The sequence below is a fragment of the Cuculus canorus genome, chromosome 5 (genome assembly GCF_017976375.1).
Source record: "Cuculus canorus isolate bCucCan1 chromosome 5, bCucCan1.pri, whole genome shotgun sequence".
Taxonomy (NCBI): domain Eukaryota; kingdom Metazoa; phylum Chordata; class Aves; order Cuculiformes; family Cuculidae; genus Cuculus; species Cuculus canorus.
This window is the reverse complement of record NC_071405.1, coordinates 53,212,972-54,279,329: the sequence shown is the minus strand read 5'-3', so window position 1 is coordinate 54,279,329 and position 1,066,358 is coordinate 53,212,972. Positions and strand designations below refer to the sequence as shown.

General features: G+C 39.3%; 26 protein-coding genes across 67 annotated transcripts; 17 read left to right on the top strand and 9 right to left on the bottom strand.

Moving 5' to 3' along the window:
• The first annotated feature begins 9,954 nt into the window (after positions 1-9,954).
• On the top strand, positions 9,955-35,062 carry PTGR2 (prostaglandin reductase 2). 2 transcript variants are annotated; one of them, XM_009563886.2, is made up of 10 exons: positions 9,955-10,008; positions 14,657-14,725; positions 16,128-16,246; positions 17,820-18,011; positions 18,991-19,161; positions 20,137-20,346; positions 21,161-21,282; positions 22,511-22,598; positions 23,320-23,359; positions 24,577-35,062. In XM_009563886.2, the coding sequence occupies exons 2-10, from the start codon at positions 14,689-14,691 to the stop codon at positions 24,639-24,641; spliced, it is 1,044 nt and encodes a 347-aa protein (XP_009562181.2). In that variant the 5' UTR covers positions 9,955-10,008; positions 14,657-14,688; the 3' UTR covers positions 24,642-35,062. The 2 variants fall into 2 exon arrangements, with proteins under 2 accessions (XP_009562181.2, XP_053923513.1); XM_054067538.1 differs by lacking the exon at positions 9,955-10,008 and adding an exon at positions 12,430-12,685.
• Positions 35,063-35,203: 141 nt separating this feature from the next.
• On the bottom strand, positions 35,204-55,689 carry TMEM62 (transmembrane protein 62). Of its 2 annotated transcripts, XM_054067535.1 has the most exons (14): positions 55,515-55,689; positions 51,661-51,772; positions 50,605-50,742; positions 49,479-49,524; positions 47,074-47,215; positions 44,939-45,063; positions 44,704-44,826; positions 43,686-43,841; positions 42,013-42,172; positions 40,238-40,351; positions 39,232-39,316; positions 37,637-37,741; positions 36,681-36,799; positions 35,204-35,782 (listed from the first exon to the last, which is right to left on the bottom strand). In XM_054067535.1, the coding sequence occupies exons 1-14, from the start codon at positions 55,674-55,676 to the stop codon at positions 35,456-35,458; spliced, it is 1,914 nt and encodes a 637-aa protein (XP_053923510.1). In that variant the 5' UTR covers positions 55,677-55,689; the 3' UTR covers positions 35,204-35,455. The 2 variants fall into 2 exon arrangements, with proteins under 2 accessions (XP_053923510.1, XP_053923511.1); XM_054067536.1 differs by lacking the exons at positions 49,479-49,524; positions 51,661-51,772; positions 55,515-55,689 and having other exon boundaries at positions 50,605-50,684.
• A 1,762-nt stretch (positions 55,690-57,451) lies between these two features.
• Positions 57,452-121,299, top strand: UBR1 (ubiquitin protein ligase E3 component n-recognin 1). 5 transcript variants are annotated; one of them, XM_054067216.1, is made up of 47 exons: positions 57,452-57,563; positions 69,699-69,955; positions 70,895-70,973; positions 73,138-73,248; positions 77,979-78,109; positions 78,619-78,757; positions 80,195-80,257; positions 80,545-80,668; positions 81,751-81,858; positions 82,317-82,405; positions 83,199-83,297; positions 83,989-84,146; positions 84,714-84,813; positions 85,113-85,241; positions 86,039-86,219; positions 87,121-87,182; positions 87,379-87,489; positions 88,437-88,502; positions 88,673-88,774; positions 89,331-89,394; positions 89,812-89,936; positions 90,841-90,893; positions 91,919-92,021; positions 92,543-92,591; positions 93,823-93,977; positions 95,575-95,674; positions 96,603-96,712; positions 98,087-98,176; positions 99,705-99,886; positions 101,033-101,238; positions 103,891-103,984; positions 106,484-106,636; positions 107,049-107,146; positions 107,770-107,863; positions 109,202-109,350; positions 111,091-111,146; positions 111,463-111,559; positions 112,491-112,558; positions 113,780-113,930; positions 114,752-114,839; positions 116,540-116,673; positions 117,115-117,223; positions 118,959-119,015; positions 119,491-119,568; positions 120,225-120,395; positions 120,586-120,687; positions 121,158-121,299. In XM_054067216.1, the coding sequence occupies exons 1-47, from the start codon at positions 57,501-57,503 to the stop codon at positions 121,297-121,299; spliced, it is 5,250 nt and encodes a 1,749-aa protein (XP_053923191.1). In that variant the 5' UTR covers positions 57,452-57,500. The 5 variants fall into 5 exon arrangements, with proteins under 5 accessions (XP_053923191.1, XP_053923189.1, XP_053923190.1 ...); XM_054067214.1 differs by having other exon boundaries at positions 99,699-99,886; XM_054067215.1 differs by having other exon boundaries at positions 78,616-78,757.
• LOC104061907 (photoreceptor outer segment membrane glycoprotein 2) lies at positions 121,205-141,526 on the bottom strand. 4 transcript variants are annotated; one of them, XM_054067220.1, is made up of 5 exons: positions 141,325-141,488; positions 136,113-136,781; positions 132,268-132,514; positions 130,602-130,868; positions 121,205-121,342 (listed from the first exon to the last, which is right to left on the bottom strand). In XM_054067220.1, exons 2-4 carry the CDS (start codon positions 136,691-136,693, stop codon positions 130,602-130,604), a joined length of 1,095 nt encoding a protein of 364 aa, XP_053923195.1. In that variant the 5' UTR covers positions 136,694-136,781; positions 141,325-141,488; the 3' UTR covers positions 121,205-121,342. The 4 variants fall into 4 exon arrangements, with proteins under 4 accessions (XP_053923195.1, XP_053923193.1, XP_053923194.1 ...); XM_054067218.1 differs by lacking the exon at positions 121,205-121,342 and adding an exon at positions 124,554-126,635; XM_054067219.1 differs by lacking the exon at positions 121,205-121,342 and adding an exon at positions 124,554-125,408.
• Positions 141,527-150,334: 8,808 nt separating this feature from the next.
• Positions 150,335-246,846, top strand: TTBK2 (tau tubulin kinase 2). Of its 2 annotated transcripts, XM_054067396.1 has the most exons (16): positions 150,335-150,534; positions 175,327-175,486; positions 180,750-180,897; positions 186,552-186,625; positions 187,640-187,780; positions 190,129-190,233; positions 207,058-207,123; positions 207,702-207,794; positions 208,799-208,924; positions 212,419-212,576; positions 213,980-214,196; positions 215,607-215,818; positions 216,926-217,520; positions 222,432-222,680; positions 237,075-238,330; positions 239,329-246,846. In XM_054067396.1, the coding sequence occupies exons 2-16, from the start codon at positions 175,418-175,420 to the stop codon at positions 239,795-239,797; spliced, it is 3,978 nt and encodes a 1,325-aa protein (XP_053923371.1). In that variant the 5' UTR covers positions 150,335-150,534; positions 175,327-175,417; the 3' UTR covers positions 239,798-246,846. The 2 variants fall into 2 exon arrangements, with proteins under 2 accessions (XP_053923371.1, XP_053923372.1); XM_054067397.1 differs by lacking the exon at positions 222,432-222,680.
• A 124-nt stretch (positions 246,847-246,970) lies between these two features.
• Positions 246,971-253,399, bottom strand: LOC128852253 (t-SNARE domain-containing protein 1-like). Its single transcript, XM_054067398.1, has 2 exons — positions 252,816-253,399; positions 246,971-251,488 (listed from the first exon to the last, which is right to left on the bottom strand). The coding sequence occupies exons 1-2, from the start codon at positions 253,231-253,233 to the stop codon at positions 250,830-250,832; spliced, it is 1,077 nt and encodes a 358-aa protein (XP_053923373.1). The 5' UTR covers positions 253,234-253,399; the 3' UTR covers positions 246,971-250,829.
• Positions 253,400-255,668: 2,269 nt separating this feature from the next.
• CDAN1 (codanin 1) lies at positions 255,669-290,662 on the top strand. Its single transcript, XM_054066694.1, has 28 exons — positions 255,669-255,807; positions 257,853-258,553; positions 260,063-260,287; positions 262,601-262,794; positions 263,200-263,319; positions 264,217-264,295; positions 264,675-264,795; positions 265,855-265,964; positions 266,675-266,764; positions 267,798-267,873; positions 270,198-270,406; positions 271,187-271,301; positions 272,128-272,271; positions 272,927-273,093; positions 273,791-273,872; positions 274,561-274,650; positions 275,848-275,902; positions 276,893-277,026; positions 277,733-277,836; positions 279,273-279,422; positions 279,876-279,939; positions 280,437-280,515; positions 281,506-281,663; positions 282,903-283,010; positions 283,245-283,308; positions 284,383-284,585; positions 285,311-285,418; positions 286,157-290,662. Exons 1-28 carry the CDS (start codon positions 255,718-255,720, stop codon positions 286,280-286,282), a joined length of 3,966 nt encoding a protein of 1,321 aa, XP_053922669.1. The 5' UTR covers positions 255,669-255,717; the 3' UTR covers positions 286,283-290,662.
• A 138-nt stretch (positions 290,663-290,800) lies between these two features.
• Positions 290,801-397,314, bottom strand: STARD9 (StAR related lipid transfer domain containing 9). 2 transcript variants are annotated; one of them, XM_054066693.1, is made up of 34 exons: positions 397,267-397,314; positions 382,449-382,518; positions 380,199-380,315; positions 349,339-349,455; positions 347,125-347,157; positions 346,978-347,039; positions 346,259-346,371; positions 340,533-340,602; positions 337,754-337,826; positions 336,778-336,845; positions 335,721-335,818; positions 335,306-335,506; positions 334,795-334,892; positions 334,213-334,290; positions 333,293-333,367; positions 332,395-332,574; positions 328,448-328,499; positions 327,443-327,580; positions 326,455-326,537; positions 324,502-324,605; positions 322,420-322,467; positions 315,219-315,409; positions 311,665-312,148; positions 299,344-310,455; positions 298,301-298,498; positions 297,667-297,850; positions 296,234-296,380; positions 295,530-295,635; positions 294,871-295,013; positions 294,156-294,220; positions 293,863-294,068; positions 293,392-293,471; positions 292,810-292,968; positions 290,801-291,780 (listed from the first exon to the last, which is right to left on the bottom strand). In XM_054066693.1, the coding sequence occupies exons 1-34, from the start codon at positions 397,311-397,313 to the stop codon at positions 291,679-291,681; spliced, it is 15,102 nt and encodes a 5,033-aa protein (XP_053922668.1). In that variant the 5' UTR covers position 397,314; the 3' UTR covers positions 290,801-291,678. The 2 variants fall into 2 exon arrangements, with proteins under 2 accessions (XP_053922668.1, XP_053922667.1); XM_054066692.1 differs by lacking the exons at positions 290,801-291,780; positions 292,810-292,968; positions 293,392-293,471; ... (19 more) ...; positions 382,449-382,518; positions 397,267-397,314 and having other exon boundaries at positions 293,931-294,068; positions 294,146-294,220; positions 315,219-315,474.
• Positions 397,315-398,065: 751 nt separating this feature from the next.
• Positions 398,066-406,495, bottom strand: HAUS2 (HAUS augmin like complex subunit 2). The gene is made up of 6 exons (XM_054066996.1): positions 406,240-406,495; positions 403,954-404,046; positions 402,576-402,645; positions 401,615-401,747; positions 400,346-400,454; positions 398,066-400,215 (listed from the first exon to the last, which is right to left on the bottom strand). The coding sequence occupies exons 1-6, from the start codon at positions 406,396-406,398 to the stop codon at positions 400,066-400,068; spliced, it is 714 nt and encodes a 237-aa protein (XP_053922971.1). The 5' UTR covers positions 406,399-406,495; the 3' UTR covers positions 398,066-400,065.
• On the top strand, positions 406,375-415,105 carry LRRC57 (leucine rich repeat containing 57). 3 transcript variants are annotated; one of them, XM_054066995.1, is made up of 6 exons: positions 406,375-406,497; positions 407,333-407,501; positions 408,709-408,844; positions 409,802-409,983; positions 410,537-410,722; positions 411,312-415,105. In XM_054066995.1, exons 2-6 carry the CDS (start codon positions 407,418-407,420, stop codon positions 411,351-411,353), a joined length of 630 nt encoding a protein of 209 aa, XP_053922970.1. In that variant the 5' UTR covers positions 406,375-406,497; positions 407,333-407,417; the 3' UTR covers positions 411,354-415,105. The 3 variants fall into 3 exon arrangements, with proteins under 3 accessions (XP_053922970.1, XP_053922968.1, XP_053922969.1); XM_054066993.1 differs by having other exon boundaries at positions 409,802-410,070; XM_054066994.1 differs by lacking the exon at positions 406,375-406,497 and adding an exon at positions 406,514-406,704 and having other exon boundaries at positions 409,802-410,070.
• Positions 415,106-415,254: 149 nt separating this feature from the next.
• SNAP23 (synaptosome associated protein 23) lies at positions 415,255-435,619 on the bottom strand. Of its 3 annotated transcripts, none has more exons than XM_054066997.1 (8): positions 435,477-435,619; positions 426,869-426,975; positions 426,280-426,321; positions 424,538-424,586; positions 423,934-424,051; positions 420,407-420,559; positions 419,735-419,879; positions 415,255-417,860 (listed from the first exon to the last, which is right to left on the bottom strand). In XM_054066997.1, the coding sequence occupies exons 2-8, from the start codon at positions 426,923-426,925 to the stop codon at positions 417,795-417,797; spliced, it is 630 nt and encodes a 209-aa protein (XP_053922972.1). In that variant the 5' UTR covers positions 426,926-426,975; positions 435,477-435,619; the 3' UTR covers positions 415,255-417,794. The 3 variants fall into 3 exon arrangements, with proteins under 3 accessions (XP_053922972.1, XP_053922973.1, XP_053922974.1); XM_054066998.1 differs by lacking the exon at positions 435,477-435,619 and adding an exon at positions 435,043-435,285; XM_054066999.1 differs by lacking the exon at positions 435,477-435,619 and adding an exon at positions 429,042-429,058.
• Positions 435,620-436,717: 1,098 nt separating this feature from the next.
• ZNF106 (zinc finger protein 106) lies at positions 436,718-476,073 on the top strand. 3 transcript variants are annotated; one of them, XM_054067295.1, is made up of 22 exons: positions 436,718-436,770; positions 446,181-446,266; positions 447,573-447,634; positions 452,489-452,686; positions 454,885-456,975; positions 457,806-458,415; positions 459,279-459,348; positions 460,907-461,061; positions 461,155-461,215; positions 461,511-461,852; positions 462,286-463,066; positions 463,431-463,486; positions 463,954-464,099; positions 464,401-464,535; positions 465,415-465,531; positions 466,351-466,542; positions 467,933-467,995; positions 468,957-469,076; positions 469,549-469,620; positions 471,133-471,204; positions 471,864-472,010; positions 473,142-476,073. In XM_054067295.1, the coding sequence occupies exons 2-22, from the start codon at positions 446,213-446,215 to the stop codon at positions 473,196-473,198; spliced, it is 5,601 nt and encodes a 1,866-aa protein (XP_053923270.1). In that variant the 5' UTR covers positions 436,718-436,770; positions 446,181-446,212; the 3' UTR covers positions 473,199-476,073. The 3 variants fall into 3 exon arrangements, with proteins under 3 accessions (XP_053923270.1, XP_053923272.1, XP_053923269.1); XM_054067297.1 differs by having other exon boundaries at positions 436,721-436,846; positions 462,289-463,066; XM_054067294.1 differs by having other exon boundaries at positions 436,721-436,846.
• Positions 476,074-476,219: 146 nt separating this feature from the next.
• Positions 476,220-508,929, bottom strand: CAPN3 (calpain 3). 3 transcript variants are annotated; one of them, XM_009570052.2, is made up of 24 exons: positions 508,314-508,929; positions 501,277-501,346; positions 499,291-499,409; positions 498,521-498,654; positions 497,930-498,098; positions 497,143-497,283; positions 494,621-494,704; positions 494,136-494,221; positions 493,364-493,441; positions 492,647-492,807; positions 491,933-492,102; positions 491,259-491,270; positions 489,879-490,087; positions 489,125-489,161; positions 488,104-488,121; positions 486,897-486,998; positions 485,519-485,596; positions 484,805-484,862; positions 484,142-484,206; positions 483,085-483,153; positions 482,421-482,499; positions 480,817-480,933; positions 480,431-480,489; positions 476,220-479,677 (listed from the first exon to the last, which is right to left on the bottom strand). In XM_009570052.2, exons 1-24 carry the CDS (start codon positions 508,605-508,607, stop codon positions 479,651-479,653), a joined length of 2,436 nt encoding a protein of 811 aa, XP_009568347.1. In that variant the 5' UTR covers positions 508,608-508,929; the 3' UTR covers positions 476,220-479,650. The 3 variants fall into 3 exon arrangements, with proteins under 3 accessions (XP_009568347.1, XP_053923275.1, XP_053923276.1); XM_054067300.1 differs by lacking the exons at positions 486,897-486,998; positions 488,104-488,121; XM_054067301.1 differs by lacking the exons at positions 492,647-492,807; positions 493,364-493,441; positions 494,136-494,221; ... (5 more) ...; positions 501,277-501,346; positions 508,314-508,929 and having other exon boundaries at positions 491,188-491,270; positions 491,933-491,978.
• A 953-nt stretch (positions 508,930-509,882) lies between these two features.
• On the bottom strand, positions 509,883-541,440 carry GANC (glucosidase alpha, neutral C). Of its 3 annotated transcripts, none has more exons than XM_054067299.1 (24): positions 541,364-541,439; positions 538,983-539,045; positions 537,606-537,714; positions 536,037-536,119; positions 535,281-535,463; positions 534,371-534,419; positions 532,901-532,967; positions 531,441-531,537; positions 530,684-530,864; positions 529,680-529,833; positions 528,245-528,480; positions 525,512-525,638; positions 524,482-524,561; positions 523,494-523,637; positions 521,961-522,057; positions 521,488-521,589; positions 520,788-521,031; positions 519,378-519,442; positions 518,249-518,325; positions 516,927-517,001; positions 516,391-516,504; positions 515,772-515,884; positions 514,359-514,462; positions 509,883-513,496 (listed from the first exon to the last, which is right to left on the bottom strand). In XM_054067299.1, the coding sequence occupies exons 1-24, from the start codon at positions 541,372-541,374 to the stop codon at positions 513,387-513,389; spliced, it is 2,685 nt and encodes an 894-aa protein (XP_053923274.1). In that variant the 5' UTR covers positions 541,375-541,439; the 3' UTR covers positions 509,883-513,386. The 3 variants fall into 3 exon arrangements, 2 of the variants coding, with proteins under 2 accessions (XP_053923274.1, XP_053923273.1); XM_054067298.1 differs by having other exon boundaries at positions 509,884-513,496; positions 535,992-536,119; XR_008449976.1 differs by lacking the exons at positions 509,883-513,496; positions 514,359-514,462; positions 515,772-515,884; ... (1 more) ...; positions 516,927-517,001; positions 520,788-521,031 and having other exon boundaries at positions 518,243-518,325; positions 535,992-536,119; positions 541,364-541,440.
• A 1-nt stretch (position 541,441) lies between these two features.
• Positions 541,442-565,853, top strand: TMEM87A (transmembrane protein 87A). Of its 2 annotated transcripts, none has more exons than XM_054067302.1 (20): positions 541,442-541,604; positions 542,763-542,820; positions 546,281-546,378; positions 547,386-547,502; positions 548,404-548,457; positions 548,552-548,602; positions 549,861-550,008; positions 550,745-550,806; positions 552,570-552,753; positions 553,561-553,660; positions 554,124-554,217; positions 554,736-554,811; positions 556,462-556,566; positions 557,716-557,774; positions 558,027-558,130; positions 558,433-558,506; positions 559,823-559,884; positions 561,039-561,094; positions 562,344-562,374; positions 562,728-565,853. In XM_054067302.1, exons 1-20 carry the CDS (start codon positions 541,479-541,481, stop codon positions 562,767-562,769), a joined length of 1,701 nt encoding a protein of 566 aa, XP_053923277.1. In that variant the 5' UTR covers positions 541,442-541,478; the 3' UTR covers positions 562,770-565,853. The 2 variants fall into 2 exon arrangements, with proteins under 2 accessions (XP_053923277.1, XP_053923278.1); XM_054067303.1 differs by lacking the exon at positions 554,736-554,811 and adding an exon at positions 555,341-555,413 and having other exon boundaries at positions 541,443-541,604; positions 562,728-565,848.
• A 2,510-nt stretch (positions 565,854-568,363) lies between these two features.
• On the top strand, positions 568,364-592,592 carry VPS39 (VPS39 subunit of HOPS complex). Of its 3 annotated transcripts, none has more exons than XM_054067224.1 (26): positions 568,364-568,553; positions 570,554-570,619; positions 571,445-571,471; positions 571,907-571,971; positions 572,835-572,877; positions 573,903-573,997; positions 575,214-575,309; positions 575,924-576,016; positions 577,153-577,336; positions 577,855-577,975; positions 578,340-578,460; positions 579,195-579,324; positions 580,476-580,618; positions 581,484-581,627; positions 582,173-582,314; positions 582,584-582,670; positions 584,487-584,560; positions 585,174-585,272; positions 585,365-585,482; positions 585,939-586,067; positions 586,538-586,640; positions 587,582-587,627; positions 588,225-588,374; positions 588,530-588,664; positions 589,218-589,309; positions 590,478-592,592. In XM_054067224.1, exons 1-26 carry the CDS (start codon positions 568,481-568,483, stop codon positions 590,551-590,553), a joined length of 2,652 nt encoding a protein of 883 aa, XP_053923199.1. In that variant the 5' UTR covers positions 568,364-568,480; the 3' UTR covers positions 590,554-592,592. The 3 variants fall into 3 exon arrangements, with proteins under 3 accessions (XP_053923199.1, XP_053923198.1, XP_053923200.1); XM_054067223.1 differs by having other exon boundaries at positions 575,211-575,309; XM_054067225.1 differs by lacking the exon at positions 571,445-571,471 and having other exon boundaries at positions 568,365-568,553; positions 575,211-575,309.
• A 2,210-nt stretch (positions 592,593-594,802) lies between these two features.
• On the top strand, positions 594,803-620,624 carry PLA2G4F (phospholipase A2 group IVF). Of its 4 annotated transcripts, none has more exons than XM_009570051.2 (20): positions 594,992-595,234; positions 599,328-599,400; positions 601,691-601,827; positions 603,013-603,141; positions 604,587-604,627; positions 605,224-605,266; positions 606,459-606,525; positions 606,819-606,988; positions 609,064-609,177; positions 609,671-609,708; positions 610,516-610,651; positions 611,304-611,440; positions 612,475-612,697; positions 613,285-613,399; positions 614,529-614,666; positions 615,135-615,242; positions 615,922-616,116; positions 616,439-616,605; positions 617,230-617,416; positions 618,833-620,624. In XM_009570051.2, exons 1-20 carry the CDS (start codon positions 595,124-595,126, stop codon positions 619,060-619,062), a joined length of 2,559 nt encoding a protein of 852 aa, XP_009568346.2. In that variant the 5' UTR covers positions 594,992-595,123; the 3' UTR covers positions 619,063-620,624. The 4 variants fall into 4 exon arrangements, with proteins under 4 accessions (XP_053923202.1, XP_053923203.1, XP_009568346.2 ...); XM_054067226.1 differs by lacking the exon at positions 594,992-595,234 and adding an exon at positions 595,319-595,368 and having other exon boundaries at positions 618,833-620,623; XM_054067227.1 differs by lacking the exon at positions 618,833-620,624 and having other exon boundaries at positions 594,803-595,234; positions 616,429-616,605; positions 617,230-617,367.
• An 18,189-nt stretch (positions 620,625-638,813) lies between these two features.
• Positions 638,814-662,512, top strand: LOC104067368 (cytosolic phospholipase A2 epsilon). The gene is made up of 21 exons (XM_054067135.1): positions 638,814-638,950; positions 639,240-639,323; positions 641,989-642,061; positions 642,872-643,008; positions 644,250-644,381; positions 647,741-647,781; positions 648,213-648,255; positions 649,015-649,078; positions 649,675-649,841; positions 649,984-650,076; positions 650,442-650,479; positions 651,611-651,746; positions 652,859-652,995; positions 654,522-654,744; positions 655,401-655,515; positions 656,473-656,610; positions 657,113-657,220; positions 657,657-657,848; positions 658,361-658,527; positions 659,362-659,542; positions 660,676-662,512. Exons 1-21 carry the CDS (start codon positions 638,924-638,926, stop codon positions 660,924-660,926), a joined length of 2,547 nt encoding a protein of 848 aa, XP_053923110.1. The 5' UTR covers positions 638,814-638,923; the 3' UTR covers positions 660,927-662,512.
• A 5,885-nt stretch (positions 662,513-668,397) lies between these two features.
• LOC104067367 (cytosolic phospholipase A2 epsilon) lies at positions 668,398-702,436 on the top strand. 3 transcript variants are annotated; one of them, XR_008449963.1, is made up of 21 exons: positions 668,398-668,508; positions 668,962-668,997; positions 674,158-674,230; positions 678,295-678,431; positions 679,098-679,229; positions 679,843-679,883; positions 686,257-686,299; positions 686,914-686,977; positions 688,314-688,456; positions 688,609-688,698; positions 689,412-689,449; positions 691,081-691,216; positions 692,914-693,050; positions 694,250-694,472; positions 695,384-695,498; positions 696,227-696,364; positions 696,641-696,748; positions 697,582-697,773; positions 698,240-698,409; positions 699,797-699,871; positions 700,604-700,667. XR_008449963.1 is itself a non-coding variant. In XM_054067138.1 (21 exons), exons 1-21 carry the CDS (start codon positions 668,482-668,484, stop codon positions 701,843-701,845), a joined length of 2,439 nt encoding a protein of 812 aa, XP_053923113.1. In that variant the 5' UTR covers positions 668,398-668,481; the 3' UTR covers positions 701,846-702,435. The 3 variants fall into 3 exon arrangements, 2 of the variants coding, with proteins under 2 accessions (XP_053923113.1, XP_053923114.1); XM_054067138.1 differs by lacking the exon at positions 699,797-699,871 and adding an exon at positions 701,637-702,435 and having other exon boundaries at positions 700,604-700,790; XM_054067139.1 differs by lacking the exons at positions 668,962-668,997; positions 699,797-699,871 and adding an exon at positions 701,637-702,436 and having other exon boundaries at positions 668,408-668,508; positions 700,604-700,790.
• Positions 702,437-706,080: 3,644 nt separating this feature from the next.
• LOC104067321 (cytosolic phospholipase A2 epsilon) lies at positions 706,081-734,981 on the top strand. The gene is made up of 20 exons (XM_054067136.1): positions 706,081-706,240; positions 707,809-707,881; positions 715,717-715,853; positions 716,247-716,378; positions 717,613-717,653; positions 718,584-718,626; positions 719,198-719,261; positions 720,628-720,788; positions 720,979-721,071; positions 721,725-721,762; positions 722,419-722,575; positions 723,064-723,200; positions 723,685-723,907; positions 725,102-725,216; positions 725,825-725,962; positions 726,609-726,716; positions 727,779-727,970; positions 728,450-728,616; positions 730,022-730,205; positions 731,084-734,981. The coding sequence occupies exons 1-20, from the start codon at positions 706,214-706,216 to the stop codon at positions 731,320-731,322; spliced, it is 2,469 nt and encodes an 822-aa protein (XP_053923111.1). The 5' UTR covers positions 706,081-706,213; the 3' UTR covers positions 731,323-734,981.
• Positions 734,982-735,380: 399 nt separating this feature from the next.
• On the top strand, positions 735,381-766,243 carry LOC104067320 (cytosolic phospholipase A2 epsilon). Of its 2 annotated transcripts, XM_009570048.2 has the most exons (20): positions 735,381-735,484; positions 737,219-737,291; positions 747,982-748,118; positions 750,870-751,001; positions 751,368-751,408; positions 751,830-751,872; positions 752,638-752,701; positions 753,307-753,467; positions 753,737-753,832; positions 754,344-754,381; positions 755,066-755,201; positions 757,110-757,246; positions 757,706-757,928; positions 758,489-758,603; positions 759,132-759,269; positions 761,295-761,402; positions 762,389-762,583; positions 763,129-763,295; positions 764,462-764,648; positions 764,863-766,243. In XM_009570048.2, the coding sequence occupies exons 1-20, from the start codon at positions 735,458-735,460 to the stop codon at positions 765,069-765,071; spliced, it is 2,427 nt and encodes an 808-aa protein (XP_009568343.2). In that variant the 5' UTR covers positions 735,381-735,457; the 3' UTR covers positions 765,072-766,243. The 2 variants fall into 2 exon arrangements, 1 of the variants encoding a protein (XP_009568343.2); XR_008449964.1 differs by lacking the exon at positions 764,863-766,243 and having other exon boundaries at positions 763,129-763,441; positions 764,462-764,584.
• Positions 766,244-773,005: 6,762 nt separating this feature from the next.
• On the top strand, positions 773,006-824,721 carry LOC104067364 (uncharacterized). The gene is made up of 44 exons (XM_054068129.1): positions 773,006-773,118; positions 774,232-774,321; positions 781,939-782,011; positions 785,167-785,303; positions 785,796-785,927; positions 787,374-787,414; positions 788,127-788,169; positions 788,991-789,048; positions 789,516-789,682; positions 789,800-789,886; positions 790,427-790,464; positions 792,371-792,518; positions 793,396-793,532; positions 794,494-794,716; positions 796,158-796,272; positions 797,390-797,527; positions 798,704-798,811; positions 800,039-800,230; positions 800,999-801,165; positions 802,439-802,625; positions 804,071-804,272; positions 805,412-805,442; positions 806,329-806,437; positions 807,825-808,036; positions 808,731-808,814; positions 811,506-811,578; positions 812,189-812,325; positions 812,741-812,872; positions 814,299-814,339; positions 815,056-815,098; positions 815,575-815,659; positions 815,865-816,034; positions 816,156-816,242; positions 816,882-816,919; positions 817,652-817,787; positions 818,471-818,607; positions 819,030-819,252; positions 819,949-820,063; positions 820,449-820,586; positions 821,775-821,882; positions 822,531-822,722; positions 823,202-823,368; positions 823,725-823,911; positions 824,384-824,721. Exons 1-44 carry the CDS (start codon positions 773,023-773,025, stop codon positions 824,590-824,592), a joined length of 5,433 nt encoding a protein of 1,810 aa, XP_053924104.1. The 5' UTR covers positions 773,006-773,022; the 3' UTR covers positions 824,593-824,721.
• A 6,688-nt stretch (positions 824,722-831,409) lies between these two features.
• On the top strand, positions 831,410-878,706 carry LOC104067363 (cytosolic phospholipase A2 epsilon-like). 9 transcript variants are annotated; one of them, XR_008449938.1, is made up of 23 exons: positions 837,378-837,490; positions 837,840-837,926; positions 848,248-848,323; positions 855,706-855,842; positions 856,683-856,811; positions 857,491-857,531; positions 858,065-858,107; positions 858,527-858,590; positions 859,616-859,785; positions 859,914-860,006; positions 860,415-860,452; positions 861,671-861,806; positions 863,430-863,566; positions 863,851-864,076; positions 865,343-865,457; positions 865,887-866,024; positions 867,425-867,532; positions 868,606-868,794; positions 869,692-869,858; positions 870,579-870,765; positions 870,875-870,969; positions 871,607-871,692; positions 873,506-875,022. XR_008449938.1 is itself a non-coding variant. In XM_054066794.1 (21 exons), the coding sequence occupies exons 2-21, from the start codon at positions 837,888-837,890 to the stop codon at positions 875,122-875,124; spliced, it is 2,472 nt and encodes an 823-aa protein (XP_053922769.1). In that variant the 5' UTR covers positions 831,410-831,549; positions 837,840-837,887; the 3' UTR covers positions 875,125-878,705. The 9 variants fall into 9 exon arrangements, 4 of the variants coding, with proteins under 4 accessions (XP_053922769.1, XP_053922768.1, XP_053922767.1 ...); XR_008449940.1 differs by having other exon boundaries at positions 874,886-875,015; XR_008449939.1 differs by having other exon boundaries at positions 870,875-870,991; positions 874,886-875,015.
• Positions 878,707-879,097: 391 nt separating this feature from the next.
• Positions 879,098-912,366, top strand: EHD4 (EH domain containing 4). Its single transcript, XM_009570047.2, has 6 exons — positions 879,098-879,436; positions 887,332-887,508; positions 892,320-892,417; positions 900,902-901,314; positions 905,007-905,171; positions 908,583-912,366. The coding sequence occupies exons 1-6, from the start codon at positions 879,201-879,203 to the stop codon at positions 909,117-909,119; spliced, it is 1,626 nt and encodes a 541-aa protein (XP_009568342.2). The 5' UTR covers positions 879,098-879,200; the 3' UTR covers positions 909,120-912,366.
• A 12,330-nt stretch (positions 912,367-924,696) lies between these two features.
• Positions 924,697-1,020,085, top strand: SPTBN5 (spectrin beta, non-erythrocytic 5). Its single transcript, XM_054069165.1, has 67 exons — positions 924,697-924,807; positions 929,066-929,233; positions 929,543-929,662; positions 930,494-930,651; positions 931,529-931,757; positions 934,522-935,153; positions 936,149-936,287; positions 937,679-937,911; positions 938,344-938,497; positions 939,416-939,616; positions 940,741-940,947; positions 942,053-942,244; positions 943,252-943,404; positions 943,936-944,066; positions 944,702-944,953; positions 945,628-945,915; positions 946,569-946,815; positions 947,651-947,790; positions 948,754-948,853; positions 949,563-949,733; positions 949,826-949,990; positions 950,746-950,972; positions 951,566-951,752; positions 953,014-953,214; positions 954,367-954,483; positions 955,071-955,234; positions 956,808-956,940; positions 958,201-958,346; positions 959,006-959,120; positions 961,039-961,149; positions 962,310-962,489; positions 964,823-965,020; positions 966,206-966,355; positions 977,964-978,068; positions 979,141-979,326; positions 981,969-982,124; positions 982,735-982,926; positions 983,576-983,671; positions 986,279-986,397; positions 986,908-987,022; positions 988,860-988,973; positions 990,085-990,206; positions 990,854-991,016; positions 992,911-993,099; positions 994,094-994,171; positions 995,591-995,763; positions 996,813-996,903; positions 997,510-997,656; positions 999,395-999,532; positions 1,000,245-1,000,501; positions 1,000,681-1,000,867; positions 1,003,916-1,004,128; positions 1,004,506-1,004,702; positions 1,004,914-1,005,118; positions 1,005,847-1,006,041; positions 1,007,176-1,007,331; positions 1,007,843-1,008,060; positions 1,009,582-1,009,771; positions 1,010,771-1,010,947; positions 1,011,113-1,011,217; positions 1,012,225-1,012,845; positions 1,014,324-1,014,395; positions 1,015,866-1,015,952; positions 1,016,370-1,016,461; positions 1,016,657-1,016,742; positions 1,018,735-1,018,870; positions 1,019,732-1,020,085. The coding sequence occupies exons 1-67, from the start codon at positions 924,697-924,699 to the stop codon at positions 1,019,904-1,019,906; spliced, it is 11,673 nt and encodes a 3,890-aa protein (XP_053925140.1). The 3' UTR covers positions 1,019,907-1,020,085.
• Positions 1,020,086-1,026,349: 6,264 nt separating this feature from the next.
• Positions 1,026,350-1,065,779, bottom strand: LOC104067316 (cytosolic phospholipase A2 beta). 4 transcript variants are annotated; one of them, XR_008450258.1, is made up of 22 exons: positions 1,065,670-1,065,779; positions 1,060,231-1,060,303; positions 1,058,982-1,059,158; positions 1,058,210-1,058,346; positions 1,057,385-1,057,516; positions 1,056,105-1,056,163; positions 1,054,608-1,054,650; positions 1,053,335-1,053,398; positions 1,052,786-1,052,913; positions 1,052,553-1,052,663; positions 1,051,463-1,051,500; positions 1,050,425-1,050,560; positions 1,049,283-1,049,419; positions 1,048,815-1,049,037; positions 1,047,742-1,047,859; positions 1,046,575-1,046,712; positions 1,045,291-1,045,395; positions 1,044,517-1,044,702; positions 1,041,380-1,041,546; positions 1,040,319-1,040,505; positions 1,039,404-1,039,506; positions 1,033,146-1,033,271 (listed from the first exon to the last, which is right to left on the bottom strand). XR_008450258.1 is itself a non-coding variant. In XM_009570045.2 (21 exons), exons 1-21 carry the CDS (start codon positions 1,065,688-1,065,690, stop codon positions 1,033,027-1,033,029), a joined length of 2,625 nt encoding a protein of 874 aa, XP_009568340.2. In that variant the 5' UTR covers positions 1,065,691-1,065,779; the 3' UTR covers positions 1,026,350-1,033,026. The 4 variants fall into 4 exon arrangements, 3 of the variants coding, with proteins under 3 accessions (XP_009568340.2, XP_053925141.1, XP_053925142.1); XM_009570045.2 differs by lacking the exon at positions 1,039,404-1,039,506 and having other exon boundaries at positions 1,026,350-1,033,271; XM_054069166.1 differs by lacking the exon at positions 1,039,404-1,039,506 and having other exon boundaries at positions 1,026,350-1,033,271; positions 1,058,982-1,059,152.
• Between the last annotated feature and the right edge of the window lie 579 nt (positions 1,065,780-1,066,358).

Sequence of the window (1,066,358 nt, the reverse complement as noted above, 5' to 3'; positions counted from 1 at the left end):
CCTACCCTCATCTGGGAGACATTTTAATGTTGTTGTTATTTGATAGTTGCCTCCTAAATAATGCATAGGGTAGATTGGCTCAGTAAAGAAGGATTCCTAAGACAACATGGTAACCACAAGGGCAAAGCTGAAACATGCTGCAAGATGCAAAATCTGTGGGAAAGGATGGTACTTCTTCCTAAACATACCAAATGGGATAAGAACAGAAAGAGACAAGCCTGTAGGTACTCCAGCCAGTTTATAGATCTGAAACAGAAGCAGCGTACTTCAAAGACACCATGGCATGAGGAGAGTTTCTAGAGCTGTACGCTACTGTTTATCTTACTGAGTAATAAATAGTTTTATGAAGAATTTTGTAAAGATTTTGCCGTTATGCACGCTTCACGTGCTTCTCTATACCTCGTTATGTAGTCCTTACATCTCCTTCAGAACAAGCCATTATAATTTTCTTCCTAGCACTACAAAATCTACTACTGAAAAAAAAAGCACTACAAATTCTGCTAGATTTAGATAGTGCTTTTTTTTTTTTTTTCAGTCCTTTTCTCAGCATATGCTGAGACTGCATGCAGGCTGCAATTCTATCAATTTTGCAGTAATAAAATGCAGTACACATATATTGCCTGTTATGTCGTTATTTTATTACTACATTGGAGAAGGAGATTGGAAGATTTCCTAATTATCGCCATATAAAATCTTATGTTTCTCTGGCTTGTACAGACACATCTTGTGCTGTAACAACATCGACTCATATCATTAATAAACTGGATTGCACTGAGTCAGAAGAAAGACTATACTTTGCATACTTAGGTTGCCAAAACTGGGACGTAGGCTCAGTAGGTGGCACTCTTTTCACCGAGTCGGAGTAGAGCTAATGCCCCATCCTCTTTCCAGCCGTCACAGATTGAAATAGTGCTCCAGCATTATAGGAGACACTATGAAGCTATTAGTTCTCCCTGAAATTAAATCTAAAATGAAGGCCTTAATCGCCATAGCTAGTAAGACAATAATTACACCCTTTTTAATTGAAGTTTCAGATTCCAATAATCCTAAAACTTCCATCTCATAATCACACTGACATTTCCTCTAAAATTTCCATTGGATGTGATATTTTTTTCCTCAAAAATGAATGAGAGCGTAAACCAGTAATGAATAGCTGCAGTGCTTATCCTACAAATATATTCAGTGCTTGAGGGCAGGGCCGCCTCTAGACAAGCCAGAGAAAGGACTGACAGGAACTACATGAAATTCAACACAGACTGATGCAAAGCCCTGCACTTTGGCTGGACTAACCTTTTGCCATTGCACAGGCTGGGACTGACAGGCTGCTCAGCACCACTGCATAAGAGTTGGGATTCCTGGTGGACAGCGGGGTAAATAAACATCAGCCAATAGTGAAGGCTAACAGCATTCCAGGCTGTGTAAAGAAAAGCCCAGCTAGGTCAAAGAAAATAATTCCTCTTTACTCATCATCTGCTAGTCTGTAACTGGAATGGGGCATCCAGTTTTGGGCACCCTCATATAAGAAAGATATTGATATACTTGAACCAGTAGAAAGCCAAGATGGTCAAGGGCTGGAACAGATGTCCTGCAAGGAGAGGCTGAGGGAAACTAGCCTCATCTAGTGTGGAAAGAAGAAAAGGTAGGAGAGCCTTAATACTGGTGTTACAGTAGCTACAAGACTAGATCTTTACCTACAAGAGGAGGTAAAGCCAGGCTCTTTGTTGAGGTGCATAGTGCGAGAAAGACAGCAGTCATGAACTCAAACAGTGGCTGTTCCAACCGTCTATTGAGGACAGTGATGCAATGTAACAGGTTGTCACAAGAAGCTGTGGAACTTTCTTTCCTGGATGTCTCAAATACCTAGAAAAGCCCTGACTACCTGACAAAGAAAGATCTGAGCATCCAGTGTGGTCTGAATTGAGCATGGACTCTGCTTTGAGCAGGAGATTGAACTGCTGTCCTCCCAAAAACCCCTCCAACCTGTGTGATTCTATAATTCAAGAAGCAAATCTCCTTACCTCACATACAAGGAGGATTAATTAAATGATAATAAAATAGTTTTACAAATATTTCAGGAAATCCAAGTGACTGTATATGTTTCAGGTTGGCTGGGCTTGAGTTTTGTGGTTGTCAATTTAGAAGACCATCAGCATAAATACAAAGAAATGCATTCCCTCATAGTCAGCATTTTTCAGCTGTGATATTACAGTAGAAAGTGCTTCTGTTCTTTTTTATACTAAATTACCTCTTACTACAGAGAAATTTTAATTTCCCCAGTATTAATGTCTGTCTCTCATCTTTGTAAGAATTAAAAGTAAACATTCATGATGCTACATTTTAAATTATTTTAATTATTCTAGGGTACAACTTCTCTTGGGAAACTTGATGCAGTAAGATAGAATGATTGGAAAGAAGGGGTTTGCCTTTTTTAAGAGTTTGCAAAAAGAAAAAAAACCAACCTTGCATATTTATTTTATGCTTCAGATCTGATTTTAAAATTAAAACAATGCATTCACTTTACTAAACTGAACAAGCTTCTTTGATAGACTTAAGGAAAAATACATGTGTTTATTGATAGAATGCATGTATGTAAAAACATACGCATACACACAAAGTGTCATGAACTGGCTCCCTGAGAACCAGGATGAGACCTTGTTACATGAGGGAAAGGGAGGAACGCTGTGGTTTAGAGTAGAAACCACACATGGAAAAAAAATGTTATTCACATTGCGTAAACACTACTGAAAGAAGCTCAGACACCATGGTAAGAAAGACTACGGAGGATCTATGAAGTACCGAATTATATGGCATGCCGAAAAACAGAATTGCTGAAGTTTTCTTTCTAATTTTGCTAGGTTGTGTGTCCTTATTGCAGTCCTGTCTGCATTTACTATCATTTCTTCCCAAAATCTCATATTCTTTGTTCATTTGTTTTATAAACAACAGTTCGTGGTAACATTATTCACTCTTTACAACTGAGAAAAAGTATTTGGAGAAGCTAAGTGGTGTGCTGAAGGACAGACAGAGGCGGCCCTCAATAGCTGAGTTTTGGTTAGCTCCAAATGCTCAAGTTCACATGTAAATTTATCTGTCATACTATACTTTTGCTGCATTTTAGGAACTCCGTGTGGTATTGAACTACAACACACCCCCTCATCTAAGTGTCACTAGTCTACACATGCAATTATAGGACACCAAGTGTTTCATGTTGCTCAATTGACTGAACAGTGGCACAAGTCCTTCTGAAAATTAGGTTCAAATTTCCTTAAGTAGGATGACTTAAAAAGAAAAAATAACCAACACCTTTTACTATCTTGCATGGCACACCACAGAAAGCTGCACAAAGAACTAAGAAAGAAAGGCATCCAAACAAGATCTCATTTCCTCAGTAGATGTACCAATGGTGTCCTCAAAATGCCTTTAGAAAATGTCATTTAGATAGTCTCATTTATTGCTCAGAAACAGCAGATAGCATCCTGGCTACTGCCTACCAGCTAGGCTGGGTGAAAAACAGTATGCAAATAGAATCAGTACCAAGTTTTGCGTAGTTGCCTCAGACCTTCAAGTTACCAGCTGTTGATTAGCCTCTAAAAGACAGCCCTCACTGTTACCCTGCAGTTGCTTAGCTGAGAATCAAAACAGTTGTCATCTAAGTTTCACATGTCCAATAAAATATTTTATCACCCATAATAATACAGGCAAGCACAGCCTCCTAGCATAGTCACTGACGCCATTAATTCCTTCCAGGCCAGTTGTGCCTACCAATCCCTTTTCTTTTTCTTAGAGAAAACAGGTGGAAGTCTTTGCAAATTCTCACTTCCAGGCCAGCAGAATATGACAGCTTATTTTGCTAATATCAAAGTTGTTAATAATCAACTGATAACAACCAAGTGCTGGAAATCTCCAGAAGGGAATGTCGATGTGCTGAATGGAAAAGAAGCATTTCACTGACATCCAGCAGCTCTGAAGCAAGCCTTTGGTTATCCTGATAGTTTGCAAGTCTACATAGTTCTCTCTCACATACCAGTACTCGCTTTTCAGAAACCGCACTGCATAAACAGGATCCTCGTACAAGAGAATTTCCTTCTCAAGCAGCTTCCTCCTCATTCATTTTCCTTCTTGTTCACAGCTGCCTTTATTCATCTTTCGTCAGCTTCCATGTTTCATCTACATCCCAACTGTGTTTTTCCACAAACACATAGGTTAAACCCACGAGACTGGACTTTTCAATTCTATTTGATCAAGGATTAGCATATCAAGGAGTCTTACAAGGAAGCTGTACTGTGTATAACTTCACAGAGCCCCAAGTACATCCCTCATATGACTCTTTTTTTTTTTTTTTTTCCAGATTCTAGAAGACCCATTTCTCTTTGGGCTTCTGTTACTCATTAACATTAGCTCTTCTTGCATAAATAAGAAATATGGGAAGGATGCATAAATAAGAAAACAGGGAAGTTTTACAATTATTCTGAATTTCAAGTATGAAAGAGAACAGAAATATGATGCAATATTGTATTAATATTAGGATTTCTCCATGTATCACAGTCTGCCTACCAGTACCACCTCTTGCTCTGGTGCAGCAATTGGTAGCATTTTCAACAAATGGTGCTCATGTGTTTTCTGTCTCCAGTTCAGACAAAAGAACTTGTCCTCACCATTTGCTGCCAACAATTTTAAAACAAAGAAACATAACAATCACACTGCAAGTGTGATTGTGCAAAGATCATTTTGTGTTCTGAATAAGCCATTCGGGCCTCTGTGACCACATTTCTTCCTTCCTCTGTTTTTCAGGATGGTCTAATACCATGGATACACACATAATGCAGCTTAATTTATGATAACCTCAGTTCTTTCTGAGTTATTTGGTTTCCTTTTCACTAAATGTTACCAATTTCCTTTCATATAAGCTGTAAAACAAGAAAAAAAAAACCCACATCATTACATTTAACAACTTTGTTTCCAATCTGGCAGTACATTTTAGACAAAGTGGAGAAAATAGCAGTAAGAAGAAATACTTCTAAGGTTATCAATATTCTTAATTTAAAAATTCTTCAGTCTTTCCTGTTTGATTTGTAATTTGTATAACTGGGACATACCACTAAATGGAAATGGCACATAGAGCAATAAATACAGATATTTCCTGCACAAACATGTATGCTTATCTAGTGGTGTGGTTCCAAGCCAGAAGTTCCTAAATTCCCCAACTGTTCTGCCATAAAAAAATGAAAGATGTGATCCTGATATGATGATGCATAGTGACAGGATAGTTTCCATCTACAGTACGCTCAGGTCATTTATAAATACGAAATAAGTAGCTATACCAAAGTGTAACTTCACTACATTTAATAACATGAAAATTATGAGACCATCACCGAACCCCTTTTTGTTTGGACTTAAGAAACTGTCACTAACAAACTAAAGACTACAGGAAAATCTGTCTCTGCACAGATCAAAACCAGTAGCTTTGACTAAAGTCTGCTTAGAGAGCAAAGCTTCCTTACCAGCAGAAAAACTGTAAGCTACAGAGGAAATCCAGATCCTACCTATGTCCTTTGGCCAGTCAGAATCCAGATGAGAGTTTTTAAGCAGTGACTAAGAAAGATGGGTCACAGCATTCCCAAGCATTAAACATCAGAAAAAAAAACAACAGTTACCATAAAAAGTAGCAATTGCTTCTCATCTGTATGCTTACCTCTATAGATAAAGTCCACTTTGTGATTAGCTAGCAATTAGCATCAGAAGGCGTTAGTCTCATATGACAGCTAAGTGGCCACCTGCAAAACTTTCCCACGAATATCTCTGCCTCAAGCAAATGCTCAGTCCATCAGGGATACATTGTGGGATTTGTTTCTTTTTACAAAACAGGACCTCAATGAATAAAAACTGCAAAAGCAGAGACAATTCAGAAGCATATTCAGAATGGCATAACTTGAGTTGGATGGTAACTTACTGTCCTCAGCTGTCTACACTTTCCAACATTTTCAGCCAACAGAGAACTGAGCTGCTCACAAATAATCTTTAAACTGCACTCTACAGCATGGTATGTCACTGTCATAAAGTCAGTTGAATAGTGCAGTTCAACCTCAGCAGCCGTCTCAGGCTAAAATTTTTCAGTTCATATATAGTATATTCAGCTCATATATTACTGACACTGATTCAAATAGTCTCTGCAAAGGGCTGTAATGACCTAATGTGTTACTGTCTCTGCTGAAGTTATTGCATCCACAGCTTAGCTGGCAGAATGAATCATCTGCAAACCTTTAAAGTGTTTCATGCTCAAATTGCACTCAGCAGCACTTTAGGCTGTTAGCTTATGTTGCATCGAATGAACAAGGGAGCTTTCTCACTGTTTTCCTGGCTCAGCAATGAAATCAAGAGACTTACCTGAAGAGCAGTAAACCAGTAGTTTAGAAAACCCGAAACATTAAGGCTACCACAGATGATTTTGCAATAGTTTTTCTTTCTGCAGCCTGAACATCACTGTAGAATTTGTAAGACAAATGGTTTTATTATCCTAGACGGAGAGGCTTCATTCGCAGAGTACTTCATAAAGCTGCTCAATCAATGGAAAAGGCTTAGCTTTTCTCAAGATTTCTTCAGCAACGTTTAATCGTCTGAAGGATACTTTCAAAAATGTCTCACTAACTTTTTGTAAGCTTATGCTTCCCCACAGCAGACAAAAACATCTTTACTTCTCTATCATTTAAGAAAACTACTACATGAAAAAGAAAAATTTAAGTTATGTTGGATTTGACTGATACAACTGATCATTTCTACCCACAGAATCCATGAAGGATGTTTCTTGAGAAACCTCATAGATCAGTTTGCTCCCTCCATACACAGGATAAAGGTTCTGTTGTCATTCAGACCTCATGGATACCCCAGAGGATTTTGATGTTCAAAAAACAGCTGCACTTCAATTGCGTAAGCAACATCTGTATTATTCATCTATACAGATTTTAAAAGACTACTTATTATAGAGACGCTAATTAAAAATTACAAAGAAAGGGCACACATCTGCAAAGACTGTGAGCTACTTATGAACATGCAAATGTGTAAAAGGTGAATTGCTATTACATACTCTCACCAATATGATCCATGAGCACAGTAAATCTTGGAAAATGAACAGGTTTAGTTTATACTTTACATTTAAGCCTCACAGTATAGACAGAACGTGTAAGACATTGTTTCCATATTAAGGGGAGGTTAACAGGAAGAAAATGATGATTTGGAGTCAGTGAAACAGTCAATCTTAAAGAAAACAAAATGGCAAAAAGATGTTAACCTCTCTCAACCAGGTAGCTGTTTCACTTTTGCACTCCATCCAAGCTGACACATTTCCCAGAGCTCAAGTGAATGGTGATCCCTATCTGGGTACACAAAAATGTTTAGTTGACAATGACCACAACCATCTTCCAGCATAAACACACATTTAGTGTCTGCCCCATCTCTGAATGGCTTTAAAACAATGACACTCGGTCTGATTTACCCTTTTTTAATATGTGGCAACAACCCCTAATATCTGTTATGTAACACCTACTCCACTGCTGCGTGCTTGCCTGGTTTTATTTCACAGGAAAGGTGACTTTGTGTGGTTTAGCTCAGTCTGAGGTGGATTACGCTAAACCACAAGAAGGCATTCTTAGAGTAGAACATATGTCCACAAGGCAAGTCAGCACAGAACAGCTACTGCATTTTAAATTCACACCTAAGCTTATTTCACAACAGTTTCACTTAACAAAAGAGATAATGGGGGTGTGCATTAATATATGGGTTAAAACAGCAAACTGCAGACGACTGCTGTAACTGCCTTTGAGGATGACCTTGGTTTTGGAGGAAACAAAGCCACCACGTGCTAGGCAGGAGAAGGTGGGCTTGTACAGAGGTCTTGCAAGCCTGTTTAAGGTGTTGCTTTTGTGGGTTTCCTTGTTTGGTTGGTTGGTTTTCCCCCAATACTTATATAACATATCTAAAGCGGTATTGCCATTATGTAATATATGAAAACAAAATTATGCACATATGCCCATATACAGTACATATTTTCCTCAATTTTTATTACTCCCTGTTCATTTAGAAGTCATGTTCTCCATTAATACACTTCTTAATATTTTCCTGTTTGCTCACAGAATGACAGGGAATATTGGTTTCTGAAATAGTTATTTCTGTAATATTTGTGCTGCTTTTTTCTTGCATCAGTATGAGGCAAGACACTATTCATTTATTTTAATGCAGGCCTTCTACACAGAAGATATTCCATTTGAAACCATAGAGACTCTGACCTTGAAGACTTTACACCCATACAATGCTGGCTTTCCATTACATCAACTCAACTTTGAAAGAAAAAAAATGTGGAGATATAAATCTCCTTACAGAGGCACTTCATTTTTTTTTCTGCCCAGACCAATGATTTCCCCCAGTCCAATTAAGTTACTTCAATTAATGTGAAATGGAAAGTTTTGTACATTATTGATACAAAAAATGCTGGCAAGTAAAACTCTAAGACTCTTTTTGGAGTTTTAGAAAGCAAGCATGCTTTATCAGACCTCGCAACATGCGGGAGTGATCTCCATTGGCCATATGCAACGAGAGAAAAGTTGGTTACAGAATATATTTCCCATGTACATGCATATGTATAAATTTCCCCAGAAATCTTGTGCATATTCTATTACTTTCCAAGGTCTACTTTTAATGTTATGAAACTTTGCAAGAGTCAAAACTCTCGCTAATTTGGAGCTGGCTCCAGCTCTCTGCTTGACCTTGGCTTTAAGATAGAAGAAAATTCCAAACAGAGGTGATTACAGAAGAAGAGACGTCTATTCAGCACGTATCATACTTCAAACAATACATTATCATTTTCAAAGCAAGAACAGTGTCCAAAAAGTAGTTTTAAAGAAAATGTGCTATCAGAGCGACATTCTGTCTAACTTTCAAAGACAACAACTGCTTAGACAAAACTTAGCGGTGCTATAGTCTAAATCAAAATATTCCACTTTGAAGTATTCCATGTATTGTACCATTATAACAGCACAAATAAATCATTTTTAGACCTATACCAAAGTGCTATGGGTAAAGCCACAACAGAAAGGCTTTGCCTGCCTTTACCAAGAGGCAGGGTACAAAGAATCATTAGCCTGGAAGGGATTTTCCTGTCTTTTAAGCGGCCAGTTGAAGCTCCTCAACGCTTGCCACGGCCTCGGTGGCCGCTTCCCAGCCCGGTTTGCCTCTCCAGCAGGAGGGGACGTGGGGGCAGCGACTCGGGGAGCCCCGGCGCCCGCGCCCGGTCCCGGGAGAGCGCTGGTATCGATACTGCTCGCCCCGCAGCCTCTGCCGCCGCGCTCGGGCACAGCAGAAGGACGCAGAGCGACATCACACCGTGCGTGACAGCCACTGCACGGGAACTTGTGGAATGCAGCCTCACGTCGCGTGAACGAGCAAAGCGTCACCCGGTGGAACGCGGGGAGCGAGCACCTCTCGGTGCCACCCTCCCTCTCTGCCACTCTCCGTGTCACCCTCCGTCACCCTTCCTTCTCACTGACACCCTCCCCCTCTGCCACCCTCCCCTCTCGCTGCCATCCCCTCTCTAAATGCCGCCCTCTGAGGAAGCGCTATGAGCGGCGCGTATAGGGGAGGGACAGCCTACAGGACGTGCGACGGGGCGGAACTACGTGAGGAGCGGGGCTATGCGGCGGAAATGGGCGGCACTATGACATAGGGGGCGGGGCTGTGAGGGTTAAGGGACAAGGGGCGGAGCTATGGGAGGGCCTGTGGGCGGTGCTCCGGTGGGGGCGGGGCTATGAGATTGGGCGGGGCTATAGGATTGGGCGGGGCTACAAGGCACGGAGTGGGCGGGGCAACTGAAGGGGCGGGGGCACGGAAAGGAGCGGGGCCGGACGGGACTATAGAAGTCGTGGAGTAGGCGGGGCTACGGAAAGGGCGGGGCTATATAAGGAGCTGGGTCGGTACTTTTACCCCATCTTGGAGGTGCTGCAGCGCTCGGGGCGGCGGGAGGTGAGCGTGAGGCGCCCGGCTGTGATTGCTAAGGGCGACGGACTTTGTACAAGGGCGTGGAGTGACAGGACGAGGGACAATGGGTGTAAACTAGAGAAGGGCAGGCGTAGGCTAGGCATAAGGAGGAATTTCTTCACCATGAAAGTGGTGAGGCACTGGCACAGGTTGTCCACGGAAGTTGTGGCTACCCCATCCCTGGAGGTGTTCAAGGCCAGGTTGGGTGGGGCCTTGGGTGGCCTGATCTAGTGGGAGGTGCCCCTGCCCATCGCAGGGGGGTTGGAACTGGATGATCTTGGGTCCCTCGCTACAAGAAGGTTGTTGAGGCTCTGGAGCGTGTCCACAGAAGTGCAACAAAGCTGGGAAAGGAGCTGGAGAACAAGTCTTATGAGGAGCGGCTGAGGGCCCTCAGTTGTTTAGCCTTGAGAAGAGGAGGCTGAGGGGAGACCTTATTGCTCTCTACAACTACCTGAAAGGAAGTTGTAGAGAGGTGGGTCCTGGCCTCTTCTCCCAAGGGACAGGTGATGGGACAAGGGGGAATGGCCTCAATGCACCAGGGGAGGTTCAGGCTAGATATCAGGAAAAAAATTTTCACAGAAAGGGTCATCAGGCACTGGCACAGGCTGATCAGGGTAGTGGTTGAGTCCCCATCGCTGGAGGTGTTTGTAAGATGGGTAGACGAGGTGCTTATGGACATGGTTTAGTGGCAGATAGGAATGGTTGGACTCGATGATCTATGAGGTCTTTTCCAAGCTAGTGATTCTATGATCTTTAAGGTCCCTTCCAACCCAAACTAGTCTATGATTCCCATGAGTTGTTTCCTCAGGGACTGGTGCCTTGTCGTGGCAGGGCAGGCAGGGGCACAGGTTCCGTTGTTGAAGAGGCCACTGGGGCTGCCCGGTCTCCAAACAGGAGCGCAAATCCAGCTTTACAGAGTCCCCTGATTCAACTGTAGCCCAGGGTGGATGGAGGAGTCATCTCCCCTGGGATTCCTCCTCTGCCCCTATGTCAGGGCTGCTATGTTGCTTCTTATCTCTCCCATATGTTGTTTGATCTGCAGCTGCTGGAACTGGTGTTGAACTGCCCACAAGACTCCCTCCAGTAGTATTTCCACCTTTGGCAGCAATGATTTCTAACTTGGTCTTGGGTCATGCCTAGGAGAGTGGATAATCAGTATGCTCTGGGTTTGCTGTTGTGTGGCAGGCTTCTCAGAAAAATATCAGGTGCTGCTTCTGCTGAAGTGATTCTCCTCCCTTTCTGGGAGCAGCCGATGTTCTTGACTTCATTCCTGACCTAAAATTCGTGTAAGAAAAAACAGGCCTTCTGTGTTGGTATTTTTAAACAATTCTCAATAACTCCGATACAACACAGCTATTAAGAAAAAAAAACCACCCAAGAGGTGGTACCTAAGAGCTTTCAGCTTTTTTTGACACCTAGATCTGAAAAAGTAAAGTTGATACAATCCTTTCGTGTGTAGATAACGAGTACGTATACTTGCTGGGACTTTTGCTCTGTATATTGAGTTACGTTTGATAAAAAAACCTCAAAGTTATTAAGTTTCTTGGAATATTCAAAAAAAAACACCCCAAAAACATGTGGCTGGATGAAGATCCTGCTCCAAACATCAGTCTTCCTTTTTCAACTTTTTCATGTTTTTGTTCTTGAGTGAAAGACTGCTGCAGCCTGCCCACAGCCCTTATAGTGTCTCAGAGAATTCACATGGAGAAAACACTATAGGAAGACTTTCAGTCACACTAGAGAACTGACAAGACACGAAACATTAAGAAATCTGGATAAATTAGTTAAGTTCACAAGAGTATTTATTTTAGGATGTGTTTATCTGCATTAATGGCAGTCAGCATTGTTTCTGGCTTCTGCTTTCCGAGAAATTGAGTTTGCAATTTAATGTTCTTCAAATATAGAGCTTCTTAGGAGCGCAGTGGATGTTTTGGTGCCTAATCCATTACATTTGCTTTTCCATTTCCTTTCTCCTCACCTTGCCAGTTAGAGTAACCTTTTTTTTTTTTCTTCTTGCCCAGCCTTTCCTATCTCGATTTCTTTGGTTCCATCTCCTCATTTATCGTGCTCAGTTTCTACAGGTCTCTTTCTCCATTCTATTTCTTTTCCTTGCTTTACTGACCTTCAAGCTGCTATTCTTGCTGTGTTTCTCTGTTCTCACTGACTCCTACTGCCAGTCCTCCCCATGTTTCCTTCCTGCATGTTTGTCATTCTTCCTTGAAATGTATTTCTTTGACTTTCTTGTTCCAGCCATTTTTTACACCACAATTTCAGAAGATTTCCAGTCTTGCTTGTCCTCCATTTAGATTGATTGCCTTCTTCCTCCATGCTGCCTGGGCCTGAAACAGAAGGAATAAACCACATGCTCTTCCTTTTTTTTTAACTAGACTGCACCTGGCATGGGCTTTAACAACTTGGAAGCGGGTGGATCGTTTTGGAAAAGTGGATATAAATGAAAACAGTGACTTACGGGCAGCCTGAGAAACAAGAAGTTCTAGGAACCAAGCCCAGGGCAAAGAAACTGGAGCATTTTAGTGCTAAGGAATTTATTTAACATTTTTTAAAAGGACTTGCCTTGTGTCTCTCTGAAAATCTGGGAAATGAAGGGCAAGAGGAAAAAAGAGTAAGAATAGAACTGGGCTAAACCATACTTCCTCTGAAGGTACTGCTCATCTGCTTAATTCTCGTGTTTTACTTGTAGGATAGGCCAGGTGATCTTGGCATAGAATGATGATCTTAAAACTTGCAATTAATTTTTACTTCATTTGATTTAAAGAGTAAAACCAACTCAGGTTATTTTGGTTTGGAAAAGCTAAAAAACAGTAATGCATTTTGCTTCCAGTTGGTCTCTTAAAAAAAAAAAAAAAGAGACAAAAGTGTCCTTCACGCTGACATTACGCACATATTAAAAAGGATTACGTATATGATACAAATCCACTTTATTTCACTTCTAAAAATTGTGTTCTATTTCTCCAGAAGCTTTCCTTGGCTTATGGTGGTAAAGGATGGTGCTTCTACTTATTTTCTTTAGTCACTTTCATATTGTTTATAACGTGAAGAAAACTTGATTTTTTTTCTTACGATAAAAGTGCAAACATTTGCTGGTATAATGGTGTCACTGACTTCCAGTGTAGAGTAAGCGCAGTCATATTTAGAAGTAAATGTCCATCTCCAGTATTGTAATTTACTGTGACAGCTGCCATGGAATGAGTGACAATTCAATTGCTAGCCTTGCTTTCTGTCTATCCACATGTGGTATCTGTAAGATCTTTAAATTGAGTTAGTACACAGGCTTCTCAACCAAATGCTGTGAAAATGACCGGGGAAATCAATAGCATTTATGTTTCTTCAGGATGTCAGGCATTCAAATAAGTAATCTAAACTTGCATTGTATACCTCTTCCACTCTCAGCTTTCTTAACCACTCTGTATTGCTTTTTCTTTATTCTAATATTGTAATTTGTTTGTTTGTTTTTGCTTGTTTTTTTTTTTTTTTAAAAAGAACTTTTTTCTCTGTACTATGATGGAAAGCAGATATTTCAAGTATGTGTTAGGCACAATAAAAATGCTTTTGTTCAGTTTGGGTTTTTATATTTGCTCAGGATAACAAAAACTGAGTCACCAATTTTGACAGTGGGCCTTTCTGTAAGGCAGTGATTCTACCTTGTATGTATGTTTTCTAAACCCTTAATGCCATATGTAGTTTTGAACTGAATATGAATAGTATATAGAAGAATGATTTGCCCAGATTTCACATGAGCTCTCAGGTCGTTGTTGGTTTATATTCAGTGCATACTTAACTCATTAATTTCTACCCAGAGCAGTTTTGTTAGTGGTTATAAACTTAAGCAAAGTTCTGTATGTGCACACATTGTTTGCTAGAGCATGGCTGTGTATTTAAATTGCTCTGGGCACATCTGACAGTTTGTAAATAACTCATTGAATTAGCACAAATCCTAAGATAATTGCTAATTCAACTGTACCACTTGAATATAATTTTGCTATGCAAATGTTATCAGCCAAGCTAGTCTAAATATACAAGCATTTTCACTCAAGTGCACTTAGCAATGACATGGAATGTAAAGCTAACTATGCAATATGTGAGATTTACTTCTGTTTTTTTCTCATAGCACCCTTAGGTATAGAAATACTGAAAAAAAAATAACTCTTGAATAGTTTTTACTTATAAGTAACATTTCAAGAGCAAACAAAAACAAATGTTAAAACTTTGTGTGGCTTATGAACAAGATGATTTTGGTTTGAGTCAGTCGTGGGTTTTAGAGGAGGGGGAAAGGCCAGGAATATACCCATTTTCTCCTGATAACTTTTTAATTATATTTTTCAGCACTCCAGGCTGAAAGATATTTAGTGATGGTCTGTGAGGAATGTAGTGTAAGCACTATAACAGTGCAGACAGAAGGTTCTGTATTTTTAAGTGTTCAAAGAATGAAGATGTTAGATAAGTCATGATAATGTACTTTTTCTAGGATGCTGTTATATGATTCTTAGGCATGGATGCTGAAGTTGGTGAGGCCCGTATTTCATCCCTAGTTTCCAAATTAAAGTCCTCTGCCTCATATTCTTTTTCAAGACAATCTGTATTTCAGTACCTCAAACAATAGTTTCTTTTGTAGGAGCCCGGTGCAAAGTTGTTGCAAAAGCAAGGATGATTATACAGAGAGTAGTGCTGAATTCACGCCCTGGTACGTATTTTTCTCCTGTGAAGGAGCAATGTGTTTGTGTGATGGTTGACTAATGCTCAAAAATGGTGAGATTAGAAGTAACTTAAGATACTGACATTGTGTCTTAATACTGCATGCAGCAATAAATAAAGTTTGTCGTGAAGTGTGTTTATTTAGTCTGTATATACAGATTTCTATACTTTTGGGTGAGGAAAAAGGCTTAGTGCATAATAAATGAAAAATCCTGAAAGAAAGATTAGCAAGCATTACTTCTTAGTTCTGATGTTTGTTCTTCTTGCACTTTGAGAGATGATTAAAATATTTTGTTACAATTTTTGTTAAAATATTTTGTTTGGGTTTGGTTTCTTTTAGTAAATATTGAATCTTTTCTTCCTCCAGTATTTCAAAGTGTTTGTTTTTTAACTATACTTCTGAGGATTTGTTTACATCCTTACACATTTGCCTTGTTACAGGTGTCAGCACAATTTTTTGAATAGTGAGTTTATAAATTGTCTGTTGTAGAAGGCCTAGGTGCGTGCATTAAGTTTTTTTGGGGGTATTGTATGCTGCTTGATGTCAAAATAGTCATAGGAGGTAATACAATTGTGACCTGCAAAGACGTCTTTTCTATTGCAAATCAAATGTTTCGGCAATAGCCTACTGTAGTAGCCGACTCTAATTTAAGATGTAAGTGGATATCTGGCTCTCTCCTTTTAGTGCCTGTGGTTCCAGTTGTCAGTCTGATCAACTGGAGAATGTGGTACCAACTGGAGGATGAAGCTTCCGGTTCTGGGGCTCTTGGCATATGTTTTATAGGTGTTTCTGGGAAGCTTTAATTTCAGGAGGTCTGCCTGTGCATGCACAGTGGCAATGGTCTTTATTCCCCCAATCTCACTGTGTCAAAAGACACTGAAAGGTGAGAGTTTAAAACTTAACTGGTTAAAATTTCTGGTAATTTCCTACTATGAAAATAATGCACAGTGGTTTTGTTATGTGAGAGAAGGCCCAATGCATGTGTTTGTTTGTAAAGTTAGGCTTTTCAGCGCGCAGGGTACATAGAAGTTTTTTTTTAAGAGAATGGGAGCAGCCTTCATCTCCTCCCCCCCCTTTTTTTTTCATTTGGTCTAATTGTTCATAGAAATTATGTGCAGCAAACAGCGTGGAAATTCAGTCGGTGCAAGTGCCTAAACTGGCCCAGGTAAGCATAAGCTGGCAGATCAGGGGGTCTTCAGTTTGGGTGGTGGCAGTGCACACATTTAAATCATAGTCTCTAGGACAAAATCTGAAAGTTAGTTGGTAATTTTATATCTGAGTAAAGATATAACCTTACTTAAAAACGTTTACCTTAAAAAAAAGCCCTCCTGTTAATCAAGGGAAGCTCTGTATTGACTCACTTATTGGTTTGATTCCAAAATAATTCTAGGTAAGAATGGAGTGCCAGTGGCTGAAAACTTCCGACTGGAACAAAGTACAATACCAGATATGATCCAAGCAGGACAAGTGCGTGTTAGAACCCTTTATCTCTCTGTGGACCCTTACATGGTAAGTGATGGACTTGAAGCTAACCTGGAATTCATTTTTTAAAATGTCTTCAGCTCTGTACCTGTCATGATGTTTGAGCTGAAATAGGGGAGATTTAGGTTAGATATTAGGAAGAAATTTTACTGTGAGTGTGGTGAGGCACTGGAGCAGGTTGCCCAGGAGGCTGTGGCTGCCCCATCTCTGGAGGTATTCAAGGCCAGGTTGGATGGGGCTTTGAGCAACCTGATCCACTGGAAGGTGTCCCTGCCCATGGCAGGGGGGTTGGAAGTGGAGGGGCTTTAAGGTCCCTTTTAACCCAAACCATTCTATGATTCTTGATTCTATGAAAAACCAAAGTTACCAATTATAGGACAAATGTATCTCTAGCAAAACTTAGTAATTCTGTTGATTGAGTTACACTGGGAAGGAATTTGGCTTTAATGTGCCTGTGATATACATAGGATATGATTTTATAGGACCAGGAAGACACTGAGCACCCAGGTATACCATTCCAGATTTGGTTTTATGAGCTTTTTCTGAACTTTACCTTTTTAAAATGCATTTATAATGATGTTTGGGTTTTTTTTGATGTTGAAGGACATATTCTTCAGTTGAGGGGAGTGTGGGTAGAGTAGGAAGGATATTTCATGATGGAGCAGGGGGGGGACAAGATCAGGCAAAAAAAGTTCTTGACAAAACACATAAATCATTCAAGTTAAATGTTATTTAGCTATTACCAGTTTTGTTTACAAATGAAAATCAGATTTTCTCCTCAAGTGAATGATGGCAGGACAAAAATGTGTCAATACTTCGTAAACAACAGAAACAGAGAGAATTAGTGAAGCCATAACCAGCACTTGCACCTAATTGTGCAAAACTGTAGAAATGCTGTGGTTGGACGAGTTGTGGGTTGAAATGGAAGCGAAGGTTGGGAGGGAACCAGGCAGGCTTAGCCTGCTAGTATGTAAATATTTGCTATAAAGAGAATTCTGATCATTTGTTCCCTGCGTAAATGGAGACAGTAGAAAAGAAACAATCTTAGTTTCAGGGAAGTGGGCTTAGCTTGGGAATTAAAGGAAAGTTTAAGAATCCTGAAGCACTAACTCAGGCTACGGGGTGTGATATGAAGAAAAGACCTCAGATTTCAACATGTTTCGTTAAACGGATCTCTGTCAGGGATGGTCTACATACTCGTATGTTTGATTGTTCTTCAATACGTAGGTGTGGACTAAATGACTTGTGGATGTTTTTTCAATCCTATGTTTCTATGATTCATCCAGTTAAGGAATGGCATTTATAGGATTCTCATCAGACTCAAGCCAAGTGTCTTTGGTTGCATGGCTGATTTTGGGGCAGTGTCTATAGAATGGCTTGGCTTTGGTAACACTTCTGGAGGAGATCAGAATGGTCAATTCTCCCTTTGTACTGAGCAGGCAAGAAGGGAACTGAGAAAAGATGGTGAATATTTGGGGCTTATTGAGAGATTTTTGATTAGCCTTATGTGTTTGAAGCTTTAAACATCCCTAACTTCAATTGAACTCATAAACAAACACTGTATCCTGCCAGAGCCTTTCATTAAAGTTTTGTCTTTCAGCGCTGCCGAATGAATGAGGATACTGGCTCAGATTACCTCCTGCCGTGGCAGCTGTCTGAAGTTGCTGATGGTGGAGGCGTTGGGGTTGTGGAGGAGAGCAAGCATGATAACCTTGCTAAAGGAGATTTTGTAGTCTCCTTCAATTGGCCCTGGCAGACAGTGGCAATTCTAGATGGAAGCTTGCTACAAAAGGTAATGTAAGTGCAAAGCCCAGTTTGTCACTATTTTCTTTTACTAAACCTTTTTTTTTAATTTTTTTTTTTAAATAGCAGCAATGATAATTCTTAGTCAAAAATAAGCCAATGTTATCGGAGCAACCAGTTCTTAAAAGGCAGATCAACTCACAGGTGGCAGAATCTGTATCAGTTTCTGTATTTCCGTAACAAAGAAAAATATAAATTACTCTGGTTACCAGATGTGCCAGTTTTGTTTCAGTTGTTGGATTTCTAATAAATTTCTCTGAAGCTGCTTCTGTTAACTAATTCTGGTAATTGTTCTAATTCTAGTAGAACTTTTGATCCATGAGAGTGTAGTCATAGATGTAAAAGGCTTTAGATAAATTTTAATTCTATTTATTTCACTGACTTATGTTAATGAAAGCTTTTACTTGAGATTTTACATCCATACAAAAAAAGGGTGTTTGATATTAAATTGAAAGTGGAGTGGTAATGGTGCATTAGGGAAGTTGTGCTCATCATCCTCATGTAACACAGAAAATTATTGTGATTTAGGAATCATACTTTACAATAAACTCCTTCCAATTAACTCCTTTCTTTAGGACCCTTTGCCACTGATCTGCAATCAGAGTGTTTGATGAAACAGTGCTATTTATTCTTTTGTTCTAACGTAAGAGTAGTTCAACATTGCTGGAAACTTCTTATCTCCCAGCTGTGCTGTTTGACACTTCCATAATTTAAGTTTTATGAGTGACTTTGTTTAAAAACTTTGGAAATAAAATGATTGCTTCCTTTTATATAAACTTGAACTAATTTATGGATAGCTTTTTTTTATAGTTTAGTAGAACTAGTTTATGGATGGTTTATCCCTAGCAATTTTATAATACATTGCCTGGTAAATATCCTGACTTAATCTTATATGCTCAATCAAATAGCAAAGGGCAAAACCTCACCTTAAAAAGAAATAAACACCATCATGCATTTCTGTTTTGTAGCTTGTTCCACAGCTTGTAAATGGACGCCTTTCCTACTTTCTTGGTGCAGCTGGCATCACAGGACTGACGGCACTGTTAGGTATAAGGGAGAAAGGACATGTGACTGTGGGTGCAAATCAAACAATGGTGGTGAGTGGAGCAGCTGGTGCTTGCGGCTCTTTGGCGGGCCAGGTAGGCTTAAGACATACAACCATACTCTCTTACCAAGTTTAGTAAATGTATGGATAAAATCATTATAAATGTGAGCAGGTTTAAATCCATGGGAAGGGCCACATTCACAAGTTTGGCTCACACTCTCATGAAGAAAGGTTTTAGGTGTGAAACATAAGTTTCGTTAAACTGTGGTAGTCCAAAACAGCCTAAGGTGTTTGCTTGTCACTAACATATAGTAGTAGATGGTATAAATACATGTATTTGCTATATGTTTACATAGTCGTCTGCCACTTGAACACAGTCTTTGAGTTGGCTGGCAACTTCAGGTTTTTTCTGTAATAGAAAAGTATCAGTAAAAAAAATTTGCTAAGCCCTACTTCGCGTTGTGTTCCATGACATCCTTTGTTTTTGACATTTACAGCCCTTTTATCCTCCTCAGCTTTGCAGAACCTGTTGTAGTGTGTTTGTGTGTGTATATGCATATTTACAAATATTTTCATACGTACATGCAAACACAATAGCTATTAAGCAAGCTTATGACTTACTGATAAAGAGAAGCTATGGAAAAACAATTGATAAGTGAATTTATGGAGAATGTATTTAAATCGATTATTGCCCAAACTTCTTGGCCTTTTATTAGCTCTGTTGCAGTACTTTGCAGATGGTGATTTTATTCTATATTTGGCTCTCGGGTACTGCTAGTCATTGCTGATTCCACAGACTAAACCTCCTAGAGTCAGTGAGTTTGGAAAGATGGTGGATTTTGATTGTACCTGCCCCCTCTCTAGGTGTGAGGAGGGAGTAACAAGAGGCGATTGTGTCACATAAGATGAGACTGTGTGCTGTACTTTGTTGCCTGCTGTTTAGTGGGATGGGAGATAACTGTAACACCCCTTAACGCCCGCTTCCTCCCAGTGATACTTTTCTGCAGATGAACGGTCTGAGTTCTATGTATTGTTTTGGTTTTTTCATTTGTCAACTGTGCATCTACAGATTGGTCGCCTGGAGGGCTGCTCTAGAGTGGTGGGGATTGCTGGTACAGATGAAAAGTGCTCCATTTTGGTCCAAGAAATGGGGTTTGATGCTGCTATCAATTACAAGAAGGGGAACGTGGCAGAGCAGCTACGTGAACTCTGCCCCACTGGTGTGGATGTTTACTTTGACAATGTTGGTGGAGACATCAGTGACACGGTTATAAGTCAGGTGATTATACCAGCTGTTGAGTTTATTCTAGTCATTCTCCAATGTCTGCATACTGAGCCTTGAATTAATTCATGCTGGAGACCAGCCTGCAATACAGCAGAGCAGGCTTTCCACTTTGTTAATCTAATCCAGGTGCTGATCCTGGTCTTCTGGAGAAATCAGATATTTAAAATTGGTGTCTGTCATTTGGACTAGCCTAGAGGCATAGTGATAGAAACACAATTTCTGCTTCTTGTCTCTTGACTCTTTGACCAGGAGACCTGCTAATATTCTAAAAACCTATCTGTCAGTATAGTAATCTTGTCTTTTGTCAGCTTTAGTTTTCTGGCTTCACAAAAGATCAGCTCTGCTGGGCCTCTGTAAAGGCTGTTGACCAGCTTTCTTCAGTATTATCATGAAACTGCGCTGTCTTGTGGCAGAGAGGGGTTGGTAGTAATGCCATCTGTGGGAGATCTAAATTGCAAATGTATCCAACAGCTGTATCAGACTTATTTGTCTTGTTACCCCTCTTATCCTGACTAAAATGGCACACAGTAAGATAACTGTTTCTTGTAGTCTTCGTGTTTAATGCCTTTTTAAGTAATACGTAGACTGATAAAGCATTTATTTTTCCACTTTTTCCATGCATTTATCTATTTGGATATTTTCATAGATTGAATGGGACTGCCTGCAATTCTCCCACTCTTTTCTAGGAAATGTGGCTCTAAATAAGGATACCTGTGTGAAAATTTTGCAATATCTACTGCATCTCTGGGAAATGTAGCTTCTGAGAGCAAGGAATGTAATTTTTATTACTTTGTGCTATCTCAAACAGATGAATCAGAACAGCCATATCATCCTGTGCGGACAGATTTCTCAGTATAACAAAGATGTGCCTTATCCTCCTCCGCTGCCTCCTGACATAGAAAAAATACAGAAGGAAAGGAATATCACAAGGTACATTTCTCCTCCAGAACTTGTGACCATGTTTCAGGTAGATTTTGTGTGTGGTGCCATGACTGATGCTTGGAAGTTAGTCTCTAGATCTTCAATAGGCATGTGTAACCAAAACAGATTGCTGCCATATGAAAAAGGAAGCTATGATTGTAATGCTAGTAAATCCTTTCTCTTGCATTTGTCTGTATCAGCATAAAAAATGGGAAAGGATGTTGTTACATATTAACATAGTTGTCTGTTGTTATGCTTTGTTTGTGGTTGCTTGATTTAGTTTTAGAATCTCTTGCAGATTCTTCAGCGTGAAGGAAGGTGTTGCCATGGTTCTGTTCTCAGATGTTTCGCAGAGTGCCTTTTCTCCAAATGTAGTCATTCAAGTAGAGAGAAAATCAAATATTTTTAAAGTAAAGATGCAGCTGATGCAGTGATTATAATGAAATGAACAATTTTCGTGTTTGGGGGTTTTATTAAATAATGAGACTGTAGGTGTGACAGATGTGAAACATCTTATTATGACTCTAGGAATTGCTGAATCTTCTGTCAGCTGGAGCTAAGGCAGAGAGTAGGAGTGAAGTCTTAGGAGATTTTTCATTCATTGCCTTACAGAAAGTTGGGTAAACTTTTGATTTCTGTGCAAACAAATTGATCACTTCTAATTAAAATTCTTTTCTTGTCCCTATTACTGTTCTGCAGCTTTAAAAAAATCGATAAAAGTACTAAAATATGCCATGCGTAGTAGAAGGCATTGGAAAATTTAGGCAGTATATTGCTACAACTAATTATAATTTTTGATGATAGTTTCACTTTCTCTTGATTGCTATAGACAACTGTGACAGCAGTATATGCAAAATTTTGGGAGGGCTGAATGTTAATTTGTACTCCACATCAAGTTACAGGTCTATTAGTTATTCTCCATAGCACAAAACAAAAAGAACAGGAATTTGCTTACTCTTATTTTGTGGATGTTTGCTTATTCTAGTAATACTTGATTTTTATTACTCTCCTCTCTGATACTTGAACGGAGTTACTTGTCTAAGACCAGTGTTACTGTCAAGCTCCCGCTGCAGGAAGCTGTCTCGACAAGCTGGCAAAGCTCTGAGCTATGTCTCGTTGTAATTAGTACTTCACAGCTCTTCAGTTCTGATAATACTATTTTCTGAGAAGATTTGTAAAGGATTCAAAATATGCTTACCATGTTTCTTAAATGAAGGCTCATTCTTTTCTTTCACAGAGAAAGATTCTTAGTGTTGAACTATATGGATAAACAAGAAGCGAGCGTATTACAACTCTGTCAGTGGATCCAAGAGGGTAAACTGAAAGTAAGAGCTTTAATAGTTATCTATGGCCTTTGCTGTCTCCTCAAATCATGGTCTGACTACAGAAACTCCAATTTCTTTGTCCTTGGCTTTCTTACCATGCTTCAGATTTAAACAGACTTTAAGTATGTTTAAATATAATTGAAAGCTTACCAGGTAGCACTGTTTTAGTAGGTACCTGATGAGGATGGTGTGATTGTAGTATGACAGACTTTTCTAATTGCACACTGCTGATATCTGTATTCATTCTTTTAGCATAGGCTGTAAGTTGTTTTTTACTGAAGGCATCAGACCATCAAAAATATGTGATTAATTGGTGTCCTAAATGCTTTTGGGGGTCTTGTCTCAAATTTTGTTTCAAGCTTTAAAATCACTATTTATTATTTTGTGAGGGGTAGATGTTTTACCTATCCCTTCCCTGTGGACTGTCTGTAGTTCTTGATTCTTCAGGTGATCAGTAAATTTTCTGAGGAAAATCCTGAGATGTGAAATGTTGGCAGACGTAGGGATGTTTTGGTTATGACTGAAGAGTTAAATTGCCTGCATGTTAATCAGAAAGTACTCATTCCTCTCTTGATGAAAGAATCTGGCCTCAACAGAGCTCTGCCCACTGGAGCAAGAGAATTCTTTAGATTTGGTAGTTTCTGTGGCAGTTTTGTGGTATCTTTCAAAGAAATGTTGACCTTGTTTGAAGGAAGCTAAAAGGACTTGTTTGCATTGGCAGGTCAGAGAAACCGTGGTAGATGGCTTAGCAAACATTGGTGGTAAGATTTTTACATCATTTTCTAAGAATAACAATTGGATTATGACAATAACAGTAGAGGTTAACTACCTCTTTTGTTTCGTTTGCCAACTCCTATTTTCTATTTTATCTAAAACATGATTTTTATATTATAGTAAAATGTATAGGTTTTTCCACAAGGTAAATGTTCTGTGAGAAGATCATTTTATGTCAAAAGAAGTGTTTATGTGAATTGTGAGTAGTTTGTTTTACAATTGAGAGAGAATTAATTGTTGAACTGCTGCCTTAAAAGCTGGTGATAATCTGATTTTAGAGGTTTAAGGTTCATTTCTTAGAACTTGAACTTATACTTTAAAAAAACCACTAACAGTACTTGTTATTGGATTTCCTACCAAAAAATAAATTGAAAAGTACACACAGTAAAAGGAAAAGCATATTAGAGGTTGCCAAACTAATGAAAAACAAATTTCTTTTAAAGGAACAAAGTAGCCTGTTCAGAAAATCATTAACAAAGAAAATATAAAAACTAAGGGGGTCTTGTGATTCCTGTGAGACAAAGCTAGAGAGCCAGGTGATTCAAGATGTTCTGTAAGAATGCTTCCTTTTCAAATAACAGGGAAGAGTATGATATAGTCCATTCAGTCTTTAGTCCCACAAGACTGGAAGAATTAAGGGATAGACAAATCTTACAGATTTAAATTTATTTCAGTCATTGCTACTTACCAGCATACATGTGTATTTTGAAGGAATTTGATTAAATACAGCAGTCATATTTCATGTATTGTTTACTCAAAGACACATTCTTTTGTGCCAGCTTCTTGCATTTATTGTACTACATAGAGTATTTATAAACCTTTTTTCTTTTACAAAGGCTTGTGAAACCCACAGCATTTGTAGGCTTTCCAGTCACGCTTTGTCTTTCTGTTGTGTTTGTATGGCATATCACAAAAGCAGCAAATGTAATCATTAACTTATAGAGGGCCAAATGGTTGCTTGCAAATAACTTTTTTCAGTTATTACACAGAATTGCCTTAGCAGTTCATTACAGACTAGCTTTTTACTTTTCCTTCCTAATTTAGCATGTCATTAAGGATAAAAGTGTTTACGTCCAAAACATGAGCTCCTTTTTGAGGAGCTGTTTCATACATTTGCTTCTACCATTTTTTTTGTTTGTTTATTTTAAAAAGTTACTTGGCACATTTTGCTTGGCACTAACTTTTTTCATTATTTCCCTTGAAGCTGCTTTCCAGTCCATGATGAGTGGTGGCAATATTGGAAAACAGATCATCTCGATTTCTAAGTAAAAATCAGTGCTTTGAGAAAAATAATTGGATTCTGTCTACCAGTCAGCAAGTTTTTACTTGTACTAATTTCCATTTTCTTAAATGAACCATTACATTTTTCTGTGTGTACTTAAAGCAGAGATTCTGGGATGCTAATAAACTAAATAGAACTGGAAACAGGAATGCGATAATTTATGCTAGAAATGAGTAATATGTTCTTTGACATGATTTTGACAGTTGCCAGCTAGCACACTTGCAAATATTTCATGGGTGTGGTTTGGGAGTTAGGACATCCAAGGAACCATTTGCAATACGTACTTTTTACCTGGATCTGGATTCCCTCATCAGATGACAACAGTCAAAAGTAAGCCTCTTCCTGCTATCCACAAGGTTTAGGATTCTCGCAGAAGCATTTCTTTACTTGTGAATCCTGGCTCATGTTACCTCTTCAGAATAAATAAAATCAAAGGAGAAAATGCTTTAAACGAAGTGCCCACAGTTGTAAAAAAAAATTTATACTTTTTTTTTTTCATAGAAGCATAGAATAGTTTGGGTTGGAAGGGACCTTTCATGCTGTCCCTTCAGAACATGGTCTGACTACAAGAACTCCAGTTTTTGTCCCTCTCTCTCTTACCATGTAGCCACCTAGTTTTGGTCATTAGAATTTACTAGCATAGGTGTGCACCATTCCCATGGTAGTTTGTCTCAGTGCCCAGGAACTTCTCTAGGAGTTTTTAATTTATTAGTGTAAGTGAGCCGTGACAGTCCAATCGGTCTGGCTAATCATTTTTAGAATGTAACTCTTCTCATTTTTACAGAGAACTGCAATGAAAAACTCCATTTCTGGCATGCAAGGTCTCTAATAACAAAGATATTTCCATTTTGCCATCTGGAACATACTTCTACTGATCTGTCTTAGCTGCTTCTTTGCACTGTGTCATTATATCCCCTATTTTCAGAGCACCTGAAACCTAGTTCACTTACAATTCCGTCTGCATGCAATCTGAGGCTTTCATCGGAGAGAAGCTCAGGTGTAGGGTGAGCCTTACTTACTCTTCTCAATCTTTGCATTCCAGACTTAATTGAAGTTTTCTTTAAAGCTTTCCTTTTCTAATATTTATTGTATCTTGGTTTTATGATCCCTCCCTTTCACTTGTTTTTCTCGTTTTTACACCTCTCCAGCTTGACAGACAGAGAATCATCTGGTCTGATGACAGAGGGTAACTTTGCAGACAAGGGACCTTCTGTTCCCTCAGAAACTTGTCTTGACTCAGAATTTTTGGTCTAATAATGCTCTCTTACCATCTAAATGGGGAAACTTTAAAAACCAAGTCACCATGTTCAAGTTTGACTCTCAGAACCCTAAGCCAAATGAGACCGATGAGACTGTGTCTTCAAAAGCAAGGAACAGAAAAGAGAACAGATAAATATTTTAAAGACATTTGAATTCTACTACTATGTACATTTAGAGATATCAACACATTTATTTAGAGAATAGGATTGTTCATGACACATTCCAATTTATAGGTGACTTGATTTTGGTTTTAATTTGTTTGAAGAGAAGCACTTCCAAACAGCAGGTTCAGCTGAACTGTCCAGAGGATGGATTATCGAGCTCTGCATGACTCACTACCTAGGCCAAACTGAATGGAATCCAAGGACGAGGAAAGAAACACTGTGCAAGAAGTTTGGTGTTGTAAATCGTTTCACATGCCCTGAAAGTGAGATGACAAGTATCAAACCTGCCTAATATGGTTGTAAGCAGTATGATAAACAGTCCTTTCATTTCCTAACGCTGAAGCTGGGCATTAAAGAGGGAAGCATACAATGACAGATGCCCCAACCATTGAGACAGAGAAAGACACCTGCATTAGTCTGAAATCTTCCTGTATGCATCTTTCAACTACAGAACTAGTGACTGGCTCATTTTCAGCTACAGTGTGAATCCAGCATCAGCATAACTAGCTCAAGCACCTTTAATGACAGTGTCATACTGGAATCGAAGCTAGAATTGCTATGCAGTTAAAGCAGTATGATCATAGTTGGTGAATGAACACAGAAAGCAACAAGTGAGTGAAATTCTATGAATTCATGCATATTGACTGCTAATAGATGGTAGCTCAGTTACGGAAGTTAAGCAATGCAGGCTTATGAGGCTTGATAATTCATATATATGTTAAAATGAGAGGCAGGAGGAAATGCAATGAACTTGAGCACTGCCTCTAGATTTGGAGGCCTGTCATGTCAATGGGATTTAATAGGGAGGGAGCTGATGGGAATACAGCCTTTCCAAAGTGCTGCTCTTGTGAATCTGTGCTGATATGTCCATTGTCCCTTTTCTTTCTTCCCTCCCACTGCTTCCATGTGCATATGCCTGGTCCCACATTCAGACTGCAAGAGCATCACCATCAGCCTATGCACCCCATATTCTGCATTCAGCCTCTGCCGGGCAGCAGATTAGCCTTAATGCACTTTAACACATTAAATCCTTCTGAATAAACTTTCTCATCCTTACAATTCATTCCTAAAGCAAATATCTAAATGCAAAAGAAAACAGCCCACTCCATGTACATGACCAGCCATGAACACTCCACACCCCCACAGCAAATTTGATCTTAAACTAGGGCTCGGTTGCTACTGCTCTTCAAAATTATTGATGCAAGAGTATTTTTACAAATGAGAGTATCAGTATTGTCATTCCTTCTGAGAGGGAATAGCATCTGTTTTAATTAGGAAGAGAAAGCCCTCTTTTGAAATTGGGTGGGTTTTGTGTCTGTCTAATTGTACATAAATTTACATGGTGCTTTTTGGGCCATGATGGAGTTGTAAAAAGAATATACTGTTCTAAACATCTTGATAAGCAGTCAGCAGAACTTGCACTAAGTAAAAGATCAGAACACTCATAATCTGATGTAAGGAATGTCTTGGACATCTGGACCAAAGCAGGACATATTAAATCAGGCCTTGTCTTCAAGATTGCCCATTTGGTAGAGGAACATAAAACCCCCACCCCCAGAAGCAGGCCCCCTATGCACTGCACACGCCTAGTAGAGAACTTGTATGATGCAATCACCTGTAGCTTTTGTAATAAATTGAGCACAGACACTCCTGTCAGGTGTTCTTGGTTTGTGGAAAAGCCACTGAGCACCCAAACTTGCAAAACTGTAATAAGAACAATGTCTGAACTTGGTGCGTGAGGTTGTCTATTTGCATGCCAGGTAACGAATCCGACTTTTGGACAACAATGTCAGCATGATGTTTTCCTGTTTTCTTCCACACTTGAAGGCCAACCTCTTCCCACACACTAGTTTCAATGTTCTATGACATGTATTCCTCCATATTTGGCTTCCTCCTACTTGTCCATCTTATTTCAGTTTCAACAGCCTGTTGTGAGAAAAATGCCTTTTATTCTAAATCTGGGAACTGTTCTTCTGTTTTGTTCCAGTCTGCTTGGAAGGAAATACATCATAGGGTAGTATCAAAAGCTAGCTAATTAAATATCTGTACATTTCAGGAGTCTTCAACTGTGAACTGCACTGTTTGTTTTGTATGAATGTAAGAAAGCAATCGTAACATTAACCACTACTGAAAAGGTGTTAAAATGTTGTTTTGTTTCCCTTCCCTTCAAAGCACTCAGTCTTATAGATTTCAGTTTCCAGACTTGCATTTGTTTGTCCAAAGTACAAATTTTGTACTTTTGGACAATATTTGCTGAAGAGCTACTTTAGAGTGACCTCATCTGTGACACTCTGAATGGACACACCTACCAGGAAGGACAGTCCTCTAGGAAGTTATTTTTAACCACTTAAACAAAATATGATAAATTATAAAATTCCTAGCACTGTTATTTTTACAGCAATTGCTTCATAACCCACACAGGCCATAAGCCTGTTACGAGCTGATGATGTGAGGGGTGATCCAGAGTGAGGTATTGATTCTTTTAAAGGCAGCTTGATTGTAACAGCATTCCTGTAGTCAGGCAAACTGTGGAGAGCAAAATAGGTTCTGTCAGCATTAGTCACGTGGTTTTAGCGGAAAAAGGAAAAAATAAAGATGCGTTGCCTCCAAAACTGGGTTCTTTACCTGGTGTGCGTAAGTCCAATTAACAGAGCTGAGATATTTGTATTTATTCAGTTCTGATCAGAACAGGGTGCAAAGCATTTAACACAGCCAGCACACCCGGTCATTTTGATTACAAGGTGTATATCCACATTCAAACAAAGATATAAGGTGCAATCACTTTTCTTATTGCTTTATTATGATTTCATAGTATGTGCATGCCTACCTTCCACTTAAATATCCAGTTAGCAGGAGGTGCTTTATTTACATCTAAGATCTTCTCCTGTAGACATGATTTTTAGTACTTAAGTGCCCTACTGTGTGTTAAGGATACAAATTTTCTTGACTTCATTCAAGTTTTATTGTTTTAAGCTGACATGAGATTAACTACCTTCTTCATTAAAAAGTGACAGATTATCTTTACTATGTGCAGATTCTCATGCACCTGCACATTGTAAAAAGATCCTCTTTTTGTATGCCAAGTTCCTGCTATCCTGTTACTACCTGTGTTTTGATTTTGGTTTCTATCTTGTTACTGTTTGTATCTGGGTCTGGATTCCCTCATCAGATGACACCAGTCAAAAGTAAACTTCATGCTGGTACCCACAATGTTTAGGATTCTCATGGCAGCATTTCTTTACTTGTGAATCCTGGCTCATGCTACCTCTTAAGAATAAATAAAATCAAAGGGAGAAAATGCTTTAAACCAAGTGCCCACATTTGTAAAAAATATCGGTACATTTCTTTTCTCATCGAATCATAGAATAGCTAGGGTTGGAAGGGACCTTAAAGATCATCCAGTTCCAACCCCCCTGTGATAGACAGGGACACGTCCTACCAGATCAGGCTGCCCAAGGCCCCATCCAACCTGGCCTTGAACACCTCCAGGGATGGGATGTCCATAGCTTCCCTGGGCAACCTGGGCCAGTGCCTCACCACTCATAGTGAAGAATTTCTTCCTTATGTCTAGTCTAAATCAGCCTCTCTCCAGTTTATAGCCATTCCCTCTCATCCTATCACCACAAGTCTTTGTAAACAGTCCCTCCCCAGCTTTCTTGTAGCCCCCTCAGGTACTGGGAGGTTGCTTCTTCATAATGTATTAATTTTTTAATTATTGTACTGTGTGTACACAATAAGAGCCACAACTGCTGTGTGGCTCTTCAGCAGTCATGTGTTTTTCACTGTAGGAGAGGGTGCATTTAACAAAGGGTGACAAATAATTGGTAACAAAAATCCAAGGTGGTTTGGATGTAGTAGGTAGTCACTGGCTGCAGAAGTACCAGCGTTTATCCCATGAAGCTTTAACTTACAGAGATGGTGAGTGATAGTTATAAGATGTTAGGCAAGGGCAAGCATGAATTCAGAGCAGGAGTTGTGTGAACACAGTGAGGTTCAAGAAGTTCAGCTATACAATTTTTATAAACATTTCTCGATACAAAGAAATTGTGTCTTACTGCAGTTTACAGTAGCTGTGGTTACAAAAGTGGAGAGAGTGAAGGCAGATGCCTTTCAAATAGCTTCATCTCTTTATTCTGTATTTTGATGCATTGAACACGGAAGAAGCAGATGCAGGATTACTTAGTCCTGTTGTTTGTAACATTGCACTCCTCTGTCTCTATGCTGCCTTTCTCTTTACCAGGTCCTCTTCGCAGTGGGAAGTGTTTGTACAATCCATAAATAGACTGCCAGGGGATGAAAGATGATTACAGACAGATGGCATTATCCTGCAATAAGAAAGGGTAACAGCAACTGGAATAAGCTTCAAACCTAGAAAATATTTCCTGAGACACAACTGAAGTAGCACAGGAAGAAGCAGGAATGTGTCTAGAGTTTTTAGCCACAGGAACACAGAATTTTGCAACCAGAAAGGTACCTTAGATAGCAAAATGCACTTTTGCTACAGCCCTCTGCTCTGGATGGGGTGGTGGTAAGAGGGTGACTGAACAGGAAAGCAGCCTTGAAAGAAAACGAAGTAGGAAGTAGCAAAGCAGTGGTTTTGCAAGAACAGGGAGGTGCAATTTATTTTATAGGCGACTGGCTGAGGGCAAACAGTGAGAGAATGCAGTAAGGTTTTATTGGTCTACCCTCCTCTGCTCCACCCTCTTCTTGGACTAGCTTCTCCATATCTCTGAAACCTTCCTGCAGTCCTCTGCAAGAAGGAGCCTTCCTCACCCCTTCAGTCCCTACTTGATTTCCTTTGTCTCCCAGGCTGGGGAATCTGGGAAGGGAAAGTAAAGGGCCAAGTACCAGGTTCTGATGGGGTAAAGTCTGGACAGGAGTCAGCTGGTTGGACTTTCTTCTGCGTCTGAGGGCAACTAGGGGAGGCAGGATGCTGTCTACTGGTGCTTTTCATCCGGGGATGGAGCTGCCTTTATGTCTCACTCCCCCAGAGTAATACCTAAATTTTGCTTTAGGGAATAACAATCTCATTAGAAAGCTGCATGGGCAGCACTGAGTATTTCAAACTGGAACAGCCTGTTCCGTGTCCTCCGGTGCCTGCAGGCAGCAGTCTCTCACGTCTGCCAGCTCCAGAAGGGGGTTCTTTCTCTTTAAACATTTGGAACTGTTTGTTTGTTTGTTTGTTTGTTTTAGTATGCCATAGAGATAGTGAGAAAAGCACATGGATAAAGCCTCTCTCCTTGACTTATCCTTGCATTTTCCACTATGCTGAATGCCAAGATTTCCTTTCTGGGATCACTGAATTGGACAGGCCTTCACTGATGACAGTTATAGGAAATTATGCATGGCAATGGCATTCCCCAGGGAACTTGCTTCTACAAGTTTTGCTCAGCCCTCGGACCACTAAGGTAATATGTGTAAAAGAATCTTTTCTTCCTAGTTTGTATTAGGCATTTCATGGCTTTTTGGATGTATTTTGCCAGTGAACAAAGAATTCCCTCATAAGCAAACTGCAGCATTAAAAATTACATGTGCTTTTTCTAAGAGACTTAAAAAGGCAGCAAAATGTACTTGAAAGACATGGTCAGAATTTTTTTCTTTCCAAATAATCATTTCAAGTGTCATTTTTGAGTAGTTTCAAATGAGAATTAAGTATTTTAAAGGAGCTCCTACTTGCAGATTAAAAAAACCCAGACCAAAACAACAAACCCTGCAGTGTATTGTGAAAGGGAAGTATTTATACTATGAACAATTTATTTGTCACAGATCATACCAATGTCTGCCAGCAGTAGGTAAAGTACTTCAGCAGCCTCGTTCCATGATCTGCCACTTGCTTTGCTCCCTTCACGTAGCTTTTATTTGTCTTCCCAGTGAACAGCTTGGGAAGGATACTCTTGGCTTCCAAAGACCTCTGTGTTCTCAGGCTTTCCCCAAACTACCCATGCAGTACTGTTCTAAAAGAAAGACAACTAGATCCCATAAGTGATGAATATGAGAGTAAAAAAGTTAATAAATAAAATCTTTTCACCTGTAATTCATCCATATACTGGAAAAACACGTCATAAACCAGGTAACACTGAGAGATCTTATACTGATGCTGATCGATGTAAATGCTAGGACACATTAGATGTTGTGTTCCCTTCTCAGTACAAATGCAGCTTTCAGTGGGCAGAAGAGCTTGATTTTGAAAGAGGACCAAACTCAGGCAATTCATCAGGACAGCACAGGGCCTGTTATCACTTGAATGTCTTGCTTCAGTCCACTCTGTTGATTTGTGCCTTCTGGGCACCACAGGCCAACAGAGGAGCAAACACAGTTTTGGTTATAGAGTGGTTTGCAGATTTGTCATAATACCTGCAGACCTGTCAGAGGTTTGTCCAGTTATCATTATTGAGTTATCAGTGGTTCAGTAACCAGTGATGTGTACTGGGAAATGAGCTGCATTTTATGAAATCAATATATTTCATTTGAATTTTCAGGGAAAAAATATTGTATGGTGATTTTTGTTACTTAGAGTTAACCTGGGCAACCACTTGCCTATATAATAAGGACAGCTGAATTAGAGGCCAGCTCCTAGTTTGCGCTTCTCAGGGCTTTCAGCCTGATGAAATGCAAAGAATTAAAAAAAACTTTTGTGAAGAGATTGGTAAATAAAGTCTTCCTGTATTAGGAATTCCTCCTTCTTAAACAGTTTTCCAGTATTATAAAACCTTAGCAGGAAAATCCTGACTTTCCTACTTGAGCTTGTGCATTTCCATTTGTGCAAGTTCCATTTGTGATCCATAGGGACATCCATTGGTAAAATAATGAATCTCACCTTGGTAACAGCTTGTATACTCCAACCAAAAGCCACTGGCAATCTTCTCATGCTTTTAGCCCAGGGGATAAAATGTATCAACAGCCCTCAGAATTATATGGAAAACTAGTTCAAACATGAGTCATGATATAACCAGTGTCTGAGCGCTACACCAACAAAATTACATCCATATAGCATAGAGCTGGGACAAACTAGATGCTAATTCCGTATAGGAGAAGTCTAACTAAGAATTTCAACCAGGGCCCAGGAGCATGGGATATAAGCAGTACCTTTCCCTGCACTAGTGTCCCATGGGGCACTGGTTAGCACAATTTCAAATGGAGTATGGATGATCACTGCTTAAAATATACTCAACGCAAATACTACTTGGTGTATCAAACACCCAGACACACCAGGAAATTACTGCCCAGTTCCACACAGTGAATGAGATAGCTTCTGCCGTCTCAGTTGTACATGGGCAATGAATGATAATGGTCTGAATTAGATAGGAGGTAACAAGAGAACATCTCCACCCACAGTTTTGCCAACTTGGTCATGTCAAGTCAAAATTCAGTGTGATAATGTAGATGAAGCTCCTCTATTCCAGTTGATAAAAGCCCATTCAAAAGGACGTAGTTCAAGGATGCAGGCGTAGAAACAGGAGTTAGCCGACCTCACTGTCAAAATTGTAGTGGGAAAGACAGCTTTTGTCCCACATTCACCTCTAAGCCAAATCATGCAACACTTCTGTTCACGTGCTCTTCCCTGGATTTCACGTGGGCCTGTTCAGATTAAACGCTTTATTCTTTACAAAAGCATGTAGTGAGAGGACAAGGGGGAAGGGCTATAAATTGGAGAGAAGAAAATTTAGATTAGATATTAGAAAGAAATTCTTCACAATGAAGATGGTGAGGCACTGGCTCAGGTTGCCCAGGGAAGTTGTGTCTTCCCCACCGCTGGAGGTGTTCAAGACCAGGTTGGATGGGGCATTGGGCAGCCTGGTCTGGTGGGATGTCCCAGCCCATGGCAGGGGGGTTGGAACTGGATGATCTTTAAGGTCTCTTCCAGCCCAAACCATTCTATGATTTTGATTCCTGTCTTTGTTCATCCATACCAAGCTTAGCCCGTACACTGGTCACAGTAACACTATCTCCCACACACACACATATATATATAAGGCATTTCCCGTATCAGTGGTGGGGCCAAGTCCCCTGAAAGCAAGAACCAGGAAGGAGAGAAGGCCCCAAGTAAACCGGTTGGTGGTTACTGGTGTTATATAGACTCGAGATCTCACCAGTCTGCCATGGACAGGCCATCTTAGACTCAGGCCACCAACTTGGAGTGTTCACCAATTCCACCAGACACTGTGGGACTGCTCAACAAACAACAACAGCTCCCCAGTACCATGACTCTCCACAACAGAACAGTGTTAGATTTACTTTTGTTAGAAAATGCTAGTGTTTATGGCATCCTAAACCTATCACAAACCACATGTTGTGTTCATATACCAAATGTTTCTGTTCCCCTTAAATAAAAGACTTTAGAAAATGAGAAAGGTGGCGATCACTGGCTTAGGTAGTAGCTGGCCAGAAGTATTCAATCCACTTGGAATTTTATTAACATGATGGATCACTAGTTTTTTGCAAGCCCTCATTACCGTGGATATTGTAATAGTGATTACAAAGTGATATAATAAGCTGTGTTAAGAGAACCATGTTAAAAGCTGTTTCAACTGTTAGATAGAGGCTGTTGAATGTTTTACGCAATGTGCCTTGGAAACCTATGGATATCCCTGAGGAAAAGGATGTGTGGTGATTGCAAAGACACCACCTGGGAGCTGTGCTCCCTTTTAACCTTGAAGGGAAGAGGTAACTGCACTAGCACTTCAAGGATACCAATCAGATCATGACTGTGGTCACAGGGCAGATTGTGGCAGACACACTCATCCTTGAGAGGGAGTTGGACTGAGGCACAGTGCAGCTGGTAGGCGACTTGAGTCACAAATCTCACCCCAATGCTGCCTTGGAGACCACTCCAACTGATGAAAGTCATTAGTGACACAAGGTCCTCCCTGTCATAGGGATGGCTATCATGGACATTTCCTTGAGGCTGAGCGCCCTCACTTTAACAGGGGAGTGAATACGCTATAGGGTCCTCCCCTTTGCTCGAAACCCTGAAAGCTTGCAGTATTGTCATGACTGCTTTGTGACCTTCACCATTCTGTAAATCCAACCCCGTAAACTGCATGGACACCCAGTTTTCAAAATAAATTATTGCTAGTTGTGGTTCCATCTCCAATAATCAGTGATTTTTGGTTCCATGACAACTGTAGACTATATTAACGTATAATGTATAACTGTATAATATAACATGCATTATACAGTATATTGTATAATACAGTAGAAGTATATATTACATATTGTTATACATTTACTGTTTAATACAGTTCAGCAGCAATACAGGTGCAGCTTCAGATCACAGCACCCGATGGTTGGGCTGCATGGAATTCCAGCATCACAAAACTACAGGTTATGCCTTGACAGCTTTTAAGTCAAAGAACTTTGAATATTTATATTGTGCTTCAGGAGCTATGACAGTTTTTCATCTCTACTATGTAAGTTCTGAGCTCAGATGATTTCAGTGTCCAGGTTTTATAAATCAGAAGTGAAGTCAGGACCACCAGCCATGTTCTCATTGGGGAGAGGAGGAAAGCCAAGGTCCCATAGGCTCGCTGGAGGAAATAGCAGGAATAGACTTGCCAGGCCAGGAGGAGAGCCATTGTCAGGTGAACAAGCATAGCCACAAGGCGTCGGATGTGACGGAGGTGAGAACAGAAGCTGTGACCCTGGCACCGCAGCAACAGGCACCAGCACAGGTATGCCATTAACGGCAAGTTGAAAAACAACATCTGAAAAGAACAGCAGAGAAAAATAAGATGATGAGCAAGCCAAGAGTTCCGGGTAACATACAGGAGGGCACAGAAAGATAAGAGCATGTAAAACTGTCCCATTCTAAGGGCTGAGTACAGTTCCCAGAGTTTAAATCTCGGGATGCACTTCCATGACTGCAGCTGATAGAACTTGGTGGTGGTTGCCTGTGCCTCAGTCCAGGTCAAGAATTCCTGCACGCTCCCCTTGCAGCGGGAGGCACTGATGTGCACCTGACCCTCCTTGGAGCTGGTTCAGGGAGCTAGACCTGGCAAAATACTAGCACAGTTAAAAAGGAAGGTCCTCGTGTCAGTTTAACTGTCTGACCCCACCCACTGCGGTGACAGACAAGTTTTAGCACTGGCATAAGGGAGGGACCATGAAGGAGGAAACACTAACTTGGTCTGGCTTAAATGCCATAGAACTATGCCCTCTCTTTCAGACCAGCAGCCAGGTCAGGCTTCTGGGAAAATTAGCCTCGTGTACTTGGAGAATGACACCTAGTCATCTGAGGGGTTATTCAACATGCAAAATCTGCCCTGGCCATTCAGTTCTATTTGTTTAATCGCTGCAACCTGTGCTTGAGCTAGGGACAAACTAAAATTTACAGTGCAAAATCCGTAGAGATAGCCTCTAATCCCGACATCCAGGGAGTCCAAAGCAACATCATATAGGAGAAAAGAGAAGTTTGAGAACATAATGCACAACTTCCTTCCCTTTAAATTTGTAGAAAGGTAAGAAAGAGCTATTGTAGTCAGGCATGGCCACTAGTCTTCTCTACCCTTCCAAGACTCCTTTATAAAACTACTAAAAAATAAAATCAGGAAAATCTCCCAGAAGAAACAAGTTTGTCAAGTCTTAATTTTTATAAATACGTACCTGCAAAATCCCAACGACAAACGTCAGACCACCCTGTAAGAAGGAACCACCAATGTATACCCCAAAGGAAAAACAGGCCCCCACCTGGCCATCTATCAGTTCACCTACAAACCATGGTCCTGAAAGAGAGGAAACCGATCATACAGCACCATCAGAAAATACAGTATAGCATGGACCTTTGCAATGCTGAGCACAAAGTGGTTAACTGGGGAAAATGAATTCTCTATGCTTGTCTACAGTAATAAGCCTACTTTATTCACCTTCAACAAACAGCAATTTGATGACCGTTCCTGACGTGAAAATATCATGAGCTGGGGCATGCAATGAGAATACTTTTAAGGTGGCTTCATATCTGTGACACCACATTTTCCTTAAGTGAGAAGTAGAAAGGTAGATCCTTTGAAATGCTGGCCTTCTTCCAGAATTACAGTAAGACATATGACATATGGTCATAAACAATTCCAGCTTGGCTCAGCTTAGAAGCCAAAACAGTCAAGCTGCACTATGTTATGCCACTACACTGACTGCCAAGGAAATAGCTATTTTAGTAACCTACTATCAGAGGAGAAATAAGCTACAATTGTTAGCATCAGAACAAAGATGTCCGAGAGACATGTCATGTGAATGTACATTCCATATGCTCATTTTACTCCAAGGTACAACCAGCTTTTACTCAAAAAATAAGTGAGAGCCAAATTAAATTTAAAAATACTCACTTTGCTTTCAGAGTAATTAATTATTTTAAGTGTTTAATTAATTCTAGGGCTTCTAAGTTAGGCTTTTGCAAATAAACCTTTAGTCTTTTTGGACATTAACTTTTCAAGTCCCACATAGATTTCGTGACTTAAGTATATTTTCCCCATTCTCCAAGATGTTAAAAGTCTCATTTTTCATTGGGATCTGATGTGTAATATAAAAATACTAATTTATGGCCTCTAGTACTCTAGGTTACTTACCCAGAATAGTGTATAAATTCAGAACCAGAATTGAGTAATAGAAGGTGTTTGTTTTAGTGAAGACATGAAGGGAATACGAGGTCAGAGTAAGTAATCCTGGTTTTTCTGAAGAGAGACAGCATTTAAGAAGAATACACTCAATTGGGGTTGCAACACATTTATATATAAAATATATTGGTCTTTCTGAAACAAATTTCCACATTATTTACTGAATCTATTAAATAAATACAAAAATAGCATTTGGTATGTCTACAGAACAAATGCAAAGGAATGCATTTCTACTGTTATGGTGATAACTGAAAGTAAGGAACCGATAAATAAACTATCTATGTTAAGAATGGCAGAAGAAGCTGCCATTCTAAATGAGAACACTTACTGCATATAAATAAAACAGAATGACCCAGAAAATAAAGTTAGCTAGAATAGAAAACATGGAGAAAGTTCATATTAAAAGAAAAGTAAGAGATTCAAAACAATAACTATGCAAACCCCAAAAGGCAGGTCAGTGTGGATTAGATTAACTGGATTTTCTTTGATTAAATCTGCTTAGTGAGATCTGATAGCAACTCAGACATAAGGAGGGCTAGGCATTAAAATGGCAGTATCTGATATTAGCAAAAGGAAAAAAAAAATATTAATTTTCTAATCAAAGCAGACAATTCACAGATTGAGATCAAGAGTGTCTTCCAAATAAAAGTTAGCTTTTAAAGTTTCACTTGTTATGTGCTGCCCTTCTCACAAAGCATTAACTTCCAAAGGCCAAGCTCAACCTTTGGAAATCAACAGCTCTAACAACTGTGTTCTCTAATTTGTGAAACATCTGCCATGGTCTGCAGGGACCCAGCTGATCACAGGGTGCTAGCTCTTTCCATTTTTAGCTGCTGAGTTCCATAATGGCAACTGAAAATATATTCTTTTTCTATGCAAGCAGTTGTTGCGGTTACCTCAGGATGCTACGTGATTACAAGTATAAAGGAAGGGAGGTGGCTTCCAGAAAAATCTCATTAATAAGGTGTGGTTCAAACAGTTGTTTAAAGGATAAACACCACGAGTGTATTAATTTTCACTTACCAGATCTATCACAAATAAAATATCAAGTCATGACAGAACTGGTCTTAATATTATTTTGAGAAAGACCCAAGCCTGTTCATGTCCTTTGCAAAGATTTAAGAAAAATTACTTTTGTAGAAGGAAATCTGTTTCTCCACTCAGGTGACAGAGAATTCTGGGCCAGCTACAGTGAAACAAGCACACTTATAGCACTAACACAAAATAAAACGTTCCTTTCCCTATGTATTGGATTCTTCAATGAGAAAATTGAAATGAAAACCTTAGACTTCAATTAATTGATTTTTTGTTTAAACAAAGATACCTGATTGAGTTCTTCTATTTACTTTATTTGATATATTGAAAGTTTTCTGTGTCCTCTTATAAGCAAAATTGCAGCTTCTGAAACCCAATCCAACCCCGCAATACTAGATGCAAAACATACGGTGATTAACAGCACAATTACTTATATACTGTTAGCATACAGATAAATAAAAACAGTTTAGGGAAAAAGAGATCCTCCAAAACCCACAAACATTGGTTCATACCTTTGAGTGCGGGCTTTTGGAGGTATCTGAAAATAACAAGGAAGGAGATCTGAACCAGCACAATCAGTCCAAAGAGCACACGAACCTGAAAAGACATTTTAAACTCTAAGCCAGCTCTGGAGTAGTAGCTACCTTTGAGCATGTCTTATGGGTATCGACAGAATGATACAAAGATTTCTAACTGAAAGACACTCAGAGTTTGATGCAGTTGCCAAACTGAAGAGTAAAAAGAAACTGAAGAGTTTCTAAGTTATTGGACTTGCATCTTAACTGACTTGAATTCAATATCAGATTGGCTGATAGACCTGAATCTTTCAAAAACCGGGTTTGTAAAACACATCCATTGAAAAAGTGTAAATATATCTCCTGTGTAAAACATTTTCTGAACTCTGTACTGAGTGAAACTACATTTCAAGGCACTGTGGAGAATACTGGTTACTGATTAAGAAAACTAATATAAGTTTGAGCCAATTATGATACTATCTACAGTCACGTGGACTTTGCTACATTGTTCTATGAATACACCTGGAGTACCATGATATGACTTCTTTGCAGGTACTGAGCTGTAACACTTCTGGATCTGAGCTGAGGTCAATGGAAATTTTGCCTCCTTCTTCGCTAGAGTTAGCTACAATGTCAGTAGGCTTTCCAGCATTCTTGCCAGTACGCATACTGCAATAGATCACAGTGAAGTTTTGATTTGATAGTTCCTTTTTCTTTTATCTCCAGTAGCTTCTTTTCCATTTGTTGCTTGCAAAAAATGTGCATGTACCTATGCCCAAAACTGGACAACTGCAACTAAATCCAGGAAGTCAGCTGCTGACTTGAACCACTGCTGCATAGTCGTGTTTGAAACGTGCAACTCAGGAAAGGAAACTGGAAGTATTTGTGAATGATGTCTGTAAAAGCAAAGTGCATTCGAATCTACCAGGAATTAGGAAAATGACTCTTGCAGTCTCTGGGGAAACCAACATGGAGTGGCAGCTGTTTTGCTAAAAATACTTACCAGAACATAGTAGTCAGTGAGAAGAATAACAGACTGCAAAAAGCCAAATCTAAGAGAAAGATTTTCTTCCATAGCAAATACATGACCCCGCACACTAGTTCTTCCTGAAGCATCCTACATTGACATAAAATAAGAGAGCAATTAGATAACAGTAGTGCACAAAATGTTTAGCTAAAATTGCTAATTATCATTGCAGCTTTTCTGGAAAGATACAATTGACACATGCATGTCTAGCATGCTTCTGTATTAAATATTTCTACCTACAACGGATTACTCACTATCGATTTTTGTAACTTCAGGTGATTTTAAGATCATAATCTGAAAGTGCTACATTTGAAGGAAATCCTGTCAGATATTCATCGACTTGTGGAAGACAGTGACTATTTATTGGCCACCACCACCACCACTTGTTTTCTGAAAGCTCAATTCTAGGATTATAGCCCTTCTCAAATGATTTTGAAGCTTTGTTGTGCTTATTTTCTGCCATATTTGCTAGAAACTGATATTGATAAACAATAACGGTGCTACATTTATTCACTAGTTTGATTTTTCTGCATGCGTAACACTGACACCTTATCTTCCAGTACATAATAAATGGTTTATTTATAGGAAAGGATTCAGTATGTTTAGCGTGATAAATACAGCTGAGACAGTATTTGGACAATCTCAGAAACAATGTACAAAAAATGAGCATTCATATTTTCTCCAGGTACCTAAATTTGAGTTAGCTTTTTAACTTCTCGTCTTCCCAAAACTACTCAGTTACTAGAGGTAATAGTGATTTATGACTGGAGGGGAAAGGAAATTAATGTTTTAAAAATCCCATTCGGTTATCTGACAATAAGCACACATTTGCAAGCAAACTGTTGCTATGCAGGCCTGTATAACCCTCTTCAAAAGTTACTCAGTTTTGTGCATATGCTTTCATCGTAATTTAAAAAAATACAAAATCCAAACCAGTTATAAAATGCAGGTTTCCCAAGGAAGTATTACAGCATGACAGGAAGCATCACAGAAATTGGTTACAAGGAAGGAAGCACAATGCCGGCAGTACAGAAAAGCCATTAGAAAAAAAAGCACTTTTGTCTTGTGAGAAATAATGCTTAGTTGGGTTCCACCAAGCAGGACAAAGCTGACTTTCCCATTGATGTTGTGCAAATGTGCAGAATATTAGAACAGTCTGATTGAGTTCTTTGAAGGCCACTTGAAGGCACAAAAATAAAATATAGTACCAAGAATAGAAGCATTCACTGAAAAACTTCTTTTCACCCAGTAATCTAATGTCAGTTAAGTCTGATGTTCTGGGAAATAGAAAGCATATTCACTGTCAGCCTGTAAGAGATCATGAAAAGAACTTCAAACACAATCAAAGACATCATTCCAATCTTCCAGTCTCATTTCTTTTCCCTTCTGGACTAAAATGATGCTACTTCCTGTTTTCCTTGATCAAGCCTGATTTTTTTTTTTTCTCAAAACCACCTTAAAAGTTAATTGTTGCCTATTATTTTTGACTAATTACTTGCTCTTCTATCATGTTTTATTATATTTCTCAGGAAAAATAAGAATCCTTTCTTTCTCCAGACGCTTTACAAATGTTTTAGCGCTCGGCAGTCAGAGTTATTTCATTTAATAAATCCTTTGGGTTTTGTAATCAGACAAACATGAAGGGAAATCTGTTATCATGTATTTTGTCCCTAATTACGTGATGCAGAAGAGTGATGGACCAGAAGTGACAACATAATAATTCAGTACAAAGAATGCCAAGAGTACCTTACCTGGACGGTTACCTCTATGTGATGGAACCCTTCACTGTAGTTTTGTGGGCTCCACTTCAGTACATAGAGAGGGCCAGACACCTGATGAGCATTCCCCAAGTGAACTCCGTCTATACAGACTTCAATGGAGGTAATGACAGAAGGAGAGAAGGCCAAAATTCTAAGGAGTGAATAAACAGCAAAATAAAGTCATTACACTCTAAAGAGAAATCCCTAGAGATTATGCTACCCTGTATTTAAGAGTTCAAAAGAGACAGAAACTAAAATGGTGAAGAATCTGTAGGCTAATGATAACATGGTAGCTCTTTCCTACAGAAGTAGGAAAGAGAAGTTCTGGATGGTATTATGCAAAAGACCAGGAGAGAAAACTGGACTGTGGCAGAGATCCTCAGGTCCTGGTAGAAATCATCTTAGAACTACTACTGTCAAAACATTTGCTAACAGAAGTGGGATGCATCCTCCTGCACACACAGAGAGACATTATCAAATACTTGTACATGTCTTTAACTAAAAAATACGATTTTCTCCAAAATCCTTTGTTGTTGGGTGTGGGGTTTGGGTTTTTTTTTTGGTTTTTTTCTGCTTCTGTTGTCAGTTTTCTGATGACTTTTTTTTTCCTGTGGCTGGTTTATTTTTTGCCTTTCTGCTAGTCAGAACGTAACTCAGTCTTTGTAACTGAATTTATGAAAAAGGGAGTGGACTGCAGGACTGGTATTACAGATCTGAGACACCAACAAATGTAATATCACTCGGCAGTGCTTATATTCAGAGAAATAGTGATACTAATATAGAGTCAATATATGGCATAGATTTTCTTTCATTTGTGGTAATGAAAAATGCATTCCAAAGCATGACTCAGGCAGATGAAGGAATCTCATATAGTTGGGGTGAACAATTCTACGAGTTCATATATTAAATAGAATCATAAGAATGTTCAGATAAGGTTCTAAATAGGAAACTGAAAAGCAGGTAGACTTAGAAGTAGGTAGACTTAACAGGACACTGCTTCCTAACAGAAAAGCATGAAGAATTTCTTTTGATTGCAATTCTGGGTATGCAATATACCCATATGTTTCAGGCATATTGATCAAACAGCAAATATAAGACGTTGGAAGGGGCATAGACATTTGAAATACAAATGAAAAGATTTAATAAGAAAGGTAGAAATGGAAAGATAGAGAAATTTAAAACAAATATGAAAATTGGCAGAGGCTTAAGATGTTTTAATATATAAGGGATATAAAACTGAAAACACAAGAGGCGAAGAAGTCCAAAGAGAACGGAGAAAACACTTTGAAAAATACATGGACAAAATCCCCCAATCAATAGAGGCAACGTGAGTGTGTGAGATTAATAACACAGACGATATGTTAATCTAACTCTACCAGCTTCGGTTACATTAAAAAGTTCAATTGACTTAAAGAGGAAAATTGCATAAATAAAACAAACATTAATTATTACTATATTATTTCCTTTTATCACAGATACAATACAAATTGAGCTCTCATGAACAATCTTCCAGAGAGAAGTGACTTCTGAGAACAGTGGACATTTGCATTTAAAAAAATGTGTTTGTGTACACACATATACATATAGATGTATATTATAACCAAGAAAGACACCAGCTATTAAAATACAGTTAAATATTGTGAAATCAAGAGATTGCAGGGTACCTGATATGAGTGGAATGAAGAATTTTAAATAGTGGTTCATGAGCAGAACTGCTGTAAAGGAGGGATTTGGGGTTGGTGATGAGAACTACAGGCCATTCTTCAAAGGTAAGATCTGCAAAGCTAAAGAGGTCGTGATCAAACGCAAAGATCCGGTACCTATAATGAAAGGGAAAAAATCTTGTTGATACAAACCACTGAATGCACAGCTCATTCTCATGCTTCCCAAGTTCCTAACCAGAACTTCTTTGATTTAGTTTCCTTTTCTTCTCTTCTGTAGTTGATCCTATATTAACCAACTCTGCCATATTAATTGTACAGCTGGTTACCTCTGATCAGGTTCATTTGATTATAAATTACTGCAGCACAACTCAAAATTCCACACGTCAAGATCTACTGAATTTTGCACATGAATCAGATAGATGAACATCACGTTAAAGATTTAAAATATAACGTACATTCCTACAGCATCTGGGTAGGTACACTAGTTATGGGACAAAGACCCCAGTGTGCTCTCTTCCTATGTGCATACAAGTATCTCTGTTAGGATTACTGCGGAATAAAAGCTAATATACTGTTATACATTCCATGCAGCACTGGATACTCTTTTATACGCTGTTAAGGTAACATTTCTCAGGTAGACTATTTTTTACATATACAATTCTAAGAGCTGGTGCAGAGAATGTATATTTTGAAGTAGTGATGCTGAATTCTGTTACAATTTATTTATCTACTTTGAATACTAAACACATACTAAATAGACATTTAGAAGTCCTCTCGTTAATTTCTAAACATCAAGAATTAATAAAAAAAATTACTTAATTTATTAGCTTACTGTTTGTACGGGGAAAAAAAACCAACCCCCAACTTAGACACAGAGATGTTTTTCAAAAGCATTAATGGTAATTACCAGTCAGGCAGACCTGATGCTTTTTTCTAGTTCTCCAAAGAGCATAAAAGGGAATCATAATTTAACCAACTAAGGTCCATATAATAATTTGCTCTCATAGGGTTTAATTACCTCCTATTATCCTTCCAGTCTCCCAGTTCAAGTTCTAGAGTCCCACCATGGTGCTGACTGTGCAAGACTGGCATCAGCCCACCCAGTGTATGGAGATGTCCACATAAATAGGCTGTGGCAGAACTAAGAACATAGGAATTGCGATTATTTGTGAGGGAAGGAAATACCACTGCAGAAAATCTGTAAAGTGACAGAGAAGTATGTGAAAAGAGGCAAGAAAAACCAAAGATCTTACTTCATTAATGTTCGTATTCCTGGGTCTTGGGAGATGATTGTTGAGGTGGTAAAATGGCCAAACCAGATAGTGTGATTGCTGTGCAGACTTTCTGTTGCCATCAAAGACAACTCTTTCATTTGATTCTGAAAGGGGCAGGTGTTTGGAAGACAAACAAACAAACCTGTTTAACAGTCAGGCTATTTGGAAAGAACAGCAAAAGGAAAGCAGAAATGAAGTAAAAAAAGAATGCAACTCATCCTTTTTTTTTTAACAGAGAATACTCTAGTTGCTTCAGCTATGTGTACATGGAAAAAACATAATACTAGACGTATCCGTAAAATTTAATGTTGGAAAAAGAAAGTGAAAACAGGACACTCAACACCTTCCTTGCAATCAAACACAGGAAAAGTGCAATATAAAGAAAATTATTGGTAAATGCTATTTCTATCCATCTACTGCTCATTTATATAGTCTAAGATAATATGCTTGAGTTGATTTTACAAACATCTATACCTTACAATTATAATCCCTCCTATCTCTTGAGTTGCTAGACAGACTTTTCTAGGCCTGACAGACCACAGAAACTGTGCACCGTATGCTTCACTCATTTAACTTGCTGAGCTATGACGCTGAATCTTGAAAATATTACTCAGACATTGCTGTTAAAGTTAAACAAACTAACACTTTCCATGGGCAGTAAAATTTCTCTCCTTTACTTGTTTGACTTCCAATATTAAATCAACCACTTACTGCCCACAGACACCCAATATGAGTAAGATCTCAAAGTCTAACAGAGCAGGCAGGAAATTTTAAACCAGAAAAGAACACAAATCCACTCTTTCACGATTTTGCAGATTATCTTTTAGGGTAACCCAGAGAACGAACAACATACTCTTTTTCCCCCTACCTGAAAAAAAAAAAAAGCTAAAGAGCATGAATAAAAGAAACAGAAATAATAGTATATTAAAAAAGAATGGATGCAGTATAATATTCTAGGTTAATGTAATGGGATTATTAAGAGAAATTTCCTTTACCATTAGGAATTTGAGCTTTAAGAATATTTTTAGCTAAGCTATGCAATCGAATAACTGAAACAAATCTAATTTATTTTTCAGATTCCTGGTAGAAGCTTAATTCTTAACAAAGTTACAGGTACCTACCTTTGCCTTCAGTTTTGTGCAAAAATCTGCAATTGATGTTCTCTGGACTCCTATTGCTGGGTAATTAGCAAGCAGATGATTGACTTTCTGCAGCCAAGGACAGGAGCTCTAGATCTAACTGTATTTATTAGCTCCTTGAGAGTTTGTCTGCAAACCTGCTGCATCCACTATAGATTGCAGTAAACAATGAGAACAATGCTTGGCACTTCTACGTCATCTTTCATCTAACTATCACCAAGCACTTTACTAATGCTTAATTAAATATCAAGCCTCCTTTAGATAAAGTTAGAGGGCGAACATTTTACTTTTCATTGAGGCCATTATCACAGGCAAAATATGACATCTGTTTACCAGAACATAGTAACTTTCTGCCCCTCTTTAGAAGGGCATCTCAAGAACAACAGTATCAATAAACTACAGAGAAAAATCAAAATGAAGCAAAATGTTATCTAAGCTGACATACGATTTAAACATTGGGATTGATATTAATTCTTTCAAAACAATACCATGTAATTTTTATCATGTCACAAGATTAGACCTCACTTTCATAAATGACATATTTCTTTATAACATTATCTTTCACATTATTCCACTGGTAAATGCAACTGTTTCTTCTGTAATATTGATGAAAAAGCTTCTAACAAAGCATCAAAGGAGTGAAATTAGAAAGTCTGGATTTTTGTTTTGTTTGTTCTCTATACTTCACAGCATATATCACTCAAGATAGCTAAATGCTAAGAAACTAAGGACAGTGTCTTTAAAATGTCTAATTTGACATTTTTGTACTGGATTATTTCTTAAGAGAGAAAACCACAGATACTCTGTATGTTAAGTGACACATTCTTCTAAATAAATGTCCCACATGCATAATAACTTATAAATTTAAAGACTCTTAGACAAATCTTCTTTACAAAAACAAACAAACAAACCCCCCAAACAAACCACTATAGTAGTAAAACAGCCAAAGTAGAACGTCAAGACTTATAAAAATACCGTGTTTAAAATCCCAAAGAAATTATAGGGTCTCTTAGGGCCTGGGCTGAGCGTGGCATCCATGCAGATGAATGAATAGTTCCCAAAAGAGGTGGTGTGAATGTAATGGAAAGAGCCATCTTTACGCCAGGCAGAGTATTTCCTGATAAAATAAAATGGAAATATTGCTGTTAGAAAAGCTTGCAGCAATGACAAAAAATGACCTGCATAGTGTAAATGCAAATCTTCTTGCATTAGATCTAACTCCATCTTCTTACTGCAGCAAAGTTCATAAAAATCAATGGCATTGAAAAGTCTGTACTTCAAAGAAGATGCACTACACGGGTCATGTGTTAAGACAAGCAACAGGTTGGCAAACATTTATAAAAAATGTCAGCATAAATACGCTTTCCCTGAGCAACAGTGTGATTTTTTATAGACAAAGGATAGGCTAGCAGTATAAATGATGCAAAACAAATAGTCAAGATGACAGGACAGCAGGATCATACACCATTCTTAATTAATGCAGACCTGCAAAGTTAAAAAAAAAGTTGTCTTGTGTGTATTGTTGGTATCTGAAAGAACTCTTCAGGACATCAAGTTTATTTTGTTAGAGATTTCTTAAATTACTCTGATGTTGAATGATCAGCTGTTGGCTAATATAATCTTGAACCAAAGAATTATTGAACCTTTTCAGTTATTTTTCAGAAGATCCAAACCAGAGACACTACACTACACCAAATCTTATCAATAACAAAGAAGGCAGCATTTCCTCTTACTTCTTACTCTTCTTTGTTTCTTGACATAACAAATCTTGCCAGTTCTCCTGTCACCTGTGGAATGCCAAAATTCTTCATTCAAAGAGTAAAAGGAGAGAGCAAAAAGGATTGCTGTTCTTTTCCATGTTACCTGATGATAATTCACCTCTCAAATCTCAATCTTGAAATGTTGTAAGAAAGAACTATAAGCAGGGAAGGACATAAAAGACATGCCAACTAATTCCACCTTTTCCCGCCCGTGGTTTTATGCCAATATTGGCTATGATAAATACAAGCAATAATGAATATATACATTGCCTTCTCTCCTTCCATTGACAACAGATATTTTCAGTTTTTCTAACTTCTAAAATTTAAGTGCTTTTGATACTTTATGCTAGACAGGAATTGCACATATCCTCCACTGGCAAAAACAGATAATATTCCAACTAATGGTACCTATTAAACTGCTCAATTAAGAATTAAATTCTGTAACTAAAATAATTACGAGCAAATCTCAGATTAACTAAAACTTATTTGGTTTGTTTGGGGAAGTGTTTTTTGTTTTCATTTGGGTTAGGAGGTTTTTTGTGGGTGTTTGAGTTTGTTCGTTTGATTAACCTCCCTGTATTAAATGTGAAAGCTAAAACATAACTAATTTCAGATGATTAGTATAGTTTGAACACAGCCATCCAGGAAACAGTTCATATCACTGTTCCTCCACCAATCAGAATAAACAATAAAATTGCCAGAAATATTGACCTGAACAGAATAAAATCCAATATATTAAGAACAAGTTTCAGATATAACTCAATACTTCTTGTCCTGGTTTTGGCTGTGATAGAGTCAACCCCAGACTGCCTACCTGGACCCCCTTCTAATACACATTTTTATACTGAACATGATGTTATGGTATGGAATATTCTGTTGACTACTTTGAGTGAGCTGTCCTGCCCTGTACACTAGCAAAACATGGAAATTGAAAAATCCTTCATTTCCTAGCAACAACTAAAACCACCCGTGCATTACCAACACATTTCTCATACTAAATAAAAAAACAGCAGCTGCTGGGAAGAAAATTCCATGAAGATCCTTTCAGAACATTTATTTTCTTGCAGTTAATGTTACCTTTATGAACATCATAAACTTCATTAAGAAAACAGGAAGCTCAGTATTGTAATCCTAAGATTTCTGCCTTTAGTCACACTTTCAGTAAATGTAACTGTTGAATCATTCTCTGCTCATGCTGCAGACATAAAACAGGAAATCATGTTTTTGTGTAAAACTATTATTTTAATACAACTACTGCCTTCTTTAATTTTGATATATAATGAACACCAGAATGCGGTGTTGAATAACTATTTTCCCTAACCTCTATTTTTATATCTGCAAGCTACAGTGCACAGAACATTTCCTAGACAACGGCACATTTACAGTATATTCAATTATAAAAGACAGTGGGCTAAGACATAAGAATTTTGCACAAAGAATTCTCTATTTTCTCAGTCTATTTTGCTGTACTAACTGGCAATGAAATAGATGGAGGGAATAGCAAATATGCTCCTGGACTATAGAAAAGTCAGTGAAAAAGTATATATATGATAACTGAAAACATAATATTGTTTAGTTGGACCTTGAATATAACGGCATATACATGGTAAATAAAAATACCTGTAATAATTTCGAACGCTATCCAGGTATGGAACATTGAATGAATCTGTAGGGAAGAGAAAATGGAAATTAAGAAAGTTACAGATCAAATTAACCAGTAACCTCTGTATTTTATTTCCTAATGTTGAAATAAAGCAGTTTCAGCAAGCACTGAAGAGCTATTTTTTAAAATATGCATAATTGACAAGCAGACTATCTAACTGTGCAGAGAAGACATTAAATATCGACCTAAAAGTGGGAATAGTTTTCTCATTTAAATTAATATTCAAAGATAAAGTTGGTGTGGGAATGTAAATTGTCACTTCATGGCTAAAAGCTAACCATGCATTTCCACTTTGGCCATAAAGCTTTTCAGCAGCTTTTAGGATTGGGTGCATTCTCCCCAAGTAGGACCTAACTCATCCAAGCAAAACAAAGTAGCAATAGCATCAGAGAATAACATGTATACAACAGTGACTTGGGGAGGTTTGTTCTACAGTTGGGGTCCACCCCTCCATTAAGGCTGTTAACAAAAGTCTGATAGGGATATTAGAGTAAAATGTCATATACAGGCGGTATGTGACAAAGTATTTTTTCCCCAGTGCTTTCTAGTTTTGCCCTTCCTGTAACAGCTGCCTTACGAGGCTGACAAAGTTCTTAGCTTGTGTTTGAATGCTTAGAATGCAGCCACAACTATGGTATGTACAGACTTCTATTAGTTCTTCCTATCAAAAAGAAACCAAATTCCCTTGGATTGCTGAGCTTGTGGTACATTAAACTTAAACCTTGGGGAGGAGGTCTGTGAAAAGTAAATTGAAACCATACCTTCAGCGGGGTAAGGTTACAGTTTGCCCTTCCATTAAAAGATGGAGCATATAAATTAATGACCTGGAAACTAACATCTGAAGCTACGTTCTATCATTTGTCAGGCAAATCAAGACTCTTACTTCCCTGGTACTAAAACATCAGTAAGTACCTGTAAACAAAGTGTGCCCTCAGCAGAGCGGACGTGTATAGTAAGGCCTTCTACCGATTCATAACCACCACCAACATGCTAGTAAGTACTAACACTTTACTGCTATATTTTAACTTGCCTAAATCAGTTCTGTAATCAGAGAAGAGGAGAGATATTTAATTTCCTTCTTACCGTGATTTCCTTTGATGTCTATCCACTTGGTTTTCTCCATGACTCTTGATCTCTTCAGGATTGACTGGTAAGTTCTCCATTCTATTTCTATTTGATCAGATCCCAATTTATCTCTTGTCTTGGCATCCGTCAGGTCACCTGAAAGTGTACAAAGGTAAGATATAACTAGAGGCCTACGCAGTTCACACAAATACTGTAAAAAAGCAAGCACACAATCCAAGCCTCCTAGTGTAAGTGGCCACAAGTCTCCTGTGTGCAATCTGGAGGTTCCTGTCATCTTGTCCAAGAGGTTACTATATAGCTAATTGTCTTCTAAAGCAGATGCAGCAGCCTGTTCAAACATTTATCAACCATGTCACTGCAGCATATTTACTAACACCATACCAAAGCACAGAAAATTGTTATGCATTCATTATACCTGAAGATTCTAGTCATAGAAGCTTTAACTTCACACCTTTTGTATCCCCTCAAGCTCCAGTAGAAGTTTGAACCATTCTCATTTCTGTTGATACAGCAAAGCCTCCCTCCATTGCTAGTTAAAAGACAAATGCTAGCTATTTCCAAACTCTTAACTTAAAAAGCAAATAGCAGATAAATAAATGTAGAAAGAGAAGTCCACCTCTAGCAGGACTTGTTCCAACAGAGGAACTTGCTCTTAATGACTAATCAGAGATATAGCTCACTTGTGTAATTTCAAAAATGAAGAATGATGTAGAATGACAACCAATAGACAAAAAAGGTAGGTGCTACCAAGGACTAAGGTATAGTGACAAATACCGGGAAAACAATAGCTATATTGCATAATTATGTCTTCGTTAGGTATACTACACACTGAACTCACCATCAGACTCAAGACATTGAACAAAAACTAATTCTCTTGAGTTTAGAAGTTATTATCTTCTGCTTCTAGCAGTCTATCTTTAGCTGAAATTCTATTTCTATTGGTTAAGGTACCTTAAGGCTTTCAAGCTTTCTCTTGAGATCATAGAAGTTTGCTTATTTGCTCTTCCTTTGACAGCATATTCAACAGGAAATTCACACTTTTGAATTGCTCACCTGTTGCTAGAACAAGTGCTGGCCGAATTATATCAATTGTTTCAGAGCAGAATTTTTCAAAGTCAGAAGTTCTTTTGGGTTCATGAAATCTACTGATATGAATATCCGATACCTGCAAAAGAGAAAAATGAAACACTGTCCCAAGTGGAGGGTTATTGCTGCCCAGGTTGTTCTGCAAAGCCAGGTACGTAAGAATGCAATATAAGAGCAGGCATAGCGATTCACACCTCCCTTATTGGGAGAAACAGGAGTGGATAACTAGGAGAGAACAAAAGCAAAGCAAGCATATGGTATTGCATCTCTAACACGTAAAATCACATTTACATTAAAAAAATTTCCTTAAATACAATAACATGGGGAAACAGTAAGTTTTGATGGCTCTAAGCGGCCTGTTGACTTTCAAATTCTGAGAGTTTCTGGTGCAACACAGCGATCTTGCTGCAACAGAGAATAATAACATATTCTTGTTTTCCAGAACTGCTTAATGTTACCTATGACTTGCAGCATACTAATAACTAATTTCATTTCCAGTAGCCAGGTGGAAGGATTACCAACAGTCTCCCTATGCATTTTATTGGAGCTGATGAGTGTGTTTAGATCCCATTCCACTGGCCAAAGATTGCCCAAAATCTGACGATACCACTTGTACATAACTGTAAAAGATGCTTTCATCCCTGATCCAAACAGTCAAAGCCCTCACATCAGAGGTAGGATGGGGAGAATAAGAAAAGTGAGTTGTTTGTGTTTTGGTTGTTTTTTTAATATTGGTGCTTTTGGGGCTGTCCAAAATAAATCTTGGGTAAATGCTTTCAATTCCACTTTGATTCCACCTTAGTCAATCAATTAATAAATTATCCTCCTCAGTTTAGACACAATATTTGACACTCAAATAAACAGCGAGCACATGCTCACACCTATCTGATGTCATCACTAACCAAGAAAAGAAAAACTTTAACACATTCCATTTAATAAACCTTGCTCTTTTAGAGTTTTTTCCTTTTTGAAAGAAAAACAAAACACATAAAATACCTTGGAGACAAAATGGTTTAGCTTCTACTTATTCAGTCAACTGAATACGTAGAAAACATTGCCTGAGTACAGTTCTTAAATTCCCCTCAGGAAAATTCCCTATTTGCTTATATGGAACTTTTGCCTAGATCAGAATTGGATTCCAAGAAGCATAAAAACTTTCAGACATATCCTTAACTTCACTTTTATCGACAGATTCAAGTTAGTGTGAATCCAAGAGCCCAGTAAAATACCTTGATAAGTCTGATTTTATACAAAGATCTTCTCACCTTTCTAACCTACAACAATACTAGTTTAAGAACTACAAAAGACTTTTCTTGTAAGTTCTAAGAGTCACAATGGTCCAGAACTTCTCAGAGCAGGGACTAAGTTTCTGAGATCACTAAAAGCCACGAAATACGAAGACCCTGGCAGTGGAGCTTCTCTTTTCATTTTTTTATTTTTTAATAATTAACCTCAAAAGACATCCCAATAAAAGGGAATTCAGTGGGCAAGGGGAAAAGCTTGTAAAGTTCTTATTTAATTTCCCAAAACGCAGGTAAAAGCCCACCTGCTGCATTCCTTCTCTTTCCCCTCTCTGAATGATGTGGAAACTTGGCCTCTCTCCCTGCATTGTAGGCAGTAACTCTCATTAAAATGGGTTGAAAGAGACTTAGGGGTGAGGAAAAATCACCATCCACATTCCTTATCTAGAGATGTGGCTCAAAAAAGGCAGGTATTTCAAGGCCTATAGCAACAGTAGAGCACATTCAGCTGACAGAAGCAAGAGAGAAATCAACTGTAAGCTTGCCAAATATTGAACTAGAGTGCCTATTAGGCACTGAGTATGAAAGGAAGTTATGCTGTAAGAAAGATTAAAGGGCCATTAACACAAGATTATAGTACAAAGATTTCAGTTTAGTGCAGTTTAAGAAGAGAGGGTCCTGTAGATGGGAGGAAAAGCAAAGCAGGGACTGCTGAGGTAGGAACTGCTCATCTTGAGCTCTATCCAGTGACCTAGGCTGGACCTATGGAGTCACCAGGGAGCCTGAAGCCTGTTTCCCACAACATCATCAGGAACAATGCTGAATTTAGCTCTTGATTAATTTCCAAGTTTGGTCAATGATAAAGCAGCTGTTAAAAGGCACATCTTAAAGAGAACATAACCACTTGAAAGTAAAGCCAAATCTCCAGTTAGCTGTGCTGTGACCTGTCCTTGGGAGAACTCCATTTGGAGGAACACAACCAGGGAGAGAAGACAGCAAAAGGAAATATGGAGCTGCACATACTGCTTATCAGCAGAGCTCTGCAGCTGCTACACTCATATGCTGCAGTAGATGACTTTCTTCAAGACGGCAACTCAAGACAGAGGCTTCATCTATGTTAATTCAAGTGTATCTCTCATCTTGAAATCTGTTCTGCAGTAAAGATAAGCCTTAAATCGCTTAAAGAAAAATTAGCAGAAAAATCGCTTTGAAAATGCATAGCAGTTGGAGAGAACTAAAGGATTAATAATATGCCGGCTTATGCACTAAGAGCACTACCTGCCGCTAATACATTTAGGCAAAGCATCTGAGTTTGAGAATAAAAGCAAAATAGTAAAAGCAGCCTATTTGTTAGAAGGAACAGCACAGCAACCCCTGTGACATCTCAGCCGTCAACTATCTGCAAAAATGGAACAGTTTGAGGTTAATTATACAATAAGTGCTTCAGGAATGCTCTGGGGAAGCTCAGAAAAGAGCCCGCAGAAGTCCCCAGACAGGACAGTCTACTTCCAAGACCCCACCAAGTATATTTGTATCTTATGCTCAACCTGGAGACAAAGCTGTGTACATTTAACCTAACACACCTCACTCTTGCATTCGCTCAGTACCCCATCACTAAAAATCTGTGTAACTGTTCTTGAAGCCACGCAGCCTTTTGAAGGGGAAAGGGACAAGCAGAGCCTGCCTTTCTCAATGAGAGTTGGGGTACCGATGCAATAGAATCATAGAATCGTTAGGCTGGAAAAGACCTCAGAGTTCAGAGGGCTGGAGCACCTCCCATTCGAGGACAGGCTGAGAGAGTCGGGCTCGTTCGGCCTGGAGAAGGCTCCGAGGAGATCTTACAGTGACCCTCCAGTACCTGAAGGGGGCGTACGAGAAAGCTGGGGAGGGACTGTTTAGGAAGGCTTGTAGTGAGAGGACGAGGGGGAATGGCTTTAAACTGGAGAGGGGCAGATTTAGCCTGGACATGAGGAATTTCTTCACCATAAAGGTAGTGAGGCACTGGCACAGGTTGCCCAGGGAAGCAGTGGCTGTCCCATTCCTGGAGGTGTTCAAGGCCAGGTTGGATGGGGCCTTGGGCAGCCTGGTCTGGTGGGAGGTGTCGGCAGGGGGGTTGGAACTGGATGATCTTTAAGGTCCCTTCCAACCCAAACCATTCTATGATTCTATCTTCAACTCCAACCATACCTGTCCAGTACTAAATCACATAATCATAGAATAATCATCGAATCAACAGTCATCAAATTAGAGAATCACAGGATCATGGAATAGTTTGGGTTCAACAATCATGTCCCCAAGCACTTCATCTCCTCGCCTTTTAAACACCTCCAGGGATGGCGACTCTACCACCTCCCTGGGCAGCTGTTCCAGTCAGTGCTCGATAACCCTTTCCGTGCAGGATTTTTTCCTAATGTCTCACCTAAACTTCCTCTGGCGCAGCTTGAGGCCATAGACAGGACGGTGGTGTAACAACCACATGAGTTTTAACTACCGGCTCCCCGCCACGCTCTCCCACCGAGCTCCGCAACCCCCGCAGCGCGGTTCCTGCGGGGTGTCCGAGCCCGTCCCCGTGCCTCTCACCTGCACAGCCCACAGCAGGCTGCCGGCCCCCGCCCCGGGGCCGGGCTGAGCAGCCGGGAGTAGCGGCGCCGCCGAGGGTCCGTAGCTATCGAGCAGCAGCGCCACGGCCGCCGCCACCACCAGCAGCGCCGCCACCAGCAGCGCCGCCACCACCTTCAGCATCGCCCAGCGGAGCCCCGCCCCGCCGCCCGCTGGTTGGATCCCCGCACCGGGACGGGATGCGCCTGCCCGCTGCCTCCCGTGCTGCGGGGTGCCTGGAACTGCCTGAACGCGGATTTACTGCTAAAACACTGAAAAGGAATGAAAAAAGAAGTGATTTGTTTTAAGTTTATGACAATTAATTGATAGTTTTTGCTGCAGCTGGTTTGTGTGTTTAATTATCTTGTCAGAGAATCATAGAATCATAGATCATATAATCATAGAATCATAGAACAGTTTGGGTTGGAAGGGACCTTAAAGATCATCTACTTCCAACCCCCCTGCCATGGGCAGGGACACGTCCCACTATTGATATTGTCATATCAATCTGTCTTGTATCAAGAGATAATATGCAGTCATAGAATCATAGAATAGTTTGGGTAGCAAAGGACCTTAGAGATCATCTATACCTACTGCTTCTGTCAGATGGTTCATTCTGATTCAGTGCTGAATTGTTAAATAAAAATATTATAGCCTTTGCTTCAAAGACTTTGTCCTTTTCAATCTTTTAACAGTGAGTAAGTGCTTCTTACAAGTTGCTAACCTATTATGTATTTGAATATTATCCTAGAATCCTAGAATAACAGAATACTTTGGGTTGGAAGGAACCTCAAAGACAATCCAGCTCCAACCCCCCTGCCGTGGGCAGGGACACCTCCCACCAGACAGGGCTGCCCAAGGCTCCATCCAACCTGGCCTTGAACACTTCCAGGAATGGGACAGCCACTGCTTCCCTGGGCAACCTGTGCCAGTGTCTCACCACTATCATAGGAAGAATATGGAGCTGTTGGAACAGGTCCAGAGGAGGGCTACAAGGATGATAAAAGGGCTGGAGCACCTCCCATACAAGGACAGGTTGAGAGAATTGGGATTGTTCAGCCTGGAGAAGAGAAGGCTCCAAGGAGATCTTATAGTGACTGTCCAGCATCTGAAGAGGCTACAAGAAAGCCAGGGAGGGACTTTTTACAAGGACATGGAGTGATAGGACAAGGGGCAATGAGTATAAACTGGAGAGGGGCAGATTTAGACTAGACGGAGGAATTTCTTCACCACGAGAGTGGTGAGGCACTGGCACAGGTTGCCCAGGGAAGCTGTGGCTGCCCCATCCCTGGAGGTGTTCAAGGCCAGGTTGAATGGGGCCTTGGGCAGCCTGGTCTAGTGGGACGTCCCTACCGTAATAAACAGGCTATTTAGCATTTTTGACTTGAGGGGGGGTGATCTAAATGTATTGGCAACTGAGTTTTGGAAGTCAACAGCTGGAATGTCTTCTTTCTTTGGTGGCGGACGGGCCTTATCTTTTAACTGCTTTCGCACCCAAATGTAACCATTTTCATGAAATGTATAAAAAGGGGAGGAGAGCGTGGACCAGGGGCACCTCAGCCACACGCCCAGCGCTTTGCTGACTTTATTCCACAATAAAGAGATTCCACTCTCAGAATTTTAGTTTCCAGAGTGTGTTTATAACACTGCCCGTTGCAAGGAAGTTGGAACTAGACGATCTTTAAACCCCCTTCCAATCCAAACTATTCTATGATTCTATACAAAATGGCTGAAGCTAAATTTACGACTCCATTCTCACAGCAGCGATCGCATCCCCCAGCTCCTGCTGCTGCCTAGCAAGACAAGCGCGGCCGTGGCTCCCGAACTCACGACTCCCCACCTCCTTTACCTCCCCCTCCCGCCTTCCCCGGGGCTCGGGCACCGCTGCCCCGCGCAGGCGCGGCCCGGCGGCGGCCGCTACTTCCGGGTGGCGTCGGCGTCGCGCCGTCGCGTCCTCTCGCTCTCAAAATGGCGGACGGAGCGGATGGCGGCCCCGGCGCGGCGGGAGGGCGGCTCCCCGCGCACCCCCAGGTGAGGCAGGCGGTGGGTCGGCCCTGCCCCGGCCGCTGTCGGGTCTGCCGTGAGGAAAGCGGTTTGTCCGCAGCGTCCCCCTCCCCGGCCCGTTTGGCTCTGCTTTGGTTAAAAGAGATTTGAAAAGCTTTGAAGGCTCTCCTTCGTCCTGAAGTGTTGTAGGCTGTACGTGTGTACTTTATCTTTATTCTGGTTTAATCTTTCTTAATGAGCTGAGTGGTGCAGTTGTCACGCTGGAAGGATGGGGTGGCATGAGGAGGGACCTGGGCAGTCTGGAGGAGTGGGGCTGTGAGACCCTCATGGGGTTCAACGAGAGCAAGTGCAAGGTCCTACACCTGGGTCGGGTCGATCCCTGATTTCGGTACAGGATGGGGGTGATGTGATTGAGAGCAGCCCTGCACAGAAGGACTTGGGGATGCTGGTCGATGAGAAGCTCGACGTGAGCCGGCAATGTGCGCTCGCAGCCTGGAAGGCCAACTGTGTCCTGGGCTGCATCAAAGGAAGCGTGGCCAGCAGATAGAGGGAAGTGATTCTGCCCCTCTATTCCTCTCGTGTGAGACCTCACCTGGAGTATTGTGTCCAGTTCTGGAATCCCCAACATAGGAAGAACATGGAGCTGTTTGAACAAGTCCAGAAGAGGCTACAAAGATGATCAGAGGGCTGCAGCACCTTCCCTGTGAGGAGAGGCTGAGAGAGTTGAGCTTGTTCGGCCCAGAAAAGACTCCGAGGAGATCTTATAGCGACCTCTCAGTACTTGAAGGGGGCTACTGGAAAGCAGGGGAGGGACTGTTTACTAAAGTTTGTAGTGACGGGATGAGGAGGAATGGGTATAAACTGGAGAGGGGCAGATTTGGACTAGGCGTAAGGAAGAATTTCCTCACTATGAGAGTGGTGAGGCACTGGCAGAGGTTGCCCAGGGAAGCTGTGGATGCTCCATCCCTAGAGGTGTTCAAGGTCAGGCTGGATGGAGGCCTTGGGCAGCCTGATTTAGTGGGAGGCGCCCCTGCCCATGGCAGGGGGGTCGGAACAGGATGACCTTTAGGGTCCCTTCCAACCCAAACTGTTCTGTGATTCTGTAATTCTGTGAATTAAAGATGACTTTACTGTGGAACAAACAACGGGTAAGAAGCAGTTTACTGTTCTGCAGAGGGTCAGTGGAGCAGCAAACAGTGAAGCTTAGAAAGAATGCAGGTGGAGACAGTTGTTTATTCGCTGAATGGAGCGATCCTCCCTTTTTTTCCAGTGAATTACTTTAGTCACGTATGCGTTTAATATTCCCTTCCTGACCACTACCCGGTGTTGAGTCTGGCAGAGGTAGTGGGTAAGGGCCTTCAGAGCGTACATTCACGGCCTTGACAAGTGGTGACAATGTTGCACATGGAGTTTAAAGCCCAAAGACCGTCAGTTTAAGGAAGGGAGTCTGAATGTGTATCAGAAACCTTACATTTTATGTTACATTTTTTTGTAACAACCTGAATACATAGTGTGGTTTTGAAACTCTTGATTGTGGTTGCTTAAAACTGGGGCTGACAAGGCTGTAGAATAACCACTGTTTACGTGGTATTACACACCATTAATAAAATTGGGAAGCTATAAATAAGGAGATATTTACTTGAGAAACTTTTTTTACAGGTGGCAGTGCTAAGCCAGCAGCCATTGTTGATTGTACCTTTCCTCTCAGAATTGTAAGGGTATCTGCAAATCGTAAGGATGCTTTTTATGGTTACAGAACCTTGCTAAAGTGATGTATGTTTTTGTGGCCATAACAGGCCTATGTGTGGATTTTCTTCAATATCAGAAGCAGTTTGATTTTAAACTAGTAAAAATGCAGTTTAACTGTGTTATAGCATCAAGAAGATGCAGCCTGCTTCAGGCAATTTCTTGAGAAGTAAGCTTGAGAGCCATGTATAGAGTCAGAGGGGTATGAGGGCAATAGTTGCAATCAGCAGCAAAGCAACGCAATCACCCTTTTATGTTTCGAGGACATAAGAGGCCGAGTTTGGCCAGCCAATTTGTAAAACTGATAATAGTGGTATGGTGAAAAACACAGGGAAGGATGTTGAAGAGATCCTCAGCTGCTCAAAGTAGATGCTCATCCATTAAGTTGTCTTAATTTTTATGTAGTTTCAGCCAATTGAGAGTCTCTGTGCCAGCATTTTCATTATTCCATGAGAGCTGAGTGGCCAGGCAGTGTGTTGTCTGCCATTATATCCAAGCAACCTGCAGGAATGTTGACAGGAATTATGGAGTGAAGTTATTATATTAAAGGAGAAGGGGAGTTAGGGGTATGGGCTTAGGTTGGGTTTGACAGTATTCATGTAGTTGAAGAGCATAGCTTGCCAGAGACAGCTGTAGCCTGGAAACACTACAGTCAATTTACAGCTGTACCAAAGGTGGTACCGGTTAGGTGGGACTAACGTATCCTGTCTGGCTTGTGTTTTCACTGTGCACAGCTGGTGTGAAAGTCCTTTCATTGTGGTGCAAGAATCGGGAAGTTGAGGGAGTGTGGAGCAGAAACAACTGGCTGAATGGAGTGAGCTTCAGCCTTACTGAACTTTTCAAATCTGTCTTTGTGTCAGCCCAGTCAGACTGATTCTTGCTTTCCCTTTCCATTGCTGGCTTTGGGTGCCGTTGGTTGCAGTGCAGCACCACATCTGGCTGCATGCCTCACCAGAGAGCTAGGTGCATGGTGCAGGATTACCGGCATGATTCTGCAGGTGCTGGCCTGATTCTGGAATGGATGGTGATGACGCAGGTAATACACTGTTCTGCATCAAGCCCAACTCACTGGTTTCTTCTCTTCTCCAACTCTTTGGATGACTGTAGCTGGAAGTACCGAAGTTGGTGTTTCACTGCGTTAGTTGAAGTCAGGTCCTGTCTCTGCCCATTTCTTCTCTATAGGGGCTGTTTTGCTTTCTGAGGTGAGCTGCCCTGAAAGAGTGAGGGCTGCACTGGCACTGACCTAGTAGTAAACCCCATCTACCAAACTTAAGTTTACTTTCTTTTGTTTCCCAACAACATCCACAGTTTTCTTGGCTGACTGATGGGCTGGACTTGGCTTGTCTAATAGTTGGCTAGCAGGCATTACCGGTGGCCTAATAAAAGTCTACTTTGCAGGCTAGATCCAGCCCTATGGTTGTTTGTCCATCTATATTCAAAACAAATCCCAGTTTGACTCCTGCCTGCTTTCGTGGCTGCCATCTGGAATATGCAAGCAAGGTTTAGATACTAAAATACATAAAAAAATCTTAATTTATACTAAATATTTTTCTCCTCAAATGTAACTATACCAAATTAATGCATTACTACTTTATAAATACCTGCTGTAGCTGCTGTTTTTGAAGTGCAATCTGGTGCTGAGTTATTTCATAGAATAGAATAGTTAAGGTTGGAAGGCACCTTAAAGATCATCCTGTTCCAACCCCCTGCCATAGGCAGGGACATCCCACTAAATCAGGCTGCCCAAGGCGCTCCATCCAGCCTGGCCTTGAACACTTCTAGGGATGGGGCATCCACAGCTTCCCTGGGCAACCTATTCCAGTGCCTCACCACTCTCATAGTGAAGAAATTCTTCCAAATGTCAAGCATAAACCTGCCCCTCTCCAGTTTATACCCATTACCCCTGGTCCTATGCCCACAAGCCTTTATGAATAGCCCTTCTCCAGCTTTCCTGTAGGCTTCCTTCAAGTGCTGGAAAGTTGCTAATAAGATCTCCTCTGAGCCTTCTCTTCTCCAGGCTGAACAAGCCCAACTCTCTCAGCCTGCCCTCATAGGGGATGTGCTGCAGCCCTCTGATCATCTTTGTAGCTTCTTCTGGACTTGTTCAAACAGCTCCATATTATTCCTATGTTGGGGATTCCAGAACTGGACACAATACTCCAGGTCAGTTCTCATACGAGAAGAATAGAGGGGCAGAATCACTTCCCTCGCCCTGCTGGCCACACTGCTTTTGATGCAGCCAAGGATATGGTCGGCCTTCCGGGCTGTGAGTGCACATTGTTGGCTCATGTCGAGCTTCTTATCAACCAGCACCCCGAAGTCCTTCTCTGCAGGGCTGCTCTCAATCACATCACCCCCATCGTGTACTGAAATTGGGGATTGCCCTGACCCAGGTGCAGAACCTTACACTTGGCCTTGTTGAACCTCATGAGGTTCTCACAGGCGCACTTTTCCAGTCCATCCAGGTCCCTCTGGATGACATCACATCCTTCTGGTATGGCAACTACACCACTCAGCTTGGTGTCATCTGTAAACTTGCTGAGGGTGCACTCAATCTCTCGTCAATATCATTGATAAAGATATTGAACAGCACTGGTCCCAGTACGGACCCTTGAGGGATACTGCTTGTAACGGATCTCCATCTGGACTTTGAGCCATTGACCACTACTCTTTGAATAGGACCATCCAACCAGTTTCTTATCCACCTTACTGTCCACCCATCAAATCCATATCTCTCCAATTTAGAGAGAAGGATGTTGTGGGGGACTGTGTCAAAGGCTTTACAGAGTCTAGATAGATCACATCTGTCAGTTTACCTGTGTCCATTTGACAGAGATTCTGTTCCCTCATGGGTAGGAGACCACAGCATGGATGTTAGGGAACAAACAGGAAGAATCAAAAGACTTTCATTTGTTTATCTAGAAACAAAATAAAAAGAATCTGCCAAATGAATGGTCAGAACTTAAAGAAAAAGTTCTATTTCAGAGTCTCACAGAATACTACAAATGACTTTGCAAAGGTGATGATTTTATTTTTTTTCTAGGGAGAAATAATATTTTTTTTCCAAATACAGATTTTGTGTAGTTTTTTTTTGTTTTAATGCCTGGTACTGAATTCCTATTTCCCCCAGAGGTGATGTGTAGATTGTATATTCCTATGTACCTAACGCAGGTTTGACTTAAAAAGAAAAACGGAATGTGCAAGGTGTTCAGATTGCATGTTTCACAGACCTGAGAATTCTAGAATTTGTGACCTGAGAATTCAAAACTTTGTTTTGCCTGGTGAACCTGCTTAGTAGTATCCTGCCAATCTGGTAGCATATTTAGGCTAGAGTGTCCAGTAGGTAGGTGGTACAGTAGAGTACAGTTGACAGCCTGGCAGAGAGAACCACAGGCTATGGTTTCACCTTTAATTTCTCCCTTAAGCTCCTGTTTGCATTCAAGTGCTTACTGCTGTGAACTGGGGAGGCACTTTGGTGGTTGTGGAGGTGAGTGTTATTTAAAACTGACAACTGGTCAGCAGTTTCAAAGAGGTTGAACAGCCTGGATCTGTGTGTTGTTTACCCTGAAGATGACATTAGTTTTAGCTGTCCAGCAGTAAATCATGGTGTTGGTGGTTACTTTTGCTTCTCTGATCACTGATTTGCTCTGTTTCAGCTAAACTGACAGTTGTTGGAGACTACTGGAATCAAAGTAGTTTCTGTAGACAAAGCTTTCACAGTATATGCTGTTATAAGACTCCTTTCCAGTGGGCAAACACCTGCATAATTAAAGCATCTTTTAACATTAATTGGCACCCTGCTTTGGCTTAGGGGCCAAAATTTAAATGAATGTAGAGATCAAACAGTTCTTTTATGTCTTCATGTCAGAGTTGATGTTTTGTTAGGACAATGTTAGATAGTTTTGAATGTTACCCATGTTGTGCCAATACAAAATAACTTCTGAAACCAAACCTGCTCTTTCAGTGTAATTACTGATATCCTGAGCAGACCAAAGTTTGGCACATTTCTGGTTCTCAGCTGCGTTAAATAAAGGAGCCGTATGAATGATGTGTCAGAAAAGAGATGTTTTGTAATTGAGTTCTGAATGGTCATTATTTTAGTGTAGATTCTCTACTAAAACATTGGCTGTGCTTTGCTGGAGAATGTGAAACGCATCATGAACAGCAACGTAGTGCTTATGTGACCAAAAACTAGGGTAAGCTTCCATTTTAGCTCCCTGAACTGTGTTCCTCCTGAGACAGTAGAATTTATTCTGCTAAAAACCCAGGAAAGAACAAATATGCTAATTAATTTCTAGTGCTTATTTTTTGAGATGCTTCTTAGGGGAATATATATCTTTGAGGTTGAAATAGATTGCCTTGTCTCCTTGTTATTTCTACTAAAAATAATGCCTAGTCATTTCGTACTGCAGTTGGATCTTATTTTCAGTGTGTTAGAAAACTGATAATTTTAAACCAAAATAAACAGAAGGAAAAATTGAACTAAAACTTTCAAAACAGAACCTTATATCTAAATGTTAGTTCAAGAATCTTTTGAAGTTTGTTTTCTGAAGAAATTTTAAGTATTCTGCATCCTATCAAAGGACTTCTGCGTGTTTGTCCTTTTAAAATGTATTTTATGGTTGCTCAGCTGAGTAGACAATATCAAAATAAAATTTTTCTGGGATCCATTGTCCTGTTAATCTCTATTTAACTAGTAGCAACTCTTCCATGCATTTAAGGAAAGCAGCCTTTTGTATTTGGCACATATGCTAAACAGCACCTGCTTGAAATCAGTATCTTCTGAGCTTTTTATGTATTTACTCTTTAAATTCTGTTACTAGCTGTCTTGGTTGGCAGCTGGCATTACCATCTCATGCTTGACTGATTTGTGTCATGCACAAGCTAAGCTTTTTTACGACTCCTTTAAACTAGAATATTGGACCAGGTACAGGCTCTAGTCTGTGCAGCTGGCATTATCTGTTTCTTCGTAATTTGTTATTTAGTGTTTATAAATATTAATATTCATTCTTTTCACTGATTACATTTATGTATATTTCTAAAAATACTGTCTTGCAATTTATGCAGTCACTTTTGCACTAGAAGATCAGCGTGTCAATCAGTGCAGTTAAAGTAGAGCTGCTTTTTGTAGTATTGCCTAATGTAAACTGTTAATTTGAGAAGACTTTAGTATTCAAACAGAACTGTGTTTAGAATGTAAATCAAAATTACTTAGCTGTCATTCCTATTATTATTTGCAGTATTCATGAATGAATACATCTGTGAATGACAAAACTGGATATGGATGTATTTGATGTATCAAGGGTACTTTGTTCTTTTTATAGCAGTATTTGTAAGCAAATATAATTGTTTGTCCTCTGATGTTTTCTAACATGATGCTTCTTTAGAGGGTTTAGAAAAGATAAACAAACTGTCCTTCTAGATGTAAGAGAAAATGCATGTTTGGTTGGAATTGACTTTGGAAAGGTCTATATATGTTTACAGATGGGAAGAAATATTAGTAGTTTGTTCCTGCAGAGGGGGACAGGTATCTCCTAGCGATTCTTTCTCAAGTGGTATTGTGAGGTACTGCTTCTGTAGTCATTTCTGAAAAGCCATTACGGATCGCTGCTTTTGTTATACAGAACAAATCAAACAAATATTGTGGAAAAAATGAATGCTGTCTGTGCTTTTTTGATAAAACTGCTTACACCTAAGGAACATAGGTTTGCAACTCCTCCTGGTTCCCTTTATCTCCCTTTTTCACCCAGTCTAGGAATTATTGTTATCTTAAAGGAGAATGACAGGAATGTGTCCTTAAAGGAGGAAAAGAGATGGGGCTGGAGAAGGTTAGAAATATAACGTAGAAGAGTTAGGAGGCAATGTGTTTTTTCGACGCGTGTTCTTCACTACTGTTAGATTCCTGAGTGTCACCTTTGCCTGCTTTTTTCAATAGCTGGGAAAGCCCACCAGTGTGGTGTAGATGTTGCTCACTTCACAGGAAGAGTGGTGGTGTGCTGCCACAATCATTCCTTTAGCTTGTTCTGGTCATTTTTCGTGACAATTTTATTTGTGGGTCTTGTGTATTTCCATACGGTCGGTATGATGGCATGGCTTGTTCTTCTGGTGACTTTTATTAAAAATGAGGAAGTGACCAGAAAGCCCATCAAAAGAACTTTGCTAAGATTGCAGATCCAGATATTTAAAAGCTGAGAAATTTCAGAATTCAGATTTGAGGTGAAGCCTTAATGACTTCAAACGTATCTGCAGGTGATTTTTATTTGTGTTCAGTAATTTTACTTTTGCAGCCCAGAAGTATTTTCCAATGGAATAGTGTCAGTTAGAGTGGGGTGTGTTCAGGCCTGGCTGCTTCTGGGCTTCCCTCTGTTAGTTACCTTCTGCAGGTCCTCAGTCGGATGTGAGACTTGGGGGGCCAGGCAGAGTTAGTTACATGGTTATGATTTTATCTTAATTGTGCTCTCTGGTGGCCTCTGCCTCTTTCAGGACATTTTCAAATTCATTTTTGAGTGGCATCAGATTTGGAAAACAACTTTTCCATACAGCTTACTTGTAGCAGAAATTGGAAAATTAATAGAAATTGAGGAAAAAAAAGATTTTCTCCTGATGTGGAGGCATTTGAATTGCAGAATGGTTGAAGCTGGAAGGGGCCTCTGGAGGTCATCCCAGCCAAACTCCCAGCTTCAGCAGAGTGACCTAGAGCAGGTTGCCCAGGACCATGTTGTGTTGGCTTTTGAGTATGTCCAAGTATGGTGACTCCACAGCCTCTCAAAGCAGCCTGGACCAGTGCTGGGCAGAAGGCTCCAGTGCAAGCCCTATTGCTGCTTGCCACTGCCTTGCACAGCTCTTAAGCTTCTCTAAACTCCCAGCTCATCCCATGCATAGGATGGTTAGAGCTTAATTCATGATGGTGCAGTATTTTATTTCCTCTTCACCAGTCAATATGCAGTCAATAACGAAAAGCTAACAATTCTTTCATACCTGTAGCAACTGAGCGCTTGACAGGCATGATGTGCTCAGGTAAAGGAGTGAGTGAGCAGAGGAGAAGTGGGACTACTCGAAGTGCTAATCAAAATATACAAATCTGAATTTCAGTACGTGTGCACAAGGGGCCCAAGCTAGCATTGGACAGTCAATCTTAACTTGAAGGTGTGCTTTATTTGGCAGTCACTGTATTTTTTGTAGTTTTTTGTCTAATTTTAAAGAGTTGAATATAGTACACTAAACAGATTTTGATGCAAGGATTTATTCTTGTAGGAGACCCAAAGGGTATGGGATAGTTCTCAAGTTTAGCCCGGTGCAGCCTTTAGAAATAAGAAAAATAATGTAATAGTTTCTCTTGTGAATATAATGGGTGTTGCCTGGGTGATTTATAGGTTGAGGACATAATTTAGTGTGTTTACCAGAAGGCAGCTAGGCTGCTTAAGGGTTCTCTATTCCCTTCTTCTCTCTTATTCCCTACTTCCTGTCCTCCCTTCCCTGGGCAACATTTAAATAGAAAAAAGCTTTGCACAGGAATGCTTGAAATACTTGGGAGTGAAGCTGTGTGAAAACCTATTCTGCACTTCTGGCAGATTTTCAGGAAAGCTTAGCCCTGTGTTTTCTTCTGTGGTCTGTACCAACAACACAGAAGCTAAATTTACAACCATCTCTTGGGAACATGGCTCATTAAGATAGAAGAGACAGAAAACTGGGATTCTCTTGTGCTTTGGGAAGAGAGCATGTGAAGCGGTCACCCACTTCTCTGTTTGAACAAATACAGTAACCAAAGTGGGAAGAGAACTGGCTAAAGCCATAGTGCTGTATAAATAAGTTAAAACAAAAACCAAAAACCAGTTACAGGAGGACACATGTTTGAGGAGGACCACTGAATTGTGGAGTTCAGTTATGATAGGAAGAGTTTACTTCTGTTCATTTTAAATGAAACATATGAAAACAGATGCTTGATCAAGGAATTCAATTTTCAGTTACCTTTTACAATTCAGTATCATTCTGAGAACCCCTAGCTAGTTGTGACATTTTCCCAAGTGTGCTTATGTAAGTTTTTTATAAACTTGGATTTAATTTTGATTGTTTTTTACAATTTGGTATCTTTACACCCCATTTTTTTCCTAAAAAAGTTGTTGCTAGCTTGTTGAAAAATTTGAGCAAATTAATTAAAATAAGACAATCAGTTAATATTTTCCTTTTCCTTTTCTTCCTTAGCACTGTGAATATGTGAAAATAAACATGTATATTTGAATGCATGTGTGTTTAAGTATGCAGAGTGCACATATGTTACATGCATGTGTATTCTAAAGTTTTTATGACCAATATGGTGATCACAGGGATGCTCACTGCTGAAGTAATCTGTTCTTGATCAAGAATTTTTATTAGAATTGGATTTTAAATAAACGGTTCCTTTCAGTTCATGGATGAATCTTCATTTTCTTATATTTGAGGATGGGTCAAATGCTTTGTGACTCAAGAAATGAGGGTATTCTAAGACGATTTGAGGACAAATTTGTTATCCTGCTTGATGACATTATCCTTGGCTTCTGTTTTTCATCAGTGTCTGCCATGTGTTTTCTTCAATAACTTTGAGTTTATGGATCACAGTGATAAATGAAGTAATGGACTACCTAAGGGTATGGCTAAGGAAGGTTGATGGCCAAAATATCAGTAGAAGCCTTAGCCTAAAACTAAACGTGAGAAGTGTAATGTGGCTTTTTAAAGCCGTGAAGTAAGTGTTTAAGAGACTGCAATGTGGAGCAAACCTCCTTTAGCAGATTAGTTTGGGGTATTTGATATTATTGTTAATCTAGGATGTTTCATCCTGATATTGCATTTCTGTGCTATTTCTGCTGTTTAGATTTTGTGTGTAGACAGTTTTTGTATTTATCTAGATTAGAGAAACATAGGATTTTTCAGAAAACAAACACGCAATTTCTACATGGTGTTTGCAGATCTGGCTTTCAGAGTACTGAGACTGCAGCACTTTGGACTGCATGTGTTCTAGGTGAATTTCTTTTGTTGTGAACTCTTCTAACCTAGACAGTAAACTAGGGGGTTGTAGCCTTATAGATCTAGTATGTAATCCCATCTCATATCAATTTTTGGGGTGCAATCCATTGATTCAATTGATGTAGGCTTCATTTTAGGTCAGAGGTCAGGATTTTTTTGCCTTTCACATAAGGTGTCCTACATTTTAAGTTGAAAGAGGGTAGATTTAGATTAGATAGTAGAAAGAAACTTTTTACTTGAGGGTGGTGAAGCGCTGGCACAGGTTGTCCAGAGAAGTCATGGATGCCCCATCCCTGGAGGTGTTCAAGGCCAGATTGGATGGGGCTTTGAGCAACCTGATCCAGTGGAAAGTGTCCTTGCCAGTGGCAGAGGGAGTGGAACTGGATAGTCTTTAAAGGTCCCTTCCAACTCAAACCATTTCATGATTCTATGATTTTAATCCTTTTTAAAAAGTTCAGTAGTTTGCTACTTTGAGCCTTCTGTCAATCTGAACTCTTTGGTGGATGCTTTGCTGATTCTCTTGTTTTCTGGCGTAGAGGAAATTCCCTTTAGACCTATTTGTGAAGTTACTTTGTTTTCTTGCATAAAATAAATTTTGAGGCATAGGTCAAGGTTGTGTATGAAAGCGAACCTTGATGAATAAACCCGTTCTCTGATTTGCAGTGGAGGAAAACAAAAGGTTTTTCTGAGTAATGTGAAAGAATATTCAGACCTGAAGTACAGAAAGAGAGCAATTGGAGAGAACTGCTCAGGGAACTAGAGTAGTTGCAAGTGAAATCAGGGACTTAAATTAGGAAAATGGAGACCCTCAAGATAAAATATAAATAGTTTTATTAATTGCCTTATAAATATGAAATTGCATTTTAGTCTGGTTTCCCAAGGACATTAAGCTGATATAATCAGTTAGGCTTCTGTCTCCCTCAATAACTGCTGAACCCTGATGACCAGTTTCAACAAGATTTTACTAAAGGGTACTGATTTCAAAGACCATTAAGTTGCTGCACATTTTGTGACCGTTGCCAGGCTAAGGAGTGAATTCCAACTAAAATGGGGAAACTGCTGCTGTTTCCATTTGCTGGCATCTGAACAGACAGCAGGATTTGTGTATTGACTGACTTGTTGGCAAGCATGTAGTTGAAAATTACTTAGTGTGTGGGTTGCTATACAGCCTAGCGCTTAACAACTCAAGATTGTTTTAGTAGAAAACTTCAAGGGAATAGAGGTTATTGTGGTGGATACTGCAAGCAAAATAGCAGAGAAATTATTGGGAAACCGTGCTTTCTTGGGTTTTGTTGCTTACCAAACTGACTTCTGATGTGGAAAATAAGTCTGGATCCACAGTAGAAGCGCTTAATCCAATTTTCTTTTAATTTATTTATTCATTTATCTTTCTCCATGGGTATCTTCTTCTTGCAGTGGTGTGATGAGAGGTTCAACTTCCAAGCTATGTTTTTAAAGTGCTTGGCAAAACATGTGCCAAATATTTACTCAGCTGAAATGGACCCTTTGCTGGAGAAACAAGAAGAAATGGTCCAGGCAGCAATATTATATCCTCTGGAATGTTATTTGTTTGGGGAAGACCCAGATATGTTCCTCGAGAAGCTACAACAGAGTGGAACCTCTCAGCTCTGTGGGAAGGTGTTCAAAGGAGGGGAGACAACATACTCTTGCAGGTAAGAATGGAGGTATGTTATCATGAATGTACCATGTAAGGTAAAGCAGCAAAGTGGTTTAATAAAATTAATTGCACTGCTAACTAGTCATTGCTTGTGTCACGGTAGGTCTCTGTTTAGCTGACAGTGGCATTTACTTTACATTTCAAACCACTTCAAAGTGAGAAGAATTGTGTGTGAACAACAAGCACTGCCAGAGAAATGGGGAAGGAAATGGGAAGGATGCTAAAGGTTCTGAAAGCCATTGGTAAGAAAGATTGGATGGTAGGATATGAGTATGGGGTCTGTACCTGAACTGAGGAAGAACAGGCATAAAAATCTGTGCACTGTACAGCACTCACCCTTTCAAAGTCTGAAACAGGTTTTTTTATGAGAAAAAGAGCAATGTAAAATAGTGCGTGTGGAACATAGAAAAAAAGTGGAATTAGATTGCCCATGAGTTCTGTATTTTCAAGTATTTGAGTATATGATTGAAATTGTTGAAATTGAATTGCAAAGTATGTACTCTTTGGCTCATTTAATAAATTTAATAAGAATTCTCTTTAGATTTTAACTTCTAACAGTTCTAAAAGTTAGAAAAATAACCTAGCAGAAGAATAGCAAACTGGCTACCGTTGTTGGAAACAACATAGTCATCATGGTTTTTAATAGCTGCTTATTCTTAGCAAAACCAGAAATATGTTAGCAACAGGTTTTGAATGTGGAAATCAAGCATGTGTCTGATTAGAATCTGATATAACAGGTTTGAGTGCATGGTTCAAGCCTAACAAGGTTGGCTTTCATCTTCCTTCTGTGGTATGGAGTGGCCAATGTTTTTACAATTAGAAGCTGTTGTTCATCTCAGTTTTTTATTTTTTTCTAAGGGCAGCATTTTCTTCTGTGCGTCAAAATTCTATGTGTTTGTTTTAGAAAGTTTTCTATTTACCATTTCTGTTGCAGAGACTGTGCAGTTGATCCAACTTGTGTTCTCTGTATAGACTGCTTCCAGAACAGCATTCACAAGAACCACCGGTACAAGGTAGAAAAGTCTTATATTAAGAAAGAGTACTTGTAGATTTAGAGAAAATTTTCTGGGGGGGATACAATGAACTGCATATAAACCGTTAGTAATATTTATTCAAAACAAAAGAAAATCTAGAGTATACTAATTAGTTAATCATCTCTCTCATGTTCTAACTACATAAAGCCTCTTTTAAGAACAGTAGCCTTAAAATTCAAGAACCGAAGTGTAAGGGAGTGTTTACGAATGCAGACATTGCTTGTCTTCTTGGCAATATTGCAAAAGTGTATGTCAGAGCAAAAAGCTGTAACTGAAAATGACAGTCCTGTCCCGAGTCCCAGTCAGTACAGTTTGGGAATTGAGAATGAATGTGCATATACAAGGGCCATTACTTCATCATTTATGTCACTGATGCAGTCTCTGCATTTCCACTCTGTTCCTCCATATAGATTTGCTATAAACTGCTTTGTGCTTAGTGTGGATTAGGATAGTTAAAGCAAATGTTAAACATTTTTTTTTTTCTTTAGTAGATTGTTCTAGAGCTGGATCATCTCTTTTTGATGGTTTTGATTCACTTTGAGCCAAATCTGTCTTATCTTTGAGAGATTCCCATGCTTTAATTAAAGTAGGATTTTTTTATGTAATTCTTAGTGAACTTTCTTCCTTAGCTGTCATCTACTGTTTCCTTCCCAGGCCCCCTTTTTACTCGCCCTCTTTACTGAGAAATCTCCAACTTCAACAGCCTTCAAAGCATAAAAGAGAAACAGTATACTAAATGCAATTTTTAAAGCTGGTCCAACTCTGCTTCAAGAAGCAAGGAAATGTAAAGAAACATGTATTCAATTTAATTCTTTCACAACCAAAAAGGGGACTAGATTTTTTTTTTTTGCAGCTATTCCTTCTACTCATTGACATGACATCCATTGAAGAGATTTGTTTTACTTGTGTTATCAATTGATTATAAATTCCCCATAAGTGTGTATGCTGCAGTGAGAGACAGTTTGGAAAAAGGTCCTAGCAATCTCAAAATTAACTGGGACTTCGTATACTCATCTGAAAATCTATTGTAAATATTGTTTCAAAGATGTACAAAACTGTTTGTGTAATGCAGATATAATTTCTATATACACACATGCAGTTTATAGAGAGGTAAGACAAAAAACGGAGCAAAAAGACAATAATGATTACAGAGCAATTTGGAATTACGGCTTGGTTGAGAAGCTGTTGTCCTTTCCCTGTTTTTCAGTTACTTCAGGCACAAGATCATCTATGGAAATTGGTAGTTGTATGGGAGCAGATTTTTTGCATTTCCATTTTAAAGATGCAATCTAAAGAATACAGATTATGCTTTTCCTATTATAGATTCATAGAATAATTTAGGTTGGAAAGGACCAAAGGAGGTCACCTAGTCCAACCTTCTGCTTGAGGCATGTCTAATTAGATCAGGTTATTTTAAAATGCTTTAAGTAAATAACAAATTTTTTTGGATGTCTTTTTATTGGGTCACAGTGGTTTTACAATTATTAAAATAATTTGGGGGATTTAGAGTAAGCTAAGGATAATTATTTTTGCCTGAGTTTTGTCTGAACCTTCTGCCAAAAGAAAGGGTCAGAATTTGTACTTTTCTGAAAGTGTAATGTGAAGTTAAAGTTGCAAGAATGTATTTAGATGCTGATTGTATCTTCTTTTCTTTGGCTAGAAATGGAGGTACTAATAAACATCTGTTTAATGTACGTGTTTAATACACCTGTTCTTGTTTAGATTATTTTCTAACTTTAACAAGTAATTTGTAAAGAAGACGTTAGGCACCACTGCTATAATTTTGCTAATAAATGGCAAAATAATAATTTCTGGGTTTATGAAGTGCTTATTCATCAGTCATAGACTCTTTCACCTACTTTGTAGTTAAATTTGCTTAATACTTGCATACTTTTTTTGCAGTGGCAACTGTATTTCCTCCTTTATTTTCTGCTCAAAGAGCTTAAGTTTTTCCCCTGCTCCTCTGATAACTCTTTATCTAAAAAAAGAAAAATTTAGTGATAAGTTTGTTGGTTATGCGGCGATTCTTATATTTTGGAAGTAAATTTTTATACCTGTGTTTGATTTTAAAAAGTCACACTTCTATTTTTTTTTCTTCCTTTTTATGTGTGTATTTTGTGACTAAAATAGATGTTTTTTACAGATGCATAGCTCAACTGGAGGTGGATTTTGTGACTGTGGGGATACAGAGGCATGGAAAGCTGGACCACTGTGTACTAAACATGAGCCCGGAGCATCAGGTTCTGCAAAAGAAGTAAGTTATATTGCTTAAAATGAAAGAAGAAATATACTTCTATATTCTCTACTAAATGTACTTATTGTATTTTTTTTAAATTGTGCATTTCTGTATATGAAAGTGCATATATGATATGATCCATGTAGCAGGTCCAATTGAGTTGAATCAGGATTTCCTTGGTCAAGGTGTTTGGCATCAAACATATTCAACATCCTTTGCCTCCAAACAAAAGGCAAACTCCACAGAACAGTTCCATCTACCTAGTTTGTGAATTTCTGTCTTTGATTTGGAATTAACATTGCAGTCCCTTGCTCTTTTCTATGTGTAGCAGTAATTTCTTATTTACAAATAACTGTTTTCAAAGTTGTTAGTAAATGTTTAGATATAATATTTGATTTTAATGATATTTTCTATTTTCCACATTACTGCATTATTGAACGCCTTTTTTTGTCTGTTACTTCTGATGTGTGATCTGTTGCTGTGACTAAAATAACTCCCTATGCTTTAAAGCTGACTGTGCTAGGATGTGTCATGCTTTTTGTACCTCATAAAGCAGCATATTCAGGAGAAATATGCCATCTTTTAAACAGAGAACAGAGGCAAATCAGTTGCTTCAGGCAAAATTATTTCTTCTGAGATAATCAGGACAAAAAAAAGATCTTTGCACTTGTCATTGCAAAGAGATCCCTAATTCCTCCTGATTTTGTTGTGAAAGTACTGGTTTTGGTGATCTGGCAACAAATCATATGGAAAAAGGAATAAAGAGTGCAGTACTTACAGAAAAATTAGACGAACTTTTCCTTCATTTTTTTTTATCCTTTAAAAAAACCCATGACTCTGAATGGATTTCAGAACTGAAAATAGTTGGAGCTCCAAGAAGGGTTCCTCTGATTACCACTGAGAGCTTCACACTGTAATGTTCAGCTGCTTCTACTTCAGTCAAGTCTCTTCTACTGTGCAGTGCTTGTCTCTGAGTACTGAGCCATGTGATATGTATGTGCAGCTGATACATACGTATTACTTATGAAAATCTGTAATCCAAACAACCAAATTGTTTCCACAGTATTAGAATACTCAAAAATAGCTTTGGTATGGTTAATTTTACTGCTGTCACCAGTACTAAATGTGTGTTCAGTACTTTTCCCAGCACAATCTACAGGTCGTTCCAGACTAAGAAACTAGCACAGTTCCTCTTTAGGTGGTATTCACTTTTGTCCTTGCATTTGGAAGGAAATTAGGAATTTTTTTGCAATGCTAGATTCTGGTACTTTTGATAAAAATGTATGAGAAGGTTGAGAACTCGCGTGTCTAACAGCTTCAAAGCCAACTTTGGATATTATGGAAAATTTATGTTACAAGATGCTCAGTATTAGGTTTCTAGCTGATTACTGAAGGGTCCTTATCATATCACCAAGAGAGGTTAGCAATGGTTTTAAGACAAAATGTTCAGATCCCAGCTGAAAATTAAAAAGTTCAGTATAAAATTAAAAAAACCTTTCACTTGAAAATGAAGTCCTTCCAACCGAAGCATCTTCATTGCTGCTAGGTAAGTGATATTACTTATGCCTCCAGTGACTGTTTGTCTGGTTTTGTCTTATAGACTGTAGCTAACATGCAGTATGGGTTTCATCTATGATGGCTCACAAAAAAGTCATACCGATACCTGGATGGATATGGACCTGTGAGACTCTAAACAAAATGGATTGTATCTACCAGCTTTAAAATTTAGGTCTCTGTATCAGATCTTCTAATGGTTGTTTCAGCACTTTGCTTTTGAGAATAATAGTATTTTTGTTTCTAACAACTTCTACCAGAGTCCCTGAAATGGTTTAGGAAATGTTCACTTTCAGCTGAGGAACCCCTTTCTCAGCAAGGTGCAGATTTCGATCTCACAGGTCTGGTAACTGCATCTGTGATGTTTGGCTTTTTGCCTTAATTTCCTTTAGAACAGCTGAAACCATTATAGAAATTTTACAGAAAGCTGTTTTGCTCTTGTTTAAATCACATGGTCCAAATTTTGAGGGCCTTTTTTCAAAACCTTATTCAAACAAAGCTGGAGAGGAAACTGCATGCATTCAGAGTCCATGGCTGTTTATTTCTGTTTGGATGAAGGTAAGCTGCTCAGAATGTTCTTCAGGCTATTTGTATCCAAAGGACATAAGGTTAAAAGACATATCATATCAATAATGACAGCAGCCGCGCAGTATCACTTGGTTTAAACTTTATTCAGAACTGCAGTCGTACCTGTGATGATAAGGAAACAGGAAATCTCCTATGCTTCTTTGAGTATTATTTCTCTTCCAGTCTCTGATAAGGTCGTTAGTTTGCAGTGAATTTGTGCACTTCTGTCATGGAGTTGTGCAAATTCAGCTGTTACCACTACTGTCAAATGAACTGGAACGTAGTCATACAATGGGTGCTGCCTGAGAGTCAGGAATGATAGAAAACACATTATTAGACAATTATTTGAATTTCAAGAAGTAGAAAGTTACTTATTATAATGGTTCTTTGCTGTCAGAATATTTTTTTTTTTTTATGATAAAGAGGCTCACAGATATTTGAGTTACCTCGTAGTTTGCTCTCTGTTTTGAGAACCAAGGACTTGCATAATGTAGGAATTTTCTCAGCATGTAGTGCTTGTTAAGAGAAATGAGTTGCAAGCTCATTTGGAATGGACATCTTGACATCTTGCATATTTCTTTTCCAGTATATTTTCTGGTAGTATAGAAGTTCAACAGATGCTTGTCAAAGAATAAGCATTCTTCTCTGGATGATCCTGACCAGTATTCCTTTAATTACTTTAAGTGCAGAGGCTACATCATGCTAGGATATTAGTAGACTTACTCTGGTCAGGTAGGAGCAAAGAAGAAGGGTATGATTGCACTATGTTTATCTGCTGTACAGAACACAGTAAAAATATGCTTAGGAACTAGCTGCTATTTTTAAAAGGTAGATTAATTTAGAGATCAATCTACAGAATGACCTCCTTTTAAAAATAAGCCCTTCAGAGAGGACAGATTTCAGTCTACAAGATGAAAGATAAGCACCAGAGTTCTTAGCACTTCTGAGATAATGAGGTGAGCGTTAGTAGAATACAGTATCTTTACAAAAATTGTAATTAAACCTGAGTAAACCTTTTTTAAGTTTCAAAATGAGGAGATATTTACAAAACTTATTTGTTCGTCTATAATATGGAGCTCAGAAAAGCAGTCTTTTGTTTTAAAATCCAGCTTTAAAAAGCTTTTAGAAGTCATCTGTTCCTTCTTGATTCCAAACTAATGTTTTCACTTTGTCAGAAATATAAAAAAACTTTTTGCCTGAATGTGAGATCCACCACGAGCTTATCCAAAATTAAGTATGTACACACAGTGATATTGATAGACCATGATTGCATTGGCAGACATTTGAGATTGTATGTTTGACACCAGGTTATTCCTCTAATGCCTAAGAGGTCAGAAATCTCTTGTTCAGAGCTTTGGAAGCAATTGGTCACGCAAACACATTTTTACTTGTCTTCCACTACCTTTTTAGCTTTTCTATTATAGGGACACAATTACAATTTTTTACCTTTTTTTTTTTTTAAAAGCTATCTGCTTAGTAAATGGATAAACATGACTGTGTAGTTGATTTAAGAACTTTCCAAAAACATAATTCTTAGCTGTGTTAAACACATCACTCTTCCTGTTCTTTATGTTTAACATCTGTCAGATTGTGTATTGCAGAGGTGGGTGCCCTTTAGCACTTTACGATTAAAGGTCACACATGGAAAGCTTTATTCTTGGAAAAAATTCTTTGTTTCTAATATTTTCTCAGTCTGGCAGACGCATCTATATTCAGATTTTGTAGGCAGTTTTGGATGGTTGTAAAATTATAGGAAACTTTATGTACTCTTGAAAATAGCCTTCTCTTTCTATGTCATATTTTTATATGAAATTACTGGATTTGGTTGCATTAACATTGTTTTTATATGCCATTTATATATGCATATGCTGAAAGGAAGGTGGTGTGTGCGAAAGATCATCAGCTTTCTTTTCACGCAGTGTCATTGCAATCTGTCTCTGTCTTCTACCTGAATATTGATTGCTTCGTTCTTAAGTGCAGATTTGGTAGTGATTTTTCTTTGTTTATAACTTTAATTTCTCTCCTGCTTAATGCTTATGGAAAGGATTAATAATGTTATATGATGTAGACAGGTCAATTAATGAGCTTTATCTGGGTGGATAGGAAATACATCAGTTGACACGGATTTTTTGAATGATTTCTAAATCTGGGATGGGATCTCTGAAAAGAGATGATCTAGGTTTCCTTGAATGATTTTGTTGAAGTGGCATCATGAATGTTTGACAGAATACCTTTACAGAAGACTAGACAATGCTGGGGAATAATTTTGATCTGGACTGCGAACTTTTGATATCTTCAGATGTACGGAAAACTGTTCACCAGCTTTTTAAAGCTTAAGTTTAAAAATAAAACCAAACCAATTAAATTTCCTAACACGTTTGAGGCCTTTCATAGTCTATTCCTAGATAAAAACTGGATGTGTGAAAAAGGTAGTTGGAATTGTTGCAATAATACTGAGAGCCCTTGAGGTGAAATAATTTTGAAGAGGAGAAATTAGGTGAGATTAGCTTGCTTGAAAATCATAAGGCTAATTTCCTGAAACAAATATAGTAACGATTTATTCTGCCAACGCTCTTTTAATTTTTTAGATTTCTTTTCCATATTTATATTAATCTTATGTTTTACAGAACTCTGAATGGCAGTTGAATGAAGAAATTTTGGAACACTCTAGGAGGGTATTTCCTTCTGTGATAAAATACATTGTAGATATGCTTGTATGGGAAGAAGAGAAGGAACTGCCTCCGGAGCTCACAATTAGGTAGAGAGTATTTCCAGCTTTCTCTTCAAGCCATTAGAGACTTTGATGATAATTTTGCCTCTGGTATTCTTAAACTCATGCACATGTATTAGTAGCAAAATCCCTGTAAACAGCACTGTAGCATTTTTGGTCTACAGTTACGTAAAGAAAAGCTTTTGGTACTTCATGGGAAAAAGTAGTGTGTGACTGTGCTCGGTCAAAATGGACGTGTCATGTTAAAAAAGACAAATGGGATCAGAAAACAGCAGGGAGAAATGATAATGGAGCAATAAATTAATTTAAAGTCTTTTGTACTTGGCACATGGTTTCTGTGGCTTATTCTGGTATAGATGGTAAGGGAATTTTTGGTTGTGTCTGACGTGAAAAACATGCTTTATTTTCTTCTATAATTTTTTTTGTGTTTGAGATTTCTCTTAAGCTATTCAGTGAGCTGTTGCTTGTGTTGGATAGGATGCTATTTACAATTTTATTTGTATTTGTTTGATGATATATTGACTTTTTCCCAGTAGGGAGAAGATAGACAGCTACTACTGTGTCCTTTTCAATGATGAACATCATTCTTATGATCATGTCATCTATAGCCTGCAAAGGGCACTTGGCTGTGAACTTGGTGAAGCCCAGTTGCATACTACTGCCATAGATAAAGAGGTTAGTGCATTCTGGGTATGGGAGAAAGTAACATTTAATCATCAAGAAATGCTACTATAGTCTCTTGATCATAGAATCTTTGTTTATAGGATACTGGAGCTTCGGGAGAGAGAAAGGCATGTTGCAGAGTAACTGTTAATCAGTACTTGCTTTAAGAAAGGTTTTAAAATGTATCAAACCTTTTTCTCCAGGACTCTTCTTTCCCTTGAGAAAGGGAAGAGCTGATTTATCTGAAATTGCTCCTTTGCTGTTTGGCATATTTTTCCTTACCTTTTTATTGTTGTTCTCAGTTGAGATTAATATTTTATTTTAATGGTATTTGTCTGAAAAATATACGAGTCAGCTGTATGCATATTCGATTTTATATAGTCACTTTTTACTACTTCATTTTTTAAACTAATGTCCCACATAAATACCTTACTCTAGTAATATAATTTTTTTTTTTGCACTGAGTGAAGGAGGGAAAACATAATCAGTATTTTGAATTATCCCAAGCACAACCATAAGTTTTTACCTGACAAAAGTACAAAACTTGTTTTGCACACAGAGAAACTTTGTCTATGGCTTTATATGTATTAGTTGTATTGTTACGTGTAAAACGTTTTACTAATATTAGTATCCTTTTTAATTTGTAAAAGCTGTTTTTTCTTTTTGTGTTTCTCTTTGTTCAGGTAATGAAAGTTTATTTGTATTTAGTTAGTAGCGTCATTCTTGCATAATTATAAGGCTTTTCCCACATTTTGTAAAATATGTATATACATGCATGTTTATGGAGTAACTCTTAAAGATTTCAATTACCAAGGCTCCTTCTGATTGAAACCTAAATTTTAGATCCAGGGTCGATCAGACTTTTTGTTTTACAAAGCATCTGTAGCACAGGACTGGGTTATATTGTTTTAATTGTAACAGTTCCACAACATACAGCTACTTCCTCTCCTCATGTGAAATTCTGCTGTGTGGAGAGCTTATCTCTGATTTCTTTTAGTGAAATTTGAGGTCCTGTTCTTGCTGGATCTGTTCTTGGCTTTCCTGAAAGAGCTGTCAAACCCATGCTTATAATGTACCTTGCTATTTTATATACAGAAGTAGGAAATAGCAGGAAAGGCAGTAGGAAAGCAATTCAGGATGAGTGTACTTTGTGCGAGGAAGATAGTTGATGTAGTTTGTATTTAAAGTATTCTGCAGGAAACTATACATTTTAATGTGTGTGCACGTCTTCCTTTTCTAATAGTATTAAGATACCTAGACTTCACTTTTTGTTGTTAATTTAATTAAAATAGTTTTTTTCTAAAGATAATTATGTTAGCTCACACTTCCTTCTAGATGTCTAAAAGCACCATGAGTGATATTGGTCTCTGTTTTTATTTTGTGTATAAAAAAAAACATAGCAAGGATCGGGCTTGTGACATTTTGGTCTTGCTCGATGTTTTTAAACAGGGTCGTAGAGCTGTTAAGGCAGGACATTATGCCTCTTGTCAGGAAGCAAAAGAAGAAATCAAGGTAACTTCCCAAAATATTTTTCTCATCTAAAGAACAAATGGACCTCATAATTGTTAATACTGCAGACTTATTTGTCTGCTGTACAGCCTTTAACTTAGTATTTCCATGCTTTTATAACTTGTCTACCAACTTTTGAAACTGGATTTACCCCACCACATTAAATATAGGTAGGTACTTTCAGAGATATAACTAATTTCTTCATTTGTTATGGTTGGCCATTAACATGCAAGGACAAAAATGAAAATTCATTTTATCTTTATATTTACTAATATCTACCTGATTCCTAGAGGCATTCTGAAAATGTATCTCAACGACCACTTCATGTGGAGGTTCTGCATGCTGATGTTATGGCTCACCAGAAGTTTGCCTTACGCCTGGGTTCTTGGCTGAACAAACTTATGAGCTATTCAAGTAAGCATAACTATTTTTTTTTTCCCCATAAATGCCATGTCAGTATTTGAATGACTAATTCTCTTAAAAAAATATCTTTGGCACTGTTATATATGATATTCCCTTATTAAAATACTTTGACATCCTCCTAGTTAGTAAATAAATAGTACAGTAGAACAGGTGCTGATATCCATCAGTATGGTTACGTTGCTTTCCAGGTTTAAGCATTACCTTTTTAGCTGATGAGATAAGCTAAAATTCGAGAAGTCTCCCATGTGGAGTGTAGCATTTTGCGTTAGGAAATTATTATAGATTAACTGATACTTTAATGTGTTTTATGAGAGTCTTCAAGCACAGAGGTTGAAGTCTACCATTCCTCCTTGTTCTTCTGGGTTATGTATGTAGATGCTTTGAGAGCCTTATGTTCCGTACTCAGCTGGAACTTTTTGATGGTCTGGTGGTTCCCTTTCTTTTCTGAGTTTTGCTTTAAGTGGTGGAACATAGATGAAGAGGCATTCAATTCTGTTTATTTCCAGGTTATCATCAGCTTGGTTCATGACAATGCACTTTTTGTTTGGAAATTAATAACGTCAGAACTAATTTCTGAATGTTAGTAACCCATGGGTGACTGATGGTGAGACAGTAGTGAGACAGTACTGTTTCAGCAAGTACTGTATTTACTGATAGGTGCAAGAAAATATAAAATAATGTTCTGAAATTCTACAGAACGCTGACTTTTCAGGGCCCAAGGCAGGGACTAGCACAGAGTTGTCTAGCCTCTGCGTTTCTGTGCTGATATAGGGAACTCTTACGGATCTGCTTTGCAAAGCTGTCTAAATGATTTTGATTTTAAAATGCTCGTCTGCATCACTGGATTTGTTAAATAAGGCAGGTGAGAATAATAGGAAGAAATTGGTAAGGAGGAGAGTGTGTATTGGGACCATGTTCACTCAGAAAAAACATTGTTTGAAATTTTTCATACTTAAGTGCCTTCTTTTTTTCCATTCTATTAAGGAATAGAATTCTGTAAGTCTGCTTTTGTTGGCTCATATCACTTCATTATCAAAGCATTCTTGTGCAAATCAATAGTTTTATCTCTATAGGTGACTTTCGCCAGATCTTTTGTCAGATATGTCTCACAGAAGAAGCTGGATCTGAAAAGCCATGCTTCATAAGCAAATTGATGCTATGGGATGCAAAACTTCATAAAGGTTTGTGTGTCCGTGTTGCTATAGAAGTGAAGAGGCAAAGTAATTTTTCATGAGTATAACAAATGTGTAAAAGTCAATAAGTGCGATGCAAGTGGAGTTACGTTTCTTTGTAGTTTTTATATTATGTTTCTTATACAGCCTTTATTTTTATGGCTGAGGTAATTGATATTTTGGTTATATATATTTACCTCTTAAATTTTTCCTGCGTGATGTATTTTGAAGAATTTTTCCACAAGATGTAGCCTGACTTCAAATGACTTGATGCTTGCACTATGTTTTAAATACATACCAGTAGTGTTAAAAATAGGGAAATAGTGAATAAATTTGTTCATATACTTTGTAACCATTTCAAAGCTTGTAATGATTTTTAATTATCATCTAGTAATCTGTTCCTCTTTTCTGTAAGAAACTATATCTTAGTACAATGAGGTGACATGCATTGCATTGGCTCTTCACAGGGGCAAGGAAGGTTCTTCATGAACTTATCTTCAGTAGTTTTTTCATGGAAATGGAATACAAAAAACTTTTTGCTGTGGAGTTTGTGAAGGTAAATGCTTATTTGTTTTTTTTATGCTATGAATTTTTACTAGCTCTGTATAATTTCCCCCAAATTGTTTCAATATTAACTATGAGTTTTCAACAAGCAGAGCTTCAACAACTAGCTCAGCCTTTAGTGTATTAATTTCAGTGTCATTGGCTTGTTCCATATAATCACGTCGGTTTATGTGTTCATTTTGAATGCAGAGTTGTTAGTATTCTCTGTGTCTTTTGAACTGGAAGATGAGCTGTGGCTGAAACTGGTCTTTTTAAAAGTTAGATACAATGCTTAAGAAATATACAAAACATAAGATAGTGCTTTTTGTTTTAGGGTGAGACTTTTTAATCCTAATAAAGATGACTGACGCTTCATGGTTTTCTCTGGGCTGAAACAAAGCAAACAAACTTCCATTACTCACTGTACACATCTTTTACAGATGTCTGTTTAATAACTGTGTGTTTAATGTCTGTGCAGTTCACTGCAGGAGGAAGACTTCTTTTAGAATAAGTTAATGTCTTTATTGATCTTTTTTCCCAGATATTTAATTTCTTTTCTTGGCTAAGATTAGTTGTAGGAGAAAAAATATTTTGGTTCCAGTCTGGCAGAACAGTTAAATTTATGGTTATCTTCCGTATGAAGGTGTTGGGGCATGTATTTAATTGCTTTGGTGCACTGAGGACACCGTAACCTTTTTGTTGTTCGAACTGCTTCTGTTAGAAAGGAAGAAGGACATGATAGGTAGTTCTTGCAAATAACAAAGTAAACATTTTTAATTAACAATTGTTTTATTCTCTTTTCCTAGTATTACAAGACGTTACAAAAAGAATACATCAGTGATGATCATGACAGAGTTCTGTCTGTGACTGCACTCTCAGTTCAGATGTTCACTGTACCTACTCTGGTATGTACAGCCTGTCTCCGCTGGAAGTGTGAAATAAATTTGAGAATTGCTAGCAGTACCACCTTTGCAGACTGCTGTACTTAGCAGAGGGTCTTTATGCATTGCTGAGTTGAAAATAAATGATTCTGAGATTTTGTAAAGTCAATATGGAAGCAGGAGCTTGAGTTTGTCAAAATTCATTCATTCAAATAAGTAGAAGTTGTAGGTAGTGTTCTCTGCATTAACTTTGTATGCATTTACTGTTCACATTTACCTGCTTATGTAACTTTATAAACTAAAGGGGACAAAAAAAATGGTTGAACATCTTTGTGGAATATGGAATCGTAGAATCGTGAAGCTTGGGGAAGACCTCTAAGATCATCAAGTCCAAATCCTGTGGGGGTAATAAGTATACCTGTAGTTTTTAAAGGTTATATGTTTCTTGCCTGAAATACTAATGTAAAAGTCCTTTCTACATGATCTTCCCAGAAAAAATAACACGTCTGTTACATTGAAGCTGTCAGAAAGAACAAAGTAAGTTCATAGAAATTGTGTTTGTACGTAATGAATACTATAGGAGTTTTTGTAGCTTGGACTCTTTGCAAATGCTTAAAATAATTTCTAATAAAAAAGATGGATTTAAAGGCAAAATTATTTTGTCGGGTCTCATCAACAGTAACAGGAAGAAAAATTTTTAATTTTCCTCTTGCAGGCCCGACATCTTATTGAAGAGCAAAATGTGATCACCACCATTACAGAGACACTCCTAGAAGTGCTTCCAGAGTACCTAGACAAAAATGACAAGTTCAACTTCCAAGGCTACAGTCAGGACAAACTGAATCGGGTATATGCAGTAATATATGATCTCAGGTAAGTGTAAAGGTGAGAATTGTCAGTAGGATGAGGTATTTCAGTTCAGGAATCTGATGTTAACACTCCTTTAAAAACAAACCTCATACCAAACCCCTCAAAAAACACATATGAAACCTTTTAATGTTTTATTTTTCAGTGGAAACTCAAACTTTTAAAATACCAAAATTGTAATTTCATATATTAATTGTATTAATAAACAAAATATGTTTACCGTAAGACTATGGGAAATTTGGCTTCTACTTATTATCATTCTGGGAGAGCTGTATAGTACTCATCTGTATGGCATTTTCCACTTGTGGAGGTCCCAAATTACTCTAATACACTGAATATTATAAAAGCAAACCACCCTAAATACCTTGGAATGAAAAAAATCTTTTAATTTCAAGTGATGGAGTCACACCAAGCAACTTCAGTGTTTGGTGAGAATTTTAAGAGGAGTTTGAAGTGGGGAGGGTGATATCAACTGTATCATCGCATTAGTACTTTAATACAAAGAATGCTTCGGATACAAGCATTAGCAGAAGAGAAGTGTGAGCAAAAGATGTTTGTTTTCTTTGGGGACAGGTATGTCTTAGTCAGCAAACCTACATTATGGACAGACCGTCTGAGGGAGCAGTTTTTAGAAGGATTTGTTTCTTTCCTAAGGATTCTAACTTGCATGCAGGTACAACACACTTAAATAATTTTTCTAATATGCTACTATAAAGATATTACAGTGCTTTTGTTTGATCCTCTTTTTGTCCATAGCAATATTGTGAATATAAACATGCAATTGAGTTGGTAAATTTTTCAGTCACTGTCTTGGGTGGGTGAAAAAGTAATGTTTATGTAAGTAATATTCGTCAATTTTAACTGTGTTTATCTTGACAACCTATATTTTACCGCTTGCTTAGGGGATTTTGTGTTGTTTTAAACCTATGATGGCTGATTTAACTTGCGTATTTTGTGGCATCTCCATTTCAGGGAATGGAGGAGATAAAAAGACAGATTGGTCAGCACATTGAAGTAGACCCTGACTGGGAAGCAGCTATTGCTATACAGATGCAGCTCAAGAATATTCTTTTGATGTTCCAGGAGTGGTGTGCTTCTGACGTAAGTGTATCAATTGCCTGGGGTTCTTATAGGTGTGCCTTTTCTGAGTATTTCTAAGTGCTTTTTAAAAAGCAACCTTTCAGAAGAGCTCACTATTGTTCAATACAGATCCAAAGAATTAATCTGGGGTATGACAAAGAGAGAAAGGATCTCAGAAAAATATAATCTTCTAGGTGACAAAGATGCAGGGAATTCTAGGCAAATCATGAAGACGAAAAAAATGCTTCTTGTAGCTCAAGATTTTGAGAATTAGGTTCATGGTATCATTGTCAAGTTTTAAGGTTTTGAAGCACACGCTGTTCATTTTTAATTGTAAAGGTGGACTGCAGAAACTTCATGCTAATTGGACAATTGCAGTGTGAGTAGTCTTCATCAGTACAGGAGCTCATTGCTGTGCTGTGGGAAGGGAGGAAATCGTAAAACTTAAATTGTTAACTTAAAGATATTTTAAAGTGGGTTTTTTTTTTCAGTAGAGAGAGAAAGGAAGAACTACAGCTTCTTGATCCAATTTGGGGTGCAAACTATGCAAAATACTAAAATATCTCAGCTTAAATAAGTACATGAATTTTAGAGCATTTGACAGAGCAGCTTTTATAAACAGAAGCATGTTCTCAATTAGCTTTAGTGGATATTCCACTGCTCCGGTCCAGTACTCCTCAGTATAAAGAAACAGAGTATGCTGCTACTATATTGTGGATTTTTAGCAACTGTTTATGCTGTCAGAAGGAAACAAATGAGGAATTTTTGTATATATATGATTTTTACATATAACAATAGACATTTATTTTAAATTTCAGGAAGAACTGTTGCTAAGGGCCTACAGAGAATGTCATAAAGCTGTGATGAGGTGTAGCACAAACGGCCGCTCACGAGAAAAGACAGTGTTTCACTTGTGTGGCCATACTCTGGAAAGCAGACCTTACAGAGTGTCTGCAGATCCTGTCAGCATACATTTACCGCTCTCTAGGACTCTTGCTGGTAGGTAGTGTAATTTGTTTTGATTGCTATTTGAACTACATCTATTATCCATCTCTCTATTCTAGGAAGCATTTAGAATAAGTGTTACACAGATCAGTTGTTCTCTGACTGACATTCTCATGATCAGGAAACACTGTTCCCAACATGTCCCACTAAGGGAAAGTTTTTCTCAACACCTTCATTCTCCACCATTTGCTACAGAGGTTGGAGGACATTTTTAAACAAGAGTGAGATTAAAGTCAGGCGAGAAGGAGAAGTTTCATCTCTTAGTGATATCTACAGTTTTCTCTGGACTATTTGAATTTGTTATCTGTTTCTGTTTCTATCTGTCTTGCCATAAAAGAATGATAATTTTTACTGTACCTCAAATTAATTTTCCAACCATATGCATCTTAAAATGCTTTTTCTAAAAGACATATGTTTGCAGCATGCTGGGACAGATTTCCTGTCAGAATACAAAGGACCACAGCAGTGGGTGATGGCCACTCTCTAGAATACAAATGAAATCATATACTATTATTAAACTGTAGATTCTTTATCACACCATTTGATATCATCTGTTAAGCCTTGCAGTCTTGAAATCCAGTTATTACTGACATTCAATTTTAACGTGAAATTGAGATGCTAAATAGTATTAGCAGAATTTTGATTTAAGTAGTTTTAATGAAATCATCAAACGAGTAAATATATTCATAAACCAATGGATTGTAAGACTGATAAGAACTGTTGTGATAATGTGATTGGAGAAAAAAAAAGTAACAGATCTTGCCTAAATAAACTTTGACTCTTTTTCTGTAATTCTCGGAGTCGTAGGTGATTAAGCTACCATATAGAATGGGTTGGAGGAGAAACATCACAGATTTTGTTTTACTTTCTAATTTTTCTCGTATTGATTTTGTAGGTCTTCACGTACGATTAAGCAAGACTGGAGCCATCTCAAGATTGCACGAGTTTGTTTCTCCTGTAAGATTAATCCACACCCCACTCTCCCCAAATGCTTCTTGTGATTTATACTCTGGAAAGGAAAAGGCCTACAATTATATCCTGTAACTTTCGCGACACACACAGCAGCTGTCAGTGTGTCTTTGTTCATTAGGATTTACAGTTCTAAAATCACTGACAGACGTATTCTCGCTTTTTCTTCTTTTTTAAATTCTAGGAAGAATTTCAAGTGGAGCTGCTAGTAGAATATCCTTTGCGATGTCTTGTCTTGGTTGCTCAGGTTGCTGCGGAGATGTGGAGAAGAAATGGGCTCTCCCTGATAAGCCAGGTACTCCCTACAAGATTCGGTAGTGACTTGGTCCTGATGGTGTATGCAAATGTTTCTCAGTAATGCTCCCAGTGGTGGTTTCATCTGCTGCAGAAAGAGATCGTGGGGGTCACTCATACACCAAATAGAAAGCTTTCTGTATGGGAATTCAGATGACTTGGTTTTATTTCCAGCTTCATCCAGGCTTGTCTCCTCCTATTAGTTAAGTATTATGTTTTCATCTCTCTTATGACTGTTTGACTCTGTGAAATAGTATTAATATTACTGACAAATGACTACTGTAAATTACTTGAAGATCTGATGAATCACTGCATAAGTACTGTTAGTACTGTTGCTAATAACATAAAATGTTAGAAGAAACTCTTGGTGTATGGTAATCATTACATGCAAAAGTTAAACTATTTTAAGCTCGCTCATACTATATTTTTGAGTACCATATAGCTGGACATAACAAACATTTTATAGTACTTCCAGGCTTTTTTGTTGCAAGAGTAAAGGTAAAAGTGAGAGTCTACTCTTAAAAACTTGTATTTTGCCTTCATGCTTTTTTGTTTTTAATTTGACAGCAGGAATTCTGTTTTACCTTTCATTGGATAATGTGGTGAAATCAAAGCAAATATTGGTAGCCCTCTGCAGAATTATGTCTCTGAGAACTGGGGTAGGAGGAGGACATTTTCACTTCAATTAGTAGCAACCATTAGAATTATGTTGTCCTGGAAGGGGATATTAAGTACGGCATAAGCTTTCTCTGGATCAGTGACAAATCATTTATCACTTCCATCAAAGTACATGTTTGTTTGGAAAAAAAAAAAGGAGGACTTCTCCGTACTCAGTAAAGGTTCTGTACAATATAAAAAAGCCTTAGATGTTAACTCTCATTAAGTGGTGCACGTTTGATAGTGCATTACTTTACTTCCCTACTTAAATTTTGTTTTCCTATTTCTTAGGTATTCTATTATCAAGATGTTAAATGCAGAGAAGAGATGTATGATAAAGACATCATCATGCTCCAGGTATAATGTTCTGAATCACTGCTTGCTTGATTCAGAATTTTCATGGAATTTCTTTTAATTTTATTAATTTTTATGATTTTAATTTTTTTCCTAGCAAAAGAGTATTTTTCATAATTAATGAAGAACTGTAATAGTAACTGATGTTTATATTAGTTTGCATTTTTTGATAGATAGGTGCATCTCTTATGGATCCAAACCAGTTCCTCCTGCTGATACTGCAGAGATATGAGCTTGCTGATGCTTTTAGAAAGATAAAGCCCACCAAAGATCAGGTAAGTGGCTCAAGTATTTCTGGTGATTGATTAGTTTGCTCTAAGTTTATGGAACATTAAAAAACTAACTGCTTTTGATAATTTCTTTTTTATGACCACACTAAAAGTCAGTCAACACAGGACCTAGTGGTTAGACATATGACTTTGTATTCCGAATTTGTTGAAGTTTACTGCAAATTAGAAAACAAGCTTTAAACTCTTTGTCCTTTATTTTATAGGGCATCTACCAAAATCCATGTCAATGAATGACTTCTCTATAAAATTTGTGTCTCTTAAGCCATTTTATGTTCTTTTTTTGGCTGGAATTTTCTTAGGTTGTTGTGCTGCCTCTCAAGGCTTGAACATTCATATAACCATTCATTTGGGATACATTTTCAGTTGTTTCTTTTACTTCCTGTGAATCTTGCACTTGAATCTTGCAGAATAATATTTCCAAGTGTAGTATTTTTTTCAGCTTGTTAAAATGAAGATCTCTTCTTAGAGCTCAACGTCAGCTCAGTATCATTTGACAGATTTTCCTTCCCATTTTTTTTTAAACTGGTTTCTCTAATTGTAGGATTTGATCAAACAATATAACGTGTTAATAGAAGAGATGCTACAGATCCTCATTTATGTTGTGGGTAAGTTTCATTTTTCTCTGCTGTTGTAGTAATGGATTATTACAATTTGACAAAACAGGCTTTTGGTGACTTTAACTTAGGTGGTATGGAGATGATACTGGAGAATGCCTGTTTTGAATAGGTGGTTCAGCAACACAAATATTTGTGAACTAGAAGCAGTAGGGGTTGTGTAGTGAAAAAAAGCTGTTATATAACTTCATAACTGACTTCTAAGATGAAGAGAAACTCAATCTCAACCTAATTTGTTAGGAAGCCAGGCTGAAAAAAAACGTTTCCCCTCAGACACTTTGGATAGGTTTCTGGCCAATGCAAACCTATACTATGAAATATCCCAGCAATAGCATTACCTCTATGCAAAACTCAGAATTGCTCTATCACTGTTATTGGCCATTCTTCTCCTTTTGATCCCTCTGGTAGGGGAAAGATACGTGCCTGGAGTGAGTAATGTGACAAAAGAAGATGTTATCATGAGAGAAATCATCCATCTGTTATGTATTGAACCAATGGCTCACAGTGCAATTACCAAGTCCTTGCCTGAAAATGTGAGTCCTTGTTTATTTATTTTTCTCCTAAATTTACTTTTTCTTTCATGTCTTTGTATGCAAGCATTTTATTTCTGGTATAAAGCCCAAAGGTTAGTAGCAGAATTATGAAACAGCATGACAAAGGGCTTTATACACCTTACTGATGTAAAGACAAGTGTCATGGATGCAAGGATGGTCTAAGATGAAAAGGCTTGTAGTTGGTTTGTGCTCTCTGATAAAGAGGTGAAATTTTTTTTGCTATGTTCAGCTGTAGTTCTCCTAGATACCAAAAGAAAAGTTTTAAAATCGCTTTCTCTTTCAGGCTGTAGGATCGTGCAGCTGGTTTCCATTTTCCCTGTGTACCATCACTAAATTTGATCCTGTAATTTTGATCACTTAAACCTGTGCAGATCTAGGGGAATTTATGTACTGTACAGATCTATTTGAAAGCATAGACTTTCCTGCCATTCTAATCCGACTGTTGGAAACTCAGGCAAAGGAGAGGGATATTAGATTTTATAGCCCGTGTAAGCTTTCAGGGCTGGCAACCAATGCAAAAGACTTCTGTTTCATTTTAAAATAAATAGTCTGTAATATTATTGGAAGCTGATAATGGGTGATCCACCTTCACTGTTTTGAGAGACTAACATTCTGTTTCACCCTCCATTGACATTGGGTAGGGCACGGCTTTGTTTCTGGAGATCAGCTCTGTTATAAATAGAATTTCACATGATTAAATGAAAGTATTATCTGTCCTTTGATACTTCCTTGTAGGTTGTCAATAATTAATATCTGCTTTCTGAATATCAGTGAGAAAATATAATAATTCTTGAATTAGGGAATTGATCTAAACCTGTATGTCTATTTTTATTATACTTAGCATAATACTGAAGAAATTTATCCCAAAATATTTTTTTACCAGGAGAACAATGAAACTGGCTTGGAGAATGTAATTGATAAAGTGGCTACATTTAAGTAAGTTCTTAATATTGTTTTGTAAGTAGCTTGAACATGAAGTAAGATCTCATCAATTATAATGGTTAAACAAGCTGCACTACACAGCCTCCCTTCTGCAAAACTTTTAAGGTCTTGAAATATATACGCTTTCAGATAATGCATAGGAAAGAACAGTATATGGAATATCTGAAGCTGCTGCTTTTCTCCTTTTGCCCATCTTTTCAAATTCAGTTTGAGGGATCTAAAGCATTCAGTAATCTCAAGTCTTAGTGGGAAAATCTCCAGAAATTAGTTTTATTTCAAAGATGTGTGGAAACCATAACAACTAGTTGTACATTCAACAATCACCCCCTAATCATTGATTTTGGTATTATTTAGTCGCTAATTTGCTGTAACTTTCAGATGGGAGTTAATTTTTTTAATGTGTGTATATATATATATATATATGGAAATAGAGAATAATCAGTTGTAGCAGTGGAGAAAAACTAGTTCAAATACCTGCTATTTCTGTTCACAAAAATGTCTTGTGATTCTAATTATTTTAGTGTAACTTAGTTTAAATTTTATGTGGCTCATTTGTTTGTGTTTTAATCAAGAACAGCTATAGGTGTACCTAGGAATTTTGCTTTGTGAATTATATAGAAGGTTCAAATAAAACTCAGTTGCTGGAAAGTAGCTCTTTGTATTACTCGGTTTGTACCTTGGCTAAAGAAAGTAATTAATTTTACGTGATAACATCTAATGTCTGAAATTCTAAGCCATAAGGTTGAAAATAATTTATCTGTCAAAGGCTGTATGGTGTGCTGCAGATAGTACAGACTTGAAAAAAATTGCTGCTGGGTAGGATTTACAGTAGTAAAGTATTGAAAAATAAGGGCTGATAGCTGTCCTCACTCTATACTCTAAGTTAATAAAGCAGCTGTCAGTATTCTACTTTATATTAGCATTTCCGTAGAAAATAAGTTCTGTTACTGGTTTGTTTGTGTTCAAAGATGTGCCAAACATGTTATTAATCTGTATGTCATGAAATATTTCCCTGTAAGGAAACCAGGTGTGTCTGGCCATGGAGTTTATGAACTGAAAGATGAATGCTTGAAGGAGTTCAATATGTTCTTCTATCACTATACTAAGACTCAGCACAGCAAGGTAAGCAGTGTAAGATTCAGTCTGAAAGCTTAAAACATGATACTTATTAATGTCTAAATAATTTTGGTGAATCAAAGGAAGTGATGGAATCTAAAGAAACTGATTCAGTAAAGAGTATATACAGCTAATTTGAAAACTTCATTAGAAGTTTTATGAAGAATGATTTTTAATACAAATTGACGTGGTATGGCTTGCATGAGTATTTTTCCTAAGGCAACTTCATTAGCTCTGTTAACTCTGTATGCTAGGAACAAATTATGATAAGAATTATATTTCAACTGGAAAAGCCCAAACTTTGCTTTTATGACTTTTATTGAGTAATGAAGTATGTGCAATTATTTATTTCTGCTACAAATTGGAAATGCACAATGCTGTATTGTTAAACAGCTTTCAGACGAGATTATAGTTACATGACGAAGTATTAACTGTGTATCTTGCCACATTTCTAGTTTAGAGTTTCTCACTGTTTCATTGTGTACCTCTGTGGAGACGCTGATATAACACCACCACTTTTTCTGTAGGCTGAACATACACAAAAGAAAAGAAGAAAACAAGAAAATAGAGATGAAGGTAATTTGAAACCGATGACTCAACAAATGTAGTAATTCAGTAGTGTATGTAACTGTGTATATAAAATGAGCTTCGCAAGATGTCTTGTGATGTAATCGTGGGTATTTGAGTTCATATTAGATTTGTTGTGACTTGTAATAATTGTAATTAGCACTTGACATCCCAGTGCTGTTTAATATCTTCATCAGTGACATAGCAGCAAGATCGAGTGCACCCTCAACAAGTTTGCAGGTGACACCAAGCTAAGTGCTGTGGTTGACATGTCTGAGGGATGGGATGTGATTCAGAGGATCCTTGACAAAGTTTAGAGGTGGGCCCATGTAAACCTCATGAGGTTCAGCAAATCTAGGTGCAAGGTCCCACACCTGGGTTGGGGTGACCCCAGGTATCAGTACAGGCTGAGGGATGAAGGGATTGAGAGCAAGTAGCCCTGTGGAGAAGGACTTGGTTGTACTGGTAAATGAAAAGTTGGACATTTTGTTGCAAATACTTTGAGCATATGCTCTTATGTGTTGTCTTTGTCAGTAACTTTTTATAATTAGTTCAGTCTAAATTGTCAAAAGATTGATGGTTTCAGAGATGCTGCATTCGTAGAATGTTTCTGAAAATAAGCATCCAGGTACCAAAAGAAGACGTAAGTCAATGCTTCCAGGCAGGGAAAGGCTGCAGCGTTGAGCTGCTATTAGTAGATGCCAAGATTCCAGGTGACTTCTGGGTGAAACACCCCATTGCACAGTTTCAATATTTCAGAAAATGCACGTAGTTAATAATGATCAGGATGCCCCATCAGCAGGAAAAATTTCGAGCTTTGGCCATGTTAGGCACGGGACACTATGTGAGACACCACACTCTGGAAGATCAACTGCTCACACATTTAGCCATTTGGAAACTTTATATCTGATGCAAAATGCTAACACTGTATTTTTACTAGCAAAACGTAAATGGTAAGACAGTGTGAAGTACTGAAGATTTGCATTTACAGATAAAACTAAGTACTTATTATTAGTTGTTTAGCTTAGTTGGCCTGTGTTTTATATGAGAACTCACTGAAAATACTGATTTTCCTAAAAATAAAAGCTGACTTAGGTAGATGATAGTTTTTGAGTGTGGCTTTATTAATTTAAAGGTTTAGTTGTTCTTTCAGTGGTATGAGTACATTTGCTGTCTGCTTTTTGCCTGTGATCTTTGGCATGCCAGTTTGTTAATATGTTTGCACATCTCTCTTTTCTAGCTTTGCCACCACCTCCTCCTCCAGACTTCAGTCCTGCTTTCAACAACGTGGTGAGGATTCTGAACTGTGACGTTATGATGCACATACTCCGGACTATTCTCCAGAGAGCAGTAGAACTGGAAACCCACTTGTGGACTGAAGCTATGATCCAAATGGTATAGTTAGCTTTTGTCTTCTTCCTATGGTCATTCCTGTGTTGACCATGTTAACTGCTCACAATAAGGTCAAGAAGTGTAAAAATAAATCTTAACTTTGAGTGATAAGAACTTAGTTTTTTGTCTTGAAACCTGGTTTTATAAATCTTGCTGACAGAGAAAATATTTCCAATTTATATCACTGTAAAATAGAAATGCGAACCATGAGAGTATTAAATAGGGAATATTCTCCAGTTTTCCGTTTTCTTTTCCTCCTGTTTTGCCCTGTCACTGAAGCTGTTGATATGTATTTCTCTTGCCTCTGCTTTTTCTTGAAACTTCATGTGCAAATAAGGAAACCTTAGGTAATCTTAAAGAAATTGTGGTTGCTTCATCTTGTCAGCTGCCAAGCCTCCAAGTATCACAGAATCACTAGGTTCGAAAAGACCTCCAGGATCATCGAGTCTAACCATTTCGATCAATCTCTAAACTATGCCCCTGAGCATCTCATCCATCTGCCTTTTAAACACCTGCAGGGATGGTGACTCAACCACCACCCTGGGCAGCCTCTGCCAGTGCCTAATGACACTTTCTGTGAAAAATTTTTTTCTGATGTCCAGACTGAATGTCCCCTGGTGCAGCTTGAGGCCATTCCCCCTTGTCCTGTCCCCTGACACTTGGGAGAAGAGGCCAGCTCCCTCCTCTCTACAACCTCCTTTCAGGTAGTTGTAGAGAGCAATAAGGTGTCCCCTCAGCCTCCTCTTCTCCAGACTAAACAACCCCAGTTCTCTCAGCCCCTCCTCATAAGACTTGTTCTCCAGCCCCCTCACCAGCTTCGTTGCTCTTCTCTGGACACACTCCAGAGCCTCAGCATCCTTCTTGTAGCGAGGAGCCCAGAACTGAACACAGTATTTGAGGTGCGGCCTCACCAGTGCCGAGTACAGGGGCAGAATAACCTCCCTGGTCCTGCTGATACAAGCCAAGATGCCATTGGCCTTCTTGGCCACCTTGGCACACTGCTGGCTCATGTTCAGATGGCTGTCAACCGGCTGTCATATGTAAATGTCTTTAGAGCCTTATTCATGAAATAATTTAATTTTATAAGTATTTAAACATTTGATTTTCCATTTGATTTTTGACTTATGCTTTAAAAAAAAGGAATTACTGATGTTCAAGTTTATTTGTCTCATTGTTTTTTGTTTTTATTTTTTTTTAAAAAAATTTATAGGATTAGGATCCAAATTGACAAACTAGTTGAATTGATCAGTTTTGTTAATGAGAGTGCATAGATTATTTAATTGTCTTGTCTTACATGCTAATCTTCGGAATCAACCAAATATAGATTTGTATCAGCAAAACAACAGGTTTTGTATGTCCGTAATGTAATGTGTGTGCAACTTTATTAATTTTAGTGCAAGGAATATGCAAGAAAATTATATTGTGCTATGTTATTTCACTTTCCATGTACAATCTCTGCACTTTTCCTCGTTTCTGTGTTTTATCATGGATATTATCCGTATGTAGTGCAGAACTATATTAAGCATCATTATTTTATATGCCATTTTTCCAGACCTCTAACAGTGAATGAGATTTGCTATTGTTTACATTTTTTTTTTAGGTGCTTCATCTCCTTTCTTTAGGGTTACTAGAAGAAAAGCAGCAGTTACAGAAGTCTCCAGAAGAAGAAGTCACCTTTGATTTTTATCACAAAGCAACTCGTACGTATCATTTTCCTTGAAAGTGCAGAGTAAATTTAGCAACTTGTTTTCTAGATTTTTTGTCCTTGAAAATTGGGTTTGGGAAAGTTTCTTTTGTTCCTAATTGTAAATACATTGAAGGGGAGCAGCGATTCTCTGCCTGGGAAAGAAATGGGAAAATTATACTAGTGTTAAATAAGTGAAAATGTTTCTTCCTTTGCAAGAATATGGTTGAAATGGAAACTCTAGGAATAAACTAAAAGTAATTAAAATTGAGAAGCTGGAGAAGTCTTTGCTAGCTTTAGTTTTGTCTAACCAGAAAAAACAGAGACCCATTTATGTTAGCGGGTGCAAAAATAATCAGTGTTTTTGTAAGAAAACACTTACTGAGAAGTGAGTAATTTTTTTATTTAAAATAAAATAAAATTTTTTTGGTAATGTGTTCATCTCAATTCTAAAAATGTGCAAATTAATTTCAAAAAGTGCTGAAAAAAATTACAGTTGAAGACAATGGTCTCAATTTTAAAGCTTTACTGTGTTAAAGAGTGGGCTAATGTTATGAGCTATTACCAAGCTGTGAGTAAGCAAATAACTGCTCTAATTATATATTTTGTGATACAAATAAATTTGTGCACACAGACCTATTGGCAAACTTTCATTAAGTATCAGAGATTCACTGCTTCTCCTTGAAGCAAAAGGCAATTCTATTCTTGTCTGTACTTCTGCTGTTGAAAGTAGGAAAAATTATTGATCTACAAGGGGGAAAGGTTATGCTACATTTAAATGGAATAAACAGATGAAAACAAAATAGGAAAATAACTATACAGGTTGTGTTCATATGTGTGTTATACAATCAGCAATGTTTCAGGTTGTGTTGTAAATACATGAAAAAATTGAGGTTTTTTTCCCTGAAGACCCATGCTTTTCTGTTCTTCTCTCCTTTGTGAAGGAATGGGAAGTTCAGCCTTGAATGCTGTGAGTGTGTTAATGCTTCTGGAAAAATTGAAGCGAGTTCCTCAGTTAGAGGCGCAGAAGGACACAGTCAGTTGGATACTGCAGGTACGCAGGGGGGAGATGAGTATGGCCTGATTTTATTTATTTAGAGTTTATGAAAGATGTTCTGATTCCTACATATAACCCAGTATTTACAGTTACAGTGATTTTTTTGAGAAGCTTAATCTGTTGGAAATTTTTTTTTTTCCCGTAGACAAGATGAGTTTTCTTGAATACTGTGATAATGCTTAGAAGTCATTGTACTGCTACTGCTGCTTTCAAGTATTGGGTCTATTTTTGTTTAGTTAACTCATTCCAATAATGACGTGAACTTTGTTCCTTGTGTTTCTGTTGAAAATAATTGCAAGTGACAAGTGAAAGTTTATTAATTAGGAAAGCATTTTTAGAGGCTGTTTGTATTGCAGCTCAGGTTATATAGATGTGACTAATGACCACTCTGTACATTTGGCCTGTGGAATTTCTCCATCCAGCTCCCTGCCCTTGCCCAGCAAGACTGGGGAAGAACTACAGCTATGACACCTCCTCTGACATAGGAATCTGCTGCTTCTGCTTAGCAGGAGTACTACTGTCCTGTTCCATTTTGGGCTTCTTGTTTTAGGTGGCCCTTTGTTTTAGGTGGCCCTTTGTTTTAGGTGGCCCTTTGTTTTTAGGTGGCCCTTTGTTTTTAGGTGGCCCTTTGTTTTTAGGTGGCCCTTTGTTTTTAGGTGGCCAACGTAGAGAACAGTGCTCTTGGAAAAGAGGGTAAGAATCTGTAGTAGAGTTCCGAGACTACCCTCAGCTACTAAAATTGGACTCTCCTGGTACATTAGGGAGGCAAGTTGGAATGAGAAATTGTTTCTGAAATTCTCAGGGCAAAATTGAAAATATACTTCAAAAATTATACATAACTTTTTAATGATGCATGTAGTAAATGTAGAATATTCAGTATTATCAAAACTGCTAGATGCTTCTTAAAGTAAAGATAGCTGGAGAAAGCAGTAAATGAAAATTGAAGGCTCAGTTTTAAATCATATGGTATGTGGTAGAAACCTTTCTGTGCTAGGTGTGTAGGTTTTTGCATGATTTTAGTGCCTAGCCCCATGACATGATCCACATCACCTGCTTGAAATAAGCTAGCAGTCTCTGTCCATTCTTCTGATGTACAGATGCTTTAGCTGTTTAGCAGTTTTAGTGCTAGAAATCTGGAAAATTAGGACGAATTTTAATTTCCTTTGTGTTCATCAGCTTTAGGATGCAGGCACAGCAGTGTTACAGGAGAGCAGATGAGATCTCAGATGTTTTTGTTACTTAAGAGCGTATGTTACATAAATTTGTAAATCTGAAAATAATGTGAAACTAAATATCGAGCTTTAATCTTGTCTATGTTGTAATAAGAGCGGAGTTGTGTCTTATTTTTAACATCTAAGTGTCTATTCCTAGATGTTTGACACAGTGAAAAGATTGAGAGAAAAGTCGAGTTTGACAACAGTAGCAGCTACGTCAGGCTCAGAAGCTATAAAAGGTGATGAGGTAATAATAAAAAAAATGTTCCCTGGAAGCCTTGTATTTTAATGTTTTGAATGGCTGCTTTCACAAAGGTGCCTAAAAGTATTGTTACATAAACCAGTAATTTTAAAAATTTTAATTTCTGATGTACTGCCTGCAAACCCAAGATTAATATTTTTAATAAATAAAATTTGTGCTAAGCATGTTCCATGAATTATCGGCAGATAATTTGGATTTGATCATACTTGCAAGTTCTCCATTTCTTATCTTTGATTTGATCACTTTTTCTATTATATTGTCGTTGTGCAATAATTGGAAATACAAATCTACTTAAAATGATGTCTTGTAACTTGTGACCTACCAAGAGGTTAATCTGCTTTGCCTTGATTGTATGAAGGCATCAGGCTTAGGCGATTATTCTTTCTGTGTAGCAGTCTCTTCCCCCTTGTCTCAAAATAACTTTTGAATCCATTGGTAAATTGACACAGTGAAATGGAGATTTCAGTGATTGCTGGAGTCCTATGGAGGTTTTTTTGATTGTTTAAATTGGTAGTTGAATAGAAAAGAAAAATCTAATGACACTTAGATAATGTGCACACAGGCATTTGATTTGGCCACTGCTTTCTGCCAAGCAATCTCTTGGCTGGTCATTGCATGCATAGCACTAAACCTATCACAGCATATGCTCTATTTCTAGTTTCAAAAAAAGTGTCATGATATCTGGTAAGGTAACAAAATACAGAAGTCAGTAACACATGAGACTCTTACACTTGCGCTACTTGTGGGGCAATTTGTTGTTTCATTTGCTCAAGAAGTAGTGGTATTGTGAATTGAAGCAGTGTGTGAAACATTGAATTTGTGCTTTAAGTATAAGATGAATTAGGTTCTATACATTTTAATTAAGTCTGCCTCTGGTTTTTGAATTCTACACTTCTTCCAAAGCATATAAATACTGTTTTTATAGTTTTTGAAAGCATGATGCGTGGGGAAATATTGGAAGAATAGTTCTCTGGTCTACAATACAGAAGAACAGGGGAAAATCAATCCTCAGATTAATAAAATGCTGCCACGTAAACGGGGGAACAATTTGTTTGTTATATCATCCGTAGATAGTTCAAGATAAAATTTTCTTCAATTCCTGTAAGGGAGATACAGGATACTCAGTAGGGGTTTCATTTATGGGGAAATAACAATACACTGGGTGAGGTTTGTGATGTTACCCTCACTGAAGTTTCTGACAAGCACTAAAGAACAGGCAAGCACCTAATTAAAATGTATTGGGTATTATTGGTCCTGTATTCGGGCATGGGATTGTAGTAGTGACCTTTTGTGGACCCCTCAGAAATCATTCTTCTGACCAGGTTAATGAGCCTTAGTCAACATCTAAAATTTTGTTTTATGATTTTCAGATAGGAATTAACTTTTTTTAATCGAGTGTTGTCAGTTAAGGAATTTGATCTGAATGGTTAGAATGCATATATTTGGGGAAAGATTCTTCTCATTTTTTGGTGTTCTCCGTGATTTCTTTCTTCTGCTTTATTGTAAGACACAGAGCACTCAGGATAAAGAGAAAGCTGAGCGGAAGAGAAAGGCAGAAGCAGCTAGGTTGCACCGTCAGAAAATAATGGCCCAGATGTCTGCGCTGCAGAAGAATTTCATTGAAACCCATAAGCTTCTGTATGAAAACACGCTGGAGGCACAGGGGAAAGAAGATACTGTTATGGAGGATGAAAGGTAGGAAAAATCATGCGTTCAGAGTTCTGATGGGAAGAGTTAATTACCTGCTGCATAAGTTCATTATGTTACATGAAAATTGTGAAAGTACATTCACGGGACAGACTGTGTCACCCCAGCAGCAAACTTGTATGTCTATTTACTTTCAAGTCATCTTTTGTTACAGAATTATGTGTAAGCTAGCACATGTTCTAATGTAAGAACACTGGACTAACTTTGTAGAGCAGCATATGATAAACCAGAAGAAAATGAATTCCTTCTTCAAATGGTGGATACTTACATTGCTTAATATTTGAAAAAAAAAGTCATTAGAAAGCTGCTGAATTAACAACATTAACTGTAGGTAACTACCTTTATATGAAAATTGAAGTGTTTAATTTGGAAACGATCTTAAAGCCAATATGCCTTAATCTCAAGTTGCAATGAAGATGATGTGCTTCTTGTAGCTCAAATTGCTGATATATTTCTGTTAGTTTTTAAAATCTTATTTCATACTGAAGGTATTTGATTTATATTGGTTATGATTTTATTGGTATGGATTTTCCCTATTCTACAGATGCTCTAACAATATACTATACAATTTTGTGCTCATTGGGGCTGCACAGAACTAATCAGGAAAATAAAGATACTTGCTGGAAGAAAGACGCAGATCACTTCTGTGTGCTTTGATCTTTAATAACTTGTTTTCTCTAAATTATTGTTGAATATTGTTGAATATTCCTTGGAATAAGGAATATTTAAATATGTGGAAGCTTATTGTGTCACACAATTAAGTATTGAATTAAGGTAGTGGCATTCATTTTCAGTCTGTTTTCTTCAAGAATTTGAAACAATTTTAAGATGTCCAAGTTCAATATATATTTCGTCCCATCTGCATGGAATACAGCTTCTTGAATTCCCTGCTCTCTGAATCCATGTAATTGTGTTATTCTATGTTAGCTGACTTCTGATTTCTATTTGTAGAGGATACTGCATTTTAGTGAGGTATTTCTTCATGGTTTTGGTCATCATTTGGTTTTGTAAAGTACTTTGGTATAAAACCAGAAATGTTAGCAGCGTATGACATTTTTAGCTGACTGGAAGACTAAGATTGTTTAGAAAAAGCCATCTGATTACTTTGTATTTGTGTCACTCCTGGTTTTACAGCATGCCTTCGGCAATTGATTACTCCAGAATTGCTTTGGGTCCCAAACGAGGTCCATCTGTTTCTGAGAAAGAAGTTCTGACCTGTATTCTTTGTCAGGAGGAGCAGGAAGTCAAGTTAGAAAGTGCTGCCATGGTATTGTCTGCTTGTGTCCAGAAGTCAACTGCCTTAACTCAGAACAGGAGCAGAATTCTTGAACTCTCAGGGGGTAAGCAATTTTTCTCATTTTAGACTACAAGCAGTTCTGTACCTAGAGCTCATACCCTTTGAAGCTAATTAAACTCTGCATTCAGTCAGATTGCTAAATGGCAATAACATGCTTAATAACAAGAAAATTTTTAAGTTGTTCCAAAATCTGTGCTTTAGAAGTTAAAAATGAGAATAGCATGACACTTTTGATTTGTCTCTGGGAAATCAGAAAATGCTTTAATCTCACAAGAAGATTTTATAAAATGTGGAGATTGAGTAGGAGTGGTCACTCTGGAAAAAATCCAAGAACGTTACCAGTTCCTGTTTATTCAAGTGCACTAACAAACTTTCCCAATATGCAGGAAATACATGAACATATCAGAGGCCAATACGACAGCCTCAGGAGGATTTGGGTTTTTTTTTCCATGTCCAAGAATAAAAGCAGTGCATAAAAACCAAGAAAAATTTAAACAAGGATCATATGATAACATCTGATTAATGGAAAAAAAAAAGGTGCAGGAGATTAACAGAAAAAATAGTGTTAAAGTTGCATAATAGCTTATTGGTAGCAGCAAACACAAAGACCAACCAGATTGTTTTTGTAAGTTACAGTTAATTAAACATGAGAGATTTAGTCGAGTTACTTAAGGGAAAGAAAAAAAATAAATAGAAAACGGAAAACTTAAGTTAGTGAGTATTTTTTTGCTCTGTTTTTGAAAAAGAAAATTAATAATACTTCAAGATCATGTGCTTGATAGCTGTTAATGAGAGAAATGCAGTCCAGAGCAGGATAAGAAAAGTTGAAACAATGTCTAGATAACTTCAGTGCATTCACCTTGACGATTAACATTGACAGTACTTTTGAGTACATAGGAGTGGCACGAAGATGATCAGAGGGCTGGAGCAGCTCCCATATGAGGACAGGTTGAGAGAGTTGAGGTTGTTCAGCCTGGAGAAGAGAAGGCTCCAGGGAGACCTTATAGTGACCTTCCAGTACTTAAATGGGCCCTGCAAGAAAGCTGGGCAAGTGCTCTTTATCAGGGAGTGTAGTGATAGAACGAGGGGTAATGGTTTTGAGGTGAAAGAGGGGAGACTTAGATCAGACATGAGGAAGAAATTTTTTACTGTGAGGGTGATGAGGCACTGGAACAGGTTGTCCAGAGAAGTGGTGCATACCCCATCCTTGGAGGTGTTCAAGACCAAGCTGGATCAGGCTTTGAGCAGCCTGATCCAGTGGAAGGTGTCCCTGGCAAGGCAGTTGAAACTGGATTTTTAAGGTCCCTTCTGACCCAAACCATTCTATGATTCTATGAATATACATTCTCTATTTATCTGTCCGTATCTTCTTGTAAAGATGAGTCAATATTATTTTCAAATTCTGTTTATTCAAGTTAATGAATATATAAGGAATAAGGATGCAGTGTTGAAAGATAATAAAATTGGAGGCTTGTAAGTGCTCTCAAGGTATTTTCTAGTTCATTGCCATTATGCAGCAAGTATGTTACAACTTGTAGTTTAAATTTGTAGTTCTTATTTTCAAATACGCTATTTTTCTATTTTATAATAGGGTATTGTTGATTTCTGGTCAACTCATGCAAAATGAACCCTGTGTTTTATTTTTTTAATAATGCTGCTGTCTAGCAAATAGCTTAGAAGTCTGTGTTTGTGCAGTTCATTATTCCTGCTTTAGTTTAGAAGTACACTCTTGAATGTTACCAGATAGAATTCTAAAGCAAAGGGAAGTCAGCATTGTTTCTTATTTCTCTAGGGTATTGCCCTGTTCTGTCATGCTTGCAAACCTTTAACCATGTTGTTTCAGTTAATAAGATGTTTTGTGTTTCGTCCCTTGACTCATTAACAAATACAGTAGTCCTAGAACCAGGACAGACTCCTACAGAATCCTGTTTGATCTGTTTTCTTTTTCTGAGTGAGCTACTAATAATGGCAATTTTGAGCCAGCTGTATAGAACTTCTATATAGACCATATGCTAATTGCATCCTTTTTCTCTCTTATTTGATACTCTGAAGTAGAAATTAATTCCTATGCTCTTGTACTTGGATGCACTTGTAAGCTTTCTGCAGTGAGTTATTGGGCTATTGAAATAACTGTAAAAAGAAGAGAATTAAATTCCTTTTTCCTAAAGCCACTTCTGGATATTATTTATAGCACTTCTTTCTACTATCTGGTCTTCTGCAACTCATCAGTTAGAATTAGGCTTGTAAGACCTCTTTTTTTAATTTGAAGATCTAAATAAGTGTAAAAATGCTTGTTCCCACAGCAGAAAGGCAGATAGTGGCAGTGCTGTTCATGTCAGCCATTTGAATATATATGGGATTAGTTGGAGAAACGCCTAAGCTTGTCCTTAAGTTTACTTTTGTTTTTATTTAAAAAATATAATAACAAATAAATGAAAACCTTAAATGGAAGTGACCTATTTGAGTACTGAAGACCTTTTTTATTTATTTTTACTATTGCTTCTTCATAATTAGTGGAAGACCCTTCAGTGTGATTCCTTTGCTGGAGTATTTGTCTGGAAAAGACTGTGTAAGCTGTGGGAAAACAAAATCTGAAGGCTTGTGTTATGTGTATACTGTTGCTAATTTCTGTTCATACTGATGGGAAATTCCGTTATTCTTCTTTCAATAATTTCTTTTTGCTGTGTCTTTCTAGATACGCTAGATCCTCTCTTCATGCACCCTGACTTACCGTGTGGGACCCACACAGGAAGCTGTGGCCATGTGATGCATGCAGCCTGCTGGCAGAAGTAAGGATGAGTCTTTGAAGCCTTTAAATGTTTGGGGGTTTTTTTATCGTTCTGTTTTCCAAAACATCTACATGCACACTAAAACCACAGTACAGTAAGTGGATATTTAATTTAGGAGTCAAGACTATTTGTACTTGTCTGAAAATGAAACGTGCCACGAGGAGTTTTGACCTCATGAAGAAAATCACCATCAAAAGTATTTTCCTTTTGTGCCCCAAAGAAGAATTTCTAACAAATTTATGCAAATAAAATCCATGGGCTAAAAGTGATCATGAAAAAGAAACCATATCTAGTACATTTATTTTTAGCAATTCAATGAGAACCAGTAGGAGTTTTCCTGGTGAGTGTTCTGTAGCAACAGTACTTTGCCTCTGAAAGTCTGTGACCAGGTCAGTACTTAGGGATGAAGCTGATAGATTCCACTGAATCTTTAAATAAGAATGTGGTGTTTAGAATAGAATACGGATGGTTAAATCTACCAATATTTCTTTCCTACCGCTTCCCTATTGGTGAACAAACTCTTAATAAAAAGTAGGAGGGAAGAATTGATACAGTTCTTAAATGCTTCACTCAATTTCTATTGTTTGGGGGAACCCGCAATTTAGACTAAGTATGGTGGATTAGAATGTAACCTTAAATATTAAAAGACTGACTTACTTAGCTTGCAGATTATAGTCATCCTGGTTGCAGCTTCCTTTGTAGGATTAAACAGAGCACAGCTAATGCTCCCTGCATTTGACTCTGCATAGGTCTGGCAATTCTAAACATGATAAATAATGGGAAATGATAATAGAAATAATCTCACTGAGGTGTTATCAACATATAGAGTTGAGTCATGCCGTTGCAAGCTATTTTGCATTGATATGACATAAACAGTCTCTTGACATTTGTTGTTAGTAGTTGTGCCATTCTGCTCTAAAAGATAATCCAACTACACTTCTAGTGTTTCACTTACTTTTCTATGCGTGTGTATAAATATATCTTTTTCTTTTTTACAATTAAACATTGGTACAGAATAAATAGGTGCACGCACTTAAAATGATACAGAGGTTTGTTCCTTGAGTATAATACATCTGCTCTTGGCAGATCCATCTACATCTGCGTAGATCTAAGTAGTGCAACATTGGAGCTCGATTCCCTTGCTCTTTTTAAGAACAGATGAATTGCTGTATGGGTAAATGGGATTAAAATGGACAACAGGCTCTTCTCATACGGGATGGCACTGAAGGTTTGAGTATAGTCTTTTATTTATTACATAACAGACATTCTAACTTACTAATATTCCTCTCAATGATGTCTGCCACACCCTTCTAGAGTATCTGTGCAGCCTAAGAATACTGCAAAATACTCTTTAAAACAGTACGGGTTCAAATGAATGGAGTGTCTTTGTAGATGCTGTGTACGAGGAAGAGGAGTTGCTTACAAACTTAGTTGTTTGAATGTGAGAAAATAAATGTTTTTATTGATTGTGATGGAATACTTTCCTAAATGTTCTCTAATCATTAGAACTTGTGCAGATGCCACCACATGCACACTTTCTTATTACATAAATGAGATTTTATTTTTCCCTTAAGATGTATGATTTAAAGCGGGGGAAAAAAAAATCTAGTTATTACCTTAGTGGGAAAGTTAGATAATTTCGTATCTGTCTTTAAGATCCCACATACTCACTCTGAACATCAGTACTGAATTTAGCTGACTGCATCCAGGCAAGAAGATTTTAACGTTGGATCTTTTTATTCCTAATAACACCATCAGTAATGAAATTTGAAGGCTTACTGCATCCATTGAGTGGGTAAAATTATAATGAAACTTATAAAAAGATAATAGCTATTTCTTAGCTTCCTTTAGAGCATGAAGCTGCTCAAATGTGATATTGTAATATAAATTATTCTCTTTTCCTGTTAGATGTTTACAGTTTCTTTGCCTCATCATGAGGCTCAGTCATTGCCATGACATGAAATGTCACCAGTAGTTTTTCCTAAAGTAAAATGAAAATATTTACAATCCCTGTTTTACCTTGCTGTAATGAGTTGTATAATAGATGTTAGAGACAGTGTTTAATTGCTCAGGGACACGATTTAGTGGCAGATAGGAATGGTTGGACTTGATGATCCAAGAAGCCTTTTCCAACCTGATGATTCTATGATTATGTTGAAAATGTTGTGAGGAGAGAGTAGAGAACTTAAGGACTGCTTCTCTTAAAAAAAAAAATGCTAATGAAATTTAAAAAACATCTGAAAAGCAAGGAAAAGGTGCCATCATTTTTGCATGAGTGATATACTGTGAATTTTTGCATGAGTTCATCTATGTGCTCAATGGTTTTGTTTTGTTTCCTCATAAAAGCACGTGAGAGAGTTACACATCAAACGAAAATACTTTTTTGTTCGTTTGGATAGGTATTTGCTAGATAATAATGCTTTTAATTACTTGAACACTTGTTTTCATGTTATAATTGAGCTGTTTCACTTTCTAGTGATTTCCTTTTCAACGTTTTAGGTACTTCGAAGCCATGCAGCTGAACTTTAGACAACGTCTACATGTTGAACAGATATTTGACCTGGAAAATGGAGAGTATCTTTGTCCACTTTGCAAATCTCTGTGCAATACCGTGATTCCTATCGTTCCGTTGCAGACTCAAAAAATAAACAGGTGAATTACCAGATTGCATAGTCTTTAATTTAAAAAAGAGGAAAACTTACTTTGGGGCTGGTTGGCTTTTCAAATATTTGGAAGGAAAACTTGGTCTGACCTTCCTCATCTGTATAAAAGACTGCATCTCTCCTTATTGACTATTCAGACAAATATACTGCTTTGTAGTCAATTTTCTTTTAAACGGTTTTGGATTAGCTGGTTTTTTTGGAGTTGATATCAAATGAGAAAGTACCTAGATCTAGTATTTAGCCTAACGCTTCATTTTATACTGTTCACTCAAAATTTACAAAGCCAGCAAAAGTGTGCAAGTACTGAGTTATTGTTTCGATCTGAACACGTCCTCTATTTTTAAAGATAAGGTGTTTCTTTGAGTGTTGAAGTAAAACCCACTTTCTGTTTCTGTTTGCAGTGAGGATGCAGAGGCAGTAGCTCAAATTCTGTCTCTGTCAAGGTGGCTGGAGACTATCATAGTCAGGATATCGGGCTACAGTGTGAAAAATGCTAAAGGTTTGTTATCCTAGTTTTGAAGGTTTTCTGCAGCATATCTAATGCTTCAAATAAAGAATATGTTCTCCTGTCAGTCAAGTCACTATCACATAAAGCTGGGGATAAAGTCATGGCCCTTTCTTAGCTGAAGTCTTGATTTCATGGTGCCCTCTTTATGGTTTCTGTTAAATTCTTCCCATCTTTCCTGTAGAATAAAATTCTGTACCCTTGGAGAGGGTAGCCACCATCTAACACTGAAATGTTAACTATTGTAAACTTTTATATTGACAGTGATGTAGTATAAAAGAGAAAAATTAAATTTTAAGGGCCAAAATAAAAACATGAATGAGTGTTCAAAAAACAGAAGGTGCAGAGGATCAACATATTCCTTGCACTCTTATAATACAGTAAAGTACTTCTTTTACCTCACTAGCAAAGTACTACTTTTAATCTTCATATTTCTCGGAATAGAAGAAAATATTACTTAAGGAGGAGGGCTAGAATACAGTCTGACCGGTGAGATCTGTTTATAATTATTTTCAAACAAATTTAAAATTAAAAGACGTCTCACTGTGTTAGACTTGCAAAAACTGTAACAACTTCTTTAGTTTTTTTTAATGTGGTTCTAATTTTTTTTCTGGAAGGAGAGAAACAAAATCTTCCAGCTTTCGCCAACAAGGGAGTCGGGAGCTCTGCTTTGGAATTCCATTCCATCCTTAGTTTTGGAGTTCAGTCCTCGTAAGTATTACTGGTAGTGCTCTCTGCGTTATGTTAATTCTCCCTAAAATAACCTAGGTATACTTCATGATTTGTATTGAAAGAAAGGCATGTGATTTGCTTGGTCTGAATATGGGCTTATTTATACTTTTCTGTAGGCATTCACTTAATATCAGATCTGTGCAGAACTAAATGGACCTCTTGGTCAAATCCAGTCTGGTAGTTCTTATGTTCTTGGTACGAAGCTAGGAGTCTGGAATTTTCTAATCCACAATTCCAATGATTTGGGTAACTTCCTGTGCCTCTCTGCAAGTTATTTAATGTCTGTCTGTCATAAGTTTCTTGCTATATGTCTGTTTCAGGAATACATTTCACTTGGTGTTAAGTGCAATAATGCAAAATAGATGACTCAAAGGAATAGGGCTGTATTGTCTGTTTCTATTCCAGTGGGTGAAAACGCTGTCCCACTACAGAATAAATGTCCCACTACAGAATAAATGGGTAGACACTTTTGAAGTGTACTCAGCTGTCTGCTTTTTAGATCACGCTATAAGTACTCTATTTCTGCTGCTTCTGACTTACATAGTTATGCAAAGTATTTATACATATTTGGTATTTGTAAAAATGTCCTCAGAACCTTGAATTGAATTGTTTCCTGGTAACTCATCTCCATGGGAAAGATTTTATAGTTTGTGTTAAAACAGTGTGGTGTTTAATTATGAGCCTGGCTGAACCCCTGACTTCATGGTACAATTGTTTTGGCTGCAGAGATTTGGAGAATTAATATGAATGTCGTGTATTTCTGTTATGAAGTTCAGTGCATGACATTGAAAAAACACAAGCCATTAAAACTGTATGTGTTTTTCCCTAGGCACTTTTCTGAATGTAACTGCATTTACATAAACTAACCCAGCGTCAGCTGAAAGGAGCTTAAATGCTAAAAACCGTTGTAAAATACGTTTTAAATGTCCTTTCCATTTTTAGTGCCTTATGAGATGGCATATATTTTTCACTCCAGCACTTACAATTACACTTGCTTACTTGCATTTTATTTAATGGTATTTTACTTTGATTTAAATATTTGCATTTTTTGAATGTGAACTATAATACAGTATGCGTACTTAAATTGACTCCTTCCAGCCTGGCAGCTCCTAATCTTCTAATTTTTAGAGCTTGTTATGTTAAGGTACTTGTTTACTGCTAGAAGCTAGTCATTTTTTTTCTCCTCTGTACAGACAGGGCCTTTGTATTCAAGGATTCTTTCATAAATAATTTAGACTTTCTTAGTTAATGGTTGACTGGTAAGTAAATAACTCTATTATTAATTCAGACTGAAATTATCTTGGCTTGCTTTTGCAGAGCCAAATACTCAAGTAGTATCAAGGAGATGCTTATTCTCTTTGCCACCACCATTTATAGAGTTGGTCTAAAAGTTGCTCCAAATGAAACTGATTACCGGATTCCTATGATGACGTGGAGCACATGTGCTTTTACCATCCAGTGTATAGGTAAAGTGTAATTTGGGTTTATTTCTTCTTATGACTTGAAAATCTTACAGTGGTTTGATTGTGTAAGTTTATACAGTCTGATTGTATTAATAATAATAGTTCTACATAAATAAGAGCAATATGTGATAGTATAACAATGTATATGATGCGTAATTACATATCTAATAATAGTGGTAATCTATAATCTGATATAAATAATAGGATGTTTATGCTAGATGGTAGTTTATAAAATAAGATATGGAATGCCAAAATCGAGTTTAATCTAGGAGAACAGAGTGAGCACGGTCCATGTTATTAATTGTAACATTGAGCATGTTCATTGAGTATCTTCACGCTGCCAAAGGTCATTGACCTGCAGACATCTCCCGCACAGCAAATGTCTAACAGCTGTGAAATAGTGCTGCCTTGCTCATTATTTCTTTGTCTCTATCCTTGAAGAATTCTTATGAAGAGACTGGAAGCCACCCAGCTCTATTAGCATTAATGCATTTAGTGCTGTTTAGATTGTTTTCATTTGATATCTTAAAAGAAGACCTTGGTGGCTGTCAGGGATGTTTGCCAGCAAGTGTATAAATGCAATAACTGTTGTCACAAATGTGGTATCAAAAGTGTACGTCAGAAGTAGGAAAATTTAGATGCCTTACAAGGCCAAGATTATAAAACCAGAGGGACCACTGTGACAATCTGACCTGTCCTAGGCCATGCCACTTCCTTGAGTTAATTTTTGTTTATAAATAGAGCGAGCTTCCATGAAATGGTAAAGCAAAACTGCCTACATCGCTTCTAGTCATAAGGTGCAGCATTAGAACAATTTAATGGGCATGTAACCAAGGTGCCTAGACAAGGAACCTTAGCTACCTGTGTTACTGGAGTCTCTAGAGGAGGTTCAAAGCATCATTGACTTGAGGGATGTGAGTTGCTTTTTATTGCCTCAAGCCAGACGCTTCAAAATTCAAGTCTGATTTTTCCTGTGTTTCCTCAGTTCCACACATTGTGTTGAACTGATGTATGGAAGTGCTAAGTTAAAACACATTTTTTTTTTAAGGGGAGTTTAAAACAAACAACTGAAAACTTCCCAGACAAAAGAATCCCCAAAGAGAATAAGAAAAAAAAAAATTCCAAGATCTTGAACTGTACAGATTCATCTCTGAGAAGCAACTAAAGCACAAAAAGTTGATTTAAATCTGTTGAATTGTTATCTTTTTGCTCAGTTGAGTAATGTGGTTTCTTATTGGCTTATTTTTGCTTTATTATCTTGTTAGAACCAATGCACTTAGGGAGGAAGGGTGAACTGTATTCCAGCTCGGAAATTTTGTTTGCAAAATATATTTGTTAAACTACCATCAAATTCATTAGTGCAAATCTCAGAGTAAGATGGTTGTATATCGTCCCTGAAAGCATACCTTGACGTGTTTGAGCATTGTATAAGCTTAACTGAAAATACAACTAAATCCATAGAACGTCTTATCATTCAAGTGAAACAGCCTTCCTTTAAATCCATAGTTAGCGAGATTGAAAACCAAATGTTTTAGAAGCTTGTTACAACTATTTATCTGGGAAAAAGCTTAATACCATTAGGCTAGATTTTTCAAAAGAATTCTCTTATCAGAATAACGTTGTGCTTTAAAGATGAGTACATATGCTAAGAATAAATCTTGGACTAAGTGTATTGTAACAGAAATGTTATCTTAGTTCCTGTAGAACAAAGCAACTTGATTTTTTTCTGTGTTTAATTTTAAGAAAACCTCTTGGAAACAGAGGGCAAGCCCTTATTTGGATCTCTACAAAATAGACAGGTATGGGCAAGTAAAATATACAACACATTTTAAACCAAAAATGATATAGATATATAAAATACACAGATGTATATAAAAACCCTTACTGTTGTAACTGCTAGCATTGAGGTCATTCTTTATTGAGGGAATCTCAGTATTTAGATTGATAGCCGAGAACATTTTGGAAGAATAATCTTTCTACTTACACTTGGAAGTTCATATTAACTTCACTTATCAATGTTTTTTCCGTTTGTAGAAGAAGATATGCTTTTACAGCTTTATTTCACTGTTAGAGCTTTCCTTTTTTCATGTCCGACTGCTTTCTCTTGCACTGTAGCACAGTGGCCTTAAAGCATTAGTGCAGTTTGCATCTGCTCAGAGAACAACATCACCACAAGTACTGATTCAGAAACATCTGATTCGTCTTCTAGGAGGTATTGTATTCTTTTTGTTTACTACCTTTTGTGTTGCAGGCGTTTTTGTTGCAAAATGGCATGCACGTGAATACAGCATAGAACCAAAGGTTAGATCGCTGACAAAGAGTGATAACTTCAGTTTCTCGAATGTTGCTTGCAATCATGGAATATTGCTTGAATTTAAGTAATCAATAATCTATTAACCCAGATCTGTATCACTGAAGTCCCCCCAAAATCCTCTGCCAGATTATGTAGGCCTGGAGACACTTAGATCTGGATTATTTACAAATGCTTAACAATCTGTTTCTGGCAGTGTTCAAAATTATTCTATTTCAGTGCTAGACAGGCAGATAAAGCCACAAATGAGGTATTCCTCTCTCTTAATTGTGAGACTTCATCTTTCTTGTACTTTCAAAAGGCACCTTGCAGCCTACCTAAAGATATTTTGGTCTCAAGGAGGAGCTAGTTTGACACACAGCTACCCTCAGTGTTTCTTACTGATTGGGTTAGCACGGTGGCCTTTGTGAATGCCGCTGTTTCACTTGCCTTGTTTTCAATAGGATTTTTAGGTTAGACTGTTGTATTGGGTTAGATTGTGAGGCATCTAGTGTTGCAGTGCCTAAATACACATGTGGACTTCACCCTTAACACAGTGTGCTTTATTAGAGCTGGAGAAATGAATCAAAGATTTTTATCCTAAAATTGTGACGATGTAGTCACTAAAATTGTGAGCTGATTGTGCATCTGTTTAGGTATTTCCACATGCCCAATCAACTGAAGCAGTGGTAGGCAGCTAATTAAATAGATACTTTCTTAGCTCAGAGACTTGAACATTTTCTGATGAAAATACAGAAATGATAGAAGCTCTAAAATCAGATTCTGATATTGCAGTTCAATCCAAAAGAAGAAAATACATATCAAATGCTTAATTGATATCTTTGTTTTGTAGTTCTTCTACCAAACTTTAAAGTGGAGGACACTCCATCCCTCTTAGAAGTAGATATGTTCCACGTTTTGGTAAGCAGGTTCATTTCATTCTTCATTTTAATACTTCTTTTTTTGAGCATGCATTTTTGTGTACTTTACCTTGTAGATAGTCCTGCCTTATCTGTTTACTTGCATGAGTCAAATGATTATACACGAGGACTGCGTGAGAGCAAATGATTACATATAACTGCTGTATACAAGTGTTTACTTTTAGTTCTGCTGTTCTTCTAGCTTTCAAGTCTTTGCTATCTCACTCTTATTAAATTTTGTGCTTGCAGTCTCAATCATCTTTTTACTGCTCTCATTGCTATTAAACCTCAAAAAAAACCCTAAAAAATGCACCTATTCAGCTTGTTTCCCTCACTTTCCTTTTCTCTCAACAGATCTCTCATTACCTTCTGATTCCTTCATCTTCAGTGTCACTACCTTCTTTCTTTTCTTAATACAAATCTGTATTATTGTTTATTCTACTGTTAAAACAACCAAAGGAACAAAACCACACAACAAAAAAAGCCAACAAAATGCAAGCAAGCAAATAACCAAACCCAGCAGAATAAAATCTCTTTTGCCCTGCTTGCCTTTTTAACTAATGCTTGGTCTCTCTTCTCACTTTTTTTGATGTGTTTTGTCTTATGTCAAAACCCAGAAATTAAGTTTTCTAGGAATTGGACAAGCTTTCCCAATGTGTCTGTAAACTGGCAATTATAATGGAACTATATCCGACTTTCCTATATGCTAGAGAGTGTAGCGTATTGAGGCATGGACTCTGAGTTGGGGGTCAAACCTTTTTTGAGGAAAAAACAATCCCTTTTATACCCCTGCCTTGTCAAGGCAGTACTTTTCCACCTGCCCAAATAGCTCAGTTATCGTTTCTTGTTTCCCAACCCTGCATAGTCTGTTTTTAGGACAAATACCTAGAGCTCTTAGCAACAATCTTCAGCCTGCGGTTTCCTCCCTTCTGCGTCCTTGCTTCTGCCCATTAATCCCACTGTTTTTTGCCCACTAAGGCAGTAATATCTTTATTGTTTTCAGTTAACAAATCACCACCTGGCCCCACAAGAGGGGACAAATGATTAATGTTTTCCAGTGAGCTTTTGCTACTGTTTGTGAATTAAAACTAGCAAGTTAAGTGGACATGTTTAAATTGATTACAGAAATGAAAGATGAATGTATCCTGAGAATTTCTATTAACCGTGTAGCTATTACCAGATTTCCTTTACTTTAATATTTGCTCCTTTTCTTTCACTGTAGGTGGGAATTGTGTTATCATTTCCATCTTTGTACTGGGAGGATGCTGTGGACTTGCAACCTTCATCGATTAGTTCAGCCTATAACCACCTCTACCTCTTCCATCTGACAACACTGGCACACATAACACAAATCGTCGTCTCTTCAGCAACAGGTAGGTGTGTATTTGGGCTCGATTATTCTGTCACTTTTACACAATATCTTAAAAATAATGGATGGATACCATTAATGTCTTCTAGTTGTAAACTTCCTCAAATAAATGACAGTGCTAGGTAGTAGTAACTGTTTCCAGTGAAAAATAAAGAGCAGTACATAATTTTTTGAACATTTTATTATATCACTTCTGCGTGCTTAGCCTAAGAAAATGAAATAGTTATTGATATATCAGTACTCGATCCAGTCAGTCATTCCTGAGTGGTAACTTTTTGCTCTTAACTTGTTGGAGAAGCAAAGCTCTGCCCAGCAGCAACACTCTGAGCTGTGCAATGACAGTTAACGTGGATGTGTACCCTTCAATCTAGTAAATACCTAGAGCCAAAATACGTAATCCTATCAACTAATAGGAGAGGGTTTCACTTTTCTGTATTTCATACTACTGTTAAAAACTGTCAGTAGCCTGCAGGCTTCCTAGCTGCTACTATTCTTTATCTTCAGCATGATGGGAATTAAAAAATAAATCCTGTAGCATTATCTGTGTAGGACAGTAACCTCAGAAGTTCAAAGGAAGGAAGCAGTTTTTATGTGAGTATAAGCAATGAGACAGCAATCCTGATTCTTATTTATAGCAAGATTTTTTAGGAGAACATTTGTTAGGTTAAAAACAGCAAATAGAAAAGAGTTAAGCAAAATAAAGTGGAGCTATTTCTCTAATGCAATTTTTTCAATAAAGAAAAGTAGAGCTTAATATGTGTAAAAAGAGAGCTGTGTGTCACAAATAAAGTGCATTTACAGTGGGATTCATCTTTTTGTGTGTAGAATCCCCTGATGCTCAACCACCTGACAACAGTGAGGAGGCACGGTCTGCACAGTCTTTCTGTAGAGAGGTTTACCAATACACCAGTGGGTAAGTAGAGTTCAGTTAGAGCATTGCCTGTTCCTAGAAAGATGACAAGCTATAGGGATTGACCTGAATAACACAGAAAATGGGAAAACAAAATTTTGCATGGGGATTTAGCACAATGCCTTGTGCTTTCTTCCCATCCTTGTGGATATGGAAAATAGGGAAGTGGGTAAAAGGAACATTTTATTTAAAATAACTACTTTTTAGGGACAACAGAGTAAATGATGAAAGGATGGAAAAATGCCTGTATCCATTGTGGAGTGAAACACAGCCACTGACTATAGGAGTTATTTTTTTCTTTGCCTGGATTCGTTTTTTTGGGTTTTGGTTTTTTTTTCAGATATCTCAATTATAGATGGAAACTGGAAAGAAGGAAATTATAAGAGGAGGAGAATTGTAAAGCTAAACACAGTTCCTTCTTTGTTTGAGAGTTAGTGCCCATCTTTTCAGACTTTTTGATAGGTATAGCTACAGACTCTTTAGTAGTTCAGTATCTGTGTGTGAAATAAGCCAGAAAATATGGATGCTTCTTTTGCAAATTAGGGCTTTGATTTATCTTCACCAAAGCTAGTTGCTAAGATATGTTTCTCAGGAATTGAAAATACTGCCCACTTGTCTAAAAGTTTTAAGTCTAGATTTCCAAGTATTTAAAATTTGATATTTAAATAATATGAGTAGTTTTTCTGAGGCATGAGATTAGAGTTATAGGTGCTGTGCATCTTGGAAAATCGGGTCACTGTACTACGATGCTTTGGTACACAATTAAATGCCAAAGTTTAGGAAACCCAGCTCTGAAGTGTTTAGTGTTTTGTGTTTTAATTTCTGTCTGCATTGTTGTCTCCTAGTTCTGACGCGCCTGGGTTTAAACAGCAAAATCACCATAATAATTTCTCAGTGGTCTGTGATGTTACAATACAGCTTTAGTGCTTGTTCCTCAACAAGTCCTAGTCAACATTTCTGTAAACATCATCCTCGTATAAATGTGGATTTAATCAAGTTAAAAGATTTTAGAAAGCAGGAACATTGTAAGTTAGTTAAATTTACTATGAAATGTAGACTAAATATTCATATCACTCAAACTACAAGAATAGTTACTGAAATTAGCATCGCACCTTTTTTTTTTTTGGTCAAAAAAGGAGATTACCGTAGCTTTATTTTAAACAATGAGTGTTACTGTTTTGAGTTCTATAATGAAGTATGAGGTATTAATTTTTTAATTCTCTTGGTTTTGTTGTTCCCAAAGAGTATTTGTTTGGTTTGTTCCTTGTTGTGGAATTGCATTCAAAACACCAGCTGGATGACAACCTCTAACCATCTAAAAAAAATTGCTGGCTTTCAGTAATAAAAAACGAGCTAATTGCTCTACGTGTGGTGCTGTATGTACAGTTTAAATCAGGTTACCTTGAGGAACCTACAGATGGACATCATCTGTGTATTGGCTATTTGGTTTTTATAATTCTGAAAAATATAAGTTAAGATAATTTGAATGCTTAATGTAAGTGTTCTGCATAAGCTTAGTACTCATTTCTTGGGTAAAGGGCAAGTCATAAGTCAGGTGCTGGTGGCCGAGTTTCACGGGGTTTGGGATACACCAGTGTTGCTTCTACACAGCTGCCATCCTATCAATGCTAGCCAAAATGTGAAAGTGCCAGAAGGATTTGCACTGTGAATCACTACTGCTATTTCTCATTTGTGTATTACAGTTGCTTTAGTCAGGATATTCCAGGCTGGCACATGTGGGATCGTGTTAAAAAAGGCATCATGCCTTACCTCCGCTGTGCTGCTTTATTTTTTCATTATTTGCTGGGAGTCTCTCCACCTGAGGAACTACTACAAGGTAAATATGAGAAAGCAGATCTATGTATTTATTGACTTTGTTTACTGTTTTTTTGGAAGAATGGAATTTTTAAATGTTCACAGTAACTTAAAAACACTTAGTGCATTAATGTAAGGCTTAGAAAGAAAAGGAAGTACTAATTTGTATAGCATGGGGCAGGCATGAGAAGCTGGATTGTCTTCGCCTTCATTGCATGGAAAGGAGTTGCAAATGTGTGAATTACCAATGATATATTGGTGGTGAGTGTATTTTATTATTATTGTATTACAGCTCTGATTAAGTCAGTGGAATTACATCAAATTGTACTAGCTAGGAGCTTGCTGAAGCTGTTAGAAGCATATTATACAATGGAAAAGGGATCAGGAGATTCCTAGTTTTGAGTGAATTATTCAGCAGTGCTAAAGCACTTTAAGTTACTCATGTTTTCTTTTTCTTTTGCAGTTTCTGAAGAAGGGCAATTCAAGGCACTTTGTAGTTATCTCTCTTTACCTACCAATTTATTCCTGCTTTTCCAGGAATATTGGGACACAGTAAATCCACTGCTTCAAAGGTACTAACTGGGACTGGACAGGCCACATATTTCTGTTGTGGTGGCTGTATGGGAATTTCTGAATCAAATTTCTTGATAAATGATTGAGCTCAAATTCATACTAGAGTCCTAAGTATGGGACTAAACATTGGTTTGATAGGTATACTGAATTTCTTAAAGCACTTAAAACTTGAACTATTTTATATTTTATTTAATTATAGTTTAAGGGACTAGTGCTGAAAGAAGTTATAATAAACCTTTGCTTGCATGGTATGCCACTTACTGTTCATTGGCTTACTTTTAATCTGTCTGCAGCGAAAGTGCTCATGATACAGGGTATAACATGAAAATATGGAAAACTATATATCTGGCAGGGTGAGGCTTTATACTATTTCTTCTCTGGATTTCCAATATAGACAGACAAATGTCCAAGTTAGCTTAATGGTTAAAAGGTACAATTTGAGTATTACACACAATGCAATCTAAGAGTAAAGAAACGATTGGTAAAATTCTCCATTCAAAAATACAAGTTAAAATAAATAGACATCATTCTCCCTCAACTCTGAGAATAATCCTGCTATATTGTGCTGAACAATGTCTCCGTGTATTTAATGTGACCACTTGAGCACTTGGTTACGTTAATTTTTATTCCTGGTTCTTGACAGAATTCTGGATTTTTTTTGCCTCTGTTCTGTTTTGTTGTCTGGATTCCTTCGATGTAGGGATGTTTTGAGCTGTTGACTCCAACTAACGGTCCACATAGCTAACAATTCCCTACATGCAGTTTTGCTATAATTAATTGCATTTGTGGTTTATATTTACTTGTAAATTAATAGGATTTTCACAAGCAAATTATTAAAAAAGTTTGTCTTATATGTTCCAACATGTATGCTCAATGACATGCTCTTAGAGAACACAGAGAGTAGGTGCTTGTGGACGTTAGAAAGTAATCACTAAAGGCAGGGCTAACAAATCCATCATAGTGCTCCCAGTCAAAAACAGAGGTTTCAGAAAGGAGGCTACATGTTTAATGTAATAGTAACAGTTGTCAAACCATCATGCAAGCTCCCATATGTTTTTTGGAAGAATGTTATTTCAGAAGACTAAATTTAATGGTTGTTGAGAAATGTGTTAAATGAAGTGTACTACATTGAGCATCTGCTACGGTTCTCTCTCCCTTTTCCTTTTTGTAGAAGTAACTTGAAAGATGTCTTTGCTGTACCAGTTCTTCTGTTTAGTAATGTGCCAATATCGTGCCAATAGCTGCCATTTTTTTAGTATACACATGTGGCCATTCTAAGCAAACATACAACATGCAGTAAAGCATTGTAAAATAACCATTGGGTGATGGTTAAATAAAAGCAACAATTATTTTCATAGTAGAGTGTATGGTATTTTCCTACACTGTGGCTTTCAGCAAGTATAATCCAAACGGACCCCTGTATTGTAGCCCACTTTGAGAACCTGAACATGCCTGAAGACTGCTTGTACTTCTTAACTCTGTTAACTCTGTTTTCACGTGCATGTTGATAGTTGTGTAGTTTTTCACATAGGTTCTTCTCTTGTATACAAACTTAAATTCTTTTCCTGAAGCAAAACTGTAAAGAATAGATGTTTCTCCTTGTACAGTTTGAGCTAGAACTGTCGGAGCTTTGTCTCTGCTTTTTGTTTGCTTATTGCTTAGTAGTTTAGTTTAGTGATCCTGAATGTATATTATTATCAGACACTGTCATCTGCAAACATTTGTTTGAAATAGGTGGTGTGCTGACCCAGTGGTGTTAAGTTGTTTGAAGGGGAAAAGCATTGCAATAAGGTAAGTTTGGTTTTGTTGTTATTGTTTTTTTTCTTCTGCTTTTAACTTAAAACTCTTGAAAGAATGAAGTGGCTATTGTGGGCAAGTTGGAGTGCTTGTGTTTTTCTTCTTCCTGCTCTACTACCAAAAGTACATTTTTCTTTAAGTGGTTGTTTATTATTCCTTGTGCAGTGATTTTCATTGAGAATGTACAACATTATTTGACAAGTTATCTGGCTAACTGTACGAAAAAACAAAAGTTAACTGAAATATGAAGTGTCCTCATACAAGTAGATTATATATGAAATTTAATTGCATCACTTTTGCTGGAACATGAAAATGCTGAATTTCCCATGTGAAACCTCTCAGTTCTGGGACTGAAGAGTTGCTCTAGAACTGCAGAAGTTTGCAGAAAGGACTGAAAGCTTAGCAGTAATTTATGGCTATCTATTACATTCTTTGCTGTGAGCTGTATTATTCTTTTTCACTTACACAGGTATCCTAGGAAAAGAAATAGTTTAATAGAGCTTCCTGAAGACTATAGCTGCCTTCTAAACCAAGCCTCTCAGTTCAGGTAACACATGACACATTTAGTTGTCTTCCTAGGTATTCTGTCATTTTTATTCGCTTTTATAGTCTTGCAGTTACTGTAGCGGGTGTTAAAAATATGTACAGAAATTACTTTGCAGAAGTGAAGGCCCTGTTATGGTTGTATTGGCCAACACCAGCATGTGTTCATTGTAAATCTTAAAACACACATGATTTAGTTAGTGAAGTCACACGTGTACAATAGCTTATATAATTATTATAGCTTAATCTGCTGGTCATTTTTCACCAGTACAATGTGCATTTAGTTTGTCCGTAAGCCTGAAAATTATTTTTGCACTGGACAAAACAAGGCCAGAATGTTGGCACTGCTTTATGCCAGGAAGAGTGACTCATAGGATAAATCGGGTTAGAATCGACTTCAACAGATCTAGTCCAGCCTTCTGTTCAAAGCAGACATTTGCAGATAAAATATTTCAAGCAATGTAAAAACATAGCCAGAGGAGATAAGTATGTCAGTATGGTTATGACATATGTCCTAGGGTTTCGTTTGTTTGTGGGTTGATGTCTTTTTTTTTGGTTGCTGTTTTTTAGGAATTATTATTCATAGTTAACGTTTTAAGAAACATTATTCATAGTTAACATTTCTTTTGAAGTTTTAATTCCTGGTTACTTTTCTTTTAGATGTCCACGGTCTTCTGATGATGAACAAAAACATCCAGTATTGTGTTTATTCTGTGGGGCTATGTTGTGTTCCCAGAATACTTGCTGTCAGGAGCTGGTGAATGGGGAGGAGTTGGGAGCCTGTACTTCTCATGCTCTTCAATGTGGAGCTGGAGTCTGTATGTTTCTCAAGTAAGTAGCTAGCCAGAATTCAGTGCGTTAAAGACTAAAGGGAAATAAGTAAGGTCAAAATTCACAACATTGCCAAAGGACTTGGTTCTTGTCTGAGATGACAAAACATTGCTTTGACCTAAAATACAGCTTACCAAAAAGTTAAGCTGCTGGGAGTTGTATTTTGAATGTGGCTTTTTTTTCCCTTAAGAATCAGGGAGTGCAAAGTTGTCCTCATTGAAGGTAAAACCAGGGGCTGCTTATATCCTGCTCCTTACTTGGATGAATACGGAGAAACGGATCCGGGTCTGAAGTAAGTTAAATGTTTGACTTATTTTCTTTTTACCTTTTGTTTGGGTCTCTCTTTCTTATTACCATACTCTTCCTGCTGGCATGTACAGCTCTGTAATGTGTATGTTGGCCTGGTGAACTTGTTTAGTTTCAAATTCCTGGTGGGAGTTTCCAGTCATGAATGGGCCATTCATAAAGGAAAAATACACTTTTTTCGTACTGTTGAACTTTCTTATTTTTCTCAAGAATACTTAGTATGCTTTTCTCAGAAGTGTGCAACAACTGCTATTGCTGAAATGTCATCTTGGAAATGGCAGTCATTGCTTGTTGCATATAGAATTTTTTTCATCCCAGTAGACTTGCTGGAATTGGTGTTCATACAAATATTTAATACTTTCTGGGTATTAAGAGTGTTAGTGCTGTTAATGGAACAGTTTGTCATTTGCTACTCTGATACGCTTATTGAGTATTCTCCTTTTTTCTTCCATGAAGAAGAGGCAATCCCTTGCAATTATGTCGGGAACGTTACCGGAAGCTCCATCTGCTATGGCAGCAACACTGCATTATAGAGGAGATAGCCAGGAGCCAAGAAACGAATCAGATCTTCTTTGGATTCAACTGGCAACTCCTCTGAGTCTCTTGATTTTTAGTGAAAACTCTTACCTTTGGCAGTGCTTCTGAAAAGGAAAGGAGGGTGGCAGTAAGTAATCTACTCTTGAGTGTTCAGACACAATTGATGGATTCTCTAGGTTGGATATATTACCAATACATTGAAACAGAATCTCACATCATATGTTTTACTTCCCCCCACCAATGGAAAAAAGAAAAAAGGGAAACTGCATTATAGATATAATTATTTTATGTATATAAAAAAATTACTGAACATTCAAGTCCAGTAATATTTCCATTTTTTGAGAGATCGTATTTGTTTCACGTGTTTTGATAAGGACAGCTTCCCAAATGCTGTGCTTCAGGGCATGTACCACATTTCTGTCTCTTCCATGCCTTGAGAATATACCTAAATGGTGTTGCTATGGAAAACCTGTGTTTACTTTCTTCCTGGATTCTTTCCCCAAACTTAGTGAAGCTTTTAAGTAGGTCAAGATCTGTGGCATAGTACTGGAGTGGAAGTGGTGCCAAGCCTTTTAATAGTCTGTAGCAAACAGTACAGTAAACGCTGTTGTGCGGACAAAGCCTGCATTCAGCTATATCCTGGGCTTTAATGAAGAGTTTTCATTAATGAATTCTTTAAAGGATAGGTGTGGGATAAAAGGTGCATTGGGGAATTACCATCTTGCTTGCTGCATCAGAAACTGAAGTCTGTGCTTTTTGCATTGCCAGAACTGCACTTTATCTAATGAATTTGTCCTCTATTAATGTTGTATATCCTAAGAAGTCTAAGGCTATGCCATTTGACTGGGTCGTGGTTAGTTTTACTGATTCTACAGTTTGTCTTCTGAGATTTTTCCTGACAACCAAAATGAAATACTGTTATGGCATTGTAGTGTAGCTTTGCGAGTTATACAAGAGCCAGAGGCTTCAGTAAACTAGAAGACCTTCAAAGCTGTCATTGGACTAAAATTAAGGCCCAAAAGCCGAGCAACTTTTAGAATCAGAAATGGGTTTGTTTGCCCATATTTGAGGAATTTTCCCCTCTTCATCCTCTGTCCACTAGTATTTGGAGCCCTTCCTGCATAAATGAACTTGGGTGTTTTGAGGGGCATGTTCAGCGCTTCAGTGTGGGTTAGAACAGAAAAGGGAAGAAAAGGTGGCTAAGTCTGTACCTTTGCGCTTTGGTAGTTGATAGCACATTGTGATTGAACTCTCTCTCAATGATATGTGACTGTGCTTCAGATCTAAATTTTATTCTGTTTTCAGAATTTCAGATGTAATATACATGAGAGAATTTGTAATGTGATGGGTAAAATGCTTTCCTAGGAAGTACTCTAAATTTCACTGCCCCTTTGCTATTTGGCTGCTTTTGCGTCATTTTAATAAGATTTGCAAGGGGAGGTTTTAAAATTAATGTCTGAGGTTGTTTTTATATGATTTCTCTTTGGTTTTGTTTTTTTGCTACTGATCATATGAGAGACAGTTGAATCACAAATAATTATTTAGATTTTAATATAATTGTTCTCCTAGTTTCTTTTAAACCTTTTAGAGTACATATGAGACCATTTTTAGAGCACCATAACTGATCTAAAAATGGAATACCAATGAACTCAAATATTGTTCTGATGTGAAATACTTTTTTATAACTTTTGCTATAGTCCTCCCCTGGTGATATAAATAGTTGGCTTTGGTATAGTTTTCAGGTATTCTGTTCCTTGGAATTCAGATCATTCTCCTTATTTTGATTCTTTCAGATTTTAAGTCTGTATATGAAACTCTCTAAAGACAAGGGTTAGTTCTGATAGTCTTCTCTAAAGTGTATTTGAAACACATACTGAATTTAGAAGAACAGTTGTCATGAAAACTTGCTTCACTGATTTCTAAGGTCATCAAAACACTTGTTACCAACAAGAATACTGGATTAAGACTGGCAGATATATGCCTTGTTGATACCAAAACTGTGTTCACTTACTGTTTCCCTCTGATATTTACCTATTCATTCATCAAAAAAATTCAGTTACTTTGCACTTCATCAATACAAAAATTCTGTTACAAAGAATGCAGTGAGATCACTTTATTTTGTTTTCTGTCTGAACTGTAGTTTGTAAGGACAGGAACTGGTCTGAGCAGGTGAGGTCATGTTTAAAGCTCTAGAAATATCTTTGTTGCTGAAGTGGGAGAGGCGAAATGCATCTTTCTGTAAGTTTGCACATACTAGTTTAGCAAATGGGCTCCCACATCACTCACTAACTAGTGTGGTCATCTTTCATTTCATAAATTACTATGCATTTTTGTTCACTGTGAGTATACTCTGTATGTAGTGATCGCAAGATGCTTACACCACTGGTTTCTGTTCCATCCAAGCTGACCGAAGAAGTTATTTGATAATGCACATATTGGTATCTTTAATTGCAAAAATGTAAATTTGAAACTTGTATAATGTTCTTGTGCTTTTGAAATAAAATATCTTGTATATGTATATTTAAAAAAAGGAAATAAAGTAACTTCTCATAGATGATTCAGTTTTTATTTGGAGTCACTTTGACACTTCACGGTTCATTTTACAAGTGCACTATAGCAGCGTCTGTCATTATGGAAAAGGGGAAGAGTTAGTAAATGGTTTGTAAGCAACACCAGTTACCCCTGTTGGCTGTATCATCACATTACCAGTTAGAAATGGCGGCAAACTTTTTCTTATTGAAAGAAATATTCCACTAGAAAGTTGTCCTGCTGTTTTACAGATGCAGAATCTTGCAGTGTCTATCTCTATTTGTAAAAGAATTTAATATTTAGGTGTCTCTAAACTGATCAGTTCAGTGATTCTGGTTTTGTGGCTTCTCCAAGAAGAATTGGCTGTACTGTCTGTCAGATACTTCACCTCTACAAAGGGGAAGTTTGTGGTGTTGGTCTCCTAATGTGGTGTGTAATGCTTACTTTTTTAAAAAAGAATTGTTTTATTACAGAGCTAAGAAAACAGCCAAGAAGTCTCTTATCCAGAAACAGCTACTGCTTCCTGCCCCTTTTTATGTTACAGACTGCTGGCTGTCATCACTTTCTCACTGCTTTGTCGTAGCTTTGGTCACCATTACGCTTACAGAGTTTGGATGTTAATGGTGTTGCTTTCTATGCTCATTCTTAGTAAAGAAAATAGATTTTAAGAACCATTTCCTGAAAAAGTATGAGGTAAGGGCGAATAGACAAAAGCCCACCAGCAAAAATGTTCTAAAGAACATTGGAACAAGAAGCCCATTCATGAGAGAAAAAAGAAAACTGGGAAAAAGCCACGGCCCCATTTCTTGTGCAGGAAAAATCTCACCGTGCAATGTACAAATGTACAGAACAATATACAGGAGGATTTGGGCCATCATATGCACTGCTTTATAGTTGAAATCAACTTTGTTACATAGAGAATATTCTTGAGTATTTACGATTGTAATCTAGTCAGACTCATGCTGTGACATCTAAATTTGCTCCTTAGTTTCTTCAACCTATTACTTGACAAGATCATCAAAGATAATTTTTTTATTTCTGTGGCAGAGTTTCTTCTATTTGTTTTCCTCTGTTTTGCAAGTTGGCTAAATTTGGGGTTTGATAGAGAAAACAAGTGGATAAAAATGAAAATCCACTTCTATACAAGTCTCTCAAACCCATTTTTTTTCTAATTTTAGCTACATTTCTCTAAACTTACACTTTCAAACACACTGAATGTACATGAAAGAGAAGACTTGTAAAGGAAATGTGCGTTGAAGGAGAGTGTGGTGAAATGCAAAGGTATTATATACGTTTTATATATAGTGGTAAGACGAGATCAGGTACAAAGTTGAACAGGAAACATTAAAACTGGACCCAAGTTTTCTTTGTATTTCTGTGTGACTATTGTTCATGAGAGCACTGTCAAAAAAAGGACTACAGTTTGTGCTGTTTAATTACAGTTTGTCGAACACCTTAGAATGCATCAGACTTAACTTTAGGCTTTGTGTTTTAGTGAGCCTCAATAAACTGTTGTGAAGCAGGTAGTGGGGACTGTGGATTTCATGGTCAGTTCAAGTCCTCGCTGTATTTGTTAAGATCTGTGGTTAGTCTTTTTCAGCAGACTGCAGGATGTTGTGTCTCCTTCCTCTTCAATAGTGCCTGAAATGTAATATTGGCCTCTTTGGGTACAAGTACTGGGATATGGTCTAGTGCCTGGAGAGAGGTCATCCCCATGTACCAGAGTTTCTGCCTGAAGGTTACCCTGAACAGACCATGACAACCTAAGGAATAATCTACTCGAGATGATAAAAAGCCTCCAATCTTCTTTCATCTCAGTTTTCTTTCCGAGCATCATGCTGACATTTACTAAAAGTGGCAAAACCAATGTGTCTCAGTCTCATGATACTGGAAATGATCTAGGAATATTTATTTTCCCAACTCAGACTTCCATGGGACTTCCTTGAGAAATACAATTTACATACTCCAGGCAGTCTGCCTCAGTTACTTGATATACAGGAGCAGTATAAGATCCATGTAAGTGATAGTCTCCTCATAAATAAGGACTTCCCTTGTGTTCTGTGAGCTTCACGCCCTTATGGGTGTTTGCTAAACTCCAGAATGCTGCGTGCAAAGCCTCAAACATTCCCATAGTGGGAGACTGATCGAAATTACATGTAGCAAATGATTTGTAAGACTTTAAATATAATAAATCTTGTGTTGTAAAGAGCAGTTTGATTGTACGTGCCATTAAAAAAAAACAGCTTTGCCGAAGGGAGGTTTCTAGCTTCTGGGGAAATGTGCTGTGTTTGTTTCTTGAATATGAAAACTCTAAATGTGCTGTATTTGTATATTTCTTAATATGATCGTTATTGTTTTTTTATATTGAATGTATAGAGCAAGTGTTTTCGGTGGTAATCAGAAAGCTTTAAAGGAAGAGCGTTGTAATTGCAGTTTCTACAGGAACTGTCATGATGCCTGCACCAGAAAGTGAACATTGAAATATTTCAGTTATTTTTAGTGACGAACTTCACGAAGATAGTTTTATGCATAGGTGAGTTCTATACTCTGGAAGTTGCTATTGTACAAATGTATTGTTATTAATTCTGAGTGGATTAAGCAGTGATAACAAGTAGGATAAGAGGTGTCCCCCAAATCGTATTTATTTCTGTATCTGAGCAGATGCTCTGGCTTAAAGGCTTGGCTCGCTAATGCCATCTTTGTCTTTCTAAATTACGGAGAATTAAAGATGGGGTCTGTGCTGATACTTCAGTTTGTTTTCTTGGTCCCATGGCTGTAATCTTAAATAGTCCGGGAAACACAAACTATTGTGCCAGGTGCTGTAATGGAAGCGGGATCTGTAGGATGCCCTTTGAGTGTCCGAGGAAACTAATAATGCCAAGAAGAAAGCATTTGTTTAGTCAAGTAAAATTTAGTCTGATTACTGTGAAATGAGCTGTCATCTTTTTGTAACCCATCTGGATCAGTGGGGACTCTGAATGCCTGTACAGAATAGAAATGATCAGTCTAATGACTAAGTAATTACTGGTAACAGTCAAGACAAGGGCGCTTCCCTGTGAAAGGTGTGCTGATACTCGGTGATCCCACTGCTGGCCCCTATTGCAGGTTTTGGCAGCTCACTGATAGACAAAGGTTAACTTGCCAAATATTAACTAATCTTTTATGGTAAAATGTGGTCTCTTTGCAAATGAGTTGTGTGGGGGCCAGGAAAAATAGCCAGATGGTTACACCTGCTCTTTATGTTAATGTGCTACAGTAACTACTGCATGAAATATCTGTGTCTCTACAGAGATGCTCAGGCTGGATGATCCTTTTAGTTAGCTCTTCCTTCCAAATCTATTCTTGACAAACGCATCATACAGGGACCTCCACCAGAGAGTTACCAAAAGAATAAAATCGCATCTGTTATAGTTCTGCAAGCTGAATAGATTACCTAGAGATATTTTTTCTTTTTAAATGATGCAGGATGTCAGGTTTCATCTGCTTCTACAGTTAAATGTGTTTTGCCGTGAGGAAATACTTTCTAAAATACAGAGTAAGCTTTCCTTCTTTCTCCCCCCGACCTTTTTTTTTTAAAAAAAAAATTTATAGTCTTATTTCCTGTTTTATAACCTTTTTCATCAAGCTGAACCATTCCTCTTTTATGTTTATTTTGCATTTTTTAAAATTTGCATTTTCTTTTTCCTCTTGATTCAATTTTTTCCTAATGAAACAAATCTCCTGTAGATACAATTCGGGTTTTTCTTCTCTCAGGTATTTCTGATTTTCTTAGACCTTCTGGTTACTGAGCAACTGAAGACTGGTTTTCCAAATGCAGATAAACTGAAATTGTTTTGAGGAAGTGATTGCTGTTGACTGACATGTGTAGCACTTTGAGTACTCATATGAAAAAAAGAAAGTTACATTTTTAAAACTCATATTCTATTGCAAAGTCTAATTTGTAGTACATAACTCTCTTTATCCTTGATCTCTCAAGGTAGTAAAATTTTTCACGTTCATTCTTTTCCAGTATGTATGAGCTAATTTTAGTGCTGCTGATAAGGCTCAGGACACTGTTGTGCTCTGCAACACCACCACCACAACAGACTGCGATGCAGTAATCGTATTTTTGGTTCTCAAAAATAGTTTAAGAACTTATGTACCAGTTAAGCTTAATTTCCATACTTGACAAAGTAATTGAAATCAAGAATAGAAGCAGACACATAGGTAAATGCAGTGCAAAGGGAAGTTTCAGCTTACAAATCTGATCTAATTGTTTTAAGGAATCAGTGAGCGTAGTGAGGATGTTGAGCCAGTCAGTATAATGTTGAATAAAAACCCTTTGAATAGTGTCCTCCAGTGAACTCCTAAAAGAAGCTGTCATGACATAAAAAGGAAGAACCAGTTTAGCGACAAAATAAAATATTAAATGGTGTATTTTCAAAATGGAAGAAGCTTAAAAACTGAATTCTACAGAAATCTGCATATTTTTTCCTGTTCAACATTTTCAGAAGTGAGTTGAGGAGGTGAATTACAAAGTGGCAAATTCTGCCAACAATACATGGTTGTTCAGTTAAAAAGCCAATTTTGAGTGCTTACAGTAGGCCGTTATGAAACTTAGTGTCTGGATAATAACAAGATTTAGTTGTGCTACATGCAAATTAATGGACCTAGGCAAAAACTGACATCTCACAATATGGCTTTATATTTTTATCAATGATTTTTCTTAGCGTTTTAATGGATAGTTCTTGAAACGTTTTCTCAATGCTCAAAACCAGTCAAAACAGCAAGCAGTGACAGGTATTCTTAGCAAAAGAAAAGGGAAACATTTTTAGTTCATGATGTTTTCAACTCTGCACACGTAGTGCTCTTTGTTTAAAAATACTAAATAGGGGAGAGTTAGAAAATTATTGAAGTTGTGAAACAACTTCTGTAGAAGGAAAGATTAAGAGGCAGCTTCTTCTAACTTGGAAAAGGTTGTAAAATCAGAAATGGCTTAGAGGGAATAAATAAGGAATGATCATCAGTTGTGTCTTGTAGCATGGATTAGGGGGTACCCAATTATGTTGTCAGGGAGTCAACAAGCAAAGAGAGAAGCAGTTTTTTATACAAATTAAAATTTGAAGCTCGTTGTGTTTTGGATATCATAAGCATGAATTCATTTAAAGTACTATGTAAATTTATGGAGGGGCAGAAAGTCCACTGACATTTGTTAAAGCACTGATACAAATACCCTCTCAGTCGTACCAAGATCCCAAACTGCTTTTTCTTGGCAGTTCGGAGGCTAGGAGTTCAGGGAAAGAACTATTTTCTAATGGTCTTGCTTCTCACATGCCTTTGGCAAACCATCTGCTGCTGCAGACAGACAACCCTCTTTTCCCCATCTGTCCAGTTTTATTTTTATCATACTTAAGTATAGACATAAAATTTTAAGCAGTGAAGCAATTGCCTTTGAAATTACAATAATGCATTTAGCCTGCTATGATCATAGGATAGATTTTTATATCACTTTATTTACAGCATAGTATTTTGATATAAGTCTTGATTATTCTAGTGTCATGGGAGAAAACATTGGACAGGTAAAGGATTTTTTTACTGTTACATTTGTACAAAGCGATAACATCTTTTACTTGATTATATACAAAGAATGCACAACCTGTCCAAAGTTATATTCAGACAATGTATTATTTACAACAGTAATAAGTAAAATATTTTGTTTGGTGTTTTGTTGTCTACTCTGTATCTGTATTTTTGCCCTGCTTGCAACTGTTAATGCTGTGTTACAGTCATAGGACATCCTGTAACTATAAGTGCCTTGGATATAGAACGGTTTCACTCCATGCATTAACAAAGTTCCTAGGCTCAGAGCTAGGAACATGGTGGGGGAGCTGTCAGTCTGTCTTTGTCTTCATTGTTTCAAAACGATGCCTTATATTCCAGCCCCTGGATTTACATAGATTCTTTAAAAATTAGCTTTTTAGCATCTAGAATCATCGATGTTTGTTTTATGGGAAGCATTTGTTTGTTTTAAACCTGTGCTATCACATGCTACTTGGAATTCTAATATCCCAGCATCAGCTGTCAATTTGTTTTCTTGAATAGAGAACTTTTAGCAGTTCCCATTGACTTTCAGGAGATGCATGGCAGCTGGCTTTCTTTAAACCATGAGGGGAAAAACTGAAGAGACACTTCAGATTGTTTTAGGGAAAAAAAGTGAAATGTGTGATGCTAGCTTTCATTGCCTTCAACTCCATTTCACCTAGCTAGTAGGATCTTTCAAGAAGGGCTGCAGTGTATGTGTATTTGGGCTACAATTTCCCCTTCCCCAACTGGGACTCAACTGGGACTATTTTAACAGAGCTTACATTTCACAGTTTTTGCATTATTTTGAAGAATCTTTTTATCTAGCATAGTAATTTCTTTTGGGATATTCCCTGCTGCTGGGTTTTCTATAGATGTAATGACAGTAATGACCAAATTTGGTACATAGTAGACTTATCTGTGCGTTAGTAGATGTAGATCCACCCTATGTGGAACATTTTCTCATGTATAATGTTTATTCTGATGCATTTAGGCCATGATAGAAGTATGTAAGCAAGGCAGAGACAGTAGGAAAATTCCTAAAGATTGTTTTGTGCTGTGCCGAAAATTGGGCATTTCACAAGAATTAGTAAAGAAAATACATCCAGTGAAGAAATATCACTATTTTTTGGAGCTGTCACCGGTCTATGGCTTGTTCAATTACCATAGTAATTCTCCTAGTTTTACTTCCCCCACCTCGCAGTGAAAAATCTGGTAACTATAAGACTGTAATATGTCAGAGCTACCCTTGTGATGAAGACTTTGAAGACTTACCTAGCTAGCTGCTGGGATAGATTTTGTTGTAACACTGGGTTTCCCACAGTTTGTGTTTTGAACGTCAATATTGGGGTCGTTCATGCCTGAGACGGTGGAGATCTGGTTGGCTTTGCCGAGGTTCTTAATGATATTGATGTTGTATTTGGCAGTTTCTACAAAGCTGTTTTCCAGTAACCAACCATCTGATTCACCCTCCAGATCTCCTAGCAGAAGGACATTCTTCATTGCTGTTTGTAGGTACCGGACACCAATAAGTACAGAGACCTGTAAGAAACAGTTAATAGTTAAACTGTTTAAATGATTGTCTCAATCCCACCACTAAATCAGCTTTCTGTCCTGTGTGTTTACAGGCCTAATGATTGGTATTGAGTAAAGCAGGCAAATTCTTTATCCCAGCAATATATTTAACCACTCTCCCAATTAATTACATTTTTCTTTGAGTGAAAAATACCAGAGAGATTGATTGAGTCGCTCTCCATTCTTCAGGGTGCATTCCTGCTTGCACATTATTAGCATAGAAATACCTAGAATTACTGGGGAACACTGCAGCCTCAGAGTCTACAACTGATTGCTGTGAAATGGATGATCAATTAATGGAACCATCAGCCTCTGGGAGAAAAAAAAGAGAAATTGTAGTCTATTCATTTCTGTAAACTTTTCCCACTGACCTTGATTAAATTGGTATTTCCTCCAAGGAATTTAATAATTCATATGTAAGCCATGTGTCCTACATGCCAGTGCATTCAAATTAATAACGATGGCTGATAGTAGAGGCTGAAGTATAAGTTTAGGAAAAAGCCCTACTTTCGTAGTTCTGTTGGAGTTGACATCAGCGTGCCCCGCTTGCCAGCATTTAAGGGAGCACAGAGAGCAGGATCGCACCTTTTTCATGTGTTGCCAAAAGCCTTTTGTTCCTGGCACCACCATCCCATCTAGCACTGCTTGTGTAGTTCACTACTGTGAACTATTTTAATTATACTGCTAATATTTATGCCCTAGAGCAAAAACCGGGAAAAAAAACTTATTGCAAAGAAGAGAAACTCATATACTTATGGCTGCGCCACTGAGTGGGTCCTTGCCTACAGAGGACAACATCTGGACAACCTTCTTTACGGGTGCCAGCAGAAACACTGCACCTTTGCAGGCATATGTGCTTGCATGATAAGCAGTCTAATCTATATCTGAGAAGGAATGCTGTGTTTGCAAGTACTACCTACATGAAACTTTGAAATATTAACCCTTATGCTCAAATTTTACTATAAATAAAATGAATGTATTCAGCCGAAGACCTGCTCAGATTTTGCATATTCCTTGTTAAAACTGATTTAAAACAAACCTTGTACCTTTTCCCCTAATATCCTTGTAGTTGTGTCCCCACACTTATCATCCTGTATCTGATTCCAAACGCCTTGGGGAAGGGAACATGCCATAGTCTCTGCAAATATACAAAACAATATAATGGTTCTCATCTTCTATGAGATTTGCTTCTGCTCTGGGGACTTTGCAAAAGTTGTGTGTACTAAAGCAAGTCCTTCTTGAAGTGCTTGTGGACTTAATGGTGGAGACTGAGGCACTTCTCGTAGGTTCCAGCAAAGTTGTTTCCTGTCCTAGAGAGCAGGAAGTCTCTGATTAATCTGACACAGACCATTTTTATGCCTCTTACCTCAAATAACCAAATAAGCAATGCTGCAACACCAATGGATCGCATAATAGCTGTGTAGTAATCCAGCAGAGCCTCTCTGCACCCCTTCACCCAGATATTGAGCTCCTCTGTCAGGAAATCATAGTTGTAGTGAGCACTGTTGTTTGTCAGCTGGTACTGAATACAGGGCCGTGGGGAGCTGGGGTTGCAGCAGCTGAAGGGTACTCCATCCACCAAGAACTTTCCATCAACATTGCTCTTTAGACGGCTGCAACAAGACAGAAAATTTGGGCATTATAAATCTGCCATTAGCAGCAGGCAGTGTCTGTGAGTTTTATAAAAGGGTATAATGCAAGTTAACTGCAATGCAGGCCTCTCCACTGCAACTGAAGGAAAATGGGGATGTATTACCAACTGGAAAAGTTGCTTACTGCAGGAAAACTAAGTTTTTCATTTGCTGTATTTCTGTAAGTGTGGTATCGGCACAGTATCTCACGTGGTTCTTGGTACTGTGCGTGCAGGATGTGAATTCAGTGTTCATGGAGATGTTACCCTTTTGGGTATCTTTGTGCTGAAAGTACTAAAGACAATTTCTGAACTTATTTATCTTAGTGGAACTCTAATGGAGGTTATGGCCCTAGGAATCTTGTGTTTCACTACTCTGGATTGATTTCCAACACAAGCATTCCTGAAGAGAGAACCTAATACAAGAGTAGATTGCATACCACAGGAACCACTGACAGTTGTCTGCTGGTGTTTCATCATTGTGTCCACATGCAAGGGCTGGTTTGAGTTGGATTATCCAACTCACGAGGAAGTTTCTACTTCTTTTAACTATAGTTTTCAAAATTTTGAATTTTTTATTTATTGATGGGAGAGGATATAAGATGCTGAGAGATGCTCTCATGTTTTGAGGGAGTAGCCTCTAAGCATATATCTCTTTTTCATGCCCATTGCTCATGGCTTAGTTCCTGAGACAGCCCCAGAGGTGAGAACCAGAGCCTGTTTGCCTGTTTTAGTGAAGCCCTTCAGCCCTTGTTAGGGAGCCACAATGCATGAAAGACAACTTTCTCTTAGATATCCAGCTTTCAGCATTTACTAATAGTAGAATTCTTAATATTTTCCAAAACATGTCCTCGTTTATTAACAATTACAAATCACATTTTACTGTTCCACTACACATGATCTAAAAAGGGAAACAAGTCACCACAAGAAGCTCATCAGGTGAACAGAAGAAGCAGAAACTCTGTAGTCCGGTGTTTTTCCAGCATTTTAGGACTAGGAAGCTCAGTATTTGTGACTGTGCTGCGCTGGCAGAATAATTGCCTTAATTTTATAATTTTATTGCTGTGGGCCTGCTAAATACAACCTCCTTTTCTGTTTTCCTTTATTTTTTTTTTTTTCTTTAGAGGTGGTGGCAGTGGAGTGTTTTGTTTTACATTAACAAAAACCTTCCTCAAAGATCTTTCCACATAAGTCAGGAAGTTCTTCTGCCATTTCCCATCTAGGAGAGGGTTAGGCATGAATTCTTCTCCATTTTAAAGTCTGGCTTTTTACTTTGTGACTGTCATGTTCCTGGTAATGGCAACAGAACAAAACCAATGAAAAAGAATCCATATAATCCACTGACTTAAATGTGCAAGTGGTGTAACGGGCATAGGCAAATCCATTCACTGGGGGAAAAGACGGAAGGGAGCCAGAGAGGTACAAAGCAGAAGGCTCAAATGTGGGAGGAGAGGAAGGCCAGCACGTTGTGCGTGGGGAGATTTTACCTGGGCCAGTGCAATGCCCTGTATATTTCAGTGGCGTGACCCAAATATACAGCATCAAAATGGTTAAAATATATGGTCTTTTAAACCAGGTCATAAGCTATTCTTTTGCTCCCAAGCACCGATTTAATTATTTTTTTCTTCCTGCCATGCGTTATAAAGAGAAAGCTTCTTTCTTCTGCCAACAGCAGCAGTTTCCAGAGTTGGTTTACATCTCCCTGCCAATGTCTTTCCTCTACTAGTGGCAAATTAGAGAATGATGTATTTTGGTACTGTTGGAAGGGAAGACCTCAGTAATAGAGCTGAGGGAGCGAGACATTCACTATTTGTTATCGCAGTTCAAAGTTGTTATGGTATTGTAAAACTAAACTTGCTTTTGAGACTATAAAATGATGATATTTTTTTTTCCCAACCAAAGCAATGGTAGGATTTTACCGCTATAACCTGCTTCATTCTCCTACCATTCCCATTGGTTCTCTCCATGTCTTGTCACCTTGTGGCAGTGGAGATACAGATGAGAGAGGATGGAAGAGGATTATGAAAGAAGGTGAAAAGTTCAGTTTTGTGAAGGTTACACGCGAGTTGACAGCATGTCAGTTCTCACCTACTTGGTGGATTAAGAGGCAAAGTACTAATTGATATACAGTACAAATTGAAACCAAGGAAAATATTTGATTTCTTTGCCATCCTTCGTGAATATAACCAACTGGACTTCACTTCCAACAATTCTGTATCCAATGTTTCACTACCAGATTTTGGGAAATCATCGTATAATTTAGTTACACAGCACCAACTTGGATTTTAGCAATCCAGATGGAATTATCCAATATATGTACAGTAAAAGAAATTCTGCAGTGTAATTAATTCCTTCACACACATCTCACTGGCATCTTCTGCCTATGTGGGGCAAAAATTAGCTGACTATATATTTTCAAAATAATGGCAGAACACAGGTGACTCCGGAAAAGAAAATGGAATTTAGCTAAGACTCTGGGTAAAACATTACTGTTTCTACGTGTCTCACAGAAAGAAAAGGCAATATATTTTACTTTTACCTTCACAATAAGATCCTGCTCTTAATTTCCTGTGGACCATCTTTGTTGCCATGACATTTTCAGTGTAGAAACAGAATTTAAAACACATTTTAGATCAGTCTGCTTTGTGTCACTGTTGCTTTCAAAGTTCTTTCTCAAGAATGCTTGATCTAAAGTTTTGCTTTCTTTAGACAGCCAACTGCTTTACGCCCTCTTGTCTGTATTCTCCTAGCTCCTGTCCTCTAGTATGTTTGCAGCTCTGTATATATGCTTTGCTATGGTGGCAGTTTCAAGCTGCAAATTCTGTGAAAATAAGATCTTTGGCCTTTCTTCCTCTGGCTTTATTGTCACTGATTATTGAGTTCAACAAAAAAGAACGTTTGACAAATACCAGTCAAGCTTTTTGTGTTTGTGTTTCCCAGGAGCTACTTTGCTCCATTCAGTGAAGGCTTTTCTTTTCAACTTTAGAAAAATGATTATGTATTGGATTGTCAACTTTTTAATTTTGTTATTGTTACCTTTTCTATCATGTGTAAGAATCACCACACTCTTTTTTTCTTGAGCATATATTTTCACAATTGCTACATCACGTGAAGCACCACCAACAAAAATTTCAAGGATTTTTCTCTTTCTTTTTTCTGCAGTATACGTGGTGTTGGCAGCTTCTCACATGTGAACATATAGGTTTGAACCTAGGTTGACAAAGTCTAATATCTTGAAGAAAAAAATCTTTGTGATTAGGTTTTATTGCACAATGTATTGATAGCATAATCCTTTTTTCTTTCCATTATCAGCTCACTAGACTTGATATTTTGAAGTAGCTAATCCACCACATTAAAAAAGCAAAGATACACTTTTGCTTTGCTTAGCATCTCTAAAAAGTTACAGAAAGGCAACTTTTGATTGTTCATGTTAGCATATTTTGTGAGTAATGTAGCCATTCTACGTTCTTTCGATTAAGAGACAAAGGGAGACAAAGGTCCAGTTACAACTAGCATCTACTTTGCTTTCTTGAATGAGTTTTTCTCCTAGAATTTTTTTTTTATGACGAGTATATACTTACTCCAGAACTTCCTTGGAAGCCATATTCAGATAACGAGCAGATACCCACTGAATTTCAAACCAGTCTCTAAAGCCATTGTTTCCACAGCATTGGAATCCAATTTGTAACATATCCACTGTTTTCTTTAAGAAACATCGCCCGGGTATGTCAGTGTCCTTATAGAACTTAATAGCATCCCTCAGGCCCAGATACAGAGACTCTTCCAGCTCGTTCCTCATGGTATAGCACATCAGAGCACCCACCAGGATGCAGAAGGTAAAACAGAAGGTACATACGATGTACGGGAGCATAACTAGTTTCCATCGAGAGAACTTGTTAGCATCTGAGCAGTCATAGCAGATTTTGCCACCCAGAAAGTTGATGATACATGCTATGACCCCTACAGAGATCAGCATGTTGGGGACAGAGTTGACATCCCCCTTTGCCATCACTTCATTGCGTTTCTTGATCTCTATTTTCAGAAAGAGGCCAAGACTGAAGAGAATGATCCCACTCACTACAGAAACCCAGTTGAGGATCCACAAGATCTGAGCCAATTTGTCCCTCTTAGTTTTGGTGAATTTTACTTTGAGGACAGCCATGGTCAGATGAGCATTAGGAAAAGCAGCGTAGGTCAAGAAAAGCTTGAAAGCTGATTAGGAGCATGTATCCAAGGCATGTGGTAGAAATCTGAAGAAGAGAGAGAGAGATTACTGTCTGTTTGACTAGGTATTTATAGAGACTACAGAAAACTTCCTGTACAGCCTCCTGCGCTCTGAGTCCCGCCAAGGGAGTGCCCAGCAAAACTTATTGCTTCAATTTCATGTAACGGGAGTAATTTATTTAAAAAGAAATAATCTAAGAAACAACTAGAGCAATTAAAAACAGGTGAACAGTAGAACCAAAGCACCCTGGCTTCCTATGGATTTTTGTCGAGTAACTTTCTGTGTATGCTTTCTTACGTCTAGAAGTGAGCTATTCTCTCTTTCCCTCCTGGAGACTCATGGTGCCTTTCCCTTCTATTTGTTGCTTGTATTTTCTTGATGATTCTAGGAATTAATAACTACTGTGTTACAGTCAGATTTGCATTCAAAAGTTGAACGAGCAGGGCAAACAAGCAGATGCATACAACATAATCACGTAAGCTTTTTCTTCCATATGGAAAAAATTGTGAAAATAGCTCTAGAAACACAACATCCTGTGAGTATTTTTAGTCATTTCATGGATTATGTGCAGTAAAACATGATTTTACTCACAAAACCCAGTTTTATTTCTGTAATCATACTACTAAGATATGATCACTCTGGCAAAAACTGCAGGGGGAACTGACTGTGATTATCCACAGACACAGAATGTTCAATGAATAGTTAAACTATCAATAACTGTACTAGTTTTCTAGAAAATGCTATCAAAATTTTATTAACTTTTAAATGCTGTCACCCAAATATATTACTGGTGAAGAAACCACCCTGTACCACTTTTTTTCCTCTTGATCTGGCATAAAAGCACTATGATTTTTTCTACAACTAAGAAAAAACACAGCATTTTAAGATGCTCTATTTCTTTCTCTGCCTGCCTGGTCTTCCTTTCTTTCTGAAAGTTCTTATTAAAAAGAAGTGGTTGGATTAGCATGATGTATTAAATGAGGCCTATTTAATCTTTAGGGAATCACTGTTTCTGTCTTAACCTCTGCTCCTGCACCTAAAGTTTCTTGTTCTTTATCTTTGGTCCAAGAACTGTGACAATTGCATCTTATTCCAACCTTTCCACTGCAGACTGGTTTTCTTTCCAAGTCCCCCATACTCCAGGCAGAATCCTACACTTAATTCTTGGTTGCACTTTCTGCAATAACCTTGACTTCTTCACCAACCATTGGAACTGCTTCCGCTCTCCCAAGCAAAGAAGACTCTGCAGCCCAAGGGATGCCACAATAATTTTTTGAAAGGGAACCATTTGAAAAATGTCAGGAAACCACTCGTGTGTTTAGTAATTTACATCTTGTGTATTTTATTATCTTGTGTTTGATACACCTACTATTATGCTATTAATGGTCCTTTAATAACTTTCCCACATGATCTACAGACTCTTATTTTTCTCTCCAAAGATCACAATGATGGGCATAGATTATATTCAGAGAGAATTGCCCCCCTGCCAAGTTTCAAATCTGATATTTCAAGGTTGATAGCTTCTCTGACTTCTGTGTTTCAAGATCTGTCGTCTTTTTCCCAACTATTAGTGAAGAAAAAGATACCATCTTTCCCAGCACTCTTAACCTTGCTTCTCTGCATTGCTGCTAACAGTTTCTCCTTTTCACTAGAAAGCAGCTAATAACATCCAAGATCTGGTAAAAGCTGGAGACAATGTTTTTGGCGTATGTGATGCAGATGCAGAACTATGCTGCACTACCTCAGGATCAAACCATGAAGCTTTACGCTTCTTCAGTGCTTCTGATGCTTTGCGATTCCCTTTCTTCACCATATGCAGGATTTATGGAGTTGTTCTCTCTTTCCTCCCCAGAAAACCTGCTCTGGGCACAGTGTTGTTTTTATATGATTCTAGTCATACAATTCCACTAATATAATGACATCTATAAACAGTAAAATGCAATCCTGTAAATATGTGGAAAGAGAAGTATAAGCATAATTATTCTTGTATAGCATTTTCTAAGCTAGTGGACTTTACTGCCTAATTTCATCTTAATAAAACAGCATGAAAACCACCTGCAGACAAGCTGTACAGACGTAGGGCTACACCTCTTCACTAAAGGATCCACCACTGCCATGAAGCTTAACTTTAGATAAGCAGATTGTTGTAGAGTGTGATTTAGAAAGGCAATGCTATCCAGTACCTTTATCTGTATATGTCAGAACGAATCAATTCTATTTTGACAAGGAATATGTTGTTCCATTCATATCAGGATATGGTTAGATATCTTCATGCATTTTAATATTAAACCATTTTAATGCCTGTGAGACCTATTTCATTTGCATTGCATTTATTTTCTCCTCCTTTTATAGAAGAAACTAATTCCCCTCAAAACTACTCATCTCTGTATATCTTTTGAACAATACACAGAACAGTGTGCAAAATGCACAGTATTTTTCCTTATCTGTCTTATTTCCAAAAGTGTTGAGGCCAGAAGCTTTCTGACCTTAAAAACAGGGTCCCAGTTTTAATGATTGTTAAGACTGATTATCAGTTATGGTTGAATATTGATTGTGATTGTATTGTGATGATCTTATTGACTATTGATAGATACGTCTGTACAAACGAGCTCAGAGAAGAGTAATTTATAAAATGACAACACTTTCTTTAGGCCATTCTTTTACGACATCCTTCAGAGCTCATTTAAAGGGATCATGCTCTGCCGGCACAGAATTAAGCTTCTGTATGAATTCAGCTGACAGCTTGTCTGCTAAGCCTGGAGACAGTATCTTTGATTGCTTCGCCAGTTAAGCAGTTCATGACTTGAACGGAAATAGCTGTAGATGGCTGCTGCAAATAGCTTTATTTGCCCCTGATACTCAAGTCTCAGAGCTCACAATAGAGAGAATCTGTTGTGAAATTTCCTAGCTGCTGATGCGCAGTTCATGTTTAATGTCCAGTGTATCTGAATGCATCACTCACTGTTCATTTCTATGAAATACCTGTATGTATTTTGCAAAATGCCTCCAAATTGTCAGGCACACGTATAGTGGTGGTGTCACTGACAACACCCTACTTTCCAAACATCTTTTGCTTTAACGTTTGAACAAGTTGCAAATGGTTCTACCTTTACTTAAAATTCATCTACTTGAGAGGCATTTTTTATTTTGGAAGATGTAAATTTGAGATTTGCTGTCATATTCTACCCATAAAGAAGTTTGAAGATGAATTCCATAAGCAGGGAAACATTCAACCTCATGTAGCTATTTTGATATAGCTCCCTCCCCAATCTTCAGATGCCTAAAGATAAAAAAGTGAAAAGTTATGTGCTAGCGCTACTCTCCTAGTAAGTCCTTGCCTCCAGTAATTCTCATATGGTATTTCCAGCTTCCTTGGTGCAAATGTAGTACTGTTAGAAGACCAGATTTCATGGAATGTTCACACCCATCTAACCGAGATACCAATGCCACAGTCCTCCAGTGGTGTAAGATCTGCTGTTTCATTTGAGCCATACTGCCAGAGGAAAGCAGAGGTGAGTGACTGGTTATTGCAGTGCTGTGTCCACTTGTTGACTGACCCTGACCGTCACTGATATACCTGTGATTGCACAAATGATCTCTGTGACAACTGTGCATGCTCTGAAACCTTGAATGTGTCAAGTCTGGGACGGAAGAACAATTTACCTATTCTGTTCATGTGTTCCCAGCTTCTGCACGGATAATTCTCTTGAGATTATTTTTTCCTATGATAACAGTTCACTGATTTTTTTTTAACAATGAGAAGATTTTCTTTCCATCGTAATGAATTTTGTAACTACACCATACGATCATTCTTTCCCTAACTGTTCAATGAAGTATTGAATATATTTATTGGCATAAGATGTATTGTCACATGCATACAGCCACGGAGTAGCACTTTTTGAGCATCCCTGAAAAAAGTTCTTCCAGCTGAAAAAACTGACCTGCAGTTGTAAGTGTCATTGTCTTGCTCTGTAATCCTTATCTATTCTTCTCAAAGTCACACTTGGGTGGGCTACTGTAAACCCACAAATGCTCCCAGGAGTTCAGTGGAACTAACACCTCTATCAAAATTCTTGGAAACACACCTCACTGTTGCACATGAGCCACTCCAGAGATACGAAGCATATACACACAGACATTTTTTTCCCCAGCTATGGGAGAGAAAGCTGGATTTTATTCTGTGAAGGGAGAAATGTTTCTTTCAACAGAAGAAGCCAGACAAACATGGAAATCTTTCACGCTACCAATACTATTCTCAGGCTTCCCTTGTCTAACTCGCTTCAAACACAGCTTCCATCAGCATATGGCAGCTTTTTGCTTCCAAGATTTTGCCACCTACCCTTTCCTTTGCTATAAAATTTGCGTAACTACATAGAATAAGATATAGCACAGCTATTTATTTGTTTATAACAATTACTTCTCAGATGCAAATTGTCCAAAGAAACTTGGCTTGCAATTTTGTCATCAACAAACAAATCTTACCTTACCAATTTCACAGAAATCTGCTATTTTAGCTAAACATACATTCCTACGTGAGACTTATTGTAAAAAAAACCCAAACCACTAACCTGCTTCAGAGGACTGAACAGGATCTCGATACTGGTAACTTGCTGAACACAGGGAAGAAAATACCTGGATCAGGCATCCTGAGGAAGATTGAAGTGCTGATTTCTTGATGTCTGTGTGATCTTCTGCCTTTACACTGACTCACCAGTGGAGATGGAAAAAAAAAAAAAAGACTTCAACTCTCCTGCCCGTGCTAATCTCTCTTTCATCTCTAATCGTACCTAAGAGATTTATTTCCAAGTTCTTATGTCACCAGGTTAAATCCCACAAAACAGGCCAATTAACTGCGTGTGAACTGAGATCTCACCAACAAAATGGATTTATAGTAACTTCTTTTACTTTTCACCACCAGAGGCTTGGGCTAGTAAGCGACAGAGACTGTTCTTCAGTACCTGCTAATGTCTTCATTACTTCTTAACAATAAAAATGGGCCCAAGAGAGAATACAATGAGAATAGTGAAAATTTGTGCTTCTGTGGGAAAGGAAAATCTATCTTAGGCAAGCATCATTTACTTCCACTATGACATGTCTTACCCATCATTACATATTTTGTTGCTTCAGATGGAATTGTCTGTCATCTGTGTATGTATTGCGGCTGTGTCCAAGAATGGAATTCAAGTAACCAAGAGCAATTGGATCATCCTGTATGACTCACAGTAGATTCTGGTTTGGGAAGCTTTCCAGGTTCAAGAACAATCTAGTAGAAACCTCTGTCCTAGACTCTTAAAAGCTTTGTCCCAAGGCAGAAGCAAAGGTGTCTTGTCCTCTGGCATTTTTGAGCCCAGCATGTAGCCGTTTGTGGGATGGACATAGCTGGGTTGAATTGGCAACAGTAGTGGCAACATGGGGAGTCTGCAGTTATACTTGATCAAGTTAGTGGTGATGTTAATACCAGAACTGAATCACTAAGCAGGACCATGTTTGGTCCATAACACATCAGTACAGCAGAGTTCAGTGAGCATGACCGACTGCAAGGGACCCTGCACCAGGGATTCTAATGCATATGAATATTCTTAGAAGCATAAACTGTCCTCTCCCAGCTAATGATGAGTAACAAACTGATACCTTGATATTACTGTAATTCTAACTTGGTATTCTAGCAATATGCCTGCTCACCTCATTTATAGTCTCATGCTTTCAGAAACCCCTCTGCATGCAGTATTATCACACTTATTATCAGGGAAAGATGAAAGTTTTGCAACTCAGTCTACCAGATTTTTGAGTAAAGCAGAGATTATAATATCTAACAACAATATTCTAAGAAGAAAAAAAAAATTAAGACTTGTTCACTTGCCAGAAGTCATTCCATACCTTACTGTGTGGAAGAGGAAGGCTCATAATTGCCAGTGTCACTCTGTGCCTCCACAGGGCAAAAAACTCCAAGGACATGTCTCAATAGGATAAAGTCATACAGTGAAGATCTCTCCCTTTTCATTTTTTTTTCTGATATAATCAAACTCATAACTAATGGTTATGCTGAAAGCTCCATCCAAAAATTCACCGTCTAGTACTGTATGGTAAACTTGGTCAGAGCTGCTTCCTTGATGTGTGTGGGGTCCCTGGAGCCATAAAGGCTCAATGTACCTTTTGCTGGCAACTCCAGTTCAGAAAAATATAAATTACCGTACTTTGAGCTTTTTAAAGAAAGCTTCCAGCTTGCTATCTTGCTTACGTGCTGATGTGCAGCACATTCAGGAAACTTGAGATGGAGAGAATATGTAGTACATCTGTTACCTGTTGGAATTGCTACATACGAGCCACATCAATGTTTGCATATGATCAAACGTACCCCAACTGCATTAAATTAGTCCCATGCACATAGATCATTCATGCTTTGGACTTGTACTCACGCAGACTACAAGGAACTAGATGATCTTTAAGGTCCCTTCCAACCCAAACTATTCTACGATTCTATGAATAGGAACTATTCAAACACGTACCTTTCTGTATAGATCAGCTCTGTGGAGCATATTCAACAGGTATAAGACATTCCTTTTGGACAATGCAAGTACACAAATGTAGACATGTCTCTGGGATTTTGACATATTGCTCTGGCTGCGATGTGATATATTAGAAATGTCTAAAACAACTGTCTAAAGACAACGTCTAAGACAAATGGCTGAAGTCCTTTTCCATTCCCAGAAAAAAATCATATGTGAAACCCACTCCCACATATATGGAACTCCAGGCATATGTTATCCCTGAGCATCAGAAAATGTTGTTGCCCCAGATACTTACTAGTAGAAAAACGCCCCTTCCCTGTTGTTGCTTTGCAATATAAACCTAGTACTTGCGTTCCTGACGGAGAGAAAGCAGAAGATGGCAGTGCTGCTGTACGTAGGTTTTTCCTGCAATGCAAAGTAAGAAGCTTTCTTTTCTCTTAGAGGTCACTCACACAGCTAGTGGACGCTCAGAAATGCAGCATTCTAAGAAATAACCTAAATCCCATCTTAATGCAATTAGAGGTCTGTATCAGATAACGCCGTGTTTTGTATTCAGCCGAGTTGCGTAAAGCAGCCTGCTTTTGCAATAAAGGGTGTTCTGTTACTACAAGCTCAGGAGTCTGTGCCTCAATCCCTTCAGAGGTCAAAGCTACCTGTATTTCCTTGTTCTGTCTCATATTGGGAAATGGTTTCAGTTGCGAAGTTTAATAGTAAAGTTGAATTATTCAGAAATTAGTTTTGGTTTATGGCAATCTGTAACTAACCGTGAAGCACTTTCTTACAGACTTGCTGGGAAGCTTGGGCACCACGATCAGAATGATGGAGTAGCATTTTATAACTTGGCAGGAGCAGTTGTACACGTCAGTCTGCTACATATCACCCAGTAGAAAGAAAATACACACTTTCCTGCTAACAGCAGAGATTCCTGGGCTGGGGCTTTGCGTCTGAAAGAGCTAAATTTCATAAATGTTTGGCCAATTACTTATCTGTTTAGTACCTTTCATATATGAGCCCACAAGCAAGGACAAAGGAGTTATGGATTAGCCTAATTAAGTAGCTAGTTGGGTTGATGCATGCTGCAAAATTTAATTTTACATCTAGTTTCCAAAAATCAATGTTTCACTTTTATATTTGGATTGCTTTCCATTTCATCTTGGATTTAATGTGAATTATAACTAACGATAAGAGATTTTGGACTAATGGCCTAGAATAGAGGTACTTGGTAAGTCTGACACAAGCAGGTATAATACAACCTTTCTTTAACATGTGACTGCTTCAGAGGGAGAGTCCATACTCAGGAAGAGGTTCTCACTGATGTGTCTTAATGGGGAAAGGGCATGAAAAAGGGAATTCAGATCATCTGGGTTTTTTGCTTTTGTAAAGTTGTGAGAGGCATAGTAGGTACCAAGAGGCATTACAAGGCAAATAGAATCAATTGAGTCTTTGCAGAATATTCATCTCTCAATTACGTTTTTTAACTTTTAGGAAGGAAGTAGAGGGGTATCTAGATGATTATGGCTGTTTCAGTTAGGTCATGCTCCCTAAGATAAACCACAACATTTGAAATGTTTATGGAAGTACAGGGTTGGCAGAGGGAATGTCAAAACTCAAAGGGAGAGATAGTAATTTAGAAGAACCCAGTTCACACATTAAAACACCACAAAGCTCATTACAAACTATGTAAATTATATGTTTTTACAGCTATGCACTGTACTAGCTTTACAAGAAGATCTGATGTACTATATTCCATGCAGAACATACATACTATAACTGTAGATCATTTAAGTGCCTGAAAAAGTCACAGATTAATCAGGAATTAAATTAATCAGGATTAAATTAATCAGGAAAAAAAGTATTATAATTTTTCAGATGTTTAAATGTTCTAACAATACAGTTGCTAGAGCCAGTCTCAGACAAAAACGAAATTATAGTGGACTTGTGTGAACTGCACTGCACATACACTGCTAGTCTTCAGGGCTTCTGTATGTTCCAGGAAACACCATGCAGGTACCTATCAAACTGGCTCTGATTTCAATCCATAGGAGCTGTACTGTCCATAACCTCTGAGTCATCCACTCCTGACTCATGGTGAGTCATTATAAATGGAAAACTAAGGCACAAAAATAGTGTATTCACCGTAAAATCAGACCAGCAGTCTATGGTAAAGCTGGAAAGTGAACCTGTATTTTAAATTGGTTGGTAACCTAAAATTTCCATCTTGGCTGTAACTTTTTTCTGAAGACTAGAATCCATTTCTACAGCCTTATTCATCATTAGACCATGCAGCAATCTTGCTTTTCACCTTTGTTCCTTATTCACTATGTATCTTATCATCACAAGCCAACCATTAGGAAGCTTTTTGCAGAATGGAATTATACACCCATTATGAGGGCTCACAACAAAATTGCCCTTAGATAATCAGGTAAAATTTCCTTTTCCTATTCTATATCTCATAGCAGCAGTACTTTGGTGCACTATACTCCAACTGACCCTTCTTCCCCTGGCAAAGTAATCGGACATTCACTCTCACTCAAAGAGACCTCCTATGCTAATCAGGAAGGCTCCCTGTTCTCACTTTATTACAAACCTCACACTGATGTTGTTTTTTACTCTCTAGACACCAATTGAATGGACATCTTGCAGGGAATCTTGATCCTTTCAGAAAGAAAAGAGGAAAAGAGAAAATAGCTAAAGAAAAAAAGAGACTCGACACGTTTCTGAAGCTGTCAGAGTGAGGAAAACCAGCACTCAGACACAGTGCTCTTAGAGCTTTTCTGAAAAAGATCCGAGATCCTTCCGTCCCTTCAGCTGTGACTTCATGCTTATTGACATTCTGTGTCTAGAAATTGTGGTCTATGAAAAAAGATGAAAGGAACTTGGTTTACTTAGTGCAGCAAAGACTGATGGTGAGAGGTGAAAATAGCATTCAAGAAACTTTAAGGTAGTTGCACCGAGGAAGGGAATTAATTCCTTTGGCCATAGGAGAAGTAATGGGTGAAATCTTTCTTTAGCAAGACCAGTTAAAAAGGCCTTAAAAAACTTGATTTCCAACAACAGAGTACTTTCAGAAGAGGTTGACAAATACTGGCCAGAAATGTCGTACAGATAGTTGGTCTCTGGTTTTTCATTTGCTATGAACTGGATACATGGTTAAGCATCTACAAAACTTTATAAGTGGTATCCTGTCTTTGGGCAATGCTTCTTTTGTCCATTGACTTCTGCCAGAAACGTGATCTTACAAAACCTGTTTTCTTTCCTGCTTTTCAGTGAGACAAACTGTTTCCGCCTCCATTTATCTATTCATTACTATTTAGAATTTTCAACAAATTTTAGGATTTGGTGGATGTTCATTTAGTGACTAACCAAACCTATGAATTTTCCATCTCTTGAGAATGAATACTTCTTGCTATTTATCCCTATCCTTTTACTTTTTCTTTCTTTTTCTCTTTTCCAATAATAATTTAATTTCTGACTCTGCACTGTTTTTTATTCTGGAGCTTTGTCTTCTACTCTTGAGTCGACTAAGCAGATAGATTATTCAGAACTTATGACTCATACAGAAATAAATAAATAAATAAATAAATACAGTAACCTGATGTCTAGGGCAAAGAAGTTCCAACGAAAGGATTTGAAATGAAGGAGTCTGCACTTTGCAGGATGAATCATTTACTCCCATACGCATTTATCTGAAGAAAATAACAGCAGAGTTCAGAAGGTCTTCCACATCACATCACATCACCCTTTTTTCACCAGCAGATATATGCATGTTTGTGTATAGGTGTAGTTTTTAAAGATTCCTTGAAGAAATGTTATATCATTCATTTCAGACAAAAAAACAGATGAAAAATCTCACATTTCCCTTACCCAACAAGGAAGAGGATTTCATAGAATCATGGAATCATAGAATGGTCTGAGTTGGAAGGGACCTTAAAGATCATCTAGCTCCAACCCCCCTGCAACAGGCAGGGACACTTTCCACTAGCTCAGGCTGCCCAAGGCCCCATCCAGGCTGACTTTGAACACCTCCAGGGATGGGGCACCCACAGCTTCCCTGGGCAACCTGGGCCAGTGCCTCACCACTCTCTTCAAGAAGAAATTCCTTCTTATGTCTAGTCTAAGTCTACCCCTCTCTAGTTTATACCCATTACCCCTAGTCCTGTCACTACAAGCCTTTGTAAACAGTCCCTCCTTGGCTTTCTTGTAGCCCCTTCAGGTACTGGAAGGTCGCTATAAGGTCTTCTCAGAGCCTTCTCTTCTCCAGGCTGAACAAGCCCAACTCTTGCAAAGTCTGTCCTCGTATGGGAGGTGCTCCAGCCCTCTGATCATCTTTGTAGCCCTCCCCTGGGTCAGTTCCAACAGCTCCATATCCTTCTTATGTTGAGGATTCCAGAACTGGACACAATACTCCAGGTGAGGCCTCACAAGAGAGGAATAATTACCACACAAAGCCAGATACAGTAACAAAATACAGTTGGTTAGAAACTAAGAACAAGGTTATCATTACACTGCAATAAGAAACACATTTTTACATTGAGATAGCCAATTAGAACTAAGAATGTAAAACCTGAAAAAGGACCTAGGGCATAGGACATTTTTTGGCTCAGGGTGACTTTTCCCAGGCCAAATCCATACTATGTATTTGAACTTACCTTCCTGTACTACTGCAAAAAAATCTAGAATAGCTTGATTCCACATTTATGTAAAGATAGAGATTTTAATGTGTTGGTGTTTCTGGGGGTCTGGTGCATTTTGGTTGTTTTTTGGAGGTAGTTTTTGGGTTCTTTGGGCTTTTTTTGTGTTGAAGATATTCAGCATGTTTACACTGACAGAGAAAATGCTGGTATCTGTTATGTTTACCATCATCTTTGAACCAAAAACAGTAAACCAGAAAGCCTTGAAAAGCCTCTTGGTGTCCTTCAGGAGTAGTGAATTTAAAAATATTAGATCTTTTCTTTAAAGACCTGCTGCACTTAAGTGGAAACAGATTTTCCTTTTGAGAAGAGCTGGTTTTAGTATATTTCTTTTCCCTGGCTCAAGTTTTATTTGACCCATTCAAGTCAAATGAAGAGTCTGTGATAATTTGAAAACTAACAGATTAGTATAACTTTAAAGCTAACTGATGATGATGGGAAAGGCTATCCGGTCTTTTAAAGACTGCAGTGTACATGCTGACTTAAAGTATGCTAAGAAAACATGTGCTTATTATCTGATTTCCATGATATTGTGCCTGACAAGGTGGTTATATTAAATGATGATTTAATTTGCAAAGTTACAAAGGAAAGAGAGAAACTATGCTCCTTGGGTTAGCAATGCTAAACCGGTAAACAGACAAGCCAGATAAACAAGTCTGTTAAGACCTTTTTCCATTCTCTTTAATGGAACCAGAAAATTTTCCTGAAGAACTGTGTACCTCAGGCAATACATCAATTATTTGGGGAACAATAAAGTACTCACAGACGGATTCATATTCATGAGCTCTCTATTACACCTAGCACACAAGCTTTGTTGGTGTTGCTTAAAATAAGAGGTGCTTAGGGCGTTCAACTACTCTCAAATATCATTTGAGGGAAAAGTACTGTCTACTTTAAAGTGAATGGGAAAAGTTATTTGTTTAGTGCGTAAGAAGAGTAGGTATAAGAAGCAGGCCTATCCTAGAATAATTGTCACCTTTGCAATGCCTTCAAGACAGGTTTGGAAGAATACATAGCTCCAACAGATTATTTTCCATCTGAGAAACTGTAGATGTCAAAGGTAATAAAATAGTAAGAATATCAAAGGTAAGCAGAACTCACAACTCCATTTCGCAGTTGGGGAAAAGATGCATTATTGGAAAAAAAGAAAAAGAAAAAAAAGAAACCTGCCCCACCTATTTCAATCAAGGCTGGTTCGTTTCCTTTCACGAAACAAATATTTCTTTGTAATATCAGCTTTGTTATTAACTGCTTCAATTGTTAGTTAGGACACATCAAACACACACATTCTCTATAGATAGAGACATCTATGCTGATCACCAGTCCACGCCTCCAAGACTGGTGGCCCACTGCTTGAGCTGGTTCACTTTGTGAATGAAGAAGTATCTGGCTAAAGCTGATGCTGAGCAAGTCACAAGTGTTTGTGCTCACTGTTGGGTTAGGTTCACGGATGTCTTTGCTGGGTAAATGATAAATGTGAAACCCCATCCCCGAAGGTGTTCAAGGCCAGGTTGGATGGGGCCTTGGGCAGCCTGATCTAGTGGGATGTCCCTGCCTATTGCAAGGGGGTTGGAACTGGATGATCTTTAAGGTCCCTTCCAACCCAAACTATTCTCTGATTCTATGATCTTCCTACTCATAAAGTGGCAGTAGGAGATACTGTTTCCTAACCTTACTCTTCTACTGCGATCTCTTTGCGATGAACGAAGAAAAGGCTTAGATAAAGAAGAATTTCTTCTTGAAGATAGTGGTGAGACACTGGCCCAGGTTGCCCAGGGAAGCTGTGGATGCCCCATCCCTGGAGGTGTTCAAGGCCACGTTGGATGGGGCCTCGGGCAGCCCGGTCTGGTGGGACGTGTCCCTGCCCATGGCAGTGGGGTTGGAAGTGGATGATCTTTGAGGCCCGTTCCAACTCAGACCATTCTATGATTCTATTATTCCATGATTCTATTCACACTATCACCACCGCATCTTCCTGCCAGCGGGGAAATAAAAGAGGGGACGACTCCGGCGCGTTTTCTCACTTCACACAAGCTGCTGCCAGCAGCACATCCGCGCTTCCAGCCTCTGGGTTGAGGCTGTGACCTACAAACTCGCCCCGTCAGCTGCGGGGACACCGGCACCCACCGGCGAGCGAGGAGCCCCCGGGATGCGGCACAGGGCTCGCAGCCCCCCCGGCGCGGGGCGGGCAGTGTCCGCGGCCCCGCACCGCCGCGCTCTCCTCCCTCCCCGCCGCCGCTTTAAGTGACGGCGCCGCCACCCAATGTCCCCGCGAGCATCCTCCGCCGCCGCCCAATGGCCGCGCGGCCAGCGGGATGCGGGCGGCGCTCCGGAGGAGACAGCCGGGGGTGGGAAAAGGGGGGCGAAGGGAGGAGGAGAAGAAGGAGGAGGCAGCGGCGGGGCTGCCGCAGGGATGGCGGCGGGTTTAACCCCTTCGCACCGCCCCGCGGTGAGCGCGCAGCCTCCGCAGTCGCCATAGAGACGGCGGCGCGCGCCATGGGGCGGAGGCCGGGCCGGGGGGCGCCGCGCTAGGACCCCGCGCTGCCCCCGCCCCCCCCCAGCGCAACGCCCGGCCCAGGTGAGCGGCCGCCGCCATCCCGGGGGGCGGGGGGGGAGCCTCCCGCGGGAGCCCAGGTTACCCCGCTGCCCCGCTGGGACGGGATTTAAGGGGCAGGAGGCTCTCCCGCTGCCTCCTACCCGCTGCGCTGCGGGCGTTTGGACTCGTTCGGGGAGTGTGTGCGTGTGCGTGTGTGGGGAGGGGGGGTGTGCGATAAAGCCGGTCCCTGCTTTTATGCGAATGGCTGCGGGTCGTGGCGGGCGCGGGGCGGGTGCGGGCGTGGATGGGGAGTCTGTCTGTCTGTCCGTCCCTCTGTCCGTCCGTCCTGTGTCCATTTAAACTGCCGGAGCCATTTAGCGGCCGGTTGCATCGATCCCCGAATAAGGCTCCGCCGGGCTAGGCCGCAGGATGGGGATAGTAAACACATCAACGGCGCGTGGAAGGGATGGGGAGAGCGTCGTTATCCATGCTTTTAGCTTTAAAACAAACAAAAATAGAAATTGGGGAAACGGCTCGTTCCTCCTCGTGATCTCCGGACGTGCAGCTGCGTCCTTGTGCTTCTGTTGTGGCTCCGGAGTGAAAGTGGAGAGGACAAAGATCAGCAGGAGGTTTCTAACCTCTGCTGGGAGCCGGGGCAACTGGGAACGACACTAGGGTGGACAGGGATGGATGTGGAAATATTAATGTGTTATCCCGCAGCCTGTTCTGGTGGGATAACACATCATGGCAGGGGGGTTGGAGCTGGATGATCTTTAAGGTCCCTTCTGACCCAAACTATCCTATGATGCTATGATTATCCTAGAGGGGGGAGGTGGACACAAAGGACAGATCCCTGTCTATAGCACAGCCTTTGAAAAACCTTCTGCTGTATTTATAATTAAATTGGGAAGGACTACAGAAAATGAGTTGTAAGTGTACTGGCTTTCTTAATTAGACTCCATGTGCAGAACCAGTTGAATTTCAGCTTAGATGTTCACCGTTAGTAAGCTGCATTGACAGGAAGGTTGCAAGCCTGAACCCAAAACACAGTAATTTTCTTCAGGATGAGGGTGGTGAGGCACTGGCACACGTTGTCCAGGGAAGCTGTGGATGCCCCACCCCTGGAAGTGTTCAAGGCCAGGCTGGATGGGGCCTTGGGCAGCCTGGTCTGGTGGGAGGTGTCCCTGCCCACGGCAGGGGGGTTGGAACTGGATGGGCTTTGAGGACCCTTCCAACCCAAACTATTCTGTGATTCTCAGATTTTAAAATCATGTTAGCCTTGAAGGGAGTGATTAGTTTCCGTCTTGTGGCTCTGGAAAAAATGAGTAGAATTTTTATGTATTCTGTGTAGTTAATGCTATGCCTTTGATGAACACATGCTATGCTTCTAGGTATGTTAGTTCATTTTAGCTGTGGTGTCTGGGGAAACAAAAGATTAGAGCTTATTTTTTATTCTTGTCTGATTTTGAATTTTTTGGGGCATCTTAATGATACAAACTCATGGTACTAAGATATCCAACATTTTTATTCTGTGTGAAATTGCACGGAATACTTTATCGAGCATGATTCCTTTGTTTTACAGTGCAAAATTGCATTTAATAAAGTACTACAACTTTTTTAACTTGTTAAACCAGAAGTATGGTTATTAACATTTGTTTGGCTTGACAAAAGTTTGACTACAGTAGTATGTATATTCATTGTTCAAAAGTTGTTTTGAAAGTAGTGCATCAAGATATTATAGTTTAAAAAATATGAAGTTGGAATCAGTTATCTCTGAGAAATACTTTGTTCTGCTCTGATGAACGTTTATGCTCTTGAAGTTCTGCATAATTTTAAACTTCCTGGTTTTGAATTGATGGGGTTAGAATAAGAAGAGCAAATTGAGCAACTGGAAGATTCTGATGTTGATTGTGTTTAGCATAGTCACTGTCTTGCTGCTGTGTGTTGCCGGCTCTGCTACCTCAAATTCCAGATTTTTTCCCAATGTGATTAAGTCAAGAAAGATTTTTAAATATGACGAAAGAGAGAGATGAATGGAGTTTTCCCGGTTTGAAATGAATTTCTGAATGTTCAGCATGTAGTTCTAGATATAAGTGTACAGAAGGTTAAACATTTGCTTGGCCTGCAAAGTTGCACTATATGATATATTAATATACTTCTGTGCTTTCTGTGTTAACTAAGTACTTGTTTATTTAGTGGGAATCAATTGATACACTACAACAGGAGATGGACAGTTTCTGTGTATTCCTGTGTGCTGCCTTGTCTCTTCCTCCTGCTATGGGGAAGCGCAACACAAAGCCTTTGTGTTTGGCTAGAGGGGAGGAGAAACAGCTGCCTTTTCCGTGCAAGACACCAGGATTCATAGTGATCTCATAGGGATGCGTTGTTGTACGTGGACCAGCCACTGTCCTTCCTCCCTCATTGTAAGAGTTAAAGCACTCTCCTCGTGGCAAGAAACCTGAGTTTCATTTGATTGATCTCACAGGGCACTTGTGTTGTGCCATGGGTCTGGCAGATCCGTTTGATGGGCCAGTTGTTAAAGTGATGGTGGGCAAGAAATAAAATGTGCAAAGTTGACTGAGTGCAAGGTGTGCATTAAGGAATCAAGAGCTACAAATCATGTTGTGTTTACAAATTGTGTAGTATCAACTTGATTTCTTGTCCATTCCTGGGGTGAAAGAAACTTATTCAAATGCTTAAACTTCTATTTGTTTTTCTTTTGTTTAACAGTTTCGTATCTAAGCTACTTAAATGGGAGTGAAACATGTTGACTTTAAGAAGAGGAAATAAAAATTATTTCAGCAGGGAGAGAGAGTACAACTAAATAGAGCAATTTTATTTTTCTGCTTTTCATGCACTGAGTGCCTTAGTGGTTGTACTGTATTCTGCGTCACACAGTAGTAGAATAAAAATTAGCTTCCCTCTATCTGTTGGATAGAATAGTCTGTAATCTGGATTTTAGTAACTGTATCTTCTGTGTTCTTTCAGAATTACTTCTTCCCAAATACCACCCAATCATTTACTTATCCTTTACAACTTTTTTAGATATATTTTAAGTTGTAGAGTTGGATTCTTTTCGGGTTTTTTCCCTCTTAGGTGCCAGTTGTTAAGTAGCGTGCTTTTGAGGGTATCTGGTAGCTCAGATTTTTTTAAGCTGCTTATGAAATTGAGGTGCCATTCTTGGTAGTTCAAATTATAGTCTTTTTTTTTTTCTGTATTAGCTTATAGGTCACTAATCTTGAAACCTAAGTAGTGGAAAATTAAACTAATAAAATCTGAACTTTTGACTCTTCACTTCTTGGATTGGTTGAGTATCTTTTTCCCATTTTTGAGATGTTGTGCAAGTCTGGACTTTCAATAACTTATTCTTCAAACTTACTTTTCAATTCATGGAGACAAATCTGTGAAAACATTGAGGAATTTTTTTGGGAAGAAGGGAATGATTGAATTTGAGAGGAGGGAGGAAGGAAAGCAAACTGGGAAGCTGAAGAAGTCTTTAGTATTTTTAACAAAACTGTATCTTGTTAAGAATTAAAAAAATATGTTCATTGTTATGTTCAGGCATGTTTTTCTGTGGTCTTATACTACACAGTTGGTTTTCTGTGAAAAGTATTGCTCAAATGCTATTTCATGCTGTTGCTTTGTCTCTGAAGAGGTTATTCAGTTATTAAAGACAGGTTATTTGCACTGAGGAGGGACTCCATCTGGTAATTCTTCCCTTTAGAGAAACGTGTGTATGTTGCTTAGCCTTGCATTTGGGCACGGGAGAATCTTCTGAGTGGCTGGGAGATTTGAAGACTGGCTGGGTTTTCATGGATGAAGTTAGCCAGGTCACTGATGGTATTGATGAGGAAAGTAATTTTTTCCAATACAAAGCTGTCTAATATGTGTAGAAAGGGTAAAATATGCTGAACTTGCTTTGAGAGCTCGTAAAAGCCGTGAAGTCTTTTTAATATGAGGCTCTTTTTTTATTTATGGGTGTTGCAAAGGGATTTGTTACTTGTTGCAGGGACAGGTTACTGTCTGGAGCAAACCGGGACAAACCCAGATGATCAGGGTTGGTTTCCTCCCATTCTGTTTAACTGGAAAGCATGTTATTATGTTTTTTTAATGCACTTCTCTCACAAGTGAAGTTACAAAAAAAATGTATCCTGTGTTAATGGGCTTGTTCTCCCTGGACTCATCCATAGTTAGGAAAGATCTTGCCATATAGAGTTAGCATCTTTTCAGTGTGTGGGAATCGTCTCCAGTCAGCAACTGCTTATTGATTGTGAGAGAGGGGGGTCATTCTGCTCTCTGCTGCTTCCCAGATAGTTCTCAGATAATTTTTGTTGCTTCTGTCATGCAGTCTCTCAGGGTATTAACATTTTCTGAGGGCTTAAGCAGTATTTACTTATTACGACATTCGACATTCTTAGCAATGTAGTAAGAATGAGATTGCTTTATTGTGTGGTGTATCAGCAGGATGTGCCTTGTTGCAGCTGTTAAGTTTACCACTACAGTAATGCTTCAAATGCCACTCTAGGCGAGCAGTGCTGATTCTAAGCAAATTAAGTAAGTCTGTTTAGCTTCACAGTGTTGCAGTATTTAAAAAAAAAAAAAAAGTGTGACCTATAAATAGAGCATGCTCCTTTTCAACATCAAACTGGTGACATTTTAGATCGTATTTGTACTGTTACTGTTTTAAATAATGTTGTGTTGAGTTATTCACTGTCTTGAAATAATTCATTATTTTCCTGTCTTTCCATTTGTCAGCACCCTGAGTTAAATGGATCCAGAATGGGCAATATCAGGTGATTTAAATTGCATTAGAAAAGGAAAGACTGTGCTACCTCTCGAGTTTCGTTGAATGCCCTGCCTTCATATGTGACACTTCAATTTTCCATTTCCTGTAGTCTGTAAAATCAGAGTGTAATTGCATAAGTAAGAGTCAGCCTAGAATAAATCTGCATACCACACTCTGAGAGTTGGAGGAGAAGAATTGATATTGGATCACAGTTCTTTTTCTACATGACATTTCTCTCTATTTTGTAAAGCTCTAGGGATTATTGTGATAATCGTGATGATTTGGGTGACAATATAGTTTTACAGTTTTGAGCAAGATGGGGTTTTTTTCTGTGGGGAAACCTGTTAAATGGTTCATCTGGATGGAGAAGAATAATGAAAGAATCACAAGGTAAATCAGTGTGAAGAAAGTATTTACTGGTCTTGTGGGAGAAATGTGCTAGCTAAAGCAGGCAGTTGTTGTCTTGCCTAGGCAAGAACTAAGAAATCGATGCTGAGGCTAAGGAGCAATCCATGAGCCTCCCATAGTAAAACAGATGCTTGCAGGAAGGAGGCTCCATTATTGACTGTCTGGTGCTGATTGTCATTTATTTATAGGTATACATACACATAATCATATTTTTCACATATTAGCTCCTGCAGATGAAATAGGATGTTATTATTGAACCAGTCTAACAGCTGGCTGCTGTTTATGAGTGGAGGATGCTGTCTTCTGCCTGTGCCTTTTGTAGTGCACATTGATCTCTGAGCTGCGCTGGTTCAATTCGCTAACTTGACTGAGAATGATTGTTAGGAGACATTTGTTTGTATTGCTCTTTTGCTGAGATAGGTTTATAACTCTTGCTAGGTCATGCTGTTACATGCAACTTCACCGTGGATGTCTAGCTGAGATAGTAGTCACAACCAGTTCCTTTCTATTACCTTAGCCTGAGTGCTCAGCTGCTAGGTCTATAGCTGATCAGTTGGCAGCGCAGGAAGGAGGCAAGAGACAGAGGAACATTTTAAGTGAAAGGTTGCTTTGAGGTGATGTTGCACTCCCTTCCCTGTTGATTAGAAGGAAATTTGGGCCAGATGCTAAATTCAGGCTGGTCGTTTCTGCCTGTTGTCCATATTATTCTTAAGTATTTCATTAGTTTTGAGTCAAGGATACTTCAATCATGTGGCTGTGCTTCTGTATATATCTTCACAGACTGGTGTAGACTTTTTTTGATGAGCCAATTTTTCCGTGATCTCCCTCTGTAACCAGGGAGCAGCTGTGCTTTGTTTGGCGTGTTGGAGTTGGTAGATAATATATCGGTTCTATTGCAAGGACCCATATTGACATGTCACGGCTCCCTGAAATGTTTGGGTTTTTTTCCTAGAGTAAAATTTTTTATTTATAATCTGAATCAGGACCAGGGCCTGCAGTATGAGCAGGCCCACTCGTGTTTGGTGTTGATATATAACGCGCTCTTACATTCCTTGCTCTGAAAGAGGTAGAAGCTGGAAGCTTGATCTTAAGAGTAGTAATAACTATATTCTCATTTACTGCCTGTATTATTACTATTCCAGTTCCTAGTATTAATAAAAAAAAGAATGTACACAGATTTCACCCATATCATTGTGTTTCCTGTTTCTCAGTAGAAATCTCATAACGCTGCTTGCCATATGATTGCATATCCACCATGTTCTCTTATAGAGTAGAAATTCATTATTGTTTAAATAAGAATTTCAAAATGAAGAAGTATCTCACCACAGTTTAGAATTGAATATCTTTAAAGCACATTTAATGACTGTTGGTGTATTTAAAAGAAAAAAATAGCTTGTAACTTGTGTTATTATAATTGTAATTATTTTAAGTAATTTCAAGAGCCTATAGAATACTGTTATTACTTTAGCTATATTACACTTTTGCATTACAGTGTCATATGTTACTGTTTTCATATCTACAAAATGAAATCTGTGTTCAGTCAATCTGGAGTAAAATTTATTATAGTTTTAGACATTTTCTTTGTATAGATAAAGTGTTTGCACATTTAAAATATCTTAATATGGCATCTTATAGTTCAACAGTACAAATGGGATTATTTTTAAAGCCCAAGCTTTAATCTGCAAGATTTGATATCGGATGTCTTTACTCACACACAGGCAATGTTTCTTAAAACACATAATACCAATTTAAGTATGGATGAAAGGAAAGGCTGTAATGGTTTTTGGGAACCTTTTCTGTTGTGTTCTTGGGAATAGTTTTGTGCTTGTTTGGCAGATAGGTAAAATCTGAACTTGCACTGTTAGCTGTTTTGATGTGTAAGAAAGTTGTGAAACTTTGAGAGTCTCTTGATCCGTGTATTATAATACATAAACTGACTGATCCTCGTGCCTCACCATTCTATCATGCTTCATTGTTTCAACTGATCCTTGACTGTTCAAATGTACTATTGTGGACTTAGGGCAGTCTCAGCATACTACGTTTGCCTGGAATAATTATATTTTCATAATGAAACATACCTCTGTAGTTAATTTTCAAAGGCAAAAAACCTCATCACGTATCTCAGCCTGACTGCTTTAAGACCAGGGGAACTGTTGTGATTATTGAGGGTAACTGTGCATAGCACCAGCTTCCCTAGGACATCTTGGAATAAAGTATGCTGACACTAGCAGGATAAGAGCATGTAAATTAGAAAATCATTCCCCGGTCTTTTAAGAATTGTCAGTAATGAAGAATTCACTGAAATAACTGATGAAGTATTCTAATAGAATATCTTCATTGACTAAAATTAAAGACCTTGGAGATCTTTTCATGTAAGTAAGTAATCTAAAGGTTCAACCTTTTACTTGTGTGATTTTTGTATGTCACAATGGAGATCTCTTGTAACTTATTAGACTAAAGCAATTTTATTGGATAATCTGAAGGGACTGAAACTTCATAATTTTGACACTCAATATACATTTTCCAATATTTTGATAATTTGATTTTCTGCATCCTTTTGTTTTTAAAAAATCTTTTACTGGAATGTGAGCACCAGAACTGGATATGATATTCCAGCAGCAATCCTATGGCGAGCAAGTAGAGAGGTATTATGATCTTCCTTAGTATTTACTTGCCTACTCATTCATGTGTCACAGCCTTAACACTGCAGCAGATGGATTTATCAAGAGTGAATGATTATCTGTATTATTAGGTGATGCTTCCATTTTTTCTTTGCTCCTTGATGTACAGTGTCCTCTTTTACCCAAGCTGAAACATGTGTAGTTTGATTGCTGTCTATTAAACAGTTGCTTCAGTTTGCTCTGTACCACTTCCTGATCTTGGTATCCTACAAAATTCATATTTTTTTCCCCCCTAAGCTGTTAGTAAAAAATGTAAAGCCAGGAACTGATTCTTATGGGACTAATTAGAGAAATATTAGTTCAGTTAACTTAGAGTTTGCTTTTAGGACCTATTATTTAATGTGTGATCTATAGATTTTCTGCCATTTTAGTTCCTTAAAAATAGATTTTGCTGTGTGGTAAAGCCTTAGGTGTCTTACAGAAGTAGAAGTGCCATAACAGCATTACCTTTATAGGCCAAACTTATAATGGCATTGTAAAAATTGAGTTCAAAGGGAGCTTCAGTTGAATGGCAGTAATTATGTCATCTTCCTCAGATCCTGTATTTTGCCTGGAATTTATGTCAAACTGATGGCCTGCGGTTACCAAAGTACTGTTATTTATACTTTTCAAAGACTAATGTTAACTGTCTTCTGGAGTTTTCTGTGTTTCAGGTATCTGTTGGAATCTGCATAGAATCATAGAATCACTAGGTTGGAAAAGACCTCTTAGATGATTGAGTCCAGCCGTTCCTATCTGCCGCTAAACCATGTCCTTGAGTATCTTGTCTACCCATCTTTTAAATACCTCCAAGGCTGGTGACTCAAGCACCTCCCTGGGCAGCCTCTGCCAGTGCCTGATGACCCTTTCTCTGAAAAATATTTTCCTGCTGTCTAGTCTGAACCTCTCCTCATGCAGCTTGAGGCCGTTCCCCCTTGTCCTGTCACCTGTCACTTGGGAGAAGAGGCAAGCACAGTCCTCTCCACAACCTCCTTTCAGGCAGTTGCAGGCAATGATAAGGTCTCTCCTCAGCATCCTCTTCTCAAGGCTAAACAACCCCAATTTCTTCAGCTGCTCCTCACAAGACTTGTTCTCCATCCCCTTCCCCAGCTTTGTTGCTTGTCTCTGGACACGCTCCAGAGCCTCAACATCCTTCTTGTAGCAAGGGGCCTGGAATTGAACACAGTATTTGAGGTGCAGCCTCACCAGTGTCGAGTACAGGGGCGGAATAACCTCCCTGGACCTGCTGGTCACGCCGTTTCTGATACAAGCCAAGATGCCATTGGCTGCCTTGGCCACCTGGGCACGCTGCTGGCTCATGTTCAGTCGGCTTTCCGCCAACACCTCCAAGTCCTTCTCTTCCAGGTAGCTTTCTAGCCGTTCTTCCCCTAGTCTGTAGCACTTCACAGGCATTGGCAATTCGTAAATCTTGAGAACTCCTATTAAAAGAATAGTTCTTCAAATGCGTTCTCCTTAAGCTGCCTGTGATGGTATCACGCGGCTGTTGGAGGAGGAGGTGCCTCCCCGCCCCGCTGCTCTCTGGCCCATCCAGTCGCCGGGGCGCTGGCCAGGGTGCTGACCCAGGTGCTGACCCGGCCTGGCAGCGGGGCGGGCAGCGGGTTCACAAGAGCCACCCCAGCACCCGCAGAGAATGGAGTTACCTCTTCACGAAAGGAAGACTGCTGCTGGCTGTAGCATCTCGTTTTCACATGTCATTATATCCTCGGGCTTACACAGAAAATCTTTATGCAGTTACTACTGGAAGAAAACTCTACCGTGAAAGACTTTTTTTCCCAGAACCACAGTTCCTAGCTATTCAAGAGCCCCAGTCATGCTAAAACTCATCATCAGATGCAGATTCCTTGCCACCCAAATTACACCTAAAGTATTTATACCATCTTCGAGCAAGAGAGGTAAACTTTTCTAATGCACTTCTGTAAAGTACCACAGCAATCACTGTGCTCCACAGTGAACTTTCAGGCAGCATATAAAGGGCAAAATCACCATTATCTGACTAGCTAAACAGTTTTCCAAACCCCACATGTTTTGTAGGCTCAATTGTGGCCTCAAGAGAATTCCATAAAACAGCCTCCAAGGATGAACCTGGAAAATAACAGTAACATCTATAGACAATTTCCAGCCTATTACAGATATTGGCTCTATTTTTTCTTCTGTGTCTCGCTTACTCATGTGTTCTGTGTGCTTCCCCACATCACTGATTTATTTCTCATGTGCCTTAAAGATGATTAGTGATAGCACCATTTTAATTATTAAACATAAATTCCCCTTATTTCAATAATTAACTACTATGAATATCATACCCTATTTACTAATCACTAGGGCATATTCATTTGCATCTATGTGTAGCTATGTTGCTAAATTTGCTGCCTTTTTATGTAAGCAGCTATGGTTAGAAACATGAATCTGCATTTATACAGTTAAGTTTTTTATTCCCATAAAATATATAATAGTGCATGTAGTTTACATTATTTACATATATATTATGTAAACATGTGTTTATATATATAATGTGAAGTCACATATAAGTGTGGTATGTCTCTGTGTGTGTGTGTATATATATATATATATATATATATACACACACACACGTGTACATATATGAGGTCTGGCCCCAAAACCCCAGAGACTGTGCCTGAAACTCTTTTTATTTAACAAATTAGGAAAATCAACTATCATCACCTTCAAAATAGTTCCCTTCTGAGTTGACACACAGCTTTGTATGGTGCTGCTGATGTTCAAGGCAATTCTGCAGCTGATTTTCTGAAAGACTGTTGAAGATCTCTTGTTTCTGCTTTCACTTCTACCAACACAAAATGGATTCTTTTGAGCACGAACTTGATATTTGGGACATCTTCATTGTAAGCTTCAGTCAATAGCTGAAAACTTTCCGTCATGGATTTTTTCAGTTTCACAAGAAACTTGGTGTTAACTCGCTGTTCACTCTTGCAAACCAACATTTTCCAACTGAGGGTAAGAAATCCTCTGTATTTCAATGTGCATCCACTCGTACTGAGTGAAGTGATCAAGTTGAGCCATGGTTCACTGTAATGGATTAGAACATGTTGTATAAACATCTCTTCACCTCTCTCCTGCTATTCTTGGTTCCTGAGCTATAGGGTTAGTCTCAGGGTTTTTTGGTTTGGACCTAGAGTGTGTGTGTATATATACATATAGTATGTTATCTAATATTCTTTATTACAAAGTGTGTTAGTATAGCAGTATTACAAAGAATGCTACATTTCTAATTCCCTGCGTCAGTTTTTGCTTTGATGCATATACACATCAGGGTCTTGATACAGAGCAGAAGCTTTAGTGGTCTCGTTAGCAATTATGAGGAAGTAGTAACAACAACTGAGATTTAGATATCTTCTCCTGTTATTCCTATCGCCAGCTACCTCAGCTCAACAAGCTTTCCAGGAACAGGTTGTCCTTTTGTCAGTCTTGACAACTGATAATGACAAACAAATGGATTAAAAAGCATGCTTTTACTCTGCTTTTTGTCCCCATATGCTGTAGGGTCTTGCAGGGTTTTAAATATTTAATAATGTGGTAAAAGCTCAGCCCTCTTGGGGGAGGAATTTCTATGTCAGCAAAAGTGTGTGATCACTTCCCTAACAAATGATGTAGAAATGTTTGTATCATTCTTTTTTTGTATGCAGGTAGTGCCAGACCAAAAATAGGTGTATATGTGCTGAATGTAATTAGGAAAACAAAAAGTCTTAATCCAGTGGTAAGAATGGAACAAAAAAGCCTGCATGGTATTGCATGTAATCGAGATTTGCCTGTTTGATGTGTTTCCTGTGGGAAAGATAGCAAAGATTAGCATTTACCTAAAATTCAGAGATTCATTATGAAATTATGCTGAGGAATATCCAACCAAAACCATTTAGGAAGGTGAAAAGAGTATTGAGGTGTGAATATTATCTCATGTGGCAACAGAATTATAGGAAATCTTGTCCCCTTTTTCATCGGTTTTACATTGTAAGTTGTTTGTCGAAGGACAGTCATATGTCTTCCCAGTTGTTTTGCAGCAATTATTTATGGCTGTTCGTGACAGATTTTTTTACATTTTTTTTCTAGATGAAACACATTATTAAGAGTTCTCTGAAGTAACCTAAAGTAGGTACAAAAATCACAGTTGTTGTGGCTCCATACCCTTGCTTCTCTTGATGCTCAGATGTCTAGCAGCCTAGAATTTTTGTCCTGTTGCCTATATGAAAATCACTGTCTTATGTTTTGCTGCTGCCAGAGGTAGCAACCAATTATTAGATGAAAGTGAGTTAAAATGCATTCTGTGAATTTTCATTGTTAAAAATGTGACCCCGTGTGCCTGCATGAGGTTTGTTAAGAGAAAGGTAGTCTTGAGGTTAGAAGAACTGATCACACGTGTGAAGGCTGATGGCAGCCTTAGCTGCAGTGATTGTGAGACAATGGGGTTAAGACCAAAGCAAGTGAGGAAACTGAGAAGCAGAATAGAGACATTAGACTTGATAGAAGCAGACTTTGGCATATTCAGAGAATGAATGGGTGGGATCCTGTGGCAGGCTGCTCTGAAAATTAAAAGAACTGGGGATATTTTTCTACAGTTCCGTTGGTAGAATAGAATTAGCAAAAGATTATCTGCTTCTATGGACTCTTAGTAATATCCGTCTGTTTTGTGAAATCAATCTCCAGTTTTAGAAAAGTTTTAAAAAAACCCGCATCTGCTGCCAAAATTTGACTCAGAATCTCTCTATCGTGGCATAAATTGCAAGTGCAACAGAAATAGGAAAACGTTTTAAAAGTACTTTCTAAATGGATTCTGGTTTTTCTTTTTATTAATCAGAGGAGCTGTTGTAATTCAAGTAGCAGTGCTTAGCTATATCATTTCAGTATAATTGTGTAATGTTAAGTCGTTTTGATAACACTGTACATTTTGATGTTTGAAAGTCTTTTGCTGCAATAGCATATTATTTGAATAGTCCAACCTTTTTCCTATAGCAGTAGGTATAATTTGAAACTTTACATTTTTACCACACATTGTAGTAAAAGCAGTGTTATGAGAAAGAATTTGATACTTACATAAAAATATAAATGTGGTCATAACCATTTAAACATAATGAATATTAATTAATTGTCACCAAAACAGGGATGTGTTTAGTTGTTTATACATGGTTTGATCTCTGCAATGGTTCAAATTGATTCAAATCCCACACTACGCTGTGACTGCACAAAGTGATGTTTCATTTCATCTTTTTTATGTAAGTTAATGTTTTATAGGAGATACACAGAAACTAATTTTTACAAAGATTGTTATTCTGTATTTATAAAAATACATATTGTAATAGGTTTAGATGCTTCAGCTGAGGACTATGTTTCAAATTTTACTGGCTAACAGGATCACAAAGTTGCATTGTGTGATGATACCAAATTTACAAAGGAGTTTTCCGCTTCAATCATAAGTGAAAAAAGATGAGCGAATATGGAAGGTCATTGAAAGTAGCAGGCCTGTACTATATCTGCAAGTTATTAAATCAATATAATTTCATTGCTGCTTGCAGAATGGCTTCATTCACCTTTATCAGAGGTAGAATTCAGGCTTGTAATATTGGGGATTAGTATTAGTTTTTAATCTGCATGTGAAAATCTGCATTTTAATGAGAGGCCTGGTGCTGGAGGGAATAAGAAAGATGTGAATTGAAAGACTTACAAGTAGAGACATGGTGACTAGAGACTAAACACAGCATAAAGTGGAAGGGACAGCACATACGAAATAGAAATTGAAATAATGGAACAAATTGTACTTGGAGGTCCTGAGTGTTTCTCACAGACAAGTGTTCATATATATACATACATATTTCAAAATAACAACCTCACAGGAGTGCCAGCAAAAAGAATTTACTTGAATTGAGATGGTTTGCTCTCTGTCATCGTTCCCACAACAGTTAGTTGGAATGTTTTCTAAGTTACTGACAAAAAATTATGCACAAGAATTTATTTGAAGTTGCAGCTCATCAGTTCAGATAATTTGAATTTATGGTGTTACAAGAAGAAGAATTTCTCTATCCTTTCTCCATCTTCACAAAATTAATGTATGAGTGTAAAACTCTGGAGCAGACTAAAGGTCTGTATTTGACAGTGGTCATATGTGGATGCGCAAGGAAAGGTACAATAACAAAGAAAATATATGACACCTTCCTCTAATACTTTTCTATGTTCTATTAGGGGACTTCCTGAGCGGAGTATACTTAATGTGTATTTTCAGTAACCCATAATAGTTTTCTGTGTAGTTGAACCATTGTAAACCTTTATCATTCACAATGTCCATTGGAAAGAAATTGCACAGATTAGCTACTAGTTCATGAAGAACTCCTGTCTCATGTTTGTTCTCAGCCTGTCTCCTGCTGACCTCTTTTGATGTTTTTTTAGTTCATCTATTGAATGAGATCATGAATAATTGATTCCTAGCCAACCTCTCCATGCCCCTAATGATTATGTAGACCTCTGTCAAACACCCCTCTCTACTTCCCATCATCTCTTGAAAAAAACTGCCATTCATTACTTCATGTGGAAATCAGTCTGTATCTCTGATTTTGTTTTTTGAGCTGGGAAGGATGAGTGTTGCATACGATACTCAAGGTGTCAGTGAACCACGGATATCTACATGATCTTCACATTGACATCTGCTTTGTTTGAGTTCCTAACTTTTTTTCTTGTTGACTGCTATTTAGCATTGAGCTGCCATCTTTTGTAACTGTGTATTTTAATATCAAGATCTTATTCATAATTGCTAATAGTTTCTCATGTTTTTACTGAGAAGTTAGGATTATTTTTCTCATGTACATGATTTTATGATTACCTGCACAGAACCTCACGTATCATTTTACTGCCTGGTTGTTCAGCACCATAAAGTCACCCAGCAGCTCTTCACAGTTGTCCCTCATCTTTTTTTTATTTCTGATTTTTGAAAAAATGAGTCACCTATCATTGGCAGCCAGCATTTGTTACCCAAGTTTTCACCCAGTTTTCCTTGAAATGCACAGATTGGGCTGCCTGATCAAGTGGGAGGTGTCCCTGCCCGTAGCAGGGGTGTAATGAACGAGCTGATGCTTAAGTGCCCTTCTAACTCAGACCATTCTATGATTCTGTGATTCTATGATTCTATGATTCTGTGATTCTATGATCGTATTCTGCTCCTTGCAGTATTCTACTTGTAGCCTCTTTCTACTGTGTGAAAAGGCTCTCTACCGCTCTATTTCCTGCTTACAGCCAATTATTTTTTATGTAAAGGTGTTGTCCTCTTATGCCATGACTATGTAGTTTCTTTAAAAAAAACTTTGTCAAAAACCTTTTAGGAATCCAAATAGACTTCATTTGGATCATTCTTACTCATATGAGTGTCTGGTTTTTTTAAGAACTTAGAGATTTGGAAGATGGCACTTTGTTTTGATAAAAACCTGTGTTATCTTCTCAACATTATCACTTCTATTCAAGCATTGAGTAATTCTGTTCCTCATTGAAGTTTCTGCAAATTTGCTGGGTAAAAATATTGGATTTCCAGGTCTGAAGCTTACTGGATATCCCATGTAACCCTTTTTGAAAATTGGCAGTGTACTTGCCACACTCCAGTCCTTATGTGCCACTGCAAGTAGAAATAAGAGGTTGTGTACCATCATAAACAGATTAGCTTTTTGATTCTTAAATTTATTTTAAACATTGCTAAATATCATCTGACACTGGTAACATTAATTTTATTTTTGTTTTATTTATTCCCTATTCTTTTCTTCAGTCACTTCAATTTAAGGCAGATTTTCTGGTGTGTTTCAAAAAAAACCTGTTTCTTTCTCGATATTTTCTCATTTTCTTCCACTGTCAACACAGATGCAAAAAAAACCACTGAGCTTCTCTGCTTCTCTCGTGCAATCTTACCTTCTTTAAATACCCCTCTTATACCCTGATGATTTATTAGTCCTACATATTCTCTGGCAAGCTTTCTCTTCCTGTTGTCTGAAGATGTATTTTATTTTTCTTCCTCAGTCTATTTTGCTTTGTCCCTCTTGTGCTTTTGTATTTGCTGTAATTTACCATTTTTTTAATTATTTGCTTTTTTTCTGCTTAGAATTTTTCCTAACCTGCTGTTCATTCTTGTTAACTTTATTTTGACCTTCTTTCAAGTCTTTCTTAATTGATATTTTATGTTTTGCTTCCTCCTTGGTCTATGTTAGAGAGACTGCTTGGCTTGCAAGACCAAAATAAAGCAGAAATGGGAGATATGATCAGGCAGTGTCTCTAAGAAGTGTGACCATGAATTATGTCTTATGTTGAATAATGATCTTTTAAATAAGAATTGTGTATATTTATCCAAGTAATCAATTCCCAATTTGAAAGCAGAGCCATTGATAGTCCGGATGGAAGATCAAGAGTCAGATTTTCTATATGTAAATAATTTGTGCAAAAATATTTTTTTAATGGAACCTGAATTAAAAATGCAAACATTGAGCTTGATAAATGATAAGTCATCAGCCTAAAAAGTATAGCACTCTGTGCTGTAGTGTGTATTCACAGATGATGTAGAGAAGATGCAAATACTGAAGTTACAAAGTCTGGTGATACAAGGGTACTGAAATTAGTAAAGATGAAGATGGGCAGGGAGGAGCTGGAGAAAGACCTTGCAACTCCGAGGTAATGATAAATGAAAATGTTTCTAAAGCAATTAATGTAGGAAAAAAATAATTTTAACGTTTACACAGTGCTGAGCTTAGTTCTCTGGAATGGGCTCTTATGGCTTCTCTGAAAATAACAGGTCAGTGCCTAATAACAATCTTTATCTCCACACCTCAGAGATGGTGTGGTAGAAGTACAAAAAGCACACAGGTGGTGATCAAAATGAGTAATAAGACCAAACAGGTGAAGAGGCAAATGAAGGGGCATATGGTGGCAGTGTATTCCCTGTGTGGGACTAAGAGGGAGCAACTGTAACCTCGGTCTTCCAGTGTGAGGGCTAGTGAACCTTAAATGTAACTAGCATAAAACAAATTGGAAACAAAGGTGTGCTTCTTCTCACAACATAGAATTAAGTTACAATTTCCTTGCAGTAGAGTGTTATGGATGCTAAAAGCTTTCATGGATTCGGAAAAGATCTGATGAACTCAGAGATAAAAAATCTTTAATACCGTCTTTGTGTCAGAAAGCATTTTGTGTCCCAGCTCACTATATCCTCAGAAAATGTTCTGGGAAAGTGTGATTATGTGCTTTCTGTGTCCTTGTATTCTTCCCTAGATTCCTGTTGCTGGCAATAGTCAGAGACAGGAGATTGGACTAGGTGGATCTTTGATGTAATGCAGCCTGTCTGCTCTTGTGATTAGCTGTCCATGCTATCTACTTTTTTATTGTCTAACCTGTCTTTTTTTCCTGCTGAAAATTAAGTTGGTATTTTTGGATTTGTCCCAACTTTAAATGCTTTTGCCAAAGTTCTGTTTCAGTGTTTTAATACCTGTCTCCCATTTAGGACCTTGAAAGACTTCCAATTATGAGCTCAAGTTTCAGTTGTTGCTGCTTGAAGCTGTCTTCAAGAATGGCTACAAAGCAAGTGTGTGCTCTGGCCAAGTCTCTAATCTCTGTACCTTGCAAGTTCCCAGCACAAATTTGGTACAGACTGGTTGGACAGTCCTAGATAAGCTACCCATCTCCTTTGGTTTTGTGCTTCTAGATTCAATATTGCCTGAGCCTATGTGATCATTGCAGAGTACCCTGTGAACAAGAGGGATTTCATGGTGCTGTTGAGAGTCCCTCTGAAGCCAGCTCAAACTGAAGATAATGTAATAGCTTGGGCTGCTCTGCCAGCAATAACTTGTTCTGTGTTTATTTTAGCTACTTAGTGCCACCTTCCTTTGGTGTAGCCAAGCACAGAGCCATTTCCCACCTCTCATGTCATTTGGCAGTTCGTAAGGGCCCGCATAATGTTGCTGTCTCCTCCCTGCGGGTGCTGGGGCTGTTGACATCAGCACTGGGTTGGGCTTGGCATGAAGGTCATCATAGGGTCTCTTAGGTTTTTTTTGTCTTCTCTTTGTGCCTGACTCCTGTAGTGCTCTTGACCAGTGTCTCCTGCATAAACTATAATGTGATGGTACATCTTTCCTCCTTTACCCCTTTCAGGGGTTGCTACATTGTGTGGCAGAATGGCTGTGTATTCCCCTCACTGAGGAGGCCAAACTCTGTCAGAATTTGGTAGACCTCCTGCACTGGGTAGGCTCACTCAGATTCCGTCTTCCTGTCAGCTAGGTCTTTTTTTGAGTCATCTCACTTGGTGTAGCAGTTACTGGCACCGTGGCAAAAAGGAGAGCTACTGTCTTCAAGTATTTAAGGACATGGAATACCTATGTGTGCATGACCAGTGCCCTCTCTTTATCACGATACTGCTACAGATTTAGTGTTTTGTGCCCTTAAGATAAAGACATTACGTTTAAAAAAAAATAATATTATTCCTCTGTTTTAATCCTGTTGTTCTTAGCAAAGTTCCAGGCCTTTTTCACCATGTTTTTGTGATGTGCTTTATCAGTTGACAATACTTCAAGCTGTGTTTGTACCAGTGTTCAAAACTACACTTTGCTATCACTTAAATCTTCTGCAATGAAAATTTTACAAGGCTCTTAAAAAATAGTTATAGTAATTCTGTGTAATTTAGGTAATCACAGAACTGACTTTCCATTTGTGTGGTTAAAAATATCTTTCACTTCATGTAAGTGATCAGAGAGCTAGTTTCTTTGAAGAAGATTTTTATGACAGGTAAAACAAATTGTTATAACAGCAAAACCCCCTGCTTCTGGTTCCATTTAAGTTTGTTGTAAATACAACACTTAGAGTGAATCTAAGACACAGAAATATGACTCTTTTTAAAAACAAAGAAATAAACAAATGACACCTTTAGGGTTTTAAAATTAATTTTGAGTTCATTTATAAGGTTTCGCAAGCTTCTCTTTGATTTGGAAGTCACTTGGAGTTGTGGAAAAAAAATGAGACTTATACAGTGTTGCTTGGAATGAAGTTAACCTCTCCAAAGGGTTAGGTTTTCTCATTAGTTTTAAAGGCTCTGCACCTTCAACTGGTTAGAGTTGAAACCACTACGGTAGTCCAGCCTTTCCCTGTCCCCCACAGCTAACTTCCATTCTTTCTTTTATTCTGACATAATTCGTAGTGCGATTGTGTGACAGATCAAATTAGGAAATAAAATCACTCATCTGAAAAGTACCATGGGAAAAATATAATGGATTAATTAGAATTGTTTTATGACTCATTCGAATTCTCCCTGACCAAAAATTTCTGGTTTTCTATGGGTAAAAAATTACATTTTGTGTTTCTAATAGGAGTCTAAATCCTGTAGTTTCAGCCTGTCATGCACATACCCAAGTGCTTCCTATGAGTACCTTTTATCTCACTTGATCTAATCAGGAAACATAATGAAATTTACTTCAGTACAATGGCTGGTAACATCAATTTAATTTTAAAGTTTCTCATTCTAGTTTGGACTTGAAGAGGAGGTTGTGTGCCTAAAATTTGTAGGATTTGCCACCTGTATCCGCTGGTTTAGTAAATGATAATATGCTCCTTCAATAAACCTTGCCTTACTTGGATTTTTGTAATACTTCGATGAATTCTCTTGCAAACTGGAAATAGTGTCGTCGCTTGAAATATGTGTTTTTCAAATAAGACTATTATCTTGAAACTAAATGTTATATTTTTAACTCTGTCTTCAAACTGAGAAGATATTTTCACTTTTGTAATAACAACATAGCTGTAAGTGCAGAAGTTGCCAGAAGGAAAGTGAGACTCTTTGGCAATAGCACACAAGACAGTTGGGAGCTTTTCACACCTGGGATCTGCAAGTGGTGATGAGTATTTTGACATCAAGAGCTTGAGATAGGAAAACCTAAAATGGCATTGGTTATGTCTTTAATTTTTTAAAATATTTTCTTTCCAACTAGTACAGTTGAAAATTTAGGTCAAGATCTTAAATTTAGTTTCCTCCTTGACATGCTGGATGATGATTTTCAGAACCCCAGTTTTTAATGAATGCATTTAGAAAAGGCTCGGTTTTTAAGTGTAGGACAGCTTTCTAGTTTGGATGGTCAAATAGACACACGTAAAACATTTCTGGCCTTAGAATTTACAATTTGAACATGCTTCTTTACCTGTCTAAGAAAGTGGACTTTATGATAAATGTGGTGGAATCGGAACCTTTGAACATTTCCTGCTCTGATTTGATCTTTATACTGCCTTGTTAAGCATGTCTTTGTTCCTTAAAGTTCTTCTTCTGCTTGAAAGTCAAAAGAACAGAAGTGGAAAGTGACTTTGGTAGATTCCAGTTAATTTACTAGTTTCTTAAATGAACTGAAGGCAGGCAGATAGAGCTCCTAGTAACAGGAAAACGTTGGTATTATTCCACAGGGCAGGCAACAGACATATATTTTCCCTTTCTGTGGAACAAGTGATCTGTCCTTACTGGCTTCATCCTGAAACTTATAGTACCTCCATTCAACCAAGACTGTGCTGCTTTCTCAATCTTAGATCTAGATTTAAACATCTACAAAGGCTGGTAAGCAGAGACTGGCTTCAGTTTAGGGTCATCTCTAAAGAAATTATACATGCACACACAACTTACATAAAACAGTTGTCTTTGCTTGCTAAGCTAGAATCAGCTTTTATGAAACTGACTTTTTTCTTCTGGAAGTTTTTCCACTGTTAGTTTCTAATAGCATATAATCTTTCAGTATACTTTGTTGGGGTAAATTAAAGAAGTCTTTTGTGGAGGTTATATGTAGCTAGTAGCAGCTAAGCGGATGGAAGAGTTTTAAATAATGTTTATACAATATTACATTCTGGATATAAACAGTAGCCGTCCTTTAACTGTTCTTGTATTATACTGTGGTCACTTCCTAGGCAAAGGCTTATGTTACGGAACAAAGTCTGTTCTCATTGTGTTGTCTTAGTTATTCCATGACCTGTCACCTGGAAATCATTTGACAAAGGGCTAATTGCCTTTAATTGTGATAATTCTATTACCTTACACATTTCTTCTGATCTGATAATCTGGAAACTGCTAAGTTAATGAATATAGAATTTTATGAGTTACATTGCAATTAAAATGGCTGTTACTTTTTTAGGAGAATGATAAAGCAAGTATTTGTTGGGCAGAAAATAACTGTACTGCCACCTATAAAACTGCACTGCTAAAGGATTCGTCTGTTGAATGAGTAACAGAAAGCTGCACCTTAACTGTATGCCATTCACTATTCATCTGCTTCAGTGGGACATAGAATGTGTTGGAGCTTTCTTAAATTGTTTAACAGCATTGTAGGCTGTTAAACAGCTACACTGAAAGCAACATTTGGCAGTGTTTCAGAAATACAAATGGGGTTGTATGTACTTTTACCAGTCTTTTATTCACCTGTTGAATTTAGAATGGGCCAAACAATCTGAATTCAAGTCCTGCAAAACTCAGAGAAGTTTGTTTCAATTTTGTTCTGAGTACCACCTCCAAAGAATACTATTCATGTCCGTCCAAAAGTTGTTTAAATGTAGTCTTCTCCAATAATGTTATTTTTTTTTCCACATGAATTTTGAGAAGGCAATCATAACCTAAACTGCACCTACCAGGGTATGTGTTTTCCCTTCTTAAGAAAGGAACATAAAGATTTTTATCCACACAGTATGTTAATAACCAAACCAGATTTTCAGTTATGCAGTGTAAAGGTCGCTACAGAACACATCAGAGCAATGCCACCCCGTCTAGATCAGATTGTGAATAAGGCTTTAAGGGAAGCATATTTATGGAGCAATGCCCGAGGGTAAGCATGGAGGTGTATAAGTGTATGATAAGGTTGTGATTTAGCAAAAGTAGAAAACAGCTTCAAACTTGAATTAGGGAAATAAGACTGCTATCGCAAAGAAATAAAAAATTCATCTTTTCTTCATCATAGGTATCGGTATGATTGAGTGTAACTTAGTGTTGGTGTCCAATTCAGTGTTGCTGCCCTTACCACAAGAAGAATGTGGAGCAGGGAGATGACTTTCAAAGGATTACCACATAAAAGATCCATGGAAGAGGAAGGAAGGCTTAAAGCTTAATTTATTAATTTGGAGAAAGTTAAAAATTGCATCTGTATGTTTAAAAGTCCTGAAATGACTGAAATTAGTGGGAATGGAATTTGGTTTCCAAAAGCGTAATGAAGTCCTGTGGTAAGAGCCATGCTTTAGACAGTTTAAACCATGAATCAAGACAAGTTATGCTGACTATGAGGGAAAGGACATACTGCAACATGTTACGAGTTATGATCTTCATCATTTGGATTAGCGTGTGCTAATTCACTGAAGGGGTTGAAGTTATATGGCCTAATCAGGTAAAAGTTTGGGCTAATTTCAAGCTTTCTGGCCTTGAAATTTGTGACTGAATCCTCCTGCTACTTTATTTGGGGTCTTGAAGAAAGCAGGATTCTTTGAATTAACCCCCACCATGTTTGTAAAACTTTCAGTTTTCAAGTAAAATAGTGATTGCGGTTGATTATTAAACTTCGGGTGTTTAGCACCTTGCCTTCAGAGGCTCAGGAGTGAACTTCTGCCTCCCATGTATGCCAGTTTAATGGGTCCTGGGGTGCTGGTGCTTTGAATACTGGGAACTGATGATATGGAATAGGTTTTATTGCTTTGTAATGATATAGGATAACAAGAGATTTAACAAGGAATTAGTGTGCTGGAGTAGGATTGAGGAACTGTGTAAAAATGAAGATTTTGTTACCTGGCCATATAGATGTTATCTACAGTAAAACGGTACTTCCATAATAATTCTTTAAGTATGGGATGGTTCTGTGGATATATATATATTTCATATTTGCATTCTGGGCCAGTTACTGATGCTCTCTTACTATGCTCAAGAATCCACGAATGGAGAGCTCTCAGAAATATTTGTCAAAACTGTGACTATAAATTGTAATTTGAAATGTATTTTTTTTTAAAGTATCAAACTAGGTGTCAGATCAAGGCTGATAGCATTAGCAAAACCCACTAAACCCACTGTTGTCCTATCTTTGCTTTGATAAAGCACACTTTTCCTATATATGATGAATCTTGTTCATGTTTGAAAGCTTTAGCGAAAGTCATACTTGTCAATTTTAGGTTTTGCTCCAGGGAGATAAATACTTTCTCCATTATTTTTTTAAGCAGGTGTCAGAAAAAAAGAAACCCTTGAAGTCCTGATATAAGAGTAAACATACTACTTAGTCAAGACCTACTTTGATGTAACTGGAGGTGGTTGAAAGGCAAGCAAAGATTTGAGCAAATTGAAAAATCACTGTACATGCTATAAATACGTAATTTTGGAAGTACACCTTTTTCCCTGCATTGGTGCTATTTCATTTTCCCTTTGACTTACTTAGTTTCTGACTGTGTTATGGTAATTCTGTTAGAAAGGCTGGCAATTATGAACAGTGGTTAGTAATGTTAAAGGTGTTCACCTAAATGACTATAGTTCTCTTTAGAATTTTGATCTTATCTGCAGGGGTGGATTTAATAGCACTGGTAGAATTTAAATTGGTTTAGTTCAACTTGATTAAATTGTAGGGTGCATGCTGTTATTTAGAATACACAATCTTAATTTGGTTTCCCTTCATTTGTTTGAATTAAACCAATTCGGGCTACATATTCTGAATAATTGTTTTACAAGGGTGTAATCCACTCTCATGTAGTATAAATTTATACTAATCTAGATTAGTTGTTCTCCAGAGAGATCTATTTTGTTTAGACTTCGTTTAAATGTCAGAATTTACAATTTGAGCAAGAAACGCATAAAAGAAATATGAAAAACAAATATGAAATAATATGAAAAAAAACCCCACAGTTACTGTCATGTCAAACAAGCATCTGTCTCTAAAGCCACGTTGTTTAAGCAGCAGAGTTGCTTTTGTTTGGTTGTTTGTTTTTTTTAAAAAAAGCATAATTTAGCCCTGTAGTAAATTTGACATTTATCTACATGGAAGAGCGCACTGTTAATTTAAGTCAGAATGGTTGTACCCATTTCGCATACCATTTATGTGTTCATTCAGGGAGAAAAGAATGTTTCGTTTTTCATTTATGCTGTTGTGGAAGTGATAGAAATAAACCCAAAGCAAATACACTTTTAAAAAGAGTTTTATCATTGGATAAGAGAGCTTGTACAAAGACTTAGGCTTGTGTAATTACACAAGTCTAACAAATACGCACAATTCTAGAAAAGCTTTAAACAATTGAAATAACCTTTTAATTGATTGTAGTAGTTGCTGATGGGAGACATTATGGATGAATTAATCTCCAAAAGACAGATTTTTATATTGCTATATATAATTCAATTTAGAGATTACTGCCTAAAGCCAGAAAATTAAAAAATGAAACTGATAGAATTACCCAAGACAAGGTTTTTTTCCGCTTTAGCTATTTGTACTTTGACATATTTAATACCAAGTAATCCTAGCTATGTGCAACACATTGGAAAATGTGTAATAGTCAGTACGCAGTGCAATAATTTAAATTCCAATTTAAGTATGTTTTTAATTTTGTAATTTTTTGGCTAATATTGCTTTAAGCTTATTATCACATTACTATTAATTACTTAATGATCTAGTAAATTATTACTTCGGTTTTAAAAGTTGTATTAAAATTTAAACTAACTGTAATTATGCTATACAGTAATTTGAAACTGCAGATTATAATTCTGAAAATGTTTTTATTTATTAATACTATTTTCAGATGAGGCTTGGAGGTTTGAGACAGAACAGGTTGAAAAAATAAGGAAGAATATATTTGGATTTCTTTCTGTACTGGAAGTTGTTTGGCTAGAATCCCAACATAAGTAACAAAAACTAGTTAAGGTGCTAGATGAGAAACACTACTTTTTGTGTATTTCATGTTATCCTGTTAATCATTGAGATCGCATGTTCTGTTCTGTTTCTGCAGTCAATGGTTAAATGGAAGCCACTCCTGGGAACTGGATGGTTTCTACTGACATAGACCTTGTGTAGCAGCTCCACCGTGTCAGGAGATTGCAATGAGTGGAGGAGGGGAGCAGCCTGACATCCTCAGTGTGGGAATCTTGGTCAAGGAAAGATGGAAGGTGGTGAGTATGCCTTCCTGCAATTATTTTTCTTCTTTAAAACATGTTTTTTTAAAAAAGAAGTAGTTTGCACTTTGAAATCTGTTTCAAAATCCTAGTGGGATGTATTTTGCTTAATACTTAGGCTAAATGATGAAAGGACTTTTAAAACCATGTTTCTCTTATCCTACTTTAAAAAGAAGGTATACGGATTTAAGGTAGGTCTTTTTTTTCTGCGAAGGACCTAGGAAAGCTTTTAAATCCTGACTTAGTATCTGTTCAGAGTAGAACTGGAAGAGTCCTGTTAGTATAATGAATCCAATTAGCCAGTGATTACGCCAGTCCATTTTGGAAGTCAGTTAGGCACCGTCTTGAAACTCAATCTCAGATCGTGAGATTTGTTATTCCTTATAGGAAGGTCTTTTAAGACCTTGCTGCTTTTCCAATTAGAGATGCTTTTTGTTTATTATATTTTTGTGGCATAGATTTATTCCTCACTGATTAATATCCATTTGATTTTGTGCCAGTATTGGCTTTGTCGTGAATACCTCCATTCCCTTTTGGTGTTCATATCCTTGATTTACATCTAGAGGGAAATAGTATTCATTTGAAATGATTTTTGCTGGGAAACAGTATCCTTTTGAAACCATTTTTTTCTAGGAAAAATATAGTTCTTTCTCCATTCACCTGATCTCTTTAGGATTTTTTTACTCATCTCAATTTTTTGAGATTTGAAAAATTAAAGGTGGGGAGGGAAGCATCACTTCATAAAAGAACATTTTGAGTGTTGAGTAGGATGTGAATGGACACCAAATCACTATATTTTACATAATATTTGTTTACTATTACTCCCATATTTCTGTATTTTATTTAGAGCTGTGAGACTAAGCATAGAAGATACTGTTTCATCATTAATTTCAAATTCATATAGAGAAAATAATTTCAGCAATCTTGTGCCCTATCCTGCATTTAAAAATGCAGGAAGCTGATTATTAGCTTTGTGTAAGAGAACCTTTTATTTCATTTTATGTAAACAGAACCTAAATGGCTATATTTGGAGTGCGAGTATTTGCAAAATACCTTCTTGTATTGCATCTCAATATTGCAGTGAAGTAAAACTGGAAGCATAGTCTTGAATGAGATCAAATGGAATAAAATAGCATTAAAAATAGATAAGTGTACTAATATATCACTGTCTGCAAAACTATATAGTTGACTGATATGTGCAACAGTAGTCCTTCTTTCTTCAGGTTTATTTTCTTTCCTTTTAGCTGTTTCCTGTAGGCTGCTGTTCATCTCATGTGATTATACATTTTAATTTGTATGTTTTCCAAATCAAGTGCTACATGTAGGTGAGCGCCAAATATTGTCTGTGGGTAATTCTACAATTTCTTTAACTTCTATGGCAAACATTAAGGATTTCTTGATGGCATCTAAGGCAATATACTTCTTTCTGAATTTACAATTTTGTAGGACAGTCTGAAAGACAGTGGAAGAAAAGAGCATGCAAATTTTAGAAATGCCTTATATATTAAAATTAATACTGTTAAATTAAAATTAATAATGTTATGTTACGTTATGCAGAACTGAAGCTTTTTTGCTAGTGTTCTTAATGTAATGGAGTACTTTAAAGATTCCTTGTATAGAAGAGTGAGGCTCTCAGGTTGTAGTTGGTCCCACAAACCAGTGGGCTTTCAGGTTTTGGTGACCATGAGTGCTGTCCCTAATTATCAATAGTACCTCTGATTGCTCCTTGTGGAACTCTCCCAATATCCTGCTTTTTCCCCCACGTTGAAGAATGGCAGCTCTGTAGTATGATTACATGAGAGTATTTTGTTGTAACCAGTTTAAGAAATAAAAGGTACACATTCTGGAAGTTATGTAAAGATTTGCAGCTGAAATGCAGTTTTCAGAATTTTTCCTGTTTGGGACCTGGGTCTTTATAATGTAAACAAGTACCTGGAATTTGTGGATATGAACATTTTTAAAAACTGTGCTCAATTAAATTTAATTTTAACCTTGGCTTTCTTTAGGGTGATTCTATTTTGAAAAGTAAGCATAGAAAAGACATTATAAAGTATTTTTTCCTCAGTGACGCCCTCCTTGTCTACAGCTGTCTGTATCTATTAGCATTTGCTTTTATCCTCTGTTTATGCCTTTTCTCATCCCTCATTTTTGCCTTTAAAATTTATTTTAAATTTTTATTACGGTTGTGACTTGGAGAGACTAGATTGTGATGATAATTAGTTTTTAGGTAGGTTTAAGAATTTCGTTCAATATGCAGTATAAGTGAAAGTACCAAACCAAAACATGTTGGAAATTGTGTGCTTTAGACTTGAAGCACACAAGGAGATGGGAGCGGAAGAGAGGAGAGGATGAAGAGAATAAGTTTGGAGGTGAGATGCTGAGTGCAAAGAAGAGAGGTTTGAAACTAATGTACAAAATAGGAGAATCTGGTGCAGGTATAAACTAGGGAAAAGTGCTCATTCTCAAGATAAAAGATGTTGAGCAGATGTGGCAGGAGGCCAGAATGACTAAACAGTCAATTCCTTTCTGAACTCAAAAGCAAAATGCAAATGAACCGAAGGTGGAAACAGGGATGAACTGCCCAAGATTAATATGGAGACATTGCCTCTGTTTGTTGGGATGAATATATAGGAAAGCAGAGCTCAGATGGCATTTAAAACTGGAGAGTGATGTGAAAAGCAACAAGACTTCAACTGGGAGGCTGTAAACAAAAAGGAGACCAAGGAAAACGTGGCCTTATTGCTGAATGTGATGTGTGACTCAATGGAAAATAGGACATGGAAAATATTTTTTTCTACGATCAAAGAGAGGTTAATTTGTGCCTGGAATTATTGACTGATGTCGTTATTGGATATATGTTAATGATTCTGGTGTACTTTATCGAAGGATTACAATTGATCTGTTTATTTTAATAGGGTGGTGGTGTGTTTAGTTTTGAGTTTTGTTTGTTTGGGGTTTTTTAACTTTTTTTTAAGCACACGAGCAGAAAAAAAACATTCAGAAGCAGTCTTTTTTCTCAGTCTGGCCCTTTCTCAAAGCTGATAAATGAAGTTATATGGTAAACTGCCATTAGTTTGTCTAGGGGTGAGGATGGCTTTGTCATCTCTTTCCTTTCCCCCCCTCACCTTTTTCACTATGTATGCCTGCTGTCTCTGTTGTGCTTGTACTATATTGAAATTAATGTGCTTATGCTGAAAACTACAGTTAGCTCAATGACTATGTTTAACTGCTGGAACCCTGTTAACAGCTTACAGTTAGGCAAGGTAATGGCATTACCAGACCAAGAGGTGAATTGGAAAAGTGCAGACTAAGATGGCCAAATTAGTCACAAAACTACATCTTTGAGATATACATAGATACACACATACTTTTTCTTTTTTTTAAAAAAACTATATACATAAAATCTTGTTGCAGCTTGCTATTTTTGCAAATATTTATATGACAGATCTCCTTTCTGTAAGGACTAACACTCTCTTTATGTTAAATACATCTTAAGGTATCCAAGACACACTGAATATGTCGTCAGATTTGAAAGGTTTCTATTTCTCATGGTTTGTCATTATTTCGGGGTTAACCCTAGATTCTTACCCTAGTAGTACCTTAAACAAGTCATGTCCAAAGACACAAATGTCTTATTCAGGAATTGTGATGTTCTGTACTTGGTAAGGTATTGGAATGTCTAGATTAAAGAGTAACGGGCTGAAACATGGTAGCATGCATGTTACAGTGCTTCAGAGAAAGCATACAGCCTGTGGAGAAGAGGAGATTGAATTTGCTAAGAGCTAGCATGCCTGTTAAAAGAAAGGAACATGTGAATTTGCAGCCAACAGATGTTGCATAAAAGCAGATGTTTAGGTGGGTTATTTCTGTGGGTATTAAAATGTGATGTGCCTTTTCAAAGCTGTCAAAGAATTGGCCAGAGTAATGCAGATAATGCTACATATCTTGGATCATATTTTCCTCATGTTAGGAATGCTGAAATAGCAATTGCTTGCAATGTGAGCGATCTTCAGGACAGAAAGTGCATGATGAAATACTGGGTATTGATGTAGTCATACAGAATAAAAATTTCATTCAATATGCCTTGAAACATGCAAGTAAAGAATATGAGTATTACAATTGTTACTGTCTTCCTTGTTCCTAGGGGCCTCGGCTATTTTAAAAATTGCTTTTCCTTCTCAGTCAGACAGCTGATTGTCTGGATTAGGAAACATTCTATTTATTTTTCAGAATCTGAAGATAGGTCAGCATATTGCTGATCTCTAGATCCCCAGTATGTTTAGATGACATTTATTACAGTGTAATCCTATAACCTTAGCAACTGTATATTTTCAAATGACATTTAGAAAACCATGGCAGTTCCTTCAAGGTAAAATATCATACAAATGCAATATTGTGTGTTTCTTAGGGTAAATTCTTTTTGTCTCCTCTTTTCTCAGCTTTACAGTGGTAGCTACAGGGGAGATCACCATATGAAAGCATTGCATGAAATAACATTGACATTTTTGATACTGAAAACCAGACAAATCTCTGTTCCCTGTGAGCATTTAAAGCAGAGTGAAAGCACAACTGTTTAATATTTGCTCTGAATGTCGTGCAGACTAATTAATATGCCTGGAGCATTCTTTTTACCTCTTCCTAACACAATTGAAATTTTCTGTGGTACAAGTTTCTTTTGTATGTTTGTTAATAAGAATGAAATTGGTGAACCTTAAGCTGCTATGTGTAAGTCACTGCATTTAGTAGAAAATGCTATCTCTTTCCAGTTAGTCCAAGGACTTTTATACCTTTAGTATTCAGTGTATGTGTTTCTGAAAAACAGAAAAATATTACATATTTTACAAATGTCACTGTGGATTTGTACTTGAAGATCTCTGGGTAGTATGTGACTATCTGAGGAAAGATTTTATTCAGCGTCCTGACTTAGGTGAAATTCATGCTGGGAATGCTAGTGCACTATTCTGTTGTATTAAATAGAAGTAGTTTAGTGCAGATGGCAATCTGGTGTATCAACTTGTTTTCCCAGGATTCTCTTCCAAACTGTCATTAACATTACCTTTGTAGATTATTCAGCAGCTCTTTTATGTACTGAAGTATATGATCACATCATTTTAATATTGAATAGTAATACAACAGTTTTTGCAGTATGGCAGGCAGTACAAAGAAGTATTGATGTTTCTTCTTTTTTGGTGTTGTTTCCTTTTTTTTGTTCTTTCCTTTTTAAAATCTGGTTTTGTTCTGTCTTCTTTTCCCAACACAGCTGAGGAAAATAGGAGGTGGAGGATTTGGAGAAATTTACGATGCACTGGACTTGCTTACTCGGGAAAATGTTGCACTGAAGGTCGAATCAGCTCAGCAGCCAAAGCAAGTGCTGAAAATGGAAGTAGCTGTGTTGAAGAAATTGCAAGGTAGGGCTGTACTCTGGATACACCAGAAGTAGAATGTTAGCGTATCTTCTTAAAAACTCATTATAATATCTATTTAGTCATAATTTCAGTAAATATTCCCTGTATTCTGCAGATTATTGCTAAGTGGTTGTTATAAGTGCAATAGAAGCTCTTTAGGCTTGTGAAAGTTTAGCTACAATGAACCTTTTCTTTGAGTTAGGGCAACATGAAAATAAAAAGAGCAACAAAAAAGAAATTGCTGTGAAACCTATGCTAAACTGTACTTTATTCTAGATCCATATCTTCTCCTTACATTTTTTTGCTCTAGGCTTTGTTGTTAGCTTTTTATTTCCTCTTCTAAGATGATCTCTTTTTTTCTATACTGTCTAGCACCGAATATTTGCAAGTCCTTCACATGACATCCACAATGAGAGTACTTGTATTACTTTGCCTTTGTAAATATTGCCAAGAATAATTATAATATTGGAATGGGAGACATATTTCAAAAAACCCACACAAACAAAACCCGAACTTTAAAATAGTGTAGTTTGTGGAAAAAAAATTACTGGCACGTAAAGCCCCAAAATACTTCTAGGGTTCAGGTCCTTGACTATTCCAAATCACAGCTTTGATTAGTTGCTTTTGATATACCTCTAAATACTTTAATGCCCGAAGCTATCAATACAGAGAAATATGCAATGGCTTCTCTTCATTGCTTTTCGCAACGTAAGATTAGAAAAAGCAAGTTTAAAGGATGACTTTTTTCTTTAAAAAGATTATTTTGAATCTGGAAGGCTTTGATTAATCCATCAGTCCCTGTCAGCAGCCTGATTTTTACAGACTTATAGCTTGAATAAACCAAAATGTACATGCCACATGGTGCTGCCTAATCTACTGTACAGGTCACATTGGAGCAGAAGTTGACAGCCTCTGTAGAACTAAGAGGGCAAGCGTGTCACATGCTGTAGTGTTAACAAACTGTTCCCGTGTTTAATTCTTTTTAAAGAATTTTACTCGAACATCTAGGATTCTATAGTTGAGCAAAGAGATTCAGGGACTGCATATTAACTTTCTTTGAATTTTACAGCTTCTAGTGAGGAAATGAATAGTAAATTTCAGTATTACCAATCATAAATTTGGGAACCATTTTTCAGGGTTCTTGAAAGAAATTATCTTAAAAATAGTGACTTTCGAATAAACAAATACTCTGTAACTCCTGGGTTTTTTAATGCTCAAAATTAATTTTTTCAAGGTTTTTTTTCTGCACACATGAGATTAATTCTATTTTTAGCAAAAAGCATTGTCTTTAGAGTGATGTAGGTGAAGCAGCTGAAGTAATAAAGAAAATTATGATAAGTGAAATAAAATAAGGGAATTTGGTAGCACTACAATGTAAATGTATTTGTAAAAATATAGCTTTATATATGACTGCATAATTGGAGTGCCTTATAACTTTCTACTAGGAATTTCAGTATAGTGAAGTTTGAATTAAGATTGTTTTGGGTTCTTTTTAGTAAAAGCTTTTGTACCTTTTGAAATATTTTTGAAAACTAGAAATATTTGCTGAAATTATTACAAAAAATGTTTTTTTTAATTATTGCTGTAGGGCCTTACAGAAGTTGCAGTTTTCTCGTCAGTATTCCTTTGGGAGTCTAATTCCTTTAATGACCCAAGTTGTCCTGCAGAAGAGTCTCTGATTCTACTGAATCACGGGAAATGCTGTCTAGATGAAAAGGACAGAATAATGAAAGAGCTGAACAACACATCCACTGAGGCAAATAATTCAAATAATATCTGATCCAAATAAAGATATTTCATTTATTTATTTTCTTGATATTATTTCTCTGAGAAAATAAATAGAAGTTTCAATATAGCTGAAACCCTGCTATTATATGAGATCTTTAGTAGGAGCTCTTTTGACAACCTTCTTGTGAGACAAAAATAAATATTTTTCTTTAATTTTTATCTCTTATTATTCTCTTGTACAGTTTAAAAGAAAGAAAAATACTCAGTTCCATGATAGTAAACCTGGAGGTGACCTGTAGTCATTGCTGTGCAAGATACACATTACAGTGTAACTGTTCTGGTTTTAGGTAGGGAAAATGGTAGATGATCAGAAAAGTGACTCTATTAAGAGATGGGACAAGGGTGAACCTTTTGCCCATATTGAGATTTATAGTTTGCATTGCTACCTGACTGTTTTTACATCCATATATTTTTATTCATACTTAGAGGATTTTTATTAAATAAGATTATGGTAGAGACCATTTTATGTTTTACATAAACTCTTGGCTCCTGGGAGCCATTTCCATTGATTTTTCTACCTTCCGAAGTTTTCAGTATGCAAAAGCTAGAAGTTTGAAGCGGAGAGAAAATCAAGAAAAATGGGCAAAAATGGAAAAATGAAAACAACTTTCACATTGCTTCTTGAAGGATGTTTTTTACTAAATGCTTCATTTAACTTGTAGAATTTTTTCTTATTTTTGACAATTTTTTTTTTAAATACAAATTCAGGGCAGGCAAAATTGTAAACAGTTCTTTTAGGATATTTCTGTAACAACCTTCTAATAGCATACATTCTCTGAGACCAACTTTTGTCTTGTTCTTCTATCCCTTTTTGGTATATGTGTCTATATATAGATGTATGTATGTGTATAATTACTAATCTTTTCTCAAAGGGCTTATGTTCTCTTTCAAGGTGTTCTGGTTACCTTGGACATAAATCAAGGGAAGGAATGGATTTGTTATGACAATCCTTTTTCTTGCAAATATTTGGAAAGTTTCATCTATGAATAGTATGTAATAATAGACAGTAAGCTGACAGTGTCTTTCAAAATTCTCTTGATGTGGGGATTTGATTTTTCTTTTAAATATATATTTATTATAATTTCTGGGAAAATTATGAAGACACGGGCTTTTAGGAAAGAAATAAACAGATATAATATGTCTCCATCCAGCATAACAGCTCGTCTAGTCTTTATACTGGAGCTAGGCACATTCTCAAGGTTATAAACATGCTTTCGAGTGTTCCTAATCTTATTTCACAAAAACTGTGAAACTGAAATGAGAATAGCTTTTGGCAGAAAAGCAGGGATGCACTATATGCACTATAATAAAAATTATTTTTGCTTTCAGAAATTTTGAAAATTAAGAGTGTGGTCATTCATTGTGGGGGTGAAATGAGTCTTAACTCTGTAGGTGTGCAGTAGAGTGAGTAATGAAAGACTTCAAAGAAGCTCTTTTAAGACCCTGATCTAGCAGAACGTGCTTAAATGTCTGAACAGGTGTGTGTCTTCTCTCTTAATTACGTAGGAGGAGTGTATTCACTGGTATGGCCATTTATTACAGGTTAGCTATCAGTCATCAATTTCATCTTTGCTTTTTTTTTCCCTGCCAATGATGGTGTCTCCTAATTATTGTTGTCAGAATACTGATTAACTATTTAAGCCCTGTTTTTTGGTTTTGTTTTGGTTTTGCTTTTTGTCTTAAAAGAAATCTGCTGCAACAGATGGTTGTTTTGTTTTAATCATTTTGGTAAGCCATCTGTTCCCACAGTCAGATGGGAAAAGGCTGATTTATCACATCTCACTCAGTGCGAGTGAGACTCACTCTGTTGGTTTCTGTCTCACACAGCCTTACAGACTTCTCCCTCACTCATTTAGAGCTCTCTAGGATAATTTAGTGATGAGTTGCATCTGGCGTAGGCTGAAAAGCTAGTTGTAGTGATACCCTGCAGCCTGGGGAATGGCATGTAGGCTTCGTAACCTTTCCTAGAAAGCTTTCCAAGAGCATAGTTGTTCACTGTATTACCACCTTCTTCTCCCCATGCTCCCCAGCCATGTGGCTAACAGGTGTGGGAAAATATTGTTTTCTCACTGAGGAAAAAGGAACTGAAGGTGTCTGCAAAGGTGTAGTAGGTGCATATAGCCCCACTGGAGTGGTGGAGGATCACGCTATTTGAATAAGGTGTACAGGCCCTACCTCTGTCCTTTCTTGCTTCCTCAGATTTTTATAGAATTTACTTGCCAGAGAATTTACCAGACAGTTGCTGCTCCAGTTAGAGTGGGGTTTCTCTGACCCAACTGAGTTTTAGACATTTACTGCATTTGTCAGATGAAATCTGACTAATATATGTTTTCTCTGAAGATGTTCCTTCAGCATCCCCACCATGGCTGTAAAATGAATCATAAATATTTGAGATGAGACTTCATTAACTGGAAACTGCAGCAATGAATATACAAAATTTCATCTTGACAAATTTGCTGCAAATCCTTTTTCTTCATAAAATTATACTGTCTCTAATGCCTGTCTTACTTAAATAAACGGGTGGAAGGAAACAATGGAGGAAGAGCAGTGATACTTATCTTTTATCACGTACCTATTTGCAGAAGTTGTAGTGATTTGTTTTAAAAGAGTTCTTTTAAAATATATTATTTTGATGAATCTTGTACCATTTTCTTTGTTTAAATTGTTTTAATTTTATGTAGCAGGGAGCTTCCTGAGGAAGTAATAAACAGACAAACACTGTTTTGTCAAATGAAGTGAGACTATTCAGACGCTGTAGGGCCAAGTTTTAGGGTTTTGATGGAGCTGTGAGTGCAGCAGTAATGAAAAGTTCCCCCGGATTTGTAGCAATAATGGTGCTTTGAAAGCAGTCATGTTTTTGAATTTTTTAATTGCTTTCGTCCTGTCACTTTTTCCAATTTATGATGTCTTGGTAGTCATAAGGGTAAAGAAATTAATGAAAGAAACCTTAGGGGACACACGTTTTACACAGCTTTAGCAGCCACTTGCGACCATCAGCTTTCTCTTGACTATAATTTCCATGGTGTCAGAATGGTAAATGGCCAGAGGGGCTTAAACTCTGCAGTTGCTGTTCTGTCGTAGAATGAGGTTATAAGGAGTCCTAGCTTCTCTCCAAGTAGATGAACACAGATACTAAAGTGGCAATGAGGTTGCATTCCCTTTCTTTTTCCCTACTACATTCTCTGGTTTGCCTTTTTCTCTATTTAACTAGGGAGTCTTACGCTTTGACTTATAACTGCAGGATTTTTGATCAGCTGCCTCCTCCTTCGCAGTTTGCTGCTAGGAGAGAAGGCGGCTTTAAAGAAAACTGTCTTAAACCAAACTGTGATTTTTCTTTTTTCCTAACTACCATGACTCTTTTATCTCTGCGTCAGTGTACCTGAGCTGAATTTGTCTTTTGTAGGTAAACAGCAAATATCATATTCTAGAAGAGATATTCATAAATCCTATTAGTTGAATAACACTTTTAAAATTTTTAATACAAAACTTGACTTGAAGATAACTTCTACTGTTTTCTTTCTTTATGGCAGCTGCAGCTCATAGAAAAAAAGAGGAATATAGTGTATAACAATCCATCCACTTTGCAAGAAGATAACGTTTTTCCAATCCAAAATGCCTCAGATCTGTGGACATTTAATCATGTTGCCACACATCTTTTCTATGAAAGAGTGATAGCTGTGGTAGAGCTGCATATTTTATGGGATAGAACTGACATTGGTTTTACAGCTGTTGAACTTTGGGGGTGGGTGACTTAGGTTATTAAAGATCTCTAATGAAATGTAACTCTTTTCTAGTAATCTGCTAGGTATTTAAAGGAATAAGCCACAGGCTGTCATTATTACTGGCTAATTTGCTTCTTTTTCTCTCAGGAAAAGATCATGTCTGTAGGTTCATTGGATGTGGAAGGAATGACAGATTTAACTATGTGGTCATGCAATTACAGGTCAGTGTATCAAACAGAGCTCACGGTTTGCTTGTGTGTTTTGATTTATTAGCCAAGCATATACGAAAACACCAATAAAATTAAAGAGGATGACAAATTTTAAAAAACTCTCAAAGATCATGAATGCAGGGTCATGAGCAAACCTAAATTTGGCATATCCTTATATCTTTATCCTTTGATATTCTTTCCATAATTCTCTCAGAAAGGATAAAGTTGGCATCCTCAGAAAGACTTGACTGTTGAAAATATGAACTGTGATGTCTTCTGAGATATGAACTTTGAAGTCTTCACTTGAAAATAGTCTAAAATATAATGTATTAGTCTGCATTTTGTATACCCTTTGCAAGTAAAAGAAAGCACTTAGTTCACTTTCCTGAAAGGCTTGTTTCTGTGAAAAGGGATTAAATGGCTTGATTACACTTAGTTTAACATATAGGGTTATTGTCTTTTATTGTCTTGGGAAATATGAATACTGGAAAAAGAAGCGTACTCTAGTTTATAGTATTGATCATCTGTTATTCTGACAGACCAACAGTTCTGTGATATCACAGAGGTGCATTTACTGCACAGTATATTTTTCATCTGTTTGGTTAAGATAATAATGAGATAATACTGTATAATTAAATAAATTACGTACTTTTCCTTGAAGAAATGATTGTAAGGAAGTCTTTGTGAACATTTTCTCAGCGGCCTTTTTTCAGATATAACACAGGTACAACTAATAGTGCATGCACTAGTCTTGTAATAGAGGTTACTTTGGGCCATGTTATTTAGGGCTAGAAAGGTACTAAGATTCATATTTTCAGAAATAGATTTTATATTGAATATTGGAGATACTTGGGGACATACACCCACTGCATTTCAATGAGATGTTTTGTCCTTGAATATGAAAATAGGTAGTGAGAGCATTCCGTGGTTAACTATGAACAGCTAAAGAAGTAGAAAGACTTTCTGCTATCTCTGAGTCTTGGTGTAAGTATTTTTTTTATGAAAAAGTCCTTTCAATTTGATCAGGGTCGGAACTTGGCAGACCTGCGTCGGAGCCAGTCTCGAGGAACATTCACCATTAGTACCACTCTGCGACTTGGGAAGCAGATTTTGGAATCTATTGAAAGTATTCATTCTGTGGGGTTCTTGCACAGAGACATAAAACCGGTAAGTCTGCCCATTAAATCAAGACAGGCAAGTAATATGCGGTCATTAAAATGGCTGTATAAACAAGAATAGGCTCTATACTAGATGGTAAAATGAAAAAAATGAGAAGGGATGTAAACTGGAATGTTTGTCAGATAGGGCAGATTTTCTCTATTAATTAATATTGAATTACATCGACAATAACTTTGGTCTTCATCATTGTTGTCTCCAGTTGCTTAGGCCCCCTTGCAATTTTCTGTAGTTTAAACTAGTTCTCATCTGTAGCATCATGTGATCAAGGGTATTTGCCATGAGATACGACATGATGAATTTGGCTAACAGCAATTAATATTTTCACACAGTAAATCTAAGAGAATAGATGCTAGCCGTAGTGTGTATTTTTAAGCTCTTCAATAGCAATTTTTTTATTTAATATATTTATAACAAACAAGGAAAGAAAAGGCAGTTTGTAAGAGAGTACTATTCAATTGTTTTGTCGTGCAATTTTAATGGAATGTTTTCAAAATGTCATGTGGACAGTGCCTTCCTGAAGCATCAGGCTTTTGTTATTATTTTCTTCTGTCTTTTTCTTTGAATTTATTCCTGAAATTGCATCACCTATTTTTAATATTGCTTTGTAATAAAAATCTCATTATAACGCTGAACTTACAGAATTTGTAAAGAGAAAATAATTCTCTTTACAGAATTGTAAAGAGAAAATAAGCAGATCTGATGTTTTCTAATAGATGCAAATATGGCTGCTAATATCTGGCATATATAGATAAATTTCCTGTCATCTGAATGGTGTTTACATAAAACCTCTGATAAGTTTCTGTGCACTTCTGTCACTTCTTCCTTGCAACTTTTTATGAAACTTGTGTTTTCCCTGACCTGCCCGAAAGACTTCATTTAACAGTGAAAGGACACAGAGGCAGTGAATGTCAAGTGAAATAGGTGAGAAGTTAGCTGGAGCGTGAGATTTTAATGGTGAAAACAAGTTTTGAATGGGAAATGCGTTCCTTTATGGCTGGCAGGATGGATTTGGGTCATCCTGTTATCTAGCTGTATCTTGGAGTCCATGGGCTCAAATAGGATGGAAATGGAGAATGTTGTTAAGGGATGAACAAAACCCTAGAAAATTAAATATTGAACCAGCATAAACAGCAGAGTTAGGGATTATATTAGGGATTATATTTCATAAAATAAAGAATTTTTCTTCTGCTTTAGGAGTTATGTTCAGATTTACACATGCATAAGAAGGCACAATTGCTTTCTAGCATATAGCTCTTTTAGCTTGAAAACACAAGTCCATTTTATCTTTTATTATGTATCTTCTAGACAGATTAAATTAAAAGCAATCAAGCTTTGTGCTGAGCTGAAACCTTAAAATCCTTGCTTGGTTATTTGCCTCATATGATGAATTAGGCAATGCTGGATTTCTGTTCTATTTAAAAATAATTTTGATCACACTAATTTCACTTTGTGGTTTCAGTTGCTTTTTACCCTCAACTTTTCTCATTGAAGCAGTGGTAAATTTCACATTCATTTGGAACAGTGCTTCTGTTTCACTTAATGGAGAAAGAAAAGTATTTTTTCTAGAGTTAATTGTGTTAGGCTTCCAGCTTGTTCAGATGTAGTTCCAATTCCATTTCAGAAAACTTGGGTTTAGTTTTATCTTTTTTTATATCATGTAATCCATTTTAAAGGGATTTGGCAGGGAAGAGACTTGAACCACTTTAACCAGCATGTTCAAATATCATAAATGAGCAGAGTTCAAGAATTTTTTTTGAAAGGATTAACATTTCATAGGGGCAAATTATTTCATAACATAGAGGCAAATAAAAAAAATCTACTGAAGCTTTGCAGAATTCATTACCTCCATAATTCCTCACTGACTTTCCAGCTCTTACTGTTTTTTTTGGTTTGTTTGTTTGATTGTTTGTTTGTTTTAAACCTGTTTTTTCCCCCTCCCATGAAAAGGAAAAGGCAGTTTGCACCCCTTATTCTGTATTCTGTGTATATGATATTAGTGCATTTGTTTAGATGAACTTGTTAGCCCCTAGGCTGGTAGTTTTTTGAAATGTCCAAATCCAAATATGTGAGTGGGTGACATGATTGGAAATTTCTTGCAAAAATATAATATATTCTAAGTGACAAAGTAGGATGCAGTTCAGATATGCTAAGTTGGATGTCTGATTTTCTTAACAAAGTTTTCTTAAAACTTAGCAGAAGCTTAGAGGAACTGAAAATATGGAAGGAAGGATAAAGAAGTAGGATTAGTATTTCTATGTTTGTGTCACTGCATTGATACATGCACATACTGGAACATGTGTGTTTATATATTTGTCTGTGCTTGTTTTTCTTCCTAGTCTAACTTCGCAATGGGACGTTTTCCTAGTACCTGTAGGAAGTGTTATATGCTGGATTTTGGCTTGGCACGGCAATTTACCAACTCATGTGGGGATGTCAGACCAGTAAGATTTTTTCACAGTTGTCAATTTGGTTAATTGAATGTGGTGATAATGTGAATGTGAAAAAGATTCAGCTTTTTTCTGGAGAAGGATGCCAGACTTACACTGAACTGGTAACTGATATAAACTTGACAAACGTCATCCCAGATCAGAAATGCCATGTGTTTCTTTGATTATATTTAAGGACGGGCAGTTGGGAATGAATCAGGTTTCTGTTTTTTGGCTTGAGGCAGAGATGTAGTCTATGATTTCTTTGGATAATCTATCATTTTATTCAGCAAATCAAGCAACAAAGAGGTTTTCATTAACTATTAGAGTAATACACCCGAGCTGAATTTCACTTGATATTAGATATTGCAATAACAAAAAATCTATGTAGGAGAAAAATACCAAACACTAAACTGAATGAGAAAGTCTGAATAATTAAAACCGTGATAGTGCACTAATTATACTATACATCAGGATGTAGTTTAAGTGTAGTTACTGTATTGCCATGAGATGCAGTCTGAAAATAATTGCAGATAAGCGTGTATCAATGAAGACATTACAATTTTAAGTACAGTAGAGCCTCCCTAATTCACTGGCAGGCAGTCTTTTTGCTGATTTCAAAGTCTGAAAATGAGCAAGTCAGTGTTACGTGGTGATGTTTTAAAGAAACTTATTTTCGTTGTTAAACCAGTTTAGGTTACATTTTGATGGTGACACTGAATAATGCACTAGTCAATATTATGTAACATATTTATTCACGTGATTCGATTTGAGTGGTAGAAGCCATCTCTACAGGATTATCAATTTTATTTTTCCTAAGAAGATGGAAAAGTGGCAAATTTTTGTGTCCAAATTATGAGGTATGTGAATTAGTAAGGTAAATTAGCGGGGTTCTGCTGTACTCTATTCCTTCAGCCATAATGCTGGACACCGCAATGAAAGCAAAGAGCAGGGCAGACCAACAGAGTGGCTGCTGCTGTTGGAAAGGTGAGCTAAACATTTTAAGTAGGTTATAATTGCTTTTTATTTCTCAGTGTTCTTGTATGTTTGGCAGCTTATAATGTTTTTTTAACTGACGTGTAATTTCAAAGAGAAAACAATTCCCAAGTTTCTGGAATTTCTATACAGAAACACAACAATAATAGTATTTTCAGGAGAAATAGGTGATAACAACAGAAAATTTAATATTTCTGCTTCTCTTTATTTTGTAACAACTCAGCTCTTGCCTTTTGTTTTTCATTGCAGTGCCCTACAATGTAACTGAAGTAATTCTTCCATTTAAGCTGTTTAATTTTCTGATAGTATAATTCCTATTAATAGAGTGGCAGTGAGAGAAAAGAAAGACAGTAGTTTTATTTGTACTTAAGTGAGAAATGGCTCTTGTGTAGATAACAGCCATACTGTTGGTCTTGCTTACTAATAAAATTTATTAATATTTTCATTAAATGTGCTGTGTGCTTCTCCTTAAGGCTATCCTTCTTCTAAACTTCATTAGATTTCTTCAGCAGATACTGCAAATAACCTGGAACAATGTAAAAGCATGTTCTCCAAAAAACGTAGTACTCTATTGGTAAGAACCTGTTCCTTAGTTAAGGTTGATTATTACATTTTTATGATAAGCCTAACTTTTTATATATATGACTTCCACAGAAAGAATCCAGTCACATTGAGATTTTACATATCATCCCAGATTCCTTGAATTTCCACAATGTATTCTGAAAGAATCAGAAGAGAAGTTTTGGAAATTATAGTATCAAGTTTTAGTCCTTCGACAGCTTTGTGTTTCCCCCAACGTTAAGGAATTACTCATGGCCATAAATCTGTTTATTCAGCTCAAAAAGACAGAAGAGGCTTATATGGATACTGTTGAAAACAGAAGAGTTTATGACAGGACTGTATTTCCCTCCAGAAGTCATTGGTCAGCACTGCTGGCTAGCATATACGTTCCAACAGGTGAAGTTAAAAAAAATCAAGTTAGCTCCAAGACTGGTAGACAAGAAAGGTGTTATGCCTTTTACAAAATGCAACTTTGTCTGGCAAGGAGGTTAAAACTAAAAGGCAATTAAGAGTATAAATTATCATCACTTTTATAGTATAATTCTTGTTTTTAATATAGCTAGTATTCACTTGGCTGAAGTTCACACAAGAAGTTGAGAAGAAGTCTTTATGGTGAGGAAGACTGCTTTATTGTGTGAAATCAGGTGAAGAAGCACAGAGGAAATAAGAAATTTATCAAACCATTAAGCTATCCAACATTAGACTCAATTTCAGTACATTATACCAAGACAACAGGAACAGCAGTTTCATATGGCTTCAGTGTGATAAGGTGTTATTGTTTCAGATCTGTTATAAAAAGAGAAATTATAAAAAGTGGAATTGGGAATCCATGGGTTTATTCCAGTATTTGGCTGAAGAAGTTGTTGGTGGCTACTGATATGTTCAACCATCCATTCAGACCCTTCTGCATTTCTCTTAAGCTTGTGCTTGTTCTAGTCTGAATCTTCTCTTTTGTCTCTCCTCTCTGGTTTCCTTTCTGCATCCACCTCCTTATGTTGCTTTGCTCCCAGTCAGACTAATTTCTCTTCTTGCAGTTTTGGTATCCACTGGAATAGTACAATGCAGCCGAGAGGAATTTTCTTGGTCCTTGTTTTCTTTTCCTTGCACCACAGTGAAACCTGAAAGCATTCTTTAGGAGTGAGAGAAAAGAAATTCAGACTGTTGCAGCTCTGGATTGAATTACGCCTAATGACAGATAGAAGATTTGAAGAGTTTAGATGCCCAATTCAAATAAGGCTATATTGAGTTTGTGTGAAATCTAGTTTTTCAAAAGCTCAGGCATAATCAGTTTTGGATGGCTAGTAGAATATTCCTTGACAGCATCATGGTACGCACTGTAATTCTTCCTTGTCTATCTTCATTCCAAGGTGTACTGGGGATATAGGCTTCCTACGAATTATTGTGAGGGTTAATAAAAAAATCCAAACATTTGTTTCAGCTGCATTCAAGAACAGCTTGAAATGATTTGCTGAATTAAAAGCAAGCAGCTGCAACAAAAGTCATCTGACATGAAGAATTTAATCTTAAATTGGTAATATGCAGAGTTTCAAGCAGCTGAAGGCAGGATCTTATATGGAAAGTAGTAGCCAATGCTTAAGTATAGATTTTACTACAAGTGCTATATATGATATATTGGCAGTGAAGTTCACAAACAGGCAGCAGTGCTAATGAGCTCGGAGAAATTTTCATGAAGTTCCAGCAAAATTCCCCTAGAAAATGTTTATGCTTTAAAGTAGACATTAAGATTCATTCAAGTTAGAAAACCTAAATCGTTTTGCTACTGTCTGTAATAATTACTTTTTTGTTTCACATTATTATTACAGTAGTTATCGAGTGTACTTTTTTCATTACAGAAAATGTATTGATGACACAGGCACTTCCCTAGCATGGACTTGGTTCTCCTGATCTTCTCTGTGGTGTATAGACCCGTTATGAGCATTAGTTCTTCATGTGAACTTGCCTATCTTCAGTACTCTAAATCATGGCCTGTGGAACTCAGTCTCCAATGTATCATATTAATTTAATTGCAAAGTTTTAATGAGTTATCATAGACTCTTTTGGGGCAAATTTTACAGCAGCTGTGGATCTATTTGTGTTCACTGCAGTTTGTTTTCTGATCTTGCTGCCATGCTTTTCTAACTTCCCAAAATGGTTGCAGAATTAAGTTAAAAGCAGCTCTATCTACCACGATGAATTAAATTATTCTCTAGAGTAAATAGATGTTATTACAGCAAAAATTGCTCCAGAATTTTTGTGCACTATAGGGAAACAAAACCTGTGTCTGAGTACTGCTTATTTCAGTTCAACTGCAGTGTAATTTATCTTTTCCTCCTTTGTGGGAGCACAGATTTCTTGAATTCTCATTGGATTATTGTTTATTCTAGAAAGAAGTTTTAACATTAGACACATGGCACATTAACTGGAATAAGAATGTATGTTAATTTATGAGTTACTGTGAAATAAAATGTTTTATCTCATTGTTTTGTTTCTTCTGCTGTTTACTATAGGTAGTGTTTATTACAAAGTCCACAAAAAATAAAGCTACGCCAGTGCAGTCTGCCTTTAAGTTAATAGTAGCTCATATATTAGTAAGTTGAAATTATTTTGTTTAAAAATATGTATTGATTAAATTATGGAGGATAATAATATAATCAAGCTTGCAAAGAAAATTGCGCAGGTGCATTAGTCTACATTTGAAAGAAAATGGTTAGCTTGTCTTTATTGAGAGATGTTAGCATCCAGAATTTTAAAATTTCTGTAATTATGCCTTCAGAACTGATCTATAGTTTCTCCCACACCCGTGTGATAACAACATGCTGTCTATTGACATCTTCATTTCCTGTGCTGGTTTTTCTTCTTAACATTTCTAGCTCTTGTCTTTTATGATTCCTGTCAGCTTTCTCTTCTTTTCTCAATTTTCTCCATTTTCCATTAATACAAGTCTTAAACCAGCATCTATATAGTTTCTGCCTCTTTGATGAGAGTCTTCCTTTATCTGACTTTCCTCTGGCTCCAGCTCCTCTCATGATGTAGTTGCAAGACTTCTTTCTTCAGCGTATGCCTCTCTAGTTTTACGTTCCCTCCTTTTCCTCTTTATCTCAGAGAGCCTCATTCATAAGCACATTTTTTTATCTCTAAGCACATGATTCACATTTGTGATGTTCCTATTCCAGTACTGTTTCCTTCTGTTCAAGCTAAAACTGTCTCTCTAGTATCTTTGTGAATATGTTACGATGAACTCGGCTTCGGAAGGCTCTTAGTCGCCTTGCCTCTGTGCCAACCACTCACTGCTACTTCTCTTCCCGATCGCTGCATGCACCAAGGCTTACTGGCAGTTTTGACTTTATATGTCCACATCCAGTCTGTGTATATATCCTGACAGTGTTCTGTATCATATCCATGTACATTCGTATAGGTATATATGATAGGGAGGGGTTGTTAGTGGTTTTTGGGTTTTGCTTATTTTTCCAGTCACAGACTTGAAGTTTTTGTGTAGACTCACCGTCTCCTGATCTGACTTACAGTATTTTTTTTCTGGTTCAATGAATACAAGGTTTTTGCCTTGACAAACATCAAAATTCAGAGGCCTACTAGACACAATTTATGTGATTTGTTTTATGTTTGATGCACTTCCAAAGTGCATCAAACAAGCTACTTATTTTTGAGGTTAAGGCTATTAAGGATCTCTGCCCACACAGCGTATTATCTTTGGTTCACAGTAAGGATAAGTAATAGTAAAGATGGTGACCTGTCTTCATTACCTAATTCTAGATTTTTACGGAAAGTAACTTCATTCCTTATTTCAGATTGTTCCGTGTGTTGGAAGGGAGATTCCTGTAACCACCCAAAACCTCATTGTTTTCTTTTAAATCGCTGTTTGGAAACAAAACTGGAAAAGTATCATTATTTTCCAGACATGAAAATAATTTTTATCCTTAAACCTTCAAATGCAGTCTGTTATGACTGCAATTATTATTTAGGGTTTAAATGGAAGGCCTGCTCAACAGCAAAAAGCAGAATTTAGTGCCTGTGTGTATACTCATGGAGCTGCACAAAAATTGAGATAATGCTGCATATGGAAAAGATTATCTTCTGATACAAGAACCTATACATGAATGATAGGAGGTCTTATTTATGCGTGTCCTGTGTGCACATTACTGGCTTCTTGTTTTGAGTTACTGAAAAAAACAGTTTTAATGTTGCATTTTCACTTTGACTGTTATTAGTTGTTTCTTGTAAATGGATTGGAGAATGAATTTTCTGCTGTAGGTTTGTCATTTTCTTCTTGAGAAGTTATGATGTCTACTTAGACTTGAAAGAATGATCAAGGCAGAGAGCTTAGAATGAAAAAGCCTTTCTTGAAGATCATCTCAACTAATTCCAAGAAAGGTTCAAGCCATGCTTCTGTGTTAAAGGATACCCCGAAGTTTTGCTGGCACGTCCTAAGACTTCTCAGTGTTGTTTTCAGAGGTGGTGTTCATCTTCGCACTACCTATCTTCATGTCAGAATCCATGGTGATTTAGCACCACTAAAACCATGCTACCAGGGAGTCCATTCAGCTTCTATCTAAATACTGTTTTGAAAAATGCAGGTTTGATGTAAACAGCTTCTCAGAACGTAATATTTAAAGAACAGGAAGAGGAGTCGCAAGTGGGCAGTTTGGTTGCTCCACAGTTGTAGTGCTTCCTGTACTTTTTATTGTATTTTGGAGTGTCACACATGGATTATCTGTTTACAGAATTGAGGAGCAAGGAGTCTTCAGCCCTTTTCTCTGTGTTTTTCCCCAGTGGGATTTGCAATAACGTGATTTTTCACCCTTGGATTAAATTATATAAGATAACCTTCATTTGATTTGCAGCAGCCAGATGACAGTATGACTGATTTTGAAAGTAAAATAATAAGACATGAGCGAGATATATTGTAGTTTATCCACCAAGAATATGGCAGAATCAAGGAAATTGCTACTGTAGGTATTAATGTCTTCTTTATTCTCACTGTTTTGTATGCATCAGGCCCCTGTTTTCAAGAGAAGTGTAGAACAGTCACGAAGTTCAAGTTTTTGAAGTCAGTAAGCTGCAGTTTTCATATGAACCACTACTATAGGTTCCACTGATTTTTACATGTCTGAAGGACATAAAAGATTCACATTAAGTATCTGTTTCTTTTCTTAATTATCAGTTAGTTTTTCCTGATTTATTAAGCCAGGGACCAAGCCAGTGATGTATTGTTTGGGTCATCTATTCCATCTGACCCAAGATTTTGATACAAAGGATGGCATAGGGTTAAAGAGTAGAGGAGTTCCATCAGTTTTTAAAACTGGGAATAAATTGCTACAAGCATAGAAGCTTATGTTTTTGTTCATAAAAACTGGTATGAGATTATTTCCTTATTCTTCCCTTGTTCCTCTGTCATTGCCTTTTTTGCTTTTTTACCCGAGTTTCTCTTCCCACATTGCCAGCTGAAATAGACTTTTCCCTCTAATTCTCTCTGCAGAACTATATCGTTTCTTCCTCTAACAATATCAGAACTCCTTTTCAGAAAACAATGCAATAATACATTTGCAGTGTTTTTCCCAAATGTTTTGATTGTAGCTGTCTTTATTCCCTTCCCTGCAAAGTGAATGCAAACTTCTAAGTCTTATTTTTACACATTGACTGTGTAATTAGTAATCTGTTGTAAAATTGGTAAAAAGGGATAGAATTGGTTATAAATGTAATACAGCAGATATTAGAGAAGGACTAATCTTTTCTGGTATTCCATAATCATTATCTGGACTATAACTGAAAACTCAATTATTCCCTTATAGGAAAACATCACTCCTCTTCACTTATAGAGGAGTAAGAGTCCAGTTCAGGGAAGAAGTATTTTGAGATGAATTTACCTAGTGAAAATGTTTGTGTTCAAGCTTTATGAGTCTGCTCCAGTGTCTGCACATACTGGGGTAGATGTAGAATTAAATTCTTAAATGGAAGTTGCTAAGGAAACACTTATTGGTGGGAGGAGCATTGTCAGTTAAGGAAAAGCTTGGGAGAGAGAAAAACGTGTGTGTGAAGGGGAACAAAAGATGCTGGGGATGATGTAGGCTGTCAAAAGAAGGAAGGAGGAAACAAGAGCAGGGGAATGAATTCTTGGAGAGAGGAAACCAATAACTGAATGAATAGTGTAGATAAGAATGGATTACTACAAAGCAAGGTAATTAGAATTTAATCATGGGGAGACTCTCTCTAATCATCAGTCAAATACACTTACTATGATGCTAATTTAGTATATTTATGAGATTCGTAGTCTACTGTTTATTGCTTTTTGAGAATGTTGTTAAAGAGTTATTTTATCTACCATTTTTTTTCCCATTGTCCTAGTGAAGCATCTCTTTTTTTCTTAAGACAAAGAATATATGAGTCTTTTTGTATGTAAACCTAACTTTCTAGGCCTTCAATTTACTCATATCTAGTTACATGGTGATAATAGAAAGTGAAGGTGTCAGCTGTGCTACAGAAAAGGAAAACCTTGAAGGGCGAAATCTGAAGGGCATTTGTATTGTTAACATCATCAGAACTCCAGCTAGCTCTTGGGCAGTTGTCATCACTCATGTTTTAAAGCGAACGTTAACCACAACTGTTCTTTGAGGTACTATTAAGTTTAATATAAAGAAAGCAAAATAAAAGAAAAAATAAGCCACTAGTCTTTGCTCTTAGAATCATATAATCACCAGGTTGGAAAGGACCCACTGGATCATCGAGTCCAACCATTCCTAACACTCCCTTAAACCGTGTCCCTAAGCACTTCATCCACCCGTTCCTTAAACACCTCCAGGGAAGGCGACTCGACCACCTCCCTGCGCAGCCTGTTCTAGTGCCTGATGACTCATATTTTTTTCTGATATCCAGCCTGAACCACCCCTGCTGGAGCTTCAGGCCATTCCCTCTTGTCCTGTCCCCTGTCACTTGGGAGAAGAGGCCAGCTCCCTCCTCTCCACAACCTCCTTTCAGGTAGTTGTAGAGAGTAATAAGGTCTCCCCTCAGCCTCCTCTTCTCCAGGCTAAACAACCCCAGTTCCCTCAGTGTCTCCTCATAAGACTTGTTCTCCAGCCCCCTCACCAGCTTTGTTGCTCTTCTCTGGACACGCTCCAGAGCCTCAACATCCTTCTTGTGGTGAGGGGCCCAGAACTGAACACAGTACTCAAGGTGCGGTCTCACCAGTGCCGAGTACAGAGGGAGAATCACCTCCCTGGACCTGCTGGTCACACCGTTTCTGATACAAACCAAGATGCCATTGGCCTTCTTGGCCACCTGGGCACACCGCTGGCTCATGTTCAGTTGTCTGTCAACCATTACCCCCAGGTCCTTCTCCTCCGTGCAGCTCTCCAACCACTCTTCCCCCAGTCTGTAGCACTGCATAGGGTTGTTGTGCCAAGATTGAGATTGAGGTCATAATTCTTTAAAAATCTATAAACTCAACCATCCTGTATTATCACGGGCCTGAGTTTTGTAGTTGTGTATTTGTATGGACTTCAAGTTCCTAATTGATTTTTATTTGTTTTACAAAGAAGATGGTGTATACAAGCTGAGCTGACAGAGCAGGGGGAAAAACGTAACTGAAAAACTGTCCATACAAAGGTGGTGTTTAGCCAAAACCTTTTTATCTAAAACACTTGTGTTTTTCTACTCGCTATACAGTTCTAACTGACTTGACAGGCTAAAGAGTTATTCCAATTAACAGTCAGTCCCCTGAGTCTAATGATCTGGGCTTGGCAAAGATGAATGGAAGAGAAAACTTTTTGCCCAATTTGGTACTTAGTTTGGAATGTGGGCTTCCTCTTTCAGAGTAGCCTAACTAGTTTATTAAAAGGTATTCTGAGGAGACTCTGTTCTTTCAGAGGAAGAGTTACTCCATCACTGCTTTGCCCCCGTTCCCACCTTACTCCTGCTCTTCCCAGTGACTAGGTTTCAGGTCATTCTTCAGTTGTTCTTTAAACAAAATAAAGACTTTCAATAGAGTTCTCACCCTCGTAGGTTTGTTTAGCACGACCTTAATTTCAAGTGTCTAAACTTTACAGTATTTATTTGAAATATGTAAAAAAATGAAAATCACATTTTTTAACATACATTAAGGAGGTTACAGTATTTTAGATGTAAATTGCTAGATTTTTTTTTAACCTGGAAATTTGAAATCTTAAACCTTACCAAGCTGGGAATTCCTGACTTCAGCACGACCAGAAAAGTAGCAGTGTTTTTTTCTGATGTGCTTTGCATTAAAGGAATCACGAAACTCTTACTCTAAATATTAACAAAAGTATTCTAATCCAAAGGAGGCAGAGTATCAAACCAAATTTTTTGAGGAGTTCCTCATGCTGTATACTGGTGACCTTCAGTAACAAATTTATCTTTGACACCCGCTAAAGCAGAAGATACACCAGCTGCTGTACAGTCTGACCCTTAGAAAAATGCAGTAAAAGCAGTTGTGAATGCAAATGTTCAGATCTTCTTATCCTCTAGGGAAGCAATTGCAAACCTATTCACATCAAACGATGGACATGTTATTCTAGTCGGGTGTTATGTACAAAATCAGACAAGTGCTGCTTGCCTCTGTTCAGTGCCCTCAGGTTCTGAGGGTGTTCCAGCAAATGAGGTTTTATCTTCCAGTTTCACTTTTTCACTTTAGCATGAAAAGGGATCCTGGAAATGTACTTTAAGAAGCTGAATTCTTAAAAAAAACCAAACAAAAAACAAAAAATCCACCACCACTCCACTGCCCAGAGTGCAGCACAGAAATGTGTCGGTAAATATCAAAGCAGAGTATTAAATAAATTTGACAGCTTTTGAAGTCTATTGTTCTTCAGTTAAATACAGGGATAGAAGGTGTAATTTTCTTGTATATTCATTCTTTTTATTTTGTGTTCTACCCCATGAAAATTTGGGAATGGTTATGCAATTTGAATTGCATTGTGTTGCTTTCTTTTAATATTCTGGATTATCTTGATTGCTGAGGAGGGCTAGAGAATATTTCTGTTTTATTCTGCCTTTCCTCCTGTCATCTTGGCAGAACTGCAGGTTGTTTATATCTGTGTTTATGGTACTGGAGGAATTAAAGCTCCATTAAATGCTTTTTTTTTAATGGGCAAAAATTGGGATAATTTTAAGAACTAAAGGAATAATGATGAAGCTACAGTGTTGTAAGAAAAGATCTTTTCCCCTTGAAGGTGACTTAGATCCACAGACTGCTTAAAGATGAATTGCTGATATATGCTTCTTAGTCTCCTTTTCAAGTAAATGCTGTTATCTGCAAACACTGATATTACTTTAAGAAAAATGTCTCAGAAGTGGTCCACAGATAGTACTGTGTAAAACTGGTACAGTTTTCTTTATTTGCCCCGGTGTCACCGATGATATAGAATCTGTGTCAGTAACTACTCCTGAATAATAGGTTGACTGAATGTGTTTATTTAAAATAAGAGTCTATGTATGTACTGGAAGTTGTTCAAAAGTAGTTACTGAACATTGTATTTGGTTTAAAATTTTGATTAAATTGAAACCGCATTTTAAATATAAATGATTTGCAGCACTTTGGTCAACTCCAGAAAATTGTGAAACTTACCAGTCTTTGGTTTTATTTAAGAGGCAGGAAGATACATTTTATTGTGTTGTTTTTGTCTTTAATCACCAGTTTTCATTAAACTGTCAGGAACTGAAAATCTTTGAGAGCTGTCATATTTGTTTGAAATAAAACTTGTTATAGTGGAAAGGTGGATGTTTTGGACCAGTAAAAATTGTTTCCTGGTGAAAATATAAGCAAATGACAATCAAAATAGAAATTTTCATTTCTAATTCTTTCTGAGCTAAATTCTCCACTGAGTTATGAAAAATTATTTTGAATAGTTTAAAAGAAGAGAGGGAAAGTGTTATTTTATGTACTTTAGTTTGCTTGAGACCTTTTGCTTCTCATCTTTCTCTGAAAGTAAGTCTATTACTGGATTGAGGCAACTCTTTAGTGTATGATATTCTCATAATAAATACTAAATATAATATATACATAATAAAAATTAAGACCTCGGTTCTCCCGTCTGCTAAGAGCACAGGACTTCCCATAATGCAGAACAAGGATAAAAGTTTTACTTATGGTGACAAGCAAAGCAATATTCTTGCTGTCTGGGAAAATTCTCTGCAAGAGCATTAGCTGGTTTACAGTAGCTTCCTCTTAGAGTAATCTCTGCTTCACCTCCTGGTATGAGAGGAAGAACAAAAATTGCACAGGGCATACACAGATTTAGCCTGTGTAATTTTTCACTGCAGTAAATTCAGGTTTGTGACAGACACTTAGTAGGCTGTTACCACCTCCAGCCCCTCAGACTTTTTATCTGCTCATGAATCAGCTTTGGAACGGTTGTCATTTTCAGCTAGAGCATCACTTTGGCTAAGTAAATACTCCAGATTGAAAACTGAGTAGCTCAGGAGCTGGTTCATGCATTGGATATTGCTGTCTTGGAGATGGGAATGCTCTTTATAGCACCGGCAGTTGGACTTAAATTTTCATTTGTCAACACATGTCTGTTAGAACCCACAATTGTAAAATTTAATTGTACTGTTAGATGTTAAGTTGGCTTGTTATCCAGCTTCTGCTGGAACTAGGAAGCATAGGATCAGACAGCTGCAATCAATTCTGGAAGTCACAACTTCTGTTTAGGTAGATCTGAGTCCAAATAATGTATCATACTGACAACTGGTAGGAGATAGGTCGATAAAGAGTTCTAAGTGCAAATACTCTGTTATTGGTGGTTTTTATATAGAACTAAAAGTGTGGGCTTGAATAACTGTACATACAGTAAAAACTAATTGAGATGTATAATATATTGTAATGGCAATTGTATTTCAACTGCTTGATCTTTCCTCACCCGGACAATTCCAGATTTTTTTATTTACTTTAAACTGGTGCTACACATTAAAGTAGATTGTGAAGCATATATCCACGAAAATGGGGGGATGGGAATGTGAATTGTGAAAGCCATTTGGTATCAAAAAAAACATATCAAAGAACTGTAACTGTGTGTAGTTCCAATCCTAGAACTACATTCCTGTTGGGTAAAAGAACAAGGAAATTGGCTTTTTAAAGGGAAAAGATAAGAAAGGAGAATTCTGACTTATACAGAGGGAAACAGAGGTAATGTAGATGACTGCTTCTCTACTCACCTCTTTATGTGCTTTAGAACTCGGCTTTAGAAGCCACCCAGCAGGTGGGCTTCACTGCTTGAGCTGATTTCTCAATCCAAAACCTGAAGACATTTAAGAAGTCTCAGTCATTGCCTGACTGATGGAAAAAACGTGGGCTGTTTCAGATATAATGTAAAGTTGGGGTTTATTTAAGTTTATTATCTAGTTTCCATGACTGCAGTAAAAGGGTAACTTTATATGCATGTATCTTCAAAGGAATTTATTTTAATAAACTTACATTTGAACAATTTACTGATAGTAATCAAATTTAAGACAACGCTGATTTCCAGATCACTGCTAGGGCTTTGAGTTAGTTTAGAAAAAAAGTTCCTGGGTAAGTGGATCTGAACAAGTTATGGTTTTGTAGATTTGTGAAGTATCTCATTGATTTTGAGATGCTCTGTGTCAAATATAAATCTGGAAGAATTCTAGCCTTCTTAGAAATTATATCTTCTGTTCTAATAAAGGAACTAAATCATGTGATCTCTGTGGCTGTTACCACTAATTTAATACCTGGGATTTAAGGCAAAGTTTTGTAGGAATTATTTTTTCTGCAGGAAGCACATCTCCAGAATCTAAGAACTCTTCACTAATTTCCGATATTGCTCCCATGCCAATTTGAGAATTGTATATTTCAAAAAGTTTCTTATTCTGTCTGAAGGAAAAACATGATAACAATAGTTACCATAAATAAATAGAAATTAATGCAAGCTAAATAAAGCGGTTAAATATGGAAGACATGTAGTATCCACTGCTGAGTGGACTGTTAGTGGATCCCTGCTGCTCCCAGTCTATGACTGATAAAGAAAAAAAACCTGCTAAATTTCAAGTAGAGAAACAGGAGAATGTTGGTTATAGCATTTGTCATGGAAAGGAAATTAGATGTGATCCATTTTAATCAAGGGTGTCAGTGGAATTCGCAGATGTGTTCAAATATAGGATTCACGATTTGTTTAGAACAAATACCCCTTGCAGCTCTGTGCTCCAAAAATGTCATAGATTATGTTGATTGTCTTAATAGATCATCTCTAATGACCATAAGAACTGGACCTATTAAATTTTTGTCTCAACAAGGGAATCTACTTTGCTTTAAGGAAGCTTATTTGCTGCTGTAGCAGCTGTCTTAGATAAGAGATCTAGAAGACAATAATATAAACAATGTTTCTGCAAGACTCTAATTTTTTTTTTGTTTTCAAGTGGTGGCAGGTGAGCTCAGGAAAAATAGATATGGAGTTGTCTAAAAGCAAATTAACATGACCAGTAATAGCAGAGGGGGATTTGAAATAATGCGGGGAATCATTCAGGAAGTTGCTATTATTGCCTGTAATATTTCTCTTTTGGACTACTGTGAGATCCATAAAGGCCTCTGAAAGAGCTTCAGAAATTTTGAAAATGCTTAAAAGTCTATAAATTTTCTTCTGAACTGTTCAAACTTGATTTGAGCTACTAGAGCCATCATGCATGTTGTTAGTGACACTAGAGAATTAATTTGGTATTGATGTGTAGCATTGTAATACCACTATGAAGTGGTGACCAGCTGCATTACCGAAAGATACTTCATTGTGTCTTCAAATGTAACAGTTACGTATGCTTTTAAGTGGGATTCATACAAACTACACATATAAACTACACTTTAAGGCAAGAGACTGTAAGAGGATTTGGGTATCCTTGCCAGGTTAAAGAATTCAGAATTCGTTTCGTGGTAAACTAATATTTAGAAACAATACTTGTGCTTTGTTTTTTCGCTGATAACTGAAATTATTTTAGGGCATATAATTTCATAGGCATGTCTAAGATGGCAGTAGATTTTAGCATTCAAAAGCAATTGAATTAATACACCATTAAATTCTTTATATGGATTTTCCTCCACCAGGACTGAATTAGAATGGGTGAGATTGTTAGTTTTAGTAAACTGAATGGGATAAGTTAGATTCCATATACGATTTCTAACTCTCCTTTTATTTCATTGTCAAGCAGCTGGTATATTTTTGTACTGGTTATGAAGTAGAAATTGAAGTTATTACCCTAGGAATAAAAGTCTCATTTCATCCTAGTACCATATTTTTCATTATTCTCAGAAGAGTGGAAATATTTAACTTAGTATAAAAAACTGAGTATAGTCTGTCCTTTTTAATATTCAGACCGGAGACTGAAGATAGTAAGCGTTTGGTTTCATCTTCTGAAACTTTACGCTCTTGGAATTTACTGGATTTGTATTTCCAGGTCTTTTAAAGTTAAGCTGTCGATGCTCTTCTGAGGAAGATCTCTTCATCTAACTGCCTCTTTTTGGAAATTTACCTGTATTTTGATTGTCTTGGCAGCAATGCTGTATCGTATGTGCTTGGATGGTTTGCTAGTCTTCAGAACTATTAAGAAGGAGACTTAAGTCCTTTCTTAAAACGTTTCTCATGAAATTTAGCAGTTCCAGAACATTTTGAGCTATTCTTTTTATGATTGCATATTCTGTGAAATTTATGCAGATACAGTTTTACACTTCTTTTTGGGGTAATGTTCGGTATGGAATATCATATACTTACAAGATTTAAGAGAATAACTCAATTGTCTGTCCTGCCTGAACGCAAAATGCGTTCCAAACACCATTTAAACTTTATGATAATGTGCAAGACTTAAGATGTAATATTGTTGGAGAACCTGCTCATGCTAGAGAACGTCGTAGAAAATATTCTCCATCCTAACTAATCCTGGCTCAGCTCTCATCAAACCACTGTAGCAGACATTGATTATATGGGCTGTGAATCCTTTTTAAAGACGCTGCATCACCCTGATAGATTTAATTGATAGGGTAATGGCAGGTCCTGACATACTTAAATGATAGCTCTCTGTGGCATATCTTGGTGGATAAGAAGAAATGATACCTTTCTCTATATATTAGAGCTGGGGGTAGACTGAAGTGTTTTACCTTAATAGGGTAATAATTTTGTATTGTGGTTATCTTAGTGTGAATCAATCCAGATGTTCCCATGTATTGTGCAAGATTTGTGAAAATCTTAAGAGTTGTCGTGAGTCTGGGGCAGGCAGACAGATCACCAATAATCCTTTAAGCACAAGTCGGGGTGAGGAAGATAATTCAGGTTTCTCACATTCACTGTCAGAGAAAACAAAAAGAATTATTGATTAAAAAGAGAAGACTGTGTAAAAGAAAGGAAATTTAGCAGTTCTGGCAGTTTGATACAGAGTGATTAATTAAGGGAGTAGAGTGGATTGGATATCTGTTTTAGCCAAAGTAATAACATCATGATTTTATATATATGTTTTTAAAATTGTAAATATGTAGTAATTATGGCTATTATTATTTTTATAACATTTTATTTGAAGATGAAGAATGGGAAAATATATTCTGTGGTTGACTTATGATCATGCAGTGTTTAGAGTGACAGGGAGGAAAAGCTGATACTCAGAAACTACAAAAGAATGAAATATTTTTAAGTGGTGCCTGTAATACAGCCCTTGTTATGTATTGCTCAGCCACACTATTGGGACTTGCCTATGGCTTTCCCTGCTTTTGGAATTTCTCAAAAAAATTGATTAGTTTACTAGTTCAGAAAATAATTAGTGAAAATGTTGCTACCACAGTTCAGTAAAGTGCTGGATGTCTGTTCATACCACACAATATTGGTGTATTTTAGCAAAGTGGAAGAAATCTTTAAGGTTTACAACCTCTCAGAATTTAGAAACTCAAAATTCTGATAGTTAAAGGGAAGAAATAATTCCATTATTGGAGAAAAAAAGAGGAAAAAGAAAAAAGAGTGAAAAAGAAAGAAAAGGAAAAAAAAGAAAAGTAGAGCCATATAACTTGTTTGAGAGATGAAGTAAACAGGAGCTGATGCCTGTGGAGAACAAAAACTGTCGTAAATATATGATTTAAAAAAACATAACTTATTTCACTTTGTGGTACCTACTTGGATTTCTTCTGACAACTTGTAGAAACATGATAATTCAAAATAAAAAGCCTCAAAAGATATTTGTTGTGGCTCCGTACCACTTGGTAATGCCAAATGAAGTAGTTAGAGGGTTTATTTCTGACAATAAGTATCGTTTTCTTTTTCTATTTGACAGCCACGAGCTGTCGCCGGTTTTCGAGGAACAGTACGATATGCATCAATCAATGCTCATAGAAACAGAGTGAGTATGTTAATCTATATCATATCCATCTCATGAGGCTGAATGCCATTAATAATGCAGTTGCTATTGATGTCCTTTTTTGTATTCTTGTGTATTTTTTATAAGAAATGAATACTTTTAAGTTTTGGGAAAGGATGTTATACAGTTGTCGAGGGTAAAAAGGTTATTGTTGTAGGAATAATAGTGGTTTTAATCGCTATCTTCTGTGTTCAATTGTATTCTAAGTTAATAAATTGAAAAGGTAAAATTACTGAATTTTATAAAATAGTGTCCAGTATGTCATCTTAACATCATAGACTAAAGAAATCTGAATAAACAGCTCTTTCAAGATAGAGATTTGCAATGTTATTTTTAACACACTTCAACTTCTGTTTTGTTTCTCTGTATTTCTATGGAAATCTGCTTGAAACTTTCTACTTAAAATAGTTGCTGAACTTACATGAAGTTGTTTTGCAGGATTGATTATGTTATTTTTCATATATAATAATGAGAATCTCTATAGCAGAAAAAAAATCTGCCTTTCCTTTTGTCTTATAGGTATTTGTAAGATGCATTAGAATAATATTTCTTTTTCACAGGAAATGGGTCGGCATGATGACCTCTGGTCCCTGTTCTACATGTTGGTGGAATTCGTTGTTGGGCAACTGCCTTGGAGAAAAATAAAAGATAAGGTAAACCTAGAAATTAAACCAAAGAGCATGAGGGAGATTTACTGCTGGATTGCAAGTGAATGCTATGATAAAGTTTCCTCTAAGAATTGCTAGTTTGTTAGTTTGAACATTACGTTCACCGGTGTTTTCTAATGTTAGTTCTCATTGCTAGTGTCACAATATTAAAAACAAACAAGTTTTATGAGATGTTCTAGGCAGGAAGTGGATTGTTCTTCTAATTTGCAAAACTTAAAAAACAAAAGTAAGTGTATATATGCCACTTATTTAGTTTTCCTGTTTTCACAAGTGCTTTTTGATATCGCCTATAACACATTTAGAATTTCTTATATATGTTGATTATTTGTGAACTGAGCATTTCTTATTTGCTAGTGAAAAGTGAGTCACTCTGCAGTAGTGCCTTTAGTCATAAGTCGTAGGTGAGGTATGCAAAGAAACAACGTCTCCTTAGCCTATCATTACTTCTTTGAACTTCTTTTGAAATTAGATTGAATCAAGATTACTCACTGATGTGATTTATGCGTTGATAGATGACAATGTGGTATATAGGTGCCATCTCTATTTTGGTTTTAATTCACTTGTCTTACACTCAGCAGGCTTTATTTATCTCATGCAATATACTGTGATGACCAAATATAGACCAAAAAATGAGTGGACTTCAGATGATGCAACAGGGTATTTAAATCTTTAAAACATGCTTTTTAGAAGGGTTGGAATGTCTAATGACAATCCTTGATATCAGGCGCCGTTCAAACATAGCAGAAAATTAAATGACTTCTCATGTTGAATGTGAAGTTTGAACATCATTTTACATGTGTACTGAGGGCAAGGACAGACTCTTTTATCTTCCTATTGAATGTAGAGTGGCCTTCCTCTGTACAATTCAGTGTAATGTACTTACCTGTCTTTCCAGTCAGCAGTGTATTAAATGGCTGTAAGATAAAAGATGACTGTGTTGTAGTAGAGAATGAAGGTGCGTTAACATTTGTTGTATTATTTTATCTTAGGAGCAAGTGGGCTCCATTAAAGAGAGGTACGAGCACAGACTTATGTTGAAACATCTTCCTCAAGAATTCAATGTCTTTCTGGATCACATTTCTAATTTAGATTACTTTACCAAGCCTGATTACCAGGTAAACATTTTTACTTATTTTGCCTTTCTGATTTTTAAATAGAAGAATTTTACCCTGTTTCGTCTTCAATTTCATTTGACTTCATTGTGTAGTCCTGGTAGTGATTATGGATTGTGTCACTATAATGGTATTTTAATTACCACTTAGTGCCATGGAAACTTAGTGGTTCAAAGATATAATTTTTTTCAGTTTGGGAGGAGTAAGGCAATTAAATTTCTAAAAACAATTGGCAGTTGCTTTGCAGTCAGTATTATAGTAGGATTGGGTGCTATCCTGCTACTGTACGCTTTAGTGGATGCTCCTTAAATTAAACCGATCGGATTATTTTCACAGTGATAGTCATTCTGGCAGTTTTCCTGAATCTGGACCTCAGCACCTACAATATGAAGAGCTAGAGCACAACTTACAGCCATGGAAGGTTTGTAGGACTAAAGTATTGCCTACAGAGATCATCAGAAAACTAGTCATTTTTCTTTGTTTAAGAGAGTCTTGCCTGCTGAAAGGGACAGCCTCAGCTCAGTGATAAGGTGATAGATGCCAAGAGGCTATGCCGTAGAGTGTGTTTCTTATACACTCAGTGTTACCCTGATGTATAAATAAATAAAACTCAAAGACAGAACTTTGTTCTAAACCATGTTATGTGCAAAGCAGCACAGGAATGCTCAGGAAAATCAGGGAGGGAGAGACTTTGCCTTCTCACAGACTGGGAGAAGTTGAACTGATCTAACATCGCACAGCGTCATCCCTGTGTGCCTTCCCTCTGACTGCCAGAAACACATATTCCTATCAGCTTCCCACTTGCACTAACTGTGCATTTATTCAACTCACTATTTCAGCAAAACCAGAAGGAATGGTTTTCTGCTGGTGTGCAAGCTGAATTTGTGCAACTGAATAAAGAAATCATTCTGACTAATTCTGGAACTGTAAAAATGATTGTAAGAATGTAAGAATGATTCCTGTGCTTTACTCAGTAAGATTAACAGAGAAATCAAAACACATAAGATTAGAAATAAGGACTGAAAACCTCAAGGAATAACTACTTTCCTGTTGTGCAGTGAATTTCGTTAAGTGTGTGTTCTTCTGGACAATCTGCAAAAAAACCCAACAAAACAAAACAAAAAACAACCCAAACCACCAACCAAATCTGAATGTAAAAAAAAATCTTATACTGAAAGTGTTCAGTGTTCCTGAAAAATAAATACCTTTGGTGTTTTTTCCTTTTAAATATTTCCATTGAATTTATCCTATAGTTTACAATTAAGTGAGGAAAATTATTAAGTTTTGAGGTGTTTGTGTGCCTAAGCATAAAGATTTTTTTTTTTTCTTCTGTGGTAAAAATTACTGATTGCCGAACTTCTGACGATGCATAGAAAAACCTTGATTGTAAACTGGTAAATATGCTTTATTTACATTATATATCCTGAATGATAAAACATATTTTTGCAAAACTTTTCCTCTCTACTTATGTCTAATCCAGCACGTGCACTCAGGGTTTAACATAGTACCAGGACAGAGTTCCTGCATGGTAGAGACAGTCCAGTAATTCACAGTCTTTTGGTTGGTCGCAGGACATTTGCAGTTGTGTAGCTGCAGCCTGAGCATTCCAACACAGTCTTACTCATGTGCTCTAGACCAGAGCAGGTTGGGTTTTTTTGCACCTGTAAGAAACTGCTTTACTTTCTGTGGTCATTTAGGCTCTGGTCTCTATTATTTAGCATTTGACATAGCGATGCTATTCATACCTTCATATGTATAATTCTTTGTTCGTATTTATTGTTCAGTGCCTAATCATAATGTACATGATCAAGATCACTGCTTTGAAGAGTTTACAGTCTAAAAAGCTCAAGACATAGGCCCAGAATCCATGTTTGAGTTGTCAATGTCAGATATGTTTATTTTATTCAGGTATTTATGCATGTACTGTCTCAGCCTCGTGGCATCATTAAGCATTTGAGTTTGTATTTGCAATATAGCAGGAATTGTAAAAAGGATTTAAAGGAGAATGACCTTAAAAATAACTCCAGAGAGACTGCTTTAAGATTTACAGGAAGAGGACAATAAACGAGAGTATGTATGGGACAGCGAGTGAATTATGACCTTGTGCAGTTCAGAGGGCTTTGAGAACTGAGCTGGGATAAATGACACACTGGAGATACTTGAGAGTAAGGATAAAGTGGATATTATCACTTTATACAGGAAGAATGATCCAAACTTCCCATTTTGAGTATGTTTTTAAAGGAGGCCAGAGAAAAATTTTCAGCATTGTAGACTGGAAGAGAGAAAGAAATCTGGAGTTTTAGCTTTAAGGTAAAAAAAGATTAATTTTAGAAATATACAGTAAGAGATAATGTGATATGGACACGGACTTTCCACCAGTGGCTAGAAAGACACAAAGATTTTCCAAAGGGAGAGGAAAGTAGTTGCTATTTCTTTCTCTGTTATGGACACAAGCTGTTCTAGATGTTTTTTCGTAGCATAAAATGAAGGTGGAAAGCTTCCAGCGTGACATTTCTGTGGGATGAATGCCGACATTAGAGAAAGTAAATTATACATGTTTCTAAATGGCAGAAATCTGTGAATTAGCAAATCAGTATTCTTCCCTATGTACTTCTCATTTATTTCTTTGGTTTCTAATGGTGTTACCCGATATCAGATCTGACACAAAAAAAATGAAACTGTGCCTGTAACACTGTTTATTTAACAAATGAAGAAAATGAACTATGATCACCTTCAAAACAGTTTCCTTCTGACTTACACACAGCTGCATACGATGCTGCTGATTCAAAGCAATTCCGCCAACCTCTGTTGTTTTTACTTTCACATCTGCTGTCAAGAAAAATTGGTTCCTTTGTGCACTGACTTGATCTTTGGGAAGAGGGAGCCAGGTCTGATGAACCAACTCTAAATTATTAGCTTAAAACTGGTCCACAGACAAAGTGTTGTGGGCTGGGGCACACCAACATTTTCCAGACGAGGGTAAGAAAATGTCTGTATTTGAACACGTGTCCTCTCATACTGAGTGAAGTGGTTGAGCTGAGCCTTGTCTCACTGTGACAGGTTAGAACATGTTCTGTAATCCTCTCTTTATTTCTCCCCTCCCACTCTTGGTTCCTGAACAGGAACTTAGTCTTGTTCAAGATTTTTTGTGTTGGACCTTGTATGTTCTTTTATCTTCCTCTGCTGGAGACCCACCGGATGCTATTCTGCAGCAATACAGTCATGCCTGCCTGTCTGTGTGTGTCTTTCTGTCTTTTTATGAAAGCCTATGGTGTTTCTTGGCTTCTTTTTACTGATAAAAGCACAGAATTTTACAGGTCTTGACTTTGCAAGCTTGGAAAATGAGAAATGGTTAATATGAAAAACTATGCCTTTTTTTTTTTTTACATTGTTGTCAGTCAATCTTAAAGAATAGACGTTAAAATATTACAGGAGGTTATTAATTGCTTGGTCTCTTAGACAAAATCAAGTTTATTAACTTTTTTCTTTATTTTTAGCTTCTCATGTCTGTGTTTGACAACAGCATGAAAACATTTGGGGTTATTGAAAGTGACCCTTTTGACTGGGAGAAGAGTGGAACTGATGGCTCTCTGACAACAACAACAACTTCAACCACACCTCAGTTACACACTCGTCTTACTCCGGCTGCAATTGGGTACATATGCACGTTGTGGTCTCATAAAAAGCAGCCACAGAGTACCAAAGGGAAATTATTTCCATCATTTCGATTTTTCTGCAGGCTGTTGAATAAATAGAGGAGAGAAGGACTGGGAGCATTTGAAGTATTTGCCTTTTTAAGGTTTCTGTTTATGCTATCCTGAGAGATCAGCACTGCAGTCCTAAATTTATAGCAATAAAAGAAGTAGCTCAGGAAATTGTTTGTAAATTTGCTACTCCATCCTTTGCTAAATCATATTTTGCAAACTAAATTTTGCATGCTAAGTTTAGCTGCATGGAAATAAACCCATTGCTTTCTGTAAGCTTGGAATAAACCACTAGCTGCAGTTTCCATATAACTTTGAAAAATGAATGGATCTTTATAGGAAATTTGGAAATAGATATTGGTTTTGTTTAAAATAAAATTCAACATGGTCTTTAAAACTTTCTGCAAATAAGTAAGTTAGATGAGATATGATGTTTAATAATACCTGTACTCATCTCAGGTGATCGGAGAATATATAATGATGTTTATGGGTGAGGAGGAAGACTGTGCCTGTTCTAGGCCTTGCGTTCAACTTTTTATCTAAAAGTCATGAAGGTTGTGGCATGGGAGTTTTGACAGCGTAGTGAGGCTGAAACACCAAAATTTAGCGTAGAATGTATTAAATACACAGTATTTCAAGATAATTGTAGAACAAAAGAGTTAAAAGTCAGTGAAGACATTACCTGGTGTTACTATTACACAGGCGTGGGGTGTGCACTGTTGAATACACTGAAGTTGACAGGGGTTTGGTATGTGATTCAGTCCCATTATCACACTAAGCATCACACTGTAGTCTTGGCTGCAGTGAGCACTTTTGGTGAGTATAATGGAATGACTTGTAATTGACCTTCTGACCATCCACTTTGGTTAGCTTATGTTTTGATTACCAATAATATGATCAAAATAGCGCTTTGATAAGAATAGTGATTAAGGTTGCATTTAATTTGCTAAGCGATCTCTCTTCCTTACACAATAATTTTGAGGAAAAGGAAATTGTATTATGAAAGTTGTGATTAATTCTTTTGTATGGAGTAGTATGCGTAGAAGAGTCAGGAGCAGAGTTGAGCCTGGACATGACATCAAGATTTCTCAGAAATTGCTTTGAAAACATGAAAAAAAAATTTTTTTCAAACTATTTTTTTTATTTACACCTTTTGTTTTCTGCCTAAATTAAAGTAACAGAAGTCGTGAAAGCCAAGAATAAGCGTTATTTAATATTAAATAATTTACAATATTTTGTTTTCTGCAGTGGCATGCTTTGTTTGTTTCTTTTAATAGAATAAACTAATTTCAAGAAATATATTAAAGATTAAAGCCTCACAATTTTTATCCTTCCTTTTTTTTTTTTTTTGTAGAATTGCCAATGCCACTCCTATCCCAGGAGATTTGCTGCGAGAAAACACAGATGAGGTATTTCCTGATGAACAGCTCAGTGATGGAGAGAATGGTATTCCTGTTGGTGTCTCGCCGGAAAAACTACCTGGATCCCCTGGGCATCAGCGTCCTCAGGAAAAAGACGTTTGGGAAGAAATGGATGCAAACAGAAACAAAATAAAACTAGGAATCTGTAAGGTATTTACAGATCTGCATTGTAATGACCATTTTTGAGCAGTTTCCTGTCCTCATAGTGCCCGTAAGATATAATTAATACTGCAGTCTTACTGATACTGAGTACTGATTAGCCAAAATGGTCTATGAAAACAAGATTTATGGTGGAGCTAGCACATTTTATTAAAGCAGATTATATACTTAGAGAAGCAGACAAGCTATTGGGCCTTGTGTCACTTTATCAGGTCTTTATCATGAATAGTAGATTGCTGATAATTTTAAACTTGATATTCTTTGCAGTTTATTCATATTCATGTTCTTCAGACGTGAGTTTAATTCTTGATCACTGAATGAAACCAAAGCAAATTTCGTGCATCTTGCATGTGTAGAATTTAGATACTGGATACAGAAAAACTGGTTTAATGTTATTCTTCATTTGCCAGATTGACAGTGGGATTGGCAGTACCCATTTAGCGCAGTTGGTGTTTTGGTCTCCGTAAGATATGATACCTTTGTACTGATTCAAAGACATTCATGGGCTAGTCTTTGGAAGACAATACTGCTTAATTTTGAAAAGTGGTCTCTGAAAAGTGGTTCCTGTCTCCCTTGCTGACAATCACATAATTTCATACTCGGACAAATGTAGCCCTGTTTCTTGACATAAAAAGTGTTTTAAAGTTGAAGAGGGATCTGCTGCTGAAATATTCTTTCTAGGAGAGCTATCTAGTTTTGAGGTTGTTACTTCTTGTTTACTAGAAAAAATACATTGTGGGAAAGAAGAAGTCCTGGTGCCTAATTTTAAATGTGCTTATTTGTTAGTCGTGTCTTTAACCAAAGAGGTAGAAAAGAGGCTGCTCTCTTTTAAACAAAGGCAGTTTCTATTAGTTATGCCTCTTGAAACTAAGGATGCTAATGATTTCCCACCTCCAAATCATGTCCAGTTAGCATAGAAGATGTAATGCAGTTGGACTAAAACATAGTTCTAAGTCACAGAAATACTGAGTAAATTTAGTGTAATAGTGTTATATGATCCAGAGAATCATAAAGAAAACCTGGAAACTAACTTCTCTTTAATAAGAGTACTTGACTGTAAAGCAGACTGAAGATGCTACCAAGTGCCGGGTTTCAGACTATTATTGAAGAAAATTTCAGAGGTGGGAATGGAACAGGAGGCTAAATTTAAGTCTGTTACTGGGCGTTTGAGATTCCTCTTCTCAGACCTACCCAGAACTAGTATATTACTAGTGTTTTCTTTGTTGTAGGTAAGTAGCGAAGAGCGTGTCTAAACTACGTTAACTTTCATGAATCTAAGGACCATTCCAAACACAAATTGACTTCTCTCTGGATAAAAACCTGGATGGCTGCACAGTACTTTGTCATCCTCTGTTTTGCCGCTCCCAGTGAGTTAACTGTTTTACCTTACTTTTTGCACAGGCTGCTACAGAGGAAGAGAACAGCCATGGGCCAGTGAATGGGTTGCTTAATGCACCAAGTCTCGGTTCTCCGATTCGTGTTCGCTCGGAGACCACCCAGCTAGACAGAGATGTCCCACTGGTGCGCAAGTTACGTTCAATTCACAGCTTTGAACTGGAGAAGCGTCTGACATTGGAGTCAAAGCCAGACACTGATAAATTTCTTGAGGCCTGGTAAAGAAATTATTTTATTTTTATGCTCAGATCTTTTCAGGTTATGTAGTTAAGATACTATCATCTTTCCTCTACTGTGTGAAAACCAGGAATGGAGCTGCTGAATTATACTTATGCAAGCTACAGCAAAGTATTTACTATGTTCATAATATTGCTTGATTAATGGATTTCACCACTTGGAAGCTACTTTAAAAAAAGATTATTGTTAGCATACGGTTAAAATTGGACTTTCACACTTGAGAGTTTTCTATTTCAAGACCTAGTTGTATAACCCTGATGTTTATGACCTTTTTCTTTAGTGGGGTACTCTTGACAGTACAACTCATCCTCAATGAGAATGATGACACATCAACTGCTTAATACAGGTAGCATGGCATTAGATTTTATGACACAAGAAAAACAGTTTACAAGAAGTGGAATTATGAAGTAAAGTTAGAAATCTGCCTTCATGCAGGAGGTTTAGTTATGCCCAAAGGTGTTGCACCAACATAAAAAAGCTTGATAGAAGACAGAGGTCTTAAAATTGAATTTGAAGGAGGAGAAGAGACAACAGCTCCAATCAATTTGCCATTGTATGGAGAGAAAAAGGGGAGAAGGACAGAGCGAAATCTGACTGAAAGGCAGAGGCTGAGTGGGGACAGTGGAAGACAGCTGAGATGCTGACAGTGGCAAAATCCTTCTAAATGCGTCATAGGGCGTTAGGAGTTTGAATTTGTTTGAGGAAATAAATTATGCAAAGGAATCAATCAAAACAATCAGTAACATTCCTTGTGAAATCATCTACTAACTGCTGCTGGAGACATCTGTTTCTTCTGTTTTGAGTCTCTGCTTTGTAGCATAAATTGAGTACAGGGGACATCTGGTGGTAGCCTCACCACTGAGCTGGTATCCACTCACAAAATCTGTGCAAATTTCTAAGACCATTTGCCCACTTTTGCTTGACATTGGAGTTATTTTTCTCAATTTGTGGATCTTTTAACCACTGTAGATTGTTCAGTAATATGACAACAAATTTTTATATAAATCTATTTTCCGCTGTTGAAAACAGTCAAAAGTAATTATTTAATTAATTCTTAACTAATTATTATATTAATTTCTTTGCTTAAGTTTGGAGAAGAAGCAGAAAGACCTAAATGCTGCGGCAGAGACTCCTGTTGCTGCTGTTCCTCAGAAAACACCTGTTCCTGCTCCCATGACTGCCCGCATGGACCATGTTTGGCACTATGATGAAGAATATCTTCCAGATGCTTCAAAGCCTGTGTCTGCTAGTTCTCCAGAACACGTTGATGGTGTTATTAGCAATGGATTTGTAGCTGTCAACTTAAGCTCCTGCAGGCAGGAGGTTGATTCTAAGGAGTGGGTGATAATAGATAAGGAACGGGATTTGCAGGACTTCAGGACAAATGAGGCCTTGGGGCACAAAATGACTGGAAGCCCCTCAGATGAAGAGCCAGAGGTACTACAAGTCCTAGAGGAGTCCCCTGCAGAAGAGCAGCCCAGACAGGGTGGTTGGGCAGAAAATGGTGTCCATGCCAAGAACCAAACCTCAGGGGTGGAGTTTGTTCTCACCATGGAGTGTCATCCTGCTGCTTCTGAACAGCTTACAGATAAATTGGAACTTCTGTCTGGAGCTGCTGGACAGCTTCTTGCAGCCACCCCTACAAGTCCAATGGAAGCTCAAGCAGAGGGAGCACTCACTCCGGTAAGAGAAACGGTTACCGTTTTATTGAACTTCTCTTTATTCAGAATTATATGAGGAGATAGTAAGGGAAAATACAGTGACTAAAGCAGAATGGCATAGCAGAAATTCCTAGTTTCTTCAAATATAGGACTTTATTCTTGAGGAATGATATTTTGTGTTTTGTTATATATGTGTTTACATTTTCCCATGGAAGTGGCTATTAGTTCTGTGGGTATGATCCATGATAGTGGCCTCAGTAAATAAAATAAAATAATTATATATAAAGAGGTTTTCTTATTTATATATATAAAGATATATATGTATAAAGAGGCTCCTTACGCAGTGATTCTTGATCAGTGAGAGATACACATGCAAATACATATTTCTTATAATTGCAGTACATAAACATTGAAGTACAATGACTGTGTGAAATATTGTGGTACGATGTTTCCTGTGTTTGAGGAAAAGGGTAAATGGCTGAAATCAAAGAAACAGAGTTACTTGCTCTCACCGGCATTGATGTAGTGTTTTCTTTTGGAATTCCCTTTGTTTCTTCCTGTTTCTTCTGAAATTTCTTATTCTCATTTGCACAGTTTTTGAGGATTAATTTTTTTTACCCCTAACACTGATTCCGAACGAAGACTTCTTTGGCCTTACTTAAGGATGAAGTGAAATTAATGGTTAAGTGATTGGCGATAAGCTCCTGGTTTTATTTCTTCCCTTTTCTCAGTAGGTATTGTGTTATCTATGATATAAAGGACAATTCTTTCAAGCTCCTTTGAAGCTCTCCAAGGAACCTGGCCGTACTTCTCCCTCACTTCTCGCTGCTTTTTGTGAAAGTCACAAGCAGCTCATTAGAAAAAGAAACTTGTCACCAACCACTCATTTATTAGATATTGTGGAATATCCTTTCTGCTGAAAATGAACTACCCAATATAATGAAGTATAGCTATACACTAAAACTTCAAATACACTTAGGTTCTCTCAGAAAATGCAAGATCGTATTTTTCATACAAGTTTATATTTAGATATATTTCATTAATTATGTAGTTTAAAGTGGATTAATTTTACATGATTCAAAATAGAGTACTATGTTAAAACCCAAGATTTTTGAGATTTAAGTTGAAGCAGAAGATGCACAAAAGAGTTTTTGGTGGGTTAAAATCTTTTAAAGGTGGAAAAGTAATTTAAATTGCTCAGATTTCTGTTGTACAATTTCTATATTTTAATGTTAGTTTTAGTAAAATAGAAAAGAAAGAGCAACACTTACTCCTGTAAAAAGTACTAGTTGTTAGATGTTTTTATTTTGAAAGCCATTAAAAACCAGCTTGCAATTTTGTCTGCAAATACACTATCCCACCTTTTACAAACTTGACTCTTTTAGGGAAATTAGCTATTTTACTTAACACAGAAAGTAGAGGTGATAAAAATACATCTACTGTAGTGCAAATAATAAATGTTATCTTTATCTGGAAAGGGGAACAGAAATAGTTATGAACAAAGTCAATTAATTATAAGATGTATGGGAAGAAATGGTTGAAGTTGAATAAGAATTCTTGAAGTAGACACTAGGATGAGATCATATTTTAGTTTGGCTTTGCAAGCAGGTAAGGGATATTTATGATGACTTCAAAAATGGGGGAAATTAATACGGTTTATATATCCTGGAAGAGCAAGTACTGCTGTGGTGGCAAGACAAAAGACAGAAAGGTGAATCAAGTGGAATTGAAAATACAAACTGAACTGTGAATAAAGAAAACAGAATTTTTTTGGCTGATTTAGAAACTGGGAACAGAGTATGTCTATGAAGTGTGTCTATTCCAACTGTGAGGGCAGTTTGTGATAGTCTTCCATTCTACTTCATTAACCCTTGAAAGCCAAAACCCAGGACAAGATTTAGCAGTGAGTTGTTCTTTCTGTCCTTTGTTCATGGTATTCTACTTCATAAGAGATACTTAAATATTCCTTCAGGTGTGTAGTGGTGGAACCTAGCTGTTCTTGTAGGTGAATTTCCTAGTTACTTCACAGGGAGATAGTGTATATATGCCTCTTCATACAGTAGTTCTTTCTGTTCCAGAGTCCTGGTGACCTTCGGCATCTGTTTGGTAGACTCTTCCTCGAAGTGTTTACCCATCTGAAACTATTCTCTGAACATGATCCTTGTTTGTGAATCAGATGGTTTTGTTCTTTAGTAATTATATCTAGGTAGTGTCTTCCTGACAGTACAAATAATGGGCAAAGCGTCATATTCTCTGATGTTTTGATTGTAATGCACCAGTTACTAAGAGCAGGTTTGGATCCATAAATGTAAGTTTAGGACCATAAATCAAATTACTTCAGTGTACTAAAAGGGGATAAAAATAGATGTTGAAATTTTAGTAGTATAATAGCTTAATATAATTTCTGAAACAGTTTACTCATTTCAAATGGCTTGAAACTTTAGGATATGTCAGCGTTCCTGGTCATTGTGCTTATGAATATACTTTCCATATGGAGTTCTAGTGACCTGCTTCACTATCACTTCGGAGAAAGTATGATGAATTATTTTCTTTGAGCTTATTCTGCTAGGTTCATTAAATATGCAAGCAATTACTTCAATGGTGAATGAATAAAATAGTTTTCCTGGTTGTTTGGGGTTTTTTTTCATTTTTACTTTGATGATGATACTTGATTCTTTATTTCTTTCCAGGCTTTATTGCTCACTAATTAAGGAGTAAGTAGTAGCAAGGGTGTTTCTGTATGAGAAACTAAAGGTTAATGTACTCACCCATATTTCTTTTCTCCTGAAGGAAAGAAATTGCTGGTCGGCAGTCCTTCCATTTATAAATAAATGTTTTCCTGAAATTCTGTAGATGGATTTCCTGTAATTGATGATAGTATAATTTTTTACCTGTTTCTCACAGCATCAGCCCTCTAATAAGAATGTAAAATTGTAGCAGTTCAGGAAGGAAACCTGAACTCAAAATATAAGAGAGAAAAATATGTAAGTTGTTGGTTTGAGGATGAGCAAGTTCCAGGCATTAAAAGTTACAGCAATTTATGCTATTATGACAAAAAAACCTGCAGATAAGAGAGCTAATTTTCATGTTATCAGTCATGGTTTTCCAGTTGCAATACAGATTCTGTGTGCTACAAGGAAATACCAGTTTGAGCTGGCTCAGTCATGGGCACGTGGTCATGTTTGTGTTGAACGATTCAGAGCATGCTAGGGTATATATGCTGAATTTATGCTTTCATATTGACTTTTTGTTGACTTTGGCTGCACGAAGACAGACAGTATCTGAATGGCTGTAATGTCCGCTGGGATGAAGTTAAACTGTCAAAAGAGTTTGAAATGATTTAGACTAATGGTGAATTTACATTGGAGCAGCACTTTGCATCACATAGCTCTGATTTTTCTTTTCCTTGATCTGGTGCTAATAGCTTAAAGCTGAACTTCCTGTGTTGTTTGAACATGGCCTCATGAGTTTAGTGATTTTGTATTGAATTGCAGTGAACTCCATGTAGTGCATGCACAAAATTTTGCAACATGTATTTGTCAAGCAGCTATTTCAGCAAAGAAATAATAACAGAGTTGAAGTAATTTAATATGTAACAGCTGATTCCATTTTCATCTTCAGTTTCAACTAAAAAAACTGTTTACTTCAGTCACGCTTGGTTGACAGTGTAATGCTGTATGTATATGCATGGTTATAGAAGAGGTTTGACCGAATGTATTTAGTTTTATTACTTAGAAATATTGCTAAAATTAGCATTTTGTACATTAGGGTACTATTATGTTTTATGAAAAAATATTTATTTCTGAGTCTTTTAATTTTCACATACTTACTGTCCTCAGTTGACGCTTTTATGAGACACTGGAAATACCTTTTTTTCCCCTTTGAGAGATGGCTGTGCATTATGGGAATTGAAGATTTAGGATTGACCCAATTGAAAATACCTTTTCCTTGTAAACTGGAATGCTTCACAGGTTCTCTCTGTTTCCAAGGAATACATGTTAGAATTGCAAGTACCAGGAAATAGAAAACCACCTTCATGAAGCTTGCAAAAAGTTTCTGTATCTTTACTCTTCATGATTTTGTCTAAATATACTTGGAACAAAGATGTGCAAACTGTGTATAGAAATCTCGTTTACAAATACTTAGATATGTCACCATTAGATATTTAGTCAGCACTAGAAAAGGTCTTGCACAGATTTCAGAGCTGTATGTCAAATCTATAGGTTTGTTAGAATCATCACTAACTAATTTTAAAGTGTACTTGCTCTAAAATCATTCAACTGGAACACTCAGACTTTGCAGTTCCTGTTCTTTCCTCTTTTCTAAATGCTTGAGTGATGTAGTTCAGGATGAAGCAATTGTTCATGGACTGTCCAGGCCAGCGTACCTTTCTAGTTCAATCCTGTAGTTAAAACATTTCATCAAAATTGCTTAGTGCTAATCTTACAGCTTAATCCTGTCAGCTACGGTTCTTAATGTACGCTGTTGTAGTCGTAGTTGTACAGTCACATTTGTAAATCCTACAGTGGGTATATATCCCAAAAATATAGCCATCTCAGAAGCAATGCTGGCAGTTGCATGGATGTGCTAAGCATTTGCAAGGACCAGTCCACTATCAATTAGTTGGTGTATGTAATCTCCTTGGAACAGACTGTGTTAGTTTATTATATTTGCCTTAGATGGTTACTAACTGACTGAATGAAGGTAGGAGCCAGCTAGAGAAAGGATGCTCACTTTTGGTTTTGACACTGGATATTTTAAAAGTTGATGCAAAATGTGAAGATTAGATTTATGATTTGTCTGAAATTATTAGCCTGTGAGGGGGTTGCGAATATGGTCTTCTAAGAAAGTGCATATAGGCAAGGCATAACCAAGAATTATTAATTATTGATTTTTGAACCTTATTTTCTTCCCCGCCATATTGTTCTCACAGCTCAACTCATCTCATACGCTGCATTTCTCCACTCCAAGAATTTCAAGTCCCATCCTCCGCACCATGAGCCCTCTAGCCTATCTATCCATCCACTCGGATCCTCTGAAAGAGGCTGGTTTACCAAGGAGTCAATCAGCTGAGAGCCACTCCTCTTCCTCCCGCTCAACTGGTCGTAGGCAGCTTCCCGTTATTCCCTGTGGCAACAAGCTTCCCCCTGTCATTCGCATCTCAAAAGCACAACTTCAGCAGGTGAATAAGCCTTGTCTTCATAAAAGTGACTGCGTCATAGCAGTCATCTGCAAAGTTGCTCTGCACGGTGCAGTAATAGGCATGTGCTAGTCATACTGCTGCTATATACAACATCTTAAGAAAGGATCTTGACAGATCATGTTGGGGAATACGAATGGATCTTGTTCAGGAATATAGTCAGGAATACGCTGTGAGGAAGATCTATTGTCCCACTAAGAAGAGGTAAAATTAGAGAGAGGAATATTTAGAAAGGTGTTACTTGGATTATGATCTGGACCACCAAGCATCTCTGGATGTTCTGGAAGATAGGTTCACTTCTTCAGAAAGTTTTCTCTTGAAAAAGGTAGGGTTATAGAGTCTGTTTTCTAGACTTTTACTTCTTCCAAAACTAAGATTAAAATCTCTCTTTTTCATGTGTTCCTATATTCAGATTTTGAATTGGAAACACATATCAAAATTTGGCCCACCTTAAGTGATTTTAACGTGAGGAAGATGGATATAGAGCTAGTCCAATTGCTGCTTTGGGAATGAATAAATAATGGGTTGTTCCACTGTTTGCAGTATGCAAAGTGGGAATTACTAGGGGTCATACCTGATGGAAAATATCACTAGAAAAAGGGGACTTCTCACTGTTTTGTTTTCCCAATTTCATTTGAATATGAAAAAGACAAAGGTTTAAATTATAATTGAAGTTAACCGTAATTTGAATATTAATCAAAAGAATATTGAGATTTGCTAAGCAGCATGAGCTTGCATTGAGTGATAAAGCAGTATGACATAGCATTAATGCATAAGACCGTAACATATCATCATCATTTTACCATTAATATTTTATTTGGATTATATTTTGTGTTGCCTTTTATTTCCAACATATTTTATGGTATAAGTACTTCTATGTAAAAGAATTCTTCTTTTTTTTTTTCCAGTGAAGCATGCACAGGAGTATTGATACTAAAATTAATCCATCAGCATTAGCTTGTTTTAAACTTCCATAGTATCAGTGGTGAGTGATAAAAAGGCAAACAGTGTTTTTTTTCATGCAGCTCCTGTCTGCTTTGTATCTGAATATAAAAACATAGTTCTACCCTTTACGGAAATAAGTAAATAGTAGCTAATAGTAGTAATAGCAAATAGGTATGGAAATAGGTAAATAGTAGCTCCCAGATGTTCATTATTGTGAACTTGGGATACCAAAATACCAGTGTCCTCATGATGACTAATGATTGTCTAGGGAAAAGGTCTTAGGAGAAATTAGCTCATTAAAAGTTAAGCTTCATTATTTTTCAGGATTAGTTTGTATCCCAAAATGCAAAATGACCTGTTTTATTTTGCCTGTATATCTATGATTTAAAGTTTCCAGTCAGAATGTATTGCAGATGTAATTAGCAAACTGCTCACAATTCTCCAAAGAAAGTAGTTTGGCATAGAGGGTCTTCTCTGGCTGCCTTAGTGCCCAGAAAATTAATAAAGCTGCAATATTAATCGGGCGTGCAAAATGGTATACTTTATTGTCACATGAAAAAGAATTGGTGTTTTGCCAGCTGCTGTTAACTGAGTGGAGTGATGATTATATGTAGCATTCTCAGCCTCTTCTTTCCTTTTGCCTGGTAAGTCCATGACTGCTTTTCAATCTGTGATTTTGAAAGTCCTGATTCTATTGAGAGTTTAACTTCCAGTTTTTCATTTGCTATGGGAACTACAAGCACATGACTCTTTAGTTCATTGCAACAATGAAGGGCTTGTGTAATTTTTTGGCTCGCTGAAGAGCTGAAATACTTTCACTAGTTCTTCTCCTTTCTACACTGCAGTAATGTTAGTACATCACAAGCTCAAAGTTCCAGCAGCATGAAAGATGAATATACATCTTAATGATCTAAAGCTTTTCTCCAGCTAATTATTACAAAGAATTTTAATGTCATTCTACATTATTCTGTATAAGTATTTCATACTGAATATATTTTTGTGTGTTTCCTGCTGTTGGAAATTTGGTTCAACATTCATGACTAATGAATTGCAGAAATCGGGGATCTGTGCTGTTGAATTTCATTTCATGTATTAACAAATAAAAAATGATACATTTGTTCCTGAAATCAAGCAAAGATATTATCTTTCCTGATTGTTGAAGAGTGAGGGTTTAGGAACTGTAACCCACGTTCCTCTAGTTTGACAACAGATAAAGGAGGGCATGAATTTTCTATATATTCTCTGCTCCATAGGATGTAGGTCTGCCTTTACTTGTTTCATAAAGAGGATGCCTCTTTTGACATACCTATATTACGGAGGAGAATTGGTTCTATTTTGCTTCAGTGCTCTTCAGTTATTCAACTTGCAGCCTGACGAAGGAGTCTGGCAGCATTAGAGCTGACAAAAATCAGAATGAGTTCTTTGACTGTACTTGAATCTGAAGCGTGAGGCCAGAGTGCATTAGTGTCCTTTGCCTTTATACCATGGCCAAACTGTAGAGCAAATCCTCTTGAAACATAACCTTTTTCTTTGTTTCAGTGGATTTTTTCAGCCAGATAAATTCTCTGAATACTGCTTATTAGAGGACTACATAGAGTGTTGTGTAAGGTCAATGGAAAAGGTGATGTGAGTGCAGCAGCTACTGGCCAGAGTTGTGTATGAAGACAACGCTTAGATAGACATGGTGCTAAATGTGCGACTGTGTCTTGAGAAACAATCAAACTCGGCGACCTCTCTATGTTTTCTCAGCTCTAGTTCTTCAATAAGACAGTGAAAACCTCTTTTAGCCATGGCAGCTGTCTGGAAAACTGGCTGCTATACAGTTAAATTCAGCCCTGAACAAAGGTGGATTGCGGTTTTGTGTTTCATTGTGGCATATTTTAATTTTTTGATGTGCTTAATGAGACAAGTACAAGGGGGCTAATTTTAATTTATTGGGTTTTTTTGGTAATTTGTTGGGTTAGAGTAATGATAATCTCTATCGCTCAGGTTAAGCAATCAGCATTACTGGTCCTTAACAAATATTTTCTCTTATGTCCTAATTTTCTCAATCTACCTTACTGCAACTTTTAAAAACTATTTTATAGTTATATCATTAGTTTAAAAATGCTCTGAAATCTTCCCACACAAGATGCTATGGAAATGCAAACCATCATATGCATACTCATATCCAATATGAGAAATAATATACTGATCTGAGTTGAAAAATTTACCTTAATTTTTAAGCATCTCACTGGAATTCAGGGATCTATGGAAGAATAAGGTAAGACTTCTTGATGTGTTCAAGGGGTATTTAGAGAAAGAATGCATATCCCTTAAAACTGTTATTTTATTTTGTATGTTTTAGGTTTATTATCTAGGAATGCACGTACATGTTGTAAATTTTGCCATCGTTTATGAAGTAATTTTGGCAGGTTTAACTAGTCTGCAATAGCAAGAGATGAATGTTTATGTTGGTTTTTACACGTAACAATCCTTTTTATAGCCACAAATAAACAAACACAGCCACAAAGATGCTCCTCTCTGGTTACAGTGTTCTTTTTAAGTTATTTTTAATTTGTTAGTGGCATTAACCTGAGGTTTAGAATTAGAATTAACCTGAAGTTTAGAATTAGAATTACCTTAGAACTCAGTGAGTTAAAATTCTGGTTTAGCATTATAGCCATCCATTAAAAATGCCAGGAATGGATATATCTTCCTATCATCCTCTTCAGAATTTTAGTTTCAAGACATGGACATTATCGAATAGATGTGTCCTGGAAGGAGAAGAAGGAAAAGCTTTCCTCTGTTCAGCAAGTCTTTTTTTCACTGCTGCCACGGTTAGAGTTGTCTGTAGCAAAAAGGGTTCTTATTTCAGGCTTGTTATGCCCCCATCTTCCCTATCCTAATAGAAACTATATCGAGTCAGCATGAGGTTTAAGTTAGGTTTTTCCCAGGGGGCTGCTAATACTCTTTACAGCATTTGGTTTAATCAACGTAGAAATTTCAAGGAGTTATTCTAGCTCCAGCTACTGGAACTCTTTCATACACAACAAACTTGATTTTGTTAAGTAGGAAAATGTGCAGAAGTTGTACCATCTCATTCATGATAGGCAAACTGTTAATAACTGTTAATTTTTCAGTGACTTCTAGCCTGAAAATGAAGTTGCTGTGGTGTTACAGCTTTCACTCATCATCAGTGAAAGTAAATGTTTGACAATGCTTGTGACCAGATTAAAAGGCAAGCTCAGATTCAGAATTCTTACTGTTTTCAGTTGTTACTGTTAAGTTCTTGAAAGGCAGATGACATGATCGCTGATACGATATCATTATTTTCTTCAGTAAGCTTCTCTAGAGTATCTCAATTTTTCATACAAAAACATAGGATGGGAACTATCAGGAAGCATTATTTTAGAAGGAAAAGAACATCTGGAAGACACACACAAGCTCACAGGTTACCTTAGGTTAGCCTTTTAAGCAACTGGTTTTCGTATTGTTAATGATGTTTTATGAACAATTCTCACCTACACACTCTCTTTCTAATGCAAACAAGTAAAAAGATTTATTTGTTGCTTTTATCCAAATGGCAGAATAATTACTTGGTATGTAGAAATCTAAATGCTGCCTCCAAGGCTTATTAGAGTCTTTTGCCTGAAGGAGAGAATTCTTCAGGAGTCCTTTTTCACATCTGCCTTTGGTGTAAAGGGGATTAAAAATTACATCATGTTAGGTTAGCTCTGCTTTCAATGGAAATGTTCCAAGCTGTAAATTAAGGAATTAATGGTTGAGGACAAGCAGTCAGTATGAACCTCTTTGTCTTTTTCAAATAATGTGTTACCTGCAGAGAACACATCCATTTTTAATGACAGAACCCTCCTGGCCATTCTCCTTCTGCAGGTTCCTCTATCGGAAGCAGCACAAATGTCATAGTGAAGGTCAGGACAATAAATTAGCCTGGGTAGTAGTGTCCACATACAGGGAAACCCTCCAATAAAAAGTTATTAATTGTTTTTAATGTTTGTGTTTTCTGGAATCCACAGCACTTGTAAGATTCCTGAAATTAACAACCACATGGTTCCTCTGTTCTTGTCTGTCCTCAAAGTGGTAATTTTTTTTTTTTTAAATGCCATTCTTATCCCAAACATATGTGATTTAGTACATTTTTCTAGCGTCATCATTTCCTTAGTATAGAATAAGTAAAGATGTTTCAGGAAAGCAAAATAATTTGTGGGATTTCCCATGGAGAGCAGATCAGCTCTGGTGTCAACAATTGTTTCCATGATAACAATTCACAGAGTGATCTTGCAATAAACAGGTGGTTACATTTCAGAGCATAATGCCAAGGCCTAATGATTATTTCTTATGTAGTTAATGTATTATTGATCTAATTAATGCAATAAATATAGTATATAAATAACTACAGATATTAGTATATAAAAACTACAGATATTATCATATCATCCACAAGATAATCTTTAACTGAGATCTCTCTCTCTCTTAAAGTCTTTTGTCTGCTATCATTAAAATCGTGAATTATACTAGTCCAACTAGAGTTACAGGAAAAAAAATTCTTTATTTGGAGTTTGTGAATTTATCAGCATTTTAGGATTTTCTCCTGGTTATCTATCATATGGAAGGGAGAACTTTTTGGTACAGGAAAAGTAGGGAAACCACTAAAATTAGGACAAGCGCTAAGTGGAGGTCTGGTATTTCCAAGCTACTACTATGTAATTTTTGAAAACTGGTTCAGTTTCAAATTATTATTAAAATGTCTACTATTTGGTGATTTGACACTGTTGCTGTACGTGAGCCAGAGGTTACTTATTACACGTTATAAATGTGTAGCTGCTCTGACTGCTTTCAGGCAGCTTCTAAACACGGAACGTGATATGTGTAAAGAGCTCCAAAATTGCTAACATGGTGCTACCTTATATGCAATCTTAATAATACCAGGCTAGCAACCAAACCAAAATCAGAATAAACCATCAGTGCCCTGGTATTTTAAGGAATCTTGACACTGAACTAGCAACATTCATCATACTGTAGATCACATGAGTGCTTGGTTGAAATCAGCCGTGTTGTTAACTTACTTCCTGGAGCTGTGTTTTAAATTTATCATCACTCCTGTTCACAAAGGCAAAACTGTGTAACATAACTGCCCGAAGTTTTACGTATTTTGTTTTTAAAAAATAAGCTGTGTGGTAATCACATCTTTGAGTCTGCAAACTGTATTTTGTAACTAGTCTGCAATTATAAAACCTTGGGTGCAGAGGAGGGAGTGTGTATAAAAGCATTATAAGAAAAGAGAAAGAACTTTAGTATAGACAAGACTCTTACCCCGAGGGCCTGTCTTCTGTAAAGGCTATCTATTAAGCATGCTTAGAAGCAAACTAAAAGCAGTTAGTTCTTTATGTGAATTACAGCTACTGTTAGCGGTAGCCTGTGAGCATGACAAAACCCAGAATGCTTTCAAACAGATCCTGACAGTCCTGAGAAGACATTTTAAGAAAATTTTAATCTGGATTTCAAGTTTGAAAATGAACTTTTATTTGTACAGTGATTTCAATCCTGCTGAAATTAGAATTTGTATTAAAATTATACTTGCACAGTTTCATCAGTTCTCCTGGTATGTTTGATTCATCCGTGGAAATTTTAGTGTCCACAGATTCTCTCCCTTGCAAGCATAACAAAACTGTGGGCAACATGTGCCAATATAGTGCCAATCTTAAATGAATAGAACTGGATTTAATTTCTTACAACATACAAATGGATGGATTCACTGTCTGACTGAAGAATCAGAAGTCAGGAAGACTCAATCTGTTGGGTTTTTTTTAACGCGCTGTTGGAGGATTTTTTTTAGAGTGTTGCTGTTTGAATATGAAATATACATATGCTTTTACAAAAAAGTAAAAAATACAGTCTGTATAGCAAAACTGACACATAAGTATAGCACAGCAGTAACCTAGAATTAGACAGTGGCTCACAGGAATCAGATACAACCAGAAAAAAATGGCGTTTGAAATCTGTATGTGGGTATTAAGGCAGATCTTATGTATGAATTACTTGATACTTCATGATGACCCTTTATTGGCATTGATATATTGGTGAGGAATAATAAAAATTAATCTAAAGAGTAGTAGCCAGAGCTTACTGCTTTCATGCATAAAAGCAGTGACTGAGACACTCTCTGTTTTTTCATTGCAAAGAAAGACTATTTACTTGGATTGAATTTAGGTTTAGAATAGAGCATTTCAAATGAGTTTTTCAAATAAGATACCGTGATTAAAAAAAACGAACATACTGATCCTTAATAACAAGGTATAATGTGACTTTGAAAGTGAGAGTTTAGGAGTTTCTTAAAGAAGTATTAGCCTGTGTTTTTATTGTTTCAAAATATTGTAGGTATTCTCTCTGTATGGACAGATATTAATATAGAGTTTAGCTTCAAAAAGATAATTAAAAAGTAGTAAAAATTGTTTCTAGAGTAAGAATATACACTAAAATATTTCTCATAGCTAGCTGCTGAAGGAAAGAAAGGTTTGCTTAAAGATGCTCACATTATTATTAACTATGGTAAAAATAGCTGTGGAAATAATTTAACTGCATTTTATATACCAAAAGTGGTTCCATCATTAATTAAAAAAATAAATGTCATTTTGTACTTAATGTGTCCTCTGCTAGTGGAGGAACCTGCTAATCTGTGGTGTTTTCTTTCTCTACTTAGCTGAGTACCTGTATACTTGAGCAGCAGTCTGAAGTATACTTTAGCATAATCTCTCATAGAGAACTAATTACATCCTAATGAAGATTTTTAGATGCTTTATAAAATCTAGATTTGCTAATGCTGAATAAATTGTGTTACTTAAAGTGTGGCAGGAACTCACTGGCTTTGTTACTGTTACTTTGTTACACAATCGTCATGGAATCAGTAGTTTGCAACTTGCCAGAGGAAAATTCTCTAAGTAGCCAAACTTCTGGCAGTAGTCCTTAATCTCTACGATATTTGTGTCTTTAGAAAATAATCATGCTAAAGTAGGAATTCAGTTTCTGTAAGGAGGGTAATAATAGCATGAGATGGGAAGATTAAATAAGCTTCAGTTGCCTTTTTTTTTACATCCCTGAACTGTCTATTAAGGCCAATTCATGCTTTCTTTGTTAGAAAAAGAGTGTCTCAGTGGAACTAAGGAGAAATATTACAATACTGGCCCATTTTTTAATAGGAGTATATGACAGGAGTGTTGTATGAGTGTTATGAAGTAATAGCCTGTAAGTGCAGCTGCTTCCCAGTTCCCCAACAATCTAAGTAAGTTTCAAGAATATTCTTCAATTGTTTTATGTGTTATATACAAGTTGTTTCAAATTAATTTTAGTCATGTTACCAAACTAATTAGCCACTTACTACAATTTCAGTCATTCTCTAAAAGCAATTAAAGATACTGGTTTTAGAGTAATCAACATTTGACCTATTGGATTTTTCAGGAGGTGGTTTTATGTTAGAACAAAAATTTCTTCCTTTACCTGGTAAGTGGCATAGGAATAACTGAAAAGGGAAGATACTTACAGAATACTGAAATTAAGCCGCGATTAATAAGCCTTAAAGAAACACTCTAAACACAGATCTGTGTGTTCTTTATCCTCAAAAAATACCTTTCACATTAGAGCATATGAAAATACTACATTCCCATCTCTGCATCTGTATTCCATCCTCTTCCTATTTCTTGCCACCTCCATATAAATTGATGGAAAAATTAGCATTCTACAGTAGCAGAAAGACTATGTCTGAAGAGCTGTGGAAAGCAACATGCTCCTCTTTTCAGACAGATATAAGTAAGCCTTTATATGTAATTTCCCTTTAGGATTAGGGTTTGTCATTTATGAATTTTTAACAACAGAGGGTAGTATCGTGGGGACCACCAGTTCCTACAAATGCCTGCAATGCTTGCAGTACCATATATATGTGGAACTGTTGAAAGGGATTTGGTATCAAAACTTAAGCTGGTCTTCTGTTGCATAACACCACAAATTACAGCCATGTGTTTCTCCTGTTTGTCTTCCTTCATGTTAGTCTGTCTGTAGAAATAGCCAGTGTGGTTTAGTAAATCTGTAAATAATTATATTTAACTTCTTCCCTGCTGTGAATTTAATCTGTGAAGGGAATGTAAGGGATACAAAGGATTAGACTCATAAAAGTCGGTAGTAATTATAAGAGCAGGAAGCGAGGATTTTGAAAAGTAGGGGCACTGTTCTGAACAGTAGGCTAGGGGAGTTGTCCTCAGAGATATGAACATAGCAGTGGTTTATTCATAGGAGGAGAAAACTAGCCGTAAATGACCAGATATACTCTTTACGCTTTAATATAAACTGCAGTTCAAATTTCTTTGCAGAGGCATATAGTTATGCAAGGAAATAGAAATTAGGTGACATAAGTAAAGGAAAAATCATGAAGTAAGATGAACTTGGTGGACTGGATATATTCACGGAGGTTGCTTGGTATTGCAGAAGTTGCAGGCTCATACTAACATTGGTCGGATTCCTGGTAGGCAATAGAGCTAATGATAGATGAAAAAGAGAAGCAGGAAAAAGAGAAAAGATACTTGAGGATTGTTCTCATCAATACACAAACTTTACCAAGGTAGGAAAGAAGTCCTGAAGAGTAAACTGATTAGGTAAAGTGTCTTCAGAATGCCAAGTAATATGATAGTGGCTTATTAATGTGAGAAGTTACAAATAATGACAAATAATAGCTGAACAACTGATCTGTACACTGTTTCTAAGAGGCCTAAAGTCCTGACAGGACTTGACGTGTATGAGGAGGTAGCAGACAGCATGAGTGGGGGGAAGCAGCTGTTGCTGAAAGGTCAGGTGTTTACCTGCTGATATTGTGCGATAATCCATAGTCACACCTTTACATCTTTCAGACTGAGCAGCATTGCAGACCAAAACTCAGTATTTCACATCTCTGCAGTTTGCTGTGTACATTCACAGAGGATTTCATCCAAGCATATCACTTGCTATTGCAGCCTGTCAAAAGATTAAAGGGAGGAGAGTTTGTCAGATGTAATAAAGGATGTCCAAGAGATATTTCTGTTGTTGAAGTTGTTTTGTTCTTTTTTTTTCTTAACATCACACACTGTCTTGTTAAAGTTTCTTGAAGAAAATGAAGTTTAATTCCTCATCTTGGTCAAGTCCTATTTTCAGAAAGTTAGAAGTCAGAAAGGAATTAAGAAATTATTTAGGGAAGGCCAAAGGATTCAAGACTGTGCTGGCAATAATTTCATTCTAATATTTCACAGAGAAAGGAGAACCACAAATGCATTGTTTCCTATATTTTCTCAGCCATTTTCAGTAATCTGCTGTATCACATAATTTCTGTTGAAGTATGGGAATTGCAATAATAGAGTAGACGGTGTTATAAAGCGATTATCATAGTGAGCTGAGAGGTAGCTTTTTAAGTTCTATTCCCTGCATTTTTTTTCTTAGATGAATTGCCTGCATCACATTGTGATCTTTGTCCCTCAGATGTAGTGTTTTACAACATTGACATGTATTATTTGTTGTGTAACAAGAGATGTATTGAACAACTTTGAGATTTCTTTCTCCCTGAGTTAGACTAAATGATAATTTAAATTGGTGTATTTTGCATGTCTCAAGGTCAGCTCTCCTCAGACTCCTTGATTTTGACTTCTGTCTCGCAAGGTCTCACAAACAAGAGAGTGAGAAGGCTATGGGATAATTAAGGCTACAGGATTTTTTTAAAAAATTGTTTTAAGGGATTAAAAACTTCCTCCAGTCTTTTAACTTAGAATTCTGTATAGTGTGTATCATGAAGTTGTCTGTAGTGACCTGCCTTGCAGAGAAGCTGATGCTTTACTCAAAGAAATCTTATAAGGAGCCTTAGGGAGATCATCTGTAGGCTTCTTCCAGTTATTCAGCAATTGACTATTACTTCCAAGTTCTTCCAAATGAAAGCATTTGTATCCCTAACCATGGCAGAGGAGTTGGAACTAGGTGATCTTCAAAGTCATTTCAACCCAAACCACTCTATGATCCTGTGATTTGACAGGGTTCAGTTCTATACAAGTTCTGTTTTCTCATACACATTCCCAGGTTTTTTTTTAATTGGTCTTGCTCTTTTGTTTCTTTTAGTTGCACCTGAAGTTGTAGCAACCCTTGCATGAAAGGCACTTTGACATGATTAGTCATTTAAATTGCTTGCACATAAAGGTGAAATGTCAAGCTCAACAGGGGTATAATTTAATTCTTATGCTTTGAGAAGACTAATAAGAGGTTTATTGACCTCTTATGAAAAGGTCAAAGAAAACAAACTTTTGTTTGTTAGTGAAAACAAATCAAGAAAGTGGTATGTGTTCAAGATGCCATTTCTGAAGCTGTGAACTACTCAGTAGTACCGAGTACTTAGTCATCCAGTATCCTCTTCTTTCCTCCGCTTGTTCCGTCTTTTACTTTTACAAGTAGCTTCCACCTGTTCTACTTGTAGGTTGTTCAATAAGCTTACTTTTCTATTTATTGAGTGTAAGGGTTAAATCTTGGTTGGCCAAGGTAGGCCTGAAAGACTAGGAAATTCTCTCTCCAGATGTGGCAAAGGGTATAAAGTCTGTTGAAAAATATAAACGTGTTTCAGATCAGATCTGGTTTCACCTGAGAGTAGAAATATGAGAGAGAGGTCACAAGGTAAAAAAGAGTTTGCATGTAAACATATTAGAGCAAAGGAGTATTTAAAGGCAATTTAATTCTGGAAATATACCAAGAAGATAAATAAGTTACTAAAAGGAAATAACTAAGATTGTCTTCTGAACATTGAGAGAAAACAGCTACCCTGTTTCCTAGACCTTTTTCTTCTTTTTTTTTTCTCCTGTTTTATTCCTTTTCCTTTCACTACAGAGTTTTGCTAAACTATTTTTAACACTCGAGATTTAGGCACTAATTGACTCAATCATTAAAAGATGCTTTATAAAAACAAAAATCTACTTCCTTTGTTCTTTCTGTAGCTAAACTGATGTGCTTGGATTCTCTCACATGAAAGCTTTTGAAGTAAGAAAGACTTCTCTAACACAAAATGGACGTAGTGCTTCTTTCAGAGAAAGAACCTGGTCCGAGAGCGAGGGGAGATGAGACAGATGTTTTCCCAAAACTAAGTAACTCCAGTTTGTTTCTCGATGTACTGTTTTAATTCAGCAAGTATGAAAGGACTGTATTGGCTCAAACTTGAAAACTAATTATCAGGGAGACAAAAAGTAGCCTCTTGCTGCAGAATTCATTTTGTTTTGTTGTTTGGGGTGGGTTTTTTGGGGGGGTGTTGGTTTTTGTTTGCTCCCCCCCCCGCCCAATTTCAATAAATCTTAATTTGGTGAAGATGCTACAGACAGCTTACGTCTACTTGGGGAAAGAGGAGTTCAATTATTTTACATTTCTGCTCCACCACCACCTTATACAACCCTCTCCCCCAGTGAAAAATACCACTTTCTGTAGCCTTACAGCTAATTCTAATTATAAAACTAAGAAAGTATTTTTCTCCAAATTTTATTCCAAATTTCTTAAAAAAAAATGTTACCACATTTTTCAGTTAAGGTCAAAAAACTGCATTAGGTAAATCAGAGAGTTCCAGAATACATTTTATAGTATAGAAATGATTTCTTTAACATTAATATATATGCTCCCTTTTATTCAGCTTTATGCCTGTGATTTGTGGTCTATGTTTAGTTCTAGTTAACTGTTTATAATATCAGTTGAATGTTTGTGTTTCATGGAAGTGGACACGTGATGATGGAAATCTTGTTACATAGGACTACAAAGAAAATGAAAAAAAAAAAAAGAAAGCAGCAAGAATTTCAATGAAGCTTTATATTCTCATGGGAAATCTGAGTATATCTCCTTCACTGTCAGTTCCCATTTCTTATTTTGGAGAGTTGTTCTATATTTGCGAAGTTTGAGTACACAGTATAAATTGTTATGGGTCCTGGCAGATAAGCCTGGTTTCTACTATCCAGTAGTACCAATATAGTAACTCTTACAAAAGCCCATTTAGCTCAGCAGCATGTATAATTTCTGCAACAAAGTCAAAGGAAATCTCTCTTGGAACATAGCAAAATCCTGGCAGCACTGGAAGTGGGCTGCCACTGGTTGTCTCTTCTACCATCAGTGAATCAAGGAAGTCTGTATGTTCAAACCCAGACTCCAGGCTTCCACTTTTTGCTGAGTATTACAAACTCAAACTGTGTCAGATTCATGAGAATTCACAAAGAATACAATTTAAAAGGGAACTGATCTCTCTGTGTGTGTAAAGGAAGGAAGGTAGCCCCTTGATTATTTTACTGCTTATACATTTTACCAAATGACTCAATCCAATATGTATAAAGCACAATCCAGGACTCCTCGTCACATGAGAGCACGTTCCTCCCTTGGCCATAGAGGTAAAACTCATCTCACTTTTATGTGTGCTCTCTCACTCCCCAACCTCATGACTCTTGCATTTCTGTCTGTTTTGTGGCCTGTCTTCAGTGGGGAAAGTAAGAATCAACCCCATTCTGGTGTTGTCCTTACTGGGGGAAGTGGGCTTATGTCCCTCAGGTGGGGAGAGACATGGATGCAGGTTTCCTATTTCCCGGACTTGCACTCTAACGATTAAGCTATGAACTTACAGGCAGCACTCATCATAACCAACTGTTTTTTAAAGAGACTGGCTAAATATGATATACCGTTTTCAGGAGTGCTTTAAGTGTGCCTATTGGATTAGACCTGCTAGGGGATTTAGATGTGTGAATATTTAGTTTGTGAATCTCTTACTGATCTTAGGTAAGGAGGTGTCCTAACCAGGTTGCTTAGTTAAAGCGAGGCATAAGTTTCTACAGGGAAGGTGATAGCTAAAATATGGATACTTGGGAAAGTTTTCTGGACAAAATTGTGGGTATTTTGGGTATGGATGTATTTAATTAGGTAAATAAAAGTTTGGGGTTTTTCTATTGATGAAGTATCTGAATTCTACCTAAGCTGAAATTTAAGTCCATTCCTGAATCTGGGCCTCACTGTGTTCTTTGTCTTCTGTATTTGTCTAAAAATATTGGTGTGTACTTGTTAAATAGTCTATGTTTATATACAACTTGTTATAAGAGTATTTAAACTAACGTAAAATAAAAAGCCTGCCTGTTAGGCTGCATCTCATTTCCAGGAGGGTAACTTGGTAACTGCAACATTTTCCACTGAGATTGTTTGGTTTTACCTGTTACACATTTCTGTCTGGGGGTGACAGAGTATTTTTTTTTTCTAATTATCTAGATGTAAATTTTGAAGTTGAGTATTATTTGGACATTATGATTCATAGTAATCGTCACATAATGTATCTTGAAGACATGGCATCAAAAATGCTGTTTAAAGAATTATCTGTATAACATTCCTGATTTACTCACCTTTGTCTTCTCTAATTTTCCAATGCAGATAACAATACCCAGACCTTCAGTGGCATCCACACAGTCTGTTTCAGAGAGCTTTCATTGTGGCCACCAGCTAGAGAAAAGAGAGCAGGATGCTATGGAACACACCGTGGAACTTTCCTCTCCAAAGGAAAGTTTGCCAGGTTTGGTTGTGGCAGAAGATGCACTTCCAGGTAGTGCTAGCAGACCAGATTTGGTACTTAATGTCAGCCAAGAGGTCCTTGACGGGGAAGAATGTGACAATGTCCTGGACTGTGGCCAAAAGGACCTACCTGAACAACATAGTGGGATACAGGAAGAGGAAGAACTTGAAAATATTCCTGTAGAGGAGGCTGAGGAAGAACGGCTTCCAGTGGTTTCTGAGGACTCCATCAAAATGCTAAGCAAAGAACAGAATTCTTCTTTGCCAGGAAACTCAAAATCCGCAGAGGAAGAACCTCTAACAAATACTGAAGCTGCTGAAGAATCAAAGCCAAGGCCTGTCTGTTTGGTGCCAAATGAAGATGAGGTTCTGAAGTTGATAGCACCTAAACAGTCAGAATTTTCTCCCTCAAAACTTACCAAACCACTAGTTAATAGACAGGCAAGCAAAATAGCACCAGTTCAGGAAAATGGTTTTCATTCTAATAAGGAAGAAGTTCATATTCAAGACTTGAAATGCCACCAAGTGGCCCTTACTACCTTTTTGCACGAAGAGGACAAAAAGGAGAAAAATGCTCCCAGAAATGGAGAGTTATTCCACTGTATTTCGGAAAATGAAAATTCTCATCGATCTAAGAAGGACATAGTTAAATCTCCTTTTGTATTCAGGCAGAGCCGAATCCCAGTTTTAGCACAAGAGATAGACTCAACATTAGACTCCTCTTCTCCTGTTTCAGCAAAGGAAAAGCTTCTTCTTAAAAAGGCGCATCAGACAGACTTGGTCAAAATACTTATGGAAAAGAGACAGCTCAAATCTTTCCTTGGTGACCTCTCAAGTGCCTCTGATAAGTCACTGGAGGAAAAAATGGCTGCTACTCCAGTACCATTTTCTGAGGATGATGTCTTATCTTCATTTTCTAAATTGACACTGGACTCTCATTTCAGCAAGCAGACTGAAGATAGCTCTTTATCTCCAAGCAGCCCTCAGTCCAGAAAAAGCAAGATTCCAAGGCCAGTCTCCTGGACAGCCACTGATCAAGTCACCAGTTCAAGTTCAACTCTGTTCTTTCCTCGGCCACCACCAGGAAAACCGCCTGCTAGACCTGCGGTAGAAGCTAGGTAATGCGGAGAAAATAGAAATATGTTTTCAGGTTTAAAATTGATTTGAGCTAGGCTGCAGTTACTATGCAGTGTGTAGTCCTGTAGAAGTTCCAACCTTTAACTGATCTTTTAAAAATGCTGGGCTTCAATTCTCTGAGAAATCTTACATTGTTGGAGAATGAATGAGGAGGGGCTGTTACACAGGAACGAGCCTGCTTCACTGTTAAGCCTTATACATTAATAGATGTGTATTCAGTAGTTTGAAGCCTGTCAATCCCTGACTAAATCTTTACACCTGGTTTTTAAAGCAGGGTCGCTTTTCCAGAATTGTTGATTATTCACAAACCCAGAGAAATCAATAGGATCTGTCATATCCAGCCCCTCTGAAAATTAAACTGTTTCTTTTGTAGACATTTTAAGTATTTGGGTTTGGTATTGAGCCATCAGTATCAAGTTAGTTTGCTATGCGCAGATCATGGTTGAGTAAAACCAACTAAGAAAAGGAGGGCAGAGTGAATTCTAGAAGCCCTCCTTCACCAATCCTATATACAGACAACCATGATCTACTTTCTTCAGTGCCTACATTGTCAGGATATGTAGAATTTTGTAGTAGTGCAAAATCTCCTGGAGGAAGTTGTGGTGTACCTTGCAGTCCCTTAAAATTGTGTATAGGAGTGTATTGGTGGTGTGCAGGAATGGATGTAACCCTCTGAAACAGAGGCAGTAAGTGCTGCTCTTCGGTGCACTTCTTCCAGCACTACCAGGAAATTTCAGTTACCTTGAAAACACTTGGCTGCCTATGTGAGAGTGTTTATGCAAATATAAATACTGTTTTGAATTGAAAAACATGGAAGGCAAAGCCTAGATCTGAACACCTCTACCTTATAGGAAAGTTCAGCTCCAAATGTCTGTTCTGCAATATAAGGTCATGCCTAATTTCCCAAGATACTGTGCTTCTGTGTGAAATCTAGTGAATAGATGGGAACAGAAATAATCTTTCTTCATTTCTTCTTAAGGTTACGCAGATACAGAGTCCTAGGGAGTAACAGCTCGGACTCAGATCTTATCTCTCGTCTGGCTCAAATCCTGCAGAATGGATCTCAAAGACCAAGGAGTTCTACCCAGTGTAAGAGCCCAGGATCTCCACATAGTCCAAAAACACCACCCAAAAGTCCTGTCATCCCCCGACGCAGTCCCAGTGCCTCCCCTAGGAGCTCTTCTTTACCCCGTACTGCCAGTTCATCTCCGTCCCGGGCTGGGAGACCCCATCATGATCAGAGAAGTTCATCCCCACATCTTGGGAGGAGTAAATCACCTCCTAGCCATTCAGGCTCCTCATCTTCTAGGAGATCCTGCCAACAAGAGCACTGCTGCAACAAACCGAGCAAGAATAATCTGAAAGGATCTGGCAGTTCCTTCCACCATTCCCCAAACACTAAGACTCCCACAGGAAAGAGCAAATCAACCACTAAGCTTAGCAGATAGGAACTGGGCCTTGACAGGTATAAAGCCTCCTCCTAAACCTGATGCATGTTGTGTCTGTGTACTGTCTATTTACAAAAATAATCAAAAAAAAAAAAGTATATTAAAAAAATGGTGTTGAATCTGCGCTTTTGAAAGAAAGTAAGCATCATAAACTATTCATGAGAAAGCATACTGTGTAAATAAGTGGCCAGACATTGCCGAAGAGCAGACAGCAAGCAGATCCACGAGAGGAGAGGTAGAGGCCAGGATAAGAATGACTAGGTAGTCGAAGAGGTGCAATGTATTTAGAGTAAAACTATCTCTAAGGTGAATGTTTTAAAAGGGTATTTATTTCTATGTTTTTAGTTTATCTAGCTAGAGGATTTGGCTTAATTATTTAAGGACTTGCATACTTAAGGAGTATGTAAGAAAACCTGAAACAGTTATTCCCAAACTGATGTCATCACTTGGGAGATACGTACTCCTCAAGCATGTCTTTGCAGTGTTAAAAAAAGCACACAATTTAGAAGACGATGGTATTTCTACCTTGTAAGTTTCTTCCCTTTTGAGCTGCACACATCTCTGAGTGACTCAGTGCTCATCTTGTCCCTTGTCTACCATTGCACATGTTTGTTCCCTAAGGAAGTATCATGTTCCTTGACCCTTCATGACATGATGATGTTTTAAAAATTACTACTAATGTTCACTGAAATGGTACTATAGCTATATTCTACTGAAATGTGCTTACAGTACTGATTTGGATCCAATAAGCTAATTCTCAGTTTTATATCATGCGCTCCTTTGAGACTCACAGTGGAGTTCTTTGAACCATGTTCAATAGAATTCAGAAAAGCATTCCTGTCTAGAAAATGAGAAAAAGGAGCAAGATGTCTGCACTTCACTCAGTGTTGCAGATTTACAATGAAATGCAATGTAACTTAGAAAACAGACATACCATTTCCCCCTTAACACAGCTGCAAGAAGAACCCTTGGTGTCACTGGTTTTTGTTTTTCCATGAGTTATGGATCACTTATACCATATGCAAAGATGATTACTACCAACCAAGATTTGCTTTTTTGGTCATTTGTTTTTATAAAAAACATGAAAGATGAAAAAGAGATGAGGGGGTTGCCTGTTTTGTGAATTTGGAGGGTAATAGGTGATAGATACACCCTTACAAATTCTGGATGAGAATGTTAGTCATCAAGGCAAAATATACAGAAAACAATCTGAGCTATTTTTTATGTTGCAGTCCTCTCATTCTTTTGCCTGAATAGTTTTTGATAGCCAGGCTTTGTTTTCTGTCAGTAAAGTCCATGGTGTCTAATTCCTCCAGCTTTGGTAGTTATTTAATAATCTCCTATGCTTTACGGGATCTCTGTAGGGAACCTAACAGTACAGCACCTTTTGCTATATTCGGAAGAGAATAACGGGTCAGAATAGTAACACATAAGAACACAAGCCTGAGAAAGATGCAGCCAGCTCTCCCTAATTATTCCTGTTGTGGGGATGCTGGATGCATAGGAAACTTGTCAGTTACTGATCTGCTTGCTGTAGTCATATGCCTCTCCAGCCAGCATCTGTGCTTTTTTATTTAACCTCTGCCAAATGAATACCTTTGGATTAAAAAGGGAATATTTTGTCTCTGAGCTAACACATTCTAATGCTGCATTTAAGCTGCCCTAGAGCTGCACGGAATTTCACTTGCTTTGTCAGACTATGTTGATTTTTTTTTTCTTTTCTTGCTATGAATATATAGTTTCCCATATGTAATGTAGCACAGTGTGGAACCTTAATTACATTCAGGTTTCAAACACTACAGATGAATGCAATAGGTAGGGTATACCTGCTTTTTCTGAAGAAACTGTACCCTTGGAAAGTCCTATTTCTTTGTATTATATTGTATAATAGGTGCTATACCAATAATTGCATGTCCTCATGGTAAATTATATAATATAAATATTTATATATACATATATGTATATGCTTATATAAACTCATTCTTTCTCATTTTTAGTTTGTAATTTATGGACCACAAATAATACAGTTCCCTTTCTGTTAGTTCCTGAATACTTTCAGCATTGTATCTTCTATTCCCATTCCCCCCATCCCCACCCCCCGCAAATTTCTGGAATGCACAAATTCTAATAGCCTTTAAACCTTGGTACGAGATTGAAGGACTGCTGATTTCTCAACCAGCCAATGTTTTGTCTTGCAGCTTGCTTTTTTTCTTTATAATTTTGTCTGTGCATTTGCATATGGCACAAGAGCAGAGACTCAAAGGTATTTTTATTTTTTATTACAAATAGGGTTTGTGGTTACTCATTTTTATTTCATAATGTGAGTACTTAATTGTTATGAATGTTCATCTTACAGGAGCAGTGCCAGTCAATGAATACCTAACAGATGAATGTGACAACAACAAATCCCATCTTTTCCTTCCTGTTTTCCTCATGTTTCCTTATGGTATAATAGAAAGAGAATTTGGTCCCATTGTGATATTTTTGCCCTGGGCACTGCTGGAGTTATGTCTTAAGATGGTGTGGCAGCCTATGATTATTTTTCCTCCCCTCTCTCTTATATCTGAAAAGCATTTGTTATGGTCTTGTAAGCTTATTCCTACATTAACACGATCAGTTTTAATAGGTACCAACTTTATGCATCATTGCCTAAAATGCTGAAGTTGAGGTGTTTATATTTTCTCTCCAGTGTAGCAGGATCCAGAAACAGGTAATTGCTTTACAGGTGAGAAATAATAGAACACCTACAGATTTTTTATGCTGTCTTCAAAGTACAGACTTGTCCATTGGTACACATTGCTATGTAAAATAAATCAATGCTGTAGAAATTCACTTGTACTTGAACTACTTGCCAATGTAAAAACAGTAAACTATGCCAAAATAGAGAGATATCAATTGTGATTGATGGCCCAGGCTTCTTTCAGTGCAGAAAAAAGTAGAAGGACTGTATGTCCCCAGTTTCACTGAGGATTCAACAGGAGCTAGTGAGCAAATCATGAAGGTGTGATTGGAGGAGTGATTGTGAATAATTTACCTTGAACAACCCGCTCTTCTGGAGTTTTTTAAATTGCTTGATACCCTCCCCCGAGAAGTTTACAGAATTGCTTACTATGGTCTAATGTAGCAATCAGTTAATGTAGTTAGGTAATGGTCAGCTAATCAACTCATACATAAATATTGGCTTAATATTTCTAGAGGGCCTGTATAATCATCAAGAACTCTATAAGCTTCAATATTTGAATATGCAACTGACTCTGCATAAAAGCACCAATGTACACGTGTCCCTTGTGCAGAGTGTGAATGAGTGGTTTATGGAGGGTTATCTGCAACAAATTTTCAGGGACGGGGAAGATTTTTCTCCACTGTACAAAACTGTTACAGTTATTCTGCATAGCACGCAGCAGCTTACACAGGGATTTTAGCTGGGAAATAGTAATTCAAGGAGCTGTTGCTTTGTCTTCTTCAAGCCTCTGTTACTTTGGAGGGCAGTGCAACGGAGCCATGACATGTAGCAGATGCAGATGCTGCACACGCATTTCCTCTTCATGGTGTTTCCTGTGTTGTGGCCAGCACTTTGGAGCATTTTTTAGAGAAATTGAGGCATGAAGCCTTTAAATTAAAATAGAACTTGAAAAGACTGAACATTTCACGCAGACATTTGTGCTACCGTATTGCATGGTATAATGAATCTAAGTTGCAACTTCAAAAATCTATATTAATATTAATAAACATCATTATTAATTACAAATGCCAGTTACTACTCAAGTAAACCTCTGTTAAAAGTAATAGAAGGTGTGATAGACTAGAGCAACACTGACAAGTTGTATGATGCTAGGCACCTACCTACTACTTAAGCAGGATGGGTAAGCATAGAAAATCTCACTCTTCAAAGGCAGGAGCAATATGAGGTCTTAACTGCTAGTTATATACAATTATTCAGGAGGCAGACCCCTGGGGAGTGACATGGGGCTTTCATGATAGCTACCACCCACATCCTGCCTTGGGATGTCTGGACATATTCTTGCCTTGAAGTCTGCATGTTTGAGATCAAGCTTTCTCACATACCTCATTAAACAATCTTGACGTAAAGAGGAGGATCTGGTCCTATATATTTAAAAATACCTGGAAATATTTTTCATCTGAAAAAGACTTGTAAGCGCTCTATCATTTACAATTTGTAGTATTATGATATTAACTATAGCTGGGGAAACACACAATTTTGATTATATATATATAAATAGGCATTTGTACATAAGTGTATCTATATATACTCTTATATAGATACTGTATATTGTATAGAAACACATATACATACATCCATATGTGTGTACATACATACAGACAGAAACAGTCTCAGATATTGCATCCTGTTTACTAGAATTCATTTGCCAGAGTGAGCCAAGGCTTGTTTTGCTTTGATTTCCTCTAATCTCCTCTCCATCTACTGTAATTTTGCTATGCACTAATTCTGATTCTGTATCTCTTCCATGTCACAAGCCTTGATCCTATAGTCCTACTTGGGCAAAATTCCCGTAAATCTTTCTTATTACAGTAACATTTTTTCAATTGTTGACTGTAATGTTTCTAAAAAAATATTTTCATTTTCTTTTTGGTGAGAATGTAGACAAAGCCAGACTTACAGTAGAGATTCTTTCCTGTAAACAGAATTTTTCCATAATGAATTGGACATCTTTATGGAACACCGAGGCATAAATTCTGGTAAGAAGAAAGTGATTATTCAAATTTCTTAAAAGGGTCTAATGGTAAGGTAGGGATACGCGCTCCAATTTTTATATATGTGTTAAAATGAAAGAGGAATCTTCTGAAAAGGAACAGGAGAACAAAAGAGACCTCAAAGTCAATCTGGTTTCTCATTATAGCTGTATAAGATATTAATTTTTTCATGCAGGAGTGATCCTGTGAGGTGACGACCCATGCCTGTCCTGTCAATGCTAGTAAGCAAGGGGCTGCTTAGGTGTCTTAGGTTAACACCATGACTCCCTATGGCGCATTCTCTGTGTGCTTTTCCACTGTAAGGAGTGGTCAGAGAACTGTCAGCTATAGAAATACAAGCCTTGATAATTATGCATTACTCCTTCCTTCAGCTGGTAATAGCTTTGGTTGCTTGTTCCTGTTTCTGAAACTTGTGGGACTACTTGTGTAGTATTTTTATTCTACTTCTAGCTAATGTAGTAGGCAGTGATCTGGAGGAGTTTGTTCACTGTTTTTCTTTTAGCTCAAATATCATTGGTTGCAATTACTGTGATTTTCAGTCACCTGTGACGCCAGCAGAAGAGAGTGAATTTCAGGTCATACAGTTCTTAGGTAACACATGCAAATCTCATAAACATGCACCTCACACAAGAATACCTCAGCTGTCCACTTGAAGCCAGTCTTCCTTTTCCCTACAGATAACATTTCTAAAAAAGAGAAAGTATATAAAAGTCAACCTAGACTGTGTAATAACTGTCTGGAGTTATTTTAAGATACAGTCAAATTCCAAAAAGTTTAATCACTTATTTTCCTGTATTTTAAATAATCAGGCTTTTAAATATTAACCTCTGAGAGTTTTTCAAAGGAAGAAATGCATAGCGGTGTATTGTTTTAAAGTCTAATGAATTAACTGGGCAATTACATCCAGGTTTGAACATGTAGGCTGATTTTAGTCTCCATTGCTGGTAACATTCTCTCTTAAGAGTAACAGTGACAAACTCAAAGCACGTGTCATTAATATATTTTGCTTTGATTTCTCCTCTACATGAAGAGCTTGGATCCTTGGGTCTTCTTGCTGTTCTTGTGCAGGTGAAACTTTTATTAAAATCAGTATAGGGTCCTTTTTTTCATTTTTTTTCCTGTTTAGGGAGTGGAGGAATAAACTCATTTTATAAATATCATATTTGCAATTGCTGTATTTTCAATTAAAAAATGCAAATTCTATATTACTATTATGCCATGCCATGCCTTTTGATCTCTTCTTCTGTAAGAATTACTGCTGAGAGCCAGTTTTGGCTAAGAGTACAAAGTGGTCTCTTCTAAAACAATAACACAAGTGGGCCACTCTTATGTGGTCCTGACCATCTACGACTGTCTGTTGGAATTCAGCTGGAATTAATTCAAGTTACAGATGTTTGTTTCCTTTTGAGATTACTTGATCTTTGACCTTTTATGTAAAGGAGCTTTGATAACAGTAGACCAGTTTGCTCCAAAAGATGCAAGATATTTAATTTGGTCTGCCTAGCTTCAAATTGTTTTAAACCCATATCTGCTGCATGGCAGGCAAGGTCATAAAGGTTTGACACCAAGTGAGGTGGGATTTTAGGAGCTATTTCACATCTTTTCCTTCTGACTGGATATCTGGATTGCTTGCCTACCAGCCTTCTCTACGTCCTCTTTACCTTCCTTGGCTAGAAAGCAAAACTTGGAATTCTTCTCCAGCTTCTAACTTTCTTTTCACAGAGTCAGCCCAGAGACAAGTTGCAGTGCTTAAGCTAACAGATGTCAATTTTCAAATGCTTTCCTGTGAATATCCAAACTAGGAAATTAAGGAAATCACCAGCAATGCCTTTAGACTATACTGACTTTTTGAAGCTGCCAACCAATGGCTGCTAAACTAAAATCTCTGGGCAATACCACAAAGAATGAAATCTGCATATTAACTAAAAATACGATGTTATCATTCGATAAGACTTAAAGTACTCATTAGTAAAATCTGCAGCATGATTAAAGTAAGTGGAAATAGTTCTGAGATTGTTTGTTACCATTGAGGAAGACAAATGTTGAGTCCTTCAAATTCTCTTGCTCAGTAATTGCAGTTCCCTTCCCCTCCTTGGAAATCTTCTAAGCCATTCATTTTCTTTTAAGTTTGTGCAGGCACCCAAGAACGTATAGAGTTAATGCCCTTGTAACGGTCATTTGTACATAAAGTTGTAATTATTTATTTTCTCATTTGTACCATATCAAGGCTTTGTACAATGTTTTAAGTTTTTGTTTTCAAATTATTTTGTATTTTATTTTTATAAACTGGTTCTAAATAAAATATTCATTCAGCATGCAAACCTTCAATTCTTGACTGTGTTTGTTTAATGATATAATTATTTATAGAGCTGTCTTTGATTTTTTTCAGTATTTTTTTGCTGTTGTAGCCCTGTACTTTAAATGGATAAAGTGCTTTGACAGTGATTTTTTTTCCGTTACTAGAAAGCAAAAAGCAAGTGTCTGTTGGTACTACTGCAACACGAGTCAGAGGTTCATATTCCAAGTCAGAATGATTGGATCAATGGAAGTTTTACTGTTTTTTAGTAGGCAGATATGTTGCATATTAATAACAGAAAAGGTCAACTGGCCTCCTTTTTTCTCCTTCAAAATTGCACTGTCTTATTTAGTGAGAGGCCACCATAGTTGATATCTTTGGAGATGATCAGCTGTCTGGATGTAGTCAGTGAACTTTTACAGCCTCTTGAGGAGACCTGTCTCATTCTTTGTACAATACACTTAAGTGGCAGATAGCAGAGGAATGAACAGAAGTTGTTACTGAATCTGAGCAGTTTGTGCCATGTGGAAATGCAGTGTTAAGGTACCAGTTGCTCTAGTTTCCTCCAAGATCTTTTCATTTATCTTTCTAGGAAAACTAGGTAGAACAAGACTATAGTCTAGTCACAATTTGTGTTTGTGGCTTATGTGCCTGAGTGTCTACTATGCTGTGGAAAATACTGCCTGCTGTTTGTGCAGTAGAACAAGGATTTTAGGAAATCCCAAAGAATTAGGGAAAATTCTCTGGATCTTTTTCTTGACATTATCAATGTTATGCCTTGTATGCAAGGAAAATTAAAAGCCAGCTCTGCCTCTGTTCAAATCATTGGCAGTATTTACATTAAGCTTCATGAACAGGTCATTAGTGCTTGTCACTTACATCAACAGCCCAAATTCCAAATTCCACATGACAGGAGACAAATTGGGAATTAATTTATTCAGTAACGTTCCAAGAAAATGTTCTGCTAAGAGCAGCCAGAAATTTCATGGCATGCTTCTGGATGGTGTGTACTTTTGGTGCGCTCAACAGAACCATTGATAACAGAAAGGGCACCTAAATAAATAGCAAGCCAGCTGTATTAATTTGAAGATGAAAACAACAAATTTGTGCACTCTGTAGTGGTGACAGGTAGCTCAGTATTTTTCCTTGTTTAAAATACTATGCAAGTCTGGATCGTACCAGAAATGGAAGAGTGGGGTTGATCTGGCATCAGTATACATTAGCTGTACAACTGACAGACTGTGAGGAAGAAGCAAGTTTGGAACAAAGACGCTGTGGCAGATTGGTGTTGAGGTCTAGTAGCTGTCTGACCAGTGAAGTAACTTCTGCCATTGCCTGGCTTGTCTTCTTCATTCGTAGAGGAGAGCCGATCTGCCTGCACTTCTCTGCACTTGTGCTGTAGCTTCCTGTCATTTAAATTTGTACTCGAACATGAGAAAGTTTTGTGGTAGACATAGGCCAGCTCTCCATAGAAATACTTCAGTAAGTGAAATTCAAGAGCTGACAACTGGAGAAAGAATTGAAACATTGAAAGACTGTCAGACAGGTAAAAACCGGCTGTTGTAACCTACTAGACAAGCTCAAACCACAGCCCAGAAGGACCAGGTAAATTTTTAAATCACATTTTGCTCATCTGTGTGGAATGTCATGGGAGCATTAATTGGTGTCCATGAGAACAAAACGCAAATGAAGGGTGCCTTCTTCAGTTACAGAAAATACTGCTTGAGCGAGCCCATCTGTACTCTCGGGGAGAGAGAAAAATGCTTCCAACAGGCTAATTTGGAAAGCTTTTAACAATATACAAACTGGACAAACTGGGGAGGGGCAGATTTAGACTAGACATCAGGAAGAATTTCTTCACTATGAGAGTGGTGAGGCACTGGAACAGGTTGCCCAGGGAGGTTGTGACCTTGAACATCCCTAGAGGTATTCAAGGTCAGGTTGGATGGGGCCTTGGGCAGCCTGATCTAGTGGGAGGTGTCCCTGCTCATGGGAGAGGGGTTGGATCTGGATGACCTTTAAGGTCCCTTCCAACTCTAACTATTCTATGATCAATGATTCTATGATATAGACTAAAAAATCAGATTTAGATGATTAGTTCTTTCCTATTTTTAAAACCAGCAATTTATGAATAAGGAAGAGTCACCCACACCATCTTTATTTGTTGAGGTAAACCTAAAAACAAGAACCTCCTCCAAGGCATTAGTCCCAATTAACAATGTGCCATACATGTGTATGTCTTAATTTTGTGAGATATTTGCATATATAAACTCCATCTATGATACAGAGAGGAAATGCTAATAATGCAATTACCCTGTGTTCACGTTTTATTAGGCAGCAGCTCTTGGTCTTTGAGGCGTGTGTGTGATCAGTACATCCTGACGGTATACGGGCAGCGGTAAAAGAAAGTACTTGAAAAGTACCTTTTCATATGGTATAGTGCTCTGTCAAAGCTGACTGCGAAAATGACGTACCTTACCCTATGATTACATGTTCTTATGCTGCCAAGAGACAGACAAGTGTGTTGCCATTCTCCAAGTCATTTGTATTTACTAAATTCTTGTGGCACGAATGCTTGTGCAAAGTAACTGGAAAACTAGAGGCAGCTAATTGTTGCAATAGGACGAGTTTATATGTAGAACTCTTAATATTGGTGGGAAATGCTTGAGAAGAGGATCTGCATTATTTTTCAAGTCATCAGATAAAATTTCAGGAGGGGGTTTTTGTTTCTCCTCCAGTATGGATCCTAGACATGTGAACACACCACCTCTGCTTATTTTCAATTGTATGAAGTAGAGTGACTCTTAATATACAAGCCTTAAACACACCTTAACGTCAGTGACAATAGTTTCCTCCTATCTAAAAGTGAAAAGGAGATTTTTTCCTTTTCACATTAGGATAAAGTGATTCCTTTCTGCTTGTTTCAGAGTTAATACTTAACAGGTTACACTTTGCTACAACTCTTCCTTCCCTTCCTTCTTCCTTCGATATTTAGTTAATGGAAGATTTTATTCATCTCTCTGATAGGTGAAGATGAAAGCTTCATAAACTATGCAGAAACATAAATTCTGCCTGGAACAAGTTAGCCCCTGCCTTCTGCAATTTCTTTAATAGCAAATCTAACTTCAGTTTCAGGTAAAACAATACAGTAACTTCTTCACACTCTGTATTCCAAATGTTGTGGTATCGATTCCAGAAGGCTTGCAAAATCTGACAAAGATACAGCCTGTTTATAAAACATAGGGAAAAGTTACTCCATGTCAAAACCAATTAATTATAATTTTTTGCTGTATTTCTCTATTTAAATCATGTGGCAAGAAAGAGACTACCCAGGCAATGCAGTAAAACAAAATGCCTTGGAGAAGGTGCATTTGACAAGCTGTGGATGAACAATAGCCAGATGGAGCAATGGTGTATGATTTCATACGAGTACACTCATGAATCAACAGCTCAGTCCTAAGCCACTCCTAGAGTAAGCAGGCATGTCAAACCCTTTCAGCAATGCCTTGCACAGTTCAGACTTAAATATATAAAACTAAGAACCAAGAAAACACCCTGGTTGTTGTAATTATTAGAAAAAGCAACTACTTTGGTGTTTGTTTAATAAACCAACTAATCAACCCTGCTGGTCAGTAACCATAACGTTACTTTTTTACCCAGCTCTCATGCCTTTTATTTTTCAAAAGGTCACAGTAAACAAAGGATGATACGGACAAGGGTCTTGGTCAAAATAAATCTGTTTTTTTTTTTTTTTTGGTTGGGTGAGTTTTTAAGAGAATAAGAGGACAGAGAGAACAGAAGAAAATTATTAGCCAACTGCAACAGAGTTAAACAGGAGACTGGTATTCAGTGTTTAATGCCACCTATAGAGAAATGTTTCCCACTGGGAAAAATGTGGGAGGTAAGTCCACTTTGCTCCTTCAAAGTCACAGGCTGGAGCAGAACATACAACAGCACCTGACACTACAGTCACTTTATATATATATATATATATTCAAGTTTTTAAACATCTGCAAAGCAGAAATAGTAGCAGCCATTTGGATGTTCTTTCTTAATGGTTCTCAGGGGTGGCCTAGGAAACTCGGAAGGACCTGGTTCTTGCGACATTGAGCTGGAGCTGCAGCTGCTGCTTCTGCTGCTGCTTCCAGCCACTTGTGCTCTACCTCTGTCCTCAGTGGGGGAGGCCTGGGGGGAACCTGGGCTCAGGTACCCAGCTGTGGTCTGAGTAGAGGCAGTGGCATATGTCGTTGGGCCAGTGTTGTTTTTCACATAGACATTTTTGATAGCAACAAGTGTATGCGCCATGATGCTGAGGCTGTTACTCAGATCTTGCATGCCTTGCTGCAGCAGCTGAAGATTGTGGTTGACACTGTCAAAGCCAGACTGAATCACCTGCATCTGGGCCTGCTGGATCTGCAATAGGTCCTCCTCAGTTATTGCATTTTGGTCTGCCTGGGACCTGCTTTTTGTTTTGGCTTTTACTTTCCCAGAGGAACCACCGCCTGATGTCCCTAGAAAAGGTAGTTGTTCTTGGCTAGGTGGAACCACCACCATGTCCTCAGAGCTTTCTTCTGGCTCTACCACCTTCACTACTATCTCTTCTTTGAGGTTCATCTTCTCAAGACTGGACTGACGAGATGGGCCAGGATCATCATTAAACCCTACAGGAGATGGGGAGAGAGAAAAAGCAAGGGAGAGACTTCATGACTTCCGTGGTCAGTGAAATGTGTTCTTATCCACTAAGCACTATCGGCAAGACTCTACAACTCGCCCTGTGTTATCTTTGATGCTTTTAGAATACACATTACCTCAACAGGTGGGAAGAAAACCATAAAGACGCATTTACCTGTTAACCATGTATTTGCATACTACAGATCCATTACCGGCTCTACCACAGAATTTGAGTTTTACGTTCCAAGAGACAAAGTTCACTGTAAGTTCATTGCACACACTTTTATTGTGCATGCAGTAATAGCTGTGGTTGCAAGAAATCCCTTGGTATTAAGGTGATCATTTCAACACCTTACCACCGTGTGTCTGGTACAAAGAAATGTAGTCACAGCACTCCGTGCTGCCTAGAACTTGCTGGCATGGCTTTTTGCACTTGCAAGAGTGAGTCCTACAGGCAGATGGGTCATAGATTGGCATCTACAATGAGACAGGGTGCTATTTTGGTACGCTTTTACAACCCGCAATGCGAGGTCTGCGCGTACATTTCTATGATAGATTTAGCAAGGTGTCTGGGTCCACTGCCTCATAGATTGGCATCTACAACAAGATAGGGTTTGCTCATGGGTGCCGTTTCTTGGCTTGTATCAGAAACGGCATGGCCAGCAGGTCCAGAGAGGTTATTCTGCCCCTGTACTTGGCACTGGTGAGGCCACACCTGGAATACTGTGTTTAGTTCTGGGTCCCTCACTACAAGGAGGACGTTGAGGCTCTGGAGCGTGTCCAGAGAAGAGCAACGAAGCTGGGGAAGGGGATGGAGAGCAAGTCTTATGAGGAGCAGCTGAAGAAATTGGGGTTGTTTAGCCTTGAGGAGGCTGAAGAGAGACCTTATCACTGCCTGCAACTGCCTGAAAGGAGGTTGTAGAGAGGAGTGTGCTGGCCTCTTCTCCCAAGTGACAGGAGACAGGACAACGGGGAACGGCTGCAAGCTGTGCCAGGGAGGTTCAGACTGGATATCAGAAAAAAAATTTTCACAGAAAGGGTCACCAGGCACTGGCACAGGCTGCCCAGGGAGGTGGTTGAGTCCCCATCCCTGGAGGTATTTAAAAGATGGGTAGAGCAGGTGCTCAGGGACATGGTTTAGTGGCAGACAGGAATGGTTGGACTCGATGATCCTAGAGGTCTTTTCCAACCTGGTGATTCTATGATTCTATGGTGCACTTTTACCACCCGCGAGACGCGGTCTGCTGGTACATTTCTAGGATAGATTTAACAAGGCGAGGAGGCACATCCAAAGCAGGGGCCGGGCCGGGCACTCACCCGCGTCCCCCAGGACGGCGCCGGGCAGCTCCAGCGTGTCGATGCCGCCGGCGATGGGCAGGGCGGGCAGCACGGAGCCGTAGGCGCGGGGGTGGCGGCGGGCGGGCGGCAGGAGGAGCCCGAGAGCGGCGGGGCCCGGCGGGGCGCAGCCCTGCGAGAGGCGGCACAGCTTGCTGCGGTCGCGGCGCTTCAGGTCCCGCCAGCGCTTCTTCAGGTCCTCGACGTCGCGGGGGCAGGCGGCCACCGGGTTCACCTTGTGGCGGATCAGCTCCCACACCTTCCGCTTCTGCCCCGGCGAGGCGCGGCCCGGCCCCGCCGCGAACAGCAGCTGCTCGTGCTTCAGCACCTGCTCGATCAGCACCTCCGTCTCCGCCTCGTTGAAATTCGCCTTGCGCCGCTTCGGCGACTCCTCGGCCATCCTCGGCCTTTCTCCGCGGTCGAGCCCTCCTCCCCCCCGCGGGGGGGGGGGGGGGCGAGGGGGAGCCGCTGCCCCGTTCCCTCTTTCTCGCCGCTGCCGCTAGGCCGGGCGCCGAGCGCCGCCGGGAAAGCGAACACCGCGCAGGAGAGGAAAAAGACGCGCGCAGCACCGGCGCAGGCGCCCCGGCGCGGGCGAGGGGGGGGGGGGGTTCGGCCCGGCGCGCGCACGGCCCCGCCCCTGGCCTGGGAATCCCCCACCGCCCCCGCCCCCTCCTCTTCGCCTGGGGGCGCGGCGCACGCACGCACCGACCCCCCCCCCCCCCGCCACGGGATGAGGCGCGCGCACACACGCACCGCTCCGGGCGGGGCGCGTACATAAACACACACGTAGAGGCGCGGGAGGGATTCCCCGCGGGAACACGCAGTCAGGCGCGGGCACAGAGGGGAGCGCACACAGAGGCGTGCACACAGGCTCAGGCGCGCGCGCGCACACACACACACACACACACACACACACACGCGCGCGCCGAGGCGCACACACATAAATACACACAGTCACAAATACAGAGGTGCACATACATACACACACTGTTTACTGGTTTTGACTAGTTTACACTCATTTCCACTTGTTTTGACTTGTTTTCATTTATTTTCACTCCTTTTTCCTTGTTTTTAATCATTTTCACTCGTTTTGTCTCATTTTCACTCATGTTCATGCCTTTTCACTCCATTTCACTTGTTTTGCCTTGTTTTCAACTTTTGAATTGTTTTCACTCGTATTGACTCAATTCCTTTTCACTGATTTTCAGTCGTTTTCATAGAATCATAGAATCACTAGGTTGGAAGGGACCCACTGGATCATCGAGTCCAACCATTCCTATCCCTAAAACGTGCCCCTCGACACCACAATCCACCCGTCCCTTAAACACCTCCAGGGAAGGTGACTCAACCACCTCCCTGGGCAGCCTCTGCCAGTTGCCAATGACCCTTTCCATGAAAAAATTTTTCCTGATGTCCAGCCTGAACCTCCCCTGGCGGAGCTTGAGGCCATTCCCCCTTGTCCTGTCCTCTGTCACTTGGGAGAAGAGGCCAGCTCCCTCCTCTCCACAATCTCCTTTCAGGTAGTTGTAGAGAGTAATAAGGTCTCCCCTCAGCCTCCTCTTCTCCAGGCTAAACAACCCCAGTTCCCTCAGTGACTCCTCTTAAGACTTGTTCTCCAGCCCCCTCACCAGCTTTGTTGCTCTTCTCTGGATATGCTCCAGAGCCTCAACATCTTTCTTGTGGTGAGAGGTCCAGAACTGAACACAGTACTCAAGGTGTGGTCTCACCAGTGCTGAGTACAGAGGGAGAATAACCTCCCTGGACCTGCTGGCCACGCCGTTTCTGATACAAGCCAAGATGCCATTGGCCTTCTTGGCCACCTGGGCACACTGCTGGCTCATGTTCAGTTGGCTTTCAACCAACACCCCCAGGTCCTTCTCCTCTGGGCAGCTTTCTAGCCAGACTTCTCCTAGTCTGTAGCACTGCATGGGGTTGTTGTGCCCCAAGTGCAGGACCCGGCCTGGCCTTGTTAAACCTCATGCCATTGGTCTCAGCCCAGCAGTCCAGCCTGACCAGATCCCTTTGCAGAGCCTCCCTTGCACTATTTTCAATTGTTTTGACTCATTTGGACTAGTTTTCAGTTGTTTTAACGCATGTTCAATTGTTTTCATAGAATCAGGAACACACACACATACACACACACAGACAGAGGCACACAGACACTCAGGCACACGCAGAGAAACACAGGCACACAGATATTCAGACACAAACACACAGGCGCACGCACAGAGGCACAGGAGGGAGCAGCCCCGCGGGAGGCGCACACGCTGATGCTGTGAAAAAGGCCAAACTCAATAATCAATGACAATTTATTAAGCAGGAACCTCACAGGAGGTGCGCACACACACACAGACAGGAACACAGAGGCACAGACAGAGGCACACACACACAAACACACAGACAGGCACATATGGGCACATAAGCACAGAGACAAACATACAGGCACAGAAACAGAGGCACAGGAGGGATCAGCCCACACACGCTGATGCTGTAAAAAAGGCCAAACTCAATAATCAATGCCAATTTATTAAGCAGGTGCCCCGCAGGAGGTGCACACACACACAGAGACACAAACACACAGGCACAGACAGGCGCACACACGCAGAAACACAAACACACTGACACTCGGGCACACACAGAGAGACACAAACACAGGCACACACTCAGAGACACACAGAGGTGCAAACACACAGGCACTCAGGCACACACAGAGACACAAACACAGGTGCAAACACACACACTCAGGCGCGCACACAGAGACACAGACACACACGCACGCACACCCAGGCACAGGCGCAGCGCCCCGCGGGGTCCGCACACACCTCCCACCCCCGCCCCGCCCCCGCGCGGCGGTGCGCGTGCTCGGCGGCGGCCGCGGCCGGGCATGGCGGCTGTTTTGGAGCTGCTGCTGCTGGAGGAGGTGGCGGTCAGCGCCGTGCTGCGGTGGCTCCGGCACGGCCCCGGCTCGGCTGAGGTAACGCGCGGCAGCCCGCTCCCTCGCCCCGATTCCCGCCACCGCTGTGAGGGGCGAAGCCCGCGTGGGTCGGAGCGGGGCCCGGCCCGCGGGCTCCGGGCGGCTGCGGCCTTGCCCCGGGGCGGAGGGGGCCGGGGGAAGAGCAGGGCAGGGCAGCTCCGTCCTGTGGGCTGAGGAAGATCGCTCAGGGCGGGGAGCGGGCCCTTGCTGGGTTTGGTAGGCCGAGCTTTGTAACGGGATACGGCTAGAGAATTTGGGTTCCTGCGGTAATGAAAGTATTCATAACCATAGATTCGCTCATAGCCCAGAAGGCCAAACATGTCCTGGGCTCCATCAAAAGAAGCGTGGCCAGCAGGTTGAGGGAGGGGATTCTGCTCCTCTGTGCCTCTCTTGTGAGACCTCACCTGGAGTATTGTGTTCAGTTCTGGAATCCTCAACATAACAAGGATATGGAGCTGTTGGATCGGGTCCAGAGGAGGGCAAGATGATCAGAGGGCTGGAGCACCTATACGAGGACAGGCTGAGAGAATTGGGGTTGTTCAGCCTGGAGAAGAGAAGGCTCTGAGGAGACCTTATAGCGACCTTCCAGTACCTGAAGGGGCTACAGGAAAGCTGGAGAGGGACTGTTAACAAAAGCCTGTAATGATAGGACTAGGGGTAATGGGTATAAACTGGAAAGGGGCAGATTTAGTCTAGGCATAAGGAGGAATTTATTTATTATGAGAATGGTGAGGCACTGGAACAGAAGCATAGCGCCAAATGAAATTGTCTTTGTGCCTCTACACTAAACCTAGAGGGGTATGGGAGAGGATAGTAGGCTGTGTCATGCTCTAGCTTTCATGGCAGTTTTGGTCTACAGCTGATAAGAAGTTGGGTCTTCTGACACCTCACAGTGTTTGTGTTCTGACCTGTGTTTTTTAACTGAGTGTTACTGCGGTGAAGTAGTGAGCCTTGGCTGCTTGACTTATCAGGCTGTAGGAGTCTCATGCTTCTCCAGCCAGCTGAATTGGTCTCACATTTTCAGATATGAAAGTCAGCATAGGTGTCAAGGATTGTAAGAGTCTGGTCACAACCATGCCTCCCTTCATACAAAAGAGTCCTTCAGAAATAGTATTTGCTGTCTTGACTTTTCATCTAGTGAAAGTGTGAATTTAAATGAAGAAGAATATGTGCATGATAATTTTAATATTAGAAGGCAATCAGTTGCTGCCTGTGGGAGCTGCTTCTGTTGTTGTTGCAAGTGTTGCTGAGTCCCGCTGAGAGGAAGCAGAAACCTGGTGTGGTATTAGGAACAAATGAAATTTTACCTAGTGTACAAAACATTGTTCTATGCGTGTAATGTGAAGTCTTTTTTTGTCTGGATTTACCTTTGTAACATTACCGCTATGTTAGATTTTAAGTGTGTTGAGTCTGTGGTACGTGTTTGGGGTTTTTTTTCTTCTTTTTAAGTTTCTTAAGTATAACCTTTGTGTGCCTCAAAGTTGCACAACCTCTGTTTAGACCTCTGTGAGGTCTCAAGGGAGCAAAATTATTTAATGGAAATGAAAGAGCAGTTTTGGTTTTGTATTTGGCACTGCAGGAATTTAAGTGCTGAAACAGTTGTTGCTATAGCACCCCTCTGTGGAAGCGTGTGGCATTCCTAGACAAACAGGGGATGGGGAAGTTGCGAATTTTAGATTTTTCTGTTAGAATTAGCTGCTTCGGTATGGATTTCTTTGAAGTGTTGGACTTAAGAATGCCAGTTGCTCTGAGTTCTCCCTGGCCATAGCTTTAGTAAGTTATTACTGATGTTTCCGTGGAACAGTTCCGTTGTTCCCAGTCCATGACTAAAGTGAATGACTCCATCTGAAAAATTGGCTTGTGTGGAGGCTGGGTTTCAGATCTGTGATCTAAGGTCACTTGAATTTCAGTGATCTAATTTGACAAGTCATGTTGTCTTTTATTGAGTTTGCAATCCTGTGGTTACTACTTAAATGAGTATGGGCACATGAAAAGAAGGAATCTGCTTGTATCTTTATATTAATGCTTGTCCTCTTTCCTTGTAGGAGAACCACATCCATGATAAGTTGATATCTCTTAGTTTGCTTCGGAAAGACTTTGTGCCTTTTCTGCTAAATTTTTTAAGGGAGCAGACCAGTCAGATCCTGACGAATGGACCTTCTACTCCTGCTAAAACTCCGAATTCCAAGGCCCACAGGAGCCAAAGGACAGGATCAGAAAGGAGGGCAGGCCATGCAACTGGCAGCCGAGTGCAGCTCTTTCCCCAGAGGACTTCAGTGACCACCTGTACTACAGATACCAGCTTTTCTTGTACTGTGGCATCCAGTGGCTCCTCTTCCTTTTCTGGGTCAAGCCTGTCCAGCCCTTGCAGTCAATTCCCTAGCATGGTCTCCAGCAGCAGCCCAAGCTTTGATTACAGCCCGGTGCTTAACCACGGTGAGAAGCGGTCATCTCAGAAGGCCAGCTTGGGAAGCTTCCTTACAGCCACGCCTGAAGCCCTGCCAGCTAGACGAGGTAGAAGGAAAGGCAACAGCTCAGTCAGTGCCTCTGGCCGGCAAGTAGCTCGGGATCTGGGGCGCTCCCCTGCTGAAGAGGAAGATGGAAAGAATGAGAGTGTATCATGGAGTGGAGGGAGAAGGAAGCGGAGTGAAGTGCCTGTTGTTTCTTCCAGATCCCCACCTAGCCAGCTAAATCTTAACAACTTGGAGGAGTTTCCACCCATGGGTGCTGCCTCTGGCTGGACAACGTAAGAACAAGTCTGTTTCATTCAGATTCTGCTGCAGAACAGTTACTGTTCCTTGACAAGCTCATCCTGTTGTGTGTGCCCGGATAGAGAAGATACAGTAATGAATAATACCTGGGGCCTGGCTACTGGGCTCCCTGGCTGGAACTGCTTTGTGATGGCTGCTGTGTAGGGTAATATTGCTTCAATGGGTAGTCAGGTTTCTACCCTGTGAACTCGCCTCTTTAGCCCCTCAGTTGTGATGCTGCCTGCAGCTTACTAGTGCACAGACCAGTTGATAGAAAGCTGAGCACATCTTTGTCCTTGTATGTTCTAACAAGTCAGCATTATCTTGGCTCTTCGCATTTCTCATGTAATGCAATAGCAATTGCTAGTGAAGAGCAATCCTGGAAGGCTCTTCAGCTTTACTGATGTTAGCAAAAATGCTTTTGGATTGATATTCTGTGGCTTCTGGTAACAGATCTTAGCATGCAACTTCATTTGTGCTGTGTGGTCGTGGACAAAATAGCTAGCTGATGTCTATGTTCTCTTTCATCTGCAGCAAGCCCTGGTCTCCCTGGTGACTTTGGCTTAGCTTCTGCGTGGCGGTTTGCATTGTGGTTGCCTCAGTCCTTTGCTCTTTGAGATTTTGGTCTTTCAAATCCTTATGACCAAATAGAAGGCTTTCATGTCAGCCTGTTTGCTCTGTTTATTGGGCACTGGCCTCTGAAAGTGGGACTTTGTAATTGGACATGCAGAATTCCAGCTGAAAATTGCTAGGTCTTTGGGGCTGTACAGCAGATCCAGATGCTGAGTCTAGATGATGCTTTGGCCGAGGGACAGAGGGAGCATAGAGAGTAAGTCTCTCTTCTTCAATTGCACTATGCTGAGCTAGGGAAAAAGAGTGAGGAAAAAGGTCATGGAGTGTTAGGAAGCCAACACTATGCTGATTTTGAGAACACCATAGCAATTAATATGTAGCAACGAGCATTTCCTTGAGAACGGTAGTGTTTTATGTTCCCCTGTCTCATTTCCAGTATGTCTCTTACTGCATTGCTTCCGAAAGGACGAATCTGGGTGGTTTATGCAGAAATTACAGGTTTCCTTAAACTTAATGGCCTATGATATCTGAGGAGCCTGAACTCCTATTGATATAGACCATGGCAGCTTGATTGTTGTTTTTTTTCCTCGTGGTTATGTTAGAAACTACTGGTGAATTAGTTTCTTACTGAAATGAGAGGTATCCTATCCTGTCAAATTGGAAATGTTTGGAAGAGTTGTGTGGCACTGTATTATCTGTTCTGTGGCTCGATGATAATTAATTTTGCAGCAAGGGTCAGCAGTCTAGCTCTGTGACTTTTTATTAAGTGACCAGAATAAAGCTGGTAGTTTAGAAGTTCAATATGTTGACTCCATATCATATTAGCATTAGATTCTTCTGGAAGACTTGCAGGCATATCTGTCTTGAAACCTTTTTTTGGTTATTGCAGTTGTTTAGCTTGATTTCAGTGGAATCCCTTCTCACTTTTTCAGCAAAAGCAAACCATCAAGGCGAATCAACCCAACTCCCGTAAGTGCTGAGCGCCCCCTCTCAAAACCAAAGATGTGCTTCACTTCTACGCCTGTCAGCCAGTCTCCAGCTGCTCGATTTTCATCTGGATCAAACCTTGAGGCTTTTACTGCTGTCCAGGAGGGAAACCTTACATCTGTGATAAGCAAGAGCCTTCAAGAGGAGAGGGAGATGCTAAAGAAAGAAAGGTACACTCTGAGCAGGGTGGTGATAGGCTTGTCTTTGTTCTTAATTCACTTGTCTTAAGGTGGTACCAATATCAAAGTGAAAATGACTGGAAGACTATCCAAAACAGATATTGATGACCTTAAACTATACTTTGCCTAAAACCAAGTGTGAGTCTAGTGTCAGACTAGGATTTTGATCCAGCTAACTGATGTTTGTCATTGTAGAGGCATGCTGACTCTGGAACAATGACCTCACTTTATCTTCAGAAGTTGAGTCAGTCCTCAATGCTTTCATAAGATTGCCTCTTCATTGCCTTGCATGCATAGCTATCTCCTGTGCAGCTTGCCTTCAACTGCACAGGCAAAGCTAGTGGGTTTGAGCTGGTGTAATTAAACTATGTTTGATGATTGCGCTTGTGGTGGAAGGCATTGTCTGGTTTGAAAAAAATGAGTTAGTGATGCAAATATGGGGGAAGTGTTAATAATTTTGCAAGATAGGCAGAGTAACACAAGCTTACTGTCAGAGAAAATGATGCATGACTAGTGTGAGATTCTGTTTTAAAGGTGACTACTGCAGTTATCTATTGAATATCAGGTGTGCTGGGAAATGAGATAGATTCTAGCTTCTAATTTTGTCTCTGCTGTTCAGTTACTGTGTGACTTTCATCTTCTGAAATGATACCACTTAGTCTGTGAGGACTGATACTTCAGGAGAAGCAGCAAAGCACAGTAGTAGAGCAACTATTGTTTATAATTGCTGACAGAACTGTTGCTGTTCTTTGTAGGTTTTGTTCTCATGGAAACTCCTTAGAACATGTGGGTGGAATTATTCTCCTGCTAAGGGAAAGAATAATAATGAAGAATAATAAAACTTAAAAAATATTAATAAAATAAGAATAACAGGTTGAAAACTGGCTGAAACAGACCCAGTAGAGTTCTATGAGTTACGGTTTGACCAGACCTGTAACAACTGCTCAGGATTCAAACCTGCCTCTGTACACCTCCACGAAGCACCTATTCCAGTCTGAATTCTACCTGAAATGTCCTGCTAGTCCATATAAACTAAAGTAGGTGAAATAGCAGTGTGTGAACTGGATCTTGCCCATGAGGTAATCTCATCTGACCCATTATGCTTGTAATGGGCAGAGCTTGGCACTCCGAGCTGCTGCTGTGTCCTCATTAGTGGTGAAATAAGGTACAAAACTCACTACCAACACAGCCCCCAGCCAGCTCACTTGGTCACTTTTGATCGAGGGCAAAAGGTGAAATTCATGCTGAGGTAGATGACAACACTGAGGAAGCAGCGAAACAGAGTCCACCTACATTGTTGGAGTCTTACCTTGGTGGTTTTACAAAGTGCTTCATAAATAATTTTCTTCAGTCAGTCAGATTCTTATGCTTATTGCAAGGGGGATGTTATTTAATAACCTTTCTACTCCGATTTTGGACTAACATGTTCTTCTTCACAGCAGTTCCACTAGAAACAGGCCAATAGAAAAGGTTCTTTGCCGTTTTTCTTCCCCACAGCCTTTAAAGTGACTTTTAGAGATTTTAGTTTTGAGAGAAAGTGGTACGAGGTGGTGTGAAGTGCCAAATGTGGATGTTCTATATGGACATTTAACAGGCATTTGATAATGCTTTTACTGGCTTTTTTTTCCTGTCTCTCGTGTTTTAAATACACCACTCTGTTGTGGCAGTTTGAAAGACCTCTGTTACTATATTTTTTACACTATCTATGCATTTGAGCAAGTGTTCAGTGCTGATTTAGAATCCAGCAATTGAAGTAGCTTGTCCCTTCTGTTGTTTAACTTACCGGTACTGGATTTCATCAGTTGTTGCATTGCCTTTCCACTTAATGGTCTTAGATCTTCTCAGGTTCTTGTTAACTTACAAGTGTATCCAAAGGTATGAATATTAACCTTATTTTCTGAGATTTTGTAAAGTATCTAGCTGTCAGAAGTTGTATGTTTAAAAATTATTTTTAGGACCTAGTCTCTTACAGATCCCATGTCCTTAACAGATACCATTTTAGATGGAAAGCGATAATGTAGGATTGTTAGATAATTTGATTCAAGTGCCACACTGTTTTAGCAGAGTTGGAATTTGAATGTGATTCTTTTGAGTCGTTGGATTGTTAGCCCCAAGATTCTTTCTCATGAAGGGAAAGATGAGTTAAATTACTATAATCCTAAAAGCAACTTTAGACAGAGTAAATGATGTGGTTAGTTATTGCAGAAATTCCTCATGCTAGACAGCAAGGGAGAGAGCTCTTCTAGCTGCGTGGCTGCTATGTATCATGAATTCACATGGTATCTTGCTGCTCTTGAATTTCAGATGCAAATTGCTGCACCAGTCATCTTCGCCTGCAGGGACATCTCTTGACCCTGGCACTCCTCCTAAGCTTGGCTACGGTCGCAGTGTTAACCTTCCTGCTGAAAGCCATCTGGTGACCTGTGCAAATCCTACTAAGGTTTCCTGCAAAAAACAATTGGAGTGTCTGGCACAGCTCTATTCATCATGTATAGCAGGTGAAGACCCAGAAGATGTGAGATTGACCTTTCACTGAGCTTTGAACTTGCGTGTGTGTTGTAAGGGTGAGGTAGTTGAGAAGTGAAAGTTGAGAGACGGTTGCAGTATGTGAACAAATAACATCTGGAAAAATAAACTAAGTAAATAGAGGGAAGATGGAAGGAGGTGAACCTGATGCAGTACTCTGAGCTGCAGAAGGCTGAAGTTGTATGATCCTATCTGAAACCAGATCCTTCCTGAATGCATCCTTCCTGTAATTTTCATATTGATTTACACTGTGGTTGTGTAGGGAGGGAGTTCTATGCTGGCTGAGTAGGGAACAGTTATCTGTCTTTTTAACTTCATTTATTAAAACACGTTGTTACTGTATATCTACCTTCAGTATCTCATTTCCTCTCTTCCAGAAAACCTGGTACCAAATATTTTTCTGGAGCTCTTTTTTGTTCTGCAGCTGCTAACATCTAAAGGCACTTCTGCTGCAGAAGATGGTGATAGTGACCTTGAAGTCAATGAAGGAAGTAAAGGTAAACAATAGTATTGAGTGGAGAGAATGTTCCTTCCATTGGACAATAATGTGATATAGACTAGATGCCTTTCATTGGGACCGTTACTTTTAAATTCCGTGAAAGTGCCTTGTTACCAGTGGGGAACTCATCTGAGGTGCTGACAAAAGTTGTGCGTGTATGGGAAGTGCTTCCGTAACGTGATAGAGCAGGGTTGCTAAATAATGTTTGAATATAGTTTTCTGCTATAGTGTTAGATTTCCTGTAGCTGCTTACTAACGCTTTCAGAGAAAAGGACAGGTATGCTAAAGTCTCTGCTCCATTGGTCCTTGCAACTCAAAAAAGCCGTTGATCTGCTATGTGTTTCGTAAATTTGAGGTTGGGTTACAAGTGCACAGGACCCATCCATATAGGTAACATGATTGTTGCATTTGAAGCTTTATGCAGTTAATAGTTTGATATGGATATAAACCCCAAAAAATTGGCTTTAACTTGAGAAATCCCCACACCTCCAGATGTTCCCTATTTGATTGACCTTTGTTTTGACACTCCTTGGTTCTTAGGGCTGAGATTAGGAACAGGAAATCTCCAGCCATGGGAACACACCTGATCACTGCATGCAGTTGGTGTGCTTTTTGTCCTGGATCTGCTTACTATTGGCCAGAACATTGATGCGGAATCTTTTCTTTCCCATACAGCAGTGAACAACTCAGTTGCCCTTAGTATAGGAAGGATAGGTGGGAAGATTTGTCTATTCCAGTGTCAGAGAATGGGAACTTCTGGAAATCGGATACTGGTCTACGAGACTGGTTTTGGATATGGCAATTCCAGCTTTCTTTGAGAGCTAGCTGTTGGTGTTTTAGTTTATAAATGGTGGTAGGTGCTGTTGTTTCATGCTTCTTTTTCTTTTTCTCCTAGATGTATCAGGAAGACAGCATTTCCGAAGTGTGCACAATTGTGTTTATTTTGCTGTTCAAGTCTTGGATTATCAGTATGAGTGAGTGGAATATCTTTTTTTATCTCTGCTTGTGTCTGCAGGTGCATCTGAAATGAAGCAAGCGTGCTTGGATTTTGAGAGCTTTACCATTTACAGCCAGCGAGGTGTTAGTTTTCCCTCGAAACAGAGAGCTTAGCCTGGACTTGGATGTCTGAGTTTTCCTTGCATTAATCTGTCTACTGAACTTCATTGTGATTATTGAAGAATGGGGAAGTCATGAGATAAGAGCAATAAAAAATTGCCCTGCAGATGCTGGGTGCCTGAGGCTTAGAATACTTTGCTTGGTAGTGTCATAAAAAATGAGCATAAGCATTTCTTTAGGTCTGATTATGTGTTTATTTCTGTCTGTCTGTGGGTTTTATCTGTGTCGTCTTGGCAGAATTATTTCCCGTTTAGAAAAGGGGACACTGAAGCTCTTGGCTGAAAATGAACGAATTGCATCTTTTTCTCCCACCTTGCACGAGAGGCTCAAGCAGGCTTATGAAAGCAGCACAGCCAAGGTAAAAATCAGCAGACCTCAACTGGCATTGTTTCATACCTTTGTTTTGTTGCTTTTTTTATTTGCAATAGCTTTGATGTTAAACCTCATTCCTTCTGCTTTGAGTATCTTGTCATGTTGTCTTTGGCAAGTGCCTAAAAGATGCTTTTTTTCTTGGTGGCGGGTTGGTGGCAGGTGAGTGAATTGCTAGGTCCGTTGTTTGTTAGCTGTGAATTGCTGCTGTCTAGCCTTACATTGTGCTGCAGGCCCTGACTTCAGCTGGAGACTTTGACAGGGTCACGTTTTGCTTTTGATATTCCCATCTGATAAATATGGATCCCAGAAGAATGATCTGTTAGATGAAATATCAGAATCTAGTTTGGAAGGGGTGCATTTGTTTCACAGCTGCAGATTCCTTCTAGGCAAATGAAGCTTCAGAAAAGACGATGCAGCCTATGAAAACTGTTTTCCTGACCTAGTCATTTGAATTGGGGAACTAAAGCTGGGTGGTAGGAATGCCTGCCCTAATGTGTTTTGTATCTTATTTCATCCATCTTCTAAAAATGGAAATGGCTCTCAGAAAGTACAGTGTACTTTCTGAGACTAGGGCTTATCAGTAGCTGAGCTTTGTAGTTAAAGCTGTAAATAATGGTCTATTGTTACTTGAAGACATAGGCTTTTCAAATATAATAGTATTTTCAAAGAGTAATAATAATAGAGGAATTGCCAGCTGCTATCCTTCATTTTTTGGAGTCCTGTATTGAACGTACACTTTGGCTGTTTGCAGACAATCCTTTCCTTACATTGTCAATACTGGTTGCAGTCTGTTCTGGAGAGATTTCTTAAAGAGATGAGGTGCTCCCTCTCATAATATTGAGTGATGATGCCTCTAGTGTGATGTGGGTTGTACAAGTGTTGGTGTTTACTAGCAGATAGCAACTGGGAAATGGCTAATGTCTGAACAACTCAGCTAGTGATACTTGGTTTCCTCATCACATCTTTTCTCTGCTTTTTCTAGGTCTCAGATTGTTGGATAAATTAGAGAAAAATTATCTAATGGCAGCCTTTATATTTTTAACAGGTGTCTCTCCTGCTGCCATGCTCTGTACAATCTGTTTCTTTCCAGCCAGAAACTGACAATCGCTCTAACTTTCCCAGTGATAGAGCATTTCACATATTTAAGAAGCAAAGGTAAATTTATTCTACTGTTACTGTATAGCTTAACAGCATATAATCTTTCCATGATTGTGAATGAAAGATGTTAAGAATGTCTCGCGTATGCTACATGCTGTAGAAAAATCTTGAGAATTTCACTCTTAATTAAAAAATAAAGAAAAATAAAAAAGTCTTTGTCCATATTGACTGCAGGAGCTAAATGCTTAATGCCTTTAGAGAAGAACACTCTAATTCTTCAGGAGTTATTGAGACTTCTGGTAAATGCCAGTACAGTGTGTCACCCTACTGGATGGCTTCTGCATATGAATCTGATATACTTTTATTCTTCATGCCCCCTCCCTCTATACTTGCAGCAGCAGAGTGAGGGGAGAATAGCAAGTTGTCTTGGTCGTTTTTTCTCTCCTCATAGGTGTTATTTCATGTGGCTTATTCTTTCCTGCCCCTCAGCCTTCACTGTGTCTGGTAATGGGTGTTTTGGTCATTCCGTCAGAGCTTGGGCATAACAAGCTTAAGCACTTGCTGTCAAAGTCGTGGAAAATGGAAGCTCGCTGAAGCACCGCTAACATTAATGAGTTTTGCAAAGGTATCTGGATGCTTAGAGGCTTGAGTTGTTTAATTTGAGGTAGATTCTTGCTGGGAAATTTTGGAGCCATTGAATATTCAGTTATTGTTACTTCAAATTTTGAAGAGTGGGAATTCATACTTTTAAATATCTTGATTCACAGGGATATATTTTATGAACTGCTGCGTGAATGGGAGGATAATCATGAAAAAACTGGCTGGGACTTTGAAAGAGTTCTGGGCAACAAGATCAGGTAGGAGTCTCATGTGACTTCAGCAGGCTCTTTAATGTTGCTGAATTGCTGTTGCAGCGTACTAGACTCGGTGTCCTAAGTTCCATGTTCTCCCTAGTGGTCTTCTGCATTAAACAGTAGGGAGCTGTCCTTTTTGGAAGATCCTTCCTGTGTAAACTTGTTTCTGTACTTAAAGGTATTAACTGTTATATTAAAGAAACAAACCGTAAGTGGCAAGGACCTAATTTGATCAGTATTGCTGTAGCTCTTTCCGTGTTGGTAATCACAGGAAGAGCCACTCTCATAAACAGTATGTTGTGATGTGAGCATTGTCATTGTACACACTTGTGTGTGCATTTCACGTTTCCATTGTCCTCTCCTCTTAAGCATGGAGAAGTGTGCTGCATGTTCAGAAGCTCTTAGATCTCCTAATTATTTCAGGGGGTTCTAGTGTCTTGGCTCTGAAAACAAGGCAACTGAGGCTCTTTCTATAGAAAACAAACTGTTCAAAATAGAGTTTATATAAATAAACTCTTACAGTTTTGAAAGCAGTTGCTATGTGGGTTTCTGTGTTAGTCTACAGCCTACTCAAGTTACATGTGTGTAGGTGACTTTTCCCCACAGGAGCAAAACAAGGCTGAGATTTGAACTTAAGATTTTTCCTTCTCTCTGAGTATCTGAAGTACTGCCCTTGCTCTTTCCTTACTTGCATATGTGTGAACTCTCCACTCAGCACTCTGTACAGTAAAGAGTGTGACCTCAATAGGTTAATTTTCTTCCTAAGTAACAGCATTATTGCAGGAAAGGAAGAGAGTACTTTTTATTTCTGTGGCTTTGTTTACTCTGCAGATTAGGGGAATTTCTGTTTCCATGGTCAGTAGATGAGGCTTAGTGCTTGGGAGACCTGGTTGTAGAGATGTTGCTTTTTCCAATGGTCTTTGGAGTTTGCTTTCTTAAAAGCAGTTATTTTATGCTTTTGACATAGTTTTAGGTTAGAACACTTTTGTTATACCACGGAGATCCAGTTAGCATTTTGTGATATTTTCCTTCACAGGGCTATGATGGCTCACCTGTCTGCAACCTGCAACCACAGCCATTTTGCCAGACTCTTTCAGAAACAGCTTATCCAGGTAAATTACTTGGTTTCTTTTAATGAAGATATACATGAAAGTTGATTTGATCTTTTGTCAGCCTGAGAAAACAACTATCTTGCAAGTTTCTTTGAGATTTTTCTATTGAAACTGTTTCGGAAGAGCCAAGTCTTCAGGGTGGGAGCTACTTTTTCCAGAAATATAAATCAGCGATAATTTACTGATGAACTCTGTGTAAATTTGGGATAAGGCACACGGAGCGCATCATGAGCTCTAAGAAATCATTGTTCACGGTTATTTATTTTGACCTTCTGATTTTAGAACAGTTACAGTTTTTAGAAATTTTAAGGGTGTATTTTGGCATATATCAACTGCAGAGGTTCCCAGTTACGCTCTTTGGCAACATGAGTGTAGTACCTGCAAAGAGTCTTTGGTTCTTTTCCATAACACTGCAGCAGCCTCTTTTTGATTTAGTTTTGCTGTTGTACTTTGTAGGGTTTTTTAAGTCAGTTTCAAGCATCATCTGTAACTGGAGGAATGAAGAAAGAAAAGTTGCTTCTGATCTGAGTATAGATATGTACTGTATTTTCTATAATGGGTTATCAGTGTGTTCTTTTTGGTTAGCAAACCAGACATAAACCCACGTTTTGAGTATTAGCCTGCACACATTGCCAGAAAGTTAAGAGCTGTTGGAATGTTGAAAATTCCTCTAGTGTCCAGTCTGAGTTTGTATCAATGTCCTCTCTGATGTGTACGTTCAAGGAGATTGAGAGAAAGAGCCAAGATGTTCGTTGTATCAACAGGATTTAATTAGTTCTAGGTACTGTATTTCTCCTTTATATCTGTGCCTTCTTAATGAAGACTGAAAGGTTTTACAAGAATAACCGAAGATTGAAACTGATAACCACGAGTTGTCAATGAATCCAGTGGGTCTGATTAGAAAGTGATTTGCAGACTCTTATGTGTATTATGATACTGATGCAGAAGAGAGCCTAGAGTGAGGATTTGTGTTGAGGCCTGATAATTTAAAGGCTGGAAAATATAACAAGATGTTCTTTTGGGAGGGGAGGATGCTCACTTTGGAACAAATGGACTTACTAATTGTTCAGTTGATACATGTAGTTAAATGTTGCTTTTTAGTATGATTTCTCTCATTAAACCTACTCTGACCTAGAAGTAGGAGTATGCAGTCATCTTTTCCCTTTACTCGGCGTTGGTTGGGCTGTATCTCAAGTAGTGTCCCGTTTTTGGTTCACCGGTACAAGAAAGGTACAGACTTACTAGAGTGAGTTCATCTCAGGACCACATAAATGATTGAAGATCTGGAGCATTTTTCGTATTAGGAGAAACTGAGAGAGCTGGGACTATTCAGCCTGGAGAATGCTCCAGATTATCTTAGAACTGTGTACAAATATCTGAAAGGAGGTAATGAAGAAGAGGAAACGAGATTCTTCTCAGTAGTGTTCGCTGACAGGACATGAGGCAGTAACACAAACTGAGAAAAAGGAAATTCCGTCTGAGCACAAGAAGACGCTTCTTTACTGTGAGGGTGATCAAACACTGAAACAGGTTGCCTAGAGGGATTGTGAAGTCCTAGTCTGTGGAGGCATTCAACATCCAATTTGACGTGGTCCTGGGCAGCTTGCTGTAGCTGACCCTGATTGAGCAAGAGGGTTGGATTACATGATCCGACTTAATGAGTTCCAACTTAAGCAGGTCTGCAATTCTGTGATTTTTTTTGAGTCTTGAGTAGAATCTGTGTGTTGGAGGGATGGGAGACGTTTGTTTTTTAGCTTATATTTAACTGTGAAAACTCCAGGAGGACCTGGTCTGGGATGCATAGTGTAGTATCATGGTCCTTTGAGACAGGACTAAAGATCCTACTGAGTGGTTTGTGAAGACCACGCGAGTGATAGGTGTTCTCTCCACACATCCAGATGTAGCCTGCTAGATGTGCTTGAGTTAGATGTATAGAATTGGAATTCCATCTCTCGAGATCCAGGCTGTTTATGGCTAAGGTGGATAGAGTGTTTCACTTTGAGGAAGAGAGATCTGTATGTGGGCTGCCAGAGAAGGCCATGCATGGATTATTCCTAAAGCAGAGTCATGTGAGGAGGGGAGAATATCACAGAATGCCAGGTTGAAAGGGACCTCAGGGATCATCAACCAACCCTTTAAGTAATATATAGTTTAAATGAAGTGGTCCAGAACCCTGTCAAGCTGATCCATAAAAGCGTTCGCTGTAGAGGAATACACCACTTCCCTGGGAAGATTATTCCAATGTTTAACTGGGGTAAGAGATGAAGTGAAATGATTCCTTACTACAGTTTTTTACACCTCACTACTTTTTCTGTCTCCTGAAGATGTGTAAAGGTCCTGTTGGAGGTGGTGCAAGCTGCGGAGACACCCCAGACCAGGATGTCCTTAATATGCTGGGTTCTGATAATCTGAGCCGTCTAAAGAGGCTGCAGGAAAGATTTGTTGTTTCTCAGAGCATCAGAGGACCTTGTCCACCTCCTTCCTTCCCAGGGTGCCAGCAGTTCTTCAGGGACTTCATCCTCAGTGCAGGAAGGTTAGCTGCCTGTGGCTGCTCTTTTCCTTGGTGAAATGTGTGAGTGAGTGGGGAACACCAGCATGGTGCTTTGGCAGCGAATTGTCATCATATTGGGGCACAGTGTAACCTAGGCAGAGCATATCAGGAATATTTTTAAGATGCAGAATTCCACTTAGTGTTCTTGGCCAGCAGCCGTAATGAACTTCTTAATAAGAAGGTTCTATGTGGTGCGTAGAATGTGCTTGTGTGTGTGTGCTACATTAAACTAGACTATATGGTGGGAATTTACCTTCTATAAAACCATAGTGTCTTATCAGAGGCCATCAGCATTTCCCAGTGCCAAGGCATGCAGTGCTGCCTAACAAGGGCATTGGACTAGCCTGGTGTTTCTTGTGTAGTAGTGCATGAAGCAAAGGAGTTACAGGATGAAGCTAGATTTGTGGTTTTGTTTAATGAGTTTTTTATAATCCACAGCATGGAGGAGTTGTGATCTATCAGAGATTTTAATCTTAAGGTCAGTTATTTTACAGCTTCCTGCTTTGACAGATCCATATTATTCTACTGCTGGGACTTGCTAAATAGTGTCCCATGGGTAAGAGTGTCACGGGTAAGAGTGAAAAAGAAAGGGGCCAGCTAGTACTAGTTTTGTCCCTTGCTTTCTTGTCTGTCAGTCTGTTACATTGGATGTCTGCTGATGTTTGATACAACTCGAGACAAGCTTGAAATTTTGCAGGTTTTTAGTTGAGGTTTTACTGCTGTTTTCAGCCAAGTCTGACTCATCATCATCTTTTGCTGAAGTTACCAGTTCAATCAGCACCTGATGGATAGTCTGTGCCTGAAGATACTCGAACTGAATGGCCTTACTCTAGTGGAACATGAGCATAGTGATGGGGAAGCAGATATGGATGAACAGGTGAGCCTGGTTTTTGCAAATTCTTCTGGCAGGAATTTCCCTGAGCTGTTTTACTACCCAAAGAATTACTGGCTTGATTGTGAGTCACCTGGGACTTCCACTGGTGTATTTGCAGGATAAGAGCATCTTCATTTGGTTTTGTCGTGACTCTGCACCTTGGATATGGATGTCTGAATGACCCCTTGCCATTTACTTGCATGCTTCAGGGTGCTCCATAGAACAGTGTGATAAGAGATGATGCATGGTAGTTTGAAAAGTGAGAGAGCCTCTTTTTAGGTTGTTAATAGTCTATCTTAGAATAATAAAATAACTCAGTCCAGTTTTTGCACTTGATTGCAATAACTCTTTGTTACTTCGCCTTGTATAAAGATTTTAGTTAGAATGAATTTCTAGTCTTGCCTTTTCATACCTGTTCAGATGTTTCATCACTCATCTATACCTATAAGAAGTGTCACAGATTATAATCTATTAGTGAAGTAGCAGCAAAAGTTTCGTGAGGGCTTGCAGAGCAGTAATGGTATAAAACAGAACACATGAGATCAGCTCTCTGCCCTCTCATTGACTCCAAAGTTTTAAATATGAAGATGCAATTGAGCAGCTACTTGTTTTAGGAAGCTCTTGAGTTAACTTCTTCTTGCTATAAGTGAAGCAGTGGAGGCAGAAGCAATTTCAAATGCTTGATAAATGTGTTTTGGAAATTTACCTTCATTAGAAGCAGTGATGAAGCTATGTGGTCCTTCTGCATGAAGGGAGTGGAAGTTTAGTGTAGGTAGTTGCTTTGCCAGTTTAGGCAATCATTGCTCCAGCTTGCTTTTTTTCGTTTCAGGATGAAAAGAAGCGTTTCACTGTGGTCCTGTTAAGCCTACGACTTCTCGCCAAGTTCCTGGGGTTTCTTGTTTTCTTGCCATATCGCACTGTGGAGCAGCCAACTAGAGACTTGCAAGACTCTGCAGTAGCGTTAAGAAACCAAGTAAGAAACCAAACTCCTCTAAGAAAGCTAACATGGCCTTTTGCTTGACAGGCAGGTTTTCTAATCTGAGGTGGGGATTATTAATAGTTCTGGCCTTTCAAAGTGAGTGTTATCCCACTTTCAAAGTGGGATAATATTATACTGTTCTGTGTCCCAAATGCTTATTCTGGAGTTTGGAACAAAGGAAAGAACAATTTGCACAATCTAGAAAAGAAGGAGCAGTGCGCTGATGGTGAGGTACTCAGCCATGTTACTTCTGCTAATTTGGGGTGGTCCTACCAGAACTCTGACCTAGCTAAGATTTATATTTATAGTGTAAAATCCAGCTACCAGGAATGTGTTTGTTTCATACCATCTCCTAGCAGTGTGTCATACTGAATGCAAGGAGGCAAAGGTTAGACCTTGACTCCACTTGTACATCGTCAGGCTTATACCCTTACTTTTTTAAGTTCCAGTGGGACCTCTGGTTACCATTATAGTGTGGTTTTTGCCTCTGCTTGTGTGCAAAGAAAAGTTTTCATTAGCCAGAAAATCACCTTTTATGTGTATGGGAGATGAAATTCTAGGAAGAAAGGTTAAAATATAGATAAAGTTTTTCTTTTAAGTATCAAAAGGTAACTTTGAGATGCTGTTTTAACTTCTGTTGTCCATTAAGACCCTGCCAGTGCTGGATGTATTGAAGCTTCTTAGACAATCTATTCGGGATCAACGTTCTATCCTCACTATTCCTTGGATTGTGGAGTACCTTTCCCTTGTGGATCATATTGCTCCTTTCCTTGATTACTACAGGAAAGTATTTTGTCTCTTGCTACAGGTATACAGGTAAGAGCGTAAAAGGATATTTGTAAAGAACTTTTCTGTGAAGTTTTGTTTTGCTTAGTTGAGGTGCTTGGTATTTGAGAATGTGTGCTGGCCCTAGTTTGAGATTCTTATAAACGTACTTTTTTTTTGTGTGTGTCTGTGAATCATGAGTACTTCTTATCTTAGAAGCACAGAATCATAGAGTGGTTTGGATTGGAAGGGACACTGTAAAGATCATCTGGTTTCAACCTGCCTGTCATGGGTAGGGACACCTTCCGCTATATCAGGTTGCATATCTTAAATAAAGCTGCATTAAATATGTGAGCTTTTTTAAGTAAATGAAATTCTTTAAATCCCCACTAACTCATTCTGCATCTGCAGCTGTGAATTTTAAACCTTGAGGTTGAATCTTAAACCTACAAGATCTCCCATGCCTAAACAATGCTTTTCTTTCCCATATATGTGAGGAAAATACGAAGCATGTTTTAGAGAGTTACTTAACACTGGCTTTTCCATTGTAAACTTAAAGCAGTGTGTCATTTGGGTGCATGCATACAAAAAAAAAAAGTAGAACTTGCTTTCCAGTCTTTAGGCAGACAAGTAAGGAATGTGTACATGATGACAGATTGTATAATCAGGAAGTGAGTGGTTTGGGATGTTTTTTCCTTAATGAAAATTGAGCTACTGATGTCCAAAACTCTCTTTTGCTGCCTGGCAGGTTAATGGTCCTTTCTGAAGATAAGGAGATGAGTTTCCTGAACAAGCTGCTGATCCTTGCAGTTCTGGGTTGGCTTTTTCAGGTAGAGTTTCTTGTGCACACACAGGTTTTCCCTGAAGAAAAAGCAGGGTACAGAATTCAACAGAAAATAGTATTGAAATGAGTTGAAACACTGCAAAATAGTAGTTTGTTGTTTTGTTGGGTGTTTTTAAACTAGTGGATGGTTTTAAAGAATCCTCTGTATTTTAATGGAGAATTATTTTCCTTTAGTGGAATTGTGTGAAGCAATGTTATTTTTCCAATAGGAATTCTGGTTGCTGCTGAAATACATTCTGTTCTTATAAGTCTGCATCGTTGTAAGCAAATTGACAGCTGATTCCTGTTAGAACTGGAAGCTCTTGTCATGAAGATGGAGTGCTAGTTGGCAGCCTTGAATTCCTGGGGAGTTTTTGTCCAATAAAGGGATGGTGTGTGAACTTTTAAAATCCTTCTGTGCCTCCAGTTGGAAGCCAGGTAACTGCTTAGCAGGAACCTGTTGGAAATGTGAAAAATGCTGTGTGGAGAGGGTAAGGAGGATAATTTATGTTATTGGGATCAAAATAAATCTTTCATTTTATGGAAAGATTCTCTTTAGGGCAGAGAGGATCCTTACCGCTGGGGTTTTTTTTGTGGGTGGCAGGTTGATGAGATTTTACTTGTCCTCTTTATCAGAAATGGTGTTAAGTTACTGACGGCTGTTAGCATTGTAACTGTTGAGGTTTCTGTTTCAGGTTCCATCAGTCCCTGAAGAGTTGTTTTTCACCCCTGATGTCAGGCAGGAGGGACTGATGCTGGATACTGTGACATCTGCTCAGGCTTTGGTGAGTTCATGCAGTAGCATGTCCTCTGGATCTGTTGTGGCTGAGGTGGACCCACCAGGAGTTTGAGTTTATCAGGAACTTGGCTTCAGTGCAGCTGCATTGCGCATATGTAGGCCAATGGATGTAAAGCCCTAGTTTGCACAAGTACCTTAATTCTGTTGCATCCTGGGTTGTAAACGGTGTGGATTACAGCTCTGGGGCTTTTGTCAGGCAGGAGCCATCTCACCTACTGCAGTGGCTTGCAGAATAGGTGCTAAGTGATGCTGGAGGATCAGATGTTGCATTTCTGCTCATTGATTATTGCAATACAAAGTGAGCTGGTAGAACTGTAGCTCTTCTTAACAGTAATCATGAACTTAACAGAAATAGTAAGGTGGGACTATAAGAGCAAGGTTGCTCTCTCTGGAGTCAGCTGCTTTTCAGTTGCATGACAAGGGGTTACTAAACTGCAAATAGTGTGAGTAACCAGAAAAGGAGATGAGTTTATAGGGTGTGTGGTGTTTCAGGTAACTCCCAGACATGCAAGAGAATACATAGTATTACTTGGAAAAAGGGCAGTTTTTTGTTTGCTAGGATACATGTGTATCTTGTTCTATTTAGAAGGTTGTGTTTTGCTCTCTCTCTTCAGTGGCAGAGATAAGGTACAGAGATGAGATGATTTTTATTTTTTTTTTTTCCCCAAATGAGTGCAGCACACACTGCCTGTGTGGATGGGATCTGAAGTTGCTTTTTCTCCCATGCCTCTGTCTGCGCTGTGTAATGCTGGGGTGAGATCACTCCACAATGTGGTGTTCCAGTTGTCTGGGTGAAGACACCTGTGGATGTGTAATGTGTAGCAGATGTACCTCATTTATTCTCCTCCATGAATAAGTTTCTCTTTTATGAGCAGCAGCTGTGGCAGGTGTGCTTGTTCCCTTCTGTAACCGTCAGTTTTCAGCTAGGCTTTGACTATCAATAGCAAAGGCTGAGCTACACTGACTAAATGTAGAGCAGCTCATTGTGTGTACAGGGTTGGACTGAACACTTAGGCCACAAAATTCATAACTTTACTGTAGAGTTGGAATCCAGTTATTTTTATTTTTTTCTTGGAAAGGCAGTTCTGAAATGTGCCTGTGACCACATGGATGGGATTTCTGACTTGCTGAAGACTTTCTTTCCTGCTGTGTCCTTTCAGCATTTCTCTCTTTTTCTCAACAGGATTCTGTACCTTTGGTGGATCAGCAGTTACTTTATACCTGCTGTCCCTATCTTGGTGAGTATTTTATTTATATTTAATATAGAAATAAAATATATTAGTATATATTTCTATTTATTTATATTTTATTCATAATTTGGTACTGTGAATCCTCAGATCATCTTTCTTACCCCTCCTCACAGCTCCAGATCTCAGCTGTGCATGAGTCAACCTTGATAAAAAGCGGTACTGTAGCTGGAATAGTACCTTGTGAAGCTGGAGGAGGGAGGCTACGCAGTCAGGGTAGTTGATCTGCAGAGCTTGAATACAGGGGCACAGGGGAACTCATCCTTCACAAACTGGAAGGAGTAAGTGTTCAAATATAAGCATTAAAAGGAGTGAGTGTACAAGTTTCCATCCTAGCTATAGGAAGAGGTGTTTGTACTGTGAATAATGCCTTGATCCTTGAATGTATTTTGCTGCCAGGCAGGGGAGAAGAATCCTTTTGTCCCCTGGTAATTTATCAAGTTGTTTGAGGCATCTTTTTCCTGTGACCTGACCGCCATTTGTGAAATCCATTTCTGTAAATGATAGAGTCCTAGACGCTGGGATAGCACTCCGCTTCTCGGGACTTAGCGGCTAGGAAAACTGCTTGTTAAAACTGCATTACAAAAGCTTCTAGGGTTTGAACATGTCTTCAGGTGTTTTCTCCTGACCCTGCTGCAATTTTGTGTAACTTTGCTTGCCCTGTTGTCCTTGTAGATTTCACAGTTCCTGTGTGCCATGCTAGAAAGGAGTGAATATAAGTGGCTGATCCTTCTGAACAAGTCCTGTGGGCCAGGGAGCTTTTTGGAAGCTGCCTCTTTATCTTTGGAGCCTTGCCTACCTTGTTATGCCCTGTCAGTTAAATGGGTGGGGTGCCCCTCCTGCTTTTCTGAAACTTCAGCTTTCACAGAAGCTGAGAGAATCTGCTCTGGAAACAGGATTGACAGTGTGAAAGTCACTGAGTTTGGATTTGCTTCCTTGCTTGTGGGAATGATGACTGCTTTTGCATATTTTTCTGTACAGGTGAGCTGCGGAAACTACTTGCTTTTTTTGTGGCTGGTAGTGGAGCGAAAAATGGTGGCTTTATGAGGAAAATCACTCCCACAGCTGCAGAGTCTTTGGCACCCAAGGTTTCTGTCACACAGCGGAAACTGCAGGTAATGGAATTAGAGAGTCACGAGGGGAAGAAGGGCAGGAGAAATTGCTTGCATGAGAGTAAGGGTACACAGTGGTATCCTAATGCCAGGGAAAGAAAAGAATGTGCCTATGCAGCAAGGAGAGTCATGCTTAACAGTCCAGTATCCTTACTTCTCATTCTTCTGTTAGTCATGTGGCTGGGGTACCATGTGGGTGTTGAAATCCAGGTAACTTCAATAAAAATTCTTTAAATTGGAACAACTAGCCTCTTTCTCTGCCTGCCTCTTCTTTAACATGAAATGTTGGTATGTTTCTAATACTCTGTTTTTGTTAGGCTTTCCCCCAAAGAACAAGCTACGTAGGAGCCTATGGGATTACCAGCCTGTAATTAAAAGAAAGGATCCTTTCTGTCCGAACCCAACCCCTGTGTGGTGACTCACTACTAGTAGATGCTGTCAGAACTCTCCCATTCTTCCCTTTATTAGGCGTTTGCTTTTATAGTTTCATAAACCCTGATAATGAGCTTTGAGTTGAACGGTTAGAAGGAAATAGAGAGCAAATATTTTACAAGGGTACTGAATGCTACAGTAGCAGAAAATTCTGGTGTAGGCAAATTGTGAGACTTTTAGCACAATTCCAGACGGTAGCTCTTCCCATTTCTGTGTTGGGGAGAGGAAGATCTGGGGGGAGTGGGCTAATTAATTGTAGTACTTTTCTCTTGAACAGGTAGAGTTGGAACAGGCCTTCTTCCACAACCAGCCTCCATCCTTACGGAGAACAGTTGAATTTGTGGCAGAGAGGGTGGGATCCAACTGTGTTAAGCACATCAAGTAAGTGCTGGTGATCCGTTCTGTGACCCAGGAATCAACTTCACACTGATGAGTCAAAGAGTTGATCCTTTAAAATTGTGTGAATGGGAGAAAGAGAGCTTCCTTCAGAATACAGCAGAACACGAAGGCTAATTAAGGCTATGACAGCAGAGTCCAGTGACATCTGGTTGCCATCAGAGAGGAGGTTTATATGACTGTGAGACACTTGCAATGTGAACATAATGCAGCATTTTGAGACTTTATATCTTTCATAATGTTCTTGCTAATAGTAGGAAAGTCTCAGCTCAGAAGGGACCTTTGGAGGTCATCTGATCCAAACTCCAGCTCAAAGTTAGATCAGGTTGCTTGGCTGCTTTTCCAGCTGAGTTGTGAAAGTCTCCAAGGATGGGGATTCACCAGCCTCTTAGTAGCATGTTCCAATACTTAATTTTCCCAGGCTTTGTGAAAAATGTTTTCCTGTGTTCCAGGTTGTGTATGTTGCTTGTCAACCTTCAGCTGTGCATTTCCTGGAAAAGTCTTGTTCCGTTTTGTCTATAATCTTTCTTTGTCCCTTCACCCTCTCCTCTTCTCCAGGCTAAGTGAAATGGACTCCCTCTGTCCTTGTAGGTTGTGTGTTCCGGCATCCCAGCTATCTTAATAATTTTTTTTTTTTTGGTTTCTCCTGCAGTCACTCAAATTGTCAATGCCTTTCTTGTGTGGAGTCCCACAAATGAACACAGTTCTCCAGATGCAGCCTCACAGTGATGAGGGAAGCAGTAACTTCCCTTGACTTTCTGGCTGCACTGTTGCTAATGTCAGCCCACTATAAGGCTGACATTCTTTGGAGACTGCTAACTCATTTAGCTTATCTGGTGGGAACCCCAAATCCTTTTCTGCAGACCTGCTCCCTAGCCTGTAGACTGCAGCATGTACAGGTGCATGGTGACCACCTCACTGTTAGCCCATTTCTTCACCTTGTCACAGTCTTCTAAATGACAGCCCTGCCCTCAAGCATGTCACTCATGAGTTTGCTAAGTTTGCAGTGTTGCGTTGTCCACCTTGTTGAAGACATTAAGTAGTATTGACCCACAAGGAATGCCAGCTGCAGTGGGCTGCTGTTGATATCTTTGAACTTCTGATTGCTCTCCACTGAGAGTATAAGGGTGTTACTGCCAGAAAAGGTGCCTGTAACCTGTTTCTATTAAAACCAAAAGGCTTTTGACTCTTGAGTCTTAGTACTGTTTTGGTATCTTCATTGCTTCTTTCTTCCTTACAAAAAGAACAATGACATGGTACAGTATTAAACACAGTGTAATTCTTTTTTTTTTTTGAGCAGGGTGGCTTATTGCATTTTAGATGTGTATCCTCATAAATTGGAGAGAACTGTTGGTTACAGTTAGTGTGCACAGTTTCTTGTATTGATTTCAGTCTGTCTCATTGTTCTTGTTCCCTTGCAGGGCAACACTGGTAGCAGAGTTGGTTCAAAGGGCTGAAGTCATGTTGCAGGATCAAGTGAAGGAGGAAGATGGTAATCATGACAAGCTGCTTGAAGAGGTGTGCACTCATCTGTATAAGGAAGGGGCCCAGGCACTCATCAAAGGCAGAGAGTAAGGAGGAAACATTATTTAAACTTGTGCCTTCCCTTCTCTTCTTATTGCAGAATCTGTAAGCCAAATTCGGCTTGGCCTGTCATGCTCAGGTTTTGGTAATTATAAACCCTGACCTCTGCTCTTCTTAGGGTGACTGTTGTGCCTCCAGTCAGTCAATGCCGTATTTGTAGGAAGGAATAAAGGTGCCATGTGTCCCTCTGCATCTAGTTCTAAACAGACATCCACTGCAGCTATTGTATTTCCTCTCTTTGGAAAATTGAGTATTGCAACTTGGTGGCTTGTAATTGCTCTTTCCTTGTCTGATTCCCTTGGTCTGACTTATTTCACTGCAGTCTTCCAGTTGATTTTGACTATAAGAGAGCAGGTGAAAGATGCGACAGTAATGAACTGCTGAGACTCATCTAAGAACTTTGACTAATCTTGTGGCATGTTTTCTTTCTTTTCTTGCAGATTTTGCAAAAAGAAAGGTCCTGAGGCAGTAAGGGTGTTATTGCCAGAAGAGACATCTGCAGCAGTATGTATTTTCACCAAAACTTACTAAGGGCCTTGACTTTGTCTGACCGTTACCATTTTTCCCATTGCTGCTTTGCTGATCCCTTAATAGCGTAGGACAATGGAATCTATTGATGTGCTCATGTGAGGACTAATAGCTAGGGAGACTGTCAGGCAGCCTTGGATGTTCTGGCTGAAGTAATACGCTAGCCAATAGCCGACTGTTGAGACTCAAATGATGTATAAGTTGCATTTGTCTTGCAAGGATAATGCTTTTGTTTAAACATCAACTTCCCCAAGTCTTGATGGGGTTTGTACGGGGTTGATGAGGTTTGGGAAATCAAAATGGGTCAGTCCTATTGCTCAGAGTAGCAGTTACCACAGAGATGGTGGTGCTTTGTTTAAATGCGGTATGCCGAAATTAAGCTTTTCCCCTCTAGACTTCCTTATGACTTCTTGCTGGCTATAGTGCTGTGACTGGTAGTAAGTCTCCTATCATTTGTTATCCTCCCTCTAAAGGTTTTAAGGAGTGCAGAAGACATTGCAGTGGAACTGGCTACTGAGAAAGCCTGTGGCTGGCTTTCTACGAACATTGCAGGTGAGTCTCCTGAACCTGAACTAGGGCTTCTAACCTGTGTGTTGTGCTCTTTTGCTGAGATCAAGGGGTAGAATTTATTCAAGTGTTAAAAAGTACTTGATCCTACTCATTTTTATTTTAGTGGGAATCACGCAGTTGCTCTGTCTCTTCTTGTTTAGGAATAAGAGGAATGATTTCTAGCATCAAGAACCACCTTCAGGAATTTTTCAGGCTGGGCCCATGGAAGTGATTTTTAGTTAATGAGGCTCATAGGGCGGTGAGAGTAAATGCTGTGGATTTCTGAAAATGTAATCTAGGCTGGAGTTGTCTTAGCACTTCAAATGTATGATACAGTTGCTCTCTCAAGCCATCTTATGGTCCAAATGTACAGAGTGCTTCTGAAATTTTCTGTAAAATAAGCACCTCTTAGACCGGGTGTGTTTTCAGCAAGCTGAAGGCAACTGTAGTCCTTTCACTCTGTAATAGTGCTCTGGCAACTCTTTAGAATCTCTGAAAACCCTTTGTTTCAGGAGGTTGTGCCAAAAATCTGGGGAGTAATACCCAGCACCATTTGCAGCAGTAGGAGTTCACTGTTTTGGCTGCCGGTCAAAATTTATTTTGGTAGAAAACATATGGCTTTCATGGGCACAGTGGTTGAACTGGTGTGATTATACTGATTCAGCTTTCTACTTTGGCATTGCTTCCTGGCTTTGCTACAAAACCTGCTGAAATGTTTTTATAGAAAATTAGATGAGTTGCCAGTGGTGCCTAGTGGTAGTGTGTGGCTACCTTTTAGAGCTGTGAGTTAACACAGTCTCTCCACCTGTGCCTCTACCCAATAAATATGATGGGAGCTCAGAGTGAGAAGGGTTTGAAATTGTAAGCTGTCCGTTCCTCATTTGCCATGGCCCTCAGAATGAGAGGCTAATAAAGGTAGTGTATGGAAACAGTTGTTTGCCTCACTGGAGAGAAAACCTGAAGTATACAGGATTATTTCCCTGTTCTTTGTAGCACTCATCAAAAGAGAAGTGAAGGCAACTTTCAACAGAATGCTGAAAGTCCCAGGACTTCCCTTGCCCAGTGAGGATGCTCTGGAGTTGAGAAAGGACTGCCCTCCAGGCTGTCAGCATTGTGCTCCATTTCCCTCCCAAATCATCAACGAAATTAAGGTACGCAACGTTCACTTCCTGGCTTGCCCTAACTTCCTTTTTATTTTTCATGTTGGTGGTTTTGTTTGTGTTGTTTTGGGGGTGGGTTTGTTGGTTGCTTTGTTTTTTAAAGGGATGTTCTGGTTTTAAGGAACTGGCTGTGAGGTGTAGTTAGGAAGCATGATGGAAAGGTTTCATGTTTCTTTCACCCCCTGCTCACTGTGTGTAAATCAGCGTTCCTTACTCAGGAGCACTATCTTCTGATACACAGGATTTCTGGTAGCATGGCAATGACCTTTTTGGCATGAGTAGTGTAGAAACCGTAATGTGGTGAGCATTGTGTGCAATTGTACGGTGAAGGGTCAGCATATCGAAATAGCTATGGTTCTGTAGGCTTCTCCCAGGCTTTTAAAAGGCCTCTGTTCTTGTAAATATTATGCAATTATATAACCTGTGTTGGTAGCCCATGAGGAAAAGAAGAATTCGAAAAACCTCACTGTTTTACCATTATGTATTCTGCTTCTTTTTTTCTGCTTCTTGTCTGTTTGAGAAATAATACTGGCTCTCGCCCTCATCATGTTTCCAGCAATTGTATAAGAATGAGGATACATTCTTAAATGCTTTCTTGCTTGAGCTAAAATAAAAAGGGGAGGATGAGATACGTGAGGAAACCAGGAGCTTTTTGTGTAAACTGTTACTTTTTGGAGATATTTTTGTGTGGTTTCTTCAGATACAGCTTTTAAATTTTATTTTTTTTGTGCTTTCCACCCTGGGTTTCCAGTACTGGGTGGTAGATTGTTGGTGGCGATGTTACCACATGTAAAAGTGGCTAAACTGCTTTTCACACCACAACTCTATTAGTCCTCTTCACGCTCAGCTTTGTGTTGACACTGATGCTACCTTGACAATATAAGAGGAATCTGGATTTCTGTAGCACTTCTACCCTGAACTTGCTTGCTGTGCTATCAGATTTATCTAGAGCTTTCAGAGGTAGTTCATTTTAAGAAAGATGAACGGATTGCCCTTGCTGACTTCACAACATTAGTGGGAACTATAGTAGAAAAACAGACCTAGGTAAAGTTTGAAAAATTCACCTTTAACTTGTCTTATGAAATGAGTAGGATATTTTCTATTTATTTATTTACTTACTTTTAAGACAACTTGTGGGGAATCTATGAACTGCTCTGTCATAGGTCCAAACATCTTTTTGTGAAAGTGTAGAATACTAATGGGTGAATTACTGCTGTCTTTTTCATTAAGGATGTACTCTGTGTTGCCGTGGGCCCACGAGATGAGGGTGAAGTGATTGACTACGCTTGGCTGGAGTGCTTGCTAGGAAGGTTGAGTGAAACACTTCGTTGCAGAAAGGTAAAAGAAGTAAAAAAACAACAAAAAACCCTTGGACCACTTTGAGCTGTCTTCATACTTGTAAACTTGTTAGCTTGTCTTCCCTTTCAGTCTTTAATGGTTTCTTGATTACACCTCTGTGCTTCTTGCTGTATAATTGCTTGCTGTTCTCTGATATTTTTATCCTTTGTGAAGCTCCATTTTTCCAGTTTGCCATATGGGGACAGAAATATAACCTTTTCTTGTGTTTTCCAGTTCATGTGTCCCACATCAGAACAGCAGCTGGCGAAGTGCACAGTTGAGTTGGCTTCCTTGTTGGGTAAGTCAATCCCGATAAGCTATTTAAGACTAAAATCTGTTATTACAGTTCTCTTAAATCCTTGGGGTCACAGACTCTGGTGTTTAGAGGTCACGGTTATTTGATTCTCTTTGGAGTCTGCAGATATTTTTCTGTCAGTTTGTGTGGTTGCTCTTATTCCCTTACACCTTCTGCAAAAGAGCGTTATACTGTGACTTCAGTCACTGATCCTTCAGATCTGTGGTTTTCATTTGCATCTCCACTGTCTTTTACTTATTGATACCTTCATTTAAATATGTGGTATGTTTTCCAGTGTTTCTGCCTCTGAAAAGTTGCACTAAGTTTTGGGTTTGTTGGTTCCCCTTCCCCCCCTAAAGAGGCTTTTTTTGAGAGAGAGAATGGAAGTAACTTGTTTTCAGTGTATTGTGACTTCTGTGATCATTTTCAGTTGTTTTTTTCTATTGCCCTAATATGAAGGTGTGTTTTCTCTGGGCAACCTTCTCAATTTCCTGGTTTTAGGACCTTCTTAAGAAGTTTTATACATGGTTCATTCTTTCAGGAAGCAGAAGACATCTGAATATTGTGAACTTTCAGTCTGGTAGGCAGCAGTGTAAACCTGCCCCATTCCATTAGACTGTACCAAGGGAGACTCTGTTTATGTTTAGCTGCAGCTATAGTCAAAACCATGAACAACTATGTAATCTGTTTATATATTTAAATGTTTTACTGTGTTACTCTCCTCTCTCCTTTGGGGTAATGCCTAGGTCCTCTTCTATTATACCTTAGGCTGATTTTATTTAGTCAATTGCCTTCCAACACTTGGCCCTTCCTGTGTGCCAATCAAATGGTATTCTTTATCTGAGTGGCATAAATGTCTCCCTATGTAATATTTGATTGTATGGTTTTGAAGCTCATAATTCTGCATGTTTTGAAACTCCAGTACTCTTAGGTTCACTGGTTTACACTCACTAAGTGTTTTTACTTCAGTGATTATTTAGATACCAGCTATGCAAAATGTGCTGTTGGACTGAGATTATGACTATAAAAGGAAAAAAATGTATCTATAGAAGTTCACCTTTCTTCCTTTTCTTACAGTTTCAGACAGCGTTCCTCTGAGTCTCGGGATGAAGTCCCTAGAGAAGAGCTCTGAGAGGCTGCATATAAAGAATAATCCCATCTATGGCCTTCTAAAACTGCTGCTTTCTGTCTGGAAGGAGGACTTTGGGACACCTGTACCTGTGGAGCTCATGTTCAGCAAGAAGAACATCAGTTACCTTGCTGAAGTTAAGCAGCGAGAGGTAAAGCTTATTCCGATCTGTGGAGCTGCCAGTTATCTGCTCTGGTCTGATAAATTCATGTAAATGCCTGCAGTGTTAACGGATTGCTTGTGAAAATGAGGCCAGCAGGATTTGGTCTGCTGCTAGCTGGCATTGATTCTGCAGAGACAGAGCAAGAGAACTGCATACTGCTTGTCGGTGTTTGATACCCATCTTGGGGGCTGTCAGGGCACAGTTTAATTTCAGAACAAATGGCAAAGCGGCCCATTTAGCCGGGGAGATTGAGGACTGAACATGTGACTTTGTAATTGGTTGCATTTGTGTGTCTCTTGCCAGCTTTAATTTTTGCGTCTGTATCGGTGTTACAAGATCCCCAACTATAAAGCTGAAAATCACCCTGTTTAGGTGCAGACTAAAACCAGCTTATTTTGCAAAGTATTAAAAGAATTTTTCAACCTGTTCTTGAACTCACAGGAATTAAATACTTTGTGTGCTTGGAAAGGGACAATTAAAAACTTTGGGATTTTGTGGTAGGACAGTGTGAACTAAAGGAATTTTGTACACTTATTTTGGATGCTGCTTTTTGGTGTCCCTCGTTGCCACACCCAGATAAATAATGTGCTTTCTCTTTTTGCTCCTTTTTTCCATATTTTAATCCAAAAAGAAAAACATGAATTGTATAGGGATAAAGAAACAAATACTAAATAAATTTCTTTGAGTTGTTGATACTTTTTTCTCTTCTGCAGTGGAGTTTGTTCCTTTTTATGCTTCGTGGTCTTGTAGAACATGAACTAATGAGGACCAATGAAATAGAGAGTTGCTTGCATAGCCTTGAACAGCTCCCTTGGCCCTCGGTAAGTAGTTAGGTGTGTGTGAACAATAAGTGAAATAAAAGTAAAGCTAAATAAACAGCCAGTCCTTGTAGTTCTGTTTCATGTTGAGGAAGCCCATAACCTTCCCTATCTACAGATCCTGCTTAATGCAGCAGGACTGGCTTCCAACAAGCTTGTTACTGTTGCTAGTGTTTGCCTGACATCTGTACTTTGGTGAATCCCAGCATTGCCCATGCAGTGGAAACATTTCCATGAAAATTGTAAAGCAGTTTGGAGACCAGCTGCCTCAGTTTCCAGCTCTCAGTTCTAGCCTGGATGCGTTTGCCATGCTGCATCTGAGAATGACATGTTGGGAAGGGCCTTAACTGACCAGACTTGCATTTAAACCTCTTTGCCTCCTACCACTGGAACGTAAGAGGAGGCAGACTATTCTAGACAGAGTCAAAATGCCCAACTCCCTTGCTAAAAATAGACAATATCTCCAGGCTGGTGAACACTTGCATATCGGAGATGTTTAACCATTTAAACTGGGGCAGTGATCTTTTCTGAGAAGAGCGTGGGGATCAGAGGGGAAAACAAACCTGCAGACCTACAGGCATTCATCTTTGCTATCTAATTTGCAGCTTGTCTAGGTTTCTGCACTGGAAAACCATCAACAACATGTTTAACTTTGTAAAGTTCTTTAATAGCAAAATAAAGCAAGCCTCTTTGTTGGCATTTGTTAATAATAGTTCTCTGGTTTCTGTCTTTTCATTACAGGATTTCTTAAAAGAACTGGAATTGCTTTCCAGAGTATTTATATCAGAACATCATATAGAAGAGCCCAGGATTAAGCCTTGTGACCTGACCCGACAATCTCTAGGTACCATGACAGCACAAAGTTAGTGGAGGTCAGTTTGTGCAAAACCTGCAATGATCTTTCTGTTCATGGATGTTTTGCCATGGTGACTGTGCTGATGGATCTCCAAGTCAAAAGTCCTTTAAGCACCTTGATTGTGGCTCAGAGCAGCCATTTTTCAGACTCAGAAACACTTTTCTTATTTGTGCAGCAACAGGCCGTGACCAAACCCAGGAATCATTTCAAGTGGGCAGGTTAGTTTGTGACAGAAAGATGGTTTCCCGGATGGCTGTATGTTCTCTTAACTCAATGTGATTTCTCATGCTGTTTTTTAACAGTCTGTACTGTCAGGGGAGGTAAAAGTGAACCTGTATGACAGGGAGAATGAGCCTATATTTATTTTTCATTGTAAGCTCAATTTTAAAGGTTTGATTCTAAATTTTTTAAGACTCATTTTAAAAGTTAAACCATATTAAATATATCTACCAGAACATTGATGGCATCATTCTTAAAAAATGTAGACGCTTAAGTGTTTTTCTGTTTCTTGTTGGAAACAGAACTTGTAATTTCTTCAGGTTTTTAATAGAAGTAAGGGAGAAAATATCTGCTATATTTTTTACTGAAGAGACAGTATTTTTAAGACATCTTTTATAGTATGTGAACATAAATGGCATCTGGCTGCTATTCATTGTTTTCCTTCTTGCCTTGAGTTTGGTTTTTATCAGACAGGAAGTGCCGCAGCAAGAAAACTACAAGAAAAAGCCTGGAAGAGCAGACAGAAAAGTAGTGAAAAAGCACTGTGACATCCCCTGGAGAGTTGGTTTTGAGAGGAATCCTTTTCATGGAGAACAGTGGGTGTTTTCTGCCTACCAAGGCTGTGACCTTCTGTTCACCCTCCCAAGTATTTCCTTAAACTTAAGGGACCGCTGGTAGCTAGTGGAATATGATTAGGTGTTCATTTGCTGTCTCATGGGATTTTCATGCCCTGTATCAGTGAGGATATTATTTCCTTTTGCCTAGGAGTGTGCTATTAGTGCAGGTTATTTTTCAGAAAGCAAATACTGTGTTATGTAAGGACAGCATCTGGGCAAAGTGAAGCCCAGGGTTTTTTAGGTTGCTGATTAACTTACCTCTTCCTTCTGCAAAGCGAGGAAAGGTAACATCTTGGAGTCAGTGAAAAAAACGCAGGAAAGAACTGAAAAAAGAAAAACCACAAACAGACCTAATTAAATAGACCTGTGGCTTCCGTTAAAATATATCTGCTACAGAGAGAGAGACAGAAACCATAGAGAAACATCAGTGTCTGAACTGTACTGAGATTTTTCTCGTTTACCAAGCACTGCATTGAAAGATTTGGCATGTTCAATCTGCATACCTTATTTTAGGGGTTTGCTGATGTGCTTGAAGCAGAGGGTCCCTAGAAGTAGGTGATGGTAATGTGAATTGGAATAGCGAATATACCATATCTTACCATACCTGCTCCCCAAGCCTGAGTATTATGTGACATTTTGCTGCAGATCTCATTTGAAGCTGTTGTTTGACATAATAAACATGATTAAATGTCCTGGTTTGTGTTCCAGCTGTTGATGTATATATAACCTCTTTGTACCGGAGAGAGTGCAGTAATCTCTCCTGTCTGACCTGCTGTTGCTTTGCTTATACTGAAATGCAACTACTTCATTATAGAAAGGGGGAGGAGGGTGGAAGGGGGAAGAAGGTGGAATCCACAATGGTTTAAAAGGTGCTCTTTGCTCTGCAACCAACTTTAGTTTGGTATTCTAAAACTGTTGCATCGATACCATTGCCACAGCTGTTTTCATGAACTCAACATACCTGAATTATTCTTCTTTCATACAATGTGCTTGGAAATATTTATTTAAAAGGTAACCAGCCTCCAGGAGCAGTTTACCACTTCCAGAGAGCACAGGTGTGCCCCACTAGGCAGAAAGCAGTCAGTTCTTCAGTGGGAACCAGCCAGTAAGAAATGCCTGTTTCCATGTTTTTATGTCTTAATGCAGTTCCTGTAGTTTCTGGGCATCCCACAGTACTCAGCCTTGGTTGCTCTATAAAGCGCCATACCCAACTTTGTAACTAAACCTTAGGAACAACTATATAGCCTGCTGTTTTCTGCATAGAGTTACTCAGGACCATTCTCCTGAGGATGTTGGACTCTGTGGGCTTACTGGGCAGGCAGCCTCCTCCCACTGTGAATGTTTCAAGCGTTGTACCCATTGCCTGTGTGCTGCCTCTAGTTGTAGTGCAAGTAACACTGCAAGGAGGAGAGCAGCAGCGAGAAAGGAGCTCAGGGCAAGCTAGGGCAGAGTGTGTGGCCTTCCTTCTGTCAGTCTTTCCTACTGCAAACTTGCAACTCTCAAAAAAAAAAAAAAAAGAGGAAAAGTGGCATATATTAACTTGCTTCTGGATGTGCAGGTCAGAGGAGCTGTATAAATGGATTTGGGAAGAAGCTTCAGCCAGTGCCTTGTTTCAAAACAAAAAACCCTTTTGCTTGGACAAGGCACTGCGTCACAGAAATCTAATTTAAGGAGTGACTGGCTTCTTGACTCTTGTGCCACTAATCCATATTCCATGCACATTCCTCGGCAAGTAAGTAGGAGCTGCATCTTTTTTGAAGTCCTGCATCTTTTACAGCAAGCTAGCCCTTGTTATCTCTCCACCCAGTATAGCTCCATAGATGGGTATCTTACCAGGAGCAAAATAATAGATATAAAATAATAAAATATATATAAAATAAAATTTAAATAAAAATATAATACAGGACACATTTTCTTGTGTAGAAAATACTGTTTATTGTGGATATGAAAATAGCAATCTTGATTTAGAGCAAAGATGCAACAGTCAGTGGTACAATACAATCGGTTTGATTATCTACTGCTCAACAGTAACTTACAGGAGGTTGGGTTTTGCCTGTTGTAGTTTAACAAATTGGATATCTGCTGGGATTTTATTCCATCCTTCCAAACAAACCAATGCCGTTCATTAACAGGTACCATAAAATGTTATATTTGCAAAAGAAAACATTCATATAAATAGGCTTTTTAGTATCAATTGCAGATTGTAGTAAAAAAAAAGTTACATTAATTCAATACCAATAAAAATAAAACTTAGTTTTGATAGCATATAAAACCACTTCAAAACAAGCATCTATAAATAACTTAATTTGTAAACATAGAAAAAATCTTATGTATATATAAAAATAAACATCTGATGCACTGTACAAGAAGACATTATCCTTCATAGGCACTGGCATCATTGATCAACAGGATTCCCCCAGATGTTTTTCCTACAAAAACTGCTTTATCACTAGTGCCGTGTCCAAAATAAAAGGGGAAAAAAAAGCAAAGCACTGAGCAAATCTGTGGAGTGTATGAAGACCTCCCTTGCCTCCTCCAGAAATCCATGGCAGCGGTACTTGGGACAGAGCCAATACATTGTGATGCTGTTTCTGCTCATGTTTTCCGAGGGCTTTTATTTACTGCCTTGTTTGCACTTCCTTTCTTGGTTTCCATTAAAAAGGAGGGGCTGTATAATAGGTTGCAACTCTGGAAATCTGTCTGTTTGCTCAGTTGTGGAAAACTTTGTGAGGGGTTGCCCCTTTCTTTCCTTGAAGAGCTATGGAAGATGCATGACACTTGAAGTGAACCATGCCATGATTCAGTTTGGCAGGCTTCTAGGAGAAGGCTGAGCCTCACCAAAAGGGAACAGTAATATATTGGTGTTAGGATTGTAACCATGACCATCTAAAGTCAAAACAAAGCAAAGTTGTAAGTGAAAGGTTTTGTTATCCTACATGGTGTAGTTTATTGGGGAGAAAGCCTTGGGCTGGTATCTCTCAAAACTGCTATTCTCTTAAATATCAATTTTAAATAGCTATTACCTTTTCTTTTAAAACTTAGTGCCTATTAACAGGAAGCAACATAGAAGCTGAGAGCCAAAATTGCACCTGTGCAAAGATATAGTAAAAGTAGATCTTTGCTCTTGAACTTAAAGGTGGAAAGAGCAGCTAACTTCACTGTACGCTGGGAAAATGTATCTTTTACTGAAAGTAACTGTGTTACAGTAGCAGATGCTGAGTCTAGTAAGGTGGATGCTTGAATAAATATTTCTCAGTTGACAAAGCAAGAGGTTCTTGAACAAAGTGGGTTTTTTGAGCTACAGAAGGCATATCATAGGAGCTTTTATTGCTTGGAAAAGATATCTACAGTGATTTGTAACCAACTGTTGTGCTGAAGAACTACATGAAGTTATTCAGATATTTGTGTTGGTTGTGTTTATGGTTAATTTTAGGAATGTGTGACCAGACTTGGAAGTGTGTTACACAAACACATAAAGGCTGACAGGAGGATTGTTGGACAAAGTTCAACAGAAATACCATGAGGTAACCAAATGGGAAGAGTTGGTATTCACTGCAGTGAGGCAGCTGGTCACATTGTGAACAAAGTGCATTAAGACTATTACCAGCTATATTGTCAAATCTTAATACATTTGGGTAAAAGTGTAGAAGGGCTGATGGAAAAAAGCCATTGTGGAAAAATGCTGGAACTACTCTTATTTGCAGGATTTAAATTCTAGAAACAAGCTTAAAAGCCAGTACTAACAAAGCATCACTGTATACAACTGTGAGTTTGGTTTCTTTATTTCAAAGCACCTAATTCTGCAGTGCAGTAAAACTGTGTCCTGAGGTGTGGTGTTTTCCACTGATGCTGCCCAGTGTAGTGGCAATCCAAAATACCTTCTACTGGCTGCAAGTAGTCAGCCAATTACATGAGAAAAATCTGTCCAGGGTGTAGGATGAGTAGTGGCTATCATGCTGTTTTAACTTCCCTTCAAGGGGAAGTAAATTATTTGTTGGCTAGCTGAGTAGATCTGCACGGTTAGGAATTTCCCATTGGATAATTATCTCAGTATTAGAAAGTGGCTTTGCAGCTCTACTCAAGAGCTTGTAAAAGGTCTCAAGCCATACCTGTACTGTTTCCAGTTTGTAGTGCATTTCATGGCTTCCATTGCCTTTTTCTCAGTGCTGCCTAACCTTTCTTAAAGAAAGGCTGCAGATCTTTGAAGCATCTTGGAAACAGAATGCAATATTACATTTCTGCCTGTAAGATGCTAGCTATGGAAAAGCAAAGTCTCTTCCTCTGCTCTTTATAGAGAGAGCGTGCCTTCCTGCTGTTCCATGGAGAGTTTCCACAGGTGTCTCCAGGAGGACAGGTTCCCCATGAAAGTCACTGGGTTTGTTCTGAGCAGTGTTCACTAAAATGATCCCTTTTTTCTAACTGTATTTTTGTATCATCCAGCGTTAGCAATTAGGTTCCTTAAGCAAGGCTTGACTGTGACTGTTTCATGAGCCAGCATACATTACCTTACGGATGCTCGTGTCTCTTTGAACTTTTCAGCTGCTCTTAGCTGTCCAGTTTTGGACTGAACACTAACTAGAAAGGAAATGTGCTAGTCGAGCAATCACCAAAGGCTGTCTCTTGGCAATAGAATTCAGGAGCCTTGCAGGGATAGCTGGGGCCCCAAGATCCACCTGCAGAAATTAGAAGAAAGGACATGTGTCTGGGGGGAGGCCGTGGGCTGTCATAGCCATTTCTGAACAAACACTTCACCAGCCTAGAACAGCACCAATGTTGCAAGTATGTGTTAAGCACAGAAGTAGTTTATAGCCAAATCCTATTATTACGGTGTGGTTTGTATCTCTTCTCAATACTCCATAGACTCAAAGCTTTGCGTATTTGACATCACCTGCAGCAGTTACACTGCTTTTGAGTTTGAGCTTAGATTGAATCTTACTATTTGAGACAGATGCAGTATTACTGAAAATGTGCACATATTAAAATGCAATATAAAATACCTACTAATTTTTAAACTGCGTATATAACACACTGCACGTGCACTATAAAATGCATATACTAATTATTAAAATTTTATATTTATTTAATACTAATTATTAATTTAATACTAATTATTAAATTTTTTATATTTATATTAAGATAATATTTTTAAAATTGTATCTTAAAAGCATGGCTTAGTTAGGTAAGCTTAAAGGCCTAATTCCATTTAATTCTCAGATGAGCACTTTAAAATAAATTGTACATTATGGTATTCTCTTCTGGGCATTTTTAAGTACTTGGTACCACTGTCTCAGAAAGCCGACTTTTCAGATGAAATTGTAATCAATGGATGGCAGGATTTTCTTATTCTTAAAAAGAGAAGTCAAGATTAGGATTCCAGTTATCTATTAAATGTGAAGAATTAATGACTTCAGTTATAGAAAGCATATTCATGCATTTTGAAAGCAGTCTTAACCCGAGATGGACTTCCTTTGTCTAGAGCAAGATGACAATGCAAACAAGACTCTCCAGTCTGGATATGACATTTACTGGCTCACTATGTGAGAATGCAACATACAATAAACATTGACAGAAGAGTCTCAGTATCCCAGGGAGCAGCTTTAGATGCTGTAAAAACTCAGCATGGTGTGCCCAAGCACGATCCTAATAAGATTCTCTCTGCATTACTGTACGCTGTGTACATTGGACGTAGAGCACAATCTTACCTGTGCCATGTAAATAACTCTGGTGATATCTCTTCCATCCACTACATCAGGTTCCAGTATCCAAGCACTTGGCAAAATCTCCCCTCTGACCACTTCTTTGCTAGGGTGAGGCATGGATGCATCATAGACAGACTGAACGGCCAAGACTGACAAGTTCTCCTGCAAATGACAAAGTATAAAGAAGACAATTTAAAAAGAAACTCATGCATATAGTAATGTTTTTTCTTTAGTTGCCATCAGCCATATTTCTCATATTAAATACTTAAAAGAGGTCTTTTAATAAGAAATAATATTTCCCATGTCATTTATTAAATACTTTTTTTGTCATAATCCTGCATGTTTGTGACCAGAATATGCTGTGTAACACTTAAGTTACTGCCTAATGGAGCATGGCTGGTGCTTTATCATTTACAGGGTTTTTTTATCCATAATTCACATGTTGTAGCAGCCTGGCTTTTCTCCCTGTTATACTGTCACTTCTGGAAATGCAAGCATGGGCTTCCCCTTCCTTTTCTTTCTGATTTTGAACCGTGAGTTGAGAACAATCACTCCTTTATGCTTCAGTGAGAATGTTCACTTTACCTCTTTGGCTTCTACGGTAATGCAGCAGAAATCCCGGGGTTGCTTTAGGTAACAGAGGGAAGCGTCTGTCACTAAATATACTGTGGGGAAAGAAACACCCAAAAACAAAAAAGAAAGGGGGGAATTAGACTTTGATGACTTTCATTTAAAATGTACACACGCATTTTATTTTAACTTCTTGTTGCGTAACAGCAAGGCTCTGATTCATATGCTCTAATGGGGCATTAAGATGCTTTTTCAAGCCACTTCAGATTTATTTTGAGTGTCTCTAGCTGTACTTCTGCAGTGAGATATATTTACTATGATCTTTACATTGCAAAAGTCTTGCAAAATGGAAATTCCCGTCTTTAATAACGACATTGTTTATTCAAACCTGGAAAAAAGAAATAAGATGACTCAATTGCTTTCTGGCTGACTACCTGAGAAGGTCTGTAATGGTGATGGCTGCCAGTCATTTGTGTTGATACTCACCCAGCTGAATATGGCTGGTTACCTTCTTGTGTATTCGAGCTGTGTTGATAGTTCTGTCGTACAGATGCCTTTTGCCAGGGTCTCTCACTAATCCCCATACGGAGGGAAGAGGTCTTTCTATGACTCCTGCTCCCAGAAACCCATGCCTTGTTGCTGAAGGGAAGACTTTATAGTAAACCAGCACCTCTTTCTCTGTACATTGATACCTATTGAAGACAAATAAAAGGTATTTGCACAGAAGAGGACCAAATACATAAAAAGGTCTCTTATTATAAAGACCCACATAGACTTACTTCCAACCACCTGCTGCTTGGCATGCGTAGAGATTCCTCAGGTTATGAGAGCATGCTTCCATTACCTTAGAAAACAATGACAAACGTACAGCTAGGTTGTACAAACTATAAATTGTGTTCAGTTTTTGCATGCTGCTACACTATCTTCTAGTCAAACCACTAAGGTGGCTTTACCACAAAGAGTTATTTTTATCATATATATCATGCTAGTAATCTTTAAGGATCACTATTATTAGCAGTGAGATTGACTTGCCTCTCATTCTCTGCTGAAGGAGGAGATAGATATGTATAAGCCTAAGCCTGTTATTGTAGCCTAAAGAAGATGGGAAATGGGGAGGACCACGTATCTCCACATGGTGGCGGAGCGACTCTACCTGATCTGAAATATGAAGTTGATATGCTTTGCCGCTGACTGCACACTCGTGCCTTGCCATACATAGATAGGTAAAACCTGCACTGTAAGAATTTTTGGGTGCTAGAGAAGTTCAGGACTTTCACTGGCTTCACTCAAACATTTCAGCTGATACACAACAGTCTCTCTTGAACCCCACAGCTGCAGCCTGGCTTGCTTCCCCCCACCATTTAAAGTTGCCCAGTGTTTGCCTCTGTGACTAACAGGTAACTAGTGGTGGTGTGGAACAGCAAGGCTCGTCCTGCACACTTCTGCTACAGTAGGGGGTACAGGACTAAGTGAAAACTCTCCTTATTTTCTTACCTCAGTGGTAGCATTAGCCAAGATATGTTTGGATAAATCTTGGTATCTTTCTGTTGAAGAGGAGCTGACTGAAACAGTTAATCCATGAGTGAAGCTACAGCTGATGCTAGTAGAAGGAAGGGGTGGCTGAATTCTGCTGGCTTCTGCAGGAAACCAAAAACATGAAAAGGAAAACCGTGACCACTATTCTGCTAATAACATTCCTTGTCTAGGCAATCCATGTATTGGTATTAGCGCCACTCAAGTTTAACAGCTATTACCATAGAAAAGCTAATAAAATAACACAAAGAAGAATAGGTAACATCCGTCTTGGGGATAAAAATAAGAGCTTGCATGTTCAATCCTGCGCTTGTTGCAGCTTTATAGTCCCCCTCCTGCTTCCATGGTTCATTCAAAGCATTATCTTCATCTCTTCTCAGAACACTGTAATTTGATGCTACCACATCAAAAGACAAACTTCAGAGTGACCACCATCTACTTTTCCAAGAAAAGCTAAGCAAGCTCTGGCTAATAGTTGACAGTATTTTTCTGAAGTCATGTAATGGTAAGGACATCCTCAAAATACCTAGAATCAAATTAGACTTTGAGTTGCATAAATGACATGTCTCATTAGGCTTTGGGATACGACTCAAACATAAGCAGGTGTATGTTTTACTTACCAAATGTTGAATCCTTCTGTAGTTGCTCCAATACATAAAGCTGACTGTTTCTAACAGCTGAACGACCTCGTGTATCTCTTGAAAGCAAAGCTTTTCCAGAAGAAACCTGGTTTAAGAAAGAGAAGAAGTGGTGCTTTTGGTGAGAAATGGGAAAAATAAATCATGTTACACAACAAATGGAATATCCGCAGCAATTCTGCCTTACAAAGCGAGAAGTTCTCTTTATCATACGATAACTCCTCTGCCTTTTACCAGGTGAAAAAGGCATTTTATCATTATGAAATGATAGCTTGGCTCATGAAGTTTACCAAACCAAGCATAAGGAGCTAGCACAGATGCATACACCAAAAAGTAACTTCAGGCACACCAAGAATATCAGGTTCCGGTTTATCACAAGAAAAGTCTTGTTTCTAAACCATCTGACAGATAGTGGCATTACCGACAAGAGTAAACACTATCTGTTTTTTATCTATGTGTTCAAAAAAACCCTCAGAAAACCAAAAGTGTCATTGTCCTTTGCAATTACACGGTGATGCTCCCTTGACCCTATGCCACCCCTCTGTGTGCTAGGGCCATAAATTTGTCCTGCTTGCTAGCTGCGACAGATTACGAACCACCTCATAAAACATTTCTGTTCCTATATTATTTCTCTGTTACTGTTGAAGCATCAGGAGACATCAGTCTCAAAGACAGTTGTTTCTCACCTCTCCTTCCTGGCTGCTGAGGTTACTCGCAGTGTAGGTAGCAGTGTTACCGCTGTTGTAACCAGATGTTGGGCCAGAGGAGAGGCTGAGGCTGGAGTCTGTGCACAAAGTGCTTGTACTCGCAAGAGTCTTCAGCCTGGCTTCTTCCTGTAAAAGGCATCACAGTATTACAAACAAGAAGCCGCACAAAACTTACCTTGCACAACAGCTGGTCAAATCAGTAACAGCACTGAAAGATGGAAGAGAAATCATCTAAAGTCCATTTTCTTTCAAGGAGTGTTGACAGGACAAAAGCTCTTGCCATACAGAAAGTATTAAATAAACAGACTCATTTGAAAGACTAAGATTAGATAAGCCATAGAGCGAATCACCCTGTAAAACCTGGCAGTCCGGGAAAATGCAGCTTCTGCTGTTGTTATTCTTCACATATGAGAGTTCAGGCCCCATCAAACCAGGGCTAGGATGTTTTTAAGGAGAAAAAGAAGTTAAAAAAAAAAAAGATCTCTTCCCAGTCCCATATGTTGCTCTTTGCCTACTTCTAGAAATAGCCCCTGACTTAAATTGCTGGTCAAATGTAGTTGTTGAAGACTGAAGATCTTACTCTAACCAATATCAGCACAGAATGATGAAATAATAATTACATAATAAGAAAATACTGAGAAATACAAGATTAGTCATACTTTCAAGGGCAGTTTTAACTTTGGATTTCCAACTCAGGTGAAGTACGTCTACATTTCACAAGAAAAACATGGCAGAAGATGTGGTAAGATCCAGTCATCCAGTGCAGGTGCCTGGATTTGAGGTGCTTTAAGGGGTGCTGAGCAACGAAATGAGTGTTTGTTGCATTTTGTACCACATACACATGTATGAGGAGACGACATCTGCAGCCATGACTGAAGCTGCACTGTCAGGCAGTGACCAAGTGTATTGCATAAAAGCAGAAACTGAGCAGAAAAGAAACATCCTAAGGAGGTATTGTCCTTCCACCTGGGAAGAAAAATGCACACACTTGGACTGTGCAAGATTGGTAGCAAAGCACAGAAGAAAAACACAAAAGTACAAGACAAACATGCACACAGAGGACAATCTAAAAAGAGAAACAAATAAAAGAATAAAGTATATACTGAAATAACTCAGTCTGTTATACATTGGCAAAACTCTTCCACAGGCTGGGCAGATAGCCCACAGGATTGCTGTGTAAGATCAATCCAATGAGAAAACATTAGGAGTTTCAAGAAGATGTAGTTCAAAAGCATGAAAGGTATCAGCTCAGTATTACTGAGATACTTTTAAGCTCAAATTTGCTTTTAATTCTTCTATTTTTGTACACTGATGTGTATCAAACAGAAGAATTACTAAGCTGTGGTAATGTTTCTTTAAAAAAAACACATTGATGTGAATAACGCAGAACGTTTTCTTCTGTAAATGCTCACCTTCTGTAACTGAGAAAATATTTGCTCCCGTATACGCCTTTTTTCTTGTTCAGCTCTCTCCCGAAGTTTGTCCCTAGCTCGTGCAATTTCAGATTTGGTTTCCTCTCGTGCCCTCTGATAATCTCGGAGCAACAGTTCAATGTCAGAAGGATGCTGAATGCTTCTTCTTTTTGGTTCCCGAACCCTGTAAGGATAGGTAAACACACATAATTACTTTATATCAGCTCAGCTGACAAATTACCACGTTTAGAAAAATCAGCTTTCAATACTGAACAGGAGAACTTGCCAGAAATGCAATAAAAACTACTGCATCAGCCTCCAAAAAGTTTCTTTGCTCATAGAGGCTACACGGACATTAACCTTGGAAAATGATTATTAAGATTGCATGTCCAGTTTACCATTGAGATTACACTGAGCATATGGAGAGCTGACACTAAGTCAGCTCTCCATATGGTCTAAGGTTACCACTTTGGTGTATCCCAAAGTTTAGATTTCTATCCTAAAGTTTAACACTTCCGCATTGAGAAGAATTCTGCCACAGAAGTATCAGATGTCAGTAAGAACCATTAACGTGCACCCATCGTGAACACTGCCAGTGTTCATCAGGCCAAAAGAGAGGTTTCTAATGCCCTACCTGGTATTTTCCACCACATCTCTTCTCAGCTGTTGCAGATATTCTCGGCGTCTGCTGGGGAGATCAAGATCCCTCTGACTTGTATCCAGCGTCTGCAACAGACTCAAATGCTTTTGAGGACTTAGACTTCGGCTTCTTTGGTATCTTTGCAGCCTTTTTTCTCTTTCTTTCCTCAGAGTTTCAATAGTCCTCAGGTGTCTGTTAGGGAAATGTAGTTACAGCAACAAAATGCACCCTGTGAAGTTATGTTTTCTAATTTTTTAAAACACTTTAATATTAGGTAGCTTTGTAATATAAAATTTATAGGAATCTAACACTGTACATCCCCTTACAAATACCCCTTTGGCCCCATACTGACAGATGATGCAGAAATTCTAAAACTCCACTACTTTTGTAACAGTAGAAAATGCATAACAGGGTCTTGGTTACTGCTTATGATGGCTGAGAGGCAAACTGAGGATGGAGACTAATGTAACTAGTTCTATTTTTTTTTAGTTACAACAGCTTCCTAAACTGAGTGCTATAATCCAATTGCAAGAATCAAGGATCTTGATATTTTCATAATTTACTCAGCATATTTATGAGTTTTTAAATTTGTTTTTGCATACTCATACAGCAGCTTTTATTCACAGAAGCACGAATGAGATATTCCCATAAATAGGATATACTAATTATTTTTATGTTGCAATAAATCAATTAAATATATTCCCATGAACACCAGGTAGAGATGATACTTTCATACCATGAATACCAGATAGAGATGAACTTTCATAGCTGCTAGAAATTTTAGGAGTGGGGTGACTAGATTTTAATTACACCAAATCTTATACTTTTCCCTATTTTCTTGAAGTAACCCCAGTTTTTGTCTTAAATGCATTACTTAACTGTATATAAAATAAGGTTACTACTGTATGTCTTCACATAAAGTTCATTCAGTGTAACTGAATAATTAAGTGCTCATTATGAATTGTTATTTACACTGCACGAAGCATATGTGAAGTGTATTCAAAATACTTGGTACAACACTGCTTTAAGGCATTTACCTTTCATAAAGTTGCTGCTTCACTGGAATCGCTACTGGGTCATCTGCTGTTCCGCTCTGAAGGGCCCTCAGCAAGGCATCTGTTTCCCCAATGCCATAATTGAGCTTCGCTTCGGTCAGTTCCACAGTAAGGGGATGCTGATGCAGATCCAGGTGAATGCCCGACATGATCTGAGCACGTTCTCTCTGAAGCCTCTCTATCTCTCTGCTCCTGCTGTCACAAAGCTGGGATTTCCCTTCCATTTCTGTCGCTTGTGTGCTTCTATGTTTCTTTTCTGCCTGACTCCTTAAGTCAGTCACGCTGCCACTCAAGCTGAGTAACGAAGGAGAAGGGCTGCCCTGAACACCACACCAGTTGCTAAATTTGTTGTGTATAGGTAAGTCACGGAGACTGTAGCTCCGGGGCCGGTACGGCTTTGCAAAGGTAGTACTTTTGTTGAGAGGAATTTCTGTGTCGCATTCACTTTCAGTTACAGAATCTGTATTGTTGTCTTGGAAGGAAGCCTGCACACCGCTCGTATCAGAGAGGGGGTCAGGGCAGCTGTCTTCATTTTTCCAGAAGAAATCGTGGAATTGTAGAGAAGATGCTCCTACCAGAGGTTCTAAAGACACGCCAGAATTTGTCTTACTTGAACAAATGACATTAAGTTTTTGATTAAAAAGCAAGTCAGCATTTGGTGGTGAGTAGTTATGAATCAAAGTAGAATTACCAACGTATTTTTTGTGTCCAATTCCAGCTGAAGAACTTCTTTCTCCCCTCGTAACATACATAGAATTAAGTGAATGTGCCAGTGGACTGCAGTCTCTGAGATCATCTGTTAAACATTCCCTGTGGCCTGACATCTCCAACATACTACTTGAGTGATAGAGTCGTTTTGCACAGATGGTAGTGTGGGTGTCAACCGTGAGTCTATGCTGTTCTTCCAAGTCTTTTGAACCATCCTGTCCTACAAGCTCTTTGGCTGCTTTCTTATCTGAGAAACTTCCAGATTTCTTTCTTACGTCCTTATGATCTCTAGAAGTGCTCATTTCACTGTCTGTTTCTGTCTGTGAAAAACTGTCCACATGAGGTTGCCTGCTGGACTGTGGCCCTGCCCTCAGCTTTCTCTGCTTGTGAAGGGAACTTAAAGCATCCCTTGAATATCCAAGAGGTTCCTTAATAGGGCTGACAGACTTGCTGAAAGCAGCCTGGCTGCTGGGACTAGCACTAAGCGTAAGAATAGGGGAAGAGGCCCTATCAACTAGCAAGGTGTTTTTGTAATAAAATTTTCTTTCTGCTGGAACTTCTAGTTCATTGACACTTCTTTGATCCTGAGCAGAAGATTGTGAAGATTGAGAGGTGCTGTTAGTAGGGCTGCTAACTACAGTGCATGAAGAACCATCTTGCCCTGAACTCAGCGAAGATGATGTGACAGATGAAACTCTGGTACTCGCAAAAGCAACATTATGCTGTGTATTTAATGATGTTTTTTGAAGATCCGAGATAGGAGCAGAGCCTCTGGGTAAGAGAGGCAAATGCATAAAGGAGTCTTCCAAAATGCTGTCAAGACTGTCATGGAAGTCAGGATTGCCCAGATTTCTCATCCCTGTTTGTTCTTGTGTTCTTTCTTCAAGAGAGAGTGTTTTCTCTTTCGTTTTTGGAATCTTACCTACTGTATCTGCACCTATTCCTTTCCAATCCACATTTACTGCCTGAGCTGCCCTCAATTCATTTTCCATTTTTGCCTCCACTTGTTTTTCTTCATGTTTGCTTCGAGATTCTTCCAAAATCTCAGTTTGAGTGCCTACATCTGCTGTAGTCTGAGTGCAGCTATCTGATCTAGTACCCTTTACACCCTTTTCAGCTCCTCTGTGGTTGATTGTGGCACGCTGCTCGTTATCTATAATACTCTTTTGAGAGAGGTTTCCCAATAGCTCAGAAGTGTTCTGTAGAAGCTGTGACAGATGCATGGACAGATTCTGCATGCTTGTCCAAGAAGAAGATTGCTGAAATAAATCTCTGTTTGTTTCCTGCTTTCTTGCAGAAACATCGGTATAACTTCTCTGATGTCTTTGTCTTTTATACCTTCCTGTAGTTGCTGTTTGTGTTCCCTGATCACATGTAATCCCTGGTAGTTTTTTGGAAGACCTTTCAGACTCAGAAGGATATAATAGTACAATTTCATCAACCTGCACTGAAGAGTTACCAGGTTGTGCAGAAGGATTCTCAAATTCAGCAGTGTTGTTTTCAGGATTAGTTTCCAGTGTTTCACTGGATACGTTGCTATATTGCTTGGTGCTGTCACTTGAGTATGCAGATTGAATGTTTTGTTTTACATTGTCCCATCCTTGAAGACCTTCAATGCTGCTTAAAGTGCTTGATAAAACTTTTGCTGTAGCATACGAACTGAGATGAGAATGAAAAGGAGAATTTTGTGAATTCAGTCCATTGTCTACACTGGAACATCTCATCACTTTATGATTTTCCAGGTTTAAAGGAATTTGATTACAAGAGACATCGCTTGCACTTCCAAAAACATACTGCTTCCAGCCAAGCTTGCATGATTCATCTTGTTGCCATGAATGAATATATGGGTTGATATCACTTGAACTAAAATGCATTGCATCTTTATTGTCTTGCAAAAATAAATCTGTTTCTGTCTGGTATCCAGCTTCTTCAACTTTCCCTTCACTACACTGAGCTACAGAACTACTCTTTGAATGGATGTTTGTTTCTACACCCACCGATCTTTGAGCTGTGTGCAGTAAGGATGATGGAGAATGAGTAATGCAGTCTTTTAAAGACTCGCTGCTTTGTGTTCTTGCTGCAATATTTTGTGAATTTTTTGGATCACAGTTTGCAACCTTCCTAGTTTGTGCAATTCTTTGCTGAAATCTGGGTTTAGATTTAACCTGTAGAAAGTTCTTTGATTCCTGCTTTGAAAATCTTTCAGTTCCATGAAGATCATCATCCGTTGGTGATGGAGGTTCTACACTCATGTTTAAATCTTGTAGTGATTTAGATGCAGAATATAACAAAGGATCTGCCTTAGATGAAGATTCTGAAGTACGTTCTAGATCAGAGAATACAGCAATAGCTGGGGCTGATAGTCTGTGACTTTGTAAATAAGGTCTCTGTTCACTTTTTTTATAGCTCTTTGTATTGCGTGTGGTAGAATAAAACCTTTTGCTCCTGAATTGCACCAGTTTGGATTCTTGAGGAGGCAAATCATGGTTTTCAGGTAAAAACATTATGGAAGTACTTTCATTATTCATTACAGAAACCTTTAGTCTTTCTGATTTTGGAGTCTTATTCATTATTACAGCATCTCCCATTGGTGAACAATTGTCTGCATCAGTGCCATCATCAACGTTATCAACACTTGAACCTTTAGTATGTTTGCAAAGCAAAATCCCTGTTCTACCATCTGTATTTGTTCTATCTGGCACCGGTTCTATCTGTTCACCTGCAGGCACATACTGACAAGCATCTTGCAGATCTGCAGGATTTTTTTCAAAACCCAACACAGTGTTATACAGTTGTCTGGGATCAGTGTGTCTGCTGTATGTGGGATATGTTGGACCAAGTGAATTGCAGGTGTGTTCCAGATCCACATCAACATCCCCTGCACACAGACTCTCGAACACTGTAACTTCTGGGCCTATTAATTCATTTGTAGAATTTGCGAATACACTAGTTTGCTTCTCAACAGGTTCCCTACTTAATATATTTCTCTGCTCTGTGTTTACTACTGCAAGATGTTCAGCCCCAGTATTTGAACGCAGTTCTTCCTCATTTCTGTTAGGCATTTTTCTCATTTGTCTCTCTTTAACACGAATTGCCGTTCCAGTATCCTCCAAAGGTAGGGATGGTAATAAAAGAGAATTATCATTTAGTACTTTTTCGATGTGTTCTGCACAAGCTCCTTGGGGTGGGACTTTATCCCAGTGATGCTGATCAACTTTTATATCACTGTTGAATTTTTTACAATTACTTCCATATACAGGTTCCCCATCTACAGCAGAACTTTTGTATGAAGTAGCCTCTGTGTCTGACACTGGACAATGCCTGTTTTCTTTGGCAAGAGAAAGTAAAATACTTCCCGAAGCATGTATTGGCTCATCAAATACCACAGCCTTATCAGACTGAGTGTCTTGTATTTGCAAAATAGCAAATGGGGAATGTTTCAACATACTTGTAGGTGAAATATCATATGTGCCAGTTTCTCCACGGCCTCTATCTGCAGTTAAAGAAGATTCTGAAGATAGTGTTAAGGAGGGGTGATCAACACTTGCAGATGCTTGGGGAAAAGCTTCTTTTACAGAGCACACATCCGTATAACTGGAGGACACTTGTTCAGTCAAAAAACTGTCTCGCAGAGAGCCCTCAAGCTGACTAACTATTGGAGAATTTGAGCTATCAAGTGAACAAAAAACATCAAAAGCACTGAAGTTCTTGGAGCTTTGCAATGGTGTATCAGTTGCAGTATCTTCTGCAAAGTAGGATGGAAGAGGCTCTGATTTTTTACTGCCAGTCTGTCCTTGGCTCTGAAAAGTAAGCAAGCCTGATTCTGGTATAGTCACACCAGAAGCGTTACTGAAGCATTCTGAGTACTCCTGAATTTTATTTTCTTTTATGTCATTGCAATTCTGGAAAGAGCCTTGAATTATTTTCTCCTTTTGATCCGTTACCATAACTTTTTCAGGGAGTTTCTTATTCTGAGCATGCATGCTTTCTGCAACTTCAGAATTATTTTTCCTTTCATCTCCTTTTTGAGAAACATCAGGGAAAGTTACATTTAAATCAGTTGATTTGTTTTCGAAGTATTTTGTTTCTTCAGAGAGAACAGCATCATTTTTACCTTTGTCTCCATTGCTGGCAATCAAAACATCTGTAGATGATGCTGGACAATTCAGGAGACCAAGATATCGTTCAGAAGTGCCTGAGTTCTTATTATAATTTAGAAACTCTTTGTTATAACATGGATTTTCCCAGAGAGATTTGTTCAGGCCTTCTGAAAGGGTTGAAGCATTCTCAGAAATCGTGCTGCCCGGCTGGTCTACACAACACTCTTCAGAAGTCCTGTGTCCCTGATTCTTCTTCTCTTTATGCTGCGATAAACTCCCTGAGTGAAGTACTTTGCAAGTTTTATTAATACTGTGTGACATTTTTGGCAAAGATATTTCTAGTAAAGAATGCAATTCCCCTCCTCCTGTATCTTCCAGTACTTCTTTCTCTGAAGAAGAAAGTGTGTTTGAATTATCCAAGAGCAGTGAATCAGGTGCAATAGTATCCTTCTCCTCTTGAGCTGGATCTTCTACAGAATTAAGGCAGTCTTTTGGTAGTTTCTTAACCATTAAATTCACACTGTGTTCTTCATTAGCGTTGTTAACATCCTGAATTATATCTTCAGAAACATCTATTTTGTCCAAGGAAAATGAGTTTCCTTTGGCCCCTTGCTGAAGTACAACAGTTTCAGATTCATGACCACCTGCACTGTAGGGAGTGGAAGAGCTGTTCTCATTGACAGGTTGCCTAGACACAGCATAATCAGGTGCATCGTTAAATACAAAGGACTCTTCCTCCTGTTTGTCCTCTATGGTTCTGGTTTGCAAAAAAGCTACATTCTTACTTTGTGTTTTATCAGAAGGATGATTGTCTTCTCCCATTTTGTTGACTGTAACAGGCTTACCAACACAGTTCTCACTCTCCATTAATGTTTCATAGTAAGGAAGAACAGCTCCAGTTCCAGCACTGCTGTTACATGGTTTTACGTGTCCTTTCAATGTAGTGGGAACATCTTCAACAGGCTGGGAATCATCACTTCTTCCAAAATACAAAAGATGATTTACAGACTGACACGAGGAGCCTTTGAGTAAACCTTCTTGTTCTTTTTCAGTAGATTTCAGCATTGCTGGTAAATTTTGTTGCTTGCTGATGTCTTCACTATTTCTAGAAAAGCTGGTAGACACCCACTGGCTTTCTCTTAAGATTTCATTTAATTTGCTGTCATCATGTGTCATTTGGCAGCTGTCTTTGGTTTTAGAGAATAGTTCATGCGGGTTTTGTAAAATTATCTGTTCTACCTCATCTGTGTTTTCTACAAACATCTGCTTTTCTTCTTCTCTTTCGGCCATTTCTACTAGATTCAACAAATGCACTTTCTCCTCCTTAGCTCTGGAGGCTACTGGATCCCATTCAGGAATACCACATCTTTTTCTAACAGTATTTACACTCAAGTTTTCTGAAGTGCTGTGCTCAGGATATTGCATAGAGCAACTCATAGACGTCCGGCTGTCGTCTTTAATGTGGAGACTTTTAAATTCTTCTTCTATTCTATATTGGTGAATACTGGTACTATCATCTACTGAATATTCATATGAATCTGTATCTTTCATGACTGCGTTTCTTGTATCTTCAACAGAGTTCACTGAGCCACCATCTTCACTGACTTCAGTAGGATCAGGGTACCCTGAATCATCTTCTAACAATGTATTCTGTTCTAGTTCTGAAGCTGTCAGGTATTTTTCAGGGATCTTAAATTGATTTAAAATTTCTTCTTCGTCATCCCTGCCACTATTCATCTGATGTAGAGCTGGATACTCTTCAGTGAATAAAACTTCTTCATCTGTGCATATAACTTCTTCCCTGGTAGTAATCAGCCCCTCAGTGTGCATCACAATTTGTTCTTCACTCTCAGTCACTTCATTAACCTTGTCTTCCTGGGGCACACAGTTTGGTAAACAGTGTTCAATTGAATTGCTACAATTTACTTGTCCTTCATTTTCAGGTTTTGCTAAAATATTTCCATGCCTACTTGTGCTTAGTACTATTGCAGTTACGTCTTCTGCAGTAAACACATTTTCTATTGTTCTGTTCATCTGTAAAAGCCCCTCACAAGTATCAAGGAAGCCTGAAGTATTCTGACTAGTATCTGTTGTGTGAGAATGCAGAGCTGAAGGAGTGTTTTGGGGAGCAACGGAAAACTCTGGTGAATAAATATCTATTTCTATTTTCTTGCTTTCTTCTTTTTGGTAAAAGCTGCTTGTTTCAAGTGAGCTGCCAGAATGCACAAGTGTTTTTAATTCCTGAGTGTGTTCTACTCCGGTGCTGCCTACCTGCAGTTCATCCTCTGCCTCTTCATGTGTCGGGCACAGATCTGTACAAAACTCACGTTGAACTTCACAGGCTACAATATCATTAGGTTTCTTAGGATCCTCTGCGAGATGAACGCCTTTGAAATCCTCTTCATGCCTGCCTTCAGGTACACTTTGGACTTTAGCTACCGGGTAATCAGGTAAACTTTCAATCTGTCTGGATTTAATTTCCAGTGCATTTTTTTCTAAGTTGATAGTGCTATTGATTAACTTTGTTATTTCTTCATCAGTGTTTGCTTTTGTATTCTGATAAGGAAACATAGTTTCTCCCACGTTGGTTTTTGGGTTTCTTAAAAATTTGGATTCTTTATTTATATACAGACTCCCCTCCTGAGAAACAGTAGCTGATGGATTTGTCTTGTATTCAAATACTCTTCCCGACTCTGAGTTTACATCATCTTCAATAAGCAAGATATCCTCTGGGCAACAGCTTCCAAAAATACCTTCTTTCAATTCAAGTACAGATTTGTTCTGTGTTTCTGTTTCCAAGAGAATGGTTGTATCAAATTCCACAGAAATGTCGGTCATCTTGTGTGTACTGTTTTTCTGCCCTGTTGATTTTGAAGAGGATGTTGTGCAAAGACAGCCAGAATGTACGTGAGAACAGCTTTCTCTGGTACCGACTTCCACAGTAAGATTAGATACAGCACTGCAATCTCTGTTCACTGTTGTGACACGCTCCAATAGTTTATCACAATTTTGAGTCTCAGATGCACTTTGAAAAAGCTTAGTTTCTGTTGAAGCTTTGTAAAATACGCTTGAATTGGATTCTGGGAGAAAATCATTTGTACTTCCACAAATAGCAGCAGGGAAGGACTCAGTGTCTTCCCCATTTACATTCACTATGAGATAATTTAATTCATTTACCACTAAGTTTTCACATTTGGATGAATTTTCTTTCTGAAGCTCAGCCTGAGAATTCAAGACATTGTGTTCTTTTCTTTCACTGCTTTCCTCTCTCGTGTTATCAATGCATAATGTAGAAAACTGTTGGGAAAGGCAACTTGCCTGACTGTCCGCTAGAGCACATTCACGGGAATAATCTTTTGAAACAAGTTTGCTTTTGAATTCATAATGATTCAGAGAAGACAAGTCTCCACCCTTTGGTTTGTATTCTTCACTATCTCTGAATGAAGGCACCTCTGGTACAATCTCTGCCAAGTTATCTGTGCTCATTTCCATACAGATAATCTCCCTCTGAGACATCTCTATTGGTGTTGCAGATTGGTCATAATTTACACTGTGAGCAACAACTAAAGGGCTACATCCATATGTTGTCTCCTGTGAGGAAAGATCTGTCTCTGTTGCTATTTCTTCTGCAGATATTTGATCATAATCCTTTTCTTGCATTGTTTGCAAATTACTCTCCCTAGATCTGAGGAGATCTACCATCACACCTGATTCCACTCCTTGTCCCGCCAATGTCTGAAACTCGTAGCTGCTTAAAAGAGAGCAGTTATCATTTGTTAAGTCATTGAGAAAGAAACCTTCACCACATGTTGGTATTTCCCTTTTTGGAAAAAGCTGCTCATGGTTTCCAAACTGGACTTGTAAAACCAGTCCACTTGTCTGTGTTGAGGTCATATTATGAGCAAGTTCAGTAGAGGATGCAGCAGCAGACGCACCAATAGATGCATTTCCACTGCCTGAATCTGTCGTATTTGATTTTGTCATCAAATTATTGTAGTCATCATCAAGACCATCTTTTTCACAAGTTCTGAAGAAATTATCTTCTAAATTTGCCTCTAAACAGCCATTTCTTTGCTCCAAAATGTGCACAGGCAACACAGAAATAAGAGGTGTTTTTTTCAGATTGTGATCTTTTAGCAGCTCTGGATGAGTTTTGGGGAGAGAACTCTCTTCTTTCCTAGGTACCAGTGTCAAGCAGTCTGCGGTGGAGGCACTTTCCAAACAACTGAATGTTTGTGTGCATTCACTGGTAGACCTATAAATAGACAATTCATTCAGATGTTCTTGTTCAGGTTGATTCGAACTTGAATGTTCATAATAATCATGTTTTGCAGAAATAGGAACAAAAGAAGAGCTTGGTCCTACTGAGCTAACAAAAGAGGACAGAACATCTTGCGATACCAAGGAAGAATCTTCATTAGAGTTTGTCCATCCCTTAAGAATCTTACCTAATGAGCCACTCTCAGAAATTCTGCTTGCAGTTGTTGTAGTTTCAGGTAAAGGTACTTCTGATGTATCAGAGGAAAAAACTGTGTTTCTTTCGTTTATGTGATGTGGTAAGTGAGTAATGTTGTGCATCTGCTTCGAGCCAGAAACAAAAAAAACTTCAGCAGCTGACTGCTTTAGATCATCTTTCTTCAGCCAGAGTTCTGGTTTGCTCAAAGAGCATAGATGAGCTTCTTGAAATTCCAAATCTTCATGGGAAGAAGGTGCTGTTATTCTGGTGCTGCTGATATCAACCTTTGAGTCACACGAAGACCAAGCATCAGTAGCACGGAAAGGATTTCCACTTGCGTAATGCAGTCTTCTATCTTGTCCTACAAAGGAGACTTCTGTCCCCTTTAGCAACTGCTTGCAAGCATTATGGGAAGTGGGCTGTGGTTTACTATCCAAATAAAAGGAACTGTTCAGCTTCAGATCATAATTTGTCCCTTCGGTATCTCTGTTGCAGGTCTCGGACTCACAGTCTTCCTCAGTCTGTGTAGTTGGCGATTGAGGAGTTTGTAACTTCCAAAAAATCTCTGCTGGTACTTCATCAGATGAATCAGATTTGGATTCTTCTACTGGATCTTCTGGTAGCATCTCTTCTCCATCAGCTAAACTGTCCAGAGAAAAGCTTCTTTCAGGCTTTCCCAGTCTTCTATGAGATGCATATGACATCACCAAAGGTGAAATATGGTGATCAGTTCTGCTTTTGAAAAGCTTAGCTGGCTTATCATGGGCCTTTGATTTGTGAAATTGGCTTTTATTTTGTTTTTTGCTTTTATTTTCCTTTTCTGCCAGAGAGTCTTGTGACATTTGACTGTCATCGCTCTCAGAATCTTCTGGGTTGGCAAGACATTTATTTCTGTCAAAATCTTCTTGTTTCAGTTTCTCTGTAAAAGCTTTTGCATAAGCGCATGAGAGAGAATCCACAGAATAGGAACTGTCAGTATCAGAAATCTCATTTTCATCATCCTCTTGCCAGTTGCCCAGAACATCTGTAGCTGTTTTGGACATTCCAGCACTTAACATCTCAGCACTATGCCACTTCTTTTCAGCGTAAGAGAGTGGTGCCTGTGTGTTCATCTTAGTGAGATTTCCTACTGATGTTGCCACCATCAGAAATTCTCGCCCTTCTACTGAGGATTTCTCATGACTTGGCAAGGCTGAATCAGGCTCTCCCTTCCAGTTCTTGGCTGTTTGGTTTACATGCATGGATGGGGGGGGTACACACACTGTTTTCTTTGTTTCCTTAAGAAAGATTTCCGGAGAAGACCTGTGGCCTTTTCCATTGGTACCCATTCTAGTATTTTTATTGGACACCTGAGCTTTATTTTGTTCTACATTACTGCTTGAAGGCTGACTTAAATCTCCTAGCACCTTTGCTTTTGTCATCCTTGTCCCTGTAATAAAGGTTTCAGGCTCATCTTTCTCCTTAAAAAGATTAGGAGAGGATACTTTAGAGGTCTGGGTTTGAGATCCAGCTTGCCCTGGGTTGTTATCCAACTTTTCAATCTTTTTATCATTTTTATTGATATAAGCCATGGTAGCTGAATCATTAGAGTCTTTTTTAGCTCCTTTTTTATTTCCAGATGAAGATGTTTTTTGGTTTTCAGTTAGCTGCCTCTGGACTGAAAAGGAGATCCCTTTTTCACCATTAAGGTCATCATTCCCAGAAGTGTCTTTACCTCTTCTGTAAAGATATTCTACAGATGACAACCTCCCTGCTGCACTGTCTTCACAGCATCGATCAATATTCGGTGAGGTAGATAACTTAGAGACGGTCTCTGTCATCAACAAACAGCTGTGGAAATAAAGAAGAAATAAAGCGAAAATCTTGCTTGAATAATTTACTTAATGTTTCCACATCAATAATCTCTTGTAGTTCAGAGTAATGATGTTAAGCAAGAATCTTAATGCCTTTCAAAAGCAAATTCGTCAATAAGCATGCAGTCCTCTAGATATCCTGAAACATGTTCTGCAACACAAAGGAATCGCTCAATGCTATATAGTATAGCTCGGTATTTAGTCTTCGTAGGCTCAAGTAGCTGCAGATGGTTCTAAGTCACAGAAATCTGCACTGCAGAGTTTATTTCCTGTTTCCAGGACCATGCTGTGACAGACACCCTGGCACCCTAACCTTTTAGCACTGTGTAGAGAGGTTAATTTAGCTTGAGAAAGGTTGGCCAACTTAAAAGTCCAATTCAGAATCACTCCAATCATAGAAATATTCAGAAGGAAGAGTTTGACACTGATCAAGAAAAAAAGGAAGCAGAAGTTAGTTTTTACCAGACAGTTCTAGAAAGAGTTCACAAAGAGGTAAAAAATACAGAAAGGCTTGAGAGAGGAATGTAAAACAGTGAGAAAGACCATGTCAAAAAGCTAAGCAGAGAATGCACTGTACAGATCTTAGGAAAAAGAATAAACAGCTCACGTGACATACAATATAGAATCATAGACAAATTTGGGTTGGAAGGGATCTTAAAGATCATCCAGTTCCAACTCCCCTGCCACAGGCAGGGACACATCTCATTAGATCAGGCTGCCCAAGGCCCCATCCAACCTGGCCTTGAACACCTCCAGGGATGGGGCATCCACAATCTCCCTGGGCAACCTGTGCCAGTGCCTCAGCACTCTCATAGTGAAGAAATTCTTCCTTATGTCCAGCCTAAAACTGCCCCTCTCTGATTTATACCCATTGTCCCTAGTCCTATCACTGCAAGCCTTTGTGAACAGTCCCTTCCCAGCTTTCTTGTAGCCCCTTTCAGGTACTGGAAGGTCGCTATAAGGTCTCCTCAGAGCCTTCTCTTCTCCAGGCTGAACAACCCCAACTCTCTCAGCCTGTCCTCCTACGAGAAGTGCTCCAGCCCTTACATAGTAAGTTCACCAATACTTCCAGTTTTAGGATTGTTTCAATAGGCTGAAAACCATTCTGTGTTATAGGTGGCCACTGAAAATACCTTGAATTTACTTTACTTTCGGAAGTGCAGAGGATTGGCAGATGTTAACTTACCTGGGTACCTGAGGCAGATGTGGGTTACAGAGCAAACACTGCCTGTGCTGCAAAGAACCCGAACCCAGTGACTTTCTTCTCTTTTGCAACTGGTGATCTGAAGAGGACAGTACAGCAGTACATTTGTTTAGGACTTGGAACTGTTTCACACACTCTTCATGGAGCCAACAGCTAGCTTCCAGCTGCTCTAGGTTTTGCTTGGCTTCTAATAACTTCTGCTTCTTGACTATCCTTTCCAAATGGAATTTGACCTTTTTCCGTCTTATGTTTCTTTCTGCCTTTTTTAAGGAGTATCTTCGTAGAAGTTCCAGCTGTACTAGTCTCTTCTTGTTCTGCTGCAGCAGGGAAGGGCAGATTTCCAGCCCAATGGTACTCTGCACCTCAGCCTCTGCACACGGCGTAGGCTCTGTTTGCACCGCACACTCCCTCTGCTGTTGCTGAAGGGCAGCCAGTCGTTTATTCTCATTTATAAGCCACTGCTGGTCTGTAAACAAAGCAATTATTGAAGGATAGTAAAAATCATACAAAACCCATTGTTCATTACTGTCTTGTTTCTTAATTTAATCAGCCTTGAGAGCTCATTTAAGAAGAGAATTTCTACATAGGTAGAGCACAGTCTTGACAAATCATTTAGAGAAAAATATATCATTGTAGCACTTTCCTGATAAACAAAAGCCACTGAAATAAGGACTAGTGTAACAACTGCACAATATAAGCAGGGGTTTGGCTGATGTAGAAAAGGGCACTGACCTTGTTTGTAAGCAAAGAGTAGAACACAGTTTCTCAAAGATTACACTCAAATGTCACCTCAATTTTGTTGTTAAAATACAGTGGAAGCATTAAAGGCCCGAGCTCAATTCAGACATAGGCTATATATTCACAGTATTGAGTATGACTTCATTGGCTTTTTACTGTGAAACACACTACTATTTTTACTTTAATTATTCTGAAATCACACGTTAAATTTTGTATGTATTACTTAGGAAAGTATGTGCACTGAGAGCAGAGTTAACAAGGGAACTAGAAGAGGAAGTTGTACAAAGCTGAACGGAGACTGTGTTAATGCAGCGAATGGAATTTCATGCACACACTGATGAGCCTTCGGCTAATAAATTCCTACATTTTGAGGGAAAAAACAAGTACTTGTAAAATCTTAAAATTTTATTCACTTCTCATGACAGCATGTGAGTTGTTTACAACTACTCTAAAACAAACATTCTGTACCTTTTATTTCTATCCCTTCTGCCTTAACTTGACAGAACCAACAAAACCATAAAAGCTCATACCACCAGTCAATGCATATTTTTTGTAAAACTACTAGCCCGCTCCACAAAGAGAGTTAGTTTCTCTGATTTTTTAATGTCTAAATATGCTCAAAAACTGACTAACCTGATTTGATAAATATGTTCCCTCTGCTTACACATTTAATCTTCTCTAAAATTCAGAACCCGATCTTTGCAGTCAGCGGGGAAGGAGTAGAGAACACAGAACACCACACTGATTTGTTTTTAACCCTGGATACAAGACTACTTTACTCCACACAGGGGATGTGGTTAGAGGTTTTTCAGAGTGCACTGGCTTCAACCTGAGCTACTTTCTTAATAATATTTTTAACTTTCACATACAAAGCTTTTTTCTCAACTCTTTATTTCCAGTTCTGCCCTCTTCAGCATGTTTCTGGCAAGCAGAATATCTGGCAGATAAGAGTTTCCTTGCAATAGAGCTGAAAGCTCTAAGATGACAATCGCTGCTAACAAACTTGCCTCTGTCAGGAGCTGAGACAGAGGGCGCAGAAAAGGGGAACTTTGGTGTGTCACCAGGTGAAGAATTATATTTGGATGGCAAAAAAAAACTTGCCTGGCTGAGCTTCAGGTGAACACAGCAAAAAGAACACAAATAGACTGAAGCAGAGAACCAGTCTACAGAGCCACAAAATAAAGACATTTGGAGGGAACTCTTCTGGTTCTCTGTACTATCTACATATCTTAAGTCCATTTCTGCTACATCCCATCATCACAATTTCTTTTTAGTCTCTTCATTGTGGCTGGCAAAATTAAAAGATAGCAGAGCACCTAAGTTTGGGTCCGAGAAGCTTCAAAAAATTCACAGAAGTTTTCTTCTAGGAACCAATACAGGTTTTGCCAAGTGGGAATGGTGCCCTTGTAATAGGCATACTTTGCTTATCAAGATAACTGGATTAAATAATTCATGAAAAGACAAACTAGAGAACACTATAACCACCCAATTTCCCTGGTCAAAAACGTCTCAAGGTTTAAAATGTTCCTAAATCAGCTTATAAACTTGCTAAGGAGCAGCCCAACTCCACTAAGACATCTTGATGAACATGTCTGTCTGCAAGCAAAGCAGCACCTCGGGGAACAGAAGCCACTGACACTAAAAAATACCTCTCCAAATACACTGTGGATCCACTTTCTGACATTGCTATTTGTCATTCAAAATCTAATCTCTGATCTAGCCTTTAGTACTCTTGCATAACACCGTAGAAATTCCTAGAAATAACTCCTATTTGAGCCAAAGCATGGCTCTTTTTTGAATTCAGTTTTGGTTTAAAACAAATTCAGCAGTGGAGAATGTAATACTACTAATTAATCATCTTTAAAAATAGGATGCAGATTTTATTTACCCTTATCTTAATTTGTTGCACTTCAGTTTCTGCCACAGAACACCTTCCAACATTTTTTTCATACTATAAAAGGGCAGGGTGTGCGTTTGGAGGTATTGACTATATAAACGCCAGTGAAACTCTCTTTTCCTTAACTGGGGCTGGGATTTCAGTGTTCCACCTACTTCTCAGATGTGTTTTCTTTGTATTAGTTGTTTAAAACTCACATATCAACCACAGAAAATTCAATTTCAGCCATGGGTTTATGCCATAGCCCTATTTTTCCTAATGGCTGAAATTCATTAAAAACACGTGAAAATGGTCTATATTGTTAAAGGTGACATCATCAATGAAATGCACACAATACTTCAACTGACACACACGACTGTCTTGGAAGTGCTCCTTGTCTACTATTGCACCCTGTTATGAGAGCAGTTTCCCCTGAAAGCTTATGGCTGGAAATCCTCACAGTCATCTCAATTTCAATCTCAGAACAACTCATTAGATGAAACATTGGATGAAGTATATTACAAGAAAAACTTAAAACACAACAGCAGACCGGGAATACATTGCAATAGGGCAGAGCTGCACTACAGACTTGAGCAGAGCAAAGCTGCAGGGAGGTAGGAAAGGCAAGAGCTTGGGAGACGAGAGGCTCAGTGCCACAGGGGAGCTCCACGCTGGTGCAGTCTCTCCCAGCAGTGACCTACAGAGCTAATTAAACAGCGCTGCTGTTGCACTGCAAAGGAGGCCTTTTAGTCCTGTTAATCAAAGCTTAGTAACAGTTCCCAAGGGAAAGGTAATTATGAGATAAAGCTAGTAATAAGCCATAATAAAAGTCACATCCATAATGTGTGCAAAAAAACATGAAGAGAATGAAAAAATGCAGTAAAGGAAGGGAAGTGAGAGAGGGGAAGATGAAGGTACCTACTTTCTTGGATCTGCTGGTTGATTAGTGCTTGGTCATTTTCTAGTTCCTGCACTGCTTTGATCTGTCCTCTCAGGATCTGCTGCTTTAAATCCTCAACATAGAGCTGCTGCTGTTGAATTTGTTTTCTGTGGAAAGCTTCCTGGTCTCTCAGTTTCTGCTTGTACTCTTCATGCACAGCATATATTTCTCTGCTGTTGGAACTGTTGACAGTGAATTTAAACCAGAAATGAATACCAAACATTTGCAATAAAACAAACCATCTTACTAAAGGAAGACAGACGGTACTGAAGATATTGTTTTGTTCAGTAAGGGTGCAGTATGACAAAAACTCAAATGCTAAAGTAGCTGTGTATATGCACGTCACAGCAGGCTACAATCCTGTAAACGTCATGAATGCCAGAAAATATAAAAGCTCTCACGGTGAAGCAGAAAATTCCACCACCAGTAAGATAATAGCAAAAAGAATTTTAAAAATAGCCTTTTCTCGTTTTGCTGCAGATCTTCCAAAAATTAAATTTGGAGGGATGTTTATAAAATTTTATAATACTACATAGAATATTTGTCATCTAAGTACTCCAAAGTGCTTCATAGAAATGACAAAACATTCTTCTCTGTTCTCACATCAAAAATCTCCAATCTAAAAAGGGTTACAGGCATTGCTGAGATTACACTGACAGTCTCTGCCAGTACCAAGGAAAGAACTTGATCGCGCAATTCTTTGATGGATGCAACAACTGTATTAGGATACTGCTTTTATGGTTGGAGCAGAATTGTGATCAGAAATGTGAGTAACTTGTGAAAACTGCCTTTTGGTTCCTGGCTGCATGCTAAAATTTTACATGCACACAGAGAATTAACAATCCAAATAATATCCATTCTTCGCATGATCCGTGATAATAGTCAAAATACGTTAACCCTCTGAAAGGAATTATCAGATCAAATTATAGCATATATAAAGGTAACATGTGATCTTTGCCTGTTGTTTTGTTTCTAAACACCACATTATTATAAGTAACCTCAGAAAACTAAACCTTTAAGTCCAGAAAAGAAGTTTTAATATATTTTACTAATGAAGTAAACTATGTATTTATTATAATGATGTATTTACTATATTTTTAAAGAGAGCAAAGTTATCAAAACTCTAAAGAGTTTTGACCTGAAGGTCAAAAGAAAAAACTAAAAATTCGAAAGGGAATGCTTCAGAAACATGTTTTTTGTAAAAATCATTACCATTACAAGGTCATCTGTATGAAAAGAGCATTTGACCTCCGCTACACAGGAATTAATTTGTCATCTCCATTTAGAACTGTATGAATGTGTTCAAGGAAACCATTTCTACTGCAACAACTCTGAATCTGTGTGCTAGATTAGCAGACAAAACAGATTAAACAATTAGACAGTCAAAGTTTACAAATCTTCTGGAGCAACATATACTGTACTTCCTTAACGAGCAGTAGGAAAGTTTTACTACGTGAAAGCCTTAACATACTCAGTATTTTACAATATTACTGTGACTCTCTTTTGCTCGTCTGAGGAAAACAGAATTCAATTTGCTTTTAACATTCACATAAATTTAACGGCAGTGAGAATAACCAAAGCGAACATCTTCTGTTCAGTTGCCTGGCATGGTGCAAACAGGCAGAGTACAAACTTTGCCACTGTCATCTGCTAAATGGTTTGTGTCTGTTTGGGACCCATGGGAACAAATTATAAGAATAGGCAGCTCCAAGACCTATTTGTCCTTGGCTTGACTACAAAGATGCCAACATCTTTGTGGCAGATGTGATTTGTATTCTTTTTCCTCTCAGATAAGCTTTAATTGATCCCCAGGAAATAGGAATGAGATGCCTCATTTCTCATTCAGCTGAAGTAGGTTTGAATTGACACTTCACTGCAGCACTGGAACACTCGTATGACCATTACAAATCTCCATCTGTTCAGGTATTTCTAACAGCACAAACTCCCAGGGAACAAGCCCAGAGGTTAAAGCTAGACTGGTTGACTAAAGAAGAATCACTTTTCACAGTATTAAATCCAAAGGATATAATTTAGGAAAAGCTCACAGAGTTTTAATGATAAATCCAAGGGAGGCTTTCCTTGAATGCAGCTTCCAAGTTATCTTCCATGTTTTCCAAGGGAAATGTAATGGAGTAGCCATATAGCCTGGAGGCTAAAGTTCTGATCTGTGATAAAATCTCTCTGATTTTGGAGCAGTTATATCATCTCTGTGTTTCATGTACTTAGGCTGCAAGGTCTTCAGGGTGAGGATTGCCTCTGGATGCCTATGCATTAAGCTTAATACAGAGTTTTCCTTGATGTCAGCTGAAGCCTCTTGTAAATTAAATACATTAAAACTAATAAACCTCAATAGCAATGCAAATGTTAATTCACTGTGCATACTGTTGATGATTTCAACCTGGTTTGCTCACAGTCATATAAAAGCTCTGATTCCTATGGTGTTGGAAAGTTGAAAAATACGAGCCTAAATTTGTTACTGGACACTTGCATGACCTTGGGCAAGTCATTTAGCCTGAGACGTGTGTGAAAGAAACAAAACACATTCATCCAGGAGGAATGATGAGAATCCATTAACATTATCAAATACCAAAAAGAGCTGATTTCTACTCATTTATCATTATTAGCACCATTCTGTATAAGATGGAGGAAACTGAGTAAATCATTGCTAATAAGGCTGAAAAGCAAAGCATGAAAGTAAAGCAGTAGACAAAAAATTCTTGTTTTGTAACTCTTAGAGTTAGATAAAATAAAATTCCTCTTATGAAATGTCTCATACTCTTCCTAACCACGACTTTTAGCTCTCAGCCATCCTTTCCATAAAATTGACATATCAGAGTTCAAACTGTTAACAAATTGAAACCCAGAACATCTAAGGATAGGAAACAACCCAGTGTTGGATTTCAGTCCAAGGATCTCACAAGGGTAGCTACGCAACATCTGTTTATAGCAGGGAGAGGGTCACAAGGTCTTCTTATACTTTCCAATAACACTGAACACACTCCCAGCCCTCATCCCCCATACATTATAAAGTATTAGAGAATGAGCAATGCAAACTATGCACATTAATGTGTGTTGTCTGCTGTTCTCAGCAGCACTAGTGTATTCCCTCATGTATGTGGTACTGGCTTTTTGCTGAACTAACATAAAACCATAAGAACCTTTCCAAGAGGCATTTCCAAGCGCATATGTGTGTTTGCACACAGAGCAGAACACGATGCAGGCCAAACTGAAGTTACTAGTCACAGCTCTATACTATGACTACACCCTAAAAAGGCGAAGTACAGAAGCACACCCAATACTTCACTTCAAATCTTGGAAAAAGAAACAGAGCACAGCAATCATTACAGCATTATTACTGCTTTTGTTCTGGTGATGTGGCAAGTTGATACAACTCTCTCTCTCTAAGGTTTCTGTAAAAATACTGTTGCTGAAGGTACATATACCAATTGCACTTCTGCTGCTATTTAAGTGCCTCTGTGCTTCACCTCCTAATTTTTAATAGCACAAAACAACAACCAAGCAGGGCAGTAAAGAGAGATCTGAATACTGAGATTGAATGTTAAACAGCTTTTTATGAAGTAGCTTCTTAAAGACAGTCTTCCCAAGCGGAACAAAAAGATAATGACAACTCATTCAGAGGCACTTACATAACACAGGTATGCCAGAAGATATTTTTCCTCTGGTTGTGAGATAACTGTGAGAAGAAAATGACTGGCTCGTTTGGGATACAGATCTGTCTCTTGCAGAAAGTGCTGAAACCAAGAACGTGAAGTAAGTAATGCTTCCTTTCTACCTTCAAATATGCTATGTCACGTCAACATGCTCTTGCTGGTTTATGGAAATAACAAGAAAAACTGAACTAAAAAATGAGGTGACAATGGCCCAGAAAGAAAATAACAGACTCACACACACTTCATAGCTAAATCACCTAATAGACAATTTAAAGAACAATTAGTTTGTGTAATACATGTTTAAATCATTAAACTAAAAAAAATACCAATCCAGCTAGCATAAGAATTTAGCTATATTCTGTAATAGATAGATGAGATCACTCAATTCTTTCATCTAAAACATGTTAAATCAGACATACTGTTTAATTTAGACTTGAAATACAGGAATAATATGAGATACAGGAATCAAGCAGAGACCAATTTCTGCCATAGCTTGCATTTCTGCCTTCCCACATTAGCAATCTGCACTCGGTATAGTTGTAGCAGGAACTAATATAACCTCAGGACAAACATAAGACAAACAGCTTCATTTCTGTAGGTATCAAGACATACAGAAAATCTTGGTATCACAGGACTGGCATACAGCATATAAAAAAAAAGCAACCCTGCATAGATTTTCCTAAAAGCATGCAGATTTCTAGATGCACCAAATGCAACAAGAAGTATCAATTTACCCCTCCTCCATGTAAACATTTTAAAACGCCAAGTAAAATTACAACCCAAAGACAACAGCCTTATACTAAAGATAATCACAAATTATTGAGAAAAATTTAATATTATACCACTGCTGCTGAAGGGTTTTTCCATCTCATTTTTCTCTCCACTAAGTTGGCATGATGCATGCTAAATGAACCATCTGTAAATCCACATTTTTCCAGCCTGTTTTGTCGTCAGCTCTCCGGGATCCTATTGTGCAATTCTCCTCCTCCTCTTCCCCAAACACTTCCACTGCTGATGCAGAGGCTGGCGGCTGCTACAGCATAATGCAGCTTTCAGTAACTATGGCAGCAATAACTCTGTGGTGAAGCTGAATGCCTTCTGCAACAAAATCTTACGGCTCAAACAGAGAAAGTACTTTGAAAATAACCACTGTTGCCAAAAGATGAAATTTGCCTGTTTTCCCAAAGGAAACATCAGCCAAGTTAGCATCCCTATCTTTCTGTCTGCCTAGTGTTCAACTCTCATTTTTCTTTTACAAATTATTTTTTCCAGGAGAAGATGAGTTAATAATAAAGCAGGGGGGAAAAAAAGGCATTTTGCACCCTTGCAAATCCCAGCACTGAGAGCAATCACAGCTCAGGGTTCCAAGTCAATCCACTGATATACATCCCTCCCCACTTCCATCCTTCCCCCTTCCAACCCTGTCCAATCCAGGGCCCTTCCTGCAGGGGTTCACACAGCAGCCACACCACGCAGCTGCATGGGATTGTGCGTCAGCATCTGCCTAGCACAGAGGCTCAAACCTCTTCCTTCTCCATCCTGAAACAAAGGGAAAAGTGATGAAGGAGACATGAAGACCTTGGATTCATAGAATCAGTAGGTTGGAAAGGACCTACTCGATCATCGAGTCCAACCATTCCTAACAATCCCTAAACCATGCCCCTCAGCACCTCGTCCACCCATCCTTTAAACACCTCCAGGGAAGGTGACTCAACCACCTCCCTGGGCAGCCTCTGCCAGTGCCCAGTGACCCATTCTGTGAAAAATTTTTTCCTGATATCCAGTCTGAATCTCCCCTGGCGGAGCTTGAGGCCATTCCCCCTTGTCCTGTCCCCTGTCACTTGGGAGAAGAGGCCAGCACCCTCCTCTCCACAACCTCCTTTCAGGTAGTTGTGGAGAGCAATAAGGTCTCCCCTCAGCCTCCTCTTCTCCAGGCTAAACAACCCAGTATTGTCGCCTCCTCCAGCCTCCGGAAGCAATGCCACTCACACAATTCAAAGCAAAATTTTGGGGATGGTGGGCAGGAGGCGGGAAGTAGAAATCAGTCAAAATGTCCAGCAGAGTTAGAAACCTTTAGAAATAAGGGACCTTTGGAAATGTACACAGAGACATCCCCTTCACAGAAGTTACTATCAGGTGAAGCATGTAAAAGATTTATTTAACCTGTATTTATAAAGCACTTTGAAATTCATAAATGAAAGTTGGTAGTAAGAACTCAGAGTATTATTTTTACAAGGATTACCTTGGCATGTTAACCGTACCACATTAGAATAATAACTATGTTGTGTTCTCCAGCAACACATTCCATGTCTACAGGCATTGTTTTCTTCCCGGTAGAATTTCACATATTCTTACGAGATGCTGTGTCCACTCCCAAGTTTAACAGTGTTGGTATTTTCAGGGAAAGAGAGCTTAAATATGTTCCAAGCACCTAAAATTAATTCAGTGTACTGCTTTACCACTGGACTCTAATGGAACAACGCCTGGCTTCTTCTTTTTTCTTTTTTTTTTAAATGAGTAAGAGAACAAAATCAGGGTTTATTTATATACAGTAGAGTATTAAGGCAAAACCTTCATTATCTACTTATCTGTGGTGACACCATCATATAATGCTAGTCACAAGCCTTCCGTGTGTTTGCTGATTGACAACAAAAATAAGTTTGAAGTGCTGGAGTTCTTCCAAGCAGGGTGTATGAGCAAATGGCCAAGTAAGAGTACAGTTAATCACACCTCCTTTCAAGGAAAGTTTCATGCCTGAAGTTTTAGTATTTGGATGCAACGGTAGAAGTTTGTTTTCTCTCTGATTTCTCTAAGTATTTTAATATACATTCACAGGCTGAACTGGTAATTCAACCCATAAAATGCAAATGAGAAAAATGTCATCATACTGACAGCACGGGAGATAAGACTGTAAGTAACCATTCCCATAATATATATGTTCATATGCTCTGAAATGAAAAATCCAGAAGAAAGCAAACTACCACCAGTTGCTGATTAAAGAGTACTTAAATGCATGGAAACCAAACAATTTCTGAATTATTTTTGAGTGTATGCTGTGCTTCTATGCATGAATGAACCACGTTCTATGCTAAGACTTCTTTTTTGGTCTCATCCATAAAGCAATTTTCTTCTCACCAGAATAGAACCTAATTTGTCCAGGGAATTTTCAATAAACTAATGAGTATTCAGGATACTTATATATTTCAGGGTTCTTGTATATTATTAATAGATGGCAGCTTCAGCGTAAACCCCACTCTAGTCATTGCTTTAAAATACAGGTTACACATGTAACAAAGGTGCAAACCATTTGCATGAGATCAAGTATGAATAAGGAACACAATTGCAGAGACTTGCCTATAAGTCAGTTGCATGTACACATTCTTGTTTCAATACGATAAAATCAAATTAAAAGCCTAGATTGCTTATCTTCTGGAGGAAATCTCTGCAGGACAGAAGACAAAGCTGGTGGGGCCAAAAACTTTAGCGTGATGTAGACACATTAATACTCTTACCTTAGTTCAGGAGAACATCTGTTTTCTTTAAAGTTTCTACATTTTTGACTGTAAAAGTGAAAACAGGAAATTACAAAGATGTTCAAACAGAAAGCAAAAAATCTTCACTGAAGCCTACTATACACAGAGATGTTACTGTAATTTTCAGTAGAGGAGAAGTCTAAGATGCAGACTGCTAGCAGCTGGGAGAGCATCAAGAACTATCAGGTGAGAGGGGAGAGAGAAAGGGAGACACACACACACACAGAGTTTGCCTTGCACTTGTATTTTCCTCTAACCATCGTCTTCTGACAAAGACCCTGCACTAGGTGGACTTTAACTGATGAGCAAATAAACACTCCTTGTAGTCCCCGTAGTCCCGTATTACTGTTTGCAAAGTACCACGAACACCTTTTAATACTTGACATGGACTTTTCTTCACAAAAGCTGGACATTTAAGAGAGCACATATGTCTTGTTTTATCATCATATTATAGATTTTAGGTTAAATGTCTCAATTGTAATCTCCTCTATTAGCAAAACTACTTGTCCAGACAGAAACACGGGCTTACTGGTTACTGTAAAGGAACACTGAGTTTCAGTTCAGTTTATTTCTGTTTACTTTTGCCAAAAAGCTATTCAAGAGGAAAAAAAGAACACTGCATTATGTAAGGTGAAAGACAGCTAACATTAGACATAGTTTATAGCTTATTCCTGTAAGAGATGGACATTCATAAAAATAAAGTGGATGCAATACCATCATGCTTTTCATTTTCTCTTAAGTAATGTTTTGAAAACTCCAGGTTAAGTATGAGGGTAACATTAAGCAATGTAATATACATAGTCCCAGCGACTACAAAAATTCATTTACACAACCAAATCTTCTATCTGAATGTGATCTAAAAGAAATCAATCAGAAATATTAATCATGTTTTTCAGTTAAAAAGGGGATAACTGAGTGCAATCTTGTACTAAACTATTTACAGTGCTTTGGGATTTCTGCAGGTTTTTCTAGGACCATCAACAAATTTCTGTAAAAGCTCTACCTCTGATGTTTATACTCAGGTGAAGAGCAACCTGGTATCTACTTTTGAAGGTCATTAGACAAATTCTTATCTTTAAAATATAATTTTTACAAAGAAAATAACAGCAGTGATGTGTAAAACGTACCACAGTAAATAAACAAAATGAAATACTGTTTTGTATATAGAAAAGTATCACTGCAGCAAATGAAAAGGAAAAGCAGAGATTAGATACACTAAAGAGAAGACATAGAAACACACTATCTGAGGTGGAAAGCAAGCCACTTTACTATAAGTATGAAGAGATGTTCAAAACAGAGATAACATTTTATGCTCATAAAAACAAGATGAGATACTTCTCTAGAAAGAGATAAAAGATTCCCAGTATGTTACCACACCAAAAACACTCTAGCAAGAAGCAGAACTATCAACAGATATCAATAAGAAGATGGCTGTTTCTTGCCTTTAACAGGTCAATTGAATGTGCCAGGCTGAGAGGAATTAAAAAAGAGAAAGAACCCAATTACATTTAATTCTTTGATATTCTGTTTTCAATGTTATGAAATGAAACATAGGAGACATCTTAATTCATTTTCCAGATACATATTAATTACTGCCTTTATCACACCAATCCTTTCCCTTTCAGGAAGGCTCTGCCATGAAAAGCATACACTAAACACCTTGTGTATGAGCAGCTCTTCACCATTAGAAGTAATCTATGCCTTATTTACTGCTCAGTTTTGTTTTCTAAAAAGGGAGAATCACAATGGCTTTCTGAGATGAAGGACTCAATGATGAATGTCTGTCAACCTCATCCAAGGCATTTTCTTGATTGTGCAGCAATATTCATTGTGCAGCAATAAATATTTTCCCCAGTCTTTTTGCTTGGATATCATAACATTTTATATTATAGTCAGTTGGCCAATGCATTTTTTGGACATTTTTATTTGATCACTTGAAAACATGACGGGACCTATTCTACACACAACTTAGTTCTATCTGAGCCAATTTCTGGTTTCAGACATCATCCCACATGGGAAACATTTCTTTATTGTTTTTCCATTGTTTTTTTTTAAACTTACTTGTCAAGAGAAGAAAGGATATAGTGAGGAGAATGCGTGCAACTTTCATCCAACCTGAGCCACTCCAAAGCTCCACAACTCAGAACAGGGGTGGTTTCACTGATCTACAAAACAAACATGAGAACTGGAAGAAAAAATATCACCCACCAACTTCCAAGTTATTATTAATATTGCCACTGCTAACTACTGCATGCAATGCTGCATAATACCTCCCACGGGATTTTATAATCTTACTCTTCTGCTTAGTCTTTGATAATTCGCAAAACCGCTTAAGTATTTGTTACTGAGTATATCTCTTCTTGTAGTTCTGTTCTAATGTACTGCTCATTTCACTAATCAAGAAATTAAGAATAAAACCAAATGTAAGTTAATCCCCTTATCTGAACTACAGAAGTGAATATAAAAGGACAGATGAGTGGTAAGTATAAAACATTACTATATGAAAACCCATTTTAAATGGCAGATTCTTGCCAATAACAACTGGTAATTTGGTTATGTCCTAAATCAGAAAATTCATACTCTTTAAGTTAGGCTTTTCACTTACATATGCCAGTAATAGGGATCTGAACAGGCTGGACTGCTGGGCCGAGACCAATGGCATGAGGTTTAACAAGGCCAAATGCTGGGTCCTACACTTGGGGCACAACAACCCTATGCAGCACTACAGACTGGGGGAAGAATGGCTGGAGAGCTGCACGGAAGAGAAGGACCTGGGGGTGCTGGTTGACAGCCGACTGAACATGAGCCAGCAGTGTGCCCAGGTGGCCAAGAAGGCCAACGGCATCTTGGCTTGTATCAGAAATGGGGTCACCAGCAGGTCCAGGGAGGTTATTCTCCCTCTGTACTCGGCACTGGTGAGACCGCACCTCGAATACTGTGTTCAGTTCTGGACCTCTCACCACAAGAAGGATGTTGAGGCTCTGGAGCGTGTCCAGAGAAGAGCAACGAAGCTGGTGAGGGGGCTGGAGAACAAGTCGTATGAGGAGCGGCTGAGAGAGCTGGGGTTGTTTAGCCTGGAGAAGAGGAGGCTGAGGGGAGACCTTATTACTCTCTACAACTACCCGAAAGGAGGTTGTGGAGAGGAGGGAGCTGGCCTCTCCTCCCAAGTGACAGGGGACAGGACAAGAGGGAATGGCCTCAAGCTCCGTCAGGGGAGGTTCAGGTTGGATATCAGAAAAAAATTCTTCACAGTAAGAGTCATTGGGCACTGGCAGAGGCTGCCCAGGGAGGTGGTCGAGTCGCCTTCCCTGGAGGTGTTTAAGGAACGGGTGGATGAAGTGCTGAGGGACATGGTTTAGGGAGTGTTAGGAATGGTTGGACTTGATGATCCAATTGGTCCTTTCCAACCTTGTGATTCTGTGATTCTGTAATGTTAAGAATTATTTGCTTTTTTTAAAACACCATTGAACTACTCGACCAAATAATATCTTGCAGTAATTATTTCTTAAGATTACATACCAAGAAATATTTTATCTAAGGTATCTAACAATTAAGTGCTTTCAGAGTCAACAATACTTAAGCACTTAATCCCATAAATTTTCCATTTATTCTACTACATCTCACTTGGGATGGTAAAATGACAGAGAAAGAAGATAATTCAGAAAATTATCAAATGTGGAAATGCGGAAAATGTGGAAAGATTCTTAACTGGTCTTTTCACTGCAGCATTCTGCCTTTCTGTTTTAATCGTATTGCAGTCATGACTAGAAATAGGAAACACTAAATTATTCAAGGGATCTGCATCACCTTTCGCTAAGCACATCTGAAAGAAGCACTGGTGTCCTCCCACAAAAAAGTTTAGGGTCATTACGGACCATTAGATGGAGGAAATGAAGCAAGTGAATACGATGATGAGAAGAAATATTATCTAGATCAGGCTTGCTTTTAAGAGGGAAAGCAATACAGAAAAATCAATGAACAAATAGTAGAGAAAAACACAGTTTTAGAACTTACTGATCTTCTTTGTCTTAAGACAGCAGCTTCTGCTGGGTGATTGAATCTAAACTTATGAGACTTGCCAAGGACAATAAGGGCCCCTGTGAACAAAAAATTATTAGAAATCTGTAGAGACATAATTCATTAAACAGTTGGTCCCAAGAATGTTAGCAGTTTCTTAGCTCCACTACACAGACTACAGCACATGCAAACTACTGCAGAATAGTATGTTAAAAAAAATATTCTGACAAAAAGCCGAGAACTATTTTTAAAATTTGCCACTATGGAACAGCAGACTTATCATTCTGTAATGACAGCATCCAAGCAAACTAATCTCAGAGATTTCTGCAAACCCAACATAACAGTAAATTCCCTGTTCATATTAAAGACCAGCATGATTTTATACAGAAACCATAACAAACTCACTGATGAAAATATATTTTTGCACTATTTCTTTAAGAATCCAGATCACAGCAAGTTCCCAGAAACTGGATTTTTTTTTTTTTATTTTAAATAACATGAAAAAAAGTATGGGAGTAAAGTATGAGAGCCTGATCCATTTCATCTGAGCTCACTCACCACAGCCTATGACTTGGTGACTAGTATACCCCACCTGAACGCACACAAAAAGCTGAAGGTCATTTCAACTATATTACATATTTGCCAACAAACCCCAGCAGTGGTCAGCTGGTTTACAGCCAGTTTCCACTGTTTTCCATAACACTGCCTCTAACTACAGGTGTTCCCTTTTCAGAAGGCTACAGACTATTGCTGCCAAAAGGGGTCTTGGTATCATCACCTATGTCTTATTTTTACTTTCTGTAGGTAATTAATTTATTTGTCCCAGTCTGGAAGCTTTAGCTATGGATTAAACCTAGTGGTGCTAGGCAGCAACAGGAGACTGAGAGATGCATTTCTTATATCTGCATGAGTTCCATAAAAGTTCCTCTAAATTCCAGAGGTAAGCTTATTATAATACAGCATTCACAGAAAAAGCAAATCTTGCCTTGTGACAGACGACATGATCCAGTGACTTCACATCCATTCACAGTGCAGTGTGCGCCCTGAACTGGTCGCAGTGTCACAATGCCACAGTTGTTGTCTATCATACAATGGTCCCTTTCAATCCATTGTCCCTGCAAAACTGCAGCGTATAGATTTGTTTTATCTCACCTGTTGAAGAGGTCAGGTTTGCACTATTTTCCTCAGAATGAAGTACTATGCACTGTTTGACACTATGACTTCGTACCTCAGAGAACTATCTCAAGTGCAGAACAAGGCCAGCGAACTGTTGTCATCAATTGCTGACCCAGTATAAATACACAGAAAAAAACTTACTTGATTAAAATAGCGAGAGTTGTCTTTCAAAGTATTTCTGGTTCTGGAAAAACTAAACAGTACTTTCTGATTTGTGAGCTGCTGTGCAAATTCTTCTATTGTGCTGAATTTTCTTATTGCTATTATGGCATTTAATGTTTATATTTTACTAACGTATTGGAAAAAAAATAATTAAACTTAACCAAACTTAGCAGAATTAACCAAAGTCAAGATTCCACAGAGTCTCCGATTTCAGTATAAAGTTTCACTACCTATCATCATTTAAGCAGGAATGAAATTAAATAAAATATGTACTGAAAAAAATGCATTTTCTATCTAAAACATTCTGCCCTATGAAAACTGAAAAGCATTTTTAATGTCTCATGATCACTTGTGCCACTAGCTTAGGGTAGAAGATTCGGATGTCAGATGAAGATGTTTTCAAATTCCAGTATAGCATTTCACAGGTGGGAAGAAAATTGTAAGGAGACTTCAATTAGATCGTTGACTTTTTGACCTCTTAAACAACTACAAAAAATAATTGGAAGATTTTAGCCAACTTCAACAATTCTTGCCTTCTACTTACCTTCTTCTACAGACAGCTGACAAACTATACCTAGCTATCACACGTGACAGTCATAAACTTCTTGGTTTGACCTGACCATATAATAAAATAATTTTGTCATTCTCTTACCAATGTCTTGATCTTGGTCTGAGTCACTTCTTCCAATTTTGGTTGTTCCTTCCTAGAACAAGAAAAGAACTAATTTAAAAGTCAGTTAGTGAAAGTGCATTATTTATATTGATTAAGAAAGGTTTAGTACAGCATCCTAGCAAATACCTGAAACAAATAACTTCTGAATAACTCGGTTGTTTAGAACACATTCTATCTACTACTTTGCAATACCTCAGCCTGCTGTTCTCATAGTGATGCAATTACTTCTCATCCTACAGCTGTCAGTTTCTCCTTCATCTACAACGGTAGCAGATGAAGCAGAATCAGTGGATGATTTTTTGGAATGTGCTCGAGACAAATATTTTCAACACAAACACATGTTCTGATGCTGTGAACTTTTACAGTGAGACTTGTGGTTTGCAGAAATTAGATTAATTCTTTTAATAAATATCCATGCATGAAGAAAGAAGCTGAAAAATTATTCCGTTAACTAAGCTTTTAAGATTTCATAATGAAAAACAAGATAGAAAAGTAACAGAATTCATCTTTTGTAAGGGAACTTGTTCATATATTACAAATTCTTCAAACTAACCACAAAAGGAGAATGTTTTTAAAAAACTTAAATCACATTTATAAAAAGTCTCATTTCTGATTATGGTATACGGACAAGCTCCCAAACCTGAAGATGGCAATAACTTCAAAAAAAAAAAAAAAAAGAACTGTCTAGGAACAAAAATCAAAAGAACAAGCAGACAAAAACAAATTATGTGTCAGTGATGGGAAACTGTTCTCATGGAACAGGGCAAGTATCAATAAAACAGAGACACTTAACCAATACTATGAGCAAAAACTAATAAAAGAGGCAATGAATTTACCGCCTACCTAGTATGTTCCATTACCATTTCTATCTGTTTAATTCGGAAAACAAACCAAGTTCATTTCCAAGCCTTGAAAAGAGGCTTGATTACTTGATTATTGCAAACTGATTAGTGAACATGCTCTAAAATGACTTTAATGGCAACACTTCCAGTCACGTTAAAATCAATTATAGTCATCAAACTACTCAATGTTTGTATTCTAGTTAGAATAAATCAAATATGCTTTCTGCCCCAAGCATATTACAACCTGGATTTAAGGATGAAGGAAGAAGTAGTAATCAGAAACCTCAAGACTGGGAAAACGGAATCTGTGCATTACGGCAAGACGATGCAGTTTTGGGTAATTATGGGTAAACTGTGGTGGGTTTGTACATAGGAGAGGAAAGGAAAGATTATCATTCAGTTCCTCACAGAGCTCAGCTGTCTGAACAGTGGGGAACTGAACCAACTAACAAAGCCTTCTGCTACAACCCCTGCTGAGATGCTGTTGCTGGAGAGGATGAAAGCTGTTTTTGTGCCCCCACGTCCCTGCTTTGGAGTCATTATCTAGTTACATGTAAGTTTAATGTTCAGTGGCTTCAACCCCAAAATATGCACGTGGCTTGGCCACAATTTGTAGAAAGCATATGATTCACATGGCCTTGACTCACCTCACACAATCAAGTGAGTTAGCACCATGTAATTTGCACAAAGAGAAGTATACGAACTCCTAAAACACCTCTTTATATCAATTATCTTCTTGACTAAGCAAAGAGATAGTTATTGTAATTCCAAAAGAATTTTTTTTCTTGAAATAACTCTCTGGTAATACAATTTAATTCAGAAAAGTAAATTACAGCAGTATTGGCTCATGAAATTCACACCAGTATCCCCAGTAGTGCATTGACTCTGGGTGAGTTTAAACACAACTGAAAATCACAGCGGAGAGTGAGAGTACAGATAAGATACAAACAAACTCAACTTCAAAGAAGGTAGCAAAATAAAAATAGCTGTACGCCAAACCTATGTCGCTTTTGGTTTTTTTCAAATGCTATTACTGTGCTAATATTCAAACACTGATACTCTTTCTTAATATATTTATTATTCTACCTGAAAAATTCTATTCTACCTCAGACGATTGAGATTAAATTACATACTGAGGTACATCTTCACATCTCTTCAAGTACTTTTACATTGTTACCACCTTTGGGCAGTTTCCTGACTATGCACGGAATACCCAAGGAATTTATAGAACCATAAGGAGTGAGACTGCTTTCCCCCTTCAGTTTTGAGAGTACTTAGACTTTCAAAAGAAGTTTGTGAAGAAAGGTACATCTTTCTCTAAAACGATACAAACAAATCTCATCTTTTTAAGCTATGCAAAATGTAATTTTAATTATAGTGAAACCAGATATTTTTGTTAATGAAAGCCAGAAAAAAGAATAGAATCTATGAAAGAAAAGTTCTACAAGCATAGGCACAGCACTGATTAGTGCAAGTAAGGCTACGGAGTAACAAGAGACTAAAAGAGTAACACAATGTTTACTCTACATGATCTGAAGACTGCTGCCATTCTCTCTCTCTAGAAGCACAATGTAAAGTGCTGTTACACACTGAAGCCCTAGTATGTAAGGAATGACTAATGCTTTACCTTCTTGCTGTTCAGATGAAAGCAATAGACACCAGAGGCTAAAAGATGAAAAGCACAAAGAAAAGAAAAGGCATCATCTAGGAGCAAAGAAAGAAGGGACAAAGATGTTAGTGTGACAGAGGGATACTAATGACTTCAGAAGGTGACCCTTCAAACTAGGTTTCTACATTAAAATTAACACCTTTAAATTACTTTAGGTGTTGTTAAAATCAGTATGTGAAAAAATATTTGCTGTTTCCAAAATGGCACATAATGGAAAAACATGTAAGTAGCAGTAATTACTTGTAACAAACATTTAACATTAATGTAGGATTGAGTAGTTCAAATTGCATATTGGTCAGCACTGAACTTTATTACTTTGTCCTTAATCATTATGTGGTACAATTTCTCTGTGCTGGCATGTGCAAAATTAGTAAGGTTTCTCTTTCAACTTGATAAAGAACAGCATGATTTCTGTTTGAAATATTTGTTGCGGCCTTTTAAAAGAAAAAAACCCAAAACAGTGCCCCTAAACTACATCAAGTAGCACAAAACCTAGACTTAGGTTAAGATATTTTATCAGTAGACACATGATTGTCGAACATACATAGCTCATTTTTTGGTAGAGCGTCCACCTCCTTTACAACTAAACGGTGTCAATATTTTGGTAATTTCCATTTGTTTAAAGAACAGAAAAAAGCTAATGTCCAGTTTAGCCCTGACTTACTGAAAAAAAAAAAAAAATCCCTAAAACTATTTGACCTAACCACACACTTCAGAAACCAGAATGTGAAGTAATACACATACGATCTTATGAAAATTTTTGGGTAAAAACCGTGCCTTAAATGAGCTGATACACAGCAAAACAATATCTATGAGGTTATGATTTCTACCTGATCCAGGAAAATCACAAATAATTACCACCCAAGTTACACACTTGGAACCTACTTGGCAGGCTCGGGAGGGTAAAATAGCAATATATATAGGTGTCATTACCAAAATGAGCTCATGCTTGTCAAAGCTTACTTTTATCTTTGATCTAGTGTACTAGGTACACCAGTATTCCAGTCTCAAGGATACAAGCTACTAGTAAAATCTAGACCAGTATGTCCAGTACACTTCAAGCCCCATCCTTTATGTTCACACACACATGCACACACACACACACACACACCCCTATCTTCATGCTTTGTGGACAGACTACTAATACCTAATTTGAGTATCTTGCTTTGCTTACCATGCATTATCAAATAGTCAGCATATGCGTTCATATGAGGTCACCTTACTATTCCATATATGGATTCTTCTCCTGCTCCATTTTCATGCATCCTTTATTGTTTTTTTCCCCATTATCTATGTCTTGTGGGCTCTGGCCTTTACATTCTGATACATATTGTTGTAATGCCACTATAACCACTCTCCATTTCCAAAGAAAACAAGTGTTTCCAAATTCAAATGACAAAGTGACAGTATCTCACCCTGAGATGGTACAACACCACTCCTGTGCTGAGGATATCATCATCCATGGCCATTAGATGAGGTAAATTAGAATCTATTGTTACTCCAGCTTTTTCTTTGTTGATGTCCACACTGTATTCTTCCATGATGGCTTTCCTGTCTGTCCACTTACTTGTCCAGTCTTTGGTCAATTGCTCAATCTTAAAGAATGGGAGAAGCAACTGTTTCACTCACTAAGTAGGTTAATTTTTCTCAAACAAAAATTTCTTCAGAAAGAACAGCATTTTTTTCCATCCTTTTTTTTACTGGATGCAAAATTCTTTCACCAGGTTCAGTGCAGGGATATTTCTAGCTGCAGAACATTTCTGTGGCAACAAAGAAATTGGGTGAAAACTGCACTACCACCTAACGAAGCAGATTTAATCTACTGAAGACTCGTTCTCAAAATGTCAGAAAGAAATATGATCATGCTAACTAGTTATTTTGTCTCTCTGTAAGCAGAACTTAAAACTAAGATCTCCAAAATCCTTCCAGGTCACCAGTGATCAAATCTGCTCAGTAATTTGTTAACAGCACAATAATTTCCTTTGAATAAATTGAATGAGTTTAATCTTAGAAGAGAGGCTCTGTGTAATGAATTACTGTGATATATTGAGACAGTTGTCAAAGAAGGAGTAGATTGTGCAGATTTAATGATATGTAATGAACAGTATCCCATTAAGGACACGAGACTTTCATCACAAATTGGTAGAGAGCACCCAACGTGCATTACAGATGGCAGTTTCCTGCAAATTCAAAGCAAACAGGAAAGCATTAGGACAAAAACGTTTTCACTGCTGTTTCAGAACTATGGCAATACAATCTCTCCTGGCCCAGTGAAACAGGAGAGAAGCACAGCATCAGGTAGATCATACGCACCTTCATTTCATTCTGAAGAACCAGCTCAGTCAGATTTCCATCCCTGTCATCGCTCCAAGAAGGACTGGAATTCCTCTGCACAAAGAACAGTCATCAAGATCCACACGTTAGTTTCCTTATTCACAACTGACAGGCAGGTTCTTTCACTCCGCAGGATTTCAAGGAGATGAACTCAAGAGAAGCAAAGACAAAATACGGACAGTTGATGCTGTATTCCAGCATCAAGCCCACAGCTCTCTAGCTACTGCATGCAAGTTTTTGTGAAGAACTGGTGAAAGAGCATGAACAAAGAAATACTTCTGTGTAAATAAATTCTGGACTATAGTTCTAGTCTCTCCCAGAAAAATACACTCTTCATGGCATAGAAAACCAATATGCTATTATTATTCCAAAGGAAAAAAACACAGAGAATATCAGCAGTACTGTGAGGGCTCACAGGCGCCCACAACTTCTTTTTGGGGGACAGAGTGTGCAGGCAGGCAGAAACCTCCAAAATGCTGTTGAGGTCTACTTGTTCATTTTTTGAGGTAAGGGGACTGTGACAAGTCTGACAGAGAAATTACATCAATAATTAATATTCTGCACTCTCTTCATATTTCCATTTCCCCACAAATAAAATATTTCTATTTCACAGTATTTCTGAACAACAAAGTCACCCAATTTCATGAAAGACAGGCAAGGAAATCCGTTCTGATCATTAAACAACTGCTTACACTACACGATTATCAATATAATGTGAGAAAAAGGAGAAATGATAGAAATGCAGTTAGCCATACGATCATCATGAAATCACTCAGAGAATAGTTTAATTTCCCTCCAGTTATAATAAACATGGAAAGATAAACAGATAAGATGAAAGTAACCTACTGTAGCTACCTAAAGTACCATTAAGAGGACCAGTAGCAAAGAGTTCTACATACCAGTTCAAAGCTCATCAGCATAGTTTTCAACCTATCGATTTCTTCTCGCAGTTCTCTGATCAGTTTTACGTTTGCATCCTGAAAAATTGAGACACAGATATTGGAAAAACAATTCTTTAAAAAATTCTATCCGAAGAGATCAACACAGAATTGATGCACCAGGAGGACAGAAGAACAGGCACACTCACAGCAGTATTCCCTGCTCCACTCTGCCAGGCCCCTGTAACGTACTGCTCAGATACAGGTTGCTCCCATCTTTGACAGGTTCTCTTTTCCCACAAACATTGTCCTCTCTCTTTTCTGATTTGTTCCCACCACGACAATATCAATGTCATAATAATTCAAAGAGAAGGAGGATTGAAACTCAACGGTCAGAGATGAAGAATGTAAAATAAGTGTGAAATTCTAAATGGTTTAAGCTGCTGAGGATCAAAGGAATTATTTGTGTAATAACAACGCTGTAATTTAGCTCTCACTAACAGGAAGAAGTCTGAATTTTATTCATAGAGCACATATATTGAATAAAAAATAATACACACAACAAAAGTGAACAAGAATGAAAAGCAGAACACAAGGCCTCACCTCATTCACTCTGGGCTTGTTAATAATATTTTTGGCATTTGAAGCGTATCTCAAGGTACTCATGGTCTCATTGTAGCTGGAGCTGGCAGGAGAGATAGCTATAGACAGAAAAAAATAGAAAACAAACACTAATTTTATTTTTAGAAGTAATCAGACTAACCTACCACTTTTCAGAAAGGTGGATTCTTTTTTAGTTTTGCTTCTTTAAAAAACAAGACCAAAAATATCCTTAGGGATACTTCATTAATCTCACAGAGAATATCTCCTCAAGACTATCTATAACTGAATAAATCACTTTAAATCAAAGCGATGACCTTGGAAAAACACTTAAGCTTAACTTCACACACAATCAGCATGAATTTTCATTGCCTGGAGTGTTCCATGAAGTATTTATGAAAACCTCCAAAAAGTTAGATTCTAAGTGGTATAGCCATTTTTCACTGCAGTAGAGATGTATTTTAAGGGCGTAATATAGTGCAAAATGTCAACAATTAATAGAAACCAAACTCACTGGCAATCATAATGGTCTTGGAGTTGCCCCCTAGACTGTCCTTCAGAAGCCAGGTGAGGACAGAGTCACGGTATGGGATGTACGCTGGCCGCCTGGTTCCACTGATGCTGCCTGTGGAAGGACTGTCTGCACGACTGCTCTCCCCTTCACTTGTTATGGTGTTTAAGCTCTGGCAGCTGCTGAACATCTGCGAATTTTGTGCTGAAGAAGAAACAGAACAGAGCTCTAGAAAGGGGTTATTTTTTGTCATGGCTATTTCATTTTCTTACATGGCATTACAGTTTATGAAGATGCTACACAGCTTTTCTGTTCAGCTTTTTGTTGTAAACACAGAAAAACATTAAGACATAGCACATGGTGAGTGAGTCCTATGCTTTTATCCCTACCCTTCAATACAAAGAACTTCTGTGCTTACCTAAAGTGGAGATGACAATTCCAAGTGTAACTAATGATTTGTTAATATTGCCACCTTCAGTAATTCGATCTTTACAGTAACTGGGATCAGCTCTTTCACTGTAGCACACAAGCATGAGAAAGACAATGCAAACCAAACAAAAATGCTTAATGATCAACACGCAATCAATATGAAAGCATCACGTATTTTCCTGACATACAAGAAAACAAAAATTGCAAGCTTTCTAATTAGAAAATTATATGCTTTGAATACTGTACATTGCTTTCTGGTTCAGAAAGTCCAAACAACCAAGAGTAAAGGCCATTGGTGCAAGCTAATGTTAAAGACCCATCAAAACATAAATTCAAGCTTGAACTGGGCAACCCAATCATAGTGGTTCTGAATTTAAAAAAAAACAGCATGCATTTAACAACCCTGCAAGGGCAGACTGGTTCAGTGCAAAAGTCTGTATATTCCCTTAACATCACTTTCTCTGCTCAGACATGAATGGCGATTTACGTTCTTGAGAAAGAAAAACAATCTGTTCTCTAAATGTTCCATAACTCTTCAGCAAAACTTCCATCTTTCTGTTCTCTGTCCCATCTAGTATAACCACATTGTTCACTGAAACGCATATCTAAGGTCAGACACTAAGGAACCTTTGGAACATGAACAACATAAGCAGTGAGATGTCACTATTTTTTCTCACTCATGTTAGGCAGCCATGAGGAATATATTCCCTGTTCTCTCTTTTTTCAAGCTCTGTAATTCCATCAGTGGCTATTGGAAAAGCCATTTAATAAGAATACAGGGTGGAATGAAATTACCTTAAATGCATGCAACAGTATGGTACTGGACCTGTGGACCCAGGAATTCCCTTCCCCAGTGAAAACCAATACCCAGTACAGAAAGACAGATGACAGAGACAAAATTAGCTCAATATTCCTCGTTACTGTATAGAAAAGTCAGGTTTATTGTTATTTAAATGAAGTCTTAAAATATTAGATTTCATTTTTTAAGGCAGTACCACAAGCATCTTCAGAGAAGATTACCATTCTGCCGCTTAGTATATTATTACCTCCCTGCAAGGTCCACTAAGTTGATCTTGCTCGCAATTTCAGAGGGGAGATTGTTCTCCAGTATAGCCTGAAGAGAAAAATATAAATAAGGAAGACTATTAATCTTCATTAATTAATGAAAATAAAATAGATGTCCTCTTTTGTTTGAAACTGAGTTGTACTTCTGGCTGTCTCACTCCCCTTCTTTGTGACCTGGACCCACTGACTATGTTCAAAACATTAATTCAACAATTTTCTCACCCAACAGAGAAACTACCCTTTTATGCTGATTTTGTCTCGGAAAAAAGCTTTACTGCCTAGTGACTGTGAAAGGCTTTTTGTAGATCTTGCAGAGTTATTTTCTGCTCACTTATTCCAAAGGTCTTTTGTGAAACCACTGAAAAATATCCCAAAATGTTCTGTGATTACAGGATGTTAAAAGTGTGAGATAGAAAAGGTCTATTGGATCACTAAATGACTTCCCTGCCAGGGAAGGATATAATTCCTCCAGAGAAAGGGTGCATTGTCTCTAGGAGAGTACTGGTTGCCAAATGCTAAAGAGATGAGCACATTTGAAAAGCCAGACAGATAAAAAACTTAATAAGTGTTAAACTAATGTTATACTTCAATTAATGATCCTAAAAAATGTGAGAAAACGCAGCTTTAAACATATTCACACGTAGTTTTCACAGCATCCTAGAAGAGGTACTGCATTTCAAAGGGTTTAAAACTTTAAGTATTTCTTTTTACAACGAGCCTTTGGCATCACTTCTGACTACAAGCTTGCATAAAGGAACAAGAATACTTCAGTAAACAACGCATCAGGTGGTGTAGGAAGTGTAACACATCTGCAGTGTGATCCAAAGGAAATAAGTAACAGCTTCCACTGAGATTATTACAAACAGCAAAAACAGTGATAAGTAAACAATGCATAACACATGGAACAACGCTTTTTGAGAATGAAGAGAAAAGGAAGTCAGATTATTTTTAGCTAACCTGAGTGTAGTGGATGGTGAAGATAGCATGGGATCTGCTGCTGGCATTGTGAATATGTGTGGCTGCTGTGATTCTAGAAAGAAGAACAAACTGTTAAATCACAAAGGCTTATTTCCCTATATTCAGGGTAAGAAAATAACAAATACAGCAGATAAGTTAAGATGAAAGAATGTGAAACTTGGAGAATATGGCAGGCTCTATTCTTGGATCAGATCACGGAGTGTTTGGCAGAGGACAAGGAAGGGTGGAAATCAAGGGTAAGTTAGAGGTGTTTTTGTCCGCTCTGAAGAAATCTCTTAAAGCAACCTTACAGCGCAGATGTAAGCTGTTATGTAACTGTGGAACACAACAAAGAAGTACAGCCAGCAACAGCATCATACAGCTCACCCCCAAGACCACTGAATGCACTGTCAGAATATATTTTTCTCCATATTGTCCCCATTTTTATTTCTTGGCACTTCAAAGGGTTCAAATAGCTTCATCCACCACCTCTGGGGCTCCCTTCTGTCACATGCTGTTGCAGTAGTTCTACACTGTTAGAGTTTGATGAGATTAGCCAGTCTATCAGTATGATTACCAAAAGGAACGCTGTTCTTCACTCATCTAGCACTTGCTTGCCTCTACCACAGGGACAGATAGATCATCTGCCTCTAGCTCTCTGACTCACTGAACTCTGGCTAGCAGGTACCAGTCCCAGAGGAGGAGGAGCAGCGATACACTCTCACTCTCTGTAACACAAACTTGGAATTTCTGCTTTCTCCATCACTGTTTTGGTTAGACAAACCCAAAGAAAGTAGGGTTTAGCTTAGGTCAGAAGCCAGGTCACAAGTCTTTTCCTTTGCTGCTTTAAATATCCGCTACGTGCACAGTCTTTAGTGTCAGTTGTGCCAAGCTAACCCTCAACAACAGCAGGCAATTTTAGCAGTGCAGATGAAGACTGTGAAACCACATGTTTGTTCCAAGTCCAGCCATCAAGGTACTGCAGAAATCAGTTGCACTAGAGAGTTAAGCGTGGCATCTGTGTGTACACGCCCAAGCACTTGCTGCAGGAGGTCAAAGTCAGGACGTTCCTCCCTATTGCTCTCTACTACCTCCACCTCCACAGCCATAGGAGTGGACACAGGCAGTTCAGTGCGTGATGGTTGCAAGTGAGCCTAAGCTGGAGAAGCAGAATGTGAACTAGTCTCCAGATGTTGGAGAAGGAAGACAAACAATTAGGTAAAGGGCAGAAGACAGCAAACAGCTCTATCGCAGATGGAGAACATAAGGGAACAGCACTGAAATTTCTAAAGCAAAAGACAAATAGAAAGTGCCCCAAGATTTGGAGGTGGAAGTGTTAGTATTCTCTTCTCACCCCCAACAACACACAGGGTAATTGGTAGATAAGTTTATACCCCAACTACTCACAGCCCATGCGAGTATTTTTATGGAAGAATGTATGTGTACTTGTTAATATATCCTATTTCATTGCAGCATGTGGTGTACATTTTCATATTTTTAGCTGTTCTAATAATATTATCTAGATTAAATGGTTGTTTTGCTTTACACAGCACCAGGGCTATGCTTTTGGAAATAATCTACCCTTAAGCATTTGAGACTGAGCCTGGCAAAATAACAAAAGAAAAAAAAATAGCATCACTGAGAGTTACAACAAAAATAATGATATCGTGTTGAAAATCATATTTGTTTATTTGATAACAGACAGGCACAGCCAGAGCAGGGCTGGAAGTGGCCTGATAAAACCAACTGGTAGAAAAACAAGGCTTCAGTAAATGCTGTTTGTTTCTACAGAAGCTCCTCCTGAAAGGCATTACCTGTGCCTGTATAGTCAGACCTGGAGCCATCATGCCCCATCTGCTTGCTCCTCTCCTGCCTCCAGCCATATGGGGCAATTGCAACCTGCTCCCTAACTTCTTTATCCCTAAGATCTTGCTGATGTTCATTTGGCATAATTTTCCAGAATGAAGGTGTTTAAAATTAGTTTGTTTGCATTTATAGTGTACTAATAAATACTCTGCAGAATACTTCATAATAATAATGACTATAGGTAAGCTGGACTTTCTCGTACAGTCCAAATAAATTTTTGAACAGTTACTCAGAAAAAGATGTTCCTTGTTTTCATGCAAATGACAAAGTTTGAAACTTCAGCATCACAAAAACTTACACACAAAATACTGAAACTTCTGGTTTTGTTTTCTCTACTTCTGTTTCCTTAGCAATGAGATGACTGTAGGATTACTCTAGTAGACGGACTGGAATTTTATTGTGTTCTGAAAAAGCTTCTTCTTACCACAGAGTTGCATCTATTGATTGCTACAATCAGACGTAGTGAAACTTAATCCTGTTTTATATTCTATATTTTTGTGATAATGCAGTTTTTCAGCAGTTTCAAATCACTAGGTTACTCTAAAAAGTGGGTTGCAATCTATACAGTCCAAAGTGTCACTAGCAGGTGGAGGAAAAAACAGAAGTCTGTCTACAGCAAAACATTTTCCTAGCAATTTCCTGCATTTTTATCCCAGACAGATGGCTGAATTTTGTGGGTAAATCAGCAAAGGATCACTTTTGAAGAGAAAACTTCATGAGTGCTTGTAGCTCTTATTGTGGAAAAAAAAAAAAAGGGTACAAAACATTTTATGTGTATGTTGTGCAGGATCAGCAATACTGACATCCTGTCACCACAAAGTATTGGCAACACCATCAGTAAAAAACATCAATCAAATCAACGTGGTAAAAGAAGTGTTAAAGACAGATGGAGCAGGTTTGTTTTATAAAATACCTTTTAGATATTCCTTCTTCTAGAAGTTTTACAACTTGCTTGTAGTCCGTAACTAAATGCTGAGTCAATCCTGCCACAGATTGGAAAAGAGTTAAATGCATATTTTTCTCAGAAAGTTTCAGTCAGATAACCCAGGAATTTACCTAATACCAGGCGCGTAAGGATGTTCTGCTGAGATACCAGTCCGTTCGTCAAGTCTCTTAACTAGAGTAACTCTTTTATTTAAAAAAACCCCTATTTTATTTAAATAAAGTAAAATAAATCCTTCTGCAGTGACATCAGTATAAAAAAATGCACTGTACTGTCAAAGTACAGACCTTTTTCCAGCTTGTCTGGCCTTTTCATATCCAACGCTTTCGGAGGTTTTTAAATTTGATTTTATTTTTAAGGGGGAAAAATCCCACTGAAAACAAATGCAAGAAACACTGCACTGCTGAGCCTGCTGTGGTGGCTGTGACTAACAGTGCCCCAGTGGAGGGCAGTGTGCTGCTGTGCTGTAGAGGCACTGCCTGCCCCTTGCAAAATGCAAATTCCAGCAGACACTCAAAATTAAGCTCAGCAGGCTTGTATTTCACATAAATCCAGTTTAATATGCCTCATTTGCATTTTATGCTGATGATTAGTTATCACTTGCACTGCAGTGACTCCTAAAAAACCCACCTGAGTTGTGAAGAAAGTCTTCATCATAAAATACCTAGTAAAACACTCCTTTGCAGGATGTTTTATCTCAGAGCTGGAATCCAGGGCTACCTCCTCTCCCTGCAATGATTTAGGTCTGCTTTGTTCTACTGCAGGTCACAAAAGTGTGGATGAAAGTAGAATATTGAAAAAAGTGAGTTATTTGGATCAAATAATTTATCTACTGGTAGAATTGAAGTCAAAATGAATATAAAAGTCATCCTACACTTGGGTCAGGGCAATCTGCAGGTACAGTACAGGATGGGGGATGATGTGATTGAGAGCAGCCCTGCAGAGAAGGACTTGGGGGTGCTGGTTGATGAGAAGCTCGATGTGAGCCGGCAAGGTGCACTCGCAGCCCAGAAGGCCAACTGTGTCCTGGGCTGCATCAAAAGAAGCGTGGCCAGCAGGGCGAGGGAGGGGATTCTACCCCACTATTCCACTCTTGTAAGACCTCACCTGGAGTATTGTGTCCAGTTCTGGAATCCTCAATATAAGAAGGATATGGAACTCTTGGAATCAGTCCAGAGGAGGGCTACAAAGATGATCAGAGAGCTGGAGCACTTCTGCTATAAGGAGAGGCTGAAAGAGTAGGGGTTGTTCAGCCTGGAGAACAGAAGGTTCTGGAGACCTTATAGCGACCTTCCAGTACCTGGAAGGGGGTCGACAAGAAGGCTGGAGAGGGACTTTTTACAAAGGCTTGTAGCAATACAAGCCCAGGGAGGTGGTCGAGTCGCCTTCCCTGGAGGTGTTTAAGGAACGGGTGGATGAAGTGCTGAGGGACATGGTTTAGGGAGTGCTAGGAATGGTTGGACTCGATGATCCAATGAGTCCTTTCCAACCTTGTGATTCTGTGATTCTGTAATACGACAAGTGGGAATGGTTATAAATTGGAAAGGGGAAGATTTAAATTAACCATTAGGAAGAAATGCTTCACGATGAGGGTGGTGAGACACTGGCACAGGTTGCCCAGGGAAGATGTGGATGCCCATCCCTGGAGGTGTTCAAGACCAGGATGGATGGGGCCTTGGGCAGCCTGATCTGGTGGGAGGTCCCTGCCCATGGCAGGGGATTGGAACAGGATGATCTTTAAGGTCCCTTCCAACCCAAACCATTCTATGATTCTATGATAAAATTCAACAATACTGAAATAAGTACTTCTGACATTGTCGGAGAGAGTCCATCCTTCCACAATAACAGCTTGCCTAACTTTAAATGTAAGCAAAATCTAAGCCAAAGATGGGAATTTATTTCAGCCCTTTAACAACTGAGACACATAAAGGAAAAATAAAGTTTTGGATTACACACACTTTTAAAATAAAAAAAAACCTAACTGTAGCGTGCATGCATGCACACACACACACACAAAGTACAAGATGATTTCCAAACAAAAGCATTTCTTCTGCTCTCTAGTGTCCTTTTACAATCCATCAATTCCAGCAGACATCACATTTTCCATTTGAGAAAGAGGCTCATTATTTTTCCAACAGCACTGGGATCTTCAAAGCCCAGAATATGGAAACTATCATATATTGTTCTCCCAAACTCTTTTTCAGGGTTTCAGTTAACTGAACAAAAATCCAGTTATGAAATGGAGACATGGAAGAAATTCTTATCTGCCTACATTTCCATAAGTACAGGAATAGTGAAATTAGCAGAGTTAAAAACATTTAGTTTTTACATAAGTTAAATAAAATATTATAAACATTGTTTAAAATAAAATGACAAAGTGTTCTGTTGGCTGCTAGAAAAAAAAAAAAGGTCATTTCCAAGTCCCACAGAAAGATCAAAAACACTTGCTCATCTAGAAATCTGCCTTGGACTGAAAAAGGATCTCCCCAGAAATCTGTCTCAGACTAACAAAATAGATTGCATCATTTCCTGATTTAAGGGAGACTGATTCCTTAACAGTGCAACCATCTGTGAGGAAGAAGTTTGAAACAATTCCAACTCAAAGCACTGAAACACTTCCAGCATTTTAAAGGCTACAATCTCACAGTCTTTACGTGGAAAAACGATGGTCTGGAAACTATTCAAAACAGTTAAGTGTTCAGAGCTGGGACTTCCTGACCGGCCTTGCAAATGGAAAATGCATTGCCCAGAGCATCCAAGCATCCTGAAAGGGGTTAAGTTTTCTGATTTTTCTATGTCTGTTCTTCATCCAGCGCTAGCTGTACTCTGGATATTATTGACATTATTGATGGCTTGCAAGAAGTATGATGCAAATATAGATGCTACTCCCTGACATATTGGATCTACAGAAATACTGGAAAGTTTCTGATCTTTGCTGATGTTCACAATTTTTTCCCCTACAGCAAATTGCCTGGAGGAGAATAGAAAAGAAGCTCCTCCTAGCTAGCTTGCTGATAATCCTCATCTCAGCCATCTAGCTTTTGGAAACAATATACTTGTGCTCCGCAGAGAGAGGCTATATATAGAACTGCCTCAGACTATTTCAGCGTGTAGAAGGCCATTACAGAGATCAGCAATAGTTGATTGCAGCTCTATATTACTGCAGGTGAGAAGGGCATTTTGTACCAGTGTTGTGAATCACTTAATTTGATGTTATTACAATCAAGCTGACTGGACTTCTCACTTCCACCTGAAAGACCTTTGGACTTTCTCACTGCTGTTTATTTTTTATGTGAGCTAATGAGTACAGTCCCAAAAGGAGTTATGTAATCACACCTTCTTTCTTAGTCCCTCTCCACAAAATATACCAAGACTGTCTCAAGTAAACTGTTACAGTTCTTAATTGCATAAACTCTACATAAGTATATTTATTTATTAATACATACTTGTATACTCATATATAAAAAGAAAGAACTACGACATCTGACTGTTGCCCTAAGCCACTGACTCATCAGCCTGAATTCCCTTCTGTTCACATGTTCTCACAACAGCATCTTATTATACCCCATGATGCCTTCAGCAGATAAATGACTTCATTTTACATGCATGTGATAAGTTTTTCTAAAAATGTGAATAACATTTATTATTAAAATTAAAATTCTTCTCACAGGCATTAATACAATGATTTTTGCCTGCTGTCATACGATACAGAGGGAGAGAATCTTTTAAAATACAGTATTCATACTGGATGTACAAACATGGCCAAAGCTGGCAATTATTATTTAGTTAACCTTTTTAAATTACCTTTTTCTCTTATCTTACAAAATCTAATCCATTGTGAACTTTTACGGGATATTTCAGAACAGAAAGTTGTTCACTTGAAGTTTTTAGTTGTTCCTAAGTATAAAATTCTTATTCAAAAGGGATAAAATGAAATTTAAAAAAAAAAAGCAAAAACCACCACAACAAAACAAAAAATCCCAAACCAAACAAAAACCAGAACTGGAAAAGAAGTGACAGATCTGGCTTGGAAGGTTCCAGATGGAGACAAAATAGTGACAAAAGGCAAGCCAGCCCACTGGCAGAAGCTATAACTTCATTTTCTTTTAAAACAAGGAAACTCCAATATACGCAGCCAAGGAATCACTGGAGATGTAAGGCCTGAGAAAAGGGATGGAAATTGCCAAGGGAGGAAGCAGTTTAAAGACCTTTTCTTGTGTGGTTAATGAGCAGCTGCTAAAAGAAAATAATCAGTATTTGTACTCCACCAACAATGAAGTTCTCCAATAACAAGCAGGTAGAAAGAGAATCTTGGAAAGACCTCAATAAAGGCCAAATGTCTATGAATCTGCTTTTCAAGGAATTATAAGTTTGCCATACTAATGAGACCATTAACTAATCTATTTTCCAACTTTCCTTAAACAGGATGCTGATGTACTGGGAAAGCACAGCTGAAGCAAGCAGAATGCCGGATAGTTCCCTGCACATAGGACCATGCAAATTAAACACTTTCTAAGTGCTTAATTCGTATTTTGAGAAGAGGAACTGGTAACAACCACAGGTTGTTAGATGCACTTTAACTGATATCGCCGGTGCCCAAGGAATGACAGCTGGAATTCCAGTCTCCATTCAATCACAAGGTCAACTCATGCTATTGTCACATCTTGGCTTAATCTCTGAAACAGGTGATAAAGGGAGGGAGAAAAGTGAAACGGAGAGAACAGAAGGAACTTGGGGGTGCTGGTGAATGAAAAGCTGGACAGGAGGCAGCAATGTGCACTTGCGGCCCAGAAGGCCAACCACATCCTGAGCTGCATCAAAGAAGTGTGGCCAGCAGGGCGAGTAAGGTGATTCTGCACCTCTACCCTGGTAAGACCCTACCTGTAGTACGGCATCCAGATCCGGAACCCCCAGCACTGGAAAAAGATGGGCTCGTTGGAGTGAACCCAGAGGAGGGCCACAAAGACAATCAGAGGGCTGGAACACCTCTTCTTCGAAGACAGGCATGGGCCAGTTAGCGTTGTTCAGGCTAGAGAATAGAAGGCTCCAGGGAGACCTTATAGCAGCCTTCCAGTACTTAAAGGGGGGCATCAAGAAAGTTGGAGAGGGACTTTTTACAATGGCATGTAGTAAAAGGATGAGGGGTAATGGCTTTAAACTGAAAGAAGGTAGGTTTAGATTACGTATAAGGAAAGAATTCTTTACTAAAAGAGCGGCAAGGCACTGGGAACAGGTTGCCCAAAGAAGCTGTGGATGCCCCCTCCCTGGAGGTGTTCAAGGCCAGGTTGGATGGGGCTTTAAACAACCTGTTCTAGTGGAGAGTACACATAGCAGGGGAGGTGGAACTGATCGATCTTTGATCTTTCCAACCCAACCCCTTCTATGAATTTACAAAATAAGCAGAGGCAAAAACTATATTTAAAAGCTAGAACAAATCAGTGTTTGATCTGATATGAGCGAACCAATAAAATTCGCGTGATATGCATTTTGCATACTAAATGCCGATCTCTCAGGTTTTACTACCCATTTGGTGGCCAGCCAAGCAGCTACAGTCAGAGGCACATCAAATATTTGAGGAAGTTATTCTTGAAGAGTAGAAGCAACTAGGATCACACCAGGAATATATGCAAAGATGCATACAGACAGGATTCACTTCTACTTGAAATTACGATGCTAGTTGTGAAGCCTGCTCTCACCTTGAACATATGGTCCTGTTTCAGGGTGTTCTCGGACTCGAAGTGTGTAAGGTTTCTTTCGGTCTGACTGTTTTAACAAATCCCGGACATGCTCATTATAGATCTCAAGAAAACTGAAAATAAAACAAAAGGATTTTTAAATGCACATGATTAAAAAAAAAAAAAAAAAGAGAGAGAGAGAGTGGGGAGAAAGCTAACTACCCGAATCGTGTACAGATCATTCACAATAAAGTCAATGAACTGATTTTCATTACCTTTGTTACTGCCCCTTCTCATGCAGTGCACACAGATAGAATTCATAGTAGCAAATTTCCAAGAAGCAAGAGGCATTCAGTATTTTATTTAAAAAGTCATAAAATATGCTTTTTAACACTAGTCAGTTCAAATCCCCCAATTTCCAAACACAAAGCTTCACTGGATCAATGCGAATGATGAATGAGAATCAAATGTAGGATTACTTTAAGAATTACATAAACAGGAAATAAATTTTTAATGGATTCCTATCTCAAGTGTCTACACAAAAGTGAAGAGACAGCATCCAAAGAACTATAACTGAGGGAGAAAACTAAAACCAACACTTTCTCATCTTTCCTCTGTGTTCTCTTCCTTGTTCTAAAATGACTATAATCTGAGAAAACAGGAACAAAATAAACTAGTCTTCGCGTTGTTTGATTACAAGAAAGCATTCATAGCATTGCCCAAAACAGGGACACACTTACCTAACCTTTACCCTACAAGATGAGGTGTGGTCTGAGTAATCATCTTTCCTTGCAAAGAGTCCCTGTACAAACGAGTAGTTTATGTAAATTTTAAATCCATCAAGAAAATCTAACTGAACAAATGCAAGCGAAATAAAAAATAAGTACCTCACATATACGAGGTGTCAGCCCAACGGATGCCTTCAAGTAATAAACAAAAAAAATATATTAAACCACATACTTGTCACCACTCTTGCAAAACTCTCTTTTAAATAAAAGCCAAGTTATAAGAAAGGACGGCAGCTCAGAACAGCACAGCAATGCTCTACTACTGCAGCAGAAACATCTTGCCTGTGGAACATTGCAAGGACTTCTGTGCTGTGTAACATCAGCTTCAGTGCAAATACCAATTATAGCAAAAGCCACTTTAGAGCAACTTACACAGCATCGATGAGAAGTTTAGAGGCTTGAGTTAAATCCAAGAGCTACCTGCTGTAAAGATGTGTCTGTGTCAGAGGTGCTGCAGTCTATATGAAGCCAGGACAACACTGAAACTCCTTTGATTGGTCACAAATATTTTGGTTTTTTCCTTATTCTTCCATTTATTTCTTTATGGTATTGCATCACAGAGCTTGGAATAGCTTTATGTTCTAGATTTATATGTCTGGTCTCTCAGAGAGAACAGGACACTGGCTGCTAACAGTACCCGAAGAAGGCAATTTAAACTTTGCCCAGTCTACACAGCACTGAAGTAATGGTGTGTTTCTGTGTGATTAACTGTTTCTTCTGACACCAGTGCTCACATTTCAGTGACTGCACATCCAACACATTCCAAGAAAGACTCTCAGGCTTAGGTGGAATCTGCCTGCTGAATAGCACAGAAGGTTTGCAGAAAGCACACTTGAAATGTTGAGGGGAGAAAGTCTGGGTTCATCAAGTGGACAACTATGGGCAAAAGTTCGGTTTATATGAAACACTTGTTTCTTCTTAGTTTTGAACACTTTTTCACAGTGAATACATGTTATTAAAGATCCCATCAAAGCAGGATTCCACTGACGAAATAAATCACTTTATAACCCAGAAATTTCTCAGAAACACTATACTGAGAAATTTCCTCAGAAATAAATAATTATAATTTCACGATGTGGCCCTTCTGAATTGCTGAGTTATTTTCAAAGTGATGTCATATGAATATTCTGGCTTGTTGTACATTAATCAATATTAACAATTCTCCAGGCTTTTACGGAGTTAAGCTTGATTTAGAATAAAATTAATAGAGAATCAGGTTATGATTTAACAAAATCCTGTTACCAATTTCTGTGGAGAAAATAAAGCTTTAAAAATCCAAACTCTTGTCAAAAGCACAAACCATACCAGAATGGTCTTTTCCTTATCCTCAGGGCTTGAACAAGTTTTGTCTTTATTTCATCTTAAAAACTGAATCCCATGAGTGTAGGAAATAGTGGTCCACTCATGCAAATTGTTAAATATTTTTTTCTCTTTTTTAGGGCATGTTTCACCAACAGCCAAGAGTATGCCCCATCCCTGGAAACATTTCAGGTCACGTTGGATGGGACTTTAAGCAAGCTTATCTAGTTGAAGATGTCCCTGCTCAGTGCGGGGGGGGACGGAGTAGAAGACCTTTATGGTCCCTTCCAATCCAAACTATTCTATGATAACATTTATGGATCGAGATCAAACTGCCTTGTGTTGCAGCAGAACACAGGAAATACTCAACTAACTCCATTGATCTCTCCACTGATCGCAGTACTAAGGTTAAAATGCACTTTAAGTGGCTCCTAGCACACAAGAATCTTAAAATGTAAGACCTTCTGCAGATACCAATTCAAATGCATTTCAAAACTGGAAGTGAAGCAAATATTAAGTTTCCACAGCCAAAGGATAACTTCTGCAACAGATGAGTGTCTCAAGTAGATAATAAAGCCAGTTAAAAATTACACCTGTGAACACTATCAAGTCTTATTTGTGAATATAATTTAATTTCAGCATAGCTCACACTGCTAGAAAATTCTATGAGAATGAATACTTCCTATTATCTTGAGCTATAAATTTCTAAAACCCACAGCTGTTAAGGTGTATAGATTTTTTTTTACCTTCAGCATGATAAGATTCATACACAGTAAAATGAAAGTTATCTAAAACAAACATTTAAACTACATCATATTTCCTAGTATTTTTAGCTGATACTACATTCTTTACCTAAATTTAAAGGCTTAGCTCTCATTTTATGTATATAAAAATACCAAATAAATCATGTTCATTCAGCTCAATAAGCACCATAATCACAGTTTAAAAACAAAGCGTTGTTTTGCTGGTCATCCCACCCTCAACCTTTAGGGTAGAATGAATGGTGTAACTCACAGGTGTTCCCATCATTGTGTAAGTTTTCCCTGAGCCCGTCTGTCCATATGCAAAGAGGCAGATGTTGTAGCCTCTAGATGCACCTGACAACACAGAAGTGCCAAGGTCCTGGAACACCTGCAAAGACCAGAAGAAACAACACAATCCATGAATAAAGTTTCCCTATAAGCACCAGGCATTTCTTGTGGATCTTGCAGCTTCAATAACTCCATGGGAATGAGTATCTTCACAGGATTTGTCTTTTTAATTTATCAGAGACAATGTTAAGCATCCAGCATTCACTTTTTAGATTGTCCTCCAGACGGTGGTTTGCCAAGCACAGTGCTGATACTGAACAGTAGTGTTTAATTGTGCTTCCTTGCCATCTCTCTCTTATTTTATACTTGGACTGTATGAGTTCTTCAGTATCTCCCCGATCTCAAGTTTTTACAGCATAAATCTGACAGAAAGGCATGATCAAAGCTCTTTAACATAATGACATTAGTAGGAGCATTAGACATCAGAATTACAAGTCAAGCAAAAGCAAAGCAAAGTGTAGCCCATAGCCTACAACCAGACCTCATCTTAGCAATACTTATTCTGACCCATCTGGTCAGTAAGTGACACTACCAATAGCTAAATGGCTTCTTTTCTGTTCTGCCACATGAATAGTGATGTGCCACCTTCTGCTCATTGTAACACAGAGTCAGGAACTGTTACCATCAAATCAGTATTGACCTCTAGGGGATTCCAAAGCTTGCACTGCTTACACTGTGGCTGCATCACATCCAGACTATGCGTGCAGCAAGATCTGAATATTCCTTTCCCACTTCTTTTTTTTTTTTTTTTTTGGGAGACACAGCTGCCCCACAGCGTGACCACGATCTCAGCACATCAAAGCTTTGCCATAGACCAGCTGAAAGGATGCCTGGTAAGGTTTGCTAGGAAGTGCATGGTGGATCAAAGTGCTCCAGTAGGCAGGCTGCCAATCCCTTAGAGCAGCTTTGGCCTTTCAAAAGAAATGTGACAAGTATTAATGGTCTGGCCATTCAGACAGAACACTTGCTAGCATATATAGAGAGATGCATATGATTTCAGCATTTTCCTGTTGCAAAATATTACCCAGTGCCAGGTCATCTGCTTCTCCGAAGAGCAGATAAATGTACTAAATCTGATACAAAAATCAGTAGTAAAACATATTTCGTACACAGTACATTACCTAAACTGTCCAGGGAGAGACTAAAAATCCTCTCCCAAGACTTACTTGCAGATCATATTTCAAGTCAAATTGAGACAATATGTAGATTTCTAGCTGAAGAATCAATTGTATTCTCGTTCAGCAGAACTTAGCTATCCCTGCCCATGTATTTGTAAGGGTATGCAGAATGTCAAAGCATCTGCTTCATTAGGATTATCAGATCAAAGAATTTTTCCATTCAAAGAGCAATAGTGAAAGTCATAAACAAAAAATACAGACAACAAATGCAATAGACCAGGGATAACAGAGACAGTGAAAAATTCTCCAGTCTCTCCAGGACAGGCCATTACAAAACTGAAGCACAGTTTCGGAGAAGGCCAATCCAGACTTCATAACCAACAAGCACCACTCAAAGCACCAGGCAAAAAATAAAAATACAGAGCAACAATTACAGATCAGTTTCTCAACTGGAAAAGTTGAATTTGATGTGGTAAAGGGAAAAGGAACCTTGTTCCTTCCAGTGGCAGAACATAGTTACCACCAGAAACCTCTCTCTGAGCAACTACAAAAGTGATGCTTCTGTTACCCATTTCAGATACAAATGCTTCCCAATTCCACAATCATAACTGAGAGAAAGTTGTTTCTTGTGAATTGAGCACATATTAGAAGATAAAAATAAGATCACAGGCAGCTCTTTGTTCATGATATTTGCTTTCTCAGTGTTGGAAAATGTAACTGTGGAGAACAGGCTGGAGATGGGTTTTCTTGGAGTTTGTTTGTAGCAGCATTTGAAAATCTGGCTTTACATCCCTTCATCTATGGAAGCCCCACTTAAAAACAATAATTGAATAATTGTATGAAACAGTGCAATTAGCCCGATTGCTTTTATTTTACTTGATCAGTACAATTCAGTGGGTCTGACTGCAATGGGAGCTCTTATGTGAGGAGGGGCTGTAGAAATTGGCCCCGAGATCACTCCTATGACACATCCGGAGTCTTCCATCCCTCCTGATTTACTGTTTTTGTTTTAGTGACCTGATTGCATTTGGCTACATCTAGGCAGTATCGATGCATCCCTATAATGTTGCAGCATAGCTCCTGCTTCTGAACTGAAAGGCAACTGTTCCGGTGATTCAGTGATACTCATGTCAATCTTCTAACTAAAGCAGCAGTCACAGCTAACAGCCAGAGCTGAACAGCACACTGCATTTGAACATAAGCACGCCCCTGCTTTAGGGCATAGTGATAAACAGAGTGAGCTACGTGCTACAACATAATAATTCTTAGGTTTCTCCTTTCATTAATACTGATGCATTCCCTATAGTCTCAGTGAAAAAAAGATATCAACCTCATATTCACAACATCAGTACAACAGACTAATCTGTTTTTCTTCAATAAAGATACTTGGGAAAGCATCTGAGCATTAACAGTAGCTATGTAAATCACTAACAAGTTCTTGGCAGGAATTGTCAATCAATGCAGGACGTAAATCACTTCCTTGACACTATACATCCCATAGATCAGTCTCATGAGCTCAGAAGTCTGTTCAACTAATCCCTTACAGTAAATCTGTACATCGACCAAGGACAAACCAGGAACTCACAACTCAAACGAGTGTGCAGGCCAATACTCACCAGTTACACTGAACTGCAGCTATTTGCTTTATATGCAATCTCCACCCTCTTCTGCCTTGTGCAGTTCTCTCACCAATACCTTAGCATCCACAATCCCTCCACTGCTTGCTGCCATCCTCTTCACATCCATACTCAGCTGCCCTTGGTCCAGAGCTGGGACACACGGTGCACTGCTCTGGGGTCAAGGATATGACTGACCAATCCGAACAAAGGACACTGCCAACTTCTCCAGCAGCTGCCAGCTACCAGTGAAGGTGCAATAGAAGCCTTTCATCAAATAGCACAGACCAATTCTCAGCTCTGGTGGGCCACAAAGAAATTCCCTGTAATTTAAATCTGTGTCATGAATTGCATGTCGTACAGCCTTTTAAACAATGGAATAATGGCACACTCTTCCAAATGTCTTTTGTGCTACTGAACAGCCATTGCCTTCCTCCTGCCCATATTGCCTGCCCTTGCACCCCAACTTCTGATCTAATTCAAGAGCCAGATCTGAAGACTGACAGAAAACTGAGGAAACAACTCTGTAAGATAACCATTACTGAGAACCAGTGAAAGAAAGAACTGAAAGGAAGGAATGAGAAGAGAATTGGACTGATAAGAGGCGCTAAATAAGAAGAGAGTGACAGAGTCAAAGTGGACAGATTTAAGGGGAGATATGTGAGACTTGTGCCCACTGGGAACAACAAATCAGCGGGAATGAGATTAAGTGTGGAAGCCAAAATGTAGGAAACTATTGGGTTGGGTTGATACAGAGGACAGGGATGAGTGTGAAATACAGATGTTGGAGTCCAAAGGGTAGGATTTGGGGGGCAAACTGAATGGGAATGGTGTCAAGTAGTACGAAGAAAAGGACTAAGAAATAACATGACGTGTTATCTTGAGGTAATGGGATCAAAATGAGGCTGTGCCCACTTCCCTTCAAAGCATCAACACTGGGGCGGCCTGATCTAGTGGGATGTGTCTCTGTCCATGGCAGGGGGGTTGGAACTAGATAATCTTTAAGGTCCCTTCCAACTCAAGCTATACTATGATTCTATGAATAAATTCAGGAATTTTGCATGGTTTGCAGTACACAGAAGTGGCCTAAAATCAGCTTGTATGCTTCACACCAATTTAGAAACCTGTACTTCACATGGCAGAACCTCTTACAACAAGGATAAATGCAGCCTAGAGGAGTATCTTGACTCTATGATAGCTTCATCATTAAGAGCTGTCCTCCTTTCTGAAGGTTCATAATGGATCTTTCAGAGTTATTAATTGATCTAAGTATAATAAAACAAAATCTTCATAAAGCAGCAAACCTTCAAGATAGCAACACTAGCAAGGTCATCAGGACATTGAAATTTGAATTTTAGAACAAAGCATTTTACTTCTAGCTTTATTGTTGAAACTTTTGCATGCCATTGTGAAACTCATTTAATGTCTTAATCGTTCAATTTTCCTACAGATAAAGTAGGAATAATGCTATCCATTAGTAGAAATTGTGGGATGTTCTCACTAGTGTTCATAAAACTCTTTGCAATCTTGGCTTAAATTGCTCTGGACATTCCAACTGTGCAAATTATTATGCTCCCTCTCTCACCACATACACTGGACTCTCTGAAAGAAGAACATCTAACTCTAAAGCCCCATTAAGCAAAGCTTTGTTACATTCACTCTATTAAATACACACAGCTACTCAGACGCTTGAATTCAAGTGTTTCAAAACAGTCAATTTTTAGTTAGGTCTTGAGAGAAGACACATCATTACAAACAAAATTGGATAACTCTGAAAACAATGCTATAACTCTATGATGATAATGAATGAAAATTTAGGAAGTTATTAATCACAATCTTATTAAAAGCTGATTTGTACCATTTTCCATTTATTCTTTCTGGTAAAGTAACCCTTTTTCCTTCTGTGAAGATAAATCACAATTCATTTAATTGAACATACACTCAATTTAGTCAGAAAAGCTTATTTGTTTTAGTGTACTGCAGGAAAAATATAAAAGTGAAGCACAGCAATGAATTTATGGCTTGTTTAAAAATAAAGGAGAAGAATTGAAATCAAAGCTTTTTCTGCACTAATATCTGAGGCATTAGTCCAAATACTCATCAGCATCAACAGCTACAATTACACAAAAGTCACTATGATTAATCATTCTGGACATATGTACTAATATATTTTGCGATATAATGGATCAACCCACAGTTTTTGATCATGAAGTAGAGAAAAGGGGGAAAGAAAGGATTCTTCTGGGATTCTTCCAAGTCTCACTTTTGAAATGAAACTTTGGGAAGATGAGTGTTTTTCAAAGAACATGAGTTGGATATGGCTTCCAGCAGAGAACATGCCATTTGGCCAAGATGGTTATGTCTTCCCTGCATGGCTCTACGTGATTGGCACTGTTCAGCTTGTTCCATGCAAGAATGCTTCTTTCAACAAAGCCTTAATTGGCTTTGCTATGCCTTGTTCTTGCACTTGCCCAGCTGTATCTGGTCCATATCCCACGGTGATCCGCGAAACATTCTACAATTTATTATCTGTCAACTGTCCTAATAGTGGGGAAAGAAATGCCTTTATGAAGAAGCTACGAGGGGGCATTAAGGCAATTGTTATAATTCAAGGTACTTCGTTGGCATGCTCACTATGAAGTGCCCAAGTTCCAGCAACTATCTCACAAATCCTGAATTGTACAAATTAGTCCTCACTACAGGACTTTCAAAAGAGATGAGAGAAAGGGAAAGGTTTGGTGTAAAATGTAGTTAAAATGTCCTAGTCATGCAGTACAGGCATACCAAAATGCTGTCAAGCTGTTGCAATATGGACATATTTAGGGTTATATGTTAGATAAGAATCATCTACGCCAAGTATAACAACAGAGCACTTAAACATTTCAAAACTCGTTTCAATCCTCCACCAGAAGATAACAGAAATGGTTCAGAGTGTCTAAACATTTGCAAAACAGGCAAGCTAAGCTGCTCACTGTGAAATCTTACATAAGAAGTTGTACGGTTGTGTAACTGTATGTTAGAAGCATATAGAAAGATTGCAACAAGAATCCTGCCCTTAAGAAGCCACAGTAGAATGTATAAAAAAGACCCAAATATATATTAAGGAACAAGGCTTATCAACTCTCAAGAAGCAATCTAGGTTTTATGACACAGTCCTAACTCAAAGAATTTCAGAAAGTAAGTCCTGTGAATTACAGTATTAGTAATTTGCCCTCGTCCATACTAGAAAATGAGACTGTTTTAACTGAAATGTGTTTTTTTGAAAACAATTTAAGGTTTACAGATTCATGCACCAGGAAGGCTACTTCTACTATCATTCAGTTAAAACACGATTATTTTCAGTTTGACCTTACCTGTTTTCTTGATGATTTTTTGAAGCCATCTGTACAATTTATGTGTTTATACCCTTTAAATACATATAAGTTTTTTCAGTCATCTTTGGTTACATTCCCAGACTGAATTGCATTTGGGCACATCAGATATGCAATTGCTACTCAGGTGAAGTTCAAACCTCGGCCAGTACAATTGCAAGCAACAGTTAATGCAGGAAATTTAGAACACGCTGGACCAGCAGTGTGGAAGGACCTTGTGATCATCAATAGCTTGAACTGTTACACCATCATTCTGAAGCACAGAAATAATTTCCTAAATGCATAGCCAGTGCCCTGGAGTAATTGTGACTTGCTCAACATCTTTCTCCTCTTTCTGTGTCTCCCTCTCCCACAATTAGCATCATTTCTCTTCAGTTGATTCAACAAACCTCCAGAGCAAGATCTTGTAGTCTTGCAAAATTCCACATCACCCAAGGAAAACTACTGTTTAAGTAAAGAATAAGAGACTCAAATCAAATGCTCCATAAGCCCAGGCCTCATATTAACAGCCCTTACAAATGCCGTTAAGTGTCTGTTAGGAGGCAGACTATTTGATCACAAGAAATTAAATTCCTTGCCTCCCTGTATTAGTATTTTTAAATCAAATAAAAGTTTTAGAATTATTTTAGAATTCTATTCTCATTCAAAATTAGTTCAAAGGCAAAAAAGTCACTCTTCAAATATTTTATGTAACTCAAGTCGAGCACCTGAAGTCTAGAACTAAAAGGTCAAATTTACCATTGGCAATCATGCTGAAGTGAATGTTTCTGTGTGGCCTAAGTGTGCCTACTTCCCATTGATTTATGTTGCTTTCCCTTTTCTCCTCTTATGCACACACCACCCCTTTTAATTTGGCCGCTCTGTATTACCCGTTAGCACCAACAGGATATTTTCAGTCGGTTCTAATGCATGCTGTTTAGACCTCAACTCTGAGGTCTAAAACTTTGAAGATAGACATAGAAAATACTTTAGATGAAGTCTCACTACAGTGTACATTTTCCAAATATTTATGTGAATGACAGATTCTGAGGCCATCTAAATCCTAAATTTCGTATAACCAAATAGACACCCAAAGAATTTTCATAAGACATAAGCCAAACGCTAAAACAAGGGCAAATGCAGGTTCTAATTGCTATTAGGTAGTGAAATTTAAAAAGAAAAGTAGTAACTTAGTTCAGCCTAATTATCACTATTGAGTTATTATACCCATCTAAAATTATCCTACCTAATTATCACTATCTGAAATTAAAAGCTAGAAAGATTGACAGTATATTTTCTTGGCAATCCAAATGTACTAGAGGCAAATGAATACGGCCCTCTGCAAACAACCTCTGCAACTCTATTGGAAGTGAAAATCAAGAAATATAAACTGCAGTCAGGTTGGGATGCAAAGTAAAACCACAACAAAAACTTACAGTTTGTATGAGACAACCTCTGATAAGAAACTCTGGATTTACCACCCATTTCAAAGAAAATAAAAAAATAATATAACTAAATGAGACTTTTTGATTGCTTTTTCAAGAATACTTGAGAATTTTAACCTCTCCACGCAGATAATTTTTAAAATGACATATGAAGAATAATAATTGGAAATGCATCTTGCATTACTAAAAGATACAAAAACTGTAGGAGTCCAAAAGTCTTTAAGGAAAGCATACCACCTGCCAAAGAAAAAGTGATAACCAAGTGACAGAAGTATTTTTTTTTCCCTCTTGAATGAACTTTTGTATCACAAAAACAGTTTCACAACACTAAAATGTTTTAGCATATTCTATTTCTCCCAACTGCCTGTGTATATTATGAAGCCTTTCTGTCTTTTATATTCCTTGACCTCCTGGTTGCTATCAAATCAATGGTCTGTGGATAGACCCTGTAATCAATAACCTTAGATTACCAGAAATTCTTTCTATGTGCCACAGAAAAGAAAGAAGTGTGTTACCGGTCAGTCCTTCTTTTGATTCTAATAAAGAGTTGGAGATCATTAAACTCTCCTGGAATGCATATGATTCCAACTAACGCTATTGACTACTGTAACATGAGGCTCAGTTAATATCAGTTATCTTTGACTTTTCCTTGAATTACTATGCATCGACTGGATATGCAACTAGGACAGTTGATGACAGCTAATGTATATTTTACATTGTAGCAGCAATGGGCTCTCTTTATTCTGTGATAATGTCCCTCTGACAGTAATAAATGGTTTCATTTCAAAGATAACAGAGCATTCTATCAGAAGTAGAGTTTTGGCCATATGAATTTCCAGATTATAACATTTATCATCTTTCTTAATCCAGTCAGAACCTGAAATGCAGAAGGAAACAAAAAGCAGATGTTTTAAACTACTGTAAATTGTCTGTTAAGTTTTGGAGTTTAATAATTTGGGAAACTGAAAGTTTTTGCAAGTCACTCAAGCCAAGTCTCAGAGTAACACTAAAAAAAAATAAATCCAGTAAACCTCCAGGGACAAGAGGTAATGCCAAGTTTGCAAATTTAGGGGAACGATATTAATAAACAAGGATTGGTTGGGTTTTTGTTTGCTTTGTTTTTTAACCCTAAGTAATTTCTGGTAAATAGTACTTGCTTAGACTACAATGAACAGGCTACGACCAACTCTGACTGAAGCAGTGGAGAAAGGAAGAGAAAGTAGAAGGAGTAGAAGAGAGAGAGCTACTCCTTATTTATACAGCAGATGTTTTCTTATTTGCAAGTTTCTAAAACGGTCAATGTTTAATGTCACCATTAGGAAACTAATCTTGGAAACTTCAGAAATTTCAAGGGAGTCAAATAAAAGAAAAGACAAGAATAAAAACTTCTGGTAATTTTTTAAAAAAGGGCTTTGATTAATAAAATTACTACTTGTTACAGACATAGTCTACAAGCATCAATATCAACAAACAAATCACTAAAGTCAAGCTATTTGTACTATAAAACATCAGGCTAAAGTTAGCATATTAAAATAAATTCCCATAAGTTAGTAACTGGGACCAAAACAAGAAGAAAATAATCTTTTTGCACAGCATAACTTAGAAATAGCCTTCAAAATACCACCAAATTAGTGAAAGAGGAAAAAGACTGAACTTAAGACATATGGCCAACAGTTGCTTTTCACCACAGACCCAACAAATGACTTTATAAATGCTGTAGAATCTCAACAGCTCAATTTCCATTAAAGATTTGCTATGCAAACAAGAAAACAGAGAAATTCCTCATCAGTAGATAGAAAGCTTCAGAGCATCAAGACAATTGCAGCAGATCCAGTTCTGAAAGTAACTTAGTCTAAAAAAGGCACTGTCATTTACTATAAAACCAAAATTCCTCTCAACCAATAGGTCAGGACAGTTTAATCAATGCATAACATGGAAGAGGCTCAGTCCTGCACTATCTATTTGCAACCACCTCCACTACAAACTACAGATACGCAGTATCTCATATTTGGTGAGTCTTGCCTTCCTAGAGCTGCCACTATTTGGGTTATGACCAAATTCTGTTTAATTAAATCACTACTACATCTCAGATGTATCATCCAAGACTTGGATTTAAGGTGAAAAAATATTTCTTGAAATAGAATTATCCAGAACTAAACAATTCTTGCCAAAATAATGAAAGCCTTGGTTCCCAAACCTTCACAAAACCTCAAAGATTAATTTAAATAAGAAAGGCAGGAAGAGGATACAAGGAAAGAGTATCTGAAAACAAATCCAGGGTGTTGTTCCAATAACGCAAGACCCACACATGTTTTCTCTTAAAGAATATTAAGCAAATGTCAGCTGAAGGGCTTTTCTGTACATGGCCAGAGAAAGCACAAGCAAAAGGAAGTGCATTATGCTGATCAGCGGCACAGAACCCTCTACTGTGACATTAGGATTACTTCAGCAACATTACTTTTGCGTTTGAATGGGATAAAGAGGAAGGGTAAAAAAAAAAAGGCACTGGTTGGTTAGTCTGGGAAAATTTCTTCTCTCTTGTTAAGAGGCTACAGCTTCACAGCTAGATTACTTCTTTTCCTTCTCTCTATCCAGCCTTTTCAGATTCTTTTCCCAGTCAAACCGGAAGCAGTGGAGTGAAAAGGACAGCTTCGCTCCAGCTCAAGAAGCTTGGCCTGTGGCAGAGGCATTTGCACCAGAACTTGAGAGAGAGTTCAGTTCTTGGCTCCGCCAACAGACTTCCTGCGTGTCCTTAAATCCCTTTGTGCTTTAATTCTTCCTGTGAGAGACAATGGTTTCTCTGTTCATCTTATCAGCTGTAATTTTTTTCCAGTGGAAAAACTGCTCTACATGATAATGTACATATACACTACAATTAATAGCATCAAAGTTCAATCTTTACTTAAGGTGTTTAGGTGGAATTGTAAAATACTAGAAAACATTACAGATAACATATGACAAATATATACTGTTCCTCTGAAGGGGGGGGAGGAGAGGGACAACATAAGAAAGGCAAACTTGATTGAGTGTAGCTTTATATTCCTGTCATTTTATCGCTGAAATATTATCATGAAAATACACCTTACCCACTCAAAAAATCAATCTCATTTTGAAAAAGCAAAAACTGAGCTTACCACATCAATCTAATTTATAAGCATTCTGAAAAAAAAAATCTAACTTTTAGTAGTGCTGAAGTGCTCTGTCACCAATGACACAACTTCATTCTTTCTTTTTTCTCTTTACTATATTGCTGGTATTCTACTGTAAACCTCAGTCTGAAAGAATAGATACCCATTGTAAAAATACCACCTGGTATTTTCATATACCTGTACAAAACCACATTCTTCCCAGATCTCTCTTTTCTTGCCCAACAAGGATTCCTATCGTGTTATCATGGATTACAGAACAGGAATCTGAATGCAACAGCCATAAAATCTATATCCCACAGCGCCTGACACTGTATCAGTTATCAATATCGGAATTAGCTCAGTCCAGCTATATTTGTCATAATAAGGCTTTCTACACAGAAAAAAAGCTGTCAATTTTTGGCTGTATTAATGACGACTTCAAGATATCCACATTTTATCTTGTATTTTATGCAAGTTTCATTCTGGTATTTCATCTGCCCATTTAATCAACACAGGACAATCCTATCCACTAAGGACTGAATGAAAATCCTTTCATTTAGTGAAGTAGATGTCAGACTCAGTAATTCTCTCCAGGAGAACAGCAAATATTTAAGGAGAAATAGTGAAATCATCCTCCATTTTTCCTCAAAAGCTAGTAGTTACAGTTACTATTTAAGAGGAACTGCAGGAAAAAGACTGTCTTTGGGAGCTGTTCCTTTTTATGACCTAAATTTAGGGATCACCTGGCAGCAATCCAACTTCAGACTTGAATCTGCTTTCTGCACAGATATTCTGTAAAACAGAACTGTCATAAGTGCTCTTTTTTTTTCCCAAGAGCCCTGTTAAATTTATGTACTATAGTCCTTACAGATACAGTTACTTGGACAAATCCAACTTCTCACAGATGCCAAAGGAAAATTCTGAGCAGTTGTATAATTCTGGATGCCTTGTCCAGGCTTCGGGAATACATCTTGTTTACTTCCCAGCTAAAGAACATTCCTCGTCTGCTTTTGAGCAATTCTTCCCTTATTGTGAGAGCTTCCGCCATGGTATGATTGCAATAAAAGGTGGAGGGGTAGGCGTTATGGAGGGAGTAAAACTGATCATGTTTTAAGAAACAAAACCACAAACACATCAAAAGATTAGACACGCTCAAAAAAAAAAAGAGGATTTTTTATTATGCCCACCTCCTGCAAAAGAGTGAATTACTTTTGCAGAAGGCAATGAAAGACTACTTTGTAGCATCATTATATTATCTAGCTCCTTAAAACCAGATAAAAACTTCAGTAAAAACCTTCAGGGAGACAAAGAGGAAAATTACAAGGAAATAGCTAACCACGCCTAACCAGCAACAGTGTCTACAAACAACTTGGTAAGCAGATGAGCAGCTAAGTGTTTTTGTTTCTCTGTCCCAGGAACCTGAGAGGGTAGGTTTGAGTGCTACTCTGTCCATGTGGGGATTCATTTGCCTGGCTGGATGTCAGAGAAACGTTTTATTTCTGTGCTGTGCCTCTTCACCAGCAGAACAGTAACACGCTTACGCTAGTGCCAGCAATACACAGCAAAAGAAGTGTTTTCCTGAGTGAATTCCAGGCCAGACCACACAAGAATGGAACCACTGGACAAACCAGAACCTTCAGCTTGTCTAAAGGTCTAGCAAAGGCTAATGTCACAGCTGGAAAAAGCAGCACAATGTTCGCTACAGTTTTACTCCACCACGACTAGAAAATGTTTCAGACATACCACTCCCCTGGCCCAGATATTACTTCATGCCAGAAAAATCATGTAATTTGATACTTCATACACTGTGATACCATCATTATCCACATGTGAATGTCTAACAAAAGAAAAAAGAGCAGCCAAAAATAAGCCAGCAAAGAAAAGGCAGAACAACTTTACCGATATCCTTTTAAAATGAGCAAAATAAATACTGTAAGAGTTTGGTTTGGGTTTTTTTCTTGCTAGTTTGTTTGGGTTTTTTTAAAAATATCATCTTGCAATGAAAAGAGCAAGGAATAAATAATGGATTATAATGAAGTTATAAATATCCTACTTTTTCTCACACCACCGCTAGCTTTTGGCTGAGGTCCCAGATCATTAGCGGATGTCTGTGACTCCATGTGAAAGGAGGTAAAGAACAACAACACAAAATTAGTAAGTTTTATTGTTTAAGGCAGCAGGGACAAATATCAAGTCTCATCTGTGTCCCTGAAAATAACTGCCCATTAATTCTGCAAGAAAATAGAGGATGGAGATGGAAAAAAAGATTGTTCCTCGAGTTTTTTTAACAAGGAGGTGGGAGGAAAAAGGAGCGATACAAATTTGTCAGAAACTTAGTAAGGGCTAACAATCATCTGTAATACTCATGCAACAACATAATGATGTTATCAAGATTAGATTTCTGGTTCCCCTCCCGCCCATGAGATGGAAACGAGTATTCTCTTCTCATGTATCACTTAATTCAATTTGATGTTTTTGTTATTAGATCATCACCATCTCTTAGAATTACTACACTGGAAAACAATTCTTAAGCCTATAAAATATAATTTCCTAGCAATCAGCTCATTTCTCCACCTTCGTATATGAGACAGCATTGCAAAAAGAAAGAAAAATGAAGCAAAACAGATGACAAGACTTTGAAAATACTGATTTATGTCAATATTTATTTTAAAATACCAGCAGAAATTCTACAAGGCAGATTCCATTTGTAAAACTATCAGCAACACCTCAACTTCAACAGTACCCAAAACTGATAGGCTTCATTTCATGCTGCTGAAAGTAGTATTTCCTGTATTTGGCATTGTTCAATCTGAGTGAACCTTACAAGCATTCAGGGTTCACCAGCGCTTGGTGTCAACCACAACTCCAATTTTAGGTATTGACAATTACAACTATGATAGCTGTTGGAAAGATATACAGTAAGTGTTTCAACAAAGTGTGCCTTGATTTTAATCTACATAAATATTATAAGCTAATAAAAAGCCAAATCTTGAAAAACTGAAAACCCTGTACTGATTTCAAAAGTTCCACTGAAAACTGACGTATCAAAAAAATACTTCCTTTAGATATTAAGAGACTTTTAAAAGCCATAAAAAACCAGCAATGACAATTACTTCAACATAGTTTCATTTTAAAACTGGTTTTTCACTGTCCAAACTCACATTAAAAACTAAATAAAAACCAACTACTATAAAAATTTTACACTTTATACTCAATTGTATTATTAGCAGCATATGTAAAAAGCAGCTTCAGATTTCTTGCAACAATTTGTTTCCCTTTAAGTGTACAAGCAAATGCAGCTTTACCTGCCAGGGTTGGAATTAAAGAATCTACTGTTTGCATGCAGCAACTAGCAGCAGTTAATCAGAGAAGGGAATGACTTATGTTCTCTTATTCTGGTGCACCAGCCCTCTCATCAAATTCAGACAGTGAAAATCAAATCCTTTGACTTAAGTCGTTACAGAGATATTAAAAGAAGAACCAACTTTTAACCTGATTTGATAACATAAACCAGAAGTGTTGGCATTTTAAGACAGAAATACAAATATATATAAGAAATTATGGCTCTGTAATCGGAGAAAGTTTAAAGGACGTTTGCTAGTAATACACAGCAGGTGCATCTACTTTCGTCTTTTTCAGTAAGAAAAAGTAAATTAATAGATTCCTGCCAGTTTCAGGCAATAGAGTTGAGACTATATCCGTTTTAATCATTACAGGAATATTTCCTCTTTTGCTTGTTTGCTTAAAGTGGACATAAAGGTACATACCTTCTGATAGGAGCAGGGCTTACGGCCAAAAGAACCAATGAGAAATAGATACCCCATCAACCCTACTTGCATACACATACATCTTGTCCCACACTGAGGAGAAAGGCCAACTATCTTCACTAAGCCCCGCTCACAAACAAGGGATCTTCTATCATATTCTCACAGGCAAAGAGACATACAATAGTGATGCTTTCACTGAGTAAAGCCCTTTACAGCAATGGGACTATTTACACCTGCGTACTGAAACACCTGCCCAAACTGCTCAGAGTAACATGCGCGCAACTGACTTCTATGAAAAAGATGTGAAGGAAAAAAAAAATAACAAAAAACCTATACACTCATATGAATTCAGACATCACTTCAATGTTTACTGAGAAGATTGAGAACTAGTGGTCAAATCCCCAAGGAAGTTTCTTGACTTTGTTGCAGCACTTTGAAGACTCTTGCAGCATAAGTTTCATGGGGATATTTTATTGCATTAAAAAAATGCTGTCTATGGTACGTGTTGTCCCCCCTCCTTTTTTTCTTATTTTTTTTTTCCATGTGGAGATGTACAAGATCCTCAGGTAAAAAAGACCTTTCTAAATCTATATGGTTTCAGCAGTTTGTGGGAGAAACCAAAACCGGGGTAATTTAATGTCACTTATAAGTTCACTAAGTGAGCTCTTGGCAACTTGCTCTAAACAGCATATTAACAAGGTTTGCCAGGACTAGCGGCTGAGTAAATTCCACTCTTTTGCCAGGCCAGTCGCCTCCGTTCATTTCTAGCTTACAATTACTAGGGGCCAACACATCAGCAGCCAAAGGTGCATGAAGAGTCACAGCTCACCTGATTAGAAATGATACATTAAAAAGGTTGCAGGGACTATCAGTTTCTTCTATTTTTGCTCCCTGGTGACAAAAACTACTTAGGCTGGACTGAACTACTTCTTTATACCATCCTGTCTTCCCCACTCACTTGACACCATATCAGCCTCAAAACTGGGCACAGCATATTATGAAGATACCTCAGTGCTTCAAATTACACTTTGCTGAAGCAGAAAAAAGGCAAAAAGCAAGCTGGTTCGCAGCACCTGTAAAATAGCTAAAAAGCAGTTGTAAAATATATAAGTCAACCACCCCAATACTTCCATAAAACAAAAGATAACACCATCCATTTTCAGAAAGTAAAATATGCAGATCTGCTAAAGATCAGAGAACAAACAGGTAACAGAATCAGGGAATTCCCATGATCCAACTAAGGCTACATATTCCTCTGTCATTACAAGCCCAGTAATAAACTAAATCTTTGATATTACCAGGACAAAGACAGACCATTTGGCAAAATGTCAAAAAAACCTCTTCATAATATTATGACAACATATTTCCTGTAAAGACAATACTGGAGTTCCCTCTCAGACATGTTTTCTGGGGGAAAAAAAAAAAGCCACCCTAAAAATATTCAGAGAAACACATTTGATTGTCTATTGAAAAGAGCATAATTTTACCCTTCACAAATAGAATACAAGCAGAGAGTTTTTCTTCCTTTTAAAATGAGAGAGAAGTAAGAAATTTCATCAGTATTTAAAGGTTTTCCAAGCTGAATATGCATTAACTTTTATTTCTTTACAAATTAAGATTTTGTGCTGCGCAGCACATTAGAACGGGCAAGAAATGACAAGCAACGGGCAGAGAACTGGAGGTTCAAAATAAGCAATTTAAAAAGAATTTAAATGGAAGAAATTTATGTATTTACACCAGGTTTAAGTAACTTTATACTTTTCTACATACACTTTCCACTTTTCTACATACACTTTCCAATGTGTTGATACATTACTCTTTATGATGAGGTATAAATTTTATCACTTACAGTTTACAACTTACATTGTTAGTTCTGTCCCATATTGAGTATATGTTAAATAAATACATGTCCCTTAACTCTTTTTTAATAGAGCTGCCTTATTAGGATAAATTGATACAGATAAGGACAACTTCATATACAACCTGAAGATCTTCTGGTAAATGACTACCTGATAATCTATATTTCTAATTACAATATTTTCTCTTTTAGGCAGAGAACAGTTGTGTCATCAACCTAACAAGAAATACAGGTATTAGAGAATATTGTTTCCGCTACAAAAGAGTACTGAATATAAACCCCACATGCTGAAGATGCTGGGTGATTTTCAGAGAACTGTGCTTTAGAGCCGACCCTCTATCTCCAAGAGAAGCTCAGGCTTCGGCGTAATGACTTACAGCAGAAAGACAGGGTGCTTCTTACATTCAACATCTGTATAGTCTGCTTTCCTTAAAAAAACCCAAAAAACAAAGAAAAGCCACAGCATCTGCCAATTCTTTGTTTAAAAAAAGGGCTGCCAGCTTTGATCAAAACTGCACAGATGGGTCAAAGTACCATACAGTGCTCTGTACAAATTGGAGCATTTCACTTGTAACACTTCATTTTTAAAACGTAGAAGTCTGACTCATAAAGGACGTTTAAAAGCATACGTTTAAAATATTATTCTATTTATAACATTGTTTCCTTCAGATTTCCATTATCAAATTACTTCTCTCCCTGGGTTCTTTACTTCATTTTTAGAGATTATCTTTTGTTAAGCGTGTTTTTATTCTAAGTACAGAACAACAGAAAACAATAATATAAGATTATGGCAAAATATTTTTAAACTGCATTATTTCATATCACTATTTTAAATTACATTAATAATTTCAGTATTTCAAGATGCCTGCTTACACACCAATTGCCATCTTCATTTTGAATATATTACAATTACAATTCTATCAAATCAGTAATACAGGTCTTCCCATTTAAAAGACTGCAAAAAGCAATATATATGAACTGCACAGTTACTGGATTGTTGTTTAGTAAGTGTAGCATAGATAACTTTTTGTATACCACAAGTTTTAACCAAGCTTACACAATTTTAAACTCATCAAGAAAATACTTAATATTAAATTATTTCAGCCACGTCTATCAAAAACATCCACCAGTTTCTACGTGGATTATTTCTTAAAATAAAGGTGCATATTTCATGCTGCCTCATTAATAACATTATATAGTTCCTAACTGCGCTGAAAATTTAAAGTAAATTTTATTGATGCTTTCCAAATAAAGGTATCTGTGCTTATGCTGCTAACTGTAATAAATTTTTGAAGTGTAAAATCATTTAGGTAGATAGTAATGATACATCTTTTCACACTAGAACCAATGTACAGCAACTGCTATTACTTCCATAAGGAAAAGTAGAGGGAGGATTCCATCCTATGTGGAACTAATGTGTCTGGTTTGTTTTTTAGCATTTTTTGTATTCTGAAAAAAGGTTATGTAGATTACTTGCAGGCCATGCCAGAGATGGAAACGGTTGCAAGAACTTACCCTGCAGCTGGAGCTTATGTAATGTTTTCATATAGCCAGGTCTTAAAAGAAAAAAAAGGAGCTAATGAATATTCTCTATCCTTCAAGTGACAAGTTGCCTCTGTGCCCTGTCTAGATTCTTGTTCTTGTTAATGTTTTTTAGACAAATATTTTTAACAGCATCCATTCACTTCCTCAAATGTGTTAATTATGTTCTATTTTTGTCTCACCTCTCTTCTTGCCTCCTATCCCCATTTTCTTCAGGCAAAAAATTGGGTCCAAGAAATATTTCTATATCTGCTAACAGCAGCAAAACCAATCATCAGGATGGAACAATGCAAGAGGAAGGTAGAAAACACTAGAAATTTTCAGAGCCTTCCAACGTTGTACAGATATGCTAAAAAACGTATCCTTATGTTCTGAAATGCGATGCAGGATCCACCACATGTCAGGTGCCTGAATCAGTGAATAAATGTACAAAATCGCACAGTGCAGAAGGTGTAGTATTCTGAACCAGTACTAATCTTTAAAAGAAAAGCTGCGGGAACTCTCAAAGGCTGGCCTACAGACATGGGAAAAGGATTTATACAGTCTAGCTGTAAGAGGTGCTCCAGATTCTTTTCTAACTGTATCAGCCCCAGAACAACATTACCATGTGCATGCTGCCAGACACCTTGGGGACAGTATATTAAAAAAGAAAAAAAATCTTCATTCTTGGTATAGCCATTAAAACAAAGGTGCTAAACTGTATGTAACAAATTTCATGCCCTCAAAACTAACTCTGCATCCCAATCCCTCCACTGGGAGCAGAACTCTTCAGCCAACTCTTGTTGCAGCTTTAGGTCCACTGCTGGTTACACACTGCAACCTACCTTCTACCCCACAGAGATGCAACTAGATATCAACATAAAATGTGATATTTTTTGTCCCACAAATTTGGGAAGACAGAACCAGAAGCATATGTATGAAAAATATTGTCCCTCCTCCAAGAGATAACTTCCAGTCACTTGCAAAAGCACTCCAGCATCACTTCCAGAACGGTGCTATAAGCACTTCTGACAGGACCATGCATTTACAGCTGCCAACACGGGCGATTTAAAGATGCCCAGCCCATTTGGCACAGACTGGCATATGTTCATACTGTAAAGAACTCTCAGCCCCCAAAGCAGGGTGGTCATATGCAAATTGCCAGTTGGGAATGGTACAGTCCCTGACAGTTCCTGGACTGTGCCTAGAAACTTAGGTCAAGTACCAGCTATCCCAGCCCAAACAGTACCAGGAACTACTCTAACAATTTAGCAGTACAGGTAACCAAGCTGCACTGCTCAGGGAATATTCCCTGGCATTAAAAGGGACCATTTTATTTACTTGTACAGATACAGCCTCAGTTTGCTACATGGGAAAAAAAAAGCATCAACCCCAGATTAAAAAAAAAAATGAAGGGCAAAAGACGATCTTCTAATCTCTTTTGCTCTTTCAACCCAACGTGCCAATGATATTTAGTTGTAGAAAACCACTTACATTTGCAATAAAAGGAACAGAAAAAGATTACATTCCATATACTGTAATAAGCAACAAAATTATACAAATAACATGCAGTAGGATGTGAGACAATAAAAGCATTGTGCTGTACCCAGTAGAGTCAAACACACAGAAATTACGTAAAGGAGGACAATGTGAACAGCTGGAAGTAAATTTCTACAACCCTCTGAAATCTCTGGATTTTCAGACTATGTGGATCTTTAAGGCATTGACAGTTCTTTAGAGTTTCTCCTGAATTTGAGTTGAAGTTAAAAATAACAAAAGCTGCCTAAGTCCAGACTTTACATCATCTCATTCTCCATATACAGGAACCAAGTTAGCTCATCTTCTTAACACCAGCTGAAGATTCAGTGTCCATTCCTTGGTTTAGAGTTACAAGACACACTGAAAAGAGCTAAAAGATACAACAAAGTTAGCTGTCAAAAATATAAAAAAGGAAAAGTAACAGCCTCAGACTGTGGGCTAGAACATTTCCCAATTGTTACAGAAGTGAGATGATTTTTGGCTTTAAAATACTAACTAGCTCCAACAAACTCTTTAACTTGACTGGAATTTAAAAGTAAATACTGGAACATGAAAAAAAAAACTCAGTGCCTCAATGATAAATTCATATTAATTCTCTGAATCTTTAACATGATTCCACTTTTTTTTTCTATTCGAAGCAACTATAGGAATTGCTCGTGGTTCTAATAAAAATCAAAAGGAAAACCACAAAAAAAAGAAAAAAGGAAAAAAAGGGAAAAAAAGAAAGAAAAGCAAGTAGGTTTCACATTTTGTTTAGCTAATGGAAAGGTCAATGAATTCAGACACTCATACATTTCAAACCAGAATGTGTGTTGTATTAGGAAACAGGTTACAACACACAGCAATAAAGAAAAAAAATACATATTTTAATTGTTCACAAACTACTCTGGAAATTATTTTCAGCAATTAAAAAACAGGATGCAAGGAAGAGCATCAAAGTAAAATAGACTGACAAAGAAAAAGGCCTAAGAGCAGTTTCACTTATTAGGGCAGCATGGTAACTTCATGTCCGAGTCACCCACCATCACCAATAACATTGCCTATGTACAATGTCTATGTACAAGAAGGTCCTGGATTTTAATGTGTGAGAAGGGGTATAGAAGCCCAAAGCCCAAAGCCCAAGGCAAGCCCAAGCATGCAGGTCACAACACCAACAGCTAAAGGAACACTTCTCTGTTCTGCAGGTGGAATTTATAGACGCAACTCCCCCGTCTCAAAGGGATGTCTGCTCTCAGGGCACTATTTAAGAACACTTTTTTAATCACACTTCCAAGGGCACAGGTTACATTCATTTGTCAAGTGTCAAAGTGATTATTATGGCCTTAACTGTGAAGGTGAGAGGCAGGACTTGATTCAAAGGACTGGGAATCATTGCTCTGGGAGATTTTTGCCTTTTAAAAAAGTCTATCAGGAAAACTCATTCTTCTACGATGTGGATAACAAAAAGTATTACCCATGAAACTTCCAATACTGTCGTTTTAGACTAAAAACGTTTATCTGCTCCTAAGTCTATGAGCATTTACTCAAATCCATTTTCTGCTATTATAACAACACACTCAGCAAAAGCTAACACAAGACATACCCTTCTGTTCTCCTCCTACAAAACTGGTTCTTTCCTCCTGCTTTGCTGAAGTCCAATTTAAACATAGCTTGAAGGATCTTTTAATAAAATTAACAGATACAGGCAAAACTTGCAAAACATTTATAGTCTTGGAAAACTTAAAGTACCAAAACAAAAGATATAAAACAGTCTAGCACCAGTAATTTCAGCTCCTCTTCCTTTTGGTCATATTCCAAGTGAAACAAAATCCTAGAAAGGTGGACAGTTCTTTTTCAAAGCCACATATGAAGTACAAATATAGCCTCCCTGAAAGTACGCCTACTTTAAATTGAAAAAAATAATCTCCTGTAATTTTCTCTCTCTGCTTCTTTGATGCTAATCACAGATCACAGAATCACAAGGTTGGAAAGGACCCATTGGATCATCGAGTCCAACCATTCCTAACACTCCCTAAACCATGTCCCTAAGTACTTCATCCACCCGTTCCTTAAACACCTCCAGGGAAGGCGACTCGACCACCTCCCTGGGCAGCCTGTTCCAGTACCCAATGACTCTTACTGTGAAGAATTTTTTTCTGATATCCAACCTGAACCTCCCCTGGCAGAGCTTCAGGCCATTCCCCCTTGTCCTGTCCCCTGTCACTCGGGAGAAGAGGCCAGCTCCCTCCTCTCCACAACCTCCTTTCAGGTAGTTGTAGAGAGTAATAAGGTCTCTAAGTAGAGAAGGCTTCCTTACCCACAGATGTGAAGCTACTTGCCTCTGTCTGTGAAATAATAATAAAATAATTTAAAAAAAAAAATCTAGAAGTATAAAGAAAATCAGGTAGGCCAAAATAATTCATTCTGGGCTGGATCCTCACCATTCCTTAGATTAATTGTTCAGACAATGTTTTATATTTAGTTCTGTCACATGGGAAGAGGCACATACTCCTTAGGGACTGACGCTTCTTCATAAGGAAATCTGCCAACAATATTGTAAAGGCGCACAGAATCGATGATACAATGCATGTATATACACCCACTTCTAAAAACACATGTATGTGGAAGAGAGGGATGTCTGCGAATTCAGAACGGTAAACGCTTGCTATAATGATTATGCAGAAGTTGAGACCTATCTTAAAGTTAATAGGTGTAATTCGAAAGCAAGTCAATCCTTACAGGCACAACAAAAATCAAGGAAAACATTCATCATCATTCAACATCTTGGGAATATATACACTATCCAACAAGGATTGATTTGAGTGGTCCATTCCAAAACTAATTAATTATTTCATATGACAGTGATACAGTCTGGTGACACATACTTTGAGACACATTTGCTAATCCAAGATACAGAATATCATCCCCCTGACCTGCTTCAGCTGAGAATATCCTGACTTTATAACACTGAGGTTAAAGACTGAGAACCTATTCAAAACAGCACATACATCTGGGGTAAGGAACCCTGAACCGACAGAAGCTTGATTTTGATATGCTGAGGCTACATTAAATGTTTCTAGACTGAACTAGTTTTATTCATCTTCACTCTTCCTTATGCAATTTAGAAGGACTGCGAACAGAATCTACTGTAGCAGAAAAGCCACATCTGAATAGAGATGTTAATTTTGCTTTTCACATATGAGCTCTCAAGGGCAGAGTTTTTTGTTCATTAAAAACAAAAAAAAAATAATTGGGAGTCAACATGCAGGTGCTCAGATCCAGCCAAAAGAATGATTCATTCAGTTCGTGTTCAAGGCCACACACACATCTCTCTGAGACATCTTAGTTAAGCGAAAAATATAAAAGCTACTAGTAAAGATAAATAAATAAAGCAAGCAAAAATCTATAAGAAAGGGAAGGGCTGGTTTTTGCTATAATATTAAAGAACAATTGCTGTTCACACCAAACAGTTTAATAAACAGTGATACAGGACACATGCACATTATTTAGGCTTTCCAGGCTTTAGCTGCTTAGGCATGCAAGTCCACTCTCACGGCTGCAACACGTCAAGAAACATGGCACATTTTCAGAAATAAACAAAATGGCTGTGTCAAACTTGATCACAGCTGCTGCAATAAATGTATCTCACTATTCTACGTTAGCACTGTCCTACCCAGCAAAATCTTTCATAAGCCAGCTGCCTGCTGAAATCAAATAAAACCCCAGACCTACAAAAAAAAAGCCCTGGACCTGGCCCAATCTCCCAGTAAAAGTCTATGAGCATCCTTCCATCCAGTGACTACAGAACTTGAAGAACAATATGATCTCAGAGACTAAGTTAATGTTCAAATTAAATTTCCAGTAATTTCAGCTCCCAAAAGACAAGTCTAACTGAAGTTATTCACACAACAATATTAAGATTGGAGGAAAAACACTCCAGGCTGAAAACTAATCTTTAATCCATTTGATGCCTTAGAAGCACCATGAATATGATCTTCCATTCTGTCTCCAGCCATGCTGTGGAAATATTATATTTGCAGATGAACAAGGCAACCTGTTTGAAAAGCAGAGAGGGTAGGAAACAGTCCTCGTTTTATTCTAAAAGAAGAAAAAAATATCACTACTTTATGATCACGAGGAAAGAGTGTGATATAATTAGACAGAGGAATTTAAACTGTAAATGTTCATCTGCAAGTAAGAAAGACCAGCATCTGCATGCAGCTTACCAATACAACAGATTTTTTTTTTCTTTATATACCTCTCCATCACAACAAGTTAAAAAAAAAAATCCTTCCAAATAACCACACACTGTCAGGTTACTTCAGAAAGTTTGCAGGTCACCAGTACCAATTTTTTGTTTTTACTTGCAAGATACGCAAAAAAACCCCACAAGATTTATAGAAGTAACAGATTGTGAACATGAAGGTGCACTGCAACATGCATGACAACTTGTAACCCAAAGAACTTGCTATTCTCTTTCTTTTATAAGCTGCTGAATGCACTTACAGATCCTTTCAGTATTATTTAGTGAATTATACTTCCTGCCTGTTCCAAAGAATGTGCTCTGTGTATCTAGAAAGCAACAGTCTGCCTATCAGGAATGAGTGTGCATGAGTTCTAGCAGACTGAACAGTCAGAAAATGTCTCATTTCATTGTTTATGAAACAGTTCATTGAGTCCCCTCAACTTGATACCAATAGTCAACTTAATCCTTTATTGTGCACTCCTGTTTAGGCTTCATATGTGAAGTGTATGTGCATTATAGTTGCATATGAATGTTGTGTATGACTATAATTATTTCTATCAGTCAAGCCTATGTCTCTGATTTAAACGAATTTTTGTCTCCCCAAATTACAATGTTTTTAATGTTATGCATGGTAAACTGAAAAAAATCAACTTCATTTTCCTTTGGCTTCAGATAAAGCCTGCTTTGAAGTTTTTATTTACAATAATTCCCAGATAAGTTTTTGGCAATGAAGTCTTGGTATAGCAAAAAAGAACAACCTTATTTGATCATGAACTGAACACAGCAGCTAGGATGCTGGCAGAGGATATATAGCATGCACTTATGGTGGTTTCCCTCCCTCCATCATAATCCATTATATACTGACTCAATTATTGCACAAAAAGCCTTTTTCTTACAGCATGCTCTCCTTTTCATTTCTGTCTTACTCTGGGTTGGAGGAAAAAAACAAGCAAAACAAACTTGTGGATGGAATTCTTACTGCTTCTCAAATATTTTATGTGAAAATGCCATTTACACCCACAGCCACTGCCTCCTACTCTTTCTCCCTCCTTCTACACCAAGACAAGTCGTGGGGTGGAGTGAGAAAGAGAAAAAAACTGAAGGCTTTTTCAAGAGATTTAATTTTAAGCTTTATTATATTGTAATTTTTAGAATTAAGCACATATGCCAGATAACAGATTTTGAATTTGTTTTCACAAGACCATTAAAAATGTGAATCTCATAGAAAACATAAAAGGGTATGGAAGTGTCACAAATTCAGCTGAGAAAGGACAGGTCTCTCAGCTAAAGTCCCTCTGAAGTGTGATTATGTTAAAAAAGGTGCAAGTACAGTGACTTAGCCTGATGAAGGGTTGGAGAGTATGTTGCAATGTTTTGCTTAAGAAAAATACTGTTGCACAATTTTTTCGGTTAACACATAAACCAAACAAACAAACCCCTCCAAAACAACAAAAAACCCAAACTAGTGCCATATTTAAGATCTTGTATATTAAAAAGACCATAATCTGTTTCTTCTTCCATTTGCTTTTCAGTTACACTCTGACAGGGAGGTAAGAAAAATCATCTGCCCCTTTCCCCTACTACTTTTCTTAGCTAGAAGTAGGATAAAACCTAACTATACTGGGAAGTCAAGTGTGATAAAAAGCAATTATGGTACGTCTAAAACAAGTAAGAAATGGAAAAGTCTGTTTCCAGGGATCATTCACTCACATGAGCCATCAGTAACTCACATTTCTGCTTTCAGAACACAGAACAAAACCTAATCTTCCCAATGAATACATTTATAAACAGAGACAGAAATAATCAGATAGCACATCTGAATGGAACAGATTTCTTCCTATTACACATTTGCAATGGACTGGCAGGCAAATGGAACTTGTGTCACTTGTTATATAAAATTTAGAAACAAACAACCTTTAATTAAACAGTCTTGCTTTTGAACAGCCTTGCAAAACCCTCAATGGTTCATACACACAGTGGAAGTGCACCAAAAAAAGAACGACACTTAAACGAGTAAGCCAGTGCTGAAAAATGGGGCGGTGGGAGAAGGGGTGTGGAAAAAAAAATTAGAGGCAGTTACTGACATTTGCAATAGGACTTGTTTTCGTATTTTTACTGCTTTCTCACTGTAAAATCATCCTGATTCATTGAGATCTGCCAAAAGTGTCTCAAGAAAGCTCAGTTGGAGATTTGGATCCCACTGACATCAGCGCAAGTTAGGCACTTAAACATTTTTCTGGATTTTGCTCTCTCTACCATTGAAAGCCTGTTACCCATGGGATGTATTGGTCTTATCAAAAGGAACAGATTGCTACACATTAGCTATCTATGGCAACTGCTGTGTTTAAATACCCGCTTGGACATCCTGTGGGTCAGTCTGCCCACTGCAGTCACTCTGCACGGACAATAACCGGATGGGTAGGATGGCTGGAGGGAAGTTGTGGACTGAAGCTATAGCAACCAGCTACAAGAATACTTAATGCTCGTATACGTTCCTGTAAACTTAAGAATACTCTTGTGGTATTACCCTTAAGATTTTGTTTTAACTGTGTTTGCATTACATCAAGTTGAAGTATTTTTTTTTTGTCAGTATGATTAATAAATGAGCATTTATTAAGTTTTGCAACGATTTTCTTTGCTTAGTGGAGCTAAAACAGACTTGAAGAAAGATTCATTAAGAGCTATTTTAGGTTCTACAGAAGAAACTCAAAAGATTGAAACACAATATTCTATGGCAGACAAAAATGTAAGCCTAAATAAGTTTAAACTTAGATGTTTGTTTGGAGGACAACTATAAAGGTCTCAAAGAGCATATATAAGTATCATATTCAACTGTCAGAAAGAACCAGCAAGCCTAAATGCGCCTAGAAGAATAAAACTTTAAATACCATTACAATATCATCACATAGTATTCTTACTGCAAAATCAAAATATTTCATGACTTTATTAAAGCATAATCCCACAGTTATACAATGGGATTGTATAACTATATAAAAAGTGATAGATTTCTAAGATTGACTTTAGAAAACAATTCTAAGCTACACACAGCTTCCTGAAGACATCTGTGGAGGAAGGGGACAATGGAGAAGGAAGTAATAGTCACTTTTACACAAATATCCCTTTACTAAAGGAGGCATTGTATAGTACAAATTAATCTCCACCAAGAAACCTTGATACAAGAGTGGAGAGAGACATAGTTATACTACTTCACTGTATGCAATCAGTAAAGCTCAGGTGCGGACACTTGGCATTCTCCTTCTGCAAACCAAAACTAATTCTGCAGTGACACAACACAGCACAGAAAAAAAATTAATCAATAGTATGTCTCAAAAATGGCAGGAAAAGGAACATCACCAGAGGTATTACAGTTTCTTGTGGGTTTTTCTTGGGTGGGTTTCTTTTTTTTGGTTAGTTTTGTTTTGTTTTTCGGAGTATAACTACATCTCAACAGTGATGGTTCAGAAAACCATTCCCACATGTATAACCATGGAAAATCCATGTAACAATTTGCTGAGTTAAGATCAGAAAAAACAAGCAGTAGCTTTTTTTTTTTTCTTAAATGCCTACAATATCTTAGAATTTCCTTTTTTTTCTTATTTCATATTTTGCCCATCAAATGTTTTGTTCCAGTCCTGAACTCATATATATTTGTTACGTGCTCCTTCTCTGGTCCAACACAGTTTTTTGAAACTCGGCTTCTTTCTCTCTGCTATGTAGCCCTAGTGCCTGGATCACCTCTCTGTATTTAGAAGGATTTAATACATCTGCTCCCTTTCATTCTTCTTTTAGTGGCTGGTAGCACTGGTTGATTTAGCCAGTGACTATTCCCTTTGGTATTTCTTGGTTCATCTATTATGTTTATGCACCAACAAATCCACTTAAAAAAAAAAGTCTTTAAACAGAGAAGGTAGACTCCCCTCTAGAAAGAATTGTGCATCTGTGAAAGCAGATGAAAATCTCAGTTCAACATCACAGTAAAAAAATAAAAGCAACAGGCCCAAGGATTTCAAACTGGCCACCTAAAAGCCAGAGATCACATCGTAAAATCTGGCATTCGGATTATTTGGGAAATTATCATAAGACTTGCATAGCTTATTTAAAATGTCTTATATTTTTTAAAGAATTTATGTAACTTCTAAAGGAAGACTAAGAATTAGACTTCTAAGGTAAGCTTATACATTACTGAGCCATCATTAGAAACAGTGCAGAACTTCGTGTTTCACCACAGTTAGGAGAGAAATAATGAAAACAGAATTCTGGCTCATATATAGTTCCTTAAGTGTTTTAAATGAAAAATAATCTTGAATAACAGTCAAAGACTTGCACCTGAAATCATCTTCCAAACCCAACCACTATCCAACAGATTCTCTCTGCTAAGAAGCCTGTTTCCCAGACATCAATAGGGAAGGGTTCTTCTTTCAGTAGTCATAAATTGGTTTTGTTTTTAATACAGTAAATGTTCCTCTTTTCAGAAATATAGGGAAGCTTACATTATTTATGTAATGCAAATCAAGAAAGCTTCTACATATTGTGAAGATAATTATTTTTAAAATTCAGCCCTAAAACAAATACGTAGACAATAGCATTTCTTAAAAATCACATCTGGAAAAACAAACAAGGTGGGCAACATGTATTCTCATTTTGGCAAATACAAGTAGAGTGTAGGGGGCAAAGAAAGCACTATTTCTGTACACAGAATAATAAATCTGAACTTTTTGTTCAGACATTTGAAAGCACCTACTCATGTGTCACTTAAGACTGCCACAAGCACCTGTGAAGTATATGATCAAAATATACAGGCATCAAGGGAATAAAATACATTGTGGGTAGTAATCTCTGGAAAGCAAGGAATCTGAAACTGAAGTGTACAATGTTAACATCCAGAAGAAACTGCAAGAGTATTGAAAGAAGCAGATTTGTATCTTTAAAAAATCATATTTTTACCTAAACACTAAAATTTGCAGCCCTCCAATTACTGTTTTTTTGTCAGAGAATCTTTAACAACTGAAGAAATTGTTGGGACTACATTCTTATACCCCCTTCCAGAGAACAGAAAAAGGATAGTTTACTAAAAGACAGCATTCTACAAAAATTAACTGGAAGGCAGAGACTTAAATCTACTTTTCATCCTCAACCAAGACAACAATCACATATGATACCAGTTGGCAGGACATCTTCAAGGGAAAAATAATCCAACATCAGCTCATGAGAGAGAGCTTTTACTGAATGACAGTGTTAACAAACCTCCTTTGTCTGCCGATAACATCGTTGCTGTAAGGAAGCTTAGAAACTTGAAGCTCAGCACTGAAGTAATGAGTCAAAACATGAAATTAGTACAATAAACTTTATTCATACAGCATAAGAGGCAGACGAGTGCACAAAGGCAAGATAAGACTGCACTATTCCAGCAGCCCTCTTCTCAAGGACATTTGAGGTATGCTTTACCGGTTCTACAATCACCAAGACAAGCAGAAAGCCCAAGAAATTCACTCATGACCCCAGGCCTTCTAAAAAACCAGCCCAACTTTAAACTTCCCTTAATTCTTGAAAGAGGTCTGCCTAAAACTCAGTAACCCAAGAGTTAGATGAAGCAGCACTGGATGCTGTTTCAGCCAGCATCAGGCATAAATAAGGAAACCATGATGATTACTTAATTCCTATGGCCAGTGAGTTCTTGCTTCCCCTTCAACGTTTTTATTGGATAAAACCATATTGTATGATAACACAAGGCTCTCCACAGTGTCTGAAATACCCACTCAGCCCCAACAAGGAAGCTGTACTGCTTTTATTGCATTTTCACTATTTTTCAATTGTACTTGTATTTAATAACAACAAGAACAAAATTTTACACTTTGTAGCCAATATTTGTGTTTTTCATTTGGTGGTTCTGATAATTATTCATACAAAGCAGAGATAAAACCAACTTGGCAGACTGTATTTATCAACATTTCATCTGCTAAACCATTTCAGCTAGAAAGCCAACTGTATCGTAAACAGTTCAAGAAGCACACTTCCAAGTGTATTATGAGAGAAACCCAAAGAATACAAAATCCAAATAAGTGAGTAAGCCAGTATTGGGAAGAGAGGGGGGAAACACAACACACAAAACCCAACAGTTCAATGTTTAAAGATTTGTTATTTGTAACAAATATTTATGATTCCCTAAAATGGAAGTTTATTTAGTGTTCATTACTTTAGAAAGACAACTTTCTTTCTTAAACATTAAATACATACTTCCCAAGGTCCCAAAATCTCTTCCACACTACTGCACCAAGTAGGAAATGCAGCAGAGTCAAGAATTTTACTTATTGTTCTGGTAATTGCCAAATGTGATAGTTTTTCAAATATTGAGTCCCAAAGCTAAAACAATACTGTGCTCATCACCATCAGAAATACAAATTTCACAGGAACTACCTCAGTCTTAAATGATACTTTCTGTGAAAAACACAACACTTATACTGGCTGGAGTCTCGGTAATAATTGTACTGACAACATAGAAAGTGAAGTAAGATAGAATTCTTCAGACAAAAGAGCCATAAAAAACTTACTTTAATGCTGGCATAAATGATTATATGCATGCATAGAGAAACCTTTGGATAGCTTTGCCATGTATACTTATTTATTTGTGGTAGATTAAATAATTCCTTGTTTATTAACAAAAATTTGCAAGTGTATCATATTTTATTACTAAACCCTTCAACTTTCTTAATACATCAAACCTTGGATTTTCAAACTAGGAGGCATCTCCATTAGTTATAAGAGATTTCTGATGCTTTAGCGAGAAAAAGTGCTCTGAATAATAAAATAAAATATACTGCTCTTATTTAAAGATGTGGTGATCCTCTCAGCAGAATCACTTCAAGACTTTTCCTTTCACCTCAGAGCTTTCTCCCTCTAGAAATTGATCCCCCACACCCCGCGGCCAAAATTCTTATTGCTAAGGTAGAGTCCTCAGATCATCACAATTAATGATCATGACAAAAGCTGACAGATCTAACACCACTACACATCAGTAAATAAAGGTATTGCAGTCCTACTGCTCCTACTTAAGACAAAAGAACTGAATACTGTGGTATTACAAACAAAATAAGAAAAAGATGGATGCAGAAAAGAAAATTAAATTCCATCTCTCCTATGTCTCAATCTCTTCTTATAGATGTGACTGTAAAGGGAAAAACAGGATGGGAACACAGACATGAACAACAGCATCACATACCATTTCCTGAGATGCATACTTTGGGTCTTCGGGATCAACTGACCAGTAGCAGTAATCAAAGCTGAAGGACATAATCTTTTCTCTTGAGTCCCAAGTGCCATCAAGCCTACTGTCAACCTGCCAACATGAGGAAAAAGACAAAAAGAACTTTGAAGCTGATCAAAAAGCAAGCATTTTAAAGCTAAAAAGAAGTTTATCTAGAATTTGTATTGTGGAAAAGGTATAGCAAATAGTTCATCCTCTTTACACAATTTTATTTGATGCTCAGAGTGAAGTGGAGACATCTAAGACACACATGCTGAGGAATTTTTGCTGAAGGGTTCGTTTAATACAGCTAAGGTTCCCCAGCCTGTGTAGAATAAATATAATTCAGTGAATCTTCACAACACCTGTATTAGCAGGAAAGCTCTATCATCCTTTCTATATTTCTCTGCAATTTTTCAGTTTCACCAAGAACTGCATCACAGAAATAATGCCCAAAACGAGAAAACAAAACCACTTTTCTCACTGCATAGCTGGAAATGCAAGTCTCTTCTGCTATCTCCCCTTCGCTTTATCATGTTTGCAAGTTAATACCTCTGTCACTAGGACTGCACAATACAAGCTTAACCTTTAAAAGTTAGTAATAACAACAGTGAAGCCTTTCTAGCATAACAGTCAGAAATGGTTACTGAAATATTAAGGAAATCATAAGCAAGATTATACAGAAAGACTTTTAAGTGATCTGCAATAAAACAGACAAGGTGACACGCTGTTGTAGTAATCAAAGGTCAGTAAAGAGTCAAAACATGACACAAAATTAACACCAACCAGGTCTATACACTGGGGTAAGCTAACTTGGGTTCATTAAAGGCTGTCTAAATTTAGTCAATGCATAAAGCAACCTCAATCCCTTTGCAAAACTCACGCATTAGAAAACCTCAAGAGAGAAAGCATCCACAAGCCAACCCTTGAATCTCCTAATAACCCTCCTTGGCTTGCTACAGGCAGGCTGCCCCACTGCTAGGGTTTTCCAGTATCCCAAGGTATCCCACAGCTCCTCTTTAAACAAATGAAGTCAGCTGGACCCAGTTAGGCAGCTGCATGCCTGAAGCCTTCACCAGCTGGGGCTGCGAGCCTCAGAGGCCCAATTTGTCACAGCCCTGTTGTGGAGACCAAAGCCCTTCCAAAGACAACCACCAAAAACTGAGAGCAGCCCCCCCCCAGAGAATAAGTGTGCCTTTGAGAGCTTTATCACATGTATAAAGAACAGGGGAAAACTTTTTCATAAAGTAGTAAGTCTCAGAGTCAGCAAATACAGCCTTTGAAAAGGAAATATACAGAAAATAAAAAACATTTTAAACCCATGAGATGTCTCATACTGCTAGTACTTTTGTCCTGTTCTTTAAAAATAAATACATGTAGTCAATAAAAAAAATAATTACAATGGGAAAAGGTAAATAGTTCAAATCCTTTCATTCAATTTTTGCCATGATTTATCTTCAGAGCCTAATACCTTCTTTCTCTTGCACCAACAATCCAGAATAAGTGGGTTATTTGCAGATATGAAAACAAAGGAGACAAGAAACACAATATTCATCCATCATTTAGGATCCCTACAGTAATCTCCATAATCCCACAGCTAATTGATTCACCTTTCAAGCAGAAACACAAAATTGATGTGCTTCCATTCTATTAATTTAGTCAAAAACTGCGGCAGTTTTAAGTAGTTCAGGAGTTTAAAGCAGAGGGCTGATTTCCATGCATGCCAGCTCCACAGCTCTCACGGAGGGTGACAGCTACGTTCAGTTTATTCTTATAGCTGAAGTGTAGCTGAACATATTTTGCTCCATTTCATGCAGGTCAGTTGCACTCTGAGTGCAAATATGACAGGAGGAGAGATACAAGGAAAGAGATTATCCAGATGTTAGTAAGATAAGGACAAAAATCCTAAACAATTTACTAACAGCTTTGAATGATGGTGTGCAGCCAGGTTTCAGCAGCTTTGACAAATACAAAATACAGAAAATGCAGCTACATGCTACATCCCCTGCCTAAAAAACAAACAAATCAAAACCACAACATCAAAAATACCCACAACCCCAGGCCAAAACAAACCCTTCCGCACCCACTTTTCCTGCTATTATTCTAGAGCTGTTCCATTTTAAATTTCTCCCTCAATATTTCCATTAAAATGATACAATAGCCAAGCAAACAGAGAAAAGCATTAGGATCCTTGCATGAGAAAGAGAAAATGACAAAAATACATACCTTTATATTTCTGACTTTTGCCACTTTGTCCTCAACTTCTACAATCACGCTTCCTCCTTCTGCACTCTCTCTGGAAACAGAACACATTCAAAAACCCATTTAAAGTATGAAGACACAAAAAGATGCATGCCAAACCCACAAATCCCAGAAATCTGTGTTTACTTTAACAAACTGCAGATCAGAAAGAGCTATAAAACAGATACTCATACGATACTGTGACAGGAAGTAGCAGATCTGCAGCGAGGTATCTCAATAATAAACCAACAAAACAGGACTGCAGTCAAGAAACAGTTTCGAAGTGCTTGACCTAAATATTTTGAAATAAAATCATAACAAAGTAATAGTTATTGTTTTAAATTATATTTACAAGGAAGTAGAGTGGAGCATGGGTAGACTGACTGTGCTTTGTGGAGTACAGATGCATGTACAGGCCTGTGAGCCACAAATGTTGTTGAGTAGTACTGTCTCATTTTTACCATATAATTCAAAGTGTTCATTGTAGTCCTCAATAAAAGTACTCTTTGGAAAAACAACATTGTCCTGAAATATAAGTGGACAGGGTGGTTCCAGAAGTGCAAAGAAGCACAGGTTCATAGATACTATCTGTATAAAACTCCCATTGAACACAGCTATGAGAGGCTATTATGGCCAATTTCCACCTTCACAGATGAGTCATATTGGAAAATAATGAAAAAAAAGTATGGCAAAAAAAAACCCCAACCAAACAAAAAACCCCAATCAAACAACCAACACCTTATTTCTTGGCTGACAGCTACTCAGTTATTTATAGGTGTGTGATTCACATCCCTCTCAATGATTATCATGGATGTTTTTATACATAGCAAGATGAAATGAGGAAGACTAGGTCACCAGCCTACTCATCAGTCAGCAGAAAAGAACCAAACACTTTGGTACTGAGAGGCTAAGAACAGAGGATAGATGTTTTCTCCTTTTATTTCTTCTACATTTTGCTTTGCGCTCTGCTACTGACAAATCTTGTAAGCTGCAACTTTACCAGAAAATTTTATTTTGATGAAGTCTAATGCCTTTGTAAAGCTGGAAGAAATTGCTTTAGAAATCGAACAAGTTTTATCCTTAGTGTAGTTTTGTCACACTTTATTTAAAACCAAGCTGAAGGCACAGGCGTGGTCATTTGAGACAAGCTGTATACATATCCCCTGATAATCAGCTGGATTGGTACCATCAGGTCAGTTAAAAACTAGGTTAAAAACAATGCCTTAGGACCCTTAAGACTTCCACGGAGCATTTGAGCTTTACAAACCCAAAGAAGTTTCAAAGACATTTCTGAGCACAGGCTGTCTCTGTTTTGCAGGTAGAACATAATGCTTTATCTTAAAAGTCTCTGTTCTTCACTTTGCTACTTTTGAGCACCTGCGTTGAAACAGATTGAACTTAGTACTTTCCATAGTACATACTTACATGTGGGTCTTCACATAGAAAATACAAGCCCAGCTCCCAAGAAGATTTAGTTAAGCTGTAAGTGCTCAGCAGTTCAATGCATCAGCCACTAGAGCCTTGAGTTAGACAGCAGGAGAACGAGGAACACTCATAGGAGATAGACCTTGCGTTGTGGACAGCTGGATACCAAATGTTACATTATGTAGAGCTGAATACATAAAGGTGGCCCTATAAGGCTCTCTAAAGAACAAATGAAGAAGGACAAACGAAATGCCGAAGGATAGAGGCTGTGAGTATCTAAGGCAGAAATTTGCAGCTTATGCATTTAATCTGTACAGGTGCCATTTCTTAGATGTTTTGAAAAACGAGTGTCTTCCAAGACAAGTAACTTCGGGGACTTGCATATCCACCTACAAACCTCTGCCAGGTGAGCTGATGGACAAAGCTGACAGTTTTCCTCTACAGCAGACTGGATCCAAGAGGAAATGGGACATTTTGATAGAGAATTTCGTAAGAAATTAAGAAGAGCAGAAGACAGATAAAACTACAGGGATCCTTTAGGAGGAATGTTGCTTCAGTTACACTTATTTTCTCCATTGCCCCAGTATGATCTGCACACACATCATCCCTTACAGGTATCTGCTATCTGTCCTCTCTGACATCTTTGCCACAGGCCCGCATTCAATTTTAGTGTCTCCAACTGCTCTGTAGGTCTCTGCTCCAAAGCTACATGATCCTACTCTCCTTGTTAGCACTTCCAGTATCTATCCAAAGTTTACTTGTACACTCCACAAGAACTAGAGTTTCTTTCTGGACACCAGCTGGGGTCAGAAAACAGATATTGTGATTGAACAGGACAGAAGACATTGCTGTCGCTTTCTATGTCCAGTCTTCAATCGTGACTTGGACAACACTGAGCTCAATTTATCAAGTCAGTGCTCAACTAATGAGGTTTTTTTTTTACTTATGGGGATGATGCAAGCATAATTTGGTCAACATGAAAGAATACAAGATCAGATGCACTTAGAGAAAGCAAATCCCTTAAGTTTTATCTGCTATGATCTTACAAGTCTTCACTGAGTATGTTAAAGAGCTTTTGTTGTTAAGAACTTAAAGTTAGAACTTTAATTGTGTAGAAAACGGGTGAGTTCAGATGGGGAATACAAAAAGCACACACCAGATTTCTGATTTTAAGTCAATCAGAAATTCAAATAAAAAGTCAGCCTAAGCTGCCTTTAAGTATTTTAAAACCTATTTTTCCCTTAACCTCATCTTCTCTAGCAGCTGAACTGCTCTGAATTAAGCTTAAAAATAATTAAATAGCTAGCCTGAGGCAGGCATTCATGCATGGAAGATTTCTACCCAAATGGCTGAAACCTGGCAAAGCTTTTAATAGTTTTAAATGCTAGGATATTCTAATTGCAGACATAAGATATCCTCAACAATAAGCAATGCTCCCCACCCCATTTATAATAATTACATGAAACTCACTGCCTTCAGTCCACACACGTTATACACAACCCTAAGAACAAATAACTTTATGCTGTGGGTTCTCGTCCCCTGATGTTCTCCCAGATCACAGTCATTACTAAAGATTCAAGATAAAGAAGAAATTCTAAACATAAAACCTTTGAAGTTGAAAAATTTTTCATATATACATAAATTTCTATACTCATATTAAAATAAATATTAAAGCAGTAAAATACAAACAACACAAAATAAAACTACCACACGACCTTTTACCACAGAGCAACATGAATCTTCTCACTATGAAGACAAAAATCTTTACGCAGCAGTCAGGTAGCGTTGTTCCAGTCTCACACAGCAAGAAAGCCACCAGCAAACAGGGATTGAACTAAAGTCTCCCTTCCCTCTGAGTGCAGATTGACAGCTGCCTTTACCTATCTTAACTGCAGGCTGCTGATACAAGGGACAACTTCTCTTCTCTGCTCTAACATCCCACGTGTTCTCACTTCTTTTCTTGCATCTGTTCTAGCAATAACTCACCCACACAATCACTCAGATCAGTTGTGATCAGAAAACAAACACATCAAAATAAATAGTCAAAGTGCCATAGGGCAAGCAAACCCTTCCAGAGCACCGAGCACAGTGGTTAAATGGTTGCTAACTCAAAGCAAGAGAAAGGGCAGGAACAGTAGGTGGTGGGAGTGGAGACCCCTTCCCTTTTGCAGCAGCTCACAGCCAGAGATCATGAGGTGTAAGCAAAACTGGACCTGAAGCCCTTCCTAGCTGTACAAACAGTATGTTCAGCCTCCCTGTAAATGTGTTTATTTCATCCTTCTTTGGAAAGAAAGCACAATTTCATATAAAAAAGCCCAGGAGGCAAAGCAAACTCACAGCTGTTCTAGATGTTCTGACCTTAACTACAGACTGCAAGCGCTACAAAAGCTGTCTCAGCAAAAACTGTGTTTGGCAGTACAGTCTTACACATATGAGCATGACCGTTTGCATTTGACTGATAAAAGAATCCGTCATCCTTAGGAACAGGTGTTCTACTCCTCAGGTATGAAAGCTGTATTCCTTGTACCAATAAAATCAATTCTGAAATACACAAAACACATTTGACTTCTGCTGCTCAAAAGTCACAGTGATCTTAACCTTTAGTTTCCCCATCCCCCCTTCTTCCCACTTCTTGAAAATTCATGCTGTGTTTGGGAAGTGTCTCTCCTCTTCTGAACTGCTTTGTACAGACAACACAATTTTCATGCAAATATAGAGCTGCAGAAAGACTATTTAATGCTATGTGTCCCAGGAATGACCTGGATCTTCTCAGACACAGCAAGCTTTAGAGAAACGCAGACCCAGCAACAGAGCAGTGACACAAGTACAAAATGCACCAGCAGGGCTGTAATGGGGAACTGAAAGAGTGACGTGACAGAAACAAAGCTGCTGTGGCAGTGGCAGTCCAAAAAACAGGGGCAGCCCAAAGAAACATCTCCTCATAACACCTGCTGTTCCTTTGACAAACCATTTCTGAAGCCAACATGGAAAGTTAATGCAACTCCAGAGAGACAACAGACATACTACAAGACCTGGAAGAACAAGCCAGTGGAAAAGAATCATGGGAGGATCAGACCCCTGAGCAGGACATTTCCATAGCTTGCTAGACCTCACCAAGATGAGTTCAGACACCATCTACAGAGTGCAAGTAGGTATACTGAGCTGGATGAAGCAGTAGGTGGTAAGAGAGGGGGCAGTTGTTTATTTTAGACTTTATAAAATTTACCCCACTTGTCCTCCACCCTCTTAAATAACAGTCAGGCACTTCAAGAACAGAGAAGCTGACTTTTAAAAGCAGCCTGTTTATTTTTAAAACATGCACATGTGGTAAAGCAAAAAATATTGGAGTCATTAGCAATAGTCACGTTATACAACACAACAGCTTCTACAAATACAGACCACCAAATGTTCAGCAAAGTCATCAACCACACTACAGCCAACATACACGTTCAACAAAAAAAGAACAGAAACTAACCCTCTATCTCATGAACCAAGAGTGAGAGGGGGGAGACAAAGAGACAGTCATAGAACATGTACTAATCTGTCACAGTGAGACAAGGCTCAACTCTATTGCTTCACTCAGTACAAGTGGATGCATGTTCAAGTATAGACATTTTCTTATCCTCGGTCAGAAAATGTTGGTGTGCAAGAGTGAACAGTGAGTTAACAATGCTTTGTCTGTGAAGCAATTTTTCACTAATAACAACATCACTGTGCTTGAGCACCCATCCAGTTTGCCAGACCTGGTTCCCTCTTCCCAAAGATCAAGTCAATGCTCAAAGGAACGCATTTTTTGTTGGTAGAAGATGTGAAAGCAAAAATTACAGAGATCCTCAACAGAAAATGATCTACAGAATTGCTTTGAACATTGGCAGTATTGTATATAGCTGTGTGTCAACTCGGAAGGGAACTATTTTGAACGTAATCATAGCTGATGTTCTGAATTTGCAGGCAGACTCTAGGTCTTTTTTTGTGTTGGACCTTGTATACCACTAAAGTACATGAGAAATCTAACTAATTTTTGAAAGAGCTGAGTGTGTCTACTCATACAAACTTTGAAGATAACCCTGAAATGTAATTGTTGCAAGTACTTCTGCTTTCCTACCAATTCCCATCACCCAAGTTAATTCCAAAACCACTTCCAACCTGCACTGAGACAGAGGGGCTTGATAGCAGTATGGCAACAGCATCGATCTCTCCCCTTGAAGGGAGATTTTGCTGATCTGGGCAATGGTCAGTTCTGGCTTTTTCGAACAACAAAAAAGTAGCCTTCTGTGACCCACTGTGGTGGACATTTTCACGCTCTGCCTAACCAAAAGCACACCAAAAGCACATCCGTGGCAAACTCAACAGGATGGATGCCAGCAGTCATTGCTGCTGGCTCCAGGGCTCTGTCACTTCCCAGGATGTGACCCATAGCCATGATAGCCTGTAAGTAAGGTACAACATTTACCAAACTACCTCCACCTATTCCTGGAACACTTTGTGCCATCATATGATAGACCCATACAGTCATCACACCTGCAACTACAGTGTATCCTGAGGCAAATCTCACCAAAGCTTTCTCTTGGTTGTAAAGCCTAAAGGTTTTATGGGGGAAAGCTGAGGGTCTACTCAGATTCATCTCTTCCTTCCCATTAACGGTGTACCATAAAGTGTCTTTTCTGGTGCACTATTGGTGGCCTTGGCAGAGGTATCTTTGAGAAGTTGCCATCTTTGCATCTCCTTAGTGACTGACAGTGGCCACAGAAACAAAGAAACAAATAATGCAGGGTGTGTATTCTAAGTCTAGCCTTCAGAGAACACTGCTGTAGACCAACTTGGTTGAGGACACATCTATTGAGAGATCAAGGGTGCAAAGGGAAGAACACCAAGACTCTATGCTGATCCATCAGAAACACTGGAGAAAAATGTCAAAGCCTTCAGCCACTAGAGCTTCTGCACTCTACTGACACGTTAAGGGACCGACAAACACAACTTCCCCACACAGCAATCCTTTCAGGACACCAGCATAACATGTATCCTTATCACTACTGCTGAAAGCTGTGAAAGTCAAGAGCTTTTAACAATACAAACATCTTCACTTTTGGCTAATGCAGGTTTTATTTTTTTTAAATAAAAGTATCAACTATCAATAAATTTACCTAAAGGTTTTTTTCATTACTTAGTCCTAGTCAATACTATTCTGGATTTTTCTCTAAGTCATAATTGTTTCATCACATCTTGCAAAAGAGGAGTGCACACCCAGTCAGCAACCCTCCTACCAAATTCAGAACAGATGTTTATAAATAACTCAAAAGTCTATATTGAAGCCAAGTACAGAGAGTTCATCAAGACAGCATGCTGCCATACTAGACATGTTGCTCAAGTTATCTTTCAAGGCTACTCCTAGCTGCATAGAGCTTTCATTGACTCTGATAATGGCTAACACAATCCAATAGCCAAAAATCACCATTCCTAGTAATTACCATCATCCTCGTGCAGTTTCCTCCTACTTTTCACAAGTAATATATAGCAGCAAAAATAGGAATAATTGGTGCAGAGATAAAAATGAGGCAATGTGAGTGCTCTTTTCAGATACAGGCCTGCTCAAAGAGTTAATGTCTTCTTAATCTTACCATACTTTTGATGTATATATTAATGAGCCAGGAGATGAAGCACAGGATGGCCTTCTCCAGTCACAGAAAGCTCTGTAATACCACCCATGATAACGACACAGTATAAGGAGAGTGTTCCTGTCTGTACCATCTCTTAAGTCTTGTATTACTAGATCAAGAGAGATGGGCATCTTCCTTGAGCAACCCAAGTCAGAATTACTTCTGATGATCCATCAGTGCTTTGAACAGCTGGGAATAATGATGCTTTCTCTTTCATACAGAGGCATTGAGAGGAGAAGAGTAAAGGGAAGTCTCTTCATCTGTCATACAACCAACATTTAAGGAAGCATGAAATAAGGAGGATTTAAAACAAAGCTACAGTCCAGTCAGCCCAGTTTCATTCACCCTTGACTTCTTAACTGTTTACTAAGTAATAAAAAGGTATAATACATGAACTTTTGCATCAAAGAAATTCTGTGCAAATGCCATGATTTCCATGCGAACCTGAATTTGGATACAGTGGTCAGTTTGCATTCTACCAGCACAGAACTTAAATTTGTGATCTAAGCTAAATAAATGACTATGACACTGAACGCTACTATGCACTGTCACATTTCTCTTGGTTAGGTATCTCTTTCATTGTATCAAATGCAGCTACTACAGTAAACAATTCTAAAAACAGAGGTGCAAAACTCCACTATTTTGCTTAAAATCTATGCTACAAATAACAAGATGGTAGGAATATTTCAAAGTGCACTGCTTTTTAAAGTTCACATAAAGCACTGGAATAAAGAAAAGGAAACTGGGGAAATCCTACCCGAAACTCACACAAATGTTCTGTGCACTGTGGTGGTGTCTCACCGTGTACTGCACAAAGGTTCTACAAGACTAGCATCCAGCCTCTGCACCATTCCCCAGGGGAGCGGTGCAGTGATCTCTGTGCACGCAATCATGTCATCTTACATCACTACAACTTCTCTCAGACAGAGTATGTGCTCTTAAGAGAATGAAACTGCCTAGCACAGCCATGGCTCTGGCCAAGTTATTTAATGACACTGTGCCCCATTTTTCCTTGCTGCATACAAAAAATCTGATCCCTGCTCCAAAACATTCTGACTCTCATAAAGTACTCTTAGGAATACCGGGAAGAAAAGTGTTCTATGAAAACGTAAAATTAGTTAGAAAGCTTCCAAAAGCTGTTTTTGCTGTTGTTGTTTCAAGACATTGCTGTATCTGCTTTGGCACAGGCAACAAAGGGACTGAAAGAAGAGGAGACGGTCAGCCTCTTACTTTGGGAAGTAAAACCACAAGTAGCTAGCACCTTGCATTCCTGGCTTGAATGAGTACAACCCAGTATGGTCACACAGAATCAGCAGAAGCATCATAATCTGTGAAATGGGTGGTGGTGGCCGCTCAGGACATGCAGAGTCCTCCACTTTTAAATAGTTAAGAAATTTGCCCTTTCCCAGTGTTTGAAAACTTGCTTTGTGCAACTGCAAGAATACATCTGGGAAAGATTGCTGATGCAACCCTTATGAAAACATAGATGTGACTTATGAAAACCACCTGCTAGTGTCAAGTACAGATACTAAGGGAAAGGAGCAGCCACTTCAATGATAGCTTATGTGAAACTTTAAATAATACAATAGGCAAATGAGATAATTAATTTGAGAGGTAGAGAAAGAGAATAAAAGATTCCAAGATGACCTTAACAATAGGCTAGGTTGTGAAACAGGAATAATACATCTGTTTAAAATACATCTGTTTGGGAGAAGGACCTCCTCTCTACAAACACAAAACTAGACTCTCAACTTTTCTTTTAGAAGTCCAGCTTTTCTGTGAAAAAAAAAGGCTGGTTACCATGAGAAATGCATAACCAATGCAGTTTGTGCAGATATTGAGACAATAACTGTTGGAGGACTGAGACAGCTCTTTCCCACTATAAGGTACCAACCTCAAAACCCATGGCTTTTGGGACAGAGTTCAACTACCACCACATGAAGAAAGGGATAGGTGTACAACAGAGAGACACAGGAAAACAACACTCACTCAGCAATCACAGCAGATGAAAGTAGATATAAGCCTCCCATTTGTCTAGGTGTGAGCACCAAAGTAGCAAAGAACATATATATATAAATATACCATTGAGAAGGCTAAGGAAACAAGGTCAGGGTAGAAGACAGACAGGTCACTATACTGTATTAAATGGCCTGTCTTGGTCTAAACCTTGAAATAGCATGACAAGTATCTAAGAGTCACAAGCAAGCTAAAAGATGTTTTCTACTCTTGCTTGTTATCACTTTTTTCCTATATGTTTATACCTATTATTTTCACAGACACATTCTAGTCCCTTTGAGATCATATATTCATAGAATGGATTAAGTTGGAAGGGACCTTGAAGATAATCTAGTTCCACCACCCCTGCCATGGGCAGGTACAGTTTTGTCATTTTATTTAAAGAAAGCAGTATCTTGTCTTGTACTTGAAAATTACATCCATGTGGAACCTATGGTGACTACTATAAAGTAAAATTATATTGCATCCATTTTCCAGAGAGTTTCTGACTGCAATGCATTTCTTGTGCCAATGTAAAATATATAGAGAGAATTCTAAGGACATTATTTCCATCTACACCCAGTAAAGTAGTTAATAAAGTTTATGGCAATATTACATTAACAGAGAGCTAATTTGTCCAACACATACTTGGGTCACAGAGCAAAGTTTAAGTAGGCTTAAGAAAAGTACCAGAAGGAAGAAAAAAATCCTCTTATATAGCTTTAGAAATATAAAAGAAGACCAATGTTCTCTCCTTGCAAATACTGCTTTTTTTTTAAAGTAAGGTAAGTACAAACACTTTTGAAACACTATCCAAAAAGCACAGAAAAGCTACCTTAGAATTTGAAGCTGTAAACAAAAATGAACTGTGTGAATGCTAATGATGCCAATATCTTGTATCATTGTACACTTGCATCAAGTACATTTGAAATAGTGTATCACAAGTGTATCACAAACAGTTTGAATAAAGGAAGGTTGTGGCTTTTTAAATATACTTCAGAAAGGCTGTTGAAATGTTAACCTAAACATCTAAGGCTCTCCTTCCTCAAAACACAGTCTTCTTACCACTGACATTATGAAGTTTTAACATAAAGATACAACAACCTGAACAGGGTTGGTTCAAAAAGTGCTCAAAAAGGGCAACACTAAGCAAGTAGTGAAAAATAAACATTTTAAAAGGAATATGTTTGGATAAGTAAAACAATCACATTTGCTTTGGTGGGGGTAAAAGGGAGAAGAACAATAACCTCCAGTCTGCCATTGCTTTAATTTTATTTTGACACGGTGTTTAAGATAGGTTATGCATAAGACTTAAGGAATGTTTTCTGCAAACATTGCTACAAGTTATTTCGCTTGTCAGCAGTAGGCAGTATCGCTCTGTCTAAGCGTGTAAACCAGTTAACAGCACAGCCTATAAACCAGCAAAAAGTCTTCCTTACATAGTAATACTTCCTTTTGCTTACCACAATGCGATTACAAAGAGCAAAGGGGGCAGATCACAGCACAGAGACTAGTTAATGAAGCTGAGACTGCAGCAGATTAATAACAGCATAACCAACAGTGATTTACTTTGCATCATTTCAAGAACGATGTTGAAAGTAGTTTTATTTTTCCATATAACTTTCCTTAATTAATTGTATATGTTTACATCATAATGCACCGATGAACCAAGCTTCTCTCTCACTTATTCACTGCAGCTATGCTCAACGCATTGCTCAGGTTAGCCTGGCACACCTACAGCATTTCTGGAAATTCTAAGAGACTCTCCCTACTATGAGAGACAATTCCCTCCCAGCCTTGGGCTTGCTCAAACCTGCCATAGTGTTCTTAGGACCTCAGACTTAATTCCTCCACCTCTCCCCTACCCACAAGCCTCAGCACCTGCTGCATCCCAGGAAAGCGATTAGAGGACCGTGCCATATAGAGCAGCAGTAGTAAGGAAAACTTCTGCTGCCACTTGGGACTACCTTGGCATTTCTTTGATGTTCTCATTTGCCAATGTGTGGAGGACCAGCCCAGGGACTCCTAAGGTGATTGCGAAATAAACAGCTGGTCAGGAGGCTTCAAGTAATATCTTGGAAACAATGCGAAGCAGAGAAAGGCAAAGGGCAGCTTTCAGGTTAATTAATCTGTTCAGCAGCTCTTCCAGGTGACATGTCTATGAGGTTCATGGAGGATGAGAGAGTCCATTTGCAAGTTATTAAGACACCAGGAAAGACCTTTTCAAATAAGAGCTCCTTACTAGTCTCTGCTTTTCCAAGACACAGAGGCAGCTGAAAAGAGATATTTTCAACAGCAGAATGTTTTGTTTTGCTGGATCCTGCACAAGCAGCTCCCAAAATTCAAGGCTCAGCAAAGTACTTCAAACTCCCAGAAAGTGTCACAGGGCAACTTGCCTGCCCTAGCATTGAGTTTTTAACTTACACCACTATAATTTTACAATTCAATTATACAGACTTGTTGTGAAAGATTCTACCCAAGCCTCAATGCACAATCCATGAAGGAATGCAATTTCTTCTAGTCACTGGTGTATGCTAAAAAGAGAATCCTGTAGTAAAGCATGAGGCTTTTCACTGTGGTATAGAGTATTGCTTTTTAAAACCCTTCTTTCCTATCTTGAAGACAACTTACGCAGCAGTTCTCAAACTACACGGAGACAAGGGAATATAAGTGTGCATAAATGAACCGAGACCAGCTGGATGCAAAAGCAGAAGATGCAGAGGAAGTGGATCATGGAGAAAAAGGCACAAGGCAGCTGTGCGTCATCCTGGTCCCAACTATACTGATGTGGACACACTGACCGCTCCCCTCCCAGAGGGCCTGCCATGCACAAACACAGCCCTCCCTTCCTCCTCTCACGGAACACAGGGCTGAGGTCCAAAGCAAAAACAATTAACAGCCACAAGCAGGTAGGTACTGGAGTTGTGACACACAGGGACACACATTAGCACATAAAAATTAGCATTGGTTTCTGCAGGCTTACACAGTCAAAAGGCAGGTCTAACACTGCCAGTGTTACTGTAGCTTACAAATACCCCCTACCCAGGCACAAGGAGAGCCCAGGACAAAGTACTGAAATACTTGAAGGGCAATGTACCCTCTTTCTCAGCCAGTCACACTGTCTGCAGGTCAAGAGGGTCAGATCTGATATCACAGTACCACACTGCAGCCCATGGTGTGAGCATACTCCACAGAAGAAATCAAGAAAGAAAAAGAAACAACATTCCTAGTTCTCATAGTTACGTGCAAGCACTCAAAGTCATTCCGTCAACAGCTTCTGACTGACAGCCAAAAATAACATTACACATTTCTTACAAAAGTTTAATATCTAATAGACCAGGCATAAAGATGCCCTGAAATAAACCATAAAGGGATTTCATCAGTTCCCAGCTCCTACGTATATCTGATTATTACCTATATTGCTATAGGTAATAATCACCCATATTTCATTGTGAGGGGGAAATATATTTATACAGAACATGTATCCATGTAAACACAAAGTAATAAATCTTTTTTACTATGTAGAATAGTAAATGTATAATAAAGACTTTTTTAAAGCAATGTCACCCCAGGGAACATATTTGAGGGCATTTATTCGCAGGAGGACAATTTTGTGAAAAAAATAATTTAGTTTGCAACAAAATGTCTGATGGCATCATGAGAACATTGGCGACAAGCTACTTAAAGTTTAGGCAAAGGAAAAACTTCTGCATTCTGTATAACTGTACTCACTTTATAATTGTTGTGGATTATTTGTGCATAGGAGCTCTCTGTCAAAGAATGCATTGTGATGGGCGGTCTACAAGCACAGAACAAAAAGACCACTCTTTGCCTTATGCTAAATAACAACTTGCAGATGTGATTAATATGGCTTATTATAAATGGGAACTCTAAACAGAAAGCATTAAGAAGAAACATTAAGACAGACGTGGTGTAAAGTTCCTCACCAAGGAGCATATGGTGAGAGGAAAGATTACACCTCTGCCAGTTCCGTCTTTGGCCTCTCTTCCCAACTGCTAAGCAACACTCATTTTTACTTATATCTGCAGGAGACCCTATTAAGTCCACAATATGAATAGGCAGCCAAATGACAAATATGTCATTGACAGCAAAATGAAATACACAGCCAAGTCAAGACTTTTAAATGTTTTCAATCTCCAACTCTAAAGCAACACTGAACAACAGAAGGCTAAACTTTGCTTACTTCTTTGCTGCAACTCTTCTTACAATATGCCAATATCAAAATCTGTTCCATCCACAGCTGTGCAATAAATCAGAACAATATTATCCAACCTGTTTTTTAATAAAATTATGGGCAAAATATTTTTGGAATCAGTTAGTTTTGAGTTAAAGGTAAAATATATTGAAAAATATATTTAAATTGTAAGTTACTTTCTACCTTTCCGTTTTTATATTTAAGACTAGCAAGCTTGGTCTTTTAATTTTATTCTACAGTCTATGGTATCTAGTCTAGGAAAAAAAATAAATAGACAAATAAGAATTTGAAAGTGCAAAATACGCTACTGTATTGCCGGCTAAATGACCAGGCTAATTTTCAGACTGGGCAACTCTTTGAGAATCATTTCCTCTACTACGTGAAGGTATTATTTATCACAGAAGTCAATGCAGTCAGAAGGGACTCATGCTAAGAAGAAAGGCAGCATCAAATCCAAGACTGGCTATCCGAGCTCTCTAAACCTTTCACACAATTTCTGCCCAAAGCGCTGCTGCATTTCCCGAGCAGGAGGAGTGCATTCCCAGCTGCTGGAATTCATGGAATCATAGAATCACTAGGCTGGAAAAGACCTCTTAGATCATTGAGTCCAACCATTCCTATCTGCCATTAAACCATGTCCCTGAGCACCTCATCTATCCATCTTCTAAATACCTCCAGGGATGGGGACTCAACCACCTCCCTGGGCAGCCTCTGCCAGTGCCCAATGACCCTTTCTGTGAAAAATTTTTTCCTGATATCCAGTCTGAACCTCCCCTGGTGGAGCTTGAGGCCATTCCCCCTTGTCCTGTCCCCTGTCACTTGGGAGAAGAGCCCAGCACCCAATTCTCTACAACCTCCTTTCAGGCAGTTGTAGAGAGCAATAAGGTCTCCCCTCAGCCTCCTCTTCTCAAGGCTAAACAACCCCAGTCCCCTCAGCCGCTCCTTGTTCTCCAGCTCCTTCACCAGTTTCGTTGCTCTTCTCTGGACACACTCCAGAGCCTCAACATCCTTCCTGGAGCAAGGGGCCCAGAATTCCGACTGTTGCTTCTTTTCCTCCCCGAACTTCCTAAGTCTGCAAGGTTTTAATTATGTATTCTCTCCGAACAACACCGCAGCTACGGCATCGTCTCGTTCGTGGGAGCTGCCTCTAAGCCGTCCCATTTAGCTTTTTTTGGGGGATTTCTACTGGAGCCCAGCAAGCCGGGGAGGGAGCCGAGCTGGGAAGATCTGGCTCTGCTCCCGTTGCAAAACACAGCGACAACAAAAAGGGACGGGAAGATTCCCTTCAGCTGGATGACAACCGTCCTCACTCGGGGAGCTGAGGAAGAGGGAGGCCAGCCTGACAGCTCCAGAGGGTGACATCTCCAAGATAACTTTCCAAGCTCCTTAGCGAGCTCCTGGTCCCCTGCTGTCCCTCCCCCTGTCCCCGCTCCGCCACCCCGTCCCCGAGGGCATCACCCGCGCACCCCGTCCCCCCCGAGGCTACCCTCTCCCCGTCCCCTCGTCGCACCTTTTGCTCAGCGGTCGGACTCGCACGGCCACCTTGACGTTAGCCATGGCTCGGGTCGCCCCCAGCCCCGGCCCCGCGTCCCGCCCCGCCGCCGAGGGGAGGGGACAGCCCGGCAGCTCCCCGGCCGGAGAGGAGGGGTTTCGGGAGGGCTCGCCCCGGGGCTGCCTCCCCGGCATCCACACCGGGGATTTTCAGCCTGGAACGGGACCGTCGGACCGAGAGACGGGGGATTCAGGCTTAATCCCCCCGCAGCATCACCGAATTCTCATTCGCAGCGCCGTGACATCCCGGGTTTTATGAGAGTTCGATGCCGAGGGGCGCTGCTGCGAATCCTTTGGTTGGCAAAGACCTTTGAGATCGAGTCCAACCGCACCTGCCCGCTACTAAACCAGATCCCCGAGGACCTCATCTTCTCGTCTTTTAACTCCCTCCAGGGACGGGGACTCCACCACCTGCCTGAAACCACCTCTGTTTCTTTCAGAAATAAAACAGTCAGTGTAACTCTACATTTCTGAAGACCAGCAGTGTTTAAAGAGCAGAGCACTCCGCATTTAATTAGTTCAACAGGAGTTTAAGGAAGCATCCTTTCCTTAGCAGTGCTAAAGGAAAGCTCTCCGGTGTTTTAAATTCTTTTTAAAACCTCCAGTCTTTATGTGGCTTGTGTTTATTGGGCAAAATAAAATTTTGAAAATTCCAAAGAACTATAATTTAGATCGATGTCAAGACTGTTGCATTGGTAAAGATACTTAAAGTAATAAACAATCACCGTAAGTTTTAGAAAATACTTTAATATTGCCCCTGTCAGCTACCAATCTCCTCGTGACGATGTGAGCAGAAGCAGCATTGGCTCCATGCATAAACAAGATGCCAGGCTCAATAGACCATTTGTTTTCTGCCAATGTCATTACTCATTCTTAACTGGACCTTTTCTGCATTTCAAAATATGAGAAACTCTGAGCTATGTCTGAGTATCATATAAGAGTATTTTATGGGCCATTTAAACAACTTCTGTTTAAACTGGCTTTTAACTGTACTATTTACTCATACTTAAAGTATGTTCTCCTCGCAAGACGATTTACCTTAAGCTCCAGAAACCTTAAACGCAAATGAAAAAGATATCACAATACAGAAACCTTCAGAGCAAAGTATGGATGGATCCTTTGGATTCAACACTTTTCCCAGTTCATGGTCCACCCCAGAGATGCTAAAATGAACACCTACAAGCTATGAATCACTGTTTCTTAAATAGATTCATCCCTTTAATCATATTAAATAATGAATTGGTATGTCAATGGCAAACGGTATTGGCTAACTCTACCAGCTCCAGTCAATACTCCAATAATGGATACAGTAGAAGAAAATACGCCTGACTCTTTGGAATATGGCAAAACCACATATTTATTTTCATTTCAAGGAATTATAAAGAACAAACTAACTAGAAATGTTTTCATTTTATTCCTGGAAGCGTTAAATTAGAACAGCTTTAATTTGCCTGAAGTAAATAATCCCTGTAAGACATCCCTCTAAGAGGTTAAGCCTGTGATAGATGCACAGGACAATGATTCCAGGAGTCTGGATTCTGTTTCTTCCCATTTCACAAACTGTGAAAAGCATTTTCAGTAAAAATTCCATCTCCTCATCTGGAATTGTGTGGAAGAGCTTCATTTCCACAACTCAAACAACAGCGCTATGGGATTTCAGACTCAAATCCTACCATGACGTATAGCCAGCATTCACATAAAGATTCTATTCAGGTTTGTGGCACTCAAATGCCAGTTATATATTCTTGGATCCTATCTGACATTCTGCTTGACTTAATCCAAATTGTTTCTCTCCTCTTAACTTTTCTCAGCAGCAGCAGAGTGGAACTTCAGCTGCACTCTATATAGTATACTAGAGAACTGTTACGCTACACTCCTTTACACCATACCCAGCAGGATGATGTAGTCGGTAAAGATTAAAATGGGATTCTCAAAAAGTTTCAGACATAGAGTAGACCAATTACAAGTAAGTCAGAGCAGTGTGCGTGTGCTTAACAAAGCTCGGATGATTTCTTCTTTAATTCTACTTGAAGTTTTTATGCAGGTCTGATAAACTACAGTGACATTTATGTGGTACCGAGCCACCTAGTGGTTACTTTCACAAAATAAATGGGAAATCAACAGGTTGGATACAGGAAGAATTCAGGTAATATAAGCAATACAGTGGTAGAAAGGAGTAAATCTGCACCACTTCCAGTTTGCTCTATATCCTGAATACAAAACTGAACAGCCTCTAACGACAACCAGCTGTCCTGCTTTATAGGCATCACACCAGTGATATTTTACCAACAAGTCTTTTCATGACAGAAAAGTCACGAAGGTTGCAAACTGGAAAAATGAATGCTTTTGCTAAAGTGTCAGTCATACTCATGGAACAATAGTTTTATTCGAAGGGGGGCACTGAATACAAACAAAATACAGGATATTATCAAGATGCTTATAAAAACTAATAGAGACACTATAGCAAGTGCATAAGAAATATCAAACCACATTTGCATTGATGATACACGCTCCAAGGGAATTCTGTCCAACTATTTAAAAATGGAATTCCTTAATGGTCTTCTCAGTAGCCTGTCTTCCTGTGAGCTCATTGTCCTTGGTGCTTTTCTTCTTGTAACAGTTGGAGAACTATCACATAAGAACAGAAATATAACTACCTATAAAGTCCCTGTTAAATTAAATCACAACTACATTGTAGTTTTCACCTGAGACCATAAAAGGTAGTTCTTTGAATAGCCACTTCATTTGAGGAAAATTGTTAGGTCAAATATAAACTGAAGTCCAGTTCAGCAGTATTGCAGATGTCATCAGAATACACTTCTTTTTGTACTTCTCTCCACTTCAATATTTGCTCTGCCAGCTCCTCCAACTCCATCGCAAGCACCTCTGTTCTTGTCAAAGCAGTGTCCTGAAGCAGAAAAGATTTCATCCTATACATTCTGTCAATCTAGCAGGACATAAAAATAACCTAAACAACCAAACAGCATTGAATTCTTAATATGGAAGGAGACAGAAGGAGCAGTTCTTTTGCTACTCACCATGTCCTTCACGATGTTTGGTACCTGAGGGATGCTTCTTACTGCCTGCAAATAGCTCTCAAGCTTCTCAATGAAAGTCACAGCATCAGTCAACAGCTCAACTATATACCTGTAATCAAGAACGAGCCCCCTACTCAGAAGTTGTGGAAAACAATGAGGATTTAGAATCACAGAATCACAAAATGGTTTGGATTGGAAAGGACCTTAAACATCACCTCCCTTGCCACGGGCAGGGGCAATTTCCACTACAACAGTTTGCTCAAAGCCTCATGCAACCTGGCCTTGAACACCTCCATTGATGGGGCATCCACTTCTCTGGACAACTTGTTTCAGTGCCTCACCACCCTCACAGTAAAAAATTTCTTCCTAATAGCTAATCTAAATCTCCCCTCTTTCATCTTAAAACCGCTACCCCTAGTCCTATCACTACATTCTCTGATAAAAAGCCCCTCCTTTAAGTACTGTAAGGCTGCTATAAGGTCTCTGGAGCCTTGTAGATACTGGAGGTGCTTCAGCTTTCCAATCACCTTCGTGGTCCTCCTCTGCAGGATCTTGCACTTGGCCTTGCTGAACTTCATGTGGTTAGCACAGGCCCACCTCTCAAGGTCCCTCTGGATAGTATCCCTTTCCTCCTGCGTGCCAATCACGCCACAAAGTCTGGTGTCATTGGGAAACTTGCTGAGTGTGCGCTCTTCTTTCCTTCCCCTGTGGGTTTTCTTACTCCTCTTCTGCAGTTTTATGCAAGTTCCTAACCATCTAATACATTTCTCTGCAATTACACATCTTTTATGACTCTCACAGAAGTGAATTTGTACCTCTTCAGTAACTGGCCTAGATATTTAGACCAGGAGAAGAATGACATTTTTATAACACGTACTATGCATGTCTGTGAATCATTCACACACTTATTCAGAGCAAATGACAGCAGAAGGAAGATATCAAATGCCAAAGTAGCAATTCATGCCTATGGGGAAGCATAATAAATCAAGCATTTAACCATGCTTAAAACAATACTTCACAAATGATTATGTGATCTTGAGAAGATGAGACCAAAAACTTAAGCAAATATTCATAAAAATATGTATCACTACTTTTCTATGAATGCAGCAATGAGTAAACTATTAGCTTTTAGCTGAGATTCTGCTACCATTGCTTATTTCTATTCTTCTCAATGGAAAAGTAAATGAAGGCACATGGTTTTTATCACTTATTAGTTCAAATCAATTTGGACTCATGCAAGCAAAAACCAATTATTCTCTATATGCCTACCTGTGGAAAGTAGCCTCAATAGGCAGGCTGTCTTGACATCTGGGCTTTATCAACCTCTTCCTAAGAGCCCTCTTCTCTTTCAGTACGGCTTCCAAATGCCTGTTCATATCTTGCAAAATCTCACATTTCTTACCTATAAAATAAAACGGCGAAGTTGAGACTATTATCTTGCTAAAACAAGAGCAATATTTACTCTGAAAAAAAGACTCTGCAATAGATGAAAAAGTTTCATCTGTTGCACTGGACAGTTTACACTAAAGAAAGATATCATTAATCAGAATTACTTTTGTTGGACTGTATAGGACTTAACATCAGCATGCACCTTGAAAATATACCTAATTTTTAGAGACACAGCTTTGTTAAATGTTTTACATTATTTATAGTTTTAAGTAAACTGTCTTAGAGATGAAACCATCTTAAACAACACCATAGTACTGAAGCATTACAATATACTTCACTAGCCCAATGGTAGTAGCAAGCTAGAATGTTTTTAAGCATCCCATCAAATTGCATTGGGAAAAGTGTGATAGAATAAGGAAATAAATACATATGCTCTCATAATACTAAAATGAAAATCCAAGTAATTTTAGGGACATATAAATGCAGGAGAAATACACTGAGTTACTGGAAAAGCAGCAAAGTGGCACACAGGACAAGGGAAGAAAATCATATTACTGATCATCTCAGAACTGATGCTCTACTGACAGCACACACATGTACACGTACACACTCCCCTTTTTTAAGAGAATAAGTTACATGCAGAGCTTCTACTGACACAGCAGAGGGTACAAGTTCAAGCAAGCATTCTTTAGGGGAGAATAAAACACTTGGTACCTCTAACAAGCTATCCAGTGGAAACATCTGCAATAACAATAGAAGTGCCACGTACTCAGATGAAAAATGAATCTGCTGATTAAATCATTTAACAATCTTCTTTTTTCTAAGGCACAACTGCACTTACCTAAGCAAAAAGGGTGAGCAATGTCTGCTGTTTCCTTCTCCAACTGCAGAATTTCAGTTTTCAGTTTCATCTAAAACAATAACACCAAACGAAAACACATTTTTAAACATACTTATCCAGATATTGTGGATAAGTATGGAGATTGGGAAGGAAGTACAAAGGGAGGAGGCAGGAGGATGGGCACGACTGCATGTATAAAAGTGAGCATTTGCATGAGAGCATGTTAGAATGGCTCTCTTGAGTGATTCTACTACTAGATGAGGCTTTTTCGGTCAGTAAGAAAAAACTATTTAAAATATAAACCCAAACAATTTAGTGATTCATTCTGTCTTCTCGAAAAGACAGAGCCTGCAATTCATTCCTAAATCACAGAAGCTTAGATCTTCTCGAAAGCAGGCTCATAGTCTCACAGCCCCAAGTCTCTTCCTCCTGGCAAAGACTGCTTTGTTGTGTTGGGGTTTTTAGCTGTGGGAGAAGCTCTCTCAGGTGCACCTCCTAGCTTTAATTCTTTCCAATGATAAACCAGCAGATACCTTCCTCTGAATGAAGGAGTTGTGGTTGTTTTGGCTAGACAAGAGAACACTGAGGAAAGCGTAGAAAAGGATGACGTATCACTCTCTCAAAACACACAGAGAAGTGTTGCTTTGCTTTTCTTTATCACTGAGGACAAAAATAAACCTGCTTCAGTGAAAGCATGATACTGAATATTTGTCAGAGAGAGTACTTTGTACATGAAACCTTCAAGCAAAGGAGGCTAACTAGCCACCTTACTGGGAGCTGGAAACTGTTCCTCCTGCCAGTCAATACAGTACGCTGCTGCTGCTGTTTAACTCATTCTCCAAAAATGTAAGGGATAAATTTGTCACCCTGCTTTGCAGTAAGGCTTTGTACCAGCTGAAGTGCACATTGTGTAATGTAATAAACACAGGTTTTGTACCAGTGAGCAAATGCTCAGGAAACATCATCATAAAAATCAAGCCAACAGCCACTTCAGCCAATAAGAAATGACAGAGGTTCTCTATTGCTAACCAACAAAATGGTCTGGTTGCTAATAAATACATTTTCATGAGTTGTAAGTCAACTACAAATACTTGTTTGTTCTTCAGAAAACTCAACTTAATGCTCTAGTCAAAGACGCAAACTCTTGCATCCTTCCAGTTACACTGAAAACTTCTGTTTCATACTTTTGTTCTTTTCTTTATGAAAACTCAGTCCACTGGGGGAAAAATGCCAATTGTTAATCAACTAAACTGTTAAAAAAAACCAGACTCAAAACATGAAACAACAGCACACTGCAGTCTGATACCTCATCAGCTGACATATATTATCTTCAAGTACTGACGTGCTGAGTGTATGAAGACAACAGTAAAGGCTGTACCTCATTGATTTCAGCTTGAATGTTTGCCATTCTTTCCACCTCTGAGAATTTCACAAAGCACTGGGCTTTTCCATGGGTTAAATCCAATGTCTCCTGTGAAAGGAAAACGATGGCAAAAATGCAGTCAGCAGCAAGAACATATCAAGTAAACATATCAAGCAAATTCTCAAGATTGGCTTTTAATAGTCTAAAATTACTGTTAATCTGTTGTGCTATGCAATGCAGCAAATTTCAGCTAAACAACTCATAAAATAGATGTGTTATTTGGAGAAAATGAACAGGCACAAACATTTCATAAGCAGCAGTATTGAGAGCACTCTCAGAGATACTGGTTCATATGCTGCTGGAACACATTAGAGAACATAAAAATATTATGTTCCCACTGCAGAAAAAGACACATCAGAAGGTATGGTTATTCCTAGTAAGGAACAGCTTTATCAATGATCTGGATTAAAGGGATGGAATGTACCCTCAGTAGTTTCCAGATGACACTAAGCTGGGCAGAACTGTTGATCTGATTGAGGGTAGAGTAGCTATACAGAGAGATCTGGACTGGATCTATGGGCTGCAACCCACAGTACGAGGTTAAACAATGCCAAGTGCCAGGTCCTGCACCTGGGCCACAACTTTATGCAATGCTACAGGTTTGGGGAAGAGTGGCTGGAAAGCTGCCTGGCAGAGAAGGACCTAGGGGTGTTGATCCACAGCCAGCTGAATATGAGCCACTAGTGCGCACAGGTGGCCAAGAAGGCAAATGGTATTCTAGCCTGTATCAGAAACAGTGTGGCCAGCAGGACCAGGGAAGTAATCCTTCCCCTGAACTCAGCATTGGTGAGACCACACCTTGAATACTGGGTTCAGTTTTGGGCTCCTCACTAAAAGGACACCGAAGCACTGGAGTGTGTCCCAAGAAAGGCAATGAAGCTGCTGAAGGGGCTGGAGAATAAGCCTTATGAGAGGAAGCTGAGGGATCTGGGGTTGTTTAGCCTAGAGAAAAGGAGGCTGAGGGGAGACCTTATGACTATCTACAACTACATGAAAAAGGAGACTGCAGTGCAGCAAGGTGGGTGTTGGTCTCTTCTCCCAGGTAACTAGTAATAGGACGAGAGGAAATGGCCTCAAGTTGCATCACGAGAGGTTCAGATTAGACATCAAGAAAAATTTCTTCATCAAAAGGGATGTCAAGCCGGGGCTACCCTGGGAAGTGTTTTGAGTCACCATCCCTGGAGGTATTTTAAGATGGGCAGACGAGGTGCTCAAGGATATGATTTAGTAGTGGACAGGTATGGTTGGACTTGATGACCTCAAAGGTGTTTTCCAACCAAACAGTTATGTGAGTCTCTGAAAGCTGTCAGCAGCCAAAAACACAAGAGACAATCATAGAATGGTTCAGGTTGGAAGGGACCTTAAAGATCACCCAGTTCCAACCCCTGCCATGGGCAGGGACACCTCTCACTAGATCAGGCTGCCCAAGGCCCCATCCAACCTTGCCTTGAACACCTCCAGGAACTGGGCATCCACAACTTCCCTGGGCAACCTGTGCCAGTGCCTCACCACCCTCATAGTGAAGAAATTTCTCCTTATGTCTAGTCTAAATCTGCCCCTCCCCAGCTTATAGCCATTGCCCCTCGTCCTATCACTACAGGCCTCTGTAAACAGTCTGTCCCCAGCTTTTTCATAGCCCCTTCAGGTACTGAAGATGACTAGAAGGTCTCCTTGTAACCGTCTCTTCTCTATTTTCAGCTTAAAACTGTTCCCCCTCCCTCTAGCCTTGAGAAGAGGCTGAGAGGAGACCTTATTGCTCTCTACAACTACCTGAAAGGAGATTGTAGAGAGGAGGGTACTGGCCTCTTCTCCCAAGTGACAGGGGACGGGACAAGGGGGAATGGTCTCAAGCTGCACCAGGGAAGGTTCAGACAGGATATCAGGAAAAAATTTTTCACAGAAGGGGTCATTGGGCACTGGCAGAGGCTGCCCAGGGAGGTGGTTGAGTCCCCATCCATGGAGGTATTTAAAAGACGGCCAGGCGAGGTGCTCAGGGACACAGTTCAGTGACAGATAGGAAGGGTTGGACTCGACGATCCAAGAGGTCTTTTCAAACCTGGTGATTCTATGATCCTATGATCCCTGCAATCCCTGATAAAGAGCCCCTACCCAGCTTTCCTGCAGATCCCATAATAACAATCCCTCCGCCTCTCAAAGCTAAGAAGCACTTCCACGGACAGCAGCATGGCTCAGGTCTCCCATCGCATCCGAAGGCGCGGGGAGGGAAAACGGACCCTTTACCTCGCACCGCGCCAGCAGGGCGGCCGCCGCCGTGGGCTGCCCCGGCTGCTCCTCTCCCCAGCGCTGCCCGGCGCCGCTACCACCCTCTTTGCCGCCATGGTTCGCATCTAAACACCGCCTCGGCCGAACCCCGCCGCTTGCGCCGGAAGCGGCCGCCATGTTAGCCGCGAGCAACAAGCTCTTCCGGTTCCGGGGGAGCCGCTGCAGGGGGCGGTCGGGACGTGGGGCTCCCGGGCTGCGGCGCTGCTGCTGCTGCAGGTGGGTTGGGCCGCAGCGATGGGCCTGGTGAGGCGGGGCTGAGGCCGAGGGGCCCGCAAGGGGTTCGGGCCGGCTTCGCCCTCGCCCGGGGTCCCGCGGGGGCTCTCGTGCTGGCTGTCTCCGTTCCCCGCCTCCTGACGCTGATCCTTGGGCTTCTCCTCCGGTCTCGATTGTCCCGGGGATTAAACCCTGCTGAAGTTACGAAAGGTGGATGTTGTGTGGCTACATCCGGAACCACAGCGAGGGAGTCGAGGCTCCCAGGGAAACGAATGCTTCCAAAAAAAGCAGGGGCAGCTGCAGGGTTGGCCGGGGCTGGCTGATGGCACTGAAATCACGGCCAGTCTCTGTGGAGATCTCCTTACACGTCAGGGCTCTGAAAGGGCTGAAACGTGGAGAGTAATGAGATCTTGCACTTCGAATTATAGAATCCCCATAGAATAGTTTGGGTTTGAAAGGAGCTTAAAGATCATCCAGTTCCAACCCCCCTGCCATGGGCAGGGACACCTCCCACTAGATCAGGCTGCCCAAGGCCCCATCCAACCTGGCCTAGAACACCTCCAGGGATGGGGCAGCCACAGCTTCCCTGGGCAACCTTTTCCAGTGTCTCACCACTCTCATAGTGAAGACATTCCTCCTCCTTATGTCTAGTCTAAGTCTGCTCCTCTCCAGTTTATAGGCATTGCCCCTAGTCCTGTCACTACAAGCCTGTGTAAACAGTCCATCCCCAGTTTTCTTGTAGCCCCTTCAGGTACTGGAAGGTCGCTATAGACTCGGAATGTTGAAATGCTTGTAGCGTTGGGGACGGAAATGACTTTTTACATTTGTTTTCTCACAGACTTTGGATTGCAGTTCTCTAGCGCGGAACAACTGAGAGAAACTGTCTCTCACTTAAACTCTACGCTTGACTGAGAACTGTTAGGATGGGAAACAGTGCACTGAAAGCCCACCTGGAGACAGCACAGAAAACTGGTGTGTTTCAGCTAACAGGAAAAGGACTTACAGAGGTAATGGAATTGCAGTGGAAATGTGGCTGCTTGTGTGCATGGCTGACACTTTTGGAGATAAATTCCCATGGCTTTGTTATGATGTGCTGCATATGTGTACATCTCATAAACAGTGATGGATATTTTTTTTTTTCCTTTTTACAGAGCACTTTTTTATTTGCACTGTCTTCTTCTGATTGAGGATTTATCTGTCAGGGCACATGTATGCTTATGAGCTTATGCCTTAAAGTGTGTTGTGTGTATGTTCAAGAAGTACTAGTTCGAGTATGCTTTTTAAAAGAGGGCTGTGAACTTGAAGGGAAAAAACCCATAAATTTTATAACCGTGTTATTACCTGGAAAGTTACTCCACAATTTGTCACATTTAGATACTTAAGTTGTATTTAACTGTAGTCATATGAATAGTCTGTACAGGGCTGCAGGCATCTTGAAGTTTATTGTGCCAGAAATTGTTTTGACACCGACTCCACTGCAGAAAATACAGAATGTCTTGGAACCATAAGTCAATTAACAATTCACAGGATAGCCAAAATAACTCTATGCTGCAGTAATTTTCTATGACTTTTCTAAAGTATCTTCTTCCTCCATCCTGCCTTCTCTCTTCTCTTTTATTCTGCCAAACCAAAGGAGAATCAAAGCCATAGGTCTGTTGACCAGGGCTCACTGATTGTAATTGTCGGGTTTTTCCTTTTTTCAGCTCAGTGCTAATTGCAGATTAAAGTGGTAGAGGATGTTAATAACAATAAGGAAAATGGCTCATGTAATTATTTAAAAAGGAAAGCAAGAGAAAAATTTCCCAATCCTACTCTGCTAAAATATAGCGTTGTTAACTAACTGTAGAATATTTTCAAATGACAGGCGTATTTAAGGGAAACACAGAAGAGGATTAAAACATAAATGAGCTTGTGTCACGGCATACTTCCTTCTCCCTTTTTGATTTAAACTCTTTGGCTTAAAAACTGCTGTTCCTAGATGTTATACTGTCTCTTTTATATCTCTTTTTCCTTCTGCAGAGGAAAAAGAAAATTAAAAAATATGTATTAAGCAAATTCACCAGCTTGTTTGTACGGTGTAACGACTGGACATTGTGATATATAGAACAGTTTGTAATAGCAATACAAATTTCAGTTAAAAATTTAAGCTGTGTAACTTGAATGTTTGAAGTCATACAAACTACTTGAATGCTTGTCTTTTTTTCTCCCCCATAGTTTCCTGAAGATCTGCAGAAGCTAACAAGCAACTTAAGGACAATAGACTTGTCGAACAACAAAATAGAGCTCTTGCCACCTCTCATTGGAAAATTTTCCTTTTTGAAGAGCCTTGTTCTAAACAACAACAAACTGAGTATGCCCGCTAATTAATATCTCCACTAATTAATATCTCCACAGATTTTTAAAATAATAACCTGACTTCTCTGATCAGTAATTAAATGTAATGATTTAACACTCACGAGATGTAAATGGGGAGTTTAGTCACCTAAACTGAAATCTTTGGAATTCATGTACAGGGAAAAACCCCAAACCCATAAATTCTTCAAAACTAGTTGCCATCTAAGTTGTATTATCAGTTTTACAATGACACGTAAGTACTTGAACCGTAAAACGTTTCTGTGCTGTGTCTTGTCTGAAGGTTTAACAGTGTGAGATAATTTAGTACTTGCATAGAGGACAGATAATGAAGATGATCTGTAGAAAATATTGCTGCCCATTCAATGGTAGGTAGACAAACATCCAACTTTATGGAAAAATTAGCATGACATGAAGAAACTAACTTTTTAATATGGTATCTGCCTTTTTGAAAAACAAATGTAATTTATAAACCTCCTTGAGTCTGTAGTGCAACTCAAGGAGTGCTGCAGGTTGTAGACATGTAGGTAGAATGTAGGACAAGTGAAGACCAGCAGAACTTACGTGGTGAGGCTTACATGCTGGCATGATAAGATATGAATTATCTGAGAACTTACCATGTTGTACTTCAAATATCATAGAATATGTTGGCGAAGTGGTTAGTAAAGAGTATAACTGATAGTCTAAAATCATCTCAGAGTAGTATTTGCAGCCTGTGAAAAAGGCAACGTCTGTCTTGTCTGCGGATTATTAGTAAGATATTTATGGAACATGGTTAAAAGCATGAAGTTTCTGTGCAGGCATCCGTGCCTTCATTGGAAAATGGAGAGGAATCCTGTGAGAAATGACTGTAGCATAACACCATTCTCCATGTGAAGTTTATTTGAATTAAATGGATATGAATGTTTACTGCTTTTTGTTTAGGTCATCTCTTTGTTCTGTCATTTATTTCTAGCTGCTTTACCGGAGGAGCTGTGTAAACTGAAAAAACTGGAAACACTACACTTAAATGGCAATCACTTGAGGCAGCTACCGACTGCATTTGGACAACTTTCGGCTCTCAAAACCCTGAGCCTTTCTGGAAACCAGCTTCGGACTGTTCCTACCCAACTCTGTGGTCTTCGCCACCTGGATGTGGTAGATCTTTCTAAAAACCAGATCCAAAACGTGCCTGACACTGTGGGAGAATTGCAGGCTATCGAACTCAATTTGAATCAGAATCAGGTCTGGTTACTGAGATATTATGGGCAGATAGATTTAGGACATAGTTTAACTTGGACTTAGTACATCCACAGAACAGAAGCTGAGACCATCAAAACTTTATAACTAAAAGATATCTGGACACAACAGAAATGAGGGATCATACTACAATTTATGTACTGATACATCCAGCTGCCTGATTTGACTAACTAACAAATCCTTAATTTACTCATACAAAAAATTACTTGAACAGTTCTTGAGTAGGAATCTGATGAACAGATGGGTAGGTTGCCTGTCACCATGGAATAAAAAAGTTACTTAGATTTTTGATGATTATTATTTTTGCTTACACAATGTTAAATAGTTTTAATGTACTTTACACTTACAACACTAGCAATTGTTCTGTATTAGTCTGAAACAAATAACTTGAATTAATCATGGATCACTAATGTTTTAATCCCATTTCTCTCTGTTTTTTGATTTGTACCAGATTTCCCAGATCTCAGTGCAGATCTCCCACTGTCCACGCCTCAAAGTCTTGCGTTTAGAAGAAAACTGCCTAGAACTCAGCATGCTTCCTCAGAGTATCCTCAGTGATTCCCAGATCTCACTGCTTGCAGTAGAAGGCAACCTCTTTGAAATTAAGAAACTCAGAGAACTGGAGGGTTATGACAAGGTTTGTGTCTTTTTTTTTCTTCTTTTTTATTTTTCTTTTTTTTTTAAACACGCTTCTCTTGAAGTCCTTACCCAGTACCTCAGAATACTAAGCTTTTATGCTGGTGAATGAAAGCACAGGCAGTCTGCTGCTTGTCACTGGTACTGGATTCTTAACTAATCTCTGAAAAGAATTTCAAGAGTTGCTCAAAGATTAACTTCCTCAGAGGATTCAGGATCAGTGTTCTTTTATGAGCATCTTTTGAAGGCTTCCTAATGACACAAAAAATAACGGTTGCTTCTTATTATGCAGCACTCAGCTCTTTAACGTTAGTCCATCTTTAACAGTTGAGATTTGACTGTTGATCACTGTGAGAACTTTCTTTCTAGAACATTAATCTGAATTACAGCAAATGGCATAAAATTGGGGGTCTTTTTGGTGTGTGTGTGTTTTTTTTTTTAAGCTAAAGCTCTAAAGGTCATATCTGGGAAATGAGAATATGCTTTAGATGCAGACTGCATTTGAGCCTGAAAGCAGAAGCTTAGCTGCTTTCAATAGTAATTCATTTTGTATTAATTTCTGAATCTTAGATTTTTTGTTTTCTTTGTAGTATATGGAACGATTTACAGCTACAAAGAAGAAGTTTGCCTGATCGTTATTCTCACCCTGTGTTCCCAGTAAGAAGAGTTAGTTACTGACTAAAGCACACGCTTCACTAACTTAAACCAAGGATGATGAAGGAGATGATCACAGTACTCCTCCTCTAGTAGTCTGATACGGTCTGTTAAGGCCACATTGAATAAACTTGAAGTAGAGAACATGGGTATTGAACTGATAAACATGCCCAGGGACCAGTTTTGATTTTTGTGCCACTATAGCTTTTGACGCAGTATGTGTTCTCCTTTGATAGGGCTTGTACTTCCACAGAGAAAGGGAAGGCGTAGTTGCTCGTTCCTTTTCTCAGGAAGCTGGCTGTTGATAAGGAATGTTTCTTTAGGAAACATTTTTTTCCATGATGGCACATGGAAGTTCTACCACCAAAGCAGATCTGGAATGTGTTGCAGTAAGCACTATTCTACAGAGAACTTGTACAGATGAGATTTTAGTTTAACCTGTATAAAGCTTTTATGAAGCACAAAGAGTTGTGACTAAGTTAAGTGTTTTATTAACTGCTTCCAGTAAATAATTTATGGTTTGAACATCTTTTATTCCTATTTTAATGTACAGGCTTTCTCTTCCCATAAGCAGGAATTGCACTACAGTCCACTTCTGCTTGAGCTATATAAAAAATTAGGTTCATCTTCATTTTATTCAGTAAAAATGTATATTGCTGGAAAATATAGTATCCTTGCACTGACTCCTTGTGTACAGAACAATGCTGGAAGTTTTAGCCATCAGTCTACTGCTGCCTTATTACCAAAAGAACCCAGAAAGAGCTAAAAATGTATGCAATTATGTAACTTATACTGAAAAGGAAAATGTACTTGTTTATTTTAGTAAATAATTTTCAAAAAATCAGTTTATTTGGTGTAACTATGACTGTTGTCACTTAAATAAGTAGTACTGAGCTATGACTGAAAGCCATCTGTTACTTAGGTACTTGGTTCCATCAACTGCTTTGAAAATGCAGAGGATTTGAGTGTATCAGCACTTGCATTAACAATTCGGTTAGTATGTACTGCACACTCAAAACAGTGAAGTAGGAGCTGTACTGAGTACAGTTCTTGGCAAGATAAGCATGGATGCACCTATTCCTAATGCGAATGTCTTACATTAACTACTGTTCTATACTTAGGCTTTCCTGCAGGAGACAAGAAAGGCATGTGGACAGCAAACTAAAGGAATTGCTTGTGTCATCATTAAATGTATTCAACATCTTAGGCCATCTGCAGCTGTGAAAAATGAAGTGACATCTGCTAATCTTTTTCCTCAATGTAACAACTATAATTAAGATTAGTGATAAGCGGTTCATTTATAAGATGCTTAGAAGAGGTATCTAGTTCTCTGACCCTGTTGCTCTCTTATTTAAATTCTTACATAGTAATACCTGTTATCTTACCAACACTTACAAATAGCTAGAGGGCAGATGTCAAAAGGATGGGGTCAGACTCTTCTCAGTCCTGCCCAGCAGCAGGACAAGGGGCAATAGGCACAAACTGGAACACAGGAAGTTCCACCAGAACATGAGGAAAAACTTTACTGTGAGGGTGATGGAGCACTGGAACAGCTGCCCAGAAAGGGTGCAGAGCCTCCTTCTCTGGAGATACTTAACACCTGCCTGGATGTGTTCCTGTGCAGCCTATTCTAGGTGAACCTGCTTCAGCAGGGAGGTTGGACTAGATCTCCAGCGGTCCCTTCCAACCCCTCCCAGTCTGTGATTGTAAGTGTTTTAAGGAACACAGCTCCTTATTCAGAGGACAGATATGATCTATCATTAAACAGGGAACTGGTTTTACTTACAAACTGTTACTTCATGGAAAAACTTCTGTAAGAAGCAGCTGACAGCAGATGCTTACAAGGCCACTTCTTTTGCAAGACATCACAACTGGGGAACTCAGTGTTTAAGTTTCCATAATGCAAGGCCCTGTACAGTCAGAAATCTATAAAGCTTCATACTAACAGACTCCAGCAGGGAATAGTTTAAAGCTGGAAGCCTGTTTTAAATTTTAGCTCCTGCTTGATAGCTAAATCCCCTTTGAAATATTGGCTTTTTTCCCCCCTAGAGATTTGTCATGCACGAGACACCTACAGAGCTAGGCCCCCTCAGCCGATTCCCTCTTTGCATTCACCAACTCTGACAACTACAGCGTGGTCTAGTATCAACATGCAAGCACTCAGCAATGTTTTGCTGGGGTGGTTTGTGTTGGCATGGGCTTGGTTTTTTTTCTTAACTGGAAATATCTGTGCTCAGACACAGTGCTTTTCTCATTGAAGATTTATCAGGATACTTTTATCTCTTTGATAAAGATACATAAGAAGAGATGTTAGATCATAACACTTTAAAACAATGCATTTAGTATTGCTATAAAAAATAATCTTACTGCTTTTGAAAGTATTTGTGGAAGTAAGTCAACATTTCCCTTATGTGTTCACTAGTATATTCAGAAGCCTTTCAATTACTCATTGTTAGGCTCCTTTGTTACCTCAGAGTTATGACAGCGATCAAAAATTTTGGTAAGTAAGAGGGAGAAAAATACCATGCAACTCACTAAGTGGTACCAAGTCATTCCTGGATTAACTAAATTTGTTCCAGAAAAAGAGGAACCTTATTTTTGTTTCAAGAAAAAAGGCTGATACCCTCACATGTTTTGGCTCACAACAATAAATAACAGTGACTAAGTCACTTACTGGAACACTGTTGTGTACATTTCAACATTGTATATAATCTAGTAGTAGTTCTATATTGCAAGTTTCTCAGTTTTCCCTTCTCACCATTCACCACTCTGCAACAAGGGACACAAAACCAATTTCTTTCTATGCACTTGCGTTTTGTTCATTGTTTAATTATTGAGGTAGAAAGTGTTACTGTAGTTCACAATATAAACCCTTTTGTATTTTATTTCAAACCTGTATCCCTTGCTCTCCATTTTTCCACTGCAGTTGATACACTTTTCATCCATCTGTTCAATCAATATTTAGGTAGTGCATTGCTGTTTCAAGAACAGCAAAGGTGAATTAGGAACTGCAAGTCACTGCATTGTGTAAACAGCAGATTGTTTCACCACTTAGCTTTCACAGAGGAAACTTCTCCAAGCCCCCACACAAACAGCACATGCTGCAGTTCATACTATAGTTACCCCTGAATTAAGCCTAAGAGGCTTAATTCCTTTTTCATCAAGGCAGAGGCTGGCTTGAACTTACCACTTAGCATTTGAGTGTATCCATGGACCATGTGCTGCATGCTCAGAATAGTTACAATGGCAGGGTGTCCTTTATTTTTTTTTTTCCTAGCTGTTGGTTGAAATATACTATGAAAATTACTTCTTCAAAGCCACTCCTAGATATGCTATTCTCTCTTGCAGCTCAAAACTGCTGCAAGTCAACACAAATCTACATTCTCCCACCCCCACCCTCCTCCCCTCTAAGAGCATTCTGAGAAGCTGAGGCTTTGGTATTAGAGAAAATACAATTTAAATTGCCTTGCAAGTAAAATTGCATTGGCAGCAGGTTAAATCACAAGATTTCACCTACTGGAATAGGTATTTGCTAGGTGTCTGTTACTACTACATGACTTGAAAGTTTATTAGTTCCTTCATCATCCTGAAGTATAGTCCCATGTCAAATTTCCAAAAGAGAGACACATTCCAAAAAAGGACACATTTCATAGTTTAAAGTTAAGTGATGTTGATTATGCAGGGATGAAACTGGAGTGTTGAGAGATCACAATATTCCTCTCTTCCCAACCGTACCCATTCCTTTGTTAGCATTAGGATTTCTGTGAAATAAAAATAGAATGGAAACTTCCTAGTTGCATAGCAGCAACTAGTTCTGCCAAGTTTTTGAAGGACAGGAAACTAGGAGACATTTTTAAGAGAAAATAGGTTTAAAACACATTCAGTTACAAAAGTATGTATTTTTTGTGCACAATATATAGTTTAACAATCAAAAGCAGAAACTGTAAACCTTCATTCTTAATAGCATTCAGAAATACAAAGACGTACAAGTGTCAATTCCATCCCATAGATATGGAAATTAAGCATCTATAGATTATAGACAACAGTAAGAAAATCCAAGAAGCAGACTGCTAATGACTTACAAAGGCACCAACTCCCTCACAGTTTTAGCTTTTGCTGCATGAGAAAATAGTATTGATATTCCACCAACAGCCAATCTGAGAGTTTCAAATTGTTTCCTTGTGTGGCATTCATTGCAAGACCCCAATACTGATGACCCAATCACAGCATTCTCTCAGCCAACATACTAATTTGTTGTTAGAGCTCAGGGAAGTCAAGATCATGGACTTGTAACAAAGAAAAACATTCCAATGTTTGGAATGTCCAGGTGCTCCAGAGCAAGTTTGCACTGTTTTAAGCAGAATAAGGTAACCACTTTAGTCTTCTGTTCCAGGAGGCATTCATAATTAAATAACGTATACCTTGGTTTCACAACCAGCAGCAAAATACTCCTACAGTTAACCTGACATCTTTAAGGAAAAAAAAAAAAAAGCATAGAAATCCCCTATGCTTTCCCATGCAGATAGTTGTTATAAGTTTACTATGCAATATTACTGCTTTGCTATTTGTGGTTTTAGGCAAAATCTCCACTTACTGATGGGGAAAATAATGAACATAAGATTCATTAGTTTTACAACAATTACTGGAAGCCAGACAGAAGCCAACACACACTACTGAAGCATACAGTCCCCTAAAAATGACACCTTATTCACATAAGACAGTACACTGGCCTTGTTACATGCAGCAGCTCCATCCTTTGGTCAGGTTTGTGGATGTAGTATTTTTTAATTTTCTGTGAATATCACTGTTGTCCTGGGAGTAAACTGAGAATATACCTGTAATACTGATATTATTTCTTCTAAAAAGAAAAGAAAACAAAACACTCAACACTTACATTTCAGCAGATTAGTGTCATCTCTCTAGCCCTGGGATTCAGTATTACTGGCTACAGAATACTTGTGGACTGTCCTTCCAAACAAAACACTCCATAAAGCTATTAGTTTTGATTATCCCTCCAATCAATTTGGTTTGAACATCTTTGCCACTCAACACTGAGTAATCACAGGTTAGTCCAAAGTATCATTTTCACCTTTGAAGTAGGCTGGGTGATTTAAAGTCATACAGGAAAATTGCACTTGCCAAAAAAAAAAAAAATCCTGGGAATAAATCCGATTCTATTACAGTAAAACCAAAATGTTTTTCTTCACAGCAAGAGAGCTTTACCTCACCTGCTCAAAAATTCCTCTATTTTGCAACAGAACAGGAATATTTTAGTTGCAGGCAACTTGGACATGTATTTCCAACTGCCAGTCCCAAAGTCTGCAATAATAAACCTGGCAGGAATCTATTATGCTATAACTAGCATACAGTTCTTAAATAGCTACTGCTTCCTCCAGACTTCTGACAAAAGTTTCATAAGAAGCTCCCTCAAAGTTAATGCCAAGAGCAAAGTCCGCACAACGTATCAGTCACTATCTTGCATTGCAGAAAGGCATAAACTGAACTCCAGTAAAGCTGGCCAAAACAGAATCTGATACACGATGCGAGAAAGCCGCATGTTTCTCTGCTCAGTTTCTCCCAGTTAAGATGAATTGTTAAAACACCAAAAAGTTCACTTTCAGATGAGGGGCATAACATTTTCTGTCAAATACATACAGTGTTCTTTTCTTCTACTCACATGTGCATGGGGTTTAGATCAGGTACATATACACAATATTATCAAAATGATTCAGCATGATTTCCTAGTCCTGGCCTTCAAACTGATGTCAATTTACAATAAAGAAGTGAAAACCTGTACATCCCTTCAGTTAAACTTACATTAAAGTCTGTGTGGTTAGGAAGTGTTTTAAAGCCCTCAACCCACAAGCAGTAAGCCTCTTAAACTCTGTAATCCATAAATGCAACCAAAAACCAATCATGTGGCTTGGACTGTGAAACTATGGTTAGTCTGCTAAAGATACAAGTCTGACAATACTCACCAAGTCCCTGTTTTAGTGAAGACACTCAACTTATGAGGTATTTCAAACAGTGCAAAGTGCCCTCTCCAACTCTACACAACCATGAATTCAGGTTACCCTGCTTCTTCAGCTTCAGTAAAAGACTATTTTGGGTGTAGGAAAAGAGACTGAGGGGGAATAAAACATGCAAGAAGAGTCTCAAAGCCATAACACTTTTAGCCCTGAGCAGTTTCAAGACAATGATGGTAGATGAGCAGGAGGAAGTTATGTTGGCTGCTTTCTTGGAGTCAAGGCCGGCCAAGTGTACATGAAGCAATAAAAAGAGAAAATTAATCCCTATAGAAAGGGTGCTGCTTCATTTTTCCCAGTCCCTCTTATTTCAGATAGGAGAAGTTTCACAGATCCATGAATATGGTGGCTTGCAGCTGGAGAGACAGCATCACTGAACAGTGACGGCAGGCTTTAATTGTCAATTAGTTTCTTGGCTCTGATGTTGGCTTGCTCAATGCGTTCCCTGTTTGTATCAGCCTGAAAGAGAAGAGAAATTCCTAGGTCATTTGCAGACTTCATGCAAAACAATTGAAAAATCCAAACTAACATGAACTTCTGAATTGCAGGGTACCGTCATTGTGGTACACAGAAGCGGAGCAACTTTTTTAAGCTGGAAGTATTCCACCCTTCACCTCACTCCTAGCCTAGTCAGCATATACTGTCAATTTTGGCAAAAACAGAATCAGGAGAAATAGCTTTTAGTCATTAGCTGCTCCTTAAAACAAAGCGGCTTGTCAGGAAGAATACTAACTGAACAAGGAGATAAAAATTCTCTCTCTCTCTCTCTCTCCAAACATATAGACATCTTAAGGACCTCTACAGAGCAGCTTTGTTGCTATGGATTAGAAGCACTAGTCAAAATCAGAAGTGACATATGAGCATAAAGTCAGAATTATTTTGCTTAGTGCAAATCCCCTATTTTCATCTACACTCCTCCAGTGTTCTAGTGTCATAATGGTATGATACCTGTAAGAAAAACACTTGATAATTGTTTTACTATTATAAAGCATCAAAAGTCAGCCAAGGCATCTAAGCTGAACAAGCATCAAAATATAGTTTTACTGAAAGGAATGACAGAGAGCTTTGAAAGAATTCCTTGATTATTATTCCCAGCCTACAGTGGGGAATGAGCAGGGGCAGTTATAAAAAACAAGTGCTTGAAAATACCAGAAACATTATTGCTAAACCCAGTAATTCTCACTTGCAGTTAATTTGATCAGGCAATTTCCAGGCCGCTTTATAGGCTGTAGGAATTTCAGTTCATCTTAAACTCTGATTAAATTCCCAGTGCTCTTCAAAATGTTTGACTTTTTACTTGATAATCACCTCAGGTCTGCAGTTTCAGGGAACAGTGAAAGACAATCAAGACACCCTCCATAAGATCATGCCGACTGCCCTTATTAATACCACAACCACTGAATTACCAGACAAAAATTGAGTTACTGACGTAAGTACAACCAGCATCTATATTAGACTATTTGAGAAAACAGTTCCTCTTGCTTTTAACCCTATTGGGCATTCCAGTGATATCTTTAATTTCCCATTTTGCCTTAGTGCTCTAGTTTTACAGCAACTGGTGTTCATTTCTGTTTTTCTTAAATCTTTAATATACACTATTCATTGAAGCTTTCATTTCCTTCCTTAATCTGGATGCCTGTAAGAGAACTTCTATTCATTTCAGAATATGGGGATTTCCAAGATATGAATACTTTCTTCCTAAGTTGTTCTCTGAAAGATACATACCACCCACCAACCATATTTACAATCTGTTTGTGAAGTTAATCTTTAAAGCAATAAAATAAGAATTAAGAAAGTTAATGGCTATGACTAACTTCATGTGCAGATGAGGGCAGACGATGTCCCTGTGCACCTACAAAACCTGTTATTTCAAAATCTCCCTAGCCCAATATCAATCTGTCCACAAGAATAGGAGCAATGAATTAACCGTGTTTCATTTTATGTTCAATGATTACAGTGTATTTTTAGGAATTCCAGAAGAATCTTGCTATTGTTAAAAATACCTGTTCCGTACCATATACAAGATTCCCTGCGAGCAACCATCTCCCAGTTATATCTCCAGTAAGTGTGTAGCCTTTTGATTCAAAGTTTACACCATTTTCAGAGTAAGCAGTTACCTGTGCTTTATTTTCACATTTCCTGACACTCTGAAGCATTTGAATTTTCAGCTAAATACTCAAACACCAAGATATGTTCCTTCTTCAAATCACTGCAACCTATAATCTTAATGCATATTTACTGCAAATGCAGGTAGATAGGACAGTGAGCCCATTCCTTATAACTTACCACTAACAGTCTCTAAGCTGAAGGCAGAGAACATGTTTGATGCTTACCTTTACATTTATCCGGTCTATTTGTTTATTCTGGGCATCAATTTCATTGCCCATATCCAAAGCCATGTTTTTCAAATTTCCAAGAATGTTTCCCACTTGAGCAAGATTTTCATCCATTTCATCTTCTCTGGCATCATTTGTTATTCTGTTCAAATAATTAAGACAATGTTTCCAAGAACCAAGAACTGGTTTAACCTTTACTGTTAAAGAAATTGTTTGTCACACAGGCAATATATCATGCAACGATAGGCAACATACTCAAACTAAAGCATGTTTTTCTTCTTAAAACCTTATGTATTCTAAGCAAGCAGCCCACCAAAAAAAGGCCTTAATTTAAAATAACATCTACCAGTGAAAGCTTAAGACATGATTTTGTCACAAATATACTTTATGACAATAGAAGTCCCCTCAATAACTGGCTCCAAGCTCCAGTTAACACTAAGCTATATAGTCATCACATCCAGAAAGAGTGGTATCACTACTACAAAAAAATGAACACTACAATACTGAAAGCACAGATATCTGCCATCTCCTCTCCAACCAGTAATAATTCCTCCTGGCAGCAGTGAAAAAATATAATACTGAGCAACTTCATGTAAAATGCATCTGAATCAAGCTGACAATGGGTAACTTAGGATTCCTGCAATTGAGATTGAGAAATATGAAGCAAACCTTGTAATATATCCACCACTTGGTACTCCAGAAGTCTGAGGCTGCTGCCGATTTATACTAGTTGGTTGCATGGATATCACATGATCTGCCGAGTTCTCTGTTCCATCTCCCCAGGTTGCTCTGTATGCCTTGCTTGCTTCAAAGTTCTTTGTCCTACTCCATAAAAATAAGAAATGTGAACTGCTACATCAGAAATATGCCTTCCTGCCTGAAGTTCTGAATTAATCTAGGATTTTCAGAGACATTTGCCTTGTGCCTGAAAGACGTCAGATTTTGTATAGACAAAGCCTTGTTCATACAATAGTTTCTTATACTGGGATAGTTCAAACATGACTGAGTTACTTTAGGGACAGTGATTCATTTGGTCTTAAGCTTTAATACAAGCACAGTAATTTTCTTGAAGTTACACACTTTACCAGAAGAAGAGGGGAAGCTTATGACAGTAACAGGGAAGTTTACACTGTCATAAGATAAAGTTCCATTTACAGCACGGGTTAGGCTATAGAGTCAGGAGTTACTTTTCAGGGAAGAAAAGGAGATGAAGGAAAAAAACTCCTTCAAATACTAATAGCTACATTGCACAAGAAAACAATCTCTACTCTTTTGTCAAACATTTTCTGCTGCCAAGTCTCTTTTCAAGGTTAATGTTTCTCAGGTTAATTTTAGTTGTGAAATAACTGTAATAATGTTTAATTAGCTCCTTCATTTTGTGATTCAATCGCAGTAACTCTATTAAAGCAACAAACCAACTTATTATATTTTCACCACATAATTCAGAAGAGAAAAAAGAAAGCATATTGACATGAAGCAAATCTCAAGAATCACAGACCCGCAAAAGCAAGAGGAAGAAAATAACAGAAAAATAACTGATCTATATTGGAGTCAGTTCTCATGACCCCTAAAGAACACATTGAGATAAATACTCGCATGTTCACCTTGTTTACTAGTATTTTCAGATTTAAACTAGATAATCCAGACTCCTCTACCACTTTATTACTTCTTTAAAAGCACGGAAAAGGAAATCTGTACTGTCTCTCAATATGTATAACTTTACAACTACAGGTAATCAACTTCTGTATCTATAGTGCATTTCAGTAGGCCAGCTATTCCACATATGAAGAGGCGTGAAACCAGCTGTAATGAAGAAAATATTCCTTTCATTCTTCTGGCATTTATGTAATCAAAATGGGAAACTATTTCATAGGTCAGATCCTATGAACACTAATCCAGTACTAATACATCAAGGGGAAGAAATGGCATGATTTCTCAGTTCATAATGGAACTGTTGCACCCAGCAGAACTGTAAAGAAGCCTGAAGTAGTGGATTTCAGCTCCCTGTGCATACACAGGCTCTTTATGTTTACTGCAACCAGATTGAGCATTATATTTTTATCTTACTCACAGTAAAGCTGCAACAGTAAGAGCTTTGTATGCTTGGCTTCTGGATTAGCAAAGTCTTAAGTGTCAGAGGTAACTGTAGGGAACTTATTGAATAAAAACCAGTGGCCTGAAAATTACTTGCACATCTGAAGCAGACTGCTAGAATCAGAATTGTTGCTCAAACTAAGGACAAAGTTTTTCACCACCTGACTTTAAGAGCCGTTTTTCAAATTACTATACATTGACTTTTCTCATGTATTCTTTCTGTAGGAGTAAGGCAATTTATACAACCTGTCAAACCAGCAAGGGTTCAGTTTTTGAACATTTCCACAGCTAATACACTCTACAGTAATTGACATTTTCTATTTACATCAGTATTACAAGACATCACGGTCACAAGAATACCTGCACGCAGACATCATGCACATGCAAGCACAAATGCAATAGCAGCATCAATTCAGGCAGCTGGTTAAATATACATCTGAACTAACAAGACTGACCTTGTCCTAAAATCCGCTTTCACCAGTTAAATGAATACAGCTTCTTATCCTAGTCTTCGTTTTTAGAAAGTAAGCATCAGTGTTAGGAGAGAACAGAGAAGAAAGAATAGTAAAGACTAACAAACAGGTAAATTGTTAGTAGTACATAGATTTTATTCGAAAACTGCCGTATTTTGTGTTCTCAGAAAGCTTTTATAAATAATCCAAGCCTAGGAAAAATGACAAAACCAATATTTAATTCAGCAAGTGTTCCGATTTAGCTTTGTTTTATGAAAAAAGAAATTAAAAGCTTTGGAAATAACTTGTTGACTAACTGACATTGAAACAAACTGATGCAATAGTAGGTATATGGAAGGCATTCAGTATCTTATTCATTGCCCGCTGCTTCTGTAGTAGATTATTTTTGCACATTATTGCCCATTTCAACATACAACTCTTATTGTTTATTTAGAGTGCCACAAAATTTCACAAATTCTGAGCTTGCTCAGTGTAAATAAGCTGCTTAGCTTCAATGGAATAAGCCTGTCAAATACAGAAAACAAAGATTGCCTGTGCCAACATGCTCAAAGTCCATCAGCTTGATAAAACTATTCTAAGTACACCTATCCAGAGGTCAGGACAGAACTGTCTGCCCTTTCAAGGTATTAAACCTCTAATACTTTTAGCCTTAGAAGCCATATGAATATCTATCCTAACTGATGCTCAAAGTATTATTCTGTTGGATAAGTAAACTCAGCTACAAGGAATTTTTACCTGAATTTCTGCTACCTCTCAGTTGAATTGCAAGAGTTTTTTTGCTGATACTAAAAAACTAAAAGTGAATAAACAAACACTAACTTCAGTAGTCACACTTTTGACTAATTTACTTCTTTCATTTGGAAGAATAATGATCACATCTAACTTGCACAGATGAATTTTATACTTTTTTCCTTAAAGTTAAAGCTACTACACCTCCAAAAAGTATTATTTTCCTTATAATACTAATTTCTGTTTACTGCTTACGCGTTTAGAAGTACCAATTAAGTGTTGTACAAAAGATTAGATTACTCTTCACTGACTTGGATATGCTAGCCATAGTGCCAGTGTTAGAAGTACTGCAAAGCAGGTCTGCAAGAATGTATGTAGTCAATATTGAAAGACTAATGCTCTAACTCCACCCTCTGTTCTCACTTCCTCCCTAAAGCATGCACATTTAAAATGCCTAGAAAACCAATATAACTTTCCATCTCCAAAAAGGAAGTTTTCTTGCTTTTAAGTTAGTGCAAAAGTACTTCAGTGAAAAAATGAGCTTTGGAATCAAATTTGTAACAGATAGGCACTTACGTATATCTACTTGCAGTCCAGTTTGCTCTCACCTGTATGGACGTTGATAATAGTCTTCAAAATATAAGCTTTAAGAAGATTAGGGCACAACTGTGTAGGATGTTATACAGCAGTTGTATTTACAGTGAAAAGGGCACAATGCATGGTTAGATGCAAGTAAGCTTTAGCTACTCATACAATTTTAAAAGGGTGCACCTTTACAAACAGCCAACTTCCCTAGAGATCCAGCACCTGTTTAATTATCACTTTTACTAGAAACACTTCCAGTACAGTTGCTATTGGGAATATTCTAGAACTTCATACTCAAGTACCAATTCAACCGACCTGTTACAAGGACAGACACAGAGCCCACAACACTTGTTGAGCTCTGTCAACGTCTTCTCAGCTTCTCTCATGTCCTTATTTATCTGGTCCATGCCTTCTTCTATGCGATTTAATTGTTCTAGGAGAGAAACAGGTAACCTGAATAAACATGGATTGGAGAAAGGTGGTGATGCATCCACATTAACACTTCTTTCAAGCAGGAACCTACAAGTTTCAGTTCTAACTTTACACCAAGACTAATCCCTTTGTTTTCTGCCCTCTGATTTTTTTTAAAAATATTATTTAAAGAAAGTTATTTAGCAATACGTTTTGTTTACTACATTAAAAATCTTCCTCCTCCTTAGTGCAGAATATATGCAGACAGTTACATCAATGCTACTGTATAGGGCTTCTGCAGCAGGGCTGTATTACATTGTAACTAATGTTCTGTACTTTAAAACCATTTTTAAACACCACACACAGGAATAATCAATTAGCAAATCTCACTATCATAAGTAGTCTTTAAGAAACCTTTAGTTTCAGCAACAACTTTAGAATGATAACCCTTTTTCTTACAGTTATAAAATTGATTTTTAGTGTTAGAGAGGAAAAAGAATGAACTCACCTCCCTGTTCATCCAGCATGGTGATAGTTTTGATGCCAACATCCTGGGACTGTAGAAATTTATTTGCAGATGTAATAACAGATTTCAATACAGCAACGCAAAATCAGAAGGCAAGTTTGAGAAGCTAACCAAGTTCATAACAAAACACCACGCTAGGGCTAGCTTCCATAGCAGAGCTATGCTAAGCTTCAAACTCAACCCTATGTTAGGCTGATATAGTCTCACCTGTTACATTATCTCAATTAGTTGGGATTTGAGGTTTTTTACATTACAATAAGACAATAAAATTTATTGTAATACTTAGATTGAACAATGGCAATGTCAAGCTGAAAGTGTAAATGTAGCTGTGCCTTGTTTTGAAAGGTAGTATTTAGTTCATTGTTTATCCCTACACCCTTCAATAGGGCTGACAAGGCCTTCAGTCCTGGAAGCCAGAATTTTTAAAGGAAAGCAAAATAAAGCCTGCGAAACCAATATTGAGAATTGAGCAGAGAGATCTGGAAGAAAATAGCCCATCACTAGTTCTAGAACCAAGCAAAAGTAATCAGCAGTGAGGAATAACACAGTATAGCTCCTTGCTGGCTCAAAGTCTTGAATCTAGCACACAAGTTGCACCCATGCTTTACTGTGAGCTGGCAGCATACAATGGTCTATACTACGAGTTATTTTAGCTGCTATGAATCACCAAACTATGATACCAAGAGAAACTGTTGACTCATTACACACTCAATAGTTGTGTTTGAGAGGTGTTCATTAGGCTATGCTGACTCAAATTCCTCACTGATAACAGTATCTTCAGTTTCACAGCAGTATGCTACCACCTGGACAGTGAGTAGAGGCTCTGAAGCAGTAGTGAGCAAACACTGCAGGGTCCTTATTCATAAGCTGTCTCAAGTCTTTGGTGCTAAAACTCCAGACGTTAGGTTTGAAAAGCATTACTGCTTAATCTCTGGATTCAAATTTGTCCGGTACATCCAAGTACTGGAAGAACTGCTTTGCTGAACCAGTTAAGTCTACCAGAGCTTACTATCAGCCTCCTTATCTCATTCCCTACTAAGAGGATGTTCTATTTTTTTTTTTTTTAAATTACAGTAGCAAAAGTAAACTTTCAGTCAATTTTACAATGGGGTATGGAAGCCATAACAATGTAGAGGGAGAGATCTCTCATACAGTTTCACCTAGATAAACCGAAATATAGATTTGTTTCAAGTCATGTACAAGGGTGTTAAGAATTTCATCATCATACTCAACGATCTTTAAAGTTAAAATGCTTGAACAGACTGTAAGAAGGTATATGTACAATTTCTTCTGTTTAGACTCAAAAGTAGTCCTACGCTTTACTACCCCATCCAACTAAGCAATTACACCCCATCCTTCTCCTCAAAGCAAGATATTTTCACCCTGTTCAGAGGCGAAGTGAGCCAAAAGACAAATGGAAGGTGATATGAGAAGTGACGCAGCAGCCAAAGCCACAAGTGACCATCACAGAAGATTTTTACAACAACTTTGCAGCATTTGGAGGTTAGACCATTTTGCTTAGGATGAAAATAAGTAAAAAGGATATTGATCCTTCTGTGATCTAACTTTACATAATGTGAAAAACATTAGGCTTCAGTCATTCCAACTCTCCTATGGATTTAAAGCAGCAACCTCTAATAACAAAGTGCGTGTCTCAGTTTAAAAAAGGCAAAAAACATTCTGCTTATAAGAAATCTGCAGGGAATTAAAAAGCTTTTCCTTACCTCAATGGCCAAGCCAAGAATCCGTCTTGTGCTTTCCAAAGACTAGAAAGAATTTTAAAATGAGTGCATTAACAGTATGCATCACTTTACCAGTTCATTGCAGTAAGGCAACTACTGTACAAAGGCTCAGCCTGTCCATAAGAAATACATGCTACAACAGTCATAGTGGCAGCACACTATAGTTCATTCAGTTGCTAGTAAATCCTTGGTTTTTACTACTTGCTAGTACTTTGCTCATCTCATTGGAAAGTCTTATAATGAGAAAACATATTCAGAAGTATTTTAGTTAAAGAAGTCAAAGTTCCAACATGATTAAGAAAAGTGTAGGTACCTAGCCTGCATTGTCTCAGTAATGAGGACTAGGTAATCAGTAATCAGTCAAGCAGGTGGCTTTACAATCCAGAAGTTTAAATTCATTCTTACTTTTAGGAATAGTCTTCACTCCAGTATTTGGCAAGTAAAGTGAGACTTTGAAACATTCAGCTATAACCTGGCAGAATTACTACTCTAGACTGCCTTTATTTTTAGAAGATATTGTAATCTTATCAGATAAGTACTGTAACCCCAGATGGCTTCCTGTAATATTTACCTCATCAGTAACCTGGTTGGCCCTCAACTGAATTTCTTCAGGTGACAGCTCATCCATGATGAGGAACTATTACTTGTAAGAAATCTTGTTAAAGAGATTCTTCCCTCCTATAGAAAGAGATAGCAGAGTTAAGCATCAGGATTATCTTTTTTTTTTTCAGTAATTTGATTTGAAACTAGCAGACAGTTCAAAGAATGAAAGCCTATACCTTTCATTCTGCTTAATACAACACTTGGTTAGGACCAGAAGGCACTAGAAAATTATTCAGCTGACATAACTGAGAAGCTAAGAGAAAAGCAGGAACAATCGTTTTGTGAAATAGTTTCCTCTCCAAGACTAGGCTTCCTAAACATTTTTGAAAAATTCTATCCATTTTTAGTTTAAGGTAAAAATCAGGAAATGAAGTCTCAAGAAAAAAAAACAAATGCCCATGCTCACATGTTTACCCAGTAAAACAGAAAGAAATTAAGGCATTTAAGTCACTACCATAAGCTTTAAGTATTCTTCCCCTTTTTCTTTATAGGATTTCAACAGGCAGTCAGAAGAACAGCAAAATACTAGAAATAATTGTTCCAATTGTATGGTGAATTCCTCTAATACAAAAGGATCTGCAAAAGTTTTAAGTCGTATGTCTGCAACTCTAGCAAAGGCTTTCAAATCTAGCTTTTGCATAATAAAGATAGTATCAAGATTTTCATAACCAAAGTCCCAACACACCATGATTTAAGTTTTTCTATGAACCGGAGACATTTTTGCCTGAAGAGACAGAAGGAAAAAGCAAGCCCATTAATAAGTGTATTCTTATGCGAGTCAGGTTTTCAGAGCTAAGAATAGGCAGTTTTGTCTGAGGAATAGTAATAAAGATGGTACTCCTAACAATGGGAAAACAGAGCTCCCAGGCTGTACAAGAATTTAATGAGATAGCACAGGCTGAGCAGTTAGGTGGGTTTTTTTTTTTTTCTGCTTAACTTAATTAATCCTTGCTCTTTCACATGAGTAGCTTCCAGTTAAGTTCATGTTACCCATTGATATCATTCCAAACATCCTGCTTGGCTAACTGCTTCATTTTTCCTTACAAGATCAACATTTTAGAAGACAACACAGTAACTGCTCCTAGCAGGGCAGATTCAGAGATTCACTCAGCTGTTAGCAAGAGAATGGATGCTGTTCACATCTCTTTACAGGAAGTGTGCATAACAGGAAGTGTGCATACTTACTACGGTGAATTGAAATCCAGACACCTAATCCCTTACAGCTAAAGTACTTCAAGATTTAGAGAACACTTCAGCAAGTCTGCTCTTTAGTACATAATATACCTCCTCAGGCTAAGACTGACACTAGGAGGTCTTCCAAAGTGGTCTTCAAGACAAGATAGTTTTTGCCATCATAAAAAAACCCCAAACAACCAGGCATTCTCAAACAAGGCCTCTCATGCTTAGTTTGAAGTAGCCTGATTTTACCATATAATAAGCGACTTACCTTTTCATTCACAGCCTTAAGCTGCTTTCATGAGGTTTATTTAGAGCAGCTCAGTGGTTTGCACACCTAAGGACCAGTAAATCAAGGACCTATTTTCAGTGAACTAGACTGAGCACAGGAAAATTACATCAAGCTGATTCTTTGGGTGAAGATATCACATTTATTTGATACTCAGAAACAACTATGTAGGCACACTGAACAAGCTATATCTGGATTACTTTAATTGCTGCAGGCCTGAGCAGCCTTCCCCCACTTTGGAAGTCACACAGTCAGGTACTTCTCCAGCTTGGAATCATAGAACACCTCATCTTGGACTGCAAGAGGGATATCATATTCCCATCCTATGGATACAACAGCTTCCCAAGAAACCCATTGTAATTGCAGAATAGGGCCAGAATTGCAGCTGTATTCCTACAGTGACCTCGAGATTTATTTTTGGCACCCCTGGTGTCCTGCTTCCCTTTGCAGCTGTGGGTTCAGGACACCCAGGAGTTCACATACCAGCATAAGCACAACTGCTGGACATATGACGTAACCCTAGCTCAAAAGCCAAGAGCCATTCTGCAGCCAATACTACACAATACAATACTCATTTCTTTGCTTTTGAGGCAAGGCCATGACAATATTATACTCAGACATGCATAAGATGTATTTGTTTATAAAATAAGTCTTTAGTGGGTAATAAGACTCTTACCTTTGAGGATGTTTGCAAATACATTATACTACCTTCATGTCAAGAAAGCACTCAGAATTTGAAAAAAGAACGTATGCTTTATCAGGTCAGATACAGTTCTGTGTTTTATTTAATACTGCTAGCATGTGGTCCTCTGCTACTTGAGCCACAAGTTCGCAGATATGCCATTGAAAAACAGACCAGCAGTGAGACTGAAAAAGAAGGAAGTAAACAGTCAGAACTTCCAACTACAACACTAGTAAGTCCTGGTGGTACAGCCTGGAAGGTAACTGGTAACTTGGAAGGAAGCAGACAGTCATATACTGGAGGGTTGAAGCTCAAATACACTGTGCTAAATTCATCCCAGGCTTGACAAGCATGATATTGTTAAAGTTCTATGAAAGATAACACTATGTTGAAATCTGATAGCCATTATAATACATTAACAGACAGCAATTACATGAAGTAGTTCTTCAAGTACTATTAGCTATCAAACTATTCCCCCCCCAACTTTGTCCTGTTTGTGTTAGCTCAGTAAGGAAATAGCAGTTCATTATTTGACACAAATAAGAAGCAACACACAACAAGCAGACAACTGCTTGAGAACACAGACACTTGCCACTGAATCTACCAGTTCTGAGGGCTGACAGACAAGCTCCGCCTTCCCCTAGCTTTCTCACAGCTTCCTGAAAAAATCCACTGCGAGAAAGCAGTAAGTTATATGGAAACACACAACATTCCTCCCACCTTCACCCTACATTGATGGTATTTGGTCTTGAAACTGTTTATGAATTGACCTAACACTGAAGAAATCCAGCTGCGGGATATGAAGGAATAAAAAACCCTTCTACATAGCTGACACCCATAATACAGAGAAAAAAGTTACTGCCAGGATTCCTCAAAGCTGAGGTATTTATGTGCTTATCTTCTGATACTCATATTTGGACACTTGTAGTGTTTTGCCTCTGGTGAGACAAAAACAATTTCAAGTGATAGTTCATATGCTCAGTTTGCAATTGTTACGATAACTATGGGAGGAAGCTTAAAAAAAAAAGACAACACTTGGTTAAGTGACAAGTGTTCTGGCCATCTTCTTCATGGATAATAGAGTACAGTTACTTACTGGTCTTTTCTTATCATTTCTTGAGGTCTTATCTTACAGAAAACAGTGACAGAACGTTTCTTTCTGTAGACTTCCCAGCAAGCTTACCCACCTTCACTTTTCGGAGATTAATGCCATAAGGCAGAACAGAAAGAGACATTCCCTAGGCAGCAACAAAAAGGCATCTCACCACACAGCAGCTTAGAACATCCAAAAAAGCACACAGGAGTAATTGAGAAGAACCCAATCATTTCAAAAAAATGCTTGTTTTCAAAGACAGAGATACATGCTCAATAGCTGCATGTCTGATTGGAATAGCTGGAACATAGCAGGTGCCTTTATTACAAGATAGCTCTAAAGAAGAAGTTGGAACACCCATGATACGGCAATTTGTGTTGAAATAATAGCTTAGCTATTCCAACAGAACACAGTACACATACATAAAGAGAGGGCACTTATTCCCTATCTTCCTGCCTAGGAAACAAAGCACCTATTGAGGTATCCAGCTTCTAATTATTTTATTATATATCTGAGACATTAAGATTCCTCAATAAAGACAAAATATTCAGGGAGAAAATAATCAATGGCTAAAGTGTTCCTGGCATGTATTTTTATTATGATGGAATATTTGCTAAGGTAAGCATTTATTTTAATATTAATGCTTAATGCCTATTTTCTTTGCTTTTCCTCTTCTACAATTTTTTAAATCCTAGCCATGAAGTAACCAAAGGGAGAAAAAAAAAAGACTGCCTACAAAGAGACTTCATGATTATATTACAAGAATTTGTAGTGTTAGTTTATTTTCTCTCTAGAATGAGACATTTTAAACAAGAAATTAATGTGCCTAAATACAAACTAGAACTCATTTAAAGAGGAATACAATGCCAGCACTTTTTGTTATCAAAAAGCACTCTGCAGTATTTACTCCATTACCAGACTTGGAGTTAGACACATTTCAATGCAACTCCTCCCACCCCTTGCATAGGAAAACCTGGCACCTACAGACTATGCAGAACTAAGCTTGCTACAAAAACTTTTTTTTGAAGTAACAGGCCTCATGAAACTTTTCTACCAGGAGACTTATAAGACTTCCAATACATTAATCAGCTGAACTATTATTGCCTTATGGAAGGTCCATTGAGAAACAAGAGCAACAAGGAAATGAACTCAGGGTCTACAAATCACAACAATCTGTCTTCTCTGCCATGTTTTATTTTGGAGATTGTGAGGGCAGAAAGTTCTCTAAAATACCAATTCTGACTACAAGCTTTAGGTAAGAGGTGATCTCTTCACAACTCATTGTGCTATGCCATCCTATAAGCTTACTATTATAACGCATATTAAAATTAGGATATTATGGTCCAAGCCAGCTGAGGATGGATTAAAATTAAATTATTTCCATCCCTTGGACAAAAGAAACAATGAGGTAAGGAAAATAAACTTAAGTCTGCACAGGCTTTTCCCCCCGCCAACTTACTAAGCATTTAGTCATGTCTCCAAAAGCCCAGAAAAAACTTCAATTCACTCTCCTATGTGAGACAAGTGTGATTTTACAGAACTGTTTAAAACCTTAAGGTATTCCCTGCTAAAAAACGAGGGACAGGACAGGCACTTTCCGGATGACTTTAGCCTCGTCCAAGACCCATTCAAAGCATCATTGGCTTAGATACCTTAATTTGGTTAATCAACACCCAAACTGCAGCTGAAGCATTTTAGTAGGTGCTTTGTCTAGCTTAAAGCAGAAGGTGACACAGACTGATAAGAGCTATGGCTGTCTGTGTTAGCAGTAGGGTGATCCCATGGAAACAGTGCAAATTTCCATTTGGAGAAAGTGCTGCTCACTTTACCGCATTTCAGGAAGATCAGTCACAAATATTTAATCAGAGTTCTGCCTCAACACCAACTACCGAATTGCGAGCTAATGTCTGCCAAGCCGTAACCTTCATAAGACTGAATGACACAGGAGCAAATTCAGCATCAGGACACTAAAAACTTCGGGACAACAATAATTTGAACTGATAAAGCCTCAAGATGAAAGTACTATTTTATGCAGCCAGCAACAAGCTAGTTATCTTTGCCGCCCAAGCACACAGTAAAAAATTAACATGAAATCTTTTTGTTGTCTGTGTCATTGGTCTAAGGTACTCCTAGGTACCACTAGTGACTTCTCACAGGTGTTTTCTTTTTCATTCAGCATTCCTTGTAAATTGGATGCCAGCTGTTTATGTCAATACTCAGTTTCCAATGTAAACAACTGCCATAGCAGTGAAGTTCCATAGTCTTTTCAAGGATTTTAACCCAAATCTTCTGAGGCTTGTAAGAGACTTCCAAGGCAACAAAAGCTATAGCAGGCAATTTACATACTGTTTGAATATGCTTCTCTTCAGCACTAGCTGAGAAGCAATTCTAAGGTTTATTAGCTCCAGAAAACAAGAAAAAAATTACTTTCTTGTTTTACAAGAGACACGGCACATGCAGGCTGTGCTATCCAAAGCACCCAAACCCCATATGAATTATCTTGTGAATTTAAACCAACTGCAGGGCACCACAAGGCCTAGTAAAGTGCTTGCTCAACTACAATTACACACTTCACACTTGGAAAAAGCTGTAGGCAGGGACAGGCTGTCAGAAGTGACGAGTTTGCTTAAACGAGACAGGCCTACTTGCATCAGACCAATAAACCATTCCGATTGCTTGTACTTTCACAAATCCACCTTGAATAACCATAAGATTTTTATTCTGCATCACTGGCTGACATGCAGCACTTTTATGCCTCCAACAGACTGAATGCCTTTCAGAAAACTGTCATACATCCATCACATTTGCTACGTAACGAACTAATTTCTTACCATCTGGGGGTCTTCTGTAATTGAACCTAGCCCCTTATCTATAAAGTTAGGCTTCTAATAGCTTTTCTTCCTCCTTCACTGAAATCCTAACTACAAGTTAAGAACAAACCTTTCCTTCCCTCTCTCCCTCCAGTCAAATATATATTTTGATAACACCAATAACACACAGCAAGCTCTGGTTACATAAATCGAGAATAAGTAAAAAGACCACATTTTTCTTCTGAGTGGGAAGTGAGAGAATAAGAGATCAGCCTAATACTTTTGGCCATGAAGACAATAGCTGTGAAAGCTAAAAGTTGGTACAATATTACCCCCTTAATGACAAGGCCATAAGATCTATTAAGTTTGTCTTCTATAATACTTTCTCTCAAAAGAGCTGTTTCCAAGCCGTGAATAAACCCACAAGACTCCAAGCTCACCTCTTCATGTTGTTTTCCTCTTCAAAATCTAGTGAAAGTTTTTGGTAGTCAGGAATAGAGCTGAGTGGAAAACTTTCACACATGTATGTTCAAGTTACTAATTTTTATAGAGTCATGATACGAAAGAATCCTACCTTTGCTATTTCAAATACATTTGACTATCGCTTAATTTCAGATAAATCAGAGATAAAATATTTGTACTTTTATCCTTTTAACATAATCCATTAGTAAGAATACTAAAGTATTAAACAGCAAAATCCTAAAAATCCCAGTTCACCAATTCTTTCCTTTGAAGTTCTATAGGCATGCCAGTAAAAAAACCCAAACTTTAAAATAATAGCTACTAACCATACAATACATCAATACATCTAGAAGTATGATTGAGAAACACAGCCTATGCCTCCTTTTGGGCAATCTTACCACAAAGGCAGGAACTAGGAGATTACTCAACCCTACTGTGGTAGCACTTGACTGAAAGCCAGTATCACATAAGCTACACTTTAAGCCATCAGCAAATTGATACAGCCTCAGGTGATCACCAATGTTCTCTCAGTTCCTTCCCTTGTAAAATGAACTGTTGCCTTCTCCAAAAGGATCATGAAACAGTATTCTCAGAAAAATGTGAAGATTAATTATGAAACTTCTGTGCATTCTTGCAGAGATTAAAAATTAGACAGTTTATAAGTTAGATAGCTTTGTACCAAGGGTTGTTTTTTATTGTTCATTCAAATTCTTCATGTGACTAAGGTAGAAGGACTTGTTTTTCTAAAGCCCTTCCTTAACGCAAACACTTATCCTACTTGTTAGTCAGCTAAAATCCAGCAGAGTTAACGCAGGGTGGTACAAGCTATCAGCATGAGAATGTACTCCTCCATATGATTATACCTACAAGATAAATGAATAAAGCATGTGTGATCCTGGGGGAAGAGGCCTGGACCAAGAACAAAACACTACTCTGCATGCTTCCTGCTTTCCCTTATCAGCTTCCTGAACGCTGTGCACAGAGGCAACAGTGTACAGAACAAGGCGCTAGCAATGCCACCTCCTCTGTGTAGCGTTCTATACTCATCTTGACAATTAATTTTTGTCCCTAGAAAAGCCTCGTGATGCTTCCCCCAAATTAGTTACTGGCCAACACAAATTAACAACCAAACCTAGATCCACGCTCAGACAGTAACAGACTCTGTTTATTCTGGTGACGCAAACTGTGCGATATAATAAGCTACTTCAAAAAACCACAAAGCAAAGGTGGTCAGGTAAATATATTGGTTACTAGAGTGCCAGTAAGCAATTAATTGCTGAAGTCAATAGACTAAGCAACTGATATCATAGGAGGCTTTCCTTTTGCCCCTAAACATCTTCCTACATTGCGGTTCCCTCTGCAGCACAGAATCACATCTGCTAATAGAAAAAGGCAAACTAACACCCAGCTGCTTAGTTCTGAACACCGAGCAAGTGATGCCCTTTTTAAGGGTAAAAATGGGAAAGGTAAGTAGCAAGACAAGTTTCCAAAGTTTCTTTAGCTCACTTGCTTAGCTTGTCAAATCACTTCTACTGATTTTATAACCTTCATCGTGCAAAATGGAAAAGAAAGTAAAAAAAGGAGAGAAAAAAACAAAGTGAAAAATGAACCCGAGTCTTCATTAACTTACCAGACATACAGTTAAGGGAAGCACAGATTACGTTTGATCCCTTTACATTAACTACGTGCCACCACAGCATCTCCCTCATTCATCTGAAGGCAGCACAGCACAACGCGAGGTTAAAAAGGCGCAGCAAAATGAATTTTTTCTCCTGTATCCCACTAACAAACCCCCTGAAGCGCCCAAGGTCGGGCCGGGCAAGGCCTCCCGGCATACGGCCGCTCAGAGGAGGCTCGGAGGGCCCTCCCAGGCCCGCCCCGTCCCCTCGCTCATCGGCGGCCCCAGCCGGGCGGCACCGGCTAGGCCAGCGCAGCCGGCACCGCCCCGTCCCGCGGGGCCCTCACCGCCCCAGCGCTACGGAGCCCAGCCCGCCCCGCAGCGAGGAAGCGGCATAGATCGGATCACACCAGCTGGCCACCCTACCCAGGGCACCAACCACTTACTGGAGCCGGTGCCACCGCCAGCGCTGCCTCACGCTTCGCAGCCGCCGCTTTAAGAGCCCATGTCCCGCCCGCGCGCCGCCGCCCGCCCACCGGAAGTTTGAGCCGGCGCCGCGCGCCACACCCAGCATGGCCGGAAAAAGCAGACGCCCTCACCACTCCCAGGGCAGGCAGGCCGAGGGCGGGAAAGCAGGGCGCGGAGTGCGGGGCTGCGTACACCCAATATGGCTCCAAGGCAGGGCTTGTGCGCATACGTCCATGCCCTCTTCTGCGCCGTGGGGGAGGGAGGTTTTGTGCGCATGTCTGTGCCGGGGCGGGAAGTTATGCTGCAGTTCTCCAGGTGAGGTCTCGTAAGAGAGGAATAAGTGGTCAGAATCCCCTCCCTCGCCCTGCTGGTCACGCTTCCTTTGGTGCAGCCCAGGACACGGTTGGCCTTCTGGGCTGCGAGCGCACATTGCCGGCTCATGTCGAGCTTCTCATCAACCAGTACTCTCAAGTCCTTCTCCGCACGATTGCTCTCAATCACATCATCCCCCATCCTGTATGATCTCATCTAGAGTATTGTGTCCAGTGTTGGACTCCTCAACATGAGAAGGATGTGGAACTTTTGGAATGGGTCCAGAGGAGGGTTATAAGGATGATCAGAGGACTGGAGCGCCTGTCATGTGAAGACAGACAGAGAGTTGGGGTAGTTCAGCCTGGAGAAGAGAAGGCACTGAGGAGATCTTATAGCGACCTTCCAGTACCTGAAGGGGCTACAAGAAAGTTGGGCAGGGACTGTTTACAAAGGCTTGTAGTGATAGGACTAGGGGCAATGGGCATAAACTGGGCACATTTAGACTGGATATTAGGAAGAATTTCTTCATGATGAGAGTGAGGCACTGGCACAGGTTGCCCAGGGAAGCTGTGGATGCCCCATCCCTGGAGGTGTTCAAGGCCAGGTTGGATGGGGCCTTGGGCAGCCTGGTCTAGTGGGATGTCCCTGCCCATGGCAAGGAGGTTGGAACTGGATGATCTTTAAGGTCCCTTCCAACTCAAACTACTCTATGATTCTATTTACGGGTAATAACATTTGCTATTATATGTTGGTTAGTTCCCCAGCGGGCAGGCAAGGGCAGTTTGCCGCCCCTGACTACATTTCCCGGCATGCCCTGCGGGGAGGAAGGGGCAGCCCGGCGCGCCTCCCGGCGCGCATTGCGGCCGCCTTCCTGCGCGTTCATTGGCTGCGCCTCGCATTAGCCCCGCTCCTGCCATGCGCCGCGGGTCCTTGTGGCGTCCGTCCCCCGCGCTCGTGCTGGTGCTGTGAGGGCGGCGGGCGGGCCGGCTCGGGCCCAGCGGGGGGATGGGTTCCCGGGCCGCTCTCCTGGCCAGGGGTGCGATGGGGGAGCGGAGGGCCGGGGGGAGCTCTGTGGGGGCTGTGGGCGGCTGCTTTGGCGGAGTGGGCGGCCTGGAGGGGCTGTAGAGGGGGTCTTGTCTGTGTTTTGCCTCGCGCTACAGCGTCCCTTGTCGCTGTAGCGAGCTCCGAACTTTTTCTGGCTAAATACAAGCTTTGATAGGGGAGGTTACAGATATGTGACTATAGTGCTCTCTCCGCACGGCTGCCAGAAGCGTTTCCAGTGTTGAAGCGTGGCTTTGGGTACAGAGTTGCTTACTTTACCACTTCATATCGGTAAAAAGTGTGTGCTGGTGAAACCGTATATGAGTCTTCGGTAACCTAAAAAGAGTGGTTCTGATAGCGTGAGACAAGTCTTAATAGTACAATGAAAAATGAGGTATTTAAAAGTAAGCGTTCATCATTGGAAGCATGGAAGTTCACATGCAAACTTAAATCATGCTAAGAAGAGTTCAGGGGTGCTTATACACATCGCTGTGGAGAACTTTATGAACATTGGACAGAAGGGGTTTAGTATAACATTTATACTTTAGTATACTTTATTGATAATTGTTTGATAACAGTGGTTTCATGCAAGTAAGAAATTTTCCTTTTCACCTTCCATCCTACCCCTTCTGAAGTGCAGCTTTAAAGAGGTTTGTAGAACAGAAGAGTTCTGAGAAGGGTCCTGAGAAAGAAGAGGATTGAGGTTTGATGGACTTTGTTTTCAGTATGAGTTCCTGGGGCTGCATTTCCTATATTTCTGCTGACTATTTGTGTTCTTTTGTTGTTTGCCACTTCTTTCACTCAAGCTTCAGTTGCTATACTAAACTAATTGACTGTTTTGCTGAACTGATAGATCTTAGTCTAAAAAACACTTAAGTATTCAAAAAAATTGGTTGATAGTTTTGCAGAACTTTAAAATTATGTCGCCATTAGGACTGCAGTATTTGAGATGAATAATGCAGATTCTGTGGGCCAACGCAATGTGATTTTGTAACTTCTTACCTTAGAAAATAGTCTCCTAGTCTGAAGTCTCATCTCTTAAAAGCAACTGTGTTATCTTTTTTTTTTTTGGTAGTCCCTACTTGACTTCCATTGAACTAGCAGTGAAAGGCAACTGCATTTGTATCACTGCATATGTTCCCCTATTGGCTGATGTTATTTTTTTGTATGTAAAGTTTGTTAAATGGGTGCTGTTATACTGTTTTCAGTTTGGAACAAATAATTGGTTTTAGTCAAACTGTGTTAGTCTGTTACCTGAGTCACTCTGACCAAACTTCTGATAACTTCTAGCCTGTATGTCCAAGAATGTTACCTATTTGAAGAAATGCTGTCTAAATGCCTCATAGTTTGTGCAGAGCTCTTAATATCCGTCACAAAGAATAACAGCAGCCACTATCCTATAAATACATATCCAAATTTTGTACAGGAATGCTAAGACTTGTTAACGTCATCTAGGAGAAATAAAGATATTTTTCCACTTTTATCTTGTAAAGGCAAAATTTGTAAGATATCTGTAATCAAATTTAAATTTGATTGGAATACAATTTAAATTGATAACATTCCTTTTAACTTGTGTTAGTGATCTTTTGTGGTCTCTGCCACCAGGTGGTGTAATAAGATATGAGATGTTATCTGACTCAAGAATATTATCAGAAAATGAGGGGATACTATGCGTTACAAATAACGTTTTTGTTTTTATAAAAAACATTTTTTGTAATTGTAGTATAAAGGATTTTTCTCATCTATTCCTAGAGTATTTTACATTTTAATCCCTAGTTGCTGGAACCTCTAATAGTCAGGCCCGGGACAAACTGCCTGTCTTACTGAGGTGTAAGGATTCGGACACCGTCCTGTATTTCTGTTGCCTGGTGTCATTAATGACTGCTGTCTTAATGTTTGGCATCCTTAATTTGCATTTACTTCGCACCAAAGCTCCATACACTGATGCGTGACCTGACTGCCTTGGTTTGAGCACATCAAATCACTCTCCAAGTGTTCTTAATACTCTGTAGCGACTGTATAAATAGAAACAGCCTGATTACTAACTGAATGCTCTCCTACATGCTCTCTTGGATCTATGTAGATCCGTTGTAAGGGATCTGTGTCATTTTGCCAAGGCCAAGTATCTGCTTCTGTGGAACTGCAGTAGATGGGATGTATAGAGTAGTCTGTTTTCATTTGGTTCCTGAGTCCCTGTTCTTAACTTGCAATTGGTAAAAGGCACAATGTATGCAAACCTGTGAAGGGTATTATGAGCTTAAATACCCTAAGAAGGGGAAAAAAATATATAGCCAAATGTTACGGAAATAAGCATAAAATTAAGTGGTGGGTGTTCCTATGATTCTTCTGCTTATTTGTTGAAAACTGTTTATATGGTGGCAAAGTTATTAGAATAAGCTGACAGGAATTCTTTTGTAAGTCACAGAACTATGTAAATCAGGTACATTATTTGTCACACGTATTGTGGATCACTGCTACTTCTTAATAAGTCTTGTCTCAGTTGTTGGCAATTGTGCTTGAGGCTGTACAAAGTCAATACCCCTCTCCAGAGGGTGCAGGTTGCAGTCTTAGTTCACAGAATCACAGAATCACAAGGTTGGAAAGGACCCATTGGATCATCGAGTCCAGCCATTCCTAACACTCCCTAAACCATGTCCCTCAGCACTTCATCCACCCGTTCCTTAAACACCTCCAGGGAAGGTGACTCGACCACCTCCCTGGGCAGCCTGTTCCAGTACCCAGTGACTCCATCTGTGAAGAATTTTTTTCTGATATCCAACCTGAACCTCCCCTGACGGAGCTTCAGGCCATTCCCTCTTGTCCTGTCCCCTGTCACTTGGGAGAAGAGGCCAGCTCCCTCCTCTCCACAACCTCCTTTCAGGTAGTTGTATAGTTGGAGCATTATGTCCTGTTTTGGATGCTTCTTTGAGAGTGTTGTGGCCAATTTGAAAAGAGAAACAGGATTTTTAATTTTTAATTTCCAGGCTCTGGAAATGTGGTGTTTGAGGAAAACATCTGAACAAAAAGAGTTTGCTTATGTGTAAAAATGAACTGGAAGTAGAGGGAAAAACTTTCCAGGTGTGTGGATTTTAGGTGTCCTAAATGATAGCAAACAGCAATGATGCTGAGCAGCTCTCTGTTCCGGTAGGACAGTGTATATCCCTGAATCTTCTGGTATGTAAAAAGCTATCACAAGTAAGACAATTATAAGGTATTTACTTTTACTAGGGATGAATTATCATCTCAGTTTACAGCAGGGAAAACTGAGCTTGGACATTAGGAAGTTATTAGCATTGCTTGTGTATAAGGAATTAGAAGATGCAGTTCAATTGTGACTTATGGTGTATATATTCTTCTGGTCTGTACCAGATTCTTAAATTTACTTCAAGTAAAAGTAGATATCAGTGAAAACTGTGTTCATGCCAGGTGTTCCTGTGCCTACGCTGGTCTGTTTGTTTAAGGTATTTCTCTACAGTCACCTTATCTCTGTATAGATACCTTCATTGTAAAAAGCCAATTGTACTCATGGGATAGCACGCAAACAGTTTCTGCTAGATGTCTTCTCTGCTGCTTTGTGGAGTCAACTTTATTGCTTTTAACAGGGCCTTAAAGAACTTTGATCTGTGAAAAAACTTTCCCTGGCTCAATGTCAAGACAGTTGAGCTCTTGGCAGCCCATTTATAACATTTGCTGTGCAGTGTTGCTCTGTCAGTGGAGAGGGATCTAGAATACCCTCAGTTCGTCACGAGGATGAAGTAAATCTTGGAATGCAGGGATGCATTTACCTTAAAAATTGTACTTCTGGTACAAGTATTTTAGCTATTGGACTGTGATACAGTTATCTCCTTGGCCACCTTAAAGAAACCCCCTGTGACTGTGAAGTAGTTTGTACAGTTTGTGAAAGTGTGCTAGAGGAGAACAATGCTGTTGGTATTGGCTTAACTTCAGTAAGTCTTTAACTTTATGCCTATTGATCAGGTTTGGTTGCACAGGTCAGCATCTTGGTAGGAAGGTGCAAGTACCTCCTATATATGCCCAGAAGTAATGCTAAGATAGTTGGTAAAGTTACAGCCTAGCAAAGGGATCCATAGTTAATTCAGATGCCTCAGGGGCAATCAGTCTGGGAAGGAGAGAGAGTCTTTTAGTGTCAGTGCTTTAGTCCACATAAATTCTGCTCAAGGGGGTGAAATTTGAGCATAAGGCCTCTGTCTCATGATGAATTACTTGGTTTTGTACAGCTTTCTCACAGTGGTACAGGGCTTTGATGTTTGGAGCAGCGTGTGGCACTGGGAAATGGTTTTAGGGTCATAAAATTCTTCTCTAAGAATATGTCTTTTACTTATTGCTTTATTATCAGAAACTGTGTGACCAGCAGGTCCAGGGAGGTTATTCTCCCTCTGTACTCAGCACTGGTGAGACCGCACCTTGAGTACTGTGTTCAGTTCTGGGCCCCTCGCCGCAAGAAGGATGTTGTGGCTCTGGAGCGTGTCCAGAGAAGAGCAACGAAGCTGGTGGGGGGGCTGGAGAACAAGTCTTATGAGGAGTGTCTGAGAGAGCTGGGGTTGTTTAGCCTGGAGGAGGCTGAGAGGAGACCTTATTGCTCTCTACAACTACCTGAAAGGAGATTGTGGAGAGGAGAGGACTGGCCTTTTCTCCCAAGTGACGGGGAACAGGACAAGGGGGAATGGCCTCAAGCTCCGCCAGGGGAGGTTCAGGCTGGACATCAGGAAAAATTTTTCATGGAAAGGGTCATTAGGCACTGGAATAGGCTGCCCAGGGAGGTGGTTGAATCACCTTCCCTGGAGGCGTTTAAGGAATGGGTGGACGAAGTGCCGAGGGGCATGGTTTAGGGAGTGTTAGGAATGTTTGGACTCGATGACCCAGTGGGTCCCTTCCAACCTAGTGATTCTATGATTCTATCATTATTGCTTTGTAGCATTTGTTTATCACAGCAGGGAATTGGATACAGCTTTCAAAAGCTTATGCAGAGTTTCTGGGTTTTCCTGTGGAAAAAACCCTCAGTCTCCTTGGCAGATTAGCAAAAGAAGTTATGCTGGTAATCAAACTGCATAAGGTCTAACCTAGCAGTGGTTGTTCAAGCGCTTTCCATGGCCTACATACACTTCCATTCCTAATTCTTCTGAGCAAGAGGCTTCTCCAGAGTCACAATGAACTTGTGTCCACCACTTCCTCCCATCAACCAACTAGAGATTTAATGAATGCTCTTTGTTGTGAGTTCCTGCTTTCCTCTCTGCTCTCTTTTCCGTTCACTTGTTTGTGGCAGCTGTTTTACTTCTCAGTTAGGATGTATGCAGTCAGTTGCTGCAGGAGAGAAGTCACTAAAGGAAAGGGAATGACATCCCTATGAAGAGTTGAGGACTGTGATGCTGTAGAGCTTTCTGCAGTGGGGAACTTCTAGACTCCCATTCTTGTCAAGTGTAGATTTTCCACTGCTGACTGTAAGGACGTGTGGTGTTTAGGCAGGCCTTAGACAGGTCAGCACTGCTGATCTCTTTGAGCCCTCATGAGGATTTCTAGGCAGCTGGAATGCTGGGCTGCCTGTCCCATTTCATGGCACTTGTGGCTTTATATAGTTCAGCGACTGATCTGTAACAGATTAACCTTGATGTGCATTTTTAATGCATGCTATCCGGTATGGTTGAGTAATGTGGACAAATGGATGTTGTACCAGGAAGTAGACTAATGACTTATTTTCTTTGTAGACTATTTTTACTTGTGAGAAGTGTTCTTCAAAATCTCTGTAGCAGATTTCACGAAGTTAATTAAAACTGTTTCTGAGCTCTAGGCAGGTGCAGGCAATGGCAAGTTGCATTTACTTGACATGGTTGTGAAATGCATCTCTTTGTTTTAAATGAACATAAAAAAATCACCCACTGAACAGTAACATACCCTCAAAATGGAAAATTGTCATGACATCTCATTTGTTTTGAAGGCTTTACATTTTGCTGTTGACATATCTTTCTCTTTTATATGCTGGTGGGGTCTTTTTGGCAAAACCTTATCTTTGCTTGTGGTTTGCTCATTTTTTTTGAGTAGCTAATTTCCCCATTAATGTCTTTATAAGAGCTAATTTCCTATGCTTTGCAGCAAGTTGCGATTTCAAAAGGACAAACTGTTCAAGTCTGATAGAAGCTTGAAGGGTTTTCGGTGTTTAAAGTGTGGGATTTTTACATTAAGAATTCAAATATGCCTGCATTTATGCAGAGAAAGCTCTTTCTGAAGTCTCTCAGCATGAAAGTTTTGCAATTAAACAGGCCAGTGTATGGTGAGAGGAATTTCCATCACTGACTATATGGCTCAAAAGCTGTCTGGTTCTTGCTGCTGTTACATAGTGAATGAGAGAATACCTTGAATTTATATTTTTTTAAGTACTTCATGAAAGTTCTTTTACAGTGAAATTGAAGTACTTCATTAAAGTGAGCCTTGGGTTTCATAGTAGGATTTGGAGAAAGCTAAGGATCAAGGGAGGTGGTTTATCTCTGTGTCAACACAAAGTCAAAAGGTGATCTGCAAATAGAATGGATGTCTGTCTTCTCCTGGCCCCTGTAGTATCTACTGGATCTCTGTACTTATGAGTCCTTGCCTCTAAGGGCCTCTCTCTGTGGAGGTGAAAGTTTCACTTTTCATAGTGACATCCAATAGCATTTGAATTCCATTAGTATTTATAGTACTCTGTCATAAGGAATGCCTGGTTGATTGGGCAGTTAGCCTAAAACTCTTCCTGTAATCGTGTATAGTTACTATATGTTTTAATTAGCCGAATTGGGTATAATAATAGCTGTACTTGTGAAAGCTCTTTAATGTTATGGTGGTGTCAGACAGTCATCATACTTTACTGGCCTGCTTTTCCTGATTTAAGTCCCACACTGCCATTTCACCTGTGTGCAGAATGGGTTCTGTAAATACTTGAGTTATGTTGAAGAAGATCCTGAACACATGTAGGGAATTATTCTGCTAATCTACAAAGTGATATTAGTGAAGGATGCCGGGGGAGTAAAGACTATTTTAATGCAAGAGGAAATATCTGAAATTGGTGTAAGGATGAGCACTCTTGCTTTTTAGGAGTAACTTGATAGTAATCACATTAAAACAGCTCTCCTGTGTTGGGGAAGCATCTAAACTTTTGTCACTTCTGTATAATCATGTATAATTCTCTTACATCTATTGTGTGACAGCTACACAGATCTGTGTATAAACAGTATGTTGGTCATGTGCTCCTGTGTTCCCCTAATAACCTATTGGAAAACAGTGAGGCTGAAGTATTTCATTTTCTATCTCTATTTATATTAGATTGAATTTTCCCTAGATTCTGTTTCAGTTTAAATATGTTTAAAACCAAGTTATACTGTTTACATGTGGCTTCCAATTATTGCAAAATACTTAATTCCAAAACTTCTCTGTTCTAACCTTCCATGAAGGCAGATGTTTTGTCAGGCACATTGCTAGTAGCATAGGGATTTATATGCATGTGCTGCATGACCTAGGCTGGTGTGAAATTCTGAATGATCTTGTAACTTTTGGGGGGTGATTTGTTCAAAATAAATAGCTGTTACTTATGATTCGAGTACATCAGGTGCCTATGTGATAAAGCTAGAGAATGCATGTTTAAACACTCAGGTATTTCAGTGAGATTCAGAATGGCACCCTTGGTGTGCAGAATGGGGAACATAAGATGATTCAATCTCCTGTTGCATTTTAAGTGTGTTTGTTTTGGTATGATGTGGATTTTTGTCTTTTTAGGGAAGAAACTGCTTTCTTTGTTGTCTAAATGTCTAAAAGGGCTATTGCAACTCTCAGTTCCTTCCCTTTTTTAGGATGGACAGGTGCTGGTGTGTACGTTAACTGTAAATAGACATGCAAATCTGGAGTAGAAGAGTTATTTGTCAAAGAACGGCATTTTGGAAATAGAGTGGGTGTGGGTTTACTTGCTTTTTTTCATATATTTACAGTTGGACACTACCACTCAGTGTCAGAGCTGATTAATGCTAGGTACCTAAATCTGGATTTGATAAAAATCCAGTTCTTGCCCTTTCCTCACAGCTTCTAATCACTGTCAGATTCAGAGAGTTTGGTGCCCCACTGCAGAATTAAATAATTAGAATTAACTTTTTAGGGTAAACTGTGGAGATGAGCTGTTGAGGAAGGCCCTTGTAGATTAAGTTTGATGCTATTAGCTGAGTTACTATTGAAGTTGACTAATGTAGGATAGCAGAGCTTGTAAGGATTTGCCTTTTTGTGTGGAGATATACAAATGCCTAGTAAGCAAAAAGATGCATTTCTTTCCACTTTAGGGTGAGGAACTGCCTCTAGCAAGTCAATAAAATATTACTATAATGCTTGATCATTCTGCATTTTGATATCTTTTAAGAGAAAGAAAAGGGCAAAGATTATACCCTGCTGCTTATGCAGATGTGTCTTTGTATTATAACCTAGACTGTTGTGTTCCTCTCTAATGTAATTGCTCTCCTTATGTATTTTATCATGATGTTTAATTCATACGGCATTTAATTTGACCTGCTTTTATTTGCATATATGCAAGTTTTAAGTAGATCAGTGCTGAAATGTTTAATATTCTGGTGCAAAGTATGTTGAATCATCTTTTACCCTTCAGAATAATTAATGAAAATCAGTAGCTTTAATTAATGATTCAAACAGATAAGGTGCCCATATATTGTTTTAGAGAATGTATCTTAAAGTGCTGTCTAAATTGAGTATTTCAGTATATGCATATGTTTAGTTCTTATGGAGGTTAATGAGAAAAATACTGAATTTTAATCAATTTAGGCTTTATTTTATGCTGAATAAATGGACTGATAAACCTTGAAGACTGATAGTCTTTGTCATGAATGGTCTTTGTTTTATTTTCTTAGGGCCTTATAAATGTTTTACTTGAGCAGCCCTGTATACCAAAACAAAGATCTGACTTTACCCTGCTTGGTTTCCCCAAATACTTGTCTCCATTTCAGCATCCTAGTTGAAGAATGTTTTGTTAATCTGTTTTGAGTAGCTGAGAGCATTCCTGTAGGTATCTTGTTTGCTTGTCGAATGAGTGCCATGTCTTGGAGGGGAAGGAACAAAATGAAAGAAAGGCAAGGCTATTTTTTGTTACAGCTGTTTTAGGTGACTACTCAAAAATATTTTTGTTTTGAGGAATATTGATTCTGACAAGAGGCAAGTATTCTCTTAAAGAAACTCGGCACAAGTGTTTGCATTAATGGTAACTTATGTTATAGTAAGGAAAGTAAAGATATTAATGGAAGAAAAGTAATCCTGAATATTGGTTCTTTCTAAAATATTTTTATTTGCAGGTATGGGATAAGATCTATCCAGAGTAATAAGCATGGTTCGAGAACGAAAATGCATATTATGTCACATCGTGTACAACTCAAAAAAGGTAAATAATTAATGCTTTACCTCTATTGGCAGACTAATACAAAGATACTAATATGAAATGTGTGTAAGAAATGCTTCCATTTTAAAATTGTGTGAAGTACAATGAGTTTTCCCTCTAACAGGGATATTATTGATCTAGGTCTGTCACATCAGTATATTTGCAAGTCCTTTAGAGTATCTTTCTTGAAGTGAGATGTGTGGTATGCTTGATTCTGAATGTTAAAAATATTGAGGTCTTTGAGGTTTTTGTGTTGTTGTATAGAGATAATTGAGAAGCACTCAAACTTGTTTGGCTATAAATTGTGACACTTTAAAAGTACCGTAATACACAAAATTTTTTTATTCCTTTTGGGAGTTCTGTGTTCCTTTGCGGAAGAAGAGAGTGGAATCAGGCAACACAGTATGCATTTTCAGTAATGTATCAGTTTGGTGTGTATTTTCTATGTACTGCATGTCATGCAAGGCCTACACTGAAACTAGATTTCTTATTGGACTTTTGTATATTGCTTAGCCACCTGGCATGTGGATATCTTGCAAGTACCAACTCATTAGTTCACACAACTCTTCAAGGTTGAAGGTGTTGCTTTTTCTTTGCAGGCGGGGTTTCAAGAACTGAAGAGGATAGTGATTAGTAGTTGTTCTTTGAAGATTTACAAACACTTTGGCTCAAACACCAAGAGGAAGTTAAATCTTCTGAATTGCTTCCTTTTGCTGAATTATCAACATTCTTTCTTCCAGAAGTTCAATTTCATTAGCAATTAAGTACGCTACTGCTAGGTAGCTTGGTTCAGGGACCAAGGCTGCTGTAAACAACAAGCTGACAGGTTATGTACATGTCAGTTTCTGAAGTGCATCTAGCAGAATGAAATGTGATGATGGAATTACAGCTGTGTCATAGTACAAATACAAGGAAACTGCTCAGATTGCATCAGAAACAAGTGTTTTAGTACTGTGACTCTGAGAGTTGTATCATTTAGACTTAATAAACCTGTGATCAACAGTAACTTGTCCAAGATCAGCCTAATAAGCTTTGCTAGCTGCACCTTGGTTTTTTTTTCCTCCCTTCTGTTGATTTCTAATGGCTCTTGTGTATCCTTCCTTAGGAAGGGTAACATTGTATGACCTCCTGAGAGTGTAACTATCTATGCTTCCATGGTCTTAGAAATGGGAATGGTAACTGCTACAGCCCTACAGGAATAGATTGCACGTTCCTGCAAGGCAGGAGAGTTCTCTAAAGTGATCTTTTCAGATATGATACATCATTTTTGTTTGTTTTGACCAATTTTACCTTTTTCCCCATGTTGAAGGAGATGGAAGAACACATGAGAAGCATGCTTCACCACAGAGAACTTGAAAACCTGAAGGGAAGGTATGAGAACAATCTTGCGTCCTTCTTCTCTGTGCAGTTTATATGTCGCTCTTCAGAAGAACTTATGTCCTATTTCCTGTACTAGCTGAATTGGACAACTTTATTTTTATGCATCACTTAGTTGCATGCTTTCTGATAAAGCTGGCAACTAATGTGTTCTCTTAATGTTGAAAACTCAGGAGGCAAACAGTGGTGTGGAAGAAAGCTCTCCATTATTTCTTGACTGCAGTGAAATAGAATTTAAACCCCATGTTTTTTAGGTCTTGGCAGTTTTATGCTTGGTTTCTTGGTAGGAATTATGAACACTGTTATTTTCCTTTTTAAAATGTTTTATAAAAGCTTTCAGTGATGTAGGAACAATTGTTGATCTTTTTAACCACTGTGAGAAGACTGTTATCTTGGATGTTAGGTCTGCATCTGCTTGAGTGACTGCCTTGTCCTCTTCCATCCTGGTCCAGGGTCCAATTGTTTGGTTAAGGAACCCAACTGTGGTGAATGGTATGTTCCTTCTGGTTTCCTTGGTTTTATTTACAGCCTTTGGAAGGAGGAAGTGATATGAAAATATGAAGTTATGGTGTGATCAGTGCATTTAAAGTGCTTTCAGATGTACAGGTTTTGAGGTAACCAAAGAGATCAGATAGTCTGTATTTAAGTCGTACCAACTAATTTTTAATCCTCTTGTAGCACGAACTTTATTTGGAAATGGCAAATATTTTTTTAAACACCTTTGAAAGGACTAAGAAGTGATCTGTTCTACTTTTGGAGGTGATGGGGTACTAATGGCAATGTAGTTAAGTTGGACCAGGTTGAAGTCTAGTAAAACTCTTAGTCTGGTTTTGTTTTATGATGTTTCAAAACTAGAGGGGGTTTGCAATTTGTTTCTCTTCAGTAACTTTTTGTATGCAAAGCAGGAAAGTGTCCATGTTTGGAGTATAAGTTTGTATTACGTGTGTGCCACAGCTGAAGGCATTTGTTTGAGCCCACTGTACAGTATTTTGTACTACTATTGTGTATAATTGCTAAGTATTGCTGTAGTTCATCTAAATTGGCAACCTAATAAGTTTTTAGGTTAAGACTTCCAGAAAATCTGTAGCATATGTGTATGCCCGTTTATATTTGCTAGCATTTTAAATTCTCTCTGTAAAATAGAAAATAACCCTTATTGCCGGACAATAAGTAAAAATATACTGCTTACCTTAAAGTGTATGTTAACAGTCAGTAAATAACCTCTGTCTGATCTTTTTCCATTTAATATTGGTATTGGTATAAATGCAATTAATATTTGATTAATTTGTCTGGGTTAGTGAACCGGGAAAAGAATTAATGCCTTCAGAATCTCTGTCATCAGCCTGTCTTTAGGCAGGGGTGATGCAGATTATTGAACTTTTAAAAAATATTGGAAAGAAAGTTAAATAATCTTTCCCTCTTGAAATTAAGTTTGCTTTAGTGGGATTCAGAAAATCTTTAGCTTGTCCAGATTAAGAAAGGTGTCATCGTGTCACACTGAGAAAATGTACAAAAGTAGCTTCTTGGAAGCTATTTCATTTTCTCAAATAAAAATTGCTTTGTAATAAAGATGGAGGGCATAAAAATGACAAATTCCTCACATTCCTCATTCTCTTTTTTTCCCCTTGCCATCACTCCTATTATGAAAACATGCCTGGGATCAAAACCACCATGCTATTCAATATCTCTCCTGTTGGATATGAAAAAGATTTTTTTTCTATTAGTGAACAGCTAGGAAGGTGTTCCTCAGAAACCAGATCATCCTCAGCACTAGATGCTGATTGAGAGTTTCTGGTCAGCTAGCTCGTACAGCATGTCTGTTCTGGATTTCTTTTGACAATGGCTTTGAGATTCTTGCCACAGAAGGTGATGACAGCTTAAACTGTCACATTTTGGCATCTTAATTCTGGCCTTCCAAGTTATTTTCATAAGTTGGACTCTTGAAGGTAAGAGTAAGTTCTAGAAGTTGTATATTGTGTTCACAGTGGCTTACAAGTGATCTGACAATTGTTGGTTTTCCATTTCGATAAATCTGAAATGAAATTAAATTTGTTTCATCAGCATTACGTTTTCTATTAAGGTGACTTCTTTCATAAGGATGCATGGAAGATGTTTGTTTTCAAAATTAATAATGAACTTAAGTGTTTTCACTGTGCAGCAGTACCCTTGTTCTCTTCCCCTGTATCTCTCAGTCTTCTTCCCATTTAAGTTTAGTAGAAGTCTTTCAGGAGTTTTACAGCCTTCTAAAGCAAGGAACACCTTTGTGTTCCAAGTAGAAAATGTGGTGCCCAAGCAAAAGCCTTGTGAGAGTGTTTGAACTATTTAACAGAGGAGAATACCAATGGGGTGTATAGTATCCACATCTCACTACCTCCAAATTTGACGTCCCAACTGGAAGCTGCTTTTTGGGCTTCTGTAGGGAAGAGGTAAAGGAAACATATGCATTGATTCACACTTTTCTAGCCCTTAAGATTACTTTAAAAGGAGAATAATTTTCGGAAACGTTTTAAGGCTCTGCTCTTCTTGAAGTCTTACTCCATACAGTATGGGTCAAGTAAAAAGCTTTGGTGTTTGTTTTGTTTTTTAAATTGAAAGTGAAATATTGGTCTTGTACAAGGGACATTGAGTCTGCTATCTGAAGTACACATCCAGTAAATAAAGTTCTTGGGTGTTTTCATACCGAGAATACTTTTGTCCTGCTTATTTCAAACTGATTTTGGCCTTCTGGTTGAGCAACTAAGATTGTGTGGTGGGGGCATTTGTAGTTGTGATCAGTGTGTGTCCTGGAGTGTGCCCAGTTCTGGCCAATATTAGTGAGGATAAGGGGAGGAAAGAAGTGAATGAAATAAAAATTCCCTTAAGTGTAATTAATCTGAGCTCCTAGACAATTCATCATTGATTATAGCAGTTGATCGTATAGGAAAGATTAGTGCTGTTCGTTTTTTCTTTAGGTTCATATAGATTAAGACGAGGACAGGGAGTTCTAGTTGCTCTACCTCAAATCTTTTTCTTTCCAGACTATCAGTTGGTACAGTTTACTAACTAGTAGCTCACAAGTTATAAGTGATAGAAACAAGTTTTGTCTTTTTGCCAGTTACTAATTTACCAGCTTTGTCTAAAGTAAGGCTTTGGATTTATTTAGTTAGTCTATAAATGAGAATGATGAAAGTTTAATGGAAGAACTGAAACATGGGTCTTATGAAGCATTTGATTGTTTTCTAAAACCTAATTAGTACCACTGAGGTATATTTCTTGAGTTGTAAGGACGCTTCTAGTGGAAAATTATGTGTAAAGAGCACCTTTTCCAGTGAGAAGCTGGCTTCCTATTTGTCGTTTGCCTTGTGTGATGACCTAAGTTAAAAATTAGGTGGCAATTACTGGCAATGCATAGCTTTGCCACTTATGAGTGTGCAGAGGAATCTCCTGATAGAATTAGGAAGATTTGCTGTTTGTATTTGGTTATGTTTGTTGGGTTAATGGGATAGCCAATATGTAGTATCTGAGCTTATATTAATTTCCCTCGCTGGAAAACAGGCTACATTTGTAAGCTACTGACTTTGTAAATGAAATTTATCAAAAGGTTTAATCTGAAATTAGACTGCAACATACAAAAAAAGCAAATGTAAAGTGTAGTTTTTATGAATTACTCTGTTTCAAATAAAACTCTCTATCTGTGCCTGCATGATTCTGTTCGTTAAATATCTCAACTATGTTCGTAGAAAAACCACAGATTTCTAGAATAAATAAAGCATAGCTGCTGGCACTCCATTAAGCAGTTAAGGATTTTGCGTGGTATCTTGAATGAAGGTGTATCTTTTGATTTTTTTTCTTATTTTATTTTTCACTTTTCTGTAAAAAAAAAAAAAAAAGTATTTATGTTTAAATGGAAAAATTGTAGAAAGCATTGTGAAAGCAAGCAGTAAGTCCTGGCTTGGTCCTGCTGGGTTATTTGCAGTGGACTATACTCTCATGTTTTTCTCAGTTTTCTTAACTAGTGAAAATATTTTCCTGGTTTAGTTTGTTATTAACAACGTATTCCTTTAACAGTGAAGTATTGAAAGGGTTTGTCAGGAGAACAAATAAGGTATTTTTGGAAATCTGGATTTCTTTTAAGAAAAAAAAAGTGGTGAAAAAAGTTGTAACCTTAGTCCAGTATTCACTGAAACATGAGTAAAGCCATTTGCCTGACACAGCTGTCAACTTCCTCCCGCTGAAATAATTTCTGTATTTTTTAAGATAAGTCCTCTAAAGTAGAAAGCAGACCTCATGCACACTTCAACCAAATAAAGTACAGTGAACTGAAGATACCCTCCCATCACTCACTGTGCTCTGGAGTCTTTAGATTCCAGGCGGCAGTCTCAGCTGTCCCAGTTTAGGTTGTGTTGTGTCAGGATTGGCTGTATCTATGTACTGCCTCCTCCCTTTTCTAAATTTTGCTGGGGGAAGGCTCAAGGCAAGGATTAAATGTAGAAGTTGTCACCAGGCTTCCCCAGTGCAGCTGGCACGATGGATGGGCTGTAAGCCTTCCATCTGCCTCCTCGCTCACTATGTTTCCTCTGAAAAGATTTTGAGTACAACAATTCAAGAAGAATTCCTCCTCTCAGTTAATACAGCTTTATTACCAAGTCTTTTACCTCTTGATTGTTGGAAAAAAATCTTTTAAAAACTGAACATCAAAAAACTAGGCCTTGAAAGAAAAAGCCAGAGAATCTAAGTAACTTAAATTTATACTGAGCAAAACCTAGTTCCCTTGAACACAAGCTCATTCAGAGGAAACGAAGTAAGACCAGATATATCTACCATGCCTGTTGGCAAAGTTGAAAGTCCACCCTCTGCCTCTCTTCCTAGGGACAGCAACCATGAATGCCGGGTGTGCAGGGTAACACTGGTGGGTTTGTCAGCATATGCCAAGCACATCTCCAGCCAGCTGCACAAAGACAATGTTGATGCCCATGGCAGAAAAGAGGAAGAGAAAGAAGAGGCAGAAGAAGAATACTTTGACAAAGAACTCATTCAACTAATCAAGCAAAGGAAGGAAAAGAACCGGTGAGTGTTCCTTTCTCCTCTTAGGTCATAGAATTGCTTTTAACACACTTTGGATATGCTTCTAAGGCTTAAGTGCTTATGAAATGTAACCTGCCTGTAGCCATTGTACTTGTTATGAGAACAATCCAAGAGACATCTCTGGGTACTGTAATTACAAAGTGTAAATATGGTTCTGCTGAATGTTCTTGTTCTCTTGATCTGCTACTAGTAAGGGAGTAGAACTACTTACCATTATGGAATTAAGAGGTCCCCAGTGTGGAATCTTGTGTTTTCAGAATCCTAATGTTTTTTTGTTTGGTAACATGTAATTAAAAGGCTTAATAAATGTGACAATAGTGCTAATATTGTTTGGGGCAGGGCCCCAAACCTGGCCCTTTAGAAATTGTTGCTGAACTTGCTTTGTTATAAAACTTTAATCTGTCTGCTTTTTAGAATTAATTGGATTGTTCCATCAATGTTGCACTGAAATCCTCTAATTCTGAGTGAAATTTCTTGCCTGTTTCATCTTGCTGCTTATGTTAGCTAAATATAATTTTAGTGGGTCACCATGAAATAGAAGGCTGCAGAGAGTAATAAGTATTGCCTTTTATCTTCCATGTGGCTCTGCAAGTGTGTTTTGCTAATATGGTATTTCGGTTGGGAATATAATGTTTGAATAGATTTATGGCATAGCAATGATTTTAAAGAGGCATATGATTTTTTTTGAAAGAAGCTCTTGCCTCCTGTGGCTATAAATTTCAATTAGCACTTTCAGGTGCACAAATCTGTGGAAATTACTTCATTTTGACACCATTCTGTCATACCCTGTACTGCACGATGGTCATACTGCCATAAGACCACTTTTTCTGCTTTTGTGGTAAAGTAGTAATGCTGTCAGTACGGTGGTGTTCTGAGGCAACTAAAATCTTAGAAAATCTCTCTACCAGATGCCTTTTGGGAAGTGGGGGGAAGGGAATTGCGTGGATTAAGTTACTAATACAGCAAAATCATTTCCATTAGATCAGTATCTAGTTGAGTTGGCTTCTAGAACTTACAGTATCATAGACATTATTTCTTTGAATTCTTGTCTCAGAGCTCACTTTATCTTATGCAGTAGGCAGTTTCCCTTTGGAGAGTAATTGTTTGTGCTTCTTTTAGCAAAACTGAAATGTGTTAAAAACTTAAAATGTGGTACAATATATATTTTCTGTTTACTCAGATCAGTTGTTTTTGAGCAGTAGTGTGAAGGTTTCCTGTCTTGCTTGTCCAGGGACCTAGAATGAACATCTTTCTGTAATGTTAGAAAGAAACATTTCTGTAATCAGTTTTTGGAAAAACTTTCAGGAAAAGCTCCTTGTTTGGTAGAATAAATACTTAAAACATTTTGGCTGCTGACCCTGAAAATAGCTGTCAGTATTAAGGTAGCATTTATCTTTAAATATACACATGATAATTTACCACATGTTCACGGTAAGTTGCCAAGCACAAGTAGTATCCAAAGGGCAGCAGATAGTGCTACGGGGAGGCTCATACAGACTTAGTGTTGCATGCTAATTGCTGGAGGCAGTTGGTTAAAACAAGACAAAACATCCTTGTATCTAAGGAACAACTTATATGAATGTTTTACGTCTGTGTTTTGATTTAAGCTTTATAAACTGAGATGTAATCTCAATTGTTTTCTCCAATAAGTAGAATAACTGCTTGTCCCAGCCTAACTTTCCTTCTGTTTTGTATCAGTGAAATCTGGCTATGCTATCTAACACTAACAGAGTAGTCTTTGGGAAAAGTAATTGTCTCACTACTAATGAATTTTTTGTCTATCAGAAGTACCCAAATTACATAGGTTAACTACAGAAAGAAGCTGCCTTCTTGTTTGCTTGTTATTAATCCAGTAACTAATAAATAGAAAGGAATATTGTTTTCTGAATTAAACAGAAATATTTAAGAATGAGTCTATTGAACTATCCCTGCACCAAATCAATTGTTCTTGTTAGAACAGTTTTGAAATGTCGTATTTAAGTAAAGGTATAACATTGGTTTTGAAAGTCATGCACCACAGAAGCCTGAACAGTAAAGTAGCTACATAAGTATCTGTTTCTTTTTATATTAAAAAAAAAATAAATTTCCTTCCCAGTGCAAATAAAATATATAAGGCTTATGTGTTGTTTGATTTCAGTGAAATGGCATCAGAATTTTGTCTTTTCTCAATTGTTTCATAGGCAAGCTGAACCAAACTGTGCAAACCAAGAATTAGAATGTGATGATAGGAGATCACAGAGAAGGCGAGAAGAAAGAGGTACTTACAAAGAAAGAGAAGCTTATGATCAGTCGTCATGGCATCATCATAATGTATCACAAAGGGACTGGAAGTGGGAAAAGGATGACTATATTAGTCCTAGACAAGGCAAATTTTCTCACTGTCAGAGGAACCCAAATATAAACAGACATTCAGGTGGCCCAAGGGGACGCTCTGGGTGGCACCAAAATGTTTCAGGAGGCTCTTCAAATCGACATAACTTTGGGAATTCTGGAAATGTTTGGCATCCAAGTGGGCGGGGAGGAGCATCAAATTGGCATCACAGTGCCAGGGAGAGAAATTCTACTTGGCATTCAGAAGGAACAGGTCATTTTTCTAGCTGGAATTCCAAGAGTTATGGAGGAAACTGGAAACCTGGTCCTCATGGTGGAAATGGCTGGAGTTTTAGAAGCTCAGGGGATACGTATTCATTAGAGCCAATTAAATATAAGGAAAGATATGGGTGGCAGCGGCAGAAGAAAGACGTTGATGTTCTGCCATACCGAGATCAAAAGAAGAAAAGGGACTTGCTTGATTTTACTAGTAATGAACTTCCTTCTGAGGGAGCATTGGATTTTGGTGTGTCAAAGCAACCAGAAAGCAGAACTTCAAGAGCCAGTGGAAAAAGTAGTAGTCCTTCCAGAGACAAAATGTATCGCTGGGCTCCATACCCACCACAAAAAGCTGCAGAGCAGCAACCACGGTCTGAAGGTAATGTTTGTAAAACTCCAGATAAAAAGGATTCTGTATTTATGCCTCTTGCTGATTCATCAATGAAAGGAAAAACTTGTGAAGCTAATGACAGCTTTTCAGAATTAAAAAAATGGGAGGCATCCTCCCCTTCTATTGTAACCTCCGATCCCCTTGATTGCAAGGTAATGAAAGACTGTTCCAGTAGTGAAAAGTGTGACAAAGATTGTGGTGAAAGTAATAGGATGCCACCACTGAAATCCCCTCTTCTTAGTATCACAGATATCAAGTTATCTTCCTTAAAGCAAGACACAAACAGTCTCTTAAAAAATGTCAAGCTTCTATTATCCTCGACCAGTGGTGAAGAGCAGAATCATTTGAATGCGCTGAACTTGGAAACAAACAGTTTCTCTTCTTTTTCACCAAAGCTATGTGATGAATATGCTGGTAGCTTACAAGACCACAAAGATGTGCTTGGTAGCCATCTTGGAGAGCCTGCTAAAAACTTAAGTGAAGCAGAGCAAAACCCCAAAAATGATCAGTCCAACTGTTCCTTGCAAAACTCTCCCTTAAGATCTTGTAAGGATAGAAGTGACCATAATAAGGAAGAAAGTGGGAAAGCATCACCAAAGGACAAGTTCAGATTACATTCCTTAGAAGATGGGAGTAATGATGATTTAATGGGAAGTGAGAAGTCAGAAGAAAGAGTTGAAAAGTTGGATTCTTCTGTTAGTTCTTCTTTACCCTGTGACACTCCAGAAGGTAAACCTGTCACTTCTGAAAAGGAAGATGATGAAAAGCTGGCTGCTTCAAGCATTGCTTCTGCTGATCTAAAAGATTCTGCATTTCAGATGGAATCCAGAGTTTCTCCATCAGGCGGTCAGGAGCACTTGCATGGGGATTTGAAAACCTCCCCACAGGATGGAGAAGGGGATGAAGAGCGTGTCAAGTCGCATGATCATTTTGAAATGGAAGGTTTTGAAAATCCTTCAGATCATGAACTGCAAAAAGGAGGAAGCCAGTCACTAGGCCCCCTTCTTCCTGATTTGAGCAAACTTGGCCTCCCTGCCTCTCTGCAAAGAGACCTGACACGACATATTAGTCTGAAGAGCAAAGTTGGGACACATCTCCCAGAGCCCAATCTCAATAATGCACGGCGCATTCGGAATGTGAGTGGCCATCGGAGAAGTGAGACTGAGAAAGAGTCAGGGCTTAAACCCACCCTTAGGCAGATTCTTAGTGCTTCACGGAGAAATGTAAACTGGGATCAAGTCATCCAGCAGGTAACCAAGAAGAAACAGGAACTCGGCAAAGGTTTGCCAAGGTTGGTAGCTTTTGGATCTAACTGTGCCTCTGTGTGAGTGTGTGTCTTGAGGGGAAAGAGATTGTTTTTCTCCAAATCTGAAATGAATTCCAGAATCCTAAAACTAAGACTTCAGAATGAAGCGTACTATGCCACAATCTTTTGTATATACAAATAATTTTGAGTTCTTATGATTGCTTGCTGCTGTGGCTATCTATCCTTAGGTACATAATAGTAGTCTGCTGCTCAGAAAAGTTTCTGATCAGCTTGTAATCATTGCTAAATATCTGAACACGGACACCAGCAGTAATGTAGCTTTTCAAGTTCTGTTGAGTGGAAGAATGTAAAAATGCAGTCAGGGTGTGAACAGTGCTATGACAGTTGTTTATTCCTTCGTTTATTCAAGACTATAACCAGTGCTTGCATTGCTGCATGCACAATAAACACTCCCTCTTTATCTGTTAATCTTTTGATCTAATAGAAAGTTTTGGTTTGTGTTTAGGGGAAGCAGTTATAAGATACTTCACTTTTGAAACTATCTTTAAATCTGAAGTTTTTGAAGCATCTTGAAAAGGTGTCATATTTACCTATTCCAAACCTCGTTTGGAATAATTATAGTAACGTGATTTCTGATTTGGAAGTCGTGCTGTCAGTTCTTAGCCACTAAATCTAATTTTGTGATACGCAGAAGATATTCCATTGCCAGATGAGATAGAAACTGTAGAATACCGGTGTAATGAGTTGGCAGATCTCTTAAAGCAGTAATGTGCAGTTGGGGAAGGGTGAGGGTTTCTTATTGATTTAGCTGGCCTGCTACATGTGTACTTACTTTTCTTTTTATTTTGTTAAAGGTTTGGCATAGAAATGGTACCTCTTGTTCAAAATGAACAAGAGGGTCTAGAACTCAGTGAAGAATCTGATCTGTCTACTCTGGAAGGATTCCAGTGGGAAGGGATTTCCTTAGCCAGAAAACGTAGCTTTTCTGAAAGCAGTGTCATTACAGACAGAAATCCTTCTGCTTACAGCTTCTTCAGTGAAAAAGCCAAAACAAAAGAAAGTGGGCAAAGGCAAATAATTGCTGCTAGTCACTCACATCACATAACATCTGGGTATGAGGCAAGTGCTGACATTGAGGTTGACTTGAAACGGGAAACCTCTTCTCTTCCTTTGTCACATTTTATGTCTGAAAAAACTGAGACTAGTGGAAGGAGGCACAGCCTACAGGCCACTTCTGAGTTTGCAAGCCTTGCAAAACAAAACCTGGACAGTCCAGAGAAGAGAACACCTCTTCTTGAAAAACAAAATGTGCTAGAAATCTCAGAAGAAAACCGTCCAGCTTCAAATGATGCTTCAGTTCTTGGAGTGTTCAATAGCATAGATGCAGCTACGGACAGTAGCTGCACATCTGGTACTGAGCAGAATGACAGCCAAGGAATTGGAAAGAAACGAAGAGCAACTGGAGTAAGTGTGCAGTTTTGTCCAGCTTTAGTGTGCTAAAAAAACCCAACATTTTTTCCCTGTCAATAATCATTCAGCCTCGGAATGAACTTTGCAAAGAAGACTTTCTCAGTTTGATTGTCTTGTACCTTTATAGCCTTAAACTAATTTGCTTGTTTGACTTAATTTTCTTTAAGAATCTTTTCCATTTTTGCTTTCCTAGTGCAGGATTTCTACTTAATCTTTTTGAATTAGTCGGAACAGCAAATGCTCTTTAATTTGGGTTTGGTAGCTGGCATTCTATGCTTGTAAATGAGAGCTGTTAAAAGCTTTCTGTGGAAGTACTTGGTGTTGTAGCAAGGATCTTGGTGTTTCAAAACCTAAATGGAAGCTAGGCTGTAGCAGAAATTTGTTTTCCTTAAATGTTCCTGTTTTTATAGTCAAGCAAGGAAAGACAACCGTTTTTACAAAATTTTATGCTTAAAATTATATACTCAAATCTGAATTTGTTTCACTGTCTTATACTTACCCAAAGGGAAAAAAGATGGTTTCCGATCAAAATCCTCAAAATGGTTTTATTATATGCAGAAAGTGATAATTTTATTTCCTCACTGATTTAATCCTCTAGACCTTCAGCTAAAACTGTAGAGCAGGAACTGTGACCCAAGTGTAGTCTTAGACATTTGAGCAAGTAGAAGGCTGTAGGCTTGTTTAACGTTTCCTAGTTGAGATGAAAACATGCCACTTAGTTGCCCTCCCTCTTTTAAGGAAATGTATTTTCTTCTCTGTGGGTACAAGTAATGCTTGAAAAGACAGTGAATATTTCACTTCTTGATTTAAGCAAAATTGCTCTTGTAACATTTGTTAATAAATTATTTCACTTGCAGGAAGGATCTTCTCCTGAAATCCCTAGTCTAGAAAGAAAGAATAAGAGAAGAAAGCTCAAAGGTAAAAAAGGTGAGTGAATATCATACATATCTATAATCTGGTATAGAGGTTATAAATACGTGGTAGTATTTTGTTTTGGCTAAAATGGTAGTTTGTTAATATTAGTTTGGTGCTTCTTGGGCTCTTAGTGAAGGTCATGGGGTGAACAGCTCTCAGACCTACAACACGTCCTTCTCTGAAGATCCCCATGTGAATTTTTCAGAGGTTATTTCTAAGAGAAGACTTGGCGCTTCCTTTCTGCCTGCAGTTCATATTCCCAGTTGCACAGATGAGGCCTTTGCTTTCCCCTGCTTGGGGGAGAAAGGTTTGTTGCCTCTTTGTATGGAAGTGCTAAAGGGAGAAGCACCCATTGCTCCCTTTAATTCAGCCAAGTGGGTTTCCCTGTCTGCTTCTGGGTGATCTTACCAGAAAACTTGTACGCTGCATAGCTTGGGTTGTGTTCTGTTTTTTACATCTCTGGCAAAACTTTTTTTTCTGGTTTTGACTCTTCCCTGTCCTTAATGGAAATGAGTGTGGAATGCCCCCCTTCTTCCTGCTCCTGACCAAAGAAAACTCTTATTTGGCATTACACGGGTCTTTCTGAAAAATACCTAACAAGTCCACATCACCATGTATCAAAATGAACCATGTGTGTTTTAGGGATAATGTTTTCTCTGGTAACAAATCATTGCATCGCCATCTAGGAGCTTTAGGGTCCAGAAGATAGCTCTCAAATGTTCAGTTTCTCTTTTTTGTTTATTTATATAGAGAGCTGTTTGGAATACAGGGCAATTAATATGGATCTTCTTGTGGGAACTACTATTTCACTACTTGGAAAGGCGTTTTTTTATCAGCCTCCGTCTTCAATGACTAGTGTCTATTATGGAGACTAATAACATGTTTGACTTAGTAAAATCTCTTTACCATTGCTTTACTTCAGCATCATCATTATTGTAGTAAATCTACTAAGCAGTGCTCAAATTGAAACTTAATTTGCTTGGATGCTGTCTGTAATGCTGGAGGATTTTAGAAAGGAGTGTAGGAGGATCTTTTTCTGAGTACAGTGCTCAAGACTCTTTCTCAGGAGGCTGCAAAAGCAAGTCTTGCAGCCCAAAAATTATCTTGGATAGGAAATTATTTTTTTACCATTGGATTCTTTTTCTCTTAAGCTGCCTTTGCTTTACCTGAAAAATTTACATCTTAAGGCTTAAGAAAGCCTTTGCCTCTTACGTTAGCGGAAAGTGTATGTCTGTACTTTATGTACACATGTACTTCAATGAAATATCTTTGTGGGAGAGAACGACTTTGTTAACTTAAATCAGTGCTGGCAAAGCTATGATGGAAGTGAAGTTATCGAAGTCAAGGTTGAGATCCTGTGAAGAGGAATACTTTTCTTTGCTCTTGTTTCATGCAGATGTGACCATTCCTTTGCATAGATACTCGTTTTCAGCTTCTTGTATGGCTATTGATGGCTGACCTAATATATTTTTGCATTCCAAGGTGGTAGTATTTATTGAAATATTATATGTAATGTATTTTTATGTATTGGCAAGTACAATTATATTCTACGTTTTGTTTCTTTTTTCAGAACGTTATCAGGTAGACCAGTTGTTGGCTATTTCGCTGAGAGAAGAAGAGTTAAGCAAGTCCCTGCATAGTGTGGACAGCAGTCTCTTGCAGGCTAGGGCTGCCCTGCAGGCTGCATATGTTGAGGTTCAGCAGTTCCTTGTATTAAAGCAACAGGTAGCAGTGGGCTTTTGAGACTGTCTGAAATATAAGTTAGGAGCCTGAAAAACTACCTTAAGTAGGGCTAACTTAAACCACAAATTTTTGCAGATAACCATGGAAATGAGTACACTGAGAAGTCAGAGAATCCAGATCTTGCAGGGACTACAAGGTATGTAAAACTACAACAGTGGAATGCTGACTCATTTTCTTTAAACTCAGTGTCTTGTAAAATTTGCATATAATGAATTCACTCATTTAAAATGTGCAATTGTTTACCTTCCAGTATTGAAGTCTTCCTTGTTCAAGTGTGATCTGTGGTCTTTGCTAGTGCCATCTAGTGGCTTTGTTACAAATTTTTCTTCCTTGTCTGTGTGCACAAAAAGTGAGCACCTGGCACCACTAAATTTTATTGCAAAGTGTGAACATTTTTTACTCTATTTTTTTTTCTCTCCTTTTGCCATTAGAAACATATGAACCTTCAGAACTGTCAGAGCAACTTTCCTGCAGTGTCTTAAATGAGAAGGGAAATAGCAAATCTCAGATGGCAGCTGACTTAATTCCTGCAGGCTCCTTCCTGCCTCTTTCGGACACTGTATCTTCTTCTCTACTTACACTGGGAGCTTCTGCTCATGTAAACATGTCGTCACCATTCCAGTCTTCTGGCATCACACCTACCACTCTTCCTGACTCCTCAGTACAAGTTAAACAAGAACCTGTCTCTCCAAAAGGCTCAGAAGGAAATGTTAGCTCTGTGCTCCAGAGTGCTCTGCATGCTCCACGAACAGAAGAGGTGGAGCAGAAGGATGGTACGTGGGCCTTTTCTTTGTTTAAAGGGAACTAACTTTAAGAAAATAAAGATATTTTTTTTTTCTTTCTCAGAAGAATGTAAGCTGTCTCAAACCTGCAGCTTGTTGTGCAGGGCTGAGCTCCTGTTAACTTGTGTAGGACTTTGTCACCTTCATAGTCTTAGAAAGTGAGCCTTTTTTTACAATATATACCAATGTATTCCACATTTTTTAAATTAAGCACATGCAAATTGTAGTCATATGCACCTACAGGTTTATAGTTCTCTTTTAAAATGGATCAAACAAGATATGTGTGTGCATGTAACTTGCAACATGTAGGGATGTGTAGCTGATATGCACAATTAAGTGTAAACAGAAAAATGCAAAGAAAGAAATTTTGCATAAATATTTATTGCTGTACAGTTTGAATATAACACTAGTCTGTTTTCTTCAGAAGAGACCAACCAGAAAACTTCAGTGTATCCAGTTATCTCTGCAGCTATATCCCTATCAGAGCTTGCAGCTTGTTTTCAACACACTAATCAAGATGTTCTCAAGCCTGCTGTGGATGGAAGAAAGGCTGAACTTCCTGAGAATCCATCTGCTTGTTCATTGTCTGTTTTCAGCAAGAGAGAAGCAAATGATACAGTGACAGAAACCTTTTTATTGGATCAGTGTAGCACTTCTCTTCCAAAGTGTTCAGTCCTTCTAGAAATGCCGATGGATAAAACCTCCAAATTGTCAGTAGAACTATCCAAGCAACAAACAGTAACCACTGTACTCCCAGCAGAAAAAGGGAACAGGAGGAGGAGAAAGTTAAGGAAGAAGAAAACTCTGAGGGCAGCCCACGTGCCAGAGAACAGTGATACAGAACAGGATATAGTTGACTCTAAGCCTGTCCGGAAAGTCAAGGGTGGAAAGGTCCCTAAAGGAGAAAAAGTTACTACCTCCACTCCTCGAAGACAGGAGGATGGAGCTACTGCTCAAACAGCACGAAACAAAGATGAGAATGACAGTGATGCTTCCCTGGAACTCCTGGAAGTTCCAGCACCCCAGTGTGAGGTGGTTGATGTTGGCTCATCAGAGTCAGGAGATGAGAAACCAGACAGTCCACCAAAGAGGGATTCACGCAGCTCTGTGGATCAAGCAGTCCTACTGGCATCTTGCTCTGGTTATGATGAAGTGAGCTCTACTAGCGAAATTGACACAAATTATAGGGATGATGGGAAAAGAAGGTGAGATTATTGTAGGTCTCTTAAAAGTAAAAGCATTATAAAGTATTCGGTATTTTTTTCCCCAATTCATGAAATCCTATAAACCAGTAACTTTTAATTTCATTCAGGAATGAAAATGAAAATTGAGTTTGCTTTTTTGGTCTAACAAATGTATCTTGTTCCATATTAATTTCTCTAATACAAGAACAAGACCGGTCTCTGTGTTAAGTTTGTTTTCGAGCCTATCTGTCACAGCCTATTTTCTACTAAATGCAGAGTCTGGTATTGTTTTGTCTTGTATTGCAAGTCTTGTATTACACTAATATTTCATCAGAAAATGAAGATACAAAATCCAATCTCACTACTCCTTATTTCTGTGTTACAGTGTGGCTGGGACACAGACTTCCATATCATCCCTAAAAGGATCCAAGAACTCATCAGGTATATCTTTTAAGCTTCTCTTCTGATACTTTGTGTATAGTATCTCGCAGGACTTCCAGCTAAGTTTTGATCAGATTGCTTCTGGAGGAGAATTTTGCCCTGAAGATTAGAGCTTGTGCTAAAAACTGAAGTGGGAAGTGCTGTGTACTCACTTGTGTTATCTCACACTGAATACTTTGTTTTGACGCCTCCACATCCCCGCTGCTCCCTCTCACACAAACAGTTCTGCTTTACAGTCTGTGTAGAGCTGTAAGACAAAAAATAATATGATCCTTTTGATATTTTAAAGATCTTTCTGGCATTTTGTTACCTTTTGCCACTTATAGGCTCCAGCTGGGACTCACAATGAAATTTTACCTTAAGGTGCTGAGCCCATGAAATAGTTTTGCTGTTTGGCAATACAAATAACAGTAGCGTTTTCTTGAGTGTGTTCCCATAATCTAAGTACGTGTGTCTCTGTCCTACAGAAGTGTCTTCAGAGCCAGGCGAGGATGAAGAACCTACAGAAGGAAGCTTTGAGGGACACCTGGCAGCAGTGAATGCTATTCAGATATTTGGCAATTTGTTGTATACCTGCTCAGCAGACAAAACTGTTTGTGCCTACAATCTGGTTGTAAGTAGGGTTGTGGGAATAGTGTTACGTTAATTGCAGTCAGGAGGTTGCGATTCTGTTCTTGTAAAACATTACTGTGTAGTTAAGGAAGAAGCTGCTTTTTTAAGCAGTTTTTTTTTTCTTCTGTTCTTCAAAACTATCTTCTTCCTCTGCCCGGCTCCACCTCCCTGTGGAAGGGGTAAGAAGAGATTGATTGCTGCATGTATCCTGCTGTTAGCTGTCCTATCCTGATCTGTCAGGCACAGATCCCAAGAGGCATTATGGGTCTTTATGTTGACAGACTGTTTGCTTTCCTTTTTAGAGCAGGAAGTGTGTGGCCATCTTTGAAGGACATACTTCAAAAGTGAACTGCCTCCTAGTCACTCAGACAAATGGGAAGAATGCTGCACTCTACACTGGCTCAAGTGACCACACTATCAACTGTTACAATATCAAGGTACTCAAACTCAATGTGGTGTTAACGTGAGCTACTTTTTTTATGTGAATGGTTCTTTGCAAAAACAAGTGGAAAAAAAGCCTTTTAAACCCATGTGAACTGGACATGAACCCCACTTCGTATACTTCTTTAGAGTGGAGACTCTGGGGGTACACCAACCAAAACCAACGAACTGTTGAGTGATTTACTACCCTAATCTTTTGGCTAGCTCATCAGCAGTATTTTTGCCAGAACAGCATGATGGGATTTGAAATGTTGGGAACAATGAAGTGCAGGATGGTTGTCTGGCCATGACTATTTATTTGTCTTGCTGTACTTCTAATTTCATTGCTCACGGAAGGCACTTCTTTCTTTGTAAAGCAGCTATAGAGAAAACAGGTGTCTATTATTCTTAAAGCAGGTGGAAGAGCAGACTAAGGGTAGTTGATAGGAAGGCAGGTCTGACCTTACTGGACTACAAAGCAAATAATCTGCTTCGAGGGGCAAACTGCCAGAGGTTTTTTGACTATTAAGCTGATGATACAAGGCACTTCCCTTTGAGGAACATCATGGGGATTCCTCAAACTCTAGCATGTTAACAGGGTGTTTTTTATATATACGTAGTCCATAGTCTAAACTTTATGTATTTATTAGAGGGTGTGACTTGAATAAAGCTTTTAGGATCATAACTACTTGCTGAAGTACATTCGAGTCTCAAAGATGGTATTGAGCTGATTAAAGCCAGTGCCACGTGGCACCAGACTTTCAGATGTTTTTCTCTAGCTCTGTTGGTTCAAAAAAAATGCAGCTTGTAGGTGAAAGTCATCATTCACTTCAGGCTATTTTTCTTGAACTGTTTTCAGTTATTGAAAAGCTTTAAATACTACTTTTTATTGCCAGACCAGAGAGTGCATGGAACAGTTTAAATTGGAAGATCGAGTGCTCTGTTTACACAGTAGATGGCGGATCCTTTATGCAGGCCTTGCAAATGGCAGTGTGGTTACTTTCAGCATAAAGGTTAGTTTGTTTAAATATTGAGACCTAACAGCCTGTTGCGATGCTGTTTCTTTCCATTTATTCTCTTGAGTAGTGAGTGTGTTTGTAATTGAAGTATTTTGGTATAAATGGTTACTGTTGGCTCCTTTTGCTTTATTTTGTCAGTGCACAAAGCTATCCCATCTCCCCTTCCCTCCAGTTGCTTTTCTCTTAACTGCTGCATTGTTGTTACGCATTTCTTTAAGATTCCACCTGGTCTACTAGTTATTTGTCATGAGAGACTTATAACACAGTTGATTATTTGCGAGTCCTCGTTTCTTGCCTATTGAAGCAGTGAGAAAGACTTTAATGTGTTGCTGGTTTTGCCTTCTCCATCTGCAGTTATAGAAGAGACTCATTCACATGGTTTCCTGGCAAAGAGGTTTAATCAGTGGTTCCATGATATTTAAAAGTGAATAAAAATCATTATCGAAATAAATTTTTTTCTGATTATTCTTTTAATGGATCCTAGACTAATTTCTCAAATTTATCCTTAAAAATATATTGATTTGCATTTTTCTCATAATGCTATTTCCTCTTCTTCTAACTCAAAAAGAGGACTTACTGGACCTTTGCTAAATAATGAATTTTTTTTTAAAAAACAGACAATCAAAACCCAACATAAGGAGTTATTTCCTTGATTTTGAAACTTAGTTAAGATAAAGCCTTACCACTGCTGAAATGGTGTGTTACTCAAATCAGATGCTGTAACAAGTGCATTGCAAAAAAGGACTCGGTAGTGCAGTTAAGTGTCATAGCGAAGTTCTATTTCTTAAATACCGGTTTTTCCTCCCGCAACAGAACAACAAGCAGCTTGATACCTTTGAATGCCATGGCCCTAGAGCAGTGAGTTGTCTAGCCACAGCTCAGGAAGGAGCACGGAAGCTATTGGTAGTGGGCTCCTACGACTGCACTATCAGTGTGCGAGATGCACGGAATGGGCTGCTTCTCAGGACCCTGGAAGGTCACAGCAAGACTATACTGTGCATGAAGGCAAGTGTCTCTGAAAATACATATTCTACAAAGACTGCTTAAAATGCTGTGGTTTTTCTTTTTCTTATCTTCTTATTTTCTTTCTTATCTGCTAGTGAGTGGGTTGTGGTAGGAAATAAAGAATTTCTCTATTTTAAATGATAAAAGGTTGAGTAATTTGGTAGGAAAATTGTCTCTGGCTGCCATCTCTCATGTTGCCAACAAAACTGTTGGAAGTCTGTATCATAGTATCACAAGATAGCTAGTGTTGGAAGGGACCTTAAAGATCATCTAATTCCAGCCCCCCCTGCCATGGGCAGGGATACCTCCCACTAGATCAGGCAGCCCAAGGCCCCATCCAACCTGGCCTTAAACACCTCCAGGGATGTGACATCCACAGCTTCCCTGGGCAACCTGTTCCAGTGCCTCACCACTCTCATGGTGAAGAAATTCTTCCTAATGTCCAGTCTAAATCTGCCCCTCTCTAGTTTATACCCATTCCCCCTGGTCCTATCCGTACAAGGATATGTATATAGGAAGCATATTTATTTTGTGTTGTTAGAAGATTCAGGAAACTTGAAATTTGAGTTTGCCAACAGAGGGAAAGCTGGGGGCAAAACCGAAGCTAATTCTCACATACCCTGATTGTACAAGCCTAGAGGACACTGGAAAAAATGTAACTCTAGCAAAGCATTCTTTTTTAGTAGAAGAATCGATGTTACTTACTTATAGGCTTCTTGGCTCCTGAGATTACAAACTGGAATATGTGCTTGTCTGACTGCTTTACTGTGACCACTATCATGTAACAGATTAGGAGATGGCTTCTGTGCATTGTATTTGTCACTTTGGATACTATGGTGTAGTGGCACAGCCTTTTTTTGCATCTGTGGACTATCCTAGTCCTGCTTGTGTGACAGCATACTGTGGTCCCTTCTTCATCCATGATGGATCTATTAAGCTTCCTTTCTAGATTAATACTTGTGAGGAGCACTGTCTTTTTTATGTGACCAGAAAATAAGTGCACAGCACATCCAGTGTTTCCAAGAAGCAATGGGCTTTGCCATGCGTGTATAGAGCACCATTCTGCATTCAGTTTGCTCGGTCCTTGATCTGCTGCTAAGCTGTAACTGAGAATGGACTGTAGGTAGGATAAGTTAGCCTGGAAGGTAACAGCTACTAGTGTCAATTGTGAAGTGTCAAAAGTCATTAGGCTACCATAGTACGTTTTCTACCTCTCATATAAATAACTCGGTGTATGTTGAGTTTTTTTCATATTATCTGCTGATTTTAGACTGTCAACTTTCAGAAACACTGCAGTGCAACTTAAATGGATCGATGTCTTAATGTTTCACTTGCCCATTTCTATATTTGATACAAAAATAAAACTGCCCCTTAATTTTTTTTTTTTAAGGTTGTGAATGATCTGGTATTCAGCGGCTCCAGTGATCAGTCTGTCCATGCCCACAACATTCACGTAAGTCTCATATATGAAATTGGGATGACTTTTTTTTTGCTGTTAAGGTGATGAATTAATGTGCTACAAAGTCAGTATTTCCAGAATTTTTGACTGACTGATGGGGTATCTTCTAGAAAAGGAAGTTGTATGATTTTGTCAATGTGACTGTGCACTACAGCTAACTAAGGGGAGTTGTAGAGAATAAAATATATTGGGAAACGTAAACATTCTGACTCTTGTATTAGGATTTGCAATGCCCTTTTATCTGGGGACCTTGCTTTTTGCAAATATTACTATAAATGTGCTGATAGTATAGAAAGGGTTCATAGCAAAGCTGTGTGAGATATTTTGGCGTGGGAAGAGTTTCTTTACTGCAGGAAACACTTGAGGAACACAAACAGCGTTCCAAAGTAGCTGGTTCAAAAGCTGTTATCCTGTTGTGAATGCTTTGTCTGTAGCCTGCCATTCTTCTTTTACATCTTCTTTCCCTTCTGCTAGCAGAAGCATTTGTGTAGCTATGCAATAAATTAAATTAAGAAACTTAGCAGAGAAAAATTTGAATTGACAAAAGAAATTGTATATTTCTGTATCCTCAGCTAAATTTGCTCACTGATCCTTGTGGCTATATAAATACTGATAGTACTAATAACACAGTACTAGTTGCACGATAGTTGGGAACATGTAGCTAACCGCATGTAGCTAAACATGATGGAAAGAGAAGCAGACACTTTTTATAGTGCCATGCGTTTCTGTTGTTCTGGAATGGCTCCGTGTTAACTTGGGCAAAGAAAAGTATAAGCAGTATTTGGTCAAAGTGCCTTTACAGGAAATGGAAGTCTGATAAAGGATGTTTCCATTTTTTTAATAGTGAGCATTGAAGCTAGCTACCCTATCTAGGTTAGGTGAAACTTTTGTTGTTTTTTTTTTTAAGAAAAAGAAACTCTTAACACCTATTTGCCTTTGCTTTTTCTTGATGCAGACTGGAGAGCTGGTACGGATCTATAAAGGTCATAACCATGCAGTAACAGTTGTGAACATTCTTGGGAAAGTGATGGTGACAGCATGTTTGGATAAATTTGTTCGTGTTTATGAGCTACAGGTAAGAAAATAGATTGTTACTAAAGATATTTACCTAATGTTTGTTAATTAAAAATTTTGAAGTCAGATAGAAGTCATCTTAGTGCTTACTGGTCTCTGGCCCATCTCTCTCTTTCCTGTTACTCAGAACGTATAGTTGTCTCACCAGCCAAATTACACAGGTTTTAAAGAAAATATAACCTAAACAATTATATTTATTTATTTTTTTAGAACCTGGGTTATTGTGAGATAATAACTCAGGAAAGCAGGGAAATGGTTTTTGTCTCCTTGAAAGAGCAAGTGCTTAGTTGGACAAAAAGACGCATAGATGTAAGCAAAAGCGACCTTTCATGGTGGCTATGAAGTTTGGAATCCACTAGGGAAGTTCGGTTGCTACCCACGAAGCTGCTTTTGGAAGCATTGTCATTTGCATGTCTGTGAAAAATCGCTGTTAATTGTCATGCTATTAAACATCTGCTTCTGTTTCTTTCAAGTCACACGACCGCTTGCAAGTCTATGGAGGCCACTCAGATATGATCATGTGTATGACTATCCATAAGAGCATGGTAACTTCCTTCTTTTCACTTCCTTTTTCTTACTCGAGGAGATTGTGATTCTACAACCATATACAAGACAGTTTAAATTTTTCAGATAATAAAATCAACCCTTTTGTCTAAGAAGAACTTAGAAATGACAGCTGAAAAATCAGGTTACTATAACAGCTTTGTATTTATGTAATTTTGTTGTCTGGGGAAAAATTACCTTCTAGCTTACTGTAGTCTTAAAATAATAGTTCTGTTTACAGTAGCAACGAAAAGTGTAGAAATAGTAAAATATTCCCTACTTTCAAGCATCAATCTTATTTGACTTTTACTCAGGAAAGGCACACAGATGCTAAAGAAAAACTTCACCCACAGTCAAACCTCTAGTAACCCTTGATCAAATGTAAATGAAGATACGCAGTTGATTTAGGTGCACAGAATTGTTCATACTCCTGCACTGCAAATAGTTTCCAGAAATACTTATGGATAAATAACTTGCTTAAAATAGTCATTAAAAACACTTGTTTGCCTGCCTGTAGGTATTTGCTTGCAAAATTTCTTTCAGATTGTAAAATAAGAGGTATAGTAATGATCTGTAGTAATAGAAGAATGAGGTCTAACAGAACTGAACTCCTGCTAATTAGAATACAGGCTGCACAAACTTCACTTCTTGTGTGAGTGAGAGGGAGAGCTAAGTGCACTCAGTCTTTGTGCTTGCAGTCTGAGACTTGAACTGTCTCTCAGCAGTAGTTACTCTGGGCGTTCTGAAGTCAGAGAAGTGTTCAAATGACAAGTTTAGTGACAAATGAAAGATTACAATTTCCTGTATTAGTCTTTAGTAATAAAGCGTAGTCAATTACACACAGTAGGTTGGCTGTTATATCCTAGTGATGACTTTCCAAGAGACAGACTTGAACAAAGATAGCTAATTAAATCTTCAGTTTGCAGAGTTTTCTCTATTATATGACATCAGACGTTATAAGTCATCAGACTTTTATTAATGATGAATGCTCATTGTGGGATTATGAGCATCTGACACCATTTTTTTTTTTCCAAAGGACAATTTTGTGTAGAGCATCTGCCTAACAAAAATGGTTTTTAAGATGTCATTTTGCCTACCTTTTCAGGATCAGCATCAGTCTTATGGTTCAGAAATTCTGACGTTCTTCCTCACCCTTCCCCTCCATTCCTCTTTCATAGACATGTAACTGGTTAAGTCAAGAAATGTATTCAACATTTACACTTAATTTTTTCACTTCAGTGGTTAGTAACATTGTTTTTTCAAATTTTCTGAACTTTTACACATGTGACACTGTCGATGACAGAAATTATGGAAACATTTCTTCTTCATTAGTAGGGTTTTGTAAAATTCAAATTGTGAAAGTATTAGGTTAAACTAATTTTTTTATGTTTGGAAGCCTTGCATGTTGATATCTTATTGTTATTCATCTAATATACCGAAGCCTCCTTCAAAATTTGACTTCATTTTTTTTCTGTTAGTCCCAACTTGTTTATCCATAAATGTTTATTTTACAGATCTACACTGGATGCTATGATGGCAGTGTGAGAGCTGTGAGGCTTAATCTGATGCAGAATTATCGTTGCTGGGTAACAGGCAAAATGTTTTTAACCTTCCTTTGTTCTTGTTTTTAGACTAATTTGCTGGAGGTAGTTACTACTCAGTCTTGGTTTGCTTGACCTTTAGTTTATAATAAGTCAATAGTATTTTTAAAACGCACATGTACATTTTAACCGTAAGTCTGTATCACTGGTTCTGATTTACACGGTCTTTTAGTATGTGTGTGCTTTGGGGCAAGTTGGTAAAGGCATCTTAAATTATTTTTCCTTCCTTTAGATAGTGACATGTAACTGTATAAAAGCAGATTTTAGATAGTGACATATAACTGTATAAAACAAAAAACTTCCCCTGAGTGCTGTAGAAAAACTGACTGACTTTACTACATAATTCTAATTAAATTCCCAATGACTGTGTCTCAGGTAGACTTAAATCTTGTAAAGGCCTAATTCCTCTCTTCCTCCTGCCATTCTTGCTGATTATTTAGGCTTGGCTGGAGGCAGGAGGAACCTCTGTAAAGTTGTAATTAAAGAAATAGAACTGAGAATAGAAATAGAATAAGAAGATTAAAAAGTTGCAGGAGGTGGCATGCATGTGAACAGTCTTGGCAGAATATTTTGAAGCTGCAAGAAGAAAAGCATTAGCTAAAATTCTTTTTCCCTGGCTTAGTCTGGTATGTTTTTTCTACCAGTGGCATGGGTGTTCATTGATCTTTGGAGTTGTGGACCATCTGAAGCAACACTTGCTAACTGACCACACCAACCCAAACTTTCAGACCCTAAAATGTCGTTGGAAGAACTGTGATGCTTTCTTTACTTCCAGAAAAGGTTCCAAGCAGGTATGTGGTTGACCTATTGGGGTTGCATTTGGTAGTATAAAGTAACTTATATTACCACAACTGTGGGACTTGATCCTGTTTTTCTTAAAAAGGGTTAAAATTTTTATCGTCTCGACAGGCTTAGCTGCATACGGTTTAAGTCATACCAGGCTAATAGGGCTCAAGTCAACCTATGACAGATGAAGACCGCAGCTAAGTATCGTAACTTGAGATATCGTCAACTTAAAACAGTTTTATCCAAAAATATAACCTGGAAGTGCTAAATTCTTGAAATAATAGAAGAAACTTTGGAAACTGTACTCAAGATATTGTTAAATTCTTGTAGGAAAAATTTACTTTTAAGATGGACAGCTACTGGCCTTCAAGCAAATTTTGTGCTCTTCATTCCTATTTGTCAGTACGCGCCTAAATGCTGATGCCATTTATTTTTCACACAGTACTGGTTTTGCTAACAATGTTTAAATAAGGGTAGTGCGTAAATTTCTGGGTAAATGTTAGCACAGATAGGAAAAAATTAAGGAGATGGAAGAGTTGGATGACAGAGTTGGATGAAGTGATGTGGGAAGGCTTGGAAGGTGGGTGGAAAGAAGGTTGCCACCTATAGACTGATTGGTAAAATCCACTTCTTACTCTTTGGCAGTATAATCTACCTTCCTGTGGCGTGCTTTTCAAAGTATGTGGTGGAAGGAGGTTTCTTTGTGAACTGAGGAACAAAAGTAGAATCCTTAATTTCTCTTTAAGCACCAACTTTGGATATGCTGTGTTTATTTGATACAACTTTTTAGTCAGAAAGGAAGCTGATTTTTATTTGCCTAGAATAATGTGGTGTGTGAGATAAATCTTTATGTATGTTATTAAATAGCTTGGCATTGATTTTTTTTAAAAAAATATTTTCTTAAAAAAATTTTTAGGAGCTTTAGGCCAAAAAACTTATTATCCAAAATGCCACTTCACTGAGGCCTACAGATGAACTTTGATTTTCAGGCTTTTGTGGTACTTTCCTTCAAACAGTCTAAGTTGTCCTGAGTTGTAGAATGTGAGGAAGGATAAGGGAATGGTTTGCAAAGGATTTGTGGTGTTGGTGATGATGGTTATTATTATTAACCACTGACTTCCCTGATTGTTTTCTAGGATGCTGTAGGACACATTGAAAGACATGCTGAGGATGACAGCAGGATTGACTCATGAAGCTTTTCACCTCCCACATTGGGAAGTAATTTTATATGTCAGAATTATTCCAGATAACATCAATTTCTTACTCCAGTCTTTCCTCTTCCCACTTGGAATGAAAAAATAGTGGGGCTGAAATGCCTTGCTACAGAGACTGCAGATTGTGTGGCACTCTGTAGAAGTAAGGAGGCTGGTCAATTAAGACTTGAAATGGAAGATTCTTGCAAGTTTTTAATTCATTGACAGATAAGAATATTCCCTGCTCTTGTCTGCCTGGTTTTGTTGTTTATTTTTTTTAGAAGCATGGTCTGAGAGATTTTGGGAAGTCCAGAGAGGTGTTGAGAACTTACATTACAACAGGTGCTGGTGTTTGCGATCTCAACTTGAAGCCTGTTAAGTGTCTAAGACATGTCTGTTTTTATGTTGTATCTAGTATTTTTAGCTGATTTTAATAAATTTCTGCAAACCAGAGTATCAGACGTTCTACCAGTGTAACCTGAAGATCTGGTGTACATTTCTAGTTTCTTCATGAAAAGAAAAGATATTTTATGGAGAACCAGATTAAATTAATTTTTCTTGCGTTAACTATAAATTATTTTTTATTCCTTGTGTAAAAATTGCTATGACTGGCACAGTATATACAGTGACAGACTGCCCTATATGTATACCTCCTGAGGTATTTTGTTTATTTGGAGGAAAGCAGTTATTTCTACTTGCCAGTAGCAGCAAGATGCCCAGAGCAGAGGCCCCACTGTCATCCTTTGCAATCTTGGTCTTCTTAAATAAAGATCCCTGTGTACAGGAAGGAAGGAAGTGGTGTTGGCTTTTGTTGTAGTTAAATACCGGCATAACCACTACTATCTTGATGTACAAGACTGTAGATGGATTCCTGGTTTTACTTGGAATCTTAGTGACTGAGCTTTGCCATCCCAGATCTTCATGGCATAGCAAACTAAGAGGCTATGCGAAGGCACTGCTTGTCTGTGTGCATCCACTTAGGTAGTGTTTTGTTTCTGTTGTGAACTGGCTTAATTGGCTTGGGCTGTATGAAGTTCACAAAAACTCAACTGGAAAGAATGGAGCAGGATTTTTAAGGAATTAAAGTCTAAAGTTCTCAAGCAGAAGCTGAGGATACAAATTGCATATCACATGTAGAAGTCTTGTTTCTACTAATGCACAGAAGGTACCACAGAGAAGCCACTGCAGAGGGGAAGACTGTTTCTCTTTGTCAGGGTTCCTCTGCAGTTGTCGCTTGGAGTGGAAAACTTCAACCATGGAGTTCACTGAACTGTACTTCTTGCATTTGCAGTCCTCTCTCCCATAATGACACTAATTTAGCAAAGAGCTCTCAAACAGTGAGACTGATCTAGCAAGAGGCTTTGTGTTCACTTTTGCTTAACTGTTTGTCAGGTTAAAAAAAGAACAGAAGTTTCCTCAAACTGTAACAGAAGGTAAAGAGCCTGGTGTCAAAACTGAGCTGCTTATACATGAATGCAGCGCTGTTCAAACAAATTGAATATACTGTTTTTACTGGGCATCTCTTTCACCACTACTTTGAGGCTTGGTACGCCAACCATAGACCAAGTAAATATTCTAAACTCATTCTTTGACTACAGAAAAGCTTTTTTATGTCATGAAAGTGATTGAGGGAAGCCTATAGATGTTCCACTCTGCCATCAAATCGAGGCACTTCAGGGCCTTCTCTGAAGCATATGCTATTTTACTTGGTGGACTAGCATCATTTCTGATTTTGTGAGACAGGAGTTAAATAGGAATGAGATGCAGTAGCATCCTACTTCAGAGATGTGGGAATCTCTGAGGTTCCAATGCTTTTGTGGTGATTTGGGTTTTTTTATTAAGCTGTTTGTGGACAGGAAAAAAAACCCAATATGTGGCTCAGACCAAAAGCTGTTTGGAAGGTGGTTTTGTTTTGTTTTTTGAGGGTGTGTGTTTGTGGTTTTGGTTTGTTTTTGTTTTCTTTGTGGGTGAAGCAGTTCAAGAGAGAATCAAAATCAGGGAGATCTCTTTACAGTGTACGTGTTTTCTGGTGCAGGCTTTATTGCACTAGAGCCTCTAAGTACTTTTTTTTTTTCCATGACCTAGAAGGAGACAACTGCATAATACTTAAGCCATTTCCAAAATTATTGATGTTCAGGAGTTTTTCTGTTTTGTTTTGGTTTTTTTAAAACCACAAAGAGGGAGTATGTAAAACCGTGGCGTAAACAGTGTGAACGTCTCAAGCTGTCCTTCATGGACTGTGCTTGCAGTGAAGCTGTGGAGGTGTGTGTCCTGAGGGCAAGTGTGTGGAGTGATTGTAGCATTCTGAAAAATGGCATGAGTAGGTTTTATTACTTCTTCCTTGTGATTCTTCATGTTCTTTCAGCCATTTTTAAGAATATGTAAAGATCTTTCTCAATAGTTATTGCGACAGTCATTACACTTTATTTGCATTCCTGGTTGCCTGTTGGTTTTATCTTTTCTAGTTGATGGAAGTAGACTTCATTTTCTTCTAGTCCGTGACATTTCCTTATCTGTCCTTGAAATAACTGATCTTGAGTCTGGGCTTCTAAAATTCAGCTTTCACAGTGGTGGCTTTTGTTACTTTATAGGTAATTTCAGATATATTGTAAGAATCTTAAAGTGGATAAGAGTCAGGAAAATAGCAGAGCTGCATGAGTGTTTAAAATTTTGCTTCATATATTAAAAGCAATTTTAAGTATTGTTCAGGGGTTCAGAGAAAAAGGCTGTGCTGCTTAGTCCTGGGAATATCTTAAAAGGATTTGCCCTGAAGTTGTGATGCAGCTGTTGAAATTCCCAGGCTTCTCTGGGGTTCTTTGAGGAGGTATCCTCTTTGTTCAGCTGGAATTCATTGCAACTTTGCTAATAGCCGTTCATTTCTCCCAGAGGCAGTTGTAGAAGAGAGTGCTAAAACTAATGTGTTGGTTTGGTAGCCATTATTGAGATCCTGTCCTTGTCTTGCAGCTTGGGGTTTTGACCCTTGATATACATCTGGTCTAAGAGTGTAATAACTTTGGGAAGGTGGACTATTTGTGAAATTTAAGAGTAGTATTTTCAGGAAAGGCAGCACTGCACACCTGAATCCTGTTTCAGAACTATTTTTATTTTCAGTTTGTTTTTTATGCAAGTAAAAAGCTGTGAGTGGAAGAGTGAGTAGAGTGAGGGTTTATTTTGTGGTTAGCTGTGTTTATTTTATTAGTCAAAGGTTCAATAATGAGCTCTGGACTCAATATGACTGACTAAATATAGCAGCCCCTCTGGGGGGCAAGCCACCCTTTTCCTTTTAGGAGGACTGACATTGGGATATGAGACTTTTCAGCAAACAAAAAGTGCTCAGAGGAATTCATGGTTTTTATGGTATAAAGAATAGGGCAGGTGCTACTGAAACCACTTATATCATTCTTCTCAAAAGCATGAGAACTTGTTCTGCCATAGACATACCAACCCCTGCCTAAGCTCCAAAAAGAGTGTGAGTAGCCTAAAATGATCACTTATAGTAGGTGCCACAAAGCTTAACCTTCCCCAATCCCAATTGCCTCACATGTATCGAATGATAAGACTTAGGACTATAGGATTGGTCTATATTTCTTGTTCCTTTTTTCTTCAAATCAAAGGCAAAAATAAGTTAACTGACAGTGCAAAACACTTTGTGGTCTAATGCTGCTGCTTCTATGTGTGGAAGGGGCCGGGGGAAAACTGCTGTCATCCATTGGTACAAAGATGCATTAAATATCCCAGCTTCTGCTTGCCTTCTGCCACTTAGATGTGGATTGCAGACTTTAAACATATTATCAGCGCATGAGCTGAATTCTGAAAAATAGCAGGAGTTTGGCTGTGCACTGTTTGATGTAATGCAGTGCTTAATGCACATTTTCAAGCTGTCTGATAATGCCAGACCATGGCAAATAACTGAAAACTCATGATAAACCGTAGGTTCTGTGAAACAAAGATGTGCTGTTGAGAAATTATTTTCCCCTTCTTTTGAATTTAAACACAGGTACAGATGAACCTTGATTTTCGGGCTTATATGGTACTGTCCTTCAAACAGTCTAAGTTGTCCTGAGTTGTAGAATGTGAGGAAGGATAAGGGAATGGTTTCAGCTACTGTTTGTTAAGTATTTAATAGTCAAAGTAAAGAGCAAACTGTGTAGGTGTATATTCTGTTATATGCACCTTTCAGCTCCTCAAACTTCATTTTGTTCTAAGTGTTAAACAGTCTTTTTGAAGAATGGAGATGAAATAAAACAACAGGATTGAGTATTTAATAATTTAATCTGTGTAGAACATGTACGCAGGTTGACCTTGGTTTTCTTCTTTCACTTTGGTACAAAGCTGTGAGCATAGTAACAAAACATTACATGGAAAAAGGAAAATAAAAGTTCTTTATATTGTTACGGTTTGTCAGTCTGATTCTTTTTTTTTGAATATCGTGATTCTTTCACAGGATTTGGTAGACCTTGGCTTTGTTCTAGATTTTTTCCCTTGTTTTAAGAGAGCTGGGTGAAATCAGACAGGCCACTTTGAAGCTCCAGCACTGACAGAATGCTTCAAGTTATTGCTCTCAATGTGCATGTGTCTCAGACCTGGTCATTAGGCAGAGATGGAAACTATCCACCCAGCTGGTGCCACCAAGACTTCCTTGCTTCATGGCCTGTTGCAAAAAGAAGTTCTCTAGAGGTGTTGGTAGTTCACTCACCAGGACTTTAAGGACCAATTTTGTGTTGCCAATCAAAAAACTTAATTTTGATCTTTTGACTGATAGATTTTGTTTTTCTCTGAACACCCTAACCAAGAACTTCTCCGCCATGTTTTTGTATGGAAAATAATAGCTTAGTGGAGAGAACACATGGCTGGAACTCAAGGCTGCTTCTGTTCCAGTCATCTTACAAACTGGGTTTGGGTTAAAACAAAGGTTAAATTTAAAGGAGAATAACTCTTCTTTAGATAAACTGTAGGATTTTTTTCTGAAAATCTTACTCTGAAAGAGTAAATTAACCTTTATATTCAAAAGTTTTTCTGTTTCTTAGTGATCTTTCACTTAAATATGCAACTTACCAGAATAACTGAGTTGATGCTAATATCCGTTTTTAAAATTTTGCTTTACAATAGTGGATTGCTTTGTTACTTTTCACCAGTAAAGAACTTAGTAGAAGGTTCTCCTGATGAAGTCTGGTCTCTTCACACCTTTTCTTGCATGTTTTGCTTTTCCTTCCATTTTTATATTGACCAACAGTTCAGCAGTTCTGAAAGCCTGTCATCCTTAAAACTGGTAACGACGGAGTTCTCAGGCTCAAGTGTTTATTTATTTTTAATGCGTTCAAGGAGAAAACTGGCAATTGTTTGAGATATTAAGCTGGTTTCACACTTGCCATAAAGCTCCAAAAGCTGATAAACGTATACTCAGGAGCATGGTGGAAGACTGCTTAATGGTTTATCCTCCTCTGTTTTTTTCCAGAGTAAAACAAAAAAAAAACCTTAAAGATTAGGCCAAAATCCAGTTGATTTTATTTTTGATTCAATTAAACTAATTGTACTTACACATTCTAATAATCTTCCCAAAGTGTTCATGTTAACATAGTGTCTGATTCTGCTACAAGTCACGTCTTACAGTAAAGAACTACAAAATACTGTCAGGAAATAGGACCCAAAGGGGAGTGTCTGTGTAGATGTATATATTTGTATGCATAAGAGGTTTTCTGTCTCCAATGGCAAACAACTTTCTCGAAATTACTGAGAGTGCATTTACAATAAGAGTCATTTTAAATGCCCAAGGCATAGTTAAGATACTACAGGGATACTAATAAGAGCAAATTGTGCAGTTCTGATACTTTCGCTGAGATGCCAGACCAAGATGTCCTGAGGTACTGCAGTCTCTTGTGCTTTACTTGCACATTTCTGGCACAGCAGAGAACCCACCTGCACAGCCACGTCTACAAAAAGGTACCTGATTGGGATGTGTAATATTAATGTAATCTAACACAATCTCATGATTATAGAGAGACTGAAATGATAGTACCAAAAGCAGGACAAAGTTAATGACTTGATTACAAGGTGGTAGTACACACCTCTGACTTTCACAGTTCAAATGCACTCTGAGTTTTGCCTGATTTGAGGGAAGACTTTTCCAGTTGTCAGCATAAGCAGAATAAAGATGCATGCTCTGTGTCTTTACCGTGCAGAAAAAGCTTAACTGAGTCAATAAATTAATCCTTGTTGCCCAAAGGAAAACGTCAGGAAGTTATAAAAGTAATTACAGAATATGCACACTGGTCTGCCTACTGGATTATGATTGTCTCTTTTTCCCAGGGCTTCTTCCCATGCGCTGTTTATCTTTGCAAGTAAAGCGCGTAATTCGGAAATGCTCTCGTTTGTACTTGGCGATGAATGGAGCTAGTTGCTCAAAACAGAAGCCTTGAACGTTTTCTTCATGAAGGTGGGTACTGGCTCTGCTGTTAGGCATACATGGTGAGCTGCAGCCACTGGAAGAAAAGTTAGAATTAAAGGATGAAACAGTTGTTGGTGTCTTCCAACAAACCGCATTGAGGCACTGCTGTCTCTGTAGCTGGAAGACAGCTGCTTGCTAATACTGAATATGAAGCATGCTGGCAGTGGACGACTTTATCTGAGACTTATTGCTCTTATTCCTCTTTGCATTGAAAAAAGTGAAGGGTTTTTTTTGTGGTCTCCCTAGCAGAAGCGTGCTTTTAAGTTGAAACTTTTTGTCTGAGACTTATTGCTCTCATTCCTTTTTGCCTTGCAAAAAGTGAAAGGGTTTTTTTTGTGGTCTCCCTAGCAGAAGACATGCTTCTAAGGTGAAACTTTAAGTCCTCTTAAGATTTTAAAAACATAAAGAACTGTGTTAAACCCCATGATCAGTTAACAGCTTTAAATGAAAGGATGCTTGATACTTAAATTGCCTCATAAAAAGAAAAACAAACAACTTCAAAAGTTTTTTGAAGCATTTTAAAGATGATATGGAGAATCTGCAGCTGTGCCCCTCAGCACCAACCAGCGTCTTATAGAGCAGCTGTTGCTGGCAGATCATGGATACAGGTCTTTTCTGTGTAAAATAGGCAGCAAAATTATTAGGAGTTTTTTTCAGACTCCTACCACTTGGATGACAGTCTCAAACCAATTCTCGGAGGCTCCTTTGAGAAGGTATGCAATGAATAATATAAATAAAATTTACTATTGTGACTTTGTGTTAAAAATACTGTCATAAACCAGTTTACCTCTAGTACGTTGAGCTTAATGATGCCATCTCCATCTTTATCAAAGGCGTGGAATGCCCCTAAATCAAGGAAACAAAAGTATATAGAGTGGGTTAAATTCTGTGTGTGTAAAGATGATCCCGATAGTAAACCAAATTGTGCTCCTGCTGTGCTGTGCAGATATTTACATGGTCACAAGTATTTCCGTTATCTTTTTCCTTAGCTAATATAAAGAGAAATGAAATGACTTATTTTCTTTTGTGTTTGTATGGGATGGCTGTCATATTTTGGATTTCCTAAGTACATGAATTATTTAAGCTTGTGGGGGCAGTAGTGCTTTGAGTACAGCAGTGCATTTTGGGGGTGAGGAGGGGAGGCAGCGCAGTAAAACCAGGGCAGCCACTCACTGAACATGGCATCGAGGCGCACGAAGCAGCAGATGAAGCTGTCAAAGTCGATGTTCATGTTCTTGTCAGCGTAGCGCATGGTGATGATGTCGTAGAGCTGGTTGTTCAGCCGAAAGCCTGCAAAGGACCAGAAACAGAGGAGCTGGACTGCGGCTGCGGGAAGCACCGGTGCTGGTAAGGCACGCAGGAAGGGTTTGGCTATAGGTGCTTCCTGGGCCCAGCTGAGGCTCAGGCTGGAAGGTACTGCTCCAACTGCTAAATAAAATGAAGAAAAGCAATAAGAAGCTTCTTTGTGTCTAGCTGTTTTCTTAAAACAGAAGTAGCATTTTGAAATGATGATTTGCGAGGCCCAATAGCAGGTGAGTTACCTTGTGCTGTATATATGATGAGGGGTTTCCACCAAAGAGTTTGCAGCTTATCTGAGCCCGATAGGAGCAAAGCAACAAAAACTGGGCAGCAGGAACATAGCAGGAAGTTGCTATGAAAACACAATTTCACAATAGTAAGAAAAGATAACTTCTTGTTGTGGTGCTGGCCACTGCACCCTGTGACCATTCTTTGTGAAGGGTCTGTTGTGATTTGTGTGCTGCCAGTTGTTGGCTAAATGTGCTCTTGGTTCTAAAGGCAGGAGGTGTTTTGGTTTTTTTTTCTTTTTTTTACATTGACAACTTTCCTGGCGAGAATGGAAACCTGGAAAATAAAAATTACCCGTATTTCTGCTGCAACAGGAGTCCAAATCCAGGCGTAGGTTTGTCCCTAGCAAAGGAATGGATAGGTGATGTTTTGTGAAGTATAAGATAGTCATTTGTTTGTGGTCCTTGAACTGGTAACTGATGTGCCACAATACCACTGAAGATAACGTGTCACTGAAATCTTCACGTTTAGGCTTATAGTGCTTCTACAGATTTTGTGATTAAAGAAGCCAGTTTGCTGCCTTAGAGAAACAGAAGCTGGTAAAGACATTTGTTGGGGAGGACTGCTGTCCATGGAAAGCAGCACACCAGAGTGCTGGAGGCAAGAAGCAAGAAAAGTCTAAGGACTCTCTTTGCACAAAGAATTTCATTAACTGCAACTTTCACAGAATATTTTCTTCTTGCTGCACAGGTAGAAGAGAAACCTGAGCCCGTAGTGGCTTAATGCTGCTAAGAAACATGAGCAGGACTCAAGAAATGTCCATCCAGTTGCCCTGATGCAAACCTTGGACATTGACCTGCTCTGCACTTTTGGGCTGAAGGTCTTCCCCTGTTCTTTGATTGTTACTTACACAAACACAGAGAATCCACAGCTTAAGTGAAATCAAATGTCTTCAGGGCTTGCTGGTCTCCTTGAACAGCAGGACCCCAAGTGGGAGATCCTTAAGGCAGCAGAGCATCATTCATTCCTTAGGAAGATAAAGAGCTGAAGGACTCCATTTGGTTGGCAAGATATACAAGACTTGCCTTTTTACTTATTTGAGAAGCTCTGCTGGGGAAAATAAATTTTTTTTATAGTTTACGTAGGGTCTCTTTTTAAAAGGCTACACTGTATTCCCAATTTTACTCTGTGATACGTCAACCAAAATTAATTTTCTTTGGCTGTTGGGCATTGAACACTTGAAGACGTACCTGCATCATTGACTGCATTGCGCATCTCATAGCTGTTAATGGTTCCTGAATGATCTGTGTCATAACGCTTGAAAATTTTCTGGAAAAAAAGAAAAAAAATAATACATACAAATAAAAAGCTTTTACTTGTGTTGCATGTACCTACTGATGGGGTATGGGATGTGTGCCTCGGGCACTTTGAATCTTAGCCTTTTGCCTTATATTGTTGCTTCTAGGGCAGTCTGAGTTGTTAGCACAGAGCTCTTCTCAGTCACAAAGTAAAATAGTTTGCATCCACGCTATGAGAAGCAAAAGCTCTCCCTTAGAGACTCTCCTTATTTGAGTTGAGTGGAGTTTATGCTCTTAATTCTCTCTCTTAATTGTCTTAATTAAGCCAATTACGAGACCTGAGTCTAGTTCCCATCACTCTCCTCCTCCAATTTGTATGCCTCTGTGGTATTCTCATGGGGAAAGGTCTTATATGAGTGCTGGACCTTCAGAAATTCAGGCAATTTGCTTAGGCAGTGAGTGGGATGAAGAGAGGCATTGCTTTTCTCTTTAGAAACAATGTTTTTTTTAGCTTTTCTTTTTGTTGCAGTGTATGTAGAGGGTTCTGTTCTTTATTCTAAACAAACTTTGGTGCTGCAGAAACTCTAAAGAACACCACTGTGGATACCAGCAATACCTGCCAGCTTTTAATCTTGTCCCAGAGATGTCGAAACTCATCGAAGTTTATCTTCCCTGAGCCATCTGTCTGTGATGCAAGCGTTCAGGTAAAAAAACCCACAAAATTTTAAGGAGAAAACTAAGTCTGCAGCTGCTGGTGAAGGGATAAGTGTGAAATTGAGTTCAGGCTCTCCTCAGCACTAAGAGCCGGTGAGCTGAAGCAGTAAAATATTTGTGACCGTTTAGGTTATTGTGCATAGTATGCGTGAAGAATGAGTTGTACTTTGTGTAGAAGCAAATATCCGGTGCAGGACAGAAGCTTTCTCCTGGAGCTGTTATGAAGTAGATGAGCAGGATGTTTCCAAGTGCCTCCAAATGTGAAGCTTATTCAATGTTTTTAAGACAACTGAACTTTGTCATAGAATGACACTCTTTCTACCTTGCTTAAAACTAATTGAGAATTAAGCAAAATGTTGACTAAATGATTTACAAAAAGCTGTTTGGCCTCCAACCATTGTGGCTCTGGGTTGTAGCTACAGTTTTGTTCAGATTACATTTGAGCGTGCTTATGTTCTCTCAGAGTCATGTGTTGCATCAAATAGGAAAACTGAGTGATATTGTATCAGAGTTAACCCTGTAGTCATCTCGTAGTGTGTTTTATAGCTCTAAGACAATTTCTGTATGAGTCGTATGCTATGCATGCAGTGGAATGTCAAACCTAAGAGAGAAATACAGTAAGTTTGTTGACAAGAACTGTAGTTATGTTGAGTTGGTTTAAAAAGATTGTGCTTTAGTACACGAGCTGCCCAGGTGCTGATTCCGCAGGAAGCGTATCAGACTGACTTATTCTGCAGTTTTCTGTTCTGCAGTATTTTAATCTCCCGATCAACCACCAATGTTGGGTGTGACTGGAGTTAAGATGTGCCAAGCCAGAAATGCTGCGTTATCTGACTACAAAATATAGTGTACTGTTCTGCTTCCCTGGCTTACTAAGTTGTGTGTGTGTAGTGGTGGGAAGTACAATCCAAGTGGACTCGTGTCGTATCAAGCACTCCCCTTTCACCAGGAAAGGATACGTCCATTAAAGCAATCATGCTGCGGCAGGATTCCAGTTCAAATCCTTCTGTCTTTAGGTCCTTATCTGAAATAAATGGACTTGGGTGAAAACAAATCATGCAAATCAGCATAGGTTTCTTCCTCTTAGGTGTATCTCTACTCAAAGTAGAATCTTTTGAGATATCTCTACCACTCATTTCTTACTAGGTGAAGTAAGTAGGTTTGGCCTCTAAGTGATGTTATAGCTTGTGTATTAGAGATTACTTTTCTTGACCTGTTCCATATAATAAAAACTTCTGGGAAAACTCTGACTTCCAGGTAACTAAGCAAGCCCAGGCTCTGTGGGCTTAAGTTTGCCAGGTAGGGAGAAGGTTTGCCTCTTCATTAGAACTTTTTATTTTTAAAGGCAATTTGCAGACTGCTAGAAATGCTGTACTATCCTAAGTGATACTTCCAATGGATGTTTGCTCATTTCTGTATTATCAATACTTGATCACTCATAGAAAGCATTTCTATGAAAAGTTCAGCTCAATGAAGTCTCAGATGCAAGATCCATGGAAGTATAACTAGGAAATTTGTAAGCTTGAAACTAAATAATATTTAGAGTGCAACTCAGAGGTGGAGGGTTATGTTGTAACACAGATTCCTGTGTCCAGGGTTACTGAAAACACGCTTAAACTCACGTTTTTTTACGACATTATTGAGAACATTCCTGAGTTCCTCAGCATTGATCTCCATGTCCTGGTGAGAAATGTGGTGAGGATATCATTAATTGCAACATTCCTTATTAAACATATCCATCCATTAAATAATCTGCTAAAAGTATGAAGCTTTTCGTCACATTTCAGTGTGACCTAAACATGCTTCAAACTACAGAGCATTCTAGTTCATATAAACGTTAGTCCAAATCTTTATTGGGCTGCAGCACAAGGTATGTCTAAGGTTACCATATGGTGCTTATTAAACTCCAACTAGAAGAACAACCAGTAATTTCAAGCCAGCATGTAAGCCAAAAATCCCTGTAACCCATTCATGATCTCCTGATCTATGCAGTTCTTTAATCTCTCTTTACTTTTAACTTCCCTCATTAAGCATATACTGCAGGGCATTGTATTTCTTACTTGTTTATACTTGCCAGGCAAAATAGCATCTTGTAGTAGTGATAAAAGTGAAAGGCTGACTTTAAATAAGGCTTCCTTGTACACAATGGGAATAGCCTTATATGTACATATGAGGATAGCTGTATGCTTAATTGGATTTTGATTTGATTTTGCTTAACTTCAGAACTCAAAGGAAATTTTGAAATTCAGTGTTTTGTATGCTTGAATCAGTTGACTTTTGTGCTGTTGTGCCTAGGTTGCTTTGACGGCAGGAACAGTAGTCAGTTCCATACTCACATCCCCTGCAATCTGTCGGAAAATATTCCTGAACTGTTTTTCCTCTTCACTCTTTTCACGAGCTTTTGCTGAAGGGCGCTGGAAAAAGACAAGCAAAGAAGAGATGCAGCCTTACCTGGGAAGGGAAGTGGCCTGGAGGCTCTCTTGCCCTTGTGCAAAGAAGCCTCTTAATAAATCTGGACCTCTTTGGAGGAATGGGTGGCCCTTTTGTTACTTTCTCCTTTTTTATTAAACGTGTTCCTTGGCAAAACTGCTGAGTACTTCATTCCATCCCTTTGCTCTCTTTTCTCTCGGAAGGAGCCTAAATGATTATTTTCACTGACAGATTTTTATCTTCTAGTTTTTTGTTTAAAAAAATTGCAAAGAAGTTTGGAGCAGAAGAGACTTATCTGCTCCATAGCTGCCCTGAAGGCTATGAATTGACCAGAGGGACTCGGGCTTTAGAGCTCTTTGTAGTGTGGAGGACCTCTTGCTGGAGTCAAGTAGCAAAAGAGGCAGAAGAAAAAGATGAAAGCGAAGTTTTCTCAGACACATGCAAAGAACAAGCCTGAACTGAGGCTGAAAGCGAAAAAGCAGACTATATTTTATCTGCCCACTCCCTCCTGCCCCCAATATTAAATTACCGGAACTATGTGTAACAAAGTAAATTTAATTTCTTGGTTTAGTTCTTATTTTTGTTTGTCTAAGTAGAGAGAAAAATTAAGATTGGTCCCCCCTTTGCCACCTGTGTGCTGTGGCAGTCGTGCAGCAGAACAGTATGCTCCCTGGAAGCGGACACTCGGCCTGTGCCTACAGATGCCGTGAGCCTGAGTGCAGAATCTGGCTGTTGCACCTCGCATCCCTCACCCACCTGCAGGCAGAAACTCCAAATTTGCCAGCTTGTTTCCCTCTGGCCAATCGTGAGATAAAAAAGGAGAGGTGCAGGAGCTCCTGGGGTTATTCATGCATTGTTTAATCTGGCCAACAGGGACTGGAAAAGGGCTGTGTAATTTGTAGTAGGGAGAGGCTGTGATCATTGCCAGGAGCTCCCAAAGCCCCTCAGGTGCAATTTGCACGTGTGCCCTGTGTAAAGTGGGTGTTGCTTGAGGGGGCTCAGCAAGAGTGAGTTATACCGCACAGCCAGTCTCCTCGTATGAGAAAGCCACGGGGAGATGCTTTCAAGCAATTACATCCTTCAGCAGAGGTGTTAAATAACCGAAGGGGTAGACTGTTCACTCATGCTCATTAGATCCACAAAAAACCAACAGAAGTTATGCTAAGATTTGATGAAAAACTGTAGACCCCTAAGAATGTCGCCCCATTCCTGTGCTCTCCTCAGCCACTCTTTCATGCTGGGCAGTCCAAGCCCTATTTCCCCCCTTGCCATTGCTGCAGAAACCTTTTTCTCATCCACGTGTTTTTTTTCACCATCTTTGGTAGTGTCTTCATGTGTTGTCAGCTCCTTATTACTGTTTGCTCTGTCAGAAACAAAGATGATAGGCTAGAAGAAGAAGGAAGAGAACAAGAGAGAAGTGGAAATTACACATACACACACCCAAAAAAATAGTGGAAAGGATAGTATTTGGGGACACTCATTCTGTGGCAAAGCACATGCAGCAGCAGCTCCTGCCCTGAGAGGATGCCTAGAGGAGCCAGAGATGGGAAGGAAAGAAAAGAAAGGGAGGAATTTCTGAAGTTGCTGCTCTCCTCATGCTAAAAAAACAAGCTGCAAAATTTATTTTGGCAAATAGTGCAATCTCTGGCTTCTGTCTTTCAGAAAGCCAGTAACCCTGTAAGCATTACACTTCTATTTTTAAGCAAAATAAACCTCCCAGATTCTCAGTTAAACTGATGAGCTTGCCCCTCTCTATGAAGGACAGCAGCACTGAAAGCAAACAGAATCTGAATCCTACACAGAAATCGAGTTTTGTGTAGGAGCTTGTTAATTATTGGAAGCTTATGTTCTTTCTCAGTATTAATTCTTGGAGCATTCAGCTGTAAGAAGCCACACAATTGTTTTGGTTTAGCACATTTAAAACAAGGAAAGCCTCTACAACATGCAAATATGTTTCTCTAAAGTATTAATTGCAAACAGCTTGTCTTGAGATTGAAATGCCTGGTTATATTTTCATGGTCCTAAATGTGTTGTGTAGAATCAAAAGGAGAACTGTGGACTCTGTTGGGCAGAAACTTTGGGAAAGAGGAGTAGCTGCATTGGGCAGTGGAAAGCAAATGTGAGGGCATGTGTCTGGAGAAGTGGTGATTTGCACTAGAAAGGGGTGCTGAGATGCCCGTGGAGAGGCAGGCAGGAAGGGCAGTTGAGCAACCCAGAGGATCAAGTTTGTAAAGCTCAAAAATTTGTTGCCCTTTTGCTCCTCCTTGAGTGAGAAGAGTATGTGATGCTATAGCTATTACATTAGATTTTAATGTAGGAAGACAAAATCTTTGCTGCCTGTAAATGGCCTCTTATCCAGTGCCCTTCATTAACTAGACCAGTTTCCAGGTGCAGAGAAACCACTGATGATACCAAGGAACTCTCCTCCTTTCGCATGCATTGCACATGCTCTTTGTCTTGCTGGCGCTCAGCACATTGCACAAGTACCCACCTTGCCCTTTTTCTTCTTCTGTATTAAGAGAGACAGTTTAAAAAAAAAAAGTGTTTGTAAATGGAATTATAGATTTTATGCATATTATGCAGAACTAAAATTTGGTTTTTTTCTTTCTTACATTTATTTTTCCTATTCTTATATTCACACAGTTTTCAAATCTCAAAAATGGAGGGGAAAACACACCCACCAAGATATTGCATAGCGAAGGATAGAAATTGCAGAAACCATAGCAGAAGTGTCCCATCCCATCTGGGCCTTTGTCCATTTGAATAAAATCTCTATTGTACCTTTACCTTGAACTCTTGCCTTTTTTGTTCCCCAGCCCGACGGAGCAGTGGAGATTGGACTTCTGTACCCACAGATCAATGTTACCTGAAGTGGCAATTAAATGCCACCAGATCTGGACAGCTATTTTTTTATCATGACAGCAAAGAAAAGGGTAACATCTCTGAGCAAAGTTTGATGACACTCTGCTCTGTGTAACAGCATCTCCTCTGATTTTTTTTCAAGACTAATTGTATTGTTAGCTCTAGTATATTCCCATACAGATGTATAAAACCCTAGGCTGAAGCATTAGAGCTTGTCCTGGATGCAGGTTTGAATATCATTAGGACGCCTTTCCAGAAAGCATGTACTTCAAAATAAGGTACTTTTTTTCTTTATTAGATGAGATATCAATTTCACAGACAAATCTCAGGGCACAGAAGTTTAGGGACCCCCAGTAAATGAATACTCTCAACTGATGGAGGCAAAGCCAACACTTAGCACCCGGCTTCTTTATGCCAGGAAAATGTCTTCAAATCTGGCAAAAGATTTTGGTCTGATCAGGTTAGAAAGTGTATTGAAGCAAGTGTTAATAAAAGTATGAAGGTATCTTGATAAAAAAGATGTGGGAATTTATGCTAAAGGAGCTGTTGTGTGGCCACAAGCGGTTTCCTGCTGTAGTTTTCCCTAGTTGTGATGCTCCTCCCCTTCCTACTTTTATTTACATAAAATAGAGGCCCAGGACAGTGCTTACCGATGGACGTTCTGCCTCAATCATGTTTTCAACCTCCCTAAAAGAAAGCAGAATAAATAAATCAGGAAAGTGGCTGTTTCCAACTTTGCATTTTGTCTGTAGCTGGTTTGTAAGCAGCCACTTGAACTTTCCAGACAGGCGATAATGTGAGCTGTCTTCCAAGCATTACAGCTGCAGGCTCTAGTTGTAGCTTTTCCCAGTTTGAGCTGAGCATCCCACAAGTACCACTTCCAGGAGCACTGCTGCCTGGTTTGCTCCTCTGAAGTGCCTTGATCACTCTGAACTTTGACAGCTGGGAGTAAACCAGAAGCTGTTTGGCCTAAATGAAGTGATACTGGGTGCAATTTGCTGAATCAAGGAAACTAGTTGAAGAGCATAATGGAAAAGAAATAATTGCCTACTTCTGTGTTTCATTAATAGCTGGATTTGGATCTATGTGAATATGATACATCTGGCCAAAACTGCAGCTAGTCCCATATAGCAATAAAACACAAACTGATTCATTTTCATTATTAAAATTGGCCAACGGTATGTTTAGAAAGGATATTCTACAAGTAGTAAGCTTCTCCAAAGACAATTCAAGGCAGGGTTTTGTTAGACTATGAGGGAAGCTTGGGAAAATGAGTTTGCAGCTTGGAGTTTGTAATGAGGTTAAGAAAATTAAAAGCCAGGTATAGCAAACTGGGAACATGACTATAATTGGCTAGCAAGAAAACCTCCACCTTTATGGCCAATAAATGGATTTGCAACTTACTCTGAAAGACTTCTTTTCTCTGAGAAGACCCTCAGGATGAATTCTCCTTCCTGGTGAGGTTCATATGTCGATGGGATGATGACATACTCGCTGGGAGGTAGCCGGAAGCGCTCTGAGATTTCTCGCATGTTAATATAGGTCTTGCTTCTAGCTTTAGAGGCATTGTAGAGGAAAAAATCCTTTTGCAAGTGGTGCTTAGTACCATGCATCTGCAGGACAAATAAGTCAAATTGTCTTCAAGGAAGTCTTACCCATTCTCTAGGTGGCTTGTCAAGCAGGCAGTATGTGATTGGGACAGAAAACACAAATACAGCAGCAGCTTAGCAAGCAGGGAGCTGGCAAAGGATGCTAGCTGGGAACAGATACAGTGTGTGTAGCCTCGAAGCTGCTACTGGCTGGGTCTAATTGGCTTCTGAGACCTGCTCCAGGACCCACCAGCAGAACATTGACTGACTTCTGCTGTGTAGGCACTTTTATCTGTTGGATAAAAGTGTTGTTGGATGGTAAATTGTGTGTAACCAAAGTTCAGCTACTTTCTTTGGAGGATGGCACGACAAGGAGTGGTATATGCAAACTCCTGTGTGCTGTGTGGCAAGGTAAAGGTGCTTTCAGTGGAAAAGTGTCCTTGCCTGGACAAAATATGAATTCTGTATCTACTAAAGAAACATGACAATCAAAAATTGCATTGGTTCAAATATGAAAATTAAATCAAGAATTGTGGGCTAAGAACACTTGTAAGTTGTTTGCTACAGAAATAATCACCTGTAAAACAGTCGTCAAAGACAGGGTTCAGATTGTCATCTTCACGTTTTTCAGGTAGCAGCTTTTGTCAAGCTTGCTTACAAAATTTGTGATGCCAAAGATTCAGCTGCTGACAGCCTCAGTAAAACTTTATCTGTGTACTTTTAATGACTTTTATTCAATGGCTGAAAATACCGTTTCTTTTCCAGACAAATTCTGACTCTATAGTGAGAACTCACTGGCTGCAGGATACAGGCTGTTGGCATTATTCACAGGAGGAAATGAAAATGGTTTAGGGTGCTTCTGCATGGGGTGAAATGGCAAAATGCTCACTGGTCCCTCTTCCCGAGACCCAGGCTTGCTGACCAGCTGTGCAAGCCATGGCCTGACACAGAATAGAAAAAAGAACAGAGGAAAAGGTGCAAATGAAAATGGGGTGCAAGCAGGAAGGAATTAAAAGTGGATTGCAAAATGGTACTAATAAACACGCAGAGCAGAAAGGTTAGCAGTTTCACTCTTTGTACATCCCTGAAAACAAACTTGACTGGAGACTTTCCTGCTGACTTACAGACAGGTGCAACAGTAACACTAGCTTTGAGCATACACCAAGATGTCAATCTGCCTCCTCTCTGTTCGTACCTCTTCGGGCACCTTAGGGAGAAAGAAAGAGAAGAAACAGTCAGGCGAGTCCACTTGTTTATAGTCTATCACTGCTGGGTGAGTCCACTTGTTTATAGATCATACAGAAGGGAGTTCATATAGGTTTCTGGGGATGCAGGCAGTAAATAAAACGCCCCGAGTTATATAATCATTCCAAGCAACTTCTATCTTCCTTCCCAGATTTCTTGGGATCTGCATGAGATTTACTAAGATCTGAACTAAATGTGTTTGTGCAAGGGACTGAGTAAATTGAATTCTTTATGGGGTTGATAGCAAGGGTAGAGGTCAATCACTATATATGCATCTTGGATGTTTGTTTCCTTTCTTACACTAGTCTTTTAATGAAATGTTTACTTTCAGCAAGGATGAAAGGGAGATTGACAAATACTTGTGAAAAATTAACATCTAGCATGAACTCACCATAAAAGTCTAAAAATTATGTTACTTATAGATGGGGTAAACCCTGAGGTTACTATGGGCTGAATTGTTACAAAGTCCTGAATTTCCTTCTTCTCTTCCAGCTTTCCCCTGAGTTCCTTGCAAAGTAAAAATTGTAATTCATGTATACAGGTTGAATGATTCAATGACTCTCTTGATAAATGCATACTGTCAGGATTTGCTACCATAGTGCAGACGAAGTCTAGACCTGCTACCTCATAGATGGCAAAGCCAATGGTGTACAGGTTGGCTCCCAGCTTGCGTTCTTTCCTCCTGTTTTTCTGCATCAGTGCGACGAGAAAGCTGCAGATAACCTCTTCATCCTCAGGATCATCATCCTCCTCCAGGAGCTTCAAGCGATACTGGGGATTGGTCCAAAATGTATCTGTGAAATCCCACCAATAATCCAAAGCAAATATGTAAAGCTTCAGTTTTCTAATAATACTCATCAAAGAGAACTTTTAGCTTCCCTGACTGTGGCTCCTGAGGGAAAGGTTAAAATTGGGCTAATAGATACCTATTTTTTTTTTTACATGTTATGGTTTTTACATAGTTCTAACAAAACTGCACAGCAAAGGATGATATAAAATGAAGAATTTGCATCTGTCAAACTTCCAGAACACCTAAAGTTCTCAGAAAGTGGATTTCCCAACTGAAACTTAACAGTTGGAGCGAAATTGATCTGGCTTATCTTACTCGGGGCACTGTGAAGTATTTGAACAATGATTTGTCTTAGCCAAGCCTGCCTTTTGGCCTTACAATGTGCTGTCACAAACCCAGTGACAGAAATCCAGCTACAAAATTGTGTGCCTCATCCACTGAGACTTTTTCTATGGGCAAGCACTGACAAGGGTGTGGTAGGACAGCCTGTGGGATCTCATACAGTTGCCATCAGAGGGGCCTTATTTCTCTTAAGAACCATTGCTCACCTGGATAATTGCGGCAACCTCCAGCTGAGCAGCCTCTCACCCAGCGCCCTTCATTGACTGACACTGTCCAGGTCTGGAGTTTATCGGCTTCCAGCGTATCAGGTGTGAGGTTACAGATCTCAAGTTTTGTGAAGTGCCTCATGAAATCTTCAAATGATATCCTGGAGGAATTGAGGGGAAATTGAACTCAAATGGATTTACACAGTGGGCGGTTGCCTGAAATGCTGGTGAGATAGAGAAATTTGGTTCCTGTTACTGCAGCTGGTAGGGCAAGTTTGCAGTGGGAGTGCCTTGATTTCATAATGCATTTGGCCTGCTGGTTGGTCCATTAACATCGGTACGGCTCCAGACTGGGAGATGCTGGGCTGAGAGTACTTGGGAAGGGTGATGGAGGGCTTCTGGAAGTAGAAGGGCTATGTTGGTGGCAGTTAATAAACCCTGGTGGGAATAATTAGAGGATTGCAGAACAGGGCTTATTGGGAATATGAAGGGGAACATGATTACTGCAATGGTTTTCAGATTTAGGTAGTGCAATATGATTAACTTTTTTTTTAGTTGCATATCTCCTAGAGAAACACAAGTTTTCACCTGATATTCATAGAATCATAGAAAAGTTTGGGTTGGAAGGCACCTTAAAGATCATCTAGTACCAATCCCCCTGCCATGTGCAGGGACACCTCCCACTAGATCAGGCTGCCCAAGGCCCCATATTCTCACCAGAACTCCCCATCCTCCACGATCTTGTGCTGTAGGCGTATTTTTTCTTCTTCGTTAATGAAGTTCCACTCTTCTGACCTTCAAAGCAGCAAACAAGTTAGATTACAATTTGCAATACAATTTCCATTAAAATTTCTGCTCTTTACTGTGAGGCTCCTGGAGTGGTAAGTCAAGAGTCATCTTGCTACAATCATATAATTTTTCCTTTGAGAGCCTCGTAACTGTTTGTTCTTAATGCTAACCACCTCTCCGCATGCCCAAATTAAAAGGCAATTGTGCTACTCCTCTCTGCCTTCCCTTCAGACTTCCTCATAGGAGCTCTCAAAAATCTGCTCAACTGTGGTGATTTTATTCAGCTTAAAGGTAAAAGTGTTTGCAGACTCTGACTGCTGGAGTATCTATTGAAATTCCTTTTAGTAAAACCCAATGAGAAGCTTTATCCAAGCTCACTCGTGTACTGACATCTTTCTTCATCCAGTTCTTCCATAACCTAAAAGATTTTTCTACAGTCACATCTTGTTTTAAAAATGGGCATTGTTGAATTTGCTGAATTGCTGTCTTTATTTCCTTTGATTAAGGCCTCTCAACATCTTTTCTAGGTAGTCTTTTTACAGCTTCAGCCAAGCATTCAACTTCAAAGTGAATGCATCAAAATAACAGCAAAGACAATGCAGATACCTCATCATTAAATGTTAGGGTCATGCACAAGATGCATAAGGGCAAATAAAGCTGCGATTTTTTTTCAAATCACATGAGGTTCTGTTTTACTCACTTGTCACTCCAAGGTCCGTTCCATTCCACCTGCCCCCAGGGGTTTCTCAGCCTTACCAGACGTATTTTTTGCCCTTTAAAAGTTGTCTAATTGAAAAAGAAGGTAAAAGGAAGAGACTGAGAGTAGGTTCAAAAGGAAATGTTCTGCCTCTTGGATTACTAATACCAGCTTTTCCAGTGAATGCTGCTTTCCTGGACCATGGCCCAGCCTGACCTGCTTGGGGGTGAGGGCAGGAGGGCTGTAAAACCAGGAGGTGGCCTGCTGTGGCCATCGTTTCCCAAGAAGACCACAGTGAAATATCTGTTTCCCCAGAAAGCCAAAACTCAGACTTATTTTTCCAGAAGGCTTTCATTTATTTAAATGTAAATTTTGTTTCTTTATCTCATTTATTTTTCTTTCTCCCTCCAACCCCAAGCGTTGCTGACTGGCTCTAGACCAATGTAGACCACAGCTCCCAACAGCTGGAGGAGAGGGGCAGTACATACCTCTTCCACAGCTGTGACAGAGTAAGCATGACCTTTGACAAGCCCGCAGGACATCCGGGTTTCATACTGCATTGGCACTATGGTCTGTTAGATATAAAATAAAAACTTGTAAGAGTTATGAAGAGCTCAGCAGGTATTGCCACCCAGGGCTTTCGGATGGAGGATGACACCATTCAGGTGACAGGGGTGTTTTTTGTTCTCTTCTTTGTGTTTGCCAAGGTGGCCAAGCGTAGTGCCCACAGAATTAATGCTGTTGGTTAGAAAGGAGTGAAGTGTGAATTAAAAAGCAAAAAAAGTTAATAATAAAAAAAAGTCAGTATCAATTAGAAAGCAGATTTTGTGATTTACTTTTTTCCCTGTGCAGGTTACTGCATTTTTGCACTTTAAGCATGCTATATATTAGCATGTTCCATCAAATAATTAGATTTTCTGTTAGAAGGACTATTCAGCCCTTTCTGGGATAATATGTTCTTGTATGGCTGAGTAAGGTTATTACAAATTAACAGGAAACACAAGAGCACATCAACACCTAGAAGAATACTTTAATCTTTACACATATCTGCAATCTTATCACAATAACATTAAAACACCCCATTTAATACTGTTCCTACTAACTGAGAGTATTATTTTTTTTAAGAATTAATTTATTGTGGAGATGTACATTTTTTTGCATAATCAGTAAAATCCTCGTGACTGAAATTTTTTCTAACTGACATTCAGGAAATCTTCTTGCTGCCCGGGCAATCGATTAGTGTGCCTGGTAGAATGCTTTTTATTTGGAAGATAAAGGGTGGAGAGGGAGATGGCAGGTGCACACAGTCAGCTGTGCTTGTAGGAGAGATCACTGAGAGCAGTGGGAAGGAAAGGCTCCGCTATGCATACATGGACCACGTGCAAAGGCTGCAAAGCCCTGCCAGTAATTCTGTCACTCCTTCTTGTTAAATCTGAGGACATGAGAAAGGCACAGTTGGAAACAGAGAATTAGTAACGTTTCACAGATATATTCTCGGCTTGCACAGGGAAGACCTTATCCAAATATTTCCTGTCTTTCATGATTATTTTCCATCAATTCCATTCTGCTCCTATTTTCATGCTTTTTATGCCTATAACCTCACATAGATTTCCTTTTTTTTCATTTCTACTCATGTTGTTGCCATCATTACTTATCATAACTCTTCTCTGTTTAAGAATATTAACTTCTGCGGGTCCCCAGTGCTGCTGTTTTAAAGTACTTCTGAAGTCTGCACCACCTGCCTCTTTCCATCAAGAGTTATGGTTTTGTTTTTTTTCTGGTGATGGCTCAGGACTGTGTAATAACTACCAGCAAATTGGTTGACAGGGCAGCAACTATAGAAAGTTTTCCAACCCTCTTTGAGTAGACAGGAAATTCCTCTCCCTACATGGGTGATTTGGGCAGCTCTGCTTGCAAAACCAGACAGTTATACTGGGCTTTCTTGAAGGATTACATCATTTCAGTCTTCTAGGAAGACTAAATATGGGTAACAAAAGAGGAGAAGTCAGCTGCAAATTTCTGCTGCTATGCAGAAGACAGTTTGTGCAACCAAAAGTTTTAGATGATGTAGTTGGGGTGGGTGTTAGTATTTTTTTTTCTCCCTGTAAATTGAAAGATGTAATTTTATTGTAATGGAAATGCAGTTCTCTAAAGGGCAAGGTGTCAAGGACTGTGATGGACACAAAGCATGGCAGCTGCCTGACAGACAGAAGGAGAAAGCAACGTGCCCCTCTACAAATTTGAAACCTTTTAATTTTCCTAATATGGGATATTCTTCTGAAAGTTTTAATGTCCTTCTCTCTGTTTTGCTCGATACTTATGTGTGCTGGAGTCACTTTGTATTTTACCACATGTGAAACTCAACATGTTTTTCATTTTCATTGTTGCATCTTTTAAAAGACGATCTTGAAGGCAGTAATCTAAAAGGAGCTTCCTGAGAGCAGACTCCCCTCCATTGGAGGGCAGAGCTCCGCAGTACACTCTATCTTAAAATGATTTCGCCAAGAACTTCTGTGCGTGGAGTGAGAGCTGTGCAGAACTTGCTTTTTCTTTCTTTCACACCACCTCCACAATCGAGGATCTTGTTCCTTTCTAGTATTTTAATTTTCTTGCTCCTTCCATCCTTTGCAAGTGAGGGACTTTATAAAATCCTCTAATCGTGCCCGTTTCCCATATACAGTAACAAATGTGCCACCTTGACATATTTGATGTGATTTTGCTCTCCATTTCTACTGTACAGGTAAGGCCTGGAAACTATAAGCCTTTGTCACAAGCCAGCAGCCCTTTGCCTCAGGATCAGCAAAGCCCGATGGTATCAGTCACCATGTTTGAAAGGACTGAAATCCTCTAACAGATATGCCAAATAGCGTTCATAAGAACAGTCCTGTAGGTGTTGGGTTAACTCAGTGAAGCCAAATAAGGATTTAAAAGCATAGATGATACATTTTTTTACTGTTCAGTCTGTAAATAAAAGCACAGTGAAGTCAACCGCTTCTGGAAACATACGTACCCAGGCTGGCCTTTCATCTGTCTCCAGGTAGTCTACAGTGGAGTGAGTCATCTGTGCGTTTTCTAGGTTCTTCACCATTCGAGCAATCAGTTCCCCGATGTCACTCCGCGGAGCTGCTCCATAGGAAAAACCTAAGTTATCCTGGTACAGTGAACAGGAGAAAAGTATCACGTGGAAGGATGAAGCAGGGAAAAAGAAGAGAAATTCTATAAGAAAGAAGTGTGGGATAAGGTAGCCTAGATAATTTCTCTGTCATCGTAAGCTAGATGGTCCATACTTATCTACATTGGTTGATAGAACTGGTTGTTCTTTTGCCCTCACTGCAACTTCGTACTCCTTAATGGTTATTTAAGCTAGTGTTTTTGCTCTCACTTTTAAATTAACCACAGTAAATGAAGACAATTTAAGGCTGTGTTGGCAATTGAAAGGTTGATTTCCCAATTTGCACTCAGCATCTTTGACATGAAGATTTCTGTCTTAATAGCAACACCCTGGCTAACCTTGTTTTATTGGGGAGGGCACTGAGGGTGGGGGTGTCCTGCTTTTGCTTATCACACTCCTTCTCCCCACCTCCCCGTTCAGCTTCTATTCATTTCCCTTTTGCACTTGCTGTTTGCTAATGGGTCGTGTCTAGCGGAGATTACTCCATCTCCTAGAAATGGGTATTTGCTAGTGAACTAAAAAACAAAACAGTTCTGAAATGTGGCATGTGTTTGATTATAGATGAAGAGGTCCCTCTCCTCTGCTGTTTTCTCATAGCTGATCTGCAAAGTTCATGTGGACTCACATCAATGGAGCTGGCCATAAGGGACCCTCTGTCAATGGCATGTTTCATGATTTTATAGATATCCTTAGGGGCATCCTTTATCTCATAGAACTCTGTGACGCCTCCAGTGAAGTCCTCCATGGCTTCGGTGGTGTTGCCTCCTTTCAGAGCTTCATATGACCCATGAAGTCTTGGAAATATAAAAGTAAGATTCTCTTTTACACTGATAAAGATACCTACCTGTATATTTTTTTTTCTGCATAATATACATTTATCTTATTGGTATGTGTGTATAAATAAAGATATGTAAACACACATACTAAAAAACCCCACAAGCCCTGTGTGGTTAAAACAATTAAAAGTTTTAAAACATGCCACCTGTGAAAGAGATGTGGAGAATCAAATGTAAACTTCTGAATGAGTAACGAAATCACCTAGAAAATGTTTTATCCCATCCCCAAATCTGAGGCACGAAAGTCTATGAGGAAAAATCACTGGTATGTTCAGTTTTTCTGTGTGCTTATTATAAGTCCTGTAGGCAGTGGTTCTAGTCCCCCCTCCCCAGCCAAAGCCTTGGTGGGGAACACAGCATAGTCCGCTGGGTCATTTTACTTTGCATAAGCCTTTTCCAGGAGGGCGCTCCAGAACTCATTGCGTTGTGAGGACTTGGTGAAGACCAGCTGGTTGTTGTATGTGGGTAAGCAGTCATCAATGACGACGTCCACCCAGTCTCCATAGCGCCAGAACTGAATAAATGCAAACAGAAAGAAATGTGGGTTGACTTGGCTTGGTGCAGGGGCAGGGAGCCTGGCTGAAAAAACAGACGGAAAGAGATGTGGAAATTAACTGCTTTGTAGTGTGGCAAAAAGCAATGGTGGAGTGGCAGCTGGACTGAATTCTCCCACACAACATCTGTGGGACAGTGAGAGGTCCCTTAGGAGACCCAAGGGAAATACGGGAAGTAGTCAATCTTTTCTGAATAAGTGGTTCAACAATAACTTGGTTTTTTTCAGACCAGCTGCTCATGGGCCTAAAAATAGACACTCTTGGCAACTACAAGCATGCCTGTTCTGGCTGTAGCTCTGCATCTGGGCAGCGAGGCAGGACTGGGCACCTGTTGCTATCCCTTATGTGCAGGAGAAAGCAATCTGCAAATGCTTCCTGAATGGGTTAATGTTCCTGAATTGCCAGTACGGGCTGACCCCTCTGTGACTGCCCCATTGGAAGAGTTTAAAGTGAGGCAATTCAATCCCTCTTCTTTCCCTGCTGTTGCTCATGCTTTCCAAAGGTGGAGAAGTGAGATGCAAGAGTGCACCCAAGAGCTGAGCTCTCTCTTGGATAAATACAGTTACATCTGCATCCTGCTAGATGAAGGGACTCACCTGGAAGTGGAAGATGCCAGCATAGTTTTGTATAAAGGACTGGTCGTGAGGTATGACTCTACAGAGTAGTTTTTTATTCAGCGTCAGGCAAGCAATGGCAGCCAGGAACCAGCAGTCACCTGTAAACAGGCAGAAACAGCAGACAAAATGAAGAGACAGAGCAACTAGAATCAAAGGGGAAATCTGAGATACTGCAAAGTGACATGTTTATTCTCAGTAGAGCATGCCCTCGCCTTTCAGTCTCAGAACACACAGTCTTCTCTGTGTGTTCTGCAGTATGTTAGCACTTCATTTATTTGTACTCTGGAAATGCTCATTGACATATTTCATGGCTAGCTATGTATCTGTTAAATACATGTTGTTCCTTGTAATTCAGGAAAAGCCTAAAATCTGATGAGCACTGTTACCTGTGTGAAGGTTTCTCTGTGCCAAGTGAATCCCTTTCTGACTTGCAACATTAGTTCTCCTTCTGAGCTTAGGACAGAGACCAGCTGAGACACAACTCTCTCCCAGATGCTCCTCTACAGCTGAGGTTGTCTCTCCTTTTCTTTTGCTGCTCTCAAGATAACCTGCTGTCCCAGTCATCATTCTGGGAGGGTCTCTTTCCTGCTGCATTGCTCTGACATGTTTTCCTCTTTTTGAACCTATGTCTGCACTGTTTTAAACGCTGCCTCTTTTAGGACTTTTCAGTTCCTCCTTCAGACTCTTGTGCAAGTTTGCTGCCTCTGTGAAAGCTCTGGGAAAGTGACTTCCTCCCATAGTACTTCTGTGTTCAGCAAAGATGCCTCGATTCTTAATTAACATCTCTTGCTACTGTAAGAGATGTTATGCAATAAACTTGCCTGAACAGTGTGAATTAGTGGGGTGAGAGAATAATATGAGGTAGTGAAAACTCAGCCTGATTGCATGGAGTTGTTAAAGAAATTTATGAATCTAGCGAAGTGATAAAACGTATAGAAATACATATATGTATATATTTTGGAAAGACAACTTTATTCACATAGTAGTACATTCTAAATCACAAGTTTTCCCCCATGAAGCATGTGGGGTCCACTGTGAGCAGGAGTTTCCTAAACTATCCAGTATTCAGCAGAAGTGAAAAAGATAAGCAATTCTATGTGTAGTAGGAATGGAAGGCAAAAAAAGAGAGTACATGTTATGCATGTAAACTCATTTGCATCCACACCTTGACAACAGTGAAGTTTTAGTCGCCTCAAGAAGAAAGACAGTTTTAAATAAATTTTAAAAAGACAAAGTACTGGGAAGGCGATGGGGACAGTCACAAGCAGAGAACCCCACTTAAATGAAACAATTAACCTATTAGCTTAGGAAAAAGATCACAGGAGATGTTATAAAACCATGAAAGACATAGGAGACCTGAGTGGGCAATGACTTTACAAAGCAGTGCAGTCAAGTGCTGTATGGATGACTGTGGCAGAGGCATCACTTGTACCTAAGTAGTGGCTCTATACATCAAAGTACATTTGAACATATGAGCTTATATTGAACGTCTTCAATACAGACGCTGTCCTTGAGTACAAGGTACACTTAGCTTGAGGCCTTCAGAAGCTCCTGTATGGAAATTACAGGACTAATTACCTGAAAAAATACAACAGTAGCAGATCAGATTTTTCTCTCAATCAGATTTCCTCAAAGAGAAATTTCTCTCTCAGTCCTTCTCTTTATCTCTTATTCTTGTCTTAACTAATTTTGTCCCTCCTCAAAACCTGAAAGAAAGACCAAATGGTGCATTGTAACACACTCATTATACTACTTCACAAAAAGCAACACACCCTGCAAAACATCTTTTGTTTGAAGTTTTTCCCTAGGTTGCTACTAGGCAGTTATCGTGATTTGCTATATAGAGAAGGAATCATATGTGTAGTGGTATACTGACACACAGGATCCTAAATATCACCTGGAAGTAAAATGAAGTTAAATGATGCAGACTTTAAAAACTGCAGAGTTGAAGTAAGAATTTCATACCTAATTCTCCTTGGCAGATATCTGTTCTGTTGGCTCCACCAATAATAAACCGTGGGTTCTCACAGATTTCCTGCAAAATATGAACAGATGGATGAGCAGGCAAAGCATGCTTTGTGATGCCTGTTTGCCAGAGACATGACAGCTGTTTTAGGAGAATGTTTTTCCGTAGGATAGTTTGTGGATATCGAAATCTCTCGCAGAGTTTTCAGCTGCAGAGTTTCACTATGAAAATGTTTTGGAATCTGAATGTTCCAGACTCCAGTCAGAGCTTTCTTGATGTACCTAGAGGGCCCTATAGCCTGGGGGCCTCCTCTGTATGGGTTGCCAGCACATTAAAATAAAAAGAATAGGGAAAAACATTTTTTCTACACAATAATAAGAATAGTAGTAGTAATAATAATAATAGTAGTAATAGTAAAGAAACACTGGAGGAGACAGGAGAGCAGGTAGGTGGAAAGGGCATCAGGGGACCAGATTAAATTCTTTAGAAATGAAAACAGGTTTAACATGTCTGATTTCTAGTAACTAATACGCTGGGGCATTAATAGGGTTGAAGAATAGGGTTCATCAGGAATGAACCTCAGTAATATTCCTCCTTAAAATTTGCCCAGTATCAGGTGTTTAATTCTCAGTTATAATCAGTTAATTGTTAAGAGATTTTATTCTTTTCCTCGTGTTGCAGTATTTAGTTGCCAATGCTGCGTTCAGAAACGTGTACAGATTTCATCTGTCTCTGAGAACAGGAAACTCTTCTTTTGCCTTGTACTTAAGACAATGTATTTGGTTTGTCATCATTTGTACCAGTACAGAACGGGCATAAGGTGCTGTACAAGCACAAACAATTAAGGAGTTGCTCTGGGGAGGGAAGGACTATGTAGGAAATATGAGCAACTGAGGTGGGACTATCACAGGGTCACACAACATTTTCCACATGGGACAAAGGGCAGCACAGGGTATAGGGAAGCCAAGAGAAGAAGTAGGTACAACCTGCCCTACAGAGAAAAAAAAGGTCCCTGCCTTATCCTGTCTCTCCTACTCAAATACTTAGTATGGGGGAGAAAAATAAGACACTTAACTTTTGAGAGGTTAAGGAAAGAAAGATATTTAATCCTGACAAACAGTCCCCTGAGTAGTTACAAATGGGAAAGAAGACAAAGAGCACTTTAGGAGCCCAATCTGCTGTATGATGGCAAGGCTGGAGTGGGAAGGAGAAAGAACCGACTATTTCTTGCGTGACAGTACAGGCAGCTGACAAGACCTCTTCTGCCTAAAGCTTTTTTCCCATGTCATCAGGATAGCCCTGAATGACTCATGGTAGCCGTGGTAGACTCATGTTTCAGGTCTAGTAGTTTCACTTGGCTTAAGCCCACTTTTTTGCTCCTTCACAGTAATCAGCAGAGTTGCTTTGATGTAAATATTTGGATTAGTCATATAGCCAGGCAGAAACACCAGCTTCCGGCTCGCTCCAGCAGTCACCTTATCCTCCTCGAGGGAGGGAATGGAGGGATTGTACTGTTATTTTGGGCCTCGGTCAGCTGTCCTGGGGTTTGGTTCTGTCAAGGCAGCTGTTTGAAATGCCTCCATGCTTTTCTCCACCCACCTGCTTTGTTGAAAATATTCTTTTGCATGTTGCTGTGCTGCTCCCCTGTAATCTAGCTGTGAGATGCCAGGTGTTCAGATGGCATTTTTTCAATATCTGTTACTGTCTTTTAGCTTGATTGTGCTCCTATTGAAGTAACAAGTTCTGAAATACAGTACATAGTTTTTTAGACGAAAGTAGTTAAACGGTGCATTTGAGTTTCCAAATATTAAATATACAGTGATTATTGTTCCTCAGTGCAATTTACTGCACCTTGGGCTTGTTTCCTTTGGAGGACTGTAGGTAAAGGAATGCCAAGGAGCAAATCATACAATTGCCATATGGACTGATTTAGCTACAGCATAAATGGTTTTCTTGCATTTCTTTATGGTGGCCAGGTGTATTTAGTACACTGTGGAGATGCTTTTAATATTAAACTGGTCTAGTTCGTCTCCAGCTGTGCTAGTTGTGCTGAGTACAGCTGAAATTACAGGGAAAGTCTTCAAGGTCTTTCAAGGCTGATGAAAAGTACTCAGTCAGCAGAACAAGATGGGCTGGTGTTCAAGATGCAGGTGGCAGGTCGTTCCTACCAGTATTCCTGACTGAGCAAGGGATTGCTCTTCATCTCGTAGGTCAAGTTATCACAGAGAATCCCAGTAGGCTGCACTTCACTGATGCAATGATTCATCTAGAAAGAGTCTCCTCTGATCTGAGTGCCTCAAACGGCCTTGGTACTATCCAAAGGACCTTTATGTTTACTGAGTTGATTCATTTCAGATTGTAATCTCATTACAAAGAATCAAAGTCACACCAAAGGAGACAGACTCCTAGGAAAAGCCTATTACTACTGCATGCTGCTTTCTGGACAGAGGATACTTATGTGTCAGTTGGAAGGGAGCACTGGAAAATGCAAAGGCAGCGTGCAACTAAAAATGGCATTTGACCTTTGTTGTATTTTCATTAGCTTTTCTTCTGTGTCAGGAAAAATCCTTCAGTCAGCTTATACTATTGCAGCAAAAGGCAATCATTCCTTTGAAAACTGCCATTAATAAACTATGGCATTCTAAGTGAATTTCCTAAACTGATCCTGTCAAGTAGAAGAAGCGCTTTCTTTGGCCTACCTAAGACAATTTGCAGCCTCATGCTTCTCCTTTGACATCTCATGGTCTAGACCGTGCTATTAAATGGCTGTGCTGCAGACTTCGAGGTGGAGCTCCACATGGTCAGACACTATGCTGGTTTTAGAATTTCAGAGTTGGATTACCCTCATCTGAAAATTCTGCCCTTGCTGACACTAAATGCTGTCTTTACTTTGAGGTACTGCCTGCAGAGGCATACATTTTGTGATTACCACATTCAAACTGCTTCACACCTGTGCAGCAGATGATTTGACTAATTCATTTTCATTCTAAGCAAAATCCACTACTCTGCTGACTTGATTTTATTTGTATTTATTATGAAAAGAAAGTTCCTATTGCTGATTTTTTGTCTATGAAGAGGATCCTCATAGGGAAGTCATTGAATATGGCAGTTAATGTGACCTCTTGGCTGTGAGCAAGCACAATGACAATAATGGATTTGAAAGCACAGTGTCATGGCAGAGCCTTCCTATTAATGTGTTAGTGTCATTAGATCCAAACAGGATTGCAGCAGGACCTCTTGATACGCTGCATTATGTGATAAAGCAGACTTTCTCTCAACTCTCAAATACTGGGGACCTTGACCCTGCTCTCAGCTGAGACAAGCTCTTCCAGGCAACAATTTTTCACAGAAAAGGAGGTTGGGGGCTGGAACAGGCTGCCCAGGGAGGTGTTTGAATCACCGTTTGAATCACGGGTAGACAAGGTGCTCAGGGACATGGTTTAGTGGCAGATAGGAATGGTTGGACTCAATGATTCAAGAGGTCTTTTCCAGCCTAGTGATTCTATGATTCTATAGCTCTCGGAGGCTGAGACCATTAAGAAGGCTGAACACAGCCTGTCACTGAGCTGTTATAACCTGGTACAGGTGAGAAGAGCTCTTTTGGCTTCTCTAACCTTCCACTGGCAAGTGAATATGTAACTTTATGTAACTTTATGCATTAACTGGGGGGAGATTTTATTTTCCCTCTACATACCTAAACCATGCTCTTGCATGCTCTGAACAGAAACATGGGATGAATCCTACAGTCTTTACTCTTACTTGGTTTTTGCCTGATTTGAGTATTAGGAGATATGCTCTGCGCATTCATGTCATGGCATGGCAGTCACTAGCTGGGTAGAATTACAGGGGCCTTCTTGCTGTCCCCATGCCAAGGCTCACAGCTGCCCTGCATGACAGCGATTCTTCTGACCGTAAGGCACAAGATCAGTCCTCGTGTCCTTGCTGCCCTCACAGCAGCCGAGGCCAATCATTTTGGGAGATGGTGGAGGAGGACCTGACCTCCAGGTAGCACCAACTGCAAAGAGAAGAGCCTGAAGGGCCACAAGCACATAAGCAAGAAGTAGCTCTGTGGCTGAGATGCAGGACACCTCTCACCACCTCAGTAATAGATCACAGGAGCCCCAAAGGAAAGGCTAAGTCACAGCATAGTCATTGCCAGGGGAAGTGGACAGATCCTCTGGTCCCAGCAGCCCATACATGGGAAGGGAAAGTTGCCCATGCTGAGCTCAGCAGGTGCCCCAGGTCAGAGCTGGGATTTGGCGGGGGGGTATCATCCGTATTGCTTGACTTGCTGTGAGGTCTTTGTAAATCCCAGGTACAAAAGCAGGCATATTGCTTCTCCGTATGTCAGCACAGCTTGCCGAGAGCTACAGCAAAGGGTCACTATTTAGTGGAAGAATAGCACCATCATCAGTGCTTGGTTATAGCGTTGATAGCTGGCAAACATATAACTTGTAGTCAACAATTCCATGTGGATTCATTCCTTGCAAATAATGCTAATTCAAGGCCAACATTAATCTTTCATGTATATTATATTCTCATATATTGATCCCATGTGGTGGTGGTTGAGCTTGGATACAAATTGGTTAGATGGTATAACCTATTTCTAGGGGCACATGGCACATGTAATATGCTATAGAAATCAGGGAAAGGATCAAGAGAGAAAACAGTATTAGGATATTCTCTCAGGACTTCTGAACTGTCTGGTATTTTGTTTTCTTTTAGAATACATTATCTACTCTGATTCAATTCAAGTTTGATATGGATTTCAAAGTGATTAAAAATTACTGCCTTATAAGACTATGGTTTATAAGCTATTTGCTTTCTCTGCAAAAAAAAGCCATTGCAATTTAATAAGAACAGAAGTTGTCTGTATCTTTACAGATGATGACAAAACATGGCCTGTGCAGTCAAATATTTCAGTTTGGTGCTTCAATGATTGCTTTAATCTCTTAGCAAAATACTCTATAACCCAATATTATTACCTCATATTTGATTTTATGATGATCTGTTAATGTGTCTGTGGTGGCTACTCACGTATATAATACTATCAGAAAAGCCCTCCTTCCAGTGCTACAGAATCTACAGTTTCTAAGTCCAGTGAAGCAACAGTCCGGGTCAATCTGAGATCAGCACCAACAGATACAGATCTTTTGCACCAGTGCCCAAGAGAAGTTTCACTTTGTAGTTGCAGTGTGGATGACAAGGTAGGGGACACGTGAAAAGGAGAATGCGCTCTATGTGTCTCTCCTCTTTGGGGATGTACTGGCTACAGCAATGACCTGAATTACAGTTTTTTTTTTATAACAAACAAGGCATAGGCAACTCCACCAATCAGAACCAGTGTGTTCCCAGCAGGACAGCCATCTCTGTTCAGGTCAGGACCAACTGGATCTGTGATCCCACAGCATGCCAGTACTTGGCAGGCACAGACTGCACGTCTCTGGATCTCCTGCTCTCCCTGCAGCTAGCACCACAGATACACCAGCTGTCTGGACACTGGTGTCAAAAGAACACAGATAGCATTGGGTTTGATGTTTAGATTGTACTTGGAGCCTTACACAGTCCCCAGCTTGTTGTTGCTACATGAATAATAACTATAGAGCTTCTAAACTTATTTAATGAGTAGCTTAAAAGAAAATATCTTCATCAGAGAGACCCTGAAGTCTGAACCTTCCCAAAACCAAAACATGATCTGTGCATGCTCAGTTTTATCAGGCAAGTCTGGGGTTATATCGTGGCCTTTTTAATGTTTTGATGCTTTCTTATATGCATACTTGCAGTCTGTCTGCCCCAGGGTGTAGGCACTCATCCACTGTACTGCTACATCACTTTCCTCTCTGCAGAAATAGGGGAAATTCCATTCCTTTAAGATGGTTGACTTGCAAGTGCATTTAACTCATTCACAGACCTATCCAGGAGCTGATGCAGCCATGGCGATGATGAAGGAGTGAGAGAATATACGCACGGGGCGTGACGAATGAAGGAGTCTCGTTGCTCCCCCCACATTGCTCACGTTGTGACAGCTGCACATGGCTTTCATCTGAGCCTGCAACAGCTACCAGCTAGAGCTCCTGGTCTTCTGCTATTTAGTTACGTTCTTGTGGTTAGTTTTATCTGTCACTTTGCCACTGAAGCACAGATTTGGGCGTTGGGGAAGTATGACACATCTAGAAGAGGCAGCCAATAACTGCCAGGGACATGGGGCTGGGGAAGCTCCTCAAAGCCACATCCTCATTGCCAGGCAGGGGACAGCAGGGGACAGGGCAGCGTCTCTGGCGGCTGCCTCAAACAAGGGGAGAAGCTGCCGAGCAGGAATGACAGGGAAAGAAGAGAACTCCTGCAGTAGGATGGGGAATCAACAGGGAATAGAAGAATTAGTCTTCTGCCTATGAGAGAGGCTCAGGGTGGGAAAGAAGAGGGAGGCTGGCTGGGGTCTGCCCACAAGAGAGGAAAAATAAATAGGATTAGTAGGTAGGATGGAATCCTCATAGGGATTACAATACCCACACTCATGGTAAGTGGATAATATCCTAAACAACCTTTGCCAGTTGGCTAAGCAATGTTGGGAACAACCAGCCAAAATAAAAGCATGGTTCAGACCATAACCCGTCCTTCTATTTTCACAGATTAAGAATCAGCAGAATACAAAATTAAAATTTTAAGTGAAATAAAGTAGTGTTTAAAAAATTGAGCCTCAGCAAACCCAGTTACTTGCTACAGAATTAGGAGAACTTTTCTTTGGTAGTTTCAGTCAAGAAAACGCCCAGCAAATCGTTCAAGAAATTTAAACTATTTTTTTTCTACATATTTCAGTCCATCTCAGTTTTTGCTTCATTTTGGCTTATTGTGTTTTAGTCCAAAACACACACTCTCTGAGTTTCCACAGTTATCTTCCAGTAGAGCTCTAAGGAAATATACTTCCACCTTATTCCCCCCACCTTCCCTAACACACACTTTCTGCAAAAATGTTAAGATCGGGGTGAATACTTCAATTTACAGAAAATAAAAGGCACTCAGCAAACATGTTACTTACACGTGGTCTTTTCCATTCAAACTTGATGGGGATTTTCTGGCTATAGAAGAGAGAGGACTCGTTCGGTGGGAAATCAGGATCTTCATAGAGAATGTTTTCCTCCAGGCACTTCTTGTGAAGCTCTTCATAGGTCTTCTCCTTTACTTTGATAATGGGCTGGTTGCGACTTATAATGGCAGAATAAATTCCTCCTGTGCCCCCACCCGCACCTTCAGTTGTAGTGCTAATAGTAGCGCTGGGACCTGACCCAGCACCTGTCCGCTGAGCCACTGCTGCATTTATGGTGGACGGCATGGGAAGCAGGCTTAAAGCAAATGTTGAAAGAAAGCAAGATCTTGCAAACTAGAAGGAAACTTGAGGAAAGAGGAAGTTGCTGTGTAAACTGCTTTTTCTACCCGTTGATCTCCCAGTCAAATTTGCAAGCAACAAAACTCCATGTGGTCGAGCATGTTGTGCATCCTCTCAAAGGGTGGTATTTTGTCATAAGAAATTGGAATTTGTTCCTTGATGTAGAACAAAATAATCTGTTTGCTAACTCCTGCCTGCGTTGTATCTACAGCATGTGTGTGTGTGTGTGCCTGCCCAGTCCGTGTAAGCATCCAGAAAGGACAAGCTTTAACCGGTGAAATCTAAAAATAACTACTAGCAAAGAGTGAGAGAAAGTGAGAGGGAGGGGATTAGTGAGATGCTGTCAGTCTTCTGTGCAGCTCGTGTCGAGTCCATGCATGTTCCTGGGACAGGCTCTGTATGCAGGCTGACACCTGGTGCAAGCAGCTCATCTTTTCCTTAGGTATGGAGAACAATGAAACTGGGAGCCAAACTTCTGCTGCTTTGAGAAGTAGCGCCAGCCAAGAAACTAGTCCTGACACTCCTGAAGGAACTGTTGTACTCAGCCAGCTGTTTCTACCCTTTGCTACAGAAAAGATACATGGAGATTTTTACTAGTAGAAGGATCATCCAAAGACATGTTCCTAATGCTGATAAAGGTAATTATTTGATGCCTTTGAGGTCAGGTCAACACCTGCCAGCTGGGTTTGGCTCCTCTAGAGAGCAGCTTGGCAGCACTAAGATTCACCTGGTGACAGCTACCTCCCATATAAAAGGTACCTCTTCATATAAGGGCAGAAAAGGTTATAAGAGGAGATGTCTGACTTTGCGTATTTATTTTGTCACACAACAGTTAGATAAGAGACAATTAGATAAGAGACAAATTCTCAGTCTCTATGAAAGAAAATCTAAACACCTGTTGCTCTTTTCTATAACTTAGTTCTTTAAAAGGTGACACTGTTTGTGTCACGTGTCATGAAAAGCTCCATAACACCTTGATTTTTTTTTTTTTTTTTGATTGGGAAGTCTTAGATCACACAATGACATCAGTGTTATTTTTGCCCAATGACATTTGTCTCTGGACTCTGGCTCATGTACACATTGCTGACCTTCTGCCTTAGTACTACGATGTTTTCCAAAGCATTGATACTTTTTTCTTTCTCAGCCATTTGCTTGGTTTACACATTTAAAATCAACAGTAGAATGGACAATCTCTACAGCTCATAAAAGAAACTCAACTAGGGGAACTTTTAAAGAAGGGAATACAGTTGGCAAGCTTGACTGAAGTCTGGGAGTATTAAACTTTAGTCTTCTAATGGTAGCCTAAATTGTTTTTTTTATCACAAATGCAAGCCTTCTTGCACCAACAGGACAATCAAAAAGGATAGATTCAAGTGTTCATGGAAATAGGAACGCAATTTCTTCAGGGTGAGTTGTCCAGATGAAGAATTGATGACTTCCTCGTTACATTTAGCTGCAAGGATTTCAGCTCTCATGTTTGACATTACTTTGCAGGACAGCTTGGCAGAGCCATGTGTCACTCTTTCCAGGATATTTCAAAAGCAATGCAAGTACTGAGATGCCTGGGCCTCTAACTGCACAGTTTCAGCAAAAGTGCTCATTTTGAAGACTGTGCAAATGTTCTTTCATATTCTCCCTTCTTGCCCAATACAAAAAATCGTGTACAAAGACCTCTGTTTCAAGAAGAATGTCAGTAGCACAGGTGTCATATTCGACAATCTCCTTGTGAGCTGCAAGCGAGGATTAAGTGAAGGTTTATTAGTATTTTTATAACTTTCTTTTTCTTGGTATGGTCAGCAAGTGTCAAGAGTATGACCTGCTGCTACTGCTACAGTACAGCTAAGAATTCAGTTAGTGTCTGCACAGGGAATGGCAGGTGCACATGCACTTCTCACTTCTAACCCAAACCCGCTCTTCACAGATGTTCAGGAGCATTTTGTGCTTATACTTGTTCAAAAAAACAGCTTCTCCTTTTCTTATTTTTTACTGGACTGATGATTTTGTTATATAGTTTTGGGTTTTTTTGTGAAAAACAGAAGTTCATGGTAAAAGACAAATGGTGTCTTTAAAGCAACAGTTTACCATAGAGAAGAACTGATGTGCTGTCTGCTGCAAACAGCAAAATAAACCCTTTGTCCATTAGCAATTAAACCACATTTTACGATTTAATTTCATGCAAAAAGAAGCACCCCAATAGCTGACCTGTTCAGACAGAGCAAAAGTGAACTATATGGATGATAATATTTCTACTTAATTTTTATCAATTTTTATCTCCAGTTGTTTGCACTAATTGAATTAAATTACTTTATTGGTAAAGATATGCTACGAACTTATTTCTTCATTTATGGCATAAATATGTGGAAAAGTATGTAAGTTGCTACATATATCAATGTAAATTATATTTTTTGAAATTTATTTCCTCAGATCTAAAGACACAACTGCCAAGATTTTCAGCAACTAATTCCTATTGAAATCCATAGAAGTTGGGCACTTCATACTACTGCAAATTCGAGCCATGAGTACTTACTACTGTGCAGATATCATACTGAGGGCCAGAGCATAAAAGCTAGCCATTCACTACCACATATTCTTGGAAGAATACTTAGGAGTGATTCTCAACAGTAGAAAGAAGGTTGGAAGGAATAAGGCATGTAACTCACCTCCTTGTTACTTTATTTCACTTACTTTCCAACTTCAGAAACACCAATTAAAACATTTTATTAAAATGCCACAGACAATAATTACACGCTGTGAGAAGCTCTGCTATGCTTAAACATAAGAAGAAATTATCAATCAAAGCTAAGAAGCAGATACAAAAATAGGGTCTATCTTAAAACCAGGGTCTGTCTCTCTTCTTATAGATGTAAAAGATCTATTTGCTACTGTTCTACCTGGATTAACTTGTCTGCATTAAGGACAGCAGTATTTAGGCTGCCGGTTCCTGGAGTGGATGCTCATACTGTCTGCTAGAAGGGGCTGACAAACAGTCTGCAAAACGAAAAAAGGAACCTATAGATTTTGTGGGGAACAAACCGTGCTTGGTAGTCAAGAGACTAGTCGCAGTCTGCCCTCACACTTGCTATTCCCAGAAATCCGCCCTGTGGAGGACAAACAGCAGCAGGTGGGAATAACTGACCAAGCACAGGGAGGGCTTAGTAAGAAGAGTAGGGAAAAACGTACGAAGGGACTGTTACGTTACCTTTAGTTGGCAAAAGCGGTGACAATCCTTCTTTGTTTCCTAAGAGTTAATTTACTGATGTTTTTAGAAAAGACTTTCTTATCTTGCTATTCCTCTTCCTATCTTACAAGAAATAAGTAAATTTTAAACTTTTATATCCACAAAACCCAACTGATGGCATGTTCAAGTATGAATCAAAGCAGAACTGGTTTTAAAATAATAGAGTTGACAAGTGTAGCAAATGGAAGGGGCAATTGCTACACTTGCGGTGCATTGGTAGCCTATGAAAAGAGATGCCTGACACGGAAAAGGCTGTGGGCACAGACAGGATGTAGGGCATGTGGTGCCAGGATGTCTCTTAGGTTTGAGAGCAAAGAAAGCATCAGGACAAACAAATACTGTTTGCAGAGAGGGTGGGAAAAGGAGGCAAGGGAAGGTGAGGATGAGTTGTAAGAGAACGTGTGAATAAGCTTGAAGCGGAATTGTTAAATGCAGAGCTAATCCATTAAAGTTAAAAATTTGTTTCATAAATATCAAGCTCAAATCTCAGCCAGACACTAGAAACTGACCAAGAAATCATTAAAGTATGTGTAAAGGAAGCCAAACCTTGGCAAGAGTTGAAAGAAGCAGAGAAGCAGAGCTCTCCATAAGCAGAGCTGCTTCACTGGGCTGGCTTTAAGCAATGCCATCCAATCATCCAAAGATGACTATTCTTTCCTAACAAAAAACTTTTTTTTTTTTAAGTAGTGCTAGCAGAGAGAGAGGCGAGCAATGACATGGAAAATGTTTCCACGTGAGTAGCTGCTTCCCTAAGCCAGTATTGCACTTATGTAGACCTGCACCTTTTCAAAATCCAAACATCAATTTCAAAGCCAGCTAATGGAGAGACGAACTCCCACATTACTATCTTTAGTCTTTTACTATTGCACAACTGACCGGCACAACCTACTCAAACCTTACCTCCAGTGAGTGAACTATTTGGCTAGCCTGATGTTTACCTTCCTGTACAGACTGCCTAATTTTGCATTGCAATAAGGTGTGGAAAGGGGAAGTGCCTATAATCACACTGGGTGGCTTCTGTGTTCATTTTCTATGAGGCAGCTAAAGAATGATAACCTCTGTGCTTGGCATACCTACTGAGGCCCAGATCTGCTCTTCTCAATTATTCTAGTCTCTGAATAGTGGGACTTCCAAATACTTAAACTTCACACCAATGAGGCACAATCTCACCCCATCAATTTATAATTTTTTGGTGCCATCGAAGGTGGAACTCAACCTTCATGCCTAACTGAAGCTAGCCTGGAGTAAATAGTATTTAGCTTTTTTCCCCCATAGACATAATCCTAGTGCTATTACTTTTGCTGAACAGAAGAGCTATCCAAGTTTAAATACTGCTTTAAAAGAAAAACTGTAGGACATGTTAGTTTGAGGGTGTGACTGGGAAGTATGTTCCTTGATTTGATTGGATTCAAGTGAACATTTTAAGTCCTCCCAAGTTATTTTCCCCCAACATCTCAATGAATTCTCTGAAGAACTTGTGTCTCTTTTCAGTTGATGCAAATCTCCCAGTCAGCATCAACACGCAGAGCTACATTTTCCAGTGTTAGTGTAGAGGTCTTCGTAGTATATGTAAAAACCACTTCTTTTTCTTTCCCACCTAAACAAGACAAGAGAGTTTAATATATGATTTAAGAAAAACCCTTATGAAACACAGTTACACATGACTCCCTCCAGTTTTTAGTTCAGACTGTTCCTGCCACTGGTGGAAAGGAAGAAATAGTAGTGAAATCTTCCCAGTATATAAGAATGCAGCATAATTGGAAAAATATATTTTTTCCAACCTTTCAAACTATGGAGCTATTCAAGGATTTTTTTTCTGAAAAAAATAACCCTTGTTTCAGCATAGGTTTTCCTCCAAGAACCCTAAGATCCTTGAGATTGACAGGTGGAGGCAGAAAGTCTCTGCCTCCCAAAGCAAAGGGATATGCCTGGAAAGCAGCCAGAAAGGATAAGACATTTCTGTAGATGCTATTGCCTATACAAATGGGATCCCTCAACTCCCAGGGATCCCCACATAGTCTCGAACTCCAGACACTTTTAAATGAGCAAGAGAATAGAAAAATAATTCTGGTTTTGTCTGCACATTTCCTGTTCTAGACTACGCAGGCTTACAGATCTGAGCAAATGGTCCTTCACGTGAAATTCTGTCTCCGGTCCCATGCTGTGCATGACAGCATTACCTGAACTTGTTAATTTTGAACCACTTTTACTAAGTTATCTGTTGCCTTATAAAGCAAGTGTTCCTCAGTTCTGCATGTAATATTAGTGGTGAGTAGCTGCTGCCTCCTTCCACTAAGTTCTGTCCTTGATATAAAAAAAATTGCAAATAAAACTAAACAAAGATGGCCCCTATGTTGTAACACTTCCTTTAGAGGGCTGTCAGTTTGCTACCTCTAGTCAACAGCAGCAGAGCAACAGTATCTATAAAAATCAGAGTAAAATAGAAGTCAGTTCATTACCTTTGGAATAGGCTGTCACAAAAGTGGGTTGTTGTCCAAATCCCAGAATTATCACCCGTTCAACCACACATGCAGTGTGGTATTGTCCACTTTCATCTGTGCAGCTGAAAAAAGGAAATGATTTCAATACATTAGTTTCTGTCCATCAGCAAAAGTTCAGCATCATACAGAGTATGAAAGTACTACTTCAGTCTCATGCTGAAAGTTCCCTATCCTGCCTTCCTTTCCTCTATTTTCCTTTCTCCTGGAACAAGTAAAACTTCCTCCCATTATCAGCTAATTTTTCACTGCCTAGCAGATTTCACAAAGTTAGAAGAAAAGAGTTTGAGAAGATATTTTGTGGCAAAAAGCATGGCTTTGGCAACCAGAAAAGTTCTGGATTTTTTAAAAATTAAAACTCTGATGTGTAAATGTAAAACTAATTTTAACACATTTTAACATTTTTCAAGTAAGATATTTCAGTCTGAGACACAATTATCTCTCATTTTTGTAACTAATTTTATTTTTATCAATAAGCTCTTAAAAAACCTCAATCAAAATGAAACTTTCTGAAGTGAACAGAATGTTACTTCATTCATCTCAAAACAACTTTTTTCCAACTTCTAGACTGCTAGCAATTTAGCAACATTTTTCTTTTCCATGCCAAATTTTTAAGCTTTTTACATTTCATATCCCAAATGAAGAGGTTTGAAGCATATTTTAAGTACATTATCCAAGCAAGCCTACAGTTTTGCTCTATGTTAAATTTTTCTAGTTTTAGGACTACCTCCTGCATATTTTTGAACCCTGCAGGAATAAAGAAATGCCTGTAAAATCATCATTTATACACTGGACAACCCCTCGGACAACATACATTGGCAGTAAAAGTGACATAGTGACATATTTAGCACCTTCTCCTTGGAGGACTACCTAAACTAAATCATATAGTCAAGAGCATCGTCCTGATGATCCTTCAACTCTGACAGACTTGGTGCCTTGATCAGTTCCCTGGGGACTCTGCCACACTGACTGACCACTGTCTCAGTGAAAAAGACATTAGAGAAATACATCTTAGAAAATACGAACACTCCAGGTGTTGCATATTTATAACTCTTCCAGTTATCTCTATTGTCTTGCTGATAAGCATTAGTCTTGCTGATGACTTTCTTTATATTGGAATAAATCTGCAGAACCTGTAGGTTTAAGTAAACAGAAACAATGCGAGACAACTAAGTATTTTCAGCTGTTGCTGCCCTTAGACTTATGCAGAACATTATTTACTTTTGCAGTTTTACGGCAGATTCTGCATGCTCTAGAACTTCATTAAGCAACAGATGAGACTAATACTTCTACACTTGTAAGAAGGCCTCGTGAACTAGAAAAGGCATTTCCAATGACGGTGTGTTGGTGGCTTTTGTCCATAATTGCTCTTACCTTGAAGAGAGAATGTTCTTGTGGAAAGTGAATTTCCGATACAGGAATTGCTTCTTGTGGAGATACTGAAATGAATGTCCATCATCTAGGTAGAGCTCACCTATTGCACAGGCCTGTGAAACACCCCAGATGGAGTACAAATTAACAGCAGCTTCTAGCACTGAAAAATGAAACTAAAAATATCTCACTATATGTTACGCTTCATTATGAAGGGTGTGTTTTTATTTTTCTTTAGCAACTTGTATTCCTGGAAGGGTAAGAGAGTCTAGCTCTGAGAGTGTTTGAAGACTTGAACAGCCTGGTTTTGTGGGTGCCAGGTGTCACCTCATTTACCTGAAGAGATAGTTATGGGCAGTTCTCTCTGTGTCCAAGAGGAAATTTGTGGTCTGCTTATTCTCTGCTCCTTCCTCCAATGGACTAGAGAACGGCTCAGAAAAGATGTCAGAAAGATGTTCTGTCTGTGCTATACTCAGATAGTCTCACTTTGAGGGAGCAGTGGGAAGCAGGTGGGGGCCCTCCCAAATAGGAGAAGTAGAGGAGAGCTATTAGGCTTACAGATGCAGATACCATTGCGCTGACTGAACAGGCACAAAGGACCTAAGATGTCATCTTGGAGTACCTCTGTGTCCAGGGCCACACGGAGTTCATAAGAAATATCTGTCATCCATTCAGTGGATTTTCCAGCCATGGTCTTCAGAGGTATCACAGTGCCCCCCCGCTGGAACACTGGAATCTGTGAAAAACAAAGCCAGGGTAGAAAGGCTCGTATGCTCTGATCATGTAATTTTAACTCAGAACAGGGATAATTGAAGCTTGCTCTTATCAGAGCTCAGAAACGAACTCCTACCACAAGTGCATAAAGAAAACTATTCAACTGAAAACGAGAATAGTAGTAATCTTCCTGTCTGTGTATAAGCAAAATATCTATGCTTGGAGACGTAACCCTTACATCATCTCACTTTTCCCTACCACCAGCACATATTTGTGTAACAACAAAGAGATGGGACTTTTCTTCTCTACAGAAGCTATTTTAAATTACATTCCTTGAAGAAAATTTAAAAGTCACTTTTCTGATTTTGAATTTTGACAATACAAAATACTATTTGTGGGTTTTTTCCCTGCTCAATGGAAGGAGTATTTTAAAACAAAACCTACATTCTCCAGTGTTACTGGGATCTTCAGAGTGCCTAGATCTTCCATGTGTTTAAATTTTCTGAAATCATACCAAATCTAGGAAAAATGAAAAAAGAATGAGCATGATATATATGGTGAGATTTACTTCCTCTGCAGATGCAGTCACTCTTCTACTTCACATTACTGTTCATCTTCCTATTTGACGTGCAAGAAATAGCACTTACTTTTTAACTTAATGACCTCCTGGATGGAAAAGAATGAAAGAATAAATTCTCACTCCATTCCTGAAGCACAAAAATATGCTGATCTTTTTTTACAGTTTGCACAGCATTTTGTATACCTTAAAGCATCTGGAAGGACAAAACAATGAAATACTTTTCCTTTCTTTTAATCGATAAATGCTGAGTTCCAGAATAAGCATATTTATACTGAAGTGAAAATTAACAACAAAGTTGCTAATAACAGGTGACAAAAAAAAGCTACATCTGAAACTTCCCATGCAACACACCTGCCAACAGTTTTAACAGCTTTAAGCGTGCCAGGCAGTCAGTTCCCACAGAGATCTTGATAAAAATATTTTTCTTGTTTTAAGAGACTCATCTGTTTTTCTCCTTATATTGAGAGTAATTCTAAGTGTCCTCAGATGCATTAATGGGGTGACCAGGCTCTGCACGACCTCACATACAGTCCCTTTTGCTGCTGTCTCCTCTCACTCCTTGCTAGTCTCAGGCTTTCCTGTAGAGACTATTTTTCCCAGACTCTTTCCCTTACTCCACCTCCCAGCTGCTGCAGCCGAACACTCTTTGTAGGAGTGGATCACAGTGCCATCCTGTGGATAAATAACTTTACTTCAGAGTGAACCTGATCTCTGTACACGTGAAAGTCTGCAACACATCCCATGCTACTGGATCTTGTATTTCCTCGTTATCATCTTCCCTCTCCACAGCTTCCCCCTCATTTCCTTATGACCTTTCTTCAAAAACGTCTTTTCTACTACATAAAAGAAAAGTTTAACCCAAAAAGAAATACATGAAAAAAAGGAACTGACAGTCTCTTGAAGGTGTTTTTTTGGTGTTCCATAAGAAGCAGCAAGCCTTGAGGGGAGTTTTAAATTACAGGAGACCTGAGACTTGTGCAGCAGCTCTTGGAAAAGCAAGAAAGTACATTTACTGTGAGCCAAGCATGTGAGGTATTAAGAGAAAGAAGGTTCATAAGGACATAATGGCTGGCCAGCTCTTGGCACATCAGCAGTGAACAGCAACTACAAGATGGGGAGCTGGAAAGTTACTGTATAAAATACTTCTCTGAAGTGAACAGCTGAGCAGCTTCATACTCATCCTCACCTCCTCTGATCCTGGAAGCAGAACACTCACTGCCTTGGCGTCTTGCTCTGTGACTGGATGCACCAACAAAGCATTTCCTAGAGAAAAACATAAATACGGCTGTGGTCCTCAAGACTGCATCTCATCAGAGCAGCAGCTTGTCAGCCTTCCGTAGCCATTTTGGAGGCTTGCTTAGGTTCACTCTCTACCGGAAAAAAGGCAAGTGTAGAGAGCTCATGGCTGCTTGTTCTTGTTCTGTTTTGGCACTGGGATGTAGCTGGGCTCCACTCTAGAGGCACTTCTGGGTCCCTCGTAGTCTGAGAAGTGGCTGCCTATTTGCTCTTTGAATGAGCAAAAAATTACTCTTTTCTAACCAAAAGACTGAAGACAGGAACTTCCTTGTAAAAAACTATCTGCTTAAGTTTATTGCACTGTAGATAGTTCTTCTTTACTGCTAAAAAAATAGATTAATGTATGTAGACTGTAAAGTTCGATAAACTTCTTCACTCCTTGCCCACTGGTGATGCAAGCTTAAATCCCAGAGCCGTCTGGAATGCCTCACTTCACCACTCTTAGCTTTGTTGCCATGTCCTACCTACCTTGGTCAGATTTCTGCATGAGAAGTGACTGTCCCTTCATTTGAAAGCCATTAGTAGGCACTCTTGAGCGCAGAGGTTACAAAAAAATTAAGAAATTCAACAGTCCCCTCACATTCTCTCTTTCTATATAGACTGAAAGTGATTTATACCCACACTCATCTCTTAAACTTAATTTCTGAGAAAATGGACTTTAGCAGCCAGCTGTATTGGAGAAAAAAAAAATCAGCTTTGGATGGTACCTGTTTGCTACTGTCATTTCTGAAGCAGACTGTGGTCTTAGCTGCTACAGTGAGCTTCGATATTTCAGGTCAAAATCAACCATGTTTTTTCCAAGTGTCTAGTGAGATCGAGCTCAGTTTTTGCACCTCATATGACCCCCATTTTCAAAGTGCTGTTAAAACCAAGTCCCTTAAAGAGGTCTCAAGTTCAATATTCAGTTACAATATAATTTTTAAAAGTCTCAGACAGAGTATTCATGGGGGGTTTTTTTGTCATGTGACACTCAAAAGTATTTAACTGCAATTCCAGAGAACACAAAGACACCTGCTTACCCAGCATGTACTCATTTTCCACACCAAAAGTTTCAATTTTCCCTGGAAACTCTACCCAGAGAGGCCTGTAGAAAGATAGATAGTAGGATTCAGTTAGTTTCTCCTCTCCCACCAGGCTGTTCAAGGCCTTCTGTCATTTCAGACTCCATTTTCTCCCTCTCTTTACAAGGTACAGCTATCAAGAACAGAAGATAGCGCAAGGTCTTCCTCTGTGCCTTAAAGTACCCCTTCTCCTGAAGTCACTGACGAGAGTTCCCAGTACAACACAGGTTAAGACACTCCAGTGTATCTCTGGTTTGGCCTCCTGTGCTTCACATTCTTCCCTCCTGCCTTCTTCCTTACAGACTTGCACAACACAAATACACTTTCCTTCTTGCAAAGGAGAGATGGATAAGACATTCTGTCATGGTCTACCAGTGATGCTGACAACCAATGAGATAGTCCCTGCCACAGAATCCTTCCTGTTCTCAGCAGCTCACTACTGTTTATATAGCATATCTCCTTCTGGTCAAGACCGAAAAACCTGCACCAAAGTTCATTTTCAGTCTTTCTAATGAAAGAGTAGAGCAATAACCACCTGGTTACATACCAGGAGTTGTATATATAAGTTTGAGCAATTATGACAATAATAGCTCATTTAGAGACAGGGTCCAAGATTCCTTACATAAAAAGCCTGGTTCACCTGCTCACTTATAGGCATCCACTTGTTCAACGCAGCCCTGCTGTTCATGTGCTTGTTAACGAACAAGACACATTTTCCACTCTGCTTGTCTCAGTAAGAAAAATACCATGCTTCCTTTCTAATTCTGTACCTACTGCAACAATTTAACATAACTGAAGTTTTATTTAATATTGTGAGCAGTGCATGTGTCAACATGAGCTTCATTTCAAGAATGACAGACAGCCACTGTCTATTCCAATGTATATAGTGGAGGCATCTACGCCTACACATGTGCAGACAGATGCTCGCGCTATGTCTGTAATGCAAATCATCTTCAAAACTCAATCCTTTTAAAAAAGACCTATATAGTTTTAAAACTCAGGAGGTGTTTTGTATTTGCATAAGAACAAAAGTAAAGGTACATGTGGTGCAAAAGATAGATCTAGGGCAATCTCAAAGATACAGCAATACCAGGGAGATTAGTACTTTGAAAACACGTTTAAAGACTGTGCAGTGTTTATTGAATTTGTGTGTTCCATGTATTTGGAAAAAAACTCAACTCTTCCTCTGAGAACCTTATCAAAGCTTGCAGAATGCGCAAGAATAGAATTTAGTAATTTTTATGTGTCTTTTCTTTTTAATATTTAAATTAGTAGTCACGTTAAGTTGTTAAGAGACAGTAACTTAACTTTCCTCCTCCACATAACTTCCTGAAGATAATGACTAAACCTCCTCACTTATGCTCTTACCTCATGACCGGTTCAGCCGCTGTGTGTGCCCGATAGAACAGTGTATATAAGTATGGCAGGAGGACGTAGCGCTCTCTAATGGCTTCCCTGATGATCTGGGTGTTCTTCTCCCCAAAGAGCCACGGTTCTCTCCGTTTGCTCTCCATGTTAGAATGACCTCTGAAGAAGGGCTGGTAGGCTCCAGCCTGATACCAGCGAACAAGTAATTCTGGTTCTGGATCTCCAATAAACCCTCCCACATCAGCTAGATATTGCGCAGACAAATAAAAATACACATTTTTGGAAATTATTCTGAAAAATGTGAAGTTCTCCTCTAATAAACATTCCAAGTGTATAATCCATTTCACAGTGTGCTCGCAGTTCTGCTCTTGGGCAGCTGCTTGTCCAAACAAGAGTAGAAAACTCATGTAACAAGTTATCCTTCAACCAAAATCTCAAGAGAGCTTTCGGAGGCTGAGTGAGTGCCTTCCCCAGTGAGAGAGGACTGTCACAGTAATACTACGGACCACCACCTGCTCCAGACAGTGGATACTAACACTACATAAGAGTTAGTGGAAAAATTATGGTGAGAGCCAGGTAATTGGCTTCTGAAACCAGATTAATTGGTGAAACTGCCTGGAAATGCACTGACTGTTGAGCTCTCCACCATCTATGTTGAAGTAATTTATGCACAGCGAGCAACTGGAGCTAAACACCTCACCTCCACAGAATGAAATCCCTGCCATGCTGATAGTAAGAAGCATTGGTATGGATATTTTCAAGTAACTCCACTCTGCGGTGTTGTCTCCAGTCCACACTGCCCCTGGAAAGACCCATTTTCAGCATTACACAGGAAGTTGAGCATATGCTTCAGCTTATGCTTGCAGTCAAGGAAAGAAGACAAGAATGGTCATGAACTACTAGTGAATTGTTTGTTGCAACGTTTTTTCTTTATACGTCCATGCTCTTGAAATACACAATAAAAGCAGGTAGTCCCTTGTCACAGGACACAAGTTGTTATTCTGCCTTTAGCTTGTACACACTCTGCCAGCTTCTCCTGATTTTTTTAATAACTCACACTCTTCTGAGCTCACCACGTCTTACAAATAAAGTTTCTGCCTCTCTAAACTCTACTACATACCAAACTTAATAGAACAAAGCAGTACGGAAGGTATCCAGCTTGTCTGTCCTTACCATACTTCTGTGATCCAGCGAAGAAAGATCGTGTGAGGACGAATGGTCTTTCTTTTCCTGAAGCACGTCTGATGAGTCCTTCTGCAGTTGCCATTTGCTGAAAATCATGAATATAAAAGTCAAGAAGACAAACTCCATAATTAGGATATTTGCTACACTGCCTGTTTAGCCCTTTCAAGGCAGGAAAATTAAGAAATCTGTTCCCAGAAATAATACTTATTATTAAAGCAAAACCTTCTTACTAGAATACACTTGAACAAAAAAAAAAATAGTATTGTGTACTCACAGCCAATGTAATTTACACTGTTACTGTAGAGAGGCACAGACATTGTCACATTTTCATGTGACCACACAGAATCACAGAATCACAGAATCACAAGGTTGGAAAGGACCCATTGGATCATCGAGTCCAACCATTCCTAACACTCCCTAAACCATGTCCCTAAGTACTTCATCCACCCGTTCCTTAAACACCTCCAGGGAAGGCGACTCGACCACCTCCCTGGGCAGCCTGTTCCAGTGCCCAATCACTCTTACTGTGAAGAATTTTTTCTGATATCCAACCTGAACCTCCCCTGACGGAGCTTCAGGCCATTCCCTCTAGTCCTGTCCCCTGTCACTCGGGAGAAGAGGCCAGCTCCCTCCTCTCCACAACCTCCTTTCAGGTAGTTGTAGAGAGTAATAAGGTCTCCCCTCAGCCTCCTCTTCTCCAGGCTAAACAACGCCAGCTCTCTCAGCCGCTCCTCATAAGACTTGTTCTCCAGCCCCCTCACCAGCTTTGTTGCTCTTCTCTGGACACGCTCCAGAGCCTCAACATCCTTCTTGTGGTGAGGGGCCCAGAACTGAACACAGTACTCGAGGTGCGGTCTCATCAGTGCTGAGTACAGAGGGAGAATAACCTCCCTGGACCTGCTGGTGACCCCATTTCTGATACAAGCCAAGATGCCGTTGGCCTTCTTGGCCACCTGGGCACACTGCTGGCTCATGTTCAGTCGGCTGTCAACCAGCACCCCCAGGTCCTTCTCTTCTGTGCAGCTCTCCAGCCATTCTTCCCCCAGTCTGTAGCGCTGCATAGGGTTGTTGTGCCCCAAGTGCAGGACCCGGCATTTGGTCTTGTTAAACCTCATCCCATTGGTCTCGGCCCAGCAGTCCAGCCTGTTCAGATCCCTTTGCAGAGCCTCCCTACCCTCCAGCAGGTCGACACTTCCTCCCAGCTTAGTGTCATCTGCAAACTTGCTAAGGGTGCACTCAATGCCTTCATCCAGGTCATCGATAAAGACATTGAACAGAGCTGGACCCAGTACTGAGCCCTGAGGAACTCCACTTGTGACTGGCCTCCAGCTGGAGTTAACTCCATTGACCACCACTCTCTGGGCCCGACCAATCACAGACTTGATTTCAAACACAGCAATATCCAGCCCAGCAGAGTTTCAGTCCTTGAAGGAGGTTGCAGAATACTTCTACTGTGTAAATTATCACATTAGACATACTCCATAAGAAAAACTGATAGTTTGTGTCTCCAGATACTCTTACCTGGTAGAATCCATAGAGGTTGTGTACTTCCCGATGCTCCCAGCTGTTGTAGTGCAGAGCATCTTTCTGCATTGTTAGTTCTGCCCCTTTGAAGACTGAGGGCTCATTCATGTCATTCCATACAAAGAGGATATTAGTGGATCCCTATGAAACAGGTTTGCAATTAGGACGTAACAGAGCCATTGCTGTGACTTAGTACGTTTATATCTAGTGAGTGTCAGACCAGTCTGGGGTATGAGTAGAAACAGCAGCAGCAAAGAAAGACATGGTAATTATGGTCCTGTAATGATGTGAAAGCTGCCAATTGTTCATCTCATCTCTTTTGGTGGCCCTTCTGGTCAGGGTGGTAGCCTGCAAGCCCCCTCGATTTCTGCTGTTCTTACAAAACTCAGTAGGTACTTACCATTCCTGCCTTCTGGTGAATAAAAAGAGGCAGGGAAAATCAGAGCAGGCCACAAGACAAAAACTGAAGACGAAGAGTAGCATGGGAAATATCTACTAAGCACATCTACTGGGGAATGGTTTCAACAAACCTACTGGGAAGCAGAACTTCACAGTCAGAGTGGGAACTGGAAGTGTTCAGCAGTGTTACCCAGACACTTTCAGCACTGGGCAGGAGCGCTGGAAGGAAGGCCAGGGTGAAGTGACCATGACCCACATCACTCCTTGTGTGCAATCATGGTAGTAAGAGCTGGAATTGAAGCAGCTGTATTAGGTAATGGGTTGCTAAAATGCCTACAGTTTGACTAACGTACTGCTGCAACTAAGTGAGCAGGTTCACTGGTGGCATATAGATTCCCATTTTTGTAGTGCAGACAAGTTCATGAAAAAAATTTTTCTGTGATACATCAGCTTATCAACATATTTTTCTCTGCATTACGATATACAGCTAGAAGAGCCACTAACTTGCTTAGCCAGTAGTTTATCTTCTCTTTTCCCCATTTTCAGGCTTTCTGGGATAAGTAGATCAGAGCAAGTAAATACACACCTTGTATGTTTTGAAGGCAAATTGATCTGCATACCATTTTCGCACTTCAGGATTGGTGAAATCCAAGTAGCAAGAGGAACCTGTGAATGTGGGAGATTTCAATTATTTACCTGATTTTTAGAGTATGCATACATTGTCTTCGCACCTGAATGCAGTGGCCTAAAGCTAGGATGTTTTACACAATGAGCAGTAATAATGTGGTCTATTGTTTCTATGACAAAAGCTCATAGACAAAAGCTCATATGACAAAAGCTCAAGAGCAAATTCCAGCTTGACTTGCAACTCAGTACACCTCTTGCTATGTTCTGCAGACCAGCACAGATAGATTCTGGAGGTCTGAAGCTCAGCACCAGTTAAGGATGACTGATAACTAGCAGACTGAACTATGTTCAGATGTGAACAGGAAGCCAGGGAAAGACAGCATCCCTGGTAATTAAAGCTCAATCAGGAAAGCATCACTGAGAAGCTGAATAACTATGTCCTGGCATGCTAGTAGAAGGTGTAATAGGTCCTTGATTTTTCCATACTTATTCCTTTGCCAGGATTGCGGGCTTTCTGTCTGGAAAGAAGAGGGACAAACTCCTTTGCCTCCCCACAATGAGATCTCCTCATGAAAAATAACATGTTAAATCAATGTATTATGATTGAATCAAAGACTTCAGTATCAAGGTTCACTTAATTTCATCCAGCCTAGATAAGCTGTGCTTACTGCAACAGACCAGACTGCATTTCTGCTACTCAAGACAAGTTGGGAAGAGGGATGGCTGTTATGATCAACAAATGCAACTTTTTTTACCTCTAGGCCCTGGGAGTACCTGCAGAGACAACAGACATAACAGAGGGAGTTGTACAACTGAGGCAATTAGAAATGACTGTACCAAAAAAACAACAAAGTATTTGAAATTATGAAGAATTACAAAAAATGCAAGGACTGTAAGAATTGAATTCAACTTCCATGGGTCTCAATTAAACTATTCTACAAATTTTTTGAAATTAACAGCTTGAAATATAGAGACGGATGGTTTTTTACCTGGCCAACAGATGCCCTCAAAATCTTTCCCATTTCTGTCTTTCACAAAATATCCCTTGTCTTTTGCCTGTGAATACAGGGTGTACATGGGATCAACCTTAATGTGGGGGTCTATAATGACGACAAGCTGCAGAATAAGAAAATAAAATGCACCATTAACATCAACTGTACTGAATAAAAGAGTAAGAGTTCACTTTTGATAAAAAAACATAACTATTTCACTTCAGGTAAAGAAGGTAATGTGTCACTAATTTTAGAAAGCAGTTACCAGTTCTTGTATAGACTGTGCTAGACTTATGTATAATAGTTGAATTAACAATGAGGACATGCAGTCATGCTTACCCTTCTGAAACAGGAAACACCTGTCACATACGGAGAGATGCTAGAGCTGAGTAAGACAACCCCATCTGCTGTCTGGATAACAAACAGTGCATTGAAGAAAAGGTGATAGAGGGACACTTTCTTCTGAGAGGTACACAGGCACCCATTTGCCAATCACGCCCACTCTCCAGAGACGTGAGCTGCCTACCATTGGCTCGTATCAGGGATGCCATCAAGAGTCTACCAAGACTTGTACAGCCCACTGACTACTGTCCACTGCTGTTGTTTCATGTGGGCATCAGTGATACAGCCAGGGGCAGTCTGAGGGGTATCAAGAGGGATTTACAGCAGCGATAAGGGATTCTGAAGTACAGGTACTTTTTTCATGAGTCCTCACTGTCAAAGGGATGGGGTTTGAAAAAGCCAGTCAAGTATGGCAAATCAACAAACGACTCCAGGACTGGTGCCACAGCCACGGGTTCAGCTAATTAGACCATCGGACTCGCTTTGAGAAACATGGAGACATGGTGGGATGGATCCTACCATTGGAGTGTTGTGATGGAGGGATACAGGCTTTTTAGGAAGGACAGCAAGGGAGATGGGGAGAGGGTGTTGCCCTCTATGTCAATCACCAGCTGGAGTGCATGGAGCTCCACCTGGGGATGGATGAGGAGCTGAAAGAGAGCCCATGGGTCAGGATTTAAAGGACGGCAGGGACAGGTGACATTATAATGGGGGTCTGCTACAGGCCAGGAAGAGAAAGCAGATGAGGCCCTCTATAGGCAGACGGACACAGCCTCGTGTACACAAGCCCTAGTCCTCATTAGGGGACTTCAACCACTCCAATATCTGTTGGAGGAACAACAAAACAGGGCACGAGCAATCCAGGAGGTTCCTTTAATGTATTGATGATAATTTCCTTCTCCAAGTGACAGAAGAGCCAACGAGGAGAGGTGCTATGCTGGACTTCGTTCTCACCAACAGGTAAGGGCTTGTGAGGAATGTGAAGCTCAGGGGAAGCCTTGGCTCCAGTGACCATGCAAGATCCTTACAAGCAGTGAGGAGGGTGTGCAGCAAATTCACTACTCTGGACTTCAAGTGAGCAGACTTTGACCTCTTCAGGAATGTGCTTGATAAGTACCATAGGATAAAGCCCTAGAGGGGAGAGGGGCCCAAAAACACTGACTAATATTCAAGGATCACCTCCTCCGAGCTCAGGAGTGATGCATCCCAACAAAGAGGAAGTTAGGGAAAAACAGCAGGAGGCCTGTTTGGACAAACAAGGAGCTCCTAGACAAACTTAACCACAAAAAGAAAGCCCACAGAGGGTGGAAGCAAGGGCAGGTAGCCTGGGAGGAATACAGAGAAATTGTCTGAGCAGCCAGGAATCAGGTTATGAAAGCTAAAGCCCTGACAATTAAATCTGGCCAAGAATGTCAAGGACAAGAAAAGGTTCTATAGGTATGTCAGTGATAAAAGGAAGACTAGGGAGAATGTGGGCCATCTGCAGAAGGTAACGTGAGGGACTGGGAGATTGAAGATCCACCCATTATAGGAGAGGAAACTTCCGTGTTCAGGTCTTTGCTTAAAATCATTTGCAGTAAGACATTTAAACATATCTTAACTTGCATAGCATACAGCAGCAACAGAAGTTTCTAACTTTTTTAAACATCCATATATTGTATTTTGCAGTTACTTTCTGCTGCTATTAACTGCCTTGCTGTAAAGCTGAGAAAGTACTATAGCTCCAACTAATTGATTATAAACCTTGAATGCTATTTCAACAGTCCCCCATTGACTGAGTTTTGGCAAAGATCAAGCATTAGGCAATTCTATAAGTTTTAAATATTAACTGTGTACATTTCAATGCCTCCATAATTTCAAGGAAAAGATTTTAGCTATAAAAGCAGAAATAAAGACTAACTACACTTACAGACTGCACATCCTACCAGGGCTTCACCAGAAAGAAAAAACATGTAGTTTATGGTAAGTAATTGTATCAAGATAAAGAACAAATCTCTGTTAGTATAAGCAGAAAATAAAAAGTATCATGAATGCAAAGAAAAGCTTAAAAGCAAGGATAGTAACTAGCGACTGTGAAAGCCCATGTGATGTAGAAAAATTTTCTACTATGCCAATCAAGGATAGCACTGTGCTGCTTCTGTAATATGGAGCTTCAGCTGGGTCAAACTTCGCCTCATGGTCAGTACAAAGTACAATAACAAAGTGTTATGAGGAAACAAATTAAACGAGACAGCTGGTACACAAGAAGCATCACCAGAGTGGAACACAGTTTAATTTACTCTGTGGTGGTCAAACTATTTCCATGGTCTGAAGTACCTTGGTTAAAACTAGATTAGGCAGCTTCACACTACAAAGAAGTATTTTCTTTCTTCCTGCTATATTATTTACCTTGCGTTTTTTCTTCCTGAGATGCTCTTGCATCTTTCTGGGGTTCTGGAATTTCTTTTTGTCCCAAGTAAAATACCTCTTGCCATCTGTGTGCTCTATGTCCAGCCATATCACATCATAAGGAATGTCATGTTCATCAAAGCCAGCATCTACTGCTTTGACATCTTGCTCATCCTCGTAATTCCAGCGGCACTGATGGTAGCCCAGAGAAAAAAGAGGGGGCAGTGCTTGAGTGCCTAGGGACAGTATACAAATGAAGTTAAACACTGTTAATGTCAGGATTTTATCTAGAGACTATAGAAAAGTCAATATGATTAATATGTATCTGTCTGGAGCTACGGAAAGCTTGCCTGAGACGAGTCAGAGCATGTTCTTCATATCAAAGCGGACTAACTCAAAATAACAAACAGTACAGTGGGCTCAACAGTCAGAAAAAGCAGAGGGCTATAATGGAACTTGCTGTTCCATGACACTGAAATGTTATTCCAGTAACTAACACAAATGTATTATTTTTTTCTAATGTAAAAATATTTTAGATTAGCAACTGTCATTGATGCAAACAATTAAATAGATTTTAATCAGTAGAATGCAATTCCAGTGACTGCTTGAATCTGAGTAGTGTAAAGAAGCCCATAGGTTCTGCAGTACAAGAAGAACCACGGACTTGCAATTGTTAAGAATTTTTAAAATCAGAAAACATGTATGTATGTATGCATATGGCAAAAGGGAGCTGGGAAACTTTCCCAAGTGCACGCTTCTGCTTGGAGAGATCCTCTTGCAATCTGGCTATTCCTATTCCTGTTCAGCTGAACCACATTCCCTCCATTGCATCTTCAGGCAGAAAACAATCATTGCTAGCACAATAAAAAACTACCAGGGATGTTCCTGTGCTTTTAATTCTCTTTGGCACATAAAGAATTTTGCTTTCATAAAATGTTAGTTCTCTTGCCTCCATATTTTCAGTCTCTTCCTGAGCCTCTTGCTTCTTTCCTTTTCCCACATCTGCCTGTTTTCTCTGCTCTCCACCCTAATGGACACACCGCACGGTTATCTATATCCTTTCCTTACTCTCCAGAACACATTATTCTGTAACTTCTGTCTTTTCTCATTATAAGGCAGTTCATCTTGATGGTGCTAGCAGTTCCAGCCCTGTGTTTCCTCTCTTCACCTAGGGGAGCAGTTTCAGACAGCAGTAACTATGCTAGCTTCTCAGTTAGGGCTAAGTTTGACAATCTGCAGATGCGAGGGAAAGCAAGGATATAGGCCTGTCTTCACAAAGTACCAGCCTTTGTTCTACAAACTGAAGTTTGGGAACAACTGCCTCCCTGGACACAATGGGCAAGGTAAATACTAACCCACTTTTGGGTACAGCATGTTCCTTCGAGAATCTCCCAGGTGAATGTGCCATACTAACTCCAATTTTGTAGGCTACTACCTGTCAGTTGTGCAAACTGCTTGAAGACATCAAATGCAGTGGGTCCCATCAGCAGGAAAACATCAATGATCCCACTTTCTGACATCCAGCGCACATCAGTGAGAGGCACTGCTCTCTGCTTAGCAGTCTCTGCAGCAGATCTGGATGACATGTGCTTTGAAGGAAACCAGAGCAAAACTGAAAATCTTTCTCTATCAAACTCCTATTCGATGATGGAGTAAAGATGGAAACCCACAGAGTTCATTAACATACACTTGGCATGTATTAGGAATACACACTGAATAGTTCTTATATATCCTTCTCCAATCCTTAACTTTGCAGGCTGCTTATAGAAAATACAGAGTTAATGAGGAAAAATAGGTAATAAGGAACAAAAGTAATTGAAGACTATGCATTTTCTGTAGGATCTTTGAGTTATATCTCCAGTTATACTGTGAATAAAAAACAAAATTAATTATTTTAACCATGTAATGAAGAGCTGGAATAAAGTAAGATTTGTTTCACTGCTTCAATTCTAACAACATTTATATATTTCTGTTTCAAGAGTTGAGTTGATTTCCTGAACGTTTTATGTTTCTTGAAGATCAGTTACATTCCACAGAAGAACAAGCCTGCTAAGCAGGCAATTCCAAGAATTTAAAAACTCAGAAAAATTCCTCAAAGTCAAGAGATTGTCAAGATTTTTGACCTCCCTTTTTTCTGTGTGCTACATCCACCCATGTAGATTTTTTTCTGAAGCAACATTACATATTTCTTCTCTGTCTTCTCCTGTAGATCTGTTAAGATACAAATCCTATAGCTTGACTCTTGAATAGAGCAATCTCCTTGTTCTTCTCAGTAGTTTAATACAACAAATTTAGCAGTACGGAGGACAAGACAAAGAGACTGACAATTCTGCATTAGGAGGCAAAAAATAAATCGCCAATAATGTCATGTTTCTGTTCACCTTGACCTGCAGTGTTTTCTTTCCTAATTAAATTCTGAGGAAAGTGAGCAACTCTCACCTCAGCTACTGCCTTTGTATTAATATCCACCAGAGTTTCTGAAGAGTTCAGCCAGAAGATCCCTGAAGTTCTGTTAGGCTTGTGTGCTAAGAGAAGGGGCACTGAACCATAAATGCCTATTTTGTCATGTATCTTGTGGCCGAAGATATCCAAATTATAAAGCCGGTAGGCATCACCATCACTAGGACAAACAAACAAATGTGTTTGTTATACGTAAGCATCCTGCACTAACCCAAATTTAGCATTATTGACATTCCACTAAACTCAGTGAACAACCTGTATTATAGTCCTTTGTTTAGCATCCAGAGTTGAAATGTGGACAGCCTGAATTACTGCTTCTTTGCTTCGGTCCTAGCTATCTGAATCAATCAGCATTTTTGTTGTCAGTGAGACTGCTCCTCATTTGCTCTAAGTCCTAAAATATGAATTCTGAACTCTCCCACTGTCCCATGAAGTTGCTCTTTTAGGAGTTCTGCTTAAACATGAGCAATTTTGCAACTCTGAATAAAAAACCCCACAAGGAAAATTGAGTAAGAACAGAAAGGGTCATTTATGAAATTGCAGAGTAGAAAGGGAAAGCAGGACAACTTACTCCACATGGACAGGAGCTGTGACTCAGTTTACTGTATCATAACTAAAACATACACTATATAACACACACATCTCAAACTGTTGTCTACATGAAATTATTAAGACAATGTTATAACTCTCCTCTATAAAAATGATCCTGCCTTCACAAGGAATCTGCCACCTTTACCTGGTGTTTTTGAGAAGAAGTCCTTCTGTGTGTTGTGGTATGCCATAAACATGGTCAAATCCATGTAGAGAGAAGTCCACGCCTACAGAACTAGGACCTGTGGGAATAACATTAAAAGACAGAGTTCCATTCTCAGGCTTAGCTGAAATCAACAGAGCAGAGCAACCTAACTGGAAAAAAAAATTAAAAAAGCAGGTTTTAATAATTAGCTCTTTCATAGTTGCTTTCAACTTCACTTTCATTATTATTTATGTACTATGGAAGCAATGTTTTAAATAGATTTTATTGTATTTATTCTGGTTTTGATCTGCTTAAGAAGATAATATTAATCATTTCAATAGAAAAACCACCATGTCATAGTGGGTCACTTCTTTATTCTGTAGCGGAACTGTTTAAAGTCACCTCCTGTTTCTATCCTGGTACCTACAAGCCAAGCTTTCCAGCACAGTGGTACAGCAGAGTTGCCTGTTCTCTACTGTTCTTCTCTTCAGCCTCAGCCAGGGGGGTAGCATGCATGAGAGCCTCTGTCAGTGATATCATCTTGTCACACTACTGAATCCAGGGCAACTTTTGGCAGGTGACCAGAGATCCTGTAGACTGACAAGCAGTGGCTTCAGGATCAGAACCTGACCATATGGAGTTTATTCCTCCAACAGAGAGAAGGAGAAAAAAATATGATGCTGGCCTAATACATCAGATACAGCATGAACAACAAGCGTAACAGCTTCCTGACCCTCTGTGTCTCGACTGGGAACTGAAGAAGCTCTTGTCAGCAAAAGGAAGTTCTTTCAGACTTCTGCTCCCTACTGCAGCTGCTGGGTAGTGTTGGTTGCTATAAAAGTTTGCATGATAGTGGTAATGAACAAAGTTAACCAACTCAAACAATGTAGAATACAATTGAAAAGACAGCAGATGGTCATAAATTGTGGTAATTAATAATATAAATTGTGCTTGAGCTACTGCACTACAGGCTTCTACAACTTTCATCTAATCGCTTAAGACTGTTCAGTATTTCTTTTTGTGGTCCCTCACTTAAAAAGTTTCTATGTGATAATTATAAATGTTTAGATATCATGGATTCTGATATGTTGTGAGAATAAGCTATAAATGAAATCAATGTTATGTGCTGATACTAAAAAAAAAAAGAAAATCAATAGAAAATAATGCATTAGATACCAGTCAGACAACATAGATAGGATGATGCTATGCCACAAATGGCACACAGTGAGCTAACAAAATAGTCTTATTTAATGTGTTCCCTCCTAACCAGAAATCTAATGAATATTTCCAGTACTTTTGTCAAATTTGTTACCTGCCACTGGTACCGATAGTCAAGTTAAAAGAAGAAGCAAAGACACTGATAAACATTAAACAGCTAAATGAAAAGCAGACAGAAACATGAATGAACGCAGCTATGTATGAAGCAGCAAGGCTGTTTTCGGAACTAGACTCAGACTTACCATGAGCTTTGATGTCTAAGAAACTGCCAAATTTCTCTTGCCAGAGACCTAGATCCTCTTGTTTCTCCTGCATTAACAGAAATAGCTAAGCCCAGCAAACGCAACTGCTCCTACCATGTATTTCTAAGAAACAATATGTTTATTCATATGAGATTTGCACATGGTTAAGGGCTTCTTTTGACAAATATGGTTAATATAAATTAATCCAAAATACAATTCATATCCTGCTGCAGGAATTTACACTGAAGAATTGACTAGCAGAGTGCTAGTGGAGCGCACGTACTCCACTAGAGCATAAAATTAATACCTGAGATCTTGGATAGAATCATGGAATGACAGAATAGCTCAGCTTGGAAGGGACTTCAGAAGATCATCTAGACTAACCTTTCATGGAAAACAGAGCCTAGATCAGATTACGAAACACCCTGTCCAACTGCATCTTGAAAAACTCCAATGAAAGGGACTTACTACATCCCTGGGGAAGTTGTTCCAGTGAATGATTGTTCTCACTATTAAAAATATTTTTATTCTGGATGATGAACACGACTATGAAATGCAAAGATTGCACGGATGGACCCAAACAGGAAAACCAACCCATTCTCCTAAACAGTAAGGGTCAGACAGCAAAAAAGTCTCCAGATACTCCAGTCCTGCGTGTGTAACATACTTTTAGATTTCTTCAAATTTTGAGCCTTGTGTCCTGCCATTCATTACCCTGAAAATTTCCAGATTTTGCAGCATCTTTATTGGTTTTCTTTTCTACTTTCACCCCAGAATAAGCAGACATGGCCTCTTGCAGCTGTATGACTCCTCCAAATGAAACATGCTCCCTGTCAGAACTCAGAGCTCAGATAAAAGTACGCTGAAGGCAGCATGGCTCCTGCCATTTTTAACAGGCTGTTGGGGCAGAGCCATCTACTCTACAGGAGGCTGAAATTATATCATAGTCATAATTCAGCCTCCTGAGAAAAGTAGTATGTGCCTTTATGCACTGCCAGGACCTGGCCTTTTTGCGTACCTCTTAATCTTACTTCTGTATTAAGTATGAATGCATATAGAGGCATATTTTTTGACTGTTATAAACCAGGTCTTTTGAAATTCTCTAAGCAATGAACAGGGAATTTGAAAATGACCAAATATTACCATAAAACTCCCTTTTATACACCTATTCCAAATTAAATGAGAACAAAATAGAAAGAAATTAAGCATAAAAAGGCCACAGAAAAAAACATTTTGAGCTAGATCTACCAGACTGATGACTCCTGTAGCCTTGGCAAAACACAAAAACCTTTATTTAACTATGAATTTGTGAAATATCTCAATATGAAATACCAGGTCATTTTTTAATTTCACTGTAAAGTGCTTAAACTATGTAAAGTTACCATCAGAAGAAATGAACATGTGATTCTAATTAATCAGTTCTCTTTTCGCCAAAATATTCATGCTGGAATTGCAGTAAGCATAATTTACCTTAGAGCAATCACTTGCTGCCTCCTCCTTGCTTTCTGCTGTAGGTTTTCTAGTGTAAACAAATACACAGAAATAATCAGTTTATTGTTAACATAAGGAAGAATTTCAAACAGAAAATTCATACAGAATTATGCATTACCTTATACGTTATATAAAAGTTTTAGTGTTTGACTGTTCTGAAAATTGCTGTCATAGTTCAGAACCCTAACGGGCAAATCATTTAAGTATTCGATGTCTTAAAATAACCTTCACTCCATATTTGAGTTAGGTTGACTTCTTAGCCTTTCACATTTATCTCTATCTGCATCAGCATTTTACCCACCAAGAAGATCCTCAGTTCTTTATTATTATCTGTTAAAGGCTCTCTGTTAAGTAAAGTTTTTGAAATAATACTCTTGATGAGAGATGCTTGTTATGCTCTTCCTTCTTCTACTTGTGACGTGTTCTGTACTGTGGTTTCTCACCCTTGCAGCACTTTGCAGTGGGATTGAGCTGTTAAATTTTGCAGCCTTCTGTCACATTTTAAATTAAACAAAACTTACTTCAAGAGTTCAGATGGTGAATAAAAGTCATAAAAGGAGACAAAGCTAATAACCTCATCATACCACCATCACTCATTCCCAAGAAGGACAGGGGTACCAGGATACTGCAGTGTTTTACAGAATTGGCCATTAAATGAGGTTAGCAGTTTGCACACGGCTGTTGCAAGGGATTAAAACAGTCTGCAGTTAATTGATCTAGAATTTCTTTGCTAAAACTTCACTGTTCTACTTAGTGCTATGAAGTAAAAGAGAAGACAGATTTCAATGCATAAAAGCCTCTATCACAGAAATTGAATTCTGTAGAACTGTTTTATTTTCACCTACAGTACAAGCAGTACTTTCTATGATGCGATGAATAGATACTGTACCTATCACTGGGACGTGGTTGTAGGTGCTCAAAATATAACAACCCATTGGAATTCATGCTCAGAAGAGTCTCACCCTTGGACTGTAGCTCAACATGGAAGGGGTTTGCTGTGACTTGAAGTCTGTAGTCCTCATTAAGACTTGACAGCACCAAAATACCTGCCTCCTTCTGGGATATAAAGAGTCTGGCAAATGAAAAGCAAAACCAGCTTTATATCAATCAGCAGCACATGAAATTTGCCGCAATTAAATTATGAATTGAAACAAATGTTGGGCTGACAATATCCGCATACATTATAAAAAACCTCACGGCTAATGTTGAGGTGAAGAACCCCAGAAATACTGTGTTCAGGTTTCCACTGCACAGTACAACAGGTGGCTACAGAACTGCCATGAAAATTATCCAGAGTTTGCATTCCTTTCACATTAACAGGTAATGCCTTAGGTAAAAATGATGCATCATAACAATCAGGCTATTTTCTGGGTCAAAAGCCTCAATTTTCTTAGGCATATGACAAAACCTTCTCCTTTGTATTTGACATGAATTTTTTAAAGTAAATTAACCACATGCATTTTTATTTTCTCATCTTGTAGCAACTTTGTATTGTAGAGAGACATCTGTAGTGTAGTACAAATGAGGTAGAATGGAAAACACTCTTGCAAATGAAGCTGTATAAGTTACTAAGGTGCTAAACCACATTCCCATCATTTACCTCTGTGTGGTAGGTTCCTTTATAAGAACATCGGGAACTTTGTACCTTGCTCTGAGAGGAGCTGCCTCATCAATTTTAAGCCTGAAAATATTGCCTTCTATTTCACAAATTTCTACTTGCAGAAGAACCTGTGAGCAAACAAACAGATGAACTGCTACTGATAACAAATGCAAACTTACGTTTCAAGTCAACATCAAGTCAACATCAAGTCAACATCAAGTCAACATTTACTGTGTGGAAAAAGACAACCCTGCTTTCTGATTTAATGTTCTTCAGCATTGCTGAGCAACAATCAGCATCCATCTGAATTTACACCAGCTAACTCTAGTTCCCTGCTTTGGAGAAGTAACTCTTTTTAAGTGGACTCTATCTTCAAGTCTGTCAAGTCTAGCATTTTGAAGCTTTGCCCAGGAGCAGCATGGAAAATGGGGGTAGTATAGACTACTCTCAAAGTCTGTACGCTTTCACTGTTGTGATGTCAATGTCAGAGTGGGATACTACTGAGATACTACTTTTTGCAAAAATTACAGTACTCTGTGTTAACTAATATTCACAGTGGTGCTGCTGACATTGACAAATCATGTCAGAAAGACACCTAAAGAAAATGAACAATACTGCCCTACCAACTGTAACTTGCTATTTTACAGTTCAGGGAACTAGGAAGTCACTCTGTTCTAGCTCATACAACTGATTCTTCCATGGAAGAAAAATAAGGCATTTTGTATGAGGTAGAACAGAGTGATTGCCATAATGCAGATTTTTACTTTTTTTTCTTTTCTTAATCTCTCCTCCCGTGGGTCACAAAACTGGCTGAAGAATTTTGGCCTGATATCTTTCTCCTTTACCCGGAAGCCAATCAGCCCTGCCCCCTTCAAAGGCATGAAAAAATGAAAGAGCCATAAAACCAGAGGGAGAGCAGGCAAGAGAGAAAATATTTACTTGGAGTTCCGGATCCTGCTGTCTAGAAAATATTTTACATTATGCCATCCTCGCATTAATCCCTGAAAAGTCTAGGAAGCCACAGAGCTTTCATAGTCTTTCATCTACCTTAAAATCTAGACAAAACATGTGGTTCTTTTTCTGTGCTGACTGCAAAGAAGGTCAGGATTAACAAGAGAGTCAGAAAATATATTTATGCAGACTAGCTACATAGTGTGATGCTTAGAGAAATAAATACACTCTTCCTGACTGTCGTTTTAAATGCAAAGGCTTCTTTTTCCCCAAAACCTGCCTTTGAGCAAACAAAGGAATATAAAGGTATGGTCAGGATGTGCTGGAAAATAGGCCTTCTTATTCCACTACAGAAAAAGAATTTATTATTTTGGAATAGTGGAGAAAACTCTGACTTAAAAAGACTTTTTTTTCAGAAATGAAGAGTTCTAGTTAGATTTTCATAAAGGTGTTAAAGACTTTTTTAAAGTTCCTTAAAATGTCTGTTCTCCTTGCACAGTCCCAATAAGTAGTGACCAGCAAGGACATCCTCAGGCTGATACTTTGCATTATTTCTTAAATATCTATCACAGAAGAATCTCAAAACCTGCAATATTATCAGACGTGTTGATAATACTAATCGCTCTTTCTGCAAGCATCCTCTTACACTAGGTGGGATCTCACCTTATTCTTCTCATGAATAATTTGGAATTTGACACTCTCATCGCTTAATGTGACAGAATCCAACAATGCTCGATACAAGGATTTTCCAGGATGTAGAAGTTTGTGACGCCTGTCAAGATAGAAAATTATTTTTGGTCTCTGTAATTCTTGTGGTTTATATTACACAGAGGGAGATAATATTGTTAGAAATGCTTACTTAATAGTTTAGTCTTGAATTTTTTCAAATACAGTTATTATCAATGCTTCAAGCCAAGGAGAAAAAGAAGGAATATATTTCTGAGCACACATACAAGTTTATGAAAGATGTTAGAGGGGTTTGGTCACCCACTACCACCCTTTTTTTGTTTTTTTAAACAATAATAGTCTTACTTCAAGTATCCAACTAAATTCTCAGTTGTTCAGTTATATTCTTTCTTCTTCCCATGACTGTGGAAATTTCAGCCACATAATCTGTTTTTCACTTTCTGTCATGTGCCTTGGTCTGCTGTCCCCCATTGAACAGCTTCTACATTCTGTGGTGATCAAGTAGCATATGATTGCAATTTGTAACCTTCTGAATACACACCGAAGAAATTGTTTTTCAACAAGCCTACAGACTAGAGAGTTTTGACTACAGATTTTGGCCCTGATGATGTTATTAGGACAGAGGCCTTGAAATAGAGGCTCTTTCAACTGTTTGTAGAATGCTCCTTGCTGATCCCAGGTTTTATGAACTCTTTGAAGGCAAGTGTCTTGGAGGCTACCATAAAGGGAAGCTTCCTCTAGTAAACTGACTTTGTTTCCTTGCAAACAGATATTGCAAAAAATGTGACCAATCAAATAAAGGATTTCTTTTAAGCCAATGCTTGCCAACATGTGGCAACCTACTCCTGAGAAATCAGACGTGGCAAGTTAAAATGGCAATAGGCTAAAAAGGGCTGGCATGAAAAGAGGAAGGAGTCTTGCTCCCACTGTCAAAACGTTATTTGAGGTTTTCTGAACAGAATTTCCTTCAGAACAGAAATGAATATCTGAAATCATAAGCCAACATATCAGCAGCTCATTTGTATAACACCGGGTAATCATTCCTTTCACTCAGGCAGATATTCACACCAAGAAAACAACATGTGTCTGAGTGCATCTCTCACTAAAATATTGCTGGGGCTTTGCCAGATAAGAAGACAAACTCTTTTGAATTTTAACAGAGAGGTTTTGTATGTAAGATTTCACCTGTTAAAAAATGCTGATTATTGCTTTCTGACAGGTGAGTGGAATGCTCACTTTGAAAGATAAACCCTGAAAATGGCAGACTTACTGTGATTAAAAATCAACGTGTAACTATTTCCTGTAGGTTTTAATATTACTAGTTGTAGCACCCCCCTCAATTTTTCTCTTTACCTGTAAAAACCAATCTGATTGCATTCCTTAAAGGTGCTTTTATCCACAGCTTCATCTTGGACACTAGAAGAGCAGATAACAAAAATATTTAAATGCATTCACCAAACATTTGCTGAATGATCATATGATGGAAGTCCTCCTCAAGAGGGGTAAGGATTAAAGAGGGTGCAGACAACTGTGGTAACATAAAATGCATTGGACTTTGAACTGCTGTGTTTGGATATGGGAAGAATTTCTTACACATTTAGTTCCATGCTAAACCATTTCATTTTAAACTTAAATTTTGGCAAACAACTGAATCTGTGACTAACAGAGCTGAACTCATGACTGAATTCTTGGAGATTTGCATTTAGAAACCAGATGTGCCTCTGCAGTCCTTATAGTCAGCTATCATGTTCCAGTAGCAAGAACGGAGAAAGGAGCAGGACTGGCAGAAAAGGAGAAACCCGGTATTCTTTTATTTCTGCAGTGGGACCGATGAGGGAGAGAGACTTCTGATGGCCCTGCTAACAGCTCTATGTTTTCTCTAGGCTTGAAGCAACTTTTAGATCTACTAGATAACAGTAAATTCTTGGCTTGCCTGAAAAATGGACTGCCGATAGTGCCTATCATTAAAATACTTCACAAAACATGAGGAGTTAAGACATACACAGCAGAGAATAAGGTATTAATACTGGCAGACAAAGAGCTGATACTTACAAAATACTTATTAATTATATGCACGCGATATATATAATGCAGATGGCAGCCGTGAAGGCTCATCCACAATCGGGATTGGAACTGGATGATCTTTAAGGTCCCTTCCAACCCTAACCATTCTATGATTCTATGATTACAGGGAACTAGATATAGACGCGTATTATTATTAGAGACCTGGGAGTGACTACACATTCATAGAATGACAGAATGACAGAATAGTCTGGGTGGAAGGGACCTTAAAGATCATCCAGTTCCAACCCCACTGCCATAGGCAGGGACATGTCCCACTAGATCAGGCTGTCCAAGGCCCTGTCCAACGTGACCTTGAACACCTCCAAGGATGGGGCATCCACAACTTCCCTGGGCAACCTGTGCCAGTTTCTCACCACTCTCATGTTCAAGAAATTCCTCCTTATGTCTAGTCTAAACCTGCCCCTCTCTAGTTTACACCCATTGCCCCTAGTCCTATCACTACAGGCCTTTGTAAACAGCCTCTCTTCAGCCTTCTTGTAGCCCTCTTCAGGTACTGGAAGGTCGCTATAAGGTCTCCTCGGAGCCTTCTCTTCTCCAGGCTGAACAACCCCAACCCTCTCAGCCTGTCCTTGTAGAGAAGGTGCTCCAGCCACCTAATCATCCTTGTAGCCCTCCTCTGGACCCACTCCAACAGCTCCATACCCTTCTTATGCTAAGGATCCCAGAACTGGACACAATACTCCAGATGAGGTCTTCTCACAAGAGAGGAAGAGAGGGGCAGAATCCCCTCCCTCAACCTGCTGGCCGCGCTGCTTTTGATGCAGCCCAGGAAACGGTTGGCCTTCTGGGCTCACATTGCCAGCTCATGTTGAGCTTCTCATCAATCAGCACCCCCAAGTTCAGGCAATTTAACCCTTCACATTTTTGCCTGAAGATACCCATACACTTTGGGTTTTCGCTCCTGTTCCCCGGGACCCTACAGCCATATTTTCGTAGAATCATATAGAATCATAGAATCATGAGGTTGGAAAAGACCTCTTAGATCATCAAGTCCAACCATTCCTATCTGCCACTAAACCATGTCCCTGAGTCTATCCATCTTTTAAATACCTCCAGGGATGGGGACTCAACCACCTCTGTGGGCAGCCTGTGCCAGTGCCTGATGACTCTTACTGTGAAATTTTTTTTTCTGATGTCCAGTCTGAACCTCCCCTGGTGGAGCTTGAGGCCACTCCCCCTTGTCCTGTCCTCTGTCACTTGGGGGAAGAGGCCAGCACCCACTCCTACAGCCTCCTTTCAGGTAGTTGTAGAGAGTAATAAGATCTCCCCTCAGCCTCCTCTCCTCCAGGCTAAACAACCCCAGCTCTCTCAGCCACTCCTCATAAGACTTGTTCTCCAGCCCCCTCGCCAGCTTCGTTGCTCTTCTCTGGACACGCTCCAGAGCCTCAACATCCTTCTTGTAGCGAGGAGCCCAGAACTGAACACAGTACTCGAGGTGCCGAGTACGGGGCAGAATAACCTTCCCGGTCCTGCTGGCCACGCCGTTTCTGACACAAGCCAAGATGTCACTGGCCTTCTTGGCCACCTGGGCACACTGCTGGCTCATGTCCACTATATCACCCAGCGCCCTCCCCGCCCGCCGTGACACCCACCACAGCCCCCTCTCCCCTCGGGAAGCCCCGGCGGCGGCCGTGACGCTACGGCGCTACCTGGGCTCCATGTCGCTCGGTCCCCGGGTCCCGGGTGGGCGGTGCCAGAGCGGCGCAGCCCGGCCCCGCCTCCCCGCGCGGGCGGAAGGGGCGCGGTGGGCGCGCGGCGACGGGGATGGCGGCGCGCGGCGGGGGGGGCCGGCCCGGGGCCGCGCTGCTGCTGCGGCTGCTGGCGGGGCTGCTGCTGGCGGGGGCTGCGGGCGCCGGGCAGCGGTCGCGGTGGCGGATCCCGGCGCCGCTGGTGAGTGCGGGGCGCGACGTCAGCCGGAGGGGAGGGACGCGGCCTGGCCTGGCCCGGGCCGGCCCTGCCCCGCCGCCGGGAAGGGAAGGCTGCACGGCGGGGGGAGCGCGGGGCCCGGGGGTCCGCACCCCCAGCGGGGCAGCGACCCTCCCGGAGGTGGGAGGGCTGGGACCCGGCCCGGGGTGTGGGGTTCCGGGGTGGTGGAGAGGTTTCCAGCTGGGACCCTGACAATCCGGCCCCAGGGCTGTGGAGCTCTGGGAAGGTGAAAGGGTTTCCAGCTGCGTCCCTGGCATCCTGGCCCTGGAGGTTTGAGGGCCCGTGAAGGTAGAGGGGTTTCCAGCAGGGCCACTGGCACCCCGGCCCTGGGGCATGGGGCTCCCGGAAGGTGGAGGGACTTCCGGCTAGGAACCTGGCATCCCGGACCCAGGGCTGGGAAGCTCTGTGAAGGTGGAGGGGTTTCCAGTTGAACTCTGGCATCCCGGCCCTAGGAAGGTGGAGAGGCTTCCATCTGGGTCCCTGGCCTCCTGGCCCTGGGAAGGTGGAGGGGTTTCCAGCTGAGACTCTTGGCATCCCGGCCTTGGGGTTGTGGAGCTCTGGGAAGGTGGAGAGGCTTCCAGCTGGGACGCTGGCATCCCGGCCACAGGGGGGTGGGTCTCTAGGAAGATGGAGGGACTTCAGCGCTTCCATTACACCATGCATGTTTGAAGTTTTGTGGAGAAAAGCTATTTTGTCTCTCATTAAACCTGCCTTCGTCAGGCTGTGGAATATATATTTCCTGTGAGGTTCTTGAGTTTCAGGAACACAATTATAACATTGTGGTGAATGCTCTTGTTGATTCTTAGGGGTTTTTTTTTTGTTTTTTTTTTTTTTGTTGGGTATTCCAGACCTTCTCATCAGCAAGAAAATGCTAATCATTTCAACAGATGGTGATGAAGTTGTTTCAGTTTTGCGGAGCAAAAAGCCCCAAGCCTCTTAAGCCATGTTTAAGAGTAGGTTTAAGGGGTGGTGTAGCATGACTGGAAAATCCAGTAAGGCTGGCTTCTGATTTGGAATTCACTTTCACCTCTGTATTGACTTAGAACTGAATGGAAGATGATGTTTACTTAAGCCTGGTGATATTAAGTCCACTAATATCTTTTTCTTTGTCGTGCTTTGCAGGGGAAGAAGTTTAATTTTGGGAAGATTCTCTTCAGCAACACCACCATTTTCCTGAGATGTAAGTGTTTACAAGGGATTAACCTGCTGTTTGACACTCCCAGTGCTTTAATATCTGAGACTTACGATGATGGCATGTTTAACTGCAGCGGTTACAGTGATGGCTTATCTCCTAGAACTGGATGAAAGCCATACTTCTGATATGGTTGAGTGCGTTAACAGCCTTGAAACTTCCCCATTGTGATCTGTTTAGGCTGTAGTAGAACTAAATAGTTCTGTTCAGACCCTCTGTGGAGAGGTCAAGATGGGCAGTGGGAGCACCACTTCATTTCAGATAGCAGGTAATGGGGTGTGGGATGTGCAGAGGGATATGCACACTATGAGGTGTGCTTTGCTGTTAAAGGTATGCTAAATTTCTTTAGCTGGCAGGTATAGTGCCGGCTGGGACAGGGTCTAGTTATATCGCAGAGTGACTGATGCCAGCATGCAGAAGGCAATGATTTTTTAGGCAATGTTCCTTTTTAGCTGGTTGCTTCTGGGAGTAGTAATGGACTGTTGTTGCATGCTATGGCAGAGCTCTCAAGAGCTAGTTCCTCGTCCTGATCACAGGTGTGAGTGCACTTCAGAGCAAATGTGTTTGCAGTCTTCCTGTTCTTTCTGTTTATTGCTCTTCGTTGATCTGTCTAGGACTATGGGTTATGTAGGCTACTGTCCAAAGGAGAGTTTCTGTAAAATATCTTTTTATACTTACTGATTTTCATACTGATCATGTATCATTCATACTGATACGTGTTTAATTTTAGATGCCTGTCCTTCTTGGGACAGTGTTTCAAAGGGAGTTTGTTAAAGTGCCTCAATTAATTCCATGTGAATCTGAAATGGGAGGCTAGTAGTAAAGCAGTTAGTAGTGAAGGTCCATCATGTCAGGGTTAAGTTTTTCCGATTTGTCAAGTGTGCCTCAAATGCTGAGTTTCTCTTACAAGTGCACACCTGCAGGATCAAAATGTAGAAATCTGATGCTTGTGGAAAAGGAGGAGGTGGGGTTTGGAAGGGCGTTCAGAGCTTTGATAGGTGTTAGGCTTGTTGAAAGTTCAATGGAAATATTATAACGTACTTGTACTAATGTGGCATCTAAGCTTTGAGTCCCTGCAGTGAAGTGGTGGTAAGTCTAATCAAGATGTGTACAGCTGAAATAACCAAGAGAAGGAAGGAACTAAGGCACGGAGAAAACTAAATTTGTTTGTTACAAGACTGGTTTGGCAGTAAAGATAGTCTCCTGACTACTGATGTGGACGGACTTCAATTACACTGTGATGGTAGTTTTTAAACAGGCATTAAGCCTTAAAATTCTTTAATCAAAACACCTGTTTTACATACTAGTGTGATTAAAAGTTTTAGATGAATTTGGATAATGAATCACTGAAAGAGGAAGGGGGAAGGCTGGGAACTTAGTTTCAGTGGAATACTGGGAAGCCTCAATTTTACATATTGTTCCTTTTCTTTTCTGCCTGTGTCTGTGCGGAAACTGGTCCTTCTTTTGTTTGCTGTCTCTTGCCTCTTCTTTGGCTCTGTGATGTTTGTGTTGTTTCTTGCCAAGCATGATTGCTCATGGGTTGTTCATGTTTTCAGCGAGCACCTTTACCTCCTCCACTTCCTCCTTTTTCTTCCCCTTTCTTGATTTTTTTATTATTTTTTTTGTCTGGTGTATTGGTGTCTGATGCTTTCTACTTCTGGCTGGGAAGACTGCCACTGGTGTTTAGTGTTCTCAATAATTATTTTTATCTACTGCTTTTCTCATATGGTATTCTAGAAGACATCTGGTTTCCTGTATAGGGTCATGGTAGAAATTGTGCTCCCTGTAAATCAGTACAAAGACTGCATTAGAGTTGAGTGTTGCTGTTTTTCTTTGAAGGCTAAGGAACTTAGATTTCCACGTTGCTCAATTCAGTAAATGCCATGGATGCCTTCTCTGTCTTTTAGGGTGTTTACTTTTCAAGGTTTCTGTAATTTTGATGTTTGTGGAAATTGGTAGATTGTTTTATTCATGGCCTGTTTTACCTTTAGTTAGTGTTGCTCCTGAACGTAGTTTCAAAAATTTTATTTTTATTAGGTAAAATGCTATTTAGATAGCTTTGAATCCCTCCTATTTTTTGGTAGCACGTTTTTGAGAGGTTCATAATTTGATGAATTCGATCAGAAGAGCCTTTGTCTTCGAAGAATTTGCCATCTACCCATGTCACTGCACTGCTTGTGTTGCCTCTTAGTTTCTTTGTTGTGTCCTCTGCAATTAGGGCTACATGGAGAATGTGTGCCTTGTTTTCCTGCGTACCAGAAGGTGTCATAAGGAAACCTCTTACTTTTCAGTGAATGAATTCCAATCTGTTTTGGTTTTTTTTTTTTTTAATCTTTGGTATTTGATACTCAGTTGTTGAGTTTTTAGCCCTACATATAGTTACTTTAGTAGTTAGTCATGTGGTTTAAAGTGGGATTAGCATGTTAAGACTGTGGCAGGCTCTTTTTTCTAATTACTTTTTTTTTTACCTGCAGTGGTCAATAGGGAAACATTCATTAAAAGCTCTGTACGTGTAAGAAACTTGTCGATGTCTAGTCTGAGGTGAATGTTGCCTGAGAAGGTGTGAGGACTTCTTAAGCCAATAGAAACATGCTGTCAACCCAAGACTTCTGCCGTCTGTTCACTAGCAAACCCCAAACATAAAAATCTAAATAGCTCTTCTAAGACTCTGAACAATCACTGCTGGTTTTGTTTACTGGTGAAGATTACCTTCTTAATGTCACATTCTCCTCATCAGGCTTTAGTTTCAGAATGAGATTTGAAACACAAAATTCACACGATCTTTTCTGAGAGTGAGGAGGAGCAAGTCTTGTGTTCTCCTTTTCATGCACGTTCTCCAATAAATTAGAGTGGAAAGCTGTCTTATTGCCGTTGTAGGTAGCTATGCAGTTTTGACAGAATGAGCTAATGTATAGTTGGCTGATTTGATTTTTGGGAGTGGCAAGGTGGCTGTTGACTTGCAAAAAACTTAGCTTTTATTTATTTTCTTGGTGATATCGGTGTACTTAAATTATCTGTGCAAATCGCCTTTTATTAACCTGCTTCTAGCTCTCTTTACCTGTGATGATTCACACACATTTTGGAAAGGGAAATCCTTTTTTGCATTGTAATCTTTTTTGGTATTTGCAGTTGCTGAAATATTCCTAATTGTTTTAAGAATAAAAAGTATGCAAGTGATCTTAGGCTCTAATAGAATTGTGTAACGTTATAACAGAATACTGTTTCCCACATGCTTCTTTCTTTCATTTAACAGTTATGGATTAGTTAAGGAAAAAACTTTGTTGTTGTGTGTTCAGTTTTGTGTTTAAAATATATATTATCATGATAGTTTGGCACAGAATGGGAAGAAAAGCCTAGTGGTAGAGGGTGTCTTACGTGTTCTTATCTTTATCTTTTATCTGTTTGTGGTTTGTTTTTTTTTTGTTTTGTTTTGTTTTCTTTTTTTCAGTTGAAGGAGATGAAAAAGCTTGTGATCCCTCCCAAAGTTACAATGTTACTTGGTACTTAAGATATTCTGACTGCTACAATGAAGTCTTCAACTTTGGGGTAAGAATTGTGTGGAAAAACGTGGGTTAGGATTTTTAGAGGTAAGCAGATCTGGGGGTGAGGGGACTGGAGGTCTCACTTGCGTTCTCAGTGCTCTTTGGGCCTAAAAGACACACTCCTTCATTGGAAGATAACAAATTTCTGGGTCACTGGGAACGAGATGGAAAGGAATTGATCAACGGCTTGCTGGAGTGACTAACTTTTATGAGTTTTGGGTAAGGGACGAGTGCTTGTGAGAATTCTTCTAAACCCAGACGCTTAAATATGTGCCTCAACTAAACTGAAGTGTGTGAGTTTATGGTAGATGAAATTATTATTTACAACAATGCTTAATGACAGCCAATAGAAAAGAAATTGAATATTTGCAAGTTTAGTCAAATTCCGTTCTATATGGATGTACCTTGCAAGTACTAGAAATGCTATACATTTTGTATAAGTTGCTATCAAATTTGGTAGAATGTAATGAGTTTTTCATGTTGACTTAAAATATTAATTTTGGCAGTTGTAACTACTAATCTAACACAGTACTGAGGTCCTTAATATAATAATGTAGAGTTTGTTTGTGGACTGAGGCTTATGCTGGCTGTTGCACCTCCACTGCAGGAATATTGGGATTTCTTTTAATTTTTTTTTATTATGTATTAGTTCTTACTCAAAGAATGTGTTTGCCATCCCCCCTTTCCCTTTCCCTTTCCCTTTCCCTTTCCCTTTCCCTTTCCCTTTCCCTTTCCCTTTCCCTTTCCCTTTCCCTTTCCCTTTCCCTTTCCCTTTCCCTTTCCCTTTCCCTTTCCCTTTCCCTTTCCCTTTCCCTTTCCCTTTCCCTTTCCCTTTCCCTTTCCCTTCAGGAAGAATAGTTGTGTGTGGTCTTGATGTCCTTTATTAAATTCCATTCAAGAGTGTGGTGTGCAGGGGGAAGTTGTGGTGTTCTCCACAGTAGGCAGCTGCCTGTTGAGATAAGCCATTTGATATAATTGATGCTAACTGAAGTCCTGTTCTATGTTTGGCAGGATGAACAAGCAGAGTACTATTTTGGGGCTACATCTGAAGAGCATCCGGGTTGGTCAGGATACTATGCCATGGCTTCTCTCCTCTTTCCAAATTGCTCTGAACTCTTCAGGCCACAGGTATGGGTTGAAACCAGTTTGCTCAGTTCTCTCATACAATATACAGAGAAGGTAGTTTGTTAGCTTTGTTAGCATCCTGTGTGTCACTGTAGACTGGGAGATACTTGAGTTTATCTGCTTGACATCTGAAATGCCATGATGATTTCTTAATTTTGCTTTACTTCTGGCTTCCTGTTCAACATCTGGCCCACCATGGTGAGGGGAAGCCGCTGTACAGATCAGTGCTTCTTTTTGTTTTCTGTATTCTGAATTTGTTTCATTTACAGAAGGCTGCTGCTGTTTGAGTAGAAGTGTGAATTTCTGGCAACAGAGTGAAGCTTCCAGTAAATTTGGGTCGATTAAGGACTAGCATTTTTTTCTCAGATAATGTATATTTACAGTAATGGAAATGAAAGTGTGTTGAGAAATTATTTATTTAAGTACTGAAAAATAAAATGAAAAATAAGTGGTGCTAAGACATGTTTGAAACAAACAAATCAAAGGGAGCAGACAGTGCAAAACAAGATATAGAAGTAATGTGCAAACGTAGCCTGTACACCACCTGTATATCACCAGGTGAAGCTGTGCAGCCATGCTAATGACAATATCAATATGATAGCTGTCTTTCTTTAATGGTGTATTTACCTAAGAATTGAAGGCAAATTGTGCGGTGTTGGATCTGTATTCAGCCATTTCCAGTTTAGACAAAGGGTTGTGGATACAGAATATTGGGAAATGCCTCATAATGATTGAACCTAGTGTTGTGGGTTTTTGTTTTCTTTTTAAGAAAGAGACATGCCTGTAGGTGACTTGAAAAGAGTTTTTAATAATCTGTTTAGATGTCTCTTATTCCTTTGATATGTGAAGATGTAATGTTAATATAAAGTGCCCATAAATGCTGTACCTTTTTTATATCTTGCAGATTCTTTTTAAAGGATTTGTTCATCCAGAGCCTCTCTCACCTGAGAAACATGAGGTGATTTATTTTTTCCCATTCTAATGAAGGAGTGTAGGCATGGAAGAAATAGCTTTGGCATATTGACTTATCCATTTTTCTGTTTTTCTTTAAGGGCTTAAAACAGAAGGAGAGTGGAAATCACACTATAGTGGCAGATAAAACGGTATGTATATTAAATTTTAAACATAGCTCGAATCCAGCAGCACTAATTGTTTAGGGTTTTTTAAAAATTTTTGTGTTTCTCTTTATTAGAAATTAGTAGTAGCATTTACAGGGATGGTGAAATTTGGGTTTTTTTTGACACCTGGATTTTCTTTTAGCTTGAAACTAGGTAGTTTTGTGTGGAAAAATGGACAACAGAGTAACAGAAACAGTGTAACTGCTACTTCGATGTGTGAAATATAGAACTCATGCCATTTAAACTGATGGTATAAATTAAAAAATAAATTTATTATTTCATAGTAAAGTAATCATTGATATGATCTGTTTTAAGTAGTGGCTGATAGAGATTACATGTGGTTTCATATCTAACTAGTCAGTCTTCTAAAAAATTGTACGTAACAAGTTGATTGATTACTTTTGGTTTTCGAATCTGTTAGTATTTTTATTATATTATGTTCAAGCCTTAACCAGGAATAATTGTCAAAGTCACTTCAAATGGAATGTCCTAGATGCCAATAAAGAAAATGTTTTTAACTTCCTGTGCACGCACTTACAGCGCCATTTATCTTAAAGCCAAAACATAAGTAGCCGTGTGTGCAACTTCTCCTGTTGTGGAATTAATGGTTTTGTATGCTGGAACTCAAATCTCTGATTACTTAATGATGCAAATATTTATCTGGAAAAGCTTCCCTCTGTTAGTTCATTGGCAAGGTTTGAGTCTGATGGGTACGAGAGCTGTTGCAGGGGCAGTAGTATTTTCCACAGGAAATGACTACTGTGGAAATTTTTTACTTTTTTACCTCTTCTATTTTACCTTAAACTCAGCCTTCAATAGGGCACTGAGTTAAATGTAGCTGTTCAGTTGCCAACTATTGTTTTTGGGATGAAAGAAGTACCTCTGTGGTGGTCCTAGTGTTTTTAGGCTGAAAACAAGGAGTAGGATGCTTTGCTGAATTCTTTGTAGCTTTTGCAGTACTTTTTAAGTGTCTCTTGCAGTACGCCAGTCTTAAATTTGCAAATAAGCCTTGATAATCACCCAGGTCTTTGAGGGTTCTTCTGGATTCAAGAAACTAAATTTTAAGTGTTATGCCTAACAAACAGATTTAAAAATTATGTATCGAATACTTACTAACAAGTTTTAGGCCTGGAAGGAGATGAACTTTGTACATGGAAGATATCACCAATGTATGGTGAGTCTACTTTTGTCTTTTTTGTCTTCTTGACTATGCACTGGATGAATGTAGACACTTCATTTTCAGGCAATGAATGCTGTTATCAAAACTTGGCGAGATGGGCCATATATATTTATTGTGCAAATTGGAGTTACAAATGCAAAGGATTCTACTACCAAAGTTAAAAGAATGGAGAAAGCACCACCTTCCTCAAATCAGAATAAGCCCTTTACAAGTAAGATAACTTTTTATACTGTAAGCTAAAAACGTAGTGCCATTTTTTATGCATACCAGTCTGAATGTATTCCAAGGTACTTCTAATATATACTGTATGGTTCATTTTCATAAGACATCATCTTTCACTTCACATGTAATTATGACCTACTATAACTCTTGCTTATCATAAGTAGATAAATGATCATTAGTGTCTTATGATCTTCAAGGCTGGTAGTTTGTCAGTTTGATGGAAGTAAAGAAGAATCCCGAGCAGTTCAATTTTGAGGCTTGGTGTTGTGTTTCGGCATTGTCCAGACCAACAAGTGATTTATATTAATAAGCTCAAATTATGTAGAATGCAAAGCTTATAATTGTCACCTTGCAATTATATTATAGTATTGATAATCATGCATTAATAAGCTGTCCAAACTTTACAGAAGTTTGAAAATCCACATAAAGAGTTAACTTCTATGTGTTTCTGTGCTTTCCTGTTACACATGAATCTCCAGCACAAATTAATTTTACTTCTAAGTACTGCCCGGAGTTATTTGGTAATGGAGCATGTAATTTTAATTGCATACTTCAGCTGAGCGTGTTATGAACCTTAACTTTCTTTGATTAAAGTGCGAGTTAAATTTAAAAGCTGTGAAGATCTGGAATTTCTTTACACTTGAGTAAAAGTCAGTTAAGTACTTTATCCTGGCTTCCTCATTTTGTTTCTTATTTAAATTGGTTATTGAATTGTCTTTTGACAGTGATAGTAGAACTGAAGGGGCCATATGAGTATCTATCACTTGCAGACTATCCTTTGATGATTGTAAGTAAAAAAAAAATACTTTACTTTGACCTATAAAATTGTCAGTTGATTTGAGTCTCAAATACTCTCAATAAGATGCAAAGCCAGTGTCTCAGGAAAAAATAATTTAGCAGAGGGTGGGTTTTGGTTTGCTGGGGATTCTTTGTCCTTTTTGTAGTCCTTCTCTGGATTGTTTGACATGATGCCTGTCAATTTGTAGTTCCAGATGTTAGCAGTATCATTAGCACTAAAATGAGCATTTTTAGTGATGTCATTTTTTCTCCTTAGCTCTTATCTTAGAAAATTTGCTATTCCACGCTCTTGTTTACAGCTGCCCTTTCATTTGTCACTCCTTCCTTTGTTCTTTGACAGCTTAATCTTCCTTCCTCCACCAGCTGTCTTACACTCCACAAGGAGGTCCTTAATGCTGCCTAACAATGAAAGCATAACTGAACTACAAAGACCTAATCTCTTTTTTATTCTAAGGAGTTGTTGATGTGGTTGCTGGCTGCCTCTGTCCAGGAGACTAAGAAACTAAAAATAACTTGCATATTTAGGTAGCATAGACTAACTTTAGCTGGGGATCAATAACAAGTAAGATCTGTAGCTTGATGATATTGCCAAGAGTGGCCTGTAAATAGGATAGCCTGACAAAAGTAAAAAGTCTCTAGCAACTCTGTTGACAAGTAATTCACTAGTGTGGATGTTCCCATGTGGTAGGTCCAGAAAAATGCCTAAATGTTTCTGTAATGGAGCATCTGAAAGTGAACAGCATGTCTAGGTCCTTACCATTTGAGCTGCATGGATCAGTCAGATGTGAAAATCTGTTGTAAGGATCAGCAAGCTGTTCTTTTAAGTAAGGTGTTTTCAGTTTGCGAAACCTTCAGTGGATTGCACAGCTAACTTCAATGTTTGCTTGGTTTAAAAAAACAACAACTGCCTTCTACAAGATGAGATTGCTTGTTTATTACTGACCTATACTTTGGCTAACTACTTCCTGCTATTCATTTAGAGTTTTACTTTCAAATTCTTATCCTTCTTCTTAATCTCAGTATCCTTTGAAAATTTGGCTCTGTTATGGTGCTGTCATTTAGAAAACTTGATACCAAATATCATTGTCAAGCTTACCTAAGTTTGCCGTAGGAAGATGTACCATGAAAGTTCTTCTGAGACAAGTAACACTGGACTAAAAATAGCAATATTTAAATTAATATCTGGGTTTCTGTTTCAATTAACTTTTGAGAAAAGTTGTCAAATTATATGAAAGAGAGATTGCAGCCATCAGTTGCTTAGCTTTGTTCTGTTGAATGATGTGTAAAGGTTTCTTGTGAGCTTACATGCAGAGTGCTATAAAAATATGATTAAGTTAATAATAGAATAATGTGTGAGAAGGTACAGAGTTTCTAGTATTTGATAATTTGCCTGAACTCTTATCTGAGTTTTTGAAAGCTAGTACGGCTTGATGTCTTCCTCAGAAAAATTGCCTATGAATAAATTGGCAGGCTGCTCTTCAAGCAGGGAATTGCTTAGAAATTCAATTACTCAGCTTCCCATTGTTGGCAGTGAGAAATTCGACTTTTACAGTAGAAGAATCCCCATAGAGGACAAATGAAACATTGAGCAATGAAGTCATTTTTTGTAACAAAAAAAAAAAAAAGAAAAAATATTCAAAAGTTACAGTACTCAGGGAGAAAACAGAGCTGTCTTACAGCTTTGGAATGGAAACAAGGAAATTACTTTTCTGGGTCTAAGGTTCTTATTTCTTGCTTCTTCTTGTGTAATAGTTTTTCATGGTGATGTGTATTGTGTACGTGTTCTTCGGGGTTCTGTGGCTTGCGTGGTCAGCTTGTTACTGGCGGGATCTCCTGAGGATCCAGTTCTGGATTGGTGCTGTTATCTTCCTGGGAATGCTTGAGAAAACAGTTTTCTATGCAGAGTTCCAGAACATCCGCTACACAGGAGAATCTGGTAGGTACCAATTGCAGCTTGCAGCTTAATTGGTGGGGCAGAGCCCTAATGACTTATTTTGATTGGGGTGACAGATGCATATTAAGTATATCATTACTTGAGGATTGTTTCAAAACAAAGAATGAGGAACCAGATTTTCTGCAATTTTTAATATAAAGTGTGATGATCTGTGCTTTTCTAAAGCTAAAATGCTGTTACTTTCTCTGACTTGGAATGTAGTATCTTAGGGATGTGAAAATGCTACATTCCGGGGAGTGTTCATTGTAGTGCTGGCTTGAAGTTTTAAAATAGCACTTCCTTGGTGTAGCTTGTAATTTATTTCTGACAATTGGTATTGACCTTGGAAAAAGACTTTGAAACTCCTTGTTGAACTCCTTGACAGCATTGCAGATGACTTTCAGTATTCAGCCCATAACCTAATAATCCATAATTGTTAGGATGGGTGCGTGCAAATCAAATTCTGCAAGGAGAACTTCATTATGATATTGTTAATTGGCCCTACCTGTTGTACAAAAGGATTTGTTGGTTGACTTCTTTGAAAGATCATCCAAGCTGATAATGTGGATAAATACTTTTTGGATCATTTACTCTCCACTTTCTAGGGATTTAAAATTTTTCAGTAGCTTTTCTTATGCTAAGTGGCCTGTCTTTTCTGAAGGCTTACTCCAGATGTAGGTAATAAAAATTATACACTGTAATAGCCTACTTTCTGAAAATAATAGTTTGCTCTTGTACTACAATTACATGCAGTAGTTAATGAAACAAATTGTTTTAGTAACCTAGCTTCCTCCTTTTTGCATTTGGTAGTTCAGGGAGCAGTAATACTGGCAGAATTGCTCTCCGCTCTGAAGCGCTCATTGGCTCGAACTCTGGTCATCATAGTCAGCCTGGGATATGGGATAGTCAAGTGAGTAATTCTATTTACAGGTTTGTTGTGTTCTGTTAAAAGGCTTTCACTGTTGGTTTTTGATAACTTAGGGCAGTATTCATCCCCATGTACTTTGCTACTCCTAAGATAGGTGCTTTAGTGAAGTGCTGTTACAGGTGTTGGCTTGTCTGCAAGTAAACAAGCTTCTAGCAAGCATGGATGCTGCAGGAACTGGTGAAGAAGACGTGAAACTTCTTGAAACGTTTGTGAATAGCTAAACAGGTTATCTAGGAAACAAGACTGTTACCAGTCTGTTCCTTATTCGCCCCAGAGCATAAGGCAACAGATAGTAAGCTTTGAGCATCATAATAAAATTATTTCTATATCTAGAAGTGGCTTGTCATGAGGACCTTTTATTCATGTTCTTCATGCCTTATGTTATAAATTGACATAGCTTCACTTTTTCCCCACTTAATCTAAATTTCACTTTGTTTTCCTACAGGCCTCGCCTTGGAGTTACTCTTCACAAAGTAGTTATGGCTGGAGCCCTTTACCTCTTATTTTCTGGCATGGAAGGTGTTCTTAGAGTCACAGGGGTCAGTAATAACTGGTTGAATTTTCTCACCTGCCACAGAAGCTACTGGCTTTTATTTACTTATATGCTAAGGGAGAATCCCAGGACTGTGCTGAAAGAAGGGAACAGCGCTTAAACTCTGAGACTGTGGATATGGATTATTGATAATTATTTTACACTTGGTGTCTTCTCTATTTATCGGGATGTAATTCTGTGTATTTTGGAATAATTCTAATAGTTTACTGACTAGTCAGGTGTCAGACACTGTGTTCTGCCTGGCCCTTTCATCTAATACTTTGGATTAGGTAGGGCTAGTTGCACACGTAAACATAGAGCTTGGGTCACTTGGCCATGACTCGAAAAACCCAAACCACTAACACTCCCCTTTTGGAGGCTGTACCTGGGGAAGTGCACATGAGTGCTGCTGCCACCTCCTTCATTAAGATGTGCATCTCTGGATGTAGATTTCTGTTGTTCTGGTTTAGGTATTTTTGGATAAGGATTGGGATTTAACATGTCATATATTTGGTACTTTTTCAGTTTTTCTATGACACTGTGGCTCTCATAGCAAACTTGGCCCTGTCCATGATTGATGCCTGTATTATTTTGTGGATATCCTTTCATAAACTGCTTGTTATTTCTGCCTTATACTTAAAAGGAATAAAAGGGGTTTTCTTTGTTTCAGTTGGGATGTTGATAGTTTTTGATCTACACACAAAGGCATTTTTTGCCACTTTCAGTCAAACTTATCGTTGCCAGTGGAGTATTCAGTTAATCTATGGATAGTGTACAAGATTTAATTACTGTTTCTAACAAGCTGTTTGCTAGTTTTCTGTAATGGAAGTGGCCAGAGCATATTGTCACAGTAATCGCCTCAGCAAAGGCTCCTTTTAATGGTGCTAGATTGACTTAATCTGGAAAACTGCTTGCTGGTGGAGAACTGAGAACTGACAATGTGATATTGTCAGTTCTGCTCTGTGCATTGGGCTAAACTCGTGGTTCAAACTCTTTGCCTCTGTAGTGAAACTCAGAAGCTTTGTGCTGGAGTATTTGTGGTTTCTTATAATATAGCCTGGCCCTCCTCACTTCTTCTGTACCTTGTTTCCTTTTCAGTTTGTTCTTATTGGCTTTCTCTTTGTCTCCAGGCCCAGAATGATCTTGCCTCCTTGGCTTTTATTCCCCTGGCTTTCCTAGATACTGCCCTGTGCTGGTGGATATCCTTCACTATTTTGCTTGGTGGGGTGTTTTTTCTTTCAAATTTGTTTTTTTAGAAGTCTCTTTGACTGATTTTTTTTTTTTTTTTACGTCAGCTTCAAGTATATGTTCTTTCTCCTTCTGGTGAAGTAATTGAGTGTTCAGGTAAGCTTCTGCCACAGCCAGTACAAGGAAAACTAGGTAACTGATAGATATCTGTGCTAGAGCAGCACCTGAACGTGGACTAGTTAAGTCTGTCTGTTACCATTCTCTTGACTGTTGAAGTATGAAATTTATTTATTCTAGTGTGACATTGTAACAATACCATAGTAGTAGCCTTTGGAGAACAGATTCTGTTTGTTTTTTTTGGAGAAGGTTTCTTAGCAACATCAAATGTGAAATTCTCTCTGTAAAATTTAAACTCATCTTGAAGTAGTCAGGTGACAAAATGAAACAGTGTTAACTTTCTTGTATCTTGACATATTACATCCATACAACTGTAATCTGGTGTGACTTTAGCAGCTGCTGTCAAATGTCAAACTCAAAGCCATGTATAACAATGCCTATAAAGCATTTATTAGTGACAATCACTCTCAAAACTATTTAATATATGAGTAGCTTGCTGCCCCCAGCAATGACTACTCCAATTCTCTCCTACCATGATGTCTCTCCTAAGCGTTTTTGTCACTTCAGAAATAAAATTGCAGGCAGAAGCGTGAAGATGTGTATGCAGTGTCTAATTGGATTTTTAACTCCTAGTTCAGACTTAATTTTCCATTTATCAGGAATACATTTGACGCTTTTCTGCAGCAATGGCCCATAGTCCAAAATAGGTGCTTGGATACCATCTTTGTTTGACAAGAGTTCTAGGTTTAAATGAGTAAATGACATGAAAGGGATATATCCTGCTCATCGGCACGTTTGCCATACGATGAGCTTTTCTTCTATTGAATCTGGTCCACCTTTTTAGAGTGCTAAGTGTGTGGGTGGGAGAGCTCTTGGTTGTGAGATTTGTCTGAAGTCTGTGACTAGCTTGTCCCTTCAGAGGTTTTCCTTGACTTTCCATACATATTCATCAGCTTAACTCAAACAATGAAACTGCTAAAACTTCGAAGGAATGTTGTGAAACTCTCTTTGTATCGGCACTTCACCAACACGCTCATCTTGGCAGTAGCAGGTAAGTAGAAAATCATGTGCCATTTCCATATATTGCTTGATTTGATCACAAAAGCAGATTTTTGAGTTTGACCTTTCTGTAAATGCAATCAAAGTACCTCGTATTTCTAACACTTGACCCATTTCTAATAGTGGGTCTTGTTTTGTTGATACTTTAGAGGATTATTAGTCCTGATGGCAGTAAGATCAGTAGTTCTGTACAGGTTCTCTAACACAGTACATTTGTCCCTCTTCAAACTGCCAAGGGCAAAAGATTATTATCGTATGCCGTTACCTTCACAGAGGTAGTTTTTGCCAAAATCACAGTATCTTAGTATTGTAATAGGGCAGGTTCAGATTAGACATCAAGAAAAGTCTTCACTGAATGGATTCTCAGGCACTGGCAGAGGCTGCCCATGGAGGTGGTGGAGTCCCCATCTTTGGAGGGGTTTAAAAAATGGGCAGATGAGGTTCTCAAGGATCTGCTTTAGTAGTGGACAGGTGTGGTTGGACTTGATGATCTCAAAGGTCTTTTCCAACCAAACGATTTTATGATTCTATAATGTCCTCTGTATTCTGGAAGAACACAGATTCAGATTCTCTTTCCATTTGTATCAGTGATGAACTGAACTTCAAGAATAAATCTGTTGGTGCTTCCAGGTGCTTAGCTCCCCATCAATTTGGAAATGCTAGCTGTAAAATGAGCAGAAAACTTCTAAGCACTACATTTTTTTGTATTTTAACAAACAAATAGGTGCGTTTCCTCTAATCAAGAGCTCTGATTAAATACCTTGCAGCATCTGACTCTTAGTCATCATAAAACACCTTAGTGGAAGGACGTCTTACCTTCTAAAACTGTGGTGAAAGCATTGTTTGAGCATTAGAACTCTTATGGGCCAAGATCCCAATGCTTAGGCATTCAGGCAGATAAGGTGGTGAGATACTTCATGTTTGATTTGTGTCTCTGAAGAACCAAGAACAAAAATACACTGTTTGTGCCTAAGCTGCCATATAAGATTATTGCGTAAAATCAATCTCTTCTTTTCCAAAACTAATAACAAGCATTCACCATTTAGATCTTTGCCTTTTTAATGGGAAACAGTCCTGTTAATAGTATATTTGGATTTGCATATTTTGTAGTAACAAGCAGCTTGTTTGTTTTATCTTGCAGCATCTATCGTATTTATCATCTGGACTACTATGAAGTTCAGGCTGGTAGACTGTCAGTCGGTAAGTTATGATATTGAATGCTTTTTGTGATTGTTGCCTGTTGAGAAGTTTACATTTGGCTGTGTAAGATTGGGCATTCTGGAACAGATTTTTCTGTGCGTTATGTCTAGAGTAATATACAACATGATATAATTCTTACTGTTGTGGGAAATGAGCTGCTTTGTTGGATGGCTGTAGCTCACCCTAGGAAAGAGCCGAGGAACATAGTCTCTTCACAACTTTTTCTGTTTCTGCTGCTTTTTTCCTTTACAGGACTGGCAGGAGCTATGGGTGGATGATGCCATCTGGCGTTTATTGTTTTCAATGATCCTTTTTGTCATCATGATTCTGTGGAGACCATCTGCTAACAACCAAAGGTTCGGTTTTTATTACATCTTTCTAAAAAATACTGGTGGGTGATTTTTAGTTGCTGCATGCTAATCCATAAGGATACTAAACTGTATGTGTAGGGTCTTGAGGAAAAATGAGTATAGGAAGTCACAGAGATCAAATTAAATCAGCTTATGTTGGTAAATTTCTTCAAAAAGTGACTTGATTATTTTGTTTAGTAGAGGTCTTAAAATAATGAACAGAATAATCAAGTCACGTGAATGTCAGGGTAATGTATCTTTTGAGCGGCAGGAGATATTATTTTAAGATAGCTTTCATTCTTCTAAAGGTTTGCTTTCTCACCACTGTCTGAAGAGGAGGATGATGATGAGCAGAAAGAACCAATGTTAAAGGAAAGCTTTGGTAAGAGAAAAATATTTTTCCCACTTAATCTCAATGTTGGAGAGACACTTCTGTGGGGGGAGGTCTCTTGTTCTCTAGCAAAAAGTTCATTACTCTAATAGAGTCAATACCTCTGTGTTGCCTTTGATTTATGCAGTTGTTGAGGAAACATTGGCTTTATGTTTAGTGTTTACATTGCCTGACTAATTCTGATGTTTTCAGATGACACTGAACATACTGCTGGTGTTATGGTTGCTTTAGTATGGCCTCTGGACTTTGTTTTATTAAATATGTTATGTCATAGGTTTGGATCCAGTTGTGATGATGTATATCCAGGGATCTCTCAAATATTGTTGCTAGGCAGTGGTTTAGTTTGCAGTTCTCTTTTAAAATACAGTTTAAGGATTTTCCTTTATTATCTGTCCTGTAAACTCTGCATTTTTGACATCAGGGCCTAGTACAGGATTGTCCCGTGTAAACATATGGATAAATATGTTTGCATATTCATGAAATTACATATGCATGAGAAAGTCTTGCTCTATAACACTAGGTTGCATCTTTCTCTCTACTCATTCCCCTCTTACTATAAAACCCTCTTTCTTCCCTGCCTCTTGTTTCCTTACTATGTTTATTGTCCTTGTAACACTATTGCTCATAACTTGTGTAAAAGGTAGGGTGATGTACCCAGTACTGCTGTCTGTCCACACGTCAGTTCTACTGGGATATATATCAGTGCTGTTTCACTTGTTTAGGAGCTGAGGAGGAGCATGTAATCCCTTATTCTCATTTACCAAATGAGCTATATCTGGCTGTCTGGCAGGCCAAGAGATGCATGTTTTTTCCTATTTCTTAAGTCAACCAAGTAACTGGTCAGCAGTTGGTAGGTAAAATAAATTTTGGGAGTAGCCTATATCTCATCATGGTTAAGGTTGGAAGGGACCTCTGGTGGTCATCTTGTCCAAACACCCTGCTCAGGCCAGGTTACCTAGAACAGGTTGCCCATAACCATGTCCAGATTGCTTTTGGGTGCAAGGGTGGAGATTCCACAGCCTCGCTGTGCACTGTGTCTTTGAGTTCTGTGCTACTTATGTCTGGCTTAAAGAAGAGGGCTAGATATTTCCTAGGTAAAATTGCAAAATTCAGGAAAAAAATAGGTACTCCCCTGTCAAGAAAAGTCGCAAGCCTTTCAAAGGGAGAGCATAATTTTAACTTGTCTGTCTTGCTCCGTCTCTGGATTTGATGAAATATTTTGAATGAACACTCAACGCTTTCAACTTACAGTCTATAAACAATTGTAGCTCAGTTATCCCAATCTTTTTTCCTTCTCTTGTCTTCAGAGGGAATGAAAATGAGAAGTACAAAGCAAGAACCAAATGGGAATGTAAAAGCAAACAAAGCTGTAAGTATGCCCTCTCTACCTTGAAGGATATAGATCCATCTCTCATTTGGTTGGCCTCAAGTAGTAGCTCACAAATATGCGAAGTGTTCAGCATGTAATGTGAGTTTCCTGGTTTGCTTTGGAGTGGAAGTGAGTAAAAGTTTCATGTGTTTGCAGTACTCCTGAAAGGAAAGTAAATACAAGTTTTTTATCTAATTCCCAGTAAGTGCAATGGAAGTTTAGAATTCAGTCTGTTCCTCGAGAGTGTTTGCAAAATCTGATGTAGATAGAACTGCATAATACTGTATTCTGATAATGAATAATACATGATATTAACAAGTTTGTCAGGCTAAGAGGGAGGTTGAGCTTTATTTTAAATAAATTGATTGCCCTTCTGATTTTGAGATTTGTGATTCATTATTCGAATGGAGTGATGTGTATATTATTACGTAGCTACCTAAATAGTTCGGCTGGAACATTTTTAATATATCTGCATTTTTTCTGTGTGGCTTATAAACAGAAATGGTTTCATATTCAGGTTGGAGGTAGAAAACTTGTCTCAAAATCTTTTCATGGAATTCATGCATAAATTTAAAAGTGGAAAGAACCTGTAGGAATAAATGATATAGGCAGCAATATTTTTGCCGTTAACATTGTTTTTCTCAAAGGTTGGTTGTAGTTTTATACAACTACAGATCAGAAAGGGTCAGTTCTCCAGCTTCAAAGCAAGTTTGCTTGCATTATTAATTAGTGTTCATCAGACAGATATAAGAAATCCTGACAATACAGTTTAACTTACCCTTGCAAAATCTAGCTTGTGCTTTTTATAGTAATTTTTCTGTAACGTTTTCTAAAGATAATGTTCTTTTTTGGAAGACTAAACTAGATTATGGAAATAACCAAAGTGTCCTGAGGACCTGCTTTTTCTAGTCACCATTAAGACCATTACAGAGTTGGCAGTGAGTTATAGATGAGTTTGTTATCTTTTTTTCTTGGAATGTTTTTTATGTAACCCAGAAATGAAGGTGGTTTTTTTTTTTTTGGCGGTGTCTTTTTTTTTTTTTTAACTGACATTATAAATACATTTTTTGTCAAGTAGGCTGAGTACAAGCTTGCCTGTGAGTGTGTTTTGGGGAAACTGACTTTTGTTTTCTATTTAATTTCTGTACTTGTAGCAGGAGGACGACCTGAAATGGGTAGAGGAGAACGTCCCTTCATCAGTTACAGATGTGTGAGTATTTTTAGAGTGAAAAGAAAAGCAGGTTCCTTGAACACAGGAACACAAATGCATTAGAATGCCTTGTAAATTGATACTGAGTTCAGCCTGGAATTGACTTCTGATTGCTTAGCATACTTCCACTTGGATTTATGCAGTCTGTCAGACTTAAAGTTCATGCCATATGAACACATGCTGACTTAAGGAGCACTATCTTGGACTGTGAAATCACAGACTGATTTGTTTGCACTTCACTGGTGTTTAACTATCAAGATAAATCTAGAAAACAAAGGATATACAAACCCTCTCTTTCTGTTTAGTGCTCTGCAAAGTCCCTTGAGTATCTTGCCAAATGTAAACGTGTAAACCACTCAGTGTTACCTTATGTGAAAAATTACTTTATTTGAAATGTCTGAGTCATTTTTATGCTTCTGGTAATAGTCACGTATGTAGGCAGTCCATATCTATTCTGCTTTTAATAAGCAGAATAGATTTTTTTACATACTAAAAATATCAGTGCCTGTCTAAATTTTTCATAGCAAAACCAAAGTTCATGGATGAGTTATGTTTACAAATCTGAACAGGTAATTTTGGTAGAGGCTCTGGTTTTGAGTACACAACTCTGCTTGAAGTTAGTTGAACCCTAACCAAATTTCTTATCTTTAAGAGGGTCAAAAACTGCATTTTCTCAATTGAATTTGTTTTTCTACAGTACTAGTAATTTTTTTTTAAGAAGGGTAGAATTCCTTAAGAAAACAAAGACTAGACAAGTGTAAGCTAGGAAAGTCTGCAGGTGTTTCTGTCCTTGCAAGTACGTTGATCAGTGTTGTGAAGAGCTGAGATCCCAGTAGATACACGGCAGGTCTATTGTAGCTGAAGAGGCTATGGTGCCAGTGTAACTTATTTGATTTCTGGGATGTGCTTTTACTATATGGTCTCATATTGTAAATGTCTTCAGTATAGTTCAGCAGTTTTCCCCTATGAATGATGGAACTTATTTCATGACAACTTGGAAATTCAGTTGGTAATGAGAAACTTAGAATAAAAAAAAAAAACAGAACAGTGAAGGTCATTGAGGATACTCCTTGGATTCCTCTTCTCTGTGTCTTTCTCTAATTTCTATCTGTTTAATTGAAATTCATTATTGCTCTCCTGTGCCTTAAAAAGCTTAAGGTGAAACATAAGGCTGAAAATGGTTGTCAGTAATACACTCTCAGTAGGTGCTCTAATTCTCTTAACTATTTGTTTTTTCTCTCCCTTGCAGCGCTCTTCCAGCTCTTCTGGATTCAGATGAGGTCAGTAAACATATCTTCAGTTCAAATTAGTCTTCTGACATGCCAAAGGAGTCATGAGTCAGCTGTTAAGGACTTGGCTTATTAGAACTGGAGTCTCTGATCTTGCTGGTGCAGCAGTAAAATACTGCAAGAGAAGGAAGGGTGGTGGGGGCAACCATGATATAACTTCTTACAATACAGGTGTCTATTTTAAATGTGTATGCTAAAAGAAGTGGTATATCTATTGTCTAAGTTGGACTCGACTTAAAATGCCTACTGGTGTGCATATGTTGTGGATGTGCAAAGTTTACCACCTTATTTCTGAATAATGTAAACCTATGGGAGAAAATAACACTGGGTATTTTATTTTCCAGGAAAGAATGATTACACACTTTGAAAGGTCCAAAATGGAATAAAGGAGTAGCATTTTGCTATTGCAAGTGGAGACGCCTTTTAAAAAGTTGCTTGGTGGAGCAAGTGCATCCTGCTGATTTGTTTCTTGATCTCAGCCGTGGAAGTTTGATGCTTTATTGTCAGGAGGGCGTCTTGCTGTGGAAGAAGTTCACAAGGACGTTATAAACCTTTTGGAAATTTGAATTTACTAAGTTGCTGCAAGTTTGGATTTTTAAGCAATTTAAATGTGTACTATTCCAGCACCTTCTGTAACTTTTCAAATATTTAATCTGTGAAACTAAAATACCTAATGTTTGCTTGAGGAGTTTATATTTCAAAGTTACAACTGACATTTAGAGGTGAACTGCCTGTACCTTTTTGGGGTGAGGGTGGGGACAAAGAGAAATAAGCACTGAAGAAACTACAGACCTGTTCTCTGGTAGGTAACGGCTCACTGCTGGTTTATGTCATGTGCCCAACCAATGAGAGGTTTTTCGAGAAGCTCCTGTTAATGAAGAAAATTAAGATGCCAGAAAGGAAATATTTGGAAAAGTTACAGTGATATGAGTTTTTAACAAAATCAAGTGCAATTTTATTCATAACACTGTGTAAGAAAGATTTTCTATTTTAAATGCCATTGACCTGTAGGTAACAGCTGCATAGAGCTAACACTTGCTGTTATGGCACATCTCATTGCCGGCAATGTGGTGGATGCCCGGAAAAATCACTTGCCCCTAATTTCCATGTGTTGCATGTTTTAATTTAGAAAACCAAAACCAAATATCACCAAACCCACTCCTGTAGTGTTCCACAAGTGCTTGACCACTCATTTTAAGCAGCTAATAAGTAGATATTTCAGCAGAACTCTTCTCACTGCACTTGCAACATCTCCCACAGAGAAGTCAGCGCTCTTCTACACGAAGATGTCATTCCTGTCTAGAGGGTGCAAAAGCACTGCTTACCTTGCTTGAAAGAGGCTTTGATGGGAGTATGCAGTGTTGGGATAGATCTGTTCCCAGTGTCTGTTTAGAATTGTCTCCCACGTAAGTGGTGTGATGATGGGATTTCCTGTCCCACTTGGTCCTTGTGGCCAAGAGATACTCTAAGATCACTCTGTTTCAGTCAAAGCTGCAGTTTTCTATTCTATATAATTGCTTTTTGTTTCTCCTTTTTGAATGAAAAAGAGCTTTTGGACAGTGTTCTGTTTTTATTCTATGCTTGGCTGTAGAAGCTTCACTTGCAATAACTTACACATGGACACCCATTGTGGACTGTATGACAAAAAGCTCTAATTTGGATTTGTATCCTGTACAACTGATAATTACCACGGAAGCAGCAGCACAGCTAGGCTTCTATGGACCTGATGTGCCTGCTGCTGGAATGGCATAGCGAGTCAGCTTTTCTGGTTCTTTACTCATAGCTATATCTGCAGAAGTGAACTTGTGCCTGTACTTCCTTCATTCCACTGTAAAGTCTGGTAGCTTAGCTGTAGTTCATCTTTATCAGCAATTTTTGCTGAAACATGACACTTCACAGCAGAGTAGCTGAGGCACAGGCACATAGTATCTTCCGCTCGCTGTGTCATGGGATCAGCAAAGCCTCAGAGGAGGGGCAGAGAAAAAAGCCGTGGCTATAACATTTCCATGAGCCTCTGCAAGAGTTGCTGGACCTCTTCTGCCATCCCCTTTAAGCCACAGATAGAACCTTTAATTAGAAAACACTTCTAATTTGCTATGCTTAATTGATAGAAATGAAACAAATGTTACCTCCATGTCCTTTTAGGGAGAAGAAATTTTGTGAAATAAAACTACACAAAACTTGCTGTTTAATGATTTTTTTTTAAAATTTTATTTTTAAAATTCTGTTGTTTGAGGTTTTTGAGACAAATAGGGAAAATGTTCTCTATTGGAAGCACAAAATAAGTTTGTATGTACTATTTAATAAAAGCTAGGCACAGAGTAGAAAGGCTTACTTTGTGTCCTACTTTTTTTCTTTTTTGGTTTTTTTTTTTTCCCCTCCTATGATGGAAGTATGTCATTTGAAAACCGCATATAGATAGGGTAAATCATAAATTTTGGAACAAAAGGGAAAGATCTGAACAGTTTCCCTAATTGCATTCATAGTTCAATAATTCAAAGCCTGATTGTAGCAGTGTAGTGCTTTCAATCTACAATGACAGTGGTCTTGGCCAGTCCTCTCTGCCCTTTATCCCTGCACTTATCTTCCATTGATATTTGATATTGTGCTGAAATCCACAGGTGGTTTGAGGCTCCCTTAGTTAGCTGTTCTTGTTTTGCCACTTATTTGTCAGAGTTTCTGTATCCTTGGAAGGTAGCATATGCTTCCTAGCACAGCACAAAAGTGCTGTGAGAGACTGCAGTTCTCTGAGCGAACTTTTATCAGAGCACAGTTTCCACAGCATTATGCAGACTGACACACACACAACTACTGTTGCAGTTATGATTGTGGAAGAGGTGGCTAATAAGCAGCTGATGAGATTTGGGTGAGGAGTGAAGGGTATGCATGCAAGGGAGTTGCAGCATTATAGCTTCTCCCCTGAGCATATTTAGTCAGCTGGGTTGGTTCTACTAAGAACATCTGCCTCTCCTGATTCACGGTTTTCTCCTAAAGATGTGTAGGCTCCATAACTCGTCAGGAAGTTGGCAAGCTAGCTTGCTACAATGCATGAAACCAGAAATATTGCAGGGTTGTTACCTTTAATTATGTAGACAGGGAAGACTGCATTCGAATTTACAGCCATTCTTTCAAAATGGGTGTTGCAATTTTAAACAAATTGTACAGATTACTCTGAAGACTCTGTGATCAAGAGGGAGAAAACATGTCTACTGCAGATCTCAGATCTAAGAAAAGTTTATAGTGACTGGAATGGTATGTAGAAGCTGAGTTTTCTTTAGGAAATTTAGCTGCTGACTTCAAATATCTTCAATAAATTCTCCCTAATTGAGATAATGCTCTACTTGCAGAAAAAAATAAAATTCTGCTAGGAATTCAAATACAGAGGGAGTTTTTTTAAAGAGTTCTTGTGCCTGATCAGTTCTCCGTATGGGGATTTGTTGGAAGTAGCTCTGATACTACTGATGCAATTATTGCATGCCATGCAAAAAACTGAAAACGAAGTAATAGTGAAGAAGGTTATGACTTTAATTAGCTTTTCATTAGGGTGACAAGATGTTCCTGTTAGGAGATCTGAAGCGAGGACTAAGTAGTAAGAGATCACATGGCATGGTAAAGAAATGCAGCATGCTTAAAGAGGGCTGAGTGAGTCAGGATCATAAGACCTGGGGTAGGGAAGGGTATGTTTATCTTATTCCACAGATGTAGGGGTGTGTAAGTTTGTTCACTTTATATGGCATTTTATGTCGTATGTTAAAGGAAAAGTATGCTACTTCTCTTCTTAAAACCTGAAGAAGCTAATGCCTTGCGCTTAATTTGCACTTGGATAAAAATGGATTACAACCATTTGCATATGAAGTAGTTATTACCTGGTGTTATTGAAACTTACATTTCTTTTTACTAAATTCCTATCTTCCTCTTACTTTTGTAGGAATTCTAGGTCATGGAGACCAGATACATGCCTGAGCCATATCTCATCTGGCATGTTGCAATGCTGGTATCTGCGAAGGGGATGTGACTTAGCATAATGTTGTGGTTTTGCAAGGTTTCATTCCTGAGCTGGAACGAAGCTGGATGCAAGAGTATCATGCTTGCTCTCCTGTTCCTGTGCTTCTAACTCCCTGTTTTCTAAACCAAGAATCTCTGTTGGTGAAGATGCTCAGAGAACTTCACACCATGTCCTCGTTCAGTATAGTTTAGTTTGTTTAGCTTGTAGGTCGGTGGTAAATGTTGTGCTGCTCTACAGCCAAAGTAAATGCAACTGTGGCCTGTTCTGGGACGGACAGGTAACAAGTAAAGATTTCCCCCTGGGGCGTGAACATTGCTAGCCAAGTTCATAGGATAAATTCATTAAAGTAAAATTTAGGACCTCCAAAAATAGGCATTTACTTGCAAGAGATGTTTTGTTGTTCTCATCTGGTTTCCTTAGGTTACAATCATAGAATAGAATCATAGAATAGTTTGGGTTGGAAGGCACCTTAAAGAGCACCCAGTTCCAACCCCGCTACCATGGGCAGGGACACCTCCCACCGGACTAGGCTGCCCAAGGCCCCATCCAACCTGTCCTTGAACACCTCCAGGGATGGGGCATCCACAGCTTCCCTGGGCAACCTGTTCCAGTGCCTCACCACTCTCATAGTGAAGAAATTCCTCCTTATGTCTAGTCTAAATCTGCCCCTCTCCAGTTTATACCCGTTCCCCCTTGTCCTGTCACTACAGGCCTTTGTCCCCCCTCCCCAGCTTTCTTGTAGCCCTTTCAGGCACTGGACAGTCGCTATAAGATTCCTTGGAGCCTTCTCTTCTTCAGGCTGAACAAGCCCAACTCTCTCAGCCTGTCCTCATATGGGAAGTGCTCCAGCCTTCTGATCATCTTTGTAGCCCTTCTGTGGACCCGTTCCAACAGCTCCATATCCTTCTTATGTTGAGGATTCCAGAACTAGACAAAATACTCCAGGTGAGGTCTCACAGGAGAGGAAGAGAGGGGCAGAATCCCCTCCCTCGACCTGCTGGCCACGCTTCTTTTGATGCGGCCCGGGACACAGTTGGCTTTCTGGGCTGCAAGTGCACATTGCTGGCTCATGTCGAGCCTCTCATTGACCAGCACTCCCAAGTCCTTCTCTCCAGGGCTGTTCTCAATCACGTCATCCCTCATCCAGTATTGAAACCTTGGATTGCCCCAACCCAGGTGTAGGACCTTGCACTTGGCCTTGTGGCACCTCATGAGATTCACACAGGCCCACTTCTCCAGTCTGTCTGGGTCCCTCTGGATGACATCCCGTCCTTCCAGTGTGGCATCTGCACCACTCAGCTCGGTGTCACCTGCAAACTTGCTGAGGGTGCACTCGATCTCATTGTCTATATCATTGATGAACATATGTAATAGCACTGGTCCCAGTACGGACTCCCGAGGAACACCACTTGTCACGGATCTCCATCTGGACATTGAGCTATTGACCTACTCTTTGAATATGAACATCCAACCAATTTCTTATCCACTCTTTGAATATGAACATCCAACCAATTTCTTATCCACTGAACTGTCCACCTATCAAATCCACATCTCTCCAGTTTAGAGAGAAGGATGTTGTGGGGGACTGTGTCAAAGGCACAGTCAGTGTGCTTTCTGTACACGGGTGACTTTCCTTGTGAGATGGTTCATGCCAAAAAACGCCAATCCGACGCCTCCCACACTGACATTATTGCGGGAAGGCGAAACGAATGTGTTATAAAAGCTGGGGTTCTGTGAAGGTGTACAAGGGCCACACCGGCGTGAGGACGAGCCCTTCGGGCTTCCCCGAGCCGAGAAGGCGCCTCCATGTGGGCACAGCGGCCGCGTATTAGTCTGCGGGCGGGGGCGTGGTCAACCGAGGGGGTGTGGTCACACTGAGGGGCGTGGCCACTAAGGATGCAGAGCCACCCGAGGGGGCGGGACCACAAGAAGGATGCGAGACCGCCACTTGGGGGCGTGGCCTCCACAGGAGGCGTGGCGTGGCGGGCGCGGGGGCTGCTGGAAGGCGGCGAGGCGGGGCCGTTCCGCCTCAGCACCGGGGCGGCCTCCACTCGGTTCACCGAGCCCGCAGGAGTCACCGCCGCCGCCATCATGCACGACGCCTTCGAGCACGTTCCAATCCTAGAGAAGCTGCCGCTGCAGATCGACTGCCTGGCGGCCTGGGGTGAGGCGAGGGGGGGGAGCAGCCGTGCCGCAGCCCGGCCGCTCCTCTGGATCAGGGCGTGGGGCTGGGGCCGATGTCCGGTGCCGCAGCCGCCGGTCGGCTCAGCCCGGCCCTCGCTAGAAAGCGTTCCCTAAGTTTGGCTAAGATTTATCTTGTAAAGCCGGCAGTATGTTCGAGTCTTGGATTCCCGGTCGGGTTGCCTGTGTTAATGGCGGAGCGATGTAGGTCGTGCTTTTGGGGACACCAGACGGGGTTTGGTGAAGTGGTTGTACTGTCTCTCATAACCGTAGAATCACCGGGCTGGAAAACACCTCTGGGGAGGGACTGTTTACAAAGGTTTGTAGTCATAGGACTAGGGGCAATGGCTATAAACTGGAGAGGGGCAGATTTAGACTAGACATAAGGAGGAATTCCTTCACGATGAGGGTGGTGAGGCACTGGCACAGGTTGCCCAGGGAAGTTGTGGCTGCCCCATTCCTGGAGGTGTTCAAGGCCAGGTTGGATGGAGCCTTAGGCAGCTTGGTCTGGTGAGACATGTCCCTGTCCATGGCAGGGGGGTTGGAACTGGATGCTCTTTAAAGGACTCTTCTAACCCAAACTAATCTAGAATTCTGTGATCATCGAGTCCAACTATACCTATCTGCCACTAAACCATATCCTTAAGTACCTTATCTAGCCATCTTTAAAGTATCTCTAGGGATGGTGACTCAAGCAGCTCCCTGGGCAGCCCGTTCCAGTGCCTAATGGCCCTTTCAGTGAAAATTTTTTTCCTAATGTCCAATCTGAACCTCCCCTGGCATAGCTTCTGGCCATTACCCCTTCTGCTATCGCCTGTCACTCTGGAGAAGAGACCAGCACCCACCTCTCCACAACCTTCTTTCAGGTAGTTGTAGGAAGTGATAAGGCTTTTCAGACTGATCCGACAGTTTCCATCAGATGCACAAAATTAGCAAGTGAAAAACCTCAGACCCTGTGTAACTGTGACCCCTGGAGAACAAAATTATAACCTGAATAGCAGTGCCACATTTAAACAATGGGTTGTTTATTCTAGTTATGTAGTAGAGAAGATGTGAAGATAGTTTATTCCTGCTTGAGGCTTTTGTCTTTTATCGCTTTGGAAGTGTTTGTTTTGCTGAAGTAGAAATAACCCTAAACCTACAGGCATGTGACTGTGGTTGTGTAAAAAGAGGTGGAACTCCGTCTCTACAATATTTGTGCAGAACAGTGGAAAAAAGGTCTTGTAGGAAACAAGATTTTATTACAAGTATTTTTGCTAATGAAGGAGTACTAGATGTAGGAAAAAATATTTGTGTATGCTGCTTTCCTGTATGATCTTCAGCAAAGAGGAAGAATTTCAGTCATATTTCATGACCTAATAAAAATTCTGTGCATTTTATATGCTATAAATGCTGTAAGTAGGAAGAGTCTTTGATGCAGAGCTTGTTTATAAAAAGGGTCTCTTTTAGATCTTAGATGACTGTTGGTCTTCTAAGGAATTCAAATGCTATTTAAGCAAAGCTGCTGTTGTGTTTCTGGGCATAGCTGAGAGGTCTTATAAAAATGTGACAATTCAAAAAAACCCAAACAACTGCAGAAAAACAAACCCACATAGAACTCCTTGTTTTCCTTCCTGACAGTTCTTCCCGTTATGTAGTACTGTTCCTCTCTAGGAGATAATAATGTCTGAAGAACAGACTGTTGCCTTTTTTGACTGCCCCAAAGATGTTTATACAAAGGTAAAGAAGCAATCCATTACAAGTAGGATGTGATGTCTAGGCTTTACTTGCTGGTTTACTGCTTGATCTTTGGCCACCCTCTCCAGTCAATGAGAGCTACTTCTGAGCACTTGGACCAGAGAAGTTATAGACATGCATATAGCTGCCGCAGAACACCCTCTTTGGTATTTGAAACAAGTTTTCAAATGTTCTGATACATGTAACTTGGCTGGGAAGGGCAATCTTTTTCAAACTAATTTATGTCTTTCTCTACCCTCTTTGTAGAGGAATGGCTCCTTGTTGGTACCAAACAAGGGCATCTTCTTCTTTACAGGATCAAGAAAGACATAGGTAAGCTGATTTTAGTACAAAAAGTTGATTGTGTTGTTTTTATTTCCTGCACTTTGAGTGGTTGTAGTGATTTTAACACAAGTATGTTTAATTGCTTATTTTTTCCTAAATAGAGTTAATGAATATTTGCGTGGGGTCTTTGGTGAAATTGTACATACCATTTATCAGATGTGCAAGAAAGATAGCAAATAGTATCAGCCTTTTTTCTGTTTTAAAGTAAGTTTTGTATCAAGTCTCCATGTGTTTTAATTTCTGTTAAATTAGTGCAGTTTTGGAGAATACAGTGTACACAGCAGTGCAGGATGCTGTTTGCCAGAGGTTTCATGTTTGTTTTCTGTTAATGAAGGACTGGGTGAAAGAGCAACTTTTTCCAGTGTGTCTGTGAGCGTTAAGAAATGGGGAAGTGGCATACCTCCTAACTAGTTCTGTAATGTATTTGCTCTTCCCCCTGCCTCTTTCACAGTCATAAGTGTTCATAGTCTGCTCTGCAGATACCACAAATAGAACTGTTTTTGGCTAATTTAACATAGATTTTCACTGAACAGATTTGTATTTCGCATTATTTGCAGTTATGTAGAAACTGATGCTATTGAACATAGCAATGTAGTATAGTATGAGACAGGAAAGAAAACAAACATCTGTCTCCAGGTTTGTTATGTCTTGGAAAGATGTTTATTTGTAGCTACTTGGATTCTAAAGACTCAATTCAGCTTACTTTTTCTGAAACTTGTAGGCTGTCTATACCAGGCAGAACATGCTAGTCTTGAGTTGCTAGTGTCTTATCTCATGTGGTAAATTTCTCCCCCTTTTTTGCATCAATGCCAGGAGAGGTTATGTCATCAGAAAGTGTCTGTAAGTCTTTATCCCTAAAACTCCTTTTAAACCCTTGTGGTGTAGTGTTTATTCTTTGTCCACTTTGCAGTGATATGCTCCCTAGAAATTTAAATTGCTGAGATATGATTGATGTGGATAAACTCTTTATGGGTATCTTTGTCTCTGGGTTTCAAAATACTTAAACATACTTCTTGTAATCTAAAATTCCAGCAAGGCAAAAATGTAAATATTGATGAAGTCTTTGGATGGGTGCAAGAAGTATAATTTAAATTTTAAATGTATTTAGCTGTTAATTAAATCATAGCACGGGTATGTTAGAAGAGTCATTCTTCTGGTGTTAAGTGGCCAAGTTTGGTATCATAATACTTTGTAATCTATTTAGTGTAAGATATATTCAGCCATAAATTTAAGGGCAACTTCGGTTTACATACCTTTTTGAATCTTTTTTTGTAGGTTGCAATAGGTTTGAAGTGACACTAGAGAAGTCCAACAAGAACTTCTCGAAAAAGATTCAGCAGGTAGGAAATAACATTTTTTTAATGTAAAGACAGTTTTCCATAGTGTTTTCAGCCAAGAAATGAAATAATCAAATATACTTCTGCAATAACTGCTAAGCTTAACAAAAAAAATGTCCCCCTAAGTATAGATTCTTCTAGAAGTGGCATAGCCTGGTATTTTTGCCCACTCTTTCCATAACAAGAATAAGCTTGGTTTGATTGCTAAAGCAGAAAGCGAAGAATTGGAATTTACAGGTTTATTTTTGGCTTTTATGGAAATGCTGCTGTTTGCAGTAGATCTTCAGCTGCTCTGACTGAGAATATTTATAATAGTAACAGTAATACACCAACAGACTGCAATATATAATTTGAGTCTTGGATGCAACACTATAGGAATGTGAGTGTAATTCTTCTTATTTGGAATTTAGAACTAAGGTAACTGATTATCTACTGCCAGTCTTACTACTGGGTCTTTTTTTGGTGGCGTTTTTGTTGGAGAACTTTGGCTCATTGCCAAATATCAATATAAGCACTTACCTCAAAGATTATGCATACTCTTGCAGCAGCATTCTACATATCCTTTAAAAGTGCTTCTGTCTTAGTAACATACCACTTAGAACATTTTTTTACCAGCTTAGGTTGCAAGCTGTGTGTGCTAGCTTGTAAAAAGTGGGTGTAAGTGAAAAGGGTTGTAACAGCTGGAGGAAGGTTGTGCATAGATAGCTGCCTTGCTGTTTTCATTATTTTGAGAGTATATTAAGATGCATTTTCTTAAACTATCTATAATCAAGCCTCATTCAAAGGTTTAGTTTATGCATGGAGTCACTAATATATTCAAAGGTTTGGTTTATGAATGGAGTCACTAATAGAATTCTTTCTTTCAGATTCATGTTGTTTCTCAGTTTAAAATTCTGGTCAGTCTATTAGGTAAGTGAAGAAAATGTTTTAATTTTGAATAAACCTTTCTCAATGCAGTTACTTGGCTGAGTGTGGCACCCTTCCTGCAAACCTACATATTGGTCTGGTTGTTGAAAAGTCATTGTGTAGGATTTAGGCTTTTTCTGTTTGCAGAGGAAGGTGTTGTGCAGCATAGATTGAGAAGCAGTTTTGCATCTTATGAGTCAGCTTGGAGGACAAAGAATTAACGCTAGGTTTTGTAATTAAAAATGAAAAATATGTATGTGCACTGAAGTGTGTGTGTATATAAATATATTATTTGTATTGGCACGTATATGCATACTTGTGTGTGTATGTGTGCACTGTATGGTAACGGCTAAGATTTCTGTCCAAACTTAACTTGATGTATGAAGCTCACTGTTGATGTGTTACAATAAATTCAATTTATATGCAGATGGTAATCTTTTACCATCTTGTAGAAGATCTAATTTGCCTTGTCTCTGGCTAGATTTGTTTAATCTTCGGATCTTCCTATGGATTTTTTTTGCTTATGTTGCTACTTTCTTCTTTATAACTTCCAAGTCCCAGCTCTTCCAGTTCCAGCTTGCGTAGATTTCTGCTGCCTGCGTCCTCGTGCGTACAAAAACTTGACCACAGTACCCTCCATTTGCAGCTGTTCACTTTCCACTTATTTCAGGAGACAGTTCAAAATGGTCTTTGTTCCTACAGTCTTCCATCATGAACTTGGTCTGCTCTGGCCTGCTTCCTGTCCCTTCCACTCCTTCTACTTGGTTGGCACATGTTCTCAGTTCCTTCATGTAATTTTAAGAACACTGGTGTTAGTAGTCTTTTCTGTATTTACTGTCTTGTAATTGTATAAGCTTTAGCACTTTCTTTTCAGCTTTTGGGAAAACATTCCTTTTCCTTTCTTGCAGCTCTGAGTTCTGCAAGTTCTTCTTTTTATGTAAACTTAAAACATGATAGTCTATTTGAATTAGCAATGAGCTCTACATGTATTAAATATTGAATAATAACTGGAATTTTGTTTAAAACAGAAAATAATATTTATGTCCATGACCTGTTGACGTTTCAACAAATCACCACGGTTTCCAAAGCAAAAGGTGCATCTCTCTTCACTTGTGATCTTCAGGTAAGAGGAGGGACACAATGGCACTAATGTCCTTAGCGTTTGTAATAAGGTTAACTTTTTAATGTTGCTGTGTGGATTAGCTTTTAAAAATTTCTGTTTCATGGAGGTTGCCTGGATACTAGTGCTTTTTGGAATTAGTACCTACTGGATGTTGCAGCTTTGCTGAAGGCAACAATATTAAATATAGTAACCTTACTATTCTTCCTGTGCTTCATAAGATACCTTCTTGTGCCTGTGGTGATTGTAGCCTTTAACCTTCCTATACAAAACTTCAAGGCATTTTCATCCTGTAGTAATTTTGATGACCTTCTTTGAAAGATCCACGTCAATATAAAAGCCATTTCCTTCTCTTAAACTGTCAATATTCTAGCTCACAGTGGTTCCCTTCACCAAGCATCTACATCAATTTTTATTACATTTTTTGTTTCTGTTAAACTGTATTGGTCCAAGGAGTCCAACGGCAGTTGTGGTAGATTTAAGGCATAAAATGGTTTCATAAGGTATGGCAATCCTCTGTGCGTATGCTGTGGTTCTTCAAGTGATTCATTTCTAACCAAGTGAGTTTCTCAGCCTACCCATGTCATTCAGGAACCTTATTCATAACCAGAAGAGATGACTTAGTGCTCTTCATCACATTTTATCTCTATAAGTACTTAGAATTTTCTAGGTGTTAAAATTAGTGATGTCTTTCAAGGCACCTTTAAATCAGTCATTCCAAAGTTGCTTATTGTATGTGTCTACAGGCACTTAGCTTTGCTAATGTTTCTTGTCAGGAAACTTCCCAAGAGGCTAGAATATTAAGCAACTATTAATGTTTTTATCTGTCAGAAGGGTTATATAACCCGTTCTTTACATTGTTTCATTCTCTTCCCTTTCCTATACTGCGTAGAGTTGAAGCTACTTATCCTAGTCTTCAGGACTGGGTTGATAGCTCTCTGCTTATGTTCACTTTGTGTGTGTCTTTGGTGATCTCTTTTTCTTTTTTCTTTGTACTTTCTTGGTGTCACAATCCCTGCCAAGATCTATTTTTAAGTATCCCGCCCCCCTTCTCTCTGTGCTTCCTTGTTTAGGGAATGCCCTTCTGACATGGATGAACAAAGCTGCTCTTCAGCTGACAGCTTTGCTTTAGACCGAGGATTCTTTTGGCCTTGTATTGTCCTACTTGTCTCTTAGTTTATGAGTGCCCATGAGTTAGGCCTGTCTGTTTTCACAGCAGTCAGATACAGGAGAAGAGGTGCTGAGAATGTGCGTGGCAGTGCGGAAGAAGCTACAGCTTTATTTTTGGAAAGACAGAGAGTTCCATGAACTACAGGTAAGTTGTATTGTTTCTGTAGTCTAGCATGCCTTAATAGGGAGTGTAGTTGCTCATTATTACGTACTATGCAGTTATTGCATATAGTACTACACTATTACTCAGAGGCACAGCTGACTTTCAGAGCTCTGACTCTGTTGTTCTGCAGTGATTTAACAATAAAGCAGCAGATAAAAGTTGAAAATAGATGTTTGAAATGACGATTAATAGCTTTAATAGTTTCATAAGTTAAATCGAAGACTGTGTTCCATATTTTAACATTGTTTGTCGTACATTTGTAAGTCAGTGAAATGTATTAGTGTGCAGCCTTTGTAAATGTGTACCAAACAATAACAGTTTGGAATTGTGTCCACTTCTACCCAGTTTTTTTCAGGAATTGTTCAGCTAGGCTGCTCTTCTATGAAGTTACCAGTTAACTTGTAGCACGTCTGTACTGTGCATGAATCTAGCGTTTTAGTTGAATACTTGAATAGTTGAATTCCTTGACCAGCACAAGTTGGGCTTGTGTGGAGGGGAATATGGTGTCAACAACAGTGGTGCCTGTTAAACTCTGTGTTGCCAGATCTGACTTTTGCTTTTCTCTTGTAACAGCTTTTTTAACCTGTTTTCCTTAGGGAGACTTCAGCGTACCTGATGTACCCAAGTCTATGGCATGGTGTGAAAACTCTATCTGTGTAGGCTTCAAGAGGGACTATTACCTTATACGGGTAAGACTAGGGCTTGGAATAGTGTTCAAGAAGGCTTGGATAACAGATGACACTATGGGAGCTGCTCCTGTGCTCATGGGTTTAGATAACAGATGTTAATGAAAAACAGCATCTGATATTCTTGCTCTATGTGTTTTTGGAAAGGACAGTCTATATCTGTCCTTTTAAACTAATGTTTTTTCAGGAAGCAATTTTCTGTTTATTGCTGTTGAAAGGAAAACTGCACAGTAAATTTTACAGTCACTGCAAACTGACACTGCTCACGAAAGTTATGCCTTTCTGTAGTCGTCTCCTAGATGTTGATTCCTGCCCTTCTAGTGATACAAGTAGTTTTGCAGCTGCTCAAGCAACCAGAGTGGGGACTTGCTATCCGGGTGTTTGCTCTGGGGGGTTGACTCTGGTGCTTGACTGACTCATCCTTGAATGGCTTCATTTCACTAAACAGGCAGAAAAAATACTCGTGTTTTTATGATATTGTATTTTGCTGGTTAGCTATAGATTTATAAGAACGCTTGAGCTGTAATGCAAGGGAAGCACCAGGTATACATGTAGGTGGAGCTGAAGGAGAATGATTCTCCGTTTTAGTGGCAGTGGGTTGTTAGATCAGCTCATGAAACAGCTCTTTGGTGGATTTTTTTTTTTTTTTTTTTTTTTTTTTGGGGTGGAATCAGTTCCCTGTACAGCAGGGCAGGGAAGAAGGCTGGGCAGGTTGCTTGACTTTTGGTTTGTTTTTTTTATATGGCAGTGCTCACTCATGCCAGAATAAAAACATATTAAAATTTTGGCTGAAGTGAAATCCTCTAGTTGCAGCAAATGTTTTGACATTTAACTGATGTTGCTTCTCTGCTATGTGTTTTCTAAATCTGTGTGAAATATGTTCCCCGCTACTTTTGTAGTAACAGAAATACATCATCTCAGGCATAAAAGTATTAATTCTTTATTTCCAAATGATATATAAGCAAGACAAGTTATGATGTGCAGAAAATTTTATTTTTTCTTTGTAAAATTGCACTTATCCTGTTAGTGGTAAGTCTGGGTTGTAAATCCCCCTGTGCAGTTTTTGGCTTTTCTCTTATCAGCTTTGAACTTAAGGTTTTTCTCAAAAGCAGGGGTTTTTATTTTCCTTATTATCCTAGGTGGATGGGAAAGGATCCATCAAAGAACTGTTTCCCACAGGGAAGCAGCTAGAACCTTTGGTAGCTCCTGTAGCAGATGGAAAAGTTGCAGTTGGCCAAGATGATCTAACAGTTGTGCTCAATGAAGAAGGAGTCTGTACGCAGAAATGTGCCTTGAATTGGACAGATATTCCTATAGCCATGGGTGAGAATTACCAGTAATGTAAATGAATTTGCTTCCTTACTGCTTTGTATATGACAAAATTGTGATGTTCTTGGTAGTTAGAAACTATCTGGATTTGGAGTGTGATACTTTCTAAAGTTTTTCAAATTTTACTCTTCAGTGTGGTAGATTTCTTGTGTTTAATTTTGTTTGTTCCCCTTTGTTTCTATTCTGTCTGCCTGTCTCCTCCTCAGAAAATAGGTATATTGCATATCTTTTGTAAAGGGACGAGATTTGAAGTGGAAGGTGGTGTGTTAAAGCAATATTGTACTTCTTGGTACCTGAGCGCCACAGAAATTCCTTATGTTGCAAAATGGACACAAAGCCTCGTAGTAGTCTATTAACAAATTGCTGTTAGTGTTGGGCATTGCTTTCAATAAGCAAAAAAGGGACACGTTTCAAGGGGAAAAAAATATTGAAAAGAAGCCATACTTTAAATCATGGCTTGTTTCAAGGCGTATTTGAGAACAATAAACTTTTTTCACTTGTTTCACTAATAGAACACCAGCCTCCATATATCATTGCTGTTCTGCCACGGTATGTGGAGATCCGTACTTTCGAACCCCGGCTGCTGGTACAGAGTATTGAGCTGCAAAGACCACGTTTCATCACGTCTGGAGGGTATTGAGTATAACTGATCATCACTTTTGTTGTGTTATCTGAGTGTAAGGTAGCACTCTGAAAAACTGGGAGAGGAAAAGCTTCTCATGCTTCCTTGGCATAAGTAGCCTTAAAGCAATCTACTGTTTTTTATGAACAGATGGGTGGAGGCCATGCCTTGGGGAGTAAATGATACAGTTGAGTGTCTTTAGTAGTTTCTGATCACTGGAGAGATTCTTCTTTCTTCTTTGCAATATTGCTGAAGTTACCCTTGTCTCTGATTGATCCATGTGTGTATTAACCAGAGCTGGTTTTTTTCAGATAAGGATATTGTACCTTGCTGAGTGCTGGAACCTAGTAACTGATGTTTTTGTCTTGTTTGCAGCACAAATATTATATATGTGGCAAGTAATCACTTTGTTTGGCGGCTCATTCCGGTGTCCATAGCCACACAGATCCAGCAGCTTCTGCAGGACAAACAGTTTGAGTTGGCTTTGCAGTTGGCAGTAAGTACTCAAAAACCTGTGGGTTTGCACTGGATGCACTTGTGCAAAAAGTGCACAAGAGGGTGTTTGTCTCCTTCTTGACTGTAGCTAGCCTAGAGAGTTTAACCTTTCTACTGCTGTCCATTTGGTAGAAACTGGTAAACTCTAGCATTTTTTGACCTAAGGTTTAGTTTTGTGCTGCTGCCTCACCATGTTGGTCTATTGCGGTAGATGTTGAAATATCATCTTGTATGTGAAAGATGATCTCTCTTAGTGTTTAATTGATTACCTTCTTCAGACTGCTTGTAAACAGTCTTGCTTGGAGTTGTGCATTTTTTGTTAAATGACCTAGACTTTTTGTAATGGCCCACAGTATTATCCCTGAAATGTAAAAATTTCTTAGATGTTGAAGCAGTACATTTAATTATATTGTTATTACTGTTTTAATGTTTTCTGGTGTCTGGGAACTTCCCTTGAACTATGTTTTGAAAAAAAATTTCGAAAAAACAAAAGCAAAGGCAGTTGATTTGATAGTGCAGGTATTTAGATAAGAGGTAGCTTTCAAACCCTCCAGGTTATCTCAGAGACACAATAAGCATAGCATCTGAGAATCACTATCAGAGGTGTCCACTTCGGAAGATTATCCTTTTTCTTCTTACTGTCTCTGAAGGGTACTCCTGTTATTTCTGTAGTGTTTCATTCTCATTTATGAGGCCCAAGAGTTTTTAATGTTTGTTAATTTTGCATGTGTGTAGGAAATGAAAGATGATTCAGATAGTGAGAAGCAGCAACAAATTCACCACATAAAGAACCTCTTTGCCTTCAACCTCTTCTGCCAGAAGCGCTTTGATGAATCCATGCAAGTTTTTGCCAAGCTTGGTACAGGTAAATGTTTGGGTTGGCGTTGAGATACCTGGGTTAGGAGGAATGAAATGAAGCTCATAAACTTTTGGGAGGGAGGGGGTTGTTTGTGTTCTGTTTTTTTTAAAATGGGTGTCCTGTGGAGTCCAGTCTCCTGTGAACAGCAAATAGACTAGGCAGGTATTTAGCTTTTTTAATGAAACTGGTATAGTACTTAATTAACTTAAGACAGTGAGTAAATAAGGAATTTGCCCTTTGTGCAGAATATATTTGATTGTAGGCTAATTTTACAGTGTGCATGGCAAATACACTGACCCTTGAAATGCAGGGTTTCAGCGACTACCAAGAGCCTGCTTGGAACTTCAGGGAAGAATAAGGAATATCTGTAGATTTGCTAAATCCTTAACCCTGTTTGCTGTTTAATGGACCAAGCTACTGAAGCCAGGAAATTTTTCTGTGGTTTTGGTAGTCAAACTAGTCTCTGATGCTATTCCTCTGGTACCTACTAGGTTTATTGGAAGAACACCTGAAGATTGTACTGCACTGTAGAATAATATAGTAATAGTGTAGAATAAGACTGAGATCCTTTTGTTGGTGACAGCACATCCTTTGTACATTTAAACCTAGAACTTTTATTTGGTTACACTTAATGTCATATTTACTTTAGAAAACTACAATGAACAAAAAGGACTGAGAACACAAAATACATGAAACTTAACTTAGAGGACAGTAATGTTGAATTTGCTTAAACTCTGAAAACAGGTTCTCATTTGTTACAGCTGGTGCTATTCAATTCTTGTTTCAAAAGCACAGTAAATCTTTTCTTAAAACATTGCTTGTTCCTAGAAATCCTGTGCTGCTGTCAGAGTTGTTAATACTTAGATACTGCAAGAAGTGCAGTAAGAGGACTGTAATAATGGCTTGTCCTCCAGAAGCGCCAAGGGCAGAGATTGGAACTTTTGCCTGGACTTTGAAACAGCCTTTCTCTTGCTTCTTTTGCCTTGTGGCTTCTTTTCTGTAACAAGTAAATTCTGTTCTCTGGAATCTTGTGGACATACAAGTTGACTACAAACAGCTCTGATGGCAAGCTAAGCTTGCTCAAAGGTTATGTACATTAGAGAGTCTGCAAAAATAGTGTTATGAATGGTTACTAATATTAGTTATTTTTTGCTTAGATCCCACTCATGTGATGGGTCTGTATCCTGACCTCCTGCCCACAGATTACAGGAAACAGCTACAGTATCCCAACCCCCTGCCAGGGCTGTCTGGTGCAGAGCTGGAGAAGGCACACTTAGCTCTGATAGACTACCTAACTCAAGTGAGTGCTTCTATATCTATTTTTAGAGCAGGGTTATTCAGTTTTAGCCTACTTTGTTCGTTAAACTTTGTGCAGTAAGCAGTATGCCAACTCCAGCTCTGTCGTGCTAGCTTTAATGTGCTGTCTTCTTGACTGGAAACTTTGAGAAAGCAGGGGAACTGGAAGATGTGAGGTACCCCACAGATACGTGGGAAATAGCTCATGTGAATTTTGAGAGGACTGGATAAAACTTACTCATGGACCAGATTTCAGTACAAGTCCGGTATTTTATTTCTAGTAACCTTCTGAAGAGGACTTGAGCTGTTGATCTTTTTTTTTTTTTTCATTTGGTGACTATTGTGGAGGGCATTCTATCCAGGAGAGACAGCAAAGGCATGCAGTAAAAGGAGGAACAGAAGGTAGTGGGTACTATAAGTTCCTGTGCTGTTTATTTTGTTGTAACTGGAATCTGAATTGTTCTGTTGCCGTTTTTACTGGATTAAAAGGAAGCTTGTGTCTGAAGGAGGATAACTTTTTTGCCTACTAGTTCAAAACGTAAATTGTTTTTCAGATGTTTTAAATGTCTCCTGACTTCTCTGAAGTGGCTTTGTTCAGGTTAACGGTTTCCTTCCGACTGTTTTCTCAAGGCTTTGGACATACTGCAAAACTATAAATTTGAAAAACAAATGGATACACCTGAATGTGGTTGGAAAGCTGATGTGTTGAATAGTTAGTAACAATGAAAATTCTTTAGGAAAGAATTGATTAAAATAAGTAATTAAATTGTTTAAATTCAGTCTTTTTGCTTGGTGGGTTGTATTTGCTGAGTTGAGATGGAGAAATCCATGGCCTTTTCCTGTTAAAATTTCATTTGGATGTCCTGCAGAAAAGAAGTCAGCTGGTGAAGAAGCTAAATGATTCTGACCATCAGTCCAGTACTTCACCACTCATGGAAGGAACACCCACTATCAAATCCAAAAAGAAGCTGCTACAAATCATTGATACCACCCTGTTAAAGTGTTACCTCCATGTGAGTTTCCGCCTAACCTAGAGACTTTTTCTTTACTGTGCAAAATTTTTTGGAATTTCAGGCTGCAATGTTTGAGGAGGAAGATAAGGAGCTAATTCAGAATTTCTCACACAACTGACTAACTTCTGCATGAAACTTTAGTATTAGCTAGTTTCCTCATTGGTCATCAAGCTGTTTCATGGAATAAAGCTGATGTGTCAGTTTCTGGTCATCGTCTGTCAAAAGAACGTGGATTTGACTATATTTTGAAGTTCCAATGAATGGTTTTTGTGTTGCTTTTTACTGTTAAGTGCAGGAAAGTATGACGTTTGCTGTCAACAATATTTTTCAAAGCTGACCTCTTCTGGAAGGTGGCGATGGCTCTGATAAATTGTTTTCTTTCTGTCCCAATGAATCAGGAAAATGAAGATGGGCTTTGATCTAAGGTGTTAAACTAGCATTTCTTATGCTATAAGACTTTTATTTTTTTTCCTCTATTTCATCTCATGTTTTGTTCTGTCAGCTTAGGAGGTGCACATATTTAAGCGTTCCCTTTTTGCTTGCAGACGAATGTAGCACTGGTGGCACCATTACTACGTTTGGAGAACAATCACTGCCATATTGAGGAGAGTGAGCATGTACTAAAGAAGGCACACAAATATAGTGAGCTGATAATACTGTATGAAAAGAAAGGTCTGCATGAGAAAGGTAAGTATGAGTTTGGGGTGAGGAGAGGAGAATGTATAGGAGCATGTATTTCTAATATTAAGTTTTAATTTGTCTTCAGTGAGCAGACAGTATTCTGAAGAGACTTAGTTTCTGCGTCTGTCTTGTGATTAAATTGGTCTTTCTTCCTGTTGTCTGTTTGGGCTGTGTGTTTAAAACAAAACTTTATTTTGTTTCTGGTAGCAGAACAGGAAAAATGTGGAATGATACTTGTGGTTACAAAGGAATCAGCCTTTTTTTTTTTCTGAAAGCATTACAGGTACTTGTGGATCAATCAAAGAAAGCCAACTCACCTTTGAAGGGTCATGAGAGGACAGTGCAATATCTGCAGCATTTGGGTGAGTGTGAAGGAAAACATTGTTTTTGTGAAGGTGTTGCTCTTGTTTGCCTTAGTGGCTATTCTACTGTTTAGCAACTTGCTAGAGACTTATGAAGCTAAAGGGTATCTTTGTCATCTTGTCTGGTTTCTTGAATTAGTTCACAAGCATCTTGTTGAAACTTGACTGTCTTATTGGAAAACAGTCGTTTCTGGTAAAAAAAAAAAATCCATCGATAGAAAATATGCCATAGTGTTTTGGGTTTTCCTCCAGTGATGACTTACTATCACTCACTAAAGGATAGCCTAACTTCTGGGTTAGGGTTTCCAGCTACAAGTGTAACTTCCAGTTGTTGGGTCTTGTAGTATCTTTCCTGAGAAGAAGACTCTTATATGAAGTTGTTGTTTTCTGTGTATACTTAGATCTAGATTATGACCAAACAGTTATAGTTGCTGGTCACAGCATCATGGTAGGAACTTGCTTAGTTGACTGTTCATTGTGAACTCCCTTTTTTTGGTTTTGTTACTTCTAATAGTCCACTCACATCCAATAGTATTATTTATTTCTAAATGCACAACTCTTTTAAGTGTTATCACACTACTAGTTAGGTAGTGAGTAGTTTATGAGGGAAATACATTTTCATGTCCTGCGTAGCCTTACACTGTTGGCTAAGTTTGACTTTTCTTTTTCACAATTACTTCTCTTAAGAACTCCTGTTGGCTTCTGTTAGCAATATGTTTATTCAATGATGATATATTACTTACAATAATATTGAGACCTTTCCTGTTTGTGCCTTGTGTCTCTCTTACACTTCTTATGGGTGTCATTTGGTAATGTGACTCATCTTATAGAAGTCAGTATGTTATGTTTAGCTTGCAGGTTTACAAAAACTTCTAATCTTAATTAAAAAATGGTACTGTCATCTTGATAAATTCGTGTTGATTGACCTACGTCAGTTTTCACTTGTTTTACCTGAAAATGATGGTTTATAATTACCCAAGTTTACTGTTGGAATACTGGAATACTTTTCTAAAATCTTGGTGGCTTGCAAGATTTGTTTTAGTATTCTGGAGTTTTGCTGGTGTTTCAGGACCTCCTGAAAATCAGTTTTCCTGTGTGCTTCTTGCTCAACCCTGTAAAACTGATAAAGAATATTTGGTCCGTTCACTTTGGAGTAAGGGAATACAGTGGAAACCATCTAGAACGTTTACTATTGTTAATACATTGAATGTTTGATGCAAATGTCACTTGTAGCTTCAGCCTTCCCCCCCCCCCCCCTCAAGTAAGTGGCAGAAATGTAATACTTTGTGTGTGTATATTTAACTACACTACCCATTCTGCCTTGATACACTGAAAAGTTATTACCTGGCATGTAGTTATGCCAGTTATTTCAGTCCTATGATGCTTTACTACTTGTTCTGAAATATTTGTATTTGACCCTTTGCTATAGAAGTCATTAGACTGACAGGCTGGAAATGGACTGAAGGAAATCGCACAAGTGAAAGCACAAGTTTTTTTTTTTTTTACCCTAAGAAAAAAAATTCTAAGGGAAGACTTTTGGAATCTGATAAAAACAACTGAGCTTGGTTTTGGTCTGAATTGCTTATGTTTGGTAGCTCTTAGAATTTGAGTTGATTCTAAAAAGGAACAAGAATTATGTTTGCAAAGTAATGAAATTGTGACTTTAGCCTGGAGCGTGTGATTTACTTAAATTGAGTGGGGAAAAAATCTGAACCTGATTCTTCCTGTAATTAAACTTTGCAAGTATCTGTTTGTATTGTGAGTAAATAGATATGTGGAATTTTAACATTGAGAAGTGCTGCTTTTTGTATTCCAGGCACAGAAAACTTGCACTTGGTATTTTCCTACTCTGTCTGGGTGCTAAGAGATTTTCCTGAAGATGGACTGAAGGTAAGTATGGTTGAAATGGGCACCTTGATATTGAGATTCTTGGTATATGGAGTTAGGAGAACTCAATGTAAGAAGCCGTGTATTAATGTTAAGTCCAATTAAATGGTAATTTGTATGTTCAATACCATGGTAAGATCAGCAGTAGAAAGAACAGGACAGTCTTTTAGTTTTTCTTATGCTTTTCCATTCTTGGAATACTTTATCTTGTAATAAGTAGCTAAGAACCTTTGATACAACATTTAATGTTATTGATGCCATACTTCTTGCAAAGGAGCCTCGTTGAATATTTAAATGTAAAATGTTAATTTGCCTTTCTTATTCTCCCTTTCCTCTTTGATATAGAACTGACTATCTATACTTGGGAAGTGTTAAGCACTGTAAAAGAAGAGTGTTAACTAAGGCAGAAGTGGGGATGTTTGTTAATTCCTTTCAGATGTGAGAGGTAGTTTCTGAGTGTCTAAAGAAGCTGCCCAAGTTGTTTTCTTTCTTCTGCTTATCTTTGGACATATGTGATAATATGATGGGCTTTAGTGCCTCAGAGAAAAATGCACTGTGATACTTAAATTTAAAAAGAAATAGTTTACCATTCTGTGAATAAAATTTTGTTTAACAGATATTTACAGAAGACCTCCCTGAAGTGGAAGCTTTACCACGAGATAAAGTGCTTAGTTTTTTGATAGAAAATTTTAAAAGCTTGACTATTCCTTATCTGGTAAGAGCTCAATCTCTAATAGTGTATTACATTCAGTACAAATTACTTTCCAGAGGAAGTTTCTATAACTGAACCTGAACGCGTATTTACAGGAACACATCATTCATGTCTGGGAAGAAACTGGTGCAGACTTCCACAACTGTCTGATCCAGCTGTACTGTGAGAAAGTGCAGGGCTTAATGAAAGAATATCTCCGTTCTTTCCCTGCAGGTGTGTATAGCCTTTTCTGGTGGGAAAACCCGGGGAGTGGGACAGCACAGGGGAGCCTTCACAGTGTAATGCTTTAAGCCTTCCCTGTTCGTATCCAGAAGAACATATCCCAAGTGATAAGGAACTGGCACAACAGAAGTTGTGGATTTGTATGGAAGTCTAGTTTACTGCCTCCCTAGCCATCTCAAGGGACGGAATGGCGCTTTGTTTATGATTAAGTGTAATGACAGTTACTGCTCCCTGAATTCTACATATTAAGGGTAGGGAAGGGTCTTCAATAATTGAGTCTTTTTTTAACAAGCCACTTGATGTGTTTTGGGGAGTCAGGTGTACCAGAATCCCAGCCCGTATAACATTTTCATCAGCTTTTAGTTCCTCCTCATAATGATTTGTTTATCTTGTGTGGTAGTGAAATGGATGTCTTACCATAGCTTGTTTTGTTTTCTTATGTATTAGATAAAACTCCAGTGCCTGCTGGGGAGGAAGGAGGAGACTTGGGGGATTACCGGAAAAAGCTTCTACTTTTTCTGGAGAAGTCTAGCTGGTATGAACCTAGTCGACTAATTAGTGACTTCCCCTTTGATGGTGAGTTCAGTTTCCATAGGTTAACTAAACCCTAGCTTATGACGTTGTACAGCAAAAGCTCTTCACTTACAGTAGAATTTTGGTAACTACAAACAGAAAAGATCGCTGTATGTGTAGTTGCAGGCCACACATCTGTATACTCTTTTTGCTGGCACAGTTAGGCGTACCAGTTTCTGCAGGATTTCTGTAACTGTTAGCCCAAGACCTTGTGATGTTTCTCATCACTTAAAATTGGGCTCAACTTTTTGATGAGCCTGAATTGCTCAACAGATGTGAAGTTTGTTGTATCTTAAGGTTACTTAAGAATTCATAAAAAGTTACTGAGACCAGCATGAAGTAGACTTAAGAGTCTCAGTGTAAGTTTAACCTGTGCTCAAACTATAGTGCTTTCTGTTCGTCTTGTCACCAATGGAGCTTATGTTGTCATTTGTCTGTGTAGCTATTGACTAATCTTTCATTGCTGCCACTAGGTCTCCTAGAAGAACGTGCTCTGCTCTTGGGTCGCATGGGGAAGCATGAGCAAGCTCTGTTTATATATGTTCATATTTTGAAGGATACCAACATGGCTGAAAAGTAAGAAACTTTTTTTTTTTTACTCACTGCCCTGTGGATAGGATATGTAGTGAAACGTTGCTATATGTGGAGCATTGGGATCTTCTGGCTTTCCATGTTTTTTTGACTTTTAGGCTCTTCCAGGTATCTGTGTTTAATTACAGACGATGATGCTGAATCCTTAAGGCTTAATCCTTGAAGCTTAACTTTCATGCTCTGCTGTCATTGGCCTTTAGATCAATATGACTGTCATCAATGAGTTCTTTGTTTCCACTCATCCTTAGCTTGTGGACTTCTGTATGTTCTTTTCCTTCATTTCTCTGCCGAGACACATTCATTAGCCCAGGTGGAAAGTTAAGCTCTTCAGTTAGCAGGATTCTCTCTAGTAAAGACACGGCATTTTGCTAGATATATCCTGTCAGGGAACCTTCTGAGTGGATCTGAAGTGCTTAGGTGAAAATAGAATTTAACTGATACTGGCAGGTGTGTCTGAATATTGGGGCCTGTTCAATATAGCTTCTTTTAAACCTAGTTTCAGCAAATGCATGTTAGAGGACTTTTCACCCTGGTATGTGGTATACACTAATAAACAGCTTTTCTTTGTTATACAGGTACAACAATTAGACTTATTTGTACATATTTTTATGCTATCATGTGTTGATTTGAGACATCTTTTTCTCCTTGTTTTTACACAGATCAGTTTGGTTTAGTTTCTGCATGAAAGCTTTTTAGTTGATTGGAACTGAGAGAGTTGTGCAAAACCTCAATTTTTTTCAGCATTGTAATACAGAGTAAATGGTGTAATTTTGTTGTGCAGCTTGGTCAGTGAATCAAAATTGGATGTACTGTTCCCTAACTTGGATGACATAAGTAATCAAAGCTTTTAAATGTTAATTTCTGCAGACTGATTCTCTGGTCTCTAAAACTGTACCTGAATTTCACTTCTTTCTTCTCTGTTCTAGCTACTGCCATAAACATTACGACAGAAACAAAGATGGCAACAAAGATGTAAGTAGCTTCATCTTTGCAGCCTTCATTTTCAGTAAGGATGTGTTAGACTATTCATGCCATGTCTGGGGTTTTATAGTCTTTGCTCTGTATAGACTTTTTCAGGATTTGTGTAGGTGGACAAGAACCTACGCATAAGCTCTTGGAATTTACCAAATAATAAATGACTGTTTTTAAAATTTCTTTTCTTTTTTAAAATTTGTTTTTTTGTTGGTGTATCACTAGAATTGCACATATATTCTGTAGCTAAAGTTGTGGTGGAATTCAGGAAACAAAATAGTGTGTTCACATACTTCTGCAGAAAAGTTAATGTTAAAAATCAGCGAAGTGTTGGTTTCTGAAGATTAATAGTTATATAAAATGAGAGTGGTATGATTAAAACTAGTTTTATAGAAAAGCTTTAGTATAAAATGCAAGTCTTAAAAGGCCTTGAACATCATTGATACTTTTCAGTTTTTGTTGTTTTAAGATAAAACTGTTTAAATGAGCACTTCAGAATTTTGAATGGCATGGGTATAACTTACTAGTACCATTGCTGGGTTCCACTAGTACTGTCAATGGTGCAAGTGTGCAGAGTTTTCCTTTTGTGTGCAACAGGTCTATCTGTCACTGCTCCGGATGTATCTTTCCCCACCTAGCGTTCATTGTCTGGGACCAATCAAGATGGAGGTGCTGGAGCCTCAAGCCAATCTACAGGCTGCTCTGCAGGTTTTGGAACTGCATCACAGCAAACTGGATACCACCAAGGTAAGAAAGACTTGTCAGTACTGAGTTCATCCTGTTGGCAGAAGGTACTGGGGTAAGCAAGTGAACAGATTTTAACAGTGTCAAGCTAAATGTGTCAATTCCTATTGTATTTTGTTCTTTTTAAATTTTTCCTAACTAAGTGCATTTTGATCCAGGCAATAAACCTACTCCCAGCAAATACTCAGATTAGTGAGATTCGGATCTTCTTAGAGAAAGTACTTGAAGAAAATGCCCAGAAAAAGAGATTTAATCAAGTCCTGAAGAATCTTCTCCATGCTGAATTTCTGAGGGTAACTACCCACCACTTGTCATTTATGGGAATGGTGTTTTAAAACCGATGTTCAACATTTAAATTAACTGTTCCTAATATGGAACGTGTCCTCTAGATGGTGCTGTAGTGCAGTTAGTAGATGTGTGTCAAGTAGATTGATTTTCCCCTTATCTGGAGATGGAAAGTACATTTTTTTAGTTTGGATGAGGTGTGTACTTTTGCTGCAGGTCTCTGAACTCACGGTGCTCTGGTGTGCATTGCAAAATGATCTTGGAGAGCATGGACTGGATTTCTTTCAAATAAACTAAACCAGATGATGCACTTCATAACTTTACCTGAACACCCCTTAGTGGTTAAAATGCCCTGGTCTATGGACTAGACTAGTTGAAAGTGCTGGGTGTTCAAAACCACCCACTGTGCTCTATTGACATGCTTCTTTTGTGCTATACAACTTGCTAATGTAGATAGAGCCACTGTAAATGAAATGTTATAATAGGTTTCAGTTTCATTGGATTAGAAGGGAGATGTGATGTGGCATTGTTTTTGGTTTTTTTTCTCTAACACTTCTCTAGGTCCAGGAAGAGCGGATCTTGCATCAGCAAGTGAAGTGCATTATTACAGAGGAGAAGGTGTGCACTGTATGTAAAAAAAAGATAGGTAACAGGTGAGAAAGCATGTGCCTTAAAGCTTGGGAAACAGAATAAAAAATGAATCTTGTACACATAAACTAAGAATTTACAAAACACTGAGTGTGTATACGTACACGGGGAGAACAGTATTATGAGGGTGAAATTGGAAGAGTGTTTGAATTGGGCTTTATATGGCTCAACTGAGTGGCTGGGAGAATGTCAAAGCTTTAGCCAGTGAAGTTTATTGCGGGAGTTTAATCCTGCTTTGGACAAGGTAAAATCCCTTCAGAAACTCCTAAGAATTCCTACTTCACAACTCTAGAAGGCAGAAAATAACTTTTCATACTGAACGTGGAAAATTTTCTATGAACACTGTCTACTCTCTGCTTCTTAAGTAGAAATAAGAAGGACAATAAAAAGAATCTCAAACTTAAGATAGATGTGTAATAGTTTTTGATATCTGATGACTTTGTGGTTCCCTGGCTGATCTACATTTTGTAGCCTAATTATCTTAGGACATCTAAAAGTAGAACTAATACACTTGATACTTCGATGTCAATTACTTTTTTTCCCATTCCTAGTAGGTAATTATGGGTTGATATAGAATACAAATTTTATTTACACTTTTTCCTCTCTGAACTCTAGTGAAATGGCACATGACTAGCTTATTTATTGTTTCTCTTGTTGATGTGAACCCTTCTGAGATATCAGTAGCATTCAGAATAACAGCGAAAGGTTTTTTTTCTAAAACATTTTAATGAACATAAGTCTGAATATGCTTACTGCTATGCATATTCAAATTTTTTGCTGTTAGTGTGTAGCATCTAGCATCAGAATTTAAATTTGTATATGCAGTATTGTTTTAGTTATCTAGGATTTTTCTAATTCTGTTAAATTTATCAATGCTTCAAAGGTCATTCGAACCAGTATTACACCTGTTTTTTTTACCATTGACTTCCAAGTAGTGTGCCTGTATTAATAAAAATAGATTTCTTTTTTTTTTTATGATACTTTTACCAATTCCGTAGAACTGTTTTGTCTGGTTTTCTCAGGAATACATTCAGGCTGTAATTTAAACTAAAAAGTGTCACTTTCATGTAAGCATTGTTTTGTGATTCTCAAGCAACTTGGATGTTATTGTTTCAATACTGAAAACTAATAGTTTGTATTGGCAATTAATTTTTGTGTTCCGTCTCTTCACAGTGCGTTTGCTCGATACCCCAATGCAATAGTTGTGCATTATTTCTGCTCCAAAGAAGTCAACACGTTAGACACCTGACCTTGTCATGGTCCATAATCCCAACATTCATATGAAATCCAGAATGGACGACGTAAGAAATTGATGCCTCTGAGAGTTTTGAGGCCTGTTGCTATGTTCTCTTATACTAGGTAGAAGTCAACTGTAACTGTGGACTGACTGTACCTCTCTGGCAATACCAACTTATTAGAAAGTTACTTTAGCCGTGTTATTATAGTGCTGGCAACTACACTGAACCTCGTAGTACTCGGATGAAGAATAGAAACTGATTTTTGTAATGAGTTTTGTATTGCACTCCAACCTTGTGAACGAGTTGTTAGACAACAGTTGAGCCTTCACCACAAATCAAATTTTACTGTACAATTTAACCTCCATAGGGCAACAACATTGCGATTTAGCCTTGTATGTAAATAGTTCTTTCCAAAAAGAAAATTCCTTTAAAGTCTCTGCAGCTGTATCAGTGTTGTGTGGAGATCACCAGGTGTTTGGTGTAGAGAAGGCTTTGGTGCCTATTTCTAGACTTAAAAAAATATAATTTGACTTTCATCTCTGTAATGGGAATGTTTAAATGCTGGCCAAATGAATCCTTTTATTGATCTTCGGTGTTAACACCTGACCTTCTTGTAAGTAGAAATTCCACAGGAGGTAGTCAAAAGGTAGATGCCATTATTAAGCTATTTTTTTCTTTCTTTAATTTGAGAGCTGTAAATTGAAATAACTCTTGTGTTGTTTGCACTGAATACGTTCACTCTTAGCATGAGTGGAAGCTCAGAGACTGTTCTAAGAAATTCACATTGGCACTCGTACCAAAAAGTGAAGAACACTCTGTAAAGCAACTTCTGGAGGGAGTGAACTGTAGTTATTGTTTGAGCTTCTAGACTACACTTCAGATCTGTATATGTAAAGTTCTTCGGTCTCTGGTTCGCTTTCCAGTATTGAAGTGAAATTTGGACTATTTCAGCATCTCTCTGTTTTATATACTCTGAAACTGTGTTCTGCTCAGCCTGTTACTATTTGTAAGTTACTTTTGGGGCAGAAGTCTTAACTATGAAAACTAGATTGTACCATATTCCTTGTAGGCAGTAATATTTTTGTCTAACTTATTTTTCCACGAACTTTAATCTATAGCAGATTGGTATGAGGGATATTAAAACATTTGATTGGTACAGAAAGAATCTATGCAGTGGTAATGAAAAGGCAGCAGTAGCAAATAACCCAGCAGCTGGCTATGACTCCTATTATCTTGGTTTAACAATATTTATAAATATGTAATTATTAAATAGTATGGAGCATGGCATGTAACTACCAGATATTGCCTCTTAATGAACAAATAGATGATTAAAGCTTGTCTGCCTAAGGTGTAATTCTCTGTTAACATAATACGTTTACTTAAGCCATTGTTATGCGAGTGTTTTTTAGGAACAGATCTGCTATAGGCTGACAATTCCTAATCTACTTTCATGTGCCAATGTTAGTAGTTTCCTTTGAGACCTGCTTATTTTGTCCCTTTACATATGTGTTTGTATTTATTGTTTGCCATTAATTCTTATGGATTTCTTGGTCCAGTGTTTTGCTACTTCTGTGCTTGGATGTCTTGGGCAGTGTTGCTAGAGATGTCTTTCTGCAGAGGCTGGGTAGAGGGAATCTGTGGTGTGAATGTTTTTTAACCTTGTATTTCTTCTATTTGAAGAAGAGAGCCTAAAAGTACTTATATTGGATTTGCACATTCTGTATAGATCTTTATATGCTAGTTCAGGTACAGAGGGAAGAATATTTGGGAAAGTTGTTTACACAGGTCATTGAGAATTAAAGAAGTGTATTTAAAAAGGTCCTGTGTTCTTTGTATGCAGATAGAACAATAGTGCCCTGATTTTTACCTATCTTATGTTTAGTGCTCTTGACTGATTTTTATTTACTTTCATCATCTGCTACCAGGACAGCTGTATTCACATGTGAGGATCTTCATTGTACTCTTACTTTCACGGTCAAGGTTGTGCCTCTGTTCACCTCCATTGCGTACCATTTACAGATGTGTGGTTTGTGATGCAATTTCCCCCTCCCCCCCCCCCCCCTTGGTTCTGATAATATGTTTTTTGTTTACTAACCATACAGCAAGTTTATCTAAGGCAATAGATTGTAATAAATATTGTGAAGCAGTGTGTGTTTCAGTCATTGATCAGTTAAACTTCTCTGGGCTGCTGTAGATGTTTTTTATATGTTAGTCCCCACTTTCTCCTGGAAGTCAGACCCACTGTGGGGGCTCCCAGTATCACTCCTGCTTTAATATGTGTAACTCAAATGAAGCTATGTCATATGAGAGCTGTCAGCACTTCTCAACTTTGGTTTTTAAATCTACAGGTTTTTAAATCTACAGAATCCTACTAGGACCACTTTTGTATTCTCTATTTAAAAAATGTTCCTGAAAGTCTTATACCACTAAATGTGTACTTAGTAGAGAACACTAAAATTATTGACAGTTACTTTTAAGTGGTGATGTGCTGTTTCCACGTGAGGACAGATGCTGAGCTCTATGTGACCAAATCAGGAAATGTTTGTCATAGGCTTGTCGAGTGTTGGAATTAGAATGTAGATTTTCAGTTTTCTCCTTCTATAGAACTGGGAGATACCAGCACTGAAGAAGAGTCTTTGTATCCATGTCAGACAATGGAATATAATGGTATTTCTGAAGAAAACTAACCCATCAAAAAACCCGATGAAACTGGAACCTTGATAGCATCCTTTAGAACCTTTGTCTCTTCTAATTATGCAGCTGCAAGTCACTCCATTTCAGCTGTCCTCATAGTGCTGCTAATGGGAGCGAAAGGGGATCCCTTGCTATACACATTTTAAGGACTATATTGTATGGTTGGTAATGGTGTCATTTATTTATGCTTGCCGACAACAAAATAACTGACAGACATCTACCTTTATTGATACGAGGATGTTAGTCCAAGCAGAAGTAAAGTTGCCAGGTGTGAGCCCATCTTTGTCATCTTTTGATGCCATTTTGCTTGCTTATTTTCTTAATTTGCTAGGAAATTACAAAAGCAAGTCGTGTCTCTGGATATTAAGTTGTCTGTCAGTGGTGTCTGTAGATAGCTAAAACAGCACACATGCCCTGCTAATGGATGATCTGTTGACTGTGAGACATTTTTTAGGCATATGTTCTGAAGAACTTTCAGTTTTTCTTGAGAGTAAATTTCAAGAAAAATTCTATGAACGTGAGATCCTTGATGCCTTTGGACGAGGACAGAACTTCAGAAGGCAGGTAAGCCTGATTTGAAAGCAGGTGGGCCATCAAAATAAAATAGAGTTTTTATATACTGCCTGTAAAAAACTATTGAGAATAATTGTGGTTTCTCCATCTTATCTTACTGTATGAGGTCTCTTTGGTTTTCCTTTAATTTATGGTCATGAGTTACATTGGATTAAATATAAAGAAATCACACTTAGTGGTTCTGTAATTTTTCCAAGATAGATAAAAACATGACACTCCTTCACTCTCAATGCAGGGATATGTAGAAATGCAAATAAACTGCTTTTTCAGCACAGTGTCTGTCTTTACCATATCATTTAATACTGTGTGAGAGCTCTAGAGCAGTTACTGTCTGTTTTGCAATGTTATTGTGACAGGAAGTGGTTAATGAATGGGACCTTGCTGAGAATGTGTCATATTCTCATATTTGTATGGAGCTGGTGACATGCTGCATTACTGACTTTCATACATTCTCTGCCATTTTCTAATTGTTGAGCCACTAAAGGATTTTTTTTTGTCTGCTGCTTCAATTCAAGCTCTTTAATAGAAAGCTCCAGACATGCCAACTGTCAGCAGCTCTTAGCAAACTAATCAGTAACAGTTCCAGTAAACCCAGTAAAGAGCTTCCTTTACTACTTAAAATATTTTCTAAATCACAACAGACTCAAAAAAACCTACTGTATCTGTTATACAATTTTTCAAGAAACTTTGGTGGAAGAATCAAAGCTATGCTATGTGAAAATGAGAATAAAGGGGGACTCCTGCTGGTCACTCACGTAGCAAGATATTAGATGTGATAAATTAATGTTCTCTGAGACATCCTAGTGCAGATCGGATTGTGGTGTCTCCACCCTGACCGCTGAAACTTCTGAACAGCTGCAGTCAATCACAAGTTTGACTTTGCTTCAGGCTTGTAAGATGGGAATTTAATTCTGTTTAAAAATATTCTTTTAGGTTATGCTGAAAGTCTTTTAAGAGTTTGAAATGCCCAAAGTCCTAGTCCAGGTTGCTGGAACTCTGAAAGAAAATCTGTACTGGGGGCTCTGAGGTTGTGGCTTAGTCATGGAATGGTGCTTCCTGCTAGCCAGGGCTTCCTTGTTTGGAGCTGCTTTGCTGCCTTTATCTATTACCAGTATCTGAAAAAACTGCTAGCAAGGTGTTGAACTGGGTTGTTTGGTAATTACAGGCCACACCTCTGCTTCTTGCAGTTGGAGTGCAGCCCAGTCCTGCGCAAAACTTTTGGCTGAGCCTGTAGCAAGCAGTCCTTCACAGCCAGGCTTCTGGAGGCTCTTGTTTCCTGCGTTTCCCTGTCAGAGACGACGGGACATTTTTCCCATGTTCCATGAGGTGCTGCGGGGCCCATTTCCGCCCAAAGTGCTGCCTTTTCTGGCAGCAGTGCTTTTCCAAAGAAAGGAGAGGAAAGAGACTGGGTTTTACCACCGACGGGTAAGACAAATTGTAGCACTGTCTTTGAGATGGCATTCCTTAGCCAATGTATTTGGTAATGACTTATTGTTACTGCACATGGAACACCAGTCCTGCACTTCTCCAGAAATTAATCAAAAACTTTATCATTAGAGGTAAGTTTTGGATAACAATAATGGGGAGGGGAGACCTTATTACTTGAGGGGAGACCTTATTACTCTCTACAACTACCTGAAAGGAGGTTGTGGAGAGGAGGGAGCTGGCCTCTTCTCCCAAGTGACAGGGGACAGGACTAGAGGGAATGGCCTGAAGCTCCGTCAGGGGAGGTTCAGGTTGGATATCAGAAAAAAATTCTTCACAGTAAGAGTCATTGGGTACTGGAACAGGCTGCCCAGGGAGGTGGTCGAGTCGCCTTCCCTGGAGGTGTTTAAGGAACGGGTGGATGAAGTACTTAAGGACATGGTTTAGGGAGTGTTAGGAACGGTTGGACTCGATGATCCAATGGGTCCTTTCCAACCTTGTGATTCTGTGATTCTGTGATTCTGTGATTCTGTAATGCTAATGGAGACTCAGGTTGTTTAAATAGAGAGACTGCGTGAGACAATGCAAAGCAGGTCTCTATTTCCTTATGTATCGGGGAACAGAATTAAGCTGATGCCAAGTACTTTTTTGGGATGAAAGAGTGGGGGATCTCTGGCATACTGGGCTTCTCATCAGTAGAGACAAAAGAGTCCTTATGTGTTTTCTTGCAGAATATCCTCAATTACCTATCTGCCCATTTGCTCTCTACCTTATAATCACAAGGTTTAATAATCCAAAGTAGACAAATGGCAGTGGTGACTTCACCCCCTGTTCATAATGCAGTGCAACCACATTAGATAAAGTGTTTTATAATCATTTCATTATATAAGACTGGCCAACAATCTCAATTTTGAATTACACTGAACTTTGTGAAAGGACCCTTGACAGATCAGACCTCCTATGCAATCTGATTACCTGCCCCCCTCCCAAATCTACAACTTAAAACTGAGTTGACTGTTAAATGTCACCAGATGGCTTGCTGCACTCCTGTGTGATTAAAATCACCTTGTTAACTTCTTTTATGTTGTTATTTAGTACTTAGTAGAAGGGTAGAAGACTGGTTTTAGCCTGCCATGATTTCCATTAACCCGTGAACAAATGGATGTGATGTTTCCCCTCAAGTGCTCACTGTATAAATAAATAAAAAAATTAGTCACTACTTCGTGAAGTTGTGCTGGCTGGTAAGGAGAGATCTTGTATTGACTAGTTAATAGTAATTCAACAAAGGGAGGGGCAGCAGATCGCGGATCTGGCTTTGTAGGTTAATTCAATATGATTAGATCTCTTTAAATTTCCAAAGTTTAGCCTAAATTTCACACATCTGACAACAAACATAAACTGAGAAGGAGCCTAGTGTTCATCACTGCTGTTACGATACTGAGCTGTTTGCTCTGCTCATACCTTCTGACTTGTTATAAAACTTGCCCTCTAGAAGACCCTGGCTCTTAGGGCTTGGTATGAAGTCTCCTTTTGTGATTGTGGGTGCACATTTCTGGGGAGGAGAGAAAGTGCACCAAGTGCCTAGGAAAGCCAGAAGTGAACTTGTGGCACTGTGGCTGAAATAAGGAGGAAGGGAATTGTGGGCAGCAGTGTTTACTTGGGAGCAGGAACAAGATGGGAGGAAATAATTCCCTTGGTAAACTGGGCACTACTTTCATTGAACTACCTCCTTTGCCTGCTAGCTGTGAACACAAAAGAAAATGTGGCTTAGAAGTTACCTTTTCATTTGCTCTTGACAACAGTGCTGTAATAAAAGTGGCATGCTTATTATGGTGAGTCCTCTGCATCTGTTAAGAGATGTGGAGTGGACCCCAGCACTTATATCCCACCGTATGAAAGCAAGTATTCTGGGCTATATGAGAATAAAGAATATTAGGTCCTGTGACTGGGATAACCTGTTGTACGGTCACTTATTGCTGCATCATAGATGAAAGATACTGATGTTTGTTAGGACTGAGTGTGAGAGATCTGTGTTGTACCTTCATTTTAAGGATTTCAAGGTTTTTCTTTGCTTCAGATGTGCTTTCCTGAGCTCTGGAAAAGGGTGATTCTGAAAAATTATCTAATTGCAAAGTAGAAATTGGTTGCTTGCATTTGTCACATACATAGGTATGTTGTCATGTACACTGGTATAGGCAGAACTATTGTTACTTATTCATTTCCATACAGATATCTTGGCTGCCTTTTCCCTGATGTGTTTAAGTAGAGCATATCTGATACTGTCATGCTTCATTATTCTGCAAGCTCACTTGTAACATGTTATGACCTTGCTTTGCCTTGGCTAAAAGATAAGTAGAAAAGGCACATGGGAAGGTTCTAGCATACTTCATAGCACACGACTGGGAGCACAGTGAAATGTTTGTTGCATTATACGCCTTTCAATTATGATCTGGGCGTGGAAAATATGTCCTCAGCTATGTACTGACTGACTGCAAATCAAAGGTTGTTTGAGACCTTTGGAAAGCACTTTCTTTTGAATGTGTGAATACTGTATGTTGATAGATGGTGTGCAGTAAAAGAGGGATATGCTATCTTCACCGGTGTTCTGCCCTGCTTCTGCTCATAGTGTCTGAATTAAAGGGGATAGTCGGGCTACACTGAGTGAAGATTGCTGTGACAGCAGTGGGGGTGTGATCTGGTACCTTCGTTTCTCAACAACCTGAAGAGTTGCAGCACCTTTAAGAAGTCAATGAGAATAAGATATGCAGTGCTGAATTTCTTTCTGTAGTCCATTCCCTAACTTGATGAGGCAGAAAGGAGGTCAGGCTTTGCCTTAAAAGCTAGTGTCAGTGATTGAACAGAACAGAGGTGCTTAGAAAACCTTTTAAAAGAAAGAAAAGCTAGCATCTGAAGGGTAGAGCTCATGGTGAAATTAGATCACAGAATCACAGATGTGAATGCATGCCTTTTATCCTGTTCCTATAAATGAGAGAAGGTGTATCTTCAACATATCGATGCTGCAAATAAGAGCCCTTTAAGAGTAATAACAGTATAACTGGAGTTTATTTCCATACATTGAATTTGTCACCTGTGTGTGAGATATCTTTGACTGTGCCTGTAACTTTTCCCCCTCACTTGCTGGCCAAGGTGGATGGCACTCAGTACAAAGATGTTCAGTATACTGCGTATTTCTTTTATTGTATTGTTAAAACCTGGTTTTGCAGCTGCCCAAAATTTTGTCATAACTGATGGAAGTGGGGTAGAATATCATTCTGTTCATGAGCCTTGCACAATTACTTCTGTCCAATCTCTGCACTTAATTCCTCAGAGCTGTTTTCTCTTGTCTTCCCCTGCCCTCCTCCCACTTTTCTTCATGCACTTATAGCATTCCGTCACGGGTTTTTTTTGTTCTACACATCCGGGCATTTGGATACTAATATTACTTTCCAAAAATAGCTTACAAGAAGCTCTCAGGAGCAGGGATTACATTTCAATCTGTGCTGGTAAAGCGATATCAGTAACAGCCCAGAATAAAAAGGTATTCTTTTCTTGCTCAAACTACTGTGAAGTATGTGCTCCTACAAGAAAATGTGGTTTGTGGTTTTTTTCTCATTATAAACAGCATATACTGTTTGTGTCTTCAGACAGTGCTGCTAAGATTCTTGTCATGTCTGGTATTACTCAAGCATGCATGTGCCCTTGAAAAGTACCCTTAACTTGCCAAGTCATTATTGAAATTTTTTGAGTGGCTTCTGTGTCTGCTTATCCTTCAACAAGAATATGCTAATTAAACAGTTCAAAATTGATCTATAATTCGAGGAAACCCCAAATAAGGAACTTATTTTCTGCAAGTCCATTGGGAGTTACCCTAAGAAATCACTCATTGCCGTGCTGAAAGGGAATTGTGTTTCCTTCTAGACTCCTTTAGTCTTACTCCAGGACACTGAGAATGCTGCAAATATTCCAAAACTGACTCATTGATAGTTTATTTTGGGCTCTCTGGTCTGATCCATTTCTCTAGACTGATACTAGCGTGGTTATAGAACCGGCACTGCAGTTGAGTTACATGCTAAACTTGTTCCTCTCTTTTCAGTGGGAGAAGCATCCTTACTACAACTTAACGGTAAAAGTCCTTCGAGCCAGAAACATCAAGGGTACAGATCTGTGTAAGTATTAAGTCAAGATATTATGAAAACAGATGGTTTGTTCAGTGCACGCCTGTAACACAGGTAGCATTGTTAGGGGAACTTCTCACCTTACACAGGGTATTGCCTTTAAGTCTGAACAAAGACTTCTCTTGTAAAGCTTTATACATATCTTAAAAGCTTAATTTGAGGCCAACATGCAGATTAACACTGCTGCTTTGCAAAAGAAGATCGGGTAAATTCTAGTAATGTGTTCTTCTCTGCTCCTTTACGTGTCATACTGAGGCCTGCTCTGTGTTCCTTTGTCTGGATTCAGCCCTGTGGTCACAGCAAGTTTCACCCTTGCTTCTGTTGGACAGTTTTCTTGATCCTGGAAGTAGCAGTCTTCAATTCTATCTTCCAAATGTTCATTTTCTCAGTTGTAGTAGTGATTTCTTTCTTATGTCTGCAATTTTCTTTGTTATTGAAGCTTTTTAAGGACGTAGGTGGTTGACTGATTCGAAGACGACCTGCTTTTTGCTTATTCTGGGGTTTGATAGCATGGTATTTTAATATTCCCTTCCTCTTAGGGTTCTGTGTTGAGTAAAGCTCTCAGGGCTTTAAAACTCATTTGAAATTTAATCCCTTCAGATTTAGTACAATAAGATACTCTGCCTGCCTTAAGTTTATGTTGAACTACTGGAATGCTAAATGACTGTCACGGGACTGAAAAACCCTTGAAAGTGTGAGGGCCAGAATCACACTGTGAAGAGATTTTTTTTTTTATTGTCCTTTTCAACTGAAGCGAAGAATGGTTCCCATAATTGCATTGTTAAACGGGCCTTGACATGGAGACATGGTGGAATGGATCCTACGATTGGAGTGTTAGGATGGAGGGATACAGACTCTTTAGGAAGGACAGGCTAGGGAGATGAGGAGGGGGTGTTGCCTTCGTCTGTGACTAGCTGGAGTGCATGGAGCTCCACCTGGGGATGGGTGAGGAGCTGAGCAAGAGCCTATGGGTCAGGATTAAAGGGAAGGCAGGGACATTATAGTGGGGGTCTGCTACAGGCCACTGGACCAGGAAGAGGAAGGAGATGAGGCCCTCTATAGACAGATGGGCACAGCGTTGTGTACACAAGCCCTAGTCCTCATGTGGAACTTCAACTGCTCTGATACCTGTTGTAGGGACAACATGACAGGGCACAAGCAACCCAGGAGGTTCCTGTAATGCACTGATGATAACTTCCTTCTCCAAGTGATAGAAGAGCCAATGAGGAGAGGTGCTATGCTGGACCTTGTTCTGACCAACAAGGAAGGGCTTGTGGGGAATGTGGAGCTCAAAGTCTAGGTGGGAGGCAGTAAGTAGCGATGAAACCTTTGTTAATGGGTTGAGTGATGGGGCAGAAGTCTGCTCATGTTACAGAACTGGGAGGAGTGACTGGTACAAGGAAGGGTCACGCTGCTATTCAGAGGCACCTCGGCAGGCCACTAAAGTGGGCTGACAGTAAACTCATGCAGCTCAGCTAGAAGAACTTCAAGTCTTGTGTCTGCAGAAGAACTACCATCAGTGTACACTGGGGGCCAACTGGCTGGAAGACAGCTTTGCGGAAGAAGGACCTGGGGCTCCTGGTGGACAACAAGCCTGACCATAAACCAGCAAGGTGACCTTGCTGCAAGGCAGGCTAACAGTATCCTGGACTGTGTTAGGTGGAGCGTTGCAAGGATGATCAAGGTAATCCTTCCTCTCTACTCAGCACTGCTTAAACTGCGTCTGGAGTACTGTATCCAGTTCTCGGTGCTCCACTATGAGAGATACAGCTACTGAAGAGAGTCTAGTGAAGGGCCACTAAGATTGTAAACAGACTGGAGCATCTCTCATATGGAGAAAGGCTGAAAGATCTGTGACTGCTTAGCCTACAGAAGAGAAGGCTCAGGGGAATCTTATCAACATGCTCGTGTATCTCAAAGGAGGGTGTGAAGAAGATGGAGAAAGACCCTTTCAGTGGTGCCCAGTGACAGGACATGAGGCAATGAGCCAAATATCAACAGTAATCTTCTTCAGAAAGTTGTTCTTCTCATTTTGAATAGTAGTCTCTTTTATGGAGGGCTTTATGGTTTTCATAAACGAGAATAAATAGATATAGGTACCTAATGTCCAGTTTGCTGCTGTTTAAAGATGTGTGTTTCATTAAAGGTTTTTGCTTTACAAGTTCAACCTTAAATTTGCACATTTCTGTGATGCAGTGAGGTCTAGAAAATGAGGAGTTCATGGGAAATAGTATTTTTGGTTAAAATTGTTCTAGTTCTGTTTCTATATTCTCTGCTCTAGTGTCCAAGGCAGACTGCTATGTGGAACTAAAGCTGCCCACTGCATCTCCCATAGTCTCCCGAACTCGAGTTATTGACAACTCTGATAACCCAGAATGGAATGAAACTTTCCAGTATCGAATCCATAGTGCTGTCAAGGTAAGGAGTTAAGTTTATGGAGCTTGTTGGGCTACCTGCATTTGTGTACTGGTTTATTCTTGATACTTCACTGAAAAGCAATGGATTGTTGTTACTCTCAAAACCAGTGTTGCTTTTAAGGTGTCAATCATCTTCAGTAGTACAGAAAGCTGTACTATTCACGTCTAGTGATAATCACAGCAGTTTGTAACTGAATTCTCATGTGAATTGCAGCTAGAATTTTCCATAAACCTCCTATAATGTAACTCGGGAAAGGGAAGTTACAGTACTACCTGGTAGAGTTCAAAGAAATTACTTGATAAAGCAAGTTTATGGTCCAGGATTGCTTCTGTTTTCACAGAGTAACTGTTGCCTTCCTGTACCTAATAGAGTACCAAACAAAGTCTTCAGATTGTCAGCATTCATTCTCAAAGTAGACACTAATGGTGGATGAAAGGTAACTGTACTTTAAACGATAACTTTTAGTATGGCACTGTTGCTTTGAATAACATCCTAGGCTTTGGAATAATGTGCTTAGTAACAAGAAATTATGCCCCTCACTGAAATACCTTTCCATAATGGTTGATGACAAAGGTAGAATGATAACTGACTTAAATGGTAAGAAAATAGCAAACTAAGCTTTAGAGCATGTGAGGAATTTCTTCCCCTGCAGGCTCATGAAGCCTCAGTCTGGTTATTGCTGCAAGGCTATGCCAGCACCATTTTAAGTTCAATCTTGCCTTCTTGAAATCTAGTTGCTGCAGTGCCATTTTTTTGGGTGCCATATCTGCTAATTGTCTATCTCAGCTAGTTTCTGCTGGACTACCGGCTCTGAGCGGGTGCTGAGCAGGAAGTGATAGTCCAGGATGTTATAGGGACCTGCATCGTGCTGAAAGAATGGAAATTGCTATTGCTTTCTCAAGCATATCTTTGCCTGAAGCTGGTAGAGAGTACTGCCACGTGCACTTGGCTGGGGCCTCTCTCTAGTTAGGAAGCCCAGAAAACCTTTTAGCTGAACACTGTAAACTAGGAGCTTTTTGCTTAATTATGCTGTTAGTCTGGCTGGAAATAATGAATTCTCTTCAGGAGTGTGAAAGGGCAAGGGTATTGATTAATGTGTAAGGTGTCTATTGTACAGATGTATTTAGGTTTGTGGAAGTGTTTCTGTCTCTTCATCTGAAGCTGTTTGTTTCTGTTTGGTTTTAGAACATTCTGGAATTGACGCTGTATGATAAGGATGTGCTTGTCAGCGATGAGCTCACGTCTATCGTCTTTGATGTAGGGGGCATGAAGCTGGGTCAGCCCCTGTTGCGCACTTTCAAACTGAACCCTGAGGTTAGTCCCTGGCTTCTTCCCAGGTCAATGGTGAATAGCTGCAGCTCTTCATTACAGGAATCTGTCAGTACATGCTGGTTCATCTGTTTGTGTTGCAGAAGCCAGAAGGAGAAAAAGAGCCAGCAGGTGACGACAGCATTTTGCTGGCATCTGATACTTTTCTAAAATCCCTAGGTTGTTTTTTCTTTTTTGTATGTGTGTGTGCCACAGTCTTTGGAATGCCCACTAAATGAAACTTGGCGTGACTGATATCTTTCAGAAGATGCTAAAACGCCTCTGAAGGGAATTGATTTTTCAGGAGACTAGAGGGGCATAAACTGGCCTTAAAATAAAACACATTTGCAGTCAGCGGTCAGTTAGGACACTGCGGACTCTCTTATTTAGTTGACCGTCTTCAGTTTGCAGTGAAGAAGTTGATTGTTACAAAGTTTACCTTATATTTAACAAGTCAAAAGCCTAAGAGTCTTATTTTCCCTGACTTAGATTCAGTTACTCTGCTTCATGTGGGTGACATAGGTGCCCATCAGCTGCTTTCAGTCCCTGTGCACCTGTTTATTGGACTTGCAACAAGACAGCTTGTTTTACATAGCTCAAACCGTATCACCAGTCTTATGTTTTTTTGTAACTGCCTCAAACACACTGCTATAATAGGTCTGGATTAAAGGTGAGCTAACTGTGTTTTCTTGAGAAAACGAGCTTCAGTGCTGGTGGTGTGGTCGGAAGCAGGCTAACTGGTATGCAGTTAGCAGGGAGGTGTTGGTGGGTGTCACAGGCACTCAATGATTTGCAGTCGTGCAAAGAGACTTAGTTACTTCCTTCTTCCCACTATCTCTGTTCTGTTTGCTGAATGTTTAAGTCATCTTGATCAGTAATTGTGGAACCGGAAAATTCAATTTCATTAGAGAGAATTACCCAGATTGGCTTCTATTTGGTTATTTTATAAGCTGCATTTGGTCTGGTATCAAGCACTTACTGTGTGCTGTGCAGGGGAGAAAATGACTGGATCCAAGTCTGTACAAGACAAAGGCAGCAATGAGCTAAGAGTGCAATCTAGTGAAAAAATAGATCAGAGCAAGCCCAAAGCCTCATATAGAAACTGTTTAAAGAGATGGCGCTGCAGCAGTACTTGAGTCAGAAGAGGGTGGTTTTGTTCGTTTAGCAGAGCGATGGATCTGAGAGCCAACTCTCACTTGCATGTGCTTGTCTGCTCAAACATAGATGTGTTCGGTCATACAGGCTATGCCCAGGAAGGGAGGAGTGTTTAAAGAACAACAGCAAAAGGCATAGATTTAAACTTTCAAAAATTTAACTGGGACTGCTGTAAAAGAAACAAAAGTAGTTACTAAAATAGTTACTGTACAGGAAGAAAACTTTATCTCTCTGAAAAACTTCTCTTAACTGTATTCAAGATCGAAGGCCATTGTTTTCAACTTTTGTTTTCAAAGGCTAATGAAGAGCTGGATGTAGAGTTTTCCTTGGAGAAATGGTGAGTGTTACTTGGAGAGCTGAATGAACTTGTGCTCTGCGGGTACATTGTCTTAATCGCTTTCCCTGTCTTGCCCATAAAAACGCTAATGCGTTCTCTGTGGTGTTCAAGTTGGTTTGCCATTGGTTGATCAAAAATATTCTTAAAGCTACAGTCACCAAAATTTTTGATGAACAAAAAAAGAAATACAGTTTTGCTAGACTTAATGGGAATCCCAGTGCTGCAAAGGAAATGAACATTTTGTGGATGAGTCACTTAGAAGTGGAATACTTAGAGTTAACATTGCAATATAAATGACTGAATATTTTGTCTATCTGATAGTCTATCTAAGCTCAGCTTTTCTCTAGGTTATGAAAATAACTGAGATGTGGAGAACTTATTGCACATGCTTATAGTTGCAGAGGAATTTTTTCTTCAGTATTTTCCCCCCCAGTTGTTCTGTGAAAGGAAATATATTTGATGTCAGTCTAGTTTGCATAGATGTCTTTCACTGAGGACCTTTCTCCCCCACCTCTTATCCAGGCAGTTAGTTTATAAAGTAGAATGAAGTGAAGTAAACCCCAAACTTGTTTGCATTAAATCTCCTCCTTTCACAGTTCAGATGCTCCTATAGAGGTATTGACCAATGGAGTCCTTGTGGTAAGTACATGGAAGTCAATTACATATGTGTTGGGGTTTACTCCTAAGGGTACGTTTTTAGGAACAAGAGGATAAGAATTGCTGAGAATTCAACTCCTGCATCCAAATAGCTTCTATCCTCTTCAGCATCTACCTCTGTTTTTTTAATTTGCTGGTTTTAAAAGTTTCCTTGATTTTTAGAACTCGATACCAACTCACAGCAAGGGTTGTGTTTTTATTCTCCTCCCAAGCTGGGCTGTTTTAAAAGATATAAACAGAAAGTGTCTTTAGGAGGCTAGTGAGTCTTGCGGATTATACTGAGTATTCTAGCCTAGATGCTGGCCAGGCATAGTGCCCCTTTTTATCTTAATAGCTATTATTTCTAACCTTTCTTTCAGTGCCATTTATCTTTTCATTTTATCTTGTGGGATTTGTCTGTTCTCTTGGGGCAATCAGTCTGAGAAAATTGATGTGCTACACATTAAAAATATAAGTGTAACACCTTTTTTCTCCCATCAGAGGAAAGGGAATGGAGTGATGATTTTTTTTTTTTTTAATAAGGAGAAAAGAATGGGAAGGAGTTCATCGTTGTTTTAATAGAGTTTTAATATTTTTTCAGGAAAAAATGGTGGCATTTAGTAGCACAGTTCTGCGAACTGTTTCACAGGCGAGTGTGCGCCTGTTTTCCTTATCAAATCAGTCTTACGTTCAAGCAGTGGAGTAGTTGCTTATCTTTTAGATCAATCACGACCATTTAAGTATCTCATCTGCTGTCCTAGAAGGGGAGCTGATGATTGTATGGTGTGAGAGACTAAATTTCATGAGGACATGGACAATCCAGGACAGAGTCATGGCAGAATTTATGAAGTGCTTGCTTGGATCTGAACAGGTTCTGAACAGGTACTCACGCATGCATTTAAAAAAAAAGTAAAACAACAGAAAAAACCCAGGTGTTGAGAACTTGTAACTCTGAAGTACTGTTTGGAAAAAAAAAAAAAGGTAACTGGAATAGGAAGGGTGGTTTTGATTTTGAAAAAAGAGCAAATAATCCCATTTTACTGAAAAAAACTTGCTCTTAATCTTTAGTGGGCTTATTTTGACAGCTTGTAGCTGTAGACCTACAACTACTAGAACAATTAGAGTAGGTGAATTAAGCTTAAGCAAAGAAGTGAACCAAAGTCTCATAACCAGAACTAGTTTCTTCTTTTCATAGGTTCATCCTTGCTTGTCTCTGCAAGGCACTATCAACAAAGAGGTGAAAACAAAAGAGAATCAGCAAGGTAGGTCTATCTGCAGAGTTTGTCAGACTTACTCCTCAGCATATTTATTCCTTAGGAGAGAGGGAAGACTTGATTCTGTTTGTATGGGCAGTGTGTTTTTATTTACTGATTACAACATTGACTTTTCAAGTTAATTTTGCTTTTATTTTTAATGCTAAAAAATATTGGGCCACTTCTGGCTACCACACAAGTTTTTGGTTGTGTTTTCATAGTCTCAGCTACACTTAATGTACCTGATTTTCAACATTTTTTTAATGGCTTCTGTGGTCTAAACTTCTTATTCTAATGCACAGGGAGCTGCGAAGTCAAGCTGTCTGTTCCAGGTGCATATGAGAAGCAGTTGTGTATTCCTTGGAGACAGGACAATGAAAAGGATGATGGAACCTCATTTGTATTTCATGTGGATAAAGAAATGTGTCCTGAACTGCAAGTGCAGCTGGAGCAAACCATATCTGTCCTACAGGTTAGCATCTGTGCTGACTGCTACAAAGTTTACCACCCACTTTTGACTAAATTCATGTTCTTAAATCGTAAGATGAACTTCCTTAATTTGACCACAAGAAGGCCAGGGACTTCTCCACATGTTCTGGGATGTTAGTTTTGAGTATATTATTTAGATGTGTGGATGTCAAAAGCTTACGTTGTAAGGAAGTATCTTGTGGAGTACTCTACATATGTGGTGCTAAAGACTGTCTGTTCAAAGGTTACTCATCACTTCCAGATTTACATCTTTGAACAAACTTAACTCTGTAATGTTATAACTGCTCAGATCAAAATCTTCTGGACTGGAACCCTGTCTTGAATGGATGTATTATTTTTCTGGTTATTAGGAATTTATGTGCAGAAAGATAAATTTTTCTCTATCATTGCTTTTTACACGCTACTATATTTTATTTAAAAGAATTAAATGTTGGGCTTTTCATTGGATCTTTGAGTGAGTAAGGAGGTGAACTTGTTTTAAAATTATACCCTTCCCAGCACTTCAAAATCTGTTCAGACTTGAAGACTGAAAAAAAACTGAGTCTGCACATACTAGCCACATGATGAAATCTTTCTTTTCACCTGTTGAGTTACTCTATAGCAAGTCTTTAAAGCTGTAGAGCATGTACCATTTGCAAAGATTTGTTTATTTTTGTCTATCACTCCACAGTTTCTACAGCTTTCTGTGCAGTGTGTGTGTCCCATAGGAGTTACTTAAGATTCATTGTGATGACTGTCCCCAGTATGGCCAGGCACCAAAAATGAGAGCAAGGGAACTATTTATTCTGTGATATTATTAATCTCTACAAGCAGCTGGGCAGCATGAATACAAACAGTGATCTTGGCTATGCCAGAGGCAGCTGTGGAGAAGAAAATACAAAAAGGAATATAGAAGAATAGGGTTGCAAACGTAAGCCTGAATGCAAACATTCAGGCAGCAAACATAAGCAGAAGAGAGAGACTTGGGCTTCAGTAGTCAAAAATGCAAGCCAGGCAAGAAAAAAAGCACGGTAGAAGTCAGCCGTGGAGATTGGCCCAGCTAGTAAACCTCAACAACCCACCCTCAGTAGTAGTAGAACGTACTTCTTTAAGACCTGGAATACAGCACGAAGCGATCCAGCATGACCTTTCCTCTCTTATCAGAGATAGGAGAGTGCCAGAAACATAGTAATGTTGCTTGCCCTGTGCCTAAATGCATGCTGTTTGACCCTGTTAGGAGGAGGACAGTGGGCTTAGAGGGACATTTGACTCAGGACAGCTATTTTTGTTTGGAAGACATCTGTGAAATGTGAAGGTGGTTCCTTATCTGTCTTCAGTTCTTGTTCCGAGATGAGTGCTGACCTGTTATGTCGTTAAGGTCGTGTCTTCTCCCAAGGATTGAGGGCTGTGATGGATGTAAATGTTCCAGCCCACCTGGTAGGCTGTGTAGGTTTAAGTGTGGCCCTGTGATATGAGGCTTTTTTTTAATATGCCGCTTCTAAAGTTAGGCATCAACACATACGTAGCTTTGGATTAATAGAGCTTGCTACTTGCCAATACAACATGGGAGGAAATGCAAAGATTTCCTTTAATTTGCTCTGCTTGTAAGGATGGTTGTTTTTTTTAATTACATGCTTCCATTTATCTCTAATATTTCCTATTTTGTGGTACTTCTTCTATATGTCTAACACTGTTGCCTTGTTGGTATCTTTTCCACATCCTGCTTTGGAGACAGAATAAAACTTCTTTCATGAGCCGTTTGACACATATGAGAACACATCTATTTTTTGGGGGGAAATTCTATGTTTGGAGTTGCAGATTTTTTGCTTGTGGCACAGCTAAATTAAAAAAAACCCCAAGAAATGGAAAACAACAATCCAGCAACAACAAAAAAGAGTGGCAGAAATAATCCCAGCAAACATCTGTCAAGCAGAGAGCTGGATCAACTTGAAAAGCCTTAGACTTTTGTTTAAGATTTAGTTACAATAATTTTAAGGATTATTTGCTTTTTTGACGTATGAAAGTCATATCTTTAACCTTTTTCCAGAGAGCTTAAGTGACATTTTGTGTTTTTATTAGGATGGTGTGAACCCTGATATTGAAGAGCATACTACAGTTCTGGGACTGGGGACTGTACCAGTTAATTCCCTTCCTATTGGAAAAAAAGTTGATAGAATCGTTTCTCTGGGAGAGGTAATTCTAGCATTTCGCTCTTGTTTTAACATGCTTAAGATAACGTTTTCCCCCATTACCTATAGGCAATTGGAATGCTAAGCTGCCTGTGATTCTTAGGAGTGCCAATTTCTTGGATATCTAGAATGAAATACTGGGATTACGCAGTGCAGTTCTTCTAAAAATATTTTCATGGTTAAGTCTTGCAAAATATGTATAAAGTTCATCACTTTCCACAACAGAAGTCTGCTAGGATGTTAAAGAAAATATCAGAGGAAGAGAAAAGCAAGAAGCTTGCAGAAGAATATTTTTTCCACCCTGCTCTCTGAGTACATTTTTACTTTTTGTGGAGGCTATTGAAAATGTCTGAAATAGGTGCAAGGGAAAGGTATCCCAAAGATGTAGTTCTGTGGGTGAGAGTGCTGTTCTGGTTATTATCAAGTGACCCCATTCACATCGTAGTTCCATCTATATTGTTGCTATCAGTTGCAAGGTGTATTCTCTCTTTTCACAGGGGCAAAGTTTGGATATGAGTTTGAAAACTGAAGAGAGGTGAGTGGGAACCTCAAAGACCTCTAAAAATTGGGGAAGACTTTTATCCTCACAGTGAAGGAGCTCTGCTGTTCTGGGGAGGTCTGTTGTCTCCATTGGTCTCTTGAGATAGATTAAAGAAAAATCTCTTTGGTTATTTTAATTCTGAAGGCTGTGACTCTTCACTTTGCAGGTACTATCTATTGAATTGGTGTGAGTCTTTCTGAAATCTGAACAAATTTTGTGTTCCTAATGTTTAAATGTAAAATAGCTGATGGTGTAAATATTAAGTATATTTTTAGGTGCAGATAGTTCCCAGAATATGTGCAGTGCTGTACTGACAAATAGGAAAGAAATTCTCAGTGTGTGAAGGGCTTGAACTATAAAATAGAAGAAGGAAGCAAGAAAGGAGTGTTAAGGGAAGAATAACACTCAAAACAAAGCAGGTGGCTAGTAAATTGATAGGGTCATTTGGTATAGAGACATTAACCGAAGATTCTACTTCCCTTTCACAACCTCATAGCAAGTTTATTGGTATTCAGTTGTCCTCTTCTGCCTCTTAAGTTCAGAAACTTCTGTTTTAAAATCTCTTCCCTCCATTTCTCCATCTGTGTCAGTGTGGTGAATTTGGTTGCTCATTGTACAATCTTCTTCACCTACTGAGAATCTTTTCTTTAGGAAATTCCTGAAGGTTAATCTGAGTGCTGCTTGACACAAGCTTTCTATTTAGATGTTAAGGGAGAAATACTATAGGGAGAAGTTGCTTTTCCCTGGTAATTATAAATCTTCCAAAATTTTGGGCTTTTTTTGTCTTAATTTCTATTTCAGCACTTGGGATCTTGATGTACGTCTGGGTTTTGACCTCTGTAAACAGGAGAGAGAATTTTTGGACAAAAGGAAGAAAATAGTTTCTGAAGCACTAAGGAAGGCTCTTCACTTAAAAGAATCCCCTCAAAATGATGAGGTATTGAGCAAGTGCTGCAGTGAGATTCATAAAATCCTTTATGGTTTGTTGATAATTAGGTATTGCCTGTAACCAACTGAAAACATGGCTTGAGTTCCCTGTGGCATGAGATAGATCCCTATGATATTTCAGTTCTGAAGTCTCAAATGTTGTTACATTTCTAAAATTTTGAGGGGGATTGTATGCATTTTGAAACAAAAAAAAAATTTCAGAATATACGTACCTTCTTTAACTCTTGTATCTCGAGCTCTGAAGTCTGATGGAAATGTCTGTTTCAGAATGGTTAAATTGGAGCTTAGACCACACCAACAGCCTCCTAATTGCTGATTTGAGAAAACTGTTATTTTGTTTTTTTCTTTTATGTGTATATTGTATGGCACGCAAAGAAATATAGTGATAGTATATATAACAAATTCAGTAAGTGACTCCCCCTAACATATGACACCGCGGTGTTTATTTAGACAACATATTTCAATTACAAAGTAGAGATAGGAGTTGCAGTTGAAATCAAAAGTGAAATTACTTGAAATGTAAAAAGAAATAGAGATTTTAGCTCTTATTTTTTAAGAATGAGACTTAAATGGGATTAGTTGCATAATTTATTGGCAGTTCAAAAGTCTGTGATTGTGACTTCTGCAATGGGTGCCTGCAGGTTCCAGTTGTAGCAGTGCTAGGATCTGGAGGTGGGATGAGAGCACTGACATCGTTCTATGGGAGCCTTGCTGGGCTTCAGCAGCTGGGCCTTTTGGATGCTGCAATGTATCTGTGTGGGATTTCTGGCTCTACTTGGTAAGTTACATGCAGAATTGATTCCAGAAACTTAAAGGTGAATATGCTAGTGTTGATGCATAAAGGCCAGAACTGCATTTTTACTGTCTGTAAACAGACCACACAGTGAAATATTTTCATAGTTCTCACCTGTGATTTCTGATGGGGATCCTGAAGATTCCAAGATGTTCATTATCACTTCTAAGCCATGCAGCTACTATCTAAATATATGAATATGCTGTTTTTGCAAACCTGGCAGTTAAATATTAGAATGTACTACATTAATAAGACTGCTGTATATTCCCTCAGAGCCCTGGCTTCAAAACTTTCCCTATTTCCTTGCTCTTAACAAGGAGACAACTGAGGTGGTGGAAGTCACTGGAAACATGTCCATGTGGACTGCTATGTCACCACCTTCCAAAGTGTCATGTGCAGCTGAACCGCAGGAGTAGCACTGGCTTGACCTTTGGTGAACTGCAGCAATGTGCCGAAATATTAAACATGGCTACAAAATTTCAGTAGCTCAGTTCTTGGGATTTGTGGTGAAATCATCCCTCATAAGTATGCATTGTTTTTGTGAAATTATTTCATGGAGGAGTTATGCAACCTGACAGTGTAATCCCTCCTTCTGGAGTTTTTGTGTATTAAATTAACTCCTACGTACCTAGTATTCTTCCACTAACTTTGTGATCCAGCCTGCCCCTTCTGATTCATAGACAGACTTTCCAACTGTTCATGTGGATAGCCAACAGTGTCCAAACTAGTTTCTCATTTAATCAGACCTGTATTCTGATGAAAGCTGTGGCTTTCATGTTTGGGACATCCTTGAAAGGTCCATTAGCAATCAGGATGAAGTTGTCCTTGTAGCTGTCAGGATTTTCAGCACTTCTTAGAGTTCAGAGATCTGCTATTAGGGTCTGTCTTCATGATATTTTATCTTTTAGCTAGATTTCTCAAGCTTTTGCTTAAGTGCAACAGCACTAATAATAACTAGCTAAAATGATTGTTTACATGAGAGTCATGATTATTGATGATGTTAATATAAACATTTTCAGGTGTTTATCAACATTGTATAAAGACCCTGAATGGTCACAGAAAGACCTTCAAGATGCAATCAGAAATGCTCAGAGTACCGTGTCCAGCAGCAAAGCAGGGGCATTTTCCCCAGAACAGCTGAAATACTATTTCCAGGAGCTGAATGCAATGGAGATTAGTGGACGGAAAGTTTCCTTTACAGATTTGTGGGGCCTTATTGTGGAATATTTCCTGCAACAGAAGGTAAAAGAGTTCATGTTTGGATGTGTACTGATGTTTGCCTTCCAAATGGGTGCTCTGCTCACCTACTTGTTGTGTGTCAAAACCCCCTGACTACCCTCCAGCTTTGTGAGCTGTTTTGGAATAGTGTTGTGGAATAAACAATGGGAGTTCTCATCTCTTTCTGCCCTGGGTTTCCTAACAGCCTTCTTTGGTAAAGAGCTTCGAATTAGGTCAGTGCTATAGAAAAAAAAGTGTTTACTTAGAATGACTGTTGTTAAATTAAGCGCTTTTGTATTTGACGGGTTAAGCCTAAGAGAGAATGCTGTTTGTTTTGCAAAATGGTGTTATTATGCAGTATTTACTATGACAACTGAAACCAGAAATTGGAGAGATTAACTAGTTTATTAATAACAGCCAACATTCTAAACCTGCAGGTGCAGAAATACTCTGGCAACATCTAACCATATGCGTGGACAGAGGGAGGAAAAAGCACTTTGTATTAGTAGTATTGTTAGTCAGAAATGCTAAGCAACAGCTTCAAATGATCAAAGCATGGATACAGAACTTATCTGACTGAAGTGTGCTTCTCTTTCCTTACTTGTGACCAGGAAGATCCATCAAAGCTGTCTGATCAGCAAGAAGCGGTGAAATGGGGCCAGAACCCCTATCCTATCTATGCAGCTGTCAATGTGAGACCAAATATTAGCAGTGGTGATTTTGCAGGTATGAACATGGCTAATTTATTTTTGTTTGCTAAAATCCGTAAATTCCTTTGACCTATCCAGTTCCTTGGGTAGTAAATAGCTGACAACAGGGAACGTGGCTCAAGCTAGTGTGCAAGAGGCAATAGGATACTGATCGGCAGTGTATTATCAAGAATGTCTTCATCGTGGCTGTAACAGAGAAACAAGATTCAGCTCTGCTGTTCATTCCACATATTTTGCTAGAAATTGCCTGAAATTTTCAGGAGCTGAGAGGGACGATTCTTATAAATACACAAGTCTGTGTCTGAATGGGAGAACTGAAGTTCTTGGTAATTAGGTGACCTTCTTTCTTTTGTGTTCTCCAAAAACTTTTGTGTAGGATTCATGTAAAATGATGACTGGCAACCTTGCAGCATGCATCATCAAAATTGTCGTATTTAGCAGCCTGGATTCTTGCTGGTTATACAATTACAGTGAAAAATGAAGGCCAATCCTATTCCAGGTCACATAGATCTTTAAATACTGTGCAGTGAGTGAGAATACATACAATGAGACATGAACATGAATGCTTGTGACCAACTGTGTACCATTATGTGACTTCTTGGTTTGTTTTTTTTTTTTTTCTGGAGGATTGTGAGTATGCCAATGAATTTGATTTGCAAATATCTGTGGAAACATGAGAGGGCACTTCAATAAACAGACAATGAAGTCTGACACAGTGGGTCAATTGAGGTTTCAAGTCAATACTGTAATAGTTGCTGAGAGATTGTAAATAGTGTGAAGGAAGATGGAGAAAAGTGAACTAGCTTCCTTTTGTTGTAGAAGAGACAGACATCAGGGTTGCAAGTGGAAGGAAAACAGGCAGGTTGTTTCTGCAGTAACAAAGCAAAAATGGGATTTCCACACCCCCCCCCCCCCCAAAAAAAAAAAAGCTCAGAATAAGGGAGGCTGTATTTAGTCAATGAAAACCTGTACAAGAGGTTTTATTAATCATGTGTAAGATAGAGGCTGACTGAGAAGACTGGCAGGGAAATCCATAGTGATGGTGAAAGAAGTGGAGGGAGACTCATCTGTGAACAGAAAACAAATTAATACTTTCACCTGTGTTTACCTTGAGATCAGTAAATATCCTGTTGACTTGTTCTTAGAATGGTGTGAGTTCACTCCTTATGAAGTTGGATTTCGCAAATATGGAGCTTTTGTCCAAACAGAGAACTTTGACAGTGAGTTCTTCATGGGTCGACTTGTCCAGAAACGTCCAGAGCCTAGGATTTGTTTTCTACAAGGTATGATTTTACAGTAACAAATAAAATGGGTGAGATGGAAAGGGGCTATTCCACTTTAAGGACTCATCAGCATAAACCAATGCCTTTTTGTCTCGTCCTAAAGAATTCAAAGAGAAAAATATCAAAACTTTCTCCAAAGATTTAAGCGTAGGTTCAGAGTATTACAATCTGATATGTTCAGTCTGTAAGATGACACTTGTGAGCTACCTGTTAACAACTTCTGCTTTAGGTCTTCCCATTCTCTTGACATCTTTCCCTTGCTGAACAAAAGAGCTTTTCTCTTCGAGAATTTTCTGCGTTATATTGCTATATTAGAATTTGTCACATGATTAACTCAGAGGTTTAAACTCAAACTTCAGCTGTTAGAATTGTAGTGATCAAGTGACAGCCCTCCCCCATGACAAATGGCTTTTGATAACACTGGGAAAAGCATTTTGAATATTACGTATTTCAATATTTCTCTTGCAGGAATGTGGGGCAGTGCCTTTGCTGCAAGCTTGGATGATGTCTGTCTGAAGGTGGTTGGTATAGGACTGGGCTTTCTAGAATCTTTCAAAGACGTTATCAAAGTTGTGGGTAAGAATATACATTGAAATAGTAAGATTTTCCAAAAGATTTCTGGTTTTGGGGTGATCATGCAGATAATGACTCAAATACGCTCTGTGTAGTTTTCAAGATTAGCGTAAAGGATGAATTTTGACAAATCTCTTCTACTGTATATTATTCCCTTCCTTCACACATATGGCAAAGAGAGTAGTTATAATTTTCAGGATGCTTTCTCTTCCTCCTTTTAAAAAAATTACATATCTGAACTGCTATAAATTTGGCATTTTTTTACAATGCCTCCCTAACAGTGGAAGGAAGTATATTAAAGGCTGAGATGTGCTCAGGTGGATAGTTACAGCCCTATAAGTAGTAAGTAAGTAGTAGTAAGTACTGGGAGGAGATTTTTAATGTGTGGATGACTTGTTTTATGTGATGGTAGTGGTCGTCACTTGGTAACAAGAGTTTCTTTGTGTGGGTTTGAAATAAATATGGACTATGAGTTATGAATAATGCTGTTCCCTTTAAACAACACAGGTAAATTATCCAACTGCAGAATACGTAGCTCATTTAAATTTAATTACAATACTGGTTATTAGAGGACAAATTCAGCCTTAAGACAACTGGTTAAATAAAAAAAAAAGCCTGATTGAAATGTTGGAGCTGGACAAGCATTTTCTATGTATTCTGCATCCTTTTGTGGCTTCTGCAGATGACTGCCGAAGATTCCATTTGCGAGATCCAACACGACTGAAGACTCGTTTGGTTATACCTGGGGGCCCTTTGTTACAAATTTTTCAGGATTTCTTCAAGTCCCGGGTCACATGTGGAGAAACTTTCAACTTCATGCAGGGATTGTATCTCCATAAAGATTATGTTAACATCAAGAAATTTGTGGCTTGGAGAGGTAATTGAGTCTGTGCGTATCTGGGATATAAAAGTGAGTTAATATTCTGTAACAGCTGAACTTGTTCACTTCAGTGAGCTTGACTTTGTACCACTGAAGTCAGGGGATTTATGTCTTCTTACAAAAAAATTGATGCACTGTATATGTTCTGCCATATAAAGGAAGCTCATCATCAGACTTTAGAGATCAGTCTTAGGTGAATGATTTTATTGAAATGTCTTTTTATTTCTTATAGCCTCAGCGTAAGCTTTGTTTGTTGCTTGTGCCGCAAGGTGTGTAAAGAATCATTATAGTTACTTGTGCTACTTGGAGTGTCTTCCAGGCACTCACCTGGATGCGTTTCCCAACCAGCTGACCCCTATGGAAGAGAGCTTATATTTAGTGGATGGTGGCTTTTCTATCAACTCTCCCTTTCCTTTGGTGCTTCATCCAGAGAGGGATGTGGATGTTATCTTGTCATTCAATTTCTCCTGGGAAGCTCCATTTGAGGTGAGAGATGCAGCTGATTATTATTGCATGAAGATTAAGCACAGAATCATATTCACAGTGACAGTAGATTAGTTGATGTTGAATACAAACACTAATGAAAGATGGCATTAAAATAAATCCTTACCTCTTTCAAATATTATTGTACTATACCTTTTACTGTGAGTGCCACGAAGAGGTGGAAAGTGACTATAATAAGATTCAAAACTTTTCAGAAGCCTAAATAGATTGTTACCCAATATAAGAGTATTTGCTCATGTGATCCTTGTTAATTAGATGCACGCTTCTAATGGAAAAGAGGCTTTTGGTGATTCTCTTCATGCAGCCAAGTTATTTCCTGTATACCTAAGTGCTTATTTTTAAGTGCAGAAAAGTCAAGATGAATATATTTAGAGTAAGAAAATCTAAAAAGCTTCAGCTGCCAACTGTTCATGTGTATAGCAGTTCTTGGTTCTGCTCTTCATTCTTCTGTATCACCAACCAGAAAAATTGTTTGCCATTTAGAAGTTGGATTTCTGTCATCTTTTATTTTTTGGGAAAGTTGCTTTCTCTTTGAGAATTGCAGTTGGATGATCCTAGAGGTGTTGCTGGTATTCTATTGAAATTATTTGTGTTCTTTGACAACAGGTTTTAGAGCTGACTCAGAAATACTGTGAGGAGAGGGCAATTCCTTTTCCAAAAATCAAATTAAGTGAGGAAGATGAAAAGAATCCAAAAGAGTGTTACATGTTTGTGGATTATAATAATCCAAAGGCTCCGATTGTGCTCCATTTCCCGTTGGTGAACGACACCTTCCAGAAATACAAAGCTCCAGGTAAGGGAACTGTGTCTTAAATAGCTATTTTTACAATCCTTTGGGTGAGTTCACAGGGAAAATTCAGTGGGCTCATTTCGTGAGTGTGTCCCTCATTTCGTTCTTTGTAGTGTTACCCCATAATTATTAAAGTGCTCTTTTCATTTAAGGTGGAATCAGCTTCCACTGTTTTGGTTTTTTTTTTCTTTTTTTTTCTTTTTTTTTCTTTTTTTTTTTCTTTTTTTTTCTTTTTTTTTTCTTTTTTTTTTTTTCTTTTTTTAAGGGAGAATAGGAAGAGAAGTGAACAAGTGAAAAAAAGTAAAAAAAAAGTAAATAAAAAGTTGAAAGGCTGAAAGAATGAAAATTAGGAAAGATATTTTCTTCTTTCTGAACCTTTCTGCTGTAATATCTGATTTTGTTACTTCTAGTTATTCTGAATATATAGGAAAGCACTATAAATCAGATGAAGTAATAGGTTTATTTTTTTATTGCGTATGAATAAACCACTAAGTCGCAAACAGTTGGGGACCAACATAGATGTCAGATCGTGTAACTCGGTGCTAAGTAGCATGTGCCTTTGTAGCATAAGGTCAAATGATAAATGATCCTTGCTTCATTTAATGGGATTAATAGAGACTGTAAGGCCCACCTTTGTCAAACAAGTGCACTGGGATGAAATATAGAGTTATACCTTTAGGAAGAGACAGACAAATTACATGTCCTGTTTCACCCATGGTGGGAGAACATAGCATCCTGAAGAAAACCTTTGGAATACATAGAAAAGAATGTGCAGGACTGCTGCAGGCAAGGGAAATGTAAGGTGCACTGTTAATGCTATCCCTATTAATACTAAAATGACTTCCAGGCCCTGGCAGCATCTCCTCTTAAACAATAAAGACTTTCAAAGTGTTGGATTTGAATATGGCTCAAGACTGCTATTTCTATAATAGCATCAAGTAAAAGTTGTTTTAGCAAGTTACTTTAGCATTCATTGTTCAAGATTGGTATTTAAATTCAAGTGGCAGGATGCTAAAACAACAAGCTACCATATTTTGAAGAGTATATACTAATCTCCTAAGGTCAGCTGAACTCAGTATTAGTGTCTTTTGTTTAGGTGTAGAACAGCACTTCCAGGAAGAATTAAGCTTTTTATTTCCTATTTTGGACATGATATCATGGATACCTTAAACAATTTATCACAATGAAAATGTATTTTAGTCTTGTATCTTGGAGTCTAGTGGAAGTAGAAAGAGGAATAGTACTTTACCTTCAGCTTCTAAGCATTTTAGATCCTGAAGCAGCTGAAATTTCTGAATTTTTGGGGAAAAAGTTTGACGTTATTATCTGTGATTATCCTACTTGTAGAATCCAGCTAAAATGAATCTACTACAACTGTTTTGTGTGTGATTTTTTTTTTTTTCCCCCTTCTTGCTGCAGGAGTTAAACGTGAGTCAGAAGAAGAGAAATCCTTTGGTGACTTCGTCATTGAGTCAAAAGATTCTCCTTACCGTACACTGAATTTCACCTTTGAGCCATATGATTTCAGCAGGTTAGTGGAAGTGAATCGCTACAATGTTCTGAACAACAAGGACACACTCTTCAAAACCCTGAATTTAGCTCTGCAAAGGAGAAAGTTGAAGAAAGTCTTCAATACGTCCAATACATGAGCAGCTTCCATAGCTGAGGATATGGACAGACTGCAGTGCATAAAAGCCATTTGGTTAAGGACAGAATACTGAAAACTCATAGCTGGAAACTGTCATCCTCGGAAGGGAGTAGCACATGTGACACTGAAAATTCGTTCCAGTAAACAAATGGTCTTACAAAAACCCAATGGGTGTATACTATTATATGGATGTTGCTTTGTTGTGTGGTGAAGAGTAGGGAATTACCTACTCCACTATCTCATTTTACAGTGGCTGTTTAAAGATGACTAAGAAGGTCCTTTCAAACAGTTCAAGCATCTGGAGAATAGTCTTTCAAACTCTGCCCAGTGAAGCACCTCTTTTTGTGAAAGTTGCGGCAGTGATCGAGGAAACACTGATTACTTATACACCTTTATCTCTCTTGCTTTTTGAACCTCCCACACAAAGTTTTATAATTTACATCATCTGGCAAGGAACTCCACAGACTAACTATGCACTGAGAGAGGAAATGTGTCCTTAAGCTTTCAACTTGCTGATGGCCGTGTTCTTTCAAGACTGAACAGTCATTATTTTTGCCATCCACAGTTTCAAAGATCTCTATGATATTCCTTCCTACCCTTCTCAAGGATTATAATGGCTTTTAGTCTTCCAGAAGTTCAATATAGAGTACCTTACTTTGGTAACCATTTGTTTTTGAGGAAATAATAGTTCTCTTTTTTTATATTTAACAATTAAAGACACATCAAGAATTTGTGTTACTTCTTCCTGCTGTTTGTTCACCACAAGCTGATGGAACTTTAAAAGTACTATAAATCTCTTCTTTCTCTTTCTGTGTAAGAGGAAAGAAAGCTCCTTTGAAGAGTCTTAATTAGATATTTTTTTTCCTTACATTTGGGCTTACAATTCAGTCAGGCCTTTGTTCAAGGAATTTCTGTGTGTCTACAAGTGTTTTAGAAGCATCAATATTCAACGTAGGTACACCTTATATGAATGTGAATGAATGAAATAATGTTAGTTGCTGCTATGCTGTGTGATAGAATTCACCTCACTTTGCAGAAAGCTCAGAGAGAAGTACGGAATTATGCAGCTGGAAAGTATCTAATACAAAAGAGTGGCAAGCAAACACTGTTTACTTTTGTGATTCTACACTAAGCTGAATGTATTTTTGTATTTGAAAACTAAAGACCGAAAATCTGTCTTTTCTGAAATTATGTAAAAGCTGATAAGTGGGTATGATTCTTATATTTTTAATGTGATTATCTTTTAATAAATATTAGTTTTGCTAATATGCTTTTATAAATTTTCTTATAAATGCTTGTCTTGATATCTTTTCCCTTATGCTAATAAAAAGTAGGCAAAGAAGTCAATGTAATACTATATTGTATATTTTCTTTTATTACATCAGGATTACAACAGTGGGAAAGCGATTTACCAAGTCCATCTTGGACTGGTGCTGCATGAGAGTACAAAGTAATCTCTTTATTGTGAGACTTATCTTTGAGGAAGCATGGCTCAAAACTGAATTATTTAGATGCATTTCAGACAGTGACTTCATCTGGGTGATTAAATTACCTAGATATCTGAAAGACGGAGGTATCCTTTATGTCCTTAGCACGCACTTACTGAAGCAGAAACCAGTGAAATGCAACTTATAGGAAATGGAAACGGCAACAACAGGACCAACAGGAAAGCTGTGGAGGGCCTCTTTATCAGGGAGTGCAGTGATAGGACGAGGGGGAGGGTAGGATTTAGATTAGATATTAGGAAGAAATTTTTTTACTCTGTGATACTGGAACAGATTATCCAGTGAAGCTGTGGATGCTCTATCCCTGGAGGTGTTCAAGGCCAGGCTGGATGAGGCTTTGAATAACCTGATCTAGTGGAACGTGTCCCTGCCCATGGCACAGGGGTTGGAACTAGATGATCTTCAAGGTCCCTTCCAACTTAAACAATTCCATGACTCTATTATTAATGTTATCATTTTTCTCCGTAGTTGGTGCCATGGACCTACCTGCATTGTAGGCCTGGGCATCCCTCGTATTTGCTGAGTGCCTTTTCTATATTTTTCCACATAATATTTTTGAGTACTCTAGTCTCAGCAGCCTTTCAGCTTGCAACTATGCCATATTTTCAAATGTTTATTTGTAGTAGGATAGCAGTTTTCTTTGTTTCTCCTGAGCTTTTTCTTTTCTGATGTGGATCTGACTTGAGCTGCATGGTTTGATTTCTTTCTTTTTTCGAGGTCCTTTCCTAATTGGAGATGCTTGAACACTGTGGTGATATGGGTATTTACATACAGCATATGGATGGGAATGTAGAATGTTTTTCTCCCCAAAGAGTATCTACTCAAATCTGCTAGACACATACAGTGGAGTCTTTTAAGGTACAGCTTCTCTGTGAGTTCTTCCACAGTTGCAAGGTTGCTTTGTTGCAAGAAAATATGGAACCCTAATAGTTAATTTTACTTTTCTAGACTGATGTGTATGTAGCCACTTCATTTGGAACTCCATGTTGTGGCAGGAGATTTGTCCACAAGTCTGTCATTATGTGACATACATGTTTTCAGTCTTGTTACAATGCTTCTTCACTTGTAGAAGGAATGTATGTTTTGTCCTGGCATTTAAATTCAGTCCTAGTTATTAAGGAGAATAATCCCAAGTCAAAGGAACGTTCAGGAGAAATGGGAAGAAGGTAAGTTTACTGTTGGTTGTAGCTGTGTGTTGTTGTGGTCTTTTTTTCTCTTTCTCCAAGTCTCAGGGTTAGAGGTCTCTTCCAAAGGAGTACCAATGGGGGAAGGAGCCCTGAAAATGGGAGGAATGCACCAGCTTTTTTTGGCCTGGGAAGAACTCGCTTGGGTGCCTACATCTTGCTCTTACCACACGCTTTCAAGAGCAGGTGTGCATGCAGACTGCTTGTTAGTTCAGAAACAAGATATGTACAAAAATAGCCTGCGGGCTGACCTGTCTTTCTAATATCTTACCTCTATTCCAAGGAGGGCTGATTGGTAAGAATTGATTGTACTGAGTCAGAGTGCACTCAACTGATCACATGATTCGCGCCCTTTCCCAATACAAACTACCCACACAGTCTTTTTCCTGGTATCGAACGCTTACTTATTTGCGAAGAATGCTTAATAGTTCATCATATTAGTGTTCAAAAGGGAATTTCTCAACATGTGAAGTTTTTTGGTCGCTGTTCCATGGTGTCCTGCTGGACTTGAACTACTTTGGAGCACCGTGGAATTTACTTCCTAGATATTCTTCTCTTGACAGGATGTAGAACTGGAAGTGGTGTAGTCTTTCCTATGTTGTAATTGTGGCTTTTGATTTTAGACAGACAAAATTTATTCTGAGGTTCTGGGAAATGTTTTGTGGCCCTGCTTTGTGGTTGTTTAGAGAAAGGGAAGTTCATGTGACTTTTCTTGATTATTCTGTCACGGTCTGCACCTGGTGGATGTGATAAATCATACATGCATTTCATCCTTTTCTTATATATAATGCAGGCTCCATTAAAATACTTAAAGTCTTTTGTAAAAAGCTTATCATAGAAGAATTTGTATTTCACAATTAAATGTGTTTATATATAGACAGACATACACTGGAAGATTGCTGGATAGTGGAGGAAAAATACTCAATAAATATTTCATTAACTAAGTGGTCTTGGTGAAAAGGACTTGGATCATTTAAGAAATATTTCATATTCTACTCTAGAGAGAAAGTGTGAAGAAGCTTGGAACTGCTGTTGCCAATGATTATCCCAAGAGTGCTACCAGAGCTCACACTTCAGTTTCTCTTATTCCTCCCCTTCTCTGTTTCCCAGACTGTCCAAAAGAACAAACTTTGTGTGTAGGACTTGAGGGCAATATGTGGCTGATGTAGGGCTGAAGCAATGCTAATACTGAATAGCATTTAAAATTTTATTGATTTCTTTTAATTCGTACGATCATACTGTTGTAGGAATGGGCACAAGACCCTGATCCTGACTGTTCCATCTTTCTACAAGCAGCTGTTCATGTAGCTGTCTGTTCTGTCTTCCTTTCCCTTCTTTCAAATGTGCTGCTCAAAATCTGCTTAAATAGCACTGGAGGGAAAATCCAAGTCATACAAATTTCAATTAGCCCAGGTGATTCCACCTAGCTCTTAGTACACCTGAGCCCAGGTGCAAGGCAGTTGTCCTTGCTCTGAGCCATTGTGTGTAGTCCTGGCTCTGACTGATTTTTCTGATCATTAGCTTTAGGTTCCCAGAAGCTACTGGGGCAGCTCCAAGGCATCAAGGAACTCCTAACAGAAAATCAGACCAATTCAGGTTTCTATAACTTGGCTGTATTACTACACCTGCTGTTATTCATGCTAAGGGCTCAAGGTCCAGCTGAGCAAGGCTCTAGTGCAGACAAGATCTGAGCCATGCATGGCTTAGTGTGCATTCAAACACTACCTGTGAGTAGGACTGAGTCTGTTGTCAGAACAGTCAGTAAAGACAAGAGATTTGCACCATCATATAGTTGTCAAAGAGATATTTACTCTACTCTGGAAATCTACTGAAGACATCAAAGCAAGTGGAGAAACTGGGTGCTAAGTAGTAACTTTTTTTTTTTTTTTAAAACACTTCTGTATTTGCCGTGTGGCAGAATAACTTGAATTATTCTTGTTTTTCATAAATGTCTGGAGTGAATGATCTGTATAAGTGATAAGCTTCTAAACGCACCTAGATTTACACACCTAAACAGTTTAATTTATACGTAAGAAGTAACAGCTCTTCAGAATTTCTCTTTCCTCTGTTTCAGGTAGAAGACATTTGTGTAGCCTTCCATAAAATAATTAATTTCTAAAGTATGGCAAAAAAAGAAAATAAAGTTGTACATATACATATAAATATAGGTATATATATAAAAATATATAAATCCATCATAAACCTAGTAGAATACAGCAGGATGTTAGTACCTACAGATGTTTCAAGTACTGAAGTACTGCTTATTCTGTAGGAAACCACATGTGCTGATTTGCAGTAAAATAGTGCTTGGCAGCCGTTTGTAGGTTAATGAGTTTCTGAAGGGTAAAGGAGGAACAAAAGGATGAGTCAGCTGGAAACAGCATGGGTTAGTATATTTAGTTAATGGAATTTCCTCACACAGTCCTTAAACATGTGAAAAAAACATGGATTGCACAAAGATGTCTTTGAAAAATATTGATGAACAGGTTGAGAGTTTGTGAGTGAAAATTAGAGGCGGAGCCAACAAAGGAAATCCCATAGCTGGTGTTTACTATAGACCACAGGATCAAGGCAAGATAGTAAGAGTTACTTCCTAAAGAGCCTTAAAAATGTGGAAAACCCCCTCCACCGAGAAACTGAAAGTGGCAAAATTGTTAAGGTGAAGAATTCCGGTTGTGATTATGTTAGGAAGATTTGGAAGTTGTGCTAATGAATTAAATTGATTGGCATTTAAGTTGCAATCACTTTGATTTTCAATCCCTACAGCAGAATCACTTTAAAAACAGTTTCAAAAAGCCTTTTGGTTTTGATTTGAACTAAGCAAATTAAGCTGGTACTTCAGACTCTAACAGCCTTATCCTTCAACTATGATGACCCTTAAAGAAGAGCATACTGCCTGCACCTGCGAGACCACCTATTCATAAACTAGTATCACAGATAAGATAGCCTTCCTTTTGTGGGATTGCTAGATTGCCATGAACAAGGTCCTGTTTACATTCACAAAAATATGAGTTTCTTTTCCTCCACAGATGATGACCACGTTATGTTCTAAGGAGCTGATCAGCTTCTCTAGCTGAAGCTTCTTTTAAAAAAAAGCTGGAAAAGGAAAGCTGGAGAGAGGCTATTCACAAAGGCTTGTGGTGATAGGACGAGGGGGAATGGGTATAAACTGGAGAGGGGCAGATTTAGACTGGACATCAGGAAGAATTTCTTCATCATGAGATTGGTGAGACACTGGCACAGGTTGCCCAGAGAAGCTGTGGCTGTCCCATCCCTGGAGGTGTTAAAGGCCAGGCTGGACAGGGCCTCGGGCAGCCTGGTCTAGTGGGATGTCCCTGCCCATGGGGTTGGAACTGGATGATCTTTAAGAACCCTTCCAACCCAAACTATTCTATGATTCTGTGATTCAACTCTAGCGCTTAGCAAGCAAGATCTTTTAGTTCATTGCACTCTGTGTTGGTGCAACTTTATTATAGTAAACTCTTACATTTTAAAAATAAAATTCTTAGGAAGATTTTTATAATAAAAACTCGGTTGTGGATTTTTGTCAGCTGAAGTAGTGAAGAAACAGGATAAAATGCCTAAGTGGGATACCAAGCTGCTTGTTTGTCTTCCTTTTCAGAGTCAAAGGCAAACTGCTATGTAGTAGACCTTCCTGTAACTGCAGTGATTCAAAGCGGAATTAAACTTAAAATGCACTATAATGCTGTGAAGGTACAATTTATACTGATTTACTAGGTTGCTTAGAGCAGCACTGGACAAGCAGCAGAGCCAGGGAGAAGAGGGAGCAGAATCTTATTATAAGGGGTAGCAGAGAGGGTAGATAATTGTTGGCCTGATTTTGTGCATGTTTAAGTCAGGTCTGTGGAGCGGAAGTGTTAGAAAAGGGCTCAGAGTTCTAGGAAAATAATTGCCTGGGAAAATGTTGGAACAGGTAAGGGAAGGTATTGTTCTCTTAAGGCTGCTCCTTGTTTGGAACTTGCTCCTTGTTTGGAGCAAGGTAGTTGAAGAAAATTTTATAGCTCTCTGAGGAACATATTTACAAGCCAAACAATATTAATTTGGTTGAACTTTACCTCTTTCTAGTTCTGTGCAGTATCTTTACAGTATTATTAACTCTAGTAGGTAAAAGATACTTCTGGAATCACACCCACAAATCTTAAACTGAGGCAGAAGTGATAATATCTTTATTGATTTTGATGTGGTAAATATTACACCAGACAAGACTTTCAATCACGTTTGTGCTCAGTTGCCAGGTGAGACACTTTACTGAACACCTCAAAGGGGAAAAAGATGAATACAAGAAGCAATGTCTAATCAGAACATGATATTGCTATGGCATGGCTTTGGAAAAGGCAGTGAGATCCAGAGGTGTTGGAGGCTGAAACATTTCCAGTGGAAAGAGAGAAATACTAATACCATTGAACAAAGTTCTGCTAAGGTCTCATGTAGAACAGCGCATGTTGATTGGTCACCTGTGTTTGAGGAAAATGAACTCATAACAGATGCACTGATAAGGAAGTATGGGAAAGGGAAAACCTGCCAGATGACTGTAGGTTAATTTGCTTGTCACAGCAACAATTAAGAATGGATCTGTCTGTTCTTTATGAAAGCAATCTAGAAAAAGTAGATAAAGCTAGAAGGCCAATGTCAGTGTGAGAATAAATATGTTAAGGAGTAAAGCTAGGCTGAACACAAAAAGAATGTTTCAGAGTTTTGTAGCATCTATGAAAGACTTGAAAATGATTAGGCTAACTTACTAGTAGACATCTAAAATAGAGGCTGATGAACTCACGTAAAAAATGATTTATACAAAGGTATGTCAGTGTTACTAAGCTGTGTTCCGTTGTTGCACGTCTTCTGGGTTTGTGATCAGGTACAACAACTGTTAGGAGGAGAAATGCTGATGTTCCTAGACTCTATATAAGCAAAGGTAACCTGTAATTGTTTTCTCCTTAAAATAAAAAGTACTGCAGGAGCTGAAGCAAGATACAGTTGCCCAACGCGGTTTTTCAGGGGAAAGAAGAAAATCCACGCTCAGGGGCTATATATATGCCCAGAGACTTGGAGGATGAGATTTTACTCACGCTTGTCTTAAGCCTTCTTAAATAATATTGTGCTTTTAGGAAATGAGATATTTAACCTCACCAGTTTCTTTGTAGTCTTCCCTCCAGCAGTGTACATATGAGGGTTTTTAGCTTCTGTTGGCAGAGGTGGGCTGTGAAACGAAGTTGGTGGAAGTCTGAACATTGGCTCAGGCTTCAGCAGCTACAATGACTTTTAGACATAAATCCCTCACACCAACAGAGATAATGATGTTTTACTTTAGGACAAGTTTCCACTTGCTACAGGGTTTGTTCAGGAATAAAAAAGAATGTTTATTTTGCTACATCAGCTGTGCCTTAACAGAGAAGTTCAGTCACAAAACTTGTTGCTCCTGCTACATTTAACTGCATGCCGGTACGGTGAATAGAACACTACAGGCTTTCAGGCAGCTTGAGGACAGTGCTCGCTCTCTTTTCAGTCACCAACTTAGTCCCATATAAGAACCACAGCTGTGATAATTTGGCGTATACTCTCTTCTGCAGCACAGTGAGTCCTGAGAGATTCTGTGCTGCATGTGAAGCACTAGATGAGGGCAACCTCAGGAGTGCTGTCTTTACAGATTGACTGGTTGTGGTTTTTTTGGGGAAAGTATTGTGTTTTGAATTAAGATGAGGAAACTGACTACTGCCTTTTCACCTAATAATACTCCAGGGCCGTTATATTTTCTTTCCCACTTCCTCTCTTGGAGGTAAGATACTCTTGAGGGTAACAGGTTGAGGCATAGTGGGAACTAAGACATGGATGGAAATCAAATGACGTTTGTGTCAGAAGTGGAGCTTCACCAACAAATGGGCAGGCCCAATATAAAGACATGTTTGAGCAGTTAATGTCTGGAAAATCCAGTGGTCACTGAGGTTAAAACTGTGTATTGAAGTGAACCATGTATATCTCTGAAGAGAAAGCAGTAGAAATGTAGGAGCTGGGTGTGGAATTTTTCTTGGGAGAAAGGTGAGAAGCCTACCAAGTGTTGTTGAATTTAAATTTATGACCTAATTTTTGGCAATTAATGGTGGTACTTCTAAGCTTGCTTGCTATCCAAAGGAATGTGGTCATGCATGTCGCTGTGCTGCTTTCTCCTACGTGCAAAGATACAATTAAAGCACTTCTGAGAGGCATTATGGTTCTTGTAGTCTAAGGAGCAGATTATTGCACTTGAAAATGTTTCCTTACCTATTCAAATTTTATATAGAATATATCTAATATTTCTTCCTCCACTTCTGACTCTCCTGATGAAACAGTAGCAGAGCGCAGTGATGTTGCACAAAAGCATGAGATTTCTCCTCTAAGCCTTGAAAACATTCTTTATTAAATGAAGGAATATTGATAACTTTTCTCTGTGAGATTATATCTTCTGGCTGTGGATTTCTCAAATATCGAACTGGCAGGAGGTGGGGGTTGATTGCAGCAATGGTCTTGAACCTCACTTCTATTGATCCTTCATTTTCACAGCACAAATGCCCCCAGACAAGGCCACCACCACCAGTGTTTTCATGGTGATGAACAAAACTCTCTTGATAGTGACTGAATTGTATGGTCTGTACTTCAGCAGCTGCATACCTGCATCGTCTTTCATATGCATCACATTTTCCAAATGCATTAAAGTGAGATAGTGCCTTCTCACATGATGCTGCAATGACTCTCCACCAGATCCTCAACAAGGCATCACTTGCTGTATTTATAATCTTAAAGTATCATCAGAGAAGGCCTTGAGCTACAGGAACAGTAAATTCCTTAGCCTGTTGCAAGAGTAGGCCGCTGTGTTTAGTAGGCATGCCATAAAATCATATTGATTACTATCGTTTTTCCTGCAAACATCTGAGAAAACCTATCTGAAACAAACTGTATCTGACAGAAGGACCTTTCAATTTCAGGGCAAAATATATCAGAATTTGGGTTAAAAATACAGGAGAGACCTGAGAAACATTCTGTTACTAACTATAACTTTGTGAATTATTAACTACGAGCTTTGTTGTATACTTCACTTTCCTTGCTGTAGTTTTGTGGGTATGTAATCACGCCTGTGATTTAACTTTTGCACTTTTATCTACAATTGCAGTTAACATCTGCAGTGTTATTGGTGTGTGCAGTTTTTATGAAGTGTTTTTTTGTTGTTAGGTTTTTCTGTGTGGTTTTTTTTTTTTTGAACTGGTTATTGAGTTGCTGACCATCACAATTAAGTCAGCTCAGGTCTGCTGAGAGTTGTATAATGTCCTACAGACCAGAAATTATGATGAGAATTCCATAGAGACTATGATTCATGCCTCATGTAGTTTCAACTAAGGGTGTTGATATAAATATCAGGGTGAATTTACCTTAAGGGTAAACAGGTAGAGCTGTAAAGCTCAATTAACTAGGTGTGATAACTCAGAGGAAAACAAAAGCTGCTCAGAAAACTATGGATGAAAAGTCAGATCCTTTACTCTTAGAAAAACCCAAGTCCTGTGATCAGGACCTATCATGGGTAATTAAATTTCATGTGCAACCTTCAGCTTTAAAACAAACAAAAAATATCATCACATAACCCCAGTGGGGTAAAAAATACCCTTATAAAAGGCTAATTATGGTTACTGGCTCTGCCAAACCTGACCAGCAGAAACATTTCCTTCTGTTTTGTAACAAGTAGAAATTAAAGTAGGTTTCTGCAACATTGCTGTGAGGTTAACCAGTCTCCATACCTTTGCAATACGTTCTTTTCCACCTCAAGTGCCAAGAGTCCCCATTGTGAGGTGGCTATACCCATCTAAACCTAAACTGTAACTGAACTATCATACGGTCATAGCATTGTTACCCCCTTGCCAGAGGTAGTAGACTCACTGCAGGCGTGTCAATGTTTTAAATGTAGGGTGTGGGGAAATGTATTTTTCCTTTAGCATTCTGCCACACGGCCAGTCACTAATCCAGCAGAGCAATGGAGCTCCCCTGCTGCTGACGTTATTTCCCAATTCACCAGGGATGTTGTGTTTTAATTTTTTTATTATTTTTTTTCTGCTAGCAAATCAAGGAAGTTGAAAAGCAGGGCTGGAAATGAGAAACTTGGCAGGAGTGTACCTTCAGAGTGGATGAGACTGTATTTTACAAGCGCTTCATGAACGCTCTGTCCACAGAAGTCAGCGTTTGTGTTTTGTAATAAGGTGTTCTAGAATATGACAGTTGGACAGCTGCATTCATTACTCTGTTGTGAAATACAGCAAGTTTAAGCACGTTTTATCTGCAAATTTCACCTTGGCCTTTTCTGTGGACTCATTACTGCAATCTGCATAATGATATATAGTCTTTAAGGAAAATATTACGCCATGGGTTCATTTAAAATGCGTCAATAGCATTAAAACAGAGTGTCAGGAAGAAAGGAAGGGAAAAAAAGAGAGAAACACATATTTTGCAGAGGTCTCTGTCCTGTAGAGTTCACATTACACATCAGGAAATGGAAGTCAGCTCCATTCACTCAGTAGCAGTTTGCTGCTCATTTTCTGTCTTGCTGTCATGGAACATGTATTCTTTGGTCAGGTGTTGGAGGCAAAATCCCCTCCAAAAACTGTCAGAGAACCAGATATCTGCTGCTGATTGAAATGTAATTAATTACAGGTGTAATTGTATTTTTATTTCACAGATGTGTTGAATTGAAAGGGTGTGTGTTTTCAATAACAGGAGCACTGCTTTTCTATTTTTATTTTTGTATCTGCATAAGTTATACTTATACGGAGAAGAAGCACCTGGAAGTGCAATTGTCCTTTAAAATGCACATTCTTTAGCAAATCCTGCAATTTTTAAGGAAAGACATGAAAATGCCAGGGGAAATGAGCATTGGGCTGTCAATATAAATAACAATAACCAGCTATCTTTTTGTTTCTTATGTTACTGTGGTTTTGGACATATGCACAAGCAGTGTAGGCAGTAAAAAATATGTATGGATCCTTCTCTGTTCTGGGTGGCATGGAAGTACACATGCTTAATGGAATTAACAGTCAGCTGTACACTTACACTCTGCCCTTAACCTTAAGGTCTGATTTTTGCCCCTTGCTTTATACTATTGACACTGACGCAGAGGTCAGTACAAAATTCCCAAGCTGTGCTACGTCAGTATCCTGAGAAGCTTTATTATGTGGACCCTGTTGCTCTTAGGAATACAAGTAGGATTCATAGAATCATAAAATTGTTTGAGTTGGAAGGGACCTTAAAGCTCACCTGGTTCCAACCCTACTGCCATGGGCAGGGACACTTTCCAATAGATCAGGTTACTCAAAGCCTCATCCAGCCTGGCCTTGAACACCTCCAGAGATGAGGCATCCACGACTTCTCTGGACAATCAGTTCCAGGGCCTCACCACACTCACGGTCAAAGATTGCTTCCTAGTATCTAACCTAAATCTCCCCTCTTTCAGCTTAAAACCGTCCACCCTTGTCCTATTACTACGCTCCATGATAAAGAGCCCCTCCTCAGCTTTCCTTTCACTTTAAGTACTGGAAGGCTGCTGTAAGGTCTCTCTGGAGCCTTCTCTGTGCTAAACAAAGCCAACTCTCTCAGCTGTACTCCTATGGGAGGTGTTCTAGACCTCTGATCATCTTCCTGGCACTAATCTGGACTCTAACAGATCCATATACTTCCTGTGTTGAGGACTCCAGAAAGGAACGCAGTACTCCAGGTGGGGTCTCACAAGAGCAGAGCAGAGCAGAGGGGCAGAATCACTTTCCTCGACCTGCTGGTCACACTTGTTTTGATGCAGCCCAGGACACTGCTGGCTCATATTGAGCTTCTCATCCACCAGCACCCCTACGTCCTTCTCTTCAGGGCTACTATCAATCCATTCTCCACCCAGCCTGTAATTATTGCTGGTATTGCCCCAACCCAGGTGGTGGACTGTGCACTTGGCCTTGCTGATCTTCATGAGTTTAGCACAGGCCAACCTCTTAAGCCTGTCAAGGTTCCTCTGGATGGCATCCCCTCCCTCCAGCATGTTGACTGTGCCGCATAGCTTGCTGTCATTGGCAAATTTGCTGAGAGTGCACTTGATCACTCTGTCTGTGTCTCTGACAAAGATGTCAAAGAACACTGGTCCATTGAAAGAAATTGCCAAGTAATTGTAATTTTTTTCTCTTATTTCTGGTTTTTTTTTTTTTTTTACTGGCTTTTTTTTTTAAGGTATCGTGAATTATAAAAACATGTTCCTGTGAATGTGTTTTCTACTCTAAGTGTTTTTTAACCTGTGACTGATTCCAAGAGAATTGGGCTTAGTACTAAGTCCTTAGAAGGCCAATGGAGAACAAGTAGTTGGATAGAGAATTTAGATTATTTATTTTTAATGCTCCCTTGCTGATGATGGTACACTCTCAAGGGGAGCAGCATGGTATGTCTTTGCAGTGTTCTGAAATACTGGTGAATCCACTGACTTTTAATTTTTTTTGGCCCAATGTTCATCAAATTACTTCATTCATGATATTAATAACTCAGTTGGATTCCTGAGGCTTGTTTGTGTAAATGCTTGCTGCTTCTGAGTGCTCTTCGTTTTCTGACCATCAGCCCTTAGATGGCACTCTTGCAGAGGAGAGAGAGCAGCTGTATTTCTACATCTGATCTTCACTCAACATCATTCTTGAGATGCTGCTTTCTGTTTGGACGTCTGACGCTTCTGCTTGTCCAAAGCACATAAACACTGTTCGTATTCTCCTTCAGTTCTGTAAAGCTGAAGTATTTGGAGATCAAAGAGTGAAAGTTTCCATTGTCCAAGAATTCTTTAAAAAAAAAGGAACGTATAAAATTAATGAGATGTGTGTGACTTCATTAAGAAAATTGTTTGAGCTACAGCTGAGATGTGATAATGTTTTAACAAATGAAGAAAACTAGCAATTGTGAAACTGGATGAACTCTTTAGTCTAGTATACTGCTCTATAAATTACACAGAAAGTGCAAAATGTCATTATGTGTTATGATCCCATAGGAATTTATGAATATACTAAATACTAATTATTGCTCAGTGGAATCATGGGAAAAACATTGTCAGTTTTTAAATTCTCTGTGGCTTTTGCTTTGCTTGCAAGAGGGAACTGGAGGACCACCTGAGTGTTTATCTTAATATCTGATTTTTTTCTTCAGTCCTTCTTTTATGACATCTATTCCACTGTGGTAAAACTTAAATTGCTTTAATAAATCAAAGCCTCTCTTTTACTCTAAGGAATCATTCCAGAATGTGGTATAAGGACAGTGATGGAGACAGACATCTGTGACTCCTCATATCTGGAGGGCTGAAATATCTTGGTTCTCTCGCTCTGTTGAGGTAGGTACAGATTAGTCTGAGTACGGTGCTAGCAAATGTCTGCTATCCTGACTGGCAGCTGAACTTGCTCTGTGACATCCCTAGAAAACAAACTCTGCCTTGTTGATGCTGTCTATTTCACTAATACGTGTTACCCACTGCTTCTGAAGGAGGAGAGAAGCATGAGCATCTTCTTGACCTTTTGATAACTAGTTGAGCTCAGCTTTTGAGGTTATCCTTTGAAAAATATCTTTCCACCAAGCAGCCATTTTATAAAGCACTGTCTGTAACAGCCACAAGCAGAGGTGCTGTCAAGACTATGCAACCACTTTGAAGCCTGAAACTTTGCTAATAGCACAGTTTTACCCCTTTTGTAGGAGTGGAGCACAGTTTTGCAGGTGCGGGCAGAAAGAACTGTAGCTCTCACTGGCTGCTGCTTTCTGTTTTAGTAGATGAATATGATGCATTGTAAGGATGATTTTGACAAACTGCTTCTTATAAGTAACTACGATATCCAGCATAACAGCCCAGATTGTGCAGGATTTATTCATGGCCTTTAAATGGAATAAATCTAGCAATAACTGAAATAAGTACTGGAAGACTTGAATATTCCTGAGTGGTGTATTTTCTTCATTCTGTCCTTAAAACAGAAGAGTTTGGGGGATGTGATGAGCCATTTCACTCCAGATGTGAATAAAAAAATTCCTCAATTTAAAATCATATTTTTCTCTATTTTACTTTGGATATCTAAGTTTGGACATCAAACCAAAACATTATTGATGCTTATTATTTCAGCATAGTTGTATATTCATTCAATATCCCGTATAGATATTATCTGAATTATTCTAACTGTAGTCATTTGGAGAAATCTTAAGTTCTAGGGAGCATCTGTTCTTAAGTCGAATGGATATCCTGACTCTTCGAGTATATCAAGTTAAGACACTCTTCAATCTTGAGGTCTGTCTTTGCTTGCATAGGAAGTATTTCAAGGTAGCGGTTGCTCTGAGACTGGCTGGGCATCACTCTGCTTGTGAGAGATGGTGAGTGATTGCATCAGTTGTTCTTTTCCTCTTTCCCTCACTTATTAAGGTGTTTTTATTTCAACCTAAGAGTTTTCTTGATGTTGTTCTTTGTATGCTCTCACCTGTACTACTGCTGGAGGTAGAGAGAGTAAGCAGTTGTGTGGATGCCTAGCCATTGGCTGGAGTCAACCCACCAGTTTATTAGCTATGTTCATGCATTGCTTTTGTTTCCTTCATTTATTTGTAAGTCAGATAAGAGCAACAAACACACAGAGACCAGCTTAGGCTTTGCCTTATTCTTTATTTTCTTTGGGATTTATCTGTGTCAGTCTAAATATTCCAAGCCCTAATTCCTTCTGCTTGAGACCCTGTGACACTTTCTTTATGTCCATGGTGGAGTTCATGAATCAGGCCTGCCTGTTTACTGCTGCTAGATTCATAGTTTTGCTTGCAAGGCCAGATGACGAAAGATTCCAACGGGTCTAACATCTATAGAATCATTTAGGTTGGAAAAGACCTTCAAGAGCATCAAGTTCAACCATAAACCTTACAACGCCAAGTCTACCACTAATGCTTGTTCCTAAGTGTTTTTAAACACCGTCAGGGATTGTGACTCAACCACTTCCCTTGACAGCCTTTTCCAATGATTGTTAACACATTTGGTGAATGAATTTTTCATAACCTCAAATCTAAACCTCCTCTGCCGCAACTTGAGGCCTTTTTCTATCATCTTACTACTTGTTACTTCAGAGAAAAGACCAACACACACCTTTCTACAACCTCCTTTCACGTAGTTGTAGAGAGTGATAAGGTCTCCCCTCAGCCTCCTTTTCTTCAGACTAAACCGTCCCAGTTCGCTCAGCTGCTCCTCAGAAGACTTGCTCTCCAGACCCTTCATCAGCTTCGTTGCCCTTCTCCGGACACACTCCAGCAGCTCAATGTCTTTCCTGTACTGAGGGTTATCCTTTGAAACCCGTACTAAGGGTACCAAAACTGAAAATGGGATTCAAGGTGCAGCCTCACCAGTGCACAGTACAGGAGGACAATCACTTCCCTACTCCTGCTGGACACACCATTTCTGATAGAATCCAAGATGCTACGAGTCTTCTTGGCTACTTGAGCGCACTGCTGGCCATGCATTAATAAGTGTCCAGGTAAAGTATATGAATAGCTATGTCATTGTTAGTGGGCTATTAAAAATATTTAACTGATGCTCTTGCCACATACCTACTAGTCTCCGTCCTTTGCTCTGCTGTGTACAATTGCTTTCCAAAATTAAAATGGAGGAGGGAAGCAAGGTTCTACCTGTAGGTAAATAACTGAAATGGCACATTGGTATAGGATGATAGTCATAGTCACTGCCAAGAGTCAGGCACTTCCGAAAAGTGGTTCAGCCCTTAGGGGGTACCAGAGAATATTTTATCCTGTTTCTTTTCATTACCTAGTGATGAAGACTCAGCTGCAATTACAGACTCATACTCAGCACTTACTTCTGTCCTCCTATATCTTAGTAGGAAAAGCCCACAATTGTAATCAAATAAGTAACAAAAGTGAATGTCAATAAGGAAAAAGCACTGAAGATGTCTTGGGGACTTGTCTTCATTTGCTTTAGAAGCCTGATAAATTCCATCACCCAGAGGCTGTTACTCCACACGCGCAACGGCATGATTGACTAGTGTAGATTCCGTTTAAGAGCCTGTAATATGGGACTGCCATGTCTCCCACGCATTGGTTATAAGTAGTTGCTGTCTTCTGATCTCAGCTTTGTGGCTGAGCTGGAGATACAGATAGATGCTGGGTACTGTGACTTAACATTCCATGAGCGGTGAATGGCGTGACTCTAGTAGTGCTTTTTGAGAGGAAGGTGCTCCTGAGTCATTCAATCCTTTGGAGCTGTCTCCTCAGCAATAACACAAAGCAGCTTGTGCATTTGTTGTCGTTGTCTCTTGTGTCAGCCCACCTCAGAAATACTTCATACTTTTGAAGTGACTTCACAAAAATCGCCCAGTTAATTTGTAAATAAGGCCCAAATCAACATTGTGAGTGTGAATATTTTTTACTGGTCATACTGAATGATACATTAGGACAAAATTAAAATGCTACAGGATATAAACAAATCGTGCATGTTTGTTAGATACAACAAATGATACTAAGTCAAACAATTTATTTGTTAGATTGTCCTACAAGAAGGATGTTTCATTTGGTCTTCTCTACTACCAAAGCAAGAAATGCAGATTCAGGTCTATTGGTCTTCATCTTTCTCAAAGACTTTAAACAGATGCTGTGCAAGTTGCTAGACTTAATTTCTTATTGATTTTATGACTTCATTTTATAATCTAGGTAATAAATGTATTAGGAATGATGTAGTTTTGGAATATTTTATTTCAGTCATGTAAATGAAGTCTGATATTTAGAGGTGGTGCCCAACAACTTTTATTTAGAGGGTTGTGAAGAACAAAGTCATTAGTATGTTTAGAGATAAAGGTGGATATTGTGGCTACATTAGTGTGTTAGAGCTCAGTTAAGGAGCTTTCTCTGGCTCTTTATCACAGCATCTTTCTATCAGAATTTTTGCAAGGCTTGTGAGCCAGCCTTTGAGTGCTCTTCCCTCTTTGCCTTATATTAGATATTAAATGCCTGTAGAAACCTTGTGAGAATTCAGGGATACCAGTGATTATTAGTATCAAGTTTCTGGTGAGGAAAGTGAACCTGAGTCTTTGTCAAAATAGAACTAGGAACTTGGTGGCAACTGGAGGTCTTAGCTGCCCCTCAAGAACCTGCAGAACCTGTGCTGGAGCTGCTGCAAGCTGTTATCTCCTTTGCCACCCCAGACATCTGTGCTGCAAAGGATGTGGCTAGTTTGTGTCTGTGTGACTCCAGCCCTCATATTGCTGTGCAACTATTACTGTTGAAGGCTTCTGTTGTTAAAATGGTATTGGTGAATGACTATCTTGTCTTCCGACCTGCGGTTTCCTGGCTTCTGACTCACCTGCACCACTGTTCATGATGCACACTATCATGTTTCCAACTAACTTCTTACTATTGATGGGCTACATCTGCTTTTGCATGGGAGATCTGTTCAGCTGGATTTCTTCTTTCGCATGATGTGCAGATCAAGAATGTATAGTATAGCAATGTAGCGGCTTGGGCAGTTAATGTTGCTTAATTTAATTTATGAAATCCACAGAGAACTCAAATATGGAGATTGTGCAAAGGATGGGAGTTGAATGGGGAGCACAGCATGTTATTTAACTGGACAGGTAACTTTTATTCTTGAAGAGCTGGACTGAATCCACTGTCATTAAACTGAGCCATAAAATGACTTCAGAGCCCAAGCTAAGTGATGTGGTTGTTGTCGTGTTCAGTGTTTTGTAACAGCATGAGACAGGTCTCTTGTTTCAAATCAGGGAGTGCTCTTTCAAAAGCGTTGTCAAGTAACCAAAATGAAATGGAGCTCTCTTGTAATAAATCTGCTCCACAAAATAAAGAACCAAACCAACAAAAAACCTGTAGCTGGGAACTCTTCACAATTTTTTGCATGAATGATAGTATAAGCTAAGGCAGGAACTATTATGTATTCAATGCCCGAGTCTATGGAAGGCCAGACTAATTGCATTGATCATTTGAAACATTATCTAAGGCAGCTCTCCTCTATGTGACAGCTGGAGTTAGTCAGATACTTTCATTAGAAATACTTGAAAGTCATATTTTTTTTAATTTCATTAGAAGTCCTGCTGCTTCAAAAAAAGAATTTTCTGTCTGACTTATAAAGAAACCTTGGAATTCTAAAAAAAACTTATTTCAACTGTAATTTCTCACTATTGAATAACAGCTAATTTTAGTAATTTAAAAAAATTTTAATGCAGTAGCTGGTTTCTGTCATATTTTAGTATTTTAGTAATGGTATAGTTTTGTTATTATGTATTGAGTACTATTATAGAAAAATAAGATGAAATTATTCTATAATAAAAAGGAAATCAGGCTTGACAATTTAAACATGAACTCTTACATATTTTGAAAAAAAATCATACGTAGTTATTTGTGTTAAAGCTTATACGAGTTTCTAATGTAATGTAGTTTAAGGCAGCATTTTCACTAGAAACATCTCAATAATGAAAGCTCCTGCTGGCTGTGCTTACCCTGTAACATCCTTTGTGTAACAGAACCAAGAGAGAGGAAAAGCTACAAGTTGTTTTCTTTAACTATTTGCCACTGTCCATGAGAGCCAGCCTCCATGTTTTGGCCGTAACTTGGAATTAATTTGGTGAAAACCCTTGCAGTTGTCTGTCTGGCCAGGGGAGCTGGTGTGAGTTGGAATGTTGCTATGCAGATGTTCAGACTAAGGCACTTGGTGTTGCCAAAGCACAGGTATGGATTTTTAGGGCTAGAGAAAGAAACAGTAGGTACCGATAGTTGGAATTTTCTGTTAGGTTTTCTCCAGTGTATACAAGAGTTGCAACTGCAATCTCTTTGTATGTGATTATTCAAATCTTATGCTGGTGGATAACTACCTTTTTGGGGGATTAGCCTACAAGAAAATGTTTGGTCTATCTCCTCCTTTCCCCTAAATTCCTGTGGTGGTAAAAAAAAAGAAAAAATAAATTCTTCATGTGGTGCAGAACAAGTGCATAATTTGTGCTTTTGAAATCAGTGGGAGGTGGAGCTATGAGTCAATCTATACAAGTTGTCTTCTCTGCCTCAGTTGGCTGGGAAACAGCGTGTTCTAGGAGCACCTGCCACCCTGAGACACACAGACCGAAGCCTTATCCGTTAGTGCATTGTCTTTTATGAAACAAAGATGGGATCATCAGCCTATTCACCTTTGGTAAGAGAAAATCAGTGGTGGGGCGGGAGGATCTGTTTGGATATCTTGGTTGAGGTTCAGCAAAAGCAAATATTTGGGGAATTTTGCACCTTAAATGTCAAATAAATGTACAGTGGGCAGATTTATTAATAAGAGTGACAGATAGGTGGTCTTGGTGAGATGGAGATATATCCCGCCACAGAGAGGAAGAATAGTAGGGTCTCTTGTTATTGGCAAAGCTGAGTAGAAAGTAGGAGTTGTTGACTGCTAGGTTTCATTACTGGTCTCTCTCTTGACTCCCTGTCCCCAGGATCGGTTCATTCAAGTGAACTCACACAGGAAGATGGGAATCAGGAGGAGGAATAATGAAAGACCTCACAGTGCTGAAGATGAGGTACTGTATAGAGGGCAGCATCTGGGTTGCAGTGAGAGGGCTGTGGGGTGTGAAAGACTGGTACTTGCAATCTTCCATCAGCATCTCCTGTCTCTCTCTGAGCTTAACTGTTATTATGAGAGGTGATATTTTTAAACTTTTAGATAAAGGAGTGTTTGTTTCTTCTGTGAGTATGTTCTCTAGAGTTGAAAACATTCACTATGATTTTAGGGTTGAGAAGGTGAAGAAGGTGATGAACTTGTGTTTTAGAGGCTAGGCAAGGAACAGGGAGAGCTGACTTTTAGTCTTGGTTTTACCATAATCTGATGATAGTCATACTACTGTTTTTCCTTTGCTTCATGGAGGGACGTCTGCAGATAGAATGGATTATTTCGTGTCTGCTACTTAAATAATTCTGAAAGCTAATTTTTATGAGACTAAACTGGTAAAAGATGTAAGAAGTTACTGGATATGTAACAAATTATTCCCTTTTCTAAGTAATGGCTGGTTGAAATGATATTAAATAATAGCTTAAAAAAATTAAAAATTGCGTGATGAGGTTTTTCCACTCCTATATTTCCTGAATTTGCTCCCTGGCTGTATTCAGTACAGTAGTATGAGGCTAACTCTTTGCTAGATCTGGGAGAACATTGAACTTTCTACCTGCTAGAACTATGGAATAATTGTTTCTGTAACTGTGTATTTTCTTAGCCCTTCAGTCATATAATGAATAGATTTTCTCCGAACTCCTGGATATGAATGGCACTAAAGCTGAGGACAAAAAAAGTGATCCTCTGTAATTTGGATTAAAAGTTGAGATTTAAGCAATTCAGATCATCTGCTTTCGTCATTCTATCTCTACAAACATTGCTGCAAAAAAACCTCTACTCAGACTGATGGTTTGGAAGGAACCCTTCCAAACCTGCTGGTTTTCTTCAAATGGCATTTTCTAAGAGAAAACTTCTGGGTTGAGAATTTTTCCAGTAAGCTGCAAATAGCTGCTAGCTTCATAACTTACTGCTTTTTAGATGGTTAATCTGCTGCTGTTAGGACACTGGTGTATCAAACAAAGAGGTACACAAGGAGGTCCTAAGGAGATGATTTCTCAGAAATCATGACGTTTTGAAGACTTAATTGCTCCTTTCAATTTAATTAATGGAGCTACTGCTTCTGTATGCAGTATTTTACTTCTAATGTTCTTCAAGATTGCCTTGTTTTTCCTATAGGCAAGTATGGGGTTGTGTATAGCTGTGATTGGCAGTAGAGGGAAGTAACAAGAAAAGGAGAGGGTTCTGCAGACTTCAAGCTATTCCTTTGTAGAGCCTTATGCTATGGGATGTCAGTATATTGCTATACCTCACTTCTCCTTGGTAAACCAATCAGGTCATCCTGGTGTTCTTCCAGGTGAACAAATTTAAAAAATATTTTATTATGCAAAAATCCTGAATAAGTCAGGGCATTTTGAATTACCCATTTGTGCTTTTCTTGTGTATGTGTGTGCATGATGTGCAATGATAACTTTTATTATTGCTTCTTTATATTTAATTGCATAATCTAACACACAAGCAATTTTACTCTCTTCCTATCAAGTCTGTAAGTCAGTTCATGTTTGACACTTTCCATTTTATTACGTGATTTAGAGATTTTGTGATTCATGCTTTTTTCAGTTCTAGTTTTTCTCCAGTTACTGATTTATGTACATTTATCAGTTCTGCATGTTGTGGTAATGTGGTTTCATTTTGGTGTGTTGAAACCTGGTCTATGGATGACAGGTTGTCTTTACTCAATGTCACAAAGAGACAGAAAGAAAACCAACCCCACCGGCTTCTTTTGCCCTATATCATATCAAACTTGCACTGAAATGCTAGAGCTGCCTTGTAAGCTAGAGCTTCCTTGCCATGGAAGAATGTCACAGATAGGTTTACCCAAAGCCTCTGATTTAAGCCTTTCTGCTGCTGGTGTAACTGGAAGAGATATGGAGTTCCACACTGGGCTGTTCACTTCTAGAATCATTCTCTCCCTCCTTTAGTAATTTGTTTCCTTTTGTGGGTCATGTATTTTTGTTTGGTAGGGAGTGTTACGGTGTATGCATCCAAGAGCCAAATTGAGCAGCAGCAGAACCTTAACCAGTGCATTATAAAATGGAGGCTCTCTGTCCTGTTCTGCAAAAATGTTACGTGGCAGATTGGCAACTATCCCTGTTGGAGGAAGGAGGATATCCTGTGGTCCTCAAGCCAGTGTGGGAAGTGCTGTGCTGTAATCTATTGCACTTGGCCTGAAATTCGAGGAGCAAACCCTGTACTGTGAAGGTAGCTGGAATTACAGGGATAATTATATAATAATGTTTTTTGGTGAAAACCATCTTCTGATATTTCTCACTACTCCCTGCCCTAAGATTTAACCTCCAAAACATAAATCTTTATAAAACATGATCTCACACACAGCTGCTTAGTAAAGATAGCCAGAATCTGAAGTTGTGTGATGCCAAATCACAAGAAAGAATGTCTTCTCAGAAATTATCTCAAATAATTAAAATGAAAACATATTCACTGTATTAATAAGAGAATGGCCCACTGTTACTCATTTTCCATGTGTCTTCTCCTTTGCTGTGCTATAGGATAGGTCACACTAGTTAGATCTAAGTTATTTGCTAATACTTGAGGTATATTTTCTCATTTTTCTGCAGCCAGAAGAGCCTCAGTTGTGTTGGCTTACTGTAAAAATTATAGGCATGAGAAATCTCCGCAAAGCAGATCTGTGTAAGTATCACGAATAGTATGTTTATAGGTTAGTGAGAAAATCACTGTCACCTGAATTTAATGCTCTTCTACACCTGCTGCTTGGATTACAGTAGCGTCTCAGTGCTTTTTGGTTGAAGAAGTTGTATCTGTTTTCATTTTCATTTAGAGTCAATTAAAATAGTTTGGAAAGCAATTAACAATAGAAATGAAATAGATATTATTTCTCTGTCAGAAAAGAAGTTACCCTTCCCTTTATCAGCTGCTTTGTGATATTTTCCTTTCTCTGAACTCTTCAAAGCCCCTTTATCTACACATTGCCCATTTCCCTTCTGAAAGGGGCACCTTTTTGAAAGATAAGGGCAAAAATCGGTGGTTGTGTTGGGTGCTGCTATGTTTGTGTCCCTATTGTTATTGCACTGTGGATCGCTTGTACATCACAATTAGAATAAGGTAAAATCCCATAAATAAATTCTTCACTTTTTTGAAAAAGCAATGTTTCAGGAAATGAATTTGTATATGGATTTGCTTGCAGACTGACAAATTTTTGAAAGTAGAAGTAAGAAATCAGAAGAACCACAATACTTCAGTACTGCTGAAACTGAATATCGTGGCTTTTGTTACCAAATAGAACTAGTGGTTTAAAATTTACCTTTGTTTGGAATTGACGTAAACATAGAACAATTAAATAAATCTAAACCCAGAATGTTTTCCTTTGGGTCTAATAAAGTACTTAGGACTCCTCAGAGATCAATCTTTTTTCCCCTGACTGGACAAAATAAATTATAAAAAAGTACCGCTGTACTAATGTGCAACTTTTTGTTAATACAGTGAGCCAAACTGATTGCTATGTGAAGCTGTGGCTGCCGACAGCTTCATGTCAGGAAGCCCGGACAAGAACTGTAAGCAACTGCAAAAACCCTATCTGGAATGAAATCTTCCATTTCATGATACAAAGTGAAGTAAAGGTAGGATCCACACCTGTGATGGTGAGCAGACACAGGACATCTTCACCTGCTTCATGCAGAACTTTTATGAGAACCTTGAGGCCTGAACTGTTGTGTTGAGGAATGAGATGGTAACGGAAAGCTACAGGAAGTGTCAGAGACAGCATGAGAGATGCTGTTTCCTATCAGCAAGTAAATATGCAATCCATGGCACGGATTCTGTTGTGCCCTGACTGGTCTCTATCATCTTCTAAGCGCTAGAAACCCATGAAGTGGATGGGAGGTTTTAGAAATGCTCTAGAGGATTAATTATATTTTCATAGATGCAACTGTAAAGGTGGGTTTGCTGTATGTTGCCATGTGCTTGTGATGCCTCCTTTATACAGTAACCAATGCTGTTTGTAAATTATAAGAGGCGCCATAACTTAATGCTGTTTTTAAAAATTGTAGAAAATGTCTTTTAATACCAACCATTCCATCGTATGCCAAGAGGCATATTTTCAAAAGCTTTATTAGGCTACAAGAACGAACGCTTTACATGTGACATATAGACTTGTAACAGAACCATACCCACCCCATGCTCTGAAAGAGTGTGACCTTAGTGGGTTATGGATCATGTGGAACAAAGTTGAATGCTTCTTTCTGCCTGAGAGCAGTTGTAAAAAAATCTTGTTAAAATGTTTGTAGAGTTAACAGAAATAAATTAGCCATCAGAGTGTGAGTGGTATGAGGTCTGGACACAGGGGCATCTTTCTATGGCTTAATAGATCTGAATTTTCTCAGTCTGCTGTGGGTAATCTGAGCCCTGAAGAACTGCAAGGGGAAACATTACGAATTAGATCTTGTTAAAAAAGTTTGTTAATGTGCTTTACCTTCCATTTGTCAAGGGATGAGAGTTTGCCCTCTATTATTACTTTCTGCTGATCCGCCAAAATTTCTCTAGATAATAAGTTTGAATCCACAAAGAATCTGAAGAACAACATGTGTAGTCTCTGCCCTGTCCAGTGCATATTGCCGTGGTCTATGTCATTTATGCTTCTTTTCTTTTGAGTTCTTCTTCTTCTGTTTTACCTCTCCTAGGAGGTAAATCTTTACAGTCAGAGCCACAAAGGCTGTAAGCCAAACTACTGTCCTACTGCTGCTGTCGCAGGAGTCTGTCTGCACTGAATAATGCAAAAATCTGCATGTTGACTCTTGCTAGACCTTTGGGTTTAGTAGTCCCAGCATATGGGATTTACATCCTTCTCTGCCTCTCTCCTCAGAACATCCTGGAGCTGATAGTCTGCGATGAGGATACTTTTACACCAAATGACCACCTTTTGACTGTTCGTTTTGATGTAGCTAAAATCCAACCTGGAGAAAAAGTTCACCTGAATTTCGAGTTGAATCCTGAGGTGAGAAATGTAAAGAGGGGTGAAATGAATATAGAATAATACTCTTGATCAGAATTTTATCCCAAGTTACTACCTAAATTAAACATTAGGGTTGTTCGCTCGCACAAAGAGCACCTTTGTTAAAAGGACCTTATTAACAAAATTAAATGCTCAAGGTTTAGGACGGGTCAGAAACAGTGACTCCTCTGCTCTGACTGCACTTACATGCAAAATAGCTTTCATATTCTGACTTTTTTCTGAGATTTCAAAAATGTGTTTTGTAAAAAAACAGAGCAAGAGTAGAAGAAGCTGATGGTTAGAGATCTCGACACTGTTGTAGAAGACAGGGCAGGGATAGGAGCAAACCTGGCTTCCTTTCCAGGCAGCTGCTCTGACCGTTTGGCCAGTAGGTCACTAGGTACCTTCTCTCAACTTCACCAGGGGTTTTGTCCTGTTCTTTCAGGCAGTGTGCTTGGTAAATGATTATATCTTCTCATGAAAATATCTCGAGTTTTTTTTTTCTTTTTTTCCCCTCCTTCTGATAAGCAGCAACTTTGTTTTTTAAAAACAAATTCTCAGCAGGCTTGTTAGAGTTACAAAAGCCAGCACAGGATGGATAGGGCTTGACAAATGAGAATCTCCTCAGTATTTTATTATTTTCTTCTAGGTCAGTTAGTGACCGAGGAGTTTTATTTGCTGCATATGTCTCAAAGAGTATTGTGTTTGATTGTATTAAAGAGGTATAAAGAGTTTCTTATGATATATTTAGTGGCTGAAGTTGCTGAGAGGACAGATGGAAAAATGACACATCGTTTGAGCAACCTGATCTCGTGGAAAGTGTCCCTGCCCACATCAGGGGTTTGGATCTTGGTGATCTTTAGGATCTCTTCATATGCAAACCATTGTATGATCTTTAAAGAAATCTAAATATGTACTCAGGTTACTTTCCACAAAGTGAAACACCCTCTCTGCTTGGAGGCTGTGTAGTAATGAGTTCTTAGGAACTGTGTGTGCTCTGTTTATTTCTAAACCACTCTGTTAGACAGACAAACAGACAAGAAAACACTCTTGCCTGGTTTTTATATTATTACTTTGGAGAGTGTTTATTAACTGTTCCTCGAGAAACCCAACAAGTTTAAGCTATACATATATGTGATACGTGTTCTGTTATTAATTTTGTTATTAAAAATGTACTAGCTGAGTTATATGCGTGCTAGCTCTGCGTACACTTAAAAGCATAACTATTTTCCAGTGTATTCAGAACTACTGCTTGCTTTAAAATTTTTGTAAAAGCAGGATCCTAGTGATGATTGTGTGCAGAAGGCCTAAGAAGAGACTAAAGTTTTATCATTAGACTATGTATCTGAGATAGATAGATAGATAGATAGATAGATAGATAGATAGATAGATAGATAGATATAGCTGTTCCTCAAGAAAGCCAATCCTTACTAAAGATTTCAATATATCTGCTCCAGATGGCTATGGCCTTCCTTAAGAAAAGCTTCATGTGACTAGAGACGATTTGAGGTGTCATTCAAGCTGTGAGTTTACTTTGAGGCATGTGCAGAGTTGGCTTAACCAATTGACTTAGCAAAGTGGAAGCTGGGGAGATAAGACAAGGTGAGCTGTGTCTCAGGAACGTCTTGGTTAAGCCATCCTTATTTAGATAATTCATCCTTATTCATCCTTATTCGGGCACTCCTACTCAGGTGCCTATGAGGCATCACAGATTATGGTCTGTACATGAATTTTTTGAACACTTAGGGTTAATTTTTTTTAAAAAAAGTGACTTAGTAATGGAACATCCTGGGCAACCTTAATAATAGGCAAGACTGCGCCTCTGCCAATAATGACTTCTTTTATCTACCAAGGTATCTCAAAGGAGGGCTGAGGAGGCTGGGTGGCTAATGTCAGATCATCACAGTGGCTTCCTGCGTTGGCTCCTGCTCACTGTGTGGTCTAACAAGTCTTTCCATTGGTTTGCTCCAGGTTTACCATCCACAAAAATGTGAAAGGGACTTAATAGAAATATAATTTGTGTGAGTGCCTGTACAGCGTCAGCAGAAGGGTGGGAACATAAGGCAGGCACAATTAGGAATATGTTAAGAGCTGAGGTCTCCTGGACATTGTTTCTGCTGTTCTTTGGACAAAGTTGGAACAGATTGTCACTGAGATTGGATAATACAGACTGGTTACAATCTAATACTTGATAAAGTCTATCTGCATCTCTGTAAGGTGACTGCTTTTTAAAAATCCATCCCTCAACCTTCTGTTGCAAACTGTTGCAACTATTCTCATTCTCCTGAAAAGGAGACTTTGGGAAAAATAAGCAAACAGAACCGCTGGCTGTTGGGTTACATGCCTCTGATCCAGCTCTTGGAGAATTCATAGGAGATGTCTTATTAACTGACATGAACTATTACATACAAAAAGGCTTGTTTTTCACCCTTAGTGTACGATGATTTTGCCTTGGCAGCTACATTATTGGACTTGCCTTGGTGAAGTCTTTTCACAAGGTTAAATTATGCTGTGCAGCTAGACAGAAGGGATATTTGGCACTAAAGGTTAATTCTTCTGAATATAAATAAAAAAACCTTCCCATCACGTTTATTTGTCAGAAAGAGATTTATACCTTCCACTGATCAGTGTTTTCCTCCCTGTGGGTGATATAGAAATTCTGATGCATGTTTTTGTGTAATGTTTCCTGGATTGGCTGTCCCCTGTACAGTCATGCAGCAATGGTTGCAGTACAGTAATACAATTATTCAGTCCCTCTTACGTTGTTGATATGTTACTCTTTTCTGTTGCTGTTCCTTGCTCTTAAACTCTTCCTCCTTTTTCATCTTGATTTGGCCCTTGCGAGATCTCTCCTTCCGTCCCCTTCACAGCTTTTGTCTTTCCTCTTCTCTTTTCTTTCCTTCACCCAGAAAATTTTTGTTCTCCAAGTTGGTCTTTTCTCCTGCCTTTTTTTTTTTTTAATGTTTAGACACTTTATTATTTTGTTTTAATCCAGACATACTTGCCACATTTCTCCTTTTCTCCTACATCATTCACCTGTTATACCTCTCTTGCGTGGCATGGATTGACCTCTGTCTGGCCCTACTAATAAATGAGTAATGGAAGTTTTGACCTCTGTTTCATGATATTTACTTATTCTCCTCTTCCCCTTGTGGAGGCACGTTGTTTGTAAACAGTAGAATGGTGGTGAGACATGAAATGAGAGTGGTCAAAGAAAGCTCCATCCATTTTTATTATGATGCAGAGGGCGCGGGAACAGCAAAACCTTGCAATGGAAGGTTATACAAAATCCTTAGAGCTCTATCAAAGGAAAACGTTCATTTGCCCATTTTCCTTATATGAAAAATAAATCTTATTTTCAGACTCAGGAAGAACTGGAAGTGGAATTTCTACTGGAAAGCATGTAAGTAAAGTCTAAATATTTCAGAATTTGCCATCAGAAAACTTTGCAGTAGACAGTGGCAGTGCAGCAATTGATAAGTGGCTCCACAGTTCTATGCTCAGGTATCCCATCTCGGCATCATGTCCATTGCTGCTTTTCTCTCCTGACTCTAGTGAAATCCTTTCCTGAATGACAGTCTCACTTACTGTTTATAGCTGAGAGAGGGTGTTTATTTTATAATTCAGCCTAAGGAGAGGTCATGTTGATCGGGGGAGACAGGATAAGGGGAAGTGTCCATACCATGGTCCTGCAGTAGGCACAAGATGGAGTGAAAGGTAAGAGCTGATGGCATGTCGCAGTTAGAAAAACTGAACTTAGAGAACTGTTGGCATTTAAAAGATTATTGATCATATATGCACTCTTAAATAAACCTTTTCCTTTTTGCTTTTCAGTCCAGGTGTATTCGAGAACATCATTACTAATGGCGTACTAGTGGTAATTGTTTTAATTTTTTTATGCTTGTGTTCTTATTCTGGGGCAGAGCTGAAGGATATAGTTGGAAGAGTGATGCCTGTAGGCACAGCCTTAACTCTTTTTCAGATGAGACACAGGTGTGATTATATATTTTTGAATCTGATAATTCTTGTAGTGTGTTCTGTGTTGGGGGATGCTTGGACCAGCACTCTGCCACAGTGCCAGTGAGCTGCTCCCTAATGAAATGGCAGTAAACAAGGAAGCTTGGGAAGGGAGTGAATCTAGTGTCACTACAGAGTTTATTCCTGGATGTCTACCTTGGAGATGAAGGTTGTTTTCACACCATGTCCAAAGTCCTGTGTGGTGCTCAGATGCTGCCACTTCCTCCTATGGAGCACGCTCTTGGGAAGTTTCAGCTTCATCCCAAAGGTATTAGAGTTTAGGCCCATCTTTCCAATTGTTCTGCAGAGCTGTAAGTATCCTTCCGCTCACTCTTCTGTGGACAAAAGTTAGTGTGACCCAGATGGGGAGAAAAATTCCTTGTGTTTACTGTTAGAGATTGAATGGTATTTAAATGTAATGGAACAGATGCCCATCTGTCTTAGCTCTCTTGACCACAGTGATGCTTGCATGATTTATATGAAAGAATCAGTCTCTGCAATTTCTTCGTGTTCACAGGACATCATGGCCAAGCTTGGTGTTTTTACAGGACATCTAGGTACTCAGTGAGATTCCTGAACTCTTTCTGTGAGCAGTGATTTTATTGCTTATCTCTTCCAGTCTCGTGAAATTTCTTGTTTGGAAGTACATGTGGATGAAAAAAAAAAGAAGAACCCTTACACAAGTGAGGTTATTGATTTAAATTGTTTGTCACTGCTTTTTGTGCTATGGGAGATGTAGCTCAGTATAGATAAATATTTGATCTGGCTTAAACTCTATTCATATCAGAGCTGCTTGTGGACTGGTGTATTTCCCGAATTACTTACTAGCTGTGAAAATACTCTGGACATGGTGTGACTGTGTAGTTTAAGGTAAACTGTGGAGGTGGCTGGGAGACTCAGAAACAGCACTGCAGTGTGATAGAACTGAAATACCTGTGATGAGAACAGAAAGTAAGAGAGGGGAGATAAAGCTATCAGGAGTGGAAAGACTACAGCGGAAATGCAGGGGCTGTGAACACCGTTAGTGACATCCACTGATCTAAGATGCTCCCCACTGCTTGGCAGGGGGGAAGTTGTGGTTCTGCACCAACGTTTTTGCAGCTTATTCTGTCTCTGTCTGGCCCTTGTTCACACTGGTTATGGAGGAGGAAAAGCATTGTGGGCCAAATTAATGTTGACTGCACTAAGGGTAAAACTCTACTTGGGGCACTTTTATTTGTTATTTTTCAGGGAAAGATGCAGTTAACATTTCTCTGTGGTTTTTTTTTTTTGTTCTTAGGGAGAGATTTCATGTTCACAGTGAAAGGATCCTATGAAAAAGCCCAGGATGTTTCCCTCAGTCCTTGCTGCAGACAAGGAAGCGGTGAAGCCGCTATCTTCCACTATGTCAAGCACAGTCAACCCAAGCTGCACATGACGCTGCCAAAGGAGTGTTTTTTCAGTGGTGTATGTTTTGCTTGTGGATGATGATAACACCTAAAGTAACTTTTAGGAGAAGCATGATGAATTAGACCTTCTTTGGTAGATTTATACCTATTGCTTGTAAATTTTTTTCTCCTTATAACACTTTTTTTCCACTTTAATTCAGCATGGCTCAACTAGGAGGGAAATGGATGTAAGTAGTCCCCTGTCTGTGCCTCTCCATTCTCTGGACTTAAGAAAGGAAGTGACAGTGATGAGAGTGAGTAAACTTTGACAGAATTTGGTATTATTTCAACAAGTTTAAGCTATATATATGTGATATGTGTTCTGTTATTAATTTTCTTATTAAAAATGTATTAGCTGAGTTATATGCATGCTAGCTCTGCATACACTTAAAAGCATAACTGTTTTCCAGGGAAAAAGTAGTATATTCAGAACTACTGCTTGCTTTAAAATTTTTGTAAAAGCAGGATCCTAGTGATGATTGTGTGCAGAAGGCCTAAGAAGAAACTAAAGTTTTATCATTAGACTATATACCCGAATAAATGTTAATACTGTAAAGCTTGCTTTTGCAAACCTGCAATACTATTTAAAATTTATAGTGTTTTCATGCTTGATTCTCAGGGTGAATCTTATGAGGTGTCTGTGAAGGAAGGAGATGGGTAAATCTTTTATTTTTTTTGATTGATTATTTAGGCCAAGTAAATCTTCTCCTGTCCTTTCTTAGTATCATCTTTAGATGAAAGGGAGCTGCAGCTTAATCAACTCATTTCAAAACCAGGAATAAAGATTGTAATTGGTTAAATAAGACTAAACTATAAGAAAAAGGATTAATAAAATGATAAATGCTTTTAAACCGTTTGGTATGAGTTCTGTGGTAATAGGTAGACATGGGTATAGCCGAGTTGTTTTCCTAATGTTGATTCTTCCTATTTTTGGTATTTAAGAATTCCTTCGTAAACTCTCTCTATACACGTTTGTGTAACACATTTCTAACATGTTTCTAATATCATTATGCATTTACTAGTCGTCTGCTGGTCGTTTACCAATGAAACAAGCAGACAGTAATTGATTTAGTGATCTGTTTGGAGTGATTTTTGAAGGGCAATATCACCCCCTACTGATTAGTTAGCTACATTGCAAGCACCACTTGCAGATGGGTGATGAGGTTTTTACGTAACTATGAGTTGCAGAAGGGACAAAACAACCTTTTAGCTGAAAAAAACCCAGTAAACCTGTGAAAACAGAAGTTGTAGAATTTACGATGCATGTGATGTTCATAATAATGTACAGATATGAAGGGATACTCTTAAGACACATCTTCTGACTCAAGTATTTACAGCACAGGCTCTTAGTAAGGACAGGCCTAACACAGTATTAGGGTCATAACGCCTAAAGAGTGTTAAGTTTAAGCTTCCGAGGCTCCCTGTGCTCTTCAGGAGACACATACATAGCAAGAGGCCAAGAAGGTGTGTCCAAATTTCTGAGCTCAGTGTGAAACAGCCTGAATTTGTTTATGTTCCTTGTTTTTCATCAGCAGAGCTTTTGATTCATTTAACTTCCTCATGATTGCATAAAATAATTCAGGACATGATTATTGTCTAAAATCTCCACAGAAAGGCAGAAATAGAGGGCCTGTGATATCCATATACCCGCTTTCATTTGCAAGGAGGAACTAAATTAACCTTTCTTTAAACTGGTTTGGTTTTATTGCTGTTTTTCCTTGATGTCTCAAGCAGTAGCTCTAGAAATGGCTTACAGGAAATGTATCTTTTTCTGTTCTTATGCCTTAGCGGCAAGAATCTAGATTTGCGGTTGGGGTTTGATCTATGCACAGAGGAGCAGGATTTCATCTGTAAAAGGAAGAAGGTGGTTGCTGCTGCACTGAAAAAAGTTCTTCAGCTGGATAGAGATCTGCAAGAGGATGAGGTATGTGGGACAACATCTTGGGAACTTATTTGTCCCACTTTGAACAAAGTGCATGTGATGTACTTTCTTGACTACCCATATAGATCTTCCACATCTTCTAGACTAAAATGTACAGGCCAGATTGTCACTTGGACCTAAGACCATACCCAAGAATTTTTTGTACAGGTGATGAAAGAGGAATTGTCAGGAGGTCAGTAATAGCTCCTTTATTCTTGCTAACGCCCACCCTCACTCAAGGGCACCCAAGGGACATATTTGTTGAGATGAATGTTTGTTTAACAAAGCATGATGAAATTTGGTTGTTTGCACCGAGACCATTTCTCTTCAGTTCAGCACCTCTCCCCTTTTCCTCAAGGCTCAGAGAGAAAGGCTGCAACTTTCTCTTGGCACACTGCTACAGAAGCATCTGTCTTATGTGTTTTTCAGGGTGTTGCCTCTTGCTTTCTCCTCTCCTGGAGATCTCTGAACTCAGAGAGAGCTGCTCTGTTACTGCTCGACAGTAATGTGTTATAGGGTTGTGGTGCTTGGAGAAAGAGTCAGGAAGACACTCTTCTGCAACTGTTTGGCTCCCAGCATGCCCGTTCCTTGTGTGCAGGACAGCATTTGTCAACAAAGTCAAAGAAGTGTTCATGAATGTAAATAACAAGTATAATAGGACTTGTTATTATTAAATGACAACGAAGGATTATTGAGTCTCATTAACTAAAAAACCAAACCCCAAACTCCTCAAAATAGATAGTAAAATACAATGAAGACAACATTAAAAGTAATGGCAACATATGCTCCTAATACTGAATAAGTATGCTGTCTCAGTTTTTGTTAAGGGCTACCTATGGGGCAAAGGGAGGATGGGTAACAGAATTGCTGCATCCCTGAGGGTGTTTGCAGTTTCTGACTTACCAAAGCATCACCAGTCTGGAGGATGCTTTTATCACGCTAAGTCCCACCAAAGTTTTCACAACTTGAACACACGCCTAAGCCCTGCCATGAAGAAGGTGAATTGAATCCAAACCTACCTGAATCAGGGTGTTGCCGATACTTTTTCTGTATGCTTATCACTTCCTCTATTTCATCTGGTAATGAATGACTCTCTGTCTTTTTGTGTTGAGCAGGTGCCAGTGGTGGCAGTTGTGACAACAGCAGGGGGAGTAAGGTCCATGACGGCTATGCTGGGCAGTCTCCTGGCTCTTCAGGAGTTAGGTGTTTTGGACTGTGTCTCATACATCAGTGGTTTATCTGCCACAACATGGTAAGGAAAGTTGGCCTTGTGCTTGCTGTTTATGTTAGAATGATTACCTGGTGAAGCATATTGCCTTGTGGATGAGTTTTACTCAGTGTGGTGCTGGGACTTGTCTTGCTTTTGATGCTCATCCATTTTATGGGACCACTCAGTGCTATAGCCTTTATTCTAGCTACAAGAGTGAGAACCAATTGTATTTCTATAATTGCACTGAAATGTTTACAGAAACTAAACAAAAAAGAGCCAAAACCAGGATGGTTTACCTGTCTTTCCCTGCAGTTCAGTGTAGGTGGGAAACCTGATTGCAGCTGTTCTGTGGCTCGGATACATGCATTTCTGCCATGTCATACACTGTGAGTTCTCCCACGGTGCTTGGTGCAGAGAATGGGTGGAAAAGTGGTTATTTTTTTAATGAAAATTCTGTATGACTCAACTCCATTTCTGATTTCCCAGTTACCTGGCTGAAAGTTCCTATGTTAAGATGAGGAACAGAGGTGTCTTGGTGTTTCACTTTGAATGAAAAGTAGTTATTTATGACTATCAACAAAGGACTGAATAGGGCCTGGTAGGCCAAAAATCTAGAATGTTCTTGGGAATGTAAGAAATGGGGATTGCTTCCTGTGGGAGAAGTAAGACTTTTGATTGCTAGTGCAGAGAAATCAGATCTTAATCATGAGCCAGAGGAGATTCTGCAGATGTGCAAGAGAAGCAATGCACCTAGAGTCTTGGGGTCTTGAATCCTTGATATGATCCCTGAGCATGCTTGAGAGCAATGAGCAAGTAAAAGTAGGGAAGTCACCTTTTCCCTTCCTTTGTGTGTCTCTGTGGTTATCTAGCTGCATGTAACTCCTAAGAAGTCCTCTTGTAGTACTTGTCTGGCTCATTCTTACCCCGCCCAGAAAGGCAGAATTTAAAAGAAAAGCCCATAGAAACACAGTGTCACGCACACAATGTTGATGACCTTGTGAGTGCCTAGACTAGCAGGAGTCTAGGGCTTTAAAACATTTTACCTCTGGAGGGCTGCTCTAAGAAGCTACATGAGGCAGAACTAGAACAGGTGGGGTAAGGATGAGAAGTCATATCTGGAATCTACCCAAACACTACGAACTGAATTCTCAAGCAGACTGTGTCTGTGTGTGTCAAGAGTCTGAAGTGACTCGCCTACTGCATGCCCAAGGAGAGGAGCTCTTGCACTTGTCCAAAGGCAATGTTTGCTGCTAAATTCCTGCTTAACATTTAACACAGAACCTGAAACAGCTGAGGGAACTGGCTTCAGACAGCAGCTGAGTCTTGAACCTGGACATTGAAAGGTTCTTGCTTCTGAGGAGAAACAAACTAGGATGATTTTGAATGTATCCCTGCAGCAAAAATATCATTGTGTAGTTGAGATTCTGAGCTTTGAACAACTCTTCCAAGGTAAAAGTTGGAAGGCTAGAGTCTTGCATATCCTGAAACAAAATGCTTGTGCTATATAAGCCTGTGCATTGCCGGGTACCCAGTGATGAACCACAGTATGCTTTTTTTTTTTTTACCAGGACCATGGCAAAGTTATATGAAGATGCGAATTGGTCACAGAAGGATCTCAGAGGACCAGTTGGTGATATCAGGAAACATGTGATCAAGAACAAGCTGCATTGTTTCTCATTGGATCATATGAAATATTATGAAAGGGAGCTTTGTGATAGAAAGCAGGAAGGGCACAAGCTGTCCTTTACAGATTTATGGGGACTCTTCATTGATTGTATGCTACATCATCAGGTATTATATATCCATCCCTTAATCCAGAAGATTTGTGACTTTCAATGTCGTAAGTTCTAGATTCAGTTTAAGGAAAGGCCCTCAACACTTTTGAGGGTCTTTGACTTTTTAGGAGAAAAATAAAATGGTAAGCCTAAAATGTAAGCATCTAAGGGATATGCCTATGCTTATAGAAAATAAAGGAGTTAATGAAACTGGTTTTCCATTTGTAATTTCAGATCAAATGAGCAGTCTAGTTAACATATAGAGGAGAGGTGGCTCTGACAGACTTAGGTTCAAGTACAGCAGTTTACAACCATACCAACAAACAAAGCTGTATTGAGTCAAATGAGCCCTGGTTGACTTTGATCCAGGGTAGTTGAGTGTCTGTATCTTTCCGTAAAGCAAACCATATCTTAGTGACTGTGTAGACAAATTTCTCACATTTTTGCTCTATCTCCCATTCCAAAATTCCCAGAAGAATCAGTGATAATGCTTTGTTGAAGGTTGATGACAGACACCACATGAACACATTTGTGTGGTCAAACAACTGAAGAACACAGAACAAAATCTGCTGAGATTTAGGAGATGTTTTATTGGTAGTCCATACTTAGATGCCATATTAAGTCCATTCATCATGTTCATCTTCTACAAGGGCTTCTGTTCTTTATAAACAGGAATGTGCTCACAAACTCTCTGATCAGCAACTGGCAGTAAATCAGGGGCAGAATCCGCTGCCCATATACCTGTCCCTCAATGTCAAGGATGATTTTAGCACTCTGGATTTTAAAGGTAATGATTATTATAAACACCTACATAACTTATATAACTTTTAATGCTGGGTGAATGCAAAAAGGTTTTACTGTAAGTTCCAAGTTAATAAATCTTTTAAATGAATTGAATGAAAAACATGGTAGGGAGATACTTGCACAAAGACACCGCCTGTTAGGGGCAGAGACGCCTTTTTATGGCAGCCTTAGAAGTTATCACCGCTTGAGATTCTCATCCCCATCTACTCCTCACAGCCTCTTTCAGCTGTTGAGGTTCCTGCCGAAGCAGCAGTAGTCCAAGAGAGCTGTGAAGAGCTGGAGGAGAAGGGCAAGGAAGGGAGGAGAAGAGAAGATGTGGGGTGGGGTGAGAACGGGAGGCAGCTCCCAGCAGACAGAGATGGATCTGAGGAAGGGCAGTGCTCTGTGCCCCTATTGGTGATGTTGATCACTATTTGGTGTTTTCCGTGGTGTTTTCTGGCCCAAGTGAAGCAGGAGGTCCTATGACTGGACTTGATCATCTGCTTCTAGGCACAATATGTAGTTTCATGGTGTTCAGCCGATATTTGTGTGGGGTTTGCCCAGAGTGTTTTTAACTTCACAGGACAGTGATTATCAAGAGTCTAAGAATGAAAGGTAGCTGGTGTCATTGATGATTCAGAAGAACTAAAACCACCACATCTTGCACACGGCATTATCAATTGGTGGACTTTCAACCTCAATTTTTGCTTCCTGGTACCAAATCGGATCTGAATCCAAAGTTGAATGGATTTTCACAGTGTTAGTGGAGGAGGTGAATTTAGCTTTTGCATTCACCAGTATAAACACATTGAAGGTCACCTGCTTGTTCCAAAACATGGTGGTTTGAACAGTCACTGGTATGCCAAAGCTAGAGGCATTGTTCTTCCAGTTTTTAATTCTCTAAGCGGTTATTTTCACATGTGGAGGCTGTAATAAATCCTTCTTGATGTCTTATTTGCAGAGTGGGTGGAGTTCACACCTTACGAGGTTGGTTTCCTGAAATATGGGGCCTTTGTTCATTCAGAGGATTTTGGTAGTGAGTTCTTCATGGGTCGTCTGATGAAGAAGATCCCAGAGTCCCGAATCTGCTTCTTGGAAGGTGATTTGCTTTCTCAGAAAATCATCACCTTTATAACCATGTAGCTGGCTACACAGGGTTGGCATCTAACAACTAGTGATCTGCAATTAGCAATACTAGTACACCACACAATGTAACTGATGAAATTAATATCTCAAATGAATTAGCCAAATGGGATAAATTATTGAGACAAATGCAATTAATTTGCTGAATTTCTCAGCTTAGACCAGAACAGAACAGAAATGTTAGAATGGATCCTTTGAAGTATTTAAAAATCATGGTCTGACTTTTATAAACATTCAAGTTTCTAAAATGCCCTAGTCATAACCCAGACATTATGTGGCATGGTATGGCATTTGATATTCATACTGAAATTAATAATATTTCATAACTAAGAGAGTGCCAGATTAAACAATCACAAAGACAGAATCCAAGTAGGTTGCCATAACTATGCTCTGAAAATTCGAAGTAGTATTAAGTATCATTCGTTTGGGTTTTTTTTTTTTTCTTTCAATATTTCAAGGTACATGGAGTAACATATTTTCCCAGAGTTTTATGGATGCTCTTTACCTCACGGGTCATTCAGATGACTTCTGGCACAGATGGACCCGAGACAACGAGCATGACATTGGTTAGTTATTTGGATTACTTTTCATTTGCATCTGCATTGTCTTCACACCTCTGTGAAATATGAAAGCTGCCAGGTAGTAAAGGGTTTGGTTTTGTGTCCTGTTTCTGGGTTAGGGGACATTCCTTTGGGAATGAAGGAAGAACAGGAGAGAAAGAGTTGTGCTGGAAAACAGGAAAAAACATCGTGCTGCTCACTGTGCAACACCCCGAGGTGTTTTGTGAGTCACAAGAGGGTCACAAGGGGTGGGAGAGGATGGGGAACAACAAGCTGTTGCTGTGATATTGAAACCCACCTCCATCCAGCTGGTGGATGCAATCCATCACAGATCGGGCCATGGCGGTTTGGCTGCCCAACCAGTCTTTATTTGCTACTATTGCTACCAGAGAAACACTCTAAACAAATGCAGATATATACCCTTCTCTTGTTGTTCCTGCAGAGGAAAATCCCACTCTGCCCAAGGAGCGTCATGAACACACAACTTGCTTATCCATTCCCAAAAGTTGTCTTTCCAATGCTGTTCGAGAAATGATGACTGGACGGCCAGTGGTTTCAACTTACCATAATTTCCTCAATGGCTTGCAGCTTCATAAGAAGTATTTAGAGAATGAAAGATTTTGCATGTGGAAAGGTAATAGTAAATTGTTGTAGATGCATCTTTGAAGGTGTTTTGGGTGCAGATAGTTGCTGAGGACAAATATTTGATAAGTTTTAGCATATTGGCAAATTTTGATAATATTATTTGATTAGTATGTCTCTGGAGTTGATTTGGATGATTTACCGCTGCTCTTTTTTCTGTCTTGGAGAAGCCACAGCAGGTTTGCTTAAATTCTGTTCTTCTTAGGAAAAGCTGCAAAAGAAGGACTTAGATCTCCCACTGAAGATAAATAGACACAAATTTAGACCAGCTGAAAAGCAGCTTAATCTATCACTTCGGCTGAAGCTCTGTCTCAACTGATCCTTCTTACTAATTTCAGAGCTGAGTTATAGATGCTGAAATTGTGTCAAATGTTTAACAGTGGGCTTTGTGTCAAAAACGACTCTAAATATGGGCTGTCTTTTCTTTCTTTCCTTGCTATGTTGATTTAAAAAAAGGATTCATTCTGCAGTGATTAATTGATAATATAAGTTTTTCACTTTCAGACACAGTGCTTGATTCTTCTCCTAACCAGCTGAGTGAAATGGGTGACTACCTCAAGCTGGTAGATACAGCTTTCTTCATCAACACCAGCTGTCCACCTATTCTGAGACCAGAGAGGAAAGTGGATGTCATTTTGCATTTAAATTACAGCGGAGGATCACAGACTCTGGTGATGTTTTGAAGTAGAGATTCTTTATCTGTTTGACTCCAGCAGCTGAATTACCACATTTCTCTTTTTTTTTTTTTCCCCCCCCAGAAGATGGTCTGTTTTTTATTAAGTTAAAATACCGTATCAGTGATATTAGTCAACACTGTGACCATAATGACACTGTCTTTATCAGGGCCATTTTCAGTAGCTTTCTGGGACACATACATGGACGCAGATCTGTCGATAACCTGTTCTGTGTATTTGTGCAGACATGTCATTTTGGTGCTAAGTTCCTCAATAGTTATTTACATAACTTTACAAAATAGTTAATTTTGCTATTTTTGAATGAAAATGTGTTTTTCTTTTATGTCTGACTCTTGATGTTGGCATAAGATTCAGTCAGATTTTTGTTTTGTTATGTTTGAAGAAACATTGGGAAGCATACATCATTGAAATTAATATATTTGTAGGAGGACATGAAGACGTTGATAGTTAGATGTGCTGAATGCAAACATTCAAGAACCTCTGATCTGAGACACCCCATGTAATCAAAATTTCCTGATCCATATACTCTATTATGCACACTAAGTAAATAAATGACATGAATGTCATATAATTTTCAGAAAACACTAATCTTGTTTTAAGCATGTAAAGTGTTAGCAAATGAACCAAACTTGTATGACCCAGGATACATTAAAATCAATAGGCTGTGCCTGTTCCAGTCCATAGTTAGCCTTCTTTGTCAATGAGTAAATCAGTCACAGGTTGCCTAGTACAGCAAAATATCAGTTATGGAGCTTGGTAGCCTTATTTCAACCTCATTCTCTGTTTCAACGCTTCTCTCTGTTGAACCAGCCGCTGGACCTCTTCTCAGAGTACTGTTTGGAGCATGAGATCCCATATCCTGGCACAGAACTGAGCCAGGAAGACCGGGAACACCTGAAGGAGTGCTACATGTTTGAGGACAGCTTAGAGGCACCAGTCCTGGTCTATTTCCCACTAGTGTGTGATACCTTCCAAAAATACAAGGCACCGAGTAAGTTAACAGCATTAATTAATAATATTTTTAGGCTATCGTGTCCAATTTATCCATTGAATTTGTTCCTCTTCTAAAACAAGACTGGTAAGCTTCTCAGTTGGGTAAGTTATTCCTAGTCCTGTTGTGATGGATGTAGTATTGGCCAACTAATCAGGGATTGAACAGAAGAGTTTAAAAATTAAAAGCGAGAATAGCAGTAGCTTGAGGCAAACCCCCTTATGTGGCATTTAGCATAGCCTGCTTTCCTTAGATGATAAAGGACTGGAGGCAGCTAATATCCACTGGCAGCTATATCCACTGGTAGCTAACACTGTCACTTGACAGTCTTGCAATGAGATACATTTACTTTGCTAACAAAGCAAAAATCCTCTTGTTACTTTGTTTACATGAAAAAAATTGACGACAGAAAATGCTGAAAACATAATTGAGCTAAGCTGCTTTTGATATCAGTCTTTTTTGAAATGTTGTCAATTTATTCTTTGGTTCAGTAGTAGAATAAACAGCAATTTGTTTCTTTCAGCAGCAAAAGTATTAGGCGAATTCAGTTTCAGTTTACAAGTACTATTGTGTGCATAAACTCAAATTTTCTTGTTGCTAATGTATTATGATCCAGGAAACTTTCCACAAAAATTGAACAGAAGTGCATATATGATCTTATTGGAAAAGACCTCATGTAGTTCATCAACTTATTTGTCCTGCTGCATGTCCAGCCACATGAGAGGGAGAATTCCCAATCTAGGGTCTTCCTACCAGTTGGTAGATAAGGAGCTGTCATCTCACTAGCCAATGGAAAACTTAAAAATATAGAATTCCAAATCCACAGAACTGAAGTATTCTCATGGAAAACTTTAATTTAATGAGGAAAGCATGGAAAAGTTGTTCTACCCAGTCAATAAGAATTACCAGTGACTGCAGTCAAGCAGTGAAGGAGTGGATTTTATTAGTGCAGCAGATGTAGTATGCCGTAATTAAATCTTGAACCATTTTCCTGAGAGAATTCAGTTTCTTGTGGGTGTAACTGTGTGTGTGTGTGTGTGCACGCGCGCGCGTAGTTTGCATTGTCAAGTAGCCACTTCAGTAACACTGCTGTCTTGAACTTTCTTCAACTATGTGTTATGTTCTTACTTCAGATGTGGAGCGCAGTCCCACAGAGATGGAGCAGGGAAGAGTAGATGTGTCCAACTGTATGTTTCCCTATGGCACTGGCCTACTTACGTATACTGAAGAGAATTTCAATAAGTTGCTGAACCTGTGCAGCTACAACATCCTGAATAATAAACATTTAATTCTTCAGGCTTTGCGAACTGCAGTAGAACGAAAGAAGCGATTTAAAAACTGTTCATCACCTCAGTCGTCTAAACTCTCTAAAAGTATATTTTGATAAATCTCATCAGAAGGAGATATACGAATGTTTTGGTAAAGGACTAATAAGTATTCAGGGAGTGTGAATCCATACAGAATAAACATCCATGTTAGCTTGTTAAAAAAAATTATGTGTTTTATTCAGAATTGTGTGTGAACACTAATGCCAATTCTGGTATTAAAGTTATTGGCAAATCATGATTACTTTAAAACAATCTCTTCAATGTTTAGGGAATAGAAAGGCAGCTGAAGAGCTATAGAGTGATTTTTGAATATGCAGCTATATAAAAATGAGATTTCAACCTCACAAAAGTCTGTGCTAGATTGGGATGCAAATCTTGGTGGCATGTGGTCTTTGAACCAGAGACCAAAGTAAAGATCAGCCGAAGTCTTGCCTTGTTCACAGATCTCTGCTTGTGACATTAAAGAGTAAACCAGATACCAAAAATGTTTGCACCAGGAAAAAGAAGGCTGATAATAAAAAAATGGAAATACACATGATGTCTTCTGTTTTCTAAGTATCCATCTGTTAGGCAGAAGTCCACCTTTCAGTGAATTTGCCAGCCTGGCTGCTGCTGCACTTAGCCTACCTTTTTGATGGACTAACCCAGATTGATCGACAAGTAACAGCCTGATTCTTCTGCCAACTGTCTGATAAAAATCATCTGACTGCACTCATTTTTTCTGAAGTACTCTCTGACCTATTGCCAACCAAGTAGATTTTGAAGCTGAGGATAATAGCGTGGGTTTTAAATCCTATGCTCAGTGAGTTTGGGCGGTTTTATTAATAACAGCCTAGCCTTTGGCCATAAGGATGTCTTCATTTATTAATCTGCTGCAAGCTCACAGAAGTTTGTGATAGCAACAAAATTTGTGACACCGACTCCTTTGAGTTCTGCAGCATATAGCTGCTGCTAGTTTTATTTCCACTGCCACCTAAAACAGAGATGGGAGTGTTCATGAGATTTTCATACTATTTTTAGATAAATGCTTGTTTAAGAAAATATATTTAACTGATCATTCTTAGATCTTATTTTCTCAATACACCTACAGTGTAATAGCTACCATTCAAACACTAAGTACTTACGCATAATCTTATTAAAAATAAAAGTCTTATAGGTACAATCATTGAAGTATGGGTTTTTTTATTAAGTCCTACAAGCTCAGCTCAGAGTTGATCTGGGGAAAAATGGTTCTTGCTTCTCCTACTGAGAAATCAAATATTGAGGGAACAAAGGCATCCATGAGTTTTGCTAAATGACCTTTGATGCAGAAGGAGAGAAAACTCCCACTTCAACAGTGGAAGATGGAAAATGGAAGGAAACTCTGCTTTTAAGATGGAGGTGATTGGGATGATAATGAGAGGTTTTCAAGTCCAAATACTGGTATTTGCAAACATCGAAGTATTTATTAATTAACATACAGAGCAACACTTCTAGCACCGTATATGCCCCCATCTTATTAGTCTTTTCCCCTTTGCAGTCATCTTATTCATCATAGTGGTGTGAGTTAAAATGAAAAGTAAGTGCATCCATTTGCACTCTGGCAGTATGCCCACATCACTCTGTAAGTGTGGCATCTTGTGTATCCCTAACGTGCCATGGTTGGAAGGTTGCAGTCTCTGTTTATTAAGCTGGAGGTAGCATCATACTCTGTTACCTCTAAGACGGTCCTTTTTCTGTGTACAAATTCAATTAACAGGAGATAACGCTAGCTGGTGTATCTTGTTAAGCTTTGCTGCAATATGAATCTAACCAATAAAATCTCCTCTCATAAGAAGAAACTGTTGGCAGTAACCATTGCATCTCCTTTTCAATGATTTAAGGTGCTCAAGTCTAACAATTTGTCTTTTCCTTAGTTGCTGATAAATCTTTCTTTTCCCACTCTGCCCTCTTAACCAGAAAGCCAGTTTTTCACCTTTTCTTACCTTTGTTAGGATAATTTGATATTGTGTCTCACCAATAAGACAGCAGTAGTTTTCTGCAAGCAAAGAAGAAAAGCTCTGACAGCTCAGTTGTGTTTGTAAGTTTATTTCTAAGCAATAATGAAATGGGGTTTAAAAAAATTAATTAAACTTTGTTCCTAAGTATCATTTAGATAGCTTAAAGATTTTTTCAAGATTCATTTTTACAGCTTCAGGGACATGTAGCAGAGTTTGTGCCTGGTGTATTCCATGGACTGGTTTTTGATTGTTGCAACATCTGGCACTGGGCCTTCAGCTTTACTCACCCAAGGTGTGGTGGTGATGTGTGTTTTTGGCAGCAGATCCAGAAAATTAGGATGCCTTAAAATGAGCTGAGGAAATGGAATCAATTTTAAGAAATCTGAGCCTGTTGCGCAAGCCACTGAAAAATCTTAGGCTGTTCAAATTGTTCAGCTTAGCAACTTGATATTTTGACTTGAAGAGAAGTCTGACAAGTGCTTTGAGTTTGGACCTGGATCCAAGGATTGAACACTGCATGAGGCTGACACTTTTGCTGGGCTCACTAAGCTCAATGGTCATACCTTGGTGGCTTGTGAGTTTTCTCCACGATGGATTCGGTTTCCTCTGGGGAAAGAAAGTCGTCTTCTCCTGTCCTGTTAAAAACAGTTTATGTTGTTTGCATTGCAGCAATATCTCAGAATCCTGCTGGTGGTGCGATAGTGAAAGGTAGTGTAAAAAGACAGGTGAAGAGAAGGTTTTTTCAAGTGGCTCACCAGCTATTAATCAAAAATAACAAAATAGAGATGTTCAGTATTGCTGCTGCTATTTTTTAAGGAAGATGCTGAGGTGAAGTGACATATCAGCTGGAATTTTCAAAGTGATTCAGCATTGGCATAATTGTTCTATTTTAAGATCCAGGTAGGTCAACAACAATTTATTTTCTTTTGAAAACATCTGTTTGTGACGTGTCACACAAGCTTTGCTGAATGTAATGGCACAATCCTGTAAGCAATTAGCAGTGAATCTCACCTTCTCAAGCATCTCTCAGGCTGACTGTAGATGAAGTTACCCACTTAATTAACTGGTGACATGAGATGACTTCCTGATTTTCTGAGGATTGGTTCAGATTCAAATTGACTCTAGATTCCCTGTAAAGATCCTGGGCTGTGTGTCTTGCCATATTTATAACAAAGGAATTATTGGCTAATTAGCTGAAACAGACTGGTGCTGGTGTCCCTCATGCATGTGTTCTGATGGGGTTAGGGAAGAGAGAAAGCTGCTTGAATAGACTGTGAACTGTTGAATGAACTTGGAAAGCTCAGGCAATCTCAAGACTGTCCCTGTGAAGGTAAAGAGAAATGCTGCTTGGAAGCTCAGATCTACAGAGCACAGGGAGAGGCAGAGATAAAGGTTGTGAGCTATTGCTTTTTGAGGCAAGGATTGGATTTGAAATTCTGATGCAACAAAACTTAAGAAAGGATTGCATATATTGGAAAGAGATGGGCCTAGAATTTACTGATGATATTCAGATAGCAAAACTACCCGAGTGTTTCAGGTGCATGAGTAGGAAGAGTGAGATTTTTATCTCTCCGAAATATATGAAAGGCATGTGGAATCATTTTAATCAAGTTTCTCAATAGTCTTTTGAAGGTAGAAGTCCTCCTTCATATATGTCATAATCAGAATAGTGCCTTAAGTAAAAATATAATCCCCCCTGATCGGCTAGCGTGATCTCTTTCTCCAAAAACTGATTTTGCATCTTTAATTCTCAGGAATTTAAATTCAGATTCAGATTAATGTTCTCTCTCGCTTACAAATGTATGATATGAAAATATTCAGACTATTTCTCTGAACTGTGTCTCTTGTTGCCTTCTCCAAGAATACTTTCTCTGGAATTCTTATTTTACATCTCATGATTTATTTTTTTCCTGACCTTATGTGATGCAAAACATGAAGTATATTGTAGAATATTGAAGGACAGGTATATTAAAGGTGTTGTATGTATGAACATGAAAATAAAATGCCGACATCTTAATGTGAAAGCTATATAAAAATACACATATTTCTATATAAGACAGTTGCTTTAAATTACTGGCAGGCCAAAATGTGCATAGCCAAAATTGAATTTTTCAGAAACTGAAATCTGATACCACAGCAAAGGAAGTGACACTTTCTGTCCGTGGTAAATCTTTCATGCAGAGATTATTGAGCTTAGTTCCATTGTGCAATTGGAATTTAGCTTGAACTGCTGGCTCTCTTGTTTGATTGAAAGGATGAGGTCTGTGTTTGTTTTGTGGCTTATGGAATCTATCTTTAAAAAAAAATGGAAAAAGAAAAGTTAAAACAAATGGAAAGGCTAGATCTAGGGAAAATCCTTAAATGTACACCTGACAATATGTTTTCGTATTTGTTTTCTAATCTGACATCCGCCTATCATTTTGTAACCCCTCTAGCATGTTTTTGGATATTTACCCTCTTGTTATGTTAAAGGAGTTTAAATGATGACCAGCTCCCCTTGTCATCCTGAATATGGTACAAAGATACTGTTCTCCTGCAATAGTATGAAATTTCCTGTTGGTCAAACATTTCTGTAGTCCTGGAATATCAGAACGTGACAAAGCAGTATACAAGGTATTTGTAGGATATTGGTTGCAGTTGTTATTACTTCCTGCAACCTATTGCACTTAGATATACTATTATCTGAATACCACATTGAGGAAACTAGTGCTTGCAACAGGGTAGTTTAAATGAATGTTTAAAGATGTTTATATTTGCTCAACATTGTCTTACCTAAGACATAGTTACAAAATCATGTACACATAAATGAACACCAGAAAACAGATGAAGACCAGAGGAAAATTGTGTTTTCCTTTTTACTTTCCTTGTTACCACTGAGAGCTTTAAAGAGAGTGCTGTGTGTTCCCTCATCAGTAACACAGTCTTTAATCTCTAAAAAGCAAATTAAGAGTGTAAGCGGCATGTATATGAAGTTATTACTGGTTTAAATTATTTACAGTGGAAATGCGATTGCTAAAAGAAGCCAATATATGGTTCTTTAGACATTGAGCAACTTCACCCACGAATTTACTTACTGCATGTTCGGTGGCTGTCTCTTTGAATTGTGGAAGACCTAAGAAAAAATGAAAAAAAAAAACCAATACGATACTTAAAATTTAAAGTTGTAATCTTTTTGAAAGAGAATGTTGTAGGGGCATATTTCTACCTCTAAAACACCATTGGGACAAACAACAAAACCAAAATTTATTTTGAAGCAGATAGAGTAGTCCTTATAAAGACCAATGAATAAGCCATCAAGAGTTCAAATTTTCTCCATGATGACAAGGACTCACTTGTTATCAGTGTTATAAGCATTCAGCATTTAGTTCTATTGTGAACTTACTGCATGAACGAAAATATCTTGAGATTGTAATCCTTGACTTGAACAGAGATTTTTAAGATATTGTATTTCCAAGTCATACAAGAGGACTTTGGCAAGCAATGATTAAGGGAAGTCAGATACAAAACTTGGTGGTGCTCATAAGCAAGAGAGAAAAAAGTATTTAGGAACATGTTTGGGGTATGGCAATGATGACCTTATTTTGAAAAAGTGAAAATATAATCTGATCATGCAGCAGGTGAGATGCGCTGACTCTGGAATAACGTTCTTAAATTGCGAAGTGGTGTCTCATTTACAGATCTTAAAAGTGTTGCAGGTAAGAGGCTGTATCGTTAGGGAGTCTTGCATTGTCTGTGAAACATCTGAAATGTTACGAATGTATATAGTTATATATATTTGCTGGCACAACTCAGGGAAGTTGACCTGTATAACCTACCCTCTTTCTGTTGATAGAGGATGTTTTGCAAACATTTTTAATGAAAGCAGATTCCCACTTTAAATTTACCACTGCAGTTTTTCTGGGGAAACATCACTCTTTCAAAAGCTGGAAACACTAGTTTTGAGAGAGCACGAGTAAATGATTTTCAGCAATGACTACTTCACCTAGATTTGTTCATAAGTATTTAACACACATACAAAGACAGAAATCCAAGAAAAGTATTTTGTCTTTTGGGTAGAAATACTCATGCCCATTAGAAACATCTTTTGGTCATTCTTTCAAGGAGCATTTCAGATGCTTTAGCTTTGTATTTATGAACCATTTTCCTTTAATTCCATATGTTTTGAACAGGCTGTGCAAAGTGTAACTATGGAGTGAGCAGCAGGCTATTAAATGCTTTAGATGGAAACGATCAGATAGTACCACAACATGTTTTGGATAAGGCCTTCTGAGCAGTCATCACGTGTATATCTCATGGACATTAATACCGAAGGAGGTGACTTGTGTGTAAAAAGAAGATTTTACTCTTGGACAGCACCTCCTCTCTTCCTCTGTGCAAGATTACTTTGATACTGGCCTCCATGGTGCAGAGGAATACGTTTAAGTGACATCCACTGCAGTTTGCGAGGTTTCTTTCTTTACCTGCATGAAGTGAATTATTTTATTAGCATGAATGAGGTTGATTTAAAAATAATCACTTGGATCTCATGATGAAAGAATGAGTACTAGTTGCCTTCTGTCATCAAGCAGAGAAGCCAAAAAAGCGTGTCAGAATCTGGTCTTGCACACTCCAAAATCTACCAGCCTGCACATATGTGCTAATTTAAGGCTACTGTAATACTCTGCTCTTACAGGCAATGAGTCACTGCACACCAGAGCGAAGAGGAATCAGTCAGGGTTTTATGCTCTAGTGTTTGTTGTAGGGTACCTGCTGGGCCCGCTGTGAGATCACGCATAAGATCACTTTGAAGTAGGCTCTGAGGATGGGTGAACTGTTGCGCTCCCTGGGCCCATGTAGGAGAGCACAACGTTCTCTTTGGCCTCACCCTTCCACCCCCAAGTTTCACCTACGGCTTATAGATCCTCCCTTCTCACTTGTTACACTTAAAATCAAATATCAAGTTTTCTGGACAGGGACTCATTTTTAATTAGATCTAAGCTCAATATCCAGGCAAAAAGTACTGAGTATGTGGCAAGGTCAGAGAGTGTAGCAAAAAGATGTCCAAAGAAGCCTGAAGGGAGCATGAGTCCTGCACTTAGTTATAGAACTGCAATAGGGTCACTTAAGTTGCTGAACTGCTTGCTGCTTTGGGAAGACTGCTATAGGTATTTGAGTCATGATTTGGAAAGAAGTTGTTGAGATTTCTCCCCACTGCTTTGCAGTACAATGTTGGAAGTATAGAGGTGCTCTGAGAGCTATGATTTAATTAATCACAAGCGATTTTTTGGGGGAGGGGTGAGTTGTTGCATAAATGCAAAACTTTGTTGTAGTAGTAGTAGATACTGTACTACTGTAGTAGTAGTGTTTTCAAGAAAGCAATCCCTGGGCAGAAAGAGTCTTCGGTATCTCCCCCTAAACATCACAGTATGTAGAAAAGAAATCCCTCCTTGTTCTGCTGACTCGGTTGAAGTGCTCTAATTGGCTCTGGGAAGCAGGGAGGGGACTGCCTAATGACTGAAAATAATGAAGGGGTGGGGCAGGAGAGCCTTGTCATAAAATCCCTATTCCTCCACCCCTAATCTGCGTGAGGCGTTCATGCCAGCTGTACGACTTGGTACCTTTTAACATTGGAGTTAAATGCAACTGGGCTGCGATGGGATCAAATTTAAGTTCAAATGAGGTAAGCAAAGGAAGACAATATCAAGTATAAAGTAATTAAAATTGTCTGATATTGCAGTTAAATGTATCACAGAGGAAAACAAGCTGTTTGAGGTGCATGGGCTATCCACAGACAGCAAGTTTTCTGTACCTCAGATCTCATGGTTGTGAGGATGGTTTTCCTAGTCTAGGCTTTTACAGAACCTCGTGGCGTGTTTGCATTTTCAAACTATGTTTTACGGCTAACAACAATACTTATTGTGCGTCCTTAAAAAGAAGGTTCATGTCAAGGAAATGAGGAGATAGCACAGGGTTGTGATGGTTTCAGTGGTCAGTAAAGCATCTATTGAGTGTTGTTGATGAGCATAGCTCTGAGTATGGCTTTGAATGTGAGATGTTTTAAAATGTCAGCCTAAAATAAGAGTTTAACATGTAGTTTAGCTTTCTAAACTTTGCCTTGTGTTGTTTTTCCTAGACTTTTACGAGCACCTCTGCACCAGCAGTGAGAACGGTAGGTAGTAATTAGCTGACCCTTCATTAAATGCTGTTCAGTGCTGAATGCAGAGCACCAGAAAAAATGTTAGGAATTCAATGTCTTGGGGGAAAATTGTACTGTAATATTTACTCAACATTGAAAATCTGAGCTGCGACTTCAACTGAATATTTTCTTGGCTTTCAGTAAATTCTAAATAGTCTGGCCATTGTTGGTGTCTGATGCTTATGATGCTGTGAGTAGGTGTTACACTGGATGTGGGCTGGCTTGTATTTCACGTGTATTAGTTTTTTAATTCCTCCCTTTTTTGTATTTTTATGTCTTTGGATGAAACACACGCTTGTCTTTTAAGTTATTCCTTTTCTTTTACATTATTTCATAAGATGATTTTGTTTAAACAGGTCTTTCATTTGTTCTTAGTGCTATAGTATTCCTTCTAGTCTTTATTTGCACTGTAATGAATTGTTGTAGAGCTTGCAATTCTCTGTGTAACAGAGTGTTTAAAAGCATTCTATCAGAACAGGTAAAACTGTGGAATGAAGGTCTTGTGTTCAGCCTCCTACAAGCCAAATCTCATCAGTTTGGTAGGAGTGGGAGCAGCACCCAAACTTCTCTGAATGTGAGAAAAGAGCAGCAAGGTGTTTTGTAAAGGCTGAAATGGAGATAAATTCTTTTCACAGGCAAATGAAAACTCCCATGGCAATTAGCTGATATTCCTGTTAACAGACATTAGCATAAAGGAAAATTTATCAGATAAGGTGCTATAAGCCAGCAAATGGAAACAGCAGCAGTGGCGATAGGATTGGGCTGTCTGATCGGGCTGTCTTCAGACACTTGTAATGGGTTTGGGGCTGCCAATATCAGTTGCTACTCTCTGGAGGTCTGTAGTCAGGAAGATGGGCTCTTGCTCCTGTTTCAGTCACGTGGAGGAATGCGAGTCCGGTGTGTTTTGGACTTTGGTTCCTTGTGAAGGACTGCAGTAGTACAGAGATTCTCCCAAACAGAGGTAAATTCGGTCTGCCTCATGAAGGTTTGTTATTATTGATAGTATCTGATACCCGATTGTGTCTGAGAGCCACTTACCTTCTCTGTTCAAAGTGAAGTGCTATGTTAAGCACAGATTTTGCAGAGTTATTTCAAAACATATCTTTTAAAGTTATATTTAAGCCTCTGCATACAGTCTTGCAGCTCTAAGGAAATATGCTAGGACTATAAAAATTATTACTTCTAGTCCTGTAAACTTGGCCTGTATTTAGAGGATCAGATGGAGTTTTTCATCCTGTGTGATTTTTTTACCTTATTAGTAGGTCTCCGGGTGTAAGACCTGTAGAGTTCAGTGGCTTTACATTGTACCTCTTGTTTTTAGGGAATTTAGGGTGTCAGAACTGACCCAAATATAGTACATAAAATTCAGAGTAGAACTCAGAGCCCCTTCTTTCTGCCCGGACTCTTCAAGGCTCACAGAGGCAAGAATCAGGAAGGACCTGAGCCTTTTTAGTAATACTTTTTTAGATTACTCAAAGAACTGTATCATATCAAAATAATATAGGCTAGCATAGTCTTGAGACAAAAGCCATGTTGAGTGGTGGGAATGCTTGACTTTGTTTCTCTTCTAAGATTTGGTTTTATTCCATGCAAGTCCAACCATGGAGCTACAAACAGGAAAAGAAGAAAAATCACATGAAAATGGTGATCTGAAGCCACACAAGTTTTACATAGCTCTTAGAAAGAATCAGACCTTGAGTCACTGCTGGTCCATTTGTTTTTATTTTGGATCAACCCCAGTGACGTCTACTGACTTAATAGGACTCAGCTATGGGATATTTTAAAATGAGTGAAATAAATACAAAATATGTAGTACAAGGACAAGTGTTTCTTATGCATTAGACATTGCCTGAGATGGTAAACAGTAGTGTAATGAAATCCTGACTGCCCCTGAGGCTTTAAAACTCTTTGAAATTAAAAGGTGCCACATACCTGACTCAGGTCGGAAGCAAAGTAATGATCTATCTTTTAAAGTCCTGCTGCTCTTTGTGACAGCGCTGTTTTCTTTGTTGGTCTTCACAGGTTTTAAAATAGTGGTAAGACTTCTATTCCTTTTTGAAGAGAAAGCTAAGTGAAAAGTGCTTTGCTCTAAGTAGTTCTGACATGCTGTTTTACTTCTGTAACTGCCTTTTCTCTTAATATGACTTGGGAATGTTGAATGTGTTTCGCTTCAGTCCCTTCAAGAAAAATATTGTATAAAGGGCTTCTATGCTTGGAATTTTACTGTAGTAAAGCAATTTTAGAGCCCAGTTGTGCAACTCTTATTCATATGGATGAGCACTCATGTATGTGAACACTCCTATTGACTTCCTTGGGACTAGATATGTGAGGATTGCACAAGTGTGCCACAGGACTTAATTGAACTTTTATCTGACGTAGGATAGGGTGACCAAGTCCCAAGTCCTGAGTTTGCAATCTCACACATTTAAGTAGTCTCAACAGTGATTATTAAAATGCCTGGCTCGTGTTTCCGGTTTATGAGGTAACAATCATGTCTCAGACAAAATAAATACAGAAGCTGAAAGTCAAAGTGTGTGTAATTACTGACCTGGGAGACTTCTGGCCTAAGAACTTCCCAGCCCACAATAGAGTCTTCATCACATTAAAGGGAAAGATGTGGAAGTCATTGCCTATTACTAGCAGATTATCCAGTTTGAGATATGCCTCTTGATATTTTTCCTGTATGGCTTTGATTAGGTTGCTGAAAGCTAGGCTTGACTAAGCATTCAGGCACCTGAGTTGAGAGCTAAAAGGTCTAATTTTCCAGTGTCTAGTATGGCAACGGATTCTATGACCCAGAGTGGAGCACTGAGGATTAATTCAGTGTGTTTGGAGAGTTAGATACAACAGTATGGGAGTTGTGACAGCCAAGCAGGTAATTATGTAAATAGGTGCATTCAGCTAACAGGGACATCTGAGCACAGAAACATCTTCCTTAGATGCCATCTCTGTGCTGCTGAGGAGATACCACTATCCACTTGAGATGCACAAAGTAGAGGTCCAGACCCTTGTTTTTAAAGAACTGAGCAAAGGTTATTCCTTTAAAATGGTGTCCAGCCTGGTTATAGCACTTCCTTGTGATGGGGAATTTCTGCTCAAGTCTGTTCTTTTGTATTCAAGGGATACAAGCCCCATCTTTTGTGAGTAAATATATGGACCACTTCTTCTGCTGAAATAGCACTGCTGAGGACAAAAACATTTAGGATTTATTGGCTGGGAAAGTGGGAACCAAGCATAAAGGTAGCAAACATGTCACCAGAATAGGCAGGGATAGAAAAGCCTTGGCTGTTGGTTTCTGTGCCTAGGAGTACTTCTGTATTTTACCCAGTTCTACTTAATGCATAAAGAAAAGTAGTTGTGGCAGTTAAATTATATTGTCTAGTCATGATGACTATTGGTTGCTTTTGATTTGACACTGTAATCTTTCTTTTTTTTCCTTTTCACCAAAAGAACTAGTTTTTTATTTCAAGACGTGTTTGTCCAAGTTCTCCTTTGTGGCCATGTTTGGGACAATGGAACAGGTAGAGGTGTGGTATACTCTTTGAGAAAGCTAAAATGTCCCAGAGCTGACAATTCAAGTGTTTGCAAACTGTGCGCCATAAAACTGTGCCCTGCGCTAGAATCTGGGCAGGTTTAGACAATGTGCCTACATCAATGACTGCTTTGACCCTCCTGCTGCTGTCTCACTAATCTTGAACTCTGTGTCTTCAATTCCCTTGCTAACCCAAAGGGAAGTGCAAAAGGATAATCTGGGGATCACCCAGGCTCTTTCTTGGAGGTTGTTCTTCATCTCTGCTGCATTTTCAGAGCTACTGATGTTTCTTTTGGTGAGGACAAGAATCTGCTTCATTACATTGTGTTAGTGTCCAATGTCACATCACAGTCGCAGTTGCCTAACATTTTGTCAAAGCATTGTGAAATTCTTCTGGATAAGCCTTGTGCAACATCTGGCAAGACAAATGGTCCAGCAAAACCTATAGCATGTATGAAGGAAATAGTAGCAAGGTGAATTTTGTTAATTAACATCAGTACATTGTTTTTACTTTTGCCATATATGATTAATGCAGGCATTTTGGATGCAAATTAATAAAACCTATGTGTTCACAGTGTATTACCTTTCCTAGGGTACAGTATGTCTCTGAATGCAGGTGTGAGAGGGTTTATTGGTAGAGTTAATACCTGTTCTTACCAGCTCATATAGACAGAAAAATTAGATAAGTTTTTGGGCACAAAACACCTGTTTCTGTTCTAAAACAAAATCAATACACTCAAAACTAAATACCGATTTGAAGAAAATATTAAGAGAAATTATGCCTGCACTTTAATTATAAAAGGAAAGATGGTACCTATGAAACAGAGGAGATGTTAATGTAGGAGAGAAAGATTTAAGTAGTAGTCACCAAAGTAAAATGGGGAGAGAGTTAGTTTATAGACTGAGGAATTTGAAAACACATTAGTATGAGCTGTGGAAGTAATGATGCATTATAGAATTAATATTTCTGAGCTCAAAATGTTTGATATCTAGTGGAGTTGTGAGTTAATTCTCAAGACTCTGTCTGGAAAAAAATTTTGTAACTTTCTGTTGGGGATCGGACCTGAAGATAAGAGTGTATGTGAGAAGTACTTCATCACATACTGAATTTCTGGCATTTTAGGCTGTGTGTGTGAGCTTGTGCTGTTACAGAAACTTGCTGATGCATGGTGGTTGCTTAGCTCTGCTTGCTATTTTGACTGTGTTTGGTGTCCCAGAGACAGTCGATTCTGTTGCAGTGATGTGTAAGAGGTGAGGACACTCGTGTGCTGTAGAAGTATTGTGCTAATAATGGAGCAGTATTAGAAAGAAGCAATCTTTATAAAATCAAACTCCCAGCACCTATTCTCAAGTCATACGTGTTTTTTTTAAAATCTGATGCTTCTACTTCGGACTTGAAAGCAGTTCTGTGCCAAAATTTGTATAATTTTTCTAGCTGCTCCAGTTGGATTCGTAAATTATATCGTCTTGATATTACAAACCTTGTTTTATCAACATCCTTAGACCTAGGGTTACAGTAGTCTGTGGCTATAGACTACAATAGTAATCTCAATGTCATATTTTTTCTTCTTTTTTTTTTTTTTTTTTGAATTGTCATGCAGAGACCGGTTTCTCCTTTCAATTTGCTCACTGTAAAAATAATAAGAGTGAGGAATGTCCGGAAGGCAGACTTGCGTAAGTACTTCAACTATTGTCAGATGTTTATTGTAATTCTTTAAAGTAAAGAAAATATTCAGTCAATGTTATTGTCCTTAAATTGTGCGGGAATAAAAAGGTATGTTGCTGCAAGTTTGCAAAAATTATTTTTATTGTGATACTGAAGAATTGCTTTCTGCTTTTAAGTGTAAAAAGACTAATTCAAGCAAGATGGTGCATTTGATCTCAGGCTTTTGTGCCTCATGCTATGAGACGCATTTTCTACCTTTGTGACCTCGGACTTAGCTGCTGATCAGAGGGCTGCTCTTTAAATGATGAAAATACTTGTAATTCTGAATAAAAATCCTTGAGCATTCCCTACAGAATTGCTGGATGGAAGAAAAGAGAGGACATGTGATGCAAATGTAAAATCAGCAGTTTTAGGCAAGTCTGTGGAAATAACAGAAGTTACAAGCAAAAACATTCTATCACTTCAGCAGAATCTAGAAATATATAAGAAGAGGTGATATAGTCTAGTGTGTCTGGGAATTTATTTAGCCTAGCCAATGGAACAATTTAAGTCAGAAAAAAAATAAACTGAGCACTATTGTGAGAGTTCTAAAGAAGTTTAAGTGAGGATTAGTGAGGGGAAGAGAGAAAAAGATGTCTGGAATAGAGACTACAAGTCAAAAATATCATAGCTAGATCACAGAACAAGAGTTAATAGTGAGAAGACACCAAGATAGAAGTATGTGCAGTAGGGAAGTCTGCAGAGTCTGGTAACATCCAGCTGTGGAAGCTCTGTAATGACTCGCCTCTGCAGATCAGCAGGCATCAGTTTATTGAGCGGTGTGGCAGCAAATACAAAATGAAAATGTGCAGTAAGAGAACGAGATTTGCAGCAGACAGTAAGAGTAATTTGTTCACTGTTCACATATAGCACTGACTTAGCCAGGTGAGAGACTGGTTTAATTACGAATTTTGAAATTTCCAATTCATTGAGGAGCGTTCTCACAGCTTCTGTTCCACAGATGTGAGTCCTCAGCAGCCGACTCACCTGGGTGCAATTGGGCTTGTTCAGGTGCCTTTCAAAACGCAATTATGCCACTGGGTCACTTTCATGGAGAAATTTGAAGGATGAAATGTCTGCATAAAGAAGTTGTAAAGGCATGAAAGAAAAAAAGCAAAATAAAGAGAATAAGAAAATTCAGATTGAAAGACTACAAAAATAAATTGGAAAGATGTAAAATGGAGAGGAGAAGTCCACAATATAGTCACCAAAATCTTACTGAACTTTGCTCAAAATTTCTTTTGGCACACTCAGAATTTCATGCAGCCCATCACAGTTTCTAAGGAAACTAGCTGTAAATTTTATTTAAGCTAATACACGTTTTGAGGTTTCAACTAAGGTAATGGGTCAAGAATAGAGAGAAAACTCTGTCCTCTTATCTGAGGTTGGATCTGGTGGTTTCTGACAGGAAGAACATGGTTGGAACATGTGGAAGTTGTGCTTAACAGCAATATTTTTGAATAAATTATTATTACTATCAGGGAACAAACACCTGCTGTGCTCAGTTACAGTATTCTGGTTTACTCCCTGCTTTTACAAAGTAACAGTACTGTGCTTATTTATGTTTTTCTTGTTATTTTTCAACTTAAAAAAAAACTACTATGATTTACTGAATGCTTTGTTTACTGTTTATTTCAATATTTTTTACTCTGGAAATGACAGATGATCACGGATATTTACTGTATCATTTTGAAAAAGGAATTTAGTTTGTTTGATGAAGTGAGAACATCTTATAGGATGTAAAGTTCTGGGTTTCCTTAGAGATTAAAACCCCATTTTAATGTGTAGAAATACACACTTCATATACTTAAACGGTGATTTGCATCAACCAAATATGTGATCTGACCAGGCAATCCCTGCAATTGCATCTGCAAACTTCACATGCATTTAAGTACTCCAGCAGGTCCCCTGCTTATGCCACAACTCATTGTGGCTGTCTTTCTCAGGAACAAATTGCTCACAGTTGCTCTTTACCATAGTGAATCACACAGTCTTTCTTCATGAAGCTCATTGGCATGTCTGCCACATCATATTGCCTTATTTCCTATGTTATGGCCTCAAGAACAGATGAATATCATATCTTTAGCCACTTGAGACGCTCCACTTCAGAACCTGGGCTTTCCAAGGCTTTGTTTAAAGCATATCTGGCAGAGAAATTCGAAAGCTTTTTGGCAAGAGTATTTTCTCAGCAGAAAATTTGTTTCTGGAGGAATCTTAAATTATTATGGAAAAAAAAAAATAGTTTTCCTCAAAACCTCAGTATTTTCAGCTATGGGAAAGTGTCCCATTTCTACCTGTTTGTAATGGTAACAGCATACTTATTACAGCTCTGAGTTAGCAGCTATTTCCTCCAATTTAGCTTTCCTGGTTTTCTGATTAAACATTGGTGTTTCCCATTTCAATGGTATTTTTTTCATTTTTTTTTGTTAGAGAAGTGTTTTAGCTTAATTTATTGAAGTGAATCTTCTTTCATGATCTTTGATTCTTACATTCCTATTTACCAGTGAAAAATAAATATGCTCTTAAAGTCTTTCTCCCCATTGCTGTTCCATGGCAGAATAATTTTACTAGATTTGGGTATAAGCCTGAAAATATAGACTGTGTTTTGAACCCTGACACTGATACATTATAGAATCTTGGGCAAGTACTTATTTGCTTAATCCTTCATTGCCATTGTGAAGTAACTCTTCAGTGTGTCTTAAGCTGCTTGAAAATGGAAACTCTAGCATTAATCATCACCATTAACCCTTTACGTTTTCATCTGTCTACACTGTGCCTCTGTCAAATATCTGATTGATCATGTTCTTCTGATCAGATTCGGCTAAGGGAACTTCCTGGGAATTCTTTCCTTCCCACAATTATTATCAAGGTTTTGCTGACAATTAGAGTTGACTACACAATAAAAGTACAGCCTAGGAGAAATATAGTTGGTAGAAAAAATGACATCTGTTGTTTTAACTGAAAGATAAAGAGGAAATATGTGAAGAGTATTGTACTTAATGTGATGTAATAACACTGTTACAGGTTTTGAGTGTGGTGTAGGGATTCACTAGGGCTGAATTATTTGACCTCTTCTGACTCACAAGGTTGCTGTGAGAACCGGATGACTGATTCAGCTTTGCTAATGAGAAATAGGAGGAATATATATTGCATTATAGATATGAGAGAAAGGCTGTTAGTGCCGGTGTCAAGCTTCTGCAAGTCTCTCTCCCTGATGGTTCTCCCTCCAAACTCAGAGGGTCAAAGTAAGGGAGGAGCTTCTTTCCCTAGACTTGAGTGGTGGCAAGATTTTCAAGTCTGCAGGTTTAGGGATAGGAAGGAGTAGGATGAATTTAACTTAACCCTGGTGTTGAGACAGACTTTGTTTTTTTCTCCAAAAGACTGGCTGAGAAAGTCAGAACTTCTAAAACTTTAGCCAAATGCATGAATGAATATGAAATTGGCACATTCTGAATTGTGATAAGGACATTTTTTCAGCTCTGATGGGAGAACAATTTACTTTTTGTCAAATAAATCTATCTTTCTTCATTTAAGCCAGTGCTTTGATAAGTAAAGGCTTTCAACTAGTTAGGGTACCAAATCTGGGAAGGAAGTTCAAGAAAACAAATCTCTGCAGGCCAGATCAAAGGTAGTGAGGTGTATTGTGTGACTGACAGAGGAGCTACCCTGGAGCTGATATGAGCACACATGGCAAAGGGCATATACCGTCTGATATTCTCATGTTTTGGCAACATTACTCTGCCCAAGTTATTTGGATAGTCGTGAGTATAAAGCTAAGTGCAGCATGGATAGATGTGCCTGTACTGCACACACAGTACGGTGCTATTTAAAATAAAACTTTATATTGGGAATGAGCATGGAAAATGTGCAAAGGTGTTTCTGTTTACCTCTGAGTGTTTCATTTACTTCTCACCTTCTATATTTTAGGAACAAATATTTATCTCTAATTTTTTCTTATTAGGGTTAAAAGTACCTAGTACTGTATTTTTTTTTCTGAATACTTTATAACTCTGCTCATCTTCTCGTTATACAGTCACCCTTTCAGATTGCTACGTGACACTGTGGCTGCCTACTGCCTCAACTGAGAAGGTTCGAACCAGAACCATTAAGAACTGTAAAAACCCCGTCTGGAATGAAGCTTTCTGCTATAAGATAGACCGCCGAGTCAAGGTTGTGAAAAGAAACGGTTTTGATCATTCACTGTCTGCAGATAGGCAGTACAATAAAAAAATAATCATTTAGCTAGTTTCTGAAGAGTAGAGATGTTAAATATTTGTCAGGAAAAACTGCTGTCTCTTATATCTCCCTGGTATAGTTCTGTTCCAGCTATTTATTACTTAAACATCTACTATACAGCAGCAGAGAAAAGCAATTAGCCCTGTAGAATATGGCCTTACTATTCTATTTGCGGTTTTCACATGTGCATGTGAAGCCCAAGATAAAGACCATACGAAAATAACAGTAAGATAAGTTAGTTCTAAGTATGGTGGAAAGGAAATCCTTAAAACGTTCATTGTATACCTATGATTACAGTCAAAGGTCAGAAAAATAAAATAGAAACTTTTAATACAGTTATTTATTACAAATGCAAAAATGTTCTGCATGACTTTCTTGCCTTGTTTCATTTACCCAGGCAGACAAACCTACTTCTTTCTGTACAATTATTAGTGTGAAGTCTAATATTCCCTAAATTCTTCCCTATCCTGCTTTTCTTTCTCGTTTTATCTTCCTCCCCTAAAACTGGAGGTAGGAGGGAGGAAAACCTAGCCTTGAGATTTCCCTGCCTTACAGAGTTCTTAGAAAGAAGTCCATTATATTCTTAACCTCGTTTTGCAGAATGTGCTGGAGCTAAAGGTCTGTGATGAAGACACAATCACCAGGGATGATGAACTTTGCACAGTTCTCTTTGACATAGATAAGCTCACTGTAGGACGTACTGTTCGAGTGAAGTTTCAGCTGAATCCACAGGTGAGCAGTGGAATCAGGGAGAACAAGAGCAAATTCTTTCCTTCAGCTGAAATACATCATTTTACAGTGTTTATTTATAGGAAAAATCTATTTAAACTGTTTTATACTGCTATTATAAAGAAAACTTCAAATCCCTGTGTGTTCCATACCAGCTTTTCTTAAGAACAAATCTCTATGCTAAAAATCTAGTATGGAAATAATCAGAATGAATTACCTAAGGCCTTCATTTTGAATATTTCTGGCATGTTTGTTGGCTCTTGGTATGAGTTCTTAATTTCCATCCACTTTAAACTGTAGTACTGTCAAAGCAGCCTGCTCTTTTTGTATTGGGAATTAAAATCTGACAAAAAGATTTGTTTAGCAGAATAGCAGTTCCTATGTCTGCATGCTTACACGGCATACAGATTTAAAAAACCTAATTTTAGCAACTGCTTTTTCAGCTTTTTAAAACTCAAGATCTTCAGTTTGTACCACAGTTTCTTTTGCAAATTATTCTTATATTCTGGAGATTTTCCTAAGTGCTATTCTAAATACATATTTTACACATTATATGAGGAAAGCTACAAAGGAAGATAAGCAATAACCCTTTCTTTCCTTTTTCCTTTCTCTTCAGGCACGTGAGGAGCTGGAGGTGGAGTTCACATTGCAGAACACGTGAGTAGAATCCTAAATTTTATATAAACTGGTATTCTGTGTAAAAATAGGCTGGAAAACTAGTTCATCTGTGACATGCTTCTTAAACCTATAGTCTCTACAGGCAGTATCTAAGTGTTTTCAACATCATCTAGTGAAGTGGAATTTCAGAATACATATTTTTAGATTGTAGAATCTTAAAATGTCATTTTTGCCCAGTTTGCTAAATCCTGGGCACCAGCTCTCTCCTGTTCTCTCTTTGTCATTAAATCAATACAAAAAGAAGTATGAGGACAATTAAAATATTCAGGAAGTTTTGACCCTTAGAAGGAGTACTAAACCTAAATATCTTATGCCTCCCTTTCTTGGACAATTTGACTTTTCAAATCCACCATATTGTAAAATGCCCTTCTGTAAGCTGATCTGTTCATCTCATCTCGCTACACGTGGGGAGCTGTGGTAGATTTGAGTATCAGTTCTAGCAGGGAGAGAAACTAAGTACTCCATATACAAAAAGAAGCAAGGTCACTATGAAAGGCTAAGGACTGCGAAACTAGTAAAACTGGAGCACCAGCACAAGCTTCACTTGATAAGCCTGAAAGTTGTTGGTGTTGGACTGCTTAGGTGATGTGTTTGCTTCAGGTAATTCATGCTGTGGAGAAATCTCTCCCTCTAACTGGAGAGGGAGTCTGGTGCAGGATCACAGGTATTCTAGTCTTCATAATATGCTTTATGATCCTGAGGAAGTTACTTGAAAGGATTTCTGTTACCATTTTGATCCATGGTATTGGACTGAAGGTGTTGTTGAAACCGCCTTAGAGAAGTGGTGGTACTGCTGGGACCGTCTCAAGGCATTTGAGGCACTTCAGGAGGCCTCGCAGGATAATATGTTGGTGGAGACTTTGAATGATGTGTTTATTCCTGGTTGAAGGGGGAATTTGCAGTTACTAGAGAGAGGGAAGGATGAACTATGACTGAAGAAGGAAAGATCTCCCGGTGTTGACAAACAAAATAGCCAGTCCCAGAATCTACTATTACAACTCATGGGAACTCACCAGGGCAGATTTTTTGTTGTTCACTGTGCACCAAAGCTGGCAGAAAGCTCAGCAATAACAAGAAAAACAGTGTATATCACAGCTTAGGAGTGTCACAACATCAGCAGTGGCAATGGAGAAGGGAGCTGCACTAGGTGTCCCAAATGGCCTATCTAGAGTCTTCCTCTGCAAGTTAGAGGATGGCTTATGGTGTTGGTATATATCATACTCTTGATAATCCTGCCCTTTGGTGAAGGAGGTCCAGATAGATTGTCTGACTTGGATGTTGTGCAAGAATGTGTTTGCATATGGGAAGGGAAGCTGCAGCTCCTCTCAGAACACGTGTGTGCTGGCTGTGAGTCAAATTCTTCTCAACCTTACCACCAAGTGCCTTTACTTGTAGACATGTTACATTGATAATGTCAGAAATTTAGCAGTTGGTAGGTGCTGTCTGAGTAGCAATGCAAATAAAAAGGATCCTGGGCAATCCCAAGGAAGAGGTTCTAAGAATAATCAATCATGGCTCAGCTGATACAGCACGAACGCATCTGATCCACTTTCTTCATTCATGGTGTGGCATCTGTGTAACCAATTTAATAGCTGTAGCCCGAAGAACTCCACATGCAAAGGGAAGAAACTGCTGCATCATAAGTCAGGGAATGTCCTTGTGAGGTTCCAGCAGGAATGAGAAAAAGGAAGATGCTTCTCTGGGAAAATGGACTTCTTATGGGAAGGCGGGTAAACATTTCCCTTACTATCCCTCATTTGCACTTCTTGCATATGTGTGGCAGTTGCTGTTCTGCTCATCAGCTGAGTCTGAAATAAAGGTGTAAGCACATTTGAATTGATTAAGCCTTGTACTCTTGGTAGGATATTGAGAGGGCATTTTTTCTCCCTCAACACTGAAAATGTCAGGAGTAATTTATGAAGGGATTTGTTCACCAAAATCGGAGACAACGGATCACTTTACCTATAATAAACTATAAATTTCTGAAAAGATCTGAAAGACTGAAGTAGCTGAGATGGGTCACCAGAAAGCTATGGATGAAACAGACCTCTCCTGTGTTGAACAAGCTCAGCAGGTTTTGGCAAGGGTTTTTGGTGTTGCTGGATGAGAGAAGTGTTGACAGAGAAAATTTTCAGAGAGGGAGAGCCAACCATAGTGCTAACAAGAAGTACAGCTAACCATGCACGTCAGGTATTGCCATGTCATCAATGAGAATATACTTTTTTTAAAAAATATGACAGTTTATCTCTGAAACTAATAATTATTCCCAACAGAACATTTTGTCTGACACTATTTATCTGAAGTAGTTTTTCACATCTTTCCCATCTTCATTCCAGAATTTACCAGATGCAGGATTTCCTATGTTAGCCTGTTCTTTCTTTCCAGCACCGCAGATGAATAATGTCAAATGTGAAGTGTAACCGCAGGCCAAGAAAGTTTCCTGGGTGGCATTTACAATAGTGGCTTTGTCACTTCTGTTTTTGTTTGACTCACTACAAAAATTGTGGTTTGTGTTACTCTTGCCAAAGAACATTGCAAAAATTCCCTCACAATACTCCAGTGGGCTGTATGAATCGGTTCCTGCATTTATTCCCGTTATCTTTTATTTAAAATGGAAGAAAACGTTTTTGGTAACTTGCTTTCCACAACTGCAAGACGAATACCCTCTCTAGTTTTGTCTCACTTTCACACCATTCCTGCAGTACCTGCGAGTGCTCATCTCTCTGCTGTCACTACCCGTGGCAGGCACTGAGAGCCAGATGTTTGATCCTAAGGACATAGAGAGGAAGGCATGTTCCTTCCTCCAAGTGACTTTTCACCAGGAACTGAGCCAAGGGATTGCAAATGCTCACCCTGTGTTTTATGGGCCCGTAATGAGCCCAGCTGGCATGAGAGCTGCTGCCCTTGAGCAGCTGTGACGGAAAAGGTAAGGCCACACACAGGTTGCTGATTTGTGTACTTTTGTGCTTTTTATGTTATTTTCTCATGTTTATAAATGGTAACATGGGCTTTCTCACTTGTGTTTCTCCTGGTAGTGTCCAGAATCAGCAGGAACCTCTACGCGTCGAAACAGGGACAGGGTCCCGCTGGACTAGGTGGCTTCGCTCCCTCAACATTCCCCTCCCTTCTGACCTCTTCTGAAGCCCATGCCTGATATTTAGTGGCCCTGAAGAGACATCTGATGAACTAAACGGTACTTTGAATTTCCAAGGAAAGGTGTGAAAACTTCAGGGTATTTGCTGGGTCCACTGAACTTTTTTGGCATATTTCTGTCTTTCAGGTGTCCCAAGTTGAGGAAATGCATCTCAAACAACTCTTAGAAGAATGAAGGACCCCTCTTACACAACTTTTCATCTCAGCTCCCCCACTCTTTTCTTTTCAAATGTGAAACGTTGTCAAAAACAAAGCCCACTTAATACACATAAATGTAAATAGGTGTACAAAAATTGTATAAAAGTTAAATATTAAATATTGAAATATGGCTAAAGCATGATTTTTAGAAAATAAAATTCTTTTTCCTCTTTCCGTAGTTCTGCTGTATTATTTTGAGAAATTTCTCCCATGTTGGGGAGGACCAGCAGATAATGGTACCCATTTTTTTTGGGTACTGCTGAGAAAACTTAGAGAAGGCTAAGTCTCCATCCATCAGGGGCCAAATGTATTGTTTGTATTTGTGGCAGGAAGTCACGGGGTCTCAAGGAGTACTTTAGGTTGCTCCTTGATTTAAGTTGAGGAAAATACTATCGAAGAATGTTGGAGGCAAATACAAATTTCTTTATAGAAATAATACCATCCCCTGTACATGTCTTGGGTAGTCAGAAAGCTCAGACTGAGCTATGCAGAAGCTTCTAAAAGAAGAGGAAGCTGGATCTGACATGAAAGAATTAAGGTTTTGTACACAAGTATAAAGAAATCCAAATTATCAGTGAAAGAGATCACAGTTGCCTACTCTAAATGGGTACTGTAATATGTGAATCTGTGTGACTGTAACTTTCCATACAATACAGCCAGTTTTGTTATAAGCCAGATGATCTAAAAAAGGAGTAGAAGGCAGTTTGATGCGTACCAGGTGTTGGGAGGTGATACATGGGCTTTCAGAGTCCACTAAACTATTAGGAAACCTTTCAATAGGGTCTCTCCTGCTGCAGGCTGTAACATGCTACATGTTCTCATTGTAAAACCGAAGTCTGCATTAGAAAAGGCCATAAATCACAAGCTATGATGTAGGAGAGGATAGGACTGTTAGTGCGTGTAACGAAGGCTGCCTAATAGCAGCTTTGTTGTTAGAGAAAGTCACTTCTCAGCACTATGTTGTGTCCGTAATTCAGTGCTCCAAAACAAGGCAGAATAGCCAGGGGTCCCTGACAACCTGAATGGTAAGAGCTCTTCTGCATCCAGCTCAGCTGTGTTTCTAGGGATCTTCAGAGAAAGGTGAGTGCCTTTTGTCTTTTTAAAAGAAGTGTATAGATCACCAGGTGAAAAAAAAAAAAAATTGAAAAAAATTCAAAACATCTGTCTTATGCTGTGACCAGAAGTCTTGAAACTCAGGATATAGAAGTTGGAAGCACAGTGTGGAGAGTAATCAACAAGTGGCAGCAGCTGAGCTTCCTTACAGCGGTGACAGCAGAGGAGACACCCCAAGTGAGACATTTCAGCCATTGGTGCTTAATGCCTGTGTTTTCCCAGATTATTGTAGGAGCCTTCCAAGCCATTCTGTCCAACAGTACAGATCCTTCCACCCTGTTTGAAGGTCATGCCTTGAACTCCTAATTATCTAAGTTTATACTTTGCTGATACAAATAATACTACACTCTACTGGATATTTCCTTGTGTAAGACAACATCTTTTCCTATCTTTGCACCTTCATTTCACCAAGCTATTCAGACTGAGATCTTTTAATATCCACCATGCTTCCTCTCTGCTTTCTTTAATTTTTTAATGAAGTATTTGGGATAGCGACACATACATCATGTAATGATACAATTATTTGACTATAATATACTAATTAAGTCCAAAAGTTTGGGTCTGAAACAAAAATTGCATCGTACTTAACTACATTTCCCTGCATGCAGGTAGAAACACTGATTTTCTTTGCCTGTTCCTGACCAACGTTATTTGAACTCTTTTTAAACACACTTTAAAAAAAATCCTACAAAATTCTGCAGTAAAATTCTTTTTTCTAGTGTATAACGTTTTTTTTGGTGGGGATTGGTTTATTTTTTTTTAATGTATTTCTTTATCTATTTACTGGAAAGTTTTTTCTGAGTGTTCTGTGCTGTATTTAGCCAATGCATATTTTTGCTCTTAAAAGAAAGTACTGATTTAGAAATGAAACTTTAAACTAAATATGAGCTTTGAAATTTTAGGAGAATTCATCATAGGAAATTTTACAAAGCTATTTTCATGTGTGTTTATACTGAAATTTAATAGTTGTGATAAATCTTCTTTTAAAATGAATAATAACAATGTAATTTATCTGATTTTAAAGGAAACATATTGTCTGGTTTCAGCTGAGATGTAATACATATCTAATCAATACAATTTATGAGACTACTGCGTGTATAATCCATAGCTTGTAAAGTCTGAACAAAAAACTCATACTTCCTGTAGCAAGATGAGGAGTTGCTGCTCACTCTTTATAATTTTATGTATGTATATATTTCCTTTGGACTAATCTGGGTTATTGAGACACTCTTTGAATTCATATCTGCAACTTAATAAAATGGTAAAATATAAGATATCCTTACTGAGACATTGCCTGATTTTCCTGAAGGAAAAATATTTTAGAATATAAAATTTTGCATCTATAGTGTATGAATCCACTTCTACTCCATGACAGGTAAATGGAAACGCATCTACACATGTAGTGATGTATTAAAATATCTTGTTTATTTTGAAAATCTCTTTATAGAGGCAAGTACAATTTGTTCCGCCGTTATCCTAATATTTTGAAAATTGTGGAAATCTAGACTAATTTATTAGTGGGTTTGAGTGCAAAACCTTGGGACAAACTGTGTGATAATCAAACCGATCAAGGTTGACGTAACAGCCCTCAGCTCTCCTCAAACTGAGCGTGTCATGAATCGGAATTCATTATATGGTTCACTACAGAAGGTGTGCAAAACCACAGGAGAGAAAGCTCAGCTTCATATTCTGTCAGGATGGGTGGAAAAACTTGCAACTCAGATTGTCATCTAAAACTATGCTTGATAAAAGCTTTAAAGTATTTTTGAGTGAGAATGTTAAAGTCAGAAATGTCAAAATTGATATGGGGAAAGTTAGTAACGTGTTAACTCATAGACTTAAATATTTGCCCCATGTATAACATTCTATTTTCCATTTTATTTTTCAGTCTGGACTATCCTGATAGCATCATTACCAATGGGGTACTAGTGGTAATGTATATTTCTTACAATCTTTCATATGCGCGTATCACAAATGTTCATGTATTTAACTCCAGAAACTTTGAGCTTTGACCCAAAGCCAGTACTATCAGCCACGCTGCCCTAATGAAAAAAATAATATTGTTGGCACTAAGGTTCCCTGTTTTCTGGTCACTCCAATGCATTTCCACCTATTGCAAAGCCATGCTGTGAGGCTGCTGTCAGCACAGTTTTACCACCTATTTTCTTCTATAAATTTAAATTTCCTACTCATTTCTCCCACATCACATATCAGGGTTTAATGGTGGAAGTGATAAAATGCTCATAGGAAGTGTTTTAAGAGTCCCATATCTCAATAGATCTATTATTTCGAATAAGTCTCATCTTTATTCTAAGTACCTCTCCAAGTTCAAGAAGCTCATGAGTTTGAAAATACTGATTAAGCTCCCCCTTGCTTTCAAATTTAGAAAAAATACCTTGTCACTATTGCACTCATTATCTGAAGACATAGTAGTAGATAACAATCTACTAATTGATCAACTAGATGGGTTGGTTGAGAACAGTATGAATCACTTGCAATGACATTTATGCTTCTCTCAGTTGTCATTTATTGTCTCTTGCTACAGGCACGTGAAGTTTCCTGTTTGGAGGTTAGGGTGGATACAGGGAAACTGAAGCAGCAATCCACAAGTGAGGTTATTGCTTCATTAACCTATTGTCTTTGTGTTATGATTCAGTCATTATATAGATGTTGAAAAATTAATAATCTGTTGTGCGTGTTACTCTAGCTGTGTCACACAACACTTAGTTTCACTGTGTCTCACCTTGCAGAAAGATTGTATCTGTCAAAGTTCAAATTAGTCAAATATTTAGTTCTGAGGCAAATCTTAAATTGAGGCAAACCCAGCCATATATACTTGGAAAAAAACTTATATTATTTCTCTTTTTTTATTGCTTGTTCAAAATGAAAATTTTTAACTGTTGGATCTTCTTTTAAAATTATCTTATATTTAAATTAATATGTAGAAATCTTATCCTGTATGTTTTATTTGGGTTTTATTATGCACAAAGTATCAAGCCAATCAGAGTTCTGAAAAAGAGGTTTTTTTGATTGCTTGGGCAAAAATAATTAACTTAAGTTTAAATGTAAAATTGTATCAAAGGGGTCTGCACAAAATGCAAACCAGCACCAAATTGCGACTTGACCTGTAAAACGGAATTGTAATAAATGTAGCAGGATGCCTCACTAGTCTTCACTAGTCTTTAAATTCATTCAAATGAACAGTAGGTTGTGTAGTGTTGCTCATGGGGCAATTCTCAAAAAATTGTGGCTGTTTCAAGATAATTAATAAATGGAAAACTGATCTTTATGAATAAAATCATAACAACGGCTAAGTTGCATTATAGGAAATTTCTGACTGAAATGCAACATTGGGTGGGAAAGGTTAGCAAACTAAAATTGTATGCCCCTTGGCCATGATCTTTGAAGAGAACAGCAAACAATCTCACTCTAAATGTAAGGGCTTTTATGTACAAGGAACACAGCTCTTGGGTTGATGGATTGTTTCAGTTTTGGTGTCAAGAGGGCACTTGTCAATGAGTCAGCTTGATTTTGGGGTTTGAGTCATTTGACTATTGTAGCAGGCACAATATACAGTAAAATGCACATGATTAACTAGAAAAGACTGATTTCAAACAAATGACTCTTATTCAATATAAATAATCCAAAATGCCTTTAAACTGATGCTCCTTTAAATCTAAATCTCGGATTTTACTCATGGAAAGCACCAACCAAATACACTATAGTATTACAAAAATACGTGCTTTCTGTGTATTAATGATTTCTACAGACCGACAAAGATATCAGCTTTCAATCTGTTTAGGGCACCCAAAGTCTCCTTAATCATTGTGGTGTAAGGAAGATCAGACAAGAAGTGTGCAGAGTAGAAGCTGATTTTATTTATTAGTTATGTGTGTTCGCTTGGAATAGTTAAAATTCTCATTGTTCCTTTTCTTCTATGTTTAGATCAGGAGCTTACATTTACAGTGAAAGGATCCCATGAAGGAAGCCAGAAGATTTTGCTGGACTCTGAGCCCTGCCTTAGGATCATTGTGTTTCACTGTGTTATAAATGAACAGACAAGACTGGATATCATATTGCCAGAAGAAGTATGTTCCTCTTCTGTATGTTATCACTAACCTTAATGAAATTAGAAGAAATTAATGTAACCAGTTAACTGAACTAGCCCTCTTAGTAGGAGAAGATATAGCGATGAAAAACCTTTCCTGTGCAGGTCTCTAACATTTTTACATTGTTTCAGCTGGCAAATAAAAACGAAAGTGAGAAATCTGGGGTCCTTTCTTTCCCTCTGACTTCAATCCCTTTGCAGAAGGAAATAATAGTAGAAGAGGTGAGTGCTGTGAAACTTCTGAAATGACTATTTTCAAAATGTGCTTAATATTGTTCTGCTAGGAACAAAGTTACTGAGTGAACAAAATCACTATGTGAACTTGTAAAGCTGATTATTGAAAATGTTGAAAAAAAATTGAGACTGTCATACTCACTTTTAAGGAAGCAGTTGTTAACAATAATTATAATAATATGAAACTCATTGCAAATCTGTGTCCCAAAATTAGAATTAAGTGGTTTCAAGGAACAAAAACAACACATGCATTTCAAAATTTCTGGTATGGAGATAATTCCAGAATGGCCAGTAATTAAAAAAAAAAAAAAAATCAATCCAGAATATGACCCTAATTCAGACCTCAACTTGTCTAAATATTGATATTGAGAATGTTTATATGTGTGATTTTTTTTTCTCCCTTTTTTAATAAGGTAACTTCTCTCATTCTTATTACTCCTAAGTGTGCACACTGTGAGCTGGTGTAGGATGCAAGTGTGGGGCATACCCACTGCCCCAAACCAACAGGCTTGCCAGATAAGAGAGAATTTGATTCCAGAGTAGAAAGTGAGACTTGGGTTAATTATACCAAAATAATGTCTTTAGCCATATGAATTATTATTTGAGAACCTTCTTTCTCACCGAAAGTGCCTTGCTTGAGCTTGAAGGAAAGATATGTTTTAAAATTTTGTGGTAATTAGCTTTATTTTCTGGATTTCTAGGATAATTCCTTTCACTTGTGCTTGACAGCAAGGAAATGGTAAGATAGCCTTTTTCATCCTACCATCCAGGATTATCCTAAACTAGTTATCCAGGTTTTTTTCCTCATAGGTGGGGAGATGAACACATGCTGTGTGAGTGCTTTGTCCTGTACTCATGTGGTGCCTGAAGTAAGTGCAAGTCTGCTGCAGTTACAGGATCATGCAGTTCAATATGAGTTTATGAGTCTCGGTAGGTTTCTTCAGAGTAAACTAGCCTATTTTATGACTAATATTCATAGACATGAATAAAACTGCACTACTCACGTATTAATTTTGTTGCCTATTTATGCCAATAGTCAGATCTGCATAATGATGGAAATAAACCCTATTCCTCTTTAATTTTGCAAAGTCACCAAACAAACACAGGGCAACCTGGCTTCTGCCCCTTCTCCTGCTTCACTGAACATAATGGGAGGTGAGCAGCTGCACCTCTGCCAGCCCGCTCACAGGGACAGAATTGCACCAGTGATATGTAAAATTGAAGACAATGAGGATTTATGGTTCAAGTGAGAACTTCATACTTTATGCACCATGCTTACAACCGGGTGTTATACAGAAAGGAACTAAGGTGGATTTTCAGAGCACGGGAACAGTTTGTGTAGGTGAAATTCAGAGCACAGGAAGAAGAGCTACTTGTTCAATCTCAGCACATAACGAAATATATTGAAATGTAAATCACAGATCTATAGGGAGAGCAAGAGGAATTTTAATCTACTGCTAAAAATGATGTTTGCTTTTATAAGATCAATCAATTGACCTTACTGTGTTTTCAAAATTACACTGTGATATACCAAATTTGCTGGAGAGCAAAGGTTATTAATAGTAACCCTTGAAATATTCATGTTTGTGAAATATTGGTCAAAGTGCTGTCCAGGATACAGTCTGCAGCCATTAGAGGGTGATGTGACACAGAATATTTGGTCAATATTGAGTGGTCTTCTCAGCAACGAGGGTGTTTGTGTTGTTGAAAACACAAAACATTAGCTGCCAGTTGGTTGGTTTTGTACCTTTTTTCTGTAAGTTTTTTTGGCTTATGCTTCTCATTTCTGAAGGAAGAAAACTAAGTATGGCTGCCCATATGGAAGAAATGATGGATTTTTTGATATATTTTCAGGATGAAGCTTGCAAATGCTTATCTAGAAATCTCTTCAGCACACAGGTGAAAGGCTGGAATTCACAGGACAGAGGCTGAGCAGGGTGTGATGCTGCAGGACTTGCTCTGCAGTTCAAGTTCTATCACACAGCTCATTAGGACCCTCACTTTAAACACTGTTAGTGAGCTGTCAAAACCTGAGAAAAGGTGAAGGTGGCATTGCTTGACTTTTTTCAGGATGTCATGGGGACAAAAAGGAATTGTTCCAGGAAAAATTACTGCTGAAATTACCTCCTTTGGTGATCTTTCCATGGCTTGTGTGTCTTGTCTTTCTGCCCATGTCTAAAGCACCTTGGAAACTCCCCTTCATCTTCACTATTACTTCTTACTGGCAATAAAAATACTCCCTTTTTTTTCTGTTCCTTGATTAATATGCAGACTTAGAAACAACTTGTTTTACAGATGATTTGTGCCACACAGCTCTTGAAATTGGCTATAAATGACATGTGCATTGATTTCTCCCATTGTCTCTTCCAGCATAGGAGACCTGGATGTGCGCTTGGGGTTTAGCCTGTGCACAGAAGAGAAGGAATTCCTATGGAAAAGGAAGAAATATGTTGCTGCTGCTCTGAAAAAGATTCTTCATTTGGAGGAGGATCTGAAAGACCACGAGGCAAGTCAATACAATCCCTGGTAGCTCCTCAGTTCAACCCATTCCTGGTTGTTTTTGATATTGCTCATGAGTTTTAGGGGGAAAAAATGGGCAGACATGGAACAGCTGGGAGAAAGTGCCTGGGAAGTAGTGTGCCTCTAGCTCATTAACAGAGACAAGGTGGTGGTCATGGCATTTGTGAAGGATTTTGAAGGGAGGAAGCAAAAATTTCACACAGTCTTCTGTAGCAGATAAGACGCGTTGTTGGGAAAATTGACTTCTAGGATAAAACTGACAAGCTGGAAAAGAAGAGTGAATCTTACAACATCATTGAGTGGTATAGATTAAATAGCTGATTCATTAGCCGTTTCTGCAGCATTATCACTGTAGACCATGCTCCTGCCTCTGTAAATCAACTATGAGTTTTGTAACTGCTTATGTCTAGATGGGTTGTTGAAAATAAGAAAAGTACAAACATATCAACAGCAAGAATCCTGTTTAGCTGGCAGTTAAAGAATGATTTGGATAAATACAGTTTTTTTAAAAAAAATCACAATTTGGACTTCAGAGCAGAGAATAATATAGGAAATGAAGTTTTCAAGAAAACTGGAAAGAATAGTTTTACATAGCTGTCTGAGAGTTTCCTGACACATGGAAAAGTGGTGGTAAGACCAAAATAGTTAGACTAAAGTTGTTTTTGAAAAGGTCTAATTACTCTGGCGTTCCTTTTACAGTATTTAAATTCAACATTGCGGACAAAAATCCCCTCTGCTTTGTTAACTGACTTATATTTGAACTGAGAAAAAAAATTACCATTAGAATTGTAATTCATCATGAAAAGGTTAGAAAAATGGAAGAACTAAAATATAACTTTTTGAAATTATTCTGATTTTAGTTAAAATGATCAGGTTTTCCTTATCATTATTTTATAAAAATTCTTAAATTTTAAGTTCTTATCAAGTTTAGTATAGGAAGAACGTTTTTTTTAAAATTAATTTAAATTTCATAGAACGGGAGAAATATTTTCTTCAATCTCTATTCATTGACTTGAGAATAGCAGATTGACTGATGAAATTAGAAGGTAATAATTAAAAAGGAATAAATAGACCTTTTCCACAGGGAATGTAAGCAACTCAAGATACTAATGGAAGCAACGAGTGTACTTAATCAGAAAAAGATTAAGAGAAGACTATTCTGTCTCTTCAATTAGACTTGGAATTTGGAGCAGGGGAAGCCAATTGATGATTGTACTTTAGGACGTAAAGTAATTAGTGGCCTGAGACCAGGAAGGTTTTGGCTGTTGTGTGGTCTGGCTGATTACATAGTATTGTGCATTCTTCTGAGACACCGGTCATTGTTAAAGGCAGAATCACAGATCCCTAATCTACTACTACATGGTAAATCCTGTCTTTTCTGTGATGGCTTCTAATAATACACTTTGAGAAGAATTCCAGGGAGATGAGGTTCATTTCCAATTATATATTGAGTAAAGAGCCTCCTGCCCCAGTCTGAATGGGTAAGATAAAAACGTTCCCTCTCTCATCAGTCAGGTGGTGCTACAGAAGTCTTTCGCAACAATCACATCGTTTTTGCATGGAGTAACATTGTTGTTTGTGTCAATGCCTGTAACCCGTTATGTGATTTCTGCGGTACGAGGGAATTGCTTGTTTCTAACACATGCATGGCTTTCACTCCCTCTGCCTTACCATGTTGAACAGGTACCGGTGGTGGCCATCACAACAACTGGAGGAGGAACGAGATCTCTGACAGCAATGTATGGCAGCCTGCTGGGTCTCCAGAAACTCAACCTGTTAGACTGCTTTTCCTACATTGGTGGTTTATCGGGTACCACATGGTGAGAATGATCCAAACAAGGTTTATGTTTACACTCTCTTTGCTTAATACTGTAGACTGTTTGGACAGCATCGTCAGCTTATATGGTGCTTAGTAAAGGAAAAGCATTTATATTTTTCCCACAATCTCCTGTGTGTCCATCTAGAGCAAAGAAATAAAACATAAATATAATAACAGATCAATTGCCATGTTCATCAGCTGCCATTGTCACCATACTGACACAGACTATGCCTGGTATTTTCATGCAAATGCTCTACTGTCTTTTCATATTTTATCAATTATACATTAGACTAAATGCAACAAATTTATCTTTAGACTGGGAATTGAAGAAAGACGGGAAGAAGAATTTATGCCTGCCATTTGCTGGTTATTCTCACTTCCATTCTGGATTTAGAGTGAATCTCCCTCTGGTAAAAAGTGTATTTGAGACTAGAGGTATTAATGCTGTCACAGACAGTCAAATTATACCAAGTTACTGACCTTGGAGAGACTGCGGTTATGGTTGCTCATTAGAAAATGCACTTCTCCTAGTGCAGTTTGTGTCATTTTTAAAAGAATTTAAGTATTTAATCATGTGAACTCCAGGTAGATCCACTTCTCTACACCTAGCTGGAAGTGGAGACAGCATTTTTGCACTTGTAGGTCCTTTATTGATGTCCAAACTTTAATGGCAGATTTGTCTAAGCATCTGCCAAAGTTCTTTTAAGTTCTCTGCATGCATGTGGAGACCTGAGTGTACCTGTCTGTGTTATGATTTCAAGGAGACAAGTAAGAATGGTTGTACCAGGACATGCCCAGGTCCCAAGTATTTCTCAGTTCTCTTGCAGGCAGGAGCCAGCAGCAGATACTGGAAACAAATACGGGACTAGAGCAAACAAGTAAAAATTACTCCCTAGAGTACTTTTTACCTTCCAAGAAACCGATTTCTAAGGACTTGTGAAACCTTTGTATTTCGTATTTTCCTTTGTATTTGTATTTTCCTTCCTTGAATTTCTCAGATGAATTTTGAGCCCACATAAACCTTTATCATCAAAACCAGGAAACCTTGGAAGTTTTGTTTGTTCTTGAAAAGGGAGTATTTTAGATGCATTTAATTTTCAGTTTTGAATCTCATAGGAACTGAGAAACAGGCAAAGAGTTTTCTGAAGCCAAACCACAGCATTAGTTCTCTTTCATTATTTTCCTCTAATGTTTCTTCAGGACAATGGCAAACTTATATGAAAATTCTAATTGGTCACAAAAGTACCTGGAGGATGCAATCAAGGAAGCTCGCAATCAAGTAACTAAATGCAAGATCTGCTGTTTTTCTTTGGATTGTCTTAAGTATTATTACAATGACCTGAAGGAGAGGACTAAAGAAGGACATAAAACTTCTTTCATAGACCTTTGGGGGCTTGTCATTGAATCAATGCTACATGATAAGGTATTATTCCTTTTTTTCCAGAAACCTGATGAACTTCTGTAGCTATAAAGAAGAAGAAAACAAACCCTGGAATGCCATTCAGTACTACTAATGCAAATAACTAGTTTAGTGATTGATTAAATTCTGTATATTCAGATTCATTATTACAACATAACTCTTGCTTTAAAGTAAGGTTCACCTTCAACTGAAGGAGCCATGCCATTGCAGTCAAAGGTGTTTTTTCTTGTTAAAGAAAGAAAAATTCTGAAATGTAAACTGTTTACTTTGGGCATGAAATATTGTGACTAGAAGAGGCACCGGAAAATTTGAAATTATTTACTTAATTAGCATAAATGAATATATGCATTTATAAAGTGACTTAATTATAGACTGCATATGGAGATGATTCAAACAGTGGGAAAGACCATTCTGTAAATGTTTCATCAAGTTTTAAGAAAGAGTGAAAGAAATTTTGGTACTTTAATAACAGTATAACTTAATTAGTTTCCTTCTGTTTTGTGTTTATACAAGGAAGTTTTTAATTGTCATGTGCAATAGAATATATTCTTCAGTATTAATATACTCGCGAAATACATTAAAATATCATAAAAAATGTTCCCTGATATTTGGTAAAGGAAAGTACTTTACATTTTATTTAGCCACGCACTTCTTCCTGGGAATGTTTTTTCCTTTGCTGAATCTAGAGTCAACCTCTCTGCGTTCCTCAAAATTCAAGAACCCATAAAGGGTGTAGCTGCTGTTTATGGGATACTTGCCAAGTTTGGAATATGCTATGGCAGATATTTCTGCACAATCCAGTGAGCTGAGAAAATGGAAGGAAAACCTAAGTAAAGCTTGTAATTCATAGTGTTTTATTTCAAGTACAAGTTGGTTTTCAGTTCATTCCATTAACCATATTTAATCAAACCCAGAAAGATGAACACAGACTCTCCGACCAACGACAGGCCGTGGATAATGGTCAGAACCCGTTGCCCATCTATGTGGCCATCAACCTCAAGTCCAACTATAGTGCTCAGGCATTCAGAGGTAAATGGTTATGATCCAGTCTTCTTAACTACTTTATAATTTAAGTAATCTGAACTAAGACTAAATGCATGTAATCAGCTTTAATACAACATCTTTTAATTCTAATCACAGAAAAACTCTTAAAATGTCATATAATAGTGACTATCACTTAAAAATCTCCAAACATGTCTACTCTTTAGGATCTGAGTTTTCAATGTTGCCGGAAGCTAAAATATATTTATATCACAGATTATGGCAAAGTCAAAATTTATCCTGGTCACAAAAACCTTGCAATGAAGCTAGTTCTTATGATGTTTCCACGCAGTTTATTTTGATCAATAAATAAAGAGAAAAGCTTGACTTTTTGTTTCCAGAGGCAGGAAAATCACTATTCTCTCTAATATTAATTTTCATAGTGTGTGTTTAATATGAGCAGCTGAGTACACCAAGTGAAGGCTAAGCTCTCTATCAGTGTTTCCCTTAAGGGAAGAAGTTATACTTGAGCAAGACATGCTTTTGGGTAAGACTATATGCATAGAATGCTTATGGTTTCATTCAGACCACAGCTTTTCTGCTGGAGATTGCTCTATCAGAAGACATATTCTCAGTGTACTACTGTAGCTGGTGAGGTATATTAGATGAACTAGACAGTATCTTTCTCATGATTTTTTTCCTGCTTTCTAGTACCCTCTGTTTAGCATCAGTTAATGCATTATTGCCTTTCCCTAATCTGTCTGCTGTCACCATAGAGTGGCTGGAGTTCACTCCCTATGAAGTCAATCTCCTGAAATATGGAGCGTCTATTCGTGCAGAACATTTTGGAAGTGAATTCTTTATGGGAAGGCTGGTGAAGAGGCTCTCAGAGACTCGAATCTGCTATATGCAAGGTGACTATTGCTTAGAGGGAAAGGTGGCCTACGCAAGGGGCAGCTGGTGCAAGTGAGCACGTGGTGCGTGTTGGAGAGCCCTGGGAAAACAACAGTGAACAGGTTGAGCAGGTGTGACTTTGTATGGGCAAGGACGTAATTAGGAAGTATTCCCACAAAGATATCCATCCAGACAGAAAGGAAGCATCCAAGGGGAAGGATTGGAGGTACGTATCAATTACAGTTCTTCCAAGACTAACCCATCAATCAGTTTCTATTCTCTATTTCCCATTACAGGCATGTGGAGTAGTATATTTTCCATAGATGTGATGTATGTCTGGAATTTGGCTACTGATTCAGAGGACTTCTGGTACAGATGGACAAGAGACAGAGTAAAAGATATCGGTGAGATCGTTTGTGGTTTTTTTTTTTGGTTGGTTGGTTTTTTTACCACCAGTGTGTATTGCTTATGTTCTGTGCAGAGGTCTAATGCCTGAAAAGATGATGTGAAAGTCAAGGAGAGAGAGATGAGGAAAGCAAAGAAATTGGCTAAGAAATTTTTCTGCCTGATTTAGAAGAAATAAATTTTGCTTCTTCGGCAAAGCTTTGGCAAAGCTGTACCTTTTTCTAAAGGATGTACAGCCACAACACAAGTTTCTATCACACATGTAAAAATAATATTGTATTAGGAATCCATCTTAATATTGTTAAGTTAGGATATGGTCCTCTCTGGCTCCTAATACCATCAATAGAGAGACATCTCTTGCAGAGTGCTGTTTTCTCCGCTAAGCTGCCTGCAGAGAAAGCTTGCTCTTGCTGTTAATTGCATAGGGAACCTGGAGTGACTGGCCTCCTGACCTAGCTAATGTTTGCAGCTGGGTGATATTCACATGTTTTCTGAAGGTGTCCTGTTCAGAGGCCAATGTTGCCCTCCTGTATGCTTTGGAACTCAGCTCTTGTCTCCACCACAAGTTGTGATAGAGGCTGGCATGATTCCAGGAAGTCTGTGGTGGGAGGTGGTGCTTACTGCTTAGCAGCTTGCTGCCTGCAGGTAGCTGTCATTTAATTCACTGAGTTTTATCTAGTTGCATAGACTTTAAGGGCTTCTAACTATGTTTGATTTACCTTTGGGGTGGGGGTGGTCACAACTGCCTTTATTAGTTACTCAATTTTAAAAAAAATATTGATCATTTCAGAAAACTGTCCTAAACTCAGAACTTCTTCTTTCCTTCTTGCAGAGGAAGAACCCTTTCTGTCCATGAATCCTTATGAGACAGACACATGCCTGTTCACTCCTTCAGGCGCCTTCTCCTCTGCTCTGCGAGATGTCTTAACAGGACGTCCAACCATTGCACAGTATCCCAATTTTATCAGAGGCTTCCAGATGCATAACAAGTACCTGGAGAGTGAAGGATTTTCCACTTGGAAAGGCACAGTAACACAGAATGTTTTGCAGTAACATTTTGAGGAGGTTTACGTTTGGGAATTTAATTAGGATTTCCCAGTGAGGAGAAAGAGACGAGACTGAGTTCTTCTAAAATTCCACTTTTCCATTCCACAAATGGAAGACACGGAAACCAGATTTGAACAGTGTTTAATTTTTTGAGGGGTGAAATTGAATTTGGTTGTCGGGGGATTGTGTGCCAGTAGACAAGGTGAGCTTAGCCTGAGGAGGCAGGAGAGATCTCGCCTTTAAGACCAAAAGCTGTTTAAGGTGTCCAGGAAGGAAGAAGTTGTAGTGTGTCACTTACTCCTGCAAATCAGTGTTGCTAGCAAGTCAAAGCAAGCCAGTGAGGATGGTGGGCAAAATTCTTTCTTCTTCCCTCTTTAACTTTCTGCAGATGAGCAGTCAATTTCATTTTGTATTTGTTGTGATGGGAAATGTTTATATTTCAGACACAGTGATAGACTCCTTTCCAAATAAACTGATGGAAACAGCAAACGATGACCTCTCCCTTGTTGATACTGGCTTTTTCATCAATACCAGCTACCCACCACTTTTGAGATCAAAAAGGGAGGTGGATGTCATCCTACATTTAAATTACAGTGGCGGCTCCCAGACACTGGTAAGAAAAGCTATGGTATCTGAGATCCTTTTCCTTCCTGGTCTTTTGGAGTCTAGCAATTGTCAGTCATACCAACTAACTTTTCAGTACTGGAATAGGAATTAGATGATTACTACATGATTTATTATTTAGATTATTAGGTGATTTATTTCTCAGTAACCCAGAAGGATTTTAGAAGGCAGTGATGGATTTAGACATTTTAACATCACCAAGGTCTTCACTGCAGTGTATACAAAAGTTTTTGAAGAACTGACTGAGGCATATTCATCAAACAAATCATAGAATCCTAGAATGGTTTGGGTTAGAAGGGAGGGTAAAGATCATTTAGTTCCAATGGCCTTGTCATGATCAGGGACACCTCCCACTAGATCAGGCTGCTCAAGGCCCCATCTATCCTGTGTTTGAATACCTCTAGGGATGGGACATCCATTACTTCCCTGGGCAACCTGTTCCAGTGTCTCACCACCCTCATCATGTCTAAGAATTTCTTCCTAATGTCTAGCCTAAATCTTTCCCCCTCCAATTTAAAGCCATTTTGGACTTTTTAAAGCATTCTAGAGTATTCTGGAGCTCTGATACTGACTTTAGCGGTTGACACTCTTGAGGGCAAAGATGGCCTGCAGAGGGATCTAGACAAATTGGAAAGCTGGGCAATCACCAACCACATGAAGTTTAACAAGGGCAAGTGTTGAGTTTTGCACCTGGGACACAGCAACCCTGGATATACATAAAGAATGGGGAGCAAGAGTCTAAGCAGCAGCCCTGCAGAAAGGGTTCTGGGGGTACTTGTTCACCGCAAGTGAAACACAAGCCAACAGTGTGCCCTGGCAGCCAAGAGGGCCAACTGTGTCCTGGGGAGCATCAAGCATGGCATTACTCACCAGTGGAGGGAGGTGATTGTCCCACCCTACTCTGCAGTGCTGCAGCCCCACTTTGAGTCTTGTGTGCAGTTTTGGACACCATAGTGTAGAAAAGATATCAGGCTACTGAAGAGCATCCAGAGGAGGACCATAAAGTTGGTGAAGGGTCTAGAGGGGAAGTCGTATTAGGAGCGGCTGAAGCCACTTGGTCTGTTCAGCTTGTAGAAGAGGAAACTGAGGGGGGAATCTCATAGCAGTTTACTGCTTCCTCACAAGGGAAGGAGGGGGAGCAGGTGCTGATCGCTTCTTTCTCATAACCAACGACAGGACCCAAGGGAATGGCAGGAAGATGTGCCAAGGAAGGTTTAGGTTGCATATTAGGAGAAGATTCTTCAATTAGAGGGGAGTGGAGCACTGGAACAGTCTTCCCAGGGAAGCAGTTATGATGCCAAGCCTAACAATATTCAAGAAATATTTGGACAATGCACTCAGACTTATGGTGTAAATTTTGGGTTTGTCTTATGCAGGGATAGGAGTTGGACTCAATGATTCTCGTGGGTCCCTTCCAACTCAGGTCATTCTGTGATTCTGTGATCTTTGAGGTGAGCAACTTAGAGAGGCAATGGAAAGTCATGACAATATTTTAACAGATTAAATATGAAAACCTATGTGTCTCTTGGCCTATTTATCTCATATCAGTCTTATGGAAGTGTACTGCCTGATGTAGGACTTGATTAGTAATTTAAAAAAAATGAATTAGTGTTGCATACATAATGAGAATAGTACCAAAATAGACATAGGCTTATAGTAAATACAGCCATTAAAGATGTTTGGGTTTTTTTCATGAGGTCATAATGTGTATTGATAAATGTATTTGTTAATAGGGAGTCATTATCAAATGATCGCAAACTATGCAGAGGACAAAGACTTGTAAAGTGGTAAATAATGAAGAAGTCAAGACAGTGACGTGCAATCATCTGCACTGATGTTTTCCTTCTCCATTCTTTCCTTTCCATTTCTGAACCTATTTAATTGAAATAATAAAATCAGTCCTCTGGCTTTTGGCTCCATTGTCAAGGTCAAAGGAAGTGACTATTTACTTGTTTTGCCTAAAGCAGTGCAGAAAATAAGATAAGCTGCAATGTTTGGTGTGGTTATTGCTGTTTCTGTCTGCAACTTAACATCTTCCCAGAGGAAGCTTCAAGCCTTGGCATATGCACGTTGGCTGCTGAATTTGAAAAAATCCAGGTCTCTGGATTATCTTTTTTTTTGAGTTTTGATTATTTGTATTAATTTTTTGTATTAATTTTATTTATTTTATTAATTAATTTCAGCCTCTGGATCAGATTGCAAATTACTTCTCAGGGCAAGGAATTCCATTTCCCAAAATCGAGATAAGTGAGGAAGACAGGGAAAACTTGAAGGAATGCTATGTGTTTGAAGATTCTGACAGTCCACAAGCTCCAACAGTTCTTTTTTTTCCCCTTGTAAATGACACCTTCAAGAAATATAAAGCACCTGGTGAGTCGTTTGTGGCTAGCAATTTTAATCAAATATCACTTACATAGTGTGTCCTCTTCATATCTAATGATTCACTGTCATCTGTGACCTTCTTTCCAATGCTGGCATTATTAGTCTCATTGCTGATAAAAAATAACTGGTCTGTGTCAGTATGCGTGGACTGTGAGAACTCCAGAATCTTTCCTAATGCATTTGGCATGAAAATAGGCATTTATCCCACAGGAATTACTAGAAATATTATGAAGGTAAAGCTCCCAAAGGTTGTACAGCATAGGTGGTAATTTCTCAACACAAGCTATTACACTTTACAGACACAGACCTGTTATTCACTGCTTCTTGTGAAGATAGAAGGCAAAATATTCCGGTGGTTTTGGTGGTAGCCCATTCATCTGGGATTTGGTCACATATTTAAAAGTAATCTCCCAGACTGAGAGGACAGAAATCTTTCTTTTTTTTTTTCTTAGTATAGCTGTCCTCTGTCTGACTACCATTGTTTCTCCCGAACTTTCAGTTAGAGGGTCGTTATTTCATCCAGTGTAAGACTGCCTTGTTTTCCTTTTGCTTGCACTTTTCCAGTTTGGGTAAAAAAGACTTTGGTCTACAAGCTCTGCTTCTGATGATCAATGTTCTCATTCCCAGCTCTGTGGGTTTACATAATTTTTGGACAGAGGCTTGAGTCAAAGGCTGAACAATACAGTGCTACTAGACTACTTTTACACCCCTCTGGCAAATCATACTTTTCCCTCCAAATCTCCCTTTTCTACTTATAAGTACTTGAATGATTGATATGAGCCACAGTCTGCAATAAAACCTTATTGTTGCATCTCCTTGCGATTTGTCCCTCAGGTGTGGAAAGGACTCCTGAAGAGATGGCTGAAGGTCAAGTTGATGTCTCCAGTATTCTCTCCCCATTTACAACAAGGGAAGTGTGTTTCAGTGAGGAGAATTTTGACAAACTAGTGAAACTGACTGATTACAACGTCCTGAATAATGAGAAGTTGATAATTCGGGCCTTGCGCTTGGCAGTGGAACGAAGGAAGCAGCGAAATTGTTAGTCTCTGACCGCTAGATTTAACCACTCGTGTTATTTCTCGGGTTGTATATTATCTCATGAGATTAAGATGTTTGATGTTTGCCAGTTCTACTAGCAGTAGAAATCACTCACATCATCCCCTGGACGCGCTGGACTCCAATTAATCCTATTTATGTGACTGCTAGACAAACAGATTGGAATTTACCAGTGGTTTAAATCAAAACAAACTTCAAAGCAGCGAATTTATGCTTAATTTTATTGCTTTGTTACTTTACCAATTGATATATACATATCCCATTTAAATTAATAAAGTGTTGTGTAAGATAATAAAATATGTGGCACATGAAAATGTGAAACAAACCAGTATTCATGTTTCTTTTCTGTCTGGTGGAACAGCCATCTCTTGAACTGGAATTTCTCTGGTAAGTAGCTAATCCATTGTGTTGGTCTTCCTCATCTTATTTACTGTCACACTGAAGGTTTTCATGTCTGATGTGATTCCCTGTCCACTGTGAGGTTCTTGTTTAACCAAGCTTTCTTCACAAATCTCTGAAAATAAGTGTCTAAAATTACTATCAGTGTTGTAAAAATTGATACAGTTTTCACTATCAATAAAAAATACCCCTGAATTAGGTAATTTTTGTTTCACGTGGTCACATGAGTCCTCTGAGCTGCTGTTCACAGGTTCACCTATATACAGTCTGAGTAGTAGTCATATTGCCCAACTTTCCTTCCATTTTCTTTTAGAGTTGCCCCTGACTGTCCTGTCTCACTCATCATCACCTGCCTTGACTGTTCCTGAATGATTACCTTGCAGTTTTTCCCAATGTTTCATAAGATGGGAAGTGGCTGCCAGCTTTTTGTGTAGTGTGGCAGTGCAAGAGGGCCTTTTGAGCTCCCTTATGGCCATATTTTTTGCAACTGTTCAACGCTTCCCTGCAAATAGTCTTTTTGTGGGGGTTCCTCTGAGAAAGTGGTTCCTCACCATCAGAAATCCTGGAGGTGTTCTGGTGGAAGGTAGCTGCCAAAGACTCTTCTTACAACTCTGCAATAGGCAGATCACAAGCTCAGACTTTCACAATATCAGCCCTGTACTGCCGAGCTGTGATACACAAAGAGGCCTTTTCACAGCAGCTCAGAAAATGCTTGGGATTATCTTCCTTTTGATAATAAATGCTCCTACTGTTGCAATGAGCTTCAGACTGAGTCACCTGGGCAGAACTGATGTTGAAATCAGATTGATCTCAACAATGTTGAGATTAGGTCTTGATTGTGCTCAGAAGTGATAAATTAGTTTGTACGGAACAAGTTTCTAGGAAATGGATGGGACAAAATTTCTCTCCTACTGAAGAAACATCTGATGGTGTTTCTTACAGCAATTTGGATGGTGGAAGAGGAGGAGTGGGTAATTTTTTTCACCTATAAGCATGTTAATTACATTCATGCACCTGAAACACTTCAAAGGACCTGGTATAACCCTGTTTCCAGGTACAGTACTGCATATTTAAATCTAGTTTATTAGCCTTCCATGTATAAGGCAGCCATAATTCTGGTTCAGCTCCAGAACAGTAGAATATCAGCTCATAGCTTCTCTCTTGCCGTTTTCCAGACATATCTTTGGGTTTATTCCCATGGTTTCTAGACCTTTTTACTGGAAATGAAACAGAGTAGGATGGAAGGTGTTTCAGTCTGTTTTACATTGGAAATGTACTAAACAACAGAATGGAAAAAAGCCAGATAGCTGCATGACACAGCCTGAGCTGGATTAACCCTGCTTTCTATCAGGGCTAATTAGTCATGGTTAGAAGATGGGCTAATTACTGCATAGCTGTGCTGCATCTGAAGTCACCATTGGGTTATCTCTATGTTGTGTCCTCCTGGCTGATATGAAACCTCCCTTTCCATCTATGAGGGGGTTCCTGCTATTCTCAGATCAGTCTGGACCACTTCCCTTCAGCTTCCCCAATATTTCAACATACTCTGTTTGAAACCAATGTGATTTTTAAAAAAAAATGTATTTTAGAATCATAGAATCATAGAATAGTTTGCATTGGGCGGGACCTCAAAGATCATCCAGTTCCACCCTGCCTGCTGTGGACAGGAACATCTTTAGCTAGATCAGGCTGTACAAAGCCTTGTCCAACCTGGTCTTAAACACTTTCAGGGGTGGGGAATCTACAGCTTCTCCAAGTAAACTGTTCCAGTGCATCACCACCCTTACAGTAAAGAATTTTTTCCTTATATCTAATCTAAATCTACTTTATTTCAGGTTAAAGCCGTTACCCCTTGTCGTATCACTGCACACCCTGTAAAAAGTCCCTCTCCAGCTTTCTTGTAGGCACTGGAAGGGTGCTATGAGGTCTCCCCAGAGCCTTCTGTTTTCCAGGCTGAACAAGACCAACTCTCAACTTGTCTTCATAGGACAGGTCTTCCATCCCTGTGATCATCTTCATGGTCCTCCTGTGGATCTGCTCCAACAGGTCCACACTTTTCTGTGATGAGGGCTCCAGAGCTGGACACAGTACTCCAATATCATGAGAGTGGATTAGTGGGTAGAATCACCTCCCTTGACCTGCTGGCCATACTCCTTTTGATGCTGCCCAGGATACAGTTGGCCTTCTGGGCTATGAGTGTACATTGCTGGCTCATGTGCAGCTTTTCATCCATCAGTACACTCAAGTTGTTCTTGGCAGGGCTACTCTCAACCTCTTCATCCCCCAGAGTGTATGGATTCCAGAGACTGCTCCTATCTTGGTGCAGGACCTTGCACTTGGCCTTGTTGAACCTCATGAGTTTTGCATGGGGCCACCTCTCAAGCCTGTCAAAATCCCTGTGGATGTCATCCTGTCCCTCAGTGTCAGCTTGGTGTCATTGGCAGACCTGCTGAGAGTGCCCTTAAGTCCAGCTGTCCATGTCTGCAACAAAGATATTAAACTGTGCCAGTCCCAATAGTAACCTCAGATGAATGCGTGTAACTGGTCTTCACTTGAACATCGAGCTGTTGACTGCAATTCTTTTGAGTGTGACCATCCCACCAATTCCTTATCATTTCCAGATGATTTATAAAAACATAGAGTAGGCTTAGAACTGAGCTATTTGCAGTCTTTTTAGGAATATTTCCCTCTGAGAGTACCTTCCTTTGACTACTGCTTTCTATGAACTGTTAGTTATCCATCCTTAATATGTTGAACATCTGGATGACATTTGTTACACCTTATTCCTATGTACTAGTGTTTTCAAAAGCTGAATGTTTTACAACATTCATATTTTATCTTGTCCATAAAATTGTCTTTATCAATCTGATCTTAGCTTTTTGCAAAGTAGAGGAGATTATTTTGAGTTTGATTTTTCTGTTAAATTTGATAATAGAAAGGATGATTTTTTTTTAAAAAAAAATCTCATTTTACCTCTTGAGTATTCACTTCTTGTACTTCCTCACTGAGACTGGGACTATCTCACATGATGCTAGCAGTGTCTGTACAGTGAAGGCTTATAAATGTGAGGGCATAAAGAATAGGTGAGGATATAAAGAAAAATTAACACTTATTTCACACTCCCAAATATATCCTCTTTGAGGTTGTTCACTGAAGCGCCTTAATTCAGATGCACGAAGGAAAAGAATCTGAGGAAGTGAGTGAGCTATCAATGCTTTGCCTTTACAATGCAAACTCCTACAGTTTCACCATGTCACTGGGGAATTGTTTCATGCAGTATTTGTCCTGCTTGGCTGAAAGACAGCTTACTGCCTGAGCTGAGCAAAATGAAAGGTGAAATGGGGATAAAAAATTCTTTTGAATGTGTCTTTATGTAAAACCCTACCTATTCCCTATTAGCAATAAAAAGCTACAAAAATGCCTTTTTCATGCACAATGGCTCATTGAGCTGTCCTGGGCCAAAGAAGTCCTGGTTGCCCACTTCTAGGTAGCCAGATAGACCTTAGCTGATGCCAGCCACCTCCACAGCGGAAGGTGCAGTCTGACAGCCCTCCAGTGCACAAAAGCACTGTGAGCGGCTTCAAGAAGTCATGGGGAAGCTTACAAGTATAAAGCACTTGCTCAATGGCCATAACTGTGAAGAGAATATTCCTTTCAGGTCTCGATGACCCTTTAACTGCAGCTGGAAAGACCATTCCTCAGCATTGCAGGAGTGTGGGTGTCAGCGCCTCGCTGCAGGTGTGCAGCACACGCTCACCTCCTGAGCAGCGAGGAGGAGGAGGAGTTGGGGATTGCTTAAGTGGTAGTGGCAGGGTGAGGCAGCGTTGAGTCAGGCACTAACATACCTGCCTCCCTGCTCCTGGCAGCTTAAAGCACAAGAATCTGCTTGGCCAAGACTCTCCTGTATCCATCTCCTGTCAAGTTTCACACCTGACTTGGATACAGAAAGGACCACCATGGGACTATTCTACAGTAAGAGCCAGGTAAGAAAAGGAAAGAGGAGGCTCTGCGATAAGCTCTCAGGTGGCCCCTTGACAGCACAGGGGACCTGCTGTAGGTGGTGGTGTTCCACCTTGTAGATCTTCAGCTCTGGGACTTGTTCTTTAGCACCAAGACTGAGACCAAAGAGGGGCTTCTGCATGGGTTTTGTGCCTCCTTTCTGTTTTGGCCTTCAGGAATACAAGGACTTTAATGCTGCAGTAATTTAACTATTTTGAAAATCCCTAATTAAAAAAGGAAAAAAAAGAGATATCTTTTTGTACATTGCTGTTGTCATTTGCTTCCCTCCAACTGGGTCAGGCAAAACAACCCACTGAGTAAAAATAAGGAGGTATCATGAATGTCAATGAGTGCATGGGGAAAGCCAGGAAGCTAGTATTATGTGAGGTGTTAAATACAGCTCTCTTAAAAACTGGGAGTTTTGGGGCATGAAGGAATGAACAGTGACACATTGTTATATACTGATCTGTGTATTTGTTGCAGTGATATTCCCTGCTCTACAGGTAATGTGCATGAACTGTCTCTTATATGTGTTTGTTGAATCACTGCATAGTTTTGTTTCTTCTTTCTTGCTTCCATTGGTTGTTGGGGATTTTTTTTTTTGTTTGTGGCTTTAAGGGTATTTTGAGGTTTTTTGGTTGGCTTTGGGTTGGATTTTTTTGTCATTTGGAGCATTAAAAGTGTATTTTTTCCTCCTTTCATTCCTTTAAAAAAGACAGTTATCTAGGGAACAAACTATCTCATCTTCAGCCCCCATACTTCCGATTAAGTAGCATGTTTGTCTGATCCTTCCTTAGAATGAGAGAGGATGACAAAATCAAACCTGTTTCCTGGCAGGTTTGTTAAATGTATTTTGATAACCACTTATGTTGTGGTGGTTTCCCTAGATTTCCATGGATATTGTCCTGTGACCCTTCCTTAGAGGAAGATTAGATGAAGTAAATTATTCAGAGAGAAATAGAATTGTTTCTTTCACTCCCAATTCTAAGAAATTTGAGGTAGGTCAAAGGGAAGATCCTTTTGGGGCCCCTATTGAGGCAGTGCTGCTCTACTTTAAAGATAACAATGGAGTTATATGGCTATAAACCAGTTGATGAGCAGCATTTTTACACCATGATATTGTTACTAATTCTTGCCCTGCTGGATTGTCTACTGTTTGTTGTGAACTATAGGAGATATACATGACGTCCTTTGAATTCAGACAGACCAAGATGTGTGTCAGCTCTGTTAATAACACACCAAGGTTCACTATCTCATATTTCTCTGTGACTGGGTTGTAAGAATCAGATATCTCAAGTTGAGGGTTACCACAGGTTTACTCAGAATGGAAAATGGAGGACATCAGAGGTTTGGTCAGTAAGTGAATGTACATTTTGGGTCTGTGACCACACCTGGCTGCAGACCTTCTGGGAAGAAGGAAAATACTATGCACTGAAAGGACCTCAGTTTCACATGATTGGTATTGAAACAATTAATTCAATGTGGTCTCTGACTGTGCTTCTGTTCTTTCTCTCTTCTTGCTTGACCCACACGTTTGTATGATGTTCAACAGACAGAACCCTCTCCGTGCAACTTGCTCACCGTAAAAATCATACAAATGAAAAATGCCAGGAAAGCAGACTTGTGTGAGTATCTATTATATACACCCCTGGAGCACCCACATGCTTGTAAAACTGCTCAGAATATGACCAACTGCCACAAACACCACAGAGTATTTATAAAATTAAAAAGAGACAGAGAAGAAGTGTGACTGCAGTTCGCTGAAGAATAGTTAGAAGGTACTATTTTTTCTTCGATCTTTGCTGAGGCAACACTGTCCAGCCATCAGAAGATGTTTGCACAGAATACATAAGATATTTCACATTTGAATCTGCAAAGAAAGTTTTTTCGGTTCACTTGGAAGGCTGCAATAGGAAGTTTAGATGACACACGGTTCCTTCTTATAATATCTACATTGTGAATCCCTGGGCATATCACAAAACAGTTTGTGTGAGGTCAGGACTGGACATTTTACATCTCTCATAGACTGTCAAATTGGATTCAGCCATAGGAACAGCTATGTTTCAAAGCTCAGTTGAGGGCTTATCCTGTCAGCTTTTTCTGTTCTTAATTATCTTTACAAAATCCGCAGGAATTATAGTTGCATAAAAGTATATTTATGCTTCTAAGTATCTGAACCGCAAAGCACTAGAAAAAAAGGTGTAAATGACAATCACCTCCAATCTGATGAGGTGACAGACTGTCTTGCATTTATTCATTTATATAAATAAGAAGGTCTGAATTAAGAAAGTTTCTGTAGGAACCAGACCAAGCTAAATTTATTCAGTTAAAATTATGCAAGACAAGACATTTGTTCGGGCCTTTCCAAAGTGATCCTACTATAGTTTCTCTAGACACCAAGGTATATGAAGAAGAGTTTCTCACGCCAATTTTAACAAAGGGAATTAAGATACTTTCTTGTTGCTGAATGCACGAGGAAGAGACTACATGAACCTTCCCACTAGACTACTTCTGAAGTACAGAAAGGAGATTTGAAACTCAGTTATAGGCTGGAGAGAAATCCCTTGCTACAGCTAAAATCTATTTGAGGGTACAAATGTGAACTCTGAACTGAAAGACAGTTGTGGAAATCTACAGCCCTCGTGTATCTCCCCACATAATCATGTTTTATTTAACCTTCTGCAGGATAATAACCTTACCAAACTTCCTCTCCACCTCTTTCTCATCCAATGCTTTTGATTTTGAAACTGTTTGTATTCTGAAGGCAGTTTCCTAGCTTTCAATGCTGTCCTTCCCAATATTATACTGTTTCTGGAGCAAGAGACAGGTACTGAAATACTCTGGCGCCTCTGCTTTCCAGTCCAAGGCTCATCTCACCAGCCCATAAAGCTGCTTAAAAGGAGCAGTTTGAATGGCAGAGGTGCTTTTGGAGTGTGGCACAGGGTCTGTAGCATCAGTAAAGCCACAGCAGGGGCTTTCCAGGCTGAGACTATTCCACCTTACATTGTGAAGCATATACTGAATGTTTCCTGCAAACCAGAGCAACAGAGAGTCACCACCAACAGTTATCATCTCTTTGAAATGATAGTATCTGTCAAAATATTGATGGGAAAAAAATTCTGCAAAAAACCTCGAAACCAATACTTGCAACAGGTTAATGCTTTGCTTGTTGGGTACTTCCATTATGCAGGAAAAGAAAATCATACCAGTCATGGCACTGCCTTGCTTATGAAAATCATACCAGTCGTGGCACTGCCTTGCTTATATTTAGTTTTTGCATTTGCTTTTGATTGACCAGTGCTTAATTCCAGTAACATTTGATATTGATGAGTGTAAATTTTGTCAGTTGCATTTATCAGAAGCAACTGCTTTTAAACTTTCTCAGGACATAGTTTTTTATACATTTGGACTTCTAGAAGTCACATATTTCAGTGACACGCTCTTTATCACATAAAATAAACCTATATTTCAAGTGTTGTAAAAAATTAATATAACTTCTGGATAAACTGACAATATAAAAATAATGCAAATTATATGTTGGTAACTGTGTCTTTCACTGAGAAGCAGCAAAATGGGATGCTTATGGTAAAAAACATACTGCGTATAGCAAATATTTCTGATTTTGTGTTAAAGTAGTGGAATATTATTGAGTTGTTTTGGACATCTTTACGTTTCTCTAGAAATTAGCTTGGTACAGTCTTAGGAATAACAGAAGAATGCAGGCATCCACTACCAGTAATGCAGACTTCTTTACAGCACCATTTTCCTAGCACTGATTTTGTTTTTTTTTTCTCATACTTACTTTTCCCAGCTCTGTTTTTATCACTTTCCTTTTCCTGCAAATTTTTCTAGGTAGAATAAATTGGCAAGTATTTCCTATTTCTCAGTCATCTTATAGATGTTTAACTTCTTAAATCAGCTCAACAACTATGTCTATTCTTTTGTTTCCAAAGTGAATCCCATTTTGCTATTTTCTCCTCTTACCATCCATTCTTGCACAAGGTTTCTGTAGAATTTTTTGATCACTTTGTTTAATATTTATCTAGGTCGTTTAATATTCATCTAGAAGGTCTCCCAACCTGGTGCCACAGGTTAACTTCATTATTGGTCTATTTGAAACATTTTCTGGGTAATGGAGATTGAAAAATTAATCAATAATGACAGACTCTCAAAACCTTACTATTTTTTCCTACAGAACAGATAATACAAAACTTTTAACTTTTAATTTAAATTGTTTCATTCTGCTTTTTAAACCTTGAATCTTTTTAATGCACCCTTCTGCTATTCCATCTTATTTTCCTACTGATTCATCAGTGTAGAAATTATAACACTAATTTCCATTTATATATTGATGCACAAATGATACCACTGATACCATCTGTGAATTTAATGCTTTGTTTGTGTTTTCCACATTCTCTCTTCCCACTGAGCACACCCACACCCCCAGCACTGGGGCTCTTGATATTCCTGGACCTGTTAACACCTGCCACTTCCCAGATTGGGTATGTGTCCCATCTGCATCCTGACTCTCTCATAGGTTGACTCTTGGATGTGCACCAACCTAACCCACCCTTTAAAACAGAGATTTCTGTGCAGAAAATTTTGAATGTCAAGCTCAGCCTGTCACAGTCCTGGGATACATCGTAGCTCCAGAACAAATAGAAGGACATACCTTTTCACAGCATGTGCTCCAGTCTGGGAACTCTTTGTAGGAGGAGATCATAAACGCCAAAAGGTTAAGTGGAATCAAGGAAAAAATCTGAATATGTTTTTAGAAGAAAAATCCAGTGGAGGTTAGGAAGTCTCTGAATGTTGAATTGTGAGAGCTGAGGGAGCATTATATGAGTCTTTCCGTCTTCTATTGCTCCTTAGACACCAACCACTAAATACGGGGCATGTTCTTCTCTGGCACTGATGCCCACCTGCAACAAAACCAAAATTTCTTCCCCAAAAAGGACAAAGTGGCTAAAGAACAGGATGCTGGATTAAAACAAAATAATTAAGTGGAATTAGCAAATGGAAAGGGTAAAAATAAGCAACTGGAAGGAAACATTGAGCTTGATTTTCAAGCCATCATCTCCTGCTTCCTGAAGTTATCTAAGAGTCCCCAGTGGACACTGCCTGTGGGCCCTAGGCTGAATGGACCTTGACTAGTACAAAGTCAAAATTCTTCAGCATTTTCTCAGTTAGAAGATGGTATGTTTTGAAGTTCTTATGGCAAAACCCAATTTTATTATGAGGACTGTTATTTTTAGAAACTTCCAAGTTTAGGACTTTTCTATATAAGGCTCTTATTATTTTGGATACAAGATTTTATAAAATTATGAAGTAAGTTTTACATTTTTTATCAAACAACATATTTTACGGCATTGCAGTAGCAGTTCTGCCACATGTAAGATCAATTCACAGAAAGGCCCTTGAGATCCTGAAATGAAATATAACCAGTGAAATACATTATTGTTTGAGGAACTATGGTCCAATGTGATACTGCAGGAACACACAGACTTCCTCCACTGTTTGGTTCTTGCAGTGTTATTGTTTCACTGTTATTTACCACTTGCTTCACCATTTAAGCAGTTGCAATTATGTACCCATAGCCTATTGTTGTAGGTGCTCCTTGAAATGTCATTACAAAATAAGAGGATGTGGACTGATAAAGCTCAACAAGGGAGAAAACAGAGAAAAAAAACCCAAGGTTATTTGGTAAGAGTTCAGCGAAGGGATGTTTTAAAGAGGGATGTAAATGAGAATAATGATACTATTTTAGGGATACTTACAGGGTGCTCCACCCAACGTGAAGGGCAAGGTCAGAGAAAGTGTGAAAGGTTTTTATTGAAGTTTAGTTATTAGGAGATAAATGTCAAACGCTGCCTGGAGGCAGGAACTGATCTCCCAGGACTGAATGAATTCTGAGAGTTTGACTGTGAAGGGCCTTTAGAACAGAGATGTTTGTTTCCCCAGAAGTAACTCACATACCTATTAAAAAAAAAAAAAAAAATCCAATTATCTAAAGTTATCTAATATTCTGCACTCCAGAAAACAATGATGCCTATGTATCCACCCACCTCCAGCCAGAGATTTGCTTAGATCACAATGTGGGAGGAGGAAGAAAAACATTTTTCTCAGCTAGTGTTGGTATTTAATGATATTTGTATTTCATGACATAGACAAGTCCAAGTGTGGGGAGACATGATCACGATCAAGGAGATTAACTGGGCAAACAGTGTTTGAGACCACATTTTTGGTTCAGATACTTTCAGCACAATAGGAAAAATTGCACATTAACAGTCATGAAAAAAAAATCACCTAGAAGTAGCCTCAATGTGAGCACTTAAAGGCAGTCAAAGAGGAAAAGGGTGTCCAGGTTTCTACCCAGGATACAGGTAGGCTGGAGGTTGTGTCTGTTACCATCAAAAAAGGAGGTAGAGCTAAAAGTCAAAATTTTTGGTTTAGCCCTGTTTGAATATGAGCTGTCTGTGAGACAGCCAAGACTTTATCTTGAGCCAGGACAGGTGGTGTTCTGCTGTTTGCGATGTAGCATGGGGCTATGGTGCTGTTTTAGCATGCATCATGTTGCTGTAATGCATTCTAATGGTAAAGCACAATTAAGATCCAGTCCTGCTACTCTCCTGGAAGATAATTAGAAACTTAGTGTAATAACTGGATGAAGAGACCACGCTTTCATAAGCACCTACTGCCACACCTGCTTTTGGCAGGATATTGCCCCACAGTGATACCATGGCTGCCACCCCAAGCACATCTGACGGCTGCTCACGTGTCATGGTCGAGTGAGGGACACAACAAGGTGCTGCTGTGAAGCTCTACTCTGTGTATCATGTGTGAGTGTAATCACTGTAGTTAGGTGGTGGTTAGGCTTACATACCAGGGTAATGAGGAGTTGTTTGCATGTGGCTTGTTAGTGGGAGCTTTGTATGTATATATAGAAAGGTACTTGATATAAGGCAATGGGATAGTGTGTTGTAACCAGCTGCCTTGGGCACAGGAGACACTGTGTAGTGCCAGTTCTCACATCTGCCAGTATGTAGAGCTGATTGGGGAGAATGTGGGTCTGAGGTATCCGAGATGAGTAAAAAAGGTTTCTCAAAGTTTTACATAGCTCTCTCATAACACTTGGAAAATACTTCATGAACAAGAGGTTTCACTCTGAAGTACAAAAGGTGTCACCAAACACATTTTGCAGATAGGAAGAGGAAAGAATCCTTTTTTAGTGACTGTGTCAGAAGTCCCTCAGAGAAAGAGAGAGATCTAAATGAGAAGCTGGGGCTCTGCTGTCTGACAAGCAGTTATTTCTTCAAGGCATAAGATACAGCGCAGCAGCAGACCGTGATCATTTACAGAAAAAGAAAATTGGAGACTTTTAAAATAATACATTGTTCTTCAGAGCAGACATAGTCAGAGCATGCATTGCTATTTGGGAAATATTGATAAAACAAAATTTGAAGCTTACAGACTTACGGATGCAGATTCTTCTGATTCTTCTCTTAGTGGAGACAAGAGCTTACAGCATTCTCTGCTAATCCAGTCTGGAATTTGCAAGAGCCACAGAAAGATTTTTCATATGCACATTTACTGTATGCATAGGGAAGCCCTGGAGCTATTGGAATACTAGAAGCTCACGTGAGTTCTATGTGTTTTGAATATTTTTTTAGAATTTATTTATCTTCATATATACCACAACTATCTTCATTAGTAAAAAATACTCTTCTTTCATTCAGATTTACTCAAACAAAGGTGACTTAAGTCTCAGGGAAGTCAAGGGGAAAAAAAAAGCTGTTTTTGTTAATTCTTCAGTTACACGTGGAATGCAATAAAGGGCCAAATCAATTATTCTGTGTTTCCCAAAGTCAAGCCTACCAGTAAAACTAAGTGAGAAAAGACTTAAGTCTAAGGAGCTATGCAGTGGCAGAATGCTTGAGTAGGTGGCATTACAAATAGAGGAAATATAATGCTAGTGATGACATTGGCATTTATGGGTAATATTCCTCCACGTTATCTTTGGTGCTTCTGGAGGCTGTAATCCCTAAAAGATCATGTTCTATAGGTTGACCATCCCTGGCTTTTAAGTGAACAAGTTAACAGAACAACTCTCACCTATGATGGAACTCAGGTGGGAAGCCAAACTTTATAAGTGGCCTCTTCAGCTGGGAAAGGGAAATAGAAACACTAAAACTGACTTCCCTACATCTGGAAACATTAAAATTCATAGGTGAACTTTATGACCTGAACACGCCTCTAGTCGAAACAGCAAAGCAATGCAATCCTGTGCAAAGAAGCAACGTCACCTTGCTCTGTGATGGGAAGCACAGACAAGCTTTCACCTGCACATCAAATGTTGCAAATACTTTTACCACTCTGACTAAGGCATGGGGATGCAGGTGAAAACAATGATATTAAGTGATATTTTTAATACAGATTTATCAGCGAAAGCTCAGCCTCAGGACAGCTGCTTCTCAAAGCAGAGATTATACTATCAAATCATTCAACATTTCAATGTTTTTCTTACATGTGTTCATTTTAATCCACTTCACAGAGACTTAAATGCAATTTATCTCCACAGATCATTGATATTTTTTAGTTGAAAATTTCTTTTGTATTTTCTTTCTTGAAAATCTCTGTTGTTGAGCTGTGTGTGTGTGTGTGTGTGTGTGTTCCCTTTTATAACTTTCCAAAAGGGAAGAAAGGAGACTGAGATCAAGTGCCTTGGCTGAAGATCTGCCTTTTGTGACAGCAAAGGGGTTTCATGGGAACTTTCAGTGTAATGAACTTCTGCCTCCACCACACTGACAGCCAGACATGCTAGAGAAAAGAAAGGATGGTCCAGAAATCAGACAAGACAGAACCTGCTGCCAGAGCTACCCCAGAAATACTAAGGCATGTCCATGTCTACCTGTGGAAGCCCAGTATTTAGGAACAGGGGTATGTCCACCCTGCAGCCCCTGTCACATGTGCTAATGTTGTCTGCTTCATGTTCCTGGCAGGCACCTGAACCACCCTGGTGTCCAGCCCTGTCAGGCTCTCAGGTGTGTGTGCCCCTGTACTTACTGATAGCCTTTCGGCATTAAAACCTCTGAAGTCTGGTATAAAAAGGCAGTTTGGCTATGTTTCTCTTTGAAAAGAAATGCAATGTAATTGCATATTTTGAATGGACTAGATGACTTGTAAAGGTCCCTTCCAGCACAAAGTATTCTGTAATTCTATTCTATGAATGTTTATTGTTTTTCCAGCAATTAAAAGAAGTTGTTCCCAAGAAGAGAAAACCACCAGGCTTCCACAAGAGTAAAGCAAGCTGGTTGTCTAGCACAGGTTTGATGGTACCTTAGCTGCATTCTGCATATTGTCCTGTCTAAGGAGCTTAAAAATTCATACAGTGCAACACTTCATGAGGTACTAGATGGTTTTTATCAGTTCATTGCTTTCAGGCTTTCCCTCTCTTCAACAGTCACCCAGTCCGATTGCTATGTGAGCCTGAGTTTGCCAACAGCTTCAGTGCAGCATTTCCGCACCAAGACAGTCCAGAACAATAAGAACCCGACATGGAATGAAACCTTCCACTTCACGATTCAGAGCCAGGTTAAGGTAGGAGCACAGCTACCCTTGACAGGTGTATTCTTACCAGATACCAAACCTACCATATAGCCCTTCCACTGTGTGGGACTTCCTGAGTTCCCCTAAGAAGTATTCACACTCTCTTACTGTAGATATTCAACTTTCAATGATTGGATAAGATGGTATCTGCCTTTGTAGTCAATAAAATCTGCAGAGAGCAACTGCAAAATTTCTATTTTTCAACTCCTGAACTTCTTTTCCAAATTCCTTCAGCTAAAATGAAATATTTCTAGCATGTTATATTTGTTAACTCTTATAAAATATTTATTTTATACAATAAATACAAGATATATATATATATATATGTGCAAGATACACAAGAAATAACACCCCCCCCCTTTTTTTTCTTTTATTTAATCCCAGAACATTCTGGAACTGAAAGTTTGTGATGAGGACAACACAACTGAAGATGACCATCTCCTTACTGTTTTCTTTGATGTCTCCAAAATCCAGCTTGGAGAAAACATTCGTCTGTGTTTCCAGCTGAATCCACAGGTATGGATAAAATTCAAAGACAAAGCTAAAGGGATGTGATTGAGTGAGAATGTAGTTATCTCAGCTTTCCTCTCATGTGCCGCATATACAAACTTTCTTACTGCCTATTTAGCTACCTGAGTATGTCCATCTGTTTCAGAGGTTGATGTCCAGTAATTACAGCAAATTTTTGGTGCTACTTCTACAGGCAGAGTTGCCCAATGTTATTGGACTTCTTTGCCGGTTGTTGTCCTTAATGTCAAAATATCAAGAGTTTACCCCCACAGTTTTGGGTGTCCTTTTACACATGGAGCTGGTCATTCTGAGCTGTGCCTTATGTTATGCTAATATAAAAGTAGCGTTTTGCAATCATAAACCACAAACCGAATGAGACGTTCATCTTATTTGAGAATGAACATAACACTTGCATAGCTGAACTATTCAAAAAAAGGGAATTTTTCAGCAGGTCTTGATTTCATATCAAACTTTATACTCAAGTTTTAAGGGCAATGTTCAGGCCTAGAAGTACTTAACTTGAACGAGTGCTGAGTTGATAGCTGTTTTGGAAAGGCTGGCTCTTTATGCTGTATTTTCCTTAGCGCTCACGCTAGGAGGGCAACAAGATAATGAGAGTCACACCAAAACCTGCAAAGAAGGAAGGACATCTCAGAGGGAGGCCATTGCAAAAGAAAGACAAAGTCTGAGCATACAATGAGTCTAAATGTGCAGACTCCAACAAACCAAAGTACATCCTACAGAACAGCCGGGGCTTTGTATGCTCAAGTGTGCCATCCTGTTAATGTGCCACCAAGCCCATCTGCACACGCTGTGGGTGAGGGCTTAGAGAGGGGCAGAATGATTTGGATGCACCAGAAAAACCCAGCCTCGCCCATGCAGAGGATCAGTGGGGAACGTGAGAGCTTGCAGATGGGGAAGGGGAATTGTAATAGGCCTGTGAAACAGTGAGGTGTGAATGGGTGACTGCAGAAAGGAGGAGCAATCACCAAGAGGCCCTGCATTACGTATTACATTTGTCCTGCAAGTTCTAAACTAGGAATCTTCTAAAATAATGGATATGATGTTAGAAGTATATGAAACTAGGATTGTAACGGATATAAATTAAGAAAATTACATTTGTTGAATGTGCAGTAATAAAAGGTGGGCATAGAATTCCCTGAAAAGCACAGATTCCTGTAGGTTATCTCTCTTCACAGGATGATCAACCTGCAGTGATTACCTTCATTATCTTTTTCAGGGAAAAGAGGAGCTGGAGGTTGAATTCACAATGGAAAGCAGGTGCGTAAGATCAAATAGGTGACTGACAGAAATGTAAGAGACAAGATGTCACAAAACATTACAAGTTTACACTTGCAGCTCCCTATCACTGTTGTAATCTGAATAAAACAGTGGGGAACTTCAGGTGTTTAGGAAGTACTTGTGTAGGACATTTAATGGAGAAGGAGAGCATGATCGTGCATGATGTGTATGCATCTACAATGGATATCTAGACACATGGAGAAGTTAACACAGACACTGACAGGAGCATAGAGATGTCCCTGATGGCTGCTGCTCACCAGCTGCAAGGAGCATTGTGCACAGAAGGAAATTTTAAGTTTTAAACTCCTCCTGCTTCTCACTGTGGGATCACAGGCATTTGCTTTGTCATGGGAATGTGGGAAAATGACACCTGGAACTTGTTTCAGCTGGGGGAATAGGTTAAAAATTTATCTTTACTATATGTCTATGCTGACTTTAACAGTTAATGGAGAGAATGGGCATGTAAATCAGTTCTAGTGCTGCTGTTGATTTTTAAGCTAAAGGGTAGTATTTTTTCCTTCTTGGTTATGGTGCTTTGGATGAACTTACCAGTTTTTCAACTCTGATTGCACAGGTTTGAACGGAGCACTGTGTGACAATAACATAATTATGCCGGTCCTGTGTAAATTTGCTGCAGTGTGTCAGAAAATGATCTTGTTTGATACAGTGAGGAGCTCCTCTGTTCAGGAGATCTCGATAAACAGAGGTTTAAAGTTAAGAATCAAGACTATGAGAGGCAAATTGGACTGGAAGTCAGCTAGAATTGCTTATGTTGTATGCCCATGCTGCCTGTCCAAAGACAGACTTTTAATTAAAAGATAATGAAATAATGATTAAAGAAGAGTGTAAGAAAATAAGAAAAAAGTAAATGCTGGTTATGAATTGATGATTTTCCACTTTGTCTTTTAGTCCGGATCCTCCTGAAAACATTGTTACTAATGGAGTTTTAGTGGTAATTTTTATTTCATAATCCTTTCCCTGTTCTATAGCAATGCTTATTGCAAATCTAATACTAAAAGTACAGAGCAGTTGCTCCATATGGTGGCACGAAGGCATCACCCAAGAGGTAGGCTAAAGTTGATGTTGGCTTTCCCACGCTGTCCCCAGCAGTGATTCATGCTGGGAGAGGTTGCAGCTGTGAAATCGGTGAGCTGCCGCTAGTGCTAGCCTCTGCTCAAACCCAGCCAGGCTCAGACAGCATCCCTGTGTCTGCCTCAGGAGGGCTGAGCTTAGCACCCTGTCTGGGGAGCCTTCTCCTGCAAGTGATCCTCCTCCAGGACCTTGCAGGGCTGCTCCTCCAGACAGAGCAACCAGTTCCCCTCTCTTCCCTCGTCTCTACACGACTTGTTGTTTCCCATGTGGAAGCCCAATGCCACCTCCCTAGACCTGCAGGGTCTGGCACCATCTCTGCCCCAAGCTGCTTGCCCCAAGACCCTGTGTCCTGTATGTGCATGAGGGACGGGCAAGACAGAGCTTTGCTGATTGTGGATGCTTTTTTCTCTTTCCCTGGTTGTGTCTTACAGTCCCGTGAAGTTTCCTGTTTGGACGTGCAGGTGAATGGTGGGAGGCTGAGGAAGGACAGCACAGGTGAGGCTTTTGCTGACCTACAGAACAAACCTGGTTGCCACTTCACGGCAGAAGTAATTGCTGTTTTGCATTGGAATACCCTAGTTTACAGCTATTTAAGATGCAAGACAAAATCTCTCTGATGTCAGAGGCCTCTGGAGGGGGCTGTAGTTGGTAAAAAACATACAGATCATTACATGTGGTGTGATGAGCAGTGATGAGCACGTGGCCTGGTTTCTCCACAAAATATTTCCATACTATTGTCAGATTCTTAGAATTTTCCAAAGTATTTGTGTAGCGAATTGAATCTTTTGAGCCTTAAACTGGAGGTAATCCCTGTTGTTTCTGGGTTCAGAGACAAAGAAAATGGGCAACATGAGGACTGGGCCATTTTATCAATATTACTTTTTAAAATTTCTTTAGATGTAACAATACAAATCATGCCACTAGATGAAAGACAAAACATGCAATGTATTACTGAAGACATGTTGCACATTTTAATCAATGCATCACTACATGTCAAGTCCGTGCTTGTGGACCTGTCTTTTCTACGTGGTTTTTACAGCATCTCACTCTGACATCTCCTGATGGCCTCAATCCAGCAAACTGCCTAAGCATGTGGATGATCCAGTTGAGCTCAGTTGTCACAGTGAAGATATTTAGTAGATGTTGCTGAAAATGCTTGAGTGGGATAATACTTTTGGAGGTTGATTATTATCCACCTTTGAGTGTGTGGATTTACAGAGTATAATTCACCTTGAACCTGGGCTGATATCACTCTATTTAAAGAATCTTTTACAGTTACTTGAAGAGTCATAGCTGGGACTTATTATATGAAGGTCAAAACTCACCAGACTTAATTTTTCTAAGTGTAAGAAATTATTTCAAAAGAAATAGTACAGTAAAAGGAAGCATGACAGAGGGACTGAGATTGTACTGGTTCCAAAGAGAGCTGTGCTCTTCTATGAAAAACATGTTTCTCCCAAAAGTCAGACATTTTCAAAATACCTTATTATTATACCAGAGTAATATTTTAGTAACTCATGCTGTCTTATAGCTGTGGTACTTTGAAAATTTCAGACTTTCAGGAGACAGCACTTTTTTTTGCCCCAAAACCGCAATCAGCTGTGAATGATTTTATAATGAATAAAGCGGTAGCCTCAGCAATCACAGTACGCACAGAAGTGCAGTGGTTACTAGGTGGCGCGTTATGTGTACAAGCTCCAAAGCTGAAACACAAAGTTTCAGATAAGTGTGTCTGTGTTTATCTTATAATATGGGTATCAAAAATTAAGTTATTACTTAAGAAAAACTTATATTGCATTACTGTGCCAACAAATTATCCACATTTTTTAAAGAACTTAATTTTGAAACTCCTTTGCTTCAGAGAGGAAGTTTGCGTTAACTGTAGATGGGTCATATGAAGGAACCCAGATTCACACGCTGAGCTCCTGCCTCTGCCCAACCTCCTCAGCCAGGTTCCACTACATCAAGTATAATCAGTCAGTGCTCACCGTGGCACTACCCCGGCGGAGGACACTCAGCAGGGTATGTGGTTGCTGCCAATGTATAGCTGGCTCTTAGCTGTGTATTTGTTTGTGGGTCTCTGAGTTTGGGGGCATAGGAAATTGCTTTTATGTCTTTTTTTCTCACTTTCATACAAAAGTTTTCATACACAAAGTTTTCATACAAAAAGTTCATACAAAAGTCTTTATTATTTTTTACCCCTTTTTTCCAGTCTATATCAAGTCAAAATGAAAGGGATATGAATGAGTCTGTGACCATACCTCTGAACTCGCTTCCTATACAAGAGAAAATAACAATAGCAGAGGTGAGATCAAGTCTTCCTTAACAAAAACTGGCCCAATACACATTCAGTTTGGTGGGTGATGAGAGTCTGACAGGATTCAGTTCCCATAAGATACGATGCGTGCTACAGTGTAAGATGTGAATGACAGTCACTCTGTAACCATGCGATATTTTTTTTTTCTTTCATTCTGCATGTGGTTCCAGGCATGCCATTCAACTCTGTTCTGAGTTTAAGTTAATTTCCTCAGGACATATCTAGTATGTTCATCAACTTAGTGTATGAGTTAACAGTAATGGATATGATAATTTAAGCTTATATTTGCAGAGAGGAATATCTGAAGCCAAAGATGAAATGGAGAACATCAATACACCTGTGGTTCAGATACCCAGCTTTCAGTGTCCTTCCCAGAAAATCAAGGTTCAACTAGGTGCTCAGTTATGAAAAGCTGAGGAGCCCCAAGCCTACCTGGCTTGGGTAAGTGGCCCGCTTCCATTCAGTTCAGGCTGTAGTTGAGCTCATTACAACTCTCATAACCCAGACCATTGCTGGTGAGATTCTGCAGCTGCATTGCTCACTGCAAAGACAGTGAAACTCAGTCCATAGATAGAGTGGGGGAGGAAGGCGCAGGATTAATGACCTGAACATGCTTACACTGTTTGTATTGCAATTTTCAGGACAGGACAATTGACTTGTACACAAAGGCAAAAGAATGGTAAGTGAGTCTCCAGCAAGACCTGATCCTGTAATAGGGAGAGTTTGCCCCTATGCAAAGCTCATTTGAAATCAGCTGGGGTCCATGCAGGCTCAGTTTTAAGTGGTAGGTTTCAGTTGCAGGCCTTTGTTTGCCAGATTGTCCTTTTTCAGTGGCAGAGAATTAAATTATGAGTCCCTTTCCATCCAAGTTTCCAAGCTGCTAGTGCAGCTCAGTAAGTAGATCTCAACTTCTGTGCATTATTATGACCACAGATGGAGAGAGCAGCTTCACAAATAAATTGTATTTCTGTATTATACAAACAAAATAATACCGAGGCATGGTAGCCGTTTCCCGAATCAACTCCAATGCCTGTTGAAAGCAGTTATTTGGTTATAGGCACATATGGAAGGCACTACTGAAACTTGAAAAATGAATTATAAGAGGAAACAAAACCAGAAGTGTGTGGTACGAACCTCATTGTCATACCAGGATAGTATGTCACGTTCTGCTCTGCCTTCCCATTTGCATTCTTGTTGGCAGCTACAGCAATTAGCAGAGGTCTGTCTCATTTACTATTATATACTGTCCACAAACTGGGCTGTAAACACGCACAAGCATAGCTGGAGTTGCCCATGGCAAATAATAATAGAATAATATTTGTACCCTGGTCTCAGGACTCAGGGTCTGTTTTTCAGGCCAAGAAACCTAGACGCACGGTTGGGCTTTGACCTGTGCAGTGATGAACAGGATTTTCTGAGAAACCGGAAGAGAGTGGTTGCTGCTGCATTGAAGGAAGTTCTTCATCTGGAGGAAGACCTGCAAGAGCATGAGGTAACCAGCAAAGACACTGGTGGGGGATTTTTTTCTCTCTTCTTTCCCTCAAGCCTGGAAATGAGGAATTATTCCTCCCTTCTGTTCAGATGAGGAGCAAGGAACTCTGTCAGCATTTCATTCTTCAGGGTGCTTTTTGCAGCTAAGGTGATTTCATCTGGGGAGTTCAACAGTTTGTCTGGATAAGCAAAGTCTGTTTCTACTTGGCTTTCAAGTGAATAATTTGAAAGAACTTCAAGCCAATGAGTTTGGTCTGTGTTTCTTAAAAATCCTTCCCGAAGTGTCAAAATCTTCTGGTATACCTCACAGGGATGTCCAGCAACTTGTATTACTTACAACTGATAAAGCAATGTTTCTTTATCTCTAATATACACATTTTATTTTACTGTTTTCAGGATCTTGCTTTTGCCTGTCTGTCTTCTTTTGATATATATGCCTAGGTGCCCCTGTTCCACCTATGTTTTCTGCCCTTTTTTTGTGTTGAACAGGTGCCTATAGTTGCTGTGACCACAGCAGGGTGTGGGATAAGAGCACTCACTGCCATGTATGGAAGCATTTTGGGTCTTCAAAAATTGCGTGTTCTGGACTGTATTTCATACATCAGTGGCTCATCTGGCACAACATGGTGAGAAGTCATTTTGAGACTGTTGTTTGGATCTCGTTGTGTTAAGCAAAACCCATGCTTTGTCTCGGTGAGTTTAAGAGGGACTGTTGAATTATTGACCTATGAATGCCAGGGTCACCCAGGAAAGGCCTATTATGTATCATACATTTGAAGTCACTTAAGTAACCTACCCATAACCAAAAGAGGAAACTAATGGAAGTGCAAAAACCCTTACCCCTATTCAAAATGATCCTTTATGGTTGTTTACTGTTGGACTGGAACAGCATAGAGAGTTGGTGTAGTTGCTTGCTTTGGATCTCAGATCAAGTGACAGTGACTGATTGTCTTTAGACTCAAACTTCTGTTCAAAGTAAGCTAGAAGGAGTGGGGTGATCTAAAGCTAAAACAATAAGAAGTGCCCGAAGCTCTGCAAAACACTTTCTCTGAGTTTCTAAAGCACCTCCTCAATTTCTTTTCCACTTCCCATCATCTTTCCTGCCTGCAGGACCATGACAAAACTGTATGAGGATGCTGATTGGTCACGTAAAGATCTTGGAGAAATAATTATTGAAGCACGTAAGCAAGCAGCCAAGTGCAAGATGGATGCTTTTTGCTTGAGAAGCCTGAGGAATTATTACAGAGAGCTGAGCCAAAGGACGCAAGCAGGCCATAAGACATCTTTTATTGATCTTTGGGGGCTCATGATAGAATCCATGTTAAATGATGGGGTAATGTCTATACATCTTTCTTCTCATAAAGTTGGTTACTTGATCTTTATGACCACTACAAGAAATTAAAACCATAGGAAAGAGGCACCTGGCCCATAACACGGTACTTGGTATGTAGGCAGCACACCACCTATTTACATTAATAACCTAAAGAAACAGTGTATAGAATCATATGTCTACACTGGAGCCTAAACTGTGATTGAATGTAAAACAAAATGGTCAGACTGGTTCTAAAGTTATGAGTTTAAAACTGATGAACTGTGTAGCTGTCCAAGATTTTTTTGGCATTCTTGTGTATTTTTATGGACTCATGCTTTTGTGTCTCTCCTGCTGCAATATTTACACAAGCTGCAGTCATAACTTGAATGTATTGCAGATGTACCCTATATGTAGTTACTGCATTTTGTGATTTAGTGATGTGTAAGTATATAGATGTAGAGCTCCTGAGACATCTAGGCTACAGAAACAGTGATTTTGCAGGTGCCTTTCAGCTACCTTGGATTTGATCTCTCAGGACCTCCTGCTTCTAATTTTGTTGTAGTGACATAAGCAAAACTTTCCACATGAACTAGCAGAATGATGACGGCTGAAGAAAAATATATTTTATGTTAAAATCCTGTAAATATGTTTTATATCTCTGTTAGGTGAAGCATGTGAAGTGAAACATCCCATTTCATACCATGTTTCATGTCGTATTTCTGGCCTCAATGGTACATAGCAAAATTTCCTAGAATTTCATTTGGCTAAAGTACACTCCAAATCTCCATTTAATGCGTAGGTAAACTGTTTAGTTTTAGGCAGCTCAAAGATTTTTCTTCTGTGGATATTAATATTCAACATGGTTTTCAATAAAATTCCTGGCTAGAAGAGTCATTAACATGCTGCCTTGAAGAACTCTTATATTTAATAGATTTAATATATAATAGTAGCTGAATTACCCAGATCTGTCCTAAGTTAGAATAGCATGGGACGGAACTCATCACTGTTATTGTATACTGAATGTAGAACAAGTCTTGTTATCTTAACAACTATTACTCCTGTTCCTACAATTTTCTTATATTCTGTTATTCAAGCACATGGAATTAAATTTAGGAGGAAATTCAGCAAAATTATATCCCATATTCAGATGTTACAAGTTGATATCTTTAAAGAACTGATTATCAGCTAAACTTTTGGATTTTTTTCCAAATCCAGAAGTGCCACCACAGACTATCTGATCAACGTCGAGCAGTGAATCAGGGCCAGAACCCACTGCCCATCTACCTTGCCCTTAATGTCAAGGACAAAGTTACCACCAAAGATTTTAGAGGTAATTTTTCAATTCTGGAAAAAAAACCTATGTTTTCACCTGTGGAGATACAGCATGGGAATACTGTAAATAATGATGAATTGTTTTAAATTCTCACTCCAAGCCAGGAGAAGTCCGTTTGGAGGAAGAGTAACTGGGCAGACACAGGATAGACAGCAACAGTTTAGTATTTTGTAAGACTTCCTGGCATCTAAGTGTGCATGTTCAGACACTAACTTCAGACTAATAACACAATTTACATCTATGACACTCTCTCAGAAATGCTATATATTCTTAAAGTGATTCATTGGACCTTTAAGATTGCTTAATGTATGTTTTTCATGGCTGCATAAAAGCAATAGAAGTCAGTACACATTCTGTGAGAAAACCCCACTAGCTAGGCGAAAAGGAAGAAGAATTTAAATTTTCCCTTAGCCTGTATATTGTACTTTCACAAACCTGTAGACAGTGTGGTAGTTGCTTCAGTGGCAACTGTTAATGGGGTTTGGTCAAGGCAAGTGCGAAGTCATCTTACCTGTGAGGGCTGACATCTGAAAGGATTATTCCCTGTCTGGCCACTTGCTTGTTTTTGGTAACTAAACTAACGCTGTTGGTGTATGTGTTGGCAGAATGGGTGGAGTTCACACCATACGAAGTGGGCTTCCTGAAGTATGGTGCCTTCATTCGTGCGGAGGATTTTGGCAGCGAATTCTTCATGGGTCGTCTGATGAAGAAGCTCCCCGAGTCCCGGATCTGTTTCATGCAAGGTGACTCATCAGCCAGGGGAAGTGAGAATATTTCAGTACAAACACTAATGATTCTGGAAATTGGTCCCCAGAAAGCTGCTGCTCTGCATGTGGCAGCAGTGGTACTGGGTCAGTCAGCTGGAATTCAGCATGTCTCCTGAGACTCACTCAACTGCCCATGCTAGTAAAGGTGGTTTTATCATTTGGAGTAAGATAAAATGAAACAAAAATGTCAAATAAGTTGTTATGGACCTTTGTGAGTGCTTTTGAAATATCACCGTTCCCCGTAGCTTGGAAAACATTTTGAAAGTTGGAATTCCATGAGACTGTGGAAGCTGAAGGAAAAGTTGAGAAGAAACAAACAGGGCAAGAAAGAAGGGAATTAAGGGAGCAGCTAGCTGAAATAACTTCTTTAACACAGAAAAAAAAGGAAATGAAAATTGGAAAATGAGAATGTAAAATTTCTTGAAAAGAAACTCTAGATACAATGTGGCAGAAGGTAAAATAATTTGAAAATTCTTTTGAAATAAATTGCCTTCTGAGGCAACTCTACCACTGAAACGGATGTCTAGAGAAGAGCTACAGAAGGAGCAGAAGAGGGTAGTTTTTAAAAGAACTTCTTTGTGTTTACCTCTGCACTACTTATTAAACCTTTCCGACTTCCTAGGAATGTGGAGTAGTATCTTCTCCAAAAACCTCTTGGATGCCTGGCATGCAGCTGACAATTCAGAGGACTTCTGGCACAGGTGGACCCAAGACAAAGTGACTGAAATAGGTAAACCTCAAGTACCTTTGCCTTATGGCCTCTCTCCTCCAGGTCCCTCTGACAGGATAACTGCTCTCACATTTCTCATTTCTTTAGTTTTTCTGTCATCCTGGTGCTCTCAGCCTTGGCATATGGGAGGCACTGGGAAAATCAAGTGGTTTGATTTTACAGAATAGCCAATGTTTTGCTTATATAGTGAGACTGTTCTTAGGAGGAAAAGCACCATTAGACAGACCTTGGTGGAAAGGAGATAGGGATAGATACAGAAGTTAGTCCCTAAACTATTGTGTTTACAAGGCTTGGAAATAACTTCTGTCAAAGCCTCTTGTCAACTAGAGAGAAGTATGACTACTTCCTTTCCAAGGAATCCCTTTCTAAGGAAGTCAATGGAGTGGAGCTCTGTACTGAAAGATCATTCCTTGAAAATAAGCATGAGCATCTTCATGTTAAAACTCAAGGAAAGCCAATGATTTCATAGTGAACAGATGTGGGTCACATTTCTGTGGACTAAGGTTTTGTGGACTAACCCTCAAACCTATATGTTCGCTTTTATACAAATAATTTGCACGTTTGTATTGAATTCAGATGGCCACAATTCAACCAAACTGAACAAACCTTTTTCTTTAAAGGTAAAACTCTTTTACTTAAAAATAAAATGTTCAATTTTTTCTATTCTTTTCAAAATAATCTTTGAATTTCATATTTAACCTACACAGAATATAAAATCATTAGTCCCCTGAAATGTATAAATAAAATTATTTTCCCTGGTTTTTGTTTGCTTGGAAAAGTGAATTCCTTTAATATATACCAAAAGCAAGCTGTTTTGTGAGAAGAATGCTCCTTTAGTCAGACAAAGCCAAATGGGGTTTAGAAAACAAAAGTAAGCATATTTTTGTCAAGAAATTAACTGGAACTCACAGCAGACCATAGGAAGAAATAATGCCATGCTGAGAGCTGTGAAAAGTTTACTATCAGTACAGAAGTCACTGACCTTTTGTCCTCTTTGATCCTATATCCCTCTGAATTGTGGTTATAATTCAATTGCATGTCCTTTGTGTCATGTATCTCTAGAAGAACAACCAGACTTGCCCGAGAAGCCACATGAGATGGCTACATGCATGTTCACTCCTACGAGCGGCCTCTCTACGTCTCTCCGGGATATCCTGACGGACCGCCCTGCCGTCTCCAAGTATCACAACTTCCTGAGAGGCTTCCAGATGCACAATGAGTACATCCAGCAGGAACATTTCACAAAATGGAAAGGTGTGTACAGCACTCCTGCCTATGTAACTCAGTGCTCATCAGAGACGGTGCAGGAGCTGTGATTTAGTGAAGAGTGCACATGGTGAAGAGATCTGAGTGGGTTTTCTGTTAGTTGTTAGTATTTGCTGAGAGGTGGGAGAACAAAGTAACTCCTCAATGTTTCACTTACAGCAATACAATTGTTCAGGTTTGGGGTTGCCTGGTACTGAAAATCGTCACTGGGGTGAAAATTGCTGGGGTGGGCCTCCTCACATTTGGAACAACTGCGTATATTTTGATAGAGTTCATGGGTTTGGAAACACCAACAAAATGTGAGCGGAGTGGCTCATGCGAGTGAAAAGACCTTTAGGATTGCTGCACACTATCCTACAGCAAAAAGAAAATCCTGAATGGGAGGGAAGCTCGCTTTCCTTTTGCTTTCTAAATTGACAAATGCCTTTCCGCAGTTTGGTAATAGCTCTGAATCTTCTACTCTTTAGACACTTTGCTAGATGCCTCTCCTAATGACCTGAGAAGCAATTCAGACCACCTGGAGTTGGTGGATGCAGCTTTCTTCTTTGAAACCAGCTGCCCACCCCTTATGAGACCAGAGCGGAAAGTGGATGTCATCATATTCTTAAATTACACTGGTGGATCTCAGACCTTGGTGAGAAGTCTCAAAAAACTGTCTTTGTTTAGTAATGGCTTTTACTTTGCTTTCCACAGCTTTCAGACAGGTGTCTGTAACACGGTGTTTCCTAACCTTAGAAGAAGGATGGAAATTTCCAGAGTGGAAAATATCTCTATTTTTCTCAAACTACTTTTGAAATAGCCCTAAGCACTTCATTAATGAAATACAGAGCAGCACACTGAAGTTATGGTGGTTGAGCTGCAACTTATATTACAATTATGTGTAAGATTTAATAGCACAAATATGACTGGGAAAATTTGCCTGTGATTCAGATGCTGAATTTAACCTGAATTTTCCTTAAACGTGTAATATTTTATTTGTCTTTTCATTTTATTATGTGGTTTTCTAGCTGTCCCAAGACAATTTAGTGAGTGAATAATTTCTTCAGCTTTATTTTTATCACTTTTAATGAATACAATTTTTCTACTTAATAGTGGGCTTAAAGCAGGATATCAAATGTGTTTACTATGTTTGCAGAAACCTGATTTGGTTAAAATGGTTATATAGATATTGAAAGTGGCATTCACCACATAAAGACAGATTTAGACTTCCGAATATGTACTTGTAATTGTAAACTTGTCCATGGACACCACAGAGAACACAAAGTTCACTGGTTAAAGTTCTGTCATTTTCTCAGGTGGAAGATAATTTAATGCTGCACTTACACTGTGCTGCCACATGAAAAAAAATTGTCTCAGTACTGCAGTGTAATAACTTGCACTATATTTCTTTTGGAAATACTTAATTCAAACAAACTGAGGTGGTACTCCAGTTTTTTGTTGCATGACCTAACAAAGTTGGTCATCATAAATGAACCTTTGATAAATGCTTCTAGTGCTGTACGTTGAGGTCTATAATATCTTAGCTTGAAACATTATATCTAAAATTCAAAGTTATAGAAATGGGTAAGCTGGTCTCAAAACCCTGCTAAACTCTGTTGAGGTCAACTTACAAGTTACACTGCTATATAAACAGATAATGTGACTGTGAGTCTTACTCTCTTAACCAGCAAAATTAGTTTTGTTTAGATCTCTATTTTTCTGCCTTATTTGTCCTGTATTTAATGATACTCTATAACATGTTTTGAATTAATCTGTTCTGTTCCTAAATCACCTACTGATTTTAGAGATGTGCCTTGGTACATATTTAAACACTCTTTGTCATCTTGATATTAGGAGTTTTCCTGTAAGACTATTTCCAAATAGCTCCTCAGCAACAGCAGCACAATTTCTGGGGTTGCAGGTGCTCACATTATTGCAGGCTGTCCAGTGCTATCAGTCTATTATTTTGTGTGACTTGGCATGAATTACTGGCTTTCAGCAACAGCCTGATCTCGGATATCTTTTCCGTTTTTACACTGCTGCTTTTGGGCCATGATCAGCCCCTGGAGCAGGCTTGCAGATACTTCTCGGAGCAGGGAATTGCATTTCCCAGCACTGGACTCAAGGAAGATGAGAAGAATCTGAAGGAGTGCTACATGTTTGACGGTGCAGGCATGCCGGGAGCTCCTCTGCTGCTGTATTTTCCATTAGTGAATGACACCTTCCAAAGATATGTAGCACCTGGTAAGTTAACAGTACTCAGCTAGTTTTATCAATCCAATTATCTTTCTCACTCCTTGGTGTTTTTTTCCTCATCTCAATACAAAACTCCTCTTTTTGTTTGCTTGTTTGTTCCAACTAATGAATGCGTTGCAAAATGAGATGACACAAACTGCTTGCAAAATTAGGTGAAATCTTGTGCATAATTTTAGTCTGAGTCTTGCTGCAACTCAGTGAAAGAAGAAACGTGTTTTTCAAGTAGAGAAATGGGAACTAATTTCTACTTATGACCTCCAAAAGATTGTTTATCGTGTAGAACAAAGCAGGTTTTCCAGATTATATTTTCATGACAGTCAAGTACAGGGGAGAATTACCTGTTCAGTATAGTCAAGTTCTATGGAGGGCCACTGTGCTTTCTGTTTGGGCTATTTAAAGTATTGGTTGTATATGCTGGAAAAGCAAAGCAATAGTAGATAAACTAATACAGTCACTGTGTCCTTTTGGGCTAGGATTTGAGAAGCAGGCTTAGTTTTTATGATGATTTCCAAGGCTACTAATATTCTGCTTCCTTCTATCTTATATATCTCTTCGTTCCTTTTACTGTTAGTATGTATTCTGTTCAAGAACTCACAGGCCGACACTCCAGCACCCGTGACCACATAAAATAACATGCCATGAGCTGGCCAGCAGAAGGTGCTGGTTGCAGTGGAATGATGTTTAGTGACACTTCTTTCTAATTCCAGTTGGGTTCATTCAGAAGTAGGTTTTTCAGAGATCATAGCACTATACTTGTCTTCATAGCGATTGCATTTGTGATCTCTCTAAATTACTCTTGACATAGTCTATCAGAGTACTGTAATTCCCTGGGACTACACAAACACCTTTCTTTTTTCCCTTGACAGGCATGTCACGTAGTGCTGCTGAAATGGAAGAGGGCAAGGTTGATATCTCCAGTTTCTGCTCTCCATACTCAACGAGGGAGGTCTCGCTGAAAGCAGAAGATTTCAACAAACTCATGAAGCTCACTAATTACAACATCATGAACAATGAAAACATGATTCTTCAGGCCTTGCGCATGGCTGTGGCACAGAAGAAACAAGCTCCAAGCCAGACAGTATCACAAGCACAGTCCTCTGCTTGAACAGCATTTTCCTTCCTGTCACTAAATATTTACCACGACAGCACATATGCAATAGCTACTTCTCTGCTCTTGGCAGATGCCATCTGTTTCTAACTAAGTAGCCTTCTCAAAAAAGAAAACTTGAAGTATGTTTTTCAAAGCTGTATGTTTCAGTTTACTAAGTAGTAGCTGCTTTTTGATTCACAGTTGTGATACCAAGCATAGCAGTCTATGTTAACACCACATCACTGCAATGATCAAAAAATGAAAATTCAGCTGTGTGTGGTAGGGAAATAGTTTTGTCCTTACCTCTGCAATGTCTTATTGTCTCAGTGGCTAGTTGCTAGTATTTTTTCATCTGCAAAATATTCTGGCAGTTTGCTGAGATCATTGGTAGCAAATCTATAAAGCCCTCTTCAGAGAGAGAAGGAGGCAGCCACGCATTATCAATTTAATTAATTTCACTTGGATTTAATAACTTGAATAATATTATGTTATACCTTTTAAAAGTTTTGCTTCCTAGGTGATTCTTTTGTCATGAACATCATGGAATATACATATATCATGAAAGCTATTTGGTTTTTCAAACTTGGGTTGGGTAATGGATGTCTAGATGGGTGGACTTCTAGGTGCTTGATGACATCTATTCTTATCAATCAAATCAAACTTATGAATTATTTTTGAAGGACTGTTGCTATTTCTTTGTCCAGTCAACTGGGTTCTGTCTCAGATTATGTGTGTGTTCTGCAATTGTCTCCCTGAAATGCAATTTTGCTTCAGAATCATTTCAAGTTTGTTTGATGTAGTGAATTGAAATATTACTGAAGCAGATAGCATGGGAGGGGAATTGCAGGACATATGGTAATTGCACACACAAAATCACACAGGAAAAATGAAGTAAGATACCAATACTCTGCATCACATGGTTAAAGTATTGTTAAAAACCCATAAAACATAAAATACAGCTGTTAGGTATGCTAGCACAAATTAAGATTATATGACTGCCACAATGTAACTAGTTATTTAATAAGTGCATTGAAATATAGTGACTGTGGGGAGAAAGCTGATTTATACACATATAGCACAAAAATATAACAGCTCTCAAACACCAGTGCAGTATTTGAAGAATAGAAGAAATGCCTGTCCCAGGAATGGCATATACCATTTAGGAATATACCCTAAATGGTATATGCACAGAGCTGATAAAGAACTGGATGAGCAATCTATTAACACAAAAGCAGCACTTCTCTTCAGGCCATACAGAAGAATGTCATGTAAAGCAGGAAAAAATTGTGTGTCATGCCAAAGAAGCATGTCTTGTCCACTAGTGTATGAATGTTGATCAACCATCATTGCATATCTGTACGTGCATATATAGCAGAATAAATATCTAGTATTTCTTCCTCTTCAGATAATGAGATATTTCATAAATAAAACCTCTGGAAAGCTGTCTCCTTTTGGACAGCTTTCCAAGAGTTATGAAAAAATATTAACTATTTGGCTAAAAAAAAGAAAAAAGAAAAAGCCCAGGTGTTTTGAGGAGAAGCAAACATATCCAAATACACTAAAGGCTAAGAAAAGTCCAGCAGAGACAGACATCTAGCTCCTGTTTCTAGTGTGGATTCTTCCTTAGAGTCAAGTTACCGGAGAAAGACATGTGGTCTTTTCTGGAACTGTGGCTTGTTAAGAAGTTGTGTTTTCCTGTGGTTTTGGTCACAGTTGTGAAAGGCAGGTGCTGGCAGATGGGAGTTTGTTTGTCAAACACGAGCCAGGATAAGATTTCCAGGAGTCCCTCACCTTCTTTTATAACCTGGCCTAAAAGGTGCAGGCAAGAGTGATAAAAGAGTCTTTTCTATCCACGAATTTCTCAAGAAAGTACATAGACAATTTCAACCTCATATTCTAAAATCCTGACATTGTTTTATCTAAGAAGCCACTGATGACCTCAAAATAAGGTAACTAAACTGTCAAAACGGGCATAGTGACTGAATCCTCAGTGCCTTAGGAGGGTATCATCATATTTGTCAGAGTGTTCCTTTTATTGCAAAGATTTGGGTATTACTCCAGTCCAGTTCCAGTTTGCAGCTGCTGGACCTTGTTTGGGACTTTTTTTTTTGTCAGGATTAGATACTATGCTTGACTGATAGTAAATGGTGAGGATCTGTTCCTTCCTGGTTTTACCAGACTCAGAGTGGTAAGAAAACACGTATTCCTGAGACAAGAACAGTTATCTGGGGATCCCTCCTACAGCCTGCTCCACTTTTGGAATGTCCCTTGTCAGAACTGATAAAGAACAAATCTCAGATAATCTCAACCAAACCAGAAATAGTAGATTCTCAGACACTGTCATGGTGTTTTGGGTTACTGGGTTCTCCACTTTGAGATATTTTTGTTTGTTTGTTTGTTTTAATTTGTAGGCAGGCATCATTTTCCATAGTCCTGGTGCTACCATAGCTCTTCATCCCCAGGTCAGACTTCCACGGGAACGTCTCAGGAAACATCAGTTCAGCTGCTGCAGAAGCAAACAAATCAGTTCAGCCACTTTGAGATCAGTGTTCACAGTTTGGTGATAAATAGCCAAGGCTGCTTGTCTGATTGAGGTCTTTTTAACCAGACATAATCTTAATGGGAATGTTATCTTCGTCATCATACAATTATGATAGAATGGTTTGAGTTGGATGTGACTTTAAAGACCATCTAGTTCCACCCCTCTGCCATGGGCACCAGACCAAGTTGCTCAAAGCCTCATCCAGCCTGGGCTTGAACACCACCAGAGATGGGACATCCAAGACTTCTTTGGGTAACCTGTTTCTGTGCCTCACCACCCTTACAGTAAAAAATTTCTTCCTAACATCTAATCTAAATCTGCCCTCTTTCAGCTTAAACTCATTACCCCTCATCCTGTCACTGCACTCCCTGATAAAGTGCCCCTTCCTATCTTTCCTGGTGGACCCCTTTAAATACTCAAAAGCTACTATAAAGTCTCCCCAGAGCCTTCTCTTCTCTAGCTTGAACAACCCCAACTCTCTCAGACTGCCCTCATATGGGAGGTGCTCCAGCCCTCCAATGACCTCCGTGGCGGTTCTTTGTACTCACACTAACAGATCCATGTCCTTGTGTCATTTTACATCTCTTTAATCGGAAAGGTTTTGAGTGTAAATTTCTAATCCTAAAATGTTTGATGACTAAAGTAATTTTCATTCTGTGCAAAGCTGTAAGGCCAGAATTGACTCTCTCTATTGTGAGTTTTCTTGACGTGTGTGTGTGCAGAAAGGAAAAACAGGTCATGAGTACCGTGAGTGTATGAAACTCTTGCAGTTCTGAAGTGGTCATTTCATATCAGACATCTGAGCATGTAACTAGCTGGACCTGTGCAAGGGTCATTCACCTTTGTACCTGCTGATGCACAGTTTTCTGCCAGAAAATAGTTGGGTGCAATTCTTCTTATTATAATTTCATGACATTGCATCATTTTTAACACATTTAGATGTTAGCTTTTAAGATGAATAGATGTATGCCCTAATTTGGTGAATTTGTTCTTTTTGTCTTGATTTACTAATAAGTTTTGTGTTTGTGGAAGAGTTCTGAAAGCTGAAAATGCATACCCACCTGACAAATATATGAATGGAATTGAGGAAACACCTACCAGAAAGCAACTCAACACCCTCTATCTCCAAGAAAAGAAAAATAAATAAAAAATTGTTGAAATAGAAGGTCTTTTAAAGTTATTTAATCTACAACACTTTTGTTGATTGCGGTGCTGCAGAACTCCTTTTTCCTCCATCCTACATGTAGCTGCTTTTATCTTCTCGGTTTTGTGCATTGCTTAGGCTGCCAGGTCATAGGTATACATGCATAAGGGCTGTGCGTTATCACCTTATCTTAATTGCTAACAACTCTTGGCACCTTGGTGTGTACAGCCTTCCCCCAAAGCACACCTCTGGTGTTTAGCTATCAAATAAGCTCAGCAAATTCCCTCCCCTTTTCTCTTCCTTTCTCTTTCAGGCAGTCAGGAAGGTGGGGCTTTGGGAGGGCATTTGCTCCTCATCAGGTGCCTCCTTAAAGTCTGCAGAGGTACCTTGTGAGTCACTGCCAGCTGTTGCCTCCAACAGTGAAGTGACATCCTGTATCTGACTTGTATTTAGCTGGGAGCACAATGGGATCGTACTTGAGTGCTCGTGAGGTAAGAGTGCGAAAATTTAGATCATAATTAATTAGAAGTTGAAGATGACCCATGATGGGTTTGTGACTGGGATTCTGGTGCCTAGAAGAGGACTTGGGACCTGTTAGTCCAAATTCATGTATGTATTTACTTATTTATGTCAGGATGACTGATAACATTATCGATACTGGCTGCCTCGTGGAAGAAATTTTTGGTAATAGAGGGAAGTTCATCTACAGTGAGTGATACACGTGTAGGATTGGAAGCATTCTGAAGTGTGTCTCATGAGCTTGCTGTGGGTTTGGCCTGCATCTGTAGCTTGATGCAAGCATTGTATAAGCTGCGCTCTTCCACAGTGCAGCGTCTGCCAGCTATGAGCATAGTTACACGCTGTGCCCCGCTAGCTGTGCTGGCAGCCACCTGGTAGTGGTATACACAGGTAGGTCACTAATGAAATACTAAGGATCTACAGGCTCAGGTTTTGAAAGCAGGGGAGAGTAATGAACACAGTCTGGCAATAGCCTTTTTGTGGAAAGTGCGTGTATAAAGAAAGGAACAAGACTAGACTGTCCTCTCTGCTTTTCGCCTTGTGCTTAACCACTGAAACAGCCTCATAAGAAAGAGTAAAAGCTTCTTCGTAATGAGAGTGTGTGGGGGGTGGTGGGGGTTAGGGCAGGAGAATTATTCCATCCAGAACCTAAATCTAGACAGAAAATATTTACACACGCCTTTCTGTTTTGGAGTGAGTCATAAAATATAGACCAAGGTTGGTTTATTGTAATTCAAGAGTGACAGAGGAGTTTGTATTCAACTTCTCATCTGTGTCAATTCCTAACTTGAAAAACAAAAGGAGTGACATAAACCCCCTAAATGGATTTAATGGAGGCATTTTGCTAGCAGAGAGTGGGAGAGGGACTTGGTATTGACTTCCAGTGAAGCAATAGCTAAAGTTTCGCATATTAATGTCTGCAAGAATTAATAATTTGATTGGATTGTGTCTAGTTATTTGTCTTTCCTTCTGTGCTTGACCTTTCACCTAATGATCTTTTTTTGCAAATATCGGGTGTCTGGTTTGGGTGGTGAAGTTTCATTAATACCTCTTCATAAGCTGTTTTCTTTCATGTAGGTTCTGCTACATTTGTGCTGGTGGTGCTGAACTCAATCAAGAGTTTCATTTTCCTCAGGGGTCATGATGCTTTGGAACATACTTAAGACATTGAAATATACAGCACTTCGATTATACATTTTGCCATGGATTGTTTCTGTTTCCTAGCAGTTCTTTGTACCTCCTTATTCTTTTCTTCCTGACCTCAATAGCTGAACACCTCACAACCTTTCACATACTTACACTTCACCATTTATCAATAGATGTTTAACAGAAGAATTTCTCATGCACACTCACTGTTTGCTAGTTTATTTTTCAAGTTTAATTGTTGGTAGAGATTTCTTTTAAGTTAAAATGTCCTGTCGTGTAAGGTAAGCATTAATTTTATTTAAAACCATTTTACTGTGTTATCTATTTTGCTGTTATTTCTTCCATTAATGATATATACACATGGAGAAATATTTCCTCTTTTCCTGCCTGTTTTTTTTAATTGTATGTAAATACGATTTTGACTTCCAGTGCAGTAGTTCATCTTTTAATTTTGCTGTACAGCTTTGAAAATTGAACACAAACTTATTAGAGGGCATGCTTTATGAAGCATAAATAATATAATACTCATGCAGGTAATAACTTCATCATTTTTTTTGTAGACTGAGGAATGTCCATGCTGCTCGCTCTCTGTGAAAATCATAAGAATGAGAAATCTGAGAAAGGCAGATCTATGTGAGTATTATGGTTTTAATTTGTGGTTCCCAGTAGTTCAGTTCTGAAAGCTTGCTTCCATAAGCAAGCATTATAACTTGTGTATGAACTGTAACCATTGTTTCAAATGTTGATGCGTATTTGCATTTGGACTACTCTTAGAATATAGTTTTGTATAAACAATATCTGTCAGTTTATAAAATGTTACTATTAGTGGAAACGTCAAAGGTCTACTGTGGTGTACTGTAAAGTATCTTAACTGCTAACAAGCTTCAGAGCCAGTTTTGCTGGACCAATTAAGCTGTTAATTCTCAATTGCTGTTACTGATGCACTGAGATGCAGGTTGCATCTCTGCTTCTTGGCAAAAATGCCAGCATTGACATAGATTGGCTGCCAGAACGTGTAGGGTAACATGGGAGCTTTGATATCATCTTCTGTACCTGATTGTTTTTTTCAGACAGCAGAAATACATACAGGCATCTCTGAATTTCCATTAGCTTGAAAAAAATAGGAGTTGCATTATATATTTTACCGTCAAACAACTTTTTTCTGTCAAATATTTTCTGAAATGTATTTGAAATATCAGACTTCCAAGGCAAAACCAATACCACTGAAATGTTTCTGGGGACTTGGTGGAATGGGTGGAAGTGAGGAGAGAAAAATGTCAGCAGTTACTTGAGTAAGAGAAAGAGACTTGAAGGTGAACTCAAATATCTGCCTTAGAGGTAAAGAACAAGGCAGGAATGCAATGAAAAGGAAGTGAATGTGAAACTTTGCATATTAAATAAAAAGAAGTGAACCTAGAAAGAGTATTTGTCTTAGTGGAGATTACTGTTCAATACTTGCAGCCTGGGGCTAGAACAGGAATATTTCCTTTTCTTGAAAACAGCATGTCTTCAGAGAAGTATGGAAGGATGGTTCTGTTCCCTCTCTGTCTTTTTAATCTCAACTGAGCTGTTTTCTGTCATAAATTATACCAGCCCAAGAAAATGCCCTAGTTGCCCTAACAGTCAATAGCATTAAGATAACCACCTACAGACTTCATAACTCAATACCTGCCTCTGGCCTTCAAAACAGGGATGTTTATTTCTTTCTCAGTATTTTATAATGATTCAATATGGTAGCCTTTACATTCTTGAGGACGGAGAAATCCATAACCATTTATCTTAGGTCTTTGTCTTTTATTGGTCTTTATGCTGTATCTTCATTTTGAGCAGGTGTTTGCCTACTTGGTATGAAGGTATATCACTAGAGATTTGCTACCAAAGCCAGATGTGGAGGAAGGTCTTTGTCGGCAAGGGCCAAGAAGCAACAAAATGTGCCAGGGTCTGAGAGTCAGGACCATGTGGCCTCGTCCACTCCCCATCCCAATTGCCTTTATTGTGCAGCAGAGCACCATATTTTATTTACCTTGTGAGAATCAGGAGCTAGATACCAGTGGCACAAGTAGACAGCCAGTGAGATTTCACTGCACAGTACCTGTATGTTCTCTCAGAGCACTTAATTTTCGTGGTGCCATGCCAGGTGGTGTGATATGCATCACAAGAAATGAGACTGTTAAAAAGCATTGAATTGAACTGGAAAACCGGTGTGAAAGCATAGTAGGAACCTTTATGTTGCATTCCTATAACTCTTGACAAAAGTATTGTGCAGAGATGTTTTAACACCTGAACAATGAGAGCAGTCCTCAGAGGAGGAGATCTAAAGGCACTCATTAAAAAACTCAGTCGTTGAAGAGAGATTCTGGCATGTACAGAGAAGTTCACCTTGTATTTGATACCAAGGTCCAAGTGATTTTAGGCTGTAGTGCATTTGTAGACAGTGAGAAAAGTGGAGGGTTTGGAAGCAAATTGGGGAATCCTAACCTATGCATTTAATTGCACATGAACAGAGTAACTTGAATACAACAACAATGATTTAAGGAGATAATAAAGATAACTAGTTAGGCCTGCATAACTGTTATTCTTTGGGGAGGTCTATATACTTTTATTGCTAATTAAATAGTTACGGACATTTCTTTTTTTCACTTCATTGCTCTGCATGCTCTTACACAAAGACAGCTATGCCTGTTTATTTATTTCCAAACTGACGTAAAACCTATCAACAACTGCATAAGTGTAGCTGTCTGTTGCTTTAAAACAGCAAAAGCTTTGCAGCCATCACAAACCTTCATAAATGCACTCATGATTTCTGTGAAATCTGGATTCACTGACTATACGGTGCTATTTCTCTGCATCTGTACAGGATGGTATATGGCAATTTCGGAGAGAAGTATTTAGTTGCTCAAAGTCTGAACACTTATCATCCAACCAGGCTAGCTTGAGGCACTAGCAAAATAGGAAGCCATGGGCAGCATCAAGAGTGTGATACATAACCTGAGGTCCTGGGGTTCTCCGTGTTCCTGCATCCCCATTGCAGTGCACAAGGCGTAAGAATGGCTGTGCTGGATCAGACCAAAGTCTCTTGCATCCCATTTTCGCTTTAGTGGAGAGAAATCCTAAAAGCAGTCCAGGACAAAGGGTTTGCAATAGGAATATGCACAAGGACGAAGAAGTAGTTATGCAGATGGCTTCCAAAGTTGCAACAGGACCTGTAAACAAGGATTTCCTCACTGGTTAAGAGACTGAAACAAACAGATATAAAAGCAACTCTTAATCACCAGAAGCTCCTCCCAGTGATGTCATATCCTGAAGCAGGGCTTTTCTTTCTGTAATTGTAAGTTATTAGATCAAGATCAAGAGCTAACTGCATAACTACTATGATACCTGTCAAAATGCAGGTCTGGTCTTAACTGATATTTATAATAATTAAGTCAAAAGCACATAATAAAAGTAAAAAATTAATAGATAATCTCAATGAATATCATATGAATAAAATTCAGAATTGCAATTGATAACAACCTCTCTACTTTTTCATTCAATAGTCTGTTTGGTTTTATCCAGATAAATATCATGGTACCCAACTCTACTCCCACTCTTCCTCTATTCATTGCTACCATGTAATCACACACAAAAAGCTAGTTTCCCTCAGATCACCCATTCTCTAGTCTAAAAGATTGTTTTGAGAATTTTCCCTTTCTCAAATCTTTAATGTATTGTAGGCAGAAACACCATAATGGAGCGTATTGTAGAGAACAACGTATATATTGTGTTGATGTAGTTGTATTGTCTTGTAATACATGGTAATAAGTGTGGAGATAAAAAGCCTGTGCTGTGCCTTCGGTGCTTTGTAAGGTGCCATTGTAAAAGACAATGCTACATATAATGAAGGTGTTCAATAATATGGTATTTGGTTAGGGATCTTGGTCAAGTCACCTCCTTACAACTCTGGAAATATTTGCATCTCTACTGCTAGGTATCAATTCTTTTTTTTATGTAGCTACACAAGGAACTCCTTGCAGCCACGCTGGCTTCTGTGTACTTCTGTTTGCAAGAACAGAAAGCTGTTCTGGAAGTTGAGGGCATTATGTGTGATGTTCTCCCATGACTTCCTTGGAGAAGATGAGTTTCTTCAAAAGCTTAGTTCCTCATCTCTAAAGTAAGGAGTGAATAAAGGGCATTAGGAGCTCCACAGGGGCATAAGGAGGATGAACTTACCACTGGCTGAAGGACTGCTAAAAGCAGTAAACAACCTTAAATAAACAATAGGCTTATCTCTGTCTGAAAGGCAAATCTGAAAACAGGTACCATGATTTTGTACTGTACCAGCACAGGTACTATTGCTGTTGTTGTCCTTCATTTAACAGAGATGATCTTTAAAGCTTTTTGTTATGGTGCTATATGTTCCTAGTAGACTTCATTATCCTCTTGTTTAAAGGAGGCTTCCGGTTAACAAGTAGTTGAAACAGGTTTTAAAATGATTTATTATTTTTTGAAGTGTCAAAACCTGTTGTAAAACAGGTTTGAAAAGGGTGGAGGCAATGGAAATGAACGGGGGAGAAGCTTGGGTGGAGAAGAGAGACCGGAATGAATAGGTGATGATGCAGCAGTGCAGAACCACACGGTGCTTTGAGAGGACAGAGGTCGAGACAACGATTCATGACCCTTTACTCCTCATCTGCCATTTATCTTGTAGAGTTAAAAGGTAGTGGCAAACTCTGCTTAGGATGTGACTTTCTAGTTTGCACTTGAAAAGTTCAAGCAGACCTGAAACCTTGAAAAGTTTCTGCAAGAGCTGAGGCGTATTTCATGAAGTGCTGTGCTAATAAATAACATAAACAGCACAAGACCAGCATGCAGTTTCTTTCAAACCTATCTGAGCAACGTCAGTGGTTGTTAACAGATAATGAAGATGAAGTATGGGCTCTGATTACTGAACAGGCTTTCTATGTTTGCAAATTTCTTTGTGTTGTGTTACACCTTCTCAACACTTACTAAACTAAGATAAGCATTGTTTTTCCTCATGCTCATGGTCTCCTCTATCTTCTTAGAAGTTATTGTACCTTTGTGGTTTTGATCATCCTTGATAAGGACCATATTTTACTCTACATCCTGCTTACTATTGCACATGATGTGTTGAGTTAAAGATCTAAGTATACTTTGCATGACACTGAACAGTAGCCAGAAGCTGAATGTCAGCAGATCTGTGTTTACAGGACTATTAGTGGTTATGTGGGACATTCAAAGAAGTCATAATGAATATGAAGATTGACACAGATATTTACTTATTGCAGGCCTTGCTTCAGTATTTTTGAGGAATTCCTTTGATGAGGAGAAGAAAGTACAACTTCTTATCTTTGGTATTTTATTGTGAAAACTACATTTAAATACATTTTTGTTTAATGATTCCCAATAGATTTTTTTACACACTGTTGAAGAACCTGCAGAATCTATTATAGTTCTGCCCCTGTTCTGGTTTCATCAAGACAGCAGTATCTGCAGTTCATCCAGTTATGCTTTTAACAGTGTGACTAACATCTGTAATCAATGGTTCATTCTTTCCCTGTACTCTCTGAGATCTATTTAATTTTAATCTGCACTCTCTAAGTGCTCTTTCACACACATCTAGATGAATGCTGCTGTGGTGAGCTGTACATTAAAAGCACAGTGTGATAAGGCCTGTGGTCTGCCTTAGACCCCATGGAGATTCATTCTGAGCATTCACTCAGAGCAGTGTCAGGGAAAGCCCTGCCCACAGGCAAGATTTAGAGAGCTTGAGGACCTTTATCAGTGATGGTGTCCAGAGAGGAGCTTCAGGTAACCTTTTTGCTGAACTGAGGACATTGATTACCTTGTGGATAAGGACCAAGAACCCAGACGTGATTTGCTATTATGTGAGAGGCCAATGTAAAGCAGAAAGGCTAGGTTTAACATGGCTGTGATAATCCGCATTTCTGAAAAGACACACGTGAGTGTCCACGTGAGACTGTAACTTCTTTCCTGGGCACTTTGTATGACAGTATCCTCAGCAGGAGCCAATAAAGTAGTGAATCAGTAGTAGTCAATGAAGGTTAAAAGTAAGATTCAGTCATAAATGTTGGTGCTTTGATTGTATTCTGCTGTTAAATTTGCAATATTATTGAATGTCTGCCTGGCAAAGATATTAATCTTTTCATATGTGTTCAGGACCAATCTTGATTACTCTTTTTTTTAAAGAGTTCTCTTTCAGTTCAAGAATGAAAACTAGATAAAAGGGATTTTGGTAATAAAATTCATTGTAATTCAAATACATATATTCTTAACGCTTTCATTCATTTTCACTCACAGGAAAGTTGCTGCAGCCTCCTAGAGCAGCTGGGAGTTCTGGAGGACTCCAATTAGAATATGAGCTCATTTAATTTCACTGTGAAAACAGGATTACTTGTAGTCTTGTGATAAAAGTCAGTCTGGAGGCTGTGTGATTATCTGTGGCTTACTTTGTCATGAAAGAAACTGATGGTGACATCTTTGTGGAAAAGACCTATAAAATGTGAAGGCTTGGTTGTCAAAAGCAAAACACATGCTGGCAATGCATCAAAGTCATAGCAATGGTGTCAGGATGAACCCTTGTTGCAGTATAAGCTTTTAATCCAGGCTGAATTAACTCTCCCCTTAAATAAACCAAAGCAACCAAACTGTAATCATCACTCATGTTATACCCTGTAGGTTCAAAATTTAATTAACAAAATGGCGACTGATATTTACAGATTTTGGGCTTAATTCTCAGACACCTGAAGAACCATTTACTTTGTGGTGTAAACACTTTTGCTTTCAGTGGGCTGTTACAGTATGTTATGGAATTTTACTTACCAAATTAAGTCATCAGCATTGATGTCTTTAACTTCATAGTGGCTGCTGCAAACCACCATATGAGGGAATGAGGTGTCTTATTACACTCTACTTTTGTTACTTAGTAATAACAATGTGCCTATTATTTCCATGTCTTTTCCCTGCCATAGCTCTTCCATTCCCACCATAAAAACTAAAGAATACCTACAGGTATCTATTTGTATTTATGTATACAGAATCTACACTAAACTCTTACAGATTATCAGTGCTTCTATTGTGTTCTAACTACACACAGTGTCTATATCAACAGTGTCAACGTCTGGCCAAGACCTAGATTTCAGCTAGTTTATTTTTAAATGGAAATGGAAGAATTTCCTAAAAAATATTTTCCATTGGTTTATGTGAGATTGCACCACATACCACTGCAACAGGGCCTGAGGTGGAACAAAGGAATTCTGACCTCTTACTAATATCTTTTGGCTAAAAATAGGTGCTTTTTTTGTTCCTACTGGCTGACACTCTGGAATTGGGAACAGTGAAATAGTAGCAATGCTTATGCAAAGTCAAAAACCAGATGTACCTATGGAAATATATAATTTCTATTTCCACTTTACCAAAAGTGAACATAAGTGAGGGTGATGTAATGGTATTTATTCATCTGTTAGCATGTATAAATCTTCCAAGAGCGGTTATACATCCCCAAAATGCCACCTAGGTAATAAAATTTATTCCCCGTTCCTTCATGGAGAAGTTACTGCTGTCTGTGGCAATCTCTACATTACATTGCGTTGCTTATTTTTATTGTTTCTTTTTGATGATTGTATTGCGGTGGTCCAAGGAGACTCTAGGTACAGATTTAGGCCTTGTTACTTGGACACTGTGTCTGTTTGGAAAGGAAAGGTGGCAACTTTTTCAATGAACTTACAGTCTTACTTTGTATGTGTCAAAGAAGGCATTGTTTTGGAGACAGCGCCCAGATATCTGGGAATCAATCTCTTGGGCTCATGTACAGCATAAGGATGTCCTGTCACTTCCTCACCTGACAGGCAAGGCTGGCAGGAAGACTGGTTAGTTGGTTTCCATGCAATGTAATTGACACGACATGATTATCCTGTTTATTCCTTCCAGCATAAACATGGGCATCACGTGGCAGCAATTCCATATGACACCTTGTAGGTTCACCTGGACTGATCCTCTTCTCCTGAAGCAGGATCGAATTTCCCTTGTCTGTCTGTCTTCGATACATATCTGGGTACCAGCATCCTCTGAAATCTCTCCTGCTTGAATTAACCTTGTTAGAGCTGGAACGGTTTTCCTAATATTTATCTTCATTTATTTCCCTCTGGCCACACAGAGCCACTGATCATTATCCTCTTTGTATCAATCACTTGAACATCAGAGAACTGACTATTACCTTGTTATTTGACAGCTGTTGTTGTTGCTGAATTAGCAAACTGGAACATGAAAGACACTGAGCACCCACTTGTTCCTCTCCAGGCCTGGGAGTGAATGCAAAGAAATCATAGTGACAAATCTCACCATGTGCATTTACATTTAACATCATGTATTTAAGATCTGGGCCAAAATTTATCTAAATCTGTGCTATATATGTGAGTTACCAGATAAGTCCTGCAACATCGTTCTTATGGGGCATAATTTGTTACTCTTCATGCAGTGACCTGGCTGTGGTTTCTTGTTTCTGGACTGAAATATCTTTGTCTCCATCTGCGTCTATTGGCCTCAAGTTGCATCAGGAGAGGTTTAGATTGTATATTATGAAAAATTTACTCACTGAAAGGATTATCAAGCATTGGAAGAGGCTGTTCAGGGCAGTGGTGGATAGAGGAATTTAAAAGATGTGTAGATGTGGTGCTTAGGGACATGGCTGAGTGGTGAACTTGGCTGTATTTGGTCTACAGTTGCACTAGATGATCTTAAAGTTCCTTTCTAACCTAAATGATTCTATTCTATTCTGTTTACATTCTTGTCTTAGGCCATGTTGAGACTGAAGTTTTGCTGTTTGCTAACTGAGATGGCATTACATGTGGCTCATCAGGTTGTGGGACTTTGTTTTTGCTGTTATTAAGGGCGAACAGCCTTGCTAAAGACTAGCATAACTTCTCAAGTTGGCTATAAGTTCGTTGTGTTCAGGGAGGGCATAGGATTGAACAGAGATCCCACCACAGCTCTATCTAGATACAAGATTTTGAGGCAGAAGTTTAAAACTTCTTTAATACTCTGAAAATATCAAATACCTGTCTTCTAAATCAGGACTCATAGCTAGAATGTACAACAAAGAGATATCCCAGACCATCGATGAACAAATTCTCTAAACCACACATACATCAGTGGTCTGTAACTGACAGGTACAGCTGCTGAAGAAACAGATATTCTCAGTCTTACCTCCCTCTCTGGCACCATTTAAGGAAGTAACTATGCAATTAATACCTTTTTGTCAAATGTTGAAAATCAGTGGAAGAATTGTAGAAATATCATGAGGAGAAAGATAAATAGATTATTTTATAACTTACTTTACCAATAAATTGTTACCCACAGGTACATTGCACATATTCTGCATTTTAAAATTACACTAATAAGTCTGAAAATATCCCAACATTACTTACAAGTATTATAAACATCTGCATTTGTGATATTAAGTAATTTCTTCCCTGGTATTGACAATAAGGGAGAAACTATCAAATGCATGCTGAAAAACTGGAAGATGTTTCATGTTCAGACAGCATCAGAAGACTTGAAAGATATATATAACCTAATTGCACAAATTGCTTTAAGCAACACCTGCTCATTGTCACATGGGTTACACCACAACTTTAAAGAAAGCATGGAATGAGAGCCAAGAGATCTGCTAGAAAAAGAAAACCAGTTACTGATAAGGCAGTCTTCTTGTGGATCATGTTGAAATATAAATGACGGTAGCTGTATTTTTTTTGGTAATGCTTTTAATCATGGGGTGTCAAAGCATATTATGAAAGAGGAAAAGATCATTATCACTGTTTTATCGATGGGGACATGCAGATAGAGAAGCAAGATAGATTTCAATTGAAGCAATTGCACAGAGTGACTTAGCAGCCAGTAGTAGAATTGTGACTGGAGCCAACATACCGTTTTATCTTTTCCAGTAGGTTATCCACTTGGTCATGCTACCTCTTGGCATGTATCCCACAGTACCAAACCGCCTTAAACTCAAATCTGACCTGTTTCTGTGATTACAAAACAAGTTCTTAGAGCTGAAGATACTAGGGACAGCTGCCCAGCAGAAAAGAAGAAGTCATCCATTGTTCAAAAAACCCCTTGCAGACAGTATGCAGGACTGAAGGACTGAGGAAACAATTCTGCTGAATTACTCCAAATAGAAGGGCTGGAAAGGGTGAATGACAGTAGAGAGAGAGCAAGTCCCACCACTCTTGTATTTTCAGGCTCTCAGTTTACTACCACAGGGTTTTTTTACTACATCAACTCCTTTATGCACTCAGGAGCAAATGACCAATATCACTCCTTGCTAAAAAACCATAATTTTCTAGAGGTGTCAGAGAGAATCCCAACCACCAAATAGTCTATGTACATCAGGTTAGTATACAAAATGAAAGTTAGTTCCACAGACGCACAAGTGCCCAACCTGCCTCTCACCCAAAAACTCTGGCAACCCCCAAGAGACAACGCGTCAACACCCTACAGTGGTGCCTGGCATAGCTGTACCCGCCCTTTTGAGAGGCTATTTGTGCCATTTTGGGGCTGGTTCATGGGACCCCACACCCAAGTAATCCTGGTGTATTAATGAAGACTCAGCACCATACTTGTCACTAATTGTGCGATGTTATGTAACATTAGCATCTTTCTCAGAAACTAGAACTTACTTCACTATTAAGGCTCAGAGTTTAAATCAGTAAGACAGAAGTGCTTCACTATTTTTACCTACCTGTTGACAGTGAAGGGATGTGACCGTATATTGGGTGAGACAGTTGACTCATTACATGGGCTGAGCTACAGCTATGTGGAGGCAGAGATGGGAAGGTCCTTGGTACCCTCTTTAGCTCTTCTATTCTCTGTGCTCTCTCAAGAGCAAAGGACAAAGTTAGCCCATTGTCTAAATGCTCAGAGTCAAATTAGCATTTTACACTTTAAAAAGACTCTCTTAAAATGTAAACTTTCTTTCTTTCTACTCCATCACAGAAATCTGTTGATTTGCAACAAACAGGGGACATGCCAGTAATGGGGTTTGTTAAGTAAAACTAGCTTTGCATATTTTTTTCTTACCAATTGCTTTTATTGGAGTAGCTTCTTTGAGTTTCCAGACTCAAGAGACCAGAGCTTCCACCTGCAGGAAGGAGCAAATAGAAATGAGTGCTGTTAAATAAGGATTTGTAAGAAAAGTAATAAAACCAATATCTGCTTTTTGCAGCTTGCTATCTGTATAGCGCTGTAAGGTTATGCTCTAAGATATTTACAGTAATCTGTTACTTACAGTGTATCTTTCCAAATGCAGTTAGTCAAACCGATTGCTATGTAAGCCTGTCCTTGCCCACTGCTTCCCCTGAGACTGTCCGGACCAAAACCATCAAGAACTGCAAAGATCCAGTGTGGAATGAAACCTTTTGCTTCAGGATCCAAAGCCAAGTAAAAGTAAGATGCAGAGTGCATTTATTTTTTTTCTTTTGGGGCAGAGATTTTGTTCTGTGGTTGATGTGTAGGGTGCAATAAAAATAAATATGTGTGAGGGATTACAAAGATATGGATAAGTGGCTGTGCAGCACTATGCAGCAAGCAAAATTAAATTTTACTTCCTGATACATAAAAGGTAGCCAAAGTATTTCACAACTATTCATATAACATTCTATCACTTTTCACTTTTCTCCTTTTTGTCTTGAAATCACTGCTTTTTGAGAGTAAAGGTGAGAATTTCAGAGTAAACTGAAGAGCATAAAAGACATGTATGAGCTAAGTGGTGGAAACGTCACAGTACTGTACTTTTTTACTATTCCTTTGGAATGACCTGCAATGAAAAAAAAAACCCACAAGACAACAGGTAAAGTTTGCAAAAGAAGAACAGCCTCTTTTGCAAGAGCTCTTACCATGATGATGGATGTTAAGAAGGGGTTAAGAAGATTTGCAAGACTTACTATCAACTCCCTCCAAAAGATAGCATCAACATCAGTATCTATGAATTTGCAAAGATCAGTGATAGGCCAAGTAAGCCACCTGAGAAAATCGAATTCTGTTTTTACATCTTGCAGCCTTCATTTCCTAGTGCTGGTGGCAGAGCAGGACAAGAGCACTTCTGCCAAGTACGGAAGCAGCAGGCCAGTCCTGCAGCTGTCTTGGGCATCAACAAACCTCCTTCAAAAGAATATTCAGAATAGCTTAAAGTTTTGCTATACCACAGGGGCTCCAGTGAACAATCCCTCTTACCTTTGCCTCCAGAAGTTGCCCATGATACAAGTTCTCAGGCTTACTTCCACAGAGCTAGGTGGTATTGGTGCTGTTTGGTACAGCTTTCTGCTTGAACGGTCCTGCCCATGTATGACCCCCACCCAATACTTTCTCTGCAGATCTTAAAAAAATTCTGATTTCTTTCAAAATACCAGTGATTTACAATTTCACTGAGCCCTGCAGGTTTATCAGGGAGGTGAAAGACAAGGGACAAACATTGCAACATGGGAAGAAACACCCACTGACTTGCAACTCTTGGACCGGAACACCTGCTCCTTGCAATGGTTTGTGGCTGGTAGGTCTTTCACACTTGCCGTACAATTACAAGCTGAAAAAAACATTTGGTCTCAGGAAGCTGCTTGAACTAGTCCTTCACAGAGTAATGTTTGAGAAGACCTTACATTTACTTTGCAGTAAGTTTGCAGCAAGAAGCAAGATATAAGAAATAAGAAATAAGGACAATAAGTTGCCGTATCACAGTAAGGAATACTGACCAAGTCTTCAGTATGAGCCTGCCTTCTTCGAACTGCAAATGGTTGCTTTTAAGCATATATTTTCCATCATCTTCCATAATTCTTCGCAAGCTGTTTATGACAGGCCTGTAAGCCAAGTAGCTATGACTGCTTTTCTTTGCCTACTGTCAGTGTTTCTCTTAGCAAGCACGGTGGGCAGAAACCCAGTGCTGACCTTTTCAGCCCCAAACAGAATTGATTTTCCACCTGAACAGTGTGATACATTTATATGTATGACCTTAAAGGGCAGCAGCCTTTCTGTCTTCTGACAGCAAATCGCAGAGTCATGTTCACTACAGCCTGCCATCTCTCACTCCCTGGTTTCTTATCTAAATGATAGCTGTCAAAATTAAATACTGGATCACCTTCCTTTCAGTATATCTGTATATTCAAATACTTTAGATTTAGATTGTATATTAGATTTAATTTAGATTTAGATATGGACCTCCCTATTATTACTTATGAAATTTTAAGGAGACAAAACTCCCATGCTCACTCTTATTTGTGCGTCAGACTATGTGCCTGTCTGTGTGTTTAACAAGCACTGAACCTCTTAGCAAGCTTCATTTAAATCTAAGGGATAAGTAAGAATCTCTGAGACTTGAGGTCCATGTAACTCACATGACATGAGCTGCTGAATTTGTGGAGAGAGGTCTGAATTATTTCTTCACTGAGAAAACAGCTGTTAATGTTAATTTGCTCAGCACTCTGAGAGGCACCCCTGAGCCACCCCATGTGCAGCTGCCAACGAGGCACAGCAGTTATCCCTGTTATCCCTCCTGTCCATACAAACAGGTGACACAGGAGGGAGAGGAGGAGATTTGTGCAATGGGATGAGGAAAGAAGAGACTGAGAGATGTAGGGTATAATCTGATGGAAATAGGCCTTCATTCTGCTGCATTTTGTGCATTTTGTCACCATTTTAAAAACTATATCAATTTCTGTAAATTCCATGGTAATTATCTCCACGTGATCTGTTTAATAATTTACAGGATATTATTATGCAACCATGCAGTAGCTATATGGCATTTCCTTAATGCATTGTATTCATTGCTTATATCCAGATTTTGGAAGGTTTTCACCTATAGCAATAAAGTCCTGATCACTAGATGATTTCCTACAATTCAGGGAAAAGTGATGACCTTAAGGCAAATTAGAAATCAATTAAGTCTTTCAGTATGGGAGATAAATATTTAATAGTTCTACTAGCCTTTGTGGTTTAAATTAATCTGCAAGGGAAAATCAGCAGCAAACCTAAAAATGTTAGGTTCAGAATATCTTTCTTAAGCTCTGGGTGGATGAGAAGGTTTTGCATGCTTTCTTACTTCTCCCCATCCTTGTCCTCTCTTCCTTAACATGTTGAGCACATTATCTTGTACTTCCCTAAAGTATCAAAATAGAAATATTTCTAATCCTATGCTTCTGTTCACAGAATATTCTCGAGCTGAAAGTCTATGATGAAAATGAAGTCATTAAAGATGACCTCCTCTTCACCGTCCTCTTTGATATTGCTAAAATCCAGCTTGGAGAAACAGTTCACTTGACCTTTCAGCTAAATCCAAAGGTAAGCAATAGTATGGCCTTAGCCACAGGAAGGAAATATATTTTCGATATTCTTGTAGAGCAATTGTAGGCAGGAGGGTTTGTTTCCTATTAGTTTACACGTCATGTGTCCTGTAAAATACCTTCCAAACCTTGTTCACTGAAGTGGAGAAGTTCAGTCAGGCTGGGGGCTTGTGGTTAGTGAAGGAGGGAGAATACTTTACAAACTAACTCTAACTCAATTGGTTTCACTCAGCTGAGCACACCCTAGAGCAGGAGGGAAAATTTTTTTTACGAGCTGTTTCAGGATCCAGAATAATCATTGACAATTATAGCCAGTGAGAAAGAATATTTGTTCAAATGCTTATAATGAATTGATCTTCTACAGACAAAAGAGATGCTGGAGGTTGAGTTTGCATCGGAGAGCATGTAAGTAAAACCTATGTGGGACCAAAGAACTGTTTAATTCATATAGTTTAAAATACTCTGCTTCCGCACAGCAGCTGTTGTCCAACAACTTAGTTGTATATTGGCTGGAACACTATGGTTCTTATCTACCAAGAATCATCCCAGATACTAATTTATGCCATTATTTGCTGGAAGACAGAGAAGGATAATAAGAATTGCAGCCACTGTGCTTACTACTAGTGTTGCTTACTACTATCATTAAAAAACCCAAATAATTCACATTTCAGATATCTCCCAAAATTAAAAAATCTGAAAATCTGAGACTATGCTGGACAAGGCAACCTTTAAGGAAAGCGTTATTCCTTGGTGTTCATTTAACACATCATACAAGATCTATTTAGGTTGTACTACTTCTAATTGCATTTTTTTCCCTCTCTTTCAGTCCGGTCCCTCCTGAAAAGCTTGTCACTAATGGTGTATTAGTGGTAATTTTGAACTATTTCTCTTCTATGTTAATTTTCATGCTAGTGACGGAAGTGGTGAATTTGACAGGTGCCCCAACACCTCACTGCAGGCAGGACTAAAGGGGAGGAAGGTGGAAGGGGTTGGACACCAGCAGACATCCTGTTGTGCTGCTCCCTGTGAGAGGATGTATTGGGAAAGAGTGAACACAGTCATTGGGATGTCCAGAGACCTGTCCATCACCAGCAGCCAATAGCAAGCCTCTTGACAAGGGCTGAAGTGCTCTTTCATTGACTTGCTGTGTCTATGTCATTCTCCCCATGGACTTCTCTTGGGCCCCACTCAGGGCCATCCTGTTCCCTCCACCTCCATTGGACGACATGGAAGTTGCTTTCTTGACTATCCCTAACTCACTACTTAGAGAAGGTGGCACCTGTCTGTGTAACCTTACCAAAGCAGGGCTGTGAGGGCAGCCTTGTGATTTGGCTAACCCACCAGTCTACCCTCAGGAGGCCTCGGAACACTTCCATTCCCTCCCCTCTCATTTTCCCCCTGTTCTTACCCGCATCCCTGTGGATGTACCACAGCACCATAGCCATTTTTCTTTCAGCTAAAAGTTAGCACTTCTCCTGAGTGTCAGTATATTTCTCTTATCAGCCTAACAAACACAAGGTGGGCAATTTTCCAGACCCCAGGGACTCAGAGGACCAGAGAGAGGTAGCAGTGAAGTGACTCAGATGTGGCATGTTTTGAATACTTAATCCTCTCATCATTCATCCCTGCTGCAGTCTCGTGAAATTTCCTGTTTGGAAGTCCTGGTGGACAACAGATGGATGAAGAAAAAACCTTCAGGTTAGACTTTAAACTAGAAACAAAAGGTTTTATTTCATGGTAAACTGAAAATTTCTCCTTTTCTTTTGTCTTTTTCTTAGCTGACAATTTTCCTACATTGTTCTTACAATCAGAGCACAGGAACTGGATGGTTAGAAGTACACACAGATCATAGAACCAAAAATTGTAGTGTGTATATATGCTAACTAGCTATAAAACCTGGACTTTGAAAACAGAGTGAATGATTGCAGTGATAATGAATCATCTTAGTGCTGTTAAATAGAAGTAATCACATATTTCAGCCTCAATAATTTACGTTTTGCCCAATATCCCTTCATGTCTGAGTTTTTAAAACAACTACTGCTGTTCTATGAGCTGTTTTCTCTTTTTGTTTATGTCCTTCTCCTTCTCCTTCTCCTTCTCCTTCTCCTTCTCCTTCTCCTTCTCCTTCTCCTTCTCCTTCTCCTTCTCCTTATGTTCCCTGGTTGGATAAAGAGAGTCTATGAGATTTTAAGCATTGTTGAATGTTTCGTAAATTAAAATGTCAGCTTCTGAATGACCATTAAATATTCTACTTTTGAGATCATAATATTTAATTTTTCTTATGCCTTTCACCTTTTTTTTAGAAAAAGACTTCTTATTTTCAGTGAAGGGTTCCTATGAAGACAGACAAACCCTGTTGCTGGGCTCTTCCCAGCGAACTTTGGAGCCCCTGGACTTCCATTACATTAAATATAGCCTGTCCAAGCTGTGCATGGCTCTACCTGCGAAGCCTCCTTTCTTCTCGGTATGTGATCATTAGCTTGAGTAAACACAATAAACTCAAGGTTTTTCCATACCTGACTGAGGCAAATGGAAGGAATTTGTATTTTTAATTAAAAGCCATCTTTCATGATCTTCTGAAAGAGCATTGTACCTCCTAAGACACCTAAATATTAGACATCAACTTGGAAAACTGCTGGATAGTGAACCTATTTTTAAAAAAATAATTTGATGACAGTGCTTTTTAATGGTGTATGCATTCAGTGTTTTTCTACATTATAATTTATTTTTCAGTGTACCTCAGGTGAAGAGAAAAATAAAGATTGCCATGTGTCCTTCACCATTCCCCTGGATTCACTTCCCTTCGAAGAGACAGTAGCAGTAACAAAGGTGATTGATATCAAATTTTTAGAATAAATGTGAATCTATGGATTAAAAAACAATGGTCATGAGTTAACTAGGTCAGTGTGAATTAAGAGTTTAGATTCGTAACTGCTAGTGCCCTTACATTCCTAACAGAGAAAGTCATAGGCCTGTTCATTTTCATGTGAACAAAGTAAAACTAAAAATCACAGTTAAACACTTGAGAGAGGTGTTTCTGTGACCATATGGGGACTAATATAGGCCAGAGAAAATGCAAATGATGAGGCAAGAAAGAACACATTGGCAGAACTGGTGCTGTTACTGTATATTGGTCTGTATGTCTTTAGTATGAAACAATTTAAAGAAATTAAAGTGGATTGGATAAGTTTTAAAAATTGGTTGGATTTTCTGATTGTTATGGTTCCAACATGGCTCTAACATGGCTCTTACAAAAAGTGAAGGATTTCAAAGCTGACTGAGAGGAAAGGAAAGGACATAAAATGATCTGCAGTGCTTACATTATGGTTTCTTTTTCTAGGATGAAACAATCAATTTACATGTAAAGTCAAAAGACTGGTAAGAAACTCTGTCTTTGGGTTTTATGGCTGTGAAAAAAAGAAGCTGCTCAGCTTTTTTGCCTTCTTACTTTCTGTAACTAAGGAATAAAGTATTTACTCAATGATTATATTTACCCTATTTTACCCGGTGTTAGTTAGCCATATCCAGAAGGTGAACATTTTTAACTGTGCTGGGTGATACTTCCTTTTATGGTACTATGCAGGACTTCAGTTCAGATAGGGAGGATAATTTTTTCTGACTTCAAAATACACGGAACTATGATTTTAGGAAAATATGTGTTTACACTTCCCTTTATATTTATAATATGTTTATAATTCCCTTACTTGTAGGGAATCCAGAGTATATATATTTAGAAAACCTGAAGGTCTTCAGGCTACAATCCCAAATATTCCACTGTTTATAGTATCTGTATGTGGATCGCAGTATTTATGTTAGACATTTCTTGAGATTCAGTGTAGCAATAAACAGTACTTATTGGGTTTTTTTCTGCAGGATTTTACAACTTTTTAACTTTCTCAGTCTTTTCTCCATCTTGTCTATATCACCTGGGATGTGCTTTTGTGGGACCACAATAGCAGTTTTTCTAAGCTGAGCAGTAGAGTTTGCAACTTCTAAGCACATGTCCAGACATTAACTTTAAGAGATCATGCACGTTCTATTTAACCTTGGATTTTATTTGAGGTCAAGAAACTTAGATGTTCGCTTGGAGTTTGATCTGTGTATGGAGGAGAAAAATTTCCTGCAGAAACGGAAGAAGTTTGTGGCTTCTGCTCTGAAAAAAGCTCTTTGTTTAGAACAAGATCTGCAAGACCATGAGGTATGGGGAGCACCAAAGTGACTGAACTATGCTGTGTAACAGGAATGTGTTATGCTTGTATCTGTTTGTTCCTTAGCCAATCCTGATCTATGCAGTGGCCCATATAAAACATCAAGAAACGTTTAGATGAAACAATGTGAGAATATGGGCAGCATCAAAGCCACTTACTATACATTTGCTCAGAAAATAATGTCACAAATTAGCATTTTTTTCCTTGCCTTATTTCTTTTTCATCAGTGAATTATAGACATTGATATTCCTACTCTCTGAACTAAGCCTCCAGTCATTAAGGCCCCATAAGGTATTCCACATTATCAGATTTTGGAGAGAGAAACCAAACAGTTAAAATGCTACATAATACTGACTGATGAGGATGTTCCTTAGCACAGACTGTCCTGTCATGCTTCTGATCTCAGCTTTTTTGTCGCTCTAACAGCACAAAGACATTCAACATTTTTCTCTCAGCTGTGTGACTGAGTTAGAGTTTGTATTTGTTCATGTTTGTGCTGCCACAGGAATGGTTGATAATTCAGGGAGTAAAAATGACCTGTCATCAGGTACTTCACACATGAAGAAGTTTTAATTCTTGAGAGGGTTTTTTTACCTGTACTTTTCCTTTTGTCCTGGACAGGAAGACCAAAGGCAGATTAAACATTATATGACAGAAAGGCTTTGGATGCTGTTAATCATAGAATCGTAGAATCACCAGGTTGGAAAAGACCTCTTGGATCATCGAGTCCAACCATTCCTATCTGCCACTAAACCATGTCCCTGAGCACCTGTTCTACCCTTCTTTTAAATACCTCCAGGGACTGGGCAGCCTCTGCCAGTGCCCAATGAACCCTTCTGTGAAAATTTTTTTTCTGATATCCAGTCTGAACCTCCCCTGGTGGAGCTTGAGGCCGTTCCCCTTTGTCCTGTTCCCTGTCACTTGGGAGAAGAGGCCAGCACCCTCCTCTCTACAATTTCCTCACAGGTAGTTGTAGAGAGTAATAAGGTCTTCCCTCAGCTCCTCTTCTCGAGGCTAAACAACCCCAGTTCCCTCAGCCGCTTCTCGTAAGACTTGTTCTCCAGCCCCTTCATCAGATTTGTTGCTCTTCTCTGGACACAATATCCTTGCTAACAAACTCATAACATCACTGTATTTTTTCTCGTTAACACACTAATTCCAGTGGAAAAAAAACCAGTTTTTGAAGTATAACAATTTTGAGAAGTACTTCTAACTACTAGTTTCAGATTTTCCAACAAGAAAACATTTTCTCATAGTCAGATAAACCCAAACGAGAACACTTTGCTTTGACCTGAAATGCTTGATTTCAGTCAGGTCACTGCTGAGAATTTCCTTGATGCAATTGCTTGGAAATGTGCATAGGAAATGGTATTTGGCTCCTCTTCTCTCAGTGGGTTTCTTGGAGTAACTTCCTGTAGAACAATTTAGATTTCCATGTACTTAGGCATGGTGGTTCATCACTGCAATTACATACTCCAGGTACTTTATAGGAAATGTAATGTAGTTGTTATACTTGACTTATAAGAGAGGATGAGCTCTGCTTCTTTTCGGAACAGAGTTCTCATGAGATAACGTACCACTAAGGAAAATGCAGTCTTATATTGAAATGCCTTGAAACAAGTTTTGAGCTGTTTTGGTAAGCAAGCATGTAGCAATTTAGAATCAAAATTGACTGATTTTGACAAAAAAAAGTGAAAATTATCTACTTACTAAATCTTTTTTCGTTTTATTTTTCTGTGCAAAATACCAGATTTTCATCTTTTTCTCCCCTGCTTGGGGAAATGGGCAAATGTTGTAGTTTTTTTGTGGGACAGAAATGCTGCAGTTCCCTTGGTTGTGAATGCAAGCACTGGTAAACTAAGTTGTTACTTAGCACTGTTGTATTGATGTTTAAACAGGTACCAGTTGTGGCAGTAATGACAACAGGAGGTGGCACCCGGGCACTGACATCTCTGTTAGGCAACCTCTTGGGTCTTCAGAAGCTGGATCTCTTAGATGCTATTTCATATATCACTGGATCATCTGGTTCAACATGGTAAGGAGATCCTGAAGAAGGACATTGTTCCTTACATCTATAGTCTGCTGTGTGAGATTCATTCTCTTTGTGTAGAAGAAGGTGTACTGCTTCAGTCTTGATCATTTTTATTGTTGCATTAGGAACACATTGCCTGAGCGGTGTTATGGCCTGGGCACTGCTAATGGAGAACAGTATTCTCCTTGACCCTTTGTTTGATGTCTAGGATCTTCCCTAGTGAGTGACCTAGGTGCAAAGACCAGCTTTGCACAGAAAGCAGGGAGAGGCTTTTTACAAGTCCTCAAATTTCACTAAGGATTTGAAGTATCCTACAAATAAAAAAATATTTTCTCTTCCATAATAAACTGAGCCCAAAAGATGTTTTTTTTATGAATCTCAGCTAGTTCATTTGATGTGGTCTTTAAACCCAAGTTGAAGAAGTGAAAGCACACGATGATGTACTTCCTTTCTTTTCTGCAGGACCTTGTCTCATTTGTATCAGAGCCGTGATTGGTCACACAAGCATCTGTCTGGACCAATTGGTGAAGTCCGCAGACACATGACCAAGAGCAAGTTAAGCTGCTTTTCCCTGGACAGCTTGAAGTACTATGACAAGGAACTAAAACTGCGGAAGCAAGAGGGATACCAAATCTCTAGTGTTGACTTTTGGGGCCTTCTGCTGGAGAAAGCATTAAGTGATGGGGTAGTTTGTCTATTTTCCCTAGCAGCTGCTGAATAATGTTGTAAGGAAAATGAAGTTCAAGGGATAGGTACTAGCCTGAAAGCATGCTAGCATTAATCAGCAGATGAGTTCTGCTGACTAACAAAGGGGATTTGTCCCCACACATCTCTCAACACTTAATTAGCAGCCCAAGGGGTATTCTATAGAGCAAAACACCCATCTCCTTCTACCAGTATGAGTATCTGAGCACTTAACAGCAGAGCCCTGCTCTCAGTTTCTTTTGCTCTGTTCCTCTCTGAGAGAAATTAAGTAATCTATGTAAAGTAAATGTATTTATTGGGAAGAATGAGAGACTTTTGTACCATAAAATGCCCTACAGCTCAGTGATAACTAAATAACGTTATGTGGATATGTAAATGATTAGATTAACTACTTGGTTAAAAAAAAAGTCCAACCAAAAAATGAGTGGACAGGATAAGAAAATGAAAGTGGAAATAGGTATTTATTTTACTGTAATCTTGCAAGCCTTTACACCATGCCAAGATGGTCTCCTGGTTTTGCTCTTTCTGGTCAATTCACAGAAAAACAACCACAAACTCTCAGATGAGCGACAAGCACTGGATCACGGTCAGAATCCCTTACCTATCTACATGATCCTCAACATCAAAGAAGACTACAGCCTTTCAGAGTTCAAAGGTGATGGCAAAACTGAGAGCTATCCAGACATGGTTGGTGTTCATATGATCTGCATTATCAGTTATTGCATGTCCTGCGATCCCTTGCACTGCTAAACCATAGCATTCACAAACAGTACCTTTTTAGCTTCCACTTCCTTTTCCATTTCTAGACTGAATCTGAGAGGAATCCATCTTCTATGGGGCAGGAATAATTTGGAAGAGGTGTGACAGGGCAGCCAAGTTACTCCCAAGTCAGAGCCTTAGCTTCACATGTCATATAAAAGGCTGACTGCTTTTGTTATAATCTTAGTTGATGCCCTGCCTGAAGAGGCTCGTTGAAAAATTCTGTATAAACAAGTTTAGGAAAAATTACTGAGTAAGGGGCTGAAATAAAATAAATGATAACTCCTTACCCTGGGGAAGGCCAGTCTGTGATCACCCTGCTGGTAGCATTTGAACTGTAGCTGCTTCCTTGTAATTTCAGAGCTCTTCTTGCAAGGAGATAGGGATAGGATTGACATTTAAAAGTAATTTTTCGCCTCTGCAGAATGGGTGGAGTTCACTCCTTATGAGGTTGGGTTTTTAAAATATGGTGCCTTCATTCGCCCAGAGGATTTTGGCAGCGAATTCTTCATGGGTCGCCTGATGAAGAAGCTCCCTGAATCCCGCATCTGCTTCTTGAAAGGTGATTTTTCTCCACTTGGAAAATTTGAGTTGTGTAAAAATATCCTCTATTTTTGATACAATACAGATCCTACATAGCGTAATTATTGCCCCACAACATACAGGACTGAAGCAAAATGTCCAGCATGTTTTTCTCGCCTAACTTAACTCTGAATTTATCTATGAATGGGATAATTCTACAACAGAAAACTATGTTGTTAGTCAGTTTGCTATAAAATGGCAATTTTGAGTAGTCTTCTGTACTGTTACTGAAGAGTAGTGTAGTTTATTTGTAATTTTGCTAGCATGATTAAATCAGTGAATGTTTTCATTACTATTTCAGTAAAGTGAGTGGCCCCAGTAATGCATGGCAGGACAGACAGCTTTGCAGTTTTTATGCAGTTTTCGTTTTAATTTTGCGTAATGCCAGAATTCTCTACCACTCCCCTTTGTACGCTTGATCTATGGAGTGAAGCTGCCTGCAAAAGAGTCCCTCTGCTCTTAGACTGAACGACAGGTGTGTCACATGTAAAAGCACAACACACAGCAGGACACCAAGGATACCAGTAAGACAGGATTTCTTATGAATGAAAAATCCATAAGACCGGTAACACCATGTGATATTTCTTACTTGGTGTGTAGAAAAGTTGTGAACCTCAATGTTTGATGCAGGAATCCAGAGTCATATTGGAACAATCATGAGAAAAAGCTGGTCATGAAGAATAGAAGATTATGCTTCGGCGTGCAGACATTAAATCTCAGCGCTTTAATGGCTATATTTAGAGCTTTTAGTGATGTCATGAGTTAAGAAAAGAGGTGGTTAAGGGAGAAGGCTCAGAAGATATCACAGAATCCAAGAGTATAAATAAGTCTAAAAAAGGGAGGACAAATTCATGGAAGGTAGTGCCACTGGTGGCTCTGAAACTCAGTAGTTCAGATGCAGCCATCAGCAATGGATGTACCAACTGAAGTACACTGCAGAAGAAACCCATTCATACCTTCTATTTTCTTGTATTCTTACACTAAGCATCCTTTGCTGATTGCCAGAGGTAGGAGGTAGATCTAGGTGGACTATGAAGATTTCTTCTGAGAACATGGCATTCATTGAGGTTTTGCAGTGATAGTGGTGTGGTCATACTCGAGGTGGCCAGGTAGTAAGCACACCCACTACATCCACTCTGTGCTAAGATCTGTGTTCTCACCCTCAGTACCGGAATTAGGCCGGTGACCCCACAGCAGTAGGTGGAGCTATAGAAAGGATGGAGAGTTAAAGCAATGTTGCCATCTAGCGATACAACTTGTAATGCCCTCTTGGGTTCCACTTAAATGTGCTGTTAGTTATAGCGTGATGGTTGAAGGATAAGAACTTTCACTGGTAGAGAAGTTAAAGGCAGAGCTCAGCACTGCCTTCTCTGGGAGAGTTCTTCTCAGGGCACGCAGCAGAGCTCTGGAGGAAGAAATACTTTTCAAGATCTAAGACAGTTTTGGAGATTTCTGCACTGCAGAGACGTTTTTAGACCTTCTTTTAAATGAGAAGGCGAAAGTGGAAGGAGGACTATGGGAATTATCCAGTTGTGGCAATGGAAACCTTATAAGGAGGATAGAAGACGTCTTGTTTTAGAGGACTACTTTGCAGACTGTTCCAAATTGTGCTTTAACCAGCGTTCAGGAGCAGCCTCCAAACCTTTAGCTAAGTATACAGTTGTGTATGGCATACAAAACCCTTACTTTATGTGAAATGGCATGCATTTATTTTCTGATGACAGTTGCTTATAGGACAGGAATAAGCAGGCTGGAAAATGTTGGTTTACAGCGCATTAGCAACAGCTGTATGAGACGATGAATTACGGTGTCCGAATGCCTGGCACAATGTTTAAAACTATTTCAGTTCTTCTTTGAAGACAGAATCTGAGTTGCTACAAAAGAACTTAATATAGTTTTTGGAAACCTTGAGGTATTCCGATACTTCTGAAGGGTTATATTTTAAAGGAATGTTTTCCATTAAAATGTTTCCAAAGCAGTTTCCCTGTTCTCTATCACTGCACAGGCCTGTGGAGCAACGTCTTTTCCTACAATCTGTTGGATGCCTGGCATTCATCGGATCCTACAGAAAGGTGCTCACTGAGGTGCACCCAACACAGGAGTGTTGAAGTTGGTTGGTTACATTTCTGTTTTTACTTTGTCTGTTGTCTTCTCAACATTTAAATCAATGTTATGTTCAAATGCATATAGCACGAAATCTTTATGAAGGCTTTTTTAAATCTTAAAACTGAGGCAAATGCTGCACTGTTTCTTTGGGTCTTTTTTCCCCTGAGATATTCTGTTGCCAGTCATATCTACTTAGGTTTCCTTTCTGAATTCGTTCATAGCAACATTATTTCCATGAGTGCCTCTTGGATTAAATTAATGTGAGTAAGGATTTGTCACCAGCCTTTCAGTGAACTTACATGGTGTAATAAACATCTCAGTGCTGTGTTCTCTGTCTGCCTTGGCAGATCATACTTTTTGTATGTCGTTGAATACTTGAATACATACATCAAATACATGGAATTCCATTTAAGTTTTCTTCGATCTCATTGTAAACCTGAGAGTTCCTTAGAGGTGTTGGCTGTCCTCCCTGTGTTCAAATGTAGTTACTGAGTTTATTTTATGTTTTTTTCATCACTTTCTCTGGGGAAGTGATGCAGAATGCTGAGCTCAATAAGTACCTATGATAGAAAGTCATTGGTCCTCTTTTCCAACCTCATGAGGTGCCATTTAGCATGATCCTTTTCCTCTGTTCTTTTATGGGTGTCTAAGTCTCCTAACTGCAATTTTTTCAAAACTAGTTTGGACTAATTTTGAAAGAAGCTGGTTCAACTTCTCAGCCTTCACTGACCTCTATGCAAGGAATCCACCTATGACTTCTACTGAGTAGTAGTTCACTCTTTCGAGCTTTAAGAAGTTTGTTGCCACCCTTTGTTTTGAAATATGCTTTACTGATTTTCTACTTGCTCCTACTTTGATATTGATTTGATTGCATAATGCTGTGCCTTATTTAGATCTTCTTTGCTCTAGTGAATATTAGATGCCTTTTGGTAATTCAAGTATTGTGGAGAAATGTACCCAAACAACAACTTGTTATTCCCCTCTACCCTTCAGAAGGAGACGAGCCTTCCCTACCAGCCAGGAGCCATGAGTTGGAGACTTATTTAGTCACTCCTGAATGTGGCATCATGGGCATCATTCGGCAGGTCCTGACTGAGCGGGTGATGGTTTCTAAGTTCTATAACTTCCTGAAGGGTTTCCAGATGCACAATGAATACCTCCAGAGCAGAAATTTCTGCCGATGGAAAGGTAGGCATCCTTGAATATTAATTTTCATCTGCTTAGATGGTTGGTGATTTTATTAGCAAAGAGATGGCAGAGAACGAACAGGCTTTATTCTTCATTTCATAAACAAAAATTTCAACATAACTAGTTAAAATTCCTCCGGTCAAATCAGCTGGCCAGAGTGCACTTTAGCAGAAAGTGACTCAGTAGATATCAGCACTTTTTCACTGAGCTTAAAGTGAAATTTTGAAACAAATGAAATGGTGGCACAGCTCGGTTTTTACTGAAATTAAAGTGTAAACAAATACTCCAAGATGTCCTTTGATTACAGAGAAAGAAAACTACTGCGCATTGGGTACAGGAGAAAACAGCATGAGAAGTGAGGTGGCTCTGTCTTTTTACCTTGGACAGGTCTTTTTTTCTGTCAAGTCTGAGCTTCAATAGTGTGGCATGGTCTTGGAAAACAAAAGTAATAGGGAGATGAGGTATTTTTTCCTCCATTACTATCCAAACAACAGATATATTACTTCTTCAGTGAATCACTCATCATAAGAAATATTTCCTTTTAGATACTGTGCTAGAGAATTTCCCCAACCAACTGACAGAAACAGCAGAGTTCATGTGCCTGGCAGACACAGCAGGATACATCGATATCAGCTACCCGCCACTCATGAGGCCAGAGAGGAAAGTGGATGTTGTCCTACACTTAAACTATTCTTCTGGATCACAGACATCGGTGTGACGACCAATCTGTTTCCTTCAATAACCACCACTGTTTGTTAACATCTTTTAGCACCTCAACTCCTGAGGAGTCAGAATAATTTACATAGGAGAAAGTGATCCCAGGAGAAAAGGATTCTTAGCGTACAGCTCCTGCTTTGCGTATGTGTAGCTCTCTCGATGATGCTAGTATCCCTTAAGGAAAACAGAAATAGTATCAGTTTTCTGAATCTTTTATTTTAATTAGCCCTCTAACAGGTAAACTTTGTCTTCTAGACCTGTGTGCTCCTAGGATCTCAATACAGCTATTGAAGCTGCACTCTCCAATAGAGTATTTCTCTGGAACTAGTACCACCACTGATGAACTGTTAATTTGTATTGTGATATCCTCCTAAAGATATCTACATGCAGTGGAATTTGAAGTAGTTTGTACAGTTGTCTTTAGAACAGTAACTGGATTACTTTGTTGTTTAAATTGAGGAAAAAAATTGTCCTTTGACACCATGTATGCTGTTTTAAATACCACCTCGCAACTTCGCCTGTATTTTCTGTTACTAGATATAGAAAAGACAGAAGTTCTTAAGGACTAAATGTGCATACGCATCAACTAGATTCAGGAATAAAAAATCCTGTTTTAAAAAATTACTGACACACTTGCAAGATTAAATTAACATCTCAGGCAAGATAATATTTTCTCTCAGATGCCCACATCACTTTTCACAACTATCTTAAGGCACCTAAGTTAATTACAGGGTTTTAAATATTTCACGCCAAGTCAACAAAATGTTGACCTTTATGAATCTATATTTAAAAACCTTGTCATTTCCGATTCCTTTCCATTCTACTCATTTCAGGGTTTTCTCAGGTAAAGGGAATGTTTCTGTGCCCTAAAGTGCTAGGCTACCCCTGCCTACAGCCATGAACACTTTATTTATCTTGCAGATAAAGGCTGAGGAGAAGGAGGTAGGACAACAATCAGGCACAAGTTGGAGGCTGGATCTTAAAATATTGTTGTGTTAATAGCTAATAACTATTATCTTACACAAGAGACAAAGGCCAGAAGAAACACTGACAGTGAATAGTGCCCCCTGATCTTTGCAAAGAGCCTTTGAGGGATATGTTGTGCATTTGGAAAGCTGGGGGGTGACAGAATTTCTGACCTTTTTTTCTATCTGAATGCAGCCTTTGGAAGAAGCCTCCAAGTACTTCCAAAAGCAAGGAATCCCATTTCCCAAAATACATCTGAGTGAAGAAGAAAAGAAAAATCTAAAAGAGTGCTACATCTTTGAAGATGCAGAGATCCCAGAAGCGCCAACAGTGGTGTTTTTCCCACTGGTGAATGATACCTTCAGAAAATACAAGGAGCCTGGTAAGCTCTGAGGCATCTCCCACCACCTGGTCACCCTTTGGCTGTGTCAGGATGGGAGTCATGGTCTAGCATGTTCCTCTCTCTCCCCTGCCACAGCTACCATGGGAGAGAAATGTGAGTGTCTGGGTAGTGAGTAGCAATGTAGTGCCTCATCTGTAGAGTGGGAAGTGGGACCACATTTGTACCTCATCGACTAACTCTCTTTATTTGTCAGGTGTGGAGCGCAGTCCAGCTGAGATGGCGCAGGGCAATGTGGATGTTTCCAGTGTTTTTTCCCCATACTGCTTAAACAGCTTTACCTACACAGAGGAAGAGTTTGACAAGCTAGTAGAACTGACCAGCTACAACATTCAAAACAACAAAGATCTGATCCTTCAGGCTTTGAATTCTGCTATAGAGCAGAAACGACAATACAAAAAATGAATGCTGTCCTGAGTTTCAAAATATTTTTTTCCTGCAAAGAATCAAGACCTGTTGGTGAATGAACATGATGGACTTGGAAAGTACCAAGACTTGTCTCAGCCTGTGGCTCCTCTATCCACATGGCAATGCTAGATAAACGAATCAAACAAAATAATTATTAGTCTCGTGCTTTATTTATGTTGGACTGCAGGGCTGATGAATATTTTTTCTTGTACATACATGTATATGCATTAAATTAAATCTTAAGAAGTATTGGGCTTATTGATGAATTTTAAAAATTATGAATGTGGTACAGCAATAACGATTCTTTCAAAATTTACTGTACTAGTAGAAGTTATAGATGAAGTGAAGATAAATGAGGTACAGATATTTAATCCATTCTAATCTAGTGCAACAGAAAAATACATAATAAATGTGAAGCATTTCAAAGACAAGGAAAAACTGTATTTTTGTATAGTGTCACCAAGAACTTTGCTGGAAATAACATGCAAAACTAAACAGGAAAAAATATAGAAAACCTGAGATTTCATGTGGAAAATACAGTTTTTCTATACGTCTGGATTTACAAGTTTTATTACACCAGCAATATTTAAGTATGGAAGATCCTTTGGAAGTGACCTTTCCAAATTGCGTTGCAAGTCAGGATTGGCTGTACTGGTGTGTGTACAAGTACTTAACCTAGGGTTGTGCTTTTCACTGGATGCTTATAGTATTCAGAGGATCCAGCTGAGTATCTATGTCACATCAATTCAAACAGGTTTACTAGTACTTCTTGTTATTGTAGAATGGGATGCTGTGAGATTAATAACATAAATGGAACAAGGTAATTTGTTGAAACTTTTGAGATTAAGACCAAAATAATAATTTGCATTATGAAGTATTTTAATAACACAAGTACTCTGTAAACCTGTTTAATTACAACAGATATGTTAATCTAAAAAAAGATATGATGCTTCAGTCAGTATCAGCGGCCCTTAATTACTTCAAATTTAAATGAAATGCAGTAATTTGCTTGTGCTGAGGTAACTTGCATTGGCATGCACAGAAATATGCACAATACAATCACAGCCAAAACAAAATAAATCCTTAGTTCAAAATGAAATTTGAACCTCTAAAAGGCTGAAAATTTCTCATTCATCTTGCTGTCATTGTAAGTCTCTCCTGTCAAACATTCCTTGATGGCTTTTAGCCTTTATCATCTTCAGTCTTTCATACTTGACCTCTAATAACCTCAGCCCCCTTAGGGATGGTGTGTTCCTGCCCAAACTGCTTTTCCAGGCCTTCACACCTCCATCCAATTTGCATCCCCAGTTCAAAACTTCAGTGTGCTGAAATGTCTGTTTACCTGCAAATGGTCATTAAGAGCTCCACTTTGTGATCTCCAATGCTGAGTCACGCAGTCCCTTTCAGCATTGCCTCTCTTCTTCCCCAGCTGTTACTGCCTCTCAGCCTTCACTGTTTATCATTATGGTGAACTCATTTGTGGTGACACATCTGTTTGCAACTTCTCCCACCTGCCCATCTTTAAACTGGGGTTTTGGGCATCTTCAAGAGCTGCCATCCAAGACTGTCAGTGACACCAGATTTCAAGAACCCTACCTCTCTCTTCCCATCCCTGCCCTTAACTGTACCCCTTCACTTCCCTTGCTGTCTTTTTGTTTGCTGGATTCTGTTTAACAGAGTGAAGCCCCATTTATTCCAGGTGTGCCACTAAGGCATCCTTTGCTCTGCTGTACCCTCTAGGGACTGAGCCTATCCCAACCTACAGCAGTGTGTCCAGGCCCACACGACAGCTCCTGGTGGTACTTTCAGTGTGGCTAAAGCTCTTGGACAAGAACCAGATCTTCTTGTCAATTCTCCCATTGAAATCCTCAGATTATCCGTGAATTTCTTCTTTCAGATGTAGACACCTGAGTCGCTGCAAGGTCTTTGATGTGAATTTGAAAATACTTATATGTTCTCTGTTACCGTAGACCCTGAAAATGTCTGGCTTAATCCTCCATCCAGCTCTCCTTTTCCCAGGCTCTGGGGTCTTTCATCCATAGGAAATGTAGCAACCCATAGGTACTGTTCTTGAGTTGATGGGAAGGACAGCACGCCCATCATGCCATCTGCAGCTGGTTTCTTCCTCTCTGAGATGTTGTAGAGGTGTCTCCAGGTGACTGCTCCTCAGCAATGGCCTGTTCTCCTGAATTCCATCTAGTCAGCACTCCTGCATGATGTTTAGTAGCTGTGCTTTGTGACTTAGGGAGTTGGTTAATTTGTTGGACTCATCTTGCGTTTTATTTTTAAATTCATTAATTAATCACACAGAACACTTGAATAAGATTCTGGTTGTCAATTCTTGCAGGCCAGCACGGAGGCTTTGTTTGGCTTTGTCTTCTGGTAATTTTTGTTCTGGTTCAGCTGCTAGAGGGGTACGTTTCCCATGCTCAGCCTCTGGGCTGCATTGAGGCAAGTTGAAAGAATGTAGGTAACAGCTGCATATGTGGGCACTTAAAAGTCTTGCAGGTTGGGAGTGTCCCTTCTTACAGGAAATGGGAGTAATTCCATTGAATTATCCATTCAAGGGAGGAAACAAACAAGGTGGGGAGAAGCGGTGCAAAAATCCAGGCCCACGCTGTATCACAGTATTAGCACTGACAGAAGATAGCATGATTTTTCCCAAATGTTTTAAAAGACAGAACTCTTGGTTGCTGTGGTGATGGAAACTACAAACACTAACCCATTGACCTCCTTAATTATAATTAATAGGTCCTGCATCTTTTGTGTCTTGCTTTTCCTTCTTAGCTATTCATTATCTGTAGGTAAGTGAAGAGATTAGCATGCAATTGCACCTTTGTCCCAGACCTTCTGATTATCACAAAGATGCAACAAGAACTGGGCAGCTCAATGAGGCAAGTCAACCCATAAGAACCTAGAGAAAAACAGCAGTGGGGATTTTGAACCCCTCATGAGGCATGTGAGTACTTGGATAGTCCCGTTGGGTGACACTTTGGAAGCAGAATTTAATGGGATGGCTGGCAGCACCATTTTATGCTCTTCTGTAGCTCAAAGAGTGATTACATGAAAGATTACTGCAAAAAGTCTGAGTGAAGCGAGACTACAGGTTGCACCATTTGAATGACAGGAAAAGTGTCTGCCACGGTGGATATAGGAGAACATGCATGGTAGAGCAGGTTTGCCTTCTGAGAAACCCTGTGCCAAAATTCACATGTAAAACTCTGCTGTGTATGTGCAATATCCCACCATCTTACTAGAGTGATAATGCTGCACAGAAGGCTATCAAGACCTCATTTCCAGCAGGACTGGTTTCCTCGTGCTCTGATCGTGGTATGCTGTTCAACAGGTAACGAGAGGTGAAAGCTGCGCATCTTTCATGCAACAGCACTTTTGTGCCTTTGAGCTCCTCCTGAACACCTGTCCCTTACAGGATTCCCACTGAAGCCCAGTGCACCTTCAGTGTTTGTACAGCACTTTCCCAGTACTCATCCCATGCTTCCAGCTCTTCATATAAAAACTCTGGGCTGTCTTTTCATATCTCCAGTCTCTTCCTGCTTGGGTCCTGAGGACTCCTTTGCACTCCCTTCAACTCACTACTGTTTATCTCCTTTTCTCCATGCATTTGGGTGTCTCACCTAGGTGTCGTGGCCTGATCCCAGCTGCCCTAATGCTTGTAGTATTCATGCTTGTTCCAGATAGAACCAAATCTCCATCATTTAGACTGAAGCTTCTGGAGGTACCATTGCAGTATGGAGGAAATAGGTGAGACAAAGGGGAAAGATTAAAAAAAGAGATGGTATAAAAAGCAGGGGAGGAAGGAAGAGGAGAAGGAAAAAAAAATGTATAATACCTGAATGAAAGTGAAAAAGAGAATTACAGCTATGTGGTATTGAGATGGACAAAGAAAGGAAACAAATATTTTGGAAAGCCAAGTAGTCAATGGGAAAGAAAAGATAGCAGGGAACGGAAAGAAGAAAAGTAAGAGGAAATCAGGAACAAAAAAGTGGTAAAGACAAGAATTTAAAATTGAGATAAAAGTATATCCCTCCTCAAAGCAGTCTTGATAGACTGTTTCTTTAGAAAGAACAGCAACTAAAAACCCCTAATACAGAAAATGTGGTGGTATTCAATTCTACTGCTGAGATTCTGACCACCCTGAACTTACAGATGCCTGATACACATACCGTGAGTGCTTTCTAACTCCCAGATTGTTCTTCTTTTCTCTGTCCTTAAACACTGGGAAAAAAAGAGCCCCTTGGCCCCTAGCAATATGACTTTTCCTGCCAGCTGCTGCTTATTGCACCCTTCTCTCTCTCAGTTAATAATCTGTAAATTAGTTGTAAATATATGAAATGTTTGCTCCCCTCCTACTTCCTTTCTTCTGCTGAGGTAATGGAGCATTCTTAGAGAATGATAACTGTCAGATAATGACCTACATGTTTCTATATATTTCAATATACACTTTTAAATCTGGAACAATTTATAACTGTTTCTTTAATTTTGCAATGTCTGCTACACAGCTAAGCTGACATCCAAAATTGTTCCAACCAGTCTTGAAAGCAAGCCATGCTCCAAATTCCTCCTTGAGCTGCCATTATTTTAGTTTGATATCTACTTTGTAAACATATGATGTAGTGTATTTTTGAGATTTGACATATGATATGATATCCTAGAATTTGTTACAGATCAAATGTTTTGGATTCAGAAAATCCTTTGTAGACAGCTGTGCTCCTGCTGGTGCAGGAGCTGATGGTCTGTAACCCACAAATGGTTTAGGGAACAGGAGGAAGCAACATACTGGCCATACAGCCCTCGTGCTAGTTTCTAGCTCATGAGAAAATGGTAAACTTGCAAGTAGACTCCAAAAATGTGAACAGTGATTAAGAAAACTTTGGGAATCGCTCTCCTAGTTTACTGTACTCTTGGGAAGCCTTCTCGAAGTACAGAAAACATCCCACATTCAGACAAATCCAGTCACAAAGGACTTTCTTGCTGTATAGGTAACCATTTAAGACCACACATTTGCAACATGCACAGAATCTGAGGCATAAACTGAAGCATAAATCGCCACTTTAATTAGGTATCTTCACTTCAGTTAGGCTGCTCTAAGACCAGTATGGTAAGTGCAGGACTTTATTCAGTGCATCTGTAACTGTAATATGAAAAAAGCATAGACAAGCATTTAACTGTTAGCACAGTGCTGTAAAAAGTCGTTAGTGATGCCAGTCTCTTCAGTAGGAAAGTAATAACTTTCCCTGTCAGAGCTGTGCACTCGTTATGTGCTAGATGTCTATAAGTGCTGATGCACATACGTAGTGGATATAAAGTGTTGTAGTTTTCCCAGTATGATGATCATGTCATAAAATAAATATATTCTAGTACTTTTAAACTCTTTGGTTAAAGACTTGCTTTAAAATTATTTACCTGTGACAGGGGTAAGATGACAGAGAACAGTAGTGCCCCTGCCTCCTGTGAGATTCCTCTCCTGCTCCACATCACCTTCCTTCACTAACTGCATAAGTGATAGTCTAAGACACTGCTCCTCCTGCAGGAAGAGGACAGCTGACCCAGAATGTCCATCTGACTCTGTTCTCCAATGCTGGGTTTTGTACAAAAGCATCTGTATGTCCAAAAGCAGTGAAGTAGTCACAGCCAATCCTGGTAGAGTTTCCAGCTTGCTGGAATAATTCCAGGCTCACTTTACCTGGTCTTTTTGAAGGCTAGACAACCATGTCCTGTTGCAAGGCATTTAGGGGAAAACTGGCTATCAGCAGTTTCAGTCCAGTCCAAGACCGTGACATAAGAAATCGCAAAGCTGTATTTGAACATGTTGAAAAAACTTTTTGTGGAGCTTCGCTTCTCCATAGACTGTCTCTGTGGTCAGATGTAATGCTGGTAGCTTTGTCAAGAGACTGATGCTCCCTTGCATTGTAGTCTGAATAAGTAACGTAAGTATTTGATAGAGCACGAGGTCTAGCAAGCACTAAAGGATAAGACTAATGCTGTTTGCTGCCATTGCAACTGCAGTCAGTTCTTTGAAGCAGATAGATTATTTTGCTTCATCTAACCTTAAATTACTGCAATATGAAATGTAAAGAAACAAAACTATTCCAATTGTAAACTCTGCTTTTCATTTTTCAAATTGAGACCATCCACCTTGTACATTCAGTTTTTATATTAGATAAAAATCTTCAGTTTTTAATGAGAGGTCCAGTGTTTTCTTTCTTCACGGCATTCCCTGTGGAGTCACTCAAGTGGGAGCAGAATACCCTGATTTATCTGCAGGCCATACGGATCTTTCTAGATGGCCAAGTGCACATAAAATAGGGAATTAACTCCACAGCTGTAGAAGTCTGTATGCAGAATCCACCTGCTCTTCTCCACAGGCTTTCTTGAGGACAGGGAATCTCTTAATATTCATCACTCTTAGAGGGGTTTTGAGGCGAGTATCATCACTTACGTCAATGGTACTCTGAACTAATCAGCCTTGGGAAAGTTAGCCTGCTCTGATAACAAGTATACCAGTGTTTTTAGTGTCCCATGGCAGGTCTTCCAAGGTCAGGCAAGTCTTCTCTTCTGTTCAGGCTAAAAATAAAGATGAATGATTGTTCTCTGAATTAAGCTGCAAGAGTAGTTCTCCAGGACGCAGCTAAGAGTGTCCGTGACCCAAGGCCAAAATATGGTATTGTACTTCAGGCGTGGGAAGAGCTACTTTTCATGCTGCAAATGCAGATGTTATGACGCAGCCTACTGTAAGGGGAGCTGCTAGTTTGTTTTACATTTATTTTTCTGTGTTTGAAGATGGTTAATTTCCACTGGGTATGCCTGGAGATGTTCATGTGGACTTTTGTTCAATGCTCTTTATTTGAACAAAATCTTTGTAAAATAAACCAAACAAACCTAATGAACGTAAACTAGTGGTTATTATATTCCACTCACATTGACATGAATTTCCTGCAGTTGTCATATAAAGTTCAATTGCTTTTCTCTGAAAAACTTATGGAAGGATAACTCTTATCTGCTTTGCACAATTATTATATATTTCCTTGCTTTTTTGTCAAATTTAGGGTACTACCAGGTGCAGTGGTAGTCCTGGGTAATGCTTGCAGCCATAGGCACTGACCTCAAGATTTCTGCTAACCCTGTAAATGTTCACCTCCTTGTCCCCTTTCTTCCCACCACACACAATCTTGTACTGCTACTTCATGACCCTTGCTCACTTTCCCTGTCTACTGCAAGCCAAAGACCCAGCCCTGTGTCCATGCCTTGGCTGTGGTCTTTCAGGAAGAAGAAACAGGAGCAGCCCAGGAGAAGTTGGGAGCTGCTGGTCCACACGCTAACCTGTCAAGTGGTGGGGGTGGCCCTTTTGCAGGGTTTTACTGCGTGGCACAGGGCAGTGCCTACTTGCAGGCAGCAAGTTTGGATCTCCTTTGCCTATACCAAGGCTTTGACCAAAGTGGACGGTTGTGTGCCTGTACACAGGCAGGTCACTGGTAGTTATTTACACACAGAGGCTTTTTGCAGGGCTCAGTTTTCCCACCACAGGTGTCACCATCAACCTCTGCTCAGGGCCATCCCTGTGCTGCAGGTGAAGAAGAGCTGGATTTGAAGGAGCTGGCTCCAGTGGTGGTGGTGGTGCTCTGTGCTTATTCTCTTCTTGGCAGGACATCCTGGGTCGCTGCTCACCACAGTAAAAGAGCGGCATCAATGCAAGACCCAAGAGGCAAATGCAGTCTGGGAGCCTTTCCCAGCCAGAGGAAGGTACCACATCCGTTTGGCAGTACTGCTTTTCCCATAAGAACCTTCCCAGGAGCAGTCATCCTTGATGCTTCACAGTCTTCGGTAATGGGAGGGGAGTCCTTTACCTATAGAGATGAGATGGGTGGGGCCTCAAGTCATTTTATAAAATAACTTGTCATTGACTCCTACAGGAGTAAATCCTGCAAACATGTCTCAGGAACTGCTGCCTGTGGAAGTGCCAGAAACACTCTGTTACATGAAACCAGGGAAGGCCATGATGCCATCAAATGCAAAAGCAGCACAGGTAAGAAAATTGCTTTAAAAGTTTGCTTAAAGCTCACTGCATTTGACATCATTTGACAGAAAACAAAATCCTGCTTTGTGATCATGTTAATATACGAGCTACTGTACAGACTTATTGTCTGATGGGACCAGAGGCAATGTCTGCTCCTTAAGAGTTTAAGCTAAAATGTTCTTTTGATGGCTGGCTGTGGCCAAAGTCCTCCTGGCTCCAGTGGAGACATGATCTCAGGTTCACAGGCAAAATGAGAGAAGTCAGTGCAGCAAGGGGACAGAACAAAAAGAGAAAGTGAAAAAATTAAGAAGAAAGGAGCCTTAATATTTTTGTATCAATAGCAAAATTTTAACATGTATTAATGTGACAACTCCATTTTTTGTCATTGGAAAAGGGATAAGAATAGGATAGAGAACAAGGATAGGGAACTGAATTTTATTTCTACATTCCCATTGTTGTTCTAAATTTTCCATTTTCCTTTGTATTCTCTGGGTCATTTCAAGATTTGCATTTAATTTTAACTGCAGTATGTTATGAAATTTTCTGTGTGCTCTTCAACCGGACAAAGACGCATCTCTTCAGGAAAGACTCTGGAAACAGAAATGGGATATTTTCAACATTTTTTACAGAAACTGTCCTTTAAAGGTGTTTTCCTACAAAATTTTTCAAAAGGAATCACCCTACATTGTAGAAGTATTTTGGAACTTCTGTTTCATGAAACAAACTAACTGTTAGACTTAAAATCTTGCAATTGCAATGTGTCTACACTCTGGGTTCAAACTCAGAGAAGAGATTCTGGCATATTTTAAATGGAGTTTTAGTACTCCTTATTCACAGAATAAATGCAGAGGCACTTTAGGGGTATCTCACAACTGAAATGGCTCTTCCTTTCTTGCTGACTAGCTGAAAGGGTACCCCGGCATGGATTCTGTACCAGCGTGTGCTGAACCACATGGAGGTTTGCTCACTATGCTAAGCACTGTAATGCAGCTGGGTGTAACCAGCAGCTGTTCTAATTGAGGTTTCAGCTGATGTTATTGCAAGAAGGAATTAATTATCTACCCTGATAATGCTGCTGTTGTTGTTTTAATGTTATCATTTATTGTTTCTTTCCTTCTTCAGGGTGAAGGCTCAAACATCAATCCTTTTGGAGATGGTGAACCACAAGCAGAAGATCAAGAAAGTACTGTACCAGGCAAAGGTGATTTCAAGGTATTACAGACAAGAGAAATTTGAACCAAAGAGGGCTGTGGGATTTGTTTTGCTCAAAAGAGGAGAAGGCTCAGGTAGATAAATAATGATGGCAGCAGTTCGAATGTTACAAGGGAAATGTCCTGAAGTTTATTGTTTGGATCATTTTATTCTACTTATGTTTATCACTTTCAGAACTGCTTGTTGTATTTCTCTTTTATGTTTTATTAGGAACATGCAAAATATCTACTGTTTTAATCCCTTGTTTACTCATAAAAGAAATCTGTTGATGAGCCTTCTGTTCCATAATGCTTTTTGTAACTGAAAGAGGCAAAAATAACAGTGATAACAGTGATGGATGTCATGCTGTAGTGGCTTTGCCATTGCAATCTCTATCATAGCAATTTATGAGGAAGTCCTAGATTACTGAACCCAGATTTTTCTCAAATTCTGTACTCCATTAGAAAAAACTATAGCAGGGGATTCTGTGACAGGAGCTATGCTTGAATGTGCTAGAGATGCTTGAATGTGCTAGAGCTATTTCTTGTGTTGGAAGATCAGTCACAGGTTTATTTTTGTTAGAAATTACTGATTTTGATAGGAGTTCTCATTCTGTTACTGTGCTATCTGTGCAGTAAGTACAGGCATTGCTTCCTCTCTGTCAGGATTAGGGGAGCTTAAATGTGACTCATAACAATGTTGTCCCAAGAAGTGTCTGCTTCTGAGCCAGATAATTCTATGGAAATTTGAATTATAAACTATGCAGACAAGTTATACTGAGACAAAATGAAACTGAAAAGGAGCTTTACCTGGAAGATGAAGTAGTACTGTAAGCAGGCACACAGGTGAGCTTTGTGATAAACTAGTTACCAGGTAGTCCTGGCATTATTTAGACACTTAGTGATTAAAACAAGTTCTTATTCACACCTGTAGTATTTTTACATTTTCAATATTTTTTTTAAAACTTAGCTTTTATGTTTGCCCAGTTTTAAGATTTTTATTAAAACACTTCCTCCAGCAACGACATTAAAATATTGTACTGTATTTTCTCAGGATTTATTCTATCAGTCTTGGGTCTTTGTGCAATTTCATCTTGCAGCTATTTAGCTTACACTGTCTGGTATCTACAGCCTGTGGAGATACTGAAATTTGGACCATGTATAGGATGAAGAATTTCATAGGTAGTAAAACCAGACCGAAACCCAATAAACTGATCAGACTTTGGTATAATGTCTGCTCTTTACGAGGGGTAAGGAACATAAAAATATGAGGAGAGGGAGCAAAAAGGTTTGAACTGCTGGGTTACTATCACCTATGATCATTATACATATGACAGGCAACTTCTTGTCTCCATTTCTTAATCCCACACAGTGATGTGTTTGTTTTTCCAACTCAGAACATAGGCCTAAGTGACAGATATTTAAGGCTCAGGAAATTTCAAGAGGGCAGCTGTAACAGTAGTGCACCAAAAGAATCGTCTTATATGTGTGGGTCCGTACCCTTGTTATAGACCATGATCTTGCCCTGTCTCTCACTGAAGGATTATTTTTCACTTTTCAAAATTCCAAAAATTTGTGACAATCCATTGGTGATGGACAGAGTTGTTCTTGCATCTGTTTACATAGACACCGGGTTTTGTCCTGTGATAAGAACATAGCACTCTATCCTATGCACTTGCATGATAGTGATTTAATTACTGCACAGTCCTATTCCCAGAAAACGTCCAGAATTCCATTCCAATTGTCTGAAGGACACAACTCTTGTGGGTTTGCGTATACCCATCATGCTCCTATGGGCACAGATAAATTTTCCCTGCTGAAAATCAGGTTGCTGTAGTCATATGCATGAAGGAGATGTTTCCATCCAGCTTTGGGACTCCTAATTCTCTAATATGCATCCAGGTCTTCTGCTAAGTCTCGTGAAAAGTTGGTCTCATTAGAAGAAGTTATGTTACTAATTAAGAACATGAAACACACTGCTTGTGAAAACCAAGTGGTGACAGTTCCTCAGAACTCCTCGGCCCTTGTGCAGCCCTGCAGCTGTAGTTGGAGGTGTCACAGGCCTGGTGCCTGGAGGAGGAAAAGGAGGGGAAGCAATGAGATGCTTTTCCGTCTTGGAGCCTTCGTTTGTAGAGAATGAGGAAGAGCTTCAGAGACGTGGCCAAATGCAGCAACCAACTGCACTTAGCCCAGGCTGCATGCCACAGTGACGACCCTGGCGTACCCCACAGCAGTGGGAGACAGCCTCCAGCTGTCTGGAGCACGGCTTGTCTGAAGGTTATTCACAGCCTGAAGCATCCCAGTTACAACTGTAAAAGACTTGAGGATGCACATTCTCCAAGGAGACCTGATTCTCAGACAGCTCAAGATAGGCGCTTCTTCACACACTACCAGCTCTAGAAGGTAGTCAACAGCCAAGTGTTTTTGTTCTTTTGAATCTGGCTACAATCTAGTTAAACTAACGCCTGGAGATGAAGAAAGGAATGCCTTGGTGACATCCTGTGAGTGACTTCATCTCAGCAGAATGCTTCTCTGGGCCAGGAATGCAGGGGGGCCTTAGTCAAAGAAGGGAAGCAATCTTTGCCAGGAAAGGCTGCTGTGCCAGTAGATTACATAGAAACGGATAGAGGCATGATTATGGGGTGACTGCAGGAAAAATATGTGGATGGAGAGGAAGCTTTATTCATGGTTTTCATAGATAACACAGATTTTTTTTTCAGCTTGGTCCACAGAAATGTCCTTTATTTTTTCTTCCACTGCTGAAAAAGTGAAACCTTGAGGTTCTTTAAAATCTCATCTGATCTTTGCAGGATTGCTTGTGAAATAGTGTGCAGTGTGGTCATACTGAAATAGACAATGGTACCAGCATCAGTGGCACCTAAGTTTTTCCATTTCTTCATCACATTTTTTCATCCAGCATGATAGAGCCACCTCCTCACAAACCCAGATGGAAACATCTACTTAGAGGAAAGCTGCTTTTTGGTGATGATATAGTTTTCATCATACACACTGAAGATTAATTTCAGGATCTCTGCATTATTTACTGTTAGTTTATGATCATTTTGGAATATCGTTATAAAAGAGGCAATAATTGAGACTGAGAATGTGATGGCTGCCCCTGGAGGTTCGAGAGTAAATTTGTCTCTCTGGATCAGTGCTGTTGGATGACTGCTCTCTGTTTTAGCTACCATATTCTGCTAATTAATCAGACATTTATGCTAAAACAGAGAGCTGACATTGAAAACCAAAGTATGCATTGACCCAGAACACATTTGACTGTACTGCTGTGAAATTGTGAGACTGAGGTAGTCTACAGTAGGTTTGGTAGAGTCCTAAATGTCAGTACCGTTGATACCTCAGGTTGGGAAGATGCTGCTAGCAATAGGCTATACTGTAAGAGTCTGTTAGATGAAGAAGCCTAGAAGCAGAAGAAAAGTACTAAGAGAAAAACAAGTAAAAAAGGAAGAATAACTAGCATCTGGGCTCGTGGACTCTTGTGTTATTAGAGAAGACTGTCATTTTGGAGCTCCACAGCCACTTGTGATGGGACAGGATGTATTATTACACAGCTAACCTACTGGAGTAATTGACAGAAGTGCTTCTTAGGACAGATGCATACCACACATACCTATATCTAAATAAGAGTATGAATTTAAAGAGGACTGGGATAGAGATATGATACACAAATCTGCCAGAAATGTGGACAGCCTGCAATCCCAAGAAATCACAACAGAGAATTTTCTATTTTCAAATTCTTACTAGTCTGGGTGGGAGAAAGTTGGAATAATTCACAAAACAGAGGAATCCTTTACTTCCGCCCACATAGTAACTTGGTGCCAAGTTTCATAGCATGTTAACCTTTCCTATGGGAAGCAGTGTGAAATTAGAAGAAGATGAGAATATGAGGTCTGCTCTACATTTGATGGAGCAAAAATCGTAGTAACATTTTGTTTCCTTGGGAGCACAGAGAAACTAGCAGTGTAAACCCTGCTCATGCACTGGCATTGCAGTGTGCTATATTGAATGCAGCTCTGCTCTACGTCTGTGTACATGAAGCACACATGAACACAATTTGGGAATCACAGAATCACAGAATCACAGAATCACAAGGTTGGAAAGGACCCATTGGATCATCGAGTCCAACCATTCCTAACACTCCCTAAACCATGTCTCTCAGCACTTCATCCACCCGTTCCTTAAACACCTCCAGGGAAGGCGACTCGACCACCTCCCTGGGCAGCCCGTTCCAGTACCCAATGACTCTTACTGTGAAGAATTTTTTTCTGATATCCAACCTGAACCTCCCCTGACGGAGCTTCAGGCCATTCCCTCTTGTCCTGTCCCCTGTCACTTGGGAGAAGAGGCCAGCTCCCTCCTCTCCACAACCTCCTTCCAGGTAGTTGTAGAGAGTAATAAGGTCTCCCCTCAGCCTCCTCTTCTCCAGGCTAAACAACCCCAGCTCTCGCAGCCGCTCCTCGTAAGACTTGTTCTCCAGCCCCCTCACCAGCTTTGTTGCTCTTCGCTGGACACACTCCAGAGCCTCAACATCCTTCTTGTGGTGAGGGGCCCAGAACTGAACACAGTATTCGAGGTGCGGTCTCACCAGTGCCGAGTACAGAGGGAGAATAACCTCCCTGGACCTGCTGGTGACCCCATTTCTGATACAAGCCAAGATGCAGCGAACTGAAGACAAACCAGTAGACTGACAACCAGTAAAATAGTCACAGAATGACTACATCCATCAAAAGCAATGCTATAATGTCACAGCATTAAAACTTTGTTGTAACATGGCCTTGTTAGCTGCAGGAGAGGAGAGGTCTTCCACCACTGAAGGCTGTGGTAGAAACCTCTTGTAGGCAGAACATGATGACAACAGCAGCTCTTTTTTGTGTGTGTGAAAGAGATCAGAATAGATTTTAAGTAGACATAATAACAGAACTATCCTTTGCTCCATACATGCCTAGCTGGTATTTTCTTTGTTTATATAACTAGACCCTTGTAAATCACCTTATAGTTGTCACAGTTGCCATTTAAATAAATTTCTTTTGTTTAATGTGTTACTGGAATTAAAATAGCAGATTCTCCTGGGAGCAGCAGAACTAGCAAGGCCTGATCGCTAACACCTGGCTGCTGTCTCTTTCTCTGCTGGCTGCATCTGCCTCTCCCTCGGTACAAGCACTGCTTCTGATTATTGTAACTCCCACGAAGCCACTGCTTTTTTTTTTTTTTTGTGAAATTTCAGTGAGTCTTTTTATGAAACCCACATCCCTGAGAACTGATTTCTCCATGCCAGATGGGGAAATTTGGGTAAACCATTAGAATGCTGCTATTTGGGAACAGGAGGACAGGTAATCAGATGGCAGAAACAGTGTAATAGTCATTAAGAAAGCCCCAACCCACTGCTCTTCCTTAATGTCTCTTACCTAAGAATCTCAAACTGCTTTGCAAATGTTGAATATGCCAGTTCTAACTCAAGCAATGCCATTTGCCTGAGGAAGTGTACCTGGAGCTGACCCAGGAGCTGGCAGTTCCTTGCGCAATCTACAAAGATAAACAGGTGCAAGAATTGCCCCGTACTTATGTGAATCCTAGTGAAAAACGAGTTTCTGCCTTCTAGGGCATATGCTGAGGTGCCCAGGCTCATTCCTAACATGTGAATGTGGTGATCCACCTTTACTAATTGCCCTGCAGAGAGGAAGGGTTAATTAACTGGGTGGAGAACTGTATTAATATGGCTATGCTGTGAACCATTGTCCTTGCATGAGGTACCTCGGAGGACATACTCCTCCATCAGTTGTTGTTTCTAAATTTTGCAGCTTCTGTTACACTTTTCCTCCTTTGAGAACACTTGTAATAGAAGATGGATGGGTCGCTGATGCTGAAATTCATGAAGATGTACTGAAAAACAGAGAAAACAAGGAATTCTTGAAGCATATACAAAATGGGTGAAAGCAGGAATCCTTTCTAAGAATTTCAGGGTTTCTCTAAGCAAAAACATTTTAACACAAGGTGATGTGTTCAGAGAAAGAAGAGGGCATTTTGAGGAGAACAGAGAGAAGAGGTACATTGAAAGAATACCTTGTTGTGACAAAGGAGACCCAGTTGTCTTCTCTTCTGAAAATAAGGTCCTTTCTGCTCTGTTGTCTTAAAAAAAAAAAAATTGGCAACAATATACATATTGTTTTAAGTGAGGTTCTTCCAGCCTCTCATTATCTGCCTTAACATCTACTTTGTCTGCTTGTTTACAGTCTTCCTAGGAAGTCTCTGAAGTGCTATAGAAATAGAAGGATGCTCCTAAATGAGAGGAAATCTGTTGATAAAAATAGCAGTTGTCAAAAAGAATTATTTGGAGGGCTCTGCTTCAACCAGTTACGCAAGTGGAAATGTTTCTAGGAGTGTGAGGAAATAACCATGTGTCACAGCCACAGGAAATGCTGATTTATTTATTGGCTTTGTCAGAGTAGCCTCTTGCAGATAGGACTGAGCCAGAGACAGCTTTATGGAATGAGCCAGCAGGAAATCGCCTGCCTTAGAAGAAGGAAATCACATTATCTTCTAATAACAAACAGAAAGAGGTGCCCGCAGTCACAAATCTGGAGAGACTTCTTTTATACAAGGTTATGGCTGAGACATTCAAGGAGCCCAAAGGATGTTAAGCACTTTCAATCTTTAGTGTTTTTTTTTGGAGAGAGGTATTCTTTTTTTTTTTTTTTTTTCCACTAAAGGCAACCCATACCTAATTCAAATCCACTGGAAGCAATTCTCAGTCATTGATTTATCTCATAGTTGTGAGATACAATAGCTCAGATGAATGTTATTGTTTTTCCTGCACGGTTATAAAGGTAAAAAAAAGAGAAATCTGTGTTTTTGAAGCAGAAAGCAAAACCACCTCTCTGAGAGCAGTACTTCAAGTTTATCCTTTGAGAGTCAGTGACAGCAGATTTTATCCACAGTGCTCTTTTCAATGTGATGGGTCCTTACAGGTGTTTACTGAGAGGATTAACTGTAACTTTGAGTAAGAATACTAGTATTTTCACAGCTCAACCATGGTGCTCACTAGTGTATTTAGTCATTTTGAGAGACTTATTGTAGCTATTGTATAGACATAAACTCTGCAATTTCAGAGCAAGGGGGTTTTCAGGCATCTCACAGCAGAATCAGTTGACATTGATTTATCCCTTTCTTTTCTGCAATAATGAGCTTTCAAAGACTCTTAGAGTAGCAGCAAAAGGACAGTGAAATGTATAAAATGTTAAACAAGACTTCTTTAATAGGAGAAGCTTACCCGAAATACAAAGAAACCACATTTGCCTTAGAAAGTCCTTAATTTGCATATTGTTGCAGGCTTGAAGAACTGCTATAGGAAATACCACTCTGCATTTCTCTACCCTTTTTACACCCACAATTGGACAGCAATCACATGCAGGCCATTGAGCTCACTGCTCTGACCAGTATAGCTATTCTTGTATCATGTTTTTATGTTGCATTGTTGCAGATTTTAATCTGCAGAATAGTGAGATGGTTGACACAATTTTTACAGACCCTATTAGTGTTTTGCAGCACTCAGTTAGTTTTTCTATTTCATATTTTTTTCCACTGAAGGCTTATTTACGCTCTGGTTTGTACTGTTCTTCTCCAGATAGAATCATCTCCCTGCTTCCTGCTGACTGTGAGGATCATCCGGATGAGAAATGTCCAGCGAGTGGACACTTGTAAGTATCTCAGTTTTTAGTGGTATCTCAGGGTACAGGCAACAAGTTTTCTTTTATAATTGTATGGCAAAATTTTCCAGGTGTTTATGAAATAATCCAGTGTTTATGTCAACTAACTGTTATAAACGAGGTCAGTCCTTGCTGCTTGCTGCTGTTTCATTTAATGTTAATCCCTTGCTTCTGGCTTGGTTTTAAGACTGAAAGTGTTTTCAAGGGTAAGTATGTTCTCCTAAAGAAAGGGGAGTTTCTGACACAGATACGTGAAAGAGAGTGCATCCTATGTTTTCAAAAGCAAGGGCAAATTTTGCTGTTGGGTTGCAGCACCTTGGGAATTGTGGCTGGCAGGAGCAATCCTTTTCATTCTCCATCCCTGCACACACCCCACCCCTACCCCCACCCCTCCCTGGCTTTAGTTCTAACACAGGTGAAATGAACAAGCAGGAAAAACTTTCTAAAATCATTACCACCAGGCTAATGCCACTATAAATTATCCTGTCAAAAAAGGTGCTGACTGAGAGCTAGAAGCCTTGTCCCTTCTAACGCTCGTGCAGCAGTTTTGCAGTTGTGCAAGTGTGTGAATCATGTGGCAGGGAAGTGGTGGGAAGTGAATGAGCAGGAAAGAAAATACCATTGTTTAGTTAAAGAACATGGATTATCCACATGTGCAAGTGAGGAGAGGCATTTCACCCAAAGAAGGAGGTATACAGATATACCAGCTGTATCTTAGGTCATACCATTGGGTCACACTCTCTGCTCCTGCACCTCCCTCCTGGTCCGTGGCTGTGACACACATGTGGTGATGCAATAACACAGAAAGGTTTCATCAAGGACTCATCTTAGATCTTCTGCATATCAGATGACAAGACAAAATCACAAATAACTAGGTTGTAGAAAGAGAGTTATGCAAGCAGAACTGAAGCAATATTTGGCATTAAATACAGAGCTGACTAGTTTGCCTGCATCTGCTCATATAATCAAGGGTCATTTGATATGCTTTGTATCTCAAAGTATAGTTAAGTTACAGGAATGACAAATCACATCAATAGATCAGAGTACTTTACCAGCCAAACAGCCAACCGTCATTGTTCTCCAATGGTAAACATAAAGTCATGCAGTAATCATACAGAATTGATCTAAAACCATTTTAAAATCAGTATCACTACTCCTGTGATCTCCAAACATACCCGCTTTTGCAGCTTTGAGGTTATTCTAAGCATTATTTTCTGCTTAGAATTTCCCAGGTTAACACAAACAAACAAACCAACAAACAAAACCAACCAAACAAAAAGAAAATACAGTTCTCTGAGGTGGATATATTCAGTAGGTTCACTGCAAAAACCTCTGAGACTTGAGGAAACAGAGTAACAAAAGGAGGTGCAGAAAGACACCCACTATGATGGCTTATCTGAAACTGATTTACATCCAGAGGGACTAAATAGTCTACAGGCCTTAAGAGTGGAAGGGAAATTATTGAGGAGGACCTGGAAGCTGGCTGTACCAAAAGGACTAGGAGGGGAGAAGGTGAATAAGAAAATTGTTCACAATGTGACAATAAAGGAGCACCCAACAAAATTATCAAACAGGAAATTTAAAACAAATAAAAGCAATATACAGGCAATCTGTGGAACTCATTGTCATGGGAATGTATGGATCCTAAAATACATCCATTGAAAAAGAAATTATTTAGGGACCAAAAGTCTAGTAAGGGTTATTAAGCACAGTATTCCCAATGCAAACTGGTTTGGGACATCCTTAGTCTGACACTGCCTGAATGATGGAGGTTGGCTCAGGTGCAGTACTGCTCTAGAATTAGCTTGTTTCTTCTGCTCTGTAGCAAGGTGTAAAAGGGGTATTACCTGGAAATTAAATTATTAAGAATTTCTTCTTTTAACATGACAAAGCATTATGGTTTTTCTTCTGTCTTATTCTTGGAAAAGAAAAACTTCCAGCTGAGAATTTCCCAACATGCTCAGCCCAAGACAAAAATGCTTCTTGGAAATACTGAAAGCTGGAATTTGACAAAGCGGGCAATTAAAAGGAGTGTCGTAAGGAGGGTAGCCTTAAATCTAGTTCTTAAATCAACTGTCCATAAGAGAAACAAAGACAAGCAACTTCCTTTGCAAAGAAAAGGCATAAATGAGACACTTTCCTCCTCCTTCAAAAAGATACCGATATGCCTACGCAAGGCAAAATGTGTAAGGCAGCCAGACTGGCCAGGCTGACTAGACCTGCCCTTACTGGGCAGACATTTAGAATGAGCATCTAATGTTTACACTGTTTTTAAGTGAGTCTCTTGGCAGTCTGCTATGATGTGCATCATCTGTGTGCTGCCGTGTCTCTGCATTGTTTATTAGCGAGGGTCTTGATGCCACTTATTGTTTATCTGTACCCACGGGAATGGTAAAGACTTCACTATGTCTACTAGACCTAAATGCAAAGTAGGCATGAATACAAAAAGAGCAGAAGGGATATAACATGCAACCAAACGTCTAAAGTGAAAAAGAATCTCTGGAAATCACGATTCTCTGAGTAAATAGTCTCTTGGTTTGGTTTGGTGAGAGAAAGACCAAAGAGAGATTTGATCCCTCTCTTCCTGGAGGCGGCAGTTAGTTATGGTCCAATGTCTAACTCAACGAGCTCCTTCTGGAGAGAGCTTCTGCAGTCTTCTACAACAGCAGTAGTTCTACAGCTGCTTTCACAAATCCTCATGAAGAAAATCACTGAAGGCAGGGCAGAGTTGGACAGCTTTTGCAATTGTTCTCAGAAGGTAGAGGAGGCTCCCAGGCCCCTCTCATCAGAGAGCAGCTGAGGGTTAGTGTGTGTGCGCATGCATACATGAACACAGGAAACTTGTTGATAGAGAAACTGAAGAAAGTGGGTGACTAGAACAGGAAATTCTCACCTTCTTCCATTATACGCAACATCACTGTTGTCTGCAACTCATGCCAGGAAGAAGAGAAACCACCTCCTGTTCTAGGCCACCTTATAGTCTGTGCTTTTTCCCTCTCAGAAGGATATCTTGAAAAAATTACACTACATGAGGCATTTCTGTCTTTAAATAACTCATACTCATACCATGCAGTAACCTTGAAAGTGTTTGGTAGCACCACTGACTTTGCCACGTTAACAACTGTTTTGTCTCTTTCCCTACCCAGTAAGCCAGGCTGATTGCTATGTGACATTGTGGATGCCGACTGCAACATGTGAAAAGTCCCGAACCAAAACTGTGAGAAACTCCAACAATCCAGTGTGGAATGAAACCTTCTATTTCAGGATCCAGAGTCAAGTCAAGGTAAGGAGCTAAAGTTGTCTGATTGAAGCAGCCTGAAGTTTTTGTGTATGGTGGGTCTTCTTTGTCTCCTGAACCATGCCCAGGAATTATTTAAGAGATAGCACATGATAAGGGACTGTTAAAATAGTTTAACAACGGAGATTACTGAATTCCTGTGGCTGTTCAACGGTGCTGTTTATGAGGGCCAGAAATCAAGCTCACTATTGAAGTTTTAGGGCAACTAGTAACTCTTAGGAATCAGCGCAAGATGGATACAGAATCTGAGAGTTAACTAAGCTGTCATGTAGATATAGCCAATATGTTACTCATGTCACAGCAATCGTATGGAACTGGACAAGAATGAATATTTGATTTACAGTATGTTTCTCCAAAGGAGGATAATACTTAATTTCTCCACTTTTGTTCCCAAGCATGTCCCCAACACTTTTTCTTCCCTAGAGCTGGTGATGTCCAGGCTGCAGAAACAATAAAAGATCCTCTCTCTTTTTCCAGAATGTGCTGGAACTGACAGTATATGATGAGGATTTTGCTACTCCAGATGACCATCTCCTCTGTGCACTTTTTGATACTGCTAAACTTCCAATTGAAGAAACAGTGCTCCTGTATTTTAAGCCCAGCGCAAAGGTGAGACCTGTGAGGTCAGTGCCTGCAAGATCTGGCAAGTGGGAGTGTAGAGGGCACACTTACCTGAGTTTTCAAGCCTGAACTATAAATTTTAATGTACTTCTGCTTCCTGGTCTATATATTGCACTACTTAACCTTACTCCCATTTTTCTGGCAATGCATATTGCATCTCTTCTCTGTGGTATTGTCCATGAAGCAGTCTCTTTCAGCTACAGCTGCTTGAGTGTTGGAAATCAATAACTTGACAAAGTTATTGTTGGTTTATTTTGTGAGACTGAACATAGGTACTGTTATTCCAGTTTGTCACTGGTTCAGCAGCTATGTGATTCCATCATGCAGATCAGGTAGGGGCAGGTAAAATAAAGCAACTAAGAAACTGGTGGAGTTCTACACCACTTTTGAAATCTTGGGGTGAGCTTTCTGAATCCACCATGAATTACTTATTCTAACAACAGCTATGTGAATTGCCATTCAAAATATGAACACAAAAATAGTGGTAAGAAAAATATGAATTTGAGAGTCTGAGCCCCTCCTCCCAGTATTTTTAAGGAGTATTTGGCTGAAACAATCTGGTAGGTAGGAGAGGGATCTGACTGAGCTAACCCAGAGTGACACCAAGGCTGCACAGGTGTTGCAGGGTGAATAATTGGTAATATATATATTCTAAATCTAATGCATAACCACTACCCCATGTCCCTTTGATTGTATCTCCTTTCACCTCAAAGGCAAAGCTGAAGTTGCTCCTGTACTCTACAGTGCACTGCGGTGATGACTTTAGGGCTGAGCCTGCTGATTCTTCTGTCAGAATTAGTGTGGTTTTGGAGCTCTGAATGACTGATTTACTGTTTCTCAGTTTCCCATCTATAAAATGAGAAAAAGAGTCTTGATTCCCTCTAAGATTTATGGATAAGATCAGTGAAATATCTCACATGCAATCTCCTGCAATCATAGGCAGATTACTTCTGGTACCCAAACTACGTCATTCACAACTCGTTTGTACGTATTAACACTGCCTTACAGGGGATTGCACAACTACAATTCTGAATCATTCAGTAATACCAGTGTCTTTTTATTATATTAAAGTGATGGTGGAAAGTATTTTTAACTTCCAAGTTAATAGCAAGGACAGTAAGATGTAGCATAGCAGTGCCAGTAATAGATAGGAGAAAAACTTAGAATTCAGATGAAGCAAGTTGCAGATTGTCTTTTTGATCACCTTCATACTAAGAGATAAAAGTACAAGGTTGTTTTGATGATACCTGTAGAAGGAATTTGTCGAGGAAGGAGTCATTAAATTGTTTTTTTCAGGCCTTCCAGTCTGAAATATTTATCACAGGCTGTGCATTGCAACCAATTACTTCAATATTGCATAGCAGGTACTTGATTTTAGACAAAGGAGAAAGCCCTATGTGGTTACTTCATTTAATTTCTTGTACTTGTTTTCAGGCCAAGGAGGAGCTAGAGGTTGAATTCAAATTGGAGCCCGCGTAAGTGATACACAGACTCTTTAAATAATGGAAAAATCATTAAATGCTAAAACACAGAAACAGCATTAGAAGTCATACTTTGTGGGATTTCTGCAAAGAAGTTTGACTTTTCCCACATTTTTACTTCCATTTCTGTTGATGTGAAACATCTGTCTAAGCCTCCAGGTCAGCTTGTGCTGTAGTTTAATTGCTTTCAAAGATGTTCCTCCCAGCATTGTCTCTCCTATCCACGAGGCTGGATTTGTCTATCTGCGGACATTTTGAAAGACTTTCTGAGTGTGAGTGCATGAGCTTTTATGTGCGTATATGTCTGTCAATGTCTGCATGCCTGTTCCAGCTTATACACTAGACAGATGGCTGATTCTGAACCGTTCAGGCTAGGTATCCACTTTATCTCCGACACGTTTGATTTTCCCTTGCAGCACTGTTCTCATTCTAGTAATTCTATTGTCTTTCTGCCCAACACAAAGACAATGTGAGACTGTACTGCAAAAAAGGTAGCAATGATACATACTGTTCAGCTTTGGTACAGAGACAAGTTCCTTTTGACAGTGCACAGTCCAAGTAAGCATGGAAAGGAGCGTGTTGCTCAGCTGCTGAGGTCCCTCTAGCCATCAGTCTTCTAAAGGAGAAGAAAGGATAACACCCCGGGCAACAATGAATGGTAATTTGTTTGATCTATAAAATCCATGTTTTTCATTTTGTTTTGCAGTTCTGGTCCTCATGAAGCCATTGCTACTAATGGAGTCCTGGTGGTATGTGTCTTTTTCCTAAGACATTTTCTACAAGTATTTCCTTGATATAAAAGAGAAGTGAGAGGGGGAGTTACAGAAGCTATAAGATAACAAGTAGGCCAGTTGTTTCTTTTTCTTCCCCGTATGCTGTTTAAGATACTTTGAGAACGGGACATTTTATTGCCCTGTTCATTGGTGATATTCCCATTTCCCATTTATCCTATATTTTGACACACAACACAGGCACACATGCAGAGCTTTCCTTTTGTACCAGTGCTCATGAAAAAACATACTGCTGTCTATCAAAGCACAGTGGTAAAAAGACTTGGAAGCCATTTACTGATGACCTACTCAGTCCTTTCCTCTCCTGGGAGATGGGCTGTGCCTGGTTGGTAAGCTCAGCACCAACTATTGAGCTGTTGTAATAACATTATGTCGATGAAGAGTGAGTGCCATAAAGAAGTCCCAAGATGTAATAGCAATGTCTCTTCAGAAAACCCTTTCTACTGTTGACTCTTGATCACTCAGTAACATATCTTCCATTTATGTTTTTCACAGTTTAAACCTTTGTATCTATGTTAGTATCCTGAAAATTTTTCTCATTTTCTTCCTCCATATTTTCTTACTGCACCCAGTCATATACCATTTTCACAAGAGGATGCTCTTCAACTCCCTCCTAAGGTTTTTCTTAGTCAGCCACTACTAAGCAAAAGCCCAGAAACACCAGGGAATTGGACACTTTAGGGAAGTAGACATGCCCAAAGCTGAGTGGTTCACAGCTCCCCACAATGAGGCCGGGATGTGAGGATCTTTCTTAGATTCTTGTTGTTTGTTTTTTACAGTGTCGTGAACTTTGCTGCTTGGAAGTTGAAGTAACAGAGAAGAAGCAGCCAAAATCAAGTAAGGTTATTGCTTTGTTCTCGGTTTACATGCTTATTGATAAGAAGATGACTATTTCATGTAATGTATTAATGGAATAAATAGTATTTACAGTAACAGTTAACAGAAGGTAAATATTTTAAGTTGTTATCAGCTTCAGTGACTGCATCTCATATTCCCTTAGGTATGTCAGTAAGGTCTGTTTGACCTACATTACAGTTGAAATCCCACTTGTATGTAACAGCAAGAGCTTTCAGAGTCCTTTTTCCATGAAAATAGCCTCCTCCTTTTCCCTAGCTGCTAGGAAACCCTTTAGAGTGCTTTCCACTAGACAAAGCTGTGGTCCAAACTCTATAAGTCTGCTACCTGCACCCCACTTTTAATTAAGGCAACACAATTAAATTAATTTAAATTAAATTAAATTAAATTAAATTAAATTAAATTAAATTAAAATGACATTTCTCACAACCTTTGTTTTGCCCTTTTAGAGAAAGAACTTTCCCTCACTGTGAAAGGCTCCTTTGAAGGGACACGGGATATCACTCTGGGCCCTGACGGAGCGGCTAGCCCATCAGGTCCTACCAAGTTCCACTATATCAAATATGCAGAGCCAACCCTGGACGTCATGTTGCCAAAGAAGAGGCACTACCATCCTGTATGTTGGAAGTGGCCTTAATGATGAAATAACCATCAGTACCTCTCTAGGAATTGGGAGGAGGGAGTGAGGGTAAATCCATTACTGTTTTTGTCCTAAAGCATTTTATTTTCCCAGTGGACCTGTAAGTACAGGACAGAGACAGGCTCTCCAGTGGTGATGCTGAATTCGCTGCCCATGGGAAGGAAAACAACCATTGCAGAGGTGAGCATCAATTCTAGCCTTTAGAAATGAAAGGTCGCTCAAGTTGAAAATATTCCTTCTCTAAGCCCCGGTAATATTGTCCTAGATGGCTGCTAAGATTGTTCTCCATTATGCTCCAACAGCAGATAAAGAGACCGAAAAGGATGTCAGAAAATATGATTCCTTCAGTACATCTCCCTCTGTTTAGCCAAAGACTCACTGACTCCTCCTTTGCTTACAGTCTAAACTGAAAGTTGCTCCTTTGACACAAGCTAGGAAAAAGTCAATAAACCTGCCTTTAGTAAACCATGTGCCTCAAAGCATAGTATATTAAAATATATTGAAAATATTAGACATAGTGTAGGGATTTTAAAGAATGTAATGAGTATATTGCTTGAAATAGACACATATGCTGTATAATTTTTAATTAAATTAATACAAGAAAATGATCCTTACTATAAAAAAGTGTTTCTGCTATAAAAAACATGTTTTCTGACAGAAAAGGAGAAAAAAATTAAAACCAAAAATAAAAACATTACAGTACACATTCTTGTTTTCCAGGAGAAAAGATTTGACTTGAATGTGACAGCACAAAGCTGGTAAGAGATCTTCCATTGCTAATGACTTGGGTTATTGATTTTGATACTTTAGCCACATGGAAATGACACAAGCAAGCATCCTCAGTCTGAAAATTAGAATGTTTTTAATAAAGCATAAAATACATGCACAGTGTATTATACATAGTTTGCCTTAGGAACAGTTTTCTTTAATCAATGTGTTGATAAATGTATTTATTTTAAGATTATCCTTCCGTACTGATCACAGAATACTATGTTTTATCAGTGTCAGTCTCAGATATTCACAAAAAGAACAAGGCTGACTAAGAAAACCAGAGTGGACTGGAGTAAACATTAAACTTGATCAGAAATTAAGAACATCTCTTTTTAACTGTCAATATTTAGTGGCAATAAACCTTGCATTCTGATAAGTCCAGTTATACTGTATGTTGAGAGGAAACTCGGGTAGACAATATGGGTATTAATTTGCCATCTATAGATGCACTCATTAATACTGATCAGCAAACAAAGATGTTTCATATTATCTATAACCATATATAACATACAGAACTGGGCAAGCTGATCTTTTGTGTGTGTGTGTGTGTGTGTGTGTGTGTGCACGCCTAGCTAGGAAATAAGATGGAAAAATAGTAATTTTTAATTCAAACAGAATTTTCTATCATTCATTTCAGAAAGGCAAGTGTTCAGTGACAACAGGAAAACCAATATTATTTCAGAACAGGAAAAATGCTTCCCATTTATTTATTTTACACTCATAGAACTTTAAAAGCAGTTTGTTTATATCTTGTTATACAAGAGAAACTGACTTTTGCAGCTCTGTCCAACTCAGTTCCCCTTGTATGTCTTCTTTTACCGATAGAGTTGTAAGAATTTGGCTGATTTTATCCAAATTTGGTGGTGGAGAAATCTCATAAATCATTTTAGTTACTAATTTCCTTGGAATTAGGGACTCAGTAGAAGAGAGAAGTTCTGCCACTGAAAGAAAAAGCAAAGTCCTGCCATTTTACAACACATGGTCAGGGCTAGGTGGACAGTCGGGGAGTCCACAGGTAGCTCTGGCTTGAAGACTCCACGTTAGATCTCTTGCCCATTGGTGTGGGCGTAGGGCAGGAAGAGACAGGAGGGAGGTTAGTGAGTGGAAGAGCACAAATGCCCGGGCAAATAAGCTACAACAGTGGAGTTATAAGGAATGACTTATTAAATTTCAAAACTGATGCAAATTAAATCTTCCTCTGAAGAAAATCACATTTTACAATTTTTGAGACAAGGCTGACGTGAAATACAACTGCTGGCATTGACCTGTGAGTGCAAGAGTGGATAGATCAGAGCAGTGGGGGTGGAATCCTGCCTCTCTAAACTCAGTGACATTTCTCCATCCATCAAGGGACTGGATGTCACCGAGGTCACCTCTCCAGTGAGTAGGGTTACACAACCACACCTGCCTGGCAAGCGGGTGTATGGGTTTCCTCCTCAGCGATGCTCACCGCTAGAGGGGGATGCGTTCCCACTCCAGTTGCTTAAAATGAGCATTTTCCTTCACGGTGGAAATGTCAGAGTTTGAAAACTGGGTTTTATTTTAGATTTAGAATGAGAAAATATGCCATCGAATGGGAATCAATACTCCCGCTTTTGACCATTTGCATAGCTTTTCTTTTATAGACTATTCATTTAAATATTTTGTTTCATTTGTAAATGATATACATATTTTCTTCATCAGTTAGTAATAATAAAGTATAATGCCACTGATTAACCTTACTAAGTGAAATAAGTTTTCTGACTTTTAAAAATAGTTAGAATATTCTCTCTTGCTCCTTTCACATCACACCATTCTACTTGAAGAGAGGGTGCTGTAAATTATCTTCAATTGAAGTCCAAATATTGATATGGATGTGTTAATATGTAAAATATGTGCCTGCTTTTATCTTAGTAATTGTTCGTGCCACCAAGACCTGGACATGCGCTTTGGGTTTGACTTATGTTCAGAGGAGATGGCTTTCCTAGGGAAAAGAAAGAGATATGTAGCAAGTGCCCTGAAAAATGTTTTTCACCTACAACAGGATCTGCAGGATCATGAGGTACGTGTATGTTGGTGGGGTAGATCTTAAATTTCTAGTGTTGTCACGTACTGTTCTAGATGACTGAAAGGTACAGTGGGCTGCATGTATCTGCTGTGTGGGTACCAGCTCGTCCAAGTGTCTTAGGTGTATTTGCTTCTGCTGCCAGGGTTTCTTATTGCAAGAAACACCAGTTGCAGTAATTGCATCCTTCATGACTGCTGATTTGAAATTTTTCAGAGCTGAGTTGTGTTCGCCTCTGCCATCCTATGCTGTAACTGGTTTGGTTCAGAAATACTGTGTTCATATTAAATACATTGCATAGCAAAGATTTCTTCCCTTGTTCAAATCTCATAATTTTGTGAGAGTTTAAGATAAACGTCTCTGAGTGCTTCTTATAATATCTTCCCTTTCTCGCAGTTTTGAAATTCCATAAAATAAACATAACTTATTTTAAAGTAACTTCAAGATACTGAAGGATAAAAGCATTGATCAGGGTAGCTTAACAACATTGGCTGTGAACTAAGTGTATTTCTTCATGGGATTGGCATATGGATTTTCATAGGATAGTAACAGATGTATAAAATAAGAAAAAAGTGGCAAAGGGGTAGGAAATATAGAGAAAATACATTGCAACTTCCACAGGAAAGTTTCTTCTTGTTCATCTGTGCCCCTGTTTGCTCTAGAGATGGGCGAGAAACCAGATTTGGCTTAATCTATGAACCTATGTTTACGCAGAGGAAAGCAGCAGTAGCAGTCATTGCTTGGTTTTGGAGCCTTTCCTTCTGAAAAGGGACCCCAGATCAAGACCTGTGTGTGGTGACCAGACCTCATTGCAGTCCAGGATGCCATGTTGAAAGCTGTCGGTGTGAATGTCCCACCCTCCTCTGCCCAACAGGTCCCCGTTGTGGCTATCATCACGACAGGCGGAGGACTGAAGTCAATGACAGGACTGTATGGCAGCCTCATGGGACTCAAGAAACTAAATCTTCTGGACTGCGTAACGTACATCAGCGGGTTGTCTGGCACCACATGGTAAGCTAGCTTATGCAAGAGGCTTGACCAGGCGTTTTGAGGGTGAAGCTGCTGCAGGCAGGAGCTTATGAAATCTGACCAGATCAGGAATTTTTTTTCAAATGCTGTAGAAACAAGCTGCTTCTCAGTAACAGGTCATTAAATATTAGCTTGCTCTGATTCACCAATGTTTTTATTAGAAATCCTTTACTGTGCTTTTCAAATCTACACTTGCAACAGTTAAATAAGTATTCAACAATTACATATGCAAAATGCTTTCTAAGTAAGTAGTTACTGTGGGTGTAAGACTGCCCATAGCAACACGCCTCTTCCTCTCTCCACTAATGTCCTGGTTATTGTTGTTTCCAGTAAATTCTATTACTGGCTCTGCTTTTTTTAACTGGTAATGCAGAGACAACTGCAGGACAGTGCTACTTAACCCTTCAAACATTTTGGGAAAGGGCTGAGTTCCTCTGGGTAGGATTATTCTCAGTTCTGCTCACAGGACTTACAACTGCCCAACTCTTGATAGTCCCACATAGGGAAGGCTGGTAAAATAGAGAACGCCATTAAAATAAACACCGAGATTAACACTAAGTAATTCAAAGCCAAGAGACGGCAGCTGGTGTGAACTGATTTATAATTCTAGAAAACAAGCAAAGATTTACAGGTTTCTGCCTAATTTCTGCTTCAGAAATTTACCTATGTTCACACATGGCAATATTATCCCTTCAGCTGCTGCCAGATCTGTTACCAAAACTCAAGAATATTTAAAAAAAAACCCAAAACCTTACCTTTCAGGGCCATAATTTAAAATGGTATTAGAAATTCTGTAGTGTTCATTCTGCTGGATGGAGCAGCAAAACCAGACTATGTATGAGCGGGAGTGAATCCCTAAATGTAAACCTCTCTTCCCAAAGCCATAAAATTTCAAGTCTTTTTGCTCCTTTTGCCTTTTGTTGTCTATATTATCTTCCGCTAGGACCATGGCCAACTTATACAGAGATGCCTACTGGTCACAGAAGGACCTAGACTCACATATTAATGAAGCTCAGAAACATGCAACCAAATGCAAGATGAGTTGTTTCTCTATGGATCGCATGAAGTACTACAACAAGCAGCTTTGTCAGCGGAAAGAAGAGGGATACAGGACATCGTTTATAGACCTTTGGGGTCTCATGATTGAGTACTTACTAAATGATGGGGTATGATTTATGTTCTATTTCTTAGAGAACCACATAGTTTTCTCTTAGTGAATGGAGAAGAAATTAGCCCATCATTTCAGAAAACATACCTCAAAACAGAGTGGAGTTCTCCATGTCAACATGTTTTATTTCTTTTAATAGTCTGCCTAGGGAGAAATCTATATGCTAATAAATTAGGTTGTGGGTGCAGCCATTTGAACTCTGGCTGGTATTTAAGTAGAAATGGAGGCAATCCTCGGCAGTCTGCCTAAGATGCAGATTAAACACACACAAGGAGTTCAAGATGCAAAGCAGAGTAATGTCAACAGTGTGAAAACTATCCATAGCATGCATGAAACCACTAGAATACTTGGTGATTTGCATCCACTGGCAGGCAACTTGGTCTGCAAGTACACCAGAGGCAAGTGCTTATTTTACTTTTGCTGAGAATGCCTGCTCAGGCAGTAGCTCATTTAATTGATAATTTTACAAGCAATAGCAAATTTACTTTTCTATTGAAAGTGGTTTCTACACCTACAGTACAGCAGTGAACTCCCTCTTCTCTCCAACTGGACCACAGTTCAAGGATGTATGCTTTGGGTCTTGGAAGTGGGAAAAGATGAGTGGATTTAACAGAATTGTGCTCTGTAAGGGGCAGAAATCCTGCAGTCATCCAGCCATTCCTTTGGTTTTAGTTATTTATTTTTATATAAGTATATATATATAATATTATATATATGTAAATGGAAAATAAATACACACGTAGAAGAATATACATATTAAACAAAGGTATAAACTGAATAGTTGCCTCTTTTTTAATCTCAGCTAGATGAGGTCCTTGTCACAAACTCACCAAGCATCTTTTGCTTTAAGCAGTGCTGTCTGTTACTATGTAGCCACTAACCTTGCCCTAATCTGCCAGAAGTAGCATCTCTTGAATTTGTCAGCAGTTCATGAGATTCTATGATTTTTACCAGTTTCTTTAAGGAGGATATGCTTTTCCAGAAAAGGATCTGGGCAGGATGCAAATAATTTGCTGCCAAATTCCAGTCTCCTTGCAAGGCTGGACTGTCATAGCTGTTGTGTACTATGAAAGGAAACTCAATGCCAATATGTTCAAGGGCACCCTTCAGCCCTAGGAGGGCTGCTCAATACACTTCTCATACTAAGAGGCAGCTTGCCTCTTCTCCTACTTGCCAGGGCAGAACTTTCAGGTACAAACAGAAATCTATATAGATGTAGTTGTCCCTCTCCTTGTCTCTTCGTGACCCACACACAAAGTCCAGACTGTGGGACATTGGTCTGTCACCAGTGACGTGTGACTGCGGTGCTCAGTGCAATGTAGCTGTCATGGTGTGTCCTGTGTGCTGGGGGCACTGTTGATCCTCCAACAGTGGGATCATTAAACTCACCGTGCATTATTTCCATCTCTTCTGATGTAACTATTTTTCTTCAAAACTAGAAAGACTCCCATAAACTTTCAGAGCAGCGAGAAGCCCTGTGTGATGGCCAGAACCCGCTGCCCATCTATGTGTCAGTCAGTGTCCGGGACAACTACAGCACCAATGATTTCAAAGGTGAGGACGATGTTTCAGATCTTGGGGCTAAAACTGGCAACTGAATTCCTGTGATTCACTCTTCTCTGCTATGTGTGTTTTAGATGGTTTCTGGAGAAATAACCAGAAACCTTACGATTTTAATACAACAGCTTTTTGAGATTAGCATTTAAATGTCTAGACGTACACAGTTGAAATCCTGCCAGAAAGGCCATTTTTGAAATATTATCTGATCTCCCTAGAATAAGAAGTACTGGAATTTTCTGAGAAAGAAGTACTGTTATTTGTTGGTATATTTTTTTCAGTTATTTTTTCAGTATGAAGAATGACTATATCAGTATTATGAAGTTTGGGAAAGCATCTAACCTAATCCCAACTAAATCTTTTGCTTTGCTCATTGTTTTAGTTGGGTTTTTTTTTTTTTTCCCACGAGGAGAAGCAGATGGAGGAGGAAAAGAGGCAGAGAAGAAATTGAGATAAAATTTTTTATGGTTGAGGTGAAAAAATTAAGTACTTCTGAATGAAAAAGTAGTTATGGTCCATGACCTTTCGGTCCCAGTCTTTGCTCACACTGCAGTTATATCAGACAACTGCACTTCACTAAAAGAGGACATCTGCAAAAGTCAAGGACTAGTTCTGTCTTCCTTAGTACCACGTATAAAGAGTATAATTGGCCTCACAAAAAGAAAATCCTCATTTCTGAAAAGCTGAGTACCTGTCTTCACAAGTAATCATACCATTCAAGGGAAGTGAAATTAACTGTATTGATAATAGTGGAAGTACTTTCACCTAGTTGTAGCATACACAAGGGCAGAGTGAAACCTTGTGCACACTGGAGAACCACGTACTGTTGTATACACCCAGGATATGCAAGAGCTGGAGTCTTTTTGTGCTCCCAGCAGTGCACTTTGTGCCACTGGCAGCACCACTGTGAGCAGCAATCCTGCTCCTGCCTGTCATTGCCAGTGTCTGAGCTCAGCTGGGTGGCTCCGCAGGTGGTCATTAATAAGCAAGGCTTTGCAAAGGCAGTGCAAGGCAAACAGGGGTCTGGTTGGTTTATGCCTTTTCCACCCCTCTCTCCACACTCAGCTGAGAGCCTCGGAGCCCTCTTAAGTGTCCCCTTGTGGCTCTATTGCAGAGTGGGTGGAGTTCACGCCCTACGAGGTGGGACTGCTGAAGTACGGCGCCTTCGTTCGCACAGAGCATTTTGGAAGCGAGTTCTTCATGGGACGCTTGTTAAAAAAGATCCCTGAATCCAGGATCTGCTACCTTCAAGGTGATGTATTGCATTGTCCCGGCACAGCAGCACTTCAGGGAGATACAACACTGCTACTCAGAAGGTGGATACTTCTGGTCAAGCATACTCGAATGCTGCTATGTTATTGCCTGCCAGGAAACAGGAGTGTGTGGTAGTTTGTAGTAAAAAATCCCACATGGTTTTTTTCAGTTTCTTGTCACTGTCTTGGTATGCAAAAACTTTTAATATTGTGTCTTATAGATGAAGCTCCTCCATTCTTTCATTGAAAAGATTGTTTCCCACTTCTTTGGTTACTCTTCTGATTCCCCTCTGAGTGCACTCCAATTTATGAAAATTTTGACACTGCAGGAAACCTGCAGCTGTTCTTCCACTGTGAGGTTTAATTTCAATCCCATGCAGAGAATCTACTAAGGATGCAGAATGCCGAGGATGAAAAATGAGACCAGAAGCATTGGGCATCTCCTCTTACACTTGTGCTGCTTAGAAGAAGCTCCTTGGTTTCAGTAAACATGCTGTGATATTACATAATCCATTATCCTAAGAAATATCTTTAAAATACTACCTCCTGGACTAGTTCTTTTTCACTTTGCCCACTACTGGGAAATTAATTTTTCTAAATACTATGTATGCTAAAATGGTTTCTGTGTCCCACTGAAAATTAGGAGGTACATTTATGGTAGATTAAGGCAAACGCATATTCAAATTTACAATGTGAGATGAAATAGTGGCATTGTGTTTTGCCAACAAAGCCACCAATGCCCTTGTGGGGAGGCAGAGAGGAGCAATCCTGGACAGAACAGCGTGCACAATGGAGCAGGAGCCCACTGTGTTTCTGAGCCTTTATATGCTGTCATATGAGATCTTCTCTTACAAAATGAATGATTGAACAGCCAGTTCACCCCTCTGCATCACTTGGCTTTTTATTGTGCTTCATGAATGAGCGTTTTTTCTCCTTTACTTCTTTCCTATTCTTATCTCTCTTTACCACGTGGCAGAGCCATGCTGTAGGTTAGGCGCAGAACTGACAGCAGTGTGACCTGAAAAAATGCTTAGACATTTAAGAGGAATTTAACAGGCTAGTAGTTAAGAGATATTTTAATTAAGCCCATTAAAAATATTAATCCAGGAGATCAAAAAGAAGGAGAGAAGTTTCTTGTTAAAATATGTCCTTGTGTTCACTGTTTCCCTTTACAGGTATGTGGAGCAGTATATTTTCTGTGAACCTTTTGCAAATATGGGGACTGTCCCACAGTTCAGAGGACTTCTGGAAGAGATGGACACAAGACAGAATAGAAGAAGTTGGTGAGAAATTATTAAGCACTTCATTTATGGTCACTTAATCTTCTGGATGCCCTTTGGCATCATCTTGTCAACTACGTTGATGTGAGCATTGTAAGATCCACCTAAGAGACAGGAGGATCCCATCATAAAGACTAAGAGGAAGAGGGTAATAAGAGAAATCGGGGAATGTCGCTGTAATTACTAGACTTACTAAAACTTCACTGATTAAAAGGCCTTGCCCTTACGATGAAGCTTTAGAGGGGTCTCATGTTTCTGAGGAAGTGTTTTGGCATTGCCCGTTTTCACTCAGCCATACAGAACGAAGAACCAGTCAGTAGCAAAGAATAAAGGTATTTTTACCGCTTGTGGAAGAGGATAAACCAGAATATCAATTGATTCATCATTATTTCCTGTGTTTTTACCTTATTACTCAGTACAGTAATGACTGCATTGGATTCTTCCTGGCACAAAGATAAAGGTGGCCCAGAGGGTATTTTCTGAAGCAATACAGAAACCATGGCTTTATTGCTAAATCATTTAATTTGATAGTAACTATAATTACAGCCATCCCGGAAATAAAGAAATACCTCTGTGCAATCACAGAAACCACCAAGTCTCTCCTGCTGCACTGTCAGCCATTTGGTCGAGCAAAGCAGGTTGTGATTTCAAGAAACCACACCTTGTGCTGTTTCTACTTTTCACCCACATACGCTGAAATCCAGTCACCCTGAATACTACCTACAGTTTCTAAATATGAATATATGTCCTAGGTTTTCCTGGGATGCTCTTATTTTACTGATTAAGCATATGTCTATGTAGCTGGGCGTGATTATCAGGTAAAAGCTGTCACTGTTGCAATGGAACACATGGTGTCCTGTTGTTGCCCATCTGAACTAGTGGGAACATATGCATTTGCCCCATTTTCTCCATGCTTGCCTGTGTTTTATGATGTCTTCCTGTGAGGATATGTAACTTCCTTTCTGATAAGACATTCTCTGAATTGCTTAGTTCCTTTAAGGTGTCAGTTTTCCAGGACTAAAGACTGCTTCTTGATGATGAAGCTGTCTTCAGGTCAACACTTAAGATCATCATCAGGGCTTGGTCCAGCAGTCACTTCTTTCCTTCAGCATAATTTTTCTGTGTTCAGCGGGTCATCCCAGTGCAACTGTTGAGATCTCTTACACACCAGGACCACCAGAAATGAACATCATTAATAAACAGTTCACCGGTTTTTCTTCCCTCCTCTAGATGAAGACCCAATGCTTCCTACAAGACCCCACGAGCTGAGAACTCGCATGTACACTCCTCCCGGCCCCCTCTCCAGCACCCTTCGGGGAGCGTTGACTGATCGCTTCTCTGTCGCCCAGCACCACAATTTCCTGAAGGGTTACCAGTTGCATAACAACTACCTGGAGAATGAACACTTCTGTCAATGGAGAGGTAATGAGGACTGATATTTAACAGGCATAATTTTCCCGTGGTTTTGGGATGGGGAATTTAGGAAAGAACCCTGTCAGTCTTGGCAGGGGAAAAAAAAATATCTCCTGTGAGGACATTTCTTTCCTGAATGGAGTGAAGAGACTAATACTTCAGTATTGCCAGGTATTTAAGACTGTTTTTAACATATAAGTTTATGTGCTTTAGCTGAGGCTTCTGTGGACCAGACTGAAAGGATAGGCTTGCAGCTGACAGAACCGAATTTAAAGTAGCAAAGAGCACAGTGAACATGGAAGAAAGCTGAATTTGCCAGGAATGTGCCTCTAACTTCAGACGTAACTGGAATATCCCAGAAAATATTACTAACAAGAGAAAGCTGGGAAGGATAGGACTTTTTAGTACAAAGATGACTGGACTGAGGGGAGGCATAAAAACGAATGTAAAAATGGATGGAATATTTCATTCTCTGAATCAATGATAGATAAAAGATCAAACGATTAAAATGAAGCAAGGGAGATTTAGATTAATTATTAGAAACAACTTACTGACACTAATGAGTATGAAAAGTTACTGGAATAGAATAGATTGCTTGAAATCTCAACATAGAAGATATTTCAGAATAGTCCATCCCTTCCACACTTATTTGACAGCTAGGTAGTATGACAATTAAATTAAAGCAAGTCTCTAGGAGGGTCAGTTCCACTTGCAATTCTTTTTAAGGTCAAAATACCTACAGATAATTTCTTATTCCAATAAATATTTTCCTTTTAGACACCGTGTTAGACTCGCGTCCCCTCCAGCTGATGCAAAATTCTGATCACCTGGGTATGATAGATGCTGGATTTTTTATCAATACCAGCAGTGCACCACTTTTAAGGCCACAGAGGAAAGTGGATGTCATCATATATTTAAGTTATACTACTGGATCACATACATCGGTGAGGAGGATCTTGTTACTATGTGTTGTCTCTCCTTTTGCTTGTACGTGTCTAGCCTGTAGCACCTAGAACTGCTAATTTTTCAGTTTTTAATTACTCTATTCCCCTATGTTTTTCACTGTAGTGATTAATATTGTTCCTATTTCTTCCTGCCGCTTCTGGAATTTCTTTTACTGGTTTATGAACATGTAGAATTATTCATCAGCATGGTCTCTCCCAGAATGATGGGAAGAGCCTCTTCTGCTTTATGCAGAATCAAGCTGGTTACCAGACCCTGAACAAGAATATGCATAAAGATGAGGAATCAACTTCTCCTGACTTAAGGGGTTAAGTGGACAGTGAGGGGCAGATCATTTCTGGGCTGACAAATAAGATGCTGCTAGGAAAATTCAATGACAAGCATCTTCCTGCATGAACTCCAATTTCATGGAGATAAAATCCATTACCTGTCTATAAGACTTTGCAGAAAAGAAGTTTGGATCTTTTATATCTCAGAGACTGAGGTTACTTAGAACTCACTGTTAAGAATCCTGGCCTGCTTAAGTAGAATTATTTTTTTGTGAATGAGAACTGCCATTCTACTGTTAATAAGCCATATGAAGCACGAGATATACATGTAATGAAGTTTCATACATTGTCTAGATAAATTTTAGAAAGAAAGGCTGCTGCAATTTTAAGCACTTTAGTAGAAACTATTTCCTATCTGATAGTGTCCTCTATTAGATGGTGCAGACAAAATAACACAGTACACAGCAGGACATTATATTGTATTAAACATTTCATGGAAAAGGTGCAGTATAACCTAATACTTCAGACTTTCTCAGTAATATATCAATCTCGGTTAACACTGTGCCACAATACTTGCACTGACAGACATAATTGCCCATTCTAACTTATCTCCTGGCTTCCAAACACATAAGATACCTTAAATATTTTCTTGCTGTGGTTTGATTTTCTAAATAATTCCATACAATATATTAAACACAGGCTCTTTTGTTTATGGAAACTACATGCTTTACCCTAAACTTCAGCAAATCACTTCCATTTTTTTAAAAGCAGTGTCCTGCATCAATTCTCTAACTCTCAAATTGTCTTTACGGCTTGTGATTAGAATCCTCGTTACTATGTGTGGTAATTATGTGTCGAATAACCTTTGATAGGAAGGAAGTGAGTGTATGGATCAGAGTCGCTAAACCTTAACACTAGATAACAATTTGGGAGTTTAAGAAAACCTGGTTGAATTCAAGTGCTAACTGTTTCTGTGGTATTCCAGTCTCTAGATAAGGCATACAGATACTTCTCAGAGCAGAAAATCCCATTCCCTAAAATCTCTTTGACTGAGGAAGACAGAAAAAACCTGAAGGAATGCTACATCTTCCAAGATTCAGATTTACCAGGATGTCCAATCGTGATTTTTCTTCCCCTTGTGAATGATACCTTCCGAGAGTACAAAGCACCTGGTAAGTTACAAGTAGTGGCAAAGCATGAATCAAAAGATACTACTGCCTGCTTCCCTGATTCAGATGGAACATTTTTCTCTGCTGTTGGCTACTTTTGCTAGCTGATTTCATGGTGGAGCACTTCAGAAAATTAAACCTCTTTTTGAGATCCCTGCTAAAGCTGGTCTGTTCATTCATGTCATCTTTGCTGCCCTAAGAGGACAGACACAGCCCTTGTTTTCTGGATGGTGTTTACCTTCCTCTCTCTCCCATTTGTAACATAAAGTGTTGCTAGCTAATTGTAAAAGTGTTTTTTTTCCTGTAAAAAGTATAGCTCTCACAAATTATTTTTTCCATACACGTATTGTCTGTTGTCAAGGGATTTCATCCTACACTTGAGAAGACGTGGTGTCATGTATGAAAGGTGGGGAAGCAAGAACTTGGCTTTCAGGCTGAACTCCTGCAATGTCAAGATCAGTCTGTCTTCTTTTGGCACAGCACCAGCTCAAGGGTCATTTTGCTTACTATTCTGTGTTTGGGGCCTGTTGTTAATTCTCTTTCTGCTAAAGCCACTCATTTTGTCATCCTCTCCTTTACTGCCAGTCACTAGGGTGCCTTTCCTTTGCTCCTTGGTAGCAGGGAGGCAAAGTCTAAAATACTGCTTCTGTGGAATTTGTGAGACACAAGAAGTGGAGAGACAGAGATGGATCCTGCTGGCAGTCCCCCTGAGACTGCATTTGAGATTGTGGGAATTTAACATTTCCATATGTTTCACTTACTCCTTTCTCACTTAAATTCTATTGTTACTAGTGACTCCCCTCCCTCAGCCAGGGTTTGTAGGGGTCTCAGCTTCTCAGGATAAGACCTGCAGTGCTCTGGCAGTGGCTATTGGAGTGCGCTTTCCTGCTGATATCTTTGACTGATCCATGGCTTTAGTAAGACAAGTATTGATGAGTAAACTGTAGATGACCATAACAATACCATCCCTCAGTTCTTCATTCTACCCTTATCACTCAGAATCATAGAATAGTTTGGGTTGGAAGGGACCTTAAAGCCCATTCAGTTCCAACCCCCCTGCTATAGGCAGGGACATCCCACTAGATCAGGCTGCCCAAGGCCCCATCCAACCTGGCCTTGAACACGTCCAGGGATGGGGTTTCTTGCCAGCCTCTGGTCCCTGTCCTGCTGGTTTACTGTTACCTCCTTGTAAGAGAAAAACTCACGTTTCTAACCTGTGCTGAAATAGATGTAATTCGCATGGATATTTTTGCCACCAGAGGTGGCAGACTTCAGACACATAACATTCTCTTGACTAGGGGCAGGATTACGTGACTTGCATTATTTGTGCATTTAAACCCTATGAATTTTCTTCCGAAGAAAAGTCCCCCACTCTGGGCTACTCTGGACAGCTTGTCACTAACTGAGACAAACACTGTGTCACAGCAGCAACTTCTCTTCCTCTCCAGGTGTCAAGCGCTGTTGCTCAGAGATGGAAGGAGGACAACTTGATTTAACCAGTCGCTTTTCCCCCTACTGCATGTTCTCGGTCAGGTATACTGATGAGAATTACCGCCGGCTGCTGAACCTCAGTGAATACAATGTCCTGAACAACTCACAGATGATTATGCAGGCCTTGCAAATTGCGATGCAAAGGAGAAGGCAAAACATGTGCTAATAACCCATCCAACTGCCCCTATCCTCTCAGAGGAGTTTTTAATCCTCTAGGACACAGAAGGGACTTCATAGCTTTCTGAACATTGGTCTTTCTACACTACTGAAAGGAACTACCTTAGCTGGCTCAGTTGTTTTTTTCCCATTCCCAAGAAGTGGCCTCTATAGGTAAAGATATTGCCTGGGAAACTTTTACATATGCTTTGTTTCCTAAATCAAGGTTGTCTCTTTACCTAAAATCCTTGTTAGATTTTTAAAATGCTGTTATTTTGAACCTAACTTGTTATAATATATTATATATAGGAAAATGATTTTTTACCACCACAGTGCTACAGTAATGCAACCCAGCCAACGCACCTACAGGCAGTAAGAAGGCTTCTGTTCCCCACAATTCTTCATGGAACACAGGGTGCATCCAACCCTGCAAAATGAAGAACAGCTGACTGGGAGCTGGCATCAGATCCCTAGGTCAGCTCTGTTTTGCGAGTGTTCTGAAGAGCAGCCGAAGAAGTTAGGAATGTAATAGGAACAAGTGTGTGCATGCAGCCAACCTTTTGAATTCTGTACACCTCCTGGGCATTCCTGGACTGTGAATGAATCATATGTAGATGGGATGGAGAAACTTAGGAGAAAGTGGTGTAATATTTTTCATGTAGGATTTTTTTTTTCAAGCAAAAGTTGTAATTTGGGTGCATCAAAATTTCCTGTGAATTTGTCAGTTTGGATTGCTTTGTGTTGAGACACTATATTAAAACATCAACATCATATTTTGAAGTTGGGATTTTTTTCCCATTTGAGTTACTTCTCATATTAAACTTCCTTTCTTAAATTAAAATGAAAAAGTGTTTGAAAAGAAAATATTTGGTTCAACTAGACAATGCAAACTGTATTGTTTAACTCAATGCAATTTGTTTAAACAGTTTAGAACCTACGCTCATCAACAAAAATGCTTATTTATTTCGTTCAGTGTGTTCAAACTGTGTGGATAAGCAAGAGTGAGTTAATAATCTGCAATAACTAAGACCATCTTAAAACAATCTGAACATACCTCCCATGGGATTGAGTACTAAACCACCAATAACGATTGTTGTGGGTTTGTATTTTCAAACTTTCTGCATTTTCTCTTTTATGGAAAGTGTCTTTTCTGAACTGTTGAGAGTGCTGAGGGTAAGCTGTAAAAATTATAAATCTATGACAACCTTTTCATTCCAAAATGAAATTGAAAGTAAAATTGAAAGTACACTTTTAAAAAGTTTTGTGTCCTAATGACAGCTTGGAAAATTTTGAACAAAGAGGCTATTTAATGGAAATAAATCTGTCAGTTAAATGTCATAATCTGGGGCTAAAATAAACCAGGGTTAATGTTTAGGTAAGTTGAAACATTTCATGTTAACATTGTATGAAATTTCTTTGTTTCAAAACATATCTTCTTTTTAATAGACCGCCTACCTCATCAGCCCAGGAAACCCTACATGAAAATAATAGGTTTAATTTACAGTCAAATAACATGCTTGGCTTGGTGCAAAATGACATGGAGAGTTTTCATTTTGGCAGCAAACAATGACAAATTATCTTTACGAGTTTGTTCACAGTGACTTTTGTCAACACCTTTGTTATTTATGATGTTCAATCAAACCTTAATTTTTTGTGCAACTGTAGCCTAATGTTGCAAGCCTAAGGATCAGAGCATAAATATTACCATTTAAAACTCTTTCGAAAGAATATGCACTTCTACTGGTTTTTTTTGTTCTGAGGTAGTTTCACTAGGCATAACCAGGCATACAGTCCTATGTGCTCTGCATATAACCCTTTGAGTGGCCTCCATTTGAACCTGAAATTGCAGGTGTGAAAAAATAAAGACAGTTTTTGACCATAAATTCATGCCACCTCCAGCTCTGAAGAAATGTTAGTTCCATGCAAATATTTCATGTATACAATACCAGACAATAAAGGCTGTTTCCAAAATAAATTATAAAATATAAAATATTATTGTTCCACATATTCAGGCATTTCAGTAATACACTCCAGGTTCACAATGTATTCCTTGGTCCAGGAAAATAAAACTGTGGGTATATCTGCAAAGAGCACAAGAGCATACCAAATATTTGCTATGAGCATTGTGGATAAAGAAATGCCTCAGAGACCAACTACAGGGATACAAAGTGAGCCATGGTTTCTTGCTTCTGCAAGGGCTGTTTCTGATGAGGATTGGAAATGTTATTCATGAAAACGAAAGCTTTTTTGGCTACCGGCACTGTGGAAGTGTCAGTCTCTGAGCCCCAGTCCTGGTGGACAATCTGGTTTATAGCTTAGCCCTCCAAGAAGGTGATGTGATAAAGCATTGCCTTTAACTATGACTGAGAGATGCAGATGTTCCTGAGGGTTCTCTGTGACTTAACGAAAAATGCATTTCATCAAGCTACACAATTGCAGCTGGCACACGGAGAAAACATGACCTGTATGTAGACACATCCCTTCACAGTATTGTGAAATAACATAGCCTATAGCAAAAATTCATTCTATCAAATTGACCGTGAGGACTGTTGATGTTATTTTGCATGAGGATGTGAAACTGTGTTGGATGATAACAGTATTTAACCAGTAAGCTTGAGAATGCTGAGGGAATGGATAGCTTCTTGCTTGTAGGTAATATACAAGGAAAGCCAAAGGATTCCCTTCCCCCAAGCATTTTTGATATGTTATGGCTCGCTGAACATACAACAGCCTTTAATTGCTCTTTTTTTTTGAGGTCCCATTGAGTTGGGACCTGTGCCAGTTTTCATGGCATGGGGCTCGGCTGAGTGCTCACAGAGGCAGGTGCAGGTGTCCTGCTGTGGTGGTGGTGGTGTTGCAAGAGTGCTGAAGAAGGTGCAGAGGGCGGTATGTGTGATTGGTGCTGAGATTTGCCTCTGGCAGCCAGGTTCATTAGGTCAAATATGGGTTCTTAAATGCAGATAGATTACAGCCAGAGTCAGTCTCAGCCAGAAAATGATACTGTATCCACAGGGCATGAAGCAAAACCAAGGAAAGTTATTGCTTCAGGACTCTTCATCTAAACAAAAATAACAATAACAAACCATTGGAAAGAAGGGGAGAAGAATATGACTTGAGAAGACTCTAAGCCCTGGTGGACCAAGACTGAGTAGATATAAACCACCATAGCATTGTGTCTGCTCTGTATACCTGGACCTGGGATTGCAGAGACATGTGGTATAGAAACCCTTAAAACCACCTTTTGCAAGAGCCAGTTTAGTCTGAGAGCAATAGTGTCATCCCTTCTTTTTTTACCTGTTTTTCTCTACTGCTCACTGTCACAGATAACCTAAATCCTATTAATGTACCATTGCTGCTTCTTATTGCAGAGTATGTATTTCTGTAGGCTTTGAGGTCTTCCTAAGTGGAAAGTTCAGCATTCAGATGAGAGGGAACTCTTCTCTTACCATTAGTCAAAATACTGTCAATGGCCAGTTTTGGGCAAAATGACTCAAACAACATACTTCCACCTGCTATGCAAGCAGTGTTATTTTTTTCCTACTTATTCAACCACAGGATTCAGTTTCCTAGTACAAGAAAATGGGAGGGGAATAAGTGGGTTTAAGAAATCAAGAAGAGGTGGGGCTCTGAGTCAGTTTATAAAAAAGAGTTGCTGGACTGCATATGTGTCTGTGGAAGCTGGGAGACGTGAAATTGCATTGCCAGAGATAACACGGGCCGCACATGTGACAGCAGCGACAATGGAGCAAGATGGAATTTTTTCTCAGGTAAGAAGGGTGCAGAGCTAAGCAAGGCATCTGGGATCTCAGCTGATTACACTGCATATAGTGCAAAGATACTACTATATAGGAGTATACACATACTACACGGTGCAAAGGTACTAATTTCTCAACCTGTCATTCAGTATAAATGACCCTGCACGGGATGAAGAAAGCCAGTACTTCAAGAGTTCATTAACAAAAATTTTAGAAGTGATAGCAATCCATAGGCAGGAAATGAAAATTGCTTGGGGAGTAAAGCTTATTTACAAAGAAAACATTTTGTATATTTGGGGGGGCTTCTTAATTTTAGACACATGATATATGCAATCCTAGAATAGGTGTTAAACAGCGTGGAAATGTCCTTCAAGGTGAAAGATCAATGACAGGATATGTTTATGGGAGACAGGTTTGCTGTTCCTTTAACAGCTGGGCTGGGAGCTGCCTTCCCTCTGCTTGTGTCATGCAAAGGGTGGACCTTACCTGGCTGCTATGCATCTGCTCAGGTTTACTGGGGCAAGCACGGACGCAGGCAGTGGCAGCGGGTGCAGTAGGAAACACCTGTACCTGTCAAGGCTCTATGGCCAGCACTGACCTTGGACTTTCCTTTGCTGCCATTCTGCAGTTCCCAGTTCCTCATGAGGACTGATTTTAAGAGACAGTATGTTTTTTCCAGGGATGACATTGGCCTTTTTTCTTGCAGGAGCTGGTCACTCAAACCACTTGTCTAGGAGAAGGAATTACGTTGCAAAATCATGATGGAGAACAGCGGAATCCTCTTACAAAGGTAATGCAAAAGAGAATTTCAAAAGAAAACCATATAAGAGACTTTCCTGCTGGGTGGAGCCTGAGTGAGAACAGATAGGGTTCAGCGTCTGCCTAACAGTCTAATTAGCTACTGTAGCCCATCCAGCTCCCTCTGTGGAATGCCGTCTCACTTATCATTTTGATTGCTTCACTTACAAAGTCTTGCTTCATGTTAAAGTCCTAGTGCTGTTTTCTATCCTAGGCACATGGGAAATGAATTCTTTTTTAACAAGACTAATATCTTTAATAAAGGATGGGTTTAAATAGGCTTTCTGCTACATATGTCTTGCTGAAGCACAAGGACAAATTTATTGCCAGTGTCGGTAGCAATAGCTGTAAAATTGTGCCACTTAACTTCCACAAAGGTTATGGCACAATCTTGAAGTGAATTCTCAACACCTGATTTGTTGGATTAATCCTTCTTCCGGCCTCTACAAAAAACTGATAGTTTCCCAGGAGGTTCTACACACATTATATGAAAACTTCTCTCTAGGAAATGAAAGGACAAAGGGTGCTGAAAAAGATCTTTTTTTACCTTTTTCTCTCTAGTTGGTGGATATTTAGTAATAATTAGGAACTCTCCCTTGTTCTGTTTGTGTTAAGTTTCTGACCAACAAGTCTCCTGTTTATAGCTTAAGGAATAACAACCCTTCTGTTGATTAGTTGAATGGAAAACCCAAAGATGATAAAATACAACCTAAAATTCAACTCTCTAGGCTGCAGGGATCATGACAGGTTCAGAAGAACAAAGTAAACCCCTCAAATTTTTTAAGCAAAACTCACTCTGCTCACGGGATTTGTGCCATTTGTTATTTATACCTCTGTGATGTCTAAGCCAAGGCTCCCTGGTTATGACAGGGCACGTCCACGTGCCTGAGTACTTTGTTTCAGTCTGCACTACCTCCATGGTATTTTCTGATCACTACAAGCCATGAAGGTGACTCCAGGGGACTTGATCCCTGAAACTGAGTTAAGCCCTTCCAGGAAAGTGCCTTCTGCAAAGCCAGCCACTGGCAGCACCAGTTACTGGCTGTGTAATTACTGAACACTTTCCACCTGTACCTGCCTCATTTCTATCCTCAGGAGTTAGGTTATGGACATGAATTCAAGTGCCTTTGATGGCCTTATGCATACCTGTTCTTTGGACTCTTGGCAGTGGTTTAACAACCTTGATTTGCACAGCCAGTCACCTGCTATGCAGCTCACCAGTACATATGTAACTGGTCCCTTTTCCTAGAATGGGGTGCTTTGGATACCTAGAAGCTAATTTTACTTGTTTCTTCATTAGCTTACTTGCTAACTGCCCCCAGTCTCAACAACATATATTTGTTAGCACTGGCTACATGCACTAATATAGTGAAGTTAAATATTATGAGACACATCACATTAACATATATTGCATCGAGCCTGTGAATACTGATACAGTCCACTTTTTATGGACAGTAAGAACAGGACATTATTAACACAGTACATACCAATTCGCTTTGCTCAGACAACTATACTAGAGCAGAAGTCCTGCTCTCATTTCCCACAGTAGCTGTGTCACGCTTCTTTCTTAGTGGGAATAATGAGGTTAGTGTCATGCTAATGCCACTGGCGATGGTCTTTTTATAGTCACTACCTTTTTATAGTGTCACTGCCTGTCTGTGGCCCTGTAATTGCACTAAATGCCTTCTGCATTTTACAACTTCTGGAGCAAAATTTTCCTGCTAATTTCTGTTCCAACATACTGTGTTTTTTCCTCCATACTATAAGTAGAAATAAAAGGTTAGGTGGAAATGGAGATTTTTGGTATTTATTTGTTTATTTTATGGTAAGAGAAGAAGGAATGTGGACTCACATATGTGCTCAACATGAGACCAGAACAGCAATATAAGAGGCTAAGAAGTCAAGCATAAAGTCTTAGTATTGGAGACATGGTCTAATGTGAAAGAAGGAAGCCAAAGGAACAAACAAGAATTTCTTAGCAGGTATGAAACAACGTGTTTGCACTTCTTATGCAGAACAGTGCAAAGAAACTCCATAAGCAAGGAGTTTACATGGTTCAAAACTAGAGAAAAACTGCTCACAGTGAAAAGTTGGAGGTGAGTGGGGCAGTAATGTTGCAGTAAGTGAAAAGCACACACTGAGTGAGTAGCATGTTGGAAGTGCAAAGCAATGGTCTCTTCCTCTAACATTAAAAGCAGCATGAGGAACAGAAGTCAGCATTTAACTCTGGAGGTTACTGTAGGAATATGAGAAAATCATATCCCATGGCCCAGGAGACTGAACAGTGTAACGACTGGATGGGAGGTGATTCCCATGATGATAATTTCATCACTTCCAAAAAGCCTAAGTCAGCTTTTCATATTCTATCTTGGAAATTTAACAAGTAAATCTTCTCCCAAACTGAGTCTGAGTGTTACAACTTTGTGTAGCTAGATTTTAGTTAGAAAGGAAATACATTCTCTATGATAATACAAATCCACATATCATTCTTTCAATCTAGCACTTGATTTAGATATTAATAAGAAAATAAACTTATTGGCCATTTCATAGTCACACAGAAAAATTCAACTGAGTTATTCATTATTTGGGTATTTCTCTCGTGCAATCATTTCTGTCTTCTAAATGTGCTATTTACTTCTAGCATTCATTCCTGTGTTTTGTATGTTTCTTTTTCACCCTGCAGGTAGAATCATCTCTGTGTTACTTACTTACTGTAAGAATCATAAGAGCAAGAAACATCCATCAGGCAGATGTTTGTAAGTATCTGTAGTGCATTCTATGACCCCTGTCATGGGGTACTAGCTTGTCTTGCACAAGGAAAAGTTCTTTCTAGATTTCTTCCATGAATGGAAAAACACCTCTCAATGACATGGTGGTTCTAGCAATGAATGTAGTGTGTGGCTCTTCTTTGCATCAGCCGTGTTCTGTGCAAAGGTAACACAAAGTTGTACCTATTGCACATATTTCTCTGCATCCCTAAAGACAGCAAGGAAAGCTCTGCAGTCTGTTGAAAACAAGAAATGTGAGAAGGTTCCTTAACCCCTTCAGATTTAGAGTGCTGTGGTTGTCTGGAATTATTTTATCCTGGGCTAAATTGATTGATGACTTAAAAGGAGAAGAAAACCCTTTGTTTTTAATGCATTTATTATGTATCTACTCACATTTATCTAGATGCATCTATTCAAAGAAGAATGACACTCTTTTTTCTTCTTTTCTATTACTAAATTTGTAATGTTTATATTGGACAAACATGTCATCATGTATCATAGTGTCTGTCTTTGAAAGCAAAGCTTCATGTTGCACAGTTCACTTTTTCTTCCAGAGCAAACCCTCATTTTAGATGTGTTTGTGTTTTTTAACACACAGTAAGCCGGTCTGATTGCTATGTGAGCCTGTGGCTGCCAACTGCTTCAATCAACAAATTTCGGACTAAACCCATCAGCAACTGCAAAGATCCAGTCTGGAACGAAACCTTCTACTTCAGGATCCAGAGTCAGGTCAAGGTACTGAGCTGTGACTTCCCTGTTAGCCATGATCTAGGGAGCAACGGCCATGTTTTATCCTTTTGCAAAGGGGGCATAAGTAATTTTGTCAAGCGGCAGGGAAATATGCAAAAAGATGTGAGAATAACACATATTCTCCCAATGGTTTTCCATGCCATGAAAGACAAGTATCTCTCTCAACCACAGATAGAATATGACATTTGAGATGCCTGTGATTTCACCTCATTCCTCCTAGGAGGCAGATATGTACAAGGAGTTAATTTCTTCTCCACCTCCCTCCCTTCATGCTCTTTTTCTTTAAGCCCTCCCACTCATCACATCAGCTGACTAAAATGGCTTTCCCCAGGATCTCCTGCTTTGAATGAAACCTGACACATTTCCAAAGTCCTTCCCTTCTCTTTGCTTCCTTTCCCAGAATGTGCTGGAGCTGGCGCTGTATGATAAGGATGTGATTACTCAAGATGACCACCTCTTCACGGTGTACTTTGATATAGCCAAACTTTCCCTGGGAGATCAAGTCTTCATGCACTTCAAGTGCGATCCACAGGTGAGGTCTGAATGAAGAAATGGAATAGGCTGGCAAGAATGTGTTTGTCTGCTTTTTTGTCTAAAATCTTATTTGCAAAATCTTACTTTTTCTTTCTTGTGTATGGACTGCCCTGCCACATGAAAGGGAGTTGTTTTACCATCTGACATAAGAGAGGCTCTTGGTGCTGGCCACAGACTCACAAATCTCAGGTGTCTTTGAAAAATTGTCGATTTGCTGAGTCTGCCCCCATCAAGGATCGAGTGTGTCCATGCCAGTACATGATGCTTTTTGTCATCACTTATTACTTAACCTAGTAATTAGGAAGTAACAACTAGGATCAGAACCAGGTGTCAAACCAGACTAGTTGGTAATTATGGGCATGGGTGTTTAAATAAGGTGTCTAAGTCAAGCCACTCAGCTTGGCCACAAGAAGTATTCCCATTTTGAATGTCCGAGGTGGCTCTGAAAGTCATACATGCCTCCTCCTGATATGTTCTATCTGTTCATCTCCTTTTACAGTTCCCTCCCAGTCTCCTGTGCATCTGTCATGCACCATTCAGTTGATTGACATCCTTGTCTACACACACCTAGACTCCACTCTGCAGTTAATTTTCTTTAAATGCCATATTTGACCATTTCTTTCTCTGTAAAATACCACCAGAGCAGTGCGTAAACTTCCACTAGCCCTTAGTAAAATAGAAACATTCAGCTAGTTGTAACCAGCTCATCACTGCCTGGTTGGTTACAGGTGCTATATCCAAGCCTTCCATTATAGAGTTTGCATAGCTACAATAGTTAGGGTTCATACCTATCAGGGCCTCATAAATTTTTTTTTTGTCCTCTATTAATAACTTTTTGGCGTAATAGGTAATTTGAGCAACTAAGTAACCTACAGCATGATCTCACTTCTCTGTTCATCATCCCTTCTGTCCCCACCTTTATTTTCCTCTTTCCTGTACTTTCTGCCACCTAGGGGTTATACTCTTCTCCAGCACTCCACAGACCAGGCCTTAATGTTAGGTTTATCTCTGCTCCGATGCCCTCAACACATTGACAGATAAAGTAGTGTCCTCTTCCGCAGCTGCTTTGCATGTCATCATTTTCCCTCCTTGCACCAGAAGACTTTGGCTGCTCCCCTTATCAGGCTGTCTTTCTCTTTGCTGGCAAACTTTGTATGAGACAACCTCTCCACCTGGGTCTATCCCAGCAGAAGCAGGCAAGCCAACTACTTTCTTTGTTAAAAAATGCTATCACAGCCACTCAGAAACTTTCTATCAGTAATCTTGAGGCTCAAGGTACAAAGATGTGAGGTGGTGGGTGCCTCTATTTGAAATGCTCTGCCTGTCACAAACAGTGTGTGCATACCTACACCGTGAAAGCAAGAAATTTTATTATGAGAACTGCTAGTAGAGTAGTACCAAACCAAATTTCCTTTATTTTCCAGAGACAAGAGGAGCTAGAGGTTGGATTTGCATTGGATAATATGTGAGTAAATATAAAATACCACATTATCATCAGCACAAAGAAACAGCACTTCAGAGGCGTGAAATAACCTAATCTAATTGTTCAAAGTGCGTCATTCCTTGATGATGCTGATGATGGACATAGTTTCCTGAGGAATCTACTGTGAGCTGTGTGATGAATTGGTGCATGCCAGGATGACCTTCCATGAACTTCTGGCAGACAGGGACAACACCCTAAAACGTTTTCTTTGCTTGGTGTAATGAATACTATTTAAGACCAGGATACCAGGACTGCTGTTCTGTTGTGCGTTTGTCTTTGAGAACAGCAGAGGGTTTCACCATCCTGTAAAGCACAACACAAAATAATGCACTGGATTTATGACCTAGAGCCTTTCTGTCCCATCCTCAGACAAACTGCAGGTTTTAAAAAACTGGATTCTATAAAACCATCCACAGCCTAAACTTGGGGCTCAGCATAAAATCATTACATGTTTTGGCTCAGCAATGCCTTTTTTTTTTTTTCTTTCTGAGCTCCAGGACTAGATGAACCAGTAGGATGACAATTGTGCCTTGACAGAGTAGAGTGAGGAAACTTGTAATATAAATCTCCTGGGACTTTTCTTTCAAATCCAATATGAAGCTAAAATAAGCAAGAGAAAAATCAGAAGGGTGTGGCTCATGAATGATACTATAATTATACTGAATTATTAAAGAAGTATTTTTCTTTCTGTTTCCTAGTTCAGGCCCTCTTGAAACCATCATTACTAATGGAGTATTGGTGGTGAGTGTTATGTTTTGTCACCTTTCTTGTCCTGTTCCCACCCTTGTTTCCTTTGACTCACAGTCATCAGGCTGACATACCCTTGAACTGAACAAAGCCAGCACCGAAACATTGCAATTTCCCATTTCGTCATCTGTCTCACGACGCATCCTTGTGGATGGCACCCATGGAGAGACCACAGCGGGAACAGCAGGGACATCCTTCATACTAGTATCTCTCTGGTATTGTAGAAGCAACATATCAAATAGGTTTAGGTCTCAGATATCAGTGGAGCAGTGAACTCCCCCTTGGACATAATGCCTCCTGAATTCCCATGTTGTCAAAGAAACAGGGTTTCTCCCATGCCAGGCACACGTAATTTCTTATATTCAAAACTGTTCTTTTTACATGGGAACTTTCTTACCATGCCATTTTCTCATTTACTTAATCAGTTATATATTATAATTGAGGTATTTTATTGTTCATTTCTCTTACAGTCTCGCAAAATCTGCTGCTTGGAAGTCCAGGTGATTGAGAAGAAGAAGAAAAAGAAGAAGAAAAAGGAGAAGAACTCTTTATCAAGTGAGGTTATTTCACCATCACCTGTTTTTAAATCATCACATACTAATATTATGAAGGCAAATGTCTTAATTGGCTTACTGTAAGAATAAAAACAAAAAAACCCACTCCAAAACATAAGAATAGACTTGTAATATACACTCTGTAAGAACTTTGGTTTCCGACATTGATGAGAAAAGTCTTCTGTGTCTGCTTTTTGCTTCCTTAGAAAAAGAATTCTCCTTTAAAGTGCAAGGCTCTTATGAGGGCACCCAAGACATTATGCTGGGATCTGATCTAGTCTTCAGCTCCTCCTCTCCTGCTAAATTCCACTATGCCAGATACAAGCAGCCAACGCTAGATGTTATGCTACCAGGAAAGAAACCACCTCCCTATGCAGTATGTTATAATTGGACTTTATAAAAGTTAATGGTGGCATGTAAAGTAACATGCAACATGAATAATAACATTAATTTGCATTGCTTAAAATATAAACTTGGATATATTTGTATTTTTCTAGCACTCCTGTGTGTATGATACAAACTCAGTCTCTCCAAATGTGGAACTTCATTCCCTCCCAAGTGGAAAAAACGTGATCTTAGCAGAGGTGACTGACTGCTCTTTTGTGGGATAGGTTGAGAAACCTAAATGCAGAGGTCTGCATCCCCCTGATTACCAGAGTGTTCTCTGATGATGAAGGCGTGCAGACAGAAATGCCATAATTTAACAGTTGTGGATCTTTACGTGATGAGGCTAGGTTGTGCCTTGTTCTGCTTCAGTGGGTGTGGGAATGAAGGGGATATTGTTACTCCATCTTTAGCATCTTTCTTCATGCTAAACTTTATGACCATGCTTTGCAAAGCACTTTTAGATCCACAGTTAAAAAAAAAACCCATACAAAATGAAAGGATCACTGCTGTTGTAGTGCATAAGCCACAGAAAGGGACAAGCAAATGCTGCTGTGTAGAACAGCAGTGTGGCTGCTGCCTGGCTGCCTAAGAGAGTTAATGTTGATAGGGACTGATTAGGTATATATTACCATTCCTTTCCTCTGTAAACGGCAGTTGCTATATTCACTAGAATGCATTGGGAATTGCTGAACAACTCCCCTGACAATAAACCGTGTGGTCAACTCACATACACTCTGGATTATTCAGAGCTCCTTATTTGTACATGCATTGCTAGGATGGCACAAGCTAAAATTCTTCCTGGAGCTGCTTACATTGTTTGCATTCTTGCTTTCCAGGACAAAGGATTTGATTTATATGTGAAGGCAGAAGACTGGTAAGATACTTGGCAACTCTTGCAGGCTAACTTATCCTTAGCTGAACTTGTCTCACCCTTTGCTCTTTACTGGAGAGGAGACACACAGTAGGACAGTAGGTTGCGTGACTGGGTGATGCAGAATTCACATGAACTGAAAGCAAACTATATGCATAAAATTAACGATCTGTACTGACACATGAATAATGAAAAAGATACATAAAATTGAAAAAAGTAACATTACAAGCTATGAACACATGTATACATATATTACACATGTATATACATGTAATATACATATATTACATGCAAATAACATGAGCTGTTATGCTCGACATAGTCTTTAACCTTTTCTTTAATACTGTGTGATACTGTAGCTGATCACCTGGTACTGCTGATCATGAAGTAGGTGAACTTTGCTGCCTACTTAAAGACAAATATGAATTTTTCCTACGGCTCTCAGTGCAGGCTAAAGTATGAGAGAATTTAGACAGCAGATGTCTCATAAACTAAATGCAGGAATGTCTTCCCTCAGCTGTTTTGTTTTGGTTTTTTTTATATAACTACTTAGAAATGTGGTAGTTCCTCTTTCCATCATTCCTTCATGCAGTATTGTATACATGCTTGGGAGGGTAGGAAAGGCTCCTGTAGATGCAATACTTGCAGATCCAGTTAATTTCCTTGTACTGAAAACTCTGAGCTTGTCTACTAACAATAAAATGAAATATTCCATTTTCCTGATCTCTTCTCCAGCCCCGATCAACTTGATGTGCGTTTAGGGTTTGATCTCTGCATGCAGGAGCAAGACTTTCTAAGCAAAAGGCAGAAGTATGTTGCTCCCGCTCTGAAGAAGGTCCTGCATTTGGAAAAGGATCTGCTGGGTCATGAGGTCAGTAAGGCAAACATCCAAACATTCAAAACACCTAATGAGTGCTCAGCAGTAGGGGCATAACAGCCTAATAAGACTTCTTTTTCTTCCCAATTAAATTATTTCTGATCTTCCATCATTTTTCATCAACATTCACTTCCAATACTGCCCCAATACCTCTAATCTCACCCTGCCATCTGTATCCTTTGCAGCCGTAATCCTGACTTTAACTCTTCTCCTCCTATACCTTCATTGCAAGCGAGACTAGATATTCCTTATATATAAATGGCTTCTTCACAGTCTTTACCACTGTTATCCTTGTTGATAATCCTTCCTCATCTGTTCAACCTATGAGATTTCTTTTCAATTCCTGCCTTTAAAACTGCTTGGTTTTTTTCACTGTTACTTTCTCTTTTGGCCTTGCATTCATGCATTTTAATTTGGTTTTTTTACCAAACACCTGTGCTGAACACACTGGAGGCAAGTTTCAATTATCTAAGCAAATACTGTCATTACTTTTATTCCCATTCTCCTTTATGAAATATATGGTAGCTTATATTCCAGTAGGAATCAATACGAAAGAAATCTGTGGCTGGGGACATGTGGTGGTGCCAGGCTTTGTGTAGTAATAGGTTTCTCTTAGAGCCACAGTCAACTGCAGTCCTCTGTTTGATGCCAGCCCTTTCTGTTCGTGCGTTATACAGACCCCAGTGGTGGCCATCATGACTACAGGAGGAGGGATGAGATCTTTGACTGCACTGTATGGCAGTCTGCGGGGACTCAAGAAACTCAATGTCTTGGACTGCGCCACATACCTGACTGGCTTGTCTGGTACTACATGGTAAGTAGGACTGCGCAGCTCTGGGCTGGGGTCTTCCTGATGGCACCAATGCACTAAAGTAGACTGGGACTGACATGCAGTAGCCTGCTTATAATACCTTCTCAGCAATCCTGTTTTTTTGTTCTTCTTCAAAAATTGACAAATTGAAGTCTTTCCATGGGGGAAAGTCACTTAATTCGAAACAGCACAAACCCAAGTGTTTTTCTAAAAACCCCTTACAGAAAATTGCTCAAGTCATTTGACAGGAGTAATGACTGTGTCTTCAAAAGTAACGTGATAGTTTCTTAAGGAACTGAAGACAGGAAACCTTTACTTAATTTCAAATCAAGAACTTAAAATAGAAACATAAAATGTATCCATTGCCTGCTTCAAACCTTGGCATATTATTTTCCCTCTCTTCATTTTGTATTTCTCTTTCCTAGGACCATGTCAAACCTGTACAGAGATGCTGACTGGTCACAAAAGGATCTTGACAAGCAAATCAGCGAGGCTCGAAAACATATGACAAAATGCAAAATCAATTCCCTTTCCTTGGAGTATGTGAAGTATTACAAAAAGCAACTGTGTCAACGGAAAAGGGAGGGCCGCAAAACATCTTTTATAGATCTCTGGGGGCTTGTCCTGGAATCTTTGTTGCATGATGGGGTACAGTATGTCATAAAGCAGCATTTACAGTGCTTTACAATTTTCTGAAAATTTCTGGAGAAGATATTTTCTTGTTTGTTTGAGAGAAGTAGTTTGTTGCAAGACCATGTGTATGCAAATGTGTAGCTGTTTCAAAAACATTTGGTGGCAGTCTTTTAGATATCCAACCATAGTGGGAATCAAAATTCTTTCTTATGAGATTTTGGATATGTTTTTCTGAGAAAACTCCAAGATTGACATTTTGAAAAAATACTGTATTTTAAGATTCTTTTGGCATATATATTTTATTTAGAAATAGCAAAATTACATACATTATCTTAATGCCCATTATCTTAATGTGAGGTATTAACAAATGGACTTGTAGATTTTTTAAATATGTGGGAGTTCTTAAATAAACTTGCAGGATAACATGTTTAGCTGGTTTACACCAAAACTATTGCTTTCTGCTCTTCAACATCTCCTTCCTTTTTCATCTCAATGGATCATCAAATAATCTGGCACCAGATTGGATGCCTGCAGATATTTCAGTAACAGAATGCTTAAAGGATTTTGAAAAACAGGGAGCATTCCATACTCTAAGCCCAGCATGCATTATACACTAAAGGCAGAAAAATTTCTGCCGTACAAGCTTAGATGTAAAGAAAATATTTCTGTGCAAATTCTCATCTTAATATAACCCTATTTCTGGAATCGCAGAAAGACAACCATAGACTCTCTGATCAACAACGGGCCATTGACCATGGTCAGAACCCATTGCCTATTTATACTGCAGTCAATGTCAAGAACAACTATAGCACTTTGGATTTCAAAGGTAATTATGAGACTTCTGAGAGTGATTTGTCTTTGTATTTAAGCTGGTAAATCCTGAGCTGGTCTTTTTAGATAGTCTTAAAAAAGTTCTCTCATTTAAACACCAAAACTTCAGCTGATGTGTATTCAAATAATGTTTTTGTGGATAAGTAAATTTTGACTATCTATACAAGAGGCTTACAAATATTCCAAACACTTCTCATGTTCATGAGCTTTCATTTGTACCATGCTTATAATTCATTCTTATTGCTTTGAAATATTAGACTTAACTACAGAAATGGTTTTAATTTTTAACTCCTTTCATTCCCGTGCTAGCAACTTCATTATTATCTACAGCTAAAGGGCTGTACTCAAACATTGGTTTTGTCTTGTGTTCCTTTTCACAGAATGGGTTGAATTCACTCCTTATGAGGTGGGATTGCAGAAATATGGAGCTTTTGTTCGCACTGAGGATTTTGGCAGTGAGTTCTTCATGGGTCGGTTGATGAAGAAGATCCCTGAATCCCGGATCTGCTTCTTAGAAGGTAAGCTATTGTCTTAATAACACCTGAACTATTATTTTTAATTTTGAACTATATAAAGTAAGCACTAATAATGCACTAGTGCATGACTGACAGGGCGGTTTCACCATAAATATCTCATTGCTAAATTAATACTTACTATAATGGATTCGGTTTACTGTAAAAAAAGAAATCATTCAGAGACAGACAAATGGTTGTTTTCATTTTTTAAGCTAGTTTTGAATAAAAATGTAGTATCACTTCCAGTCAAACAACAAAATTCAGGTCCCTGAGAATCCATGGATCAGATCACGCTCCTCCAGAAGGGTGAATTCCAGCCCCTTTTGCCTGTCTCATATGTAGTCAGTAATTTGTGTGCTTCATACAGACAGTTTACATGAGCCTTTATGCTTATTCTCTGCAGCATCAGGGTGTGTTTGAGCATGCAAGGTGCAGAAAGTCTGATTTGGTCACACACCTCTGGCTCCAGTTCTTATGCTGCCTGGATAAGCCTTGGCTAAAGCAGCATCGTGAGATCCAGAAGCATTTTTGCTGTTGACTGAAGTGGACCATGGATACATGTTTTCCAGACAAAGAGACAAGCTGTTAACTTGTGACTGGCTTGAGATCCAAACTTCTCTTAAACTTGCCACTTCACTTAGACCGAGGGAGATGCTGTATTATTTCAGCCTAAACTCATGCTGGAAGTGCATAACCAAAAAAACAGTGAGAAATTGTGCCTAAGGAATAACCAGAGATATTGTTTCTTAGGCTTAAAAATCTCAAAACTGATACCTTGGTGTTTTAACAGGCTTATTCTAAAAATGAGAAGCCTGCAAATTCAGATCACGTTGTAGTTAGAATGCCTATAAATATTATTCCCCATCAAATCTCTCAGATTGCAAACTTTCCTCCTTTCTTTTTATAAAAGCCTTGTTATACTTCCTTATTCCGAAAACCCAAGCTCCTTAAATCATATTAATTCACAAAAATCTCACCATTCGTTAAATATGGATTCATCCCTAAGTACCATAAAACAAAAACTGAATACCAAAATATAGTTTAATAACCATCAGACAGATAACAATGACACATCCTCCTTCTAAAATGAATTAAATAAAAGCATAAACTTCATAAATTTAATCTAATAATAATGGTTTTGTGATTAATGATGTGTAAATGTTTGAATTACAAAGCTCTTTCCTTTTACAGGCATGTGGGGTAGTTTATTTTCATTGAATGTGTTATATATCTGGAATTCATCCCATTCATCAGAAGATTTCTGGCACAGGTGGACCCGGGACAAAATCGACAATATAGGTAAATTATCGTACTTCCCCCTTACTGTACATTTATTGGTTAGATAGCCTTAATGTCAAATAAACCAGTTCACCCATCTGCTATGTGAGATATGCACCACATATTTGGCTCTTTTTCTAATTATTTCTTCAAAGGCCATACTGCCTTATGGAAGGAAATGGATTTGAAGTATTGTACTGCAAAGCATAACCAAATAATTTAAAAATCTCCAGTCTATGAGCTCACTGAGGGCTGGACATTGATATCGGTAGACGAGTAAAATGTCCAGGAACAATAAGATTGACCTGTAGGTGATTAATAAAGCAAAAAGATTTTAACTGCTTGAAGTAGGAGCTACTGTAGTACAAAAAGTACAACAGTTACCCTTTTCCAAAACCTGCGCTCAGTCTGTTCCACAAGTGTTCATATGTTTGGTACAGATTTTTATTGCTTTCTGATATTGTGTCTTGTTTTTCATCCAAGTCTGGGCTGTGTAAGGAAATAGTATTTGATGGGTAAGTGTTGCATTTTATTTTCTTCTTCATTTGTAGTTATTGAGTCTTTTCATCCTATTAGATAAGGAAAACACTGATTTTATTGCTTAGTTTTACATCTTGAAGAATGACTTTGCTCTAGACAGGTAGAATTTAACAGCTTTTCTCCATGCAGAGGAGGAACCTCTTCTACCACTAAAGCTGCACGAGCTGAGGACTCGCCTGTTCACACCCCCCGGCCCCTTCGGCAGTGCACTTCGAAGAGCTCTCACTAATCGCCTCTGTATCACCCAGGACCACAACTTCCTAAAGGGTTTCCAGATGCATAATGACTACCTGGAGAACAAGCACTTCTGCAGATGGAAAGGTAACAGAAGACCTGTGTGCCTGGGGAGAGAATACACAAGCGACAAAATGAACCCCCAGATTTGATATTGCACTCATATTCCAAGGTTAGAGGCCATATTAGGGCAGAATCACTATTAAATCAATCATTTGTGACACACTAGGATGTAAGATGGTGTGGTGTAAAGCTTCATACCAATAGGTTGCTGGTAGCACACACCTCCTGAGGCAGGGGCGCCAGGTCCTGATGCTGGTCTACCCTTCCTCTGAAGACACATTGAGTGGGGAAGCACAAGAAACCCCCTTCATGAATGTTGCCACTGCAGGTCCAAAACTGCATGTAACTGGAGTTGGGAGGGCAGAAAGGAATGGATATGGTAAATCTCCCTTCCCTGAAGATGATAACCAGTTAGGGCTCTGTGATCATGGTGTAAGACTAGAAAGTGGGCTAAAGAGTTTTGTACTATTGCACTTTACAGCAAGAAATATCTTTCCTTTTAGACACTGTGTTAGACACATTTCCCAATGAATTGACACAATCAGAGGATTTCCTGTCTCTGGTAGATACGGGATTTTTCATCAATACAAGTATCATGCCACTTTTAAAACCAGAGAGAAAGGTGGACGTCATCCTGCATTTAAACTACAGTGCAGGGTCCCAGGTACAGGTAAGAGGAATCAGAGCAGTTTCTATTTCTTCATCAATGTCTGCATACCTGGAAGATTTCAACAGTTTGGTGCTTTCTGTATTGTTCCTTCTACAAGTCTTAACCTCTATCATTTTTAGCTTAATGTTGCAATGTGATACTTCATTTATAGACTGTATATGTTCTCATTTGTTTTTCTTGTACAATACAACTGTGTCATGCTAAGAACTCAGGGAAAAAAAAAAAACACTCCACTGACACAGTGCTAGCCTTCACACAGCTAGCTTGGAAAATGCCCCCTTCATTACTGAACCCCAAGAAATCCTGAGACCTGAAATCCTCTTTAAGTCTTCGTACTCTTCTGTTCAATGATCCAGGCTCTGGACCAGACCTGCAAGTACTGCTCAGAGCAGGGAATCCTTTTTCCTAAGGTGGACTTGAGCGAAGAAGACAGAAAAAATCTGAAGGAGTGTTACCTCTTTGATGGTGCTGAGACTCCAGGAGCACCAATACTGCTATTTTTCCCACTAATTAATGATACCTTCCAAAAATACAAAGCACCAGGTAAGTATTAAATGGAATATGTGTAATACTACAACACTTAAACTTCACTGTTGGGTCATTTCAATTTATCAGACTTCTCTGATGCTTAAACTTACTTGTTTTACCAAGTCATATATGCTGTTGTGTTGGTCCTGTTTCAGTCCTGAAGCTAGTTAGTAACTAGTAACTAGTAATTAGTAACTTTGATATACCTACGTGAGCCACAGGTACAGCTCAAAAGTGCAATGTAGACCCTTGTAGACCATTTTTGTCCCCTCATAATGAGAAGCAGCTGGTAATCGAGACAGTGGCTGAGCTGTCAGCTTGAAGAAGAATTATTCTTTTTAAAAAAATAATTTTAAAAACCCACAAGCAATTTAGATTATGAATCCTCTCTGTGAAAAGGTATCTCCTTACTCTGTTCAGAATTTGCTTGCTTATGACCAGAGCAAATCCCATCTCTCAGCAGTGATTTTTCTCCTCTTCATCCTAGGTCAGAAACGCTCAGAGACAGAGATGGAAGATGGCAAAGTTGATCTCTATGGTTGTTGTTCTCCTTATTCAACATATTCAGTCCAGTACACTGAGAAGGCATATGACCGTCTGGTTCAGCTTGGTGAATACAACATCCTGAATAATGAGGACCTCATTGTGCAGGCCTTGCACATAGCGGTGGCACGGAAAAAACAGAAAAGGAAATAATGCCAGACAAGGAGGGATGCTTTTGTGTCCCTTAGCCCATCAAGAGACTGAAGCGTCCTTTCAATTGACCAGCAGCCTTCAAAGGATTCCTGCTCAATTTCACTTAATGGCAACTGCAGATGAACAAAGAAGAGAAACTTTTTAATCCAAAGAATTTCACTGTAGCAAATCATTGCAGTTCAGCTATGACAATAGAATACAAAATTCATTGTATGGTTCAGAGGATGAGCAGCCATGAGGAAGAAAGTGCTAAGGTGACGATGAGCACGGTGCTAGTTTCCTTGAGAAAGAGTCTGAAATGTTTGTCTAATGTGTTCAGGGCTATATTAAAAGCATATTTTATTAACACAACTTGTACTTTGTGTTTGTGAGGTGATAGTGAGGCAAGCAGCAGCCTCTGGGCCAGGTTTAAAAATGGGACTGTGACACATTGTAGGCAAGTGTTTAAGGAAAGAACAGCAAATATTATATGGCATCCTGTTCCCACAGATCACCTCCAAGAGTGGCTCTGGGCAGAGGCATTGGAGGCACAGGCCATAGGTACCAGATCAAATGAGAAAGCAAGAGTGGTAATGAAGTTCTCCACTGCCTGGTCACCAAGCTCCTCTGTGTGCTTCATCACTGCTTCTTGGCTACCCATCACTCTTCCCACTCCTGGTTTAAGCAATGGCATAATGACTAGAAATACAAGCTGAACAAAGCAATACTCTGCAGGCTTTAACGTCCCTCAAAACAAAAGCAGGTCCTAGAACTCATGGGCCCCACTTGCCTGCACTGTTGGCTGGGTCTTGAATGAGCTCAGAACTTGCAGAAATAGGAGACACCACATAGGGAGTAAAGGGCTTTACATAATCTTGGTGTAGGAAGGAAGATTTTGTGTTTTGCAGTAGGGTACCTAAAGAGGATATCCTGCTCCAGGAATGTATTATTTTCCTTTTGAGAAAGCAAACATTTATGTTACCTATAGTGTTGCTGTCAGCCTTGTGCCACCTGTGAAGAAGTCAAGAAAGGTGCAGAGCTATAGAGATCCCTGGAATCTTTGGGAAGGTCTGCTATAGCAAACATATCCCCTTGCATGGCAACATGTTGCAGGAGGATCTGTGCCTCCTGGGTTGTAATTTCTCTTGGACTGGCTCTGCATGAAACCCAGCACTGACATGTGCATACATGGCATAATTTTTGCATTTGAGCCAAATGTGCCGTGATGAGAAAATGCCTAACCTAGGCTTTGGTCACTGTTCCCAGGAGGCAGAAGATGGAGGAGCATTTTACTTACACCCACAGTAAAGATCTTCGAGCTTCTCTTGCTGCCTGATTTGTTCCCTAGGGTTAAGACGCTTTATTTGTTCATTTAAAAAAAAAAAAAAAAAAAGTAAAGAAATAGCTTCATGAGATTAAAAGCCATGCAAACCTGGATCACACAGTAACAGCAATATGAGTGCACAAGAGTATTTCTTTTCAAACACAAAAATAAGCTTGTTTTGATTAAGCTCATTGTGTGTACCCGTGCTTTAAGTTGAATTAATAACACAAAACACAGTAATATTTTACAGACCAGATGAGTTATTTTATGTTTCTCCTGGAGGAATCACTTCTCAGTTACTAACAGATGGTAGAAAGTCCCTAATTTTTCATGGGTATCTGTTTTACTAAAAGTAATATTACAAAGTAATATTGAAAACATTAATAGAAGAGGACCAACGGGTGGTGTTTACCACATGTGACAAATCTCTCAAAATAAGTAGATCTTACTCAACATATGCATGCATTTATTTTTTCTTATTCTGTAATTATTTGAGAAGATTAGGTTGAAAGAGGAAAACACAAATTCTTAATACAAGATTTAATACAAGATTTTTATTCTCCCAGACTATGTATTATGAATTATCAGTGACTTTTCAAGAATACTAATTTTGAATACATAAATACACTAGTGAAAATGCCAATAATGTGTTTGATTGTTTTTTGTTCATAACAACCAATCATAATACATGTTTTCTATTTTGCCCCTTCTTTGGCTAATTTTTAACGTCCTTAATAATGTAAAGATTTGATGAATTTCTCAGTGTATGTAACAGTAGAGCATCTGCAATTTGTACACCAGTGGTTACATTTCAATGTTCAAGTTCTTTGGATTGCAGACAGACTCTGTATTTTGTTTAAATGTCAGGGTTTTGGTAGCAGTATGGTGCACTGCTGAGTGGCCTCTGTGGCTCCCAGACATGTTTCAAAGCTCACGTGCAGGGTTTTATCTCTACTTTCCAAATGAGTAGATAAAGGTATCTGCAGTGTACTTGGCTGACTCTTGTCACTCTGAAGCTTTAAATAGCATCATCAGAGCCTAGCTGAGGGAACAGGACGCGGTGTTTCTGTAATTACATGCTAGCTAAAGACAAAAATGATCTGTGCAGCTCCCTGTTTTGAAATATAGGGGAGGGGAGGAATGTCAGTGGCTGGTAGGGGTGTCTGTGAAATGTGTGCCATGTTCCCATAATGGAGTCCTCTGGATAAAGTCACACTTTTATTTCTGTACTGCTGAAAAGTTCTAGATTTAACAGTGTTGTTTGTGCATGGTAGATTCTCAGAAGACATTTTTTGTGGATTACAGACAGTTTCTGGCTCTTATCTCTTCTTCACTTCATCCTTCCAGAATGAAACTCTGAGAGCTGGTCTTCTTGTAGTCAGCCTGGACTGATTTTTCTCATAACCAGTTCACTTTCTTTGCACAGTCAGTGTGAGCCTTTCAAAGAATGGTTGTTACAGCTACAAACATGTCAGGAGTAATTTCTTTTCAGAATATTACCATTGCCTCCAGTTTCAGCCATGCACAAATCAGTGGGGAGCTGCGGTATTTCCCTCACGGTGTTGCGCTTGACCTTTCTTCTAGGACGGCCCCCCGAAACTGGTAGGCTCTTTTAAATGACTGTGGTAATTTATAAAATGTCTCATTGAAGACATTTTCTTGGGAATGGTTTTGCTCAGTTGGATCTAACTCACGATTCTACAAGCCTGGAGGAGGTTATTTAAACCCTTCACATGTGAAACCAAAACGGAAGTTCAGCAAGGAGCAGGAGTAGGCTGCAGCAAATAGGACAGGGAGGCCTCAGAAGAAGTGACGAAGGACTGCAAAGCTCTAGAGACTAAAGCTACACCAGGAGGGCTAGTTGGGTTATTTGGAACGTTTCCCTTTGCAATCCTTGTTTGCAAGTACATAATAGCAAGCCTTTAGCCAAACGCCAAGGACAGTTTTCTGGGGCATGGTTTTACTGCTTTGCTTCCTAAAGGGGTCTACCAGCTTGCACTTCTTTAATCAGTCAATTTTATAATGTCATACATGTGTCTTCAGTTGCTGAGCTCTGATTAGCTCCTACTAGGTTGCATACAGATTATTCATCTTTCTTCCTATATGCTTTATAAAAGTTAGAAGTACCGACTACTATCAGGTCATCTTGTCTGACTTGTTAGATATCAGACCTGTTACTTGCCATGCAGTTACTTAAATGTTAGTCTTGATCAACACATGGCTGACCAAAGTTGGTAGTTCTTGCTAAACCCTTTCCTATTACATTAAATGCTATTGTGTCACCATTGTTTCTTCATTGGGGTTGATTTTATAAAATATACCAAGGTTATATCACAGTCTTCTTTTCATTAAACCAGTAAATTCAGCCCTTCAAGTTCTGAGTATTGAAAAATCCTTTATTTTCTAGATCCAGCTGTAGCTCTGTTCCTGCACTACCTCCAACTCTCCATTTTCCCTTTATAAAATGTAGGCTCCAGTACATTTCCCAATTTGCCATATAATGAATGTTGCTTTGTAATTCTTATATTCTTACATATAAATGACTTCTCAGTTTCTACGTGCAAATCCAGTTCTCCTCATCTGCTGCTAGAGACTTCTGCTGAGTTGCATGTTTCTATAAGCTGGTGAGCTGCTGTTTTGAGTAAATTGTAACATATATATGTTATTCCTTTAATCACAACTTCACACTTCATTGTGTTAGAATTAAATTTGGTCAATCGGGCCAATTTGTCAGATTGTCCTGTATGATTGCCCTGTCCTCAGTATTACTGAGCACTTCATCAATCTTTGTTTTATTGCAAATTTGGTGAAGCAGGTTGTCATGCTTATTTCCAAATCACTCATCAAAATGTTGAATAGAGTTTGAGACCAATAAACTCTTTAAAATTCCTTGGAAGAAAATGTTTTTCAGTGATGTTTTCACTGAGGACTAATTCTGAGATCAGTTAGTAACAAATTCTTAACTTCAGTAATCTATGCTTTTTTTCAGCCTTTGTATAACAAAATCTTGCTCTCTTTGCACAGTAAACTAAAAGTAAAAAAAATGCAGTTGCAGGATAGCACAAATTTAGTCTCTTCTTATCAAAATACCCACTACTGTCTGTCTTCCAGAAGGTGGCACAGAGTTTACCAAAACTGCTCATCACCTTTCAGGGGACCTGTGGCTAATGCCAGAACCAGAAAGATGTATTTCCCATGCAGTCACATTGCATCATCAGTTTAGTATTCCATGTGCTCTGCCTTCATGGAAAGGGCTTCAGACACCATTTTTACTCCAAATCTCCCCAGTATATTTCTACACTTACATATATGTGTATACACACACACAGATATATGTACACCTATGGAATTTGACTGGGTGGAACCGTCTGCTGTCCAGACAACAAATTGTACTAGTTAATGACTGTCCTAAGGCTAACTAATTACACGTCACCAATCTTTTTCAGGGTAAAAACACTCCCTTGTGTGCTAGTTTTCAGAGTATAATTGCTTTGTACACTGAAAATTGTATTTCACATAAACATCCATACATTAACATATGTTGTACAAAACCTAAATGACAAGAATGTACGTGACTTGAAATTAACTCTTGACTCAAAATAGGAATGACTATTAACTACCTTTTGGATGATGGAGCATTTTGTGTGCACAACTGCTGCCCCCATTCTTAGGAACAGCAAGAGAGCAAGGACTGGTAGTCTATGATAGCTGGTTTTCAGTTAATCAGATATTGTGCACATTACTACTATGGCAACCAGGGTAACAAAACTGCTGGCACCTTATCACATCTCTTTTACTACTTTTGAAAACTGGCGCAATATTCACTGTTTTCAGTCTTCTGCAGTTCTGCAGTATGCTAAGAATTAAAATAGCTGAACTACAGACAGACAAGAATCTTCCTACACTTCTGGAACTAATTGTTGAGGATTATTTCTATTCTGTCTTAATATATGTTTGTGGCTACGTGTTGCAAAGCAGTTCGTAGTATTTGTTGATGAAACATGTACAGTTCCTTTTTTCCAAACACAGAACTCAAGTGTTCTATTAGCACTCCTGCTTTAGCTGCATTAGTAGTAATTATGCTGCTCTGTGAAGTAGTGAGTATACACCTTTCATGGGATTTTGCTTTCTCCTTATATCTATATTTCTTTATATTTGCGTACATACATATGCCTTTATGTACTTCCTACTATTGCCCTTGGAAGTTATTATTTTCTATATTATATAAGTTATTATATTCTTTCAGTGTTACAAATTTCCTGTTTTCCAATGTACTGGCAATTGGTTTTTCACATCCAGCTGCTGCCTTCTTATGACATCTGAAAGAGGCCGGGCTTCCACCGAAACTGTGAAACTGGGATAGCTCATATCATAACTCTGAGGTTTCCTCAAATGCAGCAGGAACAGATATTTATGCTGCCAGAGACATCTTTTAGCCCACTATGACCTACCCTACTGTTTTTTAGCAAGAAGCCATAATTTTGAGCCTCCTCAGCAATACAGATTCTTTTTTACCATTCACACAAGTTTTTTTACCTACAGCCAGTCTGACCTTATAGCTGGCTTGGACTCCTAGAAATATAAAGAACAATTAATTTTCCATTCACATTACATATGTGCACTGTGATCTAATTGAGTAGGCTTTAGTCATTACATCACATAGGCTCAAAACATCAAAAGCATATGAGAGCTCCATGCAATAGCTGTTTAGACTGGTTTCCTCATGCTTTGGTAACACGTGCCTCCCTTACATTTATTATAGTAGGTATTCAGCAATGCTTACCACTACAATTTTGTCTTTCTTTAATCTGTTTTCTTGACCTGACCAAAAAGTCATGGTTGTCTTTAATGTCTGTGAGTTTTATGACATTATCATGTTGCAATGATGATTTAATTCAGCATGTAACAAGAGGTACTTCCATAGTTGCCTATCTCAATCTCCTGGAGAATGCTTCTTACCTTACGCGTTTCTGAAACACTTCCTTAAGATGTTTTGCAATTGTTTCTTTAAAGTCTTCCCACGTGGTGCTGTTAACATAGTTTAATCTTTGTGATCAGCTCTTTTGTGAGTAAGTGGCCACACTAGATTCCTGCACAGGTGTGTATTTTGTTCAGCAGGAGCATGCGAAATGATAACTGGTCTCTTCTGTCTACCAGCTCCAAATTCTCCCACACTAGGCTCTCCAGACAACTGTGAAGCCTTTTAGAACTCCCAGAGAAATGATTTTGTTTTGCTAGTATCTATGTGGAGTCATACATGTAGTACCACTGAGACCACATACCATGAGCAGCTGACACAAGGAATGGATGATAACTCAGTCTCAGATGGCACAAAATGCAGGTTTGTGGGGCATCCACATGAGTCCCAGCAGAGACTAGGTTTATTAAGCATTGCTTACATGACCTTCAAGGTGCCCTGGAAAGGCTGGCAATCCATCCGCCCTGTGACAACACATTATATATAGGGCAAGATACGCTTCCTTGCACACCTCTTCAGATTTCACAATGGGTCACAAGGTTTGAAATGATGTGCAATGGGAACATGGCTTCTGCACATGTCGAGAGATACTGGATGCAAGAGCTTCTGCAATAGCTGAGCCTTTCTCACGCAAGAAAGAGGCACCAGGAATTTCAGCGCTTCAAGATTAGCTGGGGTGAGTGCACCACCTAAGCCTGTGCTTCCATGCTTCCTCTTCCTCTTTAGCCTGTAAGTGGGGTGGCAAGTGCCCACAATGAGCTTGGCAGCCTTTCCTCATTTGGGTATGCCTTCCCCAAAGATCTCCATTTCCCATAGCTTGTGGGGTTTTGCCAGGGCACTCATACTGGAAGCAGCTACTTGGCCCAGGCTGTGGAGGAGAATGGAGCTGTGTCTTTCAGGGTAGAATCTTTTGCCTGTTTCTGTCCCTCTTGGTTAATTAGGAGGGAGGGACTTCATTCTTTTGCAATATTGCATTAGATGTGGGCTCTGGTCTCACAGAGCACTGTCTCATCCTCTTCTGTAAAATTGAAAATGTCAGAAAAGTCAGGAATTTCATCATATCAAAACCTGACCATTGTCATGTTGAGAAAAGCAGTCTCCTGATGTCTGCTGAAACACTCCGTCTACGCCACTCATGCTAGCCCTCCCACTGAGAAAGTAAATTGAATCCTGCTTAGCAATGGGGAAAGCTTTGAGAAACTGCCAGAATCAGAGGCAAACCTGTCACCTGCATTGGAATGCCCTGATCATGCCTGGGACTCTCAAATAACAGTGCTCATGGGAAAACACGTTTCTCTCTCTGTAGTCAGCAAATGTGCTCTGGTGACAAACCATTCTAGTCCCGGACTTGAGTCCTGTAATGTACTTTATCCCTTGGAGCAAACTGCAATGAACACTGGAAATGTAAAGCTGATGATAGCATGTGATGTCCAACATGTTAGATAAGAAAAGGAAACTCAAAGGCATAGCCCACGAGCACTTACAGTTCGTTTTCTTTCAAGATATGAAGATACTGTTAATTTGCTACAGCTGAAAAATGTTTAGAAGCCAGTTATTTCAGGATAAGTTGCTTTAGCAGTCCCAATGTCTTTTAGTGTTTGATGGGAGACAATGGTGATATTGGTAAGAACTATGATAACATGCAGGGCATGCCTTACAAAAATAAGACTAATTTAAGAACTTTACATATAAGCTTAGTAATAAAAAAACTATTGCACGTATGCACATACACAGGTCTCCTACAAGTAAGATACATTAGAAGGTTATGTTCTATATAAGAATATCCAGACCAAATAACCTTGCAAATCTGAGCTACCATCAGTATTTGTCTGGGACATTAAGGAGTTTTTTGACTGTTTATGAAATATTTTTCTGAATTTAAGTTTTTTCTGAGTGGGTAATGTTAGTATATATGTAATAACGAATATCGATAACCCATATTTGTCATGGGGAGGAGCATACAGAACCGTCCTAAAGCAATATAATAATCCTGGTAGACAGAAACACCCCCTTTTTGTTTCCGAACTAACTTTATAGTGCAGATTTTCTCAAGCCATTTCACTTTTTATGCCCTAATGCATTCATATTTGAATTATGAATAAATATATATATACAATTTTCTCATGATGACCAATATATTTATTTTATTAAAATAAAGGGTGTGTGGGTCACCAGCAGCAGCAATGTTGCACGGCCATTGCCTATTAAAGTCTGATTCTGGTGAATGATATTTGGCATTGCTGTCATGGAAATTGCTGTGGTCTCTCGATTCTTGATATGAACTTGAACATTTCTGCTTTTATTCAGATGGGCCTCCATGTGTTATTGCTTTGTATATGCCTAAAGCCTCATATGGCTACGAGTCACATTAGCCGCATCTTCCTGCATCCATGGGGAATAGAAGATGGCTAATTCTAGAGAGGGTACTAATCAGAAGAGATTTCAGGAAGCTAGATCTTTCCTTTCTCTTATATTCACAAAGGTAGTCTGGAAAATCTGAGGGGAATTTGTGCTGAAACAAGAGAGGCTGATGACATTGCTAGGACATGATGTAAGGATGAGACATAAAGGACAAGATAGAGCCTGAAGAGGATTATCACTGAGAATGATTGAGAAAGGTCAAAAGAAAACACACAATCTAGCTGAACTTTTATTTTTCCTTAGCTGTCATTTTACTGTATCTTTGAATAATTAACTCTTATACTAACCATGTCTTTGAGCATTAATTTGAGCTCAGCAATTGCTGTAGTTTCAGATCATGTTGATTGTAGTCATAGACACCATCAGAGTTGTCAGGAAAAAATATTACAGAAAAAAGCCTCAAATGACAACCTGTTCAAGGTAGAGCAACTTTGGGTGATCTGCCTCTCACTAGTAGCTCACTGTGTGACAGATAGACTCAAAACTGCCTTAAGTGTGAGTATCTAAGTGTGGTCTGGCATAATTTTCTGCTCCTCGAGCCACGCTAAATGTATCATTTGACCTGTGGGTCTGCACCACAATTCAGGAGTGCATTACCTTCAGATAGTTGTGACAGTCCTCTCTTCTCTGTCCTTCCCTGGGACATTCCCTATTTGTCTCAAACATGTCTCAGATGCTTATGAAGCAACTGTTGAATTTCTACAGATTGCAGTGTAGAGTTTCATGGAAAACTCGACTTAATATTTCTTCTTTAATCACCTGGGCATAAGATAGCACTGCACAGCCTGTGCTTTATGAACAGCAATTCAGTGTCAAGTTGTCCCATTCATGATCACAGGGGTCTTAAGTGATTCTGGGTTAGAATGTAGCAGGAAGATTGCACTCTACCGGTACTTGCAGCATCACATTTTGCATTTTCTGCCACCCTGGTTATCACAAAACCTCTAAGATGAATCCATGGAAGGGTTTTTCATCTATATGCTGATAGAGCTTTTGCCCAAGGGTTTTTTGCAGCTTCACATTTCAGCAGGGTGAATTACCTCTTAACAACACAATGTTAGAATCATAGAATAGTTTGGGTTAGAAGGGCCAACCTGGCCTCGAACACCTCCAGGGATGAGGCAGCCACAATTTCCTTGGGCAACCTGTGCCAATGCCTCACCACTCTCATAGTGAAGAAATTCTTCCTAATGTCTAGTCTAAATCTGCCCCTCTCCAGTTTATACCCATTCCCCCTTGGCCTATCCCCACAACCCTTTATGAATAGCCCCTCTCCAGCTTTCCTGTAGGCTCCCTTCAGGTACTGGAAGGTCGCTATAAGATCTCCTCTGAGCCTTCTCCAGGCTGAACAACCCCAACTCTCTCAGCCTGTCCTCATAGGGAAGGTGCTCCAGCCCTCTGATCATCTTTGTAGCCTTCCTCTGGAGCTGTTCCAACAGCTCCATATCCTTCTTACTTTAAGGATTCCAGAACTGGACACAACATTCCAGATGAGGTCTCACAAGAGAGGAATAGAGGGGCAGAATCACTTCCCTCACCCTGCTGGCCACGCTTCTTTTGAAGCAGCCCAGGATACGTTTGGCCTTCTGGGCTGTGAGCACATGTTGCCAGCTCATGGCGAGCTTCTCATCAACCAAATCATCTCATTTCATGTTCCTCAATGTCAGATTCCCTCAGCATCAGTAACTTTGGAAACAAGTGGTTAAAGAGGATATTCTGATTACTCAGGGTGGAATTCACCTCATTTACCCTCAGCCATGAAGACGTTAGGTGTCAAGTATGACCTGGACATTTAGGCCTCTCCAGAATAATCCAATATAGAGGGGCTTAGTCACTACCAGCAGCTGCCATGCTTGCTTTTTCCTCCATGTTTTAGATTACTTAATTTAGGTGAGGCCAAGCCTATCCTAAGTGCTTGCCTCATGAAAAGGCCATGTTTGCCTGAAAAAGGAGTAGGGCTTCATAGTAAAAAGCAATTCGAACTTTGAACTGATTTAGGAAATTCAATACCAGTGCCAGCTTTGAGTCAAAGCTACCTTTGGCTGCCTCTGACTTGAGCTTAAAGAACAGGTATTTCATATTGGGAAGGCTTGAGTTAGGAAAGAAGAGTTAAATGTTAGGCAACAAGCAACTTATAGTCACCTTCCTGAGGGATGCTGGAGGCTTCTTCCCCTTCCTTATTTCCTTTTGTCTTACAACCAAAGGTGCAGTATGACACATGTAAATGAAAACCAGCTCTTATGCAAAAACCTCACACCCATTAGCTTCCATACATTGCAAAAACAAGACATGGAGCTGATAACCTCTGTGGGGCACAATCACAAAGAAATTGCTGCTAACGTTCTCATTCCTCTGTTGTGGTACCTCACCTCTTCTAGGCACTTCAATCAAAGACACACATAGGCTGTAGGAGAAGAAATAAAACGTACGTGTGCTTTTGTGTTTACAGTTACTTTTCTCTAAACTGTTCCTGGTCACCATGTTTACAGGAAAAAAAAGGCAGGTGCTCATTTTAAGACAAATAGTGGGAGAGGCTTGTGGCAATCCTTTGCCCATTGGTGTAATTTATCTAATTCTGGTTTCAATGAAGCAGTTCCAATTCCTTCAAAAATTTTCAGTATGATGAAAGTGAGAAAGGAATTTCACAGCAAACCTTTGCCTTGCACGATGTGATAAAATCAATGTGCTTAAAAAAAAAAAAAAAAAAGAAAATGTAGGCTTAAAACTAAACCTAAGGAATCAGTCTTTTGCAAGGATGTAGTATTGCAAGTAAGATGATCAAACCATCTTAACTTGTTCTCCTTGTAACACTAGCTTTTCATATTGGTTCCTCTGTGCCTATAAGAAAAGTATGCAACAAAACTGCTGCAAGTGATTGTCTGTGTCTAGTTTCTGTCAGTCAAGGTCCTTGTACAACAGTCATCGCCACAGTCACGATGGCTGTGGTTTCGTACTTATACAGGTTTCTAGTAGGAAGCATTATGCTTTGTCATCCTATTAATCTCCAGTCCTTTCATAAGCATTACTTTTAATCAGTTGAGAGGACTTTCAATACGTGTGCTTCAATATGTGTGCTTAATAACGCTTGCATAATCAATTAGAAAATTTAATCACTGTGCTTCCTAGAAATGTGCTGAACACATGCAGGTCCTCATTAAATAAAAAAATCCTAAAATGTACAGGATCAGTCCAATAAATTCCAATAATCTGCTAGTAATACTCAGCCAGGTAGTGATTCGAATAAAGTTGCTCAGAAAACTGAACATTTTTTGCATCAGAAAATGACAGTTCTGAACTAGGGAAAACAAACTATGAAGGATTAAAATCTCCTAAAACATGAAATTATTTTAGTTTGTTGAAATGTTTCACAATTTTTCAAGGTGAAATATTTGAATCTTATTTAAATATGTTATGCATACTGTATTAACTGTAAAGCCCAGAAATAAGTAAAGCATTTCAAAAGGAAAAGTGATACATTGTGCTTTAGGGAATCCAAGGTGTTGATTATGATGCCTTTTTTCATTTCTTTTGGAGTAGAACACTACAATAAAAGCAAACACATATACAAAAATTGTGATGCAATGGTACATTTCATGGAAAACTATTCCTTCAGAAAAATTCTTAATACTTTCACACATAAATATCTTCCTTCTAATGATCATTCTCATCTTATTTTACTTTTTACTTTTTTGTTTTACTGTGGAGGCAATAGTAGAATTCAGGATCTTTGGATGGAGTGAGTATGTAAATACGTTTATTAGGCTATTATAATCACTTTTAGATTATTTCTGTAAGAGTATCTCTCATAAACGATCTCTATCAAACCATCAAACAGGATATTGCTATTATTGCATTTCTACAAGTGCCCAAGTGTTCCAGGTGGGAACGATTTGGTCTCTCAGCATGCTTCGGTCATTTGCAAACTTGCAGATACGAATATTCAGACCTTACAACAGATTTGTTCTTTGGACATGTGATGTGGGAGGGAAGTTTTCCTGTTTCAGAAATCATGGAGGGGTGGAGCTCTGACTCAGTATAATAAAACACCTGTTCAGCAACTTCTGACAGTCTTCAAGGCTGTAAATATGTTTCAGGAGGCAGTGGCTAATGTGGAGCCTAACACTCAGGTGCCATTCACAGCACCTGATTTTAATACAGCAGCGATCTCAATGGCATCAACTTCTGCCTTCTCTCAGGTAAGTGGAAAACAGAGCAAGCCTGGCAGGAATATCCTAGTATTTGATTCAGATTTGTCCCCAAACTACAAACAGGTCAAGTCCACCCTTACCTGTAGGACACAAGTGTCCTAGAAATTAAGATTGTCCTTCCTTGGCTATTTACAGCTATGAGGACCTAGAGTCAGTATCTTTCTCTATAGCACAGAAACAGGCTGTCACTTTCCTGGGACATTCATGTTATCCACCTCAAACAATGAGGATGTGCTGATTGCCCATTCCATACTGTTGTTCTACATTGAGGAGTTGAAAAAAGTAGAAAAATTCCTTTTTCTCTCTTTTTATTCTCTTGTTCTCCCTCCCTCAACAGCATTCAAGCAGCAAATCAAGCCCTTTGGATAATGAAGAAAGAAAATGGATGAAGCATTGCGTAGCCCCAAGCAACATCGATGCTAAGGTACCACCTACAGCAAACTAAAAATAGGTTGGGCTAAGCCAATACTTTTTTTTGAGAAGGGTAAATATCTGCATTCCATTTTTTTAAAATTTCATATTTTTATCTATTTACAGAAAGTGTATTATTTTCGTTATCCTTGTAGGGAAATTCCTTGGGGAAAATGTTCTCCTTCTACTGCTAAAATGGGACTGACTTTATCCTTCTTTTAATGTTATCTATCCCTATTAATTTTAGTGGAGCTTTAGCCCAGCATGAATGGAGAACATTGCCTGTACTGGCAAGTCAGAGCATGTTTTCTGGCAATTGTTTAGGTTTTGGTCATTAATTCCAGTTTCCACAATAAATGCCCACTTTTTTCCCATTGCAATGCATCACAACAAAAGAACAAACCTAGCAACCTTTGCAGGGCCTGCAACAGAGATATATTTGCATAAAACACATACCAGCTGTAGTAGTGATGATTTTTGTCTCCACTCTTGGTTAGCTTAGAGCTGACCATACTTTGTGTCAAGCTGTCTCAAAATAAATGTTTGAATGGCTCGAAACATAAAGCTATCTTCCTTTTGATGATATCTTAAATGGTGTTTAATTCAAGCGTCTATAGCTCTTAGAAAACCTGTATGTCTAATTTTTCTTATTATAGCCAGAGTTCCAAATCAATAGAAAACTACAGACATTGTTGTGCTTATTTATGTCACAACCTTGTCAAACTGATTGATCCAGCTGATCTCTTGTTAGTAGCATTCCAACTAGCATTTAGCTACTAATATGTGTGCTAAAGCTCAGCAAGAGAATGTATTAAAGCAGGAAAAGAAACTATTATCGGAGTGCAATGACTCAATCTCTAGCATTTTTTTAATGATTTACTGTATTTATACTCAAGTTATGTTTTTGTTTAGAATATCCACAACTAAAAGCATCCAACTCTTCTTTGCCAAGGTAGTTACACATATATAAAGATTGATAGAATCTAGCACATGGTTTTGAATACATGTAAAGTACTGTAACAAAAATCCTGTGGCCATAAACCCATGCATATAAGTATTATAGGGTCCTTTCCGCAGCTTTAATTCATTGTTTTTGTCATGATTTCTCCTTATGATATGAACCTCTGAAATTTCTGTTTGCTATCCACAGATATTTAACAACCAACGCATTCTCAGTCACTCTTTATTTGCCTCCTGGCTTCTGAATAAATCTTGTCTCCTCTGTGATAATAGTTTGGCAGAAAACTGGCATTACAGGCACAGACTTGTGCAAGCAGGCTGGTTTCTGCCTCTTACTAACATTGGGCTTCCTGGGCAGCTTTCAGTAATTCCCTTGATTTTTTTGCAAGCCATAGCCTGCCATCTGCAACAGGAGAATAATTATTAGTAGGGAAGTGTTATAAAGGATAATATGCTCATAGCAGATCTTGAGTCCCAGAACAAGTAAAGAGATGTAAAGATTTTCTTAATGAAAATGCTCATAGATTAGCCCAAGTACTTGCTTTACTTTGAAAGGACTTTGCATAGCTGTGTGATAAACAGATTAGTTACTGGATTGGTTTAGAAAATCATGCCCAGGGCTGTGCATGGAATTTAGCTGTGTTGCCCACCTCAAATGCAAAGCAATTATGCCCCATTGCTAAATTTTCAGGAAAATGTAGTAATGTTGTGAAACCTCCTTCATATTTTAAAATGGATAGGAGAATCAAGAGAACATCTCTTTAGCTGTTTCAGGGAGTCCCAAGTTTATAGTTTGCCTTCTAGCAATTTACACATGAATACAAGATTAAACATCCTAAAGGAAGATCATAAACAGTTTTAAGTAAGATAGCCCATAATAAGAGTAGATCCAGAAAATTTATCACTAGATGTTGTTTGTTAATCATTGTCTTCTACTGAATTCTGTTATTGCCAATGATGGAAAAAAAAGGTATTTTCCTTGGCATACTATCCAATGACAAAATAGTTGTTGGCTCATCATCTGTGAATGCACTGAAAACTTACATACATTAACGCAAAGAACAAGAAACTAGGAAGTATAATCTCATCTCAAGATTAGTGGTGTTAGCATAAGGCAGGGAGGCTCATCAAAGTATTCTGCTGGACACAAAATCAGAAACCAGTGAAGACCTGGGAGAATTTTAATAAGTTTTTTTTATTTCTGCAAGTGATACACATGAAGTGATGCACATTCCTTAATGGCTTGCTGCAAAACCAGAAAAAGCTATGACATTACAAAGGTCTCTCTTACCCTTCCCTCTTAGAAAAGAAGTATCTGTGACTGAAGTGTCACACAAAGTTACCTTTCCCAGGGTTAACAGAGAGCCTTTAAGGAAGGCTGACCATCACTCTGTCATTGCAAGGATAAGTTCAGAATTTCAGGGCACACAGATTTATCTTTATTAGGGGGGGACTGCAAGAGGATTTGTTCATCTGTTTACTGTGGATTTTTAAATTTTGGTAGTACTTTCTTTACTCTAGGTATCAGGAATGCAATTTTTTGTGGTTTATGATAATTAGTCACTCATGGATAGTTTGATTGCATTACCAACTCACTGAATAAATAATTTTTTTAATGTAATAGAAATGATAATCATCAGCAGCAACACATTTGCTTTGTAGTTTATTAACATTGTTCAATGTGTTATTGCAATGAAATGATGAATAGAGGGAAAGAACTGTTGGTTGCATGACTTCCATCGATGGCACCAGGGACTTGAGCTTCACTTACAAGAATATGTTATTTTGCTCTTTGAATTTTCTGGAGTGGTTTTCATGTCTGTCTTTTGGCCATCAGAAAAGTATTATATGAAGTAATTTTTCATTAACTGTCTTCTATAAGGAGGATAAATGTAATTTTCATTTGTCTCAGAGATTTGCTCTACAGTTAATAGTCCACTTAATAGTTAGCATTTCTCTTCAAAGGCAGTGGTGTCTCAAATTATTATGAGGTTGATGATCACTGAATATGGTTCATTCTTTGGTGCCCAAAGGAGGAAATGAAAATGGTTTCTAAAACAGGTTGGTTTTTTTTCCCTGAAGGACTTTGACTTGGCTGATATGGCCATCTGAGTGTTATGCAGAGAGGAAGCAAGAGGGGTTCAGTGTACAGACCGCTTCTGAGTGCTGTGAATATCCTTTTCTAGTTGGTAAAAATTTTGGGAATATGGAGATAAACCTACCATTTTCATATTCCTTCTAATACATTGTTCTTTGCAGCAGGCTAACACCAGAAGGGATTTTGCTAAAAAATCATGCTGATCCAACGAATAGACCCGTGGAGCAAGGCTCAGGCTGAGAAAAACTCTCACAGTCCCTATTCAGAGTTCTACTCCTGGAGGAGAGAAATAATTCTTGCTTCTCATTCAATTAAATTTCTAAACTGTACTTTATGGGTGATGCGGTGCTCTGCCCTATTGTTCCCTTGGCAAGCTCGTCAGATTTAAATAAACTCCTGCTCTTTGCACAAAGCTATCTTCCTGTGGCACCAAATATCCCCATCCACCTTCTCACCATGATTCCACATGCAATTAGGTTCTTGAACGCTTGCATAATATTTGAGACTATCTAATCTGTGTAGTGTCTTACAGTTCTTCATGGAAACACTGTGTATGTTCTATTGTTTTTAGTCTTTTATTTTCCCTCCTAACAGAGCCCTCCCATACTCTAAATCTCTTATCAGTTTGTCTTAATTTGCTTTCAAAATACGAGGTTCTTGTGATACATTCATCACTTAACCTCTACTCTACCCTGCTGCAATGGCACTGAACGAGCACACTACTGGTGCTTGGTGTAAACATGTCTTTACAAAACCCACGCTTGTTTCTGTTTCTGTCATTCCACTTCTTGAAAAGTCATGGTAGTTCATCCATGTCTCTGATAATCTTGAAAAACATACGTTCCAAAATGTTCACTCAAAGACTGGTGCCATTAAGGAAGGCTAAGAGAGCACCAACACAAAATGCAATTTGTTTAACTGTTCTTTATTTCTCCTGAAATATGTCTGCTGAAGTTTTATCTCTAATTTGAGTACTATTTTTGAGAAAGGCATAGAAACAAATGGACAAATCCAATGAAAAAGAGGTTGAGGCAAGAAGACACAGAGCTATTCCTTGCTAATGAAAAAAGAGTGGTCTAACAATAATGGTTGAAACAATAGTGTGGAGCTGGCTCAGGCCAAATTCTGATAATGCTGAGATATCACCTCCACTGTTTAGAATGAACAGCCCTTTAAAATATCCTATGCCCCACATGACTTTAAGCAACAGTAATTAATATCCTATTTACTTTTGCAGTTCCCCCACCCAGAAGACAAGATCTTCTACTTCTTGTAGCCTAATAAAGAGAATTCATTTGATCAGCACTTAATAGCCCTCTTGCTGTTTTGGGTGTGCCACTTTTGTACCTCACATTAAAAACTACTAGAATTTTAACTAGTTAACTTACTGAAAACATCTTGGCGTTATGATTCCTGGTTAAAAGAGTGAGTTCATGGGCAAAGCTTTATGGTTATTTTAAGTGGTGGTTAATTTTTACTTAGAATTATAGGATCATAGAATGCTTTGAGTTGGAAGGGACTATGAAGGTCATCTAGTCCAACCCCCCTGCAGTGAGCAGGGACATCTTCAACTAGATCAGGTTGCTCAGACCCCATCCAACCTGACCTTTAACGTTTCCAGGGATGGAACATCTACCACCTCTCTGGGCAATCTGTTACTGTGTTTTACCACCCTCAGCCTGAAACATTTCTTTCTAATATCTAGGGTAAACCTCTCCTCTTTTAGTTTAAAACCATTATCCCTTGTCCTATTGCTATAGCTCTGCTAAAAGTCTTTCCCCATCTTTCTTACTAGTAACTTTTAAGGCTTGAAAGGCTGCAATACATCTCCTCAGAGTCTCTTCTTCTCCAAGCTGAACAATCACAACTCTTTCAGCCTCTCTTCATAGGGAAGGTCTTCAAGGCCTTTGATCATTTTGGTGGCCCTTCTGTGGACTCACTCCAACCAGTTCATGTCTTTCCTGTGCTGAGGGCTTCAGTGCTGGATGCAGTATTCCAAGTGTGGTCTCTCCAGACCAGAGTAGAGGGGCATAATCACCTCCCTTGATCTGCTGGCCACACTTCTTTTGATGCAGCTGATTATATGGTTGGGCTGGAAATGTACATTGCCAGCTCATGTCCAGCTTCTAAACCACCAGGACCCTCAGTTCTTTCTCGACGGGGCTGCTCTCAATCTCTCCACCCCCCAGCCTGTATTGATACCAGGGGTTGCCCCAACCTAGGTGCAGGACTTTGCACTTCACCTGTTCGAACCTCAGGAGTTTTTCACAAGCCTACTTCTACAGCTTCTCAAGGTGCCTCTGGATGGCATCCCATCCCTCAGAGGTGTCAACCTCACCACTCAGCTTGGTGTCATCCACAAATTTGCTAAGGGTGCACTCGATCCTTTCATCTATGTCATTGATGAAGATATTAAACAACAGAACAGACCCCTGAGAGACACTGCTTGTCATTGATCTCCATCTGGATATTGAGCTGTTGACCATTACCCTCTGGATGCGACCATCAAACTAAATTATTGTCCACTGAATAGTCCACCTACCAAATCCATCTCTCTCCAATTTAGAGAAAGAATGTTGTGGAGTCTGTGTCAAAAGCCTTAGAGAAGTCCAGATAGATGATATCTGTGGATCTTCTCTTGTTCATTGATGTAGTCGCTCCCTCATAGAAGGCCATTGGGTTGGTGAGGCAGGACTTGTCCTTTGTGAAGCCATGCTGGCTGTCTTGAATCACCTCCCTCTCCTCCATGTGCCTTAGCATAACTTCCAGGATGATCTGTTCCATGATCCTGCCAGGCACTGAAGTGGAACTGACAGGTCCATAGTTCCCAGGGTCCTCCTTTCTACTCTTTTTTAAAATGGGTGTGATGTTTCCCTTTTTCTGGTCACCAAGAACTTAGCCTGACTGCCAAGACTTTTCAAATATCATGGAGAGTGACTTGGCAACCACATCAGCCAATTCCTTCAGGTATCTGTGATACATCTCACCCGGTCCCAGTTAACATGCCTTTAGATTACCCAGTGTTTTCTCAAAAACTCATTCTTGTCATTTCATTGAACAGCATAATAGCTTGACAATAACTGCATTTTTTTGGTAAATTACTTTTATGAGTTTTATGTCTTTCATCCTCATAGTGGTTGAAATTATTTGGGACTTTAAGCTAAATTTTGTCATGATGGACACCCCATGGTCCAGTGCTTTGCACACCTAAGATGTTGTACTGTTCTATCTCACTGATTTCATAGAATCATAAAATCATAGAATCATGGAATAGTTAGTGTTGGAAGGGACCTTAAAGATCATCCAGTTCCAATCCCCTGCCACAGGCAGGGACACCTCTCTAAATTAGGCTGCCCAAGGCCCATCCAACCTGGCCTCGAACACCTCCAGGGATGAGGCAGCCACAATTTCCTTGGGCAACCTGTGCCAATGCCTCACCACTCTCATAGTGAAGAAATTCTTCCTAATGTCCAGTCTAAATCTGCCCCTCTCCAGTTTATACCCATTCCCCCTTGGCCTATCCCCACAATTCTTGGGGATACAATTCTATGAGTACCCCCTCTTCAGCTTTCCTGTAGGCCCCCTTCAGGCGCTAGAAGGTCGCTATAAAATCTCCTCTGAGCCTTCTCTTCTCCAGGCTGAACAACCCCAACTCTCTCAGCCTGTCCTCATAGGGAAGGTGCTCCAGCCCTCCGATCATCTTTGTACCCCTCCTCTGGAGCCGTTCCAACAGCTCCATATCCTTCTTATCTTGAGGATTCCAGAACTGGGTGCAGTATTCCAGATGAAGTCTCACAAGAGAGGAATAGAGGGGCAGAATCACTTCCCTTGCCCTGCTGGCCATGCTTCTTTTGAAGCAGCCCAGGATATGGCTGGCCTTCTCGTGTCAAGCTTCTCATCCACCAACACCTGCAAATCCTTCTCTGCAGGGCTGCTCTCAATCACATCATGCCCCGTCGTGTACTGAAAACGGGGATTGCCCTGACCCAGGTGCAGGACCTTACACTTGGCCTTGTTGAACCTCATGAGGTTCCCACAGGCCCACTTCTCCAGCCTGTCCAGGTCCCTCTGGATGACATGCGCCTTTCAGGTGTGGCAGCTACACCACTCAGCTTGGTGTCATCTGCAAACTTGCTGAGAGCGCACTCAACCTTGCTGTCAAAAACATTGATAAAGATATTGAACAGCACCGGTCCCAGTACGGACCCCTGAGGGACACCGCTTGTCACGGATCTCCATCTGGACTTTGAGCCATTGACCACTACTCTTTGAATACGACCATCCAACCAATTTCTTATCCACCTTACTGTCCACCCATCAAATCCATATCTCCCCAATTTAGAGAGAAGAATGTTGTGGGGGACTGTGCCAAAAGCTTTACAGAAGTCTAGATAGATTGCATGTGTTGGTTTACCCATGTCCAGTGCTGTGGTTACCCCACCATAGAAAGCCACGAAGTCGGTCATACAGTATTTGCCCCTAGTGAAGCCGTGTTGGCTGCCATTAATCACCTTCCTGTCCTCCATGTGGTTTAGCATGTCTCCTAGGAGGATCTAGTCCATGATCTTCCCAGGCACAGAGGTGAGGCTGACAGATTGGTAGTTCTCAGGGTCATCTTTTCTACCTTTTTCAAACATGGGCACCATGTTACCCTTCTTCCAGCCACCAGGGACTTCTTCAGACTGCCATGACTTTTCAGATATCATGGAGGGTGGCTTGGCAACCACATCTGTCAATTCCCTCAGGACTCTGGGATGCATCTCATCAAGTCCTATGGACTTATATATGTTCAGGTTCCTCAGGTGTTCATGAATATGATCTTCCCTACTGTGGGAGGGAGTATACACCCCTGGTCACCATCTTGCTGTCCCATGACCCAGGAGGGGTGAAGAGAGCAGTTATCAGTGAAGACTGAGGCAAAAAAGTTGTTAAGTACCTCAGCCTTTTCCTCATCTGTTGATACACGATCCCCATTTCCAGTCATCAGTGGAAGTACGTTCTCTTTGACCTTCCTCTTTTGATTGATGTACCTGTAAAAGCCTTTCTTGTTAGTCTTCAATTCCCTTGCCAAGTTCAGCTTCAGCTGTGCCTTGGCCTTCCTGACTTCATCCCTACACAACCAGGCAGTGTCTCTATACACGTCCCAGGTTCCCTATCCCTGTTTACACTGCCTGTGCAGTTCCCTCTTCTTTTTTAGTTTAACCAGCAGGTCTCGACTCAGCCATGCCGGTCTCTTCCGCTTCCTGCATGATTTTCCACAGACAGGGACTGAGCGTTCTTGCTCTTTGTGGAAAGCTTCCTTAAATATTTTCCAGCTCTGTTCCGCTTCCTTGTCTCGGAGGACCAAGATTTCTTCTACTTTGACCTTTTTAGCAGTCTTTGACTTTTATCACAGTAGCTGTGATGAAGTGCTTTCTTTTATTCTACTTGAGAGTTTCTCCCCACTACTTTAATTGCAGTTTCTTAGAAAATAGATCTCCTAATTACTTCCTCATCTTCAACCAACAGTCCTTCGTTTTCATTTCAGATAATCTTTTCAGATTTTTGGTCATCTGCTTTCACAACAACTTCGTATTTTGGCTGCTTTTGGTTGCTGTTGCTTCATGAAGTGCCTTTATGAAGAATTACAGATTTATTTGCTTTCTGCCATTATCTGAATTCCTCCTTGATTTCTTCTTGAATATTAGTGACTACCGTCAGGCTTCCATGTCACTGAAGTGGCCACCTATTGCTTGACTATGATACATATTGTACCTTCAGTATTATTTGGCTGAATATCCTTCTGCGAGTCGAGCATCATTACAATTACTTTTGTAATTACTGCCACAGACCCTTGCTATTAGAACTGCAAGCTAATACTTCCCTAGTCCCAAATATACTTCATTTTAATGTTATAACATTTCGGGGGTTTTGATGCTTTACTCAGAATTCCTTAAAAAATATTATTATTCCCTAAATGGACTCTCTGAAGGTCACTTTTTAATATATATGTTATACTATTTATATCTTCCCCTTTTACTGGAGATAGCCAATTCAAAATCTGCTGATGACATCTTTGTATGCAGTCAGACCTCAGTGTCTGTCAGACTTTGAAAGGGTATTTTCTTTCCTGTGCAGATCCTTGTCCTCTGGCATTCACTGAAGTTTTACTGTGTTACCCCACCTATCTAATGAGACCTGTTTCTTAGTATAATCATACATCAGCTTGGAATTTATTATTCAATAGTCTGAAATTTCTGAAATTCCTCCTTTTCTTCTGCTTTTGTTCCTAAACTAAGAACTACTACTACTAAGGTAGTTCTACTACTAAGGTAGACGTGATCAGTGCTGATTCACTATTTCATTCAATCTCTTGTGTACAACCATGGTGAAACTCTTTCCTCCCTATAAACTTCAGCTACTTTGCTGAATTTTCCACAACTGTTCCCACAGTCAGAGAATCCAGACAGACATCTGTGATGCTGACATAGTAAGATTTGCTGTTTTGCTGCATTTTTTGGCTGATATCCTGGTTGCTGTAGCTACTGCTGATGGACATGGTCTCTGAAAATGTAAAATTCCTAAAGTACATGTGATTGGCAGAGTTTTTACAGGCCCAGTTGGCCAGGCCTGTCATCTTCAACAAGGAGCTGGAATTGGCCTTCTTTGAGACAGATTGTATTCAAAACCATTTACTTTGTTATACTGCTCTGGATCTATCAATCGGACATAGACTGCATTTGGTTAGGCAAGAAAGCTAGGAGTGTTTGTACAAAGCTGTGTATTGCTCTGGTGGCCTGAGACATTGCCTAAGGTGCTAAATTGTAATCCTTAGGCACCTCTCCATCATGACAATTATTCTTTTAAAAACAAGTGAGAAAACGTAAAATGATTCCTCTTTTTTTTAATACATTTTTTTTTTTCCAACCAACCTGGAACATTTCTGATTTGTGATTCACCGAATTTTGTGTTGTTGCATCAGATGCTGATGATCATGTGTATGATTTAATGTAGCTGTCTAACTGAATTTTCTCAGCTTATTCATCTCCTGTCTCCGCTTTCCTATTCATTCTCTCCTTCCATACTTTCTCTTTGCATGCGTAGGTGAATGCAGACTTTAGAGGCTGATGGAGTTCAAGGTGAAAGTGCATTTTGTTGCCTATTGTATTTTTGTTGTGAAGCCAGTTGGAAAAGATGGCTTCAGCAGAACTTGGGTTCCTTTCAGTGTTTGGGGTACCTGTATTTATAATAATGACAACCAAACTTTAAAGCACATCTCCTTTGTTATTTTTTTCAGCAGGAAGAAATGTCACCTTACTCCCTGCTCACTGTAAGAATCATAAAGTTAAGAAATGCTCATCAGGCAGATTTTTGTAAGTACTAGATTTTCTTTCTGATGTTACACAGTTTTGAAATTACTGGATCAGCCCCTGCTTGTGCTAGCCGCTGCACAAATGCAAAACACAGAAAGCATACCAGCTAAGAAATCAAATCAAAGCCATTTTCTTCCACGGAATATCTTTTTACCATTTCAGAGGTCTTTTGTTATTTGCATTTTGGAGGGTTTTTTTAATAATTCAGAAACAGGTCAGTGCCAGGTGGGCATTGACTAGATGAGCAATTAGACAGCAAAGCATAGACAACCTGGCTGTTTCAGAAGTGTGTAAATGCCCTAAAATCACTTTTAATACCCAGGTGTTTATGTCCCATGTCTATAACAAACACATAGAATACAGGTCTGAAATGTTTATACATCAATCACTCTTAATTCTTTGCTCTTAAGAGCCCTGCTCAGTGAGGTGTACAGTGTACATGTCCTGAGCAGTCACATTGTTATGGATGTTTCTGACTCTTGCCTCTACTGAAATACGTATGTGTAACAGAAATCTTTTGGGGACTTCAGTATGTGTTACATTATGGCTTAAATACAAAGTGTTCTGAAAATGTGTGGTATTTGCCAGCCCTTACGTGGTGCTCCACTTCCACAGAGGTTTTTCTCTGGAGATTTTTCTCCTGCCATCCCCACTTTGTGCCTCATGAACTTGGCAGGTCAGTAATTACTACAGTTTTGCACATCCCTTTACTGTCTGTTCTTCCTCCTTTTTCTGTGCATTTTCTTTCCTTTTTTTGAGACATTGTGCTGACTTTCACTGACACCACAACCTCTCTGCTGCCCAACATTTCACGTGACATGTTACCTCATTCACCTGTCTTCCCACTATATAATATTTTTAGTACAGCTAGAGGATCCTCAAAGTGAAAAGACACTTACAGTTGCTTTTTGCTTAGATGAAGAGTCAGTTTTTAGCTATCATACTCCAAAATGTGGTGATTTCAGTGCAGTTACAAAAGTTACCAGAGAAAATGGCTGTATATTGTATGTCAGGGACTCTGATATTGGCTTGATACATTCCCTAAAGGTAGGAACTCAAGCAGTATCTATGACAGGCACAACTTTTCTGAAGAAAGAAGATGAGGTGCCTCATGCTGCCAGTAAATCAGCAGCTCTGCTCCAGATTACTTTGGCCTGGAAACCCTAACAGGTTTTGCTTCAGAAGACTTCTTTGGACTAGACTCCTTATTAACAGGTAGCTTCTCTTTCCACAAGAAAGCAAATTATCAGATGTACTTTGAGAAAGGTTAAGGACATGGCAGGATACCTTCTTGTTATCTCCAAGTGAGCACTTCCTGACTCCCACTGGGTTATGCAGAGACAGCAACATTTTGACCCCAAACACTACCGTTTGTTTTTGTCTTCATCTTCTGACAGAACAACATTCTACAAAGAAAATTTCTTGCCTTCTCTTTGTACTCCACTCATTTTGGTGTTTCAAGAACACGGATGTCAACTTTGTTGATTTTCCAGCCAAATGTTTTCCAACCAAGTGTTCAGTTCACATGTTCTGCAATACTGAGTTACAGAGAACACAAGAAATATTATAGGATAGCAAATAAGATCAAATTAATTTCTGTTCTTTGTCACAGCTATCAAACAGTACACATATATGCAAGACTTCACCTTCATTCCTTTGAAGTGCTGGTTTAATTGCTTTCGGTATCACCTTTGATCTAGAATGGAAATTGAATGGCAAGATAAGAATCATGATTCACCATCTTATGCAAAGGGATTACACGAAGTAAAATGCTGCTGTGTTCTCAGAAAATAGTGTTACTGTTATGAACCTGTCCTCTGTCTTGAGGACAGTGGAATTTCAGAAAAGGTCTTGCATAATGAGAGGCAGACATTAAGAAAATTCCCATTATTGTCAAAATGTACATCTCTGGACCAGGTTTCAAGATATGTGGGCTCAGTTTTAGCTCTGCCAACAGACTTGTATAAATTTAGGCAAGTCATCCAAACACTCTGTGCCTCCGTTGCCCTATCTATAAAACGTAGATAACAGATTATCTTCTCTCACATATTTTCTCTCTCTTGTCTATTTAGACAATGTGCTTATTTCGAAAGCAGTTATCTCTTATTATGTGTAGAAGAATCCTAATTTAAGATGTAAGGCAAGTCCTGGAAACAGTAAGAATTATCTTCAGATTCTTTTGTTAATTACTAGTACACAATATTTGGGGACTAGCACATGAAGAAAAACATGTCTTTTCTTTCTGCTGGTAATTGCCCAGGCGGCCAATGACTTTGTGCCTGCTTCTTAAAGATGTCATACCATAATGGAGCACTGTAAATCAGCATGCCAGTGAACAAGCAAGATAAAGAAATATTAAATAGCCCTTTGTTGACTGAGCAGCAACCTGCCTGTGCAGTTCAGTTTGTTGTAAGTGCAATTACATCAGGTCCAACTCCACTTTATATATGCTACTTTATATATACATTTTATATATTCTCCCACTGACTTTCCTCATTATTGTATGTACCTAACCTGATCATGGATATGTTTTAAATATGCACCCCAAGATCTATGGGATGTGTGTTTAGCAAGCCTGGGATAGAGTCCTAGCTTATCCTGAAATCTGCTTTTACATCTTTGCCTGTAGGCAACATATGCTGGTGGAGCTTTGCAATGATTGCACCGATCTTCAAACAAAAAAATGAAAACAAAAAGAAAGCACCCTGCTCTTCCTCAATGGATCAGTTAGCCCTTTTCATATATTTACAGTTGCTCCCTCACTTTTGCAGGCCTCTCTATATTTGGGTAATGTTCAACTCCAAAATTTGCTTCATACTTCATACAACTGGTTTCTGTCTTATCTTTTCATGCAAATGCTCTTGGCAGACCCAAGTTAATTATTTTTCACTGTATTAACTGACCTTAATGCCAATTTATAATCATGGGTCATATTCAAACATGCATTTCTGGCACTCCTTGAGCTCACTCTGGGCACTAGAGAGGTGTGTGCCTAGATAAGATCATTTACACCCATCCTGCTGCCCTGCAGGTGCTGTCATCACCAGACACCAATGCTCATTCACAATTAGGCTGGGGAGGTGGTGGACATGCTCAAAAGGAAGCAATTCAGGTGAAGCTTATGTGACTTACAGCCTGGCACGTGCTTTGCAGCGGTATTCATCTCCTCAGTCAGAGACTGCAGACAGCCTTGCATAAAAGAATGACTTTTTTTCGGTCATTGGTGTGTTCATTTGCTCCTTCTCAGCTGGAAGGTGCTGTCAGAGGCTTTTACAAAAGCTCATGTTTCCTGACTCTGTTAGTGGCATCGCTTCCCTTGCAGAATTCTCCATGTGTAGGAGCAGTGTCAGGCCAAGATGAGGTGGTAGGTTATTGATATATTGGCTCCTTTCCTCACTGCCAACACCGCCTCCAGTGACTGTGTTTTCCAAAAGGATGAGAAAGAAGCCAGTTGATGGGAGAGGAAGTACACAGTGGCTCAGGCTCTCCAGCACCTTCCAGCTGCCCTCATTAAACAAAAGAGTTATTGGGTGGCCACACAGAGCTACATCAAGTTTCCTGCCTGGCCCACCTTCACCATCATTAGTGTTTACTTACTGGTTTATGGTAGTTTCTAAAGCCCACAACCAGAGCTGACCTCCTTACCCCATTTCCTTGGACAAACAATCAGTGAGGGAATCAGTCTTGCACAAAGGCAATTGCCCTGAGGTGCCACAAGAGGAAGCAGATCTCTCCCAGGTCCTTAGGCAATATCAGTGACATAGATCTGCAGTGATGTGACCCTCCCCGCTACAGTTTAGTACAACATGAACAGGCAAATCTCTCTTGGACTCCACTGGATCCCACATAACCCTGAAGACCTGACTAAAAGGCTGTCTGTGACAGGTTGCTGTCTGAAGCCATGGCAGCCTATGGGGGTACCAGGTGATACCACATACCAAGAGCTGACCTCTGCTGCTGGAGAGCATGTTTAGACTCATTGGCACAGCAGGGGTGAAGAGGAGGGGTATCAGGTCTTGCTTGGCATACCCAGCCTCACTGACGCTGGGTGTTTGCAACACTCTACTAGGACTGCAGAGGTGAATTTGAGCTGTGTCCCAGTACAAAATTACTTGGAGTGACAGGTGATTTCCTCCTCTCTACTGGGTGTTGCCCTGCAAGTTCAAGAGACTGTAGGGAGGAGGATCCCTGTGATGCAGCCGTCAGAGCTAAGCTAGGACAAGGTGAAATCCTGGGGAGGGTTGAAATGTGACTGTGATTATAGGGTATATTTTCTAACTATATAAATCAGGTGCATGTGGAAATTGTCTCAGCTGTGGAAGGAAATCTGTTGGTCTTAGCTGTGAGGTCAGAACAATCACACTACTCCCTTTAGATTTCCCCTGTTTTCCTTTTTAATCTTTGGATTGAGACAGAGTTTACACGTTTATAAAAGAGGAGCTCAGAGCCTTTTTCTTCTCCCAGCTTATGAAATTATTTTGTGGAAGTGGTTTTTTTATCCATTTGGAAGAAATTAGTCTGTTCTGATGTAATACACCTGGAATCTGGAAATCAGAGTGGTTCTCCAAACCACAGGGAGATAACATCAGGGGTTATTTTTGCTGCAGGAAATAAATCCAAGCTAATTAGGAAGAATACAACAAGCACAGGTGATACTCATGGTTCTGCCCCAAGAATGCAAGTGGTTCTGTTGGCACAGGAGGTAAAGGTGACCCAGGATGTGAAAGCTTTGGTCTGTGGCTACAGTGGATACTGCAACCATTGAGTTTCTGCTCCAGGGAGTAAATCCTACTTTGCCACTCAACTTAAATGGCTGGACAGTGTGGAGGACTCATTCACATGGGGCTCTGTCCATTGCTGGTAAAGGACATCACTGATTAAGTACAGTAGATCTACAAGCCTTTGTTATTTCCATAAGCAAAGTACAGAGAGTAGTATGCTTACAGACAAGTGTTGCATCTGCATGCTTTAGGGCAGAGGGTTTAGTCCAAATCGACCCTCAGACATACAGCAGCCAGAGATAAGTTCTTAATATTTTTTGCATCATGCCGTGCTGGTGAGGGAAAATGTCCCCCAATCTGATGGTTGAGAAATGGGAGTGGCTCTCCTCCTTCTTTTAGGTGAAATGTAGTAAACTCAGATTCAAGGGGAAACCTGTCTGTGCAGGTGGAAAGGAATTCACTAGAAGAAATAATTTTCTTCTTGGCATTATGAAATGCAGCAGCAGGACAGATGGGATTTTACATTCATTGTTCTTACAAGACTAGCTATTTTAATACTTCAGTTTTCAGTGCTGTAATTTTCTTCTTACTTGTTGCAACAATGAATTATTTTAGCATATGATGGTTCATTTCAGAAATATATTATGGCACTGCAGTCTCACACAGCACTAGACAGCTGGCTGTGGCTCTACACTTATGGTTCAATCCTGAAATTTTAGCCTATCTTTAGCTTGAAGACAGAGATGAGAAATAGTCCCACCAACACAGAAATGCAATTGAATCAGAAGTTAAAAATTGGGAAAGGCTATCAGAGTCACTTAGTGCTGAATTCCAAAGAGTCTGAGTTCAGATGTCTCAGTGTCACCATGGGGTGACATTATGTCATCAGGGAATGAAGTTGCAAAATGTGCACCAAGGTAAGGACCTGGCATGCCATGAAATTGCTAATGATGCTTAGCCATTTCATTAAAGTTAGAGCATGAAGAAAATGCAAATGTTTTTGTATTTTTGTTTTTGTATTTTTGTTTTTTGTATTTTTGTTTTTGTATTTTTGTTTTTGTATTAGCTCCCAGGTGGCACTGAATAAACTGCAAGATTTTCAGTAGCATTTTTGTACAATTTCTTTCACCCAAAAAAGCTGGTTAGTCATTTCACATGCTCCTAGGTATTGAGATTATCATAGTCTTCCTAGTAGTCAGAGCACATGTAATTATTCTGTAATTTTTTATTTCTCCCACTGTTTACCTCACAGTTTAGCCTGGCTTCAAGTGAACTGCCACTTCCACAGAAATACATAAGCCCAGTTGGAGTCACAGCATGGGGAATGGCTGATAAATGTATGATTCACAGAGAATATGGAAAAATCACAGGAATTTTATGGGAAACAATAACCTCTTCCCATCAGCAGGGACTGTAGATGAGTTGTGGTAAAAATACGTATGGCATAGTTCCCTTCGTCCACAAGAAAACTTGTTTTTCCTAATGGTTTCATCTCACCTCATCTTCAAGGTCAAATTTGCACTCAGTAGTTACTAATAACTATGTGTAATTTGTTTGTGACCAACTAGCCTTGATATGCAGAATCACACAGAGTAGCTGAGATATGAGGGCATCCCTGGAGATCGCATAGTCCAGGCTACTGCTCAAAGCAGTCAGCTATAGCAGGTTGCTGAAAGCCACATCCAGTTGAGTATTGAACATTTCCAGGGAAAAAGGCTTCACAATTTCTCCGAGCAACCGGTCCAAATGTTTGACCTCCCTCAGGGTGAAAGTTTTTTCTTAAGTCTAAATCGGATTTCCTGTATTTTAGTTTGTGTCTTATAGCTTCTTACCTTTCATTGGACACCACTGAGAAGAGTCTGGCTCTGCCTGCTTTACCCCCTGCCCACCCCTCTCCCCAACCAGGTATTTACACGCATTGATAAGATTCCCCCTGAGCTTTCTCTGCTCCAGGCTGAAGAGTTCTGCTCTCTCAGCCTCTCGCCATATAGCAGATATCCCCCTATCTTTTTTGTGGACTTTTTCTAGACTCACTCCAGTACTTCTTTACCTCTCCTGTACTTGGGAACCCAGAAACGTGGCCTTGCCAGTAGAGAGGAAAGATCACTCTCCACCTGCTGGCAATACGCCTCCTAATGCAGCACAGGAGGCTATGGCCTTGCTTGCCACAAGGGAACATTGCTGACTCGTGTTCAACCTGGCATCCGCCAGAAGTCAAGGTCCTCTGCAGCTCTTCGTCTGCAGAGCTGCTTTCAAGCTGGCAAGGCCCCAGCCTGTCTGGTGCATAGGGTTATTCTTCCTCACTTGCAGGATTTGCATTTTCCTTGCTGAGCTTCATGAAGCTCATGTTGGCCCAGTTCTCCACACTCTCCTAGTCCCTCTGAATGGCAGTGCAGCCATCTGATTTGTCAACCACTCCTCCTAGTTTTGTATCACCTGCAAACTTGCTGAAGCTGTACTCTGTCCTTATTAAACGTAGTGTTGCTATGAACAACAAATTCATTTTATGCAGCTGCGTGATTTCTATCTTCCTGGTTTGCCGATGTACACTGGAAAGAAACGGCCATCTCCTACCCATGATCAAGCTACAGAGTATTTCAATGCCTCTACTTCTTGTATTGTGCTTCCACTGCCAGATAACTTGTGCCTATGTTTCTATAGTAAGCCAATCTGACTGCTACGTGAGCCTTTGGTTGCCAACTGCTTCAGATGAAAAATTCCACACCAAAACCATCAAAAACTGTAGAAATCCTGTATGGAATGAAACTTTCTACTTCCGGATACAGAGACAAGTCAAGGTACACAAACCAAAAGACCCTCTTCTTCATTTCATCTCATCTTTATGCAGCTTTTTTCAGTTTAGCCCAAAGCAGGATGTCATGTCTTCTAGTGCCTTTCAGAGGAATTTAAGATTCCCCTAGCAAGCTGGAGCAAAACAATTTTGGCTTTTTCTGGAATCCACTTTCCCCCTAACAGACAGTTATTATTTACATATCAGTGATTACTGGTGGAGCCTGATCTCCTTGGAGAAGGCTGATAGGACCAATGATGAAGTGACAACGTAGAGAAACTATGAAATGAAAACATAAAGCAACACGGTAACAGAAAAGCACATCTTCCCTTGAAAGGACATGAAATAATGGCATATCAGTGCCAGGAAGCTGCTAAATTCTAGTTTAATTAAGATCTTCACTCAGTTTGCTGCTGGTCAGTACCCTACACTCAAGTACCTATGAACAAGTGACTGAAAGTGGGAAGTGCAAGGACATAGAAAAGTGGTTATTGATATGAAGTGACCTCTGTTGCCCCTGTTGATAAAAGGCAACAAAGGACTTCTAGCTACCTATGTTCCTTCCTAAAAGCCTGAAATTTTTTGTGAGAGCTATTAATTAAAAGCATGAAAGATGACACAAGGGAAATCTCAGTTTGGCCTTAATGAGAAAGACTAGAAGCTATTTCTTATGGAGGAGATTATACTAATTTTCTTACTCTACCTTTTGACACTTCGTCAAAAGTATTATTTATCAATACTTTACTATTTCCTTCTGTACGGCAAGCACTGAAGCTGGAAGAGCTGCAGAATGACATACTTCTGGAGTACATGCTAATGAATTGGACATTTTTCATTTTTTTCTCAGAATGTTCTGGAAATTACTGTTTCTGATGATGATATAATTCATGATGACGACCATGCAATTGTGCTTTTTGATATAGCTAAAATTCCCCTTGGGGAAAGAGTATTTATGACATTCCCACTAAATCCACAGGTAAGAGCTTGGTTAGATGTTTAGTATGTCTTGATGTCCACTCTCTTCCCTCTGATTAATTAGATGTGCTGTCTTCTTCTGTCTTTTACCACCAAGACCAGCTTGGTGGTAAAAATGTAACAAAATTTATTAAAATCTTGGCAACTGCACACCAGTAACAAAATAGACAGCCTTCTCAAATTCCTGTTGGTTTCCTCTGGCACATTTATGGCCAAATTCCCAAGCCCCAGGGTAGATGGATTTTTAGGGGAACTTTGTACTTCTAGTAACCTGACAGAAAATGTCAGAGTTTACCTAATGCTCTCTGAGGTTAGAAAAATAAAAACAATACAAGGACAGGGAAACAGCATGTTTCCATAATACTTTATTAAACACTAACTCTTAGCATATCGTATTCAGCACATGGAAGCTGACAGGGATGAAAATATCAAAAATAAAAGTTTACTAGGGAGACTTGTAAGCATCAAACACTCTTTATTCTTCTAGCATAATTGAGATCTTTTCCTTGTGGAAGAAAAAGCTGCTTCTGTCCTCTAATGCTGACAACAGCAAGCACAAAACAGAATATTGTTACTTATTAAAGCATAAAGGAAACCCTGTTTGCAAAAATGAAGGTCACTTTGCAAACCTCTGCACATGCTAGTTGCAACTGCTTCATTTCTTTTTCTTTCATTTTCAGAAAACGGAGGAGCTGGAGGCTGAGTTTTTTTTGGAAAGCATGTGAGTAAACCCCTTTAAAAAACCTCCAGCAGCACCCTGGGGTGGTGCATCAGTGCAGGGAAACCTTCTGTACATCCAGTACCATCTTAGTAACCAGATTCATCCTTTTTTCAGACTTAATGTGTACATCACCAAATCGTCATAAGAAAGAAAATGCCATGACTCTCTCTTATATATTATTTTCATAATTCAGATTTGATTTTCTGGGGCTGGTAAACCCCACTGCAGTGAGTCAATAAATTTTCTGGAAAGGATTCTCTGGGCAGTTCGTAGCTGAGGATAATGTTGCTACGCAGTCTGCAACATACACATGCTATTAAGGCTGTTACAAGCACTTTTCATGTGCTTTATTGTAATCAAATTTTTTTTGATAGGTAGTTATGTAGCATCTAGTGAAAAATAAGCATATGCCTACAAACAGTAGGAAGGAGTAAATCAAAAACCAAAAAAGGGAGAGAAAAATGTGTCCCGCTCAGGATAGTATCCAGCTTATCTTGTTTATAAAATATGTATTTTTTGTTCTTGTTTTCTAGCCAGGATCCTCCTGAAACCATCATCACAAACGGGGCAATCGTGGTAAAGTATTTGCTTTGTTTTCTTGTGTTCTTTCCCACATCATTCCTTACTTTAGCTGACTGCGATGGCAGTGAGGGAAACATTTTGAGTCTTCATTCTGAAGTGATACTTCTTCCTCTTACCAGCTTTATCATTGAGGAGGCCAGCATGATCTTAGAGGAACCTTCAGACTGCTACCATTTTCCCTTGTTTTGTCTGCTTCCATAGAAAATTACAATGTGTTTAGCATAACACCATCTTCCCAGTGACAATGAAGCTAATTCTCATGTTCACTGGGTCTGGCAGAAGCCTCTAACACGGTGGCCCCCACATTCAAGCAATGACTCTTCATACTATAATCCTTTCAATATCTGCCAGCGCTGGTGGCGAGATGGCTAGATGAGTAATCTAATTCTCTGTTACCACCAAATCTATTCTAGTGTCGTGAAGTAGCCTGCTTGGAAGTTTACTTGGACAGCAGGATGAAAAAGAGGAATTTTTCAGGTAAACTTATTAATTCTTTAACTGAATATTAATGATTTTACCCTAGCAATGCCTAGAAATTGCATCATCCAAATACAAAGGCTTTAATTGACCACATCTAAGGTGATCTGTAAAAACTTTACAGTAGGGAACACCATTCATTCTGCAACAGGTTTAGGTTCAGGGTTCTGACTTCATGGGGAGCCTTGTGCCATACTAGAAACAATATCAGATGCTTGTAAAGAATGTATCTAAGCCCCAAGCTGAGATCCTGAAAACCTTTGCTGTAGTACTGCTAAACTCTGAAGAAGCTTACTTCCTTAGGCCTGAGAGTCCATGGCGATCTTGGATAGCTGGGCTTCTGCATACATACAGAAACAACTCGTTTTATGCAGGGGTTAGCGGCTAAGCTCAGCAGCTGGCTCATAGAATCATAGAATCACTAGGTTGGAAGGGACCCACTGGGTCATCGAGTCCAACCATTCCTAACACCCCCTAAACCATACCCTTCAGCACCTCGTCCACATGCCTGACCCTGATCAAGATCCAGAATCTACAAGTTCCTCTGCCTACATCTACTGAGGGGCTGGAGCTGGTAGGCAATCTCAGAGCACACATAACGTGCCCCGGCAGGATTAGCTTCTCTCTTCATATAAATAGGGTCATCCGCTGCAGAGCCAGATCTTATTTTACGGGACTGAGAACTTCTGTTGCTCATTATTTAGCCTGGGATCAGGACAATTCACAGTGCAAAGTACCTGGTTGCATTCACTGTGACATGATGCAAATGCAATACAAATGCAACCGCCTCAAATTCAGTGTCATTCACATCACACTCCCATTCAGCTTCCTGTTCAGCCTATTGTAAAGCTGCAACCACCCAAAACGTTTGGGTCTTTACCACTTTCAGAAAACAGCTTTCCAAATACAAAAGAAGAGGAGAAGGGATTTTTTTAAAGCTAACTTTTGCTTATTTTTTTTCTATTTCTCTTTTTATTTTGTGATTAAAAGTAACTTTTTGTGTGCATTTTATCTCTTTGTTTTAGAGAATGAGCTAACATTTACAGTGAGAGGATCCTTTGAAGAAACCCAGAGAATTTCAGTGGGCTGTGACTCCTGCTCGCCTCTCCTAGATCCCACTTTCTTCCACTACGCCAAATACAAGCAACCCTCCCTGGATATCGTACTTGCAAAGAAGAGGAGGCTTCCCGCTTTTGTACGTTACACAGGAATATGGTAGACAACACAGACAATTCTATGATCTGAACTTTCTTTACATGTGAGTAGGCAGCAAGAGCAGAAGATTCCTATCTTAAGAAAAAAGCACTCCATGCTCTTTTTCAGTGCGCCTGCGCATCACGTGGAGCAAGAAGGAGCAGAGTCCCACTGACTATCCCTCTGAAGTTGCTCCCTTCCGAGCAGGAAGTAGTTGGCGAGGTAAGCATCCACTGGGCATGGGCAATCCTCTGCAGGCTTTTAAAAATCTTTGCTGATTCCCAAGAAGCAGAAACAGAAGATTGCCTCTCTTTATCCAGAGACAGTTGTTTTCGAACCTCCCTCAAATCTAGGGCAATGCATAATGAAGTAAATTATTTGGAGTAAAATAAAGTTGAGAAAGCCAGGGGAGAAGGAGGAAGAAGAAAAATATCTAAGCTGTTGTTCATGCTCTTTCTGTTGTCCATGTTCTTAGCCAGGAAACTCTATCTCCCAGTCTTGGTTTAGTGAGGTTCAGAGCTTTGTAGATGTAATGATGACCCAAAAGAGCTATGTCTCATTCTGAGTGGGGGAAAATGACTGTTTTAAACAAAATAACAATATTCATAATTTCACCTGTTTAATTTTCAGCACAGAAAATTTGATTTGCACTTTAAGTTGAAAAAATGGTAAGATATATTATTTGTTATCCTTCTGTGTTTCCCTCTTGGTTCTTTGAAGTTGGAGAGTTATCAATCAAGTTCCAATCTTTTTGTTACTGCCTGCATCCTGAATGCTGACTCATCTTCATTTGAGACTGTAAAATAAAATTGACTCAGTACACAACACAGATTTTCGGGGACCATGAGTTTATGTAATGGGACTATAAAGTGAGTTAAGAAAAGGTTTCATAAAGGTTTCATCAATTTTCTATTGATATTTTGCTGAAATCAAAATTATGTGCTATGGGCTACTGTACACACTCTTCAATACCTCTACAAATTATTTCCAAATGCAGATTTTCAATAAAAGCAGCATTTCAAAACTCACTTAGGAAGCTTCCTCTTTCCTTAGGTCAGCGGGAAAAATAAAAAAGAAAGACAGAAGTCAAAGTGCCTGGTCATTCTAGAATAGTAAAAATAATAAAATAATAAATGTACTTGTATTTATTTCTAAATATCTACTCAAAGAGATAAATGCAAATTAACACAATCAAGTGATTGCCCATTTCTAAACCAAAGAAACACATTATGTATTCTGAGATATGGTTAAGGCCTTAGTAAAATTTATAAGATGAATATGTTATGTTATGGAGGAAGTTCTCTTCCCTTACAAAAGCAAACACATCTTTTATTATGCTCTTTATTTTCAGTAAATATGTTACAAGATAGACATACAGTTTATAGCCATCATTTTAAAACATCTTCCTTACCACACGAAAGATTTTCACAGCAGCTTCCAAACTGCAACTGTAGTGTTTATATATACCCATAAATTATTAGATACACCCACATAAAAAAAAACCCATCCAAACACAAAAATCCACAACTTCAGTCCGTGATATATAGGTATCAGTGGAAGTTGGTGCAACTTTTGAAGATGTGTTTGAAAGCCACCTTTAAAACAATGCCATCTGCAGACTTTTGGCTTTCTGTTTGAAAGGGAACAATTCAGTTACCTGTAGCTATATTTAATTTTGTGCACCTCAGGCAAGAAAAAGAAACCCTCTCCGTCCAAAGCAAGACATACTGTTGTTCTCCAGGAACAAACTAAAACATTTCATCTCTTACTGCTTTGCTTTATGTAGATGGTAGATGGTGAAGGCAGGTCTATTTACAAAGTAGCAGCAATTAAAATTCTGAATTATACTATAAACATGATGTGAAATACCTGACCCTCTGTTCCAGCCAGGAAGACCTAGATGTACGCCTGGGGTTTGACCTGTGTGCCCAGGAACAGGATTTCATTCACAAGAGGAAAAAAGTTGTTGCAGCTGCTCTAAAGGACATTCTCCAACTGGAGGAGGACTTGCAGGATGATGAGGTATCTGAAACATCATTTTTCTCTGCTTTTTCCACAGCTGAGTGCCAACATGTAGCATTTGTGTTCAATTCCTATTTTACTGAAACCAGTGCAAATTTTCACGTGCAAGCTTAGGGCTGACTTCTCAATTCTAAGGAAAAAATGAGTAATCTTTTGGAACACTAATAAAAACCTACAGCCCTGTTGCTGCAGGACCTATCTTTGTGTTGAGTAGTAGTCTGCACAACAATGCAGAGAAGTACTAGGTGCTCCCAGGACCAAAGCCAAAGTTTCTTTCAGGCCTCGCAGTCATCTTCGCCAGATCTAAACCATTGATTCAGCACTTCTTTCCCTTATGGTTTAAACCAGACATGATTTTGTTGAGCCTTTTTGTGCTGGCATTTAGGCTCCCATTGTCCCATTAGACAGCACACTGCCAGTCTAACTTCAGGATCTGCTGCAGACAGAATGTGCAGTTGCTTCACAAATGGGAAGGATAACAGAAAGTCACAGGGAAGCTGTGGCTGCCCCACCCCTGGAGGTGTTCAGGGCCAGGTTGGATGGGGCCTTGGGCAGCCTGATCTAGTGGGGCGTGTCCCTGCCCACTGCAGTAGGGTGGGAGCTAGATGATCTTTCAGGCCCTCCCAACCGAAACTATTTTATGAAAGTCCAAGGCAGGGAAAAATCAGACTTCTCTTTTGTCAACTATTCTGCCATGATTGCAGTGTGAAGCCTGAACTCAGATGCAGAGATGACAAATTTTCCTTGTTTTGCCCTGAACACTGCTCAGCAGGTTTTTTGCACAGCTGGACTTTTAATGCACAAGACCTTGTCTCTAAATGCCAGCACTAAGCTGTGGGCCATTTCCTTCCCCTCAGATACAGAGGCACCAGTACTTCCCCGCAGAACCACCTCCTTAGAGTCTCCTGACGATTTTCACAAGAAATTAATTCACCTCAATGCGTGGTAGTTATCGTTATTGTTAATGGAGCCAATTCATATTTATGGATTAAGCCTTTTTCTAAGGTGACCACATCCTGGATTTCTGTATCATCATAGAAAGGAGTAACTGTAGCTCTCTTGCATATCTAGTATTATATGTACATCTGTGGGGTGTGGAATTGGTCGGGCTTCTCTTTCCCTTCAGCAACTGTAAAAAAGGATGGTGTCTAGTCTCAGGGGATCTGAACTCGTCCATGTTATAATACCTCTTGTATAGCCTGTGAAAAACTATACAATAGTAGAAAATGGCTTTAGCAAACTTTAGCAACACAGAGGTTATTACTACTCACATGAAAGCTGTGAGACAGCACCTATGTTTTCTGGACTGTTGCATCTGATAAAAATCTGGTACAGATGGCAGGAAGCACAATCCCATTGGTTTTTTGCCTGTTTGGGTTATTGGTTTTATGATAGAGCACTGAAAATATAATGTTTGAGATGATGGATTTAATGCCCTAATGCACATGTGCTTGGCTGAGGAAACCCCATTATTAATTCAGGGGTTTTTTTCTCCTTGCAGATTGGTAGCATGCAGCATCCTTATTACTCTATCTGTGCTGTAACTTTCTCTTTTCTAATCAATTATGTCTCTCTCCCTTCTCAAACTGTGTCACTAAATGCATGTGTCTTGGGGTTGAACAGGTACCTGTGATAGCAATCATGACAACAGGTGGTGGAACCAGAGCTCTGACGGCCATGTATGCTCACCTTCTCAGTGTGCAGGAACTTAATGTCTTAGACTGTGTCTCATACATCACTGGTTTATCCGGCACGACATGGTAAGACCAAGATAAGGAAAGTTCTTCATAGGAATATTCTATGTGTGATGTCAAGAAGTGATCTGAAGAGTTGTATCATCTTTACTACCAAGAAAGGACTTTCTTTTTCTGCTGCAGCTTTTTCTTATTTCCTTCAGTGGGTATTTGCCAGCATTTGGAATTAACTAAGTTCTGATTAAGCATGTGGATGCTACCACACACATATATGCTTTTCATGTAAATCAAGGCATGATAAGTTCTGAAAGCTCTGCTTCAGAACTCACATTTTCCCTTGTGTTTCATAGGACCATGTCAAACTTGTATGAAGATCCTAACTGGTCCCAAAAGGATCTTAAGGAAACACTCAATGATGCCCGAAAGCATGTGCTCAAAAATAAATTCCTTACTTGTTTTGCTCCCAATCGTCTGAAATACTATTTGAAAGAGTTGTGCCAGAGGGAACAGGAAGGACATCAGATAAGTTTCACAGACCTATGGGGACTCATCATTGAAACCATGTTACATGATAAGGTACAATAGCAGCACCTTTCTCTTCAGATTTGCATATTTAGTGAATACAGAGGTGAGGGCAGACAGTAAATCAAAAAAATGGTTGAGATTGAAAGGGACCTCTGGACCTTTATCGGAAAACGTGCTCAAGCAGGTTCACCTATAGCTGGCTGCCCTGAATCATGGGCTTTTGAATACCTCCACAGATGAAGACTACAAATTTTCTGGGCAATATACGCCAGGTTTTTATCACCATTTCAGAAAAGAGGGGGTGGGTGGATGTGTGTTCCTGTTTGTTTGTTTGTTTTTCAGATAGATGTCTAAAGCATGTTCCTTGGTGGTATCATTCCTTGTGTTTGATGGCTGTGTGACAAGACAAAGAAAAATCACAAACACAAACCCAAACACAGTATCTTTGAATTGGTAATGGGATTATGTCACCTTGTTGTAAACGTTTCTACCAAAAGGCAATGTTCAGGCTCTATTTTAGTATTCACGAATATTTCCTTACCAATAAGCCATTTATACTTAAGAAAAAGAAAACATGCCCCCTCTAATACAAATAACTCCACATACACCCAAATTTCCACAGCACTGTGTGAGAAAGTCCTGGGGGTGGCTCAGCAGGAAGGTGTGGGTGTCCCTGCACTGCTTTTTCTGCTGGACTAGCACCAGCCAAGGGAAACCCAGTGGCACAGCCATCCCACCAAGGGTTGTTCCAGCAAAGCAGAGAACCTGCAACTCTCCTTTCAAGGAGCATCTGGACTCAGCACCTTCTCAGGCCTTGGCACAGCTCCTTAACTGTCCTGCCCTTTCCATTCTGCCTGATTATGCAAGACGCTCCATGGCAGAAGCAGTAAGGTCAAGGCTCATTTAATATTAACTCTCTCTGTCACTTGGCTCAACCACAGGTCAGAGGAAAAGATGATTTTGGGGGCAGTCAGAGAAGAACTTAAGTGTTTCTGAATAAAATATTTCATGCCAAGAATGCTTTTCAAATACTTCCAGCTATTTTCCTGAAATAAATGTGAATAACATTTTCTTCCTACCATTGAAATCTCAATTATTTTTTTTTCAGCATATGAACTTAACTTAGGACTACTTGTGTGCTGAAGTGCTGGGGGAGGGTCAAAGATAGGTATGATAGCATCTCTCTGAACTAAGCTGGTGGGAAACATCGTACTTTGAGTTCAGCATGCACTGTGTTTTCAGAGCCCAAGCTCAGATGAAGTGAGAGGCTCATTGTGTCATCTAACTGTCCTCAGCTACTGTCCCTCTTTAAAACAGGAGGAGCCCCATAAGCTCACAGATCAGCAGCAGGCACTAAATCAGGGTCAGAATCCCCTGCCCATCTACCTCTCTCTCAATGTGAAGGATAAAATCAGCGACCAGGATTTTAGAGGTAATAATACTCCAGAATTGCATTTCACCTTTAATCCCAATAAGGACCAATTTAGGACTAGGTAAAGAAATCAGTTCAATGCAAAAATCCTCTAAAGGATCAACCTACCTAAGAGATGAATTTGTTATTAATAGTTAAATTTTTGTACATCTTAGCACATTCAGCTGTATTTGGGATCAAAAGCAGGATGATAAGGACATTACCACAAAATTACCTGCTAAATTACCCCAGAAATCTAAAGTCTGCAGAGAAGTTTAGATGTAAGAGGACAATTTACTCTCCATGCTGTGAAATCCACGGTAACTAAATGTCTGTCTGCAAAGCGTGTTAGTTAGAAATTAGTCTGCCTTAATTTGGCCAATATTATATGTTTCATTCAACTAATCTGTGCCTCTGCTGCTGTATTTTATCTTGTGCTTTTTCTCTTAGAATGGGTAGAATTCACCCCTTACGAGGTAGGATTCCTGAAATACGGTGCCTTCATTCATGCAGAAGATTTTGGTAGTGAGTTCTTCATGGGCCGTCTGATGAAGAAAATCCCAGAATCCAGAATCTGCTTTTTGGAAGGTGATTTGTTACTCCATGGAAATGCAATAATAATCCACTTCTGTGCACACTGTTCTGAAATGAAGCAGATAGTATATTTTTTATATAGTAAAATATTAGACCTGATAACAGGTCACTATCTGCAGGATTTTTTATTTTCTCTGCAATTTTATTCAGCTAAATAGATTTATTTTTTATTATTTCATATATAGTTATGCTGACTGATGTGAGGCCTTCACCACGATGATATGTCTTTGTCAGCAACAAAAGTTGTGTAACATCACCACTAAGTTAAATTATCAGTCTCTTCTGCAACCTGAGTTTCTAAAATACACCTTTTTAGTCACAATGTTCCTGCCACAGCTAACTCTAATTAATCCTCCAGGATAAAACTTCTATTTCTAAGTGTAAATAGGTCATAATATTTACCTTTTTTCCCTTTTGCGTAAGAACAGTAAAAGCAGAAAGGAAATCTTTTTTCCCCTTTGCAGAAGCAATCTCTTGCCTCATTGTTCTTCCTACTTCCAACAATTGCATAAAGGAAGTTTCAGGAGGTGCTTGAGAAGTCAAGATTATTTGCCTGTGTGGAGATTTCACCACAGCCAGTGGTGAGGTGTAAGGAAACAGTCAGAATCTCCCCGACTTCGCTGCAATGTCAAACAAAGTACTCAGGTCTCTCCTTCCATCATTAGAAATGCCAGCAGTTTACCAGCCCCCTCCCTACACCTTCTTCTTCCTTGATCCCGGATGCTGGGACATTTGCATCCCTGTTCCCTGTCAATCTCTCAGAATCCCCTCATTCAGGCAGTGCTAGTTAGTTCAGTGAAACAGGTATTTGAAAGGTTTTCAGCAAATTCCTTCACACCCCAGGACCTGAACAGCACAGGGACTGACTACAAAGGTCCTGCAGTTCTTTCCTGCATGGCCAAGCCATCCCTCTCAAGGCAGGCTGGCACTGCTGGGTCAGGCAACTGCTAGGCTGCTCAGATGCAGCCTCTTCTGTCCACCACTCAGTTCCTTCCCAGAGTGCCAGGTTTAGTTCTGCAGTTGGGAGGGTCCAGAAGGGTGCCGTTGCACACCAGGCACACCTAACCATACCAGGTATGAAAATGATTGCAGATAGGTGGCAGTCTGGACTGCCAGCAAGTTTGCTACATCTGTTTCTAGTGGAACTTGAAAATGTAACCCAGATATGTCTTAAATCCTCAAAAAACAGAAGTCAAATCAAAAGACCCATACATCTAAATTTTCAATTTTCAAAACTTTAAAGTCAGATATCTGACTTAAGTCAGGTCTTGACTTAAGATAATGTAACGAGTAAATGTTTCTGAAGAATGCAGAAGGTACTGACAGTCATTGTGAATGAAAATGCTTCCAGGTCTTTACCAGCTTACTTTCTGCCAAATATGTCTATGCCACAGGGATCTGGAGCAGTGTATTTTCCTTGAATCTTCTGGATGCTTGGTATATATCTGTTCATTCAGAAGACTTCTGGCATAAATGGACCCAAGACAAAATTACTGACATAGGTGGGTTATTCTCATACCATTGTGTTATTTTATCGTCTCTTCTTTTTCTTTGTTTTAGTCTTTGTGCTGCCATTCTCTCACTGAATTTTTCAAGCCATTTTGAAATTCCCTCTTCAGGGCTTCCTATAACCCACATGGAAAGCAGGTGGAAGCTCATGCCAAGTATTGCATTACGACAATGATTTCAGTTGTGTGAGAAAAGAATCCACGTGATCTGTCACAGGATAAAAAAAGAGAATGGCCATAATATGAGCCATTTTCAGAGCACAAGAGTAAAACTGGAGAAAAATATCCCTGTAGACTAGAAGAGGCAGGAGGCCTTCCCTTGCAATCCAGTCTTCCAGTTCCTCTCTCTTGGAAACTGAAGTATGGCATGAGGCTTCATCGAAACAAGAGCAATCACTATCCCTGCCTCTCTGGATTCTAGAAAACAGAGATACAAAATTCACTAATATTGCAAGTCATTCCAAACTAGTCCTAAGGATGAGATTTGCAGAATGTGCTATCAAATTAAGAAAGATCTGCAGGGCTGGATTTCGAGGAGAAACACAAAAGAGATACACTACAGAGAAAAAAGATGAGAATAAAGAGGAATGTAGCAGAAAGGGTGATTTATTTTACCTTCTTGCACTTGTACAGGTCACCTCCTGGTTGTTAAAACAAGGAGATTGCATTTGCTAGCAAGGAAAATTAATTATGTTTGTGTGGCTGAGAGATTACAGTTCTGCTGCTTTCTTATGTGTGTGGCTGAGAGATAAACTGTAACATGGAGTAGCAAAGGAGGACAGGATAAGTGCAGGACAGTGTAGTAATCATAGAAAAGCAAGGGAGGTAGCAGTAAATGAGATCTTAATTTACATACAAACAAGGCCTTTACCACTGTGAATTCAGAAGAACAAATTTTTTTCAAAGCTTAGCTGAAAAACTGATGTTTGTGGAGACTCTGGAAATAAAAAGACAAAGAAGTTCAAGTTTTGCCAAACATGTTAAAACAAACTGTGATTGCACAGATTAAGATCAACAACAAGAGCACATTACAGCACATACAACAACTGTTACTCTTCCTTCTGCAGACGATGAAACCATATTCCCTGCAAGACCAAATGAGCTGGATACTCGACTGGTTTGTCCCACTGACAGCTTTTCAGAAATTTTCCGAGATGTTGCCACGTCACGTCCAGCAGCTTCAGAAATCAATAATTTCCTGAAGGGCCTCCAGATGAACAACAACTACCTAGAGAGCAAGTTTTCCAAATGGAAAGGTATGGTAATAGGACCCTGGTTTCACTTACGTTTTGAACTATCCTTGTGAAAAAAACAAACCTAATGCTTAAAAGATGATCAAGCCCACTGCCTTTTTGTTCTATTCTTGTCCTCTGATAATATTTGAAACCGCTCATTACCAAAAGCTAAAATTAAGCTATCAGAAGAGGCTTCAAAAACAAGTTCTTAAAAATTTCATGATTATCCTATTGCAGATCCTGTAGAGGGTTGAGAAAGACCTTAATTAGTCAACCAGTGTATATCTGCTGATGCGACAGCAAGCCAGCCCGCTTGCTTGTGGCATGGCACTGGTGTCATGATATGCTATCTCTTGCCCAGCCAGTACTCAAGGGATGTGTGAGGAAGCCCTGTCTCATTTACTTGAAAGTTAAATATAACTTTTGTAACCATACTGCCTGTTACACAGTGTGGGAATTAGTACTCAACCTGGTACCAGGTCTTCAATGTTGCACAAGGGGTTGTGCCTGTCACGGCTGCATACCTTAGTAGCCGTGTGCCTGTTCTCATAGCATGCAAGGCACCAAACATCTTTAACCTTTAGTATGTTGAGACAGTGAGTTACCATTTTAATTTCTTCCATATTAAGAAAAAAAAAAAATCTCAACCTGATCAGAGTCACACACAAAACCAGGGGACGGAATTAACTGTATTCTCCTGAGCCCCACGTTAACCCCTCTTAATCAGGGGAAAGCCAAAGAAACTGCAGAGTAAACATCAAAAAGAGGAAGCCAGATAAGGAACTGAGAAACAACTGAACTGCAACTATCAGCTCTATAGGTAGGTCTAAGTCCCAAGAAAAGCTGAATTCTCTTTTTTGTTAACAACTGACTTTCCTCAGCACGTCTCTTGTACTGAGTACAATGCTTCTTTTCTAGACTGTGAGCTTGACACTCAGCCCAATCATCTGACAACATCAACAGACTACCTCATCCTGATTGATACGGCCTTTGCCTTTGCTACCAGTTACCCACCCCTTATGAGGCCAGAAAGGAAAGTGGATGTCATTTTGCATTTCAACTACAGTTCAGGTTCCCAGACAGGGGTGAGCCTCCTACGTTCTTCTTTACTGATATGTCTGTTTCATCACTGAGTTCCCAGAATGGCTGATCTTCTACTCATAGAAACATTTGCCCCAGTATCTGAGAAGTTTAAGTAAGATAACAGCTTACTAGAGTCACCTATCTTTATTGAACAGTACAAGCATTATCAGTAAGTAAGCAATTAGTAAACTGAATCTGCCCATTATCATGTGTAAATGTGTTTTAGTTGATTTGAAGGCAGTTACATGTTGAATGAACGAAGCACACTGTAGATAAAACTTGTCTAAGACTTCTCAATTTAATCATATATATCCTTATGCATGGGAAAATGCATTTTAAGTACTATACTATCCTAACAAAAGACAGGTTTGATGCAGAAGGCCAGATATGCAAATTAAATGCAAGCACAGTTTTTATTCAGGAACTTTAAATACATTTAAATAAGAAGGCCCCTAAAGGCAGCATTTGTAATACCTAAATGTAGGACATAGATTTTCAAACACATGCATGTGGACCCAGATCCACCCCATTTGACTCTGGCCCTGCAGATCTTGGATTTGTATACGGTCTATAGCACCTAACTTGGTCACGTGCCACAATTTGTCAGAACTTGGTCCTTACTGCACAAACATTCATAGTGAATCTAGGTTTTCATCAAAGTCAGACCAAATGCTTCCCACATCTTCTGATATTTTCTTTTGTTTTCCTCCTGTGACAACCAGCCCCTGAAAGAAGCCTCTAAATATTTTGCAAACCAGGGAATTCCTTTCCCTACAAAGGTGCCAGATGATCAAGAAACTCCACACCTGAAGGAATGCTACATTGTTGGTGACAAGGAGAGTCCAGAAACACCTATTGTGATATTTTTCCCTCTAGTAAATGACACCTTCAGGGAGTACAAAGCACCTGGTAAGTTTACAGCTACTGCCCACATAACAGTGGCTGCCTTGTTTCTTTTTACTGTGCAATATTTGTTCTTCAGATCATCCTGTAAACACAGGTACATTCCCTTTCTTAGATTGGAACCATATCAAGAAGCCTAAAATATATCGGTTTTCCTGAACAGTGGAGCAGCAGCTGGGATCGGCCTTTTACACATATGTCCATCTTCAGGTTGTTTTGGGGCTTTTCAGAGGTAGACCATAGAGCCTAGTGATGAAAAGTGCATTCTATTTATCTTCAGTGGCAGAAGTGAGCAGGGTTATTTCCTCTAATACTTGTCATCCTTTCCTGTTAGAGAATGTTCTGGGGAATCTAAAGATTTCATTGTTTAAAATAATTTCCAGGCATACAGTCAAGCAGATAACCTTTAAAACAAAAGTGTGAACTAGCAAAGTGAGGAAAATGTAACACTGAGCTATGCTGACAGCTTTGGTTCACTTCAGTGAGTACTACTTTGAAATTTAGGAAGCGTTTCAATAGCAACATTGCTGGTCATTTCAAACAGATGGTTTCTAAGTCCTGTTACCATATTGCACAACTCCATACTACCTCTGTTGGTGCCAAAAGTCTCAGTTACTCTTATCCAGACGATAAAATTCCTAACTCATGCTATGAGAACACTTATTTTTTTAATTACTTGAAAGTCCCACAGTATACTGAAACCCTAAAGTTCTGGGCTTGTATACAATACATTAAATTTAATAACAAAATAAATGCTGAAACTACTGCCACAATTATATTATTTTTTTTTTACTTTTTTTTGTTTAAAGCAAATAATAAAAAATCACACAGTACTTTTGCTTTGTAGATATTCTGGATTGAGTTCATTGCACAACTGAAGTATGCAACTGTGGTTTTGAACAGGATTCAAATAGTATAAGGGTATTTACACAGGTACGCATACTATTCTACTCCAGCTTTTAGCATAAAACAGATAAGGCTGGGTTTTGTAGCTGTCCTTTGTAGAAAGAACTAAAGAAAGGAGAAAAGAAAAAATGACTAGAACAGGAACTAAGAACTGGCTTCTGTACTGTTCTGTGAGGGAGTTTGCCTCCTTTCTCTCACTTAATAATTTCCAGAACCCACAGTGATGTTATTCCTAACTTAGCTGTCTAATATCAGGTGAACATCAAATCATGTGCAGATGCTACACGTCAACATAAATTATGAGGGAATCTAAAAAGGAGTGTTACTATACATGAAGACATAGATGAAGACCTGCATGATATCTGATATTGAGGCAAGCCTGTGCTGCCTAACTGGCTCAGCTGGTAGCTGCAAGATGAGACTAAGCAGAAAAAAAAGAGAATGGGTCCCTGTTGGGGTCCCATAGGTGAAGTCTTTGCTGAGCTGACATGGAAGGGCTCAGCCCATACAACTTTTTGGGAGAGCTGACACTTCTCAGCTGAAAGCCAACCTCTGTGGTGGTAGGACAGATGCTGCAGAAAGGCCTGGAGGCTGGGCATGGATGTTTACCATTTGTTAGTGACAGGCAGAGAGATCAGCTTAATTTATAGCACTACAGCATGCTCTAGGCCAGACCTAGACTGTACAGCTCCTAAAGTATTAGTTCAATTACATGAATGGGCGATCTTTCCATAGTCAGTTCATCTACCCGCTTGTTTAGCAATTTAGAGCATGGGAAGTAAATGAGTAAAACTGACATATTCAAACTGTTTTACTCCTATACTGGTTAGACTGTTCCACAACTGTAGAAGAAAGAGGAATTCCTTTGTGTGAGGCAGCTTAGACTGCTTCACTTAAGCAGTACCATTCACTTATAACTCTTTCTGCAAAGCCAGGATGATTACATCTATCAGACCTGGAGTGTCTCTTCCAGGAAAATCAGAACCTTTTGATAAATGTTGTTAGAGAATATCCCCTAAATGCACAAAGCCTACTGCCCTGCTTTGGTAGAAGTGGTGTAGATATCTGTGGCTGTGGACCTGGATGTTTTCCTATGGTAACAGTCTCCTGCCAATGTTATGGCTGGAGAGCTGGTAGAAAAACTCTCCTGTCTCTGATGCCCTCCTGTTTGTGATGAGAGGGGATCAAGCATTACATTTCCTGCCTGTGTTAACCTGTGTTACCTATTCCTGACAGTATTGTCTACCACTAGAGCCCATTTTAGGGTTGTTGCCACTCTCTTTCCTCATGTCAGCTACTAGTAAACCGAGGGGTCTGTGGGAATGATGTGGAAAGAAAAAAGCACGTGTGAACCCTCATGTCAGGTGTGCAGGCTAGCACACGACAGGGGATCTCCAACCTTCAGGTCTCTAGCCCAGAGGTGGGAGCCTCAGCTGTCCTTTCGCAATCAAATACTGGTGCCCAGGAATCTGCAGAAACTAACCAAATTAATTGACCTTTTCCCTTCCAAGAACCTGTTTATTCTATGTACTGACAGGTAAATATAAGTTCAGCCTGCCCATATGCTGTGTCTCATCAGTGCAGAGTTGAGCCAAAACTAATACAGCCAAGTGGACTTCTTACACCCTTTGACAGCAGAGAGTGTTCGCTTTTGCCTAGTTCACGATGGGCAAGTTTGCGTACTATGCATTGAGCATATCACTTAAACACACCCTTAACTCAGAGGGTGCATGTTCCGCCTACTCAATTTAGTGTACAGATGTATTTCCACCAGCTCAGTAAGGGATGGTGTGCCCAAAACAACAACTAAATAAAAATAATTCATGACATCACTGTCTAGAGCGTATGGTCAAGTCCAAGCTGAGATCAGCTATTATTTTGAATCACAAGTGAATTCTGAAGGTCCTAGAAAAACAAGGAAGGAGATGTGTTTTACATCTGCATCCAAGAATTTGCTGAGATCTGCAATTTCCATGGTAAGACCTGGGTATTTTTCTTCATGTGCCAGCAACCTACTTTAGAGGTTATGGTGAATATTTTCTCTGTGATAGCCTGCAAATCAAATTCTGCATCAGCTTTGGATCTGGTTTCTATCATCAAATGAATTAAAATAAAATAAGTTATTTCAATATATCTTCAGATCATAAGATATAATGGATGTAGTATTTCCAGAGCTGACACTTGCGGGACTACCTGCCTAATTATTTTGCCTGGATCTGTGATGCCTATGTTGACTATCCTGGCATGATGAAATGGGCATGAAAAGTTCTTTCAGTATCCCTGCCAAACCATAGTGATTCATGGAATATTAGGTTGACTTTCACTGTTAAGGTTACATAAAGCCTGTATTTGTTTATAGTAATAGGTAGCTCAAGGAAATTACAGTAAATATTTGTGCCATCTGCTTCTGGGATATGTCCAAATAATGGCTCTGTGAACTCTTTCTGTTTAGATAACAGTATTTAGTTTTTTAGATCTGTTTTCTGTACTTTTTTATAATTCTTCTCATTAGGAACCAAGAGTCGATGTAGGAGATTGTACTAGGGGATGTGTTAGGTTGTTCTGGGTGAAAGAATACCTGTCAGGTTACTAAGAAGGTAGGTGTGCTTTTGGAAAGCTTGAGTCACTGAAAGACGCAGATTTTCAGCAGCCTATTTATGAAGGCATGAAAGCATAGTAGTGAGGAAAATAAAAGAATGTAGAGTTGAAGATGGAAGGCACAGAAAGTGGTAGTGGCTTCAGGCCCATCACTTGGAAAGAAACCATGTTGTCATGAGCTCCTGCTGCAGTTGTCTGGGGAGAAGCCAGGAGAAGAGAAAAAAAGTAGTTGCCATTGACATGCACCTAGGCTAGAAGTTTACGGTGCTGCGATGGCTGGAAGACAGCAGCAAGGTGGGGCTGGGACAGCAGCAGTGCTGAGATGGACTTCGGGACCATGCTGACAGCTCACTCCAGAGCTAGAGGCAGGGAGTCTCTCCCTCCTATGCTCCAAAGAGGAGGTACGCTACTTGTTTTAGTATTTCCAAGAGTACCCAGTACAACCCCTACTCCCCTCACCACCACCATCGTCTCCAGTCCCCAGTGCTAACCAAATATGGCAACAATAAAATGCCTATGGAGGGAATGTTTTGGGTTGTGATCCACTGTATGTACATGTCTGAGAAACAACCAGACTCTAATTGTTTTTTGGTAATTAACCAAGTCATTGTTTGTCCCTTAGGTGTGAAACGGAGTCCCGCAGAGATGGCAGAGGGTGATGTTGATGTTGCCAATACCCGTGGTCCATATTACATAAACAATTTGAGTTATTCAGAGGAAGATTTTGATAAACTGGTGAACCTAAGTTACTACAATGTCCAGAACAACAAAGATTTGATTCTTCAGGCCTTGCGTACAGCTGTGGAGCGGAAAAAGCGACATAAGAAAGAGCAACCACTGCGAAAGTACACCCAGTGGTGATGGTATATTGTGTGCCTGATAGAAAGGAAACACAGACAGCATTTGGCTGACTGCCCAGTGCTAGGGAATCTGAAATAAAATATCTATGAATCCTGTTAATGAAGGAGAAAAAAGGAATTTGATTAGGAAGTGAAGAAAAGCCAAGAACACTAAGAACAGCACTTTGTCATAAGAAATGCTCACGCTTGTCTGTCAGTGAAGGGAATAAACACAAAAAAACAGAGTTCTTCCTTAATTAATTAATGTGCTTCCCTTGTTGACAGCTCAGGAGAGAGGCTAGGTGAGTCTGTTTTCTGTGTGCTTGCAGAAGTGACCTTTCAGGCCAAAGCAAAGATGTGTGGACAAGGAAGCATGAGGAAGTTTACACTGACCATGTTTGTGCTCTACCTGTGCTATAAAAAGAGAGGATTGTTAGTCCAAAAATGAAGCAAAGAACAAAATCCATTGTCTCTGAAGCAAAACCAAGAAGCCCATTTGTGTACTAAGGAGTTTTTATGTGAATGTAAACAAATATTAAACTTTTTATACTAAAACACTTTTTGGAGTCAGAGTTACAGCAAATACACATTTTTTCACAGCAAATACAAGTTAAAGCCATTTCTTTTAGGTGCTCCTTCCTCTACTAGCAAGACAATTAAAGACAACATGCAGACTTATTTCATAGCTGCTGAAAAATAATTAAAGAAGAAATTATGTCTGCTCCAGACTTAGATGTGAATTGCCCCAGGATGCTGGGACCCCTTGAGTTTAGGATTACATTGAAGTCCCATCTCTACAACAACCAACTCACGCTAATTTCTTTTATTAAGCTGGATTTAAAGACCTCAATATATATACCAAAGGTTTAAAGCTGTAAAGTTTTCAAGAATATCACATCTGAAAAGAGAGAGAGAGAGAGAGAGAGAGAGAATGCAGATTTAAAATTATATACCTAATACTATTCACTCAAATGTGATTTTTTTTAACTTGCTGGAGAGTATGGCATTAACATCCAACTTTCTGATGCTTTGGTAACCTCATTAACATGGCTCCCTTCAAGTAAGCAATCTCTTTTCCTGACAGATGGAATCCCAAGCCTCTATTTATTCTTTTTCTAAATTGATTTTTATGCAATGCCATTGATTTATTTATTAGACATCTTGTAACTACAAGCCCTTGTTTCCTACAGGCTCCTCTGCTCCTCTGTTCTGCTGTAGTGCTTTTTGTCAAGAGATCCTGTTATTGTGGGGCAAAAAAATGGAAACCTTACAAATTCCTTTGTCCTCAAGGTGGAGAGTCTCTTCCTGGGTGGTGCAGAGAAATATAATCTTTCTGTTTTCTGCCTTTCACTTAGGTCAGTGAATGCTCGTCTCTGGTACATACTGCAGCAGTCCATACAGCTCCAGTACGGGCTATATGCCCAGGGTTTACCTCCCATGGAAACGAGAACAGAGATGGCAATTGTGCTTATGCATGCTGAATCCCATCACAATAAAGGACGGGATGTAGCCAGAGGGCATAGCTAGACCTGGGAATTTGGAAGCACTCCCAGGTTCCCATATACAGTTAGGGCTTTATTGTCTGAAGAGCAAAAATTATCCCAGTGACAGCAGGAAGCATCTAGGCAGGAAGCCTGAAGACAAGCAGAACGAGGTGTGTGTCTGCAAACACTTCCCTGCCCTTCCTGCACCTTTCCAGTAGCCATAATGAGGTCACGGAGAACAATGAACACTTCACTTCAAAAAGCAGACAGTGGAACAGAAATAATTATTCAGTATCTCCAGTTCTCTCTATTCAACGAGAACACAGAGGATAATGTCAGGGCTGATCAAAGAGGTGGAACAGCTTCCACACAAGGGGAACAGATAAGGAATCTGCAACCTAGAAAAAGGGCACAGGAGTCAAAGGCAGAAAAAGAGATATACAAAATCTGGAGTGTTCATCTGGCAGACAACTGTGAACCTCTCTTCAAATACAAGACTTGGAAAGGATCAGACAAAACTAGCAAGCAGCATGTTCAAAGTTAACAGAGTAAGGTAGCTCTGCACATCACACGTAATTAAGTTACAGACCTCTTTGACCCCTGTTGTTGATGATAAAAGTGCATTCAAGACAACTGATTATTAGTGAAACCTTAAGGACTAAAAAAATACAAAGGCTCCACATTTGCCTCACGCCTGCACTGAATCATCAATTCCCAGAGGCTGGGTGGACAGTCTGAGACAGCATCGTACCTACCCTCTTTCTGTGATGTATTCCAGTCATTAGATATTGGATGCATCAAAGAAAAAAAAAGGAAAGCAGCCTCACCCTGCACTGCAGTACTTGCATTCTCCACAGCTCAGATATTTTTGCAGATAATAAATGATCAAGAGTAGTCACAACTCCTAAAGATGTGGCGATACAAAAATCATTTGCAATAAATTATTGAAGTATAATTCAGAGATGATGTAAGTAACTGCAAGGATAACTTAATTACCTATGGATTAATCTATGGGGAAAAGTCATGAAAATTAGACAAATTCAAAATCAAACTTTAAAAAGGGGATTTGAAAAATTAGGAAGTCAGTCAGCAAGAGACCCTTCATGAAATGGTATAAAATCTTTAGACTCAGCATGGAAATTGCAACAAATGAGTTGCAAAACATACACAGCCATAAATAAAATGTGAAGCAAGGAACCAAGAAAAGGCAGAGTGGTTAAATGCTCAGGACTGAGCATTATTAAAGCTTAACATCTGTTCATTGAGGAACAGCACAGGAAGGAGGGAGTATGGAAACGGCATATCTAAACCTGCTGATGTATTTAGAAAAGAGCTGAGGCAGTTAAAGAAAAGGTGGTATGGAAAAGTATTTTAAAGAAAAGTAGATGGAAATTAGGTGGAAAAAAGGTACATAGCTAGAAGAGTTAATAAGTATATGTGCTGGACCAGCGAGAAAAAGGATTTAAATTGTGAGGATGTTGCAAAGGAGTCACAGCCATAATTGCATAACGCAAAAGATACACGTCTAACATAAAGTTCGCACAGAAACTCAGTAAAAAATCCCCCCTTCCTTTTTTTGGGGGGGAGCCCAAGCTTTTGTTTTCTAAGTAGTAAGTGAGCACAAACAAACTTTCGTCAGAGAAAAAAAATATTTATTTTACTGTTTTTTTCAATGTTTTAGTGAATATGGTATCGTGTTCATTAAAATATTTTGTAAAATCAGTGGAAAAGGTGATCCTCCCACACGGCTTAACACAATACCACGATCTAGGGGTAAAACCAACAGCCACATCTGCTAAGCACGTCCCACACCAAAATTTCAACGTTATACTAAGAATTTTCACTGTGTTTAAAAGAGTTGCCTAATGTATCTAAACCCCAGGGCGCTTAGTCACCCACTTCTTTGGCATCCAAAGCCAGCAACCATCATCAGAAAAACACGAAAAGCATTTGGGCGATTCCATGTTCCATTTGGAGCTGTCAAACAGTTTCTGTATTTTCCTTTTGAATGGATGAAATTTTAGCACAGAAGAGCAGCAGGTACAATTAACCTCCTGAGGCATATTAGTGGCAAACAGATAAATAAATAAATAATAAATAAATTCTTCCAGTTCTGAAAAAAAACCAAAAAACACCACACTACCCGGAAAAGCCCAACCAGAACCATCAATATCTCCGGCAGGAGAGGGGCACCGCCCCCGCGCCGGGGTAGGGGCTGTGTGCCTGGTGGTGGCTGCGGGGCAGTGCGGGGGAGCGGCAGGGAGGGCGGGGGAGAGGCGATGCGGGGGAAGAGGCAGGGGGTGTTGGGGAGATGGGGTGTGGGGGAGAGGCAGGGGGTGCGGGGGAGAGGCAGAGGGTGCGGGGGAGAGGGGGTGCGAGGGTGCGGGGGAGAGGCGGTGTAGGGGAGAGGCAGGGGGTGCGGGGGAAAGGCGGTGTGAGGGAGAGGTGCTGCGGAGGAGAGGCAGGGCGGCGCTGTGCGGAGAGGCGGGGCGAGGGAGAGGCAGGGCAGGCCGGTGCGGTAGAGAGGCAGCGGGTGCGGGGGAGAGGCGGGTCGTTGCGGAGCGGAGGGAGAGGCGGTGCGGGCGAGCGGCGGTGCGGGCTGCAGGGCGGCGGGATGTTCAGCTGGCTGGGCAAGCAGGGCGGCGGGCGGGAGCGCGGCGGCGGCAGCGACGTGGTGCAGACGGTGACCGGGGGGCTGCGGGACCTCTACCTCCGCAAGCTGCTGCCGCTGGAGGAGCACTACCGCTTCCATGACTTCCACTCACCCGCCCTGGAGGAGGCCGACTTCGAGAACAAGCCCATGGTGTTGCTGGTGGGGCAGTACAGCACCGGCAAGACCACCTTCATTAGGTAGGCGACCTGCGGTGCCTTCTCCCGAGGCCACCGCGCCTGTTCCTGTCACGGCGACCCCTCGGCCCCGTAATCCCCGCTCACCGCCTGCCCGCGGCGTCTCTGCTGTGCGGTCGGTGTCGCGCGCCGGCAGCGCCCGGCTCGGGGAGGGGCGCGGCTCCGGTACAGGATGGGGGCGATGTGCTTGAGAGCAGCCCTGCGGAGAAGGACTTGGGGGTGCTGGTCGGTGAGAAGCTCGACATGAGCCGGCAATGTGCGCTCGCAGCCCGGAAGGCCAACTGTGTCCTGGTCTGCATCAAAGGAAGCGTGGCCAGCAGGGCGAGGGAGGGGATTCTGCCACTTCTATTCCTCTCTTTTGAGACCTCCTCTGGAGTATTGTGTCCAGTTCTGGAATCCTCAACATAAGAAGGATATGGAGCTGTTGGAACGGCTCCAGAGGAGGGCTACAAAGATGATCAGAAGGCTGGAGCACCTTCCATGTGAGGACAGGCTGAGAGAGTTGGGGTTGTTCAAACTGAGAGAGTTTGGAGAAGAGAAGGCTCCAAAAAGATCTTATAGCGACCTTCCAGTGCCTGAAGGGGCTACAAGAAAGCTGGAGGGGGCTTTTTACAAGGGCCTGTAGTGGTAGGACTCGGTGCAATGGGTGTAAACTGGAGAGGGGCAGATTTAGGCTAGACATAAGGAGGAATTTCCTCACCATGAGAGTGGTGAGGCACTGGCACAGGTTGCCCAGAGAAGCTGTGGATGCCCCATCCCTGGAGGTGTTCAAGGCCAGGTTGGATGGGGCCTTGGGCAGCCTGAGCTAGTGGGGCGTGTCCCTGCCCATGGCAGGGGGGTTGGAACTAGATGATGTTTAATGTCCCTTCTAACCCAAACTATTCTGTGATTCTAAGCGTGGCTCACACCCACGGCAGGGCTGCTGCAGGGCCAGGGCAGCAGTGATGGCCCGGTGGCCACTGTGCTGTCTCCCCTGCAAGGAGGGGGTCTTGCTGGAGAGCCTCCCATGCTGTGTAGAGGATGGGTGCCACTCCCAAGCGTGTTGCATGCTCTGTAACTCTCCTGCCGACTTCCTGTTTGAGAATACTATCTTGATTTCATGTTCTGCTGAGGAATGTAATGCCACTGTCTACTTCCTCTTAACTTCATTCTCTGAGTTGCTTCAACAGAGAAACAGGCACTTGGCATTACAGCGGCATGACTGCATCAACCATCGCAGACGATTTGACTTTACCTCCTCCCTTGTCTTTCCCAAAAGTAGTTTAATGCACAGATTGGATGTGAAAAGAGAAACGTGGCAACAGTTTTGGGCAAAACCAGACATGCTATCTGGAAAGTCCTGATTTTCCCCAGACTCTTCTGGGGAACAGGCAACTCTTCTGCATTGAACAAGCAATATCACTAAAAAGGCAGCTTAACAATGTTGCTGCTGTTGTAGTATTTTTTGTCTTTCCTGTGTGTCTTGTTTTTGAGCTGGTTAATAACGTTTTTAGGAAGCTGAAGTGTGCCTTGGGTATTACAAGCTTGTGAATATTTTCAGTGTGTTTGCCTCTCATGTGCCCCTTACAAATCAGTCTAACAGTATGCAAAACTCTGAAAAAGACACCGAGAGGTCTCTTGGATCCTATTTTGACCTACTTATTGTATCTGAATTTCGTTATAGCCCTGTAAATTTTACAAATGTTTCGCTTTCTGTTCCAAAGGTTACTGGCAGCCTTGCCATAACACTGTTTTCACAAGGCAGAAGTCCTGTCTCTCCTCTTCTCCACTGAAAAACAATGTTTACCTTTACTCACCGGTGAACTTTTCAGATGTTTACAGAGCTAATCATGTTTCTTTTCTGGTTTTACAACTAGCTAACTGGAAGCTTAAAGTAGAACTTGGTTCTTTAAGGAGTTGTACTGCATTCCTGCAAACACTTAAAGGAGGTGAATTAGGTATTTCCTTACATTTCTTTAGCCATGCTGATTAATTTTCTTCTTTAAAAGTACAGCTGCTTTGTCAGTCTGTATATATTTCCAAATGAATGTTCTTACCTGACTTATGGACAAGGCATGGTGAGAGCACGGGTAATACAGAGACAGAATGGTCCCAAATATGTACAAACTAGAACCTGCTCTGCCTGTCAGCTGAGTTTCTGTGTCCTTTGCAATTCATAGGAAACTTTTTCCCCTCTTGGAAGAGTCTACCTTGGACGAGAGCACACATTCTTTATTTATGGACATTCAACTTTTCTGTCCTTTGCATTTGTCCATATTTGATGGCAGTGCAAGTCAATATTGCGCTTAGAAACACTGATATTCTTGGTGGTGCCTTAGATGTATTTTTGGTACTGTTGCTTTGTGAGTAATTTACCACCTTAACCATAAAACACTGAGCAATAGAGTTGACTGTTACTAATATACAGTCTGAATGAGAAAAGACATGTCACTTACTACAGCTCTTTCCAGCTTTTTTTTTATCCAGATAAAGATATCCAGGAAAATTTAACAGAGAGAGAAATTTTCAGAGATGTTTTCTCATTTGTTTTATTAAAATATCTGACTTAGTGGAGGGGGTGAGTTATACTGTGATGTGCTCTTCTCTTCACACACTTACCCCTTTCTTCTGTCTTCATTTTAGGCAAATTGCTCAGTGGTTTAATGCCTTAGTAGGTATTGAAGAGACCGAAATTAACTGTTGAGCCCCAGTCAGTAATAGATCAGCTGTTACTGCTTCTAAAGGACCACAGTCTGACCTCACCATGATGAGTATTCATTACATCAGCGCTCGCTATGGTATAGATAATAATTGGCTGAATCAGCATGAGAAAATGCTCTATTCAGATGGGCAACAACTTAGACAATGGTATCACAGTGACTGTTTCTCAAAATCCAGCTTAAAGGAGAATAAGAAAAGCAAAAAACCAGAAATGGTTGTATGCTGAAGGCAAGGCTTGTAAGATAACATGGGAAAATATTATAGTGTCTAGGTCAGCCACAAATAAATTTCCCTATGGTAGGCTGAATCTCCTGTGGAAAAATGTCACACACTCTCAAGACTGTTGCAATTCCAGGTTTATTGTAAATAGCTTTCCTGAGAATGAAGTTGGAGTATAGGTTTGGGTTTTGTTGTTTGGCTTTTGGTTTATATCAAGTTAACTTTATTTCAAATCTTAAATTAAACTGCTTTTTGTTCTACATTTCTCCATTTCATAGTCAGGAGGGCATACTAGATCTACTTAAGTGTTTATTGTTAGGTTTATGTGTGATAACAATTCTGTTTAGCTGAAAAATACTCATTTGGGACTTGCTTTGATTTAGACATTATCGTGAGAACTTCACATTTTCATACCTCTGACACATCCACATCCACCCAGTTCCTTCCACTTCATGGAAAACACTGACCAGCAATGATTGAATGTCCCCAGGGAGTAAAATATGCAAACAAAGCTTCCAGGTTTCTAACAGCTCTTCTGTTTTTTCACTTGATGCTGTTTATCTTTTTTGCTCCTGGAGCAATGCAGTGCAACCAGCCAGTTTAACTGTAGAAGGTGTAGCTGGTGATACTGTTTTAGTCAAGTATCTGACAATGCTGACAATTCAAACAAATATATCCAGGTTCAAATGTTAATACTTCTCTGATTGTTTTTAATGAAGTGGGAAGGTGTGTGAGAGCTCAATATTTACCTTACATATGAGCTGCTTGGCTTTGCAGCTTCTGTAATTCTCTCAGTTTCTCCTGGCTGCTTTAGAGAAAGAAGTGGGTCAAGGAGTGACAGGAGATGAGAATTGAAGTGTATGGAAAAGAGAAAGGAGCTGGTCAATGCGAGTTTGTAGTTGCTGAGCATTTTCTTTCCTTCTAACAGTGAATTACACTTCTAGTCTAATAATGTTTAACCTAATAACTTTTCTATTTTGAAAGTGTAAGAGACTGACTAATTTTAAAGAACTTATCAAGATGAGGAAAAACAGAAGTGGATTCCTCAGCTTGCCAGGCTGTGCTTTTACTTTGCGCAGAGGTATGACTCAGAGGTTAAAATGGTAGGCTTCCTTCTATTTAACTCAGAGCTGTGTTTTATGAAAACACCCTTTTGTACGCATAATATCTGAAGTCTGCAAGTGGAGTGCAATTGCTTGTATGGTCAGAATGGGGCTGTATCTGTTTTTTTCTGGGTTGAAAAAAGTGCTTAATTTAGCTCAACACTAAAATGTTTTTATTTGGAGGAGAATTCTTCCACTAAAGCAAATGTCTGCTAGTTCTGTTGTGTTTTTTTTTAAAAAAAAAAAACTATGGAGGATTTGGTGCCGTATGTAGTATGGATGTGAGCAGCCCTATGAAAGGAGACTTGAGTTTGTCTTCTTGTGCATCACACAGGTTTCCTGAGCAGTGCTGCTCTGTCCAGCTCACTGGTGTTTGTGCATTAGTGTGGCTTAGCTAAGGCATTTAGACTTTAGATGATTATCAGTATCTGAAACTGAGTAATCTTTGCTATCTCTGGAACTTTGTAAACCAGTTTCCCGTAGGCTGGCTATAGATCTTGCAAAGGAACATAGATGAATGTTTATTGGCAAAGCAGAAAGATTATAGTCCAGGTAAAAACAAATGGAGAAGGGCCAACAGGATGTCTGTTGTTTGATCTAGGCTGTCTTTGGGACATTCACTATTTTTAAGCATTCTTCCTGTGAACCGTTTTGAACTCCTTCTCTGCTGAAAATTCCTGAGAAAGGCATGCAGATGCTAAAAATCCAGGTATTTTCCTGTGTTAACATAGTGTACTGTAGAAAAACATGTGCAGCTTTTCAGTTTATAGAAGACTGCTCACCCCTTTTGTATGGCTAAGTGAAACTGATTTTCATGCTCAGAGGAAGTATGATATAGTTTGTACAACCAGTGCTCAAGAACCAGGGTTTATTTTAGCCTGTACTGATTCTTGATGTGCAACTGTGAGACAGTCTTAATGGAAAATACCTGCCTTGCCAAGTGTTTCCTGTGCTGAGTAGCTGTACCAGGCTGAGTACTGTGACTGTTGGATGGGACTTGATATTCGGAAGGAGACCTTACCTTCCTGGGTTGTCACTATAAAAGCCTGATGTTTAAAGCTGCATCTCTGACATTAAATTGAAAGTATCATTGCAGTTCAGTAGCACTTTTATCTTTTTGTTCATTTCAATAAGCAGCTAATCTGAATTTGCACGGTTGAGTTTCAAGCTGAAAATACAGATGTTGGAAATCCTGAAGGGTGTTCCATGCTTCCAACTCTTTGTAAAAGCTGCAAGTGTTACCTGTGCAGCAACTTAATGAGCAGGCCATGAGTTTATATTTTTTAGTCATCTGAAAGACCACTTAATGTGGTCTTAATGCTTAATGTCCCTAACTGTGCCTCCCAGGTTCATAAGCTTTTGATAGCAATTATCATATTACCTTGGAGGTGTCCTGTCCTGCATTCAGATCCCATCACATAGTTTTCTGTGACCTGGGATCTGGAACTTCTCTCATGTGCATTTGATTATGTTCTTAACTGCTGCTTTTGGAGCTTCTTGTCATATGTGTTGCCATGTTATGAGTTGCTGCCACTGGTAGCAGAAGTCTGGGAATGGCCATATCAAGAAGAGAACTTGATGATGAGTCCAATAGAGATCCTTTCTCTTTTAAAAGAAGGCTAATGAGGAAAAGCAGACTGAGAGACTTTGAAGTTGAACATTCTATTGCAGCAAGTTAAAAATCTTATTTTAGAAGTTAAAAGTATAATTGATCTTTCAAAATCAATGCTGTGAATAAGTCCAGCGTGGCTTTAGTGAAAAATGGTACTGGCTCTTCTGAGTTAGCCTTTGCATCCTGCTTTAGAGGGCTCTAGTCTGCAGTGGTGTTCCATGAGGAGGCAGGAACATGCTTTTGTGTTTCAGGTATTAAGAAGTATGCTACAACACTTGGAAGTCCTGCCTTTCCATGCATAGAGGGTTCAACTGCTGAGCTATGAAAGGAGTTTTGTCTTTGTCTTGATACATGATCTGCATTGTAAAGATGTGAGATCTGCTGCATTGTACGTTCCTGCATGTGCAGAGAGGTTTCAGTGTTGGGTTTTTTTTGCTTTTGGAGGGGGGTTAGTTTTATTTCCTTGTTATTGTGCATTAGGTACAGCTTACTCTAGAAGTAGAATAAATCAACTTTGACATGTCCTGATGTGACTATTCTTGTGTTCCTACTTTCCCAGTTTTTAGCATTGGTATTTCTTTCATTTGTTTGTTTGGAAGCAGAAAGCTGCAGGAAATCTCATATTCTATGCTTTAAGCCTCTCAGAGCATAGATTGAACTGATTTGAGCCAGTTTGCTAAGGCTAGTAGAAAAAAATCTTTGAAATGTGTAGTAAATTCCTACCTTAAATTCCACTTCTGTGCACTGATCTGTAGAGTCTGTGAATGTTTAGGTATTACATTTAAAGATAAACGAGAAATTGTTCAGCAAGTACAGATACTTCATTGAATGTTTTTTTTCAGTAAAGCAGCTTGCAAGTACTCTCAAATCAATATTGGGTTATAAAATTATAGTAGAACAGGCATAGTGCTGTTGGATTAAGGACCAGAACAAACCTACTATTCAAAGACCAATGTTAGTATAGATGTGTTCAAGCCTAACTAGCGCTAACCATCATCTGTGCCTGAAGAATTCTCGTTTAAATACAGCTCTAATTATGTAAAATCAGTTGTGGCTGATTAAAATTGTGAGGGTTTTTGTTTCTTTGTTTGTTTTTTTAAGAACTCCAGGGTAACATGGAATTAGTAATTACAAGACAATTTGAGTGTATCGGAGAATTTTAATGCTCCTGTAATGTCAAATTACAGCACACTTGAAAACAATGTGGTCTTAGTCTTGAGGTGAACATCTTCAAGATGATGTTGTTGTGAATGAAGACAATAGCAATAAAGTAAAGCAGTGTTGTCTGCTTCTGGATTTGAAAAGTGGCAGCTATGATAGTGTAGGCAGGAGGAACGTTGTAATTTTGATTATTGCTTGATAGGCTTGTGACTTCTCTTGCATCTTAGTTGCCATCCAGGAAGGGATGCAAACAGGCTTTTTCAGCAAATACATACTCTGGTTCCATTAAGTTTTAGCATTTACATATGCACATCCTTTGTTTTAGACCTTGTTGTTTGGGAAGTCACCATTTGGTGTTTTAGACTTGGTCCACTGAGAATATGCTGTTTGTATCTCTGAGTGGATTACTCGGAGAGATGCAAGATGGTTTCTGTTGGTGCAGCACGGCATGGCTTGATGCCTCTTAGAAGTATGTTACTGTTAGGCCTCAAGTTCTGCAGGTATGACTTAGTTAACAATTACTTTTTGATGTGAGAGTCAAAAGAAAAAAATCCTTTCCTCAATCCCAAACAGATGTAGCTATGTTGTCTCATAACTGTTATTGCTGCCTGTGGCAGGATGAGCTAAAGTCAGTAAAATCATACTGAGTTCATTGAAGGGTTAGACCTGTCAGAAACTGCCGCTGCCCATATGCTGTTTCAAACCGCTCCCTTTTAGTACCAGCAGCACATGTATAGGCTTGAAAAACGCACGTAAAAGCAGTGATAGCTTGTAGCATAACCTACAGCACTGGGATGACTGGTAGAGTCATCCACGTAAGTGGTTCAGGTGCTGCATTTCAGGGAATAATTTGACCCTGGTTTTGTAAAGGGATTTACTTTGTTGTCTTACCTAGTTGTTGTGAAAAACTGGAATTCAGTTGTGGGTTTGTTGTTTGCTTTTTTCCCCTTCTTAGTTAATAGAAATAATGAAATGCAGGAAAAATGTAATTTTATTATTCTAGAGTGTGTATATCCTTGGGAATTTTCAAGCAAATTATAGGTATTTGCTTTTGCTATGGTTCCCACTCATTCATTCTGCTACTTTGTGTTCTCCATCTCTAGATACTTACTTGAACAAGACTTCCCAGGCATGCGAATTGGTCCAGAGCCTACCACAGATTCTTTTATTGCTGTGATGTATGGAGATTCAGAAGGAAGTGTTCCTGGAAATGCCCTAGTTGTTGACCCTAAGAAGCCGTTCCGCAAACTCAGCCGCTTTGGAAATGCTTTCCTGAACAGGTGAGCTATGTTTGCTTGCTGTCTTTGTATTTTTTTGTTTAGCGTTCTACTTGATACTGTCTCCAAGCATCAATGTTTTTTACTCAGTTTTTTGTATTTATTTTGATCAGCATGGAATAAATATACAAATACAGGCAGGGGTGGTGGCAGTTCAGGTGAATAACGAAAAAGCAGCTGTACTAGGTAGGGTAGTACTAGTATAGAGCTGTGTACACTTGATAAAACTTAAAAAAAAAAAGTGAAAAGGTAAGGAGTGTTTATGTATATTTTGTTATCAGACAGAAAATCATTGTTAAAACCAGTTCACAGGAAAATGTTGAAACGCTCCACCAGCTAACTTGTTTGTAAGGCATTATGCCAGCTGGAACTCAAGATCAGTTTGGGCACAAATTTTCCTGCTCAGTAAAGAAAACTGGTAGATTGATACTATTATTAAAAACTACCATCCAAAAAAAAGGAAAAGTTATTTTCCCTTTGATGCTATCTTGTTTCTTTCTGTTGGTCTCACCTGAGCTCTTGGTATGGATCTTTAAAGCTGTGAATTGCTGGATATGTGAAAAGCCCTACAAGAATGGAGAATATTTGTGTATGCTTTCTGGATAAAGTATATATTCAAGCTGTTGAGTGTTGAGTTTTAATTATCTGGTCTTCAGGCAGTCCCATAGGCTGGGATTTGATAGCATTCGCTTCTGGATGGCTGCTGGGTATTTGCAAAAAAGAGGAAAGTTGCTTCAGGGCCTGTGAATATTGCCATGGGTAACATAAGTAGCAGGCTAAATATTTCCAGTTGAAAGTTATTAATAACTTTGCATTGTGTGAACAATACCCTTGTTTTCTTCCTGTATTTGATGGTGGCTTGACATGGAGGGCTGGTTTTGCAATCCTGTTAATCTAAATTGTTTCTCTTTCAACAATAAATTTTCCTGTTTGGCTGATAAACACTGGCATATGTGTTTAAAAGTTCATCATGTACAGTCTTATCTCTCACTGTGCTTATTCACAAAAGAAAATATGTAACTGCTTATAGTTGGCTTGGCTATCACTTCACTAAGAAATAAGAATATGTGCTGTGGGAAGCTGCAGTCAAGTTCCATTTCAAGTAATAACTTGTGGTCCAGGACCCATCTTTGTGAGGTTGTTGTCTAAGTCTTGTCCTTCAGATCACTGTTCTATTTCCCTCTTTCCTGTCATTGTGCTCTCTGTGAAAAGTTAATATAATTATACTGTAAATAGTATTTTGCACAGTATTCAAGTATTGACACAGAACATATAATAATAACTAAATGTGTTGATGAATGGGTTAGATTATTTAGGCAAAAAAGTGTGTCTAACTAGTTGCATTAAGTCCTGAATTTCAGGCAAGGAAGATGATTTGCTATCTAAAAAGTTTTACATTCAAAGTAAGCAACTAAATTATTCCAGTTCTTTTGGTGACTGTGGTGTTGTTATATTGCAGTGCTGTAAGCAACCTTATCTTCCTGACATTCACATTCCTTAGCTTTGATGAGGAGATCTAGGTGCTTATATTACCCTAGCACCGAGTTTGGTCTGCTTCTCTGATCATATTGGTGCTTTTTAAGAACAACTCATTTCTCTTTCCTACTTAGCTGAAAATGTCTTAGGCTTTATGTCCATATCTTTGAGTAAATTTTCTCTGTCATCTTTATTTGTGAACATACTACATATTTTGCATTGCCTTTTCTCATTTGCCAAACTGGCAGTGAAGTGCTGTTGCTTTATACCAAATATTACATTTCTCACTCCTGTCTTAATATTTATTTCTCGCTACTTCTCTCTTCCCCTCACCCTTGGCTTTTCTTTTTTTTTTTTTTAATGACATCACAATCCCAGTGTTTTGTTTTGTGGAAAAACCTAAGGTATCACTCTTAAAAGGCTGTAGACAATTAGACTGTGAAGTCAAGTGCCCTTTTCATCTAAACGTAGCATGAAAGGAAATAGTGACTGAGGTAATGGTGAAACTAAAAACAAACAAGAGCACAGTAACACAATCAAGGCTTGTACTTACTAATTACCTGTGTTATATTATTGATGTTACCTTAACTCTTTTTTCCATTACCCCTTCTTATTTCCCCCTGTATCTCAGTGCGTGTGATAGATGCCTATGTAAGGCTCTTGAGTGGAGTAACTTGTCTTTTATTTCTCCTGTGAGCTTTTAAGGAAAGTTGGGGAAGGAAGGTGATGGGACAGGACCTAGTGTGCCCTTGGATGCTGGTTAAAGTAAGTGAGGAAAGAATATTGCAGTATACCAAAAGATCATGGAAATACGTTGGTGCTGCTGAGAAGAAACGTGGTCCTGCTCTGTTCTAATGGATAACTGGAGTTTAAATTCTTATAAGATTCTTTGAGTTGTCCACACTTAATCTTAGAAAAAACCAAGTAATAGAATCAACAGATAAAGTTGTTGAATTCATTTTTACAAACAGTGTAACTTATTTTTGCAAGGGTAGTATAATATTGCTGATTTTCTTTAACAGTAGTTTTATAGTAATACAAAAAACATGGCAGCATCAAGGGTATAATGTGCCTTTAGCAGTTACAAACATTTCATTCACAGAACTATATTTATAAAGCTTTTTATTCATGAAGTCTGTTGACATTAAGGTAGGTAATATGTAGTTTTGCTTTTGGTGATGCAGAAGTAAGAAAGTCACACTTCAGACATCATGTAAGAAGTAGTGGTTCAAATCTTAATGTCAAAAAGAGATACTCAGATACCATTAGCATTATAGTTTTAGGTTGTCTGAAATATTAGCTTTATATAAGGTTGTTAACCCATCTGTTGTCTTTATATCATGAATGTATTCTAAAACCCACAGCCAGTTACTTCTGAGTTTATCCTTCTATTTCATATCCTCTTCCAATATACTTTACTCCTCCCTTTGCCAATAATGACTGCAGAAAAGACTGCAATATCTTTCCATTTCTGAGACCTGTAGTTCTCTGTTTTCTTGCACAGCACTTTCGAGCTGTCCCAGTCTGGGTGATGCCCAAGTCAAAATACTGTTGTATTGTTCAGCTGAAATAATAGTTTTCTTGTAAGATAGGCCTAGAAACATCTCTGTGGTGCTAGCCAAGTGCTGAGCTTTCTAAAGTGAAATGGTGATTTAAAAGGAAAATTCAGTCTTTACACTGTTGCAAATTTATGAAATCTGCTTCATGTTGTACATATCACTGATATGTCTTTTTGTAATGGTTGAAGTGGTCAAATGTATTTTCATCGTGATTTATGCCCATCTACTATACTTCCTCAAAATGTGTTTTCTTTAACATGGTGTCTCCTTCATGTTTTGGAAAGTTAAAAAAAATGCTATTTTATTCAATAGTACCTCACTGCTGTTTCAAAAGCATATGTTAAGCTTATAGAAAATTAGCCTTAGTGATAAAGTTTTCTCCAGGATATGCAGTATTTTCTACACCTGATGTTCTGCTAAAACAACAAACCTCAAAGGTGTAGTGCTGTTATGTACCCTAAGGTGGCAGCTGTTTCCTTATCCTCTCTTGCGTGTCAGGGAGGGTTGTAGTTGATGCTACCATTTATGTCCTACCCAAGAAGAGATGAAGTGACATGTGAGGATTTTTTTCTTCCTGTACTTTCAATAATGTGGATCATTATCTGTCCAGCAATAGCTTCCAAATTTTGATATATCTTACATTTTGTACCTGATATTTGACTGCCTGAACTTTTCCTACCTCGGATTCTATTTGGTCTTAAAGTTCTTGTTTGACCTCGGTACGGTTAAAATTTGCTTTCAGTGTTTGACATGCTGTTTCTTGAGACAGTATGCCTTCTAATGCAGTGGGTTAACACAGGGCAGGTGTCCTAGCCTGCAGCTTAAGCCTTGGTTAGTCTGCCTTAGGGAGAAGGGCCACTGGCTCCACAGCATCACGGGAGGAGGGTGGTTTACATTGTGTGCTTGTTGTCGCAGTCTTCAGCTGCTGCTCAATAAGAAGATTAAACTCTTATGCAAATCTCTTAAAGGCAGTTTATAAAGAAAGAAGATGAAGTTCGTCGATCATGGACTGCTCCAGAAGCACCGAAGCAGTTTAGATTGAACAGACAAAGAGTTTCTGCGTAACTCTTGGAGGCATCATGAATTATTTGTTTTTCATAATATCACCATTTAATGTCTTCCATCACAGAGGCAGGAGGTTATTGTTTAGAGCCTGCTGTGTGTAATTTGAACTTGCAATTCTGGCAGCGTGAAGGCTTTTGCTCAGTTTGTGGGAGAAATACTGGGGCCCCAAGAGGCCCCACCTAACGAGGATGTCGAGTTAGGGATGGAGGCCATTCAAACACTGCTGGAGCAGGTGAGAGGGTGACTTTGCTAGTAACTTGCATCTAAACATATCACCAATGGCTTTCTCCCTGCTTCTCTTTCCTTTTGAATCTCTTTGAATTTGGGCAAAAGTGGAGTACATGAAGAATTGTTTCTTCTGTATAATTATTTTAGTCCTAGGAAAATGTTCATTTTATGCAGTCTTTTTAATTATGGGCATGTATAGCGCACGTTGTCAGCCCTTGGGAAATTTGAAATTTTGTCAGCACTGAGACATAACAGTTCTACAAACTTTTCTTGTGTTTGCTTTCTTTTTGAGAAGCTGTTTACATTTTGTTTTCTTAAACATGTATGGTTGCCAAACATACGAGTTCATTAGGACTTTGGAAACTTTGTTTAAAATCTCACTTGAGTCTTTCTAAAAGCCGATATACAAAGGGCATCTCTTTTTGGACAATCTACACATGAGCTAGAACTGTTGTTAATATTCTTTTCTTTCTTCCTTTCCTGCAGGTTCATGTGTTCTCAGTTACCAAACCAGGTACTGAAGAGCATCAGTATTATAGACAGCCCTGGCATTCTATCTGGAGAGAAGCAGCGCATCAGCAGAGGTGAGTTGCATTGCTTGAAAATAACTCACTATTTTTTCCGTGATAGACAAGTCATCATCCTATTTTGTTGAGTTCCTGTTCTAGTGGATTTGAGTGGTGATGTGTCCCAAACTTTCTGACTGCAAGGCCTGTTAAACCCATGTTCTAAGGCTAGAAGCAGTTTTTGGGATTTTTTCTCTTGAAAACTGGTAGGGTCAGGATATCATCCTGCTGCTATGGCTGCATATGGCTATGATTGCATGGTCTGTTGACTAATTAGTGCTTTGACACTCCTGGGAAAAGCCTTATTTCCATCATTTTAATTACTTTCCACAAAGTGGTAATGAATAAACTCCAGTATGTACTGCTGAAGTTCATGAATGAAGAAATGTTCCATAATAGCTGTAGCTCTTCAAGCTGGTCATATTTAGGAACTGAGGGGTTGGGCTATAAATAAGGTATTGTGTGTAGACACAGCTGCTAGTATTGCTTCTTAAGGTTGCTCGGCCATGTCATAATATAATTTTCAGTCAAAAGAGTTAAGGTAACAGGAGAAAGAAGGAATGGGATTTTTTTTTTTTAATAATCGGAAAATTCTGTGAAGAAATGAACCGTGGTTTTAACGTGCTGATTAAGAAGTTGGCCTGTACTTGAGAAACTATTTAAGCAGCATGATGTAAATAACTTTCTTCATTTTTGCCTTCAGCTGCATTTAAGTGTGTGTCAGAGGTTTCTGTGGAGTTGCAGATGGTAGTGATCCAGTGTGTGGCTTATGCTGCCCTTTGTTTAAAGACCTTTGCTTAAGAAATAGAAACTTGTGTGTTTGTGTCTGTGCGAGGGAAGAGCAGTCAGTTCTTTAACGTACCACACTTGGGATTTTCTGAGGAAATCCTGGAATAGTTACAATATATGCCAGCTGTGCAACCGTAGTCTTGTGTTTGCTTTGCACTGACAAGAGTAAGAGACTAACTTATGACTGTGATCTAAACCATGCTTGCTTATTTAAATGGCCTACTAGGTGTTTCCAGATTCTTTTTTCAGTGTCTAAGTGTGGATTTTGTCCTATTTATTGCTTTTTGTTGTCATGTAAAACATTCATCATGGGCAGAGCTGTGTTTTCCTCTGCCTGATATATTGGTGAACTAGCAGTGATGAGCAGTAATGAGTGCTCTACGTACGTGCAAGCAGAGGTTTGAATGCCGCTAAACCTGATGAGTAAAACAAATACTGCAAGTTGGTACTCTTATTTCTAAGCAGAAATGACGAAGTGTATGACTAATCATCTTTAAATTTCTGATGGGATGTTCACAATATACTTAAGTCTCAGTATACACAGAGAGTGTGATAAAATGAAAGATGGTCTTAAATCTACTTCTGCTTCTCTGTTTTATATTGCAGTTCCCTTTTTCCTTCATCCAGAAAAGTCAGGCTTACCTCTCTGTCTCTCTCTCTGCTTCTTAAATCAAGGGAAAGTGGTGTTTGGCAGCATTCAAACACTGCCTCTTCTGTAACAGTATGGAAGTGAATATGAAATAAGCAGAAAATCAGAGCATGGTATTAATATGCCATTGAAAAAGTGAGCAAATTGTGTGAGAAAATTCAGCACCATTAGGGACTTCACATGTGGACAGTTGTTTCACTCTAGATTGTTTCACTAGTAGTCAGTCGTCTGTTGCTTAAAGAACTGTGGCTCTTCACTGCCATCTAGAATTGCTCCTGTAACTTAACAAATCATATGCCTGTTAGTTTATTGCTTGAATTATTGATATTATGTGCCTCTCCAGTTGTTTGTATGGCCTAGATGGGCTGTCTTTTCATATGGTACACTTTCACATAAGTTGACGGTGCTAAGTCATAACCGCAAACACTTAGCTATTTCTCAGGCTTTAACTGGACTAGTTTGCATTTCATGATTTTTTATTTTTCCAGTGTGTTAAGGGCTGCCTTGAACATGTAACTTGGCATAGTTCTTTTACCACAAATGTGGTTCTCCTGTATGCTGTTTAACCAGTGTCGTGGTACTATAAATAAGGTTTTAGAAGTCAGCTTCAGAGCACTGTTTGTGCTCTGCCTCAGGTTTGCAGGGCAAGTGGTGCCAAGGTTTAAGGTTTCATACACTTAGGCATCATACATGTGAGGTACCTACAAGTCACTGCATGGACCCGTTGCATGCACCTATTGCGTCCTCAATGCAATACTGCACTCACCTGTGTCTGAAATGTTGCATAGTCGGATACATGTCCTGAGTAAGACTTTTGAGCTGCTTATGCAGTTGCCATACAGGTGATTTTGTGGTGTACAAACTTGACTTGTCTTGTTGTACTGCACACAGACAGGCCTGTCTGACCTGCTTCCTGATGGAGTCAGACTGACTTTGACATATTTATCCTGCAAGGATAATTTAGCACATTTTGAAATTTGATTTGCTTGGATTCCTCTTTAAATCCCCAGGTGTGAGTATAGGTAGTATTCTACAAGATATTTTCTGGTGTCCCTAAATGTGTCTGTGTCAGAGAAGGTTCTGTTTGTACACTTTCAGACCAACAAAGATTTTTCCCTTCAAAATGTGTGTTGTAACCCTTAAACTCACTCTCTGCTTCTCACTGGAATACGATTGCAGCTGATGTGCTTTGCTGTTGGAACCACTGTTTACTTTCACTGTGAAGCTGTTTGCAGATTTAAACATAGGAATGCTTTTCGATGCTTGCCAGGAAAGCTCTAAATATACACAGAGATTTTTCAGAATTTCTTTTCTGACAATGTCACGATTTTGTATTTCAAAATTTTATAGTTCGTCAAATTTACGTTTTCAATTTCTTTCTGTTTCTCTTCTAAACTTTTGGGGTTTGCATGAATCTTGCTGCTATTTTCTAAATAATATATGCAAGATGAGATTTTTCATAATTCAGTAATGGAAAATAACATTTAATAACACCTAATAAGTATTCTTAAGTGCTTTCTGTTCTGCAGATTATTGACGACTGTTTATATTTGAGGTATTACATTACCCTTGTAAAAGTTCAGCTTGTTTCTAACATAGATGAGGAGTAACTTTTCTTATTGGTAAAGTTTAAATGTGCTTGATGGCAGAGTAACGTTACAGAACCTCAGTGTAAAACCTCCACTCTCTGCTGTTGAATTTTTTTTTCCATTTTCTCATGAGCTACAGCTTAACTGTTTGTCTATGAATGGATATAACGCCTGCATAATGATAGAATTTGACAGGCATCGCTAGGAGTAACGTAAGCCTTCTGAGACAAACAAAGCAGTCAAATGTTAACTTCTGGTTTTAAAGTGTGGGAAAACAGTAAAGGGACTATAAAAAATACAATGTATGCACTATTTCCCAGCATGTTTTATTTATAACTCTGGAAAGCTTCCAGGCCGTGGATGAAGGAGCTGATGGCTTTCTGAAGAGTCAAAAATATACACAGAGTGCAACACTCAAAGCCTTCTCTCTTGACACACCTTTCCCACTCCTTTTGTCAGCAGGAGGATGTGCCAGAAGTTTCCTGCCTGTCAGTTCAGGGGCTGCGTGAGTGGCTGGAGGAGAGCATGCATATGTGTGCCAGCATTGTCCCCAGTCAGACAGTGCCTGTCCCTTTGCTGCTTTTGCAGCATCACTGGTGACGTTCACAAAGCCTGTGTTAGACAGAAATGTGCGTATGGTCTGCAAGGCTTGGAAGGAATATGGAGCAAAAGGAGAGGAGGAAGGAGAAGCAGTGTCTGGCAGGGTATGGGGAGGAACTGCTTTTAATTAGGGAGATAGGGTCTGGTTCATGATTGAGTGGCGTGAGGGGAAGGGTTTCAAGAAGTGTGAGGAAGTAGCTCAGAGGAAAATGGAGAGTATTAGTTAGCTTGTATTACAACTGGAGTTATTTAATGCAGGTAATTTTTTCAATTCCATTTGGCGTGTGAAAATGTAGTCATGAATTAAGGAAGATGATGCATATAATTGCAGCATTGTGTCAGGCTTTTCCTTGCAGTGAGACACTGTGCATTCTCCTCAGGATTAAACCACCAAAAGGAGTGCGGTAAGAGTGTTACCCAGGAGTACTAGATTAAGACAGGCTTTCATTAATATAACTGGAAACTTCCACCTTGGACAGTAAAAAGTTCATGTTTTCATGGGGCACTGAGCTCCATTTGAAAGACTGGGACAGTTTCGATGCTCATCTGTGGGAATGCATTAGAAGAATAGCAGACTGGGCACAGGTGGAAGGCTGCACTTGTCCAAGTCCAAATTGTGTGCCTTGGTTGTATGATAATTAGCACTGGCAAATGGGATCTCTCCAGCACCCTGCCCACCCCACAGAATCATAGAATCACCAGGTTGGAAAGGACCCACTGGATCATTGAGTCCAACCATTCCTAACACTCCCTTAACCCATGTCCCTAAGCACTTCATCAACCTGTTCCTTGAACACCTCCAGGGAAGGTGACTTGAACACCTCCCTGGGCAGCCTGTTCCTGTGCCAAATGACTCCTTCTGTGAAGAATTTTTTTCTGATGTCCAGCCTGAACCTCCCCTGGCGGAGCTTGAGGCCATTCCCCCTTGTCCTGTCCTCAGTCACTTGGGAGGAGAGGCCAGCTCCCTCCTCTCCACAACCTCCTTTCAGGTAGTTGTGGAGAGCAATAAGGTCTCCCCTCAGCCTCCTCTTCTCCAGGCTAAACAACCCCAGCTCTCTCAGCCGCTCCTTGTAAGACTTGTTCTTCAGCCCCCTCACCAGCTTCATTGCTCTTCTCTGGACACGCTCCAGAGCCTCAACATCCCTCTTGTGGTGAGGGGCGCAGAACTGAACACAGTACTCGAGGTGCGGTCTCACCAGTGCCGAGTATAGAGGGAGACTAACCTCCCTGGACCTGCTGGTTACACCGTTTCTAATACAAGCCAAGATGCCATTGGCCTTCTTGGTGACCTGGGCACACTGCTGGCTCATGTTCAGTCAGCTGTCAACCATTACCCCCAGGTCTCTCACTTCCGTGCAGCTCTCCAGCCACTCTTCCCCCAGTTTGTAGCACTGCATAGGGTTGTTGTGCCCCAAGTTCAGGACCCAGCATTTGGCCTTGTTGAACCTCATGCCATTGGCCTCGGCCCAGCAGTCCAGCCTGTTCAGATCCCTTTGCAGAGCCTCCCTACCCTCCAGCAGATCCACACTTCCACACAGCTTAGTGTCATCTGCAAACTTGTTAAGGGTGCACTCAATGCCTTCATCCAGGTCATTGATAAAGACATTGAACAGGGCTGGACCCAGTATCGAGCCCTGACGAACCCCACTTGTAACTGGCCTCCAGCTGGAGTTAACTCCATTGACCACCACTCTCTGGGCCTGGCCATCCAATCAGTTTTCAACTCAGGAGAGTGTGTGTCTGTCCAGGCCAGAGGCTGACAGTTTCTGAAACAGAATGCTGTGAGAAACTGTATCAAAGGCTTTACTGAAGTCCAAGAAGACTCCATCCATAACCTTTCCCTTGTCTAGTAGTCGAGTCATTTTGTTATAGAAGGCCATCAGGTTAGTTTTGCAAGATCTGCCTTTTGTAAACCCATGTTGACTGGGCCTGATCACCTCGTTCTCTTGCATGTGCTTCATGATAGCACTCAAGATCACCTGTTCCATGACTTTCCCCAGCACTGAGGTCAGACTGACAGGCCTGTAGTTCCCTGGATCCTCCCTGCAACCCCTTCTTGTAGATGGGCACAACATTAGCCAGCCTCCAGTCTAATGGAATTTCCCCAGTCAGCCAGGACCACTGGAAGATGATGGAAAGGGGTTTGGAAAGGACATCTGCCAGCTCCTTCAATACTCTTGGGTGGATCCCATCCGGCCCCATAGACTTGTGGGTGTCCAGCTGAGCAAGGAAGTCTCTAACCACCTCCTCTTGGATCATGGGAGCCTCATTCTGCTTCTCTAACTCCTGGGTTTGTACACAGAGGGAACAACTTTCCTTACTATTAAAGACTGAGGCAAAGAAGGCATTAAGTACCTCAGCCTTGTCCTCATCCTTGTCACTGTTGTTCCTTCTGCATTCAATAGGGACTGAACATTCTCCCTCGTCCTCCTTTTCTTGGTGATGTATTTGTAGAAAGATTTTTATTCTCTTTCACAGACTTAGGCAATTTGATTTCTAGTTGGGCCTTAGCCCTCCTGATTTTTTCCCTGCACGATCTCACGTCCTCCCTGTAGTCCACCCAAGACGCCTGTCCCTTCCTCCAAAGCTCATAGACCTTCTTCTTTTTGATGCCTCTCAAGATCTCCCTGCTCAACCAAGCTGGCTTTTTCCCCCACTGGCTCCTTTTCTGGAACATAAGGATGGCTTGCTCCTGAGCTGCTAGGATTTCATTTTTGAAGAGCACCCAGCCCTCGTGGGCTCCCTTGCCCTTAAGGACTGTCTCCCATGGGACTTTGCCAACCAGCCTTCTGAACAGTCCAAAGTCTGCCCTCTGGAAGTTTAATGTGACTGTTTATAACTCACCTTCTTACATATCCATTTGTGGAACACTTAACAGAATTTGTCTTGCTTCATTTTTCAGTTTTATGTAGTTTGTTTCAAGCAGATTTCCTTCTACATGAGTGAAATCAGAACAGGTTATTGAGTAGCTCAGATTTGTGCACTGTTGCAACTTTGTTGCTAAATGCAAGTGACATACAACATCTTACTTCTCCCTTTCTTTCCTCCTAAATTTAGGTAAAGATAAATTATTAATCCGGATTTTGGTAGCTCTCTTCCTTGCCCCGCGTTTCATCAAATATTCAGCTTTTCAGGAACTGGTCACAGGAAGGAACATATGAAAGCACCATAACAGTGTTATCTGGAGAGGGTTTGGATTTTGTATTCCTTACAAAAAAAGGAAAGTTTATGCTGGCTTTTTTTTAATAGCCAGTTAATGAGTCTGACCTGCATCCTCTTGGAATCTAATACCTTTCTAACATAGCCCTCTCCTTTCATTTTGATGTGTTTGTGCTGGATTTTTAGTGCAGTTTTATCATGTCTTTCTCAGGAAGGTGGAAGGCAGGTAACTGGGGATGTTTTCTTACTGTTAACTAGAATTTCTCAATTTCATTTTATATGTGATTTGTCACCTTTAAACAAAATATTTAAGACTGCGGTTTTTTTCCTGTGTTGCCAAACATGCACAAGTATACTCCATTACAGATCTGGAGTTCACCAGGAGTTCAAAAAACCAAAACCTGTTTTGCCTTTGGATTCCTTGTTAAAGAAAAGTATTGAAAGTATAGTGAACAATGACTTGACTGAACCAGCATTGTTTTAAGGAAACCTAAGCAACTTTATGATTTCCCCATATCTTTTTATTTATACTCCTTAAAATGCTGAGGAGAATGAGGAGTGGTGAGGTGCTTTGTTTGTATCCAGACCAGATGTATGAGGTGTTTGTATAACTGGTTAATGTACAAGTTGTCTAAGTGAGTTTCCTTTGCTGGGGGATTGGAGGTTTAAAGGCTTATCTCACACAGCTGATAAATGACCGAAGACACCCTGGAGGGCTTACTAGTGGTAACTGAACTTTCTTTGCTGTTGGCATTTAAATATGTGCTGCTGGGTGCAAAACAGTTGATTGTGTTTGGGTTACTTTACACCAGTCCTTGCATTTTGACTGCTCCCTCTTTTAGGTCTGATTTGTTTCTGAGAGGATGAGGAGGGGTAGGAAGTCAGCTCCCAGCTCATGCCTTGCTGTTCATTACTCAGACAGGATGAATCACGTCCATGCCATGTGCAATGCCACATCACTAGTAGTGACTCTCAGTGGATTAAATGTGTCACTTCTGAATAAGGAGCTCCTAAATAGTTTGTTGTGTGGATTAGACTACCAGCTGCCTTTATAAAAGCATTCAGATAGGTGTTACAAATAAGCTTTCCTTTAGAACCTGTCACGTCCCCAAGGCTCTCAGCAGTGCAGGCGTGTTACTTGTAAATTGGATCTCTGAGTTTGCTGTGGTAGAAAACCCAGCAAGTGTTGTAATGCAAAGAGAGATGTGTTCAGAAATTATTTTAAAATCCAATTATTTTGACTTGCTGATTTATACTGGAGTGGTGTACGTGTGCCCTTTTCCTTGTTAGCACAGGCTGTACTGCCAAAGTGGCGAGTGTTAACAGTGATGAAGAGAGCTTGTGATCAGAGTCCCGCAGAGCTGCTTAGCTTGGGTGCTTTGCTGAAGCCAGAACTCCTGGGAAGAGGCAAACATGGGTGTGAGATGGTAACTCACAGCAACACAAAAGATAGAGGCATAGGAGTCGAATGGCAAGGTTGCTTGAAGGTCATTGATAGAAACAAAAGGCAATAGTGGTGTGACTGGTCTAAGGAAATGTAGGATACAGGTGTCCTGACCTCATTGTTCACAGACACTGTTCTCCAGGAGCTCCATGTCTTCATTTTTCCCCTAGGTAGATGCTATCTATGATCCCCTTGTTCTCCATCCCCAGCCCTACCTCACTGAGATTCACTTTTCTGAACAGCGGGACTTTAATAGTGTACTCTTCCTTCAGGCTACGACTTCTGCCAAGTCCTCCAGTGGTTTGCTGAGAGAGTCGACCGTATCATCCTCCTTTTTGATGCTCATAAGCTGGACATATCTGATGAGTTTTCAGAGGCTATTAAGTCATTCCGCGGCCAGGATGACAAGATTCGAGTGGTGCTTAATAAGGCTGACCAAGTGGATACCCAGCAGCTGATGAGGGTCTATGGTGCACTCATGTGGTCCCTGGGAAAGGTGATTGACACCCCAGAGGTGCTCCGGGTCTACATTGGCTCCTTCTGGGCCCATCCTCTCCGGAACACAGAGAATCGAAGACTCTTTGAAGCTGAGGCACAGGATCTTTTCAAGGATATCCAGAGTCTCCCACAGAAGGCTGCTGTGCGGAAACTCAATGATCTCATTAAGAGGGCGAGACTTGCAAAGGTAAGAAAAAATACAAACCCTAAATTAATTAATTGAGCAGTCTCTTCTATGTGTCCTTTCTCAACCTGTAAACTGTGTGTTCTTCAGCAAATTGATTGAATTGCCAGTTTTTCAAGCCACTCAGGGTATAGAAGCAAGTAGGAAGAATCAAGACTTGTACTGGGATGCCTCCCTAACTTTAGAGAAGGGATTTGATGCATTTTAGGCCATTAAAACTATTGTTTGCTTGGTAGGGAAGTGAAAGTGGTTTGGGCTTTTACACTGTGCAGCAAGGTAATCTTAATGTTACTTTTTGGAGATAAATGGCCTTTTTTTTTTTTAGCCATAACTGGTATGTAGAGAACACTCAAGGAGTCAAAAAAAAAAGAAAAAGGGAAAAGAAAAAAGGAGGGAAAACCCACAACCAAAACTATTCACATGCAACCTTCCATATGCTTTTTTACATATCAATGCCCTAATACATACAGTCAATCACGTGCTGTGGAAAAAAACTGACTAAATGCATTTATGTTGTACACTAGAATATAAGACTGATTAAAAGCCTCACTCTCGTTGGACTGGAGACATACTTATGCATTAGACTGAAACTATTGAGCCTCTCAGATTATATCTTCTCCATTCCAAGTCAGAGACACTTGGGTGATGTGGGCTCTGTGTCATTGTATCCCGAAAAATCCATCTCTCATTACCCAGGAAAATGAGTTGTGTGCAGTGCTGTAGGTAGCCTCTGTCACCATTCCCCTTCTTTTCAACTCTGGAGGAGTTAACTGCATTGTGTACAATTTATTGTCACTAACTAGTGTGTGTAGTAAGCAGGCCGTGTGTGACAATGCTGATGATTTAAAATCCATTTAACTTTTTGTTAGGTCTCTAGTTATTGTCAATGAATGAGTGGATATCACTTCAAAGCTTTGTGACTTATTACGAAGTTTTAATTACCTATTTGTAAAACCTTTTGGTTCTGTTTTACACTAATCTTCAGACTCCCTGCTTAACAACACTAGCTTCATCTATCCTTTCTGCTTACTGTCTATCTAGAATAATCTGTGGTTGCCACCTGCAATACTTGTTTGCCTGTTTGTCTGATTCTACAGTGAGTTTATTTTATTGCAGCAGTGCAGCTACTGTTAGAATAATAGCTAAAGGCACTGCCAAGCTTGTTGTTTTAAAAAGATCAAGAACAAAATGAAATTTTGTGTTTCAGTAATTCCAGTTTCTCCTTTGGAAAAAGAAGGAAATCTAACCTCAGAATTACCTGGGGAGAAGGCTGGTGGTACTAGACACAAATTCTCATTTTAAAGTATGTTAGCATTTCCTATGCAGTCATCGAACAGAATGTGAATTGAGTTAATGTGGTTGTCTTGGAACACATTTTCATGTGGACTTCTAAGCAGATATGACGAGGATTTGCACTTACATTAATATAAGAATAGTCATATGGGATGTATACCACTTCCTATGTTGGCTTAATTAACTCTCTGAATGTAATGGTACAATTCAGGGGTTTTTGTGGCCTGACCTTGTGGGCACCCCCATAGCAGCTGATTCTTTGAAAATTCCATTTAAAATCATGTTCCTACTGACGTTGTGTTAAAAGTCGCTACAGCCTCAGTCTGTTTTGTGAAAGTTGTTGTCAGCTTTTTGCTTTCATTTCTTACAGTCATTCTGGAAGTAAAAAAGTCAGATGGATTTGTTTTAGGTGTTTATATGTAATGTAAAACAAAAATTGATAAAGTCAAATACAGTACTCATAAGGCATGCCATTAGACAGCTGTGGCAGGGAATAAACTGTTTATCCACAGGAAAGTAGCAATGTAATCTTTCCAGTGTTTTCTTTCTATCAACCAAACTAAGCCTAAAGTACTAACACTTAAAAATAATTTTTTACAGTATTGCAGGTATTTTTTTTTTGTCCTATCTCTATGCCACTGCATTCTTAAACTCTTCTAAAATGTGTACAGTAAGCAAAAAATAAAAGCAAACTGTTGACTTGCTGTCAAATGCAGGCATTGGGCTTTTTTCTAAGTCCTGTGACTCACTATCTTATTTTGAAGATGGGAAATGTTCTTATCTGTAAGAAACACATGTGCACACAGACAGGCCTTAGACCACATAGTATACACATGTGTAGCTGTTAGTGCTTGTGAAGTACAAACATACTTTCCTGGTTTTGCTAGAAGTGTTATTTTTAAACATAAGGGCCATAAAAGTACTTAAAATTACTTATAAATTCTATATAATAATAAATAATATCTTTGTTGAATCAATTCTCTCATTCTGGACAAATATTCATATCTATATTATTAGAAAATGTCATGAGTTTATGTAGAAACCATGCTTTTTTTTTTTTCTCCTCTGTAGAAATTTGAATTTATCTGCAATTAAAATGCATACACTCTTTTTAGATATGAGGAGGTGATGTTGTGTGGAAATTGCGATCTTAAGATGTAGAAATAAAAACTGGTTACACCCATTTTTCTTTTATAACAGATTCTTTTGTTACCATTTCCAGTAAGCCTCCTAAATAAGTATAGAGCGTATGAAAAATATATGTAACTTGTTTTGGGAGCAGCTGCATCCTTTTTTTGATGAAGAAGGACCTGAGTTCTGTAAAGATTTATCCTGTTGTGGAGGGTATTTGACTTCAATGTTCCTGGCCAGGTCAGAGGTTAGGAAAGCAGTTTGTTTACTTCAAGTTGTGATAGATGTGCCTTCTAAAAGAAGGATGACCTTTCGCTTCCCTCTTGTGTGCAGCACGAGTATCTGCCCACACAATGAACTGGACAAGTGAACTCACCTCATTTAATTAAGTGCAGCCCTCTGTTGCTGTCCTAGACCCAATCATTCACTGTGTGGCCACACAGATCCTTTTAGTGGTGAAAAGTGGTGGGAGGGTGGTTAAGCGAAGAGATAAATGGCTCAGCAGGGGTGAGAGTGGAAGGAGGATGCATGGATGGAATGGATGCTTTGATGGCAGTCCTGCATTATCATGATCATGGCAGATGGGAAACTTGAAGAGCTCTGCAAATATCAATTTGTTTTAGGACTTCTTATCCTAAATTAACGTCTTTCCTTGTGTGCTGGAAAGGCTGTACTTTTTTCACTAAGGCTTCTCAAGTCAGCCATGGCATGCTGTTGGTATAGTATGCTGGCTGCTCTGTCATCCTCTGGTGACTGCATAGATGTTAGTCACTTTTCTGAGAATAAATAGAAATGCAGTGTCACTTTAATTAGATAGCCCCGTCACTTAGCATATTTGGATTGCTTGAGGCATTATCCCATTGCTTTCCACAATAATTTGTGAGGCAAATGGAATTACAGTCTCTGCCACTGAGGCAGATGGACCAGTATGGCTAGCATTCTGTGAATGGTCTCTATATGTGATGTCAGGACGTGTGTTTGGGGCCTTGCTTTTGCTCTCACTTTTGGTACTGCTTAAGTGCTGTGTCATACTTCTTAAATTGTAAGTGTACATCTGTATTTCTTTCAAATGTATTTTCTTTCTCCCTGCCCCTCCAAGGACTGCTGAAAGCAGCAAAATCTAGTTGATAAGTTCTGGTAACGATTGTTGATAATATCTGATCCTTGAGCTCACTTAAGGAAGCATTATTTCTGTTTCTTTTTATGACTACGGTGAAGAATACTAATGTTAAAAAAACAGTAGTATTGATTTCAGTTTTGCTTTTTCTTAGGTTCATGCTTATATCATCAGCTATCTGAAAAAAGAAATGCCCTCTGTATTTGGAAAAGAGAACAAGAAGAAGGAACTGATCAGCCGATTACCCGAGATCTATATCCAGCTACAAAGGGAATACCATATCTCAGCAGGGGACTTCCCTGAAGTCAAAAAAATGCAGGTAAAATGATAGATTACACTTTAACTGAAAAAAATACTAACTTTCCAACTGTCTAGCAGAATTGGAAAAGGTAGGACAGAGTATCTCAGTGTGATAGTTTAGGGTCTTCAGCAACAGAGCTGCTGAAGTGGCAGTTAATCATGAGTTTTCTAAGGGGTTACCATGACTTGGAAGCAGTGCAGAACAAAAAATTGATAACTTGCTTAGTGTGCATACACTGCAGGACTACAGAAACAACTCGATATCTGGATGGAGATTAGTAAACAAGTGGTGTTCTTCAGGGGTCCGTATTGAGATCAGTACTATTTAATATCTTCACCAATGATATAGTGGGATCAAGTGCACCCTCAGCAAGTTTGTACATGACACCTGGCTGAGTTGCATGGTTGATACACCCGGGGAATGAGATGCCATTCAAAGGGACTTAGACAAATTGGAGAAGTTGGCCCATATGAACCTTAGGAGGTTCAACAAGGCAAAGTGCAAGGTTCTGCACCAGGGTCGGGGCAACCCCTGGTGTCAATACAGGCTGGAAGATGAAGAGATTGAGAGCAGCCCTGCAGAGAAGGACTTGGGGATACTGGTGGATGAAAAGCTGGACATGAGCAGGCAATGTGTGCTCGCAGCCCAGAAGGCCAACTGAGTCCTGGGCCGCATGAAAAGAAGCGTAGCCAGCAGGTTGATTCTGCCTCTCCCCCTTGGTGAGACCCCACCAGCAGCGCTGTGTCCAGCTCTCGAGTTCTCAGCACAGGAAAGACGTGGACTTTTTGGAGTGAGTCCAGAGGAAAGCAACAAAAAATGGTCAGCAGGATGGAACACCTCTCCTATGAGGAAAAGCTGAAAGAGTTGAGGTTGTTCGGCCTGGAGGGAGAGAAGACCTGGGGAGACCTTATTGCAGCCTTTCAGTACTTGAAGGGGACCTATGAGAAAGATGGGGACAGACTTTTTATTGGGGCCTGTAGCAATAGGACAAGGGGTAATGGTTTTAAACTAAAAGGGGGTAGATTCAGACTGAATATAAGGAAGAAATTCTACACTGTAGGGGTGATGAGACACTGGAACAGTTGGCCAGAGAGGTGGTAAATAAGCCATCACTGGGAACATTCAAGGTCAGGTTGGATAGGACTCTGAGCAACCTGATCCAGTTGAAGATGTCCTTGCTCATTGCAGGAGGGATTGGGCTAGATGAACTTTTAAGGGTCACTTCCAACCTAAGCCATTCTATGAAATTGTCATAAGGAATCAGATGTTCTGTCCTTTAAGTCAATATTTGGTCCTGTGTGGCAAATAGTACTAAAGGTTTTGTGCAAATAAAATGGCAGTGAACACTTCTGGGTCAAGCTGGTTCTTGTTTTGTGTCCTCAGTGTGGGCTTATATAACTTGTAATTCTATGAAATACTTGCATAAAGAGATCCTTGGTCACATATTATTCATTTTTACCCTATGCTGTTGTTTGCTCTTACTGATACTGTTTGCTAGTAAGTAATAAAGGCAATGTGTAACCTGAGAAGTACGACTTAAAACTTGTCTTTTCTGAAAATGGTGCCTTTCAAGTTGTTCTTGTCTTTTTGAGCTTGTATTCTATGAGGGAGAGAGGTAGATGTTCTCAATTTGTACTCTTATTGTTAGTTTTTAGATGCTATTGTCTCGTCTTCCTTTTTTGAACTTCATGCAATCTTACTACTAACTTTATCGCTTTCTCACCTTTTTCTTTCTGTCCTCTAGTTTGAGGTAAGTTGTTTAGAAACAGGGTATCATAGAGAAAAACAGCTAATGCCGTGTTAGCATTGCTTAATTTATTCTCCGAGCCTCAATTTGCAACTTTTGGATCTTGGATCACAGGCTTCTTAAATGGCCTTTGAATTAAAATAATTCAGCTTGGAAGCTGAAAAACATGAGATCAGCAGCCTGCATTTTGGTCTGGTCGTGGGCTTGTCATGACTGTGATGGAGGATGTTTTCCAGATTGACACTTGTGTGTCGTTTACATTTACACCACTAGTTATAAAGAGTGATGACTGGCTAATTAACCTGTCTATAGGGATGCACAAGTTTCTTTGAACTGAAATATTTAACTTGGGCATCAGTTATTGACATGAGACAGTAAATTATAGATGAAACACAAGATCTATTACAGCTAGGTTTTCATGGATGATTTTTGGAAGGGTTTCACGAGTTAGGTTTTAAACAGAGATTGTGTGGAAAAAGTTGACTCTTCCCTTGCCATTTTTGTTAGTGATGGGGAATAAGAGAGTAAGAGGTGATCACTTGTTAGTTTGGCTGTTGAAACAAACTTTGAATGGAACTTCATAAAACTGAGTACAGGTCTTTAAGCCTTAGCAGCAGATGGCAGCAAATAAATACTTAAGAGATCAGTCTCTTCTGTAACAGGAGTAAAATTGTGAGAAAAGGAAATTGTGCTGAAACAGGTAGCAGCTTTGACCTTTGCTTTCTAAGATTTATTGCATATCATAAATTTATACTGCTCAGTTGCTGTAAATCAGGTGATTGTGTGTTAATGTCACCTGAACAGTGATAGTTGTTGGTTAGTGGTTTTCCTCTAAGAAATCCATAGTTTGCATGTGCTTCAGGTTTCTTGAATTCATATTGTTACAGTTCTGGTACATATGGGAACAGCTTCCTGAGATGATAGATGTCATTTGTGAAAAGCAGTTTAACACTGTTTCAGGAGGGGAATTGGGGGTTTCTGTTTGGATTTTTTAACAGCTTCCACTGTAACTCTCTCTTCTTGGCTAGCATCTTGTAGGTAGAAATCATCTAATAATTGCCTAAAGTGTTTTTAATTTTTCAGTGTTCTGATGTAAAACGTGCTTGGGCTTGTGTTGAAATAGTGCATAATAGAACCATCTCTTTGAGGTTAGTAGGACTTCGTGTACAAGATGGAAACTCAGCTGGAACTATATGACTTCATGAGTTCTGGCAGCACTTCTGTAGAAATGCTGCTGCTCTTATTCCAACTCAGTTTTTCTTCATTGATAAGGAAAACAGAAAGTTTAGTCTGTAAAAATCAGATAAGTGCTGCAAACTCTTAGATTTATTTTTAACTTAAACACACTTAATGCTGGCAGGACTGAGGGCCTACTTGCATACTTTGATGTTTGGAAGAAAATCACCATGGTTTTATGCATTGCCACTTTGAAAATTGTATAGTAAATGTAGTTTAGTAGGCCAGCTCATGCACTGTTACAAAATTGTCTTAGTGTATTTCATCAATGTATTAAGTGTATGATACATCTGTGTTAGCTTTGCTTCTCCTTCAGGGGGAGCTTCAGTTATGGAAACTGCTTCAAAAGGTAACAGATGATTTTCATTTTAAGCCTATTTGTTAACTTGCTTCAATGTATTGGAAGTTTTTCTAACTACTGTCCCTGAAACTCTTGTCATTGGCAGGAGCAGTTGGAGACTTGTGACTTCACTAAATTTCACTCTTTGAAACCAAAGCTAATTGAATCCGTGGATAACATGCTGGCCAACAAAATTGCCTCCCTGATGAGCCTGATCAGACAGGAAGAGAGCAATATGCCCACAGAGATGGTGCATGGTGGAGCATTTGATGGCACTATGGCAGGACCTTTTGGCCAAGGATATGGAGAAGGTGCTAAGGAAGGAGCTGATGAAGATGAATGGGTTGTTGCTAAAGATAAACCTGCTTATGATGAGATTTTCTACACTCTTTCACCAATCAATGGCAAAATATCTGGGATCAATGCAAAGAAGGAGATGGTGACTTCTAAACTACCCAACAGTGTGTTGGGGAAGATCTGGAAACTTGCAGACTGTGATGGTGATGGGATGTTGGATGATGAGGAGTTTGCATTAGCAAAACATCTTATCAAGATTAAACTAGATGGGTATGAACTGCCTGGCACGCTACCTTCCCACCTGATGCCACCATCGCACAGGAAGCCTTTGCAGACAGCAGAGTGAAAAATAAAAGGAGAAGAATGAGGGGTTTGGAAATCTTACAACAAATCTGTCAAAACCACCAAAATTTGAAATTAGGCTTAGGTCCTTAAACCTCATAGCATATTTCACTCAAGTTACTGAAATTAGAAGCATCGTAGCAGGGAAACATTCATGTAGTTGTCCCTGCTGACTTTCACTGAGACATGTTTATCACAAGTGCCTTGTATAGATCTATCATAATGTGTAATGGTAAGATGAAAATGGTTTTGTAGTCTTGCTTCCACATCTTGCTGCCTTTGCAACCATAAAGCAGAAAAGGCCTTGGTTAAAAATCGCTGACCTTCACCAAACCTAAATGCTTTTATTTTTAGGTTCTTCAGGCTACTTTAAGTAACGCAATGAAGCTCTAAATGTTAAATCCACCTGTCTATGCAAGGAAAAATTTCTGTGCTAAAAACACACTTTAGGCATTGAGTGAATGCCAGCATCTCTATAGTGTTAGAGAAGGCGGATATAAAAGGAATTTTTTTCTTTTTTTATTTAATTTGGGAGTAGAGAAAGAGAGAAAGTCTTTTAAGTACTCTAAATTTGAGCAGACTTGTTTTAAAACCTGCTGTAGCTAACCTGCAAATATTGAAGTGATTCTTTCAATCTGCCATCACTGCATCTTATGTGAAGAACTGCTTCTTCAGTTTTCTACAGCACTATACGCTCAGTATTATGGTTGAAAGAACCAGATCTCCTTTGTTCCTTGGATTTGTAGTTTCTTTTGAGGTTTCAGTTTAGGTACCTTGCAGACAGTAAATTCCCAAGTTGTTCAAAGTGACAGCAGAATGTTTTTATAAGCTAAAAAAAAAAAGCCATGTTTCCATTGAAATTAAGCCTCATTTTTTTATTCAGAAAAGGTGCATTGCTGAAAGTCAGCCTCTTCAAAGCGTATCAAATCGTCTTGGGAAACTTTCATTGGTATTTAATTTATATTTACAGGCTATTATACAGTTATCTCTGATTTTTTTTATATATATAATATTTTTAAGAAATATTTTTAGCTCTTTTTTTTTTTGCTGATGTGTAGCTGATAGCCACAGAAGAGAGATTTAATTCCTCTGGTGGCAGATCTGAAAGATGGGAAAACTAGCAGGAGTCCTTACAGAATCAAATTTGAACATTTTTGGCGGCTTACAACTGATTTTGATCAGTACCTTGAAAGATCATAAATTTTTGGCCAAAAAAGGGTCAGTTCTTCCTAAAATCAAACTTGACAGTCAGTTTTGGTCTACGCATGTGAGCAAGAATTGACTAGTACTCCATTGGTAGTATGAAATGCCCTTCACATCAAAGGTACTGTAATTGCGAGCACTTTTTCTTTGAGTCCAGTAAGTGGTAGCAGTAGTCCCTTCTGAGACAGAATAAGCCAAAAAGTGTTTTAGCATCCTTGAAGTTACAATGGGGAAGGAAGCGGTTTGGGTGTTGTCTCCCAGTTAAGATTTTGGTCACATTTGCGTGTTCCAGTTTCTAGGTGACCTAAGAGCAGCCTGAGCTGCTTTTTTCAAATCACACCCTTGGAGGTTGTCAGTCAAGTTTAATACTCCAGATCATTCTGGATGTCTTATCTTTCTGCATCTGTTCCAATCTGATGTGAAATCACTATGAAATTTGCTAGGACTCTGCCATGTGAAAACAATGAAGCTATTTTAAGTAATGACAGGGGAACACCTTTACCTAGCTAGCCCTCCTGGACTGTATCAAGGATATCCTGGCATAGTTAAACCATTCTTGAGGACTTGCTTGGTTTTTTAAAATTCTTTAGATTATTCTCTTAGCTTTCAAGCATACCAACTCTATTTCTGTTAGACCTAAATTAGGAACCAAATTAGCCTTAGTGCATATCTGTGCACTTTAGCAGAGCTGTGAAACTTGACCATAACTCTACTTGTGTGACTGTACATCTGCAGAGTAACTGATTTTTTTTTTTTTATCTAATTTATTTTTGATTGAACAAAAGATAGTCTATAGATGTTGCAGGAGTTGTTAAAAAAACAGGCTTCAGAAGTACTAATGTATGCTTGTTTGTGTGGAGCGTCTGCAGTCAGTAACAAATTCATACACTAATGACTAGCCTGAGTAGCTTAGCAAGGAAAGCCACCAGCAGAAAGAAAGCAAGCTTGTGTATTATGACTACTGTAGTGTGAACAAAGGTGAGAGAATCTGGAAGGTTGCTGGTCCTCCAGCTCTGTCTGCCTTATCTTGCTATTCAGCTGCATAGGGTTCCAGGGTGGACCCATGTTTGAATTCCCACCATGTGTAGCTTCCAGGGGTGATGCTCCAAATGCATTGGAGCCATGTGATCCCATGCCAGTAGAAATATCCTTCATTGAGAGGAGTAGGATAGTTTCTCAATGATGTTATTTTATTTTTCCATCTTTACTGGGCAGACTGAAATGCATAATCTTGAATAAGTCAAATTGTTTTGTCTGGGTGGGATTGAAATGTTTTGCTTTGTTTTCCTGTCGAACTTGAAAGGGGAATGCACAAAGTCTATATAGGAGTAGAGGTGGATTTGCTCTGTTCATCTGGAGGACTAGAAGTGTTTCAGGATCGGCATGCAGGGCTACATGTGTAAAAGCATTTCTATGTGTGTGGTGCAGTGCACTAGCATCATACTTAGTTGATAGGAATAAAGTACATTTCATGTGGACTTCAAACAGCAGTTTTCTTGCACAACTAAACTGATACAGTAGGTTGCCATTGCTCAGGGGAAGGGATCTCTTTTTGCTACCTCCTCACATACCCACAGATACACTCCATTTGCTTTGCCACTTCTGTAGTTTGTCAGATCCTGCACATCCATTCAGTTAGTTAAACCTGCCACTTGCAACAGTTTAAGTTCTGTAGAGTTAGTGACTCCATATGTTAGGAGCATGAGAAGGGAGCACGATTAACTTCCCTCATGAAACCATGCTCTAACTAATTATTTGGAACTGCAGTATGAGATAACCTTTGGTATTGAGTTTGATGCTACTGATCTCTGCTAAAGAAACACCAAGATGTTGAATTTGTGGCCTTTGTATGCCCAGGATTTTGGTTACATCTGCTGCAAGATAATTGAAAGCTGTTGATAATTCAACCTGTGAAATCATTGCCCATTGCTGTAGCCCGATGCCGTAAGCCAAAGTAAAGACTGCTGCTTTTACCTTTTCTCCAACTGTGTCACAACAGTTTTAATTCCCACTCCTAGTTCTGTTCCCAAAGAAATTAATTAGAATTAATTAGACTTTTTTTGTAGATTGGAACAGAAAATGTGGGACTGCTGTTCATAACCGCACTATGGGACAGGAAGAGCCTTTTAAAGCTGTGACAGCTTGAAAGTGGTGAGTTTGTACAAAGATTCTGTCAGTTAGGACAAGGTTCGGATTGTTACTTTGGGGTGGTATGGATTTATGTGGAGCTTGGTCTCAAAGCAGTAGTATTCAGTCCTTGACTTCCAACATCATCGTTCATTTTCTAGTACCTCTTTTTCTTCTCACTTCCTTCCTTTCACAATGTGCACTCACTTTGGTTGCTCTTTATATTGTTGGAATTCAAGCAGGGTTTAAAATGTATGATTTGCTGAATATGCGTAACTTAGCACTGAGAGAATGAACATGAACTTTGTTTTCTACTTAACATGCTCACCTTTTCTAATATTTTTGTTAAATACTGTATTTTCACTTCAAAGGCACTCTGATTTATGAGGGAAGGCTTGATCTGTGCAGTATGTGTCAGTTTGTCCAACTAGGCAAGCAGAGTTGTAGGTTCATTATTGTTGCACTTTTATTACACAATAAATTCCTTGCAGATACTGTAATATATTTTAATATGCTTTGTAATCATTTTTAGAAAGTGGTGATAAAAATTGCTGATTTAATAAACTGATATTGAACTACTTGAAAATGTCTTTTGTAAGCTTCTTTCTGCAAGGTAATCTTTCAACTTACTAGAATTTTGCGGTCCTGCTGCTTAAGGCTCATAGGCACAGTAGCTATTTGGCATGCTGCTTATTTTCCCACCTCAGTTTATGTATCCACAAGAGGTTATGGCTATTTCTTTTCTTTGCCCTTGAACTTGTTGCTGAAACTGCTGCTCATTTCAAGGCTTGGCTCTGAAAGTAAATTTATATTTAAAGAGGAAAAAAACCCCAAACCTCCAGCACCACTCCGTAATTAGTTTTTTATAGCAGAATGTAATTTTGGAGTTTCTTCATGTTTAAGCATGGAATTTTCTTCAAGTTCAAGTGTGGAAGATAAATCATGAACTTCCTATGTGGATTAAAAGCTTGAAACTTGAGCTGAGAGTGCTTTAATACTTTTGACTTCAATGGGGTTATTAACCTAGAAAAATAAGAGTAGATTAAACAGCAATTTAAGAAAAAGTACTTTGATATACCATGTCGTTTCCATCACAGAAACATGGTGGGATGACTCATATAACTGAAGTGTAGCTATGGGGGTGTATAAACTCTTTAGGCGGGACAGGGAGGGTAGGAGAGGAGACGGGGTAGCCCTGTGTGTTAGAGAGTGCTTTGATACCTTTGAGCTCGATTACAGTAAGGAAGGGACTGAGTGCCTGTGGGTTAAAATCAGAGGAGCCCACAAGAAGGCAGATATCGTGATGGGAGTCTTATCACAGACCACCCAGCCAAGAAGAAGCAGCTGATGAGCTATTCTATAAACAGCTGGGGATAGTCTCTAGATCACTACCTCTTGTCCTCTTTGGAGACTTCAATCTTCTGGATATCTTCTGGAAGTACAATACAGCAGAAAGGAAGCAGTCTAGGAGGTTCCTGGAGTGCACGGAAGACAGCTTCCTCACACAACTGGTAAGTGAGCTGACAAGGGAGGGTGCCCTCCTTGACCTGCTGTTTCTGAACAGAGGAGGCCTTGTGGGGGATATGACAATTGGAGGACGCCTGGGACAAAGTGATCATGAGATGATAGGGTTTTCAGTTCTAGGTGAGGTGAAGGGGGGGATTAGCAAAACAGTCACATTAGGCTTCCAGAGGGCAGACTTTGACTGTTCAGAAGGCTGGTTGGCAAAGTCCCATGGGAGACAGTCCTTCAGGGCACGGGAGCCCACGAGGGCTGGGTGCTCTTCAAAAATTAAATGCTAGCAGCTCGGGAGCAAGCCATCCACGTGTTCCAGAAAGGGAGACGTTGGGGGGAAAAAAACAGCTTGGTTGAGTAGGGAGATCTTGAGAGGCATCCAAAAAAAGAGGAATATCTATGAGCTTTGGAAGAAAGGACAGGTGGACTACAGGGAGGAAGTGAGATAGTGCTCACAGGGAGGAAGTGAGATAGGGAAAAAATCAGAAGGGCTAAGGCCCAACTAGAAATCAAATTGGCTAAGTCTGTGAAAGAGAATAAAAATATTTCTACAGATACATCAACAGTAAAAGGAGGACGAGAGAGAATATTCAGTCCCTATTGGATGCAGAAGGAACAATAGTGACAGGGGATGAAGACAAGGCTGAGGTACTTAATGCCTTCTTTGCCTCAGTCTCTAATAGTAAGGAAAGTTGTTCCCTCTGTGTACAAACCCAGGAGTTAGAGAAGCAGAATGAGGCTCCCATGATCCAAGAGGAGGTGGTTAGAGACTTGCTTGCCCAGCTAGACACCCACAAGTCTGTGGGGCCGGATAGGATCCACCCAAGAGTATTGAAGGAGCTGGCGGATGTCCTTTCCAAACCCCTTTCCATCATCTTCCAGTGGTCCTGGCTGGCTGGGGAAATTCCATTAGACTGGAGGCTGGCTAATGGTGTGCCCATCTACAAGAAGGGTTCCAGGGAGGATCCAGGGAACTAAAGGCCTATCAGTCTGACCTCAGTGCTGGGGAAAGTCATGGAACAGGTGATGTTGAGTGCTATCATGAAGCACATGCAAGAGAACGAGGTGATCAGGCCCAGTCAACATGGGTTTACAAAAGGCAGATCTTGCAAAACTAACCTGATGGCCTTCTATGACAAAGTGACTCGACTACTAGACGAGGGAAAGGCTATGGATGTAGTCTTCTTGGATTTCAGTAAAGCCTTTGACACAGTTTCTCACAGCATTCTGCTTCAGAAACTGTCAGCCTCTGGCCTGGACAGGCACACACTCTCCTGGGTTGAAAACTGGTTGGATGGCCGGGCCCAGAGAGTGGTGGTCAATGGAGTTAACTCCAGCTGGAGGCCAGTCACAAGTGGGGTTCGTCAGGGCTCAGTATTGGGTCCTGTTCAATGTCTTTATCAATGACCTGGATGAAGGCATTGAGTGCACCCTTAACAAGTTTGCAGATGACACTAAGCTGTGTGGAAGTGTGGATCTGCTGGAGGGTAGGGAGGCTCTGCAAAGGGATCTGAACAGGCTGGACTGCTGGGCCGAGGCCAATGGCATGAGGTTCAACAAGGCCAAATGCCGGGTCCTGAACTTGGGGCACAACAACCTTATGCAGTGCTACAGACTATGAGAAGTCTGGCTAGAAAGTTGCCTGGAGGAGAAGGACCTGGGGGTGTTGGTTGACAGCCGACTGAACATGAGCCAGCAGTGTGCCCAGGTGGCCAAGAAGGCCAATGGCATCTTGGCTTGTATAATTTATATATATATATATACACACATATATCTCACCATATAACGGTGTGACCAGCAGGTCCAGGGAGGTTATTCTCCCTCTGTACTCGGCATTGGTGAGACCGCACCTCGAATACTTTGTTCATTTCTGGGCCCCTCACCACAAGAAGGATGCTGAGGCTCTGGAGCGTGTCCAGAGAAGAGCAACAAAGCTGGGGAGGGGGCTGGAGAACAAGTCTTATGAGGAGCAGCTGAGAGAGCTGGGGTTGTTTAGCCTGGAGAAGAGGAGGCTGAGGGGAGACCTTATTGCTCTCCACAACTACTTGAAAGGAGGTTGTAGAGAGGAGGGAGCTGGCCTCTCCTCCCAAGTGACAGGCGACAGGACAAGAGGGAATGGCCTCAAGCTCCATCAGGGGAGGTTCAGGCTGGACATCAGGAAAAAATTTTTCGTGGAAAGGATCATGGGCACTGGAACAGGCTGCCCAGGGAGGTAGTCAAGTCACCTTCCCTGGAGGTGTTTAAAGGACAGGTGGATGAGGTGCTGAGGGGCATGGTTTACAGATTGTTAGGAATGGTTGGACTCGATGATCCAGTGGGTCCTTTCTAACCTAGTGATTCTATGATTCTATGATATTGTTGTCCAAAAAAATCCAAGGACACCTTCCACATCTTCCACATTGTGCTACCAACTACTTATAAATAACCAATTATATTGTATATTATAGAATATTCGTATTAATGTTGTGCTTAAGTCTTCCTGCCCCTCACCTTCTCTGATATACTCACAACCTACTTGAAGCACATCCAGAGATATATCTGTGCCACCCAGATTCTACAGTTTAAGTTGCTGCAGAGTTACAAGGGTTTGTATGTAGCAGCGTTAGCAATATATTCTGTTATGCTTTGCTGGTCACGCCATATGTCACATGAAAGAGTTTCGCATGCCAACAATATGTTGTGGGTTCCTGGAACCTATGCTGCTATTGAATTGCAGTGGCCTGTTTGAACTGTTCCTTATAAAAGTCAGAGGTTGGAGAAGATGAAGTTTTAATGAGGTTTGGAGGTAAGGGGTTGGGTTTTTTCTTAGTAGAATGGTGTTTAACATATTCCACATATAAGATATTTCAGACTTTGAAAAATTTACAGCACTTCATAGATGTTCTGCTCTAATCCACAGTTTATATTAGGACAATGGGAAAAGAATGTCCAATCTACCAGTTTGACTCTAAGTTTTGTAGTAATTGTTACTTCTAATATTTGGCACCCTTAAAGTGTGAAATATTTCTATTTATGCCTACCGTACCGTTTAGTTTTTCCAAACTGTGTTATTGACTCCCATATTTGGTGTGCTCGTAAGGGCTTCGGAGTACATACTACTTTATTGTGAGCTTCTCTGATCCAAGGCTTTGTCATGCTGCAAGTACTAACTCTGAGTGCAGAGGATAATTTAGAAAGCTTGGCCCTTAGGCTAGTCTGCCTGACTTGGGTAGGAAACCCTAGGAGAAAGAGTTGGCAGCCTTGCCCTACTTAAAGAGATAAGCAAACACATCTGCTTGAAGGTGCCTCCCTTCACTCAGGATTCATGGCAATGAGCTGTCTTCCAGAAATAAATGCCAAAACCCAGCAAACACTTGTTGTGATCAAAACACAGTCAGGAGGAGGTGTACATCTCTTCCACAATTGTATTTAGAAATCCTGTATCTACAGCTTTTCTGACCTTTGAGGGAAAAATATCTTCTCTCATGGAAAGCATGGTTATTGGGAGGGGTTCCTTTCACTTTCCTCTCAGGACTTCATGCTACCACAGATTTGTGACTGGTGATAGATTGTGGACTCACAGTTACTTTATGGTCCAGTAAATACTGGAAGGTCATTAATGGCAGCTCCAACTTGTTGTCCCACCTATTCTTTTCTCTGAGATGGAGCTTGTCTTTGTTCGTTCCAAGGTGTTGCTAGCTCAGCATCTCATATTCCACTTCAGTCCGGAGCTCTGAAGATATCATTATAGTGCAAGGAGCTCATTTTACATAGTATATATCTCACCGGATGCTGTATTTCAGATGTTCTTCAAGATTTCTACGTATGATTATAATTTTTTGAACATTTTAAACAAGGAGCTGTTGGAAGATTCTGCTCATGCTTAGTGATGTCTTATTTCAGATCATCCTGTTGTGAGTTTGTTTGGTTTGTTTTTTTTCAAAATACATTCATTTTGCACCTGCTAAATAGTAGTAAGAAATAAACCAATAGTGTAACTACAGTCAGTAAGTTCAGGATTTGGCAATTCTAGGCTATGATTCAGAGTAATTGCATTTTTTTTCATTTTGCACTCCCCTGTTCTATCTCATCTGCTAAAATTTGCACCCTTAACATTAACCATTTGTACAATGCTATGTCTTTTGCCAGCTAGCTTCAATCATTCCACATGACTGGGTGGCCTTCACAATAAAACTGAGATGGCTGGTCTGGGACCAAGTTGTGATTGTAATCAGTGATCTACTGATTGAGGCAGTGGGGGACCAAAACCTGGGAGCACTCCATGGCATACGCTATCCCTCTGTGTAGGGTAAGGATGCTGGGAGCCAATCTGCATGTAATTCTCACAGTTTTCTTTCATCAATAAATAGAGCTAAATGTTTTATCACTTCAACATGCGAACAATCCCCTAAAATACAGAAGTAAAGAAGAAGTTTTACCCTCATACAGTGGTGGTCTTTGGTAGTAATGACTAAAAAGGAAAACATCCGGATGATAAAAATACACTCATTAGATCTGGCATTGCCCACAGAGTGATTTCTGAGGCCTGTTTTCAGTTTGATGTTCGAAATGTTAATGAAATTCTGTCACATGAAACCCTTTCTCTATGTTTGTATGAAATGGAAAGAGAATTAAAGTCCTCTGTCTCATGTCTTCATCCTGCAAGGCCTTTGAAGCCTTTATGTCAACTGTTTGAGGTTCAGAAACAGAAGGAAAATTTCAAGATAATATAAACAACTCCAAGGAGAAAATCTTTAATTCATGACTAAACAAGCAAATGTATATGTTCTGTTTCAAAAAGATGACTAAACTTCATCATGCCAGGAAAAATAAATCCATCTGATTTTGCTTTAAGCTGTCCTCTTTTTCAAAAGCGGTGAGGGGCTCCAGTTCTTTTGGATGATGTAATTCAAATGTTCTGCTTGAATTCTGCTGCCTGTTGATGTCATGTTGCCTCCAGCCAACTATTCAAACAGAAAAGTAACTTCTAGTTTAGACTAGAGCATGAGGAGGCTGAGGTTTATAACAACCCAGTATCCCAGGATGCTGGTTTAGATCCTCCCAGGCAGAGCACACCTTTAAGAGGAAGACTCCATCTGCCAGGGAACCCCCTGGCCACGGGTCGGTGGCATCTGGGGTGGCTGGTGACAGTGGCGTTGGGAAGGCAGGTATGTGGGGGGCAGAAAGGCATTGTGGCTGGCTGAGTGGGGGTGTTGGGGGAGGACCACCTCAGGGAGAAAAGCTGGGAAGTATTTGGCTATTTAGGGACAAAGCTCAGCTGAGAGGCCTGTGAAAGCAGGGAATCTGTGCAGACTGATGGCTAGAGGTCTCCACACCTCTCCAAAGCTATTTTGACTAATTCCTCATCTTTTCTTCAGCTATAGTATGCCAAATAAGCAAATAGATTCTTGCAATAATTACTGCCTGCTGCTCTCTAGTGTTCTCAGTATCCAAAGCGTAATTCTCTGTGCCACACTGAAGTCTAATATTTGCTGTAATTTAAGATGCAGTTAGGGAATATTCTGGGTTCATGGTTCATCCCACCTGTGCCTACACTGCGTTGATGTGACTGAGTGTCAGCTATTTGCTGAAGCTAGGGATGGGTGACAGGGGGGAGGGCCACCTGTGGGTCCCAGGGTGCTGGACCCAGGCAGCACGCTAGTTTCTGCACCTACTTGGCTAACTGTAGGCTACAAAACCATGGCCCTGAGGGGGGGTTACCTTCCTAGTCCACAGCGTCAAGGCCCAAAGGCATGTTGTTTTAAAACCCTTACATGTGGAAGCAGCATGGCTGGAGCCACAGAGAGGGTTAAGGGATGAGCTGTCATACACATGTTTGCATTTAACATACTTATTTTCTTTGAGATTTAGGGAACCTTCTCCTTAGCAGAGCTCAAAATGGATTTTCACATACCTTCAGGAGAGCGTATGCAAAGCATACGTAATGGAGGGGGACGGGCTGTGCCAAATCTTTCACCTAAGCCAAGGGAATGAGCTCAGTCCTCTGGGAGATCAGGCATGAGTGTGGCCATGTGGCTTTTAGATCTGACCTGGCTTTGCTCTGCAGCATCTCAGAGCATGGACATAGTAGCCTGGTAGATAGAAGGGCTTCTTTAGTAGCAGGACTGTCAGCTATGAATGACCTTACATAGGGATACTGTGGCATGTGAAGTCTTCTGCACACACCTGTGCAAATGTATTTCCCTCTGGCTGGTTCCTCCGTTCCTGAGTGTAAGGCCAAGGGTGGGAGGAAGCCAGAGCTGCTGCAAGGGGAGTGATCCGCAGGACCAGAGCTCTGCTGTCTCAGGGAGGCTCATGGCAAACAGCTCTCTGGTCAGGAGTGAGAGCAGCAACATCTTCAACCCTTTGCCGGTCCTGTGACTATTGCTTTTATGCTCTTTGCAACAGGAGGATTAAAAATTTCTCCTTGTCTTAGAGAGGTCTTGAGAATTCACATACCTATTGTGAGAAGAGGGGGACTATACTTCAGGGGAGAAAAAAAATCCCACAAAATTTGAAATAGTAGAAAGGCAGTTTGACATCCCTCTTTTTAACACAGTGTTGCTGCGAGTAGAAGGACTGGAGGCAGATGAGCTTAAGGGCTGCAAACCAAGCTGCTTGGGCATGAGGTCTATTTGATGTCCATGTTGTCCGTTTCCTACTTAAGCAGAATAAGATCATGGGCAAATAAGAAAGGGTGCTAAAAAAACCAAACACATCTTATATGGCTACTACTTTGCAGAAAGGAATCCCACACCAGGGTCCTTCCTGAAAAGAAACAAGAAAAACACCGTTGCCATCACAGAAAACCACTCCAATCTGAAAATGGGGTAAGAAGAGAGTGCTCTTTGGGCTTTATTCTCCTTCCTGAAGTCAGTGGCAAGGCCCCCGTTCTCTGTCAAGACAGCAAGAGAGGGCTCATAATTAGCCTGGGAGGGTCATTTTCCTAGTCCTTCCAGGAAACTACAAACAAATGCCCTTCTTCTTTCCGGATTACAATATACATAACTGAGGAAATGGCTTTTATCAGTGTCACATAAATGTCCACCTTTTTGACTTTGAACTGTGGATACATGCTACAAATGGAGACAGATATTCAGGAGTTAGTGAAATTGTATGCCAGATCTTTGGTTGCCTTGTATCATCATAAAAAGCAAAGCCCATGTTTCATACATTTAATCATTTAGGTAATAATTAACTGGTAATAGGGAGACATGCCTGCATCCCGGGCCAATTCACCTGGTGGTCCTCTGCCTTCTCTTTGACAGGAGCAAAGACGTTTTTCTCCACACACATAACCTAGCCAACCTGTAACAGATTTAAGCCAACAGCCTATAATCCTACTTTTAGAACAGCGTAGGTATAAATAAAAGCAAGACAGAAAAGAGAAGAGTGGAATAATAACCAGGCAATGAGCTTAGAGAAGACATGTAAACATTTGCTGAATTTTTATCCCCTTCCTCCTGTTGTCCTGTTCCTATTTAATGCTCATTAAGAATTACGTTGTATTAGTTGCCTGGTGAACACAAGTCCAGGAATTTGTAGGGAATATTTTGAGTAATGCCAGTAACATATGTATTGAATTTTCTATTTTAACTGTCTTATGTGACACTATGTCTGACATTTCTTTGGGGTGTCTATGAAGACATAGATTTTGTTGTCTTACCCGTACTTAGTTTTGGGGGGTTTATTCATTTCTTTGTAAATGTTTCCTCCTGTCGCTTTTGAATGCTAACTAAACTACACTTATCAGAAGCGAAAAGACTGCTATTCACTTACCTCACCTCTAACTAGACATTTTCACTTACAGCTTCTAATTTCAGATGCCTGCCTGTTTTCCAGCAGCAGTTCCCAGCAGCAGTCCTCTGCTTACTGGCAATTATGCCAAGTCAATATGTTCTGTGCTTGTGCGACCTTGTAAGTGACAGAAAGGACTCACTGCTACATAAGTTTACTGGAATTATTTTCCCTTTCATTATGAACAAGAAGTCTATCAATAGTAAACTTTAGAAGCAGCTGGCACTCCCAGTTTGATCCCAGTTTCCCTGCCAGCAGTAAGGTACCTGGGCACGTGAGCTTCCTCAAAGCAGTGACTGACAAATTCCTAACACTTCATCATTTCACCTTCTCATTTGTTGTATCCCAATTTAACCACTTGGGAATTGCTCTGATTTTTGCACCTTCTGCTGCTTTCATTTTCAAACTCAATTGTGTTCAATTTCTCAGGTAGGAATTCCTTTGGAAAAGCAGCCTATGATCATTCAGAGCCTTCAATGCAGTTGTGGAAGATGCTCTTTACCACAGCATCAGCACAGTGCATGACTATTTTCACTGCTTTGTAGCAATTTTGGTACTGTTCATATATTATTTTTGAGTATAAGAATTGAAAAAGGCCTATGATAACCTTTACTCATTGTGTTCTGATGAGTTATTTCCTCTAGATGAGATGCAAGGTTCATAGGTAAATCATAAATACTTGGTCTCTGTTCCTGAATTCAAAGGTCACTTTGCGTGAAAACAGTGGGCTGAACATAGGAATAGGAGTGGATTTACAACTGAAAGTCATTCTCCAGAATGACCAACTGCTGAATATCAGAAGGGAGTTCCTCCAAACCTGAGTAAGTCCATTGTTTTAAATGTTCTTTGGTTTTCCTTCTGTAATATATCTGTATATCCGGATTTGGCTTTTAGCACTGCTTTTGCATCCTGTAGATTATCTGTCTGTAACAGATCTGTTACAGATCTGTCTCCAGATAATCATCTACCAATGAGGTAAGCATTTGTAACTTAGTTTAATAAGACAGGTGAGCTGGTGTGTGAGGTGGTAGCTCAACACCTAAGCCTCCTTTGCACCTAAATCAAAGCACTTCAGTCATTGCTCAGGGTGGCTGCAATGCTTGGATAATAACTCTTCTCAAAAAAAGGAGCCTGGAGACATTCTGAGAACTACTCAGCAAATTCAGAAATGGCATTACCATATGGGTTAACTCTATGGGTTTATTAGATGAGAGTGAGATAATATCACCTCTCTGGAAGGGAAAAGCAGTTCTTTGAATACCTGCTCTCCAGACAGAGAAAGTAGGCAATGCTGAACTAGCTCAAAAGGTCAGAAAATATCGTGAGAATCTTCTTTGTAGTCCTATTTCAAATGTTGCTAAATTCTTCCTTTCACAAGACTTTCATCTATGGTCTTGATCCTTCCCTGTGTTATTCATCAGGCTTCAATAGTGTCCCTGTTCTGCAGAAGTTAAGCACATCTGAAAGTTGTTCAGTTAAGAAGTTAAGAAACATCTGAAAAAAAAAGAAAAAAAAAAGACAAATTGACAATGCAGTAACAAACCATCCCTTCTGCACTTCCTACACCTTTTCATCTTGTAAAATGGCAAAATTCTTCATATTCATTAAGCATGGAAAACCATCAGGCAAGGAGCCTCCCATCTGCAGTGGCTGCTGTTAATAGTTCCCTATTGCTGTCTTCTCATGCTAAGACAGATAATGTTTTTCTGCAGCACTTTGTGTTTTATGAATTAAAAGGGAGCAGAGCCCAGAATAGTTCAGAACTGGGCCTTCACAAAATGGACACAGAGTACTTGGGAAGCAGGTCACCCTGCTCAGTATCTCTGCAGATTGTCAGAGGTCTTAATTTTCATTCACTTCCCTCTTTGCAGTGAGTTGACAGCAGCAAACACGTCTCTTCTTTTCCACAATTACAACAGTTTTTTTGACTTTGCAGCTAGGCTGATAGCCAGGTAATACTTATAATTATGGCAGTAGTCCAAGCAGATGATGTTTGGTAACTAAAGATGTCTGTAGCTATGGATCTTACATTGACTGTCATTTTTTATCTTTAAATTATTCTCCCACCTTCATAACAGCAAGGTCACTGCTGTTACAGACTTACTCTGTGAGCCAAATAACTCCAAAAGAATTGTTCAGTTGAGCTGATATTCATTTTATTGTATCACAGCCTTTAAAGGGAAGATTCCTTCTTTCTAATCTTCCTGAATATTTAGCTTGGGTGCTGTGGTAAATTACAAGTCTGATTTTTCACTGATGTGGATGAGGCAGACAAGCCTGTAACAGTCTGGGGAAGCAGAATAATGCTTCCCAACTCCCAGCCTAGGATCTTGTCCATGTGATGATGAACATGTGTCACCACACTTACAGTGATAGATATGCAAAAGCTGAACTTATGAGAGGAAAGAACCAAGTCTGTTCCATTTCCTTTCTAAGCAGTTATTTCATTTCTTTTGGAATTACTGTGGTCCCAAAGCTAACAGCAACATTTCAACCAGTCCTCAGAGAATATAGTCACCTTCAAGCACTGCTTTGAAGTGATTTGCAGATCTCTCTTTCTGACAAAGTTCAAGATCAGTTCTTTCTCACATGCTTCCAGAACACCCAAGAAAGCTATTGATGGCTTTCAAGTCATCATGGGATGACTCCTCATAGGATTAAGTGACTGGGGAGCCACTGAAAGGAAGTAATGCTGCATAGATACATGTCACATTTTCATCCTGATACTAGAGATGCACTTAAAGGGAGAATTAAAGTTAAAAATAAAGTTGAGTGAATTTGAAGTACAAAGTACAAGCAAAAGGAAATTTAGATATTATACTGGGTGTGGCACTGAATCTTGTACCCATTGGGGTTGGGTTCCCTACATACAGTGGATATGTTATTGTTTTTTGCAACTAACCAGGCAGATCTCTTCAGCACTGAGCACCTCACTGGAATTTCTGACTTCCTAGCTGACCATGGGTACGGAGTATGAAAAGGATCATATCAAAAAGCTGCAGGAGCAGCGTATGTCCATGCAAAAGAAAACCTTCACCAACTGGATGAACAATGTCTTCCTCAGGAATGATGTAGGTAGCTCCTTTAGGTTGGGGGAAAATTTTCTGGTTTTTTTTTTTTTTTTAATTTATTTCACCCACTGTATTCCTATTTTATGTTATAATTTACATATTTTTCCTCAGTGTTGACACTACAAATATAGGTAAGCAAGGAAGGCTTTTATTAACCAGAGTGCTCAGGCCTGTAACTTTTACCTTGCATTTGTCTCCATTCTCCATGCTACCAGTCTTCCCTGAAATCGGGGTTCACTTTAGTAGAGTATATAAACTAGTAATATTGTGATGTGAAGTGTATCTTGGTGATCATCTCACAGGATGATCTTTATTTGCTCTTCTTTTTCCTAACAAGTAAACTATCTGCAAATGTCTAGATTACCCCAAACAATGCTCAGCTCTTAATTATCTGGCCAAAATTTAAGACTTTGCCTGATCAGTCCAGCTTGAGGTGCTGCTCAATGGCTTCAAAAATGTTGCCTTAAGTCTAGCATTTTCAGGCATACTACCATGCAAGTACAGAACAATTTGTTTTCGGCAAGTCTTAGACTTCCAAAAAGCTTCAGAGATAGTATGCGTTTGATTTGTGTGTGCAAGCTAACTCAAATATATGCCAAAAGTCTCCAGGCTTACTGCAGATAAATTCATTTCAGGCACAAATGATGTAGCTGTGTCACAGTAAGCAATTACATCATCCAAAACTAATTCCCTTTGTCTGTAATTGAGATGTTGATATTAATAAAAATGGACCTTGGCGTCACCAAGCAGGACCGGACCTCTTGGTTTTATTCTAGGTCATCACTATTATATGATGTTTCAATACTAGATACATTTTCTTCGGTGTATTGTTTTAAGTTAGTGGTTGGTGCAACGACAGCCTTAGAGCACGGCAAATTTTTAGATTTATTTTTCTTACTGTAAGAGAAGAAGTGCAAAACACATTTTCATTTTTCCACTTGCAGAAAGTTAGTGTCTTATGGAGTAAGAAATTATTTCTGTTTAACTGCAGATACACATACTTTCTCATTTTAAAAATAGCATCAGGTTCAAAGATTACAAAGTCAGCCTTAACTTTCTGCACAGTACTTGTTCATATGTCATAAAAGCATGGAGAAAAAAGTCTGTGAGAGCTTTTCAACCCATATAAGGTAACAAATAGTGCAGAGACTGACAGCTTATCTAAGTCTTCTCAGCAATGTTTTTCCGCTTCTCAATTGCACTCTTGACTATTTGAAGTCTGGCACTAAGTACGCTATTGGATTGGATTTTTTAAGCAACCTGTGATTGGTATCTTTATGACAAGAATGATGACAAAATAGCTATTAAAACTATTGCTGGGTGAGGCATAGAGTGGATACGTGAAGGCTATCTCTATAAATTTAGATGGAAATATTCTTCATTTATGGAAGTGTCACAGAATATAATAGCTTTAATTTTTTAACAGTAATACACTATAGGCAGAATTTTAAGTTTATTTAATATGCAAAAAGAAATAAAGTTGGCAACTAAATGAGTGCTTTTCATTGAGATAATCAGTCAGAGAAAGCTGTAAACTCTTATTCCACACACAGTACAGACTTAAAGTCTCTCTGAGTTGCTTTTACACTTTCAATGTTTTCTGCTTTCTTTGGAGAAAAGAGCTGTTAAACTGACTAATAAATGGGCAGGAATGAAAAAGCATATGTTTGTTCTTTCTCCCCTCCCTACGTGTAAGTATGCTCTGAATTAAAAAAAAAGCTAATACTTCAGATTTTTTTCTGTAAGCAAAAAGATTGTTCACAGTGATTTCAGAATCACAGTAAGTTATTCTTCAGTATATGGTATGGTTTCAATGTCACTTCTTGGTAGCTAGTGGCCTAAGGCCAAAAGGAAATGCCCAAGGCAAGTTCTTGTTAGGTCAGAGTACACTCTATGTCATATTATATCACCCAAGCACTGGGTGACCTCACTACTGACAACAATGAAGTACATTTTTTCCTGAAAGATGGGAGATCTGGTTAACGGGGATACGGAGAAGGCTGAGCTACTTAACAACTTTTTTAACTCAGTCTGCACCAGCAAGAGCTCAAGCTACACCACCCAGGTTGCAGAGCGCAAAGACAGGGACTGGGAAATCGAAGAACCACCCACTGGAGGAGAGGAAAAGGTTCAAGAGCAGCTAAGGAACTTGAAGGTGCACAAGTCAATGGGACCTGGTAAGACGCACCCATGGGTGCTGAGGGAACTGGCAAATGAAATTCCTAAGGCACTATCCATCATATTTTAGAAGTCGTGGCACTCTGCGCTGACTGGGAAAGGAGAAACATAAGCCCAATTTTTTAAAAAGGAAAAAAGTGGAACTACAGGCCAGTCAGTCTCAACTCTGTGCCTGGTAAGATCCTTCTGGAAACTATGCTGAGGCACATGGAAAATAAAGAGCCTATTGGTGAACAGTCCACGTGAATTCACTACAGGCAAATAGTGCCCGATTAATTTGGTGGCCTTCTACAATGGGGTTACAGCATCAGTGGATAAGGGAAGAGCAACTAGTGTTGTATGCCTGGACTTGTGCAAAGCATTTGACACCGTCCTGCATGACATCCTTGTTACTAAATGGGAGAGACATGGATTTGACAGATAGGACGCTCGGTGAATAAGGAATTGGCTGGATAATCACACTCAAAGTGTTGCAGACAAAAACTTCATGTCTCAGTGGAGACCAGTGACAAATGACGCTTCTCAGGAGTCAGAGTTGGTGACAGACAGTAGAATTGAAGGTACCCTCAACAAGTTTGCCAACAACACTGAGCTGTGTGGTGTGGTCAACATGCTGAAAGGATGGGATGCCATCCAGAGGGACCTTGACAGGCTTGAGATGTGGCCCTGTGCAAACCTCACGAAGTTCAACAAGGCAAAAAGCAAGGTTCTACACCTGGGTCAAGGCAATTCCAAAGACAAATACTGGCTGGGCAGAGAATGGATTGAGAATAACCCTGAGGAGAAGGACTTGGGGGTGCTGGTTGATGAGAAGTTCAACATGAGCCAGCAATGTGTGCTGAAAGTCCAGAAGGCCAACCATATCGTGGACTGCATGAAAAGAAGTGTGACCAGTAGGTCACAGGAGATGATTTTCCCCCTCCACTTCACTCTTGTAAGACACCATCTGGAATACTGCATTCAGCTCTGGGACCCCCAACATGAGAAGGACATGGACCTTTTGGAGCGAGTCCAAAGAAGAGACATGAAAATTATCAGAGGGATGTCATACTTCTGCTATGAAGACAGGCTGAGAATTGGGTTTGTGAAGAGAAGAGAAGAGAAGAGAAGAGAAGAGAAGAGAAGAGAAGAGAAGAGAAGAGAAGAGAAGAGAAGAGAAGAGAAGAGAAGAGAAGAGAAGAGAAGAGAAGAGAAGAGAAGGCTCCCGGGAGATGTTATAACAGCCTTCCAATACCTAAAGAGGGGCTACAAGAAACCTGGAGAGGGACTTTTTACAAAGGCATGTAGCAATAGAATGAGAGGTAATGGTTTTAAGCTGAAAGAGGAGAGATTTAGATTAGATGCAATTCTTCATTACAAGGGTGATGAGGCACCAGCACAGATTGCCTGGAGAAGCTGTGGATGCCCCATCCCTGGAAGTGTTCAAGGCCAGGTTGAATGGGGCTTTGAGCAATCTGGTCTAGTGGAAGGTGTACGTGCCTGTGGCAGGTGGTTGGAACTAGATGATCTTTGAGGTCTCTTTCAACCCAAACCATTCTGTGATTCTATGAAAAGATCTTAACCGTTTGCTTAATGTGAGACTCTGACTATAAATATGGAGTCTTTGAGTGGCAGTAGAGTTCTAAGCAGGATAACAGATTTTTTTAGACTATGGAGTAAAAACCAAGTCATGGAATGGGATTATCAGCTCAATTCTTAAATGAAATGCATTGCTCAGAATAAAAAGTTTAAAGGATTCATTTGAATTGAAATAAAAATTGTCTGCACTTCTAAAATGTTTGGTTTTGAAAATGCTGATTTTATTTTTTATCTTTTTCAAAATTCCCCTGCTTTTTTATTTCCTTAGTTGCAGGGTTTTGGTTTTTTCTTACTTCAATCTACTTCCATCAATAATGTTCAGTCCTCCTGCAAATCCATTTTTTGTGAATTAAGATTCACAAAGATACTTTTCAGATGTATCTACTGACTTACAGAAAACTCAGTGAAACAGCCAGAATGTGTTGTTTGTTTTGTATACAAAGTAGAGGGTTTTGTGGCCCAAATTTTCAGCCAGCCTGTATTGTCTGGCTGGTCTTTGCAGGTAAAGATTGTGATAGAAGATATTTACATGGACTTGAAGGATGGCATCTCTCTCATGCGACTCCTGGAGCTGCTCTCCGGAGAAGCTTTGCCCAGACCCAACCGGGGAAAGATGAGAGTGCATTTTCTAGAGAACAACAGCAAAGCCATCATGTTTCTGAAATCCAAGGTAAGTTAATATTGGTACCGGAGATCACAATTACTTACGTATGTTGCTAACTAATAATAATATTATGTTCATTATGATTTACCCCCCTAATACACAATTCCTTGAAGACAGGCCAGGCATTTTATTAAAGGAAAAAAAGGAATCAGATTTTAATTTCTTTGTATAAAGATAAGTGAAGACACCACATAAAACCTGTTTCCTTAAGAAAACAGTCTGAACACCCTCTTCAATAACAGCTTGTTACAGAGATATATCCTTCAGAGAGATGGACATGAGTGCTTTTATGCTGAAGTGATATTGATTTATTAGCAGGTACAAGTAAAAGTGATTGGTCCTGAGAATATTGTAGATGGTGACAGAACCTTAATCCTCGGACTTATCTGGATCATTATACTTCGATTTCAGATTTCTTCTATCAAACTTGATAAGGTAAAACACTCTTTATTTTTTTGCCTGACTAGAGTATTTCAGAGGCTTTGTATAGTTCCAAGTCAGCAAGGACCGTTTTGATAAAGTTTCCTACCCATTTGATTTTATTCCTCTACATAGCACTACTTTACATTACGTTACATTACATTATTCTATATTTGCAATTTCTAAAAGTAATTGAATCCATTTTGTAGTTTCCCAAAGAGACATAAAAGAGTAACTTGGAGGTGGATAGGACGTTCAAGTTCCTTGCTCTCTTCCACAACTTTTACTGTCTTTTGACTCCAAAAAGACTCTGTGACAACAGTTTTCTCTAGATTTGAACTGCACATTGTTCTTTTGCTCTTTCCTTGAAGAAAAGTATCATTTTTAAGATTATTTAACATGTACTCTAAGTACATAAAAGATAAGATCCTATGAAGTTATTATGAAATAATGTTAATAATTTCTAACATTAGACCTGGATAAATTATATTAATATTTTGCTTCTGATTTCTAGTTCATAGCTAAGGAAGGAAATAAACTGAGCTTTGCTTTTCACTTGGTTTCTACAAGCCGTGCCGAAGAGAAAAATTTTTAAACCTTTTAACACCTGCATTTCACATCATAATTTCTGGGTTCATTCAATTCACTTTAACAGAAAACTTCTACTCCCGTGTTAAATCATTCTACCTCCATGGCAGATACAGTCTGCAAGTCATGACTTTGAGGGGATTTGTGAATAGGACAGAAGTAATACAAAGTGATCTTTGGGAACTTACATGGAAACCCACTGATGCTACTTCCATATATTGTTCACACTGATTTTTCTTTTCACTGCTGTCTTCACAGGAAGAATTTGGAGGGAGAGCTGATGTTCTATTTGCTAATGAAGCCTTGCTACTCTGGTGTCAGCATAAAACTGCCAGCTATTCCAATGTGAATGTGAAGGATTTCTCCAAAAGCTGGAGTGATGGTCTGGCCTTCAATGCACTCATACACGCTCACAGGTAAGATCTGATGGATCTTAGGTCACAGGTAAGATCACAGGTAAGATCAGATGCCCCCTGCTGTATCTGGCTCCGGCACAAGTTGTTCCAGGGTCTGAATTAGAAGTATTTTTCAAGAAACTGTCAAATCCTCTCTTTGTCTGTTCTCACTGAAGACTGCCTTTCTTAAATGGATATTCTCTCTCTCTGAGGAAGGAAGGACCAAATGATCCTTTTCGGTAGTTCTTTTTGTTGGGTGTAAAATTGAACTCCAAAGGGAATATCACAAATCTGAACAATGCTGCCCATAATTTGCTTTTAGCCCCTATGTCATGTTCACATTGCTCTTTTTAAAAAATTACTATTTTAGAGACTGGTTTTATTATATGCACTTTGTAAGCACGTTTACCTTCTGGTTCAATTGTAACAGAGTAAGCAACCTTTCTCTTTCTTTCTCCCTTTGTAAAAGTGCCCAAGGCAGGAGGGAGAAACCACCTGGGAGAACTTTGAATATTTCTTCTCTTATTAATGGTTCTGGTACATCTTCTGGCAGGATACCATGGTGGGATTCTGTAACTTCCCCAGCTGGCAGTCACCTCCCTCTTCAAAATTGCCTCTCTAGTAGGCTTTGGTTTTCATTCATCAGTGAAGAGGAGAAATAAGTGAAGGGCAGAGATTTGCTGGGAGTCGTACTTCATTTTACTAAGGGACAATCTTCTTCCTGTTACGTAGGACAGTGATGACTTTATTGAATGAAGCTCAAGGTCAGACAGAGTAATTTCCCTGTTAAAGTCACATTCCTTAGTCTAATAAACAGTTTATGGTTTGTAATCTGAAAGAATTTATGACAAACTTAAATATTTCTTCCACTCCACACCCTGTTCTTCTCCTTGTCCAGGCCTGATCTTATCCACTATAGCTCACTGCGGCAGGACCAGCCCATCAAAAACTTGAACAACGCCTTCAATGTTGCTGAGAAAGAGCTAGGAATCAGCAGATTGCTTGATGCTGAGGATGTGGCAGTACCCTACCCGGATGAGAGATCGGTCATGACTTATGTGTCACTCTATTACCACTACTTCTCCAGACTGAAACAAGGCCAGACAATACAAAAGCGACTTACTAAAGTGAGTGCATTGCTATATTCAGAAGTTAAAAGTTAAACAGTTAAAGCTAAATATGTGTTGGAAATGGGTGGGTTTTTTGCAAGCTCAACTTAGGGATCGCTTGAACTGCATCAAATGACATAGCTATTTGAAAGACCTTTATTGTCACTTGAATCTTGACAAGTGTCTGCAGACCCTTTGATCTCTCAAGGGGACTGAATTTGTCTAGCTGCAAATGAATCTCTTTTAGACCTCACATTTTTGGTTTGAGAACTGAGCTGGCTCCAAGGCAGCTTGAGGCATACAGACCTCATTAACACTGGGAGGACTACTGCAAGGCAAAAGCAGAACTAGTCAACAATTTTCTGATTCAACACATTATCTCTTATTCTATAGGACTACTTTGGATTTTTATTTCCTGATTTCCTGTGAAAACCCTCATCCTTTCTTTCTAACTCCTTAGTCAGGTACAAAAAGGGGGAGAGGGGGAAGATGGGGAGAAATAAGGGAGTACAAAAAACAGCAAAACAATTCTAGGGAAAAAAGAACTCCAAAGGTTTGGGGTTTTTTTTCCAGTTTCCACATACATTTTGTCTCACATACAGTCGTAAGTTTACATCAAAAATTACTTGCATACTGTTGATGGAAAACTGAAGGATGTTTGTGGTTGTTCCACTGAAGACCACTTTCCTTAGAGAGAATTTAATTTCTACCTTCAGAATAAACTATTCTGGTTTTGCCAAAAATAGAAAACATATAGCCCATGGAAAACCTACACATCTAGGATTGTCTTACATGAACATCTGGACTCTGAGAACTGCTTATGCAGTTGAGAGGAGGAATACATTGCTTAACAGGAATCAAAAAAATCCTAACTAAGAGTTCCCCAGTAGCAGCAAGGTAAAAAGCTTTTGCAAAGCAGGGTTTGCTCAGCTAACAAAGTGTTCTGGGACAAGAACAAGATGATCACAAACCTATCAGTAACAGTGATGTTATCTGAATGAAATGTTTGATGAGATCAGGATGTGAATTCTATCAAAAAGTGGTCAGAGAGGAGAGTGGGCGGTAGGGCTTGCCTGGTCTGCACACCAGATTCTGGAATTTGGCCAGAAGACATTGCTTTTCCTCTGTCAAACCTAAAATAGGCCTTGAATCTCCAAGCATGTATTAGAGGACCTATAAGGATCAAATAAGTCATAACTTTCGTATTATGGAGAAAATAAGTGAAAGAATGTTTCTTACTCTGTCCTTTTTCAGTTCTTGTTGTCTTTAACTGTTTTGGGGTTTTTTTTTCCATTTTGTACAGATATAATTACTCTTTTTCTCTCTCTCTTTCAACTTAACTGCTTCTTTTTCTCTCTTTACCTCATTCTCAATTTTAACTTGTCTCTGATGTTTGATCTTCCTGCATTTCTGACACACACAAATACCCAGAAGGAGAATGAAATAGATGTTAATCTCTTCATGTCCTTAGTCCACTCAAAAAGGCAGCTCTGAATTTAGTAATGGGATTGGGGAGGGAAGCCTGAATCTGTCAAGGGAAGCCTTTGATTTCAGACTCTGTGTGACCAGAATCAGCTTGGGGAGGTTAATCTCCTTTCCCCCTCCCACATGAGGTGACCATGCGTATGTTAGGATCTTTCAATCAGAACTAGGTACAGTGGCAGAAAATACAGAAAGGAGCCCTGATGTCATGCACTACTTTTTCTGCACTAAATGTTGGTGCTGTTTTACTCCTCATCCAATAATGTGACACTTATTCATTGCCAAGTGTGCTTTCTGGTAGGTAATAGCAGATTACCACTTGCAGGGACTGCATTTTTGCTTCGTGCTGTTTCCCTTATTAGTCTGCCTTGCTCCTTTATTAATCAGTGGGACTCAGTGGAATGACAGAGGCAGACAACATTGTTCAGCATTAAACCTGAAATCTGCAGGAAGGCTACTATGTTAGGGCAAATGAGAAAATATAAAGACAAAGATGGAAACAATGTAAAGTAGGAAGAAAACATGATTTTATTCTAAGACTCTTTGTGTCATTATGGGTTTAATTTGAAATGTTTGTTCCAGTGTTTACCTGAACTTGAAATAAAGGCAGGTCAGACCACAAATGAAACCAATAAATGTCCTGGACTTGGAAAATTAATATTGAATCAGAGTTAACACCCTCACCAAATCCCTCTTTGGCTATGAGACATTATCTAATAATTTATATAAAGAAAAATATCTCCAAAAGAAGAGATAAAGGAGGGGCTTTTTAACCACAACCTGCTGTGAGGCAACCAGGATCTTCTCACACAATCTCCTACAACCTCAGAGGATGTGCATATCAAATGGTATAGAATCATTTTGGGCTTAGGAAAGAAAATAGAAAAAAATCTGTTTGTGTTTTTTTCCATTGTGAAACAGAAAAACCTGAACCCTCAGTTTGCAATTCTAGCTTTCTAGTTAGCCCACAAAAGAACTGCTGACAGTCTCCATATGCATGCTGGTTATTCTAATATTATCCTCTTCTAAAATAAAAAATTGTAATTAGACATTAAATAATATTTATCTGTCTTTTATGGAAGGTTATTCTAGGATTCACGTGGCCTCAGGTGTGACAGCTATCACCACTTTGATGCAAAAACGTGATGAATGTGGCACCCTGCTTGTTAAATACTGTTTTTCTAACACATATTCAGCTATTAGAATCCTAAGCTTGATTTATGAAGATGTTGTTTTCTGTTCACCCACTTTGCCTTATTTTGCTTCTTATATGGCTTGTAACTTCATATGCCCATCACAGCTCCTGTTCTTCCTGAAGGAGATAGATGATCTGAAACTTCTATACGAGCAGATGGTCTCTGACCTCCTGAAATGGATTAAACAGAAGGTGACGGAACTGGATGACCGCAATTTCCCCAACTCTCTCCAGGAGATGTGGCTACTCGTGGCCAACTTCAAGACCTTCCGCACTGTGGAGAAACCCCCCAAATATCAAGAGAAGGGAATGATTGAAGCTCATCTCTTCGACATCAGGACCAAGCAGAGAGCAAATAACCAACGGCTATATTTGCCTCCAGAGGGGAGGACGCTGCAGGATTTAGAAAAGCATTGGGTTATCCTAGAAAAGTCAGAGCACAACCGGGGAAAAGCACTGCAGAAGGAGATGTTGAGGCTAGAAAGGCTGGAACAGCTAGCCCAGAGGTTCCTGAAGAAAGCAGCCCTGCGTGAGTCCTACTTGGAAGACATGAGGAAAGTGATTGGGAAGCAGGACTTCTGGCCAGATAGCATAGACAGGATGGAGGCTGCTAGTAAGAAGCTGGAAGCCATTGTAGCAGATGTACTTCCCAGAAGGGAACGCTTCACGTCTTTGGATGAAATGGCTACAGTCATCAGCCAGGAGAACTATCATGGCAAAGATCAGATCATGCAGAAGTGAGTGACAGTCGTGACACTGTGTACTAGTGGAGGTAGAAATTAGCTGACATCTGTGGTGTGACGGAAGAAATTTAATTGTATCTATGAATTGTAGCTCCATTCCTCATGAGTAGAACCGGCAGGAACTTCTTCTACCTGTGAACAGTTTCAGCAGATAAGATAAATACTCCATCTTCTTCAAAATTTTTATTTTTTCCTTAAATGGTCAAACCCTTAGACTATTTTTCTGGTGAAAAATAGTTTTAAGATATTTTCATTATATATGAAAAATACTTGTTCTGCCAAAAATCCTATCTTCCATCAAAAATGCTTAGAGGAATAATTTATTTTTTTTTTGCAAATCAACCCCTTTCTCTGTCAGTATGTAGTCTGGGGGACATAGAATAGTTAAGGCACAGAGTTTTCTCAGACTGACTCCAGTTTGGGGCAAATCTTGAGAAATTATGATTTCTCTCATTATCAATGCAGCCTGATTTGGGAATGGCTAAGAATGCCATAGAAATAATCTCTCGTGTGGTATTCCAATGCTTCTTAAAGTTCAAACAAAATAAAAAACCTATAGGCAAACTAAGAAAACCAGTTAGAAAAGAGTAAACCAGAATCTTTATAAGATCATATTGAAGCTCCTGATATGGTTTAGATTATTTTTTTACTTTAAGCAACCATTTAAGGACCACTTATTTTTTCCAAGTCTTTCTATTGTATCACACGAAAGCAATGTGGGATGTCAGGCGTGAGGATCTGTAAAAAACAATATGTAAATTATAAAAGGTCAATGACAGTTGGTATGCTAGTCAAAATTTCTCCCTGTGATCACACTAATTGGATGACATTGATTTGACCTGTTTTGTGATCATAGTCTGTCCTCATGCACTAACGCTAAGAATTGTGTGTATTCATCTGGCTTCTCTAAATCTGCAAGCACTGAGAATCTCCCACTGCTGCCAAAAGTCCTTGGTCCAAGTTGGTGATTTCTTTCCTTTCCTTTTTAGGCAAAGCATCATTTCAAAGCAATGGCAGGATCTTCTAGATCAGCTGCAGAAACGACAACATTCCCTGGGTACAATGCAGGAAATTCTGGGTCTCCTGAGGGACGTTGATGCCATTACAGACGAGCTGAAAGAACTGCAGGTACTGAGCCTTCTGCACCAGCTCACAGCTTGCACAGCTACAAGTGTGTGTCCTCAAAAATGCCCACATATTCCAGGGACTGCTGGGTGCTAACAGAAGAGAAGTCTATCAACTATAGAAAAAAATACTCCATTTTTACTTAGATGCCTAATTACACTTCACAGGTAACTACATGAGAAAAAAGAGGCTTTGCTACAGGGGCTCTCTCTAATCAGAAAGCCAGATATGGTATTGCAGGGAGCACACTACAGGTTCTAATTATGTAGTAAAATAAAGATGGGAATTAATCTCACCTAAATTTAGAATTATGAGAGCAAACATGAAACAAACCAGCCTTCTGTTCCCATTCCATGTAGTACTTCTTAATTACCTTCTGGAACTACCTCCTGTGATTATACAGGTGGGGACTATCTCAGGCATTTCTCTGAATTTCAGGTATCTAAGCTTGTTTGAGAGAAAAGTTTCACTGTAAATTCACAGCGATAACAAGAATTTTCAGTTGTTTCCAGAGTGCAGGAGGCCAAAGTCTCCTCTTTAGCATAGGAAATAACTAGTTTCAGACTGATTTTGTAATGGCAGAAAGTGTAAATACGTCCTTTGATCTTGCCTTGTCTTATTTAGAGACAGAAAAGTCCTTATGACTGTGGGTTGCCTTGTACCCAGGTTGGAAGACTCAACAGGCTATATGAAGTTGTGAATTTCAAATTAAATGCAAAAGCTATCTGTAAGTTACAAATCTTTCTGTCCTCGTGCTGGTCAACAAAGGGCACCTAATGGGAATAATGTTGTTGGAACCATGATAGCCTGAGGGTATATTAGAGAAAACTGGTAATCGTACAATAGGATTGACAATTGTATCCACTGATACAATTAGAAAGAGGACAGATTTTTAGGCACTTGGAACCCTCACCAGGCACCAATTAAGCACTATTAATACTTCTTTTCATTATTTAGGTAGTAAAGACAAGTAAGTTTCTAAAACGAAAAACATTGCAGTCAAAATATACCATAAAATGGGATATTGTAGAATTCTCCAAATACAGACTGTGAATTGATCTGCCTACAGAGAGATGCATAGCAAAGGGCTATTCTTTGTACCCATGGATTCTGGGACCTTGAGTGCTTAATCAACAGAAATAACTTAAGTGTGAAAACATACCATTCCTTGCACTGGAGTAGATAGAAACTCTGGATTGTTGCCATTAGTTTACGAAATTGAAAGAAAAAAAAATGTGATTCTCCTAAAGCAGGTTTTTTACTTTACCTAGTTGACATCATTCTTTTACATATAGAAGTTATGAAAGTTAATAGGAACCTTTCAATAGATTTCTTTGTATTGAGCCCTTGGATGCACTCTCTGCCACTGCCTTTTTTTTCTCATTTGTTTGCAGGTGCTAGTCAGTTCCCAGGACTGTGGAAAGCAGCTCCTGGAAGCAGTAGATTTGCTGCAGAAGCATAACTTGATTGACTCTCAGATCTCTTCCTATGAAGATAAACTGACACATATAACCCAGCGGACAGCAGAGATCAGCAAGGACAGCACAGTTAAACCAGAAGTGCTTCATGCGAAAGTTCAGATGATTCGTCAGCTGTATCAGAATCTTATAGCACTGAGCAAATCACGGTAGGGCTCTGTTCTTCCTCATTAGGATGGTCAATCAGTCCCTTTATCAGAAGACATAGCTTGCCAGCATTTGAGATTTTTTTTTGTTTTACCATTTATGAAGGCATAACTCAATCAACTTGAGTGTCTTGCTTACAACTGACTGAAAGAGATTGCTTGCTCTCATAGCTAAAGAATAGTTTCTTTCTCGGCATTTATTTTAACCTGCTTCATATGAAGTCTTAATAGCATGTGTTTATCTCCTCATCTCCTAGGGGAAGGCAGAGCTGTAATCTTGTTTCCTTTGACTTCTTCTATGAATAACCTATGACAAAAAAAGGAGTTACAGGCATTCAGATACAGGATTTTCTAATTTCTTCTTTGATTATGCTACTATTGCCTTCACAGGAGCCTAATTCTGACTGAGATATACTGTTTTTTTCTCTGTTTCAGAAAATCACAGCTAGAAGAGGCTTTGAGGCTGTTTGAATTCTTCCGTGACTGCAATGAGGAAGAATCGTGGATCTCTGAGAAATGGAAGCTATCAAGAACAACAACATTAGGGAAAGATGTCAGCCAGATTACAGCCTCTATTCAGAAGCACAAGGTATCTGAGTTTGCTGGTGGTGTCTTGTCTTTGTATTATAGAAAGATTTTAGAACATTTATGTCCTTCCGTTTAGTCTGTGTAGCACTTATACGAAAGCTGCTAACCCACTCGTTATCTCAAGTGTCTGGAATTATTGTTTAAAAAAAAATGGTTAGGACAGGGATTTTTTTCCCCAAGAAAGGATAGAAAGGGTAGAGAAGAAATATGGTTCATACTGGACTAGAAGCGTGGCTTCCAATGAAGATACTGGGCTCTGTAGTATCTCACTTTGGATGAGAGGGGAAAAAAAGTTACTAGTTTGTTGGTTTTTTCCCCCACTCACCTTTTCTGGCCAAGAGACTTGTGAGGAAAGAAAGACTTGGTGAAAAGACGACAGATACCAGCAGACAGCATGGATAACATTATGCGAGTTTACAAACCTCTTATGATTTTCCCTAAGAACTTCTGTGGGCTAATATCAAAAGCTTAGCTATATGAGCCACTGCCTTCTTATGGCAAAGAATCATTGTAAGCAAGCGATGAGACCTATGGACTCATAACATAACTGAACATTGCATAACATAACTGAAACAGGAGCTTCTCCTGTAATTTTAATATACATTTGTGTGCATATATTTGTCTATTTGTTGCTTGTGGAAGGCATAAGACAGCTGAAATGGTGAATGACAAAGAAGTATCTCCTTCAGAGAAGAATGCATAACAAACTTCACATCAAAGACAAAAATGTAGTGACAGTGACTTGGGTGTGGGCAGCCAAGAGACAACCATCTCGGGGCTCAGGAAAAAGTCATAGGCTTGAATAAGACAAGGGACTCTCGGAGATGTACATATTACAATAGCAGAGACTAGGACCACCACTTTGCTTTTAGTTGGTGGGGAGAGAGTTGTGCCCACACGTCTTCCATACCTCTACTAGGCTCTCGAAGCAGAGTGCAACTCCCACAGGGCCATATGTGCGGATGTGATGAGGAGGGGCTGGGAGCTGAGCCAGAAGAACCCTTTGCGGAAGGAAGACATTCTGAGCCAGACAGACAACCTCCAGAAGTTGTGGCAGCAACTGCAAGATGAGGTGGCCGATCGCAAAAGACGCCTGCAAGCAGCTGCTGTCATCAAACAGGTGAGCATGGCTCCCCCATAGTGTGTGGTACAGGGTACATGGATGTGGTTTAGTCCTGCCCTATGTTCCTGCTTGCAGGGCAACTGTAGTAGGAAACCTTCAGGTGCCTGTCTTCCAAAAGATCTCCAGCAGCTTGGTCTCATCCCTTCTGCCAGCCAACTAAGTGGGAGATTTGAATGACTGGGAGATGCTCTCGGCTAAAAACAGTGATGGAAATAGCTCACGTAACACCGCTAATGCAGTCTTTTCTGGGGTGGGATCTAGGTAGCTGTGTGACTTTTTTCTGACAAAACCCCTCAAATTAACAATGGAAAAATATGCCATCAGTTCATGGGTTGGCCATGAACTTCCAAAGCATGGAAAAATGACCCTGTCATTCTGACCTACACAGGTCTTTTACCCCTACCAACATTCACACATCTGCACATAAAGAGCTCTTATATAATCATTCGCAAATCGCAAAACAGTATCTTACGTGTTGTTACCTTCTCTTTCCTACATTTTTGCTCAATCTGTTGTTCCAATGAGACACCTGAACAAAATTTAACAGCTTTGTTCTTGGCAAAGTTTAAATTCTCTCCTCTATCTAATAAGTTTAACATCACTGTGGTGTTTTAGTTCTTTCTTTTTCCTTCACTACCTTGGGTTTCCTTTTTTTTCTGTTGTATATTTACTCTCTATCTCAAAATCTTGTTCTGATATTTTTACAACCATATGGAAAAAAAGAAAGCTTTTTTTGTAGGTTAAGTTTGTTGTTTGTTGTTGGGTTACTTCTTAGAGCCGTTAAAAAATACCTGTGGGAATTAAATGGTACATGGTAACATCGTACATTGTGGGTTCCTTCTACTTTTAAACTGTGATGTTTTAGTTAGTTAGCATTTTTTAAAAAGTCGTATGGGCAGTCCTTGAATCTATTTAGTCATTGTGATTCTATGAATTATCTGTGCTTGATGTGATCGTGAAATACAGGATTTAGAAGTCTACAACTAACTTACTCTTAGCTTTCGCAACACCTGCAAGTAGCCCAGTATCTGCAGCCCTAATAGTATTTCTGTCTTATCCATTATTCTCAAAAGAGAAAGGATCTGGGTAGGAAGTGTTTTCTTCTCCTGTGTTCCCTTCAGTACTTTGCTGACATCAATGAAGCAAATTCATGGCTGCGAGAAAGACAGCCCCTTCTGGCCAGCAAGGACTACGGAAAAGATGAATCGAGTGCTGAAGCACTGTTGCATCGCCACTTGCGCTTGGAGAAGGAGATTGCATCCTACTCCTCTGAGATGAGACGCCTGAAAGAGCAGGCAGAAGTTGCAGCAGAACAAGCTCCAGCTGCAGTAAGTAGATGAGGGATTGTGTCATATTTTGTTGAAGAAAGTAAATGAAATGCTTTTAATTATGTAAAATATTTTTAATATTCCAATTACTTAAACAAGAGCATTTTTTTAAATCAGAATAAATTTTAATTAGGACTGAAGCTAATTTTTAGATTACAAAGAAGTTCATTGGGCACTCATAGCCCACCTAGTTAGTGTCCCACGAAGGGCTGGAAATACGCTTATCTATATTATTTCCTTTTACAAGCCCTCACAAATCCTGTCTCACTTTTTAACAACAGTAGAGTAAGGCAGACTTTTAATCTAAATATCCTTACAATTTTTTTCTGCATCCTAATGTAGTGATGAACAATCCCACATCTCCAGGAGCAACTCATACCATCACAGGATGGACATTTAAGGCACATAGGATGAAGCTGCCCCTCTTTCTCACTGACTATAAAGGAAATTTTTTACTTGAGACAAATTTGTTTGGCAACAAAAGTCAGGGGAGATGATATTTCACAGCTTGTTTCTTTGATTTCTGTGATCCCTCAATACTTAGTCAAATCAGCCTGACAACTATGAGCACCAATTTGGATCTTTCCTTTACCTCATCATTCCAACATTACTTTTTTGTTAGAACAATAATAGTATTACTTTGTTATTAAACATGAAAAAACATGTAACAAGATGGTCTCAATATGCAAATAGAGGCATTTACTCACTAGGGCACTCACGGGCTTTGAAGCTGCAAATGTTGAAGTACTAAAACACCTGGACTAGAACCGTAAGCACAGTAGATTCCTTGGTTTGTTGCCAATTTTCTAAGAAAAAACACAATCTTGCTGTGGGCACACAATAAGATTTTTTAGTGTCTCATTATATTTTAAAATGAGCTAAATGAAATTTCTTCTTTGGCAAAACTAAATTTTTTTTCAGTTAATTGGTTCATTTCTTCAGAATTAAACAAAGGAAACAGATTTGAATGAATACCAGGAATTTTTTGTTTAAAGGGTCATAATGTTGTGGTTTGAACTTGCAACTCTAGATTTTCCTTCCATGTGAACTTTTTATCCAAATTGGATATATTCCTCCACCGATTCTGTTAAATTTTGCTTACCAGGTGGTGAAAACAGAAGCTCCAAGTGACTTAAATAAAAAGACAGCAAGGCTACCATTCAGTCGAACCAGGGCAACAACTGAATCTGCATTTCCTGGAACCTCCAGTTCAGATGTTCATTTTCTTCCAGACAACATCTGGAAGGCCCAAGATGAAATAGATTCACTTTATGAAAACTTACAGAGCATGGCTGAGGTATAGTATCCGCTACAATTCTTTATGCTTCACAAAAATTGCTAAATCCAAAGCAGTGCAAGGGGAGATGAAGTGCTGTGCTGGCTTCTACTTTTCAGTTTATTAATGTGCCTCAACACTGTGAAGTCCTGTGGGACTTCAAGGCTTGAGATTATCACTGAAGTTTTGTATGAAAACATATTTTATGCTGGCAAACTTCCATTTACCTTCTAGTCTTTTTACTTCACAAGTTGATTCTTTGTGTAGTCCTTAGACACACACACACCACCCAAAGTTTTCTTGCTTCAGCTCTTAAACCTTTGAGCTTGTCTTACCCAATACAAAAAAGAAATGAACAAGCGTAATCTGCGTTCTCCATATATTACTTTTGTCTCCCACCTGCCACAATCCTGCCCTACATACAGACCATCAAAAGCATGTTTTATGGGACTTTTACCTGTTCCTGAGATTACTGAGACAGACCTTCAGTCAGCAGCAAGCAGCACAGTGGCCTTGCTGCCTGATAGGGTCTGAGCACTCCAACTCCTGCTATTACGCTTTTAAATCACTGTTGCTCTAGGAATAAGTACTGTGATCTGAGGGTAACATCCTCTGTTCTGTTTTGGCAGTGTCTGACAAAACTACTAAACTACCACCTGTGTATTGTAGTCTAAATGCAAGGATCTTTTCTTTTCCTTTTCTTTTCTTTTCTTTTCTTTTCTTTTCTTTTCTTTTCTTTTCTTTTCTTTTCTTTTCTTTTCTTTTCTTTTCTTTTCTTTTCTTTTCTTTTCTTTTCTTTTCTTTTCTTTTCTTTTCTTTTCTTTTCTTTTCCTTTCCTTTCCTTTCCTTTCCTTTCCTTTCCTTTCCTTTCCTTTCCTTTCCTTTCCTTTCCTTTCCTTTCCTTTCCTTTCCTTTCCTTTCCTTTCCTTTCCTTTCCTTTCCTTTCCTTTCCTTTCCTTTCCTTTCCTTTCTCCCTCGAACAGCAAAGAGTTGTTAGAGCAATACTTAAGTCTTCATCTGTTTTACAGGACAGAAAAAAGGCTCTGGAGGAAATGATTGGATATTACCGCTTCTGTAGCTCTTGTGAAGAATTCCAGTCATGGATGAAAGATAAAGAGAAGATTTTCCAGACTCTTCAGCCTCAAGCAGACAACGTGGAGGTCACGCAGCAGAAGTATCAGGTACTCCTTTTCATTGCTCACTGATGATACCTTTTAAATCAGATCGACCTTGGGAGAAGAGTTAAAGTTGAGAAATGGAGTTTTGAGAGTCTTTTCATTCATTTAAACTCATGGAGCCATGTATAGATCAGATATTTATTTCATATAAAGCTATTTAAGCTGATGTAATTGTATCACTTTAACTTCTGCATGTGTGGTATCATGTACAAAAATTATGGTACAAAAGGACTTTTCTTGTGGTTTATCTTATGCCACTCAAAGAATAAGGACAGAAGATGAAAGTGTCCTGCAGTGCACTCGCATCGCACTGGAGTGGGACATAGATGCGTAGGAATAGTGTGGATGCCACGGGAGGTCCTGAGGTCTATAGGGGAACTACAGGCGTGGGTGTGTATGGTGTCAGCTGACAGGTAAATGGAGAAGCCAGCTGTGAAAGTGGGAGATAAGTGGATATGATGGATTATTGAGAACTGCGTCCCTAGGAATCAAAAAAAAATCAAGTTCTGCATTATTGTATCTCTTCTGTTTTAGAGCTTTTTAACAGAACTGGCTGCAGGCAAAGGCCAGCTGGGAGACATTGAAAAATTAGCTGTTAAATACAGAAAGATCAGCCACAGCAAATATTATGAGATCCAGATTTGGCTGGAAGAGATCAACAGCAGGTAAAGGAGCTACTGGTAAAACAGGATTGTCTCATGGGGGAATTGTAGAGCTGACTTTTCACACCCAACATGGACTACAATGAGTAAACATCTGTCTGACAAATTTTTGACTTCCAGGACTGGCCTGAGGGGAGGGTTTTGTGTGTCTGTAGTTTGCTGCTCTATTGAGCTGCAACAGCTGTTTTGGTGACTTACATTTCAGGCCGAGGGTGCCCTTCACAAACATTGAAAGGGACATCAAAATCTATTTGACTTTACAATGTGTGTTTTTTACCTGTTGTGTACCTACTCCTGGCACCATCCCGCCCAGTGGGAACTGGGGCACGGCCAGGTCTTGATTTTTACTATTGTTGTTTATTTGCATCATGTTCTCCGTGTTCTGGTCACCTGAGCAGGGTTCCCTTGCTTGAGATGGTGTTGAGATTGAACTTCGAGGCTGTGGAGGAGTGCTAGTGTTCGCCCCCCCAGCCCACTTAAGCCCCGACCAAATCTTTATACAAGACTTTTTCTGAATAGAAAAAGAACGTATCTCATGTGTAATAAAGGTTATAAATTGAATCTGCTGCCTAGGTGAAGGCAAGATTTGGGATAGTGACTGAGGCTAGATGCAAGTAACCGGGTTATCTCTCTCCAAGGTGGGAATGCATGGAAACTCTGAAGGAAGAGAAGGGCTCTGAGCTGATTGGAGTGGCTGATGTGAAGACATTTCTTCAGGACTGTCAGAGCATAGGAGTACTACTACAAGACAAGATGGTCCAACTCAAGGATCTGGAACCAGGGAACTCACCTGCTGGCCTAGAGTCAAACAAGCGCAAATTGTTTACAGTTGAGAGAGAAGTCCTGGTGATAGAGAGGAAAATTGAATACTTGAGGAGTGTTGCAAAATCGTAAGGAACCTGCTTTTTTTTTTTCCACATTCTTTGCTAGTTCTCTAAGATCATTTTGTAAATTATGGCTATAAAGAGAATGAGCAACTTGTGAAATTTATCTTGAAGTTTCTCTTTCTGGCAACCTGAAGAACTGAGTTGCGTGCTGGATTGAGGCGATCTCTCTTGAGTACATCTGGGTGATAGTTGAAGTGATTGCTTCCAGACTTCACTGTTGTAGGAGGGTAAATACCACAGGATTGTTTGTGACTCTAACAAATTATTTCTATTAATGGGAGTTAATTCCACATTTTGAACTAGCTATAATTTAGGTCCTGAAAGCAGACAATTGAGAGAAGCAAAGATGCAGGAAGAAAAATAGCAGAGAATTGTGCAGAGGAGTTTGAATTTAAAATAAGAATTTAAAGGGTTTTTACTTCCTTGAGTTTTCTGTACATCCGCAATGGGAATGAGTTATCGAACCACAGTGTTAGTAGACTTTTTCACAGGGATACACTTTCTGTAGCATATTCACACCAATATTTCTTGCTAGTGTGGAACATTTGTTGCATTTGCTGACTTTCTTTTTAATGGAAGTGTAACTATCCAAATCCATTCCTTTTAAAGAATGTTGGTGCAAGCCCTAAATGTCTGAAGTGTTCGTCCAATTGAATGTATTTTATTTCCTCTTGCAGGATTAAGGACACTAACCCTGCAGAGAGCAGGGCCATAATGGAGCAGGTGGAGAACACGGAGAGGCTCCTGGCAAAACTCAAGCTGGAGACCAAAAAGAAGCAGGACATTATGCAACAGGCCCAAAACCAACAGTCCTTCCTACAAGACTGCCGCAGCCTCCTCCTGTGGGCAGAAGGTATTCGGGAGAAACTGAGCAGTGAAGAAATGGGTGTGGACGTGGCTTCTACAGAGCAATTGCTGAAGGAACATCAGGACCTGCTGAAAGAAATTAGGTCTCAGAAAGAAAGGTAGAGACATTCTATCGGGGGGGGGGGCAGAATGGGGTGATAGGACAACAGTACTGTGAAGATGGAATGTGTCTATTGTGTACATAAATTGGGTATGAAAGTGATGCCGAGAGTTTATTCAAATGCTCTTGAAACTTAGTGTCAAAAGGAGGCTGCGGAACACAAAATCCAGCTAGCTTTTGCATATTTACCCTGATGGCTGGGGGAGGGGGAAGGAGTAGCTGTATGTTTGGAGTAGTATTCCACAAGCTCTCCTGACACTGGGATAGCGCCATCTGCACTTTATTTCAATTCTCCCAGTCCTTCCTTTCTCAGGCCTTATGCTTCCATTTGCCATTATCTTCTGTCCTCCTTCTGCATTGTTACGAAGTTACAGATACTGAGTTGGCCCTCCTCACCCTTTTAATGGGAAAGCCTCCTTATATGGGCTTTCAGTCCAAATGGAGAAATCTCACTGGCTCTAGCAGGTATCCCTGAGCAAACAAACAGCTGCACTTTGTAGTGCACAACCATGGCTAGCAGGAAAAGAGTGAAAGGGAGGAAGGGAAGCTTCCTGTCTAGGAACTGCCAAGAGAAAGCAAAGACCTGTGATGAAAGAGAATTCATACTCTCTCATGCAGTGAGGTCTCACTTTTCTTTTTGACTCTGGGAAGATTTGTGCAGCTGGAAGATCTAGGGCGAAAAGTAGTCCACGGACAACCCCATAACAACAGGACTGTAGATGTCCACCAGTCCATGGAGAGGCTTGCCGAGGAGAACAACAAGCTGGAGAAAATGTGGGAACAGCGAAGGAAAAAGCTGCAAGATGGTCTGGAATTGCAGAAGTTCAATAGGGAGGGAGACCGTATTAATGCAGCCCTCTCTGGCCACGAGGCCTTTCTCCGAAGGGATGACCTTGGGGTATGTGAAGCAGCTGATTTTGTTTTCTTCTACTTTGTCTCCCTATCCAGGGAGTAGCAACAATTTTCTTAATTGAATCAGTTTCTTCATTCTTACGGTCATGGCATTTTAATCCTTGGAAACTAGATTTTCAGGTTCTTATTCACGTTCTTACACCCTTACTCAACTTAATAAGAATGAAGCTCATTATCTCTCAAAAAAAAATTTAGAAACAGCTACAGTTGTGAGTTGTTGCTGTGTTTGTACACGTCAGATGGTTTATATACAATTGACTCATTGGTTTGGTGGCTAACCAGCAAAAAAGGTTTCAGCTTAAAAATAATTAGGCTTTTTTTTGTGAAGTAAATACCTGATTTTTTTAAAAATAAAGCTTTGTCTTTTCATTTAATATTTTAAGGACATTAAAGCAAATTAAGGGAAAAAACAAATGCAGGCAATATTCCCAAGATCAGTGAAGGAGGAGATTGTGGTATCTCACTAGCTTTTCTGTTTTCAGATGAAACTGAAAATGTTATACTTCTGGATCAACTATGTGAAATAAAGTTTTACCTACTTATGGCCTTTCATATTACACATCCCTTGACGTGCCAGAGTGCTGGCATAGGTTCAGAATGCAGATTTTCTTAAAGGGTGAAAATGGACTCATAAAACAAAAGAACCAGATATGTTACAAACCTAAACACTTGCTGGTTGTTTGTAGTCTTGAACATCCTTAGGCATACACAAAATGCCCGAAAAAGGACAAGGAAAATAAGGCCCCAAATTTTTTTTCATTACTACAGAAACGATATATGACTAAGGAAAAAAGTGATCAAATTTTCTTTCTTAAATGCAGGACCACGTAGATGCTGTTCGAAGCTTGCTAAAGCAACATCAGGAATTTGAACAACTGCTCATGGCACTGAAGAGACGAGTTGAAGCACTTAATGAAAATGGGGTGAATTTAATAGAGAGCAGACACTTTGCATCCCATATGTGAGTCCAAACTCGATATTTTTGATGTAGCTTTAATCAACTATCCAATGTGATTAGAGTGAGATGAAAAACTTTCTCTGAGCCACGATTTATTTGCCTCCAAGCTGTGATCTGCTGGGTGAGGAATAAAGGTGATTTTTTCAAATAATGCAGAATTCCTGTGCTCTCAGGACAGATAAGCAAAAGATTTTAGGTTAGAACTTGCATTTGCCAGGACTCTAAATAATTTGCCTTGTATCATAAGTTACACGAAGAGTTAAAACTTCTTCAGTGTTAACTTACTAAATGCCTACATAAAACAAATTTTCCTTCATTTATCAGTGTCACATATTAGAATTTATGTTTGCTTTTAAAAATTTACAGAAGACTTCACAAGGAAATAGCTCATCAGGAGCAGCTGCTTCATGTTTTTGTTGAAGCTGAACTGTCACCTCTAATTCCTTTACCATGCTAGATCCACTAGGACCAAGTAAGGGGACCTCTCTATAAGCAGGGGTCAGAAAGGACCTCTTGGGTCAAAAAGGCCATGTTCTTGCGATCACAAGTGATAATGTCTTAAATTCCCTCCAGAAATTTGTAAAACTCCTCTTAATATCTGATTTCTTGCCAGCACTACCATTAGAAGGCCATTCCAGAGCCTCGTTGCACTTTCATCACTATGAAACTTATTAGTTAAGGTGGAATATCTGGGAAAGAAAAAGGTTTAAGAGTTTTAGTCAAACATAAGTGACTGCAATTCACTGATGTAACATGGCCATACAAAAGGAAAATCCAGAACAGCTATTAGTCAATAGCTGTTTTCCAGATGATATCAGCATGATCGTGGAGTAGGGCCATATATCCCTTTGTCCTCTCAACAGAGGTGTTGAACAAGATTCCATTTACATGATAGTCATGACTACAGTACAACCAAGTGAAATCGATATGAGTAGTAATGCATTGACTCCCTGTTTTTCTTGGTAGTATTGAAGAGAGAATAGTCACTCTCCAGCAAAGGTGGGAGTGGCTGGTACAAAGCAATGCTGAGAGAAAACAGAGGTTGTTGGATTCCCTACAGCTGCAGGTAAAAGGACTGATACTGTAGATTTGGTCAATCATGCGTGAAGTAATTTTATGCCTTGTCTTAATATGGGACAAATTTGAAACTGCTGAGCATTCCTGCTGCAGCTCACTTTCTCTTTGGCTACGGGACAGAGAATTTCACTTTGCAGGGAGCAGATGATGCACTGGTCATAAATCTTACAAAACCATAACCATAACAAAACACTAAAACAAAAATGGAGATATTGAATATAAAATATAGATAGAATGTTTTGTCTACTGGATGAGTTTGTTCTGCTTTTTTTGTTGTTGTTGTTCTGAGCCTTAATAATTTTGCATAGTTACTTACACTAACTGTACTTTTGGCACCAAATTTAGCTTCCAGTGCTGAGAGACAAAGTTATACAGGAGGACTGAACCACTTATGGTTAAAATACCTTATCAAAAATGCAAACCTTCACTGACAATTAAAGCCAACAGATTAGTAAACGAGGTAAAAAAGGGACTAACATGTATTACTCTGAGGGCCTAAAACTTTGTCAATTATTATAGATCATACCTCTTCAATTAAGACTGTTAATTATGTAGAACAACTTTTATATGAAAATATATTACATCTCCTAACTGTTAGAAAAAAAAAAAATCAGGGCTTGTTCCTAACAGCAAGGATGCACTGCAAACCGCTACAGAATCGGAAGTTAAATCAATTTAATCCTGTTTGCCTCTGTAAGGAGTTTAATCGTGATGCTGCTGAGCTTTTGCTATGGATGGAAGAAAAGTACAAGATTGCCTCGGATGAATCCTACCGTGATCCAACAAATGTCCTACGCAAACTAAAATGGCATGAGGCTGCTGAGAAGGAAATGATGGCTAATGAGAAGCACTTTGCAACACTGATAAAGGTGAAGGCAGTCTTGCAGCTAAGTCTTCCATCTTATCCCAAATTTCATAAATGCTGATCAGGTCAAAAACTTAATGTGCTGTTTTTCTCCAGAAAGGAAATCAACTGATTCAAGACAACCATTATGCTGCAGTTTCTGTCCAGGAGGAGATGTCAGAGCTTCAAAAGAAGTGGAAGCAATTGTATGGCAAGATGATAGAGCGAGGGGACAAGCTGAGACAAGCTGGGCAGCAAGAGCAGCTCATGGAACTGCTCCAGGTAAGAAGGTGACGGGGAACAAAGGGGAAGAATGGCCTCAGAGCCTGGTTCCTCTGTTGTGTGGTTCTCACAAAAAAAAAGAGCCATAAATACCAAAATTCCATCCAGATAAAAGTGTATATCCATTTTGTCTACAGTCTCAGGAGAGAAAATCCGATATAATGCCAACCAAAGTCATTCCAAAGCTATGAGCTGGATAACAGTGCCAGCACAGCATCAAGACACCAAACTATTAAACTCAGGCTCAGCATTACATCTATGTGGCCATCCTGTGCTGGAAAAACAAGCAAAACTCTCTGCATGAGTCAGTGATGTGCAAACTAACTGCTTTCTTGAGTCAGTTTGAGGGCTGAAAGTGTGGCACTGTATTCAATGCAATGTTATCCAGGCAAATTGTATAAGAGGAACAATGTGCTCTGAAGCTGTTTCAATATCAATATGTAATGGTACTGCTGTTCTGTGATAGCTACAATCTGACGCCTTTCAAGATTGATTGTTTTGTATTATGTCACTAAAGATAGTTCAAAGAGGCCGTTTTTAGTGATGTACTTTAGTGTCTCAGAGTGAAGAGTAGTCCAAAATAGTGTGCAAAACAAAACATTCCCAGGAGATGCCTTTTAGACACACCTGTTCATTGTGTTACTGAGAAAGGACTTATGGATTTAAAAATTGTGTCGAGGAAGTTGTCATGAGAGGGGGAGAGTGAAAGAAAAATATTTGAAAGGTCAGTACATGCTTTAATCTTTTCCTGGCAGGATGCCAAAGAGAAGATAGAAAAAATTGAGAAAGTTCTTCAGGAATCTGAAACAGGCCATGATTTGCGCTCCAGCCGTGCTCTACTCAAGCAGCACAGACAGCTGGAAAAGGAGACACATGAGCTGGCAGAGAAAATGAACTCTATTGTATCTCATGCAAAGAAAATGGCCACCAATCACTTTGACTCCCAGAGAATTTTGGATGAAACACAGAAATATCTGAGAAGGTGAGATGTCACTCTACTTTTGTCTCTACCTCTTTTGACAAGTAGCATTTTTTGTTCTGCCTTATAGAAAATGTCTTTTGGTTGATTAGGTTTAATTCTTTCAGAAATGATTCCTCCTCCCAATTCTACCACAGCTGTGTTTTGATCTGTACCTACACAGCTGCTTGTTGACCCACTTAAGCCTTTATTATTGGAGCCTGCTCCTTTCCTGATGCACTCCTCCAGTCCTTTGCTTATCCATAGGTCATCCACTGCTTTCTAGAAGGTGCCATGATCCATCATTCAACAGTGACTAGTTCCATAAAACATCACAGGACAAGCCTGGGGCATCAAAAGTGTGCATTACTTTTTCCTTTGCTTATATTGAGAGATATCATATAAATCTACTTGCCACAAACAGCTTTCTGAAGAAGGGCTACCCTTCTTCAGAAGGGTATGTGCACCCAGCACTAGCCATTGGAATTTAAGTGGAATTTAATTGCAGATGAATGTCCAGTGTTTTCTAATCTTCACAGCGGTATCATAGCCTCATTCCTTTGGCAGAATCTCAATAAAGCTTTGATTTAACATATACTTAATGGATGACCCCCTAGGTTTGAATCTTTGCAAGCACCTCTTGATGAGAGGCGTAAGTTGCTGGAAGCTGTTGTAGATCTCTATGAGTTCTACCATTATCACGAAATGGAACTGAACTGGATTAATGAGCGATTGCCTGTCGCCCATTCCGCCAACCGTGGGAAGTCCTTGGATGTGGCCCAAAGCCTGTTGCAAAAACACAAGGTAACTCCTTTAATCAAGTGTACTATATCATGTTGGTACATTGCATTTCACCTCAGCCTGCAAACCAGTACCTGCACAGTTTCTCTTTACCTTCAAGAAGGCTATTGCAAGCAAAATGTACTGACATGCTTTCAGTTGATACATTCACTGATTCCAGCACTAGCCCAGCAAAAATGGTTCCAGTAGATTAAGACAAGTAGCAATGTGGTGATGATTTTCAGAGCAAACTTGAAATTCCTGTGGGAAATGACAAAATTTGTCTTATTTTGCAGTATTATTATTCTGAGAAATTTTGCAGCTCTTCCCATTGAAAGTGGATAAAAACATAGTGTACCTCACACAAAATAAAAAAAAAAACCAACTAGTTTTTTGCTTTGTGAGTTGATCTGGATTGACTATTTTGACTCTTATATGCTCATCCTATTTTAGTTCTATGTTTACTGCTTCATTTTACATTCAGTCTTGAGGTCTGTGCATGCTAGATTCTCTGGGAGAGCATGTAATAGCCATTTAATGTTTATTTTAGTTCTGCATTGCTTGTAAAATAGTTTGACCAAGCCATGCTCAGTATAATTATAAAGGCAGGTTAAGGCTGATTTCTGGGGTTTGATTCTTTGGAGCAGTTCCTCACAGTCAGAGGAGTACCTCAGAGATCCCCTGCACCACAGACAATGCTGGATTTTGCAGCCTCTGGATTCCAAGTTCCATGAGAAAGATTGTCAGACCAGTGGGAAAGCTTTATGGAGCTGGAGTCTAGTGATTGTCATGGTACTGTTGACAATGTCGATCTTCCTGTCATTCTCCAGCCCAATTATCTTCTGGCATGTTTTTATTTTCCCATCAGCAGCTCAACAGCTTTTTCTGAATCCTCAGCTTTATGTTTCATCCTTTGTCCAGCTCCATCTCCCAAGCCTCCGTGGCTGCTGGGAAGAGGAAGGGACAGGTGCATAGTGAGGAGAAGGGATAAAACCTGGCTGAGCACTTTGTGTAATATGAGGGTGTAAGGAAGTTGGGGGATATCTGCTGCCTCTTTACAGGCCCTTATCTCCTCCCTCAATGGAAGCACCAAGAGCAGATCTTCTCATGAGCATGGCTGGGGCAGGTGGCTGAGGCTGCAGCTGTGGTAGAAGCAGTCAGCCCTTGTGTCCACTGGCTATACTCTGCCCACTATCACCAGCTGCCAGTTTTGCTTAGGACTAGGATCACATAGAATATATTTGTCTTCATACGCGTTCCTTTATTCCTCTTATCTCATTCCCAGGAACTACAGGCAGAAGTAAATGCCCACAAACAGCAAGTCCAGCGGGTCCTGGATAAAGGAAAGGCAATGGTTGTTAGCCAGCACCCATCAGCTCAGAAAATAAATGAAAAATGCCAGGAGCTTGTGATTGCCTGGCAGGGCTTGGAGAAGGCCTGCGAGGAAAGGCTGAAGCAGCTGCAGCACTCCGTTGGTTTCCAGGAGGTACAAATTACAGAAAAGTGCTTACACAGTAACTTCTTCAAACAAACTAGAGGACTAAAGTGTTGAAGGGAATAACAAAACAGTTTAGCTGGATCTGTACTCAATTCACTTGCTTGAGGCCAGACTTATGGGAATGGAGGGCTGGGTTACATAGTTGAATGCAGCCCCTGGTCTAGAGCTGCTGCTCTAGAAGTTTGCCTCGGACTCTGTACCCATCTCTTATGGTTGCTTGTAAATTCACATTTCTCCTAGTGAGGCTTAGGCTTTCACTTAAGTAATACAATGGATTCTGAACTGGCCCTTCATACTGGAGAATTATGACGAAGAATCAAAATGAAAGGATCTCTTGTGCTATACGATCTTTTGCCTGTTCCAGGCAGCAATGCTCCAAGCAACACAATGATGCTGAGAAACTGATAACACTCTTTCAAAGTGAGTTAGGACTTCTGGCTTTATTGTTTTCAACAGGTGACTGGACCTTTATGTTTATCCTGTTTAAAAAAAATAAAAATCATGCAAGAAGTTTTCTCTATAACCCAATTTTTCCATCATCATTGGGTCATGTAGGAGTGTAGTTATTCAGAGAACACATGCAGTGTCGTAGACATAAATAGCATTTGCCTAGGGTTCATTTGCCAACCTAAAGTAAGTTCCCTGGTGAATTTAATCATTTGGCTCTTATTTTCTCCATCCGTAGAAGAGCTGTCCATATAATATGCTTTGTGAAGCCTGATTTTTATAGGTAACTTGAACTTCTCAGGAAAGGGAAGGAGAAATTTCACACTGATATCACACAGTTAGCCCCTACCCTTAGTGAATAAGAAAAAGAAAGAGTCAAGTCAGGATAATGAGATAAGAAAAAGAAAAGTGAGAAATCTTGAAACTTATTGCCAAAGCTTAGATGCCTGGGGAAGACGTTAGTTATCCTGCACTGATTTCTTGCTATGTGGTTATCCTTCACCTTCATATGATTTGACAGAACAACAGTGTAGAATAGTCGTTCTTGGGATTAGATATTCTTTATTTGTTATTTAATAAAACATAACAGTAAATTTAAGAGTGCACTCTCCATTTAGAGTTGATTACATCAAAAAAAATGACGTATTTTGAAAATTGAGGTAGAAACTAATTTCCTTTCTCTTTAACTTATAGTTTTTAGTGAGTACTTCAGACCTGGAGGCTTGGGTAGCAGAAAAATATCCACTTGTGACAAGCAAAGACTATGGTAAGGATGAAGATGGAACACTGAAACTCCTCAAGAAACACAAGGTATTTCCCTGCTTAAATTCTGTACACTGGTCTGATCTTCTGGTTTGTCTACAGTTTTAAAATTTTCTGTCTCATTGGTACTTAAGTGTCCAGCCATCTACAAGGTACTTCACATTGATGTAGGTCTGCATGGGGATGGACTGAGAAGAGATCAATGCAGCTTAATAATACAGCTGGAAAAAATGTAGTTTGGGCAAAAGGGAAAACAGTAAATATCCTCATTTTTCTGAAGCCAAAACAATGTTTTGATCTTCTTTTTCAGTCTCAACAGATGCATGCAGAAGCCTTATTTTTTTTCCCTAGATGCAAAGATACAGTTAGAGCACTATTCCAAGAATACCTTTCTCTGCCTAATAATGCATCGGAAATTTCTAATAATCTTTATTCATTTAATTTGTTGAATTTATGTACACTTTTATTTCCAAAAAAAATGTTGCTAGAAAATTATCTAAAATTGATCGAATCTTGGAAACAGAAAGTTTTTCTCCTCTTTTGAGGTCTCTAAGACTACACCATAAGCTGGTGAAAAAGCTAAAACAATGCACATCTCAGGCAACTGCTTCTTGATCTACTCTTTTCTCTGCCAGGCACTGGAGCATGAGATTGCGATTTACCAAGATTTGATGAAAGAACTCAGTGAAAATGCAGAAATTCTCCCTCTTGTGGGCTCCATCCAGTATGATGAAGTTGATGCACCAAGGGAAAAAGTTCATTCAAGACTCCAGGAGTTGCAGGAACTAGCAGCAACAAGGTATAAACTAGAATAGACCCTTGGATCCTAGATTTGATTCAAAGCCCACTGAAGCCAATAAAAGATATCTCCAATTATATCGCTGGACTTTAGATCATATCCAATTATCTCCTCTTTTTTTCAATTGTATTTAGGAAATTGCTTGGTTTTGCTACATATTAGGGATTTCAAGCCCACAAATTTCCTCTTTACACTTCAACATACTCCTGTAAAGTGGCTTGAGATGCCAGATTCTGACTTGCCTTTGTAGCATTTGGAATCTGCTATCAAAAGCAAAATAAAATAAAATAAAATAAAGGCTTTTAAAACGTTTCTTAATGTTGCTTAAAAATTACTTATTTCTTTACATAGCAGAAAGGAGACAGTTGCATTTATCTTTATGCCCAGTGGCTGTGATGGTATAGGAAGGGTTTTATTCTTGAATGAGTCATTTGCTTTTCATTTCACTTCCTTTCTGTTATTGTTACAGCAAGATGTTTACAACAGGACATTTTTCTTGTACACAGCGTTTTTAATCGCTTTTGGTTTGTTGTCAGGAATAAAAAAAATGTCTGAACAGTTTAGGGTTTTTCTTCCACAAAAAATTCACCCAGAAAAGGAATGGGGCAAAGAGGTTACTGCAACCAGAATAACAAGTAAACGGATCTGAGTATTAACATAATTAAGCCTAGAGGAAATACCGATATTTTACCTTTTGTTTTTGTTCTTGTTTATAATTTAAAAATTAAAGGCATCAATAGGAAATCCTGTGAACAAAATATATAGAAAAAGACTGTTGAACACAGAAATGGTTTGTGTTCATTCATGCCTAATGTTAACATGGGTTTCATGGTGCCTTGATGATCTTCTGGTTTGTACCTCTGATCTGTGTTCTCCTGGGTGGGCCAGAGTCTCTCAGCAGGCTACAACTCCTGTGATGAGCATTTGTGATTCAAACAGGGAAGCCAGGTTCTTCTTTCCTGGAATATTTGCACAAAAAGCCAGACAGTGTTAGCAGTTAAATTGGTATTTTGTTTACTATGGAAGCCTTGTAACATGTCAGGCTATGTTATAGGATACTCTAGACGATCAGAAATACACAGCAGGTTGCAGCAGTTTTGCTGAACAGGCAACATGAACAGAACTGTATAAAATGTCTTTCATAACGCTTGCCTTCTTAGTGCACCAGTTAGAAAGATTTTCATAAGTACTGCCTTTATCATTAGAAAGACAGATCAGGACAGATACGGGGAAAAAATTGAGTACTCTGTGGGAAGGAGCAAAAACACAAACCAAAACCCAAACAAACAAAACCCACAAGAAAAAAAAAAACAAAAAAAAAAAAAAACCAGGGACAGAGCTCAGCTAGGCACGGTGCTTTTCTGGGACACTCAGCCCATGAGTCTGACCTGTCTGACAGCTGTCATCCTATAAATATGATTTACAGCAGAGAGAAATAAAGACAGCTCTTTCATTAAAGATAATGAGACTTGATGGTAAGAGGGCTTGAATATTAAGGAAGAAAGTTAGTGATTGCTCTCCTTTTATATTCCCTTGGTCTAATTGGTTTTTTCTTGTCTGCTTCCCCACACAGAGGGAAGAAGCTGGAAGAAACTCTTGTCTTGCATGAGTTTCTAAGAGAATATGAAGATCTGCAAGACTGGATGACCCAGCAGAAACAAACAGCCAGCTCTGAAGACTATGGAAATGATTATGAACATGTCTTGGTGAGTTTTTCGAGTAACAGATCAAAAATTAACTAAACTGTATACAGTGCGATTCTAAGGTTGTCCTTGAAAACTTATAAAATAGAGTAAGAAATAACCACAAATAACTGGTAAATGGGAAGCAAAAAGAGTCAAGAGTGGGTGGGATGGATTGACTCGTTGTAATAGGCAGGCAGCATTGCTTAACATTTACATCCTGTTACCATGGAGGCTGAGATGCATGAAAAAAATACATGCTAAAATGTCTACACCTACAGAGAGCAACTCCTTTCTATTTTCGATAACGAGATATTTCAGTGTGACGTTCGTTAAAGATTTTTTTAAAATCACAGAATGCTGAGGTATGGATGTCTATAGCTATACTACTTCACATCAGCAGCCATTCAGAACCCTCTTTTTTATAATTTACTTCAAAATATCTTGTGTCCTAAATCTGAAAATTGGACTGCATCATTCAATTATAGTATTGAATACACATTTGCATTAGTGAAATGAAAACATGTAATTTCATAATTAAAATTTATCCTACGTTGGATGTTTCTTTCTATCTCTGGTAATGTTTCTGCCTCCCATCTGCATCACAAACCTCATACATTGTTCATAGTTAGTAGCTCCTTTGGAGTTAAAGTCCAGTCATTCTCTGCAGTTTCTCCATCTCCAAATACGATCAGTTTATTATCTGTCTTTTGGCTGTGCTCTGATAGCTGAGCAGGTATTATAGAATCATAGAATGATTTGGGTTGGAAGAGACCTTAAATATCATCCAGTTCCAACACCCCTGCCATGGGCAGGGACACTTTCCACTGGATCAGGTGGCTCGTGCAACCTTGCCTTGAAACACTTCCAGAGATGGGACAGCCATGACTTCTCTAGGCATCCACTCGTTCCAGTGTTTCATCACCCTGACAATAAAAAAAGGTCTTCCTAATGTCTAATCTAAATCTATCTTCTTTCAGCTTAAAACCAGTGCTCCTCATCCTATCACTGCACTCCCTGAAAAAGACCCCCTCCCCAGCTTTTCCATATGCCCCCTTGAAGTACTGGAAGGCTGCTATAAGGTCTCGACAGAGCCTTCTCTTCACTGGGCTGAACAACACCAAGTCTTTCAGCCTGTCTTGTATGTGAGGTGCTCCAGCCCTCTGATTATCTTTCTGTCCCTCCTCTGGACTCGCTCCTACAGATCTATGTCTTTCCTATGTGTTCTGGAAAAGTGAGCACTGAAAATTCCTTTTTTGGTTGTTGTTGTTTTTCCTCCCAAAGCAACTTTGTGCCAAATATGGCACGTTCCGACACCATCTGGAAGCAGCTGCAAAAAGAGTTATGGCTTGCCAGCAGCTGGCAGAAAACTTGCTGAACTGTGGGCATTCTGAGTCCCGGGAAATTCGGCAGAAGCAGAAAGAGCTAAGGTAGGAGATTTGTGTTAGCTCTATGCTTTGTTGTTGCTATTAACTCTTGCAAAATATGTTATTTATTCACTGATATAGAACTACTGCCATGCCTGATTTAAAAAAAATATCATAATGCAGACATTATCTGTTTGCTGATTTGGCTTCATGTACATTGCATCAGAAAAGCTTTACAAGTAAGGAATGAGTGAGCTTCCTTTATTGTTTGAAATGGAATCACCTAACTGAAAAGCTAGGAATTTAGTTGCTTCTTCATTTCTTCTGATTTTCAAGTTTGAATCCCATGACTGCCCTGCAGAACATTAAGATGTTTGCAGCTTTTGGTGTCTGACATCAGTCCGAACTGGATCAAAAAAGAAGCATGAAGGAACAGTAGGGTCTGACTCAGTCCTCCAAGTCCTACATATAAAATCTGAAAAGCATATTGGAGAGGGGGACTCTTATATGGGACCATCTATTTAAGTGCCTGGAGCATACAGGAGGACATAGTAGGGTAAGAGACATGCTGCCCCTCAGAGAATCACACCAACAGAATTTAATGGCAGAAATGAAAAACAAAGACAGAATAGATCTTGATTTCAGTCTTTCTTCAGACTGTTAATCTGCTTTACTCTTAGTTTGAATGTTGTACCTTTTTTTTCCCTCATCCTTCCTGACAGGAACTCCTGGGAGGAGTTGTTGGAAATAACCAGGTTACGAGGTGAACGACTGAGAGATGCCGAGTTGATTCACAAGTATTACCGAGATCTGACAGATGCTCTGGCCCATATTGAGGTAAAAAAATAATGGGAAATTCTCATATAAAGCAAACTTCATTTCAGCTTAATTTGTGCTGACTTTAAAAAAAAAAAAATCTCAAGAAACCTGTGTGATTTCTCCAAGTGTGAAAAAAAATCACAGTCCTTGGTAATCCTTAGATGCCTGACTGTTGATCTTATGAGAACCATGGGTGAAACCAGGTGTGGTTAGAGTTGCTGATCTGCAGGATAAACTGAGAAGACCAGGGACTGAACTAAGTTTTCTGGCAGTACAGTGCATATAGTAATGTTGCCTGCAGTCACCAAACCTAAGAAGCTGTTTACTGCCTCATTGTGGTGGTTCTTTGTACACCATTGTAGCTTTATGTGCTGAAGAAAGAATTGTCTTGTGAAAAAGGCATTTGTCAGGAATACAGTGACCATTAACCTGGAAGGTTGTCAGGTAATCTTGATGCAAAAAGCTATGCCAAAAATCTTTTCCTTTCATTTCAGTGCCCAGTACTGGCAATAATTTCAAACAGTCCCTGTGTGATATCCCCTCAAAAATCTTCACTCTTCTGTTTTATCTGACCATCCTGAAGAATTTAATGGAGAAACCACAACCTTGCTCTAAGGAGAGGTGTGGTTTCCCTAATGTGGAAATAAACAGGAGGCAGTGATCCAACAGAGCTTCTACTGTTTGGAGGACTACAGGGCTTTGTAAGGTTACATGTAGTAAATTTTCTACTTGCTTCTGCTGGCAGAGGCTGCCCTATTCAACTATGTTATTCCTGATTTCATTCCCTGTCATGAATGGAAAAAAGGTCATAATATTTCACCATATAACAGCTAGATTTTTCAGAACGTGGTGCATATTTAACTTTGGTGATGAAGCAGTTAATTCTGTGGTAGTGACAAGCGATAGTTCAGAAACGCTTCACAGACTAGCTGTTGGTTTATCCCCATGCTGTATGGTCCAGGCAACAAATACACACTTCTTGCATCACACTTTGTTAGTAAGCTTCACTACTGAGTGGGAGAGGAATTCAGGCATCTTGCCCATTCCCTTCCTGTGTACTCGTGTCGGAGGTCTACCAGGGAAAGCCGTTTCTCAAAGGAACACAGTACTAGAAGATCTTGCTTAAGTCACCAACTCCAGTGCCATCACAGCATATGCAACTACAACATGCACCTATTTTTAGAGCACCTCACTCAGATGTGTTGTTGGGTACCCCAAACCAGCCTGTGAATCTGTTACAGAAATGCACTTCTGAATGGTTAAAATTGTTCTTCTAATTTTCATCTAAATTCACCCAGAGCAAGTTTCTAATGATTTTATTCTAGCAACAGTATTGTCCTCCAGGTGAAATGCCTTTTATTTTTGCTTGCTCTGTTCCCAGTGCATGTCTGTGTAACAACTAAATCTCCTCAGAACCTTAGCTGAGATAAATATTTAAGTCTACTTTCATATGATGGTCTCTCAGTTTCTTTCATCTTTACAATAATCTTTCCTGAGCAAGTATGGCTCAATTTTTATCTAAAGATGATTCACAGATAGACCACCTGTATCCTGAAAAATTCTCTGAAATTGTCGGTTGTTAATGCTATTTTAGCCATTCACTATATGTTACTGCAGTAGCTATTTGCCATTGATTCTCATCTTAAAGCATGTAAGGCATTCTCCTCTAAGGTCTGATCAAGGAAAGGCTTGAACCTTCATCTCTCACAGTACAGTTGGATAGCTTAAGAACAGAGATACTTACAAGTAAATTACTAGAGCAGATGTATTAGGACAGATTTTTCCATCTTCCTTTTACCTATCATAGCTGTGTAACCCAACATGTCCTTAACTGTGCGCTATGAGTTACACTACACAAAAGGACTAAGGTAGGCTTGTAATGTGTTTTGCTTGGACATACAAAGTAACAGAGCTTTCTCTGATTTCTTCCTTCTAGGAGAAGTCCAAAAGTATTCCAGATGATGTTGCTAAGGACATGAGAGGGGTGCAAACTCAGCTCCGGAACCATGTGGCCCTGGAGCATGAGCTCTCAGGGTATGAGCAGCAGGTAATGAAAGCCATTTGTGGTCTTTAATGTGTAGCCAAAATTCAAGTTTCCAAGATAATCATAGTAATAATTTCATTTTGTGAGCCAGAGAGAACCTGGAAATCTGTGAGACCCAGGAAATCTCTAAAGATCTTCCTTAGTCTTCTGGTTTTTTTAATATTTTCAAGGTCTGATGGCACTGATAAATTAGGTCATTTAAAACCTTACAAGTAAAGGGACATATTATAATGAGCACTGACTATTGAAATGATCCACATGGATACTTTTGATCACTGTTTCAAATGTATGATTATGCCAGACTTTATGATGAGTTCATCACTTATTCAAAGTGTTCCGGGTGATTACAAGCTAAAATACAGAACCTGTTGTATGTAGAGAGGAACTGAACATTCATGCAACACAAAATGCATTGATTTACTATAGAGGATTATAGAAGGAATGATGGGGCAGCAGTCTGGAATTTTCAAGAAGTTTAGAGGGGTAGGAACTGGACTGTGAGAAAGCAGCATAGGGCTCATTGTACAAACTTGCAAAAATTTTCAGCTCATGAGAACAGGTACTGTTTAGAAAGCTTCCTTGTATATAGGAGATTTTATTAGCTTCGACTAGACCTAGACTAGTTTTCTCTTCATCCCTTTGTTTAGTAAACATAATGATATAATGAACACAGCGTGTGTTATATTGAGATTGCTGAAGCAGTTATTCTAGTATTACTTATTAGTGGCCTAATGTCTTGGCCCTGTGGCAGGTAACACTAAATTGATCCCACCAGCTGATTGTTACTTTTAAAGGTAAAAGAGCATGAGAAGAGGATGTAGTCACCCTTGATCTATGTGGTCACTGGGGAAAACAAGGTATGGTTAGCTATTAATTGCATTGATCTTGTAAAAAATGGTGTGGGAAGAAGGAAAAACAAAATTTGCCAGACAATTTGAAAAATCACTGTTGTGAAGAGTCTTAGCAAACACTGGATGTCACTGTTATTCCACAGATCTGAAATTAGGAAAGCTTTTGTTTAGCATGAGAAATGCTATGACAGAAAATGTTGCTTGAATTGCAGTTTCATATATAATTAACATAGCCCTCATCATAACTTTTCTAATATTATCTGTGTCTCTATGACTCTCTCTCCTACTCTCTTCTTTTGTTCCTGTGTATAGCTGCAGGAGCTGATCCACTCTGCAGATCATGTGCTGAGCTATTGCTCGAAGAAGCAGGTGGAAGAACTGAAAGCAAAGCAGCAGGCTATAGTGACCAATTGGAAAGCCCTGAAGTCTAAAGTGGAACTGCGCAAGAAACTTCTGGAACAAGCATACAAGCTTTACGAGTTTCAGGCACATGTAAGCACTTCTGCCTTCAGTCTATTGGTACACAGGGGAAAGCTGCCTTCAACATGTGCGAATCATAGGTGTACTTCCAAACTGCAAAGGCTGATGTAAAAGGCTGCAGGTGCTATCTGTGTTATTAATCAAGCATTTAAGTGTTTGCTGTTTAGGAAGGTGTTAAAAGGATAAGGATCTTTTAACTTCTGTAGGAAGGGAAGCTTGTATCCAACTGGGTATGGGATAATTGATAGTTATCAGAAATGGTTATCACTTCACGGAAGTAGCAATAGTCTTTTCAAAGGCTCTGCAGTTCCCCCTGAGTAAGAGTCATAAAAATAGATGTTAGATTTCCATGTATAATGGCTAAACCTTTGTTCTCTCTCTCTCAGTGCATGCAATAACTCTCAGTTAACTAACTTCATGGAATGTATCAAATTTAACTCATTGGTCTTTGCAGTAACCTCTCAAGTTGCTTAAACACAGTGACGTGCATATATCAGCATTTTGTCATCATCTGCAACACACAACAGTTTTATCTCCAAAGAACTCAGTAGGTCACCGAGCTATGATTTTCCATGTAAGACTTTATGAATGTCAGTAGTCTCAGCGAATGCACTTGAGCTACACCAGTGTAAATTAGTAGATTATTGCTGCAAGCACTGCAGTAACAGTACTAAGACATCAAGGGTGCCCCCTTTTATCATGCAGGAAGTTGCTGCTGTAGATTTCTAGAATACCTTTACATTCTTCGTATTCTTGAAGTGTTCCAGGTGTAACTTCACTGTCAATTAAAGATACGTCTGGTAGTTCACATTCTTTTTTCATGTTTGCTGGGAAGCAGAACATCTAGGGTATGCCCACCTGGAAAAAAACTTGCCAGCAAGTTTGTCTTAAGGTTGTGAGCTGGATTCAAGACCACAATAAAGTGTACATGATGCTTTTGTGTTAGCATGAAAGGCTTCTGCACATCAGGCTAATACACTTTTAAATCTCTTAAAGCTGTTCAAACCAGCATTACCTGTCACATTTCATCCAAAAATATATTGTACAGTTAGAGATAAAAGATGCGTATGGCACTTTGGATTTTTGAGGGTTTCGTTGGTTTGGTTTTTAGCTGTTAAGAATCACTTATCTTGTGCAAAACTGTTGATGGGGAAATAAAATTAATTAAAATATGACTTAAGGAACATTAAGGTGGCTCTGCTGATGTAGGTGAAAGGTTCATTTGTACACTGTCTTTATGACAGTGATCTAGGGATCAACTAGATCAACTCTGCAGCAAACAAGCATTTTCCTGAAGCACTTACTATACATAACAGTCTTTTAAAATACACTTGAGAAGTAAGAGACCATTTACCACATCAGAACTGAATCAAATAATCCAAACACAACTGAAAGAGAACATAACTTAATTAATCATCCTGGATAACCCCAGTACAGTCCCTAGCAGTGCTATTTTTTACCTACTGACACATAAGAGCAAACCACCTGATTCAAACATAATGTCATAATGTCACTCAAACCCAATGACCAATGAAGGTGCAGAAAAAGACATGCAGAAAATGTCCAATTATTTTTACTTGCACAAGTTTCTTCAGTCACGGTCAGACAATAATTCTCAGAGATTTGTTTAAGAACTTGCTTGCCCATGATTGCCTCAGCTGAATGCTTCACACATTTTAAGGTATTGTAAATATTTTTATTTGTTCATTGGATTTTGAAAGTAAGCTATCATTACATCCTTGTTCCTTCCAATATTGTGTTTCTGTGCCCATCTCAGTCATACAGTCCCACAAACCAGAAACTGAATCTGCACAGCTGGTGTAGTTAAGCAATATTTTCTGACCTGTGATTTCCCTTTTTTCTACCTCTATTAGGCTGAGCTTATTTTTTTCTCACCTGAAAATTCTAACTTTCGTTTTAGAATATGTGTACAACTTAAGATTCAAATAGACTTGTGATAGACAAAGCTAAGTCACAGAAAAGTATGATGATGTTGTTTTATTCTCTGTGAAGGCATAACACCAGAAAATACTTAAGGAATGACAGACTAAAGGACAATAAATTATATCATGTTTTCATTGATGTGCTATGACACTGTTTGATCATAATTATGATTTTACAAATTATGTATGATTTAATATACTAGTAGAAATTCCTGCAGTTGTGTTATTGACCCTTGTTAAAATTCATAGAAGTACTCTAATTCCTAATGGAATATTTTCTTTTTTATCTATGAGTTTATTACCTGTTATTCACTCAAATTAGAATGGTCGGCCTATGATTTTCCTGTCTGATAGCCCAAACCTGAGCTCTAATCTCATCTTTCACATTCTCTTGGATTCTAGATGTGGGACTATTTTTCCTGGGCAGCAGAAATAATAAGGGAAATGAGAGCCAAAGAGACTATTCGGGACATATCTACTAGCAGCCTGAGACTTACCCAGCATCAACAGCTACTGGCAGAGATTGAAGCACGTGAAGAGAAGTATAATTCTGTTGTACAGCTGGGACTCTTGCAAGTTGAGGAAACAGGATCAAAAGAGGTAACTGAAACTCATATGTGTTCAGTCATGCACATTCAGCTACTCAACACCAGTGTATCTATAATTCTATACTATACATGTAAGCATACACATGCATGTGTGCACTCACACATATCCTTATGCATGACCTATGTTTGCCTCAGTGTGTCACCTAGCTTGGGCACAAAAACATTGGTTCTGTTTCCTACCTCAGCAGCAGATGAGTGTTCGCTTCTCCTGAGGGCCCACTGAAGCAAAGCTGGGCTTATTTGAAAAGTTCCCTGTGTTCTGAGCAATGGAAATAATTCTACCTGCTTCCCTAACTGAGTTTTCACACAAATACTTTGCTTTACATTACAGTGCTATATCCAGACCAGACCAGGCTGCACATAAAATGGTGAACCAAGAATGAAAACACTCAAATTTGTGAAAGAGTTTAAATATTAACTGAAGCATTTTCAGCAGTAATGAATTACGCTAGTATATTTAACTCCCCAGAAATGAGAAATGGAAATCAAAATGACGGTTTACTCAAGACAAATAGCTTCTACAATTCTCACTGCATTTTTTCTTTTCTAGTACCTACTAATTTACTTCTCCCTGACAATTTATTAACATGTCTCAAGAATATCTTCAGAAAACTTCAGAGTTCCTGTGAATTACTCTCCCATCTGACCAAGCTGTTTTGTGAAAATTCGTTTAATATTGTAATGTATTACTACAGTAACTAGATATCTTCCTGACTGTACGGTCCTTTGCATGTAGAAAAATGTAGCAAAAAAGACCTGTGGACATAAAGACTTTGGAAGCTGAAATGACATGAAGTCTAACTTAGACGCATGTATTCTCTGATTAGGAGAATATGATATGTTGTTAACTTATGTAAGTACCTGTCCAATCTGAAGTGCTATAATTGCACTGTTACAACCAAAGATAATGTAGAATTAGGATTTTATTCTGGAAGGTACTCTTCAGAAATAGCTGTATTTGCTCTTGGCTTGGGCTGTTGCTTATGCTGTAAGAAGCTCTCCTCCATTCTTGAAATGAGGCATCTCTGGTTATTTCTCTGCTTTTTTTTCTGTTTGATATTTTTTTGTAGTTTAAAGGACTTATCTATCACTCCACTTAATATTTTCTCCTCCCACCTTACCCTCGTCCGTGGAGTATAAAGTCCAACATGTGTTTTTCATTGGTAATTGTGTTCAGATTCAGCAGAAGCTACAGGCTCTGTTGAAAGAGAAGGAAAATGTATACAATGAATGGAACCAGAAGAAGGAGTGGCTGGAGAAAACACACCAAGAACAAATGTTCTACAAGGATTGGGATCACCTGGACAAGCTTCTGAATTCACAGGAGGTATGTGAAATATAAACTTGAAATAACCAGTTAAACCCTTCAAGCATTTGAACTCTTCCAAAATAAAAAGGGCATTACTGTTCACCTCCAACTCAAAATCCTGGGTTCTATGTATAAACAAGACATTCTTTTTATTGTTATTTCTTGCATTGTCTGATCACTTAGTGACTGTAGCAATGTACAAGAGCCTGCTGTTCTCATGGGTGTTGGGTGCAGAACCAGAAACAAAAAGATCATCCACGCCTGAAAGATAATACATTGCAAATAAACGTAAGAGCTAACAGATGAGAGTCACAACAGAAGAGGGAGACAACAGTCCAGTATGAGTCAGCTTTACAAATTGCAGTGTACCAACTCCTTAATCACTAGGAAATTGTTTTGTGGGCCTCAGAGAAAAGGGAAATTGTTTGAAGGAGGACAGGGAGATTACTTTGCAGATGTTTCTGGAAAGCTCACCCAAGGCTGAAGGCTTAGTGCTAGGGAAATGCAACTAGTGGTAAATGGATTTTGGCAGTGTGAGTTAACCCAGGAAATGGAATTGACTTCTCCATTCTGTAAGGGAGTTTATAACAGTATGGAAAGCAACTATGCAAGAATTTGATTCAAAAGGATGTTTCTGTTTCATACAGTAGAGAAATCTGACCTAGTGAAAAATGCCCTTATAAAAAGAGAGGGCTGATAATAGTTAATGCAAAGAAACAGAAGGATGTTCTTATCATTTTGCAGCTCTTTAAGTAGGTTTTTTTCACCAATATTAGATTGTCTTTTATCCTTCTTGCACTTTCCTGGACTCATGGAACTATTTTAAAAGGTTCCCGCTTGAGGGCTGACATTTTTTGTTACAAAACTGAGTGTAGAATTCAGTCTTTGCCAGTCACTCTGCACAAACTCATGGATTCATAGATTGCTATAACTGTGCTGAGACTTGGCATGCAAATCACATCACTGTACTGAAATTTGCTTAAATAGGAGGTCTGAAGAAAAGCTAAAGGAGGTTTTACCTCTGAGTCATTTCTTATTAAGGAAAAATTAATCTTAATTCTCCAAGACCCCTGGCAGTATAATTTAATGGCTCTCAGTTTGTGCTGAACTTTGTTTTCTACCAGTGCTTTGCCACTGGTACTAAATGTTTTGGAAAACTGACCCTGAGCTGTGTCATGCAGTGATACATAACCCTTTGGGACACATGGGCTTGGAACCTTCTGCTACTCATTCCTTGAAAGAAATGCATATCTTCATAATTCCCTACAATTGGCGCCCTTGGCAAGTATGGTCTGCATTCTGAAGTTCTGCCAAAACATGAAATCAAGATATTTTCACCTAGATTCAGGTTTCTGGAGTAAGTTATTTCATAGTTCTGCCAATTAAAAAAATTTATTGTTTGCTTAATTAGCAAATGGCACAATTTGCATTCTATTGAATCCCTATTAAGCAGAGATACATCATTGCTAAGCTCCTGCATGGGGAGTATCATCAGGGAAAATGTAAAATCTGCAAAATTTTGGCCACCATATTCTTTCTGTTTTCATGAAAAGGATATCAGCCAACAGGCAGAGGCGCTGTGACTACAGCATCTGCTTTGCTGTGTGTACCTCAGTGGTCAACACATAGGAAGCCACTATGAGTTAGTGTTACTTCTTGCTGCTCAGTCATGAGACCTGGTTGCAGAGGACTGTGTTAATCTTACATGAAAGAGGTTGCACCTGGCAATTTCAGTACGCCTCCAGCACATTCTGTACAGGTAAACTGCATTTCACATTGCTTCTTTATTCAGATGAATAATACAAAGACAGGCTGAGAGAGTTGGGCTTGTTCAGCCCGGAGAAGAGAAGGCTCCAAAAAGATCTTATAGCGACTTTCCAGTACCTGAAGGAGCTACAAGAAACCTGGGAAGGGACTGTTTACAGAGGCTTGTGGTGACAGGACGACGGGCAATGGCTATAAACTGGAGAGGGGCAGATTTAGACTAGACATAAGGAAGAATTTCTTCATTATGAGGGTGGTGAGGCACTAGAACAGGTTGCCCAGGAAAACTGTGGCTGCCCCATCCGTGGAGGTGTTCAAGGCCAGGTTGGATGGGGCCTTGGGCAGCCTGATCTAGTGGGAGTTGTCCCTGCCTATGGCAGAGGGTTTGGTACTGGATGACCTTTAAGATCCCTTCCAACCCAAACTATTCTATGATTCTATGATCCTATGAATTTACCATTGCCATATGCTGTGAGGTAAACTGCCACAAAAGGTGTGGGTGTCCAGAATAGGCTGGGTAAGTTCTCTTGGAAGGATCAACCGCACAGTCTACCACAAATTTCTTCAGCTAAAGCAAAGCCTGTGAACAAAGGCTGTGACAAAGAGGACCATAAAGGGCAGTTCTGCTATTAGAATTTTTCTCTTGTAGGATTTTCTCTATGAACTTCTAAGGAACCTTATTCTCACTGTAAGTGGTCAGAAGGTGGAACAGTAAAGTCTGGATACTTGGCTGTCCCTCCCAGCACCCCTTCACATAGATGGCATTTTATGGTCAGGGAGAATGATAAGAAAATAAGCAGAGGGTTGTAATGTCAAGCTGATCTCATCCATGCAGGTGTAGAAAATGAGGGAGCCGCAGTCATAGTATGTTCTTATGTTCCTTGCACGACCCTCTGCATTTGTTTTTTGGGGTTTTTTTTTTTAATTATATTCTGCTGTCTTTTAGTCAATTTTACTGATTTGAGACCTGGCAATGCTGGCAATCACCTCAATGTCCAGAGCAGTGTCAATCCACAATGAGTATAAACAGAGTGATGCACATTCAGGCTATTATGCTGCTGAGAAGACAAGAGACTACATATGTTTACATACTTAATAAGCGGTACCTCTGAAGAATTCATAGGATGAAATCCATCAAGCAAGGAAATCATTGCAAGAAGAGGCTCATTTGCCACTGTTCACGGAAGAACAGGAAGGAATTTACCTTTTACTGGATTCTAGTCCTTCCTCAACATGCAATGCATCAGTCCAGCCCTGAATAGAAATACCAACGTTGTTCTAATAGCTCTACAGTTGCAATCCCTACATTCACAGGATATCCCCCATTGCTTTTGTTCTCTCATCTCTAAGTGTGATCATTCTTCAAAAGGGTTATTCCTGTGCTGCAGGACTGCCATCTAAATGAGGGAGAAATATTAAGAACCGCAAAGCTGTCTTTTGCAGCTGCCACCATCTGCCTTATGGATCAGTACACACAATCTGACAATGAACTGAGGTTTCTTAGTCACTATTTGTATTTTACTTCTCTCCATCTGAAGAACAATTGGAAGAATGATTTATTCATTTTGGATGAACTTCTGTTACTACTATATGGAGTTAAAATGTGGCTGCATAGTGATGCAGACTGCTCCCTCAGGAGACAGGGAGGAGGGTAGGAAAGCAGTCATTTCAAATGCGTTTTCAAAAACTTTTCAGACAAGACATCAACTGAAGACTCCCACACCATTTTTCCAGTGGGAATATTGTCATTTGCTGCTTTCAGAAAGGACAAAAGCAAACACACATTTAAAATATTCCTGTCAGGGGAACAAATATAAGCAATCTCTCCACCCTGTGTGTTCTTCTGTGATGCAATTCTCAGACATATCTGCAAAATATGTGTGTAAGAAAGAAGCTTCTGTCATCCCTTAAATTTCTGATCCTATTTTTCCAGTATCTCATATGCCTTAGACCAAGTCTTTACCCAGCAGCAAGGAACAGGGGAAGGAAGAAGGCACCAAAGGCGTGTTTTAAACTACGATCTTCTGCTGAGAACCGCTCTTTCATTTGCTGTCTTTGCTGGAGTGACAGATTTGACTTTATGCCAGCATCTTATATTACACCAAGTTATTTAAACCCTTGAAGGATTTCTGCCGAATTTAGTCTAGGGTTGTTCTGTGCTAAAGAAAATAGAGCACACACGGAGAATATTAGGCAAACATCTTTAAAATTTTATTTAATTATTAATTCATTTGTGCCATTGCAAGGAACTGTTGAAGGAAACTCTCTTAAGACCTATGAACTGAGATCTTGCCATTCACAGTGGAGACAAGCAGCAGCTGAAAAACAGGAGGAAGAAAAAGGTTATTTTTTTCTTTAAGCAGAAGTGATGTTCAGTACACTCTGCTCTGTTCTAAGCTTTTCTCAGCAGCAGATGCATTGCTCAGGTTAGCTGCTTTCCTTTTTTTCATAGATGAAATAACAGCAAGTTCACAGGCTGTCTCTGGCAGGCATTTTTGGCTCCCTCCTACTCTGTCTGCAGTCTCGCTGTCAGAACACTCAGGGTACGGAGCCTCATGCTCTGTAATTTATCTTTCTGCCCATCCCACACTCCTATCACTTTGCAGACATGACAGGCAGTGGGAGCAGTATTAGAAGAGCTGTGGGGTTTTATTTTGAGTGTGGATTTTTTTAGTTTATAATTTTTTTCCTGGAGAATGATTATTCATCTCTCACTCCTTTACTTCAGAAGAAGAATGGAAGCTTACAGTGCCAAAGGAAAAAGGATTAGGAGTTGTTTTTAAAACCAAGGGAAAAGGCAAGATTCTGAGGGTTTGATTTTTGCATCGTTTAGGACTAAGCTTCAGAATGTCATGCAAGGACCATCACTGCAAACTTTCATCTGCAACCTATGTCTCCACAGCACAAGTGATGCTCTCTTCCAGCAGAACGACCCCACCTCCTCCTTTTGAATCTGCTGTGCTGGACAGGCCTTTTCAAAAGATGCCAGCATCGGCATGGCATCCTCCCACTGATCAATCAGTTACAGAGCTTGCTCCAGGAAATGTCAGATCACCACCAAGCACTGTGTCTTCCGGAGCTTACTGTTCAAGGCTTGATGTGATCCTCGCACGCACAGACCAGAGGAAAGATTTTGGGAGCACTGGTCACTTTGTCCATCCTTCTGATGAGACATCCTGGTGTCCTACTCCTCCCAGGAACCCTTGGAGTGATGGATATGGGGGTTCTGGCACTTGGTCAATGTCTGCATCTTACAAGCAGTATTCAGAAAGAGAAAAAAGTATTCGTCATATTTCTTCCGAAAAAAATGATCCCTTGAATCTTGCTGTATCTTTGCCCTCAGATGCCCCTCCCTGCAAGGGTCTGTCAAGCTCGACATCATGCCTAGATGTTGACCTGTCTGCTGTTCCAGCTGTTTCTGTACTCCACAGCAAAAATCTGCATGCATCCCTGGAGCCTTGTGATTCTATGCCACCACAGCCAGGCTGTAGCCAGTGCAATCTCCAAATGCCAGACATCCGTGCTTCAATGAAGCTTTACATTTCAACTTGCAGCTTGACAGTAAAGCCTTTTCAAACAGATTCCCATGGAAGCCGTCATGCTCATTCAAGTCTGCTCATGCAACAATTAGAGAAGGTACCTGAAACTCCAGCTGCTTCTCCAACAAGATCTCAGAAACCAAAACAATGCTTCCCTTCAGGTGGGTCTCCAGCTCTTCAAATAACGAGATTTCATGTGACTTCCTCAGAGTATCCTGACCTTCCTCAGCAAGCTGTCCCCAGAGATGTATGGCTGTCCTCAGCTATGCCGACTGGAAGAGAAAGTTCAACTAGTAGGAATGAAGTCACAAGCAAGGATTTAAATCCAGACCTGATTGCCTTTCAGAACCAGCCTTCATCTAGGCCAGAGTTCAGGAGGACTCCATATGACGGTCTAACATCTGCTCACCACAAGGTTTCCAAAATCACCCTGATACTTGCCACCCCTTGGACTGCTATGCCTATCCAGGTGGTAAGAGAATGTAGAAGAAGCCGAAGTCCAACAGTCTTTACCAACGCACATGATTCAGATGCAGATGGTCCACCCTTTCACCCTGTGGAGACTGGGGCTGGCCTCTCTCTATCAGTGAATCCAGTTTGCTGCTCAGGATTGCTTTCTAGCCATTGGGCAAGATCTGGTTTGAGACCTTCCCAGGAAACATGCACTTCCAAAAGTGTATGCGCTGACAACCTTTTGACAAACACACCAGCTCACACCATGACTTCAACTCACAGAGACACGGAGGGTGTGTGGGGTCCATCTATTGATGTCAATATTGCATCCTTTGGATCTGGGAGGAGAGTGGTGAAGATTTCTATTCCATTTTAGGAACATTTGCAAACAGAAGTTTTAAATTGTATTAATCAAGCCATGTTGATTTATTTTTGTATGCTTCCTGCCGTGTTCCCACTCCCTAGGGATGACAGATGGGACAATCAGAAAGCTACTTGTGTTCTCCTGTCATCAAGGCTGCAGCTACAGCTTGATCCATCCTAGATGAAGCTGAGCACTATGATCTGATCAAGCATTTAACAAGTGTTTTCTTTTAACTATTACAGTACGGTTGTCGACATGACATGCTCAACGCCATGCATGTGCTTAACAAATTTTGCATAATCGGGCCATAGTGCTCAGTGCTTTGAAGGTTCAAGACTTCTGAGCCAAGAACTGGTTTTCTTCTATGCTAGTTGGTCTGGGACCTGAGACAAATCCTCAGTGTAGTTTTTCTTAGATTTTTCTGTTTCACTCTTTTCATTTTGTACCCATCAGATTATGCTATATTTCTAAATGGTTAATTCCTGGTTTCTTAACTTTTAAAAGTAATACTAATTTTCAAAACACAAAATATTTAAGTATATGGGAAGAAGTCACTTTTTTTCCCCTTAGAAAAAGAAAGATACTGCCCTTTACTAGGGGAAATGAGGGAATTTAGTTTCCATAGCATCTCGACTTTGGATATCCCAGGAAAGTTTCTAGCAGAGAAACTCTGGGGAGCTTAAGAAGAACTTAGTTTGTCTTCAGTTAAGTGTTCTATAGGTAAATATTTTAATTATAATGTTGTATGGGCACAAGATTCCGGTCTAACACCTACTACTTACAGGATAGGGATCAAGCCTGCAAATTTTGAAGAATGAGAAGATAGATGGGAGGAAGGAATTGTAGCAGTAATGGGAAAACAAACACTGACTTGTCTCTGTGCATTTTACCATGTACATATCCAGTATCAGGTAATTAAATTCTCACATTGATGAGACAGCATACAGTGTGAGGGAAGAAGGAAACTTTGAATTAATTTAACATTAGAATTTTGTATGCAAATTCTGACGTCAAAGGCCAATAATACACTGATGTCAGTATTATGGAAAAGGTGTATTTGTTTTTTATTAACTACTACAGTGTTCTATTCCACTTATCAGTTGTAGTACGACACCTCACTATAACTTTTACTAAAAGAAGCATAGTACAATGTGTTTGTGAACCATATATAATCATTATATTAAGCTCATTTATTTACTTTGCTAAAACAAATTATATTTTTTTCATTAATTCTTTTTTTGTATTTACTTTTATCAGAAATAAGTCAAATCAAATCAAACCAAACTTTATTGTTATCTGTCTGGGCAAAGATTTTGGACTTGATTACATGCTTTAATTGAAGACATATAAAGCTGGGAATAATTCTGGTTTTTAGTACATTCTTAGAGCTAAAAGATTTCAGTGGAGTTCCAGCAATCTCAGTAGCAAGTGCAGGACAATCGCTGTGGGGTAAAATCAGTGGGGTTTGTTATACTGTGGAGAGCAGAAGCAGAAAAAAGAATGGATTTGCACAAATACTTAAAATATTTTTTTTCTCTAGAGGAATAAAAATTACATTAGTTGTAACACAAATTTCTTTTGGGGTTGTGTTATCTCCCGGTGTGTATAAAAGTGAAGTTGTGGTATCCAGAGGGCATAGTTATGCTAATGACTGAAATATTTCATTTAGTATCTCTCCAATAGCTAGACCTGACCTCTGCTGTAATGTAAATGTGTTTATATAGTACTGTTTTATTTAACATTAACATTTTTTAATTGGGCTTTTGTATTTAATTCTGTATTAACTTGTATATAAGAGGTCTTATGGCAATGTGGCTAAATCTAATGCTCAGAAATACTGAAAAAAAAGTAGTTAAGTAGAGTTAAAACCTCTGTTTCTGTGTTTTACGTTGTTAATAACTTGGCTATTTGCTACATGGCCCATTTCAAATCTCACACAGGAACAAGCGAACTTTGTGGTTTTAAGCATCTTTGCAAGTCTTCACTTAAAAATGAGTCCATTGAGTGGCCAATTTTCAGTGCTTTTTGTGGCTAAGCATTAAATTCTTGATGATGGGTCATGATTCATGACAGAAACAAACTTGAAAGAAAGTTTATACCTCTTGTGAGAGACCCTGGTTCATTACCGAAGGACATCTATGCAGTGTTTTATATTTGAAATCAACACGCTTCATTCAACACAAGAGTATGGGAAACGTGTCTAAAAATATTCCAATATGTCATGTAATTGGCTCAGGCCAGCATTGTGGTGTGGGAGCCAGTTTCCTTTTTGCTTTCAGATTGGTATAACAAATGCTTAAATGATAAAAAAATATTGTGGTTCTGATACTAGTAACTGCTTTCATAAAATTTCTGTTTGGAAGCTGAATGGAGAGGTTTTACCTCACCAGCTCTCCAAGTAGCACTCTTAAATGCTACTGGGACTGCTTTCTTCTAAGGGTATTGACATCATGTGTCCTGTAAGGTATGCAAGCCAGATTTCTTTTGCACTAGTTTTCTTTCTTAGTATTAAAACCTGTGTTCCCAAAAGCATTGGGCTTCTGCTTAGAGGACCTGGTGCAAAGCTTTTAAAAGTCGGGAGGACTTCTTCCCACTTCTCTAACAGCTGAAGGAATGGGGCTTTGAATGCTCAGTATTATCGGTGTCTAGTGATTTTCAAGGGAAGGCAGGCACTGAGCACTCCAGTGGCAGCTGCTTATGACTCACCATCCCACTCTCTTGCTCTCAGATGTCTCTGTTATCTTTTTCCAAAGAAAGTAATCATCTTTACCAGGAGATTGTCCCTTGCCTTTTTCTTCCAGCACATATATAAAAGTGGGAAAACAAATGACTGTTTCTACAGGTATCACAGAATTTACAGTTTCACTGCTAACAGTTAAATAAAGGTTCTGTAATGATATGTAGAAAATTATGGGAATTTTCTGTTTCCTCAGGTAAAACTTTTCTAACTATAGATGGTAGATATGCCATAAAATATGACAGAGAAGCTACAGTGCTTTTAAAGCAGCATTTAAAACACCAAAACAGAGATGCAACATGTAGCTCTATGTTTGTGTACCCCAAAGAGGAGTTAGTTTCAGCCAAAAACCTTTTATTTCACTCTTAATAAAAGCAGTATAAATATGGATTGTAGTTATATGTGGTTCAACAACACGCTACAGTAGACAAAGCAGGAGCTCACACAGGTGGAGACCTTCCTCTGCAAGAGCAAACCAAACCGAAAACCACCCTAACAAAAAAAGCTGTCTTAATTTCATACACTTGATGAGTAGGATAGATCAAAAGATTCAAGTCTGAATGACAGAATACCTGCCTTCTGGTGGAGGTTGTAGTTAACATACAGAGGCATAATGGAGGCACTAATGTTAATTTCTTTCTTTAAGCTTGTTATTGGTTTATGGGCCAAATTTATTAAAAACTTGAGTCTGTTGTACAGTGGCCTTTCCCCCCTTCTTGACAGTGATTACTGTGTTGGATTTGCTCACCTGTCTTCTGATACTTGGCATGGATTAGTATAGAGCAGTTTGAACATCTGGCCTGGGCCAGATTCTTCTGATTCTTTGGTGTGTTTTTCTGTATATGCAAAATATTCCTCTTATTAACTCCCAAAAAAGTGAACCAGAAAGTCAGGACAGGTTTGGCTGTCAGTCCTCTTAGCCACTGCTTCCAAGGAAGGCTGAGTGGCAGCAGCAGTAACAAGGTTCATTGACCAGCTGGAGCTAAAGGTGACAAAGCAAGGTAATGACTGTAATGACTGAAATCTGGGGTCTGTCCAGGAGTACCAGGGCAGGGCTCAGCCTTCACTCTATTCTGTTTCCTTCCTGCCTCTCAAATCTTTCAAGCTATATCACTGATCTCAAATTCTTCTTCCATCTCTGCTAATTGCACTTAACCCATGTAGAGCTACTGGTGGGAATTTCTCATCCTTATCCAAATCCTTACAGATCCATGAGCTCACAGAATGGATTACATGGTACTACATCCCAACTGATAAATGCAGTCTCTCGTAGCAGCCCGAACTCCAACAATCGTCCGGTCATAATCATTCCTCTGAGAACGTTGTCCACACATAATTTTTGCTCATGTCCTATTAGCGCCTCTGACTGGGGTTTTTGCCCTGATGTTGCCTCAACATTGAATAAGGAAAAAAACTATGGGCAATTAAATCCACTGGAAAATAATAAATTCCTACTGGCCTGCAGATAAGGGCTTTCTTTTCTTCATAATAGATAACTACATTGTTTTTTCTTTTGCATCTGACAAAACTGCATGTAACAGTATGCATAAAGAAGGAATTGAGAAACTAGTTTTCTTAACACTGGAAGAGTCAAGAAGACAGAGTGGTGCCTATAAAGATGTATGTGGAGTAGCTAGAGAAGGTTCTCACAGTGTTAAAAGCAAATACCTCAGAGGTTAGCTTTCTTAAAACTGCATTTGTTATTACAGACTAAGTTCTTTCTGTATCAGAGACTTATAGGACAGAAAGTAATTAAAATTAATACAGGCAAACTGGAGAGATAGCCTGAAAACAATGACAGACGTAATGCACTTGTTACAGGTGTAAGCTATGACATATTTCAGGAATAATCAGCTGCATAAATACTGGAGGGGGGCAAGCTGGTCTGATAGTAGTTCTTCTGAAAAGCTTCCGGAAGCTCACAGTAAATCACCAGTTATACTTGCATTCATGATGTTGTGGAAAATATAAGCACCATACATAGATGCATATGGAACATCACAGATTAAAAAGCACACATAAGCTCTCTGCTGACAGCCTTATTGCTCATTGCCACTTATTGCATAGAGTATTTGGAATGATGTTTCAAAATAGGAGGAAATGGAAAAAAACTAGAGGAAAGTAAAATATTCTTATCACAGTCAAGAGGACACTGCCTTTGTGGAATGATTGATCAGATCAGAGTAGTTTCAGCCTAGAGAAGATAGAAATTCTGGTATGCAAAAAGCCTACAAACATGTACAAGGCTGAAGTAAAGGAAAAGGAATTGTGTCCTTTCTGTGATGAAGAGGACGGTATGTAATGGGGTGAAGTGTTAGCCATGCATTGTCAGGCTAGATAAATGGAAAATCTTGCTAATGGTAAAGGTAACAAAGCACTGGCATAAATTGCTGAAGGGGGCTGCAAAGTCTCTGTTATTGGAATCTTCTAAGAAGGAATCATACAGACATCTGTCAGACATGTCAGTGTTGATTTTGCTTTGGATTACAAGGGTGGCTTTTACCTCTGGAATTCATTGCCAGCCTTGTGACTTAGTGATTGTGATAAGCATTGATAAGTCACCTTCCTAAGCTTGACCTGTTAATGCTTATCTTTCTTGCTCAAGACCTTGGAGCTCTACTATTTAATTTCCAATTTCAGTTGCCTATTGTTCCTTTTTTGCCTCTTAAGTGTACCATCAACTGCATGGTTAACACCTCTTCTCACATTTATGAATCAGGTTTATGTCATAATTAATCCACTGAGAAAAATGTTAAACTTTTTTTATAGATTTATTTGAAAAGCAGTGACCTTGGAAGCTCTGTGGATGAAGTAGAGCAACTGATAAGGAAACATGAGGCTTTTGAGAAGCTTCTGGCCTCACAAGATGAGAAGGTACAAAAAACTAAAAAATATTCTACCAACCCACAAGCTCAAATGATTTATTTTTTTTTAATACCGTGACACATTAAATTGCTAATAGGTGTTATGTGTTCAAATCATAGAGAAAATGGGGAAGCTTAGTCAAATAAGAGGCAGAGCAGTGGAGAACAAGTATTAAATGCTCCATGCCAAAGTCCTGCCTGTGTTTCCTTGCAGTAGACAGGAAAACCACTTAGTAAGTTGAATAGTGGGACTTAGCAGAAGAAATATTTAAAGCAGGCCATGTTGTGTGTTATGGATATCAGAAGTTTCTGCTTTTTTCATGAAAAGAAAAAAGCAGTAGCCTTTAAAGCAAGTAAAATACAGTAGGTGAGTGGGAATGACTTTGTCCAGTTATTTAAATATACGCTTGGTATACAATGTCTGGTATACATTGGCTCCCCTCTTTGCACTTTTCGAATAGATGTTGAATTGCCCACCCTCATGTAAAGGAATCTGCCTGGCTGGTGGCCACCACCAGAATTCTCCCAGGCTAGGGCTAAACTCAAACCTGGGACTGTGCCTGAGTTCCCCAGAAGGAATGAGCTGTCAGAACCTGTGCCAGCTCTCTGCCAGACTGATTGCTTATGTGGAAAGCTGCGTTCCAACACCTTCCCTGGAGGTGTTTAAGGAACGGGTGGATGAAGTGCTTAGGGACATGGTTTAAGGGAGTGTTAGGAATGGTTGGACTCGATGATCCAGAGGGTCCTTTCCAACCTGGTGATTCTATGATTCTATGATTTCCACAAAGCAATAGAGCCTGAGCACTCATGGGTGTCAGGCTTTCTCCTTTATTCCTTGCACTGGATGATCAGTGGCATAAGCAGCCAGAGTGTACTACAGAGACCCATGACAAAGATGTCATAGATGTAACATAGTACAGGGTGAGGTGAGGTTTGGGGAATGCTAGTTAATTTGTCCTTGCTATTCTTGGTTCATTAGAGAAAAAAAAAGAAATTCTTTTAGGTATGGAAAGAAGCCTGTTTTTTGTTTATTTCATACACGTGGAAGCAAAAAAGTAATTTCAGATTTGTTGTCTCCTCAGATGATGTCTCTTCAAGAACAGGCAAGCAGGCTACAAAAGGTTGGTGGACTGGAAGGAGTAAAGATCCAATCCAAACTAAATGCCATTCATGAGAGGAAGCAGCAGATCAAGGATCTAGCCCAGAGTAGGAGAGAGAAGCTGCAGACTGCCTTTCTTCTGGCACTCTTCTACCAGAACTTGGAAGAGGTAAGAGGATTTTAGACTGGTATAGAGGTGGAAGGCAGAGGGGATGTTAAATTGCAGAGACGAGTTTTTTTATTTAGCTGTGAAATAAATAAGGTCATTTCTTGTTCTTATTTATTAGGAGAACAAGTTCCAAAGCTCGGGTCCCACTCCCCTGAAAACTCTCCCTCCTCTTAAGTGATTTCTATTGACCAAGTGAAATCTTTTGTGTCAGAACAAAACAGTGATCACAGTGTTAAAATTCTCCTAGTTACTCTCTAGAAGCAATTACACAGAGCACTACGCACGTCGGTACCAAGACTACACAGTCTATGATTATTATGAGGTGATGGAGAGCTCAGCATCCTGTGATCTGCTTAGAAGGCTAGCTGATGCAGTTTGTACCCTTCTCAGGACACAGGACTTAGGTTTTTCTGCACAAAACCTGCAACAGCTAACTGAGGAGGTCACATACAGCTCACAAAGTAGGTTATACTCTCCTACAGCAGAAATAGGGTGCTTCTCTAGTCCCAAAAGGAGGCAGATTTATAGACCATCCTGTTGTCAGTCTGTACGTCAGTATTAACATGGAAGGAAAATACACAGCTTGCTACGAAGAAATGTGTATTTGTTTAAGTTATTGCAGGAAAAAGGTCATAAAGTTGAAATTTTTTACTTCTAAGGTTGGATATGAGTTTTAATGCTGACTCTGAAACTGGCTCATCTTATTAGTAGCACTTAACTTCCTTTCCTTTTCGCTCTCTGTACAAGAGAATAAAACATTTACTACTTTATCTTAGAAGAGTAAGAGAGATTTAGTTGTCTTTAAATGTCTAGAACAGGCATATCCCTTCATATGCTTTTAGTACTTCTGGTTCATTAAAAATCAAAGTAATTTACAAAGGTTTGTACTTTTAAGGGTACAGTAACTGATGGTTTGAAAATGTAGGTTTCTAAATTGCTAGTGCCCAAGTTTTTTATGAATCTCATAGAAATAAGCCTGGTTCCATGTGCCAGCACTAAGCATAACACTAGTCTCACTATTGTTTTCAATAAAGTAAAAATGCCTGTCCAGACAATCATAAGTCTTTCTATAAAAAGATCTTGGGACAACAGACCAGCCGTGCTTCACATCTGAATGTGAACACCAGACCAGGAGAAGGATCTCTTACTCTCTTTATCTATCTAAGTAAGCCTTAAAATAAGCCAAGCCACTAAAAGTGCACATATGATTTTGTTTGAATAGCTTTGCTCAGTTTGTCATTAAGCCATTGCTTATTATTAAAAAAGTAGGAGAGAAATCACCCTTTAACTGGCTATATGCAGAGGATTCATTTGTTTCTCATCCTAACTCTATGAGTTGAGCCTCTGGATGAGCCTCTCCTATACAAATGAGAAGTCAGTTAAGTGACGCTAAAACATTAACGTGTAGCAGAGTAACGGGAGAAGGCCCTGGCTTGTGAGAAGGGTGTCAGAAATGAAAACAGCAGATGATAGTGTGCTGTCCTTGGCAACCTTGACATAAGGCTCCTGCTTCAGTCTTAAACTGTGCTTTGGAAGGGAACAGTTTCTGGAGAGCTTGCTGCAAAGTGAAAGCCATTTCTGTTATTGTTTATAGGATATCAGCAGCTGAAGCAACACTTTAAATCATTAATTAACTGAGAAAGTCTTCCAGTTGACAGTTCTTGTGTGCATGTAGCACAGTTCCATAAGGACAGCCAAGTTGCTTTGAAACTGATAAATTTGGCTTCAAATTGCTGTTCTTGTGTTGTCAAAACATTAGGTTACTTCAGTGTTTTGAGGACAAAAGGATCAGTTACAACACATCAAGTGTTTAGCTCTCAGTGTTTTGATAAAAAGAAAATATTTCCTTTACTGCTAAGGTTTAGTAGACTTTAAAGAAAGCTTAGAGGTTTAGTAGACTTTAAAGAAAATTGCAGAAAACTCACTATTTTATTGCCCGTTTTATTCCGTGTATGTTTAAATCCCCTGACAAAGATTTTACTAAGAGAAACACATAACCTTGGCTTTGTTAGTCTTCAGAGTTCACTTGCTTATCTGAATCTGATGCTCCAGACTAGGCCATTTTTATTTTTATTTTCAAATAATCTGACTAGTACTTGGCCCCATCAGTAAGGCGTTATTTGCTTTGCATTTTCCGTTTACGTCTTACAACATTGCTAAGATCAGGAAGTGTAAGTGGTGTTTTGTAGCTGAGGCACAGAATTCTTCAGAATCTTAACCCAGCTTACAGGTGGGTCAATGACAGAGACAGGAGATGAAACTCAGAGCCCTATATTCAAGGTTCAGCTGTCATAATCTCATTTTAAATATGTCTACCATGTCAAAGCTGTATATCTTCTCAAGGATTCTCTGTATCTAACCCACAAGATTGTACAATGTGTTTATAGCTTGCGATAAAATTTGACATATTCGAGGAATTTTTCACAATTCTTGTAGTTAAATAAAAATTATTTTCATCCCTACCTGCTTTTATTTCCTATCAAGTAGAATAGTTTCAAAACTGAAGAGCCGCCTCGGCTGTCAGCTCCCAGCTCAATCTGCCTAGGCCTGGCATAGACAGTTGCATAGAGCAGTGTTTTGGGAGGAGACCCCAGCACAGCATGTAATCGTCATGCTAACTCTGATGCCTCACACTACTGCAGGCAGAAGACTGGATCAGTGAGCGTATGAAGAAGTTAGAGGATCCTTCCACACAAGACCACCGCAATCTGCAAGTCAAAATGAAGCTGCTGCAGAAGCATCAGGTCTTTGAGGCAGAGATTCTAGCAAATGAAGAAATCATCACAGCTGCTAACAAGGTAATTCTCTCACTTTGCTAGTGTTTTTTACAAATTATTGCTGGTTATCCAAAGGAGGACAGAAAGATGGCATGAAAATGAAGGATAGCTTGTTCATTAACCTAGCTGTGTGACAAGAACCCTGTTACTAAGCCATGGAAATGTAATGCTGTTAATTTAAACAGAGAGATTTTTTAATTCTTCTATCTAGGGAACTTCTATGTTTCTCTATTGCCCAAATAGGAAGATATCACTGCCTTCTTCCTTGCCCATGGTGATTAGTCCTACAAAAGGTAACTAGGATTTCATGACTGATTTGCAAACATTCTTGTAGAAACTCAGTGAATCACATAGTGGAAGGACACAATCACGTGTAATACCTACCTTGGTGCTCCCACTCTATAATGTTATTGCTAGCTAGATTCAAACCCTGGTGTTCTTGATTCCCTCCAGACACAAAATCTTTCAAGCTGAGCAGCACCATTTGGGCAGTAAAATTTATATCAGTAATTAATTGTGCAGTTCATGTTAGGAAAGTGAGAGAGTCTTTCTAGAAAAGTCAGATAACATGGTAAACACATCAAAAACTAGTGGCAATCTTCATTTCTAATTTCTTCTTATGAATGGGAAGAAAGGAGAAGTCCTGGTATCAAAAGGCCATCCAAAATCAGCAGAGATCCGTCGCCAAGTCCGCATGCTTCAGGAGCATTGGGAGCAGTTGAAGAGAGCTATTGCTGCCCGTGGAAAGATGCTGGAGGACAGCCGGGACTTCCTAGAACTTCTCCAGAAGGTGGATCAGGTGGAAGCCTGGATTAGGGAGAAGGTAAATGGATTCTAGTGTTTAACCCAAGCAGCACACTAGAGACTTGCTATTTAGCAGTGAGCTTCTGATAAATGTGTCATCCTCTATCATATATTCTTAGTGGCTTTTTCCTAGAAGTATTGTGACATGTTCTTCAAACACTCTACAAGGAACAATTCAACAAATTCTAAAAAATTTCTGAAATGTTTCCATGCCAGAGTCAGTTAGATAGTATTAACACATGTTCTCATGTGAAATGTGCACAAAAGAGATTGTGATTATCATTGGTGATCATTTTGCATTCTTGTGTGTCTCTGTCAAAACAGAGAAATGAAAGCAGACTAGAATGGAAGAGACTTGAAGCATTAGGCAACTGGCACTCACTCTCATTGTGTATCAAATCTGCAAGTTTCTCTTTGTAAGAGTGAAGGAAAAGTCACTTGATCCGCTAAGTTTTCATTCAGAGGTTACTTCTATAATTGATAATAAAGAGGGAGCTGGGATTAAATCTCATAATTATCTAAAAATCAGAAGACACTACTTCAGAAGCTGTAAATCAGTGATTTACAAACACATCACAGAACTGGTTGCATTAGCATAACCACTGGGATGTACTGTATTCTTGTAATCTTAGCCTGAATGTCTACCTGTCTGCTGCTTCTTCCCCTAGGAAGTCATGATCAATGTAGGTGATGTAGGAAATGACTATGAACACTGCCTGCAGCTCATGAAAAAGCTGAATGAGTTTCGTGGAGCACCATCAGGGGTAAGAGGTGTTTTCCTTGTGCATTCTTTGTGTGGCTGGAAGCAGCAGATCCTTTTCAGCTCAGCAATATATCCAGGTAGATGACCTAGTTCCAGTACCCTGAGGAGGTGAAAAATCAGGGGGATAGGAAGCATTAACACTTTATAAGCCATTGAAATAGATAGACTCTTCCCTCTTTGTGCCTTCTGCTTAGATGATTTATAAACAGAGCTGTCAGGGACCCATGAAACAACCTAAAATTCTGAGCTGCATCACATGACAGGAAAGCTGGCTGTAGGAGCCTGAATTTGATCAAATTTCCATTTTGATTGATGCAGTCTGCAAATCAGAGTGAGTTCCACCCAGAAGTGGATTAAAAGTGATTATTTCAGCCACGTTCATTTGAATCTGAAAGCTGATATAGACCTTCCATGAACAAGCTCACAAATTAAAAAAAAAAAAAATTACCAGTTCCTCCATTTCTCTCCCTTATTTCTCCTTTCACATCCTCCTGAGGAACAGCCAAGTTTCTCACATTCCTTCATTCAAATGAAGCACATATATTTGGGGGAATTTGTTTATACAGCTCATGTGGTAGGACATAGTCATTCATCATCAGACACTTAGTAAAATAGAGCAATGGTTTACGCTTCGGATAGCAGCCTTGTGACAAGACAGCTACACAGTTCATCCTTCTGATGGTGCTGAATCATGTCAGTTGCCTCTCTTGCCCTTGGTGAGATGTACTAACCTGGGCACCAAGCCTTGGGAAAGCTGGGGAACAGGCCCTGCCACAACAAGGGCCTCCATGTGATGTGCTACAGCTCTCACCGTGAGAACTGTGAGGTCCTGCATCAAGGGGAAGCATTTGCAGCAGCCTCTTGTTCTCTCCATGTAAACTGCTACAGATGCAGACTAACAGGTCTGAGTGTTGTGCAGAAAGATTACTGTGCTGATTTGCTAATCTGGAAGCTGTGAGGAAAGTCTGGAAAAAGATGTGTTAGGGCTTTGTAACGAAAACTCTAATATTCTCTCCTAGTATTCTTTATCCTCTGCTTGCCTGCTATCTCTTTACCACTTCCTGTTATGACAGTTCCCAAGTTCTATTTCTGCTGCCTAATAGCTGGAGACAATCCTCTTCTATGCAAAGTAACAGCATAGATGTGCCTGACACCTGGGAGAAAATCCTGAACTGCCTTTCCAGAGGTTGGCAGAATTTCCTATGACAGTGCATTACGACTCAATTTGGGTAGAGACCCAAAATGCTTAAGCTTCAGCACAAGGGAATTAGTGAACTGAAGAGACCTTCATTGGTCCTTCAGTTCTGAACTGTGAGCTGAGGGGTGGAGCAAGGGCTCTGCTGCAGGTTGTAGCAGCCAAAAGGAGGGTGGTGAAAGAGATAGAAAGAACCCAGTATCCTAGTCAGCATAAGGTAGATTTGATGTGCCACAGGAAGCCCTTGGCCCTACATGCTGCCAGCCTGTAGCCACTGCTCCTGCATCACTCTGAACATGGCTTCTACAGAAAAAGGCTGGGACAACAATACCTACAGAGCCGATGTGTGGTACAAACAAAAGCTCCTGGCAGTGTGCGCATTCATCTTGAGATCAGACTAGGGAGCAATCATCCTGCATTGGTGGCTGCCAGATTTTCTGCTCATTCTCTGTCACATAGTGCTGCTATTATTTCACAGGAGAGGAAACTGTGGGTTTTCTGAAGAATATCCGTCTGTCTTCTGATTTCTCCTGTTTACTTTATAGCGGTGTGTAATATTAAAGCACATATGGAAGCATGCATGATGGTATGGATGTAGCATAAATAAAATACAAATGGAGTCAATATGCCTATTAACAGTGTGCTGGCATCTTGCAGCTGCGCTTCCTCTACACCAGTTATTAATGTCTCCCTCCTAAGCTTGTGATTTACTGGCCTTAGAAAATTAGAGAATGTTTTTGAACTTTGAAGCAGTGTTCAGTGTTGTCCATCTGTCATGCTCCAAAAGAACAGTTATTCCACTATAGTCCAGATTATATGTGCAATGTGCAAATATTATCCTTTCTATGGCACGTACATGGGAAACAAGTTGTCTCAAAGACTTAGCATACCTTTCAAAATGCAGTGATGTTGCTTTAGAACAAAATGCAATGGCATGGGTTGTCCGGGTTTCTCCATTGTCCACAGCACAGAAGGCACTTCTGATTAGAAGCTTATCTAGAACAAGCAGCGAATAGGCCAAGGAGCCACACGTCACTAACTGTTTGACAAAGGAACAATCTGCCACACATTCCACAGCAGTCACCTATGTAATCAGCAACTGCATCTATGTGTCCTCAACAAATAAGCACTTGCTGGAATGCCTTGGTTAGAAATGAAGCTCTGAAAGTCCTCATCCAGACCTAGATCGTTATTGTAACTATAGTCATCAATGTCCTTTCTTACCTTTACTGTCTTCTCACAAGGGACTGGTAACACCAGCATTTGTAGGAGAGTAAACCCCTGTGCCTGAAATGTTTGGTAGTGAGTTAAAACCCTTGCTTCTTTCTGTTATTGTTGGTTTTCTTGTCTCAGTGGAATACTCAGTCACAACCATGTTGTACATGTACCTTTGTTCCTTTCCTCACTTTACAGGAGACAACAGTGGATGATGCTCACATCAGGGCTATTAATGCCCTGGCCATGAAACTGGAGAGACAGAATAGGGAAGAAACAAAGACAATATATGAGCGCCGGAAACAACTCAATGAGAAGTGAGTATGCTTTTAAAGCCTCTGTGTAAAGCAAAAGCAAGTGAAGATTAGGTTCTTTGGACTGGGAAAACTGGAGAAATTGCAACATATATTTTCTTAACTTCATTACTACCAAACACCAGGCACTAGAGTTGCCTTCCAAGACTACAGAGAAGCTAGCCAGAAGGATTTCTAATCCAGCAGGGCCAAAGTGATGTTTCTGGCCTTGGAGGTAATTATGCTGTTTCACAACATTTTTTCACACACTAGATCCATGAAGCTAAGACACTTCCATCTGTTTATATTGTTGCCCTGGTGAAGTGCATATTGCTTTTGCTACCGCACAGCCTGTTAGCTAAGAACCAAAAGCATAAATAGAGGGACTGTGAAGTTATTGAGGGTTTAAGGAAACTGGGTCAATACTTTTTAGCTTTTAACTCCTGTATCATCTTGAAAACTTGGAATAAATATTACTAGATATGGAAATTTTCACCTCTAAAATGCGCCTCTAAATATTTTTGTCAATAAAAGGTGGAACAGTTTCCATGGTAACCTGAATGCATATAGGAAGAAGTTAAAAGGAGCCCTGGAGATTCATGCCTTAATCAGAGAAATCGATGATATCACAGAAAGAATTACTGAGAAGGTAAGTTCTCATATTTTGATTAATTGAAATGGCAGAATGTTCTGTTTTGGCAACAGCGATAAACCCAGGCATATCAGTTGCTAGAGATATACCGAGTGTCCAGCAGTGACCTTTGATGGTTGTCTGTATACCAAGTTTGTAGGAAGGATGAAATGTCATTAAACACTGAAGAATTATCAACTCTAAGGCTTTCACTGTTCAAAAGGTACTTTTGAAATGTATTGTGAGAAATTACAGATTAGAGTCTGCAATAAAAGGTATACTGTCTTTCCCAATTGGGAGATTACAGAGAAGAGGAAGCTGGATCCGTCTTGGAGGTTCATAGTGAAACAGTGAGAGTTGGTGGGTACAAGTTGCAACAAGAAAAAATCTAAATAGGTGTGAAGTGAAAAAAAAAATTATGAGATTGATTAAACACTCAAACAGGCTGCTCAGAGAGAGTGTGAATTCTCTGCCCTTGGAAACATTCAAATCTCAACCAGATCCTGAGCAATCTGATCTAAGGTGGACCTACTTTGGGCAGGCATTGGACAAGTTGATGTTCAGAGGTTCCTTCCAACCTAAATTATTCTGTGATTCTATAATTCTAGTTAATGGTCTCTAGTCAAATGATACTGTCTATTAAATAGTACTTATAGTATTAGGTGACTGGTTGCTCTGTCCAAAGTAGTCATCCAATGCTTTCATCCACTGTCAGTAGAAAGAAGCAGGTACTTCTAGAGCTCAGTGGGTCTGACCTGTTTTAGATATCCTCCTGAGGATGAGATAAAGCATGCTTCAGCAGTGATTCCTTTTTTCCACTAACCATGAGGAGAACTAGACAACTAATTAAGCCGCAGCATTTTTACATTTGCAGACACCTCCAGTTAGTCTGGTAAACCCTCTCACAAGAAAAGACCATAGCAAAATGCAGTAAGTATGATACAAATCCAAGGAGCTAAGGGACTAGCAACTATTTTTGGTTGTGTTACCAATACAGGTGCATATCTCCTTCAGACAGTGCTGAGGCAAGTCAGCTCTGAATACCAAGAGCTGGTTAGATGAGCTACCATAGAGCTTTTTCTGAATTATCTACTTGAACAGAGCAACTTCTTGATTTCCACATTCAAAGTTAGTTCTTTCAACACTGGCTTGTATACTTCTCCCTGTGATGCAATGCAGACATATTAAATTTGCAACCTTGAAAAGTTGTATAAAAAACTTATTCAGAAAATGGAGGTAAAAATTATTATCCTAGATTACAGTGTTGAGATTAATAGAGAAAAAGGCTGCATAAGAATATTATATCTTCCACATAGCTAATGACATTAATTTAACTCTAAGACACTAGGTAGATGCATAGTGCTACTACTTAAGATTACAAGGCTGTTGGTTAGAAAATTTTGTGACAGTTTTTACAAAAGTATTTCTTCATTTTCTGGTATTTCATTTCTGGTAGGATTCTGAGGGCCAGTTTTATTCTTCATATTTTCATAAAACATTCTTGAAAATTTCTGTGCCACAATTTTATGGGAAATATTTCACTTTTTTGATTTATGGAAAAAAAAAGGGGGGGGAAGAAAGACTGAAAAATGCAGGGAAGCATTCCTGTCTTCATTTTATAAGTGAATGGATACAGGCACGTTAAATAGGATTTCAGCCATTCAAAGAGTTGTGAATTCTGTTACATCTCTGTAAGAAGTGCAGAAAAGATGCCCTGTTGATATTTAAGAGAACAATAAGAACATTCAGGTGGCAATAATAAGAAGGGAAGGAGGACAGTATTTGAAAGAACTAAGATATGATCCTTCTGCTCTTTGTCATCTTCACCATTTGTACATCCTACTGCCATTTCCAGAGTGTACTGATACAAACACTGGATTATGGGAAAGATGTGGAGAGTGTGGAAAACCTGATTCGAAGGCATGAAGAAATGGAGAGAGAAATCAGTGTTATTAAGTCCAAAATGGAGGTAAGAAGTAGGAAAATACGAGGATACTCTAAAAAAGTTCTTTTGTGCTTATTGGAAACAGGGTGCAAACATCAGAATAACTTTTCAGCTTCATTAGTATGAATTGCACTGCAGTGCAAATGCAGCACAGATCTCTTCTTAGTAAAATACTGTGGTGATTAATCCTACTTTATTTCAAACGTTGTTCTACCTCATGAACCAAGTCTAAGAAGATAAATCCCTTTTTAACATTAACTGACTCTCTGGCCCTCAGCTGCCAGCCAGATAAGACTGTTCTATATTTTTTTTTGAAAGTGTGGAATCCAAATTTAACTCCCCATCTTTCTCTCAGTTTCTGTACTGACTTGAACCAAAATCACAAGACTAGTTCTGTTTAGAACTAAATTGCAAAGCCCACAGTGCATGTAGCTTTATGATACAGACATAAAACCCAGAAATCTTAGGTTATAACTGCCTGCCTGATCATTTCTGCCTTTTGTGAAATGTCCAGCTTACATCATTTAGGACTAATCTTGAGCATAAAATATGTGTCTGAGTGCCTATATAATGACGTATCTTAATAAAAAGAAATGTTTTCAGCTGAGCCATAGTGGTAGAAATCCTATGACAATTTCTCATGGTTTTCACTGTTGGCCAGAGTGTTAAGCCTCTTCATACAGAAAATATTTTTGCAAACTTTCTCTAAAGTTTTTCTTCAGAGTTGTATCCAAGTGGTGACAATATGTGTGATACTTTCACACATTGTGACTCTGTTAGGTAATTCTCGTATGAAATGTGGGTGATTACTCATCAGCATTCCACGAATAGCATTAGCGAGGTAGTATGGGGGAGTGCTGCATAGAAACAGAAGGATACGCAAAGGCTGGTGAATTTTTGGGTTTTTTGATGCTGCCACAAATACCATGTACAAAGTATAATATCTGTACTTTTCTTATGAAAACCAATATCTTTTGTGCGTATAACAAGTACTTTTGTATGTTTTGCTACTGTAACTTCAGTACCTACTTTTGAAAACTGGGATCTTAAAATGAACTACTTTTCCTGAAAGACAAACTCAGGAATGAATATAACCATTTGGCATACACTCACTCTACTGTAAATTTCTTCCCAGCCATTGGAATTGGAATCTTTCCGCCTTTCCACAAGAAATCCATCCATAAATGACAAACTGACTGTGAAGCAACAGGAGATGAAAAACAACTGGCTTCAACTCCAGGGACAGGCTAAACAAAGGTAAAAAATTCTAGTGGTCTGAATAGCTCTCAGCAGGAGCAAAGCTGCTCCCTAGAGTCTCAAATCTGCTTGCCAGGGGGCTTAAAATTTTTTGAGTATCCTTCACAAAACTTATACAGGCGGCTCAGACACCGACATTGGAACAAATGTGACTTGGTACAGGAAAAATTCCACTGATATGACTTCAGGAAAACTAATCCAATTAGTTTTTGGCTTATCCCTCTAAATAGTGTTAATAATATGCCTTCAGGCTATTGTATTAAATCTATCATGAAGCCTTTATGAAAGGCATCCATCCGGTTCTAGAAGATTTTTGTTTCTTGACTCTTTCCAAAACAAACAAATAAAAAGGCTTAGGTCTGAGCTGTAATCGTTGCTGGAAGCAAGAGTTATGAAGACTTTTTCACTGTTTTTGTCCTAATGAACTGATGTAGAAAAGAAGGTAACCATGTTGTCTCCAAATCAGTCATTTCCTGTGATTGTGGTTTAACATGGAGACTGTTGGGAGCTGTAAGGGAAAGGTGTCCTAGGAGGCTTGAATTCACTTAATTTGGCTTCTCCTAGGATATCTTCCTCTGCAATTGGAAGGTGAGAAGCAACTAGATAATTCTGTGTTGAATAATGCAAAGCTGCATCTTGTGTGGCAGGAAGGAGAAGCTGGCAGCCTCTTATCAGTTGCAGAAGTTTATCTTGGAGATGAAGGAAGTGTTAGATTGGGCCCAAAATATCAAAAGCTTGATGGAAGCAGGAGGTCTTCCTAAAAGCGCAAATGAAGCAGAGATCATGATTGAAGAGCATCAGGAGAGAAAGGCAAGTATGATCATTTCTTCCAATCAAACATACTAGGAATCTTTCCTATGGGAATTAGTTGCTGCAGACAGAACAGAATTTTGCTGCATGCATGTGTCAACAACATGGTGAAAGGACTGTTTTCATTAACAGGCTAGGGACAGAAATCATCTACGTATTGACAGACCTCTGTCTCATGAACTGTCTGGTAACTGGTGCCTCTGCAAAAAGTCTCAGAAAGCCGCAATAGCTCTCACTTGGGCTGCTGTCCAAGCCTGTAGACAACAGCTGGTTTGGTATCAAAACATGCTCACTGCTGATTTCTTTATTCATATTGCCAAAAAGTTAATGCCAGTTAATTCTAGCTTTGAGTTAGATTTGTCATGCAAATTCCATTTGCTTAAGGGGAAAATAAAAAGCACAGGGTCTCACACACAGTCGTAAATTACCATTGAATGGTACTATGCATTCTGTTCTGAAACACTTCGTATCCCAGTACTAACTACAACACAGTCTTTCGGAGGCTAATTTGACTAATGTTTTCAGTGAATTTTCTAAGAGGAGTGATACTATTAATTAACCTTAGAAAAAAGTTAATATTTTACTTTTTCCCTAGCATCATAGCTATCTTTCAGCTATTGTGTTGCCTTTTCTTCATAGTTATCTTTCTAAAATAACTTTTACTTATGTAAAAGTTACTTTTTCTAAAAATAATTTTCCTGGCATCATGCCTAATATCCAGTGCTTTGTGTGTCCCATTATTAACACAAATAATTTGTAGATTCTGATTATTTTTCTAGAGCTGCATTCAGCGTGAATTACCTGAAGTCCTCCCCACTCCCTTTCGAGAGTCTTCCATTTTAAAAATGCTCTTTCATGTCACAGTGTTGGTAATGTTTTTGCTAATAGTTCTTTGTCACAATGGAAACACCTTAAACCACTAAGGTAGCGTACTCCAAATTTAAATGGCAGCAAGATCTAAGTCTTTAAAATCCATTAGAAAAAGATCCCATATGACTCTAAGGAGACACTCACATAGAAAAAGAGGAATCCAGGAAATACATTCTTTTCTATTTGTTTGACTAAGCTAAAACTATAGACAAGACAAGAAAAATTGAGAGGTGTTTATGTTCAGGGGTGTGGCTCAAACCAAAGTCCTTAGGGGAGATTAACATTGAACACAAGGTGGCAATCTGAATAAAAAAATAGAAGCCGTGTTGTCTATGATTGGGCAACATCACCCCACAGAAAAGCCCTAAAATCAGTAGTTCTAATTTCCAACATTTCATGGTACATGCCATAGTTTTTAAGGTGGTTTCTGAGTTATGATATCATTTCAGTGCATGGTGATATATATTTTCAAATTGCAGGGTTCATAGTTGCTTGTAATGTATTTGCTTTCAGGATTCAGTATATAGATGTAAATTATTCCCCAGACCAGGTGAAAGATTTAAATGTATTTAATTTTAACACTACAAAATAAAGTAAAACCTTGTCTTTAATGTAATAATCTGATGCAAATATATTTGACAGGAGAGGAAAAATTCTAGGCCCTCTTTCTCATAATTCTCATATTAATTCATGTAGGAGGACTGGGGGCATGCGGTATAATGGATGTTCAAAACTCTGTTTGTTTATATCTAAGCATTTTCTAAGCTGTTTCTAATTTGATCCCAATTTTGATTTGTAGGAGACCAATTGTTCCTAGAGCAAAAAAAAAAATTCATTTATTGTCCACATTTATTTTTTCATAGGTAATTCTATGCTCTTCAGTAACATAGTTCAAAGATGATTGATTTTCCATACAAATATTAGTGTTGGAAAGTTACAGCCCATATTCTTCCCCTTAAGGCTTGTATTCTGAATAACTGGCATTCTGTAAACCCTTGACATCCACCTTAGTAATATATTTTAGGAGGAGATTGAAGCACGAATGGAAAGATTCAACTCTCTTAGTAATTACGGTCAAGAACTTGCCAATTGTGGTCACTATGCAACCCCTGAGATTCACCAGTACCTCTCCAGACTACAGCAAGCCTGGTCTGAATTAACCCAAACGTGGCAGAAGCAATATATAAAATTGTTTCAGGCACAAGATCTACAGGTGAGTAAGAAGAAGTTCAAGGGAGAATGCATGCCACTGGCAACTTTCCTTGGTATAAACAATAAATTTATAAGATTCTATAATATATACGTATATTTCACCAGTTTCCAGAAGGCATGCTGAGGGCCAAGCACATTCAGCAGTGGCAGGACTTTTAGAAAAGGCACCTTTACAAATCAAAGACATTTCTGTGGAATACGCACTCATATGTTTTTCAAAGGCTATAAAACTTCGCAAAATTTAGTCAAACTCTCATGCAGCTGGCAAAAGGCACATACTTAAAATGGTTCATCAATACTCTACCAGATTCTATAATGTCCCCCCCCCCCCCCAAAAATAATGGAGGCAGGCAAGTATTTAAAAAAAATTATCTGAAGTAAAATTTGGCTTGGACAGAATACTGTGTTTTCCCCTGTTTTTTCTCTAAGAAAAGAACTGGTTTGGCTGCAGTTTTCCAGAAATACTCCCCTCTAACCATCATTTCAGTTACAAAATTTCTTTTGAAATAGATTGTTGGCAAAAGTTAGAAATCTCTGTTTCAGTTATTTCTACAATGGGAATGTCAAGTACCTTAAATAACAGTGAGTGCTATGAGTCCCATCTAAAAAAGAACCTAAGCCATATGGTAAAGGCTGTTTCCATGCTTCTTTATGTAGTACATTCTACTTATTTCAGGCCATATTACAACCCTTTTTATTAGCCAATTGCCTTACATAGCATACTCTACACTATTAGCAAACAAGCTTACAAGAACTGGTATTATATCCTATGTCTTAGAAAAAAAGAAATAATCATATTACAAAAGAGAAAATTGCGATAATAATTGCTTTGCATGTGTTTTTTGTAATATCTAATGCTATTGCTATCCAGTGCTATGCAGTTCAGGTTTTCAATGGGGGAATTTTTAATGTTTTTTTTTTTTGGCATAATCTGCTGAAGTTAGTTTTGCCTTTGTTTTACACTATGTTTATGACTACCTTTTTTCCCTATACAGAAATTCTATGGCTACGTGGAACAGACCGAGAGTTGGCTCAGCAGCAAAGAGGCTTTCCTAGCCAATGAGGACTTAGGGGTAGGTGCTCTGACAAATTACAATTTTATCTGCAACTGGTCTGGAGGAAAGGGAGCTGTGAAGTATGCTGATTTGCTCTGAACCTTCCTGTGATCTTTCTTCTAAATTAACTGCTTATCGATGGTTTAGGATCAGATTTCTTTCCTGGAAACTTTACACAGGATTGGATTCTCAGCCCCAAGTATAATGAAACAGCCCAACTACTCCAATTATAGCAGGAAAATGAGACTGCATCTGTCTAATTGGTCATATTTGACCCGTACACATTTACCAGCAATGTGCAAGTCATCACTGCTGTCACTGCTGACGTAGTGTAGCTTTAAATTACCTACTGTAGGTACCAATAACAGTGCAATATCTGAAACAGCAGTCTGATGCCTGGGTTACAAAAGCCATGCAGCATGCTGGACATATATTTTGATACTTATCTTACCCTGCACCTTATACAGGTAGTGCTACCAAATAAGTTCTCTCTGCAGGAACTACAATTACATTTCAGGCTTCAGTGTAGACATAATTGGTACAAATGGTATGAAAAATATACATTGCTAGTGGCTTGTGTGTGTTTACAGAACTTTCAGCCTGGAGGTATGTATTTACAGTCCCTCATTCAAGTATGTGAGACTTAACAGGAGTCACCCCTTTTCCAGTCACAGTTACCTCAGCAATGAGCACAAAATTCTCTGTACTTCCCCTTCTAATGACTCCTGTAAACACCCAGAAGTCTACAGCGTTTTCTAAGCTATTTGATGTGAGCTTTACTGCTTCCTGTAGAGTAGTGGGAGAGCAGAGTATATTGCAATAACAACATTTTGACACCACTGATTCTAAAAATAGAATGCACAGTGCAGAGGGGCGCTGAAAAGAGAACTCAGTCATTAAACTTCAGATTCACAAATGTTACAAGAAGTCAAATTCTGTTTTTCTTTCCAGATTAACTGTAATGTCAGGCTCCTCTCCTCAAATTCAAATTTGGATCTGAGCTCTTCCGAATTCCATGGGCTGAAACCGAGGCTCTAATTTTAATGTCCTTCTGTGACATGTTTGTTCTCTTAACTCTGATTTTAGTTTGGCAACCCACAGTTGCTTCTAAAATAACATCTGTCTTAAGATTGATTATTAGGAGCTGATGTTTTGTCTCTTGAGAAGTGGTGTATTCCTTGCAGCACCACAACATGCAGAAGAAGCTAAGCATCCAGCAATTAGTCCAGTTCTGACCCTGAAATAGTGGCCTCAGACCATGCCTAGAACATTATTTAGGCTCCACGTCTCAGATTCAATGCCAATAAATTTCAAAGACCAAAAAATTTTCTTGGCAGATTGCAAATGTGTGTTAAACGCCAATTAGATTCTGGATTATCTGTTGTGGATGGAAAAACTCTGACTGAAAGCAGCTTCCCTTTGTTGAATTCTATCCAGGACTCATTGTCTAGTGTGGAAAGCCTACAGTGGAAACACACACAGTTTGAAAAAGCCCTGGAATCTCAGATGGAGAAAATTGATGAGATGGCTTCCTTTGCTCAGCAGCTAACACAGAACAAGCATTATGACTCGGAGAACATCGCCAACAGATGCCTGGCTGTTCTGAGGAGGTGAAGTCAAACCCTTCCCATGTCAGCCACCCATCTCTGCAATGAGACTCCCTCCATGTGATTAATATGTTTAAATGTTTTGAGAGAACCGTAAACTCGTTTCCATTCACTCAGCTGTGCTCCTTGCACTGCAGTCTTGCCAAATTGACTTGAGTCTAATCAATATTTCATTAGGAGGTTTCCAAAAATATAGTTGAGTTCAGAAGGAGAGGGATTCAGAAAAAGGCATTTTTCCTGTAATTCTGTATCCTGTCCTGGCCTTAGGGACAGTGCTGCAAAAAAAAAAAAGGACAGAGGCCGTCTGTGCCACTGAATACTTCATTGTCATTAAATACCATCAAGAAAGGTCATTTGCTACACAACTGCATTTTCACTGTTCTAATGGGGTTAATCTTAGAGTCCAGACCAAATTATCTATTAGGACATTTGCAATTTTTCTGATCGGATGTTGCCCTTTGATGTGAATTACTTTATTTCTCCTAGGGCATTGCATATTTTTCATCTTAAACAAATACTGACAGTAGAAGCAATTGTAGTCAGTGCTGTGGTGGATTAAAAGATGTGCGTAAAATTTATGAAGAAAGACTGGAGATCCTGTATGTTATAAGTGGAACATATGGATTTATTAACGTGATCAAGCTACCTTACACCTGCATTAACATGAATAAAGTGCTGCAGGTCCACATTTGGAAAAAAAAGATGGAAGGATGATGTAGCTTTTTTTTATCAGTGACAAATACCATCATATTCACAGGATTTCCATGCAAGAAATGTGTTGAGTTCATGTGCTCTTGTACCCTGAAAGGCAATAATAGTGTATTCCCCTTAGCAGATATCATATATAAAGAATTTTTGTGTACTTTAAACATACCTGTCTGCTAGTAATCCTTCCTGTAGTGTCATGAGCATCTTATCTGACAGTCCAGGTCTTGGGAGGCTGTGTATTATGGAGGTTTAGATCACGTATGTTTTAGAGATGAAAACTGAAACCCCTTATCCTATCTAATTCAGTCTGTGGCTTTTACCTCACACATCTGTCTTCACCTCAGAAAAGAGAAACTCCTGGAGAATGCTGCTGCTCGCAGACATCTGCTAGAGGAATCAAGACTTCTGCAGAAGTGGCTGAGAAATTCCTTTGAGGTACGATTACATGGCACTCATGGTATTCTGGTATCTTAAAACATACTGTGCTGCATAGATCTGAATTTCCAAAGAGATTTGCTGTGAGAAAAATCAAGGAACTGCATCTGGAATGGGATGATGTTGGGAAAGATGAGGATAAGAATAGTGGGATATTTCTCATCTTTCAAATAACAGTTTCCCTCTAGTCACCAGACGAAATATCTGCTGTGCATTGTAAGCCAACAAAACGCAAAAGAAATAAATGCATTAAAAGGGAGAATGCCACCATTTTAAAACTCATGAGAAGAGACAAATGAGTTCTTTTCTTGTGAGATTCCAACAGTGGGTTAGAAATACTGGTATAATTGCCCACCCACTCTCTCACTGCATGGGGACTATCTCATGGAGACAGCCCCTTTTCCAGGTAAAAGTGCTAGTAAACAGAGATATAAGGATGACTTTATTCTGAAAGACAAGAGAGGCTTAGGGAAGCCTCAGAAGGACAACTCGTTTGTGTATGCACTCATTAGTCCCATGTTTTATACATATTAGAGGAGAGCCTGGCTGGTTGGAGCTGAAGAGATGCTGAAGGTTTTGGTTACTTCTGTTCTTTCTTCCTGAAAGGTGGCTGCTTGGATCAACGAGAAGAATAGCATTGCCCAGGATGATAGCTGGAAGGATCCAAGCAATCTGCAGACCAAACTGCAGAAGCACCAGACTTTCCAAGCAGAGATCATGGCCAATAGAAATCGCCTGGACTCCATCAAATCTGTGAGAGAATCGGGGTTGATATCAAGGGTGTGCAACTAGCATGAAAGACTCTGCAGGCTGTCTGAATTACAGTGATCTCAAACAAATGGGGGAATCACTCCCCTCATTGACACTGTTCATGCTGTCTCTGAGGGGACTGGGAAGCTTATTCTTTTAGTCTATCAAGAAATTTTTATGTCCATCAGTTCCTTTCAACTTCTCTTATTGTCTAGTGTGAGCTTGCTCTCTGTATTTACTGTGCATGCAATGGATAGAGATGGATGCTTTCAATGAAAGATTTAGTCCACTGCCTTTAGAGAATTCTCTTGAGGGTGAATGCCACTTTTCAAGTGTACCTGTTTCTTTCTAGCGAGGAACCTAGCTGACTGGATGCACAAGTTCAACAAGTCAGATAAGATGTATCCAACGAAAAGATCAAGAAGTGTTTTCAAGTGCTGCCTTTGCAGAGACGTGCTAGGAGAGAAATGAGGGAAGTCTGACAATATCTGTCAGGAACTTGGCAGAAACTGGGATCAAATGATTAATTTGGAAGGACAAACTGTTACATGTTTATTAACCATATTTTCAACACTGTGTTGTATTTCGCAATAGACAACTCAGACTCACCTACATCCAGTATTGTAGAAATGCACCCTCTCACACTTCTTCTTTTAAAAACCTTTTAACTCTGCTGTGTACAGACATCACAAGCAGGTTAAAGGGTGGAGTTACAATTCTCTCTAAACTAATCTGTTTTTAAAGAGTTGTTTGCAAAACCTCTTTCTCGTTATTTCTTGATGCTCTGTGTTTTTTTGTTGGGAATAGCTTTAGTAGTTGCTCTGTAGAAGGCAATTAACATCTGCTGTCCTGATGCAGCATCTTTCTCTTGTTGTGCCTCCTCTTCCCCATTGCAAAATGTAGAAATAGTTCAGTTTAGCTTTCTAAAGCAAATTTGGTCCTAGTTTAAGGATACAGCTACAGACTCTTTCACCTTCTACCATCCCTGGAGATGTTCAAGGCCAGGTTGGATGGGGCCTTGGGCAGCCTGCTTTAGTGAGATGTCCTGCCAGTGGCAGGGGGGTTGGAACTACATGATCTTTAAGGTCCCTTCCAACCCTAACTATACTGTGATACTGCCTGATGGAGACCTTGCTGTGTCTTGCTCCCCCTCCCCTTTCTGCCAATCTATTAAGGATCGCAGCTCAGGAACTAGAAATGCAGATAGACTTTTATTATGTAATAACATACTATGGTATACGGTTAAAAGAGGTTTTATTACTTCAAACAGTGATTCACTTGTATAAGGTAGTTCTCTTTTAAAAGACAGGGAAGGGAATACCAAAGGACAGGTAGATGGGCACTTTCAAACAATGATCACAGAATGTGGGACATCATGGAAAAAAAAATGAATGCTTGCAAACTAGGCTTCCTGACAGCCTGGCAACTTTTACGCTGTGTAGCTGTTGCCTAATGAAGATTCCCTTTACCTTTTGTCTTCTAATATCGTCTTCTAGCATTTCAAATGAAATTAGAGTCCACAAAATTGAAAAATCAGTCTCTGCCCTAGTTTCAGTAAGCATTTTGCAATTACCTGGTTTTTGTTTATCTCTGCAGCCTCTATCTCTTATGTCAGGAAGTGAAGTGTGCAGCTGGCCTTTTACAGAGCAGTACCAGTAGACTTTGTTTATGGAGGCAAAAGTGATATGTTCTGGCTCATTCAGCAAAGGAAGAAAAATTTTGACTGTTCTTTCTTCTACAGGAAGGGGAGAAGATGCTCATTGAGAGGCACTATGCCTCTGAAGCCATTCAGTCCAGACTACAAGAAGTGGAAGAGCTGTGGGAGGAACTGCTAGCAAGTTGCCAGGATAAACGGGCCAAGCTGCAGGATGCTTACAAGGTAATAAAGGGGTGCCAGTGGCTAGGTCTTAGTGTCGTTTCCAGAAATATCATGGCTACACATCTCATCTAAAGGTATGTCACTTGATACAATCAGACCTGATTACTCAAGAAAATTAGAGGGAAAAAAAAATGCTAAGTGTGGATTGATTGAACATAATTGCTTGGGAGAACTGGAGATACCTATGGAAGGAAAAGGATTTGTAGGCTATGTTCCCTTCTGCTTTCTGCTGCTAGTTTAAATCAGGATTCCAGAGAGAGATACGGAGAGAAAATGTGTTCACTCACACATGTCTGCTTCCAATGGTAATTTTAGTCCAACACGTTGAGAAAGCAGCACACAACTGCTTTTCATTCTTCTAGCTCTGGACACAAGAATTCTCATGAATTTTAAGTTTTGGATGGGCTGTCAGACACTCTGTGGGTATAAAATAGAGCTCTCCCTTTAAATGGCTTCTTTTGAAGATACCGAGTCCATCATTTGTGCAACACAAGTAAGATTAGCTCTTGATGTTCTCTGCATCCGTTCTTGTGTTCACCCTGGCTGAATTCTCTTTTTTGTTTGAATCATCATCATCTTTGGGAAGAGTATACAGAGCGCTGGGAATCTTCTTCATGTCTGTGTGTAATTCTTACCAAAATTGGCCAAGATTTTTATATCATACTGTATGTTCTAAAGGTTTAAATGGCCTTTACTCTCTGGTTGTCTTCAGGGTCTTAATTTTCAGCGAAGTGTAGAGGATATGGAGAAATGGTTGGAAGATGTGGAAAATGAGTTGAAAGCACCATATAGTAACAATGATCTGGTGGTTTTGAACAGTCATCTGAAGAAACAAAAGGAATTGGAGGAAGATATTACTAGCCATAGGGACCGACTGCAGGAGCTTGTGGTTACAGCTCAGCGGTTCCACAAAGAGAAGCATTTCCTTGCTGATGAACTAGAAGAGAGAGTGGATCAACTGGTGCAGAGGTATGTGAGTGCCTGGCTTCCCTCCTGCTATCTTTTTCCTATTTTTATCAGCCTTTTTCTTCTATGCGTATTTTTTTCTCTTTCCTTCTATGCATCATTCTGGAAAAAAAAAAAAAAAGGCATTTCATCCGTTCCTTATTAATCCACAATCCCCATTGAGTTTCCTTTGAATCTTGCAGATACAAAAGTCTACGTGATCCTCTGCAGGAGAGACGTGGCAATCTGGAGGCAAGCAGACTTCAGTACCAGTTCTTCCGAGATGTAGAAGAGGAGTTGGCCTGGGTTCATGAGAAGCTTCCCATGGCTTCCTCCAGGGATTACGGCCAATCCTTGGCAGCTGTTCAGAGTCTACAAGAAAAGCACCAGGTAATGTCATGTAATAAACATTCTCAGTCTTTAGAATCAAAGAGGGAATACAATGCAATTTGCCTCTGGTAAACTTCATTTGTTGTGCTTTGGCTAACAGGAGTCATGATGCCAGGGTTTGCTCTTATCCTTGTCTGATAGTAATTATATTTTTCAAAAGATGGCTTCATGACTTGGCAACGTGTGGCATTCCATGCTACTTATCATTGCAGTGGGATAAGTAACATATGCTTTTCTGTGGACATGTTGACTTTTTCTGTGAACTGAGTTCAAAATCTCACCTTTGCAATACAAAATAGATCTTACAAACTGATGTGTATCTTGTTATAGCTTCTTTGGGCAATAGATGTCCTAACAAATATGCTTTGAAACTCCGTAAGTACATCCAAGCAAGCTCATTGCTCAGATGTCTCAGGATGAGCTCCCAGGAAAACACCTTTCCCCAAAATTCTTTCTGTTCCTGAGGTAGGGAGTTAATGAGATGGTGATCCTTAGCCAACCTTCATTCAAGTGGCAGCTTTCAAGATAGCTGCTGAATTGTTTTGCAAGGTTCGGATGAGCCATCAGGGAAAGCAGTGTCTGGAACACCGTCATCTCAAATACCAATAAAACAGTGGCTACCTTCCTAATATTTTTTTAATAAGGAGCACCATGTCTTTGTAAACATGAGGTGGAATTAAAAAAAAAAAATCCTGTTAGGTTTCCAGCAGCTATTGGTATTTATTGTTAGCAAATGAAAGCCCATTTAAATGCCAAGTCAAATGCCTCTGGGGAAAATCTGCAATCTGCAATAGGACTTGGAAAGACAGAAGACCTTATAACGGAGGAGAGTCTATGATATAGATATAGATACAGAGAGCTTCAGGTACGCCTGAGAATTTGGAGAAATCTGCATGTCTACAAGTAAAAATCTGAAGTTAGAATAAATTGGAAATATTCTCAGGGTAAAAAGTTAAGATTGCTACAAGTGATGTGTTAGGACAGTGATGAAGTCTCTCAAGAAGTTGATTTATCCTACATGTACTCACAATTCAATGAATAATTGTAAAGTGGGTTTACTTGTATGTTCCGTAATATTCCTAAGTAAGACTGATGGGTATATTCTCGACAGTGTTCACCTTCTTAGTATTCAGTGTAGTTCCCATATTTGTAAAAATTCTGTATTTAAGCAAGATGAAGTTGATGACCTTGAGATTAGACAGTAAGAAAAATAAAGCTTTCTTCCTCATGATTGATAGTATAAATGCTGCTATGTGCGCAATTACTCCTAAAAATTATGAGCTGGTTGACGTGCTAGGGAATTAATTATGATCACAGACAAAAAGAATGTTTGAGCTGAATTAATCTGAGAAAATATTCAGGATAACTGAAGGAACAGTGGAGATACTGCTTTAGACTGTAATTATCTTCGTGTTAATTGGCCAGATCTCAAAATATTTCAATGAACTGAGAGAATGGGAGACATAGATCATAATATCAGTGCATAATAAAACGTCAGCTCTTCCTACTGTTTTTCTTCTTATTCTCCTGGAGGAGGATTAAAATATAAGTTTTGAATTTTCAGTCTTTTAGTAGCTAGCTTTTTTTTTTGATGTTGGCTTATGGGCAAACAAACGTCATAGGTTACATAACAGTCAAGAACTGAACTTACTATTAGTTCCACCCTCCATTGTTTGTCTTAATAAGCCAGATTTTCAAAATTCAGTCCCTGTGGTTTCCTTACCACAAACAAAATTGTGCATGAAATGTATCAACAACAACAAAAAATACTGTCTTGCAAAATTGCATTTATGCACAAATATAATATGCATATGCACAGCTATTTGGATTCAAATGGAGTTTCCCCTCTCTTCCTCCCTCTCCTTTTATTTTTTTTTTTAGTTCATGTTTTTATAAGTTAAGTACTGTGAGTACATGTTCCTAAATGTTCAACTGAAAAGTTGTTCTTCATGTTGCAAGCTTATTATTAATACACAGTACAAGATGCTTTATAATCTTTGCCACTGGATTCCATTCTGCTGGGGTCAGATATGGTGTCACTTTTCAACAACATAGTGACTGTCTTGAAATTAATAGGGGGAAGTCAGAGGCAAGATTAGAATCTGAGCTCTTTACTAGCCAGGTCTGATACTTCAGTTGAAAAACTAGCTCCTCCCCTCAGAGATAGTTTCTCTTCTACATTAACACAACACTCTAGCTTAACTCTGAAACTGCTTGTTTCATAGCTATGAAAGTAAACAGAACAATTCTAGTGCGAGGTGGGGTTGGCAGGGGTGTTGGAAATAGATGATCTTTGAGATCCCTTCCAACACAAACCATTCTATGATTTATGAGTTGTAAAATAGTGGGGTTTATTTGTGCTCAAGATGCTCAGGCATAGTTAGCCACGGAATGCACATCCTCCTACAGACAAATTGATGGCATCACTGAAGCAAATATCACATGAGAGGGTATATGGAGAGATGCATATGATTTTAAAATCTACTGGACTTCAAAAATTAATTTCAAGTAAACTCTTACAGAAATCATTCAGGTAGTTTTCTTCTCTCCTTTTCCTCATGGCTGCCTAGTAAATTGTGTACCCACAAGTGTTTGCAATGATTTTTAAGCAAAGCCGCATCTTCTACAAAGACATTGGCAATGGATAAACACTGATAAGCAGTTGAATTGATTGTTCTTCCCTAAAAGAATTTTAATTTTAATTAAAACACATTTTAACTTGAGAAACACAGAGTAATGTAGTTTAAGTGTGTATATTTCAGTAGGATCTACGATAAGAGGTTTGTGATTTGTTTGAACCTTTTCCCTCTACGGTCTGGGGTGGATACACACCAAGGTCCAAACTTCATGGCTGTATTTGATTTCTATAATCACTCCTTCACCCCAAAAAATTCTCTTCCACTCCATTTCAAGTATTCACTCAGACTTTGCACCTCTGACCTGTCTTCATGTACAGAAAAGAGATTTATAATGCAGTTAGATGACCATATTGTCTGGTTTAAAAGTCTCCATAGATTTGGTTTTGCTCTGTCATTTCACTTTTTCCAGAATTTGGAGAATGAGATAAGCAGTCGGGATGCTTTGACCAAAGCAGTCCTCAGTTCAGGGCAGAAACTAGTAAGAGGAGGCAACTCATCCTCTCGCAAGATAATGGAGCATCTGAAGGAGCTTGAGACTTCTGTAGAAACCTTGAAAGCAGAGGCTCGAGAGAGAAGACAGCGGCTCATGCAGTCATATGAGGCCCATCTCTTCCTGAATGAGGTAAAGAGGGTTCACAAGAGATTTGTCTTTTGTTGCTTAAAAGAACTGATACCTACATTGTTGAATAGATAGATGTGGAAGATAGGAGCAGAATCCACACTGTCCTGTTTTTTTTATATCTGGTAAATATGGAAACAGTAGAGAAATAACAGTTCCTTTTCCAAGTAACTGCAGCGAAGGATAAACAACTAACTGTAATTACTGGGTTCTGGGTACGTATTTTTTTGAATAGTGTCTGCTAGATTGCATTAAAGGAAGATATCTAAGCTGTTCTCTGTTTTCACTAAGGTGTCTCTTTGGGCACCACTGCGTTCCAGTTTTCTTTGTCTTGGCCTAAATCACAGTTGTGTTCAGGCTCACCCCTGTATTTTTTACAGCTGCTGGAGGTGGAAGCATGGCTGGCAGAGAGGAGCTTCATTCTGGAGACCTCTGATTATGGGAAGAATGAAGAATCCACACAAGTTTTACTTCGTAAACTTGAAGCTACCAAGCTGGACATGGATGGTTTCAGACCCCGGATTGAGAAAATGCAGGAGACAGGAGCCAGCTTAATTAACAAAGACAGCCCAGAGAGGTAGGAAAATGAAGTTAGGAGGAAGTGAAAAGAGCAGCCATTCGTATCATATTTCCTGAACTAGCTGATTTTAACAGCTTGGCATAACTCCATGATGTTACCTGGTTTCTTCTGTATTTTGAAGGTGTTGCAAATTCAACCTGTCAGAACAGAAAGTGTTCAGAAAGAACAGCAAAATAAAGACATACCTTCTGATTCTTGTTCTTTGCAGTCCAGCCATACTTTCAAAGCTTCAGAAGATCCTAGCAGACTATCAGTCTCTCCTGCAGAAGGCTGAGACCCAGAGAAAATGCCTTCAAGAACAATTCCATCTCTATCAGTTTGAAAGAGAATTCCAGCTGGTGGATGCATGGCTTTCCAGTAAACAGTCTGTAGCAGAGTCCGATGACTACGGGCAGGACTTAGATGATGTTGAGGTAAAAGAAAATAAAAGGTATTATATGTATTGTGTGGCAAAGCAGGAACATACTTTCTGCAATTTTTGTGTAGCTGCTGACAGTGAAGTACGTTACAGTGACAAAACCCAGTTACCTCTACAGCAAAAACTCAGACTAATTTCTGTCTGCTTATACAGGGCCCTCTGAGGTAGAATCCTCCAACAGAAAAAGCAGATGCATCATAAAGTCGGCTTTCTCTTAGGGTAAAGTCTACACGCTTCACTGCTGGCCCTGATTATTAATTTGGCAGAGCCTAAAAAAATTAGACATAACTGGGGCCATGGTCTTGTAAGAATTTTAGTGGAAAACACTGGAATGCAGCATTCACACCTCTTGCTGCTGATTTCAAAGATAAATTTCTCCTCAGGACACACAGAGCTGAGAAGAATAACTCATGTTTACCTCTCAGCAACTATGGCATATGTGGACAGCCTAACAGGTTATGTTTCTTAGCTTTTGATCTGGGTGGCATCTCTTTGTTAGGATGTGGGTGATTTTTCTCTATGACATAAATTGTTTAATGATCAAGACAACAGAAGCTTTCTTTTGGCTCCAGATCACCTGGATTTATCAAGTCATTTGCTCTAGCAGACTGCAATACATAGCTTTTATATTATAGAGTAGAGAGAAAGTGATTCCTTCTGCCTCTTTCACAGAGGTAGGCAGAATTTCTTATATCTAAACCCATGTCCCATTTTATCTCACAGGTGCTGGAGAAAAAGTTTAAAGATTTTGTAAGTGAGGTGAAACCTCTGGGACATTCCAAAGTTGTCTCCTTAAATGAGTTAGCATCTAAACTAGAGAAGGAGAGCCACAGCAAGATGGACATCATCCAGAAGAGAACAAAGCAAATCAATGAGACATGGGAGAAATTATGCCATGCCATCCAGGCAAGGACAGAGGTAGGAAACACATGAAAGACTGAGGCATTGAATTCCATCTGTTTCCCATGTCCTTCTTCCTTTCCCAAACCAGTGCATTGCTCATGTTAAAACACAAGCCCTGTAAAAGCAATGGGTGTATTCTGTTCTGTTCTTTCTTGATCTATTTCTCTTTATAGCCTCCCTTACCATACTGTTCCTGGCAAGGCTTACACTTGAAAGGTATTTGTCAGCCCAAAGTAATTCTGTTTTCTTTAGTTCACTACTATCTCTGGTTTCTTAAAAAAAAAAGCCAATTTAACGGTTTACTGCTACTAACAGGAGGCCAGCTCTGGCACTCATTGGACTCTTCATTGCACTACTCCAGCTTCTTAAACAGGATGAAAACTCTCCAGATATTTTTTCTGAATTAGTTACTTCCAGCCAAAGAAAAAGGACGTGGGAAAGAAGGTGATAGAGGACACAAAGCCAAAATCTCTACATTTTGGCAGCAATTAGCTGTCAAATCATCTCACCCTTTCTTACAAAACTACAGTCACAGATGTGTTTGGAAAAGCAGAGAGGACACATACAACTCAACAATTTTGTTTGTTTAAAAGTGAATATAAAATATCAGATGTCCTCAACTCTTTCTTCACTGCCATTACATACACATTTTTCTTATGAAGTAGCTCAAGCTCACTATCGCGTCTTAGCAGTTGTAAATGCATGATAATTCTTAATACATTGTTTGAATGTAAAATAGTAGTAGTACATTTTTTAATCCTCTAAAATTCCAGAAAAACTCATTTTCACTCATTGCAGTGTAGGACTTTTTTCCAAGTAAGATTTTTAGGACACTTTCTCTGGCTGAGAGTGCTGCCTTTAAAGGAAAATTCCTTCTCTCCATCTTGATCATTCACCTTAGATAGTTATAAATTGCTCTTTGGAGGCATCAATTTCTTTCCATTGACAAAAAAAAAAAAAAAAAACCTGGGGAAATTAGATTTGCTTAAACACCTTGCTTTCAGGTGACTTATTGGGGAAGGTGGTTCAGTCCTGCTTTTGTTCAGTCTGTACTGCATTAGGACATATTAAGGTTGCCCTTTTTTGTGCTGCAGACACAATGATATTAAATGCTGCAGACACTAACATTAAATTGTTTCTTTATTCTAGAATCTAAGAGCAGCCCGGCAAGTTCACCAGTATGATCATGATGTGGATGAAGTGAAGGGCTGGATGCAGGAGAAAGAGGCAGTGGTGGATATAGAAGATTATGGATATGATCTTCCAGGTGTACAGACGCTTCTCAGCCAGCTTGAGGGAGTAGAAGTAAGTCGATGTGTCATGAAGCAGTAGCAGAAATCATGAACACCAAAAAAAAAGAAAGAGTTGTGTGCTTGAGTTCAAATCATTTCAAGTGTCTTGTTTGCAGGCCAACAAAAAATCAATTTATTGCACCCTGGAATATTCTTTGTGCTTCACAGAAGGGGCCCTTTTCCTCCTGTTTTTAACATTATGATTTTGTATTATCAATGCTTTTGCTTCTAAGGATGAACTCTTCTAAATTCTATTTCAAATTGTTATTGTAATTGCAAAGGTATCATCTGAACTACAAGAGACTTTAGGTCCACACTTATCAAAATAATTAGTGTGTCAATCTAAAGAAGCCTCTTTGATGTTTTGTGATGAACGTCAAAAGGCTGAGGAAAAGTCTTGACAGGGTTGTATTTCCAGCCTCTGTGCAGCCAGTGGCTTGAAAAGATACGCATCATCTTTCAAATCTGCTTTTGGTAGATGTTAAGTGATGGTTTGGTCCATTCTGTTCCTGTTCCTGTTCCAGAGAGATCTAGGAGCCATCATGAAAGAGCTTGAACGGATTCGGGGAGAGGCTTGGCATCTCAGCCGCACATACCCTCAAGTCAAGGAAAACATCATGGAGAGACTTACAGATGTGGATGAGTGCTGGGGAAACCTTGACAAGAAGTTTCTGGAGAGGAAAGCAAGACTCAGCCAGGCAGAAAAAGTGCAACTCTACTTCAATGACTGCAGGGAGCTGATGTATGTGTTTGCCCCTTGTGTTTTGCAGTGGGCCTTATTTCTTGTCTTTCATGTGTAGAATTTTCTAAGTTACAGTGGTCAGTTATTTCACTCTGGTCCCAGGTGCTCCACAGCTTGCTTGCAAATCTCTTTGAATAATAATACATGGCATCCTCTCAACAGCACTTCACAGAATTTACCACACTTCAGAGGCGACCATGCTACTCCATCTCAGCACAGTGTGCATGACAAACCCACATTTTTAGACTGTTTCCTAGACAGTCTTGGAGAATTCAGTCAATCTGAATAGATTAGATAATTTCACAATTCCAATTGAAAATACTGTTCAGTCTAGAAAGATGGGGAAGTCTTTGCTAGAGTAATTTGTATACCTATACAGATGCCAGTGCCCATTTTTCTCATAGTCAAAGTAACTACGTTAAAGATAACTTTCTAGACTAGATAAACATTGCTAAAGTGCTGCAAGTGTTTCGCACTCATGTATTTAGTGCCATTGCCCATATGCACACTCTTCTGTCCATTCTTATTAGTCAGTCTTTTGCAAGTATTCAATTGCCAGGAAATTCCATTACTTTTTTTTTTCTTTTTTGATCTCAATTGGAACAAAATGCTGAATGTTTAAAGCATTACAAATTATACATTTTTGTTGAGATAAATATCTCATTTAGTCTAAATCAATCATGTCAAAGTATCTCTAAGCAGGGGTATAGTATAAAACTTGAAATAAATAATCAAAATATGCTTTAATCAAAGTTGTCAAATTAGACAAAAATGGCAAACCAACATGAAAATACTGTATGTTATCATCTTAATATCATCTTCATCAAAACTGATACATTTATAATGGAAATTGCTATTTTTTTAAACAGGTTTTCTCACAGAAGAAATATAGATATTTTTAGTTGAGTGTAGTTAATGAAAGAGTTAATCCATGGCAGGAGTAGAAATACAAAGACAGTGAAGTGGTTACCACTGACTACTGGACATTTACTCTGCTAAGGGATAGATACTGAGCACAGGTAAATCAGGATGCATTGGTTTATGCCAGCTGAGACTCATGGAGTAGAAAACTTTCCTTTAAAAGCATCTGTCACTGTGCTTCTTTGCATGAATGCTCTGTGTGCGTATTAAGGACTTTCATGCATGTTGATAGCTTAGATGGACACCTTAACATTAAATTTTATACATTAACATGTAAAAAAGTACTGCAAATGTCTGCAGCCTAGGCATTTGCAGTTACCTTTCTTTCTGAGGATTTGAACGTGCGATGCTTCAGTATCTATAGATGCTGCAGCTGCCTTTCTATCAGATTATGTATTGAACAGCATTGGAAATATTATATCAAGTTATAAAAATCTATAAGTACATGAGGCAACCTTCGTCAATATGTTTGTATAGTTTTATCTTTTGTAAGCAAATAAAAATCTGTAAATATGTCTATAGCCATGGGATGTGTACATTCATGAGTATTCGACGAACTCAGATTCCTTGCATTTTTACCATTCTGATTCTATCCTGTAGGGCCTGGGCTAACGAGATGCATGCACTAGTGATATCTGAGGAACTGGCAAATGATGTCCTAGGAGCTGAACTGCTTATCAAGCGTCACGAGGAATACAAGCGTGAGATAGAGAAGCAGTGGCTAAAATATGAAGAAATGCAGCGGGCAGGAGGCGACCTGATGAAGAATGGACATTTCATGTCTGTTGAGGTGTGTTGATGAGTTAAATATTTTACAAACAAAACTGAACAAAGATGACATTAAATATTCAGGAGCCGCAGCTTTACCTCTCTTTCAGAACAGGACAATCAGGTTCTCTGCTATTAAAAGCTGCAGAATTAAAGTAACATGTAGAAAAAGAAAACATGTTTTAAAGTTCTTACTCCTCTAAAGACTGATTTTGAAGCAGACCATAAAAGAATAGTCACTGGATTAATCATGGCTGGGCAGGTGGGTAGGGAGGTACTGCTATTCCACAGAAAAGATGTGCCACATAAATGAGATTTTAGCATTTAATTACACAAGACCTAGGATAAAAAAGCAAAGAAAGCAATCAACTATAGGACAGAATGATGTCCCTGAGTACACTAGGAGATATGTAATTCTTCAGAAATGTTATAGAGCCAAAGGGGCAATAATGTTAAAATTTCTGTACTCCTGTTACCTACGTACCTTTAGACTTTGACCTTTGCAGTGGTCTCAAACTTTTCTTGATAATTTTCAGTAAATCCAGAGATCATACCATCTTCAGAATTTATGTAAGATTACAATACTCCTGTTGTGGAAAGAATTAGAGAACTTCCCAAAGTTTAAGGCTCTCCATTCCTTACTCAAACTCATTTAGCTGGTATGTTGTATATATTTTGATTGCACGGCCATATGTGGATGTATTTGTTGAATCTCCTGGTTCTCACTAGTACTGTAGTATAAATTGCCTGGGTATAAATTTTTATGGGAAAGCATATAGCAGAATATTTGTCATGCAGTGTGTGGCATACACATGCAATCATAATATATACAACATACCTGCTAAATGAGTTTGAGTAAGGAAAATGAGGACTTGCACATCCTTTCTGAACTTTGTTAACACCACAAAATTATCTAGAGGTGATCTTCTGAATCCCAAGGCCAGATTACACATTATTTGGCTGTCACAGAAAGTCTGGTTGAATTTTTCACCACCTGGCTTTGCATATGGTATTTTTCTAGATTGAAGAAAGACTGCTAGAGTTGTCAGAGCTAATGAAGAAGGTAAAGGAGAGCTGGGAAATGAGGAAAGAGTTATATGAAGAAAACTGGGAAATTCAATTGCTCCGCAGAGAGCTAGAGCAAGCAGAAGCATGGCTGGCTGCCAAGGAGAGCTTTATTTCAGATCCTAGCTATGGGGTAAGTAACAATAGTGCAACTATATTGAAATGTCTCTTACCATATACACAGTGTTTGGAGCATGTTCCAGCTTGGGCCTGACGTTAATCACAATCTAAACAGTAATGCACAATCTTCCAATGGACTTGCTTTTGGACTTCGGTATCTGATAATTTTTCCTTTCAGGATTCAGTATCTGAAGTAGAGGAGTTACTGAAGAAACACCATGATTTTGAGAAGATGCTAGCAGCTCAGGAGGAGAAATTTGCTCAGCTCAGCAGGAAAACTAAGGTGAGAAGTAGAAGTTAGATGTGTATGAGACAAGATTATACGGGGGTTTGAATGTCTAGGGCTTAACTCCTGTGCTGAGATAGACTAAATGAGTGACCAAAGCTGAGATACTGCAGTTACAGCAGCTGAGAACAAGACCTGTAGGTGGATCAAAAAAATCCAACTAGCTTGCAAAAGCTCCAGGGGAGAAGTGGAAGTTTTCTTCTGTCAGGACCAGCAAAAAAAGTTGTGTAGTGTGTATTGCTGTGTGAGAAACAAGGTGATCATTCACTACATGGATGGAGAGATTTTCATTCATTCAGGATTTCAATAGGGAGCTGCAGCTACCTGACAGTGCTGGAGGGTAGCAAAGGGCTGAAAATAAAGGCAGACCAAGGCAGACACAGGCGTTTTTCTTTCCAACATCAGAGTTCTACAATGGATTGTTTTACATACCGAAAATATTCAGTCAATCTCTCATATCTCGTTCCAATGATTTTTTTGGAATATTTTCCTGAAATAACCAGCAAAACATAGCTTTTTTTTTTTTTTTTTTTTTAGTATGAGGATAAAAAGTAACTTAGCTGAGCCTGTCTTTTATTCAGTGAATTTCAAATCAGCTATACAAAGGGACAAAGGTCTTCCACTCTATAATTTTCCATGAGAACACCCCTGGGTGCTCACTGTTCCTACAGCAAACTTAAAGAAGTAGTGCCACTGAAAAGAAGCATAGTTTCTCGAGAGCATTTTAAAGACTCAGCCTCTAGAGAAATTAGCAATGGCATTTGATATTAACTATCATCAATGTTCATGGTTTGGTCAACAAAATAATGCTCAGCAAATGGCAATTAAGTTCAGTTCTTACTCTAAGAAGGCCAGTGGAGGTACAGGCCACAAAATTCAGTGCCAGGGAAAAGTGCATTTGAAAAACTGTTACTACTTAAAATTAAAAAAAAAAAATTCTTCAGTAAGTACCCATGAATGCAATGAAGGTAATTTTATAAAAATGTAATACTTGTGTCCTGCAGAGAGAGATGAATCTTCTGAAACAAGTGGACACAGAAGAGAGTGAGCAGAAGGATAAAAGCAAAGTTGTACGGGTTCCATCTCTGAAAAGAAAAGCATCTGACAAAAGGAATACAGCACCAAAAGTGGCAGAGAGAAAGAGCACAACCCCGCTGTCACCTGTGCCTTTACGCAGCCTGTCCTGGAGGGTCCCACTTGAAACTGTTTTCTCCCCTGTTGAAAAGTCTCCAACAACATTCCAACAATTCATTTCTGAGGGAGCCCCAGAAGCGCTGAGCAGCAACGAAACAGAAGTAAAAACTGAAAAGAAGCTTAGTGAGAATACCACTCCAACTACGCCAAAGCCAGTGGGTCCACAAGCTCCACCTTTGGAAAGTCACAGTTCTTTAAGTTCTCCTTCATCTCCTACTCCCACAGGACAGCAACACAGCAGCAGTTTGTCAGAATCTCATGCCACAGGCCTTTTATCACCTCAGGAAGAAAGTGCTAGAGGCTCCTCTTTCTCCAAGGCACAGACAAAACTAATGGCAACTCCACCTGAGCCTGGCCAAAGGTCATTAGATAAATCAGCAAATGTACTGCCATCTAACTCCTCTTGGGAGAGATTAGAGAACGTATCTGTGGTAAGTCCCAGGATCTCTCATCACAAAACTGCTATCTGGTGCTCATTTAAGGAAATACGGGATGTTCAGTATAAAAGTCACAAAAAGCACTATTACAGTGAGTGCTTCAGTGAAGAAACTCAAGGATCTGAACAGCAAGAAGCATTTTATGTGCCTTTGCAGTTGGTACGCTTTCCCAACAGGTTGTTGACTTAAGCAGCTATAACTTAAAAGCATTGCTTAGCTTTATAGCCTAGGTCTTGACAATGGTATTGGTTTCTGGTTTTCTTTCCCAAACTAGAGGTTATTCATGCTACTGAATATTCAGCAGAGCACGTACAAGCCAGGAGATGCTGTCTTACAAAGAGGCAAGATAGCCAATTTACCCATATCCTCTGTGTGAGGTGGTAGTACTTCGTGTCCACTGAGTTTAGAAGTCAAGGGGAGGCAGGATACAGGAGCACCCTTGCCAAAGAGATCACCTGGTGCAAGACTAGAACCACCATGTTCATTCTGGCAAGAATTGCACTGTTAACTTAAGGACAGAAAAAAATTGTTCCTTTCCCCTCTTGTTGCTACCCTGATTTCTACTGGGATAGAGTTATTTTTCTTCCTAGTAGCTAGTATAGTGCTCTTTTGGATTCAGTATGAAAAATGATAACACACTGATGCTTTTAATTGTTGCTAAGTAGTCAACTATGCTAAGTCAAGGACTTTTCAGCTTCCCATGCTTTGCCAGCAAAGAAGTGCACAAGAAGCTGAGAGGGAGTATAGCCAGGACAGCTTAGGCAATCTAGCCAGAGGAATATTCCATACCACATACCATCATACTCAGTATATAAACTGGGGAGGTGGCCTGGGTGGGAAACAACCACTGGCTGGTGATGGGACAGGCATCAGAAATCGACTAGTGAGCAATTGTACTGTGCATCATTTGTTTTGTATATTCTATTATTATCATTAGTTTCTCTCATTTGCTGTCCTATTGGATTGTCTTTATCCCAACCCACAAGGATTACTCTTTTTTACATTCTTGTCCCCATCCCACTGAGGCAAAGAGAAGGTGAGCAAGCATCTGCATGGTGCTTAGTTGCCAGCTAGGGTTAAACCATGGCAGTCACATATCCAAATGTACCAGTACAACACTATACATTGGTGTAACTCAGTATTATTGCAGCGGTAGTATGAATAAGCATAGCAATTTGACTTGTAAATTGTTTTTAATAATATAAAAACAATATTAATTAATTGATACACCATGATAGAGCAAATTCCATGAGCAAAATGTTCTAGAAGGATGTGAATTCTCTTCATTTAGAGTAATATTTCAGAGATGCATCTAACAACCTAGAGAGGATTTCTAGCTGTGCTGTGAAAGTAAAAGTTAAAGGCAGTAGAGATCAGTTTCTCTGAGTAGAATTTATCTGCGAAGACCTTCCAAAATTATAACGTATGTTTAGAGCCATTTTAAAGTTGAACAGCAATTTTCTTGTATGCAGGTTACTGCAGGTCTCCAGCATATGGAGGGAGTCCTGGAAAAGAGAGACCAGCTCCTTCCTGGAAGACAACAGGTAGAAACCAATGCCATCACTCTGGGATAATCTATCTTTCCTTGCGTTATAGTCCAAATCTGGACTTCTTCAGGATAAGCTCTTGCTGAAGAGGAGCTCAGGACTGTGGCTGTAACTCAGTTGCCACTAAAATACATGAATAAGCGCCTACTGACTTTGGCAGTATCTGATCAAGTCCTTAAGAGAAAGAAACAACGGAATTTTTGCCTGTCATGGGAATGATGCAGAACAGGGTCTCTCTACATTTGATGGATTTGTGAACCAGACCCTAGGCTGTGTGAACACGCTAGTTATGTTCTCCTAATTATGTTCTCCTAATTAATTATAAATACAGATTTCAATATATCGACTGAATTGGGGAACAAAATCAATATTAAAACAAACGAACAAACAAACCAAAAACCAGGCTTGTATAGACATGTGATGGTTTGTTGGCAGAGGAAGTTCGTGCTCCCAATGCTTAAAATACCTAACTGTGCTAGAAGAGAATTAACATTTCTTTATATCTTTGAAGAAGAAGTGGTTTGTTTAACCCAGGGCTGAATGAGACTGAAATCTAAATTCTCATCCCAGAAATTATCACTTCAGGTCAGAAGATTAATGATCATAACAGGACAGGAGTGTTTGCTGAGCTATTGTGTGTAAACAAGTTGTCTTTTATTTTTTGTCCCATAGAATATTTCCTCTGAAACTTTTGTCTTGAAAGACCTCTAAAAAATTAAATCTGATCTGAACTACATCTTCTGGAAGAGAACTTTTTCCTCTTTTCTGGATACACTGAATTTAGTCTGCTATGATATGGAAATTCCAACTTACCAAACAAGAAAAACAATGAATTATCTTCCTCGGGAATTTTCCTTCCTTTTATCTGAATGAGCAAATTATCAGCTTGATTCACTTGCATAACAAAATAAGAATATCCACAAGTAATAGGAGACTTCATCCAGAAGGGTCTCATGGCATTAGGCTAACCTTTCACTGGTGCATAGTTGGGGTAGGAAGTAACTGCTTTTCCACAGTGTTCAGAAACTTACTGGGGTAAGTTTAGGAAATAAAGAATTATTCAGCAGCCACATGAGATTGAAACTACACACTTAACAAAACTAGACTGTGACTAGACAAGGGCCAGCATTCCAGATGGGAGGGGAAGAACGGGGCTCTTAGTAGCTAAAAATAAATATAAACTTGATTACCCACCTTCTCTCAAAGATGTTGCTGACCACAACATGGTATAGAGTTTCCTTGCACCATGTTGTAACCTTTGTTCAGCTATGACTCGCAGAAAGACCCTTTCCACATCACCCACTACGAAAGGTTCTGTTTTTCTAGGAGATAATGACTAAGATAGCTTCTGTGATCATAATCTGGGCAGCCCCTGGCTTCCTGTGGAAGTTGCTTATGAAAGATTTCACTACTTCAATAAAACATGTAGCTAATAATTGGATTTTATTACCATTTCTATTCATGTAGCCAGGCTCAAGGTCTTGGAATTCCTTCTATGTAAAACTTGATGGATTAAAGCTTGATTTCTATAACGATGAAAAAGACGCATCTAAGGTAATTTGATTTTTTTATTCATTCTAGTAATCTCTGTATTTACCTATCTAAAAATTCATTTAGAAGAAAACAGAGTTATATTTGCCTTGCTTTCAGGCTGCGCTAATCAGTTCTCTTTCAAATATCAGCTGAGTGAAAATTCAATGATTGTTCATCTGATATGAACTATAAGAGAGAATTATAAGTTTTCAGAAATTTTCAAACATATTCCTTAAAAGAAGTATCTTATTTAAGAATTGTCCTTAAGATATAATGCAATAGACCATTGTTCCTCTGTGGGTTTTCCTCTTCAGTGATCTTAGTTATAAAGCAGAAAAAGATAGTATGGATGTGTAGTCAGCCTGCAGGCTGGTATGGAATTGAATCCTAGCAGAAAGGACGCAAAAGACATTTTGTTATGATTTCATCTTCCTTCAGAACGTATCCACACTCCTGTCCCTCAGCATTCCTGGTGCCCAATGTGAAAGGCTAGTAGATTACGTCAGGAAAGAAAATGCCTTCAGGTTGCGGTAAGTCTGATGGAGAAATGCACTAATAAAAATCTACACAGCTACCTGTACAGCAGCATTCACCTACAATCACCTAAGACTGTATGTGGTTAGGAGGCATAACTGAAATGTCTTACAGTGCTTGCCCCACTCATGAGGACAGCAGGTAGAAGACAAGACTAACTAGTCTTCACCTTCTCCTATTGTTATTTACAGGCTGAGAGATGGGGCAGAGTATTTCTTCGCGGCACCTTCTCAGACACTGATGGAGAACTGGCTTCAATCACTACAGAATAATATAGGTACATTCTCACTTCCTTCAAGAATGAATTGTGTTTTTAACAAGTGATGGTGAGCTGACTAGGGAAGGTGCTCTGCTGGGCCTGCTGTTTGTGGACGAAGGCCTTGTGGGAGATGTGATGGCTGGAGGATGCCTGGGGCATAGCGATCATGAGATGATAAAATTCTCAGTTCTGGGAGAAGTAAGGAGAAGCATCAGCAGAACAGCCACCTTGGACTTCCGAAGGGCAGACTTTGGACTGTTCAGAAGGCTGATTAATAAAGTTCCATGGGAGGCAGTCCTTAAGGGCAAAGGAGCCCAAGAGGGATGGATGCTCTTTAAGAAGGAAATCCCGGTGGCACAAAAGCAGGCCGTCCCCATGTGTCAGAAAATGAGCTGGCAGGGGAGAAAAACAGCTTGGCTGAGCAGAGAGTTCTGGGTGGATATCAGAAAAAAGAGGGAAGTATATGAGTTTTGGAAAAGAGGTAGGCATCTCAGGAGGACTACAGGGATGAAGTGAGATCATGTAGAGAGAAAATCAGAAGGGCTAAAGCCCGACTAGAACTTAAACCAGCCAATTCTGTGAAAGATAATAAAAAAATCTTTCCACAAATATATCAACAACAAGAGGAGACCCAGGGAAGGTCTCCATCCTTTACTGGAGGCAGGGGAGACATTAGTGAAAAAGGACGAGGATAAGACTGAGGTACTCAATGTGTTCTTTGTCTCAGTCTTTAATAGTAAGGTCAGCTGTTTTCTGAGTACTCAGCCTCATGAGTCAGAAGACAGGGAGAGGGCAGAACAAAGCTCCCATGATCCATGTGGAAATGGTTAAAGACCTGCTTGGTCAATTAGACATTCACAAGTCTATGGGGCCAGATGGGATCCACTCGAGGGTATTAAGGGAGCTGTCAGTGGTGGAGGCTGGAGGCTGGCAAATGTGACATCCATTTACAAGAAGGGTCGGAGGGAGGATCTGGAAAACTGCAGACCTGTCAGTCTGACCTCGGTGCTGGGCAAGGTCATGGAGCAGGTCACCTTGAGTGCTATCACACAGCACACACAAGACAACCAGGTGATCAGGCCCAGTCAGCATGGGTTTATGAAAGGCAGGTCCTGCCAAACTAACCTGATCTCCTTCTATGACAAGGTGACCTGCTAAATGGATGAGGGAAAGGCTGCAAATTCATGTACTTGGACTTCAGTAAAGCCTTTGACACCGTTTCTCACAGTATTCTACTTGAGAAGCTGTCTTCCACTGGACAGGTGCACCCTCTGCTGGGTAAAAAACTGGATAGATGGCAGGGTCCAAAGAGTCGTGGGAAATGTAGCTAAATCCAGCTGGAGGCAGGTCACAAGTGGTGTTCACCAGGGCTCCATGCTGGGTCCAGTTCTGTTCAATATCTTTATCAATGATCTGGAAGAGGAGATTGAATGTACCCTTCGTAAATTTGTGGATGACACTAAGCTGGGGGGAAGTCTCAATCTGCTTGAGGGTAGGGAGGCTCTGCAAAGGGATCTGAACATGCTGGATTGATGGGCTGAGGCCAACGGAATGAGGTTCAACAAGGCCAAGTGACAGGTCTTGCACTTGGGACAGACACAACAACCCCATACAGTGCTACAGGCTTAGGGAAGAGTGGCTTGAAAGCTGCCTGACAGAGAAGGACCTGGGGATGTTGGTTGACAGCCAACTGAACATGACCCAGCAGTGTATCCAGGTGGCCTTTCAGTTGTAATGCAGATGGCATCACCTTATTTCCAGGGAATGACCTCACCCGAGGGCTGTATTCATCCTTCTATTAGGAAATTGCTTTGGATCTTGATCAACAGCTTTTCTTCTAAATCTAGAGCTATTTCTGGGCACCTCAGTAGGTAGTGGCTCATTGGAAAAGAAGCCAGAGTACGATTACAATAGTGATATGCAGAGAAAATTGCTGTGGACACAGAAATGCCAAACTCTGCCTCAAACACTACTTCAGAAGGTTTTTATTTGTGTTCTTTGATTCTGCAGGACACAGTAACAGATCACATTCCACAATGACGCTGCAGCCTTTTGTTCCAAACACAGAAGTCTCCCAGACAAGCCTGTTTGACTTTCCAGACAGAGACTCTACTGAAAGACTAACCAGCAAAAGTTCACTCCTGAGGTAAGAGCTCTGTGCCGCAAGGCCAAACTGACATCACTGCTGTTTGTGCTTAGGTAACAGCCACCTACAAAGAGAGATTGCCTTGACATCATAAAGTACTGCTCCTGTGTCATTTATCGGTAAAATACGTTACTCTTGAGCATAACCTTGCCTCAATTAGTTTGTGTCATTTATGATGTGTTACAGCCAGTTTTTAAAATGGCCTCACTGTAGTCATACGTATCTAGTGGGATGTCCCTGCCCATGGCAGGGGGGTTGGAACTAGGTGATCTTTAAGGTCCTTTCCAACCCAAACTCTTCTAGGAGTCTATGATATCCTGTCTGTGGCTTGATGACTTAAAACTGGGACACCCAGAGGAATTCTTATATCACCTATTGTTACTGAAAGAGAGTGTCTGATCCAAAGACTGGTTTGCTTTTATGCTCAGCTGAGGGAGATTTGTTCCAGCAGATGAAGGAATCAGAGCAGGAGTCTCCAATAGCTGCTTTGGATTTTCCTCTGAATATTCCCTCAAGCAGGGTCTGAAAGGAACCCAGCCTCCTAGTTTAGGGAGCCAGCCCAGTTGTCTAAAGTTGCACTATTTGAATACTTTCCTCAAAGCCTGTTTTGAGAATCCAAACATGGTTATGTAAAACTCAGCCACAGCCAAATTAGAAAATTTCTATCTGAATACAAAAGTATAAATCAATTTCTGTTGCATGTGGAGTCTGAAAAACCTTACACACCATAATGTGAAATTCTAGTCCTTGTGACTGGTGGATTTTTGCTGCTGAGCTGGATGCCTAACTTCTTACATGTGCACTGTGACTTAAAGTCCTCTAGATTGTATCTCATTTTCTGGTGATGCATTCTGTTGATAGGAGAACACCTTCCTTCAAAATCAAACCTGAACGAAAGTCTGCAGAATTTTCCAGAGATTTTAAGGAAAATGGGACTGCAGTGACACAAGCCTCGATCACCACCCTAAATCTAGAACAAAATGGTAATAAAACAAAACCGCTTCCATCTCTACTAGAAGCAAAAAGAGAAAAATGACATTTGCCTCAATGAATACTAGACCATTTGTTATTATATCCTAACCCAGCCCTCTGGAAATGTACTGATATGTTTTAAGTTAATCACTACACTTCGAACTTATTTTAATTGTGTATTAAATGTAGTAAAGCCATTAAGTATAATTAAACAGGACTGCATCTGGTATACTTTTGTGTATATGATGACTCTGTCATTTGTCGTATCACCTAAGTGATATTGACTCCAAGTTTCCTAATGCTGGAAGAACAGAGAGACCTTTAAGCCAGACAGCTCAAGTGAAGTGGCCCTGTAAGACAGAAAAGCGAATCACTGAGTTAATAGCAGCCACCTACAAATAGCTTTGCAGGTAGATGTAACCTTCTTGATGGACAGACGTGCACACCCACACATGTGCCAGGATACATGTTTACTTGTGTGAGGAGACACTCGCGTTCCAAACAGCGTCCCGACAGTGATGCTGTATTACTAGCTCCTCCTCAGCAGGTCAGAGTGAGGATCAGAGAGCAAAGCTGAGGCCCCACAGTAGGTTGCTGACCCCAAATAAGGAAGTCATAGAGCCTGAGAGAATTGTGGAGAAACAAATTAAATTTAAAAGCTGTCTTCAAAATTTTTTTTACTGTGAAATAAGAACACAGCCTGAAGGGATTATTCTGAATAAAATGGTCTCACTCCTTCTACAACACTTTGCTGTTACCAAGAGAGAGGAAAGATCACCTAATCATAACAGAAGCAATTTGCAGAAAAGAGTTGTCACCATTTCATAGATGGAGCTATAACAATTCGAGTGGCCAGAGCTGCAAGCCTTCAAAAGACTTCTGTCTTTAAATAGTTTGAGGTTGATACTAACAAATGAGAGGCATCAGATGCTGTCAGGTCTGCACCTCACTCCCAGGTATTGTCAATCGTGCCAAACTACATTACTGTGGTTTTATATGAGATCGGACTAAGAATCAATGCAACCTGATCCCAAGCTTCCACAGATGAAAGATAATTGCATGTAATGCTTTGTCTTGTCTTATCACAGAATCACAAGGTTGGAAAGGACCCATTGGATCATCGAGTCCAACCATTCCTAACACTCCCTAAACCATGTCCCTAAGCACTTCATCCACCCGTTCCTTAAACACCTCCAGGGAAGGCGACTCGACCACCTCCCTGGGCAGCCTGTTCCAGTACCCAATGACTCTTACTGTGAAGAATTTTTTTCTGATATCCAACCTGAACCTCCCCTGGCGGAGCTTCAGGCCATTCCCTCTAGTCCTGTCCCCTGTCACTTGGGAGAAGAGGCCAGCTCCCTCCTCTCCAAAACCTCCTTTCAGGTAGTTGTAGAGAGTAATAAGGTCTCCCCTCAGCCTCCTCTTCTCCAGGCTAAACAACCCCAGCTCTCTTAGCCGCTCCTCATAAGACTTGTTCTCCAGCCCCCTCACCAGCTTTGTTGCTCTTCTCTGGACACGCTCCAGAGCCTCAACATCCTTCTTGTGGTGAGGGGTCCAGAACTGAACATAGTATTCAAGGTGCGGTCTCACCAGTGCTGAGTACAGAGGGAGAATAACCTCCCTGGACCTGCTGGTGACCCCATTTCTGATACAAGCCAAGATGCCGTTGGCCTTCTTGGCCACCTGGGCACACTGCTGGCTCATGTTCAGTCGGCTGTCAACCAGCACCCCCAGGTCCTTCTCTTCCGTGCAGCTCTCCAGCCATTCTTCCCCCAGTCTGTAGCGCTGCATAGGGTTGTTGTGCCCCAAGTGCAGGACCCGGCATTTGGCCTTGTTAAACCTCATCCCATTGGTCTCGGCCCAGCAGTCCAGCCTGTTCAGATCCCTTTGCAGAGCCTCCCTACCCTCCAGCAGGTCTACACTTCCTCCCAGCTTAGTGTCATCTGCAAACTTGCTAAGGGTGCACTCGATGCCTTCATCCAGGTCATTGATAAAGACATTGAACAGAGCTGGACCCAGTACTGAGCCCTGAGGAACTCCACTTGTAACTGGCCTCCAGCTGGAGTTAACTCCATTGACCACCACTCTCTGGGCCCAGCCATCCAACCAGTTTTCAACCCAGGAGAGTGTGCGCCTGTCCAGGCCAGAGGCTGACAGTTTCTGCAGCAGAATGCTGTGAGAAACTGTGTCAAAGACTTTACTGAAGTCCAAGAAGACTACATCCACAGCCTTTCCCCCATCCAGTAGTTGAGTGATTTTGTCATAGAAGGTGATCAGGTTAGTTTGGCAAGATCTGCCTTTTGTAAACCCATGTTGACTGGGCCTGATCACCCGGTTCTCTTGCGTGTGCTTCATGATAGCACTCAAGATTACCTGTTCCATGACTTTCCCTGGCACTGAGGTGAGACTGACAGGCCTGTAGTTCCCCGGATCCTCTCTGCAACCCTTCTTGTATATGGGCATAACATCAGCCAGCCTCCAGTCTAGTGGAACTTCCCCAGTCAGCCAGGACCTCTGGAAGATGATGGATAGGGGTTTGGAAAGGACATCCGCCAGTTCCTTCAATACTCTTGGGTGGATCCCATCTGGCCCCATAGACTTGTGGGCGTCTAGCTGGGCAAGCAAGTCTCTAACCGCCTCCTCTTGGATCACGGGAGCCTCAATCTGCCCCTCTAACTCTTGGATTTGTAAACAGAAGGAACAACTTCCTTTGCTATTAAAGACTGAGGCGAAGAAGGCATTAAGTACCTCAGCCTTGTCCTTATCCCCTGTCACTGTTATTCCTTCTGCATCCACTAGAGACTGGATATTCTCCCTCGTCCTCCTTTTCCTGTTAATGTACTTGTAGAAAGACTTTTTGTTGTCTTTCACAGACTTAGCGAGTTTTAATTCTAGTTGGGCCTTGGCCCTCCTGATTTTTTCCCTGCACGATCTCACTTCGTCCCTGTAGTCCACCCAAGATGCCTGTCCTTTCCTCCAGAGCACATAGAGCTTCTTCTTCTTATTGACGCATTTTGAGATCTCCCTGCTCCACCAAGCTGGCTTTTCCCCCCGCCGGCTCCTTTTCCGGAACACAGGGATGGCATGCTCTTGAGCTGATAGGATTTCATTTTTCAAGAGCGCCCAACCCTCATGGGCTCCCTTGCCCTGAAGGACTGTTTCCCACGGGACTTTGCTAATCAACCTTCTGAACAGGCCAAAGTCTGCCCTCTGGAAGTTTAATGTGACTGTTTTGCTAACCCCCTTCTTAATCCCACCTAGAACTGAAAACCCTATCATCTCATGATCACTTAATCCCAGGCGTCCTCCAACCGTCAAATCCCCAACAAGACCTTCTCTATTCACAAACAGCAGGTCTAGGAAGGCACCCTCCCTTGTTGGTTCGCTAACCAGTTGTGCAAGGAAGTTGTCTTCGATGCACTCCAGGAACCTCCTAGACTGTTTCCTTTCTGCTGTATTGTACTCCCAGCAGACATCCGGAAAGTTAAAGTCTCCCACAAGGACAAGAGGCAGAGATTTAGAGACTGTCCCCAGCTGTTTATAGAAGAGTTCATCAGCAGCTTCTTCTTGGCTGGGTGGTCTGTAACAGACTCCTATCACAAAGTCCCCTTTCTTGTGGGCTCCTCTGATTTTAACCCATAGGCACTCGATCCTGTCCTCACCGTAATCCAGTTCGAGAGTTTCAAAGCACTCTTTGACATAGAGGGCTACCCCGCCTCCTTTCCTACCCTTCCTGTCCCGCCTGAAGAGTTTATATCCCAACATAGCTGTAGTCCAGTTATGTGAGTCATCCCATCACGTTTCTGTGATGGCAATGACATCATAGTCACCTTGCCCTACAACAGCTTCCAGCTCATCCTTCTTATTGCCCATGCTGCGTGCATTGGTGTAAATGCACTTCAGCTGGGCTGATGAACCTTCAGCCCTCGTAAAGGGAAGAGAGTTTATTCTCGATTGACTGGTCCTTGGAATAACTAATTCCACAGACCCAGTTTCATCCTTACTGTCCCCACTTATACTCGCCCTCACTTGCCCTGTTGTGGTGTACTGGTGGTCCTCTCCAGCACACCATTTCTCAGCCGCCGGTTTCCCATTTCCAGGCTCATTCCCAACTAGCCTGGTCTCCTCCCCTTCCCCCTTCACATCTAGTTTAAAGCTCTATTTAAGAGCCTAACTAGATTTTTAGAGATAACTTTAGTCCCCCTTCGAGACAAGTATGACCCATCCCTAGTAAGAAAACCTGGGGGTGGGTGGGTCACCCCATGATCAAAGAAGCCAAAGCCTCTCTCCTCACACCAGGCTCGGAGCCAGGCATTAATCATCTGTACGTTCATGACTTCCTGCTCCATATTCCTTAGTATTGGGATGGAGCTAAACACCACTTGCGCTCCAGAGCCCTCAGTCATCTTCCCTAAAGCCCTGAAGTCTCTTTTGATGGCTTTCAGCTTTCTGCGCTGTAAGTCATCATTACCTATTTGAAATACTAACAGGGGATAGTAATCTGTTTCCTTCACCAAGAAAGGGAGTTTTCTATTGATATCCCTCACTGAAACCCCCGGCAAGCAGCAGACCTCCCTGTGGAGCGGGTCCGGTCTGCAGATGGGACCCTCCATTCCTTTAAGAAGGGAATCCCCTAAGACGATCACTCTCCTCTTTTTCTTGACAGAGGATGTTTTTAGGGCCCTCCGAGGATGCTGGAGCCTAGGGAATGTTTCCAGGCTGTGGGGACCATCTCCTTCTTCCACTGCCTTCTTCCTGGGGAATAGGTTCTACCTGCATTTCATATTTATTTCTGAGGGCTATCTGGGGGTTAATTGTCTGGGTGGGGGGAGCAGGTTTCCTACGCCGGACAGGAACTTGCTGCCATCCCCCATCTCTTGTTCCCCCTGCCTCACAGATTATAGGATCAAGCTGCTCCGCCGCATTGGCTCCAGCAGCCTGCTGGGTTTGTGCGAGGGCACTGCTCCAAAGATCTATGTCCCTCTCACATTCCCTTATAGTCCTTAACCTATTCACCTCCTCCCTCAGCTCTGCCACCATGTGAAGGAGTTCTGCGACTCGTGCACAGTTCCCACAAGCGTAGCTGGTATCAGAGGCACGGGCTGGTGTTGAAGGGGGGCATTGCCTACAACCCAGGGTCTGCGTGGCTGCATGGACCCACTGAGGCTCTGTCTGGTTGGCAGTATCCATCCTGCTGGCTGCAGCACCCGGAGCAGTTTTAGTCTTCTGTCTGGTAGCCACCATGGTCAGCCACCAGCCTCTCCCTGAGCCCTTCCTGCTCGCCCTGACCGCTCGAACTGCCGCTCAAACTGCCCCTTCGTAATAACGTGCCCCGCACCTCTTTGCCTCGCTCCTCTTAACTGCCGCTCAAACTGCCCCTTCGTAATAACGTGCCCCGCACCTCTTTGCCTCGCTCCTCTTAACTGCCGCTCAAACTGCCCCTTCGTAATAACGTGCCCCGCACCTCTTTGCCTCGCTCCTCTTCGCCGCGCTCCCAGTCGCCGTGCTCCCAAGAGACCGTTTAAATCTCCCGCGGTAGCCGCCGGGACCGCCCCCTCCCGTCAGGCACCGCGCGGGACCGTCCGCTGCCGCGTGTCAGGAGCCGAGCACCGCCCGCCCCGCTCCCGTTTAGGTTTTCCTAGGCTTTTCCCATCACAGGGAAGTGCCCCACCACCTCAGATGGCCACCCCACCGCAGTACTCACCGTCCTGCTGCTGGATGTCGCCGAAAAAGCGGTTTTGATGGTTTGGCCGCGTTTAAATCTCCCGCGGTAGCCGGATGTTTTCATGCTCTGTTTCTGCCTTGCAGTGCTGCCGTAAGGGATCCCTTGAATCATCTGTGCAGTTAGGGCAGCTGTACTGTAACAGGTAGTTTTGTAGTGCTCTGAATGGCACTCTGCAAAGTCACAGCTATTGAACATAAGCAGCAACCTCGCTGTAAATTCTGACAAAAAAAAGATCCCTTAGCAGCTGCCCGAGTGTCACTCCTGGGAAGAAGGAGGACAAGAGAACAGCTATTTCCTAATAAAATGAACTTTTCGGGATTTGCCAGATTCTTACAAGGAAGACATTCAACCTTTCAAAAGTGATTCACACATTAGAAACGTGAAATGCCATGGGATCAAATTAGTGAGAGTAAGCTTGTCTTTCTGCACTTACCAATATATTTGTGCACTTTATGCTTTTCCACTGTAAATCATTTTCACCAACAGAAAAAATAATGAAAATTATCATCAGATCTGGGTGGACTCTAATTTTGGTAGCCAGAAAGTGTGATTTTTTTTATGAAGAAAAAGTCACATTTGCAAAATTATTTTTGTTAGGTTGTAAATAGCTGATTTTCAAAGATAGCTTTTGCAGTTGTTTTAAAGGTGTTGCATTTACCATTGTAATGGGTAAGTAAAGAGTTAAACATCCTTTTGCCATTTGCCAGAGGGCTGGGAGGGAGAGGGCTTGGAAAAAAAGAAATCATGAGGTAGAAGCCTGTCATCATTACATGTATGCTTTTATTGCATTATTGCAAATGTTAACTGAAGAACGAGCAAGGTTTGGGTTTCCTGTCAGCCACACCCACAGGTTAGCTGGACTAACTGGTATTTTTAGGGGCAATGCCTTAAAGCATTTTATATTGTGGTATAGGTCTCTCAGTGATTTTTTTGCTTATGGGAGAGATGTCACGGTCTGCAGATTTCACAGTCCTCATGCTTTTACAAAGTCTGGTTTTCCAAAGGAGAAGCGTCATGTGCCATATGATCCCAAGTAAGGACTCCATCCACCCACACACAGCTCTTGTTTCCTCATCCTTGTAACCTACATTTGCAGTCTCATGTCCTTAACCTCTACATTAAAGTCCTGGCACTTTGAAGTGCACTGAGGAGACAGCTTAGGCAGTTCATGCCATTACTTCCTGCAAGGCGTAAGCCGTCGTTGCTCAATAAGACTTTAGTAACTGTCAGCAGTAACTGTTCAAATTGTGTCTCTTAAGCTGAGATGCGTGAGACGTTTTGGCATTGTTTCTCCCAGAGAACCTTTCCCAGCAGAAGCCCCAAAGAGGCTAAGAGAAGATCCACACCATGCCGTACAGCAGCAGCAGGAAGACCTTCCCTCAAGACACATTGGCATGAATGGGATAGTGGGTTCAAAGATAAAATTGCCATATTTTGACCATATATCTTCCAATAGTGCTGGCTGCCAGGAATTAGCTAGGAACAAGCTGGAACTATGGTACATAGTTTTATCTGAGGCACTGAGATGAGTTCTGCTTTCCAGTCTTAATCTTATTGTACTCTGTGCTCAGATAGTTAATTCTCTTCTTCCCTCTCCTGCGAACAACTCTTTTATCTTCAGGAACTGGTTTATATCCCATGACTGTATTTTCTGTTAAAAATGTCATTATCATCATTAAAACTGCTGCTTCCATATGCCCGTGGGTCTTTTAAGGTTCTGCCTGGATTTGTCGCACTGCAACATACAATGCTCTGTAGTTAAGCATTACATACAGTTACAGATTTATGCTACTCGTAGTACTCATATCAATTAATTAGTTGTGAATGCTTGAAGCAGAAAGGCAAAATTCTTGCCCAAGGTATCTTGCTGCCTGAACAGAATATATTTGCATCAGCATTAAGAGACCTGGTCATGTAGGATTATACTTCTCCACAGAAGGACTAGGAAGCTGCATGTTTCTGGGAGGAAGGCCTCTTTCCTGCTTCCTCTCTCCTCTGGTACCAAACTGTAAATTGCTTTAAGGCTTTAGGAAAACCCTTGCATCCTTAAATAGGGGGCAATGTAGAGGTGCAAAGAGTTAAATGTTTATTACTCATTCCCAGCAGGGATATCTGGGCTACATATATGTGACTGCTCCAGTCCTAAGTTCTCATAAAAAGAAAATTCATTGTAACTCTTATTCTGGAAGGATGAAAGCCAGAAGATGCAAATTTTATTCTTCTAAGAACTCTGAGCAAGCAAAATGAAGAAACTGGCAGAGATGCCAAGCCAGCAAGTCCCTCCCTGCAATCCAAAACAAGACTCTATCTATCTAATATAATTCAATGTCTAGTGAATATGATGTTTTTCCTCAGAACATCTTTAAATGCCTTAGGCTTTCCGACTTCCCAAGGGAAGATGTCTAATCACAGCAGCGAGCTCTGCTGACAATCCCCAATTCCTGCCCAGGCCCAGCCCATGCAGTCCCTGGAGGATTCCATCTGGCACAGGTCAGTCCTGGGGCATGTTACTCATTTATTAGTCATACATCGTACTATTCATACCACTAGTCACTGCTCAACACAGCTCCCAAGCCAATAAAAAGGCTGGTAGGGACAATTTAGTAGGACTTTGTTTATTGTAGGTTAGACAGGTTTGGTTGTTTTGGGAAGTGGAGGTGTTGACCTGAAATGCCTGTTATTCTTTCCTTCCCTTTTGCCACCACAAAGACAATTTGTCTATATACCAGGACGGCTCAAAGTCATTTTTGTCTTAAGAGGTCCAGTCTGAATGGTGTGTTGGGTGTGTGCTGTGCCTGGGACTTTTAGCAGCTGTGGTCAGCTTCCTCTCTCTTCAAGAGGGGAAAACAGTAATTAGCATGGGTTTAAAAATGTAGCTCCTCTTCACCAGCAGAGTTGCAACTGCCACTGCTTCTCCAGTGACAAGTCCAATCCTGGAAGAAAAGCACCTGGCACAGGGCTGCTGCTGGCTTTGCGTTTTCCTTTATTCTGCTTCCGCCTGGATATGCAAGAGGGTTCAGCTGTGTTCTCATCTCCGAGTACTTTAAATCCTTATGCCAAAGAGGTATAATAATATAGGAAAGTGGCAGGCAGGCAATAAAAGCTGCACATTTCTTTTTGTCCAGAGCCCAAATTCTCTCATGTCTGTAGGTCCACCCCTGCAATGGGTTCATAGGCGCAACTCTCAGCTCCAATTCTGAATTTCCTTTATCCACCACTCAGCATGAGCAGAGCAGATCCAGAAGGAAAAGGACGAGACTCCTTGTGGGCCTCAAAAATAGCATCCCAATCTGATTGTTCACCTGAGACACAGATTCAAGTCCTGCTTCACCTGAGACAGATTCAAGTCCTGCCATGCCAGACTTAGCCTGGTCTCCTGAGGCTACCAAAGGAGTGATCAGATGAGCCCTGCAGCACAGAGAAGGGCCTGTTTAGCCCATTCTTACTTAAATACTTATCTACTGGTGCAACCATTTGGATTTAAGGCTTCACTTTTTAAGGTATGGTGCAATCATGAGGAAGAACATTTTTTTTTGCCCTACTTATCTCTGCTGCTCAGCCAAAGAAAAGTTACCCAGCATGATTTTTTTTTTTCACCCAGGACAGTGTAGTGGCCGGGGGCTCTTCCCTGAGAAGCAGAAGATTCAGTCCTAAGCTCCTCTAACAAGGATTTCAACCTCGGTCATGTTTTTAGCCAGCCTGCAACACAGTTCTTGCTCATTGCTTGCAGACTTCTCCTCTGCCTTGACCAGTTTTCCAGTGGGAGGGAAGGAAAGTGCATAACGCTAGGTTTATGTAAATGCTTTATGGGCACATGTAACATCTAGAGTTTAAATTTGTAGTCTGACTGATTCAGATCAGTCACTTGCATCCAACAAGGTGATCTAATTGTTAGGTTTTTTTGGGTAGTCCAGTGCGCTCATCTGCTGTAGCTCTGCTGGAACCACTGCCCATGACAAAAAATACAGCAGATTGAAGTATTGGAAAACTGGTGCATTTTCCTTTATTGATGATCATTTTTAGTTGCTTTTACAGTAAAAAAAAAAAAAAAAACTCACAAAACTTCTTTTTTTTTAAACTTTGTACTTTTAAACTCACTATTTAATTGATAACAGAAAAGTTCAGTGAAAGCCATTTACGCTAGATCTCCAAAAGGCAAAATAAAGCTGTGTCTTGGCTTTGACTCAGTACTGCTGCCCTCTTACCCTATCTTGTGCCATTCCACTGAAGAGAGTTTCACCACAGGAGGAATATTTTATTCCACTTCTTTCCAGGCTCTCTATGACTTTGTAAACTAGACCACCATCCTTCTGATTTTTCCACCCAATCTTGAAACTAGCAAATGCCCTACAAAGTGCTTAGCAGGCAGCCAGCATCGATGGTGCTAATACAAAATGCAGTCGTGTTTAAGAGCATAAGGACGTTCAAGGGTCTAGTGCTCCTTTGCAATATTTTATTTTTAATTAATATATTATTAAATGGTTAAAAGACAGAAGCAAGCGTTTTCTATAAAGAGTAGAACAAGTTTTTGTTTCCTTTGTGTTTGGCAGCAGACAGCAAGCTCTGTATTTGCGAGGCTTTTCCAGCATTATGTTCATCTGAGAGCAGTGATCTGGGATGCATTTTGGATGAGGTTTTTGCACGCGTGCATTCGTCTTCAGTGGCTAAGCAAACATAACACCAGAACAGCAAGGGCCAGATTATAAGCATGCCATGTGCCTTTTCACAGTGCGATGCAGAGACAGCTTTTTCCTCACAGTCCCTGCTTTGGCTTTCATGCACTCCATTCAAACAGCTATGCAACAGTATGTGGCACAAGGCCAGGCAAGACTGGGGACAAAGAACAAACATATCCCCTTTGGGGAATAAAACACACAACATTTCAGTGGTCCATTCCCTTAGATTCACATACATCCTAAAGGAAACAAGGACCAAGAGGCAGACCTGAAAGCAGGTCACTGATCAGTCATACATCACTGCTTTATAGTTCTGTGGGGTTTGTGCAGTGCAAATTAGCATGCTCTGAACCAGAGCCTAGGTATGCTTTGGGGGAGAACATGTGCCAGACACCACTTCGCAACAAACTGCATGGGTAAGACTGCCAGGGCTGAGTCCCTTTACCTTGCGGAATCCTCCAGCAGCCTTTGCCCTCACAAATTCCCTCCAGGTCCTCCTGCCACACCATCAGACCAGCAACATACTCCCTCAATGCCATGCCACAAAAACAAAAAAACAAACAAAAAAACCCTCACCATTCTGATGGGCAATGATACAGCCTTCACATAAATTCAAGCTCTGAAATGCAAAGATATATTTTAAAAAACTATCACCATTTAAGGCTACATGGGTACCACGTAGGGCCCCCGAGAGATCAAGGGGCACATACTTGTCTACGTGTCTTGGTTGCAAGGTTAAACAGCAGTCCCTGACCCTATCTAAGTGTTGACATAACCTTGGGAGACAGTGGTCCTTGCAAGGGGACAGTCACACTACCTTCATTATCCACAGCTACCTCCCTCACTCTATGACACAATTTAACCATCCCTCAGAAAACTTAGTCTCCACTGATTATGGGTTACCTGGAAACCCTGTAGGGTTTTCGGCTCTTTCACATTTTAGTGAGTATTTCTGTTTGCATTAGCAGCACTATGAACATGCCAGGACGTGTTGGTAGGACTCTTCTCTTCAGACACAGTCCCCTGCTCTCATCTCACCTTTCAACTCAAAATAGTTCTTGATTTTTTTTCTTGCAGCCAATATCTGATTAGTTCTTATCTTCTCATGGTCTGAACTGGTACGTTTGCATTCCAGTTGTTCAGACTCCTCAGGTTTTGCATGGTATTCCTTAGCTCAGTAAAATAGTATTATACCAGGAATATTGCTGAGGCTTATTCATTGTCCTTGCCTGCAGCATAAGCAGCATCTAGTAGATGCAGGGTTCAGACGATGAAGCCTTTTGTAAATGCTCTCCCTCTGAGCATGAATTTTGTCTGCATATACCAAAAAGGCACACCCCTGTTTCTCTTTCTTTGTCTAATTTTGTATTTCAAGTAAAACTAATTCTATATATCAAGTAAATTTCCAACACAGAAGAAATGTATAAGATTTTCCTTGGAGGTCCCAATGAACATGCCGTGATTACATTAAATAAACTGGAAGCAGGTCCAAATCCTTCAATGCCAGGAAGTCTGGAAAATTCTCTGACTTCTGTGGTGCTCTGTTTCATACTGCTCAGTATCCTTCCCTACCATCTTTTTAACTTAAAGAAGGGCTATAAAGATGTTCCAAACTCCTGGTTCAAGGCAAAGTCTCTCACTGCACTCCAAAGTAAATGAAAACCACACATCATTTTTCCAAATATTTTCTTCCAGCAAGGAGGTGTGAGAAAGTTTCCATTTTTTTTCGTTTGTGCTCTATTTCAGTGTAGCACCTATTAAAAATACCTTGCCTATGATGTCAAGGATAGAAGACTGTAAATGGAAAAACATCTCCTGGGTGTGAAAACACAATAGCTATGCACTCTATTAGTGAGTTATGTTATCCTACGTATCCTACATACGTAAGAAGCACCAGCTTATGTCTTGGTCATGAGCATTAAATTAAATGTAGTTGAGTCTACGGTAATTATTCCCCCCAAGTTTCTGGTACCAGAAGCTCGTTTCAGGCTCTTGATATTTTAATGCATAAAGGCACTCCCCATATAAATCAATATAATCACTCATGCCTTATGCAGAATTTTTCCTCCAGCCAATGCTCAAAAGAACCAGTCTCACTCACTGCAGCTAATGCCCTCTTTTCTTGACATGAAGCTGTCCCCGTCATCACATCTTGGAGCAGCGTTTCTGTGCCAAATTCTTGCAGGGGAATGGAAAAAATGAATAATTTCTAAATCAGCAAGGGCAAACAGCCAGACAGAATACAGTTGTCCACATTGCAGTCTGGCCATTGTTCACAAATACATATGACTCTGACCTGACTTCAAAGCTGAGCCCATCAGTTCAGTGCAAATTCTAGTTGCTCAGCCTGTCTGAAAATCTGGACATTAGTGAATGCAAATGGCCAGGACTTCGTTTGTAATGAAGCATTGAAAAGACACTGACAAGGGGCTCAGGATCGAGGGGACAGGCACATATGAAGAACTATCACTAACACCACCACCATATTCTACAACATCAGCAAGATGCTGGAAGTTCTCTGCTAATCAGGATCCTAATTTCTTAACCAATAAGTCCACAGTGTGAGGTTCTTGTGGTCCGAAAAAATCAGGGAAGGAGATTAAATAAACCCTTTTGAAAGCCAGGAACTTGAACAAAGCAAGATGAGAAATGTACAGATTTCCTCAGTTACCTGAAAATAATGAACACTGCTGTAATGTGACCGTTACATGTTACAATGTGACTGTGATGTGTTGTAATGTGACTGTCATAGCCTTCAGCGGGGAACAGTGCAAAAACCTGGCCTAGGCATATCCAGCTCCAGAGTGGCTGGGGAGATGCCCAGTCCTGCCACTTCTCTTCCGTTCTACGGCACTCCGGATTGCCTGGAGGAGCAGGTCTTTGTTATTGAGGATGTTGTATTGGCTCAGGTTCACGAGTTTGTCAAAATTTTCAGAAGAGTAGATTAGCCTAATGAGGTAATAGGGTGAGCAGTTGTTATCCAGATTTACTTTGCCTTCTTCCATCTCTGAGAGACTGCGCTTTAAACCTGCAGAGTAAGACAAAGGCCACCACAGTGAGTTGAATCTGGAGCACAAAACACATGAAGTTGGAAAGGATAGGTCTACTTGGCAGAACCTGCTGTCAAACATAGCCTCCAGAAAAGACTGCATATCCCCAGCCCGAGTCTGAAAGAGCCATACCTGGTCAGCTTTCCCAGGTGCACCTCCCACCCTCTCCTACTAAAGCTCAGACTTGGAAATCCCTCAGCAGGGCTGGCAGGAATCATAACCCTCCCTCTTGTCCTGCCCCTGCAGACAGCTATTCCTGGCCAGCATGACCTTGAGTCCTTTCCCAGACACTATGAGTCTGACTGCAAAATCTGGAACACCCTCCAAAGTCCATTATCAGATCTCAGTTACCAATGACGAGAGTGTTATCTTCCAGGTAGAGCAAGAGGACATCCTAGTACATACAAGGAGGCTTTGTGATGCTAACCAGGCAGCGTTACCTGTTGCAGAGCACAGAGGTGCAGAGGGAACAAAGCACCTCACAGAAACGTGGTTGGACGAGTCCCATGACTGGAATGTGGCTATTCAGGAGAGACAGACCGGGAAGGAAGGGTGGAGGCTTTGCCCTCTATCTCAGGAAAGGGATAGAATGTGAAGAGCTGTTGTTGAAGAGTAGCCACAAACAGGTTGAAAGCTTGTGGGTAAAAATTAAAGATGGAAGAACCGATGGGAACCTTGTGGTTGGTGTATACCACAGGCCACCCAATCAAGGAGAGACAACTGATGAAGCCTTCTTCCTCCAGCTATAGGAGGCTTCGCACTTGCAAAATCTCATCCAACTTGGGGACTTCAACCACACAGACATATGCTGGAGAAGGAGCACAGCAAGCTCTAGACAATCCAGGAGACTTCTGGAGTGCATTGAGGATAATTTCTTAGTCCAGCTGATAGAAACCCCTACCCAAGGAGAAGCAATACTGGACCTTATGGTCACCAATATAAGCAAACTCATCAGTGGCATTAGGATTGGTGGCAGCCTGGGCTGCAGTGATCATGCACTGGTGGAGTTCAAGGTGCAGAGGGATATGGGACAGATGAGGAGTATAGTCAGGACACTACATTTCAGGAAAGCAGACTTCCAGCTCTTCAAGGAATTACTCAGTAGGACCCCCTGGGACATGGTCCTCCAAGACAAGGGAGCGTAACAGAGCTGGAAAATATTTAAGGAAGCTTTCCACAAAGCGCAAGAGCTTTGTATATAGGAAATCAGGCAGGAAAGGGAAGGGAAGAGAACAGCATGGCTGAGTCGAGACCTGCTGGTTAAACTAAAAAAGAAGAGGGAACTGCACAGGCAGTGCAAGCAGGGATAGGGAACCTGGGACGTGTATAGAGACACTGCCCGGTTGTGTAGGGATGAAGTCAGGAATGCCAAGGCGCAACTGCAGCTGAACTTGGCAAGGGAAGTAAAGACTAACAAGAAGGGCTTTTACAGGTACGTCAATCAAAAGAGGAAGATCAAAGAGAACATACCCCCACTGATGGTTGGAAATGGGGATCATGTATCAACAGATGAGGAAAAGGCTGAGGTATTCAACAACTTTTTTGCCTCAGTCTTCACTAATAATTGCTGTCGTCGCCCCTCCTGGGTCATGGAACAGCTAGATGGTGACCAGGGAGGTAAACCCCCAGTAGAGGAGGATCAGGTTCACAAATACCTGAAGAACCTGAACATATATAAGTCCATGGGACTTGATGAGATGCATCCGAGAGTCCCAAGGGAATTGGCAGGTGTGGTTGCCAAGCCACTCTCCATGATATTTGAAAAGTCATGGCAGTCAGGAGAAGCCCCTGGTGACTGTAAGAAGGGTAACATTGTGTGCATTTTTAAAAAGGGTAGAAAAGACAACCCTGAGAACTACCAACCTGTCAGCCTCACCTCTGTGCCTGGGAAGATCATGGAACAGATACTCCTAGGAGACATGCTAAACCGCATGGAGGACAGGGAGGTGATTAATGGCAGCCAACATGGCTTCACCAGAGGCAAATCCCATATGACCAGCTTAGTGGCTTTCTATGATGGGGTAACCGCAGCAGTGGACACAGATAAAACAATAGATGTGATCTATCTAGACTTCTGTAAAGCCTTTGACATGGTCCCCCACAACATTCTTCTCTCTAAATCGGAGAGATATGGATTTGATGGGCGGACAGTACAGTGGATAAGAAACTGACTGGATGGTTATATTCAAAGAGTAGTGGTCAATGGCTCGATGTCCAGATGGAGATCCATGATGAATGGTGTCCCTCAGAGGTCTGTATTGGGACTGGTGCCGTTCAATATTTTTATCAATGATATTGATACTGAGATTGAGCGCACCCTCAGCAAGTTTGCAGATGACACCAAGCTGAGTAGTGCAGTTGCCACACCAGAAGGATGGGATGTCACCCAGAGGGACCTGGACAGACTGGAGAAGCGAGCCTCTGAGAAGCTCATGAGGTTCAACAAGGCCAAGTGTAAGGTCCTGCACCTGGGTCAGGGCAATCCCTGTTTTCAGTACACAATGGGGAATGACATGATTAAGAGCAACCCTGCAGAGAAGGACTTGGGGTGCTGGTCGATGAGAAGCTCAACATGAGCTGGCAATGTGCGCTTACAGCCCAGAAGGCCAACCATATCCTGGCCTGCATCAAAAGAAGCGTGGCCAGCAGGTCGAGGGAAGTGATTCACAGAATCACAGAATCACAAGGTTGGAAAGGACCCATTGGATCATCGAGTCCAACCGTTCCTAACACTCCCTAAACCATGTCCCTAAGTACTTCATCCACCCGTTCCTTAAACACCTCCAGGGAAGGCGACTCGACCACCTCCCTGGGCAGCCTGTTCCAGTACCCAATGACTCTTACTGTGAAGAATTTTTTTCTGATATCCAACCTGAACCTCCCCTGACGGAGCTTCAGGCCATTCCCTCTAGTCCTGTCCCCTGTCACTTGGGAGAAGAGGCCAGCTCCCTCCTCTCCACAACCTCCTTTCAGGTAGTTGTAGAGAGTAATAAGGTCTCCCCTCAGCCTCCTCTTCTCAAGGCTAAACAACCCCAGCTCTCTCAGCCGCTCCTCATAAGACTTGTTCTCCAGCCCCCTCACCAGCTTTGTTGCTCTTCTCTGGACACGCTCCAGAGCCTCAACATCCTTCTTGTGGTGAGGGGCCCAGAACTGAACACAGTACTCAAGATGCGGTCTCACCAGTGCCGAGTACAGAGGGAGAATAACCTCCCTGGACCTGCTGGTGACCCCATTTCTGATACAAGCCAAGATGCCATTGGCCTTCTTGGCCACCTGGGCACACTGCTGGCTCATGTTCAGTCGGCTGTCAACCAGCACCCCCAGGTCCTTCTCTTCTGTGCAGCTCTCCAGCCATTCTTCCCCCAGTCTGTAGCGCTGCATAGGGTTGTTGTGCCCCAAGTGCAGGACCCGGCATTTGGTCTTGTTAAACCTCATCCCATTGGTTTCGGCCCAGCAGTCCAGCCTGTTCAGATCCCTTTGCAGAGCCTCCCTACCCTCCAGCAGGTCGACACTTCCTCCCAGCTTAGTGTCATCTGCAAACTTGCTAAGGGTGCACTCGATGCCTTCATCCAGGTCATTGATAAAGACATTGAACAGAGCTGGACCCAGTACTGAGCCCTGAGGAACTCCACTTGTGACTGGTCTCCAGCTGGAGTTAACTCCATTGACCACCACTCTCTGGGCCCGGCCATCCAACCAGTTTTCAACCCAGGAGAGTGTGCGCCTGTCCAGGCCAGAGGCTGACAGTTTCTGAAGCAGAATGCTGTGAGAAACTGTGTCAAAGGCTTTACTGAAGTCCAAGAAGACTACATCCACAGCCTTTCCCCCATCCAGTAGTTGAGTGATTTTGTCATAGAAGGTGATCAGGTTAGTTTGGCAAGATCTGCCTTTTGTAAACCCATACTGTGGAATACTGTGTCCAGTGCTGGAATCCCACACGTAAGAAGGATATGGAGCTGTTGGAATGGCTCCAGAGGAGGGCTACAAAGATGATCAGGGGGGCGGAGCATCTTCTTTACGAGGACAAGCTGAGAGAGTTAGGCTTGTTCAGTCTGGAGAAGAGAAGGCTCCAAGGAGACCTTATAGTGACCTTCCAGCACCCGAAGGGTGCCTACAGAAAAGCTGGAAAGGGGTTATTCATAAAGGCTTGTGTGGACAGGACCAAAGGGAATGGGTATAAACTGGAGAAGGGCAGATTTAGACTAGACATTAGGAAGAATTTCTTCGCTATGAGAGTAGTGAGGCGCTGGAACAGGTTGCCCAGGGAAGCTGTGGATGCCCCATTCCTGGAGGTGTTCAAGGCCAGGTTGGATGCGGCCTTCGGCAGCCTGATTTAGTGGGATGCCCCTGCCCATGGCAGGGGGGCTGGAGCGAGATGATCTTTAAGGTCCCCTCCAACCTTAACTATTCTATGATTCTATGTCAGCCTCTCATCCTCCAACTCCTTTAACTCAGCCTCAGGTTAACCCAGCCTTTTGGATTTGCCAACATCCATTCTCCCTGTTAGGTCAATCTTCTTGCTTAAAAGGATATCCTAATACCTCCATCACAGTTTTCAGCACCCTCATTATTTATGCTTCTACAAAATGTTTAAGGTTACATTTTTTTCTCTTTTTTTTACCTATCTCCTTGCAGTCTGAACCAAATATGCCTACACCACAAATGTATTGCAAGATGACTGTCACTGTGGCTACTAACAGACTTCTGAGATATTCTTTATGATGTATACAAGAACTGCATGAAAATGACACACAAATTTTGCTTGAGACAAAGCAGGTTTTAGTCTAACCTAGTGGTTTCTGGGCTGTGTGATCTCAGGGTGCTGGGCACAGGCTGTCACCAGAAGTGGCTGTATTATAAATGTTCAAGTTCTGCTTCATTGTTCAAGTTCTCCCACTATGGAAAGAGACCTATTACCTGTGCTATCTACATCCACATACAGCTGCATCTGGCTGAAGAGCACAAAAGCACAGTCTATAGTTGCTTTGTAAACGGGCACTTCAGAAGCCTATTCTCTTTTCTAGAATTTAAATAGTTGAAAGCAAGAAAAATAAGTACCCTCATTCCACGAGGTGTCTCTCAAGTCACCTAGAAATTAAAAGCTCCACTGTTCAACTTGAAATCCACACAAGCAGCTTGCCAAAGTCGCTCCTCCCCCAACCACCCACATTAGCTGCGGGCTGTCAGCTTGATTGATGAATCACCAGCTGCTTAGAGACTGGCAGCTAAGCATCACAACTCACTCATTTCTGCCTGAAGCACTGAGAAGCTGCAGCAGCTGCTTTGCTCTGTATAACCTCATCCACCTTTCTTTCAGAGATACTCTAAAACACTCACCTGGTTTACCTGCTTGCCACTGCTCAATGGCTGCATTTCACTGCACATTGCTTTTTGGATCATCTCCAGCCTCCAGCTAACAAGCCTAGTTCCCTTTACTGGGTGTCTCCTCTGTTCATACACAGATTTTCTATATGTGATTTTACTGGTGTATCTCTTACTGCAAATTACTGCAAATTACTTAAGCATTCATGAATGTCATAGCAGAAAAGAAACTTCACTTAACCCATTCTGCTGTTGTTCATAACCTTTCCCAAATATTCCTTCAGAGACATCCATTCTGTTGTGGACCTAGTACCACAATATAATTTTGAGTAAAGCTGGAAGGAAAGCGAATGCTCTGTCTGCCGTGTTGAATGGCAGTGAGGGAGAGCAGAAGTTCCATGTGGCCTTATAACTCAAAAGATGGTATGTGCAATCAAAGAACCATGGAATGGCTTGAGCTGTAAGAGACCTTAGAGATCATCTAGTTCTAACCCCCCTGACATGGGCAGAAACATGATCCACCAGGCCAGGTTGCTCAAAGCCTCATCCAGCCTGGCTTGAACATCTCCAGGGATGGGGCAAATACTTCAGGGTTCATTGCTGTAAGAGCTTCAGAAGAGAGGAAAGACTGAGGTTAAGGAAGTCAGACAGCAGGGGCACCAACAAGATACTGCCTTTCTGATTTTTGCTGAGTATCCCACGAACAGTTGAGAATACATAGTCTATACTGAGGCTCTCCTGTTCTCACGTGATCTTTGCCACTTAATGCATGCATTCAAAGACAGCACCTGAAGGCAGACCCCTCTGCCCAGGGCCTGCCGTGGGCCTCCCTGCGGAGCCAACCCAACTGCTTATGTCCTCATAGCAAAGCCACGTCTGTTGTTGAATTCCTTGGAGAAAGAGAGGAAGGATATGAGCTGTATTACCTGGGAAACTTAAGGTCTTGCTGTCTGTTAATCATGTACACAGGGCTGCCAAAGCTTCTTAGCAAGGACAAGGAGAAAGTAAAGGACAAGTCCCTTCTCTATAAGTAATAGAGGCTTTCCCTTGTGAATATCACAGACCAACAGAACTTTTCTGGCAGCTTCTTCTATTCACTATTTTTTATTAAAAGAAGTAATTTCCTTCTCCCATAATGCCTAGGCCAAGGCAGGATGATCAGCAACTTTTATGCTTCTCACCCTTAGGCCAACTAAACGTGGCATTCTCTCCACCTCTTGCTATTCATTTTTCTGAACATGTTCACAAAAGAACTACTTGATAGTAGCTAATATCAGCCATGTGCGTGTTCCTTCTTCTCTGATTCTTGCTCTACAAACATCACTGTTATTGTTGCTGGAGAGCCTTGCTAAGTCTCTCCATCTAGATGGTGGTTGGCACAAAGGCATGAGAATATGGGAGAAGCAGCCAGTGTCCAGCCTGTTTGCTTACTGCTAGGTCCTAAATTGACAAGAGGATGGTGAGGGAAGAAGCAATTGGCAGGTGGTCCTAAGAAGGAATTCCGGTCTTACATTTTCCCCAGCAAATATATACGTGTATATAAATACATGTATGACCACGATGGGTAGAAGACAGGATGGTCTCACTCACATAAAGGCTGTGCCATCGCTTAAAATTATTGCTACAAAGGACAAATAAGATCCATGGTGTGGAAAGACAAATGGCATGAATTCAAATAGTATAGTTTTGTTGAATGAACTTACCAGGCTCTTTGAATTCCTTAAAGGTGTCATTGACCAGGGGGAAATGGATTACTATGGGTGCTCTGGGGTCTTCTGCATCTGAAAACACGTAACATTCCTTTGGGTTCTCCTCTTCTTCTTTACTTATCTCCACTTTGGGGAATGGAATTTTTTGTATCTTGCAATACTTGTATGTCATCTCTAATTGCTGTGGACATAGAATGTCATTGCCTTAAAGTCAACACTAAGACAGGAACCAGGTTCATTGAGGTATCATAGAAATGCAGTGATAACTTAACTCTGTCCATAGGATCACTCCGCAATGAATGCAGAGTCCAAAGTGACCACAGAATATCACTACTTTCTACCACCACCCACTGCAAGTCAGAAGATTCTTATCACCCTATAAGAATTTTTTTACAGCCAACGAGAGTAACCAAAAGCCACATTAATAATTTGTCATGAGGACAGAGCAGCAGAGATGAAGGTCATGTCTCTAGCAATCATTACTATGATTCTCTGAGGATCCTAGGAAGTGCACACTGCAATCCACTACAAAGAAAAGAGCCTAGCCATTTTTATAATTCTGGTCTTGAGGGAAGTCTTTCCTCCTCCAAGATACAGTGACTGGTTAGTTCTTGAGTATATGATCAAGACTTGGATAGCTTGGAAGTCTTAATAACACAAGCACCTGCATACTCTGCCCTGTTAATCAATTTCCATCCCTCCTCATCACAAAAAAAAAACAAATAAAGGGAAGAGGGAATAATTTTCCTGACCACCTAGATGGACCCACAGAAGCCCTGAAGGATGTGTTTACAAATATATAAGCATGGTACCTACAATACAAACTACGGTGATCAAGCCTCGTTCAGTCCTCTCCTTCGGAACACCAACAAACCCCATTACTCACCTCACAATCTAACCTTTTGAATGTGAGGATGCCTTTACTAAGTAGTTATTTTTGGAGTAACTGGCCATTGTGTAATTTTGGCATCAAATATGAATTTGTCTATTAAACCTCATAGATTCACAACAAGAGTTTTAGCAGGGCTGCAAGGAGCTGAGCATGTTAATCTCACCTTGAACACATTCCCCAAACCATAATCAAGTGAGATAATGACATCTACATTCCTCTCTGGCTTGAACAGTGCTGCACCACTGCTATTGATGAAATAGCCAACATCTATTAGGCAAAGATATTTCTGCAGCGGTGTCAGATTGTTAGGGAAAGCGTCCAGCACGGTGTCTGAAAAACATTTTGAGTATAGTTAGTGGTGCATTAGTAAGAAAGGAGGAATCAGTAATTCTGTCTGTGCTACATGTTAAGGGCAGCCCTTTGGTTGCCCTCAAGACCAGGCTCACCTCCCTCCATATTGCGAGCCCACAAACATGGCCTCAGGAGCATGCCCTCCAAACTGCACATCTGAGCACGTCTGGCTTGTTACCACACTCCCCCAGGCACAATCACAAAGGCAGGCTGTGAGGGAGCCAGGCAGAGGACAGGTGAGACACAGACTCCACTGGCCTCACAGCTGCTCTGGGGATTGATTTTTCACAGAATACAGACTTTAGCCGATTTTATTTCCCCTAAGAACTGTGAAAAACGCAAACAACAAAAACAATTTCACAGTGTAGCAACATCATTGCATTTCTGCATTGCTCTTTTTTCACTTTTGCACCCTCTCCTAGGGTGAAAAATCTGACTTCAACATGCTTTCAATGATTTCATATAAATTATCTTAGCTGCAAACAAAATACCACACCATGGACACAACATTCTCTACCAACAGCTTAAAATATTGCCTGAACTACTTAAACCTCACATTAGCTCCAGCAGCAGCAAAGAGTGGATTATATCAACTGGCAAATTGAGATCCAGTTTCTGATAGCTAGAATCTTATTTCTCTACTAGCAATCTCCTCAGTCACCCTTGTAGAGATTAAGTCCACTGTTGTTCCCTTGGTACCACTTCTAGTCCCAGAGAGTAAGAAACCTTTTGTGACACTTTCAAATATAAAAATAGTGTTTTAAGAGAGTTCCTCAGGTTCACACAATGAGGTAGCAAAGCCCAAAGCAGACTCCTTGAGCCTCAAGAAATCACTGACCACAGAAATACTGCAGGTAAGTTCCACATTTCACTTCTTTCAATCTCCCTGCCTTCTTAGCCTCATTCTGTAGTGTTGATTTAAACTGTACAGAATAACTCCAGCTTATTCCATAGCCTGGGATGTTTGATAGCAGCTTGAAGTAATTACTTGTATTTTTCCATTCCCTCAATGTCAGGTCTTTATAAAATTATTTGCATATTTTAGCACTCATAGCAGCCGGAAATTCACAGATTGCGCTGTAATGACAGACATTTTCTTGCAGTTCTTCACAGAAGAAACAGAGTAAACATTTTAGTTTTGTTTGGCCTGGTGAAAATTTTTAGTTGAAATTCTGTTGCCCGCGTTTTCTTATCCCAAAGATGGAACTGTGCAGCATTTATTCGTGGCTGGATACGTGAATTAGAAGTAAGCATTTCCTTGGGGTGTTCTCTTCTTCCATCTCACACCCAAAAAGGGCATTTAAAGAAGTTCTGCCTCAGGAATTCCCTGGAAAGCATGCACCCTACTGTAAATATACTACATTAATTCCTGGCTATAAGTTGGCAAATTTCTCACCATGAAAATTAGGCTTTTCACATGGCACTTAAAATTTTGTTTTAACAAGCCAAATAACCTGAGCTCCAGGGAAGCCTGTAAAACACAGCTATGTTCAGGAGATTTCATCTACTACAAGACTATTGTTTCTGCTCAAAGACCTGGCATCTCCTCTTCTTCCTATTCTAGAGAATGCTCCAGACCCAGTTTTCTCTTGGCCTCACGCAGGCAGAAAAAAAGGATACAAAATCTCTTAATTTTTCCCACTCTGGACCTTAAGTTTCCCTTTTCCCATTCCAGACTTCATGCCTTCCACTTGTTTTGCTTTATTTGTAGAATATCTGCCCTGAGATAATCCTGTGTGTCCCTATGCTCTCTTCCTCCAATTCCTCCTTGAAATCTGCTTCTACCCATTTGCCTTTACAAAACTGCTAGTCAGCAAATGTGAGGAAAGAAAATTTAATGTTTACTGACCAACAATTTTATGCTTCATCTGCATTCTTAAGTAATTTGCTTGCTCCTTCTCTCACCCACCCTTCTTATACTACTTATTTTCTCCTTCTCTTACTTGTTTTCTGAGAACAGACTCTTTTACAACTTATAATTTTTGCTTATTAAATATTTTGCAAGCACTTAGCACACTGTGGGCTCTGCCTTAATCCACAATGGCACTCCACCATCTCTCAACATTGTCAGCAAACTTCATGCAGAAATAGCAGACAGAGACAAAAAGTGTTGTAACTTGCATGAAACGGGAGAGAAAACATAAGATGCCAAAGAATCGGACTCAGAAGAGGGAAAACAAAGGTGTTTTCTTGCTGAAGTCAGATTAACCTTAATAATATGTGGTCTTCCCAGACTGCTACCTTCTCCTAAAGTAAATGAGGACACTAGGATTTCAGGAAAGCTCAGTTCCATCACCTTGCTATCATTTCATAGATTGCTTCATAGCTTTTGATGTAAAATGATTATGACTGTTTACTTAAATTGCCTATAGAGCACAGGTCATAGAAAATTTTTGTTCAGTTTATACATCAAGTTAACACATTCTGTTTATTGACTATGTGCAGTCTAAATCTACACAGCTTTAAATTTCTGTTGTTGGATCTTTGTATTTCTGTTTCTGAAGGGTTAAAGAGACCTTTCTGGATGCATAAATCATCAGGCAGAAATATCACACATATGGGCAACCACATGTTTGCAGCCAGTCCTTTCCTCCATCTGATCCACATAACTTGCTATTTTATGCTCCCAGTGTTATCTTTGCTTCTCGGCCTCAAATGATGCTATCCTTCCTGAATCTTTTGACTGCGGTACCTATGTAGAGTGACAAACTTCCAATAGAAGAGCATGCTTTGACCCAATGACAGATATCTTCAGGAGGGGAACGAGTGGCTCATGGAATAGTTCATTTTAACCCTTTACCCTAAAGAGACAGAGAGGATGAACGTAGTTGCATCTCAGCAGATTTCCAAACCCTGAGGAAGTATCTCTAAATGTGTGATTTCCAAAGTTTAAAAAAAAAAATCTGAGATGTTACCTGCACACTGCAGCTAACTCTTTGTTGCAGTTACCTTTCCATTCAATAAACTTTTTCTGATGGATATAATCCTTATGAAATTCTAAGCCTCTCAGGAAATTATGAGACTTCCCCAGTAGTGGACGCTTGGTCATAATGTCCTTAAACATTTCATACAACTTCCCTGACAAACAAGACGGAGGCTCGATGACAGTGATATCCTCCTCAGGAGAATGTTTTTCTGAAACAGAGAAGGAACTGTGAGAAAAAAAACCATCAGCAATCCAATTTGCTGGTCATCTTTACTGGCTAGCTGCCCTTTGCTGTCTTCCTGCAGGTCTCTTCCCTCCCTGTTTCTTCCAGTGTGCTTGAAAACACATGCACATGACCAATCCCATTTAAACAAAGTTATATAGGTTCTGTTTAAAACGAGCATAGATTTTGCATCTTACTCCTTCAAATGACACACTGGCTTTGTACTTCTGCCTACAAGTAAAAGTTACCTTTCTCATCTGTAGTCATGGGAGGAGTCATTTAACAGACAGATAGCAAATTTCAAATGAAAAACATTTGTAGCCAGCATGACTCTGGGTTAAAAATAAAATAAATTAAAATTAAATAAGATTAAAACATCACATAGTGATCATTCTGATACAGACAAAAATCATGCTGAATATTCACAGTGAGGCAACACCACAGCAATTTAGGGAGAACATGTGAGAGAGTATTCACCAACAATAGCAATAGTGTATCTTTCTTAATCCTCACCTGAATAGGAAGCACTGTCTAAGCAATTGTCAAAAACAATTACTGCTTTTGAAACTCTTACCTATATCCACCATATCTTTGGCCCATCGTTCCCAGAATTCATTTGAATTTGAGGACCAGTACAAGCCATCCAGCAAATTCCTAGTAAAGATATTTGTCCAAAGACCTGAAAGTCAAACCACATTGGAAAAATATTGCACTAACACACGTTAACCACTGACTCTTACAAGTATCCATGCTACATATTATTGGCCAAGGAGAACTGAACAAGGTTAAGCAGTAGGTCTCACAGAGTTTAAACACAATGGTGTCAGTACTTCGGGGATCTGTCTCAAGAGATAATTACACACAGACCATTCACTGTACAGTACAGAGTAAGAAAATAAGAGGTATCAGTCACCTAAATTATGTTTTAGAGTGTTTACTGTGTATTTGCAAAAGAAAGTAGGCTTTGGAAGCAGAGTGAAGCCATGCAAGTATAAGACCCACTTTAAAGTGATTTATTCTTTAAATTAAACTAAGGCTCATTTTTTCCTTTCAGGCATGTTTTATTTCTGTGAAGTTCAACTAGTCCAAGGTCGAAATATAATTGGCTCCATATGTGAGTCTGCTTTCGGAAAAGTACTGTAAGCCCCATGCCAGGTACTCACATAAGGAACAAATACATTCTCTAGGAGACTTCACGGTGAGAGAAATGCTTTTTTTTCCCCTCCACTGGACCCTTGTCTTTGGTATCAAAAGCTGAAATTCTGACAAGGATTTAAAATCCGCCTGGGGCACATGGATGCCTCTGAGTAGCTGCTTTTCCTCTTTTCTTTGCCTTTAGAGGCAGAACAGCTAAGCAAAGCAGTTGCTGGAGCTTAAAAGGGCTTCCTTCATGCATATGTGCAGGGGATATTAGTGACACCATTCTCAACCCACAAAGCTCAGATGGTTCTTGCCTTTGTGGGTTGTTCTAGAAGAGTTATATTTTATTTTCAGCTCCTTCCAATTCTACCCCTCCAATGTGTTTTCTAGAAATACTGTTGATGAAGTTGAAGATTCGATGACTGATCGAGGAAGAAAGGCTCATTTTTTTCCTCATCTTGCCTTCTCTACCTTCTTGTTTAGTTCAGAAAATGAGAAGGGGAACAATGCTGCAACTCTCCCAAATCTGCCCAGGTTAAAGGAGACCACAGGAGTAAAGAAGCTTTAGAAGGTGCAGAAGAGTACAAAATGGGTAAAAAGCCCATTAAATCAAGACACAGAGCAGACCTGCTGGCAAGGAGTGTTGTACACAGACTAGTGGCTAGCTATGCATACTTTCTACCGTGTTGCGATCAACTATATCACACTGCTAGGTCACCTTCCAGATAGCAGATTCGAGACTCTGGCATCTTCTTCACTCGCCTTCCCATGAAGAACTCACTGTCAAAATATTCTGAAGGAATGGAGGCTCCGTATTTTGGTATGGCCACCTCATAAGGAGAGAAGTCTGCCCACTCTACAAAAGAATTGACACATGGCATGTTTACCATAACAAAAATAAGAAAACAAAACCTTTCCCTGTGGATAAAGCTATCCACAAGCTCCACAGATCTTGCTGATCTCAGCAGCTTTACAGTATCAGTAGCTTTGTACTGCAAACTGCTGAGATGATTTGCATAGAAAAGGAACTAAAAAGCACCTCAGAAAAAGTTAACATTAGCTTCAAAAGCTTAGATTGACATATCTATATAAAAGACTTTGAGATCCCACTTGCCTCTCTAAGTCAAGAGCATCAAATGTGTAACATGCAAGTGTGATACAGCCTGCAAGGAACAACTGGCATGAAACATCTACTAACCCAAACCTGTCAGTCTACATGACATAACAAAGCAGCCTGAAGGTACATCGGCTGCAAACCAGAAAGTATCACAGTGCAGGCATCGCCATGCAGTTTCCTGACTAAGGCTGCCCTGTACACTTATTGCAGTAGAGAAGTGGCTATAAATCTAACAAAAAAAATAAGTACTAACTGTCTTTTCTTTCTAGTTTCTGCCTATTTTAGTACCTTTTGTTGAATGCAGCCTGCGACTATTTGAAGGGTTTCGCATCACACCCATCATAACAATCATACTCCACTCCATTTTTATATCCTCATCAGTGCACTATTTAGAGAAGCGACAATTACATTTCACACCACCCCTACAAACTAAGGTACCATCAAAGCCACTTTGCAGAAACTAAGGCAGATAAAGATCACACTATTTGCCCACACTCACTAACAATGTCTGTGGCAAAACTAGAACTTCAGCCTAGATCATCAGAAATGCCCTTTTCATGCCTGAGGTCGTTATCCAGCAGATCTGCTCTTTCTAATCAACACTCAGCAGTTCACAAAAGAGACAAACATTTTATTAAAAGATGAACACTGAGTCAGGGCAGGCAACAGAGGTATTCCTCTCTTATTCTACACCAACACCCCCCTCTCCTCCCTCCAAATTCTCTTTAGTCCCTACTCAGTGTCAAAAAAACCTCTAGGAATACTTACCTCTAAATTTGAAAGTACCAAACTTTTCCTCTTTCACATTGAGGACTGCATAGAAAGGCAATGGGTTTTGTCCATGCTCCAAAGCCTTGCGCTGGTCTGTGAGTTTGTACTTTCTTGGCTAATCAAAGAGAACAAAAATGACAGTAAACATCTGGAAGAGCATAAGGCTAAACCACTGACACGATCTACCTGCGTATGGATAGACACCTGTTTTGCAACCCAGAGGAAACTACAAGTCACATTTTAGTAAGAGACATTTGTGTTCCTGCACTTCCCTTCCTGGCTGCCCTTCTGATACCTAGTAATCTCTTCATTATTATCCAAGTGCCTTGATTGCCTGCATCCCACGTAAGTTTAGTAAGGCTGAGTCTAAGGTTCACATGAGGACAGATTACTTCAGCTCTTAAGTGTCCAACTCTAAGAAACAGACTATAAAAGACACAATTTCTCATGGAGGATCATAGAATCATAGAATCACTAGGTTGGAAAGGATCCACTGGATCATCGAGTCCAACCATTCCTAACAATCCCTAAACCATAACCCTCAGCACCTCATCCACCCATCCCTTAAACACCTCCAGGGAAGGTGACTCAACCACCTCCCTGGGCAGCCTCTGCCAGTGCCCAATGACCCTTTCCATGAAAATTTGTTTCCTGATGTCAAGCCTGAACCTCCCCTGGCGGAGCTTGAGGCCAATCCCCCTTGTCCTGTCCCCTGTCACTTGGAAGAAGAGGCCAGCTCCCTCCTCTCCACAACCTCCTTTCAGGTACTTGTAGAGAGCAATAAGGTCTCCCCTCAGCCTCCTCTTCTCCAGGCTAAACAACCCCAGTTCCCTCAGCCGTTCCTCGTAAGAGCGACTCATAAGTCGGAAAGCCTAAGGCATTTAAAGATGTTGGGCACCTCCAAACCATCAGCTACCCTAGAAAATCCTGGCTACAAGATCCTCTGTCATTGTTTACAAATCACACTGGGATGCGGCAGTCACTTTGGTTTTGTTCGACCCGTTATGTCATGCCCTCAAAGAGTAAAACTCTAAAGAAAATGAGTGGATGTTTCCCAGATGTGTACACACCCGTTCATGTAAGAACATTTCCTGAACAAGTGACCACAGAGCTGTAAAAGATGATACGTGTCCAGCTTTTGCCCTTTCAGCAAGTTCCTTGTGAAAATACTTCAGATGCTCTATAGACATAAGGTTGAGTTTGCATTTGGTCACTTGCTCTTTTACTGCTTTAAGGGGCTCCTCCAGAGTCTTCTGTGACCAGTCCGCATGCTCATATAGGTCTGCTAGAGTCCTAAAGAACAGAAGTAAGAGAAAATCATCTATTTATTTGGATAATTTTGGAAAATTACTATATTTACCCAGCACTTTCATCAAAGAAGAGAATCAGCAAGCCTAAACTGAAGCTATGATCAAGAGCCAACAGTAACAGCTTTACCAGGGAATTATGTTCACATATTATTGAAAGAGATACATCTCATTGTGTGGACACATACTGTCATAGTCATTCCAAATACAAATCTCATTTTCTATACGCACCATGTTGAGCCAGAAGCCCCAGTGACATAGGTTACACAGTCCAATAGATTCAGCTTCTGAAGAGCTAAGAGGTGGCCAAACATAGCTGACATTGCTCTGAGTCCTCCACCTGTTGCCATAACAGCTATTACTGGGACCTGTTCAAAACATAAGTATTATCGTCAAGAAGTTACTCACTTGCCCACTTGAAAAAAATCTAATTACAGGTGATAATTTCATCAGCAGATTTCATTGGAGGGTAATGAAATTAAGTCAATGTTCAGCCAGTCTTTACCAGTACCTTCCTTAAATTAGCCTTCACATACTCAGTGGGTTACCTTAGCCCCAAAGCTTGGATGAGTTAAATATGCAGTGATTTTAAACTTCCTTCCTCCCATTGTTCTTTATAATTGGAATTGCAACAATTAACAGTGGCTAATGATTCGATTTTATTATAAATAACAAATATTGCAATAAACGAAATTAAGACTGAATTAAAGGAAGTCCTGAGCAGAGTGCAGAAAAAAATATGTTAAGGAAACAAAATGATTATTTGGAAAACATACATTCAACAAATATAATTCCCACAAGAAAAGAAATGTTCACTTAAAAATTCATGCTGGATCTTATCTTGGCAACAAAACATACTTCAACTGGAGCTTGTTATAAAATGTTCTTTTTTGACTCTAAAAAATTTTGATTTTTTGTGAAAAGTATGCTGAAAGTAAAAAAAAAAAAAAAAAGGTAAGCCTAAATAAAGGGCATAACAATGATTTCATAAATACGTATGTGAGCTGAATTTCAAATACTCCCAGCCTTCTACTTGATTAGGGTTCCCTGGCTGGCCTGTGCCTAACACAATGAACTAATGCCTCATAACTTGCACTGAATCAGTGCATCACACTGCCTGAAACAACAGCTTTGAAGTAAGGTATATTATGTCCTTGGGAATTTGACCTATTGAAAAGAATGGAGGTATGAATAGCTGAACTGAAATTTTAGATGAGTATGGAATAAGACACACTAAGAAGTTCTGTTCTGCTGCCATTCAAATCAATGGGTTTGTCAGCAACATGCAAAAACTACTAGAAATGTTGTGGGGAGTTGTGACAATCCTAATTCAACAGACCCCAAACCCCATGCCTGGATTCCAACTCAAAGACCTCATGTCCATGCAGATCTCTCTCCAGATGAAGAACCCTTTTCAGGGCACTGGCAACCACTCTCTTCCTTTTTTGCAAGAATTCTTGCTCTTCTCGGCACAGATCATACCCCAAGCGCACATCTAGTTTTTCTGTGCTGAAACATAATTTAATACAGAGGCAAAGGATTGGTATTTAAAATGTATGTGGATCTATTTTCAGCAACTGTAGTCTACTAAATATCATAAAAAATCATGATTCATCGTTCAGATTTAAAGACAGAAATGAAGCTTTCAGTTTCAAATAAATCAACTGCTATGATTCTACATTTCTCTCCTAATATCTGTTTCAGTGGAAGTTTTACTGCCAGCTAAGGACAGCAAACATGAAAAAAGAAAGGCTTCTTCATATCTTTCACTAGCTTTGTAAGCTGAAGTCTTTCTGTTTCTTCTTCATATCCTTTCTGAGCAAAGGGTGACTTGAACCTAACAAGGTCTTTCACGGGGATTTGTACCACAGATTTATACAGAAACAGCATAATGAAAAAGATACTCAAATAATTTTGCTTTATTTGTTGTCTGCCTCACTATTTTATAGTGTTACATTTCATCTTCTCTAGCTTATGCTTCTCTCTTTTGATATCACCAGAGCCACAAATCTGTTTTCTTAATAATATTTGTGTGGTTTGAGTAATTTATGGACTCTGGATGTCCTGCTTATTTCAAATTCCCTTTTCCCTCTGCCTTCTTCCTGCTTTTGTGTCCATTTTGAAGAAGCCTCCAATCTCAGCCCTTGGTTCTTTGACGCAAAAGACACTCAGTGACCAAGTTTCTCACTATTTTAAATTCTCTATTTATTTTATTATTTGGCATCTTGGCATGACTGTTTTGCCCCAGAAGCACTTAACTTTGGTCTGTTTAGTGACTCTTTAATGATGACAACTAATGTTAGATTTTTCCTCTAGTCTCGAGCATTCCTTGTATCTAAATAAAGGATACTGTTCTAGAATTCATAGTTCAAAGAGCAATAAAACCTTAAGAGACAAAATAGTCCTCTTACCAATCATTCAGTTGGAGGTACAACTGCAGTGGCACATTCTGTAAACAAAGAAATGAGAGCAGGAACATGAACAACTGGGAAACAGAGAAGTTTTGAAATCCAGATCTTCAGTGCCTTCCGGAATGCCCCACAACTATCACCTTGCATACAGTATTTTGGGAAACTACAGGGGTAAAGAGAAGGAAAGCAACTAAATGTCAAACACATTCTACAGAGAAGCAGAAGAGGCTGGAGTAGTCAAAGTGACTAGACAAATGGGCTGTGAAACAGGATATCTTCCTCACTGTGGATATTCCTCAGTGAGTCATCCTAACCCAGCAGCGAAATCACATTTCCACCTTTCTGTTCTTGAGGACAAAGAACAGCAGCCAGATAAAGGCTGTGATAGGAAGAGGAAATACAAGTCATCACATCCAAAAACCTACTGGAGGTAAAGAAGAGTCCCAGTAGCAAGATAGGAAATCACTAGTTGAGAAACACACATTCATTCTCCCTTCTCTTTAGGGGTAAGGCTGCTGAGGAATTCTTGTCCTCCTATTTTTGCCTCTCATTTGCTGCAAGGTCTGGGAAAGGATGTCTGGCTATTGTTAACAGATTCATCTTGTCACGCAGCAGCATTACTACTGCTTTTAAAGCAACCTGAAGTTGTTTCTCTCCACCAGTTACCATCATGACTGTACGCATAGAAGAACGTGACAGAATTGTCCTCTGTGGGTAAGACTCACATTGTCTAATTCTGCCCATCTAAAATTTATGTATATAGAATGAGCTAACCACCCAGGCTTGCTAAAGAGCAGTGAGGCATCCCAAAGCCTTGCCAGGGGTATAGAATATTCTCCTTTAACTGTGCAAGGACAGCAGAGGTTGGTCTTAACTGCATCTAAAACTGGCCAGGATGAATTCACAATTATTACTGACAGAAAATTAATATTTCTCTGAGAAGACTAAACTTGTTCACAGAAAACTTGTATTTGCACAAAATTCTTACTCAGGCTTAGTAAATTATTTCTTTTTAAATGTTAAGGTGTTAAATGCAGAAGGTTACTCTACCCTTCTCTCCTAAAGATCATATAAATGGTGAAGTACTCACATGTCTTACAGGGAGGGTTACTTTCACTTTATGTCCAACCGGGAGAAATTTCAGTGGCACGGTTAAGGTGTCACTTAAATTGCTATTGTCATCTTCCTTATCAGAAACTCTCTACAGAGAACAAAAAACATGGGCTTATTCACAGAATAGAAACAATTCAGACTTTTTACTGTTTTGGCGATGCTGGAAATAAGCAAGTAGCAGGAGTAGTGGTATCATATAGTGCCTATTACCTGCAGTCTGACTTTCAGAACTGGCTCCCAAGCCCTCACGCAATGGAAGCAGAAAATATCTGTGTCCTCTGTAGTTTTCTGCGTTCCCTCATGAGATGCAGGCACCGTAAGCACAAGATTTTTACCCTCTGGTGAAAACAAAAGATAATAACGTTGTTCGGGCAAAATAGCTAACAAAGTTGGCAAACTTTCTGCAGCAGTCATTCTTTGTGGTAACTCCTCTGTAAGCTGCCGCACTAGCAAGTCTCCTACAGCACAGGAACTGGTACTCTTGACTTCACCGCATAGCTTGGAGTGCTCCCAGAGTCAGCACTCTCTCATAATTCCACCAGCCAAGTTTACTATGTCCAAACTTGACAGCTTCAAGGAAAAGACTCGCAGATCAGCACTACAACTGCAGGCTGTTCAGAGACTTCCACCACACTACATTTTAGTGTCATTAGAACTTCCTTAGTTGTCTCTGTATCCTACAGTGCCTCCATCTGGGGCTGAATGACTATGATAGGATTTATTTGGTCACGTCCTCACTTCACAGAGAAATCAGCCTACCTTTCAAATATTTCCTGCTTTCATTAATATCCACTTGCACTTCCAAGCAGCAAACCTCACGGGACTGTAAAAGACAGGAGTGAAAAGCTATGAAGACAGCAAATGACACATCTGCAGCAAACAATGAAACATCACACAGACAATCACTATCTATGATATAGAACCAACTAAACTGGTCTTAGTGCTGGACGCAATCCAGCTGCACAGAAGTTCCTTGAGAGCTCCTTATCCCAGTAGCCTATTTACACTACTTCAGAACTAGCTTCTCCATACAGTGATGCATTGCCAGACATTGTTATACCCATTCAAGTTATCCCAAAATCAGGAAACTGTACAGCACACTGTTGTACAAACACAGCTACACATATATTTGATAATTATTTAAGAAGGGTAGGGTAAAACACCTGATGACGAGTTTCTGCATATTGCAGCGATGATTAGTCTACAAGGCATCTTCTTGCTGGTCCTCATATACGGAGATCATGCATTTATTTCACCCTATGCTCCAACTGAGTCATTCCAGTTCACGTTTAATAACTCATGCCAGGACAGTTTTCCAAACAATTTCAGGAACAGCGCATGCCAATCATTACAGCTATTATGCCTCACACAGAAAATGAGGGCGGTAGAACAGAATATGTGTTATTCTGCCTCAGGGATGTTGAAGGCTAGCATCTGGAAACCATGCACAGGCTTGGAGTGGTTGGCATGAAGTACTTTGTACTCCTTAGCTGCTGGGCCAGCCCAGGGAGATAGGGAATGTATCACAGGTTGACAAATACCAAAAGAGGACTTTACGTTTCCATGACTAAAACAACTCTTCATTAAAAAAACTAATTTCCCGAAATGTTGTTACATTAGATAACCCTCCAGTCATAAGCACATTGAATAGTTACTATTGCCTTCCACAGACTCATTCCTTTTATAATCTTTCTTTTTCCTGCAAAGTGCCACGCTGTACTACATGAAACACAAGCCGTTTGCATTTCGAACACCAACAAATACAGGCTTCTGCAACATTAACAAACCACAGCTAGGCAAAATATTGACATCTGTAGTACCCGAGGACTTCAAGAAACACAGCCTCTATTTTTGCATGGGGAGGGTAAAAGTTAATCCATAACAGATGGGAATCATCCTGTATCTTTCACTTTATAATGCACACCACGCTTTTATTGATCATGGTAGTTTCTGTTCTCTCTGTAAAGTGTTAGATAGTTGGGGAGAAGAAGAAGGAATCAAAATGAAGGAAAATTCCACATGTGAATCTTACCACTAGGACATCATTGGTAATGAGGTGCTCTGGAGGGCCAGGACTGTAAAGACAGAATCAACAGACAAACAAATGCTGTGTGAATATCTGGCATTTTTTTTAAAATAGTAGTTTTATGACCTTTCCTGCTTAATATTGAATATAGGTACATAAGTATCACAATTTGTTTTCTGAAAGGTATAATACACGATCACCTGCTAAGCACATGTACTAAAATGTAGTAGCCAAACAAGAGGAAAGGCAGGAGAACCCACAAAAATAGTAATGCTTAAAAGTATATGCTAAGATACAGCAGAACAAACACATACTGGTCTATATGGAATCACAACCTCCTATTAAAAACTGACCTGGGGAAAGTAAAGGCTACTATTAATGTACTCTGCAAATACTTGTTAGGAAAGACATTTCTGACTGTTCCAGATTATAATTTAGAATTTTGTAACAAATGAATGGCAAGTAAGAATTAGTTCCCACTGTGCTATATGTATGACTAGAAAACACAGAGGTAAGTAGTAGAAAATCTTCATCCCAGATACTTTACCTCGTAAGACCTAGGTCTGTCACTAAATGTATGTGGTTATTTAACAATACGAGTAACCTACAGAGTCTACTAACAGTATCTGTCATAAAGGCCAATACTCCATCATAACTATCTTAAACACATGTGTAAGTGCTTTCGTGTGAAAAGACCATTAAAATTACATAGCATGTAATCTTTGACTTTTTGCAAAGTCCTGTGCATTTTAGCAAGCACTACTTCCAGCCTTTTAACTTCTATTTCAGCTGTAGAATGTATTGAAAAGTAAATAACTAGGTTTGACTTGCAAGGGTGGAAAATCCCCCACATGTCTAATAACTTGAATGGTGAAAGACGTTCGTTTTATTTCTAGTGTGAATCTATTCAGTCCAGTTTCCAACGAAACTTGTGATAGCATTTAAAAAGAGATAAAGTTCATCTTAAAGGATTTGTTCTCCTCCAGATTACGACTTTGAGGGAGTGGTCTTAATTTTACTGTTGGTTGATTGTATGTTTTTTCAGTTTAACTATGCTATCACCAAATGGTTGACTTTTCTAATAATGTCTACATAACCCTGTATATATTGTGATAATAATAAAAGACAAGTTTTCTGGTCTTTTAGAAACACCGCTGTGCTGTGGGGATCTTTCAATTAACACAAACAAACTTGAAGCGCACCTATGTTAAGTTTTATATGGATCTTGTGTACAAGTTATCACATCATGCCGCCATTACTAGATTTCCACCATCAGGATATAAATGTTTAACAGAAGGAAAGACTGAAATGAAATGAAATGAAATGAAATGAAATGAAATGAAATGAAATGCAGAACTAGCTGGAGAAGTTAAGGTTAAAAAAAGAAGTTTGAAACAGTAATTTTGGCTTACTGCTGGGAAGAAGAGATGGAAGAACTTCTTTCTCTAAGACATTAATATTCCCTGGCAGATCTATACCTTTCAGCTTTGGAATTTTACTCACATTCTTTCCATCCAGAACTCCACTTCCAAACTTTCCCATCTCCTGCTGCACGTCTCCTTCTAAAAAGAAAAGGGTAAAATAAATATGGATTATTGAAGGCTGAAAGAATTTGGCAGTACACACATACCTAAAAAGTATTTCCATGGCCAACATCTCTTTCACTAATGTTACCAAAAAAAATCTGTTCATTAACTCTTTCCAAAGCTGACTGCAACAGAAACCATAGCCTTGGAAAGATGAATATTATCCAGTTGTGGGATATGTAGAATTATACATATATTCGCAAAGATACAGTCAAAGAGGAAAAGCTTGGCTGATACAGAAATATAAAACTAAAATAGCTTTCTGCAAAAGTGGTGCACATGGGGGGAAAGGCATTGAAGCCCAGCAACAAATGTGACAAATGCCACTGTCACTTTCATGTACAAACCATTTAAATCACGTTCACACTCAGTCCAGCAGAAATTAAGTACCACGCCCTGGCAAGAGTACTCTTGACTGAGATGCTTATTGAATCATTGTATTTCCTAGCAACTCACCCACTGGCTAAGAAGAGCATGGTACCAGCCTGCAAAGTCATTAGGAAGACCCTGGTTAATAGCCTTAAACATTTGGGAAGCAGTTGCTCTTTGGGGTACGGATTGCCTCCTTCCTGCATTGACTATGTAGCAATACCTCAGCCACAGCTCAGACAAGACCAAGCGTTGTTACAGACTGAGCCCCAGCTTTGTTCTCTGGAGAGTTCCCTTTCACAGGCTTCTGAACAGAATTCTAAAGATGTTAGCAGAATAAGCATCCTTTTACTATAGGCTAGAGAAGCTTGAATCACCTAGAAGGAGACCTACCATGAACACCAATAGGAGAAGCCTGAAAGAATCATTTAATTTAAGCGGTGAGCAGATTGTCTTCATGTTTTTAATAAAAGCTGCCATTTAAGAGGAAATGCCCTTTAAGCATCGCACAAGTGGAATGAAACCAAAAGCTAAGTTATTTATTTAAATTATAGAAGATAAAAATGACTATTTACAGATGCTGCCTATTAACATATTTTGTCCCCACAGAGATGGTCAGTGTGAGAGAGTAAGTGGCTTCATTTTCTGAGTCTGTGAAAAGAGATCAATGACGTCACAAAAATCCAGCACAATGATATCTGTTTTGATGAAATATCAATAATTATATCAATATATATGGATATCTGTTTATGCAGACCCAAAGCTCACTTAAAAGAGAATATGTACAATGAGGTCTTGATCATTTCTTCATGTATTTTCAATCCTTACCTCTGATTTCAAAGCAAATATCTCACGAAGTGTCTCTCCAGGTCTGATTCTAGCAACATTAAAAAGAACTGTGAACTGCATGTCATCTTTGGTGAGTGGATCTTCATCACACACTGCCAATTCTAAAATGTTCTAGTAGCAGAAGAAAATAAATAAGAACTCTTATTGAGTTGCTACTACACAGGAAAAATTGTTGGTTCTAGACTTGTGCAGCTGATTCACTATGACAAGTGGTAAGAATAAAGAAACCTGTGCTTTCCTTCAGGAGTTTGCTAATGTGGAACATTGTCATTAAACCCAACCTTGGCAAGCTTATAATGGAATAGAAGACAACTACCTATAACAGAGAGTTCTTGCTACATTGAAACAGAAAATATGTCAGTGCCCTGCACCACATTGATAATCTGCTCAAAGAACACACTTAGTTTCTTCATCCACAACATCTCTAAACTACACAGCTTAGCACAGAATTAAATTTGCTGCCTATTCCACAGAAACTCCTCCCTTACAATCAGCAGAGGGAAAGCTCTTTCTAAATTAACCATCCAAAATAGCCCAGACCAAGCATGTTACAGCAGTACTTATTTCTTTCAGGTGACAACAAAGGGAGCCTGGACTGGCTCAAATGTAGGTATTTATATCACCAAAGCCTATAACTATCTGAGAGGAATACAACTTCCTATGTCTGGTGCTCTGGGCTAACCTGGTAGTTGCAAATTGTGTTACACAAGCATTTTCTTAAGTTATTTAGAAGAGTTGATCAATAAGGTGTCAACTGAGGATTCTCAGCTATTCAAAATGGCGACATTTCTCTTTTTTTACTACCTCTACTTCTCTCTGGATCCTAAAGTAGAAAGTCTCATTCCAGACAGGATTTTCAGAATTCTTGATGGTTTTGGTCTGAAGCTTTCCATTTGAAGCAGAAGGCAGCCACAAGCGCACATAGCAGTCTGATGCAGTCACTGCAGCAGAAAAAAAATTAAAAACCTATTGCCAATATTACAGAGGAAAAGTAGGGCAAGGCTGTGAATCCAGGGACTAATAATTAATACTATGGGTTTGGGTTTTTTTTTAAATAAGTAAAAAGAACATTAGTTGGAAGTTACCAAAGAAAACTACCTAATCCCTGCGTAACCATAAATTGCAAATGTACACATGCACACATAAAGTTCACTAAGAGCCACGTTTCCCATGTGAAAAGAAAGGTATAAAAGACCCCACTGTCCATTCATTGAGTATATTCCCTCAATTCCAGTCAACTACGTTAGAAAGGAATAACAAACTACAGCTAATTCCAAAAAGAGCTGTTAGGAAGATTACAGGAAAGGAGAATGCATATTACAAAGACCACAGGAGACTAGTTTGCTCAGTCTAGCAACACAACATGCAGAGGGGACATCACGGCTGTCTACAAAAGTTAGGTATGAGAGAAGATCCGTTGCAGCTAAAGGCCAGTGTGAGCCCAAGAACACAAGGGCATGAAGGAGTTGAAAACCTTCATCTCGCTTCCAGCCTATATCTACTCCTCATGGTTAGTGCAGTCAGTGCATCAGGCAGCTGTCCTTTGGGAAGAGCTGGGGTGGGAAAGCGCATTTACTTTGTGAAGCTTGACAACGGTGTGAAAGGAAACCTCCAAGGTGATGTCTTTCAGAGCTGGAGTCTGGAGTTGACTGAAGATGTCTACTGCAGCTTGAGATGCCTAAATACTTCAGACTGGTATCAAGCAGTGAATAACATTGCCCCGCAAGGTTTTGGCAGGAAAGTGGAACTGTCCCTTCAATAGAGTAGACAGAAGACATCATTGCAACCCAGAAACACAGGCCTCATTATGCTACCACCTTTCTAGTCCACCTGTGGACACTGCTAAGTGGCATTTCCAGGAGATAAGGAAGACTTTCAGTAGGCAGTTAGTCAACAAGCAGGAGATCTACTCCTTCTGGTCTCCCTTGCGTCCAGGCTTGGTCAAGGCTGTGCTCAGCCCTGCATGGCAAGATGTGAATGGTCTCAGCTGTAACTCAAGTAACTCATGGCAAAGTGATGTTCTTTTCGGCAGAACTTGTTTTTCACTAGAGGAGTACACTGACCAGAGGTTTCAAGAGTGTGAGAAAAGGCAGTTCAAAGTCTCTATTCTGACTGAGGAATTCATGGGAGACCTCTGCAAAAATAGCAGCCAAACGACTTGTCCCTTGTACATCTTGAGAAGGAGCCATAGGAGGCTGTGAGGGTGAGATAATGAGTTAAAGAAAGCTGAATACAAAAGTACACGGAAAAGTCTGGTTTGCCTGCATGTTCAGTGTGTGCTTAGGCTGGATCTGCAGAGGCCCTTCTTAACCAGAAACTATCAATATATTTTAACACAACTGGTCATGAGAGAACAGAAAATACCCCAAATGATACTGTTTCAGAAGGTTTGAAATTCTCAAATTTACCTTTGATTGTCATGTATAATTGATATATTTCAATAAAAGATCCCTAAATACAAGGCCTGTGTGGCAAAATTACAGTTCATTATATGATTTATACCAATTATGAACATCAAAACCAAACAAGATTTAGCAGATTTACAGATTGTGTAAGTCTGTACAGTGTCTTCACAAGGTCCATCCTCCTTTGTTGGCCCAGGAAATTCACCTAGAAGTCTTGTTTTTTACCAGTTCCCTGAAATGCCACTAGATATATCCTCCGATCTAGTGATACCTCAGGCATTTGATTTAATTATAGCCCTGGCATTAATACTACTATTGCTGTGCTTTATGCACATTGTTTGTATACCTTCGGAACTTAGGAACATTGCTCACTGTGTAAACTCTGGAGGTGACTAAAAACACAATCAAACCACAACTCACACAGGTCTCTTGACTTGATGTTCTTAGCTTGTATGATTCTTACGGAAAGCATGTGGATGGGGCAAAGCTTCATCTGCAAAGAAAACAAATGCAATTAGTTTTAACAGTTCAGAACACAAAAAGAGTATGTATTTTGAACAGTAAAAGGGATGGTCTGTCCTGTTTGTCTGTTTGAAGTGAGGGGACCACCCTCCAGAGGATGTATGCCACACTAGGATAATAACACAATTGCACACCAGGCTATTTGCTGAGTAGCTTGAGTAAGTGAAGACAGAGAAAGAAAATGTAGACTCAGCCAATGGTATGGAAAGCTTTTGTAGTCATCCCAGAAATGTCTATTTTCATACAACTTAATACATGCACAGCCATGGTGATGGTTGTACTGCCAATCTGCCCAAGGTCCTCTGCCAAGGTTAAAACTGGGCTTTTAGAAGGCAATACCAGGAACTTGCAGGCGCCTGCCTGGGTCCTGGCACAGCACTGACATAAGGCCCGAACATGGTAGTTACACAGTGCTCTACAAACTTTTGACTTTGCATCCCAAATAGAACTAAATTTTCATTATGCTCATACGTAGGCCAAGCTCACCAAAATGCATCTAGAGGAACACACTTTTGCAAGAGTAGACTATAGGCTGAGCAAAGACACTTCGGATGAAGAAAAAAGCATCCTGCTTTGGAGGCACAGTATTACAGAATACTGCATCTCTAGGTATCTTGAAAATATCTAATGGGAATGGAACCACTTCTCTTCCTGACATGAGATTTATTTTTATTGTAGGCAAGCCATCATTGCAACGTTTATTTCAAGCCACTCATTCCTAACTATAACAAAAGATTAAGCTTCCCAACCAAACATGGTCAGAAAACATTTGCCATTTTCTAAAGACATTTTGATAAGCCTGAATGAGCGCACATAAACAGATATGTAACAGTCTTAATAATAAGAACAGGAAAATATTCCCTTCTTTTTCGTGTTAATGTCTTTTTAATTGTTGAATGTTTTATCTTTTATCTCTTAACTGCTGATTGAAACATATCTTGTATAAAAATGCAAGACGCACATGTTCTTGTGTGAGAAGAATAATTTCTAATATGTCTTTCTCCAATTTGAACTGAGATAGTTAAAACCTTCTGAGTTTAATGGATCATGGACACTACAAGTTACAAATGGGACAACTCCATATTATTCCAGTTGCCCACTGAAAGAATTTTACTTTAATTTTCCTGTGCAAATAGTTATTTAACATAGAAGTACCAATTGGAACACTCAGTCAGCATTCCTAGAGGGTTTCATTAACATGAAATATTGGATTATGTAGCCAATTACAGGGCTGATGTATTTTAATTAAAACATTAATTCTGTGTTATTTAATAACCAACTTCCCCCTTGCTCAACAGAAGTCCGAACCATTCTCAGAGTCTGCCTTCACTGAAGAAACAGATGTTGATATGCAATTTGCTTTGAACCTTGTGTCCTGAAAATGTCTTAATTGCTTACAAAAATTGCATATCTGCTGTCCATCATCAGAGTACTCTCAATTGTGATAGGTGTCATGTTTTCATCCTTGTGTTGTTGCAGGGTAAAAGATAAACAGGTTCAGATGGATAAATGTCGTCATAATAAACACTATGGGCTATGCCAAATCCCCAGGGAAACCATCCTGTTTCCAAGACTGCAGTTAGTCCAGCCTGTGATAACCAGTCAGAATTCAGTAAATTCTGTTTTTCCACAGAAGAAGGTGGAGCTAATTTTCTTCTACAATGGCCCAGAGTAGAGTATTAGGGTCTGATTTGTGTGGTCTAAAATAACATCTTTGCCCAAAATTGCTAGTACCCTTCTAAAAAAAACTGATTGTGGTTAGAGATGCCATTTGCTATATTCATAACACAAAAAGCAATGTGTGATTTCATTATTAATGCCAATTGAAAAGCACAGACACCATATTCAGACAGCTCTTGGCAGTCTTGCAGGTGTACTGGTATTGCTCTTTCTAGTTATGGGAGAACCATAGTTTTCTGCATAGTCACACAGAGAGCAACAAAATCCCTCTGTAACTATCCAGAGCCAAAGGCAGCTTCCCCAGAAGTGCACCATTCTACCATTGCTGGAAATTTTGAAGTGCCACTTCAAGGCCAAAGGTAGAGTGCAGGATTCAACTACCCATGTATGTTTGCAACCTAGACATTAACACTCCAGACCAATAAATAGGAGCATGCTCAGAGTCCCAAAGGATGAGCTAAAAAATAAAGAATAAACAAAACCACCTTCTTTCACTTGATAGCATTTAGCATTAAACTACATTTCTGTACTCTCAACGCAAGTTTGGGGGAGCCATTTCAGGTCTAAAACACAGGAAAGTCAATAAACAGGAGAAAATATGTTATGGCAGAATTGCCACAGCTGGGTCAAATCTTAACAAGCTAAAAATTCACACCTGCTGCAAACATGTCATTGATTGCAATAATACACATTTGCAGGCATATTGTCTGCTTTTCAGAGACCAGTGATATGCCAGTCAGCTTCAGGTGAGCACATAGTTCTACTGCTTACAGATAGTTAGTAACTTCAACCTTTTTCATCCCAAAAAGATAACTTGAAGAGTACGAAATCTTTTCAAAGCACATTAATAAGAAGAAGCCTTCCAAGACAGTCTTAGGATGCAGTGAAAGAAGAAAAACCTGCTAACAGCTCTTGTCTTTGATTTCGCTCACTGCCCCTCCATGCTGCTGCTAGCATAAGATCTCATGGCTACATTCACTGGACAGTTATCCTTCGAGGGGTTACTTTCTGCGGCACCTGTCAATCTGGGAACACCCTCCCATCACCACTTGTTTTTCTTTTCCCCCCTTTCCCTATGTTTTCCCCTTCCCCTCCTTTCCTATTTAATTAAAAAAAAAGTCTTTGGTTTGCACATGTTGGAAGACTTTTTAGAATCTCAGCCTTTCACTCTCTCTACACCAACCCTAAGCAGTTCTCTGAGCAGAGTTACCACCACGGAATAACAACAAGCTATATCAAGTTTTACATGAGGAGTTTGCTCTCTGTCTTTTGACATTCTGTAAATAGATGTAGGATTTATCACTTAGCTTTATCAGTATCTTTCAGACATGAATAATTATTTCATTCCACGGATTACTTTTTCTTTCTCCAGCAGTGTACTAGAAGCAGCACAATATCTTATGTACAAGACCTAACACTAAATGTAAACAGTTGGCATGTTCTTATTATTTACTTTATCTTAGATACTGAGGAATTAGTTTATCTACAACTTGGCATTTTATCAAATTAACGTTAAAGCTATACATTTCTAAACTATAGAAAAGCTTCATGACCACTCTGGTTCCAAAGCACTTTCTTCCACATAGATTCTTTGACACCTAATATAGGCTGAGCTTACCAGCCCCTCCATCAGTGAGCGTACTGCTAGTGATTTGCCCTTTGACCAGCTGCTTATTTTCATTAAAATTAGAGGAATTAAAAGTTCTGGTGAGAAAAACAACTGACTTAAGAAGTATGCAAAACCAGGAGGGGGGATAGAAGGAGAGAGCATGGCCACAAAAGCCTTCTTTCCCTTAGGGAATCACAACTATCCAAAATCTTATCATTGGAAGTTGAACAGTTAGTGAGTAAATCTAATTTGCCTTATAAACATTTACTATAATTTCATGTTTTTCCTGATTAATTGTTTCAAGAGTCATTGTGGATGTGAGATGCATCCCCTGTTCATGTTCCATTAGTCATCTTTTTACATGTCTGAGTGGGTCCTTTGAGATTTTGTATTGATAGAATTTCTGAGTATTTAACCACACAAAAATTATTCTATTCAAAATAGAAAATAGTTCACAAAATAAAACTTCTACAAGAGTGACTATTCCTGTCTGAACAGAAGGCCCTGTTATGAACATCAAAAACATTCCCAGCAAGTTGTAAATTAATATCGTCCATCAGTTCTGCACCAAGATGGTACACACTTTTCTAAACAACTTGCTTTTTTTAATGTAAAACAAAAAAAACACCACCCACAAAACCACTCTGTTCTGATTTCCTTATCTACTTACCTATTTACACATAAAGAAAAATGCATTTTCCTGACAGAGTGGCAGAGTTCCCTGTGCTATTGAACTAATCTCTTTCCTTAGGAATAGCCTTCTGACCTGAACCTATGCTCGTACTCTAACCTTTTGGCAGTGCTACCTATTAACCAGGAGTATGTCTATACTTGTGGAATAGCAGTTGCAGCATTAGGATGAAATGCAAGAACTTCCCTGGAATTGAGACTTTGTAGATAAAATTATATCTAAGCTACCTACTCATCTATCAGATTCAGAATTATCTTATTAGATACAACAATGTTATTTAAATTCAAGAGATAATACTTACATCTAAGAGAGACAAATAGCTCTGGATCTAATAAGTAGATAGACGAGATACAAATTTTATCCAGAAAGTACATTATCTTTATAATTTATATTCTCTACCCTAAATATTTAATGTTTGAATAGCTTTAATCTATCATTTGAGCTATCTGTTCAAGGTACTGATATTTTCCTGAATCTTTAATTTCACCTGTAAGTATTACTACGGCACAAGTGTATTAAGTATTCTTTATTCTTAATGACTAATGATTCTCTACAAGCCACAGCATGTAACATTGTTTCTCACTGTATTTAAAACCATATTTCTTTTGTTTGCTGCAAAATTTGACATAAGGTTCAATACATGAAAATGGTTAGTCGTAAATAATTCACACCTTAAATTTTCAACACCACATCCATTACTTTTTAAAGATATACATGAGAAAATAACTCTCAGTTAATAATTCTGTTGATTTATACTAAAAATTATCAGTTAAAATCTCTGAATGGAACTTACTATTAGAGAACTCTAGTCCTCACATGAAAAATTTCCACCAGTATCGCAGATGCTGTAAACATTACATTAAAGACAGCTAAATCAGCCAAATAGCTCGTTAGAACTCTGCCCTGCAGCTAAAGTAACATAAGTTATGCTTTGTTCCTGAACAAGCTGTTCTTTTTTTCTCAACTGGGGAAGGCAACGAACATGTGCTATCCTGAGAAAAGCATGCAGTAGGGTTTAAAGCACTTTCATTTTAGAGCAAAGTAAACTCATCAAGGCCTGTCCTCTCCTCCTTCTCAGTGTTCACTTCAGCATGTACGGCTCACAATACAAGAAGAGGAACAGATTTTTTTTCTACATTTTCACTATGTTTGCTTACACATTAGGTATTGTGAATTAAAAGGGGAAAATGGCAAATTTGCAAAGTTCAAGACAAGCCTGCCACATCGCCCCAGCAGCAGTTTGTCTGCATCTCATCAGATGCAAAGAGGAAGAAGTTTGCTCACGACAACCGGAGCAGGGAGGTCCCAACAGCAAGGTGCCAGGCCACAGTAAAGCACAGAGCTGCAATTCTCTTACCTTGGCTGGTGGGCTCCACATGACATGCAAGATAGCGACAGCAACAGAAAACTCAATTTGGGTAACAGCTGACAAACAGGATCACAACTTGTTGTTCCTGCTGAAATAACCTGAAGGACACATATAATTTATACAGGCACTGAGCTCCACCCTCTCCCTCCTCTGTGTGGAGAAGAGACTGCTTACGTTTGAGAGGGAAAGACCTGCAATGTCAGAGATGAGAGGAAAGCTGCAGTTGCCACATCTTTGTCTGTCACTTCATTACCTCTCACAATTTGTTATTGCCTCAACACAGTCCTGCCAGGTTTTTGGGGTGGATTCTGCCATGCTCAGAAAGTCGTTCTTCACTCCCCTACTAGCTGGCACATCAGTTTTCAGGAGCTTTTAAGTTCTTCCATCAAATACTCAGAAATCAAAGGGAGAGGATAGCCAAATCTCAGCTATTAAAATTTCTGGCAGGAGACCAACCCAATTCTGAATGCTCTTTCCAACTCTCCCTACAATAGGTACTTATTTTAATATATAATTGGGAATCTTTCTGCCAACCAGCAAATTGTCTCCTTACTTTGAAGCATTTACTGGATGATTACCTGGCCAATGCGGCAATGCTGATGAAATTGAGATAAATATTGATGGGGAAATGGAAAGCTGAAAACCTCCTGGGTTTTCCCCCTCTACACACTTCTTAT

Coding starts and splice junctions, on each gene's coding strand:
- CAPN3 (XM_009570052.2), bottom strand. CDS start 508,607: ATGCCGTCCACCATAAATGCAGCAGTGGCTCAGCGGACAGGTGCTGGG. Junction 497,284..497,929: donor TTATGGCCAGCTCCATTGAT/GTGAGTCCACAT, acceptor TCACTGTACCAG/GATAACTTAGGTTTTTCCTA. Junction 480,934..482,420: donor CAATGCAGTCAATGATGCAG/GTACGTCTTCAA, acceptor GGTCCTTTGCAG/GCTTTCGGCTGAACAACCAG.
- HAUS2 (XM_054066996.1), bottom strand. CDS start 406,398: ATGGCGGCCGCTTCCGGCGCAAGCGGCGGGGTTCGGCCGAGGCGGTGT. Junction 400,455..401,614: donor ATTGAGGCTACTTTCCACAG/GTAGGCATATAG, acceptor TCTTGATTACAG/GTATATAGTTGAGCTGTTGA. Junction 400,216..400,345: donor CAAACATCGTGAAGGACATG/GTGAGTAGCAAA, acceptor TTTCTGCTTCAG/GACACTGCTTTGACAAGAAC.
- LRRC57 (XM_054066993.1), top strand. CDS start 407,418: ATGGGAAACAGTGCACTGAAAGCCCACCTGGAGACAGCACAGAAAACT. Junction 407,502..408,708: donor CAGGAAAAGGACTTACAGAG/GTAATGGAATTG, acceptor TCTCCCCCATAG/TTTCCTGAAGATCTGCAGAA. Junction 408,845..409,801: donor TCTAAACAACAACAAACTGA/GTATGCCCGCTA, acceptor ATTTATTTCTAG/CTGCTTTACCGGAGGAGCTG.
- LOC104067364 (XM_054068129.1), top strand. CDS start 773,023: ATGTCTCAGGAACTGCTGCCTGTGGAAGTGCCAGAAACACTCTGTTAC. Junction 798,812..800,038: donor AGACAGAATAGAAGAAGTTG/GTGAGAAATTAT, acceptor TCCCTCCTCTAG/ATGAAGACCCAATGCTTCCT. Junction 821,883..822,530: donor GGACAAAATCGACAATATAG/GTAAATTATCGT, acceptor TTCTCCATGCAG/AGGAGGAACCTCTTCTACCA.
- LOC104067320 (XM_009570048.2), top strand. CDS start 735,458: ATGGGATCGTACTTGAGTGCTCGTGAG. Junction 752,702..753,306: donor GATGAAGAAAAAACCTTCAG/GTTAGACTTTAA, acceptor CCTTTTTTTTAG/AAAAAGACTTCTTATTTTCA. Junction 757,929..758,488: donor AGAAAGCATTAAGTGATGGG/GTAGTTTGTCTA, acceptor GTCAATTCACAG/AAAAACAACCACAAACTCTC.
- LOC104067368 (XM_054067135.1), top strand. CDS start 638,924: ATGGGATCATCAGCCTATTCACCTTTG. Junction 638,951..639,239: donor CATCAGCCTATTCACCTTTG/GTAAGAGAAAAT, acceptor CCCTGTCCCCAG/GATCGGTTCATTCAAGTGAA. Junction 656,611..657,112: donor CCGAATCTGCTTCTTGGAAG/GTGATTTGCTTT, acceptor CAATATTTCAAG/GTACATGGAGTAACATATTT.
- SNAP23 (XM_054066997.1), bottom strand. CDS start 426,925: ATGGATGAGCTGTCACCTGAAGAAATTCAGTTGAGGGCCAACCAGGTT. Junction 424,052..424,537: donor CATGCTGGATGAACAGGGAG/GTGAGTTCATTC, acceptor TTTCTCTCCTAG/AACAATTAAATCGCATAGAA. Junction 419,880..420,406: donor AGTGGTGGATATATTACAAG/GTTTGCTTCATA, acceptor TTATTTGAACAG/AATAACAAATGATGCCAGAG.
- LOC104061907 (XM_054067221.1), bottom strand. CDS start 136,693: ATGGCTGTCCTCAAAGTAAAATTCACCAAAACTAAGAGGGACAAATTG. Junction 132,515..136,112: donor GCTTCCAAGGAAGTTCTGGA/GTAAGTATATAC, acceptor GTCTTGTTGCAG/CCGTCTAAAGAGCAATGTTG. Junction 130,869..132,267: donor TGCTTATTTGGTTATTTGAG/GTAAGAGGCATA, acceptor TGTTTCTTACAG/GTCTCTGTACTTATTGGTGT.
- SPTBN5 (XM_054069165.1), top strand. CDS start 924,697: ATGGGTACGGAGTATGAAAAGGATCATATCAAAAAGCTGCAGGAGCAG. Junction 931,758..934,521: donor TACAAAAGCGACTTACTAAA/GTGAGTGCATTG, acceptor TGCCCATCACAG/CTCCTGTTCTTCCTGAAGGA. Junction 956,941..958,200: donor ATGATTATGAACATGTCTTG/GTGAGTTTTTCG, acceptor TTCCTCCCAAAG/CAACTTTGTGCCAAATATGG.
- LOC104067363 (XM_054066792.1), top strand. CDS start 837,380: ATGTTTCAGGAGGCAGTGGCTAATGTGGAGCCTAACACTCAGGTGCCA. Junction 856,812..857,490: donor CATTCCCACTAAATCCACAG/GTAAGAGCTTGG, acceptor TTTCATTTTCAG/AAAACGGAGGAGCTGGAGGC. Junction 866,025..867,424: donor CAGAATCTGCTTTTTGGAAG/GTGATTTGTTAC, acceptor TCTATGCCACAG/GGATCTGGAGCAGTGTATTT.
- UBR1 (XM_054067213.1), top strand. CDS start 57,501: ATGGCGGACGGAGCGGATGGCGGCCCCGGCGCGGCGGGAGGGCGGCTC. Junction 78,758..80,194: donor CTACTGCCATAGATAAAGAG/GTTAGTGCATTC, acceptor GTTTTTAAACAG/GGTCGTAGAGCTGTTAAGGC. Junction 86,220..87,120: donor GCTCTCTAGGACTCTTGCTG/GTAGGTAGTGTA, acceptor TTGATTTTGTAG/GTCTTCACGTACGATTAAGC.
- PLA2G4F (XM_009570051.2), top strand. CDS start 595,124: ATGTTCCATGAGGTGCTGCGGGGCCCATTTCCGCCCAAAGTGCTGCCT. Junction 606,526..606,818: donor AACAAAAGAGAATCAGCAAG/GTAGGTCTATCT, acceptor TCTAATGCACAG/GGAGCTGCGAAGTCAAGCTG. Junction 617,417..618,832: donor CCAGAAATACAAAGCTCCAG/GTAAGGGAACTG, acceptor TTCTTGCTGCAG/GAGTTAAACGTGAGTCAGAA.
- LOC128852253 (XM_054067398.1), bottom strand. CDS start 253,233: ATGGCCGAGGAGTCGCCGAAGCGGCGCAAGGCGAATTTCAACGAGGCG. Junction 251,489..252,815: donor CGCCGTCCTGGGGGACGCGG/GTGAGTGCCCGG, acceptor CATCTCCTGTAG/GGTTTAATGATGATCCTGGC.
- VPS39 (XM_054067223.1), top strand. CDS start 568,481: ATGCACGACGCCTTCGAGCACGTTCCAATCCTAGAGAAGCTGCCGCTG. Junction 571,472..571,906: donor TATGTCATCAGAAAGTGTCT/GTAAGTCTTTAT, acceptor CTTTTTTTGTAG/GTTGCAATAGGTTTGAAGTG. Junction 585,483..585,938: donor TCTCCGTTCTTTCCCTGCAG/GTGTGTATAGCC, acceptor CTTATGTATTAG/ATAAAACTCCAGTGCCTGCT.
- TMEM62 (XM_054067535.1), bottom strand. CDS start 55,676: ATGCTGAAGGTGGTGGCGGCGCTGCTGGTGGCGGCGCTGCTGGTGGTG. Junction 49,525..50,604: donor AGACATCAAAGGAAATCACG/GTAAGAAGGAAA, acceptor TCTTCCCTACAG/ATTCATTCAATGTTCCATAC. Junction 45,064..47,073: donor TCTTTGGGATTTTAAACACG/GTATTTTTATAA, acceptor TGCCCCTTTCAG/AATCAAATGAAAGAGTTGTC.
- GANC (XM_054067298.1), bottom strand. Junction 532,968..534,370: donor CAGCAAGTGATTGCTCTAAG/GTAAATTATGCT, acceptor CTGTTAATGCAG/GAGAAACAAGAGGATCTAGG. Junction 530,865..531,440: donor CTTCTTCTCAAAAACACCAG/GTAAAGGTGGCA, acceptor TGTTTGTCCTAG/TGATGGTGATGCCTACCGGC.
- ZNF106 (XM_054067295.1), top strand. CDS start 446,213: ATGGTTCGAGAACGAAAATGCATATTATGTCACATCGTGTACAACTCA. Junction 463,067..463,430: donor AGGGATGATGGGAAAAGAAG/GTGAGATTATTG, acceptor TCTGTGTTACAG/TGTGGCTGGGACACAGACTT. Junction 472,011..473,141: donor CCAGAAAAGGTTCCAAGCAG/GTATGTGGTTGA, acceptor ATTGTTTTCTAG/GATGCTGTAGGACACATTGA.
- PTGR2 (XM_009563886.2), top strand. CDS start 14,689: ATGATTATACAGAGAGTAGTGCTGAATTCACGCCCTG. Junction 20,347..21,160: donor GTGACACGGTTATAAGTCAG/GTGATTATACCA, acceptor TATCTCAAACAG/ATGAATCAGAACAGCCATAT. Junction 23,360..24,576: donor TGGCTTAGCAAACATTGGTG/GTAAGATTTTTA, acceptor TTTCCCTTGAAG/CTGCTTTCCAGTCCATGATG.
- LOC104067316 (XM_009570045.2), bottom strand. CDS start 1,065,690: ATGTGGAGCCCACCAGCCAAG. Junction 1,049,420..1,050,424: donor GAGATCTGCATGGACATGAG/GTCTTTGAGTTG, acceptor TGTTTTGAACAG/GTCCCAGTAATAGCTGTTAT. Junction 1,047,860..1,048,814: donor AAATGTTCTTACATGAACGG/GTGTGTACACAT, acceptor CTCTTTGATTAG/CCAAGAAAGTACAAACTCAC.
- TMEM87A (XM_054067302.1), top strand. CDS start 541,479: ATGGCGGCGCGCGGCGGGGGGGGCCGGCCCGGGGCCGCGCTGCTGCTG. Junction 548,603..549,860: donor CTATAGTGGCAGATAAAACG/GTATGTATATTA, acceptor CTTCATTTTCAG/GCAATGAATGCTGTTATCAA. Junction 562,375..562,727: donor CTCTTCTGGATTCAGATGAG/GTCAGTAAACAT, acceptor TTTATTTTCCAG/GAAAGAATGATTACACACTT.
- LOC104067367 (XM_054067138.1), top strand. CDS start 668,482: ATGGGATCAAATTTAAGTTCAAATGAG. Junction 668,509..668,961: donor CAAATTTAAGTTCAAATGAG/GTAAGCAAAGGA, acceptor TGTTTTTCCTAG/ACTTTTACGAGCACCTCTGC. Junction 696,365..696,640: donor TCGAATCTGCTATATGCAAG/GTGACTATTGCT, acceptor TTCCCATTACAG/GCATGTGGAGTAGTATATTT.
- LOC104067321 (XM_054067136.1), top strand. CDS start 706,214: ATGGGACTATTCTACAGTAAGAGCCAG. Junction 716,379..717,612: donor GTTTCCAGCTGAATCCACAG/GTATGGATAAAA, acceptor TATCTTTTTCAG/GGAAAAGAGGAGCTGGAGGT. Junction 721,763..722,418: donor TACACAAAGGCAAAAGAATG/GTAAGTGAGTCT, acceptor CCCTGGTCTCAG/GACTCAGGGTCTGTTTTTCA.
- TTBK2 (XM_054067396.1), top strand. CDS start 175,418: ATGAGTGGAGGAGGGGAGCAGCCTGACATCCTCAGTGTGGGAATCTTG. Junction 186,626..187,639: donor ATGTGGTCATGCAATTACAG/GTCAGTGTATCA, acceptor CAATTTGATCAG/GGTCGGAACTTGGCAGACCT. Junction 207,795..208,798: donor GGAGAAAAATAAAAGATAAG/GTAAACCTAGAA, acceptor ATTTTATCTTAG/GAGCAAGTGGGCTCCATTAA.
- CDAN1 (XM_054066694.1), top strand. CDS start 255,718: ATGGCGGCTGTTTTGGAGCTGCTGCTGCTGGAGGAGGTGGCGGTCAGC. Junction 274,651..275,847: donor TGACATCTGCTCAGGCTTTG/GTGAGTTCATGC, acceptor TTTTCTCAACAG/GATTCTGTACCTTTGGTGGA. Junction 279,940..280,436: donor CAGAAGAGACATCTGCAGCA/GTATGTATTTTC, acceptor CTCCCTCTAAAG/GTTTTAAGGAGTGCAGAAGA.
- STARD9 (XM_054066693.1), bottom strand. CDS start 397,313: ATGGCTAACGTCAAGGTGGCCGTGCGAGTCCGACCGCTGAGCAAAAG. Junction 346,372..346,977: donor TCTTGTAGGGTAAAGGTTAG/GTAAGTGTGTCC, acceptor TTTTATTTTCAG/TTTTCTTGAGATCTATAATG. Junction 292,969..293,391: donor TTACCGTAGAAGCCAAAGAG/GTAAAGTGAACA, acceptor TGTCATTTGCAG/GAGAACTTGTCAGTCTTGGC.
- EHD4 (XM_009570047.2), top strand. CDS start 879,201: ATGTTCAGCTGGCTGGGCAAGCAGGGCGGCGGGCGGGAGCGCGGCGGC. Junction 887,509..892,319: donor GGAAATGCTTTCCTGAACAG/GTGAGCTATGTT, acceptor CCTTTCCTGCAG/GTTCATGTGTTCTCAGTTAC. Junction 905,172..908,582: donor CTGAAGTCAAAAAAATGCAG/GTAAAATGATAG, acceptor TGTCATTGGCAG/GAGCAGTTGGAGACTTGTGA.